Raw genomic sequence first — 1,153,433 nt, forward strand, 5'->3', positions numbered from 1 at the left:
TTCAAGGAATTTCTTAAGTGGTCTATTTTACTGGCATATAATTGTAATAATTTTTTATGATCCTTTGTGGTCCTGTGGTATGTGTTGTAACTTGTCCTCTTTCATTTCTGATTTTATTTGGGTCCTCTCTATCTCTCTCTCTTTTTTTTTTTTTTTTTCTTGATGAGAATTGCTAAAGGCGTATCAGTTTTATTTGCTCTTTTAAAGGAGCAGCTCTTATTATATTGATCTTTTATATTGACTTTAAGTATCTTTTTTCATTATTTCTGCTCTGATCCTTCTGGTTACTTTTCTTCTAATAGCTTTGGATTTTATTTTTCCTTCTCTAGTTAATTGAGGGGAAATTTTTGATTATTTTAAACTTCTCATTTTTTAAAGAAGGCTTGTGTTGCTATTAACCACTTTTTTTTTTTTTTTTTTTTGCTGTGCCTCAGTTTTGATCATTTTCTTTTCATTTTTTACTTGTCCACAAGGTGTTATTTTTTTTTTAATTTCCCCTTTGATTTATTCAGATTTATTGGTTGTTTAGTAGCATATAATTTAACCTCCAAGTGTTTATTTTTTGCAGTTTATTTTTTTGTTTTCACTGGTTTGTAGTCTCATAGCATTATGATTAGAAATGATGTTTGATATGATTTCAATATTAAATTTATTTATACTACTTCTTTATTTTATTTTTGCTAGCTTTTAGGAGAACTCTATAACTCATTTCAGATAGTTCATCTTCTCCAGTGCTTCTCTCATAGTGTTCCCTGTCTCCTATTACCTTCTGCGTGCACATGCATGCCAAGTCACTTCAGTTGTGTTTGACTCTTTGTGACCCTATGGACTGTAGCCTGGCAGGCTCCTCTGTCTATGGGATTCTTTAGGCAAGAATATTGAAGTGGGTTGCCATGACATCCTCCAGGGAATCTTTCTGACCCAGGGATTGAACCTGCACTGCAGGCAGACTTTTTACCATTGAGCCACCATGGAAATTGTGGCACAAAGCACATAGGTGTGCATCCGCTTGTGCTTTTTTCTCCTCTTATCCAGTGTATACTATGACCAACACTGATCCCTTGTCTTCTCTTCTTACCATTATAATCACAAGTAATAGTATAAATAGGCAAAATATGCTAAGAAATAGCATAATTTCTGAAATTATTCTAACTTTTTAATATATATCTATACCTCATTACAATTCTATGTCAGGTACTATAAATGTGGCAATTTAACAGTTCAGTAAATGAAAACACAAAATATTGAGATTATTTGCTCATGGTCACAAAAACTGAGATAAGAACACCTGCTTCAGAGTCTGGCCTCTTAATCACTATAAAGCCTGGCTGCTCATAACTGCTCCAAGGAAATGGTTTTCCAACATTGCAAATACAATTGAAAGAATAATCTATATTTTTGAAATCACACTTTAGTTGCATGAAGCATTATTTTGTTTCAAGTTAAATTAGTTTCATAATAAATTGTATATAAAAGAAAAGTCAAATAGGAAATTGAAGAATTATATAATCAATGTAGTTAATGAAGACAACTTAATTGTATGGTTTTTATTTCCAAATACTTCAAAATACTAAATAGTGATAGGAAAATGAGAGAGTTAAATCTTAGGCAGGTTGACAGGCAGTCCAAGGTCCCTTGTGGAGGTAAACATTCCTTTATACATTTTTTTTTCCCCTTAGTCAGGGTAAGACATGTTTCTTTTACACCCTGTACTGATATTGCAACAATGTATCTCACTTAAGACCTGCCCTTTCATTAAGTTGGAAGCTGATGATTACACATCACTTCTTACTTATGAATATACTTTTCTTAGGCTCTATGTTAATGATTATAATTGTAACAAATCTTGCCTGGGAACCTGTTTCTCAGCAACAGAATACCTCTCCCAGAGACCTGTTGCCTGGAACACTTTCCTTCTGGTTAATCTTGTACTGAAGTTATCTCAGCATGTATGCCTTGGGAAAGTGTTTGGTGGAACTTTTACAACCTGAGGTACTATTTTCATCTTTTCTAGCAGCCAGTTGAAAATTATGTAATGCCCTATTTAAACTAGTGAGGTGGGTACTCTTTCTATCTCCTTCTGATGTCTATGTCTATGTCAGAAGCTTTCTCTATCCTTTAATAAAATTTCTGTTGCACAAAGCTCTAAGTGACTGAGACTGTGTCTTTGGTACTGGAGTGGATTGAAATCTTTTCCTTCAGAGGCCACAAACCTGATACCGACCACCATAAGCTATCAAACATGCACTAGACTATAACAATAAAGTAGGAAATTATAGCATTTATTCGAGATGGGTTGAATGGGAAAACCTCACAAACATCATATTTAGCCTTCATTTCCCACACTAGAAAGGTAATGCTCAAAATCCTTCAAGTTAGACTTCAGCAGTACATGAACAAAGAGCTTCCAGATGTACAAGCTTGATTTAGAAAAGGCAGAGAAAGCAAAGAACAAACTGCTAGCCTCCAGTGGGTCATAGAAAAAGCAAGAGAATTCCAGAAAAACCATCTATTTCTGCTTCATTGACTACACTAAAGCCTTTGACTGTGTGGATCACAACAAATTGTGGAAAATTCTCGTAGAAAGAAATACCTAACCACCATACCTGCCTCCTGAGAAACCTGTATGCAGGTCAAAAAGCAACAGTTAGAACCAGGCAAGGAACAGCAGACTGGTTCCAAATTGGAAAAGGAGTAAGTCAAGTCTGTATATTGTAACCCTGCTTGTATACATCATGCAAAATCGAGGCTGGATGAATCACAAGTTAGAATCAAGATTTCCAGGAGAAATATCAACAATCTCAGATACACAAATGATTCCACCATAATAGTAGAAAGCAAAGAGGAACTAAAAAACCTCTTGATGAAGGTGAAAGAGGAGAGTGGAAAAGCTGGATTAAAACTCAACATTCAAAAGACTAAGATCATGGCAACTGGTCTCATCACTTCATGGTAAATAGATGAGGGAAAATGGAAACAGTGACAGATTTTATTTTCTTGGGCTCCAAAATCACTGCAGATGACTGCAACCATGAAATTAAAAAATGCTTGCTCCTTGCAAGATAAGGTATGACAAATCTAAACAGCATATAAAAAACAGAGACAACATTTTGCTGACAGAGCTCCATATACTCAAAGCTATGGTTTTCCAGTAGTCATGTACAGATGTGAGAGTTGGACCATAAAAATATCTGAGTGTTGAAAAATTGATCCTTTCAATTTGTGTTGCTGGAGAAGACTCTTGAGAGACTGCTATACAGCAAGGAGATCAAAGCAGTCAATCCTAAAGAAAGTCAACCCTGAGTATTCATTGAAAGGACTGATGCTGAAGCTCCAATACTTTGGCTACCTGATGCAAAGAATCAACTCATTTGAAAAGACCCTGATGCTGGAAAAGATTGAGAGCAGAAGGAGAAGAGGGTGGCAGATGTTGAGATGGCTGGATGGCATCATCAACTCAGTGGACATGAGTTTGAGCAAACTCTGAGAGATAGTGAAGATAGAGAAGCCTGACATTCTTTAGCCCACAATTTCACAAAGAGTCAGACACAAGTTAGTGACTGAACAACAATATATAATGAACATGCAAGAAAAGGAAAGCAAACAAAGTAATTCAAGTTGACTATAACACATGAATGGGGAAAAGGAAATTATGAAAACAAACTTCATACATAAGGAAAATAATCTTGGCAAGTTGGAAACATTAAGGGTGTCAAGAGGAGTGATGGATATAGCTCTAGGAAAGTAGGGGATGTCAAGTTTGGAGATAAATTATGAAAAGTATTTTAATGACTTTTCTAAAAAGTGAGTCCAGTATTTTTGAGAAAGAAAAACCAAAGTTTTCAAGCAATCTTTACTCATCTAGTTTCAATGGCTAGTTCCCTGTAAAGGCTGTCTATACTTTAAAACAAAAGGCATTTAAATTTGTATGCTTGCTGGCTGCAAAGGGTCTTTTCTCTTTTTAAAAATTGAAGTATAGTAGATGTATTATGTTGTGTTAATTTTAGATGTACAGCAAAGTGATTCAGTTATGCACACACATACAGACACACATATATTATTTTTCAGATTATTTTCCCTTATAGGTTATTACAATATATTCAATACATTTCCCTCTGCTATACAGTAGGACCTTGATGTTTATTTATTTTATATATAGTAGTGTATATCTGTTAATTCTGATCTTTTAATTTATTTTTTCTCCTTTGATAACCATACATGTGTTTTCCAAGTCCACGAATCTAATTCTGTTTTGTAAAATAGTTTATCAGTAGATCTTGACAAGGATAGATTTTGACTCTGGACTCTGCTTTGCTTATATAGTGGTAGATACAAATGCTTACAGCATGATAGAATAACTAGAAGAGAAGATATACCATTTTGAATGACTAACTTATTTCTTCAAATCAAGGAACATATTTTACAGCCCCTAATTTCCAACAATGAAAAAAGTAATAATCTCCTTGCAGTAATAGTTTTAATAGAAAATTAGAATAAACAATTAAAAAATTGTTGTCTAAAATGGGTAGATAAGACCATGAAGGGCTGGTTATGTGCCTTCATGAATGTTCTCACATTTACCATGAACGTGGGTAGGATTAAGGGATGTCCACACTGGATAGATTTCTCTGTTTTCCTGGAAGATGTGAAGAAGAGGGAGAGGGGAGGATGACAGTGCTCTTTTTTCCACACATCGCCTTTCCCACTCCTCCTCACCTACTCCATACAGTGGTCATATGATCAGGGCTGCAATAGGCAAGGCTAGAAGCAGGGATTGCACTTAATCAAGAAACTTTTTTTTTTTTTTTAACTTTTATGTCACAATATCAAATGTCCTGGTAGGGAAGCATATGCCTTCAGTCCATCTGCAAAATTGGGGCTGATAGTGAGGAATGATTGCTAGTGAAACTGAGTACCCATAAAACTGAATTTCTCTGCTAAGTTTATGATCAACCACACTATCCAAAGCTTTTCAATTTCTTGTCCCCTGTGCTAACTGAACACAGTAATGCACCAGAGTCAGATGACTAAAATTGCTGTAGTTTGTATTATCATTAATGTACTAAAATTGCTGGTTTTGATGATATCATGAATGCATAGACTTAGGGTGTTTCTCCAGGGAAAGATGAGCTAACAGACTCCAGGGTCATGGGGCACCAGACAAGAGACTTGTAAAGTGTAGACATGCTGATTTCAAAAGCTATGATTAAGAAATACCACAAGCAGCTATGTTCTGAGATGGACTGAATTTGGCCCATGGAATGTGTCTCTCTCTAAATAATCCACTTCAACCTAAGAAAAACTTTCCTAAGGAAAAATCACATCACAATGATTAACTTAGCTTCTTTGTTTTTCACCTTTCAAAATATCCCCAACTCAAAGACCAAGTTGGAGGAGATCTTAAGTTGTCTTTTTTCCACTACTCTGCTTAGTGCCCTAAAACAAATCCTGATTTTACTCTGAATGCTCACTGTCAGAATTTGGCTTTTTGTGCCATAGGAATGCAAAACCATTTCTCTTCTAATAATTTAATCAACTGCCCCTGTGTAATTTTTTTGGGCTCCAAAATCACTCCAGATGGTGATTGCAGCCATGAAATTACAAGACGCTTACTTTTTAGAAGGAAAATTATGACCAACCTAGATCAGATCAGATCCGATCAGATCAATTGCTCAGTCATGTCCAATTCTTTGAGACCCCATAAATCGCAGCACGCCAGGCCTGCCTGTACATCACCAACTACCGGAGTTCACCGAGACTCACGTCCATCAAGTCAGTGATGCCATCCAGCCATCTCATTCTCTGTTGTCCCCTTCTCCTCTTGCCCCCAATCCCTCCCAGTATCAGAGTCTTTTCCAATGAGTCAACCCTTCACATGAGGTGGCCAAAGTACTGGAGTTTCAGCTTTAGCATCATTCCTTCCAAAGAAATCCCAGGGCTGATCTTCTTCAGAAATGACTGGTTGGATCTCCTTGCAGTCCAAGGGACTCTCAAGAGTCTTCTACAACATCACAGGTCAAAAACATCAGTTCTTTGGCGCTCAACCTTCTTCACAGTCCAACTCTCACATGCATACATGACCACTGGAAAAACCATAGCCTTGACTAGACGGACCTTTGTTGGCAAAGTAATGTCTCTGCTTTTGAATATGCTATCTAGGTTTGTCATAACTTACCTTCCAAGGAGTAAGCATCTTTTAATTTCATGGCTGCAGTCACCATCTGTAGTGATTTTGGAGCCCAGAAAAATAAAGTCTGACACTGTTTGTGTTGTTTCCCCATCTATTTCCCATGAAGTGATGGGACCAGATGCCATGATCTTCGTTTTCTGAATGTAAAGCTTTAAGCCAACTTTTTCACTCTCCACTTTCACTTTCATCAAGAGGCTTTTTAGTTCCTCTTCACTTTCTGCCATAAGGCTGGTGTCATCTGCATATCTGAGGTGATTGATATTTCTCCCTGCAATCTTGATTCCAGATTGTGTTTCTTCCAGTCCAGTGTTTCTCATGATGTACTCTGCATAGAAGTTAAATAAACAGGGTGACAATATACAGCCTTGACGAACTCCTTTTCCTATTTGGAGCCAGTCTGTTGTTCCATATCCAGTTCTAACTGTTGCTTCCTGACCTGCATGCAAATTTCTCAAGAGGCAGATCAGGTGGTCTGGTATTCCCATCTCTTTCAGAATTTTCCCCGGTTTACTGTGATCCACACATTCAAAGGCTTTGGCATACTCAATAAAGCAGAAATAGATGTTTTTCTGGAACTCTCTTGCTTTTTCCATGATCCAGTGGATGTTGGGAATTTGATCTCTGGTTCCTCTGCCTTTTCTAAAACCAGCTTGAACATCAGGAAGTTCACAGTTCACATATTGCTGAAGCCTGTCTTGGAGAATTTTGAGCATTACTTTACTAGCATGTGAGATGAGTGCAATTGTGCAGTAGTTTGAGCATTCTTTGGCATTGCCTTTCTTTGGGATTGAAATGAAAACTGACCTTTTCCTGTCCTGTGGCCACTGCTGAGTGTTCCAAATTTGCTGGCATATTGAGTGTAGCACTTTCACAGCGTCATCTTTCAGGATTTGGAATAGCTCAACTGGAATTCCATCACCTCCACTAGCTTTGTTCGTAGTGATGCTTTCTAAGGCCCACTTGACTTTACATTCCAGGATGTCTGGCTCTAGGTCAGTGATCACACCATCGTGATTATCTGGTCGTGAAGATGTTTTTTGTACAGTTCTTCTGTGTATTCTTGCCATCTCTTCTTAATATCTTCTGCTTCTGTTAGGTCCATACCATTTCTGTCCTTTTCGAGCCCATCTTTGCATGAAATGTTCCTTTGGTATCTCTGACTTTCTTGAAGAGATCCCTAGTCTTTCCCATTCTGTTGTTTTCCTCTATTTCTTTGCATTGATCGCTGAAGAAGGCTTTCTTATCTCTTCTTGCTATTCTTTGGAACTCTGCATTCATATGTTTATATCTTTCCTTTTCTCCTTTGCTTTTCACTTCTCTTCTTTTCACAGCTATTTGTAATGACTCCCCTGACAGCCATTTTGCTTTTTTGCATTTCTTTTCCAAGGGAATGGTCTTGATTCCTGTCTCCTGTACAATGTCACAAACGTCATTCCATAGCTCATCAGGCACTCTATCTATCAGATCTAGTCCCTTAAATCTATTTCTCACTTCCACTGTATAATCATAAGGGATTTCATTTAGGTCATGCCTGAATGGTCTAGTGGTTTTCCCTACTTTCTTCAATTTAAATCTGAATTTGGCAATAAGGAGTTTATGGTCTGAGCCACAGTCAGCTCCTGGTCTTGTTTTTTCTGATTGTATAGAGCTTCTCCATCTTTGGCTGCAAATAATATAATCAATCTGATTTTGGTGTTGACCATCTGGTGATGTCCATGTATAGATTCTTCTCTTGTGTTGTTGAAAGAGGGTTTTTGTTATGACCAGTGCATTGTCTTGACAAAACTCTGTTAGTCTTTGCCCTGCTTCATTCCGTATTCCAAAGCCAAATTTACCTGTTACTCCAGGTGTTTCTTGACTTCCTACTTTTGCATTCCAGTCCCCTATAATGAAAAGGACATCTTTTTTGGGTGTTAGTTCTAAAAGGTCTTGTAGGTCTCCATAGAACCGTTCAACTTCAGCTTCTTCAGCGTTACTGGTTGGGGCATAGACTTGGATTACTGTGATATTGAATGGCATATTCAAAAGCATAGACATTACTTTTCCAACAAAGGTCCGTCTAGTCAAGGCAATGATTTTTCCAGTAGTTGTATGGATGTGAGAATTGGACTGTGAAGAAGGCTGAGTGCCAAAGAATTGGTGCTTTTGAACTGTGGTGTTGGAGAAGACTCTTGAAAGTCCCTTGGACTGCAAGGAGATCCAACCAGTCCATTCTAAAGTAGATTAGACTTGGCCGATCTTTGGAAGGAATGATGCTAAAGCTGAATCTCCAGTACTTTGGCTACCTCATTTGAAGAATTGACTCATTTGAAAAGACTCTGATGCTACGAGAGATTGGGAGCAAGAGGAGAAGGGGACAACAGAGGATGAGATGGCTGAATGGCATCACTGACTCAATGGATGTGAGTTTGAGTGAACTCCGGGAGTTGGTGATGGACAGGCAGGCCTGGCGTGCTGCGATTCATGGGGTCGCAAAGAGTTGGACACGACTGAACAACTGAACTGAACTGAACTGAATTGAATTTAGCCTCCATAAAATCCCCAAAACAAAGGGTTTAAGGGCTTCTACGTTGGTGCATAAGTAGAGATTTGGGAGAGTGGCATTCTCAAGGAGCATGAAATTTTCCCATGAAGGGTATTTTATACATACTTGCCTTTCTCATCTCTTCCATCTGGCTGTTGCTGAATTATCTCTCTTTACAATGGGCACATTTGATGCACAGCCATCCATCCATTGTTCAAGTAATGACTTGGACTAGTGATTGGCATCCTGAGATGGAGAGGATCTTTGGAACCCCCAATCTGTAGCTAGTAGGTTAGATGTGCAGATAACCTGGGCTTGTGATTGACATCTGAAGTGGAGGGCAGTCTTTGGGATTGAACCCTCTATCTATAGAATCTGATGCTATCTCCAGGTTGGTGTAAGGGAAATGTCCCACACTGTCAAATAGGAATTAGAGGCAGACCCTCAAATAGGAATTAGAAGCAGAACAAATTATCTCCACAGTATATCCCAATTTCCCAATTTTCAGTGGTTCACAATTTATATTACCATATTCAAAGATCTAAGAAATTCTGAATTAGGTCAACCTATTTATTTCTGCTTATTTCACAGTTTCCTAATATTATTTGTTCCTGAAATATCCCACCCCCATTTCACATCACCAGTAACATCTCACAGAATTCTTAACTGTGGATTGTACTTTAGAAAATTGTAATCTTTCCTCCATATGATAGACATTCTTTATGAATTGCATGCCCCTCAAAGTTAATTATATCTTTCAAATGTTTGACCTCACAATCCAGAATCTGGGTTTGGAGAAGAGCTGGATGACTCCAGTATCACTCTTCATTGCAATGTTTGTAAGCAGACTTTGACAGGAAAAAGTTATTTGCAGGAAAGAATTCTCTGAAAAGGCACTCCTATGTCTTGTCACTAACCTTCAACCAGGTACCTCCATGTTTTACTCATTTCTACCATTGGCACACCTTTCAAAACTATTGATCACACAACACTTTGCCTGGCATTTTTTCTCATAGAATGAAGATGTAGAAAGGAAGAATAAGTAATTAACTGATGACCCGATCTCTTTCCTAGCTTCCCCTTCAGTAATCTCACAAACAAACTATATGAACAAGATAGCATCTAAAGACAAAGGTCCGTATAGTCAAAGCTATGGTTTTTCCACAGTCATGTATGATGTGAGAGTTGGACAATGAAGGCTGAGCACCAAAGAATTGATGCTTTTGAATTGTGTTGCTGGAGGAGACTCTTGAGAATCCCTTGGACAGCAAGGATACCAAACCTGTCAATCCTAAGGAAATCAAACCTGAATATTCATTGGAAGGACTGATATGGAAGCTAAAGCTCCAATATTTTGATCACCTGATGTGAAGAGTCAGCTCACTGGAAAAGACACTGATGCTGGGGAAGAATGAGGGCAGGAGGTGGAGGAGAGAACAGATTATGAGATTATTGAATGGCTTCATTGCCTCAATGGACATGAGTTTGGGCAAACTCCAGGAGATAGTGAAGGATAGAAAAGCCTGGTATACTGCAGTCCATGGTGATACAAAGAGTTGGACATGATTTAATCACTTTGCTTCAACAACAGAAAAGAAATATTACAAGGAGTTGAAGAGTCTGCATACAAGTCTACAAACAAAAGGCAATGGTGATAACTCTGACACCCTATCTCAATGATTAATTGAATTACTTCCCTGATTCCCTTTAAAAACTTCCCTTCCATGGCCAGGCAGAATCTATGGGGGTAGTTTTGTGAGAACTCTGAATATGCAATGTCTCCGCAGATTGCCAACAATCTGATAAAAGCACATTTCTTTTCTACCAACATTTTGAGTATTGATTTTATAAGGGGGAAGCAGCAGCACCTGATTTAATAATATGTTCACGGTGTGTGCCCCATGACTGCTTTCACATGGTTGTATTCAGTAGTTTATTGGGCACTAAGTCTATTCAATAACCTCGGATATCCAGATAACACCACACTTATAGCAGAAAGAAAAGAAGAACTAAAGAGCCTCTTGATGAAAGTGAAAAAGCAGAGTGAAAAATTTGGCTTAACATTCAGAAAACTAAGATCATGGCATCTGGTCCCATCACTTAATGGTAAATAGATGGTGATTCAATAGAAACAGTGACAGACTTTATTTTGGGGGGCTCCAAAATCACTGCAGATGGTGACTGCAGCCATGAAATTGAAAGATGCTCGCTCCTTGGAAGAAAAATTATGACCAACCTAGACAGCATATTAAAAAGCAGAGATGAGACATTATTTTGCCAACAAAAGTCTGTCTAGTCAAAGTTATGGATTTTCCAGTAGTCATGTATGGATATGAAAGTTGGGCTGTAAAGAAACCTGAGCACTTAAGAATTGGTGCTTTTTAACAGTGGTGCTGGGGAAGATTCTTGAGAGTCCCTTGGACTGCATGAATATCCAACTAGTCCATCCTAAAGGAAATAAGTCCAATATTCATTGGAAGGACTGATGCTGAAGCTTAAACTGCAATAATTTGGCCACCTGATATGAAGAACTGACTCACTGGAAAAGACCCTGATGCTGGGAAAGATTGAGGCAGGAGGAGAAGGGGACAACAGATGATGAGATGGTTGGATGGCATCACCAACTCAATGGACATGAGTTTGAGTAAGCTCTGAGAGTTGGTGTTGGACAGGCAAGCTGGCATGCTGCAGTCCATGGGGTTGCAAAAAGTTGGACACGACTGAGGGACTGAACTGAATTAAACTTAAGTCTACTCAGGAGATTAGAGAAAGATATGGGTCATGGAGGTAATATTATATTCTTCAAATTTAGCAAAACATTTAGGTAACTACCTTTTCAACAAGAGGAGCAATAAGAATTAATTATTGTTTACTTTCACACTTGTTTTGTAATCTCTGTCACATCAAAGGCAGAGCAAGCAAATTTAAATAAGAGAGACCAGTACCATGGGTACTTTTTACTGCTCTAGTGCCTAAATGAAAAACAAGTAACACATTTTTAGGACATATGAAAATTAATGGATTAAGAGAATATCAATACAGAAAAAAGTTATTTATGTAAAATAAAATAACTGTCAGTTTTCAAAACTGCTTTTAAATTCTGTAGGCCAACATATATCAGACCCATGGAAAATGAACAAAAAACAAGCAAAGAAAAATGTATATACAAAACAGAAAGACTTGAATTGTAAACAGTTTAATAAAATATTTTTCTCCAAATGGACTGCTGATTTGTGCATATTATGCAAAGGATCCTTTAAAATATGAGGGAGGTGTTGCACCTTTAAAAATTAAATTACTGTTTATTTAATTTTAATCTAGGTTTCTAGATGAATAGTTTCTTAGCTCTCTATGCCAAAAACCTGTAAAATAAAGACCCTTAGTGTTCTGCAGCACTAAAACTGCAGATTGGTTCAAAATTGGTAAAGGAGTAAGTCAAAGCTGTATATTGTCACACTGCTTATTTAACTTATATGCAGAGTACATTATGCGAAAAGCTGGGCTGCATGAAGCACAAGCTGGAATCAAGGTTTCAGGGAGAAATATCATTAATCTCAGATATGCAGATGACACCACCCTTATGGCAGAAAGTGAAGAGAAACTAAAGAGCTTCTTGATGAAAGTGAAAGAGGACACTGAAACAGTTGGCTTAAAACTCAACATTCAGAAAAAGAAGACAATGGCATCTGGTCCCATCACTTCATGGCAAATAGATGGGGAAACCATGGAAACAGTGACAGACTTTATTTTCTTGGACTCTAGAAGCCTCTAGAAAAGAATAATTCTTTGCTTCTTCCTTCTGGTAATTGCCAAAAATTCCTGGTATCCTTTGTCTCTTAGTTCCATCACTTGAATCTCTGTCTGTATCATCCATGGCCTTTTCCCCTGTGTTCTCTTTGTATCTCTATACCCAAATCTCCCTTTTCTTTCTCTATGGAGATATGAGTTAATGAATTGAGGGTTCACTTTAAACAACTAGAACCTCATCTTGATTAAATATGGAGAGGCCAAATTTCCAAAGATGGGAATTTCTGTGGACAAGAATTGTGGGGTGACATGATGGTGGCAATAGTAGAAAGGTTGATATGAAACTCTTGACCTTCAGGGATCCCTAGATGGCCAACTATGATTTTCTTAAGGACAAGGTAGTTGAGCAGCCATTGAGTGTATTTCTTGACTTCTATAATAAAGAAACTTAAAGAATGGGGAAATATGAGATTGATGACAATTCAGTTCAGATCAGATCAGTCCCTCAATAGTATCCGACGATTTGTGACCCCATGAATCACAGCACGCCAGGCCTCCTTGTCCATCACCAACTCCCAGAGTTCATTCAGACTCACGTCCATCGAGTCAGTGATGCGATTCAGACATCTATCCTCTGTCCTCCCCTTCGCCTCCTGCCCCCAATCCCTCCCAGCATTAGAATCTTTTCCAATGACTCAACTCTTCAAATGAGGTGACCAAAGTACTGGAGTTTCAACTTTAGCATCATTCCTTCCAAAGAAATCCCAGGGCTGATCTCCTTCAGAATGGACTGGTTGGATCTCCTTGCAGTCCAAGGGACTCTCAAGAGTCTTCTCCAACACCACAGTTCAAAAGCATCATTTCTTCGGCGCTCAGCCTTCTTCACAGTCCAATTCTCACATCCATACATGAGCAGGGGAAAAATCATAGCCTTGACTAGACGGATCTTTGTTGGCAAAGTAATGTCTCTGCTTTTGAATATGCTATCTAGGTTGATCATAACTTTTCTTCCAAAGAGTAAGCATCTTTTAATTTCATGGCTGCAGTCACCATCTGTAGTGATTTTGGAGCCCAGAAAAATAAAGTCTGACACTGTTTGTGTTGTTTCCCCATCTATTTCCCATGAAGTGGTGGGACTGGATGCCATGATCTTCGTTTTCTGAATGTTGAGCTTTAAGCCAACTTTTTACTCTTCACTTTCACCTTCATCAAGAGGCTTTTTAGTTCCTCTTCACTTTCTGCCATAAGGGTGGTGTCATCTGCATATCTGAGGTTATTGATATTTCTCCCAGCAATCTTGATTGCAGATTGTGTTTCTTCCAGTCCAGCATTTCTCATGATGTACTCTGCATAGAAGTTAAAAAACAAGTGACAATATACAGCCTTGACATACTCCTTTTCCTATTTGGTACCAGTCTGTTGTTCCATGTCCAGTTCTAACTGTTGCTTCCTGACCTGCATACAAATTTCTCAAGAGGTAGATCAGGTGGTCTGGTACTCCCATCTCTTTCAGAATTTTCCACAGTTTATTGTGATCCACACAGTCAAAGGCTATGGCATAGTCAATAAAGCAGAAATAGATGGTTTTCTGGAACTCTCTTGCTTTTTCCATGATCCAGTGGATGTTGGCAATTTGATCTTGGGTTCCTCTGCCTTTTCTAAAACCAGCTTGAACATCAGGAAGTTCACAGTTCACATATTCCTGTGGCCTGGCTTGGAGAATTTTAAGCATTATTTTACCAGTGTGTGAGATGAGTGCAATTGTGCAGTAGTTTGAGCATTCTTTGGCATTGCCTTTCTTTGGGATTGAAATGAAAACTGACCTTTTCCAGTCCTGTGGCCACTGCTGAGTGTTCCAAATTTGCTGGCATATTGAGTGTAGCACTTTCACAGCGTCATCTTTCAGGATTTGGAATAGCTCAACTGGAATTCCATCACCTCCACTAGCTTTGTTCGTAGTGATGCTTTCTAAGGCCCACTTGACTTTACATTCCAGGATGTCTGGCTCTAGGTCAGTGATCACACCATCGTGATTATCTGGTCGTGAAGATGTTTTTTGTACAGTTCTTCTGTGTATTCTTGCCATCTCTTCTTAATATCTTCTGCTTCTGTTAGGTCCATACCATTTCTGTCCTTTATCGAGCCCATCTTTGCATGAAATATTCCTTTGGTATCTCTGACTTTCTTGAAGAGATCCCTAGTCTTTCCCATTCTGTTGTTTTCCTCTATTTCTTTTGATCACTGAAGAAGGCTTTCTTATCTCTTCTGGCTATTCTTTGGAACTCTGCATTCAGATATTTATATCTTTCCTTTTCTCCTTTGCTTTATGCTTCTCTTCTTTTCACAGCTATTTGTAAGCCCTCCCCTAACAGCCATTTTGCTTTCCTGCATTTCTTTTCTATGGGAATGGTCTTGATCCCTGTCTCCTGTACAATGTCACCAACCTCATTCCATAGCTCATCAGGCTCTCTGTCTATCAGATCTAGGCCCTTAAATCTATTTCTCACTTCCACTGAAAATTATAAGGGATTCGATTTAGGTCGTGCCTGAATGGTCTAGTGGTTTTCCCCACTTTCTTCAATTTAAGTCTGAATTTGACAATAAGGAGTTCATGGTCTGAGCCATAGTCAGCTCCTGGTCTTGTTTTTGCTGATTGTATAGAGCTTCTCCATCTTTGGCTGCAAAGAATATAATCAATGTGATTTCGGTGTTGACCTGGTGATGTCCATGTATAGAGTCTTCTCTTGTGTTGTTGGCAGAGGGTATTTGTTATGACCAGTGCATTGTCTTGCCAAAACTCTATTAGTCTTTGTCCTGCTTCATTACCTATTCCAAGGCCAAATTTGCCTGTTATTTCAGGTGTTTCTTGACTTCCTACTTTCGCATTCCAGTCCCCTGTAATGAAAAGGACATCTTTTTTGGGTGTTAGTTCTAAAAGGTTTTGTAGGTCTTCGTAGAACCGTTCAACTTCAGCTTCTTCAGCGATACCGGTTGGGGCATAGACTTGGATTATTGTGATATTTAATGGTTTGCCTTGGAAATGAACAGAGATCATTCTGTCGTTTTTGAGATTGCATCCAAGTAGTGCATTTCAGACTCTTTTGTTGACCACGATGTCTACTCCGTTTCTTCTGAGGGAATCCTGCCCACAGTAGTAGATATAATAGCCATCTGAGTTAAATTCACCCATTCCAGTCCATTTCAGTTTGCTGATTCCTAGAATGTCGACATTCAGTCTTGCCATCTCTTATTTGACCACTTCCAATTTGCCTTGATTAATGGACCTGACATTCCAGGTTCCTATGCAATATTGCTCTTTACAGCATCGGACCTTGCTTCTATCACCAGTCACATCCACAGCTGGGTATTGTTTTTGTTTTGGCTCCATCCCTTCATTCTTTCTGGAGTTATTTCTCCACTGATCTCCAGTAGCATATTGGGCACCTACTGACCTGGCAAATTTCTCTTTCAGTATCCTATCATTTTGCCTTTTCATACTGTTCATTGGGTTCTCAAGGCAAGAATACCGAGGTGGTTTGCAATTCCCTTCTCCAGTGGACCACATTCTGTCAGATCTCTCCATCATGACCTGCCCGTCTTGGGTTGCCCCACGGACATGGCTTAGTTTCATTGAGTTAGACAAGGCTGTGGTCCTAGTGTGATTAGATTGACTAGTTTTCTGTGAGTATGGTTTCAGTGTGTCTGCCCTCTGATGCCCTCTTGCAACACTTACTGTCTTACTTGGGTTTCTCTTACCTTGGGCGTGGGGTATCTCTTCACGGCTGCTCCAGCAAAGCGCAGTCAATGCTCCGTACCTTGGATGAGGGGTATCTCCTCACCACTGCCCTTCCTGACCTTCAGTGTGGGATCGTTCTCTAGGCCCTCCTGTGTCTGCGCAGCCACGGCGTGGGGTTGGTCCTCTCGGCCACCACCCCTGGCCTTGGGCGTGGGGTTGCTCCTCCCAGCCACAGCCACTGGCCTTGGGTGTGGGGCTGTGGGGTAGCTCCTCCCACTTGCCACCCCTGGTCTAGGGTTTAAGGGCGTGGGATATCGCCTCCCAGCCACCACCCCTGACCTCGGAAGCTGGGTAGCTCCTCTCGTCGCCACCCCTGACCTCGGATGCTGGGTATCTCCTCTCGGCCACCCCTCCTGACCTCCGACGTGGGGTAGCTCCTCTCGGCCGTTCCTGCACCATTGCAGTCTGGCACTCTCAGCGTCTGCCCCTGACCTCAGACGTGGGATAGCTCCTCTAGGCCGTGCTTAGCATGCCCTTCACAGCCGCCTGCGCTTTGGCACACTCGTCGCAGCCACCTGCACTTTATCACAGTGCAAATAAAAATTCTTAATCCAGTTTCCAGACCTGAGCCATTCCTCATACCTAAGTGCTTTTTATTGAAGGAGACATAAGGGATTTTTGAGAAATAGGAATTTAATGCTATAATATATATGTCCTAATTCGCTTCAGTCATGTCCGACTCTTTGCAGTGATATGGACTGTAGCCTGACAGGCTTCTCTGTTCATGGGATTTTCCAGGCAATACTGAAGTGGGTAGCCATTTCCTACTCCAGGGGATCTTCCTGATTCAGGGATCAAACCCATATGTCTTAATTCTCCTGCATTGGCAGGAGGATTCTTTACCACTAGCACCACCATAGTAGTAATTATTCAAGTATATCTCAAAGATATATTTCAGTTCAGTTCAGTCCAGTTGCTCAGTCCTGTCTGACTCTTTGTGACCCCATGGACTGCAGCACACCAGGCCTCCCTGTCCATCACCAACTCCCAGAGTTTACTCAAACTCATGTCCGTTGAGTTGGTGATGACATCCAATCATCTCATCCTCTGTCATCCCCTTCTCCTCTCACCTTCAATCTTTCCCAACATCAGGGTGTTTTCAAATGAGTCAGCTCTTTACATCAGGTGGCCAAAGTATTGAAGTTTCAGCTTCAACATCAGTCCTTCCAATGAATATTCAGGACTGATTTCCTTTAGGATGGATTGGTTGGATCTCCCTAAAGTCCAAGGGACTCTCAAGAGTCTTCTCCAACACCAGAGTTCAAAAGTGTCAATTCTTAAGCACTCAGCTTTCTTTATAGTCCAACTCTCACATCCATACATGACTGCTGGAAACACCATATCCTTGACTAGACAGACAGTATCAAAATTATTCATTGGAAGGACTGATCCTAAAGCTGAAGCTCCAATGCTTTGGCCACCTGATGCAATGAGCAGACTCATTAGAAAGATCCTGATGCTGGGAAAGATTGAGGGCCGGAGGAGTAGGAGACAACAGAGGATGAGATGGTTGGATGGCATCACTAACTCAATAGACATGAATTTGAGCAAGTTCTGGGGATAGTGAAGGACAGGGAAGCCTGGCAGGTTGCAGTCCATGGGTTCACAAATAGTTGGACACAACTTAGTGACTGAACAACAGTCTCAAAGAAGTTTATGGCCATTTACCAGAGCAATTGTATACTGGAGAAAGAGAAATACATAAATGGTTCAAGGTTTGATCAGTATATTTTGGGCTGTCACTGACTAGGGACCCTTACTTAGAGTGAAAGTTTTAAATTCCATATAATAAGTGAAGTACTACTACAAGTCCATCTCACAGTGTGCAAAATGCTCCTTGATACCATAGTCTATATCACTAGAAGCACAGCTAATCTTATGGAAATTTGGGATGGACACTTAAAGCCATATTTAAAGGCTTATATGATATATTTGTCATTTTGGAAATGTTCTTTGAGATGAAATGTGTACTAGGGCTCAACAACCAGTACAGGCTGATTCATCTCATTCCATAGAATAGATAGATTTGGGAATCCAAGGGGAAGTAGAAGGGACATTTTACACTCATTATCAGAGAATCATATATGGAACATCTATCTTTTCTTTCAGTAAATGTATGCTTTGCTTGCTTAAATGTCCTGATCCCTGAAAGTCACTTTTCCTCAAGGGAAAAACAGTAGGCTGAAGCTATAGCTATTGCCTGGTCACTTTGAGATTCTTATGCTAGGAAACCAAAGAGTTACTACCCTACAAGAAGGAATTGGTTATCCTACTACATAAAGCATAGAGAAAAACGATGTCTAGAACTCATGAGATTGGTGTCCCCAGGCCTCAGATAACTGTAAATGAATGATTTTATCAGTTATGGCTTGACACGGACAGAAGCTTCAATCCTATGATGGTAGTAACTAAGACCAGCAAACCTGCTGGGTGTGGATTAGTGGAGTCTAGGAAAGTTGTGGTGGACATTTTTGCATTTGAACCAAGTTAAGCAGTGAGTATTTTGAACATATTAGTGATCCTCTTATAAATGTTCTGCTTTGTTTTGTTTTAAGAAAATTGACAAGTCAAAAATTTGAATAATTGTAGGAGAGAGTGGTCCTGCCATGACGATTCAGGTGTAAAGAATCCATCTGCTATACAGGAGACAGAGGAGATATGGGTTTAATCCCAGGGTTAGGAAGATCCCCTGGAGGAGGAAATGGAAACCCACACCAGCATTCTTGCCTGAAAAATCCCATGGACATAGGAACCTAGTGGGCTATAGTCTGAAGTTTTGCAAAAAGTTGAACACAGCTGAGCATCTAAGCACACACACACACACAGAAGGAGAGAGTAAAGTTAACTTGCTATACAAGTAGTTATGTTTGATGAAGCTTGTGCATTTCATAAGGTAGGAAAATGCAGTCTTGTCATGTTACTGCTAAAATGATATAAAGAGGAAAAACTCACTGTAATGTTGCCATTGTCTAACTAGCATTTGGCAACATATGGAGATAAAGAAATTTATGCCAAATCTTTGAATATTTCTGAAAGTAGAAGACATACCAGAAAAGCTCACAAACACACAATGAATAGAGGCTGCAGAATGGTATATTCTAGGAAAAGAAGGAACAGAAAAATACTTTCCCAAGCTCCCATAACTCTCAGAGTCTTCAGAAAAAGAAATGAAATTATCTAAGAATAACAGCAGCAATGGACCCTTTATGAAGTTAACATTGACCTCCATCTCTTCAGAATACCATTTTGGGGGTAGTGACAAGTAACAAAGACAGCCAGACTAAATAAAACCTATACGCAGACCATTCCACCATTGATATGTGCCTAGTTTTTAAAATCTTTGCCATGCCTTTTTTTTTCCTTCCCTACCAACATCAGAGGAGGTGAACCCAGAAGCAGAAGAGAGTAGAACAGAAATACCCACAAAAGACATAGGTCCAATGCACTCATCTCCACTGTAAAGAGATGAAAGATGGAAATAACTGATCCTGCATCTTGTTCACTTCAAATTCCTGGGTCTGAAACAACCAATTAGTTGTTGGTTGCAAAAAGCTGATATATGACTTAAATTGAATATTAACTGGAGATTTAAGTACAGGGCTATCCAGAGATGAATAACAGAAAGTGTATAGAAGGTGTCATATAATCTCATAATTAAGGAATTTATTAGTCATTATAAAAGACAGATTATATATTATCCACTTGGAATTAAATGAAAAAAATAAAAGAAGAAACAAAAAATAAAATATATTTAAACTTACTCATATTTATAAGGGCAATGCCAAAGAATTTTCAAACTACCACACAATTTCACTCATTTCACATGCTAGCAAGGCAATGCTCAAAATCCTTCAAGTTAGGCTTCAATAGTACATGAACTGAGAACTTCCAAATGTACAAGTTGGATTTAGAAAACACAGAGGAACCAAAGATCGAAATGCCAATATCCATTGGATCATAGAAAAAGCAAGGGAATGCCAGAAAAACATCTACTTTGTTTCATTGACGACGCTAAAGCCTTTGACTGTGTGAATTACAACAAACTATGGCAAATGCTTAAAGAGTTGCAAATACTAGACTACCTTACCTGCCCCCTGAGAAACCTGTATGGAGATTCTTAAGCAACCATTAGAACAAGACATGGAAAAATGGACTGGTTCAAAACTGGGAAATGAGTACGTCAAGGTATGTATATTGTTACCCTGCTTATTTAACTTAGAAGCAGAGTACATTATGCGAAATGCTGGGCTGGACAAAGCTCAAGCTGGAATCAAGATTGCCAAGAGAAATATCAATAACGTCATTTATGGAGATGGCATCACACTAATGACAGAAAGTGAAAAAGAATTGAAAAAGCAAAGAACATATTGATGAAGGTGAAAGGGGAGAGAGAAAAAGTTGGCTTAAAACTCAACATTCAAAAAACTAAGGTCATGGCATTGAGCCTCATCATTTCATGACAAACAGATAGGGACAAATGCAGAAACAGTGACAGACTTTATTTTCTTGGGCTCCCAAAATCACTGCAGATGGTGACTGCAGCTATGAAATTAAAAGACATTTGCTCCTTGGAAGGAACGCTATGACAAACCAAGACAGCATATTAAAAAGCAGAGACATCATGTTGCTGGCAAAGGTCAGTTATAGTCAAATATATATGTTTTTTTCAGTATTCATTTAAATGTGAGAGTTGGACCATAAAGAAAGCTGAGCACTGAAGAATTGACACTTTCAAACTGTAGTGATGGAGAAGATTCTTGAGAATCCCATGGACAGCAAGGAGATCAAATCAGTCAATCCTGTAAAAAATCAACCCTGAACATTCATAAGAAAGACTGATGCTGAAGCTGAAGCTGAAGCTCCAATACTTTGGCCATCTGATGTGAAAAGCCAACTCATTAAAAAAGATCCAGATGCTGATTAAATTGAGGGCAGGAAGAGATGTGGGTAACAGAGGATGAGATGGTTGGATGGCATCATTGACTCAATGGACATGAGTTTGAGCAAACACTGGGAGATAATGGAGGACAAGAAAGCCTGTCATGCTGCAGTCCATGGGGGTCACAAAGAGTTGGACATACCTAAAAACCAAAAGGCTGTAAAACAGATATCAGAAGACTCTACATCTATTATTTTTATGAGTAAAAATAGTGATAAGTAAGGCATATTTACTCAACTAGTACAATGTAACCAGCATCACTTGTTAAAGGTTGTCATTGTTAGGATTCTCTCAGGACACTACACTTGGCCCTTCCCTATACTAGATTACACATTTGCAGATTCAGGCAAGCACTGATGAAAAACATTTTAAAAGGAAAAAATCTCCAGAAAGTTCCAAAAAGCAAAATTTTCCATAGTTTACATAGCATTTTAATTATATTTACAACTATTTAGTTAGTATTGTACTAGGTATTATAAGTGACCTGTAGATGATTTGAAATATATGAGAGAATGTCCATAGGTTATATGCAAATACAACTTTTTATTTAAAAAACTTGAGCCTTTTCCGATTTTGGTGTTCCTTTAAATACTGGAACCTATTCCCTGCAGATACTGAGACAAATGTAGTTTAAATGCAAGTAACTTATTGAGAGTTAATCCTGTGTTACAGGATATGAGCAGTGAGACCTAAAAGAGAAAGAAACGTATTCTCCCACCTTATTCTTCACCCTTTATTTGACACCCAGAGAATTATGGTCAGCTATTTACAACTCGGAGAGCTCACTCTGTTCTACATTTTCCCTAATCCTTAAAAAAAAAAAAAAAAAAAAGCAAAGAGGGGTGCTAGATATATGGTAAGGGTAGCATAGTTAGGCTGCTTCCTAACAAGTTGTTCTAGTTTTCTACTACTGGTATCAATACATCCCCAAGAAAACACCCTCTTCCAACAACACAACACATGTGTCCTCTACACATGGACATCACAAGATGGTCAACACCAAAATCAGATTGATTATATTCTTTGCAGCCAAAGATGGAAAAGCTCTATAAAGTCAGCAAAACAAGACCGGGAGATGACTGTGGCTCAGATCATGAGCTCTTTATTGCCAAATTCAGACTTAAATTGAAGAAAGCAGGGAAAACCACTAGACCATTCAGGCATGACCTAAATCAAATCCCTTATGAATATACAGTGGAAGTGAGAAATAGATCTAAGGGACTAGATCTGATAGAGTGCCTGATGAACTATGGAATGAGGTTCATGATGTTGTACAGGAGACAGGGATCAAGACCATCCCCATGGAAAAGAAATGCAAAAAAGCAAACTGGCTGTCTGGGGAGGCCTTACAAATAGCTGTGAAAAGAAGAGAAGTGAAAAGCAAAGGAGAAAAGGAAAGATATAAGCATCTGAATGCAGAGTTCCAAAGAATAGCAAGAAGAGAGAAGAAAACCTTCCGCAGCAATCAATGCAAAGAAATAGAGGAAAACAACAGAATGGGAAAGACCAGAGATCTCTTCAAGAAAATCAGAGATACCAAGGGAACATTTCATGCAAAGATGGGCTTGATGAAGGACAGAAATTGTATGGACCTAAAAGAAGCAGAAGTTATTAAAAAGAGGTGGCAAGAATACACAGAAGAACTGTACAAAAAAGATCTTCATGACCAAGATAATCACGATGGTGTGATCACTCACCCAGAGCCAGACATTCTGGAATGTGAGGTCAAGTGGGCCTTGGAAAGCATCACTATGAACAGAGCTCGTGGAGGTGATGGAATTCCAGTTGAGCTATTTCAAATCCTGAAAGATGATGCTGTGAAAGTGCTGCACTCAATATGCCAGCAAATTTGGAAAACTCAGCAGTGGTTACAGGACCTTTTCCAAGGTCAGTTTTCATTCCAGTCCCAAAGAAAGGCAAGGCCTAAGAATGCTCAAACTACTGCACAATTGCAGTCATCTCACATACTAGTAAAGTATGTGAGACAAGACAGGCTTCAGCAATATGTGAAGCGTGAACTTCCAGATGTTCCGGCTGGTTTTAAAAAAGGCAGAAAAACCAGAGATCAAAATGCCAACATTCGCTGGATCATGAAAAAAGCAAGAGAGTTCCAGAAAACCATCTATTTCTGCTTTATTGACTATGCCAAAGCCTTTGACTGTGTAGATCACAATAAACTGTGGAAAATTCAGAAAGAGATGGGAATACCAGACCACCTGACCTGCCTCTTGAGAAACCTATGTGCAGGTCAGGAAGCAACAGTTAGAACTGGACATGGAACAACAGACTGGTTCCAAATAGGAAAAGGAGTTCATCAAGGCTGTATATTTTCACCCTGCTTATTTAACTTCTATGCAGAATACATCATGAGAAACGCTGGGATGGAAGAAGCACAGCTGGAATCAAGATTGCCAGGAGAAATATCAATAACCTCAGATATGCAGATGACACCACCCTTATAGCAGAAAGTGAAGAGGAACTAAAAAGCCTCTTGATGAAAGTGAAAGTGGAGAGTGAAAAAGTTGTCTTAAAGCTCAACATTCAGAAAACGAAGATTATGGCATCCGGTCCCATCACTCATGGGAAATAGGTGGGGGTATAGTGGAAACAGTGTCAGACTTTATTTTTGGGAGATCCAAAATCACTGCAGATGGTGACTGCAGCCATGAAATTAAAAGGTGCTTACTCCTTGGAAGGAAAGTTATGACCAACCTAGATAGCATATTCAAAAGCAGAGACATTACTTTGCCAACAAAGGTCCATCTAGTCAAGGCTATGGTTTTTCCAGTGGTCATGTATGGTTGTGAGACTTGGACTTTGAAGAAAGCTGAGTGCTGAAGAATTGATGCTTTTGGATTGTGGTGTTGGAGAAGACTCTTGAGAGTCCCTTGGACTGAAAGGATATCCAACCAGTCCATTCTAAAGGAGATCAGTCCTGGGTGTTCTTTTTAAGGAACAATGCTAAAGCTGAAACTCCAGTACTTTGGCTACCTCATGCGAAGAGTTGACTCATTGGAAATGACTCTGAATCTGGGAGGGATTAAGGGCCAGAGGAAAAGGGGATGACAGAGGATCAGATGGCTGGATGGCATCACAGACTCAATGGACGTGTGTTTGAGTGAACCCTGGGAGTTGGTGATGGACAGGGAGGCCTGGGGTGCTGCAGTCTTGGGGTTGCAAAGAGTCGGACACGACTGACTGAACTGAACTGAACTGAACTGAACAAGAACAGTCATTTCTTTTGCTTACATGTCTGCAATTTCATGAGGGCTTTGTGGAAATTCTATGTCTGTTCTCCGTTTAATCAGCTAGTGTGCCTGGGTTGGGGCTGGAAGATGCACTTTCAAAGAGGCCAACCAACATTTCTAGAATGTTGGTGCTGGTCACTATCTGGGTGCTTAGCTGAAGGACTGGCATGAGTTCCATGACTGAGAAGGATTTCCATGGAGCTGCCTTGGTTTTACACAGCATGGTAGCTTAGGTTGGCACAACATGAATTCCCTAATTCTGCTGGTCAAAATATTAACACAGTTCTGGGATATTCAGAACTGTGGAAGAAGGAACGTAGAACTTCCTGTTTTTGTGGAAGGAGAGAGATTTTGATACTGCAATAAGCCCAGAGGTAGATACCCAGTTTTTTGTGCTTTCTTTAAAATGAAGGATGAAACCTTAATCTGCCTTAGTCCTCAGTGGAGTAATATGTCAGAAGCCCTAAGCAACACTTGTTTTTCAATGATTTAAATGTATTTAAATGTATTTGCTCTAGTTTAAAGGGGACAGAGTTATTTCATGAGCTGTGTTAAGAATAATTTAAACTTTATTTGTATGTTTTATCCCTTACAAATTATTTTGGTCCACATTAGATTCATCGTTTTAAGAAATTGATAATCCTCAGAATTCAATTATCTATAGGAAAAAATAAAAGAAGTATAAAAGGAAATATCTCTAAGCTCTCAATATACTGCTTCAGCAAATCAAAATTTTGCTTTATGATGCAGCTATCAGCTAAATCAGACATATCAGTTTGAATTTCTTCATGCCCCGTTCTTTTCACTTGCTTGCCCTGTCTTAATATGTTTTTAAATAATGACTGATACATTCCACCTTTTTGACAGCTTCCTTTGTCACTAGTAAGGCTCGAATCTGACATTGAACATAGGTATGACCAAGGGGACACTCATTTGTCAAGAAAATACTCTAAATTGGAGTTTTCTTGTCTGTGTGCTTAAATATGTTTTATCAGATGGTTTTTCCTGTCTTCTTCCTAGGGAGAGAAATAGCCTTGTGGAGACAAGTCTCTGTATCTGAATAAAAACAGGATTAGCTGTAGGGGAAGTCATTTGTGTGGTGAAATAAATTCCTCTCTGTAACTTTATTTTGAACTCTACTACCAATACTCCTCTCAAATACAAAGTTGGACAGCTGAATTTCATATCATTTTGATGAAATGGATAAATTCAGTAGGGACTACCACTGGTGCTGAGAATCTCCAAGATGGGAAAGCTTGTGGATATTTTGAAGAGTTATCAGATAAGAACAAAAGACAATATAAATTCCAAAAGGCAAGCAGATTTCATGTTGGCCTCAGGCAAACCAAATGTTCACCATTGATTTACTGTTGAATTGTGAAAGTAAAGGCTATAAAAGAAAAAAACAATCTTCGTCCTCTCTGCGCTACCCCTCTCCCTGACCCACCCCTCACTGTGGTTCCTTGATATCCTGAAATAAATATTATTTGCTATGGATGATGTCAGGAAGAGCTGGTTAGACTTACAGTTCTGGAAAATTTCAACCATTTTATTGTTGTGGACATGCGTGTTTAAAAAAAAAAAAATCAAACAATCTCTATGACAAGAGTTGGAAATATTTTTATAAAGACAGGGGAATTGAGTTTCAGTAATCTCTTTCCACTCTAGCATCATTGTAAAAGCTGTGAAGCTAAGGTAAAACAATAACACCACAAAATGTTAGTACTGTTATCCTGGCATTTCTTCAGAAGGGCATAGCTTTATGAAACGATAGTTACAATGATCAAAGAGGTAAATAATATTTACATGCTATTTCCTATCTTTCTGAGAATGAAGCTTTTTTATTTTTTTTTCTCTCTTTTGAGTGAAATATCCCAATCAACACCAGATGGTCAACACCGAAATCAGATTGATTATATTCTTTGCAGCCAAAGATGGAGAAGCTCTATACAGTCAGCAAAAATAAGACCAGGAGCTGACTGTGGCTCAGACCATGACTCCTTATTGCCAAATTCAGACTTAAATTGAAGAAAGTGGGGAAAACCACTAGACCATTCAGGCATGACCTAAATGAAATCCCTTATGATTATACAGTGGAAGTGAGAAATAGATTTAAGGGCCTAGATCTGATAGATAGAGTGCCTGATGAACTATGGAGTGAGGTTCATGACGTTGTACAGGAGACAGAGATCAAGACCATCCCCATGGAAAAGAAATGCAAAAACGCAAAATGGCTGTCTGGGGATGCCTTATAAATAGCTGTGAAAAGAAGAGAAGCATAAAGCAAAGGAGGAAATGAAAGATATAAACATCTGAATGCAGAGTTCCAAAGAATAGCAAGAAGAGACAATAAAGCTTTCCTCATTGATCAATGCAAAGAAATAGAGGAAAACAACAGAATGGGAAAGACTAGGGATCTCTTCAAGAAAGTCAGAGATACCAAAGGAATATTTCATGCAAAGATGGGCTCAATAAAGGACAGAAATGATATGGACCTAACAGAAGCAGAAGATATTAAGAAGAGATGGCAAGAATACACAGAAGAACTGTACAAAAAACATCTTCATGACCCAGATAATCATGATGGTGTGATCACTGACCTAGAGCCAGACATCCTGGAATGTGAAGTCAAGTGGGCCTTAGAAAGCATCACTATGAACAAAGCTTGTGGAGGTGATGGAATTCCAGTTGAGCTATTCCAAATCCTGAAAGATGATGCTGTGAAAGTGCTGCACTCAATATGCCAGCAAATTTGGAAAACTCAGCAGTGGCCACAGGACTGGAAAAGGTCAGTTTTCATTCCAATCCCAAAGAAAGGCAATGCCAAAGAATGCTCAAACTACTGCACAATTGCACTCATCTCACATGCTAGTAAAGCAATGCTCAAAATCTCCAAGCCAGACTTTAGCAATATGTGAACTGTGAACTTCCTGATGTTCAAGCTGGTTTTAGAAAAGGCAGAGAAACCAGAGATCAAATTGCCTACATCCACTGGATCATGGAAAAAGCAAGAGAGTTCCAGAAAAACATATATTTCTGCTTTATTGACTATGCCAAAGCCTTTGACTCTGTGGATCTCAATAAACTGTGGAAAATTCTGAAAGAGATGGGCATACCAGACCACCTGATCTGCCTGTTGAGAAATCTGTATGCAGGTCAGGAAGCAACAGTTAGAACTGAACATGGAACAACAGACTGGTTCCAAATAGGAAAAGGAGTTCATCAAGGTTGTAAATTGTCACCCTGTTTATTTAACTTCTATGCAGAGTACATCATGAGAAATGCTGGACTGGAAGAAACACAAGCTGGAATCAAGATTGCCGGGAGAAACATCAATAACCTCAGATATGCAGATGACACCACCCTTATAGCAGAAAGTGAAGAGGAACTAAAAAGCCTCTTGATGAAAGTGAAAGTGGAGAGTGAAAAAGTTGTCTTAAAGCTCAACATTCAGAAAACGAAGATTATGGCATCTGGTCCCATCACTTCATGGGAAGTAGATGGGGAAACAATGCAAACAGTGTCAGACTTTATTTTTCTTTCTTTTTTTTTTTTTCTTATTTTATTTTATTTTTAAACTTTACATAATTGTATTAGTTTTGCCAAATATCAAAATGAATCCGCCACAGGTATACATGTTTTCAGACTTTATTTTTCTGGGCTCCAAAATCACTACAGATGGTGACTGCAGCCATGAAATTAAAAGATGCTTACTCTTTGGAAGGAAAGTTATGACAAACCTAGATAGCATATTCAAAATCAGAGACATTACTTTGCCAACAAAGGTTCGTCTAGTCAAGGCTGTGGTTTTTCCCCTGGTCATGTATGGACGTGAGAGTTGGATTGTGAAGAAGGCTGAGCGCAGAATAATTGATGCTTTTGACCTGTGGTGTTGGAGAAGACTCTTGAGAGTCCCTTGGACTGCAAGGAGATCCAACCAGTCCACGCTGAAGGAGATCAGCCCTGAGATTTCTTTGGAAGGAATGATGCTAAAGCTGAAACTCCAGTACTTTGCCACCTCATGTGAAGAGTTGACTCATTGGAAAAGACTGTGATGCTGGGAGGGATTGGGGGCAGGAGGAAAAGGGGACGACAGAGGATGAGATGGCTGGATGGCATCACTGACTTGATGGAGGTGAGTCTGAGTGAACTCCGGGAGTTGGTAATGGACAGGATGGCCTGGTGTGCTGTGATTCATGGGGTCGCAAGGAGTTGGACATGACTGAGCAACTGATCTGATCTGATCTGATCCCAATCAATTAACATTAACTGTGAGAAGTCAAAATTTTAAAATAGTATTTCTCTGTCCACATTGAATAAAGATTAAAATTGTCCTTTATTGAAAAAATTGAGAAAAATCATAATATTTTATACTTTATAGGAATTTTACTAACTGATATTGCAATTTACTGTTGTTCAATCAATCATGTCCAACTCTTTGTGACTCTATGGACTGTACAACACCAGGCTTTCCTGTCCTTCTGTATCTCCCATTTTGCTCAAATTCATGTCCATGGAGTCAATGATGCCATCCAACTGTCTCATCCTCTGTCACACCCTTCTCCTCCTGCCCTCAATCTTTACCAGTATAAGGTTCTTATGCAATTGTCTCTTTGCATCAGGTGGCCAAAGTATTGGAGCTTCAGCTTCAGCATCCATCTTTCCAATGAATATTCAGGGTTGGTTTCCTTTAGGATTGACTGGTTTGGTCTCCTCACTGACCAAGGGAATCTCAAGAGTCTTCTCCAGTGCCACGTTGTGAAAACATTAATTCTTTTGTCCTCAGCCTTCTTTAAGGTCCAATTATCATATCTATACATAAATATTGGTAAAACAAAGCTTTGACCTAGGCTGCCAAGCTCCTCAGTTCATGGATTCTCCAGGCAAGAATACTGGAGTGGGTTGCTATGCCCTCCTTTGGGGATCTTCCTGACCCAGGGATCAAAACCGTGTCTTCTATGTCTCCAACATAGGCAGACAGGTTCTTTACCACTAGCACCAAAAAGAACCAAGCTCATCCTTCAGTAGCTGCAGGGGATGGTTCCAAGATCCCCTCTAATATCAAAATCTGAGGATGTTCCTCTGTTACATAAAACAGTACAGTATTTTTATGAAACCCATGCACATCTTTCTATGTATTTAAAATCCCCACCTTTATAATATAAATGCTATATACATTGTTATAAGTTCAATGCAAATATTTACCAACACGTGGCAAATTCAAGTTTTGATTTTTGGAACTTTCTGGAATTTTTTAAAAGTATTTTCAATTGTTTAAAACTGTGAATTGAGAATCCTCAGGTATGGAGGCTGACTGTAGCCTAAAAGCAGTGCATGAATTGTGACAAGACATGGAAATTTGAAACCACGATCATAAAAACAAACACACAAATATACATACTCACATAGACACCAATATTCCAACAAGCACCCCAATATTTCAGCCTATATAGTTTTTTGCTTCATTGTTTTTAGTTGATCTCTGCTGCATGATTTCTATATTTTACGGGTTGAGTTGTGTCCACTCAAAAGATATGTGGAAATCTTAATGCCTGATACTTCTGCATGTAACCTGATTTGGAGATCAGATCTCTGCAGACATAATTAAGATGAGGTTATACTGAGATTGAGTGAGCCTTTAATTTAATACAAACAATATACTCATAAGTATGGAGAAGAGACACAGAAGGAAAGCTCCATGTGAATACTGAGCCAGGTTTTGTAGTGATGCATCTGTAAGCAAAAGAATGGCAAGAATTGCCCTCTGTCACCAGATGCTAGAAATAAGTCAGGGGACAGATTTTCCATCAGAGCTCTTAGAGAGAAGCAACACTGCCAATCTCTTGATTTAAGATTTCTATCCTACAGAATAATATTTTTCTGTTGTTTTTAGCCACCAAATTTTTGGTAGCTCTTATAGCAGCCTTGAAAACTTACAATATGTGACCTTGGACATATGAAAACTCCAGAGAACTCCATGGCTATAGCTATTTAATCTAATATAATAAAGGATCTGGTTTATTATATTATTTATTTCAAGATGTAGCTATTACATGCTTAAAATAATATTAAAGCCAATTGGGATTTATTCTCTTTACCTACTGGGAGAAACATATTTTAAAACTTTTTTCTTATGATGAGAACATCAAGTAAATGACTCATAATTTTAGAAACAGTAGGAGCTATAATGTATAAAATAATCATCAGATTTTGAGGTCAGTAAAATATGGATCTTAAACTATCATTGGCCTTTTTCCTTCTCTTCTGCTAATTTAGGTACATCTTTCTGGTCTCCAGTTCCTCATGTGACTCATGATATTATTGATAAGATAAATCACTGTTACTGAATCCAAGCCTTTTCTGCTTGCTGCATGCTGCTGCTGCTGCTGCTAAGTCGCTTCAGTCGTGTCTGACTCCGTGCAACCCCATAGACGGCAGCCCATCAGGCTCCACCGTCCCTGGGATTCTCTAGGCAAGAACACTGGAGTGGGTTGCCATTTCCTTCTCCAATACATGAAAGTGAAAAGTCAAAGTGAAGGCGCTCAGTCATGTCCAACTATTCGTGACCTCATGGACTGCAGCCTACCAGGCTCCTCCGTCCATGGGATTTTCCAGGCAAAAGTACTGGAGTGGGATGTCATTGCCTTCTCCAGCTTGCTGCATGAGAGACCAATAAATGGGGGTTGAGCAGTTGGGGCAAGGAATAATGGAGCTGAATCTGGCTTCTGTACCCCAGTCAGTTCAGTCGCTCAGTCGTGTCTGACTCTTTGTACCTTTAGGATATGCTTTTGCATTATCACTATGTAAGTGTGAAAGTCACTCAGTCGTGTCCCACTCTTTGTGACCCCGTGGACTACAGCCTGCCAGGATCCTCTGTCCATGGAATTCTCAAGGCAAGGATATTGGAGAGGGTTGTCATTTCCATCTCCACAATGACTTAATATTTATTTTCTTCCAATCGCTGACTCTGCTATAACCATACATATTTTCCCTTCCCTTTTGATGTTTTACAAATATTCTTTCTCCCAGTTTACAGTTTTGGCACTGGCTATTTATATCATCAAGAATGTTCTTCACCTATAAAAATGAAAAAAAAATTGCTTTTCATATTTTAACTTCCTGATCATGTCTAACTTAACCTCATATCTTAAATTACAATCTACCATGTTCTCTCAAAATTTTTGTTCCTCTCAATCTTGTTTCATTTCTCTTTTATTTCATATCATTTATGATGTAAGCTATAATTTAGTTGCTTACTATAAGACAATGATATATTATTTATTGTCTATTACTAAAATGCAAGCCTCACTTATACAAGAAACTTTCCTCTCTTGTTCACTGAATGCATCCTAATGAAGAGAACAATGTTTGGCATATGATTAGTTGTCAATAAATATTAACTGAAGTAAATATGGCTAAATAAATGAATTCCCTCTTAAAAGTTTCATACATACTTCAAAATTAAAGATTTTTTCATTTTGTCTTTATGATGCAAACCTCACAGATCTAACACAGTCTTTTTAAACAAGTTTCAGTGAAAAATACAAGCACCCATATTAGCTTTATTAGCAGTAGAATCAATTTTTCCTCAATGTAATATACTCAGAATAGCTTTCATTTCCATGTTATTTTCTTAACAGTTTATATAAATAATAGATATTTTAATGGCCAGGATATTCTAAAGAAGCCTTTATGATGCATATTCTATTTTGTGAAAGATGGTAATTTTGTTTTAAATTTTCTATAGCTGTGAAAATAAAATCAATTTTAATCAATAACTATCTAAGTAGTAATCCAGTTCACTTTGTTAATTTTTATCATAACATTCTTCTGGGAGAATGTAAATCATCTCCAAATACTAATTATCCTAACCTAAATAGAAATATCTCTAAAGATATTAACAAAGCATTTCATTCAGTCATTCAACAAATTTTCAACAAACATTTATTGAGCTACTGCAATACCTTACTACTTACTAGTTTAACTCATGAAGGCATATCATTTAAAAAATATGAGTCAACAGCAAATGTTGGCAAAGCTGCAGAAAATTTAATGTATAATGCATATATTGCTAGTGGGAATATAAAATGATACAGCTGGTGGTTTCTTATAAAATTAAATATGCAGCTATCATGTGACCTAGAAATTTCATTCTGGAACAATTATCCCATAGAAATGAAAAATGTAAGCTCACACAATAACTTGTACATGAATCTTTACAGCAGCTTAATTTGCAATAGCCAAAAACTGAAAGAAAAAAAAAAAAGATTCCCTTCAAAGGAAAAATGGTTCTAACAACTATGGTACAGTCAGGACAAGAAATACTAATCAGTAATGAAAAACGATGAACATCTGTATAATTAACAATTTGATGAGTCTCTAGAGAGTTATGCTGATTGAAAAAAAACAAAACAAAACAATTCCAAAGATCTCACACTGTATGATATCATTTATATTACGTTTGTGAAATGACAAAATTATAGAAGTGGATAACAGACCAGTTGTTGTCAAGAATGGGGGTGTGGAAATTAGATGTGGCTTTTCAATGGCAACATAAGGGATCCTTGTTCTGATGGAAATGTAAAGTATTTTGCCTATGTCAAAATCCTGGTTGTAATAGTACACTGTTGGTTGGCAAGATGTCTCCATTGGGGAACTCAGTAAAAAGTACATAGGATATTTCTGCTATCTTAATTACAATTGCATGTGAATATACAATTTTTTCAAAGAAAAAGTTGGGTCAATTTTTCTTTTTTTTTAATGGGTCCTTTTGGGCAAAGAATTGGATAATGGTGTTAATGAAGAGTTATATTCTACAGAAGTTCAAAATGATTGGATAGAATGTTGCAGAAGGATGTGGTCCCTCTCTGCTGTTGTAAAAATGTGGAGCTATTCACCAAACAAAGATATGTCAAGGGAGGAAAGTCATTTCTGAGAAATGATAAACTTTGATTTTGGAGTGCTAAGCTTTTATCTCCTGGGATCCATTTAAGTAGCTGATTTGGAATGGAGATGTAGGTTCAGAGCTCAGGCAAGAGGTCTGAGATAGAAACATAACCTTAAAGTTATTAACAAATCAGGAGACTATTCAATGAACTTGGGAGAGATTATCTAGCAGATGTGACCTGAAATCTAGACCTAGGCAGATGGAGGCTCCCCATCTCCTCCCTTATCTTTGGAATGCACATTCCACACTTGCTTCCCCATTGTCAGAAGCTTCCCCAAGGATATAGTCATGAGATAGAAATGTGGCATTGAGACTATCTGGATGTAATGAGTGAGTTCAGTTCAGTTCAGTTCAGTTCAGTTCAGTCCCTCAGTCATGTCAGACTCTGAGACCCCATGAATCACAGCATGCCAGGCCTCCCTGTCCATCATCAACTCCCGGAGTTCACTCACTCACGTCCATCGAGTCGGTGATGCCATCCAGCCATCTCATCCTCTGTCATCCCCTTCTCCTCCTGCCCTCAATCCCTCCCAGCATCACAGTCTTTTCCAATGAGTCAACTCTTTGCATGAGGTGGCCAAAGTACTGGAGTTTCAGCTTTAGCATCATTCCTTCCAAAGAAATCCCAGGCCTGATCTCCTTCAGAATGCAGTGGTTGGATCTCCTTGCAGTCCAAGGGACTCTCAAGAGTCTTCTCCAACACCACAGGTCAAAAGCATCAATTCTTCGGTACTCATCTATCTTCACAGTCCAACTCTCACATCCATACATGACCACTGGAGAAACCATAGCCTTGACTAGATGGACCTATGTTGGCAAAGTAATGTCTCTGCTTTTCAATATGGTATCTAGGTTGGTCATAACTTTTCTTCCAAGGAGTAAGCGTCTTTTAATTTCATGGCTGCAGTCACCATCTGCAGTGATTTTGGGCCCAGAAAAACTAAAATCTGACACTGTTTCCACTGTCTCCCCATCTATTTCCTATAAAGTGATGGGAACAGATGCCATGATCTTAGTTTTCTGAATGTTGAGCTTTAAGACAACTTTTTCACTCTCCACTTTCAGTTTCATCAAGAGGCTCTTTAGTTCCTCTTCACTTTCTGCCATAAGGGTGGTGTCATCTGCATATCTGAGGTTATTGATATTTCTCCCAGCAATCTTGATTCCAGCTGTGCTTCTTCCAGCCCAGCATTTCTCATGATGTACTCTGCATATAAGTTAAATAAGCAGGGTGACAGTAAACAGCCTTGACGTACTCCTTTTCCTATTTGGTACCAGTCTGTTGTTCCATGTCCAGTTGTAACTGTTGCTTCCTGACCTGCATATACGTTTCTCAAGAGGCAGGTCAGGTGGTCTGGTATTCCCATCTCTTTCTGAATTTTCCACAGTTTATTGTGATACACACAGTCAAAGGCTTTGGCATAGTCAATAAAGCAGAAATAGATGTTTTTTTCTGGAACTCTCTTACTTTTTCTATGATCCAGTGGATGTCGGCAATTTGATCTCTGGTTCCTCTGCCTTTTCTAAAACCGGCTTGAACATCTGGAAGTTCGTGGTTCCCATATTGTTGAAGCCTGGCTTGGAGAATTTTGAGTATTACTTTACTAGCATGTGAGATGAGTGCAATGTGCGGTAATTTGAGTATTCTTTGGCATTGCCTTTCCCTGGTAGCTCAGAGGTTAAACCATCTGCCTGCAATGCGGGAGACCAGGGTTCTATCCCTGAATTGAGCATATCCCCTGGAGAAGGAAATGGCAACCCACTCCAGTACTCTTGCCTAGAAAATCCCATGGACGGAGGAGCCTGGTAAGCTACAGTCCACGGGGTCACAAAGATTCGGACACGACTGAGTGACTTCACTTTCCACTTTCACTTTCTTTGAGATTGAAATGAAAACTGACCTTTTCCAGTCCTGTGGCCACTGTTGAGTTTTCCAAATGTGCTGGCATATTAAATGCATCACTTTCACAGTATCATCTTTCAGGATTTGAAATAGCTCAACTGGAATTCCATCACCTCCACTAGCTTTGTTCCTAGTGATGCTTTCTAAGGCCCACTTGACTTCACATTCCAGAATGTCTGGCTCTAGGTCAGTGATCACACCATCGTGATTATCTTGGTCGTGAAGATCTTTTTTGTACAGTTCTTCTGTGTATTCCTGCGACCTTTTCTTAATATCTTCTGTTTTTTTTAGGTTCATACAATTTCTGTCCTTCATCGAGCCCATCTTTGCATGAAGTGTTCCCTTGGTATCTCTAATTTTCTTGAAGAGATCTCTAGTCTTTCCCATTCTCTTGTTTTCCTCTATTTCTTTACATTGATCAATGAGGAAAGCTTTCTTATCTCTTCTTGCTATTCTTCGGAACTCTGCATTCAGATGCTCATATCTTTCCTTTTCTCCTCTGCTTTTCGCTTCTGTTCTTTTCACAACTACTTGTAAGGCCTCCCCAGACAGCCATTTTCCTTTTTTGCATTTCTTTTCCATGGGGATGGTCTTGATCCCTGTCTCCTCTACAGTGTCACGAACCTCCATCCATAGTTTACCAGGCACATATCTCTCAGATCTAGTCCCTTAAATCTATTTCTCACTTCCACTGTATAATCATAAGGGATTTGATTTAGGTCATGCCTGAATGGTCTAGTGGTTTTCCCTACTTTCTTTAATTTACGTCTGAATTTGGCAATAAGGCGTTCATGATCTGAGCCACAGTCAGCTCCTGGTCTTGTTTTTGTTGACTTTATAGAGCTTCTCCATCTTTGGCTGCAAAGAATATAATCAATCTGATTTTGGTTTTGACCTGGTGATGTCCATGTGTAGAGTCTTCTCTTGTGTTGTTGGAAGAGGGTGTTTGCTATGTATGACCAGTGCATTGTCTTGGCAAAACTCTATTAGTCTTTGCCCTGCTTCATTCTGTATTCCAAGGCCGAATTTGCCTGTTTCTCCAGATATTTCTTGACTTCCTACTTTTGCATTCCAGTCCCCTATAGTGAAAATGACATCTTTTTTGGGTGTTAGTTCTAAAAGGTCTTGTAGGTCTTCATAGAACCATTCAACTTCAGCTTCTTCAGCAATACTGGTTGGGTCATAGACTTGGATTACTGTGATATTGAATGGTTTGCCTTGGAAACGATCAGAGATTTTTCTGTCATTTTTGAGATTGCATCCAAGTACTGCATTTTGGACTCTTTTGTTGACCATGATGGCTACTCCATTTCTTCTGAGGGATTCCTTCCCGCAGTAGTAGATATAACGGTCATCTGAGTTAAATTCACTCATTCCAGTTCATTTTAGTTCGCTGATTCCTGGAATGTTGACGTTCACTCTTACCATCCCCTATTTGATCACTTCCAATTTGCCTTGATTCATGGACCTAACATTCCAGGTTCTATGAAATATTGCTCTTTACAGCATCAGACCTTGTTTATTTCACCAGTCACATCCACAATTGGGTATTGTTTTTGATTTGGCTGCATCCCTTCATTGTTTCTGGAGTTATTTTTCCACTGATCTCCAGTAGCATACTGGGCACCTACTGACCTAGGGAGTTCCTCTTTTAGTATTCTATCATTTTGCCTTTTCATACTATTCATGGGGTTCTCAAGGCAAGAATACTGTAGTGGTGTGCCATTCCCTTCTCCAGTGGACCGCATTCTGTCAGCCCTCTCCACCATTCTGGACTCTTTTTCCCTATTCTAACTACCTAACAAAACTAAATCTACTTAATTCTGTCTGAAAGATGAAATAATGTGTGATGGCTTTACATTTTGCCTTAGACTTCTACCATCCTGTATCACAGTCATGTTTTCTGAAGATAGTATGTGTCATGATTCTCTGTGCCACTAGCAATTTCACCATAGAATACTGAACCTAATTCACTCACAATTTGTATTCCATTCCATTAATTATGGTGTTTTCATGAAGACTTATTCCCATGTCAGTATTATTTATGTAGCTTTTCTTCTTTGATGTGGAATATTCAACAAAGAATTGTCACAACTACTTTTACTTCTCATATTTTCTGATATATCATATAGGTACATCCATAAAATGAACCAAAAGTAAATCACATTTTATTGGTGTTACCAATTATCTTCTTAATACAAATTTTTTCCCCTCTTTTTTGTTTTTCTGATTTCTTGCCTTGCCAACTCAAATTGCTCTCTAGAAGGGGTTTATTCAATGAATCTAAATTCAAGTAATAAGAAATGCACTATCCAGTCACTTATATTTATTTGTTCGCATTCTCGTACTTGATTACCCAGAAAAACTGAATTTCACAAAGAAAATTATTTGTATAACTTGATAAAAGTTTGAGGAATCAGGTTGAAAGTTCCACTAGTACAATATCTATGTATAAATGCAGGTGTGTGTGTGTGTGTGTGTGTGTGTGTGTGTGTGTGTGTGTGTGTGTGTGTGTGTATAGTGTGTATAGGTGGATCAATAGTTAGATTTTCCTTTTGACTGGAAATTTACCCTTTGCAATTCCACAACTCTCTTGATTCATGTTTAAACTTTGACCATTTTCTCTGTTATGTTTTGCATAACTATAGCCAAAAATAGTAAAAAAAAAAAAAAAGTATGATTTAATTTTCAAGCCTGTAATTACTAAGAACAACATCTTTGGCAATTTAATAATATTTGTCTTTAGTCATTCAAAGGATGGGAAAGTATAGAAAATAGTAGCATATGTAACTCATGAGTGATAAAGAATATCGGTTTATCTTTTCTTCATCATAATTTTAGTGTCCATTGCAGTCAGTATTAAACACAGTAACTATTTATAACCAAAATGAATAATTATTCTTTGAATTCATAAAATTTAGAATCAAGAAACACTGAAAGACAAGTCTGGCTCAGTCTCTATGGGGTCTTCTGGTGCACACAAGGTTTTGTTTGAGCCCTCCAAGTGTCTCTGGCAGGTATGGGGTTTGATTCTAAATGTGATTTTTCCCCTCCTACTGGCATTCTGTGGTTTCTCCTTTGCTCTTGAAGGTGGGTGTCCTTTTTTTGGTGGGATCAAACATTCTGTCAATGGTTGTTCAGCAGAAAGTTGTAATTTTGGAGTTCTCACATGAGAAGATCAGCACACGTCCCTCTATTCTGCCATCTTGTAGTATATCAGTCCTTCAGTGGCCTGCTACAGAGCACAGGCTCTGGGTGCAGCAGACCTGGGTACGGCATAAGCCCTCTTTGAGGAGGTCACCATTAACCCCACCGTAGATCCACCAGAACTTACATAGGACTGGGGAAACAGACCTTTGGAGGGGACAAAAAAAAAAATCCTTGTGTGCCCCAGGACCCAGGAGAAGGGAGCAGTGATTCAACAAGAGACTGATCCAGACTTGCCCATTAGTGTCCAGGAGTTTCCAGCAGAGGCATGGGTCAGCGGTGGCCTGTTGCAGAGTCGGAGGCACTGAATACAGCACTGTGTGCATGGGACTTTTTGAAGGAGATCGCCATTATCTTCATTACCTCCATCATAGTTTGACCTCAGGTAAAACAACAGAAAGAGAACACAGCCCCACCCATCAACAGAAAATTGGATTAAATTTTTACTGAGCATGTCTCCATCCATCAGAAAAAGACCCAATTTCCCCCACAGTCAGTCCCATCAGGAAGCTTCCATAAGCCTCTTACCCTTACCCATCAGAGGGCAAACAGACTGAAAACCACAATCACAGAAAACTAAATAATCAAACTGATCACATGGACCACAGCGTTGTCTAACCCAAAGAAACCATGAATCATGCCTTGTAGGGCCACCCAAGACAGATGGGTCACGTTGGAGAGTTCTGACAAACGTGGTCCACTGGAGAATGGAATGGCAAACCACTTCAGTATTCTTGCTGTGAGAACCCATGAACAGTATGAAAAGGCAAAAAGATAGGACACTGAAAGATGAACTCCCCAAGTTGGTAGGTGTCCAATACTACTTGATAACAGTAAAGAAATAACTCCAGAAAGAATGAAGATAAGGAGCCAAAGTAAACACCCAGTTGTGGATGTGACTGGTGATGGGAGTAAATTCTGATGATGTAAAGAGTGATATTGCATAGGAACCTGGAATGTTAGGTCCATGAATCAAGACAAATTGGAAGTGGTCAAACAGGAGATGGCAAGAGTGAATATCAACATTTTAGGAATCAGTGAACTAAGTTGAACAGGAATGGGTGAATTTAACTCAGATGACCATTATATCTACTGCTGTGGTCAAGAATCCCTTAAAAGAAATAGAGTAGCCATCATAGTCAATAAAAGACTCTGAAATGCAGTGCTTGGATGCAGTTTCAAAAATGACAAAATGATCTGTTTGTTTGCAAGGAAAACCATTCAATACCACAATAATCCAAGTCTATGCCCCGACCAGTAATGCTGAAGAAGCTGAAGTGGAATGGTTCTATGAAGACCTATAAGACCTTCCAGAACTAACACCCAAAACAGATATCCTTTCATTATAGGGGACTGGAATGCCAAAGTATGAAGTCAAGAAACACCTGGAGTAACAGGCAAAATTCACCTTGGATTACAAGATGAAGCAGGGCAAAGGCTAATAGAGTTTTGCCAAGAAAATGCACTGGAATAGCAAACACCCTCTTCCAACAATATAAGAGAAGACTCTACAGGTGGAGCTCACCAGATGGTCAACACCAAAATCAGATTGATTACATTCTTTGCAGTCAAAGATGGAGAAGCTCTATACAGTCAGATAAACAAGACTGGGAACTGACTATGGACAAGACCATGAACTCCTTATTGCAAAATTCAGACAAAAACTGAAGAAAGTAGGGAAAACCACTAGACCATTCAGGTATGACCAGGAAATCAAGTTCCTTACGATTATACAGTGAAGGTTATGGAGGTGACAAACAGAGTCAAGGGATTAGATGTGAAAGACAGAATGCCTGAAGAAGGACGGACAGAGGTTTGTGACTCTATATAGGAGGCAATGATCAAAACCATCCCCAAGAAAAGGAAATGCAAAAAGGCAAAACGGTTGTCTGAGGAGGCCTTATAAATAGCTGAGAAAAGAAGAGAAGCTAAGGCAAAGGAGAAAAGGAAAGATATATGTATTTAAATGCAGAGTTCCAAAGAAGAGCAAGGAGAGAACAGAAAGCCTTCCTCAGTGATTGATGCAAAAAAATAGAGCAAAACAATAGAATGGGGAAGAATACAGATCTCTTCAAGAAAATTAGAGATAGCAAGGGAATATTTCATGCAAAGATGGGCACAATAAAGGACAGAAATGACATGGATCTAACAGAAGCAGAAGACATTAAGAAGAGGTGACAAGAATACACAGAATAACTACAAAATAAAGATCTTCATGTCCCAGATAACCATAATGGTGTGATCACTCACCTAGAGCCAGACGTCCTGGAATGCAGTCAAGTGGGCCTTATGAAGCATCACTACAAACAAAGCTGGTGGAAGTGATGGAATTCCAATTGAGCTGTTTCAAACCCTAAAAGATGATGCTGTTAAAGTGCTGCACTCAAAATGCGAGCAAATTTGGAAAACTCAGCGGTGGCCACAAGACTGGAAAAGGGCAGTTTTCATTCCAATTCTAAAGAAAGGCAATGCCAAAGAATGTTCAAACTACTGCATAATTGCACTCATCTCCCATGCTAGCAAAGTAATGCTCAAAATTTTCCAAGTCAAGCTTCAACAGTTCATGAACTGTGAACTTCCAAATGTTCAAGCTGGATTTAGAAAAGGCAGAAGAACCAGAGATCAAATTGCCAACATCTGTTGGCTCATCAAAAAAGCAATAGAGTTCCAGAAAAATATCTATTTCTGCTTTACTGACTATGCCAAAGCCTTTGACTGTATGGATAACAACAAACTGAAGAAAATACTCCAACAGATGGGAATACCAGACCACCATCCCTGTTTCCTGACAAATCCATATGCAGGTCAAGAACTGACAGAACTGAACATGGAACAACAGAGTGGTTCCAAATCAGGAAACAAGTACATCAAGGGGATATATTTTCACCCTGATTGTTTAACTCATATGCAGAGTACATAATGGGAAATGCCAGGCTGAATGAAGCACAAGCTTGAAATAAGATTGCCGGTAGAAATATGAGTAACCTCAGATATGCAGATGATATCACCCTTATTGCAGAAATCAAAGAAGAACTAAAGAGCCTCTTAATGAAAGTGAAAGAACGAGTGAAAAATTTGGCTTAAAAACCAACATTCAGAAAACTGAGATCATGGCATCCAGTCTTCACTTCATGGCAAATAGATGGGGATACAATCGAAACAGTGAGAGACTTTATATTCTTGGACTCCAAAACCACTGCTGATGGTGACTGCAGGCATGGAATTAAAAGATGCTTGATCCTTGGAAGAAAAGCTATGACCAACATAGACAGCATATTAAAAAGCAAGATATTGCTTTGCCAACAAAGTTTTGTCTAGCTAATGCTATGGTTTTCCTTGTAATAATGTGTGGATGTGAAAGTTGGACTATAAAAAAAGCTGAGCACCCACAAATTGATGCTTTTGAATTCTGGTGTTGGAGAAGACTCTTGAGAGTCCCTTGGACAGCAAGAATATACAACCTGTCAACTTTAAAGGAAATCAGTACTGAATATTCATTGGAGGGACTGATGCTGAAACTCCAATATTTTGGCCACCTGGTGAAGAGCTGACTCATTTGAAAAGACCCTGATGCTGGGAAAGATTGAAGGCAGGAACAGAAGGGGACAACAGAAGATGAGATGATTGGATGGCATCACTGACTCAATGTACATGAGTTTGTGTAAGCTCCAGGAATTTGGTGACAGACACGGAAGTCTGGCGTGCTGTAGCCCATGAGGTCGCAAAAATTTGGACATAACTGAGTGACTGAACTGACTGAACCGAGCATCAGGAAAAAGAGAGGAGCTAAAAAAAGAATATCTAGTTCTCTAAGGCATCACTTACCCCTGAGTCCCTCTATTGTTTCCTCTTTATCCTTTCAGCCTCACCTCTGACTGTTGGCAGATTTTCAAGATGAGAGTAGAAGTGTTATAAGCATTTTGTTCCACAGCCTTAAATTTATTTTGATAGAAGGAAATCACTGCACATAACATTTAATCTCTTTGTTTTCACGATGATCTTGAAAACCTCATGTTAATGCATGTGCATATTACTCTTATTGTAGATCTACTTTATAACCCATGGAGACTGTTTTCTGCTATCATAGACATACATTTTTTTCCTGCAAATTTCTGGTCTATTCCACAATTCACTCACAAATCTCATAGGGAAAAATGCCTGACTCAAGCACAAGTAACTCAGCTGCCAAAAAAAAAAAAAAAGAGTTAGATTTCCTTTCTCCAGCATATTTTTTTTCAAGCAGCAAAATTCCTGGTGGATATTTACTTATTTATGTCATTCTCATTGTTGTTTTGGAGCACTTATAAAAGCAGAGCAGCTGTAGGATCTATATTATATCAATAATTGATAGTGCCATATGGACAGTATGAAAGATTTTTGTCTCTAAATGGATGCGCTTGGGGAAAAAAGGATCCAGATCAAAGTAGTCTTGTTCAGATCTCTAACCATGTTAACAAAGGAAAGGAAGATAAGACACTAGAGAAAAGCTGATTTCAACAAAGCAATGTTTGAAAAACAAGAAAAGTTCCAGTCAAAGATTGTAAATTTCTAAGTGATAACTTCAGAATTCCCTGAATACAGAATTACCTGAATATTTGATAAATACAGATAGAAAACTCTTCTAGATAAAAATATATTTTTGAATGTCAAAATGAAAGTCTGTCTTTGTGACCTCATGGACTATACAGTTCATGGACTTCTCCAGGCCAGAATACTGGAGTGGGTAGCCTCATCCTTCTCCAGGACATCTTCCTAAACCAGGGACTGAACCCAGGTCTCCCCCATTGCAGGCAGATTCTTTACCAGCTTAGCCACAAGGGAAGCCCTAAAAAATATTTTTTAGCAACCAATTATTTCTGTGTTTCAAAAATAAAGTACTACTGCATGATTTAGGTCTGAGTACAACACAGTTTATTTACCTAAATACAATTTTTCTCAATTTTATAGGCATTTGACTTCTAGTTTGTTTGTTTGCTTTTTATTGATTTGTCCAATGCTGCAATAAACAATTTAATGTCTACTCATGAATTATAGGTCTACTAGTGAAAATTAGCAAGCCCCCCCTCCATGGCATATATCTAAGAGTAAAATTACTGATCAAACCAGTCAATCAACCCTAAAGGGAATCAACTCTGCTGCTGCTGCTAGGTTGCTTCATTTGTGTCCAACTCTAAATATTCATTAGAAGGACTGATGCTCAAGTGCCAACACTTCGGCCACTTGATATGAAGAGTTGACTCATTGGAAAGGACCCCGGTGCTGAGAAAGATTTAAAGCAAGAAGAGAAGAGGGTGGTAGAGGATGAGATGTTTAGATAGCATCACAGACTCAATGGACATGAATTTGAGCAAATTCTGGGAAAAAGGAACATGGAAGCCAGGTGTACTGAAGTCCATGGGGTCACAAAGAGTGGAATATGACTTGGAAACTGAACACACACACACAAAATTACTGGGACACATATTATATATATATATATATATATATATATATATATATATATATATATTCAATTTCACAAAATGTGTATGAGAGCTATAGGGAACAGCATGGATTACTGGCAGAAATATAATATTTTATGAAAAAAACTCATTGTAGAATAATACACACAAAATTTAATACAATGTTTTACAAAAACACAATAGTGCTAAAACTTTCAATAGTAGTGACCTTTGGGGAGAAGAAAGAAGAAATGGGGAAGTTTGCACAGCAAAGTTATTGGCAAGGTTCTAGTTGTTAGATTAGGTGGTTGGATTAGGAGTATTATTTTATTATGTTTTATAGCAAGTGGTTTGTATGTAATACATTTACTTTTTAAAATGAAATTAATTATTATGGTTTATGAATGATTCTTCTAAAATAACATACAAAGAAGATTCCTATAAATAGTCAATCAGAGAGGTTGTATGAATGAATGTCTAAAATAGTATTAATTTATTAATGTATTTGGGATTGCAAATTAATAAAATCTGAAAAGCGATAAGGACCACAGGAGTATTTGATAATGATAGAAAGTATCTTGTCATCCATATTTTTTAAGCAATGGATGCTCAGTTGAAACAAAGCAAAGCATAAAGCCCAGTTACAACTGTTCTTCCGTGGATCCATAGAAAGTAGATGAGAGTGCTCAAAAAGGAAAGATCTGTAAAGTTCATTTTCCCTTAAGGATCCACTGTTCCAAACACAAGGCCACCAACAATACCATAGGACATATTCTATGACCAGCTAGACATCAGTTTACTAGATGATAGTAGCCAAAAACTAGAAACAGTTAAGCTGAAGACGGAGTACACAGAAAATCTTTGAAGTAGAGTTCCAGCGTGTTTCCTTTTTGTAATGGTGATTTCTAAATACTAAAATATTTTATCCAATGTAATCCCTGAATAATAATTTTTATTGAATTCAGATTTAACTTTAAAAACATGAGTCTTTATCATCACAATAAGTTTTGAACACTTCATGTATCAAATAATTCTAAGAGAGTTAGAGTTTCTTCTACTCTTGAGCTATAAATACAATAATTAACAACATACTAATTCTGATACCATAGTCTCTTTTTTATATATTCAGTAAATTAACCAAGTGATTATTTTGTAGTTCTTTTATATAATAATTTTTTTATATAAAAGAAAGCCAAAACTTTATTGACAATCTTTGAGGTTTAAGAAGCTCTCTTCCTTTTACACACACACACGATTTTACTGCTCAGAAGAATATGGTAATTGCAGGTTCAGCTTATCGGTTCAGTTCAATTCAGTCGCTCCTTCATGTCCGACTTTTTGCAACCCCATGAATCACAGCACGCCAGGCATCCCTGTCCATCACCAACTCTCAGAGTTCACCCAAACTCATGTGCATCGAGTTGGTGATGCCATCCAATGATCTCATTCTCTGTTGTCCCCTTTTCCTCCTGCCCCCAATCCCTCCTAGCATCAGGGCCTTTTCCAATGAGTCAACTCTTTGCATGAGGTGGCCAAAGTAGTAGAGTTTCAGCCTCAGCATCAGTCCTTCAAATGAACACCCAGGACTGGTCTCCTTTAGGATGGACTGGTTGGGTTTCCTTGCAGTCCAAGGGACTCTCAAGAGTCTTCTCCAATACCACAGTTCAAAAGCATCAATTCTTCGTCACTCAGCTTTCTTCACAGTCCAACTCTGACATCCATACATGACCACTGGAAAAACCATAGCCTTGACTAGACGGACCTTTGTTGGCAAAGTAATGTCTCTGCTTTTCAATATGCTATCTAGGTTGGTCATAAATTTCCTTCCAAGGAGTAAGCATCTTTTAATTTCATGGCTGCAGTCACCACTGCAGTGATTTTGGAGCTCAAAAAAATAGTCTGATACTGTTTCCTCATACATTCCCATGAAGTGATGGGACCAGATGCCGTGATCTTAGTTTTCTGAATGTTGAGCTTTAAGCCACCTTTTTCACTCTCCTCTTTATTTTCAAGAGATTTTTTAGTTCCTTTTCACTTTCTGCCATAAGGGTAGTGTAATCTGCGTATCTGAGGTTATTGATTTTTCTCCCGGCAGTCTTGATTTCAGCTTGTGCTTCTTCCAGCCCAGCGTTTCTCATGATGTACTCTGCATAGAAGTTAAATAAGCAGGGTGACAATATGCAGCCTTGAGGTACTCCTTTTCCTATTTGGAACCAGTCTGTTGTTCCATGTCCAGTTCTAACTGTTGCTTCCTGACCTGCATACAGGTTTCTCAAGAGGCATGTCAGGTGGTCTGGTATTCCCATCTCTTTCAGAATTTTCCACAGTTTATTGTGATACACACAGTCAATGGCTTTGGCATAGTCAATAAAGCAGAAATAGATGTTTTTCTGGAAATCTCTTTCTTTTTTCCATGATCCAGTGGATGTTGGCAATTTGATCTCTGGTTCCTCTGCCTTTTCTAAAACCAGCTTGAACATCTCGAAGTTCATGATTCACATGTTGCTGAAGCCTGGCTTGGAGAATTTTGAGCATTGCTTTACTAGCCTGTGAGATGAGTGCAATTGTGCGGTAGTTTGAGCATTCTTTGGTATTGTCTTTCTTTGGGATTGGAATGAAAACTTAACTTTTCCAGTCCTGTGGCCACTGCTAAGTTTTCCAAATTTGCTGGCATATTGAGTGCAGTACTTTCACAGCATCATCTTTCAGGATATAAAATAGTTCAACTGGAATGCCATCACCTCCACTAGCTTTGTTCATAGTGATGCTTTCTAAGGCCCACTTGACTTCACATTCCAAGATGGTTAAGCTTATAGAAAAGATAAAAAGTTTGTCTTCAGGGCTAGACATTTCCATATATCCCATTAAGATTTTTCTTTGTGTTTTTATTGCTATTCTCTGATGGGAAAAAAAGAGAGAGAGAGAATTACTTTCTAAAAGCCAAACTTGCTGAGGTTTTGTGGTCCTCACTGTGTTGCCTGTTGTTTCAATATCCATAAAATTTTGGAATCCATCCACAAAATGTTAAGTTGGAAAAATAAAACTGAGAACTTCTAATATTGGTGTTGGAGAATTGTTAAGTTTTAAATGAACACTATATTAAAAGCTCTATTAAGGTGTATCAATGTAAGAGAAAAGCAATTACTTATAGATTGAGATATTTGACAAAACTATTGAATGATCATTTTGTTTCCTATGACTTGGGACTCAAATAATAATTATGCCTACACAGGTCATATCTTTTCTCTTTATGACATTTTAAAATATACTTAAATTAAAGAATGATTGTATCTTACATTTTAGCATTTTAATTTTTTTCTTTTGCCAATGATTTGAACAACTATTCCAAGAATTAACTTCCCAAAACATATCTTAGTATACACCTGAGTTTAAAGCAGTTGCTTCATTATCAAGGTATGTAAGACACCTACATGCCTCAGGAGAAAGAAGGGCGATGGAAAATGACCCAATCAAAAAATGGGCCAAAGAATTAAATAGACATTTCTCCAAAGAAGACATACAGATGGCTAACAAACACATAAAAAGATGCTCAACATCACTCATTATCAGAGAAATGCAAATCAAAACCACTATGAGGTACCATTTCACACCAGTCAGAATGGCTGTGATCCAAAAGTCTACAAACAATAAATGCTGCAGAGGGTGTGGAGAAAAGAGAACCCTCTTACACTGTTGGTGGGAATGCAAACTAGTATAGCCACTATGGAGAACAGTGTGGAGATTCCTTAAAAAACTGGAAATAGAACTGCCATATGATCCAGCAATCCCACTGCTGGGCAATCACACTGAGGAAACCAGAAGGGAAAGAGACACGTGTACCCCAATGTTCATCACAGCACTGTTTATAATAGCCAGGACATGGAAGAAACCTAGATGTCCATCAGCAGATGAATGGATAAGAAAGCTGTGGTACATATACACAATGGAGTACTACTCGGCCATTAAAAAGAATACATTTGAATTAGTTCTAATGAGGTGGATGAAACTGGAGCCTATTATACTGAGTGAAGTAAGCCAGAAGGAAAAACACCAATACAGTATACTAATGCATATATATGGAATTTAGAAAGATGGTAACAATAACCCTGTGTACGAGACAGCAAAAGAGACACTGATGTATAGAACAGTCTTATGGACTCTGTGGGAGAGGGAGAGGGTAAGGAGATTTGGGAGAATGGCATTGAAACATGTAAAATATCATGTATGAAACTAGATGCCAGTCCAGGTTCGATGCACGATACTAGATGCTTGGGGCTAGTGCACTGGGAGGACCCAGAGGGATGGTATGGGGAGGGAGGAGGGAGGAGGGTTCAGGATGGGAAACACATGTATACCTGTGGTGGATTCATTTTGATATTTGGCAAAACTAATACAATTATGTAAAGTTTAAAAATAAAATAAAAAATTAAAAAAAGCAATATTTATATATATATTTGTTTAATGTGCTGGACAAGCATTCTTCTAAATTATGTTTTCCAGGTTTATTGAGATAAAATTGACACACAGTATTGTATGAGTTGAGTCTTTCCCAATTTTTTTTTTACTATATTTTTTGGCATACTAGGGCTTCCCGTGTGGCTCAGACAGTAAAGAATCTGCCTGCAATATGGGAGACTGGGTTCAATCGTTGGATTGGAAAGATGCCCTGGAGAAGGGAATGGCTACCTACTTCAGTATTCTTGCCTGGGGAACTCCGTGGAGAGAGGAGCCTGTTGGGCTACAGTCCATAGTGTTGCAAAGAATTAAACACGAGTGATCAACTAACACTTTCACTTTGTTTTCACTTTTTCTCCACATAATTACAGACTGAAAAGTATATTCGTACAATGCTTATCTTTTTTTAGATCCTCAAAGATGAGACTAGCAAACATTTAAAAATCAGACAAACTGTTTACATTGAAGGATGCAGAGAAGAACTGATTTTGTGGGGCAGCTCAAGTTAAAAATATAAGACACTAACAGTCTATATGTTATTTCAAAACAGCAGAATATGATAATGTTTTATGTTACCATCACTTTTCTTTTTAGCACAGAACACAGATTTCATAGAAATTACAGGAAAAATTTCCAACATCTACCCTAATTTTCTCCCAGAGCATACCCTAGGGTACATCAAAGCAACTGTTATGTGCACTCCTAGTTAAAGCCAGCTGAGGCTTGACAGGAATAATCTACTTGAAGTGATTTTCTCTTCTAACATTTTATACTTATCACTGTCAAGTAGGTATTATCATTGACATCTGGCAAGATGTCAGAATTTATCATGTGGTTTAACACCTGCCAAGTTTTAGGCATAAGACTCAGAAGTTTATTAGACTTGCTCAAATTAATTACTGTTTAGTGATTTTATAGTAGTCTTAAGAGCACATACTCTATTTTAAGAGCCACATATCACCACAATTAAAATATTTTCCATGAAATAATAATAATCTATACAATATTCATCATTGTCAAATACTAACATGTTTACTTTTCTTATTTCTCTGTAACTAGTTCAGATTTCTGGTCTTCTTACATTTATTTAATTTCTACTACCAAAAGTAGTAGAGGCACAGTCATTACGAAAATTCCTCAGACAGAACAAAATTCATGTATGTTGCTATCCAGATTTTTTTTTTTCATATATTACTTTTAATGTTATAAAATGGACTTCCCTGGTGGCTCAGATGGTAAAGCATCTGCCTACAATACAGGAGACCCAGGTTCGATCTCTGGGTTGGGAAGATCCTCTGGAGAAGGAAATGGCAACCCACTCCAGTACTCTTGCCTGGAAAATCCCACAGACAGAGGAACGTGGTAGGCTACAGTCCTTGGGGTCTCAAAGAGTCGGACACAACTGGGCAACTTCTCTCTTATGTTATAAAATATATTAGTTGAATGAAGTGTGTTACTAAAATAATACAGTTTGCAATATGTATCAATTGTTCTTAATATTTTACCTACATTGTAGCCATTAGTTTTATGTTTGCATTTTTTTATTCCTCACTGAAATTGAGAATTCCCAAGCTATTCCATCTTCTTCTCCAAATGAAAATTCAACATATATGGAGTAGATATTTGAAGATTACTGAAAATATACATCTTCCTTAACTTCAGCAATACCAGGGATTATTACAAGATTTTGGCAAACTTGACTTTTCTTATATTGAAAATCAAAGTATCCCTGTAGGATCCTGTTATCTATAGTAATCTTTCTATCTCTAGAAATCAGAATGCTTTTAGTTTATTTACTTTAAACTTCATGATTTAATAATTATCCCCTAATGTTTAACTTCATGTGTTAAAATTTTTAAAAATTAGGATAATGTTGCTTATTTGGAGTCATTTGTAATTGCATAAAAAATTATGATATTTATTTTCTGTGAAAATATGCCACTGGAGGGACTTCCCTGGTGGTCCAGTGATTAAGAATCCATTTTACAATGTAGGGGATGGGGGGTTCAATTCCTGTTTGGGGAACTAAGATCCCACATGCTATAGGGTAACTAAGCCCTTGCACCACAATTAAAGAAGCCCTTGTGGACTTCAATGAAGAACTCTTATGCTGCAAATAAGACCTGACACAGTCAAATAAATAAATAAATAAATAAATTTTAATGTCATTGGAATTTTTCAAAAATGTTACTGGAATTCTGAAAAGGATTGCATTGAACCTATAGATGTTTTAGGTAATATGGACATTTTAACATTGATTCTTCCAATCCGTGAACATGCATGTTTTCCCATTTGCTTGTCTTCTCTAACATCTTTCTTCAAAAGTTTGTTCCCATTGTATAGATCTTTCACTTCTGTGATTAAACTTATGCCTAATATAATAAATGTATATTATATTGTCTTTGGTGGGATTTAATGGGATCGTTTTCTTTATTTTTTTCAGATATTTTGTTGTTAACTTAGAAATTGTTGTTAACTTGTTGTTAATTTAGAAATAAAATTGATTCTATATATTTATATTATATCCTGAAATTTACTAAAATCTTTGATTAAATACAACAGTTGGATGGTTGATTCTTTAAAGTTTTCTATGTATAAGATTATATCCATTGTAAATGGTGACAATTCTCCTTCCTTTCCAAATCAGATACCTTTTTTAAATTAAATTTATTTATTTTAATTAGAGGCTAATTACTTTACAATATTGTATTGGTTTTGCCATACATCAACATGAATCTGCCACGGGTATACTGGGATGACCCAGATACCTTTTATTTCTTGGTCTTGTCTAATTCTTCTAAATATACTTATAGTTCTGTGTTGAATAAGAACAATGAGAGTGGACACCCTTTTCTTTGTTTTGTTCCTGATGTTAGAAGAAAAGCTTTCAACTTTTTACTATTGAGTATGATATTCTTTCTTGGTTTGTTGTATTGAACCCTGAATAGCAAAGCAATACTGAGAAAGAAGGACAAATCAGAGACATTACACTTCCTGATTTCAAACTATGCTTCACAGCTATAGTAACCAGGAGTATGGTACTGGCATAAAAACACACATAGATCAATGGAACAGAATAGAGAGTCCTAAAATAACCCACGTATATATGCTCAACTAATATTGGACAAGAAAGTAAAGAATACTTATGGAGAAAGGATACTTCCTTCAATAAATGGTGTTGGAAAGCTGGATAGCCACATGGACAAAAATGAAATCAAACCATCTTACATCCCACTCACAAAGTTAACTTGAAATGAAGTAAAGACTTAAACATTAGACATGGTACCTTAAATTCCTGGAGGAAATCATAGGAGAGGAACACTTTGACACTGGTCTTGGTAATGATTTTTTGGATATGACCCCAAAAGGTCAAGGAACAAAAGCAAAAGTCAACAAGTGGAAATACATCAAACTAAAAAACTTCTGCACAATGAGAGAAACAATTAACAAAATGGAAACTATAGAATGGGAGAAAATATTTATAACCATATATCAGATAAAGGGTTAATATCTAAAATATGTAAAGGAGTCAAACAACTCAGTATCAGAAAAATAATCCAATTAAAACATGAGCAAAAAAACTGAATAGACATATTTTCCATAGAAGCTATCCAATGGTCAATAGGATACTGAAAATAGGTTCGATATCAGGAATCATTAGGGTAATGTAAGTTAAGATCAGAAGATGGTATCATCTCACAGCTGTTAGAATGGCTGTCATGAAAAAGATACAAGATAGCAAATGTTGGTGAGAATGCAGAGAAAAGGGAACACTTGTGCACTGTTGGGGAGAATGTATATTGGTTTAGGCACTATGGAAATTAAGATGAATGTTCCTCAGAAAGTTAAAAATAAAACTACCATGTGATCTAGCAATTCCATTTCTTGGTATATATCCAAAGGAAATAAAAACAGGATATCAAAAAGATATATGTACTTCCATGCTCATTGCAGTGTTATTCACAATACCCAAAATGCAATGTAAGGGTCTGTCAACAAATGAACATTTAAAGATGAGCATTATTCACCTATGAGAAGGAAATCCTGCCATTTGCAACCACATGGATGGACCTGAAGGGCATAATGCTAGGTGAAGTAAATCAGAAAGAAAGCTACAAATATTCCATGATACTGGTTATATGTGGAATCTAAAAAAGCCACATTTGTAGCAACAGAAAGTAGAATGGTTGTTAGTAGGGCCTGCAGAATAGGGATATTATGGAGATATTTAAGGGTACAAACTTGTATCTAGAAAATGAAAATAATTCTGGCAATCTAATGAACAGTGAAGTGATTATAATCAAATACTATATTATACACACCAAAATTACTGGGAATAGATCTTAATTATTATTGCCACATAAAAGAAATTAAAATTATGTGAGGTGATAAATATGTCAGCTAAGGTTATTGTAATAATCATATTACAAAATGTAAATGTATCAAATCAACTTATTTTATACCTTAAACTTACATAATATTATGCCAATTATATCCTTAAAAATTGAGGAAAGCCAAGGCAACTTCAAATGAACTTTCTTTGAACTCAGAAAACTGGTTGGATTCAGGTAATTGACTGTAATGAGTGAAAGAATCATAACAAGCAGAGAAACAAGGGTCACTGATTATGGCACATTCTTTTTATAAACTCTTTGAGGTAACCTTTTGTAAAGTTTTTCTTTCACCCAATCCATGTACAATTTGGCCTGATTGATGAAATTTTCATAGATCTCTGACTTAAGTAACCACAGTTAACAACCACAAAGGTTTTTGACAGTTGGTGCAAATATTTTAAAGCCTTCACATAGTACTACAGTATTATTTTGATATCCCTGTAATTCTGTATATATTAAATTTAAATATCTTTGATAAAATAAAACAAGAAATATAAACACAACATTACTTTTTATAGCTTTCTGAATTTTTTAAATGAGTTGTCTAAATGGATCCCCAAAACAATCTATGTAAACAATATATTTGAATAGAGAATGCTTAATCTGAAATCAGCTATATCACATAAATAAAACACCAAGAGAAAACCAGTAGAGTAAAATTGTTTTGCATTACAAGAAATGGAAAATTCTCAGAGTTGTGCTTTTGAAGATAAAGATTCACATTAACTTTACTTTAGCACACATGAATCTCTGTATAAGGTCAAAACAAATATGTGATATCTTGCAAGTTTTCTTCTAGATTTCCAGCACTTTATCGTATGTCCATATTAAAAACTGCTTCCCTCTTTCTCCCCTTCTCTTTCCATTTCTTTCATAATTTAATGGCCTACCTATTTTTCTATTCATACACAAATAAGTAACCATTATATTTCTCTGATCAGTTCAGTCGCTCAGTCATGTCTGACTCTTTGCAACCCCATGAATCGCAGCACACCAGGCCTCCCTATCCATCACCAACTCCTGGAGTTCACTCAAACTCACGTCCATCGAGTCGGTGATGCCATCCAGCCATCTCATCCTCTGTTGTCCCCTTTTCCTCCTGCCCCCAATCCCTCCCAGCAACAGAGTCTTTTCCAATGAGTCAACTCTTCACATGAGGTGGCCAAAGTACTGGAGTTTCAGCTTTAGCTTCAGTCCTTCCAAAGAACACCCAGGGCTGATCTCCTTCAGAATGGACTGGGTTGGATCTCCTTGCAGTCCAAGGGACTCTCAAGAGTCTTCACCAACACCACAGTTCAAAAGCATCAATTCTTTGGTGCTCAGCTTTCTTCACAATCCAACACTCACATCCATACATGACCACAGGGAAAAGCCATAGCCTTGACTAGATGAACTTTGTTGGCAAAGTAATGTCTCGGCTTTCTACTAAGCTATCTAGGTTGGTCATAACTTTTCTTCCAAGGAGTAAGCGTCTTTTAATTTCATGGCTGCAGTCAACATCTGCAGTGATTTTGGAGCCCAGAAAAGATAAAGTCTGTCACTGTTTCCAGTTTCCCCACCTACTTGCCATGAAGTAATGGGACCAGATGCCATGATCTTAGTTTTCTGAATGTTGAGCTTTAGGCCAACTTTTTCACTCTCCTCTTTCACTTTCATCAAGAGGCTTTTTAGTTCCTCTTCACTTTCTGCCATAAGGGTGGTGTCATCTGCATATCTGAGGTGATTGATATTTCTCCCAGAAATCTTGATTCCAGCTTGTGCTTCTTCCAGCCCAGCATTTCTCATGATGTACTCTGCATATAAGTTAAATAAACAGGGTGACAATATACAGCCTTAACGTACTCCTTTTCCGATTTGGAACCAGTCTGTTCTTCCATGTCCAATTCTAAATATGCCAGCAAGTTTGCAAAACTCAGCAGTGGCCACAGGACTGGAAAAGGTCAGTTTTCATTCAAAGAAAGGCAATGCCAAATAATGCTCAAACTACCACACAATTTCACTCATCTCACCTGCTAGTGAAGTAATTCTCAAAATTCTCCAAGCCAGGCTTCAACAGTACGTGAACTGTGAACTCCCAGATGTTCAAGCTGGATTTAGAAAAGGCAGAGAAACCAGAGATCAAATTGCCACATCCGTTGGATCATCAAAAAAGCGAGAGATTTCCAGAAAAACACCTACTCTGCTTTATTGACTATGCCAAAGCCTTTGACTGTGTGAACCACAACAAACTGTGGAAAATTCTTCTATTAGATCCTTTCTTTCCAATTTGGCTTATAATGCATAATTTTGAAAGGAAAAAAGGTTGTCCCATAAATACAATTAATTTTAATGATATCCTTTGCTTTGTAAGTATATTTTTAAGTATATGCAAGTATATTTTAAGCATAAAATAAATGATAGAATTTAAATGAAGAAATAACAAAATGATATTTAAGGGCTGAGTGAGTTGAGAGAGACACAGTTGGTGATCAGAAATGGGTATGATAAGAAATTAGAAGTTTTTAAAGTTACCAAAAAATGTAATACCAAGACAAATGTGCTCTATTTAGACTGTAATTTGTTTAGAAACATGTAAGTCAGCATTGAAGGACAAGAAGTATGTTGTGGGATAAAAATTAAATTGTAAATCTCTACAGACATGTTAGGTAGAAAGAATCTCCAGATGGAAAGTCAGAGAGGCTGACACAGTCTAACTTTGCAAGTTCTTTTAGGCCTTGACTAACTAGCTTAGATATTTTTTTTTACTATGATTATTTCCTTAAAGAGCATTCATGGCATTCACAGTAGTTTAACAAGTTCATGTTCATTGTGTACTATATTTAGTAAAGTTTATTCTGGCCTAGAGTCATTGCTAAACCAAACATCTTTTCCCACTAAAAAAAAAGTTTATTATGTTGAAAGGTGATTTTATTGGAGTTTGTCTTAAGAAAGCTAATTTTTCATTACTCTTAGTGATTATTTCTTTCATTTGAACCTGGTCTTTAATGTTTACTATTCATTATTACTCTTTAATGTTTAGTATTCTTTATTTTTTTCCTTTGACATCTCTTTAGTTATTTACAAATGAACTACACTGCTATAATATTCATGTCTTAATAAACTGTTTATTCCCAATCCTAAAGGAAATCAATCCTGAATATTCATTGGAAGAACTGATGCTGAAGCTGAAACTCCGATACTTTGGCTACCTGATGTGAAGAACTGACTCACTGGAAAAGACCCTGATGCTGGGAAAATTGAAGGGAAGAGGAAAAGGGGATAACAGAGGATGAGTTGCTTGGATGGCATCACTGACTCAATGGACATGAGTTTGAACAGGCTCTGGGAGTTGGTGATGGACAGGGAAACCTGGTGTACTTCAGTCCATGGGTTGGACATCACTGGGCGACAGAACTGAGTTGAATGTGTGCTAAAGGAAGTTTCTGTGTTACCTCTTCATTTCAAATACAAGAATACTTATAAACCATTTTTAAGATTACTTTGAACGTTTTCCAAATATATCCAACTAAATTGTGATCCTTTTGAGAGGAAAAACAATGTAATTTTTTAATCAATATATGCCTAACCCTGAATATAATGTTAGTTTTATGTTACTATACCTTTGGCAATCTTATTTTCAGAAACTTTTGCATTTTGTGTTTTCCTGTTTTTCTGGTTTACTTAATCTGATAGTCCAGGAGGGTTGAATATAGTTTGTTTGTTTGTTTTTAACAGTATAATTATTTTCCATTCTCTGTTTTACAAGAGCTGCCATTTGAAGACTCATTCTTATAGCTCTTACCGATGCTCTTCTAATTCCCTAGTTTGTCCATCTTCATCTTCAATAATCTGTTCAGTTATTCACTCAGTGAGAAAAACTTTCACAAGGCCTTAATTTCAATTCCTGTGTATATTTAGTTACATTATCATTTGCATCTTCTTTTTCCTCATATATAAGAGGGTCAGAGGCAAAATTTTAAATTACAAGTTAAATGTTCTAAAAAATAGAGATCAGGGACCTACAGTTAGGAAGAAATTTCTAGAAATTTTGGTCAAGCCAAGAAGAACATCAAGGCAATCTTGGTTATTCTTTAACAACAACAAAAATGGTAAGTGACCTTCTCCCCTTATTCATTTCTTTCTCCATGCTGATATCTGAAGTTGCTTTTTTTTTTTTTTTTTTGACTCTGTGAATATGGGTTATAGTCTAGGGATAGCTTAGCCCTGAACTGAAGATTCAGAATCTGTGAGGACTTTGTGGAGCAGAGATGCTATATCAGCACACTTCCAGATATTTTGACTGTTGAAATCACTGGGAAAATTGGATCTCTTTTACTCTCAGTTGAACATAATCCTAATTTTTACCACTTGGTTGTTGAATTTCAGTAAGTCCAAATGGGTTCCCAAATAGATTCTCTGAACTCCACCAACACATATGAGTTATTTTAACCTTAAAATCCCTACATTTTTCTTTTACTTTATGTTTTAATGTATTATATTTTATATACAAATATTTTACTTCACCAACTTAATTCAAAACTATGTCTCATTTTGCACACCCTTTAGAGGATAACAGGGTAACTATGAATTTGCTGTCAAGTAATATTTGCTAGAATGATTATTTCCTTTGTGTTTTATTTATTTTTAATTGGAGGATATTGCTTTATAATGTTGTGTTGGCTTCTGTCATACGTCAACGTGAATTAGGTTTATATATGTTCCTTCCTTTTTAAAACTCTCTCCCACTTCCCACCTCATCCCACCCTTCTAGGTTGTCAGAGAGCACTGAGTTGACCTTCCTGTGTTATATGCTGCCGCTGCTGCTAAGTCGCTTTAATCGTGTCTGACTCTGTGCAACCCCACAGACGGCAGCCCACCAGGCTCCCCCATCCCTGGGATTCTCCAGACAAGAACACTGTGTTATATAGCAACTTCCTATTAGCTATTTCACATGTGGTAATGCATATATTTCAATGCTACTCTTTCAGTTCATCATCTCTCCTATCCCTGCTGTGTCCATGAGTCTACTGTCTATGTCTGAGTCTCTATTCCTGCCCTGCAAATAGAGTCATCAGTACCATTTTTCTAGATTCCATATGTATATGTTAATGTATGATATTTGTTTTTCTCTTACTTGTATAACAGGCTCTGGGTTCATCCATCACTAGAACTGACTCAAAATCATTCCTTTTCATGGCTGAGTAATATCACATAGTACATGTATATCACAACTTATTTCTCCATTCATTTGTGGGTGGGCATCTAGGTTTCCTCTATGTCCTGGTTATTGTGCTGCAATGAACAGCAGGGAACGTGTGTCTTTTTCAATTATGGTTTTCTCACAATATACACCCAGTATTGGGATTGCTGGGTCATATGATAGTTTTGTTCCTAATATTTTAAAGAAATCTCCATACTGTTCTCCGCAGTGGCTGTACCAATTTACATTCTGACCAGCAGTGCAAGAGTGTTCCCTTTCCTCCACATCCTCTTCAGCATTTATTGTTTTCTTTGACAAAGGAGGCAAGAATATACAATATAGAAAATATAGACTATTCAATAAGTGGTGCTGGGAAACTGGACAGCCACATGTTTAAAAAAATGAAATTAGAACACATGTGAACCATACACAAAGATAAATTCAAAATGGATTAAAGACATAAATATAAAACCGGAAACTATAAAACTCTTAGAGAAAAACATAGGCAGAACACTCTTGGTGTGAATCACAGAAAGATCCTCTATGACTTACCTCCTAGAGCAATGGAAATAGAAACAAAAAAAAAAATGAGAACTAATTAAACTTAAAAGCTTTTTTCATAGAAAAAGAAACTATAAACAATATTAAAAGACAACCCTCAGAATGGGAAAAAATAATTGCATATGAAACAATTGACAAAGGATTTATCTCCAAAATATACAAACAACTTATATAGCTCAATACAAGAAAAACAACAACCCAATCAAACAATAGGCAGAAGACCTAAACAGACATTTCTCCAAAGAAGATGTTATTATTGTTTAGTCATTAAGTCATGCTCAGGCTTCCCTGTCCTTTACTATCTCCCAGAGTTTGCTCAGTCTCGTGTCCATTAAGTCAGGGATGCTATCTAATCATCTCATCTTCTTCTACCCACTTCCCTTTCAGCCTTCAGTCTTTCCCAGCTTCAAGATATTTTCATAAGTCAGTTCTTCACATCAAGTAGCAAAGTATTGGCACTTCAGCTTCAGCATCAGTTCTGTCAGTGATACTCAGGGTTGATTTCCTTTAGGATTGATTGGTTTAATCTACTTCCTGTCCAAGGGACTCTCAAAAGTCCTCTCCAGGACCATAGCTCAAAAGCATCAATTCTTCAGTGCTCAGTCTTCTTCATGGTCCAACTCCACACATGTGATATGACATTTACGTGAAATGTGACAGCAAGATTTGATTATAGAACTCCCTCAGAGCTGGAGGAAATAGAGGCTCCTGGAGGGCACAAACAAAATCTTGTGTGTACCAGGACCCAGGGGAACAGAGCAGTGGCCCCATAAGAGACTAAGGCAGACTGAGTGTTTGAGGGTCTCCTGCAGAGGTGTGGCTCAGAAGTGGCCTGCCACAGGGGACAGGGACATTTGCAGTAGCAGTCCTGGGAGGTGCATGCTGGCATAAGTAGCTTTTGGAGGTCACCAGTAGCCTTACCATAGAGCCTGTAGAGTTTAGGACTGGGTGGCCTCAGGCCAAGCAACTAACAGGGAGGGAGCATAGTCTCACTCATGAACAGACAATTGGATTAAAGATTTGCAGAGTGTGGCCCTGCCCACCAGAGCAAGACCCAGTTTTCTCTACAGCTAGTGCCTACCATCAGGAAGCTTGCACAAGCCACTTATCCTTATGCATCAGAGGGCAGACAGAAGAAGTAAGATCTATAATCTCAGCCTCCAGAATGAAAATCACAGCCACAGAAAGCTAATGAAAGTGATCATGTGGATCATAGTCTTGTGTAACTCAGTGAAGCTATGAACCAGGCTGTGCAGGGCCACCTAAGATGGACAGGTCATGGTGGAGAGTTCTGATAAAAAGTGGTCCACTGAAAAAGGGAATGGTAAAACACTTCAGTATTTTTGCCTTGAGAACCCCATGAACAGTGTGAAAGGCAAAAAAACAAAAAAAGACATACGAATGGCTGATAAACACATGAAAAAGTGTTCAACATCACTTATTAGATAAATGCAAATCAAAACTATAATGAGGTATCACCTCACACCAGTCAGAATGGCCATTCATCAAAAAAATCTACAAACAATAAATACTGGAGAGGATATGGAGAAAAGGAAACCCTGTTGTTGGTGGGAATGTAAACTGATTATTTCCTTTAATAATATCTATATTTCAAAATTGAATGGAGTTTCTAATATTTATTAAGCAATGGAGAATGTGGATGTGTTTGAATAGGCAATTGTCTTTTCTTTGCAACATATCATCCTGAAAAATGAAACCAAAATATGGAATGTTGCATGGGAAAATGGAAGACAATATCTATTGTTAATTTCTTCAATTATTCAGTGATTTGGAATAATATCTATGCAAAATGTAAAAAGGATATAAAAGAATTTTTCATGCTTTAGAAATCTTTGAAGTAATTTGGCTCAAATTGTCTTATATCTTTTCTTCAAATACAACTTTAATTAATTCAATATACAGAGAACCTCAACTTAAAAATAATAGCCTTTCAAATTTAGTAAATAGAATTTTTTCTCATTTTTTGTAAGTAATTTAGTGAGACCATTAAAACTAATATAAATGATGTCTAAGCTCAATGAAGAAATGTGGTCTACAATAAATACTAAATAAAAAGGTAATAATGATAATGATTTTTTCATTGAGGACAGCTTTTGAGTTTTTGATTCACACAAACTGTTAGCTTGAAGCACTAATAGAGTATTGATTGTATACAAGTGCTCTAAATAACGATAAAGAGATTATCACAAATGAAAAACATCACACGAGAGACTTTCTAATTAAAGTTATAATTTATTATTATAAAAAGAAATGTTATTGCTGCAATTTATAATCACTATACCTGAATTACTCTGATTGTGATCAATACATATTGACTAATCGAACTGAGTTTGGTTGCAATATTTTCCAAGTATGCAGACCCAGACACATTTGTAAACACCAAAAATATCTTTCCTTAAGCAATACACCCTGTTAGCAAAAATAAAGTAAATATACAATAAAAACAACAATTTGACTACCAGCCTGATTATATATGAAACTTAATTCAGATTGTGATGTATATTTGCATACCTGAAAGTCAATTTATATATTCAAATAAGCTTAACGGAGTAGAGTGGAAAAATAGCCTTGAAAAGTGTATTCTCAAAATAGATGCAACATTTTAAACGTATTTTTGGTTGGTAATGAGCAAAGTACTGAAAAACCGGTCACTTCCTATTGCTAGATAATGATCAACTTTATTTTCAAACCTTCGTATGGAATCAATTCATTTGTAAACCAGAATAAAGATTTAATTACATTCATATTGCTAATTTCATCTACATATATATATCACTCTGTGCTGAGCACTGTTCTAACATGGGGAGGACCCTATGTTTATCATTATCTCAAAATATAACTCAAGACTGTGTGAAAAGTAGAGAAGAATAGAACCAGTGCTGTCTTTCAGTTCTCATAGATCAGATGTCACATATCAGGGCCACTGTATGAACTTTGTTATTTAACCTTGGCCTGTATCTGCTTCTTTTCCTGCAACATTAAAATAATTACAAGAATTTGCTGAGGTGCAATGGCTAAGTGAGTCCATATGAGAAGTATACTATAGAACCCAACAGACAGCTTAATATAACTAAATAATAATTAAGCAATAATTGTAAACCTTTATGAGCACTAACAAAATTTTTGGTGATCAAAATATGTGAAGATCAACCTTCAGTGTTTCTCATCTCATTTCAATACAGAATCTGCACCACATACAACATTCAAAAATATGTGTATGTTGTAACTCGTGTTCATGAGATTCCCTGTAATAGCATTTAGCCACAACCATTGATATTCCAACATAGACAACTTCATATGCAGGCAACTATTACTTCCTAAGATAAGTTTAAAGGAGAAGAGATCCCTTTGTTGATACAGTGAGTATCACTGCCTTAGGTTGATCCAACCACTATTCTTGATGATGCCACAGAGCAATCACTTCACTTTTGATAAATTATTATTTTTTAGCTAATAATGCCAACTTCAGTAAAACTTAGGCTGTCAAAAGCTATATGGTGGTCTTTGGTGAAACTGAAAGAGAGTATCATGACATGTAGACTGCATTCTATCAGAGAATAAACAAAATCCTGCCACTTGCATCTTAAATTTTAGAATTTTCAATGAATCAGTTCTTTTAATTTACAACACTTACTGTGAAATTGTCACGTGGGCTTTGTATGTTTGCTAAGTGGCTTCAGTCATGTCTGACTCTTTGTGACCCCTTAGACTGTAGCCCACCAGGCTCCTCTGTCTATGGGATTCTCCAGGCAAGAATATTGGAGTGGTTTGCCATTTCCTCCCCCAGGTGTCTTTCCACCCCAGGGATCAAACCCGGGTCTCTTACATCTCTTGCACTGGTAGTTGGGTTCCTTGCCACTAATGGAAACTAGGAAGCCCAGTAAAGCTAGTGGAGATGATGAGCAGATGAGCTATTTAAAATACTGAAATATGATGGCGTTAAAGTGCTGCACTCAATATGTCAGCAAACTTGGAAAATCCAGCAGTGGCCACAGGAATGGAAAAGGTCAGTTTTCATGCTAATTCCAAAGAAGGGCAAGCTAAAGAATGTTCAAACAACTGGAAAATTGAGCTCACTTCCCATAAATAAGGTTATGCTCAAAATCCTTCCAGCTGGGCTTCAGCAGTTCTTGAATTGAGAACTTCCTGATGCACAAACTGGGTTTGGAAAAGGCAGGGGCATCAAAGATCAAATTGCTAACATTTGTTGGGTCATAGAAAAAGCAAGGGAATTCTAGAAAAACATCTACTTCTGTTTCATTGACTACTCGAAAACCTTTGATTGTGTGGATCACAACAAACTGCAAAAAATTCTTAAAGAGATAGGAATACCAGAACTTCTTACCTGTCTCCTGAGAAACCTGTATGTGGGTCAGGAAACAACACTTAGAACCTTACATGGAACAACTGACTGGTTCAAAATTGGGGAAGGAGTAAGTCGAGGTTGTATACTGTCACCTAGCTTATTTAACTTATATGCAGAGTACATCATGCAAAATGCTGGGCTGGATGAATATCAAGCTGGAATAAAGATTGCTGGGAGAAATATCAACAACTTCAGATATGCAGACAATACCACTCTAATGGCAGGAAATGAAGAGGAACTAAAGAACCTCTTGATGAGGATGAAGTAGTAGAGTTAAAAAGCTGGCTTAAAACTCAACATTCAAAAAACTGATCATGGCATCTGGTACCATCAGTTCATGGCAAAAAAAAAAAAATAGGAAAAAAGTAGGAGCATTGATAGTTTTTCTCTTCTTGGGCTCCAAAGTTACTGCAGATGGTGACTGTAGCCCTGAAATTAGAAGATACTTGCTTCTTGGAAGGAAGGCTATAACTATAAATTAAAAGTGAAATTGGTTTTCATTATAAAGTATATATATAATATACTTTTTTAAATTTTATTTTATTTTTAAACTTTACATAATTGTATTAGTTTTGCCAAATATCAGAATGAATCCACCACAGGTATACATGTGTTCCCCATCCTGAACCCTCCTCCCTCCTCCCTCCCTATGCCATCCCTCTGGGTCATCCCAGTGCACTAGCCCCAAGCATCCAGTATCGTGCATCGAACCTGGACTGGCATCTCATTTCATACATGATATTTTACATGTTTCAATTCCATTCTCCCAAATCTCCCCACCCTCTCCCTCTCCCACAGAGTCCATAAGACTGTTCTATACATCGGTGTCTCTTTTGCTGTCTCGTACACAGGGTTATTGTTACCATCTTTCTAAATTCCATATATATGCGTTAGTATACTGTATTGGTGTTTATCTTTCTGGCTTACTTCACTCTGTATAATAGGCTCCAGTTTCATCCACCTCATTAGAACTGATTCAAATGTATTCTTTTTAATGGCTGAATAATACTCCATGGTGGGAATGCAAACTAGTACAGCCACTATGGAGAACAGTGTGGAGATTCCTTAAAAAACTGGAAATAGAACTGCCTTATGATCCAGCAATCACACTGCTGGGCATACACACTGAGGAAACCAGAAGGGAAAGAGACATGTGTACCCCAATGTTCATCGCAGCACTGTTTATAATAGCCAGGACATGGAAGCAACCTAGATGTCCATCAGCAGATGAATGGATAAGAAAGCTATGGTACATATAATATACTTTAATATAAATATATTAAAAAGCAAAGACATCACTTTGCAGACAAAGATCCATATTGTCAAAGCTATGGTCTTTCCAGTAATCATGTATGGATGGGAGATTTGAACAATAAAGAAGACTCAACACCAAAGAATTGATGCTTTTGAATTGTGGTGCTGGAAAAGACTCAAGATTCCCTTGGACTGCAAGGAGATCTTAATGGAAATCTTAAGAGAAATCAATCCTGAATACTCATTGGAAGTACTGATGCTGCAGCTGAAGCTCCAGTACTTTGGCCACTTGATGTGAAGAGCTGACTCACGGGAAAATATCTTGTTGCTGGGAAAGATTAAAGCAAACGGAGAAGACGGTGGTAGAAGATGAAATGGTTGAATAGTATCACCAATTGAGTGGACATGAACTTGGGCAAACTCTGGCGATGGTGAATGACAGGGGAGCCTAGCATGCTGCATTCCATGGGTTAGAGAATCAAACAAAATTTAGTGATTGAAAAACAGCAACTATGAAATTGTATGATTTTCTAATCTACTGTTTAATTTATGTATCTGACTTCTTAAATGATATTTATGATTATTGTTTTTTTATCTTCTAATTTCATCAGCTGTGTATGTTGAATGGCATTATTACTGAAATATATATTTTTGAAGTGGTGTCAAATAAATAGTCTCAAGATCTCTGCTAACAAAACATCCAAGACCACTGTATTTTTCCACTTCAGCTAAATGTTACCTATTTCCCTATTTAAATTTTGAACAATCTGTGTATATTTTGTCTGTGTTTCTCAAAGACTGATACAGAAAACATTAGACCCACAAGATTTTCAGTTAGAATGCAAAGTCTTGAAGATAGGCAGTTTTGTCTCTTTTGTTCATTTCTATATTCCTAGTGCCTAATAAAGTGCCTTGTATTTGGAGATACTGAAAAAAAGATTAAGACTGAGTAAATGAATGAGTATGGATTAAAAAATAGAAATTTCTGAGAAAGTACTGAAAACTCTATCCTAACCTTAGAGATTCATGGTACATATTCATGTATTAAAGACTGTGAGTGGTCATTCATCATAGAAAACTATATATCTAAATTTTTATATTCAATTTACAACAGCACCTTTTCAATGCATGTAAAAATCATTTGGAATATATGTTCTAATGTGTATATTTTTGGAAAACCAAATTGTTTACACAATTTCAACTTACGTAAGGTCTTCAAATTGACTAAAACTGATTTTTAAAAATACTATTAATATTGTGGGTTTTGTCATTTAGAATGCCAAATTTCACTTTTAATTTAGACAAATTCATAATTTTATCATTATAAGAAAATATCATTATTTTAAATGGATAAAATTATTTGCTTCCCCCTGACTGCTTTCCTGTCATCTTTAATTTAAACTGATGAGCTAGACTGAATGTCTTCATTTCTGATCTTAACTTACTTATCTAGAATTAATTTCCTGGTTATTTCCTTTTAAGAAATGTTAATTCCATTTTCACAAAATTCCTTAATGTTCTTTTAGTATTCATTTGCTAAGGGTTTCTTGCTTAGTATCCTCAGAAGAGCTAGGAACAGGTACCTGACTCTTTTCTTGTGAAACATCGCTTAAAGACCAGGACCTGGCTCCTATTTTCTGTTCTTTTTTCTGATTCCTAGTAACCTAACTAGAAATGTTGCACACAAATTGACATTGACTGGCTACTCTGTTAGGCTTTATAATGAACTGCAAAAGAGAGGCGCAGTGTCCAGTTCAACTGTTTTCATCTAGAAAAAATAGGGAATTCATTGATCCTACAGGGACAAAACATCAAACACTCAGAAAATCCAATTCACTTAAAAAATTAAGGTTGCATTGTTTGTCAGTCAAATTTTCATTTTATTCCTAAAGATGACTTAATACTGGACAACTACTCAATACTTTGCAAGCACTTTACTGTAGTAAAAAGGGTTTTGCATTGACAAATTAAGCAATGCTTCCTTTTTTTATTCTATGCCTTTGTCTTCCTTTCACTTATTCTCTTATTAAAAATGGTAATGAAAAGAATAAGCACAGTTAGTAGTAAATATTTTACTTCAACAATTCATTTAAAGATTTCAAAGACAATCAAAAATTATTTTTAAATAGAAAAATTTCTCAATACATTTTTTATATGTCAAAAAGTTCAAGTGCACTGATTATGTGAGCTGCTATATAAGAAGGATGGTTATTAGAGCTAGGTCTTGAATATGAGCAGATTTAGCTGCTTACTGGTTGTATGATCTTTCTCAAAATATCTGTTCTTCACCTACATATCTAGTTTTATACACTGAAATGGGAACATTAAAATCTTTACTGGCTTAACAGATTATGCTAATTTAGCTCATGTATGTGTGTATGTTTAAAACAGGATTTTGTAACAAAATGTTTATAGTTCATGTTCTATATATCTGCAATAAAATAAGATTTTAAATTATAATAACACAATTAGTTAAAATAATTGAAAAATTATAATAAAATACCAACCAATTTATTTTTCTATCATTAAACTATATCTGTCAATGATTCTCTTAAACTTTATATTCATAATATGCAATCTGTGGGATACTAGAAGGAAGTTGCACCAACATTTTCTATCATACAATATATAATTTATAATCTAATCAATTATTGTACATCAATTTTTGCATTTTACTAAAGAAGCAAATTTATAGTCATGCCATTAAGATGATGACATTCACTGAAAAATAGATTTAGTTTTAACTCCCTTAGTTCAGTTCAGTTCAGTTGCTCAGTCGTGTCCAACTCTTTGTGACCCCATGGACTGCAGCACATCAGGCCTCCCTGTCTATCACCAACTCCTGGAGTTTACCCAAACTCATGTACCAATGAGTTTACCCAGCTCAATGAGTTGGTGATGCCATCCAACCATCTCATCCTCTGTCATGCCCTTCTCCTCACGCCTTCAATCTTTCCCAGCTTCAAAGGCTTTTCTAATGAGTCAGTTGTTCGCATCAGGTGGCCAAAGAATTGGAGTTTCAAACTCAGCATCAGTCCTTCCAATGAATACTCAAGAATGATTTCCTTTAGGATTGACTGGTTGGATTTCCTGGCAGTCTGAGGGACTCTCAAGAGTCTTCTCCAACACCACAGTTCAAAAGCATCAGTTCTTCAGTGCTCAGCTTTCTTTATAGTCCAACTTTCACATCCATACATGACTACTGGAAAAACCATAGCCTAGACTAGACAGACCTTTGTTGACAAGTAATGTCCCTGCTTTTTAATATGCTGTTTAGGTTTGTCATAAATTTTCTTCCAAGAAGAAAGCATCTTTTAATTTTCCTGGCTGCAATCACCATGTGGAGCCCCCAGAAATAATGTCAGCCACTGTTTCCCCATCTATTTGCCATGAAGTGATGTGATAGATGTCATTATCTTAGTTTTCTGAGTGTTGAATTTTAAGCCAACTTTTTCACTCTCCTCTTTCACTTTCATCAAGAGGCTCTTTAGTTCTTCACTTTCTGCCACAAGTGTGGTGGCATCTGCATATCTGAGGTTACTGATATTTCTCCCAGCAATCTTGATTTCAGCTTTAACTCCCTTAACTCTATTATTATTCTCATTAGACATTTGAGGTAACTAAACTATTTTTTGAGCAGTCTCTCAGAGCTATCTAAGATGCTGCCTCCCAGGCTGCAGCCCTCATTTAGCCCCAAATAAAACTTAACTCACAATTCTCAAGTTGTACATGGTTTTAGTCGATAGTTATGGCAACTGATAAAGCTTCCCAGAGTGGACTTCCTTCAGTTGGACTCCACAAGAAACTGGAACTTAGGTACCAGCAATGACCTCTTGTGCTGATTGGCCTCACCAGGGAGTACAGGTGAATTTCAGGATATTGTTAAGGATGATCCACTCTTGGCAGTGACTTCTCCTCTTCTTTGTCCTTTGTGAGAGAGATTGGACAGAATTATTATTTCCATGTTATGGTCTTGGAATCAAAGGCACAGGAATCAGACGCAGAGATGAGACCATCACACTGGGTTGCTCCCCAGTCCAAGACTGTCTATCTAACACTTCATGCTCACACTAACCACTTTAGGAGGCAGTTATAATAAACTCTGAATATAGATGCATTCACCCATCAACAGAAAATTGGATTAAAGATTGACTGAGTGTGGCCTAGCCAATCAGAAGAAGATCCAGTTTTCCCCTCAGTATCTCCCATCAGGAAGCTTCCATAAGCCTCTTACCTTTCTCCATCAGAGGACAGGCAGAATGAAAACCATAATCAAAGGAAACTAACCAGTCTAATCACATGGATCACAGCCTTGTCTAATCAATGAAACTATGAGCCAAGCTAGAAAACGAAGATGATGGCATCTGATCCCATCATTTCATGGGAAATAGATGGGGAAACAGTGGAAACAGTGTCAGACTTTATTTTTGGGGGCTCCAAAATCACTGCAGATGGTGACTGCAGCCATGAAATTAAAAGATGATTACTCCTTGGAAGAAAAGTTATGACCAACCTAGATAGCATATTGAAAAGCAGAGACATTACTTTGCCAACAAAGGTCCATCTACTCAAAGCTATGGTTTTTCCAGTGATCATGTATGGATGTGAGAGTTGGACTGTGAAGAAGGCTGAACGCTGAAAAATTGATACTTTTGAACTGTGGTGTTGGAGAAGACTCTTGAGAGTCCCTTGGACTGCAAGGAGATCTAACCAGTCCATTCTGAAGGTGATCAGCCCTGGGATTTCTTTGGAAGGAATGATGCTAAAGCTGAAACTCCAGTACTTTGGCCACCTCATGCAAAGAGTTGACTCATTGGAAAAGACTCTGATGCTGGGAGGGATTGGGGGCAGGAGGAGAGGGGGATGACAGAGGATGAGATGGCTGGATGGCATCACTGACTCGATGGACATGAGTCTCAGTGAACTCCAAGAGTTGGTGATGGACAGGGAGGCCTGGCGTGCTGCGATTCATGGGGTCGCAAAGAGTCGGACATGACTGAGCAACTGAACTGAACTGAGCTGAACTGAGGAACAGTCTATGTGTGCTTCCACCACAAAGCATGGTGTATGCAAGTTTCTCTCCTTAGAGAGTTCTCCTGAGTAAATTACATTCACTCTTCATTAAAATGCATTAGTGCCTCAGACAATCTTTCTTAGACCTCTGTAACTGTCAGATTCTATTGATAGACCTTTACAAATTATAATTTTCTATCCATTTGTGCTAGTAAAGTAATGCTCAAAATTCTCTAAGACAAGCTTCAGCAATATGCGAACTATGAACTTCCAGATGTTCAAGCTGGTTTTAGAAAAGGCAGAGGAACCAGAGATCAAATTACCAACATCCTCTTGATCATCAAAAAAGGAAGAGAGTTCCAGAAAAACATCTATTTCTGCTTTATTGACTATGTCAAAGCCTTTGACTGTGTGGATCACAATAAACTGGGGAAAATTCTGAAAGAGATGGGAATACAAGACCACCTGACCTGCCTCTTAAGAAACCTATATGCAGGTCATGAACTAAAGGTTAGAACTGGACATGGAACAACAGACTGGTTCCAAATAGGAAAAGGAGTATGTCAAGGCTGTATATTGTCACCCTGCTTATTTAACTTCTATGCAGAGTACATCATGAGAAACGCTGGGATGGAAGAAGCACAGCTGGAATCAAGAGTTCCAGGAGAAATATCAATAACCACAGATATGCAGATGACACCACCCTTATGGCATAAAGTGAAGAACTAAAGAGACTCTTAATGAAAGTGAAAGAGAGTGAAAAAGTTGTCTTAAAGCTCAACACTCAGAAAATGAAGATCATGACATCTGGTTCCATCACTTCATGGCAAACCAATGGGGAAACAGTGGCTGACTTTATTTTTGGGGGCTCCAAAATCACTGCAGATGGTGATTGCAGCCATGAAATTAAAAGATGCTTACTCCTTGAAAGTAAGATGGTAGGTGTTGCAAGAGGCCATCAGAGTGCAAACACACTGAAATGATACTCACAGAAAACTAGTTAATCTAATCACACTGGGACCACAGCCTTGTCTAACTCAATGAAACTAAGCCATGCCCATGGGGCAACCCAAGACAGGCGGGTCATGGTGGAAAGATCTGACAGAATGTGGTCCACTGGAGAAGGGAATGGCAAACCACTTCAGTATTCTTGCCTTGAGAACCCCATGAACAGTATGGAAAAGCAAAATGATAGGATACTGAAAGAGAAACTCCCCAGGTCAGTAGGTGCCCAATATGCTACTGGAGATCAGTGGAGAAATAACTCCAGAAAGAATGAATGGATGGAGCCAAAGCAAAAACAATACCCAGGTGTGGATGTGACTGGTGATAGAAGCAGGTCCGATGCTGTAAAGAGCAATATTGCATAGGAACCTGGAATGTCAAGTCCATGAATCAAGGCAAAATGGAAGTGGTCAAACAAGAGAGGGCAAGAGTTATTGTTGACATTCTAGAAATCAGCGAAGTGAAGTGGACTGGAATGGGTGAATTTAACTCAGATGACCATTATATCTACTACTGTGGGCAGGAATCCCTCAGAAGAAATGGAGTGGTCATCATGGTCAACAAAAGAGTCCAAAATGCAGTACTTGGATGCAATCTCAAAAACGACAGAATGATCTCTGTTCCTTTCCAAGGCAAACCATTCAATATCACAGTAATCCAAGTCTATGCCCCAACCAGTAATGCTGAAGAAGCTGAAGTTGAACGGTTCTACGAAGACCTACAAGACCTTTTAGAACTAACACCCCAAAAAGATGTTCTTTTCATTATAGGGGACTGGAATGCAAAAGTAGGAAGTCAAGAAACACCTGGAGTAACAGGCAAATTTGACCTTGGAATACGGAATGAAGCAGGGCAAAGAATGATAGAGTTTTGCCAAGAAAATGCACTGATTATAACAAACACCCTCTTCCAACAAAACAAGAGAAGACTCTATACATGGAAATCCCCAGATGGTCAACACTGAAATCAGATTGATTATATTCTTTGCAGCCAAAGATGGAGAAGCTCTATACAGTCAGCAAAAACAAGGCCAGAAGCTGACTGTGGCTCAGACCATGACTCCTTATTGCCAAATTCAGACTTAAATTGAAAAAGGTAGGGAAAACCACTAGACCATTCAGGTATGACCTAAATGAAATCCCTTATGATTGTACAGTGGAAGTGAGAAATAGATTTAAGGGCCTAGATCTGATAGATAGAGTGCCTGATGAACTATGGAATGAAGTTCGTGACATTGTACAGGAGACAGGGATCAAGACCATTCCCATAGAAAAAAAATGCAAAAAAGCTAAACGGCTGTCTGGGGAGGCCTTACAAATAGCTGTGAAAAGAAGAGAAGCGAAAAGCAAAGGAGAAAAGGAAAGTTATAAGCAATGAATGCAGAGTTCCAAAGAATAGCAAGAAGAGATAAGAAAGCCTTCTTCAGCGATCAATGCAAATAAATAGAGGAAAACAACAGAATGGGAAAGACTAGGGATCTCTTCAAGAAAGTCAGAGATATCAAAGGAACATTTCATGCAAAGATGAGCTCGATAAAGGATAGAAATGGTATGGACCTAACAGAAGCAGAAGATATTAAGAAGAGATGGCAAGAATACACAGAAGAACTGTACAAAAAACATCTTCACAACCCAGATAATCGTGATGGTGTGATCACTGACCTAGAGCCAGACATCCTGGAATGTGAAGTCAAGTGGGCCTTAGAAAGCATAACTACGAACAAAGCTAATGGAGGTGATGGAATTCCAGTTGAGCTGTTTCAGATCCTGAAAGATGATGCTGTGAAAGTGCTTCACTTAATATGCCAGCAAATTTGGAAAACTCAGCAGTGGCCACAGGACTGGACAAGGTCAGTTTTCATTCCAATCCCAAAGAAAGCCAATGCCAAAGAATGCTCAAACTACTGCACAATTGCACTCATCTCACTTGCTAGTAAAGTAATGCTCAACATTTTCCAAGCCAGGCTTCAGCAATATGTGAATCATGAACTTCTAGATGTTAAGCTGGTTTGGAAAAGGCAGAGGAACCAGAGATCAAATTGCCAGCATCTGCTGGATCATCGAAAAAGCAAAAGAGTTCCAGAAAAACATCTATTTCTGCTTTATTGACTACGTCAAAGCTTTTGACTGTGTGGATCACAATAAACTGTGGAAAATTCTGAAAGAGATGGGCATACCAGACCACCTGATCTGCCTCTTGAGAAATTTGTATACAGGTCAGGAAGCAACAGTTAGAACTGCACATGGAACAACAGACTGGCTCCAAATAGGAAAAGGAGTTCGTCAAGGCCGTATATTGTCACCCTGTTTATTTAACTTCTATGCAGAGTACATCATGAGAAATGCCGGGCTGGAAGACACACAAGCTGGAATCAAGATTGCAGGGAGAAATATCAATAACCTCAGATATGTATATGGCACCACGCTTATGGCAGAAAGTGAAGAGGAACTATAAAGCCTCTTGATGAAAGTGAAAGTGGAGAGTGAAAAAGTTGGCTTAAAGCTCAGCATTCTGAAAACGAACATCATGGCATCCAGTCCTACCACTTCATGGGAAATAGATGGGGAAACAGTGGAAACAGTGTCAGACTTTATTTTTCTGGGCTCCAAAATCACTGCAGATGGTGACTGCAGCCATGAAATTAAAAGACACTTACTCCTTGGAAGGAAAGTTATGACCAACCTAGAGAGCATATTCAAAAGCAGAGACATTACTTTGCCAACAAAGGTTTGTCAAGTCAAGGCTATGGTTTTTCCTATGGTCATGTATGGATCTGAGAGTTGGACTGTGAAGAAGGCTGAGCGCCGAAGAATTGATGCTTTTGAACTGTGGTGTTGGAGAAGACTCTTGAGAGTCCCTTGGACTGCAAGGAGATCCAACCAGTCCATTCTGAAGGAGATCAGCCCTGGGATTTCTTTGGAAGGAATGATGCTCAAGCTGAAAATCCAGTACTTTGGCCACCTCATGCGAAGAGTTGATTCACTGGAAAAGACTCTGATGCTGGGAGGGATTGGGAGCCGGAGGAGAAGGGGATGACAGAGGATGAGATGGCTGGATGGCATCACTGACTCAATGGATGTGAGTCTCAGTGAACTCCGGGAGTTGGTGATGGACAAGGAGGCCTGGCGTGCTTCGATTCATGGGGTTGCAAAGAGTCGGACATGACTGAACGACTGATCTGATCTGACTCCTTGGAAGGAAAGTTATGACCAATATAGACAGCATATTAAAACAGAGATATTACTTTGCCAACAAAGGTGCATCTAGTCAAGGCTATGATTTTTCTAGTAGTCATATATGGATGTGAAAGTTGGAATGTAAAGAAAGCTGAGCTCAGAAGAATTGATGCTTCTGAACTGTGGTGTTGGAGAAGACTCCTGATAGTCACTTGTAGTGAAAGGAGATTCAACCAGTCAGTTCTAAACGTGATCAGTCCTGGGTGTTCGTTGGTAGGACTGATATTGAACTTGAAGCTCCAATACTTTGCCCACCTGTTGCGAAGAGCTGACTCATTAGAAAAGGCCCTGATACTGGGAAAGATTGATGGCAGGAGGAGAATTGGACGGCAGAGGATGAGATGGTTGAATGGTTACCAAGTCAATGGACATGAGTTTGGGTGAATTCGGGAGTTGATGATGGACAGGGTGGCTTGGCGAGCTGCATTTCATGGGGTCGCAAAGAGTAGGACATGACTGAGAGACTGAACTGAATTGTGTGTTTACAGTATATACATTGTTTTCAGCACTAGATTGTGTGTTCCATGAGGGAAGTAGCCTTTATGACTATGTTGTTTTTTGTACATTATTAAGGTGTAATAATTATTTATATAAATAAAATATTAAAGAAAGTTAAGAAATCAGAGTCTCAATTATGAAAAATCTTCCCTGGAAAACTTTACATCTATATTTTAAAATATTTCTTAATTAATTACAGTTTAAAGATAATACCAGGAGATAATTCTCACTGGATTTCTGTTTTTCTGCACATTTCAGGCCTTCTATAGGAAAAGAAATATGTTATATTAAATGTAGAAAACATATCATTCCCTAGACACATTTCAGTATAGTAAAAATTCCCTGCTTCTTCCTGAAGAATATTTGCCTGTGTTCTACAGTAATAATACACTTAGACACTCCATCTTCTGAGAGACAACAATTAAATTTCTGGGTAATAATCATGAAGCCCTTCTAATCATCATATTAGAAGATTCATTGATCTTTCTGATTAAGAATGAAGTCTCTTTCCTTTTCTGGCAGAGAAAATGGGTAGGTGCACCAGCTGCTCTATGTAATCACTGTTGCTGCTGCTGCTAAGTCACTTCAGTCGTGTCCCACTCTGTGCAACCCTATGGACAGCAGCCCTCCAAGCTCCTCTGTCCACAGGATTCTCCAGGCAAGAATACTGGAGTGGGTTGTCATTTCCTTCTCCCATGTAAGCACTAAGTATTTCAATTTTGGGGTACAACTACTGTGATGCAAACCCACTGCATGTCAAATTAATACCAAATACTGTGTGCAATAAACAAAATTTTTTTATTCCTCTTCAAATTCTTGTTAAAGTATTAACCACAGTTTGAATATTAGGAGGTGGAGCCTTTGGGAGATGATTAAATCATAATAGTGGACCCCTTGATTAGTGTTCTTATAAAAGAAGCCTTGTAGATCTTCGTCTCTGCTTTCATTGTGTGAAGACATAACAAGGAGACAGCTGTCTATGAACCAGGAAGTGGGCTCTTAGAAGACACCTAGCCTGTTAGCAGCACCTTGATCTTGGACTTCTTGGCCTCCACAAGTGTGATAAACAAATTTGTATTGTTATAGACCACCCAGTCTATGATATACTGTTATAGGAGCCTGAACAGACTAAGCCATTGTATCACCCAATGAGGATTGGTTGTCAAGTAATGGGGATTAAGATGTTCTCCAGTGTGTTTGGTCTAATACATTGTTTGTTTCTCAGATCGAGCAATCTAATATCTCTGTCAGAATATACATAAAATTGTATAGACTAACAACTTACAAGTAAGACCAAGTATTAGACTTAACGTATACTGCATAAAATATTTTCTTCCACGCTTTCTGATTTAACTTGCAATGTGGCTGACCTGGGCTCGATCCTTGGTTGGAAAGATCCCCTGGAGAAGGGAACGGTTAGCCACTCCAGTATTATGGCTTGGAGAATTCCGTGGACAGAGGAACCGGGTGGGGCTATAGTCCATGGGGTCACAAAGAGTCAGACACAACTGAGTGACTTTTACTTTCACTTTTCTGATTAAACATATATTATATAAAATATTCTACAAAAAAAAAAAGGTATTTGTAATAAAACAGAATTTATAGCATTTGCAAGCTTCAGTGTCCAGAGTTTTTGCTGGGGTTTCATTCAGCTCAGTTCAGTTGCTCAGTCGTGTCTGACTCTTTGCAACACCATGAACCGCAGCACGCCAGGCCTCCCTGTCCATCACCAACTCCCAGAGTCCATCCAAACCCATGTCCACTGAGTCGGTGATGCTATCCAACCATCTCAACCTCTGTCATCCCCTTCTCCTCCTGCCCTTAATCTTTCCCAGCATCAGGGTCTTTTCAAATGAGTCAGCTCTTCGCATCAGGTGGCCAAAGTATTGGAGTTTCAGCTTCAACATCAGTCTTACCAATGAACACCCAGGAATGATCTCCTTTAGGATGGACTGGTTGCAGTCCAAGGGACTCTCAAGAGTCTCCTTGCAGTCCAAGGGACTTTCAAGAGTCTTCTCCAACAGCACAGTTCAAAATCATCAATTCTTCTCTTTGGCGCTCAGCTTTCTTCACAGTCCAAATCTCACATCCATATATGAACACTGGAAAAACCATAGCTTTGACTAGATGGACCTTTCTTGACAATATAATGTCTCTGCTTTTTAATATGCTGTCTAGTTTGGTCATAACTTTCCTTCCAAGGAGTAAGCATCTTTTAATTTCATGGCTGCAGTCACCATCTGCAGTAATTTTGGAGCCCAGAAAAATAATGTCAGCCATTGTTTCCACTGTTTCCCCATCTATTTGCCATGAAGTGATGGGACCAGATGCCATGTTCTTAGTTTTCTGAATGGTTTCATTAAGTGGGAATAATTAATTGAATCACTGACCAAGAGATTAAACTCAATCTCCAGCCATCTCCCCTCCAAGAAAATCAAACAGACCCTCTAATTACTTGACTGGTCCTTTTGAAATGGGTTGTATCCTGAGTCATCTCAGGTTATCATTAACCATGTAAGGGCTACCATTAGTCACACATCATTAGTAGAATTGTCTGAAAGGTGCACCATGAGCAGAGATAGGCATATCATGTGGAAATGTCAAGAATTTAGAGGTAAGCTCCCAGGAACTGGGGTAAAAGGCCAGCTTACTCTATATAAAATAAAGCTTTACTTTATATAAAGTCCAAGTCTTTGTGACTCCATAGACTATACAACCATGGAATTCTCCAGGCCAGCATACTGGAATGGATAGTGTTTCCCTTCTCCCGGGGATCTCTCCAACCCAGGGATTGAACCCAGGTCTCCTGTATTGCAAGCAGATTCTTTACCAGCTGAGCTACCAAGGAAGCCCATATTTTATGTACTATGTATATTATTAATAAAATAAATATGGAAATAAATATATTTTATATTTAATAAGTGTTTCATTAGGTATTTCGAGGTCTTGAAAAGATGCAGCATGTCCTATAGGAATGTACTTACTTCCAAAACTATTATTATCTCTATAAAGAGTCAGATGTCATCCTGTCATACCAAAATAATAATACCTATTTTAAAAGTATTATTCTGTGTCTATAAATCCAAGAAAATATCAACACTTGAAACATCCAAACAGAAACAGTATAGCTATTATCAGTTAAGATGGTGGGTTAGATAACTTTTAAAATATTTTTTTTACTCTTAAGAACATATTATTTTGTAATTTAGGAACATAATAATGCTGTGTATTGCATTCACTCCAAAAATGTGTAAAATACTGATTTCAAAATATGATCATCTTTCAGGTCTTTCTACCTTAAATGAATGACAACAATATGTAGTCAGTTTCACCAGCTTATATACCCAAAGAGAAAAGTGAAAGTTAGTAGCTCAGTCACTCTTTGAGATCCCATGGGCTATAGCACACCAGGCTCCTCTGTCCATGGATTGTCCAGGCAAAGATACTGGAGTGGGTTGCCGTTTCCTTCTCCAGGTGATCTTCCCAATCCAGGGATTGAGCCCCAGTCTCTTCATTGCAGGCAGAATCTTTACTGTTTGAGCCATCAGGGAAGCACAAGCACCACTCTTTTTACCTCTCCCCTATGTATAGAATGCATCACTGAACCCTTTTAATATATGATCAAAAAATAAAACCAATTACTTCATATATGCCCAAACTAACCTTATGCAAGGTACAATCTTCTCTAGACAACAGAATTACTTCTATCTGAACTCCAAATATGACTTGACAGTAAGGTTATAATGTGAGAAAATATATATTTTGAGCACTAATGCCAATCGTAGAAAAATAATCAGTTGGTGTATACCACTATGAGTTTTATACCCCAGTGGGTATAAAATACTTCTTTTAGTATAGGAATTTTATAACTCCAATGTCTAATCCTCAAAACAGTAATCTAAACCATGGCATCTAATATATCCTAAGCCAAGTTGTGATTCTTTCTTTCTTTTTTTTGTCCTTGATCTGGTTACTGGGGAAGAAAAAGCAGTTTTAGGAGAGACACAGAAATGACTGTGTGACTTTTTAGCAAAAGTCCTTAAAAGGTTAAATCTCTTTTTTTTTAATACTTTTAATTTTCACATATTTTCAAATTAATGTGATTACTTTCTTCCTCACAGTGGCCCATTTGGATTAGTGAATTCCATTGATAATGATTTTAGGCAACTGTGACCTAATAAATTTTATTAGGAAAAAATATCCTCCAGGTGTGTTTAAGCAATAGTCTTTTAATATTAGTGTTTTGAAGGGCATAGATTATCAAAGTCCATCCTGAAATATAAAAAAATGACCATGAAAATTGTCATCGGAGTACTTAATCCATCCCAGAAGTCATATGCTTTGTCAAGCTAAAATGATAAGAATGTATCCCCCTTCAGTCTCTTCAGTAAATGGCACTATTGAGGAAAGGATTGTCCCGTTATGTCATAGGTACTGAGGCAGTGAAATGAGCTTTATCACTCATATCTAATTGAAAGAGTCAGTGAACTGTATTAAAATTAAATCTACATTTCTTTTCTTGAATAGGCAAAGCAAGAACAGAAAATCACCTCAGCTAATTCCAATTTTGGGAAAAAAAAAGTCGCTACTTCTTTACTGTTTCAAAAATTTCAAAGGTCAAATAAAATTTAGATAAAATTTTTAAAGTGATGAATCAAGTGCATGATTTGGGAACTCTTTTAAACACCAAATGGAATCTATACAATAATGTAACAGATATGGTTTGCAATTTTCTTTTTCCTTTTTTTGAATTAATCAAACTCCACAGGATAAGATTTCATTTCAAAACCTCTCATGATGTTAAGTCTGGTCATGCATCTAAATTTGGATAATAGGATAAAAACACAAGTGCCATATTTCAGCTGCTTGGAATTTCTTCAATAGATAGCAAGAGTGTTTTCCTACTTTAATTTGTTCTTTCCTGGTTTGTTTGTTCTTTTTTCTGTTCTTTTTTCTATTTGTTCTTTTTTCTGCTTCCTTTATATAAATGTGATGACAAGTGCTGGATTCTTTATATTTCCCATATAGAAAACCAGTAGAGTCTAAGTACATAAACAAGGAAGATGAAAAAGCCTAGGTATCTGGGGACTCCAAAAAGGAAAATTGCCACACCAGTCCTGACATGCATATCTTTAGACTTTACATGAAACAGAAAAAAAATACTTGTAAGAGCTCTTATTTATGACACTTTGACCTTGGTGCTCCCACAAAATCTAATCCCAACAGATACAGTGGCATATCAGTTCAATTCAGTCACTCAGTCATGTCTGACTCCTTGTGATCCCATGGACTGCAGCTTGCAAAGCTTCCCTGTCCTTCACCAACCCCCAAAGCTTGCTCAAACTCATATCCATCGAGTTGTTGATGCCATCCAACCATCTTATCCTATGTTGTCCCCTTTTCCTCCAGCCTTCAATCTTTCCCAGCCATCAGGGTTTTCTCTAATGAGTCAATTCTTCGCATCAAGTGACCAAAGTGTTAGAGCTTCAGCATCAGTCCTTTCAATGAATATTCAGGACTGATTTCCTTTAGGATTGACTGGTTTATTTATCAGTGAATGTTTGATAAATTACAGGCTTTATTTTGAGAGAGCTAATAGTGACCTCGGAGAAGGCAATGGCACCCCACTCCAGTACTCTTGCCTGGAAAATCCCATGGATGGAGGACCCTGGTAGGCTGCTGTCCATGGGGTCACTACGAGTCAGACATCACTGAAGGGACTTAGCAGCAGCAGCAGCAGCAATAGTGACCTATCCATGGTAATAAATATATTCAGTTCAATGTAATAGGCTATACATTATTGGTCACAGGTCTTTAACAAAATAAGTACAGAAATGGAAATAAACATTTAGAAACTTTAAGAACAATTAACATTCACATAAAGTCTTTATGTATTCTTCTGCAATAAATTGAAAAAAATGTAATAAGGATCCTTATTACAGATAATTTGAGAATGCTTAGGCAACATGTATTATGTATGGGTGTATGCTCATTATTTCCATTTATGAGTGAATATCTGATAAAGTAAATGTTTTATTTGGAGAGAGAATTAAAATTATTAAACAGATATGAAATCATTCTGTGTCAGTTCTCAGTATCTAATAGCATTGAAAGATAATCAGGAATTCACTTTATATAATATTTATTTATTTATTTACATATTTATTTATATATTTACATTTATTGCTTCAAATATGTTTCAAAACACAGACATGGAAGACTGCTAAGGATTAATGTGAATCTTGAGACTCTGAAAGAGATGCTAAGAATATCTCTAAGTGGAAAGCATGGTCCTAGAATCACCAAAGTTCAGGATATGAGCATATAATGAGAGAACCAACTATGGAGAACAATCTACAGCTGAATGAATTGAATTGGCCAAGAAAAAGATGATACAAATGATGGTTCTGGAGTAACCCAAATGCTTGGAGTTAAAGGTAAAATGTTTTCCTAAAATAAGTTGAATGCCATTATTGAAGAATAGAGAGAAAGATAGGGAAAGAGAAGAATGGGAAGTGGGAGGGAAAAAAAGAAGAGAGTTCAGTTCAGTTCAGTTGCTCAGTCATGCCCGATTCTTTGCAACCCCATGGACTGCAGCATGCCAGGCTTCCCTGTCCATCACCGACTCCCAGAGCTTACCCAAACTCATGTCCATTGAGTTGGTGATGCAATCCAACCATCTCTTCTGTCATCCCCTTCTCCTCCAGCCTTCAATCTTTCCCAGCATCAGGGTCTTTTCTAATGAGTCAGTTCTTCGCATCAGGTGGCCAAAATCTTGGAGTTTCAGACTCAGCATCAGTCTTTCCAATGGATATTCAGGACTGATTTCCTTAAGGCTGGACTGATTGGATCTCCTTGCAGTCCAAGGGACTCTCAAGAGTCTTCTCCAACATCACAGTTCAAAAGCATCAATTCTTCAGTGCTCAGCTTTCTTTATGGTTCAACTCTCACATCCATACATGACTACTGGAAAAACCAAAGCTTTAACTAGATGGACTTATGTTGGCAAAGTAATATCTCTGCTTTTTAATAGGCTGTTTAGGTTGGTCATAGCTTTTCTTCCAAGGAGTAAGTGTCTTTTAATTTCATGGCTGCAGTTATCATCTGCAGTGATTTTGGAGCCCCAAAAAATAAAGTCTGTCACTGTTTCCATTGTTGCCCTATCTATTTGCCATGAAGTGATGGGACCAGATGCCATGATCTTAGTTTTCTGAATGTTGAGTTTTAAGCCAACTTTTTCACTCTCTCCTTTCAATTTGATCAAGAGGCTCTTTGGTTCGTCTTCACTTTCTGACATAAGGGTGATGTCATCTGCATATCTGAGGCTATTGCTTTTTCTCCTGGCAATCTTGATTCCAGCTTGTGCTTCCTCCAGCCCAGCATTTTTCATGATGTACTCTGCATATAAGTTAAATAAGCAGGATGGCAATATACAGCCTTGATGTATTTCTTTCCCTATTTGGAACCAGTCTGTTGTTCCATGTCCAGTTTTAACTGTTGCTTCCTGACCTGCATACAGATTTCTCAAGAGGTGGGTCAGGTTGTCTGGCATTCCCATCTCTTTCAGAATTTTCCACAGTGTATTGTGGTCCACACAGTCAAATGCTTTGGCATAGTCAATAAAACAGAAGTATATGTTTTTCTGGAACTCTCTTACTTTTTTGATAATCCAGTGGTTGTAGGAAATTTGATCTTTAGTTGCTCTGCCTTTCCAAAATCCAGTTTGAACATATGGAAGTTCACAGATCCTGTACTGTTGAAGCCTGGCTTGGAAAATTTTAAGCATTACTTTGCTAGCATGTAAGATGAGTGCAGTTGTGTGGTAGATTGAGCATTCTTTGGTGTTGCCTTGAAAAGAGAAGGAAATTTGCTCTTTCAGAACTTTATTGTCCCTGGATTGTCAGGTAGGAAGAAGTTTTAGTGGGTATAATAAATTTATTAATTTTTTGTGTGACATGTTAGCAAAAAGTTGAATAAAACTTGATGATGACCACTGTTTTTCTACAAAAAAATATTTCCCCCCAAATAGCCTTTACAATAGAAAAAAGAAAAGCAAGTGTTGAATGCTCCATAAGCAACAGAATTTTCTTCTTCCTTGTCTTTCTGATTTTTCAAGCAATGTGCAATTCATTTCAATTTTGTTGCTTTATTTATTGCTCAATTTTGCTTCTTTCTTATTTGCTATTGAGGATTGCTTTATAAAATCTATCAAGTATACAACTTAATGAGGTCTGCAGCCTCTCTTTTTACTGCTGATCATGAACAATGCAGGAAAAATAGAGAGAGAGAAAGAAGCAGCTTTATTATTACCTACTGCCACTTGAAGATAAACCATGGCTCTGTTATTAGAGGGAACTAAATGTCTTTTCCAATAATGTATGTAGAGAATGTAATTTTTGAGGCTAAATAATATTTAACTAAAAAAAAGGTATAAACCTAATTAAATTTGAATTCTCAAACAAAGCAGTGATGCTTCTTCTAAAAACAAAATAAACATTAAAACAGCATTGATGTGTAGCTGAGATATTTTTAGGATTAAAATTAAATCAAATTTAATTAAAAATTAAACAATATGTTTATTGTGCTTACTGGACTGATCTAAAACAATTAAAGACTATTCTTTATTATGCCCTCTGTTCCAGGTACTATATTAAATTATATGAATGTAGAAACAATATATTAATGAGATAATAACCCCATTTCACAGATAGGAGTGCTTAAATCTATTTTACATGGATTTCAAACAAGCAAGCATATGCTAGAATAGAAAAAAAGAAAGGGAATAGAACAAATTTTTGTTTAAAGCAACAATAGCAAGAAAAACATGTGAAGGATCCAGAAATGAAAATGTAGGGGAGTGAGATACCTTTCAGCTTTTAGGGTCCCTGGCTAGATCTGAAAGTTAAATTGACAAAGACATTAACAGCGGAAAAGCATACAAATTTATTTAAGTTTTATGTGACACAGGAGCTCTTAGAAAGAAATGAAGACCCAAAGAAACAGACATACATACTTTTAGTCTAGATTTGATGGTAAGTAGACAGTTGTGGAAGAATTAGGTAAGATAAGGAGTGTAAGGTAATTGAAGTAAACTGAGGGAAACTTAACAAGGCCTGTATGTTAAGACTGTTCCAGACCTTCATTTGTCTTCAGAGATAAGGATGTTCCTTTCTCCTAGGTATGGGAAAAGCATCTCTCACTTGAAGTTTTCCTAATCTGTTTCAGGAAGGATGGGTGACTTCCTCTTTCAGCCCTTTTCTCAAACTTCCTCTTTCAGCCCTTTTCTCAAACTTCTTCAGCTTAAAATATTCAATATGCCAAGGTGTCATCTCTTAGGAAAATGTGGCTTGAACCCCTTCAAAAACTAATTTTTTTCCCTAGTATTAGGTAAATATTGAATACTGGGAGATGTAACAGGGAGTTTTTTTTTAAACTGAAATGCATCTCTAATGTTGGCAGGCATTGAAGCTTCAATTTTCTCCCAGGCTATTACTGCACCTTAGAAAAAAAGAAAAAAAGTTCAGGGATCTGAAGGGATTACCAGAGTTCCAAGTAAACATTATACCACTAACTGGCTTCCCTGGTGGCTCAGACAGTAATGAATCTGCCTGCAATGCAGGATACCCAGGTTCGACCCTTGGCTCAGGGAGATCTCCTGGAGAAAGGCATGTCAATCCACTCTAGTAGTCTTGCCTGGAGAATTCTTTATACAGAGAAGACTGGCAGGCTACAGCCCATACGGTCAAAAAGAGTCAAACATGACTGAACGATTAACACATACATTTTAACAAACTGAAAATGTTAAAGTACCTTCTTAAATACCAGTATCTCAGTTGTAACAGGGATATCAAGCTTGTTGCTCCTTTTAAAGATGACCATAAGAAACAACAAGATGACAAAATTGGAAATAAGAAAAGAACTTGGAAAATCTATAGTATTAAAAAAAACAGAGATGCTTTGGAAAATACTGCTATATTCAGCCAGTAAATATAGCTATTTCCATAAGAATGCTATTTGAGTTTTAAAATATAAGATTATGTTTAATGCCTTAATAATTTTGAACAATCAACTTGACTTTTTTTTCTCTTTTATCTCTATTGTATTAAAAAAGAGTTTTAAATAGAGGAGATCTTATTGAGGATTAATACTCGAAGAGGAATGCAAAGGACTGAGTTTAATTTGCTTGTTAATTAGAAGCAATTAATAAATGAATGTTGAAAATGGGCTTTCACTGGTCAAGTTCAAGGTGTTTAAATTTTGTGGATGTTGAAGGAGGCCAGGACATGACCTCCCAATGTTTTTTGAACTAGACTTTGGCAACCAGAGGCTCCTCCCATTTTCCTTGGTTTCTGGGGTGTATACTTTGCCTACCTTTCCCACAGTGGGAGGTGTTCCAAGGACGTAGTCTTAAAAGAGTAAGATGTTGAGACCATATGGACTAAATACTTGACCAAACCCTGTTAAGGTCTCTATATAAACTTTTAAAATTTGGTGGGTGGGTATAGAGATCTACCAGTCTTCCCCAGTGACAGTTGTAAAGAGTCTGCCTGCAGTGCAGGAGTCTCAGCATTCAGTCCCTTGGTCAGGAAGATTTCCTGGAGGAGGGAATGGCACCCCAATCCAGTATTTTTACCTGGAGAATCCCATGGACAGAGTAGCTTTGTGGGGGTACAGTCCAGAAGGTTGCAAAGAATCAGACATGACTGAAGCAACTTAGTATGTACACATATTGTGCTTACCCAATATAAGCCTCATAAGTAAATTATCTTGCTTATTAAAATTGAAATTTACCAATCTGAAGTACTCTGTCTCTGTCTTTGGTAACCCTCCTCTATGTGTAATTTGCAAAACCACAGTGGATTAGCTAAAATATTTCAGAAACAATGTGTACACTTGCAAAAGAAACAGTGAGGAATCTATTAAGACCTGCAGAATATACCTAAAAGGTAGTAAATGAGGTTTAACTTTTACAATCCTGTGTTCATTCATTGTTACAGAAATAGTTCTGGTTTTCCAATACTAACTATAAATGTACTGCATTTCTGCCTCCAGAAGCTTGTCTTTTATCTGTTCCAGTTTTCACTCAAGGAATTGGTCACACCTACTAAAACTACAGGTCAGATCACTGGACTTCATTGCCTCTACTGTTAAAAACAAGACAACAGGCCCAAAATGGAGTTTCTTATGCTAAGCCCCACATCCTCAAACCAAGGCTTAATTACAGATAAGTTTAATTATAATACATTCCTGACTCTCCTAGGAATGGACCCTTAAACCAGTCAATCAGGAATCACCTGATCAGCGCTAGTTAGGTAATCTGTCTGACAGACCCATACTATCCCCTAAAGGAAAGTTGTACTGCAATAAACAACCCACTTTCTTGCCTAGTATAATTTCCCTGTTTCCACTCCCTTCTGCCTATAAAAGTCTTTCATCTTGAACAGCTCCTGGGAGCTCCTTTATATTTGCTAAGTTGGAAACTTCCTTATTCAATTGATTTTTACTCAAATAAATCCTTAAAACTTTTAATATGCCTCAGTATATATTTTAACACTGTGTAAAATGTTGGGTGAACCTTGTGTCTGTGTAGATGATATTTCCTTAAGAAACATGTAGTGTATGGAAAAATTCATTTTGAAACTTACTTAAAAAAAAAAAAACAGCAATTGTACAAAATTATGGCTATTAATACTTACCTAACTCAAATTTTTATTTGGCTATCATTATCTAACCCCTTCCCCCACAAGAAAAACCTCTATTAGTCATCATCAAATTAGTAAAGGATAGTTCCCAGGGTTCCAATTTAAATAATTTACTTGCTTTTTGATTTTTATAATTTTAACTATAAAATTATGAGAACCTAGTTAAATATATAAGCAGTGCTGAAATGTATGGGAACTGACCTTTTCATATTTTACTATTTTTACCCCCGCCTTACAACTCAAGTATAATTAGAGAAAGCAAAATATGCTCCCCAAACACGAGATGCCTCTTTTCTAGTTAGCCCGCTTCCAGCTTTCCCTTTTCCTACAAATCCCAATCAAAGGATGCCTCAACCCTTGTTTTAACTATAAAGATTTCCCACTTCCCTGCTTATATTTGAGTTCTTCAAAACTCAAGTGATGGAACACCATTGTTTCAGCATTTTCTCACTCTTGTGTGGATAATCTTCATTTATGACAGGTACAATAAGAATCTGTTCTCTGTTTTATCAGGATATGATAAGAAAAACTGATATGTAACCAAGGACTTGCCTGAAAGGTCATCAAAGTTGAGTCCCCCTAAAACTCAGTATCCCTGCCAAGTGTATGATTAACCTCCCTATTCAAAGCTTCATTCTCTTTCTTGTTCCCTCTGATTACAATCCTGTGCCAACTGAACATTAATTAATCAGTCAGGTAATTAAGATCGCTATTATCCATTATCTATAATACCATGGACTTCCCTGGTGGTCAGACAGTAAAGCATCTGCCTACAATGCGGCAGACCTGGGTTCATTCTCTGGGTTGAGAAGATCTCCTGGAGAAGGGAATGGCAATCTACTCCAGTATTCTTGCCTGGAAAATTCCATAGACAGAGGAGCCTGGTAGGCTACAGTCCATGCGGTCGCAAAGAGTTGGACATAACTGAGTGACTTCACTTTCACTTTCATAATATCATTGGGCTTCCCCATTGTCTCAGTGGTAAAGAAACGGCCTGCAATGCAGGAGTCATGGGAAATGCAGCTTCGATCTCTGGGCTGGGATGATCCCCTTCAGGAGAGCATGGCAACCCACTTCAATATTCTTGCCTGGAGAATCCCGTGGACAGAGAATACTGTCAGGCTACAGTCCATAGGGTGACAAAGAGTCTTGCACGACTGAAGAGATTTAGCATTGCATGCAGACATGAATAACATCATTACTGTATTAAAATTTCTGTTGTTGACAGCACCATTAATATACAAGCTCAGTTTTTTTCTCTAGAATAAGATGAGCTGACTGATCCCTGGGTCATGGAACACAAGACCAGAGACTCATGAAATGCAGGCATCTTGATTTTCAAAACTATGATTAAGAAATGTCATAAGACAATGTTTAAATGATTAATCCTAGCTTCTTTATTCTTTCTCTTAAAAAAATCAATAATTCAAGGACCACGTTGGAGTGGACCTGAGACTTGTGCCCCCTACTACTTAGCTAGGTGCCCAGCAATAAATCCTTACTTCACTGCTAACACCTGAACTCAAGAGTTTTGGCTTTCTGCACCTCAGGCACACAAGCCCATTGCTTGAGTTTGTTATACTTGAATAAAATGCTGACTTAGTTAGATATGATCAGATACCTTTAAGAAACTAAGACTGAATTTATGAAGCCAATGCTTACAAAGTTATCTTGGAAAAACTAGTTTGGTACCTGTGTTACAGGATTCCCACTCTTACATGTGATTAAAGAAGTAGGTCCAGGAACATGAAGATATTTTGGCAGTCTTGAAAAGAGAGAATTCAACCAAATTAATAGGTACTTAAGTTCTTGGTTTGACTTCCTTCTAGACTCACAAGAATTTTAAAAATCCTGTCTGAGAATCTCCAATGTGAGATTCTAGCAAAGCAAATTTTAAAAGACCATGGTAAATTATCATATTTACTATACATATGAAAGTAATCAGGACATACCTAAGAATATCAGCCTTATTTTATAATCAATAATAACCTTCCTTTAAAATTACTTTTTCTCAAAAGAAAGATGGGAGAGAGTAGAGAAAACTTTAATGTTTCAACGGAAAACAGTCCTCCCAGGTTGTCAGACTCTTTCAGTTCACTGTCTTAAGCTATTTTGCACAACTATATAAATTTCAGAAAACTAATGGACTGCAAAGGTTTAATTTCACCCTATGAATTTAATTTCACCTATTTGAAAACTTGAGTGGATCTTTTTAACTTGCTGAAACGTTTAGATCTATGTTTCCTTCAATATCTAGCTAAAACAATCCATGTTATTGTTTGCAGTTTTCTTCTTCCCACTTGACTCACTGTCACTAAAAACTAAAACTTGTTTTTATATCCCTATCAGAATATATGACATCCTGTGAGCTAAACCCTGACAACCAGATAAAACTCTTATAAGACTTACCATTTACATCAGATCATGCCTCGGCCAAATTTACCCCTGGATAAGTCTCTGTGGGGTGACTAAGGAAGTCTAGCAAAATATTTGTGTCCTTTACATGTGACCTTGTTCAAGAGACGTCAACGACTGTGCAACCTCACCAAGAGCATTGACATTCTAGCTCTTAAGAGCATCAAGAAACTCTGAACAGCTGTGTTAAACAGCCAGCTGATTCTGGCCTTCAGAGAGGGTCAGAAACAACTACTGTAAATTTGTTTCTTGAATCTTATCTGTCATCTCCGTGGTCAGCAATCGCATTTGAAATGCCAGTGAAGATATTCCCAGAATGTTTACAATTGTTCTGACTCTTCCAGTTGAAGACTTTCCTACAACAACCTCTTAGAATCCACTGGTTTGGTGGTGCATTGGGTTCAGTTGCTGAATGTTTAATACAAATTTAACTACACACACAAATGCACACATTCTTTTTATACATTTCTCTTTTAAGATGCCTGATATACAGAACTTTAAAACAACTGACCTATGATGCTATCTCTGAACAGAAAAGACTGGTGAGGTAGCAAAGAGTCAGACACAACTGAGTGACTGAGCATGCAATACACAAAGTGAGGAAGCTCAAAAATAAAGAAGTTAAGCAATTTGCCCTGGAAAAAGGTAGAGCCCTTTTTTCACCCAAGACTGTGTGATCTAAATTCAAATTCCAATCTCAACACCTAAGAATACTTTCTGAATGTTTAAGAACCTGATTTCTTAACCTGATTTTGATTGGTATTCATGACTGGTCAAAGGACCAATTGAGGAGTGATCAGTCCATTGGGAATCAGTAATATATATTTTTGAATTTGCTACTACTTCATAATAGCAGGAGTGAGGAGCTGAGCCCTGCCCAGATAAAAGATAGACACCACATATTTCTCATTCTCCAGGGTAAGGAAACCTTCCTGACTACACATGCACAGACTACACTTGACCTGACTACACACTCAACAGGTGATGTCAAGCAACCCTTAGATTCCTTTGTTAGAATTCGTCTTGGCTAAAACAAACAAATTACAGACTCAGAAACAGGCAACGCAAGATAATTAGCCCAGGAAACCCAGAAGAAATGCCTTGTATAGGTGAATCAAATTACCTTGAGGACTGACTCTCTTGGAGCCCAACCCCATATCTACCCACACATATCCTTTTCCCTTCAAATAATTACTTTACTTGTTTCACTACTTCCTGTCCCCTTGTGGAACATCATTTCTACAAAGCTGATGATACAGCACCTTGTCACTGGCCCCTGGTACAGTGACTAGGATTAAGCACTCTCATTTCCATGACTTGACTTCAATCCCTGGCCAGGGAACTGAAACTCTGCTTCAAGCCACTGCAGGCCAAGGCCCCCTGAGATCAAGACATCTGTTGTATTTGGCTTCAATTTGATGCTACTTCAACCCACTTCAGTGTTCTTGCCTGGAGAATCCCAGGGACGAGGGAGCCTGGTGGGCTGCCATCTATGGGGTCACACAGAGTCAGACATGACTGAAGCGACTTAGCAGCAGCAGCATCAACTTCTTTTACAACTGGCCCTTAAATCTACCCCAACATTTATTCAGGGTACAGGAATTATTTGCTCTTAAGTGTGTTCTTTTCACTGTTATGAATATGGAGAACCAATGTGTTGTTTAAAATTATGCCCCCAACATCAACTTAGATTCCTAGAATTATAAAATAGTGAATATTTGACAAATGAATATGTTGCATTACAAATATATTGCATTTAATTTATCTTTATGCTATAAATTATAGATAAGAATTATTTTATTATGGATCTGTAATTTGTATATTCTTACATACTGTGAAGCCAATTGAAGAACTGAGATTTTTCAGCAAGTTCCTGAATTGTAATGATAGGTGTTCAGTTCAAAATAATAGCATAGTATATGAATAATAGAATAAGTATACAAATAATGTCACTAAAATAATCTTTTATGACCATAGAAGTGATTTATTCTAGATGAAATGTATATCTAAGAATGTGATGTTTTTATTAAAGAAATATTTTTATATATGTGCTAAACCACTTTATAAGCAACACATACATAGAAAATTGGAGAGTAACCATTGAAACATAAACATTTTGTTTATTGGTTAATCTACTTTCCTGTATCTACTCTTTCTGACAGTAAGTAGATGTTGATTTCCTAGGATTTAGAAAACTCAGTGTAACGTATTTAAATGTAAAAATAAGACACCTCTTTGACTTTGAAATCACCTTAGCTTTCCTTTTACTATATTCATTGATATTACTTTGCTAGTTCAGTTCCCATAGTCAAGCTTTTAGTTTCCATGGTTACTTTTGCAAATGTAGTTTTCTGAGAGGATCAGAGTAAAAATCAATCAAGGCAGTGCTTGGGCATGCAATTTAGCTATTCTCCCTAATGTCTACACTTCATGGTCTGTTTCCTAGAGTCTTTTAGGAATTCTCTTAATTCTTTAACTGATATCAAACTAGCTTCAATCTAATCTCTCTTTTCAATGATTTAAATTAAAAAGAAATTCTCTGTAAGTAGCTTTAGTACTAGTAGCTTTAGTACTAGTTAATATCTAAATGCTATTTGTGTTAGTTAATTATTGCACGTCATTTATATTTGGTAACAGAAGTGATGGAAAAGGAGATTTTGGACATTTAGAAAAACATAGGCATTAAAATACCTTTTTTTTTTTTTAAAGAATATCAACAGATTTGTGCATGAGATATGATTCTGAATTTCTAAATAGCCACATATCATTTTTCTGAATTATTACTAAGCAAAATAGAAGTATTTGAATTTAGCTTCAATTATCTAACAAGTGACTTGTCTAAAGGTGGGGGAAAAATGAAATAGAATACAAATGCATTTATATTAGGTCATGATATCAAGATATAATAACTAAATCATTATCTAAATGCAATAAAAACACTTCAAATTTTTTACTGAAAATAATCTAATATCCATAAGTTAGTTTAATTTTTGAGTCAATATGAAGCATTTTCTCAAACACTTATATTTAACTTAACATATTTAAAAATCATGTTGATATATGGCAAAACCAATACAATATTGTAAAGTTAAAAAATAAAATAAAATAAAAAAGAAAGAAAAAATAAAAAATGGATAGTCAGATTTGTATCATAAAATTATATTTTTAGTTCTATGATGGATAGAGTATAACTCTGAAGGAACTGCTAATTTGAATATGGAGACATTGATGAAGTAATAATAGATATGGAAGTACTTTATAAATATTAAAAATTTTTTGTGCTTTTTAAAGAAAGATTATTAGTAGCTATTATTTACATACAAAAAATCAATTTAAAACTAATTCTATGAACAAATCACATTTTCCTTAAGTTTCTAAATTGAACTTTCAGAGTCTTGGCATTTTAGTTATTAATCTATGAAAATATTAATAATTTTTTAAAGGCTCCTTGATTACTATGTGTGCGTATAAATGTAGTTACATTAAATTTCCTTTAACAGTCTCATCTATAGCTTATTTAAACTTCCTCTCACATTTTAATCTAAACTAATAAATATAATATGCTTGTGTTTTAAGTTTGTGAAGAATTTATCCTGACAGGAAACTTTTCAAAACATTAGTCAACACTAACAAATATAACATTAAAATTATAAATTCAATTTTTTTTAATATCCAAGTATTATTTATACACTTTCACATAAATTTTTAAAAATCTAAAATCAATGTTGTTTACTACACTAGAATGTCAATTAAAGTTGAGCTTCTGACACATCAAAATCAATTAATATTGATAAGCAAAGAGGCCATTAGACTGAGGGGGAACCAGTGCATGGGTAGCCTATGAAAACAAACAAAAATCTAAGCCTGTAAATGCCTCAAAGTTATGAAATTAAGTGGCTAAAAACAACCAATCACAACCAACTAAGCTTTAAGCCGTATCCAGTCAAATACTCTTTTTGCTTCTGCGCCTCCTCTGTTTACGTCTCTCTTCTAGCTCATATAGACTGAGCATCCCTAACCACTTCCAGTTCCGGGCTGTTTGATTAGAACTAATTTTTTCTTAAATAATCACTTAAAATTTTTAATGTGCTTTTGTTTATCTTTTAACTACACAAACTTTTTTTCTGTTTAATTGGATCATAATCACTTTAAATTGTTGTGTTAGTGTCTGCTGAACAATGAAGTGAATCTGCTACATGTATAAATATGTCCCTTCCCTCTTGAGCCTCCCTCCCTCCCAAATCACCATCTCACCCCTCTAGGTCATCACAGAGCACCTAGCTGATCTCCCTGTATTATACGACAGTTTCTTGCTAGCTATCTATTTCACACATGGTACTGTATATATGTCAATAATACTCTTTCAATTTATCCCAGCCTCTCCTTCCTGCTCTGTGTCCAGAAGATCATTCTCTACTTCTGTGTCTCTATTCCTGCCCTACAAATAGGTTCATTAATGCCATTTTTCTATATGTATGTGTTCCATATGTATGTGTTAATATAAAATATTTGTTTTTCTCATTCTGATTTACTTTACTCTGTATAACAGATTCTAGGTTTATCTACATCATTACAATGGACTTCGGAGAAAGCAATGGCACCCCACTGAGCCTGGTAGGCTGTGGTCCATGGGTCGCTAAGAGTCAGAAACGACTGAGCGACTTCACATTCACTTTTCACTTTCATGCACTGGAGAAGGAAATGGCAACCCACTCCAGTGTTCTTGCCTAGAGAATCCCAGGGACAGGGGAGCCTGGTGGGCTGCCATTTATGGGGTCCCAGAGAATTAGACATGACTGAAGTGACTTAGTGGCAGCAACAATGGACTCAATTTCATTCATTTTCATGGCTGAATAATATTCCATGAATGTATGTACCATATCTTCTTTATCCATTCATCTGTTGATTAACAGCTAGATTTCTTCCATGTCCTGGCTATTACAAATGTTCTACAATGAACATTGGAGCACATGTGTCTTTTAAAGTTATGGTTTTCTCTGGGTATATGACAAGTAGTGGGATTCCTAAAAAAAAAAAAAAAAAAGTAGTGGGATTCCTGGGTCATATGGTAATTCTATGTTTATCATTTTAAGGAACTTCCATACTGCTCTTCACAATGGCTGTATCAATTTACATTCCCAGAAACAATGTAAGAGGGTTCCCTTTTCTCAACACCTTCTCCATCATTGATTATTTGTAGATTTTCTGATGATGGCCATTCTGACTGGTATGAAGTGATACCTCATTATAGTTTTGGTTGATATTTCTATAGTAATAAGTGATGATGAGCACCTTTTCATGAGCATCTTGGCCATATTTAGATCTTCTTTGGACAAATCTCTATTTAGATCTGCCCTTTTTTGGTTTGGGTTGTTGTTTCTTTAAATATATTGAGCCACATGAACTCTTTGTATACTTTGAAGATTAATCCTTTGTTCATTGTTTCATTTTTAAATATGTTATCCCATTCTGAGGGCTGTCCTTTTGTTTTACTTATGGTTTCCTTTGCTGTACAGAAGCTACTATGTTTACTTAAGTTTCATTTCTTTATTCTCATTTTTAATTTCATTGCCTGAGGAAGTGGGTTAAAAAAAAATCTTGCTGTGGTTTTTGTCACAGAATGTTTTTCCGGCTTTGTCTAATAAGAGATTTATAGTGTCTTACATTTAAGTCTTTAATCCATTTTGAGTTTATTTTTGTGTATGGTGTTAAGCAGTATGCTAATCTCATTCTTTTACATGTAGCTGTCTAGATCTCTTAGGACCACTTATTAAAGAAGATGTATTTTTTTCCATTGTATATTCTTGTCTCTTTTCTCATAGATTAAGGGAACATAGGTGTGTGGGTTTATCTCTGGGATTTCTATCCTGTACCATCGGTCCCTATTTCTGCTTTTCAGCTAAGACCACCTGTTTTATTTAATGTCGTGTTGTAGTATAGTTTGAGTTCAGGAGCCTGATTCCTCCAGCTCCATTTTTGTTTCTCAAGAATATTTTGGCTCTTCAGGGTCTTTTGTATTTCCAAACAAATTGTAAACTTGTAAACTTGGTGCCCTAATTTTGTGAAGAATGCTATTGATAATTTGACAGGAATTGCATTGAATCTGAGATTGCTTTAGGTAGTATATTTGTTTTCATTATATCATTTTTTCCCATCCAAGAACATGGTGTATTTCTCCATTTGTTTGTGTCATCTTTGATGTCTTTCATCAGTGTCTTATAGTTTTTGGCATACAGGTCTTTTGTCTTCTTAGATAAATTTATTCCTAGATATTTTATTATTTTTGTTGGAATAGTGATTGAGATTGTTTCCTTAATTTCTCTTTCTGATTTAGTGTATAAAGCAAGAGATTTCTGTGTATTAAATTTGTCTTCTGCAAATTTACTAAATTCATTGATAGGTTCAATCATTTTCTGGTGATATCTTTAGGATTTTCTAAGTATAATAACATGTCATATGCAAAGAGTGAGTGTTTTGCTTCTTATTTTCCAATTTATATGCCTTTATTTCTTTTTCTTAATTGCCATCATAAGGAATTACAAAACTATGTTGAATAAGAGTGGTGAGAGTGGGCAACCTTGTCTTGCTCCTGATATTAGGAGACACGATTTCAGTTTTTATCATTAAGAATGATAGTTTTCATGGGTCTGTGACACATGGCCTTTATTATGTTGAGGTAAGTTCCCTCTATGCCCAGTTTCTGGAGCGTTTTCATCATAAATCAGTGTTCAGTTTTGTCAAAAGCTGATTTTTCTGCATCTAGTGAGATAATCATATGTTTTTTATTCTTTAATTTGTTAACAAAGTGTATCACATCAAATGATTTGTATGTATTGAAGAATCCTTGGGTTCCTGGGATAAAGTCCACTTGATTATGGTGTATGATCCTTTTAATATGTTGCTGGATTATGTTTGCTAGCATTTTGCTGAGGATTTTTGCATCTGTATACTGGTCTATAATTTTCATTCTTTGTGATATCTTTGTCTCATTTTGGTATCAGGGTGATGGTGGCCTTGAGAACGAGTTTGCCTCTGCAAACTGCCTCTGCAATTTTTTGGAAGAGTTTGATAAATATAGATGTTAGCTTTCTCTAAATTTTTGATAGAACCTGTATGTGAGGCCATCTGGTCTTGGACTCTTTTTTGTTGGAAGGTTTTAAATTACAGCTTCAATTCCATTACTTGTGATTGTTGTGTTTAGATTTTCTAATTATTTCTAGTTCACTCTTTGGAGGCTGTGCCTTTCTAAGAATTCATTCATTTCTTCCAGATTGCTCATTTTGTTTACATATAGTTGCTTGTAGTAGTCTCTTATGATCCTTTATATTTTTGCATTATTGATTGTAACTTTTCTTTTTCATTTCTAATTTTATTAATTTAAGCCTTCTATATTTTTCCTAGAGGAGTCTGGCTAAAGATTTATCACTTTTTCTTACCTTCTCAAAGAACAAAGTTTTAGTTTTATTCATCTTTGTTATTATTTTCTCTGTTTTTATTTCATTTATTTATGTTATGATCTTTATGATTTTTTTGTCCTTCCACGGACTGAGTTTTCTTTGTTCTTTCTCTAGTTGCTTTAGGTGTAAGGTTAGATGTTTATTTGACATTATTCTAATTTCCTGAGATTGAATTGCTATAAACTTCCCTCTTAGAACTGCTTTTGCTGCATACCATAGGTTTTGGATCATCTATTTTCATTGTCATTTTTTCTATGTATTTTTAAATTTCCTCTTCAATTTTTTCTGTGATCTCTTGGTTATTTAGCAGATAACTGTTTAACCTCCATTTATTTAGGCTTCTTTTTTTTATTTTTTATTTTGAAATTGAAGGATATTTCCTTTACAGAATTTTGTTGTTTTCTGTCATACATCAACAAGAATCTGCCATAGATACACCCATGTCCCCTCCCTCTTGAATCTCCCTCCTATCTTCCTCCCAATCTCACCTTTTCAGATTGTTACAGTGCCCCTGTTTGAATTCCTTGAGTCATACAGCAAATTCTCATTGGTTATCTATTTTACATATGTTATTATAAGATTCCATTTTACTCTGTCCATACATCTCATCTCACCCTCACCCTCCTCCCCTCCTCCTGTGTCCATCTGTTCTCTAAGTCTGTTTCTCCATTGCTGCTATGCAAATAAATTCATCAGTACCATCTTTCTAGATTCCACATATATACATTAGTATATGATATTTACATTTCTCTTTCTGACTTACTTAACTCTGTATAATAGGCTCTAGGATAGTGTACCTCATTAGAACTGACTCAATGTTGTCCTTTTTATGACTGAGTAATATTCCATTGTATATATGTACCACAGCTTCTTTATCCATTCATCTGTCAATGGACATCTAGTTTGCTTTCAAGTTCTAGCCATTGTAAATAGTGCAGCAATGAATTTTGGGGTACTTGTGTCTTTTTCAATTTTGGTTTCCTCAGGGTATATGCCTAGGAGTGGGATTGCTGGGTCATATGGTGGTTTTATTCCTAGTTTTAAAGGAATCTCCATACCATCTTCCATAGTGGCTGTATCAATTTACATTCCCACCAGCAGTGCAAGAGGGTTCCCTTTTCTCCACACCCTCTCCAGCATTTACTGTTTTTAGACTTTTTGATGATAGCCATTCTGACCAGCATGAGGTGGTTTTTCATTGTAGTTTTGATTTGCAGTTTTCTAATAATGAGCAATGTTGACCATCTTTTAATATGTTTTTTTAGAAGTATGTCTTTGGAGAAATATGTGCTTAGGTCTTTTCCCCACTTTTTCATTGGGTTGTGGGTTGTTTGTTTTTAGGTATTGAGTTGCTTGTGTATATATTTTGGAAATTAACTTTGTCAACTGTTTCCTTTACTATTATTTTGTCTGATTCTGAGGGTTGTCTTTTCACCTTGTTTGTAATTTTCTTTGTTGTTCAAAGACTTTTATGTTTAATTAGGTCCCACTTGTTTATTTATTTTTTATTTCCATTACTGTAAGAGTTGGATCATAGAGGATCTTGCTTTGATTTATGTTACTGAGTGTTCTGCCTGAGTTTTCCTCTAAAAGTTTTGTAGTGTCTGGTCTTACATTTAGGTCTTTAATCCATTTTGAGTTTATCTTTGTGTATGGTGTTAGGAAGCATTCTAATTTCATTCTTTTACATGTAGCTGTCCAGTTTTCCCAGAACCAATTATTGAAGAGACCCTCTTTGCCCCATTGTATATTCTTGCCTCCTTTATCAAAAATAAGGAACCCATAGGTGTGTGAGTTTATCTTTTGGATCTCTATCCTGTTCCATTGGTCTATATTTCTGTTTTTGTGCCAGTACCATACTGTCTTGACGATGGTATCTTTGTAGTAGTTTGAAGTCAGGAAAGTTGATTCCTTCATCTTCATTCTTCTTTCTTCAGAATGGTTTGACTATTTGGGGTCTTTTGTGTTTCCATATATATTGTGAAATTTTTTGTTCTAGTTCTGTGAAAAATGCCACTGGTAATTTGATAGGGATCACATTGAATATGTAAGATTGCATTTGGTAGAATAGTCATTTTCACAATATTGATTCTTCCCACCCAAGAACAAAGAATATCTCTCCATCTATTTATGGTGCCTTTGATTTCTTTCATCAGTGTCTTATAATTTTCTGTATATAGTTATCTCCTTAGGTAGGTTTATTCTTATATATTTTATTGTTTTTATTGCAATGGTGTATGGGATTGATTCCTTAACTTCTCTTTCTGTTTTTTTTCATTGTTAGTACATAGGAATGCAAATTATTTATGTGTATTGACCTTGTATCCAGCGACTTTTCTAAATTCACTGATAAGCTCTTGTAATTTTCTGATAGTTTCTTTTTGGTTTACTACGTATACTATCATATCATCTGCAAATAATGAGAGTTTTACTTCTTCTTTTCTGATCTGTATTACTTTTATTTCTTTTTCTTCTCTAAGTTCTGTAGTTAGGACTTTTAATACTATGTTGAATAAAGTGGTGAGAGTGGACGCCCTTGTCTTGTTCCTGATCTTAGGGGAATGCTTTCAGTTTTTCACCATTTAGAATAATGTTTGCTGTGGGCTTATCAAATATTACCTTTATTATGTTGAGGTGGGTTCCTTCTATACCGATTTTTGAAGCTTTTTTTTTTTCATAAATGGGTACTAAAATTTGTCAAAAGTGTTTTCTACATCCATTGAGATGATCATATCATTTTTATCTTTCAATTTGTTAATATAATGTGTCACTTTGATTGATTTGCATATACTGAAGAATCCTTGCATCCCTGGAATAAATCTGACTTGATCATGGTGCATGAGTTTTCTAATGGGTGATTCAATTATGTTTGCCAGAATTTTGTTGAGGATTTTTGCCTCTATGTTCATCAGTGATATTGGCCTGCAACTTTTCTTGTGTGTTGTCTTTGCCTGGCTTTGGTATCAGGGTGATTCTGGCCTCATAGGATGAGTTTGGAAGTGTTCCTTCTTCTGAAAATTTTTTGAAAGAGTTCTAGGAAAATAAGCATTAGCTCTTCTCTAAATGTTTGATAGAATTCCCCTGTGAAGCCATCTGGCCCTGGGCTTTTATTTTTGAGGAGATTTTTGATCCCAGTTTTGATTTCAGTGTTTGTAATTGGCTTCTTCATAATTTTTATTTCTTCCTGGTTCAGTCTTAGTAGGTTGAAGTTTTCTAAGAATCTGTCCATTTCCTCTAGGTTGTCCGTTTTATTAGCATATAGTTGCTCATAATAGTCTCTTAGGATCTTTTGTATTTCTGTATTTCTGTGTTGTCTATTGTATGTAACCTCTCTTTTTTCATTTCTAATTTTGCTGATTTGATTTTTCTCCCTTTTTTTCTTGATGAGTCTGACTAGTGGTCTGTCAATTTTGTTTATCTTCTCAAAGAACCAGTTTTTCATTTTATTAATCTTGCTATTGCTTCCTTCATTTCTTTTTCAATTATTTCTACTCTGATCTTTATGATGTCTTTCCTTCTGTTGACTTTAGGGAATTTTGTTCATCTATTTCCAGCTGCTTTAGATGTAGTTAAGTTGTCTATTCGATACTTTACTTATTTCTTGTAGTAGGAATTTATTGCTATAAACTTCCGTTTATTCAGCAATATAACCTGCTGAATTCCGTAGGTTTTGGATCATCATGTTTTCATTGCCATTAGTTTTTAGGAATTTTTTTTTCATTCCCCTTCTTATTTCTGCAGCAACCTCTTCATTATTTAGTAATGCATTGTTTAATCTTCATGAGTTTGTGTTTTTATGCAGTTTTTTTTTTTTTTTTTCCCCTGTGAAGTCATGAAGTCGCTGAGTCGTGTCCGACTATTTGTGACCCCATAGACTGTAGCCTGCAGGCTTCTACATCCATGGGATTTTCCAGGCAAGAGTACTGGAGTGGGTTGCCATTTCCTTCTCAAATGAAAGTGAAGTCGCTTAGTCGTGTCTGACTCTTTGCAATCCCATGGACTGTAGTCTACCAGGTTTCTCTGTTCATGGGATTTTTTCCTGTAGTTGATATCTATTCTCATAGCATTGTGATCAGAGAAGACACTTGATATGATTTCAATTTTCTTAAATTTACTGAGCCTTGATTTGTGGCCCAAGATGTGGTCTATCCTAGAGAATGCTCCGTGTGCACTTGAGAAGAACTTTTATTCTTCCATATTAAGATGGAAAGTCCTAAAGATATCAATTAAGTCCATTTGGTCTAATATTTCATTTAATGTTGTGTTTATTGACTCTCTGTTTTGATGATCTGTCCATTGGTTTAGTGGGGTGTTAAAGTCCCCTACTATTGCTATGTTACTGTTGATTTCCCCTCTTATGCTTGTTAATGTTTGCCTTATGTATTGAGGTGATCCTATGTTGGGTGCATAAAAATTTACAATTGGTATGTCTTCTTCTTGGATTTATCCCTTGATCTTTATGTAGTGTCCCTCTTTGTCTCTGATAATATTCTTTATTTTAAAGTCTACTTTGTCTGAAATAAGGACTGCCACTCCAGCTTTGCTTTTTTTTTTTTTTTGGTTTTCATTTGTATGGAGTATCTTTTTCCATCCTTTTACTTTCAGTCTGTATGTTTATCTAGGTCTGCAGTGCATCTCTTGTAGACAGCATATATATCAGTCTTGTTTTTGTATCCATTCACTAAGTCTGTATCTTTCCATTGGTGCATTTAATCATTTTACATTTAAAACAATTGTGTGTGTGTGTGTGTGTGTGTGTGTTCCTACTGGAATTTCTAAATTTTGGGGGGTTTCTTTTCATAGGTCTTTCCTTCCTCTTATGTTTACTAACTATGTAGGCCCTTTAGTATTTGTTGTAAGGTTGGTTTGGTGGAGATAAACTCTGTTAACTTTTCTTATCTGTGAAGATTTTTATTTCTCCATCACTTTTGAATGAGATCTTTAATGTATAGAGCAATTATGGATGTATTTTTTTTTTCTTTCAGTACTTTAAATATTTTCTGCCATTCCCTTCTGACTTGCAGAGGCTATCCTCAATACTTTTCATTCTTTTCCTTTATTCTGCTTTTCACTAGTTATTTCCACCATTCTATCTTCCAGCTCACTTATGCATTACTCTGCCTCAGCTATTCTGCTATTGATTCCTTCTAGTGTGTTGATTTCAGTAATTGTGTTATTCATCTCTGTTTGCTTCTTCTTTATTTCTTCTATGTCCTTGGTGATTATATTAGCTGTGTTAATTGTTTCTTTAATCTTCTCCATTCTATTTTCAAGTCTTTGGAGCATCTTTCCTAGCATTATTCTGAGTTCTTTTTCAGGTAGTTGGCTTATTTCCTCTTCATTTATTTGGTCTTGTGAGTTTCTGTCTTTTTCTTTCTTTTGCGCTGTATTTCTCTGTCTTTTCATTTTTTGTTTTTTCCTAACTTGTTCCACTTGAGGTCTCCTTTCCCCAGGCTTTATGGTTGTATTCTTTTTTTTTTTCTTTTGGTTTTTGTCCTTAGAGAGAAAGGTTTTTTGAGTGATTTGTGTTGACTTCTTTTTAGGAATGACTTGTGCCTGTGTTCTAGTGGGAAAAAATCAAGTAGGTAATTACAGAAATAAAGGGACATATACACACACTTCAACACAGAGTTATAACCAAAGTGTTTAAAAGAAAAGAATACAGGAGATTGACTTGGTGAACAAGGGAAACCAAAAGTGATATCAACCAATTAAAGCAGAGCTTTAACACTCAGTCTGGAAAACTGAGCCTGAGAAGATTGCCAACTGAGGAATACAGCAAAGAGAGCACAATTCAACTTATGTGGTGAAAAAAGAGAAGGTGAAGGAAAAAAAGGAGAAGAAAAAGAGAAATAAAAAAAGGAGAAGAACAAGAAAAGAGAAAAGGAGGGGAGAAAGAGAGGTTAAAAAAATAGAGAAAAGAAAAAAATAGAAAAGCAAAGATAAATAGACATATGTGAAAGAGATTTATATATATTCAGGAATAGCTACAGGTGGTAAAGAACTAGAAGAAAGGCAGTCAAATATATCAAAAACAAAATCAGAAAAATCACTCAAAAAAAAAAAAGGTGGAAAAAAACTTAATTTTTTTTTAAACAAGAAAATAAAAGGGTAAAACACCACAAAAGGCTAATGTGAAGGTAGAAATATGTAGGAGAAATAAACAGTGTGACTTTTAAGAAAAAAGAAAATGAGAAAAAGTTCTCAAAGTCATAATTCTTCTTTGTTGTGGAATCTGCCCCTGTGAATGGGTTTGGATTAGTGTCCTGTGATGTTTTCCAGGTTGGAGTAGCTAGTGCCTGTGTTCTATTTGATGGAGCTGGATCTCGTCTGTCTAAAGGGCAGTGTGGTGTCCAGTAGTAGGTTTTGGGGTGTCTATGGATTTTGTATGTCTTTGAGCAGTCTTTTTAGCTTTAGCAGTGTTAAGCATGTCCATTTCTGCAGCCACATGAAAGTGGCCCTCTCAGCATACATATCCTTACTGCCACCAGCCGCCTACTTGTCCCTGTACTCTTTGCCAGTGCTTCCGTTCCCTGACCCTGCCCTGCACTGCAGGCTGAAGTTTGCTAATTAAGGACTTGTGTGGATCTTTTCTCGGCTATCAGCCTTGCCCTCAGCATCATAGAGATATCTATGGGCTTCCCTCAGCTCCCTGAGCTCACCCTCTGTGTTGCAGGGCTTGTGTGCACTTGTTTCAGCTCAGTAGGTCCTCCTTCTATGTCCTGGAGATTGTGTGCATTTGGTTTGGCTCACTGGGCTCACCCTCTATGTTGCAAGGTTTGTGTGTTCTTCTTTCATCCCTGGACCTGCTCTCTGCACCACAGGGGTTATGTGTGCTGCAGAGATTTGTATGCCGTGCCTCACTTGACACCCTGGCCTCCCCTCTGCCTAAGGGACTTCTGTGGGCTTCTGTTGGTTCCCTGAGCCTGCCATTTGGTCAGGGCTATAGTCTGTGAGCTGTTTATAGATTGAGGAGTGCAGCTTTCTCTGTTTTTTTTTTTTTTTTTTTTTTTTTGCCCTCTAAGTCCCAGCTTTGCCTGGCTTTCCCAGATTCTGCAGCTCCTCTTTGGGTCTCCCTGTGAGGGAGTTGCTCAGTGCACAGGAACTCTTCCTGTTTCACAACTCCCTTCCTCCCTTGGGGCACAACTCCCATCCAAAATTCTCCATCTTTTCCCTTTTATCGTCTCCATCCTCTCTCTTACCTTATTCCCAGCAGCTTAGCCTAAGCCCCCTGGAGGCCTGCAGTCTTCTGCTAACACCTAGAGGTTGATTTGTAGGAGTTGTTCTGAATCTTGATGAGTTTTTGGAGGTGGATTTTGGAGGTGGCTGGCCATCTCTCCATCTTACTCACCTGCCATCTTCTTCTGTGCTCTATTTAGGTTATGTGTTGTTGTTGTTGTTTTCCCTGTACCTGATTTGTAATCTCATAGCACTGTGCTTTTAAAAGATGCTTCATCCAATTTCAATTTACTTACATTTTCTGTGGCTTGATTTGTGAACCAAGATGTGGTCTATACTGAAGAACATTCCATGTGCACTTTAGAAGAAAATTTATTTGCATACTTAAGATTGGGTTGTCCTATAAATATCTGTTAAATCTATCTGACCTATTGTGTTATTTAAAATGTGTTTTTCATTATTTATTTTTTATTTGGATGGTCTGTCTATTGGCGTAACTAGAGTGCTAAGTCCCACACTATCATTGTCTTACTGCCAATTTCTCCTTTTATTGTTGTTAGTGTTTGTCTTATGTATTGAGACGTTCCTATACTGAGTGCATAAATATATGTAATCACTATATCAGCTTCTTGAATTGATCCTTTGATCAATGTCCTGTCTGTCTTTATCTCTTGTAATAGTTTTTATTTTAATGTCTATTTTATGAGTATTGCTATTTCAGCTTTCTTTTGAGTTCATTTTGCAAGGAACATTTTTTCCATGCCCTCACTTTCAGTTTGTATGTGTCCCAAATCTGAAATTGGTTTCTTGTAGTCAGTATATACACAGGTTTTCTTTTTGTATCCTTTAAGTCAGTCTGTGTCTTTTGGTTTGGGTATTTAATCTACTTACATTGCTTTAAACTTTTTATTTCATGTGAGAGTATAGCCAGCTAACAATGTTGGGATAGTTTCAGGTGGACAGCAGAGGACTTCAGCCATGCACATACATGTATCCATTCTCCTCTAGATTCTCTTCCCATCCAGGCTGCCATGTAATATTGAGCAGAGTTCCCTGTGCTATACAATAAAAGACTATTGGCTATACATTTTAACATAGCAGTGTGTACATGTCAGTCCCAGACTTTCTAACTATCCCTTTCCCACATCCTTCCCACCTGACAACCACAAATTTGTTCTCTAAGTCTGTGAGTCATTTATGTTTTGTAGGAAATTCATATGTATCTTTTTTTTTATTAGATTTTGCATACAAGGGATATCATATGGCAGTTCTTCTTTGTCTGACTTGTAGTAAAACAATCTACAGGTCTACTCATGTTGCTTCAAATGGCATTATTTCATTTTTAATGATTGAGTATTATTCCATTGTATATTTGTACCACATATTCTTTATCCATTCTTCTGTCAATGGACATTAAGGTTACTTCCATGTCTTGACCAATTTCATTGTTGCATTGAACATTGGGCTGTTTGTATCCTTTTCAATCATGTTTCTCTCCAAGTATATGCCCAAGAATGATATTGCAGGGTAATAAGGTAGTACTATTTTTAGTTCTTCTAAGGAATCTCCATACTGTTCTCCATAGTGGCTGTACCAATTTACTTTCATGCCAATGATGTAAAAGGGTAATCCACTTAAATTTAAAGTAATCATTGATATATATATATTCCTGTTACCATTTTCTTAATTATTTTAGGTTTGTTTTTGTGTCTTTTTCTTCTCTTGCATTTCTTGCTTAGAGAAGTTCCTTTAGCATTTGTTGTGAGTCTGGTTTATTGGTGCTGAATTTTCTTAGTGTTTGCTTGCCTGTAAAGTTTCTGATTTCTTCATTAAATCTGAATGAGACCCTCGTTACACAGTGTGATCTTGATTGTAGGCTTTTGCTTTGTGTGGTTTTTTGTTGTTTTTATTTTTTACTTTTCATCACTTTAAATATATCCTGACTCTTTCTTCTGGCCTGAAGGGTTTCCTCTGAAAAATCAGCTGACAGTTTTATGTGGATTTCCTTGCATGTTAGGGCTTTCCAAGTGGCACTAGTGGTAAAGAACCCACCTGCCAATAAGGAAACATGAGGGATGTGGGTTTAGTCCCTGGGTCGAGAAGATTCACTGGAGGAGGGCATAGTAACCCACTCCAGTATATTGCATAGAGAATCCTATGGACCAAGGAGTCTGGTGGACTACAGTCCATGGGTTGGCAAAGAGTCAGACACAACTGAAGCAACTTAGTGAACATTTGCACACACACACACACCCCTTGTATGTTACTTTTTGCTTTTCTTTTGTTGCTTTTAATATTTTTTTCTTTGTGTTTAATTTTTGGTGCTATTATTAATATATGTTTTGGTGTGGTTCTTCTAGGGCTTATTCTGTATGGGACTCTGCTTTCTGACTTGGTTAGTTATTTTATTTCCTCTCCCCATGTTAAGGAGGAGTTTTTGACTATGATCTTTTCTAATTTTCTTAGACCCTTTCTATTTTTCTTACTTTTCTGGGGCCAGTATAATTTAAACGTTCATGCATTTAATATTGTACCAGAAGTCTTTGAGACTGTCCTCTATTCTTTACATTCTTTCTTTATTCTGCTCTTAAGCAGCTATTTCCACGATCCTATCTTCCAGTTCACTTATCTGTTCATCTGCCTCAGTTATTCTGCAATTGATTTCTTCTAGAGTATTTTTAATTTCAGTTATTGTGTTGTTCATCACTGTTTGTTTATTCTTTAGTTCTTTTAGTATGTGGTAGAGGTGGTAGTCACTCGGTCATGTCCAACTCTTTGGTACCCCATGGACTGTAGCCCACAAGTCTCCTCTGTCCTTGGGATTCTCCAGGCAGGAACACTGGAGTGGGACCCTTCTCCAAAGGGTCTAACCAACCCAGGGATCAAATCTATGTGTCTTGTGTCTCCTGCATTGCAGGAAGATTGCTTACCCACTGAGCCATGAGAGAAGCCATGTGGCACTAGTGGTAAAGAACCTGCCTGCCAATGCACAGACATGAGATGCAGGTTCAGTCCCTAGGCCTGGAAGATCCCCTGGAGGAGGGCATAGTACTCTATTCCAGTATTCCTGCCTGGAGAATCCTATGGACAGAGGCGACTCATGTCCATGGGGTCACAAAGAGGCAGACATGACTCAGTCAGTCCAGTTCAGTTCTGTTGCTCAGTCATGTCCGACTCTTTGTGACCCCATGAATCGCAGCACGCCAGGCCTCCCTGTCCATTACCAACTCCCAGAGTTCACGCAGACTCACATCCATCAAGTCAGTGATGCCATCCAGCCATCTCATCCTCTGTCGTCCCTTCTCCTCTTGCCCCCAATCCTTCCCAGCATCAGAGTCTTTTCCAATGAGTCAACTCTTTGCATGAGGTGGCCAAAGTACTGGAGTTTCAGCTTTAGCATCATTCCTTCCAAAGAAATCCCAGGGCTGATCTCCTTCAGAATGGACTTGTTGGATCTCCTTGCAGTCCAAGGGACTCTCAAGAGTCTTCTCCAACACCACAGTTCAAAAGCATCAATTCTTCAGCACTCAGCCTTCTTCACAATCCAACTCTCACATCCATACGTGCCCACTGGAAAAATCATAGCCTTGACTAGATGGACCTTTGTTGGCAAAGTAATGTCTCTGCTTTTGAATATGCTATCTAGGTTGGTCATAACTTTCCTTCCAAGGAGTAAGCGTCTTTTAATTTCATGGCTGCAATCACCATCTGCAGTGTTTTTGGCCCCCAAAAAATAAAGTCTGATATGTTTCCACTGTTTCCCCATCTATTTCCCAGGAAGTGGTGGGACTGGATGCCATGATCTTCGTTTTCTGAATGTTGAGCTTTAAGCCAAATTTTTCACTTTCCACTTTCACCTTCATCAACAGGCTTTTGAGTTCCTCTTCACTTTCTGCCATAAGGGTGGTGTCATCTGCATATCTGAGGTGATTGATATTTCTCCCGGCAATCTTGATTCCAGCTTGTGCGTCTTCCAGCCCGGCGTTTCTCATGATGTACTCTGCATAGAAGTTAAATAAGCAGGGTGACAATATACAGCCTTGACGGACTCCTTTTCCTACTTGGAACCAGTCTGTTGTTCCATGTCCAGTTCTAACTGTTGCTTCCTGACCTGCATATGGATTTCTCAAGAGGCAGGTCAGGTGGTCTGGTATTCCCATCTCTTAAGAAGATTCCACAGTTTATTGTGATCGACACAGTCAAAAGCTTTGGCATAGTCAATAAAGCAGAAATAGATGTTTTTTGGAACTCTCTTGCTTTTTCCATGATCCAGCGGATGTTGGCAATTTGATCTCTGGTTCCTCTGCCTTTTCAAAAACCAGCTTGCACATCAAGAATTTCACGGTTCACGTATTACTGAAGCCTGGCTTAGAGAATTTTGACCATTATTTTACTAGCGTATAAGATGAGTGCAATCGTGCGGTAGTTTGAGCATTCTTTGGCATGGCCTTTCTTTGGGATTGGAATGAAAACTGACCTTTTCCAGTCCTGTGGCCACTGCTGAGTTTTCCAAATTTGCTGGCATATTGAGTGCAGCACTTTCACAGCATCATCTTTCAGGATTTGGAATAGCTCAACTGGAATCCCATCACCTCCACGAGCTTTGTTCATAGTGATGTTTTCTAAGGCCCACTTGACTTCACATTCCAGGATGTCTGGCTCTAGGTCAGTGATCACACCATCATGATTATCTGGGCTGTGAAGATCTATTTTGTACAGTTCTTATGTGTATTCTTGTCAGTGTCCCTCAGTTTGATACAAAAGATGTTGATGCTGTGGGTTTTATTTTCTCCATTATCTATATTAAAGTGAAAGTGAACGTTGTGCAATCATGTCCAACTGTGTGACCCCATGGACTATATAGTCCATGAAATTATCCAGCCCAGAATACTGGAGTGGATATCCGTTCCCTTCTACAGTGGATCTTCCCAACCCAGGGATCGAACTCAGGTCTTCCACATTGCAGACAGATTCTTTACTAACTGAGACACCAGGAAAGCCCAAGAATACTGGAGTGGGTAGCCTATCCCTTCTCCATTGTATCTTTAAGACCCAGGAATCAAATCAGAGTCTCTTGCACTGCAGGCAGATTTTTTATCAACTGAGCTAATATACCAATTCTAAATATAATTTATTTTGAAAATACAAGTTTCTCAGTAGGCAAGGGAATTGGTTTGCCCTTCTAAGTGTTAAAATGAAGACTGTAGGCCTAAAACGGTATTACTTGTGCTAAAGTCCATGATACCAAACTTAGATTTAATACTTAACCTAATTGTCATTTTGACTTTCAGAAATGTAATTTTAATCAAGCAGTTCAGAATTGCCTGATCATCACCAATGAAATAATATCTCAGGTAAGACTTACATCATCCCCAAGGGAAAGAAGTGGCAATCTGCCTAATAAAATGTATGATATTCCCCGCCCCCTACCAAAGAAGACATCTTTGCCTAAACATAATTATTTCCTTTCTTTTGCCAATAGCTCCCTTGCCTTATGTCCTTCCTATAAAGTGCTTCCATTTTGTATAACCCTTTCTAAGCTTTCTTCTTGGAGAAGGCAATGACACCCCACTCCAGTACTCTTGCCTGGAAAATCCCATGGATGGAGGAGACTAGTAGGCTGCAGTCCATGGGATCACTAAGAGTCGGACATGACTGAGCGACTTCACTTTCACTTTTCACTTTCATGCACTGGAGAAGGAAATGGCAACCCACTCCAGTGTTCTTGCCTGGAGAATCCCAGGGATGAGGGAGCCTGGTGGGCTGCTATCTATGGGGTCGCACAGAATTGGACACGACTGAAGTGACTTAGCAGCAAGCTTTCCTCTAGTTCCTAAATGGGGTGCCGCCCAGTTCATGAATCATTGAATGAAGTCAATTAGATCTTCAAAATTGACTTGGCTGACTTTTGTTTCTTAACACAAGCAAGCTGATAGTTCCCAAGCAAACTTGAACTAATCATCTTAGGAGAATGAAGGTGAATAAGAATCTTAAGCCAAATTTGGCTCCTTGAAACCAGGGATTACTTCTGTCCTATCTAGTCTCAGTAAGACTAAAACAGATTATAAAATAATGGGCATAGAATGAACATACAATTTCTCTTGCATATATCTTCTTTTTTAAAAATTGTAAGGTTTTGTAATTGGAATTCTTTGCTTATCATATACACATTTCACCTAGCTAACTTTTGCTACTTGGGCTTGGAGGGAATCCAATGTATAGCACACTCCTCCTCATTTAGTTTTTGAACCCATTGAAAAATTAGACGAAATGAAAGTAGATGAGAAAAAAATACTTTTATTCCTAATAAAGTTTACCCTGGAGTACATGGATTTCATATGAGAACTAGACAGGATTACTGACACCTTAGTTGCTACCTTCATTGAGAAAACTGAGATGGAAATAGAGTTTACAGAGAAATAATGGCTGAAATTGGTGTTCAAGTTTAACAAGTCACATTAGTAGTTTTTTTAAAAAGCAACTGCTGGGTAAAGTTAGGATGAACTATATGACAAATGTTCAGTTCCTCTTACTTAAGAAGTAAATATTGTTTATTTTGAAAAAAAAAAAAAAGCTTAATGAGTTGTGTCTGCTTGGCTACAGAAAGGATGAGCTTTCTATCTTTGCCACCTCATAGCATGTCATGTGTGATGTGTATTAAATTCTGGTTTTACGCTTATTAAATAATAAATTTTTTTCTAGTATTTTTGTGGTAGGGTTTTCTGGATTGGAGAATTTTTTTGTTTATTTAATTTATTTTCCCACCACTATCACCAATCTATTGCAATACTACTGGTTCACTATCATTTAGAGAAATAATGAACAGTGAAAAAGACCAAAAGTGTTAGGGAAAAAAAAATCTTATATCAGTGTAATAGGAAACAACTATTCTTTTACCATCAAAGTCTTAAGGATTTAGAGATATCACATTCATAAAGTAAAGTGAGATGATCATCACCTGTTTGAATGAAAAATTGTCACTCACCATCTTCTTTGACAAGGATTAAGTCCCTTGCCACTGCAGTCACTGAACTTAAAAATCACCCTGAAATATATTTAGGGCAGAGATCAGGAATGAGGCATTCTGTGCTTTGGGAAAACCTGACAAAACAAGTCTTTACATGGTTAGATATTTTCAGAAGGTTTTCTGAGCTTTTTGTTTTTTCAATCTTCTCATATCTAGAAAAGCATTAAAATCATTAACAAAGCTTATCATTTTAAGCTAAAGACAAAAGAAGATACTGGAGTTGGAGGAGCCACTAATGGGACCAGTAAAATCACAGTAAGTAGGGTAAGGTGGCTAATCAGATTTGCTTTTTCCACTGTTAGCGTCTCTAGGTATTTAGTCATCATCCTCTTCCTGTACAGAGAGGGAGATACCTTTACAAATGGAATTTCTCATATAAATACAAATGTCTCTAACAGTATGTCTACCTAGTTTACAGAGATTTTTCTGTGTCTGCTGTTTCTTAGAAAATAGCCAGTTCAAGATAATCCTTATGTCCAAATACCCCCAAAATGGTATTTTGGGGATAGCGAACTGTTTCCCTTCTTGCCAAAAAGATTAACTTTGATTCTTATTTCTCTTATTACTTCTACTGCTACTTTCACGTCTTTTAAAATACTAAAACCACTATGCATAGTTTTTAAGAGTGACATGGATATGTTTAAGAGTTCCCAAAGCCTCAAAATCTTAAAAAATTTATAGTAACATTTCAATCTAGAAATATGACTAGATATTTCAGCATTATGTTTTAGCCTATATTTAAATGTTAATTTTCAAAGTTATTGTTTTATCACAGATTTTAGCAGATTACTTATTTTATTTTCTAAATAGACTTTTTTTTTTGTTTTCTTCAAGCTATGCATAAAATAATTAACTATTTAATCTCCTTAGACATTCTCAGCTGATTTCACTAATGCTTTTAGTCTTATTTGGTCTTTGTTGTAGTATCTACCCAGGAGAAACTTACAAATATTATTTTTTATTACATTCAAACTGTAAATTTGTGTTATATTGGGTTTTAATGTGTGACATTAAAAATTCCAGTACTATCATGTATGGACACTTGGATGTGATTATAATTTTATAAATAATTTTGAACTATAGTTAACTCTTGAACAACATGGATTCTAACTGCATGGGTTAACTTACATATGGATATTTTTTCAATAAATACAATACTACACAGTCTGAGGTTGGTGGGACCCACGAATGCGAATCATGACTATGGGTCTTGAGCATCTACAAACTATGACACCCAGGGCAGGTCCTTGCCTTTGATGGGCATTGGCAGGCCAATGCTGCATGGATATGGTGGGACAATTGTATATTATATATTCCTTGTATCAATAATAGTATTGATATTTCATTAACATTGAAAATATTTGCAGATTACACAGAGACTTCCCTGGTGGTCCAGTGGTTAAGACTCTGCACTTCCACTGCAGGGGTTGCAGTTTTGATCCCTCATCTGCAGAAATAAGATCTCACATGATATGTGGTGGGACCAGGAAAATTAAAAACAAGCAAACAAACAAAAAACTACTATATTTGAAGATTAAATAGAGCTACTTATAAAAATAAGATATGCTTCAGAGACATCAATGTTATAAAAAACATGAACAGTATATTAGAAAAACTAGCAACGTTAATAGTATATTCTATTAACATACTTCTTTTCTTTAGATGTACCTTATTAATTAAACAGCCAAATAGTAAATCCTATCTTTAGCAGAAATTTCACCCCGAAGTGGCGTCCTTAGCATAGCTGAATTACCAGTTGACAAAGCTAAATTTCAAGAATCCTGGATTGGAGTCATAGCAGGGTAGATGGTACATCCTGAAACTCATTTAGCATGTAACCTTGGAGGACAATATATTTTAAAGTAAATGACAAAATAATATCCATTCTTCTTATCTCATATAAGCTTTGAGTTTGTTCCCCAAACTGCTCTTCAATGTCCTTGACTGGTAAACTGGGTGTGTACACTCAGTATGAAATGCAAGCAGCAGCAGGCTAATATGTTTCACATATCGAAAATATTTGGTTGGATACAGCAAAGTTGTTTGGTGGAATATTCCTCTTAGGGAAAAAAATTATTTGTAGAAACATTGATAAATGTATTAACCAAGTTTTAAATATGACTGCCACAAACTTTTAATGGTTGAAAAATAGATATATATCATTTTACTTTCCCCTCTATTCTTTAACATTTCAAGTATAAGTTGTCCACTCCAGTTAGCTGATGTTATCCACATGTTCTATGTATTGAAGAGAACATATAGGCAAAAAAAAAAAAAATTGAATTGTAAACTGCATAATTTGAAATGGCTAAAATATGCATTTCAAGCTATATATCTTTTAACTACAATTAAAAATCACTGATACTTCCTTAACATCTTGTATTTATAATTATGTTATTTTCTGAAATGTGACTGATAATATTTTATCACATATACACATTGGAAAAACATTGGATTTCCTAATATTTCCTTTACACAAACTATCAATATTTTCTTGGTTTCTAGGTTTCTGATATTTTTCCACTACCCAACAATAAAATTCAATTACATGTTTTACACTGACTCAAAATGAGGGACTTTCTTTCTATTGATAGTTCCTGCATGATTATCCGGAGAAGGCAATGGCACCCCACTCCAGTACTCTTGCCTGGAAAATCCCATGGACAGGCGAGCCTGCTAGGCTGCAGTCCATGGGGTCACTAAGAGTCGGACACGACTTAGCGACTTCACTTTCACTTTTCGCTTTCATGGGTTGGAGAAGGAAATGGCAACCCACTCCAGTGTTCTTGCCTGGAGAATCCCAGGGACGGGGGAGTCTGGTGTGCCGCTGTCTACGGGGTCACACAGAGTCAGACACGACCCAAGTGACTTAGCAGAAGCAGCAGCAGCAGCATGATTGTCAGCACTCTCATTATGGGATACGAATTTTCTAAGCATTATTGCTGTCTCAAGTGAGTGATCATAAAAAAAATCAATAGAGATTGCATTTTGTGACAGCATAATATGTAGGAAGAAATAAGCTTATTTTGATGAAAATATATGCTCCTTGATTTATGAAAGTTTAAGCAACAAAACGTGCCTATTTTTGCAGAATAACTTGTGAATTTTTTATTCTGTTCTGAATTAAAATTTATTGAAAAAAGGTACACTGATAAAAGCAAATTTTCTATTATTTATTAATTATATTTAACATTTACCTGGATCTATTGAAGACATTGTATAACATTTCCACTATATGCTTTAAACAATTACAAACATTTGGCATAAAATAATGTGCTTATCAATGTAGCAAGTTTGAAAAGTAGGGAATGAGGGTCTGAAGTCTGCCGTCCTTCTGACAATGGCCATTAACACTGCAAATGAATGTATCAAAGATTTCTCCCTCAAAATTCTAAGATGTTTTATGAACAAAATTCTAAAGGGTTTCAACATGCAATGGATACATATATATATATATATATATATATATATATATATACACACACACACACACATACATATATATATATATATATTAAACATTCAGAATAACTAGTTTCCATGCTTACACTGAACTCATCATAAGGCAAAAGCCTTTAATTGTATTGATTCTCAGTGTGATCAAAAAGCAAAGCAATATAGTAAGCTTAATGAAAACAATCCTTTGTGTTTGCCAATTTCAAATTGCTAATACAGTTGCAATAAAATTCAACCATCCTCATGGATGACATATGCAGCTTTGATCTGTTTTCTGAGTGCAAGAGGCAAGCATGAATCTGTTTCTCTAATTGTCCTCATAGTTTAGGAAAATCAGGAAAAAGCATGTTTGTTTAATAAAGCATCATTCCACCTCCTGGTATGACCACATCTGATTAGGAAATTAAGGCAGAATCAATCAGATTCTGTCAGATGAAATATCATGTCTTCTACTCTTGGCAACCTCTGGAATATCATCACAGATTATAAAACATTGAATGAGCTTTAGTCATGAAATTATCCATGTCAGAAATCTTTCTCTCTCCTTTTAACTGCCCAAGAAATACGAGCCTTGGTAACTCTAGTTATTGTATGCTACAATACAAGACAAATTACCAATAACCATTCCTGAACTAACATACAACCAGATAGTGTTCCCACAGCAGTTTGATGTTCTCTTGTTTCCCATAATTCTGTTTCATCTTCTACCTTTTTTGATCTCAGTAGGTAAATCTACCAAAATCTTTTTTCTTGAAGAATTTTCATCTCCAGAAGTTCTCATTCCTGCCCTCTAATATAAAAATAACCACTCCAGCAAATAAAATCTCTCCAAAAATATAAGTCAAGGTTGCTTGATGACTACTACACAGGCACCGGCTCTTCCAATATTCAAGGAAGCCATCTGTTGAAAAAAAAAAAAGAAATATGATTTAAGACACATTTTATTGTTATGGAAAAATATACAGATTATAATGTATTTAAATCATTCATTCATATCCATGAAAATATTAATAAATATGATTATCATTTCCCAATATATCTGCAAGTAATACAATAAACATGGAAACAATAAAAATGGCATTTATATAAAATAATATGAATATTGAAGTATTTAAAACCTACAATTATTTGTGGAATTTTGATAAAAGTAATAAATTCTTTAATGATATTTAATGAAGTGAAGCTTCTATAGGAAAGTTGTCAGCAAAGATTTTTTCTGGAGCTTGCCTGGACACATTTTTGATGAAATTTCAAATTGATAGCTTGGAGCATATTTTAGATGAAATAGTTGCTTCACTATTGAAGTCACTGGAAAGTCATTTCCAAAGATATTATACTGAATAAAATGTGTTATTAATTCATTCTAAACAGAGACATTTAATGATGTGATTTCAATATGCTATCATCAATAGAACATAATTGCAATTGCTACAGGGCCTATTTTAAAATCCATATTATGAGTGTTATTGATGAGAACTGAGATTTTAAAAAAATAATCCTGAATATGAAATTGGCTAGAAATATATTGAAAGCAATAATTTTAAAGAATTTGTACTAAAAATTTATTCCATGGAGGTAAGCTAAGAATTTAATAATTTGAACTTTTGAGATCAATGATTTTTAGATACAGTTTTCTAAGAATAATTCATTTACATAAAAATATCAGGTAGATTAGAAATTATAGGATATTATTTCAAACCGAAGATAAAATTAATCAAGTGTAGCAAATGAAGTAGCTGAGAGCAAAATAACTTCAGATCATATACACTATCTTATTGATTGAGAAAGGACACTATCCCATCCTCTACATATGAAAATTACCACCATTATCTAATTATACATTAGTTCTTTTAATTGTGCTTATTGTCACCTGCTATCTTTCTATAGGTTAAAACAAATAGAAAATCTTCTCATATCATTTTTTATACCTTTCATTTAATACAGTGTCTTTTTAAAAAAGGTTAATGTTATGTCTCCTGTCTTTTTCACAGATATTTGCTCAAAGTGAAAGGCAAAAAGGAGCATGTGATATATTGATAGCATATTGTGTATTAAGAATAATTTTTGTTGATCACCACAGTCACTTTTATAATCCCATCATATGTTGTCATCTCTATATTACAGTAAATGGAGTATGAAGAGATATAAATCTGGTAACATTTAGGTCTACAATTTTCAATATTTCTGACTCCAAATTGCACACAGTTTCCATTGTCTCTTTTAGTTTCCAATGATTTTCAAGTGTTGCTTCATGTCATAGCCATCTAAGGAGCTTTTACAAAATATAACTACTCAAGGGCCACCATTCAATAGGAATGACATGAGTTCTGCGTAGTATTTTTGAAGAGTTCCCCAGATGCTCTCTATGTGCATTTAGCACTGAAAATTACTATGCATAGTTCCAGATGAAGTATACTTCTATCTACATTTGCATCTATGTCTCTATACATGATTATATTTGCATGTAAAAATGAATTGCTGCTCCCTCCCTTCCCCCACTGCCCCAAGTTTACTCTTCTTTCTGTTATTTCTTTTATCCTTCTACTCAGTTGCTCAAGACAGGAACCTAGAGCATATCTACAGCCTTTAGTTTCATTTCCCTCAAGCTTACAGCTGAATAACATCAGGTCTTATAATTATCTCTCCTACCAATTGAATTACACCATTCCTACTATCTTCAACTAGTTCAGGTTACAACTTCACCTTGAGTGTGAAAGGAGAGTAGAATAGCCCACTCCAAGATATGCCACTATGGCACATTGATTATTTTGAATTAAAGACACTTGAGTGATATTTCATGCAGAAGGAGCACTGTGACCTTCCTTTGACCCCTTAAAGCAGGAGATAACTTTTTCATGTGAGATGGTACCCTCTCTCTACTAGGAGTGTAAAAAGCATCCTTATCACCAGACATAAGGAGTTTAGGGCCAAGAAAGGCCGTGTCAGAAAACCTTGTAACTTCTTTGCTAATTTACTACCTAATCCCAAACCACTTTGTCTTCTAAATTCTGTCTAAAACAGTATAAGAGCTTCCTGCTTTTGGCCATTTCTTTTGAGTCCATATGGGGTTTCCATATGCACAAAATTAAATTTGTTTTTTTTTTTCCTGTTAATTTGTCTTATGTCAATGTGTTAGATTAGCAAAAAAAAAAAAAAAAACTAGAAGGAAAGAAGGAAAAAATTCCCACCCTTACAGTGAATTAGTGAAGTATATCCTAATAAATTTCTGATCTTTCTCCTAATCATATTCTATCAAGTGCAGTCATTTTAAAACACAATTCTGATTATTTACTTTCCCTGTCTAAAGTCCTTCATTAACTATCCTTTCGGTTCATGGTAAAGTCAAGATTCTATAACATGGTTTCTTGCCTTATATCCTAAAGACCCATTTTATCTCTCCAAACTTATTGCTCACCACTTTATTTCTTGCTCAATGAAACATGCCATGTGTTCTCCTTCCCATGACTCTTTAAAAATTCTGTTTCTTAAACCAAACCACTCCCCATATTTTTATCTGTTTAACTATTATCTATTTGCCATTCCACAGTCTATTTATATAATTTCCCGAAAGAAGATTTCTCTACCTAATACACTTAAGTTCTAGCATAGTGTAAAGTATTTCTCTTACCTCAGCATTTATCATTCTATTTTAAGCATTTGATATATTGTATTGTATGTAAGTACTTTTTAAATATTTGAGAGTTTTCCCTCTCTTCCCCTTGGTTCAGTTTATCTTAATACATATTTGACAATCTGCCCTTTTCTCTCTCCAGCATTATACTTTTGAGTAAACTGCTGCTGCTGCTAAGTTGCTTCAGTAGTGTCCGACTCTGTGCGACCCCAGAGAAGGCAGACCGCCAGGCTCTGCTGTCCCTGGGATTCTCCAGGCAAGAACACTGGAGTGGGTTGCCATTTCCTTCTCCAATGCATGAAAGTGAAAAGTGAAAGTGAAGTAGTTCAGTCGTGTCCAACTCTTCACGACCCCATGGACTGCAGCCTACCGGGCTCCTCCGTCCATGGGATTTTTAATCTAAAATGGTTGGCATGATACTAGTTATTAAACAGCAATCCAAGATGCAAATATCTTACCAGACTTCCCTGAAACTAATTCTGAATATCTTATAGACTGATTGTATGCAAATGAACTAAACCCATGTACAACAAAGTAAACTGAGCTGCAAAAATAATTCACAATTTATTCACTTAAGAAAGTCTCACACGTCTCTTACCCATGCTAGCAACTATGCCAGTCTTTCGATATATGACTGTAAATGACATATTGTATTTGGTTTTTATAGCTGCAGATAGATGCAGCATGACAGCACTATGACCATGTACCAAAGAAACACATGAAAGGATGATTTTACTCAAGCTAGAGGAAACAAAATTAAAAATTTATTTCTATGCTTTAAAGCACACACATTTTGTTCCAGATCATACGCAAAAAAAAAAAAAAAAAAATTTAAGTGGAAAAATCAAGTTTATTTAAAACACAAATACACACACTCATGCAAGCATGTATGTGTGTGTTCTGTATGTACCTATGCAAGACACGTATCTGCAAATGTCCCCTCATCTATTTTCATTATTTCCAATTCTAGCTAGCTTGGGAAGTTTTTCAAATATACATTATTATATATTTCAATATAATTTTCTTATTTATTCTAATGCTTGCACCAATTGATTTTGTCCATCTGTGGAGTAAGTGAAGGGAATGTGACAGGCAATATACAGCAAATATGAGAGCTTTCTCTAGTAGTCTGGAATCCTGAAAATTTTCCAAAGTGATTTTGTGTGGGTTTCCTGATGACCACTTGAAAGTCTTAAAAATATAAAGAATGAAAAGATATGGATATAAAATCTTAATTTAGAAATTTTAAAATTAATGTCTATTATATTAAAATAACTTTGTTCTAAAATATTTTAAATACCACCTTGCTATTTGTAAAATACTATATACCCAAAAGAATATAATAAAACATAGATCAGGGAAAATGGCTGTTGGAAATTTCTACCCATTAGTACTACATGCATTATTCTGACTTCAATTTTAGAGCAATGATAAGCATAATGGCTCATTACTATAAACATATATATATAATGAAAATATTATATTAAATCATTTATATGCCCATAGGCCTCTTTATTTAATATTCATTTGTAAAAGTGGTTCATTTAAGATATGTAACATTGAATTTGTACTTCCTTAGCAAATCAAAAATAATTCATGCATTGCTCCCTTTGTAAAACTAGGAACTTGGGAATGTAAGGAGTTAAAATATATCTTCTAAACTCTCAGTGCAATAATTATACCTTATTATATGTTTTCTTCTCCCTGGATAAGGAACACTACTTTTTCACAATTAAAGTTAAACACAGAAAACACAGAACCTAGTTCTCCAAATTTACACTGATCTTTCCTCCATTCTACCTGTTTTCATCCTCTTTTGTCAAATGCATCTATCTTCATTGAAATCAAAGAATTTCCCCTTAGGAAAGAGTAATAGTCATAAGGCAGATACTTTAGCTTGACCATGATGAGTTTGATTTTGTACTTCCAACTCAGTCTATTTAATATTGTAGTTGAACATATATCATCAAAGGAAGTTATGTATCTTTAAAAGTAAGAATTTTTTTAAAAAATTTACTTCAATCAATGTTCAAGTTATTCATATAAATTTTAGTCCATCTCTGTGATCAAAAATTAAAAAAAAATAAAATAAAGCCCTCTATGCATTAGGGAATACGAGGAGACGGGTTATTATTCTGCTTCAACTAAGTAAGACTTGGGAATTTAAATGTACCCACTGGTGGGAAAATGGTTTGTTTGTTTGAAATGTTTCTTGATTTTAAGTTTCTGATAAAGCAGAGAAATAAGAAATATTGAGAGATTTAGAAAGAAAAAAAAAGTTTAGAGAAATTGAGTATTAAGGAAAAAGTCTGAAAACATACCCATTCCCCTCATTACAAGCAAGTCTATAGTAACTGTAAGCATAAGGTATTTTCCATCTTAATTAAGGTGTCCTACCCTTATGTTTCCCCACCCCAACACACATTCTCCAGATATTTGACTGGTTTTGAAGCTTCTCTGAACATGATCCTGAATCTCTAATTGCTGTGTATAGTTGAAGGTTAATCTAAGATCAGCCAATTATTTTTCTCCATCTTCTTGAACAAAGTGTTCAGCCAGGAATGAATGCATTATGCAACAGACCATTCAGGCCTCTTTGCTATTTTTCTGGGGGCCTTTTTGAAAAAAGTTCTTTTGTTTTATGATTATGGCTGTGAAGAGTTTCATTTGGAGTTTCCAGCAGCACCATCCCATGGAATATTCTTTCTGCCATAGGTAGCAAGGAACATAACAAAGATAGCCAAGCAAAAAATGGGAAGCAGAAAGCTAATTTCTATAAGCTTCTATCCACTTCATTTTGTTATTTTTAAAACCATGCAAAGTTAAATTTTTGTGAACAAATATATTTCACTTTTATTTTTTGTTTCAGTTGATTAAAATTCAGTCCCTGTCCCTTGGTATGACTTAAAATGAAAATCCCGCTGAAGCATAAATTCCACTCTGTAATATAAATTTTATTGAAGTATAGAATACACAATAGAAAAGTACACAAAAGTATATGATCTAATAAACTTTTAATAAAATGAACATGAACATGAACAAAAATCAGTCACTTTGAGTTCAGAGTAATTCAACTAAGTACACTATTGTATGTACACATCTTCTCCACAGGAAGTAAATGAAAAAAATTCTTATATGTGAAGCAACTTAAGCTGGCAACAATTTTACCTGCGTCCATTCATTAGTTTGTGGATCATAGGATTCCATAGTGTTGAGGTATGTCTGGCCATCATAGCCACCAACAGCATATAATCTGTCACCAAGGAGACAGACTCCAACAGCATCTCTGGGCATACTCAAAGGAGCCACCATAGTCCATGTGTCTGTTTTGGGATCGTATCTAAAATAAAAGGATGATAGGATATAACATATTCTAATCACATTCAACTTTACTATTAGATATTTGATGCTGTTTCAAAACAAGCCATGGAAAAGAAAACTTGGCATTTTTCCTTAAAGCTCAATTATTTGAACACATGTTGCAGAGCCAATATCCACAAAGTTGGGCTTTCTATTGTTTAAAGTATTTTAAAAATATGGCTAGACTCTTAACTAGATGGATGCAGAGTCATTTCACAAAAGTGAATATCATAATTTTTCCTAAGAAAGACAGATATGAAAATATTTTCTACAGTGGAATGAGGTTCTTTCAAGAGAGTACAAATAAAGTGCTATGATCATGAAACAGAAGTAATGGTTAGAAATCTGGGAGAATTATAAAATAATTCACTTTTGAAATCTTCTTTAAATAAAGTCTGAAAGTCTATCCTAATTTGCTAGAAAAAAAGAGGATATTTGCACAAAAGAACACAAGTGCAAAAAAAAAAAAAAGTGCATGGGCAGCTTTGAGAAAACTAGGTGTGCAGTGTGTTTAGGATCAAATGTATAAGAAGAACCAATGTTTAAAAGGTGATATTTGATCAGCTAATAGATTACTTAAGAAAGGCAATGCCAAAGAATGCTCAAACTACCACACAATCCCATTCATCTCACATGCTAGTAAAGTAATGCTCAAAATTCTCCAAGCCAGGCTTCAGCAAAACGTGAATGATAAAATTCCTGATGTTCAAGCTGGTTTTAGAAAAAGCAGAGGAACCAGAGGTCAAATTGCCAACATCCGCTGGATCATAGAAAAAGCAAGAGAGTTCAAGAAAAACATCTATTTCTGCTTTATTGACTATGCCAAAGCCTTTGACTGTGTGGATCACAATAGACTGTGGAAAATTCTGAAAGAGATGGGAATACCAGACCACCTGACCTGCCTCTTGAGAAATCTGTATGCAGGTCAGGAAGCAAAAGTTAGAACTGCACATGGAACAACAGACTGGTTCCAATAGGAAAAGGAGTTCATCAAGGCTGTATATTGTCTCCCTGCTTATTTAACTTCTATGCAGAGTACATCATGAGAAACGCTGCGCTGGAAGAAGCACAAGCTGGAATCAAGATTGCTGGGAGAAATATCAATAACCTCAGGTATGCAGATGACAACACCCTTATGGCAGAAAGTGAAGAGGAACTCAAAAGCCTCTTGATGAAAGTGAAGGTGGAGAGTGAAAAAGTTGGCTTAAAGCTCAACATTCAGAAAACGAAGATCATGGCATCTGGTCCCATCACTTCATGGGAAATAGATGGGGAGATAGTGGAAAGAGTGTCAGACTTTATTTTTGGGGGCTCCAAAATCACTGCAGATGGTGACTGCAGCTATGAAATTAAAAGACGCTTACTCCTTAGAAGAAAAGTTATGACCAACCTAGATAGCATATTGAAAAGCAGAGGCATTACTTTGCCAACAAAGGTCCCTCTAGTTAAGGTTATGGATTTTCCTGTGGTCATATATGGATGTAAAAGTTGGACTGTGAAGAAGGCTGAGGGCTGAAGAATTGATGCTTTTGAACTGTGGTGTTGGAGAAGACTCTGTTGGAGAAGACTCTTGAGAGTCCCTTGGACTGCAAGGAGATCCAACCAGTCCATTCTGAAGGAGATCAGCCCTGGGATTTCTTTGGAAGGAATGATGCTAAAGCTGAAACTCCAGTACTTCAGCCACCTCATGTGAAGAGTTGACTCACTGGAAAAGACTGTGATGCTGGGAGGGATTGGGGGCAGGAGGAGAAGGGGACGACAGAGGATGAGATGGCTGGATGGTATCACTGACTCGATGGACCTGAGTCTGAGTGAACTCCGGGAGTTGGTGATGGACAGGGAGGCCTAGCGTGCTGCGATTCATGGGGTCGCAATGAATCCGATATGACTGAGTGACTGAACTGAACTGAACTGAATTGAATAGATTACTTGATTCCCAGAGTATGAAAGTACTTCATGTTTATTTAATAGAAAAATAAGAAAACTTGACATTTGAGGAAACACAACATGAACAGAACTATGTTTCAGTGACAGTTACTTGGGAATCACTTGAAAGGAGAAATTGGTAAATCAAGAGATTGAAGCAGAGGGTCCAAGTTATTATTTTTTTTTTTTAATTTTAACCAAATATTAAATTTGTCACAATTGTTTCACTTAAATAGCTTTCTCTGAAGTCCTATTTCAGTCCCCGTATGATTCTTATTCAGCTCTATAGGATTTTTTTTTTTTTCAACTACTATCTACACAACAGACTTTGTTGCTCACTTTGCAGAAAGAGAGAAAAACAGACAAAATCTAACGCTAATTGCACTAAAGAATAATAAATGCATTTCTGAAGGCTTCTGAAATTTTAAGTAAAGCTCAAATAATGAAGACATTCTCATACACGAATACCACAGGAAAATTAAGAAAACACAAGTACATCTTACAAGCCTTCCCTTGTGACTCAGCTGGTAAAAAATTCACCTGCAATGTGGGAGACTTGGATTCAATCCCTGTGTTGGGAAGATTCAGGGATCTGGGAAGGCTACCTACTTCAGTATTCTGGCCTAGAGAATTCCATGGCCTATACAGAGGGCTCAGACATACCTTGTGTGCACCAGGACCCAGAGACCCCACAGAGACTGAGACAGAACTGTGTTTGAGTGTCTCCTGCAGAGGTACGGGTCAGCATTAGACTGCTGTAGAGGTAGGGGCTCTGGATGCAGTAGACCTGGATATGGCATAAGCCCTCATGGAGGAGGTCGCCATTAACCTCACCACAGAGCCATCAGAACTTACACAGGACTGGGGAAACAGACTCTAGGAGGGCACACACAAAACCGTGAGTGCACAAGGACCCAGAAAGGACCCCATAAGAGACTGATCCAGACATGCCCCTGAGTGTCCAGGAGTATACAGTGGAGGCATGGGTCAGAGGTGTCCTGCTGCAAGGTTGGGGGCACTGAGTGCAGCAGTGCATGCATGGGACTTTTTGAAGGAGGTCACCATTATCTTCATTACCTCCACCATAGTTTGGCCTGAGGTCAAATAACAGGGAGGGAACACAGCACAACCCATCAACAGAAAACTGGATTAAAGACTTACTGAGCATACTCCTGCCCATGCTCAGGACCCAGTTTCCCTCTCAGTCAGTCTCTCCCTTCAGGAAGCTTCCATTGCCTCTTATCCTTCTCCATCAGAGAGCAGAGAGAATGAAAACCACAATCACAGGAAACTAACCAATCTGATCACATGGGCCATGGCCTTATCTAGCTCAATGAGGCTGTGAGCCAAGCCATATAGGGCCACCCAGGGCAGATGGGTCATGGTGGAGAGTTCTGACAGGACTTAGTCGACTGGAGAAGGGAATGGCAAACCACTTCAGTATTCTTGCCTTGAGAACCCCATGAACGGTATGAAGAGGCAAAAAGAAAGGACACTAAAAGTTGAACTTCCCAGGTCAGTAGATGCCCAGTTTGCTACTGGAGATTAGTGGAGAAATGACCCCAGAAAGAATGGAGAGACAGAGCCAAGGCAGAGACAATACCCAGTGCCTGGTGATGGAAGTAAAGTCCAATGCTATAAAGAACAATATTGAATAGGAACCTTGAATGTTAGGTCCATGAATCAAGACAAATTGGAAGTGGTCAAATAGGATATAGGAAGAGTGAACATTGACATTTTAGGAATCAGTGAGCTAAAATGGAGGAGAATGGATGAATTTAACTCATATGACCATTAAATCTACTACTCTGGACAAAAATTCCTTAGAAGAAATGGAGTAGCCCTTATATTCAACAAAAGAGCCTGAAATGCGGTACTTGGATGCAATCTCAAAAACAAAAGATTGATCTCGATTTGTTTCCAAGGCAAATTATTCAATATCACAGTAATCCAAGTCTATGCCTGAACAGTAATGCTGAAGAAGCTGAAGTTGAATGGTTCTATGAACACCTACAAGACCTTCTAGAATTAACACACAAAAAAAGATGTCATTTTCATTGTAGGGGGCTGGAATGCAAAAGTGGGAAGTCAAGAAATACCTGGAGTAACAGGCAAGTTTGAACTTAGAATACAGAATGAAGCAGGACAAAGGCTAACAGATTTTTTTTTTTTTTTCAAGAAAACACACTGGGCATTGCAAACACTGTTTTCCATCAACAAGAGAAGACTCTACACAGTATTGACCAGATGGTCAATACTGACATCAGATTGATTATATTCTTTGCAGTCAAAGATGGAGAAGCTCTATAGAGCCAGCAAAAGCAGGACCAGGAGCTGACTGTGGCTCAGACCATGAACTCCTTATTGCCAAATTCAAATTTAAATTGAAGAAAGTAGGGAAAACCACTAGACCATTCAGGTATGACCTAAATCAAACCCCTTATGATTATAGAGTGGAATGACAAATCCTAAAAGGTGATGTTGTGAAAGTGTTGCACTCAAATGCCAGCAAATTTGGAAAACACAGCAGTGGCCACAGGACTGGAAAAAGTCAGTTTTCATTTCAATCTCAAAGAAAGGCAAGGCCAAAGAATGCTCAAACTACCACACAATTTCACTCATCTCACCCGCTAGCAAAGTAATGCTTAAAATTCTCCAAGCCAGGCTTCAACAGTATGTGAATCATGAACTTCTGAATGCTCCAGCTGGTTTTAGAAAAGGCAGAGGAACCAGAGACCAAATTGCCAACATCCTTTGGAACATCAGAAAAGTGAGAGAGGTCCAGAGAAACATCTACTTCTGCTTTATTGACCATACCAAAGCCTTTGACTGTGTGGATCATGACAAACTAGAAAATTCTTCATGAGATGGGAATACCAGACCACCTGACCTGCCTCCTGAGAAACTGAATGCAGATCAAGAAGCAACAATTAGAACTGGACATGGAATTTCAGACTGGTTCCAAATAGGGAAAGGAGTACATCAAGGCTGTATATTGTCACCATGTTTGTTAACTTCTATGCAGAGTACATCATGAGAAATGCTTGGCTGCATGAAGCACAAGCTGGAATCAAGATTGCCAGGAGAAATATCAATAACCTCAGGTATGCAGATGACACCACCCTTATGGCAGAAAAAGAAGAGGAACTAATGAGAATTTTGAGGAAAGTTAAAGAGGAGAGTGGAAAATTTGGCTTAAAACAACATTCAGAAAACTAAGATCATGGAATCTGGTCCCATCACGTCATGGCAAATAGATGGGGAAACAATGGAAACAGTGACAGACATTATTTTTTGGAAATCCAAAATCACTGCAGATAGTGACTGAAGCCATGAAATTAAAGGACACTTGCTCCTGGGAAGAAAAGTTATGACCAACCTAGATAGCATATTAATAAGCAGAGACATTATTTTTCTAACAAAGATCTATCTAGTCAAAGATATTGTTTTTCCAGTAGTCAGGTATGGCTGTGAGAGTTGGACTATAAAGAAAGCTGAGGGCTGAAGAACTGATGTTTTTGAACTGTGGTGTTGGAGAAGACTCTTGCAAGTCCCTTGGACTGCATGGATATCCAACCAGTCCATCCTAAAGAAATCATTCCTGAGTATTCATTGGAAAGCCTGATGTTGAAGCTGAAACTCATTTGAAAAGATCCTGATGCTGGGAAATCTTGAAGGTGGGAGGAGAAGGGGATGAAAGAGGATGAGGTGATTTGATGGCATCACCGACTCAATGGACATGAGCTTGAATATGCTCCAGAAGTTGGTGATGGACAGTGAGCCCTGGCCACAGTCAGGGGTTGAAAGTCCACAGTGCCACAGTCCATGGGGTTGCAAGGAGTCGGACATGACTGAGTGACTGAACTGAACTGAACTCAAGTGAAATTAACTGAGTACATCTTATATTTAGGTGAAGTTTAGAAATAATGTCCTATGCTTAGAAACAGACATCATTCTTTTCTTATTTTATAAAATTTCTAAGGAAAATTTTAAATATTTAGTGTTTTCTCCTGGAAGATCCAGATCTTTAAATTAGGTATATCTGTTTTCAGGGATTGGTAAGTGTTTAATAGCAATCTTTTCATTTGCATCAGGAATTGTGATGGTATTTAAACATATAGAGTTGGAAAAGCAAACCAATCCAGACAAAAAATGAGTCTTAACCCTACTCCCTCTGACACACTTTTTCTTTCCACTAGATATTTTTGAAGTAATCACACAAATTTAAAATTATCCAATAATGTTTATCACTGTTTTCACATTAATGAATCAAAATTGATTTTTCTGTTTATAGAAGTCCATGGATCCACCTCTCAGCCTGGTGATACACATAGTTGTTACCCTTCAAAAGAAAAACAAAAACAAAACAAAACAAAAAACAAAAACCCAGCTTTTGTTAGCTTAGGAGAAGACCACAGATGTATAAGCACTTTCTGACTATTATGAACAGTGAACTCTATTTTTATCAGTTCATGTTTTTGACAAAATTTTCTTCTAAGCATTTTTTTTTTTTTTTGCCTCAGGTTGTCTGTTTATAGAAAATGAAAGAAAAAGCAAGCAAGGGAACTGTCTTTATGTGTTTAGCTGTCTGCCTTTCCTACATCTCATCTTGGCCTTCATGGTTAGAATGTGAGGTTGTATCAGGGACTCTATTAAAGTTTATAGCCTACAGGCAAGAGGTGCATCAGTGGCTAAAATTGGCTGTAAAATGAAAACTTGCTGAAGACATATGATAGCCACAGAACAAAAGTTAATTTCTCACTGAAAAGCCCTATTGAAAAATTTGAGATATCATTACTTTTTCAAGCATTGTTACTACATAATTTGAAGATAAAAATATATCATATGCTTCATGGGCAATACAATTAGATGTCTGCTCCTTATGTCAACATTTTTTGCTTATTTTTATACAAAAAAATATTTTTTAATTTAAATTAATTTCAACTTTTAAATGAAGGTGTAAGAAAAAATCTATTTTGATTTAGGTCATATTCTCAAATAGAAAAGAATCTGCCTGCAGTGCAGGAGAGATAGGCTTGAACCATGGGTATGGAAGATCCCCTGTAAAAGGGATTGGCTGCCCATTCCAGTATTCTTGCTTGGAGATTTCCATGGACAGAGTAGCCTGGTGAGCTATAGTCTATAGGGTTGCAAAGAGTCAGACAAGACCAAGTGACTAACATTTTAACTTTCACCTTCATATTCCACTACATCTACTCTTCAAAGTTGTTGTGATTCAGTCACTCAGTCCTGTCTGACTCTTTGCCACTCCATGGATGGTGGCATGGCAGGCTTCCTTGTCCTTTACTATCTCCTGGAATTTGCTCAAACTCACATCTAATGAGTCGATGATGCCATCAAAACATCTCATCTTCTGCTGCCCAGTTCACCTTCTGCCCTCAATCTTTCTCACCATCAGGGTCTTTTTCAGTGAGTCAGCTCTTCCTATCAGGTAGCCAAAGTACTGCAGCTTCAACTTCAGCATTAGTCCTTCCAATGAGTATTCATGGTTGATTTCCTTAAGGTTGACTGATTTGATCTCCTTGCTGTCCAAGAGGTTCTCAAGAGAGCACCAGTTTGAAAGCATCGATTCTTCTGTGCTCAACCTTTTTTTTTTTTTTTTTTTTTAACTTATTTATTTTAATTGGAAGCGAATTACTTTAAAATATTGTAGTTTTTTTTTTTTTTTGCCATACATTGACATGAATCAGCCATGGGTGTACATGTGTAACCCATTCTGAACCCCCATCCCACCTCCCAACCCACCCCTCAGGGTCCTCTCCATGCACCAGCCCTGAGCACCCTGTCTCATACATTGAACCTGGATTGCTGATCTATGTCTCATAAGATAATATACATGTTTCAATGCTATTGTCTCAAATCATCTCACCCTTGCCTTCTCCCACAGAGTCCAAAATTCTTTTCTTTACATCGGTGTCTCTTTTGCTGTCTCACTTATAGGGGCTATCATTACCATCTTTCTAAATTGCATATATATGTGTTAATATGCTGTATTGGTGTTTTTCTTTCTGACTTCACTCTGTATAATAGGCTCCAGTTTCATCTACCTCATCAGAACTGATTCAAATGCATTCTTTTTAATAGCTGAGTGATATCCCATTGTGTATATGTACCACAGCTTTCTGTACATTCGTCTGCTGATGGACATCTAGGTTGCTTCCATGTCCTGGATGCAATGAACATTTGGGTACACGTGTCTGTTTCAATTCTGGTTTCCTCAGTGTGTACGCCCAGCAGTGGGATTTCTTGGTCATATAGCAGTTCTATTTACAGTTTTTAAAAGAATCTCCACACTGTTCCCCATAGTGGTTGTACTAGTTTGCATTCCCACCAAGAGTGTAAGAGGGTTCCCTTGTGCTCAGCCTAATTTATGGCCACCTGATGCAAAGAACTAACTCATTTGAAAAGATCCTGATGCTGGGAAAGATTGAAGGTGGCAGGAGAAGGGGATGACAGAGGATGAGGTGGTTGGATGGCATCACCAACTCAATGGACATGAATTTGATAAGCTCCAGTAGTTGGTGATGGACAGGGAGGTCTGGCGTGCTGCAGTCCATGGGGTTGCAACGAGTTGGACATGACTGAGGGGCTGAAATGAACTGAAATGAACTGACATGTCTGGAAGTTCTCCATTCCCATACTGTTGAAATTTTGCTTGAAGGATTTTGAGCATTACCTTGAGAGCATGTGAAATCAGTGCAATTGTACAGTAGTTTCAGCATTGTTTGGCATTGCCCTTCTTTGGGATTGGAATGAAACCTGACTTTTTCCAATCCTGTGGCCCCTGCTGAGTTTTCCAAATTTGTTGGCATAGTGAGTGAAGCACTTTCACAGCATCATATTTTAGGATTTGAAATTGCTCAACTGGAATTCTATCACCTTCACTAGTTTTGTTTGTAGTAATGCTTCCTAAGGCCCACTTGACTCCATGCTCCAAGATGTCTGGCTCTAGGTGAGTGACCACACCATCATGGTTGTTCATAAGACGTTTCCTTCTATAGTTGTTCTGTGTATTCTTGCCACCTCTTCTTAATATTTTCAGCTTATATTAGCTCCATAACTTTTTTGTCCTTTATTCTGCTCACCTTTGCATGAAATTTTCCTAAGGTATATCTAATTTTCTTAATAGGGAAATAAAGAATCTCTTATTTCTTAAAGAGATATCTAGTTTTTCCCATTCTACTGCTTTCCTCCTTTTTTTAGTATTGTTTACTTAAGAAAGCTTTCTTATCGCTCCTTGCTGTTTTTGGAACTCTGCATTCATATGGGTATACCTTTCTTTTCTCCTTGCCTTTTGCTTCTTTTCATTTCTCAGCTTTTTGTAAGGCCTCCTCAGACAACCATTTTGCCTTTTTCCATTTCTTTTTCTTGAGGATGGTTTTGATTGCTGCCTCCTGTACAATGTTATGAACCTCTGTCCATAGTTCTTCACACACTCTATCAGATCTAATCCCTTGAATCTATTTGTCACTTTCACTACATAATCATAAGGGATTTGATTGAATGATCTATGGAAGACCTATAAGATCTCCTAGAATTAACACACACACATGCACACAAAGATGTCCTTTTCATCATAGGGGACTGGAATGCAAAAGTAGGAAGTCAAGAGATACCTGGAGTAACAGGCACATTTGACCTTGGAGTACAAAATGAAGCAGGCCAAAGACTAACAGAGTACTGCAAAGAGAATACACTGGTCATAACCAACATCCCCTTTCAACAACACAAAAGATGACTCTGTGCATTGACGTCAACAGATGGTCAATAATGAAGTCAGATTGTTTTTATTCTTTGCAGTTGAAGAAGGAGAAGCTTTATACAGTCAGTAAAAAAAGAAGATCAGGAGCTAACTGTGGCTCAAATCATGAACTTCTTATTGCATAATTCATACTTAAATTTAAGAAAGTAGGGAAAACCACTAGCCCATTCAGGTATGAACAATCAATTCCCTTAAAGTTGAGGGGAGGTTAACTGTACCAGAGAAAGTAAGGATCTGATAAGTAACTCTTTGACTCCTCTTTGGTGCAGTTTTATTATTAGAGCTTTAAAAATTGTTTAAGTTATTGTCAATAAACAGAACATATAGTATTCCTAGGCATTCTGAATGCTAGTAAAATATAACTTTTAAAACAAATACCTTTAACAGTTCAAAACTAAGGAGAAATAGATTATTTTATGTATTGATAATTATTTTCTCTGCTCATATAACAGAAAATTATTATTAGTGTTGTGAGCACACATTGTGTATTTTTAAATATTTCTAGACATTCAAGGTGGTTTTAGAAAAGGCAAAGGAACCAGAGATCAAATTGCCAACATCTGCTGGATTATCGAAAAAGCAAGACAGTTCCAGAAAAACATCTATTTCTGCTTTATTGACTATGCCAAAGCATTTGACTGTGTGGATCACAATAAACTGTGGAAAATTCTGAAAGAGATGGGAATACCAGACCACCTGACCTGCCTCTTGAGAAATCTGTATGCAGGTCAGGAAGCAACAGTTAGAACTGCACATGGAACAACAGACTGGTTCCAAATAGGAAAAAGAGTACCTCAAGGCTGTATAATGTCACCCTGCTTATTTAACTTATATGCAGAGTACATCATGAGAAATGCTGGGTTGGAAGAAGCACAAGCTGGAATCAAGATTGCTGGGAGAAATTTCAATAACCTCAGGTATGCAGATGACACCACCCTTATGGCAGAAAGTGAAGAGGAACTAAAAAGCCTCTTGATGAAAGTGAAAGTGGAGAGTGAAAAAGTTGGCTTAAAGCTCAACATTCAGAAAACGAAGATCATGGCATCTGGTCCCATCACTTCATGGGAAATAGATGGGGAACCAGTGGAAACAGTGTCAGACTTTATTTTTCTGGGCTCCAAAATCACTGCAGATGGTGATTGCAGCCATGAAATTAAAACACACTTACTCCTTGGAAGAAAAGTTATGACCAACCTAGATAGCATATTCAAAAGCAGAGACACTACTTTGCCAACAAAGGTTCGTCTAGTCAAGGCTATGGTTTTTCCTGTGGTCATGTATGGATGTGAGAGTTGGACTGTGAAGAAGGCTGAGTGCCAAAGAATTGATGCTTTTGAACTGTGGTGTTGGAGAAGACTCTGTTGGAGAAGACTCTTGAGAGTCCCTTGGACTGCAAGGAGATCCAACCAGTCCATTCTGAAGGCGATCAGCCCTGGGATTTCTTTGGAAGGAATGATGCTAAAGCTGAAACTCCAGTACTTTGCCCACCTCATGTGAACAGTTGACTCACTGGAAAAGACTCTGATGCTGGGAGGGATTGGGGGCAGGAGGAGAAGGGGACAACAGAGGATAAGATGGCTGGATGGCATCACTGACTCGATGGACGTGAGCTTGAGTGAACTCCGGGAGTTGGTGATGGACAGGGAGGCCTGGTGTGCTGCGATTCATGGGGTTGCAAAAAGTTGGACATGACTGAGAGACTGAACTGAATTGAATGATGGTAGTGGTGGTATCATGATTTGGGGCATAATTTTAAAACAAAATATTAAAACACTGCTACCAGTCATGTTGATGTAAGCCACTCATAACAGGAGAAGAATTTGAATGACTCTGTTAGTTGCTGCTAGATAGAGTAGTGCCTTTTAACTGATATATAGGCAAAAATTCATCTCTACTCAGACATGGAAAGTTATAAGAAAGGAACTGAAAGTATTTTATTCTCACTTCTAATTTCAAACCCATTATCAAAATAAGTTTTGATAGTATAAGTTTTATTTAATATAAGAGGTGAATAAGGAGAATTTTAGAGAAATATAACAAGACATATGTGAACTTAAAACCTTCTCCTACTAAATTAAAATACTATACTGTTGATCACTGTCTGGCTTTTCTTTTCTAGACTTCAGAAAATAGATAATGGTATCCAAGCTTTCTTATTAGGCATTTGATTTGGGGGAGCTTGCTTTCTCTGTATCCTAAGCAGTTTGGATTTTTCACTTTTAGACATGGGAGTGAAATTTTAACTGTGTAACGTAGCAGAGTTGACTCACTGGAAAAGAATCTGATGCTGGGAAGTATTGGGGGCAGGAGGAAGAGGGGACAACAGAGGATGAGATGGCTGGATGGCATCACTGACTCGATGGACGTGAGCTTGAGTGAACTCCGGGAGTTGGTGATGGACAGGGAGGCCTGGCGTGCTGCGATTTATAGGGTCACAAAGAGTCGGACACGACTGAGCGACTGAACTGAACTGAACTGAAATAGCTGTCTCAACATGAAAATAAAATTTACAGTTTGATACCAAGGTTGATATCCTTCCATCTGTATAAGACATCACATTTTGTATTTTCATGTCTTCCTTCAAAGCCAGAATTCCAGGCACAATATCCTAAGACAGCCGATTAATCTGCCACTCCCTGTGTCCAAATTTTCACTCCAAAGATAACACTGGCCTCACAAACCATTGAGGCAAATATCTAATCACAAACATAAAGTAGTATAGCTATGGCCTAGGTTAATAATTATTGCATCTACATATAAAGTAGGGCCCCTGTTTTAATGTAGAAGGATCTCCATCTATTGTATATGTTTCTATAAAAATTTGAACATAATTAGCTATCAAAGAAATAGCAAAGATTATACATGCACAATAATAGAAAAGCAATGGCAAAAAACCCAGTTAGTCTTTTCATGCTATACTCATTTGACTGGCTCTAACAATAATATCTTAAAGAGAATAAAAATTAATACTTATTAAAAGTGCAAAAGTGTCTACCTAACATTTTAACCTTAAACAATTCAAGTAATTACATTTTTGTAAAAAATTAGGACCTCATATAAAAATACAAATATGAATTAATATATGAATATACCATATAAGCCTTAGTATAACTAAGCATCCATAGTTAAAATTAAAATAAGCCTCTCCTTTATCATCTGTCTTCGGTGCTCAGAAATTCTTGTATCATATTGAAATCAAAAGTTTGCAATGAGAAATCAGGAGAAATGAAAACTTCAAAATCTGATTCTTGCTTTATATGTTAATATTTATGGTACTTTTAAAAGAATTATTTAATTAAGTGGGTAATGCATTTATACTACATGTAAAGACAGTAAATCTTGTTATTTTATTTTTTTAACAAAGATCAGCTTCCCAGGTGATCCAAGTGGTAAAGAACCCACCTGTCAGTGCAGGTTAGATATAAGAGATGCGGGCTGGGTCAGGAAGGTACTCTGGAAGAGGGCATGGCATCCCACTTCAGTATTCTTGCCTGGAGAATCCCATGGACAGAAGAACTGGGTGGGCTACAGTCCATGGGGTCGCACAGAGTTGGACACAACTGAAGTGACTTAGCATGCACATATGCATGATGACAGTAATGAATTCCCATGGACAAAAGAACCAGGTGGACTACAGTCCATGGGGTCACAAAGTCAGGCATGACTAAGCACATAGCACACTGTTATTTTATACGACTTTTTCAGTTATGACTTAGGAGTTTGGTAGATTTTGAACAAATGTTTATACTTATTGTGAGCAATATATAAAAAATTGTGAGCATTGTTAATAGTGTTTATCAGTACGATATAATTTTCAACTAATACCTGAATAATGCTTACTTAATATTTTTGTCCCATCAAAAATTTTCTATTAAAAGTATGTCTAAAATATATATAAATCAAGAATCCTCAGCTTATGATGATGGAAATGGCTATTCACATACAAATAGAGAAATAAAAAGTCAAAATTTATCTACATATCTTTCCATCAGTCCATCCAAACGGCCATCCATCCATTTCTTTTAAAATCTATCTATCTATCTATCTTTCTGACTACCTATTTACAGTATATCTCATGAGATTTTTCCTTGGAGAAATTTAAGGATTTTATTTATTTATTTTTTACTTATTGTCTAATGACTCAATAAATGTTTGTTGATTGCTTAATCAGTGCCAGGAATTGAGCCAAGTGGAAGAATATAGGAATAAACAAGATGATCTTGACCAGCACATAGAATCTGTTTTAGTGGGAAAATTGTTGCAAAACAAATAATTTTTTATTATGTTGATACAATTGAAACAAAGGAAAACTCCATTGCACTTCAATTCTGCCAATTCTGCATCATGAAAATATTCCTCTGGCTACTCTAAGGGGAAAAGATTGGAGGAAACAAAGTGGGTACTTCAAAGGCGAGTTTAGGAAGTTCCTTTGATCTTGGCACCCCTTTCCTATTACATTTCATTACTGATATGCAGATTAAAGGACAAAGATGGTCCTGGTCTCTTATTAGAATCGTCTTTGAGCATATTTTCCAGTCCTTTGCCTAATTTCCCAATTTGTTTGTGATCTTAAAATTCTAATTATTCATTTCCTTATCTCTTTATTCTAAAACATTTTAAGATATAGTACAGTGAAAAGTACACCCAAAGCAATAGTTATTGAATAAGTAAATAGATTGATGAATGTGCTCTTTCTAATGAATTTTACTTTCTGAATCTAAATTCTGCTAGAACTTCCTGTATTTTTGGACACTGATTTTGCTCACTAAGACATTCTCACTAGAGTGAGGCTTGTCTGCAACATTAGATTTTACTCTTCCATTAGCTATTCTAGATTCCCTGTTCTTATTCAGTCCCTGCTGTCTTTTCTGTTCTGCTTTGAGATACCAAGGTTCCTTGCACTTAAGGAAGCCCAATTCTACAATTTTTGATAGATGTTATATAACTGTACTTTACTAGTTTATAATGTATTTACATTCTTATAAGTAGAGAAGGAAATGGCAACTCACTCCAGTATTTTTTCCTGGAAAATTTTTTCCAGGAAAAACCCTGGTGGGCTCTCTCCATAGGGTCACAAAGAATTGGATACAAGTGAGTATGCACACATACACACTTCTATAAGAAATCATTGTAAAACAATTTTGGTCTGTGTACCTATTTATTTATCTATAAAACCGCCTTTACACTATCTGCTATTCCTAATGATTTGTTTGCCTGTGGTTATACACTAAGAAACATTCCTTACATTATATGTGCAAAGTAATTCTACAAGGGCAACATTATGTATCCTGATTTATTGATGATTTACATGTGAAATCATCAGTATAGAATATATCTCATAAAAAGTGCAAAAATGTTATCAACCTGACACATGGTATGAGCTTGGATAAGAATAATAATGGTGCTGTGTGCTTCTGCATTACTTAAGCTATTCATTCTTACTGTATTCCTATAACTTAAAATAACTATACTTATTTAAATATAATCTTGCTTTATAAATGTATTCCTAGACTGTATTATTTATGCCTCTGTTCACAAACACCATTTTAATACATTAGAGAGTAAACTTAGGAAAGAATATGTGTATGAAATATCATTTAATTAGTGACATTTATATATAAGATATTTGCTGTGAAATTCAGAGGCTTGTCATATTCCTCTTCTTTGTCATTTTTTCCCAAGAATTTTACAGAGGAAAATGTGAATAACCTGCCATTCTGTTGGCAGTATTTTAAAATAAATGATTATATGTGTGTGTGTAAAAGTATACATCTATTAATTTGTATTCTGGCCACCATCCTCACTGTAGTACCTCTAGTTCCTAATTTCACTGGATAAGATAATGGTGGAATGAAACTATGGTGAGCTTAATGCCATTCTTTATATATATATATGTAAATCTACAGTCCATTTCATAGAGTAACAATATTGTTAGACATGTTTATCCAAGAAGGACCTCAAGTTTGAACAGAGCCTGTTTGCTATAAACTATCTCTTTCAATGACTTTATTCTCAGTAAAAATGCTCATTCATTTTTAGAAAAAAAATCATAAATGAGAGATAGCCCCCTTCTCCCACTGTCTATTCTGCTAACAGACATAAATATAAAGGATGTGGTCTCCTAATATTAAGAGGAAAATTGCTATGTTCATCAGTATGATATGCCAGACATCTCTTGTTCTTCTCCCAGGTACAAGGTCAGATAATGTCTTCCCACACTCTGAAAATTTCGGTGGCCATGAGACTGAGTTTTCAACAAAGCACAAATAAAGGAAAATTGTATTTTTAATATTTGAAGATTGAATCTTTATGAATGGATGAACAATGTAGTACCACTCTCTGGCTTTTCCCTTCTGACATTGAAACCAATAGGTGCTCGTATTTTATCTTGTATCTCATTCTGAGTACCAGAGTAATAAAATCATGGCTTTCATAGATATGTGGCATGAAAAATAAAAAGAGCTTACAGTGTGAAGTCACTGAGAATTTTGAAGTTATTCACTACAGTAGAATTACTTATCCTATTCCAGCTGATTAAAAAAATAATTTCAGTATTCTCTAATCTCACTTCTTCATATATCAACATGTTTCCTTATGTAATCAGTTCAGTTGCTCAGTCGTGTCTGACTCTTTGAGACCCCATGGACTACAAGCCAGGGTTCCCTTTCCATCACCAATTCCTGGACTTTACTCAAACTCATGCCCAGTGAGTCGGTGATGCCATCCAACCATCTCATCTTCTGTTGTCCCCTTCTCCTCAAGTCTTCAATCTTTCCCAGCATCAGGGTCTTTTCAAATGAGTCAGATCTTCGCATTAGGTGGCCAAAATATTGGAATTTCAGCTTCAGCATCAGTCCTTCCAATGAATATTCAGGACTGATTTCCTTTAGGATGGACTGGTTGGATCTCTGTGCAGTCCAAGGGACCCTCAAGAGTCTTCTCCAATAGTACAGTTCAAAAGCATCAATTCTTCGGTGCTCAGTTTTCTCTATAGTCCAACTCTCACATGCATACATGACTACAAGAGAAAACCAAAACTTTGACTAGATGGACTTTTGTTGGCAAAAGTCTGCTTTTTAATAAGCTGTCTAGGTTGGTTATAACTTTTCTTCCAAAGAACAAGTGTTTTAATTTCATGGCTGCAGTCACCATCTGCCGTAATTTTGGAGCCCAAGAAGATAAAGTCTGTCACTGTTTCCATTGCTTCCCCATCTATTTGCCATGAAGTGATGGGACCAGATGCCATGATCTTCGTTTTCTGAATGTTGAGCTTTAAGCCAACTTTTTCACTCTCCCCTTTGACTTTCATCAAGAGGGTCTTTAGTTCTTCTTCACTTTCTGCCATAAGGGTGCAGTCCTCTGCATATCTGAGGTTATTGATATTTCTCCTGGCAATCTTGATTCCAGCTTGTGCTTCATCCAGCCTAGCATTTCTCATGATGTATTCTGCATATAAGTTAAATAAACAGGGTGACAACATACAGCCTTGATGTACCCCTTTTCCGATTTGGAACTAGTCTATCTTTCCATGTCCAGTTGAAAATATAAATATCACTAAAAGTCTCTCTAATTCTTACTGCACATGACATAATAGTGCTAAGTGATGTGCTGCTATGAAAGAGAAATTTGTTATAACCATGCCAGAAGTGTGTCCATTGTTGGACCAAGACTGAAGCCAAGGTGACTTTTCACTCCAACCTCTGTGAACCTGCCATTTTTAGGAAGAGTTAAAAGAGGATCTATATTTCTGTTATACTTCAAAATTATAGAGAATACAGTTTTAATAAATCTGTCTTACATTGTGAAAGGTACGGCATTAAACAAAGCTCATAATTCATCTTTGTAATTTTGAAGTGAGTAGTAGAACGAATACGACAGGATGAATAAAACAAATAAATTAAACATTCAATTTTTTAAAGAAAATTAACAGGCATTCATACATTTAAAAAGTACTTACAGCTTTATTTTAAATGAACTTCTTGTTGACGTATGGCGAAACCAATACAATATTGTAAAGTAATTAGCCTCCAATTAAAATAAATAAATTTAAATTAAAAAATAAAATGTATTCATGAGACGTTTAAAGATTACTTTAGGATTATGTGAATAAAACTGTAAGATTTCAAAAAATATTAGTTGAAAAGGTAAGAAAGAAAGAAAGAAAAAGGGAAGGAATGACAATGAGGAAAGAAAAAATAAGACATAGTATATTGTGTGTGTGTGTTTGTGTGATACATGAGCAAGAGAAAGAGAGAGAAGGAGAAAGAAAGAGACTAATGAAACAGCTCTAGGAGTTGAATTAACTTTCTTAGCTTAGGCAGATTGGGCATATTTTGTTGATATGGTCACTTGCATTAGGTATCAATGTAATTCACATTCTGTCTTTCATTTTAACCATGCATTGGGTTCTCACCTTTCTACATAGTCTAGTAGCCGAGAACAGTGATTTGAAGCAGGAGCATCATGACCTCCTACTGCATAAAGGAAACCATCGCATGTGGCCACTCCTACACCCCCTCTCCGCTTACACATTGGAGCACACATATTCCACTTATTTGTGTGAGGATCATAGTATTCCATTGAACTCAAACAGGAGCTTCCATCACGACCGCCAACTGAATACAACCTAAAAACACAATTGAGAAAACATGATTTAGTATATCAGTCTATATGACAAATGGAGGAAAGGAAAAGTCCTTGAAAAATAAAATTTCAATCACAACCTGAGCCTCCAATGTGTTAAAAAGTGTTACTTCGCATAGAAATTTTTGTTAAAGGTACTCTATAACTAATTTCCTATACCTGGACTTCTTATGATTCTAATATACTGTATACTAGATGAAATTTAAACTACTATAGTTTTCTAACTACTATTTCTAGAATATTAGATTAAAACTGTTTTTACATATGTAATTAAATAATCTTAATGTATTATTTTAATAAATATCAAGGAATGTCTATTGTAAAAATAGTAAGATATTTATCTTCAATTTCTCTTGAAAATGAGGATAATCAGAAAAAAAATCAATTATTTTACTTGTTATTCAGCAATTGATTTTTCCAGTATGTAGATCATGCTTACTTCTTGTGCTCTGTATTCATAGTTTAGAACATTAAATAAATGAAATAATCTATACACATATTGTCATACTATCTTAATTAGTGTCTATACTATAGCTAATGTGTAATCTGGACAGACAAAACTTTATAGGAAAAAAGAGTACAACAATATTAGCCTGAGTAAATATTGCTGAAACTTACTTGATGCACTTATTTTGCTATTTCATTACTGAGAGTTATGATCGGAACCCAGGAAAATATATAATACAGCATAAATTTTACTTAAAATACATTCATAAATACAGAAGTAGAAATACATCATCCATTCCTAATAAAAATAAGTTTTGCTTATTTGATCCCAGTCATGAAGATTGGATCACATTAAGATACAGAGTTGTATTTATTTATTTACCCATTTATTCAGCACGTAAGTTTGAAGGCCTAGTACATGTCACATACCATCCAAAATTTTGTGAATGTATCCATAAACAAAACAAGAAGAAAATTCCCTGCACTCAATTCTACTAGAGGGTATACAGACAGAATACACACTGTTGACACAGAGCAGGAAAGTGGGACCAGGAGTGAAACTGGTGGGAATGAGAGTTAGAACTGTAAATATCAATTACAATTAAAATGTGGTCACAATTTTAAACACCAGAAAAGGTCTCATTGGGAAGAAAAAGTTTGTCCAAGAATTTCATGAGAATAATAGTGGTTGGAGGTGAGTGCAGGAACTTCTAAGAGGGGAAAATTTGAAGCCAGCTAAACAGAGGAGGCTGGCACTCCATATTGTCATAAAGAGTAGAACATGACTGAGCAACTAACACTTTCACGTTCAAACAGATGAGTACAAAGTTTCAAGGGCAGCAGAGGCCAGAGCAGCAGGAGCAGAGATTATGGGCAGGGTGGGAGATGAGCTGATGGGTTCAGGTACAGGGACTTCACACAGGTGTTTAGATTTTGTCTCTTCTCTAAAACAAATGTAGTCATTGACCCTAAGTGAAAGAGGAAGCCAAAATCCCATGGAAGGAGGAGCCTGGTGGGCTGCCGTCTATGGGGTCGCACAGAGTCGGACACGACTGAAGCGACTTAGCAGCAGCAGCAGCTGTTATTTTATAATTTACTAAAGTGTAACCTAGGTCATCAGTATTTTATTTCACATGGTAAAAGTCCATTTTAATGTTCTTCTCTGTATCGTTCCAATTTTAGTATATGTGCTGCCGAATCGAGCACAGAAAGAAAGTGAAGTCACTCAGTCGTGTCCAGTTCTTTGGGACCCCATGGACTGTAGCCTACCAGGCTCCTCTGTCCATGGGATTTTCCAGGCAAGAGTACTGGAGTGGGTTGCCATTTTCTTCTCCAGAGTATCTTCCCGACCCAGGGATTGAACCCAGGTCTCCCACATTGTAAGCAAGACACTTTACCGTCTGAGCCACCAGGGAAGTCCATTTTAATGTTCTTTAGTATTATGTAGTCTACAGATTAACAACGAAATTAGTTTGGATAATGCAATATAAATTATTAATACTAGGGCAAAGCTGCTGGAAAAGAATAAATATACTACATTTTTTTCCTTAAATAATCTGAAAAAGAAATGAGAAAATTGTATAGAAAAGATGAAAGTGTCATTTTGGACTGCTTTAATGGAGTCTTTATTAAAACCAATGGATGTATTTCAATACTAGAAAAGATTTTGCAGTTAGAAAAAAAGTGTAATGCATACATAAAAATTCATCAGCAATTATCCAAGGTTATCTTCTCAGATCTCCTCTGACAAACTATTTAATCATAATTTAGAATGGTTCCCTATTTTATTTCACTACAATGACAAATTAAATGTTGAGAATATGAAGAGCAGAGAAGAATCTGATACTAGAAATAAAGGCACTGACAAAATAAAAAGTGACATCTGACAGTTTCATGGCAAGAAAAGGAAACATGACATTTTTAACTTAGAGTTGAACGATGAGTAGAAATTTGTAAGATAAAGAAATAGGGAAAAGTGTTACATACAGGGAAAGCATTATGTGTAAAGACAAGGGACATGAAAGGTCATAGCACATGATAAATAAAGAGTGGCAAGTATGTCATATTGATGGAACAGATGGTAGTAAACAGGGGAAAGGAGAGATGGCTGCTAGGATGAAAAGGACTGACTGAAAATGAAGAGCATTGTATGCTGTGCAATGGAGTTGGAATTTCATTCGGACACAATAAGGACAAAAAAAAAATAACATTCTCAGGAGACATTAGTGTCATAAATCAGTTTGCTGTGAATATTGATCAGTATGTCCCTCCTTGCATGCAAAAATTGGCAGGAGGTCAAAAATAGCCTTAAGTAAACTCTTCTAGAATTTTGCTGAGAATGAATGAATCTTTCATACCATTTTCCCTAAATTATGTGTTTATTCAGCTTTACAGAAAACTTTTACATAAACTTTAGTAAACAGGCCTTCCTATTTTGAGATCTAGTTGCCAGTTGCCCATCTCAGTGCCATATATTTTAAATTCTAGTACAGGCATATGTCATTTTATGTATAATTTATGCATTTATTGCCTTTGATTGTACTCCACCTTGTCACATTTTGCAGATATTGCATTTTTTAACATAACAAAGTTATATGTCAATTCTGCATTTTCAAATAATAAAGTACTTTTTAAAATTAAGTAAGGTGTGTAGATTGTTTGTAAAGACATAATGCCATTTCAAACTTAATAAACTATGGTTTAGTGTAAATTTACTGACAAAGGCCTATGTAGTCAAAGCTATGTTTTTCTAGTGGTCAGGTTCTGATGTGAGAGTTGAACCATAAAGAAGGCTAAGCGCCAAAGAATTGGTGCTTTTGAACCGTGGTTCTGGAAAAGATTTGAGTCCTTTGGACAGCAAGGAGATTCACCCAGTCAATCATAAGGGAAATGAACCCTGAATATTCATTGGAAGGACTGATGCTGAAGCCGAAGCTCCAATATTTTGGCTACCTAATGCAAAGAGCCTACTCACTGGAAAAGACCCTAATGATGGGAAAGATTGAAGGCAAAAAGAGAAGAAGGCAGCAGAGGATGAGACGGTTGGATAGCATCACTGACTCAATGGTCATGAACTTGGGTGAACTCTGGGAGATGGTGTGGGATAGGGAGACCTTGTTTGCTACAGTCCATGGAGTTGCAGAGTCAGGCACGACTTAGTGACTGAACAACAATAGTGTAAATACAATTTTCATATGCACTGGGAAACAACAAACAAACAAAAAAAATGTGTGACTCCATTTATCGCAATATATGCTTTATTACAGTGGTCTGGAATCAAACCTGCAATGTCTTTGGGGTATGGTTATCCATACAATATGGCAGTTGGAGGAAATAAATTCTGCATTATTTAAAGATATGAGTTCAAATGTAAGGAGGGTTTGTTGATATGTTGAGATCCAGGCTGCTTCCAACTTTCAATCTATCATCTGTAGGATGACTTACGTGCTAAGCTTTGTGTGACTTTTGCCACCCCAAGGACTGTAGCCCACCAGGCTTCTCTGTCCATGGAATTCTCCAAGCAAGAATACTGGAGTGGATTGCCATTCCCTAGTCCCACCAGGGTGATGCAGAGAGATTTAGGTGAATGCCGTTTACTTGGAGGGCTTTTTTTCACATCTGGAGTTTTTAATTATCATCTTTAAAGGGATTGCCAGCAAACTTGTTGCTCTGAAGGGCAATATTGTGTTTATTATTTCAGTCAAGGAACGGATCTGCTCTCTGTCCCTCAAAAAGACATTGCTATCTTCCAAAGCTATTACATTTACAAATAACCTTGAAAACATGTTGAAAAAAAAGTTGTCTTTTTCTTTCTTTCTTTTTTTTTTTTTTTGCCTTGAAATGTGTAACAATATTAAAGCTTTGTGGAGAATTTTCTACAATTGTTCTGGTCCTGATGGTAGAGTTCTAACTATTACAAAAATAGTTCAAACAGAAAGATAGAGGAGAAATAGAAGGAATATAATCCTTCCCCTTTAAGTTTCATCTTTTAAGTTGCACAACTCACTTTTTATCTCCTGTTGACCAGAAATTAGCTACATGACAATACCTGATTGATCAGGTGCTGGGAAAATTTGTCTTTATTTTAGGTGGTCTCCTGCCTAGCTAACAGTGCTGTGCATACTATCATATAAAAAGGAGTGAATGAGTATTAAGAGGCAATTAGAAGCTTCTGTCATAGCACTAGATTCTTTCCAGCACTGTGTGCCATTGTGGATTCTGTCCTAGGTACTTTGTTATTATATAAGGTGGATTACTGTTCATTTTTCTCTCATTAATCAGTTCAGGTACATCTCCAAGAGAAAGTCTTTTTTTATCCCATTTTGTCTTTTCCCCAGAAATCTGTTATTTATAATCTGTATTCTAGGGAAAGTTATTTAATATGTGGCATATTTTATCACTGGCTTCCCTGGTGGCTCAGATGATAAACAATCTGCCTGCAATATGAGAGACCCAGGTTCAATCCCTGGGTTGGAAGGTACCCTAGAGAAGGGAATGGCAACCCAGCCCAGTATTCTCCTATGGAGAATTTCATGGACAGCAGAGCCTGGCAAGCTACAGTTCATGGGGTGACAAAGAGTCGGATGTGACTGAGAGACTAATCCACACACACATACTTTATCATAACTCAATGACACATACATAACTTGAGGGATGGTTATAGAAATTGTGGTATATATAACACCTTAGAAAAAACTCTAGATCCAGAACTTTGTTTGGTCTTTTGTTTTTCAATTGATGGAAAACTCTTTCATCTCACCCCAGGCTTGTCATACCTGCTACCAGAATACTCCTGCATGTGCCTTTTAGTGAGTAATTTCCATGAGAGGTTCTTGAGGAGTGTCTGACAATACAGTGAGAGGGATTTCAGTAAGCTTACACAATTGGCTGCATGACTGCTTTTATTCCCATTTGAGACAGGCCTAGAATCTGGAATGCTTTGCTGAAATGTGGCAATCCTTGCACCTGGATATAGCTTGAGAAACAAAATGTAGAGAAACTCTATGGGACTAAAAATAACTGCACACATGCACGGTTAGGACAAATTCTGGACAGAAGATACAAAACAACCTAACTGCCACTTTTGAAGAGCCTTGAGAAAAGCAGAATAGTGTGCATGTCCCCTGCCTAAAACTTTGCCTCAGGGGTGGGCAAAATACCTAAGCTGCCCCTCTGGCCCATCCCCTAGACTTGGCCCTACCCTCATTCTGTATAAGGAAAGAGCTTGCCTCCCACTGGGACCAAGCCAGCAAGGGAATTTATTTTTTATTCTTTTCCCCACTGCTGCAGCAGGAGCCTCAATAAAGCCTTGACTGAAGTTTTTGTCTGGCTGCTAATCAATTTCTAATAATTGTGGAAGGCCAAGAACCCTGGTTGGTAATGTTGCCAAATGTTGTTATGTGTGGCAAACTCAATCTCAGACTTTGTTGTGTATTGGTTTACTATAATTTCAAATCAATTTGTTCATCACCAAAAAGCAAAGTTGTTTTCAGAAGAAAAGTTATTTTGATATAAGAACGAAGTAAATTGTGTCTGGATATTATCATCTCATGTGCTCTGATTGTAAACAGTAGCTCAGCTGCTGAGGGGCCCTAGCTGGGGGGTTTTCAATAAAAGCCGGTGGACAAGCAACTACACCAGAGGGAATATTTAGACTATAAATACAGAGTTTGTGAGAGTTACTCCAGAGTTTCCTCCTGAACCAAGCCAATCTAGCTCTCCAAAGACCTTGAGCATTAATTTCTGTCACAATTAAGGTGACTATTTTATCAGCAGCAGTGAAAAATCAGGCAAGAACCCCAGGAATATCAGCCTGCTCTTCAGTACAAACACCATCAGGGTTCCCTGCAAGGTGCTCTAGCAACTGAGGAACTTACAGTTTTTCACTGCTCACTGGGCATTAGCTCTTGGTTGGCAAAACTGCCCCACTGGACATTAGTTGTTGGTTGGCAAAACCTCTTCCAGAAACCAAAACTCAGAAAGAATATATTTCAACTAAATGTGAACTGTATTTTTATCTTCTCCCCTTGCCTGGAACAATGGTATATTTAATCTAACATGGGTTTGTTATTTATTTATTAGCTTATTAAGAGATATCACCCTGTATGCTATCCATTTGTGAATTTCCTACAGGGATTTTGTTTTTAAAATATTGGCAAAGACAATCTCAGGTCCTGAGCATAATTTGTTGCCCCAAACATAACGGACTTATTGTTATTATAGCAGATGACTAAGGTAAGGCAGAACACTTAGCTTATTTTATTAGAAAGTGGCTCTACTTTCTAAAGAAAAAAATCTCTGAAGATTATAAACACAGAAATTAATTTAGGTTTATGAGCTACATCCCACAACCTGATAGAGTTTACTAACCCAAAAGCTGGCAGAAACAGTCACTTCCATTTTAATCCCTCAAAGTTTTCTTGCCAAATCTCACTCTATGCCTATTACAACTCTAAATTTCTTTCTTCTTCTATTTCTTATTCTCCATATTAATAAATGTAAGTTCTCTGAGGGTGGGTTCGATTTATTTTCTTTGATATGTCATCATAGCAAGTATGTATTTGTAATTTTTAATGAATAAAGCAAAGCACTCATTTCTAATTCTTGAGAAAGAATGATTTACAAATGATGCTTGTCAAAGAAAAGGCACCTGTTTAAGTTCCACTGACACAAGATATTGAGAAATTGCAGAGAAAAGTATCAATCACGTGTCTTAGGAACACAAAAGATGGAAAGGTTAATTTTAAGTGAGTGGATTTTATAAGGGTTCAGGTAAACTTCCAAACTCATTCTATGAGGCCACCATCACCCTAATTCCAAAACCTGACAAAGATGCCACAAAAGAAAACTATAGGCCAATATCACTGATGAACATAGATGCAAAAATCCTTAACAAAATTCTAGCAATCAGAATCAAACAACACATTAAAAAGATCATACACCATGACCAAGTGGGCTTTATCCCAGGGACTCAAGGATTCTTCAATATCTGCAAATCAATCAAAGTAATACACCACATTAACAAATTGAAAAATAAAAGCCATATGATATTTCAATAGATGCAGAGAAAGACTTTGACAAAATTCAACATCCACCTATGATAAAAACTCTCTAGACAGCAGGAATAGAAGGAATATATCTCAACATAATAAAAGCTATATATGACAAACCCACAGCAAACATTATCCTCAATGGTGAAAAATTGAAAGCATTTCCCCTAAAGTCAGGAACAGGACAAGGGTGCCCACTTCCACCACTACTATTCAACACAGTTTTGGAAGTTTTGGCCACAGCAATCAGAGAAGAAAAATAAATAAAAGGAATTCAAATTGGAAAAAAATAAGTAAAACTCTCACTATTTGCAGATGACACTATCCTCTACATAGAAAACCCTAAAGACTCCACCAGATAATTACTATGCTAAGTCGCTTCAGTCGTGTTCGACTCTGTGCGACCCCATAGATGGCAGCCCATGAGGCTTCCCCGTCCCTGGGATTCTCCAGGCAAGAACATTGGAGTGGGTTGCCATTTCCTTCTCCAATGCATGAAAGTGAAAAGTGAAAGTGAAGTTGCTCAGTCGTGTCCAACTCCGAGACCCCATGGACTGCAGCCCACCAGGAACCTCCCTCCATCCATGAGATTTTCCAGGCAAAAGTACTTGAGTGGGGTGCCATTTCCTTCTCCGAGAAAATTACTAGAGCTAATCAATGAATATAGTAAAGTTGCAGGATATAAAAGCAACACACAGAAATCCCTTGCATTCCTATACACTAATAATGAGAAAATAGAAAGAGAAATTAAGGAAACAATTCCATTCACCATTGCAACGAAAAGAGTAAAATACTTAGGAATATATTGGATAAGGCAATGGCACCCCACTCCAGTACTCTTGCCTGGAAAATCCCATGGACGGAGGAGCCTGTTAGGCTGCAATCCATGGGGTCACTAAGAGTCGGACACGACTGAGCGACTTCACTTTCACTTTTCACTTTCATGCATTGGAGAAGGAAATGACAGCCCACTCCAGTGTTCTTGCCTGGAGAATCCCAGGGACTGGGGAGCCTGGTGGGCTGCCGTCTATGGGGTCGCACAGAGTCGGACACGACTGAAGTGACTTAGCATAGAATATCTACCTAAAGAAACTAAAGACCTATATATAGAACACTATAAAACACTGGTGAAAGAAATCTAAGAGGACACTAATAGATGGAGAAATATACCATGTTCATGGATCTGAAGAATCAATATAGTGAAAATGAGGATACTACACAAAGCAATCTATAGATTCAATGCAATCCCTATCAAGCTACCAATGGTATTTTCCATAGAGCTAGAACAAATAATTTCACAATTTGTATGGAAATACAAAAAAACTCGCATAGCCAAAGCAATCTTGAGAAAGAAGAATGGAACTAGAGGAATCAATCTGCCTGACTTCAGGCTCTACTACAAAACCACAGTCGTCAAGACAGTATGGTACTGGAACAAAGACAGAAATATAGATCAATGGAACAAAATAGAAAGCCCAGAGATAAACCCACGCACCTATGGACACCTTATCTTTGACAAAGGAGGCAAGAACATACAATGGAGAAAAGACAATCTCTTTAACAAGTGTTGCTGGTAAAACTGGTCAGCCACTTGTAAGAGAATAAAACTAGAACACTTTCTAACCCCATACACAAAAATAAATTCAAAATGGATTAAAGATCTAAATGTAAGACCAGAAACTATAAAACTCCTAGAGGAGAACATAGGCAAAACACTCTCTGACATACATCACAGCATGATCCTCTATGACCCACCTCCCAGAATATTGGAAATAAAAGCAAAAATAAATAAATGGGGCCTAATTAAAATTAAAAGCTTCTGCACAGCAAAGGAAACTATAAGTAAGGTGAAAACACAGCCCTCAGAATGGGAGAAATTAATAGCAAATGAAGCAACTGACAAACAACACATCTCAAAAATATATGAGCAACAGCTGCAGCTCAATTCCAGAAAAATAAATGGCCCAATCAAAAAATGGGCCAAAGCACTAAATAGACATTTCTCCAAAGAAGACATACAGATGGCTAACAAACACATGAAAAGATGCTCAACATCACTCATTATCAGAGAAATGCAAATCAAAACCACAATGAGGTACCATTTCACGCCAGTCAGAATGCTGCTATCCAAAAGTCTACAAGCAATAAATGCTGGAGAGGATGTGGATAAAAGGGAATGCTCTTACACTGTTGGTGGGAATGCAAACTAGTACAGCCACTATGGAGAACAGTGTGGAGATTCCTTAAAAAACTGGAAATAGAACTGCCATATGACCCAGAAATCCCACTTCTGGGCATACACATCAAGGAAACCAGAATTGAAGGAGACACGTGTACCCCACTGTTCATTGCAGCATTGTTTTTAATAGCCAGGACATGGAAACAACCTAGGTGTCCATCAGCAGATGAATGGATAAGAAAGCTGTGGTGCATATACACAATGGAGTATTACTCAGCCATTAAAAAGAATACATTTGAATCAGTTCTAATGAGGTGGATGAAACTGGAGCCTATTATACAGAGTGAAGTAAGCCAGAAAGAAAAACACTAATAAAGTATGCTGGTGCTACTGCTGCTAAGTCTCTTCAGTCATGTCTGGCTCTGTGTGACCCCTTAGGCAGCAGCCCACCAGGCTCCACAGTCCCGGGGATTCTCTAGGCAAGAACACTGGAGTGGGTTGCCATTACCTTCTCCAATGCAGGAAAGTGAAAAGTGAAAGGAAAGTCACTCAGTCCTGTCTGAGTCTTCGTGACGCCATGAACTGCAGTCCACCAGGCTCCTCCATCCATGTGATTTTCCAGGCAAGAGTGCTGGAGTGGGGTACCATTGCCTTCTCTGCCAATACAGTACACTAACGCATATATATGGAATTTAGAAAGATGGTAACGATAACCCTGTATGCGAGAGAACAAAAGAGACACAGATGTACAGAACAGACTTTTGGACTCTGTGGGAGAGGGAGAGGGTGGGATAATTTGGGAGAATGGCATTGAAACCAGTACAATATCATATAAGAAACGAATCGCCAGTCGTTTCGATGGAGGATACAGGATGCTTGGGGCTGCTGCATTGGGATGACCCAGAGGGATGGTACGGGGAGGGAAGTGGGAGGGGGGTTCAGGATGGGGAGCACGTGTACACCCGTAGTGGATTCATGTTGATGTATGGCAAAATCAATACAATATTGTAAAGTAATTAGCCTCCAATTAAAATAAATAAATTTAAAAAAATAAATAAATACAAATTAAAAAATAATAAATAAAAGGGTTCATGGAAAAGGTGCAGATTAAATTAGGTCTTGGATGATGGAGGTATTATAAATGATCTCGTTTAGGTTTTATTTAGGTAAAGTTAACATTTTAATATATTTTAATGATTTCTTACACTATTGTTCTCAAGTACAATAAACTGAATCCTATTAGTATCAATCTTGCCACATGGAACTTAATGCATAAAGAGATCTAGAGTTGTGACAGGCTATCAATCTAGAGAATTTCCAAATGTATCCAATGACCAGATGAAAATCTGAGGAGAGAAACTAAGTGGACAGTGGACAGTCACAAATTATTAAGGAAAACATGGAAGGGAAGTTGAGGCAGAGAGATGAGTATTTGAAAAGGCAAAAGAGTGTGAACAATCAAGCAGTTCATTATGCCTATGATGTAGGGTGTTTCTAAGGCAGATGTTTAAGAGTGAAGACTGGAGAAGGAAGGTGAGGTCCTTTTCATGAAACCACTGTATTTCAGATTGAGGAGTTTGGCAGCAGCTATACTCAAATAGGGAACCAAGATGAACTGTCTTGAGACAGGCCAGACTCGAGACCCTTGCTACAGTGCTTGTAAAACAGTCTGGGACCTGGAATCCTTTCTTTACTGCAGTGCTTGCACCTGGATGAACAACTCTTACAGCAACAAAATACAAAGAAACTATAATGGACTAAAAATAGCATGCCCACTGGGGGCAAGGAGAAGGCAATGGCACCCCACTCCAGTACTCTTGCCTGGAAAATCCCATGGATGGAGGAGCCTGGTAGGCTTCAGTCCATGGGGTCACTAAGAGTCGGATACGACTGAGCATCTTCACTTTCATTTTCACTTTCCTGCATTGGAGAAGGAAATGGCAACCCACTCCATTGTTCTTGCCTGGAGAATCCCAGGGACTGGGGAGCCTGGTGGGCTGCCGTCTATGGGGTCGCACAGAGTTGGACACGACTGAAGTGACTAAGCAGCAGCAGCACTGGGGGCAAATCATTAACAAAAAGATACAAAAAGACCAAAACCTAACAAAAACAAGATGTTGGGAGCAAAAGCAGGGTACTGCACATGCACTCTGCTACAGCACCACTAGGAGTGGGCAGATCACCTATCTCTCAAACCCAATCACTGGACCCACCTGTACCCCACAGTAGGAAACATCTTGCCCCAACTCAGGGAGCAAGCAAGGAAAGATCTAGTTTTTGATTCCCATTTCTGCAGCAAGAGCCCCAGTAAAGCCTTGCCTGAATTTGTTGCCTGGCCTCATCAATTTCTATTGACTATGAGGCCAAGAACCATGATTAGTAACATAATGTTGCAATACATTTTAATTTTGAGGCATGGTTTATCAAGTAATCACTTTGAGCTACTGGAATACATCTTAATCAATCTACTTCTCTTATGAGATTCTAATGATTTTATAAATGATACTTCAGCCAGAGTGATTTTTATAAAGTTGAAATACAACCGTATTCAGTTCAGTTCAGTCGCTTAGTCGTGTCTAACTCTTTGCGACCCCATGAATCACAGCATGCCAGGCCTCCCTGTCCATCACCAACTCCCGGAGTTCACTCAGACTCACGTCTATCGAGTCTGATACCATCCAGCCATCCAGCCATCTCATCCTCTGGCGTCCCCTTCTCCTCCTGCCCCCAATCCCTCCCAGCATCAGAGTCTTTTCCAATGAGTCAACTCTTTGCATGAGGTGGCCAAAGTACTGGAGTTTCAGCTTCAGCATTATTCCTTCCAAAGAAATCCCAGGACTGGTCTCCTTCAGAATGGACTGGTTGGATCTCTTTGCAGTCCAAGGGACGCTCAAGAGTCTTCTCCAACACCACAGTTCAAAAGCATCAATTCTTTGGTGCTCAGCCTTCTTCACAGTCCAACTCTCACATCCATACATGACCACAGGAAAAACCACAGCCTTGACTAGATGGACCTTTATTGGCAAAGTAATGCCTCTGATTTTCAATATGCTCTCTAGGTTGGTCATAACTTTCCTTCCAAGGAGTAAGCATCTTTTAATTTCATGGCTTCAATCACCATCTGCAGTGACTTTGGAGCCCCCCAAAAATAAAGTCTGACACTGTTTTCACTGTTTCCCCATCTATTTCTCATGAAGTGATGGGACCAGATGCCATGATCTTCGTTTTCTGAATGTTGAGTTTTAAGCCAAATTTTTCACTATCCACTTTCACTTTCATCAAGAGGCTTTTTAGTTCCTCTTCACTTTCTGCCATAAGGGTGGTGGCATCTGCATATCTGAGGTTATTGATATTTCTCCCGACAATCTTGATTCCAGCATGTGCTTCTTCCAGTCCAGCGTTTCTCATGATGTACTCTGCATATAAGTTAAATAAGCAGGGTGACATATACAGCCTTGACATACTCCTTTTCCTATTTGGAACCTGTCTGTTTTTCCATGTCCAGTTCTAACTGTTGCTTCCTGACCTGCATATAGATTTCCCAAGAGGCAGTTCAGGTGGTCTGGCATTCCATCTCTTTCAGAATTTTCCACAGACTATTGTGATCCACACAGTCAAAGGCTTTGGCATAGTCAAAAAGCAGAAATAGATGTTTTTCTGGAACTCTCTTGCTTTTTCCATAATCCAGCACATGTTGGTAATTTGATCTCTGGTTCCTCTGCCTTTTCTAAAACCAGCTTGAACACCTGGAAGTTCACAGTTCACCTATTGCTGAAGCCTGGCTTGGAGAATTTTGAGTGGTTCAGTGGTTAAGAGTTTGCCTACTAATACAGAGGATACAGGTTCAATCCCCAGGTGGGGAGCTAAGAAACCCCCACACATGCCTCACAGCCAAAAATAACTGAATAAAAAGCAACCATATTACTGCTTTTTTAAAACATTTTATATTTTTACCATGGCCATATGGCTATACGACGTGGAGGCTGCCATCATCTCCAATTTGGGGGGACCACTCTTTCTCATTATATTCCAGCCAAACCTAAAATTTTCTCCTTTTGTCTGCATTTCACACTCAGGAACTGGCCACAGCTTGTTCTTCTCATTGTAATACTTCCTCATTATCTGCGAATCTGATAAGTCAATCACGTCCCAGTTTAGAAAGTATTTCTTCCAGAGGCATTTCAAAAACCTCCTAAACCTATTAATAGCCCTCAGTAAGACCAAGAAAACAAGCTATTTTTTTTTAATGTGTTAATCTAAGATAATACAATTTTAATACAAACTGCTTGTAATATGGAAGAATGAATCTGACTCCATATTAAATCTGTTTATTTTACTTTAGCCTTTGCATTCTATGGCTTTTGCTTTAAGTTCAGAGCGCTACCCACAGCCTGAAATATACAGGATACAGACTTTCAAGGCTCTGATATTTAAGGGTATAACACTTTCCTGTTAGGTAGGAAGTTAAGCATGAGCAAAAAGGGCTGGCTTAGATGAAAGTGAAAGTGGAGAGTGAAAAAGTTGGCTTAAAGCTCAACATTCAGAAAACGAAGATCATGGCATCCAGTCCCATCACTTCATGGGACATAGATGGGGAAACAGTGGAAAGAGTGTCAGAATTTATTTTTCTGGGCTCCAAAATCACTACAGATGGTGACTGCAGCCATGAAATTAAAAGATGCTTACTCCTTGGAAGGAAAGTTACGACCAACCTAGATAGCATATTCAAAAGCAGAGACATTACTTTGCCAACGAAGGTCCATCTAGTCAAGGCTATGGTTTTTCCTGTGGTCATGTATGGATGTGAAAGTTGGACTGTGAAGAAGGCTGAACACCAAAGAACTGATGCTTTTGAACTGCGGTGTTGGAGAAGACTCTTGAGAGTCCCTTGGACTGCAAGGAGCTCCAACCAGTCCATTCTGAAGGAGATCAGCCCTGGGATTTCTTTGGAAGGAATGATGCTAAAGCTGAAACTCCAGTACTTTGGCCACCTCATGCGAAGAGTTGACTCATTGGAAAGGACTCTGATGCTGGGAGGGATTGGGGGCAAGAGGAGAAGGGGGCGACAGAGGATGAGATGGCTGGATGGCATCACTGACTCGATGGATGTGAGTCTGAGTGAACTCTGGGAATTGGTGATGGACAGGGAGGCCTTGCGTGCTGTGATTCATGGGGTCGCAAAGAGTCGGACATGACTGAGTGACTGATCTGATCTGATCTGATCTAGCTGAAAAGGATGCAAGCTGATATCGAAATCCTATCCCGAACATGTCCAGGAGAGCTCACAGATATGCTACAAAAATAACAACAGACTTTTCCAACTACTGTGCATGCGCCCTAGGCACACTGTGGATACAAACTAACTACAGGGGCTACTTCAAGTAACCATAGGCAGCTAGGAGCCGCTTAAGGATTCATAAGTATTTTATACACACAGACGTCTCTACACATGGACATAATGAGATGGCCAACACTGAAATCAGATTGAATATATTCTTTGTGGCCAAAGATGGAGAGGCTCTATACAGTCAGCAAAAACAAGACTGGGAGCTGACTGTGACTCAGATTGTGAACTCCTTATTGCCAAATTCAGATTGAAATTGAAGAAAGTAGGCAAAACCACTAGACCATTCAGTTATGACCTAAATCAAATCCCTTATGATTGATTACACAGTGGGAGTGAGAAATAGATTTAATGGACTAGATTTGATAGAAAGAGTGCCTGATGAACTATGGACAGAGATTTGGGACACTGTACAGGTGACAGGGATCAAGAACATCCCCAAGAAAAAGAAATGCCAAGAAAAAAAAAAAAAAAGGCTCTCTGAGGAGGCTTTACAAATAGCTGTGAAAGAAGATAAGTGAAAGGCAAAGGAGAAAAGGAAAGACATACCCATTTAAATGCAGAGTTCCAAAAAATAGCAAGGAGAGATATGAAAGCCTTCCTCAGTGATCAGTGCAAAGAAATAGAGGAAAACAAAAGACAGGGAAAGACTAGAGATTTCTTCAAGAATATTAGAGATATCAAGGGAACATTTCATGCAAAGATGGGCTTAAAAAAGGACAGAAAAGGTCCCTGCTTCTGTAGGGACCTAACAGAAGCAGAAGATACTAAGAAGAGGTTGTACAGAAGATTTGTACAAAAAAGATCTTCATGACCCAGATAATCATGATGGTGTGATCACTCACCTACAGCCAGACCTGGAGTGTGAAGTCAAGTGGGACTTAGGAAGCATCATTACAAACAAAGCTAGTGGAGGAGATGGAATTCCAGTTGAGCTATTTAAAATCATAAAAGATGATGCTGTGAAAGTGCTGCACACAAAATGCGAGCAAATTTGGAAAACTCAGCAGTGGCCACGGGACTGGAAAAAGTCAGTTTTCATTTCAATACCAAAGAAAGGCAATGACAAAGAATGCTCAAACTACCACACAATTTCACTCATCTCACTCGCTAGCAAAGTAATGCTTAAAATTCTCCAAGCCAGGCTTCAAGAGTATATGAGCTGTGAACTTCCAGATGTCAAGCTGGTTTTAGAAAAGGCAGAAGAACCAGAGATCAAATTGCCAACATCCATTGGAACACTGAAAAATCATACAGTTTCAGAAAAACCTCTATTACTGCTTTATTGACTAGGCCAATACCTTTGACCCTGTGGCTCACAATAAACTGTGGAAAATTCTTAAAGAGATGGGAATACCAGACCACCTGACCTGCCTCTTGAGAAACCTGTATGCAGGTCAGAAGCAACAGTTAGAACTGGACATGGAACAACAGACTTGTTGAAAATAGGAAAAGGAGTACATCAAGGCTGTATATTGTCACCCTGCTTATTTAACTTATATGCAGAGTACATCATGAGAAATGCTGGGCTGGATGAAGTACAAGCTGGAATCAAGATTGCTGGGAGAAATATCATTAACCTCATATATGCAGATGACATTATGCTTATGGCAGAAATTGAAGAAGAGTCTCTTGATGAAAGTGAAAGTGTTGAGTGAAAAAGTTGGCTTAAAATTCAACATTCAGAAAACTAAGGCATCCGGACCCATCACTTCATAGCAAATAGATGGGGAAACAGTGTAAACAGTGGTTGACTTTATTTTGGGGGGCTCCAAAATTATTGCAGATGGTAATAACAGCCATGAAATTAAAAGATGCTTATTCCTTGGAAGGAAAGTCATGACCAACTTAGACAGCATATTAAAAAGCAGAGACAATAATTTGCCAACAAAAGTCTGTCTCATTGAGGATATGGTTTTTGCAGTAGTCATGTATGGATGTGAGAGTTAAACTATAAAGAAAGCTGAGCACTGAAGAATTGATGGTTTTGAACTGGAGATCTGGAGAAGATTCTTGAGAGTCCCTTGGACTCCAAGGAGGTCCAAGCAGTCCACCCTAAAAGAGATCAGTCCTGAGTGTTCATTGGAAGGACTGATGCTGAAGTTGAAACTCCAATATTGGCCACCTGATGTGAAGAGCTAACTCTTTTGAAAAAACCCTGATGCTTGGAAAGATTGAAGGCAGGAGGAGAAGGGGACAACAGAAGATGAGATGGTTGGATGGCATCACTGACTCAATGGAGATGAGTTTGAATAAACTCCTGGAGTTGGTGATGGACAGGGAGGCCTGGCGTTCTGTGGTCCATTGGGTCACGAAGAGTCAGACATGACTGAATGACTGAACTGAACTGAACTGAACATACATCTGATTATAGTAGACTGAATTATGGAAGACATGTGCAACAGAGTCTGCTTTTATGTAACTTGCAACTGTCAATCAGCCTTAAGTATATGCCAATTTTTATTCCCTTTCCTGATTGGTAGTGAGTAGAAGCCCTGTTTTGAACAGTGCACAACCAAGAGGAGGAGACAGGAAGTAAAAAGGAAAGTCAAGCAGTCATCAGAACTCATTCAGGGTTGCCACACTCCCATGTCTTGGAAGATCTGTCTACTTGAGCTGTAACTGAGCGGTAACTTGTCTCTTGCTTTAAACTTTAGTCCTTTGTTCCAAATCTTTGCTGTGATGAGGCAAGAATAGAGGAAGATAAATAAACTGGTGTGACATTTCCATTCATGTAGAGATAAAAAGTTGCAGAACAGATAATAACATTTGACATGGAAGTTTACAGGAACATCGTGGTTTGACATCCATGGACAGCTGCAGGAAAAAAAGCATGTCAAAAAAGCACTAAGAATTTTGAAACAACCAACCATATCCCTCCTTCACTTTGCTTTTAAAACTATCTTGCTGAAATCCATCAGGGAATTCAAGGTTTTGGGCTTGGAATGAGCCACCTATCCCCTTTCACAGCCCTGCATTAAACCTTTCTCTCTTCCAAACTCCAACGTTTGATTTGGCTTCATTGTGCCTTGAGCACATGAACTTGTGCTTTGCAACATGTATATAGTACAAAGTCATTTACAATTTGTGGTTTCATTTTTAAGAAAAAGAATATCAAATTTTTGATACACAAACAGAAATTGTCTTAGCACCATGTAAGTGACAAGTGTAAGGTATGGTGATAGATATTGGACTGTACTGGAAAAAACAACAGACATGATTCCTGCTCTTATGCTATTTCAAGGTCCAAAAACTTAAGATTGCACAGAAACAGTAGCTTCTTCCTTATTAACATGAGGTTTTGAATGACTGAATCAGTTTTGCTGTGGTTAATCATGAAAAAAAAAAAAAAAAGCAGGTGTTTTTGTCTGTTTTCCAAATTCTTTAGGGGCTGTAGCATACATTCATTAAAATTTCAGCCTATTTATGGATGCAACTAGGCAGTATGAGTGTCTGTTTTATGAGCTAACTCAAGAGGTAAAGAGGAAAAAAAAAAAAAAAACAAAACCAGAAAGTCCTTTCAGTTACAAAACAAAACTTGAAAGAACAAAATTAAGGCAAAGAGTAAATAAGAAACAAAAAGAATTAGTAGTGTAGCCATTATTTGGAGAGTTTGAGGTTTAATATGGTCAACCATCACACCAGAGTGTCTAATCACTGTTTTGTTATATTTAATTACCTTTATACATCAAGTAAGTCTGGGATGGTGCTGGCCTGAGATGTATATCTACCATTTAGCTCAATCTGCTAATTGGAAGACTGACCAAAATGTTTTATAAAATTGCTGTAATTTTGCTCTTGAGTTCATCAGAATATACTAATTAATTTTAAGTGGTGAACCAATGTCATGTTTTTCCACAACAAAGGGTAGTATGAAGAATCTAAACTCAAGAGGGCTACTCACTGGCTTTTATTATCGTTATTTGGGAAAATTATTCAAAATAATGTTTAAAGAAGCAGCAGTCAGGTTAGAATGGCACATTAGTGAGATGTGAGACTAAAACAAGAGGGGAAAAAAAGCTATGTCATTAGGAGTGAGAGAAAAATAGACTACAGTCAGAGGGTGATATTGAAACAATTTTCTGATATGGATCTGAAGTAAAGGTCACTTTAAAGTGATCATTTTTTTTCTCTGAGTAAAACAGGAAAAGCAATCAGACATTAAGAGATAGTCATTAAACAAAATAACCCAAATGAGATATATGTTATTCTGAGTTAAAGGAGAAAGATTATTTGAAGTAAAATAAAAGTCATTTCAAATATTTTCTTAAAATGGGGTTAAAATTTGGGAAAATAAACTCAATTAAAACATAAACAATTTTGAGAATAAAAATTTTATATACTTTCAAATTCTGATATTTGATATAAAGAATATTATTAGAGTAAAATAGGACCTTTTGGATATTACATATCCTAGCTGATAAAAAAAAAAATACAAGTGAGATGGGGGATAGATGGGTCCCGGGGCTGGACATCTGGTGTTTTATAAGTGGAATAAAATTCAAGGTTTGTTCTTACCCAGACACCCAAGGAGAAAGCTAGTGACAAAAGCTGAGCTCTGCTAAAGTAGAGATAAGATGCCCACTCCTGAGGTCAAGGAAGACTTCCCTGTCTGCCTATGGCACCAGAAGGCTTCTTTGGGCTCAAAAAGGGAGTGGGGCCCCATCCAATAAAAAAAGTGGACATGCACCCATAGGTCTCTGTGGTGGAATCCATCTTAGAAAAAAGTTACACATGCATCTTGAGGAAGATCCACGAACCTGTCAGATGTGAAGAGAGAAACAAAATAATTGACCAGAGATAAATAAAGACCTGGAAGGACTGGACTATGTAAGTGATTTACCTTTAAAGATTAATCATCTCTTTGCTGCACTCCTCCTCGCTCAGGACGCCAGTACTCCTCTCCAGGTGTGTGTCTCTGCCTAGTTTCTGACTCATTGTGCTCCTCTTCATTAGAGAAGAAGTTCATACCCTTTCTCTCTGATTGTGTATTTCTGCCTAGCTTCTGACTTAAACAAATTGCTTTTCTGTATGCTCTCCTATATACTGTGCTGTGTCTCTAATAATAAACTTTGTACCTTTTTTTTTTTTTTTTACATTTTTTGCCTCTTTGAAACATTCTTGCTTTCAAACCAGGGAAAGATCCAGGGCCACTTTACTTCTAGCCTCTAGCCCCTGGTGGTCTAGTGGTTAGTATTCCTGGTTTCCATCCAAGCTACGTAGGTCCAATCTCTGGGCAGGGAAACAATATCTCTCTTCAGGAGCACTCACTGTTCTCCTTCCAAGATCTCAAGGACCACACAAAAACACAAATAATGAATTCCTGTGTAGTTGATTTAAAAGGGAGGAAATTGGATAAACAATTATTATAATGAAATGTAAAATTTTATGAAAAGGTTATTTGCTTAGTATTTTAATTATTAAAATTTTTATCCCATTTATTCCTATTTAAGTTTGGATATATAATAACACACACACACACACACACACACACATAGACAGGTAGAGATAGGTAGATAGATGAGAAGACACACATACACACACACAAAGCACACAGATGTCATTTTAATGTTTTAAGCCCACTTGAGTTTTCTTGCTTGGAAAATCCCATAGACAGAGGTGCCTCGTGGGCTACTTAGTCTATGGGGTTGCAAAGAGTCAGACACACTGATTGACTAACACTAGATCCTGACCACTAGAACAAGATAAATAATGTATTAAACCTTAAAATGACATCTGTGTGTTTTGTGTGTGCATATGTGTGTCTTCTGCTCAAAGAAAAAAGTAACAAATGAATAATATAATGAAGTGCAGATATTTCTCATCTCAAGCAAAGTTGCTGTGATATACCTATTTTCTGAAGGATACAAGAAATGAATCTATTATCAACAATGTAAGTGGTAAGAAAGTCACTAAATGTGCTCTCAAAAAATTTTATAATATATAGATTTGTAAATATAAGATTTTTTTAAATTTTTTTAAAAATTTTATTTTATTTTTAAACTTTACATAATTGTATTAGTTTTGCCAAATATCAAAATGAATCCATCACAGGTATACATGTGCTCCCCATCCTGAACCCTCCTCCCTCCTCCCTCCCCATACCATCCCTCTGGGTCGTCCCAGTGCACTAGCCCCAAGCATCCAGTATCGTGCATTGAACCTGGACTGGCATCTCGTTTCATACATGTTTTACATGTTTCAATGCCATTCTCCCAAATCTTCCCACCCTCTCCCTCTCCCACAGAGTCCATAAGACTGTTCCATACATCAGTGTCTCTTTTGCTGTCTCGTACACAGGGTTATTGTTATCATCTTTCTAAATTCCATATAAATGTGTTAGTATACTGTATTGATGTTTTTCCTTCTGGCTTACTTCACTCTGTATAATAGGCTCCAGTTTCATCCACCTCATTAGAACTGATTCAAATGTATTCTTTTTAATGGCTGAGTAATACTCCATTGTGTATATGTACCACCGCTTTCTTATCCATTCATCTGCTGATGGGCATCTAGGTTGCTTCCAGTTCCTGGCTATTATAAACAGTGCTGCGATGAACATTGGGGTACACGTATCTCTTTCCCTTCTGGTTTCCTCAGTGTGTATGCCCAGCAGTGGGATTGCTGGATCATAAGGCAGTTCTATTTCCAGTTTTTTAAGGAATCTCCACACTGTTCTCCATAGTGGTTGTACTAGTTTGCATTCCCACCAACAGTGTAAGAGGGTTCCCTTTTCTCCACACCCTCTCCAACATTTATTATTTGTAGACTTTTGGATTGCAGCCATTCTGACTGGTGTGAAATGGTACCTCATAGTGGTCTAACACCATACACAAAAATAAATTCAAAATGGATTAAAGATCTAAACATAAGACCAGAAACTATAAAACTCCTAGGAGAACATAGGCAAAACACTCTCTGACATACATCACAGCAGGATCCTCTATGACCCACTTCCCAGAATATCGGAAATAAAAGCAAAAATAAACAAATGGGACCTAATTAACCTTAAAAGCTTCTGCACATCAAAGGAAACTATCAGCAAAGTGAAAAGACAGCCTTCAGAATGGGAGAAAATAAAAGCAATTGAAGCAACTGACAAACAACTAATCTCAAAAATATACAAGCAACTCCTACAGCTCAACTCCAGAAAAATAAATGACCCAATCAAAAAATGGGCCAAAGAACTAAATAGACATTTCTCCAAAGAAGACATACAGATGGCTAACAAACACATGAAAAGATGCTCAATATATTTTTAAGAAAAACAATAAGAAAGCATACCTAATTGAAATAAGATGAATATGAGTCGAGAAACAGATATACCAAAAGGTATCACATAAGGAAAATTAAAATGAAAAAAAAATGTGTCTGCATTGGCAACAATAAAATTCACAAACAAAATAGAAAAAATTAAATATGAAATACAGAATTAATTTCCCAAGTTAAGTGGAAAAGAAATAAAATGACTGGGAAAGAAATGTGCTTATGGAAAAGAAATCAGTGCTCAAAACTACACATAACCATTAACATAAATACATACTAAAATATATATCCCAAAACCAAAGGACTAGAATAATGGAAAAAGAATCAAACAAACAAAAAATAATCCTCAGTAGATAAAACCTTCCTCAGTCAAATAAAGACATGATTGAGATTGTTGAAATGAATTTCCAAATACTAAGTTAAAAGAATGAAAGGCAGCTATCAGGTTATGCCCTGGTAAACATTTTAAAATTGGAATATATGGCAAAACCAATACAATATTGTAAAGTTAAAAAATAAAATAAAATATATATATAAAAAAATAAAAATAAATAAAATTGGAGAAGAATATGACAGCAGGTAAACTACTCTCTCTCAGCCCCACATTCTCTATTCTGTACTCTGCTTTTTGATGTAGGGACTGAAACTCAGTGAACCACTTTTCTGTCTTGCCACCTGGTTCCTTCCCTCTTTCAGATGTGACAATGAACAGGTGCTAGAGGGAGATTGAAAGGTGCTAGAGGAGAAAGGGTCTTGCTCCTTTTTGCTTGTTTCCCATTCCTGTGAGTGTCGCCCCATCTTTCTTTTTGCATCCAGTTTCATTTAAAAATTGCCATTTTTCAAAACTTAATATCGGCCTTATTGAGACTCAGAACTATCAGCAGCAGCAGACTGGCACCACCACCTCCTCAGAACTCCAGATCACAGGCCAAGGAACCCCTCTTTCACATCAGAGATGCCAGCTGAGCAGAGATCTAATCACAAATGTCTGGATTTCAGCTGCACAAGGTTTTCTAAATTTGATTTTCTAAATCTTAATTTAAGAAAATTTCTTAATTTAAGAAATTATCAGAAATTCATCTCTGATTTTCTAAATCTTAATAATTACAATCCCCTCTTAATTTTCCAATACTAGGGACAATAGCTGTTTCCTTTAGTTGATACATTACGGTGTGTTCTTTGAAAGAAAGTGAAGTCGCTCAGTCGTGTTCGACTTTTTGTGACCACATGGGCTGTAGCCTACCAGGCTTCTCCGTCTGTGGGATTTTCAAGGCAAGAGTACCAGAGTGGGTTGTCATTTCCTTCTCCAGGATATCTTCCTGATCCAGGGATCAAACCTGGGTCTCCTGCATTACAGGCAGACGCCTTACCCTCTGAGCTTCCAGGAAAGCCCATAGTGTTCTTTAGTTAATTTTTATATCTACTTAACAAATACTTAGATTATCTTTATGTAGAATAACTGATAAGTGACTGTTGTAGTTTCTGTCACTTGACTGTACTTTAACTGATAGAAAAAAATCTCTGTAAGAATGCAAGTCTGAAATTTAAAAACACATTAAAGGTGGAAAACTTCTGGACTTATCACACATCTAGCTAATAATAATAATAAAAAAAATTGCAGCAGATTAGTAATCACTGTTTAACGATACATGGTTTTGACATTAAACTAGTCAAACCAATTTACAACAAATGAGTGAAGACATAGGAAAGTTTAATATATACATATAAGGTCTAATAAATTATATAATCAACATATCCCTCCTAGAAAATAGTAGTAGTAGTAATATACTACTAATAATAAAGTAAGATGCATTTACCTAGAAGTAATTTCTAGAACACATGAAGAACTCTACAAAGCGAAATGAAAGAAAAAATAAAGAAACTCCTCCCATGAAAACAGGAAAAATACTTAAGCATATATTTTAGTCAGAAAAAATAAACAGATAAGTACATAAAAAAGTGTTCAATCTTAGTCATTAATTGAATATTATCCACTAGAATAGAATAAACCATTAAAGATAAAAACTAGCATTACCAAATCAGTAGGATATGGAGTATCTAGAATACTTATACACTGTTAATACATACATAAATTAGGAAAAGCATTTTCAAAATTTATTAAACACAAGTGTGCTGGATAACCTAGCAATTGCTGTTCCATGTCCAAACCCAGCTAAATTGTATATGCGTACTCACAAAGGACATATATATTTGAAGATGCTCACAGCAGCACTATCATTAATAAGCAAGAAGTGGAAACTATTAAAATGACAATTTTGTTATGCTAAGGCAAAACAAACTACAGTACAATTATTAATACTATTTTGTGAAATTCTGAATTTCAAGACAAAATAAATAAAACTAAGCACATGCTAGCAAGTTAATGTTCAAAATCCTGTAAGCTATGCTTCAGCAGTATGTGAACCTAGAGCTGCCAGATGTACAAGCTGGATTTAAAAAAGAAGAACTGGAAATCAAATTGGCAACATCCATTGGATCATAGACAAAGCAAGGAGATTACAGAAAAAAATATATTTCTGCTTCATTTACTACATGAAATTTTTTGTGTGGATCACAACAAACTGGAGAATTCTTAAAGAGATGGGAATACCAAGCCAACTTACTTGCCTCCTGAAAAACTTGTATTCAGGACAAGAAACAGAACTGGATGTGGAACAACAGATTGGTTCAAAATTGAAAAAGGAGTGCATCAAAGCTGTATATTGTCACCCTACTTGTTTACCTTCTATGCAGAGCACATCATGTGAAATGCTGGGCTGGATGAATCACTACCTGGAATCAAGATTGCTGGGATAAACATCAACAGCCTTGTTATGCAGATGATACCATTCTAATGGCAGAAAGCAAAGAGGAACTAAAGAGCCTCTTGAAGAGGGTGTTAGAGGAGAGTTTAAGAGCTGCCTTAAAACTCAACATTCAAAAAACTAAGATCATGGCATCTAGTCCCTGTACTTCATGACAAATAATTGGGGGAAAAGTGGAAATAGTGCCAGATTTTATTTTCTTGGGCTCCAAGAAAATCACTGTGGATAGTGGCTGCAGCCATGAAATTAAAAGATGCTTGCTTCTTGGAAGAAAAGTTATGACAAATATAGACAGCTTATCAAAGCAGAGACACTACTTTGCTGACATAGGTCTGTAGAGTCAAAGCTATGGTTTTCCTGCAGTCATGTATGGATGTGAGAGTTGGACCATAAAGAAAGCTGAGACCATAGAGAAAAATTGTGGTGCTTAAGAAGACTCTTGAGAGTCCCTTGGACAGTAAAGAGATCAGACCAGTCAATTTAAAAGGGAATCAACCCTAAATATTCATTGGAAGGACTAATGCTGAAGCTGAAACTGCAATACTTTGGCCACCTGATGCAAAGAGCTGACTCATTGGAAAAGACTATTTCTAGGAAAGATTGAGGGCAGTAGGAGAAGGGAATGACTGAGGATGAGGTGTCTGGATGGCATCACAGACTCAATGGACATGAATTTGAGCAAACTCCAGGAGCCAATAAAGGATAGAGAAGCCTGATGTCTGAGTCCATGGGGTCTCAATGAGTGAGACAGAAACTGAACAACAACAAGCCAAGTTCAAATTAATGAATAAGAAAACAAGAGGGAAAACAAGTAGAGCTTCATTCTATGCACATATTTGACTAAAAAGAGAAACAAAAAGAGAATAATGACACTGAGAAAACCTAAGACAAAATGAATAATAATGTTAACTCCTAAATATAAGAAACTCGGAAGATAATAACAGTACAAAAGTAGATATAACAACACACAATCAATTACTTTATTAATCGTAGGATTGGAAGTAATATAAAACTGCTTTCTTTTAAATATTAGAATCTCAGTAAAATATAACTTTTAAATGGAATATATGTGATAATATATATATTTTCTATCATTTCTCATGCTCAAATATTTATACTTCTCATGTTTGTAGAAACATAACAGATATATTATAGAAAGCCTCTCAATCTATAAGAAAGCTCCATATCATATGGAAAATGTTAGGAAATTGATTTTCAAAACCATTAGTCCATGTAGACCAAACAGATAAAAAATAGACTATAGAATGCAGCAAAATATTAAATGAATAATTTAAAAAGGATGAGTTGGTTTTATTCTGTGCATATAATAATGATTTATAGTCATGATATTTATTTACATTACCATATAATAGAAAAAATAATAAAACATAATTTTACACATTTTAAGAAAATTTAATAAAACATCATACCAAATATGATTTTTTAAGTAAAATTTCCATTAATGAAATTATAGACAATGATAAGATCTGGCCCTTAAAATCACTTGGTATAAGTATCCCAAATGACAATTAATGTCACACAGACAGCAAAGTATTAAAGTTTTCCCAATTAAAAGACAGTTGAGGTCACCTGATATTAATATTTATGTTGTTATTCTAAAAATAAAAGGAATTCATTAAAAAGAAGACAAGCATTCATATTAAGAAGTAAAAAATTTCATTTGCATTTATTTTACCATGTTTATCTTCGTAGAGAATCTATCATTATAAATTGAAAAATATATATATTTTGAAAATATATATAAATTGAAAAATAATATAACTGACATGTGCATTTTAGTAAGGTAGTTACTATAAACATAAATACTTAAACTTTCTTCTCTACTGCACTATTAAATGCATAATTAATACATACTAATATGTAAACCAAAATATAATATCTGTGATGTTCAAAAATACAAACAAATGTGAATGAAGCTCAGAAAGCATAATATTAAACCTATACTCAAATTAAAACTGCTAAACTACATTGGGGCTTCCCAGGTAGAACACTGGTAAAGAATCCACCTGTCAGTGCAGGAGATGCAAGAGAGGTGAATTCTATCCCTGGATTGGGAAGATCCCTTGATGTAGGAAATGACAACCCACTCCAGTATTCTTGTCTGGAAAATTCCATGGACAGAAGAGTCTGGCAGGCTACAGCCCATGGGGTCACAAAGAGTAAGACAAAGCTGAGTGGCAGAGCATAAACCCATGCACAAAATAAATAGAGACTAATTTTAAGATATAAAAGTAAGGTTGTATTATCAAATGAAAAGATTTCAAATGTATAGATCTAAATTTTCTCTAATTACTCTGGAAATACTTATTTCTAGGCAAATTCCTTAATGGATTCTCAGGAAGTATATATGACAGTAAGAATTTACTTTTAAAATGTTAGTTGATCAGTCATGTCTGGCTCTGTGACCTCATGGACTCTAGCCCATCAGATTCCTCTGTGCATGGAATTCTTCAGGCAAGAATTTTGGAGTGGGCAGCCATTCCCTTCTCCAGAGAATCTTCCCACTCCAGGGATCAAACATGAGTCTCCTGCATTGCAGTCATGTTCTTTACCATTTTTACCAAGGGATCTTTACCATTGCAAGCAGATTCTTTACCAGGAAGTCCTAATTTTAAGTGCACAATAAACCTAAATGAAAACTGAATCCTAAGCCTGAGGAAATCACAGATTGATAAATATATAAATATGAAATTTGAGAGTCCAAAATATATGCAATTAAAATCATAAATGGACATAATATGTTAATATTGATGAAAGTAGAAAATATTGGTATATATTCTGTAATACATATACACACATCTGATGAAATAGAATGAGCAGTTTACTCAAACTTAGCCTCATACTAATAAAAACATTTTGTTTTTAAAACAATTATTTTTCAAAGCAAATCATGATAATAAGTTATCGGTCAGGATGCAAGACATTTTTTGCATGATACTATTGAAAAAGCATTTTGGTGACTCCTAGGAAAGACAGGGCTCCCCAGGTGGTGCTAGTGCTAAAGAACTGGCCTGCCAATGCAAGAGACATAAGAGATATCAGTTCAATCCCTGGATAGGGAAGACACCCTGGAGAAGGGAATGGTAGCCCACTCCAGTATTTTCACCTGGAGAATTGCATGGACAGAGGAGCCTGGTGGGCTACAGTCCTTGGGGTCACAAAGAGTTGGACATGACTGAAGTGACAGCATGCATGCATGCACCAAAGACAAAGTTTAAATTAAAATAGTCCTTTGAAGCTAGAAAATATTTCAGTCCCAATTGTCTTGCAATTCACTTTGTAGAAATTCTTCCTAAGGGTACAGTTAGGAAGGTGCCCCAAAGTTTATATCTAATGGTATTCAGTGTATCTTTTCATGTATAATATCTAAATTTGGGGATTGTTTTAGACACACATCACTGTAGATATGTGTTTTAGATATATTTAGATATTTTGGATTGGAGAAGGCAATGGCAATCTACTCCAGTACTCTTGCCTGGCAAATCCCATGGACAGAGGAGCCTGTTAGACTGCAGTCCATGGGGTCACTAGGAGTCAGACACAACTGAGCGACTTCACTTTCACTTTTCACTTTCATGCATTAGAGAAGGAAATGGCAACCCACTCCAGTATTCTTGCCTGGAGGATGCCAGGGTCGAGGAAGCCTGATGGGCTGCCGTCTATGGGGTTGCACAGAGTCAGACACAATTGAAGTGACTTAGCAGCAGCAGCCGCAGCAGATATTTTGGATATTAAAAGTCAGAGACTAGTGTAAATAATTTATAAACAGAAAACTCAATTAAAGACAACTGAGAAATTGAAATGGGGAGCTCTTATACCCTATGATAATAGCAGAGCCCAACAGGAAGAAAGGCTTCCCATATGCAGGAGATGCAAGAGATACGTGTTCCATCCCTGGGTTAGGAAGATGCCCTGAAGTAGGAAATTGGCAATCAGATCCATTATTCTTGCCTGGAGAATCCCATGAACAGAAAAGCCTGGCAAGCTACAGTCCATGGGGTCACAAAGAGTTAGACATGACTCAATACACACACACACACAACAGAAAGAATCTTCTTTTTCATGAAAACGACTAAGCCAGGGAAAAAACACTGTTTACTCTAACCTTCTCAACTTCCTTTTTCTCGATAAAATCTTTATCTTCCTCTTCCCTTTGGGACATGCATATGCTCACCATTATTGTAGATCCAAAATTGCAATTCTGTGCTAATTCTGAATAAACCTGCCTTTGCTGCAGTCATATTTGGCAGTCTGCTTATTTCAGATCAGTACTAGCTACTTAAATTTATAGTGTTCGCTTACATTTATCATGTTTTGTGTGTTTTTGTGGGAATTTTTTGGCACAAAATAAATTACTGTATAGCCATTAAAATGTGAATTTCCTAGAGTTTTTAAAGCCAAAGAATGCATGTATGTGCAATTTAGCTGAGGAAAGCAGTTTATTTATATTTTAACAGTGGGATATAATAATAACTTCATAGATACTTACATATATTTAGGAAAAATTTGTCAAAGGTAATTAAATTCTCAAAAGTTATTACTTAATTGGATGTGTAATTCTTTCAACACTTATTCAGTAAATAGATTGAATGTGCATTATGCCTAAGGATACAATAATGAATATTGTAGACAGATACCAAGATTTATTGACCATGTATACCTAGTAAAAATAGAAAACAATAGCACATGTAATTTTATGAACTGCAAACAATTTGGGATAGTGTGCAGGGTGGTCTATTTTAAATAAGAGTAAGAGTAAATAACTGTCTATGTGGACAGATTTTGAGATGAAATTTGAGCAATGATAAAAGGCCAAGCATGTGAAGATTGTAAGGAATAGCATTTAGGCAAAAAAAAAAAAAGTACACTCAAAGGGATTGAGTGGGATTAGAGTTGCTGTATTTGAAGCAAAGATGAAAGGGCAATTTGGCTGATGTATTGAGGAAAAAATGTAGAGTAGGCAGAAACAAGATCCAGTGGATGACTTTAGGTAGAGATAGGCATTGTATTCTAATTTTACGACGTTCTTGAAGAGAACTGATAGGTTATTTGTATTTCTAAAGCAGCTCTGGCTGCATTAGCAAATGGACTTTAGGGGGAAGAGAAGGAAGGAGACTGGAAACTTCTGCTGTAGTCCCTGCCAGAGGTGTTATCTTTGTTTAGGGCAGAGTTTCTCAGATAGTGAGAGGGAGTATATTTTGCCACCCCAGAGGATATATTAGGCAATATTTGGAGACTTCTTTTGGTTATCACATTGGGCAGGTGGGTACAGCTGGTATCTAGTGGATAGAAGCCAGTCTGCTGCTAAACATTGTACATGCACAGGGCCGAGCCTCATAGCCAACAAAGAATTATCTGACTCAAAATATCAACAGTGTTGAGTTTGAAAATCCCTGACTTAGGGTGATAGGAATGGAAAAGGAGAAAAGTAGAGAGATTGATACAATCAGGCAAAAAACATTAAGAACCAAACTTTTGGTAGTCTTTCAAAAGGCTCCTCAGACTATTTCACCAGAAATGGCAAAATATGCAGTTCACATAATTTTCATGAAATATATTTAATACTTTTAAACAAGCAATTAAGATTAAGAAATTTGAAGATTTTTGTTGTTTTTTGTTTCGTTTTGTTTTCAATTTTTTTTTGGCTATTCTTCTTAATTTTTATTTTATGTTGGAGTTCAATCCCTGGGTCAGGAAGATCCCATAGAGAAGGAAATGGCAATCCACTTCGTTATTCTTTCCTGGGAAATCACATGGACAGAGGAGCTTGGTGGGCTACAGTTCATGGTGTCTCAAAAGAGTCAGACACAATTTAGCGACTACATAACAACAATAGTTAGCAATATTAGTTTCAGGTATGCAAGAAAGTGATTCACTTATGAACATACATGTATCTTCTTTTTCAAGTTCTTTTCCCATTTAGATTATTACAGAGTATTGAGTAAAATTCCCTGTTCTATATATTTTTTAGGGTTTTGGGGGGCTTTTGGTCATTTTTGTTATTTTTGTTTGGTTTTATTTTATAAGAAGTGATAATTGGAAAAATACACACTCTTGAACTGTCAATAATCCATGAAGACTAAACTTAAAAAAAATCAAAACCTAAATTTTTAAAAAAGAGTTTTTTCAAAGCAGTTTGCTAAATGTTATTTTAAAAGAACATTCACTCAAAATCTTTTTTCAGATTAAAAAAAAAAAAAGTCTACTCACTTGCCGTTCAATGCTGCCACCCCAACTGTGCTTCGGGCAATTGACATGCTAGCTACAAATGTCCACTGCTGACTCTGAGGATCCCACCTTTCCACTGTGTTCAGATAACTCCAGCCATCATGGCCTCCCACAGCATAGATAGGGCCTTCTAGTACTGTCACACCTGCAACAAAGGAGAGATAAAAAGTGAATGAATCACGACACAGTGAGGTTCTCAAATCAAATTAACAAAAGCTGTTATTCAGCTTTTATGTCATTCAGAATGGCCTCTATCAGCTAACAAATGATTTCACTGAGGTCAAAACTAATCACTATGGATTGAACCATTTCATTCACATGAAAACATAAAGGAATCCATCAAAATATTATGACCTAGATGCTTTATGAGGGAAAATATATTTTCTTATTTATGATCATATGAAGATTCAAAATCTAAAAGTCAGAGATGATGCATCTTATGCCTCTACTTTTGAAGACTGTTTCTACACTGCAATTTAAAGTACTTTTATTTATATTCAGCAAAACTGCATTAAGCAGTGTAATATAATTAGTTTGAATTTCAAGTTAGGGTCCTCTAAGTTTTGGCTGCCTGTCAAAACATAATAAATGTATCTAAAGCTTAGAGAATACAATGCCTCTTTTCTTATAAGCTGAAATTATTAAACACAAGCAATTAAATTATTTATGAGTCATCAATAGATGATATATACAACTTTTACACACTGTTTTTTTCCTGTCAATTCACTTCTATATTAGATGAATTTTCTTAAATGTTAAACAATCACTAAGTATTTAAATATTGTGTTTATATTTACTGAAGTGGTCTCACTATCTATTAGGAGAATTCTGGTGAATTTTCCACAAGTTTCAAAGCGGAATGTCTGATTGTTAAGAACTCTGAAGTATCTGTGATTCTTACCCTGTTTCCTAGCCGACAAGTTAAACTGCCACAAAAGTATGTATATTGAGAGAAGACACAAGGCTCCTGGGTCATAGAAGAAAGATAGTTATCACCATAACAATGGCAATAGTCAGAGTATCAACATTTTTTTTGTATCAGTTCTCCAAGCCCCAATTTCCCAGTCTTGGTTACGCCAAGAGGATTTTAATATCTCCTTCATGTTGACCAGACTTGAGACAGGATTCTCCTGCCTCTAGAATCCTGACCTCACTTTCCTTAAAGCACTTACTTTAAACAACTTGTAATTGCAAATTGCAAGTTTTCTGTCCCTTTGAGAAGTTAGTCTTTTAAAAAGCCTATTGCCAGTGTTACAGCCGCATACTTTCTTTCTGCAAGAACCTAGGAATATAATCAGCAAGAAAGTTACTGTTTTTATCTCCCAGTTTCTGTGCAAGAGTAAGAGCTTAACTTCAACTGACACCTTGCTTCAAGTTGTAAGTCTACCTCTTGTTTGGAAGATAGGAAATGCAATTTACCTTTGTTTAAATAAGGCCGATTTGCAAACTAAGACTACTTATGACCCACCCATGCATTACAGCTCTCAGAAACTCCCTCCACTCCCCTATGTTTTAGTGGAGGTGCATTCGGCCTCAATTCTGGCCTCTTTTCCTTATTGCAATAGTATTGAATAAAGTCTTCCTTGTCTGTTTATCTATTACACCTTTTTTCTTTTTTTTTGCTTTGACAATAGTTAGATGAAATCTGTACATTCAATGGGTTGTAAGTTAATTTGAAGTTGGAAGCAAAGTAATATATAACGGACAACAAACTTATATACCCATTGCTCCAGAAGGAGACATTCTCTTCATGCTTTTAAGTATGATTGTCTTTTACTATGGAGAAAAGAACTATCTTTATCTTACTAGTCTTTCTGTTATAAAAATTTGGGGGAGGGGAAGTCAGTCTTGTTTAAAAGTTGTGCAAAAATGTGAAAGACTCATGGAGAATTGTGTCTCAACACAGAGGTGAAAGTAAAATGATACTTTTAATCTATTCATGAGTTAATAACTTATTCAACTACTGTTTATTGAATGTCTACTATGTGTTAGGAATTTTTCTTATCGCCAAAGTGCCAAAAAAATATAGGTGAATAAAAAAAAGTCCCTGACCTCATTGAACTTACATAGTCATTAAATACTCAATTAAAATGGAATAAGTGTTACAGAATCCAGGGTTCTGTCTGCTTGCTGCTCAAAAGCCATCAAAAAGGCCAGGTTGGTGGAAAGTTTGGTTTATTTGAATGTCAGCAACCAAGAGACAGGGTGAGAAGGGCAGGTGCCTGTCCAAGTAGCCTACTACCCTCATCCCGACAAGAGCTTTTATAGTGGAAGGAGGGAGTTACTTGCTGAAACACCACAGTCAGTTTTGACAGCAGTCTTGAAGTTGGTCACCAGTGGTCTGACCAGCACGGTCTTGATTGCTTTAAATATAGTTAGTCTTCAGTTCCAGAGTTGTTTTGTTGCATTTCTTGAGGCCAGTTCTCAGAATTGTGGCAGTTTATGTCATGAGTACAGTCTGGTCATCATGTAGTTAAATTCTCCAGCTGGTGGAGGTTTCAGTATCTCTATCTAAGATACCTCAAAAATATGGTTCAGAATATTACCTATAGCTCTGCAGAAGGAGCTGAATGTCTTTGATTATGTTTAATGACTACAATATTTTTATTGGTCTCCTTTGATTGTTTTCCTTTGTTTTGCATGCTTTCACTTCTATGATTAAACTTATTATTTGACAAAAGTCAGGCTGAGGACATGGGAGGGATCAAGGACCATAGGATCCTGCTTCATTTCATAAATACATTATTCACAGCAGCAAAGCCTTGAGTGGCCCCAGTATCAATTATAAGAGAAAAAAAAAAAGGACAAAGGAGACAGAGAGGAAATGTTCAGATGGGTTGGGGGATTTTTCAGAGCTTCTGGTATCTGAAAATTATGAGTGAAGAGTGTTTTTAGGAGGATGGGTCAATTATTTACCTGCCTCTTTCTTACCAAGTCCAAGTTTATATTGGATATGGAATGAGAAAGTTGCTCTTGATTTTGAAAGTAGATTCTGTACCAATACTATCAGTTCAGTTTCATTTATTTGCTCAGTCGTGTCCAACTCTTCATGACTCCATGAACCACAGCACGCCAGGCTTCCCTGTCCATCACCAACTCCCAGAGTCCACTCAAATCCATGTCCATTGGGTCGGTGATGCCATCAAACCATCTCATCCTCTGACGTTCCCTTCTCCTCCTGCCCTCAATCTTTCCTGGCATCAGGGTCTTTTCCAAAAAGTCAGCTCTTCGCATCAGGTGGCCAAAGTATTGGAGTTTCAGCTTCAACATCAGTCGCTCCAATGAACACCCAAGATTGATCTCCTTTAGGATGGACTGGTTGTATCTCCTTGTAATTCAAGGTACCCTCAAGAGTCTTCCCCAACACCACAGTTAAAAGCATCAATTCTTTGGCTCTCAGCTTTCTTTATAGTCCAACTCTCATATCCATACATGATCACTGGAAAAACCATAGCCTTGACTACATGGACTTTTGTTGACAAAGTAATGTCTTTGCTTTTTAATATGCTGTCTAGGTCAGTCATAACTTTCCTCCAAAGGGGTAAGTGTCTTTTAATTTCATGGCTGAAATCATCATCTGCAGTGATTTTGGAGTCCAAAAAGATAAAGTCTGACACTGTTTCTGCTTTTTCCCATCTATTCGTCATGAAGTGATGGGACCAGATGCCATGATCTTTGTTTTCTGAATGTTGAGCTTTAAGCCAACTTTTCACTTTCCTCTTTCACTTTCATCAAGAGGCTCTTTAGTTCTTCTTCACTTTCTGCCATAAGGGTGGTATCATCTGCGTATCTGAGGTTATTGATATTTCTCCTGGCAATCTTGATTCCAGCTTGTGCTTCTTCCAGCCCAGTATTTCTCATGATGTACTCTACATATAAGTTAAATAAGCAGGGTGATAATATACAGCCTTTACGTACTCCTTTTCCTATTTGGAACCAGTCTGTTGTTCCATGTCCATTTCTAACTGTTGTGTCCCGACCTGCATACAGATTTCTCAAGAGGCAGGTCAGGTGGTCTGGTATGCCCATCTCATTCAGAATTTTCCATAGTTTATTGTGATCCACACAGTCAAAGTCTCTGGCATAGTCAATAAAGCAGAAATAGATGTTTTTTTCTGGAACTCTCTTGTATTTTCAATGATCCAGTAGATGTTGGCAATTTGATCTCTGGTTCCTCTGCCTTTTCTAAAACCAGCTTGAACATCTGAAAGTTCACGGTTCATGTATTGCTGAAGCCTGGCTTGGAGAATTTTAAGCTTTACTTTACTAGCATGTGAGATGAGTGCAATTGTGCAGTAGTTTGAATATTCTTTGGCATTGCCTTTCTTTGGGATTGGAATGAAAACTGACCTTTTCCAGTCCTGTGGCCACTGTTGAGATTTCCAAATTTGCTGGCATATTGAGTGCAGCACTTTCACAGCATCATCTTTCAGGATTTTTAAATAGCTCAACTGGAATTCCATCACCTTCAGTAGCTTTGTTCATTGTGATGCTTTCTAAGGCCCATTTGACGTCACATTCCAGGATGTCTGGCTCTAGGTGAGTAATCACACCATCGTGATTATCTGGGTCGTGAAGATCTTTTTTGTGCAGTTCTTCTGTGTATTCTTGCCACCTCTTCTTAATATCTTCTGCTTCTGTTAGGTCCCTGCCATTTCTGTCCTTTATTGAGCCCATCTTTGCATGAAATATTCCCTTGATATCTCTAATTTTCTTGAAGAGATAGATCTCTAGTGTTTCTGTTTCTATTGCTTTCCTCTGTTTCCTTGCATTGATTGCTGAGGAAGGCTTTCTTATCTCTTCTTGCTATTCTTTGGAACTCTGCATTCAGATGCTTATATCGTTCCTTTTCTCCTTTGCTTTTTGCTTCCCTTCTTTTCACAGCTATTTGTAAGGCCTTCCCAGACAGCCATTTTGCTTTTTTGCATTTCACTATACAAGTTTTAATTTGTCTGGTGATTATTTATTCAGTTATGTACTCTATAAAAATACTTAATCTGTGATGGTTTTAATTTTGAGGTTACAGTAAGTTCCCTACATATGAACCTTCAAGTTCATATGTATGAACTTGCCTGGGAAGTATTCTTGCCTGGGAAATCCCTGTAGCCTGCCAGGAATTTTGTATTTTATATTGCTGTTTAGTTGCTCAGTCATGTTCAACTCTTTTGCAACCCCATGGACAACAGAGAAATTTTATAGAAGAAGATATATGAAGGTCCTATAAGCATATAAAATGTTTGATATAGCTGGTAATCGGAATAATCAGGATATAAAAATAAAACATCTTTGAGAGAAAGTTTTTGACAACCATACTTTACTATTTTTAAAATTTTAAAAGTGTTTTAATATCAAAAACTCTTAAAAACATTGGAACAGAAATTTTTATGACTAGATTGTTGTTTAAGTATACCACTTTGGAAAGAAACTTAACAGTATTTTGTGAAAGTATTATGATCTAGTTTTTATACAATTTTAAATACTTTATAATATTTTAATGGGGAATATACACAAAAAATACAAATATAATTAATGATTTTATATATTAAAATGTTTTAATTAATCAAGGTATTTTGAGTGAGAATATCAGGGCTAGGGGTAAGAAAAAATATTGTGTCTTCTCCCTTTCAAGTTATGTTTATAACATTCATTCAGGTGATTAGATGAGTCATTCATTTATTTTCCATTGCATATACTATTACATTGTATGAATAAGCAACTTTTATAGGTCCATTTCATTGGTATCATAAATGTTGATAGAAACTGCAGATGATTTTTGTTGACAACATTGACAATACAGGGTAATTGCCGGAGCTCAAATTTCAGTTTGTTTCTACCAGCTGTGTGACAATGAAAAAAAAAAAATCCCTTATTTCCTGCATCTCAGTATACTTATCCTTTAAGAATGCCTCAGTTCAGTTCAATCATTCAGCCATGTCCGACTCTTTGCAACCCCATGGACTGCAGCACACCTGGCTTCCGTGTCTATCACCATCTTTTGAGGCTTGCTCAGACTCATGTCTATTGAGTTGGTGATGCCATTCAACCATCTCATCTTCTGTCATCCCCTTCTCCTCCTGCCTACAATCTTTCCCAGCATCAGGGTCTTTTCCAATGAGTCAGTTCTTTGCATCAGATGGCCAAAGTATTGGAGTTTCAGCTTCAGCATCAGTCCTTCCAGTGTTTATTGAGGACTGATCTTTAAGATTGATTAGTTTGATCTCCTTGCAGTCCAAAGGACTCTCAAGAGTCTTCTTCAACACCACAATTCAAAAACATCCATTCTTCAATGCTCAGCTTTCTTTATAGTCCAACTCTCACATCCATACATGACTATTGGAAAAATCATAACTTTGACTAGATGGACCTTCGTCAGCAAAGTAACATCTCTGCTTTTTAATATGTTGTCTAGGTTGGTCATAGCTTTTCTTCCAAGGAGCAAGCATCTTTTAATTTCATGATTACAGTCATCGTCTACAGTGATTTTGGAGCACAAGAAAATAAAGTCTGTCACTGTTTCCATTGTTTCCCCATCTATTTGCCATGAAGTGATGGGACCAGATGAAATGATCTTCATTTTCTGAATGCTGAGTGTTCAGCCAAGTTTTTTGTTCTCCTCTTTCACTTTCATCAAGACACTGTTTAGTTTTTCCTCACTTTCTGCCATAAGGGTGGTGTCATCTGCATATTGTTGATATTTCCACCAGCAATCTTGATTCCAGCTTGTGCTTCATCCAGGCCAACATTTCACATGATGTACTTTGTATATAAGTTAAATAAGCAGGGTGACAGTATAAAGCTTTGACATAGTATTATTACCTCTGAAAATTCTGCAATATAATATTAGAAAATTTTGTGTAATTTTTCTTCAAGATAGTTCAGTGAAAGCATCAATCCATTACTAATTGTCAGGTAAAACACCACAAGTTAAAGCTGAGCAGTTTCCATATGGGCTTTAGAGCACAGATAAATACAATGGATATTAAGGTCTTTAAATATAAAGAGTGATCTTGGGGGCAGTCATTTTGACAGGTAACTCCTGCAAAAAGTTTAGCTTAAGAGTAAAATTTACTGCTTACATAATTTACCTCAAAATATTTGTTTTACTATTTTTATATTAATGCAACTGATATATTAATTTGTTCTCCTGAGAAAGAAGTCATCTGTCCATGTTAATATTATCCATTCAAAATATTGCTAACTTTATTTTAAACTCTCAGTCCTTCCAATTTAAAGAGAATATATATTCTAATTATGAAAAATAATGAAAACCTTAAAGTACTTTTTAGTATTTAATTTTTATATATTTACCATTATTTACATATTTAAAAATCGTGAAACTGTGAAATATAAGATTTCCTTTTGCCTAGGTAGAGAAATTTATTTTTAAATGAATAATAGTGCATTTAAATTTCTTTTAACTTAATCATTGAGTTGAATAAATATTCCTTAATGGAAGTCACAGAATACATCTAACTCATCAGTGGCTTCATAATATGCATATGACTTTTTGAGCACAACTTATTTACTTTATTTTCTAAATTCTTTTTTATAATCATCACCAAAGTTACAGTAGTATCTAGTAAATATTTATAACTAATCATTAGTGAGACTTAATTCTACTATAATTATATACTTTTACTTCAGGAACAATGAATCACTAAGCAATAGCTCATAAGAATGAACATTTTACAGTTGCTCTGTGCAAAGAATTAAACAAACAAAAAACCCTTGTGTAATGAGGAATAGGGAAGTAGATAAGTAAGTATATATTTTACTCACAATACTCTGGAAAAATATCTTAAAAATATTAAATACCTCTATTTATATATTTATAGAAATAGAGAAAAGAGAGGGATAGAAAAAAAAAAAGGTTGTGAAATTTTTCTCAATGTTATAAATGTATACATATATAATTATACAATTTTTACTGTTGTTCAGTCGAGAAGTTGTGTCTGACTCTCTTGTGACCCTATGGACTGAAAAACCATTCCAGGCTTCCCTGCCCTTGGAACTTTCCAGGAAGGAATACTGGGGCGGGTTTCCATTTCCTTCTTCAAATATATACAATACGCTGTCTATAAATATCTTTCTCTATATAATTCTGATGTAAAATACACCTTGGTTGACGCAAATATATTTTTTAAATGTTGATCACAGGTAGAATAAGACGGACTAAGTTACTAGGAATATTTTACTAGTGGAGGTGATAGAATTCCAGTTGAGCTATTTCAAATCCTGAAAGATGATGCTGTGAAAGTGCTGCACTCAATATGCCAGCAAATTTGGAAATCTCAGCAGTGGCCACAGGACTGGAAAAGGTCAGTATTCATTTCAAAGTCAAAGAAAGGCAATGCCAAAGAATGCTCAAACTACCGCACATTGCACTCATCTCACACGCTAGTAAAGTAATGCTTAAAATTCTCCAAGCCAGGCTTCAGCAATATGCGAACCATGAACCTCCTGATGTTCAACCTGGTTTTAGAAAAGGAAGAGGAACCAGAGATCAAATTGCCAACATCCGCTGAATCATGGAAAAAGCAAGAGAGTTCCAGAAAAACATCTATTTCTGCTTTATTGACTATGCCAAAGCCTTTGACTGTGTGGATCACAATAAACTGTGGAAAATTCTAAAAGGGTTGGGCGTACCAGACCACTTAATCTGCCTCTTGAGAAATTTGTATGCAGGTCAGGAAGCAACAGTTAGAACTGGACATGGAACAACAGACTGGTTCCAAATAGAAAAAGAAGTACGTCAAGTCTGTATATTGTCACCCTGTCTATTTAACTTCTATGCAGAGTACATCATGAGAAACGCTGGACTGGAAGAAACACAGGCTGGAATCAAGATTGCCGGGAGAAATATCAATCACCTCAGATATGCAGATGACACCACCCTTATGGCAGAAAGTGAAGAGGAACTAAAAAGCCTCTTGATGAAGGTGAAAGTGGAGAGTGAAAAAGTTGGCTTAAAACTCAACATTCAGAAAACGAAGATCATGGCATCTGGTCCCATCACTTCATGGGAAATGGGGAAACAGTGGAAACAGTGTCAGACTCTATTTTTCTGGGCTCCAAAATCACTGCACATGGTGACTGCAGCCATGAAATTAAAAGATGCTTACTCCTTGGAAGGAAAGTTATGACCAACCTAGATAGCATATTCAAAAGCAGAGACATTACTTTGCCAACGAAGGTTCATCTAGTCAAGGCTGTGGTTTTCCCAGTGGTCATGTATGGATGTGAGAGTTGGACTGTGAAGATGGCTGAGCACCGAAGAATTGATGCTTTTGAACTGCGGTGTTGGAGAATACTCTTGAGAGTCCCTTGGACTGCAAGGAGATCCAACCAGTCCATTCTGAAGGAGATCAGCCCTGGGATTTCTTTGGAAGGAATGATGCTCAAGCTGAAACTCCAGTACTTTGGCCACCTCATGCGAAGAGTTGACTCATTGGAAAAGACTCTGATGCTGGGAAGGATTTGGGGCAGGAGGAGAAGGGGACGACAGAGGATGAGATGGCTGGATGGCATCACTGACTCGATGTATGTGAGTCTGAGTGAACTCCGGGAGTTGGCAATGGACACGGAGGCCTGGCGTGCTGCGATTCATGGGGTCGCAAAGAGTCGGACACGACTGAGCGACTGATCTGATTTGATCTGATTGAAAAATCACTTAGGGTTCAAATATTATTTTTCTTGATCCACAAGCAAAGAAAAAAAGCACAATTTGTACTGATGTATTTCACTCTTTCCTTCACTGAGATACTAATTTTCAGTTTTGGCTGCCCACTGAAATCATTTAGAAACTTTCAAAAAAAGATATCAGTGTCTGAATTAGAGAGATTCTGATTTCACTGTACTGGGCTTAGGTCTAAACAGGTATTTTAAAAAATTTTGTAAACACATATGTGTGATTCTTATGCGCAATCAGGATTGAGAGTGACTGCCGTGAAAGAAAATGACTGTTGTACTAGCACTGTCGCAGACTGTCTCTCACCAATAATATGCCAAACTTGCAAGTTTCTTAAGATCTTTCATTCATGTCTTGTGTATGTGTGTACATGTGTATTTTATGTAGATATATGAAACTGACATTTTCATAGAAGTTTAGCTGCCAGCTAATCACAATTTCTTTTTTATGGGAATGGTCTTGATCCGTGTCTCCTGTACAATGTCACGAACCTCATTCCATAGTTCATCAGGCACTCTATCTATCAGATCTAGGCCCTTAAATCTATTTCTCACTTCCACTGTATAATCATAAGGGATTTGATTTAGGTCATACCTGAATGGTCTAGTGGCTTTCCCTACTTTCTTCAATTTAGATCTGAATTTGGCAATAAGGAGTTCATGGTCTCAGCCACAGTCAGCTCCTGGTCTTGTTTTTGCTGACTGTATAGAGCTTCTCCATCTATGGCTGCAAAGAATATAATCAATCTGATTTCAGTGTTGACCATCTGGTGATGTCCATGTATAGAGTCTTCTCCTGTGTTGCTGGAAGAGGGTGTTTGTTATGACCAGTGCATTGTCTTGGCAAAACTCTATTAGTCTTTGCCCTGCTTCATTCCATATTCCAAGGCCAAATTTGCCTGTTACTCCAGGTGTTTCTTGACTTCCTACTTTTGCATTCCAGTCCCCTATAGTGAAAAGGACATCTTTTTTGGGTGTTAGTTCTAAAAGGTCTTGTAGGTCTTCATAGAACCGTTCAACTTCAGCTTCTTAAGCATTACTGGTTGAGGCATAGACTTGGATTACTGTGATATTGAATGGTTTGCCTTGGAAAGGAACAGAGATCATTTTGTCTTTTTTGAGATTGCATCCAAGTGCTGCATTTAGGACTCTTGTTGACCATGATGGCCACTCCATTTCTTCTGAGGGATTCCTGCCTGCAGTAATAGATATAATGGTCATCTGAGTTAAATTCGCCCATTCCAGTCCAATTCAGTTGGCTGATTCCTAGAATGTCGACATTCACTCTTGCCATCGTGCCTCTTGAGAAATTTGTATGCAGGTCAGGAAGCAACAGTTAGAACTGCACATGGAACAACATACTGGTTCCAAATAGGAAAAGGAGATTGTCAAGGCTGTATATTGTCACCCTGTTTATTTAACTTATATGCAGAATACATCATGAGAAACGCTGGACTGGAAGAAACACAAACTGAAATCAAGATTGCCGGGAGAAATATCAATAAGCTCAGATATGCAGATGACACCACCCTTATGGCAGAAAGTGAAGAGGAACTAAAAAGCCTCTTGATGAAGTGAAAGTGGAGAGTGAAAAAGTTGGCTTAAAACTCAACATTCAGAAAACGAAGATCATGGCATCCGGTCCCACCACTTCATGGAAAATAGATGGGGAAAAAGTGGAAACAGTGTCAGACTATTTTTCTGGGCTCCAAAAGCACTGCAGATGGTGACTGCATCCATGAAATTAAAAGATGCTTACTCCTTGGAAGGAAAGTTACGACCAACCTAAATAGCATATTCAAAAGCAGAGACATTACTTTGCCAACAAAGGTTCGTCTAGTCAAGGCTATGGTTTTTCCTGTGGTCATGTATGGATGTGAGAGTTGGACTGTGAAGAAGGCTGAGCACCAAAGAATTGATGCTTTTGAACTGCGGTTTTGGAGAAGAATCCTGAGAGTCCCTTGGACTACAAGGAGATCCAACCAGTCCATTCTGAAGGAGATCAGCCCTGGGATTTCTTTGGAAGGAATGATGCTCAAGCTGAAACTCCAGTACTTTGGCCACCTCATACGAAGAGTTGACTCATTGGAAAAGACTCTGATGCTCGGAGGGATTGGTGGCAGGAGGAGAAGGGGACGACAGAGGATGAGATGGCTGGATGGCATCACTGACTCCATAGACGTGAGTCTGAGTGAACTCCGGGAGTTGGTGATGGACAGGGAGGCCTGGCGTGCTGCAATTTATGGGGTTGCAAATAGTCGGACACGACTGAGTGACTGATCCGATCTGATCTGATCTGAATCACAATTTCATTGTTATACAAGTCCATTCTCTGGATTTATTCACCACCCAAACAGTGACCATGACAGTGACAGTGAAAGTCACTCAGTTGTGTCTGACTCTTTGCAAATCCATGACTTGGAATTCTCCAGGCCAGAATACTGGAATGGATAGCCTTTCCCTTCTCCAGGGGATCTTCCCAACCCAGGGATCAATCCTAGGTCTCCCACATGAAGGTGGATTCTTTACCATCTGAGCCACAAAGGAAGACCAAGAATACTGGAGTGGGTAGCCTTTCCCATCTCCAGGGTATCTTCCTGAGCCAGTAATTGAACTGGGGTCTCCTGCATTGCAGGCAGATTGTTTACCAACTGAGCTATCAGGGAAGCCCACCACCCAAACAGCTTTCCAATAATTATGATGTAGCTTCTGTAAGACATATCTGCAGAGTGTACAGTGAGTGGGGAAAGTGGAGGTGTACGTCAAGTGGGTACTAACTTAGTACCAGTCTACATGATGAAAGGAATGACTCTTGTCCAAAGTGAACAAGACATGACAAGGGGAAGATTAGGATTCATCAGAGGTGAGAAATTATTGGAAGAAAGAACACTGGTATAAAGGCTTTATGGCAGGAAGAAGCAGACTGTGTCTGAGGAGCTGCAAGGCCAATATGACAAGAAAACTGGAGAATTAAGAAACAGGAAATTTGATATACATTAAAGTTGAAGAATAAAAGTACTACACATCATGGGACTCTGCATACAAATAAGCATTTTTTTTAATCCTAAGAAAACCGTGAAGCTACCAAAATGTTTAAAGCAGAGATGTGATAAAACCATACTTTTTTTTTATTGTGTATCTTACTAGATGTGGTATGGAGAAATTAGAATGTGTGAGTCCATGCCAGTGGTATGTAAGAGAGATTACAGAGTCTTGTAGTAATGTGGTAGAAATCGAAATGAGAAAAAAAGAAAGACTCAGGAAATACTTTCAAATACAGATATATTTATATATCTCTTTTCTTATACCCCTCCTTCAATTATTTCATCAACACATCCTTTTAAATATATATTTCAGTTATGTGAAATATTTCTTTCTTGTGCTTCAGTTAAGTGAAGCACATAACTGAAGATTATGTGCTTCATACAGATCACATAAGTGATCTCTATACTTGAGCTAGTTATAGTACCTAACATATAGGGCTGTTTCAAGTTCATTATTTAATGAACTAATATATGCAAAGCACTTAGAAATACATCTGAAATATTTTTAACATTACATAAGTATTCAATTTGATGAAGATAATGACAGCAATACAATCAGACCTTTGGTTTACGAATCAAACTTCAACCTGTATTGTCATTAGGGAAAATAGAAGAAGTCTTGTGAAGGAGCAAGTTAAAAATTTAAGTATACTCCAGAGTGACACATTGCCTCTACTTCTGAAGGCTCCATCTATATTTGATTCATTGAGGCAATTTAAAGTTATGGTACAAAATCTTCCACAAAAAAATGTCCTCTTTAAGTATTTTGCTAAATAAATATATTTTTTATCTTATGAAAAGCCAAAGAATGATTTCTTGTAATCCTTAGTTATTATTTTAAATAATGTTGTTTAAAAATTGTTTCATTTTCCATTTTAGTTACCTGTTGTCAATCATAGTCTAAAAATATTAAATAGAAAATTCCAAAATTAAACCATTCCTAAGTTGCAAATTGTGTGCCATTTTGAGGAACATGATAAAATATCATGCCATTCCACCCTGTCCTTCCTGAGACCCCTAAAGATAACATAGCCTTCTTCTGACATCCAGCCACCAACATCTTTGTGACTCAATGGGCTACTTTTACATGTAAAAAATGCAATTGTAATAGATTTTGAAGTGCTACTTTTCTAAATGCCAGCTTCCCTGTAGCTATGCATTATTGACTTTTAAAGCAAAAATTATGATTAAGATAAAATAGAGAAGTAATGCAGAGACCATGGATTGCAATTGGATGATTAGAGAAGATATCACAAGAGATAAGGTAAGTGAATTAGGATGTAAAGGTTGACTAGAATATTGACAAACACAGACACAAGACAATGTGTGTGTGTGCTCACTTGTTTCAGTCATGTCCGACTCTTTGCAAACCTATGGACTGCAGCCCGCCAGGCTTCTCTGTCCATTGGATTCTTCTGGCAAGAATACTGGAGTGGGTTGCCATGCCCTCCTCCAGGGTATATTCCTGACCCAGCAATTCCTGCATTTTGGACAAATTCTTTATTGCTGAGCCACCAGGAAAGCCCACCAGACAATCTAAGTGAGGGGAATTATTTGAGCCAAACAGAAACAAAAAACCGGTTAAGTGTAACAAGGAGTGAATACATTTTTTTTTTTTTTAGTTGTTGTATCAACTATAAAAATATTCTACTCATAACTGACCATTTCCTGTTTGGAGAAGACTCTTGAGAGTCCCTTGGACTGCAAGGAAATCCAACCAGTCCATTCTAAAGGAGATCAGTCCTGAGTGTTCTTTGAAAGGACTGATGCTAATGCTGAAACTCCAATACTTTGGCCATTTCATGCGAAGAGTTGACTCATTGGAAAAGACTCTGATGCTGGGAGGGATTCAGGGCAGGAAGAGAAGGAGACAACAGAGGATGAGATGGCTGGATGGCATCACTGACTCAATGGACATGAATTTGAGTAAATTCCAGGAGTTGGTGATGGACAGGGAGGCCTGGCATGCTGCAATTCATGGGGTCGCAAAGAGTCGGACAAAACTGAGCGACTAAACTGAACTGAACTGTCCGTATCCACCTTGGAATTTGTGCCAAGACCACACTTCTTACTGACCACTTTCTGGCACTGATTGCATGTGAAAGTATTAGTTGCTCAGTTGTGTCCAACTCTTTGCAGCCCAGTACAATGCAGTCTAGCAGACTCCGTTGTCCATGGAATTTTTCAAGCAAGAATACTGGAGTGAGTTGCCGTTTCTTCCTCTGGGGATTCTTCCTGACCCAAGGTTCAAACTTGAGTCTCCTGTATTTCAGGTAGATTCTTTGCCATCTGAGCCACCAGGGAAGCCCCGATTGCACATGGGGCTCCTGGAATTTCAGATTTACCTTTAGGTTTCCCTATGGGCCTGGCAAATTTTAAAACTGAATCTACTGATAATATAGTCATAGATTATTCAAATCAGTATTTGCTTCATTGTTAATGAAGCTTTAAAGACTATACCAATCCTCTGATATGAAATAGGAAAAAGAATGAAAAGCAACAGAAAAGAAATATCCAGTGAAAACAAAAGAAGCATATTAAAGCTTGCACTAGAATATTTTCTTAGTATCAGAAAGACAAGCTTATCAGCATTTTTCATGCTGGCCTATACCAAGGTATACCAATGATGTTAAGTGCCATAATCTTCTTTTTTTTTTTTCCTAAAAAAAATTACTTCATTTCTATGATTATAATACTGAATAAAGTAATTATTTTAAAATAATCGTTTACAAAAAATGTCAGATGACTTTTCTGACCTTCAGAAATTAATGTAAAATCAAGAAGAAAGATTCCATAAGTGAAGAATTCTGGACAGCTGATCAGCTTCACCTATGGTGCTTTGCTTTTAAACAGAGTGGATGGCAGTACATCATTTCAGTATGTATGTGAGACTGTTTACAGTCTTTAAGAAGATGTGTGAAATATTTTTTTCCTAATAATATCACTGTAATTATTGATGTAATAATTAGTATTTCATCTATGTGACACTCATTTTATCTTTCATGACTCTCACGTTTCATACTGTAAAAGGCCTTCCCCTATGGTAGCATATCAAACTTTTACCCATCATTAAAATCTCCACCCAATTATCTAGAGAAAAATTTTCCTCTTATAAAGTTTCTGGCTTAAATCTCAATATTCAAAAAATGAAGATCATAGCATTTAGTCCCATCACTTCATGGCAAATAGATGGAATGGAAACAGTGACAGACTTTATTTTGAGGGGCTCCAAAATCATTGTAGATGGTGACTGCAGCCATGAAATTAAAAGATGATTGCTCCTTGGAAGAAAAGCTATCTCAACTTAGAGTGTTAAAAAGCAGAGACATTACTTTGCTGACAAAGGTCTGTATGTTTTTCCAGTAGTCATGTACAGATGTGAGAGTTGGACAATAAAAAAGTTTGAGTGCTAAAGAACTCATGCCTTCAATCTGTGGTGCTGGAGAAGACTCTTAAGAGTATCATGGACTACAGGGAGATCAAATCAGTCCATTCTAAAGGATATCAGTCCTGAATATTCATTTAAAGGGCTGATGCTTAAGCTGAAGCTCCAATACATTGGCCACCTGATGAGAAAAACTGACTCATTGGAAAAGACCCTGAAGCTGGGAAAACTAGAAGGCAAAAGGAGAAGGGAAATACGGAAGATGAGGTGGTTGGATGGCATCACTGACTCAGTAATTGTGAGTTTGAGCGAGCTCCAGGAGATGGTGATGGGCACGGTGTGCTATAGTTTATGCAATCACAAAGAGTCAGATATGACTGAGTGACTGAACAGCATAACAAGTTGCAAATAATGCAACCATGATTTACCAGCTTTTAAAAATGTTTGTATTTATTTCCAGATAGTATTAAAGTAATTTAGAATTTGTATCTGAAAATATACAATCTTAGTTAAAGTAACATTTGTTTCTGATTAATTATTACATCTCACAGAGCATCTACAACTGTGATATGGTTGTAATGAACACTCAGTAAAAGGGTGTTTGCTAGGAGTCTGAGTGGATAAAGCATGGAGAAATAAAGAAAGAAGGAAAAACCTGATTATTTATGCAAATTCAGTTCAGTTCAGTCGCTCAGTCATGTCCAACTCTTTGCGACCCCATGAATCACAGCACGCCAGGCCTCCCTGTTCATCACCAACTCCCGGAGTTCACTCAGACTCACGTCCATCAAGTCAGTGATGCCATCCAACCATCTCATCCTCTGTCATCCCCTTCTCCTCCTGACCCAAATCCCTCCCAGCATCAGAGTCTTTTCCAATGAGTCAACTCTTCACATGAGGTGGCTGAAGTACTGGAGTTTCAGCTTTAGCATCATTCCTTCCAAAGAAATCCCAGGGCTGATCTCCTTCAGAATGGACTGGTTGGATCTCCTTGCTGTCCAAGGGACTCTCAAGAGTCTTTTCCAACACCACAGTTCAAAAGCATCAATTCTTTGGCGCTCAGCCTTCTTCACAGTCCAACTCTCACATCCATACATGACCACAGGAAAAACCATAGCCTTGACTAGACGAACTTTGTTGGCAAAGTAATTCTCTGCTTTTTAATATGCTATCTAGGTCGGTCGTAACTTTCCTTCCAAGGAGTAAGCATCTTTTAATTTCATGGCTGCAGTCACCATCTGCAGTGATTTTGGAGCCCCCCAAAATAAAGTCTGACACTGTTTGCACTGTTTCCCCATCTTTTTCCCATGAAGTGATGGGACTGGATGCCATGATCTTTGTTTTCTGAATGTTGAGCTTTAAGCCAACTTTTTCACTCTCCACTTTCACTTTCATCAAGAGGCTTTTTAGTTCCTCTTCACTTTCTGCCATAAACTATAGCCTAAGTAACAAATTATTTTTCTTCAGTGGTTTGAAATGCAGTATGATACTATGGATATTTAATTGCATAGAAAGTATTGTGTAGTAGTCTGAAAGAAAATTAAGATATAAAACTTGAGAAAAATAACTTCTCTGAGAAACTTATACTGATTCTTGATCACATTAAATTTTAAGTTAAAAATACTAAAACATTAGATAATGTTATTATTTCAGTTCATTTCAGTTCAGTTGTTCAGTCGTGTCCAACTCTTTGTGACTGCATGAACGGCAGCACGCCAGGCCTCACTGTCCATCACCAACTCCCAGAGCCTACACTAACTCATGTTCATTGAGTCGGTGATGCCATCCAACCATCTCATCCCCTGTCAACCCCTTCTCCTCCTGCCCTCAATCTTTCCCACCATCAGGGTCTTTTCAAAAAGTCCCCTCTTCACATCAGGTGGCCATGGTATTGGAGTTTCAGCTTCAACATCAGTCCTTCCAGTGAACACTCAGGACTGATCTTTTAGGATGGACTGATTGGATCTCCTTGCAATTCAAGGGACTCTCAAGAGTCTTCCCCAACACCACAGTTCCAAAGCATCAATTCAGTGCTCAGCTCTCTTCATAGCTCAACTCTCACATCCATACATGACTACTGGAAAAACCATAGCCTTGACTACACAGACCTTAGTTGACAAAATAATAGCCCTGCTTTTTAATGTGCTATCTAGGTTGCTCATAACTTTCCTTCCAAGGGGTAAGCAACTTTATTTTCATGGCTGAAGGCACCTTCGGCAGTGATTTTTCAGTTCTGTTCAGACACTCAGTCGTGTCTGACTCTTTTGCAATCCCATGAATCACAGCATGCCAGGCCTCCCTGTCCATCACCAACTCCCGGAGTTCACTCAGATTCATGTCCATGGAGTCTGTGATGCCACCCAGCCATCTCATCCTCTGTTGTCCCCTTCTCCTCCTGCCCCGAATCCCTCCCAGCATCAGAGTCTTTTCCAATGAGTCAACTCTTCTCATGGGGTGGCAAAGTACTGGAGTTTCAGCTTCAGCATCTTTCCCTCCAAAGAAATCTCAGGGCTGATCTCCTTCAGAATGGACTGGTTGGATCTTCTTGCAGTCCAAGGGACTCTCAAGAGTCTTCTCCAACACCACAGTTCAAAAGCATCAATTCTTCAGTGCTCAGCCTTCTTCACAGTCCAACTCTTACATCCATATATGACCACGGGAAAAACCATAGCCTTGACTAGAGGAACCTTTGTTGGCAAAGTAATGTCTCTGTTTTTCAATATATTATCTGGGTTGGAACCCCCCAAAATAAAGTCAGACACTGTTTTCACTGTATCACAATCTATTTGCCATGAAATGATGGAACTGGATGCCATGATCTTAGTTTTCTGAATGTTGAATTTTAAGCCAATAATTTCGCTCTTTTTTTTCACTTTCATCAAGAGGCTCTTTAGTTTTTCTTAGCTTTCTGCCATAAGGGTGGTGTCATCTGCATATATGAGGTTATTGTTATTTCTCCCAGCAATCTGGATTCCTGCTTGTGATTCCTCCAGCCCAGTGTTTCTCATGATGTACTCTGCATATAAGTTAATAAGCAGGGTGACAATATACAGCCTTGATGTACTCTTTTTCCTATTTGGAACCAGTCTGTTTTTCCCTGTCCAGTTCTAACAGTTGCTTCCTGACCTGCATACAGATTTCTCAAGAGACAGGTCAGTGGTCTGGTATTCCCATCTTTCAGAATTTTCCACAATTTCTTGTGATCCGCACAGTCAAAGGCATTGGCATAGTCAATAAAGCAGAAATAGATGTTTTATTCTGGAACTCTCTTGCTTTTTTTTGATGATCCAGCAGATGTTGGCAATTTGATCTCTGGTTCCTCTGCCTTTTCAAACACCAGCTTGACATCTGGAAGTTCATGGTTCACATATTTTGGAGCCTGGCTTGGAGAATTTTGAGCATTACTTTGTAAGTGTGTGAGATGAGTGCAATCATGCAGTAGTTTGAGCATTCTTTGGCATTGCCCTTCTTTGGGATTAGAATGAAAGATGAACTCTTCCAGTCCTGTTGCCACTGCCGAGTTTTCCAAATTTCCTGGTGTACTGAATGCAGCACTTTCACAGCATCATCTTTCAGGATTTGAAATAGCTCAACTGGAATTCCATCACCTCCACTAGCTTTGCTCATAGTGATGCTTTCTAAGGCCTACTTGACTTCACATTCCAGAATGTCTGGCTCTAGATCAGTGATTACACCATCATGATTATCTGGGTCATGCGGATCTTTTTTGTATAGTTCTTCTGTGTATTCTTGCCACCTCTTCTTAATATCTTCTGCTTCTGTTAGGTCTATACCATTTCCGTCCTTTATTGAGCCCATATTTGCATAAAATATTCCCTTGGTATCTCTAATTTTCTTGAAGAGATCTCTAGTCTTTCCCATTTTATTGTTTTCCATCTTTGAATTGGTTGCTGAGGAAGGCTTTCTTATCTCTCCTTGCTATTTTTTGGAACTCTGCATTCAGATGCTCGTATCTTTCCTTTTCTCCTTGCTTTGCACTTCTCTTCTTTTCACAGCTATTTGTAAGTCCTCCTCAGACAGCCATTTGGACTTTTTGCATTTCTTTTTCTTAAGGATGGTCTTGATCCCTGTCTCCAGTACAATGTCATGAACCTCTGTCCATAGTTCATCAGGCACTCTGTCTATCAGATCTAGTCCCTTAAATCTATTTCTCACTTCCATTGTATAATCATAAGGGGTTTGATTTAGGTCATACCTGAACAGTCTAGTGGTTTTCCCCACTTTCTTCAATTTAAGTTTGATTTTGGCAATAAGGAGTTCATGGTCTTAGCCACAGTCAGCTCCCAGTCTTCTTTTTGCTGACTGTATAGAACTTATCCCTCTTTGACTGCAAAGAATATAATCAATCTGATTAGTGATGTCCATGTGTAGAGTCTTCTCTTGTGTTGCTGGAAGAGGGTGTTTGCTATGACCAGTGCATTCTCTTGGCATAACACTATTAGCCTTTGCCCTGCTTCATTCTGTATGCCAAGGCCAAATTTGCCTGTTACTCCAGGTGTTTCTTGACTTCCTTCTTTTGCATTCCAGTCCCCTATAATGAAAAGGATATCTTCTTTTGTGTTTGTTCTAAAAGGTCTTGTAGGTCTTCATAGAACCGTTCAACTTCAGCTTCTTCAGTGTTACTGGTTGGGGCATAGACTTGGATTACTGTGATATTGAAAGGTTTGCCTTGGAAAGGAACAGAGATAATTCTGTCGTTTTTGAGACTGCATCCAAGTACTGTATTTGGGCTCTATTGTTGACTATGATGTGTACTCCATTTCTTCTAAGGGATTCCTGCCCACAGTTGTAGATATAATCGTCATTTGAGTTATATTCACCCATTCCAGTTAATCTTAGCTTGCTGATTCCTAGAATGTTGATGTTCACTCTTTCCATCTCCTATTTGACCACTTCCAATTTGTCTTGATTCATGGTCCTAACATTCCAGGTTTGTATGCAATATTGCTCTTTACAGCCTTGGATCTTGTTTCTATCACCACTCACATCCACAACTGGGTATTATTTTTGCTTTGGCTGCATCCCTTCATTCTTTCTGGAGTTATTTCTCCACTAATCTCCAGCAGCATATTGGGTACCTACCGACCTGGGGAATTCATCTTTTAGTGTCCTATCTTTTTGCTTTTTCATACTGTTCATGGGGTTCTCAAGGCAAGAGTACTCAAGTGGCTTGTCATTCCTTCTCCAATGGACCACATTCTGTCAGACGCATGACTCATGCATCTTGGATGGCCCCACACAGCATGGCTTAGTTTCATTGAGTTAGACAAGCTGTGGTCATTGAGTTAGACAAGGTCAGGGGCAGTGGCCAAGAGGAGTTACCCCACTTACAAGGTAAGGAGCAGTGGCTGAGCTTTGCTGGAGCAGCCGAGAAGAGATACCCAACGTCCAAGGTAAGAGAAACCCAAGCAAGATGGTAGGCGCTGAGAGAGGGCATTAGATGGCAGACAGAGTGAAACCACAGGCACAGGCAACTAGTCAAGCTGATCACATGGACCACAGCTTGTTAATTATTTAATAAATGCTTAGAGAATAAACTTCAAAAATATTGAGTAAAATCACTAAAAATTAAAACTAATTATGTAATTTGACATCATTTTGATTGTGGATAGTAAAAGAAAAATTTTCTATTTTTAAAACTGAGAAATGTTTATTTTTCCCATATCCTAGATACGTCAGTCTGACTTATTATCAAAGAAAAGGAAAAAAAAAAAAAAAGTAATTCCCACAGTAAAAAACAAGTAGTTGGAAAATAAATATTTTAAGTCAATATATTTTGAATTACATTTGAATCATAGAATTTTTCACCAATCATTTTAGGCAATGACAAAGAATGCTCAAACTATCACATAATTGCTCTTATCTCACATGCTAGTAAAGTAATGCTCAAAATTCTCCAAGCCAGGCTTCAACAGTACATGAACTGTGAACTTCCAGATGTTCAAGCTGGATTTAGAAAAGGCAGAGGAACCAGAGATCAAATTGCCAACATCCATTGGATCATTGAAAAAGCAAGAGAATTCCAGAAAAACATCTACTTCTGCTTTATACACTATGCCAAAGCCTCTGACTGTGTGGATCACAACAAACTGTGGAAATTTGTTAAAGAAATGGGAATGACAGACCACCTGACCTGCCTCTTGAGAAATCTGTATGCAGATCAAGAAACAACAGTTAGAACTGCACATGGAAAAACAGACTGGTTCCAAATCAGGAAAGGAGTACATCAAGGCTATATATTGTCACCCTGCTTATTTAACTTATATGCAAAGTAAATCATGAGAAATGCTAGGCTGGATGAAGCACAAGCTGAAAGCAAGATTGCTAGGAGAAATATCAATAACCTCAGATATGCAGATGATACCATCCTTATGGCAGAAAGCTAATAAGAACTAAAGAGCCACTTGATAAAAGTGAAAGAGTTGAGTGAAAAAGTTGGCTTAAAATTCAACATTCAGAAAACTAAGATCATGGCATCTGGTCCCATGTACTTCATGGCAAATATTTGTAGAAACAGTGGAAACAGTGGCTGACCAAAATCACTGCAGATGATGACTGCAGCCATGAAATTAAAAGACGCTTACTCCTTGAAAGAAAAGTTATGACCAACCTAGACAGAATATTAAAAAGCAGAGGCATTACTTTGCCAACAAAAGTCTATCTGGTCAAAGCTTTGGTTTCTTCCAGTAATCATGTATGGATGTGATAGTTATAAAGAAAGCTGAGTGCTGAAGAATTGATGGCTTTGAACTGTGGTGTTGGAGAATACTCTTGAGAGTTCCTTGGATTGCCAGGAGATCCAATCAGTCCATCCTAAAGGAAATCAGTCCTGAATATTCATTTCAAGGACTGATGCTGAAGCTGAAACTCCAATTCTTTTGGCCACCTGATGTGAAAAACTGACTCATTAGAGAAGACCCTGATGCTGGGAAAGATTGAAGGCAAGGGGAGAAGGGGGCAACAAAGAATGAGGTGGTTGGATGACATCACCAACTCAATGGACATGAGTTTGAGTAAACTCCATGTGTTGGTGATGGACAGGAAGACCTGGTGTGCTGTAGTCCATGGGGTCACAAAGAGTTGGACACAACCAAGGAAGTGAACTGAACTAAACTGAAAACTAAATAATTAACCTTCATTTTCTAAAAACATTTTCTACCAGAACAGAAGATGAAAATAAAATTGCACTATCTTGAATAAAACAAGTGTCTAAAGATTTAAAGGAGATATTTTACCAATATAAGGTCAAGACAAATATATCTAAATATTTTCAGCCACAAAACATATGTCAGAGCTATTTTTGTTTTCTATTGCTCTCTGTTAAATGCAGAGGAACCAGAGATCAAATTGCCATCATCTGCTGGATCATCCAAAAAGCAAGAGAGTTCCATGAAACATCTATTTCTGCTTTATTGACTATGCCAAAGCCTTTGACTGTGTGGATCACAATAAACTGTGGAAAATTCTGAAAGAGATGGGAATACCAGACCACATGACCTGCCTCTTGAGAAACCTATATGCAGTTCAAGAAGCAACAGTTAGAACTGGACATGGAACAACAGACTGGTTCCAAATAGGAAAAGGAGTACATCAAGGCTGTATATTGTCACCCTGCTTATTTAACTTATATGCAGAGTACATCATGAGAAACGCTGGGCTGGATGAAGCACAAGCTGAAATAAAGATTGCCAGGAGAAATATCAATAACCTCAGACATGCAGATTATCCGACTCTTATGGCAGAAAGCTAAGAAGAACTAAAGAGCCTCTTGATGAAAGTGAAAGTGGAGAGTGAAAAAGTTGGCTTAAAACTCAACATTCAGAAAACGAAGATCATGGCATCTGGTCCCATCACTTCATGGCAAATAGATGGGGAAACAGTGGAAACATTGTCAGACTTTATTTTTCTGGTCTCCAAAATCACTGCAGATGGTGATTGCAGCCATGAAATTAAAAGACGTTTACTCCTTGAAAGGAAAGTTATGACCAACCTAGACAGCATATTAAAAAGCAGAGACATTAGTTTGTCCACAAAGTTCCATCTAGTCAAGGCTATAGTTTTTCCAGTGGTCTTGTATGGATGTGAGAGTTGGACTGTGAAGAAAGCTGAGCGCCGAAGGATTGATGCTTTTGAACTGTGGTGCTGGAGAAGACTCTTGTGAGTCCCTTGGACAGCAAGGAGATCCAACCAGTCCTTTCTGAAGGAGATCAGCCCTGGGATTTCTTTGGAAGGAATGATGCTCAAGCTGAAACTCCAGTACTTTGGCCACCTCATGCGAAGAGTTGACTCATTGGAAAAGACTCTGATGCTGGGAGGGATTGGGGGCAGGAGGAGAAGGGTAAGACAGAGGATGAGATGGCTGCATGGCATCACTGACTTGATGCACATGAGTTTGAGTGAACTCCAGGTGTTGGTGATGGACCAGGAGGCCTGGCGTGCTGCGATTCATGGAGTCACAGAGTCGGACATGACTGAGTGACTGAACTGAACTAAAGGTTAATTTTCAACATGTTTGAACACAGTTTATGTTTTTGTTACACGTTGAACTTGAAGTGACATGATTAGCAACCCACGTAGTAATTTTAATACCTTCATCAATTAAGACCCTGTTTATATGTTTTTATTTGTTAAATTTTAATTATTTCTTGCTTGAATTGCAATTTCCTGAAATTTTTCTAGGTTGTATTGACTATATATATACTGCTGCTGCTGCTGCTAAGTCGCTTCAGTGGTATCCGACTCTGTGCGACCCCATAGACGGCAGCCAACCAGGCTCCCCCATCCCTAGGATTCTCCAGGCAAGAACACTGGAGTGGGTTGCCATTTCCTTCTCCAATGCATGAAAGTGAAAAGTGAAAGTCAAGTCGTTCAGTCGTGTCTGACTATTAGCGACCCCATGGACTGCAGCCTACCAGGCTCCTCAGCCCATGGGATTTTCCAGGCAAGAGTACTGGAGTGGGGTGCCATTGCATTCTCGGATATATATATATATATATATATATATATATATGTGTGTGTGTGTGTGTGTGTGCACTTGAGCTTCAGGTATATTGATATATGGAAATTAAGCCAGTGTGAATTTTATCTTAAAAGCAACCTATTTTTTTAATGGGTCTATTAATGATTTTCTGCAGTCGATCATAGTATCTTCTACACACTTAACCAAGTTCTAATATGATCTGGCAATATTTTAGGAACTTGTAGGCAGTTAAATAAAAATGAATATGATATTGTTTCATTCTAGAAGCTAATTAGCTATGTATGATAATTAAATAAGTGTGATCCATAGTTATTGGTGACATAATAAAACCACTATTTACCAGGTATGCAGAAAAGAGAACAACAAGCATTGTGAAGGATAGTAAAGGAGGATTTTATGTAGAAAATGACATTAGACCCAAATATTATGAGATGAATAAGAATTCACTAGTCAGGAAATAGAGGAGGGGATTCAGATGGTAAAGAATCTGCCTGAGATGTAGGAGACCTGGCTTAAACTCCTGGGTTAGGAAGATTCCCTGGAGAAGGAAATGGCAGGCCACTCCAGTATTCTTACCTGGAGAATTTCATGACCAGATAAACCTGGTGAGCTAAAATCCATAGGATCATAAAGAGTTGGACATGACTGAGCAACTAATACTTTTACCCTTTCAGTCTGGGTGGAGGCAACACCTTGTTCACAGTTAGCTGTAAAAGAGCTCTGTGTATTCACAGCTTGTTAAAATATTTAGTGTTATAAATCTCAGAGTGTAATAGTAGAGGGAAGTAGCAGAGTTTATGATAACATTAGGTAAATATTGATGAGCTATGAATGTTATGTTTAAGAGTTTGTTCATTCTAGTTAGATAAATAGATGATTAGGTGTTTGTTTTAGAGGGTTAACTTTGGTAATAAGGGAAATTAATTTAACGGTAGAGACTAAAGTAATTAATATCTCCTGCACAAGAGAAAAACACATGAGACCTAATTATTTTATTTCTTTCTAGTGGATCCTAGCATAAGTTTGTTGTTTATGTTTTACAAGCATGTAGGACATATGCACATAGAAAACATACAATCTTCAGAATAGTTTTGGGGAAGCTGTGATTAGCTTATCTCACTGCTGTAAGATCTGGCACTCAAAACAATATTGATCAGCTGCCACACATGCCTTCTGGCTTTACCAATCTATTCCTCTCCCCTATAGATCTCCACATCAAGACTCTTCCCCTAATCCACACTGGCTGCACATTCATCTCCTCTGTGTCCTTTTCTGTGTTTTGCAGACTCTTGTTCTGTGTTGCATGTTTTGTCATTCCAGCCTGTTCTCTCTAAGCTGTCATCTAATTTTCTGTGCTGTTAGCAACTTTCAAAGATAAGAAAAAAGTAAAAAAAAAAAAAAAAAAGGGTCCTTACCTTTCAGAATTTTATAATACTGGTAACATTTTATTTTTAATCCATTGTCTTCAAAATTATTGTAAGCATTGGAAATCAGCTGCCTCAATTTACATTTAATGAACCACTTGTCTTTACTTTTCCATCTTAAATCTTTTAAGAGGATGCACTCAGTAGCAAGGAATATGCATGCCCATGCAGGAAACATAAGAGGTGTGGGTTTGATCCCTGGGTTTTCCCAAGAGGATTGGGAAGATTCCCTTGGAGGAGAGCATGAAAACCGACACTAGGATTGTTGCCTGGAGAATCCCACGGACAGAAGTCTGGTGGTATACAATCCATGGGGTCGCAAATAGTTGGACATGACTGAAGTGACTTAGCACGCATGCAGACGGGTTAATATATCTCCATAAATTTCTACATATAACAGCCAAGGTTAGAGATCCACTATAGACATTTCCTCTAAAAACCCTTTTCTGACATTTCATGCTAATACATACTAGAGTCGGACATGACTGAGCAACACTTTCATTTGACTTTTATAAACTGGCAGTAATTGACCTTTGTTAGTTCAAATTCATGCTAGCTGCTTGTAGTCAAAAACAGGTATAAAAGTCTAAAAATGAAAACCAGATACACTTTTTTGCCAAAGCTACCTGTAAAAGGATTTGGGTTCATAGCTTTAGATCTTAGGGCTTCCTGAATGCTGAGATAGAGGGATTATATATTATAAAATAATATTTCATGAATTCTATTTGACCACAATAATGGTGTAAGATGTTTCTTTTACTCTTTGATGAAATGATCACAATTGGAAAACATGTGAATCTAACTGTGGAGTTTGCTTGCCTGGTAAGTCACTTCAGTCATGTACCATTCTTTGCCACCACATGTTCTGTAGTCCACCAGGCTCCTCTGTTCATGGGATTTCCAAGGCACGAATACTGGATGGGATTGCCATTTCCTGCTCTAGGGGATCTTCCAGACCCAAGGATCAAATCTATGTCTCCTGTGGCTCTGCACTGCAGGCAGATTCTTTACCACTGAGCCAAATGTGGAGATAAAACTTCAAAACAACAAATTGCACTAAGCCTATCTGTATGCTTTTCAACATTGTAAATTTATGATTGAATGTGTAAAGTATATAAAATAATTTCATTAAGACAAGATTCCCAGGAATCCATCACTTTATTGTGATGGATCTTTAGAGTTTTTAGTTAATACTAGAAATGCTATTTTAAGAGGCAGAAGAGAAAAGAATGTTGATTTGTTACTCTCAGTTCTGCTAGTCCTATGCAGCTGTATTTAATTAAATGGAAACAAATGTATATAAATGTAAAGAAAATAAGCAATTGTAGAAGATGAAAAATAAAAAAGAAGCATAATAAAAAGAAAAACAGAAAATTACTGCTCACAAGTTCTTAAAATGTCTTATCTTCTTGATTCCTGTTTTATTCAATCTGTTAGGGCACATATCATTCCATTAAAATTTCTTAGGAATTGACTCATTGCATAAGAATATAGTTCTCCTTGATATTTGCAATGCGGTAGTTCCAGGCCCATCTCCCCTCAGATCAAAATGTGAGGATGATCATGTTCCTTATATAAAATGGCATAATATTTGCATACACCCTGGGCACATCACTCCATATACTTTAAATTATTTTTAGATTGTTTTTAATACATGGAAAAGGTCAGTTTTCATTCCAATCCCTAAGAAAGGCAATGCAAAAGAATGTTCAAACTACCACCCAATTGCACTCATCTCACACACTAGCAAAGTAATGTTTAAAATTCTCCAAGCCAGGCTTCAACAGTACGTGAATGGTGAGCTTCCAGATGTTCAAGCTGGATTTAGAAAAAGCAGAGGAACCAGAGATCAAATTTCCAACATCTGTTTGGTCATCGAAAAAGAGAGAGAGCTCCAGAAAAACATCTGGTACTGTTTTATTGACTATGCCAAAGCTTTGACAGTGTGGGTCACAACAAACTGTGGAATATTCTTAAGAGATGGGAATACCAGACCACCTGACCTGCCTCTTGAGAAATTTGTATGCAGATCAGGAAGCAACAGTTAGAACTGGACATGGAACAACAGACTGATTCCAAATTGGGAAAAGAGTGCATCAAGGTGGTATATTGTCACCCTGCTTGTTTAACTTATATGCAGAGTACATCATGAGAAACTCTGGGCTGGAAGAAGCACAAGCTGGAATCAAGATTGCTGGGAAAAATATCAATAACCTCAGATATGCAGATGACACCACCCTTATGGCTGAAAGTGAAGAAGAATTAAAGAGCCTCTTAATGAAATTGAAGGAGGAGAGTGAAAAAGTTGGGTTAAAACTCAACATTCAGAAAGCTAAGATTATGGCATCTGGTCCCATTACTTCATGGCAAATAAATGGGGAAACAATGGAAACAGTGATAGATTTTATTTTTTTGGCTGCAAATGGCCAAAAATCACTGCAAATGGCAATTGCAGCCATGAAATTAAAAGATGCATACTCCTTGGGAGAAAAGTTATGAAAACCTAGACAGCATATTAAAAAGCAGAGACATTACTTTGCCAACAAAATCCATATAGTCAAAGCTTTGATTTTTTCCAGTAATCATGTATGGATATAAGAGTTGGACTATAAGGAAAGCTGAATGCCAAATAATTGATGGCTTTGAACTGTGGTGTTGGAGAAGACTCTTGAGAGTCCCTTGGACAGAAAGAATATCCAACCAGTCCATCCTAAAATAAATCATTCCTGAATATTCATGATAAGGATTGATGCTGAAGCTGAAACTCCAATATTTTGGCCACCTGATGCAAAGAATTGACTCATTTGAAAAGACCCTGATGTTGAGAATGATCGAAGGTGGGAAAAGAAGGGGACAGTAAGGGATGAGATGGCTGGATGGCATCACTGACTCAATGGACGTGAGTCTGAGTAAGCTCGGGGAGTTGGTAATGGACAGGGAGGCCTGGCATGTTGCAGTCCATGAGGTCGCAAAGAGTCAGAAAGGACTGAGTGACTGAATTGATCTGAATACTTAATACAATGTAAATGATATGTAAATCATTGTAAATACAATGTAAATGCTATGTAAATAGTTGACTGCACTTGCAAGTTCAAGGTTTGGTTTTGGGAACTTTCTGGAAGTTTTTGTCAAACATTTTCAGCCCAGGGTTACCTGAATCTGCTGATACAGATCCTGTATTTATGGAAAGCACACTCTAGGTGATTGACATGAAAGTGTTTTCCAACCTATAACCTGAGCAGACAATTAATAAAAGGATCACTATTAAAGCATGGAATTGCATGCAAAAAGTTTTGAATATCTTTATAACAGTAACTCAGTTGTTTTATTTGTGCTTCAGTTTTCTAATCTGTAAAGATAATGTTAATAAGGCCACTTACCTCAAGCAGTTATTGTGAAAGTTAAATAAGAATTAAATTAAATTTCTTTGGCCCATTTTTAGCACTTCTTCAAAAATAAATGTAACTTTTAGTTTAATGTGATTTCATGTACTGAGGGTAATAAAACAGGGTCAAGGTTAAAACTTTGTCTCAGAAGAATAAAAGAAACGATCTGGATTCACATTTCACAATTCAAAATTCAATGACTTTTTAACTATTTTTCTTTTGTTTCTCTCTTTATCTTAGTTATAAATTCTACCTATAGTATTGATATTTTACACATTTCTAATGTTTAGCAGTTATTGAGATTCAGCATAAAGTTAGTGCTTGAAGATGTTGAATAGTCATATGTCTTTATTCATACTGACATGGAATATGCAAATTTCTTGTCATGATCAAAGTAGGAAAATCAATCTCAATATTTATTTTGATTGTATTTATTATAATTAACATAATCTTAATGAAATATAAGTATTTTATGATACAGATAAAAATGATAGGCTGTATTTTAGGATAAAATTATTGGCCATTATTGTTTAAATGATGATAAAAGCTCTAAAGAAAAAAATTTTATGTTAAAGCATTTATTATTTTTTGTTAAAAGTATGAGAATCTATATATTTAACATAGATAATATGTTAGCAAAAAAGTTGTTTTATTCATTAAAGTCTAAAAGTTCTAATTATATTGTCCCTACCCTACGCCCGAGGCCGGGGCGGCGGCCTGGAGGACCAACCCCACACCCGAGGACAGGGGCGGCGGCTGGGAGGACTAACCCCACGTCCAAGGAGCAGTGGCTTCGCGGGTGCAGGAGGGCCTAGAGGAACTATCCCACGTTGAAGGTCAGGAAGGGCGTTGGTGAGGAGATACCCCTCGTCCAAGGTAAGGAACAGCGGCTGCATTTGCTGGAACAGTTGTGAAGAGATACCCCACGCCCAAGGTAAGAGAAATCCAAGTAAGATGGTAGGTGTTGCAAGAGGGCATCAGAGGGCAGACACACTGAAACCATACTCACAGAAAACTAGTCAATCTAATCACACTAGGACCACAGCCTTGACTAACTCAATGAAACTAAGCCATGCCCGTGGGTCAATCCAAGACAGGAGGGTCATGGTGGAGAGATCTGACAGAATGTGGTCCACTGGAGAAGGGAATGGCAAACCACTTCAATATTCTTGCCTTGAGAATCCCATGAACAGTATGAAAAGGCAAAATGATAGGATACTGAAAGTAGAACTCCCCAGGTCAGTAGGGGCCCAATATGCTACTGGAGATCAGTGGAGAAAAAACTCCAGAAAGAAAGAAGGGATGGAGCCAAAGCAAAAACAATACCCAGCTGTGGATGTGACTGGTGATAGAAGCAAGGTCCAATGCTGTAAAGAGCAATATCGCATAGGAACCCAGAATGTCAGGAACATGAATCAAGGCAAATTGGAAGTGGTCAAACAAGAGATGGCAACAGTGAATGTCAGCATTCTAGGAATCAGCGAACTGAAATGGACTGGAATGGGTGAATTTAACTCAGATGGCCATTATATCTACTACTGTGGGCAGGAATCCCTCAGAAGAAATGGAGTAGCCATCATGGTCAACAATAGAGCCCAAAATGCAGTAGTTGGATGCAATCTCAAAAAGGACAGAATCATCTCTGTTCCTTTCCAAGGCAAACCATTCAATATCACAGTAATCCAAGTCTATGCCCCAACCAGTAAAGATGAGGAGGCTGAAGTTGAACGGTTCTATGAAGACCTACAAGATCTTTTAGAACTAACACCCAAAAAAGATGTCCTTTTCATTATAGGGGACTGGAATGCAAAAGTAGGAAGTCAAGAAACACTGGGAGTAACAGGCAAATTTGGCCTTGGAATATGGAACGAAGCAGGGCAAAGACTAACAGAGTTTTGCCAAGACAATGCACTGGTCATAGCAAACACCCTCTTCCAACAACACAAGAGAAGACTCTACACATGGACATCACCAGATGGTCAACATGAGAATCTGATTGATTATATTCTTTGCAGCCAAAGATGGAGAAGCTCTCTATACAGTCAAAAAAACAAGACCAGGAGCTGACTGTGGCTCAGATCATGAACTCCTTATTACCAAATTCAGACTGAAATTGAAGAAAGTAGGGAAAACCACTAGATCATTTAGGCATGACCTAAATGAAATCCCTTATGATTATACAGTGGAAGTGAGAAATAGATTTAAGGGCCTAGATCTGATAGATTGCCTGATGAACTATGGAATGAGGTTCATGACATTGTACAGGAGACAGGGATCAAGACCATCCCCATGGAAAAGAAATGCAAAAAAGCAAAATGACTGTCTGGGGAGGCCTTACAAATAGCTGTGAAAATAAGGAAAGAGAAAAGAAAAGGAGGAAAGGAAAGATATAAGCATCTGGATGCAGAGTTCCAAAGAATAGCAAGAAGAGATAAGAAAGCCTTCCTCAGTGATCAGTGCAAAGAAATAGAGGAAAACAACACAATGGGAAAGACTAGAGATCTCTTAAAGAAAGTTAGAGATACCAAGGGGATATTTCATGCAAAGATGGGCTCGATAAAGGACAGAAATTTTATGGACCTATGAGAAGCAGAAGATATTAAGAAGAGGTGGCAAAAATACAGGGAAGAACTGTACAAAAAAGATCTTCATGACCCAGAAAATTACGATGGTGTGACCAATCACCTAGAGCCAGACATCCTGGAATGTGAAGTCAAGTGGGCCTTAGAAAGCATTACTACGAACAAAGCTATTGAAGGTGATGGTATTCCAGTTGAGCTATTTCAAATCCTGAAAGATGATGCTGTGAAATTGCTGCACTCAATATGCCAGCAAATTTGGAAAACTCAGCAGTGGCCATAGGACTGGAAAAGGTCAGTTTTCATTCCAGTCCCAAAGAAAGGCAATGCCAAAGAATGCTCAAACTACCGTACAATTACACTCATCTCACATGCTAGTAAAGTAATGCTCAAAATTCTCCAAGCCAGGCTTCAGCAATACATGAACTGTGAACTTCCTGATGTTCAAGCTGGTTTTAGAAAAGGCAGAGGAACCAGAGATCAAATTGCCAACATCTGCTGGATCATGGAAAAAGCAAGAGAGTTCCAGAAATATATATATTTCTGCTTTATTGACTATGCCAAAGCCTTTGACTGTGTGAATCACAATAAACTGTGGGAAATTCTGAAAGAGATGGGAATACCAGACCAACTGATCTGCCTCTTGAGAAAACTGTATGCAGGTGAGGAAGCAACAATTACAACTGGACATGGAACAACAGACTGGTTCCAAATAGGAAAAGGAGTACGTCAAGGCTGTATATTATCACCCTGCTTATTTAACTTATATGAAGAGTACATCATGAGAAACGCTGGACTGGAAGAAGCACATGCTGGAATCAAGATTGCCGGGAGAAATATCAATCACCTCAGATATGCAGATGACACCACCCTTATGGAAGAACGTGAAGAGGAATTAAAAAGCCTCTTGATGAAAGTGAAAGTGAAGAGTGAAAAAGTTGGCTTAAAGCTCAACATTCAGAAAACAAAGATCATGGCATCCGGTCCCACCACTTCATGGGAAATAGATGGGGAAACAGTGCAAACAGTGTCAGACTTTATTTTTCAGGGCTCCAAAATCACTGCAGATGGTGACTGAAGCCATGAAATTAAAAGATGCTTACTCCTTGGAAGGAAAGTTATGTCCAACCTAGATAGCGTATTCAAAAGCAGAGACATTACCTTGCCAACATAGGTCCGTCTAGTCAAGGTTATGGTTTTTCCTGCGGTCATGTATGGATGTGAGAGTTGGACTGTGAAGAAGGCTGAGCACCGTAGAATTGATGTGTTTGAACTGTGGTGTTGGAGAAGACTCTTGAGAGTCCCTTGGACTGCAGGGAGATCCAACCAGTCCATTCTGAAGGAGATCAGCCCTGGGATTTCTTTGGAAGGAATGATGCTCAAGCTGAAACTCCAGTACTTTGGCCACCTCATGCGAAGAGTTGACTCATTGGGAAAGACTCCGATGCTGGAAAGGATTGGGGGCAGGAGGAGAAGGGGACGACAGAGGATGAGATGGCTGGATGGCATCACTGACTCAATGGACGTGAGGTTGGGTGAACTCCGGGAGTTGGTGATGGACAGGGAGGCCTGGCGTGCTGCGATTCGTGGGATGGCGAAGAGTCAGACACAACTGAAGGACTGAACTGAACTATTGTAGAAGATGTGGACATACTGAATACAATGTATTTTTAATCCTTCAATCTTTAGGGAGACTCATTAATTAATAGCAGAATTTTTTGGGTCTAAAATAAATATTGGAGAGTAGGCATCAAAGAAGAGTGGTTACTTTATTTAAACAACTCTATATCATAAGTTCAATTTCTGGTGTAGACTATTACAAGCATATATCTAGTTTAATCTTTCACTTTTTTCATATAACCGATAATAGAAATTTTCTGTCACTTAGTAAAATGGGTGGTCATTAACATATGTGGACTAAGAAGAAATATTTTTTTGCAAACACTTCTGTCCTTATGTCAATATTATCTGATTAAAGAAGAAGGTTATAATTATAGTCATAAAACATTGTTCAGTAACCTGTTCAAAATCAAAGTCTTTTTCTTTAAAAAATTCAGGTTTTCAGGTATGCCCAAATATGAGGATTCATAGCTTAGTTTAAACCATAGTTTTAGTTGTATTCCATAACAAGGAGCTGTGCTTTGTTTAGCTTATATATCAACTGATATAACTAGTTTTGTTTCTGCCTGATTTTCAGAAAAACACCTTATGTGTGCATCAGAATTTGATCCAACACCTTTTACCCCAATCACATAGACAATAAGCCTGTGGAGGCAAAAATTATTCCACAGCTACTATAGCCTATAATTATTCCACAGCTACTATAGCCTACAGATAGATACTAAAGAAACTCTAATATTTATATTCTAAAGTTAGAATACTTACAGAAACCATATATTTGTCTTCTCCCAACAACATTCATCATTTTGAGTTATTGGCAAGCACACATATTATGTAACACAGTTTTCATAGTAAATTTGTTACTTCTTTTGAAATTTGACAGCACAAAAACCAGTTTCTTATAGAAAAGATTTGAAAATCTCAACACTGTAGTGTATCTAATACAGTAAAGTACACATTTTATTTTTAAGTATAGTATTTCCTTTATTTAAGTAAAGCCAAAGATAAGTTTTCCTAAAATCAAAGGTCAAGAGCTACTAGATAGTTTTCTGTTACCTTGCTTAGCCCAAAGCAATATAAGAACAGGATTATGTTTGTTCATAGTTCTCTGTCTAGCACCCAGGGAAGTCCTTGGCAATACATTTATTGAATGAATAAAATCTTGTCTTAAAATTTCAATCTAATATATTAAAGCACCAAGTTGAACTTCGGTTCAGTTCAGTTCAGTCACTCAGTCATGTCTGACTGTTTGCAACCCTATGAACTGCAGCATGCCAGGCCTCCCTGTCCATCACCAACTCCTGGAGTTCACCCAAACTCATGTGCATTGAGTTGGTGATACCATGCAGCCATCTCATCCTCTGTTATCCCCTTCTCCTCCTGCCCCTAATCCCTCCAAGCATCAGGGTCTTTTCCAATGCGTCAGCTCTTCGCATGAGATGGCCAATGTATTGGAGTTTCAGCTTCAGCACCAGTCCTTCCAAAGAACACCCAGGACTGATCTCCTTTAGGATGGACGGGCTGAATCTCCTTGAAGGCCAAAGGATTCTCAAGAGTCTTCACCAACTCCACAGTTCCAAAGCATCAATACTTCAGTGCTCAGCTGTCTTCACAGTCCAAGTCTCACATCTATACATGAGGACTGGAAAAACCATAGCCTTGACTAGATGGACCTTTGTCGGCAAAGTAATGTCTCTGCTTTTGAATATGCTGTCCAGGTTGGTCATAATTTTCCTTCTAAGGAGTAAGTGTCTTTTAATTTCATGGCTGCAATCACCATCTGCAGTGATTTTGGAGCCCCCCCAAAATAAATTCTGACACTGTTTCCACTGTTTCCCCATCTATTTCCCATGAAGTGTTGGGACCGGATGCCATGATCTTAGTTTTCTTAATGTTGAGTTTAAGCCAACTTTTCACTTTCTTCTTTCACTTTCATCAAGAGGCTTTTGAGTTCCTCTTCACTTTCTGCCATAAGGGTGGTGTCATCTGCATATCTGAGGTTATTGATATTTCTCCCGGCAATCCTGATTCCAGCTTGTGCTTCTTCCAGTCCTGCGTTCCTCATGATGTACTCTGCATATAAGTTAAATAAGCAGGGTGACAATAAGCAGCCTTGACGTACTCCTTTTTCTATTTGGAACCAGTCTGTTGTTCCATGTCCAGTTCTCACTCTTGTTTCCTAACCTGCATACAGGTTTCTTAAGAGGCAGGTCAGGTGGTCTGGTATTCCCATCTCTTTCAGAGTTTTCCTCAGTTTATTGTGATCCACATAGTCAAAGGCTTTGGCATAGTCAATAAAGCAGAAATAGATGTTTTTCTGGAACTCTCTTGCTTTTTCAATGATCTGGCAGATGTTGGCAATTTGACCTCTGGTTCTTCTGCCTTTTCTAAAACCACCTTGAACATCTGGAAGTTCATGGTTCACGTACTACTGAAGCCTGGCTTCAAGAATTTTGAGCATTACTTTACTAATGTGTGAGATGAGTGAAATTGGGCGCTAGACAAAATGACTGTCAGAGGAGGCCTTACAAATAGCCGTGAAAAGAAGAGAAGTGAAAAGTACAGGAGAAAAGGAAAGATATGGACATCTGAATGCAGAGTTCCAAAGAACAGCAAGCAGAGATAAGAAAGCCTTCCTTAGCAATCAATGCAAAGAATTAGAGGAAAACAATAGAATGGGAAGGACTAGAGACCTCTTCAAGAAAATTAGAGGTACCAAGGGAACATCTCATGCAAAGATGAGCACAATAAAGGACAGAAATGGTATGGATCTATCAGAAGCAGAAGATATTAAGAAGAGGTGGCAAGAGTTCACAGAAGAACTGTACAAAAAAAGAGTTTAACAACCCTGATGATCACGGTGGTGTGATCACTCACCTATAGCCAGACCTCCTGGAATGTGAAGTCAAGTGGGTCTTAGAAAGCATCACTACAAACAAAGCTAGTGGAGTTGATGGAATTCCAGTTGAGCTATTTCAAATCCTGAAAGATGATGCTGTGAAAGTGCTGCACTCAATATACCAGCAAATTTGGAAAACTCAGCAGTGGCCACAGGAGTGGAAAAGGTCAGTTTTCATTCCAATCCCAAAGTGAGGTGATAGTTTATTACAAAATAACAAACATATTAACTATCAAAGATAACTTTCTGATAAAACTTTTTATTTTATTTCCCTGTATAATAAAGAAAAAACTAATTAAGCACTGAAAAGAATAGCAATAATGCAGCATTATTTCTTTTAACATATATGGAGTCCTAATGATTAGAACATTCAGATTAAAGATAAGAATTAATCATAATGTACTGTTCTTTGTAAAAATATACAGATTTATAGATATATATGGTTGCAAGATGCATCAAAATGTCTAATTAAGAAAACTTTATTCAATTTTGACCTGAGAGTACAAGTATAGAGTTGCACATATATATAGTGATTCATTCTCTTAAAATGTAATATATTGTGCTTTTCTGTGTAGTACCTTAAACTGCTAATTATTCTACATTTTTGTCATTATTTAAGAATGTTAAACAGTTCAGTCTGGCAAAATAATGAAAATAATTTTTCCTTATTTTTGCCCTTCAACCAAGCATAAAATGTTGTATGAGTTAATTTTTGCATTACTTTCTTTAATCCTAAAGTTTAAAGTACAATGTGAATCTAACTAATTAAAAAATATATATACATAGCCTATCTCACTCCATTCAATTGGAACATTAATGCTATAATATTTTCTCACATATTAACTTTTCAGCAACTACTAGCTTTGAAAAATCACATAACTGAGTACTGATGACTTATGTTTCATTTTAAAAGTCACCATTAAAGCCACTTCCAAATTCTATTTGAATTTCCATATTTAAAACTACTTTTTAAATGAAACAGCCAGAGAAGAAAACTTGCTAGGATGTCATTTTTCATTTTTATTGTTTCTTGAACAGAGGTTCATATCTTGTGAAAAGGTAAAATGCTTTTGAAATGAGCTTTTGTCTGTATTTAATCTGACAATCTAATCTCTAAAGGAAAAAAGAATACAATGCACTTTTGTTTAATATTTTCCTGGTAGTGCTGAATGATGAATTCATCTTATAGAGCTAATAAGTCACTATTAAGTGCACAACTAGCTCCTTGAACTTGGCATTGCTAATGCACTCAAGCCTTAGTATTTGGTGTCTTAAAATGTTTGAGGTGTTACAGAAACAGCACTGAAAGAGGCAGAGTGAGTCCACACTGCTGGTCAATTGCCATAACAAAAGCTACTGGTAAATAAACATTTACTATGATTATAATAGTCACATAAATAATTAGTATCAATGCCAATACCTTCAATTTTATATGGTATATTCTTTGAATTAAAAATAATAATTTATTCAAAAATATTTGGTTTTCTATATGTGTTGAGTGCTTAAGACATCAAACAACAGAAACAAGAATTATGTCCTCTGTGGGTTTACATTCTAGCAATGGTAATTAGAATAAAGACACAAAGAAGACTGATTTGATCTCATCTAAAAATTAGAAAAAAAATCATTTCACTTTCATTAGAGATTTATTTGGAGTAATTTAAATGAAATATATTTTCTGAATGCCTAATTGATTACAGTAGAAAAATTCAAAATATCCCCTTAATAAAATAGGAAATAAGGGTATTTTCTTAGTGTCAGAATATTAGCTATGATAGGGGTTTTTAAAATAAATATTTGGTCTCACACTAGCTGTTAGTATTTCACAAATCTCTAGACTTGTATAAACAATGGTTTGACTGATTTCAAAAGTTAAGCGATTTAGTCACTTTAACAAACATCATAAACATGCAAACATGTATAAATCTTAGTATTTTATTAATGAAGTGTATAGCCTACTATGCTTATAGTTTTTGCATATTACATGAAAAAAGAAAACAGTTTTTATAAAATTATTAACTAATATATTCTTGAATGGGCTTCCCTTGTGGCTCAGCAATAAAGAATCTGTGTCCCAAAGTAGGAGACACAGGTTTGATCCCTGGGTTGGAAAGATCGTTTGAAGAGGGAAATGGCAACCCACTCCAGTATTCTTGCCTGGGAAAACTCATGGACAGAGGATCCTGGTGAATTATAGTCCATGGGGTCATAAGAGTCACAAATGACTTAGTGAAAAAACAACAATAACAATACTCTTGAGTATGATATGAATTCATATGTAAAAAACCCTATTAGTGATTTCCATAAAAAGAGAAACACATCAACTTATGTATTCACTAAAGCAAAATATGATCTTTGAGTAAACATTGGTAATACTGCTCATTGAGAAAAGAATTCCTGTGAGGCTGATGAAACTTAAGGTTTAGCAGTCCTCTCACCAGGCTCCTTCTGAGGCCCATGAAGTGGCTCTAACAATGTGTTCAGGAGGCCATTATAGTTCTATTTCTTAAGAAAAGCCTCATCTTTAAGACTCACAAAACCTTGCTCACCCCTGGACTCATCAGACTGTGAAAAATAAAATTGATCTACTCTAGAAATAGTAATCTGCAAGTAATCAGAATAAAGTAGAAAATTAATGAAAGTAGCAAAGCAGAACAAAACAAATCCCAAATTCGTGGAGAATTCCAAACCAAACGATTAATAAACTGAATAAACTTCAGCAAGCTATTTAACCTTTCTGGACTTGTTTTCTCAAGTGTCAAATTAGCATTCTGGAGTCTCTTAGCCATTCTGCAGATTTATATATCTATTAATCTACACTTTTTTGGTTTTGTTTTATTTTGCTTGCTCTAGTATCCCATTTATTGTTGTTGCTAAGTCACTTCAGTCGTGTCCAACTCTGTGTGACCCCATAGATGGCAGCCCACCAGGCTCCCCCGTCCCTGAGATTCTCCAGGCAAGAACACTGGAGTGGGTTGCCATTTCCTCCTCCAATGCGTGAAAGTGAAGTTGCTCAGTCGTGTCCGACTCTTAGCAACCCCATGGATTGCAGCCCACCAGGCTCATCCATCCATGGGATTTTCCAGGCAAGAGTACTGGAGTGGGGTGCCATTGCCTTCTCCAAGTATCCCATTACCACCAGCATATTGAGATGGAAATTATTAAAAATGAAGAAATCTTCTATTAAATGTAATTTTAGCATGCATTTTAAATTGGAACGTGGAAAATTCATGTGATCATTCAGGTTGAAGATATCTATGAAAAAAGATAAAACATAAAATAAAATAATCTCCCCAGATAAAGCAAATGTAAGCAATAAATTAGTTGTTATAATGAAAATGACAGAAACTGAAGTGGTACAGTTTCTGTAGTTGATTTAATACTTTTCCTTTTCTGTTAATAGCTATTTATGTGTGATTCACCTGAGTGACCAAATTGCACTCATGTTTTCTAAAAATCCCGTTTCATATATTTCCTATTTAACCAGGAAAAAGATATCAGGTGAATTTATGCCTTTTGCTTTTTGATATCTGAGCTAAATTCAAATGTACCAAGCCAATGATGCACAAGAAATTTTCTCAAAATAAATATTTTGCTATTAAATTTTAAATTTCAATTAAATATTATTATAAGTGGGATTATGGAGGTCATATTAGGTATGCTCCTCCTTCTCTTATACTGCAGATTAAAAATGAATAAAATTATATTTGCTATATTTTATTTTATTTTTATTTTTTTTATTTAACTTTACAATATTGTATTGGTTTTGCCATATATCAACATGAACCCGTTAAAATATATCCATAAGACAATGCAACACCAGAAAATTTGTGTTTAAATAACCTTGTGGTTTGCTACTCAAATATTCTATGCTTCTTTTTCACATTGATATTTTTACATGTTTTGTTGACTGAAATGTATTTTTTGTCTTCAATTTGCTTGATTATTCAATTTCAATATTCAATTGATTATTAATACTCTATAGTTAGTTTCAGCATCACTTCTCTTTAGAATCCTTTCTAACCTATCCATTGTGACTTAAAAGAATATGATCATAATACTCTTACTTATTGTATTAATACTTACAATAGTTCATTTAAATTGTCTTTTAACTTTTTTGGTCTCCTTACTCAGACGTAAGATCTTTAAGTACAATATTTCATTCATCTTTTTATCCTAACATGAGTATGTAGTAGTACAATTTTAATGCTACTTGAATGATGGAATAACTTAACAAATGAACATTCTTACAAACAACTTATTGGATTTAACTAAACCTGTTCTTCTAGCCTTATCTTTAACTTAAAACCTCATCTTATTATTGAAAAATTAAGGTGATTCCAAAGACATGTAAAATAGGGATGGATATATTTTAGTAAAGTTAGATGATAGCAAAACAATCAAAGAAAGATAAAATAGAGCCCAATATGAGATTGCTACAAAAAAAAAATGCATGCATGTTTGTTACTTTTAGACTGCAAATTTAATTCTAGACTCTGTAACATTTAATTCATATAGGGAAACATAATTAGCCATATTACCCACAATGTTATTGGGACAGAAAACTCACCAATTGCTCAAAGAGAGAAACTTAAAACTGTGACTCTTAGATCAAACAAGTACATTTATCAAAGTTCCTCATAATGAAGAAGCTTGGTGTTTAGATCCTAGTTTTAAGGGTCAGTGTTCTCACAGCAGTCCCCAACCTTAATGGCACCAGGGACCAGTTTCATGAAAGATAATTTTTCTATGGACTGGTGAGGGGTATCATTTGGGGATGATTCAAGCAGGTTACACTTACTGTGCAATTTATTTCTAGTATTATTACATAAAAGCTCTACTTTAGATTATCAGGTGTTAGATTTGGAGGTTGGGGATACCTGTTCTAGAAGATTTAGTAGTTTTTAGCATTTTATTGGAGTAGAGTATAGCAAAAGGAATTCTTCATACTCAGTCCACAAATTTTACACTATTGAAAGTTGCTCAGTTGTGTCCAACTCTTTGTGACTATACAGTCCATGGAATTTTCCCTGCCAGAATACTGAAGTGGGTAGCCCTTCCCTTCTCAAGGGGATCTTTCTAACCCAGGGATTGAACCCAGGTCTCCCACATTGCAAGTGGATTCTTTACCAGCTAGCCACCAGGGAAGCCCAAGAATACTTCAATGGGTAGCCTATCCCTTCTCCATTGGTTCTTCCTGACCCAGGAATTGAACTGGGGTCTCCTGCATTGCAGGCAGATTTAAGAGATAGGTTATACACAAATGGCTGTGGAATCATGTTGAGGACCAGTCAATTTGTGATATAAAATTTTACTTCAGAAATGAGTAATAGAATAGGTAAGATATTACATTACAAACCAAACACAGAATCTCTATGCCTAGATTAATGATTTTTATTTGTAAGAGAGCATTCACAACTAGTATGTACAATATTGAAGGTCATTCTCTCTTTCTTATCTCCTTATCCTCAGCACCTATTGAATTCTTAGTATTAAAACATCTTCAGTAAAAGTTTATTTGAAAAAAAAAAAAAAACATAATTCAGTGGAAAGACACCAGGGAATATCTAAGCTTAGAATTCAACAACTGATAGGATCACAGAAGACTGAATATATAATGAGGATTTCACTAATATTTAGAGTTTATAAATCACAGTTTATAAGTGCACATTCTGTTGAAAAGGTGTTTGTTGTTATTTCTTATCTCTTCTTTATTTTTCCCTTCTTTCTTTTCCTTCTTTTTTGCTGGCATTACTAATGTTCTATGCATAATATTTCCCAGAGGAACTGCTAAATAAAAGTTAAAAAAAATTAAAGGCTCTAAAATATTATTTAAAGCTGTATACACATGTCTGTGTCTGTATTACATCTGTCAAAGTAATAAGAAAACTGTTCTTATAAATTTCTGTTTACTCAAACTTTAAAGTTTCAAATGAAAATGGTAGCTGTTTGCTCTAAAAACTTCTTGTTATATCCCGTATCATGCTTAGAACTTTCCCCGTTTTATCAATCAGACATGCATGTGTATTTAAAATTGTGGATCTGTGTATATATTTGCGTACACGTATTTGGGTATGTAGTATCAAAATAGTAATTTTTTTTTCACATTGTCAACTTACTCCATTATATGTATATGCATTTTTTCTTTTCACAATGTCTTTTTGGCTTCTGCACATCAAAGGAAACTATTAGCAAGGTGAAAAGACAGCCTTCAGAATGGGAGAAAATAATAGCAAGTGAAGCAACCGACAAACAACTAATCTCAAAAATATACAAGCAACTCCTACAGCTCAACTCCAGAAAAATAAATGACCCAATCAAAAAATGGGCCAAAGATCTAAATAGACATGTCTCCAAAGAAGACATACAGATGGCTAACAAACACATGAAAAGATGCTCAACATCACTCATTATCAGAGAAATGCAAATCAAAACCACTATGAGGTACCATTTCACACCAGTCAGAATGCGGCGATCCAAAAGTCTACAAATAATAAATGCTGGAGAGGGTGTGGAGAAAAGGGAACCCTCTTACACTGTTGGTGGGAATGCAAACTAGTACAGCCACTCTGGAGAACAGTGTGGAGATTCCTTAAAAAACTGGAAATAGAACTGCCTTATGATCCAGCAATCCCACTGCTGGGCATACACACTGAGGAAACCAGAAGGGAAAGAGACACGTGTACCCCAATGTTCATCGCAGCACTGTTTATAATAGCCAGGACATGGAAGCAACCTAGATGTCCATCAGCAGATGAATGGATAAGAAAGCAGTGGTACATATACACAATGGAGTATTACTCAGCCATTAAAAAGAATACATTTGAATCATTTCTAACGAGGTGGATGAAACTGGAGCCTATTATACAGAGTGAAGTAAGCCAGAAGGAAAAACACCAATACAGTATACTAACGCATATATATGGAATTTAGAAAGATGGTAACGATAACCCTGTATACGAGACAGCAAAAGAGACACTGATGTATAGAACAGTCTTATGGACTCTGTGGGAGAGGGAGAGGGTGGGAAGATTTGGGAGAATGGCATTGAAACATGTGAAATGTCATGTATGAAACGAGATGCCAGTCCAGGTTCAATGCACGATGCTGGATGCTTGGGGCTGGTGCACTGGGATGACCCAGAGGGATGGTATGTGGAGGGAGGAGGGAGGAGGGTTCAGGATGGGGAACACATGTATACCTGTGGTGGAATTAAAAAAAAAGAGAAAAAAAAATTTCAGTGAAAAAAAAAAACAAAAACAATCTGATATATAAAACTGAGCAGGCAGTTTTGAATTGTATTTACTTGTGAAAATTACCAAACTTTTAAAGAAATGTAGACCCCTTAGTTTTGTGACAAGTGCTATTTTTTAAATAAAAGAGGTATGAAGAGGACAGATACATACTGATATAATTAAAGTAGCAAAGGCTAAGCTGAAGCAAGCGTTCCTTCTAAGACAATGAAAACTGACAGTTCAAAATGGAATTTTCTAGACTAATGGGTCATATCACAAACAACTGCAAGGTTTTATTAGGCTGTTATTTTCTTCAGTCCATTCATTACTCGTTGTTATAAGTATAGCTCCTTAAAGTCAGGGAAAACACTGATAATAGATGTCACTTTGGGTTCTCTTTCCTCATATTATATTCAAGAATTTTATTAAGTTATACTCATGACATTGTTTTGAAAATTGTTTCTTGATATTTTAATTTTAACTTCACATTTCCCTTGGCTAGTTTATGAAACCTCATTTGTTTTATTCTTCTGGCAGGTGAGCATTTCTGGATGCATATACACAGATTCCCCAGGCTTTCGCCCCAGTTCACCCTCAGTTGTAAATGAAGCATCCTCAGATGGCTTTAGCAATTTTCCTTCAGCCAAGTATGACAGGCCAGAGGTGGAACCGGGCTTCTTAGCAGCAAGAAGAAGGAAAATCCAGTGCTATATTAGGACTCACCAAGTGTCTGCAGGTGGCAAACAACCCTGTGTTTGCTCTTGGCAAAGAGATTATCTAATGAGATATTTCTCCCATAAGATCAAGAACTCTGTGAAAGTACAACTGTTTATCCTCTATCTTTCCTGATAATGAAGGAGATCTTTGAATCCTAGCATTCAGTTAAGCTCAGTTGCTCAGTCATGTCTGACTCTTTGCAACCCCATAAATCGTGACATGCCAGGCCTCCCTGTCCATCACCAACTCCCTGAGTCTACTCAAACTCATGTCCGTAGAGTTGGTGATGCCATCCAGCCATCTCATCCTCTATTGTCCCCTTCTCCTCCTGCCCTCAATCCCTCCCAGCATCAGAAGCTTTTCCAATGAGTCAACTCTTCGCATGAGGTGGGCAAAGTACTGGAGTTTCAGAATCAGCATGAGTCCTTCCAATGAACACCCAGGACTGATCTCCTTTAGAATGGACTGGTTGGATCTTCTTGCAGCCCAAGGGACTCTCAAGACTCTTCTCCCACACCACAGTTCAAAAGCATCAATTTTTCGGCACTCAGCTTTCTTCACAGCCCAACTCTCACATCCATACATGACCACTGGAAAAACCATAGCCTTGACTAGATGGACCTTTTTTGGCAAAGTAATGTCTTTGCTTTTGAATATGCTATCTAGGTTGGTCATAACTTTCCTTTCAAGGAGTAAGAGTCTTTTAATTTCATGGCTGCAATCCCCATCTGCAGTGATTTTGGAGCCCCCAAAAATAAAGTCTGACACTGTGTCCACTGTTTTCCCATCTATTTCCCATGAAGTGATGGGACCAGATGCCATGATATTAGTTTTCTGAATGTTGAGCTTTAAGCCAACCTGCTGGATCATTGAAAAAGCAAGAGAGTTCCAGAGAAACATCTATTTCTGCTTTATTGACTATGCCAAAGCCTTTGACTGTGTGGATCACAATAAAGTGTGGAAAATTCTGAAAGAGATGGAAATACCAGACCACCTGACCTTCCTCTTGAGAAACCTATATACAGGTCAGGAAGCAACAGTTAAAACTGGACATGGAACCACGGACTGGTTCCAAACTGGGAAAGGAATATGTCAAGGCTGTATATAGTCACCCTGCTTATTTAACTTGTATGCAGAGTACATCATGAGAAACACTGTGCTGGAAGAAGCACAAGCTGGAATCAAGATTGCTGGGAGAAATATCGATAACCTCAGATATGCAGATGACATCACCTTTATGGCAGAAAGTGAAGAGGAGCTAAAAAGCCTCTTGAGGAAAGTGAAAGAGGAGAATGAAAAGGTTTAGAAGATTGTTTTTTCTTAAGATGCATCTTTCTTTTTTCAGTCTTACGTTTGTGAGAATAGATTTTGAGGTCCATATCCTTGCTGAAATCAGCAAAATCAAAATATCTGAAGATGTCTTTTTTTTTTTCCTCCCTTCATAGCATGAGGTATAGTTTGGCGTGACATAAATGAGCATCAGAAGTTTATGCATCAGAAGTTTGAAGAATGCTTTCATTATCTGTGGACAATAGCATTGCTATCAAAAAGCCTGACAGCCATCTGGTCATCTTTTATTTTTGTGGACTTTGGTATTTTATTGCAGTTATTTCCTTGTTATTCATACATGGCTATTGTTCTCATTAGCTTAAGTGTGTGTTTTCCTTCTTCGGGAGGTATGTAATTATTTCTTTATCTTTGATATTCTGTAATTTGATACAGATAGAGTGAATTTATTCTTTTTTCACTCATTTTTCTGATTGCCCTCTGGACTACTTGTTTTAGAGGTATGAAAATAAATAAATAAAAACCTCAATAAAACAGAATTGAGAGGACAGCAGTGGAGTTCTCATACCTGGTAACAATAGAGGAACCCAACAGGAAGACAGTCTCTTTTCTGGCAAGGATTCAGCCAATGAAAATTCAATTATTAGTTGGATAAAACTCTGGTTTGGATCAAATACCGACTCAGTCTTACTAGAAACTCTAAAATTTACAATCTTAATAACAGTATGTGCATTAAACAACTCATCTACTGACAAAATAAAAGTGTTCATGAATCAATATTGGTGGGAAAATTTTTAAAAGTTTACAAAATGTGCCTGCCTCTCTTGTTCCATCTGTGCAACATACAGCCTGGGGAAGCCTGTATGTACTGCCCCCAAACTTTTAACTTTCCAATGGACCATTTGAGTTCTGGCAAATGAATCATACAATTTCCTCGGTCTTATGGATATAAATATATTTTAGTTTTAGTTTGTATGACTTAAACCTTTCCTTTCTTACAGACTATTTCCTTTTCTACTGCTAAAATATTTTTTGAAAATATTATCCATACCTAGGGGAATGCCTCTCAAACTTCATAAAGAGAGAGGAAACCATTTTCTTGGCCAGGTACTTCTATAATTCTGCCCTATTTGGCTTATTTTGCAACAATTTCACTGTGCTTACCACCCTCAATCCTCTGATTAAGTCCAAAGCATTAACAACTTTATGAAGACTCAACTGGAAAGATTTGTCAAGACCCTCCAAACACCTTGACCAAGAGCATTGCTGTTGGTCCTTCTAAACTTCAGATTCACCCCTTTAGGAATTTATAAGCTCTGATCCTGTGAGATAATCACAGGAAGTTTAATATACTTGCCTTCTATTTATTTTGACCCACAACTGATAAAAGATACTCTTGTATTGCAAAAGCATAAATGCTTCTATTAAAAATAACCATGTTCTGGTAAAGAAATCTTTTCACAGTGTGCTCAAGATGAAGACATTAAGCATTACATCTTGCAATCTGGAGATTTTGTCAATTGGAAAATACCAAACTCTCTTCATACTCTCTGGGTACTGCTAACTAACCCTTGTGTCAACAAACTTCACCAAAAAGGTTCTTTGATTCATGTGATACACCTAAAGAAAGCACTGAACACTGACTGGAACTGCACATTATCTGGTAACCTAAAAGTAAACATTTTCTACAATAGAAGCAGAGAACATCTGAGGAGACAACTTCCTCAAGCTATCAAGGTGAGACCTATCATAAATGTGTCTCCCAAACTTATGATGATGATGTAATGCTTCAGATGAGCTCCAATGATGATGATCTTGATAATATATGGACTTTAGACAGAAAGTGATTCCAACTCTTCTTTGTTACTCGAATGTGATCATAATAGGTTTCCAATCTGTGCACTTTCCTTCTGATATAAGACAGTACACCTTGGTAAGGTCCTTCCTGATATTAGGGACAAAAAGTCTCTGAAACTAGATGTAACTCTTGATCAACACTGAATTAGAAAAAATTTTTTTGATTAAAGGGGAAAATTTTAAATAATAATAATAATAAACATGAATTTCAATTAACTAGAATTGGGACACCAGAAAGGGGAGCTCTCAGATTCTGAGACAGTAGCAGAAGGACTCCTCTTCTTTCCTTGCAAAGATCCAGAAAACAAAATGTCACGGACTCTTTACTATCATCCTCCCAACTTCCTTTTCCTCTCCATAAAAATGTTCTCCTTCATTTGTTATGTGGGACCTTGCATATAGCTTACCATAGCAATTCTTTGTTGGCCCCAGTAAACCCATCTTTGTTGGAAAAAATATCTGGTTATTTACTTCAGGTCAGCAGAGGCCATGTATTATACTTCAGAGAAATTCTCTCAGATTATTTCTTATTTTCTCTCTCACTTTCTCAATATTTTTTTTCTAAAACTACCATGAATAACAATATCATACCGATTATTTCTTTGTCTTATCTGTTTTGCCATAATTTTAATTTATTTCCTCTTAATGATTTTTAGAGATGACAATGATGCCAATTTTATTTTTTTCAAAATTCTATTTAATATTTCATTTCAATAAACAAATTTGAAATTTTTTTATACTTTTCCCTTTTTTTATATAACTGATTATTTCAAAGACTGAATATCTTTGGTGACTAGCAAAGAATACCAAATACATTTGTGTTATTTTTGCTTTTGGTATTTTAAGTTATTTTTTATTTAAATTTTTTAAAATTTAAATAAACTTAAATTTATTTAAGTTTATTTATTTATAAATTTATTAAATTTATTTATTTATTTATTATTTAAACTTAAATAAAATTAAATAAATTTAAATAAACTGAACCATGTCTGTGTTTTGAGAAGTTGCATTTTATATATATATATATATATATATATATATATATATATATACATATTTCTCTCTCTCTGTTAATCCCTGAAATATTCCAGGAATTCTTGTTAGTTTGTGAATCCTAGCAAAGAATACCAAATACATTTGTGTTATTTTTGCTTTTGGTATTTTAAGTTATTTTTTATTTAAATTTTTTTAAATTTAAATAAACTTAAATTTATTTAAGTTTATTTATTTATTTATTTATAAATTTATTAAATTTATTTAAATTTATTTATTTATTTATTTATTATTTAAACTTAAATAAAATTAAATAAATTTAAATAAACTGAACCATGTCTGTGTTTTGAGAAGTTGCATTATATATATATATATATATATATATATATATATATATATACATATTTCTCTCTCTCTGTTAATCCCTGAAATATTCCAGGAATTCTTGTTAGTTTGTGAATCCATAATATTAGGTAGTGAGTTCTTAGAGTCTATATACATAGAAGGTTTTCCTGCTAGGAAGGCTAAATGGGATACCAGCCTATAAAACAGATAATCCTTAAATGGCAGAATATAGAGACTTTTGGTTCTGATTTATTAGTTCAAATTTTATCATTTTAGTATAGCTAAATGATTGATATGAAAATAACAAACATACCAGTATCAGCATTTTCCCCTTTTTCACTCAGTGAAATTGAGAAATGTATATAAATTAACACAGAACTTTATATATCTAGTCAATTTCTTTACCTATTCATATACTTATTCATTTGTCTATATCTAAATCTATTTCTGTATATCAAATCTGAAATACTTGGTTGAATCATTACTCAAATTCATTCTATAGAAATTTTCACAGTCAAACATGCTAACAGCTTCAGACACTCAGACACTAAACTGATATTTTTGTGTGCATGTCTTTTAATTTGTGTACATAAAATGAGAGAATGAACCTTAATTAAAAAATAAAATTTAAAAAAATATATAAATATAATATGAGTATCATATTAGGTGTTAGTTCTAGAAGATATCATAGGTATTCATAGAACTCTTTAACTTCATCTTCTTCAGCATTAGTGCTTGGGGCATAGACTTGGATTACTGTGATGCTAAATGGCTTGCCTTGGAAATGAAATAAGATCATTCTGTCATTTCTGACTTTGTGCCCAAATACTGCATCTTGGACACTTCAGATTATGAGGGTTACTCCATTTATTCTAAGGGATTCTTGCCCACCATAGTAGACATAATGGTCATCCAAATTAAAATCACCCATTGCAGTCAATTTTAGGTCACTGATTCCTAAAATGTCGATGTTCACTCTTGCTATCTCCTGCTTGACCGTGCCCAATTTACCTTGATTCATAGACCTAACATTCCAGGTTCCTAGGCAATATTGTTCTTTGCAGCATTTGGACTTTACTTTCACCACCAAACACATCCACAACTGAGCAACGTTTCCACTTTAACCCAGCCACTTCATTCTTTTCTGAGCTGTTTTTGGGCCCTTCCTTAGTAGCATTTTGGGCAGCTACTGACTTAGGGGGTTCACCTTCCAGTGTCATATCTTTTTGACTTTTCTTTGTGTTCATGGGGTTCTTGAGTCAAGAATACTGAAGTGGTTTGCCACTCTCTTCTCCAGTGGACCAAGTTTTGTTATGCCCTGACTACCAGGGACATGTCCTTCAGCCACTGTTAGTAACCGGACAGACATGCCCTGCACCCTGGTTGTCCAAATTCTGGTCCTTCTTTAGTCCTTGGGCATGTAAACCTTTACTCACCACTGGGTGTCAGTCAGTGTGCCACGTCGGGGCTGGCCAAAGGACCTGTTGGATTTTCTGGGAAGGGGGTACAGGGAAGACTGGAGCTGAGGTTGGAGGATGATCATGAACTGAGGACTCCTTGGCCTCACTGTTGCTGCTGGCTGTCCTGAGAACTTTCTGCTACCCACATGGCCCACCACTGGCCAATAGCTGGCCACCATCTTTCCTCTTCTCTAGCTCCTCAGAGTTATTGTCCAGGTCTGGCAAGCCCAGCTGCCCCAGGGTGGTGAGAAGTGCTTCATAACCTCCTGCCCCACCACATTAGGAACTCAGGGCTCTGGTCACTACCCTACTCCCACCATGGAACTCCACCAAACACCAAAAAGATGTCTTTTTTTCAGAGGAGACTGGAATGTAGAAGTAAGAAGTCAAGAGATACCTGGCAAATTTGGCCTTGGAGTACAAAATGAAGCAGGGCAAAGGCTAACATAGTGTTGTCAAGAGAACATACTGGCCATTGCAAATACCCTCTTCCACCAATGCAAGAAATGACTGTGGCTCAGATCATGAACCCCTTATTGCAAATTTCAGACTTAAATTGAAGAAAGTAGGGAAAACCACTAGGACATTGAGTATGACCTAAATCACATTTCTATGATTATACAGTGGAGGTGATGAACAGATTCAAGGGAGTAGATTGGAGTGACTGAGTGACTAAAGAACTATGGATGGAGGTTCATAATATTGCATGGTGACCAAAACCATATCCTAAGAGGAAGAAATGCAAAAAGGCAAAATGATTGTCTAAGGAGCCCTTACAAATAGCTGAGAAAAGAAGAGAAGTGAAAGGCAAAAGTGAAAGGGAAAGATATTCCCATATGAATGTAGAGTTCTAGAGAATAGGAATGTGACATAGGAATGCCTTCTTAAGTGAACAATGCAAAGAAATAGAAAAAAGCAATAGAATGACTAGACATCACTTCAAGAAAAGTGGCAATACCAAGGGACTATTTCATGTAAAGATGGGACAATAAAGGACAGAGACGATATGGACCTAACAGAAGCAAAAGATGTTAAGAAGAAGAAGAAGCAAGAATGCATGGAAGAACTGTAAAAAAAAAAAAAGAGAGATCTTAGTGATTGAGATAACCAGGATACTGTGGTCACTCACCTAGAACTAGAGCCCTGAGTGTGAAGTCAAGTGGGCCTTAGGAAGCATTACTATGAGCAAAGATAGTGGAGGTAATGAAATCCCAGGTGAACTGTTTCAAATCCTAAAAGATGATGCTGTTAAAGTGCTGCACTCAATATGCCAACAAATTTGGAAAACCCGGCAGTGGCCACAGGAATGGGAAAGGTCAGTTTTCATTCTAATCCCAAAGAAAAGCAATGCCAAAGAATTTTCAAACTACCATACAATTGCACTCATTTCACATGCTAGCAATATTATGCTCAAAATCCTTCAAGTAAGAGATCAGTAGTACATAAGCCAAGAATTTCCAGATGTACAAGCTAGATTTTAAAAAAGGTAGAGAAATGAGATCTAATTGCCAACATCCTCTGGATGATAGAAAACAAGATAATTGAAAAAAAAAATCTACTTCTCCTTCATTGACTACACTAAAGCCTTTACTATGTGGATCACAACAAACAGTGGAAAATTCTTCAAGAGACAGGAATACCAGACCATCTTACCTGCCTCCTGAGAAACCTGTATACAAGTCAAGAAGCAACAGTTAGAACCAGACATGGAATAATGTATTGGTTCAAAATTAGGAACGGAGTAGGTCAAGGCTGCTTATTTAACTTATATTCAGACTACATGATGCAATATGCTGGTCTGGATAACTCACAAGCTTGAATCAAGATAAACAGGAGAAATATCAACAACCTCAGATATGTAGATGATGTCACTTTAATGGCAGAAATTAGAGAGGAACTAAAGAGCCTCCTGATGAAGGTGAAAGAGGAGGCTGAAAAATCTGGCTTAAAATTCAACATTCAAAAAACAAAGATCATGGCATCCAGTCTTATCACTTCAAGGCAAATAAATGGGAAAAAAGTGGAAATAGTGGCAGATTTTATTTTTTTGGGTACCAAAATTACTATGGATGGTGACTGTAGCCATGAAATTAAAAGACATTTGCTCCCTGAAAGAAAAGCTTTGACAAACATAGACAGCATTTTAAAAAACACAGACATCACTTTGCCTACAAAAGTGATACTTACAGTTAAAGCTATGGGTTTTCCAGTACAAACGTACAGATGTGAGAGTTGGATCATAAAGAAAGTTGAGCACTGAAGTTAATACTTCAAAACTGGTGTGGCAAAGACTTGAAAGTCCCTTGGACAGGAAGGAAATCAAACCAGTCAATCTAAAAGGAAATCAACTCTGAATATTCATTGGAAGGACTGATGTTGAAGCTGAAACTCCAATACTTTGGCCACCTGATGTGAAGAACTAATTCATTGGAAAGGACCCTGATGCTGGGAATGATTGAAGGCAGGAGGAGAAGTGGGTAACAGAAGGTGAGATGATTGGATGGCATCACTGACTCAACAGACATGAGTTGAGCAAGCTCTGGGAGATAGTGAAAGGCAGGGAAGCTTGGCATGCTGCAATTCATAGGGTTGTTCAGAGTCAGACACGACTTAGCAATTGAAAAACAAAAATATGTTATTATTATTAACTTATTGGCAACAGCATGTTATATTAGAAAAAAAAAAATATGACTTTGGAGCTAAAAAAATAACAAGTACAAATCTTCTTTACAAGGCGGGTGACATAGGGAAAGCTAATTGGCCACTTGGTCCATGATTTTTTAAACCTTAAAACTGCAAAAATGTCTAAATTATAAGGTGGTTGTGGTTTGCAAGGAGATCCAGCCTGTCCATCCTAAAGTAAATCAGTCCTGAATAGTCATTGGAAGGACTGATGCTGAAGCTGAAACTCCAATACTTTAGCCACCTCATGCGAAGAACTGACTCACTGGAAAAGACCCTGATGCTGGGAAAGATTGAAGGCAGGAGAAGAAGGGGATGACAGAGGATGAGATGGTTGGATGGCATCAGCGACTCAATGGACATGAGTTTGAGTAAACTTTGGGAGTTGGTGATGGACAGGGAGGCCTGGCGTGCTGCAATCCATGGGGTCGCAAAGAGTCGGACACAACTGAGTGACTGAACTGAACTGTGAGTATTTAATCAGTTAGTAAATGTCGAATACAGATTGAACATTTTTTTTTTTTTACATTGCCTCTGAATGGGAATATCCTTCTTATTTTAAGAATGTTCACACATATGATTAGCCATTTGAAGCAGCCTTGTCTACCATGATAGATGACAACAGTTTGAGTTGCCTCTTATTCCTGACTAAAAAGCTGAGGTCAGTGACTCAGAGCTATCTCACAGATCTCTAGAGTGAGTAGAAGCAACGATGCCAGTTGGGGCACCCAGTACCTTTCCTGGAAGCATGTTTGTCCTTATCAGACTTTCCAAGGGGTGTCATTTTTTCACTTGAATTAACAAGTCTGTCTTAATTTCAGCCATGTTCCAGGACATCTAATCAATTTCATAAGCTAAACATTATGTTTATTTGTTTTTCAGTTGTTGGTTTTTTTTTTTTTTTGGTTTGTGTACAGCCTGAAGTTTTATACATTATGTTTGTCTGTTATGTATGTGTCCTTTTGGCTCAAGGGTGGCTAACTTCACCATCTATGGGGAAGAGTCATTGTTCACCAACATAGTTGACAAAAGGTCAACATCAGTGTTATTCTCATTGCTTTTAAAATGTTTTCCTGTGCTGATGGCTAGACCAGATAAGACACTTGTAAAGTTTTAGTAGCCATTATGTTTTCAAAAGACTCCTTTTTTTATAGATTAGCCAGTTTTTGCTTATTGTACCCACATAAAAACCATCTCTATTGTTGACATCTGCAGCAATGACACAATAAAAGATAATGAGAACACTGACAAAATGTTTAAAAATCAGAACTCTGAAAGAGAAATAAAAATATTAAATATTTGAAGAGATTCATTCAAGAAAAAAATAAAAACAGCTTAATCTACATAAGAATAATGAGCTCTATGGTTTTATTCCAAGCACCTTTTCCCTAACTGTCCAGTAATCTTGAAAACCAACAACCTCACGATCAAGGTAGTGATGAAATCTAACAGCATATCAGTCAATGAAGGGGTCTGGACAGATTTTGGAGATTCCTCAGAAGTCTCATTCTTAGGAAATTGCTCTTATTCTGATGGGTCTGGTCGTTTTCTGAAAACCTACACTTGCAAGAGTTTCTTGTTTCACCTGATTAAGGCTTCTTCTTACTGAGAATGCTCCAGGATGTGTGTCAAGAAAAAAAAAAAAAAAAAATCAGTGGCAATTACTTAATGTCAATGCAGCCTGAGGTGGTGAAAACAGTTAAAGCAAACAAGAAGCTGAAAACAACAACAACAGAAGAACTGGAGAAAGGATGTCCATGGAGAAATTTGAAAAAATTGACGTATTCCTGGTACTCTTAAAGGTCATGTGCACATACACAGGTAAAATCTGTGAAGGTAATAAGTTTTCATCTCCATCTGACCTTGAGGATTTGTGTAAGCAGGAATGAAAGATAAGTCATGAAGAGTCTAGCTCCTGCTAAAAATCTACTTATGATGTTTTAAACCTGATCATAAGCTATTACAAAGCCTTTACCTGGCAGGTCTCATAGGGGAAAGCTATTATCCCTATACCAATTTTGGTGCAAAACCAAAGTACTGCAAACTTTCAAGAAAATTGCATTGAAGCTGATCATGCTCTTCACATATTGGCATTTCTCTCCCAGCCATCTTTCATCCTAAGGTATCCATGTCTGAGTCTTGGCAAGAGGTCTTCTTCAGGCACTTCTGCCAAGACCTTTATGAGGAAAGGAGAAAGAAAACTTGCCTTTGCTTAGGGGCTCAGTGTTCATGTTGGGGCAATCTTTCAACACTTCAGTGGTCAGTTTACAACTCTGCCTTATCAGTAGCTCAGCTGAACTGGGAGATAGCTGGGTTCAATAACCTACAAGTAGGATGAACTCAAAACTAGGCACACATAGGCATATCACAAACTGTTAAAAGTCAAAGTGAGAATCTTATAAGTAGCAAAAGAGTAGCAACTTATCAGGCACAAAGGATTCTCAAAAAGATTAACAGTTCATTTCTCATCAAGGAGACCAAAAGACATGGTATGGCATATTCAAAGTGTTAACATAAAAAGACTGTTAAGAATTTTATGTCCTTTAAAAATAAAGGAGAAATGATCATATATCAAGATTTTAAAAAATAAATAAACAAAACATAAAGGGAATTTGTTGCTAATAGATCTTCCCTGAAAGGGGTACTTTGGGTCAGGCTGTAGACATTTCTAGATAGGAACATAAATTCACAAGAAGAGTAAAGAACTCTATAAAGGTAATAACTGTATTTTTAATAATTTATAGCACTTTATTTTCTCCTGTCATTATAAAGACATCTGCATAAAGTAATAATTTTAAAACTGTATTGAGACGGATGTATAATGTATAAATATGCAATTTGTATGACAATAACAGATATGTGGCTATTAAACACAGTCCTACATAAGTCAGAGAGCTGACATTATCCAATTTCAAATCTTATTACAAAGCTACAGTAATCAAGGCAGTGTGGTATTGGTGTAAGTATAGGTAGGGATATTAATAGAGTAGAATTGAATGTCTATAAATAAATCTTCATATTTATGGCCAATAAATTTTTCATGATGCACCAAGATAAGTCAATGGAAAGGAAAGATTTTTTTCAACAAAGAACAGTGAAACAACATGCAAAAATGATGTTAAACTATTAGCTCACATCATATTAATAAATAGATTATGTTTTTGAATTTAAGACCAAAAGGTATAAAATTTCTAAAGTATTAGCATAAATTTTATGACCATCAATTAGACAATATTTTCTCTTATATTCCACCAAAAGCAGAAGCAACAAAAGAAAGGAAAATAAATTTAACTTTAGTAAGTCAATAGTTATTGTGCTCAAAGGGTCCTATCAAAAAGTTAAATTAGAACCCATAGAATGGAATGAAATATTTGCAATCTTATATCTGATAGAAAACTCATATATAGAATATAAAGTGAACAATAAAAGGGAAAAAAAACTGAACAAAACTTATATATATTTATCCAGAGAAGGTACAAATGGTCAATAAGCACATGAAATATTTCTCAAAATTATTCATTAGAGAAATTTTTATAAAATCATGAGATAACATTGTGATCATTATAATAGAAAAAGAATAAACAGTAACAAGTGTTGTCAAGGATGTGGAAAAATTGGCACCCTCATATTTTGCTGAGGAGATGGAAAATGGAACAGCTATTCTGGAAAATAGCTTGGCAGTTCATCCAAAATTTAAAGATGAAGCTACCGTGTAACTCAACAACTTTTCTCATATGTACATATCCAACAGAACTTAACATATATATTCATACAAAAATACATACATGGATTTTCATTTTAGTTTTATTCATAATAACCAAAAAGTGGAAACAAATCAGAAAACCACAAATTATATGATTCTATTTAAATGAATTATCTTGAGTTGGCAATTTCACCAGGACAGAAAATCGTTTAATTTTTGCTAAAGGGTCCAGGCAGGTGGGGCAATATTGAGTGACTGCTATTGATTACAGGGTTTCTTTTTAGGATGATAAAAATATTTTGGAGTTTGATAGTGGTGATGACTACATAACTCTATGAATAGACTCAAAAGTACTCAATTCTACACTTTAACATCTAATTTTATCTCAGTTGAAAACTAAACAAACAAAAACAAATCCTATCATATATTTAACATGCAACACAAAGCATGGCATATAGAAAATCCATAATCAACAACAGCTATATTACTATTTTATCAATTTTTCCTAAAACTACTTACTTGCAAACAGTGTATTATAAGAATGACTTATTCAACTTTATACAAAATAAATGTTGTGGGAAAGAAGACATGATTTATAGAACTATGTGTTTCACAGACATAATGCTAAAATAAAAACTCAGCAACTCAGCAGGCAATTGTGGTCTTCATTAGCTTCATTCCCTAGAGAGATGCATTACTCCCTGATATCATAGACTTAAAATGAATACAGTTTTATTTGCTATTTCATCCAGCAGAAAGAATCAATCTTCATTTATTGATATCTATGAAATGTTTTTGACCACATATTCAACTTTAACAACCAAAGAACTCATGTGGCTTTCTAATATAATCATGTAAGGATTTTTTTCAAACAAATCTAGGTGAGGGAAAGTTATATAGGTCAACTAAATTATTTTGAGATTTTATTTTATATTAAAATTTTACTTTAGTGTCTTGCCACTTGGAGTATAATATGGGATACATGGGCAATCTTGTAATCTCACTGCATATCACAGAGCAAGACATTTACTAACTATGGCAAATAAAATAAAAATCAGAAAACTGATAAAAGTGGAGGTAAATCAAAAGAACAAAAAGGTAAGTTGTTTTAGTTCAGAGCTATTTTTAAAGTTTGTCTTAGATGATGGCAGATATGAATTATATTTTAGTGCTGAAGACCTTAAACTACCATTAATTTTTGCTTTTTAAATGCTTTATGAGTTTGCTTTCCTTTGAAAGTCTGGATCAGTAAATTTGCAATTAGACCTCAATATCTTTCTAATGTATATTTATAAACGTACTTAGTCAACTATCTGACATATTTCAGGTCTTCAAAAAACTAACCAGGACTTCTTACAATCCACAGGATGAGAAACACAAATTCAGGATCTATATTATATGACTCTTTTTCAAATATTTGTTGATGAATTTATAATTTACAAGTGATTTCACATTCATTATCATCATTCAATTTTAATCTAATTCATAACCTTGAATTGGTGGCAAATGAAGAAATGAAGACTCATAGTTTAACTGCTGGTCCCAAATCAAGCCAATATCCACTGATAGTTTGAAAACTCACACCCAGAACTTCTGAATCCAAATACAGTTCACCCCATCTCCAGGTTACTCCCTAGTGGAGATTAGTTGAGTCCTATTATATTGATTTCTAGTGCCTATTGAGGAGTCACTCTTTTCCTAAATCTGTTCTGCCCTCTCCCCATGGACTTTTCAAGATGGCAACAATTAAATGCAAAGATTTGACTATCCACTAATGCTAGAGAAAACCACCTTAATTGCTTTCTCAATTCACATTAACTCTTTCTTCTTCCACATTGTATTACTCTGGTCTTTCCATGATAGTTCTGCATTCTCCATTCATAGTAGATGAATTTTACATGCTGTATGAGTATCATACTCTGAAAACTGAAAATAACTTGAGGTCTACTCATCTAGGTATATTTTTTACAAGTCCTTGCTTTTATTTTATTTAAGAAAATGAGGTACAATTGATATAGCACATTAGTTTCCTGTACAAATAATGATTCAATGTTTGTATATTTTGCAGAATGACCACCACAGTAGTTCAGTTAACATCCATCTTGACACATGGTTGCAATTTTTCCCCATATGATGAGAACTTTCAAGATCCATTCTCCTACTACTTTCAAATATGCAATAAAGTTTTATTAATTATAGTCACCATGCTGTACATTATATCTCCATGACTTACTCATTTTATAACTGGAAATTTTTAATGTTGAGTCCCTTCACCCATTTCACCCACTCTCAAAACCCTGCTTCAGGCAACAACCAATCTTTGCTCTAAATCCATGATTTTTTTTTTTTCCAGATTCCACATGTAAATGAGGTCATATGGTTATTTTTCTCTATTTAACTTATTTCACTAGGCATAATTCCCTCAAAGCCCATCCATGTTGTTGCAAATGGCAGAATTTCATTATTCTTAATGGCTGAACAATATTTCATCATGTATATGTATCACATTTTCTTTTTCCATTCATTCATTGATGGAAACCAAGGATATTTCATGTTGGTATATTTAACATCACTCTTTTAACAGTTTAATGCACATTGGTCAACACAGGAAAATGTCAAGAATCTATCTATCTATATATATGTTCCTATATATATATATATCAACATATATATACATGAGTTCACAGCTTATCTCAAGTTAATGATAATTGATCAAAATAATACTATATCTGAACACACATTCTTACTTTCCCTGGTGGCTCAGACAGTGAAGCGTCTGTGTACAATATGGGAGACCTGGGTTCGTTCCCTGGGTCAGGAAGATTCCCTGGAGAAGGAAATGGCAACCCACTCCAGTACTCTTGCCTAGAAAATCCCATGGATGGAGGAGCCTGGTGCAGGCTACTGTCCATGGGGTCACAAAGAGTCGGACATGGCTAAGCAACTTCACTTTCATTCACTTTCTTACTTTCAATAAAATACTTCCCAAAAATGACATTAATAAAGAAGAATCTTACCTAGACCATGTCTATGCGTTGACATTGGTGGTAAAACAGTCCAAGTCTTGGTTTTGGGGTTGTAACATTCAACAGTGTTCAATGTCTTCAAGCCATCTCGACCTCCAATTACAAAGAGTTTGTCATCAATAACAGCCACACCAAACTGCAATCTCCTGCCGTTCATCATCCCTGCCTGGATCCACAAATTTGTTCTGAGGTCATATTTCTCTATGGTTGTAGCTCCTGATAAAATATAAATCAAAAAGTCACTGTTTACTATGAATCCAAAAAAGAATCTTCCCAAGACACTGCACAAATTAGGATATGAAAACGTTCTTGTCACAATCACTTTTCTTGAAGAAAACGATGGCAAGAAAACAAAGGGAGTGGTAACTTAAGTACCTTATTTTCTCTTCTTGGCAGAGAAGGCATTAATGATTAAAGTAGACACATATGTTCAGCTTATTGAATTACATAATGATCTCATGCTAAACTACTGACTCAATGAAATCATTATTTAGCATGACAGTTCTGTAAATTTTATAGTTTCCCTTTATCATTGTTTGCTATAAAAAAAAGTAATATAAGCCTAGCCTAAAAAGAAATATATTAAAGTCCTTTTAAATAAATAAGTTACACATGTTATCTGTATAATTTCTGAGAGTTGAAGAGAGGTTAATTTAGCAAATCCTTTACCAAATTGCTTTAAAATTTGTCTTATGTCTTAAATAACAAAGGTTTTAAAAGTCAGCTTTAAGATATGCAAACAAATGTTAGCGATGCCTTTTTTTTTTTAACCTTATTTTTAATAAAATGCATCCAGGAAATAGCAATAGAATTTAGATACATGAAATGATCTCCTATCCTTATCAACTATGTTATAATCTAAATAAAATAGCTTATCTTTCCTAAAAGCTTTTTAATGAATAAGTTTGAGAAATGCAGTGAATCTGACTAGTAAAATTGAAATTGAGAGAATAAGCTAAATCATTAATGACATATGTTTTAAGGGATTCAGTTAAATATTTCACATTAAAAATATCTAACTTGAACTAATTCACAAATGTTTATATGATAAGTTATAAGCCAGTAAACACTGATCTTGCTCTGTGTTTCATCATGTTTAGACTCATATTCATCAATGTTACATCCTTAATGATTAAATATCCCTACATTTACAAGTCAATGTTTTGTGTACTTTCACTTATGCACTAAAAATTATTTTACTTGTAATATATTACAAGTTTGCAAACTAGGGAAGACATTCTTCAGAGGTCTCATTTACTCATAGAACCTAACAAGCAATGAACTAAACAAATATAAACTTGGCAGGAAAAGTTCTACTAATTGAGGTAAAAATGGTGTAAATTATGCTCAATTTTTATTCAAAAGTGAAAAAGCAGTAATAATATAAATACTGAGTTAGAATGAATTAAATTTGGCTTTCTGATATTATTAAATGCATTAGCTAATTTTCATACAGCTAAATATCAAGTATTATAGTACTATTAACATTGCTAGAGTAAAAATGAACTTTAATATTCATGAAAGTTATTTGAAACAGTTTGTTAACATAAAATACTATTTAAATAAATCTGCTTATTTTATGCTTAAATGTAATTATTATGAAAGTGAAAGTCTCTCAGTTGTGTCCGACTCTTTGCTACCTCATGGACTATACAGTCCTTGGAATTCTCCAGGCCAGAATACTGGAGTGGGTAGCCTTTTACCTTCTCCAGGGGATCTTCCCAACCCGGGGCTTGAACCCAGATCTCCTGCATTGTAGGTGAATTCTTTATGTTTTACATTAAAAGTTTTATTCAAATACACAAAATTTGAAATTCCAAGGTGAACTAAAGTATTAAACAATTTCAAGGTCATCTGAATTATCAAAGCTTAATAGCACTGGAATGCCATGAATGTCTCAAAACTGAGTTGTATGTTATATGCAAATGCCTCTCTCTTATGACTAACTCTTGACAAATCATGACAGAAGAAATAGTATAACCTAATCGTAATTAATCCATTGCCAAGAAACCCATATTTTGCAGATCTGGGTATGCAAGGAAATAAATGTCTGAACAACTATTTTCTTAATCTCCAAAACCTTGATCAAATTTTCTGCTGGGAATCTAAAGTATAGTCATCTTTCTAAGAGAAAATCATTGAAAATATGTGAAGTCAATGGCCTCTGAACAACCAAAGATGATGCTATTCAAAGGGAATATTGAGAACTGGATTTGAGATTCAAAGTATCATTCAAGCAAACTAGGCATGTCTTAAACCTCAACACATGGCAGGATTTTTAGTTTTTACAGTGTTTTTCCTCTAGCTGTAGATTTCAAAGGTGACCTATATATTTTTATCCTAAAGTAACTATTCAAAAGCAGAGACATTACTTTGCCAAAAACGTCCGTCTAGTCAAGGCTATGGTTTTTCCAGTGGTCATGTATGGATGTGAGAGTTGGACTATGAAGAAAGCTGAGCACTGAAGAATTGATGCTTTGGAACTGTGGTTTTGGAGAAGACTTTTAAGAGTCCCTTAGACTGCAGGGAGATCCGACCAATCCATTCTAAAGGAGATCAGTCCTGGTGTTCTTTGGAAGGAATGATGCTAAAGCTGAAACTCCAGTACTTTGGCCACCTCATGTGAAGAGTTGGCTCATTGGAAAAGACTCTGATGCTGGGAGGAATTGGGGGCAAGAGGAGAAGGGGATGACAGAGGATGAGATAGCTGGATGGCATCACCGACTTGATGGACGTGAGTGAACTCCGGGAGTTGGTGATGGACAGGGAGGCCTGGCGTGCTGCAATTCATGGGGCTGCAAAGAGTCGGACACGACTGAGTGACTGAACTAAACTGAACTGAACTGAACTACATCAGAAATAGGAATGCATTCCTATATTCATTATGCAAAATTTTAAAGTTGTTTAAACTTACTATGGCTATTGTAAAAAATTATCTCAAATTAGCAGCCTAACAAACACACACTATCTCTTAGTTCTGAAGGTCAGGCATTCAAATTAGATCTTGTGTTAAAATCAAGGTGTTGGCAGCTCTTTCTTTCAGGAGGCTCTAGAGAAGTGGTGCTTAGACCTCACATGTTCTTTGTGACCTCTTCTTCCATCTTCAGGGCCCGCAACATAGTGCTTCTCTGACAGTAATTCTTGTGATTATAATAGGCTCACCCGAATTTAATTTGAGTTAATGTAGAAAAATCTATTTAAGATTAGCCAATTAGCAACCTTAATTCCCTTCACAACCAGCCCCTTTCCTGCACTTGCTATGTAAACTAACATACTCATATCCTGGGGATCCCTGGGTCAGGAAGATCCCCTGGAGAAGGAAATGGCAACCCACTCCAGTACTCTTGCCTGGAGAATCCCATGGAGGGAGGAGCCTGGTAGGCTACGGTCCATGGGGTCACAAAGAGTCGGACACGACTGAGAGACTTCACTTCACATACATACATGTTAGTCGCTCAGTTGTCTCTGACTGCGATTTCATGGACTGTAGCCTGCAAGGCTCCTCTGTCCATGGGACTCTCTAGGGAAGAATACTGGAGTGGATTGTTATTGCCTTCTCCAGAGGATCTTCCTGACCCAAGGATCAAATCCAGGTCTCCTGAATTGCAGGCAGATTCTTTACCATCTGAGCTATAAGGAAGTCCCATAGATATCTTTGGGAGGCATTATTTTCCTACCCCAGAAACCAAAGTCTATGTTCACTCTACTCTTCAGTTTTGATTAGTTAAAAAAAAAAAAGAAATTTTAGTAATATAAAACAAATATTTTTAATATAAATTTATTTATTTTAATGAGAGGTTAAAAAATAAAAAATTTAAAAATAAACAAGTATTTCTTGATTTGTAGAGTTTACTATAGTAGTCAGTAAATTATTTCCTCATTTAGTCAGCATGTAATCTAAATATTTTATCTAATTTGCAATGATCATGAAGTTAAAAATATGCCTGCTCTTTTTCTAATAAAAGTTAATAATAATAATATTCTGTAAGGAATTTTCTTACTAGCATACCTCATTGGTTGTCTATATAAACTTCCTGTGTTATACTTGTAAACATTTATCAACTTTTTTTTTTTTTTTTTTGAGTCCTGTTGTTTCCTTTACTTTTCCCCTTGGTGGTTTCCTGAATCAGAGAAAGGATGAAGCCATTCTGTCTAAGCAATATTACCCTGTGTTGTTCCTTAAAGTAAAGACAATATTTTTCATTACATAAATTAAGAACAGAATATGAATAAGAGTGAACTGCTGGGTTCGATCCCTGGATTGTAAAGATCCCTTGAAGGAGGGCAGGGCATGGCAACCCACACCATTATTCTTGCCTAGAGAATCCCCATAGACAGAGGAGCCTTGTGGGGGTTGCAAAGAGACAGACACGACTGAGCAACTAAGCACAGGAAGTGTTGGTTAGCAATGCATTTGAAAGAGATTAAAAAGGAAATTTTACTTTAAGACATAGTTACTCTGGGGTTCCTTTGTTTATGAAACTATCACTGGTTTTTTCAAATGCCTGCAAAGTGGAGGCACAACTTTAAAATGTGTGACTGCAGGCCAAATAGCAGCCTATTTTCATAAACTCTCATTCAGTAATCTGTATGACATTGGAAGATGGCTTCCAGCTTCAGATGAGAACACAGCCTTGCCAGCACCTTGCTTTCAAGCCTTTTGAGATCTTGAGCAGAGGAAACCAGACATGCCTTCCTGGACCTGTGACCCACTTGTGAGCTAAAAGTTGGTACTTGTTTTAAAAAGTGTTTATGTCAATGTGTTATAGCAGTAAAATAGTTCATTTTATTTTTCATTTTTAAATGTATATTTTTTCCAACTTCAGTAACATAACCAGAAGATATTAGATACAATACAAACACAAAAGTGTTTTTCTCATGACAAAACAAACAGCAAACTCCTTTCTTAAAATACAAAACTGAGAAAAAAGTGCTCAATATGTTATTAAAGTGTGGTTCTAGGTATCTTTGGAATTGTTCATACATACAGTCAAATGTGATTATAAATTACAGATGGTTTATTTCATATCTATAATTCAAATATTTAGCAATGATACTTGTCTTGAACACTGCACAGAATAAAATGATAGGAATTTTCTAAAGACAAAATAGATGACACAAAATATAAAGAAGCTAAAGGCTTTTATTCAACTCAATAGAAAGGACTTCAGGTATCACAGAGAGTTTTTTTTTTTTTTTTCTTTTGTCTGCTAAGTTGCTTCAGTCATGTATGACTCTTTGCGACCCCATGGACTCTAGTCCACCAGGCTCCTCTGTTCATGGGATTCTCCAGGCAAGAATACCGGAGTGGGTTTACCATTTCCTCCTCCAAGGGATCCTCCCTACCCAGGGATCCAATCCAGGTCTCTTGCATCTCCTGCCTTAGCAGGTGGGTTCTTTACCACTAGAGCCACTTGGGAAGCCCAAACTGTAATTTTAATATAATACTAATAAGCTTAGTAACAGGGCTTCTGCAATGGCTCAGTGGTAAAGAATCCACCTGCAATGAGAAACTCAGAAGAAACAGTTTCCATCCCTGCATCAGGGAAGATTCCCTGAAGGAGGAAATGGCCAACTCGCTCCAGTACCCTTGCTGAGTAATGCCATGGACAGTGGAGCTTGGTGGGCTATAGTCAATGGGGTCACAAAGAGTTGGACATGATTGAGCAGAGAGAGCACAAGCTTAGTTACGTGACTTTCAATACTTTTTACAAATCTGCAAATCAAAATGGTCTGAGACAGTTGAAAATAGCAATAGCTGATAGTGAAGGAATAACCAGGAAAAAAATGCATTGTTTTAACTCAGAACAAACATTTATGGCTATTACAACAAAACACATTATATAATGACCAAAGAGCATCATGGCCCAGTAATAAGTAATGTATCCTGATGCCATGCCCAATAATAAGTAATGTATCCTGATGCCATCAAACTTTAGGAAAGATTAAATTAGTCAGATGTATATACATTTTTATAGAAAACAATAAATATTGAGAAGAATTCTGGAAAAATTTTAAAGCATTGGATACTTTTAAAAATACTTAAGACCTCAAATTTTAAAGAAAATATTATTAAAATGATATATTCTGAAGTTTTCATATAATAAAAATTTCATGTATCTACATACTTATGAAAAATATAATTTCAAGATAAAATTCTTGTACTTACAAAAAAAGTATTATTGCAGAGAAAATATCTTTCAAAGACAAATGAGTCTTTACTCTTTAGGTAATCCCTTCTAAATTTTTAGGATGGTATTGCAAGCATTTCATAATTGCCATAACACTTTCATATGTACCAAGCAAACAACCAAGGAAATTCTAGATCCAATATAAATATTTGTAAAATGATAATAAACTGATATATAGCTATATAAAGACAGTCCCCAACTGTGTTTCAATGGTTTGACTTAATGATTTTTCAGCTTATGATGGTGTGAACGTGGTATGTATTCAATAGAAATCTTAAGTTGAATTTTAATCTTTTGCTGAGCCAGCAATATGAAGTACAATACTTTCTTGTGAGGCTGGGCAGGGCAGTGAGAAGCAGTTCATATGTGGCCACATCATCACAAAGTTAAATAACTAATATTCTTACAACCATTCTACTTTTCACTTTCAGACAGTATTCAATAAATTACATATGATTTTCAACACTCTACTATGAAATAGGCTTTGCATTAGATGGTTTTACTCAATTGTAGGTAGACTGAGCACACTTAAGGTGGGTTAGGCTAAGTTCTGATGTTCTATAGGTTAGTGTATTAAATACAGTTTCAGCTTACTATACTTTGGACTTGCAATTGATTCAAGACATAAATTATAAATTGAGGAAGAGTTGTATAGAGATATAAATATATAGGGGCTTCTCTGGTAGGTCAGATGGTAAAGAATCAGCCTGCAGTGTGGAAGACTAGGTTTGATCCCTGGGTCGGAAACATGCCCTGGAGAAGGGAATGCAATTCCTTTTATAAAAATCACATAGATTGTATAAAGAACAGAACTTATTTAAATAGCACCACTAAAAGTAAATTATCTAAAAATGAAGTCAACAAGATAGGTTCCAACTCTAGACAAAAAAACAATGAAAAACTTTATTGAATAATGTTAATTTAAATGAATGGAAAGAATCATATGACTTTTGAATGAGGTAGTTTGCTATTATGGAAATCATAATTATCTTAAAATCACAATTTATATAATAATGATATTTGTACAAGGTATTTATAAAATTGTGATTGTGTTTCTCTGAACATTCAAATGTCAAATGTTAGGAAATACATTTTTAAAGGTGAGACAGTCTCTAATACAAAGGAATCCGGAGAAAAAATTGGTCTATGAAATATTAAAAAGTATTTTATAACCTCAAATATTTAAAAAATGTGGCTATGGAATTTAGAAAGATGGTAACAATAACCCTGTATGTGAGACAGCAAAAGAGACACAGATATATAGAACAGTCTTTTGGACTCTGTGGGAGAGGGCGAGAGCGGGATGATATGGGAGAATGGCAGTGAAACATGTAAAATATCATATGTAAAACAAATGACCAGTCCGGGTTCGATGCATGATACAGGGTGCTCAGGGCTGGTGCACTGGGATGACTCAATGGGATAGGGTGGGGAGGGAGATGGGAGGGGGGGTTCAGGGTGGGGAACACATGTACACCCACGGTGGATTCATGTCAATGTATGGCAAAAGCAATACAATTTTGTAAAGTACAAAAATAAATAAATCAATAAAACTGAAAAAAAATGTGGCTTTATGATGAAAGAAAATGGCTATATTAATGAACATGAAAAGAAAGTCAAAAACAACTTTAAAACATGTGAGTATAATATGATAAAAGTGGCTGTACAAATCATTAAAAAAAACATTTTATTATTCAGATGAATAGTCTTGGGGTAATCAATTGTCTTTTGGAGAAAAAGTCATGGAGACTTTTGTCTTACTCTTTTTAGAAAAATGAGATTTAGGTGTGACATGGGTTAAAGCACAGCAAAGAGGGATACAGAACTAGCATGTTTACAGTGTGCTTCTCAGAGACAGGGTAATTTTTGGTAACATGCCTTTGATCACATTCTACTAAAACCTTAAACATCCTAGAAGATGAAAATGTAGTTGATAAATGTTCAATTCTAGGTGGGCCTAAGAGCAATAGTTCAGGAGGAAAAACCTTAAGACTTAGAATTTTTTTAAGTCTATATAATCACTAACCACTCAAATAATATAGTTACATCAAAAATAAAGAGACAAATTAAAAAAAAAAAACTGACAGCAAGACTTAAACAACTAAACAAAATTTAAAAAAAAATAGCAAAAACTTTTTGCATCAGTAGCAAAGAGTGAATGTCAATATATCAAAGCTTTTATAAACTAAGACATTAATTACAAACATTAAAACATCTTTAAATATGTAAATTATGTTTAATATGTTAAGAGAAATATGCTAATGTCATTAGCAGACAATAGAAAAGCAATATGAATACCACCTGCATATTGAAAGATTTACTTATGCATTTCTAAAATTAAATTATTTTATTAAATTTCCAAAAGGTTTAGAAAATTTTTAATTTTGATAATTCACATCAAAACACACTGACTGATATTAAATCAATTCAAATATGTTCTAATAGAACATTATTAAACATCATTTCTTTATTTTTTCATTTTCTTTTTTTTTTCATTTTATTTTATTTTTAAACTTTACAATATTGTATTAGAATTCGCCACAGGTATGTATACCTGTGTTCCCCATCCTGAACCCACCTCCCTCCTCCCTCCCCATACCCTCGCTCTGGGTCGTCCCAGTGCACCAGCCCCAAGCATCCGGTACTGTGCATTGAACCTGGACTAGTGAGTGACTCGTTTCATACATGATATTATACATGTTTCAATGCCATTCTCCCAGATCTCCCCACCCTCTCCCTCTCCCACAGAGTCCATAAAACTGATCTATACATCAGTGTCTCTTTTGCTGTCTCGTACACAGGGCTATTGTTACCATCTTTCTTAATAAATGTTCACTGAGCATAAACATTGTACAGGAGGCAGTGATCAAAACCATCACCAAGAAAAATAAATGCAAAATGGTTGTCTAAGGAGGCCTTACAAATAGAAAAGACATGAAAGGCAAGGAGAAAAGGAAAGATACACCTATCTGAATGCAGAGTTCCAAAGGAAAAGCAAGGACAAATAAGAAAGCCTTCCTCAGTGATCAATGCAAAGAAATAGAGGAAAACAATAGAATGGGGAAGACTAGAGATCTCTTCAAGAAAATTAGAGATACCAAGGGAACATTTCATGCAAAGATGGACACAATAAAGGACAGAAATGCTACAGACCTAAGAAAAGCAGAAGATATTAAGAAGAGGTGGCAAGAATACACAGAAGAACTGTATAAAAAAGATCATGACCCGGATAACCACAATGGTGTGATCACCCACCAAGAGCCAGACAACCTGGAATTCAAAGTCAAGTGGGTCTTTAGGAATTACCACTATGCACAAAACTAGGGGAGGTGATGGAATTCCAGTTGAGCTATTTCCAATCCTAAAAGATGATGCTGTGAAACTGCTGAACTCAGTATGCCAGCAAATTTGGAAAACTCAGCAGAAGCCACAGGACTGGAAAGGGTCAGTTTTCATTTCATTCCCAAAGAAAGGCAATGCTAAAGAATGCTCAAACTATCGCACTATTATACTCATCTCAAACACACTAGCAAATTAATGCTCAAAATTCTCCAAGCCAGGCTTCAACAGTACATGAATCATGAACTTCCAGATGTTCAAGCTGTATTAAGAAAAGGCAGAGGAATCAGAGATCAAATTGCCCTCATCTGTTGGATCATCAAAAAAGCAAGAGAATTCCAGAAAAACATCTATTTCTGCTTTATTGACTATGCCAAAGCCTTTGACTGTGTCAGATCAGATCAGATCAGTCACTCAGTCGTGTCTGAATCTTTGCAACCCCAGGAATTGCAGCACGCCGGGCCTCCCTGTCCATCACCAACTCCCGGAGTTCACCCAGACTCACGTCCATTGAATCAGTGATGCCATCCAGCCATCTCATCCTCTGTCATCCCCTTCTCCTCCTGCCCCCAGTTCCTCCCAGCATCAGAGTCTTTTCCAATGAGTCAACTCTTCGCATGAGGTGGCCAAAGTACTGGAGTTTCAGCTTTAGCATCATTCCTTCCAAAGAACACCCAGGGCTGATCTCCTTCAGAATGGACTGGTTGGATCTCCTTGCAGTCCAAGGGACTCTCAAGAGTCTTCTCCAACACCACAGTTTAAAAGCATCAATTCTTCGGCACTCAGCCTTCTTCACAGTCCAACTCTCACATCCATACATGACCACTGGAAAAACCATAGTCTTGACTAGACGAACCTTTGTTGGCAAGGTAATGTCTCTGCTTTTGAACATGCTATCTAGGTTGGTCATAACTTTCCTTCCAAGGAGTAAGCGTCTTTTAATTTCATGGCTTCAGTCACCATGTGTGGATCACAACAAACTGTGAAAAAGAGAGATGGGAATACCAGAACATCTGACCTGTCTTCTGTAAAATCTGTATGCAGGTCAAGAAGTAACAGTTAGAACTGGACATGGGATGAAATAATGGTTCCAGATAGGGAAAGGAGTATGTCAAGGCTTTATTGACATACTTATACGTATGTCACCCTGCTTATTTAACTTATATACAGAGTACGTCACGAGAAATGCTAGGCTTGAGGAAGCACAAGCTGGAATCAATATTGCCAGGAGAAATATCAATAACCTCAGCTATGCAGATGACACCACCCTTAAGGCAGAAAGTGAAGAAAAGCTCAAGAGCCTCTTGATGAAAGTGAGAGGAGAGTAAAAGTTGGCTTAAAACTCAACATTCAGGAAATGAAGATTATGGCATCTTGTTCCATCAGTTCATGGCAAATAGATGGGGAAACAATGGAAAAAGTGACAGAATTTATTTTTTTGGCTCCAAAATCATGGCTGCATGGTGACTGCAGCTGTGAAATTAAAAGACACTTGCTCCTTGAAGAAAGGCTATGACAAATGTAGACAGCATATTAAAAATCAAAGACATTACTTTGTCAGCAAAGGTCCATATAATCAAAACTATGGTTTTCCAGCAGTCATGTATGGATGTGAGAGTTGGACTATAAAAATTGCTGAGTGCTAAAGAATCGATGGTTTTGAACTGTGGTGTTGGAGAAGACTCTTGAGAGTCCCCTGGACAGCAAGGAGATCCAACCAGTCCATCCTAAAGAAAATCAATCCTGAATATTCATTGGAAGGGCTGACTTTGAAGCTGAAACTCCATTACTTTGGCCACCTGATGCACAGAACTGACTCATTTGAAAAGACCCTGATGCTGGAAAAGATTGAAGGTGGGAGAAGGGGATGAAAATGTATGAGATGGTTGGATGGCATCACCGACTCAAAGGACATGAATTTGAGTAATTTCTGGGAGTTTGTGATGAACAGGGAAGCCTGAAGTGCTGCAGTCCATGGGGTCACAAAGAGTCAGAGACAACTGCGCGATTGAACTGAACTGAGCATAAAGTCATACTACTTGAAATTTTTAAATTAAATATTTAGTTTTATAGCTAAAGTTTGTCTAATACTAGCCAAGTTTTTCTAATTTATATTATTAAAAAAAAATGCCCTCTTAAGTAACCTTTTTAAAAAGTTTTAAAGTTTTTTTTTTAGAAATACTTTCCTTATAATACTTATAAGAAATTTTCTAACCTTTGTTGAAAATGTCAGCACTGATAAATGAAAGGAAACATGGCTTTTTGGACAATTGGGTTCTAGTTGTATTATTACTGGCTGTATGATGCTGGAGTCCAGCTCCAGCAGCCAGGGATTCAACCTGAAGAGGTGAATGGTGTCGGCGAATGAGACAGCCTCTCCCAGTTTTCTTGGACTGCCTGTTTATTTCAAGTTTAAGATTCTCTTTTATACTTTTACAAAAACATTAGGCCAGAGATTTGACATTTTCAGTTCCCCCTCTCCCAGATTTATTATTTCCACAAATCACTGTTGCTCTTCAAACAGAGTTCCTGCTTCAGAGATTCTCTTGGAATCAGCCTTATCATCTATTCTCTACCTCCTCTAATGTGTCCTATAGTTAACTTGTGATTACACTGTAACTCATGCTACACTCCTCAGTTTATATTTATCTTCCTAAATCCTGTTTTCCCCTAACATCCTGAGCTCACTATCTCTTAAAAAGGCTTCTAGCTATAGTATCTCTAAAAATTCCTAACTTCTATAAGCTATAGTAAAATATGCTAACTTTACAACATTTCTTAAATCTTTAACTTCTGTTTTAATTATTTCTAAGCCCTAAATTCAGTAAACCCCTTTGCTATAAACATCCTCCTCACAAATAGGCTTCAGATAGCAATCCCTCCCATGGCCTCAAGCTACAGCCTATGTGCTCATCCTGCAACATTCTTTTGTAAAAGTCCTTGAACAAATGTCAATGATTAACTTTATGAATTATTTTCTGAGCACAGCTGCAGAAGACTTTGTGCCTTCTCATCCTCCTCTCAAGAACAATAAGCACCTTAATATTCCTTTTCAGTCAACTCAGTCGAGGAGAGGAAAAGACAAGTCAGAATTACAAGGCGTAACTCCTTAATCCCGGGTCCTTGCCTGTGGAATGAGTGCCTCCTTTTTGTCAGTAATGCCTAACACGGCTCCCAACATCTCCCCCTTTTTTATTTTTTAGAGCATAGGTATGAAACTCAGTAGATAGAGCAGAAACACTTCGGCTGAGTATTCTGAAAAGGCACGGGGCTATTACACAAATCAGAACTAACAGGCACAAGCACATGGCCGCATCAATCATTATTGTAGAAAAGGATCTATGGGAAAGATACCCCTCCAGATTTTCAAAGAGGGAATTAGAAAGCCATTGAGAGGAAAAGTCAGACTCCGCCTGTTTCATATTCTGAATATCCTGATGTAACTTAGAAATATCAATACTAAAATCTGAATGATTCCAGATGCCTAAAATATGATTCCTAATGCGTTCCCAAGAGTGCATGGACTCATTCACTTGTAGAGGGGTAATGCACATCCATTTAAATTCAGCATGGCACCTTAAAGACAATTTAATTTTTTAATTTCTTGCCACATAAGCAGAACTGCTTCTTCTAAAGCATTGACCTTATTTTCTATTTTCTTATCTCTAATTTCCTAAGAGCTACGGAGACATTTTTGGACAGCTTATTGACAAACGGGGCTGTATGCACTTCTTTTGACAAATGACACAAATAAAAGCCACTGAAATGCCTTTACATAAGTGCAATTAAAAAAAAAAAAAAAAAGCATGAGACTTCATTGATCTCCACCTAAATTATAAACTCTTGGAAAGTACATTTTTGTCTTTTTCATTAATGAGCACTCTCCCTTATAAAGATATCTTAATTGAAGGCTCTTTGTGATCTACTGATGTTTATTCATTTCAAACTGAGGGTTTACATTAGTACCACATTTACATGAAAGTACAATGGCTTCTACATATCTCTCAGTCTTTTACTTCTCCTTCTCCATGAGTCTTTATCATGGAAGTAAATTGAGTTAGCCCTGAGAAGTCTGTTTCCCCTTGTCAGTGAAGAACCACACATTGGAGTATTAAGATCTGGTACATATGAAATGCACCCAAACACATACTGGCTTATTTCCACGTGGGTGTGTAAAAAGATACTTGATTTAGAAAAAGGATGCACTTATGTATGGCACATTCACTGGGAGATTGACCAAGAAAATGTACTCAGTACTCAAGAATTTATAATTATGATGGCTTTTTTTTTTTATCCCAGAACACTAATTTATTATTCAATCCATATTCTTTGAAAGACCCACACAATGTACAGATAAGTGACCCAAATTCTCTGACTACTAAAAGATAAAATAAAGTTTTCACTAGACTAAATTTTGACGAATTTAACTTATAATTTTAGCCTTGATCCATCCTCAGAAGAGACTTTAGAAATGAATATAGCCAAGTAGCAGCAGCAGCATAGCCAAGTTAGTCACTAAGCTTTGTCTCTTTCTACTGAAGATGAGGCTATGAAAGAAAACTTCACCGACAGGTGATTCACTTTTGATTTAAGAGAACCTTCCTTCACTCATCATAATGCAACATAGCTTCTGTGCTGTGTGTGTTCGGTTGTGTCCAACCCTTTGTGACCCCATGGACTGTAGACTGTCAGGCTCCTCTGTCCATGGGATTGTCCAGGCAAGAATACTAGAGTGGATAGCCATTTCCTTTCCCAGGGCATCTTCCTGACCCAGGGATTGAACTCACATCTCTTGCATCTCCCGCACTGATAACCAGGTACTTTACCACCAGAACCATCTGGGAAGACCCAACATTGCTTCTAGGAGCTGAAATTCTTTGTAGACTCCTTGGTAATTGTATAAACAACCAGAATTTAATTTAACACATGAGCAACTTTCCTGATTCTAAAGATTGTTAAGAAAGCAAATACCTTGACTTTACATAGTTCTTCCCCTGAGAGTCTTGGAGAAGTATGATGCCCCCCTTAAAATATCTTTTTTGAAAGTGAAAGTTACTCAGTCATGTCCAACTCTTTGCAACCCCATGGACTGTACAATTTATGGAATTCACCAGGCCAGAATACTGGGGTGGGTAGCCTTTCCCTTTTCCAGGGGATCTTTGCAACCCAGAGATCAAACCCAGGTCTTCCACATTTCAGGTGGATTCTTTACCAGCTGAGCCACCAGGGAAGTAACAAGAGTACTGGAGTGGGCAGTTTATCCCTTCTCCAGCAGATATTCCTAACCTAGGAAACGAACTGGGGTCTCCTGCATTGCAGATGGATTCTTTACTAAATGAGCCTTATATATCAGGGAAGCCTGGTAATTCAACATCTATCCCCAAAGTCAATTCTTTGTGTATGAAAACAAAAACAAAACCAGGTTTAGGCTGACATGATGTTATTAGTGATTTTGAGTTGTTTCTACACCTTGATTAAAAACTGGTGACAGTGAACTGGTAATCTCCAAAGATATACTTCAAGTTCAAATAAGGTACTGAAGTGGAACCAAAGTGATCGAATGGAGTTATTGAGGCAGACATCAAGTAGAGCAGTCCTCAAAAGGGCAAAGATGAAAGAATAAGCTTTCTTCTATTATATTGCTTTTCTTCAGAAAAAGTCATACAGCATTTTAAAGTTATTTCCCCCACCTAACTGCAACTGCTCAGGTTTCTCTGACACAGAATTGCAAGTGAATCATTTTCTTAAAGCTGTATGATGATCACCATTGTGTTAAATGCTTTAGAAATTATCCAGCTTCAGAATTTCAGTATAAAAAGCTGTTCTTTAAATGTTCATGATAGTGCAGTCTGTCCAGTTCAAGCCAAGGAAGTAAAAATCAGGTCAAGATGGTTAATTCCACCTATCATTCAATTTCCATTTTTGTCTTTCAACAATACTGACAATGATGAAAAATATGATGAGACAAATTCAGGATAAAATGATCTAGCCATGTATTTTGAATATAGAGAGAAAAATATCAGTTTGTCCCTGCTGCTGCTGCTAAGTCGCTTCAGTCGTGTCCGACTCTGTGTGACTCCATAGACAGCAACCCACCAGGCTCCTCCGTCCTGGGATTCTCCAGGCAAGAATACTGGAGTGGGTTGCCATTTCCTTCTCCAATGCATGCATGTATGCTAAGTCACTTCAGTCATGTCCGACTCAGTGTGACCCTATGGACAGCAGCCCACCAGGCTTCTCTATCCATGGGATTCTCAAGGCAAGAATACTGGAGTGGGTTGCCATTTCCTTCTCCAAGTTTATCCGTACAGTTAGATAATTTTAAAATTTTATATATATGAAAATCTAAAGCACCACTAAATATGCAAATATCATAGAACATGCTCAATAATAAGATGATTCAATAAGGAAACTCAAGGAAATTAAGTTTACATTTCATAGTTAATAATTAATGTTTTCTTTATGATCTTATCTTTATTAGTCATATTAAGAAATTTGCTTTGCCTTCACATGAAAGATGTTGATTTATCTGATCATGCACTTGGCTGTCAGTGGAAATCAATAACTGACCTGTGGCTGCAAGGAGGTTGTCAACAAGGAGGCAATGCAGACATTTAGAATAAAGGTTGGTTTTAATTCTTTTCCCTGTTCACTCAGTCAGTCACAATCTAAGGGAAGAGTCCCTGCTACTGTGATTTTGACACGTCATCAGCATGCTTGATATAGCTTTAATTAGGCATCCTTTGATATTCACAGCTACCATGTATAAGATCAGCAAAACAATGTAATAATGTGATTTTCTTATTGCTTCTATTTTACCTCCAAAATATATCAGTTTGAAAGACTATTACCTTTTAATTCTTTGTCGATTCTTTCTTTAGAACATATAGTCTCTCTTTTAAAAAAAATTATTTATTTTTAATTGGAGGATAATTACTTTAAAATATTATGATGGTTTCTTCCATATATCAACTTGAGTCAGCCATAGGTGTGTGTGTGTGTGTGTGTGTGTGTATATATGTATATATATATATATATATATATATATATATATCCCCGCCTTTAAATTTCCCTCCCATCTCCCTCTCCCTCCCCATCCCACCTCTCTTTGGGTTCCCTGTGTCCTACAGCAAATTTCCACTGGCTAGCTAATTTACACAAGGTAACATATATGTTTCAATGCTATTCTCTCAAATGATCCCACCTTCTCTTTCCTCACTATGCAAAAGTCTGTTCTCTATGTCTGCATCTCCATCGCGTCCCTGTAGATCAGTTTATCAGTACTTCACTTCTAGATTCCATATATATGTGTAAGGCAATGGCAACCCACCCCAGTACTCTTGCCTGGAAAATCCCATGGACGGAGTAGCCTGGTAGGCTGCAGTCCATGGGGTCGCTAGGAGTTGGACCCGACTGAGTGACTTCACTTTCACTTTTCACTTTTCACTTTCATGCATTGGAGAAGGAAATGGAAACCCACTCCAGTGTTCTTGCCTGGAGAATCCCAGGGACAGGGGAGCCTGGTGGGCTGCCATCTATGGGGTCACACAGAGTCAGACACGACTGAAGCGACTTAGTAGTGGCAGCAGCATACAATATTTGTCTTTCTCATTCTGACTTCATTTTGTATAAAAAGCCCTAGGTTTGTCCACCTCATTAGGAACTTACTCAAATACATTCCTTTTTATAGCTGAGTAATATTCTATTGTGTATATGTGCCACAACTATTCATCTGTCGATGGACGTCTAGGTTGCTTCCATGTTCTAGCTATTGTAAATAGTATTTCAGTGAACACTGAGGTATGTGTGTTGTTTTCAGTTATGATTTCCTCAGGGTATATGCCCAGTAGTGAGATTTCTGGGTCTTATGATAGTTTTACTTCAAAGTTTTTAAGGAATCTTCATGCTATTCTCCATGGTGACTATATCAATTTACATTCCTACCAACAGTGCAGGAGGATTTCCCTTTCTCCACATCCTTTCTAGCATTTATTGTTTGTAGACATTTTGATGATGGCTGTTCTGACTGGTGTGAAGTGATATCTCATTGTGATTTTCATCTGCATTTCTTTAATGATAAGTGAGGTTGAGCATCTTTACATGTGTTTATTAGCCATCTGTATGTCTTCTTTGGAGAAACATCTGTTTAAGGCTTCTGCTCACTTTTTGATTAGGTTGTTTGTTTTTCCATTATTAAATTTCATGAGTTACTTGTGTATTTTGGAGGTTAATTCTTTGCCAGTTGGTTTATTTACTATAATTTTATCCCATGCTGAGGGCTGTCTTTTTACCTTGCTTATATTTTCCTATGTTGTGCAAAAGCTTTTTAGTCTCTTAAAATGCCTTAGTCTAAGCCAGAGTGCCTTCTGCTTGCCTGAAGCCAAAGTTGTACAATGGGACTGCTTTGTGTCAAGAAGAGAAGAGTGCCTCTAAGACTTTAACCAAAGCAAAAGAGGGCTTCTTATTTATAAGTTTGAGCCTGTCAGTCTCCTACCCTAACATTCTAGCCCCCTTTCTCTGCAGTATGATTCTACAGTATTTCCTCAAATACAGATAATCCTAGGTTTGCATAGTTCTAGTGTGAATAAATTTCAGTTACCGTGGTTTAGTTAAATAAAACACTTGGTCCCCATGTTTTAGTTACCATAATAAATTATGAATAACAAGTACAAACTTTGCTAATAGCTCTTCAGTTCCCAAATCACTACTTAATAACAGATAAACTTTGTGATCAGTAACAAATCACCTCACCTTTTTCAAAGTCTGCAGGTGATTGGTCACTTCATTTTTGTTGCTGAATTCATGGACAGACCCTTGGATGCTTTTATGTCTGCTAAGATAAAGTCCTGATGGCTCACATGGCAAAAAATCTGTTTGCAATGCAAGAGATGTGGTTTCAATCCTTGGGTCAAGAAGATCCCTTGGCGAGAGGAATGGTAATCCACTCCAGTATTCTTGCCTGGAGAATTCCATGAACAGAGGAGGCTGATGGGCTACAGTCCATGAGGTCGCAAAGAGTCAGACACAACTGAGTGACTTACACTACTACTACTATGATAAAACCACTCCCATTAAAAAAAAAAAAAAAAAAGATAATTGAAGAGAATTTACCAAAGATGTAAGTGGAGCATATAAAGAAAAAAACGAGATAATTGGAATTGATATTACAGTAAAATCACATACTTCCATACCCAGTTAATTGTGGATGGTTCCTGAAGCTTTGCTTATGGAGTTGGGCTTCTTATGAAAAGAGCAGGCAGTCTGACCTTGCTCTCACTACCTCAAAGAATGTTCCTAGGCAGATAAACAGATTGACCAGGAAGCTGCTTAAGTTGGGACATTGTAAACATATTAAAAAAAAAAAAAAATAAAATAAAAATTGCCCACTCCAGCTGCCAGTAAATTAGAGTTGGGTCAAGTAAATAATACAGTTGGCACCTCAAGTGTTCAAGAAATATGATATAGAGCTTTACTTTCTTCTATAACAGAGTTTGGAAACCTTTCTTCCATGAAAGACCAGAGAGTAAAAAACAGATCTTTGTGTGTTTTTCTATGAGTCTATTTGTTGCAACCATATGGGCATTATAGAGTGAAAGCAGCTGTAAACAATAGATAAACAAAATGAATGAGTCTCAATTAAACTTTATGGACACTGAAATTTGAATTTCACAAAATGAAAATGTTCACTAAATGAATCATAATATATTATTCCTTCTTTGATTACTTTAAAATATTATAATGTAAAAATGGAAACCATGTAAACAAATTGGTCAGTTAGTTTTGATTTTGTAGGCCATACTTTGCTATCCCTTACTCTTAAAATACCAATAAAATATAAATATTTGGAGAAAAAGAAACATAAAATGTTTACTAATAATAATAAAACAAAGAAATATTCTTTTTAGGGAAAAAAATGACTGAATTTCCAGATATCATTTTGTATGTAAAATTTAACTTATGAATGTGGCCTTGCTCAGCCAACATTAATAAAATAGCAACATTATTCCCTCATCCTGTTCCTCTGATGTTCTTTTTTTGTTTTTACTTTATATTTCTTGATTACTAATCATCACATATACTAAACTAACTGTATATATATATTTTTAGTCTGTTGAATATAACTTAAATTACAACAGACCAGGGACTTTTGCTGTTTGGTTTAGCAGCACCAAGAACAGTGACTAGAGATTAATAAGTACTCAAGGAATATTTGCAGCAAATTAGATAATCCAAAAAGGATGAAATTATGATCTGGGAACCCAAGAAATATTGAGAAAATGGCAGTAGAATGGATACAATTGCAACCCAATTTCATAATTAATACTTTCCAATTTGGGAGGCAGAGATTAATTTTTTTTTTCCTGATTGGGGAAGGAAACAATATTAACAGAACTATTGAACAGAAAGTCAAACTTTTCTATCCAACACGTGAGCATTTAATAGAAGTGCAATTAGACTGCTAACCTAATGAAACCCTTGTTATTCTTTCCCATGCTTCAAAGGTAGACCTTAGAAATGGTCACTTTTACAGATTTCTGTAAAGAAGCCACTTGGAGGAAACTAATTATGTACAACAATAATGCCTCTAACTAATAATGTTATTGCAAGGTCCACCTAGTCAAGGCTATGGTTTTTCCAGTGGTCATGTATGGATGTGAGAGTTGGACTGTGAAGAAAGCTGAATGCCGAAGAATTGATGTTTTTGAACTGTGGTGTTGGAGAAGACTGTTGAGAGGCCCTTGGACTGCAAGGAGATCCAACCAGTCCATTCTGAAGGAAATCAGCCCTGGGATTTCTTTGGAAGGAATGATGCGAAAGTTGAAACTCCAGTACTTTGGCCACCTCATGCGAAGAGTTGACTCATTGGAAAAGACTCTGATACTGGGAGGGATTGGGGGCAGGAGGAGAAGGGGACAACAGAGGATGAGATGGCTGGATGGCATCACTGACTCAACGGATGTGAGTCTGAGTGAACTCTGGGAGTTGGTGATGGACAGGGAGGTCTGGCATGCTGCGATTCATGGGGTCGCAAAGAGTCGACGTGACTGAGTGACTGAACTGAACTGAACTGAAGATAAAGAATAGTGTAATATGTGAACATGATTTATTTGTATAACTGGTATAAAATATAACTATTTGATTAAAGAATAATAACAGTTTCAAAATTCTTATGTGATAAAGATTAAATTGTACTGACATTGAAATTTTGATCAATAAAAATGTATAAAACAATGACTCATATACAAGATTAAAATATATATGTGCAAATCAGATGTGCAAAAACATAACTATGTATTTTTATACATGTACTGATTTTGTACTTAAACTTCCTTTCCAAAGAAATTTTGTCTAAAAATCAAAAGCTTACTAATGACAAGAGTCTTGGATGGATTTGTTCTGAGAGACATACATGCCTCAATTCCCAAAGACTAGATGGTTAAATGTGAATAAAAATTGCCAGCAATAAATAGTATGTAACAAATCACAAAGATTGCATTGCCATCATTTATTGATTTAGGATGCAGTTAAGTTTTACATCGGAGAACATACATCCTGTCTTGATATTTCTGAGTATCTCATAAAAGTATGTGTTATTATTCCCATAATATGTGTCAGGAACACCAACATTTGGAATATTTAATTAACTTGATAAAGGATACAAGACACACAACTCTAATTGTTTTAATTTTACTAAAATGTTTTCTCAATCAGAATCCAACAACACATTAAAAAGATCATACACCATGACCAAGTGGTCTTTATCCCAGGGATGCAAGGATTCTTCAATATCCGCAAATCAATCAATGTAATACGTCACATTAACAAATTGAAAAATAAAAACCATATGATTATCTCAATAGATGCAGAGAAAGCCTTTGACAAAATTCAACATCCATTTACGATAAGAACTCTCCAGAAAGCAGGAATAGAAGGAACATACCTCAACATAACAAAAGCTATATATGACAAACCCACAGCAAACATTATCCTCAATGGTGAAAAATTGAAAACATTTCCTCTAACGTCAGGAACAAAACAAGGGTGCCCACTTTCACCATTACTATTCAACATAGTTTTGGAAGTTTTGGCCACAGCAATCAGAGCAGAAAAAGAAATAAAAGGAATCCAAATTGGAAAAGAAGAAGTAAAACTCTCACTATTTGCAGAAGACATGATCTTCTACATAGAAAACCCTAAAGACTCCACCAGAAAATTACTAGAACTAATCAATGATTATAGTAAAGTTGCAGGATATAAAATCAACACACAGAAATCCCTTGCACTCCTATACACTAATAATGAGAAAACAGAAAGAGAAATTAAGGAAACAATTCCATTCACCATTGCAACGGAAAGAATAAAATACTTAAGAATATATCTACCTAAAGAAACTAAAGATCTATATATAGAAAACTATAAAACACTGGTGAAAAAAATCAAAGAGGACACTAATAGATGGAGAAATATACCATGTTCATGGATTGGAAGAATCAGTGTAGTGAAAATGAGTATACTACCCAAAGCAATTTATAGATTCAATGCAATCCCTATCAAGCTGCCAACAGTATTCTTCACAGAGCTAGAACAAATAATTTCACAATTTGTATGGAAATACAAAAAACCTCAAATAGCCAAAGCTATCTTGAGAAAGAAGAATGGAACTGGAGGAATCAACCTACCTGACTTCAGGCTCTACTACAAAGCCACAGTTATCATGACAGTATGGTACTGGCACAAAGACAGAAATATTGATCAATGGAACAAAATAGAAAGCCCAGAGATAAATCCACGCACATATGGACACCTTATCTTTGACAAAGGAGGCAAGAATATACAATGGATTAAAGACAATCTCTTTAACAAGTGGTGCTGGGAAAACTGGTCAACCACTTGTAAAAGAATGAAACTAGAACACTCTCTAACACCATACACAAAAATAAATTCAAAATGGATTAAAGATCTAAATGTAAGACCAGAAACTATAAAACTCCTAGAGGAGAACATAGGCAAAACACTCTCCAACATACATCACAGCAGGATCCTCTATGACCCACCTCCCAGAATATTGGAAATAAAAGCAAAAATAAAAAAATGGGACCTAATTAAACTTAAAAGCTTCTACACAACAAAGGAAACTATTAGCAAGGTGAAAAGGCAGCCTTCAGAATGGGAGAAAATAATAGCAAATGAAGCAACTGACAAACAACTAATCTCAAAAATATACAAGCAACTCCTACAGCTCAACTCCAGAAAAATAAATGACCCAATCAAAAAATGGGCCAAAGAACTAAATAGACAGTTCTCCAAAGAAGACATACAGATGGCTAACAAACACATGAAAAGATGTTCAACATCACTCATTATCAGAGAAATGCAAATCAAAACCACTATGAGATACCATTTCACGCCAGTCAGAATGGCTGCAATCCAAAAGTCTACAAGCAATAAATGCTGGAGAGGGTGTGGAGAAAAGGGAACCCTCTTACACTGTTGGTGGGAATGCAAACTAGTACAGCCACTCTGGAGAACAGTGTGGAGATTCCTTAAAAAACTGGAAATAGAACTGCCTTATGACCCAGCAATCCCACTGCTGGGCATACGCACTGAGGAAACCAGAATTGAAAGAGACACGTGTACCCCAATGTTCATCGCAGCACTGTTTATAATAGCCAGGACATGGAAACAACCTAGATGTCCATCAGCAGATGAATGGATAAGAAAGCAGTGGTACATATACACAATGGAGTATTACTCAGCCATTAAAAAGAATACATTTGAATCATTTCTAACGAGGTGGATGAAACTGCAGCCTATTATACAGAGTGAAGTAAGCCAGAAAGAAAAACACCAATACAGTATACTAACGCATATATATGGAACTTAGAAAGATGGTAACAATAGCCCTGTGTACGAGACAGCAAAAGAGACACTGATGTATAGATCAGTTTTATGGACTCTGTGGGAGAGGGAGAGGGTGGGGAGATCTGGGAGAATGGCATTGAAACATGTATAATACCATGTATGAAACAAGTCGCCAGTCCAGCTTCGATGCATGATACTGGATGCTTGGGGCTGGTGCACTGGGACGACCCAGAGGGAGGGTATGGGGAAGGGAGGAGGGAGGAGGGTTCAGGGTGGGGAACACAGGTATACCTGTGGCAGATTCATTTCGATATTTGGCAAAACTAATACAATATTGTAAAGTTTAAAAATAAAATAAAATTAAAAAAAAAAAAGAAATTTGAGTGCTAAAGAATTGATGCTTTTGAACTGTGGTGTTGGAGAAGATTCTTAAGAGTCCATGGGACTGCAAGGAGATCCAACCAGTCCATCCTAAAGGAGTACAGTCCTGAATATTCATTGGAAGGACTGATGCTGAAGCTGAAACTCCAACACTTTGGCCACCTGATGCAAAGATCTGACTCATTGGGAAAGACCCTGATGCTGGGAAAGATTGAAGACAGAAGGAGAAGGGGATGACAGAGGATGAGGTTGTTGGATGGCATCACTGACTCAATGGACATGAGTTTGAACAAACTCTTGGAGTTGGTGATGGACAGGGAAGCCTGGTGTGCTGCAGTCCATGGGGTCGCAAAGAGTTGGACACTAATGAGCAACTGAACTGAACTGATGAGTGAACATTGGTTACTTTTAGTATCTGTGGTAGCTGCTCTCTGCCCCTGCTGTTTTTACTTATGTTGTTAATTAAACATGGAACATTAAAAAAAAATTCCTTATATTTCTATTAAATGCACAATATGGACTTAAATTTTCACAAGATATATATCTATATTTTTTAAAATTTAGGGAAATATCTTTTTTTGATTTTCATTGTTACTGATACAAAATAAGGTACTGTTTTCTTTTTTTATAGCTTGCTGTTATGTAAAATAAAAAGTAAATAATAAACTGCATTACTCTACTCCCTGTACAACACAGACACTGGAATTTTCTGAGGTATCAGCATTTTCATTTCTCCCATTTCTTGCTTACGCCATGGAAATTGAGGTTAACATCACCCTCATCATTGGAATCATTACCCCTATCTCTCTCAGAATGTATGGTTGGATTCCTTGGGTAATATGCATAGTTAATATGACTCAAGTGTGATAGAGTAAATTAAATGTGCTTATTCCCCATGGTATTTATTCATGAATTTTGCTCTTGGTATTAATCATCTCTTGACAGGTATATCATTATGTGTGTAGATCATTATCTTCAGGTCTACATTAGTATTTCTGAAATGTGTTAATGCTTCATGATCTTAAAAGGATTCTTTAAAAGTCAAGCTATCAAACTACCTGAGTGTGAAACAGAACTAACATAAAATTCTTCAAAATTTTTGTCATTAAATACAAATACTTCCAATAATTTCAGTATATTTACTATGCAAAAAAAAAAAAAATCTCCAAAAGTCCAAGTTGCTACCCAACATGTGACATGTCATCAGAGTAGAACCCATGTCATTGGGTTTAGGTATAGAAGTAATAGAGGTAGAATGTGTAGTGATATGAGTGCATTTTCTTTTGTGAAGGAAGGTGAAATATTGTTGATATGGTGAGTGTATTTTCCTTGTTGTGTTGTGATTAGCATGTACAGGGAATATAGGGCAGTAATTATTATATTTGCTCCTACTAAAATAATTGTGATGTTGGATCATGAAAAGGTTGATATTAGTAGAATAAAAATCATTATAGTAGAATAAAAATCACAAACAAGTAAATAGGTTTAGTAGTGATCAGCCATAGTGAAAACAGCACGTTTTTGTGATTTATTTGCTCATATATTTGTATTGTCCTCAAGACACAAGGAGATATTTTTGTGATGCTTTCCACTCACATTTTTGGAAAATCATATGCCTTATAACATTGGTTTATGTGTCTCTTATACATGAAAGTGCAGTGATCACAAAAAATATTTGTGCACAACTGCTCACAGAAGTTTTATTTAAAATAGCTAAAACTGGACATATCCCAGATGTTCATCAGCATGAAACTGGATAAACAGATTGCTATTAAGAAATTTTTTTAAAAAAAGAATGAACTATTGATATGTACAATGCCATGGATATATCACTAAAATATGCTGATTGATAGAAAGTTTAGATAAAGAAATATAAAATGTATGATTGCATTCACATGAAGTTAAAAAATAGGCCAAACTAGTTCAAGAAATTCAGAGAAATAGTTGTCTTCGAGATGTTGAAGCTGGTGACTAACTAGGAAAGGATAAGAGGGAACTTTCTGAGGCAATGACAATGTTCTCAATCTTTGATCTACAAAGTTAAGACTTTGAATTACCTAGGTAATATATTTGTCAAACTGCATTTAAAAGTACACTTAAGATTTCTGCATTTCACTGTAAGCCACTATTGCCCAAAAGCTCTAAAAATGTTGGAACTTTGTTAATAATATTCATAAATGTGTCCAGAATTAAGTATATTTATGTCTATAAGTTTAAAATGCATTAAAAATATGAGCCATGAGTAGAAGAATAATAGCTAAATAAATATGTGACAAAGCAAATGAAGCATATTTTTAACTGTATAATCTAGGTGAGTATGTGGAATTTAACTGTATGATTCTTTTAACTTTTTTCTATGTTTAAAAATTTGTATTATTTTCTGCAAATGAAAATTAATGAAAAAAAGATGTATTCAATGTAATGACTGATGTAATAAAAATGGCAAGCACACAATGCTAAGATACTGTAGAACAGGGATCAAATAAGGTTAACTGAGAAACCATGGGTGGGAGAATATTACAGTAGGTTTAGACAAGCAAAGAGAAGTGTAAAATGGGAAAAGATACTAAAGCATTCGACAATGTACGTGTGTGGGTGGCAGTGCAACCAATATAGTGAATCAAATCTGAGGAAGTGAATGATGAAATTTGATAACAATTAAAAGTATCATTCAAGATACTTGTGAATCATTCAAGACATTTGTGATGGACACAAAATAGGAAAAATTTTCTGGTTAAATTTGGAACGACAGATAATAAAGATATTACACTTGTGAAGAATATTAAGCTCTAACTGGGAGATAGGGCCTAATGAAGGTTTTTATTTTATAATTTTATTTATATCTTTGTATTGTAAAGATCATGCTAAAAAGCTATGACAAATTAATTTCAAAATAATGAACTGAATGAGTAGGATTGGAGAGAAACTTGAGGTAAGGAGATAATTATCTGGTTTATTAACGTTTTGTCAGAAAAAAATGATCCATTTGATAAACACATGCATTTACATGTGTTATATAAACAGAGACATAAGATAATAAAGTTTCAACCAAAGTACTAGAAATGCTGATGTAAATCAGAGAATCCCTGATAGCTGATTAACTATAGAGGGCAGAGTGATTCTTTTTTTTTTGAAGAACAAGATTTTTATTTTTTATTTATTTATTTATTTTTACATGTGGCTCATCCATTTATTTTTTAATATAAATTTATTTATTTTAATTGGAGGTTAATTACTTTAAAATATTATATTTGTTTTGCCATACATCAACATGAATCCACCACAGGTATGCACATGTTCCCCATCCTGAACCCCCCTCCTTCTTCCCTCCCTGTACCATCCCTCTGGGTCATCCCAGTGCACCAGCCCCAAGCATCTAGTATCATGCATCGAACTCTAATGACTAAAGTTTGAAGCCAAGTTAGAATGAAATATTGCTAATAGGATATATTTGAGATATTAATAGTATTTTTATAGTAAGAAATATAACTTACTATAGCTCAACCTTGTGTTGAGCTATAGAACTTTTAATAATTATACTATGTATTTTAGCTTAGAAATCATCTCATAAAAATAGGGTTTATACATTTTATGCCTAAAAGTTGCTTTTTTCATATGGCTAATTTGTTCTTTGAGGAAATAATATACACACAAAAGCTGAACTAAAAAAAGACTGTTTTAGAACATGTAATAAGACTTTTATTTTTTAAAAAATGTCCTGAATGTGAGTTTAATAATCTGTATTCAAATATATATATTTTCTGGAAATTTAAGTATATACATTTTATGAGCACTTAAAAGTATTAATTTAATAGTTTTTCATGACTATCCTAAAAATAAAATTTGAAAATATATTCTTAATTTTAATACAATGCCTGTTATTTTTCAAAGATATGCTATAAAGAAATAAAGCTCATGAGAAATTGATCAAATAGATAATTTAAATTAGGAGAAATTTTTAAAATATTTATAATTGTGCATGCATAAAAGTAATTTACAAAACATGAAAGAGAAATACATACAATAGACCATTTTCTAATTTTTTCAATTAATGATCCTTTCTTTTATGTGTCTTAAAATCAAAAGTTTATTTACCCATCCTGGGATTATTTGTTCATCCTGTACACTAGAGAACTAGTTCCAAACTTCTATAAAATTATAACTAAAAATCACATATTAACAATTAAATATATGTCAGAATTTTATGCTGATATTTGAAAAAGTCACTATGTGTACATCTCATCATGAATAGGTTTTAGGTCAGATAAAAAATTAGACAAATGTTGTTAACCTCTGTCAAAACCAAAATGTTCTCAAATAAAAATTGTTATACAATGTAAATGAAATTTTTTATATCTGGTGCTTGGAAGCTGGTATTTAAAGTAATGCTGTTGGACGGGGCAAGATGGCACAATGAAAAGATCCTAGGTTCCCCTCCTCCCACAAAAACACTAAAATTACAACTACATATACAGCAACTAACTCAGAATGGCAGGAAAACTAGCAGAAACTTTTTTTTTTTTTCTTTTTCACGACTAAGGATAAAAAGAAACCACATTGAGATGGGCGGAGGGGTACACATACAGTCTGGCCAGGACTCCAGACACTGGAAACCAGGGGTGAAATGGACATCACAGCTTAACTAGTCATCCCTGGAGAGCAAAGGTTTTAAACCTTACATGAATCTTCTGAGGCCTGGGAACTTGCACTGGGAAGATAAGCTGCCACGATGTCTGACTTTGAAAATAAGCAAGTTTATGTCCAAGATAGCCAGATGGCTATTGGAAACCAAAAATTTGCTCTTAAAAGAACATGAAAAACTCATTTGCTCTGAAACCCAATGCAGAAAAAAAGTACCAGCTTCATAATGAAGAAATCCATTGAATACTTTTAAGATGATTTAAGGTGTGTATCTGAGAGACTGGGATTTGTTGGAACTTTCTCTGGATATGGATGAGTGGTAAGTGTCAGTAGTCTTTGTTTTTGTTTTTTTCTTATCCTCCTCTACTTAGTTGCTTAGTGCCATTTATGACTCTTGCCATGTAACTTACTAGCACAACAACCCACCGAGGTAAGTTCACCTGTGGACATGATGAAGACTGTGCCCCTCCAAAGTAGCTACCTACCTATTAACAGCCACCTTCAATTGGCAGTAGACACTATCCAAAGTAGCTCCTTGGACCACCAGTCCAGGCAGGTACACTTCACTGGCAGTAGAGCCAGACTTGGCAGACGCCCTTGACCAGCACCAGTGTTTCCTTAAAGGGGTGCTCACACCAGGAGTCAGTCACATACAACAGAGCATATGCAACACTTGTGGCCAGGCCTTTCAGCTAGATGAGTGGGGGCCAGTCCTACACACTAGCTGTACCTATAGAAATCACAGCCCAGACACAATAGGAGGGCACATGCACCCCACATATGGGAAAATCGTGTAGCACTTGGATCTGGCACTGAGGCAGTACAGTGCTACTGGGTGCAATAGGACGTCTTTTACTCAAAGCCGCTATTTCAAGACCAGAAGATATAGCTGATCCACCTAATACATAGAAACGAACGCCAAGAGTTAGACAAAATGAGACAAAGGAATATGTTGCAAATGAAAAAAAAACCAGAAAACCTCAGGGAGGGGGGAAGCTAAATAGAATGGAGATAAGCAATATTCTAGAAAAAATGTTATTGTTTAAATTAATGGTCATAAAAATGCTCACAGAGCTTAGGAAAAGATGAATGAACACAGTGAAAACTTCACCAAATTGATAAAAACATAAAAAAAAAAAAACAATTAGAACTGAAGAATATATTAACTGAATAAAAAATACACAGAGAAAATCAACAGCAGATTAAATGATACAGAAGAATGGATCAATAATCTGGAAGACAGGCTAGAGGAAAAGAAAAAAGAAACCAAAAGATGAGGCTAGCTTAAGGGACTTCTGAGACAACACCAGGCATACTAACATTAGCATTATAGGCTTCTTAGAAGGATACAAAAAATGGGACAAAAAAATACTATCAGAATAAATAATGGTGAAAGCAACCCTGAACTGGTAAAGGAAACAGATATCCACATCCAGAAAGCACAGAGAGTCCCAGAGATGAACCTATACTAAAACAAAATTATATAGTCATCTCAATAGATGCATAAAAAGCTTCTGACCAAGTAAACATTCATCTAAGATATAAAAACTCTCAACAAAATAGGAGTGGAGGGAATGTAACTGAACATGATAAAAGTTATATACGACAATATCATAGAAACACCATACTAAATGATGAAAAACTGAAAGTATTTCCTCTAATAACAGGAAGAAGATAAGGATGCCCACTCTTGCCACTTCTATTAAACATATTATTGAAAGTCCTAGCCATGCCAGTCACACAAGAAAAAAAAAAAATAAAAGGTATTAAAATTGAAAGGAAGCAAAACTGTCGCTGTTTACAGATGACATGATACTATAATGAGAAAACCCTAAAGACTCCACTGAAAATATTAGAACTTATGAATTCACTAAAGTAGCAGGATATAAAATTAATGTACAGAAATATGTAGTGTTTCTATGCACTAATAAGTTTGTATCAGAGAGATAAATAAAGAAAACAACTCCATTTACAATTGAATCAAAAAGAATAAAATACCTAGAAAAAAGTTTAACCAAAAAAGTAAAAGATCTGTACTCTGGAAACTGTAAGACACTTATGAAATTAAAAAAAAAATACAAAAAATGTAAAGATATACTGTGCTCATGAACTGGAATAATTAATATTGTTAAAATGTCCTTACTACCCAAAGCAATCTATGGACTCTGTGACATCTCCACCAAAATATCAACAGCATTTTTCACAGAACTAGAATAATTAAACCTAAAATTTCAAGTAATCAAAATAATCCTGAGAAAGAAGAACAAGACTGGAGTATTATGGGCCCTGATTTCAAATTATACTACAAAGTTATAGCCATGAAAACAACATGGCACTGGCATATAAACAGAAACATAGATCAATGGAACAGAGTAGAGAGTCCAGAAATAAGCTTACACATATATGATCAGTTAATCTATAGCAAAGTAAGCAAGAATATGACTTGTGGAAAAGACAACCTCTTCAATAAATGGGGAAACTGGACAGCTATATGCAAAAGAATCAAACTGGGTGACTTTCTTACACCATATACAAAAACAAATTCAAAATGGATTACAGACTTAACCTATATGTGAAACCTGAAACCGTAAAATCCTAGAACAAAACATGGGCAGTATGTTTTCAGACATCAATGTTAGCAAGATTATATCTATATCTATCTATCCATCTATCTATATAGATGTATATGTCTATATATATATGTGTGTGTGTGAAGTAAAGTGAAGTGAAAGTCAGTCATATCAAACTCTTTGTGACCTCATGGACTATAGAGTCCATGGAATTCTCCATACCAGAATACTGGATTTGGGCAGCCTTTTCCTTCTCCAGGGGATCTTCCCAACCCAGGGACTGAACCCAGGTCTCCTGAATTGCAGACAGATTCTTTACCAGCTGAGCCACAAGGGAAGCCCATATATATATATATGTATATATACATATATATCCTCAGACAAAGGAAACTGAAATGAAAATAAACAAAAGGGATTACATCAAAGTGAAAATATTTTGCAAGCTTTTGCACAGGGAAGAAAACTATCAAGAAAGCGAACAAGTAACCTATTGAATGAGAGGTGATATTTGCAAATGATATATTCAGTAAAGGGGCTTACCAGGTAGCTCAGTGGTAAAGAATCTACCTGCAATTCAAGAGATGCAGGTTTGATCCCTGGGTTGGGAAGATCCCCTGGAGAAGGTAATGGCAACCCACTCCAGTATTCTTGTCTGGGAAATCCAATGGACAAAAGAGCCTAGCAATTACAATCCATGGAGACACAAAGAGTCAGATACAACTTAGAGACTAAACAATAATATATTTAACAAGGAGTTAAAATCCAAACTATAGGAAAAAAACATAAAGCTCAGTATCAAAAACATATATCTTATTAAATAATATGCAGAGGACTTAAATAAATATGTTTCCAAGTAAAATATATTAATGGCCAGGAGACACATGAGACAATGTTCAACATCATCAGGGAAATGCAAATAAGAATCAGTGTGCTATCATCTTACACCTGTCAGAATGGCTGTCATTTAAAAGACAACAAATAGCACATATTAGTGAGGGTATAGAGGAAAAAGAATCTTTGCGCAATATTCTGGGGAATGTAAACTGTTGCTGCTGCTGCTAAGTCACTTCAGTCGTGTCCGACTCTATGCGACCCCATAGACGGCAGCCCACCAGGCTCCCCCGTCCCTAGGATTCTCAAGGCAAAACTCCACACTGGAGTGGGTTGCCATTTCCTTCTCCAGTAAACTGGTGCAGCTACAATGAAAAACACTATGAAGTTTCCTTTAAAAATTAAAAGTAGAACTTCCTTATTATCTGACAGTTTCACTTCTTGGTATTTACCTGAAGAAAACAAAAACACTAAGTCAAAAAGATATATGCATTCCTCCGTTCATTGTAACATTATATATAATAGCCAAAATATGGAAACAACTGAAGTGTCAATAGATAGAGGAATGAATACAAAAATGTGGTATACATATACAACGAAATAATACTTAGTCATGGTAAATGAAATAATGCCATTTCAAAAACATTGATGGATCTAGACGACAATGTGCTAAGTGAAATAAATCATACAGAGAAAGGCATCAGTCAGTCAGTCAGTTCAGTCGCTTAGTCGTGTCCGACTCTTTGCGACCCCATGAATCACAGCACTCCAGGCCTCCCTGTCCATTACCAACTGCCGTTCACTCAGACTCACGTCTATCGAGTCAGGGATGCAATCCAGCCATCTCATCCTCTGTTGTCCCCTTCTCCTCCTGCCCCCAATCCCTCCCAGCATCAGAGTCTTTTCCAATGAGTCAACTCTTCGCATGAGGTGGCCAAAGTACTGGAGTTTCAGCTTTAGCATCATTCCTTCTAAAGAAATCCCAGGGCTGATCTCCTTCAGAATGGACTGGTTGGATCTCCTTGCAGTCCAAGGGACTCTCAAGAGTCTTCTCCAACACCACAGTTCACAAGCATCAATTCTTTGGCACTCAGCTTTCTTCACAGTCCAACTCTCACATCCATACATGACCACTGGAAAAACCATGGCCTTGACTAGACAGACCTTTGTTGGCAAAGTAATGTCTCTGCTTTTGAACATGCTGTCTAGGTTGGTCATAACTTTCCTTCCAAGAAGTAAGCATCTTTTAATTTCATGGCTGCAGTCACCATCTGCAGTGATTTTGGAGCCCCAGAATAAAGTCTGACACTGTTTCCACTGTTTCCCTGATTTCACTTGAATTCTTAATCCAAAGAAAAATCGAATGAACATATAAAACAGAAACAGACTCATACAGATATAAAACAGCTGGTTGCTGGAAGGGAAGGCAGTGGAAGGTTGGGCAAAATATGTGAGGAGGCTTAACTGGAGTAAATTTCCTGCGATAAGTGTCACAGGGATATACTATAGTACATAAGGAACTTAGAGAGTAATACTATAATATTATTGGATGGTTATAAATGGTTACTAGAGTTACTGTTGTCATCATTTCACAATGTGTTTAATGTATTACAAAATCACTATGCTGTAACCTGAAACTAACATAATATGCCATTTTAACATAATATCAACTACACTTAAATATATATATATGTCACTGATGAAATAATTTTATCATTGTCAAACAATCAGTTACAGAGTAAAAATAACATAGATTCACAATAATTGTTGAATCTTTTATCACAATAATTGAAGGATCTTTTGGGGAAAATTATTCTGGTAATGGCAAGTTTTATTTATAGTTTTCCTTTAATAATTCCCCAAAGATTATAAATAAAGGATAATTTCATAGTTATACAAAGTTTACATAGACAAATAGTATGTATATGCATATACATATGAGTTTTAATTTTGGGTATTTACTAATATTAGTTAAATAGGTTGTAATTTAAGTATGGCAGACATTTACTGAAAGCCTGCTCTAAGTAACGGTTCTTTCTGATGTTAGAAATGTAAGGTTCATCCCAGTGCATGTGTACACCTGTGGCGGATTCATACTGATGTACGGCAAAAACCAACACAATATTGTAAAGTAATTAGCCTCTAAATTAAATAAATAAATTTAAAAAAAAGAAATGTAAGGTTCCTGTTTCCAAGTTGCTTATCATTTTGAAAAGGAAATTAATTATATTAGAATGCATATACCCTTGAATTTATACTTATAGTTCTGAATTTTTGCTAACAATGCCTCAGATCAAAGATATGTATCAATTTCTGTTTAAGCTCAGACATGAATTTGAATTGCATTTGCTATAGGAAGAATACAGATTCAAATGGTTGAGTCATCATCTACATTGTAATGAGAACTGTTCTAATTTATTACCTGGTATAATTTAATACTTTGAGGTAGAATTATTATCTTCATTTTAGAGATGTAGAAGTTACATGTGAATATGTATTATCCTGAATACTCAGAAGCTATCTAACTTTGTTATCTAATAATGTTAACTTTGTAAACATGTAAAAAGTGGGAAAATGTCAGGTTTGGTAATAGCTTAATTCTAAACAAAATCCTTATTCTCCAAAAAGTACAAGGCATAAAACAAGTAAAACAATCTATGGAGGAAAAAAATCAAGGTACGAAAGAACATAGAACATGGAACTCTGCTAAATGGTATGTGCCAGCCTAGATGGGAGGGTGGTTTGGGGGAGAAAGGATACACGTATATGTATGGTGAAGTCCCTTCGCTGTTTACCTGAAACTACCACAACATTGTTAATTGGCTATGCCCCAATACAAAATAAAAAAATTAAAAGTTTGCAAAAAAAAAAAAGATGCAAAAGAAAAAGAAAGACTCTGTTGGAGAATAGAAGAGATGCCATTGTGCCCTCTAATTAAAATACCAGTAAATCTGGGCAAATTGCAACCCAGCGTTTGCTTTACTGGACTTAAATGCTGGGAAAAACACTCCAAGAAAATCTGGAGTTGAATAGTTGAAGAACATTGAGGTGAAACCTGGCACAGACATTGCTGAGTACAAACTCCTGCATTTCTTTAGAGCAGATGTCTACACCTATGTAGGATCTAAAGCATTTGCTTTGGGCCTAACATGAGGAGGGGGCATGAATGATCCAGAGATTTTGCATCAAGCCTAGGTCCATCTAGTCAAAGCTATGATTTTTCCACTTGTCACATATGGATGTGAGAGCTGGATAGATAGATAAAGAGTGTGAATAAAGAAAGCTGAGCGCTGAAGAACTGGTGCTTTTGCACTGTGGTGTTGGAGAAGACTCTTGAGAGTTCCCTGGACTGCAAGAAGATCAAACCAGTCAATCCTAAAGGAAATCAGTCCTGAATATTCATTGAAAGGACTGAAGCTGAAGCTCCAATACTGTGGCCATCTGATGTGAAGAACTGACTCATTGGAAAAGACTCTGATGCTGGGAAAGATTGAAGGCAGGAAGAAAGGGGACGACAGAGGATGAGATGGTTGGATGGCATCACCGACTCGATGGACATGAGTTTGAGAAAACTCCAGGAGTTGGTGATGGCAGGGAAACCTGGCGTGCTGCAGTCCATGGGGTTGCAAAGAGTTTGACATGACTGAGGGAATGAACTGAACTGAACTGATGAGACTGTATGTCACAGGTAGTCAGAGTTCTTGGTTGAAGCTGACTCATGCATGCCGGAGGGACGTGTGAAAGGATTTTAATCTAAAATGGAACCAGAAAATATGAAATGGATTTTCTCAATGCATGCACTCTCAGGAAGATGACACAAGAACTCGGAGACTCATTTCTCAAAAATGCCTGATTTAAAAGCCAAATTTTACCAGTGACCATCTTCCAAGAATCTCTTACTATCCTCAAGACCATAAACTACTTTCCTGGACTCTGGCTGGAGCCTGTCCTCTTTGCACTCCTTGCCCATAAATACAGCCCACTCCAAACCCTGAATGGGCTAGCCTGTAGTTTACTAGAGATTGCTTTTCCCAAATTGCAACAACTGTACTATTCTAGTGTAAACCCAATTTCTGGCAATTTCTCAGATTATGTCTGTATTTAGGTTGATACATCTCCAATTATGACCCTGAATACACCACAGAGTAATGAAATGAACTATAACTTCAAAATAATCTTACCTAATCTTACCCAAGGTATAACATTAACATAAATGCCAGAAATAACAATCAACTCTCAAACTTTTAGATGTTACAGTTACTAGCTACATAATATAAAATAAACCTATGAACTATTTAAAGTAATAATAGATGAAATTTTTTAAAAAAACAAATAAGATGAGAACATCAACATTATCATATATATCTCAAAAAAATTCAAAGAGAAGTTCCAGAAATGCACCATGTTGAAATCATCAAGCTAAATTCACAACGGCCTCTGCTGCTAACTATGATGGTTTAGTTTGTGTCAGATGAACTATCTCTGCAAGAGTAACTATAAGGCAACAGTCTTCAAACAAAAATTTTAGCTGTTTAAAGACATTAGAGACTAAAAAAGATTGTTAACACTTAGGAGGACAAATTCAAAATAGAAAGGATGTGAACTGAATTGAGTCTAACATTCTTTGCCATTTCCCCCTCTCTGCTGCTGTTGCTTAGTTGCTTCAGTCATGTCTGACTCTGTGCAACCCTATGGACTGCTGCATGCCAGGCTCCTCTGTCCCTGGGATTCTCTAGTCAAGAGTAGTACTAGAGTTAGTTTCCATGCGCTTCCCCAGGGCATAAACAGTGGTCTCCTTCATTCCAGACAGATTATTTATCACTGAGCCACCTCTGAAGGACTGATTCACAAACAGTGCTATTGAATCAAGAACCCTTGAATTACTGGCTGGGCCCGGCTTCTTGACAGCTTTGGGGGCTGTTGTTCTAGTTGTTTAGTTGCTAAGTTGTGTCCGACTTTTTGTGACTGCATGGACTATAGCCTACCAGGGTCCTCTGTCCATGGCATTTCCCAGGCAAGAATACTGGAGTGAGCTGCCATTTCCTTCTCCAAAAGATCTTCCCTACCCAGGGATTGAACCCCCATCTCCTGAATTGGCAGTTGAGTTCTTTACCACTGAGCCACGAGCGGAGCCCTCATGGGCCTGGGGAGACACTAACTGTAGTCCAGCACAACCAAAGTAGTCAGGATTTAGACTCAGAGAAAAGAATGAAAAACCATCATTGCTTGTGTTCTGGGCATTTGCTAATTTGTAAGATACATAAAGGAGAAGGCAATGGCACCCCACTCAAGTACTCTTGCCTGGAAAATCCCATGGACAGAGGAGCCTGGTAGGCTGAAGTCCATGGGGTCGCGAAGAGTTGGACATGACTGAGCGACTTCACTTTCACTTTTCACTTTCATGCACTGGAGTAGGAAATGGCAACCCACTTCAGTGTTCTTGCCTGGAGAGTCCCAGGGACTGGGGAGCCTGGTGGGCTGCCTTCTATGGGGTCACACAGAGTCGGACACAACTGAAGCGACTTAGCAGCAGCAGCAAGATACACAAAGAAAGACAGAAATTCAGGCAGAAAATGGAAGCTAAGATGCTAAAAATTAGATAGAACTGGTTCTTCTGAGGTGAAAATAAAATGGCACACAGGACTGGCCAAAGAATAATGACCTTTCTATAAATAGTGAAGGCAAATCAGGAGTAGGGCAGCACTCACAGATACTACATCTTAGTCTCAAATCACGCAAAGCTTGTTTGGAAGATGGTATTTTCATATTACCTAAGTGTCTATCAAAAAGAAAATAAATTATTTCTGAAAGAATATAAGGCTTTCCATAATCTGCTTTTGTTCTCTTACATGGTATTCATCATTTGCTCAGAAATTGTTAGGTGTGCTATGCTACCTACTAAATGTTTACAGCAAACTTGTAAGATATTTAAGTTATTCCTTATAAAATGCACAAAATGAGTAAAGCACCTCATAAGTTATTTCTATTGAATTTTATACCATATACTGTAGGCAATTAGATCAAGAAATTAAAATAAAAATATGTAATAATTGAAAAAATAGGAAACTAATGTCAGTCTTCATTATTACATTTGATGAATAAATACATGAAGAATTCAAAATACAAAAAGAAAAATTCAGTCTCATTATTATTATTGGATGGCATCACTGACTCAGTGGACATGAGTTTGAGCAAGCTCAAGAGGTTGGTAGTGGACAGGGAAGCCTGGCATGCTGCAGTCCATGGAGTCTCAAAGAGTCAAACATGGCTGAATAACTGAACTGAAATATGCTCTAAATTAGGATTCCTGGTGGCTCAGACAGTAAAGAATCTGACTACAATGCTGGATCGATCTCCAGGTCAAGAAGATCCCCTGGAGAATTGAATGGCTACCCACTCCAGTATTCTTGCCTAGAGAATTCCAGACAGAGTCCATGGTGTCGCAAAGAGTGGAACACGAATGAGTGACTAACATTTTCACTTTCACATACTCTAAATTATATTTTTAAAGATATATTTTTCAGTATATTCCAGTTACGGCAGCGAATCAATCATACTTTCTAAGACATACTGCTAACTTCATTTATGTCTTGATTCTTTTCTCTCGAATCATGTGATTCCCAATTTTTGAATGCTGTTTGTATTGGTGCAAAAGGCATTTGGAAGTGAAAGTGAAAGTCATTCAGTCCTGTCCAACTCTTTGTGACCCCCATGGACTGAGACCCTATGTCCATCACCAACTTCTGGAGCTTGCTCTGGAGCTTGCTCCTAAAATTCTCCAGGCCAGAATACTGGAGTGGGTAGCCTTTCCATTCTCCAGGGGATCTTTCCAACCCAGGGATGGAACCCAGGTTTCCTGCATTGCAGGTGGATTCTTTATCAGTTGAGCCACAAGGGAAGCCCAATACATAATGGTATTCATATAAATGCCATAATATGAATATCTTGTTGTCCTATGTTCACTTGTGTGTTACATCACTATTAAGTCATAGAATCCCTATAGTCTATGCCACCAAAGTTCCTAGATGGTTTGACCTTAGTCTATAATGTGATGAGGAAAGTCAGCGCAGTTTGCTACAGAGTTCTCTGATGTCCTCTTTGGCACTAATCAAACATGTTGGAATGCCTTGTATTTAGCCTCTTTACATTTAATCACTGTAGTTGCTACAGAAACACAATATAGTATTGAGAAAGGGTAAATTAAACTGAGATTTTACATTATACTCTTGGATTTAAATAGTCATCTGATTGCAAAGACTACTCCACTTGGAATATCACTTGCTTTCATGATGTCTAGATTTCAAATCAGACTCTATCTTGCTAAGCCTTTCCCTGAAGTGGACTGTGTCTTTCCTCCACTACCATGCTGGCTTTACTTCTCCCCTGGCTATATGTCATCCAGAAAGGATTTCTCTCTGGTTTTGAAGATGTCATGCTTCTTTAGCTATAAGTCTTCACATCTGATGTATCTCTAGTCTGGAATTTGCTGCCACACCTACTCTACCATTCTAATAATGTGCTAAGCTAATGTCTAATTATCCTTTAGATTTCAGCTAAGAACAACAACGAACACTTTCTCTGTACTTCTCCACTTTCCTAGATTAGACTAAGTTAGCACCCAAGCATTATAGATATTGTACTCACAAACTCATTCTTCTCAAGCTCATTTTATTCACAAATATTTTGTTTACTGTTCACTTTCCCAGGTTAACTTGGCAGCTCTGTGAGGTAGGGGTGCATGTGTGTGTGCTCAGTGCTTGTTGTGTCTGACTCTGTGAGACCCCATGGACTATAAACCCACCAGGTTCCTCTATCCATGCTATTCTCCAGGCAAGAATACTGGACTGGGTTGTCATTTCCTCCTCCAAGGGACCTTCCCAACCCAAGGATGGAAACTGCCTCTCTTGTGTCTCCTGCATTGGCAGGTGGGTTCTTTACCAGTAATGCCAGATGAGAAGCCCATGAGATAGGAGTAGTAATTCATAATGTTCAACATGGTACACAAGTTCTTAACACAGAGCCTGGAACAAAATAGATGTTCAGGAAAATGTATCATTGTAGGATCCATGTACTTCCATGTGAATATAAGAAGAAAGGAAGGGAAAGGAGAGAAAAATGCTCTGAAGTTTTGCAATGTCTACAGAAAATCTACAGGGGTCATACTCATAGTTTATGAATGCTATGGAATATCACCTGAATCCCAGTAATTATGGAACTGAAGAGGAACTCAACAAAATGTTTATATAGCCTTATAAGGCACAATATAAATATGTAAAAAATTCCAAAAAACACGCTAAGTATTCTATATCATTGTATTCTAACATATTGTGTCATTATCATTGTATTGCTTTATTTTTCAAATTAGTCATGCAAAATAAATTCTAATTTTTGCTACATTTTTTCTTTTGATTTCCCTGCCTCTTTTTACATTTTAACTTCCTTTTCCTCATTATCTTTCAAGAAAAGAAATAACAATTTTAAGATAAAATCCTAATGGTCATTTAGAGATAACACAAGTTAATAAGGTGTAGAAAACACTTTTTAAGTAGTAAAGGCATGATGCAAATACAACGATTACCTTGAAAATGTCCTAGATGTTTAAATCTCTTGAAACATTGGCTTCTCTAATTTTCTGCTACAGCAGGAAAACTAGGTTCTCTGAGGTTTGGTATTAAATGTCGAATTTTTATCTAAGTTTGGGATATATTTAACATCCAATTCCTAGAGGGTTGTGGGTATGGTAAGAATTCCTAAAGGTTCCATCAAATTTTTTTTTTTCCTGTTTTATCTCTGACTTAATCAGGAATGTTTTTTTAAACCTTTTGTTTTGTCACACTCTTTTAATCCTTTGGACCAGTGATCCCCAACCTTTTTGGCACCAGGGACTTGTTTGTGAACCAGGATTGGGGGGATGGCATGGGGATGATGGGAAACAGCTTAACTCAGTGCACTCCCTGTACTCATACTACTTTATGCTATGGAAATTGTATTTAAAGTCACTAAATTTTTAAATTTAAATTAGCCATGTCTTTTGGCTAATTAACAGGATAATGATTTTTATATTAATGTTAATTTTTATATTGATGATAATCGTTTACTGTTTAATCCTAGCCACAGGCTTGCCTGATTCAATCACTGTTCTTTTTGTTTTTATTTTTAAATGGTATGTGCAGAGGTACAAATGGAACTGATCTTTTATGGGCATTCTTTCTGTAGAATGCAGTGTTCTAAAGCAAATATCATAAATTTGAACTTAAATTTTTATATATGTGTACAAAATCACTGCCCATTTATCAAATCTGAGACTTACTATAAAGTGTACCTGCTTTTGTTTTAAGAAATAGAAAAAATATTTCATGTGGAAAAAAAAAAGAAAATTAAACTTAAAAATGATGCCTGCCAAGTCAGTACCCTCATTGATAATTGTCTATTTTTTCCGGCTTCTGTGCATGTGTCTGTGGTGTCACCAGTCATGTCTGACTTTTTGCAACACTATGAATGGTAGTCCACCAAGCTCCTCTGGCCCAGGATTCTTCAGGCAGAATATTGGAGTGAGTTACCGTGCCCTCCTTCAGGGGATCTTCCTAACCCAGAAATGGAAACCAATTCTCTTATGTCTCCTGCGTTTGCAGGCAGGTTCTTTACCACCGTGCTACCTGGGAAGCCCTCTGTTCTGTAAGAGGTTCTAAATTCTTCAAAAGCAGAGACTCTTTTTCATAAATGTTACTCTCAGCAAGCATAGGGCATTGCATTTAGAAATAGAAATACATTTTACTTTACTTAGACTAGAATACAAATATACTTACTTAGAATAGAAATACATTTTTCAAGATATCCAACAAATCATTTGGTCTGTGTTTTGTAAGTAAGTGCTTTCGATTTTTTTTTTATTTTATATGAAATCTTGTACATAATGCAAAGAGATAAAAGATTTAAAGATGAAAAAGAAAAAGAAGCAGTAACTACAGATTGAAAAAAAGGAAAAATGAGACACCAAAATATTTTCCTAAATCTAAAATTTTAATGAGTAAAGCTAAGTTTCTGTGAAGTTTGTTGTTATTACTCAAATTACAATAGTAAATTCATGTTATGTTATGATACCAGGTGAATATTATTAAAGATCTGGCACTAAATACCTTTATTGTTATCCATTCCTCCCACAGCATACAGAGTTCCGACTGTAGATTTTCTAGGTTTAGTTCTTGGACTTTGCATTAAAGTTCTTCTTTCTGGCAACAGATGGTACTTCATTGCTTCTAGAATCAGCTTTTGACATTCCAGATCATTCTTAAATAATGCATGGTTTTCTAGGTCTGCCAATATCTGTGAATAATACACATATATGTTAATAATGATTTTTATAGTATAAGCATATCTAATTAGAAAATTAGAAGCTTAGTAGATTTGATATTGCCCTTCTACTGACAGGGATGAAAAATATAATAAGAATTGATTACATTGAGAAATAAATATGAGTTAAATGCATGGCTAAGAAAAACAGAAAAGATATTATTTTTGATTCCATATTATTTGTTATTATTTTGCCATTCAGAGTACAAAGAAACTTCTAAGTATCAATTTTCAGTTTTGTTTCCTTTTTATAAAATCTGTTCATAAATCAAATATAGTTGCCTTTTTGGCCATAAACATTTCTGGTAAAGTAGATTAAAAAGAAAATTCTTCAACAAATTAAGCCCTAACAAACCTATCATAAATAGTCACATACATTAATGTATTCCAAGCTACTTTAAAGCTTTTAAAGTTTTAAAAGATATAATAATTTAATATGTTCAAGCATAGTTTTAATCCCTTTCAAATTAAAACAATTCAATAAAAATAGAAAATTATACTCATAACACCTTTTTAATTATGCAAACCATTGAAAAACTTTACTTCAGGCAAAGTAATAGTTTCCAATAGTGAAACTAAAATAAATAAATAAAAATTACCAAAAATCCAGCACCTGAGGGAGACCAGAATTTTATGTTATATTATTCCTTTTTTTTTTAACTATAAAATGTTATCATCTCCACAAATTCTTTTTCTGTACATTTTTTTGACTATATCCAAAATACCTTTTACTTTCCTCTTTCTCTGCCCTTCTTTGCATTTTGTTTTTCCTTGACTCTTTCAGTATCGTATTCTCTTTTTTTGTTCATGAAACCTATTTTATTTCAAGAGAGTTAAATATGTAGCATGGATTTAGAAAATTTATAAGTAGAAACATTAACATTGACTCACTGACCTTTTCTTCTCATTGGTAAGACAGTGTACCACATTGGTACATAAATGTTTACTGAGTGAATAAGTTAATAAATGATGACAACATATAATTTAGAAAGTGATTTGAACCATAATCAAATAAATTTAACTACTGCAATATATAAATTACTGTTGGAAGTATAAGAGAGAACACAAAAACATATCAGTTACTTGATTATTCTCCAATTTAAAAAAAGGTGCTATGAAGTTAAAAAAAAAAGTATTAGAGTTACTAGGTGCTTTGGGAGATGTTTAATTAGAGTCTTGCTTGTACTTTTTGTCTTATATACTAAAACTTTGTTGCCTTCCTACATGTTTCTTAAGGGACTACTATTTTACTTGTAAAATATTAATAAATAGAAACATTAATGAAATAGATTTGGGGAAACAGAGGGGCAATCCTTTCTCTGGGACAAAAGCAAAGCCCAACAGGAAGAAAAGATTCTTCTTTCCTGGCAAGGAGTCAATCCATGAAAAACCAGGAACAAACTCATTTGTTTGCTTAAGGGAATTGTTATACTTTTTAGAATTCAATAAGATGGTATATACATTGATGATAAAGTTGAAGGTAAACGCACTGGCCTTATCATCTGCTTGAATAACTAAATATGTATCTATTTCTAAATACACATGCAAAGTATATAAGATTTACTTCAAAATTTTTATAAATTAAAAAAATTATAAAAGAAAACGAAAGGAATTCTGTAAAAATGGAGTTTCAGAGGACAGTCAACTCTGAATGCCTAGGTTTAAAATACTTTCAAGTAATAATTTCAAATGGGAAATGAATTTCTTAATGTTGATAGATATATCCATAAAAACATATTATATACTATTTATTTCGAAGTATGTCCTAGAGCTTGAAAAAGAATACCTATATATTTATACCTATATATTTATAATTGATTCGCTTTGCTGTGTACCTGAAACAAACACAACATTGTTAGTTGATTATACTCCAATATAAAACACACACACACACACACACACACACACAAACCCCAAATGTCAATTAAAAAAAAAAGAAAAGGAACTCCTTATAGCTAGAACTTAGATCTCAGACTCTCTAGATCTCACTGCATGTGTGGTTACCCACTTGGTTTTGAGTAAGGCTTAAGTTTCAAATTTTTATTTATGGACTGACTTCTTCAGATCTCTTCAATGCCCAAAGTCCTCACCTATCTGCACATATCACAAATGGTTCGAAATAGAGATGAAGCCAACAGATTTAAAAGCTTTACACAGAGGGCCTGGCAAAAAGATCAGCTGTTAGAAAGAGAGTAAAGTTGGTTTTGGTTTAATGCACCTCTGCTTCATTCTCTCTCCAACTTTCCAGGCCACATGTTCTAGGGCTCCTGAGTAAGAAGGACTGACACTTCCCTGGACACCCTTCATCCCATCATGAGGCTGGCAAGTTTGCTCTGGCACTAATTACATCTACCAACATCTCCCTGTTTTGTTTCTCGGTTCCACCTCCAAGTGTAAACTGTCTAATCTGATGAACTAAAATGTTCTAAATGATATAAAAGTGAGAAAGCCTTTCTCAGGAAGCACATGGTTTATTTAACTCTGGCCTTTTGAAGAAAATATTCCTGTTTTTCTTGTTTCTTTAAATAAATATCAGCCCATAGCAAGTCCAAAAGGGAAAGAAAAACAACAACAACAAACAAACATGACCTGAAAGATATACAAAATAAACTTAAAATTTGTACTTTATTTCTAAAAAATGACCAAGATATTCTGTATTTAAATGATATTTTCCATTTTATTAACAAATCATTCTGCAAAATTTCTTAACTTTGGTGTACTCAACCAGTTGACAACATTCTTTATTTTGAAAGAAGTTAAATTCTTCTTAATCACTGTACTGTTTTCAAACTGTTTCAAACTGTAACTTGTAAATATTTCTTGCATATGGGTACTATATCACTTGGGTCTCTATTTCATATTCCATGACAACAGTTTTTAGGATTATTCCATTCCAAACTCAGGACCAAATTGAGAGTAATAGGTAGTTAATCTGTTTCCTAAACTTGAGCTATTTTTAGATTTTCTGAAATGATCAAAGACTAACACAAATTTTGGTCCTCCCTATGCAATAGAAGTTACTTTTTTGTATTTTTAAAATTTTTGAGAAACTTAAACTACTCTGACATTTCTTTTGCTCTGTCCCATTTAGAAAAATATATCAATGTTTCAATAATTGTCTACTACTTTGAAACACACTCATGTTTATATACCAGAATTTGTACAGTAATTATCTATAAATCAGAGTTTATTCTTAGGATATTATATACAAATACTATTTCCAGTCAAAGATAGCATAATATAATTTAGTTTACAAAAAAATATCCTTGGAACTTTATCAATGTCTTTACTGTTAGTATGTTCTTACACTTAAGGTAACCAATAGCTATGCCCTTATAAATTAATTGTGTATAAATCTCAAGAAAAAAAAGAAAATCCCACTATGTACAAAATAATGTTTTAGAATATGTTATTATGTAGAAGATATGCCAGAAATAAAAACATCCTGACTTAATATGAAGGATAGCATAGGGTATATTAATAATTAACATTGTGTGAAATACTAAGAGGTTGTTCCATCCAAAGATCCTCATCAGCTAGGCAGCTACTTTGCAAATATGATCTATCTCTCTATAATCTTTGTCATTTTCCTTTGTGAGTAAATAATAACCAGTAAGGCACCCCACTCCAGTACCCTTGCCTGGAAAATCCCATGGATGGAGGAGCCTGGAGGGCTGCAGTCCATGGGGTCGCTGAGGGTCAGACACGACTGAGCGACTTCACTTTCACTTTTCACTTTCATGCATTGGAGAAGGAAATGGCAACCCACTCCAGTGTTCTTGCCTGGAGAATCCCAGGGATGGGGGAGCCTGTTGGGCTGCCGTCTATGGGGTCGCACAGAGTTGGACACGACTGAAGTGACTTAGCATAGCATAATAACCAGTAAGTTGTAACGTAACCCTATAGCTGCAGAAGATAACTGGATTAATAAACATCCAGGCAAACCTCATGCATGATACTCAGAATTGATTAATATTAAAAACTAGAATAATGTATTCATTAAAGCTAGAGTACTCAATAGTAACTCAGAAAGTTCCAGTTACCAGAAATGCTATAAACTTTTAATTAGAATAAAGATGCTCACTACAATTCTTATATTAAAACATTATTGCTTTATTTTTCTCTGCTCAAAGTTTCACTTACTTTATCACAGACTTTAATTATGAAAAAACAAAAAAGAAATGGTTATTAAAACAATATTTCTTTCAAATGACCATTACATTTGTTATTAAAATACAATTTATTAAGATTTAAGAAATTGAATCTCATATTTAGCAATATAAAAATATGTAATATATTTTAATCTACATCTTATACATAGATACTAACTCAAACTGCATTTTCCAAAATTATTTATATGAATTTATTTCAAATGCTTTCCATAAATTAGAAATTATGATTCTGAAAATATTACTCCATTAAAATGAAATGTATTATTCAAGTATCTAGATTTGCACTGTTTTTCCAACCTCTAAAGAAGAAAATATTTTTAAAAAATTGTCTTATTTCTGTATAGCTTATAACTTAATGTTTCAAAGAAAATACCCTCTTGGCTAGAATCTTTGTCATGATTCTCTGCAATAACTTGCAAGTATGAGTGCTCCCTTAAATTGTAACTTTGTAACATTTCATCATGGTGATGGCTTAGTTGTTAAGTCCTAGCTGACTCTTGAAACCCATGGACTGTAGCCTGCCAGGCTCCTCTGTCCATGGGATTCTACAGCGAAAAATACTGGAGTGGGTTGTCGATGCCTTCTCCAGGGGATCTTCCCAACCCAGAAATTAAACCTGGGTTTCCTGAATTGCAGGCAGGTTCTTCTGAGCTATGAGGGAAGACCCAACATTTCATCATAAGCAAACAAAATCAAATGCACAAATTATTTGTGCTGTACAACCTACTTTTATTACACAGAGAGCATACAACTTTAATTTTTCAGTAAATCATAAAATATCTACATTACAGAAATATACATTATATCTAGACTTCTTAAAATATAAAATAAAAATATTAGAGAAATATAAATTATAGCAACATTTTTCTAAAATGTTAGTGGCTGGAAGTAAATACAACTATATTAAAAGGTGTTCTTTAAGTAAGAGTAACATTGTATTGAAAAGCACAGTAACCAACAGAATCTGTAGAAAACATTGCAAATACACCTTTCTGTACCTTATATCTGACTAAAGATCCATTGGAAAATGGAATGCAATGTTGAATACACAAAGAAAGATAAATTTGCACTTATTGTGGACCAAAGAATGTATTAAGTCTTTTAAGACTATATCCTTGGGCTGTCAAAGTTATGAATTTTCTTACATTCATGAGTGACAAAATTTTATATATCTCATATTATTTCACAGTACTTGAAACTCACTTTGCCATTAGGTGTTGTGCTAAAATAATCAACTCACAAAATTTGAAACTATGAAACAAAGTTAATTCCTATTAGAAGTGACAGTCCCTACAGAACAAATGACAGCTTCATACATGGTCTTTCAAGTTTTCTGCTTGACAAAATAAATAAGTGATAAAATATTATCATACTCCCTAAACTACAAGAAAATTATTTTTACTTCAATGTCTTATAAATAGGGGATGCAAATAAAATACTTTTTTAAAAAAAATTTTATGTGGTTTATTTATCTAAGATATTCTACAAGGAAACAATGATATAGCAGTCACACTGAGAGTGACCTTGAGCCTTGAGCCTCTTTAACAGTGAGTGGAAAGTGCTGGTCAAAGGAGAGACTTTATTTATCACAGAACTTTGTGACATCACAATAAATAAACAGGATTCATAGGAGAGCTCATAGATAGGGCTGTCCCACCTCCCAAGGGAAACCATAAGTTGTTTCATGCCTAGAGAAGTTTTCTATATATTTCCAACCTATTTGATAGATTTTCAAAAAGAGAGAGAGAGGAAAATGGACAACCAGGCTCAAACATTGTTTCACTGATTTTTGCAGTCCTTCATTAATTACTTCAGTATCTGCTTGTGACTGAAACAGCCTAAGCTTGTGCAAGAAAATGAGATCAACCGTGGCCAGAACATCTGCCTGCAGCCTAAAAAAAACTCATCTATATAAGCAGCCAGACCCACATGTTTCACCTAAAATCCCATTAACATTAGATGAAAAGAATTTTAACAATAGAATCATGAAATTTTAAGAAAATGAAATATCTTCTAGTTCTTTCTACTGACACACCAATGATTCTGAATAAAATGTGAGGATGTTATTTTTATTTTTAATTAAGTGAGGAAAGTAGACAGAACTTTTTATGTTCTCTTTCAGTGCTATCATGTCACAATGAAAACACAAATTACCAACATGCTAAAACTTACATCTGATATATCCAAATGATACATTTGAATGATTCCTGCTCAAGTATTTGGAAGAAACCATTTACAAAATGAGAAGCAATTTCATTAATTCTATTCTGAACACAGAAATATTTGATTGCTTTAAGATGAAAAGTAATTGGCTAAGCTGACAGTACAAATAGACAAGAATAATGACATAATCAAAAGAAGCAGAGCTCATAAAAATTAACTCAAATGATAGTTCCTATTAGTGATAAGTTAAAATAGATTTCATGCATTCATAATTTATTATTAACTTGCATTTATTTAACATGGATTTGCATTTCTAAGGTGGTTTGCAAGGTCAGCGTTTCTAAGGCTCAAAGAAGCAATCCTGTGTCCTGCATGCACTATGCTTTCATCCTGAAAATTTTTATTGCATCCTATGTAGGCTTCAGACCTTGGAGTCATTCATACATTCATTTAGTAAGTAGTTCGCACCTATTTATGTAGCGCATGTTTTGTGCCAGGTGCTATAATCCAGATCCTGGATACCTGCAGCTTCTCTTATCACTAATCTATTCTACTCAAGCCTACCCTTCTCCCCACCCCTTAGAACATCGTCATTAATTTACTCATATCTAGGTTATTTTCAAAACCTGCTTTAATTTCTTATTGTTTGGAAGACATTATTCAATAGCCTCAGACTAGCAAGCCATAAATTTTACAATATAACTACATTCTAGCTATTCAGCCACTTTCTCTAATAACTTAGTGCACATTATTCTGTATTTCATAATTTAGTTCTTCTGATCTCTTCCTCTCATCTGAATATATTATGGCTTTAGAAAGCAGTGATATAATGCCTTTACCTCTGATGCTTTCATTAAAATATTACTCAGTCTTCAGAATCTAGCTTAAGTCCTATTACTTCCACAAGGATTTACCTAATTACTCAGGCCACAGTTGACACAATTTGTTTTTAATTGGTCATATTAGACTTTAATCAATTTCCATCTGTGTAGTTGATTAAAGGCTTCATAGTCATACTGATTCATAAACTTATAGAAAATCAAGAAAAATGTGTGGCATCTCTTCTCAGGTATGATTAACAGGTTAAAAGCTCCTACGAACTCTTCAATAACTATTTAAGTGATTGATAATTTACTATAATTAAGAGTATCTATTAATTAATTAAAAAAATATCTTCAGTACTGAAACTTGAAAATATACAGCACAAAGGCAAAAATATATTCACTATCACATCTCAAATTACTTGCATGTTAATCCTCTTCATAAATACTTACTGTCTTTCAGAAATATCTTTGCTTATCAACCAACCTAACATATATTTCTAAATAACTTATTCCAGATCCATGCTTATTTCCAGTCATAAAAATGAAAGTCACTCAGTCGTGTCTGACTCTTTTGACCCCATGGAATTCTCCAGGCCAGAATACTGGAGTGGGTAGCTGTTCCCTTCTCCAGGGAATCTTCCCAACCCAGGTCTCCCTCATTGCAGGTGGATTCTTTACCAGCTGAACCATGAGGGATGCCCAAGAATGCTACAGTGGGTAGCCTATCCCTTCTCAACCAGATCTTGTCCACCCAGGAACTGAACTGCATTGCAGGCAGATTCTTTTCCAACTTAGCTGCCAGGGAAGCCCTCTTTCCAATCATGGTTAATAGTAGAATTCTATTACACAAATAATTTGGGATCTTGGACGTTATGGTAAGGTCATTTTGACTCAATTAAGAAGCATAACTTGAATGTTCCATTGATAATTCAAATCATACATTTATATCTGAACTTGCTCTTTCTTATTATCATTTTCACACCTGTATTTGGCTTATGTCTTCTACTTTTCATTGGTGGTACAAGGTATGTATTTTTGTATCTATACTTAAGTTTTAAGCCACTTCTATTTAATCTGATTCCAACTAATTTGGAAACTATGGTATCAATTAATAAATACTCCTAAAATTTTTCTTCCTGTCTGTGATAGTAGATCCACTGGTAATTCTATTTAGCAAAGTTTCTTATTTTCTCAGTCAACTCCACATCCACAGCATCATCAGATAATGTACATTATTGTAATATTGCCTAAAACCCTTCTATTTAACTATTCTCTTTCCTTCCCAAAAGTCATTTTACTGGTTGACAGTCTTATTAGTTCTTTTCTGAATTTCTGAGAATGATTCATAATTTCAATTGTTGTATATGGTACAAGCAATTATATACAGAATTCATGCTACTCTCACATACTGTCCTAAAATATATATACTCAAAATGTATTGTCTTGCTATCTTGTTTTAATTTCATACAACTGAAAGTATTTCCTAATGTAATTCAAGTACCTAGTTCAAGCTTATCATACCTTGACCAACCTTCTACCTTGACAAGTTACTAAAATCATCTGATTCCAAACAGTTCTATGTTAAGTAGAATGCTCCTGAAAAAAATAATTGTGATCTTCAGTGTTATCCTGGAAGTCTGTAAACTTTCTAATAAGAAATTTCTCTGACTGAAGAGGTAACACAGACTAACCATAGCCAAAAAGTGCAGTCCACTAAGTGTAAGGGTTATTCTCAAATAGCCTTCCTTGACAGGGCTATTGCAGCAGGTTGGCCTACACATTACCATAAGCAACTGAAGAGACTGCATTCATTTATTGTCTGGAAAACTGGATCCCCCAATTTCAATAATAACAGGAGCCTAGTATTACATTTTTGTTTTGTGCTAGCCCTAACTCAATTTTCTTTAAATAAGAACCTTTCTTACTTTCTCTCACACTAATTATAAGATAGCAGTCAGTATTTTACTTTCCTCATTTCACTAAGAGAAGATGGAGAAAGAATTTTAATCACAGCATATTTGCAGATTCCCAGCTTTCTTTAGATTTGCTCTGATCAAAGCCTAACATACCTCTTTTGATCATCATCAGTGAAATAAGTCCCTGTGAAAACATCAAGGTGGATGCATCTTGCAAGTCAATAAGGGATTTAAATAATTCTCCCAAGTACAGCTAATTCCACTGTGTATACACTCTGTCTGTAGAGTTTCTAAAGTTTAGGTATGAAATGAGTGGTTCAAACATTCTGACTGAACAAACTTCAGGGATAGGGAAGATAGATGCTTATTAATCTTACTACTAAAGGTATTAAAATAACTGAACTGTGTCAAATACTATGCCAGACATTTGGTATATAAAGTAATATATCACTCCCTAACAATTTATAATAGAATTTGTATTATAATGATGAAGGCGAAAGAGGAGAGTGAAAAAGTTGGCTTAAAGCTCAACATTCAGAAAACGAAGATCATGGCATCTGGTCCCATCACTTCATGGGAAATAGATGGGGAAACAGTGTCAGACTTTATTTTTGGGGGCTCCAAAATCACTGCAGATGGTCACTGCAGCCATGAAATTAAGAGACGCTTACTCCTTGGAAGAAAAGTTATGACCAACCTAGATAGCATATTGAAAAACAGAGACATTACTTTGCCAACAAAGGTCCATCTAATCAAGGCTATGGTTTTTCCAGTGGTCATATATGGACGTGAGAGTTGGACTGTGAAGAAAGATGAGTGCTGAAGAATTGATGCTTTTGAACTGTGGTGTTGGAGAAGAATCCTGAGAGTCCCTTGGACTGCAAGGAGATCCAACCAGTCCATTCGGAAGATCAGTCCTGAGATTTCTTTGGAAGGAATGATGCTAAAGCTGAAACTCCAATACTTTGGCCATCTCATGCGACGAGTTGACTCATTGGAAAAGACTCTGATGCTGGGAGGGATTGGGGGCAGGAGGAGAAGGGGACGACAGAGGATGGGATGGCTAGATGGCATCACTGACTCGATGGATGTGAGTCTGGGTGAACCCCACGAGTTGGTGATGGACAGGGAGGCTTGGTGTGCTGAGATTCATGGGGTCGCAAAGAATTGGACATGACTGAGTGACTGAACTGAACCGAACTGAACCTATACTATAATTTATAATATATTACATAATATAATCAGAGAAGGCAATGGCACCCCACTCCAGTACTCTTTCCTGGAAAATCTCATGGGCAGAGGAGCCTGGTAGGCTGCAATCCATGAGGTTGCTAAGAGTTGGACACGACTGAGCAACTTCACTTTCACTTTTCACTTTCATGCATTGGAGAAGGAAATGGCAACCCACTCCAGTGTTCTTGCCTGGAGAATCCCAGGGACAGAGGAGCCTGGTAGGAGGCCATCTATGGGGTCGCACAGAGTCGGACACTACTGAAGCGACTTAGCAGCAGCATATAATATAATGGAGCATATGGCAATTATTTTCCAGTATTTACAGTTAAGCAAGTGTATTAAGCTGAAATTTTTTATCTAACAGTCTAATTTTCAGTTGGTTGGAAAATCCCATGGACAGAGGAGCCTGGAAGGCTGCAGTCCATGGGGTCGCTGAGGGTTGGACACGACTGAACGACTTCACTTTCACTTTTCACTTTCATGCATTGGAGAAGGAAATGCCACCCCACTCCAGTACTCTTGCCTGGAAAATCCCACGGTCGGAGAAGCCTGGTAGGCTGCAATCCATGGGGTCACGAAGAGTTGAACACGACTGAGCGACTTCACTGACTTTTTCAAAACAGTAATCATTAGACTATCTACTCTTCTGCTTTTTACAGATAATCCTCTGGGACTTGAATGACAGTGGCATGTCATTACAAAAAGTTACATTAATCATTTTAATGTGTAGATACATGCTGGAAGAGAATTGTTTAAAGTGATATTCACCAGGTTTAGCAATTCTACTTCTGGGCATTTTTCCAAATGAAGTGAAAACACTAACTTGAAAAAATATCAGCACCCACATTTTCATTGCAGCATTATCTACAATAGCCAAGAAATAGGAGAAACATAAGCATCATTGATAGATGAATGGATGAGAAAAAGGTGAGATATATTGCTGTTGTCCTTTAGTCACTAAATCATGTCTGACTCTTTTGCAATTACGTGGACTGTAGCCCGCCTCCTCTGTCTATGGGATTTCTCAAGCAAGAATATTGGAGCCAGTAGCCATATCCTCCTCCAGGGGATCTTTCTGACTCAGGGATTGAACCTGTGTCTGTGTCTCTTGCATTGGCAGGCAGATTCTTTACCCCTTAGCCACCTAGGAAAACCCACATATATATATCACCTTTTGCTCATCCTCTGAATTCTGCCAAGAGACTGCACCAGTCATAGAAAACACCCTTTTCAACAACACAAGAGGCAACGTTACACATGAACATCACCAAATGGTCAATACAGAAATCAAATTGATTACAGTATTTGTAGCCAAAGATGGAGAAGCTGTATACAGTCAACAAAAGCAAGACCTGGTGCTGACTGTGACTCAGATCATCAGCTTTTCACAGCAAATAATACAGGCCCAAATTAACAAAAGTGGGGAAAACCATTATGCCAGCCAGTTATGACTTAAATCCCCTATGAATATGCAATAGATGTGAGGAGTAGATTCAAGGAATTAGACCTAGTAAACAATGGACCTGAAGAACTATGGACATAAGTCCGTAACTTTGTACAGCAGGCAGTGAACAAGTCCATCTCAAAGGAAAAGAAAAGGAAGAAGGCAAAGTGGTTATCTGAAGAGGCTTTACAAATAGATGAAGAAAGAAGAGAAGCAAAAAGCAAGGGAGAAAGGGAAAGTTTCAGTTCAGTTCAGTTCAGTTCAGTCACTCAGTCATGTCCGACTCTTTGTGACTCCATGGACTGCAGTACGCCAGGCTACCCTGTCCATCATGAACTCCCAGAGCATACTCAAACTCAACTAAATGCAGAGTTCCAGAAAATATTGATAACATGCCTTAGGCAGGTTGATAGGGAGTTTCCATGGGCCTAGTCACATAGTCACGCATGTTTTGGAACTGATGGCTGTTTGGAATTTATGGCCAATTACCCACAACAGAAGCAAGACTGGGAAACTGGTTAATTGATAATAAAGGTGCCATAGGAACAGGCTCCTTGATATTGTTAGGAAGACCAAACTTCCTCACAAGATCTAAGGGAAACAAACTGACCTAATGTTAACTGTGCAATCCTATACAATAGTTATTTTTAGTAACAGGTCAAAAAGTATATAATAAGATGTCTTAAAGGCTGAAGATAGGACTCTCCCTACCCTCTTCTGGTTACTTCTTAACTCTAAATAAAACTGTTACTCTGCTGCAAAGACATTAGCAACTGTGTTCCTTTGGTCCTGGAGTGAATTCTTTGCTTCAGAGACTATGAACCCATAGCCACACCAAACATTGCCGAACAACAGCAAGAAGAGACAAGAAGACCTTCTTCAATGAACAGTGCAAAGAAACAGAGGAAAATAACATAAAGGGAAAGACTAAAGATCTCTTCAGGAAAATTGAAAAAATCAAGGGAACATTTCTCCCAAAGATGAGCACAACAAAGGACAGAAATGGTAGACCTAGTAGAAGCAGAAGAGATCAAGAAGAGATGGAAAGAATACATAGAAGAACTATACAAAAAGATCCAAATGAACCTGATAAGCACAATGGTGTGGTCAGCCATCCAGACCCAGACATTCTGGAGTGTGAAGTCAAGTGTGACAGCAGGAAGCACTGCTGTCAGTAGAGCTAGTGGATGTGATGGAATTCCAGTAGAGCTATTCAAAATCCTAAGAGATGCTACTACCAAAGTGCTGCACTCAATATGTCAGCAAATCCGGAAAACCCAGCAGTGGACACAGGACTGGAAAAGGTCAATCCTAATCCCAGTGACCAAGAAGGGGAGTACTAAAGAATGCTCAAACCAGTGGACAATTGCACTCATCTCCCATGCTAGTAAGCTCATGCTCAAAATCTTGCATGCTAGGCTGCAACATGACATGAACCAAGAAATCCCAGATGCCCAAGCTGGGTTTAGAAAAGGCAAAGGAACCAGAAATCAAATTGCCAACATTCACTGGATCATAGAGAAAGCAAGGGAATTCTGTAAAAGCATCTACCACTGTTTCATTGATACACTAAAGCCTTTGTCTGTGTGGATCATAACAAACTGTGGAAACTCTTAAAGAGATGGGAATACCAGACCACATAACCTGTCTCCTGAGAAACTTGTATGTGGGTAAAGAAGCAACAGTTACATCTCTGTATGGGAGAACTGATTGGTGCATGATTGAGAAAGGAGTACAAGGCTATTTGTTGTCACCCTGTTAATTTAACTTATACACTGAGCACATCATGAGAAATACCAGGCAGGATGAGTTAAAATCTGGAATCAAAATTGGTGGGAGAAATAACAACCTCAGATATGTGGATAATACCAATCTTACAGCAGAGAGTGAAGAGGAACTAAAGAATCTCTTGATGAAGGTGAAGGAGGAGAGCGAAAAAGCTGGTTTAAAACTAATATTAAAAAAAAAAAAAACTTAAATCATGACATCTGGCTCCATCATTTTGTATCAAATAGAAGGGAAAAAAGTGGAAGTAGTAACAGATTTTCTCTTATTGGACTCTAAAATCACTGCAGATGGTAACTGCCACCATGAAATCAGAAGATAGTTGCTTCGGGCAGGAACCCTAGACAGTGTGTTGAAAAGCAAATAGATCACTTTGCTGACTAAAGGTCCGTATAGTGAAGGCTATGGTCTTTCCAGTGGTCACATATGGATGTGAGAGTTGGACCATAAAGAAGGCTGAACACCAAAGAATTGATACCTTTGAACTGTGGTGCCAGAGAAGACTCTTGAGAGTCCCTTGGACAAAGAGATCAAACTAGTCAATCTTAAAGGAAATCAACCCTGAATACTCATTGGAAGGACTGATGCTGAGTCTGAAACTTCAATATTTTGGTCACCTGATGGGAATAGTTGACTCATTAGAAAAGACCCTGATGCTGGGAAGGATTGAAGGCAGAAGGTGAAGAGGGCATCAGAGGATGAGATGGCTGTATGGCATCACCAATGCAATAGACACGAACTTGGACAAACTCCAGGAGACGGTGAGGGACAGGGAGGCCTTGTGTGCTGCAGTCCATGGGGCTGTGAAGAATCATATATGACTGAGTGACTGAGCAACAACAAATGTATATGCTTACATACATACAGCTTTAAAAAAGAAGAAAACTCTGCTATTTATGACAAGTGGATGGACCTTGAGTTTAGAGAAATAAGTCAGATGGAGAAAAAAGAGATGTACTATATGATCCCAATTATATGTAAGTCTAAATAACACACAAACAAACAAGAAATGAATGCATAGGTCCAAGTTACTTATGGTGGTTTCCAAGACACAGGGGAAGGTGGAGACATGGATGAAGGTGATCAAAAGGTACAAGCTTCAAGTTATGAAATAAATAAGTCCTTGTAGCAGTAAGAGGAGAAGGAAATGGCAACCCACTCCAGTACTCTTGCCTGGAAAATCCCATGGACCCAGGAGCCTGGTAGGCTGCAGTCTATGGGGTTGCTAAGAGTCGAACACAACTGAGAGTCTTCACTTTCACTTTTCACTTTCATGCATTGGAGAAGGAAATAGCAACCCACTCCAGTGTTATTTCCTGGAGAATCCCAGGGATGGGGGAGCCTGGTGCGCTACCATCTATGGGGTCACACAGAGTCAGACACGACTGAAGCAACTTAGTAGCAGCAGCAGTAAGGATATAATTAAAACTTACAATTAGTAAAAGAATGTAATGTAAAACATGGTGACTATAGTTAATAACACTCTATCATATATTTGAAAGTTTAAAATCCATCAGGACCCAGACCACAGTGGGTGAAAAGAAGCATCTCTATCATTGTAAAGAAATGTAATCATCCTCCTTCAACAGGCACCATCAATGGAAGGAAGAAGATTGATGTGAGACCCCGTGAGAGGGAAGAGACTGCCCCCAACAAGAACTTTAAACTTCCAATTTACTGAATAGTCACCTGAAAGTTGTAGTTATGAACCATATCATTTTTTAGCCTTTCTAAATACTAAGTATAAATTATTCTGCCATCAGGAGGAATAGAAGCTTAAAAACAAGATGACATCAGTTATAAAAATTAAATGACTTCTCTCTTTGTAGAAATGTGAGTTAAAATGATTGCTTCTGACATCCAGGAGTGGCCATTTAATTAACTGATGCAATAAACACTCATCATGCTCATACTGTTTTAGAGACTCTGTCTTAGGAACATAATCATAAATAGAATTATTTTCTGAACTGAAAGATATCGTAATTTACAAATAAAAAGAAATGCAGCAGTAACAATATAACTAAACTCTTTAAAACTCTTTAGTAAAAGGTTACTAACAGATATAGAAACAAAATACTCTAGGAAACAGGAAGATGCAATGAGTCAGTAGCTATGTGGTAAAGAAATATTTACAATGGTAGGTCTTCCTTAACTGAATCCATAAGGATAGATACCTCATTGCCAGGCATGAAAAAGAATGAAAGATATTTCACTAAGAAAACTCAGAGACCAGAGAAATGAAAGAAAAGCATGTATAACATCTTGTGTACTGAGATGTTATTCTTTATAAAACACACCTCCTCCACCTCTCCCCCATCTCTTTTCTCTCATCTTTATTTCTATTTCACTCATCTACCCAGTCATCCATCCACTCACCTTCATCCTTATATCTGAAGTTATATAAACATATAACCCGAACATACCATTGCATTCTCTCATTCTACCTTTCAAATCCACAGGACAATACTTTTAATTTGAGCTTAAAAATAGATCCTGAATATATTCACTACTACCATCCTGGGACAGTCTCTCACCATCATCACCTGGAGTATTTTAATACCTCCTAACTAGTAAATCTGCTTCCAGGTTTCCACCTTAGTGTTGATTATTTCTCATTTGCTTTCCCATTATTCATTTTGCATTATTATGCCCTTTTCAGTTCCTTAAATTACTGAACCTTCTGAAAATATATCTCCTTGCTCCTTTTGGACTTGCTCTGGTTTGGGTCCAACCAATGGGATTTACAAGCAGAAAGGTGGAAGCAAAGATGAGAACATGTCTTCTCTACTTCCTGTGTGGTGTGGCTATCTCTTTATGAGGAAAGTTAAAGTAGGGGAGCCTCTCTGCCATAGCCCCAGTCACTCTGGACTTTGTAATAAGGTTTCTTCCATCATCCCTATAATTCAAGGCCTCTGAGCCCTCAATATTCCTTGGTCATTTCTTCAAAACTGGCCACATCTTTGTAAGTAGTGCCTTTATTAATACCTTATCATAAGAATCATCATCAATGAATTTTAACTCATGCTGGAATATTGACTATTTCTCTACTATATATTTATTTTTCAGACATTAACTAGAGCAGTCCTTTAAAGATCTAATTACTCTCTACTTTTGAATCCATTGGAAAGTTTCCATAATAAAAATTAAGAAAAAAATATAAGGCATGTGTGTTCTTCACTTAAAATCCTACAGTATCTTTCTTATTAATTAAAATTTAAAGTATGTATGATTCACTTCAAGACCTATATTATCACTTTCTGGTCACTGCTGACCTCATCTTCTGTGCCCCTGGTACCTTGTCCAAAGAACTCTAGTTATCTTGCCTCTTTGTTGCTGTTGTTCAGTCTCTGACTTTCTGGGACCTCATGGACTGTACCACACCAAGCTCTTCCATTCTGTGCTATCTCATGGAGTTTGCTCAAATTCATGTCCATTGAGTCTGTGATGTCATCCAACCATCTCATCCTCTGTCATTCCCTTCTCCTCCCACCTTCAGTCTTTCCCAGCATCAGGGTCTTTTCAGATGAGTCAGTTCTTTGCATCAGGTGGCCAAAGTATTGGTGTTTCAGCTTCAGCACCAGTCCTTCCAGTGAATATTCAGGACTGATTTCCTTTAGGATGGACTGGTTGGATCTCCTTGCTGTCCAAAGGACTCTCAAGAGTCTTTTTCAGCACCACAATTTGGAAGTATCAATTCTTCAGTGTTCACCCTTCCTTATGGTCCAACTCTCACATTCAGACATAAATATTGCAAATATCAGGAGAAATATCAACAATCTCAAATATGCAGATGATACCAGTCTAATGGCAGAAAGCAAAGAGTTACTAAAGTGCCTCTTGATGAAGGTGATATAGAAGAGCAAAAAAAACTACTTAAAAAAGTCAACATTAAAAAATTTAAGATCATGGCATCTGGTCCCATCATTCATAAAAATAGATGGGGAAGAAGTAGAAAACAGTAACAGATTTTCTTTTCTTGAGCTCCAAAATCACTGCAGACCATGACTGCAGCCATGAAATTAAAAGATTCTTGCTTCTTAGAAGAAAAGCTATGACAAATTTAGACAGTGTATTAAAAAGCAGAGACATCACTTTACTGGCAAAAGTCCATATAGTAAAAGCTATTGTTTTTCCAGTAGTCATATACAGATGTGAGAGTTGGACATAAAGAAGGCTGAGTACTAAAAGATAGATGCTTTTGAATTGTGGTGTGGGAGAAGACTCCCTAAGAGTCCTTTGAACAACAAGGAGATCAAGCCAGTCAATCCTAAAGGAAATCAACCCTGAATATTCATTGGTAGGACTAATGCTGAAGTTGAAGCTCCAGTACTTTGGCCACCTGATGCAAAGGTCTGAATCATTGGAAAAGACATCAATGCTGGGAAAGACTGAGGTCAGGAGGAGAAGGGGAAAGCAGGGGATCAGATGGTTGGATGGCATCACTGACCCAATGGAAACAAGTTTGAGGAAACTCCAGAAGAGAGTGAATGACAGGGAAGCCTGGCGTACTGCAGTTCATGGGATCATGAAGAGTCAGGTACACAAATGAAAGACAAAAGGAACTGGAACAACTATAGCTTTGACCATAAGGATACTTGGCAAACTGATGTCTCTGCTTTCAATGTACTGCCAAGATTTGTCAAATTTCTTTCCAAGAAGCATGAGTCTTTTTAATTTAAATTTATTTATTTTAGTTAGAGGATAATTGTTAGAAAGAGGGTAACTATAACCCTGTATGCAAGAAGCATGAGTCTTTTAATTTCAAGGCTGCAGTCCATATCTGCAGTGATTTTGGAGACCAGAAAATGAAATCTGTCACTGCTTCCACTCTTTCTCCATCTATTTGACATGAAGTATATGCCAGAAAATTTGGAAAATTCAGCAGTGGCCACAGGACTGGAAAAGGTCAGTTTTCATTCCAATCCCAAAGAAAGACAATGCCAAGGAATGCTCAAACTACTGCACAATTGCACGCATCTCACACGCTAGTAAAGTAATGCTTAAAATTCTCCAAGCCAGGCTTCAGCAATATGTGAACCATGAACTTCCAGGTGTTCAATCTGGTTTTAGAAAAGGCAGAGGAACCAGAGACCAAATTGCCAACATCCATTGGATCATCAAAAAAGCACGAGAGTTCCAGAAAAACATCTATTTCTGTTTTATCGACTATGCCAAGGTCTTTGACTGTGTGGATCACAACAAACTGTGGAAAATTCTGAAAGAGATGGGAATACCAGACCACCTGACCTGCCTCTTGAGAAACCTATATGCAGGTCAGGAAGCAACAATTAGAATTGGACATGGAACAACAGACTGGTTCCAAATTGGAAAAGGAGTACGTCAAGGCTGTATATTGTTACCCTGCTTATTTAACATATATGCAGAGTACATCATGAGGAACGCTGGGCTGGAAGAAGCACAGGCTGGAATCAAGATTGCCGGGAGAAATATCAATAACCTCAGATATGCAGATGACACCACCCTTATGGCAGAAAGTGAAGAGGAACTCAAAAGCCTCTTGATGAAAGTGAAAGAGGAGAGTCAAAAAGTTGGCTTAAAGCTCAACATTCAGAAAACTAAGATGATGGCATCTGGTCCCATCACTTCATAGGATATAGATGGGGAAACAGTAGAAACAGTGTCAGACTTTATTTTGGGGGGGCTCCAAAATCACTGCACATGGTGATTGCAGCCATGAAATTAAAAGACGCTTACTCCTTGGAAGGAAAGTTATGACCAACCTAGATAGCATATTCAAAAGCAGAGATATTACTTTGCCAACAAAGGTCCATCTAGTCAAGGCTATGGTTTTTCCAGTGGTCATGTATGGATGTGAGAGTTGGACTGTGAAGAGGGCTGAGCACTGAAGAATTGATGCTTTTGAACTGTGGTGTTGGAGAAGACTCTTGAGAGTCCCTTGGACTGCAAGGAGATCCAACCAATCCATTCTAAAGATCAGTCCTGGGTGTTCATTGGAAAGACTGCTGCTGAAGCTGAAACTCCAATATTTTGGCCAACTCATGTGAAGAGTGGACTCATTGGAAAAGACCCTGATGTTGGGAAGGATTGAGGGCGGGAGGAGAAGGGGACAACAAAGCATGAGATTGCTGGATGGCATCACCGACTCGATGGACATGAGTTTAGGTAAACTCCGGGAGTTGGTGATGGACAGGGAGGCCTGGCGTGCTGAGATTCATGGGGTTGCAAAGCGTTGGACACAACTGAGTGACGGAACTGAACTGGACTGAATGGAACAGGATGCCATGATATTTGTTTTTTGAATGTGGAGTTTTAAGCCAGCTTTTTCACTCTCCTCTTTCACCTTGATGAAAGGGCTCTTTAGGTCCTCTTCACTTTCACTTTCTGTAATTGATTGGTATCATCTATATATCTGCTGCTACTGCTGCTACTGCTAAGTCGCTTCAGTCGTGTCCGACTCTGTGTGACCCCATAGACAGCAGCTGTTGATATTTCTCCTGGCAATCTTGATTCCAGCTTGAGATGCATTCAGCCTGGCATTTCACATGATATACTGTGCATTTAAGTTAAATAAGCCAGATGACAATATACAGCCTTGATTCACTCCTTTCTCAATTTTGAACTAGTCAGTTGTTCCATGTCCAATTCTAACTGTTGCTTCTTATCCTACATACAGGTTTCTCAGGAGACAGGTGCTTTCCTCTGTAATAATTTTTCATAGATTGTTTGATGCACACAGTCAAAGGCTTGAGAGTAGTCAGTGAAGTAGATGTCTTTGTTTTCCTGAAATTCTCTTGCTTTCCCCATGATCCAATGAATCTTAATTTGATCTCTGGTTACTCTGCCTTTTCTAAACCCAGCCAGTACTTCTGAAATCTCTCAGTTTGCATACTGCTGAAGACAAGCCTGAAGTATTTTGAGCAAAATCTTACTAGCATGAGAAATGAGCATAACTGTATCATAGTTTGGATACATTGCCCTTGTTTGGAATTGGAATGAAAGCTGATCTTTTCCAGTACTGTGGAGTTTTCCACTACTGCATTTTCCAAACATGCTAACATGTTGAGTGCAGCACTTTAGCAGTAACTGTAAATTGCTGTAAATAACAGCAACTTTAAGGACTGTAAATATCTTGGCTGGAATTCTGTTATCTCCACTAGCTTTCTATGCAGTAATCCTTCCTAAGGCCCATTTGACTTCACACTCCAGGATGTCTGACTCTAGGCAAGTGACCACACCATCATGATTATCCCAGTCATTAAGACCTTTTTGGTAAAGTTCTTGTGTGTACTTTTGCCACTTCTTCTTAATCTCTTCTGCTTCTGTTAGGTCCTTATAGTTTCTGTACTTTCCATGCCAATTTTTGCATGAAATATTTCCAGTTTCCCTGATAAAAATCTGTTTTTACCATTTTATTGTTTTCCTCTATTTCTTTGCATTTATCACTGAGGAAGGGTTTTCTTTATCTCTCCGTGCTCTTCTATGGAACTCAACATTCAGTTAGGTATATGTTTCCCTTTCCCTCTCATCTTTTGCTTCTCTTCTTACCTCAGCCATTTGTAAAGCTCTCTCAGACAAAATTTTACTCTCTTGCATTTCTTTTCCTTCAGGATGATTTTGATTACTGTATCCTGAACAACATAACAAACTTCCATCTATAGTTCTTCAAGCTCTCTGTTTACCAGATCTAATCCTTTGAATATATTAATCACCTCCACTGTATAAACTGAATTGCCTAGTGTTTTCCCTTATTTTTTTCTATTTAAGCCTAAATTTTGCAATAATGAGCTCATGATCTCAGTAACAGTCAGTTCAAGTTCTTGTTTTTTCTGACTGTATAAAGTTTCTCCATCTTTGGTTGCGAAGAGTATGATCAATCTGATTTCCCTACTGACATTCTTGTAATGCCTATGTGCAGTCATCTCTCGAGTTGTTGTAACAGGAAGCTTGTTATGACCAGTGTGTTCTCTTGATAAAACTCTGTTAGCTTTTGCCCTACTTCCTTTTGTACTGCAAGGGCAAACTCCTGTTATTCTGGCTATCTCTTGATGTCCTACTTGTGCATTCCACTCCTCTATCATGTAAAGGCCTTTTTTTTTTTTTTTTAATGTTAGTTTTAGAAGATATGGTAGGTCTTCATAGAACAAGTCAATTTCAGCTTTTTTGGCATAAGTTGTTGGGGGCACAGATTTGGATTACTGTGATGTTGAATGATTTGCCTTGGAAAAGAACCAAGATCATTCTTTCATTTTTGCAATTGCACCCAGGTGCTCTTAGTTTTCATTCCAATCCCAAAGAAAGGCAATGCCAAAGAATGCTCAAACTACTGCACAATTGCACTCATCTCACACGCCAGTAAAGTAGTGCTCAAAATTCTACAAGCCACGCTTCAGCAATATGTGAACCATGAACTTCCAGATGTTCAAGCTGGTTTTACAGAAAACAGAGGAACCGGAGATCAAATTGCCAACATCTGCTAGATCATTGAAAAGCAAGAGTCAGAAAAGCATCTATTTCTGCTTTACTGACTATGCCAAAGCCTTTGACTGTGTGGATCACAATAAACTGGAAATTTCTGAAAGAGATGGGAATACCAGACCACCTGACCTGCCTCTTGAGAAACCTGTATGCAGGTCAGGAAGCAAGAAAAGAACTGGACATGGAACAACAGACTGATTCCAAATCAGAAAAGGAGTATGTCAAGGTTGTATACTGTCACCCTGCTTATTTAATTTATATGCAGAGTACATCAGGAGAAATGCTGGGCTGGAAGAAACACAAGCTGGAATCAAGATTGCCAGGAGAAATATCAATAAACTCAGGTGGCACCACCCTTATGGCAGAAAGTGAAGAAGAACTAAAGAGCCTCTTGATGAAAGTGGAAAAGGAGAGTGAAAATGTTGGCTTACAGCTCAACATTCAGAAAACTAAGATGATGGCATCTGGTCCCATCACTTCATGGCAATAGATGGGGAAACAGTGGAAACAGTGGCTGACCTTATTTGGTGGGCTCCAAAATCACTGCTGATGGTGATTGCAGCCATGAAATTAAGACATTTACTCCTTGGAAGGAAAGTTATGACCAACCTAGACAGCATATTAAAAATCAGAGACATTATTTTGCCAACAAAGGTCCATCTTGTCAAGGCTATGGTTTATCCAGTGGTCATGTACGGGTGTGAGAGTTGGAATATAAAGAAAGCTGAGTGCCGAAGAATTGATGCTTTTGAACTGTGGTGTTGGAGAAGACTCTTGAGAGTCCCTTGGACTGCAAGGAGATCCAACCAGTCCATCCTAAAGGAGATCAGTCCTGGGTATACATTTGTAGAACTGATGTTGAAGCTGAAACGCCAATACTTTGGCAACCTTATGTGAAGAGTTGACTCGTTAGAAAAGACCCTGATGCTGGGAAAAATTAAGGGCAGAAGGAGATGGGGACGACAGAGGATGAGATGGTTGGATGGCATTACTGACTCAATGGACATGGGTTTGGGTGAACTCCGGGAGTTGGTGATGGACAGGGAGGCCTGGCCTCCTGTGATTTATGAGGTCACAAAGAGTCAGACACAACTGAGCGACTGAACTGAACTGAGGATATATATATAAAAAAAAAATTCTTTAGGATTCTTTTATTCAAAAGTATATTTCCACAAACAAAGTATTTTTTAACAGTGACATTTTCATGTGTCAAATTTAATTTTATAGCCATTAAATATTCCTTATGACCTTCAGATTATCACAACTCACTAAGGTAAGGATAAACATAAACTCAATACAAAGTGAATTTTTTGTGTGGTGTTATGGAATAAATTGTACCCTCCCCATATTTATATGTTGAAGCTCTAAACATAAAAATGACTTCAGTTGAAGATAGGGAATTTACAAAGATAATTAAGGTTGAATGAAGCTTTACTTTTGGCTCACCTGGTAAAGAATCTGCCTGCAACATGGGGGACCTGGGTTTGATAACATCACAAAGATGTTACATCATTTAACATCATAAATGTTAAATGACATCATAAAGGTTAAATGACATCATAAAGATGGAGCCCTAACCAGAGAGATCTGGTGTTCTTATGTCTGTAAAAGAAGAGGAAGATACATCAGAGTGTATGCAACCTCCTTCCACTCTCATCCCTTTGAGAGAAAAGGCCATGGGTGAACACAACAGGAAGATGATTGACTGTCTGGAAGCCAGGAAGTGATCTCACCAGAATCACATTTTCTGGTACCTTGATCATGGACTTGTAGCCTCTGGAATTCTGAGAAAATAAATTCCTGTTATTTAAGTCACATAGTCTGTAGGATTTTATTATGGCAGGCCAAGCTAAATGATAAATTTGGATAACAAAAATCAAAGTGAACAAGTGCTGTATTTCACTAATTTTATGTGTATTGTCAGCTACCTTTAAAGATTATTTCCAGCTTTGCAATTTAATTGATAAATGTTTTATTTTATTATTATGAAATTTCTTAATGACTTGCTATCAGGTATATGAAAGTTCTTATTAATTGGTCTTATGCAATTGTGTTGCAATTATTCTTTTTCTTTGTGTTTTATTTTTCTCTGATGTGTTCCAATAGATACTCAGAAAATCTGAAAGAATGGGATACTTCATGACTGCATTTGAAAATAAAACTTGTGGAAATATCCTAAACCAAGTTTAAGGCCTAGGAAATAAAGAGAAGGGTAGAAAATTACAAATATGAAAGAAGCTGGGTGCTGGGGTAAAAAGCAAGAAGAGTATTAAAATATAAGATCATGAACTGCTTATTGCCAAGTTCAGAGTTAAATTGAAAAAAATAGGGAAAACCACTAGACCATTCAGGTATGACCTAAATGAAATCCCTTATGATTATACAGTGGAAGTGACAAATAGATTCAAGGGATTAGATATGATAGATAGAGTAACCTGAAGAACTGTGAATGGAGGTTTTCTGACACTTTACAGGAGGTAGTGATCAAGACCATGTCCAAGAAAAAGAAATGCAAAAAGGCAAAATGGTTGCCTGAGGAGGCCTTACAAAATAGCTATGAAAAGAAGAGAAGTGAAAGGCAAAGGAGAAAAAAAGATATATTCATTTGAATGTTGAGTTACAAAGAACAAAGAGAGATAAGAAAGCCTTCCTCAGTGATCAGTGCAAAGAAATAGAGGAAAACAATAGAATGGGAAAGACTAGAGATCTCCAAGAAAATTAGAGATACCAAGGGAAATTTTCATGAAAGATGGGCACAATAAAGGACGGAAATGGTATGGATCTAACAGAGGCAGAAGATATTAAGAAGAGGTTACAAGAATACACAGAAGAACTATATGAAAAAGATTTTCACGATCCAGATAATCATAATGGTGTGATCACTCAAGTAGAGCCAGAGAGACTGGAATATGAAGTCAAGTGGGCCTTAGGAAGTATCACTATGAACAAAGCTAGTAGAGGTGATGGAATTCCAGTTTAGCCATTTCAAATCCTAAAAGATGATGCTGTGAAAGTGCTGCACTTAAAATGCCATCAAATTTGAAAAACTCAGCAGTGGCCACAGGACTCGAAAATGTCAGTTTTCATTCCAATCCCAAAGAAAGGCAATGACAAAAAATGCTCAGACTACCACACAATTGCACTCATCTCACACGCTAGCAAAGTAATGCTCAAAATTCTCCAAACCAGGCTTCAAGAGTACGTGAACTGTGAACTTCCAGATGTTCAAGTTGGATTTAGAAAAGGCAGTGGAGCCAGAAATCAAATCGCCAACATCTGTATTATCAAAAAAATAAGAGAGTTCCAGAAAAATATCCACTTCTGTTTTATTGACTATGCCAAAGTCTTTGATTATGTGGATCACCACAAACTGTGGAAAATTCCAAAAGAGATGGGAATATCAGTCCACCTGACCTGCCTCCTGAGAAATCTGTATGCAAGTCAGGAAGCAACAGTTAAAACTGGACATATAACAACAGACTGGTTCCAAATCAGGAAAGGAGTATGTCAAGGCTGTATTGTCACACTGCTTATTTAACGTATATGCAGAATACATCACAAGAAATTTTGGACTGGATGAAGCACACCTGGAATCAAGATTGCTGGGAGAAATATCAATAACCACGTATTTACAGATGACACCACCCTTATGGCAGAAAGCCAAGAAAGAGTAAACAGCCTCTTAATCAAATTGAAAGAGGAGAATGAAAATGTTGACTTATAACTCAACATTCAGAAAAGTAATATCATGGCATCTGGTCCCATCACTTCATGGCAAATATATGGAGAAACAGTGGAAACAGTGATAGACTTTATTTTGGGGGGCTCCAAAATCACTGCTGATGGTGATTGCAGCCATGAAATTAAAAGATGCTTACTCTTCAGAAGGAAAGTTATGACCAACCTAGACAGCATATTAAAAAGCAGAGACATTATCAACAAAGGTCTGTCTAGTCAAGCCTATGGTTTTTACGGTATTCATATATGGTGTTAGAGTTGGACTATAAAGAAAGCTGAACGCCAAAGAGTTGATGCTTTTGAACTGTGGTGTTGGAGAAGACTCTTGAGTTTCCCTTGGACAGGAAGAACCAACCACTGCATCCTAAAGGTAATTCAGTCCTGCATATTCATTGGAAGGACTGATGTTTAAGCTGAAACCCAATACTTATGGGCATCTGATATGAAGAACTAACTCATATGAAAAGACTCTGATGCTGGGAAGATCGAAGGCGAGGGGAGAAGGGGCCAACAGAGTATGAGATGATTGGTTGGCATCTTTAACTCAATGGACATGAGTTTGAGCAAGCTCTGGGAGTTGGTGATTAACAGGGAGGCCTGGCATGTTGCAGTCCATGGGGTTGCAAAGAGTCAGACACCACTGAGCAACTGAACTGAAATGAATATTAAAAGAAAGATATGGGAAATAGATGGGGAAACAGTGGAAACAGTGTCAGATTTTATTTCTGGAGGCTTCAAAATCACTGCAGATGGTGACTGCAGCCATGAAATTAAAAGACACTTGCTCCTTGGAAGGAAAGTTATGACCAACCTCGATAGCATATTCAAAAGCAAAGACATTACTTTGCCAACAAAGGTCCATCTAGTCAAGGCTATGGTTTTTCCAGTGGTCATGTATGGATGTGAGAGTTGGACTGTGAAGAAGGCTGAGCGCTGAAGAATTGATGCTTTTGAACTGTGGTGTTGGAGAAGACTCTTGAGAGTCCATTGGACTGCAAGAAGATCCAACCAGTCCATTCTGGGGAGATCAGCCCTGGTATTTCTTTGGAAGGAATGATGCTAAAGCTGAAACTCCAGTACTTTGGCCACCTCATGCAAAGAGTTAACTTGTTGGAAAAGACTCTGATGCTGGGAGGGATTGGGAGCAGGAGGAAAAGGGGACAACAGAGGATGAGATAGCTGGATGGCATCACTGACTCGATGGACGTGAGTTTGAGTGAACTCTGGGAGATGGTGATGGACAGGGAGGCCCGGCGTGCTGGGATTCATGGTGTCTCAAAGAGTCAGACATGACTGAACTACTGAATTGAACTGAGACAGACGTAAGCAAAATGCAAAGTACTGATAAGATATTTCATTTACCTCTCATTCTCTATGGGGAAAATTTGAAGTTGAATGAATTCTGTAAATGAATTTTATGGAAAGCCTAAGAACTGACCAAAAAGAAGGACTCGGCTTAAAAAAACAAACAAACAAACAAACAAAAAAAAAAACCCGGGGCTTCAATTTGCAAGATTGCTTTATATTTAAAGTTAGAATGCTTATCATGTTTTATTATCCCTAAATAAGATAATCTTTATTATCATAGAAGTACTAAGTGAATGAATTATCTGATTTTGTTTCAGCTGTCATTTTAACAATGCAAATAAATACTCACATTCCATTTCTATTGAATGATGCAAACACCCACACTCATTTTCTTTTGCAACACTGAAATTGCCTTTTCCTACTGATTCCTCTCAGGACATCTTTATTTGAATATTGTGCATTCACCTCATCTTAATGCTCAAAACAGCTTAATGAACAATACAGTTATGTGTATTAATATTTTTTTCAGTTAAAGGACAGTCATGAAACACTCAAGCATTATCTTGAGTCAATGTTACTATTTTTTTTTTAAATAAGCATTCTTTTTCTCAAAAAGTAGTATTATTTTTCTGATATTTTCCTCTTAGTCTGTGGATTTTACACATGCAAAGAACATGGCCTTGAGTATATTAAAAACTGTGAAGGGCACAGCAAGGAGAAAATGGATTCCTTTCTATTCTTTGAAAAGGAATCATAGAGCTTGATATTCTGTGCTATTAATTATTTGACAGAATATTCTAAATGAAAATGCTAGATTAATAAAAACATTAATTATATATGTTCTTTTCATATATAAATATGGATCCTGGACCCAGGGATCAAACCTGCATCTCCTGCAATGCAGCAGACTCTACTGCTGAGTCACCTGGAAACCCATACATATACATGAAAAAAGTGAAAATGAAAGTGCTAGTCACTCAGTTGTTTGACTCTTTGCAACCCTATGGACGCAGCCCACCAGGTATCTCTGTGGAATTCTCCAAGGAAGATACTGGAATGGGTAGCCATTCCCTTCTCCAGGGAATGTTCCTAACCCAGGAATTGAATCTACTTCTCCAGTATTTCAAATAAATTCTTTACCATTTGAGCCACCAGGGTAGCCCATATATCTGTTTGTCTGTCAACAATATGGGCTTCCTATGTAGTGCTAGTCGTAAAGAACCCACCTGTGAATGGACATAAGAGACCCGGGTTTGATCCCTGGGTCAGGAAGATCCTCTGGAGGAGGGCAAGGCAACCCACTCCATTATTCTCTCTTGGACAATCCCCATGGACAGAGGAGCCTGATGAGATACAGTCTATAAGGCCTCAAAGAGATGAACATGACTGAAGCAACTTGGCACACATGCACATCAATACGTACATATGCATATATACACACAAGGACTCTCCTTGTTGCTCAGAGGTAAAGAATCTACCTGCAATGCAGGAGACACAAGTTTGATTCCTAGGTTGGCATGATTTCCAGGAGAAGGAAGTGGCAACTCTCTCCGTTATTCCTACCTAGGGAATTCCATAGAGAGGATCCTGATGGGTCACAGTCCATGGGGATACAATAGTCAGATATGACTTAGCAACTAAATCACCATCACTATATATACAACAACAAAACTGAAATTCCTGCAAAATATGCTAAAATAAAACAATTTCAAACTGAACAAGTTTTAATTGATTAGCATTCATCATGGTGAATTAAGATATATTAATGTTTCACTTGTATTTTGTATGTTTTTGAATATTTAATCCTAGCTTTTCATAAAAATTTGATTTTAATTTTTTCAGATACATTTACTGGTTCAAGAAAAAAGTCACACCCAGAAGATAAAGACTAGTTAGTAAAGTTCAGAGTAATCTGTTTAAAATTTGATTATAAAAGACATTAATAAGCAACTGCTGGATGCTTGGGGCTGGTGCACTGGGACGGCCCAGAGGGATGGTATGGGGAGGGAGGAGGGAGGAGGGTTCGGGATGGGGAACACATGTATACCTGTGGCGGATTCATTTTGATATTTGGCAAAACTAATACAATTATGTAGAGTTTAAAAATAAAATAAAATTAGAAAAAAAAATAAGCAACTACTAAAAAATATTTTGCATTGCAAGAGACAGTGTTTAGGTATCAAATGTGTGTCAGATACTGAAGATAAAATCTTAAGGAACTTACATGGATTAGGCCACATAAACACATACCTCTAAGTAACCTAAATAAAATGTTACCAGTGCTAGGAATGGAGTTAAAAAGGGGTACTATAAGAGCATCTTAAGGAGCACCCATTTCTGAAAATGCGTAGAAGTCATCAGGGAAGTACCTCATAGGATAGTCAACCCCAAACTGAGTTTTTAATGGTGAAGCAGGTAAGCTAGTCAAGCACATGCAAGTCTGAATATGAGGTTCAGAATATGGACGTAGAGGTAAGAAGGCTTGTCATGTGTTAAACCAGAAAATTTTTTAAAAAATATTCTACTGTTCTGAACGAGTAAACTAATAACTATAGGCAAGAAGATTGTAACAAAGAATGTAATACTATGGATAATATATGCTATATATGTATCTGACGTGTGTTTTCCAAAGCCAATGAACATTGTAATTAAATTTGTGTGTATGGGGAGGGAGGAGGAGGGCGGTTCAGGATGGGGAACACGTATATACCTGTGGCAGATTCATGTTGATGTATGGCAAAACCAATACAATATTGTAAAGTAATTAACCTTCAATGAAAATAAATAAATTTATATTAAAAAAATAAAACTTTCACTTTGAAAGCATTTTGAAGAATACATATAAAGCAGGAGGTAGATGTCCCCCTCCTGGTAAAGTGATTAGAGATTCATTCCCTGTGAGACAAAACTCCACAATGAGAATATCAGGATAATTAAGAGACGAGGCTGGGTCATGCCCAGACCACATATTTCTCATTCTCAAAGTCAGGAGACCTCAGTGACCACATATGTGCAAAAAGACTCCTTGGAGGTCAAAGGGGAATGATGTTAATTAATGTCAGGCTACCCATAGGTCTTTCCCATAGGATCCATTTTAGCTAAGAGATGCATGTGCACACATGAGAGGATCCTGAGATATACCAAACTCGGACTGTGAACTAGGCAAATTAAGATGATTGGCCAAAGGAAAGCTGGAAGAAATGAGGCATACCAGTAATTCAAACTTTCATGAGGGTTCAACTCAATGACTTTCTGAGTCCACCTATATGTCTATCCACAGGTACTGTACTCTTTTTCTTCCTATAAGTACTTTACTTGTTTCACTACTTTCCCTCTTCGTGGGAATTCTTTCCTGCAAAGCCATAGAGCTAACACTCTTATCACTGACCATTGGTCTAGTGTCTAAGATCTGCTGCTCTCACTGCTGCAATCCAACCTCAATCTGTGGCTGGGAGCCCAAGCTCCACTTCAAGCCTGTGCAGGCTGAACTCTCCTGAGATCAGGTACATATGAAAAAAGATATCATGGAGTTAAGCAATTAAGATGGAATCCTTTGCAAAAAAATGGTAAAGCATAATCTAAAAACGGTGATAGTATACAGGGAAAGGACACTGAGGGTTTTTTAAAGAAAATGTATGGACTTCCCTGGTGGCTCAGATGGTAAAGAATTCACCTGCAATATGGGAGACCTGGGTTCGATCCCTGGGTTGGGAAGATACCCTGGAGAAGGGAATGTCTACCCACTCCAGTAGTCTAGCCTGGAGAATTCCATGGACAGAGGAGCCTGGTGGGCTATAATCCATGCGGTTGCAAAGAGTTGTACATGACTGAGAGAGGTATCTATAAAAAAAAAAAAAAAAGAATCAATTCTCCTAAAAAATTGACCAATAGTGGAAATGGACATGAATCTTTTAAATAGATCTTATTTATTAGCATGAGGTGGAAACTAATGGTCAGAATCAAGTTCATCTTTTCCTGTTGTAACACATGACTATTATGAGTGACTACTCCCTCAGACCAGATTTCAGGTGTTCATTGTGATTAAATATTCATCACTCTCTAAATCCTTACCATATATTTGCCATCTCTTGTTCTTAACCTCCTCTTGAAAAGAGTACAGCACTCATGCTGAATTTGTAGCAAATTGGGAAGTTGTTTAATGGTTTGGAAAACTCCCACAGCTGACTGAATCGAGAATAACACACTCATTATTATTTATGACTGTATTTCCAGGGTCTTTATAGGTCAGCTTATTGAATTCATTGAATATGCTGCTTTTACAGTTCAGCAAAGCCAATTTAGCAGACTACTTTGTGGTAGACAGACTCACAGAAGTGAAAGAAAGCCAATTTCTTTAAATATAAACACATCTTAGAACACCCTTAATTTAGGATAATTTACTGTAAATGAAAATCCAGTGTTTATTGACCTTTGCCATTGAGAATTCCAAACTTTCACAAATAAAACCAGTCAGAACAGTGCATCCCTACATGTTCAGTAGACCATTTTTTCCATGACTTTAATAGCCTTTACTTGAAATAAGTATTCTTCATAAAAGTCAGTGATTCCATGACAGAATTATGTGACTTTATTTACTAATATACTATTGTGACAACCTGCATTGTGAAATTTTAAAATAGGGATATAGAAAGATGGGCTTATAATTTTTTTTTTTAGCATAAAATATTTTTGTGATATATATACCTTTAAATACTATTAGTCCAGGAACAACCACTGGGAAATGCTAGTATAGAGCAATCCATTGAAAATAGTTCAGAGACCCAATGCAGAGGTAATAAGAGGGTTTAATCATAGAAAATGTGCCATATTTTTGTTGCCGTTTTAGTAATTTTGTAATTTCATCCTCAACATTAGCAGTTTTTTCCTGTGGGAAATATGGTATATTTTAGCTTTAAAGATCACATATTTCATTCTTATAGTTATTTAATATGTATTTAATCTGGCCAAGTCTTCAATGAGGCTACCCTGGAGGCTCAGACAGTAAAGAATCTGCCTGCAACAACGGAGACCTGGGTTCAATCTCCTGTGTTGGGAAGATGGCAACCCGCTCTCGTATTCTTGCCTGGAGAATTCCATGGACAGAAGATCCAGGCGGGTTACAGTCCATGGGGTCACAAAGAATTGAACATGACTGAGAGACTAATTACACACACAAGTATTGAATGATATGTAACTCTAAGCTGTCTGAGGTACAAGAAGAAAAATAAAAGTGTTAACCATGGAACTGTGAAGGATTTGAATTTTGCAGAAGTACCACACTTGGAATGTGTACTATGTTTTATTAAAATCCAGATGGAAACAAAATCAATTAAAGAAACTTCTTAACACAATCTATTAAATAATTTTATGTGAAATAATATTTTAAATATTTTGCAAAAGTAAATATGCTTTTAAGTATAGTAGTGCTGGTCAGGAATTCTATAATATATGATAATTTTAAAATAAATAATGAAAATATTAATTTTTTATCTACCTTCTCTTCTGTTTTCACCTTTTGCTTGTCACTGATTAACTCTCACTGCCTTCTCACACAATCCTTATTTAAGTTAGTTATTTTGGCTCCTAATCATAGCAGGAAAATGAGACATATACATGTAGCCCTGTCCTTTGAAACATACCAGAGAAGACTTTACTGATAGACTATAACTTACACAGTATCTATTTTGCAGAAGGAAATAGCACCCCACTCCAGTACTATTGCCTGGAAAATCCCATGGACAGAGGAGCCTGGTAGGCAGTCCATGGGGTTGCAAAGAGTCGGACATGACTGAGTGACTTCCCTTTCACTTTTCACTTTCATGCACTGGGGAAGGAAATGGCAACCCACTCCAGTGTTCTTGCCTGGAGAATCCCAGGGACGGGCGAGCCTGGTGGGCTGCCATCTATGGGGTCACACAAAATCGGACATGACTGAAGTGACTTAGCAGTAGCAGTAGCAGTATCTATTTTAAAAAGTCATTTTTTCAGTTATGTGACATGATGTTCATTTCTAAAAGTTATTTGGAAGAAAAAGAAATATTTTGCTTTAAAGATAATCAAATTTGATTCTTTAAACATCCATTTATTAAATCATTATAACATGCCAAATGTAGATTTTTAGTGGAAAAAAATAAAAATACACCCTCAGAAGTATACCTGAAATATTTAAATGATCACATTAACATTCTTAGATTATTGTTCTATAGTTTTTCTATAATATTGTTCTAAGAATTTTAACATTCTATTAGATTATTGTTCTATAATACACAAATGCATTAAAAAAATACTAAATATTTTCCAGGCAGAATCCCTTTTCCACTATACTTGTCTTTGGGTGATTTAATGAAGTTTCAGTTTCCTCAAGTATAAAGTAAATATCTGCAGTATAATAATAAGTATGTGGTGAAATGATTAAGGATATAATATGCATAAAGCATTTAGTATTATACCAGATACACTGATGGGGAAACATGAGAGACTTTATTTTGGGGGACTCCAAAATCACTGCAGATGGTGACTGCAGCCATGAAATTAAAAGACACTTACTCCTTGGAAGGAAAGTCATGACCAACATAGACAGCATATTAAAAAGCAGAAATATTACTTTTCCAACAAAGGTCCATCTACTCAAGGCTTTGGTTTTTCCAGTGGTCATGTATGGATGTGAGAGTTGGACTGTGAAGAAAGCTGAGTGCTGAAGAATTGATGCTTTTCAACTGTGGTGTTGGAAAAGATTCTTGAGAGTCTCTTGGACTGCAAGGAGATCCAACCAGTCCATCCTAAAAGAGATCAGTCCTGGGTGTTCATTGGAAGGACTGATATTGAAGCTGAAACTCCAATACTTTGGCCACCTGATGCGAAGAGCTGGCTCATTGGAAAAGACCCTGATGCTGGGAGGGATTGGGGGCAGGAGGAGAAGGGGACGACAAAGGATGAGATGGTTGGATGGCATCACTGACTCAATGGACATGAGTTTGGGTAGGCTCTGAGAGTTGGCATTGGACAAGGAGCCACAAAGAGTCAGACACGACTTAGCAACTGAACTGAACTGAACAGCTACACTATATTTTACTACTAAATAAATCATAAAATAGACATCATGACTATGGACAATCTCACTAAAAATAGACATATACAGATTATATATTTAAAATGTATGATTGGCAGTTTAAAACTATAAATAGTATTAATTTTCATTAATTATGTGACATGATGCATTTAAACATAGCATGTATAGAAAGAAATACAATATATAAAAAAATATTTAGATAGTTGTAAAGAACATTGAGAAACTGAATACATAATTATATGATCATAAATTTCAAGTAAAACATTTATAAATTACAAAATTTTACTTAATTGTTCATTTTTTATTTGAATTACAATAAAATTAGTCACTGTGGTTTAAATTATCCAGATTTACTCTTGACCTATAACACAGAAAGTTGAGATATTCAGTGTCTGTAATGTCATTTCTGTGCTAGTGTCATGATGATAGTTTATACTTCAATTTGAGTTAAATGCTTAGACATAAGAGTCAAAAGATATATTTTTTTGTTTGAAAGTTTGTTCTCATGGGTGGAAAAAGTATAATTTTAAAATTAGGATTCCTAAATTTCATTTTACACAAATCTATGAGTTATTAAAGTAAAAATATTACCTAAAATAGTTTTCTTTAATCCTCAAATCTTAGTTTCTATTGGCAAAACATTAGGAGATTGGTTTTGAAAGTCTTTAAGACAATAAAAATCAATAAAAGTAAGGAATGAACGTATTTTATTATGGCATTTTGTAATCATTAACATATCTTTCTTGGAAATTGTGAGAAAATTAATTCAAGGTAATTTATATTGTCCTGATAAGGAAGCTAACAGTAGGTAGAATGTTGGAGTAAACACAACCTGAAATTAACAAGTTAAAAAAAAATCACACAAATATTTCATAAATTATCCTCTGGTTCAAAAAATAAATTCTATTGGATGAAGTTAAGTAACAGAGGAGTAACAAATGTTTCTGATAATAGCCATTTATATACTATTTTCATTAACTTAAATTGATCATATGAAAAGTAAATAAAATGTCCAATTTTTAGGAGTTGAATTGGAAAATTTGATGTATATATAAGAAATATTAAATTAACATGTGCTCCATTTTCTTAGTGGTTAAAATATTGAAATTGCATTACACTCAACACCAATAAGATAATGTTCCTTTATATTTTGGAAAGGGAAACATTGGTTCAATAAATTTTGAATATTTTGAATAAATAACAAGTATTTATTATTTTTAACATTAACAGTGTGTTGTTATTTTAATATTATTGAAATGATCATTTATATTTTGCGTGACATCTAGGTACCTTTCACTGAATTCACATGGAAAAGAGTATATGTGCCTAATTCTTTGGATAGTCATCAATGTTAAGCTGCTCTTCTCTAGGGAGTATTTTTTTCTCCATTTTCAGAATCATTAAAATAATAAACTATTTCATTTATCTGATACTCTTGGAAATTATAATTATAGTAGTAATTGTTTCTGCCTTTTGTTTTTTTTTGTTTGTTTATTTTTGTTTTTGTTGTTAAATCTCTAAGCTGTATTGTGACCCCATGGATTGAAGCCCACCCAGTCTCCTCTGTCCCTGAAATTTCTCAGGCAAGAGTACTGGAGTGGGTTGCCATTTCCTTCCCAGGTTCTGTTCTATGTGTTCTCTGTCACGTCTGACTCTTTGCAAGCCCCAAAACTAGGCTCCACTGTCCATGGGATTTTCCAGGCAAGAATAGCGGAATGGGTTGCATTTCCTTCTCCAGGGAATCTTCCCAACCTACGGACTGAACCTATGTATTCTGTATCGGCAAGCAGATTCTTTACCACTGAGTGAGCACATGTGTGACAAATTTTAATTCATTTGTGGTTTCTTCACATAGTTTAAGTTTGCTTCCTTCCCTATTAAGAACACTTTAAATTATTGAGGTTTGCATTGTAATGCTAAAGTTTTTATTTATTTTTTTTATTTTGTTTGTTTTTTAAGTTTGTTGTTGTTGTTTTCTCTTGGTCATTTAAAAGTTGTAAATGATGACTTAGGGGAAAATTACTACAATGGCGGGCTTTCCAGGTGGTGCTAGTGTTAAAGAACCTGTCTGCCAATGCAGGAGACATAAGAGACGTGGCTTCGATCCCTGGGTCAGGAAGATCCCCTAGAGGAAGAAATGGCAAGCAAATTCAGTATCTTTGCCTGTAAAATCCCATGGACAGAGGAGCCTGGCAGGCTACAGACTACAATGGAAGGAATCTATATTTCATAAAATATCTTTTTATTTTTTTGCTGAGCAAATGTCATTCTTCAAGTCATCTTTTGTTTTTCATTAATATACTTTGAATAAATGAAAAGTTCATGAGAGTTTTGAAACATATATTTTTTTTAACATGGGTAGGAATACATTTCTTAATTCTCTGTAAAGTTATCTATGTTGCAGAATTTTGAGCAGGCTTTAATTCTTAGGAAATTAAAACCTATTTTCAAGAATACGGTGTGACTCTCAAAAGGGATATTTCCATCTGCTTGCCCTAAAGTGGAAACTGAAGTCTAATGAAATTAAGTATACTTTCCGTGATCAAACACTGAATTGATCCCAGAGTCAATTTAGAATCCACCATTGCATGCTCACCTATGCACTTCTATGTTTTTAATTTTCATAGACAGTTTTCCAATTTGTTTTTCTAAAGCCAATCTTCCCTCTTGTGCATGAAATCCTACCTATGGTAGTACATTCAAAGAAAATATTTGGCAAGGGGGGAGGTACAAAAATGACAGAGAAATAGGAAGGGGAGACCAATTTCTCCCCCACAAATTCATCAAAAGATCCTTTGAATGTTGAGCAACTCTACAAAACAACTTCTGAAAGCTGGCTGAGGATACCACCACCCAGAAAGTCAGCCCAATCTCTTCAAAAGGAGGTAGGACCAAAGATAAAAGACAAAAACAGAGAACAAAAGATTTAGGGATGGAGACCCGTCCTGGGGAGGGAGTTATGAAGAAGGAGAAGTTTCCACACAGTAGGAAACCTCTCACAGGTGTGTTTGTGGGGAGTTTTGGAATCACAGAGGGCAACATAATTGTGAGGGAAAAACACAAAAATAAACCTCAGAATATGTGTGTAATTTAAGCTGCTAGCAGAGAAGTGGCACAAATGCTCACATCCACCACCAGAAAGTGGGGACTGAGCAGGGAGGTGTGAGTTGCATGATTGGTTCTTAGGGTAGGAACAGGGCTTGAAAGCCCTGAGGACAATCTGAAGGAGCTCATGTGAGATAGCAACCCAAACAGTGGGATAGCTAGAGAAACAAAAAAAAATAAAGAAAAGCAAAAGACCTTTGCTGCAAAAGGCTCTAATGCATCACGGTGACCCCTGGTGCACTCTCCCCAGAGGCAGAGAGACAGGCCGGCAACAGCTAAAGACAGAAGGCAAGGGGCCACTGCAATCTTGGCTCCAGAGGCACCAAACTCTGAGCAGTTTCCCAGTTGCTAATCACATTTTCCTGGGACTCTGGACTGGTGACATCTGCCAGGAGTATCACAGCCTGAGATCAGCTCCACCGGGTAGACACACGGAACACCTGGGTTTGTGATCTTATGGCACAACTGGGAAAACAAGCAGCCAGGACCATGGAGGTGAATAAAATGAATGGTCAACCTAGGACACTATGCTCAAAAAGCACCCTAAGCTGTTTGGACCTTGGGACAGCACAAAACTCACAGCCCACCTATGTACGTGCCCCTGCGGAGCAACCAAGAACCTGAGAGGCTTAGTCCTGAGAACTGGATGAAATGCAGGGCCCACTTGAGACAGTGTCCCTGCAGAGCACTCTAGAGACTGAGCAGTGTAGACCCAGAAAGTACATGTCACCTTGGGCTGTGGCAAGCCAGTGTGGTCCATCCACTGCAAGTACACCCTACACATGCCAGCAGTATTTGTTTGCAATGTCTTTCCCTCCCCACAACATAACTGAATAAATGAGCCTAAGTGGCCACCTTCACCCCCTGTATCAGGGCGGAAATTAGACACTGAAGAGACTGGCAAACAGAGGAAGCTAGAATAAACAAAGAAGGGGGAACCGCTCTGGAACTGACAGGTGCAACAGATTAAAACCCTGCATTTAATATTGGTTACTGTGTATTTGAGGGACATCTAAGCAAGAGAGTTCGAGAAAAACATCTATTTCTGCGTTATTGACTATGCCAAAGCCTTTGATTGTGTGGATCACAATCAACTGTGGAAAATTCTTGAAGAGATGGGAATACCAGACCACCTGACCTGCCTCTTGAGAAACCTATATGCAGGTCAGGAAGCAACTGTTAGAACTGGACATGGAACAACAGACTGGTTTCAAATAGGAAAAGGAGTACATCAAGGCTGTATATTGTCACCCTGCTTATTTAACTTATATGCAGAGTACATCATGAGAAATGCTGGGCTGGAAGAAGCACAAGCTGGAATCAAGATTGCCTGGAGAAATATCAATAACCTCAGATATGCATATGACACCACCCTTAAGGCAGAAAGTGAAGAGGAACTAAAAACCCTCTTGATGAAAGTGGAAGTTGGAGAGTAAAAAAGTTGGCTGAAAGCTCAACATTCAGAAAACGAAGATCATGGCATCTGGTCCCATCACTTCATGGGAAATAGATGGGGAAACAGTGGAAACAGTGTCAGACTTTATTTTTTGGGGTTCCAAAATCACTGCAGATGGTGACTGCAGCCATGAAATTAAAAGACACTTACTTCTTGGGAGGAAAGTTATGACCAACCTAGATAGCATATTCAAAAGCAGAGACATTACTTTGCCAACAAAGGTTTGTTTAGTCAAGGCTATGGTTTTTCCAGTGGTCATGTATGGATGTGAGAGTTGGACTGTGAAGAAGGCTGAGCGCCGAAGAATTGATGCTTTGAACTGTGGTGCTGGAGAAGACTCTTGAGAGTCCCTTGGACTGCAAGGAGATCCAACCAGTCCATTCTGAAGGAGATCAGCCCTGGTATTTCTTTGGAAGAATGATGCTAAAGCTGAAACTCCAGTACTTTGGCCACCTCATGTGAAGAGTTGACTCATTGGAAAGACTCTGATGCTGGGAGGGATTGGGGGCAGGAGGAGAAGGGGATGACAGAGGATGAGATGGCTGGATGGCATCACTGACTCGATGGACATGAATCTGAGTGAACTCTGGGAGTTGGTGATGGACAGGGAGGCCTGGCATGCTGCGATTCATGGAGTCGCAAAGATTCGGACACAATTGAGGGACTGAACTGAACTGAACTAATAGACACTGAGAACAAGTACAAGTGGAAAAAAGGGACTATCTGACAATTAACTGACCCCACACTGTCCACAATGGCTCCAGAGAATTCCTATATATATTTTTGTTAATATCAATTCTTAATATTTAACTTTTGACTATTACCTTTAAAAAAACCTATTAAAAAAACAAATTCCATATATATATATATTTTTAATTTTTTGGTTTATTATGCTTTGTATTTTATATACTGTATATTTGAGAGTCCAGCCTCTATTCTAGGTTTTTTAATATTTACTTTTTGATATTTGTTATAAATTTTGTACTTCTAAGGATCTAATCTTCGCTATCCGTTTTCATTTAAGGATTTGATTATTGGCTGGATTGCTCTCTCTCCTTTTGAGTCTCCCTTTTTTCCTCCAGGTCATTGCTATCCCCCTCTTCCCTCTTCTCTATATAACTCTGTGAATCTCTCTGTGTGTTCCTGGTTGTGGAGGATTGTTTCACCAATAAACTAGGTGTTTTATCTTCTATGCTATAAAGATGAAGCAATCTTGAGACTACTGTAAAAGAAGGACTGAAAGTGAGAGTCAGAAGGCTTAACTCCAAAACTTTAGAACATTAGAGAACTTCTGACTCCAGGGAACATTAATAGACAAGAACTCATCCAAATATCACCACACCTACACGAAACCAAGCTCCACCCAAGAACCAACAAGTTCCAATGTAAGACACACCACACTAATTCTTCAGAAAAACAGGAACACAACTCTGAACATTAAAAGATGGGCTCCTCAAAGCCATGCCAAACCCAGAGACACCCCAAAACTAAATACTGGACACTTCAGTGCACTCCAGAGAGAAGAGATCCAGCCTCACCCCCCAGAACACAGAAGCAAGCTCTGTGATTGCTTCTGTGGAAACCTTGACAAGTGATTAGTCCAATTCCACCCACAGGGAGCAGAATTCAAAATGAATAACTTCCAGCCTGCAGAAAGGGCACCCCAAACACAGCAATCTAAGCAAAATTAAAAGGCAGAGAAATATTCAGAAGGTGAAGGAGCATGGTAAAAACCCATCAAATCAAACAAAAGAGGAGGATGCAGGGAGTCTACCTGATAAATAATTCAGAACAATGATAGTCAAGATGATCCAAAATCTTGAAAACAAAATGGAGATACAAATAAATAGATGAGAGACAAGTACTGAGAAGATACAATAAATGGTTAACAAAGAACTAGAAGAAACAAAGAAGAATCAATCAACAATGAATAATGCAGTAACTGAGATCAAAAGTGCTCTGGAGGGAAACAATAGAATAACTGAGGCAGAAGATAGTATAAGTGAGGTGGAAGATAGAATGGTGGAAATAAATGAAGCAGAGAGGAGAAAAGAATTAAAAGAAATGAGAACAATCTAAGAGACCTCTAGGACAATGTTAAACCCTCTAACATTTGAATCATAGGTGTCTCAAAAAAAGAAGACAAAAATAAAGGGCATGAGAAAATACTTAAGGAGATAATAATCAAAAACATCCCTAATATGAGGAAAGAAATAGCTACCCAAATCCAAGAAACCCAGAGATTTCCAAAACAGGATAAACCCAAGGCAAAACACCCAAGACACATATTGATCAAGCTAACAAAGGTCAAACACAAACAGCAAATATTAAAAGCATCAAGGGAAAAGCAATAAATAACACACAAGGGGATCCCCATAAAGATAACAGCTGATATTTCAATAGAAACTCTTCAGGTCAGAAGAGAATGGCAGGATATACCTAAAGTGATGAAAGAGAAAAACCTACAACCAAGATTACTATACCCAGTAAGGACCTCATTAAAATACTAAGGAGAAATGAAAAGCTTTACAGACAAGCAAAAATTGAGAGAATTTAGCACCACCAAACCAACTCTTCAACAAATGCTAAAGGGTTTTCTCTAGACAGGAAAAACAGTAAGGTTTATTAAAGCAAACCCAAAACAGCAAAGTAAATGGGGGTTCAGGATGGGGAGCACGTGTATACCTGAAATTTTTTTTAATTAAATAAATAAATAAATAAATAAATAAATTGTATTGGTGAAGGGTTTTTCATTTGTTGAGCCAATGTTTGTTGCTAAGTCTCCATATCCCCTGCCCTTACACACATTAATGAATATATAGAAGAAATAAGTATTAACTTTTGATATTAATCACGTTAGACCTTAGGCTAAGTAAATTCTTTCCTTAACTAAAACCCACTATACCCTCACCCTGTAGGAATGTAACTTTATTTGGGTGGCGTCTGTTTTGAGAATAATCACCCCTGGAGAAATAAGTGTCCTGGTTGACTGACCGCTGTCACAAGGAGAGGGTCATAAATTGTCAGCAGGCCCCCCTGGCCAGAAGATAATGTAACACCCCTAAGACCTCTGTATACATTTGTATGAAGCACCTGACTTTGATAAAAGTCAGGACTGCTGACCCCGCATGACTTTTGCATAACATCTCAGTCAGTGTATAAAAGTAGACCATGGAAAATAAAGAATTGGGATCAGTTTCTCGAAATACTGGTCTCCCCATGTCGCTCTCTCTCTCACTCTGGCTGAGTCTCCATCTGGAGCGCGGAACCCGCCATGCTTACTAATTATGCCTGGGCTTCTAAGATCCGACCGGGGAGGCCTCAGTGTCTCCTCTCCTTCGGGAGAACGGAAGGACGCCTGCAGCCTACGTAAGTGGCGCAAACTTCTTGTCTTGAAGTTTTATTGGTCTCCCGTGTAAACCAAGCTACTCAGCCTCTTTTCTCCACTGAATTTTCCTACTGAGCTATCCTCATCCTATTACTCTTTATATCTTTGATAAAATATTTAAATAAATAGGTCGCTGACGCCGTCCCCGCTTCGAATACCCTGGATCAGCCGGGGCAGGACCCCGGCAGAGGAATTGAAATATGCTTAAGTGAAGTTGGTTAACTGCTTCATGATTATATTAATAAAAGCAAACTCTTACTGTAGTCTACATTTATGCTTTGGCTCTAATCAATCTTTTAACATGTTTTATTTTCTGCTAAAACTTCCGTCATTGTGTTTACTTTTCTATTTACTTTAGAATTTCTCTGTGTGTGTGCACTCACTAAATAGAAAAAGAAACTGCTAACAATATAAAAACTTATAGGTTATTTAGTTTAACTTTACCCTAGAAGCACATATTCCTCCCCCCCCCTTATTTTTTTTTAATTTTAAACATTGCTAAATCTCCTTTGCCTTTGCATTCTTGTCTTGGTCAGTAGTTTATTATGTTTTGCTTAATAATATTATAAGCAGCTCATATCTGGCCTTCCGAATATTGGTCTGTCACTAACCTGAAATGTATCATTTAAATCTACAGGAATTATAAAAAGATAAGTCAAATTCTCCTCTCAAATCTCCCTGAAAAATCAACCCAAGGACTATTTCTTTTTAAAATAAACCCCTACCACCCTAGGAAAATGTAGCTTCTTCTTCCTTTAAATATTTTTAGTATTTTAAAATATTATATATTATGTAATTTTATGTACATATATATGAATCTGGTGAAGAATCTGCCTGCAATGCAGGAGACCCTAGTTTAATTCCTGGTCAGGAAGATCCTCTGCAGAAGGGAATGGTACCCAGTCTATCTAGTATTCTTGCCTGGAAAATTCCATGGACAGAGGACCCTGGCAGGCTACAATCAATGGGGTCACAAAGAGTTGGACATGACTGATTGACTGACACTTTCACTTTCAAATATGTGTATAATATATATTATGTATAAAATATATATATATATATATTATATTATTGCATTATTATTACATATATTTACATATTATTACATATTACAACATAATATGTGATATTATATGTATGTAAATACATATAATATGTATGTAAAATACATGTAATGTGTATGTAAAATAATATGTGATTACATATTTTTACAATATACATTATTACATATAATAATATATTATATTGTATATGTATATAATGTATATACATATACAATACATATATTGCATATGTATATAATGTATATATATGTGTATAATGTATATATATGTATATAATGTATATAATATATGTACATATTATATATGTATATAAAATACATATAATATGTATGTAAAATAATATGTAATTACATATTATTACAATATACATTATTACATATAATAATATATTATATTGTATATATAATACAATATTATACATATAATATATAATATGTATAATACAATATTATGTATTCATTTGTTAAAAGATATAATAATATTTACTACATAGGGATATTATAGACATTAAATGAGATAAGTTCGGTGACTAAAGAAAGAAAGAAAGAAATGTATGTTAGTTCCAATTCCCTCACTCTTCCTTTCCCAGCCTTTTTTATAAGAATCTTAAGAATTTCTATATTCAGAACATTTTAATGATCTTCCAGGTTAGACAGTAAATAAGGAAAGAACGTATACTCACAGTAGAAATGTCTCTGTATATGTTCATATCTAGCCAGCCTAGATTTGCAGGGAAACTGGATTTTTCACTAGTTCTATGACTTTGAAAAATCACTTAACTTTTTTGAACCTGTTTATCTCTCTGCACATTATCTTGCAATTGTGCTTTTTAAGATTAGAAATATTGTGTGGAAAGTGCTTATAAAGGCATGTAATTAATTAATTAATATTATATCTAAAGACACTCTTTTTATGAAAAGAAAATGTGTTTTACTCTTTCCTCCTGCACATCTATTGCTTGAAAATATACATAAACTTATGTTTATAATGCTCCCAGTTTGAGAGATGAGGAATGGAAAGTAGATAAATGATGCGTTTATGTCTATCAGGCACTGTGATAAAAGGTAAAAGTGTTTACTAGTTAGTTTTAGGAAAACACAATAATGATTTATTTTCTGATGTTATTAAGTATTGCTTCACTAATCAAAGTAAAGCAGTTGTACCAATCAGAATTTAAAAACTATGTAATGCATAGGCTTAGGAACAAATAAGCCAATAGAATGTACATCTTTGTTCTGATGTAACAGTGAAGAAGATAAAAAAATATATAGAGATGTAAATGTAGGAGGAACTCCCACTCTTAATGACAAAAGAGTGGACAAAAGGCATATTGTGAAAAGATGGGATTCTGGTCATGTTTTTGGCCTCCTCTGGTATGTGTCCTATTATATATAATGATTTTTGAGCACCAATTTGATTCCAAGCTCCCTACATTTCAACAAAAAAGCTGAAATGGGTGGGCAGGATCAAAGTGATGAATTACCACATCATCTATCATAAGTTAATGGCTATCTACTTGCTTTGGCTACTGGTGATCATTGGCCATTTCTATTCAGAAAGAAGATGTCGATGCTCTGAGATTATCTGGTATCAGAACTTATCTGGGATCTAGAAAAATCCAGTGCATGGCTTTGCAATCCATTCTTTGTCCAGTTACTAAAATGCCTGTTCAGTTCAGTTAATTCAGTCAATCGTGTCCGACTCTTTGCAACCCTGTGGATGACAGCACACCAGGCCTCCCTATCCATCACCAACTTCTGGAGTTTACTCAAACTCATGTCCATTGAATCAGTGATTCCATCCAACCATCTCATCCTCTGTCATCCCCTTCTCCTCCCACCTTCAATCTTCCCTAGCATCAGGGTCTTTTCAAATGAGTTGGCTATTTTTGTCAGGTTGCTGAAATATTGGAGTTTCAGCTTCAACATCAGTCCTTCCAATGAACACCCAGGACTGATTTTCTTTAGGATGGAATGGTTGGATCTCCTTGCAGTCCAAGGGACTCTCAAGAGTCTTCTCCAACACCACAGTTCAAAACCATTAATTCTTCGGCACTCAGCTTTCTTTACAGTCCAAATCTCACATCCATACATGACTACAGGAAAAATCAAAGTTTTGACTAAATGGACCTTTGTTGGCAAAGTAATATCTCTGCTTTTTAATATAATGTCTCTGCTTTTTAATATACTGTCTAGGTTGGTTATAACTTTCCTTCTGAGGAGTGTCTTAATTTCATGGCTGCAATCACCATCTGCAGTGATTTTGAAGCCCCCAAAAATAAAGTCTCTCACTGTTTCCACTGTTTCTCCATCTATTTGCCTTGAAGTGATGGGACAGATGCTATGATCTTTGTTCTCTGAATGTTGAGCTTTAAGCCAACTTTTTCACTTTCCTCTTTCACTTCATCAAGAGGCTCTTTAGTTCTTCTTTACTTTCTGCCATAAGGATGGCATCATCTGCCTATCTGAGGTTATTGATATTTCTCCCGGCAATCTTGATTCCAGCTTGTGCTTCTTCCAGCCCAGCATTTCTCATGATGTATTCTCATATAAGTTAAATAAGCCGGGTGACAATATACACCCTTGCTGTACTCCTCTTCCTGTTTGGAACCAGTCTTTGTTCCATGTCCAGTTCTAACTGTTGCTTCCTGACCTGCATACAGGTTTCTCAAGGGGTAGGTCAGGTGGTCTGGTATTCCTATCTCTTTCAGAATTTTCCACAGTTTATTGTGATCCATAAAGTCAAAGGCTTTGGCATAGTCAATAAAGCAGATAGGATAAATTTGCATAATTCATTTAGGTGGGATTTCCATAAATTTTCTCTTTTCTTTTACTTTATTTGAGTAGCCAAATGAAATACAATTGTTACTTTCTTCATAAATGTTCATTTATTTCCCAGTTTTGGCACAATGTTGTTGTTGTTTTTGTCTTAACTTTCCATTCTTAATCTGTGATCCTACTTCCCTCTCTCTTCACTTTTTACAACAGGTTATGCTTGTCTATTGTTTCCTGATTTTCTAATTCCCTATCTTACATTTTTAGTATTATGTGAATTGTTGAAAATGTCAATGGTGATTTGGATTCAAATGGACAGGCTCCTAATAAACCTCCTAATAAACCATACAAAATATACACCCACAAACACACAATATTATCTATCATTTCAGAGGACAGAGCCCACCTTCAAACTTATGTTTGGATACCCTGAAATGCCAGACACCCTGAGTTAACAATGCTATTCATGGATGATTTTTCAACATTAGAAGTTATTTTACAGACACGAGACTCTGAATCGGGGAAAATTAATTATGCTTTTTCTTATAAGTTGAATGAACTTGGTATTTTATCATATCACCTGTGTCCTGCATAACTCATCAATAAAATGAGGTGGATCATACATTTGGTGTGTGGATTTTCTTTAGTTCCAATTATAAAAGATTTCATAGTCCCAGTTGCCAAATGCTGTTTATTCAAAATTCTCTGCCATTCAGTAATATATCTTATCCTTCTATAAAGGTTTTAAATCTCATGCTTTGAGCTTTTAAGAATATTCTAGGGAGATATATTTTTCAGAAAATGATCATGCTATTGTATCTTACGTTAGTAAGCTAGATACTAGACAGACAGGTAGTTAGATCGATCATGAAAACAGGGAGGTGGAGAATTAATAATTGCAATATTCTAAAAATCTTTAAAATGTTCTATTGATATTAAGTACTTTACCTATATTATCTAATTTGAGCCTCATAAAATTTTTGTGTGGTAGTATAATTTGATTTGATAAAGAAATTAAACTTCAGAGAAATTGACATTCCTACAGTCATACAGGCATTATTAAGTAAGTGGCAGATTTGGGAATCAGAACCATCACCCATCAAATAATAGTAAAACATTGGCTGTAATATTTAATTTTAGCACAGAATTTTTCAGTTGGTCTTAGCTACAAAAACAGCGTCTAATTACCTGAGGTGGAAGGAGCGGCAGTCTTATGAAGGCCAGAAGCATACTCAAGTCATTGCATCTCCTCTGCATGTCATATTTGACCCACATCATTAATGCATGGAAGATGGTTTCTTCATCAGGAACATTGACGTCATCACTGGCCAGGAGTTTATGGAGCTCCTCAGCTGGAAGCAGTAGAAACTCTTGATTTCTTATAACTTCCATTATGTTTTCCTAGAGGGAGAGAAATAGTTTGGCATAAAGTTAGCCTCAGTTTTATTTAGCTAGCAAAGCCTCCCAGAAAGAAATGAGAAAAGTAGTCAATAACCTTTGATTTCATTATAACATAATCCTTGAGACATAATCCTTCAGAAGCGAGAAGCTGTTAAGATGAAAGCATTGTAATTGTAATTGGAGTGTAAATGTATCTGAGAGAGCACAGATCTTGTAATAACTGGAGGATTATAACACTGAGCTTTGTTATGCAGGCAGAATGTACTAAGTGATTAAATGTTCAAGTTTCAAGTGGACTACTATGTAAGATTTCGTGAATATGAAAAAATAGCATTTCAATTTATTAAAAGCTTGACTATATATACATCAATCAGAAAGTGGGAATAAAATTACTCAGATCTAACACTATAAGATGCATCACTGTTTATTCAAAAGGGAAAAAAGAGAACAGAGCATAAAAAGTCACAAAATCCCATATATTTCACCTTCTTAATAGCTCTCAAACCTCTCTCCTGACAGTTTCTCTGACTCAATTTAGATTCCCATTTATTTTCTAGCAGATTGCTGCCATATCCTCTAATGACTCTGCCTGACTCTATCCTTAGCTTCTCTAGTGGTCCCACTGTACTGTTGTGAGAAGGGTATTTCTAAAACATAAATGTGCTCTTGACACTATTCTAAAGTTTCGCTGTGTTTTGTCTTGTTTTGGTTCAAATCTTTTGGTTAAGCATATTGGTTCTTTATAACCTGACCTCTTCCTGATTCTAAACATTATGTTTCCAAACTTTTTGGCACTTCTGCCACAAAATTACTCATTAGATTTGCCTTATTCTCACTCCATTGCTTAAAATGGCTATTAGCCACCTTTGTTATCCTAATTGCTTTCAGTTTTCAAGATTCAGTTCAAAAACTAAATATGGATATGTATATCTATATCCATATATATATGGATATGCATATCTCTCTATATATATATCAAGACCTCTCTGTTCACTCCCATTTGATCTGGCTGCCCTGTCTTATATGCATGCACAGTGTATGTACATGATATATCAGTTACCAAAGTTCTGCATAATCTTTGATGTACTTAGGGATCTTATCACAAACTTTGAGCTCCTTGAGACAAAGACTTTGAATTAACCTTTTATATCTAGATTCTGGAACACAGCCAGTGAACAGTACAGATTTATTGAATACATATATTTATGATCTTAGAGAAAAATAAATTTGGAGATAATGAACTTCAGCGCAGTGTTTTTCAAACACTTTTTAAAAACTGCTTGTTGAAAATCTCACATTTCATCACAGTGTCTTATGTGTCTAATAAATGGTAAGAGAAGACAGAGATTTGACTGTTGGCCTTTACTTTTGTTCCACATTCCTCCATGTCTCCTGAGACAACCCCAAGGAAGATAACTAAGACTTCTCAGTTTTAAAGCTGCAAAGGTGACATAAATCTCTAAAGGATTATTTTTTTAATGTAAAACCTGAAGTAGTGGCACTTCTCTTCCCCCAAAACCTTGGTGACTTGGTTTCCTGCTAAAACATAGCAGAGAGGCAGCAAGTGCTGATTAATCTGTTTGTCAGAGCAAATTCAAACCTGTTTGCTCAAGACCTGACCCATGTTGTGAATGTATTCTTAGAATCAATTCCAAGGCTTGAAGGGCCTTCAGCTTTCACAAAAGCAAATCAACTTTTACTTTCAGATCTTTAGCTATTTTTTTCTTACATTTGACCTAGTAGAATAGCCTATTCCATGAAGTAATTTTGCTCCCTGTGTTTCCTGTGTGCCTAATACAATACTGTGAAAATTCAAAAATCTTTATCGTGAAAGCTATGTTTTTGTCCAGTAGTAGTAGTAATTTTAGTGGCTTGATTGTGGCTGACTCTTTGCAACCCTATGGACTGTAGCCCACCAGGCTTCTCAATCTGTGGCACTCTCCAGGCAAGAATACAGGAGTGGGTTGCATTCAGATGTGAGAATTGGACCATAAAGAAGGCTGAGAGCTGAAGAACTGATGTTCCTGAAATGTGGTGCTGGAGAAGACTCTTGAGAATCCCTTGGACAGCAAGGGGATCAAACCAGTCAATCCTAAAGGAAATCAACTCTGAATATTCATTGGAAGAAATGATGCTTAAGCAGAAGCATACTTTGGCCATCTGATGTGAAGAGTTGACTTATTGGAAAAGACTCTGAAGCTGGGAAAGACTGAGGACAGAAAGAAAAGGGCGTGGCAGAGGATGAGATGATCTGATGGCATGATTGACTTAATGGACATGAGTTTGAGCAAACTCTGGCTGATAGTGAAGGATAGGTAAGCCTGGCATACTGCAGTCTGTGAGGTTGCAAAGAGTCAGACACAACTGAGCAAGTGAACAACAGCAACAAAATAGAACCCACTTGCCAATGCAGGAGACATAAGAGATAAGGGTTTGATTCTTGGGTCAAGAAGATCCCTGGAGGAGGGCAAAGGACCCACTTCAGTTTTGTCTCTTGGAGAATCCCATGGACAGAAGGGTCTGGCAGGCTATAGTCTCAAACAGTCAGAAATGACTGAAGCAACTTAGTATGCACGTATGCATGATACTTGTTTACTAAATGAGCCAAGTGTGTGCTCTGAGATTTAGTACCACCGAATTTCTCTAAAGAGCTTCAATAAGATAAAGAAGTTTCCGAAGAATCTTTGAAAGAATTTTTGTTCATCTATTATTCCAGTTACTCAAAAATCTATGCCTTTTTTAAACTACACACGAAATTGTATAGCTAGACCATCAGTATATAGTGAGGAGTGCCATAAAAATCAGCTCTGTGAAACTTTTAGCAGTGCCTATCATAAAGATATTGTTCAAGGATTTCATTTTATTTTATGGTGTACTCTTACAATAACCCTTGGGAGAAATTTCTTTCAGATTTTAGTAGCAGGAATAATTGCACTTCTCCTGTGTAAATTGGTTTGCTTTTATCATGGATGTTGTAAATTATGAAATTGATCAGATTCATCTTTTTATTTGGCTTCTAGAAAACTTTGAGTCAAGTTGAAATCTAGCAGAGAGTAAGGCAATAGCCTTTTATGGTTTGATTTCTTTTTCAGACAGCTCTGGTAATAGCGTTATTTAATATTACTACAGCAGATTTTCTCCTTTTTTTCTTACATCTAATCTAGATTGCATTCTTGTAATTTTGCATCTGTATAAATTATACTATATCTTTAGGAAATAAGAAATATTTTTAAGTGTTGCTATAAATAAACTATACATTGGAAGATAATACTGGATATGAATGAATCCATCACACTGATACATAGATTATATTGTTTTTATATTGTTTTCATTATTTTTTTATTTTTTGTTATATATATATTGGTATGCTGAAGTTCATATCAGATCAGATCAAATCAGTCGCTCAGTCGTGTCCGACTCTTTGCGACCCCAGGAATCGCAGCATGCCAGGCCTCCCTGTCCATCACCAACTCCTGGAGTTCACTGAGACATCCATCGAGTCAGTGATGCCATCCAGCCATCTCATCCTCTGTCGCCCCCTTCTCCTCTTGCCCCCAATGCCTCCCAGCATCAGAGTCCTTTCAAATGAGTCAACTCTTCACATGAGGTGGCCAAAGTACTGGAGTTTCAGCTTTAGCATCATTCCTTCCAAAGAAATCCTAGGGCCGATCTCCTTCAGAATGGACTGGTTGGATCTCCTTGCAGTCCAAGGGACTCTCAAGGGTCTTCTCCAACACCACAGTTCAAAAGCATCAATTCTTTGGCGCTCAGCCTTCTTCACAGTCCAATCCTCACATCCATACATGACCACAGGAAAAACCATGGCCTTGACTAGACGAACCTTTGTTTGCAAAGTAATGTCTCTGCTTTTGAATATGCTATCTAGGTTGGTCATAACTTTCCTTCCAAGGAGTAAGCGTCTTTTAATTTCATGGCTGCAGTCACCATCTACAGTGCTTTTGGAGCCCAGAAAAATAAAGTCTGACACTGTTTCTCCTGTTTCCCCATCTATTTCCCATGAAGTTCATATATATATATATATATATATATATATATATATATAAAACCCATCAGGTCTCCTTCCAATGATATCTTTCCTAATATTTCCTGTGTTATTTGCAGTTTAGCTTGTAGAATCTAATAATTTAAGTGTCATTATTTTTTTTCCACTAAAGAAGAAAAATATATTTTCACACTAGTTTCCTTACATCTTAGCTAACTCTTTGTTGCCTGAGAAGATCAAATAATGAGAGACATCAGTACATTTTGAGCTGTTTATTTTTTGTATGTTACTTTTATTATAAGTTCATTCAATCATTCATTCTACACAGTTTTATTGAACACCTAACATTTATTCCTGGATAATTGTAGTGAGGAGAATGAAATTAATTTTCATCAAATGTTTACCGCACATGGGACAGCTAGATAATGTGCAAAGCATGGGAAATGACTGTCCTCAAGTCTTTAAAGGCTTGTTTTTCAAAAATACCTGGAATATTAGGTAAGAACATAAATTAGAAAATGAGAAACAGAAAGAAATGTATTCTGACAGGGGGACCATATTAACAAAGGCATACTAACACATAGATAAAGGGGCAGAGGTAAAAGTCAAGCTGCCAAAAGCCAAGGAATGGTAAGGATTGCCAGCAACCACCAGGAGTTGGAAAAGGCAAGGAAAGATTTTTCCTAAACTTCAGAGAGTGTCTGGCCTTGCCAGCATCTGGATTTCAGAATTTTAGCCTCTAGAATTGCAAGAGAATACATTTTCATTGTTTGAAACTACCCAGTTTTTGGTACTTTGTTATGGGAGCCCTAGGAAAATAACATATAAGAGAAATTCTAAAAATGACTATGCTAAAAGCTCTCACATAAACCTAAGAAAAAAATGGCAAGTATTACTAATCTTTTGACCAAACTGTTTATTTTATAGAATAATATATTTAAGAAATATCAGTTTTCTAGGGGTAAGATCTAATTAGACATTTCTCCAAAGAAGACATATGAATAGCCAAAAAACACATGAAAAGATACTCAATATCACTCATTATTAAATAGATGCAGATTAAAATTATAATGAATTGTCACCTCACACTGGTCAGAATGGCCATCATAAAAAAAAAAAAAAAACTACACACAATGAATGCTGGAGAAGATATGGAAGAAAGGGAATCCTCCTAAACTGTAGGCAGGAATGTAGATTGGTACATCCACTATGAAGAACAGTATGGAGTTTCCTTTAAAAAACTAAAAATAGAACTACCATGTGATCCAGCAATCCCACTCCTGGGCATTTACCCAGAGAAAACCTTAAGTCAAGAGTGCACTACACTCTACATTGCAGCCTTATTGACAATAGTATTGACATGGAAGCAACTTAAATATCCATCAACAGAGAAATGGACAAAAAGACATGGTACACATATGCAATGGGTAATATTAATATTAATTTGGCCCATAAAAAGGACCAGAATAGTGACATTTGCGGAGATGTGGATGGCCCTATACATTGTCATACAGAGTGAAGTAAGTTAGAGAAAAATATCATAAAATATCACTTATATGTGGAATCTAGAAAAATGGTACAGATTAACTTATCTGCAAATAAGAAATAGAGAAATAGAGTCACAGATGTAGAGAACTAATTTATAATTACTAAGAGGGGAAGAAGGTGTGGGATGAATTGGGAGACTGGGATTCACATATATACACTACTATGTAAAAAATAAATAATAAGAACCTACTGTTTATTACAGGGGACCCAACTTAATAATCTGTGGTGACCTAAATGGGAGGGAAATTAAAAAGAATAAAAAGGATATATGTGTATGTGTAACTGATTCACTTTGCTAAACAGCAGAAACTATCACTACATTGTAAAGCAACTATATTCCAATAAAATTAATTTCAAATAAAAATGAATAAAACCAGTTAAAAAAAAAAAAAAAGAATTAGCTAGCGTTCCCATGACCCAAATGAGTGTCAGGGATAGGAAAAAGTGGTCTGATATTTGGACCAACTTATCTTTACATACATTTTCCCCATTCCTTCTAAAATTTAAACTTTCTAATAATGCAGAACAGGGAGAGACTTCTCTCCCAAGTTATCAAGGGCTAAGAAGTAACACCTTAAAGTTGCTACACTGGTTTTACTGTCAAGACTCTAACCTTGCAGGTTAAAACCAATTTTCCTGGGCTTTTGATTATTTGGCTTCTGTGAATTTTTAATGGTTGTGTCAAAGTTGCTGCCTCAGCTCTTGAGCACTACCTCAGAGTTCAAAGGGAAGGGATTCATTAGGAGATAGTCACACCTTGTTCCTTTACAGATAAGAATCCTGGGGCTCAGAGGCACTCATACATAGTCATACCATTAGTCAAGATAGGGATGAGATTAGGAATTCAGTCTTTCATCTTGCTATATTACCTGGGCTATCCATCCTTCTGTTATTTTTTTCTTCTTGTTCTTTCTGCCCATCTAGTTTAGACTTGCTTACTTACTTAGATCTATGCAACGTTATGCACCCTGATTCCTGAGTACTTACTTGAATCATGTTTTCAACTCGTTCTTGGTATAACTGAATCCAATAATGTAGCCTGGTAATTAGGGAGAGTCAATAGATTAGTATTGACTTAGTAAAATGGATAGGATTTAGATTCTGACCTGACTATCTGCTGGCTGCACATTAGGAATTTAAGTTTCTTGGCTGTTGTTGTTGTTTAGTTGCTAAGTCGTGTCTGATGCTTTTGCAACCCCATGGACTGAAGCCTGCCAGGCTCCTCTGTCCATGGGATTTCCCAAGCAAGTTTGGGATATCCCTCTCCAGGGGATTTTCCAGGGACTGAACCCATGTTTCCTGCTTGGCAGTGGATTCTCTACCACTGAGCCACCTGGGAAGTTCCTTATCTATAAATGAGGATAAAAATAGTAGCACTAGTGTGAACATTAAATGTGCTAAATCGCTTCAGTCATGTCAGACTCTTGTGGATCCCATGGACTGTAGCCCACTAGGCTCCTCTGTCCCTGAGATTCTCCAGGAAAGAATACTGGAGTAGGTTGCCATTTCCTTCTCCAGAGAATCTTCCCCAACCATGGATCAAACTGGTGTCTCTTGCATCTCCTGCATTGGCAGGTGGCTTCTTTACCACTAGCACCACCTGGGAAGTCCTGTGAGGATTAAGCTTGGAGATTAATACTTTTCTTAGAAAAATACCTGACACATAGCAAGTGTTATATAAGCATTAGCCAGTAGCTGTTCTGCATCAGAGTTTACCCTTCCTTTTAGGCTTTTACTGGTAGCTGAATTCAAGTTCATAGTTCTTTATCTTCCCTATTTTCTTTACTAATATTCAGTTAACAAACTTTTTTTTTCCTATGCCTAATATGTTTTCATTTATTTATTTATTTATTTTGCCTAGTATGTTTTTAATACTAAGAATAGAGAGACAAGAAAAATAATAAAGAAAAGGATTCTGCCTCCTAATACACTTACTTTACAATAAGGAGGACAATATGATGTTGAAAGAGAAGTATATACATTGTATGACAAGATAAAAAAAAGAGAGAGAGATTTCATTAAGTCCGGTGGATGAGAATGCATATGAAATAAAGGAGGCCAAGGAGGAATTTGAATTAGGACATACATAATTTTTCTCTATGAAATAACAATTTCTAAAACAAGGAAATATTTCTCATAGAACCATAGATTTGGAGAATACCAAATAATATTGATGTTATCTAGTCTAATACTCATATCGTTACCTAGCAGGGTTAAGAAATAAAAATTTCTGTGACTTCACATCATCTCAAAATGGAAGCAATCTTTGAAGTCACTTAATGTGCACAGTACATAATGTTGTGCAATGCTTGCCTTGCAATTATGTTCAGTAATAGGAAATCTACTGCTGGAAGAAAGCTTATACTACTGTTAAAAACTGTCAGAAAACTGAACTCATTTTGAAGTAAAATTGTCTTTCTTGCAATTTCTCACATTGTTTCTAGGGCAAATATATTATTATTGTATTGATTATCTTTAAACATACTTGAAGGTTAATATTTAATTCTGATTTAAATGTTATAAAGAATAAAGAACTATTACTTTTTAATCTCTCTGAAAGATTTTAGTCCTCAAAATCAGAAAAGTAAGCCAGAGGAAAAGACACAATTTTCACTGAATTTTCTCCGAAATATCTACTTTTGTTTCCTTTGTTGTGGTTGTTTAGTCCATAAGTCATGTCCAATTCTTTTGTGACCCCAAGGATTTTAGCCTGCCAGGTTCTTCTGTCCATGGGATTTTCCAGGCAAGAATACTGGAGTGGTTTGCCATTTCCTTGTACAGGGGATCTTTCCCACCCAGGGATCGAACCCCTATCACCTACATTGCAGGCAGATTCTTTGCCACTAAGCCACCAGGAAAGACAACTAAAATGAGGCTTTGCCAGTTTTCATAGTTAATTCTTCACCACCCACTAAATATGTCTACTTTGTTGATAGAATTTTTTCCCAAAATACTTGAGTAATAAATTTCAAAAGAAGTATTTTATAATAACCCCCAAACTTTATTCAATATCAAAAATGGTTTCTGATGGTCATCTTTCAAGATTATATGTGGGAAAAGATAATTTTGTTATAAGTCCCTTAAGAAATACATGTCTATGATGAAGTATTTTCTGAAAAAATATTGCTAAAGAGATAAGGCACATTAGAAATTGTGATGGAAAGATAAATTATTTTTTTAGTAATAAGAATTGGATAAACCCTCAATTCTAATACTTCCTAGTCATGATTTCCTAGGCAAAGACATTTAATTACTCTGATATCTCATCTCTTCACCTTAAAAATAGGTTCTATAACAAACACCTACCGAGGAAACTTTTGTAACTTGCTATCAAGCAAATTAGGGGGAAGAAATTAGGAGGAAAGAAAATCCTAAGTCATGCAACAGTATGTAAGGTATGTGCAAAATTATTTTGGGGCAATTCTTGAAATTCTTGTAATGATTTGATCTGCTTCTGCTTCTGAAGACATACTATTCAAGAATTGTAATATGTGATACATATTATCTACTAATATAAGTTAACAGAGTGTGTAGAAATTATTTATAAACTTTACCACCAAGAAGGAGCTTCCCAAGTGGAGATAGTGGTAAAGAATCTGGTTGCCAATGTAAGAGATGTAAAAGACATGGATTTGATCCCTGGGTCAGGAAGATCCTCTGGAGGAAGAAATGGTAACCCATTCCAGTATTCTTGCTGGGAAGATCCCATGGACTGAGGAGCCTGATGGGCTACGGTCCATATTGTCACAAAGAGTTGGACACGACTGAGCATTTGAGCACACCAATATGAAAAGCAAACCCAGTTAGCTAAACAGGTATACATCTATTTTGTTGGGGAGGGGGAGGTTTAATATTACTATTGTCAAATATGTAATTGCTTTGTAAACTGTGTAACACTGCATGCATAAATTATTAGAGTAATAGTATTTTTTTAAATTATTAACATCAGACACATTTACTCCTTAGCAGAAGCCAAACCTGTCTTTTCCCCCCTTCCTTCATAAATTACCTTGCATCAGTATTTGTCAGGTTTCTTTTAGGTGTCTTATAGAAATCACTGAGAATGTCAGCAGCAGGAAAAGTTAAGAGGAAAGTAAAAAATCTCTGGACAGTCTTAATGAAAGCCACATGTTTGTGTCAGTTCTGGGAGAAACAGTATTATTGCCAAATTAATCATGAGAATTTAGCCTATGTACGTATTCAAACTGCAGAAGGAACTGATGAACCACTCCAGTACTCCTGCCTGGAGATTCCCATGGACTGAGGAACCTGGCAGGTGAGGTCTATGGGGTCACAGAGAGTAGGACATGATTGAGTGACTAACACACACACACACACACACACACACAAAGGCACACACACAAAGGTATTCAAAAGCATTTCTTTCATTGCAGCAAAGCATCCAGGCCATCTGATCACATAAAAGTTTTCTAAGAGAAATTACATTGCTTGATGAAAGTATAAAAATAATAATCCTCTACTTTGAAAGAAAAGAAAATTTTATTTCTAGATATTTCTGTCTTCCCTCAACTTGCAGCAAATTGACTTTTAGAATCTATTTTGATATGTAAGAATGTATATTTTATCAGGTAGTACATAGTCTGTACTTAGAACAAACTGAAAGAAAATTTATCCTTTTCAACAGAAAACAGGGTGTTTTTTTTGTTGTTTTTGTTTTTTTTTAGGACAAAAAAGGATTGTTTTGTCAACCTAGATTTATATAGTCTTTTTTTTTCTTCTAATTTTATTTTTAAACTTTACATAATTGTATTAGTTTTGCCAAATATCAAAATGAATCCGCCACAGGTATACATATAGTCTTTTTTGTTAAGCCTGTAAGACTTATCAGGAAAGTCTGTTATATGCATAATCTAAAAGACTCAAACAATTGAGGTAAAAATTATATGTAGGAAAGAAAGCAATCAGTATGGATCTTGCTTACATAATCACATTATTTAGCAGTGAAGATCAGCATTAGCTTTCTCCATCAGAATACATTACAGTTTTGCAATCTTAAGGTCTAAATGATCTCTACAGAAGCATGTGGAATTGTAATTGTAATTCTGCATACATTTATGGCTTAATAAAAGGATTTAGACTATTTCTATCTGGGGTGTACTAATTCATAATTAATGTTAAAAAAATCACAGCAGAGCAACTTCTCTTGTATTAATCCATTTTAAAATATTTTAAACAGCAGACATAATCATTGTTAAAAAATCAAGTAAAGCTCAAAGCTATAAAAATTCTTCCAAAAAACAATGAAATGGAAATTAATGAAAAATAATACATTACTTTATGCAAAATAATTGAAATAATGAAAGATAATCCTCTTAATAGTTATTCATATATGTAATAATTATCCTTTGATTTTTCCAAATAATAACTTGGCACATGTCATTGATTTATGTCTCAGCAAATAAAATAACCATTAGATGCATTAAAACATATATTGTTACATGCAATCATTAAATATACAAGTTGGTGCCAAGCATAATTCCATAGAATATTATATTTTAAAAATGAGATGCAGCAAAGTGAGACAAGAATTGTTGTGAAAAAATAGAAGTTCACACCTCACACAGGCTATGTGCCTTGCCATCCCAGAGAGTTTCAATATGGAAATGGTTATTCTTTATTTCTAAAAAATACTCTAAATATACATTTTTACATTTAATAAATCTGTTAAATAACTCTTTTCTGATGATTTAACATAAAAATATTTTTGTATATTTATTTCCTTTCACTGTAACAAATTTTTTGACTTCACAAAAACATCCATTTATTATCTCTTAAGAGCTTTCTAGGTGGCTCAGTAGTAAAGAATCCTCCTGCCAATTCAGGAGATGTGGGTTAGATCCCTGGGTTGGGAATATTCCCCTGGAGAAGAAAATGGCTACCCACTCCAATATTTTTGCCTGGAAAATCCCATGGACAGTGGAGCCTGGCAGGATCACAAGAGTCAGACATGACTTAGCAACTAAAGAACATTACCTGAAAGTTCTGGAAGTCAGAAGTCCAGGAAAAGTGCAGCTGAGCTGGTTCTCTGCTCCAGGTTTCATAAGAGCAAAATTAAAATGTAGACAAGGCTCTATATTTTTGGAGTATTTGAGAATGAATCTATTTAGAAGTTCATTCAGGTTGTGGGAGAATTCAGTCCTATGTGGTTGTGGGATTGAGCTTCCTGTTTCATAGCTGCCTCTTTGCTGGTTATTCTCAGTTTCCTGCTTTGCTTATCGCATACTACTTCCTCCATCTTTAAATACAGCAAAGGCAGGTTGAGTCTTCAAATTTCCAGTCTCTACTACCCGCCCTCAGCCTCAACTTCATTACTCTGCCACTTCTCTTTGATTCTCCTGGCTTTGCTTTTGTGTTTAGGCACTCATGTTATGACACAATGATCCCAGATAATCACTCTATCTTAAAGTTGGTTGATTAGTCAATTCAGTTGAATCTGCTAAGTGCCTTCAGAGCAATATCTAGATTAGTGTTTGATTGAATAATTAGGGAATTTTGGCAGAGAAAAGCATTTTTAGAATTCTTCCTACCAGTTTCCCTCACTGTCAGGTTTATCAATTTTTCATGCTTGCTTTTTATTTAAGCACTTAGTGGTTAAAGCTGGTGGATGAATCATTACCCTCACCAAATCTGTCATTCAGCTAAATTTACTGCATATCTAAATATATTAAATGCTGTTATTAGGAAATTAAATATAAAGGTGAAAAGACGTGGCCACACTCCCATTGAATTCAAAATATTGTTGAGGCATTTTATGATTGAAGAAATGAGAAGGAAAACTTGGTTATTTGATCAATAGGAAACCAACATTATCTAGTCGAGTTTAAATTTCTCAGGTGATCATCTATTCATAATTAATTTAATTAGAATTGAATGATAAGACATTATTTAACAAACTTACAGAAAACTCAGTTCTCTAGGGGACCACTGGTCCCTCTCTTTAGTTAGCCCCCAACTCCCTGGTGGCTCATATGGTAAAGAATCTACCTGTAATGTGGAAGCCCCATGTTCAATACTGGGTGGAGAAGATCCTTTGGAGAAGGGAATGACAACCCACTACAGTATTCTTTCCTGGAGAATCCCATGGTGTTGCAAAATGTTGGACACGGCTAGGTGACTAATATATACACATACAAACACTAGTCTTGCTTACCTGTGACTCAAAATAGAAACCCAAAAAGAGGGTATTAGAAAGCTAGGGAAATAGCCCCTGACTATTCCTCATGGTCCTATGGTAATGAGGCCCCAAACCATTGGATCCTTACACTGGGTTGCATCAAGTTATGCTCTAAGTTAGCTCTAAGCTGATTGGAGAGGGAAATGGCAACCCACTCCAGTATTCTTGCCTGGAGAATCCCAGGGACAGAGGAGCCTGGTGGGCTGCCATCTATGGGGTCGCACAGAGTCGGACACGACTGAAGTGACTTAGCGGCAGCAGCAGCTCTAAGCTGGGCCCTGACAAAGACAGATATCCTGTAACGCAGTGGGTAATTAAGGCTTATGACTTTAGTGAAAATGTGTGTGTGGAACCCTTCAAGATCACTTCATTTTAGAGCCTGAAGAGATCTTTGCTGTTCTTGTTCAGTTGCTTAGTCATGTATAGCTCTTTGTGACTCCATGGACTACAACACAGCACACTTCCACATCCTTCACTCTCTCCCAGAGTTTGCTCAAACTTCTGTCTATTGAGTCAGTGATGTCATTGGACCATCTCATCCTCTGTCACCCTTTTTCTTCTTGCCTTCAATCTTTCCAGCATCAGAATCTTTTCCAATGAATTGGCTCTTCCCATCAGGTGGCCAAAGTATTGGAACTTCAGCTTCAGCATCAGGGTTGTTTGCTTTAGGATTGAATGGTTTGATCTTGCTGTCCAAGGCACTCCCAGAATCTTCTCCAGCACCACAGTTCAAAAGGATCAATTCTTCATCTCTCAGCTTTCTTTATGGTCCAGCTCTCACATCTGTACATGATTACTGGAAAAACCAGTAGTTTGAATATATGGACCCCTTTGACTATATGGACCAGCTTTGACTATACAAACCTTTGTCAGCAAAGTGATGTCTCTGCTTTTTAATGCACTGTTAAGGTTTGTCATAGCTTTTCTTCCAAAGAGCAAGCATCCTTTAATATAATGGCTGAAGTAACTGTCCACAATGATTCTAGAGCCCAGGAAAATGAAATCTGTCACTGTTTCCATTTTTCCCAGATCTATTTGTCATGAAGTTATGGGACCAGCTGCCACAATCTTAGTTTTTTGAATGTTGAGTTTAAGTCAGCTGTTTCACTCTCTTCTTTCATCTTCATCAAGAGGTTCTTTACTTCCTCTTAAATTTCTTCCATTGGGCTGATATCATCATCATATCTGAGGATATTGATATTTCTCCCAGAAATCTTGATTCCAGCTTGTGAGTCATCCAGTCAGGCATTATGCATGTTTTACTCTGATAAAGTTAAATAAACAAGGTAACAATATACAGCCTTGATGTTCTCCTTTCCCAATTTTGACCAATCCACTGTTTCATTTCCAGTTCTATTACTTCTTGACCTGCATACAGATTTCACAGAAGGCAGGTAAGGTGGTACGGTATTCCCATCTCTTTAAGAATTTTCCACAGTTTCTTGTGATCCACACAAAGGCTTTAGCATAGGCAATGAAGCAGAAGTAGATGTTTTTTTTTTTTTTTTTTTCTGGAATTCTCCTGCCTTTCCTATGATCCAAAAATGTTCTCAATTTGGTCTCTGGTTTTAGCTTGTATATCTGGAAGATCTCAGTTCACGTACTGTTGAAGTCTAGTTTGATGGATTTTGAGTATTACCATGCTAGCATGTGAAATGAACACAATTGTGCAGTAATTTGAACATTCTTTGGCATTGTCTTTCTTTGAGATTGGAATGAAAACTGACCTTTTCCATTCCTGTAGCCTCTGCTGAGTTTTTCACATTTGCTGGAATATTAAGTGCAACACTTTAACAGCATCATCTTTTAGGATTTGAAATAGCTCAACTGGAATTCCATCATTTCCAATGGCTATGTTCAGAGTAATGATTCCTAAGGTCCACTTGACTTCATACTTCAGGATGTCTGGCTCTGGGTGAGTGACCACACCATCATTGTTATCCTGGTCATTAAGACATATTTTGTACAATTCTTCTGTGTGTTCTTTCCACCTCTTCTCAATCTCTTCTGCTTCTGTTATATCCTTGCCATTTCTGTCCTTTATTGTGTCCATCTTTGCATGAAATATTCCCTTGGTATCTCTCATTTTCTTGAAGTGATCTCTAGAATTAAATACTTACTGAGCATGGCTCTGGTACAAGAGCAGGACCCAGTTTATTCTGTAGCCTGGCCCTCATATCAGAAAGCTTGCAGAAGACTCTTATCCTCATCCATCAAAGGGTAGACAGAATGAAAACACAGTCACTTAAAACTAATCAAAATCATCACATGGATCATAGCCTTGTGTAACTCAATGAAACAATGAGCTATGCCATGCAGGGCCACCCAAGATGGATGGATCATGCTGTAGAGTTCTGCAAAATGTGATCCACTAGGGAAGGGAGTGGTGAACCACTTCAACATCATTGCCTTGAGAAGCCCATGAACAGTATGAAAAGGCAAAAATAAGTGACACTGAAAGATGAGCCCCCCAGGTTGGTAGATGTCCAATATGCTACTGGGGAAGAGTGGAGAAATAGCTCTATAAAGAATGAAGAGGCTGAGTTGAAGTGGAAGCTTATTCTTTTCTGGAGAATCCCATGGACAGAGATGCCTGGTGAGCTACAGTCCATAGTGTCACAGAGTCAGACATGACTGAAGCAAATTACCATGAATGCATGGGCAAGAATCCCTTAGTAGAGATGGAGTAGTCTTCATAGTTAACAAGAGTCAGAAATGCCATACTTGGGTGCAATCTCAAAAATGACAGAATGATCTTGGTTCATTTCCAAGGCAAATCATTTAACATCACAGAAATCCAAGTCTATCCCCCAGCCACGAATGCCAAAGAAGCTGAAGTTGAATGGTTCTATGAAGACCTACAAAACCTTCCAGAACTAACAACAACAACAAAAAGATGTCCTTTTCATCATAGGGGACTGGAATGCAAAAGTAGGAATTTAAGAGATATCTGCAGTAACAGGCAAGTCTGGCCTTGGAGTACAAAATGGGCAAAAGCTAACAGAGTTTTGTGAAGAGAATGCCCTGGTCATAGAAAACACTATCTTCCAACAACACAAGAGATGACTCTACACACGGACATCACCAGATGGTCAATACTGAAATCAAAATGATTATATCTTTGCAACTGAAGGTGGAGAAGCTGTATACAGTTAGCACAAACAAGACCTGAAGACTGTGACTCAGATCATGAGCTTGTTACTGTAAAATTCAGACTTAAATTTAAGTAGGGAAATCACTAGACCATTCAGGTATGAAAGTGAAAGTGAAAGTTGCTCAGTCGTGTCTGACTCTTTGCGACCCCATGGACTGTAGCCCACCAGGCTCCTCCATCCATGGGATTTTCCAGGCAAGAATATTGGAGTGGGTTGTCATTTCCTTCTCCAGTAGATCTTCCCGACCCAGGGATTGAACCCAGGTCTCCTCCATTGTAGGCAGACGCTTTACCATCTGAGCCACCAGGACCTAAATCAAATCCCTTATGTTTATACAGTAGAAATGACAAATAGATTCAAGGGATTAGATTTGATAGACAGAGTGCCTGAAGATCTATGGATGGAGGTTCATAACACTGTACAAGAGGCTGAGACCAAAACCATCCCCAAGAAAAATAAATGCAAAAAAGGCAAAGTGTCTTACAAATAGCTAAGAAAAGAGAAGTGAAGGGCAAAGGAGAAAGGGGAAAATACACCCATCTGAATGAAGAGTTCCAAAAAATAAAAAGGAAAGATAGAATGTCTTCCTAAGTGAGCACTGTAAAGTAATAGTAGACAAAGTAAAGTAAAAAGTAAAGACAATAGTAGAATGAGAACAGACCTTTGAAACTTGGTTAATTTTCTGTCAAAACCACTAAATTTAATTAAGGGCAGGGGTGCCTTGTGGGATTGCCACTGCAGACCCCTTCCTCCAGAATGTTCTGACTTTTTCTACAAAGGAGGGGAAGGCAGGCAATGAGAAGACAACACACTTGAGACCCACTCCTTCTTTGGCTGATGGTTACTTGGGCTTTGACATATTAGACCCACTCTGGGGAGGATGCTGCACTGGAAACCATGTCTGGACCATGCTGGCAGAGACAATTGCAGCCCTGCAAGCCACCCTGGTTGTCATTTATGCTTATAGAGATGGTGCAGGAACAGTAGGCAATGAGACTATTAACAAGACTTGGTTTCTAGGATTATCTGTAGCAGTCCTACTGGTTATCATGTCCAGTTAACCTCCCTTATGGTGTTGTCAACTCCTCTCTTCCCACTGTGTCTGGACATGAATTAGAGAGCCCTGCCAGGTTTTTCAAAGACCTTCAGGTTGGCTTTTAAAAACAAACAAACCTGGGATTTAGGCCAAGGTCTCCCCCTCCCCAGAGATGAGCCACATGTTAGGGTCAGGGTTTAATGGGATGATTGGAGGATACTGTACTTTTTCGGCCTTTTGTATAGGAGGGCACAGGTGACTTTGATGCCTGAGTCACCTGGCACCATGATGGGGAAACAGATAATGCTCTCTGGTTTGAGTCTAAAGCCACAACCACTGGGAGGACTCTTGTTCAGTCCTGGCTAAGAGTGGATCCTTCTGGAACTCTCTATTTTCTATTATTATGGATCCTATTAATGAATGCACTATTGGTATGAATGTGTTCTCTATGTGTACTCCTGCTCACCTTTGTTCTCAAGCCTTAATGGGAATTGCTCCAGTTAAGACTGTCTTAGTGGGACATAGGGATGACTATGAACCAATCCAGCTACCAATGTCTAATGCCACTGTCTCCTTAAAGCAATAGCAGAGGAGGAGGGTAGGAAAGAAATGCCTACTGTTATTTCTGAGCTTAAGGAAGCCAAATTCCTCTGTGAGACTATTTCTCCATTCAGTAGTCCTATCTGGCCTGCACTAAAGCCATTAAGATTCACCACTTGTTGAAGGCAGTTCAATACTGTAATCAAGACAATAACTGGCATGGCGAGTGTCATAGAAGTTATTGTTCAAGCTGAAAGACTTCAGCAGTTGATGTAAGTGCCTGCATCAGCATCGTTCTGCACCAAGACAATCAGGCTCAGTTTTCCTTTATGTGAAATGGGATTCAAGACAACTTTACCTCTACAAGGCTACTGAAATCCCCTGGCTACTGCCTGCCATCTATTGATATGTCATGATTTAGAAAAACTATCTGCTCCAAGAAGGAGGATTAGCCTTTCTCTTTATCGGTGACATCTTCCTGGTGAGTTGAGAAAAAAGGCCATGCCTAATAGGGGCTGGGAAAACTACTGCCCACATATGGCAAAATAGGTAACATGCACAAGTTTTAAGAACTTTCAACTGAACTGAACTGAACTGAACCACTTTATGGACTTCCCTGATAGTTCAGTGGTAAAGAATCTGCCTGCCAGTGTAGGAGGTGTGGATTAAATCCCTGGGTGGGGAATATCCCCTAGAGAAGGAAATGGTAACCCACTCCAGTAGTCTTGCCTGGGAAACCCCATGGACAGAGGAGCCTGGCAGGCTAAAGTCCATGGGGTTCCAAAAGATTTGGACACAACTTAGCTACTAAACAGCAAACAAGATACAGTTCTTAATCTTGTGAGTACTCTTATAATAGATTTGGATTATGCAATATACAAAAAAAGTTTTATATTTTTTATGAAGCATTTTTATATAAAGTGCTGAAACCAAGCAGTGTCCTGTGGCATCCCAGGCATGAAAACCTTTCTGTTCTCCATTTTTATAGGCAAGACTCCAGCCATTATAATTTTCCATGAGTAATAAAGGGTGGATTTGATGAACAGTTGGGCATTCCCAAGTGGTGCAGTGGTAAAGAATCTGCCTGTCAATGTGGGGAACATGAGTTTGATCCCTGAGTCAGAAAAAAAGCCTGGAGTAGAAAACGGCAACCCCCTCTAGTATTCTTGACTGAAAAATCCCATGGACAGAGGAATTTAGTGAGCTACAATCCTTGGGATCTCAAAGAGTTGGACATGGCTGAGCACACACAGTCTTCCCCTCTCTGCTAATCATGGAAGGAGCAGCCAAGAAATCACCCAAGGAAACATTAAAGGGACAGAGAAGCTCATCAAGGTTAGGAGAACATCAAGTTCTCTGGGGTTGATAGTTTTTTGAGGCAGAAGTCCAGGGTCTATCCCCTTGCTGACAAAGCATTAAAGCTATTCTTTTCTATTTCACCCAAGTGTACAGCACAGAGGTACAGAGAGACAAAGCTTTTGGGCATAAGATCACATTTTAAATACTTGACATGTCCTAATGCTCTTAATTCACAATGGCTATTTTTGATTTTTATTCAGTAACTACCTGTGCTTTTCTGTTATTGCGAATTAAAAATAATTGCAAGATGATTGGCTATATTATGAATTTGCAGCAATATGAAATGCTTTTGGTTGAATTACTAAATCTAGAGGAACTAAAAAGCCTCTTGATGAAAGTGAAAGAGGAGAGTGAAAAAATTGGCTTAAAGCTCAACATTCAGAAAACTAAGATCATGGCATCTGGTCCCATCACTTCGTGGGAAATAGATGGGGAAACAGTGGAAACACTGTCAGACTTTATTTTGGGGAGCTCCAAAATCACTGTAGATGGTGATTCATGGGAAATAGATGGGGAAATAGTGGAAACAGTGTCAGAATTTGTGTTTTGGGGCTCTAAAATCACTGCATATGGTGACTGCAGCCATGAAATTAAAAGACAGTTACTCCATGGAAGGAAAGTTATGACCAACCTAGATAGCATATTCAAAAGCAGAGACATTACTTTGCAAACAAAGGTTTGTCTAGTCAGGGCTATGGTTTTTCCAGAGGTCATGTATGGATGTGAAATTTGGACTGTGAAAAAAGCTGAGTGCTGAAGAATTGATGCTTTTGAACTGTGGTGTTGGAGAAGACTCTTGAGAGTCCCTTGGACTGCAAGGAGATCCAACCAGTCCATTCTAAAGGATATCAGTCTTGGGTGTTTATTGGAAGGACTGATGCTAAAGCTGAAACTTCAATACTTTGGCCACCCCATGTGAAGAGTTGACTCATTGGAAAACACTCTGATGCTGGGAGGGATTGGGAGCAGGAGGAGAAGGAGACGACAGAGGATGAGATGGCTTGATGGCATCTAGATGGACACGAGTTTGCGTAAACTCCAGGAGTTGGTGATGGACAGGGAGGCCTGGTGTGCTGCGATTCATGGGGTCGCAAAGAGTCGGACACGACTGAGCGACTGAACTGAACTGAACCGAACCGAATCACTAGCCACTGCAATCATTAGCCACTGCAATAGCAAATTTTATTAATAATTCTACTTATAATTTCTAGATCAATGTACATTCACAGACCTGAATATGTTAATTTAATGGGGTAATAAGATTCTTTGAAAAGTATATAAAATGAATATAGACACAAGTGTATGTAATAAATTTCACTCTGATTCTACCCCAAAGGGATCTTCAGATTTTGCTAAGAGTAGATGTGCACTGAGAAGAGGTAACCTGAAATCTTTAAAGACTTTTTGGTTTAGGGTGACATTGAAATGCTGATGGTTCTCTTGTTATAGTGGGACCTATAGAGGCTGCACAATATATTCAGTTTCATAATGAAGTTTCATCTCAGTGCAGGTACAATGGTTTCATAAACCGTCTCTGTGACTATCTCCAGAGGAAAAAAAAATCATAATAATAATTGAGATATACTAACAGCTGGCAGAGCTCTTTGATTCCCTGATGTGTTAGAACAGTGATTCTCAAATTATTGCATATCTCAGAATCTCCTGATTCTGGCAAGTCTGGCTACACTTTGTGAGGCACAAGGCAAAGTGAAGATGTACAATCTTTTGTTCAAAGAGCAGGAGAAAAGGCTCTATAAGGTACATACTAAGCTTTTTCTTTTCTTCCAGAGCATTTCTTTTGATTTGTCATGATGCTTTTTATTTTCTATTTAATGTCATTCTTTGGGCTTCCCTCATAGCTCAGTTGGTAAAGAATCTGCCTGCAATGTAGGAGACCTGGATTCAATTCCTGGGTCAGGAAGATCCCATGGAGAAGGAAATGGCAATCCACTCCATATTCTTGCTTGGAAAATCCCATGGACAGAGGAACTGTGCAGGCTACAGTCCACAGGGTTGCAAGAGTCGGAAACGACTTAGTAACTAAACCACTACCACCAATGTCATTCTAAATAAAGAAAACTTTAAACTACTAGCATGAATTTTACTCTTCATCTTTATTTTGCATAATGCTAGTTTTAAATGTCAATAGCAGAGAATTTAAGTCACGTGAAGAAGCACCAAAAGTACCAATCTGTATTCTGTGGTTGCTCTCTGAAGAATGCCCAGAGATGGCCAGAAGAAACAGAGGCTTGAAGCTTGGAAAGAGAAAGACTGTATCCCCTCAGGCATGGAGCAACCCTCAGGTGGTGCTTCCAGGTATGGGAAGACTCTCACAGTTGCCTGAGGCATTAGTATCTAGCCATGGACATGACAAATGCTTTTCTCTGAATTCTCATTATCAAAAAAGAACATAGGAGTTTGTCTTTATATAATAAAGATGGCAGTGTACTTTAATAATCTTGGAGCTCTTTTTGCAATGTGATTATATTCTTTGCCCTGATATAGTCTACAAAAACTGGCTTAAAACTCAACATTGAAAAAACAAAAGTCATGGCATCTGTTCCTATCACTTCATGACAAATAGATGGGGAAACAATGGAAACAGTGACAGACTTTATTTTCTTGGGCTCCAAAATCACTGCAGATGGGCACTGCAGTGATGAAATTAAAAGACACTTGCTCCTTGGAAGAAAAGCTATGACCAACCTACACAGAGGTCAAAAACAGAGACAATACCGACAAAGGTCTGTCTAATCAAAGGCATGGTTTTTCCATAGCTTTGGAAAAGTATGGAAAGTATCCATACAGTCATGTATGGATGTGAGAGCTGGACCATAAAGAAAGCTGAGCACCAAAGAATTGATGCTTTTGAACTATGGTGTTGGAGAAGACACCTGAGAGTCCCTTGGATAGAGTAGGAGATAAAACCAGTCAATCCTAAAGGAAATCAGTCCTGAATATTCATTGGAAGGACTGATGCTGAAGCTGAATCTCCAATACTTTGGCCACCTGATAAGAACTGACTCATTGAAAAAGATGCTATTGCTGGGAAAGATTGAAGGCAGGAGGAGAAGGGGTTAACAGAGGATGAGATGGTTGGATGGCAGCTCAATGGATATGAGTTAAAGCAAGCTCCAGGAGTTGGTGATGGACAGGGAAGCCTGGCATGCTGCAGTCCTTGGGGTCACAAAGAGTTGGACACGACTGACTTACTTAAATGAACTGAACTGAGTCTAAAAAACTTTGCTTTTCTGACATTCCATGAGACATCAAAGAAATCCCCTCTATTGATAATATATATATTATCATGATAATTGGCTTCAGTGAACAGAAGTGATGAGTATTCTAGATAACTTAGCAAAACACATGTATGGCAGAAGTTGAGACCTGAATCCCTATGAAGTTTTGAGGATCTGCTGCATCTGTAGACTTTTCAATAACCTCATGGTCTAGATTGTAATCGGAGAACCAACTAGCCAGGGAAAATAAGGCACAGAATTTATTAGGTCTCTTTGGATTTTTTAAGGCATATAAGAATATGATTCAAATTTATTTGTTGTTCAAATTTATTCAGGCTATTGGCTTCTAATGGGGCTGGTGTATGCAAGTCCCAGTTGTTGGGTAAGTTTCCCCTGCCATTTGTGATATAGGATTGAAAATTAGTTCTGGAGTGGATAAGAATGTGGGGAAGAGAACTAACACGTGTCAGTGGTTAAAACCATGGCTAAAGCTTCTTAAGTTTTATAGCAAGACTACCCTCTGTAAGGGGGCTTCCTAGGTGGAGGAACTAGTGGTAAAGAACCTGTCTACCAAGGAAAGATATGTAGGTGATGCAGGTTCAATCCCTGGGTCAGGAAGATCCCCTGGAGAAGGGCATGGCAACCCACTCCAGTATTCTTGCTTGGAGAATCCCATGGACAGAGAAGCCTGGTGGGCTACAGTCCATAGGGTTGCAAAGAGTCGGACATGACTGAAGCAACTTAGCGCGCGCACATGTGCACGCATGCGTGCACATACACACACACACACACACACACACACACACACACTGTAAATAAGACTTGCTCTAGGTCTGAAAAAAAAAAAAAAGCCAACTATTGGAGCACTGTTGGGCTCACGTGGTAACCAAAGTTCTTATCATGGAACATCCAGTGACTGAAAATTGTTTGATGTTATCAAATCCATTGGATAATGATGTAAAGTAGGCATCGAGCCCAGCCATTGCAATGGTTAAATGGAAGCATTGTCTTCCAACAGGTCTAAAAGGCACTAGTAAGTACATTCCTCCACTCAAATTGGGTTCCTTACAATAAATTTATGGGAAAAAATAAGGATTCAGATCTAGTTTAGAAAAGACTTGGCATGCTACGCTGGTGCTGACCAAGACCATGATGAAAGAAAATCCTTGCAATAGTCAAATCTGTGAACAGTACACTTGGATGTATACTTTGTATGAAGATAGAGAAGTCTAAATTGTACATCACCTTCTGAGCACAGGAAAACAGCTTAGCTGGCTTATAAGAGGCCAGAAAGGAACAATAGGGAAAGATCGGTGGCAAAGAAATCTGGGGTAATCTTAAGTCAATAGATCCATTGGAGTGATCATAAAATAAGGATCTTTCTTTAATGTTCAGCATATAACATCCATTACAGAGGAGTCTCTCAATAACCAGGTAGACAGTTACTTGTGTCATTCACATCAGCTATCATCTTTCCTTAGCCATTATGTTCCTACAATGGTCCCATAAAGAGATCACCAATATAGCAAGGATGGAAGCTATGCCCAGGCCTGAAACTATGTACTGTCTCTCAACAACTTTGATCTAGCTGTGACTTCCTAATACAGTACAACTCTTTGGGGAAGACCAGCTAACCACCAGGCAAAAGTGAATTACATAGGTCCCATTCTATGTTGCAGGTGACAGAATTTAATCTTTTCTGAAACAGCAACATATTCTATACTTAGATTTACCTTCGTTGCTTGTCAACATCATTTAACAGTCTAGGGAATTCCTAATTCATTGATATAGTATGATTGACAACCTTACGAATAGGCTTTTGAACACAAGATTCATTGGTCTTATTATATCACTGATAAATGTCTGGCCTGAAGAATAGTAAAACAACATATTATGGGTTTGGATAATGCACCAGCTTTGGACACAGACCATGTGTGGTTGGGGCATGTCTCTCCAAATTATAGTATATGAATTGAATCAATGCTAGTATTTAATCCTGCATTCTCAAGTGCTAAAATTCATGAGCTAAGAAAATAAGAGATAAATTTAGGATTAGTCTTTGTCAGTATTACTCTCAATAACTCAATCATGAAAGTGTGCTTTAGTTCTCTACAGCTCAAGAACTTGTTGAGCAAAAGATCCTAGATCCTAGTGGAGGGGATGCTTTTGCCAGTAGACATTGGGACAGTTCCACTGAACTATAATATGGGACTACTAACTGGATGAACAGAGCTGGTTAACACAATTTTGAAGAGACAGATAAATAATGTACAGTGGTACAAACTCTGACTCTGAGAAACAGAAGACAAAATATGTTGGCAGATAATCCTTTCTTTTTATCCTCTGGATGAACAGATCTGAGCCACAGTGGTTCTACATGGGCTGTTTTGAAGACATTCCTCATTGCTCAACTACCAATTGTGTTTCGTTGTTAGGTTGTTAAGAGCTCAGTAAAGCACTACTTTGCATTTCTTTTCCTGCTTTCTAGCATACTTTTTTCTTTTCCCCTCAATTTTGAAACCCTGATTGCATATCCCAGTAAACCTTGGTCCAATATCACCACAAATACAAAGAAGAAATTCATGGAACATTTACATTTGTAAGATACTGTGCATGCAAACAGTTGAGAAGAATGGATATATTTACAAATTATTAATTATATGTGTAGGCTTCTTTATTTGTTTTATATTATGGCATTTTGTTTACATATTTAAATGCCTAACTGAAAACAGAAAAGAAAATGAAAGCATGCATCATTATAAAATTGTGTACAGCAATAAAAATAAGTGCTACTAGTATTTTTCTCACCATGTCAGACACTTTACTCATATTCTCTTATTTGATCTTATTTATGCACAGAAGTAATGAGACTCATAGAGAATAGGAAATGTATTCAAAGACACACACATAGATTCTAATTTAAATCTAGACTTATGTATCTTTTTATGACATGAAACTCCTTTATTTTCTATTGGCGTATAGTTGATTAACAAGCTTGTGATTGCTTCAAGTGGACAGCAAAGGACTCAACCACACATACAGAATGGTATATCTTTAATCCATTCCTCTTTGCATGTAACTTTGTTTCTTGTGATGATATTAAATTAGGACTAAAGTAGGGAGGAACTTCCCTGCTGGCTCAGACATCTGCCTACAATTCAGGAGATCTGGGTTCAATCCCTGGTTCGGGAAGATCTCCTAGAGAAGAAAATGGAAACCCACTCCACCTGAAAAATCCCATGGACAGAGGAGTCTAGTAGGTTACAGTCCCTGGGGTCTCAAAGAGTGGGACACAACTGAGCTACTTCACTTTCACTTTCAAAGTAGGCAGACACATTTCCATGAAAGAGTTAGCCAGTGAATTAACCATAGTGAAAGAAGAACTGCAACAAATTGGAAAGGTAGAATTGTGTATAGAATGCTTTGGATACAATGATAATTCTGATCAAGGATAAACAGATGACATATTTTGGAAGACCAAAAGTAAACAAAGTAGACTAAACAGAGTGAGATCAGGTGCAAGTGACTTAATGACAACTTAAATTTTGACACCAACAATTTGCAGTTTGATAGTCAAATAAATTGACAATACCTTTGGCAAAAATGGAGAACATTCAGAAAGACTTAACATCTGACAAAGTACAAGTTCTTACATGACTCACTATTGAGGTGATAAAGCATACTATATGGGAAATATTAATATGTAACAGGAAGCTAGAAATGCGATAGACAGGATCCGAAGTCATTTTAATTGGATAATTGAATTTCTTTTATGGTTTGCCCAATATGGCTGATCTAAGGAAAAGGAAGAAAAGACATATCTATGAGACAGCGTATTAAAAAGCGGAAACACTACTTTGCCGACAAAGGTCTGTCTAGTCAAAGGTATGGTTTTTCCTGTAGTCATGTATGGATGTGAGAGTTCGAGTAAAAAGAAAGCTGAGCACCGAGGAATTGATGCTTTTGTGTTTTTTTTTTTTTTAACTTTACAATATTGTATTAGTTTTGCCAAATACCAAAATGAATCCGTCACAGGTATACATGTGTTCCCCATACTGAACCCTCCTCCCTCCTCCCTCCCCATACCATCCCTCTGGGTCGTCCCAGTGCACCAGCCCCAAGCATCCAGTATCGTGCATCAAACGTGGACTGGAAACTCGTTTCATACATGATATTATACATGTTTCAATGCCATTCTCCCAAATCTTCCCACCCTCTCCCTCTCCCACAGAGTCCATTAGACTGTTCTATACATCAGTGTCTCTTTTGCTGTCTCGTACACAGGGTTATTTTTACCATCTTTCTAAATTCCATATATATGCGTTAGTATACTGTATTGGTGTTTTTCCTTCTGGCTTACTTCACTCTGTATAATAGGCTCCAGTTTCATCCACCTCATTAGAACTGATTCAAATGTATTCTTTTTAATGGCTGAGTAATACTCCATTGTGTATATGTATCACTGCTTTCTTATCCATTCATCTGCTGATGGACATCTAGGTTGCTTCCATGTCCTGGCTATTATAAACAGTGCTGTGATGAACATTGGGGTACACGTGTCTCTTTCAATTCTGGTTTCCTCAGTGCGTATGCCCAGCAGTGGGATTGCTGGGTCATAAGGCAGTTCTATTTCCAGTTTTTTTTAAGGAATCTCCACACTGTTCTCCAGAGTGGCTGTACTATTTTGCATTCCCACCAACACTGTAAGAGGGTTCCCTTTTCTCCACACCCTCTCCAGCATTTATTGCTTGTAGACTTTTGGATCGCAGCCATTCTGACTGGCATGAAATGGTACCTCATAGTAGTTTTGATTTGCATTTCTCTGATCATGAGTGATGTTGAGCATCTTTTCATGTGTTTGTTAGCCATCTGTATGTCTTCTTTGGAGCAATGTCTATTTAGTTCTTTGGCCCATTTTTTGATTGGGTCATTTATTTTTCTGGAGTTGAGCTGTAGGAGTTGCTTGTATATTTTTGAGATTAGTTGTTTGTCAGTTGCTTCATTTGCTATTATTTTCTCCCATTCTGAAGGCTGCCTTTTCACCTTGCTAATAGTTTCCTTTGACTGCAGAAGCTTTTAATTAGGTCCCATTTGTTTATTTTTGCTTTTATTTCCAATATTCTGGGAGGTGGGTCATAGAGGATCCTGCTGTGATGTATGTCAAAGAGTGTTTTGCCTATGTTCTCCTCTAGGAGTTTTATAGTTTCTGGTCTTACATTTAGATCTTTAATCCATTTTGAGTTTATTTTTGTGTATGGTGTTAGAAAGTGTTCTAGTTTCATTCTTTTACACGTGGTTGACCAGATTTCCCAGCACCACTTGTTAAAGAGATTGTCTTTAATCCATTGTATGTTCTTGCCTCCTTTGTCAAAGATAAGGTGTCCATATGTGCGTGGATTTATCTCTGCACTTTCTATTTTGTTCCATTGATCTATATTTCTGTCTTTGTGCCAGTACCATACTGTCTTGATAACTGTGGCTTTGTAGTAGAGCCTGAAGTCAGGTAGGTTGATTCCTCCAGTTCCATTTTTCTTTCTCAAGATTGCTTTGGCCCTATTAAGCTACCAACAGTATTCTTCACAGAACTAGAACAAATAATTTCACAATTTGTATGGAAATACAAAAAACCTCAAATAGCCAAAGCGATCTTGAGAATTAATGCTTTTGAACTGTGATGTTGGAGAAGACTCTTGAGAGTCTCTTGGACTCCATGGATATCAAACTGGTCAATCCTAAAGGAAATCAGTTTGAATATTCATTAGAAGGACTGATGCTGAAGCTGAAGTTCCAATACTTTGGCCAACTGTTCTAAAGAGCTAACTCAGAAAAGACCCTAATGCTTGGAAAGATTGAAGGCAGAAGGAGAAGGGGATGACAGAGGATGAGATGGTTCCATGGACATTAGTCTGAGAAAGCTCCAGGCGTTGGTGATGGACAGGAATGCATGGCGTGCTGCAGTCCATGGGGTCGCAAAGAGTCAGACATGACTAAGCGACTGAACTGAACTGATGAGAGAGAGAGGCAAGTGAAAGAAAATTTTAAGCAGAGTTTAATTAGGAAAACTAAAAATTACAGTAGGTTCAAAGGGATTGAAAACAGAAAAACCCATAGATTTGCCGTTAGTTTCCTTAAAGAGCATTTCCAGTCAATTGGTGGGTAAAAAACCTGACTGTAGAAATTGAAAGCATGATGGGGAGGGAGGAGGGAGGAGGGTTCAGGATGGGGAGCACATGTATACCTGTGATGGATTCATTTTGATATTTGGCAAAACTAATACAATTATGTAAAGTTTAAAAATAAAATAAAATTAAAAAATAAATAAATAAATTTAAGTGCAAAAAAAAAAAAAAAAAGGAAATTGAAAGCATGAATAATATAATGCTAGCAGAAACAAATTATGTTTTGGAGAACTACAACACTGAAAAGAGAGAATTCAATACCATAATTTTATAATATTTACTGTTTGCAAAGTTAAGACTCTTCCTTGACTAAATCCTTGATAATTCTTTCAAAGTCTGGAACAACCTAGGTAGTCAAAATATTTCTTAGAATAAATGCATATAATGACCCTCTTCCAAAGCAGATGGAAGAGTCTTTGAGAAGAAACTGAATGCAATCATGAAAAGAAAACTCAAATGGGGGTAATGAATGTGCAGAAGCAAATGAAAGACGGTAAGATAAAATGCTTCCTACACAAGAAAGATTAGTAGTGATAACTGTAAGCAAAAGTTCAAAAAACTAGTCCATATGTTAAAACGGTTCCCTGGACTTTAGTTTTGAGAATTTATTACTATACATATATAAAACTATAAAGGATGGACGGTGAAAAAATATGAATGTACACAGACCAACACAGAAATAAAACTGAGAGAAGAGGTATGCTACAAATAACATAGTATAAAGAGGATATAGATCATATATGAAAATGTAAGGCTGAAACATAATGTTTTGTATCAATGATCATGATATTATGTTTTTAATTTTTCTTATTTATTTAAAGGAATGCTTAACACATGTTCCATGTGTTTGAAGAAAAATACTCAAAATTATCAGCAAATACCATATTTAGTTTAGATTTAATAAAATAAATGTAACATCTACATAGTCTTAAATTTTGATGTACAGAACAGAGATTTTTCATTTTTTAAACTGAACACTAAAAAAGGTCTTAGAATAAATTTATGAAAAAGTTAATAAAATTTATTTAATATATAAAAATAAAGTTTATTATCATTATTTCATGAGAAAAATGCATTAAGATTAGAGTTTTGAACTTTGCTGAAATCAAGAAATATGAAAGTCAAGCAACTCTCGACAAAGTTACCTTGCTTAAATTTTATTTTATGAGTCTCAACTAGTGTATTTTTAGGTATAGCTGAAATAATCATTGTGAAGATTCTCACCTTGAGAATAATAGGATATGAATGTTAGAAGAAATGTACATACAAAAATGCAATGTGTATTTCAGCTGTATTTCTATTGTGTGAACCTCTTTTCAACATCCTTACAAATCTTCAACATAGTCATTTTTCCCATCAGTGGGAACTTTCTACCAATTGAAGAAGATGATATTATTAAAATAAAATAAAAAAACTATTTGTACTGAATTCAAAGCATTCTTCTTGCATCTTATTCCCATTGGTCCTGGTACCAAATGAGGACAGAACTCCATATAATAATTAAAGAACCAATAAACTATGTGTTACACATGTTAGTCTCATACTAGAAAAAATAGTAGAAAAGAAAAAAAGCCAGAAACCTGTTTGAACACCTATGTTTGCCATTTGAGGAAACTCAAGCATAGAGAATTTAAGTAAATAGTCCATGCTTATGCAACTTTATGTGATTGAGAAGAGCAACCAAGGATTTTAAATCTGGCTCTAGCATCACTATATCTGGCTCCATGCTGAACTATATTGGGTTTGATATGATCATGATCAATTATCATAATATGATTTTTACATTTTTTGGAAGATTTACAACTTATGATTTTTAGTTAACCTGTTCTCTATGATAGCTCCCATAACTATACTTCTTACAGTAATGGAATGCCTTACTAAAATAGCTACAGTAAATAAAACTGGCTATATCGCTGTTATCTTGAAAAAAATAAATTGACAAGGCAGTTAAAATTGCTATCCTTACGTTTCTTCCTTTCTGAGTAAATTCACTTTGTTTCCTACCTCTAAATTGCATACAGCACATGCAAACACTTGTCTGGTTGGTTCAATTCCAACTTTGTACAGATTACTCTCATCATTAGTCTCCAAGCAATGAGGTTGACTAACTCAACAGAATATAAACATGATCAAAAGTTGGTTTTTCAAGTGTGATGTGAAAATAATGTGCTTACATGCAATAACAATGTTGATAATATGGCAATGCTATTTGACTTTGATGAATTTCAATCACTTTAATTCTGAACTCAGTTCTTAAAATTACATGAGAAGGAGAACAGCATACACTGTAGCTTGGGACCTTTCCTCTTCATGCTCTAAATTAACCAAATTCTTGGACTGGTAACATTTATAGCTATTGATATTGAAAAGTAGACGATGATTTCTCCTTTTGACCAATATTAAAACATTTATTTATTATTCACTCTATGACAAGCCTTTATGTCAAATTCTGGGCATTAGAGAAGAGGTAAATGTTTTTACTTCAATCCCATGGACGGAGGAGCCTGGTGGGCTGCAGTCCATAGGGTTGCAAAGAGTAGGACAAGACTGAGCGACTTCACTTTCACTTTTCACTTTCATTCATTGGAGAAGGAAATGGCAACCCACTCCAGTGTTCTTGCCTGGAGAATCCCAGGGACAGGGGAGCCTGGTGGGCTGCCATCTATGGGGTCACACAGAGTCAGACATGACTGAAGTGACTCAGCAGCAGCAGCAGCATACAAAATCTTGGGCTTCCCTGGTAGCTTAGATAGTTAAGAATCTGCCTGCAATGTGGGAGGCCTGGGTTCAAACCCTGGGTTGGGAAGATTCCCTGGAGAAGGGCATGGCAACCCACTCCAGTGTTCTTGTGAGAATCCCCATGGACAGTGGAGCCTGGTGGGCTGCAGTTCATGTGGTCACAAAGAGTCAGACACAACTGAATGACTAAGCACAGTACAGCACATACAAAATCTTAAATTCCAACAATTCAGTATTATTTGAAATAACTGCAACTATGTAAGTAATACAGTTGTGACTTCATCCTTTAAATTTCTAAGATATTAAATATGATATTTAATATTCACAACTCAATGAGGTAGATAGTATAATCACACCCCTTTAAAAGGTAAGTAAAGTGAGTCACAATGAAGCTACTCAGCTTGACTGGCTTTCCAAAGTGGTCATATTAAAAATGCAAGCAGTTGGGGTGTGAGTAGTAGCTCAGTGGTAAAAGAAAAATTGACCTGCCAATGCGGGATACATGCGTTGGATTCCTGGTCCTGGAAGATTCCCACATGAAGCCAAGCAACTAAGCCTGTGCTGCGACTACTGAAACCCATGAACCCTAGAGCCTGTGCTCTGCAAAAGAAGTTACAGCAATGAGAAGCCCATGAGCCACAACTAGACAGTACCCCTGCTCTCCACACTAGAGAAAAAGCCCCTGCAGCAAGAAAGATTTAGCACAGCCATTAAATAAATATATATTTAATGTCAAGCAGTCTGCTTCCAAAGTCCTGTTATTAATCCCGTGCCACACTATCTCCTTGCCAAAATAATTCCTGATAAGTGGCTGGGGGCAAAACACTGGAATAAGTAAGTCAAAGTTGTACAAATTTATACTGTCACAGCGCCCCAGGAAATTATTTAACAAGATTGCCACACTAATCAATTAATGCCCCCAGATTAACCCAGTGTATCAAAATCTCCCAGGAAACTAAAGTAACTGGCATAAGAATCTTGATTAGCAAAGTGGCTTCACATAGTGAATTTTTAGCAGGTAAATAAAGTATGTGTTTTCTTTCCTTGTTAACATCCCAAGAGAGTTACCACTTATTAAACAGTCACTGAGGTTACACAGGATTCAGTTAATAAGTATTTGACAGGACTGGACGTTTTAATTACAGAAATGAGGCTAATTCTATGACTCAAGATTCTTTGGAGAACTTTCATTAACTACAAACCATCAGAACAATTATGGAGCCCGGTCTTTGATATTATTCAGCAAGGCAATGAAAAGGGGACTCACAAAGTAGGTTTACATGGGCACTTGTGAGAAAATCCTGTTTTTATTGTCACTTCAAGGCCCACTAGATGAAAATATGGTCTGTATTTTAATAATATGTAGACAAAAAGGGCTGGAACAAAATATTTTAATATAAAATTGTCCTATACTGGTGATAATTTTAATGTTTTTCTTTGATTTTTTTCTTAGTTTGGGATTTTCCAAATTTCATGGAATTAGTATTTTTAATATAAGAGAACTTATAATCTCAAAATTATGTTTTTTATAATCTTAATTTTATCTTGAATACAAAGCCTTTATAAATATGGTTTAGTTCTCAATCATTCATTCTCTTTGGTACTAGAAAAGAATTTTTCTAAAGAAAGAGGCAATTTCTATCTTGATTTTCATACATGACACTTCTTCATTTGTAATGAAAATTTATTTGATTGTAATTATTACACATTCTGTTCAATCTTATCAAGACTACTTAAATAGTTGACATTTCAAGGGACTAGAAAACAATATATTCATTTGGATTTCAGTGTATATTAGCAAACTTTCTCAATTATTAGGACTATTAATGTATTACCATATTTTGATGCTTGTATCTTTCCTTTTCTCCTTTGCTTTCCGCTTCTCTTCTTTTCACAGCTATTTGTAAGGCCTCCCCAGACAGCCATTTTGCTTTTTTGCATTTCTTTTCCATGGGGATGGTCTTGATCCCTGTCTCCTGTACAATGTCACAAACCTCATTCCATAGTTCATCAGGCACTCTATCTATCAGATCTAGGCCCTTAAATCTATTTCTCACTTCCACTGTATAATCATAAGGGATTTGATTTAGGTCATACCTGAATGGTCTAGTGGTTTTCCATACTTTCTTCAATTTAGATCTGAATTTAGCAATAAGGAGTTCATGATCTGAGCCACAGTCAGCTCCTGGTATTGTTTTGGCTGACTGTATAGAGCTTCTCCATCTTTGACTGCAAAGAATATAATCAATCTGATTTTGGTGTTGACATCTGAATGCAGAGTTTCAAAGAATAGCAAGAAGAGATAAGAAAGCCTTCTTCAGTGATCAATGCAAGGAAATAGAGGAAAACAACAGAATGGGAAAGACTAGAGATCTCTTCAAGAAAATTAGAGATACCAAGGGAACATTTCATGCCAAGATGGGCTCAATAAAGGACAGAAATGGTATGGACCTAACAGAAGCAGAAGATATTAAGAAGAGGAGACAAGAATACACAGAAGAACTGTACAAAAAAGAGATTCACAACCCAGATAATCACAATGGTGTGATCACTGACCTAGAGCCAGACATCCTGGAATGTGAAGTCAAGTGGGCCTTAGAAAGCATCACTACGAACAAAGCTAGTGGAGTGATAGAATTCCAGTTGAGCTGTTTCAAATCCTGGAAGATGATGCTGTGAAAGTGCTGCACTCAATATGCCAGCAAATTTGGAAAACTCAGCAGTGGCCACAGGACTGGAAAAGGTTAGTTTTCATTCCAATCCCAAAGAAAGGCAAGGCCAAAGATTGCCCAAACTAGCGCACAATGCACTCATCTCACACGCTAGTAAAATAATGCTCAAAATACTCCTAGCCAGGCTTCAGTACTACATGAACTTCCAGATGTTCAAGCTGGTTTTAGAAAAGGCAGAGGAACCAGCGATCAAATTGCCAACATCCACTGGATCATGAAAAAAGCAAGAGAGTTCCAGAAAAACATCTTTTTCTGCTCTTTTGACTATGCCAAAGACCTTGACTGTGTGGATCACAATAAACTATGGAAAATTCTGAAAGAGTTGGGAATACCAGACCACCTGACCTGCCTCTTGAGAAACCTATATGTAGGTCAGGAAGCAACAGTTAGAACTGGACATGGAACAACAGACTGGTTCTGAGTAGGAAAAGGAGTATGTCAAGGCTGTATATTGTTACCCTGCTTATTTAACTTATATGCAGAGTACATCATGTGAAATGCTGGGCTGGAAGAAGCACAAGCTGGAATCAAGATTGCTGGGGAAATATCAGTAACCTTGGATATGCAGATGACACCACCTTTATGGCAGAAAGTGAAGAAGAACTAAAGGGCCTCCTGATGAAAGTGAAAGAGGAGAGTGAAAAAGTTGGCCTAAAGCTCAACATTCAGAAAACTAAGATCATGGCATCTGGTCCCATCACTTCATGGCAAATATATGGGAAAACAGTGGAAACAGTGGCTGACTTTATTTTGGGGGGCTCCAAAATCACTGCAGATTGTGATTGTAGCCATGAAATTAAAAGACACATACTCCTTGGAAGGAAAGTTTTGACCAACCTAGACAGCATATTAAAAAGCAGACATTACTTTGTCAACAAAGGTCCATCTAGTCAAGGGTATGGATTTTCCAGTAGTCATGTGTGGATGTGAGTTGGACTATAAAGAAAGCTGAGTGTAGAAGAATTCATGCTTTTGAACTATGGTGCTGGGGAAGACTCTTGAGTGTTCCTTGGACTGCAAGAAGATCCAACCAGTCCATCCTAAAGGAGATCAGTCCTGGGTGTTCATTGGAATGACTGATGTTGAAGCTGAAACTCCAAGACTTTGGCCACCTCATATGAAGAGCTGACTCATTTGAAAAGACCCTGATGCTTGGAAAGATTGAAGGTTGGAGCAGAAGAGGACAGAGGATGAGATGGTTGGATGACATCACCAACTCAATGGGCATGAGTTATGGTAAGCTCCAGGACTTGGTGATGGACAGGGAAGCCTGGCATGCTTCAGTTCATGGGGTAGCAAAGAGTCGGACACGACTCAGTGACTGAACTAAACTGAAAAGTTGGAGAGTATATGTTAGAAAATATAATTAATTTAATTTGAACACAGCAGCTATCAGTGGACCTCCATAGTATCTCAGAGAGTAAAGAATCTGCCTGCACTATAGGAGACCAGGTTGATCCCTGGGTCAGAAAGATCCCCTGGAGAAGCAATGGCTACCCACTCCAGTATTCTTGACTGCAGAATTCCATGGACAGAGGAGCGTGGTGGGCTACAGGTCCAAAGGGTCACAAAAAGTTGGAGACCACTGAGCAACTAGCACAAACAACTATCAACAGTTATACAGAGATTGAGAACTGAGCTCCAGAACTCAAAAGTGAGGTCTCAGTTTTAGAATAATTAAATGAAGCCATAAGTCATGGGTGTATTGGGAGACAGCATAGATAAGAGAATAGAGCAAAGACAAGAACCCTGCTGTCAGGGGGTGTTCAACTTTAAGGGATGCAATATGTTCTTCTTTTGTGTGCTATTTCTCAAAAACTCTCTATTCCTTATCAGTTCCTGGAAAACGGAAGTGAGCAGAGCTGCATGCAGTTCTCAGGACTGAGATCATGAGAAAGGGCACCTGCTTGGATTCCTTTCAGTGACTCCCTTCAGTGACCTTACTTAAATGTAATCTCTTCAGTTATGCCCCTCTTACTCAGGATATGGAATGTTTTCTGGCCCTTTGAAGATTGTTATTTGCTTGGCTTTGTTTTTGCTCAATATTTTTTACTTCCTAAAGCTGTCTTGTATGAAGATATATAAACATGTGTTTCTGCAAATAAAGCACCCTTGTTTCACTCGAGACTTGGGTCCCCTGCCTCCTTCTCATCAACTCCAGTCCCCAAGTCCTGATCTACAAAGACCGTGACCCTGCAGTGGGGGAGGGAAGATAGAATTATCAAGGAAGTATATAGAGAAAGATTTTCAGAGAGCCTGGAGAATTAGAAGCTGCAGGAAAAGGTATAAGGAGCAGTTATTAGTGTTACAATTTAAGTCTGAGTATGGTAAGGAATCGAGAAGAAAATGGAAACCCACTCCAATATTCTTGTCTGGAAAATCCCATGGACAGAGGAGCCTGGCAGGCTACAGTACATGGGGTTGCAAGAGTTGGACATGACTTAGCAGCTAAAGAGAGAGAGAGAGAGATGGTAAGGAAATGGTATAAGAGAAGGGTTTACAGAATTTGTTCCTTGGGTAGCTATTCTTTCTTCCTATGATCTTTTTCAACCTTTCAATTGGTATATAAACTGGGAAGGTACACAGTTTCACAGTTCTTTTCTTCCTTAAATTTACAGTGTAAGAATTTGAGGAGGAAATTGTAAAAAAAAAATACTTTCATTAAATAGAAATTCTTTTGTTGATAAAATAAAATATGTCATACATGTAATTTATAAATCACTCATTTTCAAGTTGTATAACTTGTACAATTATACATGAATCAAAAGTGATAGCTATATATTATACTAACTAATTTAGACACTCATTTCTAAAGAAATAGATGGTGTTAATTTATTTTCTTTATATTTGTTTCTTTTAGCATATTTAGACTTTTCAGTCACTATTATTATTTTTCTGATGGTGAGAATTAGAAAGAAAATCTTAATGTACAGATGCTTCCTCATTACAGCCAAAATACTTATCCAATAGTTTATCAAATAAAAATGACATATATTGATAAAATTATATTAGTCATTGAATGAATGACTTTTGGGGTCTTGAAAATAATTTTTAGGTTTTTTTTTAATGAAAGATAAATCTGCATAGTTTAGGACATAGCTATGTGATGAGGAAGACTCACAAAATTGTATTTTTGTTTCACTTTGAGCAGTGTAATAAAAGAAGTCTTATTTATCAATATTTTTTTCTGAACTCATCAGCTAATATAAACCTGATTACAGAATTTTTCCTATCATTTGACAGTGTTAAAATAGAGTATTTGCTATTTTTACACTATATTATAAATTAAATATTAAATATTTTGAAAAATAATCTTCAATATAATGTAGTTAATCATTAGTAATGTAATAATGTAATTAATACATGTAATACATGATGTTGTTGTTTAGTCACTAAAGTTATGTCTGACTCTGTGACCCCATGGACTATACCCTGCCAGGCTCCTCTGTACATTGGACTTCCCAGGCAAAAATACTGGAGTAGGTTGCCATATCCTTCTCCAAATACACATGATACATATTGCTATTTAAAATTACTTATTCCATTTAAATATTAATTCTAAATTAAGTTCTTAAATATAACTTCATATAAATTATGACAATTTCTAATTACTACATTAATAATAAAATTATATGTATATGATGCACAAGCATACACACACACTATACATATATATATGTGTGTGTGTCAATGAAATAGGGGAATAATTCACTGGATATTCAAGATAGAAGGAGAAAGAAAAGGGAATAAAATCGCAAGTTAGATGCTTACTTGATATATTTTAGCCCAGAGGAAATCTTAACTGCCTCTGCTTTATAATGAAACTTGTGCAAAATAAGCATACTTTCACATGCAGAGAGAATTTATCCTAAATGTGTCTACATCCACATAAATAATTTTTCTAGAGTGAAAATATCACCCGGTTGTAAAATAGTTTACATAATATTATTCTAAGGAATTTTCTTCAAAACTTGCAGTTTGAGGGAGGCTAAAACAGCAAATATCTAAGGTAAAGGAAATAAAGTACACAAAATATCAATAAACTACATCATTATTGAGCAATTAAAGCAAAATATATTCAGATTTGGCAGTCATTATTGTTTTTCTGGTGGAGAGAATTAAAAAGAAAATCTTATCTTAATCTATAGATGTTTTCTCATTATAACCAAACTATTTTCCCTATAGTTTACCAAATAGCAATTTATCAGATATTTATCAAATATCAATAAAATTTTATTGGTCACTGCATGAATGACTTTTTTGGTTTTGGAAGTAATTTTTAGGTTTGTTTTTTTTTTTAATTGAAGATAAATCTTAATTGTTTAGGATATAGCTAAGTAATGAGCAAAACTCACAAACTGTATTTTTAAACACTGAATAAATAACATTATGAAGCTAGTAAAAGCAGTGTATTAACCTAGATATCATCAGTAATTAATATCTTACTATATTCTTTATTTGTTGCTATTGTCTTCTTTTCTTCTTCCCTTTCCTTCCCTTCTGTTCTCTTTTCCTAGTCTCAGATCAGGCATTAAGTCACCTGTGGTCTTCCTTAAGTTCCTAAGAGTCAAGGGTCCTTTATTTTGTGAGTCCCAAATAGTCTGTCAAATTTCACAGCACTGAAAACTTTATGCAGTAAATATTAATAAATATTGTCACATTCACTGTTGTATCATTAGCTATAACAAGGTACCTGGATTAGCAAGGTCTTAAAGTATATTTATCACACTACCCTGGCCTCCAAAATTTAAGATATTTTCAGAAATTTTTCATGTTTTTGTAAAACATGTGATGTATGGTCAATAAACCACAGATAAATAATTTTCTGCAAAGTTAAATACAATACATTAAAAGATTCATTAAATAATTTTGATAAAAATGAAATATAACATTTAAAGAAATAGGTGAAAAATAATAATTTGATATCAGTGAGGAACAGCAACATGAATCATGCAGAATTTGGGATCGAAGTCAACCTAAAGGACCCAATTATTTCATGCAAATATGAAGTAATTTAATTTCATTTACTGCACACAACACTTGGCCAAGCCTAAAGCTTGCCCCACCCTTAGTCTTTTCAGTTATATGAACCAACTTTCAAATGGGTATTTCTCTCCTTTCACCAAAATATGACCTGCTTCTTTTGGAACAAAAATTATGCTAATATCTCACTCTAATTTTTTCTTGAGATGTTGTTTTACTCTCAATAAGTTTCAGGTTGGATGTATAAATTCCTTGGCAAATAGTATCACTGGCATCTACTTTTCTACCAGTGAGGAATGCAACATTGAAAATTTAGTTTCAACTTATTTTAAGATTTTTTTTTTCAATTAAAAAGGTTCCTGGGGCTTCCCTGGTAGTCTAGTGGTTGAGAATCTGCCTCCCAATGTGGGGTTCAAGAGTTTGATCCCTCATCTGGGAAGTTCACACATGCCATGGAGGATCTAAGTCCCATGTGCCAGAACTACTGAGCTAGTGCTCTGGAGCCCATAAGCCACAACCACTGAGCCCCTAGCTGCAACTGCTGAAGCCCATGCACCTGGAGCCTGTGTTCTGTAACAAGAGAAACCACTGAAATAAGAAGCCTGTGCATCACAATTAGCCCCCAAATAGCCACAACTAAAGTCTGTGCACAGCAATGAAGACCAAGCAGAAGACCAAGCAGAACCAAAAATAAATAAACAAATAAATCTTTAAAAAAATTAAAAGATCCCTGACTGATTTTACATAGCATTTCCATGCTAGTTATGCACCAAGTGCCACCATCTTGGAAAGTACTAGATGGCTGGGTCTAGGAAAGCAAAGGAGTATCGTATCTCTCTGGGCTTCCCAAGTGACTCAGTTGGAAAGAATATGCCTGGCAAGCAGAAAACATGGGCTTGATTTTTGGGCTGGGAAGATCCCCTGGAAAAGGACATGATAACCACCTCCAACATTCTCGCCTGGAGAATTCCATCGGCAGAGGAACTTGGCAGGCTACAATCCATGGAATCACACAAGAGTTGGACGTGACGTAGGGACTTAATGTTAGTCATGTCCAACTCTTTGTGACCCCACTAGCTATAGCCCACCAGGCTCCTCTGTCCATGGAGTTCTCCAGGCAAGAATACTGGAGTGGGTTGCCATTTCCTTCTCCAATAAAGGGCTCAGGAAAGAAACAAAAATGTTTTTCTTACGCAAGACATTTTATTATTAATGTAGTAATAATGTGTTAGTAAGAGGAGAAACAGTATATTCAAAACACTTAGGGACTAAACAACAACAAAAATTATATCTCCCTGATCCACAGCATCCAGTCTCTGATGATGTAGGATTCTCTGCCTTCTTGCTTTTCTTTCCATCAGCTACTATTTACTGTGGCAGCCCCTTGGCTTATTCCTTGAGGAACTTCAAGCTCCTTTAGGACCTCTGTGAGGCTACCCACTTGCTGTGTAATCTCCCTCCAAGGGAGTAGCCTTATCCAACAGAACCAGGTGCTGACTGGTCTTGATTAATATATTATTTAAATTAATTAAGACTGACAGTGGCTGATTGGGAAATCTGACTGTGGCTGTAAGTAAACAAGATGTGCTACAAGCTCAGGATCTTTTCTTGGCCTCAGTGTTCTTGTCATCAGTGAGCAGGTCCTTTAAGATCAGCAGCTAGTCCCTAGTGAGGATAATGCATTTAACAGACTGGGCCCCGGTGTTTCTCCACCCCACTGCACTTTTGGACCTCACAGTGACCATATGCCATCAGAGATCTGATGCAGATGAAAACTTTGTCAAACTGCATGTTGTCCTTTATCTCTCTCATGGCTCCAAGTCCCTGCATGGCATCTTTATCTCTCTCATGGCATCCTGTCCCCAACCTGAGGTAGCATCCAAATCTAGGAAAAAGCTTGATGTTTCATACATAACCAGCTACTTTTTCATCCAGCTTCCTAGACAGGGCTCAGTACTGCTCAAGGTCAAGGAGGCCAATGTGCTTTTCCAGCCACAAATGTTACTTTGGCTGGAGGCCAGTCTCCAAGCCAACCAGTATTGTCCAGGTCCATAAGAAACAGCATGCAGGGCAACTCGCTGACCCGGGGAGTACGGGGAGGTCCATGTCTGGATAGTTCTGGGGATATGGGAGCCCTATGAGCCAGATGGGAAGGGAGGGGGCCACTTAGGAAGAGAAGGTGAGCCAAAAATGCACTCCAGGCCTGTCGTTCTATTCAGTTTTGCTTTTCCATATGGTTTTACCATGTTTTTTCAATTTGTGGACTTGTCTATAAAAATACTTTGTAGATATGGCTTACATTATTGAGTAATGTTTTTGTTAAAACTGTTAAATATTTCATCCCTAAATGTTGCTTTCATTTTATCTTATATAGCATGAACTTTTAGATACACGCTGTTCATTTTTGTGTGATCATGAAACTGAGTGTTGTATGAGAAAGAAAACAGTGGATGATTTCCCCCTTGTTTATTTTTCTTTCTTTGCTGTGTGCTGTGCTTAGTTGCTCAGTCATGTCTGACTCTTTGTGACACCATGGACTGCAACCCACCAGGCTCCTCTGTCCTAGAACTTCATGAAAGGCTATCTCATGCTGCTGCTGCTAAGTTGCTTCAGTCGTGTCTGACTCTGTGTGACCCCATAGACAACAGCCCACCAGGCTCCCTGTCCCTGGGATTCTTTAGGCAAGAATACTGGACTGGGTTGCCATTTCCTTCTCCAATGCAGGAGAGTGAAAAGTGAAAGTGAAGTCGATCAGTTGTGTCTGACTCTTAGCGACCCCATTGACTGCAGCCTACCAGGCTCCTCCGTCCATGGGATTTTCCGGGCAAGAGTACTAGAGTGGGTTGCCATTGCTTTCTTCGTTATAATAGCCAGTTACATTTATATATATATTTGGATATGTTTCATCAAAGCACAAACTTAATAGAGCTTAGGTCAACCACAGCAGCACAACTCAAAGGTCAGGCTCAGTGGGATTTAGTTTCCTATTTTCATCAATTGCTTTTTGCCTCTGCAACATTTGTTGCATACTCAGCCTATCTGTTAGAATCTAGATGCAACTGTTTAATAAAGAACAGTATTTCAATGGCCTACAGCAGTTCTCCTGGTTTCTAGTGTGTGTCCTTCCTTTAATCAATTAACTATATCCTCCTCTCCATCATCTTTGTAAAGCACAGTTGTGTCATTCTCCTACATAAAAGCTTTTCAATATTCCCATTTAATGATAGGAAAAATATGCAAAGTATTTATTATGATGTTAGAGTCCCTTCACATTGATCATATCCTAATCTTCCAGCTATTTATTCAGACACTACTTCTCACATGCCTTGTGATCAAACATATAAGCCATTTACAATTTTCAACAATATTTTGTGCCTCTAGGAATTTCTGAAATATAGTTTAAAAGTCTTGGTAACATATGCCTGAAATATGAATAAGTGTGTCTTTCACCATCATGAACTAATCCGGCATGAGCAACCATTTGAGAGCTGGTTATTTTACATTTTGGAGAAGGAAATGGCAACCCACTTCAGTATTCTTGCCTGTAGAATTCCGTGAACAGCGGAGTCTGGCAGGCTACAAAAAGAGTCTGGCATGACTGAGCGATTTCACTTTTACTTTCTTTATTTAACCTTTAATTGCTTTACTCAATAAAAAGAGCTCTGGAAATTATATTCTCTTTCTTATACTAAATAGGATATTCTTTCAAAGATTCTACATATTTTACACACATATGCATTCCCCAATTTATCTGTAGAATATATGCTTGTTGTTAAAGATAATGATGATATCGATGAGTTTGATGGGTATTATTAAACATAAACGTTTGTATCTAGGACTCCTAGATACCCAGGATAGATGCTGCAGATATTCCTAAACTGGATCCTCTTTTTCACCTTGCAAAGCTTGAATTTTATCATTTATTTATTTTTTTAAATTTAAATTTATTTATTTTAATTGGAGGTTAATTACAATATTGTATTGGTTTTGTCATACATCACCATGAACCCACCACGGGTGTACATGTGTTCCTCATCCTGAACCCCCCTTCCACCTCCCTCCCCATGCCATTCCTCTGGGTCATCCCAGTGTACCAGCCCCAAGCATCCTGTATCCTGCATCGAACCTGGACTGGCGATTTGTTTCTTATATGATATTATACATGTTTCAATGCCATTCTCCCAAATCATCCCACCCTCTCGCTCCCCCACAGAGTCCAAAAGACTGTTCTATACATCTATGTCTCTTTTGCTATCTCATATACAGGGTTATCATTACCATCATTCTAAATTCCATATGTATGTGTTAGTATACTGTATTGGTGTTTTTCTTTCTGGCTTACTTCACTCTGTATAATAGGCTCCAGTTTTATCCACCTCATTAAAACTGATTCAAATGTATTATTTTTAATGGCTGAGTAATACTCCATTGTGTATATGTACCACAGCTTTCTTACCGAGTTTAAACTGGGTGAAAGTGAAAGTGAAGTCGCTCAGTCGTTTCTGACTCTTCGCTACCCCATGGACGGTAGCCTACCAGGCTCCGCGGTCCATGGGATTTTCTGAGCAAGAATACTGGAATGAGCTACCATTTCCTTCTCCAGGGGATCTTCCCAGCCCAGGGATTGAACCCAGGTCTCCTGCATTGCAGACAGATGCTTTACCATCTGAGCCACCTTAAACTGGGTATTTAGATGTTAATTTGTGCTGTTTTTTTCAGGTGTGAAGTTTCTTGAGTGGGAAAATAAAAATAAATAAAATAAAGAAAGTTTTAGAAAAAGGCATACTGAGTATGTTAATGCCACAGATTTTCTCTACAAAGAGATGGAATCCCCCATCACAAACGAAGGGTCAGCCCTGAAGGAAGTCTAATAATATATATGTCAAATTGGTGCTTCCCTTTTATTTTTTGCCTAAATTTACTTATTTGGCATATTTTGTCCTTCACAATTTACATTATTGATTTAACAATTATCTAATTCAAATGTGGGTACATTTTCTTCTTAATTTCTATTTTCATGCTTTCATTTCAAAGAATTTTATAAAAGGAGCTGTGAAAGAGTGCTTACTGCTTATCATCTTTATCAGAATTCCCATTCATTTAAACTGTATGTGAGATTGTCAACTACCTAACATGTGACTCCTAGGTTAACATCCTTTTAAAAGAAAATTAGGATAGTTAAATAAATGTTAAAAGATATAAAGCATTAGTCCATTTGTAGTTGACAATGTTATTTTAACAGATAATCAGGCAGTACTCATGAAATTGTTATAATAAAAATAACATTTCTAAATCAATGTCACCATGTGGACTCCTACATTCAAATTTACTTCACACGTATCAGAAATAAAAATAGGGCAAAAATTAAAGTAAAGTTATTGAATTAATAACAAATAAGATGGCTAAATTGTTGAGTAATAAGTAAGACATAAGTGGGTTTTCTTGAGTATTTGTGTGTGTTTGACAAGTCCTTAAGAATATTAGATTTTACATAAATTTATGAAAGCCTTGAGCTTTTTGTCTTATAGAAACATGCCTTTTCATACTAAAAATAGTCACAGAACAAAGTCTAATGATGAATGTAAAAGATTCTTATTCATTTGAATTTTTCATTCTAACATGTTCTTAAAAGAAAGAGAGGTCAGCAAATATGTGTTTGTTCATATATTATCTCTGACACAAAAACCTCACAAACATTAATTTTCCTCTCTATGAAGTCATAAAGTAAAGGCTGCACAGGAAATGAACAGAAACATTAAAAATACAAATGCATAAACAGTCATAAATGTTAAACCCTATGTCATTTTAGCATATTCATAAAGACCATTTATGCATAACAATTAACGACTCATGCTGTTTTAGCACCAACTTGGCAGATAACTAGGGGGCTTTTGTATTTTAAAATGTAAATGATCTTACTGATCAAATAACTGGGAGCATATATTTTTCTGCCATAAGAAAATCTAGTCAATAAAGAACTAAAACAGAGCTGCAATTACAGTAACATTTCCTTTGGAAAAAGCTGAAGACATCTTCCTTCAGTGAAAAGAAACTTTATCAAATACCTAACTAGTAATCTGCTAATGTAAGGTGCAGAACAAAATAAATCACTTCCATTGTCTGCAAATTGAGAAGCAAACCTAGGTGTGGTGATAAAAATATTATAATGTTTTCTATTAGCCTTGCACTTTATACTTCTGATGCACTTTACATATTTGGCTCATATTTGATATTTATCTGGCTTCCCTGGTGCCTCAGTGGTAAAGAATCCACCTGCCAATATGGGAAGTGCAAGAGACTTGAGTTCGATCCCTGAGTCGGGATGATCCCCTGGAGTAGAGATGGCTACTCACTCCAGGACAGTCCATGGGGTCACAAAAGAATTGGACAGGACCTAGTGATTAAACAACAATGATGACAACAATTGATACTTATGGCTTCTCTGATGGCTCAGATGGTAAAGAATCTGCTCCGCAATGCAGGATACCCAGATTCAATTACTGGGTTGGGAAGATCCCTAGGAGAAGGGAATGGCAACCCACTCCAGGCCTCTTGTCTGGGAAATCCCATGGACAGAGGAGACTGGTGGGTTACAGTCCATGGAGCTGCAAAGAGTCAGACATGACTGAGAGACGAACACTTTCACTTTTCTTTTCCACATTATTTAACCTTAAACTAAGGCCCATGTATCTGTTTTCTTTGTTACTTTTTCAAAAAAATCACTTTTGAAAAAATTACCTTAAATTTTGGATGATATATTTTTCCAGTAAAGTGATATTTATCAGTTTAATCTAAGGCAGTGGGACAAAATGGTTCATACTTGTGTTCAAAAAATCAAAATTCAAGATCTACAATTCATTAGCTGGGTGACTTTGTGCAAGACATTTAATCTTATTGTGTTTTCAGTTTCTCATCTGTAAAATAATAACAATATTTTATCTATTTCATAGGGATGCTGTACTAATGTGTATAAAAACACCTAAGTCAAACCCAGGGAAAGGCCTCAAGAAATGTTAACTAGAAATGTTATTCTGTGTTAGGTCATTGGCATTTCAGAAATTGTGCAAATACTTCCTTTATCTGTGATAGATTGATAGCTGAAGATATTGAATACTATAAACATAAATTAAGCATACAATTATACAAAAGCCTGGTTTTATTAAATGAATCATGTAAAAAACCTTGTATACATATGTGTGTATCAAAATACTATATATATGACATATACTGCTCTCAAGAGAATAATTATTACTCTAAATGGTTATTATGCTAAATTCTTATTATGCTATATTATCATCATTTGGCTTAAATGATGATAAAAGACTTATTTTTCTGCCTAAAATATTTATTTTGGTATATTTGCTATAGGAAACAATTCCTTATTTTTCTTCACATGTTTTAATAATAACCAGTACCTTCGAAATACAATTTGTGTTACTTTTACAATGAAGTATTTGAGTGTTCTAGTCTTTCTAAAGATTTACATTGAAACAAAGAAGCAAAAATATAAAACACACTGGTGCCTTCTTTATGGTTCAACCCTCACACCATACAAAACTACTAGAAAACCATGGCTTTGACTATTTGGATCTTTATTGGCAAAGTGATGTCTCTACTTTTTAATACACTATGTTTGTCATAGCTTTTCTTCCATAGGACGTTTGTTCTCCTTTAAATCTATATAATATTTCATATATTATCAAAATATAGATATAATATTTCATGTAGTATACAGATATAAGGAGAACAAACTTGTTCTTTAGTTACCAACTTGAAAAGATGTTCACCCTTTTTTTTAGGGAATGAATACATGTATTATTTGACTGTCTTGTCACACCAATAAATTTTTTTTTGATTAGTTCTTGTCCATCAACTCTAGTGTGTTTTATATGTTTGCTTCTTTCTTTCAAATCAATAATGAATCAAAATCTATATATATATCTATATAATATATGAAATATTATATTCATACTTGTCCTATGGAAGAAAAGCTATGACATCACTTTGCCAGCAAAATTCTGTATAGTCAAAGCTATGTTTTTTTCAGTAGTCATGTATGGATGTGAGAGTTGGACCATAAAGAAGGCTGAGTGCTGAAGAATTGATGTTTTTGAACTGTGGTTCTGGAAAAGACTCTTGAGAATCCCTTGAACTTCAAGGAAATCAACTCAACCTTAAAGGAAATCAACTTTGCGTATTCATTGGAAGGACTGATGCTGAAGTTGAAGCTCCAGCATTTTGGCCACCTGATGTGAAGAGACAACTCATTAGAAAAGACTCTCATGCAGGGAAAGATTGAGTGCAAGAGGAGGAGGTAACAGAGAATGAGACGGTTGGATGGCATCACTAGCTCAATGGGCAAACTCAGGGAGATAGTGAAGGAAAGAGAAGCCTGGCATGCTGCAATTCATGGAGTCACAAAGAACTGGGCATGTCTTAGAGACCAAATAAAAACAATATTCCATAAGTTGTAAATAAAAAATGAATACACATGTTAATTTATTTTTTTAGCAATTAAAGCAACCATTAACTTAATAATGGTAGATATTTAGTTTAATTTGGGGACATGCTTTTGACCAGCTTGGACACATATTTCCCATGGTGTGATTGAACTCTAAATTCTAGAGGTGGCATATTTCTCACACCTAACCAATAGTGGGCAGCCCAAGATGGGCGGGTCATGGTGGAGAGATTTGACAGAATGTGGTCCACTGGAGAAGGGAATGGCAAACCACTTCAGTATTCTTGCCTTGAGAACCCCATGAACAGTATGAAGAGGCAAAATGATAGGATACTGAAAGAGAAACTCCCCAGGTCAGTAGGTGCCCAATATGCTACTGGAGATCAGTGGAGAAATAACTCCAGAAAGAATGAAGGGATAGAGCCAAAGCAAAAACAATACCCAGCTGTGGATGTGACTGGTGATAGAAGCAAGGTCTGATGCTGTAAAGAGCAATATTGCATAGGAACCTGGAATGTCAGGTCCATGAATCAAGGCAAATTGGAAGTGGTCAAACAGGAAATGGCAAGAGTGAATGTCGACATTCTAGGAATCAGCAAACTGAAATGGACTGGAATGGGTGAATTTAACTCAGATGACCATTATAGTTACTACTGCGGGCAGGAATCCCTCAGAAGAAATGGAGTGGCCATCATGATCAACAAAAGAGTCTAAAATGCAGTACTTGGATGCAATCTCAAGAACGATAGAATGATCTCTGTTTGTTTCCAAGGCAAACCATTCAATATCACAGTAATCCAAGTCTATGCCCCAAGCAGTAACGCTGAAGAAGCTGAAGTTGAAAAGTTCTAGGAAGACCTACAAGGCCTTTTACAACTAACACCCAAAAAAGATGTCCTTTTCATTATAGGGGATTGGAATGCAAAAGTAGGAAGTCAAGAAACACCTGGAGTAACAGGCAAATTTGGCCTTGGAATACGGAATGAAGCAGGGCAAAGACTAATAGAGTTTTGCCAAGGCAATGCACTGGTCATAACAAACACCCTCTTCCAACAACACAAGAGAAGACTCTACATATGGACATCACCAGATGGTCAACATCAAAATCAGATTGATTATATTCTTTGCAGCCAAAGATGGAGAAGCTCTATACAGTCAGCAAAAACAAGACCAGGAGCTGACTGTAGCTCAGACCATGAACTCCTTATTGCCAAATTCAGACCTAAATTGAAGAAAGTAGGGAAAACCACTAGACCATTCAGGTATGACCTAAATCAAATTCCTTATGATTGTACAGTGGAAGTGAGAAATAGATTTAAGGACCTAGATCTGATAGATAGAGTGCCTGATGAACTATGGAATGAGGTTTGTGACATTGTACAGGAGACAGGGATCAAGACCATTCCCATAGAAAAGAAATGCAAAAAAGCAAAATGGCTCTCTGGGGAGGCCTTAGAAATAGCTGTGAAAAGAAGAGAAGCGAAAAGCAAAGGAGAAAAGGGAAGATATAAACATCTGAATGCAGAGTTCCAAAGAATAGCAAGAAGAGATAAGAAAGCCTTCTTCAGTGATCAATGCAAAGAAATAAAGGAAAACAACAGAATGGGAAAGACTAGGGAACTCTTCAAGAAAATCAGAGATACCAAAGGAACATTTCATGCAAAGATGAGCTCGATAAAGGACCGAAATGGTAGGGACCTAACAGAAGCAGAATATATTAAGAAACGATGGCAAGAATAAACAGAAAAACTGTACAAAAAAGATCTTCATGACCCAGATAATCACGATGGTGTGATCACTGACCTAGAGCCAGACATCCTGGAATGTGAAGTCAAGTGGGCCTCAGAAAGCATCACTACGAACAAAGCTAGTGGAGGTGATGGAATTCCAGTTGAGCTATTTCAAATCCTGAAAGATGATGCTGTGAAAGTGCTGCACTCAATATGCCAGCAAATTTGGAAAGCTCAGCAGTGGCCACAGGACTGGTAAAGGTCAGTTTTCATTCCAATTCCAAAGAAAGGCAATGCCAAAGAATGTTCAAACTACCACACAATTGCACTCATCTCACACGCTAGTAAAGTAATGCTCAAAATTCTCTAAGCCAGGCTTCAGCAATATGTGAACCATGAACTTCCAGATGTTCAAGCTGGTTTTAGGAAAGGCAGAGGAACCAGAGATCAAATTGCCAACATCCGCTGGATCACGGAAAAAGCAAGAGAGTTCCAGAAAAACGTCTATTTCTGCTTTATTGACTATGCCAAAGCCTTTGACTGTGTGGATCACAATAAACTGTGGAAAATTCTGAAGCGATGGGAATACCAGACCACCTGATCTGCCTCTTGAGAAATCTGTATGCAGGTCAGGAAGCAACAGTTAGAACTGGACATGAAACAACAGACTGGTTCCACTTAGGAAAAGCAGTACGTCAAGGCTGTATATTGTCACCCTGCTTATTTAACTTATATGCAGAGTACATCATGAGAAACGCTGGACTGGAAGAAACACAAGCTGGAATCAAGATTGCCAGGAGAAATATCAATAACCTCAGATATGCAGATGACACCACCCTTATGGCAGAAAGTGAAGGGGAACTAAAAAGCCTCTTGATGAAGGTGAAAGTGGAGAGTGAAAAAGTTGGCTTAAAGCTCAACATTCAGAAAACGAAGATCATGGCATCTGGTCCCACCACTTCATGGGGAATAGATGGAGAAACAGTGGAAACAGTGTCAGACTTTATTTTTCTGGGCTCCAAAATCACTACAGATGGTGACTGCAGCCATGAAATTAAAAGACGTTTACTCCTTGGAAGGAAAGTTATGACCAACCTAGATAGCATATTCAAAAGCAGAGACATTACTTTGCCAACAAAGTTCATCTAGTCAAGGCTATGGTTTTTCCTGTGGTCGTGTATGGATGTGAGAGTTGGACTGTGAAGAAGGCTGAGCGCCGAAGAATTGATGCTTTTGAACTGTGGTGTTGGAGAAGACTCTTGAGAGTCCCTTGGACTGCAAGGAGATCCAACCAGTCCATTCTAAAGGAAATCAGTCCTGGGTGTTCATTGGAAGGATTGATGCTGAGGCTGAAATGCCGATGCTTTGGCCACCTCATGGGAAGAGTTGACTCATTCGAAAAAACCCTGATGCTGGGAGGAATTGGGGAATATACTATTAGTAGTTTGTAAATTTTGGTCTTGTTTAGCTTAAGTTGTGGTTATTACCAAATTTTATTTGTACTAAGCTGGGATAGATCACTCATATTTATGCCATCTTGAAAATAATAAGGCAATAATTCTCAGAGCATTTTATGATTTTAAAAAAAGAAAAAGAAGAATGTCAATTTACTGTGATATATTTCAAGTGAATTCATCAGACTGTCCATTTTTTAGTCTAAATGCTCTAATAAAATAATATTCTTTCCTACACCAAGTGATGCTTAAATCTACTGACAACCAAACCATCACAAATCATTAAAGGCTTTGAAACAGTCTATTAAATGTATACCAAATGGTTGGATACCTACAAACCAAGCTTTAGAGTCTTGAACAATATTTGAGACTTTCAAATTTTTAATATTTAATGACAACTTTTCCCTATAATCTTTCTGAATAATTAAGAAAATATAATTTTCCACATTATTATTTCAAAGAAAAATAAGTTCATTACTACATCCTCAAATGATATCTTTTAGCACATATGACAAGGCAAACCTAGGTAATGAAGATGATATCCTAATTATTTTTTATGCTTCTTTTAGTTTTTGTCAGATATGTAAATTTCTTAAATATAAAAATAATATGATAATGGTGATATGTGTTATATATGTGGTAAGTGTCAATATTTGAAGCCATATAAACTTCATGTAAACCAAATATTACAGTTTACTACTTAAAATACAACCTTTCTTCTCATTAATATTTGAAATGTTATTAAAGATATTTATTTGTATATATAAATGTATTCATATATCTTAATCACTAACTATATATAATAAACCTAATTTTAGCTTCATCAATTTTCTTCTAGTTCAACTACAATACATTTCTTTTGAAAAGTATGTACTTTTTAAAAATTTCCTTTAATCCTGTCTTTTTGTATCTTAGTTATCTTCATTTATTCTTTTCCATATGCCGGAAGTAAAAATAGAAACAATGCTTCATACATTAATAATCAGGTCTTTTTCCTTTCAAATAGAACTGGAGAAGAAATGAATTCCATCAATATCCATATATTTACAATCTCTTCTTTTTCCTCTAACTGTAGAACTAATTAAAATGCAAATTGTATTTAACAAATGTTTAAAGTAGTATATCTGGCTTTAGTAATCTGAGTCTTTAAATAAATCTACTTAGATTTGGTATAGAAGAAATAGTCCAATTTGTTTTAAAATGTTTAAACTTCATAATTTTCAAGAAAGCTTTTTACTAATTATAAATTACATAACTCTTTAACAAAACTAAAATATATTTTTTTTTGTTATTCAAGTAAAGACTGTCTTATATTAAAAAAAAAACAATAGGACACTTATTAGAATAAAACTCAACATCTAAACTATTTCTTTAATTTACTTAGGTCGGGATTTGAATCTCCTTTATTAAATCTTTGCTAATTTCAGCTTTCTGTCATCTAGAAACTTTTAATTATGTATTAGTTTATATAATTAGCTATCATATGTGACAATTGCATACATTTGCCCTACTATTTTTACCCCACTCCAGTACTCTTGCCTGGAAAATCCCATGGACAGAGGATCCTGGGGGGCTGCAGTCCATGGGGTCGCTAGGAGTCAGACATGACTGAGCGACTTCACTTTCAGTTTTCACCTTCATGCATTGGAGAAGGAAATGGCAACCCACTCCAGTGTTCTTGCCTGGAGAATCCCAGGGACGGGGGAGCCTGGTGAGCTGCCATCTCTGCGGTTGCACAGAATTGGACACGACTGAAGCAACTTAGCAGTAGCAGCAGCAGCAGCACTACTATTTTTAGTAGTACATATTCTTTCTATTAAATCACAAAGTTTTATATGTATTTATGGATAGCAATAGGATCTTCAATGAAAATTAAATTTAAATAAACAGTTTTTATCATAAATAATCAAAAATATTGAATATAGACCTTGAATATGAAATAGGTCCACTGAAAACTCAATTTAAAACTATACATACCCAGTAGGTGGAACAAAAACTGTTACTTATTAAAACGTTTAGAAATTGTTGATTAAAGAAACAGCTAATGAACTTTGAGATCATGATACATTCTATAAGCATTTACTATTTATTTATTTATACATATTTTTAATAAAGAGATATGAAAAGTAAATTTAGGCACCATATAAATATTTTTAATTATTGCTGAGTAAATTGCTGTTGCTTAATACTGAGTCATGTCTTTGCAACACCCATGGACCAGTCTCCTCTCTCCACAGGATTTCCCAGGCAGCAATACTGGAGTGGGTAACCATTTTCTTCTCCAGGGGATCTTTTCCTCAAGGGGATCTAACACACATCTCCTGCTTGGCAGGCAGTTTCTTTACCACTGAGTCACCTGGAAAGCTCAGAGATAATATGTATCACTTCAAATTATTAATATTAATATTTAATTTAAGTTGGTAAGTTTTAATAGTATTTCAAATTATTAATATGTGAAAGAACTCATTTATTATTTCTTTCAAACATAATTTATTGTATGTCTACAGTGAGTAAGATGCTATCCTAAGAATTAAGAGTATAGCAGTGAACAAGTCAGATGTAGTTTGTGCCTCATGGAATATTAAGTCCACCTCTGTACAAAAAATTTAACATATTTAGAGTAACTTGGGGTCTGGGAGGAATATCCAATACTCTATTGGAAGCTATCTTTTGTTGAATTGTGCCTAGTTGTACATTTCTGAAAGTACTATTTTAAGGTAATGATCAGCCCCAGCTCTATGCTGCCTTGTGTACAAAAGGCAGACTGGGCTTCCCCTTAGGCAAGGATTGATTTAGCATGTTTCCTGTGAACTATAATCGATCCCTCTTCCTTTTATTACTATTTTTAAAAGTACTATTAAAAATCTTTAAGCACAAGTGTAGTCCTTAACAGAAGTGACATTGAAAGAAAAATCTAAATGGAAATTAGTTCCCTGATGAGTAATTTATTACCTCATCAGAAAATATAAATATTCTAAAACATTAGTTCTTAAGGTGCAAATTTTTGTAATAAAGTGAAACTTTCATATGCATAGAAAATCAGTTTCTCGTAGACATTTAAAAATTCAGAACAAAAGCAAGTTATTGATTTCATTGTGTTTTTTTGTGTTATACATTACATTTTTTTAAATTTTATTTTATTTTTAAACTTTACATAATTGTATTAGTTTTGCCAAATATCCTGATTTGCAAAATGAAACACACTATAGCCAACAAGTTTCTGGCTTTTCCTTCTTCTGACATCACCTAGGAAGCCCTTTTAGAACTATTCTAACAAAGTAGAAATATTATTTATCATAGAATGAAATTTTATAGATTAAATAATTCAAATAATTAAATATTACTTACTAATCTCAAAAATATACAAGCAACAGGTGCAGCTCAATTCCAGAAAAATAAACAACCCAGTCAAAAAATGGGCCAAAGAACTAAATAGACATATCTCCAAAGAAGACATACAGATGGCTAACAAACACATGAAAAGATGCTCAACATCACTCATGATCAGAGAAATGCAAATTAAAATCACAATGAGGTACCATTTCATGCCAATCAGAATGGCTGTGATCCAAAAGTCTACAAGCAATAAATGCTGGAGAGGGTGTGGAGAAAAGGGAACCCTCTTACAGTGTTGGTGGGAATGCAAAGTAGTACAGCCACTCTGGAGAACAGTGTGGAGATTCCTTAAAAACTGGAAATAGAACTGCCTTATGACCCAGCAATCCCACTGCTGGGCATACACACCAAGGAAACCAGAATTGAAAGGAACATATGTACCCCAATGTTCATCGCAGCACTGTTTATAATAGCCAGGACATGGAAGCAACCTAGATGTCCATCAGCAGATGAATGGATAAGAAAGCAGTGGTACATATACACAATGGAGTATTACTCAGCCATTAAAAAGAATACATTTGAATCAGTTCTAATGAGGTGGATGAAACTGGAGCCTATTATACAGAGTGAAGTAAGCCAGAAAGAAAAACACCAATACAGTATACTAACTCATATATATGGAATTTAGAAAGATGGTAACGATAACCCTGTATACGAGATAGCAAAAGAAACACAGGTATAGGACAGTCTTTGGACTCTGTGGGAGAGCGAGAGGGTGGGATGATTTGGGAGAATGGCATTTAAACATATATAATATCGTATATGAAATGAATCGCCAGTCCAGGTTTGATGCATGATACTGGATGCTTTGGGCTGGTGCACTGAGACGACCTTGAGGGATGGTATGGGGAGGGAGGAGGGAGGGGGGTTCAAGATGGGGAACATGTGTATACCTGTGGTGGGTTCATGTTGATGTATGGCAAAACCAATACAATCTTGTAAAGTAATTAACCTCCAATTAAAATAAATAAATTTATATTAAAAATATTACTTACAAGTGACTCTGAAAATACTTTAGATTTGGGTTTATAGGAAATGTTTTGACATTAGTGCTCCTTCTTGGAATTTCTTTCATTGTATTGTTCCACAGAATCAACTCATGATATAGCAACTCAACAAAGATTTAAATCTGGTAGTTAACCCTATGGACCATAGGCCACCAAGCTTCTCTGTCCATAGGATTCTCTAGGCAAGAATACTGGAGTGAGTTGCCATGCCTACCTCCAGGGGATCTTCCCAATCTAGTAATCAAACCTGCATCTCCCATGTCTCCTCCTTTGCAGGAGGATTCTTTTACCACTATAGCCACCTGGGAAACCCCAAATAACCTAATACATTTTAATAATTTTAATAGTAGATTTTGCTTGTGTGTGTGTGTGTGCAGTTGTGTGCCAAATCATTGTATTTTAGAAATAGCCCAGTAAAAGAAATGAAAATAAAATCAGAGTTATGTAAATGAAAGAATTCCTACAATGAATGGAGTGTTTTTCAAATAGGTGAATATTATCATCTTCACCATTATCAACAGCAAAGCAGAAGGACGCATTTCTTAAAATAGAATATCTTCAGTTTGAATATGAAAACTTAAAATAGAAACATACTCAAAAGGCATCTGAATAGAAGAAATGGACTTTGTGTAAAATGAATCCTTAAAAAGCTTACAATTTTCCTTGGATCCTCTTTGAGTATGCTTAATTAGTCTTTGAAACAGTCATAAATTCACATTTTATTGTGGTTATTGTCTAGAATCCTAACAATTAACAATTTTTATATAGTCAAACTGCAATTGCATAAGTGAATATTTATTTATTATAATATTACTATTTATTATACATTTCTGTCAATTTATATGGTGTAATCTGAATATCCTGTTTGTGTACAACACTAAGCAATTTAAGGACAATTTTTTAAAATTCTTCCACTAAAATCAACTTTCAGTTGCAGGCAATAGACTAGAATTTTATCAATGACTGTGACTAATAACACAAAGTAAAACTGCCTGTGAAGGGTTGTCAGTCTAATATAGGGACAAAGCAAGTAAAGGAAAGCATAAACAAACACCAGATGAGAGGAGGTTCCTTTCTATAGAGGCCTCTGCATGCTTCTCACTGCTTGTGAGGATTAAACATAGGTAGTGGTTGTCCTTCAAGCAACTTATTACACTCACTCAACACCTTTACTTCAATTTACAAAGAAATTCTGAAAATCAAATTTGGCTAAGTTACAGGTTGACATTTATATACGGATTTAAACTCATTATTCACACCATGTTTGTAAATGAGATACTCAAAGGGACTAACACAAAGCAATGAATGAAAAACAAAACAAAACAAAAAAATGTTCACAGCAAATTTTAGTACTAATACATCACATAGGAGTCCTGAGGAGAATACGGATGAAGTGAACTGTATTTTGGCAATGTAGGAAAACAAAGACATTTAAATTCCATTTGTTCTCTCAAAGCAAATTCTAGTTTATGGTTTATTTGTCTGACTTTTGGTAAATATTAAAAAAAATATGCTGCTGACTGGAAATCATGAGAAATGTCAGGTATTTCAAAACCATAAACAGAAACCACATCAATAAAGTTTATTTTCTCTGACATTACTTTTACAGCTCTGAAAGACAAGTGAACTATGTACAGGAGCTTTCAGCTTCTGGCCTTTGAAAGGGCTGCTGCTCTTATGCTGAGTTTGGAAGGCTTCATGCTCCATCTATGAAACACCTGCTTTTTGAAGCTACTGACTGATCATAGCAGCCTCCAATTAGTCTTACTGAAACTGCTTCTGCTTCTAGAGTAAACATTGTGGAATCTCTCAAAGCTGGTAGCACTGGGTAGAAAGTAAGGGTGAAGTGAACAGGGAAATGATAAAACTGAGGAGCAAAATCTTCACAGAATTCTTTGATCTCATCCATGCTACAGGTTTATAGTGTCCATTTGTCTCAAGTAATCCATGCCTTGAAATATTCTGGATATCAGGAATCCAACTTGATATTCTGGTAATACGTAAATTTATTAGCACATTAAATAGAGCTTTAAGTTTGCAGTAAGACACTGTCATATTTAAATCTCCATTCTAGCATGTTCTACTATTCTTGAGTATGTTATTTAGCCTCACTAAACGTTCAGTTCAGTTCAGTTCAGTTGCTCAGTTGTGCCCTACTCTTTGCGACCCCATGAACCACAGCATGCCAGGCCTCCCTGTCCATCACCAACTCCCGCAGTTTACTCAAACTCATGTCCATTGAGTTGGTGATGCCATCCAACCATCTTATCCTCTGTCATCCTCTTCTCCTCCTGCCCTCAATCTTTTCCAGCATCAGGGTCTTTTCCAATGAGTCAGCTCTTCACATCAGGTGGCTAAATTATTGAAGTTTCAGCTTTAACATCAGTCCTTCCAATGAACACCCAGGGCTGATCTCCTTTAGGATGGACTATTTGGATCTCCTTGCAGTCCAAGGGACTCTCAAGAGTCTTCTCCAACACCACAGTTCAAAACCATCAATTCTTCGGCACTCAGCTTTCTTTATAGTCCAACTCTCATATCCATACATGACCACTGGCAAAACCATAGCCTTGACTAGATGGACCTTTGTTGGCAAAGTAATGTCTGCTTTTTAATATGCTGTCTAGGTTGTTCATAAATTTCCTTCCAAGGAGTAAGCATCTTCTAATTTTATTTTAGAATGGATATAACACATACTTTGCAGGAGTTGTGAAAAAGATTAAAATTTAAAAGTTTGTTTAACATGTAGACAATGCTTGATATATTGTTGTTCTTCAATTGCTTAGTCATGTATGACTCTTTGTGATACCATGGACTGCAGCACACCTGGCTTCCCTCTAGCCTTCACCATCTGCTGGAGCTTGCTCGAACTCATGTCCATTGAGGTGGTGATGCCATCCAACCAATTTATCCTCTGTCATCCCATTCTCTTCCTTCCTTCAATCTTTCCCAGCATTGGGGTCTTTTCTGAGTCAGCTCTTCACATCAGGTGGCCAAAATATTGGAGTTTCAGCTTCATAATCAGTCCTTCCAATGAATATTCAGAATTGATTTCCTTTAGGATTGACTCAATCTCCTTGCAGTCAAAGGGACTCTCAAGAGTCTTCTGCAGCACCATAGTTCAAAAGCATCAATTCTTCGGCACTCAGCCTTCTTTATGGTCCAATGCTCACATCTATACATGACTACTGGAAAAATCATAACTTTGACGCTACATACCTTTTGTGGCAAAGTAACATCTCTGCTTTTTAATATGCGACCAAGCAAGTAAAGAGAAACAGAGAAAAAAAAACAAAAAGTCTGGTATATACTATGTATTTAACTTGTGCACCACCAGCACCAGTAGAGATAAGCTTGCCATCAAGCAAAATGTCAGGAGCTGCCTGAGTTTCTCTTTTTCTTTCTCACTCACCCAGTATGTGTAAATATACATATTTTTATATATAATATACTCTTATGAAGTATTAACCTTATTCTTGGTCTTTCTTCTTGCCTTCTCCTCAGGCCAATCTGAAGATTAGTCTTAAAATTAAATCTTGGCTCTTACTTGCTCAGAAATGTTCAATGTTATATCCTTATTTTAATATAACATCACAAATCTTTAACAAAGTCTCCTTAACCCTGCAAAATTTTGCACTGCCAAAGCTTTTCCTGTTTTGGTCTCTTATATCATCCTACAATTTCATTGGAAAAGACCCTGATGTTGGGAAATATTGAAGGCAAAAGGAGAAGGGGGTAGCAAAGGATGAGATAGTTAGCATCACTGACTCAGTGGATATGAATTTGAGCAAACCCCAGAAGATAGTGAAGGACAGGGGAGCCTGGAGCATTACAGTCCATGGGGTTGCAAAGAGTTGGATACAACCTACCAACTGAATAACAAGGGCAACATATGTCTATTTTGGTCACCATTGTATCTTTCTACAGCTCCTGGTATGAAGTAGTCAACAGTAACTTCCCCTTTCAACAATGAATGCTATGAACAGACATCTATCTAGGTTTCCAAGCTATAGGAAGTTAAACAGATGCTATCTAGGAGATACCACATTATGGAGGAAGTGAACAACAACAACCCTTAACAAAAAATTAATGATATGAAACTAGGATAAAAGTACTCTAAATGACAGAAAACAGTTTAAGTAAAGAGAGAGTTTTGAAAGTAATGTCACTTTTAATAGGATATTCAGAGAAGAGATTTTTGTCTAAGTGACATTTGAGCAGAAAGCTGAATAAGGCAGAGAAAGGATATAAATATTTGGTAGAAGAGCATTTCCAGCAGAAGTAAGAAAGAACAACGCAAAGTTCATCTGGTGATAGTATGTTTGCTGTAGTCAAAAAATAGCAAGAGGAACAGTGTGGCTAGAATTGTGTGAACAAGAAAATAACAATAGGAAATATCATTAGAAGTTAGAGGAAAACATGGATAGTCTTGCTGAATAACTGAATTTGGGAGTTCTGAGAATAGTAATTCTAAATATCCATGGGAACTATAGGAATTAGTCAATATATTACACATGCTCTCAATCATTACACATGCAGGTACATACAAATCTCAATGGAGATTTGTTGGGAAAAACAAATCTCAGTGGGAAGACCTGTTCTCTACCACAAAGAAGTTGCAATGTAGTTGTGAAGTCAGTCATAAAGACACAAGGGATAATTAATTGCATAAGAAAATGTATAGTGACACCATTTAGTGTTAACAAAAGGAATTCTAAGGATTTAAATAAGACAGAGAATGCCATGAAAAATTTTAAAATATTTCTTAGGCATGGGTAAACTTAAACTGAGAAGTGAGGGTGGTTATTTAGAATTATATACCAGGGATTCCAGATAAAAGAACTATCATGAATAAAGAACAAGTGAAAGGAATTCATGGACATATTGAGAAGTGGTGAAATTAATTCAATTTATTTTTTAGGAAAAATGCCTAGGCAGTTGTTGAGAAGTTAGGTGGGGAGAATTACTTCTATCAAAATGTGGAGCTTAAATTTGCTATTTTGGGGTATGTGTTTAAGACACTGTTGGATTAGAAAAACAAACCATGTTTTCTATGTAAAATAGATCTTGGATAGGGAATTGGGGACCTAAATAGCTGTGGAAATGAAGGTCAGGGAACTTTCTGCTAATGATCTCTACCTGTGTTCAATATGAACTGTTCTGACAAGTACTCCACAAAGGCACTGAACTCCTCAAGAACCTCCAGAAATCTCCAATTAACCATCTCAGTCTACAGCAGTGAAGTTAATTGCTTTCAAGTGCTCAGTTAGAAGTTACTTCAAGTTTCCATTCATCCACGTATCTGCCTGCATCTACCTGTGCAGAAATAATGGATTCTCCTTCATTTCCACTTTCTATACCTTGCACAAATGCTTTTAATTGTCAAAGTCTAAACCAGAACCATATGGAGAGAGGATTTCTTAAAAATAAAGATCCAGGAGTCTCCTCTAAAGGCAGAGCTGACCTTAGTAGGAAGTGATGTTGATGATTAGTAGAAATAGACAAGCAGCAGAGAAAGAAAACTCAGAAGACCGAAGGAGACTCCAGATCCTTCATCTATCATCATACAAAACACTTCAACTCCAATATTATTCTTTCCTATGATATTTAAATTGAAAAGAAGGTTATACTACTAAAATTAACAACAGGATTAGAAAACACAAATGGTGCTGTTTCAAACAAAAACTCATTCTATCAAATACACAAAGATATCTATTTCCATGCCCTGATATTATTCAGCTATAAGAACCAAATCTTTTCAACTTTTCTTCATACTTCATGATTATAAAATATTTGCTATTCTTATAATTCTCATCTTCTGTTTGTTGTTCTCTAATGTTTTTAAAATTAGATGTCCAGAATTAACAACAGGTTTCATTTGGAACTCCAATAGAGTAAGAGGAACTATTTCCTTCAATTTTCTTGTTGGTATCTGTATATTCATGCACCCAAAATGTAAATTAATGTTTCAGAATTTATTTCACACTTCTGTCTAATATTGAGCTCGCATTCAAAATATTTCACACATGAACCACTGCCAAGCAGGGTCACTTTCCCTGAATAGATTTTGGAATCACACAAAATCAATAGCTGAATTCAAATAAGTGAAATTTCCAAAGGGAACAGCAAAACATATAAAAAGCAAAGGCATACAGACAGCAAGTTAAGATCTGAATGTTGGAAGATCAAGTTCATATCTAAAATATTTTGGCAAGAAAATTGAAAATTAAAACAAGAATGCCATGTGTAAAATAAGCAAAGAAGGCATATTTAGAGCCAATAAATATATTAATTCAGTACCAGAGTTTACTCAGTAGAAACCCTGAGATGTTTTGCTACTGAATGAGTTAAGGAGAAGAATAAGAAAAAGCTTAATAAGTTTGTTCTTGAAGCACAAATTAAATAGATTAAATGAGGAGATATGCAAGATTAAACATGAATCAGAGGCTAATATATGGTAAAAAATTATAATATCAGATACACTCATTTTAAAGCATTAGAACTGAGACAAAATAATACTCTAGGAAGACAACTGGTCAGAAAATGTTTTCCAGTAAAAGAGTAACCCATGAGCATCTGGAGAACACTGGAGCTTCATGCTTCCAACAGAATTTGAAATCATTTTAATTTTGACAAGCATAACACAACACACGATCAATCCATAGTCTCAAAAATAAGTTAAGATAGAGCTGTTTAGAATGTTGAGTGTCTTAGCAAGGACATTCCTATATTTCTGTTTTACATGTATAGTTTACTATAAAGAATATTTTTAATGTGTTTAAAAACTATATTGATACTATTGTGTGATAAATTTCAGATCAGTTCAAGCAGCTGCAAGGAAAACGTTTTGATTATTAAATTAATAATTTCAAACCAGACCAGAAGGGACCATTATCCCACTGGATATGCAGGCATATTGTTCTTTGGCTTAGCTAAGCCAGGAACTCTGAAGTGTAATGAAATGTGCATAATTAAATGACAGCAGTTGGGTTTTGATATTTTGGTTGATGAAGTATTTATTTACATTAATTTTATATGGTTCATATAATTTGAATAGTAATACTGTGCCCTGTCATGAAATATTTCAGAAAAAGAATTTGACAATAGAAGTACAAAGCATCGAACCTGGACTGGCAACGGGTTCGATGCACGATACTGGATGCTTGGGGCTAGTGCACTGGGACGACCCAGAGGGAGGGTATGGGGAGGGAGGAGGGAGGAGGGGTCAGGATGGGGAACACATGTATACCTGTGGTGGATTCATTTTGATATTTGGCAAAACTAATACAATTATGTAAAGTTTAAAAATAAAATAAAATTAAAAAAAAAAATTCAAAAAAAAAAAAAAAAAGAAGTACAAAGCAGGCATCTCCTTCCTTTATTTCTACATTTTATTTAATTTACTAATCTGCTTAAAGGATTAAAGAAGAAAATTAAAATGATATTGAGATTCTGTCTAAGAATAACAATAAGGAGACTTAAATGGCTGATTGTCATTAGTAATTTGAAAAGGTGCTAAATCTCAAAAAAAGAGTTTCTAAATAAATAGCAACTATAAAGCTTAATGAGATTTATTTCATATAAATTATTCCTTTGAGTTGCAAAGAGAAAGCTATATGCTTTAGAGTTGGTTGTTCCAGTAATAAACATCAATTCATTAATAATATTAATAATAAAAATAGCAAGAATGGTTAACATTTTATATAGTGCTTGCTATATTATAGGCACTCTATTAAGCATTTTTATTTTTTTAATTTTTTTTTTTTTTTACTTTACAATATTGTATTGGTTTTGCAATGATTGCTTCTAGGATATAAAATGATCAGTATGAAAATATTCTAACTGATTATTCAATTCTAGAATGAAGATAACATTTAAAGAACACACTACAAAGTCCACCCATTTAAAGTGTACACTTTAAATGGTTTTTAATCCTTCTGTTAAAATATCTACATATATGTCTATACATACAGTAAGAAATCAAAGAGAAAAATATAAAATTGGCTTGTATTAAAGGACTATTACTGACTGATAATCAATTTATACCTTTTATGAAAAATGGTACAGAAAGACAAATTTACAAAAAAAAAAAAAAAACCCACAAACATCATCTGATTTATGTACCTAAATATTTTCCCTTTTAGTATAAAATTCCCAGGAATTCTGAAATCCAATATTCACTATCCCAATAAATACTTTAAAATGTACTATCACTATCTTTTTTTTCTCCATAAATCATACAGACAAATGCAAACCTAACATATCATGCTATGATAAAAAGTGTGCTAGATAGCTCAGGATTCCATAACAAAATACTGCAGAGTAGGTGGCTTAGATAACAGGAATTTATTTCTTATTATTTTGAAGGATGAAAAGTCTATTATTAAAATATAGTGTTACTGGGTTCTCTAAGGACTCTCTTCTGAGCTGTCAGATGGCTAACTTCTCACTGTGTCCTCACATGAAAGAGAGAAAGAGGAAGCAAATTCTACAGTGTCTCTTCTCATAAGGGCATCCTGAGGGGCCTGCTATGATGACCTCACCTCCAAAACCTCCATCTCCAAACACCATCACCTTTGGGGTAGGATTTCAACACTGAATTTTGGTTAATATACCTCAGTCCATGGGCTTTTGAGGTGGTGCTAGTGGTAAAGAACCTGCCTGCCAGTGCAGGAGACTAAAGAGACACAGGTTCAGTTCCTATGTCAGGAAGATCTCCTGGAGGAGGGTATGGCAACACACTCCAGTATTACCTGGAGAATCCCCATGGATAGAGAAGCCTGATGGCATTGCAAAGACTTGGATGTGACTGAAGCAACATAGCATGCACAAACCTGGGTCCGTGGTAGAGAGGTTGTTTGAAAAATGCAAAAGAAAAAAATTTGTGACATAAACTGCTAGCTCTTAACTAGAAAGAAAAGAAGGGGAAAGGCAGCTGTGGAAGGAGATGTAAAAGATAGATACCCTGGGAGAAATTAAGACAAAAATTATTTTAAGAACCATTTAAAATCCCAAGCAGTCAATATCTATATCTATATCGTCTATAAAATGTAAATGGAGCCATAATAAAGACCATTGTGTGATGTCTTTTTCTACTTTGAGGTTCTTAAATACTATACAGTACATTGTGTCTAGTGATAAAAATGTACCAGTGATTCAAAACTAATTTTGAGTCTTAATTTTGAATGCAATAGCTGTAATTATTTTAACCTGTGACAATACAGCTATGCTGCTATTATTAAAAAATTGCATTTCCTTACCATCGTGTAGCTATGGGCCACCTTCATTAATTCAATGCATCCTTGAGCATCTGCAAATGCTCGGATTCCTAAACAGTTTGATGGATGCAAGAGCTTCATGAGGAAATGGCAGCACACTTCCACTACTTGAGGAAGCTGAAGAAGGCAAGCTGCTGCAAGAAGGTTTTCAATGGTTTCTTCCTTTAATTCCAAGCAACCTAAACGTTAAAAGAATTATGAAACTGTTTAAAGCATGAAATAATATGTACCAGTCTATTATTCAAAACATTAGGCCAACCTTCTAGAAATTATTGAACCTAAATTGATAATCCAAATAAATATAACTCATGAAAGGTCAGTAATTGCTTTCAACATCTTGCATTTCTTAATTTGTATGATATTCAAAATCATCCAAACATGAACACAGCTTCCTCAGAAATACATGTATCCTATTAAACAGGAATTATGGTTGTTCCTTTGGTTGTGAATTCAGTAATTAAAAAAAAGAAAAGATAGATAGAAAAATATTTTACAACACATGTCTTTCCAGGTGGCTCTAGTGGTAAAGAACCACCCTGCCAATGCAGGAGACACAAGAGAGGAGGGTTCAATCCCTGAGTCAGGAAGATACCTTGGAGGAGGAAATGGCAACCCACTCTAACATTCTTGCCTGGAGAATCCCATGGACAGAGAGGCCTGGTGAGTTATAATCCACAGAGTGACAAACTGTTGGACACAACTGAGGCAACTTAGCATGCATGCACACACACACACTTTTACAAGCTTAGGAGAGCAAAGGTGCACTAAGTTTCTGACAATATATACACTGTTTATATGAATATGGAATATATGTGTCTTTAATTAACATCTGTATATATATATATATATTTATAACCACACATATTGTATGTTGCTAATATTGTATTAACTCACTGTGTCTAGAATTTCCTATAATATTTATTTCTTTATGGTCAGTGTTGTGTGTTAGTCACTCAGTCATGTCCAACTCTTTGTGACCACATAAACTGTAGCCTGCCATCCATGGGATTCTCCAGGCAAGAATACTGAAGTGGGTAGCCATTCCCTTCTCCAGGGGATCTTCCCAACCCAGGGAACAAACCTGGGTCTTCTGCATTGTAGGCAGATTCTTTGCCATCTGAGCCACCAGGGGAGGAATTTTCCTTTCTTTCTGGTCAGTTAACCTCAAATCTGAGCTCTTCAATGTTTCTTTTCTTTTTTTTTTCTAACAACTGATATAACTTGTTAAATAATGGAGCTAATTCTGGACTGTTTATAAATCTCATCTGTGTAAATCAGATCAGATCAGATCAGATCAGTCACTCAGTCCTGTCCTACTCTTTATGACCCCATGAATCGCAGCACACCAGGCCTCCCTGTTCATCATCAACTCCCAGAGTTCACTCGGACTCATGTCCCTTGAGGCAGTGATGCCATCCAGCCATCTCATCCTCTGTCGTCCCCTTCTCCTCTTGCTCCCAATCCCTCCCAGCATCAGAGTCTTTTCCAATGAGTCAACTCTTCACATGAGATGGCCAAAGTACTGGAGTTTTGCTTTAGCATCATTCCTTCCAAAGAACACCCAGGGCTGATCTCCTTCAGAATGGAGTGGTTGGATCTCCCTGCAGTCCAAGGGACTCTCAAGAGTCTTCTCCAACACCACAGTTCAAAAGCATCAATTCTTCAGCACTCAGCTTTCTTTATAGTCCAACTCTCACATCCATACATGACCACAGGTAGATGAACCTTTGTTGGCAAAGTAATGTCTCTGCTTTTGAATATGCTATCTAGGTTGGTCATAACTTTCCTTCCAAGGAGCAAGCGTCTTTTAATTTCATGGCTGCAGTCACCATCTGCAGTGATTTTGGAGCCCAGAAAAATAAAGTCTGACACTGTTTGCACTCTTTCCCCATCTATTTCCCATGAAGTGATGGGACCAGATGCCATGATCTTCGTTTTCTGAATGTTGAGCTTTAAGCCAACTTTTTCACTCTCCACTTTCACCTTCATCAAGAGGCTTTTTAGTTCCTCTTCACTTTCTGCCTTAAGGGTGGTGTCATCTGCATATCTGAGGTTATTGATATTTCTCCCAGCAATCTTGATTCCAGATTGTGTTTCTTCCAGTCCAGCATTTCTCATGATATACTGTGCATATAAGTTAAATAAGCAGGGTGACAATATACAGCCTTGACATACTCCTTTTCCTATTTGGAACCAGTCTGTTGTTCCATGTCCAGTTCTAACTGTTGCTTCCTGACCTGCATACAAATTTCTCAAGAGGCAGATCAGGTGGTCTGGTATTCCCATCTCTTTCAGAATTTTCCACAGTTTATTTGATCTACACAGTCAAAGGGTTTGGCATAGTCAATAAAGCAGAAATAGATGCTTTTCTGGAACTCTCTTGCTTTTTCCATGATCCAGCGGATGTTGGCAATTTGATCTCTGGTTCCTCTGCCTTTTCTAAAACCAGCTTGAACATCAGGAAGTTCACAGTTCACATATTGCTGAAGCCTGGCTTGGAGAATTTTGAGCATTACTTACTAGCGTGTGAGATGGGTGCAATTGTGCGGTAATTTGAGCATTCTTTGGCATTGCCTTTCTTTGGAATTGGAATGAAAACTGACTTTTTCCAGTCCTGTGGCCACTGCTGAGTTTTCCAAATTTGCTGGCATATTGAGTGCAGCACTTTCACAGCATCATCTTTCAGGATTTGAAATAGCTCAGCTGGAACTCTATCACCTCCACTAGCTTTGTTCATAGTCATGCTTTCTAAGGCCCACTTGACTTCACATTCCAGGATGTCTGGCTCTAGGTTAGTGATCACACCATCATGATTATCTGCATCATGAAGATATTTTTTGTACAGTTCTTCTGTGTATTCTTGCCACCTCTTCTTAATATCTCCTGCTTCTGTTAGGTCCATACCATTTCTGTCCTTTATCAAGCCCATCCTTGCATGAAATGTTCCTTTGGTATCTCTGATTTTCTTGAAGAGATCGCCAGGTTCAACTATGTAGGTTTTCTTTCATGTAACAATTCAGCACATATTTAGTGGTTTAGTTCCATTCAGATTTTCCATTGCTATTGGGAGAAGTTTTCTGGGTCATGCAGTCTCAGAAATGATTTATATCACCTTAGCTTTTGTGATACACATGACTACCCTTCACTAGAAATATCTGCACTCATTTTTCATGAACATGGGGTCAAATCACATACTAACATCATGACACATGTCAGTGTATGTGTGTTGCTACCACACCAACATTTATGATGTGACTGTGCCTCACCCCTACTCTTTCTTTTCTACCAGCTAAGTGTGCTTTGTGCTCAGTCACTCAGTTGTGTCCAACTCTTTGTGACTCCATGAACTGAAGGCAGCCAGGCTCCTCTGTCCATGGAATTTTCCAGACTAGAATGCTAAAGTGGGGTGCCATTTCCTTCTTCAAGGGATCTTCCCAACCTAGGAATCACACCCACATGTCTTGTATCTCCTGCCTCGGCAGGTAGATTCCTTATCTCTGTGCCACCTGGGAAGCCCACAAGCTAACTAAGGCCTACATGAAAACCCCGGTGGATGGAAGCTACATGGGAAGCAAGAAGCCTGAGCTCTGAATCCACACCCAGAACTATTAGCTTCAAACAACAATATGCAATATATAAACTAATAATACTCCAAAAATAAATTAAAACTTATACTTGAGTTGAAAGCTGTCTCAAGTGTCTAAATTGAACCTCAAGTGTAAAACCATAGGGAAAATAATTAATATTTATTATGTTGTTGTTATCTAATTAATTTTTTAATTTAAATTTATTTATTTTAATTGGAGGCTAATTAGAGGGATGGTATGGGGAGGGATGTGGGAGGAGGTTTCAGGATTGGGAACACGTGTATACCCGTGGCGGATTCATGTTGATGTATGGCAAAACCAATACAATATTGTAAAGTAATTAGACTCTAATTAAAATTTAGAAAGATATGCTTGCCAGCTGGAATACATTTTTTAACTTTGTGATGATACTGTCATTTTTTTTTCTTAGATGTATCTTTATTTCATCATCAATATTCATTTTTATTACATTCTAAGAGAAGTTGTTTACTGTAAAAAATTCAGCTTTTAAGGACAGGCTACTTATTAAGAAACCTCTTCATAAACAGAATGCCTTTATTTTTTGCCCACATCAGAAATTTATTCTGAATTTTTAAAAATTTCAATACTTTACAATAATAGTACAATAAGCACTTAAGTACTTTTCCTTAACTTCACTAGGAAAAACACAATCACAAAGTGTTAACATTTTGCTATATTTATGTATATGTTTGTGTGTTTATGCTATAGTTGATGAATTATTTTAATAATACTTCTAATCAACATGTATTTCACTTCTGAATACTTCAGTGTGTCTCTCTTTAAAAACAACAGCATTCTTTTAGATAGCCACTCACAAATTTAATTTTTTACACTCAAGAACAATAGTATTTGCCCTAATGTAAATTTCCCCAAATGTTCAAATAAGATGCTTTACTGATTTTATTTTTAAATTCAGCATCTAATCAAGGGCTTCCCAGTTGGTGCAGTGATAAAGAATCATCCTGCTAATGCAGGAAAGCAGGAGATGCAGGATCAATTCCTGGGTTGGGAAGATTGCCTGGAGTAGAAAATGTCAACCAGCTCCTATATTCTTGCCTGGAAAATCCCATGGACAGAGGAACCTATGGGCTACATTCCAGGGGGTTGCAAAGTCAGACATGGCTAAGCGCATGTGTGTGCATTCTCGTGCACACACACATACACACACACACACACACACACAATGAAGTCTCATACATTATTTACTTTCTACATCTCTTTGGTCTTCTTTAATCTGGAACAGTTTGCCAGCCATTTTGTCATTCATGACATTTGTATTAGGGGAGTTCAGACCAGATGTTTTGCAGAATTCCTTGATGTGAATTAGTCATATTTCCCCCCCATGATTAGATTTAGCCAATACCTTTTGGTAGGGAGACAGTACAAGTGCTGTTTTTCATTCCATGCATACAGAGTGAGTGATAATGGCAGTATATCCCACTCTTGCTGGCGTTAAATTTGGTATCTTGTTTAAGATAGTGTCTGCCAGATACCTTTATTTTAAAGAAACTTAAATTTCTACAGAAATATTTCCCTTTATAATTAATAAGTCATATGTTGTTGAGGGATAATTTCAGTTTAAAACATGACATTTCACTCATAACTTAACATGTTTAATAGATGAAGAGAATTATGTTTCATTTTTGAGTTTCATTGAAAGGATGAAAGCAAAGAAATCTAAAACCTGCTTCCCAGTATAGCAAGGGATTTGATGAAGAAAAGAGAAAGGTAAATTCTATTTACCTTTGGATATAAATTCAAAGGAAATTAAAATAATTTTATTGCATATTAGTTGCTAATTAAATTAGTTACCTAAATTTTAGCTTGGTATAAAAGAGGGACATTATCAATAATAAAAGTTATAAACAAATTTTCAACATTTAATAAATGCACAAGGACCCTCTTCAGATATTATCAACTACTAGAACATCGAATATCATGATCAACTTGACAGAGGACACATTTGTCAATAGCAATATTGAGGTGTTTTTATTTCACATTATCAGTAACATTGTCATTCAATAATAATGTCAAACAACCAGTCTCAATGACTTTAAGACTAATTATATTAGTGTAATTATACATATATTTATTAAAGCTTATGGAATATTCAATTCAGTTCAGTCGCTTAGTCATGTCTGATTCTTTGTGACCCCATGAATGGTAGCATGCCAGGCCTCCTTATCCAAATATACTATGGAATATTAGTAAACATCAAAATAAAATATTCTAAAAATTATAGAAACCTATACTTTATGTAGATTTTATGTTTTATGAAATATTTACCCATACACTTATATCCGGAGAAGACAATGGCACCCCACTCCAGTACTCTTGCCTGGAATATCCCATGGATGGAGGGGCCTGGTGGGCTGCAGTCCATGGGGTCGGTCGCGAAGAGTCAGATACAACTGAGCGACTTCACTTTCACTTTTCACTTTCATGCATTGGAGAAGGAAATGGCAACCCACTCCCAGTGTTCTTGCCTGGAGAATCCCAGGAACAGGGGAGCCTGGTGGGCTGCTGTCTATGGGGTCGCACAGAGTCGGACACGACTGATGCAACTTAGCAGCAGCAGCAGCAGCACACTTATATCAATAAAAATATAAGATATAGGGAAGATAAAATGTGTACAATAAGATCTGTTATTATTTACTATTGATTATAAGCACAACAATTATATATACATAAATATGTATGTGTTTAAAGTTTTGTCATGATTTTATATCTTTGGAGGAACTGTATCTAAAATTTTTCAATGATTATCAAAAAGATGCTTTTTTTTTTAACACTAATCATGTGAAAATCAGTTTAAAAAGGATACATTCAGATGATATGATCTTTATAGATTCTATTTTTACTGTGACTTCAGAACATTAGAAGAGTGACTTTAATTTTAATTGATTATTGGTCTCAGTAGCATATGTGCAGAAAGAATTAACAAATTAACACAGCAAGTCTGAACTGCTCTCCTTGAAAAGGCATGGTCGCAAGATTTGCCCTTGATTGGTATCTGAAAACTTAGATTTCAACAGGGTTCCCACTATTCAGTAGTATATATGGCTCACTGTGCCTAAACTGTTCGTGTAAACATTATGGCTTATGCTTAACAACTGTTTTCTTTCTGGGAGTCTTGAATTTTGGCATATACTAAGCAAAAGCTGCCTCAGTAAAAACTCTCCCTTGCTGATAACAACTCACAGACTTTGTCACAATTCATTGCAGAGGAAATTAAGTGTACCCTGTACTATTCCATTTGAAATGCCAACCTTGGAAGTTTGCTCCTGATTGCCCCAAGACTATTGCCCCAAGACTATACACTGTACACTATTTCCCTATCCTCATTATGCTCTGAGTCTTTTTGATATAAACAAATCAGAACCATTGGTTTGTATGCTGAGTCCTGTGAGTCATCCTCTCATGAATCATCAAACCTGGAGTGTTAGTCTTGAGGATATCCCAATACAGCTTTCTAATTAGAATAGTTGAGGTGATGGGTGAAGTTTGAGATATACTGTGTCCACAAGCTGGAAGATACAATACTATCAGGATTGCAACTGACCCCAAATTAATCTATAGGTTTATTATGATTATATTCAAAACCCAAGCAGACATTTTGTAGAAATTGCAAAACTGATTCTAAAGTTCATATATAAATACAACCAAGAATGTTTTTTGAAAAAGAACAAATGTAGAAATGACACTATAGATCTTAAGACATTTTATACAGCTGTAGTAATTAAGATTTATGGCTATTGGTCTAAATATAGACAAATAGATCAATAGAAAAAAATGGATTCTAAAAATACAACCAATAATATATAAAGTTTTGCAAAGGAACAAAAACAATTCAATTGAAAAAGCACAGTCTTTGAATAATCAGTATAAGCAGATATCCAGGTACTAAAACTTATATTTTAGTCTACACAATACACAAAATTTACTCAAAATGGACCATCGTCCTATATTTAAAACTTAAAGTTATAAATCTTCTCTAAGAAATCTCTATAACTTTAAGTTAATTATTTCTAATATAAAATGTCAAAAGGCATAATCTACAGGAAAAAAATGTTAAAAATCACTACAGTGACAGTAGTCAAGGAACAAAAGATGAACCATGAACTAGGAAAAAAATGTTTGCAAAATCATATATCTGATAAAGTACTTGTGTCTAGAATACATAAAGGACTCTCAAACTCAATAATAATAAAAATCTTATTATATAAAGCTTATACAAAAATGCTTATAAAAAATGGGTAAGTGATCTAAGCAGACAGTCCACAAAGGAACATACATGACTCTAAAATGCTCAACATAATTAGTATTTAAGAGGATGTAAGGTGAAAAGCACAGTGAAATACCACTACACATGCATTAGGACTGCTGATGGGAATATGAAATGGTATAACCATTTTGGAAAATAGTTTTATACAATTTTGCTTTTTAAATGACTTAGTCATCCCACTCTTAACTATTTACCCAGGAGAAATAAAATAATATGTTTATATAAATCATTTTGCACGAATGCTTATAGTAGATCTATCTTGTAATGACCAAACCCTGAAAACAACCTAGATGTTCAACAACAAGTGAATGGGAAAACAAATTGTAATCTATTCATTTACTGTACTACTGTTCAGTAATAATTTAGAACTATTGTATGTGCAATATCTTGGTTAATTATGCTGAGTGAAATATTATGCTGAATGTATAAAATCAGCCAAAAAAAACTTTGTGATCCAGTTTAATTAAAATTCTTAAACATCTAAACATATCAGTTATGAGTGACACAAATCAGATCATTAGTACCTGAGCATGGGGAGGGATGAGTAGATGCAACAAAATGGATCATGAAAAGAGGTGACAGATATATTCCTTATCCTGATTGTGGTAATGGTTTTACATGTTTGTGTGTTACCCGCTCAGTCATGTCTGACTCTTGGTGATCCCATGGACTATAGCCCACCAGGCTGCTCTATCCATGAAGTTTTCCAGGCAAGAATACTGGAGTGGGTTGCTATTTCCTTGTCCAGGGGATCTTCCCCACCCAGGGATTGAATCTGTGTCTCCTGCATTGCAGGCAAATACTTTACCATCTGGGCTACTAAGGAAGCCTTTCTACATGTATACACATGTCAAAGTATCACATTATACACCTTATGTATGTGTTGCTCATTGAATGTTAATTATTCATTAATAAAACTTTAAAAAAGAATATTCAAATGTTAACTAAGATAATTTGAGTTGACTACTAACTGTAAATACTTTCTGATGGTTTTAATTCAAACTTTACTAACAAAATCACAAAGATAAGATATTATAATTTAGAGAAATTGTGGTTATATGTTCTTTTTTTCTTTAGCTTACAATATATAGATCATATTATTATGATCATGGAAACTTCATATACACTATTGTCAATTTATAATGCTTGACCAAAGTACTGTATAAAAAAATCTTATAAGTGTAAGCCTAACATATAAAATGGTGTATGTGTATGTTTGTGTGTGTATGTCCATGTTAGTATGTTTACCTTCCCAAATCAAAGTGTTTCATAGGTATTATACAGTGAAATAAGTTATAGGGTATATAATAAAAAAATATTCAATCCAAATTTAAATGTTGGCTCTAACATTGTACTTTATAATAATTTAGGTAAAATATTTGCAGGACATTTCACCAATCTTTCTTGTTAAAAAAGAAAGAAAGGGAGAAACTAAATTTTTACAGGTTATCTGCAGACTAATTTTTAAAAGTTACTTAGTGATAACTTTGGATGTAAATTTGGAGGATGTAAGCATTGTTTGTTTCAAAGAGTCAAAAATATTCCATTTTTTTCAACTTGGAATATATCCAATGAAAGGATACATTTGTAAAAGCCAGAAGGCATAAGTGGAATATAGTTAGTGTTGAGCTTGAATGCACATAAATTGAGTTATCTCATGCCTGATCTACTTTGTATCTATAACCTGGCTATTTTGCTGGCACATTTAGATGGTAGAAAGGCAAAAATCTGCTAAGTATTTGACTTAAAAGTGAACCTAATGCTTTACTGAACAACCTAATACTACTTAAAGGTCATAATGAATTAGACCAGTCCATTTTTTCATCCAGTCTACTCTGGTCTAGAGCATATAGACACCAAAGAGCACAGAATTACTAGTAGATTTCTACCACACCCCCACCCTATGAACCACTTTAAAAGAGAAAATTTCATCTTAAGATTTCACTGCTTAAGGAGGCCATACTACTGCAACAGGTTTTGGCCATGAAAGAATACTTTCCTAGATGTCATATTAAGTTAATGGAAAGCTTAGCCCCAAATCAATTATTCATGATATTCATTAGAAATTCTCACAAATGACATGCATTTAGGAGCCAATTTTGCTTCTTTGAATAGCCAAAGGCTTGAAAAAAAATTTTTTGCGTTTGTTTTAGAATATTTAGTCACTGACAATTTTTACCAGTATCTTCTTCTTCTCCTCAGTCCTTAATAGACCCAACCCATTCCATCTGGGAAAAACAGAAACCTAACCAGATTTACTCAAATCTTTGATATGTAGACACAGCTTCTGATAGATTGCAACTGTAAGCAAAAATTTAAATATGGTTAAAAACCTGGTTTCCCTTGGTAAACAGATTAAAAATATCTGATGTAAAACGTTTAACAGGATAATTCAGGAATGTGGGATTTCTCTGACTTGCAAATATGATATATCACATGGAATATTATTATTTTTTTACTATTTGTACTTACATAATGAAAACCAATTCATTTTATGTATCAAATTATTTTGTAAGTTGTAAAATAGCAGTTGCAGTTTTATTATGAACTTTTCTCAATAAACCAGGTGATCTCAAAAAAAAAATAAAGTGAACCTAAGAAAGATACAACTGGCATTAATGGGGGGGAAAAAAGCAATTCTATACATCCACTAAGTCAACTTTTAAGGCATTACTGTTCACAAAGGGCTTTAACACTTACTGAGAGGTAAAGGCCTATATGATTTTACTTTAGGTGCCACTGAAAATTAGCTTAAAATATCTGATAGGCAAATGAAATAATTAAGAAGCTGATAACTATAGCAGTAGAAAAACATGAGAAATTTTTTTCTTAAATAATAAGGAAACATTTATAATCTTCCTTGACAAGTCCAAAGGATGAGAGCTGATTAATTGTTAAGGCTCAACACATCATCAGGAAACTGCCATTTTCTCAAGAGCCTTGCTGTTTATCTCATAGTTGCCATAGTTTTAAACTTTGAATTCAGACAAGAAAACACCCATCAGAAGAGAAAATATCCCTTCATGTAGAGTTCTTTTGAATCAGTGAAGATATCTTTACTAAAAGTTCCCCAAAGCCCTTCTTTTTTTTTTTTTTTGAAAATAAATGTTTTTTTAATGCTAAAAATAATACAAGCTCAGTAGAAAAAAATCTGAAAAATGCAGAAGAAAACTTAAAAACTTAAAACCAACCATTCATCAAAAAGTTAAACATGTAATTATCACATAATCCAGCAATTCTATTCCTAGGTATATGCCCCCACAAAAATTCAAACCAGAGACTTAGATACCTGTACACTAATGTTAACAGTAGCATTATTCATAAGAGCCAAAGGGGAAAACAATTCAAAAGTCCACCAATGGATAGATTTATAAACAAAATGTGGTATGTAAATTACATATAATGGAATATCAGCTATAAAAAGGAATGATATTTTGATGCATGCTATAACATGAATGAATCTTAAAAATATTATCCCAAGTGTCTTAGTCCATTCAGGCTGCTAAAACAAAATACCATTGAATGGATGGCTTATAAACAACAGAAAATTATTTTTTACAGACCTGGAGTCTGGAAGTCCAAAATCATGGCAGCTGCAGATTCCATGTCTGCATGCTAAGTTGCTTCAGTCACATCCAACTCTATGCAACCCTAGGGCCTCTAGCCCACCAGGCTCCTCTGTTCACAGGGTTCTCCAAGCAAGAATCTTGGAGTGGATTTCCATGCCCTCCTCCAGATGATCTTCCCGATCCAGGGATCAAGCACAAGTCTCTTGATTTTCCTGCATTGGCAGGTGGATTCGGTACCACTAACACACCCTGAGTGGGAGTCCAATTTCCTACTGATAGCCCCCTTCTCACAGTAACTTCACATGACTGAAGGAATGAGGGAGCTCTCTGGGGTCTAGTATAAATGCACTAATCTCCTTCATGAGTGCTCCACCCTATGATCTGGTCACCTCCCAAAGTTCCCATCTCCAAATATTACCACATCAGGGGTTAACTTCTCCTCTTGCCCTCAATCCCTCCCAGTATCAGAGTCTTTTCCAATGAGTCAACTCTTCGCACGAGGTGGCCAAAGTACTGGAGTTTCAGCTTTAGCATCATTACTTCCAAAGAAATCCCAGGGCTGATCTCCTTCTGAATGGACTGGTTGGATCTCCTTGCAGTCCAAGGGACTCTCAAGAGTCTTCTCCAACACCACAGTTCAAAAGCATCAATTCTTTGGCGCTCAGCCAAAGCCCTTCTTTATGTTGCCTAAGAAAAAATTTTATGACATGACCATAAAACGATCAGCAATAATTAACCAATAATTACCAATGAGGTAAAACCTCAGTCATTGATTTTAACCCTACACAAATTGTATCAATAGAATCACTCTCTGTTGAGTTGGCTGGTGGAGTAAGAAGGTACTGAGTTTTGAATAGGTTACCTCCAATGTGTGCTACCTTTCAGTTCAGTTCAGTTCAGTTCAGTGACTCAGTCATGTCCGACTCATTGCGACCCCATGAATTGCAGCACGCCAGGCCTCCCTGTCCATCACCAACACCTGGAGTTCACTCAGACTCACGTCCATTGAGTCGGTGATGCCATCCAGCCATCGCATCCTCTGTCATCCCCTTCTCCTCCTGCCCCCAATCCCTGCCTGTATCAGAGTCTTTTCCAATGAGTCAGTTCTTCGCATGAGGTGGCCAAAGTACTGGAGTTTCAGCTTTAGCATCATTCCTTCCAAAGAAATCCCAGGACTGATCTCCTTTAGAATGGACTGGCTGGATCTCCTTGCAGTCCAAGGGACTCTCAAGAGTCTTCTCCAACACCACAGTTCAAAAGCATCATTTCTTCAGCACTCAGCTTTCTTCGCAGTTCAACTCTCACATCCATACATGACCACTGGAAAAACCAAAGCCTTGACTAGATGGACATTTGTTGGCAAAGTAACGTCTCTGCTTTTGAATATGCTATCTAGGTTGGTCATAACTTTCCTTCCAAGGAGTAAGAGTCTTTTAATTTCATGGCTGTAATCACCATCTGCAGTGATTTTGGAGCCCAAAAAAATAAACCCTGACACTGTTTCCATTGTTTCCCCATCTATTTCCCATGAAGTGATGGGACCGGATGCCATGATCTTCATTTTCTGAATGTTGAGCTTTAAGCCAACTTTTTCACTCTCCTCTTTCACTTTCATCAAGAGGCTTTTGAGTTCCTCTTCACTTTCTGCCATAGGGTGGTGTCATTGGCATAACTGAGGTTACTGATATTTCTCCCAGCAATCTTGATTCCAGCTTGTGTTTCTTCCAGCCCAGCGTTTCTCATGATGTCCTCTGCATATAAGTTAAATAAGCAGGATGACAATATACAGCCTTGATGTACTCTTTTTCCTATTTGGAATCAATCTGTTGTTCCATGTCCAGTGCTACCTTTACCTCACATTAAATAAATGCTAAAGCTACTGACTAATCCAAACACATACAAGTAGACTCAAACTCTGATTTCCTGAAAGGGAATATACTTAAATTTACTCTGTACTGGAGTGAAAATATGTAAAATATAAGGGGAAGAAAATTGTGACTCTTATAGAAGAATATGAATCTATGTTGTTTACATTTTTAATAGACAAGCTGTATTCTAGCAACTGTGCTGCACAACCATATTTCATCCATTAAGTCAGTTATTTTGAAAAAAATAATACATTTTACCTTGTAAGTGCAAGAACTGCCTATAAAATACATAAAGTAAATTAAAATAGCCTATCCATCTGTCATCTATCTCCATGTTTCTTCATTAAAAAAATATATCATTGCTACATTAGAATTAAAGCAAAGTAAAAAATGATAGTTTAGAAATGTATAAAGGATTAAAGAATAACTTTTTTCCTAAAATTCTTTAGATTTACATAAATTTGCAAAGGTAGCACAGACATTTTTCATATAGCATATGCTAGTTTTTCCTAGTTAATATATATGATCCATATATTAATGAAACAGCATTGTTATATTGTTATTAAATAAAGTTCATTCTTTACTCACATATGCTGTTTTATTTTTTACCTATTGTCCTTTTTTCTGTTCCAGGATCCCATGTAGAGTATCATATTTCATTTAGTCATTCTATTTCCTTAGGAAACCCTTGGCTGTGACAGTTTTTTTTTTTTTTTTTCTTTTGTTTGTTTGCTTAGTGTCTTAAGTTGTGTCTGACCCTTTCTTGACCTTAAAGACTACAGCCTGCTAGACTTCTCTGTAGGTGGGATTTTCCAGGCAAGAACACTGGAGGTGATGGTTTCTTAGACTTTCCTTGTTTTTGATGACTTTGACAGTTTTGAAGTACTATTTAATTATTTCGTAGACGGTCCCTCAATTGGGATTTGTTTAATTATGATTACATTGATATTATGAGCTTTGGGGCTCATCACATCATATCAAGGTTGCAAATTATCAGCATGACATCACTGTTGATATCAATTTTGATTACTTGGGAGAAGTAGTGTTTGTCAGGTTTCTGAATGCTAAAGAACTCTTCCCCTCTCTAGAAGAAAGTACTAATGCACAGCCACACTTAAGGAACAGGGAGTTATGCTCTATCTCTTTGAGAACAGATTATGTAAATGATTAGAATTTACTTATTTATACCAATAAATTCCTAGGGTTGTTTCTTCTTTTTATTTTTTTAATTTAAATTTATTTATTTTAATTAGAGGCTAATTACTTTACAATATTGCATTGGTTTCTGCCATCCAAACATCTTGTACTCTATCATCCCATTCTTCTCCTACTTTCTTTTTTTTTTTTTTATTCCTTTATTTCTCATGTGTTCCCCATCCTGAACCCTCCTCCCTCCTCCCTCCCCATACCATCCCTCTGGGTCGTCCCAGTGCACCAGCCCCAAGCATCCAGCATCGTGCATTGAACCTGGACTGGCATCTCGTTTCATACATGACATTTCACATGTCTCAATGCCATTCTCCCATTCTTCTCCTACTTTCAATCTTTCCCTGCATTAGTCTTTCCCAATAAATTGGCTTGCACTGGGTGATGAAAATATTGGAGCTTCAGCTTCAGCATCAGTTCTTCCAAAAAATATTCAGGGTTTATTTCCTTTAGGATTGATTTGAATTGCATGAAGTTCAAGACTTTTAAGAGTCTTCGACATTACAGTTCAAAAACACCAGTCCAGGTTCGATGCAGGATACTGGATGCTTGGGGCTGGTGCACTGGGACGACCCAGAGGGAGGGTATGGGGAGGGAGGAGGGAGGAGGGTTCAGGATGGGGAACACAGGTATACCTGTGGTGGATTCATTTTGATATTTGGCAAAACTAATACAGTATTGTAAAGTTTAAAAATTTTAAAAAAATTTTTAAAAATTCAATATTCAAGAAAAAATCAAACAAACAAACATCAGTTCTTTGGTATTCAGCCTTCTTTATGGTTCAATTCACATCCATGCACGACTCCTGGAAAAACCATAGCTTTGACTATATGAGCCTTGGTTGGCAAAGTTTTGTCTCTGCTTTTTAATATGCTGTATAGTTTGGTCATAGCTTTTCTTAAAAGGAGCAAGTTTTTTTGTTTTTTTTTTGGAGCAAGTGTTCTTAATTACATGGCTGCAATCATCGTCCACAGTGATTTTGGAGTCCAAGAAAATAAAGCCTGTTACTATTTCCATTGTTTCCGCATCTGTTTGCCATGAAGTGACTGGGCCAGATGCCAGCATCTTAGCTTTTTTTTTTTTTAACTTATTTACTTTTTTAATCGAAGTATAATTGCTTTACAGAGTTTTGTTGGTTTCTGCCAAATATCAACATGAATCAGCCATAGCCATATATGTTTTTGAATGCTGAGTCTTAAGCTGGTTTTTTCACTCTCCTCTTTCACCCTCAAAAGAGGCTCTTTAATTCCTCTTCACTTTCTGCCTAAAGGTGGTATCATCTGGATATCAGAGGTTATTGATATTTCTCCTGGCAATCTTGATTCCAGCTTGTGATTCATTTAGCCAGCATTTCACAAGATGTGCTCTGCATAGAAGCTATATAAGCAGGATGACAATAAACAGCCTTGACATACTCCTTTCCCAATTTTGAACCAGTCCATAGCTCCATGTCCAGTTCTAACTGATGCTTCTTGACCTGCATACAGGTTTCTCAGGAGAAAAGTAAGTTCAGTTCAGTTGCTCAATCGTGTCAGACTCTTTGTGACCCCAGGGACTGCAGCACGCTAGGCTTCCCTGTCCATTACCAAATGCCAGAGCTTACTCAAACTCATGTCCATCAAGTCAGTGATGCCATCCAACCATTTCATCCTCTGTTGTCCCCTTCTCCTCCCACCTTCAGTCTTTCCCAGCATCAGAGTCTTTTAAATGAGTCAGTTCTTCATATCAGGTGGCCAAAGTATTGAAGTTTCAGCTTCAGCATCAGTCCTTCCAATGAATATTCAGGACTGATTTCCTTTAGGATTGACTGGTTGGATTTTCTTGCAGTCCAAGGGACTCAAGAGTCTTCTCTGACACCACAGTTCAAAAGCATCATTTCTTTAGCACACAGGTTTCTTTATAGTCCAACTCTGACATCTATACATGGCTACTGGAAAAACCATAGCTTTGACTAGATGGACCTTTGTTGGTAAAGTAATGTTTCCTCTTTTTAATATGCTGTCTAGTTTGGTCATTACTTTTCTTCCAAGGAGCAAGTGTCTTTTGATTTCATGGCTGCAGTCACCATCTACAGTGATTTTGGAGCCCCCCAAAGTAAAGTACGTCACTGTTTCCATTGTTTCCCCACCTATTTGCGATGAAGTGATGGGACGGATTGCCATGATTTTAGTTTCCTGAATGCTGAATTTCAAGCCAACTTTTCCACTGTCCTCTTTCAATTTCATCAAGAGGCTCTTTAGTTCTTCGCTTTCTTCCATAAGGGTGATGTCATCTGAATATCTGAGGTGATTTATATTTCTCCTGGCAATCTTGATCCCAGCTTCTGCTTCATCCAGCCCAGCATTTCTCATGGTGTACTCTGTATATGTTAAATAAGCAGGGTGACAATATACAGGCTTGATGTACTCCTTTACTGATTTGGAACCAGGAAATACAACCAGGAAACAACCAGTCTGTTGTCCTGTTTCTAACATTTCTAACTGTTGCTTCTTGACCTGCATACAGACTTCTCAGCAGGGATGTCAGGTGGTCTGGTATTCCCATCTCTTTAAGGATTTTCCATAGTTTGTTGTGATCCACCCAGTCAAAGGCTTTGGCATAGTCAGTAAAGCAGTAGATATTTTTCTGGAACATCTTGCTTTTTTGATGATCCAACATATATTGGCATTTGATCTCTGGTTCCTCTGCCTTTTCTAAATCCAGCTTGCACATCTGGAAATTCAGTTCACATACTGTTGAAACATAGCTTGTAGGATTTTGAGCATTACTTTGCTAGCATGTGAAATGAGTGCAATTGTGCAGTAGTTTGAGCATTCTTTGGCATTGCCTTTATTTGGGATTGGAATGAAAACTTAACCTTTTCCAGTCCTGTGTCCACTGCTGAGTTTTCCAAAATTGCTGGCATACTGAATGCAGCATTTTAATAGCACTAATTTTTAGAATTTGAAATAACTCAACTGGAATTCTATCACTTTCACTAGCTTTGTCCGTAGTGATGTTTCCCAAGGCCCATTGACTTAACACTCCAGAATGTCTGGCTCTAGGTGAGTGATCACAACATCTTGGTTGTTTGAGTCATTAAGATCTTTTTTGTGTAGTTCTTCTGTGTATTTTTGCCACCTCTTCTGTCCCTAATAAACTACATAGAATTATTTCCATAGTCCATGCAATACAAGGACTTGCTATAGAGCTTAATCTAAAGCAGTCTCCCACTCAATACTCAAGCAAATTTTGGCTATGAGCAAAACAAAAATACATATTAAAAAATGATCAACTCATAGTTATACAAGTTATCCAATCATCTACTTTAGGCAACATAATTTGGGAACATATATGTCAAACCTATCACATATATGTTCATTTGGCCATTGCAAAGTTTAATACTTTAGGACATCTTTACATGGAAAGTGTACACTTAATTTCAGCATAGGTAACAATAACCAACCTAGATAGCATATTAAAAAGCAGAGGTATTACTTTGCCAACAAAGGTCTGTCTATCAAGGCTATAGTTTTTCCAGTGGTCATGTATGGATGTGAGAGTTGGACTGTGAAGAAAGCTGAGCGCCGAAGAATTGATGCTTTTGAACTGTGGTGCTGGAGAAGACTCTTGTGAGTCCCTTGGACTGCAAAGAGATCCAACCAGTCCATCCTAAAGGAGACCAGTCCTGGGTGTTCATTGGAAGGACTGATGCTGAGGCTGAAACTCCAATACTTTGGCTACCTCATGCAAAGAGCTAACTCATTGGAAAAAACCCTGATGATGGGAGGGATTAGAGGCAGGAGGAGAAGGGGACTGCAGAGAATGAGATGGTTGGATGGCATCACCAACTCGACGCACATGAGTTCGGGTGAACTCTGGGAGCTGGCGATGGACAGGGCGGCCTGGCGTGCTGCGATTCATGGGGGTCACAAAGAGTAGGACACGACTGATCGACTGAACTGAACAATAATCTCTTCAAATTAAATGTTTTTTGAATCCAAGAGAGTTTGATCCAAGGATTTTAATATCCTGTTTTTTTATACTTGAAATTATTAGTAATCTGTGCTTCTGGACATTATCTTTTGAATTCAAATCAGACAACAGAAAAAACAGTTCCGTAATGCATTATAATATCTACTCCTGAGACATTAGTGAAGATGTCTGAAGAACATCATTCTGGTTTTCAAGTATTCAAATACACAAAAATATTTCTCTCAGATATTAATATCAGTAAGCTGTGTTTCTGTTGAGTAAATATTAATTTTGATTTTAATAGCATAGCTTTTAGCCTTTTTTCTTTGTCTTAGTGACTGAGAAGTTAAAACAAAATATTGGTATGTAGTTTCTATGAATGCAAACTGAATTTTAAGACATTTAGGATTCAAATCATTCTATGGATATTACAGATTTGAATTTGAATGCCTTCTATTAGGTCTTTTTACTTGAATTTCAAAAAGTTTTATAAACCATGGATACCTAAGAGCAAAACTGCAAGGATTGTTATTATCCTATGGCTTCTGTAAATGGCTTATTAGATTTTTTTTCTTCATTTATTGCTCTACTTCAGTCTAGAAAATATAAGGTAGATTGCAAGGGAAAAGAATAAGAGAATACAACTTCTCATTAGATATACAGCAACAATATCTACATGCTGCTACCTACCACAGGTTCTCAAAGAAGCAGACTGAACTGAAGTTAACCTCAAAGTTGCTCCATCCTGGGTGAGTATATATTTTAGGTACTAACTTGGATGGTTGTGTACTGGGATTTAAAAAGTCTGCAGTTTTGACATTTTGTTCTCTGACCATCTGCCTATATTGGGAGTTAACTATCCTATCTGTGCAAGAGGCCATCCTATGCACTCTGTACACTGGGGCTTCTGAATTGTCAGATTGTTTTTGTTTGTTTATTTAACAGATAATTTTCTTTGGAGTGCTATAGTGGCTCTCAAAATATGCTTAATATGTTATTGTCTAATTTCCTTTTTGTCTTCAGTATAGATAAGTTTCAGAGATTACTATCTTCATTTTCTGACTATTTGCATTCATATTTTCATTGAGATCATCACATCTAAGGATCTATATTTACAATCAGTAATTTTTTATCCCAATGAATGAGAAGTGTAATAGCTATCAAGTATTAGTGAGTACACAACTGATTCTCAAGTAAGCATGAAATCCTTTCCCAGAATGCTACCTAGAACATCCATGTATATATTACTAACATGTCAATTTCTTCATATATATATATATATATATATATATATATATATATATTATTGGAGTAAAGTTGATTTAAAATAGTCTGTTAATTTCAGGTCTAGAGCACAGTGAATGTTATACGTATACATATATCCACTCTTTTTTAGAGATCCTCTTCTTATATAGGTCATTTATAGAGTACTGAGTAGAGTTCCTTGTGCTACATAGGAGATTCTTATTAATTATTTATTTTATATATAGTAGTGAGTATATGTCCATCCCAATCTTCAATATATTTCTCTCCCATCGCTTATTCCATGTAACCATAGATTTTTCTACATCTATGAACCCACTTCTATTTTGTATTATAAATAAGTTCATTTGTACCATTTTTTAGATTCCATATATAAGTGATAGATGATATCTGTCTTTCTCTTCTGACTTACTATACTCAGTATGACAATCTCTAGATCCCTCCATGTTGGTGCAAACAGAATCATCCCATTTTTTTAAAATTTTTATGGCTGAGTAATATTATATTGAATATATATACCATGTATTCTTTATTCATTCCTTTGTTGATGGACATTTACATTGCTTCCATGTCCTGGCCATTGTAAATACTATTCTCCATAGTGACTGTGTTGATTTTCATTCCCACCAACAGTGTAATAGGTTTCCCTTTTCTCCACACCTTCTCTAGCATTTATTGTTTGCAAATTTTTTTTGATGATGATCATTCTGACCAGTGTTAGGTGATATTTCACTATAGTTTTGGTTTGCATGTCTCTAATAATTATTGATGCTGAGTATCTTTTCATGTGCTTTTTTGAAATTAGTATGTCTTCTTAATCTCAGAAATGCAGATGATACCACCTTAATGGTAGAAAGTGAATTCAAGAGCCTTTTGATGAAGGTGAAAGAGGAGGGTGAAAAAGCTGGCCTAAAACTCAACATTCAAAAAACTAAGATCATAGTGTCTGGTCCCATTACTTCATGGTAAACAGATGGGGAAACAATGGAAACAGTGACTGACTTTATTTTCTTGTGCTCCAAAATCACTGTGGATAGTGACTGAAGCTATGAAATTCAAAGATGCTCTCTCCTTTGAAGAAAAGCTATAGCAAACCTAGATAGAATATTAAAAAGCAGAGACATTGCTTTGCTGACAAAGGTCTGTACAGTCAAAGCTATGGCTTTTCCAGTCGTCATGTATAAATGTGAAAGTTGTACCATAAAGGAGGCTGAGCACCAAGAGTTAATGCTTTTGAACTGTGGTGTTGGAGAAGACTCTTGAGAGTCCCTTGGACAGCAAGGAGATCAAACCAGTCAATCCTAAAGGAAATCAACATGGAATATTCATTGTAATGTCTGATGCTGAAGCTGAAGCTCTGATACTTTGGTCACCTGATGCTAACCCATTTGAAAAGACCATGATGCTGGGAAAGACTGAAGGCAGGAGGGGAAGAGGGCAATAGAGGTTGACATAGTTGGATGACATCATTGACATAATGTGCATGAATTTGAGCAAACTCCAGGAGAGAGTGGGATGACAGAGAACCCGACATGCTACAGTCCATGGGGCCACAAAGAGTCAGACACAGCTTAGAGACTGAACAGCAAATGTCTTTTTTTTTTTAAAGTGACTATACTACCCAAGGCAATCTACAGACTCAGTACAATCTCTATCACATCACCAATGGCATTTTTCACAGAATTAGGGCAAAGAGTTGTGCAATTTGTATGAAAATACAGAAGAGTCTGATTAGATAAGGCAATATTGAGAAAGAAAAATGGAGCTGGAGGAATCAGGTTCCCTGACTTCAGACTACACTGCAATGCTACAGTAATCAAAGCAGCATGGCACTGGAACAAAAACAGATCTATTGACCAATGGAACAGGATAGAAAGTCCAAAGATTATCCCACACATCTATGGCCACCTAATCTATGACAAAGGAAACAAAAACATACAATGGAGATAAGACAAGGCTCTTTAATAAGTGGAGCTGGGAAATTTGGGCACTGACATACTTACAAGTGAAATTAGAACACTCCCTAGCACCATACACAAAAATAAACTCAAAATGAATTAAAGACATAAATATAAGGCCAACCACTATAAAATTCTTAGAGGAAAATAGGCAGAACATTCTTTGACATAAATCACAGAAATACCTTTTTTTGATGTGATCTAAGGAAATGTAAAAGTTTTCCCACAGCAAAGAAAAGCATAAGCAAAACAGAACAACCTTCAATGGGGGGGAAAAACAAACACTCAAAAAAAAAAAAAAAAGCAAACAAAGCAATGAGCAAGGAGTTAATATCTAAAATATTCATACAACCCATGCAGCTCAATATGAAAAAATGAACCTAATCAAAAAATGCACAGAAGATTTAAGCAGACATTTCTCCAAAGAAGATATACAGATGGTCTTATTTAACTATTTTAGCTTGAAGTCCTTTTGTGAAATAGAAAATTTAAATTAAATAAGTATAAAAAGCAATGTTTGTACTCAGGTTTAAATATGTTTAATTTGATAAATAAAAGAATCTGCCCCAAAATTCAAAAAATCATATTGTATAAAAAATGTCCATTTATTATAGACTACATTGCCCAGAAAAACTTATAATTATTAATGACATATATTTCAAAGTATTGCTACTCTTCGTGGACATAAATGCATAAAAAATAAAAAATGATACATATTAAGTAAATGTAAAGTGATCTTTTGGAGTATCCCATGGACAGATGAGTCTGGTGGGCTACAGTCCATCAGGTTGCAGAGAGCTGGACACAACTGAAGTAACTTGACATACATGCACAAAGTGATTTTTTATAATTCTTCTCACAGGACTACATTTCCATTACTAATCTAGATTTTCTTTAGCAAAATTTTTTTTTTTCTATTCTGCATTAACATTTCTCCAAAGAAGAAAAGATGGAGTTGGAACATGCATCAGACATAAGATTCACATGAACACCATCTGGATAGTGTTTTCTCTGGTTGAGGAATGTAAAGGGAGTTCAGAGGTAGCAACAAGGTGCCTGAGAAGAGAGTTTAAGCACACAATCTAAAGGGTCAGAGATAAGGTGCTTCTTTCGGATATCTTGAGCAGGCAATCTACTTTATGGCTGAAACTTGCTTTTCTTATGGGAAGTCTTTACCATCTTTTACCTGAACAAGACAAAGCATTTAAAATTAAAGTGCTTAGGGTTCTCATTATAAATTTATTTTCTCAAGCATGAAAAAAAAGTAACTCCTCATAAAGATGGTGAACCATAAACAATGGTAATTTATAGAAATTTGAAGAAGGATGCAGTAAAGTTGCAGTTGTTTTGTTTCCTTGTTTTTTTTTTCCTTTATTGTTTTTAATTGCATTTAGTTGTTTTTAGATACAGTCTACAAAGAGTATCAGCTGTTTCAAATTAGAAATACAAGGTATTGAGCCATAGTCAAAATTCAACTAAAGGAGTATTTTCAAAGATATGTATTATTTAGAAACATATGAAATTGGTGTTACAGCTTTCCCAATATCAAAATAAACTTGAATATCATGAGACATAACTAAGATGTGTGTGAAACATCCTAAAATAATAAATATTAAACTTCTGCAGTATTTTTAATAATAATTCTTAATTAAATACAAAAATAAAACAAAGTTATACCTAAAATTGCAAAATTCTGAAAGTGAAGCCTTAGCCTATCCTGTCGAAGCCTTAGCCTATCCTGTCCAAGCCTTAGGATATTTTAATTTGTGCTAAATAAACAATCACTGTTCCCCATTGGGGTGGTATCTACATGCTTTCTAAAGTATGTAATCTACATGCTTATAAAGCATATATATACTTATTAGAACATGTATTAGTTTCAGGTATACAGCTAAGTCATTCAGTTATACATACAGATGTATCTATTCTTTTTCAAATTATTTTCCCGTTTAGCTTGCTATATAATACTGAGTAGAGTTCCCTGTGCTATAAACTAAGTCTTTGTTGTGTATCCGTTTTAAATATGGCAGTGTGTACATGTCAATAACATTCCTCAAAAAAAAAAAAATTGTTATTTTATGACAGTTGATGCTAGGACAATGGAAGTTCACATTTTTCACACTACCTGGAAATTACATAAGTATATATAAACATCATTCCCTCTCATATTAGTCAGACATAGTGTTCAGTAACACTGCTGGTGCTGCTGCTATGTTGCTTCAGTCATGTCCAACTCTATGCGACCTCATAGACAGCAGCCCACCAGGCTCCCCCGTCCCTGGGATTCTCCAGGTAAGAACATTGGAGTGGGTTGCAATTTCCTTCTCCAATGCATGAAAAAGAAAAGTGAAAGTGAAGTCACTCAGTTGTGTCCGACTCTTTGAGACCAAATGAATCACAGCACGCCAGGACTCCCTGTACATCATCAACTCCTGGAGTTCACTCAAACTCATGTCCATAGAGTCGGTGATGCCCTCCAGCCATCTCATCCTATGTCGTCCCCTTCTCCTCCTCCCCCCAATCCCTCCCAGCATCAGGGTCTTTTCCAATGAGTCAACTCTTCGCGTGAGGTGGCCAAAGTACTGGAGTTTCAGCTTTGGCATCTGTCCTTCCCATGAACACCCAGGACTGTTCTCCTCTACGATGGACTGGTTGGATCTCCTTGCAGTCCAAGGAACTCTCAAGAGTCTTCTCCAGCACCACAGTTCAAAAGCATCAATTCTTCAGTGCTCAGCTTTCTTCACAGTCCAACTCTCACATCCATACACAACCACTGGAAAAACCATAGCCTTGACTAGATGAACCTTTGTTGGCAAAGTAATATCTCTGCTTTTCAATATACTATCTATGTTGGTCATAACTTTTCTTCCGAGGAGTAAGTGTCTTTTAATTTCATGGCTGCAATCACCATCTGCAGTGATTTTGGAGCCCCTCAAAATAAAGTCTGACACTGTTTCCACTGTTTCCCCATCGATTTCCCATGAAGTGATTGGACCAGCTATCCTCATCTTCGTTTTCTGAATGTTGAGCTTTAAGCCAACTTTTTCACTCTCCTCTTTCACCTTCATCAAGAGGCTTTTTAGTTCCTTCTCAATTTCTGCCATAAGGGTGGTGTCATCTGCATATCTGAGATTATTGCTATTTCTTTTGGAAATCTTGACTCCAGCTTGTGCTTCCTCCAGCCCAGCATTTCTCAGGGTATACTCTGCATATAAGGTAAATAAGCAGGGTGACAATATACAGCCTTGACATACTTCTTTTCCTATTTGGATCCAGTCTGTTGTTCCATGTCCAGTTCTAACTGTTGCTTCCTGACCTGCATGCAGATTTCTCAAGAGGCAGGTCAAGTGATCTGGTATTCCCATCTCTTTCAGAATTTTCCACAGTTTATTGTGATCCACACAGTCAAAGGCTTTGGCATAGTCAATAAAGCAGAAATATATGTTTTTCTGGAACTCTTTTGCTTTTTCCATGATCCAGAGGATGTTGGCAATTTGATCTCTGGTTCCTCTGCCTTTCCTAAAACCAGCTTGAACATCTGGAAGTCATGTATTACTGAACCTGGCTAGGAGTATATTGAGCATTACTTTACTAGCGTGTGAGATGAGTGCATTGTGTGCTAGTTTGGGCACTCTTTGGCATTGCCTTTCTTTGGAATTGGAATGAAAACTGACCTTTTCCAGTCCTGTGGCCACTGCTGAGTTTTCCAAATTTGCTGGCATATTGAGTGCAGCTCTTTCTTAGCATCATCTTTCAGGATTTGGAATAGCTCAACTGGAATTCCATCACCTCCACTAGCTTTGTTCATAGTGATGCTTTCTAAGGCCCACTTGACTTCACATTCCAGGATATCTGGCTCTAGGTGAGTGATCACATCATCATGATTATCTTGGTCGTGAAGCTCTTTTTTTGTACAGTTCTTCTGTGTATTCTTGCCACCTCTTCTTAATATTTCCTGCTTCTGTTAGGTCCCTACCATTTCTGTCCTTTATTGAGCCCATCTTTGCATAAAATGTTGCTTTGGTATCTCTGATTATCTTGAAGAGATCTCTAGTCTTTCCCATTCTGTTGTTTTCTTCTATTTCTTTGCATTGATTCCTGAGGAAGGCTTTCTTATTTCTCTTTGCTATTCTTTGGAACTCTGCATTCAGATGCTTATATCTTTCCTTTTCTCCTTTGCTTTTCACTTCTCTTCTTTTCACAGCTATTTGTAAGGCCTCCCCAGACAGCCATTTTGATTTTTTGCATTTCTTTTTTATGGGAATGGTCTTGATCCCTGTCTCCTGTACAATGTCATGAACCTCATTCCATAGTTCATCAGGCACTCTATCTATCAGATCTAGGCCCTTAAATCTATTTCTCACTTCCACTGTATAATCATAAGGGATTATAGATCAACCAAACAGAAAATTAACAAAGAAACACAAACTTTAAATTATACAATAGACCAGTTAGACATAATTGATATCTATAGGACATTTCACCCCAAAACAATGAATTTCACCTTTTTCTCAAGCGCACATGGAACCTTGTCCAGGATAGATCACATCCTGGGCCATAAATCTAGCCTTGGTAAATTCAAGAAAATTGAAATCATTCCAAGCATATTTTCTGACCACAATGCAGTAAGATTAGATCTCAGTTACAGGAGAAAAGCTATTAAAAATTTTAACATATGAAGGCTGAACAACACACTGTGAATAACCAACAAATCACAGAAGAAATCAAAAAATAAATCAAAATATGCATAGAAATGAATGAAAATGAAAACACAACAACCCAAAACCTATGGGACACTGTAAAAGCAATGCTAAGGGGAAAGTTCATAGCAATACAGGGGTACCTCAGGAAACAAGTAAAAAGTCAAATAAATAACCTAACTCTACCCCTAAAGCAACTAGAAAAGGAAGAAGTGAAGAAACCCAGGGTTAGTAGAAGGAAAGAAATCTTAAAAATTAGGGCAGAAATAAATGCAAAAGAAACAAAGGAGACCATAGAGAAAATCAACAAAACCAAAAGCTGGTTCTTTGAAAGGATAGCAGAAGAATGGAGAAGAAAGCTGTGGTATATATACACAATGGAGTATTACTCAGCTATTAAAAAGAATACATTTGAATCAGTTCTAATGAGGTGGATGAAACTGGAGCCTCTTATACACAGTGAAGTAAGCCAGAAAGAAAAACACCAATACAGTATACTAACGCATATATATGGAATTTAGAAAGATGGTAACAGCAACCCTGTATGCGAGACAGCAAAAGAGACACAGATGTATAGAACAGTCTTTTGGACTCTGTGGGAGAGAGGAGGGGGGGATGATTTGGGAGAATGGCATTAAAACATGTATAATATCATATAAGAAATGAATCGCCAGTCCAGGTTCAATGCATGATACAGGAAGCTTGGGACTGGTGCACTGGGATGACCCAGAGGGCTGGTATGGGGAGGGAGATGGGAGAGGGTTTCAGGATAGGGAACACATGTACACCCATGGCAGATGCATGCTGATGTATGGCAAAACCAATACAATATTGTAAAGTAATAAATAAATAAAATCAGAACAACATAAAAAAATTATTTTTTTTAAGGTCATTTCATGCTATACAACTGAGAATGCCAGTAAGTGGATGGTGATACATAGATCTTACCAGTTTCAAGAAGAAAAGCAAAGAGCTGCTTCACTCCAATAAATTTATCAATTACTAAACTTATTTAAAGGTTTACGTCATTTTAGTGTTTCAACTTATGTTTCATTTTGTAGTCCCTAGTGTGACCATCTTCAGACAACAAGTGCTCAAATATTTTTAACCAAGTTATTTTTTGATTTTGAAAAACTTTTATATCATTAGCTTGCAGAATTACATACTCTCTGGATTTAATTAAATATTCAAACTTTAAATTTAAGACACTGCTTAAAGAACATTTATAACATACACAGTTACTAAATAGGCTTTTGTTCTGTGTAAATGACTAAGATCACACTCATATTTCCTAATTTAAAAAAATAAATAAAATTCAATAGAAAGTTTTAAAAAGAATAAATCAAAGTTAATCAAGAATTTAGAAAGGCAATAGGAACTCTCTTGCTAGATATACAATTATTTCTAACACTGGTATAAACTTCATTTTCTTTTTATTACTGAACTATTATAGATGTAAAAAAAAAAAATTGACCTTATAGTGACTTTTATTTTAAGTAGCTAGTTTTAATACTGTAATAATTAGTTGTTATTTTTATAAGTTATATCTTTACCCTTCATATTTTCAAGAACATTTTCTTTAATGTTGTCAACACAAATACCTTATTGGCTTTTTTATTCTATCTTACATATTGCTAATATTAACTTTTATATTATTATATATTTTTCCTTTAGAAGAAATTCTAATTTCATTTGAGCTATTATTCATCACTCATTTATTTATTTATCCAGGTCACTATTTCTAATCACTAGGGAAAAAATAAAAATTTCTAAATATTTGCTTTGGTTCTTAATGAAATGCTACCACACTCCTGATCCCATTTCTTCTCATTCTAATTTGATGGAGTAGAAAAAAAAAAAGGTAAATAGAGAGAATGTCTTATACTTCTTACAAACTTTACCACATGAATTCTTTAAAGAATGCTTCCTCTTTGTTCAAGTCAAAAATTATTGAACTCTATAATTGTTGAAGCTTATCTCAGTTAATTCTTCCAAGGAAGTTTACCTATTCACTCTTAAATGTTTAATGAGATTATAAAAATAGCTACACACGGTTCTTTCAAACCTAAAAGACTCTCCAGACTCAAGGAAATTGTTTAAATCATTTTAAAGTACACTTACCCATCTCTACTGGATGCAGAACTAGACAGCTAATAATTAACTGTGACTTCTTGAGACAGTTGAACCTCCTTAGTTTCTCTGAGGCTACCCAAACTTCAGAATTCAAGAAAATATTATCATTGGATGACCCTTTAAGAATCTCACTGCTCATTCATTCTTTCTCCTTTTCTGAGATGTGTTTATTTTTAGCCTTCTACAAAGGAAAACCTTAGAGATCAGCTAGTTGGCTAGCTAAATAGACACCTCTTATTTCTTAGATACAGAGATACCTCTTAGTCTTTCTTTTCTGTATCATTGTTTACTTGATCTCTACTATTGTTATCATTTCCTACATTGTGTATATATTTTAAAAAAGGTACACACTTTCTATTATGACTAACCCCCAATATTGTGCAATATTATGATGCAAATTATTAGCTCATCTAGCACATTTCTATAACAACTGGAAATTTATCAACCTTGAGGTAGGTATGGATATATTAATATGAGCAAAGGCCAGAGTGGCAGAGGTAACCAAAAGGCAGCTTTGTATCTGGTCTGCCCTCTACAAAGCAGAGCCAAATCTGGGTCATTATATTCAGCAGGAAGCTTTGAAACACCTTCCAACTTTCTGTTGCACAATGATAAGTGTCTTTTGACCTAGTTTTTCGCTCGAGGAATGCAAGGCTGCCAAGAAGCCATAGAGGCTGTAAGTGTTGGATCTATGTCTTTATGTTTGTAGAAGGATTCCTAAAATGATTCTTCCCTTTCTAGGAAACAGTAGTGTGATTATGTTATTTGTCTCTTGCTTGGAAAGTCAGCAATCTTTTATATCATTATATCAAGCTGCTTGCAATTTGAAATCAAACAAGATGGTCTTAAAGCCCCCTCAGCTTCACTAAAATTTAAACAGCCTACTTCTTGACTCGAAGCCTTTGATCTCGCTTTTCTTGGAGCATTTGCTTTAGAAAACTTATAAATCTTCCTCTACTTCTTTAAGATGAAAATTATTAAAAAGAAAAAACTGGCTTCTTTCCAGTTATACAACAGGAAGATTTTTCTCAAGGACCTGAAAGCCATCTCTTTGAAAATCCAACATCAAGGGAAATAGCACTCATCTATCTCTATTTTTGTGGAATGGAAAGAGCAGAATTTGAGTGGGCACCTTGCTTCAAGTTGTGAAACTGCCTTCTGTCACAAAGAGGAGACAGTTTACTTTTCTTCTAGGTAAAGCCAACAAGCAATGGCCTGTGCTCTCTTTTACCCCAGAACTTAAAAATACTCCCCTAACCCTTTGTTTCAGCAAAATTAAGACTGAATTCTGATCTCACTCCCCTGTTGCAACAGCCTTGTGCTTACCTGATTAACTTTGTCCACTGCAATATTTGCTTTGACAAAATGTAATTTAAAAGTTACTGAGGCTGGAAAATGTATAAGTCTTTCCATCACATTGCTGCCTTGAGATTCAAGTACCCAGAACATGTGTATTTTTTTTTTCCCCCAAAGAGGTTTATTTTACTGAGTAAGTATAACATTAATAGTAAACTTCTCTTTGTGAGAAGCTAAATTCTCCAAGAGAACAGATTCCTACTACTTCTATAGTGTCTGGTTCTAGTGGCTAATCTTCACAACATAGTGGTTTATTCACTAAATTGTGTGTGACTCTTTTGCAGCACCATGGATTGTAGCCTGCCAGGCTCTTCTGTCCATAGGATTTCCCAGGTAAGAATACTGGAGTGGGTTGCCATTTCCTTCTCTGGGGATTTTCCTGACCCAGAGATCAAGTTTGTATTTGCTGGTGAATTCTTTGCCACTGAGCCACCAGGAAAGTCTGATCTTCACAATGCCATCTCTCATTTCCCTGTAACCAGAAGTACTGCAAAAACACAGCTCCTTTAATTAGGGCCTTGCTGCTTTGGTAATCAGGCTCTAACTTCTCTTTCTTTCTTCATTTCACACTATGATCAAGAGTTAGGGCAAAACGAACTACCTGTCACTTCTAAAAATATTACACCAATCCATACTATTTGCCTTTGCTTCTATCACAAGATTTTAGTATAATGCATCCCCTTCTCTTACTAACCTTGAAAGTTATTAAAATGCTTTAAACAAATGTGAGTCATAATAATGCTCTAAATAGCAGGTTTATGCCCTCTAATTTCCTCTTAACATTTGGAATTCTATCATATTTATCCCTTGTCTAACTTTTTACCTCCACGTGGACTGTGAGCTTCTGGAGGGCAAAGACATGGTTTATTCATTAGTTTATTCTCCAGAGGCACAGCTAATACTTGTACATTGAGTAGCATTTAACAGTTATTTGCTAAATTAGCAAAATTATTTGTGCTAAATATAATATGGTGCAAAGGCCAACAAAAGAACATAATAGATCAGAAAAAAGAAAAAATGCTTTAAAAATTAGCCATTTTCACAATTCTAAGTGTCTTCATTTTCCTTTTTAAGCTGTTTGTCAAGTTCACATTAAATTGTCTGTGAAGGTTTTAATACTGAAATAAACATGTTACAAGGATAAAATAATTATTTGAACCCATCATTTCCTAAAAGAAAGAAAATTATAGCTTTTCTTCCTAATGCTCTAAGTTAGGACATAAACAAACTCATATTTAATAATTAATAATCTCTTTTCTGCCTTCCAAACTCATTCCATTGACTATTATTATAAACCAGTTTTTAAAAAAATCATTATAAATTATTTGTGGGAGAGAGTAGAACATTTATATATAATTAACATTGGTCATTTCGTTGACAAAGGAAAATGTGGTTTGATTTTTCTCTGTTAGTGTCTCAACTGAAAAAAGAAGACTGATACAAGCTAAGCAGTTTTTCTTTTTTAGCTTTAAAACATATATTAAAATTCTAAAATTCACAAGATATTAACATAAAATTATAATCCATTTACTGTACCTGTATATGCAAACTGGACAAGGTCCCAGAGAGCATTGGGGTCTATGCCTTCCATCTTGATCTCCTCTTGCTTGGCTTCACAAACATCACTTGTAAACATGGCAGCAAAATAGTCAGAGACTGAGCTCAGAACAAGCCTGAAAGAGTCACAGGATCTTATTTAGGCCATGAATGTGTCAAACAAGAATGCAATGAAGGACACTATCTGTCTATCCATCCATCCATCTGCCTATCATCCATCCATTATGTATATATACATATGTATGCATCTATCTATTTATTGCCTTATGAAGTGTACTTTAAAAAACTGATTTAGAAAATTCTGCTCCAACCTTTGGTCACAGAGTATTGTCTTACATTTTCTTCTATATTTTTTTATTTCAAATTTAAGTCATTCATCCTTTTGGATAGGATTCCAATTTTATTTTTCTCTACATACTTGTCCATGTTCCATGAAACTACTAAAGAATTTCATTTGTCCCAGTGAACTAATGGTACCAACTATATTTCAAATTCGAGTCCTGAATGTATTGTGATCTGTTGCTGACTTTTTTTCCCCTTATTTTCTTGTCCTTGTGCTAATACAATACATTTTAGAAAAAAGCTATGATTCTAAATAGTCTTTATAAGCAGTGAAACAAATCCTCCCTTTTTATTTTTACTTTCATTTAACTATTAGTGGAGTTGTATTCTTCATATGAAATTTAATGCAAGCTCTTCAAATAAATTAAATGGAATTTTAATTAAAATTCATTGAATTTCTGATTTAATTGGGGATAGTTCATATATTTATTATTGAAGTCATCCAATACAAAAGTATAAAATATCTCTCCATGTATTCAGAATATCTTGTCTGCTTTTTATTCAAATTTTTTTTCTAAAATTATCTTTTGTGTTCTTTTTTGATTCTTACATAATTTAGAGTTTTGTTAGTATTATGAATAATAACTTTAAAAAGTTATTTTTTTGGTGATTTTTGTTGATGTAGGATTCATTAGTTGAAACTTTCATGGATCTATCTCTTATCTGGCATATTTACTGAAGTATTTTTTATTGTTTTTTAATTTTTTAATTATTATTATTATTTTACTTTATAATACTGTATTTTAATAGTCTTTCTGATTTAACTGCTTTGTCTCCTAGGCAGATGATTAAGTCATCTGCTAAGAATCTTGTTTTGACCACTTCCTATCCATTCTCCATAACTCCTTTCACTATGCCTTTCTTTCAGGTTCATATAGGACCTCAATGTTGTGTTGAACTGTAGCCATGTTGGGAGAGAAAATTTGGGTTACTTTCTATCTTAAACAAGTCACATCTAGACTCTTTCTGTAGAATGCTTGCTAAATTTTTGTTGTATGAGCTTTACCAAGTAAGGAAAACACCTTTAATTTTTAGCTTTGCCAAAAAGATTTATAATATGTAGATGCTAAAATTCATAAAATGTCTTTTTTTCTGAATCAAAATTATCATTAGGATTTTTCTATTTAAAGTCATGAAAAATGAACCTGCTATTTTCTTTTCTTTTTTTCCCTATTTGACTCTTGAATAAAGATTATACTAGCCTTATAAAATGAATTGGCAGCTTAAAATCTTCTAAATTATGTATAGCAACTTATGAAAGAAAGTAAATAACTTTTCTTTTAAAATGTTCCAGAGCTTACTTGAATAAAATCCTTGTTGGCCTATTTTGGAAAAAAGTGACATATTAGTCCAATTTCAATGATTAAATTAGCTACAAACTTTTTTTATATACTCTTTTTTTCTTCATTAAGGTTTACATTTCTCAAGAATTAGCCCATTTTATCCCCAGTTCCTTGGGGCTTCCCTGATAGCTCAGCTGATAAAGAATCTGCCTGTAATGCAAGAAACCCTAATTCAATTCCTGAGTCGAGAAGATCCCCTGGAGAAGGGATAGGATACCCACTCCAGTATTCTTGAGCTTCCCTGGTGGTTCAGATGGTACAGAATTGTCTTGCAATGTGGGAGACCTGGGTTTGATCCATGGGTTGGGACGATCCCCTGGACAAGGAAATGGCAACCAACTTTTGTATTTTTTCCTGGAGAATCCCATGGACAGAGGAGCCTGGCAGGCTAGAGTCTATGGAGTCGCAGAGTTGGACACGACTGAGAGACCAAGCATACATCCAGTTTCTAAAATTTTTTTATTGTTAAAAAATTATATTCAGGTTTAATTCTACTGTTCTACTCAATTATATTTGCTTTCAATTTGCTCCATTTAGTCTTTTTGGTTTATGTATTTATTTATTTAGTGTCTTTTATTTTATCTCATTCATTTATATTTTAACTGGCTCTTTTTTCTTGCATGTATATGTGAATTTTTTTTAAGTGGTTGCTTTTAAATAGGGGTCAGAACTTTTTCTACAAATAGTCAGTTATAAAGTAGTTTAGGTATTAAGAATCATGCATACATTCTCTAGGGCTTCCCTGGTGACTCAGTGGTAAAGAATCCACCTGCCAATGCAGGAGACACAGAGTCAGTCTCTGGGTTGGGAAGATACCCTGGAGAAGGAAATGGCAACCCACTCCAGATTTTTGCCTGGAAAATTCCATGAACAGAGGAGCCCAGTGGGCTATAGTCCACAGGATCATACAAGAGTCAAACGGAATTTAGCATCTCAGTTGCCCACAACAACATATACTATCACATTTTCCTTTAAGAAAATTCAATCAATGGAAAATGTGAAAATGAATTTTAGCTCATGGTTCATACAAAACCTACCTACATGTTGGATGTGGCCTCTGCATTTAAGTTTGCTGACTCTATCTAGAGAATACACACTAATTTTTAAGTAGTAACAGTCTACTGTCAAGTAAAATTCACTGTTAGGTTGGTGCAAAAGTAATCGTGGTTTTGCATTGTTGAACTTTGCTGTTTGATACTGAAATACATGCTTAAATAACTGTGGTTATGTTAGACATCATTTTAATGTGTATCTCTCACTTTATTTTTCTTTTTTGCTAATGACTTATTACTTGTTTTTTTTATTTTATATTTATTTTAGACTATGGAAATTATGTCAGACAAAAAGCAAATTTCAGAGATTTTTTTTTTTAATTCAAGTTCAAAATGGATCATAAAGCAGCAGAGACAACTTGCAACATCAATAGTGCATTTAGCCCAGGAACTGCTATTGAACATACACTTCAGTGGTGGTTTAAGAAGTTTTGTGAAGGAGATGAGATCCTTGAAAATGAGAACTGTCGTGGCTGGTCATTGGAAGTTAACAGTGACCAACTGAGAGCCATCATCAAGGCTGATCCTCTTACAACTATATGAGAAGTTCCCAAAGAACTCAACATCGATAATTCTATTGTTACTTGGCATTTGAAGCAAATTGGAAAGGTGAAAAAGCTTGATTCAGTTCAGTTCAGTCGCTCAGTCTTGTCCGACTCTTTGCGACCCCATGAATCGCAGCACACCAGACCTCCCTGTTTATCATCAACTCCCGGAGTTTACCCAAACTCACGTCCATTGAGTCAGTGATGCCATCCAGCCATCTCATCCTCTGTCTCCTTCTCCTCCTGTCCTTAATCCCTCCCAGCATCAGAGTCTTTTCCAATGAGTCAACTCTTCACATGAGGTGGCCAAAGTACTGGAGTTTCAGCATCAGCATCAGTCCTTCCAATGAACACCCAGGACTGATCTCCTTTAGAATGGACTGGTTGGCTCTCCTTGCAGTCCAAGAGACTCTCAAGAGTCTTCTCCAACACCACAGTTCAAAAGCATCATTTCTTCAGCGCTCATCTTTCTTCACAGTCCAACTCTCACATCCATACATGACCACTGGAAAAACCATAGCCTTGACTAGATGGACCGTTGTTGGCAAAGTAATGTCTCTGCTTTTGAATATACTATCTAGGTTGGTCATAACTTTCCTTCCAGGGAGTAAGCGCCTTTTAATTTAATGGCTGCAATCACCATCTGCAGTGATTTTTGAGCCCCCCAAAATAGTCTGACACTGTTTCCACTGTTTCCCCATCTATTTCCCATGACACTTTCACTTCAATTGCTGAGCTGGTTGTCATAATATAATTAACTTTTCAACTCACGTCACCCTCTGAAGATAGGATCCCAAATTTAAAAAAAAAAAAAAAAATCTTTGCTTCGAAGTGTTGTCTTCTCTTATTCTGTTCAATAACAATGAATAATTTCTTGATTGGATTGTGGAGTTGAAAAGTTAATTATATTATGACAACCAGCTCAGCAATTGGACTGAGTGAAAGGGTTTGCTGTTCACCTGAGTCCTACTCTTCGCAATCCCATAGACTAAAGCCTGTCAGGCTCCTCTGTCCATAGAATTCTCCAGGCAAGACCACTGGTATAGGGAGTCATTCCCTTCTCAGGGAGTCTTCCCTACCCAGGGATTGAAGTCAGTTCTCTGCACTACTGGCAGATTCTTTAGCATTTGAGCCACTTGGGATTCCCTAGTTACACCTAAAAGAAGCTCCAAAGCACTTCCCAAAGTCAAATTTGCACCAAAAAAAAAAAGTCATGGTCACTGTTTGCTGCTGGTCTGATCCACTACAGCTTTCTTAATCCTAGTGAAACTAATACATCTGAGAAGTATGCTCAGCAAATTGATGAGATGCACTGAAAACTGTAATGCCTACAGTTGGCATGGGTTAACAGAAAGGGCCCGATTCATCTCCTTAACAATGCCTGACCGCATGTCACACAACCAAGCTTTAAAGTTGAAGAAATTGAGCTATGAAGTTTTGCCTCATCAGCCATATTCATCTGACCCCTCTCACCAATCAACTACCATTTCTGCAAGCATCTGGACAACTTTTTGCAGGTAAAATTCTTCCACAACCAGCAGGGGGCAGAAAATATTTTCCAAGAGTTTGTGGAATCCTGAAACATGGATTTTTACCCTACAGGAATAAACAAATTTCTCTTATTGGCAAAAATGCGTTGATTGTAATGGTTCTTATTTTGATTAATAAAGATGTGTTTAAGCCTAGTTATAGTGATTTAGCATTCCCCGCATTTCCTTTGGTACCAACCTAATGCTTCATTGCTGGCCAAGCACACCATGTCCGAGGGCACTAAGGCTGTCACCAAGTATACCAGCTCCAAGTAAATATAATATGCCTAGCCGCTGTTAACGGAGAAGGCAATGGCACCCCACTCCAGTACTCTTGCCTGGAAAATCCCATGGACGGAGGGCCTGGTGGGCTGTAGTCCACGGGGTCGCTAAGAGTCAGACACGACTGAGCGACTTCACTTTCACAATGCTTCATAAACATTGCAAGAACCTCACAACAGCATAAACTCCTTACTTTCTTCTTGCTCAGTCAAGAATCATTTTAAAGAATATATGAAAGTGAGAGTGAAGTCACTCAGTTGTGTCCGACTCTTTGTGACCCCATGGACTGTACAATTCTTGGAATTCACCAGGCCAGAATACTGGGGTGGGTAGCCTCTCCCTTCTCCAGGGGATCTTCCCAACCCAGGGATCGGACCCAGGTCTCCCGCATTGCAGGTGGGTTCTTTATCAGCTGAGCCACGAGGGAAGCCCAAGAATACTGGAGTGGGTAGCCTGTCCCTTCTCCGGTTAATCTTCCCAACCCCAAAATCAAATTGGGGTCTCCTGCACTGTAGGTGGATTCTTTACTAACTGACCTATCAAGGAAGCCCAAAGAATATATGTGTGAAAGTAAAAATGACTCAATTTTGTTCTAAAGAAGTATAAAGATACTGAAGGGTATCAATACCCTTCAAGTGAAAGAAGCTTCTTTAGTATTTCTTGTAAAGAATGTCTGATGATAATAAATTCTGTCAGTTTTCATTTATATAAAAATATCTTGATTCAGCTGCATTGAGAATATAAAGTTATTTCACTTGATATAGAATTCTAGATTGAGAGAAAAACTTTTTTGAGCTAGAAAACTAATATTCTATTATGATCAAGTCTCTATTGTTTCTAATAGAAATGATTTTTCATTCTTATAATTGTTTCCCTGTTTTACAATGTCCTTTATCTCTAATTGTTTTAGTTTTTCTCAGTTTATTTTAGGAGTTAGATTTAGCCTATTATGGCTTAAGTTATATAGATGTGGTTACTTTTTTATTCTTCTTACCATTTTCTGAGCTTCCTGGAGAGGTGGATGGATCTTTTTCATCAAATTTAGAAAATTATCTGTTAATTGTACCTCATTTTTTCACCCAATTCGTCTTCTAACTCTTTTTTGGACTTTAAATCTATGTATGTTCCAATAATTGAGAGTACCTTACATGTTGTTGAGTGAGCTCAGTTTACACTCAATTTTTCTTTTGCTTTGTGTTTTATTGCAGACGACTTCTAGTGAATCAACATTTTTTTTTCCAAATCTCTGTTAATATCAACTTGCATTATGATATTCATCTTTTTCTCTAGATATTTTCAGAGAAGGCAAGGCACCCCACTCCAGTACTCTTGTCTGGAAAATCCCATGGACAGAGGTTCCTGGTAGGTTGCAGTCCATGGGGTCGCTAAGAGTCAGACATGACTGAGCGACTTCACTTTCACTTTTCAGTCTCATGTATTGGAAATGGCAACCCACGCCAGTGTTCTTGCCTGGAGAATCCCAGGGATGGGGGAAGACTGGTGGGCTGCCGTCTATGGGGTCGCACAGAGTCGGACATGACTGAAGCAACTCAGCAGCAGCAGCAGCAGTATAGATATTTTAAATTATCTTTCGTACTTGCTTTAATGGCCTTTTTCCAGGTTGAGTTGACTGATTCTGCTCTTGACTGCAGATTTACATTCTCCAAGCTTTCTCCCATGTGTCCTTAAGTCTCACTTGTAAATTGGACATTGTGGTCAATGCAAACCATTAAAAAAAAGTAGAAGCTAAGAAGAGAATATGATTTTAGTTTTTAGTTATTTTTAATTTTTATTTTTTTGCCATAACTTTTTGATAGCTTTAAAAATATGCAGCTATTTCAATTTTCTGATGATTTATTGTTGTTTTAATGATTGTTAAGATTTTTGTATACTTTAAAATCCTAAGTAGGAATATATTTTAAGATGAATGAGTAACATATTTGACAGTATGTTCTGATTCTAAATGAATAGAGAATTGTAAAAAAAAAAAAATTTTTGAAAACTGAATTGTAGTTAAGATGTGTGTTTTAATCAGTTGTCTAAATTATTCCTGAAACTCTTCTCTGTTTAAAGTGGATTGAAATTAGTGGTATCAGTATAACTTTATGATTTATAGTGCTTATGATTCATAAGTTTATGACTTTTTTCAACTGGAAAAAACCTTCAGTATATACTTCATGAATTTAGGGATGTGATTCATGATTTTAACTATTAATATTAATAGCCTAATTGGTAACATGTTAGAAATATTTAAAGTTATAAGTTTGCTACATATTTAAATGGACAGTTAGTACCTAAACATGTCAACTCTTTATATTCCCATAGGTGACAAAATAATTAAGATACAGATAGCTTTAAATATTTGTTATACATTGATTAGATAAATCAGTGTTAATCAGTTTTATCAAAAGAACTAAATATAACTGAATACCAAAGTAAACTATCATAAACCACAGGTATATGTGTGTGTGTATATATATATATATATTTTTTTTTTTTTTCTGGAGCATAAGAAATATACTGACATAAAGTTAGCCAGTTAACCAGTTTAAGTATATAAGGGCTTTATTTGCAACCAGGCAACATCCATATAGAGGAAAATATTTCAAAACCTACAGAATTTTATCTTAAATAATGATATGAAATCATCTCCATCAGCTATAAAATACAAAATACTGCTAACTCAGTAAGAGAAGTACAGAAAACTTTATACTGCATTTAGATTTAGTGACACATAAAATTTGAATTAGATGTTAAAAGAGGAACGCAATGCATAACAGAAAGTAATATCTTCATAGGTGAGTATATAGCTTCTATTAATGCAAGAGAAGCAGGAGCAAAAACTGCATAAATAAGTGAATGCCTGCAGTCACACTGGAAAAGTCTCTTATTGAGGTCACTACAAATTTATTTCCTTACAAAGCTATTAAACCTGTCTAAGTCCTACTCCAGGTTATTGTGGAGTTTGACACTGTGGACTTCCCACGCCTTCTCTAAATCCCATTTTAGCTAAGGCAGTGCAGACTTCCTTAGTCTTGTTTTCCTCAAATTATTTGACTTTTCTTACTCTTACTTCTTGACCCTTTCACTGCCTCCAGGTTTTTTTCTTGGGTCTCTAAATTTTGGCCTTAACACTCACTGTTTCAGAACCATGTTTAAGCATGGTCTTAATTATAACATTTATTGTGGTTTTAATCTAGCATCTTATCTAGAATGCCTGTAGAAACTGCTCACTAGATATCCCAGTAGCATTCTTGTATGCCCTCTACTAAACTCAGAGTATTCCCTGGGAGGGCTCTTTTATTTTTACTTCCCTAATTCTACTTGGTGTATTACCAATATATTGAATTTTCACAATATTACGAAGTCATCACTTATGTCCTCTGGCTTTGTTGCCTGTAAAATATGACACAAGACCCATCTTTCCTCTTGAATTGGACTGTATGATTCTTGTGCCCAGACCCCTTTTATGAGGTACACCTATGTTTCCAGCACCAGTGATATTGACACCTAACTGCTTCCAGTTGTCTTTTCTGTGTAGACCAATTGCACTTGGTCTAACAGAGGTTGCCTCACTCCATGTGCTCAGGCTACTCTTACCTCATCTCCAGAATTCTACAGCCTTCCCAACTCTCAGCCTGTGAGTGGGTCCAACAATGATGACTAATAGAACCAAGGTGTGAAGGCTGTCCCTTTTCCTCAGGGTATGACTAGGAGTTAAAGATGAAATGACGGACCTGCTAAGACCACATCCTGGATTTGCTCCTTCTGCCTATCCTGCTCTTCTTCTGAAAATACTTTATAAATAAACTGTGCACACCTGAATTCCAGTCTCTACTCTGCATCCAAATATCCTGACTAATGACACTGTTCAAAGCGTTTCTCAATTCATCCATTTTTCAGTGTTTACATAGTCCTCATTTCATGCCTGAATTAAGTATAACAGCTTCCTGGGGCAGTAGTTAGTTTTTGCTCTGCCCATCTTTTGTACATTTTCTAAACCTGTGCCATTTTTCAGACTGTCTTTGTAAATTATGCTAAACAGACTACTGTAGTCATTAAAGCATTACTTCTATAGCCAGACAGCCTGGGTTTGAATATATTTCCACCACCTATGAAATGCATAATTTGGTTGAATTCTTAATTTCTCCATTTTCTATTCTATGAGAGAAAAATTGGAAAAATAATTTTCTTCCTTTTCAGGACAAAGTGGGTTAGTATATGAGGTGCACTTCAAATAGGGTTTGGTAGATAACCAATAGAGTGAGTGTTAACTAGTATTATTGAAAGTGAAAGTGTTAGTTTCCCAGTAATGTCTGACTCTTTGCAACTCCATGTAGCCCACCAGGCTCCTCTGTCTATGGGATTTTCCAGGCAAGAATACTGGAGTGGATTGCCATTTCCTTTGCCAGGGTATCTTCCCTACCTAGGGATCAAATCTGAGACTCCCACATTGAAGGTAGGTTTTTAACCATCAGAGGCCCCAGGGAAGCTATTATTATTATTATTGACTTGATTAGCTCAGCTGGTAAACAATCCACCTGCAATGCAGGAGACCCCAGTTCGATTCCTGGGTGGGGAAGATCCTCTGATGAAGAGATAGGCTACCCATACCAGTATTCTTGGGCTTCCCTGGGGTTCAGTTTGTAAATAATCCACCTGCAATGTGGGAGGCCTGGGTTTGATCCCTGGGTGGAGAACATCCTCTGGAGGAGGGCATGCCAACCCACTCCAGTCTTTTTGCCTGGAAAATCCCCAGGGACAGAGAAGCCTGGTGGGCTATAGCCCATGGGGTCTCAAAGAATCAGACACAATTGAGTGACTAAGCACAGCATTGATTTGACTATGTTATTCCCCTATTCAAGAACCTATGTGAACTTTAATTGCACACATAATTCCAATGCAAACCTCTCTACCAGATATCAAGGTTTATCATAATAACATTTGCCTTAATTTTATAGCTTGCTTTCTATATTGCTCCACGTTAGCTAAACTGGTACATTGTAATTTTCAAAACTGCAAATTATTTACTTCTCTATTTTCCATACTATTCTATCTAAAATAGCATATTTGTTCTCTTTCATTAGGCTGATCTCAATTTCTCCTAAAAAAATTTTTATAATACTCTCATATAGTACTCATTTCTTTTATTGTCTCTTGTATTTGGAATCAAAGCCATATATTTCAGTTGTAGTTATTTACAAACACAAGTACATTGTCCTATGGGTTACTCTTTCCTCTTCAAGATAGTTGGAAGCTTCACAAGGAAAATGAACATGTTTTATAATTCTTTTGCATCACCAGCAGGGCACAGAGCAATGCTATAATATGTTTGATAAACATCTGTTTTAATTAATACAAGGAAAGATGCTTCACTGGTTGCTGTATATTCACAGTAAGAATAAAGAGGATATTTAAATGATATCTAAACAATGGGGGAAAAAACAAGTTTTCAGCTTCTCTTACCTCCCCTAGCTTAGTTTTGTTGAGATATTGTTGATATGTGCTGTGCTGTGCTTAGTCTCTCAGTCGTGTTCGACTCTTTGTGACCACATGGACTGCAGCCCACCAGGCTTCTCTGTACATGAGAATTCTCCAGGCAAAAATACTTGACTGGGTTTCCATGCCCTCCTCCAGGAAATCTTCCTTACCCAGGGATCGAACCCAGGTCTCTCCCATTGGAGGCAGATTCTTTAACATCTGAGTCACCAGGCAAGCTCAAGAACACTGGAGTGGGTAGCCTATCCCTTCTGCAGAGAATCTTCCCAACCTAGGAGTCAAACAATATTCTCCTGCATTGTGGGTGATTTCTTTACCGGCTGAGCTACCTATGAAGCCCACTGTTGTTATATAATGTGTGAATGTGATACATATATATACTGTGAAAGGATTACCATAATACTTTTATAACTGTCATATTCTATTGATGAATTGATACTTTTATCACTATATAGTGACCATCTTTGTCTCTTGTTACGATTTTTGGCTTAAAGTCTATTCTGTATGAAATAACCATAGCTACTGTGATCTTTTTACATTTGTTTGCTTGGAAAAACTTTTTCTATCCATTTACTTTTAGACTATGTGTGTTCTTAAAGCTTAGTCTCTTGTAGACAGAATATAATTGGGTCTTAGTTTTTAAGTCATTCAGGCACTCTATGCCTTTGTATTAAAGAGTTTAATCCAACTATATTTAGAATAATTACTGATAACACCTGAAAAAGATGTCCTGTTCATTATAGGGGATGGGAATTCAAAAGTAGATGTCAAGTAACACCTGAAGTAACAGGCAAAATTGGCCTTGGAGTACAGAATGAAGCAGAGCAAAGACTAATAGAGTTTTGCCAAGAAAATGCACTGCTCATAGCAAACAGCCTCTTCCAACAACACAAAAGAAGACTCTACACATGGACATCACCAGATGGTCAACACTGAAAACAGATTGATTAAATTCTTTGCAGCCAAAGATAGAGATGCTCTATAGAGTCAGCAAAAACAAGACCGGGAGCTGACAGTGGCTCAGATCATGAACGCCTTATTGCCAAAATCAGACTTAAATTGAAGAAAGTAGGGAAAACCACTAGACCATTCAGGTATGACCTAAATCAAATCCCTTATGACTACACAGTGGAAGTGAGAAATAGATTTAAGGGCCTAGATCTGATAGATAGAGTGCCTGATGAACTATGGAATAAGGTTCATGACATTGTACAGGAGATAGGGATCAAGATCATCACCATGGAAAAGAAATGCAAAAAAAGCAGAATGGCTCTCTGGGGAGGCCTTACAAATAGCTGTGAAAAGAAGAGAAGCTAAAAGCAAAAGAGAAAAGGAAAGATATAAGCATCTGAATGCAGAGTTCCAAAGAATAGCAAGGAGAGATAAGAAAGCCTTCCTCAGCGATCAATGCAAAGAAATAGAGGAAAACAACAGAATGGGAAAGACTAGAGATATCCTCAAGAAAATTAGAGATACCAAGGGAACATTTCATGCAAAGATGGGCTCAATAAAGGACAGAAATTGTATGGAACTAACAGAAGCAGAAGATATTAAGAAGAGGTGGCAATAATACACAGAAGAACTGTACAAAAAAGATCTTCACAACCAAGATAATCACAATGGTGTGATCACTCACCTAGAGCCAGATATCCTGGAATGTGAAGTCAAGTGGGCCTTAGAAAGCATCACTATGAACAAAGCTAGTGGAGGTGATGGAATTCCAGTTGAGCTATTTCAAATCCTGAAAGATGATGCTGTGAAAGTGCTGCACTCAATATGCCAGTAAATTTGGAAAACTCAGCGGTGGCCACAGGAGTGGAAAAGATCAGTTTTCATTCCAATCGCAAAGAAAGGCAATGCCAAAAAATGCCCAAACTAGCGCACAATGCACTCATCTCACACGCTAGTAAAGTAATGCTCAAAATACTCCAAGCCAGGCTTCAGTAATACATGAACTTCCAGATGTTCAAGCTGGTTTTAGAAAAGGCAGAGGAACCAGCGATCAAATTGCCAACATCCTCTGGATCATGAAAAAAGCAAGAGTGTTCCAGAAAAACATCTATTTCTGCTTTATTGACTATGCCAATGTTTTGACAGTGTGGATCACAATAAACTGTGGAAAATTCTGCAAGAGATGGGAATACCAGACCACCTGATCTGCCTATTGAGAAACCTATATGCAGTTTAGGAAGCAACAGTTAGAACTGGACATGGAACAACAGACTGGTTCCAAATAGGAAAAGGAGTATGTCAAGGTTGTATATTGTCACCCTGCTTATTTAACGTATATGCAGAGTACATCATGAGAAACACTGGGCTGGAAGAAGCACAAGCTGGAATCAAGATTGCTGGGAGAAATATCAATAACTTCAGATATGCAGATGACACCACCCTTATGGCAGAAAGTGAAGAGGAACTAAAAAACCTCTTGATGAAAGTGAGAGGAGAGTGAAAAAGTTGGCTTAAAGCTTAACATTCGGAATACTAAGATCATGGCATCTGGTCCCATCACTTCATGGGAAATAGATGGGTGAACAGTGGAAACAGTGTCAGACTTTATTTTGGGGGGCTCCAAAATCACTGCATATGGTGATTGCAGGCATTAAATTAAATTTAATTAAAAAAAAAAAGATGCTTACTTCTTGGAAGGAAAGTTATGACCAACCTAGATTGCATATTGAAAAGCAGAGACATTACTTTGCCAACAGTCCATCTAGTCAAGGCTATGGTTTTTCCAGTGGTCATGTATGGATATGAGAGTGGACTGTAAAGAAAGCTGAGTGTCAAAGAATTGATGCTTTTGAACTGTGGTGCTGGAGAAGACTCTTGAGAGTCCCTTGGACTGCAAGGAGATCCAACCAGTCCATTCTAAAGGAGATCAGACCTGGGTGTTCACTGGAAGGACTGAGGCTGAAGCTGAAACTCCAGTACATCAGCCACCTCATGTGAAGAGTTGACTCATTGGAAAAGACCCTGATGCTGGGAGAGATTGGGGGCAGGATGAGAAGGGGACGACAGAGGATGAGATGGCTGGACGGCATCACTGACTCTATGGACATGGATTTGGGTCAACTCCAGGAGCTGGTGATGGACAGTGAGGCCTGGAGTGCTGTGATTCATGGGGTCGCAAAGAGTCAGACGTGACTGAGCAACTGAACTGAATTGAACTGAAGGATTTATAATGTCATTGTATTGTTTTCTGACTGTTTTGCTGATTCCTTGTTTCTTCCTTCCTTTTTTGCTATCTTTACTTGGGGACTGATGATTTTCTAGTGTTATGTTTTGATTCCTTTCTTTTTTACTTTGTGTATCTGTTGTAAGTTTGCTTTATGATTATCATGAAATTTGCATAAAATATCCTATAAAACTAAGTCTATTTTATGCTGATAATTTCATTTTCATAAGAATACTCTGACCTTTTACTCCCACTTTTTTGTTTTGGTGTCACAATTCACCTGTTGTTACGCTGTGTATTTATTAACTAATTATTGTAGCTATAGTTATTTTGAACACTTTTGTCTTCTAATGTGTATATATATATATATATATATATATATATATAATAACAAAGTGATTAATACACCAGCATATTGCAGTATTGGATTATTCTTGTGGCTGGCGTGGCAGTAGAGTAAGCCTTGAACTTGGAACCACCAGATTCTGCTTGTAAGATGAGAACTTTCAGACCAGTCTGAAGGTTTGTTCTGCCAGAGCAAGTTTCTGTTGCAGAGACAGCAGACAGCCTGGATCCAAGAGCAAGTGAAAGTGAGAGTCGCTCAGTAGTATCCAACTCTTCACATCCCCATGGACTATACAGTCCATGGAATTCTCCAGGCCAGAAAACTGGAGCGCATGGCGTTTCCCTTTTCCAGGGGATCTTCCCAACCCAGGGATCAAACTCAGGTCTCCCTGAATTTCAGGAGAATTCTTTACCAGCTGAGCTGCAAGGGAAGCCTGGATCCGTGGGAACCAACTTAAATTTTGGATCCACAGGGGCAAGCCTGGCACTGGAACCTGGTGGCACAAGTGGATGGCCCGACATTGGGAAGGATAAAAGCCTGGATCTCTGGTAGTTGGCCTGGTTGGGCCAACCAGAAGCCTGGGTTCAAGGAACCCAGTCTGGGTTGAGGGGGCCTCATAGGCATCCTGTGTCCACAGGAGCACTTCCAGAGCCTAGTGCAATGGGAGTTGTCTAGAGTTACCAAAGCCAGCAGGCACTGGGATCTTTCTTTTTTTTCTTCTGAAGTTTGTACAGGACTATTATAATTTATTCTGCTCCCATCAAAGAATATCTATAAACTAACTTTCCATCAGTAGAGATAACCATTACTCTTTGCCTACTCTTGAGTATTAATATCTAAGTTACTTATGAAATTAAACGTTTCTAAATATAGCAATTCCCCCTTTTAGCCTCAACTATTTCCATAATACTAGTGCTCAGTAAAGAACATTAGAGTAATAAATATATTCTTGAAATAAATAAATACACTGTCAAAGTGCTAGTCACTAAGTTGTGTCCTACTCTTTGCAACCCCATGAGCTGTAGCTGTTAGGCTCTTCTGTCCATGGACTTCTCCAGGCAAAAATACTGGAGTGGGTTGCCACTCCCTTCTCCAGGGTGTCTTCCCAACCCAGGGATCGAACCTGGGTCTTCCACATTTTGGCAGATTCTTTACCGTCTGAGCCACCAGGGAAGTCCCTGCAGGAAAATGAAAATAGAATATGTTGCTTCCTGAGATACCCAATATTTTGGTCTATAGAGCAAGATCCTTTCTTCTCTATCATATATCATTTTATTTTTCACTTAAGAATTTATTTGATCTTGAAATGTTCATTGGAGAAGGAAATGGCAACCCACTCCAGTGTTCTTGCCTGGAGAATCCCAGGGGTGGGGGAGCCTGGTGGGCTTCAGTCTATTGGGTCGCACAGAGTCAGACAACGACTGAAGCGACTTAGCAGCAGCAGCAGAAATGTTCATACTAAGACGTTCAAAGCATATACATGTTTATATATTAGAAATAATTCCAGTGCCTCCTTTATCGTGCCTAGGAGCCTTACTTCCCAAGAACAAAGATTGTTGACTGTGTTTTAGATTCTTCCACACTTTTTCTATGCACAAAAAATTAAAAGTGCCATTATTTCCAACTCACAGGAAGTTAGCTGTTTAAGATTTTTTCATTTACTTATGTCTAAGGCACTTATTCTTAATGATGGCTAAAGGGAGAAAAAAACTTTCAAAAGCTTAACCATATTTCATTATATACTTGTATATCATGAGAGAGTAAGCCATGAAAACTTCTTAATTCTTTTACTTTTGAAAATTTGACTGTCTAAATTATTAATATTGATCTTGCCAGTCTAATTTTCAGCATCTGACATCCCTAATTATAGGCAACCTACCTAAGAAAAATTCCTATATTTAAAATTTGGAGTTTTACCTTCAAATGTTTTGTTTTGGTAGTTGCTAAAAAATTAAGCAAGACCATTTACAAGAAGTCTGTATTTTAGAATTTCTTTGAGAAATTAAACCACAGATAAAATCAAGATTTTAATTATTTTTAATTCTGAAAATATATTAATGGTTATCTTAAGTACTGTTAGCCTTTCAGAGCTAATCTACTTAAAAATATGCCTAACAATAATCTAAATACACCTATAAAGACATGGCATTTCATTAATAAATAGTTGCAACTTACATCACGTTAAATATATATATACAATATAGCCATCACATAAGCTAAAGATTTTATGGGAAGTCAGTAATGGTCATAATCTGTTAACTTAAATGGGAATTGATTTGAAAGTTTCAAATGACAAGACAATTAATATGAAAGAAAACACATATCTTTGTGAATGACTATGACATTTAACTTGCAATCTTTTCAGGCAGAATAGGAGATCTTAATGCAAATTGTTTCTTTTTCTATTATTTGAACTTACCTTATTAGTCCCATATTATTCACTGCTAATGATTGAGACATTATATATATTTTGTCCAAAGACAATATTCAATTGTGCTAATCAAAATATAACAGTATAACTTAAAAATCCATTCATTTATTACTACTACTAAGATTATTATTTTTTTAAAGCAAAGATCTAATTTTGCATTGATTATAGTCATTTTGTATTACAAAAATATAAACATGGAGGTGTAATATACTTGCAGTTATTAAAAACAGTGCTTGCCTTTTTCAGGCTTCCCATAAACATTTTCCCACATATTTGTTAATATATGTTTACCTTAGATATCTACTCACTGAAAGCATAGTACTAAAGTTTTAAACCACAGAGTGAGAAAATATAAATCCTAATTTAAATAAATTTAGTGAATAGGGTAAATTTTTCTTATATTAAGAAAAATGTAGATAACTGACAATAATATATCAAATTTCATATCTGCTAAATACATAAAATATGTAAATGTTTAGAATATTGTTCATATAAATAATACATTGCTAAGATATATTTTCCAGTAATCTAAACCAATAAAAAAACTTATGTTTTAGTCATATTTGTTATAAAATAAATGCATAATTTACCAAATTATTTAGAAAATAATATTAACAGTCTATATAAGAAGAATAATATGGAAAAAAATAGAATATGATTAATATGGGGGATTGCCCAATATACTGGTTAAAATTGCTTCAAATGAGAAATACTAAATTAGTACCAATAAAAGTCTATAAAATAAGATTATTAAAATTATATAAAGCTCTGTTTTTAAAAATTCATGAGAATTTAATCTGTTTACATACTTTTGAGGTGATTCCGTCTTCTTGAACAAATACATATATATATATTAAACTAGTGGGTAATTAAAATAAACTTAGCTACATTATGAAATTAGAATTACTTGTTAACAGAATTTTCATCTAGTTGCTATTTAGATGATAGGTTAGAATAATCTACATATTTGTCACACATTGCAACACTGTCTCAATAATAATGATAATACAATTGTTCTATTGGTAATGATAATGCAATTCCATAGAAGTGCTTGCAAAATAAGTGTGAATATTGTATTATTGGAGAAGGAAATGGCAACCCACTCCAGTGTTCTTGCCTGGAGAAATCCATGGACAGAGGAGCCTGGCAAGCTTCAGTCCTTGGGGTCACAAAGAATTGGACATGATTTAGTGACTATCACTATTGTATTATTAGAATTGCTGTCATAGTTAATTGATGAATTGAACCCCATAAGATCTAGATTAATTATTTAATGTAAAATGTTCTTTCCTATGCATTTTTAGTGTATTGGTTTAAATGCAATGTCCATGATTTAACATACTTATGATAATAGAAATATAGCCTTATATTTTGGAATTCTTTTAATAGTTTGCACTTAGGCGCATATATATTATCTAGATAATGCAATATAAGTTTAAAAATATGGGAAAGAGAGGCACATTGTAAATATTTATTTTACATAGTTTACTGTTTTCTATTTATTCATCGGTATTAATGGTATTAAATGGCATATGTCAAGGTAGCCTAAGGCGATTTGTCCATATATTCAACTATTTAAAATAATCCATATCAAAAATTAATATTAAAATTCTTTTCTCATAAAAATTTCAAAAAATAAATAGAAAAATTGAGGAAAAATTCAACATCAAATTTAATGAATTTTCAGAAATAAACTAATAGCATATAAATAGGACACAAATAATCAGATATCTAGTTCATGTAACTTAGAATTATTATTTATAAATAAATACTAAGGAATATTTAAAAATGCATTAACCTTTGAATATATTGGGCCTTAGAAATAGTATCAGTATGTCACAAATTAAGGAACTTTTAATACATTTAAAATAAAGGTATCACTATGAATTTCCTGTGATATCACAGTTAATTTCCTAGTTGAAATAGACAGTGTATACCAAAAATAACATGACTTTCTTTCAATTTTGACAGAAAAGCATATCTCATATTTCAGAGCTTAGGCACATACTCCTAAGTCAAATATAAATATAAATATAAATATAAAGCACATTTCAGAGCTTAGGTACATACTCCTAAGTCAAAATTGATTCCCAATTAGTATGACTCAGTAATGAGTCAATAAAATGGGGTATTTTTCAACCTTATTAGAAGCTTTATTTCTGAACTAGTTATATTTGCTTTACTTCTTAAAAAGATGACTTATGGCATTATAACTCTCACCAAGAAAATTATCCAAACGTCCTTAAAAACATGGATGCTTACTTCTCTACTTGTAGAGTATTTTGAAATCTATATACTAGACCATCATTATAAACATATGACTTCATATTTCAGATAAAGACAGATTACTATACCTATGTGCAGGTATTTTTCGGTTCCCAACAATCAGGATAACATCACAGAGTTGCTGTTGCTTCAAATAACTTTCCATTTTTCTGAATGTTTGCTCAGCATGGTGCACAGCCTGATAGAATTCTTCAGAGCTACCAGAGTCCATATCACTTTGAGGTGTCAGCAAATGGCTAGTTTCTGACAGTCTGCAAACCACACACAAAAAGCACAAAAAGATGGGGTTTATAAAGTGCCACCAATTGTTCAGAACTACATACAAAGTTTAGTTTTAAATTTAAGCTTCTCTCCTAATGTCCATTATTATTAATATGTCAGAAAATCCATTTGGGGTTAAATGATTTGTTTTAAGAAGCAATAAGTGAATTGTAAATTTTTCTCACTTTAAAGAAATTTAAAAGATAGGTTATCTGTATTTATTAGGAGCTAATAAACTTGAAAACAGTGAGAAATGGTAAATTACAAACATAACCTCCCTAAAATGAATTACTAGTTAAATGTTAATTTAATCAATTTGACATTGAGTTTGACCATTTAATTATATGTTTCTAAATTACTATTCTTGTGAGGTTTTAGTAAATGTTTTATATAAGTAGGTGATTTTTACTGCAAGAAATTATATAATGTCATTTGGAAAAAGACTGACAAAAATTTGACAGTAGATTGTTGACTCATATTCTGTACCCAATTCATTAAACAAAAACATAAATATATAATTATGTAAAAAACTCTGTTCAGTCGCTCAGTCATGTCTGACTCTTTGCGACCCCATGGACCACAAGCACGCCAGGCCTTCGTGTCCATCACCAACTCCCGGAGTTTACCCAAACACATGTCCATTGAGTCCGTAATGCCATCCAACCACCTCATGCTCTGCCATCCCCTTCTCCTTTGGCCTCAATCTTTCCCAGCATCAGGGTCTTTTCCAATGAGTCAACTCTTTGCATCAAGTAGCCAAAGTATTGGAGTTTCAACTTCAACATCAGTCCTATAAATGAACACCCAGGACTGATCTCCTTTAGGATGGACTGGTTGGATCTCCTTGCAGTCCAAGGGACTCTCAAGAGTCTTCTCCAACAGCATCAGTTCTTCAGGTTCAGCTTTCTTTATAGTTCAAATCTCACATCTGTACATGACTACTGGAAAAACCATAGCCTTGACTAGATGGACCTTTGTTAGCAAAGTAATGTCTCTGCTTTTTAATATGCTGTATAGTTTGTTCATAACTTTCCTTCCAAGGAGTAAGTGTCTTTTAATTTCATGACTGATGGCACCGTCTGCAGTGATTTTGGAGCCCCCAAAAATAAAGTCAGCCACTGTTTCCACTGTATCCCCATCCATTTTCCATGAAGTGATAGGACTGGATGCCATGATCTTCGTTTTCTGAATGTTGAGCTTTAAGCCAACTTTTTCACTCTCCACTTTCACTTTCTTCAAGTGGCTCTTTAGTTTTTCTTCACTTTCTGCCATAAGGGTGGTGTCTTCTTCATATCTGACGTTATTGATAATTCTTCCAGTAATCTTGATTCCAGCTTGTGCTTCATTAAGTTTTAGGATTTCATAAAATCCATGATACTTATTTTTGGCTCTTATATCTAATAATATTATAGGCTATTTCGCAATAAAGACATTAAGATACATATGTTATATATAGAACACTCTCAATATACATGCATGATAAGACCAGCAGACTCAAGTATGTGCTCTGATAATAAATTCTTAAAAAATTAAAAAATGAAACTCTATTAGATGCATAACATTAATAAGGAAATAAATGACATATTTCAAGATAGAAAGTTACATGGAGTATTATACTTCCCATTACAATGCAATAACTTGTTGCTAACTAAACCCCTCACCAGGAACACCAGAAAAAAGTTGCATAAAATATCAAAATAACTACTGGAATATACTTATATTCCAGGCAGCTGGAATAAGGCAGCTAGGATCTGAAAGAATAAGATCCTAGAATAAAGGTAAACTCATGAAAGTCAGCTCAAAATTGCACACAATATTTTCTTTCCTCATTAAGGTTTCTACCAACTATAAACAACATCAAGTAGGAGTCTGAGAACCTAAAAAGCTAATAACTTGGGAACTAAGCAGAACTTCTGCTGGTACTACGTGGCTTGGTGGAAGAATGGATATTTTCCTCAAAAGTAGTCAGAAATGGAGGGCCATGTGGGACCATAGGGCAGGAAAGTTCAGGTATGGCCACTATTGTGTGCCAGTTTTCCCTTAGTGGTTATTTGCTGATTCCTAAATGTGCTCATCAAGGCTATGGTTTTTCCAGTGGTCATGTATGGATATGAGAGTTAGACTATAATGAAAGCTGAGCACTGAAGAATTGATGCTTTTGAACTGTGGTGCTGGAGAAGACTCTTGAGAGTCCCTTGGACTGCGAGGAGATCCAACCAGTCCTCTCTAAAGGAGATCAGTCCTGGGTGTTCACTGGAAGGACTGATGCTAAAGCTGAAACTCCAGTACTTTGGCCATCTCATGCACAGTTGACTCATTGGAAAAGACTCTGATGCTGGGAGGGATTGGGGGCAGGAGGAGAAGGGGACGACAAAAGATGAAATGGCTGGATGGCATCACCGACTCGATGGACATGAGTTTGAGTAAACTCCGGGAGTTGGTGATGGACAGGGAGGCCTGGTGTGCTGCGATTCATGGGGTCGCAAAGAGTCGGACACGACTGAGTGACTGAACTGAACTGAACTTAACTGAAATGTGCTAGGTGAGTAAAAAATAGTTATAGTATGTTTAGAAGTTAAACAGAGCTTGAAAGATAATAATTTGAATTTAAGGGCATACAAAAACAGGGAACTCTGGCAAATTAATGGACTTTCAACTGAACTTCTGAAGAACTATATCCTAGTAGAAGTCAGAGAAACTGGAAATAGACAAGATAATACAAAGGCTGAAACTTAGATTTGAATCAATGAAATCTCCAATTGAATTAAGTTGATTTTCTAATGTAAATGCCAACAAACAGTCAAAATAAATTCTCACTAGAAAGAGATAACCTTATTTAGATTCTTTTATTTCTTGTGTATGTGCATACAGCACTTGACATTAAAGAAAAGTAGCAAACTTATAAAGAAGTTACAGGGATAAAAACAAACATTAGAAACAGACCACCAGGTACTACAGATATCTTTAGATTGATGGATCACAGCTAGGTGTTTAGTAGATGCGAAAATAATTATCATTAATATTAATATTCTTTAATATAGCAGTGATTTGAAAACATAAGTAGAAAATATTTAAACTAAAATAAAAAGACTGTCACTAGAGAATGGAAAAAGAGATCATGTCTTCCAGGTATTTTAATGAGGCAAATATAACACTTATGCAAAACCTGGGAAGGATGATACAGGGAAGGAAAATTAATGGCCATTGTCTCTCTTAAAGATATTTACATAAATTGTAAGAAAATATTAACAACCAAATATAGAAAAGTATGTGAAAGAGAAATGAATAAAAAAAAATAAAAGTATGAAATATATGGTTGGTAATGAATCAAAAGTAAGTTGCACTTAAAGGAAAACTTTTAATGATATAAACCACTTCATTCACTTATACAGCAAATATCAGATTTTTTTGAATCATTTTGACCTTGAAATTAACAACAAAATCTACTAGTACTACTTCTATTCAACATTTTCCTATAGGGCCTTTCCAGTATAATGTAAGAAAATTAAAAAAAAAAAAAAAAGCCATTTGAGTTAGATAAGAAAAAACATATTTGATATTATTTCCAGAAGATGTTTTTGTATACATCAAACACCCAAAAGAATATACAGACAAGTTTATGAATCTAAATCCATTAAAATTATGTGTATTCTATGTTATCTATAATATTTTCCTTTGTAACATGGTTATTTTCATCAGAATTTTCATGTTTTCCTTTAAATATTTATTTTTCATTTTTTTTCAAAAGTGCTTTACTTAGCTTTTTTTGCATCAATTCCTTTTATTATTTTTTTTATTATATTTAATAGCAGTAATAAATATTTAAAATAGTTAATAGAAAAATTGCTATAGTATTTGTCTTCTTTTCACAAGTTTGCAAATTACAACCCCAGAATATGGTATTTTCCAGCATATATTTTAGAAATTCAGGCTTAGGCATATGTGACAAGAATAACAGAATTATTTCAGACATTAACACACTGAACAGAAAAGTCACAAAATTGCCTGAATGATGCATCTTTAAATCAAGAATGAGCATATTATTGACTCTCATTTAACTAAGGAGAATAGAGTCAGAACTGTAAGTTGCCAATTAGATTAAGAATGCCCCTTTAAGAAACTGATATTTCTGGTCTGGTATCAGGCTGATAATGACATGAATAAAGTGTAAAAGTCAAGACATTAGAGACAGCCTCGCAAAATGGCTCCAGATAGGTTTCCAGGAAGTTTTGGATAAATTCAGATCCTTATGTTAACTTTCTACAAGTTAAATAATGTACTTAGGGCAGACAGTTTTACACCTTATTAAGAATTTCATAGCTTGGGAAATGTTATTGGGAAATGATCTAGTATATTTTATTTTCAAGTCACTCAAGTTGTGATGGATGAAATAGTAGAGGAGTTAGGGGAAAATATAATTTATTTTACTTTCAGTTTTAGAGCATGGTGAGACCATAGACATAAAATGAAACAGGGCATACATAGAATTTGACAAGATCTAGGCAAAGTAAAAAAGCTAATTACTGTCAAGGTAGTCTTTTTTTACATAACCTAGGTACATTAGCAAATGATTATTACAGGAACTTGAGCCTTTTCTGAAGAATTTGAAAATACTTTGAGAATAAGTCTTAAAAGAACAGAGTTAGAAACTAGCCTCAAAAATTATTTTTTTAGAGTTCATCACTGCAGATGGTGATCACAGCCATGAAATTAAAAGACGCTTACTCCTTGGAAGGAAAGTTATGACCAACCTAGACAGCATATTAAAAAGCAGAGGCATTACTTTGCCAACAAAGGTCTGTCTAGACAAGGCTATGGTTTTTCCAGTGGTCATGTATGGATGTAAGTTGGACTGGGAAGAAAGCTGAGCGCCAAAGAATTGATGCTTTTGAACTGTGGTGTTGGAGAAGACTCTTGAGAGTCCCTTGGACTGCAAGGAGATCCAACCAGTCCATTCTAAAGGAGATCAGCCCTGGGTGTTCACTGGAAGGACTGATGCTAAAGCTGAAACTCCAATGCTTTGGCCACCTCATGAGAAGAGCTGACTCATTGGAAAAGACTCTGATGCTAGGAGGGATTGAGGGCAGGAGGAGAAGAGGACGACAGAGGATGGCTGGATGGCATCACCGACTCGATGGACATGAATTTAAGTAAATTCTGGGAGTTGGTGATGGACAGGGAGGCCTGGCGTGCTGCAATTCATGGGGTCACAAAGAGTCAGACACGACTGAGTGACTGAACTGAGCTGAACTGAACTCATATTCATTCATAGATTTCTGTCCTAAAATTTCTAATGCTTTGTTTTTTCATGTTATATATGAAAACAAGTCACTTTTCCTTAGGAGAAGTTAAATTGTGAGAGAGACATTTATGTTGGTTTGATGCTATTTTCTCCTTATAAAGTCACTGCACAGTGCTTATACATTTCCTCTTAAATCATTTCCTGATCTCAGACTTGAGTAAAGCTTGTTGTTCTTAAATTTTGGCTCAAGATATAAAAAGAGGTTTCAGGATGCTTATTAATATTAAGCTAAAGTTCATTGTATAATGAAGACTTATTATACACCTAGGCTTATTATTTTAATAAATGCAATCTTAAAATTTTAAGATATAGATGTCATATCTTTACAATGTTTTCTATATCTAAAATGCCAGAAAAATCTGACATTGGATTATTGAATTTTATGTTTCCCCCTAAATAAACTTTATAGTCTCTTTCTAATCTGAGAGTCTAACAGCTGTTGTGATATGACATAGTAATTTTTATTTTTATTGTTATTTTTCCTTTTATTTTATTCTTTTTTTTTCTTTTTTAAAATTTTATTTTATTTTTAAACTTTACATTATCGTATTAGTTTTGCCAAATATCTAAATGAATCTGCCACCGGTATACATATGTTCCCCATCCTGAACCCTCCTCTCTCCTCCCTCCCCATACCCTCCCTCTTATCCAAGAGTATAAAGCCTTTAGCATATGGGATCTAGTTCCCTGACCAGGGGTCAAATCTGAGCCCTCTGCATTGGGAGAGCAGAGTCTTAGCCACAGAACCACCAGGGAAGTCCCTAAAGCCTCTAGTTTTAAGAAAGACAATTTTAAAAGTTTAATATGACTTCTTCTCATTAAAATTTAAACATATTTAAGATTTCCTGAACCTAAAGTATTAAAGCAATAAAAAGAAGAAAAATTATTTTTGACCTTTTGGAAAGAACTATGTCATTAAACAGTGGTGGCTGCAGGACTGGAAAAGGTGTTTTCATTCCAATCCCAAAGAAGGGCAATGCCAAAGAGTATTCAAACTACCACACAGTTACACTCATTGCACATGTTAAGGAAGTAATACTCAAAATTCTCCAAGATAGGCTTCAACAGTATGTGAACTGGGAACTTCCAGATGTATAAGCTGGATTTAGAAAAGGCAGAGGAACTAGAGATAAAATTGCCAACATCTGTTGGATCACAGAAAAAGCAAGGAAATTCCGGGGGTCGGGGGGGGAGGGAAACTACCTCTGCTTCATAGACTACACTAAAGCCTTTTACTCTGTGTGTGTGTGTGTGTGTGTGTGTGTGTGTGTGTATGTTAGTTGCTCAGTTGTGTCCAAATCTTTGAGATCCCGTGGACTGTAGCCCACCAGGTTCCTCTGTCCATGGGATTCTCCAGGTAAGGATAATGAATTGGGTTTCCATTTCCTCCTCCAGTTTGACTTTGTGGACCACAACAAACTGGAAAATTCTTAAAGAGATGGGAATATCAGGGGACTATCAGACCACCTTACCTGCCTCCTGAGAAACCTGTGTGTAGATCAAGAAGCAAAAGTTAGAACCAGACATGGAAAAATAAACTGGCTCAAAATGCAAAAAGGGGTACATCAAGACTGTATATTGTCACCATGCTTAAAGTATATGCAGAGTGTATCAGGCAAAATGCTGGGCTGGATGAATCACAAGGTGGAATTAAGATTGTCAGGAGAAACATCAATAATCTCAGTTATGTAGATGACACCACCCTTAGGGCAGAAAGCAAAAAGGAAGTAAAGAGCCTCTTGATGAAAGTGAAAGAGGTTAGTGAAAAAGCTGGTTTAAAACTCATCATGCAAAAGACCAAGATCATGGCATCTGGTCCCATCACTTCATGGCATAAAATTGATCTGGCCACAACAGGGAGTTTTTGAAATTCCAAAACTGGTCTTTTTGTGTGTATAGTTAAAAGCTAAAAGGTCTGAAACTAAGCAAATAGAGAGGGAAGCCTATTTCAATTGATTTACTGAAGTGTCCCAATGAACTAATGAAACCCAAAAGATCTGTGAATCAAACATTACTTCACATTCAGAGACTGTTTCTAAGTTCCTTCCTACAAATAAAAATCTGTGCCTCATTCCCTGGACTTGATCCCTGGAATGGAAAGATCACCTGGAGAAGGAAATGGCAATCCACTTCAGTATTCTCGTCTGGGAAATCCCATGGACAAAGGATGCTGGCGGGCTATAGTCCATGGGGTGACAGAGGATGAAATGTTTGGATAGCACTGACTTAACCGACCTGAGTTTGAGCAAACTCCAGCAGACAATGAAGGACACAGACCTCGTGTACTGTAGTCCACAGGTTTGCAAAGAGTCAGGCAGGTCTTAGTGACTGAAGAACAACAGATCCTAGTAAATCTTTGCCTCCCTTGAGGCAAAACCTTCTCGGACCTGAAGCCCTAGAAAAACTGTGTCCCCTTGCCAAGGCATACCCCTAAAGGGGCCTCATAATACCATAACCAAGTCTCTGCAACACATCAGTCCTTCCCGTATACAAACTTCATAATGCAGGCAGCCATTTCATTCAAGATCTTCGAGCCATAAACAATATAGTCATACCACATCTCCCTGTGCTCCCCATCCCTCATACTATTCTCAAGTTAATCCTTCCAAACACGTAGTTTTTTATATGTGTGTTTGATCAATCATGTCTGACTCTTCGTGACCCCATGGACTGTAGCTCTCCAGGCTCTTCAGTCCATGAAATTCTCCAAGAATACTGAAGTGGGTTGCCATGCCCTCTTCCAGGGGATCTTCCCAACCCAGGAATTGAACCCTGGTCTCCCACACTGCAGGCAGATTCTTTACCATTTGAGCCACTAGGGAAGCCCACAGCTTTTAACAGAGATTTATGTAGTGCTTTTTTTTTTTTTTTAATTTTATTTTTAAACTTTACAATATTGTATTGGTTTTGCCAAATATCGAAATGAATCCACCACAGGTATACATGTGTTCCCCATCCTGAACCCTCCTCCCTCCTCCCTCCCCATACCATCCCTCTGGGTCATCCCAGTGCACCAGCCCCAAGCATCCAGTATTGTGCATTGAACCTGGACTGGCGACTCGTTCCATATACATCCAGATAGTCAGTACCTGTTTTCCTTTATGTGGGTAAGATGTCAATTTACTTTGTGTCTCAGAGCTTCATGGAAAGCCGCACTTATTTTTCACAGATATTGAACAAAGATTTGGCTCATGTATATTTTGCTCATGACTCTGCTCCATGCCAATATGTTGACAAACATTTGCTATGTTTTCCCATTGAGGAAGCAAGCCTCAGGGACAACCTACACCTCCTCACTCACCAGCACACTAAGGACATGAGGTCTTAAGGGATAAACTTCAATTTGTCCAAACTCAAGTAAGACACTGGGCTTTGTTAGGGGCCAAAGAGCTGTTCTGCAGTCACTCAAGAAACCATACTGGGGATACTGATAAAAAATATTTGGGGAAAACAATACTTTTGGAAACCTCCCACAACAGCAGCCAAAATATGTCAGAGGTGTCAGATCTGACCTAGGTATAACTTAGGAAAGCTTAGTCATACTTCTCAAAACCACTTTCTTTGATTCCAGGTCCCTTTGCTAACTGCTAACTGTATTTTATTCAGCTGTCTTCCTCTCAAAGATACAAATATATTCTGGAGACAATTTGCACAAATTCCCAATGCATGGAAGCCTTTTCTTGCAGATGAATCACTTGGCAGTGACCAAAATATGGTTGGAAAATATAATTCTTACTTAGGAAATTCCCTTGGAATTACATAGTGTCAAAGGTAGCCATTTCACTGGACAAATTTCAAACGTTGTTTGTGAAATCTGGCATACTATACAGCATTTCCATTGTGCTTTATTAGCCTCAATTTTCTGGTCTAGTAGAAAGAACCAGTGTCATTATCAAAACTCAATTGGTAAAACTCTCTGAGGCTTTCAATCTTTTTTTTTTTTTGCCTCAATTCCTACCCATTGTTCTATTAAATGTAAGATCTACACATTTTGGAAAACAAATAGTCACCCTTATAAATAAATACTAGAAATCCATAATTTTTGGCCCAGGGTTAGATGAACTCCTTCTAGTCAAGGGAGATATTTTATATTATTGTTAAATTCTCATTAAGCCTCTAAAGAAAAATGAGTACCTGACTGAAAAATCTTTACACAGTGAGCTCCCAGGAAACAATATAAAGTACCACAATTAACAGCCAGGAGACTATGTTTATTGGAAAAGATAGCTTTCAAAGGCTATAAGGCTACAGCCCAGATGGAAGAGAGCCTATCAGGTACTTTCAAACAAAGTTGGTATGCTACCAAATATAAAAGTATTACCTCGTAGAATCATATTTCCCCTTTAAAAAAAAAGGCTTCCATACCTGAGTGGGCCTCTGAAATACCTGGAGACCTAGAACTGAAACTGACTCTGATGTGAAGCTGATGGTATGTGATGCAGACAACACTTCCAAGACTCTGGACCACTCCAGTAGTCAGCATGGTCCCTGATTAAATCTCTCTCATTATCTTTGTTCTAATTGCTGTCATCAGGGAATTGCTATCATCAGGGAATTGCTATATCTTCTTCATTATGTAATATCTGATGATGCATCAGCTTGCCACTCTTCCTTCTTACTTTCCTTCTTATAGGCAAAATGTTCAATGAGTGAAAACTTGTAATGAATTTATGCCTGGAATGAAAGTTTAGAGGACGTGACTCTGGTCCTTTGATTTTAACTATGAAAGACCAGATATTTAAAGTTTTGGGACTCCTCAGTGTAGCTATGGATTTATTAATGTTCTTTGCCCTACATAGAGTGAGCATCCTTCATTAGTGGTAAGTCTATGAAAACCATAGATCTTGTCTTAACTCTGCTGAGAGTAAGTCTCTGGCTTCAGTTCTTGGTCACTTAATTAATCTGTTTGGCTTAAAATTATTTCACTAACCAGGGCCAGGAGCTATCCTCAGTTCAGTTCAGACACTCAGTTGTGTCTGACTCTGTGACCCCATGAACTGTAGCCTGCCAGGCTCCTCTGTCCATGGGATTCTCCAGGCAAGAATACTGGAGTGGGTTGCCATTTCCTTCTCCAGTATTATCATTATATCTCTCAAAATCTATCCAGACCCCATATGCCTGGGAAAATAGTGCCACTGCACTTCCCAAAGTCTAGCCACTGGAGGAAATCTAACAGACAGTTGGATCCCCATCAATGCTTCAGATTACTGTTTGAATACTGGGATCCTCTTGCCTTGGCTATCTTCAATCTTTCTATCATCCCTCTACTATGTCTTATTCAGAATTCATCTACTGTCCCAGAATATCCTATTAATTTACTGTGCTACAGCTGCCTTTTCTTCTTTGTCAAAAGAACCAGATAATACCTAGCAGCCCCCAACAGTTTTCTAGAAATGTTTCTTCCAACAAGACCTGGCAATTACCTGGAAACACTGGATTCAACTTCCAAACACCTACCTTTACCTCACTGTGTAACAATAAAACATATTGTTATGATAAGCCTTTTGTATTCCAAACAAACAAGGCTTCTAGGCTACTCAAGTATTAACAGACCATGATTTAATTTCACCTTTAACAGCTCCTTTCCCTGTGTTCCACCTGGTGGCTCAGAGTTTAAAGCATCTGCCTGCAATGCAGGAGACCTGGGTTTGATCCCTGGGTCAGGAAGATCCCCTGGAGAAGGAAATGGCAACCCACTGCAGTATTCTTTCCTAGAGAATCCAATGGACGGGGAGCCTGGTGGGCTACAGTCCACGGAGTCACAAAGAGTCGGACACGACTGAGTGACTTCGCTTTCCCTGTGTTCCACCTAGCTGTGTCTTTATTTGTAATTGGAAGATTTCCCCCAGGGGATGTCCTCCAGTGGTATATTATTCTGGGTTCCCTCTAGAATTTGTGATCTCACTTCGAAATTCTAAGACCCCAAGTAAGCTGTCTTTTTGCCTCTTCATGATTTGTGGTTGTCAGTTAGCAACTTCTTGAATTACTCTAGCCATAGCTGTTCCTTTCTACTTCCTTTCCCAACCATGTCTTGAAGGTATTGTCTGTACACTTTATCTTAATCCCTGACTCCCTGAATGCTGCTCAATCTACTGAAGTCCTACTTCTCCAACCACCCAAATAATGAAACTGCTTTTGTCAAGGGCATTACTATGTTTTCTTCCGGCATTATTATTGTTCATTTCTTAATGGTGGAGAGCTGATCAACATGCAATTCTGTCCCTGTGTTAAACAATTCAGACCTAAACATAATTTACTTTCCCTCTTTCAAACAAACCTGATATAAAGCATATATTTTTCCAAAAAATATATGAATTAGGCAAAAATAACAGCTCATGGAATAGGACACAGTTACATTTGGAAGATTAAACTGCAGAAAAGAGTTCGCCTACTATGAAGGAGATCTTGGTTCAATCCCTGAGCTGATAAAGATGTTCTAGAGAGGGGAATGGCTATCCACTCCAGTATTCTGACCTGGCGAATTCCATGGACTCCATGGACTGGAGAAAATCATGGTGGACTACAATCCATGAGGTCACAAAGAGTCAGACAACAATGTTGAGTAACTAACACAACACTAACTTTGAAAAAGTTAACCCCTCCAACTTACCCATCTCTATTCCCTTTAAGATGCCTACCTACCTGCCAATCCAAAACTATTACGTCATAAATTCTGCACACTGCCAAGCAGCTCTCAGTGTTTACTGCCTCCTTGGTTGAAATAACAAATCACACATTATAAGTTCCTATCTGATCTGATACTTCAACTTTTAATACTCTTCAGCTCAATCTTTAAATCTAGGAATACTAATTCTACTTCCTGCTATGTATTAGATTTCTTTCTTCTAAAGCTTTCACACACAATTTTTTTCTTTACGTGAAACTTGCGTAAAACATTGAGATTCTCATGAATAACTTTACTCCTTCAGAGATCAGTTTAAATATCAATTCTTTCTGAAAGATATATTTTAATTTTCATAGCTTTAGAGGTTGCAGTTTACCCTGATATGCTAACTATCTAGTATGATTTATATACACCTCTGGCATATAGATATTTTAGGAATTCATTAACTATTTGGAAATAAATCAGCTATTTTATGTGCATTTGTTTCATAGAATGCAAGAATATATTTTTGGTAAAGGCATTTATATCTCAAAAGCCAACAGAAATGCCTGGCAAACAGAAATATTTGTTAAATGTTTGAGTGAATTGCTATTGCTAAATTTTCAATAGCTCCAAGTTCAGTAGAATACAAACAAACAAACAAACAAAAACAAAATATTTGCAACTAGTATTACCAGAATATACTCCCGTGTATTCTCTCATAGTGCATTTACGTATGCTGTGAAAATACTAAAGAGTAAACTAAATATAATGTAGTAAGTACTTAAAAAATAATCTAAACAGGTATTTTGATATATTTATTTCAAATAAGAAACCCTGACAAAGACTAGATCTCAGCATTATTGGACTTCCCAGGTGGCACTAGTGGTAAAGAACATGCCTGCCAATGCAGGAGACATAAGAGACACAGGTTTTATCCTTGAGTCAGGAAGATCCCTTGGAAAAGAGCAAAACAACTCACCCCAGTATTGTTGCCTGGAGAATTCCCATAGACAAAGGGGCCTGTTGGGCTACAGTCCACAGGATTGTGCAGACATGGACATGGCTGAACCAACTGAGAATGCATGCACAACATTTTAATGTCAATGATTAAGAGTAGAACTAAAATGGCAAGATAAATTTGCAAGAAACGTTTTGTTTATCTTGAGAAATTAGTCAGCTGTGGTCTTGTGAGAGTAATTTCAAAAACATTTCTAAAACAATATTAAAAAAATTACTCATGCATAGTTCTTGGGGAAGGCCTGTAATTAGTAAAAGATTATTTTATTTAAATGACAAAATAACCATTTTAATCTGCAAATTTAGTATACATTGAAGAAAATGTACATTTATTTATATTGTGTTTTCATTAAGATAATTATTTTAACTTAAAATTTTTTTTCATGAAAATTCAAAAGTTTGTTATATTCTTCCTTTGTTGCATTTCTTAAATATTTTATGTAAAGCACATTTATTTCAATTTTAAAACTATAAATATATTATTACAAATAATTTCAAAGTTCAAAAATTGAAAAAATATTCTCAGACAGTAAAATCAAATACTGCATATATATTTAACTCCAGAAGTCCTCCACTTAGAGTTAATGTTTGTTATTTTGAAAAAGAAAAGGGAAAACATTTAAATAAATTCATTTTAAAAAATCAACTTTGTATTTTAATACTAGAGTATGAAACATCATCTTCATATGTTGATATAGAAGAGTAAACTAATGATAAAAATAAACGTCTGGCTATTTTAAACACAATAATTTTAAAATCTTTCAATTATCTCCAGGAGAGAGGCTCAGATGGAGGAAATATAATGGATAAAGTTCAAGCACCATCTGCTACTGTTTAGAAACAAGAAAAAAAATGAATATAGTCATTAATTTCTTTTGGATAAACTGTCTGTTATAAGATAATTACAATAGAATTTTAAGTAAGGATTCTTATCAGAAGTGTTGAAACACACACACACACAAGCACACCACACACCACACACATTGGTAAGATGGAATAAATAAAAGCAATAACTTAGGAGTCAGGGAAAATTGAATATATATAAATGTGTGTGTGTGTCTATGCATTCTGAATCTCTATTTGTCTGTAAAATAGAATTACCATTAATAAACTTTCTCATAGATGTTTGTGTAAATAAATGTGTATATTTAAATTTGCTTAGTCACTTAAGCTCTTATTCATATTTCCAAAAAAAATCTAAATGTGGGAATGTGACCAATAGTATTTGTGAAATTGAAAGAGTATTTTTGTGAATTAGATGCATATCAGTACAGTGCAGTATGTTGCTTTAAAAATCATACCTACTTTAAACAATAAATAGATATATAAAACAAAAACAAAACAAATAATAAATTTGTGGTTTACTTGTTTTAAATTTTTAAATGCCTAGTTCATGCATATATATATATGTATAATATATTTAAAAATATGTTTTAGATGTGTAAAATCAGACAAAGTGAAATGATATGTTTTAAAGAACATTAAATTCAGTATAAGGAAAATTGTGCTTCAGGCCATGATCTAATGGTTGATGAGTAAATCACATTTAGATTCTGAAAATTTTCAGCACTCAAAAAAGGAAAAATCCAAGAAGATAATTTAGAGAGAAAGATTCATGCAATATGAAATGGTATAAATTCTGAAAGTGCTCTTAATATGAAATGCAGTTGGAAATTGACATGAATGATAAAATAGTGCAAATTCTGCCTTGGGAAGGTACATCACACACTAAAATTATTACAATAAGATGCTAATTTGTATAGACAGGGATCTGAGAAACATTAATAGTAAAATATTCAGAAGGTATCAGGTTAAGGTTGACCTGTATAAAATGAATTTATGTGGTTTCAGAGGACTCAGAAGAGTGGCTGCAACATCAATTATGGGCTAAAGGAAGTCTGAAGTAACAGAAATCCTAGAATCCGTAATGTCAACATTTCTCAGTCATACTAAAGAAGAAAGAAAAATACTTATGAACATATAATTCTGTATTATTTTATCTTATTTATATCATTCCACTGTGCTTATGCGTGCATGTATGCCACTTTACTTCAATTGTGTCTGACTCTTTGCAACATTATGGAGCCCACTAGCCTCCTCTGTCCATGGGGTTCTCCAGGCAAGAATACTGGAGTTGGTTGTCATGCCCTCTTCTAGAGTATCTTCCTGACCCAGGGATTGAATCTGCATCTCTTATGCCTCCTGCATTGGGAGTCAGGTTCTTTACCACTAGCACCACCTGGGAAGCCCAGGTAGCATACTTTGTATGGATTCGTATATGGAATGGTACAGGAGATCTATTATGGCCAACTTATTTAACCATAACTATTGTATGTCCTAGTGAATATTCCTTTACCATCAAGAAATTTACTGGCACAGAGATCAATAGCATACTTTTAAAGCTCTCTGGAATGGAAACTATAGATTCTGATGATACAAATTGTAGTCAATGACAGTACCTGTGAATACAACAAAATATGGTTGTTTTGTCTTTATCCAGTTGTCCAATCAAGCTTGCCACCTGTTTTGGTAAATACAGTTTTATCAGAATATAGCCACACCTGTTAGATCATGTGTTCTCTATGGCTGCTTTCTTGCCACAGCAGCAAATCAATTAGTTGCTACAGAGACCATATGCCCCATGGAGCCAAAAATTTTTACTATCTTGTCTTTTATTAAAAAAAAAAAAAGTTGACTAGTGATCAAGGGAATGAAATTGTGATTAGTAAATTTTAGTTACCTAGAAACGTCTCTGGGAGGTGGGCGGTGGGATATATATATATATATATATATATATATGTTAGAAGGTATTTGTGTGAAATGGATAGTCCATCCACCAAATTTTTACTTGGTCTATTTAATCAGGAAAAAAAAAAAAAGTGATTTATTTTGTGAGAAATCTGAGTTAAATTACCATGGCAGGATTTTTATATCTTCTCCCTAAGTTATGAGAAAGTCAGTTCCTAGGCAGGTTGATAAGTCTGGGGTCCCCGAGGAGGAGAAAGGGGTCTGGGGCTGTTGAAGATGGAAAAGGGGTCTGGAATTCTCAAGGAGGAGGGAAGGATAAATGTTTTCTTGTCTACATTCCTTAGTCTTAAATCACATAAAACGTTTTTTTCTTTAAGCCCAGAGCTGACAATTATACAAGGAAACAACTCTGTGATTAGGATTATATAGCAACAATGTATCCTGCTTGAGGACCGTTTCTCCTTCTTGAAAACCTGACTAATCCTGTTATCTTAAAATTATATATTTTATGTATATTATGGGAGTGGGACTGGTAAAATCTTTCTGTTGTTAGTTAAAATCCTGTTATCTTAAAAATGGCTTCCTTGGTAGCTCAGAAGGTAAAGCTTCTGCCTACAATGCTGGAGACTTGGGTTCAATTCCCTGGGTTGGGAAGATCCTCTGGAGAAGGAAACAGCAACCCACTCTAGTACCCTTGCCTGGAAAATTCCATGGATGGAGGAACATGGTAAGCTACGGTCCGTGGGGTCACAAAGAGTCGGACACGATTGAGTGAGTTCACTTTATCTTAAAATGTACATTGTGGGGGTGGGTCTAGTAAGATCTTTACAACCTTGAGACATTCTTTTGATTTATTGTAATAACCAATTAAAAAAGCATATAACTCATTTTCTAAGACTAGCAAGGGGAGGGGCACTCTTCGTCCCCTTTCTGATGTCTATCTCAGAAGCTTTCTCTGTCCCTTTTTATACTTTAATAAAACTCTGCTACACTAAAACTCTTGAGTGAGCAAGCCAGGTCCCTGGTCCTGAAGCTAAATCTTCTTCAGAGATCACGAACCCAACATCTTTCACCATAAGCTATCATCTTAGGGGCTTGTCCGGGATATTCAGGACAAGATAAGAACACTCTATGTGTTCAGAGAGCAATAGTCTCTCTGTTTTCTCAGTATACACATTTTTCTGCTTTATTTTACTAACTCTTCTGTGTGCCTGTGTGAATGAATGACATACTCTGCACGAAGCAAGTGATGAGCCCTGCTTTGCAGTTCTGCAGTGTCTCATGGTAATGACTGAAGGTAGTCCCCAAAAGGGGAGCTTTGTCAGGGCTTTAAACCAACCTGTCAATGCCAAGAGACACCCAAGGTCCCTGTGAGGGGAGCAACCAGAAATAGGCTAGCATGTGGGCCAAACTTTCCTGTCTTGGTCAGCTTTTCCTGGTCTCTTTGACCATTTAATAATTATGTGGAGAATTAGAACTACTAACATGATCTGTCAGATCATAGACTTTCAAGGGACTTGTGATTCATGCCATTAACTATGTACTTTTACTTAGACCCCAAGTTTGGTACAGACTTTCTAGGATCATGTTTAAGAACTAAGTGGAACTAGTGAGTCCTTGTCATAGCTGTGCCTCCAAACTATATGATAATGTTGATAGTGAGGGTGAGGTGTTTAAGAACATAGGGCAGGAATCCCAGTTTGGGAGTACAGTGGGCTTCTTCCTTGGGAGTACTAGCTCTTAGCAGACTAGATAAAGTTCTCCAGTGTTTTACTGATGTGGCAATGACTCATCACTTCTACTGCAGTCAGGACTGTATTCAAGAATGTCAATGGGCACATGGAAGACTGATGCTTTCCCTAGTAGTACTAGCTTGGGAAAATTTCTAGGAAACTACTCTGGCAAATTAAGCAAAGGTCGTGTGGTATGAACTAGAAATCAATTTGGGATGCCATCAGGTGTACTCCTGGTGCATCTCCATCCCTCCTTGGTGGTAGAACCAGGAGGCACAAGTAAGGTGCCTGCGTCGGTAAGGAACAGACTAAGTCTGACCAGGGAAGGAAAGCTTTGGTGGACAGTCTGCCTACATCCCCATCTAGAGCAACGAGGGATGCCTCTGATAGAAAGAAGCCATGGCTGTCGATGCCACATTTTTCTCTCTTACAGATGTGAGCTAGCAGTTCCAGAACCACTCCTTTAAAGTGTGTTTCAAAACTGTGACAAATTTGATCCCCCAAATTTAAAAAAGACAAGTCTGATCTTTGTGATACTGAATGGCCACAGTATCCTTTGGAAGGTGGGGAATGCTGGCCTGTTGAAGGGTCTCTTAAGGGTCTCTTAATCGCGATACTGTTTTACAACTAGACCCATTCTGTAGAAGACAAGGGAAATGGGTAGAAGTGCCTTGTGTCGCTCTTTGTCTCTCTGTGAGACATGCCAGACTTATGTCCTAAGGGTTCAGACTTGGGTATGAAACCTTCAGCTCCCTCCTGTCCTCTTACTTTGCCCCTGTATCTGTGGCTCCCAACTGAACAGGCTGAGAATCAGGGCACCCTTCCAGGAAGGGTTGTTTCAGTTTTCATAAAAATTCAAACAGTACTAATTGTGGTCAAGACTATTTACAGGATCCAAAAAGTACATAGAAACCTTTATGGAACTAACTTTACTTTATGAGCTTACTTGAAGAGATGTAATGTATGTCTTGAGACAGTCGCTGACCCCTGACCCAAAAAGCTTTAGTTTGCAGGGAAGCTACAACTTTTGGAGACAAATTGCTTGAATGTGAGACAAAGGGAAAGAGGGAACATGAAATAGCCCTCCTTCCTACTGGGAGCCAAGCAGTTCCCATAATGGTGCCAGACTGAGATGATAACACAGCTAAAGGAAGGTGGAATCAGAGCCACTTTGTGGGATGTATTCTTCGAAGACTCAAGTGAGCACATGCTAAGATTTTAAGCTATGCTGAGCTGACTGACAGAACAGGAAGAGAAGGAAACCCCTGGTAAATTCCTAAATAGACTACAAGAGGCTCTCTGCAAGTTTAGTGATATTGATCCCAAAAATATGGAGAGAAATTTTCTTAAAAGATATATTTCACACTCAGTCACCTCTAGATATCTGTCATAAGTTACAAAAACAGACATTTGGACCAAATCAGTCTTTAAAAAACTGTTACAGCAAACTCAGATGGTATATTATAGTAGAGAACACGAGGAGGAAAATAGGAGGAAAAAAGAAGCAGGCAGCCAATAATGGCTGTTAGATTTGCTCTGAAACAGCCTGAGGAATAATGCCCAGAGGAACCAAAGTGAAAAGAGATGGACTTCTTATTGCTGTGGGAAGGCAGGACATCTCTAGCAGGATTGCCCTCAAGCATCTACTCCAACCTCAGCTCAATATCCAGTCTGCAAAGGACCATACTAAAGAAGAGAGTGCCTCCAAGATGTAGGCCCCAGGCGTCAGACTCTCAAGACAAGCCAGTCCAGGTTCAATGCACGATACTGGATGCTTGGGGCTGGTGCACAGGGACGACCCAGAGGGATGGTATGGGGAGGGAGGAGGGTGGAGGGTTCAGGATGGGGAGCACATGTATACCTGTGATGGATTCATTTTGATATTTGGCAAAACTAATACAATTATGTAAAGTTTAAAAATAAAATAAAATTTAAAAAAAATATACAAAAAATAAAAAATAAATAAAACTTAATTATAAAAAGAAAAAAAAAAAAAAAGACAATCCAGATGGTAGGTGCCTGGGGGTCCCTACACAAGCTCATATCCTATTTATATCTGAGGAATCCTGAGTATTAATAACTGTGGCAGTGGGGCAGGGTGGGTGAAGAGGGGTATGGGCAATCAGTTGATTTTCTTTTGGATCAGCGCAGGGGCAACTTTCTCTATGCTCACTGAAGTTCCTGGTCCACTTCCCGCCCAATCCACTACTGTAATGTGCTGTCTGGATGAGTCAAATGCTATTATTTCAGTCATCCTTTAAGTGGCAACTGGGACTCTGTGCTATTTTCTCACAATGTTCTAATCATGCCAGAGACTCCCTCACCCCTTCTGGGGAGGGATATAGTGAAGAAGATACAGGCCTCTGATTTCACGAATATGGAACCCACTATTTTTAATAGCACAAAATGTAAATCCTACAGTGTGGGCTGACGAAAAACAGGGTTGAACACAAAATGCTGTTCCTTATCAAGCTCAAAGACCCTCACCTATTTCCACATCAAAGCCCAAGGTTAAGGAATGGATAAAACCCATCATTGAAAATTTAAAGGAACAAGGACTATTAATTCCCTGTAACGGTCCATACAACACTCCTATATTGGGTGTAAAGAAGTCAAATGATAAAGGGAGACTAATTCAAGATATATGAATAATAAGTGCCTAATCTTTATACATTATTATCTGAAATTCCTGAATGAGACATATATTTTTCATTCATTGACTTGAAGGATACTTTCTAGAGTTAAACCTATACTAAATCATCCTCTGTCTATGACATGAGGATTCTTGGGCATTACAGGCTATTTCTCCTTTGGGTTCCGGGTTATGGGGAATTGCATGGTTTTTTACATAAACTTACAACTGAGACTTAGCAAACTGACAATCTGGCATGGTCCCCAGAGACTCAAAAGGCTTTTAAGTCTCTTCAAACTGCTACCCTGCAAGCTCAAAGTTTGAGCTTGCCCACAGGATCAGAGTTTAGTTACTCACTTAAAAAAGGCTATGGCCACATTAAGTTCAGTTGCTTAATGGTGTCCGACTCTTAGCTGCCCCATGAATCACAGCACGCCAGGCCTCCTGTCCATCACCAATTCCTGGAGTCTACCCAAACTCACGTCCATTGAGTCGGTGACACCATCCAACCATCTCATCCTCTGTCATCCGCTTCTCCTCCTTCCCTCAATCTTTCCCAGCATCAGGGTCTTTTCCAATGAGTCAACTCTTTGCATCAGGTGCCAAAGTACTGAAGTTTCAGTTTCAACATCAGTCCTTCCAATGAACACTCAGGATTGATCTCCTTTAGGATGGACTGGTTGGATCTTCTTGCAGTCCAAGGGACTCTCAAGAATCTTCCCCAGCACCACAGTTCAAAAGCATCAATTCTTTGGCACTCAGCTTTCTTCATAGTCCAGCTCTCACATCCATACATGACTACTGGAAAAACCATAGCCTTGACTAGATGGACCTTTTTTGACAAAGTAATATCTCTGCTTTTGAATATGCTGTCTAAGATGGTCACAACTTTCCTTCCAAGGAGTAAGCACCTTTTGATTTCATGGCTGCAATCACCATCTGCAGTGATTTTGGAGCCCCAAAACAATAGAGTCAGCCACTGTTTCCACTGTTTCCCCATCTATTTCCCATGAAGTGATGGGACCAGAGGCCATGATCTTAGTTTTCTGAATATTGAGCTTTAAGCCAATGTTTTCACTCTCCTCTTTCACTTTCATCAAGAGGCTCTTTTGGTCCTTCTTCACTTTCTACCATAAGGGTGGTGTCATCTGCATATCTGAGGTTATTGATATTTCTCCTAGCAAACTTGATTCTGGCTTGTGCTTCTTCCAGCCCAGCATTTCTCACGATGCATAATGTATATAAGTTAAATAAGCAGGGTGACAATATACAGCCTTGATGTACTCCTTTTCCTATTTGGAACCAGTCTGTTGTTCCATGTCCACTTCTAATCGTTGTGTCTCAACCTGCATACAGGTTTCTCAAGAGGCAGGTCAGGTGGTCTGATATTCCCATCTCTTTCAGAATTTTTCAAAGTTTATTGTGATCCACACAGTCAAAGGCTTTGGCATAGTCAATAAAGCAAAAATATATTTTTTTTCTGCAACTCTCTTGCTTTTTCGATGATCCAGAGGATGTTAGCAATTTGATCTCTGGTTCCTCTGCCTTTTCTAAAACCAGCTTGAACATCTGGAAGTTCACTTTTCACATATTGCTGAAGCCTGGCTTGGAGAATTTTGAGCATTACTTTACTAGCTTGTGAGATGAGTGCAATTGTGCGGTAGTTTGAGCATTCTTTGCCATTGCCTTTCTTTAGGATTGGAATGAAAACTGACCTTTTCCAGTCCTTTGGCCACTGCTGAGTTTTCCAAATTTGCTGGCATATTGAGTGCAGCACTTTCACAGCATCATCTTTCAGGATTTGATGAAATAGCCCAACTGGAATTCCATCAATTCCACTAGCTTTGTTCATAGTGATGCTTTCTAAGGCCCACTTGACTTCATATTCCAGGATGTCTGGCTCTAGGTGAGTGATCACACCATTGTGATTATCTGGGTCATGAAGATCTTTTTGTACAGTTCTTCTGTGTATTCTTGCCATATCTTGACTGTGGCACAGATTATGAACTCCTTATTGCCAAATTCAGACTTAAACTGAAGAAAGTGGGGAAAACCACTAGGTCATTCAGGTATGACCTAAATCCAATCCCTTATGACTACACAGTGGAAGTGGGAAATACATTTAAGGGACTAGATCTGATAGACAGAGTGCCTGATGAACTATGGACAGAGATTCGTGACATTGTACAGAAGACAGGGATTAAGACCATCCTCAAGAAAAAGTAGTGCAAAAAAGCCAAATGGCTATTTGAGGAGGGCTTACAAATAATTGTGAAAAGAAGAGAAGAGAAAAGCAAAGGAGAAAAGGAAAGATATACCCATTTGATGTACTCTACATATAAGTTAAATAAACAGGGTGACAATATACACCTTTGTCATTGAATGACATATTAAAGGGATTATAAACTATCTTTTTTGAGGCATTATTTAGTTTCTTGATAAGTTAGTGTATGAAACATGTGGCAAAACCAAGACAAACCAGCATTTTTTTTTTTTTTTTCTTAATGAGACATAGCCTCGGAAACTTACTCAAAATTGTCAAAAGTCAATATAAGCTGAAGAAAAGTTCTAATTACATTGAAAGTCTGTTTAATCTTAATGGCAACCTCTTTACTCGCATCTTTTGTAGTGTCAAACTAGAATAATATTAACATTTTCATGCTAACTTAACATGAGATCATTTGAGGGGAGAACTGTTTGTTAGGAATATTTGGAGTAGAGGTGGAATAAGCCAAGTTTAGTATTCACAGTCAAACAGTGAAATTCTGCTGAATTTGATTATATACTTCCCTAAAGTTCAGGTATAATTAAAATTTGGGGTAATTTTATTCTTTTATGAAGGGATTTATTAGGATTGAATGTGTAAACACTAAATGTCCAAATAAACAATTTTAAAAATGAAACATGCTTATTGGAACATGTATCCCTACTTTTAGTTTGGAAAACAATATACTCCTTAACTGCTTTAAATTCTGTGAGCATATAGGGCTCTATAACTATGATGCAGAAAATATTTTTTCCCTTTTTGATCAAGCCCTTTTGGTCCAAAATGTTTAGTCTTACAGTAAAGGTGAGAAAGGAGAAGGCGATGGCACCCCACTCCAGTACTCTTGCCTGGAAAATCCCATGGAAGGAGAAGCCTGATAGGCTGCAGTCCATGGGTTTGCTAAGAGTCGGACACGACTGAGTGACTTCACTTTCACTTTTCACTTTCATGCATTGGAGAAGGAAATGGCAACCCACTCCAGTGTTCTTGCCTGGAGAATCCCAGGGACAGGGGAGCCTAGTGGGCTGCCGTCTATGGGGTCGCACAGAGTCGGACACGACTGAAGTGACTTAGCAGTAGTAGCAAAGGTGAGAAAATTAATATTTGATATTTATAATATTTTCCTAAACATTTTGACATTGAGAACAAATATCACCGATCTATCACAATGCTTTTCCCTAAAGGCACAGATTTCTTCTAGAGCAGTGCTGCTAAATAAAGGCTGATTATTAGAATCACTGGGAAGTTTTTAAGGTTCCCAGGACTCAGGCTGTAGTTTACAAGTGTGCTTAGCTGCTACGTCTTTGCGATCCCATGAACTGTAGCCTCTCCTCACTGTACCCGGGGCTCCTCTGTGCATATGATTCTTCAGGCAAGTGTACTGGAATGGGCTGCCATTTCTTCCTCCAGTGTAAACAATCTTTTAAGCTGCATCTAAATTTTTTGAAATACTTTTATCATGAGATCAAAATAAAGATGATCAATTTGAAGATAATGCCCCATTACTGCCTCCCTTTAGAGATTATTATTACACTTAAAATTAACAAAGGATGTGAAAATAAATAAAATGACCTTAATTTGTTTAGCTCTGTTCACCCAAATACATTTATCTTTGAAACAATTTAATTTTTGTTATATGTGTTGATTTTTTAAGGAGAATGACACAAAGATAACCCCTATTAATATTTTATGGAGCTTGAGGATCACTTTGGAAAGAGTGGTTTAAGTAATCAGCCATTTAAAAGCCAGGGAGTGAGAAAATTGGATATATGGATCAGAAAGTGATATATGGATTGCATACAGGGAGACTATTGTATTAATAGTAATCAAGGGAGAAGGCTATACAGATCTGGACCAGATAAGATTTAATACAGGGAGTTTTAAGAGAATAGATATGGATTGAGGAGGCATAATGAAAATAAAACCTACAAAAACCACCTGAAGGTCAAGGCCTGTATTTGGGTAAACCCATTTCTAGGTATTAAAGCATATCCAAAAGCTTTTATGCACTGGTACTAGTTTACACATACTTATTATAACTTTAACTTGGGATCTACCTTTAAGGACACTTGGCAACCCACTCCAGTACTCTTGCCTAGAAAATTCCATGTATAGAGGAGCCTGATGGGCTACAGTCCATGGGGTCACAAAGAGTCGGACACGATGGAGAGACTTCACAAATGTCCCATATGTGGTGTATGTGAGAAGTTTTAAACCATTATTCTAAACAGGAATTTATTACCCAGTTTTTTGTTAATGGAAATGGAATTCCATAAATGAGAGGCTGGGAATAGAAAAAGTTTAGAAATGGTGAAACAATTACTTGTATAGATCTGACAGATAGGAAAATGTCAGATCAGAAAATAAATAAAGACTCCCATGACAAATGACAATATAAAAACATTTGACTAACCAATGAAATAACCTCTGATTCCCTGGTGGCTCAGATGGTATAGAATCTTCCTGCCATGAAGGAGACCCAGGTTTGACCCTAAGGCCAGAAAGATCCCCTGGAAAAGGAAATGGCCACCCACTCCAGTATTCTTGCCTGGAGAATTCCACGGACAGAGGAGCATGGGAATGAAATGCTAAGCATCCAAAATTATGTTGCTTTAACTTTTGTCCTGGCCCTTTTTGGATCACAGAAAAGCACTTAGAAGGTTACATTTTGGCTGTATAGTAATTGTGTTTTCATTTGAGGATATTAAAATTGATAGCTTTTTATCTTGTCAAGTTCATGTTTTCCTTGTTTTATTATCTTGTTGATGATATAATGCAATTAATAACATTAATATTTATTTCAGCATCACATCATTATGTGTACCAAGACCTTATAAGACATATTCAAAATTACCCAATTGCTCTTAAGGAAAAAATATGTCAGTGATAATAGCTCTGTTAAAATATTATAATTGTTTTCCACTTTTCATTTCTCAGATAATTTTATTGTATGAAATAAAATAATGTGCTGGGGTAAGCAAAATAAAAGTTAATATAGTAGCTAAAATACTGTTAATTAAAAAACACTATCTTTGATAATCACTTTGATAATTACATTTATAATTAAAAATACTGCAAATAACTTTTACTTTATTATTTTTTGCATAGACATATATTTCAAATATATTCAAGTAAGAAAGAAAAGATAGCGAATGCAATGTCTTAGAATATAATTTCTTGCTGTGCAGGTTTTTAAAGAGTAATAATGTAACTGCAAAATTCTTTGAAGGTGAGAGGCTTATCTATGCTTTTGGAGAAGGAAATGGCAACCCATTCCAGTACTCTTGCCTAAAGAATTCCATGGACAGAGGAGCCTGGTGCGCTGCTGTCCATGGGGTCACACAGAGTTGGACATGACTGAAGCGACTTAGCATGCATGCATCTATGCTTTAATGTATCTGCAATGTATCTTCCTGAAGAAGTTACAAAATTCATTACTAAATATATATATCATATAATGTCCTATGCATATTTTCAATATTTTTGAGAAAATCAATCCAAAGAGATATTCTACATACAGATATATCAAATAACTGAAGCTAGAAATTCAGTTGAGCTCATTTTTTTTCAAACATGGGAAATAAAAGTGTTGATGTCTATGCTATGGAAAAATATGTGTCTATCCTGCAGAATAATGCAAAATGCTAACACATGCACTAAACACAATTGTGCAAAAGTGACTTTAAGAATACATATAAATTAAATTAGATTCTTACTAAACAGACTTAGGACAATATAAATATTTATTTTTAAGATAAATAACCAAAATGATTTCAGTAATTTAGAATACAAATTCTAAATAGAATTTGAGAATTAGAGACTTTGCCTGAGCAACAGTAAAAAATACAGAATTATTTATTGAAGTTTAAATTTATTGACATAAATATAAAATATTCTAAAAAGCAATTCATTTTAGATAAAAGCTGATTAATCTACTATTAGTCATATGTAACATTTAAACAAATTATGTTTTAGTGATTAAAAACAAGTGTTTTATTATAATTTGACTAAAGTATTTTATATTTAATATGAAAGAATACCTGAAAATAGCAAGGAAATTTATAGAAAAGAATAATAATTAATGGAGCATTGCTTTATTGGCATCAATATAGTCTCCAAAGGTGTTTCAGTAAAATCAGCTTAGTATTGACATTTATTAGTAAGAAATAGTAGAAATCCATAAATATATGCCAATGTTTACTGAAAGTGAAAGTGTTAGTCCCTCAGTTGTGTCTGACTTTTTGTGACCTCATGGACTGTAGCCCACCAGGCTCCTCTGTCCATTTAATTCTCCAGGTAAAAATATAGGAGTGGGTTGCCATTTCCTTCTCCAGGGGAATCTTCACAACCCAGGGATCAAATCTGGGTCTCCTGCATTTCAGGCAGATTTTTTACTATCTGAGCCAACTGGGAAAGTCATTTTTATGATTTGATTCCCTTATATACATGATTTTGTCATTTTCTCTCTATTCTATCTTCTCATCTGACTATGCCTCAGACTATTTTAATTGCTATAAATATATTTTATACAGTGTGCATATCACCCTATTCTTTTTCAAAACTTCCTTGGCTAACTAAAGATGAGCTGGAAAATCAGCTTAATTCTATAATAAAGTATGGTGGAATGTTAGAATTGCCATCAGTACACTATTAAACTTTCTAAAACACTCAAAGTGAAGTCGCTCAGTCGTGTCCAACTCTTTGTGACCACCTGTACTGTAGCCTACCAGACTCCTCTGTCCATGGGATTTTCCAGGCAATAGTACTGGAGTGGATTGCCATTTCCTTCTCCAGGGGATCATCCCAACCCAGGGATTGAACCCAGGTCTCTCGCATTGTAAACAGATGTTTTTCCATCTAAGCCACCAGGGAAACCCCAAACACTCAAAGATATGCATAAATAAGGGTACATACAGAATAGAGCAGAAATAATTACAGTATTTTGCAGTTTCTCTTTTCTACATCTACGGCTCTCAAGCTATAGGCAATGCAGAATGGTCAACAGATCCACTCATTGTCAACAGAATTCTCAGGTATTTATGATGGTTTTAAAATGAGAGTTGAAAAAGTATTAAATTCTGGAATGGCTAAGGTTCATTCACAAAATAAATACAGAAGTAAACTAAAAATTTTCATGATTTAAACCCCAATTGTCACTCAGAATTTACCATATGCTGATGTTTCCCACATCAATAATTACAATTTCTCTTGCAGAATTTCATGGTATTAATACTTCCTGGTTCCTGCTTATGGGTATTCCTATCAGTGAAATAACTCATATTTCCATCTGTCTGCCATATATATTTGCACATCGTTTGAGTCTTAGTTCAAAGCTAATCATTTTCTTAAAGACTCTCCTGAATCTCCAAAAACACTGTGGACCACACCTTAAGCATTTCTACTTGATTACATACAAATACCTAGTATTGAACTTCAGTTATTTTGTGTACAGATTAAAAAAAAAAAAGTTTTTCAAACATTCAGTTCAGTTCAGTTCAGTCACTCAGTCGTGTCCGACTCTTTGGGACGCCATGAATCGCAGCACGCCAGGCCTCCCTGTCCATCACCAACTCCCGGAGTTCACTCAGACTCACCTCCATCGAGTCAGTGATACCATCCAGCCATCTCATCCTCTGTCGTCCCCTTCTCCTCCTGCTCCCAATCCCTCCCAGCATCAGAGTCTTTCCAATAAGTCAACTCTTCTCAGGAGGTGGCCAAAGTACTGGAGTTTCAGCTTCAGCATCATTCCCTCCAAAGAAATCCCAGGGCTGATCTCCTTCAGAATGGACTGGTTGGATTTCCTTGCAGTCCAAGGGACTCTCAAGAGTCTTCTCCAACACCACACTTCAAAAGCATCAATTCTTTGGCGCTCAGCCGTCTTCACAGTCCAACTCTCACATCCATACATGACCACAGGAAAAACCATAGCCTTGACTAGACGGACCTTTGTTGGCAAAGTAGTCTCTGCTTTTCAATATGCTATCTAGGTTGGTCATAACTTTCCTTCCAAGGAGTAAGCGTCTTTTAATTTCATGGCTGCACCATCTGCAGTGATTTTGGAGCCCCCCCAAAAAAATAAAGTCTGACACTGTTTCCCCATCTATTTCCCATGAAGTGATGGGACCCGATGCCATGATCTTCGTTTTCTGAATGTTGAGCTTTAAGCCAACTTTTTCACTCTCCTCTTTCACTTTCATCAAGAGGCTTTTGAGTTCCTCTTCACTTTCTGCCATAAGGGTGCTGTCATCTGCATATCTGAGGTTATTGATATTTTTCCTGGCAATCTTTATTTCAGCTTGCGTTTCTTCCAGTCCAGCATTTCTCATGATGTACTCGGCATATAAGTTAATTAAGCAGGGTAATAATATACAGCCTTGACTACTCCTTTTCCTATTTGGAACCAGTCTGCTGTTCCATGTCCAGTTCTAACTGTTTCTTCCTGACCTGCTACTTAACCTAATTCTGGTTTAAATTATGGAAAATTAAAGCTGACTCTAAAATTTTGTTATTATATCAAAATATCATTCTGGTTTTTTTTTTTTAACTGTTAATGTAAACAATATGCTTATCATAATATCTAGCAGTGGATAGTTTTAGAGATATGTGATGGTGCACAATTAGAATTACTTTTGAAATCAGAAATTATCCACATCCATCTTTACTTTGCCACAGAATTTCAATATGAAAAATTCAGTGGAGACCAATAAGTCTTGATAATTCACAAGAGTGAGTGGATGGAGCCATTAAAAAAGTTATTACATGTGGATATAATTGATTTAATTTGATTTAATGTTTAAGCTTGGGGAATACTAATGTATAAATAAATCTGTATTTATCCAGGTTAATATTGCATTTAAAGCATTATGAAAAAATGGACATCTTGAAGATACATAAAGTTTGAAGGGATATTTATGCTTGTTAAGCAACTGAAAATAAAATTTATTACAGCCATAAAATAAAATATTCTTTAGAAATAGCTGATACAAATAGTTTTTTCTAATGTACTTAAATTTAATCCATATTTATGTGAACAGTTTTCCATTTTGGTCCTTATAAATTGTCCACAAATAAGATAAATGTCCACAAAATATTACAAAAATGCTTATCTTACTGCATGTTAACTGACATAGTGAATTCATCAATAGATTTAAAGTATTTATTTTATGGCTAGTACTCACAGAAAATGTTTTATTAAGAAGTTAAAAAATTGAGGAATTTTTCTGTGCTCTGATTAAAGATGAATTCATTTTTAACAAAGGAAATTATATTTAATAATTTAGGAAATATTTATCAATGAAGTATCTGTTACTGAAATAGTGCCATTCTTTTCTTCAGATGTTTCATATATCCCTTCTCCTCTGTTTTAATTTTTGGTCCATATCCACCCCACCAATAACTATGATTTTTTTTTTAAGTGTCTATTTGTCTTTACCAGGAACAATGGAAATTATGTTATAACAATAAAAAATTTTAATGCAATGTGAATAAAATTTGATGAACTGAATTTAATTAATTCATTTTAATGTACAATAAAATTTTTTTTTTAATGTACAAAAATAATTTCACACTCTTGTTGTGTCTTAAATGAGGTGGTAAGAGGTGGAAAATATGTGTTTTGATTGGTATACCAGGTATTTAGCCCAGTGTTGTGAAATCTGTAAGAACTCTATTCCACAAATGTTTAATTAATCTAACCTGAAGAATGTTACATGTTTGCTCTAGTTAATTAGGGAACCCTGAGTCTAACCACATTCAGTAGTTTCAATGAACTCTCTTATTGCATATGAAAAGACTCTTTTCTTTTACCATTTATATGTTTGTAATTCCCCTCTGGAGACAGTGACCTTATCTTAAACTCTATTTACATTAGTTTCTTGAGATAGATGCTTTCTTACCCCTTGCATCAGTGCATGCTAAGTCATTTCAGTCAGGTCTGACTCTCTGCGACCTTATGTACCATAATCTGCCAGATTCCTCCGTCTATAAGATTCTCTAGGCAAGAATACTGGAATGGGTTGCCATGCCCTTCTCCAGGAGATTTTCCTGACCTAGGGATCAAACCTGCATATATTACATCTCCTGCATTGGCAGGCAGGTTCTTTACCACCAGCAGCCCCATCTGGGAAGCACCCAGTGTCTGTCATTGATGGGGAAAAAAACTCTCCCTCCCTAGGGCAATTATTTTTCCAGAAGCTGAACTGAATGTGAGTGTGTGAGTGTGTGTGTGTGTGAGATTTTGAAAAAAAAAAAAGATTAATTGCATTCAAGGTCTGTAGTAGTGAATCTAAACCTTGTATATTGAATGAGTAGGTATAATAATCCTTAGACCTTAAGTTCTTTTTTTTTAAACTTACACTGTATGCCAAATAATCAGATTTTCAATTCATGCAAGTTTGAGAGACTGGATAACAGTGTCTCAAGTGAGTGCCCGCTCCTCTTTTTCCCTTTTCTCACAACCATCCCACAAGGACCCTCTGTCATTTTAACTACTTTTTTTTTTCCTTCTGACATCTCAATCTCTCTTGACCCATAATCCTTCTTTCAAAATTTAGCAAGTGCAAGTTTCTTCTTGTATCTTATCATTATTGATGCCTTTATTGTCATGTATAAGTAAAGATATTCCCTCTCCTCATTTCTTTGCTTCTGGGAAGAGAAGAAAAGATCTGTTTCTTTGACTGAATTATAGAGGGAATAGGGATCATACCTTTTTCTTGGTGGGGTAGGTTTATTACCATTGTTTTTTGTCTTCCTTCTTCTGTCCCTAAGTCTTTTATTTCTTTATACAACTGGAGACAAAAATTAAAAAAAAAAAAAAAGAGGATAACTATATTCTGAACTTGACAGTCACCCTAATTTATATGCTCCACTTCCAGTTTTAAACAAATGTCTTCTGCTAACTTTAACCAGCACAGATGCATTATTTATAATAGGAAAATCAATGCTCTATTATTTTAAAAGGAGCAAAGATTCTAGAAAAATTGCTGGAGTTAGATCTTGGCAACTGGATGTAAAATAGTTAAGACAGTATGTATTGAAATAAGTGAGGAGGCATAGTATAATAAATATTTTTTAAAAAATCCAAATGAGATACATTTTAAGATATCAAAGAATATTTATAAGCTAATGGATTAAAGCTTGTCTTAAAGGTTAGATTGTGAAGTTCTACCTTTTATGTATTTACTTTTTAATACAAGGCAACTTTTTAGCTTGCTAAAAGTCCAACTATAGTAAAGTATTTACAACTTCTCCCCTTTGTAAAATAAAGTTTGCCCTTATTAAACTATTCTTTGGAAAAGAGTTGGAGCCAACATAAGATTTGCAGTGGTTTTGCATATGAGTGTTTTGTTTGGGCTGCTCAAAGTAGTAGTGAGCATATGCATAGGCTTTTGCTGCTGCTGCTGTCACTTCAGTCGTGTCCGACTCTGTGTAACTCCATAGATGGCAGCCCACCAGGCTCCTCCATTCTGGGATTCTCCAGGCAAGAATACTGGAGTGGGTTAGTAGTGCCTTATTCACCAATGACAGATAATATTGTCCAGTCATATAAGCATTACTTGAATGCTAACTAATAATGAAAAGATCCACCTGTAGATGATAATTGAGCTTAAGGAACAGGAAAGTTGCTAGGTTTGCCATGCTTTTCCTTGTCCAACAAGAAGAGAAACACATTCTGTGTATTATAATGGTAGTTAGATTTGGTGTACTTGGATTTGTGGAAAGCATGATAGCTACAAATCAAAATGAAAATTAAGTCATTAGGGAGGAAGAAAACATAACTTTAAAATAAGGAAACACTTCCTCAGCCAATTGGTCCTGGTTAATATCAAGAGTAATGTCATGTTTTTGGAATGTAACTTTGATATTGTGTGACATTACCTCTTAGATATTTCTCCCCCAAACTGATAATCCAAGTTTAGCCCTGAGAAAAGAATCAATCAAATTCTAATATCAGTTCAGTTCAGTCACTGAGTCATGTCTGACCCTTTGTAACCCCATGGGCTGTAGAAGACCAGGCTTCCTTGTCCTCCATTATCTCCTGGAGTTGGCTCAAATTCATGTCGGTGATGCCATCCAAACATTTCATACTCTGTTGCTCCCTCTCCTCCTAACTTCAATCTTTCGCAGCACCAGGGCCTCTTCCAATGAGTCAACTCTTCGAATCAGGTGGCCAAACTATTGGAGCTTCAGCTTCAGTATCAGCCTTCCAGTGAGTATTCAGGGTTGATTTCCTTTAGGATTGACTGGCTTTATTTCCTTGAATTCCAAGGAACTTTCAAGAGTCTTCTCCATCACCACAGTTAGATATCATCAATTCTCTGATGCTTAGCCTTCTGTATGGTTCAAATCTCACATCCATATATGATTAATGGAAGAGCCATAAATGTGACTATATGCACATTTGACAGCAAGGTAATTTCTCTGCTTTTTAATATGCTGTCTAGTTTGGTCATAGCTTTTCTTCTAAGGAGCGTCTTTTAATTTCATGGCTGCAATAACCATCTTCAGTGATTTTGGAGCCCAAGAAAATAAAGTTTATCACTTTTCCATTGTTTCCCAATCTATTTGCCTTGAAGTGATGGGACCAGAAGCCATGATCTTCATTTTTTGAATGTTGAATTTTAAATCAGCTTTAACACTCTCCTCTTTGATCTTCAGGAGGCTCTTTAGTTCATCTCCACTTCCTGCCATTAGGGTGGTGTCATATGTATATCTGAGGTTGTTGATATTTCTCCTTGCAGTCTGAGTTCCAGCCTGTGATTCATCTAGCCTAGTATTTCACATGATGTACTCTGCATTTAAATTAAATAAGCAGGGTGACAATATGGAGCCATGACATTTTCCTTTCCCAATTTTGAGCCAGTCAGTTGTTCCATCTCCAGGTCTAACTGCTTCTTCTTGAACTGCATACAGGTGTCAGAGGAGGTGCATAAAGTGGAATGGTATTCACCTCTTCAAGAATTTTCCACAGTTTGTTGTGATCCACACAGTCAAAGGCTTAAGTGTAGTCAGTGAAGCAGAAGTAGATATTTTACTGGAATTCTCTTGCTTTTTCTATGATCCAGTGGATGTTGGCAATTTGACCTCTGCTTCCTCTGCCTTTTCTAAATCCAGCTTGTACATCTGGAAAATTGTCTGTTCACATATTCTTGAGGCATAGCTTGAAGTATCTTGAGCATGACCTTTCTAGCATGTGAAATAGTGCAATTGTGCAGTCGTTTGAGCATTCTTTGGCATTGCCCTTTTTCAGATGAGTGAAAATTGATGTTTTCCAGTCCTGTGGCCAATGCTGTGTTTTACAAATTTGCTGGCATATTTAGTGCAGTACTTTAACAGCATCACCTTTTGGGATTTGAAATATCTCAGCAGGAATTTCATCACTTCCACTAGTTTTGTTCATAGTGATGCTTCGTAAAGCCCACTTGACTTCATATGCCAGGATGTCTGGCTCAAGGTGTGTGACCACACCATCCTGGTTTTCCAGGTCACTAAGACCATTTTTGTATAGTTCTTCTGCAAATTCTTGCCACCTCTTCTAATTTCTTCTGCTTCTATTAGGTCCATACCATTTCTGTCCTTTATTGCATGCATCTTTTTATGAATTATAAAACTATATATAAATATACCTCAGTACAAAGCTACTGATTTATATTTTGAATAAATGAATATTTTTTAGAAACATTTGAATTAGATAATATTAGAGAAATAAAAAAATACTCAATGGAATTCAGAATTTTAGAGAAATTCAGGAAAACATTAGAAGGATTTTTTAAATAAACAATTAAGAGAAATAAAAGAAAACAATAGAATGGGAATGACTAGAGATGTCTTTGAGAAAATTTAAGATATCAAGGAAATATTTCATGCAAAGATAGGCTCTATAAAGGACAGAAATCATAAGGATCTAAAAGAAGCAGAAGAGATTACGAAGAGGTGGAAAGAATACACAGAAAAACTATACCAAAAAGGTCTTAATGACCCAGATAACCATGATGGTATGGTCATTCACCTAGCACCAGATATTGTGGAGTGTGAAGTCAAGCGAGCCTTAAGAAGCATTACTCGAACAAAACTAGTGGAGGTCATGGAAATCAAGTGAGCTACTTAAATACTAAAATGTGATGATGTTAAAGAGCTGCACTCAAAGTGCCAGGATATTTGAACAACTCAACTGTGGCCACAGGACTGGAAAATGTCAGTTTTCATTCCAATCCCAAAGAAGGGCAATGCTAAACAATGTTCAAACTATTGTACAACTGCACTCATTTCATGTGCTAGCAAGGTTATGCTCAAAATCCTTGAAGCTTAGCTTCAACAGTACATGAACCGAGAACTTCCAGATGCACAAGCTGAATTTAGAAAGGGCAGAGGAACCAGAGATTAAATTGCCCACATCCACTGGATCATAGAAAAAGCAAGAGAGTTTCAGAAAAACATCTGCTTCACTACTATAAAACCTTTGAGTATGTGGATCACAACTGTGGAAAATCCTTTAAAAGGTGCAAATACCAGATCTCTTTACCTGTCTTCTGAGAAAACTGTACGCAAGTCAAGAAGCAACAGTTAGAACTGGAGATGGAACAACAGACTGGTAAAAAATTGGGAAAGGAGTGTGTCAAAGCTGTGTATTTTCTCACTGTTTATTTAACTTATATGCAGAGTACATCATGCAAAATGCTGAACTGGATGTATCACAAGCTAGAATTAAGATTGCTGGGAGACATATCAATAACTTCAAATATGCAGATGACACAGGAGGAGAAGGGGACGACAGAGGATGAGATGGTTGGATGGCATCACCGACTCAATGGATATGGGTTTGGGTGAACTCTGGGAGCTGGTGATGGACAGGGAGCCCTGGACTGCTGCCATTCAAGGGTTCACAAAGAGTCAGACACGACTGAGTGACAGAACTGAACTGAACTAAACCACCCTTATACAGAAAGTGAGAAGCAATTAAAGAGCCTTTTGATGAAAGTGAAAGAAGAGAATGAAAAAGCTGGCTTAAACTCAACAGTCAAAAAACTAAGATCATGGCATCCAGTCCCATCAGTTTATGGCATATAGATGGGGAACAACAGAAACAGTGAAAGGCTTTATTCTTGCTGAGCTCCAAAATCGCTGTGGATTGTGACTGCAGCCATGAAATTTAAAGACACTTGCTTCTTGGAAGTAAAGCTATGACCAATCTAGACAGCTTATTAAAAAGCAGAGACATTACTTTGCTGACAAAGTCCATATAGTCAAAGCTGTGTTTTTTTCCAGTTGTCATGTATGGATGTGAAAGTTGGACCGTAAAGAAATTTGAGCACCGAAGAACTGATGCTTCTAAACTGTGATGTTTGAGAAGACTAACAAGAGACCCTTGGACTGCAAGGAGATCACACCAGTCAATCCTAAAGGAAAGCTCCGATACTTTGTCCACCTGATGCAAAGAGCTTCCTCACAGGAAAAGATCCTGGTGCTGAAAAGATTGAAGGCAAATGTAGAAGGGGGAGGCAGAGGATGAGATGGTTAGATCACATCACTGACTCCACGAACGTGAATTTAAACAAACTCTGGGAGATAGTGAATGACAGGGAAGCCTGGCATGCTGCAGTCTTTGAGATTGCAAACAGTTGGACCAGACAACAAATGAACAACACCAATTGTACACATAGGAACTTCTGATTCAATGAAGAGCGTTAATTTATTTCATTCCACTCAATAATTATTTCATTATATTTAATTTTAAGTTTGTAGTATTAGTTTTTATCAAGAGATACTCTAAATGGCAATGTTTTAGAAACCGTGCTGTTTCTACAGCAATACTGTTGAGGATATTAATCATTTTTTCAATGTTTCTTACACAAAGCCTCCTTACTCTCATAGTAAGTACCAGAATAAACTTTGCTTCCTTTAGGTTTGTTAGAGCTGGGAGACTGACAAGCTCATATGTAGAATATAATTAGAGCAAAAAAATTTTTTCAAATATTTTTTTAAATAAATTATGTAAAAGAATCTGGGTTGCCTGTCTAGGAAATTTTTCCTATTGAATGTATTTCCTTAAGTATTTATATTAATAATTAGGTTAATAAACAGTAATAAACTATGTGCTCAGTCACTCAGTCACGTCCACTCTTTGTGACCCCATGGACTGTTGCCTGCACAGCTTCATTGTCCGTAGGATTTTCAAGGCAAGAATATTGGAGTGAGTTGCTATTTCCTTCTTCAGGGGATCATCCTGACCTAGGGATTGAATGTATGTCTCCTTCATGTCCTGCATTGGTAGACAGATTATCTTTGAGATGTCTAGATAGCCCCAATAAACTATAACTACTATTTACTAATTTGACACTCTTACAGCCTAATAATATGAACTAAAAATGTATAAATATCTAGTTTTAAACAGTATATCACCTGTGCTTTAGAAGATCCTGTCTGTTCAGGTCTAGCAACTGGTTAGCTAAAATTTAGTGTTTTTTAATCAAATTATACATTTATTTTAAACAGAAAATAGCTGTTCCATGAAAATGTTAATATGTTTAAATATTTTAAAATATAATTTGCTCTCTGCTTTTATTTTGATTTATATTTATAGCAAATGAACAGCAATTATTAAATATAGTGACTTAAGTTACAACGTTTTCTACAAATAAACTAAAGTTGACATGTAGTCAAATGGAAATATTTGTAATGTATTAATTGGAGAAGGAAATGGCAACCCACTCCAGTTTTCTTGCCTGGAGAATCCCAGGGACGGGGGAGGCTGGTGGGTTGCCATCTATGGGGTCACACAGAGTCGGACACGACTGAAGCGACTTACCAGCAGTAACAGCAGCAGCAAATTTTAGATAGTTTATTGTAGAAAAGGCTCATAGGATTCTGCAATAATCTGAATCATCACATTAATTTGATCTGAGCAATCATTATTTATTTCCAAGTTAATCTTACATAAGGTTCCCTTGGTAGCTAAGCTGATAAAGGATCTGCCTGCAATGCAGAAGACTCTGGTTCAATTTCTGAATTGGGAAGATCCCCTGGAGAAAGGATAGGTTACCCACTCCAGTATTCATGGGCTTTCCTGGTGGCTCAGATAGTAAAGAATTTGCCTGCAATGTGGAAGACATGGGTTTGATCCCTGGGTTGGGAATATAGCCTGGAGGAGGACATGGCAACCCACTCCAGTCTTCTGGACTCCCCATGGACAAAGAAGACTGGCAGGTTACAATCCATGGGGTATCAAAGAGTCAGACAAGACTGAGCAACTAAAAAAAAGCACAGTCTTACATATGTACAAATTCCTCTTCTTTTAGCTTTTTAAATAGAAATAGATTACCATATTTTATTTACTCAATAAATATTGTTAGCATTATGAATGATAACCTGTAGAGTTATGACTCTATTGTTAAAATGTAGTTTAAGAAAGTTATCTGATGGCAATTATGAGTCTAGTGTTTTCTCAGATATCATAGGTATTAAAGGAAATACTGCTAATAATTTAATGTATAAATAATACATGAATCTATCTACAAGCCCTATGATACTAATTAGATTGGGGAAATATATTTGAAATATCATACTGCAGTGAATCAAATATGTGCATTTGATTCTGAAAAGTATATACTTCTAAGATTCATAATAAGATTATAGAAGTTAGACTTCATTATGTTTTTTCTGAGAGTATTCTGCTCAAAAATTAACTTTTCCCAGAAATCACTCATACACAAAGGCACACATACACATCTATGTAAGGACATATTGATGTAATCATTATTTAAGTGAATCTTACATTCCAAGTTGCTGATATATACATGGGAAATATCTACTTTAAAAACAATATAGCTTAGAATAATGATAATCAGACTAAGGTTGACATATTTTTCAATAATACAAAGGGAAACACCAAATATAAGCCCTTACATCTTTTTTAATTCATCTGAGAGTGTGGAGATGGACTTGGCTTTTTTATTTAAACTTTGTTTAAATTCTTTGCTATGAAACATTTCACCTATAATTTATTTAAGCTTTGTTGGTGAATCATTAATAGCAAAAAATTTCAACTTGTCTAGTATTTCCTAACTTTACACATTAAAGTAATTTAAAAAATAATATATACAGGTCATAAACATTTATTAGAACACACAATAAAACAAGCACAGACACAGATATATCCCCTAACTATGAGGATTCAAAGACTGTGAAGAGACCTATGATTCCCTTAAAAATTTTCTTTCTATTACTGTAGACAGTGCAACATATTATTTCTTTCTTCAGCTGCTTATAAACTATAAGAATGTATTTCTAACTATGAAAAAGAAATTCTATACTCTGGACATGTGGCAATTCAAGTAATGAACAGAGTAAGAGGAAAGGCAGTACGAAAGATGGAAAAAATAAATAAAATGTGACTTTTGTTCATTTGAATAAAACAAGCAGGTTTGACTTCCTACTCAGAGAATGCATGCTCAAACACAAGAGTTGGCCTGAATAAGCTCCCTGGTTCCTTTGATGGTTTCTGTTCCTCAAGTTTCTCTCTGGGAGAGAATATTTTACATAAGCTGTGATACATACTTCTTGTGCCACCTGACTCCTTACTATGGATTAGCTGAGAAATCTGATGTTGAAAAAGTAGACACAAAAATTAAGTTTTCTATTTTGAAGAAAAATCAGATAGTTTCAGACCCACTGAGAAAAGGCAAGCTAATCTCCATTGTAATGCTTTCTTAGGAGAGGTTGATAGGTATTTCTAATGGTACAGTTTTTTGACACTTACATTACTAGTTAAGATTAAAACATACCCTTATACAACTATTTTTGACTTACTACAATAATAAATATGGTATAATAAAACAACTGGTTTATAGGCAGGAAATACTATCTGAAAATCAATAAGTGCTTTTTTCCAACCACATGCCAGATGATATATAAAATGAAAATGTTTAGGGTTCCATGTTGAAAATTAACATAATATGGCATTAATATGTATTGGTTTATTCTGATTTGGTGTTCCTTGCTATCCTGTTTCCCTGAGTATCATGCCATACTTCTCCTGTAAGAGTCCTAGCTTTAAATTTTCCAACTTCATAATCTCCAGAAGTATTTATTTTAGAGTATCATTTTCTGAAGGGCCTATTACACAGCTCAATCATATTTGCAATGTATTGCACTGAAAATTAGGTTGTCATGATTGTTTTATAGGCTTAATTTTGAATATTTATTCAAAAATAAATATTAAGAGGCTTCTTTGACTCATAGAGGGAATCCATCATCTCAGGAAAAAGGGTTATGAGAAATGTCAAATTGTTTAATTCATTTGAGAACATGCACTTGTGACTCATAGCTAGCTTTCACATCTAGGGTCCTATCTTTTCAAAGTTGTAAAGATTTTTGTCATTTTTGTGGACATAGAAGAATGCATATATTTTCTGTGTCTGGAGATATGGTCCCCATATTTGGATACACTCATGTGCATGGCTGGTTATGCACTCAAATAAACATGCATATAAATATATGCATTAAAAATCTATTGGGAACAGCAAAATAAGTCATTTATTTTAATATGTCCCCAAAATTTTCTGTAATTCTCTCACCAATAATTATATGGTTCTCATTTACATTAGTGATTATTCTCCTTACACTACTTTCCTCTTTTTTCTTACATAGAGGCTGAAGATAACAATTGATTACCTTTTTTTTTTTTTTTTTTTTAGTGACTTGAAGAAAAAATTCTATCGAGTATTTGAACTGCACCAAATATATGTGCCAAAAGTTTTCCCTTGATGCACAGCTGGTAGAGAACGTGCCTGCCAATGCAGGCAAAAGACATGGGTTCAATCCCTAAGTCAGGATGATTCCCTAGAGAAGGAAATGGCAGCTCACTGCAATATACTTTCCTGAAGAATCCCATTGACATAGAAGCCTGGTGGGTTATAGTCCATGGAGTTGCAGAGTTGGACACGACTGACTAAGCATGCACACTTATGCACTGAAGCTTTTGAACTGTGATGTTGGAGAAGACTCTTGAGAGAATCCCTTGGATTGCAAGATCAAACCAGTCAATCCTAAAGGAAATCAGTCCTGAGTATTTATTGGAAGGACTGATGTTGAAGCTGAAACTGCAATAATTTGGTCACCTAATGCAAAGAACTGACTCATTGAAAAAGACCCTGATGCTGGGAAAGATTGAAGGCAGGAGGAGAAGGCGGCAAGAGAGGATGAGATGGTTGGATGGCATCACTGACCCGATGAACATGAGTTTGAGCAAGCTCCAGGAGTTGGTGATGGACAAGGAGGCCTGGTGTACTGCAGTCCATGGGGTCATTAAGAGTCGGGCATGACTGAGTGACTGAACTGAACTCAACTAACCAAGTATGCACACTTATGCATTTATGTGCCAAAAGAGATAGAAATTTAATTTTTCACTAATATAAATCTCCCATTATGATGTAATCAAATAAATTAGTTCTTATTGATTTAGGAGGGGCAAGAGGAGCTACTCCACATTCAAGGTCAGGAGGGGCAGCTGTGGGGAGATACCTCTCATCCAAGGTAAGGAGCAGTGGCTGCGTTTTGCTGAAGCAGCCCTGAAGAGATATCCCACATCCAAGGTAAGAGAAACCCAAGTAAGACGGTAGGAGTTGCAAGAGGGCATCAGAGGGCAGACACACTGAAACCATAATCACAGAAAACTAGCCAATCTGATCACACGGACTACAGCCTTGTCTAACTCAATGAAACTAAGCCATGGGTGGGGCCACCCAGGATGGGCAGGTCATGGTGGAAAGGTATCATAGAATGTGGCCCACTGGAGAAGGTAATGGCAAACCACTTCAGTATTCTTGCCTTGAGAACCCCATGAACAGTATGAAAGGACAAAATGATAGGCTACTGAAAGAGGAACTCCCCGGGTCGATAAGGTACCCAATATGCTACTGGAGATCAGTGGAGAAACAACTCCAGAAAGAATGAAGGGATGGAGCCAAAGCAAAAGGAATGCCCAGCTGAGGATGTGACTGGTGATAGAAGCAAGGTCTGATGCTGTAAAGAGCAATATTGCATAGGATTCTGGAATGTCAGGTCCATGAATCAAGGCAAATTGGAAGTGGTCAAACAGGAGATGGCAAGAGTGAACATCGACATTCTAGAAATCAGCAAACTCAAATGGACTGGAATGGGTCAATTTAACTCAGATGACCATTATATCTACTACTGTGGGCAGGACTCCCTTAGAAGAAATGGAGTAGCTATCATGAACAACAAAAGAGTCCAAAATGCAGTACTTGGATGCAATCTCAAAAACGACAGAATGATCTCTGTTCATTTCCAAAGCAAACCATTCAATATCAGAGTATTCCAAGTCTATGCCCCAACCAGTAATGCTGAAGAAGCTGAAGTTGAACGGTTCTATGACGACCTACAAGAGTTTTTAGAACTAACACCCAAAAAAGAAGTCCTTTCATTATAGGGAACTGGAATGCAAAAGTAGGAAGTCAAGAAACACCTGGAGTAACAGGCAAATTTGCCCTTGGAGTACAGAATGAAGCAGGACAAAGGATAATAGAGTTTTGCCAAGAGAACGCACTGGTCATAGCAAACACCTTCTTCCAACAACACAAGAGAAGACTCTACACATGGACATCACCGGATGGTCAACATCAAAATCAGATTGATTATATTCTTTGCAGCCAGAGATGGAGAAGTTCTATACAGTCAGCAAAAACAAGACCAGGAGCTGACTGTGGCTCAGACCATGAACTCCTTATTGCCAAATTCAGACTTAAATTGAAGAAAGTAGGGAAAACCACTAGACCATTCAGGTATGACCTAAATCAAATCCCTTATAATTGTACAGTGGAAGTGAGAAATAGATTTAAGGGACTAGATCTGATAGATAGAGTGCCTGATGAACTAAGGAATGAGGTTTGTGACATTGTACAAGAGACAGGGATCAAGAACATCCCCACAGAAAAGAAATGCAAAAAAGCAAAATCACTGTCTGAGGAGGCCTTACAAATAGCTATGAAAGAAGAGAAGTGAAAAACAGAAGAGAAAAATAAAGATATAAGCATCTGAATGCAGAGTTCCAAAGAATAGCAAGGAGAGATAAGAAAGCCTTCCTCAGCAATCAATGCAAAGAAATAGAGGAAAACAACAGAATGGGAAAGACTAGAGATTTCTTCAGGAAAATTAGAGATACCAAGGGAACATTTCATGCAAAGATGGGCTCAATACAGGACAGAAATGGGATGGACCTAAGAGGAGCAGAAGATATTAAGAAGAGGTGGTAAGAATACACAGAAGAACTGTACAAAAAAGAGCTTCATGACCTAAATAATCATGATAGTGTGATCACTCACCTAGAGCCAGACATCCTGGAATGTGAAGTCAAGTAGGCCTTAGAAAGCATCACTATGAACAAAGCTAGTGGAGATGATGGAATTCCAGTTGAGCTATTTCAAATCCTGAAAGATGATGCTGTGCAAGTGCTGCACTCAATATGCCAGCAAATTTGGAAAATAGCAGTGGCCACAGGACTGGAAAAGGTCAGTTTTCATTCCAATCCCAAAGAAAGGCAATGCCAAAGAATGCTCAAACTACCGCACAATTGCACTCATCTCACATGCTAGTAAAGTAATGCTCAAACTTCTCCAAGCCAGGCTTCAGTAATACATGAATTTCCAAATGTTCAAGATGGTTTTAGAAAAGGCAGAGGAACCAGAGATCAAATTGCCAACATCCGCTGGATCATGGAAAAAGCAAGAGAGTTCCAGAAAAACATATATTTCTGTTTTATTGACTATGACAATGTTTTGACTGTGTGGATCACAATAAACTGTGGAAAATCCTGAAAGAAATGGGAATACCAGACTAACTGACCTGCCTCGTGAGAAACCTATATGCAGGTCAGGAAGCGACAGTTAGAACTGGACATGGAACAACAAACTAGTTCCAAATAGGAAAAGGAGTACATCAAGGCTGTATATTGTCACCCTGCTTATTTACCTTATATGCAGAGTACATCATGAGAAACACTGGACTGGAAGAAGCACAAGCTGGAATCAAGATTGACAGGAGAAATCTCAATAATCTCAGATATGCAGATGACAGCACCCTCATGGCAGAAAGTGAAGAAGAACTCAAAAGCCTCTTGATTAAAGTGAAAGTGGAGAGTGAAAAAGTTGTCTTAAAGCTCAACATTCAGAAAACGAAGATCATGGTATCTGCTCCCATCACTTCATGGGAAATAGATGGGCAAACAGTGTCAGACTTTATTTTTTGGAGGGCTCCAAAATCACTGCAGATGGTAATTGCAGCTATGAAATTAAAAGACACTTAATCCTTGGAAGGAAAGTTATGACCAACCTAGATAATATATAAAAAGCAGAGACATTATTTGCCAACAAAGGTCCATCTGATCAAGGCTATGGTTTCTCCTATGCTCCTGTATGGATGTGAAAGTTGGACTGTGAAGAAAGCTGAGCACTGAAGAATTGATGCTTTTGAACTGTGGTGTTGGAGAAGACTCTTGAGAGTCCCTTGGACTGCAAGGAGATCCAATCAGTCCATTCTAAAGGAGATCAGCCCTGGGTGTTCTTTGGAAGGAATGATGCTAAAGCTGAAATCCAGTACTTTGACCACCTCATGTGAAGAGTTGACTCATTGGAAAAGACTCTGATGCTGGGAGGGATTTGGGGCAGGAGGAGAAGGGGACAACAGAGAATGAGATGGCTGGATGGCATCACCGACTCGATGGACTTGAGTCTGAGTGAACTCTGGGAGTTGGTGATGGACAGGGAGGCCTGGCCTTTTGTGATTCATGGGGTCGCAAAGAGTCAAACACGACTAAGCGATTGAACTAAACTGAACTGAAAGAAGATAAGCATTTGCAATATTCCTCAAAGGTACTGCTGATAGATTATATAGTTAGATTGGTGTCAAGTATGAAAGTATACAATGTAAAAAAGGGAATACAGGATTATGTATAGGTTTTTTACCGTAACAAGTCAGGGGATAATTTTGAACCATATATAATTGAAAAAGAAAAAGGCCAGGAGAAATGAATATAAACAAGAATTCAGTGCCAGAGTAAATCCAAGTGGCAATATCAAATAGGCTATTGGATAAAATTCTTGAATGCTAGGAAAGTTGGGAGTTTGAATAATACATTTGGCTGGCATATTTTTTATTGACAATATTTAAAACCATGCCACTGAGGCAGATCACATACACAATGACCATATGTAGTAAAGGTAGAAAGTTTAAGAATGAAGTCCTCAGAATAACCAGCAATTGAAGCTGAGAAGAACTTGCAAAAAAAAGTTAAAGATGAAAGTCAAAGACAAACAACTGAAAGGTATTGGTATCTCAAAGGGCCAAGTAAAGAAAGTATGATAAGATGAAGCTTATCAGGGGACTTCCCTGGTGGCCCAGGGGCTAAAAATCTACCTTGCAGTACAGGGGATGTGGACTTGATCCCTGGTCAGGGAACTAAAATCCCACACACAACAGAGCAGCTAAACCAATGAACCACAACTACTGAATCCTGAACACTCTATAGCCAGTGTGCCTCAACTAGAGAATCCATGCATTACAATGAAAGATCCCACATGATGTAATGAAGATCTAGCATGCTGCAGCAGAGATCCAATGCAGTCAAATAAATAAACAAATATTTTTTAAAAATGAAGTTCTTTAAATACTTTTGATAGAACCATGAAGACGGTAATGGGGATATCACCATGGAATTTGCCAATATTTTTTATTTCATTCATTAAAGAAATAATAAAATTGTATCCTTCTGGCAAATGATTCCTTTTACTCTCCCTATTATGTACTTCACTGAATTCCCAGAGACATTTCATTGACAAAAAAAATAGGTAATTTACAATGTTAAAAGCTAGTTTCTCTAGTATTTCTAAAGTATTATTTTTATACTGCCCTTTTAAATGTTTCTTATAATCAAAATATATCATATTATTTATAGTATTTTCAGCAACATGTCTGAAAATTAAGCAGTGTGTCTTAAATATTAATTAAATTGTAGTATTTTCAGCAATGTGTCTACTAGTGTGTGTCAAAAGATATTGTCATAATCCCTTGACTGGCTAATATGGATTCCATAATGCAAAAACACAAATAGAGTAAAGGATTAGATCTGATAGACAGAGTGCCTAAAAAACTATGGACAGAGGTTTGTAACATTGTATAGTCGGTGGTAATCAAAACCATCCCCAAGAAAATGAAATGCAAAAAGGCAAAATGATTGTCTGAGGAGGCCTTACAAATAGCTGAGAAAAGAAGAAAAGTGAAAGGCAAAGGAGACAAGCAAAGATACACCCATTTGAATACAAAGTTCCAAAGAATAGTAAAGAGAGATAAGAAAGTATTTTAAGTGAATAATGCAAAGAATAGGGGAAAACAATAAAATTAGATCTCTTCAAGAAAATTAGAGATAGCAAGGGAAAATTTCCTTCACAGATAGGTACAATAAAGGACAGACATGAAATGGACCTAATGGAGCAATGTGAAATTAAGAAGAGGTGGCAAGAATACAAAGAAGAACTATACAAAAAAGAAATTAATGACCCAGATAACCACAATGGTGTGATCTCTCACCTAGAGCCAGACATCTTGGACCATGAAGTCAAGTGGGCCTTAAGAAGCATCACTATCAACAAAGCTAGTGGAGGCAATGAAATTCCACCTGAGCTATTTCAAATTCTAAAAGACAATGCTGTTAAAGTGCTCAATAGTCCAGCAAATTTGGAAAACACAGCAGTGGCCACAGGACTGGAAAACATCAGTTTTCACACCTATCCCAAAGAAGGGTAATGCCAAAGAATGTTCAAACTACCACACAGTTGCACTGATTTTACACGCTAGCAAAGAAATCTCAAAATCCTTCAACCTAGGCTTCAGCAGTATGTGTCCAAGAACTTCCAGATGTAAAAACTGTATTTAGGAAAGGTAGAGGAACCAGAGATCAAATTGCCAACATTTGTTGGATCCAGATGAGAATTCCAGAAAAATATCTACTTCTGCTTCATTGACTATGCAAAATTCACTGACTGTGGGTATCACAATGAAGTGTGAAAAACTCTTAAAGAGATGAGAATATCAGACCACCTTACCTGCTTCCTGAGAAACATGTTTGCAGGTCAGGAAGTAACAGTTAGAACCTGACATGGAATAATGGACTGGTTTAAAATTGGGAAAGGAATAGGGCAAGGCTTTATATTGTCATCCTGCTTGTTTAACTTATATGCAGAGTACATCATGAAAAATGCTGGGCTGGATGAAGCCCAAGCTGGAATCAAGATTGTGGGGAGAAATGTCAATAACCCCAGACATGCTGATGACACCACCATTATGGGAGAAAGCAAAGAATTCAACTCTTGAGTTTTACATCTTGAACAAGGTAAAAAAGGAGAGTGAAAAAGTTGGCTTAAAACTCAACATTCAAATAACAAAAATCATGGCATCTGGTCCCATCACTTCATGACAAATAGATGGTGAAACAAAGGAAACTGACAGATTTTATTTTCTTGGACTCCAAAATCACTGTGGATGGTGACTGCAGCCTTGAAATTAAAAGATGCTTGCTCCTTGGTTGAAAAAATATGACAAACCTAGACAGTGTATTAAAAAGCAGAGACATTACTTTGCATAACAAAGGTCCATATAGTCAAAGCTATGATTTTCCCAGTAGTTATGTATGGATGTGAGAGCAGGAAAATAAAAAGAATGAACACTGAAGAATTGATGCTTTTGAACTGTGGTGCTGGAGAAGACTCTTGAGAGACCCTTGAATAGCAAGGAGACCAAACCAGTCAATCCTAAAGAAAATCAACCCTGAATATTCATTGGCAAGCCTGATGTTCCAATACTTTGGGCACCTGATCAAAGACCCAACTCACTGGAAAAGATCCTGATGCTGGGAAAGACTGACGGCAGAAAGAAAAGGGTATGACGGAGGATGAGTTGGTTCGACAGCATCACTGACTCAGTGGACATGTGTTACAGCAAACTGAGCAATGGTGAAGGACAGGGAAGTCTCGGGTGCTGCAGTTCATGGGGTTGCAAAGAGTCAGACAAGAATGAGTGACTGATCAATAAAATATAAAAAGAAAAATATAAATGAAACCCTGGCAATGGAATTGTAGTTACAGGGTTTCAAGGTATCCCTTGTAAAAGAAAATGAAGGCTTGCATATTATTTAAGATTAGCTTAAAAAAATTCATGATTAGCAGAAAAATTCAATAAACCAAATTATAGACCTTGTAATACCATAAATTTCTAGGCTTTTAAAATACTATATAAACCAAAATATTTGAAACTTAATTCAGAAAGCAATAAATTTAAAATATATATATATATACTTTTTTTTTTGCTAATGTTTCATGTTCTATTTGCTTCCTTTCCAAAAATTAAGACTATCTTAGTTTCCTGTAGGATCCAGCTGAAATACATAGCATATAAATGTAAAATCAGCAAGTTTTCCAATGTTATATTTCTTTCTTTCTTTTCTTTCTTTTTTTTTTTTTTTTTTCAAATTTGATGTCTTCATTGAAGAAAATGAAAAAGAGTAACTGGAAAATAAAGAGCTTCTTTTTCGTTTCTATCACTCTATACTGATGATTTAATTAAACATTTTTAATATACATTTATTTATTTTAATTGGAGGCTAATTACTTTACAATATTGTATTGGTTTTGTCGAACATCAACATGAATCCACCACGGGTGTACACATGTTCCCCATCCTGTACCCCCCCACCACCTCCCTCCCCATACCATCCCTCTGACTCATTCCAGTGCACCAGCCCCAAGCATTCTGTATCATTCATGGAACCTGGACTGGTGATTCGTTTCATATATGATATAATACATGTTTCAATGCCATTCTCCCAAATCATCCTACCCTGTCCTTCTTCCACAGAGTCCAAAAGAGTTTTCTATACATCTGTGTCTCTTTTGCTGTCTCGCATACAGGGTTATCATTACCATCTTTCTAAATTCCATATGTATGCTTTAGTATACTGTATTGGTGTTTTTCTTTCTGGCTTACTTCACTCTGTATAATAGGCTCCAGTTTCATCCACCCTATTAGAACTGATTCAAATGTGTTCTTTTTAATGGCTGAGTAATACTCCATTGTGTATATGTACCACTGCTTTCTTATCTGTTTGTCTGCTGATGGACATCTGGGTTGCTTCCTGTATAAGCAAACCAGCACATTAATAATACACTTTCATTTTTTAAAATTTTATTTATTATTTAACACCAAAAATATTTATATTGGTGTATAGCTGATTAACAATGTTGTGATAATTTCAGGTGAATAGCTAAGGGACTTAGCCATACATATATATGTATCCATTCTCCCCCAAACCCCCCTCCCATCCAGGCTGGCACATAACATTGAGCAGAATTCCATGTGATATACAATAGATTTTTTTTTTGATTATTCATTTTAAGTATAGCAGTGTGTACATGACCTTCCCAAATTCCTTAATGACCCCTTTGCCCTGGCAACAGTGAGTTCATTTTCTGAATTTGTGAGTCTTTATCTGTGGAAGTAAGTTCATTTGCATCATTTCTTTTTAGATTCCAGATATGAAGGATGTCATATGATATTTCTAGTCTGTCTGATTTATTTTACTCAGTATGACACTCTCTAGGCCCATCCATGTTACAGCAAATGACCTTATTTGATTATTTTAAATGTTTGAGTAATATTCCATTGTACCTATGTACCACAACTTCTTTATCCATTCCTCTGTCAATAGACACTTAGGTTGTTTCCATGTCTTGGCTGTTGTAAACATTGTTTCAATGAATACTTGAGTGCATGTTACTTTTCAGGCCTTTTTTTTTTTTTTTTTTAATCCCCCTGGATATCTTGAAAAAGAGATACAGAGCTGGAGGAATTAAACTCCCTGAATTCAGAATATGCTACAAAGCTACAGTCAATAAAACAGTGTGGTACTGTCACAGAAATAGAAATATAGATCAATGGAACAGGATAGATAACCCAGAGATAAGCCCATACACCTGTAGGCAACTAATCTATGACAAAGGAGGCAAGTCTACACAATGTTGGAAAGACAGTCTCTTCAACAAATGGTGCTGGTAAAACTGGGCAGCCACATGTAAATAAATGAAAGTAAATCATTTCTTGACTCCATATACAAAAATAAGCTCAAAATGGATTAAAGACCTAAATGGTAGATAAGACACTATAAGACACTTGGACAAAAACATAAGCAGAATATTCTGACATAAAATCACAGCAACATCTTTTTCAATCCATCTCCCAGATTAATGGAAATAAAAGCACAAATTAGCAAATGGGACCTACTTAAATTGAAAAGTTTTGCACAGCAAAGGAATCAATGAACAAAATGAAAAGATAACCCACAGATTGAGAGAAAACATTTGCAAATGATGTGACTAGTAAGGGATTAGTCTCCAAAATTTACAAACAGCTTATGACACTTAATAACATCAAAATTAAAAAAAAAAAAAAAAAAAAACCTCAATCAAAAAATTGGCAGAATAGCTGAATAGACATTTATCTGAAGAGGACATACAGATGGCCAATAAGCATGTAAGATGTTTGACATCACTAGTTATTAGAGAAATGCAAATCAAAAGTGCAGTGATATATCACCTTACACTGGTAAGAATGGCTATCAACAAAAAATCCACAAAGAACAAAAGCTGGAGAGAATGTGGAGAGAAGGGAACCCTCCGGAACTGTTGGTGGGAATGTAAATTAGTATACCCACGATTGAAAACAGCATGCAGGTTCTAAACTAAACTAAAAATAGAGCTCCCAAATGACCCTGTAAAATGTCATTTTCTATATGCATAGTGCATATAAATCAAATGTAATTTAGAATATAACTTAGTGTGAATTTTATTTTTATATAAATCTCATGAATCAAAATGTTATTGGAGTGTCAAATAATGTGTATTTTTTAAGTTAAAGTTGCTAGAAAATATTATCTTTGGTGCAACTTAAATGCAGTGAAAATATAGATGATTTTTGAAGATTTTTGTCATTCAAAAATCTTTTTTTTTTTTCTTCTCTGGCACATATCTTAATGATATTATCACTTAACTAGACAATGCACTTTGCCTAGTTTATATTTTTAATGTTGTTGTTTTTCCATTAATAGATAAGTACTAATTGACATTGCTACCTTGGCTATACCATCTTAAATATATCCCTCAGAGAATGAATTAATGTTTCTCTGTTTTTCTTTTCTTTTTTTTTTTTTTTTACTGTTCTATACATCAGTGTCTTTTGCTGTCTCGTACACCGGGTTATTGTTACCATCTTTCTAAATTCCATATATATGCATTAGTATACTGTATTTATGTTTTTCCTTCTGGCTTACTTCACTCTGTATAATAGGCTCCAGTTTCATCCACCTCATTAGAACTGATTCAAATGCATTCTTTTTAATGGCTGAGTAATACTCCATTGTGTATATGTACCACTGCTTTCTTATCCATTCATCCGCTGATGGACATCTAGGTTGCTTCCATGTCCTGGCTATTATAAAGAGTGCTGCAATGAACATTGGGGTACATGTGTCTCTTTCCCTTCTGGTTTCCTCAGTGTGTATGCCCAGCAGTGGGATTGCTGGATCATAAGGCAGTTCTATTTCCAGTTTTTTAAGGAATTTCCACACTGTTCTCCATAGTGGCTGTACTAGTTTGCATTCCCACCAACAGTGTAAGAGGGTTCCCTTTTCTCCACACCCTCTCCAGCATTTATTATTTGTAGACTTTTGGATCGCAGCCATTCTGACTGGTCTCTGTTTTTCATCCTAAAGTAGTAGGCCCACAACTAAATCTGGACAATGACAATTAAAAAAAAAAAAAAAAGTCACACAAACTGCTGGATCAACTTCATCCACCAGGGACAGAGACTAAAAGCAAGAAGAACTATAACACTCTAGTCTGGGAAAGGAAATCTCAAACACAGTAGGTTAGACAAAATTGAAAGAAATAAAACTATTATGCAGATGAAGAAACAAGATAAAAAGCCACAAGGCCAAATAAGTGAAGAGAAAATAGGCAAGCCGCCTAAAAAATAATTCAGAATAATGATAGTAAAGATAATATAAAATCTCAAAAACAGGAAAAAAATACAAGAATCCTCTAAAACATGTAATAAAGACCTGGAAGAAATAAAGAATAAACAAATAGTGGCAAACAATACAATTACTGAAATTAAAAATACTCTAAAAGGAATCATTAGCAGAGTAACTGAGGCATACAAACAGATAAGTAAGCTGGAAGATAGAATGGTGGAAATAATAGCTGAAGAGCAGAATAAAAGATAAAAAATTAAAAGAATTGAGGATAGTCTCAAAGACCCCTGTGACAATGTTAAACTTGTGAACATTTGAAATATAGGGATCTCAGAGGAGAAAGAGAAAGGGTTGGAGAAAATTTTCGAAGAGATTAGAGTTGAAAACTTCCCTAACATGGGAAAGGAGATAGTCAATTGAATTCAAGAAGCACAGAGAGTCACATACAGGATAAACCCAAGGAGAAACATTAGCAGACACATATCAATCAAACTAATGTAATAGTAGTTTAGTCGCTAAGTCATGTCTGACTCTTGAGACCCCAAGACAGTAGCCTGTCAGGCTCCTCTGTCCCTGTGATTCTCCAGGCAAGAATACTGAAGTGGGTTGCCATTTCCTTCTCCAACAAAGGTTGAACACACACACACACACAAAATAAAGGAGTAAAGAAAAAGCAATAAGTAACATACAACAAAAATCCCATAAAATCAACAGCTAACATTTCATCAGAAACTCTGTAGGATGGAAAGGAGTGACAGGATGTATTTAAAATAATGAAAGGAGAAAAAACCTACAACCGAGATTATTCTACCCAGGAAGTATCTCAGTCAAAATCGATGGAGAAATCAAAAGTTTTACAGACAAAAAGAAGACATGAGAATTCAGCACCACCAAACCAGCTTAACAACAAACTCTAAAGAGATTTCTCTAAGAGAGAAACACAAGAGAAGGAAATGAGCTACAAAAACAAACACAAAACAATTAAGAAAATACAAATAGTGACGTATATATAAATAATCTCTTTAAATGTAAGACTAAATGTTCCAGCCAAAAGACACAGATGGGCTAAATGGATACACAAACAAGACCCATATATATGCTGTTTACAAGAGACCCACTTAAGACCTAGAAACACATACACATTGAAACTGAGAGGATGAAAAATATATTCCATACAAATGGTAATCAAAAGAAAGTAAGAATGACAAAACCCATGTCAGACAAAATAGACTGTAAAATAAAAAAAGTATTACAAGAGACAAGGAGGGAGACTACATAATGATCAAGATATCTATCAAAGAAGATACATCACTTGTAAATATTTATGCACTCAACTTAGGAGTACTTCAATACATAAGGGAAACACTAACAGACACAAAAGGGGAGCTCAACAGTAACATTGTAATGGTAGGGAATTTTAACACCTCACCTGCACCCAATAGACCTGTATTCAGAGAGAAAATTAATAAGGAAACTTAAGTTTTATACGTCACATTAAACCTGGTGGACCTAATTGATATCTAATGCCATTCCATCCAAAAAGAGCAGAATATATGTTTTTCTCAAGTGCACACAGAACATTCACCAGGATAGATCATATCTTGGGTCACAAATCAAGCCTTAGTAACTTTAAGAAAATTGAAATCATATCAAACACCTTTTATGACTTCAATGCTGTAAGATTACATACCAACTATAGGGGAAAAAATATAAAAACCATTAACACATGGAGGTTAAACAATATGTTTCTGAATGACCAAGAGGTCACTGAAGAAATCAAAGAGGAAATAAAAAATAGATGACACATAAAAAAAAAAACCTAGAAACAAATGACAATGATAATATGACAACTCAAAACCTAAGGGATGCAGCAAAAGCAGTTCTCAAATAGGGAATTTTATACAAGTAGCAATACAATCCTACTTCAAGAAACAAGGAAAATATCAGATAGACAACCTAAATATACACTAAAACAATTATAAAAAGAAGAACAAAAACACCAGAAGTTAGTATAAAGAAATAAACTGTGAAGATCAGAGCAGAAATAAATGAAAAAAGAAATGAAGGAAACAATAGCAAAGATCAATAAAACTAAAAGTTTGTTTCTTGAGAACAAAACAAAATTGACAAACCATTAGCCAGACTCATTAAGAAAAAAGGGAGAAAATCTCAAATCAACAACATTAGAAATGAAAAAGGAGAGGTTACACACAGACTATGTATAAATACAAAAGACCATAAAATACTATTTTATGCCAATAAAATGGACAACCTGGAAGAAATGGACAAATTTTTAGAAAAGTATAACCTTTTATAGTATGTGTGTTTGTGTTAAGTCACTTGAGTCATGTCTGACTCTTTGTAGCTGTATGCATTGTAGGCCACCAAGCTCCTCTCTCCAGGGGAACCTCCAGGCAAGAATACTGGAGTGATTGCCATGCCCTCCTTCAGGGGATCTTCCAGACCCAGAGACTGAACCTACAAATTTTATGTCTCCTGCATTGGTGGGCAGGTTCTTTACCACTAGTGCCACTTGGGAAGCCCCTTTTAGACTATACATTTATATAAAGTATAATCTTCTATAATAACTGAATCAGGAAGGAATAGAAATTATGAATAGAAATAGAAATTGTGATCAAAAGTCTTCCAGGAAGCAAAAACCCAGGGCCAGATGTATTTACAGGCGAATTCTATCAAATGTTTAAAGATGAGCTAATACCTATCCTTCTCAAATTCTTTCAAAAAATTTCAGAGGGAAGAACACTTTCAAACTTATTCTATAAGGCTACCATCTCGTGATGCCAAAATCAGGCAACAAAAATACTGGAGTAGGATGTTGTTTCCTCCCCCAGGGGATCTTCCTGACCCAGGGATCAAACTGATGTCTCTTGTGGCTCCTACATTGCAGGCAGATTCTTTACCACTGAGTCACCACGGAAGCCCCAAAATCAGACACAGATAATAAAAAAAAGAAAATTCCCAACATCACTGATGAGCATAGATGCAAAAATACTAAACAAAATTCTAGCAAACAGAATCTAACAACACATTAAAAGGATCATACACCATGATCAACTGGGGTTTATCCCAGGGATGCAAAGATTCTTCAATATGTACAAATCAATCAATGTGATACACCACATTAACAAACTGAAAGATAAAAACCATATGATCATCTCAGTAGATGCAAAGAAATCTTGCAACACAATTCAAAATCCATTTATTATAAAAACTTGTTTAGAAAATAGGCATAGAAAGAACCTACTTCAACATAATAAAGGCCATATATGACAAATCCATTTGTACAGTTCATGAGGTTCTCATGGTAAGTATACTGAGGTGGTTTGCCATTCCTTCCTCCCTTGGAATATCCTCCAGTGACTGCATAGATCATAATAAATTGTGGAAAGCACTTAAAGAGATGAGAAAACCAGGCTGTCTTACCTGTTCCCTGAGATACCTATATGTGGGTCAAGTAGCAACAGTTAGAACCCTGTATGGAATAACTGATTGGCTCAAGATTGAGAAGAGTATGACAGAGCTGTCTGCTGGATGCCCACTTTCACCACAATTATTTAACATAGTTAAATTTGCTGTGTTTCCAGAAAGCAGGCACAGAAGGAACATACCTCAACATAATAAAAACCATATATGACAAACCCACAGCAAACATTATCCTCAATGGCAAAAAGTTGAAAGTATTTCCCCAAAAGTCAGGAACAAGACAAGGGTGCCCACTTCCACCACTACTATTCTACATAGTTTTGGAAGGTTTAGCCACACCAATCAGAGAAGTAAAAGAAATGAAAGGAAATCAGATTGGAAAAGAAGAAGTAAAACCCTCACAGTTTGCAAATGACATGATAGATACAGAGAAAATCCTAAAGATACCACCAGAAGATTATAACAACTAATCAATGCATTTATTAAAATCACAGGATACAAAATCAATTCACAGAAATCTCTTACATTCCTATATACTAACAAAGAAAAATCAGAAAGAGAAATTAAGGAGGCAATTTCACTCACCATTGCAATGAAAAGAACAAAATAGCTAGGAATAAATCTACTTGGTGGCTCAGATAATACAGAATTTGCCTACAATGTAGTGGACAAACTTACCTAAGAAGACAAAACATCTGTATGAAGAAAACTAGAAGACAGTTATGAAAGTAATTAAAGTTGACACAGAGAGATATATCATGTTCTGGGATTAGAAGAACCAATATTGTGAAAATGACTGTACTACCTGAAGCAGTTTACAGATTCAATGCAACCTCTAAAAAATTACCAATGGCATTTTTCACAGAACTAGAACAACAATAACAACAACAACAACAGAAATCACAACTTGTTTGGAAAAGCAAAAAACTCTGAAAAACCAAAGCAATCTTGGGAAAGAAAAATGGAGCTGGAGGAATCAATCTTCCTGACTTCAGATCATACATGCTACAAAGCTAGAGTAATCAGGACAGTATGGTACACACATAAAATCAGAAATATAGATCAATGAAACAGAGTAGAAAGCCCAGAGATAAACCCAGGCACCTATGGGCCCCTTATCTTTAATAAAGGAACAAGAACATTCAATGAAGAGTCTCTTTAATAAATTGTGCTATGAAAACTGAATGCGGAAATTAGAATATTTCCTAACATAACAGACAAAAATAAACTCAAAATGGATTAATGATTTAAATGTAAGGCCAGAAACTATAAAACTCAAAGGAAAACACAGGTAGAACACTCTTTGATATAAGTAAACAGCGAGATCTTCTTTGACCCACCTTCTTAATGAAAATGAAAACAAATATAAACAAATTGGATCTAATTAACTTAACCTCCAATTAAATAAATTTATATTAAAAAACAATAAACTTAAAAGCTTTTGCACAGCAAAGGAAACTAAAGAAAGAAGATATAAAGACAATCCTCAAAATGGAAGAAACTAATTGCAAATGAAGCAATTAACAAAGGATAAATCTCCAAAATATACAAGTCGTTCATGCAACCCAATATCAGAAAAATAAACAACTGAATCAAAAAATGGGAAAAAGATCTAAACAGACATTTCTCCAAAGAAGACATACACATGGCTAATAAATACATGAAAAAATACTCAACAAATAAAAGCCACAATAATGTATCATCTGACATCAATCAGAATGGCTGTCACCAAAAAGTCTAAGAACAAAAATGCTAGATAAGATGTGGGGAAAAAGGAATCATGTTGCACTGTTAGTGGGAATACAAATGATACATCCACTATGGAGAACAATATGGAGAGTCTTTTTAAAAAATAGGAATAGGGAGCGCAGTCCTAACTGCGCGGCGGAAGCTAGTCCTCTCTGTGTCCAGTCCGCGTCCTTCCCTGGGCGGGGTAAAGAAAGAATTAAAAAAAAAAAATAGGAATAAAACTACCATGTGTGTGTTAAGTCATTTCAATCGTGTTTGATTTTTTTGAGCCCATGGACTGTAACCTGCCAGGCTCCTCTGTCCTTGGGATTTTCCAGACAAGAATATTGGAGTGAATTGCCATTTCCCCCTCCAGGGTTTCTTCCTGACTCAGGGATCAAACCGCATCTCCTGTGTCTCCTGCATTGAAGGCAGATTCTTTACCATCGAGCCACCAGGGAAACTACCATATATATATATAGAATATCACTCAGCCATAAATAGGAAAAAATTTGAGTCAGTTGTAGTGAGGTGCATGAACCTAGAGCCTGTTATGCAGAGTCATGTAAATCTGAAAAAGAAAAGCATATACCATATATTAACATGTATATATGGAATCTAGAATAGTAGTACTGATAAACATGTTTGCAGGGCAGGAATAGATACACAAATACAGAAAACAGACTTGCAGATATAGCAGAGGAAGGAAAGGATGGGATGAACTGAGAGAATAGTATGGAAACACATACACTACCATATGTAAAATAGAGGAGTAGGAAATGGCAACCCACTCCAGGTATTTTTTTTATGGAAAATTCCATAGGCAGAGGAGCCTGGTGGCTACAGTCCATGGCACTGCAGAGTCGGGCAAGACTGAGTGACAAAGCAGCAGCAACATGTGAAATACACAGTTAGTCTGAAGTTTCTGTATAAAATAGGGAGCTCAACCTGGTGCTCTGTGACAACCTAGAGTGGTGGGATGAGTGGGGATTGGAGAGAAGTTCAACAGGACGGTGATACTTATGGCAAATTCACATTGTTATATTTCAGGAATAAACCCAATACTGTTAAGCAATCATCCTCCTATTAAAAATAATAATAATAATCAGTCCAGGTTCAATGCACGATACTGGATGCTTGGGGCTAATGCACTGGGACGACCCAGAGGGATGGTATGGGGAGGGAGGAGGGAGGAGGGTTCAGGATGGGGAGCACATGTATACCTGTGATGGATTCATTTTGATATTTGGCAAAACTAATACAATTATGTAAAGTTTAAAAATAAAATAAAATTTAAAAAATAAAAATAAAAAATAAAACAAACAACAAAATAATAATAATAATAATCAAAAGGAAATAAGAACTGCAACTAATAACTAAAACTCTGAATTTATGCTCGACATACAGCCTTACTAAGACAACACTTGTATATCCTATTCATATCTTTTATTTTTGGAACCAAGGCAGAGCTTTGTTGTTGTTCTTAAGTCACTAAGTTGTGTCAGACTCTTTTGTGACCCCATGGACTGTAGCCCAGTAGGCTCCTCTGTCTGTGGGATTCTCCACCTAAGAATGCTGGAGTAGATTGCCATTTCCTTCTCCAGGGATCTTTGCAATTCAGGGATCAAATTTGCGTCTCATGCGTTGGCAGGCAGAGTCTCTAAGAGCTACCAGGGGCAGACAGTGCAGAGCTCACATATTTCCTAAATATCCCTGGATCAAAATAAGCTGCAGCTTCCTTTTGGACTATGAGACATAAAACGTTGCAATATTTTACATTGCAGTTACACAAATGTGATATGTATGATCGCTAACCTTTGGCAGACTGATAGATAAAACTATTGAATAATCATCACAAGGAAAGAACAGTTTAAAACATCTAGTTGTTCTATTTTTCAAGTTTTTTTTTTTTTAATAAAATTGTTCAACTAATAGCATTCCATTCAAATGCCCTTATTGTGTTCAGTTGTGTGGAAAATAAAATATACTTATGAAATAAAGATGTCCTCCCTATCACATTTATTTAACTGTCCAAATGAATCCATCAAATTGTGAATATTGATCACTGATTTCTGGAGTTTACAAATTCTTAAAATTCTTTGATCCATTTTTCCATCATTGATAACAAACATTGCAATATAGGCTGAAATCTATTTCCCCTTTTGGAAAGCAACATATTTGCTTTTCTCTATCCTTATGGATTCTTTTCTGATTCTTAATATGTTTCAAAAAGTATGAAGGGGGGGCGGTCACAAGATGGCAGAGAGATAGGACGGGGAGACCACTTTCTCCCCAAAAGATTCATCAAAAGATCATTTGAATGCTGAGCAACTTCCACAAAACAACTTTTGAACACTGGCAGAGGACATCAGGATCCCAGAAAGGCAGCCCATTCTCTTCAAAAGGAGGTAGGACAAAATATAGAAGACAAAAAGAGAGACAACAGAGTTAGGGATTGGAGACCCATCCTGCAGAGGGAGTTGTGAAGGAGATGTTTCCAAATAACAGGAAACCCTCTCACTGGCAGGTCTGTGGGGAGTTTTGGAATCTCAGAGGGCAACATAACCAGAAAGAGGAAAAAAAAAACAAAAAACAAAACCCCCCACAGATTATGTGCCTAACTACAACTCCCAGGGGAGAAGTAGACCAGAAACTCGAATCCGTCACTGGAGGGGCTGGATAGGGAGGCACGTGTTGCATCCTTAGGGTAAGGACTGGGCTTGAATGCCCTGAGGACAATCTGAGGAAGCTAATGTGAGATAGCAACCCAATCTGTGGGATAGCCAGAGAGGGGAAAAAAAAAAGAGAGAGAGAGAGAGAGAAAGAGAGAAATATTCCACAAAAGGCTGTAATGTGAAGCCTGAACCACTCACAGAACAAAAGATTCAGCAAATACCAAAGGAGAGCTAGCTGGCTGTGGACAGGACCCTCCCCACCCCACTGCTGGAGGCAGAGAGACAGGCACGCAACAGCCAGAGCCAGAAGGCAGGAAGCAATCTCAGCCCCAGAGACTGGTATTCTCCACCAAACTGTGAGCAGGCTCCCAGTTGCTAACCACATCTTCATGGCATCCTGGATGGTTGACATCTGCCAGGAGGGTTTCAGCCTGAGATCAACTCCTCAGAGGAGACACATGGCACACTTGAGACAGTGCTCTCACAGTACACCCAGGAAACCAAGTGGTCATGACCAGGGAGGTGATTAAGACACCTGGTTCACCTGGAGCAGTACACTTGCCAAGCACCTGGTCACCTGAGCTGCTCAGAGCAGGGAAGGGCAAAAAACACACACCCAACTGAGTCTGTGCCCTTGCCAAGTACTTGAGAAACTGAACCTGAGCAGCTTACACATGGGAAGTGCCAGAAATGCAGGGCTTGCTTTGAACAGTACCCCTGCAGAGCGACCTGGAGCCTGAGCAGTGTAGACCCAGAAAATACACAGTCCTGTGAGCTGGGGCAAATCCATCGTGGTCCATACACTGTGAGCACACCCCATACATGCAAGCAATATTTGTTTGCAGTCTTTCTCCCTCCCCACAACACAATTGAACAAGTGAGCCTAAATAAGTGGCCACCTTCACTCCCTTGCGTCAGGGCAGAAATTAGACACTGAAAAGACTTGCAAACACAGGAAACCAAAATAAACAAAGAAGAGAGAACTGCTCTGGAAGTGACAGATGCAGCAAATCAAAACCCTGCAGTTAACATTAACTAAGTACTGGAAGGGGCCTATAGACCTTGAGAACTATAAGCTGGAACAAGGAGCTACCTGAAACTGAACTGATGCCACACTGCCCACAACAGCTCCAGAGAAATTTCTAGATATATTTTTACTATTATCATTTTTTTTAAGTTCTTTATTACTCCCTTAATTTTCATTTTTATAGCCTACCATTGCCTTGAAAAAAAAAGACCCTATTTTTAAAGCAAAATTCATATATATATATATATATATATATATATACACACACACACACACATACATATATATGATTGATTTGGTTTTGTATTTTTAATATTGTATTTTGAGAATCTAACTTCTATCCTAGATTTTTAATCTTTGCTTTTTGGTATTTGTTATCAATTTGGTACCTTTAAGAATCTAGTCTTCATTCTTCATTTTCACTTAGGGGTGTGATTCCTCTCTCCCCTTTTGACTCTCCCTTTTCTCCCCCAGGTCACCTCTATCTCCTCCTTCCCTCTTCTCTTCTCTACTTAACTCTGTGAATCTCTCTGGGTATTCCAGGATGTGGAGAACTGTTAGGGAACCGATTACTGGCTAGACTGGTCTCTCCCCTTTTGACTCCCCCTCTTCTCTTCCTGGTCATCTCTATCTCCCGCCTCCCTCTTCTCTTCTCCATGTAACTCTGTGAACCCTTCTGGGTTTCCTTCACTGCGGAGAATTGTTTCACAATTAACACCCACCAGAACACAGAAGCAAGCTCCCCTAACCAGGAAACCTTGATAAGCCACTCTTCCAACCCCACCCATAGGGAGCAAGCTCCACAATAAAGAGGAACTACAAACTTCCAGTCTACAGAAAGGCCATTCCAAACATAGCAAACTAAACAAAAGGAAAATGTAGAGAAATATTCAGCAGGTAAAAGAACATGATACATGCCCACCAAACCAAACAAAGGGGAAGAGAAAGGGAGACTGCCTGAAAAAGAATTCAGAATAATGATAGTAAAGATGATCCAAAATGAAAACAAAATGGAGTTACAGATAAATACACTGGAGACAAGGTTTGAGAAGATGCAAGAAATGCTTAACAAGGACCTAGAATAAATAAAAAAGAATCAATCAATAATGAATAATACAATAACTGAGATCAAAAGCCCTCTGGAGGGAACCAACTGTAGAATAACTAAGGCAGAAGATAGGATAAATAAGGTGGAAGATAGAATGGTGGAAATAAATGAAGTAGAGAGGAAAGAAGAAAAAAGAATTAAAAGAAATTAGGACAACCTCAGAAATATCTGGGACAGTGTTAGATAGCCTAACATTCGAATCATAGGAGTCCCAGAAGAAGACAAAAATAAAGGGCATGAGAAAATATTTCAAGAGATAATATTTGAAAACCTCCCTAAAATGGGGAAGGAAATGGCCACCCAAATCCAAGAAACCCAGAGATTTCCAAAAAGGATAAACTCAAAGTGAGACACCCAAAGACACATATGAATCAAATTAATCAAGATAAAACACAAAGAGCAAACATTAAAGGCAGCAAGGGAAAGGCAACAAATAACACACAAGGGATCCCCATAAGGATAACAGCTGATCTTTCAATAGAAACACTTCAGGCCAGAAGAGAATGTCAGGACATCCTAAAAGTGATGAAAGAGAAAAACCTACAACCTAGATTACTATACCCAGGAAGGATCTCATTCAAATATGAAAAAGACATCAAAATCTTTCAGTTCAGTCCAGTTCAGTTCAGCTAAGTTCAGTCGCTCAGTCGTGTCTGACTCTTTGTGACTCCATGAATTGCAGTATGCCAGGCCTCCCTGTCCATCACCAACTCCCGGAGTTCACTCAGACTCACGTCCATCGATCCGTGATGCCATCCAGCCATCTCATCCTCTGTCATCCCCTTCTCCTCCTGCTCCCAATCCCTCCCAGCATCAGAGTCTTTTCCAATGAGTCAACTCTTCGCATGAGGTGGCCAAAATATTGGAGTTTCAGCTTTAGCATCATTCCTTCCAAAGAAACCCCAGGGCTAATCTCCTTCAGAATGGACTGGTTGGATCTCCGTGCAGTCCAAGGGACTCTCAAGAGTCTTCTCCAAAACCACAGTTCAAAAGCATCAATTCTTCGGTGCTCAGCTTTCTTCACAGTCCAACTCTCACATCCATACATGACCGCTGGAAAAACCATAGCCTTGACTAGACGAACCTTTGTTGGCAAAGTAATGTCTCTGCTTTTCAATATGCTATCTAGGTTGGTCATAACTTTTCTTCCAAGGAGTAAAAGTCTTTTAATTTCATGGCTGCAGTCACCATCTGCAGTGATTTTGGAGCCCCCCAAAATAAATTCTGACACTGTTTCCCCGTCTATTTCCCATGAAGTGATGGGACCAGATGCCATGATCTTCATTTTCTGAATGTTGAGCTTTAAGCCAAAAGCTTTACCAATAAGCAAAAACTGCGTGAATTCAGTGCCAGCAAAGCGGCTGTTCAAAAAATGCTAAAGGATCTTCTCTAGACAGGAAACACAGAAAAGGCTTTTAAATTCAAACCCAAAACAACAAAGTAAATGGAAATGGGATCATACTTATCAATAATCAACTTAAGTGTAATGGGTTTAATGACTCAACCAAAAGACAAAGAGTGGCTGAATGGATACAAAAACAAGATCCCAATATCATTGGGAAGACTGATGTTGAGGCTGAAACTCCAATACTTTGGCCACCTGATGCAAAGAGCTGACTCATTGGAAAAGACCCTGAGGCTGGGAAAGATGGAGGACAGGAGGAGAAGGGGATGACAGAGGATGAGACGGTAGGATTGTATCACTGACTCAATGGACATGGGTTTGGGTAGACTCCAGCAGTTGGTGATGCACATAGAGGCCTGGTATGCTGTGGTTCATGAGGTCACAAAGAGTCAGACACAACCGAGCTACTGAACTGAACTGAAAAGAGACCCACCTCAAACCAAGGGACACATATGAAAGAAAGGCTGGAAAAACATATTTCATGCAAATGGAGACCAAAAGAAAGCAAGAGTAGCAATATTAATATCAAATAAAATAGACTTTGAAATAAAGGCCATGAAAAGAGACAAAGGACACTACATAATGATCAAAGGATCAATCCAAGAAGATATAACAATTATGTGTATATGCAACCAACATAAGAGCATCAAAATATGTAAGGCAAATGCTAACAAGTATGAAATGGGAAATTAACAGTAACACAGTAATAGTGGGAGAACTTAATACCCCACTCACATCTATGGATAGATCGACTAAACAGAAAATTAGCAAGGAAACACAAGCTTTAAATGATACAATGGACCAGTTAGATCTAATTGATAACTATAGCACATTTCATTCCAAAACAATGAATTTCACCTTTTCCTTAAGTGCACATGGAACATTCTCCAGGATAGATCACATCCTAGGCCATAAATCTAGTAAATTAAAAAAATTGAAATCATTTCAAGCATTTTTTTCTGATCACAATGTGGTAAGATTAAATGTCAGCTACAGAAAACAAAAATTAAAAACACAAATATATGGAGGCTAAACAACACTCTTCTGAGTAAACAATAAATCACAGAGGAAATCACAAGAGAAATCAAAATATGTATAGAAACAAATGAAAATGAAATCATGACAACCCAACAACCCAAAACATATGGGATTCAGTAAAACCAGTGCTAATCAACTTTTTTGTTGTTGATGTTGTTCATAGCTTACCTCAAGAAACAAGAGCAAAATCAAATAAATGATCTAACTTTACACCTAAAGTAACTAAAAAAAGAAGAAATGAAGACTCCTGGGGTTAGTAGAAGGAAAGAAATCATAAAAATTAAAGCAGAAATAAATGAAAAAGAAACAAAGGAGACTATAGCAAAAAATCAGCAAAACTAAAAGCTGGTTCTTTGAAAAGATAAATAAAATAGACAAACCATTAGCCAGACTCCTCAAGAAAAAAAGGGAGAAGAATCAAATCAATTAAGTTAGAAATGAAAATGGAGAAATCACAACAGATGACACAGAAATACAAAGGCTTATAAGAGACTACTATCAGCAACTATATGCCAATAAAATGGACAACTTGGAAGAAATGGATGAATTCTTAGAAAACTATAACCGTCCAAAACTGAACCAGAAAGAAATAGAAAATCTTAGCAGACCCATCACAAGCATGGGAATCAAAATTATAATCAAAATCTTCCAAAAAACAAAAGCCTAGGACCAGATGGCTTCACAGGTGAGTTCTACCCAAAAATTTACAGAAGAGCTAATACCTATCCTACTCAAACTCTTCCATAAAATTGCAAAGGAAGTTAAACTGCCAAACTCATTCTATGAGGCCACCATCACCCTAATACCAAAAGCAGGCAAAGATGCCACAAAAAAAGAAAACTACAGAGCACTATCACTGATGAACATAGATACAAAATTCTCAACAAAACACTAACAAACAGAATCCAACAACATATTAAAAAGATCATACATCATGACTAAGTGGGCTTTATCCCAGGGATGCAAGGATTCTTCAATACTTGAAAATCAATGTGGTACACCACATTAACAAACTGAAAGTTAAAAGCCATTTGATTATCTCAATGGATGCAGATAAAGTTTTTGAAAAAATTCAACATCTATTTATGATTAAAAACCCTCAATAAAGTAGGCATAGTAGGAACATACCTCAACATAATGAAACCCATATATGTTAAACCCATAGCAAACATTATCCTCCATGGTGAAAAATTGAAAGCATTTCCCCTAGAGTCAGGAACAAAACCAGGGTGCTCACTCTCACCACTACTATTCAGCATAGTTTTAGAAGTTTTAGCCACACCAATCAGAGAAGAAAAAGAAACAAAAGGAAGCCAGAATGGAAAAGAAGAAATAAAACTCTCATTATTTGTAGATGATATGATCCTCTACATAGAAAACCCTACAGACATCACCAGAAAATTACTGGAGCTAATCAATAAGTATAATAAAGTTGCAGGATATAAAATTAATACACAGAAATCTCTTGCATTCCTATACACTAACAATGAGAAAACAGAAAGAGAAATTAAGGAAACAATTCCAATCGCTATTGAGACAAAAATAATAAAATACTTAGGAATAAATCTATCTAAAGAAACAAAAGACCTATTTGTAGAAAACTATAAAACACTGATGAAAGAAATTAAAGATGAAACAAATAGATGGAGAAATATGCCATGTTTATGGATTGGAAGAATCAATATAGTGAAAATGAGTACACTACCTAAAACAATCCCTAGATTCAATGCAATATATAGATTCATGCAATAATAATTCAATGTGATAGTTCAATAATTCAATGCAATAATATAGATGCAATGGAATCCCTATCAAGCTACCAAGGGTGTTTTTCACAGAACTAGAACAAATAATTTCACAATTTGTATGGAAACACAAAAAACTTCTAACAGCCAAAACAATCTTGAGAAAGAAGAATGGAACTGGAGGAATCAACCTGCCTGACTTCAGGCTATACTACAAAGCTACAGTCATCAAGATAGTATAGTACTGGCACAAAGAAAGAAATATAGATCAATGGAACAAAATAGAAAGCCCAGAGATAAATCCATGAACCTATGGACACCTTATCTTTGACAAAGGAGGCAAAAATATACAATGGAGAAAAGACACTCTCAAAAAAAAAAAGAAAAAGAAAGAAAAGACATTCTGTTTAACAAGTGATGCTGGGAAAACTGGTCAACCACCTGTAAAACAATGAAACTAGAACACTTTTTAACACCATAGACAAAAATAAACTCAAAATGGATTAAAGATCTAAATGTAAGACCAGCAACTATAAAACTGCTAGAGGAAAACATAGGCAAAACACTTTCTGACAAAAATCACAGCAAGATCCTCTATGATCCACCTCCCAGAGTAATGGAAATAAAAGCAAAAATAAAGAAACAGGGCCTAATGAAACTTAACAGCTTTTGCACAATGAAGGAAACTATAAGTAAGGTGAAAAGACAGCATTCAAATGGGAGAAAATAATAGCAAACAAAGAAACTGACAAAGAATTAATAACAAAAATATACAAGCAGCTCATGCAGCTCAATACCAGGAAAATAAATGACCTAATAAAAAAAATGGGCCAAAGAACTAAACAGACATTTCTCCAAAGAAGACATACAGATGGCTAACAAATAAATGAAAAGTTGCTTAATATCACTCATTATCAGAGAAATACAAATCAAAATGACAATAAGGTACCATCTCATGCCGGTCAGAATGGCTGCTATGAAAAAGTCTACAAGTAGCAAATGCTGGAGAGGGTGAGGTGAAAAGGGATCCTCTTACACTGCTGATGGGAATGCCCTCTAGTGCAGCCACTATGGAGAACAGTATGGAGATTCCTTAAAAACCTGAAATAGAACTGCCATACAACCCAGAAATCCCACTACTGGGCATACACACCAAAGAAACAAGAATTGAAAGAGACACATGTACCCCAGTATTCATCGCAGCACTGTTTATAATACCCAGGACATGGAAGCAACCTAGATGTCCATCAGCAGATGAATGGATAAGAAAGCTGTGGTACCCATACACAATGGAATACTACTCAGCTATTAAAAAGAACACATTTGAATCAATTCTAACGAGGTGGATGAAACTGAAGCCTATTATACAGAGTGAAGTAAGTCAGAAAGAAAAACACCAATACTGTATATTAATGCATATATATGGAATTTAGAAAGATGGTAATGATGACCCTATATATAGACAGCAAAAGAGACACAAATATAAAAACAGACTTTTGGACTCTGTGGGAGAAGGCAAGGGTGGGATGATTTGAGAGAATAGCATTGAAACATGTATATTACCATATGTGAAATAGATGACCAGTCCAAGTTCAATGCATGAAACAGGGCACTCAAAGCTGGTGCACTGGGACCACTCTGAGGGATGGGATGGAGAAAGAGGTGGGAGGGGTGTTCAAGATGGGGGACACATGTACACGCATGGCTGATTCATGTCAATGTATGGCAAAAACCACCACAATATTGTAAAGTAATTAGTCTCTAATTAATATAAATAAATTAATTTTTAAAAAGTATGCAGAGAACCTCATTTGAATGCTTAGAATTTTAGTATAAAATATCTAGACCAGATATTAAACATAGTTTGAATGTTTATTTATATACTTTCTTTCTTTGCTGTTATTTTATTTCCCTTAGTCAATGGCTTTTCTGCCATCTCCATTTTGGAGGGTAAGAAAATCTAGCTCTTGGAAATGTTCACTTTCCTCTTAAAATATGTGTTACTCTTTTCAGAGAAAAATTTATTTGCAGTTTGGTACTTCTTACCATTCACATTGTTTACAGCACTTTTGAAGGGTGTTTATATTTTTCTAAATGTAAAGAGCAAACTTTTGCCCTTGAAAATAATATAATACATGCATTACTGGTAGAGTCTTAATGAATTTTGTCATTATGGGGCAGAGTTACATTTTAAAAATTCTATTAAATTCTATTCATAAATTTCCACTGTTTTCCAGGAAAATTAAATGGTTTCCACATTTTTAAAATTTTTTCCTTAATTGTCCTATTTTGTATAATTACACACATCTTCCTTTGTCATTTAGGAGTAAAAGTTTTGACTCTGTTTAGCGTTTGTCTTCTTTCCCAACAGTTTATATTTTTACTGTTTTCCATCTTTTTTCTTTAAGTTCACATTCTCTTAAATATTTCACCCTTTACTTTCTACATATAGAGTGTAAAGAAGCCAGAGAAGTATAAAGAACAGAAAATAGAATCTTGGATATAATTTTTTGTCTTACTTGTTCCCCAGGAAGAGGGGGCATCACATATGTGAAATATTGCTGAGAGGTCAAGGATCATAGCATAAGCTACAGACTTTTTGTTTGGAAACAGATAGACTAGATAGATAGATAGATATAGATGTAGATAGACAGCACAGTTACAATGCACAAGTTTGTTTAGTTGGAATGTTGGGGCTTTAAATAACATTACTATGGATGCTATCAACAACATATAAAACAAAATGGCATTCAAAGGCAAGTGTATTAGGAGTAAAAGGCCGGGCTCCTATCCATGAGACAAACACTTGTCTATACTGCCAGATTCTGTCCCATTATGTATACAATTAATTTAGACTGTCAGTTTTGATCTCTGTCTAAATAACTGTGAGAATTTGCACATGCTACTCTTTTAAAGGATGCTTTTTCTCTTCCTTGACTATGATTTCAAGCATACAATATCCAATAATAAAATATGCCTTCACTTTTCAGATGCTTATGTGAATCCATATATTTGAATGAGAAAGATAAATGATTTTATCCTGATAAACTGAGAGAAAAAATTAGCTGAAAAGGATTCTTATTCCTAATGTTAATATTAATTTTCTGTTTAATAATAATATATAATCCAGTCTTACAATAATCAAAGTTAACAACAAATTCTATTAGGAAAAAGTAGAGTGGATACTGAAATTAAAATGAGTGCACAACTTTATAATAAAGCAATACTTTTATGTGGCTATAATATTCATTGTTTTTTTTTTTTTTTTGGTTGTTTGAAGAATATCAGAATACTCTGGTGCAGTTCTAATCAGAATTTTAATAGCATTTATTAAATGACAAATAGTTAAGGGGGAAAATATATAAATGTTATATTTTGAGTGTGACAGCGAAGAAAATCATCACTGAATCTGTCAAATTGAAAGCTAGTGAAAGAGATAAGGAAATGCAAAATAAAGTCAGGGAGTTTTTTATGCTGTTTATACCATCATTCATGCATTTATAATGAGAGTCTGTAAGATTAAAAATGCTACTCCAATTGCTATGGAACTTTTATAAATATCAATGTGCTTAAAGCATTGTGAAGTTGAACAAAAATGTAGTATGCATAATGATAATGTTAGCAATTTATGAATTTTCAGTTAGCTTGCAGAGCTAAATATATAGGAGGGCTAAAAAAAAACAAACAGTCAAAACACATTTACTTTCATGGCAAAAAGATGTGCTGGTAAACATGGTATGTTACTTTATTTTTTTCTTTAGTTGAAATAGGTTTCTAGAAGTACTTATTCTTTCACAGTATTTTAAACAGTTTTAAAGCAATACATATAGTATTACGATGAGTACTGAATTACTTCTGAAAAAGGCAAACTAAAAAGTATTTTTAAAACTTCAGTTTAAAGTAATGTATACTAATAAGGGATTCACAAACATGATCAGAATTTATTATGGAAGTGGGAGTAGTAGGTTATACACACACACACACACACACACACACACACACACGTACATATTATAGAATTGAAATACAGTATTACCATAACATTCTTGAATGTATTTGCATTCCTTAAAGAAACACTTTCTCATATACATGGCACTGTTGTGTCATCCCTGTTCAATATATCCTTAAATATTAAATACTTTAATTTTAGAGATGAATAAAAATAAGCTACAGAAAAGTTAAATGAATACTTACATGTTTTGATGAAGATATCAGTTTTAGAACTCAAAACTTTTCTAAGAAAGTGCATTGACCTTTATATAAAAAAGAACATCCTCAAAAATTCAGGTCAGTACTGATTCTACTCTGACTTCTAAAAATGAAACATCACTTCACCCCAGAAAACTCTCTTATAGTATTCTGAAATTAACCTAGCTATCTATGATAGCACACACACTCACACAGGCATATATACACACAAACACACCTATGACTACTAAATCCTAAGGTTGAAAAAAATTAACATAAACAGGGTTGAAACTATGAAAATAGAAAAACAATATTATGTAAGGCTTAAATATAATGTTGTGGTTGAATCTCAAAATGTTTTCTGGGGAGGGGCAAGAAATAACAGAAATAAACATAGGGTAAATCATAAAATGATTTATGTGCAAAATTTTTAAAAAGATTAATATTTGTCTTGAAAGCTATGAGTGAAAAATTTTACTGATAGCTAAGATAGCAACTAACCCTGACACATTTACTTTATATCAGACAGGAGTTTCACATGCTAACACGGTTACTACAATAATCCCTAGATATAGATGTTATGACTATCCTCGCTTTATAATTCAGAGGTTGAGGAATGGTTATAAATGTCACACAGCTGTAAAGTGGAAGCAGCAAGAATTGAATTCAGACAGTGGGGATGTAGAGACTGCTCCTTTACCCATCATGCTGTCCTATTTCTTAAGGCTAATTAATTAGTCACTTCAGCAGTACAAGCCAAAAATAATGAAGACTTCATCTCAGAGGATGAAGTGGTGAATTCTGTGGGGATTAGTGTAATATTTTAGAGAGTGACAGAGAACTTTCTTTTTTTTTTAATTTAATTTTATTTTTAAACTTTACAATATTGTATTAGTTTTGCCAAATATCGAAATGAATCTGCCACAGGTATACCCGCGTTCCCCATCCTGAACCCTCCACCCTTCCCCCTCCCCTCCCCTCCCTCTGGGTCGTCCCAGTGCACCAGCCCCAAGCATCCAGTACTGTGCATCGAACCTGGACTGGCGACTCATTTCATAATGATATTATACATGTTTCAATGCTATTTTCCCAAATCTCCCCACCCTCTCCCTCTCCCACAGAGTCCATAAGACTGATCTATACATCTGTGTCTCTTTTGCTGTCTCGTACACAGGGTTATTGTTTCCATCTTTCTAAATTCCATATATATGCGTTAGTATACTGTATTGGTGTTTTTCTTTCTGGCTTACTTCACTCTGTATAATAGGCTCCAGTTTCATCCATCTCATTAGAACTGATTCAAATGCATGCTTTTTAATGGCTGAGTAATACTCCATTGTGTATATGTACCACAGCTTTCTTATCCATTCATCTGCTGATGGACATCTAGGTTGCTTCCATGTCCTGGCTATTATAAACAGTGCTGCGATGAACATTGGGGTACACGTGTCTCTTTCCCTTCTGGTTTCCTCAGTGTGTATGCCCAGCAGTGGGATTGCTGGATCATTAGGCAGTTCTATTTCCAGTTTCAAGTGATTCTGAAGTTTGAGCTTCAGAATTTGTAGGATGTGGAGAAGGGAATGGCAACCCACTCCAGTATTCTTGCCTGGAGAATCCTGTGGACAGAGGAGCCTGGTGGGCTCCTGTCCATGGGGTCGCACAGAGTCAGACACAACTGAAGCACTTAGCATGCATGCATGCATTGGAAAAGGAAATGACAACCCACTCCAGTATTCTTGCCTGGAGAATCCCAGGCACAGAGGAGCCTGGTGGGCTGCCATCTATGGGGCCACACAGAGTTGGACATGACTGAAGCGACTTAGCAGCAGCAGCAGCAATTTGTGGGATGACGGTGCCATTTCATGAGATTGGAAGTAAGGAAAAGAAGTAGATTAGAAAACACTTAGTTCACTTGTTGAATTGTGGAGCTGAAGGTACATATAGATAATCCAAACAGAATAAAAGTTTTGATAATTTAAAGGGAGGTTTGAAGAGAAAAATAGATACTTAAGACTTGGTAGTGCATAGGAGTTGAAATGAATGCTTAGAATGTGGTCAATTTCTAACAGGATATACTGTAAAGTGAAAAAATGGAAGGACTTTGGTATCACCAATAATAAAAAAGATGAGAAAGCATTGAAGTCAGAAAGATAGGAGAGAAACAGAAGAGACTGGTACCACTAAAGCAAGCAAATGGGTGAGAGAATTAAAAAAAAAAACAAAAACATATAGAAGATAACTGCCAGTTAAATGCTTCAGTAGCTGAAGAAACACTTGAAAATGAAATATTCATTAGAATACTTTATGTAATTAATAAACTAAAGGCAATTTATCAATGGAATGCCATGACTCGAAGTTCAATTCCAAGAAATGATACTTGAGAATGGACAGCTCCTGCTTAAGTCATGAAGAAATTCTCTGAAGGCTAGACAGAAAGAAACATCAAATGTAGGAAGGTTATTTATTTTAGTGTTTTGAGACAGAAGAAACATGAGGTGTCTAAATGTAGATAGAAGAGAACCAGTAGGAAAGGAATGTGTTGAAAAACCAAAAGGAAACAATGGAATAAGGTTAGAGAAAGGAACATACAGTATCCAGAACATTGGATAAAGAGTTTTGAAGAATTGACGAAGCCACTGAAATTTAAGGAAGGTCCAAACTCAGGCATTTAGTATACAGAACCTGAGAAGATAGTTTCCTTACCAGCTGACTTCACTTTTCTCAGTGAAGTACGAGGTATTGTTATATTCAAGGAGCAGGGGCTAGTGGAGATAGTGAAAGAACAATAATGAATTGATACATTGAAAACTTAGTTCATATAAAATGGCCTGCTAAATAGTTTACAAATATTATGTTTTTAAATTTCACAACTATTTACAGAAATAGGTGCTTTATTTTACAAATGATGGAATAGAGCTACAAAGTAATGAATAACTTGCCCAAATAGTTTGTAAACGATGCTGGTATGAATTTGAGCAATTTGATTTCCTGTCTTCAACTACTGTATTACACTCTCTACTGAGAAGAATTAAAGAGCCTCTTGATGAAAGTGAAAGAGGAGAGTGAAAACATTGGCTTAAAGCTCAACATTCAGAAAACTAAGATCATGGCATCCTGTCCCATCAGTTCAGTTCAGTTCAGTTCAGTCATTCAGTCCTGTCCGACTCTTTGTAACCCCATGAACTGCAGCATGCCAGGCCTCCCTGTCCATCATCAACTCCCAGAGTTCACCCAAACTCCTGTCCATTGAGTTGGTGATGCTATCCAACCATCTCATCTTCTGTAGTCCCCTTCTCCTCCTGCCCCCAATCCCTCCCAGCATCAGAGTCTTTTCAAATGAGTGAACTCTTTGCATGAGGTGGCCAAAGTATTGGAGTTTCAGCATCAGTCCTTCCAAAAAACACCCAGGACTGATCTCCTTTAGAATGGACTGGTTGGATCTCCTTGCAGTCTAAGGGACTTTCAAGAGTCTTCTCCAACACCACGGTTTAAAAGCATCAATTCTTCGGTGCTCAGCTTTCTTCACAGTCCAAATTTCACATCCATACATGACACTGGAAAAACCATAGCCTTGACTAGCTGGATCTTTTTTGGCAATGTCTCTGCTTTTGAATATGCTATCTAAGTTGGTCATAACTTTCCTTCCAAGGAGTAAGTGTCTTTTCATTTCATGGCTGCAATCACCATCTGCAGTGATTTTGGAGCCCAAAAAAATAGTCTGACACTGTTTCCCCATCTATTTCCCATGAAATGATGGGACCAGATGCCGTGATCTTAGTTTTATGAATATTGAGCTTTAAAGCCAACTTTTTCAGTTTCCTCTTTCACTTTCATCAAGAGGCTTTTTTGTTCCTCTTCACTTTCTGTCATAAGGGCGGTGTCGTCTGCATGTCTGATGTTATTGATATTTCTCCCAGCAATCTTGATTCCAGCTTGTACTTCATGGCAAATAAATGCGGAAACTGACTGACTTTATCATACATTAAGTGCAGTTCCTCACACAAAATAGGAGACTCTACTAAATGCTCAGCTAACTGAAATGCCAACAAAGATTCATTGAGTCAAGGCTATGGTATTTCCAGTGGTCATGTATGGATGTGAGAGTTGGACTATAAAGAAAGCTGAGTGCGGAAGAATTGATGCTGTTGAACTGTGGTGTTGGAGAAGACTCTTGAGAGTCCCTTGGACTGCAAAGAGATCCAACTAATCCATCCTAAAGGAAATCAGTCCTGCATGTTCATTGGAAGGACCGATGTTGAAGCTGAAACTCCAATACTTTGGCCACCCTATGCGAAGAGCTGACTCATTTGAAAAGACCCTGATGCTGGGAGGGATTGGGGGAGGGAAGAGAAGGGCATGACAGAGGACAAGATGTCTGGATGGCATCACCGCCTCAATGGACATGAGTCTGGGTGAACCTGGGAGTTGGTAATGGACAGGGAGGCCTGGCGTGCTGCAGTTCATGGGGTTGCAAAAAGTCGTACACGATTGAGCTGTAAAGTTTAAATAGAGAAATATCTCTTTGAAGGAAAATTATTTTTCAGCAGCATCAGTAGTTAAACTGAAGTTTAAGGCAAATAACTGTCTTTCCACCAGTATGCACAATGTTACAACTTCTACAGAGTGATTCCCTAGGTGAAGTGGCTTAAAGAAATATCATATTTTTTTTAAATCTTCTTCTTCCTCTACTTTAATGTTTTTACATTAGTCCTTCAAGACTGAAAGAATCAAACTCCCTTTTTAATGATCCTCCTAGTCTATTTGTCCTTAAAGTAGAGTTTGAGCATTTTTCTCAGTGTGTAGAACCATGGATGAGATTTATCACACTTACCTGTGTTCTCATTTTTAGCTAACTTGATTGTTTCTCTCTATACTGAGACTACCTGGGAGAAGCAGGAGCTGTACCTTTAATATCTGGACTCTTGTTGTTCAGTAGCTCAGTCATGTCCAACTCTTTGTGACCCCATGGACTGCAGCGCACCAGGCTTCCATGTCCTTCACCATCTCCCAGAGCATGCTCAAACTCATGTTCATTGAGTCAGTGATGCCATCCAACCATCTCATCTTCTGTTTTCCCATTCTCCTCGTTCCTTCAATCTTTCCTAGCATTAGAGTCTTTTCTAATGAGTAAGCTCTTTGCATCAGGTGGCCAAAGTATTGGAGCTTCAGCCTCAGCATCAGTCCTTCTAATGAATATTCAGAATTGATTTCCATTAGGATTGACTGGTGTGATTTCCTTTCAGTCCAAGGGACTCTCAAGAGTCTTCTCCAGCACCACACTTCAAAAGCATTAATTCTTCAGTGCTCAGCCTTCTTTATGGTCCAACTCTCACATCCATACATGAGCACTGTAAAAGCCATCGCTTTGACTGTAGGGACATTTGTTGGCAAAGTAATGTCTCTGATTTTAATACACTGTCTAGGTTTGTCATAGCTTTCTTCCAAGGAGCAAGTGTCTTTTAATTTTGTGGCTGTAGTCAATATGCAATGGTTTTTAAACCCAAGAAAATGAAGTTTGTAATTGTTTCCTCATGTGTTTGCAATGAAGTGATGAGATGGGATGCCATCATCTTAGTTTTTTTTTTTAATGTTGAGTTAGTTTTAAACCAGCTTTTTCATTTCCCTCTTTCACCTTCATCAAGAAACTCTTTTGTTCCTCTTCCCTTTCTGCCATAAGGTTGGTGTCATCTGCATATCCGAGGTTATTTATATTTCTCTCGGCAATCTTGATTCCAGGTTGGGCTTCATCCAGCCCCGTATTTTACATGAAGTATTCTGCATATAATTTAAGTAAACAGGGTGACAATATACAGCCTTGAGGTACTCCTTTTCCAATTTTGAACCAGTCTGTTGTTCTATGTTCAGTTCTAGCTGTTGTTTCTTTATCTGCATACAGATTTTGCAGGAGGCAGGTAAAATGGTCAGGTACTCCCATCTGTTTAAGAATTTTTCACAGTTTGTTGTGATCCACACAGTCAAAGGTTTTAGTGTAGTCAATGAAGCAGAAGTAGATGTTTTTCTGTAATTCTCTTGCTTTTTCTATGACCCAACAGATGTTGGCAATTTGATCTCTGATTCCTCTGCATTTTTAAAATTCAGCTTGAACACCAGGAAGTTCTCTGTTCATGTACTGCTGAAATATAGCTTGGAGAATTTTGAGCATTATTTGCTAGCATGTAAAAGGAGTACAATTGTGTGGTAGTTTGAGCTTTCTTTTGGCATTGCCTTTCTTTGGTATTGGAATGAAAACTGACCTTTTCCAGTCCCGTAGCCACTGCTGTGTTTTCCAAATTTGCTGACAGATTGAGTGTAGCACTTTAACAGAATCATCTTTTATAATCTGAAGTAACTCAGCTGGAATTTCATCACTTCCACTAGTTTTGTTTGTAGTCATACTTCTTAAGGCCCACATGACTTTGCACTCCAAGATGTCCGGCTCTAGATGAGTGATCACACCATCACAGTTATCTGGTATACACCATTATAGTAACATGCAGATTAGTTTCACTGAGCTAAAAACCTCTGTGGCCTTCCTATCCATCTCATCCTCCTCACATCCTGGCAAGTACTGATCTTTTTGGATTACGTGTATAAGAGAGATCATATTGTGTTTGTCTTTCTCTGACTTACTTCAATTAGTTTAATGCTCTCAAGATCCATACATGTTGCTGCAAATGGCACAATTTCATTATTTTTGTGGGTAAATGTATGTGTGTGTGTGTGTGTTAGTTGCTCAGTGCTGTTTAAGTCTTTGTGACTCTGTGGACTATGGCCCACTAGTCTCCTCTGTCCACAGAATTCTCCAAGCAAGAATATTGGAGTGGGCTGCCATTCCTTTCTCCATCTCCATCTCACTTCTGTATTCATTTATCCATCCATGGACATTTATATTGTATCCATATATTGGCTACTGTAAATAAAGCAGCAACAAACATAAGGGAACATATCTTTTCAAATTAGTGTGTTTGTTTTCTTTAGTTGAATATCAAAAGTATAATTGATGGATTGTGTGATAGTTCTATTTGTAATCCTAGAAGAACCTCCATACTGGTTTTCCACAGAGGTTGCAACCAATTTATATTTCCATTGTTAACTATACATTCCCCTTCTCTACATCTTCACAAACACTTATCATTTCTTGTCTTTTTGATACTAGCTATTCTAAAAGGTGTGAAGTGATACCTCACTGTAGTTTTGAATTGTATTTCCCTTCTAATTAATGATGTTAAGAATATTTTCATGTATCTATTGGCTATGTCCTCCTTGGGAAAATGTCTATTCATATCTCCTGCCCACCTTTTAATATATATATATATATATATATATATATATATATATATATTTGCTATTGAGTTGTATAAGATCTTGATATATTTTGAATATGAACCCCATATCAATAAATGATATGCAAATGATTTCTTTCACTCAGTAGGTAGTCTTTCATTTCATTCATAATTTTCTTTGCTTTGTAGAATCTTTCCATTATAATGTAGCTACACTTATTTATTTTTGCTTTCATTACTTATGCTTTGGTATCATAGCCAAAAAAAATCATTCCCAAGACAAATGTCAAGGATCTTCTTTCCTGTATTTTTCTCCAGAATTTTTATGTTTTCAGAATTTGTATGATCAAGTTTTTAGTCCTTTTTGAGTTAATTTTTGTCTATGGTAAAAAATAGTGGTCCAGTTTCATTCTTTGGCATTTCGTTGTCTAGTTTTCCCAATATATTCACTGAAGACACTAGATTTTATCTATTGCACATTCTTGGCTTTTCTGTTATAAGTTAATTGACTATAAATGTATTTTTTGGGGAGAAGTACGCTGTATTCAGTTCTGTTGATCAATTTATTTGCTTTTATATCAATACAACACTATTTTTATAAGTTTGAAATATAGTTTAAAACCAACAAATATGATGCTTCCAGCTTTGTTCTTTTTCAAAATTGTTTTGGCTATTTTGTGATCTCAAGCAATTTTTAAGTTTATTTACTCTATTTCTTTGAAAAAAATAGAACTTTTATCAAAATTGTATTGAATCTGTAGATTGAGTAGTATGAACATTTTAAACATATTGATTCTTCCAATCCATGAGCACAGAATATCTTTCCATTTATTTTGTCTTCTTCAATTTCTTTTATTAATGTCTTGTAAGTTTTGATACACAGATCTTTCACTTTGGTTAAATTTATTCCTAGATATTTTATTATTTTTGATGCAATTTTAAATATTTTTATTAATTTCTCTTTAATCTGTCATTGCAACATATTTATGTCTATTGATTTTGTATTATGCAACTTCACTGAGTTATTAGGTGTAACAGTTCTTGTTGGAGTATTAAGGATTTTCTATATATAATATTATCTTATCTACAAATGGTGACAGTTTTTTTTCCCCATTTTAAATTTAGATTCCTTTTGTTTCTATTTATTGCCCAATTTCTCTGACTAGAAATTCTAACATACTATGTTGAACAGAAGTGGCAAGACTGACCATTCTTTTCTTGCTATCAATCTTAGAGCAAAGGTTTTCAGCTTTTCATATTGAGCATAATGTTAGCAGTGGGTTTGTCATACATTGTTTTATTTGAGGATATTTTCTCTATACCAACTTTGTTGAAAGCTTTTTATCCCAAGTGGATTTTAAATTTTATCAAATGCTTTTTCTATACCTATATTAAGATGATCATGATTTTTATTTTTCAATTTGTTAAGATGGTGTATCACATTGACAAATTTGTAGATGTTGAACCAGCCTGCTATCCCTGCAATAAATCCCACTTGATCATGATCCATTATTCTTTTGATGTATTTTTGCATTCTGTTTGGTAATATTTTATTGCATACATATTCATCAGAGATACTGGCCTGTAGTTTTCTTTTTCTTTGGCATTTTTTGTCTGATTTTCATATCAAGATAATTCTGGCAACATAAAATAAATTGGGAATAGTTCCTTCTCCTCTGTTTTTTGGTTGTGCTTGAAAAGGATTGGTATTAATTCTTCCTTGAATGTTCGGTAAAATTTACCAGTAAATCTGTCTGGTCCTGGCAGTTGGTTTGGAAGATTTTTAATTATTGATTCAATATCCTTGCAAATATTCCTGCTGTTCATATTTTATATTTCATTATGATTCAGTCTTGGTAGGTTGTATGTTTTTAAGATTTATCCATTTCTAGGTTTTCCAATTAGCTGGTGTGTAATCATTCAGAGTAACCTTTTAGGATCTTTTTTTATCTCTGGGAATAAAGCTTTAGTATCTCTGTTTTTTTTACTTTGCCAACAAAGGTCCGGCTAGTCAAGGCTATGCTTTTTCCTGTGGTCATGTATGGATGTGAGAGTTGGACTCTGAAGAAGGCTGAGCACCGAAGAAATGATGCTTTTGAACTGTGGAGTTGGAGAAGACTCTTGAGAGTCCCTTGGACTGCAAGGAGATCCAACCAGTCCATTCTGAAGGAGATCAGCCCTGGGATTGCTTTGGAGGGAATGATGCTAAAGCTGAAACTCCAGTACTTTGGCCACCTCATGCGAAGAGTTGACTCATTGGAAAAGACTCTGATTCTGGGAGGGATTGGGGGCAGGAGGAGAAGGGGACGACAGAGGATGAGATGGCTGGATGGCATCACTGACTCGATGGACTTGAGTCTGAGTGAACTCTGGGAGTTGGTGATGGACAGGGAGGCCTGGTGTGCTGCGATTCATGGGGTCGCAAAGAGTCGGACATGACTGAGTGACTGAACTGAACTGAACTGAACTGATCTCTGTTTTTATTTCTAACTGTTTATTTGAATCCTCCTTCTTTTTTCTTGGTGAATATAACTAAATGCCCGTTAACTTTGTTTTTATTTTCAAAAATCAGCACTTAGTTTCATTTAGATCTTCTCTATTGTCTTTTTAATCATTATTTCATCTCTAATCTTTATTTCCTTCCTTCTATAATACTACCATTGAGTCTTATACATTGTTCTCTTTCAGTTCCTTGAGGTGTAAACTTAGGCTATTTATTTGAGAATTTTCTTTTTTGCTGAGGTAAATATTTTGCTAAGAACTTTTCTTTTGTAACAGACTTTGCAGCATCTCACATATTATGTTACATTTCTATGTTAATTTTTCTTTAATGTAAATTTAACTTTCTCTTTTGATTTCTTCTTTAACCCATTGGTTGTTTCATAGCACGCTGTTTAATCTCCTTCTGTCGGAAAGATCCCACGAGAAGGGAATGGCTACTCACTCCAGTATTCTTGCCTGGACAATTCCATGGACAGAGGAGCTTGACCAGATACATGGAGTCACAAAGAGTTGGACATGCCTAAATGACCAACATTTTAGCTTTCATTTGTTTTCTGGCCAAACATGGTCTAGCCTTTAAAATGTTCCATGTGCATTTGAGAAGAAAAATGCACATTCTTTTGATTTTGGGTGAATTATTTATGTGTCTATTATGTTCATCTGATATAACTGACATTTAAAGCCAAGGTGTCCTTTTTAATTTTCTGTCTGGTTGCTCTATGCATTGATGTGTTTTGGAGTGTTAAAATCCTCTACTAGTACTGTAGTGCTGTCTATTTCTCCCTTTACATCTGCTAATGTTTACTTTATATATTTAAGTGATCCTCTGTCAGGTGTATGAGTATTTGCAATGCTATATCCTCTCATTGGATTGGTCTATTAATATTTATGTAACATCCATCTTTACCTTCTATTGAGGTCTTACATAAAATCTATTTTTTCAGATGTAGGCATAGCTACACTAGGTTTGTTAGGTTTTCATTTGCATGAAATATCTTTTTTTTTTTCCATTTTTTCCTTTCTAGTCTATCTTTACATCTAAAGTAAATCTCTTGTAGGCCACAGATAGATATCTTTTTTAAAAAATATATACTCAGCTACTCTATGTATTTGATTGAAGATTTAGTTCATTTACATTTAAATTATTAGTAGGTATGTACTTTTTTCAATATTGTTAATTGTTTACTGGCTGTTTTTGTAAGCTTTTCTTTTTATTTTTGACTTTTGTGTATTTACTATAGAGTTTTGCTTTGTCATTTTTATGAGGGCTATATATAACAACTTATATCTCTTTGTTTTTGTTCAGTTGTTCATTTGTGTCTGATTCCTTGCAACCCCATGGACTGCAGTATGCCAGGCTTCCCTGTCCTTTACTATCTCCTGGAGTTTGCTGGAAACTCATGTCCATTGAGTCGATAATGCTATCCAACCATCTCATAAGAATGTATTTTAAGTTGATAACAACTTAAGTGATCCCTTCTAAAGCTTAAAATTTTTACTCTTCCCTCTTCATATTTTGTTTCTGATGCCATATTTCACTTGAATATCCCTTCACTAAATATTGTAATCATAATTATTTTTACTGCTTTTTTTTAACCTTCATACTCACTTTGTTAATGATTAATTCAATGCTTATACAATATATACTCCTTTCCAATGAGATTTCTTCTTTCATGTTTCCTGGGTACTAATTAGCACACTTCCTTTTCAGCTTAAAGAAGTCCCTTTAACATTTCTTAAAAGGCTAGTTTAGTAGTAATGGCTCTTTTAGCTTTTCCTTGTCTGGAAACCTCTTAAAATTCTCTTCCAATTCTGAAAAATAACTTTTCCAGGTATAATATTCTTGGTTTGAATCTTTTTTTCTTTCAGCACTTTGAATATATTGTGCCACTATTTTCAGGCCTACAAATTTTCTGTTGAAAAGTCTGCTGATAGTCATATGCTGACAGCTCCCTTATACATAACAAGTTGTTTTTCTCTTTCTGCTTTTAGCATTCTCTCCTTGGATTTGAATTTTGACATTTTAATTATGATATATATTACTGTGATTCTCTTTGATTAAATTTTATTTGGCAATTGCTGGGCTTTCTGTATCTGTATGTCTGTTTCTTCCCCCAGATTAAAGACATTTTCAGCCATGCTTCAAACAGCATTTCTGCCCCTTTTTTCTTTCTCTCCTTCTGAGGCCCCTGTAAGTGCTTATTACTTCATTTATTTTGTCTTCAGTTCAGTTCAGTTCAGTCGCTCAGTCATGTCCGACTCTTTGTGACCCCATGAATCATAGCACACCAGGCCTCCCTGTCCATCACCAACTCCCGGAGTTTCCCCAAACTCATGTCCATCGAGTCAGCGATGCCATCCAGCCATCTCATCCTCTGTTGTCCCCTTCTCCTCTTGCCCCCAATCCCTCCCAGCATCAGAGTCTTTTCCAATGAGTCAACGCTTTACATGAGGTGGCCAAAGTACTGGAGTTTCAGCTTCAGCATCAGTCCTTCCAATGAACACCCAGGACTGATCTCCTTTAGGATGGACTGGTTGGATTTTCTTGCAGTCCAAGGGACTCTCAAAAGTCTTCTCTAACACCACATTTCAAAAGCATTAATTCTTCAGCACTCAGCTTTCTTCACAGTCCAACTCTCACATCCATACATGACTACTGGAAAAACCATAGCCTTGACTAGATGGACCTTTCTTGGCAAATTAATGTCTCTGCTCTTTAATATGTGATCTAGGTTGGTCATAACTTTCCTGCCAAGGAGTAAGTGTCTTTTAATTTCATGGCTGCAATCACCATCTGCAGTGATTTTGGAGCCCCCCAAAATAAAGTCTGACACTGTTTCCACTGTTTTCCCATCTATTTCCCATGAAGTGATGGTACCAGATGCCATGATTTAGTTTTCTGAATGTAAGCCTATTAAACTTTTTTTTCCCCCCACTTTTTAAATTTATGTTTCTTTTTGCAGCTCTGATTGTTGAACCCCTCTTATGTACTTTTTCAGTTAAGTTATTAAGTTTTTCAGCTATGTGACATCTATTCTGTACTTTTTTATATTTTCTATCTTTTTGCATTCATCTAAGTTTGGTGAATATCATTATGACCATTACTTTGAACTCTTTATCAGGTAAATTACTTATTACCATGTCACTGAGTTCTTTTTTATTTTTTCCCTAAAATTTTACCTTGTTATTTTATCTAGAATATATTTCACTGTTTTATTTTATTTTGTTATTTTCATTTGCCTTGACTCTCTGTGTTTATTTCTATAATGTAGATAAAACAACCACCTCTCCCAGACTTGAAGGAGTTGCCTTGTGTAAGAGAGAAACTTGGTAGTCCAACCTTGCTCCAACTCTTTGTCATCTTTCAAATATTTTTGCTTTCCAAGCAGCTTATTATACATTTACTAGTTAGTTCCCAGTACTGAGGATGTGCCAAGACCTGTCAGTGTCTCTAAGAGGAGTATCTCAGCACCTAGATTCAGGCTATTTGGTAGCCAGACCACAGGATGCAACATCTTCTAAAAGTATACAAATATATATTAATCCGTGGTTTTGCAAGCACAACCCATCCCCAACATTAACCAGATAATCTGGCAGTGTCTCCTGTGTGAGAGTCATAAAAATCAAATGTCCAAAAAAGTGTATAAGTTATTTTATAGGAGGTACTGACAAGCTGGAGCAAGACAGATGGACAGCACCAAAATGGTGTCTATAGCCTTCCTTCTTGAGAGCAGCTTTATAGTCCTCTAAATGTAAACCAAACCTGAAGGCTACCTTTAAGACTGAAGCTCCATAATAAGACAAGAGGACTTCTTCACAGGAATATGGAAAATATACCATATTTTTGCACAGTGCCCTGTTGGTGGCAGACTCCCTGATGACTACTGTCCTATGTGACCCAGAAATGTGAATCTTCCAGACCACAAAGGGTCAGGTAATTAAGGGCAGCATTTGGGTGGCATCTTCAAAAACTGGGGCACCAGATACAAAAACCAGGGTACCAGCCAACTGCAATGCTGCCTCCAGAAGGTACTTGTGCTCTGAAGGACTTCAGAAGAGTGCCCCACATGTCTCCGGAAAGAATTAATCAGCATTCCTTAGATGCATGCTTAATTAGAAGCCTGCCTCTCAGGTTCCAGGCATTATGATTAGCTAATAGTTCTCCTTCACAGAAAGTCCTGTCTCCAGGGTCCGATGCCTCTTGCTGTTCCCTGGGGAAATTTGCATTTCTCTGATGGCATATGATGTAGAGTGTCTTTCTACAGGCTTATTTTCCACTGAGGCATTAGTTAAGGCTCTGGCTTATTTCTTTAACTTGGGTCATTTGTTTCATTTACTGTTGAGTTTTAAAAGTTCTTTATATATTTTAGATAATAGCCCTTTACTGGATATGTCATTTTTAAGTATATACTCCATTGTGTGGCTTGTCTTTTCATTCTCTTGACAGTGTAATTAGCAGAATAGTAATGTTTAATTTTAATGAATTCCAGCTTAACAATTATTTCCTTTACAAGTTGCACCTATAGTGCTGTATCTAAAAAGTTATCTAAATACCAAAGGTCACCTAGATTTTCTTGTATGTTTTCCTCTAGGAGGTTTATAATTTTGCATTTACATTTAGATTTTTGATCCAATCTGAGTTAATATTCATGAAGGGTGAGGTTGTGTGTTGATTGATTTCTTTCTTTTTTTTTTTTTTGCATGTGGCTGTCTAGTTGTTTCAACATCATCTGTTAAAAAGCTTATCTTTTACCCATTGGATTGTCTTTTTTGCTGTCTCAAAGATCAGGCTATCTCAGATACATATATAAATATATATATATATATATATATATATATACACACATATATCTTACTTATTGAGAGCTGGTCAAATGGAGCTATATACACAGTATACATCAAAATACTCTGTGTCAATCTGGGTTTACAGACATATTATAAAAAATTAATATAAATCACTGACAAAATATCAGTTATTATTCATGTTTATCCTAAAATTAATATGCACATGATTTTAAGGTATATTATAGATAATGAATATAAGCAAAAATCCTTGATTTTTATGTATGCAAACTAGTAGACTAGACAATGAGGTTGGATGAATTTAGCAAAACACAGAACTACTTATTTTATATGATAGCATCTGAAATGGATAGATACGAAGGTATTCTCTGAGCATATGTTGAAGCTTAAGCCTTTTTATGCTTTAATTTCATGCTTTCCTTGATGCATAGTTTATAAAGCAAGCAATCTGGTGAACTGTAACTGTATTAACGGTTCTCAAGTAAGATAAAATCTATACTGAGTCAAAGTACATTGCAAAGCCCAGAACAACATGATGGTTTATTTATGTTGAATTTTGGATTATGTTTTTCATATGGATAATACATCTATGTCATCTCAACAGTCCTTTTGTTTAAAGAGTGCTCTTGAATGTTTTTGTTCACATATCTTTGTTCACTATACCTTTAGAATGTTAGAATGTTTACATATAACATTCCCACCAGCTTTTAATTTAGAAAATGTCAAACCTATCAAATCCATCAAATCTATAAAAAGTTGAAAAACTACTATATTTATATATCCTTCACTAGATTTATTATTAAAATTCTTTCATGTATGCTATCACTCTGTCGTTCTCCTACATTCATGGGCTATGTGTCCTATCCTCTGCTCAGATACATGCACACACACACACACACACACACACACACATACACATACACTTGTAATTCCTCAAAATACTTGAAAGTACTTTGGGAACATCAAAACACTTCATATCAAAATACCTAAGTATGGATTTTATAAGAATAAACACATTGTATAACAAATTTAATACCATTTCATGACCTAGATAGCATATTGAAAAGCAGAGACATTACTTTGTCAACAAAGGTCCATAGTCAAGGCTATGGTTTTTCCAGTGGTCATGTATGGATGTGAGAGTTGGACTGTGAAGAAAGCTGAGCACCAAAGAATTGATGCTTTTGAACTGTGGTGTTGGAGGAGACTCTTGGACTCCTTGGACTGCAAGGAGATCCAACTAGTCCATTCTGAAGGAGATCAGCCCTGGGATTTCTTTGGAAGGAATGATGCTAAAGCTGAAACTCCAGAACTTTGGCCACCTTATGCGAGGTTGACTCATTGGAAAGACTCTGATGCTGGGAGGAATTAGGGGCAGGAGGAGAAGGGGACAACAGAGGATGAGATGGCTGGATGGCATCACTGACTCGATGGACGTGAGTTTGAGTGAACTCTGGGAGATGGTGATGGGCAAGGAGGCCTGGGGTGCTGCAATTCATGAGGTCGCAAAGAGTTGGATATGACTGAGCGACTGAACTGAACTGAACTGAACTGAACATGACCTAGAAATTAAAAATCATACCATAACATCAGTTCAGTTCAATTCTGTCACTCAGTCATGTCCAACTCTCCAGGACCCCATGGACTGCAGCATGCCAGGCTTCCTTGTGCATCACCAACACCTGGGGCTTACTCAAACTCATGTCCATAGGGTCGGTGATGCCATTCAACCATCTCATCCTCTGTCATCCCCTTCTCCTCTTGCCTTCAATCTTTCCCAGCATCAGGGTCTTTTCCAATGAGTCAGTTCTTCACATCAGGTGGCCAAAGTGTTGGAGTTTCAGCTTCAGTATTGGTCTTTCCAATGAATATTCAGTACTGATTTCTTTTAGGATAGACTGGATGGATCTCCTTGCATTCCAAGGGACTCTCAAAAGTCTTCCTCAACACCGCAGTTCAAAAGCATCCATTCTTTGGCACTGAGCTTTCTTTATATTCCAACTCTCACATCCATACATGACTACTGGAAAAAACATAACTTTGAATAGATGGACTTTTGTTGGCAAAGTAATGTCTCTGCTTTTTATTATGCTGTCCAGATTGGTCATAGCTTTTCTTCCAAGGAGCAAGCATCTTCTAATTTCGTGACTGTAGTCACCATCTGCAGTGATTTTGGAGCCCCAAAAAAGAAAGTCTGTCACTGTTTGCATTGTTTCCCCATCTTTTTGCCACGAAGTGATGGGACCGGATGCCATGATCTTTGTTTTCTGAACGTTGAGTTTTAAACCAACTTTTTCACTCTCCTCTTTCACTTTCATCAAGAGGTGTTTTTGTTCTTCTTTGCTTTCTGTCATAAATGTGGTGTCATCTGCATATCTGAGGTTATTGATATTTCCCCAGGAAATCTTAATTCCACCATGGGCTTCATCCAGCCCAGCATTTCTCATGATGTGCTCTGCATATAAGTTAAATAAGCAGGGTGACAATATACAGCCTTGACGTACTCCTTTCCCAATTTGGAACCAGTCTGTTGTTCCATGTCTAGTTCTGTTACTTCTTGACCTGCACGCAGATTTCTCAGGAGGCAGGTCAGGTGGTCTGGTATTCCCATCTCTTTAAGAATTTTCCATAGTTTATTGTGATCCACATGGTCAAAGTCTTTGGAATAGTCAGTAAAGCAAAAGTAGATATTTTTCTGGAACTCTCTTGCTTTTCCAAGGATGCAACAAATGTTGGCAATTTGATCTCTGGTTCCTCTGTCTTTTCTAAATCCAACTTGAACATCTGGAATTTCACGGTTCATGTACTGTTGAAGCCTGACTTGGAGAATTTTGACCATTACTTTGTTAGTGTGTGAGATGACTGCAATTGTATGGAAGCTTGAGCATTCTTTGGCATTGCCTTTCTTTGAGATTGGAATGAAAATTTTCCAGTCCTGTGGCTACTGCCGAGTTTGCCAAATTTCCTGGCATATTGAGTGCAACACTTTTATACCATCAACTTTTAGGATTTGAAATCGCTCAACTGGAATTCTGTCACCTCCACTAGCTTTGTTCATAGTGATGCTTCGTAAGGCCTACTTGACTTCACATTTTAGGATGTCTGGCTCTAGGTTAGTGATCACACCATCGTGGCTATCTGGGTCATGAAGATCTTTTTTGTATAGTTTTTCTGTGTATTCTTGCCACCTCTTCTTAATATCTTCTGCTTCTGTTAAGTCCATACAATTTCTGTCCTTTATTGTGCCCATCTTTGCATGAAAATTTCCCTTGATATATCTAATTTTCTTAAAGAGATCCTAGTCTTTCCTATCCTATTGTTTTCCTCTATTTCTTTACACTGGTTGCTGAAGAAGTCTTTCCTGTCTCTTTTTGCTATTCTTTGGAACTCTGAATTCAAATGGGTATATCTTTACTTTTTTCCTTTGCCTTTCACATATTTTCTTTTCTCAGGTATTTGTAAGGCCTCTTCAGACAACCATTTTGCCTTTTTGAATTTCTTTTTTATGGGGATGGTCTCCATCACAGCCTCCTGTACAATGTCCCAAACCTCTGTCCATAGTTCTTCAGGCACTCTATCAGATCTAATCCTTTGAAACTATTTGTTACTTTCACTGTATAATCATAAGGGATTTGATTTAGGTCATACCTGAACAATCTAGTGGTTTTCCCTACTTTTTTCAATTTAAGTCTCAATTTGGCAATAAAGAGTTCATGATGGAAGCCATAGTCAGCTTCCAGTCTTGTTTTTTTTTTTTTTTTTTTTTTCCTTGACTGTATAGAGCTTCTCCATCTTTGGCAGCCAAGAATATAATCAGCCTCATTTCAGTGTTGGCCATCTAGTGATGTCCATGTATAAAGTCTTCTCTTGTGTTGTTGGAAGAGGGTATTTGCTATGATCAGTGCATTCTCTTGGCAAAACTCTGTTTGCCTTTGACCTGCTTCATTTTGTATTCCAAGGCCACATTTGCCTGTTACTCCAGGTATCTCTTGATTTCCTACTTTTGCATTCCAGTCCCCTATAAAGAAAATGATATCTGTTTTAGGTGTTAGTCCTAGAAGATCTTGTTGGTCTTCATAGAACTATTCATCTTCAGCCTCTTCTGCATGTTGTTTTTGCTAGGTGTTGTTTTTACTTTGGCTCTGTCTCTTCATTGTTTCTGAAGTTATTTTTCCACAGATCTCCAGTAGCATATTTGGTGCCTACTGATTTGGGGAGTTCATCTTTCAGCATCCTATATTTTTACCTTTTCATTCTGTTTGTGGGGTTCTCAAGGCAAGAATACTGAAGTGGTTTGCTATTCCCTTCTCCAGTGGACCACGTTTGGTCAGAACTCTCCACCATGACCCATCCATCTTGGGTGTACCTACAGGCATGGCTCATAGTTTCATTGAGTTAGACAAGACTGTGGTCCATGTGATCTGATTGGCTAGTTTTCTGTGATTTTGGTTTTCATTCTGTCTGCCCTCTGGTGGAGAAGGATAAGAGGCTTATAGAAGCTACCTGATGGGAGAGACTGACTGAGGGAAAAACAGGGTCTTGTTTTGATGGGCAGGGCCATGCTCAGTAAATCTTTAATCCAATTTTCTGTTGATGGGTGGGGCTGTGTTTCCTCCCTGTTTTTTGACCTGAGGCCAAACTATGGTGGAGGTAATGAAAATAATGGTGACCTCCTTCAAAAGGTACTATGCAAGTGATGCAGTACTCAGGGTCCCCAACCCTGCAGCAGGCCACCAGTGACCCACACATATGGCGGAGCCTTCTGGACCCTCATGGGCAAGTCTGGATCAGTCTCTTGTGGAGTCACTGCTCTTTTTTCCTGGGTCCTGGTGTGCCCAAAGTTTTGTTGTGCCCTCTAAAATTCTGTTTTTCTAGTCCTGTGTAAGTTATGGTGGTTCTATGGTGGGGTTAATGGTGACTTCCTCCAATAAGACTTATGCCATTCCCAGGTCTATACCACCCAGAGCCCCTGCCCCTCCAGAAGTCCACTGTTAACCCATGCATCCACAGGTGACACTCACACACAGACCCCATGGCAGGCCACTGTCAACCCATGCATCCACCAGAGACTCCCGGACACTCACAGACTTTCCTGAGGAATGAGGTGAGTGTGGTGCCAGCCACACATTGGAATAGAAAACCTGGACATGTCTAAGAGAATTTCTGACTTTTGAAGAATATTTTGCATTATAGCTGTTAAACATGATAACCAACATAATGAGCACTCATTCTCCTGCTCTAGAAGTTTGATTTATATTTGACTCCAAGATGGTGGCATGCGTTCCTCTTCTGCGATAACTCCAAAATTACAACTCACTGCTGAACAACCTTTGACGGGAGAATGTGGGATCCCACAAATAAAAGATACCCGACGTCCAAAGCCAAAGGAGAAGCCCCAGCAAGATGGTAGGAGGGGGAAAATTGTGTTTAGAAATAAACCCCACATGGCACCCCACTCCAGTACTCTTGCCTGGAAAACCACATGGACGGAGGAGCCTGGTAGGCTGCAGTCCATGGGGTCGCTAAGAGTCGGACCTGACTGAACGACTTCACTTCCACTTTTCACTTTCATGCATTGGAGAAGGAAATGGCAACCCACCCCAGTGTTCTTGCCTGGAGAATCCCAGGGACAGGGGAGCCTTGTGGGTTGCCGTCTATGGGGTTGCACAGAGTCGGACACGACTGAAGTGACCTAGCAGCAGCAGCAGCAGCATAACATCACTTCAGTTTATATTCATATTTCCCTAACTGCCTTAAATATATTTTACTCTGTTATTATCATTTTAATCTAGGATCCAGTCAAGTTCACCATTGCATTTGTTTTCTCTGTTTGGAAACTTTTAACCTAGAACCATTTTTGTTGTTGTTGTGTTGCTGTTTAGTTACTAGGTTGTGTCTGATTCTTTTGTGACCCCATGAACTGTGGCCCACTAGGTTCCTCTCTCCATTGGATTTCTCAGCAAGAATACCGGAGTGGGTTGCCATCTCCTTCTTAAGGGGATCTTCTCGACTGAGGTTCCAACCACATCTCCTGAATTGGCAAGTGGATTCTTTACCATTGAGCCACCAGGGAAGTCCAGAGCCACTTCTTCCAAAATTTCTTTCTTGTTTTGTTTTTCTTCTTTGTGATATTACCTTTATTGAAGCAGCCAAGACAGTTCACCATAGAAACACTCACAATATGACTGTTTAATTGCTTTCTCATAGTGTTGTATAGCAAAGCTATGTCCCCTTTATATTGCCAGTAAATAAAAATCTAGGTCTAAAAGTTAAATATTTGCTGAATGTATAGGTGGTACCTTGTCTCAGTCAGATTCCACAATATGTTACATTTTTTCTTTTTGCCATAGTGAGTTTGATAAACTGTTTGGAAGTTGATTAGCAGATGCCAGCATTGTAAAAGTACATATTTTCCCTTTGGAATTAGCCTCATACATTATTTTCATTTTGATAGTCAAAAATGTTTCTCATAAGTTTAACAAGTTTCAAAAGACATGTGACCTAATATTTTAGACAGTTTTGAAATGTTTCAAAATGTTTAATTAATTGCTTGAATTTTTTCATGGGGTGCTAAGTTTAGACATTATAAGTCTTGTGAGGGTTTTTCTGGATGGGGCCACCATTTGAATTGGAGGGCTAAGAAAAATAAAGTTATCTCACCATTGTGGGTAAGCATTATCCAGTAAGAAGAGGGGCTGAATAGAACAAACAGATAAATTTGCATTCTTTTTCTGCCTCAATGGTGAGCTGGGACATAACATCTCAGACAGGAATTTACACCATTGGTTTTCCAGTTCTCGGGTCTTTGGACATGTTTTCTGGGTCTCCAGCTTACAAAGAACAGATCATGGGACTTCTCAGTTCCATAATCACATGAGCCAATTCTTTATAATAAGTGTGTGTGTGTGTGTGTGTGTGTGTGTGTAATTGGTTCTGTTTCTCTAGAGAACACTGAATAATAGAGGCTTTAAACACTTTTTTTTTCTCTAACTTTGTACTAGCAAATTTAGGGCATTTAATGTTTATCATGAATTTTTCACTAAAATGGTACTTTTGTCATTTTTTTCCTTACATAAACTTTTTTTTTTCACTTTCAGGGGTTCTTCTTCAATTTAAATATATCCTTTATTTAATGTCTATCAGTTTTTAATACACAATGGTCCGCTACAAGTTTCAGTTTGGGAAAAAGAATTTCTTTTCTTTCTTTTGTTCCTTATTTCTTTCATTGCTCCCTTTTTCCATCCTTTCTTTCTTTCTTTCTCTGTCTTCTTTTTTACCTGCTTTCTTATCTTCCTTTCATTCTTTCTCTAAACTTATGAGAATAATACTTGAGAAAAGGAGTCAAAAAGGAAAATTTGCCCAACATAGATGCATTCTTATAATAACAGATTTTAGGAAGGGTTGTTTAAAAAAACTTGAAGGTATGCAAATTTATTTCCTTAAATATAGTTTAAAATTTGGTTTTGAAGGAGTCTTCATGTGACCTTAAATATATGTATACTTCAGTGTGAGAAACTCTAGTTGAAGGACAATCACAGAGATAATACGTAATAGTTTATAAGTTCCTCATATCATCCAAATCCGTAAAATATTTTGTTTACAAACCTCACAACAGCCCCATGAAGAAAGCTACATATTCTAATATAGCACTGGATGTTTACACATATATGAATTTTATGTGGCCCTGCAGAAAATTAACCAGGTCAAGTGACGCCAGAATCTCCATATTTCCAGTATTTGAAGATGCCACTCACGTAAATCATAGTCAATGTTTTTTGACTGATTTTCCTAAACAATGCTCAGAATTTTATACAGTTGTGGAAAAGGACATTATCATGGATAGTTTAAATATATAATCTATGAGTATGAGGTTTTAATGAGGATCTAGGACACTATTTGCTTATTCAGAACATATATCATGACTCTTAAGTATTAACTTTGTTAGTCGATTGTGAGATGGAATTATTTTATGCATCAATATAGGTACTCATTTATTTCTCATCTTTAAGAATTCTAGTACATGCTTTTTAAAGAAGTTTAGTCTTATTTTTGTTTATTTTTAAATATTCCTACTACTGAACAGACCATCTGGAAAATAATTTGCATATTTAAGTAGTAGCTCCTGGGGTAAATAATTACGTATCTTGAGAAAGTTACCCATGCTACATCTGCACAGTCAATTTCTGTACCTGTATAAGTTAAAAGGTAAACTGGAAAGATGCCATTTGAATTCAGATCAAAAACCTCATTATAAATATATGAACTTCCTAAACTAATTTTAAGATTTCTTTTGACTTTTTTTAAGCATGCTTAAATGCTCATATGCAACCTTTCTTTGATTGTCTTCATCCTAGCCATAAACTGTCTAGTATGTTAAAATAACAGAGACAGAGCACTCTCAGCGAAAGCTCCAAAGCTAATAAAGCATCAGTCCCAAAAGCACTGAATCAGGTAAAATGTTTTGGAAGTTCAGAAGAGGCAGAGAAATTCAGCCAAGTCTCATCACATTGACCTTCCTCTTGAAATCACCCAAAAAGGACCTGCTCACTGCAGAAACATCCTGGAGTTAGAGGCAAAAAGGATATCCTTTTGGATGCTGTTTTCATGTTAAAAGAGCTCCTTTGTTAAAAAAACAACAGGATCAGCAATAAACAAACAGTCTAATGAATGAATATGTGACAGAACCAAAGAAAGTTACACATAGAAAGTTAAAATAGTAACAAGTTATTATTGTTTCAACATGTTATAAGACATACATGTATAACTAAAACAAATAGAAAAAACAAAAATACCTCCCTACCTGATGTAAAGTTGAGTAAGTCATATAGATTGTTTCTAGACAGGACTATTTGAACAATAAAATAGTACTACATATAGTTAAGTTCAACATGATGAGGCATTTTTTTTCCAGAAATTCAGTTTTAGGGATTTAGAAATAGTTTGCAATGTTCTTATTTGTATGATATGTATTATAGTTATTCATGTATATTACATATAAAGGAACACTAAATTGAGAGCTAGTATATTTGGATTCTTACCCAGCTATTTTTAATAGTTGACTATCATATTTAATATGTCACTTAGCCAATCTGAGCACCCATTCCTTCATGGGTAAAAATAACAACCCAAATTTATAAGATACCCAATACAGTCTAAGAATTGTGCAGTTGCTAGAAATTTAATGATGACTTTAAAAGAATTGCTAACATTAAAAACTCAGAGGAGTTTATGTATGTGTGTGTTTTGTGAATGTGTGCAGTGTGTGTACGAGAGAAAGAGGGCACAACTCATGACAATAAAACACCATATGAGCTGTGCATTGCAGGGTTAGTTATTGAAAAGAAAGTAAACTACAATTTTGAAAAATGAGATATGGTAGAAATAGAATGTAGAGTTGTTGGAAAATCATGTACTTGGACTAAATTTCTATGATTCATCATTTTTACAAAATGTGTGCTGCTGCTGCTAAGTCACTTCAGTCGTGTCTGACTCTGTGCGACCCCATAGATGGCAGCCCTCCAGGCTCCCCTGTCCCTGGGATTCTCCAGGCAAGAACACTGGAGTGGGTTGCCATTTCCTTCTCCAGTGCATGAAAGTGAAAAATGAAAGTGAGGTTGCTCAGTCGTGTCTGACTCTTAGCAAACCCATGGACTGCGACCAACCAGGCTCCTCCATCCATGGGATTCTCCAGGCAAGAGTGCTGGAGAGGGGTGCCATTGCCTTCTCCGTGTGATTCCCTTCAATTTCATGGTTAAAAGAGTTCTAAATAACAATAGTTATTGAGTTCATGCTGTTGGTTGTGCATGTATCAAGTACTTCATAATGTGAATAAAATTTGTAGCTTAGAGTGATTGTACTGAAAGAATATTCTCAAATACAATAGTGAATATGAAAGATTAAGTGATGAAAAAGAAACACATGGTGTGGGATGTTTGTTTCATTTAAAAAGACTACCATAGTGTTTTGACTGTTTTATAAAAATATACACTTTAAAATGTAAAAAATAAAATTCCTTCTCATTTACAAATGATATTACTGACTGCTAATCTAGAAAAACAAAGATAAAGTAAGAAGGCACGGAGATACAGTGACTGCTTTGGTGTCAAAAAATGCCTAAGGAGAATGATGGAGCATAAATCACTTCTAGAATTAGTTCAAATAAATGTTCTTTTATTTTCCTTCATGGCTCCCAACAAAGCCCACATTTCTTGAGGACAGAACTTTGCAGTTACAAAACCGGACAAGATATGAATGCATATACTAGTTTTGTACTGTAGCTGTCTGAAGTGACTGCATTTCCCAGAACAGGAAGGGAAAAACTATACCAAAAAACAATATTGCAATCCTACCATGACAGTTACTACCCTCTCAAAGTCCTATTAATGTTACCTAAGAGGGAATATTTTTCAAAGTGCACAATATAAAAAGTTTTTTATATTTAGTCATCTGCAACAGATGACTAAAGATAGCAAAGTAGTTGGGATTCATTTAGGATTAATTTGGCAGACAGTGAGGAATCCATTTATAGAGATTACAATAGTGCCATGTTATATAATGATGAAACACTTGGTAAACCTACTGACCAAGAATATTTGAGAGACAGAAAGTATACTTAATGAATGTATGGATCTCACCAAAGACATTTCTAGAAGACAGTTACTGGAAGGACTTGTGTTTTGTTAACTGCATTTATGAAGGCAGGGGTCTCCAATCCCCATACCAGCCAATGACCTGTTAAGAATCAGGCCATATACAACAGGAGGTGAGTGGGGGATACGATAAATGTAGTGTGCTTGAATCATCCCAATAAAACCAACCCTCTCCCCAGTACTCGGAAACCAGTCCTTGGTGCCAAAAAGGTTGGGGACTGCTGGGATCAGATACTTCAAAGAGTAGGTGAGGTCAGAAAGACAAATTATCACAGTTAAATTTGTGAAGAAAGAAGGAAATAATACAGAAATTTCAGGATTTGAACTGATATGAAAGGAAACAATTGCCTCTATTTTACCAGTTAAATATAAAATTCAGATATACTTTGAGTCTTGAGACATCATAAGACATTTGTTAAGAATCCTGATTGGACAAATGGCCCCAGCAAATCCTTTTAGTTGGGCCAAATAATTCCATTAAAAGGAATAAGGTTGAAGTCCATGGATGACTGATAATCTCAAAGTACTTGTCACTGAATTTATAAATAGCAATATAGTTGTTGAATAAAGTTGGTATGATTATATGTAACTGACTGGCTTAGATTATTTACTTCTTCCCCTCTTTGGGGAGGGAATCTGAATTAAAGGAGACTGATAATTCAACACATTAAATGTTTTTTTAAGTTTTTATGGCCAGGAAGTAGTCTAAGCACTCTAGTGAAAAGAAATACATAATTCCCAATCCTATCATAAAAGATGGTCAAGGTTGATAAAGGGATAGGAAGGTTGTCCCAAAGGAGGATCCATGAATTATGCTGAAAACTCAGTCTCTGTAAAATGGTGCTGAATCAAACCACAGAGATATAATGTTGGGTGAAGTAGAAAGAATAGCTTTATTACTTTGCCAGGCAAAGGGGGCTGCGGTGGGCTTATGCCTCAAAAACTGTGTCCCAGCCTAAGGGGATTAGGTGAGGTGTTTTACAGCAATGGTTCAAAGTCTGAGCTGCTGATAAGAATCTGGGTGTGTGCAGGGCCTAAACTTTTTTTTTTTTTTTTCTAATGTGACCAAGGTGGTCTCCTCCCTTGTCTCTGCATCTTCCACCTTTCCTGATTAGTAACTGTTTGCATCTGCCCTTTGTAACTCAGGGAAGGTCATGGAAGCAGGTGTCTATTTGTTATAAACAAGAAACAGGGGACATAGAAAGGATTCTGTGCCCAAGAACACTACAGAGTCCGATTGAGTTTCAAAACTCATAGCTAAGACTGCAACTTCCTGGGAGCAATAGTGGAGCCTAATCAAAGAACACTGCCATCTTGGTTGGGAACAACTTGCACTATTAGCCTAACAGTATTTTAGGATTGTCATAATAAGCATTGCTATTAGTTACCCATTCCCTCACTGTTTGAATGTGAATGTTTACTGAAGTTATTTGGTCTCTCTGTCACTCATATGTGTGCATGTATGTAAGGAGGAGACTGCTAATAACTCACATCTGGACTGATCTATACACCATCAGGAAATACTGTGTTTTGAGCCTGATACTCTGTTGGGATGAGAATTTCAGTGTGTCTTCCTTGGGGAGAGATGAATATGTGTTATATGTGGAAAAAAGGATAGGAATGTGACCAAAAAAGCGGACCATAGTGGAAATTACTATTAATCAGCAAATACTGACTTTCTATTTTATATCCCAACCAGATGAAGTGAAGTACGGCGCTTGAAATTTTAGGTTTTGAGTTTTATCCAGTAGATTTCTTCTTCCAATAGAGTGAAAGCAGAAGTGTTCTATGCAAGGGGCTTTAAGATGCATTACAAATATGATCCAGCTCTCCTGAGCTCTTGCCCTCTAACAGGAGTGCAGCACATTTCAAGTAGAATGTGCTCTTTAAGCTTGGAATCCAGGACCTGAAGACACATGAAGCTGACCTGAATATAACCCACATCCTGTCACAGAAGCACTTTTAACAGGCATCATGTGCCAACAAAGGTCGGTCTAGTCAAGGCTATGGTTTTTCCAGTGGGCATGTATGGATGTGAGAGTTGGACTGTGAAGAAAGCTGAGCACCAAAGAATTGATGCTTTCGAACTGTGGTTTGGAGAAGACTCTTGAGAGTCCCTTGGACTGCAAGGAGATCCAACCAGTCCATTCTGAAGGAGATCAGCTCTGGGATTGCTTTGGAAGGAATGATGCTAAAGCTGAAACTCCAGTACTTTGGCCACCTCATGCGAAGAGTTGACTCATTGGAAAAGACTCTGATGCTGGGAGGGATTGGGGGCAGGAGGAGAAGGGGATGACAGAGGATGAGATGGCTGGATGGCATCACTGACTCAATGGACGTGAGTCTGAGTGAACTCCGGGAGTTGGTGATGGACAGGGAAGCCTGGCGTGCTGCAATTCATGGGGTCACAAAGAGTCAGACACGACTGAGCAACTGAACTGAACTGAGGTCACTGGATGAGAAAAAAAAATTTATGAAAGTTATTGATATTTGGAAGCTGTTTGTTACTCTAAATTAGTGACAAAAGTTAATTCATATATAACCAAAGTGTCTCGAAATTTTTTTTTTTTTTCTCTTTCCTTTAGGCAGGATCTAAGAAATAGTTTAGAATGCAGAAGCATCACTTGGCCGACAAAGGTCTATATTATCAAAACCACGGTTTTTCCAGTAGTCATATACGGATGTGAGAGCTGGACCATAAAGAAGACTGAGTTACCAAAGAATTGAAGCTTTCAAATTGTGGGGCTGGAGAAAACTCTTGATAGTTCCTTGGATTGCAAGGAGATCAAATGAATCAATCCTATAGGAAATAAATCCTGAATATTCATTAAAAGTACTGATACTGAAGATGAAGCTCCAATGCTTTGGCCACCTGATGCAATGAGACAACTCATTGGAAAAGATTGTAAATCTGGAAAGGTTGGAGGTGAAAGGATAAGGGGACCACCGAGAATGAGATGAAAGATATAATCGCCAACTCAATGCACATGAATCTGAACAAACTCTGGGAGCTTGTGTAGGACAGAAGAGCCTGGCCTATTTCAGTCCATGGGGTTGCAAAGAGTCATATATGACTAGCAACTGAACAACACAACAGCAAGACACTATTAAAGAATAAATGTCATCAAATATACTGTTCCAGAATATCAGCTATGGACAGATTGCAGTCCTTTGCACTCTTTGCAAATTGATGATGGATGATCAAAGAGGATCCTGAGCTAGATCGGAACTGGCTGCTCTGAGTAGTTGATTGTTAAGAGAGAAAGGCATACATTCCTTACAGATAGGAAGGTCATTTGACTAGAAGCTATATGTTCTTCAGTTGTTCTAGATGGTTGTAAACCATTTCATATAAAAGATATGACCCTAATCAATGAAAAAAATAAAAATAAAAAATAAGAATATTTTCCTGAACCATTTAGAATGTGTTGCGTGCATGCTCAGTCCCTTCAGCTGTGTCCAACTCTTTGAGACTCCATGGACTGTAGACCTCCAGGCTTTTCATTCCATGGGATTTCCCAGGCAAGAATAATGGAGTGGGTTGCCATGCCCTCCTCCAGGGGATCTTCCCAACCCAAGGACTAAACCCAAGTCTCCTGCATGTCTTGCATTGCAGGTGGATTCTTTACTGCTGAATCACCAGGGAAGCCCTAGAATGTGTTACTGAAAACATAAATATGACAGATAATGAGAAGGGAAAAGTTAAGTGAAAATAGAAGAGCCAAAAATATCATGAAATTTCAAAGAACAGAAAGATATTTTATAGAAAGAGAAAGATGATAAAATTTAGAAGATGAACAAACAGGGACTGAATCCTGATTATACCACTAACATATAACATAGACTTGGGCAAATTAATTTAACTCATGTGAACTTCAATATTACAGTCTAGAAAGTATAGCTTTGTTTGTTTCTCTAAAGGTTTATCATAAACATCTGTAAATATATCTTAAGTCTCATGCTAAGCATAGGATGGAGCACACTAATAGATGCTATGATGATCAAGTGGTGGCAATGGGGTAAGAAGGTGAAGAAGGAATAGATGGGAGAAAGTAGTAATTGCTATAATGACTTGCAAAATATACAAGATTTCCAAAGTCCGAAAGCATGAGTAGGATAAATTGTTTTTTCAGTACCAAAGGAAAAAAGATTTGAAACCAATGTGCTTAAATATTAACTAGTAGAATCTGATAACATTTTATTATACCTTATTTCAGGAAAATACAGTAGAAAATACAATGACAGGGAAACTTGAAGAAATGAATACAGTTGACTCTACTTTCATAGAAATGAAACATGGAAAATACCATGCAAAATTGTATGGTTCTCTGGCAATAAGCTTAATAAAATTTCCCAGTGAGAGTTCAGTACTTTTTTCTTAGGTGCTATGTTGTGCTTAGTTGCTCAGTCATGTCTGACTCTTTTCAACCCCATGGACTGTAGCCAACCAGGCTCCTCTGTCTATGGGGATTTTCCAGGCAAGAAGACTGGGGTGGGTTGCCATGCCCTCCTCCACGGAATCTTTCCAACCCAGGGATCAAACCCAGGTCTCCCACATTGCAGGCAGATTCTTCACTGAGCTACCAGGGAAGCCCATGAATAGTGGAGTGGGTAGCCTATCCCTTCTCCACAGAATCTTCCTGACCCAGGAATCGAACCAGCATCCCCAGCATTGCCCAGCAGATTCTTTACCAGCTGAGCTACCAGGGAAGCCCAACCTTGTTCTTATACATAGCTTCAATTAAAAAAACAAAAATCTTAAAGCTCCATGACAATTAAATAGCTGTGTTTTTCATTTTAAAAATAGAGTTTTCAAAAATATCTCAAAATATTGAAAGTGAAAGACCTTCTGCCATGTCCAACTCTTTGCAACCCCATGGACTATACAGTCCATGGAATTCTCCAGGCCAGAATACTGAAGTGGGTAGCCTTTCCTTTCTCCAGGGGTTCTTTCCAACCCAGGAATTGAACCCAGGTAAAATTCTTAGATACTGTTTATATGTATGTGTAATGTGTCACATATGTGTATGAAAAAATTATGTTGATTTGAATTCCACTCAAAACAGTGACTAAAATACATTTTTTCAAATATATCACCTAAACTTTAGATTTTTTTCAGTTAGTATTCTCTTTAAGATCATAAAATGCTGTGAGCATATTTAATTTCCTTAATTATCATTTGCAGGTTTTTGTTTTTAGCATAGATACTACCTCTGGAATTCGTGAAACTGCTTGCCACTGGTACTTCTCAATCTGAATCTACAAATGTAATTTTGTAAGCTGATATGTATTAAAATGAACACCATTATATTTTAATTATTTTGTTTTATCCTCAAATATTCTCCTTCTGAGCTGACCTGTGCTGGAAGAAAAAGTTTTATTCTCTTTATCTAAGTAAGTAATGAGGGGAAAACCTTGTTTGCAGCTTTCTCTCAACTACTCTTAAACTTCACATAGAGGTTGTTCCCAAATTACTAGTGAATGTTGTTTGAGTAAAACTCAGTCATTAAGCCCTAGTACTGACTTAATATCAAACATACAGGTATACTTTTCCCCCCCAAACTTATTTATTTTCAACTGAAGGAAAATCACTTCACAATTATATGTTGGCCTCTGCCATACATCAACGTGGGTCAGCCATAGGTATCCATGTGTTCCTTCCCTCTTTAACATACCTCCCACTTCCCACCCCTCTAGGTTTTTACAGAGCCCTGATTTGAGTTCCCTGAGTCATACAGCAAAATCCCATTGGTTATCTGTTTTACACATGGTAGTGTATATGCTTCCATGTTACTCTCTCCATTCATCCCAAGTTCTAATTCCTCCCAACTTATGCCCATAGTCTGTTCTCTATGTCTGCATCTCCACTGCTGCCCTGTAAATAGGTTCATCAGTACCATCATTCTATATTCCATGTATATGTGTTAATACATAATATTTGGTTTTCTGTTTCAGACTCACTTCACTCTGTATAATAGGCTCTGGGTTCATCCACATAGTTAGAACTGACTCAAATGCATTCCTTTTTATGATTGAATAATATTCCATTGTATATATGTACCACAGCTGATGATGGACATCTAAGTTGCTTCTATGCCCTAGCTATTGTAAACAGTGCTGCAATGAACATTTGGTACTTGTGCCTTTTTTGATTTTGTTTTTTTTTTTCAGATATACTATTATAGGAGAGGAAAAATAAAAATTTTTGCACATTCTAGGCTTTTTGGCTGAAACCCCCTAAAATAAAAGACTGATTAACAGGAGAAAAATAGACGTTTAATATTATATATATCTCCTGTACAATGTCACAGACCCAGAAAAGCTGAGTAACTCCCTAAAATGGCCCAATCTCTCATCTTAAATACCATTTCTAGCTAAAGATAAAAGATTATGTGGGAGAGGAGGGGAGGTTATCAAGAAAAGCACATCAAGTTTATGGTTGCTATGTAGATTTAAGCCTGTGGACTTCTCCTTTGATAAGAGTTTCTGGACATTTAATCATCCTCAACTTCCTGGACTGCAAGGAAATAAAACAAGTCAATCTTAAGCTAAATTGAACCTAAATATTCATTGGAAGGACTGATGCTGAAGCTCCAATACTTTGGCCACATAATGTGAAGAGCTGACTCATTGGGAAAGGCACTGATGCTGGGAAAGACTGACGGTAAAAGAAGAGGGCAGAAGACGGTGAGATGACTGGATAACATCCCCAACTCAATGGACATGAATTTGAGCAAACTCCAGGGGTTAGTGGAGGACAGAGGAGCCTGACACTGCCAACAAAGGTCCGTCTGGTCAAGGCTATGGTTTTTCCAGTAGTCATGTATGGATGTGAGAGTTGGACTGTGAAGAAAGCTTCGCACTGAAGAATTGATGCTTTTGAACTGTGGTGCTGGAGAAGACTCTTGAGAGTTCCTTGGACTGCAAAGAGATCCAACCAGTCCATTCTAAAGGAGATCAGTCCTAGGTGTTTTTTGGAAAGAATGATGCTAAAGCTGAAACTCCAGTTTCAGCCACCTCATGCAAAGAGTTGACTCATTGGAAAAGACTCTGATGCTGGGAGGGATTGTGGGCAGGAGGAGAAGGGGACAACAGAGGATGAGATGGCTGGATGGCATCACCGACTCGGTGCGCATGAGTTTGGGTGAACTCCGGGAGTTGGTGATGGACAGGAAGGCCTGGTGTGCTGCCATTCATGGGGTTGCAAAGAGTTGGACACGACTGAACGACTGAACTGAACTGAATAAAATCTTTCACACATAAAAGGCTAAAGAATGTTGCATGTAGAAAGCAACCTACTTTTAACTTTGATTACAATAAATCTGTTTTCTATTGTAAAATGCATTCTTCAGATCAGAAGAATCTGAAAAAAAAAAAATTGGATATAAACCTGGGCTCTCCATCTGCCTGCTGTACAGGGACTCAGCAGATACTATGATATGTGTTTGCTTTAAGTTTGTGAAAGAGTTGTCATGGCAACTGTATTTCTATGTATTGCTGATTCTATGATATCAGGAGCAGGACTGTGAAGAAAGTTCCCTTGTCAGAAACAGGATCACACGTGAGTAAAATTTTGCAGTTGTCTTTACTAAAAAAAGATTGTATAGGTATATTTCCTTAAAATAGCATAGTACCTTAGTAAAATAGTATTTGCTGGTGATATTAATTTGAGTTAAAATTATACACCAAACAAACAGAAAATCACTTTTATCAGTAAGTCTTTAAAGAGAATGCCTTGGTAAATACTAAGTGAAGTGTCTTTTGATTAAAAGAAAACCTGTTTATGAAGGTTTGGAGACTGAAGCCTAGAAACTGTCTCACTCTAAATCAAGTGAGAGATTTAGAAAATTAGGAATAGGTGGCTGGTATATTTTTGAGAACCTAGCAAAGAGGAGCTCTTGAGAAACTTAAGTTCAGTGAAAGAAGGGCAAAATATTTGATGTGAATCTATCATTTTATGGAAATCAAGTGAGGTGATAACTTTGTCAAATCTGGTATGGAATTAAATGGTCGATAATACTAAAGGAATAAATGTTTCTAACACTTTAGCTAAGACCATATCTAGTTTGTAGGTTAAAGTACACAGGAAAAAAAAAACTCAATCATATATACTTGGAAAATATTTAATTGCTTTAGCAATTATGCAGTAAATTTTCATTTAATCATGATCATGCTTCAAAACATCAGTGTTACAATGGTAAATATCAATGTATTAATTAACCCAGAGATTAAAAGTTTATTCTTTTAAAATATAATTTATGTTTCTAAGTTAGGAATGAAAAAGAAGAAAGTGAAAATGAAAGACTTCAGTCATATCTGACTCTTTGTGACCCCATGGACTGTAGCCCACCAGGCTTCTCTGTCCACAGAATTCTCCAGACAAGAATATTGCAGTGGGTATTCCCTTCTCCAGGAGAACTTGCCAACTCAGGGATCAAATCTGGGTCTCCTGTATTGCAGGCAAACCTTTTTACCATCTGAACCAGTTATAGTGTCCATTTATTTTGTTTTATAATTTTACTTTATCTGGGAATAATGTACTGAACTGACTGCCAATACTGATACATACCAGTTGTATCTAGATAGGCTATTTGTGTAAAGAGCTTTATTTATCACCTTTCTTGAGTGATAGTATCACTGGATATACCCCTAGATGTACTTATTTTTTAATTCAATAACTGCTTTGAAGATATAATTCTCAAGTGGTTTGAATTTTACTGATCCTTTTGAGAATTTAGTATCACTGTTACAGTTCTGTTGTGTGAATTTAGGTGAGCTTTTGATTTTCTTTCTGTCTTTGGTGTTCTGCCATATAATTATGCTTTGTTTCCACATAGGCTTCTTTTTATTTATATTACTTATAACTTAGTGTCTAAAAGCTAGTAATATGTGTGTTTTATTATTTCCAACTCTTTACATGTAAATCTTTGTATTATCCTCTTATTCTGTATTTACTTTCTGATCTTTCAATCTGATTTAAAGTTAGAACTTCTCCTATTCTCAATATCTTTTCTCTAGCATTTCTTTAAAATCATTTGTCTTCCCCTGCTGTGTAAATAGATTCATAACTGTCTCTAGTTATTAATTTTCTTTTCTGTTTTCCTTTTTAATGAATTAATTTATTTTAATTGGAGGGTAATTTACAATAGTGTGGTGGGGTTTGCCATACATTGACATGAATGAGCCACAGGTATACATGTTTCTCCCCATACCAAACCACCCTCCCACCTTCCTCCCCATCCCTCCCTCTGGATTGTCCCAGTGCACCGGCTTTGAGTGCCCTGTTTCATTCATCTTACTTGGACTGGTCATCTATTTCACATAAGGTAATATAAACATTTCAATGTTATTCTCTCAAATCATCCTACCCTTGCCTTCCCCCACAGAGTCCAAAAGTATATTCTTTTGCTGTCTACATATAGGGTCATTGTTACCATCTTTCTAAATTCCATGTATATGCATTAATATACTGTATTGGTGTTTTTATTTCTGACTTACTTCACTCTGTATAATAGGCTCCAGTTTCATCCACCTCATTAAAACTGATTCAAATGTGTTCTTTTTAATAGCTGAGTCATACTCCATTGTTTATATGTACCACAACTTTGTTATCCATTTGTCTGCTGATGGGTATCTAGGTTGCTTTCATGTCCTAACTAATGTAAACAGTGTTGTGGTGAATTTTGGGGTACACATGTCTCTTTCAATTCTGCTTTCCTCAGTGTGAATGCCCAGGAGTGGGATTGTTGGGTCATATGGCAGTTCTACTTCCAGTTTTTTAAGGAATCTCCAAACTGTTTTCCATAGTGGCTGTACTAGTTTGCATTCCCACAAACAATGTAAGAGGGTTCCCTTTCTCTACACCCTCTCCAGCATTTATTGTTTGTAGACTTCTTGATAGCAGCTATTCTGACTTGTATAAGATGGTACCTCATTGTGGTTTTAATTTGCATTTCTCTGACAATGAGTTATATTGATCAACTTTTCATTTATTTGTTAGCCATCTGTATGTCTTCTTTGGAGAAATGTCTATTTAGTTCTTTGGCCCATTTTTTGATTGGATCATTTATTTTTCTGGAATTGAGCTGCAAGAGTTGCTTGTATATTTTTGAGATTAATTCTCCATCAGCTGCTTCACTTGATATTATTTTCTCCCATTCTGAAGGCTGTCTTTTCACCTTGCTTATAGTTTCCTTCATTGTGCAAAAGCTTTTAAATTTAATTAGGTCCCATTTGTTTATTTTTAGCTTTATTTCCACTACTCTGGGAGGTGGGCCATAGAGGATCTTTCTGTGATTTATGTCAGAGTGTGTTTTGTTTATGTTTTCCTCTAAGAGTTTATCGTTTCTGGTCTTACATTTAGATTTTTAATCCATTTTGAGTTTATTTTTTGTATGGTGTTAGAAAGTGTTCTAGTTTCATCCTTTTACAGGTAGTTGACCAGTTTACCAGCACAACTTGTTAAAGAGATTGCCTTTTATCCTTTGCATATTTTTGCCTCTTTTGTCAAAGATAAGGTGTCCATACGTGCATTGATTTATCTGTGGGCTTTCTATTTTGTTCCACTGACCTGTATGTCTGTCTTTGTGCCAGTACCATACTGTCTGGGTGACTGTAGCTTTGTATACTCATACTTTATACTTGGTATACTCATACTATAGTCTGAAGTCAGGTGGGTTGATTTCTCCAGTTCCATTCTTCTTTCTCAAGATTGCTTTGGCTATTCAAGGGTTTTTGTATTTCCATAAACATTATGAATTTATATGTCATCAGTTCAGTTCAGTTCAGTCACTCAGTCATGTCCAACTCTTTGCGACCCCATGAATCGCAGCACACCAGGCCTCCCTGACCATCACCAACTCCTGGAATTCACTCAAACTCATGTTCATCAAGTCGGTGATGCCATCCAGCCATCTCATCCTCTGTCGTCCTCTTCTCCTCTGGCCCCCAATCCCTCCAAGCATCAGAATCTTTTGCAATGAGTCAGCTCTTCATATGAGGTGTCATAGTTCTGTGAAAAATACCGTTGGTAGCTTGATAGGGATTGCCTTGAGTCTGTAGATTGCTTTGGGTAATATACTCATTTTCACTATATTGATTCTTCTGATCCATTAACACGGTATATTTTGCCATCTATTTGTGTCATCTTTGATTTCTTTCATCAGTGTTTTACAGTTTTCTGTAAATAGATCTTTTATTTCTTTAGGTAGATTTATTCCTAAATATTTTATTCTTTTCATCACAATGGTCAATGGAATTGTTTCCTTAATTTCTCTTTCTGTTTTCCCTTGCTAGTGTATAAGAATACAAAGCTTTCTGTGTATTAATTTTATATCCTGCAACTTTACTATATTCACTGATTAGCTCCAGTAATTTTCTTTTTGTGTTTTTAGGGTTTTCTATTTAGAGGATCACATCATTTGTAAACAGTGAGAGTTTTATATATTCATTTTCAGTCTAGATTCCTTTTATTTCTTTTTCATCTCTAACTGCTGTGGCTAAAACTTCCAAAACAATGTTGAATAGTAGTGCTGAGAGTGAGCACCCTTGTCTTGTTCCTGACTTTAGGGGAAATGCTTTTGATTTTTTGCCATTCAGGACAATGTTTGCTGTGGGTTTATCATATATGGCTTTTATTATGTTGAGGTATGTTCCTTTTGTGCCTGCTTTCTGGACACTTTGTGTCATAAATGGATGTTGAATTTTGTTACAGGCTTTCTCTGTGTCTATTGAGATAATCATATGGTTTTTATCTTGCAATTTGTTAATGTGGTGTATCACATTGATCAATTTGCAAATATTGAAGAATCCTTGGGATAAAGCCCACTTGGTCATGATGTATGATCTTTTTAAACATGCTGTTGGATTCTGTTTGCTAGAATTTTGTTGAGAATTTTTGCATCTATGCTCATCAGTGATATTGGCCTGTATTTTTATTTTATTTGTGGCATCTTTGCCCGGTTTTCATATTAGGGTGATGGTGGCCTCACAGAATGAGTTTGAGTGTTTACCTTCCTTTGCAAAATTCTGGAAGAATTTGAGTAGGATAGATGCTGGCTCTTTTTTAAAATGTCATCGGAATTCACCTGTGAAGCCATCTAGTCCTGGGTTTTTGTTTGTTGAAAGATTTTTTAATTATCGTTTTCATTTCCATGCTGGTGATAGGTCTGCTAAGATTTTGTATGTCTCTTGGTTCAGTTTTGGAAGGTTATACTTTTCTAAGAATTCATCCATTTCTTTTAAGCTGTCCATTTTATTGGCATATAGTTCCTGATAGTAGTCTCTTATGATCCTTTGCATTTCTGTGTTGTTTGTTGTGATTTTTCTATTTTCATTTCTAATTTGGTTGATTTGATTTGATTCTTTTTTTGTTTGTTTGTTTCTGATGAATGGGGCTAATGGTTTTGCTATTTTATCTTCTCAAAGAATCGGCTTTTAGTTTAGTTTTTTTTTTTTGTTTTTTTTTTTTTTAATGCTGTAGGCTCATTTATTTATTTTTCAATTATTTCTGCTCTAATTTTTAAGATTTCCTTCCTTCTACTAACCCTGGGATTCTTCATTTCTTCTTTTTCTAGTTGCTTTAGGTGTAAAGTTAGATTATTTATTTGATTTTTCTCTTGTTTCTTGAGGTAAGCTTGTATTGCTATGAACCTTCCCATTAGCACTGCTTTTACTTAATCCCATAGGATTTGGGCTATCGTTTTTCCATTTTCATTTGTTTCTATGCATATTTTGATTTCCATTTTTATTTATTCCATGATTTGTTATTCAGAAGCATGTTGTTTGACATTCATATGTTTTTGTTTTTAATAGTTTTTTTCCCCCCTGTAGTTGACATCTAATCTTACCATGCTGCTGCTGCTAAGTTGCTTCAGTCGTGTCCGACTCTGTGTGACCCCATAGATGGTAGCCCACCAAGCTCCCCCATCCCTGGGATTTTCCAGGCCATATTGTGATCAGAAAAGATTTTTGAAATTATTTCAATTTCTTTGAATTTACCAAGGCTACATTTGTTGCCCAGGATGTATTCTATCCTGGAGAATGTTCCATGTGCACTTCAGAAAAAAGGTGAAAGTCATTGTTTTGGGGTGAAATATCCTATATATATCAATTAGGTCAAACTGATCCATTGTATCATTTAAAGTTTGTGTTTCCTTGCTAATTTTCTGTTTGCTTTATCTATCCAGAAGTGTGAGTAGGGTATTAAAGTCTCCCACTATTATTGTGTGAATATTAATTTCCCCTTTCATACTTGTTAGCATGTGCCTTATGTATTGAGGTGCTCCTATGTTGGGTGCATATATATTTATAATTGTTATATCTACTTCTTGGATTGATTTTTTGATCATTAGAGAATGTCCTTCTTTGTCTCTTTTCACAGCCTTTATTTCAAAGTCTATATTTTAGGATGTGAGTATTGCTATTCTTGCTTTCTCTTGGTCTTTATTTGCATGAAATATCTTTTTCCAGCCTTTCACTTTCAGTCTGTTTGTGTTCCTTGGTTTGAGGTGGGTCTCTTGTAGACATAGGGGTCTTGTTTTTGTATTCATTCAGCCACTCTTTGTCTTTTGGTTGGGGCATTCAACCCATTTACATTTAAGGTAATTATTGAAATGTATTATCCCATTGCCATTTACTTTGTTATTTTGGCTTGAGTTTATAAACCTTTCCTGTGTTTCCTGCCTGGAGAAGATCCTTTAGCATTTGTTGAAGAGCTGCTTTGCTAGTGCTGAGTTCACTCAGTTTTTGCTTGTTGGTAAAGCTTTAGATGTCTCCTTTATAATTGAATGAGATCCTTGCTGTGTATTATAATCTGGGTTGTAGGTTTTTCTCTTTCATCACATTTAGGATGTCCTGCCATTCCCTTCTGGCCTGAAGAGTGTCTATTGAAAAATCAGCTGTTATCCTTATGGGGAACCCCTTGTGTGTTATGTTTTGCTTTCTCTTGCTGCTTTTAATATTTGCTCTTTGTGTTTGATCTTTGTTAATTTGATTAATATGTGTCTTGGGGTGTTTCAGCTTGAGTTTGTCCTGTTTGGGACTCTCTGAGTTTCTTGGACTTGAGTGGCTATTTTCTTCCCCATTTTAAGGAAGTTTTCAACTATTATCTCTTAAAATATTTTCTCATGCCCTTTCTTTTTGTCTTCTTTTTCTGGGACACCTATAATTCAAATGTTGGGATATTTAACATTGTCCCAGAGGTCTCTGAGGTAGTCCTAATTTCTTTTAATTCTTTTTTCTTTTTCCTCTCTGCCTCATTTATTTCCACCATTCTATCTTCCATTTTACTTATCATGTGTCATTTATTCTATCTGTTGGTTCCCTCCAGAAGGCTTTTGATTTCAGTTATTGCATTATTCATTATTCATTGACTCTTCTTTATTTCTTCTAGATCCTTGTTAAACATTTCTTGCATCTTCTCAATCCTTTTCTCCAGTCTATTTATCTGTAACTCCATTTTGCTTTCATTTTGGATCATCTTTACTATCTTTACTATCATTATTCTGAATTCTTTTTCAGGCAGACTCCCTATCTCCTCCTCTTGTGTTTGGTTTGGTGGACATTTATCATGTTTCTTTACCTGCTGTATAGTTCTCTACCTTTTCTTTTGTTTAGATTGCTGTGTTTGGGGTGGCCTTTCTGTAGGCTGGAAATCTGTGGTACCTCTTTGTGGTGTTGGACTAGAGGTTTTTCAAGGTTTCCTAGTTAGGCGTGCTTGCCTCTGTGTTCTGATGGGTAGAGATTGATCTCTACTCTCTAAAGTGCAGTGAAGTGTTCAGTAGTGAGTTTTGGGGTATCTACGGGTTTGACATGGCCTTGGCAGCCTGTATTTTAATGCTCAGGGCTGTGTTCCTGCTTTGCTTGAGAATTAGCATAGTATGTTTTGCTCTGGAATTTGCTGGCTTTTGGGTGGAGTTCTGTTTCTGTGTAGGAATGGAGGATTTTGGGTGAGCTCTTGTCTATTAATATTCCTTGGAATCACGAGTTTTCTGATGTTCTCAAGTTTGGGAGTTAAGAGTCCTGCCTCTGGCTTTCAGTCTTATTCTTACAGTAGCCTCAAGACTTCTCCATCCCTAGGGCACCCCACTCCAGTACTCTTGCCTGGGAAATCCCATGGACGGAGGAGCCTGGTAGGCTACAGTCCATGGGGCCGCTAAGAGTCGAACATGACTGAGCGACTTCACTTTCACTTTTCACTTTCATGCATTGGAGAAGGAAATGGCAACCCACTCCAGTGTTCTTGCCTGGAGAATCCCAGGGACAGAGGAGCCTGGTGGGCTTCCATCTATGGGGTCGCACAGAGTCGGACATGACTGACACGACTTAGCAGCAGCAGCAGCAGAGCACACATAATAAAACATCTAGGTTAATGGTGAAACAGTTCTCCTCAGTGAGGGACACCCAGAGATGTTCACAGAGTTACATGAAGAAGAGAAGAGGGAGGATGGAGAGAGAGGTGACCACAAGGAGAAGAAGGGGAGTCAGAAGGGGAGAGGCCAATCTAGCCAGTAATCAGTTCCCTAAGTGTTCTCCACAGCCTGGAATAACCAGAGAGATTCACAGAATTAAGTAGAGAAGAGAAGGGGAAGGAGGAGATAGAGGTGCCCTTGGGGAAAAAAAGAAGAGTCAAAAGGTGAGAGAGCAATCATGCCAGTATTCACACCCCTAAGTGAAAATGGATACTGAAGACTAGATTCTTAAAGGTACAAAATTGATAACAAATACCAAAAAGCAAAGATTAAAAATCTAGAGTAGAGATTAGACTCTTAAAACTGTAATATTGAACATACAAAACAAAATCAATCACAAAATTATAAAATATATATATATATATGAATATGCTTTAAAAATAGGATAATTTTTGGCAAGGTAATAGTAGGTTATACAAATAAAAATTAAAGGAGTAATAAAGAACTTAACTTTTAAAAAAAATTTAAAAAGTGATAATAGTAAAAACACATCTAGGAATTTCTCTGGAGCTGTTGTGGGCAGTGTGGGGTCAGTTCAATTTCAGATAGTTCCTTGTTCCAGATTGTGCTTGTTCTCAAGGTCTATAGGCCCCTCCAATGTTTAGTCAAGGTTAACTACAGGGTTAAGACAATGGCACCCCACTCCAGTACTCTTGCCTGGAAAATCCCATGGATGGAGGAGCCTGGTAGGCTGCAGTCCAGGGGCTGCTAAGAGTCGGACACGACTGAGCGACTTCACTTTTACTTTTCACTTTCCTGCATTGGAGAAGGAAATAGCAACCCACTCCAGTGTTCTTGCCTGGAGAATCCCAGGGACGGGGGAGCCTGGTGGGCTGCCGTCTATGGGGTCGCACAGAGTCGGACAGGACTGAAGTGACTTAGCAGCAGCAGCAGCAACTACAGGGTTGTAATCTATTTCACCTGTCACTTCCGGAGCAGTTCCCTCTTCTTTATTTTGACTTCCTCTGTTTGTAAGTCTCTTCAGTGTCTAATTTTTCCTCTGACATAAGGGGCCAAAGGTGGTCACTTATTTAGGCTCACTTGTTCAGTTGTGTTGTGGGGAGGGAGGGACACTGCAAACAAATATTGCTGACTTGTGTGGGGAGTGCTCACAGTGTATGGATCACACTGGGTTTGCCCCAGCTCAAGGCAGTGTGTGCTTCCCGGGTCTACACTGCTCAGGCCCCAGGTTGCTCTGCAGTGGTACTGTCCAAAGCAGGCACTGCATTTCATGCACTTCCCAGGTCTAAGCCTCTCAGTTTCTCAGGTACTCCGCAAGGGCACATACTCAGTTGCTTGTGCATTTTGTGCCCTGCCCAAGTCCAAGCAGCTCAGGGGACCAGGTGCTTGGTGAGCACACTGTCCCAGGTGGGCCGTGAATCTTAATCACCTCCCCAGCTGGGCCTCTCAGTTTCCCAGGTGCACTGTGAGAGCACAGTCTCAGGTTTGCCATGTGTCTGCTCTGGGGAGCTGATCTCAGGCTGCGACCCTCCTGGCCTATGCCAGCCATTCAGGATCCCAGAAAGATGTGGTTAGTAACTGGTAACCTGCTCACAGTTTGGTGAAGGATGCTGGTCTCTGGGGCCGAGATTGTAGCAGCCCATTGCCTTCTGGCTCTGGCTGTTGCACGTGTGCTTCTGGTGTGAGGGAGGGGCCTGTACACAGCCGGCCAGCTCTCCTTTGTTATTCTCTCAATCCTTTGTTCTATGAGTGGGCCAGGCTGCGCATTAGAGCCTTTCGTGGGAATCTTCTCTCTTTTTTGTTCCTTTCTGGGGATCCCACAGTTTGGGTTGCTATCTTATGTTTGCTCCCTCAAATTGTCCTCAGAACATTTAGGCTCAGTCCTTACCCTAAGCACTGATTATGCAGCCCACACCTCCATGTTCAGCCACTGCTTGCTGGTGGCGGAAGCCAGCGTCTGGCTCACTTCTGCACTGGCAGTTGCAGTTAGGCATCTATTCTGCATTTTTCCCCCCCTCCTGGTTATGTTGCCATCTGAGATTCCAAAGCTCCCCACATACCTGCCTGTGAGAAGGTTTCCTACTGTGTGGAAACTCCTCCTTCAGGACACCCTCCTCAGGATGGATCTCCATCTCTAACTCTTTTGTCCTTTTTGTCTGTTACATTTTGTCCTACCTCCTTTCAAAGTGAATGGACTGCCTTTCTGGGTGCCTGGTATCCTCCGCCAGTGTTCAGAAGTTGTTTTGTGGAAGTTGCTCAGCATTCAAATGATTTTTGATGAATTTGTGAGGGATAAAGTAGTCTCCCTGTCCTATTTCCCTGCCACCTTGGGAAATCTTCTGAATTTTCTTTTCAATACTAAATGTTATTTAATACAATAATTGGGTTTTCTAAATTTGCTTATTATTTTATTCAGTTCTTAAAATTTGTGTACCATTATGCATTCCAAACTGCAATATAGGATAGATTTAATATCTCTTTTTTGCTAGCATTTAATGATGTCTTTTGTATTAACATGGATTGCTTATTGATTTCTAACATGATTCCACAGTGATAAGAAAACAGACTCCAGGATTTCAATACCTTTAGACAATGAAATTTTTTTATGTCCCTGGATATGCTCCAGTGTCTCCTGGTTTATATATATATAGTCTGTGGGAACTTGAATAGGTTTTGCCTCCTGCTATTGTATGAAAACTGAATACTTGTTAATTATGTTGAATTGGTTCATAGTGCTTTTCAGATCTACTATATTCTACTTTTCTATTCATTCTATTAATTTTTTAGAATTTAATTTTGAAACTCCAACTAAAAATCTTGTTATCTACTTAAAAAGTAATTGTAATATACAGTAGAACTATATGTTACTTTGTTCTGTATTTCCCAAATCTCCAGCAAATGTCTTAACATACTTTCATAATTTAAAAACTTAAAAAAGAGAAATATTAATTAAAAATATTATGTAGCAATATCTCATTATGGTCTTAATTTCTATTTCTTTAATGGACAGTAAGGTTGAAATATTTTCATGTAATTGACATTTCTATATTCTCCTTGCTAAATATTGCTTCATTTCTTCATATGGTTTTTAATTGGATCATTTGAGTATTTTCATGATTGAGCTTTGAAGTTATTTAAATATTTTAGATATGAATCTTTTGGCACATATAACCTTAGTAAAATTTTATCCCACATTTAATTTTTTTTTCATCTTTTTAACAGTACCTGTCAAAAATCAATATAGAATTCTAGTTTGACAGTTCTTTTCTTTCAGTACTTAAAAAATATTTCACCACTTCCTTCTGACCTCCATGATTTTTGATGAGCAATTCACTGTCATTCAAGTTGTTTTTGCCTTATAGGCAACACCTTTTTTCTCTGTTTCAAAATTTAGTTTTCAAAATTTCACTGTGATGTGATATGTATTTTGGGGTACTTTATTCTGTTTTGGGTTCATACTTATTCAATCTGTGAGTCTATGTTTGGTATTGTCATTTTCTGTTGTGTTTTGTCTGTCAAATTTACGGAGTTTTTAGCCATTATTATTTAAGTCTCACCCTCTTTTATCCTTGTCAACTCTAATTACACAGAGATTGATATTTTGTTACAGTCCACATGGCAATGAGGCTCTTTTTTTTTTTTTTTTCTTTTTCCAGTCTTATTTTTCCTCATTGTTCAGTTTGAAGAACTTCTATAAATCTATCAAGCTAAAAATTTATTTCCTCTGATCTCTTCATTCTGTTATTGAACTCATTATTTGAGGGTTTTTTTTTTAATTATTGTATTGTTTTAGTTCTATAAATTTCCATCTGACTCTTCATTATATTTTCTATGCATTTGTTGAAGCTTTCTATTTTTTATTTCTATAGTACTTGTGTGCTCAGTTGCTCAGTAATGTCCAACTATTTGCAACACCAGGGACTGCAGTAGCCCACCAGGCTTCTCTGTTCATGGGATTTTACAGGTAAGAATACTGGAGTGAGTTTCTATTGTCCTCCTCCAGGTCATCTTCCTGACACAGGGATCAAACTAAGGCCTCCTGCATTGCAGGTGGATTCTTTACCACTGAGCCACCTGCATGTTTATAATGCTCCTTGAAATATATATATATATATATATATATATATATATATATATATATATAGGCTGCTTTCAAATCTTTGGGAAATAATTTAACACCTGAGTCATCCCAGTGTTGTCTTTTGTTGGCTTTTTTCATCATACTTGAATCCTCCTAATTTGCGTGTAGTGAGTGTAATTAGACATTTTGTACTTCCTGTTATAATACTATAAGTCTTATTTAAATCTTGTGCTTTAGAGTCTTCTGACAGTGGTCTTATCATGAGGAAGGGCACAGCCTCATTATTTTTCAAGTTGATATGTAAGTCTAGGTTCTCTATTGAGCTTCAGTGGGTTGAGGCTGAAAGGTTCTCTCTGCTACTACTGGGTATAGGAGAAATGGGAGGTCAGGATCCCCATAAAGTCCCTACTGATATCACTCTGACTGGGAAGGATAGAAAGACGTTATTACTGCTTCCTACTTGGCTTCCACTGACACTGTGGAGAAGTGGCCTTAATGATAACGAGTGATGGTGAAATCCCTGGATGCACTAGTATTTCTCTCCTCCTCTAACACTAGCCGAGCGGGGAAAGGTGTTTTGTTACCCTTTGGTGGTTTAGTCACTAAGTTGTGTCTGACTCTTGCGATCCCATAGACTGTATCCTGCCAGGCTCCTCTGTGCATGGGATTTCCCAGGCAAGAATACTGGAGTGGGTTGCCATTTCCTTATCCAGGGGATCTCCCCTGACCCAGGAATTGAACTCAGGTATCCTGAATGGGCTTCCCTGGTGGCTAGGACAGTAAAGCATCTGTCTGTAGTGTGGGAGATGCAGGTTCAATCCCTGGGTTGGGAAGATCCCCTGGAGAAGGAAATGGCAACCACTCCAGTACTCTTGCCTGGAAAATTCCATAGACTGAGGAGCCTGGTAGGCTACAGCCCATGGGGTCGCAAAGAGTCAGACAAGACTGAGTGACTTCACTTTCATCCTGAGTTGCAGGCAGATTCTTTACTGAATGAGCTAGGAGGGAAAACCATTTAGTATGCCTAGAAATTGAGACTCCAACATGGTCTCCACTGATGCAGTTGGAGAGAGGATTTCAGGAGAGGGTCTTGTTGTTGCCATGTGAAGATGAAACACCACTCTCTGATGTTATTTAAATCGTGTGCCTCAGCACATACTCTATGACATTGCTCTGATGAGTTCAGGGAGTACTGCCTCATTATTTCCCTGTTGAACTTCTCTGAGCCCACCACAGTAGAAAGAAAGACAATAAAGACACTCAGTGGTGTCTGACTCTTTGCGACCCCGTAAACTGTAGCCTATGAGGCTCCTCTGTCCATCAGACTCTCCAGGCAAGAATACTGGAGTGAGTTGATATTTACTTCTCCAGGGCATCTTCCCGACCCAGGAAGCTAACTCGGGTGTCCCGCATTGCAGGCAGACACTACCCTCTGAGCCACCAGGGAACCACCAGGAAGCCTCCACAGTGGTCCCTCCTTATACATCACCAGGATGGATGTCTATGCTTCCTATTCAGGATTTGCTGGTAGAAGTGAGAATGAAGTTGTATTTTATTTGTTTGTTTGTTTGTTTCCTTCTGTATCTGACTGAAGTATTCATAGATGGTATATATCTAAAAGATTTCTGTCTAAACCTTTCTGTTGTTTTAGACTGCCCCTTTGTAGTATTTGGCTAAAGAGCAGATTTCTGGTGGGCTGCAGTCCACAGGGTCACAAAGAGTTGGGCATGGCTGAACAACAAACACTTTTTCTCTTCAATTGGTATTTCCAGGTTGCTGATTTCATAATTCAAACTAGGCTATATAAGGTGAAAATGAAACCTGGAGAAATCACCACTGTGCCATTCCCAGTGGGTCCCAAAGTACCTAAACAGTATGACTTCATCTCTATACATTTTATCTTATTATGTTAAATATATATATATATATATATATGTGTGTGTGTGTGTGTGTGTGTGTGTATATATATATATATATATATATATATATATATAAAATCTACCCTATTTCTCTAAGTAAATGAAAAACCCAAGATATCTATACTGTATCTATGTATCTTTTACTTATATCTATTATAAGTATATATTCCCAGGTTGCACTAATGGTAAAGAACCTTCCTGCCAATACAGGAGAGCTAATGGACACAGGTTCAATCCCTGGGTGGGGAAGATACCCTGGAGGGCATGACAACCCATTCCAGTATTCTTCCATGGAGAATCCCATGGACAGAGGAGCTTGGCGAGCTAAGTCTATAGGGTTTCACAGAGTCAGCCTTGACTAAAGTGACACACACAAACACACACACACACATATATGCGTGTATGTATACACACACACACACACACACACACACACACACACACACACACACATATATATATTATTATTTTAGCCAGAGGAATTGGAAAGAGTCCATCTACCCCATCTTCCTAAAAGCAAAAGTCTTAAAATACAATCAGTCTCTCAATGCTTCTACCAATTCAAGCCTGATACATCAGCTCTCACCTGCACTTCTGCAATTTCTTTCTAATTGGTATATTTCTGCAATTCTTACTCACCTTTTCATACACACACTTGTCTTATGGCTGCTGCTGCTGCTAAGTCGCTTCAGTCGTGTCCAACTCTGTGCGACCCCATAGAGGGCAGCCCACCAGGCTCCCCTGTCCCTGGGATTCTCCAGGCAAGAACACTGGAGTGGGTTGCCATTTCCTTCTCCAATGCATGAAAGTGAAAAGTGAAAGTGAAGTCACTCAGTTGTGTCCGACTCCTAGCGACCCCATGGACTGCAGCCTACCATGGTCCTCCATCCATGGGATTTTCCAGGCAAGAGTACTGGAGTGGGGTGCCATTGCCTTCTCCATGTCTTATGGCAGCTGCAATCTATATAAAAACTCCCTCACATCATCTATACAACATTCTCCAGTTACTTCTCATTGTACTCAGAATTAAATTCTAATTCCTCACTCTGACCTATAAGGCTCTATGTAGCCTACTCTCTCCTTCCCCACTTATTTATTCTCTTCAAACTTTTCCATAGGGCTCAATCCTGATTGGTATTCTGAAGTCTGTTTATATTCCTAGAACATTCTACATTTTCTCCCTCCCAGAGGCATTTAACTTGCTCTGTCTTACAACACAACTGCCTCAGTTTTTGATATGGCTCACTCCTTCATTGTATTTAGATCTCTGTTCAAATGAAATCTTATGGAGAGATTTCTTATCAATCTGTCTAGAATAGTACCATCATGTTCATAACTTACTGCCCCCTCATCCTGTTTTATTTATTAAAATAAAAACAGTGTAATAGTAGGACCCAAATACATAGTAGTTGAACTAAATTATTTATATTGAAAAGATAAATTCATAATAAAATGTAAATCAAGATCATTATATATTACATATAGTTTATTGTGAATTTGTCAATTTATTTAATATAAATAATTATATATACATGTATATATACCTTTCCTTATTAGTTTTATAAAAAATTATTTTCAAATACCTGGTTTTGAGATACATCCCTAGGTGTAAGCTACATTTTTTTTTAACAAATAACACTTAAATTTCCAAATGTATAAATACATGATCTTTGGATTATTTGAATGAAAAAAATCGAATCCCTTTCTATACACTAACTTAATGAGATTTGTTGTTGTTGTTCAGTCACTCAATCATAGCCAACTCTTTGCAAACCCATGAACAACAGTACTCCAGACTTCCCTGTCCTTCACCATCTCCCAGATCTTGGTCAAACTCATCTCCATTGAGTTGGTGATGCCATCCAACCATCTCATCCTCTGTCATCCCCTTCTCCTCTTGTCATCTCTCTTTCCCAGTATCAGAATCTTTTCTAATGAGTTGACTCTTGGCATCAGATGGCCAAATTGTTGGGAGCTTCAGCTTCAGCATCAGTCCTTCCAATGAATATTCAGGTTGATTTTCTTTAGAATTAAATGGTTTTATCTCCTTGAAGTCCAAGGGACTCTCAAGAGTCTTCTCCAACACTACATTTCAAAAGCATCAATTCTTCATCATTCAGCCTTCTTTATGGTCCATCTCTCACATCCATACATAACTACTGGTAAAACCATAGCTTTGACTCAACAGAACTTTGTCAGCAAGCAATGTCTACGCTTTTTTATATGCTGTCTAGGTTTATCATTGCTTTTCTTTCAAGGAGCAAGTGTCTTTTAATTTCATGCTGCAGTCACCATGCACAGTGATTTTGGAGCCCAAGAAAATAAAGTCTTTCGTTGTTTCCTCATGTATATGACATGAAGTGATGGGACTAGATGTCATTATCTTATTTTTTTGAATGTTGAATTTTAAGCCAGCTTTTTCACTCTCCTCTTTCACTTTTATTAAGAGGCTGTTTAATTTCTCTTCACTTTCTGCCATAAAGGTGGTGCCTTCTGCATATTTGAGGTTATTGACATTTCTCCTAGAAATCTTGATCCCACCTTGTGCTTCATCCAGCCTGGCATTTTGCATGATGTACTCTCATATTAGTTAAATAAGTCAGGTGATAATATACAACCTTGACATACTCCTTTTCCAATTTTGAACCAGTCAATCGAACCCATTCTAACTGCATACAGGTTTCTCAGGAGGCAGTTAATTTGGTCTGGTATTCCCATCTGTTTAATAATTTTCCAGAGTTTGTTGTGATCCACACTGTCAGAGGCTTTAGTGTAATCAATGAAGCAGAAGTAGATGTTTTCTTTTTCTGGAGTTCTATTGCTTTTCCTATCATCAGATGGATATTGGTAATTTGATCTCTGGTTCCTCTGCCTTTTCTGAATCCAGCTTGAACATCTGGAAATTCTTGGTTCACGTGCTGTTGAAGCCTAGCTCGGAGGATTTTTAGAATTACCTTGCTAGTACATGAAATGAATGCAACTGTGTGGTAGTTTGAACATTCTTTGGCATTGCCCTTCTTTGCAATTGGAATGAAAACTGATTTTTCCCAGTCCTATGGCCACTGCTGAGATGTCCAAATTGGCTGACATATTGAGTGCAGCACTTCAACAGTTTAATCTTTTAAGATTTGAGATAGCTCAGATAGAACTGTTTCAAATCACCTCCACTAGTTTTGTTTGTAGTGATGCTTCCTAAGGCCCACTTGACTTCACACTCCAAGATGTCTGGCTCTAGGTGAATAATCACACCATCATGGTTATCTGGGTCATTAAGATTTTTTTCTTTTTATTTGTATAGTTCTTCTGTGTATTCTTGTCACCTATGTTTAATATCCTCTGCTTCTATCAGGTCCATACCATTAATGAGATTATTGGTAATATTTTGAAAATTAATAAAACTTCTCTTAATTCTCAATTTATAATCATATTTGAGGATTAAAAAAGATTAGATACTTTACTACAATTGTTAAAAAGAAATGTTATTATGTCTCTGAACCTCTAGGCAACATAGTCAATCTGTCCATTTTTAAATATTCAGCATACAAGATTAACTGAACTGAACAGGCCTCCAAGGCCTATTTCCAGTCTTGACTATCACTCATTGGGAAACCTTGGGAAAGTCACATTACCTTCTGAGACCAAGTTTTGTTGGTATAAAAAGGAAAGAGTCACACTTAACTCTTATGAGTGTTATGTACAGCAATTCTTATTTGAAATCATTTTGTCAACATTTGAATTGCAATCCCAAATTCAATACACAGCTGAAAGAATGAAGTCTTGATTCTACTAACCATCATCTAAAAGTCTGAGAGTTCTTTTTCTAAGGTGATCTTTCCAAAAGAAAACTTGAATTACTTCAAAATCATTAATCAAACATTGTAATCAGGACCAAAATAATGTATGATTAAATCTACTAAAACAAACAAACAAAAGCCCTTTTATGCTTGATCTTAATTTTTAAACCCTTATTTTGTTAGGTACAAATCCTCAATTGCAAGTAATTCTTTTTATTATTAGCAAACATCCTATAAAGACAGTTTTTTTTTTTTCTTACTGTATTCTCAAAACAAAACCATCTTATTTTGATGACATATTTATGAAATATTTACCATATGTTAGGTAAATCACAAGTAGGGAGTGGTACATAGATATTTGGCAAGCAGCAGAGTGGTAAAAAGAATTAATAAAGAAATATAACAATTTGAACTTCATTGAAAAGTTAAAACTCAAATAACAGAAACAAGAAATCCCCTTCAGATTTCTAAAAGTTACCAGATACAACATGTTTAAATGTTTGAAACGTTGGATTACTCTTAAAAATGAATATCTAGTTTAAAGAAAATATATTCTCCAAATGACAATTTGTCATCCCCATGAAACATCTCTTAATTTGGCAAAATAAAATATTTCATGATAGTTCTTTTAAGTCAGGTAGTACTGATTTCCTCTCAAACATAAGGACAAGAAATGATGTTTAATTTTCAAATTAGCAGAGAAACTTTCTTGTACCAGGTTAGTCATTTTTTTTTTAATTAAACTTTTTGGCTGAAAACTGCCTCATCCCAGTAAATCTCTCTTTCATTCAACCCAACCTTCAACTGACTTCTTTAAGGGAATATTTTCTAGTTAAGTTGTTCTTTATGTACTTTCTCTGCTCTCTTTTGTCTAAGATAAAGAGGTGACTTACATTGAATCTTTTTTGGTAGCAGGGTAAGCTTAATTAAAAAAAAAAAAAAGATTTGATTTGTCTATCAAGCCAACAAACTGGAAGATTATAGACAGAGAATACAACCAATGAAAAAGACATACAAAGTACTGAAAATACTTGTTTCTTTTGACTGTAGGGGCTTGAGTATGAGCGAAGCGGTCACACAGAATAATGTGGGAAACAATGTCAAGAAGACCACAGTGGCAGACTTTGAGAGATGTTTTACATTCATTATTACATTTAATCCTCACACAATCTCTGGAAAGTAAAGATGGTTGTCCCCATTTTACAAATGAAGAACATGCCTCTCAGAGAAAATAAATCACACACTAAGATCCCAGAGGTACAGAGTGACAGATTCTAGACTTGGACCCAGGTTTATCTGCCTTCCTAGCCCATATTTTTCTATCTTGCCATATTAAGCACTAAAACTGCAACTGTTGATTATCTATCTTGTTATAAGGCATTTGTTTTTCTAGAAATTATTGACTTTAGTTTTTTCCCTTTATAGTTACAAATTTAGGTTGCATTCACTGTCCTATTTTTTTCTAAGTCTAAATAGATGTTTCTCCAAGGAAGACATACAGGTGGCCAAGAAACACATGAAAAATGCTCAACATCATCATTAGAGAAATGCAACTCAAACTAAAATGAGGTACCACCTCACATTGGTCAGAATGGCCATCATTAAAATATCTGCAAACAATGAATGCTGGAGAGGATATGGAGAAAAGGGAACCCTATTGCTTTGTTGGTGGGAATGAAAAATGATACAGCTACTATGGAAAACTGTATGAAGATTCCTTTAAAAACTTGGACTAAAACTACCATATGACATTGACTGTTTTTTGATAAATTCATTCAATGAAAACTTATCTTGTGTTAGGCACTATAAATAATGTAGTAATTAAATGCTTATCTTCTATGGAGCTTACAACCAAACCATCTAAACATGTACACAAGAGTATCTATATAGACTACATATATGACTAGTGCGGGGGGTGGGGGGGGGGAAATAAACAAGAATAGATCAGAATCTGAGATGTTTGTGCAATAGTAAATCATTTCAAAACAATACATTTATCATAGATATAAGACATAAGAAAAAATAAGAAACTTAACTTGACCAGTTTAACTTTAGAAGAAAAATCACAATTTTTTTTATTAAATTTAGAAAGTGAATATTATATTCGAATCTAGAAATTAGTTCACTGTGCACAAATATCCACATTACAAAAAATAGCTTAATAAGGAATATATATATATATATATATATATCCACAGTGGGTGGATAGGTTGTGGTGCTCAGTTGTGTCCAACTCTTTGCAACCCCATGGACTATAGTCTGCCAAGCTCCTCTGCCCATGGAATTTTCCAGGCAAGAATACTTAAGTGGGTTGCCACTTGCTGTTCTAGGGGATTACCCTAACATGGAAATCAAACCTGAGTCTCATGCATCTCCTGAATTGCCAGGCAAATTCTTTACTACTGTGACACTTGGGAAGCCCATACATCTAACTTTAAAAAATGTACAGTGTGAATGTTGTGATTTATGCTTTATTGGGAAGAAAATGAGGACTATAGCTTGGGAGACAGCATTTCAGATAGTTCTGAGAAACTGTTTCAGATAATTCAGGGGAAAGGTCAGTATGTAAGTGATTTTGTTGAAGCGGAATTACATGCAATCCTGCACATCTTTTTTTCAGAAGGTTTCTGCTAGTCTTTAGGAGCAGTCCCTTGTCACCATGAAGGATTTTATTGCTTTTCTAGATATGAGGTAATACAAAAATTGAGTTCTTAAAATTGGCTCCTGACAATATCTATCTGAAAACGTGTTCTGCCAGTTTTTTTCTAGAGGACAGAGTACCTGATTTTTGCTTTCTACTTTGAATTATTTTCAAGTAATGTTGAATATTAGCAACTGTGGCAGTATATAATTTAATCCTTGTAGAGGCAGATGGCCAGTGCCAGTGGCATGTGTCAATTTGTAGTTGACATGTATATAGTATTTATGCATACATATAGTATATGGGCTTCCCAGGTGGTGCGAGTGGTAAAGAACCCACCTGCCAATGCAGGAGACATCGGGGACATGGGTTTGACCCCTGGGTCAGGAAGAATCCGTGGAGAAGAGCATGACAACCCATTCCAGTATTATTGCCTGGAGAATCCCATGAACAAAGAAGCCTGATAAGCTACAGTACATAGGGTCACACAGAGTTGGACATTACTGAAGTGACTTAGCACAGCTCCATGTAATACAGTTTATAAAGGCTGTGCTCTTTAGAGACACATTATTTCACACATTCATTGCTTCTGAATAATATAGGGACTTCATTCATTAAATACAAAAATTGGACCTATTAAAAGGGAAATTCTTCTAATCTCTATGCAACAGTTGGCATCTCATGTTTTAGTGATTTCAACTTAGCAAAACAAATTCCCAACACACTGCTTTAAAAACAGAGCTAAATATATGAATTGAAATATATTAGAAACTAAATTCTTAACTTCAAAATGTAAATTTTCATCTGATGTGGATATTTAAACTATATCCTACTTTTTCTATGGCTGCTTCTAGATTTCTAGGCATAAGCAGAACAATATTTAAAAGTAGAATGGAAAAAGTACCTCCTGTGAAGCTGAGGGCCAGTCTTGATATTTTCAGTGATCAGTTTTAAAACCCTAGGCTCCATTTCTGGACTTGAGTTTCTCCTCACATCTTAGTGGACGTCCTCAAGTAAGTTATTGATGAGATCTCTTCAGAGTCTGAGACAAATTTTCATTCCTTTTAAGGGAGAGACTTCAGTTCTTTTATTACTGGCATATATCACTCCACAGTTTGGCACACTGTCTCTAGGAAAATCTTAGAAAAAGAAACATGGGACTATTGCAAAATTACATTTTCCAGGAATTTAATAAAGTATATACTCTCTGGAGTTTCAATAAGGCTGATTGGTCTGACAAGACATAGGCATTTGGGAAACTCAGAACCTGATGATATGTGATTATCCTCCTACCACAAATGTTAGTGAATTATTACCTAAATTCGGTGTATATTTCAGAAAACAATTTAAGGTTCAGTTTTAATTTTGTGATTATCTCTAGATTTATCTTTAAGCATTTTAAATGACAAAGACAGTTCAGTTCATTCAGTCACTTAGTCATGTCCGACTCTTTGCCACCCATAGGACTGCAGCACGCCAGGCCTCCCTGTCCAACACCAACTCCTGGAGCTTGCTCAAACTCATGTCCATCAAGTCAGTGATGCCATCCAACCATCTCCTTATCTGTCGTCCCCTTTTCCTCCCACCTTCAATCTTTCCCAGCATCAGGGTCTTTTCCAGTGAATCAGTTCTTCTCCATCAGGTGGCCAAAGTATTGGAGTTTCAGCATCAGTCCTTCCAATGAATATTCAGGACTGATTTCCTTTAGGATTGACTGGTTGGATCTCCTTGCTGTTCAAGGGACTTTCCTAAGTCTTCTCCAACACCGCAGTTCAAAAGCATCCATTCATCAGCACTCAGCTTTCTTCGTGGTCCAACTCTCACATCCATATATTACTACTGGAAAAGCCATAGCTTTTATTAGATGGACCTCTGTTGGCAAAGTAATGTCTCTACCTTTTAATATGCTGTCTAGGTTGGTCACAGATATTCTTCCAAGGAGCAAGTGTCTTTTAATTTCATGTTTGCAGGTACCATCTACAGTGATTTTGGGCCCCAAGAAAATAAAGTCTGTCACTGTTTCCATTGTTTCCCCATCTATTTACCATGAAGTGATGGGACTGGATGCCATGATCTTTGCTTTTTGAATGAGTTTTAAGCCAGCTTTTTCACTCTCCATTTTCACTTTCATCAAGAGACTCTTTGATTTAATTCATATTTTTTGATAAATGAGGAGGTTATTAAAAAATAGGTAAATATTGTTGCATCAACTTTATCTGATAAGGCAGTGAACTAAAAGTATTTTGAAACCTAAGAATGGTATCTAAAAGGGGGAAAACATAGAGAAAATAAACCCAGTCACAAAATAATTTTATTTACTTTTGTTTTGAAATTGGCTTACATTATTGGGATAATTGGCTTCTCAGTTGGCTCAGATGGTAAAGAATCTGCCTGCAATGCAGGAAACCCAGATTCAATGCCAGTGTCGGGAAGATACACTGGATAAAAATGGCTACCCCCTCCAATATTCTTGCCTAGACAATTCCATGGACAGAGGAGACTGATGGGCTACAGTTCATGGGTTTGCAAAGAGTTGGACATGATTAAGTGACTAACAGTGCACTTCTTCACTTTCACTTCATTAGGATAAACCCATTTTCTCTTAAAGAGTAATTCATTTGTTACCACTTTAACCTGTCTTATTGAATGTGATATCTTTGGTACTAATAATAAAGGTTTGATTAGCAGTATACTTTAGGAAGTATTTTCTTACTCATTTTTTAATTTTATATTTTCTTTAATATTTTCTTCCAGAAGGAGAATACTAAAACCCAGTTTATAGAAGCGATGGAAAATCAAGGTCAAAATAGTTCAGATTAGGATCAACTGTAGGATAAATGACAAAATCAATTGCCGTATCAGTAACTGAACTCCATTCATTTATTTCTTTTTGTCACTAAGGTGAAGAAATACTAGTTCTTGATAAAGTTACATTTTTCCCTGTTAAAGTGCCTCTACCTATATTTTGAAATACATAGGCCACAGTTTATCATATTTCAGAGTTATTTTAGCAATCACTACTTGAACTTGGTCTGAATTACTAGTGAAAAGAAATAAAAATGAGCCCCTAAATCATCACACAAATGAACTGCAGCTTCTCTGCTGGTTTTCTCACCATCTGCTGGAGTGTAATAATCATTGACATCAACATAAGCATTTGTAATTTATTACATGCTAATGACACTACTTTAAGGTCTGTAAACTTTTAGTAGTTTATTTACACGTGATTTTATGATTTTCAGTGTATTTTTATATATAGTATCTTATCCCATGTTAACTTTACAACAAACCTCAAAGTGAGAAAGGAAGGTATTTTTGTCCCCTCAGTTTGTCGCAGGACAAACCATAATTATTCTATCTATTGTCTTCTGATACAACATTTATACTGACCACAAATCAAAGTATCTAAAACTGTAAAATAATAAAATGGGAGAGAAAACAAAGAATAAAGCAGACTAATGGATCATTTATGTGAGAGTGACACTTTAAAGCATATCTTTTCAGAATGTTAAATGAAAAAATTAGTACTGTAAGTGATGAATTTACTGCCTTAAGTTTTTACTGAAAATATACTGCTACCTTTAATTGGCCATTTAAATGGATGAGGTGAAAATATTAAAAATTCTTCTAATTTTATCACTTTAATATTAGTAATAGAATCCATGTAAAGTTTGAAAGTCATTTTTTTTGATGTTCTATCTGTCTTCAAAAGGAGGCCTTTTGATGAAACTGATTTGTGTTACATGAAATATTCACACATGATTCTGGAGCCTTCTTCCTTCTTAAGGAACCTTTCCATAACACCTTCTTCAGAAGCCAGCCTCTACCTCTGTATTAAACTTTTATCTAGAGAGTTAAAGTTTTATAAGGTTTAAGATTATAAAATATTAAAATAAAGTTTGAGGTTCTGATATGTTCAGTTAAAGTAAGTGAGCTGAGGTTTTCCTTTTTTTTTAAACTTATCTTTTGCTTATAAAGAGCATAGAAACTGAACTACAGTTTACTTCAGAAATTCCCTAAAGGATGATGGTGATTGATTAATTCCTCTTTTATGTGTTATAACTGATATTCCAAGACTCTATTAAAATACATATTAGTCTCCCTGGTTACTACACTAATTTGAATTACTTACTTTTTCTTAGTTTTATTATGGTAATACAAACTTCTCTAGACTGTGGCATATTATAAAAATAATTTTAACCATGATAGAAGAAAAACATTAACCTGGTAGTTGATAACCATCCAGCTCTAAATATTTTTTATGAGAACAATTTCATAATAAAGCATATTAGTATAATCATCTTTGTGACATTTTTCAATTTTGAAAGTGTTTTTATATGCATTAACTAGTTTTGTGGTAATAAATATTATCCTTAGGAAAATGAATACTATATTTTCCATAACTGACTAGAGCAGATAAATAAATATTTCTCTAACATCATCCTTAGAATAGAATTGTAAATGGAAATCAATACTGGTTAGTATAAGGAGGTTAGTCATACTCTCAAATTAAGTTTAGTTGGAATATAACATATGACAGTAGGAAAGATATTAGACATGTCTATGTCACAAATTTCTATAAAAATAGATGTATGGAGTGGAGTGTTAGGGTGTTCTACAAAATGATCACTAAGATATTTTCTCATGTAAAAATATAGGGCTTCATACATTTTCCTTAATGTTGCATAAATATGCCATGTAGTAGAAATTTTATAGCATTTATTTGATCAGTAATACCATGCTCCTGAAATCAAAATATCATACAGCAAATACTTGATATTCACTGGGGAGAACACATAGACATTTCCTTCTAAAAGGCAAGTATTTTATGCAGACACTCCTTGAATCAAAGTTAAGTCAATAAGAGGAAGACAATTCAACACTGACAACATTTAAATGTTCAGCAATGGGGCATCTGATAAAGGTATTGTTAAAGTTTCTTGAACTAGATGAGTGGAGATCTCCCTGATATTAGGGGTACATCCCACATGTGATTTATGATTCTCTCTGCCTTTGCTGATATTATTAACTATCTGCCAGTTTGTTCTACTGACATTTCAGAGATGCAGGTAAATTGCTAAGAAAATCTATGTCTGTTTTTCCTTTGTGTGCTTTTGTGTTTGGGGGTTGGGGGTGCAAGAATTAAAATCCTAACTTAAAAAAATAGAAAAAAGGTATTTTTTTATTATTTTTAGTTTTGTAGAGAGGCTATTTTTGTTTGTTTTGATTTGTCAATTTCTAGTAAGCTATTTTGTACAGACTAATTTTTATTCTTCTGTATAACAAATATTTCCAATATTTTAAACAGATTTTATATTATCATTGACCTCTACTTTCTTAAAGCTGCATAATACACTGAATTTCAATTCAGTTGATACTGCAATCCAAATTTCCAGTAAGTAGTAAAAATTCCAGTGCACAGAAAATGTGTATGCTCAATCAGCAGTGGAATTCAAAGTTAATGAAACCATAATGAAATATGAGTTATGTTTCTTTTTAATGCAGTATATTTAGCATCACTCTTTTAAGACTACATATTACCCCTTAACCATGAAACACAAAAACAAAATCAACACACTTGTCCTATGGGAACTGGTTAGAAAGATAAGGTATAGTAGTGAAGAATGTTTACATCATTTCTCACATTCCTCTGGTGATTGTGAGAAATATTTTGGCATTATTGTTATTAATATTTAGCTGCTAAGTCATGTTTGACTCTTTTACAACCACATGGACTGTAACTCACCAGGCTTCTCCATCCATATTCTATATTCTAAAGAAAGATGGTAGCTAAACTGCAAAACAAACAAACAAACAAACAAAAAAACTTAATATCTTTCAAAGGCATTATCTAATTGAGGGGTTTCCCTGGTCAGCAGTAAAGCACCTGTCCACCATTGCAGGAGATGCAGATTCGATCCCTGGGTCAGAAAGATCCCCTGGAGAAGGAAATGGCAACCCACTTCAGTATTCTTGCTGGAAAATCCCATGGATAGAGGAGCCTTACAGGCTACTCCTTGAGAGCCCATGGGGTCACAAAAAGCTGGACATGACTTAGTGACTAAATAGCAACAAAAATCTAACAGAGGCTTTACCATATTTGAAGTCATTACTTAAAATCTGACCTTAATAAAGTTGGCTTAAAATTCAACATTCAGAAAACTAAGATCATGATATCTGGTCCCATCACTTCATGGCAAATAAATGGGGAAACAATGGAAACAGTGAGAGACTTTATTGTTTTGAGCTTGCAAATCACTGCAGATGGTGATTGCAGCCATGAAATTAAAATATGCTTGCTCTGCAGAGGAAAAGCTATGACCAACCTAGAGGAGAAGGAGACAACAGAGGATGAAATGGTTGGATTGCATCACTGACTTGATGGACATAAGTTTGAGTAAACTCTGGGACCTGGTGATGGACAGGGACATGACATGCTGCAGTCCATGGGGTCACAAAGAGCTGGACACCACTGAGCGACTGAACTGAACTGAACTGAACTGAGCAATGTTTTTGATAAAAATAAGTGTATATACAAACCATAACAAGGTTTAATATGTTATTTTTTTATTCAATATATTTTAATAACAAACTATTTTAGTAACAAAGGTCCGTCTAGTCAAGGCTATGGTTTTTTCAGTAGTCATGTATGGATGTGAGAGTTGGACTATGAAGAAAGCTGAGCGCCCAAGTTGTATTTAATTCAGGAATGCCAAATCAGTAAGTCTGTTTCTTTCTTTCTCATTTTCTTCTTTCCTTCCATCCTTCCATGTTTCTTCCCTTTCTTTTCTGCCTGCCTGTTTTTATCACTCACATAAGTAAAATTCTCCCAAAGCACCTCCCCCAGTGTCTTGTTTTTAATGTGCCCTAGACCCTCACTGATACCCACAGTTATTGTTTTCATTGAAATAAATAACTGTTTCCTGTGTGCCAATTTAGGGAGATAATGTATCCCAGTTTTAGAAGAAAGTTCCAGTTTTTTCCCAAACGGCCTGTATATTATCCTAGAATGCCTATGGATAATCTATTATGGGTTATGACAATAGTGGCATCAGATCAGATCAGTCACTCAGTCGTGTCCGACTCTTTGCGACCCCATGAATCGCAGCACGCCAGGCCTCCCTGTCCATCACCAACTCCCGGAGTTCACTGAGACTCACGTCCATCGAGTCAACGATGCCATCCAGCTTCTCATCCTCTGTCATCCCCTTCTCCTCCTGCCCCCAATCCCTCCCAGCATCAGAGTCTTTTCCAATGAGTCAACTCTTCACATGAGGTGGCCAAAGTACTGGAGTTTCAGCTTTAGCATCATTCCTTCCAAAGAATCCCAGGGCTGATCTCCTTCAGAATGGACTGGTTGGATCTCCTTGCAGTCCAAGGGACTCTCAAGAGTCTTCTACAACACCACAGTTTAAAAGAATCAATTCTTTGGCACTCAGCCTTCTTCACAGTCCAACTCTCACATCCATACATGACCACAGGAAAAACCATAGCCTTGACTAGATGGACCTTTGTTGGCAAAGTGATGTCTCTGCTTTTGAGTATGCTATCTAGGTTGATCATAACATTCCTTCCAAGGAGTAAGCGTCCTTTAATTTCATGGCTGCAGTCACCATCTGTAGTGATTTTGGAGCCCGGAAAAATAAAGTCTGACACTGTTTCCACTGTTTCCCCATCTATTTCCCATGAAGTGATGGGACCCGATGCTATGATCTTCGTTTTCTGAATGTTGAGCTTTAAGCCAACTTTTCCACTCTCCACTTTCACTTTCATCAAGAGGCTTTTGAATTCCTCTTTACTTTCTGCCATAAGGGTGGTGTCATCTGCATCTGAGGTTATTGATATTTCTCCCAACAATCTTGATTCCAATTTGTGTTTCTTCCAGTCCAGCGTTTCTCATGATGTACTCTGCATATAAGTTAAATAAACAGGGTGACAATATACAGCCTTGACGAACGCCTTTTCCTATTTGGAACCAGTCTGTTGTTCCATGTCCAGTTCTAACTGTTGCTTCCTGACCTGCATACAAATTTCTCAAGAGGCAGGTCAGGTGGTCTGATATTCTCATCTCTTTCAGAATTTTCCACAGTTTATTGTGATCCACACAGTCAAAGGCTTTGGCATAGTCAATAAAGAAGAAATAGATGTTTTTCTGGAACTCTCTTGCTTTTTCTATGACCCAGCGGATGTTGGCAATTTGATCTCTGGTTCCCCCACCTTTTCTAAAACCAGCTTCAACATCAGAAAGTTCACGGTTCACATATTGCTGAAGCCCAGCTTGGAGAATTTTGAGCATTACTTTACCAGCGTGTGAGATGAGTGCAGTTGTGCAGTAGTTTGAGCATTCTTTGGAATTGCCTTTCTTTGGGATTGGAATGAAAACTGACCTTTTCCAATCCTGTGGCCACTGCTGAGTTTTGCAAATTTGCTGGCATATTGAGTGCAGCACTTTCACAGCATCATCTTTCAGAATTTGGAATAGTTCAACTGGAATTCCATCACCTCCACTAGCTTTGTTCGTAGTGATGCTTTCTAAGGCCCACTTGACTTCACATTCCAGGATGTCTGGCTCTAGGTCAGTGATCACACCATTGTGATTATCTGGGTCGTGAAGATCCAGTGGCATAGTAAATATCTATTTCAAGTGAATGTCTCCTGGCTGTTAGGCTATATTATCACAAGTTTGTGAAATCAATATTTCTATAAATATTGTTTTATTATGTATAAACAAAAGATGCTAGGAATCTTTAATCCTGCTTTATTGATTTTAGTTTCTATGTTTAATATTAATTAGTACCAATGTCTAACTATGCATAATTTAATGATGAGCAATTTCACCCAAGTTGTATTTAATACAAAGATTCAAAATAAGAATATAATTTAATGTTATCACAATACATGTGCTGCTGTTGTTGAGTAACTAAGTCTTATCTGACTCTTTGCAGACTTCATGGACTGTAGTGGTTTTTGCCATACACTGATATGAATCAATTGTGGATTTACATGTGTTCCCCATCCTGAACCCTGCTCCCACTTCCTTACCCATTCCATCCCTCTGGGTCATCCCACTGCACCAACCCTGAGCACCCTGCCTCATGCATCGAACCTGGACTGGCTTTATTTTTTTTAATTTTTTAAATGAACTTGCATTGTTTTAGTAATTTCATCCCAATTCACATTTACCTAACAAAATTATAATCAATTATACAAACACAAAGTTTGTTGAAAAAATAACAAAATTAATGAATTTAAAAAATATTAAATGAATTTGCCTTTTCAGTTATCAATTTTTCTCTTCTGTTCAAAGGTGTTTGATATTGTCCTTGATCTTCTTTTTACCTTAAATTAACAAAGAACTTTATTTTATCCTTTATAGGTCCTTTTTAATTTTCCCAGTCACATCATGGTTGCTTCCTGGAGATACTTAGTACTGTTAAATTTGATACTTAGTACATGGGAAATAGATCGGGAAACAGTGGAAACAGTGTCAGACTTTATTTTGGGGGGCTCTAAAATCACTGCAGATGGGGATTGCAGCCATGAAATTAAAAGATGCTTACCCCCTGGAAGGAACATTATGACCAACCTAGACAGCATATTAAAAAGCAGAGACATTACTTTGTCAACAAAGGTCCGTCTAGTCAAGGTTATGGTTTTTCCAGTGGTCATGTATGGATGTGAGAGTTGGACTGTGAAGAAAGTTGAGTGCCAAAGAATTGATTCTTTTAAACTGTGGTGTTGGAGAAGACTCTTGAGAGTCCCTTGGACTGCAAGGAGATCCAACCAGTCCATTCTAAAGGAAATCAGTCCTGGGTGTTCATTGGAAGGACTGATGCTGAAGCTGAAACTCCAATACTTTGGCCACCTCATGCGAAGAGTTGACTCATTGGGAAAGACTCTGATGCTGGGAGGGATTGGAGGCAGGAGGAGAAGGGGACGACAGAGGATGAGATGGCTGGATGGCATCACTGACTCTATGGACATGAGCTTGAGTGAACTCCAGGAGTTGATGATGGACAGGGAGGCCTGGCGTGCTGCGATTCATAGTGTTGCAAAGAGTCGGACACAACTGAGCTACTGAACTGACTGACTGACTGTTAAATTTGCCACAGAGTCATTCTTAATGGCAATGCAGCTAAGTTTCATTAAGTTAGCAATGCAGATAAGTTCTGAAAACAACGTAGTTTTAATTCATCAGTCATCCCAGTACTTCATCTAAAATTCATTTTCATCTCTCATTGCTTTTCTTTCTGGAGGCTGCTGTCAGTGGGATACATAAGGCCCTTGAGAGATAGACCCAAGTGTCTTCTTTATACCAATACTACATTTTTCTAAGAAGTATGGTTTTATTTTTTGAATCAGCCACTCCAAGACAGCATTAATAATAACTGCACAGTTTTTACCAATAAGGATACATTCTTTTTAAAAACTGCAGTCATAGCTTTTATGGATTTGAACATGTAATGCATTTAATAACATTTCTCTGGCATCATTAATGATCTGATTTGACCATTATAACTAATGAACTGTTATGTTCAATAATGTTTATATTGACACTTTCACTCATACTCTCACAACCCCTTGTGACTTTGTCATTAAAAGGTTATCCATTGATAAAACTGAAATGAAAAAAGAAAATGTAAAAGAAAAGAAAATTTAAATTCACAACCTAACAAGCATAGTGATATTCATCCACTTAATAGAATACTTAATTGGAAATGTCAATGTAAATAAAATAGAAATAGGCTTTGCAAAATTACTTATTTTAAAAAATGTAACCTCTTCTTTCCACTCAAAAATACCAAAGAAGAGGACAACTACTGAGATAATTTTGAATACATTTGAATTTGGAAAAGAAAGAATATGAAAATATTCAGTTTTCTGTTGCCAGTAGAACAGCCTGGCAAGGTACCCCACAATTCAACACTTTGCATGAATGCTTGCTTTGCTGTATGTGAGACATGTTTCCTTGGAGAATAAATTTTGAAAAATATTGAGTTTCAACTTAGATTTTATTTACAGGTGGGCTTATACAACAGGATGGTTTCCTTTTCTACCTAGGGTCTGAATGATTTTTAAACTCAGCAGGTTTAACTCAAAACAGCCAGAACATCAATGTTATGAAATGTTTTCTTTGAGAAAATATCCATCAAAATATTAAATGAATGATCATAGGTTATAAAAATACCTCTCCTGATAATTGATTGATTATGCAGCTCTAGGTAGAAGACTAATTAAAGGACATGTGTGCATTCTGAACGAAGCAGCAGGTATCTATGAGGATTAGTCAATCAGCATGCAAAGAGAATGAACAAAGCTGCAAAATCTTACTTAGGTCAGCTGGCACCCAAAATGTGTTAGATGAACGTTAAATAGTATAGAAATGCTTTAGTGTGTTTCATGTTAATACGCACAAGGGTGTTAAAACTTGTCATTTAGAAGCTGATGCTCAGCATTCGTCCACACAACTGTTATGAGAGTTCTTTCTCTGGTTGTTTTGTTCCATATTTTCAATTATGTGGTTAATATTCAATTAACTAGAAGATTACAAGGTTAGAGACAATTGCCCACCATTGTATATTTAATGCCTCTTATGTCTAAAGAGTAAATATATCTTGAATAAAAGGAGAAATATAATAAATAACCTGGCCACCTGCCAATGCTAGTGTACAGACTTGTGCTACCATCCTTGTGCTTACCTATATCAAACAGTGTAAGAGAAACTGACTCCAATGTATCATCCCCTTGAAATTGTTACCTGGAGCTTTCAGTTCTTCAAGTCTGATTATCTACTTTCTTTTAATTCATTTTAAAATGTATTTTCAGTCCTACAAAATGCACACAGAGAAACATAGTTTGTCTAATTTTGACCAACGTGTACATGTGTGAAAACATGATCTCATCTTAATTAGATTCAGTTTACCTCATCCAAGAAAGTTTCATTATAATTCTTTGCAGTCAAATTCCCATCAAACCTTTTGATCAGATCAAGACATCCAATTTTTATCTCTGTGGATAACTTTGGCCTGTCATAGGACATCATATGAATAGGATTATAAAGCACATAATCTTTGTAACTAGCTACTTGTGCTTAGAAATTTTTTTGAGATTCATCTTTCTTAAATAACTCATTAGTATTCTATTGCGTAAATATAACATAATTTTTTAAAATGTTTATTCCCTTGTTGGCGTATTCCCAAATTTTAACCTTAAATAAATCTACTGGTTTCCTGACTTTGGTTTATATCCCTTTGAATTTTAAACACCAAATAATCCAATCTATGGTGTCACTGATATCTGAATCTCTGAAAAAGTTTTTGTATGTGCCTATGGCTACCCACTCCAGTATTCTTGCCTGGGAATTCCATGGACAGAGTAGCTTGGTGGGCTACAGTCGATGGGGTAGCAAAGAATCAGACACGACTGAACAACTAACACACACATACAGGGAAAAATAATTCATACTTTTCATTCTCAAAGACAATTGGCCCCAAATAAATGAAAATTGTTGACCCTGTTTGCTTCTTTTGTTCTATTAATAAAACACATCACAGATTGTCTTGGGACCCTGACTGCTCAAATGTGCAGTGGTCAATTCCTGACCCAAAGTCAATTCTTTCCACATCAGTTCTTCATTCCGAACCAGAGACAGTCTCTTAACACCAACAGGTTATGATGGGGAATGAGGCATCAAATTAGGGGAAGTAAGGAGAAAATAAACCTTAATTGCTATCTTTATTGTCACATTACTTCTGATATTACTTTAAAATTTCCATTAGCTTAATATTGCTCAGAAAGTACCCCAAATCTGAGACACACTTTGTTATGACCGCAAGTTTCTTGTCTTAAGAGACTTGTATTGTTCCATAGATATATTATTAAATAACTAAAGCACAACTGTAATTTGATTAAAGTTAGGAAAAGTACAATTATAAAAATGAATCAGGGCTTAAAAGGATGGAGAGGATGATTTTGGCAAGCACATATGCTAGTCAATCCTCCCTACACCTTGAACCATATTAAGAAGAAGATAATAGACTGGGAAGAGGTGGGAAGTTATCTAATAAGAATGAAAGGTTGAATATTGAGGTGTTTTCCTATTCCTACTACAGTCACTAACAAGAAAGCATTCATCTTTTAATTCATTGTTCATTAACACTGGGAAAGAAATGCACCTTGCAGCAATAAATACTGTGTAAATAAAATTCTAAGAAGAGTGGAAGGTTTTAGAGACCATAATATTTTCCCTTAGATTTTATTCTTTTTATCTTTGTGTTTAGGGGAAAATAAACTTGGCAAAGGCAAGTTATTTGAACTTATTATAACTAGAATTTTTTAGATTTATTTTTATGTTAGAAGCAATGCCTTTGTTCAATAGCACCTCAGCATCAGTTGAAATAAGGCCTTAGCAGGTGCATCAGACAGATGGTAATCAGAATTCCCAGGTTTACCACTAACATTCATTGTTTCATCAAAACAAAGATAAGGAAAAAAAATTAAAGAGAAGGCTAAGCATATATCAACTCCTATTATGGAGACCAGTGTTTTAAATTTTGCATTCCACAGTGATTATTCAGGGAAAATTAAAGCATTAGCTAAAGACATTGATAAATATTTCTATCAATTTGTTCAGACAAAAACGTTTTTTAAAATACAGACTATAGCATAATTATTCAAAATAAACAGTAATTAACAGAACTAAATCAGGCAACAAAAGGGTTTGCAAATTTGCCCTGTGGTTTACCAGCTGTGCTTTTTACTGTCTGCACTGTGAATTTACACTCAAGCTTTGCATTCTCAAGAGGTGGTAGAAAATTGAAGCACATTTTAAAAACATGTTAAGTAAGAGTAAAATTACCAATTTAGTCAGTTTAAATCATACGGCAATGAGAGATTTATTTTTTTTAAAGATCTTTATGAAGCAAAATTAACAAGCCTCTATTGGACACCTACTCTATAACAGTTGTGTGAAGCATAAGGATACAGACTTAAGTAAGCCATTTAGGGTGTAAATAGTAGAAAATAGTATATAGACATGATCAAAAACATTTTAATGAAGAGTGTAACTCCAGGTTACAGAAACGATCTTAACGACAAAGATAATCACAATGGTGTGATCACTCACCTAAAGCCAGACATCCTGGAATGTGAAGTCAAGTAGGCCTCAGAAAGCATCACTACAAACAAATCTAGTGGAGGTGATGGAATTCCAACTGAGCTATTTCAAATCCTGAAAGATGATGCTGTGAAAGTGCTGCACTCAATATGCCAGCAAATTTGGAAAACTCAGCAGTGGCCCCAGGACTGGAAAAGGTCAGTTTTCATTTCAATCCCAGTGAAAGGCAATGCCAAACAATACTCAAACTACAACACAATTGCGCTCATCTCACACATTAGTAAAGTAATACTCAAAATTCTCCAAGCCAGGCTTCAGCAATACGTGAACCATGAACTTCCAGATGTTCAAGCTGGTTTTAGAAAAAGCAGAGGAACCAGAGATCAAATTGCTGGATCATCAAAAAAGCAAGACAGTTCGAGAAACACATCTATTTCTGCTTTATTGACTATTCCAAAGCCTTTGTGTGGATCACAATAAACTGTGGAAAATTCTGAAAGAGATGGGAATACCAGACCACCTGACCTGCCTCTTGAGAAACCTATATGCAGGTCAGGAAGCAACAGTTGGAACTGGACATGGAACAACAGACTGGTTCCAAATAGGAAAAGGAGTTTGTCAAGGCTGTATATTGTCATCCTGCTTATTTAACTTATATGCAGAGTACATAATAAGAAACACTGGGCTGGAAGAAGCACAAGCTGGAATCAAGATTTCCAGGAGAAATATCAATAACCCCAGATATGCAGATGACACCACCCTTATGGCAGAAAGTGAAGAGGAACTCAAAAGCCTCTTGATGAAAGTGAAAGAGGAGAGTGAAAAAGTTGGCTGAAAGCTCAACATTCAGAAAACGAAGATCATGGCATCTGGTCCCATCACGTCATGGGAAATAGATAGGGAAACAGTGGAAACAGCATCAGACTTTTTATTTTGGGGGGCTCCAAAATCACTGCAGATGGTGATTGCAGCCATGAAATTAAAAGACGCATACTCCTTGAAAGGAAAGCAACCTAGACAGCATATTCAAAAGCAGAGACATTACTTTGCCAACTTTGACTCATTGGAAAAGACTCTGATGCTGGGAGGGATTGGAGGCAGGAGGAGAAGGGGACGACAGAGGATGAGATGGTCGGATGGACATGAGTCTGAGTGAACTCCGGGAGTTGGTGACGGACAGGGAGGCCTGGCATGCTGCAATTCATGGGGTCACAAAGAGTCGGATATGACTGGACAACTGAACTGAACTGAATGACTTAGTCAATTAGGGAAATGAGCAAAATTGCTCTTTAAAGCTACTTGAAAATTAGGTTTGGGAATCAGAAACCATGTACTACCTTGACTTTGGCCTCAGATGCATAATCCTTCCTGGGTAGTAAGAAAAGTTTATTCCAGAACCTGATAATGCTGGGGAAATTTTATTTGCTTCTCTTTGTCATTAGAAATAGGCCTCATAAAACAGCTTCAAAAAAGTTCTTGTCCCTGTTAGGGTTGGAATTATAATGGATAATTTGCATGACACATGATGGCTTAGGCTAAGTTCTTAGATTTCTATTTGTAACCACAGTATATGTACTTGTGCTGAAAGTGGAAAGATTACATTATAACAAATGAAAAATAATTATTTTATATAGCTACTCTTAGATACTAACCAAGCTATCCACCAACTTAAGCACATTTTCCCTTATTCAGGTTCATGTTTCTGTATGAATCTAAAGCACTATCATCCTTGTTTTATTTGTTGTGTCATATCTGACCCAATTATCATATGAAAACCAAAGTATTTTAGATCAATTTTAATCCTTTTTGTGTAGGTTCAACTTTATTTTATTCCACATAACTTTTGTATGCTATTTCTTTATTAATATTTTTTCAGCTTTATTCAGATGTGATTAACAGATAAAACTGTAACATACATTGTAGTGATTTATGTATACACTGTGAAAGGAGTCCCCAAATCTAGTTAATAAAAATTTCACATTTTATTTATTTATTTTTTTTGCTGAGAACATTTAAGTTCCACTTTATGACTTTACTAGGAAATTTCAGTTATTTTATGCAGTGTTATCAATATAGTCACCATATTTAGATAAGATCCTCAGACCTTATTCATCTTATAGCTTGAAAGTTTGTATCTTTCCCTATTTCCCCCATTCTCCATCCCTGGCAACTAATTTTCCAGTCTTTGTTTTGTGTGTGGTTTTTTTTTTTTTTTTTTTGGATTCTACATTTAAGTGATACGATGTAGTATTTGTCTTTCTCTGTTTGGCTTGTTTTATTGAATGCTTATTTCAAATATCATCATTGATATTTTGTTGGTTATTGTTAATGAGAATAATATGTTTCTAAGTATTTAGTTAACATTTCAATTAATATTAAAATTTGTTTTAAAAGTAACAGAAATATGTATTGATTTTTCCAAACTTAATACAATACATAAAATATAAATAACTTTTATATATGTTTTGAATTTACAATCTCTCTGTAACAGAGTTATACTTTCAGCAGAATTGCTATTCATTTTTAAAGTTTTCTTTGATCATGATAAACCATTTGTTCTTAATTAAAGTTTTGATCATTAGACCTAACAAAGTCGTAAGTGAAAATGCTATTTTTCATTTTACTTACAATGACATAAATCAACAAATTATAATTTTATTAAGATATTTAAAGTCTTCTACAACAAGATACATTGTGCTAGATGTTGCTAATTTTAAAAGAATTTTCATTGTCTTTTATACAGTGACATATATCTGAGTTTTTGAGACCAGATTAAATATCACAAATGTAACCTCACATGCAAACAACTTCCAGTATTGTTTTTAAAGTCATTCTGTACAGTTGGTATGATTATCCTGTAGAATATAGAAATGTGCCTATTTTGTGAATAGAAATAACTAATATGAATATGAAATAACATCACATATGAAATAACTAAATAGTTATGGATTTATGTAAATTCTGATATAAAAGTTTGATGATAAATTTATGTAAATAGTTGAAAAACAATTTTTAATACAATCAGTTTTCTTGCCTCCCATAAAGCTAATCAAAATTTAGTAAAAGCTTTGAGGAAATTAATTTGAGAGTTAAACATTCTAGAGGACCTGTTTTAGGAGAGAAAGGTTCTTATTTTGTGAGTATTAATTCCAGAGGTCTTCTACTGGAGTCTTAATGTGAAAATCTGAGAAAATTCCTCTCTTATTTCTAGTAGGGAAAGGGAAAAAGAAGAAATAACATCAGAGCTCTCTGTTCTCTTTAATAAGACCTAACCTCAAATCTATTATATTATCACACCAGAATGTAACCTATTGGGATTTTATCAAAACTTAACCCATCTGGGAGAAAGGAATAGCCAGCTAAATAGCTCACTGAAAGACTGTGATCTAATCATAGGACATTATATATATTGCCTGTACAACCTCTCTACCATCACATCAATAACTCTCTTGAACAATAAATGGGGATTACTACTAAACAACAACAACGAAACCCTTCAAGACTTAAATGGTTTTAAAAAAGCATCTATGGCAAAACTAATACAATATTGTAAAGTTAAAAAAAAAAAGCATCTATGGATAACCAGATAAAACAGGGGTGACATGGAACAAGAGCACCACAGCCAATTTTAGCCTCTGAAAACAGCCTCAACGAACAGTAATGGTCTAACTTCTAGCCAGACAATCATAAAACCTCATGTTCTTTTGGCCTGATACATCATGTACAGTTTTCAACAAAAATTAGCAAGGTTTGCCAGAAGGGCAAAAAATAAAATCTGAAGAAACAGAGCAAGCATTAGATATGGCATAGATTTTGAAAACTTCAAATTTGGAATTTGAAATAATTTCATTAAAGGCTCTAATGGAAAAGTAATATGTTAAACATAACATGCTAAAGGCTCTAATGGGAAATATAAAAAGCATGCAAAAACAGACAAGTAATGTAAGGAGAGGTATGTAAATTTTGATAAGGAACAGGAAGAAATGCTAGAATTCAAAAACATTGTAACATAAATGAATGCCTTTGATGAGGTCATCAATAGACCATACACATTTATATGGAAATAATGAGTTTGAAGATATGTCAATAAAAACTTCCAAAACTAAAATGAAAAGAGAAAAACTATGAACAGAATTTCCAAGAACTGTGGGCTAATTGTGAAAACTGTAGCCTTATGTGTAATGGACATATCAAAGAGAGAGGAATGGGAAAAATAAACAGAAAAAAATAGATGTGGTAATAATAACGGCTGAGAATTTTCCAAAACTAGTGACAGATACCAAACCACAGATCCAGAATCTCAGATAACACCAAGAAGGATAAACACCAAAAAATCTTAATCTAGGCATATCATATTAAACTTCAGAGAATCAAAAATGAAGAGAAAATCTTGAAAGAATCCAGAAGGAAGAGGGAAGCAACATGCCTATAGAGGAATAAGATAAGAATTACATCAAAATTTTCTGAAATATCTCTTCTATGCAAGCAAAATGAGTGGAGTAATTACTTATAATGTTTAAAGAAAAAAAAAAGGCAAGAAAACACCAAGCTAAAATTTTTTTAGTGAGATCATTTCTCAAGCATGAGGAGAAATACTTTCTCAGACAAAGAAAAGTAGAGAGACTTTGTCACAAATAGGCTTACCTTGTAATAAATGTTAAAAGAAGTTATTCAAAGAGAAGGAAAATGATATAGGTGAGAAACTTGTGTCATAAAGAAAGGAAGCATACCATGGAAGGAATAAGTAAAGGTAAAATATACATTTTTATTTTATTTTGTTAATTATTTAACCAGGTCAAGAAGCTGGTTAAGTGTGATGCCTCTTTGTCTACAGTCTCTGATCTGCTTGATCCCATGGATCCTGGGCCCAGATTTCTATAAGACTGGCGAGTTCCATTCCTTTCTGAGTCACAGTGAGAACATGGTGTCCAAAGTTGATGAAGTGAAGTCCATGAGCAAGTTCAATATGAAGAGGGTGCTGTGTTTGGCAATGGCTGTTGGCCACATGAAAATGACACACGAATAGCTTGTGTACAGCATTGTGTACAGCATTGTGTACATTAGATGTTAGCTTCTTGATGTAATTGCTCAAGAAAAATTGACAGAATGTCTGGGCTTTGTACACATGGGCAAGCCCCAATGTCTATAGTAAGTCACGGCTTGATGGACCATACTCCTATCGTTAACAACAACAACAAAAGTGTTTCTATTATTTTGTTCAAAACAATAGCAATGTTGTATTTGGTGGTTATAGCCTGTAGATAATGGCAACTGCCTTCAAAGGTCCCATGCACGCACTGCTGTACTCAGTGCCCCCGACCCTGCAGCAGGCCACCACTGACCCACACCTCTGCCAGAGACTCCTAGACACTCAAGGGCAAGTCTGGATCAGTCTTTTGTAGGGTCACTTATCTTTTCTACTGGGTCCTGGTACATGCAAGGTTTTGTTTGTGCCCTCCAAGAGTCTGTATCCTCAGTCCTGTGTAAGTTCTGGCAGCTGTATGGTGGGTTTAATGAATACCTCCTCCAAGAGGGATTATGCCATACCCAGGTCTGCTTCACCCAGAGCCCCTGCCATTGGGGCAGGCCACTGCTGACCCATACCTCCACAGGAGACTCTCAAACAGAGTTTTGGCTCAGTTTTTGTGGGGTCTCTTGGTCCTGGTGCATACAAGGTTTATTTGAGCTCTCTGAGCGTCTCTGGCATGTAAGGGGTTTGAGTCTAAGTGTGACTTTGCCCCTCCTCCCATCTTGCTGGGGCTTCTCCTTTGCCCTTGGATGTGGGGTATCTTTTATGGGGGGGATCCAATATTCTCCTGTCAATGTTTGTTCAGCAGCAAGTTGTAATTTTGGAGTTCTCACAGGAAAAGATGAGTGCACATCCTTCTACTCCACCATCTTGAAAAGCCAAAGCCTCTGACTGTGTGGATCACAACAATCTGTGGAAAATTCTTAAAGAGTTGGGAATACCAGACCACCTTACATGCCTCCTGAGAAATCTGTATGCAGGTCAAGAATCAACTGTTAGAACTGGACATGGAACAACAGACTGATTCCAAATCAGAAAAGGACTATGTCACAGCTTATATTGTCACCCTGCTTATTTAACTTATAAGCAGAATACATCCTGAGAAATGCCAGGCTGGATGAAGTACAAGCTGGCATCAAGATTGCTTGGAGAAATATCAATAACCTCAGATGTACAGATGACACCACCATTACGGAAAAAAAGTGAAGAAGAAGAACTAAAGAGCCTCTTGATGAAATTGATAGAGGAGAGTGAAAATGTTGGCTTAAAACTGAACATTCAGAAAACTAAGATCATAGCATCTGGCCCCATCACTCATGGCAAAAAAGATGGGAAACAATGGAAACAGTGAGAGACTTCATTCTGGGGGGCTCCAAAATCACTGCTGATGTTGACTGCAGCTGTGAAATTAAAAGATGCTTGCTCCTTGGAAGAAAAGCTATGACCAAACTAGACAGCATATTGAAAAGCAGAGACATTACTTTACCAACAAAGGTCTATCTAGTAAAAGCTATGGTTTTTCCAGTAGTCATGTTTGGATGAGAGAGCTGGACTATAAAGAAAGTTGAGCACAGAAGAATTGATGCTTTTGAACTGTGGTGTTGGAGAATTGGACTGCAAGATGATTCAACCAGTCCATCCTAAAGGAAATCAGCCCTGAACATTCATTGGAAGGGCTAATGCTGAAGTTGAAACTCCAATACTTGGGCCACCTGATGCGAAGAACTGACTGAGTTGAAAAGACCCTAATGCTGGGAAAGATTGAGGGCAGGAGGAGAAGGGGACGACAGAGGATGAGATGGTTGGATGGCATCGCTGACTCAATGGACATGAGTTTGAGTAAGCTCCCGGAGTTGGTGATGGACAGGGAAGCCTGGCATGCTGCAGTACTTGGAGTCGCAGAGTCAGAAAAGACTGAGAAACTGAGCTAAACTGAACTGAACTGATAGCATGCAGATAAGTGAAATAAATGATAGTCATATAAACAAATGGAGAGAAGAACTGGAAATATAGTCTGTCATAAGGTACCTATTATAAAGTATTCTCATAAGGTAACTGTAGAGCTGTAGGAGATTTCTATTACACATATTTAAAACTCAAAGACAGTCACTAAGAATTTTTAAAAGAAGCATAACATATGCTGAGAGGAGATTGAATAATATAATGTTTGCCAAACAAAAGAAGGTAGAAAATGTGAAAGTAAAATGAAACAAAAAACAAAGGCAACATATAGAAAACAGTTAAAATAGATACAATTGCAATAGTAAGTATAATTGCAGCTATTAATAATCACTTTAAATGTGAATGGTCTAAGTAAAACAAGTAAGAGACAGAGAATCTTAGAGAACAAAAAAAGAAAAAAGACCCATCTATATGTTGTCTAAGAGAAATTCACTTTAAATATAAAGACAGGTAATTTGGAAGTAAAGGTTTGGAGAAAACTATGCCAGACTAAGATTATTCAAAGGAAAGCAGGAAAAGCTATATTATTTTTAGGAACAGCTATATTACTTTCAGGCAGAGCCAACTTCAGGGCAATAAGAGTTATAAAATGGAGCATGATGTAATGATAAGAGGATGAATTATTCAAGAAAACATAATAATCTTTAATATCTATGTGCCTAATAACAGAGTGTCAAAACACATGACGCAAAACTGATAGAACTGCAAAGAGAACTAGACGAATTTGCTATTATATTTGGAGAGTTCAACACTCTCCTATCAGTAGAAGACAGATACAGCAGGGAAAAATCAGTAAGAATGTAGCTGAACTAAATAGGACCATCAATCAATTGGATCTAATTGACATTTATAGAATACTTCATCAAGCACCAGCAGAATACACATTCTTCTCAAGCTCACATGGAACATTCACCAAGATAGATGATGTTTTGGGCCATAGAATTTACCTTAATAAATTTAAAAGAACAAACATCATATAAAGTATGCTAGTAGGTGACAATGAAATTCAACTAGAAATCAAAAACAGAAGGATACCTGGAAAATTCAAAAAATATTTGCAGATTTTGAGACTTCTCAATAATATGTAGATCAATATGAGGGATCTACATATTGAAGGGAAAATTTAAGATAGTTTGAATTAAATGAAAATGAAACCACAAACTATCAATGTATGTGATATGCATCAAAAGCAGAGGGATGGTATGGGGAGGGAGGAGGGAGGGGGGTTCAGGATTGGGAACACATGTACACCCATGGAGGATTCATGTTGATGTATGGAAAACCAATACAATATTGTAAAGTAATTCTCCTCTATTTAAAATAAATAAATTTAAATTTTAAAAAAGCAGTAGAGTGAAATTAACATTGAAACCATAAATTTGAAGTTATCTAAAATTAATAATCTATGCTTCTACCCTGAGAAACTAGGAAACAAGAGCAAATTCATTTCAAAGTAAAAAAATTAAATAAAAATAAAATGAATAAATAAAAAATAAAATAATAAAAATCAGAGCAGGAATCAATATAATTGAAACTAAGAAAAAAAATAGAGAAAAGCAAAGCAAACAAACTCTGATTCCTTGGAAAGGTTAATAAAATTGATAAACCCTACTCAGACTAGTCAAGAAAAAAGAAAAAAGGCACAAATTACTAATACCAAAAATAAAAGAAGGACTGGTGGTAAGTGGCTTCAGTTCTGTTCAACTCTTTGCAATCCCATGGACTGTAGTCTGCCAGACTCTTCTATCCATGGGATTCTCCAAGGCTAGAATACTGGAATGGGTTGTCATGCCCTTCTCCAGGGAAAAGAAGGACTAGTGCTATTGAATTCATGAACATTTAATCAAAAAATTTTATGAACAAATATATGCTTACAAATTTGGTAAATGAGATGGAATGAATCAATTTGTTGAAAGACACAATCTATCAAAACTCATGCAAGAAGAAGCAGATAACCTTTAAAGATAATGAATCAAATAAATAACATTCCAAAAGAGAAGGTAAAATGCCCAGATGTTTTCACAGGTAAATTCTACCAATCATTTAAGGAAGAAACAATGTCAGTTCTTTACAATCTATTCCAAAATAAAGTCAAATCCTAACAAAGACATTACAAGAAAGATATTATTGCAGATCAGTATCTCTCACAAGTATGCAAAAATCTTCAACTTAATATTAGCAAATTAAATACAACAATGTATAAAAATGATTATATATAGGATGACCAAGTGGAATTTATCTCAGGTATGCAAGACTGCATTAACATTCAAAGATAACTTAATAAAATCTATTATAAAAACAAGCTAAAGAAGAAAAATCACAAGATCATATCAATAGATGCAAAGGCATTTGCTAATATAAAATGCTCATTTATGATTAAAAAACTCTTGAGTAAACAAGGAAAGTGAAAGTTGCTCAGTCGTGTCTGACTCTTTGCAACCCCATGGACTGAGCCTTTCAGGTTTCTCTGTCCATGGAATTCTCCAAGCCAGAATACTGGAGTGGGTAACCATTCCCTTCTCCAGGGAATCTTCCAAACCCAGGGATCCAAACCAGGTCTCCTGCATTGTGGGCAGATTCTTTATGGTATGAGCCACCAGAAAAGCCCATACAAGGAAAAGAGACCAAAAAAATCTAGAGCTAACCTCATACTAATAATGATAAGAAACTAGTTGTTTTCCTTCTAAGATCAGATACAAAGAAAGGATACCATCTTTCACCACTTACAGTCAACATTGTACAGGACATTCTGCTTAATGCAATAAGTCAAGAAACAAAATAGATGGTACAAATATTGGAAAGGAAGACATAAAATTGTCTCTTTTGTTTGCAAATGACATGGTTGTCTATGTGGAAAATCTTGCCAAAAACCAACAAAAACAACTGGAATTAATAAACAGTACTATACATATTTGAAGTTTAAAACACAATGCTATTTACATAGCATAAAAAAGTTTAGGTAAAAATCTGACAAAATGTATACAAGGCCTACATGAGGAATACTTTAAGATTTGATGAAAGAAATCAAAGTTCTAAATAAATGCAGAGATAGTCAATATTCATAGATAGGAAGAGCAATACTATTAAAATGTCATTTCTTCACAACTTGATCTGTAGAATCAATGCAATGCCAATCAGAATCTCAGCAAGTTACTTTTTGGAAGCTGGCAAACTAGCTCTAAAGCTAGTAAAATGTGAAACTATAAAGCTTCAAGAAGATAACAGGGATGAAAATCTATGTGACCTCAGGATTGACAATGATTTTTCAGACTTAGACCAAAAGACCAATAAATGAAAGAAAAAAATCATAAATTGGACTTCATTAAAATTAAACACTTCTGTTCTGCAAAATTTTCTCTTCAGGGAACGAAAAGACAAGTCACAGAGTTGGAGAAATTTTTTACAAAATGCATAACCAGTAGAAAAACTGTATTCAAAACACAGAAAAACTCTCAAAACTTAAAAATAAGGAAAAAATGCAGGTAAAGCTTTGAAGAGAAACCTTGCCAAACTATATACTGGAATATATATTTATGTGTCAAAGTGAAAGTCACTCAGTCATGTCTGACTCTTTGCGACCCTATGCCCTGCACAGTCTGTGGAATTCTCCAGGCCAGAATCCTGGAATGGGGAGTCTTTCCCTTCTACAGGGAATCTTCCCAACCCAGGGATTGAACCCAGGTTTCCCTCATCGTATGCAGATTCTTTACCAGCTGGGCCACAAGGGAAGCCCATATATATTTGTATATATATGCATATATATATATGCCCAATAAAGATAGACAAAATGTTCAATATCACATTATTAAGAAACTTCATATTAAAATAATAATGATGTATCACCATATACCTATTAGAAATGTCAAAATCCAAAATACTGAAGATACAGAATCCTGTTGGAAATATAGAGAAACAGGTACCATCATTCATTGCTGGTTGAAGTACAAAATGGTGCTGCCACTTTGGAAGACAGTTCAGCAGTTTCTCAAACATCTAACCATATTCTTACGGTATAATACAGCAATTGTGCTCCTAAACCTTTATAAAATGTAGTGGAAGCTTATATACACACAAAATCCTCCAAGTAAATATTTATAGAGGTTTTATTTGTAATTTCCAAAAAATGGAAGCAACCAAAATGTCATTTAATAGTTGAATTGGATAAACAATGGTATGTATGGCCACAAAATGAAATATTGTTCATTAAAAGAACTTTAAATGTGTGTCACTAGGTAAATGAAACCAATCTGAAAAGACTATACATTGTATGACATTATGTATATGTCATGTCAGCTACATGACATTCTAAACAATGAAAGACTACATAGATGAAAAAAATAATTTCTGAAGGTTTGGTGGTAGAAATAAATATGTCTAAGACAGGGAATTTTCAAGGTAGTGGTAATATTTGGGCTTCCCAGGTGGCACAGGGGTAAAGAATCCACTTGGAATGTAAGAGGTGTAAGAGATGTGGGTTCGATCCCTGGGTTGGGGAGATCCCTGGAGTAGGAAATGGCAAAAGCCCAAGTATTCTTGCCTGGAAAATTCCAAGTACAGAAAAGCCTGGCAGGCTACAGTCCATGGGGCCACAAAGAATGGGACACAACTGAGTGCAGTAATACTTTGTATGATATTTGTATGGTGGGTGTATAACTTTATACCAATATTTGGCAAAATCCATAGAAACTAACAACAAAAAGAACTCATCTTAATGTATTCAATGGACTTTTGTTGAAAATAATATATCAACATAGGTTCATCAGTTGTACTAAATGTTCCACACTGATGCAAGCTATTAATAGGGAAAATGGGGTCGCAGGTAGGCAGTGGGAAGTTTATGGGAACTATCTATATTCCTTTGCAATTTTCCTGTAACTTAAACTGCTCTAAAATAAAATCTATTAACTAAAAATAATTTTAAGCTAAAAATATTAGGAATTACATCATAAGCACTAAAGGTTAAGAAAAAAAAGTAATATTGTATCCAATGAAATAGAAGCCATGCAAGCTCTGCACATGTTCTGTGCCCTTTCTGTGATATTTATCTTGTTAGGTTTCATGTTTTCTTTTTGTCAAAGACTTTCCTCTCATTAAATAAAAGGTCAAGTAGAATTCAGTCCATATTTATTATTCTTTTAAAAATTTTGTACTGGAAAAGTTTCTATTAACCTATTCTTTACAGGTGCCCTTCTAGATGGCCATTCTTTATCTAGCAGAGGCTGCATCTGTTTGGCTTGGTCTAAACTGGGATGAGAATGATTTACAAAGCTGGCATAGTTCAGCTCTGTATGGCTTCCTAGAGTGCTCTAATGAAGGGAATTAACTCAATCTGGGTAAAGGAGAAAAAAACATATCAGAGAAGATTCTTAGATTACGTAAGCACCAGCCAACAGTCTTCTTGCTACAACATTTACGGTGAGGAAAGTAGATACAATTTCATCTGCTTATATTTAAAAGGTCATATTAAATAGGCTCCTCATTGACAGACAAAAAAGTATTTGGGATTAGCAAATTAATGATGTTCAAAGAGTTATTTAAATTCCATTAAGTTTTCAACAACACATTTAATCATAAAAATTTTATTTGTATAACTTCCAAATCTTCTCCCCAAATATTAATAAAAATACAACAACAGCAGCAAAAATGCAAATTCATATTACATGAAGGGCAAAGAGCTTAGTGAAAGATATTGGCTTTGCAGTCAGACAAATAGTGTTCTAGTACTTGGAAAGCCACTAATGAGATCTGGGACCTTGTAAAGGTCAATTAACATTTGAGAGCCTTAGTCTCCTCGCCTTCTCATCTATGAAACGAGAATGTGAGTCCCGCTAATCAAGATCACTGCCAACTTTACTGTTCCTTTAATGTCACCACTCTATTCAGTGTACTGGTACAAATGTGCTTTTTGAAATTATAAGGGCTTTTCAATTGGAATTATTTCTCCAAAAAAATAAACACGTACATATACAAAATAAGAACCATTATATATTTATAAAAATCATGAAACATTTTATGTTGAAATGAATGTATTTAAACAATCAATTCTATAAAAGGACCTATCTCAAGATATGCTCATTGGGTTTTCTTATTATCATTCAGTTGTCAGGTCTTCCATTTGACAAGCTGCACAGTTTGATGGCCAGAAGAGGAATTAAACAATTTTATAACATTTAATACAAATGAAGACAGAATGCTCTTGAGCATATGATAGAAATACAGACTTGACATTTATCAACCATGTCATATATGTTGCAATTTTTATAGGCTCTCCAAGCCTTCTTAGAACTTAGGCCAGGGACAAGGCAGGGTCAATCACTTAATTAAATCTCTTCCATATCAGTGATATCCACAGCAGGTTGATCCTAAGAACCACTTACAAGCTTCTTAACTATCCCTTTTCCCTGAACCCATAACACATTCAGTTCAGTCAGTTCAGTTCAGTCATTCAATCATGACTGATTTGCAATGCTAGCGACTGCAGCAAGCCAGGCTTCCCTGTCCATCACCAACTCCTGAAGTTTGCTCAAACTCATGTACATTGAGTCAGTGATGTCATCCAACTGTTTTATCCTCTGCCATCCCCTTCTCCACCTGCCTTCAATCTTGTCCAGAATCAGAGTCTTTTCAAATAAGTCAGTTCTTCGCATCAGGTGGCCAAAGTATTGGAGTTTCAGCTTCAGTATCAATCCTTCCAATGAATATTCAGAACTGATTTCCTTTACAATTGACTCATTTGATCTCCCTCAGTCCAAGGAACCCTCAAGAGTCTCCAACACAGTTCAAAAGCATCAATTCTTCCGTGTTCAGCTTTCATTATCGTCCAACTCTCACATCCATACACGGCTACTGGAAAAACAATAGCCTTGACTAGATGGACATTTGTTGGTAAAATAATGTCTCTGCTTTTTAATATGCTGTCTAGGTAGCTTATAGTTTTTCTTCCAAGGAGCAAGCATCTTTTAATTTCATGGCTGCAGTCACCTTCTGCAGTGATTTTGAAGTCCAAGAAAATAAAGTCTGTCATTGTTTCCATTGTTTCCATCTATTTGCCAAGAAGTGATGGGACCAGATGCCATGATCTTTGATTTTTGAAAACTGAATTTTAAGTCAGCTTTTTCATGCCCCTCTTTTACTTTCATCAAGAGGCTCTTGGGTTCTTCTTTGCTTTCTGCCATTAGAGTGGTGTCATCTGCATATCTAAGGTCATTGATATTTCTCCTGGCAATCTCTATTCCAGCTTGTGCTTCATCTGGCCCAGCATCTTACATGAAGTATTCTGTATATAAGTTAAATAAGCCAGGAGACGATATACAGACTTGACATACTCCTTTCCAAATTTGGAATCAGTCCATTTTTCCATGTATGATTGTAACTGTTGCTTCTTAACCTACATACAGATTTCTCAGAAGGCAGGTAAGGTAGTCTGGTATTCTCATCTCTTGAAGAATTTTCCACAGCTTATTGTGATCCACATAGCCAAAGGCTTTGGCATAGTCAATAAAGTAGAAGAAGATATTCTGGAACTCTTTCTTTTTTGATGATCCAATGAATGTTGGCAATTTGATCTCTGGTTCCTCTGCCTTTTCTAAATCCAGCTTGAACATCTGGAATTTCATGGTTCATGTACTGTTGAAGCCTGGCTTGGAGAATTTTGAGCATTATTTTTTGATAGCTTGCGAAATGAGTACAATTGTGTGGTAGTTTGAGCATTGTTTGGCATTGCTTTTCTTTGGGATTGGAATGAAAACTGACCTTTTCCAGTCCTGTGGCCACTGCTGAGTTCTCCAAATTTTCTGGCATATTGAATGCAGCACTTTAACAACTTCACTTTTAGGATCTGAAATAGCTTAACTGGAATTCCATCACCTCCGCTAACCTTGTTCATAGTGATGCTTCCTAAGGCCCACTTGACTTCACATTCCAGGATGTCTGGTTCTAAGTGAGTGATCACACCATCTTGGTTATCTGGGTCATTGAGATCTTCTTTGTATAGTTTTTCTGTGTATTCTTGCCACCTCTTCTTAATATCTTCTGCTTCTGTTAAGTCCATACTATTTCTGTCCTTTATTTTGCCCTTCTTTGGATGAAATGTTCCCTTGGTATCTCTAATTTTCCTGAAGAGATCTCTAGTCTTTCCCATTCTATTGTTTTCCTCTATTTTTCTGCATTGATCACTGAGGAAGGCTTTCTTATCTCTCCTTGCTATTCTTTAGAACTCTGCATTCAAATGGGTATATCTTTTCTTTTCTCCTTTGCCTTTAGCTTCTCTTTTTTTCCCTCAGGTATTTGTAAGGCCTCTTCGGACAACCATTTTGCCTTTTCGCATTTCTTTTTCATGGAGATGGTCTTGATTGATCACTGTCTCCTGTACAATGTCACAAACCTTGTCCGTAGTTCTTCAGGCACTCTATCAGATCTAATCCCTTGAATCTGTTACTTCTATTGTATATAACATTCACTGAATCACAGTCTCTCAGGTTGAGTGGACTTAATGTGTGTTGTTCAAAGACTCCTATGTATACTGACATTTATGGTCTATTTCATATATTCTGTGATAGAAGCTCAGTAAAGTAACAGGACACATAGCTTTCTAACTCTCTTCATGATGTCTGTGTAATCTTTACTATTTTACTTTTACTTCCTCATGTCTAAAAAATCATTTCATTTTGTTAATGTCCCACCTAATCAAGGATCCACACATCTTTTAGTTTCATCAGCACAAAAGAATAATAAAAATAATATGTTTTATGACAATTTATATTCCTATAGTCTCAATATTTTCAATAGAAGAATAATAGTATTAATGATAGCAAACATTTATATAATGATTATATAAGTGCTGGTCTAAGTGGTTTAAGAATATTAATGCTTTGTAACAAAACAACCAAGTAGGTAATATGATATATCACTTTGCAAATTGCTTACAGAAGAAAAGGCTTTGAGATGCTAAGTAATTTGTCCATGGTCACACCTCTAGGTAAGTGTTAGAGCTGGGATTTGAACTCAGGATATTGAGGTCTTAATTCATATTCTATGTGATTAATTTATTTCACTCTCTTAGAATGTTTTTAAAATGGGTCCATAGCAGATCTCCAGGGCATGTGGACACCAGGACATGACAGTGTATTCCATAATTCTTGATAGTTCATTCCGTCTTGGCTCACTAGGTGAAAAAAGGGATTTGTGGATAGGTACCAAGATACTGCCACTAATAATGGCAGCCTGTTCATTACTCAGCGTGCAGTCTGGGCAAAGGCTGGCAGAATCTGAAAGAATACATGTTGGCATTGGCCTCAGACTGCCTTTGTGTGTCTGCTAGTCTGAGTGCTGTCTGATTGGACCAGGGAATGAATCTGAAGAGCGTGCCAGCACAGCTTGGCTCTTATTTCAAATACACTTGGCAAGGGCCTCGAGGGTATAGCTGTTAAGTGACCACAGAATCATTTTACTTCCCCAAAGGAAATCATAAATGCAGAAAGAAGTATGATAATTGGAGGAAAGAGTTTTAAAATTAAATCACTTCTAATGTATTTTAAAACAAAGTCATTTTGTATCTTTCAGATACACCTAGAAATTAATATTGTTTCTTTACCTTGTTGTATCACCTCATTAGAACATCTGCTCATCTTGGTTTTATAAATAGGCTGACAGACTGATAGATTGGCCAGTCACAACCATGCCGAATTTGTTTTTTGGAACCTTCATTTTATTTATTTGTATGCAGATTGATACAAGGTTAATTCAAATGCAGGAATAGAATCCTTTGAAAATCATAAATACAAGGACTATTTTAGGACAATCTTTTTTTCTAGGCCGTTTCCCTCTTTTCTTCCTACTCAGTAGTAGGAAGTTCTTATGGAACTTATGGAAGTTCCTCTAATCAACCAGTATAATGCTGATTCATTATCTTGGTGGCCTCCTAAGATTCCATGGTGTCACTACACTATTGATTCTTTGGTTGCTTTTTTTTTTTTTTTTTTTTTTTAGCAAATCTTCTACTATAATAATGCAACAAAAACTTTTGAGAGGTTAATTTAAAACCGTGGTTCTAACCATGGGCAATTTCGTCCTCCACAGAACATTGAATAACATCCAGAGACAATTTAAGCTTACATACTGGGGAGTGTGAGTGCAAGCCAGAGATGCTTTAAATATCCTACAAATATCCCACAGCACAGACTCCACCACAAACAAAGATCTAGCCAGAATATCAACTGTGCCAAAATTAGAATCTCTCATTTTTAAAGTATCTATATTTGTAATATTCATTTCTGTCTTCAGAATATTCCTCCATTGATACAACACTTCACAATTCTGCCAAAAATATTAAAGAGGAATCCACTTGTTATTTTTTTCAAAGCTCCAACCTTAATCTGTGTAACAGGTCTTTAAGTGTGTTTTGTTTTGTTTTGTTTTGTTTCTTTTTTGCTAAACTGATGAGTGTGAATGAGATTTCTGTGTTTTTTTTTTTTTTTTCATAAACTGTTACTAAGTTTGAGGAAATTTCTTTTATTTGAACATTATTTTAACTTGTCTATTATTGTTATATGACCATATAGTTCATGCCAATTTTCTACAATTATCATCATTTCAAATGATTTTTACAGATCATTGTCTTCACTTGCCTTTGGATGGGATATGTTTGGCTACCAAAATATTGTAAATTTCATGTAATTAAATATGTCTATCTTCTTACTTCTCAGTATCATGTTTTAATTATTACTGTATTTCCAACTGATATATTTTTTTCTTTTGACAATCATATATAGCATAACTCAACCCAATATAAATAGAGAATATTTCTATTAACCAGAAGTGTCCTTAAAGAAATAGTTTTTTCCCATTCTGTAGCTTACACATTTACTTCTTTTTTTTAAATTTAATTTTATTTTTAAACTTTACAATATTGTATTAGTTTTGCCATATATCAAAATGAATCCGCCACAGGTATACATGTGTTCCTTATCCTGAATCCTCCTCCCTCCTCCCTCCCCATACCATCCCTCTGGGTTGCCCCAGTGCACCAGCCCCAAGCATCCAGGATCGTGCATCGAACCTGGACTGGCGACTCGTTTCATATATGATATGATACATGTTTCAATGGCATTCTCCCAAATCTTAATAATGTCTTTTGATTAATAAATACTTTAAGTTTTGGGTAACTGCAATTTATCACTTTTATTCTTTCAAATTCACTGCTTTTTACTTCTCTGACAACATATTTGGCTGCATTAATGTTATCAGGGCTTTCCTGGTGGTTCAGTGATAAAGAACCTGGCGGCCAATGCATGAGATACAGATTTGATCCCTGGGTCAGGAAGATCTCCTGGAGAAAAAATGGCAACTCATTCCAATCACTCCAAGATTCTTACCTGGGAAATCTTTGGACAGAGGAGCCTGGTGGGCTATATATAGTCCATGGGGTTGCAAAAAGAGTCAACATGACTTAGCAACGAAACAACAACAAAAAATGTAATCAAAATATTTAACTATTTTTACTTGTAAAAAGTTTGTAATTGTAGCTTTTAAGTCTGTGATCTCTGTGAAATTAGCTTCTGTGTACAGAGTATGGTAGAATTTGAAGTTTGACTTGCCCTGTACAAAGTTTTGGTAGCTCTAAGCACAATTTGTTAAAAATAACTTTTCTTTCCTCATTGACTTGGAATTTTGATTGGCTATTAGTCGATCATAAATGTGTCATAGTTTATTTCAGAATTTTCTACTATCTTGGTTTATTTGCTGCATTTTGTATACTAACCCCACAATTTTATTCTGATTACTACAGTGTTATAACAAGCCCTGAAATGAGATAGTGTAGGTCCTAAAATATTCATCTTCTTCAAAAATTTTATGGTTCTTTTAGACCTTTTGCATTTCCACACAGATTTTAAAATCAGCTTGTCAGTTTTGTCAACAAAACTGTCTCGGGTTTTGGTTCCAAAGTCATTAAATCTATAGATAAGTTTTAGTAGAATGGACAAGCTAATGACAGCAAGTCTTCCAATTTATGCATTCATTTTCTTTAGACCTTACTGATCTTCATTCAACAACTTTTTGTATGTTTCATTGTGGAAAACTTGCACATTTTTCATTAGATTTATTCTTAAGTACATGATGATTTTTTATTCCATTGTAAATCATATACTTCACTTTCAGATTATTGCTACTAGTATGCAGAAATACAATTGCTTTTTAAATCGATTTTGTTCAGCCACTGATTTTGTTAAATGTTTAAATATTTGGCTATTCTAAAACATTACTCACTGGTTTTAACATTATTTTTAGGAGTATAACACACTTATTTTAATTCAACCACTATATTCAGGGACTTTCTTTTTGCAGAAATACTAAAAAGCACATGTCATGAAAAATTTATTATTTATATAGAAATTTTGCAAAAAATTATACCAAGTATACTTTAAAATGCACATTGCTGCTGCTGCTGCTAAGTTGCCTCAGTCATGTCTGACTCTGTGCGACCCCAGAGACGGCAGCCCACCAGGCTCCCCCGTCCCTGGGATTCTCCACCCAAGAACACTGGAGTGGGTTGCCATTTCCTTCTCCAATCCATTAGACCCAACCAAAAAGTAAGGATATTTTAGGAAAACCAATGTGCACCAGCTTGCTCAAGGATGTCTCGGATTTAAAATGTATCTTGGGAAGTATGTCAGTTCTGGGTAACTGCCACAGTGGTATATTAATTTTCTATTGCTGTATAATATTTCATCACAGTTTTCACAGCTTAAAACTATACATACATTCACTATCTCTCAATTTTCTTGGGTCTATATGAAAAACTCACAAGCCTGCCATCAAAGTGTTATCTGGGCTACTTTTACATCTAGAAGAGCAAATTGGAGAAGAATGTGCTTCCAAACTTATTGTGGTGGATAACCAAATTCATCTCCTTACTGCCAAAGTCTTTTGGTAGATACAAGCCATGTGGATTTCTCTATAGGTCCTTTCACAACATGGTGTCTCACTTCTTCTAAGCCAACAAGGAAAGAATCTTGAGAGTTTTGTGTATACTGCAGGTGTAGTCATATATAAATTTAGATCTACAGCTATCATCTTATTTCCTATGCAGTATAACCTAACTTAATCATAGGAATTAAATACCATCATCTTTGACATTTTGTTACAAGGAAGTCACATGCCTCATTCATACTTGAGCAAAGGATATTATACAACATGTGAAAATCAAGGCCACGTTCTAAAGTCTATCTGTAACAGCCCAGACTTTAACTCCCATGATTCATGTCCCTGCAAAATGCAAAATACATTTACTCCTCTCCCGAAATTTCCAAGAGATTCATCCTGTTACACTGTCGCTTGAAAATCCCAAGATACCATCATTTAAATTAAGTTCATGTGTACATGAGACTCCTGCATGTAGTTTATTTCAGTTCAGTTCAGTTGCTCAGTCGTGTCCAACTCTTTGCAACCCCATGAATTGTAGCACGCCAGGCCTCCCTGTCCATCACCAACTCCCAGAGTTCACCAAGACTCACGTCCATCGAGTCAGTGATGCCATCCAGCCATCTCATCCTCTGTCGTCCCCTTCTCCTCCTGCCCCCAATCCCTCCTAGCATCAGAGTCTTTTCCAATGAGTCAACTCTATGCATGAGGTGGCCAAAGTACTGGAGTTTCAGCTTTAGCATCATTCCTTCCAAAGAAATCCTAGGGCTGATCTCCTTCAGAATGGACTGATTGGATCTCCGTGCAGTCCAAGGGACTCTCAAGAGTCTTCTCCAAAACCACAGTTCAAAAGCATCAATTCTTTGGCGCTCAGCCTTCTTCACAGTCCAACTCTCACATCCATACATGACCACATTTAGTTATTATTTATTTATTTAGTTAGTTTATTATATAATTTATTTGGTTATTTAGTACAGACTACTGCAGTATTCCTTTTCATCTGAAGGTGTGTAAAAGTAGAGACAAAATATCTACCATAAATGCTTCCTACATATCATGGTCTGACAAACATAGGAGAGCAATTATATACCTTTCTGGTTCAAAAAGGGAGGAAATGGAAAGTACAAAAGAATCAGTGGTCCGTGGCAGTACTATAAACCATCTCCTGAATCCAGCCTGCCTGTAGCTATTTACATCTTGGCTTGTCCTGAATTTTTTCTTGAATTTTAGCTATGCTTATATTGTTATACTAATTCTATATGCTCTGCTTAAGCACTTAGGTGACACTGGTTTTGCTATTGCTGTTAGAAGATTTATTTTTGTTATTACCTTGCTGTTTTTAATGGATTAGAGAAGTACTGCACAGAATACATAGTATAATAAGATAAGAAAATATATCTTATAAAAGGTTAATAAGAGAAATATAAAAAATATTGTGGGCTGTTTGACCAGCTTACCCAATTTGACTTTTTTTAAATATAAATTTATTTTAATTGGACGTTAATTACTTTATAATATTGTATTTGTTTTGCCATGCATCAACATGAATCCACCATGGGTATACACGTGTTCCCCATCCTGAACCCCCTTCCACTTCCCTCCCCATACAAATGGAACAAAATAGAAAGCCCAGAGATAAATCCATGCACCTATGGGCACCTTATCTTTGACAAAGGAGGCAAGAATATATGATGGAGAAAAGACAATCTCTTTAACAAGTGGTGCTGGGAAAACTGGTCAACCACTTGTAAAAGAATGAAACTAGAACACTTTCTAACACCATACACAAAAATAAACTCAAAATGCATTAAAGATCTAAATGTAAGACCAGAGGCTATAAAACTCCTAGAGAAGAACATAGGCAAAATACTCTCCAACGTAAATCACAGCAGGATCCTCTATGACCCAATTTGATTTTGATCTTATTGGCAAAGGTAAAATACATACCTCTGGGTCATTAAAATAGTTTGAACTACTGGTTGAAAACACTCTTGAATTTTATTGATTCTTCATAAAATATAGTGAATAACATATATAAAATAAAGATTAATGTACATTACTAAATAGTAAAACATAATATGTAACATATAAATAGCATATATGTTATACTATAGAAAATATTTTTAAAAATCTAGTGGTATAGGTCTATCGATTATCCTAAAGTGTTCATATGAATCTAACTTTTATGGATTCAATGCATGATTTTCCAAAACATAAGCTTTTGTTTTTGTTTTTTTAATTGTTGACCTTGTTACATGAATTTTAGGTATACACCATAGTGATTGATATTTTTATAGATTATACACCATATAAGTTATTATAATACTATGGACAATATTTTATGCTCTTTACATCTGTGGTTTACTCATTTTATAATTGATAATTTGTACCTTAATTCCCGTCAACTAGTTAATTTCTCATTTCACTGCTTCTCTTCTGGCAAACACTAGTTCTTCTCTGTCTCTGTGACTCTATTTTTATTTTGTTATATTTGTTTATCTAGTTTGTTTTTTAGATACACTATGTAAAAATATACAGTATTTGTTTTTCTCTGCCTTTTTTGACTTAGCATAATCCTCTCTAGGTCCACATGTTTTCATAAATGACAAAATTTAATTATTTGTTATGGCTGAGTAATAGTATGTACACCACATCTTCCTTATTCATTCACCTGTTGATAGACACTAAGGCTATTTACATATTTTGGCTATTGCTCATAATTCTGCAATGAATATTGAGGTTTATATATCTTTTCAAATTTATGTTTTCATTTTCTTCAGATTAATATTCAGGAGTGGAATTGCTGGATCATCGGAGACTTTTTAATGTTTTGAACATCAATACTATTTTCAATACTGATTATATCAATCTACATCCTATGAAAGTTTACAAGAGTTCCCTTTTCTTTACATTTTTGCCAATATTTGTTATTCCTTGTCTTTTTGATGATAGTTATTCTGACAGATATGAGGTGATAGCTCATTGTTTTGATTTGCATTTCCCCATTAGTGATGTTGAACTGTGTTTCATGTGCCTATTGGCCATCTATTTGTCTTCTTTGGAAAAATTTATTTTCATCTTTTCCTTCCCATTAAAAAAAAATGGTTTTGCATTGGGGTATAGTTGATTAACAATGTTGTGATAATTTCAAGTGAAAAGTAAAGGGACTCAACTATACATTTACATGTATCCATTGTCCCCCAGATTCCAGCAATCCTCCTGCCCATCTTAATGGAATTATTGTTTATTTATTTACCTATTTGGTATTCATATTGAGTTGTATGGATTCTTTATATATTTTCCACTAAAGATATAATGGAGATATAGTTTGAAAATATCTTTTTAGTGGAGATATAATTTCAAAAATCTTCTTAATGCAGAATAGTTTGAAAATATCTTCTTATATTCATCGGTCTGCTTTTTTTGCTTTGTTGATAGTCTCCTTGACTGTGAAAATGGTTTTTAGTTTGATTTGGTTGCATTTGCTTGTTTTGCTTTTATTGCCACTGCCTGAAGAAACATTTAAAACAATATTGCTAATCCCAAAGAGTGTACTGTATATATTATTTTTATTTTAAAACTTTCATCACTTCCAGTCTTACATTTAACTCTTTAAACCATTTTGAGTTTATTTTTGTATCTGGTGTGAGAAAATATATAGTTTTATTTTTTATGTGCAGCTGTGAAAAGATCTGATAAAATGTGGTCCAGTGGAAATGGTAATGAGAAACCACACTATTATTCTTGCTACAAGAACTCCATGAAGAGTACAAAAAAACAAAAGGATATGACACCAGAAGATGAGTCCCCCAGGTTATAAGGTGTCCTATATGCTACTGGGGAAGAGCAGAGGGCAATCACTCATAACTCTAAACGACTGAAGCAGCTGGGCCAGAGCAGAAATGACAATCAGCTATGAATGTGTCTGGTGGTGAAAGTAAAGTCCAGTGCTATAAAGAACAATATTGCATAAGAACCTGGAATATTAGGTCCTTAATCAAGGTAAACTGGACATGGTCAAGCAGGAGATGACAACAGTAAAAACAGACATCTTAGGATGTCTGTTTTGTCAAGAGAATACACTGGTCACAGCAAAACCCCTTTTTCAACAACCCAGGGGATGACTGTACACATGGACATCACCAAATGGTCAATATTGAAATCAGATTATGTTCTTTGCATCTGAAGATGGAGAAGCAGAAAATAGTCAGTAAAAACAAGATCTGGACCTGACTGTAGCTCACATCATTAGCTGCTTATTGCAAAACTCACACTTAAACAGAAGAAAGTAGGGAAAATCTTAGGCCATACAAATATGACCTAAATCAAATCACTCATGATTATACAGTGGAGGTGACAAATATATTCAAGGGATTAGATTAGATAGACAGAGTGCCTGAAGAACTATGGACAGAGGTTTGTAACATTGTAGAGGAGACGGTGAACAACAACATTCCAAAGAAAAAGAAATGCAAGAAGGCAAAGTATTTGTCTGAGGGGGACTTAAAAATAGTTGATGAAGGAAGAGAAGCAAAAGGCAAGGGAGAAAGGAAAGGTCATACCCAAATAAATGCAGAGTTCTAGAGAATAGCAAGGTGAGATTAAAAAAGCTTTCTTAAATGAACAATGCAAAGAAATGGAAAACAATAGAATGGGAATGAATAGCAATCTCTTCAAGAAATTTAGAGATACCAAGGGATTATTTCATGCAAGAATGGTATGATAAAGGACACAAATGGTAGAGATACAACAGAATCAGAAGAGGTTAAGAAGAGGTGGCAAGAATACACAGAAGAACTATACGAAAAAAAAAAAAGACCTAATGACCCGGAAAACCACAATGATGTGGTCACTCACCTAGAGCCAGACATCATTTAGTGTGAAGTCAAGTGGCCTCAGGACACATTGCTACAAAAAAACTAGTGGAGGTGATGGAATTCCAACTGAGCTATTTCAAATCCTAAAAGATGATGCTGTGAAAGTGCTTCACTTAATATGCCAGCACATTTGGAAAACACAGCAGTGGCCACAGGACTGGAAAAGGTCAGTTTTCATTTCAATCCCAAAGAAAGGCAATGCCAAAGAATGATCAAACTACCATAGTTGTCCTCATTTCACTTGCTCACAAGGTTATGCTCAAAGTCCTTCAAGCTAGGCATCAGCAGTACATAAACCTAGAACTTCTAAATGTGCAAGCTGGGTTTAAAAAAGGCAGAGGAAATGGAGATCAAATTGTAAACATTCATTGGATCATGGAAGAGGCAAGAGAATTCCAGAAAAGGATCAAGTTTTGCTTCATTGATTGTGTGAAAGCCTTTGACTGTGTGGATCACAACAAACTGTGGAAAATTCTTAAAGTGGTAGGAATACCAAATCAACTTACTGTCTCCTAAGAAACCTGTATGTGGTTCAAGATGGAACAGAATCAGACATGAAAAGACTGACTGGTCCAAAATTGGGAAATGAATATGACAAATCTCGCTATTGTCACCCGGCTTATTTAATTTGTATGTGGAGTACATTATGCGAAATGCCATGCTGCAGGAACCACAAGCTGGAATCAAGATTGCCAGGAGAAAAAGCTGCAAACTCAGATATGCAGATGATATTCTAAAGTAAGGAAATGAAGAGGAACAAAATAGCCCCTTGAAGGTGAAAGAAGAGAGTGAAAAAGCTGTCTTGAAATGCAACATGAAAAAAAAAACTAAGGTCACGGCATCCCGTCAGATCACTTTATGGCAAATAGAAAGGGGAAAAGTGAAAGAAGTGACAGATATTATTTTCTTGGGCCCCAAAATCACTACAGATGGTGACTGCAACCATGAAATTAAAAGATGCTTGCTCCTTGGAAGGAAAGCTATGATAAACTTAGGAAGTACATTAAAAAGCAGAGACATCACTATGTTAACAAAGGTCCATATAATCAAAGCTATGGTTTTTCCAGTAGTCATCAGTCAGTCAGTTGAGTCACTCAGTCGTGTCTGACTCTTTGCAACCCCATGAACTGCAGCATGCCAGGTTTCCCTGGCCATCACCAACTCCCCGAGCTTACTCAAATTCATACCCATCGAGTCAGTGATGCCATTCAACCATTTCATCCTCTGTCATCCCCTTCTCCTTCTGCCTTCAATCTTTCCCAGAATCAGGGACTTTTCCAGTGAGTCAGTTATTTGCATCAGGTGGCCAAAGTATTGGAGTTTTAGTTACAGCATGAGTCCTTCCAATAAATATTCAGGACTGACTTCCTTCAGGATTGACTGGTTTGATTTCCTTGCAATCCAAGGAACTCTCAAGAGTCTTCTCCAGTAGTCATGGAAGTCTGTATATTGTCAAGGCTGTATATGTCACCCTGCTTATTTAACTTATATGCAGAGTACATCATGTGAAATGCCAGGCTGGATGAAGCACAAACTGGAATCAAGATAGCCTGGAGAAATATCAATAACCTCAGATATGCAGATGATACCACACTTATGGCAGAAAGCAAAGAAGAACTAAAGAACCTCTTGATGAAGTGAAAGGGGAGAATGAAAAAGCTGGTTTAAAATTCAACATTCAGAAAATGAAGATCTTGGCATCCGGTCCCATCAATTCAAGGCAAACAGATGGGGAAACAATGGAAACAGTGACAGACTTTATTTTCTTGGGCTCCAAATCACTGCAGAAAGATGGTCTGATGAAATTACTCACTCAGTGGACATGAGTTTGAGCAAGCTCTGGGAGATGTTGAAGGACAGGGAAGCCTGGGGTGCTGCAGTTCATGGGGCTGCAAAGAGTCGGCTATGACTGAGTGAGTGAACAGCAAATGTTAGTCTGATCATCAAAAAATTGATGCTTTTGAATTGTGGTGCTAGAGAAGACTCTTAAAAGTCCCTTGGAGTGTGAAGTGATCAAAAGAGTCAATTCTAAAGGAAATCAAACCTGAATATGACTGATGCTGAAGCTGAAGCTCCAGTGCTTTGTCCTCCTGGTGTGAAGAGCTGATTCATTGGAAAACACCCTGATGCTGGGAAATATTGAAGGCAAAAGGAGAAGGTTGAGGCAGAGGATGAGATAGTTAAATAGTATCACTGACTAAATGGATATGAATTTGAGCAAACTCGAGATAGTGGATGACAGAGAAGCCTGGCATGCTTTGGGTCACAAAGAGTTTGACATCACTTTTCAATGAACAACAGTAAGAATCATGTTTTCTAGTACCCCCAATCCAATTTTATAGTATTTTCTATTATTTCAGATTATCTGACTGTATGTGCATGGGTTTATCTCTGTGCCCCCTCTATTCCATTGATCTGTGTGTTTGTTTTTGTGAAGGTACCATACCATTCTGATTACCATAGTTTTGTGATATAATTTTAATTCAGAGAGCATTATATCTCTAGCTTTCCTCTTATTTCCTAAGATTGCTTTAGATATTCAGGGTCTTTTGTAGTTCCATGCATGTTTTATGATTATTTGTTTTAGTTCTATGAAAAATGTCATGCATATTTTAATAGGAATTGCTTTGAATCTATAAATCATTTTGGGTAGTATAGATATTTTTACCAATACTATTCATCCTGCCTGTGAAGTCAGTATATCTTTTTATTTATTGCCATGTACACTTTAATAGGAATTGCATTGAATCTGTAAATTGCTCTGGGTAGTATAGATATTTTTAACAGTGCTATTCATCCTCTTCATAAACTCAGTATATCTTTTTATTTAATATATGTGTTGTCTTCAATCTCTCTCATGAATGTCTTATAGTCTTCAGGGTATACTCTTTCTTCTCTCTTTTACCTTATTGGTTAAATTTGTTGTGGGACACAACATTACTACAGAGAACTCCATTTGTTTCTAAACACTAATATTGAACTATCAGAAAATCAAGAAAAAAAAATTCATTTATAACTATAAAAAAAAAAAAAAAAAAAAAAACTTCCAGCAACAAATTTCTGAAGTTTTTTGGTGGAGTCTTTAATGTTTTCTATTATAGACTCTGTCTTCTCTGGTGGCTCAGGGATCTGCCTGCCAAGAATCTGCCTGCCAATTTTGGAGATGCAATAGATGAGGGCTTGATTCCTGGGTTGGGAAGATTCCCTGGCGAAGACAATGGCAACCCACTCCAGGATTCTTGCCAGGAAAACCCCATGGACAGAGGAACCTGGTGGTCCATGGGATCACAAAGAGTTGTATATAACTTAGTGACTGAATAACAATTAAAGTATCAGGTCATCTGTAAATAGTGACTGGATTACTTCTTATTTTCCAATTTGGATTCATTTATAAATGATTTTTTTTTTTAGATATCTTCCTTCCATATTCACTTTGTTGAGAGTTTTTGTTATGAATAAATGTTGAATTTTGTCAAATGTTTTTCTGCATCTATTGATATGATCATGTGGTTTTTATACTTTTATTAATGTGGCATATCATATTGATTGATTTGTAGTATAGAGCCATCCTTCAATTTTTGGAATATATTCCACTTCATCATGATATATGATCCCTTTAATGTTTATAAAATTCAGCTTGCTAGTAATTCATTGAGTATTTTTACATCTACATTCATTAGCAATATTGGCCTATAATTATATTTTGTGGATGGTCCTCTCCTGGTTTTGGCATCACATTATTAACCTTGTAGAACAAGTGTGGAAACATTCCCTTCTGTTTAATATTTTGGAGTAATTTGAGAATAGATAATACCTCTTTTAAAAAATGTTTTGTGGAATTCCCTTGTGAAACCATATCATCTTGGACTTCTGCTTACTGGGGATTTTTTGTTGCTAATTCAATTTCATTTTCCATAATTATTATCTTCATATTTTCTATTTATTTCTGATTCAGTTTTGAAAGATTGTATATTTCTGGGAATTTATCAATTTCTTCTAGGTTGTCCAGTTTATTGATGCATAGTTATTCATACTATTCTCTTGTGAGAACTATATTCATTTTTTTTAGTTGGAAATGCATAAAAAGCACGATTTATTAGCACCCAATATACAGAAGAACTTTTTCATTTCTATTTAAAGCAAGGATTTTCAAATAAAGAATATTTAAGTGACAATTCTATTCCTTCAGTTAAATTTTTTTATTTTAGTTTATTTATTTTAATTGGAGGCTAATTACTTTACAATATTTTATTGGTTCTGCCACACATCAACATGAATCCACCAGGGGTGTACACGTGTTCCCCATCCTGAACCCCGCTTCCACCGCCCTCCCCATACCATCCCTCTGGGTCATCCCAGTGTTCTTTTTGTTTTTGCTGTTCTGCTTGGGTGATATTCAATATTCTGTATTTCAGGTCACTTATGCATTCTTCTGTATCACCTAATCTGTTGTTAATTTCTTCTAGTGTATTCTTCATTTGATATTGCATTCTTCAGCTCTATTTCATTTGTACATTTTTCTAGTTTTTGTTGTCATTCACATTGTGTTCCTCTTTTTCCAGTTTTAATGATCATTTTTATTACTGCTGCTTTGAACTCTATAGGATAAATTACTTATTTCTGTTTGATTTGCTTTTTTTCTTAGCATTTCATCTTATTCTTTCATTTGGAATATATTTCTTTCATCTCATATTTCATTACATTCTGTGTGTGTCTCTGTGAATTGGGCAAAACAGTTATTTCTTCTGGTCTTGAAAGCATGACCTTTTGTAGAATGATCTAATCAGGCTACCTGTGCCTAGTGGCTATGACAGGAGGAGCTGGAGACAATGTTGGCCTTGGTTGGGGCTCTTGCCAGGATGGACTGGGGGCCACTGCCTTGGCAAGGTTGACTGATGCCAGAGCCTGGTGCAGGTCACAGCTTCTTCCGGGATTCACCAAGATTCACTGCCATGGTGAGAGGACCTGTAGTCAAACCCCATTCCTGGCCAAGGCTTCTGCTGAAGCCTTCCAAGGGCTACCACCTCGGTGGCACAGGGGTTTGGGGCCAGACTGGCATAGCTGGAGGTTGTGTTCTGGAGCAATCTTGGAAGCCTAACTAAAGGGCTTGAAGTATTTTAATCAGCTGTCTCTGCTTTGGAATTCAAAAGGAGTAAGTTTTTCTGTGTGGCCTTTAACAGTGGAATTTAGGTTTCTTACAATCCTTCAATTCTCTAGTCATTTGCCCTGCTAGTTTTTAAACCCATTAAGAGGATTCATGGGCTTCCCTTTTGGCTCAGCTGGTAAAGAATCCACCTGCAATTCAGGAGACCTGGGTTTGATCCCTGGGTTGGGAAGATCCCCTGGAGGAGGGAAAGGCTACCCACTCTAGTATTCTGGTTTGGAGAATTCCATGGACTGTATAGTCCATGAGGTCGCAGAGTTGGACACGACTGAGAGATTTTCACTTTCACAACAGGGTTCATATACCCGGTGCCGATAACCAGGGCTGGGGTGTCCAATGTAGGACTCAATCCCTTGCCTTCTTAGCAAGGACTCTGACATTTGTGATATACCCTTCCACTTTTGGTTTTCCCTCCAGAGGTATAAGTCTTGAATAGATCATGTCTGTGTCTCATCTTTCCACATTGATATGTTTCTTTATATAATTAGTTGTAGAAGAGCTATTGTGATATTCTTGAGGTCTTTCTCAAAAAAGAGTTGCTCTATATGTGGCAGTAATTTTGGTTTTGCTATGGGGGGAGATGAACGCTGGGCCTTTCTACTCTGTCAACCTGATCCTGATTACCTTAAGTTACATAGCATGATAAAGACAAAACTGGAACCCAAGTCTTTTGATTTGGTTTTTGGTTAGGTCCTGCAAGATTCAATACTTTCTACAACTCATAAAAAATTCAGAATCTGTAAGAGCTACTCAAGTGGCTACATTCTACCTGGTCAACAAATATAGAACCACTATGAGGTACCATTTCACACCAGTCAGAATGGCTGCGATCCAAAAGTCTACAAATAATAAATGCTGGAGAGGGTGTGGAGAAAAGGGAACCCTCTTACACTGTTGGTGGGAATGCAAACTAGTACAGCCACTATGGAGAACAGTGTGGAGATTCCTTAAAAAACTGGAAATAGAACTGCCTTATGATCCAGCAATCCCACTGCTGGGCATACACACTGAGGAAACCAGAAGGGAAAGAGACACGTGTACCCCAATGTTCATCGCAGCACTGTTTATAATAGCCAGGACATGGAAGCGACCTAGATGTCCATCAGCAGATGAATGGATAAGAAAGCAGTGGTACACATACACAATGGAGTATTACTCAGCCATTAAAAAGAATACATTTGAAGCAGTTCTAATGAGGTGGATGAAACTGGAGCCTATTATACAGAGTGAAGTAAGCCAGAAGGAAAAACACCAATACAGTATACTAACACATATATACGGAATTTAGAAAGATGGTAACAATAACCCTGTTTACGAGACAGCAAAAGAGACACTGATGTATAGAACAGTCTTATGGACTCTGTGGGAGAGGGAGAGGGTGGGAAGATTTGGGAGAATGACATTGAAACATGTAAAATATCATGTAAGAAACGAGTTGCCAGTCCAGGTTCGATGCACGATACTGGATGCTTGGGGCTAGTGCACTGGGACGACCCAGAGGGATGGTATGGAGAGGGAGGAGGGAGGAGGGTTCAGGATGGGAAACACATGTATACCTGTGGTATATTCATTTTGATATTTGGCAAAACTAATACAATTATGTAAAGTTTAAAAATAAAATAAAATTTTAAAAAAATGCACACACAAAAAATAGAAAGACCTACTTAAAAAGGGAAATTTAGAAATACCATACATTCAATAACTTTCCCAGATGGTCTCTCTTCTTATGTTCATAGAAATATATATATTGCTCAGACAGTTGGTACATTTCATGGAGACACACTATCCATCCTCACTCACTAAATTGTGATTGGGACCATTTTCTCAATGTTTGCTTTATAAGTCAAAATTCAAATTGTTATCATTGACTAGATACATAAATTCACTTGCATTAAATTAAAGTGGAAAGAAAACTTTTGTTACTAGATTTACACACACACACACACATATATTTATACAAGCCTGTGTGAATATCTGATTTATAATCTTATATGTGTTAATATTGAGCTTTGTGATATAGCTATCTATTTTCTCATCTGAAAAATGAAAATAACAATGTTATCTATTCCCATAGAGGCTAGTTGAGACTCAAACAAAAAAACTGATAGAAAAGGCTTATTATAGTGTCGGGCACATAGTGCGCATTTAACAAACTACAGCTTTTTTTAATTAAAAAAATATGTAATTTAGTTATAATTTTGGTTAATGTCTAATTATAATAGGGTATGTTAGCAAGAACACTGATTGGTATAAATACATCCTTCTTCCAATTCAAAATTTTTTTTCTTTTTTTTAAATTTAAATTTATTTATTTTAATTGGAGGCTAATTACTTTAAAAATACAAAAATCAGAAAATATAGGCCATGTGGTTTCTTCTACCACTAATGAAACCAACTGAATTCAAAATAAAGTTACTTATTTTTTGGTAACAGTAAGTCAAAGGCTAGGAATAGAAGAGTTGTAAAAATGGAATCTCAGTCTTATTAGTGTGGATACTAATGCTTAATTCTCCTTTCAAATTTCAAGAAAGAAAACTGGCAATTAAAAACTGAACAAGCCTTATATTTAGGTAGTACTCTTTAAAAAGCCTAAAGAAAAAACAAACATGGCATAGGACCTAGATTATCAGTGGCATATATAATATTAGCACATTTTCTGAAATCTGGTAGTCACAATCAGTCGTTAATTAACTTTTAATTAAAAAGAACTGCATGATACTTTTTTCTATTTTATTATAGCTTTCAGTTCATTCAAATGTCACTATTTGGTGCCATATTCAATATTATTCTAAAAATATTCACACAATAGTCTTCTGTTTGGTCTGAGGTCTTACCACATTAGTTTTCATTGAATTGAGCGTCATCTTCAGATTTAATGTCTTCACTGATCCCATTGACCTCATTCTGAGCGTTGCTTTCTTTCAACTCATTGAATCCTAACTTCACATTATTTATCTTTTTCTTCTTATCTTTTAATCACTAGATTTCTTCTTGTCTTTATCCTTGGATATTATTTTTCTCTATTCCAACTTTTGTTTCTGTGCTTGCATGGCCTTGCATATTAACTTGTCGATCTTCTTATCTATACTCATGTTTTTCTCATCTATTCTTGCATCTGCTTCTTCCTCTATCTGCTTCACCTTCATGCTCCACTTCATGATCTTTTTTGTGATTCTGAGATCTGCTGCCTCTTCATTCAGAAGTTCAGCTTGTGTATATATTTCATGAGCAACTTTCTTATTTTTCCATCACAAACCCTTTCTTTTTTTCTTTCTCCCTCTCATCTTCTTTTCCATGTATGTGTGCATGATTAGTCACTTCAGTTGTGTCTGACTCTTTGCATCTCTATAGACTGTAGCCTTCCAGGCTCCTCTGTACATGGGATTTTCTGAACAAGAATACTGGAGTGGGTTGCTATTCCCTTCTCCAGGGAATCTTCCCAATCCAGGAATCAAACCCACATTTGTGTCTCCTGTATTGCAAGCAGATTCTTTAATGCTGAACCACCAGGTAAGTCCACCTTCTTTTCCACAGTCTTTGTTTATATTTCTCACCGAATCATTTTCTCTTTCTCCTTGTTCTTGCTCCTCATTTTTAATCACTCTTTATGACTGGAATTTTAAGTTTCTTTTTTTTTTTATTCATTAAAAAAAAATCCACAGGAGTTCTAGTTTTTTCAAAGTCCAAATATTATTTTTGCAAAAATGGTTTTCTGCCCAGATTGAGACTATCCTACTATCAAAAGAGCTCCACTACTTTCCCACTTCACAAACTTCTATTTGTTTAAACAGGGCAGCAGTGCTTTTAATCATCAAGGTTATCTATCTTTTTTAAACTATTTAACTAATTTCATCATTAGGACATCATTTCATTCATTTTCCTTAGGACTCCTTTACCTTCTTTTCAGATCCTAATTATTTGATCTGCTTATTATCCTAATTATTCAATCAACTATTCAATCTGCTCCTGTAGCACATTTATTTTATTTGTTAGAATCTGAATTTTTAACTATTATTATTATTTGCCTCTTAGACAAACTGCTTTAGAGAACTGTTTAAATTTGGTCTTAATTCTTTTTGACACTTCTACAAGCAATCTCTGAAAAAGTGTTGTAAAAAAATCTCTTACAGTCAATTTTCATACAATAAGGACTCATACACTTTCTGTCTCATTTCATCATAATTTTTTTTTTCACATGTACCTATAGTATTTCTCTGGAAATGTTTGTTTTCTTTAAAGAACAATATTCTGTCTGGTAAGAAAAAAAATCTAGCTGTATACTTTTTGTGCTTCCACATCCTGAGCCTGTACCTAATTTTGCTGATCAAGCACTCAATTCTATTTAATATTCCATTCTGCAAGCTTGGTTCACTTATTTGTTGAGTTTACTGCTACTCCTCCATTTGATTAATATCTTTCAAAAATATTTTGACATCTGAAATTGTATCTCTTCTCCCAATTACAACAAGGTCAGAATAAGCATTTGTGCACAATTCCACAGGTCACAAACTACTGAGACTGTATTTTCAAATGCTCTTGTTGTCTCACTGCACATAAATGTGCTTTTTTCGTGGGGTAGGGTTTTGGTTCCAGTCTATTTACTCAAAAAACAAATGTATAGCTGAAATCATGATGCTTTGTTTGGATGGTTGCTACCACCTGTCCTGATACATGCCAAAGAAAATGTTGGCAACACAGCTGTCAACACTTTCAGCCAGTTCTCAGGTGGGAAAGCCTTCTCTATAGAGGAGTCCGTAAGGCAAAATGGCTGCCATGGGAGCACCTTCCCACCATGCTGTGAATGTAGGATACACCCAGGCCTGGCCTACAGTTCTTTTTATTGTTGATTTTAATATGGTTTTTCAACTTTTCCTTGGCTTGTCCTATGTAGTTTTGAAAAAATGTTCTCATAAATTGTTGTATATGATTAATATGTTTTATCTCATTCCATCTACAGCTATGACTTTTATATTATATATACTATATATATATATATATATATATATATATTCTAGGCATCAACACAGTCTTTCATTATGTCCAAAGATCCTTATACCTCAAACTTCAGGAATATAAAAAATATCTATACATGAGAAGATTTTATAAATACCAATTTTATTTCAGTAAAATTATTTTATTTTCTATATAATGGTTTAAGATATAAATCACACACGATAAAATTTACCTATTTAGTATATAAATCAATGTTTTTCCTATATTCACAGTTGTTTAAGTATCATGAAATTTAGGTTTTGAGAATTTTATTATCTTCCCCAAAGACACCTGGGCCCATTAGAAAATCCTTCCCCAATCTTCCAGATCTAGGCAACCACTAATCTGTTTCTTATATTTAAGCACTTGGAACTATTGATAAAATACTTTTAAAAATGTTTTAATCTTGAAATAAACTGCACCATAGATATTTTAATGTTTTACCTTAGAGAATATATGTCTTCTTCTTTTTTTTTTTTTTTGGTCATTCCTGTTTTCTTTTTTAACCTGTTTTCCTCTCTCCAGTTACAGATGTATGGTTGGCATGCCTGACACCTGTACTGCTGCTCATACTTCTATGAAAAAGAGAATCAGTGTCCTCATTCTCTTTAGCTTCCTTAGTTAATGCACTGGCTTTCTCAAACTACAGAATTTGGCACTCAAATATAGGGCTTCATTACCTGATACCTGTCTGTAGTAGGGCAAGGTGCTTTGAAATAATTGATCCATTGGATTTAGTTCTATCAAAACAAAGCATCAAACAACAACCAAAAAACCTCTGATTTTATTCCCTCAATTTAGTGAAAACATGAATCTCTTCATTGCATACCACAACTTCTGTCTGCAAAGCACATCTTTTTAACTTAAAATATATGGTGTTCAACTCAAAAATATATGATGCCCAGTTAAGTCTAGTACACACCATACATAAATCCTGATTAGATTTTTGTGCTTGACACAACATAAGGTGATCACTAATGAGTTTTACCAGTAATATAATCCCTTTTCCTTGAGTGCAGGTAGAATCCGTGACTTTCTTTTATCTTAAGTTACATTATATGAGACTCCATTGCAGGAGACTGCAGAGATAAATTTGGCCCTTGTCTTTGACTAAGCTAGTAGACATTGTGTGAATTGCCTATGGAGAAGATAATGTTGTAGGGAACAGTGGGTGTCCTCCAGAACCTCAGAGTGGCTTCTAACTGACAGTAGGAAGCTGGAGCCTTCAGTCTAATATCCACAACAAAAAGAATTATGACAAAGACCTGATTGAACCTGGGAACAATCTTCCCCAGTCAAACCTGTGGATAGAATGAATCTCAACTTTTACTTTGATTTCAGGCTTATGAGGCTCAACAGAGAACTCAACTAAGAACACAACTAAGAACAACAGAGAACACAACTAAGCCATGTCCCTACTCCTAACTCAGGGAAAGAGCAAAAATAACTGTTTGTTGTTTCAAGCTACTAATTTTGTGGTACCTGGCACAAAGTATTAAAAAACTAATACATCTTTCTAATCTTTTCTTCAGTCCAAATCTATTATTGTTATGTTCAGCTATCACTTATTATTTTTGTATTTAATTTTACATATATATATATACACATATATATATATATGACTTTGTACAGATTGTTTCCTCTACTTAGAATCTTTCCTTACCTAGTATATCCTTGCCTAGAATCTCATTTACTCTTTAAAATGAAATAATAATTCTTATCTTCACTTATGTGTAATAGTCAAAATTATAAGCATATATATCATATAATAATGAATGATTTTGCCTATTTTTGTAAGCATAGAGCTTGCACAATTTTAATTAATGAAAAATCATACTGGTGGTTAAAATAATGACTTGTGGAATGTAAAGCATTCAATAGATTATAAGTACAAATTTTTCACTTTAACTTTATGAACTGAATTATCCCTTTCTTAGTTCCACCATGATTTTATAGTATCCTGAAAATATAGAAAAGTTGCTCATATTTTTCATGATAAGACTGTGCTATTCCAAAATGGCAGCAACTAGCTGCATGCTATTGTTTACATGTATATTTAGAATAATTAAAATTAAACAAATTTTAAGATTCAATTTTCCATTTAGACTAGCCACATTTTAAGTGCTCAGTTGTCATGTGTAGATAATATCTATAATATTAGACTGTGCTTCCCTGATAGCTCAGTTGGCAAAGAATCTCCCTGCAATGTAGGAGATTCTGCTTTGATTCCTAGGTTGAGAAGTCCTGTGGAGAAAGGAAGAGCTAAATACCCCAATATTCTGGCCTGGAGAATTTCATGAACTGTATAGTCTATGGGGCCGCAAAGAGTTGGACATGACTGAGTGACAGTCACTTTCTCTTTCACTGGACTATGCATACATAGAATGATAGAATGGTTTATGCATCACATCTAAACTGTAGAATAATACTTATGAGACTTTATACCCAAAATATGTTAATACATTTTAAATATAATCTTGAAATCTAATTTTATTTGTTCAGTGTAAATGGATAAAAATAGGAAAAATCCATTTTTTTTGTCAGCACTATGAATGTTTCTCCTTCTAGGAACTTCTTAAGAAAGTTATATCAAGTTGCATGTGTCTCTTTTCCACAAGAAAGCTGCATGGCACAATAAAATGAAAATAAATTATATGATACATCTTTTTAAGAACTCTATCATTATCTATACTTGAATACCTTGGATGCATTGAAAATAAGATTGGGGACAGAGAGACACAGAAATACTGAGAGAGATGATAAAGAGAAAGCAGGAAGAGATGGAGAGATGAAGGAAGGGAGTAACAGAGAACATTTCTGATCCCACAATTATATTACAGAAAATAAATTCTGCCTGTCAGGCTCAGAGAGGTTCATCCACAAGAGTGTATACATCCTCTACCATCGTATAACCAAAGACCACATGAAATAAACTGGATCTAAAACCATAAGTCAATTTGATAACCAAAAACTTTTACCTTTCAGAAAGATAATGAAATGGGGGGCAGTGGGAGTGTAAAATCTAGGTATCCCTAAGCACGGCAATCTTCATTTTCTGAATGTTGAGTTTTAAGCCAACTTTTTCACTCACCTCTTTCACTTTCATCAAGAGGTTCCTCTTCACTTTCTGCCCTAAGGGTGGTGTCATCTGCATATCTGAGGTTATTGATATTTTCCCTGGCAATTTTGATTCTAGTTTGTGCTTCTTCCAGCCCAGCATTTCTCATGATGTACTCTGCATATAAGTTAAATAAGCAGGGTGACAATATACAGCCTTGACGTACCCCTTTTCCTATTTGGAACCAGTCTGTTGTTCCATGTCCAGTTCTAACTGTTGCTTCCTGACCTGCATATAGGTTTCTCAAGAAGCAGGTCAGGTGGTCTAGTATTCCCACCTCTTTCACAATTTTCCACAGTTTATTGTGATCCACAAAGTCAAAGGCTTTGGCATAGTCAATAAAACAGAAATAGTTGTTTTTCTGGAACTCTCTTGCTTTTTCAATGATCCAGCAGATGTTGGCAATTTGATCTCTGGTTCCTCTGCCTTTTCTAAAACTAGCTTGAACATCTGTAAGTTCACAGTTCACATATTGCTGAAACCTGGCTTGGAGAATTTTGAGCATTACTTTACTAGCATGTGAGATGAGTGCAAATGTGCTGTAGTTTGAGCATTCTTTGACATTGCCTTTCTTTGGGATTGGAATGAAAACTGACCTTTTCCAGTCCTGTGGCCACTGCTGAGTTTTCCAAATTTGCTGGCATATTGTGTGCAGCACTTTCACAGCACCATTTTTCAGGATTTGAAATAGCTCAACTGGAATTCCATCACCTCCACTACCTTTGTTCGTAGTGATGCTTTCTATGCACTTCATTGGAAATCGATGGGGAAACAGTGGAAAGAGTGTCAGACTTTATTTTTGGGGGCTCCAAAATCACTGCAGATGGTGACTGCAGCCATGAATTTAAAAGACGCTTACTCCTTGGAAGAAAAGTTATGACCGACCTAGATAGCATATTGAAAAGCAGAGACATTACTTTGCCAACAAAGGTCTGTCTAGTCAAGGCTATGGTTTTTCCAGTGGTCATGTATGGATGTGAGAGTTGGGCTGTGAAGAAAGCTGAGTGCCAAAGAATTGATGCTTTTGAACTGTGGCGTTGGAGAAGACTCTTGAGAGTCCCTTGGACTGCAAGGAGATCCAGCCAATCCATTCTGAAGATCAGCCCTGGGATTTCTTTGCAAGGAATGATGCTAAAGCTGAAACTCCAGTATTTTGGCTACCTCATGCAAAAAGTTGACTCATTGGAAAAGACTCTGGTGCTGCGAGGGATTTGGAGCAGGAGGAGAAGGGGATGACAGAGGATGAGATGGCTGGATGGCATCACTGACTCGATGGACGTGAGTCTGAGTGAACACCAGGAGTTGGTGATGGACAGGGAGGCCTGGTGTGCTGAGATTCATGGGGTTGCAAAGAGTCGGACACGACTCAGTGACTGAAATGAACTGAACGGAAGCACTGCAATTATATGCCCCTGCCACCAAAATGGAGCAGCAATGTCCTATTTTTCTGATTTTTTTCCTCCTGTAGTATCTGTAGTATCATAATAACAAAAATGTTTTGACACAGAAAACACATGTGGGAAGGCATTACTTAATTTGGTAGATTTAATTTCCAAATTGAAGTTTGTACTTGACATTAGTCTGATTTTAACAAAGTATTTGTTTTCTCATGGGATTTTGAACCAATTGTATCATACTTAAGGAATTTTGCTGCCAATGCATTGATCATTCTTGAGTGATCAAAGAGTGGTATATCATGCTATGCTATGTTAAGTCACTTCAGTCGTGTCCGACTCTGTGCGACCCCATAGACGGCAGCCCAACAGGCTCCCCCGTCCCTGGGATTCTCCAGGCAAGAACGCTGGAGTGGGCTGCCATTTTCTTCTCCAATGCAGGAAAGTGAAAATTGAAAGTGAAGTCACTCAGTCGTGTCTGACTCTTAGTGACCCCATGGACTGCAGCCTAACAGGCTCCTCCGTCCATGGCATTTTCCAAGCAAGAGTACTGGAGTTGGGTGCCATTGCCTTCTCTGGTGGTATATGAAGGATAAGTTATAAAAGCTAAGTGACTATTAGAATTGCAGTCTATATTGTAAACTGGTATATATACTTTATCAAATATATAATATGTATATGAAGTTATTTGATATACTTGAATAATTAATAGAGTTCCTCTTGTGACATTATTTGAGAATAACACTCACATCTGATTTTGGAGTTACATATTTTACTAAAACATGGTAAAAGGCTATGCTTAATTTTACCAATCATGAGAACTAATTTTATTTTTTAATTACCAGTGGTTCTTTTTAATATGAGAAAATTGGATTCTTTAAGCAAGATATTGAAGGTAGGAACAGAAGGGGACAACAAAGGATGAGATAGTTGGATGGCATCACAGATTCCATGGACATGAGTTTGAGCAAGCTCCGGGAGTTGGTGATGGACAAGGAAGCCTGGTGTGCTGCAGTCCATGGGCTGCAAAGAGTCAGACACCACTGAGTGAATGTAATGACCTGACTGATAGAATAAAATAGAAAATTCTCATTCGTCCATACCAGAAAGCTTTTGGATAGATTGTGTTTCAGTTCAGTTCAGTTCACTTCTCCTGCTTTCCCAGTATCAGGGTTTTTTTCCAAGGAGTCTGTTGTTCTCATGAGGTGGCCAAAGTATTGGAGTTTCAGCTTCAATATCAGTCCTTTAGGACTGATTTCATTTAGGATGTACTGATTTGATCTCCTTGCAGTCCAAAGGACTCTCAAGTCTTCTCCGACACTACAACTCAAAAGCATCAATTCTTTGGTACTCAGCTTTCTTTATAGTCCAACTCACATATCCATACATGACTACTGGAAAAGCCATAGCTTTGATTAGATGGAGCTTTGTTGGCAAAGTAATGTGTCTGCTTTTCAATATGCTGTCTAGAGTTGCCATAGCTTTTCTTCCAAGGAGCAAGCATGTTTTAATTTCATGGCTGCAATCATCATCTGCAGTGATTTTGGAGCCCAAGAAAATAAAGTCTGTCACTGTTTCCATTGTTTCCCCATTTAATGCCATGAAGTGATGGGACCAGATGCCATGATCTTTGTTTTCTGAAAGTTGAGGTTTAAGCCAACTTTTTTTGTTGTTGTTTTATTTATTTTGTTTAATTTGAGGCTAATTGCTTTACAATATTGTATTGGTTAAGCCAACTTTTTCACTCTCCACTTTCACTTTCATCAAAAGGCTCTTTAGTTCTTCTTTCCTTTCTGCCATAAGGTTGGTGTCATCCGCATATCTGAGGTTATTGATATTTCTCCAATCTTGATTCCAGCTTGTGCTTCATCTAGCCTGGCATTTTGCATGATGTACTCTGCATATATTTTAAATAAGCAGGGTGACAATATACAGCCTTGACATACTCCTTTCCCAATTTGGAACCAGTCTGTTGTTCCATGTCCAGTTCTAACTGTTGCTTCTTGACCTACATACAGATTTCTCAAGAGGCAGGTAAGGTGGTCTGGTATTCCCATCTCTTTAAGAATTTTCCACAGATTGTTGATTGTTTCCACAGTCAAAGGCTTTGGTATAGTCAACAAAGCAGAAATAGTTGTTTTTCTGGAACTCTCTTGCTTTTTCAATGATCCAATGGATGTTAGCAATTTGATCTCTTCTTCCTCTAGATTGTGTTTAGAAAGGTTTAAATTAAGTTGTGAGATGCTACAGTGCCGTTCTCTATCTAAAGCAGAAGGAATCATTTTACTCTGTAGGCACTTTGACTTATCTGGGAAAATGCTAGAGGATTGCCATATTTATGTGACAACTTGAGTGGCTTGTTAAGCTGACCAGGTGAGTTAAGGTCACCCTTTGATCCCTATCATTACCTCTACTGCCTTTTTCATTGCAAACCCATAACTGCAGACCATTTTTTTTTCTACCTTCCAATCTGGTTTTCTTCTCATACTGTTCCAAATAAACAAAGTTATAAGTTATATGTCTTTATCTCCATTTAATGCAGTTATCCACGAGAATTAATCAGAAGAGACGTGGGAATGGAGTTAATTGAATACATCTCAATGACCATGGCTTCTACCAAATCCCCATTTCTACTAAAAATACTCTCTTCTTTTTGTCTATACCTAGATATGTTGCTTTTCAAGCTTCTGTTACGCTGACTCTGATATAACATTGATACGGGCAGATTGATACACACAGAGTGATTGTGTGCTAACTCACTTCTGTCATGTCTGACTCTTTGTGATCCTATGGACTGTAGCTTTCCAGGCTCCTCTGTCCATGGGATTCTTCAGGCAAGAATACTGGAGTGGGTTGCCATGCCCTTCTCCAAGGGATCTTCCCAAACCAGGGATCAAATCCACATTTCTTCTGTCTCTGGCATTGGCAGGTGAGTTCTTTACGACTATGCCAAAAATTAGTACCCTTCCAAATAATAAGTATTGTTTCAGTCATTAATCTACTCAACATAGTCAATGGAATCAGTTGTATTTAAGTGAAATTTGGGAAGGTCTTAGGATCTGGGGACTCATTTTGAGAAAGGTTATTGCAATAATTTATAAATCAAATCTTTTACAGTGATTGTCAGATTTGTCAAGAGGAAAACTAAAGATACACAAGACCCAAGAAAGAGAAGCACTTGTTCTAGTTGCATTCTCAGGACTATTACAAAGGAATGACATAATTGTGAGACTCAATGGAAAATCAAAGTGCAAGGTTCCTCACTCAATATCATTAGGAGTTTTAAGAGGGAGATAGTTTTTGTGGTGGCTCAGCAGTAAAGAATCTACCTGCAATGCAGAAGACGCAGGACACACAGGTTTGATCCTTGGATTAGGAAGATCCCCTGGAGGAGGAAATGGCAACCCACTCCAGTATTCTTGCAGGGAAAATCCAATGAACGGAGGAGAGTGGCCTATAGTCTACAGTGTCACAAAAAAATAGGACATGACTGAGCACACACACACAAGAGGGAAATAGAGCATTAAACCAAATGTGGGATCCTTCTAAGCACAGATTTGTGAGACTGGGCAGATTGCATGCCATGAAGTTGACTCTACGGAATATTTTAAATTGCTTATTTTCCTAATGCTGTATACAATGATTTCCAGATTTCAATGCCATTAATGTTACTGAGGAGAGGGGAAGTGATTCTCTTCTATAATTTCAAGCTGGAAACTTTAAAGACATTCCCGATGAGGTGATTCAGTTCTAGTGTAATTAATATACATTATGGGAATTTTGATAACTTCCTACCAGTGTTCTTAGGAGAAAATTCAAAACAACCTCTCAAACAACTCCACTTTGAGAATTGGTAAGGGTTTCTATTTAACAAGTAGATACATGATTTCTACTTGCTAATATGACTCCTGAAAATCATTTGCTGTGAGAATAGACTTAAAAACAGAAATAAAACTTCAAATCAGAGGAAAATTTCCTTGCTTTGTGTACTATAACTTGACCTCACATTCCAAGTAAAAGAGAAACATGATTAGCACAGAAGATTTACCAGGAAAGAGTGTCTTCTCAAGGAAATGGAATAAAAAGAATTAATTGCCACATTATCTAATCTGAAGACAACTCTTGATTCAAATTATTAAACTAACAATTAGCTAAATGAGAATACTCTAGGTGTAATTATTAGCTTCAGGGCAAGCTGATATTTTGAAAGACAGAGCCAGAGTTAGACTTGGAAGCATATTGCTTCTCGGAAAGAGAAAGACTGAAAATATTGATATGGTACTTCAAAAACTTGGAGAAACATTCAGAGAATTGTTTAAAAGAACAACTGTTTGTTTGAGTTGTTTTTCTTTTCCTTTCCTTCCTCCCTTCCTTCTTTCTTAAAAACAAAAGCCAATGAATCATTGTGGAGAACACTGTCAGGTTATTATGTAATAGCGATTTCAAGGTGAGATGCTTTACTAATGAAGTTCTATATAAAAAATTTCTCTAGCAAATTACACAGGGTAATATTAAAGCCCAGATAAAGCTTTGTCCAAAGAGAAAAAGTGACATGTTCCAAGTTTTTCAATCTAGTTTCATTAAGCCCAGTATTATGGAGTCAAGTACTGATATTGCTGGCTTGACTATTATGTGTAATGTGTTAAAGTCTCCAAGTGCTTTCAGATGCTCAGTCATGATTTCCTCAATAAATATGCATGTGAGGTGAGTAAGGCAGACATGGAAGACTCATGCAACTCAGGAAGGCACAGACTTAGCAGTAACTAGCTATTTTTTTTCCTTCTAATAGTCTAGACTCCATAAATTTGGCTTGTATGATTTGAAGGTGTGATCATTTTAAAATAGAAAATTTCATTTGAAATATATATCATACTCTTTTAACATTATACTTATATTTAATATTATTGTCGTTATTGTTTAGTCACTAAGTCATGTCTGACTCTTGTGACCCCATTGACCATAGCCACCAGGCTCCTCTGTCCATAGGATTTTCCAGGCAAGAATACTGGAGTGAACTGTCACTTTTTTTCCCATGTATACTATTAAATAGTGGAAATGATTATACTTTATGAGGTACATGCATGCACAGTCACTCAGTTGTGTCCAACTCTTTGTGACCCTAAGAACTGTAGCCTGCCAGGCTCCTTTGTTTGGGATTCTCCAGGCAAGAATACTGGAAGTGGGTTGTAATTTCCTCCTCCAGGAGATCTACCCAACCCAGGGTTTGATCTGCATCTCCTGTATCTCCTGCATTGGCAGGAAGATTCTTTACCACTGTACCACCTGGGAAGCCATATTTTATGAGGTAGGCACTCTGAATTCTCTTTCTACTATTTTGGCAGAACATCTAAGTAAATTTTTATAATATTTGAAAAATTGGAGAGCAAAGTCATCAAAATGGAGACATATGATGTTCTCAACTTCAGTCCCTGCCACAAGAAGACCAACTGTCAACTATCCATAGGTAAGTCACAATTGTGGAAATCTCAGAAACTTCGGATAAAGTTTAGGCCCCCTCCTGGATCACGAGGACTGAGAAGAACCTCATTATAAGGATGAGAAGAGCAGTTTCACGTTGATAACATCACCTATCTCCCAGATTGTCATGACAATGCACCAGGAGGGCCCCCTTGGGACTATGGTTTCTCAGTGGGAAAAGAAAGCCAAAGTGGATACCCACACCTCATTTCCAAATGTTTACAAGGGGAAATCTGCAGATTTAACCACTGCAAATCCAAAGAGACAGAGAAGGGCCAGGGCTACCAACAACCAGTGCTCAGATCTTGGCCAGCTGGGTTCCTGCTTAAAGGAGTTGTCAAGCAAGGATCCAGCCAGTAGCTCTGCTCATCTTCAGAGCTGAGCTAATGGCCCCATCTGGTCAGGAAGCTCTGTTAGGAGTTCTGCTTGATTGCAGTTCTCAGCCAACAGGCTGTACTATCTTTGAAGCCATTCTGGACAGGTAAGCAGGCTCAAAATTCTACATAACTGCTAAACTGCTAAAACATTCTGTAGCCCATTAGGGTAGAAAAACAAATTCACAGCTCCACTAATTGCTGATCATAAGCTCTAGTCTCACACACCAGGAAGCCTGGCCAGAGAATCCTGGTAGACCTGGGGACCACCCTACAGACCTGCGCTCGCAGGGAACCAAGCCAGAAGCCCTGCTTAACTGTTGAGCATAATGAGTGATCCTGGGCAGCCTGGTAGCTTGGCTAACTGGACCACCTAGCCTACAACTCCACCAAGCTGCACAGCCCAGCCTATTGCCCCCTCAATTGCTGGACATAGACTAGCAGGGAACCCAGCTAGTGGCCCTATGAGAATACAGACTGCAGCCCCACACAACCTTGAGACCACAACATAGACAGTGACTTGCCACACAACAGAACACAGTCTGCAGCCCCACCCAACTGTACTCAGTACAATACAGTTGGAGGCCCTGCCCAACAAGACAGTGCAGATAGTGACCTCACACACAGAGAAGCATAACCATGACCTATCCAATCATCATGCCCACTCTATCAGTTCAGTTCAGTTCAGTCGCTCAGTTGTGTCCGACTCTTTCTGATCCCATGAATTGCAGCATGCCAGGCCTCCCTGTCCATCACCAACTCCTGGAGTTCACTCAAACTCACGTCCATCAAGTCCGTGATGCCATCCAGCCATCTCATCCTCTGTCATCCCCTTCTCCTCCTGCCCCCAATCCCTGCCAGCATCAGAGTCTTTTCCAATGAGTCAACTCTTCGCATGAAGTGGCCAAAGTACTGGAGTTTCAGCTTTAGCATCATTCCTTCCAAAGAAATCCCAGGGTTGATCTCCTTCAGAATGGACTGGTTGGATGTCCTTGCAGTCCAAGGGATTCTCAAGAGTCTTCTCCAATACCACACTTCAAAAGCATCAATTCTTCAGCGCTCAGCCTTTTTCATAGTCCAACTCTCACATCCATACATGACCACAGGAAAAACCATAGCCTTGACTAGACAGACCTTTGTTGGCAAAGTAATGTTTCTGCTTTTGAATATGCTGTCTAGGTTGGCCATAACTTTCCTTCCAAGGAGTAAGCGTCTTTTAATTTCATGGCTGCAGTCACCATCTGCAGTGATTTTGGAGCCCAGAAAAATAAAGTCTGACACTGTTTCCACTGTTTCCCCATCTATTTCCCATGAAGTGATGGAACCGGATGCCATGATCTTCGTTTTCTGAATGTTGAGCTTTAAGCCCACTTTTTCACTCTCCACTTTCTCTTTCATCAAGAGGCTTTTGAGTTCCTCTTCACTTTCTGCCATAAGGGTGGTGTCATCTGCATATCTGAGGTTATTGATATTTCTCCTGGCAATCTTGATTCCAGCTTGTGTTTCTTCCAGTCCAGCATTTCTCATGATGTACTCTGCATAGAAGTTAAATAAGCAGGGTGACAATATACAGCCTTGAGGTACTCCTTTTCCTATTTGGAACCAGTCTGTTGTTCCATGTCCAGTTCTAACTGTTGCTTCCTGACCTGCATACAGATTTCTCAAGAGGCAGGTCAGGTGGTTTGGTATTCCCATCTCTTTCAGAATTGTCCACAATTTATTCTGATAAACACAGTCAAAGGTTTTGGCATAGTCAATAAATCAGAAATAGTTGTTTTTCTGGAACTCTCTTGCTTTTTCAATGATCCAGCAGATGTTGGCAATTTGATGGACCTGATTAATTTTAGGGCATATCTAATGGTGGATGTAATGAAATTCTAGTAGAAATATTCAAATCCCTAAAGGATTATGCCATCAAGGTATTGCATTCATTTTGTCAGCAAATCTGGAAGACCCAGCAGTGACCACAAAACTGGAAAGGGTCAATCCTCATTTCAATTCCCAAGAATTGGTATCAAAGAATGTGCTAAGCATCAGACAAATGCCCTCTTTTCTCATGTAAGTAAGGTCATGCTTAAAATCTTGTATGCTAGGCTTCAGCATTATGTGAACTAAGAACTTCTAGATGTCCAAGCTGGATTTAGAAAAGGAAGAGGAACTAGAGATCAAATTGCCAAGATTCACTGAATTATGGAGAAAACAAGCAAATTTCAGGGGAAAACAAAACAAAACAAAACAAAAAACATCTATCTCTGTTTCATCGACTACACTAAATCCTTTGACTGTGTGGATCACGATAAACTGTGGAAAGCTGTTAGAGACATGGGGATACCAGACCATCTCACCTGTCTTCTGAGAAACCTGTATGCAGGTCAAGAAGCAACAGATGGAACCCTGGATGAAACAACTGATTGGTTCAAGATTGAAAAAGGAGTATGACAGTGCTTTCTGCTGTCACCTGTTTGTTTAATCTGTATGCTGAGCACATCATAAGAAATGCCAGGCTGGATGAATTACAAGCTGGAATCAAGACAAGCAGGAGAAACATCAACAACCTAGGGTATGTGGATGATACCACTTTAGTGGCAGAAAGCAAAGAGGAACTAAAGAGCCTCTTGATGAGGGTGAAGGAGGAGAGTGAAAGATCTGGCTTAAAACTAAATATTAAAAAAAAGAAAAAGTGTGATCATGGTATCTGGCCCCATTACTGCATGCCAAATAGAAGGGAAAAATGTGAAAATAGTGACAGACTTCCTCTTCTTGAGCTCAAAAATCACTATGAACATTGACTGCAGCCATGAAATCAGAAGACAATTGATTTTGGCAGGAAAGCGATGACAATCCTAGACAGTGTGTTGAAAATCAGGGACAGTATTCTGCTGAAAAAGGTCCATATAGTCAAGGCTATGGTCTTCCCAGTGGTCATGTACAGCTGTGAAAGCTGGACTGGAAAGAAGGCAGAATGTCAAAGAATTGATGTCTTCGAACTGTTGTGCTGGACAAGGCTCCTGAACGTCCCTTGGACAGCAAGGAGATCAAACCAGTCAATCTTAAGGGAATCAACCCTGAATGTTCACTGAAAATACTGATGCTAAAGCTGAAACTTCCGTATTTTGGTCATCTGATTCAAACAGAAAACTCATTGGGAAGGTCCCTGATGCTGGGAAAGATTGAGGGCAGAAGGAGAAGAGGGTGTCAGAGCATGAGATGACTGGACGGCATCACCAATGCAATGAACATGAACTTGGGCAAACTCTGGGAGATGGTGAGGGACAGGGATGCCTGACATGCTGCAGTCCATGGGGTCACAAAGAGTTGGACATGACTGGGCAACTGAACAACAAGTGGTACCTCACTTGACCAGAAGCAATTGCAGAGCCCAGCCTGCAGACTTGTACAGTTACAGAGTCTAATTAGTAGCCTCACTGCCAGGGAATGTAACCTGAGACCTAATTCACCCAGAAGTGACCACAGGGCCCAGCTATTGATCCCTTGGCCACAGAGTGCTTTCAACCAACCAGGAGGCCCATACAGCAGCTCCACTTGAATGTAAAACCCAAACAGAAGGCCAACCCAACCGTGGAACTCAACTGATGATCTCTCACTCCCAATCTCAGAGAACTGTCGTGGCCTTTCCCAACCAAGATCTTTGATAGTAAGCCCTGCTTGTCTGTCAATACCAGTTGCTTGGTCCGGTGCCCACGCTGACTGGACTAGTGAAGGCCTTTCCCTGACAAAGGGAATGTGTAAAGTCTGGAAGAGAGATCACTTACTTAAATGCAGATGCCAACACAAAGAAATAAGAGTAACAGAGAATCAGATAAACATGACACCACCAACAGAAGCCAATAAAGTTTCAACAACTGATCTTAAAGAAATAGAGATTTTTGAACTGACAAAGAAATCAGAATTTTTGTTGTAAAATGAGTTCAGTAAAATACAACAGCACATAGACAACTAAATTAAATTAATAAAGCAGTGCATGAAGAAATTGAGAAATTTAATAACGATAAAGAAACCATTAGAAAAAAATCAAAAAACACTTTCAAATTCATTTTATGAGGCCAGCATCAGCCTGGTAATGTGGCATACACTGAATAGGAAAAAAAAAATCATTCCATGGTGAATGTTGATATCTTAGAATATTTTAGTGTCCTTATTTGTCCATTATATTATATAGATTTTGGGCTTCCCAGGTGGCACTAGTAGTAAAAAAACCAAGTTGCCAGTGTAGGAGACATAGGAGATGTGGGTTCAATCCCTGGGTTGAAAAGATCCCCTGGAGAAGGAAATGACAACCCACTCCAGTGTGTTGAATTTGGAGAATTTCATGGATTCTTGCCTGGAGAATTCCATGGACAGAGGAGCATGGCAGGCTACAGTCCATAGGGTCACAAAGAGTCAGACACAACTGAAGCGACACCAAGCAGGCATGAACACATGTCACTTTAATCTGAATAAATTACCAGTAGATGGCAATATTGCTCTTTAACACCTCCTAGGAATTTACCAAATTTTGACCACAATTATATGCATTGTTTTTAAAGTAAATATTTGCTAAATTAAAAATTTTGCAACCTTGTCTTAGTTTAATCATTTTTAAAAAATATAATTTTAATAAAGTTCAAGGTATCACATCAAGAACATAGAAAAGAATCTTATAATTTTCTGGAAACAAAAGTAAAAATGTGGTATTTGAATTACCATGTTATTTTCTCTGATCTTACAAAGGCATTTAAACATATAAACATGAATGTGGAGATGTTTTATTCTTTGTTTTAATATATAATGTGGTCATATACACTATTTTACACGTCTCACACAAATTTTTACAAATTACTTTATGCACTGAATCCAAGTGTTATCCAACACATTCTACATTTATTCACTCTTTTTCAACTTCTGTATATTTTATTGTTGTTGTTCAGTAGCCAAGTCATGTCTGTCTCTTTGAGACTCCATGGACTGCAACGTGCCAGGCTTCCCTGTCCCTCACCATCTCCTGAAGTTTGCCCAAGTTCATGTCTCTTGCGGCCATGATGCCATACAACCATCTCATCCTCTGTTCCCCTCTTCCAACTGATTAGAAGAGACTCTGATGCTGAGAAAGATTGAAGGCAGAAGGAGAAAAGGGAGACAGAGGACATATTTTGCATTTTATAATGTATACTTTACATGAAGGATATAAAGTGATTTTTTGTCATACGTCTATCAGTGAGGAAATGTGGGATATGGGTGTTCCTTAACTTATAGTGCTTTTATTTCTGAAGGATATAATCTCAAAATTTGTATTACTGATTAAAAGACTTTTATATTTTTTTCACCAATAAATATTGCCCCATGCCCTTCCCTCCCAAATACAGCAAATTGCATTCCTATCAACAATAAAATATTTCTGATTATTTCTTACCTGGGTATCATAAACATATAAATTTAAGCCATTTACCTGATTTACAGTGATTTGAGAATTATTATGCAATTTCTGCTTCCAATATATTTGCTATTTGAAAGAGGTTAATGTTTTCATCATAAAGTTTTTATAATTTCAAGGAGTTAGAATTTTACATTGGTAATTTTAAGTGTTGCATCCTTCCTTCCTTCTGAATTGTGACTGCCAAAGTTTTTCTGTTTAAAGACAGCAAAGCCCCAAATAACTGTCAATTTACTTTAATGTATTAAATGAAATGTATCTGTACTTTTAAATAAAATATAATACTAAAAAGAGGTGTTATATTTAACATCATACTATAAGGTAATAATAGTAGTCAATAAGAACTAATAAGGCTACTTCCTGAGATTGTGGCAAACACTGATTTTCAGAAGCAATTATACTACTTTGACGTTCTTATGTATATAGGTTCATGATATTACATCAGCTCACTCTGGTACATTTCTCTTTGTGCTAATTCCTAGGCCAATGCAATTCTCCAGGTCAGTGAAACATTGGATAAAGCTGTGTGAAATATAAAATTACTCATAAATTCTTTTTTTTCTAAAGAATATAAGAATAATTGTTATTTGCATAAACAACAGAGATAGAAAATTTATTCATTGAATTCAACATAAAAAAGTACAGGCATGTGTGTGAGTACTGAAAATCTATTTTGAAGTAGTTTTAAATTTCCAGAGGCCCAAGCATTTGATATTATCTCTTTGGTTCCAATAGCTTTTCTTTCCATTGAAATAATGTGATGGCTATTTCAGAAGCACCGTACTATCTGTGGAAGTTATTTACTACCTCAAGTTAATAAATTAAAAATAAACATATTTTAGTATTTGTCCATTTATAAATTTTATTTTATATTATATATGTCATATACATTTATATATAATTAATTTATATGTAAATTAAACTGATTTGTATCTAAATTTATATGTAATATATATACATTTGTGTGTACATGTGAGTGTGTGTGTGTGTGTGTGTGTGTGTGTGCGTGCGCTCAGTCACATCCAACTCTTTGCTGCCTCATGGACTAATCAGCCAGGTTCTTCTGCCCATGGAATTTTCCAGGCAAGAATACTGAATTGAGTTATCATTTCCTACTCCAGGGAATTTTCCTGACCCAGGGCTCAAATCCAAGTCTCTTCTGTCTCCTGCACTGGCAGGCAGATTCTTTACCACTAACTCCACCAGGAAGCCCATTGTACACATTCACAAATAAATTAAACTACATCTATGATGAGTTTCACCAAATAAAATTTATATATGGACTCAACTGAGTTGCTTCCATTGATATACCTCATATTGATTTTTTTATGCCTCTCTTCATTGAAGACATTGAGATCCCTCAAATCCAACTATATTTCTGGACGTATTTAATCTTCTATAGATGATTCATCGAGCAATGTAGCTCCTGCTTCCAGTGCCTTGAATTCCACATCTTTATCCCAGCTTACTCATTCTCATAACCACATATTTCATGTTGTCACTATTCAGGTCTATTTTTCATGTGAAATCTGAAGTCCCAGCATATTCTAAAATTTAATTATTGTAATCCCTTTACCCCATCACCCCACTACACTTCTTCCAAATGGACTAAAAAAATTACAGTAGTCATGTCAGCTGCTTATTGGACTCAGATTGTTCAAACAAAAAATATTTTCCTCCTTCTAGCCTCCTGCACTGTCCACTTTGTAGAGCAAGAACAAATCCATTCACTTCCCCACCCAGAATTGTAGAAATCTTCTTACCTCTCTCTATCTTTTACAATTAAAGCTTAAATTGATGGGACAATTCAGGCACTTTTTTTCCATGAGTTTTCTTTCTTCTGTTCCTTTTTATTAGTAATAATTTCTCAGTAGATAGTTGTTTTAGAATTTTTAAATGTCCCTCTATTTTTAATTTCATCCATTTTTCTCTAGTCCATATCACATACTGTAACAGAAAAAATTTCTAAAGTTTGATTCTCATCAACTAAATTGATTGCTTCACAGTCACCATAAGTTAAATACAAAGTTTTTTAATATAATCCAGAAGATCTCAATAGGCATTTCTCCAAAATAGAAATACAAAGGCTTAAAGGCACATGAAAAAATACTCAAGATTGCCAATTATTAGAGTAATGCAAATAAAAACTGCAATAATCTACCACCTCATGGCAGTGAGAATGGCCATCATTTAAAAGTCTCCAAATAACAAATGCTAGAGAGGGTGTCTCTAGGTCTAGACCTCGGTCTAGGGCTTTCTAGGTGACACTAGAACAATGTAGTGTGGTAAAGAATAATCCTGCCAATGCAGGAGACATAAGAGATGCAAGTTCAATGCCTGGGTCAAGTAGATCCCCTGGAGAAGGAAATGGCAACCCATTCCAGTATTCTTGCCTGGAGAATCCCATGGACAGAGGGGCTTGATGGGCTACAGTCCATAGGGTCACAAAGAGTCAGACACAACTAAAGTGACTAATCCTGGAGAGGGTATGGAGAAAAGGGAACCGTTGTATACTGTTGGTGGGAATGTAAGCTGGTGCAGCCACTGTGGAAAACAGCATGGAAAATAAACTTAAAAATAAAATTACCATATCATCCAGCAATCCTACTCCTGGGCATATATTCAGTCAAAATTATAATTCAAAAATATACATAAAACCCTGTGTTCATTGCAGCACTGTTCACAATAGCCAAGACATGGAAACAACCTAAATGTCTCAGATGTGGCACACTTATACAATATTACTCAGCTTAAAAAATATATTGTAAAGTTAAAAAATAAAAAAAAGATAGAGAAAAGTATATAAATAAAATAATGCCATTTGCAGCAATATGTATGTAGCTAGAGATTATCATACTAAGTGAGGTCAGAAAGAGAAAGACAAATACCATATATCAATTATATGCAAAATCTAAAATATAACACAAATGAAACTACTATGAAACAGAAACAGACTCAAACACAAAGAACAGTCTTGTTGTTGCCAAGAGGGAGGAGTAGGACTGGGTGGGTGTTTGAAGTTAGCAGATGCAAATTATTTTATATAGACTAGATAAACAATAAGGTTCTACTATATGGTACAGTGGACGATATTCAACATCCTTATCCATTATAATAAATTATAATGGAAAAGAATATAAAAAAGAATGTATATATACACATTTATAACTGAATTACTTTGTTGTAGAATAGAAATTAACATATTGTAAATCAACTACACCTCAATTTTTAAGAAGAAATAATTTTGAGTTCTTTGATAAGCTCTTTAATAATATAAATTTAGTTTTAAAATTGAAAATGTTTTCTTCTAATAAGAAATCTATTTAAAAGTCACAGGCCATTATTAAGGGAATAATTGCAGGTAAATATTTTATAACTGTTAGGACAAGAGCTAGAGAGGAGAATGAACTTTTGTTTTTCCTCTGTGGGAAAATATGTTTAGTGATCCTTCCAAACCATCTGGTAAAATACAAAGAAGAATCAGAGATGAGGACAGCACAGCATTTCCTTTCTGTGTCCTTAAGAGAAAGCTCAGAATACTGTACTGCTGCTCCTCTAGCATTAGAAATGGGGATGGTTCCCAGTGTCTCAAGATAAAAGTCCCTGTGGGCACACAGCAAGAATTTCTGAGCTTTTTTTGCAGAAATGTGTGCTATAAAACTATTCAGCCTTCTCTTCTTTCTCATCTGCTGCCAAGAAGGAAACAAAAAACTTAATGTGAATAATTTCATAATAAAGTTCTGCAAGGCAAATATCAATAAATGATTTCTGGAACCATGTATTCAAATTCAGTCAGTCTTTGACTCCAATATATGATTCAAGGAAAATTAAGATCAAATTATTATTCAAAATATGAATAATCAGTGTACACATGACTTACAGTACATAAATATTAAAAGAAATATACCATACAATTGAGTTTCTTTGGCTCATCATAACATTTTTTTCATTCAGTTATGTGTTTAATGACCAGTTGCTTATTATTTTTTATGGTGTGAAGTATTACTCTATAATACTGTGTGTGTTAATCAGTTGTGTCTGACTCTGCGACCCCATGGACTGTAGCCAACCAGGCTCCTCTGTCCATGGTATTCTCCAGGCAAGAATACTGGAGTGGGTTGCCATGCCCTTCTCCAGGGGATCTTCCCAACCCAGGGATAGAACCTGGATCTCCTGCATTTCAGGCAGATTGTTTACTATCTGAGCCACCAGGGAAGCCATGCTCAATATGGCTGTTATAAAAATAGTTTAATTACTCCCCATTAATCTATATATTGTGACCTTGATACTATACTATTCAAAGTAGGTTAACTTCAAGTTTGTCTTTCTATAGCTTCTTTGAATATTTAAATGGGTTTTAGAATAAATCTGTCAATTTGTTCAAAACAAACAGATTTTCTTCGAGGATGTATACTATCTATAAATCAACTGGAGAAGAATCAACATCTTAGTAAGTTTTCAGAACCATGAACATAATATATATTTCCACTTTTAGGACTTTAATTTCTATCCACCTAGTTTTATTGTTTTGAGCTTATGAGTCTCTCTCATCTTTTGTTGTATGCATTTATACATATTCAAAATTTACTGATGTTACTATTTTTGTAATTTCAATTTCTAGATATTCCTGGATGGTATATAGAAATGCAGTTGGATTTTGTATACTGATTCTGTATCCCAAACCATGAAAACTCCATCTTTTTGTAGATTCCATAGCAAACAAAACCATAGTGTTTATTTATTACTCCATGATGATCTATTTTGTACAAATTAAAACATTTATTTTTCCTTTCCAATATAGGTGCTTTTTATTTCTTTTTGTTTCCTTATGGAACTGATTATCATCTCCAATACAATGTTGAACAAAAGTTGTGAGAGAAGACATTCTCATTCTTTTCCAGATCCTAGAGGAAACACATTTAATCTTTCAACATTTTGATGTTGCCTCTAGGGTATTTTTAATAGATTCTTTTTATCAGATTGATATTCTTTCTTCTGAGAGATACTTTGTTTAATATTTTTATAAATTCATTCAGCTTTCTTTTGATTAGTCTTAGTATGCTATGTATTGTTTCTATCTTTTCCTTTTTATCCAATGTTTGTGTTTATATTTAAAGTGTATTTCTTCTAGGGCTTTTAATAGAATGATAATTTCTGTCTTTATATTATGGATGTATATAGCTATTACTTTAATGTAATTCTTGATATAGTAAGATTTCAGATTATAATTGTGCTGTGAATTTACTATTTGTCCTATTTTGCTCTCATTTTTTTCGATTAATTAATAATTCTTAAAAGAGCATTTTATCTTTGCTGGATGACTAGCTATTTTGTTTTGTTACTTTATTATTGTTTTGTTACTTTAGCGGTTGTTTTAGGATTTACAATATACTTCTGAGATTGCTTTCAAATGATACACCTCTTTACATTTAGTATAAAGAACTTTATACTTTTATTTCTTCCCTTAATGCTATAGCAGTTATAAGTATAGGTTACACATGTGGTAAAAACCTCATATTTTTGTGGTTTTTGTTTGTTTAACCACTATTTATGTTCCAAATGTTCCAGATTTATATAATCAAGAATAATCGTTATCTTTTTACCTATGCAGTTAACATTTCTGGTGGTTTCTCATTCCTCTGTGCTAACTGGTTTCATTTTCCTTGTCTTTAATGAATTCTAATATTTGTAGAGCATGTTTCCTTCTGATTAATTTTTGCAACTATTCTAAGTCTGAAAAAATATCATATCACTCTCATTTTGAAAAATATTTTGGGTATATATAGAATTTCAGATGGGTAGTTTTTTGTTTTTCCCCTATACTCTCAAAAGATGATGTTCCACTTTTCACTAGCATTATTTCCAATGGAAAAAAAAAAAGATCCATCATTCTTTATTTTATATCCCTCTACACAACATGTGTTTTCTCTGGAAGTTTTAATATTTTTCTATTTATCCTTGGTTTTGAGAATTTGATTAAAATGTGACTTATGGCAGTTTTCATGTTTCTTGTGATTAGAATTCATTAGGATTACTAAAAATATGGGTTTATATTTTTCATAAAGTTTGGAAACTTTCTGCCATTATTTCTTTAATTTTTTTGCTCTCATTTTTCTCTTTCCTTTGGGAATTCTAAGTATATATTTATTTAGTTTTTTAAAATTATCAAATCTTTCTTTCCTTGTTTAATTTTGGATAGTTTCATTGCTATGTTTTCAAATTCATTATGTTTTTCTGCTTCCTGTCACTAATTTCATTTAATATATTTTTTTCATCTCAGGCATTGTGTTGTCTTTTGGTCTAGAGGTTTGATATTGATTTTTTCATATCTACCATGGCTAAGTTAACTATTTGAACATATGGAATATTGTTTTAACTGCTTTAAAGACTTTTCTAGAGTTTGGGGTCAGTTTGGTTGATTGATATGTCTCCTCATTGTGTTTCATATGTTTCCACTTCTTTGTTGCCTGCTGCTGCTAAGTCACTTCAGTTGTGTCCGACTCTGTGCGACCCCATAGACGGCAGCCCACCAGGATCCCCCGTCCCTGGGATTCTCCAGGCAAGAACACTGGAGTGGGTTGCCTTTTCCTTCTCCAACGCATGAAAGTGAAAAGTGAAAGGGAAGTCACTCAGTTGTGTCCGACTCTTCTCGACCCCATGGACTGCAGCCCATCAGGCTCCTCTGTCCATGGGATTTTCCAGGCAAGAGTACTGGAGTGGGGTGCCATCGCCTTCTCCATCTTTGTTGCCTAGTTATCTTCAATTCAATGTCAGATATTGCAATATTTGCCTTCTTTTGTACTAAAAATTTATGAATATATGAATTATTTTTCAACTCTGTTCTGGAACACAGTTACATTACTTGGAAGCACTTTGATGCTTTGAGGGTTTCCTGTTAAGATTTGTTAAATGGAACCATGGAAGTGTTTACTCCAGGGCTAGTTATTTTCTATTACTAAGTGGTTAATACCCTTTCACATACTTTATCTAGTACCAGGAATTATTAGGTTTTCCATTCTAATTATTAAAAACAGGTACCAACCCTGTGAAGAAAAATATCAAAAACCTCAGATAAAAAAAAAAAAAAAAAAAAACTCAGATACGCAGATGATACTACACTTATGCCAGAAAGCGAAGAGGAACAAAGAGCCTCTTGATGAGGGTTAAAGAGGGGAGTGAAAAAGCTGGATTAAAACTCAATATTAAAAAAACTAAGATCACGGAATCTGGTCTCATCAGTTCAATTCAGTCGCTCAGTCGTGTCTGTCTGTTTGTAGCCCCATGGACTACATGCAGCACACCAGGCCTCCCTGTCTTTCACCAACTCCCGGAATTTACTCAGACTCATTTCCATCGAGTTGGTGATGCTACCCAACCATCTCATCCTCTGTCCTCCCCTTCTCCTCCCACCTTCAATCTTTCCCAGCATCAGAGACTTTTCAAATGAGTAAGTTCTCCACATCAGGTGGCCAAAGTATTTGACTTTCAGCTTCACTATCAGGCCTAGCAATGAATATTCAGGACTGATTTCCTTTAGGATGGACTGGTTGGATCTCCTTGCTGTCCAAGGGAATCTCAAGAGTTTTCTCTAACACCACAGTTCAAAAGCATCAATTCTTTGGCACTCGGCTTTCTTTATAGTCCAACTATCACATCCATACATACTACTGGAAAAAACATAATTTGACCAGATGGACCTTTGTTGGCAAATTAATGTCTTTGCTTTTTAATATGCTGTCTAGGTTGGTCACAACTTTTCTTCCAAGGATCAAGAGTCTTTTAAGTTTATGGCTGCAGTCACCATCTACAGTGATTTTGGAGCCCAAGAAAATAAAATCAGACACTGTTTCCACTGTTTCTCCATGTATTTGCCATGAAGTGATGGGACAAGATGCCATGATCTTAGTTTTCTGAATGTTGAGTTTTAAGCTGACTTTTTCACTCTCCTCTTTCATTTTCATCAAGAGGCTCTTTAGTTCTTTAATTTATGCCATAAGTATGGTATCATCTGAATATCTGAGGTTATTGATATTTCTCCCAGCAATCTTGATTCCAGGTTGTGCTTCCTCAAGCCCAGCATTTCTCATGATGTACTCTGCATATAAGTTAAATAAGCAGGGTGACAGTATACAGCCTTGATGTACTCCTTTCCTGATTTGGAACCAGTCTGTTCCATGTCCAGTTCTAACTGTTGCTTCTTGATCTGCATAACATTTTCTCAGAAGGCAGGTGAGGTGGTCTGGTACTCCTAACTCTTTACAAATTTTCTACAGATTGTTGTGACCTGCACAGTCAAAGCCTTCAGTACCATCATGGCAAAAAGAAGAGGAAAAGTGGAAGCAGTGGCAGCTTTCCTCTGCTTGGGCTCTAAAATCACTGCAGATGGTGACTGCAGCCATGTAATTAAAAGATGCTTGCTTCTTGGCAGGAAAGCTATGACAAACATAGTGCATTAAAAGGCAGCGATATCACTTCGCAAAGAAAGGTACATGTAGTCAAGGCTATGGTCTTTTGGGGCTTCCCTGGTAGCTCAGCCAGTAAAGAATCAGCCTGTAATGCAGAAGACCCTAATTCAATTCCTGGGTCAGGAAGATCTGCTGGAGAAGGGATAGGCTGCCCACTCCAGTATTATTGAGCTCCCCTGGTGGCTTAGCTGGTAAAGAATCCCCCTGCAACATGGGAGACCTGGGTTCAATCCCTGTGTTGGGAAGATCACCTGGAGAAGGAACAGGTACCCACTCCAGTGTTCTGGCCTGGAGAATTCCATAGAGTGTATAGTCCATGGGGTTGCAAAGAGTCAGACAGGACTGAGTGACTTTCACTTCCCTTCACTTCACTTCATGGTCCTTCTAGTAGCCATGTACAGATGTGAGAACTGAGCCATAAAGAAGGCAGAGCATCAAAGAATTGATGTTTTTGAATTGTAGTGCTGAAGAAGACTCTTGAGAGTCCCTAGAACTGCAAGGAGAGCAAACCAGTCAATCTTAAAGGAAATAAATCCTGAATATGCATTGGGAGGACTGATGCTGAAGCTGAAGCTCCAATACTTTGGCCAACTGAGGCAAAGCATCAACTCATTGGAAAAGACCCTGATGCGGGACAGATTGAAGGCAGAAGGAGAAGGGGACAACAGAGGATGAGATGATTAGGTGGCATCACTGATTCAATGGACATAAATTTGGGCAAACTCTGGGAGATGGTGAGGGACAGGGAAGCCTGCCATGCTGCAGTCCATGGGGTTGCAAGGAGTAAGACATGATTTGGCAACTGAACAACCATCCCTATAATTCTGACATGGCTCTTTCCCAGAACTTGAGTGGTTTCCTTAAACATGTGTAACTATCATTAGTCTACTGAATACTGACCTGCTGAATACTTAAATGGCACCTCCACAGACTTCTGGAGCTTTCTACCTATTGCAGCTTTCTTTTATGACACCATCATTTGAGGTCTCACTACTTTGGTCTTCCTGACCACTTAGCTCCATCTCTTCAATCCAGGGTGGTTTGTACACTCTTCTTCCTTTTTCCTTCCCTGTATCAGTGCCTGGAATCTCTGAATGCAGTGAGCTTGGACAATTAGTGTTCATTCCATTTGTTTTTCATATCTCAGGAATTACTCTCCTTCAGTGTCTGATGTCCAGTGTCTTGAATACATTGTTTCATATATTTCTTCTTTCTTGTTTTTTTTTTCCTATTTTTTTTATTTTCTTACTTCTTTCCTTTCTTCCTTTCATTCTTTTTTTTCCCTCTGTATTCCTTTCTTCTTTCCTTCTTTGTTGTTATTTTAGATGCACACATAAGCCTAATGCCTTTTATTCTAACTCAGCCAGAAGCAGAAATCTCAGTTCTTTTATCCTGACTTAAAGACAATTATTTGATCTACAATTATTTTAACATAGACTGCTTTTCAAAATTTTCTTATTCTTAGGCAGATTAATATGGGCATATTCCTATTGCTAATAAGAATTTACTAACCAAAACCACTACGCTGCTGCTGCTAAGTCACTTCAGTTGTGTCCGACTCTGTGTGGCACCATAGACAGCAGCCCACCAGGCTCCCCCATCCCTGGGATTCTCCAGGCAAGAACACTGGAATGGGTTGCCATTTCCAATGCATGAAAGTGAAAAGTGAAAGTGAAGTCGCTCAGTCATGTCCGACCGTCAGCGACCCCTTGGACTGCAGCCTTCCAGGCTCCTCCGTCCATGGGATTTTCCAGGCAAGAGTACTGGAGTGGGATGCCATTGCCTTCTCCAAAACCACTATAACTAACCACTAACCAAGCTAGTGAGTGAGTGAGTGAAGTCGCTCAGTTGTGTCCGACTCTTTGCAACCCCATGGACTGTAGCCTACCAGGCTCCTCCATCCATGGGATTTTCCAGGCAAGAATACTGGAGTGGGTTGACATTTCCTTCTCCAGGAGATCTTCCTGACCCAGGGATTGAATCCAGGTCTCCCACAGTGTAGGCAGATGTTTTACCATATGAGCCACCAGGAAGTCCAGCTAACCACTAACCAAAACTGCTATAAACCACAGTCATAAAGAAATTAAAATGCAAAATGCCATACCTTTTAAGAAAAAATTGTACAAGTAAATGTTTAAATATCATCAGATCACCAAAGACCAAATATCTAGGAACTAATGTGTGTAAACCACTCTACTGAAAGATAAGGTAACTGAAAAATTAGAAATCATATTTAAATTTTACTGTGAATGATAAACTACTTCAACTTATTTTCAACATTGTAGAGTTCAAAGATGAATCTCAGGATTAAAAAGTCAGGACATTTTTATATCCATAGATTTGAAGATATAAATTCAAATCAGTTTTTCTTTCCAAGGGTATTTTTCTGTCTACTCTGTAGCTGATACTTGTGAATATTAGCCTAAAGAAACATCTCAGGCATTTTAATGTAATTAGAATCTATTAAAGAAGTAAATCAAAACAAACCATATGTTTATTGTAGATATAAAGAGATTTTTGTATTCACCTCTTTAAAACTATAAAATAGTTGAATTATCCCTACCTTGGTAGTTTAAAACCCCCTAATTTTATGTTTTAATTTTTAAAGTTATCCCATCACATTTCAGCCAAGATGAAAATGGTGATTTACATGACTAAGTACCTATCAACATCATTAAGAATAAAGGAGCCCAAATGATCCACTGGGACAGTGTTACAAACAAGGACGAGAAGAAATTAAACTGAAAGATTTCCTATAAGAAATTGTAAAAGTTGGATTAAGGCTGCTTAAGGGATGGGGAAATCTGAATTTAGAATTAAATCAGTTGATTCCACTCTTTACCTTTATCAAAGACTGTCAGATCATTTTCAAGTACTGGTTCTGTGACATGATCTTCAGTCAAAATGACCTGCCTTGTTGGCTTACCATTTGCAGGATTTTAAAATCATACCACACAATCTATCAGTCAAGCTAAACTGTGTAATGCTTTCCTAAGTTCTTATACCAATCTGTTTCCAAATCCTGGTCAGAAAGTGAACAAAGGTAGTAGCACCAAAACCTGTTTAAATATTGTGGACAGAATTTTTACCTATACTTGATCTACAATACTTTCAAATATTAGATTCTGCTCAGATTCTGTTTCTATATCATGTTTTCCTCAAAGTTTTGAATAATCGTATCTTAAATGCAGAATGATAAATTAAGTTTATCTGGTATAAACTATGTACATTCCAGAGAATTTGTTTTTACAGCTACTACAAAAATACCTACAGTTATTTTGGATGTTAAAATAAAATCAATAGTCTCATTACTGTGAGACTCCATTTAAAATATGGTACATTTTCATGTTCTTAAACTTGATATAATTCTAAAATATCCTGTAGATCTAAAATTTCTATAAATTCTGTAAGAGCTCTTAGTCAAAAGGAATGAAATTTGACTTAACATGTACATGTTAGAAATATATCATCTTTCAGATATACAAATTATCTGTTGATACTTATACAAGAAATCAACAAATTAAAATAACTTATCAATATTATAGTCTATCTTAACCAAGGGTAGAATAGGGAGATTTTCCTTATTTTTTAAACGTTTAAACTGATGCCTTGAAGTGGTTAATGATATAGTTTACAAAGTATCCATTAGAAATTTCAAAGAAAACCACAATATGATTTTTCAACTAGTGTAGAGGTTTTATGATTTGTTACAACTAAGAGTTCTATTTATTTCATCTTACATTTGTATTCACATGTTTCTCTTAGATAGCTCTGGAGTTTTAAGTACTTGCAAACCAACCTAGTGATCTTATTACTTTTTCCTTTATGATCTTCTTAGTTTGCCTGAAGCAAACGTACTCAGAGGAGATGGCATCTGGAAACTGTAGACTTATTTGCAAACACCACAATATATTGATAAATGCATCCTAAAATAAGTAAAAAACAAACAAACAACTTCCCGCAGACAAACTATTGTTTTTTGCTAATTCTGACTTAAATTCTAATAGGCTGTATAATACCCAGTCCTAGAATAAATTAACAAGGAAGACATAAAGTTGAATAAAACCACTCCATATACTTTTTCACTACAAAATTGAGGTCATGGAGAAAATATGAATGTTATTTATTTTAGTGTTCCATATAAGAATGTTTTGAGAGCTACATTCCTGAAGAAATAGCACTTCGTGTCATTTTCCTTTCCTTTTGACTGAAACAATGCTGATTTCTTTCCATTCTAAATAAATTCCATACACTTCTATGAGATTCTAATGGTATATGTTCTTTTCTGTGACACATCTCTGTATCAATTGTTCTGTACTTCAGAAGGAGATTTTTTGTCTTAATGCTCTCATTTGGACTCCAAAATTAATGATTTTTTTATGTCTAGGTTATTTCCTTATACTTTGATTTAACTAAAAAGTAAAATGCACTGAATAAGTAGTACTTCAGAAAATAATTTTGTGTTTTTTAACTTGGGCTAAGTCCTCTCTGACTGAACCTTATCAGGAGTTGTACATCACTATAATTTAAAATAGTTTATTTAAACATTGAGACACAAGCACAATTTCCACCAGAAAAATAAGAGACTTCTTTCAGCATAATCTTGGCTGGAGCCTCTTTTCTTCTGTTCTGTTTGTTTGTTTAAGCAGACTGAGAGAAGAGTTGGCCAAGTGGCATAGACTATGGTGTCAGGAGTCAGAGAACTAGGATTAAACGTCCAGCTGTACTCCTTACAGTCCTGCGATTTGGGGGAAATTCATCACCTGTCTATATCTCAGTCTTCTCATAATCATAAAATGATTATTTAATCATTTAACAAAGGGATCCATAATTATATCAGAATCAAAGAGTTGTTCTGAATATTAAACTCCACAATATAAATATTCAGCATGCTACCTGGCAAATAACAAGTTCTTAATCAAAGTCATTCATTATGATTATGACTAATATGTATACATTCAACAGTATTTATTAGTAACTATATGCTCTATGATAGGTATAAAATAATGAGCAAACAGAAACATGCTGTCCATGAGGCAGAGTTAGATAAATAAAAAAAAAAAAAGTAGCACATATGTTAATATATAGTTATAATAAGAAACTCAAAGCAGAGACCAGTTACTCTAAAAACATAAAATAAGGGAATAAAATAAATTAAAATTTTTAAAGTGACTTTTTCTGGAAGATCAATGAATGCTTCTTCAAGAAAGCTACAAGGATTTTATTTAAGGCATCTCAATAATGAATAGGAATGAATTCAGCAAAGGGTCAATTAAGGGAAAGAGAATCACTATATAATCAGGAAAGGAATTAATTTCGTGAGGCCCAGAGGTAGAGAAAAGCAGTACAGAAGAACATTGACCTGGAAGACAGGGGAGGAGTTGTGGGGATCTTGTGAGGGACAAGGTTCAGCTCTTTCAGGGCATCACTGTCCACAGAATGGATCATGGTCAGAGTGGTGGAAATGCTTTGAAAAATAAAAGGAGAATCAGGATCTGACAAAATAATTCAAATTTTTATTTTATAAATTTTCATTGACTCTAGTATGGAGGAAGATTACAGGTGGCAAGGTTAACCAAGGAAGAGAATGTAGATGGGAGTTACAGAAGTTGACATAAAAGACGACAGTATTTTTAAATGAAGTGCAGTTGATGGAGTTGGAGAGATGTGGGACAGATACAGGGGAAAGGACAGTTTTGAAGGAAAAGTGACAGGACTTGGTAGAATATTGAAAATCAAAAGAAAAGAGGATTTTGACAAATACGATCCTGTATTTCTGGCTTGCACAACCTAATGCATGGAATGCTCTTCTCTGAGATAGAGAAGAAGGAAACTGAGCAAGAGAGAAGCGAGATTATAAGCTCAATTTTGTATGTGCTGTGTTATCATTGTATCTGCGATTTCCACCAGAGAGGTCAAATGGATGTGTGAGACCAGAAGTTAGGGTGGGGATAAAGAAGAGGGTTGAGTGTGGAGAGGTGTAGTCTGAGTTTTGAAATGCAACTAAAATACAGTTTGGTGGCTCAGTGGTAAAGAATCCTCCTGCCAGTGCAGGAGAGGCAAGAGATGCAGGTTCATTTCCTGGGTTGAGAAAATCTCCTGGAGAAGGAATGGCAACCCATTCCAGTACTCTTGCCTAGAAAATCCCATGTGCAGAGGAGCCTGGCGGGCTACAGTCGATGGGGTCACAGAGTTCAACTAAACTGAGTACATATGCAACTGAAGCCATGAAAATAAAAGCCTTGACTCTGTGAGAATTGAAAAAACTAAAAAAGCAAGTAGTTAAACATGATGTATTTTCTCCTATTCACATTACTGTGAACTTCAAGAATAAGTCTTTGTTTTTTAGTTTACTCATATAGAATCTTGTACAAAAAAAATTAGGCATACCAAAAATATGTAATGATCTGATGGCTAGGAAATGATACACTCGCCAACAACTAAGTTCAGACAGTAAAAAAGAGAAAGCAAATAAATAATACCACAGGGAAAGAGCCTATTACTTTAAGAGTTAGGATTCTTAGTGGTGTCACAGGTAAGGCAGAATACTGAGATTTGTTTATGTATGTCTGATAAAGTGGGATAAGATAAAGACTGGCTTTCAGCAGAAAATCAATTTACTGTGTCTTCTTGCTACCTTTATGTTTCAACTCCATGGCAATTGAGCTTTCCAGAATTCTGAGATTATAAGCTGCTTTTTGCTGAGCAACTCCCAGCTGCTATTTGAACAACAAATAAAACTGAGCCTCTTATATAAAACAATGTTCTTAACTAGTATGAGAACAAATAAATAGAGAGAAATGGAGAAAGAGAAAAAGGGCCAACTCTTTGTTTACACATGTAGATTAGCTATAGTGCTCAGAATTGATGAAGCAAAATGCTAAATATCAAATGTGACAGCATAGAATAGTAATAGAGTAATGATTCAAGTAATCAAAATGATTATGCAGGTTTATATGGTTTATGTGTCCATTGGTCATTATGAACCTCATGTAGATTTCCTGCATGGGTTATGATAGAAACCAAAGTAAATCCATATTACAGAATGATCTTACATATTGTTTTCCATTTTGTATTTAACATATTGGAAATGTTGTCCTTCCTGGGAAATGGACATTATTCTTACAGCATATTATAATAATACGTATTGATAACAACTAATTGCTAAGTTTAGTAGCTTGCTGTCAATCAATCATGAACACAGAACCAGTAGTCTATGAATGTTTAGGAACATATAAAATCCACGAGAATACTATCAATGCTGACTAATTCATCCAGCAAGAAATTAAAATTTAACTAAAGGATTTAAGCATAAGAATTTTAAAATAAAATTAGACCTTAATTTCAATATTTTACACATACAAACTTCTTATAGAAGCCCTCATATCAAAAGTAAAGATGATTTGGGGTGGCACTTGACTTGTTTTCAGAATTGTTTTCATATACAACTCTTAATGAGTAAAAACACTGATGTATATTCAAAAGTGAGGGACTGGAAGTAAATCTGATGGGTATTTTATCTTTAACCTAGACTATTAGTTCTTAGTTTTATTTCTTTAATTTCTTAAGCCAATATTCCATAAGTATTTCTAAATTCTCCAACTTATATAAAATTCTACTGAAATTACTTATGCCAAATATGCCTTATATACTTAAGATATATTTTTATAAAGTAAATTGTTTTTTAAAACTATCAAACATAAATATTCCCAGACGGTCAGGTGTTGAGCTGATGAGAAGACTTTACAAAACTGAAAAAAATATCTATTTTTTTTTTCTGAACTGCCTGAGACACATAAGTACCAGTTTCAATATAACAGTAGTTGGTAAATATTTAACCTAACTGGTTTTCTTTTAAACATATAAGGTGAAATACTAGATCTTTAGAAATTATTACTCAAAAATAAAAACAAAAATAAAATCAAAAGTGCTCAAAGGGGCTAAAGCCCAACATATTTTATTTTTTAAAAAATCCATAACTGAAAAAAAAAATCCATAATTGTAGGTCACCAGTGAATACATAAATCAAATAACTTCACAGTAGTAATGATACCCAAAGTTATGACTATTTTTGTAAAGTATCTTAATTAAACTGAATAATAGATAAATTTATATTTTAGGTCTCCTATATATAGAAAAAACTTTCTCATAGTTGAAAACAGTAAATTAAACCTCTCTTTGTAAAATAATAAACTTCCATTATATTATCTTTGCATATAAGATTATGTTCAAGATTCTTAAAATTCAAATTCAAATCCACATAATCCATATAATTGAAAATTTTTAAGGATGATTTTTGTATCTTTAATTTCACATTTGTCAACAGAAAAACATCTATAGTATTTTGTTTTATGTGTTCTTTCATGACAACTTTATGAAATGTTGATTCAATGAAGCAGAAGTTTAAAACATTGTTTCTGTTTCTAATTTATTTACTGAAAGGTAAATTTTATTATTAACTGTTTCATCATAATTTTCCTATGGCTCCCCTGTAATTCTTCTTCATAATATATTCTCATATATGAATTAAAATGCAAACCTTTTCAGATCCCTTCACTATATGCCTAAAGTAGTAATTATCTAGTGTAGAATGAGTTAATTCTCTGAAAATATCAAACTCAGAATGAAGTCATGTGTGAGAGAGTTTTTCTATGTCTTGACAGTAGAAAAACTGTACTCAAAGATGTGATACTAGAAATAAACAGGAAATTGACATTGACCTGCTTACTAAGAATACACAGTCCATACTAAGCCAATGAATCAAGGTAGAATAATACAAAGGGCATTAGTAAGAGTTTAGTTCTAAGACGTTGAACAAAGCAAAGGTGATCAGGAAGTAGGATAAAAAGGCAAGTTGGGATAGAGGATGGAGGAAAGGTGATCAGGAAGTAGGATAAAAAGGCAAGTTGGGATAGAGGATGGAGGAAAAAGAGAGAAGATAATGTTGTCCAGAACCTCCTTCTGTCCACCTCATTACTCCTAGAATATAGATTCAAGCCACAACCATCCTAGATAATCTGCCAAGCCAGTTACTAGGCCAGTATACGAGATGCATTTGAATAGTGAAGTTTCTTCTCACATTAGATAACTGGGAGATTCACAGATGCCATTTAATGACAGAAAATGACAGAAAAATACTGTAACCTCAGAAATATGAGAACCACTCTACCTGGAGAGTTAGCAAAATGCATATTCATTCAATTTGTGATTACAACTCCAAAAGAAAAGCAATATGTAGGAGCCAATATAAATTAACGAGGTAACTTTTAATGAGATTACAACTTGAGTAATAAAAATCAGGCTGGCATCACTTAATCAAAATTTTCAACCTAAAACTTAGTAACTACCAGAGCACACCGGGTGGGACGGGAACAAGTGGAAATTGAGGGCTGCTTGGCTGTCCCATGGGGTCTTACTGTACCTGTGTCCACACCCTTCACCTGTTGCTTGGCTCGAGTTGGCTGGTTCCACTTTGAACTCCTGTGGGACAAGCCCTTTGTCGTGTGGTCCAGGAAAGTCCATTCCGGGCACCTCCTCCTCCTCTAAAGACTCCACGTAGAAGAGAGTCCTGGCGGGCTGGTGGATTCCCTGCCCGGGCGCCCCTGGCTGCAGCCTCGTAGCCACAGGCAGGAGGGTGCCATTCAGAGGGCTGAAGGAAGAGGCAGAAGAGGACGGGGAGGCAGACGAAGAAGAGGAGGCAGAAGAGGAAGGCTTCTTCCAGAAAGTGCTCACTCCGCCCTTCTCTTGGCTTTTGAGCAGGCGGCTCTGGCTAGGTCCCCAGTGCTCGAAGCTGCTACTGCCGTCCTGTTGCAGGCAGCTGCCCCCGGCCGGGCTGCCGGCCGACGGCGACGGGTGGCTGAAGAGTTTCCAGCGGAGTCGCAGGATGTGCTTCACATCGAAGTCTTTTCGCCCAGAGCCTGACATAATTGACGCAAGGAAGGAGAAGGGACCTCAGCTGATGCAGGAGTAGACGGGTTGGGGAGGCAGGCCAACGGAGCCCCGGGTTGGAGGAGGAGGCGGGAGGCTCCCTCTGCACCCCGGGAACAGACGGGACCGGGCGGCTGCGCGCCCTGCCAGGCGACGATCGGAGCGCGAACAGAAGAGCCCTGCGGCTCAGCTGCGGTCAGGACCTCAGGACCCGCGTGTGGGGAACTCAACGGCCTGGTGCACAGGCAGGAACTGGACGCAGAGGACTGAGAATCCCCGATCTCCTTGCGGGGTCCCGAGGTGACCGCGGTGAGGGACAGCCCTGATGCCGGAGACGCGCGAGGGAGGGAGGTCTGCGCACTCAGAGCTCTCGAGGCGAAGGCAGCTGGATACACTTCCCTAGCATGCACGGATGGCAGAGCCTCAGTCGAGAAGCTGTTGGCTCCCCTATCCTTGCAGCTTAGAGTTCAGTGCCTGGAGATTGCAGAGAGAAAGATCCCCAAGTCGCGGAAGAAGCACACACCCCCTCAGCCTTCTCGATGCACCTGCGCCCCTGTCCCTGCTCTCTAGGAAGATGCTCTGAGAGCTGCGGGTATCTCTGAGAAAGTCCAATGCCTTCTGCAAGGCGAGAAGGGGTGGTTTTATCTAGTCAGTTTGTAAAAGAGAGAGAGAGAGGAAAAAAAAAAAAAAATCCAGCAAATACAGGAGGGCAAAAGGAAAGCCCGCGCCGTGAAGCTGTCAAGGTCCTCACAGTACAATTTTCTCTCTGCCTCGGCGCCTCCTCCTTCCCAGTAAGTGACGCAGATGTGCATTGAGGCCTATACGGAGAGATGGAGGGAGGGAGGGAAGGCTTCAATCTTCTTTATGCAAGTGAGCCTGATGCTCTTATTGTCCCCTTGTGTGGGTCCTGTCACCTTTTTTTATTCTCCTTCCTCACTACATTACTATGTAGCAATAAAAGTAAAGCAAACAGGCAATATGGTTTAGCATCAGTAAGCACCAAATGTGAATCATGGCAGCGTAAACTTGGGCTGCCATCGCTTTGCAGGTTGCAGGTTAATGGCTTGAATTATTTAATAAAGCGCATCCTTTAACCTTTAGCCTTAGTTTCTCTGTAATGAGAAGAAAGAAACAGGATGCTGGCGTCAAAGTGTGACGATGCCACCATTCTGACAATTACATTGTGATTCTGCCATTAACGCACTCAGGCAGTGCTTTCACCCTGGGGGCCAGAGGCACACGGTAGAAATTTGAAGATGGGCATCTGAGCACAGGGGACGAGTTGTGCAAAATCAGTGCATTTAATGAGTTGCCGTAGAATGAAAGCTGTTCTCCGTGTAAACCAAGAAGTGGAATAAAATGATAAAGTGTAATTTCAAGGCATAACCTTCTAGTACAAAAATCGTGATATGAAATGTATGGAAGAGGTTAGGGGGAAAAAACTGAATATACCCAAAGGCTACTATTCTGCAGAAATCTCTTGTTTGAAGAAGAAAAGATGTGTTTTTCCTTATATTTAGAATGAGAAGATTTATGATCCTTTCTAGCTATGACCACGAAGAAATATTTCAGCTTTTCCTTTAATGAGCCTTTAAAATAGAACCGAAATCATTTTTGCCTACGTCAAACAGATCAGAGAAGTTGCAGTTTCCCTAACTCAACAAGGAATATGGTTGTTTAATTAAATGAAACTCACAGAAATTTATGAAAGTCATAGCTTCATCAACCCCCAACAGAACACAAGAATCAAAGATTAAAGCACAGTTATAGTATTACTATATTACCCCATTGTTGAGCAGTAAATTTAAACAGAAACTGAAGCTATATTTGAAGCTACATTTCTTTCTTAGACAAAGTTAGATGTATTAATAAAACAAGAAATTAAGCACACACAATCCCTACTTTCAGAAGAAGAAAATCCACTGTTACACATTTTAATATTGATTTATTCCACAACAGCTGGACTACAGTCCCCTGTGCCTTGATTTCTTTTCTTTCAGTATTCAGAGTTAAAAGAGAAAAGAAAAGAAAAAAGCCTTTTAAATCAAACAATGGTGACAGATCATTTTTATCCAAGAACTGAATCAAGTATTTCCCTTTGGGAAGAAAGCAATGTATGAAATCACACATTACAAGCAAGACAGAGAAAACTTTCCATCAGAGGTAGTACAGAAATATGAGTGCGTATAACTAACTGACTTTTTAAGAAATTGATTGCATCATGGATTTTCCAACTTCATTTAATTTAAACTTAATTTAAATAATATATAATATAAAATAATATAAATAAGGTTTGCTAGAGTTTCCTTCTTCATATCTGAAACATTCAAAACTATAATTCAGTACTCATTTCCATTGCTATTTTGAAATTCCATTTTGTATTCCACTTTTATTTGCAATACCAATATGATTATTATGCAGCTAAAAAGTTATCTGTTCAAATTTATATGACCCAAATTAATGTAATTTGAGTTTTAATATAAAGAAATATTGATTAGATTCTTAAGTAGATATTGGTTATATTTATTTAGCTTTAGTGTTATATTTTATTATTGAAGTAGAAGAAGGAAGAAGGGGAAAAATGAAGCAATAAGAGAAGGAAGGAGGAGAGAAAAGAAAATGAATGGAAAGAAAGTCAGAAAGAAAGAGAAAAAGAAGGAGAAAAAGAGAGAGAAGAAATGAAAAAATAAATTTACTAAGATATCATGACTTACATTTATATATTAGAAAACTCTTTGAAAAAATATGCCTTGTTAAGTATCCAGTATTCAAACTAAAAAAAAATAATAATAATAATTTAGCACTTGCAACACATTAGGTCCAATTCCAAGAAGAAGCAGATATGAAAGAATTAAGTTCCTAGAAACTGGCTGTAAGTGTTAACAAAGGATGATTGCTTAGCCAGTTATAAATTATAACTATTTTACTTTATAATTATCAATTGTAATCTACTTCTGAGTCAACTAAATTAAGGTTTAAGATAACCATGCTTATAAGGAAGAGGACAAAGGCATAATAGACACTTTTGAAGAATCCCCAAAATCACATTACACTTTCCTTTAAACAAGAAAATCAATTCAATTTTTCTAATCCTATTGTTTAATTATATTGATCTGTCATTTCAATCAGGGCCTTTCAAATGAATGTTCATAGTATTGCCGTAGTTTCCTGACAAAACTTTAGCAAAAAATCCAGAGGATGCTCAAACATTTACTTCTATACACATGTATAAAACTTTTCAAATAATAATTCAATTCAATATGAATATTAAATACACCTAACTGAAAGTTCCTACAACTCAAACATTTAACCAAAAAGCAAAATTGAATGTGAATCCAAACATTTTTTTGGTGGAAAATTTTCTCTTTTATCAATCATTTTCTAAACACATTCAAGTAAATGTGTATTTGCTCCAGGTGAATTCTGATCCTTCTGAATCTTTTAGACAGTACTTCTACAATGTCTAGTAATTTGCCTCTACATAATAATACTCAACAAAAGCATTTGAGCAGCTAATTATTATCCAATCTGAAAGTTCAAACCTTAAAGATTCCTGTACTTTAGTTTGTTTTTTGTTCATATTTGTTTTATTTAATGAAATATATCTATGGACATCACTAGAAAATATTTAAAATGAGTGGAAGTGGAAATTAAAATAGTTCTGTAATGATATTTTCTTCCTGAGAATTAATGAAATAATGCCATATAGCACTAATATTAAGTAAGTTCAAATATTGTATCAAGGGCTTATACTTCTTAAATCAAATAAACGTTACCTGTTCAAAGTCTATTAATCTTGATTACAGTGTATGTATAGTTTAGTTAGTAGCAATTAAATGACTGCTTACTAAACATTTGTAGGTGTTAATTGATCCTTAGGGGCCATTTTAATCCACTCTACCTCTTTGGTTTATTTGACCTTCTTGATTTGAATCAGGCAATAAATGTATATGCTTGAGAAGTTCTCATACATGTATTTCTGAGTTAACTGCATGAGTGTAGGAATTCAAAATGACACTAAAAGAGTGCATTCATATTAACGATGACCTAGGTTTCATTTAATTATCTTTTTATTCTCAAAATTGTGTGCAGAATTTCCAAGGTGAAAATTCACTATTTTGACATTTGAAGTAGGTGCTCTGGTTATAGTCACACTGCTCAGAACAATATGATATGATTTAAGAAACCCTTACTTTTTTTATGGAAATATTTCTAAAAATATATAAATATACAGACAATATATTAATATAGATAAAGAGAAAACTGTTTCACTAATATTTTATATTTCCAAAAGTGTTAAGATTTACATGGAATAAAGTAATTTCATTATTTTTCATGTCATATTTAAATTTTTCATTATCACTGTGAGGTAACCTGTGCATCCTCTGAAATTTTTTACCATTAAGGACAAAATAAAATAGTAGGATTATAGTATATACAATACAGACTTAGAACTTATAGAGTTTATGATGTCAATATAAACAAGAAAATAGTAACACAAAATTTAAATATTAGCTTCAACATAGTTGCAATTACCTTTTCCTGCTTACGAGACCTGAAAATTAGAGCCAACACAGAATGAACTTTGTGAATGATATTTTATTGTGTTGTGTCTCATATGGACATAGGCTCTTGGAAATTTTTATAAGATTTTCTCACGTCAGGTTTCTATACCTCCATCTTTCTATCTGGAGGAACATCTGCCAAGCTTTTATATTTGCTTTCATCTTCATTGTTATCAGATCTGTAAAAAATCTAGAGTCAAAAGGCCTGTCTTAAGAAACTAAGATTCCATTTGCCTTATTGCAATTTTGACTAGGTATATAACATAAATTATAGATGGTTTACAAATGCTCCTTTTCCCAGAAGTCCATGTGTTAAGTAACATGTGAACATATAAGAGTTGAGAGCAACATTTCATGCATAACCTGTTTTAGAAATAATACTATAACTTATTTCAAGTAAACTGTATATTCAAAGAGCTTCAAGAAGTTTATTCTGAGCAATCAAATTCCTTTGAGCATTGTTAATACAAGTAAATAGGTTTCCAATTTTTAATTTGAATATCAGAGCTCAAGGTATTCAGTATATTTTCATGACTTTTACTACCAATCAAGATGTCTTTTGGTCCCCAGTCCAGAAGATTACTTGTCAGCCTTATACAGGGACCTTTCTTTTCCTATCTCCACTAATTATTAGCCAAAATGGAAGATGGGAAGTTTCTATAGGCAAGGCTTTCCTCTATAGAACAGAGGAAATGCGATACGTGTTGAATACAAGCATACTACAAAGGATGAAAAATAGAGTGATAAATCTGAAAATCATAACACCACAAAAATTTCATGAGATTTTAGCCTACTTAAGTTTTGTGTAGAGTTTGGGCTTCCCTGTGGCTCAGTAATAAAGAGTCTACCTGCAATGCAGGAGACATGAGAGACCCAGGTTCAATTTATGGGTTGGGAAGATTCCCTAGAGAAGGAAATGGCACCCCACTCCAGTATTCTTGCTTGGAGAACTCCATGGACAGAGGAGCCTGGTGGGTTACTGTCTATGGGATCGCAAAGAGTCGGACACAACTGAGAGATAAACACTTTCACTTTTCTAAAACAACATTATAAATAAAGATGACAGTGGGAAAAAGATACAATTGTAGATTATACTACATTCTTTAAATCTATTCATACTAGATAGACTCTCAGATTAAATATGGAACCTTTTCTCCAAAGTTGAAGTTATAAAAATTTTAATGCTATTATACTTTATTCTTAATAATGATCTGGGCAACTAAAATGGGAAGTATAATTTTATAACACCTTTCTAAATTCCAGACAACTATCTCATTTAATCTGTATAAAAATCTTACTAGCTAGACATTATAAAAGACTTAGTGTAAGAAAAATAAATTTAAAACTCCACTTGCCACATCACAGGTATTTTCTTTCATTATATATCTCAGACAGTTTTCCATAGGTACATTTTTCCTCCTGCTAACTACAAGAGTACATGTTTCAAAAAAGACACACTTCTTATGACACTTCAATATCCTTTAATAAATTGCGTGATTCATAGTTTGGAGGTTCATAATTATCTATACATTTGCTCTGCTCTAATAAAAGAGATATTTTTTAGCATTTTCAAAAGTGAACTTTTCAATATTAGTATGTATTTGCGTGTGAGTGTGTGTGCATGCATGTGTGTATTTAGGCAAGAACAAAAATAGTATCTCCTTTGAGACAATAATTTCTGGAAAAAACAGAGATTATTTTACTATGCTATAATGGTTCTACAGGGCAGAGAACATAACTTATTTAATATTGAATTCACAGTGCCTAGCACAGCTTTCCTGGATCAGAGGTAAAGAAGCTGCCTGCGAATGCAGGAGACTCAGGTTTGATCCCTAGGTTGGGGAGATCCCCTGCAGAAGGAAAGGGAAACCCACTGCTGTAGTCTTCCCTGGGAAATCCTGTGGACAGAGGATGTTAGTGGGCTATAGTTCATGGAGTCACAAAGGAGCCTGACATGACTTAGCAACTATACAACAACAACAGCAACACAGTGCCTATCATGGCATGATAAATTAATATATAATTTTTGAATTAATAATAGTGACCAGTTTGGGGGATGGGGTAGAATGGACTCCTGTAGGAGAGAGCAGGAAAAAAAAAATTAAATAAAAGTACTACAAAACATTCTGTCTGGAGTTATTTTGTATAAGAGCAAATAGAATTATAAAAGAGTGTTTTCTGGAATACTTCAGTCATATTACTAAATTATTCTAAAACATTAAAAAAAATCAGCTTATATTCTGTGTTCCTTTCTAGAAAGAGGCAATGCAAAGTGTAATGTATTTAGACAATTTTTTTCATTGTTAATATTAAAATTTTTAAAGTGTTTACATTTAAATTTATAAGCTTTAGTTACATTAGAAACACATATTTAACTCACTCATGCATTATTGCATGTATTCAAACACATTTCTTTTTTATTGAGCATCTACTATGTGCCAGGCCCTATTCAAAGTGATAGGAATGAGGCAATTAAGAAAAAAGTTAAACCAAAATCCATGCCCTCATTGAACTTACATCTTTGAAGTGAGTGATATAAATGAAAGGTCAATAAATAAATAAATACCAGATGATGAAGATGTCTATGGAGATAGTATCAAAGAAAGAAGGTAAATGTTTTGAAGGGAAATAGGTCTGAAAGACCTAATTCCACTGGGAGATGGACACTTCAGCTGTGTCCAGAAGGAAGTGAAAGCAGATTTTGTTCATGTAAATGGAACAGTAGCCCAAACAGATCAAATAGACAAGCAAGGACCCTGGGAAATGATACGTTTTGGAATATTTAAGTAGTCATATCAACTAGAGCTGAGTCAGCAAAGGGGAACCTAGCTGAAGATGAACTTGCGGTGGGATGGAGGGGAAGGGGGATGATTCAGTCGCTAAGTTGTGTCTGATGCTTGCAACCCCATGGACTGTATCCTGCCTGGCTCCTCTGTCCATGGGATACTCCAGGCAAGAATACTGGAATGGGTTGCCATTCCCTTCTCCAGGGCATCTTCCCAACCCAGGAATTGAACCTGGGTTGCCTGCATTGCAGGCAGATTCTTTACCAACTGAGCTATGAGGTAACTCAGTGTGGGGTGAGGGTCAGTTAGGTGGCTTAAAGGATCTTCCAGGTGAGTAGAAAGGAAGGTTTGCTTCTATTCTGAATGAGATGAGAAGCCATTGGAGTGTGTCGAGCATTGGTGTGATGGCATCTGACTTTAATTTTCTAAGAACATCTTGGCTTCCAGGTTAAAAATAAACAGGGAATGCTATGGTACTAAAGGAGATAAAAGATGATAGAAGTATGCGCCAAAAGTTTTGGGAAGGTATAGCATTTCTAGGGAAATGATCTTTCAAGCTCACAGCCTTTTTCTTTCCCTCTATACTATCAATGTTCAATAAAGTCTAATTCTGTTTCTGTTTCCCAAAGGTAATCTCTTTCTCCATTTTTTTTTGGGGGGGGGTCCTGTTCATTGATGTCAGATGCTCACATAACTTAAGTCATGCTCAGGTATTAATTTGTAATTTCAGCCAACAAAATAATTCATATTTCATTGAGATTTAGTAAATGAAACTTTAAACCAAGATATATTCAAAGTTCTTTATCATTCTTTAGGGATTGCCAAAAATGTTAAGGGCACCACCTGCAATCACAGCCTAGGGTGGACTTTCCAGCTTGGATAAAGACAATCTTGTTTTTATCAGTTTTATAAACTGGGCTTCTGCATGAATCTAGGTATATGAATAGCTTATACTGTTCTAAACTCTTTTGTAAAACAACTATCATAATCTGAATTTGAATGTAATTTAGGAAATTTCAGATCTGTCAGCAAAACAAATTATGAGTTATTTCTGAGTTGAATGGATCCTTTTATTGTTTTAATCTCTTTCACCATGCTACCTGATATTACTGAAAGTCAAATTTGCTCAGTTGTGCCCACCACTTTGCAACCTCATGGACTGTAGCCTGATAGGCTCTTCTGTCCATGGAATTTTCCAGGCAAGAATACTGGAGTGGGTAGCCATTCCCTTCTCCAAAAGATCTCCCTGACCCAGATATCAAACCCAGGTCTCCTGCATTACAGGAAGATTTTTTACTGTCTATGCTACCAGGGAAGCCCATTTGTAGTACAAATTTAGTTAAATGTAGACAGTTGTTTGCTAGTCAACATTCTGGCTTTGCATATGAATATTAGCTTAGCTCAGTTCAGTTCAGTTGCTCAGTCATGTCCGACTCTTTGTGATCCCATGGACTGCAGCACGCCACATCTCCCTGTCCATCACCAACTCCCGGAGTTTACTCAAATTCATGTCCATTGAGTCGGTCATGCCATGCAACCATCTCACCCTCTGTCATCCCCTTCTCCTCCTGCCTTCAATCTTTCCCAGCATCAGGGTCTTTTCAAATGAGTCAGTTCTTCACATCAGGTGGCCAAAGTATTAAAGTTTCAGCTTCAGCATCAGTACTTCCAATAAATACTCAGGACTGATTTCCTTTAGGATGGACTGGTTGGATCTCCTTGCAGTCCAAGGGACTCTCAAGAATCTTCCTCAATACCACAGTTCAAAAGCATCAATTCTTCAGTGCTTGGCTTTCTTTATGGTCTAAATCTCACATCCATGCATGACTATTGGAAAAACCAAAGCTTTAACTAGACGGACCTTTGTTCGCAAAGTAATGTCTCTGCTTTTTAATATGCTGTCTAGGTTGGTCATAACTTTTCTTCCAAGGAGCAAGCATCTTTTAATTTCATGGCTGCAATCATCATCTGCAGTGATTTTGGAGCCCAAAAAAATAAAGTCTGTCACTGTTTCCCCATCTGTTTGCTGTGAAGTGATGTGACCAGATGCCATGATCTTAGTTTTTTGAATGTTGAGTTTTTTTATTAGCTATATTTTGTCAAAAAATTTAAAAATTTTAATTTGTATTATAAAAACACATTTTCAGTAATTGAATATGTCTCCATTTACTAATGCTGATTTTTGTGAATATAATAGACTACTAGAACAAGTTATACTACAGGATAGGTTTCAAATTTTCTCTTTCCAGATTCCTGACTGGAGAATCTAAGATTGACACTTCCATCCAATAGAACAAGCTTTCTAGAAGGTTCATTCATTATTTCTGATCTTCTGCCACAAATCTATACTTCTGTGTAAGCACTGAAAACCCAGACTATGGATTTCTGACTTACAAAAATGTCAAGCCATGCAGAGCTAATTGAAACCGCAGGAGATTTCAATCAATCAATTTAGTATTGAGAATTACCTGTGTCCTCAGTCTTGTGCTGTGAAGAAAATAGGGACCTATTCTGGTATATAACATATACAAACAAAAAGATTTTAAATTATGAGTTATCCACACCATACAACGTTTTGAATATTTTTCTAATTTTTATTGAAAAATAATTTTCTAATAATTCTAATTCTTATTAGATTGATAATTTTTCTAATTTTTACATACAGCTTTGCGGGTGATTTTTCATAATTATTTCTCATGCCTGTTTCCCAAAGATGCAAATATGAAGTATGGACAAGCCAAAGTACCAATCACAGAGTACTATAGACCTAATCAGCCACTCCTGAGTCTATTTCTTTAGTTAATAAGAGAACTTTACAGGTAATTGAAATGCAAAGTTTTACTATAGTCATTGATTATTTCTAGTAATCTTCTGGTGGAATCTTTAGGGTTTTCTATGTAGAGGATCATGTCATCTACAAATAGTGAGAGTTTTACTTCTTCTTTTCCAGTTTGGATTCCTTTTATTTCTTTTTCTGCTCTGATTGCTGTGGCCAAAACTTCCAAAACTATGTTGAATAGTAATGGTGAAAGTGGGCACCCTTGTCTTGTTCCTGACTTTAGAGGAAATGCTTTCAATTTTTCACCATTGAGGATAATGTTTGCTGTGGGTTTGTCATATATAGTTTTTATTATGTTGAGGTATGTTCCTTCTATTCCTGCTTTCTGGAGAGTTTTTATCATAAATGGATGTTGAATTTTGTCAAAGGCTTTCTCTGCATCTATTGAGATAATCATATGGTTTTTATTTTTCAATTTGTTAATGTGGTGTATTACATTGATTGATTTGCGGATATTGAAGAATCCTTGCATCCCTGGGATAAAGCCCACTTGGTCATGGTGTATGATCTTTTTAATGTGTTGTTGGATTCTGATTGCTAGAATTTTGTTAAGGATTTTTGCATCTATGTTCATCAGTGATACTGGCCTGTAGTTTTCTTTTTTGTGTGGGATCTTGGTCAGGTTTTGATATTAGGGTGATGGTGGCCTCATAGAATGAGTTTGGAAGTTTACCTTCCTCTGTAATTTTTTGGAAGAGTTTGAGCAGGATAGGTGTTAGCTCTTCTCTAAATTTTTGGTAGAATTCAGCTGTGAAGCCGTCTGGACCGGGGCTTTTGTTTGCTGGAAGATTTTTGATTACAGTTTCAATTTCCGTGCTTGTGATGGGTCTGTTAAGATTTTCTATTTCTTTCTGCTCAAGTTTTGGAAAGTTGTACTTTTCTAAGAATTTGTCCATTTCTTCCACGTTGTCCATTTTATTGGCATATAATTGTTGATAGTAGTCTCTTATGATCCTTTGTATTTCTGTGTTGTCTGTTGTGATCTCTCCATTTTCGTTTCTAATTTTGTTGATTTGATTTTTCTCCCTTTGTTTCTTGATGAGTCTGGCTAATGGTTTGTCAATTTTATTTATCCTTTCAAAGAACCAGCTTTTGGTTTTGTTGATTTTTGCTATGGTCTCTTTTGTTTCTTTTGCATTTATTTCTGCTCTAATTTTTAAGATTTCTTTCCTTCTACTAACCCTGGGGTTCTTCATTTCTTCCTTTTCTAGTTGCTTTAGGTGTAGAGTTAGGTTATTTATTTGACTTTTTTTCTTGTTTCTTGAGGTGTGCCTGTATTGCTATGAACTTTCCCCTTAGGACTGCTTTTACCGTGTCCCACAGGTTTTGGGTTGTTGTGTTTTCATTTTCATTCGTTTCTATGCAAATTTTGATTTCTTTTTTGATTTCTTCTGTGATTTGTTGGTTATTCAGCAGGGTGTTGTTCAGCCTCCATATATTGGAATTTTTAATAATTTTTCTCCTGTAATTGAGATCTAATCTTACTGCATTGTGGTCAGAAAAAATGTTTGGAATGATTTCTATTTTTTTGAATTTACCAAGGCTAGCTTTATGGCCCAGGATGTGATCTATCCTGGAGAAGGTTCCATGTGCACTTGAGAAAAAGGTGAAATTCATTGTTTTGGGATGAAATGTCCTATAGATATCAATTAGGTCTAACTGGTCTATTGTATCATTTAAAGTTTGTGTTTCCTTGTTAATTTTCTGTTTAGTTGATCTATCCATAGGTGTAAATGGGGTATTAAAGTCTCCCACTATTATTGTGTTATTGTTAATTTCTCCTTTCATACTTGTTAGCATTTGTCTTACGTACTGTGGTGCTCCCGTGTTGGGTGCATATATATTTATAATTGTTATATCTATAGTAAAGTTGCAGGATATAAAATCAGCACACAGAAATCCCTTGCATTCCTATACACTAATAATGAGAAAACAGAAAGAGAAATTAAGGAAACAATTCTGTTCACCATTGCAACGGAAAGAATAAAATACTTAGGAATATATCTACCTAAAGAAACTAAAGACCTATATATAGAAAACTATAAAACACTGGTGAAAGCAATCAAAGAGGACACTAATAGATGGAGAAATATACCATGTTCATGGATTGGAAGAATCAATATAGTGAAAATGAGTATACTACCCAAAGCAATTTATAGATTCAACACAATCCCTATCAAGCTACCAACAGTATTCTTCACAGAGCTAGAACAAATAATTTCACAATTTGTATGGAAATACAAAAAACCTCGAATAGCCAAAGCGATCTTGAGAAAGAAGAATGGAACTGGAGGAATCAACCTACCAGACTTCAGGCTCTACTACAAAGCCACAGTTATCAAGACAGTATGGTACTGGCACAAAGACAGAAATATTGATCAATGGAACAAAATAGAAAGCCCAGAGATAAATCCATGAACCTATGGACACCTTATCTTTGACAAAGGAGGCAAGAATATACAATGGATTAAAGACAATCTCTTTAACAAGTGATGCTGGGAAATCTGGTCAACCACTTGTAAAAGAATGAAACTAGAACACTTTCTAACACCATACACAAAAATAAACTCAAAATGGATTAAAGATCTAAACGTAAGACCAGAAACTATAAAACTCCTAGAGGAGAACATAGGCAAAACACTCTCTGACATAAATCACAGCAGGATCCTCTATGACCCATTTCCAAGAATATTGGAAATAAAAGCAAAAATAAACAAATGGGACCTAATTAACCTTAAAAGCTTCCGCACATCAAAGGAAACTATTAGCAAGGTGAAAAGACAGCCTTCAGAATGGGAGAAAATAATAGCAAATGAAGCAACGGACAAACAACTAATCTCAAAAATATACAAGCAACTTCTACAGCTCAACTCCAGAAAAATAAACGACCCAATCAAAAAATGGGCCAAAGAACTAAATAGACATTTCTCCAAAGAAGACATACAGATGGCTAACAAACACATGAAAAGATGCTCAACGTCACTCATTATCAGAGAAATGCAAATCAAAACCACTATGAGGTACCATTTCATGCCAGTCAGAATGGCTGCGATCCAAATGTCTACAAATAATAAATGCTGGAGAGGGTGTGGAGAAAAGGGAACCCTCTTACACTGTTGGTGGGAATGCAAACTAGTACAGCCACTATGGAGAACAGTGTGGAGATTCCTTAAAAAACTGGAAATAGAACTGCCTTATGATCCAGCAATCCCACTGCTGGGCATACACACTGAGGAAACCAGAAGGGAAAGAGACACGTGTACCCCAATGTTCATCACAGCACTGTTTATAATAGCCAGGACATGGAAGCAACCTAGATGTCCATCAGCAGATGAATGGATAAGAAAGCAGTGGTACATATACACAATGGAGTATTACTCAGCCATTAAAAAGAATACATTTGAATCAGTTCTAATGAGGTGGATGAAACTGGAGCCTATTATACAGAGTGAAGTAAGCCAGAAGGAAAATACCAATACAGTATACTAATGCATATATATGGAATTTAGAAAGATGGTAACAATAACCTGGTGGAGACAGCAAAAGAGACACTGATGTATAGAACAGTCTTATGGACTCTGTGGGAGAGGGAGAGGGTGGGAAGATTTGGGAGAATGACATTGAAACATGTAAAATATCATGTAAGAAACGAGTTGCCAGTCCAGGTTCGATGCACGATACTGGATGCTTGGGGCTAGTGCACTGGGACGACCCAGAGGGATGGTATGGGGAGGGAGGAGGGAGGAGGTTTCAGAATGGGGAACACATGTATACCTGTGGTGGATTCATTTTGATATTTGGCAAAACTAATACAATTATGTAAAGTTTAAAAATAAAATAAAATTAAAAAAAAAAGAAATGCAAAGTTTTAATTTTCATATGGAACATAACTCCTAACATCATATACTTCTTTACAAAAAATTGTGCTTCACTAACCTTTTGAAAACCTCTTTTCCTTTGCTGTGGGTATCAATCCCCAGTTAAAGCCATAGAATAAAGCAGTTAGTGTAGTATAAATGTATTGTTTTTTATTCAAATACATTTTATGCATATACATATGTGGGTATACGTAAATTTATATGCACATGCACATACATAAAGTTTGAAAGGAAATCAAATCATAGGGAACAATGCAGTCAACAACAATAAAGGAGAAACAAATAATTTGACATTTATTTCTTTTTGCAAGAGATTGATTCAGTTTATGTGGTAGATATCATTTCCTGGATATTAAAAACACATTTTCAAAATTTTAAATGGAGATAGTTCACAGAAGATATTGAATTCCACACAGCTGCAATATTTTAATTGTCTTTTTATTATTGCTACCTAGATTCTGTCATTCTGGTCATGTCATTGAACATAAAACCTCTACTATGTCTCCTTTCAGTAATGCTTTCCAAGAAAAGACAATGGAGAAGGAATTTTACGATGACACTGGTAATTGTTTTCAAAAATCAGAAAGATCTAGGAGAATTACAGTTTAAAAATGAATTTATCAATAAGGAAAGACTTATTTATGGTCTTCAATAAAATAAGAATTTTAACTAACCTGCTATTTAGTTAAAAAAATCCAGTCCAATATTGAAATATCTGATTTCCTAATAATGATTTAGACGGTTAGGTAGAAATGATTAACTGTTGGACTTGGTGTCATAAAATTGTTGAAATTTGTTCAATCATAGAACAAATATCTATTTCTGAGTTACTGGATCCTTGTTATGTACTTATAACATGAAAAGTAAAGAGGGGCTTCTCATTATCCACACAAAACTGATATTTTCTATGGGGAGAAAAGCTAGAAAACATCTAAACAAACAAAAAATAAACCCAAATATTTTGGTGTTATGAAGTGCTAAGAGATGAGATAGTAGAAGGCACTTCATAGTTCTCCATTTTATGTAGAATCCTTAGAAAAGTGTGCTCTATAAAGTTGACCTTAGAACCCATTTAAAAGATAGCAATATATGTATGTGTGTGTGTGTGTGTGTGTAAAACAGATGGATAAAGAGATGAGAAGAAGGAGATAAAATACAAAAATAAAAGAAAACAATCAGCACAAAGCAGGAGAAAGACCAAAGAATGGCCCCTGAAAGCCACTTCAGTTCAGTTCAGTCGCTCAGTCGGGTCCAACTCTTTGTGACCCTGTGAATCGCAGCACGCCAGGCCTCCCTGTCCATCACCAACTCCTAGAGTTCACCCAGACTCATGTCCATCGAGTCAGTGATGCCATCCAGCCATCTCATTCTCTGTCGTCCCCTTCTCCTCCTTCCCTCAATCCCTCCCCGTATCAGAGTCCTTTCCAATGAGTCAACTCCGCATGAGGTGGCCAAAGTACTGGAGCTTCAGTTTTAGCACCATTCCTTCCAAAGAAATCCCAGGGCTGATCTCCTTCAGAATGGACTTGTTGGATCTCCTTGCAGTCCAAGGGACTCTCAAGAGTCTTCTCCAACACCACAGTTCAAAAGCATCAATTCTTTCGCACTCAGCCTTCCTCACAGTCCAAAAAAAGCCACTTAGCAAAGCCACTTAGCAAAGAGAATGGTATATTGGAGGAATACAAAGGCCACTCTTAGGGATTAGGTAAGGAGAAGGCTGAGATGACATTATTCCATAATTTGCAGGGTAGAGTTTTTTTAAAAAAATTGTATCTACAATGGAAAATTAAGCAGTTAATTTAAAGGGTTTTAAGCAGTGAAGTAAAGGTCCATCTAGTCAAAGGTATGGTTTTTCCAGTAGTCATGTATGGATGTGAGAGTTGGACTATAAAGAAAGCTGAGCACCAAAGGATTGATGCTTTTGAACTATGGTGTTGGAGAAGACTCTTGAGAGTCCCTTAGACTGCACAGAGATCAAACCAGTCCATCCTAAAGGAAGCCAGTCCTGAATATGCATTGGAAGGGCTGATGCTGAAGCTCCAATACTTTGGCCACCTGATGCAAAGAACTGACTCATTGGAAAAGACCCTGATGTTGGGTAAGTTTGAAGGCAGGAAGAGAAGGGGACGACAGAAGATAGGATGGTTGGATGGCATCACTGATGAGATGGACGTGAGTTTGAGTGAAATCCGTGAGTTGGTGATGTACAGAGAACCATGGTGTGCTGCAGTCCATGGGGTCAAACAGAGTCAGACATGACTGAGCAACTGAAGTAAACTGAACTGAACTGAATATATCACTTAAGACTTTTTTTTTTTTTTCTAAGTTAGCTCAATTAGATTGGAAAAGTGCAAGGATCCAAAGAAAGAAATACATCATCAGGAATATTTTCTCCTCCATCACGAAACTCAATGGTTTAGTCTAGGATCATTTCATAATAATTTTCAAAAATAAGCTGGGTAGTATTAATGCTTGCTCTCATATAGAGGTGCCATCTTAATTTAATTTAGGGATTTAGTATCAGGATTGGTATTTAGTAAATGGATATAGATTACAGTGCTGGGTTTTTATTTTTAAAAGCACTTTGCCATATGTTATCTCACTTTATAAATTGTGTTAGTTCTCAAGGGGAAATTAGGACTCTGGAGATGGATTATAAAGCAGAGACTTTATGGATAAGGAGAACACAGAAAAAGAAAGAAGGAAAAGAAATGTTATATACAAAGATCCTGGGTCAGGAAAGAGCTTAGTGTAGTGAATATTGTGGGAAATCCTTTTGAAAACCAGAGAGGTAATATTTATTTTTCTAGATTATTAACCTAAAGATAAAATGATTAACCTAAAGATCAATGATGTAACCTGTACACATTTCTTATTACTCTTCAGCATTTTCAGTTGTGTCTGACTCTTTGTGACCCCATGAACTGTAGTTCTCCAGGCTCCTCTGTCCATGGAATACTCTCTCCAAGAATACTGGAGTGGGTTGCCATTTCTTCCTCAAGGGGATCCTCCCTCAAGGGGATCAAACCCGTGCTTCTTATGTTCCCTACATTGGCATGGGCTTTTTACCACTAGCATTACCTGGGAAGTAGAAGTGATTGTCACCTACTATCAATGTAGGTGGTCAGTTGACATATAGACCAGGAATTTCATCTTGATAATCTTTAAATATTAATCTTCCTCCAGTCTATCTCCAGTTACTCTAAAGATAAAGTCAATTTTCTTGTTTCCTGCTCATTTAGTATTCTGCATTTAACCTGCAATTTGAACTTCCTGAAAACAAAGTTTCAATTTTTCTAACACTTTGGCCACCTCGTGCAAAGAGTTGACTCATTGGAAAAGACTCTGATGCTGGGAGGGATTAGGGGCAGGAGGAGAAGGGGACAAGAGAGGATGAGATGGCTGGATGGCATCACCAACTCAATGGACATGAGTATGAGTGAACTCCGGGAGTTGGTGATGGACAGGGAGGCCTGGCGTGCTGCAATTCATGGGGTTGCAAAGAGTCGGACACGACTGAGTGACTGAACTGAACTGAACACTGAAATAGTAGTAGTCCATTTTGTCCTATGATTTAACTTCAGAGTTACACAGTTCCAAATAAAACATGATTGTAAATACCCATGGATTCTTTAAAATTAAGTGAATAAAACATTTACTATCATCTACTTTATTTCTTTTTTTTTTAATTTTATTTTATTTTTAAACTTTACATAATTGTATTAGTTTTGCCAAATATCAAAATGAATCCGCCACAGGTATACATGTGTTCCCCATCCTGAACCCTCCTCCCTCCTCCCTCCCCATACCATCCCTCTGGGTCGTCCCAGTGCATATTTCTGAAACAGGGTATTAACTAAAAGAAAAAATCATGAAGAAATAGAAACTCTCCACAAGTCAAAAATGACATTGTAATGTGCATAATGAAAAACAAGGTATTTGCACATTTTTATAAAACTGTGATATCTATGCTTGTTGCTTCCCAGACGACACAGTGGTAAAGAATCCGTCTGCCAAAGCAGGAGACTTAGGAGAGGTGGGTTCGATTCCTGGGTCAGGAAGATTACCTGAAGCAGGAAATGGCAGCCCACTCCAGCATTTTTTCCTGGAAAATTCCATGGACATAGGAGCCTGGTGGGCTATAGTCTATGAAGTTGCAAAGATTCAGATGCAACTGAGGACATACACAACAAATCTATCTTAGAAATAGTATACAGAAATAAATAATAGAATTGGAAGAAAGAATTGAATTTTAAAAAGTCCAGAAAGAAGAAACTGAAACAATAAGAAAGCAATGAGAGACATCAAGAAGAGAATTATATTGCTGAGTCTTCAATCTTGACTAAATGAGAGGGGCCTTGTCAAACATCTACCAATATCTACCAAAATTTTAAAATGATACAGATAGGGTTTACTCTGGGTACAATGACTTGGATTTGAATTCCAGTTCTGATACTAATAAACTGTTTTACCTTGAAATATTTTCCAGACTCCTCAGAGACTTCCTTTCCTAATCAGTAAAACAGAGGCTATAATGTTTCAAAAGTTTTGAAGAAAAAAAAAAAAACAAAACTAAATTACATCTTTCAACATAGGGGCCAGCATATAGAAGTTACTCAACAAATATCAATCTCTGTCTTTCTACATCCTGTCTCTAAACTGAAATGGTTAACAATAAATACATAGTTAGTATGCAAATTCGGAGAAGGCAATGGCAACCCACTCCAGTACTCTTGCCTGGAAAATCCCATGGACGGAGGAGCCTGGCGGGCTGCAGTCCATGGGGTCGCTAAGAGTCGGATGCAACTGAGGGACTTCACTTTCACGTTTCACTTTCATGCATTGGAGAAGGAAATGGCAACCCACTCCAGTGTTCTTGCCTGGAGAATCCTGTGGACAGAGGAGCCTGGTAGGCTGCTGTCTATGGGGTCGCACAGAGTCGGACCGACTGAAGTGATTTGGCATGCATGCATGCGTTGGAAAAGGAAATGGCAACCTACTCCAGTATTCTTGCCTAGAGAATCCCAGGGACGGAGGACCCTGGTGGCTGCTGTCTATGGGGTCGCATAGAGTTGGACGTGACTTGAAGAGACTTAGCAGCAGCAGTATGCAAATTATGAAACTCAGTTAATAGGTTATGAAATTTAAATATTATAAGATAGAAAGTATTACTGCTGTTTGAATGTTAAAATAATGCTTTGATGCCCACAAATTATAAAGAATAAATAGAAATTTTTGAAGTTTATTTTAAAAAATAGTCATGTGGTTCAGTAATAAGGTCTTTGATAGCAATTTCAGGTTATTACATGGATTAATGGTGACAAAGTGTGATGAGATTTACATTATCAATATTTTCATTCATTGATCACAGCTATCAGAGAGTGATTGTGAGGGATATTCAAAGTTCCATTTACTGTTAAAAATATTACCAGTTTTTTAGTGAAGCAGCGCTCTATTCACTTTATATGACCAGACCATAAGCAATCACCCTGGGAAGGCAGTGGCCTGAGGGTGAGCCACCTACAAATGTCACTTTTCCATACTAGGGGAGGTTTAAAGATGTCACTGATTGGTACCATTCCCAAGGTCTGTCATCTGGAAGCAATTAACAACCACTGGGTAATGTAAACAATTTAAAGTATATTATGTCAAACCAGTAAGAATTTATTATTAAGTAATAAGGAATATATATCAAAAAAGGAAGCCTACAGAGAAAAAAATTATTTGTACTTAGAAAATCCTTCTAACAATATTTTACTCAGTGCCTCGGGCTGTCACCAAAGATCTCACTTTATTGAATTCTTGTATTTATTTAAGATCATAATGTATAATATATATATAACTCAGGTTATTCATAATTTGAAAATTGCTGAAATATCATCTGAGTATGTTAAAGACAAGATGTAGGCTTTTGAAAATGAGATTTTCTTTGATAAAATACAAGCATAATTGAATTTATTTTGTTAATTTGGTTTGTAAGAATTATATTCAGAGACAATGTTAAATCTAGTGGAAAGCATTTGCTATTGAATTTCATATGTCATTTTGTTCATATTCTTCCCTTAACATTTAGAGAAGATATAAATAACATATTTCTCCTCTATGTTTTTTCTGCTTTTGCACTTTAGCAAGTAACATCATTTTCCAAAGAAATATTGGTGGGGTGTCTTAGCTCTTTCTTTTTCAAGGCATTAAATAATTAATAATGTTTCTTGTTTCATACTAGTGTTAAACCCTGTTCTGGATGTTTCAGTGGAGCTTGCATCCTAGTGGGAAAAGACAAACAAGCAAATAAATAAGTAAATAATGTCATGGGGATTTAATTATTATGTAGAAAAATGAAGCAAGGGGAGAACTAGAGAATTCTGAGGGAGCTGCAACAATTATTTTAGATAATATGGTTAGAGAAATTCTCTCTGATAAAATGACATTTGAGAAGAGATCTGAATAAAGCAGTGGGAGGGTGAAAAGGAGTCTTGCAATTACCAGGGCAATAGTCATTGGGGCAGGAGAAAAAAAACAAAAGTGAAAAGGCTCAGAGGCATATGTTTGGCATGTTAGAGCAACAATAAATGGGGTAGAAAAATAATTAAATAGATGACTCAATTAACTGTTACCCCAAGTAATAGAAAATTCCAGCAACACTCAGTCTCCTTGTTTTTTGGTTTGTTTTTGTTGGTGGGGATGTTTTCCCCTACAATTTGCCTCTCCCTAAGCCTCACTATCTCATTCAGAACTTATTAGCATTGTCCAGTTGAAACTATATGATTGCCAAATATTATCTGATGCTAATAACGGTCTAACTTTAAAACAATGTTTACTTGATTTCTTGTTACTATGCTTTTACCATGCAGTGTGGTTGATGATAAAACAAATTCATATATATATATATATATATGAAACAAGTTCATATATATATATATATATATATATACATATATGCACACATGTATTTTTACTTGTATAGCTGATAATTTATTTCATTTCCTTTAAGGCATTTTTAATGTCTTCTGCAATAGAATAATTGGACTTTTCCAGATTTTTTTTAATTCATTCTACATATGCATTCAGTATTCTGGAATTTTGAGTTTTTCTTCTTTTCTACGATGTATTTTTTTTTTACATATATTTTCTTCTCATCTCTTAGAACATCAGTTACAGAAAGTTGTAAATGATGCTTCATTCATGGCTAAACTATTAGGGTGCAGCCTGCCAAATTATCCTAATTTTCTCAAACTGTCTTTCTAACTCATTAAATTGTTATCTTATTATCCTCTGCTTTTCTGCTGATGTAAGGAATATAAAAAATAAAGAGAAGAGCAAGGTTTCACATACTACCCATAATTGAATTTCATGGTCAATTCATATATTTTTTTTCATCTCCACTTCTATCTACTTTAATTATCTACTCTCCTGTGGATTATTTTAAAGCAAATCCTAGATATTTTATCATTTCATGTACAAATATATTAACATAAACTCAAAAAATAAGACATTTTATTTTAAAAGTGACCACAATACCATTAACAAGCAAAAACTCCCAATAATTCCATAACACCACCAAATTTTCAATGAGTATTTTAATTTCCCCAATGAACTCATGTGTCCCCAGATTTTTTTTTTATTTGAATTGACACTCAATGAAGATTAATAGCATATTGAATATTAAGTACTGATGCTTTTATTTTAAATTTCTAGGGTCCTTAATTTACAAGAGTTGGACATTACTTTCACTTACTAATCCAATTATTCTCTTCTTGTTTCCTTTTTTTTTCTAATTTTATTTTATTTTTAAACTTTACATAATTGTATTAGTTTTGCCAAATATCAAAATGAATCCGCCACAGGTATACATGTGTTCCCCATCCCGAACCCTCCTCCCTCCTCCCTCCCCATACCATCCCTCTGGGCCATCCCAGTGCACCAGCCCCAAGCATCCAGCATCGTGCATCGAACCTGGACTGGCAACTCGTTTCCTACATGATATTTTACATGTTTCAATGCCACTCTCCCAAATCTTCCCACCCTCTCCCTCTCCCACAGAGTCCATAAGACTGTTCTATACATCAGTGTCTCTTTTGCTGTCTCGTACACCGGGTTATTGTTACCATCTTTCTAAATTCCATATATATGCGTTAGTATACTGTATTGGTATTTTCCTTCTGGCTTACTTCACTCTGTATAATAGGCTCCAGTTTCATCCACCTCATTAGAACTGATTCAAATGTATTCTTTTTAATGGCTGAGTAATACTCCATTGTGTATATGTACCACTGCTTTCTTATCCATTCATCTGCTGATGGACATCTAGGTTGCTTCCATGTCCTGGCTATTATAAACAGTGCTGCGATGAACATTGGGGTACACGTGTCTCTTTCCCTTCTGGTTTCCTCAGTGTGTATGCCCAGCAGTGGGATTGCTGGATCATAAGGCAGTTCTATTTCTAGTTTTTTAAGGAATCTCCACACTGTTCTCTATAGTGGCTGTACTAGTTTGCATTCCCACCAACCTTGTTTCCTTACAAATTTGTTTTACAGTTGAGTTTTTTCTTTTAGATGATGACAGATTTTCTGAAATGTTTGTTTATACCTGGTTCTCTGCTTATTTTGGTGTGAGAATCTCTTTGTCTCTCTGTTAATCACTTGCAGGTATTGAATCCAGAAATATATACACTAAGTGGTGTCAGGTGGGTGTGCTGCTTTTCAGCATGTGCAGGGGACCTGTCTTGTGAGTTTCAGGTCTCCACATTCCTCTTGCTGCTGCTGCTGCTAAGTCGCTTCAGTCGTGTCCGACTCTGTGCGACCCCATAGACGGCAGCCCAACAGGCTCCCCCGTCCCTGGGATTCTCCAGGCAAGAATACTGGAGTGAGTTGCCATTTCCTTCTCCAATGCATGAAAGTGAAAAGTGAAAGTAAAGTCGCTCAGTCGTGTCCAATTCTTAGCGACCCCATGGACTGCAGCCCACCAGCCTCCTCCATCCATGGGATTTTCCAGGCAAGAGTACTGGAGTGGGGTGCCATTGCCTTACTAATTACTGAGATTCTTTCCCTGTATCTCCTACTCCCAAATTCCACTTTGGGGAAAGAGCATGGGTATGGAGGGAGAGTAGGTACAAATATGGCTGCTTTTTAAAAGAAAATGAAGTCATAATTATAGAGACACACTTCAGAGATATACTCAGAGATACATAATAATTTTCTATCACTTTCTATGACAGGAGAGAAATCTACTTATCATCTATTGATGGTGGTGTTAGTCACTCACTAGCGTCTGATTCTTTTTGACCCCATGGACTAGCCTGCCAGGCTCCTCTGTCCATGGCATTCTCCAAGCAAGAATACAGGAGTGGGTTGTCATTCCCTTCTCCAGGGGATTTTCCTGATCCAGGGATTGAACCTGGGACTCCTGCACTGCAGTCAGAATCTTTTCCGTCTGAGCCACCAGGAAGCCCCATTGTTGAGCAGCACTAATTACCTTATCTCTATCCTCTCCAGTGAGGGTTTGTTTGGTTTAGTCTCCCCAGGCTAGGTCAAAGAATTTTTTAAGACCCTGAAACACTTCTATATATTTATCAGGATTATCAGCAAAAATTCCCAGGTCTATTTTAATTTGCCATACATCATGGAGAGGGTAAGGAATGTGGACCCATACTGGTCCCCGTACCCCAAATTTGCTACTTCTTGTAATGGAAGAAGAAAAGGGTACAGCTTTGGAGTAGGAACCACAGATGGAGTTGATAGGGACCAGTGAAGTTCCCAAGATTTGATTTAGTCAGTCCCAGGTAAGGGGAACAGTTTGGACTTAAAAATTCAGAAGAAACTACAGGCAGTACAGATTGAGAGAACTCACAATTCGTATGTAATGTGGGGTCTTCTCTTAAATCAAAGAAATCTGTACATAAGGGACTTCTGATCATTTTCCCCTCCTGTTTACAAAAAAAAAAACCTAACTATAAGATTGTGTTTTAATTAAGCGTGCCCTCAAAGGGCCATCTTTCACCATCAGATAGATTATATTGAGGCCATGCCTTGGAACAGAAAAAGACCAAGTATTTCTTCTGTAGGGTTTGAGGTTCCCAATTATTTAGGATATGTGCTAGAGGTATGTCTGCTTTGAGCTGGTTTATGGGCTCAAAGAGATTTCTCCCATCTGAATAAGAGATACGACCAGTGTCTAGTGCTTTTCGTCTTTTCTCTAGTTTTTCCTGTCAAGAGGGCATGAATACATAGATGATTTTGTATTGCTCTCTTATGGCACAATAGAAGGCTACACACATACATTCCTTCTGATTCATGGTAGGACCAACGGTAGAGTGCTCAATCTGATATGTTAATTAAATATATTGTTCAATTATTTCCAGTCTTAAACTGCATTGTTGCACTAAATTATATAAATATATAATCTATAAATTATAGATTTACATTTATATAATTGGAGGAGGGCATGGCAGCACACTCCAGTATTCTTGCCTGGAGAATCCTATGGATTCTCCTATGGGCTATGGGCTATGAAGTCACAAAGAGTCAGACATGAGTGAAGCGACTTCACACAGGCATGCATATTTATATAATTACTGAACAAATAATCTATATACTCTGTCCATAGAGAGAGCAAGTTTAAGATCCAACACTGAAATTAGAAAAAGTAATCACAATTATATAATAATTTAATAATTCATTTATTTTTACTTAATTCTATCAATTAGATATGTATTGACCCTTAACATAGTGATGATCTGATGAGACAAAAATTGTTAAAAGTAGGAGATATAGATCCTATTAACCTTGTCCTTTAATTGACATGTTTGCTAGCTGCTCTTTAATAAGTGAAGTCTAAACACTTAGTGTGACAGTTTCAAGTCACAGTAAAAAAACTGATATATTTTAATCCAGTCTCAATTATTAAATTATCATGGACAAAGGCACATATTACATTATAAATGTAAATAGCTAAAATAAATTAGCTTTGTATTCTAGAAATAAACATATACAGAAATATATGGCTATTAAGAGTTATGAGCATGATTTCTTTGATCATTCATTTCATAAAAAGAATGCTTTGAATCATTATAAATATTTACATTAGAAAACTGATGAAAAGGAGAAAGCTCAGACATCTCTCTCCCAAACATATGCTTGCACTAAATATCTAAAGCCTGTTATTTAAAAAATCAATATGACAGTTGCCTTGTTTCAAAGAGTAAGTTGAATTTTTGTGGGAGTGTTTAAAGAGTGCACACTTCAAGTAATGAATAACAGGAACTCATTAGTAATAACAAGAACTCATTAAAAACAAGACTGTCTAATAAGGAAATCTTTTTTATTAAGTGTGAATTTTGGTTTTCAGAATTAACCAAGCAGAGGCTAAATAGTTACCAGTTTGCATAACTGCAGCTAGAAACTGTATTTAGGAAGGTATTTAGTAATTATCACTAATAACTCTACCTGTTTTGAGACACTTTGATTTTTATAAGGCAATGGCACCCCACTCCAGTACTTTTGCTTGAAAAATCCCATGGGCGGAGGTGCCTGGTGAGCTGCAGTCCATGGGGTCTCGAAGAGTTGGATACGACTGACCGACTTCACTTTCACTTTTCACTTTTCACTTTCATGCATTGGAGAAGGACATGGCAACCCACTCCAGTGTTCTTGCCTGGAGAATCCCAGGGACGGGGGAGCCTGGTGGGCTGCCGTCTATGGGGTCACACAGAGTCGGACACGTCTGAAGAGACTTAGCAGCAGCAGCAGAATTTATTAATTACAAATAAATTATCCTAGGGGCAAGTTCATATTAAAATGTTTACACGAGGTTTACATTGAGAAATTGCCTTTTATCCTATTTTTACTTAAAAGTTATCTGACAGTTTTTTGGTTTTTTTTTTTTAACAGATAGACCATTAATTGCTTTGTTGCCTATTCTAACGGTCATTAAGAGAAAGCAGGCATCTGGAGTAACACAGCTGGGATCCACTTTGTCAAGATCCTTTTTAGCAGTTGGGAAGCTACATGATACTCACACCCACCGTTCTCTCTGAACCTTAGTGCTCCATAACTGTCTTTTACTGTGTAATTCATTTACTTCCTTCACTCAGCTATTGAAGGAACAATATGACTTAAGCTTTACGCTGTCTTTACTCTGGGGGGATAGGGTAGCTGGTGATGGTAGGGAGGAGAAACAACTCACTTTAGAAGTAACAATAAGATTTATGGGCCCATCGAATCTGTATTGACTTGAACACAAAAAAGCAAGAAGCTTAGTAATAAATTTCAAAGGTTCAGTACTATTGATTCAATAGTAATTCATAACTCAAATGGCTAACATTTATACAATACAATGTGTTAACCATTGGCATGTTGTTTTCCATGATGTAAAAGTTCACTGTTGTGAGTATTGTTTCTTCACTGTACTATAAAGATTTTCTTTCCCAATGCCCTGTAAGTCTGTATGTATATATATATACAGACATACAGTTCATATGCATACGGACACACGTATATATACAGACATACATATGTACATATTCTTTTTCCATGTATATAGGACATTTACGAGGGCTTCCCAGGTGCCTCACTGGTAAAGAATCTGCCTGCCTCTGCAGGAGACACGTTTGATCCCTGGGTCTGGAAGACACTTTGAAGAAGGAAATGGCAACACACTCCAGTATTCTTATTTGGGAAATTTCATGGTCAGAGAAACCTAGCAGGCTACAGTCCATGGTGTTGCAAAAGAGTTGAACATGATTTAAATACTGAACAAAAACAAAGGGCATTTATGTTTGAAATACTGCTCTAAATGGCAGATTTGCACCCCCAAAAAATTCCTTAGACATATTTAGATTATTCTTTTCCAGGAATCAAGACATTATGTTTTAGAAAGCCAAATGCATTGGAAATGCCAACATAATTACCATGTATTATTTATTTAAAATGTATTAGAGCTTTCCAAAATAAAGGTTTGCTTGAGGGATAAGTATGTTGTTAGTACATTGAAATATTTGTCACACTTGAATTACAAATTGTTCTATTAAAAAATAAAATTAATATTTGTGACTTACTCTGTGTGTACTCTTGCCTGGAAAATCCCATGGACGGAGGAGCCTGGTAGGCTGCAGTCCATGAGGCCGCTAAGAGTGGGACACGACTGCGCAAACTTCACTTTCACTTTCATGCATTGGAGAAGGAAATGGCAACCCACTCCAGTGTTCTTGCCCGGAGAATCCCAGGGACAGGGGATCCTGGTGACCTGCCATCTATGGGGTTGCACAGAGTTGGACACGACTAAAGTGACTTAGCAGCTGTGTGTATGAATGTGTATGTGCCTATGTTTGTGTGTGTGTATTTAATGCACACTAAACCGGGAAGCTTGCCAGCATTTCTTTCTTAGGTACAAAAGTATGTTTTTTTCTGACACTATTTCCTGTATGCAGGACAATTTTTTCCTTTACTAAATGTGTCTAACATAAATTAATAGAATATAATTTTAATTGATAGGATTTAACTTTTTCAATTTCCTTTATCTGAGAAAACCTATAATCATATTACTATTTCACAAGTTAATAGCACATACAGGTATTTGATTTTTAAAGTACATTTAGAGTGTTCTTATTATTAGAATCATCTTTAGCCATATAGTCAGACTGGCAAAATATTTTTTATCTGTCTGTTTATGTCTTCCCAGAACTGTCTCTCCACTTTAATCATGGCAGCTTTGCAACCTCCCGATCAATGCTAAAATTCCTAGACAGATGTGTGTATAAATGGTTGAAGTACTGAGAGTAGAGTAAATCAGAATCAATCAGGGAACAAAGAACATTAAGATATTGAACTCAAATATATCATTAATGCCTGCCTGCTCAGTCATGTCCAACTCTTTGCGACCCCATGGATTGCAGCCTAAGAGGCTCCTCTGTCCAAGGGATTTTCTAGGCAAGAATACTGGAGTGAGTTACCATTTCCTTCTCCAGGTGATCTTCTCGACACAGGGATCAAACCCAGGTCTCCTGCATTGTAAGCAGATGCTTTACCACCTGAGCCACCAGGGAAGTCACACACAAAAAAAAGATACAGTGGATTAATCACATATCTTTGATTCATGAACAGTGATCAAATTTAGAATGTGCTGGAAAAGTACATTTATAAGTTAGCACTTAAGTTCTGTGTATGGACCACAGATTTCTTCTCAATTTGCTTAAAGGTATCCAAACTTCACTAAGTACCCAGATATCATTTTGTGAAGAAAAAAGCCATTCTTAAAGGCAAAAAGGTATTAACAGATGTGAATGTCCACTAAAAATGTTTTTCTTTTTTTTATTACATGTAATTCTAAATATGGTTTAGACTCTCACTTTTCCCAGCTTGGAATCATTACTATGGTATGGGGAGAACAGTCAAGAACAAACAGGTCTTTGCACAACTTTGACCTTCAAATTAGAATTTAGTTTGTGTGTACATGGAAATATTAATGCTGAAATTCGGGTTTTATAGAAATAAGCAAAAACCCCCAAATGCCAAAAGTTATTTTGTTGTTGTTGTTGTTTGTTTTATTGTTTTGTTTACATACAAAGAACAAGGTTTGGGGAGAATAAAGTACTTTTGGAGGAACAAAGTATAAACTTTATTCTGACAGAGTCTTTTGCAGGATTGATATATATATGATAGAGAAATGCATGGTATGATGCAAGGGAAGTCCCTCCTGACAAAAAAGAGGAAACAGTATGGAGATACTGAGGATGGGTATGAGTTGGGGGAGAGATGGGTAAAAGATGTGGAGAAGCAAATTTTTGGCTTCCTATTTGCTATTCAAAGAATGTCATTAAAATATGTATCATTACCATGTATAAAATAGATAGTGGGGCATTGCTGTATAATACAGGGTGTTCAGCCTGATGCTCTGTGACAAACTCAAGGGGTGGGATGGGGGTGGGAGGGAAGCTCAAAAGGGAGGTGACATATGTATGTGAGTGTTAGTCACTCAATCAAGTCCAGCTCTTTGTGACTCCATGGACTGTAGCCCACCAGGCTCTTATGTCTATGGAATTCTCCAGGCAAGAATACTGGAGTGGATTACCATTCCCTTCTCCAGGGGAATCTTCCCAACCCAGGGATTGAACTCAAGTCTTCTATACTGCAGGCAGATTCTTTACAGCCTGAGATACCAGGGAATATGTATCCTTATGGTTGATTAATGTGGTTGTACAACAGAAACCAGTAAATACTGTAAAACAAGTATCCTCCAATTAAAAAAAAAAAAATGGTTAGATAGATTTGGGATAACCAAGACTACTGACATCAAGTGTTCTATTTCTACAAGACTAAAACAAGCTTCACCTCAGAGTACACTCTTGGTATTTCAGTGACCAGGCAGAGTGAAGGACAACTTGTTGAATACATGGGAAAACAATAAAGCACACAAATGGTTCTTCCCTTGCCAGACAGAGTGGATCTAGCCTTCACATTTCAACAATGGAGAGAAGAAGGGAAGAGAATACATACTAACAGAGGGGAAATAGCAGAGTTGAATGTGAATTGATTGAATTTCCCTCCAAATAATTAGGAGGTGAAACTAAGTTGTAATGGATATTCATTGACAAGTTTTCTCTTATCCCTAATCCATATCATTTACTTTCCCCAGAAAGGCATAGGCACAGATATGCCATAAGGAGGAATGGTGTTTTAAGGAAAGGCAATATATAGTAGAGGAAATAGTAGAATGTTTTTACATGCCTATATTCTATGGTTTGCATGCAGCACATCCTAAATATTTCTTAAATTATTTACTTCTCTCATTTTCCCAAACCGCTAGTCTAAGATTGAAAACTGAAATACTACAGCTGTCTCCAAAATTATTTTCCCAGATCAATTTTTCTCTCTACAAATTGCAGGCAGAATTATATTTTCATTTCAAATATGACCATATTTTTTTTTAGTATGGAAAAAAAATCCCTAAGAGATAGACTGCAGCTTCCTGCCACTTCTGTCCCCTACTTTTCTTCTCATTTCACACATTTTTCACGAGCTCTCTATACTCCTAGAATTAATCCATTTTTTTCCAGGACCTTTGGACCTCTTGTTGCCTCTGCATAAACCACTTTCCACCAGTCACCTTTTGTTTTAGTTAATTCTTACTGAACATTAAACACTCAGTGAAAGATGTCACTTTCTTATGGGAACATTCTCAGCTCGATACAGGATAGATCACATTTCTTGCTCTGTGTTTTTATATCTGCCTCTGCATCTCATTCATAACACTCTGGCAGTATGTAATTATACACCTGTATCATCATTTATTATTTCCTCCCATGTTCTGTAAACTCAGTGCAAGCTGAAACCTGCCTATTTGCTTCGCTTTGCTATACCTAAATCCAAGCAGAGAGTATTAAACATAGGCACCAAAGCATTGTGTGAATGCATAATTGAATGAACACATTAATATAAATTTGCTGGTCTAAACATGTTTCTACAACACATATGTATGTAGGATTTCCCATCAAATAACCTGTAGAGTGATAATTAACCTTTGCCAGACAATGTCTTGCAATTATTTTGCTTTTTTTATTAGCTTTATATTTGAATATCAGTCATCTTAGGAAATCTGTAAACTTGGTTACTTTTATTGTCATTGTTGTTCAGTCACTCGGTCTTGTCCAACTCTTTGCGACCCCATGGACTGCAGCATGCCGGACTTCCCTGTCTTTCATTATCTCCCTGAGTTTGCTCAAACTCATGTCCATTGACTCAGTGATGCCATAAAAGTGATATCATTTTTATTGTGCATTGAAAACAGTTGGGACTTAATCATTAATTGCAAGTCTTTTCACCTTAAAAATACTGTCCAATGAAACTGATAGTATATTCTAAGTCTTGAGAGAAGATGAGCTATATGAAGATAACAACAACACCGCATTGTGGATTAAGAGGTTTTTATACATATTATATATATTTTGTCCTTTATTGCTAGACATAATATTAGAGGATCCAATAATAACATTGAGAGTAGAACCTTTTCTTAACATACATGTGCATGTCTGTTAAGGTAGTCTCTCTGCAACTCATTGACTTAACAAGGAAAATTTATTTTTCATGTGTGCAAATTCCTGTGTTGAGATTTGTAGAAGCTCTCCCCTGAATGTGACTCAGTGACCCAAGTGAAGTCCCTATATGGAAGCCACATATTCAAATGTTGCCTGTAAAATCTCCATAGACAGAGATGGGATTTGTATGTAGCTCTTTGGTTATCAGTCCACTGACCTAGCTGAGGCTCACTCAATCCCCTAGCTGAGGCTCATACAAAAAGACTCGGATATGTAGTTTCCAGATGTTTTATAAATGGAAGGGAGGAATATAAGTTGCAAAATATTAAGTCTTGGCTTTTTAATTGCAGTTATTATAGTAAAAATTGTGTCTCCCCAAAGAAACTTGAAGTCCTAACCCCCAGTACCTGGGAATGTGATATAACTTTGAAATATGGTCTTTGCAGATAATGAAGTTAAGATGATATCTTATGGAATTAGGGTAGGTCCTAGTCTGATACAACTGGCAGCTTAAAAGATGAGAAAACAGAGACACAAGAAGGAGAAAACCATGGAAAGTTAGACAAACATCAGGGAGCAAAGACGGCCCTATGAAGATGAGGCAGAGATTGAAGTGATGCTGTCATAAACCAAGGGATACCTGAACTATCAGAAGCTGGAAAAGACAAAGAAGTTTCCTCATCTAGAGCTTTAGAAAGATGCATGGCCATGCTAACACTTTGATTCTGGGCAACTAATTTCCACAACTTAAAGACCATAAATTCACCTTGTTTTAAGTCACCCAGTTTACTGTCTTTGTTACCTCAGGACTAAGAGATTTTTGTTAAAGAGAAACAAAGAATAAAGTTGAAAGCTAATCATATATAAAAAAATAAATAAATAAAACAAATTAGGATATGAGGTGAGATCACATTTTACTTATTGGACTCAAGATAAATCTGGCTGATTTCTTCAATAACAGCAACATTTTTCTTCTGCCTGACGTTTAAAAAGAGAATGAACTAAACAGAAGAATTATGATCATTTAGGGTATGAGTTTACTAACAAAAGCTTATATATTGGAGTGGAGAAACAAATGAATAACTTTTGGCTGTCAACTATCTATTTTACCTAACTATGTTAGTTCTGCAAAACGTAGGTGATAGAGTTAGAGGTCAAATGAGACATTAAAGATTCAAAGGGCTCTTCATGGTACGTATTTCTTTACATCTTTATAGTCACACACTTTGTCTTCCTTACTATATTAAGCAACTCCACATTTTACTTCACAGATAATGCAGATTTGCCTCTAGAAATATCCCTTCTCTTGTTTCAGTCTCTCCCACTCCAGGGTTTTCTTTCCCTCTGTTTATCATCTTTAATACATTATCCTCAATAATAAATAATATTCCTCAGTTTTACTCATTGTTTATGTGAATATACTAGTTTCTCCTTCTCTTGGTACCTAATGTCTTCCAAATTCCTCATGCTTTGGGTAACTTCAGAAACAAAATTTTATTCCCCAAAACATTGAAATGTAGTTTCTTTCCAAACCATGTCCTAAAATTTATGAAACCAGTTAACTGGTAACCCCTTTACTACTTTCCAATTTCTTTTTTTCTACATGAAATTATTGGACAAGCTCTAGTTAAGAAAATGTTATTGTTCTCATCTTGCATACAAGAAGAGCAATCCTAGTATTTTCCCTATGTAGAAGAAAACTGGGTAACACATTAAAAAATCACATTTGTGTTCAGGGGTGATAGATGACTGGTCAAAGAATAGAACACTGATGTCTCAGTCCCTTGGAGAAGGTGATCTTTGTAGGCTTGGGTGCTCACAGGCAGGTACAGAATGAGGGACATATATTTTGGTCTTTATAGAAAGGAATATAGATGAGGGAACCAAGCAGAGGCTACAGATTCACACAATCCACTCATTCTCATTCTCCTTTCCTTTGTCAGATCTCTCCTTTATTCTAGTTCAAATACTTTGGAAATTCACCGTAAATCAGTGCTTCTGTGCAAGTTGCAAAAGTCCAGAGGGAAGAAGTTGGCCCCTCCTTTTCCATAATCCATCAGGTCTTTGGTTCAGATTTGTCAACACTATTTCCCAAATTCTTTTATAAACTCCAATTTTGGTTTCTATGACACCAGATTTTTCTCCCTATCTGACCGAAAACATGGTTAATGTTCTTCTCATTGATTATTGTGCCTTTTACTTAAATGGCTCTTTCCTTGTGATTTTAGCTTCTTACTCTACATCCCCCTTTTTCATGAAACTATTTTATAGCTTAATCTGCCAAATGAACTGATTACATCTACAGTTCCATTCCTATTATCATCTTCTTCCCTATGGATTTATGCTTCCTTTTTCTACTGAGAAGTTCTGGGGACACCTCTAATTTACCAATATTTTAATTGCAACATTGCTTATTTCTCCCCTTATATATCCTAGTCTTCATAACATAATTTTGATATACACTATATAAAAATTACATGGTAGGTAATTCAGGACAAAATCATCTTTGTTACTTTCATGGGTGTCCTACTGTTAAGATTTTTCTGCTACTTATTTTTTATAATAAATTTATACTTACTCAGTAGACACTATATATGCTGCTGCTGCTGCTAAGTTGCTTCAGTCGTGTCTGACTCTGTGCGACCCCATAGACAACAGCCCACCAGGCTCCCCCATCCCTGGGATTCTCCAGGCAAGAACACTGGAGTGGGTTGCCATTTCCTTTTCCAATGCATGAAAGTGAAAAGTGAAAATGAAGTCACTCAGTCGTGTCCGACTCTTCGCGACCCCATGAACTCCAGCCTTCCAGGCACCTCTGCCCATAGGATTTTCCAGGCAAGAGTACTAGAGTGGGGTGCCATTGCCTTCTCCAGATACTATATATAATGTGAGACAAAACTGAATTAATCTTCTCAATAGCAAAACAAAGCAAGCAAAACTACAAAGGGTAAATTGATGACTCACAAATACAGCATTACGTTTAAAAAACTGTCTTCCAAACTCCACATACAATTTTTTTTCTTTTTTAATTTATTTTATTTTATTTTTTTAATTTAAAAACAGTTTATTTTTTTTTAGCTTAAGCTTTTTTATTTATTTTTTTATTTTATTTTATTTTTAAACTTTACATAATTGTATTAGTTTTGCCAAATATCAAAATGAATCCACCACAGGTATACATGTGTTCCCCATCCTGAACCCTCGTCCCTCCTCCCTCCCCATACCATCCCTCTGGGTCGTCCCAGTGCACTAGCCCCAAGCATCCAGTATCGTGCATTTTGCCATATATCAACAAATTTTAAATTTTATATCTATAGCTTCACCACATTATATACAAATTGCAACCACTTGTTTCTTTACTCTTTCACTTAAGAGAGTTCACACAATTCATTTGCCTAGGATAAACCATATCATTTTAGTTCTTTCTTTTCCCTGTGCAAGTGTGTGTGTGTGTGTGTGTGTGTGTGTGTGTGTGTGCTTATTCAGTTGTATATGACATTTTGCAACCCCCTGGACCAACCCCCAGCTTTTCAATATGCTTTAAACCACACTTAATTACAACAAATCATATTATTCAATTAACGTTAACAAAATAGAATCATTTATGTTACAACAATGTACAAAGATAAGTTTGTATAGTTCAGTTCAGTTCAGTCTCTCAGTCGTGTCCTGCCATGCTCCTCTGTACATAGAATTTTCCAGGCAGTAATACTGAATTGAGTTGTCATTTCCTACTCCAGAGGATCTTCTCAATGCATGTATCAAACCTGTGTCTCTTGTGTTTTCTGCATTAGCAGGCAGATTTTTTACTACTGCACTTCCTGGGAAGTCCCTTTTCCCTAATAACTTCATATTAAGAAAATCAATAATAAAAAAACCACAGCAAGAGAATTAACTTACAACCCCAGACCTTCTATCTGTAGACTCCTATTGTAAGGAACAGAGAAAGTTTTATTTTTTTCAAACCAAATTTATCTTGACTGTTTCTTCTGCTTGCAGTCTTAATTCTAATCAGTGATTCAGTTCAGTTCACTTCAGTCTCTCAGTTGTGTCCGACTCTTTTCGACCCCATGAATCGAAACACGCCAGGCCTCCCTGTCCATCACCAACTCCTGGAGTTCACTCAAACTCACGTCCATCGAGTCGGTGATGCCATCCAGCCATCTCATCCTCTGTCATCCCCTTCTCCTCCTGCCCCCAATCCCTCCCAGCATCAGAGTCTTTTCCAATGGGTCAACACTTCGCATGAGGTGGCCAAAGTACTGGAGTTTCAGCTTTAGCATCATTCCTTCCAAAGAAATACCAGGGCTGATCTCCTTTAGAATGGACTGGATGGATCTCCTTGCAGTCCAGGGGATTCTCAAGAGTCTTTTCCAACACCACAGTTCAAAAGCAACAATTCTTCGGTGCTCAGCTTTCTTCACAGGCCAACTCTTACATCCATACATGACCACTGGAAAAACCATAGCCTTGACTAGAAAGACCTGTGTTGGCAAAGTAATGTCTCTGTTTTTCAATATGCTTTAAACCACACTTAACTACAACAAATCATATTATTCAATTAATGTTAACAAAATAGAATCATTTATGTTACAACAACGTACAAAGATAAATTTGTATAGTTCAGTTCAGTTCAGTCTCTCAGTCGTGTCCGACTCTTTACCACCCCATGAACTGCAGCACCCGAGGCCTCCCTGTCCATCACCAACTCCTGGAGTCTACCCAAACCATGTCCATCGAGTCAGTGATGCCATCCAGCCATCTCATCCTCTGTTACCCCCTTCTCCTCCTGCCCTCAATCTTTCCCAGCATCAGGGTCTTTTCAAATGAGTCAGTTCTTTGCCTCAGGTAGCCAAAGTATTAGAGTTTCAGCTTCAAAATCAGTCCTACCAATGAACACCCGGGACTGATCTCCCTTAGGATGGACTGGTTGGATCTCCTTGCAGTCCAAGGGACTCTCAAGAGTCTTCTCCAACACCACAGTTCAAAAATGTCAATTCTTCTGTGCTCAGCTTTCTTTGTAGTCCAACTCTGACATCCATACATGACCACTGGAAAAACCATAGCCTTGACTAGCCTGACCTTTGTTGGCAAAGTAATGTCTCTATTTTTAATATGCTGTCTAGGTTGGTCATAACATTACTTCCAAGGAGTAAGCCTCTTTCAATTTCATGGCTGCAATCACCATCTGCAGTGATTTTGGAGTAGAACTATTTAAAAAATCAGAACCACAACAGTACTTGACTGTATTTTGTTCTGATTAAGACAAACATGGATGTTCTAGTAGTGACGTCAGCTAGAAACAGGAGCCCATGCAAGATGTAATCACTGACAAACCTATACAGAGCATTAAAAATCAGAGACGTTACTTTGCTGATGAAGGTTCCTATAGTCAGAGCTATGGCTTTTCCAGTAGTGGTGTATGGATGTGAGAGTCGGGCCATAAAGAAAGCTGAGAACTGAAAAATAGAGGATTCAATATATCCATTTATTTTCATAGCCAAAAACATGATGTAGAATTTAATATGCAGTGTTCTCATAATGAGCAATTATTGAATGCAACCAATTATTGAATAAACCAGTGTACAATTAAAATCTTTCCACATATTAAAGTCAAAGTAAGTGGTGATATAGTGCATGTGATCAGTTGCCCAGTTGTGTCAGACTCTTTGCAGCCCTTTGGACTGTAGCCAGTCAGACTGCTCTGTCCATAGGATTTTTCATCCAAAACTAGTGGAGTGCATTACCATTTCCTCCTCCAGGGGATCTTCCCAACACAGAGACTGAAACTACATCTCCTGCATTGGAGGTTGATTAAAGGATAATTGAAATGGGAAAGTTACTGGAGTTCTACATTCTTTTTTCCTTGCTTCTACTTTCTAGTTTTATCAAATAAAAAAGGATAATTAACTATCTTGGTTTGCCTGAATGGGAGGATCCTGGGTCATGGGACTTTCAGGAGTGTCCAGGGCTGTTTGGGAGGCTGTTGTTTACAGTTAGATATTCTATGTAAATGCATAGATGTTTAATGCTACATTTACAGACGATGGCAGTATAATTTATGTGACCTAAACATCTTTAACAAAGATTAGACAGATATTATAACTTGATATGTTTCAAGATAGCCAAATTTTGGAAATATATTATGGAAATATCCAAATATATGTTCATACATCATATAAGGTTTTTTTTCGTAGCTCCTTGTTTACAGTCACATTCTTGTTTCTGAATATTTTACTTAAAATATATGATATAAATAACACATGAAGCATTTTACATAGATTTGAAAATAAAGATTTCCAAGTTAAAGAAATTGACAGGAAGCTGTCCTCAGAAATGATGAAAGACCTTAAAATAATTTTGGTCTGCCTATGATACTTGATTTATAACATATTTAAATATTAAATGTCAAACAGTCGTATTTTCAGTATTTGATTAGAATGGATTATTTCCTTTAAAAATATTTCAATTAAAACTTGATTATTTGTCAGATTGCTCAGTCTTTTTCAGTGAAGCTTCACAGGCAATGTAACATGATGATCAAGGCCATAGATAATAGAATCAGACAGCCTGGATTCATATCTCAGTCCTGGGATGTACTGAGTGACCTTCAAAAAATTACCCAGCAAACTGTCCATCTGTTTTCTCATTCATAAAGTACAGATGATAATGATGATGATGATGATGATAACTAATAATACCTTCATGTAAAAGGTTGATGTGGAAATGAAAGGGTTGGTTGCCTGGCTGAGAGGAAGTACTCTTTGTTTAGTATTTTACAGTTTATGCAAATAGATTAATGTTCTTGCTCCATCCATCCTACTTACAATTATGTAATAAAAAAGTTCTTCTGTTTCACATTTTCAAATATAAATAATGAGTTACAAAATATACACTAGTGCTGAAGAATGTCTGGCCTTAAAAAATAACAGCCAAGTATAAGTTTTCTGAACTATATAGTCTCTGAAACCTTTTATTACTGTGTCTTTGGAACCAAATCTTCAGTAACTATTGACTTTTGGACATTTGACATTGTTATTTTTTTTAGGTTTGCTTTAAAAAGGTTCCAATATAACTATGAGTTTTAAAAATGTAAAATGTTATAGATAGATATAAATATATATATATGTAATTATATCCTTCATATTCAGTGAAATTCTTTTAGTAGACACAAAAAAATTTGGGGGGAAATATGTCTACTAGTTAGAAACTGTATTAGTACTCTCTCCGGTCTACAAAGAAAACAGTGTGTTACAAGTAACCCAAGAACAACACAACCCTCTGAAGGTGGTAGTTAGTCTTTGCAAAGTATATCTCAAACATATTTCTATTTCTCCTGAATTAAAATTATTGTTATTATCTTGAAGAAAATATACTTAGTTTTTAATTTTGTAGTCTAGGATAACCATTTTATCATGTAATTTAGAGTAACTGTATTCAAAAAGGATTGCCTTGCAAACTTAGAATAAAGTACAAATTTCCTTTTATTTTTCTGAAAATCGATGGAGACTTAAACTCCACAAAATCAATGTGCAAGTCTACTGTTGACTACATAATATTGTGTTTTGTTTTCCTTATGTACATTTGTAAAACAAAACAAAGCAAGATTAAACAATAAGCAAACCTTATTTTTTGTCTGATCTAATTCTTTCCATGTCAAATTACCACACCTTGTTTTAAAAAAATGATAGACATGATTTATCTTTACATTAGTAAGACATACTTAGTACATCTAAAACATAGTCTTTCCAATGATTTACCAAATAGAATTGAACTGGTATCTACCTACAAAAGGAGTCCAAAAGAGTGAAAATGAACAGATGAAAATAATGTGGAGGCTATACTGACACCCGGTTTCCAAAATATATTTTAGGTCTAGAAAAAAATATTATTCAATGTTTTAAAACCAATATTAGTTTACTAATTAAACTCCAAGTGACAAGAAATTAAGAAGAAATATCAGAATCTTAGAGAAAAGAAGCATAATTTGAAATGACTGACTAATTGGATTTTTTAAGTTTTTTTTTTTTTTCCTTAGTTCTAAATCTGGATAAAGTGTGACGAATTTTGAATCTGTTGGAAAACATAATTTGACGCAATTATGTTGGCTTAACCATGTTCATGGTATAGACAGAACATATGACACTTCCTCCAATGTTGTCTTCTTGCCATTCCTGCTTTACATCTCATGAGTGACAAAAACTGGGCTGAATGAATTTCCAGTTAGGAGGAAAGAAGTTGTTGTGTAGACAGTGTCCACACATCTGAATAAAACAGAATCTCTTATTCATTCTTCCTTATGTTTCAAACACAGAGATATCACTGATCTTGATTTTCAATATAGTAATATATTAAATTTCAGTGAAATTAATTATTAATTATTTTCCCTCTTTTAAAATTATTTTTTGTTTTATAATTTGAAATTTTATAGTCAAGATTTTGAAACTTAAATTTACATTTTAGGAGAATTGTCTAGATAAGTAGCTTGAATCTCCAGTAAGAATTTGTAAATAATTTTATTATTAAAAATGTGAAATAAAATATATGATTTTCTAAATTGCCTATGTGGGCTTCCCAGGTGGCACAGTGGTAAAAAAAAAAAAAATCTGCCTGCCAATGTAAGAGAAATAGGTGCCATCTTTGGGTCAGGAAGATTCCCTGAAATAGGAAATGATAACCTACTCCAGTATTCTTGCCTGGAAAATTCCATGGACAGAGGAAGCTGGTGGACTGTAGTCCATAGGGTCACAAAGTGTCAGATACAACTGAGCATACACACATACACATAGACAGAGTGCCTGTGTAATATTTAATTCTATGAATAGAGAAAATAGTTTAAAAAAGGCCTATAAAATATGCATAGCAAAAATATATATTTAATGCTAACATAGAAATATCTTTAAGTGAATTGTATCATATACATATGTATTATCTATATGTGATTGTACATATGTAGAAAATTTATAAAAAGATAAAACTAAAGTGATTAATTTTTTTGTTACACCAAGTTGGATTGTTTATAAGTCTTTAGAAATATTTATCATACTGTGCATAGTTTGAAATTTTAAGATGTTTTAGGCATTTATTTTTTAAATTTAACTTAAAAATGACTTTAAGCAGAACTGATTTTGTTGAAGACATTATAGGGTACAGTTCTAGAATTTCTGTCTCAGAATTACACAAGTCGGAATCTTGTTTTTGATAGAAACACTTAATGTTCATCTCAACTAATAAACACATTTTCATCAGATACCTTCCTTCAAAAATATAAAAAATCCTCACACTATTTATATGTCTAAAGTAGGGACATTTCGCTTAATCCCTATGTCACTGAATGAATAATTCAGTGGAATTTAATATCAATGTTTTGTAATAATTTAAAAATTTTTTAAATCATTACATTTCATCTAAAAATATATTGGGACAGACTTCCCAGTGGCTCAATGGTAAAGAATCTGCCTGCCAAGCAAAGATATAGATTCAATCCCTGGATCAGAAAGATTCCCTGGAGAATGAAATGGCAAACCACTCCAGTATTCTTGCCTGGGAAATCCCATGGACAGAGAAGTCCATGAAGTCTGCAAAGAGTCAGACAAGACTTAGCGACTCAACAACAGCAGCACAGGTATTGTGATAACATTAAATTATATTCTTATTTTGAATCTTTGTATTAAATACAACTTTGGTGAAATTGCACATCATTAAATTATGCTTAGTTAGACATTGGTACTAATTAATATTAAACATAGAAACTAAAATCAATAAAGCAGGATTAAAGAAGATTTTTTTTCCCTAGCATCTTTTGTTTATACACAATAAAACAATATCTATAGAAATATTGATTTCACAAACTTGTAATCAATATAGCCTAACAGCCAGGAGACATTCACTTGAAATAGATATTTACTATGTCATTATTGTCATAACCCATAATGGATTATCCATAGGCATTCTAGGATCATATACAGGCCGTTTGGGAAAAAAACTGGAACTTTTTTCTAAAACTGGGAGATATTATCTCACCAAATTGGCACACAGGAAATAATTATTTATTTCAATGAAAACAATCACTGTGGGTATCAGTGAGGGTCTAAGGCACATTAAAAACAAGACACTTGAGGGGGGTGCTTTGGGAGAATTTTACTTACGTGAGTGATAAAAACAGACAGGCAGAAAAGGAAGGGAAGAAGCATGGAAGGATGGAAGGAAAGAAGAAAGTGAGAAAGAAAGAAACAGACTTATTGATTTGGAATTCCTGAATTAAATCAACTTTTTCACCCACTCATAGTCAGCTTTCTGGGGCTGCCTTGTCTTCCCTTGATGTAAAGGAACAGAGAAGAATGAATTTTGGCATGCTCAGATAAGTTCCCAAGAAAAAGAAGATTTGAAAGGACAGAGTCATACTGCCTGGTTTCTTTTCCCAGACTCAGCTATAGTAAATTCACTCCTGCTATGCCATGAGTGTTATATGAAAGGAGAGAAGGATAGCACTCCCCTTGACAAGGATCGACAAGGCTCTCAGGCCTGACAACATGCATACAGTTAAGACAATGCCAACTACTTTGTGGCATCTAACCACTGTTTGGGCTTCCCTCATGGCTCAGATGGTTAAGAATCTGCCTACTATGCAGAAGACCCAGGTTTGATCCTTGGGTCAGGAAGAAGGAAATGGCTACCCCCTCTAGTATTTTTGTTAGGAGAATTCCATGATAGAGGAGCCTGGAAGGCTGTACTTCATGGGGTCACAAAGAGTCAGACATGACAGAGTGACTAACACTTTCACATGCAATGAGTCAAGGAGCTGACAGACAAGGGTCAGACTACAATGTTAAGGTGTGACTCTGCCCAAGGAGGAAAATATCAGGGGTGGAGGAAGTGTTCCCCTCAATATCTTCTCTGTTTTGGGAAAGTGTGTGCTGAGGGTTTTATGAGAACAATGATGAACCTTGTTTGGAACCACAATGGTGACAGTTGCCTAAGGATATATGATAGGTTATGTCAGGGAAGGCTCTGTGAGCTGCCCAGTTTTCACTATCTGTAGTTGAAGGGGTTGGACAGAAAAGATATTCTTGCTTATTCTGTGTAGGATATGAAACTTGGAAACTGAAAATGTAAGGAGGTAGACTTCAGTTTCCACTGTCAGGTATATGTATCCCACAGGTGCTAATGCATAAACAGACATTCTTTCTGTCTGAAATGCCTTTGACCCATTTGGTCTAAAAACTCTTATATTCATCAAAGCCTAGGCATACCTCCTTCATAAAAGCCATCTCCGATCCCTCCTGGAGATACTTAGAGTTTGCCTTGTGAGGTCACACAGATAGTATAAAATTCTACTGTAGGGATTATCAAGTTATACCATTGCATGATACATCTTTCATTTGGATAAAGCATTATGTTTTTTAGTGTCATATGTGCCAAAACTTATCTTATGTATCCTACTTTAGAAATGAGAGAGATGCCTAGCAGAAGGCGTTCCATTTGACAACTCTGTATACATGTTTTTCTGATTAATTAATTAAATTATAACACAAAGAGGGGGAAGGACACAGAATCTGGCTTGAGTTGGTCAAAGATTTTGTGGACACCAGAAGCAGTATTAGGATTACATTTTTGTGCAAAGAGAGAATTTGACCCCACAGAGAAGAATAGTGTAAGAGCACAGGAAACTGCTTGAGGAAAATGATGGGAAGGAATAATTGCAAGAATATAGCAAATGTGGAAGAGTTCAAGTTGGTAGCTAAGTTGTGATTTAAAACTAGACAGGAACCCAAAACAGAGAGCTTTGAATGTCAAGTCAAAGAATAGGTAACACATCCTTTAGCTAATGAAGACTTACTGAATAGGAAATAGAGATGATCAAAGTTGTACTTTAACAAGAATATAAATTTGAGAGGTCTTTTAAAAGTCTCCTATAATAGTTCAGGTGAGAAGTAATAGGTTCTGGGATTAGTGAATTTATTAGAACTGTGGGAGTAGTGGCCACAGGAAGGGAGAATATAGAACCACTCTGAGAGATATTACTGAATTAAAATGAGTAAATGTGACATTGATTGATCATTTCACTCAGCAGTTTAAAACTCTTCAATGGCTGTCATCTTTTGCACTTAGCATAAATTTCAGAATCTTTATCTTGACCTACGAATCTTTAATGATTTGACTCTTTCTTACTTTTTAATCTCCATCATCTTTTGTCACTTTTTTTCACCATTTCTGCACTTGCTTCATCCATAAAAATTTTCCTGAAGCTTCTGGTTCTTTTCTCTAAGTGATTTCACACAGACAATAAGTTCTCTTAAAATGTTCCTACTTGTCTTTACCTAACTCTTATATTTACATACATAAAGTCTATGTTCTAGATTTTTTTTTTTCCCTTTTGGGACTTTCAATGAAATCTTTATCAGGTCTCATTGCTTTTTTAGCCCATGTCAATTACAAGCAGAATTTTACTTTGGTAATTAAATAATTCATTTTTAGTGTTAAAACTTTATTTTAAAATTCAAAGTTTCTTCCCAATTCCAATTCAGTTCTGCTTTTAGTCATAAAGCTTACATTTGGAAAAGGTTATCTGTTTTCCCTTCTTCTCATCTTCTCCTAGCCAAATCTGCATCTGTTATTTTGGACTCCTCTGGATTGAAAACAGATGGAGTTTGGGAGAACAAGGAACAATATATGCTGGACAGTTATTATCTGACTGATGGATATGTGTTTTGGTGCTGGTACCCTCTTCATGGCAAGTATATTAGTTGTGCTTTTCAAGTTTGATTGAGTGGTAAATTACCTGATATTATAGCACAATGCTTCCTGTGGCTGACAACTTTCTGCTATCCCCTTATACCTTAGACCTCTAGAAATCTGTCCATCTTTAAAACTGAGAAGTCCTTTAGATATCCTTTAGGCTAATCCTAGAAAGATATACTTGTTCAATTTTGTGTAGTCTATGAGAAATATACTTGTTATAGAATACAGACTTACCATCCTTAGGGTCTTCTCTCCATTGCCAGAAAATGGCAGTCCCATCTCCAACTTTTATAGTAAGACTTCTCTTCACAAGAGTCAAATACTATCTCAGTTTCCTTTGAAGTTCAGAAAACACATAGCAAACTATGTGGATATCTTAAAATTTAAACTTTCCTATATTTTTTTAAGCTTGTTTTTGCTTAGTCACAAAGTCCTGTCTGATTCTTTTGTGACCCCATGGACTGTAGCACACCAGGTTCCTCTTCCATGGGATTTCCCAGGCAAGAATACTGGAGTAGGTGTCATTTCCTTCTCCAGGGAATCTTCCCAACCCAGGGATCAAACCATACAGGCAGATTCCTTACCATTGAGTCACCTGGGAAAGAAGCAGCACCTTTCTCCATTCCAAGAAGAGTACTGAAGCCTGAAGTACTGAATCTGAAATTTGTTCTCCCAACTGGATTTTTCAACTTCTGATTCTTATGCAGACCAGAAGTCACAGAACCCACTTCACAACTAAATATGCCTTTAGTACACAGAAATTTCTTTAGTTTAGGGTCTGATTGTATTTTGCATTTGTTAAATTTTTTGACTTTTGAGGCATTAACCAAAACTGAGACTGGAAAAAAATCCAGTTTTAACTTTCTGTCATATATTGTGCTACCAGGAAAGAAAAAAATCAAGTATCTTGTCAATTCTTGCAGTCCCTATTTTCCTGTTTCTCTCCCTTACATAAATACTCTCCTATGCTATTTTAAATTCTGTTTAAGTCTTGCTCTATATCTACTTGTCTTATGATTTTGATTATCCCTGTCAATATAATATATAGGTTGCATATTTTCAAATATTGTCATATTTTAACTAACAATATTGAATTGATTTCACTAACTATATACATAGAAATTAGATCATTGATTTTTATATTTTCCTGATATATTGCCTGGTTCATGTAATATAAAAGAATTATTTCTTACTACCTATAACGAAATTGAACTCTTCACTTACTCTTTTACTTCTCTTTCAAAAACAAAGTGTGTGAAGACATATGGGTGCACATTTGATGAAATTGCTTTCTTTGTTGTTGTTCACTCAGATGTGTCTGACTCTCTGTGACCCCATGAACTGCGGCATGCCAGACTTCCTTGTCCTTCAATATCTTCCAGAGTTTGTCCAAACTGAGGTCCATTGAGTCAGTGATGCCATCCAACCATCTCATTGTCTGTCACACACTTCTCTTAACTTAGATAATTTTAGTCCCTGTAAGTGCTCCCCTGGACCAGAAATACAGTCTATTCAGTCTGCCAATCCCCAAACGTGGAGTCAGATATGTCTAAACATTTTTCTTGTACCTTTTTTCCCCTAAAAAAGATTGACTTTGTAGCCTCAGCCAATCAGATATTCTATACTTTTATCTTTTTTTTTTCTTTTTACTCTTTATTCTGTACATGCGTCTCTCTTTCTGCTCCATTTTTCAGTTCTCTTAGTTCCTTGATAACAGAAACTGTGTACTTCTTGAGGTGCCAAATAAAGTTTGTTGATACTACCTAAATTGTCTTCTTTACTCATTTTTGACATCACAATTGATGACAAATGAGATGAGATACAAAGCTGAGTATTGTGGCCTGGGGAACAAAAAGAAGCACAGACAATGTACCTGGTACTTCTCTGAGTTCACTCAATTTTTTTATATTAACAGTGGCTATAGTCATTCTCATAACTGAGCTTCACTCCCCTTTCATCCACACCTTCATTTCAAGCAAAATTTATTTTAAAATGTTATATATTACATATATAGTGCTATATAATATATAAATAATGATAATATGCTATATAACCGGAGAAGGCAATGGCACCCCACTCCAGTACTTTTGCCTGGAAAATCCCATGGATGGAGGAGCCTGGTAGGCCATAGTCCATGGGGTCGCTAGAGTCAGACACGACTGAGCGACTTCACTTTCACTTTTCATTTTCATGCATTGGAGAAGGAAATGGCAACCACTCCAGTGTTCTTGCTTGGAGAATCCCAGGGACGGGGAAGCCTGCTGGGCTGCTGTCTATGGGGTTGCACAGAGTCGGACACGACTGACGCAACTTAGCAGCAGCAGCATGCTATATAACATTATCACATCAGATCAGTCGCTCAGTCGTGTCCGACTCTTTGCGACCCCATGAATCACAGCATGCCAGGCCTCCCTGTCCATCACCAACTCCCGGAGTTCACCCAGACTCATGTCCATCGAGTCAGTGATGCCATCCAGCCATCTCATCCTCTGTCGTCCCCTCTTCCTCCTGCCCCCAATCCCTCCCAGCATCAGAGTCTTTTCCAATGAGTCAACTCTTTGCATGAGGTGGCCAAAGTACTGGAGTCTCAGCTTTAGCATCATTCCTTCCAAAGAAATCCCAGGGCTGATCTCCTTCAGAATGGACTGGTTGGATCTCCTTGCAGTCCAAGGGACTCTCAAGAGTCTTCTCCCATATCACAGTTCAAAAGCATCAATTCTTCGGCACTCAGCCTTCTTCACAGTCCAACTCTCACATGCATACATGACCACAGGAAAAACCACAGCCTTGACTAGATGAACCTTTGTTGGCAAAGTAATGTCTCTGCTTTTGAATATACTATCTAGGTTGGTCATAACTTTCCTTCCAAGGAGTAAGCGTCTTTTAATTTCATGGCTGCAGTCACATAATGTTTAAAATAGTATGACCGACATATTAGACTTAACTCTAAGTCTCCAAGGCCATAATAAGGTTGCTCATAAAATGGGTTAAATTAAAACGAGGTCACCTGACAATCTCAAGAAAGTTTTCATGTAATGAGATACACTCTGCTGCTGCTGCTGCTGCTTAGTTGCTTCAGTCGTGTCCGACTCTTTGCGACCCCATGGACTGCAGCCTACCAGGCTCCTCCGTCCATGGGATTTTCCAGGCAAGAGTACTGGAGTGGGTTGCCATTGCCTTAAATACCACAAATCCACAACAAAGTCAACTAAGTGGCAGATCCTCTTAGGTATTAGTTTGGTCCTGAGAAACACAAAGCTGAAAAAAAATTGGAAACCTGAAACTTTAAAGAATTAAGTTCATCATCTTTTGACACATGCTATTTATTTTATGTCTAAAAACTGTGGTCCTAAAAGCTATAAATACTTATAAAAATGGCAAAATCTTAGATACTAGTTAGACAAGATCATCCATTAAATTGCACTTAAAAGCAAGGATTCCCAGGCCTAATAAACAGAATAGGATACTTATTTTAATTGTTATGCAGACCACTCCAAAGGGGTCAAGTTTCCAATATAACCTTATTGAAAGATACATTGGAAAATGCTAATGAAAAACTTAAAGGCATAGTTCAGTTCAGTTGCTCATTCATGTCTGACTCTTTGCAAGCCCTTGAACTGCAGCACACTAGGCTTCCTTGTCCACCATCAACACCCAGAAACAGCTCAAACTCATGTCCGTTGAGTCAGTGATGCCATCCAACCATCTCATCCTCTGTTGTCCCCTTTTCCTCCTGCCTTTAAACTTTCCCAGCATCAGGGTCTTTCCCAATGAGTCAGTTCTTCCCATCGGTGGTCAAAGTAATGGAGTTTCACTTTCCCCATCATCCTTCCAAAGAATATTCAAGACTGATTTCCTTTAGGATGGACTGGTTGGATCTTCTTGCAGTCCAAGGATCTCTCAAGAGTCTTCACCAACACCACAATTCAAAAGCAGCAATTCTTCACTGTTCATCTTTCTTTATGGTCCAAATCTCCATACATAATTACTGGAAAAATCATAGCTTTGACTAGATGGACATTTGTTGGCAAAGCAATGTCTCTACTTTTTAATATGCTGTCTAGTTTGGTCATACCTTTTCTTCCAAGGAGCAAGCAACTTTTAATTACATGGCTGAAGTCACCATTTGCAGTGATGTTGAAGCCCAAAATAATTAAGTCTGTCCCCATTTCCATTATTTGCCCATCTATTTGCCATGAAGTGATGGGTCTTCATTTAATGATCTTTGTATTTTTGAATGCTGAGTTTTAAGTCAACTTTTTCACTCACCTCTTTTACTTTCATCAAGAGGCTCCTTAGTTCTTCTTCACTTTCTGCCATAAGGATGGTGTCATCTGCATATACGAGGTTATTGATATTTCTCCTGGCAATCTTGATTTCAGCTTGTGATTCATCCACCCCCACATTTCACATGATGTACTATGGATATAAATTAAATAAGCTGGGTGACAATATACAGCCTTGACATACTCCTTTCCCGACTTTGAACCAGTCCGTTGTTCCATGTTCAGTTCTAACTGTTGCTTCTTGATCTGCATAAATATTTCTCAGGAGGCAGGTAAGGTGGTCTGATTTTTCCATCTCTTGAAGAATTTTCCAGTTTGTTGTGATACACACACATGGGTTTGGGTGGACTCCGGGAGTTGGTGATGGACAGGGAGGACTGGCGTGCTGTGGTTCATGGAGTTGCAAAGAGTCAGACATGACTGAGCTACTCAACAGAACCAAACTGAATGGACACAGTCAAAGGCTTTGAAGCAGATGTTTTTCTGGAACTCTCTTGCTTTTTTGATGATCCAACGGATGTTGGCAATTTGATCTCTGGTTCCTCTGCCTTTTCTAAATCCACCTTATATAACTGGAAGTTCACAGTTGACGTATTGTTGAAATTTCTGGCTTGGAGAATTTTGAGCATTACTTTGCTAGCGTGTAAGATGAGTGCAAATGTGCAGTAGTTTGAACATTATTTGGCATTACCTTTCTTTGAGATTGGAATGAAAACTGACCTTTTCCAGTCCTGTGACCACTGCTGTGTTTTCCAAATGTGCTGGAATATTGTGTGCAGCACTTTAACGACCTCATCTTTTAGGATTTAAAATAGCTCAACTGGAATTCTGGAGAAGGAAATGACAATCCACTCCAGTACTCTTGCTTGGAAAATCCCATGGATGGAGGAGCCTGATAGGCTACAGTCCATGGTGTTGCAAAGAGTCAGACGTGACTGAGTGACTTAACCTTCACTTTTCACTTTCATGCATTGGAGAAGGAAATGTCAACCCACTCCGTTGTTTTTACCTGGAGAATCCCAGGGACAGGGAAGGCTGGTGGGCTACTGTCTATGGGGTCTCACAGAGTCGGAAATGACTGAAGTGACTTAGCATCAGCAGCAACTGGAATTCCATCACATCCCTTAGATTTGTTTGTAGTGATGCTTCCTAAGATCCAGTTGACTTTGCATTCCAGGATGTTTGGCTCCAGGTGAGTGATCACACCATCGTGCTTATCGGTGTCATAAAGATCTTTTTCATATAGTTCTGTGTATTCTGCCACCTTTTCTTAATATCTTCTGCTTCTGTTAGGTCCATACCGTTTCTGCTTTATTGTGCTTATTGCATGAAATGTTCCCTTGGTATCTCTAATTTTCTTGAAAAGATCTCTAGTCTCTCCCATTCTATTGTTTTCTTCTATTTCTTTCCATTTATCCCTGAAGAAGGCTTTTGTATCTCTCCTTGCTACTCTTTGGAACTCTACATTCAAATGAGTATATCTTTCCTTTTCTCCTTTGCTTTTTGCTTCTCTTCTTTTCAGCTATTTGTGAGGCCTCCTCAGACAACCATTTTGCCTTTTTGCATTTCTTTTTCTTGGGAATGGTCTTGATCACTGCCTCATGTATAATGCCACAAACCTCCATCCATAATTCTTCAGGCACTCTGTCTATCAGATCTAATCCCTTGAATCTATTTGTCACTTCTACTGTATAATCATAAAGGATTTGATTTAGGTTATACATGAATGGTCTAGTGGTTTTCTGTACTTTCTTCAATTTAAGTCTGAGTTCTGCAATATGGAGTTCATGACCCGACAGAAGAGGTATCTAAAATAGACACAAGAAGTACCTAAAATAAAAGATTCTAAAACAGACACTCAGTACTCTCACTCTAATTATCCTATATCTTTTTTTTTAAATTTTATTTTTAAACTTTACAATATTGTATTAGTTTTGCCAAATATCGAAATGAATCCGCCACAGGTATACCCGCATTCCCCATCCTGAACCCTCCTCCCTCCTCCCTCCCCTACCCTCCCTCTGGGTCCTCCCAGTGTACCAGGCCCAAGCATCTAATTATCCTATATCTTAATTGCCTTTCTACTCTGAAGAAACCATAGACCATTAAAAATCCACCAAGTTATTGGATAGCAACTGCAATACCTCTGAAGTTAGAGACCTAAGAAAACACCCAGGCCTCCTCAGGTCCATCCTTCTCAAAGCTCCAAAATCAGAACAGTAGTCAAGAAATCAGTGACTGGTTTGCAATAAACCAGGACACTGGAAAAAAGTGTTCTCAAGGAATTTGTCAAATCCTATCACAAAAACTGAAATGCCTCCATATTCACCCTCAAAAAAAGACCCTTACAAAGGTTGATGGGACACAAGGATTCTCTGGTAAATTGCTATGTGCTGTGCTCATACAACTCTAGAAAGAATAAGGAGATGGAGCCAAAGATAAAACAATGCCCAGTTGTGGATGTGACTGATGATTGAAGTAAAGTCAGATGCTGGAAAGAATATTGCATAAGAAACTGGAATGAATCAAGTTCATAAACCATATAAAACTTGATTTACATCCATGAATCAAAGAGAATTGGTAGTGGCCAAACAGGAGATGGCAAGAGTGAACATCAACATTTTAGGAATCAGTGAACTAAAATGGACTGGAATGGGCACATTAAATTCAGATTACCTTTATATCTACTACTGAGGGCAAGAATCCCTTAGAAGAAATGGAATAGCCATCATAGTCAACAAAAGAATCCAAAATGCAGTACTTGGGTGTAATGACAGAATGATCTGTTTGTTTCCAAGACAAACCATTCAATATCACAGTGTTCCAAGTCTATGCCCTGACCAGCAATGCTGAAGAAGCTGAAGTTGAACGGTTCTATGAATACCTACAAGTTTTAGAACTAACACCCAAAGAAGATGACCGTTTCATTTTGGGGCACTGGAAATTCAAAAGTAGAAAGTAAAGAAATACCTGGATAACAGGCAAATTTGGCCTTGGAGTACAAAATGAAGCAGGGTAAAGGTTAACAGAGTTTTTCCAAGATAACACCGGTCATAGCAAACATCCTCTTCCAACAACACGAGAAGACTCTACAAATGGACATCACCAGATGGTCAACACTGAAATCAGATTGCTTGTATTCTTTACAGCCAGAGATTGAGAAGCTGTATACAGTCAGTAAAAACAAGACTGGGAGCTGACTGTGGCTCATATCATGAACTCTTTATTGCAAAATTCAAACTTAAATTGAAGAAAGTAGGAAAAACCACTAGGCCATTCAGCTATGACCTAAGTCAAATCCCTTGTGATTATACAGTGGATGTGACAAATAGATCAAGGGATTAGATCTGATAGACAGAGTGCCTGAAGAACTATGGACAGAGGTTCTAACATGGTACAGGAGGTGGTGATCAAAACCATTCCCAAGAAAAATAAATGTCAAAAAGCAAAATTGTCTGAAGAGCTCTTACAAATACCTGAGCAAAGAAGAGAAATGAAAGACAAAGAAGAAAAGGAAAGATATATCCATCTGAATGTAGAGTTGCAAAGAATAACAAGGAGAGATAAGAAAGCCTTTCTCTCAATGCAAAGAAATAGAGGAAAACAATAGAATGGGAAAGACAGAGATCTCTTCAAGAAATTATAGATACCAAGGGAACATTTCATTCAAAGATGAGCACAATTATGAACAGAAATGGTATGGACCTAACAGAGGCAGAATATATTAAGAAGAGGTACTAAGAATACAAAAAACTATACCAAAAAAAGATCTTAATGACCCAGATAAGCATGATGGTGTGATCACTCACCTAGTGTCAGACATTTTGGAGTACAAAGTCAAATAGTCCTTAGGAAGCATCACTATGAACAGAGGTGGTGGAGGTGATGGAATTCCAGCTAAACTGTTTCAAATTCTAAAAGATTTGCTCTTAAAGGCCTGCACTCAATATGACACCAAATTTGGAAAACTCAGCAATGGCCACAGGACTGGCAAAGGTCAGTTTTCCTTCCAGTCCCAAAGAAAGCTAATGCCAAAGAAAGTTCAAACTTCCACACAGTTGCACTCATCTCACATGCTGGCGAAGTATTGCTTAAAATATTCCAAGCTAGGCTTCAACAGTATGTGAACTTAGAAATTCCAGACATACAAACCGGATTTAGAAAAGGCAGAGAAACCAGATATCAAATTGCCAACCTTGGTTGGATCATAGAAAAAACAAGAGAATTCCAGAAAAACCTGTTTCTGCTTCCCTGACTATGCTAAAGCCTTTGACTATGTGGATCACAACAAAACAGAAAATTCTTAAAGAGATGGGGAATACTGGACCACCTAATCTATCTTCTGAGAAATCTGTATGCAGATCAAGAAGTAACAGTTAGAACTGAACATGGAACAATGAACTGGCTCATCATTCATAAAGGAGTGCTTCAAGGCTGAGTATTGTTTTCCTGCTTATTTAATTTATGTGTAGACTACATTATGCGAAATGCCAGGCTGGATGAAGCACAAGCGGGAATCAAGATTGCTGGGAGAAATATCAATAATCTCAGATATGCAGATGGCACCCCTCTTTTAGCAGAAAGTGAAGAGGAACTAAAGGGCCTCTGATGATAGTGACAGATTAGAGTGAAAAAGTTGGCTTAAAACTGAACATTTGAAAAATGAAGATCATGGCATCTGGTTCCATAACTTCATGGAAAATAGATAGGGAAAAAATGGAAACAGGAACAGACTTTATTTTCTTGGACTCTAAAATCACTGCAAATAGTGACAGCAACCTTGAAATTTTGTTCCTTGGAAGAAATACTATGACCAATATAGAGAGCATGTTAAAAAGCAGAGACATTATTTTACCAACAAAAGCCCGTCTGGTCAAAGTTGTGGCTTTTCCAGTAGTCATGTATGGATGCGAGACTATAAAGAAAGATGAGTGCCAAAGAACTGATGCTTTTGAGCTGTGGTGTTGGAGAAGACTCTTGAGAGTCCCCTGAACTGCAAGGAAATCCAACCAGTCAATCCTAAAGGAAATTAGTCCTGAACATTCATTGGAAGGACTGATGCTGAAGCTGAAATTGCAATACTTTGGCCATCTGATTCAAATAACTGACTCATTGGAAAAGACCTTGATGCTGAGAAAGATTGAAGGCAGAAGGAGATAGGGATGACAGAATCATATGGTTGGATTACATCACTGACTTGATGGACATGAGTTTGAACAAGTTCCAGTAGTTGGTGTTGATCATGGTAGCCTGGTGTGTCACAGTCCATGGGGTCACAAAGAGTTGGACACTGCTGAGAAACTGAACTGAACTGAACTGTACTTAGCTACTCAGTTGTGTCTGACTCTTTGTGGCCCATCAGACTCTAACCTGGCATGCTCCTCTGTCCATGGAATTTTCCAGGCAAGAATAATGCTGCAGGTTGCCAATTCCCTTTTCAGGTGATCTTCCTTAACCAAAATCTCCTGCCTTGCATATGGATTTCTTACTGACTGAGCCACCAGGAAAAACCTTTTGAGATAAGACCTGACAAAAATATAGGTTGCACTCCATTTGTAGATAAGGTCTTATGAATGATTTCAGCTCTAAGGAAATTATCCAAGTCTTTAATTCCTTTGACTCTCTTTGGGAGAAGTGCTGAAATTTGGGAGGGGAGTATCCTTTGCACCCTGTATTGGGATGCCTTTTGTGTCTGTGGGGTTGCTGCCAGTAATATTTATTTGTCCTGGCTAAAATCTGACAATGTATTTTAAAGGATTTTTTAAAAGTAATTTTATGGCCAAAGGAATCAGATATTTAAAGCCAGTAGACTGCGACTCATTTCGTACATGATATTATACACGCCAGTCCAGGTTCGATGCATGATACTGGATTCTTGGGGCTGGTGCACTGGGACGACCTAGAGGGAGGGTATGGGGAGGGAGGAGGGAGGAGGGTTCAGGATGGGGAACACAGGTATACCTGTGGCGGATTCATTTTGATATTTGGGAAAACTAATACAATATTGTAAAGTTTAAAAATAAAATAAAATTAAAAATAAATAAATAAATAAAGCCAGTAGAAATTGTTTGTCTCTGTTTGATTGATTGATTGTCTTTTTAAAGATTTCTTCCATTAGCTTAATAAAACCGTGTAATAAAACAGAGGAATATTTCAAGAAAAAGGACTCTAAATTCAGAATATAGAAATCTTATGATATCTATGGCAAATGAAGTTCTTCTCCCTGATCTAAAGATAATGAGGTTAGAAAGGTGAGTCCTTCCCTTCACTTCATTTAGATTGCAACCCAATTTGGGGGAATTAACAATAATTGTCCTATGAATGAGGACAACATGGACAAATCGTCTTACAATTTGAGTCTACACAAGAATAGAGAAAGCCTACTCATCCATTTTGTCAATCCACAAACTTCTCTCATTGTCTCAAAAGATTCATAGCTACTGTAAGAATTCTGGACTTAGTACACAAAGATATTTCCTGGGGGAACTTGCCTTCTTTATCTGTGTCAACAGGATACAAGTGTTTCTCCAAGCCTTTTCCAGGAACTAGAGGTCATCTGTTTGAAACACAAACTTCAGAGAGGCAATTTTATCAAAAGCAAAAAAAAAAAAAAAAAAATTGGGGGGGGTAGATTATAGAGGTTGTAGCTTTAATTTATTCCATCTGCCACAGTACAATTTGGATCCATCTATTCTTTTGTAAGGTAATGAGTTTAGTATCACTCCCATCTCATAGCTAAAATTTTAAAAGGAAAGCTAAGATCTCTTCATCTGTCTGTATGTTTATGTATATATGTGCATTTATGCCATTAATAATGTGTGATTTTTTTCTACCTTTGTATTATACAAAGAATTTATAGGGAATTTCCTGGTGGTCCAGTGGTTAGGACTTTTGTGCTTTCACTGCCCAGAGCCTGGGTTCAATCCCTGAAGAAGTATGATTTCCACAAGCCAAGGAAAAAGAAATGAAAAGAAAAGAAGATTAAGTGTTCATATAAATCACATATTTTTCCCCCAAATGTAGAAAATAACCCAAGTGTTTTTCAAGTTCTTATAATCTAAGGTAATTGGGAGGAGAAAAAATTAGTTTCAGTTTTTGGTCTTAATTAAAGCAGGCATGATTTGAGAGTTATCAATATTAAATATAATGCAGATCTATAGCAGTTATTCAGAGAAGGCGATGGCACCCCACTCCAGTACTCTTGCCTGGAAAATCCCATGGATGGAGGAGCCTGGTGGGCTGCAGTCCCCAAGGTTCACATGGGGTCGCTAGGAGTCAGACACGACTGAGTGACTTCATTTTCAATTTTCACTTTCATGCATTGGAGAAGGAAATGGCAACCCACTCCAGTGTTCTTGCATGGAGAATCCCAGGGACGGGGGAGCCTGGTGGGCTGCCGTCTATGGGGTCGCACAGAGTCGGACATGACTGAAGCGACTTAGCAGCAGCAGCAGCAGCAGCAGCAGCATAGCAGTTATTCCACCAAAGTTTACTGAGTCAAATAAACTCATATGTTATCTCTGTTAAAGAATTTGTCAGCAAGAAAGGTAGGTAAAGATGATGGTTAGCCATTTAATGACTCACAAAACTTTCATGTATAATCTAAGCATAATTTCTGAAACAAATAAATTAAAGTGATGTAAGTCAATAAATTTTCAAGAGTCTGTAAATTTTCAACAGTAATTATGCTTTTTAATATGTCTACTTAAAAGTAGTACTGTTATTTAGGATTATCTGATAGTTTAAATTACAAAGGAAGCCTTGTCCAATAAGAATATATATTTGGCTGTCTTAAGTTTTATTTGTATGATATATTTTATTAATGTAAGTGTTCCAGAGATTGTATAAAATTCATACAAATCTGATATGTCCTGGGATAAGTCTATGAGTCATAATTTCAGCTATCATCTTAAAATGTTGTATGTCATAGAAATAGCCAAATTTCCTTGTCAATTCCATTGCAATTAACTCTCATCAGATTTTTACCAATGGGAATTTTTAAATCTTTTACTGTTATGCATTTGCAGAATTGAGATATGTAGAAAAGTCTATACCAAACTCTCTTGACCATTGACATCAATGCCAAATTACAAGGTATCAAATATTGGGTGAAAATTTCACAATTGAAGGTAATTCTACATGACATCTGATCCTATATAAGCTCAGTAACCTCAAAACTAATACAATATTGTAAAGTAATTAGCCTCTAATTAAAATAAATAAATTAAATTAAAAAAATAAAATCACTAAAAAAAAAAATCAAATTGACTAGGAAGAGAAGTAGCTGATGTAGAAGTGGCTACTTCTTCCAATCATGTCTGATCCAGAACATTTATTTCTATTCTTTCTTCCACTTCTGACCATCTTTTATCTAAATCTAAAGCTATGAGGGTCATTATGATTAAAAAATAATTTTGTATATTTTGGCTGTACTGAGTCTTCATTGCTTTGCACGGACTTTTTCTAGTTGCAGCAAATGAGGGCTACAATTTATTGTGGTGTGTGGACTTCTCACTGCAGTTGCTTCTCTTGTTGTGGAGCTCAGGCTCTAGGCCTGTGGGCTTTAGTAGTTGTAGCACATAGTCTCAGTAGCTGTGGCCCTTGGGCTTAGTTTCTCTGAGACATGTAGAATCTTCCCAAAGGAGGGGTCAAATCTGTCCCCCTGCATGGCAAGTGAGTTTTTAGCCACGGCACCACCAGAGAAGTCCTCTTTCTAATTCTTTTTTTTTTTTTTTTTTCCCATATTTTCCTTGCCTTGGCTTGAGAAAAATAAGACCAAGTTTCATATACCTAAAGCCATTGCAAAGGAATCCAACTTGATTGATTATTAATGTGTGCTATGATGCTGGTGGTCCTTTGGTTCTTTCTGCTCATCACTCACTACTCCCTGAATTCCAGTGCCTTAAAATGGTTGCATAAACACTTCTGGGAAGTAGAAATACAGTCATAGGAAATCTTAGCTGATTTGAGTCATGAGGACTTTGGCTCAGGGGTGCTCTCCAAAGCATGGGCTTTGTTATGTTGCTAATAATTATTAATATTTCCCTAATTCCATCAAGGTGTTGCATTCAATATGTCAGCAAATCTGGAGGACCCAGAAGTGGCCACAGGACTGGAAAAGGTCAGTCCTCATCCCAATTCCCAAAAAGGGTAGTACTAAAGAATTTAATAACCATCAGGCAGTTACGCTCATTTTCCATGATAGTAAGGTCATGCTTAAAATCTCGAATGCTAGGCTTCACCATTATGTGAACCAAGAACTTTCAGATGTCCAGTATGGGTTTAGACAAAGAAGAGGAACCAGAAAGCAAATTGCCAACATTCGCTGGATCATAGAAAAAGCTAGGGAATTCCAGAAGAGCATCTACCTCTTTTTCATTGACTACCTAAGGCCTTAGACTCTGCGGATAATCACAAGCTGGGAAAAGCTCTTAATCTTTAAGATGGGGATGCCAGACCATCTTATCTGTCTCCTTAGAAACCTGTATGTGGGTCAAGAAGCAACACTTAGAACCCTGTATGGAAAAGCTGATTGATTCAAGATTGAGAAAATAGTATGTCTACTGTCAAGTATGAGAAAATGGCTGTCTACTGTCACCCTGTTTGTTTAACCTATACGCTGAGCACATCATGAAAAATGCCAGTCTGGATGAGTTACAAGCTGGAATCAAGATAGGCGGGAGAAATACCAAAAACTTCACATATGCCGATGATACCATTCTGATGACAGAATGCAAAGAGGAATTAAAGAGCCTCTTGATGAAGGTGAAGAAGGAGAGTGAAAGAGCCAGCTTAAAACTAAATATTAATAATAATAATAATAATAAAGCTCATGGGAACTGGCCCCACTGCTTCATGGCAAATAAAAGGGGAAAAGGTGGAAGTAGTGACAGATTTCCTTTTCTTGGCCTCCAAAATCACTGCAGATGGTAAGTGCTTTCATGAAATCAGAAGACGACTGCTTCTTGGCAGGAAAACTATGAAAAACCTAGACAGTGTGTTGAAAAGCAGAGACATTACTCTGCCTACAAAGTCTGTATAATCAAGGCTATTGTCTTCCCTGTGTTCACATACAGTTGTGAGAGCTGGACCGTAAAGAAGGCAGAATGTCAAAGAACTGATGCCTTTGAACTGTGGTGTTGGAAAAGACTCCTGAAAGTCCCTTGGACAGCAAGGAGATCAAACCAGTCAAACTTAAGGGAAACCAACCCTGAATACTCATTGGGAGAACTGATGCTGAAGCTGAAACTCCAGTATTCTGGTCATTTGATGTGAACAGCTGACTCAGTGGAAAAGTGAGTCAATGATGCTGGCAAAGACTGAGAGGATAAGAAAAAGAGTGCATTAGAGGATGACATGGCTGGATGGCATCACTGATGCAATGGACATGAACTTGGGCAAACTCTGGGGATGGCAAGGGATGGGGAGGCCTGGAGTGCTGCAGTTCATGGGGTTGCAAGGAGTCAGACACGACTGGGTGACTGAACAACAACAACAAAAACAACGAGAGTTTCTGAAAAGATTTAAATGTACGTGGTAGCCATCGACCAGCCAGCCAATAGATGGTTTTTCTCCGACTGGAACAACAAAAGAGTACAGAAGAACCTAACCTAGTCTCAGTAATGTGAGCCTAACATCTTCTATTGTGAACATGACACTAAGACTGAAAAGGCAATGATAACTGAGAATCACTCCAAATTTTTTTTATCAAGCCTCCTAAATGGTCAAGAGAATGATCCAAAGTGGAAACTTTTGAAACAATTTCCTTGCACAAGATGGTGCTGCTCCTGCTCAAGGTACCACACTGGCAAACCAAAGCTTAGAAAACTTTCTTGTTTAGTTGCTAAGCCATGTCTGATGCTTTGCGATCTCATGGACTGTAGCCCACCAGGTTCCTCTGTCCATGGAATTTCCCAAGCAAGGATACTGGAATAGGTTGACGTTGTTACTTTCTGTACCTGTAATTACTTTGCCTGACCAGAGATATCATTTATCCAAGTAAAACAATCTCAATACCGAGTCAGTTCTGGGCTCTATATTTTTTCCGTTGTTCCTTCTCACTCCAAACAGGATGACTATGTAGCCTCAGTTAGTCAGATATTTTGTATTTTTGTCTTTGTTTTTATTTTATAATACTGTGAAAGTTTCCTGTCTTCTACCCCATTTTGCAGTTCTCTAGACTCTTGGGAAGATACTCTTGCTTTACAAAGTGTTAACGTTTGTTTGTATCACCTAGTTTGTCATCTTTTATTCATTTTTGTGTGTGCACAAGTGCATGTATTTTAGTTAAATAAACTTTCCAAGTAATTTATTCTATTTTATATTTCATATACCAGTTGGTCTAAGAAGTAATGTGGAAATTGATCACAGAATTTTATGGGAAATTAGTCACTAAACTATTTCATATATTCAAATGATTTTACTTTTATTCCATATAGTATAAAATTAAAGATTTCTGAATATTTAAACTGTAAGAAATTTGTTTTTCCATTTTATGAAATTGATACATGCTAAGTAATTTTGTTTATAATTATTTATCTTCCTAGGAGACAAATTCTCAAGTATATGTAATAAATTGACCTTGATTAATCATTTGTGCTAAGTCTCTTCCAGTTCCAGTTCAGTTGCTCAGTCATGTCCGACTCTTTGAGAACCCATGAACCTGAGCATGCCAGGCCTCCCTGTCCATCACCAACTACCGGAGTCTACCCAAACCCATGTCCATTGAGTCGGGGATACCATCCAATCATTTCATCCTCTGTCGTCCCCTTCTCCTTCTGCCCTCAACCTTTCCCTGCATCAGGGTCTTTTGCAATGAGTCAGCTCTTTGCATCAGATGGCCAAAGTATTGAAATTTCAACTTCAACATCAGTCTTTCCAATGAACACCCAAGACTGATCTCCTTTAGGATGGACTGGTTGGATCTCCTTGCAGTCCAAGGGACTCTCAAGAGTCTTCTCCAACACCACAGTTCAAAAGCATCAATTCTTTGGCACTCAAATTTCTTTATAGTCCAACTCTCACATCCATACATGACTACTGGAAAAACCATAGCCTTGACTAGACGGACTTTTGTTGGCAATGTAATATCTTTGCTTTTCAATATACTATCTAGGTTGGTCATAACTTTCCTTCCAAGGAGTAAGCATCTTTTAATTTCATGGCTGCAGTCACCATTAGCAGTGATTTTGGAGCCCAAGAAAATAAAGTCAGCAACCGTTTCCACTGTTTCCACATCTATTTGCCATGAAGCGATGGTTAAGTCAACTTTTTCACTCTCCTCTTTCACTTTCATCAAGAGGCTATTTAGTTCTTCTTCACTTTCTGCCATAAAGGTGGTGTCATCTGCATATCTGAGTCTACTGATGCTTCTCCTGGCAATCTTGATTCCAGCTTGTGCTTCCTCCAGCCCAGCATTTCTCATAATGTACTCTGCATATAAGTTAAATAAGCAGGGTGACAATATACAGCCTTGCCCAATTATTTGCAACCCTGTGGACCATAGACTGCCAGGCTCTTCTGTCCATGGGGTTTTCCAGGCAAGAATACTAAAGTGGGTTGCCATGCCCTCCTCCAGTGGCTCTCTCTGACCCAAGGATTGAAACCACATCTCTCTCTTATATCTCTTATGTCTCCTGCATTTACAGGTCGGTTCTTTACCACTATTGCTACCTGGGAAGCCCAATTACTCATAGCATTGGTTATTTCTTGTTTAAAATACAAGAGCCAGTGAAATAAATGTCATTACTATACTAAAAATGTGACAAATTCTAGTCTCATTATTCTTTGTATAAGATCATGAATTCTTATATACTATCTTAATAAGTAGATCATTACTGAAAAAGGATATACCACACTGTCATATTAGCTCCAAGTTTTATTTTCATGGTCTTCAACATTCTTAATTTGATTCACTAATAAGCTATCTCTTTTGACTTTCCAAAGTCCAAATAAATTTCCATCACAAGTCATAGAGGTTTTAAAACCAGGTTGTTGACAATGCATTATGATGCCCTTTATGTGCCACATCTTCTCTAATGACTAATCAATGCAGCATGGTTTTTAAACACTCTTTTAAATTAGAAAACAATACAGAATAGAAATAAATAGCAAAGTAGGAGCAAAAGAATTGACCCTTCTATGAGTCAATCAACTCCTTTGATTGGTTGATTTTTCTAAAATGTGTTCACTTTGATTTTTGATTAGAGCCTCACAAAAACTTTAAAAAAATTTTGGAACTAGTTCAAATATATTTTTGCTATATTGTAAATAGAGATGACAGAAATAAAGGAAACATGTTGTGTGAACTATATCCTTTATTAAAATCAATTTTTAATCTAAGGAAGCAGATTTTTTTTTCTTTTCTCTTTACAGTCACAATTTCTTACATGAAAATACAGATTAAAGTCAACTAGAAGTAGAAGCACACAGAGAAGATACCAGGAAAAGTATCACATGCAGAGCTTCTGTCTTCTTCTCCCTATAGAATGAAGACAGGATTACTTTTGTAGAATTCATGTTGACAATACACATGGAGTACATACTGCCAACCAAGAAAGCGTCTTAACATTTGGTTTTCCAAGATTTGGGGAAATCAATCACATCCTGCCTGCCTGACTGATATTTTATCTTCAGCCCTTCCCTGAGGTTGGGGATGATACATTTTGTTTCCATTCCCTACTGGAGGTAAAGCTGATAGTGCATGGTCAAATGAATTACATCCATCATGAATTAAATTGTTAATCTAGTGGCCAAAGAATCCAGGCAAAGATATCTGGAATGATAGTGCAAGAGCTTAGAGATCACCTCGTGGTAGTTTCAGCAAAGACTAGTCCTCCCTTTGGTTAAGGTTATTTCTTTACTATACAAGCCACTTCCTGGTCTTTAGCCAAGGTTCTCTAACAGCAAAGTGATCATACTTATTTGAGCGTCTACACTTAGCATATCATCTATATGATAGACACAGTAATAGTATTAGTGTGAATATGTCTGTCATTTCAAGGAACCAAGTGTGAGTTAGGGACATATTTAAAGAAATCACAAATTCATCTTGTAAGTTCATTACATACACTTTGATATCTTTGTATTAATTTAATCATGCTTTCCCATTTTGATGTACTGCTATTAGTGCCATGTGATAAACCTGTACAGAATTGTTTAGCATAGAAACTAGCTGATGGTTAACTCAATCTAGTTCTTTTAGCTGACCATTTTATTAGTGCCTGAGGAGTCTTTAAACATATTTTAAGGAAACATTTTTGAGAAACAAATAAGAGGATTTCCTTTTATTTAAAAATATTTTAAAGAGTGTATATTTTTTAAAGTCCAGGAAATAGCTGCTGCTGCTGCTAAGTCGCTTCAGTCGTGTCCAACTCTGCGCGACCACATGGACTGCAGCCTACCATGCTCCTCCATCCATGGGATTTTCCAGGCAAGAGTACTGGAGTGGGGTCATGGGGTCATGAAGAGTGGGGCATGACTGAAGCGACTTAGCCGCAGCAGCAGTGTTAGTATATGTGCTGTGGAAGCAAGCACTGCTGAGTATTAAAGGACTCAAGATCTCAAGTCTTTGATTAATGCATGAAAGAAATGGGTTAAAGTGTAATTTAAAATATTTTACTTTGACAATATGTATTAATAAATGTATTTATTTAAATAAAATTTTATTATAAAATATTGTATGTTTGTGTGTTTCCTCATGTTGATCCATTAAGTGATTCTTATACTCTCCAACATTGTCAGGCTCATATTAAATGGTCAAAAACCATTGTGAATAAAAGTAAGATTTTTTTTCTCAATAATAACATTGAGAATAAGTTTATATTCTTTCAGATTACCATGCCATCTTTCAGATTAACATGATTTAGCTGCAAAAATGTGAAAGAGTTAAATTTGAAGAATTAAAAAATCATAAATATGAATATATTTTACTAAGCTCTGGCACATAATCATAGCTAGATTATTCACACTGTTCTTTACTTACCTTAAACTATTTGTGTTATTTCTTACATTCTCTCTTTTAAGCTCTGAATTTTAGAGAGAAGTCTTTATAAAGGCAGTCTTGACTTGAACAGTCATTCAGTTCTGTCCAATATCAACAAGAATTTTCTCATTTCTTATTGTCATATGGTAGTCTAATATTTCTAGAGATAATTGTTAAGTGAGAAACTTTTCTCTAGGCCACTTCAAAGCTTTGTTCATTTTACATAGGATTTTAGTTTTAATAAATAGATTTGGAAATAAGCTGTAAGTGTGATGAACTAAAATACAATCCTTCATTATTGCATATTCCCTCAAGGAGAAAATTCCTAATCCTTCTAACTTCATGCTTTATCCTGTGTGGATATCCAGTAATTTATTTCATTTACTCAAGTTTGAAATCTACTTGTTAGATGCTACTATACTTTAGCCTATTTCAGATTTCTGCAAGTGGTTGCTTTAAGTTTGTTTCTCTTAACTCCTCTCCATCTTTTTCTTTCAACTTTATATTAAACATACAAAATAAACTCATTTAAAAGGTAGAACTTTCTCAGTATTCCTTTTAATTTTCTATATATATAGTCATGTCATCTGCAAAAATAAAACTTCTATTTTATTTCCAATATTTATACTTGTTAGAACTTGCAGCAATATTTTACAGAAGTACTACAGGAAGATCTTGTCTCACTGGCAGGATGGATTTTCATGAATTCTCCAATTAATATCATTTTTGTTTTACCTTTTTCTCCTCTACCAGATGAAAGAAGATTCCTTCTATATGCAGTTATTACTTACGAATGGTATTAGTTTTTTTTTTTTATTCATACTGTACACTTTATATATTTTTGTGTATGGTTCTGTGGGTTTTACCTATGCTATACATTTTTGTAACTACTACCATAATCAGGATACAGAAGTGTCATATAACACCAGAAATCTTCATTATGTTTTCTTGTTTGTAGTCAATAACTTCCTCCCACCTCACACCCTGGCAACAACTAATTTGTTCTTGGTTCCTATAATTTTGCTTTTCTAAAATGTCATGTAAATGAAATCATACAGCATATAAATTTTTGAGAGTGGCTCTTTCTTTCATTAAAATACATATGAAATACATGTATATTATGGGTATCAGTAGTTTATTCTTTATTCTTACATAGAAAAATTATATGACTATGCATAGCTTATTTATTCATGAACAATGGGTTGTTTCCAATTTTGGTCAATTATGAATAGAGTTACTATAAATATACAAATACTGATTTTTATGTGAATAAAATTGTCATTTCTTCAGGTCAAAAACCTAGCAGTGATTGTTGGGTTGTATGGTAAGTGTATATTTAATTTAATATGAAAGTGACAAACAGAGTGATTGTACCATTTTGCATTCCCTCCAGCAATGAATGAAAGTTACAATCATCTTGCCTCCTTGCTAGCACGTGGTATTAATGATGTATTGTATTTTTAATGTAATATATACATATATATTATTGTTACATGTTTTTATAGCAAGTCTTTTGTAATTTTATATATTTGACTTATAGCTTTCATTCTAATAGATGCATAGTGTTATCTCATTGTGTTTCTAATTTGTCATATTCAAGTGTTTTATAAGTTGAGCATCAAAAAGAGTTTTATGATTTTGGTTTTATAATTTTTTGAATACAATTAAATGGTTATTTTGTATTTATGAAGAAAATATCATTTTTCCACTTATTTCACTTAATATCATTAATTGCATTGCAGTTTTTTAAATGAAAAAATAATCTTATATCTCTGCTTACTTGATTGCTTTTTTACACATTTGCTGCTATTTTAGAGTTTTGCATCTACAATTATATGAGAGATCAATCCATAACTTTCCCTTTTTTGCAATATCCCTGTCAAGTTTTTATATCAAAGCTATGCTGATCTTAGAAAATTGGTTTGAGAGTAGACACACTTTTTTATTATCTGGAATAATTTGTGTAAGATTGGAATTATTTTTTCTTAAAAGTTTAGGGAAAGGCTCCAATATAAACTAGTGCTTTCTCTAAGGAAAAAAAAAAAAAAAAAGGAAAATATATCAGATTCAAAGTCCTTACTATGTATAGAGACCTTTCCTATTTTTCATTATCTTTTTTTAATATAAATTTATTTATTTAATTGGAGGTTAATTACTTTACAATATTGTATTGGTTTTGCCATACATCAACATGAATCCGCCACAAGTATACAAAAGTTCCCAATCCTGAAACCCCTCCCACCTCCCTCCCCATACCATCCCTCTGGGTAGTCCCAGTGCACCAGCCCCAAACATCCAGTATCATGCATCAAACCTGGATTGGTGATTCGTTTCATATATGATATTATACATGTTTCAATGCCATTCTCCCAAATCATCCCACCCTCTCCCTCTCCCACAGAGTCCAAAAGACTGTTCTATACATCTGTGTCTCTTTTACTGTCTTACTTACAGGGTTATCGTTACCATCTTTCTAAATTCCATATATATGCGTTAGTATACTGTATTGGTATTTTCCTTCTGGCTTACTTCACTCTGTATAATAGGCTCCAGTTTCATCCACCTCATTAGAACTGATTCAAATGTATTATTTTTAATGGCTGAGTAATAATCCACTGTGTATATGTACCACAGCTTTCTTATCCATTTATCTGCTGATGGACATCTAGGTTGCTTCCATGTCCAATGGAACAAAATAGAAAGCCCAGAGATAAATCCATGCAGCTATGGACACCTTGTCTTTGACAGAAGAGGCAAGAATATACAATGGATTAAAGACAATCTCTTTAATAAGTGGTGCTGGGAAAACTGGTCAACTACTTGTAAAAGAATGAAACTAGAACACTTTCTAACACCATACACAAAAATAAACTCAAAATGGATTAAAGATATAAGCATAAGACCAGAAACTATAAAACTCCTAGAGAACATCGGCAAAACACTCTCTGACATAAATCCCAGCAGGATCCTCTACGACCCATGTCCCAGAATATTGGAAATAAAAGCAAAAATAAACAAATGGGACCTAATTAAACTTAAACGCTTCTGCACAACAAAGGAAACTATAAGCAAGGTGAAAAGACAGCCTTCCGTTATCTTTTGAATCAAAAATGTTCCTACTTACACTAAATTGATAAATCTATTGTTGTAAAATTGATCATGATGACTTTTAAAAATGTTTTGCCCATATGTATACAGTGTTGTACCATTTCATACCTTCTTGCTTTCGGTGGTGGTGGTGGTGCTGGTGGTGATTAGTCGCTAGGTCCTGTTAGACTATTTTGGGAACTCTTGAACTGTAGCCTGTCATGATCTTCTGCCCATAAGATTCCCCATGCAAAAATATTGGAGTGGGTAGCCATTTGCTTCTTCAGGGGATCTTTCCAACCCAGGGCTCAATCCTACATCTCCTGAATTGGCACAGTTTATTTACTAAAATTGTGAGCTGGTAGATTTTTGGTTCCAAATCTGGGGGAAGGGCAATATATATATATAAATGATGAAAACACCGTTCCCTTATTTACTCCTCAATTCCTATTATAATTTTGCCCCTTCTAACTCTAGGTGAATTTTTGTTCTTGTCAAGATTAATATGTAATTCATCTTACATTGATGTTTTATCTATAAATTTCAAACAACACTCTCTTTTTCTATTTTCTCACTCATCAATCAAATGGGACTCCATGGGAAAAAAAAAGATAAATAATGCTATGTTTGAAACAAACTGATATGGGTGGTCGGGTATAAAATAAGTCTACCTCCTGGTCTTAGTTTGATATCCCAGAGCAGAAAGAATAAAGAAATTTAGAAATTGATGCTTTTGAACTGTGGTGTTGGAGAAGAGAGGCTACCCCAAGCCCAAGGTCAGGGGTTGCGGCTGAGAGGAGCTACCCCATGTCCGAGGTAAGAAGCGGCGGCTGTGCTTTGCTAGAGCATCCGTGAAGAGAGATCCCACATCCAAGGTAAGTGAAACCCAAGTAAGACAGTAGACGCTGAGAGAAGGGATCAGAGGGCAGACAGACTGAAACTACAATCACAGACAACTAGCCAATCTGATCACATGGACCACAGCCTTGTCTAACTCAGTGAAACTAAGCCATGCCGTATGGGGCCACCCAAGAAGGACAGGTAGGTCATGGTGGAGAGGTTTGACAGAATGTAGTCCACTGGAGAAAGGAATGGCAAACCACTTCAGTGTTCTTTGCTTTGAGAACCCCATGAACAGTATGAAAAGGCAAAAAAGATAGGACACCAAAAGATGAACTCCCAAGGTCGGTAGGTGCCCAATATGTTACTGGAGATCAATGGAGAAATAACTCCAGAAAGAATGAAGGGATGGAGCCAAAGCAAAAACAATACCCAGCTGTGGATGTGACTGGTGATAGAAGAAAGGACCAATGCTGTAAAGAGCAATATTGCATAGGAACTTGGAATGTCAGGTCCATGAATCAAGGCAATTGGAAGTGGTCAAACAGGAGATGGCAAGAGTGAATGTCAACATTCTAGGGATCAGTGAACTAAAATGTACTGGAATGGGTGAATTTAACTCAGATGACCATTAATTCTACTACTGTGGGCAGGAATCCCTTAGAAAAAGTGGAGTAGCCATCATAGTCAACAAAAGAGTCCGAAATGCAGTACTTGGATGCAGTCTCAAAAACGACAGAATGATCTCTGTTCGTTTCCAAGGCAAACCATTCAATATCACGGTAATCCAAGTTTATGCGCTGACCAGTAATGCTGAAGAAGCTGAAGTTGGACGGTTCTATGAAGACCTACAAGACCTTCTAGAACTAATGCCCAAAAAAGATGTCCTTTTCATGATAGGGGACTGGAATGGAAAAAGTAGCAAGTCAAGAAACACCTGGACTAACAGGCAAATTTGGCCTTGGAGTACAGAATGAAGCAGGGCAAAGGCTAATAGAGTTCTGCCAAGAGAACTCACTGGTCATAGCAAACACCCTCTTCCAACAACACAAGAGAAGAAGCTACACATGGACATCACCAGATGGTTGACACCGAAATCAGATTGATTATATTCTTTGCACCCCCAGATGGAGAAGCTTTATACAGTCAGCAAAAACAAGACCAGGAGCTGACTGTGGCTCAGATCATGAACTCTTTATTGTCAACTTCAGACTGAAATTGAAGTGGAGAAAACCACTAGACCATTTAGGTATGACCTAAACCAAATTCCTTATGACTATACAGTGGAAGTAAGAAATAGATTTAAGGGACTAGATCTGATAGACATAGTGCCTGATGAACTATGCACAGAGGTTCATTACATTGTACAGGAGACAGGAATCAAGACCATCCCCAAGAAAAAGAAATGCAAAAAAGCCAAATGGCTGTTTGAGGAGGCCTTACAAATAGCTGTGAAAAGAAGAGAAGTGAAAAGCAAAGGAGAAAAGGAAAGTATTACCCATTTGAATGCAGAATTCCAAAGAATAGCAAGGAGAGATAAGAAAGCCTTCCTCAGTGATTAATGCAAAGAAATAGAGGAAAACAGTAGAATGGGAAAGACTAGAGATCTCTTCAAGATTAGAGATACCAAGGGAACATATCATGCAAGGATGGGCTCAATAAAGGACAGAAATAATATGGGCCAAACAGAAGATATTAAGAGGTGGCAAGAATACACAGAAGAAATGTACAAAAAAAGGTCTTCATGACCCAATCATGATGGTGTGATCACTGACCTAGAGCCAGACATCTTGGAATGTGAAGTCAAGTGGGCCTTAGGAAGCATCACTACGAACAAAGCTAGTGGAGGTGATGGAATTCCAGTTGAGCTATTCCAAATCCGGAAAGATGATGCTGTGAAAGTGTGGCACTCAATATGCCAGCAAATTTGGAAAACTCAGCAGTGGCCACAGGAGTGGAAAAGATCAGTTTTCATTCCAATCCCAAAGAAAGGCAATGCCAAAGAATGCTCAAACTACTGTACAATTGCACTCATCTCACAAGTTAGTAAAGTAATGCTCAAAATTCTCCAAACCAGGCTTCAGCAGTATGTGAACTGTCAACTTCCAAATGTTCAATCTGGCTTTAGAAAAGGCAGAGGAACAAGAGATCAAATTGCCAACATGCACTGGATCATTGAAAAAGCAAAAAAGTTCCAGGAAAACATCTATTTCTGCTTTATTGACTATGCCAAAGCCTTTGACTGTGTGGATCACAATAAACTGTGGAAAATTCTGAAAGAAATGGGAATACCAGGCCACCTGACCTGTATCTTAAGAAACCTCTATGCAGATCAGGAAGCAATAGTTAGAACTGGACATTGAACAACAAAGTGGTTCCAAATAGGAAAAGGAGTATGTCAAGGCTGTATATTGTCACCCTGCTTATTTAACTTGTATGCAGAGTACATTATGATAAACACTGGGCTGAAGGAAGTACAAGCTGGAATCAAGATTGCCAGGAGAAATATCAATAACCTCTGATATGCAGATGAAACCGCCCTTATGGCAGAAAGTGAAGAATAACTAAAGAGCCTCTTGATGAAAAAATTGGCTTAAAGTTCAACATTTAGAAAACTAAGATCATGGCATCTGGTCCCATCACTTCATAGCAAATAGATGGGGAAACAGTGGAAACAGTGGCTGACTTTATTTTTCTGGGTTCCAAAATCGCTGCAGATGGTGATTGCAGCCATGAAACTAAAAAAAAACGCTTACTCCTTGGGAGGAAAGTTATGACCAACCTAGATAGCATATTAAAAAGCAGAGACATTGCTTTGCCAACAAAGGTCTGTCTAGTCAAGGCTATGGTTTTTCCAGTGGTCATGTATGGATGTGAGATTTGAACTATAAAGAAAGCTGAGCGCTGAAGAATTGGTGCTTTTGAACTGCGGTGTTGGAGAAGACTCTTGAGAGTCCTTTGGACTGCAAGGAGATCCAACCAGTCCATTCTAAAGGAGATCAGTCCTGGGTGTTTATTGGAACTACTAATGTTGAAGCTGAAACTCCAATAATTAGGCCACCTGATGCAAAGAGCTGACTCATTTGAAAAGACCCTAATGCTTGGAAGAATTGAGGGCAGGAGGAGAAGGGGAGGACAGAGGATGAGATGGTTGTATGGCATCACCGACTCAATGGACATGGGTTTGGGTAGACTCCAGTAGTTGGTGATGGACAGGGAGGCCTGGCGTGCTGCAGTTCATGGAGTTGCAAAGAGTCAGATACAACTGAGTGACTGATCTGAACTGAATTGTTAGAGAAGACTTTTGAGAGTCTCTTCAACTGCAAGGAGATCCAACCAGTCCATCCTAAAGGAAATCAGTTCTGAATATTCATTGGAGTGACTGATTCTGAAGCTGAAGCTCCATTACTTTTGCCAGCTGATGCAAAGAACTGATTGATTGGAAAAGATCCTGATTCTGGGAAATATTGAAGGTGGGAGGAGAAGGGGATGACAGAGAATGAGATGGTTGCATGATATCACTGACTCAATGGACATGAGTTTGTGTAATCTCCGGGGGTTGGTGATGGACAAGGAGGTCTGACCATGTTGCAATCCATTGGGTCGCAATGAGTAGGACAGTACTGAATGACTGAAATGACTGACTGATACATATATATATATATTACAACAATAATCAGATATGCCAGCTTTGCACAAAACAGTGTAGTGACAGAGAAAACATTATAAAAAGACATCTGTAGGTGCCTCTCTCTGTCATCGTAGGAAAATGAAAGATAATAATGTACAAATACTCAGATTTTCCATAAATGAGCTGTGGAATGCTTCCAGGATTTATGCTTTTTATCTTGATCAAAGTAATACCTAAAAGCAAGATTGTCACAAGAAATATATAATAGACAGTAGAATGGAACATCAATCTTCTCTACTCTAATTGTCTGGAACACTTACCCTATCTTCTGACTCCATCACTATATTTCTTGTGAAGTGATTGGCCCAAAATGAGCTCTTCCCATTGAATTATGTTTAATAAGAATGATAATTATTATGAATTTACTTATAAATATTATTTGTGAAATTATTATGAAAATTACATATAAGTGGCATACATCTAATGGGGAAAAGGAAACATGATAATGATTTTTCATAGGAAAAAAAATCCAGTTAGATGACACTAAAAATGCAGACATCTTTGATGAAAAATCATTGCCCACAAAAATCTAAGAACCTAAATGCAGAGAAGGCAATGGCGACCCACTCCAATACTCTTGCCTGGAGAATCCGATGGACAGAGGAGCCTGGTGGGCTGCAGTCCATGGGGTCGCTGAGTCGGACACGACTGAGCAGCTTCATTTTCACTATTCACTTTCATGCACTGCAGAAGGAAATGGCAACCCACTCCAGTGTTCTTGCCTGGAGAATCCCAGGGACGGAGGAGCCTGGTGGGCTGCCATCTATGGGGTCGCACAGAGTCGGACAGGACTGAAGCGACTTAGCAGCAGAGAAGATCTTCAATGGCTTAAGGAAGAACTGTTACAAAACCAGTAATAGATCAACTTTGAGCTTTCAGAGCTTAGTAAATCAATACAAAAAGAAAAGAAAAGAAACATATAGATCATATGGTTAATTAAAAAATATATAAATAAAAGAAAAGAACTCCACTGATAATCCAGTCAGGAATGTGATGCAATGACAGAAAAAGAGTGGGGAAAAAAAAATAAAACTAGTTAAATAAGAAAAAGAAGTGAAAATTAGAGCAAAGACAATAAATATGAAATGATATCATGAATTGATATAATTGGTATTTTGAAAAAGATACAAGAAGAAATCAATCTAAAAGTACACAGAAAAAGGAAAATTTATGATTGAAGAAAGCAATTTGAATTAAAGAAAATTTGAAAAAAAGACAATTTGACTCCTGGGAAATATTATTCATATAGATTCATATAAACATAGATTTAAAAAACTTTACTATAAATCATCAGTAAAAAAAAAATTCTCAGCATTCAGGAAAGAAAATATGCACACAGAAGGCAAAGTCTTAAGAGTTAAAGATTAGGTTAAATTTAAATTTCTCCAGTGATATTCAAATATAAAAACTTGAGTAAATTAGACCCGTGAGAAAAATTACCAGAAAAAACAATCAGACAATAAAAATAAATGATACCATAATGATGTCTGTAGCAACTAGCAAAGAAAGAAATAAATTCTAAACACATCAATTAATTCGGAACATAATGAAAAACTAGATACTCTCTTAAAATACTTTTTCTATAATTGTACACACATATGCATATACAATTATCCATTTTATTTTTATATTTGTGTATAATAAAGTGAGAGAAAAATTCTGTCATTATAATTGATGGTGAAACACATGAATCTTCATTAACATAAAGAACAAGACAAGATAATGACTATTATAAGGCATGTTGCAGTTTATGGGGTTTAAGAGTCAGACACGACTAAGCAACTGAACTGAACTGAACTGAACCTTTTTTAAAATGTTAATCAGTTCTCTGATTAAATGTTTAGTTTTACAAAAAATGAGAAGAATTAAAATATTATGGCCAAAGTTAAAACCTAAAAAAATGTCCATTCAACTTAAAAGAAATTGACATGTTAACGAGTTACTTTTCATATCCTTTTACCTGCTGGGAGTCCTTTTTTGGTCTGATTAAGCTGATTTGTATTTCCCATGACTCGGGAACAGCTGAACACAGAAATGAGAGCAGCCAGGCAGTTATCTTTTTTTTTTTTTTTAATATGTGAATGTGAATATTTATTTACAATGAGAAAATAAATCACAACAAATTATAATTTTTAAAAATCTGAAAAATACTACAAACATCACAAAAAATCCCCATAATAGTTGGATGAATCAAATGCTAGTCACACTTGAATATTACTTTTTTTCTTAAGGACTGGCGACTCGTTACATCTTTTTTAAGTGAGTAGAGGCACCATAGTGTTAAGGTTTTCTTTCAGCCCTCTTTAACTTTGTCAGTGTAGAGCAGTTGCAATTTCATTCATCGTTTGCTTTGTTAATACTGATTTATTTGTCTGTACTGTTCTTTGTATTTTTTTTTAAATGCAAGTTTCAATTACATTGACTGTCATCACATGGTTGCTTTGTTTGTTGACTACGAAAAAATAGTTCATCATAATGTCGTTTATACTTAATTTTTTTTGATTTAAATTTATTTATTTTAACTGGAGGCTAATACTTTACAATATCGTATTGGTTCTACCACACATCAACATGAATCCACCACGGGTGTACACGTGTTCCCCATCCTGAACCCCCCTCCCGCCTCCCTCCCCATACCATCCCTCCAGATCATCCCAGTGCACCAGCCCCAAGGGTCCTGTATTGAACCTGGACTGGCGATCTGTTTCTTATATGATATTATACATGTATGATAATAATTGATCTAATTTTGTTTTTTCAGGAATAAATTGCTATTTTAAGTCAAAGTAGCCTGGATATGCATATGGGTATAATTATATATCTGTGGAACCTAAGATAACAAAATTAAATAGTAATTCAGTAAAATGATTAGTTATGTAATTATTAGACAAAAATCAATAGTTCTCCTTCACTGAAAAATCTTGTAGGAAATATGATAGAATAAATATTTGCTTTAGTAGTAGTAGTAACAAAACTATAGCATGCCATGTAAGTAATTGTACTATTAATGGGAAACATTTAATCTTTTTTTTTTTCATGGAAAGGCATTTTTTTAAAATATAGCAGCTTGTACATATTAATTTCAAACTCCCAATCTACCCTCCTTGGGAAACTTCACCCCTGGTAACCATAAATTCATTTTCTAAGTCTGTAAGTCTGTTTCTGTTTTGTAAATAAGTTCATTTGTATCATTTTTTTTCTTTTTTTAGATTCTAGATGTAAGCAAGATTATATTATGTTTGTCTTTTCTTTCTGATTTACTTCACATAACATGGTAATCTCCAGGTCTATTCATGTTGCTGCAAATAGCATTGTTTCATTCTTTTAAATGGCTGACTAATATTCCATCATATAAATGTACCTCATCTTCTTTACTCATTCACCTGTCGATGGACATTTAGGCTGCTTCCATGTCTTGGTTATTGTAAACAATGCTGCAATGAACATTGAGGTGCATGTATCCTTTTGAACCATGTTTTTCTCTGAATTATATGCCCAAGCGTGGGATTACTAGATTTTATAGTAGCTCAATTTTTTAATTTTCAAGAAACCTCCATACTGTTCTCTGGTACTTCCCAAGTTTCTCAGTGATTAAAAAAAATCTGCCTCCCAATGCAAGGAGATGCAGGAGATACAAGTTTGATCCCTGAGCTGGTAAGATTCCCTAGAGAAGGAAATGATAATCCACTTCAGTATTTTTTCCTGGAGAATCACATGGACAGAGGAGCCTGGCAGGCGAGTGAGATCCATGGAGTCTCACATTGTCAGATACAACTGAGCACACACACCCTATACTGTTCTCCACTAGGTTGTACCTATGTACATTCCCACCAACAGTGCAGTAGAGTTCCCTTTTCTCCACACCCTATCCAGCATTTATTGTTTGACTTTTTGATGATGGTTAACCTGTTTGGTGTGAAGTGATATCTCATTGTAGTTTTGATTTGCATTTCTCCCACAGTTAGCAATGCTGAGCATCTTTTCATGTGACTCTAAAGAGACATTTCTCCAAATAAGACATACAGATGGGAAACATTCAGTCTTCAAGAGATTACTGTTATGAATAGTGCATCTTTGCTTGGATGCCCCCTTCAGAGCAAAGACACCAATTTTACTTGTTAAAAAAATATCAGCAGTTGAATGTTTACAGGTGTCTGTCACCGAGACTTGACCCAGACCACAGGGAAATGTCTCCCCAAATGTGGAGGACAGAAAAAAATTTTCCTTGGCCCTCTTTAGGCCCTGGCTAATTTTAAAATTAGTTAAAATGACAGATTAATAGAAGGAAAACATACATATTATACTGAATTTTTACGTACATGGGAACTTTTCCAAGAGAATGAAAACCTGAAGTGAACAGAGCAGGAAGTGTTTATACCTTTTAGACAAAAGAAAAAAAAATTACATTTGACATCAACTGGCAAAACAGAGGGATTTGGGCAGAGACTAGTAAATGGTAAAGAAGTAACTAGAAGGATGGGATAGTTTTAAAAGTTGTTTTTACAGATATCTTGGCCCTAAATTCCCTATCTGTGGTGAAAAGAATGTTTCCCTTCCTTTTGGTACCAGAAGGCTATTTTTTTGCATGGAAGACTATCTCCTGCATTCAGGAAAGATGGGTAAGAGTTGAAGAAGGTCAGAGTGAACTCCCTGCTTCTGCCTTTGCTCAAACTCCTTCAGTGTAAGATTTTCAAGCCAAAGTTTAGGATAGCATGTCCTGAACCACATCAACTGGCTGATATAAGGATGTGGAAGCCCTGTCTTCACACCACAATTCGGGACAATAATGAAAGGCCATCCTAGTGTCATAGCACCTTGTAGAATTATCTGTGCCCTTACTTGCGAACTCATTTTGAGTAGTTTTCCATGCCTTTCACTGCTCTTTTGTGTGTACTTCAGATTGACATTCCTTATACTCAGGTTGAAGCTGTGGACACAGGGCCTTTACTTATAGGTGTTCCTGCCTTAACATCATCCAAGGATAGCAGAAGTTTCCTACATTCAGAGATTGTGACATGCTTGTCTGGATCAATAAAGTTATTTGCTTTTCCTCTTTTGACGTTGGGGAGATGCACATCAGAAGACCCAGAATTCCAAATGCCATCCAGAATTTTGAACATATACAAGTGAGTTTGCATAGAAAAGTGTAACTGAGATGTCTTCAGGCTTTTAAACATTTCAGAGTCTCTGTTCCTCTCAGGTCCAAATAAAATGACTTATGTCTGAGAATATCTGGAAAGTGTTTATGTAGTACACATTTTCTGAGGTAGAATTAAGAATTATGCTGTTGGAGCATAGACAAGAAAGCAATACTTTCTGCTTTGAGAATAGTGTATCACAAAAGAAACACATAAATTAGATCCTGAAGGAATGCAGAAGAATAAACAATGTTTCACACTGGTGTTTATGCTTAGAAACTTCAGCCAGTTTAGTATCTCATGGGCAAATGGCAAACCATATTTTTATTTCAATCTCTAGAAATATTTTTAAGGGAAAATCATATAATTTAATTGTGTAAGAAAATCTTTAAACTTAATATTTAAATTTAATTGAACATGATTTAAATAGATGAATAATATTATTTATGAAATACTATTGATTTAATTTTGTTATGTATAAAATATGCAAATTTTATACATCTTAGCATTAATTCACAGATCAAAATAAGAAATCAGAGAGTATATCCAGAATCATTTTGAGAAATATATAGCCTTAATGAAAATTCAAAGTATTATTATTGTTATTTCTTAAATATTTGTTATTATTGTAGACCCCGTCACTATTCCAGCATACTTGTGACCTACAGATAAGAGAAGTCAAGTACTTAAAAAGAAATTAAAAGTCTGAAACTTCCTTGAGGATAAAGGTGGTCCTATTTCTCTTTAAGTTCTCTATGAATTATGCCATGACTGGAATATATTAGTTCTTGACTGGTTGTTCTATTAGGTTTATCCAGAGAAACAAAATCAGTAATCTGCAGTATGGAAACTGGAGACACAAGAAAGTCAGTGGTGTCATTTAGTCTGAGTCAAGAGACCTGAGAATCAGGGGAACTGTTGGAGAGCAAAAGAGAACAGGAGATGTTCCGTTTCCATCAATGTGGCAGGAAAATAGGGATGAATTCCTCTTTCCTCTGCCTTTTGTTCTATTTGGGCTTTCAGTCGATTGCGAATGCAGATACGCAGCTACAACTGGAAGGGAAATTTACGGGATCTACGTGTGTATGTGCATGCTAAGTCATTTCAGGCATGTCTCACTCTGTGACTTTATGGACTGTAGCTTGCCAGGCCCCTCTGCCCACGGGATTCTCCAGGGAAGAATACTGGAATGGGTTACCGTGCACTTCTCCAGCAGATCTTCCTGACACAGGGTTGAACCCACGTCTCTTGAGTCTCCTGCATTGGCAGAGAGGTTCTTTACCATTAGGGCCACCTGGGAAGACCATGGAGTCTACCTACACAAATACTAATCTCATCAAGAAATGCTTTCACAGATATTTCCAGAAACAATGTTTAATCAAGCATTCATGGCTCAATCAAGTTGAGATATAAAATTAACTATCACAGCTATACTAACAAATCAGATAGATAGAGATATATAATAACATGTATTTGATATAAAATAAAAAACATAAAGAATATAAAATATATACTGATATTTATGAAACATAAAGCATTTATATAGACATATATATATATATAGTAAGTAATATAACTAGTGAAAATATGACAGAACACTTAATTTTGAAGATTTTACAAATATGAACAATTATGAAATGTTTTATTTTAATATATTGTTCTTATAGCTAATTTGAATACATGTTGTTGCTGTTGTTTAGAAGCTAAGTCATGTGTGACTCTTTTGTGTTCCCATGGACTATAGCCTAACATGCCCCTCTGTCCCTGGGATTTCCCAGGCAAGAATACTGGAATGGGTTGTCATTTCCTTCTCCAGGTTATCTTCCTGACCCAGGGATCAAATCTGCATCTCTGCATTGCAGGTGGATTCTTCACTGCTGAGCCACTAGAGAAGCCTTAGCAAGTTAGTAAAGGTATTGTACTCATGAAAAGCTAATTTAATTTAAAAGGGGACATTGAATGGCATACAGTGTTCATACACCTCTGCCAATATTCCTTAGTATCAATCTATGTCTTCTTTGCTAATCAGCACTAACTTATTCCAAAAGAGTTCATGCTAATAAAAATGCCAAACTCCCTTGACCTTAAAAGAAAATAAGTTCAGGGTCTTACCCTGGACTTACCCCCACCAGGGTATAAGATTAGTATAAAACCCACAGTATAACAGTGTATTGCTTTATTGATGGGGTATGATTGTGAGGGGAGATGCCATGGTGAGGAAGGAATCAATTAAAATAGCACAAGCGTAAGAAACAGTGTTAATATATAAACACATGTGCTAAGTCTCTTCAGTTGTGTCTGACACTGCGACCCAATGGACTGTCACAGGCCAAACTCCTCTGTCCTTGGGACTCTTCAGGCAAGAATACTAGAATGGGTTGCCATACCCTTCTCCATAAAATATAAATACAAAAATGGATAACTTCAAATATTCTCTTAGAGAATATATGCATGTGTCCTCAGTTCCTTCACTTCAGTTGTATCCAACTCTTAGCGACCCTATGGATTGTAGAACACCAGTGTCTCCTGTATCTCTTGTATTGTAGGTGGATTCTTTACTGCTGAGCCACTGGCGAAGTGTCTCCTGTATCTCTTGTATTGTAGGTGGATTCTTTACTGCTGAGCCACTGGGGAAGCTCTGTATGTATGTGTGTATATATATATATATGTTTCTGTTTGCATTGATATATTTAACATGATGCTTTCAAGAGCATTTTAGACCTTTAATGCATTGTATTCCATTTGACCATAGTGACAATTGTGATTTATAACACATTTTTAAGTGTATTTTAATTAAAGAAACAATGAATGATTGAAAGAGCCAGAGCAGCCAAAATTATATTTTTTCATTTCTCTTAATGAAAATACAGGAAACTAAAAATACTAAGGCTTATAATCAACATTAAATCATACATATTGAATATACATTGTATAATTAGGCATTAAATAAAATTTGCCTTTATCTTGCAAAGGCAGATTCTCACAATGAATACATCTTTGCATGCGAGATAGAAACTTTGAAAATCATTGTAATATTAATACTTACAAGTCACTGAATTTTGTATATTACCCTGGTATATTAGTGAAAATGTAAAATATCTCAAGGTATGATTTAAAGGAACAAATAATTTTTGTTTTTAATGCCAATCGTATATTGAGAAACCACTTCATGTATGATATCATGCTGCATATTGAGGACATATTAATTGCAAAAACTGAAGTTGTAGTGTAATACTCAAAACACTGCACATTAGTTCAACAGTGTAATCTCAAGACACATCAGGCTAGTGCAATGATGTAATCATCTGAGTAATGCAATTCAAACTGATTAGACATTGGTCTACGTATAGAGGAATATGTTGATGAATATTAGTGTCAGGGGAGTGTGCAGTTTCCACTAGAGCACAGATTTGAAGTGGTGGACCAGTGTTACAGCTTGGTTACAGCTCAGTTTTATTTGGCAAGCAAAGGAAAATACATCCTACAGGTATGAGGTGGGCCGACCCAAAAGAAGAGAGGGGTTCAATTTTGGCTCCTCTTTATATGTTTTTTCTACTCCGCCTTAGCTTGCCCTATGTGAATTGGGCTATCCAGGAGGGTTGCTTGTTTCACCTGAGGTTCCATTTTTACGAGATTTTCCTTTCTTTGTCTTTTAGCCACCACCATTTTGGACTCCTTTTCCCTATTCTAACTACTTAGCATTAGCATAGGAATAATTTAATTCATAATTGATTCAGTCTATTAAAGCTGAAACTCCAGTACTTTGGCCACCTCATGCGAAGAGTTGACTCATTGGAAAAGACTCTGATGCTGGGAGGGAGTGGGGACAGGAGGAGAAGGGGACGACAGAGGATGAGATGGCTGGATGGCATCACTGACTCGATGGACATGAGTCTCAGTGAACTCTGGGAGTTGGTGAGGGACAGGGAGGCCTGGCGTGCTGCGAGTCATGGGGTTGCAAAGAGTCGGACACGACTGAGCGACTGATCTGATCTGATCTGATTAAAGCATTCTGTGAAATTTAGGTTGAGTTTATCTCTTTGGCAAGGAAAAAAAGCAGGCTATTATTGATTGCTTACTAATGAAAATATTGCAAAGAACTTGGCTTTCCATTTGCAAATAGCCAATAATTAACCAGAAACATGACTTAGTCTTGCTCATTACTTTTAAGTTGACAGCAGTTAAGATATTGCTCATAACACAGCATGAAGCCTCTGTTCCTGGGACCCAATGCATGGATTCCTTTATTCTGTGACATGATGTTTACATCAGACTTCAAAGTAATGCAATAGTTGCTGTACAGATTGAGTGTTGATTTTTCAGCTATCGTTGCTCCCCTATGTATCCACTTCCATCTTATGTTCGAAGTTGGAAGACAGATTTTACAAACAGCAATTCTCCTTTGGCAGATCGCTAGAGGGAGATGGGAAAGTAAGAAGAGACAAAAAGAACCTACTCCTTCTGTTCAGTTGTTCCTGTTCAGTGTCATCTTAACAATGATTTGTCATCTATGGTAGCTTTCATAGACAAGCTGAGCAGTATTTTTACTCACATGTCTGAGTCTCAGTTTCTAAGAGACCCTGCTCTGAGTTCCTGAGATGCCAGCTTTAGATGAGTTATGTCTCATTTTCTGAGGCTGAAGTTCCTTTGGGAGGTTCTTCTCCAACGTTCTACGCTCCAGTAAACCCCAACCTCTGCTCTTTCTTCTCAAAACAGAAGAGACAGTGGCTGCTTCTGTTAAATAATTCCTTTTTTCCCCATCTGCCTTTCTGTCCTCTAATTACTCTTTCAATTTTTATATTAATTTTTCCAGTTAAGACAATGGTTTCTCTTTGCTTGTCTGGATCCCAACAAATATGGTTACCTATGTATTATTTAGGGGAGCTAGCAAGCATTAGGGGAAAAAAAAAAGAGATTAGGATATAGGGCGTACATGCTAAGTCACCTTAGTCGTGTCTGACTCTTTGTGACCATATGCACTGTAGCCCACCAGCTCCTCTGTCCATGGCATTCTCCAGGCAAGAACACTGGAGTGGGTTGTCGTGGCCTTCTCCAGGGGAATTTACTGACCTATGGATTGAACCTGAATCTCTATGTCTCCTGCATTGGCAGGTGGATTCTTTCCCACTAGTGACACCTGGGGGTCCAAGATATAGTAAGGAAATTAATTATGCAGTCAAAAAAATGGCTGAGGATTTATTTACTTTTTGTACTAAAGAAAATATTTTACATGTCTTTTCTGCCTAGAAACCAGTCTTCTCAGTTTACCTTAGCAGATAAAGACATTGCACAGGTGATTTTCTAAAGCACACATATTTATATAAGAATCATATATGAATTATTAAATTTATATTATACATGAGTGGTAGTGAATTAGAAAAACTAAAGCCAAAACGGGAGAAATGTGGTTACTGATATTTATGCAACTTAATATTTGAGCCTTGAGCAATTGCAGATACTGAGGAGTCTCAGGGCCTGCACAAGGAGGTTATTCATCAAACTACATGAGAAAAAAATTTGGCCTGAGGTTTTGAAGTCAATTTTTGACACAAAACCAAATGGCGAAAGCATATGTTCTAGACCAAGATCAAACAAGAGTGAGTGTGAGGGATTATTCACTACTTTGACATATCATTATTATCTATCTATTAATATATTATTTAGCAGTTATTCCTCTACTGTAGTAATTGAGTTACAAAGAATATTGAAATATATTTGAATGTATGCAAGGCACCACATTTGCAAAAGCAAACAATTTATCATTCTTTACCTTAGAAAACTTCTAAAAAAAGATATGATCACTTTTGAGGAGTATGGACACATTTACACATGGAAATAGTGCTTAAAAATGTAATGTTCATAAACATTATAGAGAAGTTGGTGATCAATTTTGTCTGGGTGAAGAAAGGGGTTTTCACATAAGAGGTGAAGTCCCAAACAGAATAAATGGATTTAGTTAAATTCAGTCTCTTTATTATGAACCATGAGCTTCAGTGGCTGGAAAAGGAAGTTTGTCAAGTGGATGAAGGCAAAAGAGCATAATGGGAGGAGAAAGTTTTAAACAATGTACCATATATGCAAACCACAAAGCTGTCTGGTATTAGTTTAGGATGTAATACCTGAGGAAGGGAAGAGTTGGACGTAAATAATCTGAAAAAGTTTGAAAGTATTTTAAAGATGAGTAGAAATCACTGGAGGATAAAAGTATAGCAGTAAAACAATCAAACTGGTTTTAGAAAAGGCAGACGAACCAGAGATCAAATTGCCAACATTCACTGGATCATCAAAAAAGCAGGAGAGTTCCAGGAAAACAACTATTTCTGCTTTGTTGACTACACCAAAGCCTTTGACTGTGTGGCTCACAACAATCTGTGGGAAATTCTTAGAGAGATGGGAATGCTAGACCACCTGACCTGACACTTGAGAAATCTCTATGCAGATCAGGAAACAATAGTTAAAACTGGACATGGAACAACAGACTGGTTCCAAATAGGGAAAGGAGTACGTCAGTGCTGTATGTTGTCACCCTGCTTATTTAACTATGTGCAGAGTACATCATGAGAAATGCTTGGCTGGAAGAAGCACAAGCTGGAATCAAGATTGCCAGGAGAAATATCAATAACCTCAGATATGCAGATAATACCACCCTTATGGTAGAAAGTGAAGAAGAACTAAAGAGCCTCTTGAAGAAAGTGAAAGAGGAGAGTGAAAAAGTTGGCTTAAAGCTCAACATTCAGAAAACAAAGATCATGGCATCTGGTCCCATCACTTCATGGGAAATAGATGTGGAAACAGTGTCAGACTTTATTTTTTGGGGGCTCCAAAATCACTGCAGATGGTGATTGCAGCCATGAAATTAAAAGACACTTACTCCTTGGAAGGAAAGTTATGACCAACCTAGATAGCATATTAAAAAGAAAAGAAATTACTTTGCCAAAAAAGGTCCATCTAGTCAAGGCTATGGTTTTTCCAGTGGTCATGTATCGATGTGAGAGTTGGACTATAAAGAAAGCTGAGTGCAGAAAAATTGGTGCTTTTGAACTGTGGTATTGGAGAAGACTCTTGAAGGTCCCTTGAACTGCAAGGAGATCCAACCAGTCCATCCTAAAGGAAATCAGTCCTGGGTGTTCATTGGAAGAACTGATGTTGATGCTGAAACTCCAATATTTTAGCCACCTGATATGAAGAGCTGACTCATTTGAAAAGACCCTGATGTTGGGAAAGATTAAGGGCAGGAGGAGAAGGGGATGACAGAGGGTGAAATTGTTGGATGCATCACCGACTCAATGGACATGAGTTGGGTAATCTCCTGGAGTTGGTGATGGACAGGAAGGCCTGGCATGCTGTGGTTCATGGGGTCACAAAGAGTTGGACCCAACGGAGCAGCTGAACTGAAAACAATCACAATAGTATCTTCATGAAGAAGTAAAGATGAGGGCATAAAATTTTCCAATTAGATCAAGAGTTAAGTTGAGAGATGAAACTGTTGTAAGGAAGAATCATAGAGGTGAAGTAAGGACATTTTGCAGAGGTATTAATGGTCACCAAAGGCAATGGCTGTCAAAATGGAGTGAAAGAGAAGTGTCTGGAAGCCCCTGAAGTTCTCTGGTTTGGATAAATGGGTGTTATCAGTCAAAGTAGGAAATTTAGTGGAAGGTTCTGTATTGGAGAAATGACAGGAGGCAGATAGTCTTGGTGTGCAATGTATTATCTTTTTTAGCTCCTGTATCTCAAATGCAGAAACACTCCAGGAAATCATACGAGTTATTCATGTCTATAGAGAGCAGATGAGGTAATAAACTGTCTCTTCTAGAAATATATGCACAATTTTCACCACCCCCACTTTTATATGCCCAGTCTAAACCACCAACATATCTGGCTGTTGTTTGCCATTATTGCCAAAGCAGTTTGCCTCCCCCCATTACTATTCATATTGAGAATTTATTCTCCATACAGCAGCCAGGATGCTATTTTAAAATTATGATTCAGACTATGTTACTTCTTAAAACAAAATCTAAAAGCTTATCTCACATTATTGTGCCTTTCATAATTTGGCCTTTGACCCCATATTTGAATTTGATCCATTCCAACCTCCCCTTTGTTAAGTCTGTACCAGAGGTATCTATCACTTTGCGGATCTCTAAGTATTCCAAGCTTATTCCTATGCAAGCCCTTTTTGTTGATGTTTTCTTCCTTCTTGAAATATTCTTCTCTATATCTTCTAGGAATTGCTCCCTGGATTCCCAGAATAGTATTACTTCTTCAGAGGTTACCTACCTGACAATCTGATATTGTCTTAACTTCTTCTACTCTGTGTCTTTTGCCTGTATAGACTTTAGCAATTGAGATATTATAATGAGTAAATTTATATGTATTTGCATATGTTGTTTTATGCCTTATTATACCTTATTATAATGGAAGCTTTATGAGAGGGGGATCTTTTTTGGCTTCATCCCTGAAAACTTTGATCCATCAAATCTGAGTTAGGTAGGTATTGCCCCACCTCTGGCATCACATGGCTTGTGGGAATTTTCCAGACCAGGGATTGAATTTGTATTCCCAGCAGTGAAAGCATGGAATCTTAACTACTGGACCACCAGGGAATTCCCTGGGTAGATGTTTTCCATGTGTTTTCATTTTTTTTAAAGTTCCACAGATGGAGTGGTGGTATTCCTCAGAAAATCTTTATCAGTTAATATTTTTGATAAAAAAGAACACATACTCAAGTTTTTTACTTAGCAATTAAGTTTAGCATTTTGATCATGTTGAAATTTGCCTCTCTTCATCAGTACCAAATAGACCCACAGAGACAGAGTTTTGGGTGAAGTAGAAAATAGTAGCTCTTATTGCTTTGACGGGCAAGTGGGTCACAGTGGACTAATGCTCTCAAGACTGCGTGACCCATTCTGGAGAGGATGGTGAGAAGTTTTACAGTGTTTGAGGATCAGGGCATAATCAGCTAATGCTCAACAGCTATTCGTTGTTCCTACATCTTCACACTTCCCAATCACTAAATCTTGAGTCAGCATTTTACTTCAAAAGACAAGGACAAAAGGACTTGTATATGGTTTCAGTGAGACAATTATTGTGCAAAGATATGCAATTAATTTTGAATTAAAACTATCAGTAAAATATGAAGCTTATAAAGTATTTATAATTATGAACTCTATTATCATATTGGAGAAACATTTCTGCAGATTTAACATCATGTATTTTGATTTTTATTTTATATTCATGGAAATTTATGCTATAGCATATTCGTAGCATCTAACAATGAATTTTAATGAATAATTAGAAATATGATTCACAAATAGTCATTAAAAATGCATGACTATGTTGGAGTGTTACAAAGCAGCAAATGTTCAGGCTTAGCTTCACTTTTTAAATTTTTTTAATTTAGATTTTAAGTCTGAACTCTTCTAAAAGTATCTCATTAATATAACAGAAAAAAAAATTAAGGTTATGGTCAAGTTGCTTATGAATAAATTTAAGCATTACTGTGTTAAACCTGAAGTCTCTTTTATGTGACAAAATAATAACATACACAAAATCTACTTCATAAGTAAACATTTTGAATATACCAGGAAACTATAAATACTAACTTTCTCAATCATTTCAAGTATGGAATGATCTATAACATTTAATAGAAACATGCAGAGAGCTGGTTAAGATATGGTACAACTCAAAATAGCCCTGAAATTGTCTGTCTTACTTTTCCTTGTCCTACCCACGCCCCCACGCCCGAGGCCAGGGGCGGTGGCCGGGAGGACCAACCCCACGTCCATGCAGCCCTGGCTGTGTGGGCGCAGGAGGGCCTAGAGGAGCTATCCCACGTTGAAGGTCAGGAAAGGCGGTGGTGAGGAGATACCCCTCGTCCAAGGTAAGGAGCAACGGCTGCGCTTTGCTGGAGCAGCTGTGAAGAAATACCCCATGCCCAAGGTAAGGGAAACCCACGTAAGATGGTAGGTGTTGCAAGAAGGCATCAGAGGGCAGACACACTGAAACCATACTCACAGAACACTAGTCAATCTAATCACACTAGGACCACAGACTTGTCTAACTCCATGAAACTAAGCCATGACCATGGGGCAACCCAAGATGCGCAGGTCATGGTGGAGAGATCTGACAGAATGTGGTCCACTGGAGAAGGGAATGGCAAACCACTTCAGTATTCTTGCCTTGAGAACCCCATGAACAGTATGAAAAGGCAAAATGGTAGGATACTGAAAGAGAAACTCCCCAGGTCAGTACGTGCCCAATATGCTACGGGAGATCAGTGGAGAAATAACTCCAGAAAGAATGAACGGATGGAGCCAAAGAAAAACAATACCCAGCTGTGGATGTGACTGGTGATAGAAGCAAGGTCCAATGCTGTAAAGAGCAATATTTCATAGGAACCTGGAATGTCAGGTCCATGAATCAAGGCAAATTGGAAGTGGTCAAACAAGAGATGGCAAGAGTGAATGTTGACATTCTAGGAATCAGCAAACTGAAATGGACTGAAATGGGTGAATTTAACTCAGATGACCATTATATCTACTACTGCAGGCAGGAATCCCTCAGAAGAAATGGAGTACCCATCATGGTTAACAAAAGAGTCCGAAATACCATACTTGGATGCAATCTCAAAAACAACAGAATGATCTCTGTTCGTTTCCAAGGCAAACCATTCAATATCACAGTAATCCAAGTCTATGCCCCAACCAGTAATGCTGAAGAAGCTGAAGTGGAACGGTTCCATGAAGACCTACAAGAACTTTTAGAACTAACACCCAAAAAAGATGTCTTTTTTATTATAGGGGACTGGAATGCAAAAGTAGGAAGTCAAGAAACACCTGGAGTAACAGGCAAATTTGGCCTTGGAATACAGAATGAAGCAGGGCAAAGACTAATAAGAGTTTTGCCAAGAAAATGCACTGGTCATAACAAACACCCTCTTCCAACAACACAAGAGAGGACTCTATACATGGACATCACCAGATGGTCAACACCAAAATCAGATTGATTATATTCTTTGCAGCCAAACATGGAGAAGCTTTATACAGTCAGCAAAAACAAGGCCAGGAGCTGACTGTGGCTCAGACCATGAACTCCTTATTACCAAATTCAAACTTAAATTGAATAAAGTAGGGAAAACCACTAGACCATTCAGATATGACCTAAATCAAATCCCTTATGATTATACAGTGGAGGTGAGAAATAGATTTAAGGGCCTAGATCTGATAGATAGAGTGCCTGATGAACTATGGACTGAGGTTCGTGACATTGTACAGGAGACAGGGATCAAGACCATCCCCATGGAAAAGAAATGCAAAAAAGCAAAATGGCTGTCTGGGGAGGCCTTACAAATAGCTGTGAAAAGAAGAGAAGCAAAAAGCAAAGGAGAAAAGGAAAGATATAAGCATCTGAATGCAGAGTTCCAAAGAAGAGCAAGAACAGATAAGAAAGCCTTCCTCAGTGATCAATGCAAAGAAATAGAGGAAAACAACAGAATGGGAAAGACTAGGGATCTCTTCAAGAAAATCAGAGATACCAAAGGAACATTTCATGCAAAGATGGGCTCGATAAAGGACAGAAATGGTATGGACCTAACAGAAGCAGAAGACATTAAGAAGAGATGGCAAAAATACACAGAAGTACTGTACAAAAAAGATCTTCATGACCCAGATAATCACGATGGTGTGATCACTGACCTAGAGCCAGACATCCTGGAATGTGAACTCAAGTGGGCCTTAGAAAGCATCACTACAAACAAAGCTAGTGGAGGTGATAGAATTCCAGTTGAGCTATTCCAAATCCTGAAAGATGATGCTGTGAAAGTGCTGTACTCAATATGCCAGCAAATTTGGAAAACTCAGCAGTGGCCACAGGACTGGAAAAGGTCAGTTTTCATTCCAATCCTAAAGAAAGGCAATGCCAAAGAAAGCTCAAACTACCGCACAATTGCACTCATCTCACACGCTAGTAAAGTAATGCTCAAAATTCTCCAAGCCAGGCTTCAGCAATATGTTAACCGTGAACTTCCAAATGTTCAAGCTGGTTTTAGAAAAGGCAGAGGAACCAGAGATCAAATTGCCAACATCCACTGGATCATGGAAAAAGCAAGAGAGTTTCAGAAAAACATCTCTTTCTGCTTTATTGACTCTGCCAAAGCCTTTGATTGTTTGGATCACAATAAACTGTGGAAAATTCTGAAAGAGATGGGAATACCAGACCACCTGATCTTCCTCTTGAGAAATTTGTATGCAGGTCAGGAAGCAACAGTTAGAACTGGACATGGAACAACAGACTGGTTCCAAATAGGAAAGGGAGTACATCAAGGCTGTATATTGTCACCCTGTTTATTTAACTTTTATGCAGAGTACATCATGAGAAACGCTGGACTGGAAGAAACACAAGCTGGAATCAAGATTGCCAGGAGAAATATCAGTAACCTCAGATATTCAGATGACACCACCCTTATGGCAGAAAATGAAGAGGAACTCAAAAGCCTCTTGATGAAAGTGAAAGTGGAGAGTGAAAAAGTTGGCTTAAAGCTCAACATTCAGAAAATGAAGATCATGGCATCCGGTCCCATCTCTTCATGGGAAATAGATGGGGAAACAGTGGAAACAGTGTCAGACTTTATTTTTCTGGGCTCCAAAATCACTGCAGATGGTGACTGCAGCCATGAAATTAAGACGCTTACTTCTTGGAAGGAAAGTTATGACCAACTTAGATAGCATATTCAAAAGCAGAGACATTACTTTGCCAACAAAGGTCTGTCTAGTCAAGGCTATGGTTTTTCCTGTGATCATGTATGGCTGTGAGAGTTGGACTGTGAAGAAGGCTGAGCACTGAAGAATTGATGCTTTTGAACTGTGGTGTTGGAGAAGACTCTTGGGAGTCCCTTGGACTGCAAGGAGATCCAACCAGTCCATTCTGAAGGAGATCAGCCCTGGGATTTCTTTGGAAGGAGTGATGCTAAAGCTGAAACTCCAGTACTTTGGCCACCTCATGCGAAGAGTTGACTCATTGGAAAAGACTCTGATGCTGGGAGGAGTGGGGGCAAGAGGAGAAAGGGACGACAGAGGATGAGATGGCTGAATGGCATCACTGACTCCATGGACGTGAGTCTGAGTGAACTCTGGGAGTTGGTGACGGACAGGCAGGCCTGGTGTGCTGTGATTCATTGGGTCAAAGATTCGGACACGACTGAGCGACTCTTCTGATCTGATCTGATGAACGAATTGTGACACCAAGCACTCTTTAATGAAGGGAAGTTTCCACTTCTTTAACGATGAGGTAATACCGTTCAATCTTCATGAAGAGCCAATCAAGGTGGAATTTTATAGCACTGAAGAGTTAAACTAAAGACAATTAATGACAAAATTTAATTTTTTATAATTACAAAGCAGATGGAACTGAATTGGAGGTTCAGTGCTTGCTACATAGCCTTAACCTCATGACAGTCTGAGAAGACAGACAAATCCGTGACTCTCCATTCCTTCCTATTGTATTTTCCACAACCAGGGAGAAATTGAAGATTCTAGAGAAAAATAGATGGGTTAAAACAGTTGTAAAACAGGTGAAAGCATATTTGTAGCCTGCAAATATCTAATAGAGCCAAGCAAAAAAGGCTGTTTGGTAGGAATTCAGTCTGTGTGGTTACTGTTTCTTTTTTTTTAAAGAAAAATAAATAAATTTTGGATATAAGACCAAGGGTAGACTAAATGTCTCTGGAATATCATTGTTTAACAGGACTACTATTTACCATCTTCAAGAGCCTAGCCTGTGTTATCATTTGTTTACTTGTATATTTTTACCAACAAAGATGAAAATTATTCTGTTTGGTAGAGAAGACAACTTAAAAGATGTCTGTTTTCCACATAATAGGATAGTAAACAATGTCATTCCTATCTTAGTGAGCTTCTGTAGCATACAATCCTTAATTGATTATGTAAATCTCCCTTCTTCAAATCCTCTATCAGGCTTACTATTTTGCTGATTTCCTCATTACTGTTAGCACATTCTATATTTGTAACTGTACCATGGTGGAGAAAGTAGGATACTATCTTAGTGGACTATGGACTCTCTAAGTTTCTGCTATAAATGAAGGTGTGGACAGAGAGCAGCGTGCTTATATATATTAAATGGGAATTTAACTCCCATTTAGATTTCCCTGCCTGCCTATATAATCTAGTTTCCAAGGCTCAAAAGTTATCTTACAAATAAATCCCTTAAAATCTCTTATTCTTTTATCCATTCCAGCAAAACTGGAGTCCAAGATGTACCCAAACAACTGCCCTTTTCATCTGTTACAGAAATAGCCCCATGCTACTGTGTATCTTGAGAAGAGTGAGTAGACAGCCACCAATATACATTTATGGTTACCTCAACAAGTGGAGTAGAAATCTTACTATGCTTATACAATCAGTCTGTTTTCCATATCCTAATAATTCTCAGCAGGTGACCTTGTCTCCTACTGAAAGAAAGAAGCAATGGGATAGAAATTTTCTCTACTTCTTTATATAAACATAAAAACATACAAATATATAAATTTGCCTGCCTTTGCTGAAACTTCACCCATCCTTTGACATTCAGTAATAAGTAAATGATTAATACAGTTTGCTTTCCATTTAGCATGCAGATTTAGGAATATATATTGAGATATAGGCATATTTGATAATCAAATCAGGATACAAAATTATATGGTAGGAGTCAACTTTGTTTAAAGTTGTATATAGAAATATTGGGCTTCCCTGGTGGCTCAGCTGGTAAAGAATCTGCCTGCAATGCAGGAGATCCTGGTTCAATTCCTGGGTCGAGATGATTCCCTGGAGGAGAGCATGGCAACCCGCTCCAGTATTCTTGCCTGGAGAATCACCATGGTCAGAGGACCCTCTGAGCCACAGTGCATGTGGCCCAAAGAGTTGGACACGACTAAGTGACTAAGCACAGCACACAGCACAGCATAGAAATAATGCATAGGAAGTAAAAGTCAAAAGTAAATGAACAAAAAAATATTCAAAATTATTTTCTGTCTGTTGTGAGGTCTTTTCATTGTTTCATTTTTCTTGGTTATGTTTATGTGCTTCAAATTCTAGCTTTCTCAGTTCATTTCAGTCTCTCAGTCGTGTCCGACTCTTTGTAACCCCATGAATCACAGCACAGCAGCCTTTCCTGTCCATCACCAACTCCCAGAGTTCACTCAAACTCATGTGCATCGAGTCGGTGATGCCATCCAGCTATCTCATCCTCTGATCCTCTGTCATCCCCTTCTCCTCCTGCCCACAATCCCTCCCAGCATCAGGGTCTTTTCCAATGAGTCAACTCTTGGCATGAGGTGGCCAAAGTATTGGAGTTTCAGCTTTAGCATCTGTCCTTGCAATGAACACCCAGTATCCTTCCAAAAATATATTGGATCTACCTAGTCAGGGACTAGATTTAGTAGAAAGACATTATCATGTTTCCTTAGTCTCTATGTGGAATATTTCCTCGTTAACTAAGTTCAAGGTGGTTTTTTTGTTTCTTTGTTGTTGTTGTTTTCTTTGTTGTTTTGTTTTGTTGAAGAATGAAAATCTTTTGCTAAGCTTTCCACATAGCTGTCCCAAATTTAACAAAAAAAGTGATCAGTGATAAAAGATAAATTTCTTTTCTAGGAATATTAAGCTCACTACATGTAAAATTTTTACCTTTATTCAAGTATCTTAACTCAATGATCTATGACATACAGATTCTATACAATGTCACATAACAGATATGTGAAATGATCAACTAAGAGTTGTTTACTTTTATAACCAAGTTAATACTTCCCAAAGAGTTATACTTAGGTGGTAACTTCTTAATTTTACATGCAATGTGATATTGGGGACAGATAATATACAAATGCCCTCATTTGTGAATCTTACGCATTCTGTGCAAGGCAGTCAGAAAAAAAAATTAAAACTAAATAGGGCTTTAAATTATCTACATTCATGGGTTAATAGATTTTCATAGTAACTAAACTTTCCGATGTATCTATTGTAACCTTAGTTAAACAAAGAACCCTTGACAGGATTTTTTATTTTAGGATGTGATGTCTGAATGCTAGCAATAAACATTTTAGTAGTTAATGAATGCTTCAAGAATTAAAACGTATATTTCAGCTTGAAATATAACTACTCTTTCTAACTTCTTCATATACATAATTTTTATATAAAGAAATGAGACTAAATAGGTTAACAATATTTTAAATCCACCAGAATTAATGGAATAGAAAATAAATAAATAAAAGAAGAAGAAAACAATTCAGAGAGTCAGCAAAAGAAAAAAAAAAAAATCCCAGGCTTATGGAGATTAAAGTGAATTGGGAAGCTACTGTGTTATCTTTGCTTCATTGAATTTAAATGATACATTTCTTCACATGTGTTGAATTTAAAGATGTTACGAAGTGGAATTTTAAAATAATAAGTTTATAAAATGAGATTCAATAAATTCCAAAATGCTTGACTTCTATGTGGTAATTTCATGTACTGTGTAATTCTTTACTTCTAGTGATTAGAGTAAATAAAAAGAAACAAATATTGAATTTCTTTTAATAATTGATTCAGCAGCATTCATTAAGCACATATTATGTCTAATGTGTTATATGTTCCAAAGGCTAATGGTATGATAGTATATGAAATATATAATAATATATTGAAACTGCAAAAGGTACTTTTAAACAAAAATGCAAAATAATTTGATAAATAAAAATGAAGACTTTACTAGGACATTTAAAAAATTATTCAATTAGTAAAAACATTATTGCCTGATAGGTAAAATTGTGAGGTATTAATTTAGTAATTCATAAATTCATAGTTTGCCATTGTTGTTGCTCAGTCACTCAGTCATACCAACTCTTTGCAACCCCATGGACTACAGGACACCAGGCTTCCGTGTCCATAGTTAGCCATATGTGGATTAAAATGTTATAGTATAAACACAGTCTTGGCTCTGTGTGTGTGTGTGTGTGTGTGTGCATGTGTGCACACACTCAGTAGCCTCTGGCTCTCTGAACTTGAGAGGGTTGGTATTTCCTACTTCAGGAGATTTTCCTGAATGAAGGACCTAAGCCATATCTCTTGCATCTCCTTCATTGATAGGTGGATTCTTTCCTATTGTGCCACCTGGGAAGTCCTAATCTTGGTGTGCATGCATGCTAAGTTGCTTTAGTTGTGTCCAACTCTTTGCATGAGAGTCATGTTTTATATGTCTCCTACATTGGCACTGATCTGCAACAAATAAGTGTTCAGTTCAGTTCAGTCGCTCAGTTGTGTCTGACTCTTTGCCACCACTTGGACTGCAGCACACCAGGCCTCCGTGTCCATCACCAACTCCTGGAGTTTACCCTTCACTCATTTCCATTGAATCAGTGATGCCTTCCAACCATCTCATCCTCTGTCATCTCCTTCTCCTCCTACCTTCAGTCTTTCCCAGCATCAGGGTTTTTTTTTTTTTCCAATGAGTCAGTTCTCGCATCAGGTGGCCAAAGTATTGGAGCTTCAGCTTCAGCATCAGTCCTTCCAATGAATATTCAGGACTGATTTCCTTTAGCATGGACTCGTTGGATCTCCTTGCAGTCCAAGGGACTCTCAAGAGTCTTCTTCAACACCACTCTTAAAAAGCATCAATTCTTCGTGCTCAGCTTTCTTTATAGTCCAACTCTCATGTCCATACATGACTATTGGAAAAAGCATAGCCTTGACTAGACAGACCTTTGTTGGCAAAGTAATGTTTCTGCTTTTTAATATGCTGTCTAGGTTGGTCATAACTTTCCTTCCAAGGAGTAAGTGTCTTTTAATTTCATATAAATAAATGTATCGTATGGATACTCAATACCTACTCTGCAAACATTGTTCAATCTATCTTTAATATATCCCAAAACTTATCATGTTTTCTATATTTTCTACTATAACTTTTTTCATAGGCATTTTTTAAAGCTTGGATTAAAGTTAGATTTATAGAAAATTTGCAAAGATAACAGGAAGAGTTTCCATATGGACTTCTCTAGTAGTGTTACCACAGCTTTGATACATTTGTCAAGCCAAGAAATTTTCACTGACACATTACTAATAAGTAAACTCCATACTGTGCTTAAATTTCATTTGTTTTTCTATCAAAGTCTGTTTTGTGTTTGCAGGGTCTATTCTGGATACCATGTTGTGTCTTGATTATATTAATTTTCTTATTACCCTCTTATGTGAATTTCTTAATATTTGATTTTCATGACTTTGACAGTTTTGAAGAATGCTGGCATAGCACTTTATAGCTTATGCTGAATGGTGCAGGATTCAAGATCTCCGAAGAAGATTTAACTTTGGAACCAGAGACCAGACTTGATCACTTAAGAGCTTTTGTAGAGCAGAGTTCTATTAAAGTAAAAAGGGACAGAGAAAGCTTCTGACATAGACATCAGAAGGGGGTGGATAGTGCCTCATTCATTATTCTTTAGCAAGGAAATTATATACTTTTTAAATTAGTTATTACAATAAATCAAAAGAATGTCTCAAGGTTTTAAAAATTTTACCAAACCCAAACCCACAATTTACATTTTAAGATAACAGGATTAGAATTTAACAATAGAAAGATCCTTCCAGACCCACTCCCATAATCTACATTCTAAGATATTAGGATTAGTTAGAAGGTTTTCAGAGAAGGCAATAGCACCCCACTCCAGTCCTCTTGCCTGGAAAATCCCAAGGGCGGAGGAGCCTGGTAGGCTGCAGTCCATGGGGTCGCTAAGAGTCGGACACGACTGAGCGACTTCACTTTCACTTTTCACTTTCATGCATTGGAGAAGTCAATGGCAACCCACTCCAGTCCTCTTGCCTGGAGAATCCTAGGGATCAGGGAGCCTGGTGGGGTGGTATCTTTGGGGTGGCACAGAGTCGGACACGACTGAAGCCACTTAGCAGCAGCAGTAGCAGCAGAAGGTTTTCAATAAGGAGAAACTGTTCTCAAGTAGGATACATTGTTTCTATATAATCCCTATTACAGAGTTTAAACAGAGTTGTTTGTTGTGTAATCATCAGTTCTGGGTTTAAAGGAAAAAAAAAAAAAAAAAACCTTCAATGTGACTAAGACTAAGGAATGTGGAGGGGGAGAAAAAAAAAAAAAAAAGTGTCCTTTCCTCTTCCTTGAGAATTCCAGACGCCTATCTCCTTGGGGACCTCCGGACTTCTTATCAACCTGCCTAGGAATTGACTCTCATATTTTCTAAAATGTGTCATATTTTGCGTTTACCTTGTGTTTTTCTCATAATTGGACTGGAATTATGGTTTGGGGAAAAGAATGTCACAGAGGTTGAATACCCTTCTTTCCATGTCATAGCACAGGTAAGTAATAGACACACAACATTATTGATAATTTTAATTTTGATCACTTAGTTAAGTTAGTGTGTCCTAGCTTTCTCCCTTGTAAAGTTACTGTTTTATTTTTCCCTTTTCTACTTTATTATTGAAAGCAAGTCACTAAATTCATCCCCACTTAAGGGTAAGAGAAGATTAAGTCCCAACCCTGGAAGGTGCATTGTCTACCGATATTATCTGGAAATCTGACAGTAAGTATCCAGCCTCTTATTATCTATCATTTATGACTTATTTTTATACTCTTAAGTACAGATATTAATAGCTTCAAAATTGCTAACCTATACTTCTGTGGGAAAAAAGTCAAATAGACCATGTTGTTTATGCATAGTTCTTTTTGCTGTTAACCTTAACGTTTACAGTCAAAATATTGTTTACCTATGTTACAAAGATCAGCTCAGTTCAGCTTATTCACTTCACCCTCTTCAGTAAGGTTATGTGATATATTTGTAATACAGATTAGATTCATTCTTCACAGTTTGTATTTCATCATGGCATTCTGGTTGACTGCTTTATTTATTATTTTTTTCTTTTTTGGTTTTCATACATTAAAGTTTACAGCTTGTGAAAAAATATATATATATTAGATTTGGAAACCTACATAGGATGAGGTACCCAGTACCCCAGTATCATAAAGCACATCACCCTAAAATATTCTTTGTATGTCTCTTTTTCATAAGATTGCATTTCATTCTTCCAAATCCTGTTAACCACTGATCTTTTACTGTTCCTATAGATTTGCCTTTCCAGCATGTTATATTAGAATGCAGTATTACAATCAATATTCTTTTGAGTTCTGCTTTTTTCCACTTGGCAAAAGGCATTTAGATTCAGCCATAGCTTTGTATTAATTAATGCACCATGTTTTTCATTGTTGAATAGATATTCCATTGTTAAAAGTGTCAGTTTGTCCAGTCATTCACCTGTTGATAGACCTCTTGATTTGCTTTCAACTTCTGAATAAAGCTGCTACAAACATTCATGTGCAGATGTTTGTATGAATATGAGTTTTCAATTTATTTGAATCAATATCCTGGTTTGGGAAGATCCCCTGGAGGAGGACATGGCAACCCACTCTAGTATTCTTGCCTTGGTGAACCCCCATGGACAGGGGAGCCTGGAGGGCTACAGCCTATGGGATCACAAAGAGTTGGACATGACTGAGCAACTAAGCAGAGCACAGTATCCATGGACAGGATAACTGAGTCTATGAAAAAGTGTGTAAAAATTTCAAAACTGTCTTCAAAACGGGCTCTTCTATTCAGTATTTCCATCAGAAATGAATGAAGGTTCTTTTCATTCTTCATTTATTTCTGTCTTTTTAAATTATTTTCAACATTGATTCTATCATATTCATCTCTCTATTAAAGAACTCAGTATAGTATTTGTCATTTGCTAATAATACTAGAACTTTTACTAATATCAGTGGTATTTGTTGACTGGTTACTATGTAATAACCACTTTGTTCAACCCTGAAAATACACAAATTTTAAAAATAGCATGCAAATTACTTTACATGATTTGTGTGTAATTAGTCTTAAAATAACTCTACAAGTTGGTGTTATTCTCAGTATTATTATTGTTATAATAAGTTTCCAGTTAGAACATAAGAGTCAGGGACATATGAAGCAAATCACCCACAAAATTAATAAATAATGGTGTCTAGACTTAACTTTAGATTAGACAGGTAACTGTAGATCTTCATATAGATAAAACTGCATTATCTTATCAGCTTAACTTAAAGAATCTTAGAAATATCATATACATACTATATTTACAAACTATTAATGAAGTCTGGAGCCCAAAGAATTTAGAACAATAATTGAGGAGAGTAGTGAAGGTGTCTGCAGAAGAATCTTTTCCAGCTCTTGACTTAGAATTTTGCAATCATGAACATGTCATAGGATCTCTCTCTACCTCCCTTTCACTGCTGGAAAACAGCACTGATAACATTTCTGTTGTAAGGTCTATAGAATTATGCCTCAAATTTGGTAGTATATAATAAATTTCACCTCTTAACATTAGTATTTGCTAGCAATTACACTTAAGAAAAGGGCTTACCAGATGGTATGATGGTAGTGAATCCTCCTGCCAGTATAGGAGATGCAAGATATGGGGGTTTGATCTCTGGTTCAGGATGATCTCCTGGGGTAGGAAATGTCAATCCACACCAGTAATCTAGCCTGAAAAAATCCATAGACAGAGGAGTGTGGTAGACTAAGGTCCATGGCGTTGCAAAAAGTTGGACACTACTGAGCACACACACACACACACACACACACACACTTACACATACTTCATATCACAGAGGATAGTGTGCTGGTGATCAGTCATTGTCTCCGACTCTTTGTGACTCCAGGACTGCAGCACACAAGGCTCCTCTGTATTACACTATCTCCTAGAGTTTGCTCAAATTCATATCCATTGAGTCAATGATGCTGTCTAACCAATTCATCTTCTGGCCACCCCCTTCTCCTTTTGCCTTCAATCTTTCCCAGCATCAGGGTCTCTTCCAGTGACTAAGTTCTTTGCGTGAGGTGGCCAAAATTTTGGAACTTCAGCTTTGGCATCAATCTTTCCAATGAATATTCAGGACTGATTTCCTTTAGGACTGACTGGTTTGATCTCCTTGCAATCCAAGGGACTCTCGAGAGTCTTCTCCAGCACCACAGTTTGAAAGTATCAGTTCTTTGGCACTCAGTTTTCTTTATGGTCTAGCTCTCACATCCATACATGACTACTGGAAAATCCATAGCTTTGACTATATGGACCTTTGTTGGCAAAGTTATGTCTCTGCTTTTTCCTTCTAAGGAACAGTGTCTTTTAATTTCATGGCTGCAGTCACCATCTGCAGTGATTTTGGAGCCCAAAATATATTTTCTTATAAATTCTGTCACTCCTTCCACTTTTTTCCCTTCTATTTGTCATGAAGTGGTGAGACTGGATGTCATGATCTTAGTTTTTTTTCTTGTTGAGGTTTTTTTTTTTTTTTTTTTTTTTAATGCATGTTTTTCACTCTCCTTTTTCACCCTCATCAAGAGGCTCTTTAGGTCCTCTTCATTTTCTGCCATTAGACTGGTACCTGAGGTTGCTGACATTTCTCCCAGCAATCTTGATTCCAACTTGTGAGTCATCCAGCCCACATTTTCACATGATGCAATCTGCATATAAGCTGTGTAATCAAGATAAAAACATATAGATTTATCATGCTCTTTTTCCAATTTTGAAACAGTTCGTTGTTCCATGTCCAGTTCTAACTGTCACTTCTTGACCTGTATATAGGTTTCTTAGGAGGCAGGTAAGGTGTCTGGTATTGCCATCTCTTTAAGAACTTTCCAGTTTGTTGTGACCCATACAATCAAAGGATTTATAGTAGTCAATAAGCAGAAATAGATATTTTCCTGGAATTCCCTTTCTTTCACTATGATCCAAGAAATTATGGCAATTTGATATCTGGTTCCTTTGTTTTTTATAAATACAGCTTGTATATCTGGATATTTTCAGTTAATATACTGCTGAGGCCTAGCTTGAAGGATTTTGAGCATAACCTTAGTATTAATATTATATGAGATGAGTGCAATGGTACAGTAATTTGAACATTATTTGGCATTGTTCTTCTTAGGGATTGGAATAAAAACTGACCTTTTCCAATCCTGTGGCCACTGTTGAGTTTACCAGATTTGCTGACATATTGAATGAAGCATAGTCCAAGATTTGAAATAGCTCAGAGGTAATTCCATCATTTCCGCTAGCTTTGATTGCAGTAATACTTCCTAAGGTCCACTTGATTTCACACACCAGGATGTCTGGGTGTAGGTGAGTGACCAGACCACTGTGGTTATCTGGGTCATTAAGACCTTTTTTGCATGATACTTCTGTGTATTCTTGCCACCTCTTCTTAATGTCTTCTGCTTCTGCTAGGTCCCTATTGTTTCTGCCCTTTATCATGCCCATCCTTATGTGAAGTTTCCTTCATTTCTCTGGTTTTCTTAAAGAGATCTCTAGTCTTTCATATTCTATTTTCCCCTCTGTTTCTTTGCATTGTCCCCTCTACTTCCTCTATTCTTATTTAAGATATTCTTGTCTTTCTTTGTTATTCTCTGTAACTTTACATTCAGTGGTGTATATCTTTCCCTTTCTCCTTTGCTTTTTGTTTCTCTTCTTTCCTCAGCTATTTTTAAAGCCTTTTCAGACAGTCACTTTGCCTTCTTTCATTTCCTTTTCTTTGGAATGGCTTTTGTTAGTGCTTCTCATACAATGTTATGAACTACCATCTATATTTCTTCAGGAACTCTATCTACCATATCTAATCCCTTGAATCTATCATCACCTCCACTGGTATAATCATAAGGGATGTGATTTAGGTCCTTTCCCTTTTCCAGGGGATCTCCCCAACCCAAGGATCAAGCACATGTCTTCCACATTGCAGGCAGATTCTTTACCAGCTGAGCCACAAGGGAAGCCCAAGAATACTGGAGTGGGTACCCTATCCCTTCTCCAGGGATCTTCCCAACCCAGGAATCAAACCAAGGTCTCCTGCATTGCAGGTGGATTCTTTACCAACTGAGCTATCAGAGAAGCCCATGGTATAATCATAAAGATGTGATTTAGGTCATACATGGATGGCCCAGTGGTTTTTCCAAATTTCTTCAATTTAAGCCTGAATTTTGCAAAAAGGAGCTCATAATCTGAGCCACAGTTAGCTCCAGGTTTTGTTTTTGCTGACTGTACTCCATCCTCAGCTGCAAAGATCATAATCATTCTGATTTGGATATTGACCATACCTACCTTGAAGTAATGAAAGGTAGAAAATACACATAACATAAATTTTGATATGACTGTTGCTGCAATTTATTAATACATTTCAGTTATAAAGCCTGTGGAGAGAGTACCGTTTTTGCATTATGGAACTACTTTGTTCAATCTTCTTTTTGAGATTAACTTCACATCTGCATTGTTTTGTTTTTTTTGTTGTTGTTTTTTGTTTTGTTTTTTGACTTGTAGAATTCAAATTAAACTCTTAAAGAGATGTAAATTCAGGTTACTGACATTTACTGAAAGTGAAAAAATATCCTAGGTTCAAGAGTCTATGACATGAAGGCAGGTGATGCTTCAGTTAACATAGTTCAAATTCCACTAAATCTAGAAATAATACCTTAGAATAATATGAATGTCATATTATCTGATTTTGTATTAAACATTTTAGTAATCATCACATAGACAGCAGAATATTTATAATATAAATAAATTTTTCAAGTAATAGTACTGTTAAATAATCCATCTACCAATACAGGAAATGTGGGCTTGATCCCTGGGTCAAGAGAATCCCCTGGAGTAGGAAACAGCAACCCACTCCAGTATTCTTGCCTGAAAAATTCCATAGACAGAGGAGCCTGGCAAGCTACAGTCCATGGGATTTCAAAGAGTTGGACACAACTAAACACAACAGCAATAATTCTGAAATCTATACTATGCCCTGGAAAATATGATATTCAACATAGTAGAAAATTATAAGTATGTTTTAAAATATTGTATTTGAAAAAAATTATCCTAAAGATGAACCTAAAATAAAAACTATTGTCATACTTGAGCTACCTTGATTTTCAGTTCCTTGGATGTTTAGAAATGTGAAAGTGTGGTCATTTTTCAGAATCTATAATATATTCATCCCTAGCATACTGGAGCATCTGCTCTTTATTTGGGATTTGATTCGTCCACTTTAAGTTAATTAAGCTGCTGAACATGCATTTCTTTTGTACCTTATTAATTTCAACTGCATTTTGTTGAGTTGCAGAAGACTGTTATAGTTCAGAAGTTCCAAATAACACCAGTGATCAGGTTATACTGCAGACATTCAACCTCCTTTACCTAGAATTTTGCCAGTTATTTTCTCTGCCAGTTGAAGTCAATTACCTGTCAGTACAAAAAGCTATTTGGAAAGACTTCTGGGTTCCACTTGAATAAATATTCTTTTTTTTTTTAATTAATTTTATTTTATTTTTAAACTTTACATAATTGTATTAGTTTTGCCAAATATCAAAATGAATCCACCACAGGTATACATGTGTTCCCCATCCTGAACCCTCCTCCCTCCTCCCTCCCCATACCATCCCTCTGGGTCGTCCCACTGCACTAGCCCCAAGCATCCAGTATCGTGCATTGAACCTGGACTGGCATCTCGTTTCATACATGATATTTTACATGTTTCAATGCCATTCTCCCAAATCTTCCCACCCTCTCCCTCTCCCACAAAGTCCATAAGACTGTTCTATACGTCAGTGTCTCTTTTGCTGTCTCGTATGAATAAATATTCTTATGATAAATGTAGCAAAACAAACAAAAAATAATTCCAACATTTATTTCTCACAGCTCTCTACTATTTTCCCTTCTGAGACCCTTTCCTAGAATACACTGGAGTTAACTGAAAAAAGTTATGCTAAGATACATGATATCATGTAAGTCTAGCTATACCTCTAATTTATTTATTTATTTTAAAATTATAATTCTGGAGTGAAATGAGTTAGGAGTTGACCTAGTCATAAGTCCTTTGTGCCCTTCTTAGCCTATGCTATCTACCAGAAAGAGTCAATAGGCAATTTTATTCTAGATTATTTCTCTGCCTCCAGTGGTACCCTGATATAATTTCCAATATTTCACATTAATTTAAATGTGTTTTTTCCAAGATAATAATAAAAAAAAACTTGGTAGTACCGTCATGCCACAATTAAAATAATTTCCAGTCAACCATGAATAAGCTTACAATGAAGTTATTATAGAACTTCTGACAGTGTCCAATATTAATTCTATAGGTACACATAGATCTTTTGCTTAGATATCTACCTGAATTTTAAGAAGCTGGCTTTAAAATGAAAGACCTTCTAAAATGTTTAATTCCTGAACATTTCTCTGTCAATACTACAGACTCATGGCAAAAACCTTAGGTTCTCTAAATTACAATATAGGGTTTAATTATGTTTTCTATAAATGTTTCCAGGCTGGTTTGCTCTTTGCAAGTTCAGCTACTGTTTAACTTTGAGTTAGTGTTTTGTATGTTTTCCCCTTTTGTGTTTGTTTGTGCTAACAGCAATGCAATGAACATAGAGCATATTGTATATTTAATAAAATTTGATAGAGAAGAAAGAATCAAGAATGAATGTAAGTAAAGTATACAACTTTAGTTCCAAATGCATAAAAATTTAGGTAAAATATGCACAATTTTCAATTTGAGGTAAATGATTATACATTATCCCTCAGTTCAGTTCAGTCCTTACACAAATCCAAAATTATTCATGAATCCCCAGTTGACAAACAGACTGAATTCTTAAAGTTTTCTTGTAAAGTTGTTTTCTGGGGAGAGAAAATTAGTGTTTCCATAGAAATGCAATAATAATTATCCTGGTTGGTTTCCCAGGCTACAGTTTAAACTGTATCACATAAGTTAATAGGTTTTTGTGGCCAAGGATAACACTCTATTATTTAATTACTTCAGTTCTATTTGGGCATTGAGATTTTGAAAATATCCAGCTCCCTGTATTTTCCTTTCTCCTCTGCCTAGTGTTCTGATCACCATTGTTCAAATGCCTACCCATCCATCTGAAAACACAAATACACACATACAGAAAGATAGACAAGGAGTGAGGAAAATATATTTATTTGGGGTAATTAGCTTACACATGTACAGAAATTTTTCAAGTCCAAATCAACCAATCAGTCAGGTAGACCAGAAGTCTGGACGCTTAGGGAAGCGTTGTAGTACCAAGTCCAAAGTCATTCTGGTAGTAGAATTCTTTCCTGTTTGGAGAGGGTCAGTGATTTTCTATTAAGGCCTTCTGCTGATTGGGTGAATCCACCCACATTACCCTAAAGGATAATTATGTTTTCCAAAAATCATCTTCACAGAAATATCCAGAATAAAGTTTGACCATGGCCCATACAAGTTGATTCATGAAATTAAACACCAACATTGACTACTATTTAAAACTGGAATTTAGTAATTCTTATGATATGGAAGTATATATAGACACTAACCAAATAATCTACTTCTTTTCTTTTTAAGTAAAGGTTATTTGCAATGTGTTAATTTCTTATGTATAGCAAAGTGATGTGCACATGTTCTTTTTATAATCTTTTCCATTATAATTTTTCACAAGGTATTGAAAACAGTTCCCTGTGCTATACAGTAGGGCCTTGTTTTTTACCCATTCTATATAAATTAGTTGCATCTGATTATCTAAAATTCCTAATCCATTCATCCTTAATCCCTCTTCTCTGTGAGTCTTTCTGTTTGCAGATAAGTTCATTTCTGTCTTATTTTAGATTCCACATATAAATGACATTATATAATATTTGTCTTTGACATCACTTTACTACTAGAACTTGGTTTGTCATTGTGGATCTCAGAATTGAATGCATTTAAACCTTCCAATGCTCACATTGGGAGAATTTTAATTTTTCCTTTTGAAAAAATTTACCCTTGTGGTTAATGATAGCCTGCATAATGAAATAAGGATTGAAAATGCATTCAAAGGAAAGGCAATAGTTATGTGTGAAATACTGCTCTAAAAATTGTAACAATATCTACCCCAAAAAAGATATTATTATTTACATGAATAAATAGATATATAGTTATTAGTATAAGCATGTATACTAAATTATAGTGATAACATATTATAAGGACCATTTCTATATTATAGTACTTTCAACTACCTGGAGAGAGTTAATACTAACAAATCCTAGGAAGTTCATCAAATATTAAATTTTACTTATAGTGTCATTATTTTAAAGAACAAAATAATGGTGTTAATAGAAGATAAAGAGCACTAAACATGAAGTATTGGCATAGATGCTAAATTCTGTGCTCTTTTTGGAGCTAATCTTCATTATATAATTTTGATTTTATTTTTAATGTGATAATTAGACTATATATATAGATAGATACACAATTTCCTCTTGAAGTCACATTTTCAGGACATTATTAATAATTACTTTAAAAATGAGTTTCTTTTGTAATTTGAAGATCTCAAGAAATCAGATCTGAACATTAGCATCTATGTATAATATCAGAGAACACACTTAAATTATGTGGTTAAAAATGAATTAAATATACTATACAATGCTAAAAATATACATCAGTCTAGGCAAAATTATGAACAAAACATTTTAATAATTATGTCAAATCCCTCTTTTCTCTTCCTTTTTCTTCCTCATATCTAGTTTAGGTCACTCATCAATGTGTTCACAGCCTCTTTCTTCTACTGAAAATTATTTTCTAAAAGCTTCTTGGGTGTAGAATGCCTAAGCAAACTCATGAACTGTGAGTTGGAAGTTAGCCAAGTACAGATGGTGAGAGGACATTAAAGCCTAGACAGCAGTATGTGCAAAGGCACAGAGGTGTAAGAAAGCATGACCTAATCAGGAAAATGCCATTAGTCAGGCAGGCTGTCACAACCTAAAATTTTTAAAAAGAATAGGCTTTATTTTCATGACAGAGTTAATGACTATATAACTTACAGCAAAGGATACAACTGTAGTCAAATGCACTGAAAGTTGAAATTATACTAGTATCAGTGCTGCTACCATTATTGTTGCAGTGTTTGGGAAGATACAATTTAAAATCAGGGAGGATTTTCATATGACCATCATTTTGTAGTTATTGTTCTGGGGAGATGAACATACACACACACACACACACACACACACACACACACACACACACATCTCTGGAGGATAGATTTCTAAACCTGATTCCAAGACAGCCATGAAATAATGAATTTCTGGGTGAGGTGTGCGTCTTATTGAACCAGATTCCTAGTAGGATAGGCATCCTGCCTGTCAACAAGTGTTCTCCCCTAATTCCAGTCAATCTTTGTACAAAAGTTCTGGAGATATAGTCAATCATTCATTAACTTATTGACTAAAATATTTGTTAGAAGTAGTGCTGGGAACTGTTTTCCTTTTGAACATATAATCCTCACTCAACAAGAAAGTAAAGGGCCTACCCTCATGGGGCTTCTGTTTTAATGCCTTATATTCTAGGGTTTATGACTGAGATGCCCTTTTTCCCAGGTTTAAAAGTTCTTTTAGTTGTTTTAGGTCTAAAAGTTCTACTTCTTTGGTGTTATGTGTGAGTTCAGTCTTTGTTATAGATGGTGCATACCACCTCCTTGGGACACTCTCCTAGAATACTGTTGTGTGTTCCCATTGTTCAGAGAATTAACACATATTCCTCAGTCTCTCACTTCATGACACCATTCCTACACGTAATGAACTTCGTCAGTGGTTCTTTTCCACCACATCAGCATCTGCATAATCAAATCAGTTGGTTTATGCTTTAAGCAAAGTCAGGAAGAGTTTTGACCAAATGTTGCAGCTACTTCTCACCTTACTAATGCCAGCAAAGTAGGAAATTGCAAAGTTTCTCTACCTAAAAAGGAAAACTGAGCAAAAAGTACATAAGCTGTTGCAAAATGAAAATCTTTCAAAATTATCCTGCCATAAATGTAAGACGAATATTACTTCTTACTTTTAGAGCAGTCCTAAACTGCTGTAAAGCCATAATGTAAAAATTTTATATAATGTATTAACATTCTAATCAGTAAAAGGAAAATGTTAGTGACTAGACAGGAAAGATGGGACACAAATGTGATTGGTGGGAGTTTATGGTACTTGCCCTCAGTTGCAGATACTTCTAAGCCACTTTGGGCCAAGGCAGTGACCACTGTTAAGGAGATGGTGAAGTTCAAGGAAGTGGTGAATCTGAGATGAAAGACACCTGAAGGAGCCAGAACACAGGTGTTTCTAGAGGGTTACTAGAGCTTAAACATATCTAAAATTGGGTGTATAAAGAGGTTATGAAGATAATAGTGCAAAAGCTTTAATCATGATATGAACATTTTTGGAGGGTGTTCCAGTACTTATCTGTGGAAAGGAAAGCTGATGAAATACTACTAGCTAACATTTCTACAACACGACTGTGTGATAAGCAGTGTTCTCACTATTTCACATGCATTAACCAATTTAACCCTCATAACACCATAAGGGAGAGATTGCTAGGTCCATTTTTCAGTGGAAGTAGATAAAGTATAGTTAAATGAAGTAGGTATTCTGTAATATAGTTAGCAAATGACAAATGCAGTAGTCAATCAAACCCAGCAGTGTGGTTAAAGAGTATATACTTTTAACCACTAGACTTGGGAAAGGAACTGCTTGAGACTCATAGCTTGGTAAAGATAAAGTAAAAAACACCCCTTGAAAGCCGGGGTGGACTATGGTGTTATTCAATAAAAAATAAGCAAATTCACAGAATATTAGCATCAGATAGTGTTAATCAGTGACCGTGAGAGAGTCAAAGAAAATAAGACCACTCTGTAATCCTGATCAAATAGAATAACGTTTATAAATATGAATACATAAATAATGTCTAAACCACAAAAAGACCAGACATACTCCTATCCTGGCTAAGGGAAGGGGCAGATGCTTCTATCAGATCAGATCAGATCAGATCAGTCGCTCAGTCGTGTCCCACTCTTTGCGACCCCATGAACCGCAGCACGCCAGGCCTCCCTGTCCATCACCAACTCCCAGAGTTCACTCAGACTCATGTCCATTGAGTCAGTGATGCCATTCAGCCATCTCATCCTCTGTCGTCCCCTTCTCCTCCTGCCCCCAATCCCTCCCAGCATCAGAGTCTTTTCCAATGAGTCAACTCTTCGCATGAGGTGGCCAAAGTACTGGAGTTTCAGCTTTAGCATCATTCCTTCCAAAGAAATCCCAGGACTGATCTCCTTCAGAATGGACTGGTTGGATCTCCTTGCAGTCCAAGGGACTCTCAAGAGTCTTCTCCAACACCACAGTTCAAAAGCATCAATTCTTCAGCGCTCAGCCTTCTTCAAAGTCCAACTCTCACATCCATACATGACCACAGGAAAAACCATAGCCTTGACTAGACAAACCTTTGTTGGCAAAGTACTGTCTCTGCTTTTGAATATGCTATCTAGGTTGGTCATAACTTTCCTTTCAAGGAGTAAGCGTCTTTTAATTTCATGGCTGCAGTCACCATGTGAAGTGATTTTGGAGCCCAGAAAAATAAAGTCTGACACTGTTTCCACTGTTTCCCCATCTATTTCCCATGAAGTGATGGGACCGGATGCCATGATCTTCGTTTTTTGAATGTTGAGCCTTAAGCCAACTTTTTCACTCTCCACTTTCACCTTCATCAAGAGGCTAAGTGCGGCCGAGAGGAGCTACCCCACGTCCGAGGTCGGGGGCAGAAGCCGGGAGGACCCCATGCCTGAAGGGTGGCAGCCAAGAGGATGCTTCTATACTAATTACCATTTTGCTTCTGTCTGGTCTTGCTTCCATCTAGGTAGCCTAAGTAGGAATCAATTGCCCCTGCTTCCTGAAAACACCCAGAGTAAAACTGATTGGTTTTTGTTTGATTTCCTGCTTCTTTGAACTCACCTTACCTATACCTAATATAAGCCCAAAATTTTATGATGGATTTTTTTCTAACACCTTCATGCTGTGACTCCTCATGGTATATGTTCTTCCTTTTGAAATGATTATCAAACCCAACATGTGCAACTACAAGTGTATGCCTACTGGTCTTTGGGGAAATTATAATGTTTTAAATTGCTACTTGTGCATTCAAAGTGATGGCATTTGATACTAACCTGTGAAGTGGAATAGAGTGGCCACACAAAAGCATAAAAAAATAGAAGAAAGAAGGAAAAAGAAGAGAAGGACGTATAGAAGAGAGAATAGAAATAAAAACAGATAGAGGTGAAAGGGAGTGAAAGAGAAACAACATAAGACTATTGGTTATAGACTTTAAAAAGCAAATCATTGCTTCCCCGATTTTAATATGGATACATGTGTATTAGAAAACTTGACTTTTAGGCAGGGTGCCATCTCTTCCAGTAACATACTTTTACATTCCTCCCTAATGGTAGCTGTGCTTAGTTGATCAGTTATGTCCAGTTCTTTGTGATACCATGGACTGTAGCCCACCAGACTCCTCTGTCCATGGGGATTCTCCATGCAAGAATACTGGAGTGGGTTGACATTCCTTCCTCCAGGGGATCTTCCCAATCCAGGGATGAAACCCAGGTCTCCTTCATTGCAGGCATATTCTTTACCATCCAATCTACCAGAGAAGCCCTCCTAATGGTAGAGCGAAACACAAATAATGGTAGAGTGAAAGATTCAGCAAGCAGATAAAAGGGGCATATTTGGGTACAGGAGATTTATTACTGATCCATCCAAATGTCACACAAACACAGTCAATTCTGACAATGTATGGCACAAGCCTTAAGTAACAAAATATTCAAATACTAAATAAACATAAATTTAAAAATATATTTTTATCTGTGTTATAATTGGGTAAGAAAACACTATTTCAGAGGTAGCTTAAAAGATGCCAGAGAATAAAACCTCACTTTAAAATGACAATATATAAGCCTATTTCCCAGCAAAATTATGCTTGAAGTTATCTTAGTTATAGCTCAAGGTTAAAGAATAAAAAAGGCTGATCATGATTAACACATGCATAAATTATATCTATATGACTTCTTTCACATTATGTATCTTACTGTGATACAAGGAAACATATGCCCAAAAAGTTCACAGTTGCTCATTCTTCATCAGGAAACAGTGTTAGCCATAGATCTTACTTGAAAGTGATGATCTTGAAGTTGTCTCATAGCCTAGCTCCCCAGAGATGAGCTCATAAGGTCAGCTCATTGTCACCTTAGATAAAAGTCAAACTAAAACTTTAATGGAATTTGATCCACTGCATTTTTCATTACAAATAGTCTTTCTACATCCTTGTGCATTTTTAAACAGGTGAAAGGTGTACTGTATCGTCCTTTGTTTTTCCAGTTCAATACATCAGAGGAAGTAAACTAAACTTTTCTAAAAATGTATTGATCACTGATAGTATCTGTCTCAATACAAAACACTGTAATTATGCATAAGTTTTGAGTTTGAAGTCTGCTAAAAATAATCCACATGACCTGGGAAACTAAACTAAACCACATAAACATTAGAAACCAACTCCTACTTCCTCTGTAATATTTGAGAGAAATAAATTCCAGGGAAATCAAATCATATGGTTCTCCATCTACCATGGCATGAAGAGATGTAGCAGTACAGAAAAACAGAACTTTGTTCTTCTGACTTTTAAATCAGTGCTGTTTCTGCCGCTCTTGTGTGTCTGTGTGCCAGTACATATATACACACAGTCAAGTGTTTTGCTTGGATTTTTAAACAAAAGAATTTAATATGACTGAATTACATATGGTTTCCCTGGCATATTATACACACTAAAAATACAAATTTCCCAATGATAATTATAAAGTATATTCACTTACATGATAGGAAAACTCATATAGACCTAGAAAGAGGTTATATCGATTATAAAGCTCTAATTTCAGTGAAGACAGAAAACATGGAGTATGGTCCAGAAGAGTTTATAAAGAAAATGAATTGAAAAAATGTAGGAGGTTAGAACTAAATCAAATTCCTTAAGACTATACAGTAAAGTGAGAAATTGATTTAAGGGACTAGATCTGATACACAGAGTGCCTGATTAACTATGGACGGAGGTTCATGATGTTGTACAAGAGACAAAAATCAAGACCATCCCCAAGAAAAAGAAATGCAAAATGGCTGTCTGAGGGGGCCTTACAAATAGTTGTGAAAAGAAGAGAAGCAAAAAGCAAAGGAGAAAAGAAAAGATATACCCATTTGAATGCAGAGTTCCAAAGAATAGCAAGTGGGGATAAGAAAGCCTTCCTCAGTGATCAAGGCAAAGAAAAAGAGGAAAACAGTAGAATGGGAAAGACTAGAGAACTCTACAATAAAATTACAGATACCAAGGGAACATTTCATGCAAAGATGGGCTCAATAAAGGACAGAAATGGTATGAAACTAAGAGAAGCAGAAGATATTAAGAAGAGGTGGCAAGAATGCACAGAAGAACTGTACAAAAAAGATCTTCATGACCCAGATAATCACAATGGTGTGATCACTCACACTCAACTAGAGCCAGACACCCTGGAATGTGAAGTCAAGTGAGCCTTAGGAAGCATCACTAAGCATCACTACGAACAAAGCTAGTGGAGGTGATGGAATTCCAGTTGAGCTATTTCAAATCCTGAAAGATGATGCTGTGAAAGTGCTGTACTCAAGACGCCAGCAAATTTGAAAACTCAGTGGTGGCCACAGGACTGGGAAAGGTCAGTTTTCGTGCCAATCCCAAAGAAAGGCAATGCCAAAGAATGCTCAAACTACCACACAATTGCACTCATCTCACACACTAGTAAAGTAATGCTCAAAATTCTCCAAGCCAGGCTTCAGGAATACATGAACCGTGAACTTCTAGATGTTCAAGCTGGCTTTAGAAAAGGCAGAGGAACCTGAGATCAAATTGCCGACATCTATTGGACCAACAAAAAAGCAAGAGATTTCCAGAAAAACATCTATTTCTGCTTTATCAACTATGCCAAAGCCTTTGACTGTCTGGATCACAATAAACTGTGGAAAATTTTGAAAGAGATGGGAATATCAGACCACTTCACCTGCCTCTTGAGAAACCTATATGCAGGTCAGGAAGCAACAGTTATAACTGGACATGGAACAACAGACTGGTTCCAAATAGGAAAAGGAGTACATTAAGACTGTATATTGTCACCCTGCTTATTTAAGTATATGCAGAGTACATCATGAGAAATGCTGGGCTGGAGAAAGCACAAGTTGGAATCAAGATTGCAGGGAGAAATATCAATAACCTCAGATATGCAGATGATACCATCCCTATGGCATAAAGCGAAGAGGAACTAAAAAGCCTCTTGATGAAAGTGAAAGACGAGAGTGAAAAAGTTGGCTTAACGCTCAACATTCAGAAAACTAAGATCATGGCATCAGGTCCCATCACTTCATGGCAAATAGATGGGGAAACAGTGGAAACAGTGTTTGTTTTTCTGGGCTCCAAAATCACTGCAAATGGTGATTGCAGCCATGAAATTAAAAGACACTTACTCTGTGGAAGGAAAATTATGACCAACCTTGATAGCATATTAAAAAGCTGAGACATTACTTCGTCAACAAAGGTCCATCTAGTCAAGGCTATGGTTTTTCCAGTAGTCATGTATGGATGTGAGAGTTGGATTATAAAGAAAGCTGGGCACCGAAGAATTGTGGTGTTGGAGAAGACTCTTGAGAGTCCCTTGGACTGCAAGGAGATCCAACCAGTCCATCCTAAAAGAGATCAGTCCTGGGTATTCATTGGAAGGACTGGTGTTGAAGCTGAAACTCCAATACTTTGGCCACCTCATACTACAAGTTGACTCACTGGAAAAGACCCTGATGCTGGGAGTGATTGGGGGCAGGAGGAGAAAAGGATGACAGAGGATGTGATGGTTGGATGGCATCACCGACTCAATGGACATGCGTTTGGGTGGAATCTGGGAGTGGTGGTGGACAGGGAGGCCTGGTGTGCTGTGGTTCATGGGATCATGAAGATTTGGACATGACTGAGCGACTGAACTGTACTGAACTGAATCTGGGAAAGACCCTGATGCTGGGTAAGTTTGAGGGCAGGGGAAGAAGGGGATGACAAAGGATGAGCTGGTTGGGTGTCATCATCAATGTGATGGACATGAACTTGAACAAACTCTATAAGATGGTGAGGGACAGGAAAACCCTGTGTGCTGCATCATAGGGTCGCAAACAGTCAGACATGACTGAGCAACTGAACTGAGGAGGTTAATCAGGAGAAGTAAACAGCAAAGATTTATAATACATTTTTATTTAACCTAAATTTAATCTTCCCTTATTTTATAATCAGTTTAACACCAAAAAACTACACTGTCATCAATATTCACATGCATTTTGCATTTCAGTATAGTTGGTACAAGTTTCAAATATAATACAAAAGATGTATTTTACAGGACAATATGGAAAGGTGTGCTAGCACTCTTTATTGTAGCTCTTTTAAAGTAATAGCTTACTTTTGCTTGACTTCTCTAAGAGTTTCCCATTATCTCTGATTTTAGGAGGCTCTTGATATTATTATCTTTCTCCAGTTAGTATCAGCTATGCCTCTGCAAATCAGAGAACATAGTGCCTATTCATCTTAATAAAACAGGGATTGATCTTGACTCAAGGGTGGGTAAGATTCAGTTTAAATCTAATAGTTGTGTGACCCTCTATGATTTGCAAATGAAAACTATGTTTTAGTGGAAGTAAAAGTATAGGTTTGTGTTTATATGTACATATGTGTTGCAAATAGTAGTGAGGGCTAGAATATGAAAGTAAGAAAACAGAAGTGTAATATGATAAGGACCATATATAAGAACATAATATTTAAAATTTTCAGTTTATTCTACAAGAAGGCAATATTCTTTTTAGTCTTGCCTGGCAGATGTTTCTTAGTCTTACACTAGGCCCAATAGACATACAGTCACATTCTATTCTGGATAAAATCTGATTAAGCATAATTTGTAAAAGTATAGGAAAGAATAATATTAAGAATTTTATATGAATGATTGGTATTTTTTCCAAAACATATAAGTTGATGCTGTTAATTTGTTTTTTAAGAATGTTGGCTATGCTTAGATTTGCATGTGTGCAAGCTCAGTCTTGTCGACTCTTTACAACCCCATGGACTGTAGCCTACCAAGCTCCTCTGTCCATGGGATTTTCCAGGCAAGAACACTGGAGTGGGTTGCCATTTCCTCTTCCAGGGGATCTTTCTGACCCAGAGATCAAACCTGTGCTTGTGCTTCTTGCAGCTTCTGCATTGGTAGGTGGATTTTTTTTTACCACTGAGCCTTCTGAGAAGCTCAAGCAGTGAAAAAACTGTTATGGGAAGCACACTGATGGAAACCACTCATCCTGGCCAGGCACCATAGTAACCATCTGCCTAAGTTATTTTTACAACAGGAGGTCCTGATGAGGAACATGGAACAAATAAGACATCACTAACCAGAAGAGTTTGGGAAAGGTCAAAAGGCGACACGTTTTGTCCTACCACCTTTCAGAATACTTTTCGCTGGCATCCATCATGACTGAGCAATGCATGCACCAAGAGGAAGGACTCTGAATTACAGTGATTGGTGAAAGACAGCCAGGAAACTAATCCTGTCACCATAAAACCTGACACTGGGACCCACATGGCAGAGCAGTTCTCCTGGGTTCCCTAACCCTACGGCTCTCCACACGTGTGACCTTTTCCAAAACTGTCTCTTGCTTTGTCAGTATATGCCTCCTTGGACAATTCATTTCTGAATGTTAAACAAGAACACACTTTGGGCCTTGGAAGAGATCCCTTTTCTTGCAACAAAACCAGAATTAACAACATTTACTTTTGTAGGATTTTAATTTATATAAGTGGTTTTTAAAATAGACTACCTTGGAATAGAAACGTTCTGAAGTCTCAGTCAAAGCTTCCTGCGATCATTAATGGATAGTAATAAACTTTTTTAAAATTAATGAAAAAGCATATAGGTATATATTTTTAATTTAAATATTTTTAAAAAATATAAGAATTCCCTGGAAGTCCAGTGGTTAGGACTTGGTGCATTCACTGTCAGAGCCTGGATTCAATCCCTGGTGGACAACTAAATTCCACAAGCCATGCAGTGCTGCCAAATAAAATAAAAAGATATTTTATCTGAAAATTCCATTACCTGATGTATGCTAGAATAGTTTAAAACTTTATATATAACATGCTACTAATTTATATATCTATGTATCTAATTTACACATCATATTTTAACTTTGATGTAACAATATTTCATATTGTTAAGATGTCATGCAACTTATTTTTTAAATGATGTATTTTATTAATCTGTAACCTACTGACAATTTTTCATAATTATTTCTCTCTTTAGGTACATTGTTATGAACAACTCAGTTTTGCTTACTCTAACATTATCAAAGAAATTTAATATCCTTTATACTCATATATTAATCCTGCAATAACTGCATTCCTTCAAGGTTTTATTTAATCCTTAAGTATACTTTCTTCCTCCTGTTTGCTTCTTTTCCTTTTTTATTTCTTTTTTTTTCTCATTCTGTAGTTTTCTGTGTCTTTTTAAAATGTAAGTGTGTTCTAGAATGTTCAAATTTTTTTTTAATTAAAAGATTTCATGAAGCTTCTGTACTTCAAAAAAAAGAAAGCGAGAGAGAGTCTCAGGTGCTCCGTTAAGATATAAATGGTTTAGTTTAATATTTTGGCATCCAACACCATTTTTAAAATATATATTTTATTCTTTTCAGCTAAAAACATGTATCAGTGTTACTCTTTATTCTTTTCAACTTGTATTCTTATTTAATTACCAATCAAAATTCATTTGCAAAGCCAGCAATAAAATATGTTAAATATTTATGACTCTGATGAAGAGAAGTTAGTCCTTATTTATGGTTCTAAAGTCTACAGTTCAATTTATGGTTCTATTACAAAATGAGTCATCAACTAGGAGAGCCCATTTGCCAAAATTAGTGCTTATTATTTAAGAAAATAAACATTAACTAAAGAGTGCATTACTCAGGTATGTTACTTATTGCAGTTTACGTGTTTGAAATTTTTTTTTAAAGTACTTGTAACTTCTCTCTATGTGACATTCTGAATGTCACACCACTGTTAGTGTGAAATATGATAAAAATAAAGGATGGATTTTGCATTAGAGGAATCTTATTCAAGTGAGAGTCAGAGCATTTTGAATACCTGTAAAATATATTCAATGTTGATTTCAAAAACTTAAATAAATTAAAACTTTATTTGTACAGATGACTCAATAGTCATAACTGGATAGCTATTTGTCGAAAGCTATTAGTTAGAATGAGTTGTTGATACTAGAATAATAATCATTTTTAATTGAAAGTTTAAGATTTACCTAAATTAAGAAAAGGTGAAGAAGAATAGATGCTTACATTTGGAAGCTAAAGTCAATACTCCTTTTTCTAAGCACAATTTCATGTATACAGTTATTTACTTTTTTATTACAGGTTGCATTCTCTAGATACATTTCCAAAAGTTCATATTATTTCCCATTAAAACTCAGGCAAAAATGTTTTAATTTTCTGAAGCCTGGGTGGTTTGATAAATTCTGTAAATTATTAAGTTCTATTCAGGAGTGTACCATAATGCATAAAATAAACTTAATAAGGTGGATAATACAGGAAAAAGTGGTTTTTCAATAGTTTTTATGAACACATGAAATAAGAGTTTTATATTAATGTAACAGGAAAAGTTCTATATTTCTGTAAGACAAACATAAAAACTAATTAGTACATGCAGTAAATGGAGCTGAAACCAATATTTGTAAGCATTTTGTATTAAGTATACATAGTAAACAGTTTTGTTTTATTCTTCCTTTACTACAGATGGGACTTCCCTAGGATTTTTCTTTTTCATGTACAATATACTGAAGATAATATGAAATAGAAATATTTGACTATTTTAACTGTTAGACTCTCTAAAATATATTCATTTATGATAATCTGCCAACAATTGTTAGTAACAATTAAAACTATCATCATTTGCTCACATATCTGTTATGCTTTAATATCATGAGAGTGATTGTAGGTATGGACATCTTCATTATACTGTTTACATTTTACTCCCTTAGACTTGTTGTTGTTCAGTCACTCAGTCGTGTCCAACTTCCTATGACCCCATGGACTGCAGCACACCAAGATTCCTTGTCTGTCACATTTTCCCAGAGTTTGCTCATATTCATGTTCGAGTCAATGATGACATCCAACCATCTTAACCTCGGTCTCCTCCTTCTCCTCATGCCCTCAGCCTTTCCCAGCAGCAGGGTCTTTTTCAATGAGTCACCTATTCACATCAGGTGATCAAAATATTGGAGTTTCAGCTTCAGCATCAGTTGTTCCAATGAATATTCAAGGTTAATTTCCTTTAGGATTGACAGTACCAGAAATGAGAGGAAGAATAAAATCTATTTATTTTAAGCTGATAAAAATGTATTGCATTAAATCACAGTTTTATATTTTTTCAGATCAGCTCATTTCAATTCAGTCATTCAGTCCTGTCTGACTCTTTGTGACCCCGTGAACTGCAGCACGCCAGGCATCACTGTCCATCAGCAATTCCCGGAGTTTACTCAAACATATGTCCATTGAGTCAGTGTTTCCATCCAACCATCCCCTTCTCCTCCTGCCTTCAATCTTTCCCAGCATCAGGGTCTTTTCTAATGAGTCAGGTCTTCACATCAGGTGGCCAAAGTATCGGCATTTCAGCATCAGTCCTTCCAATGAATATTCAGGACTGATTTCCTTTAGGATGGACTGGTTGGATCTCCTTGCAGTCCAAGGGACTTTCAAGAGTCTTCTCCAACACCACAGTCCAAAAGCATCAATTCTTTGGCACTCAGATTTCTTTATAGTCCAACTTTCACATCCATACATGACTAATGTAATAACAATAGCTTTGACTAGATGGACCTTTGTTGGGAAAGTAATGCCTCTGCTTTTTAATATGCTGTCTAGTTTGGTCATAATTTTTCTTCCAAGGAGGAAGCATTTTTTAATTTCATGGCTGCAATCACCATCTGTAGTAATTTTGGAGCCTCCCTACCCCACCCAAAATAAAGTCTGCTACTGTTTCCACTGTTTCCATGTCTATTTGCCTTGAAGTGATCAGACCAGATGCCATGATCTTAGTTTTCTGAATGTTGAGTTTAAGCCAAATTTTTCACTCTCCTCTTTCACTTTTATCGAGAGGCACTTCAATTCTTCTTCACTTTCTGTCATAAGGATGGTGTCATCTCCATATCTGGGATTATTGATATTTCTCTCAGCAATCTTAATTCCAGTTTGTGCTTCATCCAGCCCGGTGTTTCTCCTGATGTACTTTGCATATAAGTTAAATAAGCAGGGTGACAATATACAGCCTTGACTTACTCCTTTGCCTCTTTGGAACCAGTCTGTTTTTCCATGTTCAGTTCTAACTGTTGCTTCCTGACCTGCATGCAGATTTCTCAAGAGTCAGGTCAGGTGGCTTGATATTTATATCTCTTTAAGAATTTTCCACAGATTGTGGTTATCCAAGGCAAACTTGGCCTTGGAGTACGGAATGAAGCAGGGCAAAGGTTAATAGAGTTTTACCAAAAGAACACCCTAGTTGTAGCAAACACCCTCTTCCAACAACACAAGAAAAGACTCTACACATGGACATCACCAGATGGTCAATACTGAAATCAGATTGCTTGTCTTCTTTGCATGGGATGGGAAAGCTCTATAGAGTCAACAAAAACAAGACCAGGAGCTGACTTTGCCTCAAATCATGAACTCCTTATTGCCAAATTCAGACTTCAGTTGAAGAAAGTAGGGAAAACCACTAAACTATTCAGATATGACCTAAATCAAATCGCTTATGATTATATAGTGGAAGTGAAAAATAGATTTAAGGGCCTGGATCTGGTAGACAGAGTGCCTGAAGAACTATGGACAGAGGTTCGTGACATTGTATAGGAGGCAGTGATCAACACCATCCGCAAGAAAAAGAAATGAAAAAAGGCAAAATGGTTGCCTGAGGAGGCCTGAAAAGCAGAGAGGTGAAAGGCCAAGGGGAAAAGGAAATATATACCCATCTGAATTCAGAGTTCCAAAGAATAGCAAAGAGAGATAGAAAGCTTTACTCAATGATCAAGGCAAAGAAGTAGAGGAAAACAATAGAGTGGGAAAGACTAGAGATCTCTTCAAGAAAATCAGAGATACTAAGGGAATGTTTAATGCAAAGATGGGCACAATAAAAGACAGATATGGTATGGACCTAACAGAAGCAGAAAATATAAAGAAGAGGTGGCAAGAATACACAGAAGAACTATACAGAAAAGATCTTCATGACCCAGATAATCACCATGGTATGATCACTCACTTAGAGCCAGACATCCTGGAATGTGAAGTCGTGTGCCTTAGGAAGCATCACTATGAACAAAGCTAGTGGAGGTGATGGAATTCCAGTTGAGCTATTTCAAATCCGAAAAGATGATGCTATGAAAGTGCTGCACTCAATATGTCAGCAAATTTGGAAAACTCAACAGTGGCCAGAGGATTGGAAAAGGTCAGTTTTAATTCCAATCCCAAAGAAAGGCAATGACAAAAAATGCTCAAACTACCACACAATTGTACTCATCTCACATGCTAGTAAAATAATGTTCAAAATTCTCCAAGCCAGGCTTCCACAGTACATGAAACATGAATTTCCAGATGTTCAACGTTTTTTTTTTTTTGATAAGAAGTATATAAAATAATTTTACATTTGAAAAAATAATTTACAATCTTAAATATTAATTGATGATTCAGGGCTAAGTTTGTTGTCAGTTATTGAGTTCTTAGTAGATGCCAGAAGCTATGCTTTAAGTGGTATTATATATAATAAATACCTGTTTTAAGTGGTATTATATATAATAAATACCTGCTTTAAGTGGTATTATATAATATAAATATCTGCTTTCAGTTCAATTCAGTTCAGTCGCTCAGTCGTGTCCAACTCTTTGTGACCCCGTGAATCGCAGCACGCCAGGCCTCCCTGTCCATCACCAACTCCGGAGTTCACTGAGACTCACGTCCATCGAGTCAGTGATACCATCCAGCCATCTCATCCTCTGTCGTCCCCTTCTCCTCCTGCCCCCAGTCCCTCCCAGCATCAGAGTCTTTTCCAATTAGTCAACTCTTCTCATGAGGTGGCCAAAGTACTGGAGTTTCAGCTTTAGCATCAAAGTGGTATTATATATAATAAATACCTGCTTTAAGTGGTATTATATAATATAAATATCTGATTTAAGTGGTATTATATAATATAAATACCTGCTTTAAGCAGTATTATATAATACGAATACCACTTTAAGTGGTATTATATAATATAAATACCACTTAAAGCATAGCTTCTGACATCTTCTAAGAACTCAAGAACTGACAGCAAACTTAGCCCTGAATCATCAATAAATATTTAAACTTGTAAATTATTTTTTCAAATGTAAAATTATTTTATATACTTCTGATCTGAAAAAAAAAATGCCAGAAGCTATGCTTTAAGTGGTATTATATAACATAAATGTGTGATTCCCTGGTGGCTAAAACGGTAAAGCGTCTGCCTGCAATGCAGAAGACCCAGGTTCAATCCCTGGGTTGGGAAGATCCCCTGGAGAAGGAAATGGCAACCCACTTCAGTACCCTTGCCTAGAAATTCCATGGATGGAGGATCCTGGTGGGCTACAGTCCATGGGGTCACACAGAGTCAGACAGGACTGAGCGACTTCACAATAATATAAATAGTGTGCAGATTCTTTTATGTCTGAGCCACCAGACAAGCATCAACAAACTAGGACTGAGAATTTTCTTGGGTTATCAATATTATAGAGCCATTGATTTAAACTCAAGGGCTTCAAAATTCATGCTTTATTGTAGCCTGTGCTTATTCAAACTTGGGTTAAGCTGAATTTTCCATGCTATGTTGTAAATTATTCTAACTTAACTATGTAGTTATTTTTTTTCTTTTTAATTAAATTCCAATTCTTACGCTTTAGGTATTTGTTTGAGTCCTTATAACTTAATTCTCACTCACATCAAACTATCAAGAATTATTTTTACCATGTTATTGTTCTACTCAGTTACTTTGGGAATTAGACGTTTCAATTGTCGTGCGTATCAAAATACCTTTTCTATGTGTTTTATAATAGCTGAGAAAGCAAAACGTCAAATAATGACTTGTGTCACAATTTTTATCATTTGGAAAACAATTCCACATGTCTAAAATATCACATTAAAATGAAATCTTACTAAGATTTTCTATGATAGTGGCAGTTTAATCCATTCAATACCAGCAAGTTAAGTAGTCATGATTTCCAGGGAAGAATAAGGCATGGACAGAGATAACTAAAATGGTGTTATCTCACTTTCTTTAACATAGAATGAGAATCTGGTATTCTGCATGGCCCATTCCTGGGGGAAGTACCATAAGAGTATGACTGAGAAAGAGTCTGGCTTATACAGATCCCTGATCCAAGAAAGATACACAGAAGCATATATGCATGGACCAAGTCCTCTCCAATCTCAAAAACCAAAACAAATACCCAAATTTAAGATTGGTGAGTAAGTACACTTTTTCCTGTTACCTTCATAAAGGATTGAAAACTTTCCTGCTACTATATATGCTCAGCTGGGCTTAGACCATGTCTGAAGTGCTTTCTAGGTCATCTAGCAGGTTATCCTGAACTCTTATGAATTCAGATCAACAAGTAATATACTCCTAATCTTGGTAATATAGAGAATTTTTTAAAAAGAAAAGAAATCCCCACTGAAATGTGTATAATTGATAATAAAATAAACATTATTTTCAATAAGTAAGTGAAGTTTAAAAATAAAGTAAGTATCATGCTGGTGGTAAACCTGGAAATTAAAAGGCAAATTATCTGAAATAGGACTGGTCCTAACACTATTTGGAGGACTTGAAGCTGTAAGTATGAATAACTAAGGATTATTATAAAATTACTCATGAGTAACATGTTAAAATATTGATGAACACAACACAGCATTATAAAACATGTTAAAATATTGGTTGTGATATTGAATAAACAATTGTTATAAGGTGCACATCTAAAATATAACAGAAAATATTGTAAATTGAATTGCATAAAGGATTTACAAAGGATAAAACTATCCAAGTAGTTGTAAGTCACAGGAAGATTACTCAAGCTCACTGGTTATTAGAAAAATCCCAACTGAGATTCATATGAAATAGTATTTTACAAATATCAAACTTGCAAAAGCTAGAATGGAAATAAGAATTGCTGGCAGTGAGATGGAACAATAGGCATTCTCACATGCTGCCGGTCAGAATGTATTTGGTATAAGTAGTTTATAGTGCAATTTGGCCAGCAATATCTAGTAAAGTTGGAATTGCCCATATTCTGTAACCAAGCAATTGCCCTTTAAGGTATAATCTCCTAGTGAATGTCTCATAGATGTACCTAAGGAAACATTTAGAAAATACTCATTGCAAATATATTTATATTAGCAGAACACTGGTAGCAATCTAAATTTGTATATTATTCTGGTATGGAGACATTACTTTGCCAACAAAGTTCTGTCTAGTTAAAGCTATGGTTTTTCCAGAAGTCATGTATGGACGTGGGAATTGGACTATAAAGAAAGCTGAGTGCCAAAGAACTGATGCTTTTGAACTGTGGTGTTGGAGAAAGACTCTTGAGAGTCCTTTGAACTTCAAGGAGATACAACCAGTCCATCCTAAAGGAGATCAGTCCCGGGTGTTCATTGGAAGGACTGATGTTGAAGCTGAAACTCCAATACTTTGGCCACCTGATGCGAAGAGCTGACTCATTTGAAAAGATCTTGATGCTGGGAAAGATTAAACGCAAGAGGAGAAGGGGACGACAGAGGATGAGATGGTTGGATGGCAACATTGGCAATGGACATGAGTTTGAGTAAACCCCAGGAGTTGGTGATGGACAGGGAGGCCTGGCATGCTTCAGTCCACAGGGTCGCAAAAAGTCAGACACGACTGAGTGACTGAACTGAACTGAAACTCAAATGATGAAAAGATTGAAATTACTGAAAGTGGAATGATATGCAGTGACATACATAAAACTCAGGTTCCAAAAAAATTTGGCAATGATGTTTACAATGTGGTAAATACACATATATATGATGAAAAAATAAACCAAAGAAGAACATATACTATTTGAGATCATTAGTTATTTAATAAAATTATTTCACAACATACACAAATGATAAACTTCAAATTTAGAAATGATTTTTCCTGTACTTTTGGACAAAAGATGAGGCTTAAGACAAAATATGAAAGAATATTTATGTCTATTCTTAAAAAGAAAACCAAGATTTGAAATAAACATGACACTTGAAAATGTGTAATGCTGATGCAGTTAGTCATTGTATTAAACTTTATAAAATTTGATGCTTTTTTAACATTTTGGTAAAGTAAATCATACCAACATGGTATAATCCTGTAGCTAGAAAGCTCAAGAAGAATAAGAATTAGAAGAAATCTTTATAAAAGATGGAGTCTCTTGTGCCGTTTCCGGGGAGAACTTCAACAAATGAAGGAAAAAGCACTCAATATTGAAGTCTAATACAAGCTGGAATCAAGATTGCAGGGAAAAATATCAATAACCTCAGATATGCAGATGACACCACCCTTATGGCAGAAAGGGAAGAGGAACTAAAAAGCCTCTTGATGGAAGTGAAAGTGGAGAGTGAAAAAGTTGGCTTAAAGCTCAACATTCAGAAAACGAAGATCATGGCATGTTCAGTGTCAGACTTTATTTTGGGGGGCTCCAAAATCACTGCAGATGGTGACTGAAGCCATGAAATTAAAAGATGCTTACTCCTTGGAAGGAAAGTTATGACCAACATAGATAGCATATTCAAAAGCAGAGACATTACTTTGCCAACAAAGGTCCATCTAGTCAAGGCTATAGTTTTTCCTGTGGTCGTGTATGGATGTGAGAGTTGGACTGTGAAGAAGGCTGAGCACCAAAGAATTGATGCATTTGAACTGTGGTGTTGGAGAAGATTCTTAGGAGTCCCTTGGACTGCAAGGAGATCCATCCAGTCCATTCTATAGGGGATCAGCCCTGGGATTTCTTTGGAAGGAATGATGCTAAAGCTGAGACTCGAGTACTTTGGCCACCTCATGCGAAGAGTTGACTCATTGGGAAAGACTCTTATGCTAGGAGGGATTGGGGGCAGGAGGAGAAGGGGATGACAGAGGATGAGATGGCTGAATGGCATCACTGACTCGATGGATGTGAGTCTGAGTGAACTCCAGGAGTTGGTGGTGGACAGGGAGGCCTGGCGTGCTGTGATTCATTGGGTCGCAAAGAGTAGGACACGACTGAGTGACTGAACTGAACTGAACTGAAAACTAAGAAGGTTCTCTGGACCTCAAAAAAAAAAAAAAAAAATCCATCTTAACCTCCAATTAAAATAAATAAATTTATATTTAAAAAAATTAAAAAAATAAAATAAAATGCATAAATTGCTTATTTATTTCCCCCATAAAAAAAAATTCTTCTTTCACAGAGTCACTAGTAATACTTAAATTAGATGGCTGGAGGGAAAAAGTAGTAAAAGTAATGTCAGGAAAAAAAAAAATGAAAACTGACCTTTGAAAAGGTAAGTAATAAACCCAAATGCTTAGCATTGTATATAATAGCAATTCAATCAGGAGACAAGGAAATGGATGACAGAGAAACAAATACTCTGCAAATAGTAGAACATACCCTGGAGCTGAAGAAAGAGTTGAGTCTGCAGGTTGAAAGGACTCATCTCATGCTAGAAGGAATTGATGAGAAAAAGACACACATCTTGGAAGATCTTAGAAAAATTCCTGACCTGGAAAACTTTTAAAGAGTAAAATGTCCTGTTGTTGGAGAATCAGGATAAAGTGCTTTACACATTGTTGATTGATAGATAAAATTGTTGTAGCACCTGTAAAGCAATCTGTCAAGGTCATTTAGAAATAAGGTGCACATACTTATTCTTTCTAGCATCTTGCACCTGGGAATCTATCAGGAAGAATTAAAAAAAAAAAATCTAAGGATATAAATAAAATGTATTTATTGCAATACTATTTCTATTTTGTTGTTTAGTTGCTAAGCCACGTCCTACTCTTTGTGACCTCATTAACTGTAACATGCCAGGCTTTCCTCTCTCTCACTGTTTCCTGGAGTTGGCTCAAACTCACATTGATTGAATCAATGGTGCCATCCAACCATCTCATCCTCTGCTGCTCCCATCTCCTCTTGACTTCAATCTTTCCCAGCATCAGGGTTTTCTTCCAGTGAGTTGGCTCTTCACATCAGGTAGCCAAAGTATTGGAGCTTCAGCTTCAGCACCAGTCTTTCCAATGAATATTCAGGGTTGATTTCCTTTAGGATTCACTGGTTTGATCTCCTTGCTGCCCAAGAGACTCTCAAGATTCTTCTCCAGAACCACAGTTCTAAAACATCAGTTCTTTGGTGCTCAGCCTTCTCTCATATTCATACATGACTACTGGAAAAGCCACATCTTTGACTATACAGACCTTTATAAGGAAAGTTGTGCCTCTACTTTTTAATATACTGTCTATGTTTATCATGGTTTTTCTTCCAAAGAGCAAAGGTCTTTTAATTTCATGGCTGTAGACCCTGTCCACAGTCATTTTGGAGCCCAAGATAATAAAATCTGCCACTGTTTCTATATTTTCCCATCTATTTGCCATGAAGTGATGGGACCGGATGTGATGATTTTGTTGTGGGTTAAGCCAGGTTTTTCACTCTTTCGCCCTCATCAAGATGCTCTTTAGTTTCTCCTCATTTTCTGTCATTAAAGTGGTATTATCTGCATATTTGAGGTTGTTGATGTTTCTCCCAGCATTCTTAACTCCTGCCGGGCATTTCGCATGATACATTCTGCATATAAGTTAAATAAGCAGTGTGAAAATATACAGCTTTGACATATTTCTTTCTAAATTTTCAACTGGTCTATTGTTTCATGCCCCATTAAATCTATCTACAGAGGAAAGACTGAAAATATGTGGTACATCCACTCAATGGGATATTATGCAATCATTAAAAATAATTAGTAAAAAAAAAAATTTTCAAAATATACCAGCTAACAGCAAAAAATTGTCCATGATATATTATTAAGCTGGAAAAAAGTAAGATGATAATTTTGTGTCATGTATATTTCATTTCTAGAAGGTAATTAATGACCAATAACCTTCTGTATTAATATATATGTGCTTATGTTATGTCAGTATATGTTTAAAATGTATACATATTACTCATAGAAGAAAATGTCAAAAAAGTGAAAGGATGCACACTTAACACTAATCTGAATTGTGAGTTAAAATGGATTTAGAAAACTAAAGTGATTGAATGAATGGTAGTTACAGAGGGGAAAAATGTGTTTGGAAAGAAAATATGCATGATATACTTTCAATGTATAATTGTATGTATCAAGAAATATAAAATAATATAAATAATATTTAGCATTTTTATGACTATGGGTCTAAGTGAAGGAATCTGAGAAAAAAAAAATTGGATCTAAATCTATTGCCACTTAAGGGTATTTGTATTCTATAAACAAAAAGATGACATAAAATAATCGTTTTATTTCAATAAAATGAGAAACAAATGAAAATAACCAATTGATGAACATCATAATTGTATATATTTGCTTTAGCAAGGATAAACTCAGGACAAAAACATGAGTTACCACCAGGTAAGATAAGGTGGGGACTCCTCCGGCGGCTCAGTGATACAGAATCTGCCTGCACTGTAGGAACCACAGTAGATGTGGGTTCGATTGCTAGACTGGGAAGATCTCCTGGAGGAGGGAATAGCAACCAACTGCAGTATTCTTGCCTGGAGAATCCCATGGACAAGGGATCTTGGCTGGCTATAGTGCATAGAGTCACAAAGAGTAGGACATGACTAAAGTGACATAGCACACATGCAGGCAAGATAAGGTAGACCAGTAATGACTAGTTAGTTCTGTCATTATTCATCTTGTTATTAGATTCTCAAGCATTGAAACATGGTTTATCCCGTTTATAATTTGAAAAGCTTTATATAAAATAATTAAAATTACTCAACAAATCATTTGAAAGCTTTAACCCAAATGTTCTCAAATTCCATTGCAAAATTAGTTTAATTCATTTCAAATATGAGTATTGTAAGTGCAGAATCCTGGGAGGCCTTATGGCACAATAATTCTGTATTCAGGTTTTAAGGTCAAAGAAGCTGGGGTCAGACATGCTTCCTGTCTAATATGGGAAAATTGCCTAAAGTATTGACGTACCAGTTCTCCTGTCTATAAAGTACAAATAGCAGTAGGAAAAATGAAGATAATGCAAGATAAATATTAGTATTTCTGAAAATAACACACATAAGGCTCTCAAACAGCCTGACATACATTAAACACCAAATATAAGTTAATTATTTTAATTATGGGGGAAAAATCTTCAGTGGGAATAAAAAAGATGGATAAGTAACACAAGCTCAGTGATTAGTACTTGTGTACTACAAAGAAGATTTATATATATCTTCTCTAAGTTTTTCACAGTTGGTTTGCCATCTCAAATATATATAATATTAATATCATTTCATAAGAAAAAATACAGAAAGCCTGAGTGATTTAGCAAATTGTGATGCATATTATCTATCTCAAAATTCAGATTTTTCAATTATTGGTCCAATGACCATGTGCCTGTGTGATCAATTGCTCAGTCATGTCTGATTCTTTGTTACTCTATGGACTGTAGCCCTCCAGGCTCCTCTGTCAATGGGATTCTCCAGGTCAGAATACTGGAGTGGGTTGCTTTTTCCTCCTCCAGCGGAATTTTCCCCAGTGACCACACCTAGAATGTTTTGAAAACCCTTTAAAAAGTTAACTACTGATATATTTCTGAATGTGTACTGTAAAATGTCTTCAACATATTTTTATTTGGAAGACAATTGCCTTACAGTGTTGTATTGGTTTCTGCCCTACATTAACACAAATCAGTCATATCTCTCTGTCTGTTATATATATCCTCTCCCTCTTGAGCCTCCATCCCACTACTCCCCATCCAGCCCTTTGAGGTTGTCACAGAGCACTAGGCTGGGCTTCCTGTGTTATATTATCAGTTTCCTGCTACTGCTAAGTCACTTTAGTTGTGTCCGATTCTGTGCGACCCCATAGACGGCAGCCCACCAGGCTCCTCTGTCCCTGGGATTCTCCAGGCAAGAACACTGGAGTGAGTTGCCATTTCCTTCTCCAATGCATGAAAGTGAAAAGTGAAAGTGAAGTCGCTCAGTCGTGTCTGACTCTTAGCGACCCCATGAACTGCAGCCTACCAGGCTCCTCCATTCATGGGATTTTCCAGGCAAAAGTACTGGAGTGGTTTGCCATTGCCTTCTCCGAGCAGTTTCCTACTAGCTATCTATTTTACACATGGTAGTATATATATATGTCAATGCTACTTTCTCTCTTCTGTACATTTAAATAAGGCAGTTTAAAAAATAAATTTGGGTTTAATTTCAAAAATTCTTTGTATGAATAGCTAAAAAAATAATTTAAAATAACTGTTAAATAATAATTCTGTAGTTTATCATTTGTTTATGATAGCTGTCTGTTTTATAACATACTTTTTATTGAATGATTTTATTGATTTTATACAGTATTATCTTCATAAATATAGACTATTTTCAAATATTGGCCACAATAATAACTTTTCAAAGCAGTTTGATAACAATTGGGAAAATAAATATATATTTGGCTTTGCTCATGTTTTCATCTTATCTAGATAAGGCAAATACAATCTGATTTAATGCTTAATCTTGTATAAATCTACTCTGGTCACACAGAAGAGGTTGGGTACCCTTAGCCAGCATTTCTGTGGTTGTACTGGTTCTTTTGTGTCTTAATCCCTGTAGCACTTAAACCTCTGATACAAATTTTACCTATGTTAGAATCTAATTATAAACTGACCCATGAGTTTTTATAATTCTATGTAAAGTAATCTTAATCAAGTATTAAAACAATTAAAATCAAGAATTATTTCTTTTATTTCCTGCAGATCTCCCCAGTTTAGAACACATTACATGATACAATAGTTTTTATATTGTAACTTAAAGGGGAAAGATTGTCCTTTAAATGCATACATTCTAGTTAAATACAAAACTGATGCTGGTATTATAACCACATCTAGAAAATGTGCTTTTTTCTTTCTTTGCATTTAAGCAAAAACAAACAAACTACTAAATAATCAGGAAATTGTTTTAGGAGTCTTAATCAAGTGTAGGTAATATAAAGGTACAGGAAAAGCAAGAAGTTCACAGCATGTAGAATGTCCCAGTTTCAAAATACTAGAGGAAGAAAAAAGACATTCTTAGACTTGCAATTAAATTGTAAGTCTTTGGGGATGTATTACAATTTCCTATTTGGTTCACAATGACTAGAAATAATGATTTTTTTCTATATCTAAGGAAAAATGCTACACTTCAACCTTTCTCCACTCTTTTCTTAATGCCAGCAAGCCTGGCATAATTACAGGAGAAAATTCAGCATGAACAGCTGAGCCACTTGAAACTGTGTTTATCATGAAGTGCTTTTGGTGACATCACGATAGCATAATTTACCAATCACTTGAGTGCAACAGCTCTGAGATTACTTATAGATAGTTATAGATAGATTGTTTCTTTTCTTTTTTTTTTTTTTTTTTTTCAGAAAACCCCTTTCATATATGCATCTGGACATACATAGGGGTCAGGTGACTGAAGCATAGAGTCCTATTGACATTGGTTACCACTGTGTGGTCTACCTTTTTCTTTCTCTCTGTCTTTCTCAAAATAGGGAGTTTGCATCATCCAATCTTAGTCATGAAAATAAATATAATATAGGAATAGTAGCTGATATGTTTTTAGTACTTGTCATTTTAAAAATTCCTTGCAATGTGTTAAGTTATCCATGTCTCTATCCTCCAACTTGTATACTAGATCATTCAGAATATCTCTCAGTTAATATTCTGTTTTATCTCTACATCAATCCTTCTTTGTCTAATATAATATCACATAAGAACATGTTGGTTCTCTCATCAAAAGTATTGTTTTCTTGAGACCTTTAAACTCTATATCTATGGGCACATTTCTCTGCTACATTTGACAACAAAATGCCTTAATAAGATAGATAGATAATCACATGTCTCCCTTTTTATCTGTTTGCTTAAATGATCTTCATTGTATATTTAAGAACAATGAACAGTTTGCTTTTTTGTTTTTAACTAGACTCTCATCAGCATTTATCCTTGATGCACATTTTTCATTTGGCTGCTAGGATACTACACTCCACTGGTTAGCCTCTGGCCCATCTGTTTGCTTCTTCTCAGTGTCTTTGGCCAGTTTTTCCTCCTCATCTTGCAGAACAATAAATATTACCAAACCCTCTTGTCTTTTTACAGTCATTCTTTCATTGTATTGTTATCTCTTCCAGCCTCATGGCTTTAATAACATACATAAGCTCTCAATATTATTCCCAGATCAGGTCTTTCTTAAAATCTGGACTGATTCTATGTGGATTTGATGATCATTAACAAACAGATGGAAAAGAAGATGTGATAAGTGGAAGAGTGAACTGCATTTGCAGCATCGTGCCTCTGTTTATCTCTCCCAACCCTGACTCATCAGTCTCACCAATCTCTCCCAACCCCGTCTTATCACTCGCACCCTTGTTCACCACATTCTGGTTGCCTCTGAGAATACAATTCAGTACCTTTGCAAAGACTATGCCTTCCAGAGCAGGTTCTCTGTCCTCTACCACCACTAACACTTACCTGGATCTTTCAGGTCACTTCCACTAGATCCTTTTTAAAAATTCTGTCTCTGATTACCCTAAATATGTTCTACGTTATCTTGTCATTACAGCAGTATCATTTTATCATTGTATCACAATATATTTCATATATCTACTTACTTATTTGATTTTATTTTTCTACCTCAGTAGGGTATAGGTTCAGTGATGACAGAAAACATGACTGCTTTATTCACAAAGTACAACCAGTTCTAAGAATAGAGCAATGCTAAAAATATATATATTTTTACTGTCTGAATGAACATAGAGACATGGACAAAAATGTGTATTTAGGTTTAAAAAAAAGAAGAAGAAGAAAGGGCTAAATAAGGTAATAGAAAAACCAAGAGATGTGGTATTGTATTATGGAAAACAAAAGTTTTAAGAGAGAAAAAGTTGTTAAAAATGGCATATGCTGCATACATAAGGAAAAGCAAAAATTGATATGTCCCATGGCTATGTTGACAAAAGTTCAAAGTGCCACTTTCAAGGCAATATTTTAATTTTTCATATTCCAGGGTATTCAGATGTTAATGAAAGAAAATGAAGTGCAGAAAGAAATTGAGTATAGAAAACATTTCAATTTTTTTTTTTTTTTTTTTTTTTTTTTGCTAGTTTGCACATGAAGTTGAGGAGCAAATGAGAGCAGAGAGAGTAACAGCTGAAAAAGGATGTGGTGATCACAACAGGTTTTGTTCTATTTAATCATTTTAAGGTAATATGTACTTCATTTCAGTTCAGTCACTAATCGTGTCCTATTCTTTGCGCCCCATGAACTGCAGCACGCCAGGCCTTCCTGTCCATTACCAACTCCCGGAGTTCACTCAGACTCACGTCCATCGAGTCAGTGATGCTATCCGGCCATCTCATCCTCTGTCGTCCCCTTCTCCTCCTGACCCCAATCCTTCCTGGCATCAGAGTCTTTTCCAATGAGTCAACTCTTCACATGAGGTGGCCAAAGTACTGGAGTTTCAGCTTTAGCATCAGTCCTTCCAAAGAAATCCCAGGGCTGATCTCCTTCAGAATGGACTGGTTGGATCTCCTTGCAGTCCAAGGGACTCTCGAGTCTTTTCCAACACCACAGTTCAAAAGCATCAATTCTTCAGTGCTCAGCTGTCTTCACAGTCTAACGATTACATCCATACATGACCACTGGAAAAACCATAGCCTTGATTAGATGGACTTCTCTTGGCAAAATAATGTCTCTGCTTTTGAATATGCTATCTAGGTTGGTCATAACTTTCCTTCCTAGGAGTAAGTGTCTTTTAATTTCATGGCTGCAATCACCATCTGCAGTGATTTTGGAGCCCCCCAAAAATAAAGTCTGACAGTGTTTCCACTGTTTCCCCATCTATTTCCCAAGCAGTGATGGGACCGGATGCCATGATCTTCATTTTCTGAATGTTGAGCTTTAAGCCAACTTTTTCACTCTCCTCTTTCATTTTCATCAAGAGGCTTTTTAGTTCCTCTTCAATTTATGCCATAGGGGTGGTGTCATCTGTACATCTGAGGTTACTGATATTTCTCCCAGCAATCTTGATCCCAGCCAGTGCTTCTTCCAAACCCAGCCTTTCTCATGATGTACTCTGCATATAAGTTAAAAAAGCAGGGTGACAATATACAGCCTTGATGTACTCCTTTTCCTATTTTGAACCAGTCTGTTGTTCTATGTCCAGTTCTAACTGTTGCTTCCTGATCTGCATATATGTTTCTCAAGAGACAGGTCAGGTGGTCTGTTATTCCCATCTTTCAGAATTTTCCACAGTTTATTGTGATCCAAACAATCAAAGGCTTTGGCAGAGTCAATAAAGCAAAAAGAGATGTTTTTCTGGAACTCTCTTGCTTTTTCCATGATCCAGTGGATGCTGCCAATTTGATTTCTGGTTCCTCTGCCTTTTCTAAAACCAGCTTGAACATCAGGAAGTTCACGGTTCACATATTGCTGAAGCCTGGCTTGGAGTTTTTTGAGCATTACTTTACTAGCATGTGAGATGAGTGCAATTGTGTGGTAGTTTGAGCATTCTTTGGCATTGACTTTCTTTGGGATTGGAATGAAAATTGACCTTTTCCAGTTCTGTGGCCACTGCTGAATTTTCCAAATTTGCTGGCATATTGAGTGCAGCACTTTCACAGAATCATCTTTCAGGATTTGAAATATCTCAACTGGAATTCTATCACCTCCACTAGCTTTGTTCGTAGTGATGCTTTCTAAGGCCCACTTGACTTCACATTCCAGGATATCTGGCTCTAGGTGAGTGATCATACCATTGTGATTATCTGGGTCGTGAAGATCTTTTTTGTACAGTTCTTCTGTGTATTCTTGCCAATTCTTCTTAATATCTTCTGCTTCTGTTAGGTCCATACCATTTCTGTCCTTTACTGAGCCCATCTTTGCATGAAATGTTCCCTTGGTATCTCTGATTTTCTTGAAGAGATCTCTAGTCTTTCCCATTCTGTTGTTTTCCTCTATTTTTTTGCATTGATCGCTGAGGAAGGCTTTCTTGTCTCTTCTTGATATTCTTTGGAACTCTGCATTCAGATGTTTATATCTTTCCTTTTCTCCTTTGCTTTTTGCTTCTCTTCTATTCACAGCTATTTGTAAGGCCTCCCCAGACAGCCATTTTGGTTTTTTGCATTTCTTTTCTCTGGGGATGATCTTGATCCCTGTCTCCTGTACAATGTCACGAACCTCAGTCCATAGTTCATCAGGCACTCTATCTATCAGATCTAGTCCCTTAAATATATTTCTCACTTCCACTGTATAATCATAAGGTATTTGATTTAAGTCATACCTGAATGGTCTAGTAGCTTTTCCTCCTTTCTTCAATTTAAGTCTGAATTTGGCAATAAGGTGTTCATGATCTGAGCCATAGTCAGCTCCCTTTCTTGTTTTTGGTGACTGTATAGAGCTTCTCCATGTTTGGCTGCAAAGTATATAATCAATCTGATTTCGGTGTTGACCATCTGGTGATGTTCATGTGTAGAGTCTTCTCTTGTGTTGTTGGAAGAGGGTGTTTGCTAAGACCAGTGCGTTCTCTTGGCAAAACTCTATTAGCCTTTGCCCTGCTTCATTCTGTATTCCAAGGCCAAATTTGCCTATTACTCCAGGTGTTTCTTGACTTCCTACTTTGGCATTCCAATCTCCTATAATGAAAAGGACATCTTTTTGGGGTGTTAGTTCTAAAAGATCTTGTAGGTCTTCATAGAACCGTTCAACTTCAGCTTCTTCAGCATTACTGCTTGGGGCATAGATTTGGATTACTGTGATATTGAATGGTTTGCCTTGGACCACTTATACTTAGACCACTTGTACTTAGACCACTATTATTCTGAGCTTATTTTTTCTCATCTGGGTAGAATTGTAACAGTCAGATGTAGGAAGAAACCAAGTTCATAATAAATCTTATTTAATTTTATGACACAAGAATATTTCTATTTTTTGTTATATAATAACTTAAATTTTTATTTTTTTAACTTTATATTGGTGTACAGTTGATTAACAGTGCTGCATTACTTTCAAGTGTAAGGCAAAGCAATTCAGATATATATAAAACTTATTTTCAAGTCCTTTTCCTACTGATGTTGTTACAGAATACTGAACACAGCTTTCTGTGCTATATAGTAAATCTTTGTTGGTTATCGACTTTAAGTAACACAGGCATGTTTCAAATAATGTCATGATTATAAAATTTTTTAGGTAGAATATCATAATCAGATACATAAATTTTGCCAGAACTTTTAAAATAGAAATTTTATGTAATCCTCTAGCTTATAACAGCATTTTAGAAAAGATTTTTCAGTTACAGAAGTTAGTAGTAATGCTTGATTTTAATATTAATTTACAAAATTTAAAGAATCATATTTTTCTTTGAATTTAATTCTTCATTGTGATAGATTGATATGTATACATAGGTTATTTCCTTTTCAACCTTTCTTTTCTGATGTCTTCTATGTGGGTTAGTCATTCAGTTGTGTCCAACTCTTTGGGACTCTATGAACTGTAGGAGACACCTGCCAGGCTTCTCTATCCATGGAATTCTGTAGGCAAGAATATTGGAATAAGTAGCCATTCCTTTTTCAGGGGATTTTCCTGACCCAGAGATTGAACTCAAATATCCAGGTCCTCAGGTAGATTCTTTATCATCTGAGCTACCAGAGGAGCCCATAAAATAAATAAATACCTAGTATGGAGTATATTGTGCTATAGGGAAGAGATGATAAAAGTTCTGTTTTTTTAAAAGTCCATGCAAAGTTTTTGAATAGAGAGTAAAACTATGCTGAGTCAAAATAGTGGTAGCAGGAATATTAATTTTAAATCACCAGAGAGTCAGACACGACTGAAATGACTTAACAACAGCAGCAGCAGAAAAAAAAGTAATAATGTGCCTTGAAACACAATTTCACTAAGACTTTCGTTTGAAGTCATACAGGCACAGTTTTATGAAAGTAAAATTTCCTTATTTTAAAACTTAGAGATTATTTTCATATGTTTCAAAAATTAGATTTAATTAACTGTTTCTAAAATAAGCTATATTGATCCCTAGAATCAATTTGTAGAAGCAAGTGTATTAATTGAAAAGTCTTAAAAATAAATTATATACCCAAATCTAATAAAGTTAAGTATACTTACTTATTTTAGGCAATAAGTAAGGAAACATGTGTATATATATATATATATATATAATGTGTATTTATCACTTGGTATATGCTAGGCAATGTTCTAAGCACTTTCAATTTTACTAGCACTTAATTTATGGTTGCCTTGACTTTATTCTCCTATACCTCAGAATAGTTATTGCATAAATTGAACATTTCCTGGGTACACCAAGTATAATTCCTGCTTTATTTTGTAAAGAAAAGTATTAACAATAAAAGAGAGATACATGGTATCAGTTCATTATCTATTCCTCCTGTGTTTATTGCACCTCTTTCCTTACATCTATGAAAATCTTCTCTAGACAGGAAACACAAAAAGGGTGTATAAAGTAGAACCCAAAACAATAAAGTAAATGGCAATGGGATCATACTTATCAATAATTACCTTAAACATAAATGGGTTGAAAAATTATTTCAAATGAGCTAATAGCAAGGAAAAAAGTTTTAATAATATTCTGGGAACTATCTGTAAATTCAAACATGCACAATGCCTGCTGTGTGAAAATGAGTACAGACACTGCATACTGCAAAGATAGCAAAATTACCTGTACTCATCAGGAAAAAAATATGATTTGCCAGGTAAGATAGAATTTGAATAATTATATACACTGATAGCATCACGGTAGTATAAAACTAGAAATTAATTACAAAAGAAAAGTGAAAAATTCACAAATGTATTGAGATTAAACAACATGCTACTGAATAATCAATAGGTCAAAAAAGAAATCAAAAGAGAATGCCTTGGAAAAAATGAAAATGCAACATACTAAAGTTAATGGAATATAGCAAAGGAAGTTCTAAGAGGGAGGTTCATACTGATAAATGCCAACCTTAAGAAATAAGAACAGTCTTAAATAAACAACCTAATTTCACACCTCAAGGAACTAGAAAAAGTAGAACAAATGAAGCCCAAATTTAGTGGAAGAAAAGAAATAACAAAGATTAAAGCAGAAGTAAATATAATAGAGACTAAAAAGACAATAGAAAAGATCAAGTCTATACTCACTGAGCCATCAGGGATGCCTCTCAGTTCCCTATGTCTGTGTGTGTGTGTGTGCGCGCGCACGCATGTGAATGTGTGTGTGCGTGTTAGTCATTCAGTCATGTCTGACTCTTTGCAGCCGCATAGACTGTAGCTTGCCAGGCTCCTCTGTCCATGGAATTCACCAAGCAAGAATACTGGAGTAGGTTGCCATCGTCTTCTCCAGGGGATCTTCCCAACCCAGGGATTGAACCCTGGTCTCCTGCATTGCAGGTAGATTCTTTACCATCCGAGTTCCCAGGAAAGTCCCTCAGTTCCCTGATCAGGGATTAAACTATGACCATGGTGGTCAAAGTGCCAAATCTTAACCATTAGAACACCAGGGGCTGTGGCTGGTAGCAGAGCCCTGGCTCTTGTTTGCTTTGAAGAGAGAATTTAGCAGAGATGAAAAGTATGAGGCAAGAAAAAATATTTATCAAGAGAGGAGATTTGTGTGGAGAAAGCACAAGTGTGCTTGGAGAGAGAGTCACACTTTTGGGGTGGTTTACATCACTCATATAACAGCAGTTCTTCCAGTTTCTTCTGGCCAATCATTTTGCTTTGTTGGTCTTTGAGTCCATATTTTACCTGGTTCAGGGCAACCACTGTGTGTGCACATGCACCTTTGAGCCAAGACAGATTCCTACCCCTCCCCTGAGGATCTTTTCTGCACATGTGTAGCTTGGACAGATGAAGGGGTCTTCTTTACTTCAAAAAGAGGAATATGTGGTCACCATATCTTTTACCTAAGCAGGGCTTGGTCCCTCTGTATTCCTGCTGTTCCCATTATCTTGAGGTCTACAGGAGACAGAGTCCAGCTACTTATTCTGTTCCGTTTATTATTTTTATTTTTGAAGCATAAATAAGCGGCTAGCTGTAAATATCTGACCTGGGGCCCATCTATTGCCTGCCTCAGGTTTTGTTGATACTTCAGTACCAGAGACTTACAAATCTAAATTTCACTTCCACTCATATGTCTCAGTGTTGACTGAAATCCATTTCCAAAAAATACACTTTTAATTCCCTCACAATTTTTCTTAACAAAGTGAATAACACCAACATATATACAATCATTGAGTTCAAAATAAAAGTTTCCTAAGCTCTAACAAGCATTCTAATTATTAATTGTGTCTTCATTATATGTTGTATACATCCTACTCTGTATACATCATTGTATTAATACTATAGTTATAGAAAATAGGAGAATCACAGACTTCACAAAGAGGTATCAAAGTCCAGTGTTTGACTCTAAAATATTATACAGTTTGATTTAATTTATAATCAGTTCCCTCCAGACAGGATGATGGATAATGTTCTTGTATTTACCTCCCTGCTTCTGATAAAGTTAAGATTATTTTGTGGGGAAAAGCAGACTTCTCTACTTATCCTGTATTTTTCAGGTTACATCAGTACCTCACAGAAATAACCAAGTTGTCCAACACCACACTGGTCATGGCTCCCGTTAAATCTTTGCTTCTTTTATGCTTCACTTGAGAGCAGAAACTCTCTGTAGGAACTGTCCACGGATCTATCTGCCCAGTTACGTTTATACATTCCTTTTCTCTCCACGTGCCTGACATTTCTCAGGTAGCACTGGCAGACTGTCTAAAAAAGCCTCATCTCCTTCACTTTTCTCTTTTGCCCTCCTACTTAGGATACTTACTTTCTGGTAATGAAGTGAGTGGTGTCATATCCATACACTGATTCTGCCAGAGACTTTTGTCATATACCTTGGGTCATTTTTCTTTAACCTATTCTGCAATAACATTAAACTTCTCTAAAGGGTTTAGATGTTTAAAGTGAAAGCCAGAAACATAGTATGGCTATCTCTGCTTTGTGTCTTTTCACTGTTTCCTTTTAAAGGGAAAGATAGCTGCTGTTGATTAAATAGGAAAAATTGAAAAATTAAGTAATAAGAAAAAAACCTCAACAAATATGTCAAATATTATCTCACCATGCCGTATTTTTTAATTTCCTGCTTATTGTCTACATTTCCTACTAATTCAAAACTCAGTGAAAGAAAGAACCACATATTACTCTTTGCCTATATACCCCTATTGATGCCAGTGTCAAAGATATTAAGGATGAAAATATATATTTATGAACAATATTAATGAATACTGCTTATAGGAAATACCTACCTGTATTTTTCTTCATATGCAGACACAATTCCCATGAGTGGCAGTGGCAAAATTGCTTATCCCTGTGGGTAAATAAAGAATAGATTTCAGATCAAAGATAAAGAGGGGTATTTCTCTGATACAAAACTCTTCGTAAAGATTATCAAATCCCTTGAGTTACATTAAAAAAAAAAAAAGAAACATTATTCAGAGTTCAGATTTAGATTCAAATGAGAAATTTTAGGAAACACAATCAAAAGCAGAGTAGGCAGCTATCTTAATATCCTCCAGAGGCTTTTGGCTTTTTTTATTGCAGATTTAATCTTTTGGATGTGTTATTGGGAAGGAACCAAAGCCAAACATGTTTAACTAGCACTGCTTTGCAGTTATTTCAGAATTGCTCAATTGAATATGTTATTACAGTTACAAAATGATGTTTTAACTCTGCTAAAATGAGTGCATTTTTTCTTAGAAACCATATATGTATTTATAATTATAAAGCACAATATTTATATTTGAATAAGAAAACTAGTTGCTAGATCTAGCTCTTCAGAACACAAATTTTTGTATTTTATTGTTTCATGGGTCACTTCATGGTTATAATACCCTCAAAAGCTAAACTTATTGATTTTTATTTTATTTTTTTTTTTTTGGTAGATAATATTCTGGACTACTTAAATTAAAACTTTACTGATTCATTTTCAATTTTATATATTAAATATATATTCCAAAGACTGCTATAATGTTTTCAGTGGTGTGTGACAGGCTGTTCCATTTACTTAATAAATAGTTATTATATGACTAGTCTATGGAACTCAGAATAAAAATAATTACTGTACCTCCTTGAAACATCCATATACTTATTATCTAGCCATCTCTCATTTGTTTTCTTAAGTATTAAATGCTAAACTAATTAAGTGATACTGAGCGAATTTTTTTTTTCTTGGTTTGTTACCTCTTTCCAGTAAAGTACATAGGAATAGTATAGGGGTAGGAAGTGAGAAACAGATTTAAGGGCCTAGATCTGATAGATAGAGTGCCTGATGAACTATGGAAAGAGGTTCATAACATTGCACAGGAGACAGGGATCAAGACCATCCCCATGGAAAAGAAATGCAAAAAAGCAAAATGGCTGTCTGGGGAGGCCTTACACATAGCTGTGAAAAGAAGAGAAGCGAAAAACAAAGGAGAAAAGGAAAGATATAAACATCTGAATGCAGAGTTCCAAAGAATAGCAAGAAGAGATAAGAAAGCCTTCTTCAGTGATCAATGCAAAGAAATAGGGGAAAACAACAGAATGGGAAAGACTAGAGATCTCTTCAAGAAAATCAGAGATACCAAAGGAACATTTCATGCCAAGATGGGCTCAGTAAAGGACAGAAATGATATGGACCTAACAGAAGCAGAAGATATTAAGAAGAGATGGCAAGAATACACAGAAGAACTGTACAAAAAAGATCTACACGACCCAGATAATCATGATGGTGTGATCACTGACCTAAAGCCTGACATCCTGGAATGTGAAGTCAAGTGGGCCTTAGAAAGCATCACTACGAACAAAGCTAGTGGAGGTGATAGAATTCTAGTTGAGCTATTTCAAATCCTGAAAGATGATGCTGTGAAAGTGCTGCACTCCATATGCCACCAAATTTGGGAAACTCAGCAGTGGCCACAGGACTGGAAAAGGTCAGTTTTCATTCCAATCCCAAAGAAAGGCAATGCCAAAGAATGCTCAAACTACTGCACAATTGCACTCATCTCACACACGAGTAAAGTAATGCTCAAAATTCTTCAAGCCAGGCTTCAGCAATATGTGAACCATGAACTTCTTGATGTTCAAGCTGGTTTTAGAAAAGGCAGAGGAACCAGAGATCAAATTGCCAACATCCGCTGGATCATGGAAAAAGCAAGAGAGTTCCAGGAAAACATCTATTTCTGCTTTCTTGACTATGCCAAAGCCTTTGACTGTGTGGATCACAATAAACTTTGGAAAATTCTGAAAGATGGGAATACCAGACCACCTGATCTGCCTCTTGAGAAATTTGTATGCAGGTCAGGAAGCAATAGTTAGAACTGGACATGGAACAACAGACTGGTTCCAAATAGGAAAAGGAGTACATCAAGGATGTATATTGTCACCCTGCTTCTTTAAGTTATATGAAGAGTACATTATGAGAAATGCTGGACTGGAAGAAACACAAGCTGGAATCAAGATTGCCAGGAGAAATATCAATAACCTCAGATATGCAGATGACACCACCCTTATGGCAGAAGATGAAGAGGAACTCAAAAGCCTCTTGATGAAAGTGAAAGTGGAGAGTGAAAAAGTTGGCTTAAAGCTCAACACTCAGAAAACGAAGATCATGGCTACCAGTCCCATCACTTCATGGGAAATAGATGGGGAAACAGTGGAAACAGTGTCAGACTTTATTTTTGGGAGGCTCCAAAATCACTGCAGATGGTGACTGCAGCCATAAAATTAAAAGACTATTATTCCTTGGAAGGAAAGTTATGACCAACCTAGACAGCATATTCAAAAGCAGAGACATTACTTTGCCAACAAAGGTTCGTCTAGTCAAGGCTATGGTTTTTCCTGTGGTCATGTATGGATGTGAGAGTTGGACTGTGAAGAAGGCTGAATGCCGAAGATGATGCTTTTGAACTGTGGTGTTGGACAAGACTCGAGAGTCCTGTGGACTGCAAGGAGATCCAACCAGTCCTTTCTGAAGGAGATCAGCCCTGGGATTTCTTTGGAAGGAATGATGCTAAAGCTGAAACTCCAATACTTTGGCCACCTCATGCGAAGAGTTGACTCACTGGAAAAGACTCAATGTTGGGAGGGATTGGGGGCAAGAGGAGAAGAGGATAACAGAGGATGAGATGGCTGGATGGCATCACTGATTCGATGGACGTGAGTCTGAGTGAACTCCGGGAATTGGTGATGGACAGGGAGGCCTGGCTTGCTGTGAAGACAGTAGACCATTCTACTGTCTTTTTTTTTTTTTTTTTTCTTTTGGATTCTACATATTAGTGATATCATCCAATATTTGTCTTTTTCTTTATTTATCTCACTTAGCATAGTGCCCTCAAGTTTCATCGTTGTCATTGAAAATGATACATGTCCTTTCTCACTGCTGGATAATATTAATATTCCATTGTGTCTGTGTATTGTCTATCTATCTATCTAATATCTATCTGTAAGTCACAAGTCACAACTTCTCCATTCATTCACCCGTTGATGAACACTTCTTTTGTAAATAATGCTGCAATGAACATGGGAATGCAGATATCTCTTGGAGATACTGATTTCAAATCCTTCAGATATATACCCAAGAGTGGGATTGCTAGATCATATGATAGTTCAATCTTTGAATTTATCTTAGATTTAAGCCATAAAAGCCTTTTTTATGTGTTGTTTATGGCTGCTTTTGTGTTACAATTATAAAGTTGAATAGATGCAAAAGGAAAAATCTGGCCCATGAGCCTAAAATATTCACTAATTGGTTCTTCAAAAATTTTTCCAACCCCTGCTCCAACAGCATAATCAATTTTGAAATACAAATTTGCATGTTCCTGTGTAACGTTTTCCTTGCTCTAAGTAGAACAATCAATGTATATTGTCACATGTTTTCTAAAACAGGGCATGGAAAGACCATGGGTAGAAAAGGAAAATGGAGGGCGGGGAGGAGTTACTGGCAAGAGGAAGAATCTTGAAGAGAAACGAACACTCCGTGTAAATATAGGTAAAGATTACAGAAGAAGAAATCGGGAGAACTATTTTATTTGTAGAGATTCAGAAGGAAGGTTTCTACAAAAGTAAATTGAAATTTAGGTCTATGTGTATTTTGTGGCCATATTGCAAAAGTGAGATATGCCCCTCTCACATAACCAAAATGGGGTCGAACATAAAGATTGATGATGCCCAAGAAGATGGGAACAGTTGTACTACTGACATGATGAGGCTCATGGGAGAAAGCAAACACTCTTTAAAGCTGATCCATGGGACTTTCCTGGTAGCTCAGCTGGTAAAGCTGATCCACATGGATTGAGTAGAGAAGGTTACGAGAAAAGCTTGGGCTTTCTTGTGATAAAGGGGTGGAGCTTGGAGAGTCCATGACTAGAGTGACACTTCACCACACCAAAGGAAAGAACGCCAGGAATTGCTGTATAATTTGTCTATATGTGGGACAGATGGGGAGGGAGTGGACCATTTGAAAGCCAACCTCTGGCAAACAACAAAAATGAAACTGTTTTCAGTGTTTTTCAGGAAATCATACTAGAAAATAAATTGGGAGGTTTGATTCTCAGTTTTGCTTAAATAATTGGTATTTGTTCAAGTCATTTAACCTGAGAAAAATGGAAATAATAAAACAAGGTCTCCTCACCTCATAAAACTATTGTGATATTCTAATGAAATATTGTAGAAGAAAACTGACAACTTAAAAGTACAGAGAAAGGGAAGTGGTCTATTATACATTAGAATTTTCTACTGTGTGTCTGGGGTTGCTTGTTCAAATATGTTACCTGAATGCAAAAATTGGAGTATGATTATTTGAGTGAAACATTGTAGATGGCATTATGTATTTTTGACAGCAATTGCAAGCTTGCTTTTGTTTCATTTTAGCAGCAATTTTTCTGTAAGGAAAAAAATGCTATTTTGAAATTACCTAGGTCGTCACCTCAGCAGGAGGAAAGAAAGGATGGTGTCATAACCTTCTGGTTTCATTTTGACAGAGTTATACTGTAAAATTCTTTTTTTTATTATTATTATTTTTTTTTTTACTTTACAATATTGTATTGGTTTTGCCATACATCAACATGCATCCACCACGGGTGTACACGTGTCCCCTATCCTGAACCCCCCTCCCAGCTCCCTCCCCACACCATCCCTCTGGGTCATCCCAGTGCACCAGCCCCAAGCTTCCTGTATCCTGCATGGAACCTGGACTGGCGATTCGTTTCTTATATGATATTATACATGTTTTAATGCCATTCTCCCAAATCATCCCCCACGTCCCTCTCCCACAGAGTCAACAAATTATTAAGACTGTATCTGTTGCCCAAGTCAAGCAGACACCATTAAAAAAAAAAAAAATCTTAACAAGAATGCCCTGCTATTTTCAGGTGGAAATATGATAAATATCTTCTATTTGAAACACTTTGAAGATATTCTTATACTTTAACTTATGACTGAAAATATGCATTTCAACAGCAGCCCACTTGACATTTACAAGTTGAGAAAGGATCTACCTTTCTAGCTTCTTCTGGTTATAAAAAATGACAATAATAAGAGTGACTAAGAATTCTCTGCAACCAAATTTGACCTCCAGGCTTACAAAAATGAAGCCAAAGAGATTCTCAGTAGTAAATCACCACAATGGATTTTTTGCATATATTAAAAAGAAAAAAACAAAAGGAAACCCTGCTTACCTGATTTTAAGAGCAGGATACACTAAAATCTTAAGCATTTTTAGAATTCTACAAAATTATTATTATCTATTCAATATATCCATTATAACATCATCTTAAGTTCTCATATAATTGAATAATAACAATGCCATTTCAGGGAACACATTTTATTCTTAATATCTCTTTTTAATTGCTACCATAGAGCAAGGAATGAACAAATGAAGTATGAATTTTTAATTCCCAATGAAATCTACACTACTAGACAATATCATCCCAATAAGAAAAATAAATTTTAATTATTTTTGTCCCTGAAATTCTCTGATTTAACTCACATCTTGATTTTTTTTTTTTGACCGTTAGAAATTATGTTTGTCTTAATATTCTTGATAAATGTACTGCTTTACAGATATGTACCTCTCTGGGCATTGAATTAATGCACTATCATAAAATTTGTAAAACACAAGAAAATTTTAAATTCTTTTTAAAAAGAAAAATAAGATCTATTGTATTTTTCTAAACTGTTTTTAGCTTATCCATAATTCCCATCACTGTGTATGTCTTAATACATTCTAAAAACAAAATTATCTTGTTCATTAAACAACAATGGTGGATAATTTTGTCCTTTAGCATTTTATCAGAGAAATTAAACATATTCATAACAATTTCTTTTGGTCATATTGCATACAGAACAAAAAGCATTATGTTATCTCAAGTTTCTGATAATATAAATAAATTAATTCATTCAAATCTTAATGCTTTTGGCTAACATACAGAAATAATGAAAATGTCACTGGTTATAGTTTTCTGTGTAGATTTCATGACAGAAGTGCACTCTATTTTCTCTGCCACGTTTTACTCTCTATAGTAGATGGCTGCTTTTGAGTGTGATAGAAGTTGTTTCTGTTATCTCTCCTAAAAAGGAAGCATACTTTTAAAAACAAAGTAAGATTCCACAGTAGATATGAAAGATTCTGTTCTAATACTTCATAACTGTATTTCATATATATTAAGTTTATAGCATTCATCTCGATGCTTGGGTGCATTTAAGAATAAACTAATATAAAGGTGAAATAGTTACTCCATAGAGAGATCAGTACATGACCAGAATGTATTAGAAAAGAGGTGGAGTTCTAGAAGTATTCCCACTACTACCTGCACAACATGAATATTCATTACATCATATACTTTAAAAGCCATTGACTTTACAACTGTTGCAGCAATAATGAGGTTATCTAGGACTATTACTACAGCTGATATTAAAAAATTTGATATTGGAAATTTTCATCTGTCATTTTGCATCTCAATATAAATATCTGTTAGGATGGTAGCAATTCCCAGATGACCTTTGAGAACATTTTATTAGTCCTAAGTTATTTAAACTTGTCTATAACATATTATTCACCTACTAAGGTTCTGTTGTTCACACAAGGTTTCAAAATAAGATCTACATTTAACCTTTGTTTTCACAATTTATAATTCATATATGTACTATGCAGTATACTAGACACTCCAGATTATAAAAATGAACAAGATGGATATAAATATTTTTTCATAATAACATTTACAATTTTGTTGAAAACATAGGTGAGTTTAAAAAATTAGTTGAGTGCACTAAATTCTACGTTGTAGGGAATTAAATGATTAATTGAAAGCAGGGAATACTGAAAATAGTCTGTTATAATAGAGTTACTAAATATAACATACTACCACCTGTCCCTCAGGTATTCTTGGCAGGCATTGTTAATTGATCATAGCATTCTGCTAAAATTCCAATCATAACCTTGCAACTTTCAGCACAGTAATTCATACAGTATTTGTAAATCAAAAAGAGCTTAACAGCAAGTCATGCTTTTCACACTCTGGTAAAATATTTTCACCCAAAGTCTAGAAATAATATTACATTTTTCTGAAAGAAAGAAAGGAAATAAGATAGGAAGGAAGAAAAGGAATTTAGTTTTCCTTTTTCAGGCAATTATTTCTCCTCTCTGCAATTTGTCTTCAACATGTAGGATTTCTACATTTAACCAGCAAAGTTACACTATTGCATTAGTGTAACAATCTTTTTAACCTTAGTTTTATGTATAAGATGAGGATAAGAATTGCAGCCATCTGACTGGGTTGTTTTGAGGCACAAATTTTTTTAAAAATGTATGTAAAAACCCAAAGTTTGGCTCATAGTAAGTACATTCTATCAGATACACTTTTTAAAATATAAAATAATTTGAGTTTATATTAATTTACATACAGTTCTACAGGCGCAGAAATAATTATAACTACATTTATCTACATTTATATAAACATAAATGTTTTTATATTGACATGTGCACAGTATTATCTAGCTTGTCCTCTGGGAAGTCGAGAAACAGGGACACCCCAAGTGCACTGAGCACACTCAGTGGCTATACTTGGTTTCTAAATGTAATTTCTAAATAAAAGGAACAAAGGCTACTAGTGAAATGGCTGATTGTGAGCCATGAACAAGAAAAAAGGACAAGAAAAGCCTGGGACACGTTGCATTGCCAAAAAGTAAGTTCCAAGCATAGCATTCGCAGAAGAGATCACTTTGATCTCTTTGGACACTTTAAAGTGACAAGAATGGAGATGGGCCACTCCATGCAGGAGAAGGGTGAAAAATAATTGAGTGGGAAGGAGAGTTTGTGCAAAGTAAGAATGTAGAAAAGGACTAAATACAACAAATAGAGGTCTCTTGTAACATCATTTATGTAAGTTAAAAGTGGAAAACAATGCTGGAAAAAGCTATTTCTCCTTCTCTTCTATTACTACTATTATTTTTAATTAGATTTGCCTGTTAATGTTTTAGAGTATACAAGATTTTGTGAGTCTAACTATTTAAGACTTGCAAAACTATATGAGAAAATGACTTTAAATATTTAGGAAAGAATATTTTGGAAATATCCCTAAAATATTTAGGAAAGAAAAATTTTGAATAAATTTGGGCAAATATACACAATTTGCAAAAATTTTAAGTGAGAATCAGTCTTATGTCCTCAATCCAGGGATTTCTGTTGATTGTAAATGATAAAGTTCAGGTTAGATAGAGATGTGAACACCAGATTTTTGAACTTTTTTCTGTGGGAAGTTAGAATCCATTGTTTTAGAGCTATTAGTCTGGATTGCATGCACTTATTTGTAGAGAAATCTGGAATATGGACTATAAAAGTCACTCAATAGAGAATTTCAGAAGCCAGGTTTAGGTAGGAACAGTTGAGAAGAAGAACTAAAAACAGAAAGTTGTTTGAATATTGGGCACAATTCATTACTGGGAAATAGTTTTGATTGAAACAAATGATCTAAGATGATAAAAACTTGAATGCCATGGAGAACTGTGACATTAATAGCAATATACCTATCAAGAAGAAGAAATGTATCAAAGCAAGTTCTATGACTCACCTCCTAGAATAATTGAAATAAAAACAAAAATAAACAAGTGGGACCTAATTAAACTTAAAAAATTTTACACAGAAAAGGAAACTACAAACAAGGTGAAAAGACAACTCTCAGAATTGGATAAAATAATAGCAAAGATAACAACTGGCAAATAGTTAGTTTCCAAAATATACAAGCAGGTCATACAACTTAATACCAGAACAACAAACAACCCAATCAAAGAGTGGGCAAAAGACTTAAACAAGCATTTCTCCAAAGAAGACATACAGATGGCTAGCAAACAAATGAAAAAATGCTCAACATTGCTCATTATTAGAGAAATTCAAATCAAAATAACAATGAGATACATTTAATGCAAAGATGGGCTTGATAAAGGACAGAAATGGTATGGACCTAACAGAAGCAGAAGATATTAAGAAGAGATGGCAAGAATACACTAAAGAACTGTACAAAAAAGATCTTCATGACCCAGATAATCACGATGGTGTGATCACTGACCTAGAGCCAGACATCCTGGAATGTGAAATCAAGTGGGCCTTAGAAAGCATCACTACGAACAGAACAAAGCTAGCGGAGGTGATGGAATTCCAGTTGAGCTATTTCAAATCCTGAAAGATGATGCTGTGAAAGTGCTGCACTCAATATGCCAGCAAATTTGGAAAACTCAGCAGTGGCCACAGGACTGGAAAAGGTCAGTTTTCATTCCAATCCCAAAGAAAGGGAATGCCAAAGAATGCTCAAACTACCGCACAATTGCACTCATCTCACACACGAGTAAAGTAATGCTCGAAATTCTCCAAGCCAGGCTTCAGGAATATGTGAACCGTGAACTTCCAAATGTTCAAGCTGGTTTTAGAAAAGGCAGAGGAACCAGGGATCAAATTGCCAACATCTGCTGGATCATGGAAAAAGCAAGAGAGTTCCAGAAAAACATCTATTTCTGCTTTATTGACTATGCCAAAGCCTTTGATTTTGTGGATCACAATAAACTGTGGAAAATTCTGAAAGAGATGGGAATACCAGACCACCTGATCTGCCTCTTGTGAAATTCATTTGCAGGTCAGGAAGCAATAGTTAGAACTGGACATGGAACAACAGACTGGTTCCAAATAGGAAAAGGAGTACATCAAGGATGTATATTGTCACCCTGCTTCTTTAAGTTATATGCAGAGTACATTATGAGAAACGCTGGACTGGAAGAAACACAAGTTGGAATCAAGATTGCTGGGAGAAATATCAATAACTTCAGATATGCAGATGACACCACCCTTATGGCAGAAAGTGAAGAGGAACTAAAAAGCCTCTTGATGAAAGTGAAAGTGGAGAGTGAAAAAGTTGGCTTAAAGCTCAACATTCAGAAAACGAAGATCATGGCATCCAGTCCCATCACTTCATGGGAAATAGATGGGGAAACAGTGGAAACAGTGTCAGACTTTATTTTTGGGAGGCTCCAAAATCACTGCAGTGGTGACTACAGCCATGAAATTAAAAGACGCTTACTCCTTGGAAGGAAAGTTATGACCAACCTAGATAGCATATTCAAAAGCAGAGACATTACTTTGCCAACAAATGTTCGTCTAGTCAAGGCTATGGTTTTTCCTGTGGTCATGTATGAATGTGAAAGTTGGTCTATGAAGAAGGTTGAGCACTGAAGAATTGATGCTTTTGAACTGTGGTGTTGGAGAAGACTCTTGAGAGTCCTTGGACTGTAAGGAGATCCAACCAGTCCATTCTGAAGGAGATCAGCCCTGGGATTTCTTTGGAGGGAATGATGCTAAAGCTGAAACTCCAATACTTTGGCCACCTCATGGGAAGAGTTGACTCATTGGAAAAAACTCTGATGCTGGGAGGGATTGGGGGCAGGAGGAGAAGGGGACGACAGAGGATGAGATGGCTGGATGGCATCACTGACTCGATGGACTTGAGTCTGGGTGAACTCCGGGAGTTGGTGATGGACAGGGAGGCCTGGCGTGCTGCGATTCATGGGGTTGCAAGAGTCAGACATGACTGAGCGACTGAACTGAACTGAGGCACTTGGTCTTCAAGAGATGATCCACCCTCTATAGCACAAAGGACAATGCCATTACCAGAATCTTCACTCATCCTCAAACTGTAATTTCATCCATCTCTGCAGTTTAGTTTTCACAAAATAAGACTGAAGCCTCAGAGAACCAGAGAGTTTATCTATAAACTTCTGCATTACTTTTAGTATTTTATGATTAGCTGTTATATATGAGTCAAGAATACTGAGATGTGAGTGCATATATATGGATGGGCTATTCAAATATTAATATTTAACTTATATGAAAGTACTTTTTCAATTTTTTTAAATTAAACCTATATAAGGTAAAAATGATTCCCACAGCACATAATGGGTTTTTCTGCTATTTTTATACAGAAAATAGTGAAATTTTTAGTAGTGATTCAATGTAATCCAAATATTACTGTCATAATAAACACAGAGAAATGTAGAAATGTAACTTTTACTTCTTTTATCTATGTTACCTGTCAACTAGAAACTCTTTCTTCCCCTGATGTCAGTATTTATGGGCTCTAAAATCTCCTCTGCACTGTAATTTAGTATTCATTTATTCAATAGCAATATAAGCAGACAATAGTGACAAAAACATATATTAAAACATTTTTAATATTTAGCAGATTGAGTGAATTAAGAATAAGTTGTAAGAGTGTCTTCTAGTGTGTATTTTACTTTGCTTTTAAGTTCAAAGGAGTAAAACCCTATACATGTAATGAAAAGGTTTCTGCTAACAAGAGGGACTCAGTTTAAAACTGATACTTTTTCAGCACTATAGCTAGAAAAGTTTAGATTAAGCAGTGATAAATATTAAACAGGAAGTAACGAAATTTGTTATCTGTTTGGATTTGTTATCAGTTTTTGTTATCTGTTATCTGTATTTTGTTATCTGTTCTTGCATTTAGTGGTCATTACATATTTGTAGATATATATATATATAGAAAAAGGAACCTACTTGGAATTACACTTAGAAGCTGAGAATTAGTCTTTAACCTAATACATATCTTAGCTCTTTTATTAATAAAAAGAGTGTGCTTGTTGTATATAATTATTAATCAAGTCATAAGGCATACTCATCTTTGTTTTAATCAGCTATGCTATAACTAAGTGAGCTATTTTTACCAAAGTACAGCACCACTATCCATTTGGTGGCTATTTTTTAAAGATAGAAATATGCTGCTGCTGCTGCTAAGTCGCTTCAGTCATGTCCGACTCTGTGCGACCCCAGAGACGGCAGCCCACCAGGCTCCCCCATTCCTGGGATTCTCCAGGCAAGAACACTGGAGTGGGGTGCCATTTCCTTTTCCAATGCATGAAGTGAAAGTCAAGTCGCTCAGTCATGTCCGACTCTTTGCAACCCCATGGACTGCAGCCTACTAGGCTCCTCCTTCCACGGGATTTTCCAGGCAAGAGTACTGGAGTGGGGTGCCATTGCCTTCTCCATAGAAAGATGAAAGAACATCAAACAGCCTCTGGAACCCTGACGTTGCAAGCTTACAGCTACTAATATCTAACTTAATTGCAACAGCAACAAATTGTTTCATTATTATTAATGAATCTTAATTTATCTTTAAACATAGTGAATGAGCATTGGAATGTAATTATATATCAGAAACAGTACACCCATAATGTCAAAAATATTGTTTATACAACATAGTGTAACAATCATACATTAAGTGCAGTTCCTCACACAAAATAGGAGAGTCTACTAAATGCTCAGCTAACTGAAATGCCAACAAAGATTCATTTAGTCAAGGCTATGGTTTTTCCTGTGGTCATGTATGGAGGTGAGAGTTGGACTGTGAAGAAGGCTGAGCGCCGAAGAATTGATGCTTTTTAACTGTGGTGTTGGAGAAGACTCTTGAGAGTCCCTTGGACTGCAAAGAAATCCAACCAGTCCATTCTGAAGGAGATCAGCCCTGGGATTTCTTTGGAAGGAATGATGCTAAAGCTGAAACTCCAGTACTCTGGCCACCTCATGGGAAGAGTTGACTCATTCGAAAAGACCAATGCTGGGAGGGATTGGGGGCAGGAGGAGAAGGGGACGACAGAGGATGAGATGGCTGAATGGCATCACTGACTCGATGGACGTGAGTCTGTGTGAACTCTGGGAGTTGGTGACGGACAGGGAGGCCTGGTGTGCTGCGATTCATGGGGTCGCAAAGAGTCGGACACGACTGAGCGACTGAACTGAACTGAACTGAACTGATGCCAAGACAGAAGCAAAAATAAAGTACTATAGGAATGTAAAGACTGAGAGATATACTCCTTTGCCAGGGCAGTGGTTCTCAGCTAGGGGCAATTTTGCACACCAACACTTCCTTATATAATAAATATTTGGCAATTTCTGGATATATTTTTATGTTTCAAAATTATAGAAGGGGTTATGCTATATAGAGAGTAGAAGATAAGGATGTTGCAAGTATTCTACAATGCACAAGACAGTCCTTACAACAAATAATTACCTGCTTCAAAATATATATATTTCCAAGCTTGAGAAATTCTATTGCAATGTGAAAAGCTCCCTCAAAGAGACCACATATGAGTTTACCTTTAAAAAAAAATTAATAGGATTTCAAAAGGCAGAATTGGGTTAAAAATATATTGAAACTGAGTGGTTAGTGTGGGCAAAAGCCATTATTTGTAAATTAAAGGTCATATTCAAGGAATAAACAATCAATACTTAGTCAACAACTGGAATGTAATGTACATACAGGTATAGGAGAGGGAATTTGGAAAACTGAGTTGAGAGACTTTGAATGACATGCCAAAACTGTATACATGTGCAACCTGTGTGTATGTGTGTATAACAGAAATAACATTTCATTTTGTAGCAAAATGAGACGATTATAATTCTATTTTGCGGGAACTCTGGCTGTAGGGTCTCAAAGAGTGGGACAGGACTGAAGTAACTGAACACACATGCACTTGTGATTGTTAGTTTGCTTTGCTTTGTTTTAGTTGGTTGTTATTTCTGTCAGTCTTCCAGTTTGTCTCCTAAAGAATGAATGTATTTCACTTTATACATCTATAAGAATGTACACAACTCCTCAGCCACCACCAGTGGGAACTTAGACTGTTTTATAATATTTATATTGCAAATAATGCCACAATTAATATGTCTGTACATGTTTCAAATGCTTTTTAGATAATATTTTCTCAAAAGTGTTTTAGTAACAATGGTGCCTTGTATGAAGAAATCCTTTACACACAGTTTTTTAAAACTTGAAGCAAACAATTACAGATTCTACATATATTGAAGAAATAGTGGAGCACAAATTAGACCTATTCACAAACTGTTTAAGAAGTTGATTTGATACATTGAATGTTTATTAGAGAGTGTGTGAAATTTGAAAGAGAATCCAAATTTTATAGGATGCATGCTTGAAGGTGTGATGGCAGTGTGATGGTTAACTTTATATATGAGTTTGACTGAGCCATAGGGTGTCCAGATTTTTGGTCAAACATTATGTCTGGGAAGGTGTTTTTGAATGAGACTAACATCTGAAATTAGTAGTTCAAGAAAAGCAGACTGCCCTTCTTAATGTGTGTGAGCCCAATCCAATCAGTTGAATACCTGAATAAGACAAAAATGCTGATCCACCTGTGAAAAGAGAGGAATTCCTCCTATCCAATTGCCTTCCAACCAAAGCCTTGGCTTCTTCCTTCTTTTGAACCTGAATTGAAACATCAGTTCTTCCTATATTTCAAGCCTATTGGACTTTGGACTAAAACTACATCATTAGCTCTCCTGGATCTCCAGGTTAACAGAGATTTTGGAACCATAATCATGTGAGATAATTTCTTATAATAAATTTTAATGCATTCATAGAAACATGTATATAGTATTTCAATAGCTAACATTTAATTAATATCAATAGTAACACAATAATACATATATTTGTACATATATATCTGTGTGTATATATATATGAATGTATATTGAGATTGTTTCTATTGAAACAGACTATTGAGTCTGTTTCTCTAGAAAACCCTGATTAATGCAAGGAGTAATTGCAATAAGGTTTTCTTAACATATTGCATTTGCCTCGCTTTGTTTTGGTATTTCTGCATTGAAAACAAGTTTGGGGGCTTACTCAAGCCTAACTGCTTAAAATCTAACTCATCTTTTACTATTCTCATAGCATACCTAGGTAACAGTTAGCTTATTCATGACTTTGAATCACATGTTGACAACAATGGTAGTTTCCATCTTTTTGTGCTACTGAAATTTCTTGACAATTAATATGTCTCTATTTTCTGATCAATTCTGATCAATTCTTGCTCTCACTAGAGCTACTCTTTGGTTCTTATATGGAACATACTATCATGCTACTTACAAATAACTTGAAGTTTTGTCAGAGATAGCAGATATTTTTTATTTAATTTAAAGTTCATTTTTTGGTTTATGACTAGAAAAATCTATATTCTCATAAGATAAAATATTTGTTAAAAAGATAAATTTCAATAAGAATTTCATCAATGATTTTTGATTATTAAAATATCAACATCAAAAACATTTTGAGAAAAGGTAATAAGCTCAGCATTCAGAAAACAAAGATCATGGCATCTGGTCCCATCACTTCATGGCAAATAAATGGGGAAAGAGGAAACAGTGTCACTTTATTTTTGGGGGCTCCAAAATCACTGCAGATGGTGACTGCAGCCATGAAATTAAGACGCTTACTTCTTGGAAGGAAAGTTATGACCAACCTAGATAGCATATTCAAAAGCGGAGACATTACTCTAGCAGCAAAGGTCCATCTAGTCAAAGCTATGGTTTTTCCTGTGGTCATGTATGGATGTGAGAGTTGGACTGTGAAGAAAGCTGAGTGCCGAAGAATTGATGCTTTTGAACTGTGGTGTTGGAGAAGACTCTTGAGAGTCCCTTGGATTGCAAGGAGATCCAACCAGTCCATTCTCAAGGAGATCAGCCCTGGGTGTTCTTTGGAAGGAATGATGCCAAAGCTGAAATTCCAGTACTTTGACCACCTCATGCGAAGAGTTCACTCATTGGAAAAGATTCTAATGCTGGGAGGGATTAGGGGCAGGAGGAGAAGGGGACGACAGAGGATGAGATGGCTGGATGGCATCACCGACTCAATGGACATGACTTTGAGTGAACTCTGAAAGTTGGTGATGGACAGGGAGGCCTGCGTGCTGTGATTCAAGGGGTCACAAAGAGTCAGACATGACTGAGGAACTGAACTGAACTGAACTGAATAGGCTTCTAATTTTATCTCATAAATATGATAATATCTGGAAATTTATCCACATAGCTTTTGAATTTAAGATGAAGTTTCTGAAACACTAAAATGTAGGAATGTCTTGAAAAAAGAGGAATATCTGTATTTAATGTAAATATTATTGCTGTATGCCTAGTTTTCTAGCCACTGTAAATATAGTCATGAGAAAAACTGAGCTCTAGCTGCCCTTGACTCAGATATATAAAACACTAAAAAGAAATTCCTGCTGTTCTCTTAAGAATGATTTGGTACTGATCTCTTTGTATGATTCATCCTCACCTCTACATTCACCCCAGTGATCAAAGAATATCTTCGATAAAATAAAAATCTTAGTCTATACTCTGTCCATAACTTTCTACCTATTTCTTGGAGTGGCACTTAAACTCTATACAACTTAGTTTCCTCATTTAAAATGTAATTAAAAATTCTCAGTATTTTTTCAAACATTTCCAAGATGATATAAAGATATGGGAGTACCAGACCATTAGACCTGCCTCTTAAGAAACCTATATGCAGGTCAGGAAACAACAGTTAGAACTGGACATGGAAAAATAGACTGGTTCCAAACAGGAAAAGGAGTACATCAAGACTGTATATTGTTACCCTGCTTATTTAACTTATATGCAGAGTACATCATGAGAAACACTGGGCTGGAAGAAACAAAAGCTGGAATCAAGATTGCCAGGAGAAATATCAATAACCTCAGATATGCAGATGACACCACCCTTATGGCAGAAAGTGAAGAGGAACTAAAAAGCCTCTTGATGAAAGTGAAAAAGGAGAGTAAAAAATTTGGCTTAAAGCTCAACATTCAGAAAACTAAGATCATGGCATCTGTTCCTATAACTTTATGGGAAATAGATGGGGAAACAGTGGAAACAGTGTCAGACTTTATTTGGGGGGGCTCCAAAATCACTGCAGATGGTGACTGCAGCCAAGAAATTAAAACACACTTACTCCTTGGAAAGAAAGTTATGCCCAACTTAAATAGTATATTAAAAAGCAGAGACATCACTTTGCCAACAAAGGTCCGTCTAGTTAAGGCTATGGTTTTTCCAGTGGTCATGTATGGATGTGAGAGCTAGTCTGTGAAGAAAGGTGCCTGCCCAAGAATTGATGCTTTTGAACGGTGGTGTTGAAGAAGACTCTTGAGAGTCCCTTGGACTGCAAGGAGATCCAACGAGTCCATCCTAAAGATCAGTCCTGGGTGTTCGTTGGAAAGACTGATGCTGCAGCTGAAACTCCAATACTTTGGCCACCTCATGGGAAGTGTTGTCTCATTGGAAAAGATTTTGATGCTGGGAGGGATTGGGGTCAGGAGGAGAAGGGGATGACAGAGGATGAGATGGCTGGATGACTTCACCGACTCGATGGACATGAGTCTGAGTGAACTCTGGGAGTTGGTGATGGACAGGGAGGCCTGGCATGGTGCGATTCATGGGGTCGCAAAAAGTCAGACACGACTGAGTGACTGAACTGTACTGATGGCTAAAACACTTGGAAAATGGTAAATGTTAGCTGCCATTATTATTGGTACAGGCTCTGCAAATTTTAAACAAATATAAATGCTGCAGCCTTGGTATTAGAAGATGATTACTTCTTGGCAGGAAAGCTATGACAAATCTAAACAATGTGTTAAAAAGCAAAGACATCACTTTGCAAACAAAGGTCGGAATTGTCAAGGTTATATATGGCCTTTCTATATGGTTGTCAGAGCTGGGCCATAAAGAAGGCAGAACACCAAAGAATTGATGCTTTCCAACTGTGGTGCTGGAGAAGACTCTTAAGAGTTCCTTGGACAGCAAGGATGTCAAATCAGTCAAACTTAAAGGAAATCAACCTTCATAGTCATTGGAAAGACTGCAGCTGAAGCTGAAGCTCTAATACTTTGCCCGTCTGATGTGAATAGCCAACACAATGGAAAAGACTCTGATGCTGGGAAAGCTTGAAGGCAGGAGAAGAGGGTAACAGAAGATGAGATGGTTGGGTGGCATCACTGATGCAATAGACATGAACTTGGGCAAACTCCAGGAGATGGAGAGGGACAGGGAAGCCTGGCATTTTGCAGTCCATGGGAGCATGAGGAGTCAGACACGACTTGGCAATTAAACAACAACAACATAAATGCTTCAAACATTTTTCATGAGTAAGCTGGGATCTAGTCTTTGTTATGCTTTTGGTAATGAAATATATTTAATTCTTATTTCTCTCTTTAGAAATATATATGTAGCCTCCAAATTTTTCATACATTGGAAATCTCAAATTTATGAGAGTTCTTTTCTAAATTTTACAAAGCATTTGACATATACATTAGGCAGTAATAAATTCATTTTGAAGTAGACCTATCTTGTTATTCCCTCCCTGTGATAAGAGGAATATACCTTTTAACTTAATAGCTAGTGTTATAAATATGTTCTAAGAAGAAAGAAGATTTCCTCAATGTACATCTGAATCTCTAACAAGGGAAACAAATTTATGGCATAGAAAATTCATGATCAGAAAACTTGATATAATAATTTAAGTATTAAATATAAATAATGAACTAAAATTGTAACTACTGTGTAATAAAAAATTTAAAAAATCAAATCTTTTTATTAAGGTATATAATTGTCTACATTGATACTTTTAAATGTATTTTTTGCTTTACTCAACAAATATCAAATTTATGTATCTCTCAAACTGGTGTTTTGCCATTTCTTACCTTCAAAACAACTAGGAAGTGAATTAAAGGATAATTGTCACTAAAACGTTGATATCAATGCTAAGTCACTTCAGTCGTGTCTGACTCTGTGCGACCCCATAGACGGCAGCCCACCAGACTCCCCTGTCCCTGGGATTCTCCAGGCAAGAACACTGGAGTGGGCTGCCATTTCCTTCTCCAATGTATGAAAGTGAAAAGTGAAGGTGAAGTCGCTCAGTTGTGTCCAACTCTTAGCGACCCCATGGATTGCAGCCTTACAGCCTCCTCTGTCCATGGGATTTTTCAAGCAAGAGTACTGGAGTGGGGTGCCATTGCCTTCTCCGGTTGATATCAAAGTAATATTTAAAACATAAACATAAATTCATGAGCATTCAGAGTTCCTTTGGCACGTTAATATCAACAAATGAATCCTAAATCTTAAGTAATATAAAATACTAGGCTTAGAAGAAAAAAGAGGAGTACTCTCATTCATAAACAACACAAGTACTGTACTTACCATTGAAAAGTGAAATGAAATTTTATATATTATATTTAAACCTATAAATTATATATATGAAATTTTATTGTGTAATTTATAATTATAGTCTAAAATATAATGTATATAGAATTTAATTTTTAAACTTAAAATACTCATAATTGTTAATTGTTATATATGTGTGTATATATATATATATATACACATGAATTTGATATTTGTTGGGTAAAGCAAAAAATACAAAACATCTATCTCTGCAAAATACTTCAGACTTAGAGTGTAATGTAAATAGAAAGGGTAGCAGAGACAATAGAAATCCAGAAGATAGATCTTTCAGTTAGCTCACACATTTTAACACAGGCTCATCTGTAAGACATAATTTGTGAGGGTTGCTTGCTTTTCTTTGACTGTCTCAGTACCTGCTGTCTCTTAGATTTAGATAGAAAAGTATAACTATCCATCCAAGTTATTTTCTTATGATTTCTTGGTTTTCTGAAACAGGGAAAAGAAAAAATGGATCTACAGGGTGTTTTCTTTGAAGCCCTTTTGTGTTTATTGCTTCTTTCAATCCCCTCTCTTCTGAATCCCAGAGATTCATAATTGACTCATTTAGTAGATAACTGCATGCTTTTTAATAACAAATTTAGTTTCTTGAGAATCTTCATAGTTAATTTCACTGACAAGCTCTGAGAACAATTTTTCAGATCTATTTCTATTAAAATTACTTAATATAATGACACATTTATTAAAAATGAAAACAATCTAGTTTTCTTCAAACATAAAACGTAAGCTATGGATAATTTCATTTTAAGACTCACTCCTATCATTAATCTCATTCACATATGCCTCAGGGTTGTTGAGAAATTCTCTGAATACCACATCACTTCTCTTTGCCAAGGGAGCAACAGCAAGAACTGTTTCATTAGCTAAATACTGTGCATGTACCATCTGACATTTACATTACACAGCACGTAGCCACATATAGAGATGCATCTTCCTTGCACTGACAGTCTTCCCCAAATAACACTACATAACACCTTTAAAGGTACTTATAATACATTCATTCAATGTTCATGAATTATAAGGGTTGTCTAGAAGTTCATAAATTACCTTTCATGTATATTTTTTCTCCCTGTTTAGACATATACACCCTCTAGAATTGACTTCTCATCATTTCTGTATATTCTGCATTTCTCTACCTGCAACCAAAAGATTGAAAAAGATTAAAATGATACAATTTAGAACATTAATTATTAGCCACCTTACCCCCCAAAAGAGCACAGAGTATTAAGATCATAGTAATATAGCATTCTCAGTGTATAAACTGAAATTAATTTCAATGATCAATATTGATTAGGAATTTATCTTTTTTTTGGGTTAGTTTGTTACTATGGTGAATTCTTAATAATCCCCTTACATGCCATTTTAGTGAATAGACTAAAGGAAGAATGTTTTAGAAAAGTAGTATTAAACTGTTGCACATGTAGAAAACTCTGTTGCACATTTACAAATGACTCAAGGCTTTCCTTCTTAGAGCTCCACAGCCATCTTCATTGGATGTTTCATAAAGAATAGCAGATTAATCTTAAGACTTTTGTTTTGTGTTGTTTTGGTCCTATTTTTTTCTTAGAATTTTCTCAACAGAAGAACATTTGATATACAGCAGAGTTAACATTGGTGGGCAATAAGAAAAAAGCCTTTGACTCAATGAGTTACTATGGTTCAGAAGCTCTTTCCTTCCTCAAGATTTATAATGTATTCCATTCAAAGGGGTAGCTGGAGATTCACGCAGTGAAATAAAATTTTCCAAAACCTCTATCCTGATATGCCAAGTGTTAGCCTTGAGATTGCCTAAAATAGTAAGTTGTTAAAAAAAAAGAAAACAATAATAACAAAATATTTAATTGACTTACTAAATTTTACAGATTGGGAATGAACAACAGACTTTTAACTCCTGTTCTACCTACAGATAGAAGCCAATATGTAACATTTCAGCTTTATTTTCCCAATATGTTACATTGGAATAATATTCTTCCTTATAGTCAGTGATATAATAAAGTCTCTGCAAACATGGGAAACAAAAAAGGAGAGAAAAGTGCTTTGCCTCAGCTACCATTGTTGAAAGTGAAAGTGTTAACAGTTCAGTCTTGTCCAACTTTTTGTGACCCTATGGAGTGTAAACCGCCAGGCTCCTCTGTCCGTGGAATTTTCCAGGCAAGAATGCTGGAATGAGTTGCCAAGCCTTTCTCCAGGGTATAGTCGCAACCAAGGGACTGCATTAGTCCCAACCCAGGGAACCTCAGTCTCCTGCTTTGCAGGCAGATTCTTTACAGTCTGAACCACTAGCTGATTACCATTATAGTGAAAGTCACTCAGTCATGTCCAACTCTTTGCAACCCCATGGACATGGGATACAGTCCATGGAATTCTCTAGGCCAGAATACTGGAGTGAGTAGCCTTTCCCTTCTCCAGGTGACTTTCCCAACACAGGGACCAAATCCAGCTCTCCCGCATTGCTGGCAGATTCCTTACCCAGCTGAGCCACAGGGAAGCCCAAGAATACTGGAGTGGGAAGCCTATCCCTTCTTCAGTGAATCTTCCCAACCCAGGAATCAACCTGGGGTTTCCTGCAGTGAAGGTGGATTCTTTACCAATTGACCTTTGAAGCCCAAGCTGGAAAATGCAGGCATCCATCCTGCTACCTCTTGCATGCTAAGTGAGCACTCAACCATTTAAGCTAATTCTCCACCCCCATTGTAGGGCAAGAGCTATTTATGGAGGAGGGTAGTGATGAAATATTCAGATTCAGACCTAGAAAAAGGTAGAAATTAATGGACAGAAAGAAAAAATTCCCCAAAGAAGATCCATATATTTATTTCTAAAAATAGAATTGTCTATTGAGGAAAGGTACTTGTTGCAAAGTGACCTGTTTTCCACTCCATTTTCTTTGGGTAACTCAAATATTGGGGGAGCACTGTGGAATGCCCCTAAAACGTCACTAGAATTGATACCAACAACATTTCCTGAAGCTTTTGTCCTAAACACACACAACATTTTGTTATTGTCTTCATCCTCTGTTGAGTAGTTGCTTACTGTGTATTACCAAAACGAATGGTAGGAATAGCCAACAATCCCATTCAAACCATTAAGATAGAATTTTGATGACAAATAGAGGTCTAATGAAAGTGACTTTCTGTCTTTTAAAACTGAGAGATGAGGACTGCTAGAAATAAGCAGCTAGTAATAATAAATATATATTTCATACAGTTCATGAGGTTTTCATGGCAAGTGTATTGGACTGGTTTGCTATTCCCTCCTCCAGTGGTTCACATTTTGTCAGAACTCTCTGCTATGACCTGTCCATCTTGATGACCCTGCATGGCATGGCTCATAGCTTCTCATAACTCAATTTGAGTTACTCAAGCCCCTTCACCATGACAAGGCAGTGATCCTTGAAGGGGGAGCTGCATATTTATTATCATTCCTCTCCCATGCTAACAAGGTTAGACTTGTAATCTTGCATGCTAAGTTTCAGCATTATGCTAACCAAGAACTTCCAGATGTCCAAGCTGAGTTTAGAAAAGGAAAAGGAACTAGAGATCAAATTGCCAACATTTGAGAAAGCAAAGGAATTTCAGGGAAAAAAAAATATATCTGTTTCATACATGTATGTATATATATATATATATATATATATATATATATATGTATATATATATATACACACCTGTTTCATGAACTGGGCTAAAGCCTTTGACTTTAACCAAAGTCATGACAAACTGTGGAAAGTTTTTAGAGAGATAGGAACGCCAGACCATCTTACCTGTCTCCTGTATGCATATCAAGAATCAACAGTTAGAATCCTGTATGAAACAACTGATTGGCTCAAGATTGAGAATGGAGTATGACAGGGTTCTTTGCTGTCACCCTGTTTGTTTAACCTATATGCTGAGCACATCATAAGAAATGTGAGCTGGATGAGTTACAGGCTGGAATCAAGGTAGGCGAGAGAAACAGCAACAACCTCAGATATGTGGATGATACCACTCAAATGGCAGAAAGCAAAGAGGAACTAAAGAGCCTCTTGATGAGGTTGAAGGAGGAGAATGAAAGAATCTGCTTAAGTTAACTATTAAAAAAACAACAACAACAACTAAGATTATGGCATCTGCCCCCATTAAAGTGAAGTCACTCAGTCATGTCTGACTCTTTGTGACCCCATGGACTGCAGCCCACCAGGCTCCTCCATCCATGGGATTTTCCAGGCAAGAGTACTGGAGTGGGGTGACATCGCCTTCTCCTGCCCCCATTACTTCATGGCAACTAAAGGGGAAAATGTGGAAGTAGTGGCAGATTTCCTCTTCTTAGGCTCCTAAGCCACTGCGGATGGTGACTGCAACCATGAAATGAGAAGACAGTCGCTTCTTGGCAGGAAAAAGATGAAAAACTTAGACAGTGTGTTGAAAAGCAGAGACTTTACTCTGTTGACAAAGGTCTTTATAGTGAAGGCTATTGTCTTCCCGGTGGTCATGTACAGTTGTGAAATCTGGACTGTAAAGAAGGCAGAATGCCAAATAATTGATGCCTTCAAACCGTGCCACTGGAGACTACTGAAAGTCCCTTGGACAGAAAGAAGATCAAATCAGTCAATCTTAAGAGAGATAAAACCTGAATATTCACTGGAAGGACTGATGTTGAAACTGAAGCACAAACTGAAGCTGAAACTGATGCAAACAGATTACTCACTGGAAAAATCCCTGATCTTGGGAAAGATTGAAGGCAGAATGAGAAGTGGGCATTAGAGGATGAGGTGGCTGGACAGCATCACCGATGCAATGAACATGAACTTGGACAAATTCTGGAGATGGTGAGGGACAGGGAGGCCTGGAGTGCTGCAGTCCATGGGCTCACAGAGTTGGACACCACTGCGTGACTGAACAACAATAACAATAATAAATAACCTTGCTAGTTATAAGCAATCATTAAAATGCATAAGGAGCTAAACAATACCTGAGATAAAGCATATAAGCTTTTCATATTAAATTCAATATTTTAAAGTTTACTTCTGATTAAAAAAAAAAAAGTGTGTAGTATATCCAAGATACCTGAATTAGCCCTTATATACACACACACTCACTCACACATACATGAGAGAGAGGGTATTCTCTCTCTCTCTTTTTTTTTTATTGGAGGCTAATTACTTTACAATATTGTAGTGGTTTTTGCCATACATTGACATGAATCAGCAATGGGTGTACATGTGTCCCCCATCCTGAACCCATCTCCCACCTCCCTCTCCATCCCACCTCTCAGTGTTGTCCCAGTGCACCGGCTTTGAGTGCCCTGTTTCATGCATCAAATTTGGATTGATGATCTATTTCACATGTGGCAATATAAATGTTTCAATGCTATTCTCTCAAATTATCCCACCCTTGCCTTCTCCCACAGAATCCAAAAGTCTGTTCTTTATATCTGTGCCTCTTTTGCTGTCTTGCATATAGGGTCATCATTGTCATCTTTCTAAATTACACATATATATGCATTAATATACTATATTGTTGTTTTTCTTTCTGACTTACTTCACTCTGCATAATAGGCTCCAGTTTCAACTACCTCATTAGAACTGATTCAAATGTGTTCCTTTTAATAGCTGAGTAATATTCCATTGTGTATATGTACCACAGCTTTCTTATCCATTTGTCTGCTAATGGACATCTAGGCTGCTTCCACATCCTAGCTATTGTAAACAGTGCTGTGATGAACATTGGCGTACGCGTGTCTTTTTCAATTCTGGTTTCCTCAGTGTGTATGCCAAGCACTGTAATTGTTGGGTCTTACGGCAGTTCTATTTCCAGTTTTTTAAGGAACCTCCACACTCTTCTCCATATTCTGAATTATTTTCACTTTCCTAACTTATCTACCTAGTACATGTTAACTTGTTGTAGATGGCAGAGTAGAAGGACATGCATTTATCTCTTCCTGTGAGAACTCCAAAATTACAACTTGCTGCTGAACAACCATCAACAGAAGAATGTTGGATCCCACCAAAAAAAAAAAAATACCCCACGTTGAAGGGCAAAGGCAAAGCCCTAGTAAGATGGTAAGAGGGGCAAAATTGCTTTTAGAATCAAACCTCATACCCGCCAGAGATGCCCAACAAAACTTTGTGCACACCATAAACCAGAGATCCCACAGAGACTGAGCCAGACCTGCCTTTGATTGTCTGAGTGTCTCCTGCAGAGGTACAGATGAGCAGTGTCCTGCCACAAGAGCAGGGGCTCTGGATGTGGCAGACCTGGGTCACACAATGTGTGGCATAAGCCCTCTTAGAGGGGGTCACCATTAACCCCACCACAGAGCTGCCAATTAGATGACCCAAAAACTGCAGAACAATAATACCAAATAAACTCTCACAATGTTAAGAAAGTTCTGGGACCCACAACAGATTTCCCAACCCGGGGATCTGGCAAAGGGACTGAGAACACCCAGGGAATTTGACTTTGGAGGCCAGTGGCATTTGATTCCAGAACTTGCACAGGATTGGAGAAACAGACTCTTGGAGGGCACAAAGAAAACCTTGTGTGCACCAGGACCCAGGAGAAAGGAGCAGTGACCCTAAAGGAGATTGAGCCAGACTTTCCTCTGAGTGTCCAGGAGTCTCCAGCAGAGGCATGCTTTGGCTGTGGCCTGCTGAGGATTGGGAACACTGAGTGAGGCAATCTAAGCATGGGACACTTTGAAGGAGGTTACCATTATCTTCATTATCTCCATCATAGTTTGGTCTCAGGTCAAACAACAGTGAGAGAACACAGCCCCATCTATCAACAGAAAACTGGATTAAAGATTTACTGAGTATTACCCCACCCATTAAAAAAGACCCAGTTTCCTCCAGAGTCAGCCTCTCCTATCTGGAAGCTTCCATAAGCCTCTTACCCTTATCCATCAGAGGGCAGAAGGATGAAAACCACAATCACAGAAAACTAATCAAAATGATCACATGGACCACAGCCTTGTCTAACTCAAAGAAACTATGAGCCATGTCATGTAGGGTGACCCAAGATGGATAGGACATGGTGAAAAGTTCTGACAAAATGCGGTCCACTAGAGAAGGGAATGGCAAACCACTTCAAGATTCTTGCCTTGAGGACCCCATGAACAGTATGAAAAGGCAAAAAGATAAAACACTGAGATGAACTCCCCAGGTCGGTAGGTGCCCAATATGCTACTGGAGGAGAGTGGAGAAATAACTCCAGAAAGAATGAAGAGACAGAGCCAAAGTGAAAACACCACACAGTTATATTATTATTTTTTTTAATTTTGAAAATTTTTATTTAAGTTTAGCTGAGTTACAATATTATATTAGTTCCGATTTACAATACAGCATTAGATGTGACTGGTAATGGGAGTAAAGTCTGATGCTGTAAAGAACAATACTACATAGGAACCTGGAATGTGAGGTCCATGGATCAAGGTAAATTAGAAATGGTCAAACAAGAGAGGGCAAAAGTGAACATCGACAATTTAGAAATCACTGAACTAAAATGGACTTGAATGGGCAAATTTAATTCGGAAGTCAATTATATCTACTACTATGGACAAGAATCCCTTAGAAGACATGGAGTAGCCATCATAGTTAACAAGAGAGTCCAAAATGCAATACTTGAGTGGATACAATCTCAACAATGACAGAATGATCTCTGTTTGTTTCCAAGGCAAACTATTCAATATCCCAATAATCCAAGTCTATGCCTTAACCAGTAATGCTGAAGAAACTGAAACTGAATAGTTCTATGAAGACCTACAGGACATTCCAGACTTAACACCCCCAAAAATGTTGCTTTCATCATAAGGGACTGGAATGCAAAAGTAGGAAGCCAAGAGATACCTGGAATAACAGGCAAATTTTGCCTTGGACTATAAAATGAAGCAGGGCCAAGGCCAACAGAGTTTTGCCAAGAGAACAAACTGGTGGTCATAGGAAACACCCTCTTCCAACAACACAAGAGAAGACTCTACACATGGACATCACCAGATGGTCAATAGCGATATCAGATTATTCATTTTCTTTTGCAATCGAAGATGGAGACGCTCTATACAGTCAGCAAAAACAAGACTGGGAGCTGACTGTGGCTCAAATCATGAACTACTTATTGCAAAACTCAGAAATTCAGACTTTAGTTGAAGAAAGTAGGGAAAACCATTAGACCATTCAGGTTGACCTAAATCAAATCCCTTACAATTATAGAGTGGAAGTGAGAAATGATTCAAAATGTTAGATCTGATAGACAAAGTGCCTGAAAAACTATGGATGGAGTTTCAGACATTTTATAGGAGGCAGTATTCAAGATCATCCCTAAGAAAAAGGAATGCAAAAATGCACAATCTTTGTCTGAGGATGCCTTACAAATACCTGAGAAAAGAAGAGAAGCTAAAAGCAAAGGAGAAAAGGAAAGATATTCCCATTTGAATGCAGAGCTCCAAGGAATACCAAGGAGAAATAAGAAAGCCTTCCTCAGTGATCAATAGAAAGAAATATAGGAAAACAATAGAATGGGAAAAACTAGACATCTCTTCAAGAAAATTAGAGGTCAGATTAGAGATCAGTCGCTCAGTCGTGTCTGACTCTTTGCAACCCCATGACTCGCAGCACGCCAGGCCTCCCTGTCCATCACCAACTCCCGGAGTTCACCCAGACTCACATCCATCAAGTCAGTGATGCCATCCAGCCATCTCATCCTCTGTCGTCCCCTTCTCCTCCTGCCCCCAATCCCGCCCAGCATCAGAGTCTTTTCCAGTGAATCAACTCTTCGCATGAGGTGGCCAAAGTACTGGAGTTTCAGCTTTAGCATCATTCCCTCCAAAGAAATCCCAGGGCTGATCTCCTTCAGAATGGACTGGTTGGATCTCCTTGCAGTCCAAGGGACTCTCAAGAGTCTTCTCCAACACCACTGTTCAAAAGCATCAATTCTTCAGCACTCAGCCTTCTTCACAGTCCAACTCTCACATCCATACATGACGACTGGAAAAACCATAGCCTTGACTAGATGAACCTTTGTTGGAAAAGTAATGTCTCTGCTTTTGAATATGCTATCTAGGCTGGTCAAGGGGAAATTCCATACAAAGATGGACACAATAAAGGACAGAAACAGTATGGACCTAACAGAAGCAGAAGGTATTAAGCATAGGTGGCAAGAATACTCAGATTTAACTACATAAAAAAAAAGTTCTTAATTAGCCAGATAACCACGATGGTGTGATCACTCACCTAGAGCCAATCATCCTGGAATTTTAAGTCAAGTGTGCCTTAGGAAGCATCACTAAGAATAAAAATGGGGGGGGGGTTCCTAAGATGGCTGAGGAATAGAATGGGGAGAATACTTTCTCCCCAACAAATTCATTAGAAGAACTTTTGAACACTGAGCAAATTCTACAAAACAACTTCTGAATGCTGGCAGAGGACTTCAGGCACCCAGAAAGGTAGCCCATTGTCTTCGAAAGGAGGTAGGAGAAAATATAAAAGATCAAAAGAGAGACAAAAGAGGTAGGGATGGAGATCCATCCTGGGAAGGGAGTCTTAAAAGAAGAGAAGTTTCCAAACACCAGGAAACACTCTCACCAGTGGGTCTGTGGGGAGTTTTGGAATCTCAGAGGGCAACATAACCGGGAGGAAAAATAAATAAATAAAACCCACAGATTACATGCCTAGGCAACTCCCAGCACTCACAGCCGCCACCAGCAAGCAGGGGCTGAGCAGGGAGGCATGGGCTGCATTGCTTAAGGTAAGGACCAGGCCTGAATGCCCTGAGGACATCTGAGGGAACTAACGTGAGATAGCAAGCCAAACTGTGGGATAGCCAGAGAAAGAGAGGGGAAAAAAAAAAAAAAAGAGGGAGAGAGAGAGATAGAGAACTATCCCACAAAAAGCCCTAACCTAAGGCACTGCCAGGCCTGCTCACAGAACAAAGGACTGAGTGAATACCAGAGGAGAGCTAGCAGGCTGTGGACTGGCTCATCCCCCACTGGAGACAGGCAGGTGGGGGTAGCCAGAGCCGGAAAGGGGCAATCTCCGCCCCAGAGAGGCATCCTCTACCAAACTGCAAACAGTCTCCGTTGCTAATCACGACTTCTTGGGATTCTGGATGGTTGACATCTGCAGGGAGGGTTGCAGCCGGAGATCAGCTTCCCAGAAGAGACACACAGCATATCTGAGAGAGGCACACCCTCAGTCACCCAGAAAACCAAATGTCTGGGAGAGGGGAGGCGATAAGATGCAACCCCCATCTGGGAGAGACTGCACTCAGCAGCACCTGGTCGTCTGAGCTGCTTGGACCTGGGAAGGGAACAAAACTCAGGCCCAACCGAGTCTGTGCCTTTGTGGAGTACCTGAGAACCTAAACCTGAGTGGCTTAGGCCTGGGAAGTGCACGCAACCCATGGCCCGACTCAGACAGTTCCCTGGCAGAGCAACCTAGAACCTGAGAAGTGTAGACCATGAAAGCCTACACGCCATGAGCGGGGGCAAACTCAGTGCAGCCAAGACACTGTGAGCACTCCCCACACATGCCAGTGATATCTGTTTGCAGTGTTCCTCCCTCCCCACGGTAGTACTGAACAAAGGAGCCTAAATGAGCAGCCACCTTCACCCCCTTGTGTCAGGGCATAATTAGACACTGAAGAGACCAGCAAACAGGAGAAGCTAAAATAAACAGAGGGAACTGCTTTGGAAGTGACAGGTGCAACAGATTAAAACCCTGTAGTTAGAACTGACTACTTGGGAAGGGGCCTATAGATCTTGAGAAGTATAAGCCGGATCAAGGAATTATCTGAAACTGAACTGACCCCACACTGTCTGCAACAGCTCCAGAGAAATTCTTAGATATATTTTTACTATTATCATTTTTTAAATTTTTAAAAAAATTTTGTCTTCTATTACTCCTTTAATTTTTATTTTTATAACCTACTATTACCCTGCAAAAAAAAGACCCTATTTTTAAAGGAAACTTCATATATATATTTTTATAATTTTTATGACTTTGTTCTTTTTTAATATTCTATTTTTGAGAGTCTAACCTCTACTCTAGATTTTTAATCTTTGCTTTTTGGTATTTGTTATCAAATTTTGTACATTTAAGAACCCAATCTTCAGTACCCATTTTTACTTGGGAGTGTGATTGCTGGCTTGATTGCTCTCTCCCCCTTTCGACTCTCCTTTTTATCCACCAAGTTGCCTTTATCTCCTCTCTCCCCCTTCTCTTCTCTAGCCAGCTCTGTGAATCTCTTTGTGTGTTCTGGGCTGTGGAGAACACTTAGGGAACTGATTACTGGCTGGATCTGTCTCTCTACTTTTGATTCTCCCTTTTATCTTCCTGGTCACCTCTATCCCCTCCTCCCTCTGCTCTTCTCTGTTTAACTCCATGAACATCTCTGAGGGGTCCGGACTGTGGAGAACACATAGGGAATTGTTTACTGGCTAGCTTGCTCTCTCCCCTTTTGATTCCCCCTCTTCTCCTCCTAGTCACCTCTATCTCCCTGCTCTCTCTTCTCTTCTCCATGCAACTCTGTGAACCTCTCTGGCAGTCCCTCGCTGTGGAGAAACTTTATCATTAACCTAGATGTTTTATCACTGATGCTGTATAGATGAAGAAGTCTTGAGGCTACTGTAAGAATAAGACTGAAAACCAGAGGCAGGAGGCTTAAGTCCAAATTCTGAGAACACCAGAGAACTGCTGATTCCAGGGAACATTAATTGATAAAAGCTCATCCAAAAGCCTCCATACCTACACTGAAACCAAGCACCACCCAAGATCCAACAATTTCCAGAGCAAGACATATCATGCAAATTCTCCAGCAACACAGGAACATAGCCCTGAGCTTCAATATACAAGCTGTCCAAAGTCACACCATCCCATAGACATCTCAAAACTCACTACTGGACACTTCATTGCACTCCAGAGAGAAGAAATCCAGCTCCACTCACCAGAGCACCGACACAAGCTTTCCTAACCAGGAAACCTTGACAAGCCACCCATTCAACCCCACTCACAGTGAGGAACCACCACAATAAATAGGAACCACAAACTGCCAGAATATGGAAAGGCCACCCCATACACAGCAATCTAAACAAGATGAAAAGACAGAAAAATACTCAGCAGGTAAAGGAACAGGATAAATGCTCACCAAACCAAACAAAAGAGGAAGAGATAGGGAGTTGACCTGAAAAATAATTCAGAATAATAATAGTAAAAATGATTCAAAATCTTGAAAACAAAATGAAGTTACAGATAAATATCCAGGAGACAAGGATTGAGAAGATGCAAGAAATGTTTAACAAGGACCTAGAAGAAATAAAAGAGTCAATATATAATGAATAATGCAATAAATGAGATAAAAAACACTCTGGAGGGAACCAACAGTAGAATAATGGAGGCAGAAGATAGAATAAGTGAGGTAGAAGATAGAATGGTAGAAATAAGTGAAACAGAGAGGAAAAAATAATTAAAAGAAATGAGGACAACCTCAGAGACCTCTGGGACAATGTTAAATGCCCCAGTGTTCGAATCATAGGAGTCCCAGAAGAAGACAAAAAGAAAGACCATGAGAAAACACTTGAGGAGATAATAGTTGAAAACTTCCCTAAAATGGGGAAGGAAATAGTCACCCAAGTCCAAGACACCCAGAGAGTCCCAAACAGGATAAACCCAAGGCAAAACACCCCAAGACACATATTAATCAAATTGACAAAGGTAAAACACAAAGAGCAAATATTAAAAGCAGCAAGGGAAAAACAACAAATAACACACAAGGGGATTCCCATAAGGATAACAGCTGATCTTTCAATAGAAACTCTTCAGGCCATAAGGGAATGGCAGGACATACTTAAAGTGATGAAAGAGAAAAACCTACAACCCAGATTACTGTACCCAGCAAGGAACTCATTCAAATATGAAGGAGAAATCAAAAGCTTTACAGACAAGCAAAAACTGAGAGAATTCAGCACCACCAAACCAGTTCTCCAACAAATACTAGAGGATCTCTTCTAGACAAGAAACACAGAAAGGGTATATAAATTCGAACCCAAAACAACAAAGTAAATGGCAACAGGATCATACTTATCATAATTACCTTAAATGTAAATGGGTTGAATGCCCCAATCAAAAGCCAAAGACTGGCTGAATGGATACAAAACCAGATCCCTATATATATTGTCTACAAGAGACCCACCTCAAAACAAAGGACACATACAGACTGAAAGTGAAGGGCTGGAAAAAGATATTCCACACAAATAGAGACCAAAAGAAAGCAGGGGTAGCAATAATCATATCAGATAAAATAGACTTTAAAATAAAGATTGTGCTCTGATTGCTGTGGCCAAAACTTCCAAAACTATGTTGAATAGTAATGGTGAAAGTGGGCACCCTTGTCTTGTTCCTGACTTTAGAGGAAATGATTTCAATTTTTCAACATTGAGGATAATGTTTGATGTGGGTTTGTCATATATAGCTTTTATTATGTTGAGGTATGTTCCTTCTATTCCTGCTTTCTGGAGAGTTCTTATCATAAATGGATGTTGAATTTTGTCAAAGGCTTTCTCTGCATCTATTGAGATAATCATATGGTTTTTGTTTTTCAATTTGTTAATGTGGTGTATAACCTTGATTGATTTGCAGATATTGAAGAATCCTTGCATCCCTGGGATAAAGCCCACTTGGTCATGGTGTATGACCTTCTTAATATGTTGTTGGATTCTGATTGCTAGAATTTTGTTAAGGATTTTTGCATCTATGTTCATCAGTGATATTGGCCTGTAGTTTTCTTTTTTTGTGGGATCTTTGTCAGGTTTTGGTATTAGGGTGATGGTGGCCTCATAGAATGAGGTTGGAAGTTTACCTTCCTCTGAAATTTTCTGGAAGAGTTGGAGCAGGATAGGTGTTAGCTCTTCTCTAAATTTTTGGTAGAATTCAGCTGTGAAGCCGTCTGGACCGGGGCTTTTGTTTGCTGGAAGATTTTTGATTACAGTTTCAATTTCCGTGCTTGTGATGGGTCTGTTAAGATTTTCTATTTCTTCCTGGTCGAGTTTTGGAAAGTTGTACTTTTCTAAGAATTTGTCCATTTCTTCCACGTTGTCCAATTTATTGGCATATAATTGTTTTAATAGTTTTATTTCTTATAAAAAGAAATAAAAGGAATCCAAATTGGAAAAGAAGTAAAACTCTCACTGTTTGCAGATGACATGATCCTTTACATAGAAAACCCTAAAGACTCCACCAGAAAATTACTAGGACTAATCAATGATTATAGTAAAGTTGCAGGATATACAATCAAAAAAAAAAATAAAATAAAACAAAGATTGTGAAAAGAGACAAAGAAGGACACTACATAATGATCAAAGGATCAATCCAAGAAGAAGATATAACAATTATAAATATATATGCACTCAACATAGGAGCACTGCAATATGTAAGACAAATGCTAACAAGTATGAAAGGGAAAATTAACAATAACACAATAATACTGAGAGACTTTAATACCCCACTCACATCTATGGCTAAATCAACTAAACATAAAATTAACAAGGAAACACAAACTCTAAATGATACAATGGACCAATTAGACCTAATTGATATCTATAGGACATTTCACCTCAAAACAACGAATATCACTTTTTTCTCAAGTGCACATGGAACCTTTTCCAGGATAGATCATATCCTGGACCATAAATCTAGCCATGGTAAATTAAAAAAAAAAAAAAATAGAATCATTCCAAGCATCTTTTCTGATCACAATGCAGTAAGATTAGACATCAATTACAGCAGAAAAACTATTAAAATTTCCAACATATGGAGGCTGAACAACCATCTGCTGAATAACCAAGAAATCATGGAAGAAATAAAAAAGAAATCAAAATATGCACAGAAACGAATGAAAATGAAAACACAACAACCCCAAAACTATGGGACATTGTAAAAGCAGTACTAAGGGCAAGGTTCATAGCAACACAGGCTTACCTCAAGAAAAAAGTCAAATAAATAACTTAAGTCTACACCTAAAACAGAAAACACCTAGAAAAGAAAGAAATGAAGAAGCCCAGGGTTAGTAGAAGGAAAGAAATCTTAAAAATTAAGCCAGAAATAAGCAACACAGGCTTACCTCAAGAAAAAAGTCAAATAAATAACTTAACTCTACACCTAAAACAGAAAACACCTAGAAAAGAAAGAAATGAAGAAGCCCAGGGTTAGTAGAAGGAAAGAAATCTTAAAAATTAAGCCAGAAATAAGTGCATAAGAAACAAAAGAGGCCATAGCAAAAATCAACAAAGCTAAAAGCTGGTTCTTTGAGAAGATGAATAAAGTTGACAAACCATTAGCCAGACTCATCAAGAAACAAAGGGAGAGGAATCAAATCAACAAAATTAGAAATGAAAATGGAGAAATCACAGCAGATAACACAGAAATACAAAGGATCATAAGAGACTACTATCAACAACTATATGCCAATAAAATGGACAACTTGGAAGAAATGGACAAATTCTTAGGAAAGTACAACTTTCCAAAACTGAACCAAGAAGAAATTGAAAATCTTAAGAGACCCATCACAAACACAGAAATGGAAACCGTAATCAGAAATCTTCCAACAAACAAAAGCCCAGGACCAGATGGCTTCACAGCTGAATTCTACCAAAAATTTAAAGAAGAGCTAACACCTATCCTACTCAAACTCTTCCAGAAAATTGCAGAGGAAGGTAAACTTCCAAACTCATTCTATGTGGCCACCATCACCCTAATACCAAAACCAGACAAAGGTGCCTCAAAAAAAGAGAACTATATGCCAATATCACTGATGAACATAGATGCAAAAATCCTTAACAATATTCTAGCAAACAGAATCCAACAACATATTAAAAATATCATACATCATGACCAAGTGGGCTTTATCCCAGGGATGCAAGGATTCTTCGATATCCACAAATCAACCAATGACATACACCACATTAACAAACTGAAAGATAAAAACCATATGATTATCTCAATAGCTGCAGAGAAAGCCTTTGACAAAATTCAACATCCATTTATGATAAAAACCCTCCAGAAAGCAGGCATAGAAGGAACATACGTCAACATAATAAAAGCTATATATGACAAACCCACAGCAAGCATTATCTTCAATGGTGAAAAATTGAAAGCATTTCCCTTAAAGTCAGGTACAACACAAGGGTTCCCACTCTCACCACTACTATTCAACATAGTTATGGAAGTTTTGGCCACAGCAATCAGAGCAGAAAAAGAAATAAAAGGAATCCAGACTGGAAAAGAAGAACTAAAACTCTCACTGTTTGAAGATGGCATGATCCTCTACATAGAAAACCCTAAAGAAACCACCAGAAAATTACCAGAGCTAATCAATGAATATGGTAAAGTTGCAGGAAATAAAATTAACACACAGAAACCCCTTTCATTCCTATATAATAACAATGAGAAAACAGAAAGAGAAATTAAGGAAACAATTCCATTCACCATTGCAATGAAAAGAATAAAATACTTAGGAATATATCTACCTAAAGAAACAAAAGACCTATATATAGAAAACTGTAAAACACTGATGAAGGAAATCAAAAAAGACACAAATAGATGGAAAAATATACCATGTTCATGGATTGGAAGAATCAATATATTGAAAATGAGTATACTAACCAAAGCAATCTATAGGTTCAATGCAATTCCTATCAAGCTACCAATGGGATTTTTCACAGAACTAGAACAATAAATTTCACAATTTGTATGGAAATACCAAAAAACCTCTAGTAGCCAGAGCAGTCTGGAGAAAGAAGATGGAACTGGAGGAATCAACCTGCCTGACTTCAGGCTCTACTACAAAGCCACAGTCATCAAGACAGTATGGTACTGGCACAAAGATAGACATATAGATCAATGGAAAAAAATAGAAAGCCCAGAGATAAATCCACGCACCTATGGATGCCGGGAACCAGCGTGAGGAACTCTGCCCATGGCAAAGGTCATGAGGAAGGAGGCTCGACATACGCAAAGATGGGATCGAGCCTCAGGAGTCCCCCTGGAAATTCTCGAGCATCTACCGCAAAAACCAGAGCCTGCCTACTTTACTACTTTGTGCTCTCACCTACACCTCTGACTTTACGGGGGGCTGTCCCCCACCATCTCTTTCGGAGAAGGAGTTAACTTAGAGCTCCAGTTAATAATATTTCCTGGGCATGACAGGAGTGTTTTAACCTACAAACTCCTCTGAAGGTTCTCTAGCCTGTCTGACAAGCTTGTCTGGCCACATGTGATTGCTCACAGCATCCCAACCATGAGAGGCACAAAATGCTTTAAACCTTCTAAAAACAGGTTCTTTAGAGTAGTTAGAAAACTCTTAGTATAGTATAGAGGGCTGATTAGAATTTGTATTGGTGAAGGGTTTTCCATTTGTTGAGCCAATGTTTGCTGCTAAGTCTCCACATCCCCTGCCCTTATACACATTAATGAATATTTAGAAGAAATAAGTATTAACCTTTGATATTAATCACGTTAGACCTTAGGCTAAGAAAATTCTTTCCTTAATTAAAACCCACTACACCCTCACTCTATAGGAATGCAACTTTATCTGGTACCTTCGGAAGGTGGTGTCTGTTTTAAGCATAATCACCCTTGGAGAAATAAGTGTTCTGGTTGACTGACTGCTGTCACAAGGAGAGGGTCATAAATTGTCAGCAGGCCCCCTGGCCAGAAAATGATTCAACACCCCTAAGACCTCTGTATACATTTGTATGAAGCACCTGACTTTAATAATAGTCAGGACTGCTGACCCCGTGTGACTTTTGTATAACATCTCAGTGTATAAAAACAGACCCTGTAAAAATAAAAAATGGGATCAGTTCCTCAAAAGACTGGTCTCCCCATGTCATTCTTTCTCTCAACCTCTGGCTGAGTTCCCATCTGGAACATGGAGGCTCGTCAAGCTTACTAATTGTGCCTGGGCTTCTAAAATCTGACCGGGGAGGCGTCAGTGTCTCCTCTCCTTCAGGAGAATGGGAGGACGCCTACAGCCTACGTGGGTGACGTAAATTCCTTGCCTTGGAATTTTATTAGCTTTCCACGTAAACCAAGTTATTCAGCCTCTTTTCTCCTCTGAATTTTCCTGCTGAGCTACCCTTATTCTATTATTCTTTATATCTCTAATTAATATTTAATTAAAGCCAATGTATTCGCCGATGCTGTCTCTCCTTCAAATTTCCCTGGATCCACCCGGGCTGGACCCCGGCATATGGACACCTTATCTTTGACAAAGGAGGCAAGAATATACAATGGAGAAAAGACAATCTCTTTAACAAGTGGTGCTGGGAAAACTGGTCAACCACTTGTAAAAGAATGAAACTAGAACACTTTCTAATACCATACACAAAAATAAACTCAAAGTGGATTAAAGCTCTAAATGTAAGACCAGGAACTATAAAACTCCTAGAGGAAAATATAGGCAAAACACTCTCTGACGTAAATCACAGCAGGATCCTCTATGACCCACCTCTCAGAGTAAAGGAAATGAAAGCAAAAATCAAAAAATGGGACCTAATTAAACTTAAAAGCTTTTGCACAATGAAGGTAACTATAAGCAAGGTAAAAGACAGCCTTCAGAATGGGAGAAAATAATAGCAAATGAAGCAACTAACAAGGAATTAATCTCAAAAATACACAAGCAAATCCTGCAGCCCATTCCAGAAAAATAAATGACCCAATAAAAAAAAAATAGGCCAAAGAACTAAACAGACATGTCTCCAAAGAAGACATACAGATGGCTAACAAATACATTAAAAGATGTTCAACATCACTCATTATCAGAGAAATGCAAATCAAAACCACAATGAGGTACTATTTCATGCCGGTCAGAATGGCTGCTATCCAGAAGTCTACAAACAGTAAATGCTGGAGAGGGTGTGAAGAAAAGGGAACCCTCTTACACTGTTGGTGGGAATGCAAACTAGTACAGCCACTATGGAGAACAGTGTGGAGATTCCTTAAAAAACTGGAAATAGAACTGCCATATGACCCAGCAATCCCACTGTTGGGCATACACACCGAGGAAACCAGAATTGAAAGAGATACATGTACCCCAATGTTCCTCACAGCACTGTTTATAATAGCCAGGACATGGAAGCAACCTAGATGCCTATCAGCAAAAGAATCGATAAGAAAGCCATGGTACCTATACACAATGAAATATTACTCAGCCATTAAAAAGAATACATTTGAATCAGTTCTAATGAAGTGGATGAAAGTGGAGCCTATTATACAGAGTGAAGTAAGCCAGGAAGAAAAACACCAATACAGTATACTAATGCCTATATAGGGAATTTAGAAAAATGGGAATGATAACTCTATATGTGAGATAGCAAAAGAGACACAGATGTTTAGAACAGTCTTTTGGACTCTGTGAGAGAAGGCGAGGGTGGGATGATTTGGGAAAATAGCAGTGAAACATGTATATTATCATATGTGAAACAGATCACCAGTCCAGGTTCGATTCATGAGACAGAGTGCTCAGGACTGGTGTACTGGGATGACCCAGAGGGATGGGATGGCAAGGGAGGTAGGAGGGGGATTCAGGATGGGGAACACATGTACACCCTTGGCTTATTCATGTCAATGTATGGCAAAACTACTACAATATTGTAAAGTAAGTAGCGTCCATTTAAAATAAATAAATTTAGAAAAATGAATATATAGAGGAGGTGATGGAATTCCAGTTGATCCATTTGAAATTGTAAAACATGATGCTGTTAAACTGCTGTACTGAATATGCCAGCAAATTTGGAAAACTCAGCAGTGGCCACAGGACTGGAAAAGGTCAGTTTTCACTTCAATCCCAAAGAAAAGCAAGCCAAAGAATGCTCAAACTACCACACAATTGCACTCATCTAATACACTAGTAAAGTAATGCTCAAAATTATCCAATCCAGGCTTCAACAGTATGTGAACTATGAACTTTCAGATGTTCAAGACAAAGGAACCAGAAATCAAATTGCCAAAATCATAGGGGAAAAAAAAAAGAGAGAGAGAGAATTAAAAAAAAAAATCTACTTCTACTTTATTGACTATGCCAAAGCCTTTATGTGGATCACAACAAATTGGGGAAAATTCTTACAGAGATCAAGAGCAGACCACCTTATCTATCTCCTGAGAAATCTGTATGCAGGTCAAGAAGCAATAGTTTGAACTGCACGTGGAACAACAGACTGGTTCCAAATAAGGAAAGGAGTACGTCAAGGCTGTATATTGTCACCCTGCTTATTTAATTTATATGCAGTGTACATCATCCAAAATGCTGAGCTGGATGAAATACAAGCTGAAATCAAGATTTCTGGGAGAAATATCAAAAACCTCAGATATGCAAATGACATTACCCTTATGGCAAAAAGAAAAGAAAAACAAAAGAGCTTCTTGAAAGTAAAGAGGAGAGTGAAAAAGTTACCTTAATACTTAACATTAAAAAAACTAAGATCATGGTGTCTGACCCCATCACTTCATGGCAAATAGGTGGGAAAATAATGGAAACAGTGAGAGACTTTATTTTGGGGGGCTCCAAAATCGCTGCAGATGGTGACTGCAGCCATGAAAGTAAAAGATGCTTGCTCCTTAAAAGAAAAGCTATGACCAAACTAGGCAGCATATTAAAAAGCAGTCATAACTTGGCCAACAAAGTTCCATCTCATCAAAAGCATAGGTTTCCCAGTAGTCATATATGGATGAGAGTTGGACTGTAAAGAAAGCTGAGCATTGAAGAATCGCTGCTTTTGAACTGTGGGCTTGGAAAAGACTCCTGAAAGTCCCTTGGACTACAAGGAGATCAAACCAGTCAATACTAAAGGAAATCAGTCCTGAATATTCTTTGGAAGGACTGATGCTGAAGCTGAAACCTCAATACTTCGGCCACCTGATGCAAATAACTAACTTATTGGAAAAGACCCTGATTCTGGGAAAGATTGAAGGCAGGAGGAGAAGGGCAGGACAGAGGATAAGATGGTTTAATGGCATCACCATCTCGGTCATAAGTTTGATCAAGCTCCGTGAGCTGGTGATGGACAGGGAAGCCTGGCATGCTGCTGTTGATGGGGTTGCAAAGAGTCGGATACAACTGAATGACTGTTCTGAACATGTTTACTTTGTTTATATTTTTATTCAAAGCACTGAATCTGTTTACTCATCTATGTAAAATATTTTCAAAGCTTGATGTCACCATTCTTGTTTATAGAAAGCTCTGTTTTTAAACATAGAAATTTTATTAAAATATTTTAATTACAATCTTTTACTGTAAGATTTCCTTCAATATAATATGCAGGTACATCTTATTTACTTCAATGGGTTTAATGCAGTCATAATATTGTGATTTTTATCAATGACAATAGTTGCATGTATATTCTTTATATTTCAATGAATGTCAAGGCCTGCAGCATGTATTTATGTATACTTTGTTTTTTAATTATTTATACATTACTACAATATAATATTTCAATGTCATAGTACTAAATAAAAACATATCCATATGTTCATTTTCAAGGTACTACGTATTTTAGAAATATATATTATTATACTATTGATTGTCTCTGTATATTTAAAGCTCAGTAGATTTTAAGCTAAGAAACCATCAGTTAAGAGGACAATAGGAACAGTAAATGGACACATTCTCCGAGGACATAGAATTGATAAAAGACTAAATTTATTAATCTGGAAGATCACAAACTGAAAAAAATCTCTGCTTGAAGAATAATCTGTTGTACATAGTAATGAAACTGATAACTGTCTTACGAGTCACCATTCAGCTAAAAAATTGCAGGCGGATTCTTTACCAGCTGAGTCACAAAGGAAGACCTCAGCTAAAATAATTTGTGTCAAAATTAATATTACTGTCAGATAGTCATTGGCTTATAATGGTTCAACTTAAAATTTTTGACATTATAATGATGTAAAATTAATGCATGTTCAGTAGAAACCATACTTTGAATTTTGAATTTTATCAATGATCCTTCCCTGTGCTAGTGATATGCAGCTACAAGTTCTAGTAGTAATAACAAAGTTAATTACTGTTACAATTTATTGTATTGCTAAACAAGAAGTGAAAATTAAATACCAAGATAATATAAGCAGCCATGACAATCAGTTCAGTTCAATCACTCAGTCGTGCCCGACTTTGCGACCTCATGGACTAGAGCATGCCAGATCTCCCTGTCCATCACCAACTCCCGGAGCTTGCTCAAACTCAGGTTCATCAAGTCAGTGATACTATCCAATCATCTCATTCTCTGTCGTCCCCTTCTCCTGCCTTCACTCTTTCCCAGCATCAGGATCTTTTCCAGTGAGTCAGTTCTTCATGTCAGGTGGCCAAAGTATAAGACAGCCCAATTCTCTCTCCTGATTTGAATCAGCTATTATTTGAAAACTCTTACTGTAAATTACAAAGTCTCCTCTTAAGATCCATAAATGTATATTTTTACATTCAGACAAGATATTGCATTCTTCTTTGCTTTCCATTGCCATGCACAGGGTTTAGGATACAGTAGTATCTCATAAGAATGGTGATTTTAAATCAATTAATTGACTTCTCAAATTAGAAGTGACCATCAATTTGTATAAATTAAGGGTTCTACAGCAAGATAAATGTGCAAATAATCTCTCATTCTATCTTACATATTTCTGTTTGCCATTAATTTGAACAACAACAAAAACTTGGTGACTGAAAATCTAAAATATAATCTCAGGAGAGGTATTGAATATCATTATCCACAAGATACATGTGAGGTTATCCACAAGGTACATGTGAGGTTTTCACAGTAGATAAGAAAATTAGAGGATGGAGAGAAATAAAGGGTGTACCAGTGTACCAGCATACAGCAAACAATAAATCACCATATATTCTCAATACTACAAGCATTCTATCAAGGGGATATGTCCTAGAAAGATAATCAAGTACTTTTGAAAGATAACAGGAAAGCAATGTATCATACTTTAGGAAAAGCTTTTTGGCATGCTAATAGTATTTAATGAGAGCCCATAATAGAATGGCTATATGCCTATAAGCCTCTCATCAGTGACAAAGTGTATTTCTTTTTTTCATAAATTGGCTATAATCCTTTAATTTGCAGTTTATCTGAACATATTTAAGTTAAAACTAGCTTAGAAAATCCCCATAAATCAAGAGTTAGCACTTTGCTACATGCTAAGGCTGTGATGCTTAGAATTTGATATTTAGAAGTTTATATTTTTAACAAGTTCCCAATTCACCTCAAAGTATACAAATAATTGCACTTGGAGAAACTCTGCTTACTATTTACTGACTATAAACATTTATTCTATAGGAGACAAATATGTACTACCTCTTAAGTATAAAACAGACAATAAATTTTGTATAAAAATATTGTGAATTCCATATTTAGTAGTAGATTTTTTCTCAAAGGTTCTCATCAGTGTTTTATTTTCTTTATCTCAGTGAAGAGTCATCACTCTTTCGCGAGTTAATGCTGCTATTTGGATGTAGGCTAATATTCCCTTTTGCTTTCATGAGAATCTTGGATTAATCTTTTATTTCATAAAGGTTTTTTTTAAAACAAAACCCTAGCTTTTTCTTCTTAATATATAAAATTCCTTTAAAATCAGTCTGACCCTATGTCTTATTACACATTTCATTCATCATTCAAGATTTAAAATATATTATTCTCCATTTATCCACTAATTAACATATCAGATCAGTTCAGTTCCTTTCAGTCACTGAGTCATGTCTGACTCTATGCAACCCCATGAATCGCAGCATGCCAGGACTCCCTGCTATCAACAACTCCCGGAGTTTACCCAAACTCATGTCTATCAAGTCGGTGATGCCATCCAGCCATTTTATCCTCTGTGATCCCTTTCTCCTCCTGCCTCCAAACCCTCCCAGCATCAATGTCTTTTCCAATGAGTCAATTCTTCCCATGAGGTGGCCAAAATATTGGAGTTTCAGATTTAGAATCAGTTCTTCCAATGAACACCCAGGGCTGATCTCCTTTAAGATGGACTGGTTAGATCCTTGCAGTACAAGGGGTCCTCAAGAGTCTTTTCAACACCACAGTTCAAAAGCATCAATTCTTCAGCACTCAGCTTTCTTCACAGTCCAACTCTCACATCCATACATACCACTGGAAAAACCATAGCCTTGACTAGATAGATCTTTGTTGGCAAAGTAATGTCTCTGCTTTTGAATATGCTATCTAGGTTGGTCATAACTTTTCTTCCAAGGAGTAAGCGTCTTTTAATTTCATAGCTGCAGTCACCATCTGCAGTGATTTTGCAGCCCAGAAAAATAAAGTCTGACACTGTTTCCACTGTTTCCCCATCTATTTCCCATGAAGTGATGGGACAAGATGCCATGATCTTAGTTTTCTGAATGTTGAGCTCTAAGCCAACATTTCACTCTTCACTTTCATCAAGAGGCTTTTTAGTTCCTCTTCACTTTCTGCCATATAGGTGGTATCATCTGCATATCTGGGGTTATTGATATTTCTCCTGGCAGTCGTGATTCCAGCTTGTGCTTCTTCCAGCCCAGTGTTTCTCATGATGTACTCTGCATATAAGTTGAATAAGCAGGGTGACAACATACGGCCTTGCTGTACTCCTTTCCCTATTTGGAACCAGTCTATTGTTTCATGTCCAGTTCTAACTGTTGCTTCCTGACCTGCATGTAGGTTTCTCAAGAGGCAGGTCAGGTGGTCTGGTATTCCCATCTCTTTCAGAATTTTCCACAATTTATTGTGATCCACACAGTCAAAGGCTTTGGCATAGTCAGTAAAGCAGAAATATATGTTTTTATGGAACTCTCTTGATTTTTCGATGATCTAGTGGATGTTGGCAATTTGATCTCTGGTTCCTCTGCCTTTTCTAAAACCAGCTTGAACATCTGGAAGTTCACAGTTTACATATTGCTGAAGCCTGGCTACTTTACTAGCGTGTGAAATGAGGGCAATTGTGCAATAGTTTGAACATTCTTTGGGATTGCCTTTCTTTGGGATTGGAATGAAAACTGACCTTTTCCAGTCCTGTGGCCACTGCTGAGTTTTCCAAATTTGCTGGCATATTGAGTACAGCACTTTCACAGCATCATCTTTAAGGATTTGAAATAGCTCCACTGGAATCCCATCTCCTCCATTAGCTTTGTTCATAGTGATGCTTTCTAAGGCCCACTTGACTTCACATTCCAGGATGTCTGGCTCTAGGTGAGTGATCACACCATCATGATTATCTGGGTTGTGAAGCTCTTTTTTGTACAATTCTGTGTATTCCTGCCACCTCTTCTTAATATCATCTTTTTCTGTTAGGTCCATACCATGTCTGTCATTTATCGAGCCCATCTTTGCATGAAATGTTCCCTTGGTATCTCTAGTTTTCTTGAAGAGATCTCTCGTCTTTCCCATTTTGTTATTTTCCTCTATTTCTTTGCATTGATCGCTGAGAAAGGCTTTTATATCTCTCCTTGCTATTCTTTAGAACTCTGCAATCAGATGGTTATATCTTTCCTTTTCTACTTTGGTTTTCACTTCTCTTCTTTTATCAGCATTTTGTAAGGCCTCCTCAGACAGCCATTTTTTTTTCTTTTCTTTTTTTAATTTTAGTTTATTTTTAAACTTTACAATATTGTATTAGTTTTGCCAAACATCAAAATGAATCCGCCACAGGTATACTCGTGCTCCCCATCCTGAACCCTCCTCCCTCCTCCCTCCCCATACCCTCCCTCTGGGTCATCCCAGTGCACCAGCCCCAAGCATCCAGTATCGTGCATCAAACCTGGACTGGCGACTCATTTCATACATGATATTATACATGTTTCAATGCCATTCTCCCAAATCTCCCCACCCTCTCCCTCTCCCTCTCCCACTTTGCTTTTTTGCATTTCTTTTCCATGGGAATGATCTTGGTCCCTGTCTCCAATTCAATGTCACCAACCTCCATCCATAGTTCATCAGGCATTCTGTCTATCAGATCTAGTCCCTTAAATCTATTTTTCACTCCCACTGTATAGTCATAAGGGATTTGATTTAGGTCATACCTGAATGGTCTAGTGGTTTTCCCTACTTTCTTCAATTTAAGTCTGAACTGGCCAATATGGAGTTCATGATCTGAGCCACAGTCAGCTCCCGGTTTTGTATATAGTGAGTTTCAAAAACACTGGACTGTTTCCTCACACTGCTTGGAAAAAAGAGCAGTTAGTTTTGAAACCCAAAGGGTCCCTTCCAGATGTAATGAGGCTTCATTATTTACTCAAAATGTCTATACTTTTCCTCACTGTCAAGACTTGGGCTATTTATTCCCTGTATTAGAAACATACAGTAAATTATACCACTGCTTTCTCTTCTTAAAATTCCCTTCCCTTTCCTGCCTCTTAACTAAAATGTATTCAATTTTTAGTGATCTTTTAAATATCAACTTTTCTAAAAAATTCTGTCTTGCCCTTACAGACTTGATAAAGTGCTCCTGTAGCACTATGTAACTTTCTTTGCAAATTATATGTACTTGATTAGAAATTCTTTGGTTAGTTTGTATCTTTACAAGATTGCCAGCTCATATGGAATAGAATCCAGGCTTGATTGTTTGCTTGCTAGGAAACACTCAATAAATATTCTCTGAATGATCAAATTGCTACCCCTGGTATTTTCCTCTGATGGCAAGCTTCTTTTTATTATAACGCTCAACCTTTTTCTTTCCATTCTCTTTATTCTTTCTTTTCGAGTTTTCTAAACACTATGTGAATGCCCATCTTATATACTGGCAATTTCCCATCTTATAATGTCTACCATTTCTGTGTAGAAGCTAAGATCTTATATTACTTTCTCTCTTGCACATAGATTCAGGCTTGTGACACAGCCTTCAGCGATTTGAAAAAGACATATTCAGCAACAAGAAGTTTGAAGAAATGGACACAACAAGGAATCCGTTTTCATGTAAGACTGTCTATAGCAACAATGCAGAGCTCCTAGTGTTCAATGTCCAATGAAGGCAATGTCCAGTGGAATGTTTTTGCCCAATTGCTACAGGGGAATTTACAGTGGAGAATCATTACAATATGTTGTATCATTCGTGAACTGACTTCAAGGCAAACTCTCCTGCTTTCTCAGAGATCCAATGAGCTATCAGATTTTATTATATAAATACTTTTTCTGCTTAAGCTAGTTTAATTGCATGTTGTTTGTTTCAGCTATGAGCTCTGATAGGTATATATCCTGTTTTTTTTTGTTTTTGTTTTTGTTTTTTGGTGGGGGGTTTGAGACATATTTACCCACGAATTTTTTAGATATTCTCCCTATTCCTTAATCACATTTATTAATTTAGTTATTCATAAAATAAAATTTGAGTATTTATAGATGCCAGAAACTGCAGTAGATGCCAGAGATTTTTCAGAGGCAGAAGAGAAACATTTCCTACTCTGTGCTACCCATATTCTGAGCTGATTCACAAAACAACATTTCAAAACTGATAATTGTATTGAAAAATTAAGTAGGTATGGATGCTATTAAAGATCTGATATGCAGTGAAAGGTTTTCCAATCTGATACATTTCATGAAAAAACTAAGGCTTCAAAATAGTCTTTGACTTTCTGGAGGAACGGCATTGTAGTCAGAGCAAACGGTAACTGCAGAGGCTTTCAAGTGATAATGTGAATCATGTGCTTGAAATAAAAGAGGATTCCATGTAAATTCTGCATTTTATAGTGGGTGAGGGGAGATAAAATAGGTAAGACCAGAACTTTAGCTGTGTGAAGACCATGAACAGTTAATAGGACATTGCAAGAACTTCTATTTCACCATCAACAAGTTTGAAAGCCATTAGAAATTTTAAATAGAGGGATGATATCTAACTTTTTCTTAAATAGAGGGATGATATCTAATTTTTTTGTACAGAAGAACTGTACAAAAAAGATCTTCACGACCCAGATAATCACGATGGTGTGATCACTGACCTAGAGCCAGACATCCTGGAATGTGAAGTGAAGTGGGCCTTAGAAAACATCACTACGAACAAAGCTAATGGAGGTGATGGAATTCCAGTTGAGCTATTCCAAATCCTGAAAGATGATGCTGTGAAAGTGCTGCACTCAATATGCCAGCACATTTGGAAAACTCAGCAGTGGCCACAGAACTGGAAAAGGTCAGTTTTCATTCCAATCCCAAGGAAAGGCAATGCCAAAGAATGCTCAAACTACCGCACAATTGCACTCATCTCACACGCTAGTAAAGTAATGCTCAAAATTCTCCAAGCCAGGCTTCAGCAATATGTGAACCGTGAACTTCCTGATGTTCAAGTTGGTTTCAGAAAAGGCAGAGGAACCAGAGATCAAATTGCCAACATCTGCTGGATCATGGAAAAAGCAATAGAGTTCCAGAAAAACATCTATTTCTGCTGTATTGACTATGCCAAAGTCTTTGACTGTATGGATCACAATAAACTGTGGAAAATTCTGAAAGATGGGAATACCAGAACACCTGATCTGCCTCTTGAGAAACCTACATGCAGGTCAGGAAGCAACAGTTAGAACTGGACATGGAACAGGAGATTGGTTCCAAATAGGAAAAGGAGTTCGTCAAGGCTGTATGTTGTCACCCTGTTTATTTAACTTATATGCAGAGTACATCATGAGAAATGCTGGACTGGAAGAAACACAAGCTGAAATCAAGATTGCAGGGAGAAATATCAATAATCTCAGATATACAGATGACACCACCCTTATGGCAGAAAATAAAGAGGAACTAAAAAGCCTCTTGATGAAAGTGAAAGTGGAGCGTGAAAAAGTTGGCTTAAAGCTCAACATTCAGAAAACAAAGATCATGGCATCTGGTCCCACCACTTCATGGGAAATAGATGGGGAAACAGTGGAAACAGTGTCAGACTTTATTTTTCTGGGCTCCAAAATCACTGCAGATGGTGATTGCAGCCATGAAATTAAAAGATGCTTACTCCTTGGAAAGAAAGTTATGACCAATTTATATAGCATATTCAAAAGCAGAGACATTATTTTGCCAACAAAGGTCCATCTAGTCAAGGCTATGGTTTTTCCTGTGGTCATATATGGATGTGAGAGTTGGACTGTGAAGAAGGCTGAGCGCCAAAGAATTGATGTTTTTGAACTGTGGTGTTGGAGAAGACTCTTGAGAGTCCCTTGGACTGCAAGGAGATCCAACCGGTCGATTTTAAAGGAGATCAGCCCTGGGATTTCTTTGGAAGGAATGATGCTAAAGCTGAAACTCCAGTACTTTGGCCACCTCATGCGAAGAGTTGACTCATTGGAAAAGACTCTGATGCTGGGAGGGTTTGAGGGCAGGAGGAGAAGGGGACGACAGAGGATGAGATGGCTGGATGGCATCACTAACTTGATGGACGTGAGTCTGAGTGAACTCCGGGAGTTGGTGATGGACAGGGAGGCCTGACGTGCTGCGATTCATGGGGTTGCAACGAGTCGGACATGACTGAGTGACTGATCTGATCTGATCTAACTTTATTTCATACATCACTAATGACTGTTCTAATGGTGAATAAACTGAGAGAGCATGGGTCATGGTGGAAATCAGTTCAGTTCAGTTCAGTTGCTCAGTCGTGTTCAACTCTTTGAGAACCCATGGACCGCAGCCTCCCTGTCCATCACCAACTCCTGGAGTTTACCCAAGTTCGTGTTCATTGAGTCGCTGATGCCATCCAATGATCTCATTCTCTGTTGTTCCCTCCTCCTCCTGCCTTTAATCTTTCCAAGCATCAGGGTCTTTTCAAAATAAATATATAAAATAACTTTACTAGACGTAAGATCAGAGCACCAAGATTGGGCTTTTCAGTCACAAGAGGAAGAGGGAGATCTAGGGAAATACACTGGATATATGAGAGAAGGAATAAAAGAATGTATCACAGAAAGCATCGAAGGCAGAATTTCAAGTAAAGGTATATTAACTATGCCAACTGATGTATTAATGAAAAGAGAACAGAGTTGGAAAATGGAGGTTATGGATAGTATGAACTTAGAATCCTTCATTTTATTTATACCATCCCATTATTATCTAGTACTTGATGACATCACATGACTTGTCCTTTTTTTCGTACCTATATTTGCTTCTCTTGTAGCTCAGTTGGTAAAGAATCTGCCTGCAGTGCAGGAAACCTGGGTTCCATCTCTGGGTTGGGAAGATCCCCTGGAGAAGGAAATGGCAATGCACTCCAGGATCCTTGCCTGGAAAATCTCATGGATGGAGGAGCCTGGTGGGCTGCAGTCCATGGAGGAGTGAAGAATCGGGCACTACTGAGCAACCAACACTTACTTAACACTTACTATATTTGATAACTAGAAGCTTCAAAACTAGATTGCTTTAATTGAATTCAGACCAATTTTCCAAATTCTGTTGAATATTTCCACTGAAACATGACATATTCTACAAAAACAAATCATTTCCTTTACTCCTACCTAGATTATTACTCTTTAGGTCTCCTTTTGAATTTGGCAGAAAATTTAGATTCAGTAAAATTTCCATGATTCATAAATCATATTAATTTCATCTCTTAAATATCTGTCAAAAATTGTCTTCGTACCCATCTTACTACTGCTTAGTATTTTATACCCATATCATCTCTTGTTTGGGCTATTGCTATATCCTCCCCATCAGTATTTCAATCTTTAGTCTTATTTCTCTTTGATATTCTCAAGTTTCCTGTCACACTAATTATTCTAAAGGGCAAACTTGATAGTGTGCTATTCCTGCTCACAATCATTTTGTGGTTTCCCATTACTTTAGAATGAAAATGTGCATCTTAGAACATGATATTCCTGATACACCCTTACACAGTAGTTTCATTGATTCTCCTGCTTGTATCTCTGGAGCTGTGCTCCAGGAACTCTCAACTATATGTATTTCCCTGAAATTGGCATGTTCTCTCTCATTTTAATCTTTTTTTTTTTTTTAATTCAGATTTCTCTGCCTGAACTACTCTATTCATTTGTTCAAATGGCACTGAGGGGCTGTGAAAGTGAAGTTACTCAGTCATGTCCAACTCTTTGCAACCCCATGAACTGTAGCCTACCAGGCTCCTTAGTCCATGGGATTTTCCAGGCAAGCTAACAGTGTTTCTAATATGCAGGCCCTTGAGTATGTCTTCTTCCTACATAAACAAATGTCAGGCAAAGGTTGTTTATGTGATCTTTATGACATTTCTAGAAAGGATTTAATTGATTTTAGGGTATGGTAGGAAACATAGTTTAACTTACTCAACTGTCAAGACCAGCTCAATAAGCAGGGTTTTCAAAAGTGTGATACAGCAAGAGAATAAGAAACAAGACACAAGAATTCAGAGGATCAGGGGACCAACACTGCTCCAAGGTGAAGGTGCCAAAACTGAATCCAAGGCAGCTTTATTATACTTTCAGCCATGAATGAAAGAATAAATGGGGAGTTAAACTATAACTCATGTGGCCTTCAGGGCCAAAGAACAAAATGATCATTAACCCTTGAGTAATTAGGAAACAGTAATCAATAACAAATCAGTATCCAACCAGTCCATTCTAAAGGACATCAGCACTGGGTGTTCTTTGGAAGGAATGATGCTAAAGCTGAAACTCCAGTACTTTGGCCACCTCATACGAAGAGTTGACTCATTGGAAAATATTCTGATGCTGGGAGGGATTGGGGGCAGGAGGAGAAGGGGATGACAGAGGATGAGATGGCTGGATGGCATCACTGACTAGATGGACGTGAGTCTGAGTGAACTCCAGGAGTTGGTGATGGACAGGGAGGCCTAGCGTGCTGCGATTCATGGGGTCACAAAGAGTTGGACACGACTGAGCGACTGAACTGAACTGAACTAAGACTAATATTACCTATAGATTTTCCACCAGATACATAAAACATGTGACTCTGAGACGCCAGTTGAGAAACAGTCTGGGGTCGGTTTTCCGATCCCAGGATCATATCTTGTTTTCAAGATTATGCACTGTCCCCTCTGGACTTGTTCCAAGAGTCTCATGCCTTATAGAATCCAGTTTATCAATAATTATAAATTTCTTTTGCGGCCCCTCTGGGGCCTGCTTTTCTTTTATTCTTCCTGCCTCCTACACTCAACTTTTAATTCTGAAACAGCACAAAGAATGTGAAATAGCTCAATACAGGTAGAACCCAAATGTTAGTCTTTCAAGTATATTGCAGTAAATATTGTTCAGTCACCATGTGGTATCTGACTGTTCATGATCTCAAGGACTGCAGCACACCAAGTATCTCTATTCTTCCCCATCTCTGGTAGTTTGCTCAAGTTCATGTCCATTGATTGCATCAGTGATACCATCCAATCATTTCATTCTCTGTCACTCCCTTCTCCTTTTGTCTTCAATCATTCCAAGCATCAGGATTATTTCCAGTGAGTCAACTCTTCACATTAGGTGGCCAAGGTTTTGGAGCTCAGCTTCAGCATCATTCCTTCCAATGAATATCCAGGGTTGATTTCTTTTAGGATTGACTAATTTGAACTCCTTGCAGCCCAAGGGACTCTCAATAGTCTTCTCCAGCACTACAATTCAAAAGCATTAATTCTTTGGTACTTGGATGGTCCAACTCTCTTATCCGTACAGGAATACTGGAAAAATCATATCTTTGACTATACAGACCTTTGTCATCGAAGTGACATCTTTGCTTTTAAGTATGCTGTTTAGGTTTGTTATAGCATTCTTTCCAAGGAGCAAGCATCTTAATTTCATGGCTGCAGTCACAGTCTGCAGTGATTTTGGAGGCTAAGAAAATTAAATTGGTCATCATCCTATTTATTTAACTTCTATGCTGAGTACATCATCTGGAATGCCAAGCTGGATGAATCACAGCTAAAATCAAGATTTCTGGGAAAAATATCAACAACCTCCTCAGATATTCAGATGATACCATTCTAAAGGCAGAGGGTGAAGAGGAACTAAAAAGATTCGTGATTAGAGTGAAAGATGAGAGTGAAAAAACTGGCTTTAAACTCAATATTAAAGTTAAATTAAATAAAATTTTAAAAAATAAATAAAAAAGATAAAGAACTTCTAACAAAAAAAATAAAAATAAAAAATAAAAAAGCTAAGATCATGGCATCCAGTCCCATTACTCATGGTAAATAGAAGTAGAAAAAGTGGAAACAGTGATGGATTGTATTTTCCTGGGCTCCTGTGAGGTTATGTTGTTATTCAGTTGTAAGTCGCATCTGACTCTGCAACCCCATGGACTACAGCACGCCAGACTTCCCTGTCCTTCACCATCTTCTGTAGCTTGCTCAAACTCATGTCCATTGAGTCGATGATGCCATCCAACCATCTCATCCTCTGTCATCCCCTTCTCCTTCTGCCTTCAATCTTTCCCAGCATCAGGGTCTTTTCTAACGGGCTTTTCACATGAGGTAGCCAAAGTATTAGAGCTTCAGCTTCATCATCAGTCTTTCCAATGAATATTCAGGGTTGATTTCCTTTAAGATTGACTAGTTTGATCTCCGTGCAGCCCAAAGGACTCTCAAGACTCTTCCCCAATACCACGGTTCAAAAGCATCAATTCTTTAGCACTCAGCCTTCTTTATGGTCCAATTCTCACATCCATATATGATAACTGGAAAAAAAAAAAAAAAAACATAGCTTTGACCATACGGACCTTTTTTGGCAAAGTAATGTCTCTGCTTTTCAATATGCTGTCCAAGTTATGACCAACCTGGATAGCATATTCAAAAGCAGAGACATTATTTGCCAAGAAAGGTTCGTCTAGTCAAGGCTATGGTTTTTCCTGTGGTCATGTATGGATGTGAGAGTTGGACTGTGAAGAAAACGGAGAGCCGAAGAATTGATGCTTTTGAACTGTGGTGTTGGAGAAGACTCTTGAGAGTCCCTTGGACTGCAAGGAGATCCAACCAGTCCATTCTGAAGGACATCAGCCCTGGGATTTCTTTGGAAGGAATGATGCTGAAGCTGAAACTCCAGTATTTTGGCCACCTCATGCGAAGAGTTGACTCATTGGAAATGACTCTGATGCTGGGAGGGATTGAGGGCAGGAGGAGAAGGGGACGACAGAGGATGAGATGGCTGATTGGCATCAGTGATTCGATGAACATGAGTCTGAATGAATCCCGGGAGTTAGTGATGGACAGGAAGGCCTGGCATGCTGCGATTCATGGCGTTGCAAAGAGTCGGACACGACTGAGCGACTGAACTGAACTGAACTGAAGTTGGTCGTAGTTTTTCTTCCAAGATTATATCCTTAAAAAAAAAATCTATCAGCAAAACTATGCCACAGAAAGTGGTCTAAGAGAATAGAGTAATCATCAAGAAGCATTGTCTTCATTAATTACTCCCTGAAGGCAATGGAGAACACAAGGTTAGTAAATGTGGTTGGTTATATTTCCCTAAAGCTGACTTTATTCTTATTCACAAAGTTTCCTAGGAGCAGGGTTATAGACATTTACTCCATTTGTTATTTCTAGATCTATGCATATTGAAATATATGTGTATACCTGCAAAGAACAGTCAGTCTCTAATTCCAAAGGTAACTTCAGTCAATATAGTGCTCCAGGAAAGCAATAACATTCTAAACAAGACAAAAAACAATGTCCTACATAGCTGATGATACACTTTGGTAGGTTGCTCATATTGGATTAGATAGGGAAGATATTCAATACTAAATAAGTGCCCTCATAAACATGAAACAATCACTATCTTGCAAAATATCTAGTAATTACAAGCAAGGTTATTTTCTATGTCAACGATGTCATTGGTGTATATATTTTCTCAGTAAATATAAACATGAAATAACTGATTTACCAAAATTGCTGTTAAACACCAAGTTTGTTATTTCACATGTTAATAACCATGTTCTTGGAGTTTTATATATACCCAAGGAATTATGGTAATTTTAAAATTTAACTACTATAGTTCAAGTCTGTGTTAGATTTTTTGGGTCTAAAATACTACATGGACAAAATGCTAGATGGGTTTTCCAAGCCTAATTGCAAGATGTTCTGATTTGATGAAACAGTGTCTTTCTTGAAAGAAAAATTACCTGACTGCTTATAATGTCCATCATTGTTAAATGTTTTGTTCTTATTTTATTTTATAATAATTATAAGCATGGATAGTATTCTGAATCCATTTATTTTATTTCTTAAAAAGTGTTTTTTAAAATTATAATATATGAGGGATGCATGCAAAATTAGATAGAGTGACTTCTTGACTTTCACTGTAACAACCAAAAATGAAATAGGCATTCATCACAGATCTGTACTAGAGAAGTCAGGATTGCAGGATGCAGAATAAACATATTAATATGTAACAAGATCTACACTAGGAAAAATAAAGAATATATGGATCAAATAGATTATGAAAATAAATTTTTAAAGTTGTATGTGATCACCTCTCAGTCATCTTGTGGAACTGGATAGTAAATATTGATTACAGTTACATTAATGTAAACCAATTAGATACATGTGGAATATTCATATAAATTTAAGTAGATTGGTTAGGAAGGAAATTAGGCATGAGCAACGAAAAGTGGTCTAGCCAAAAAGATTCAAGGTGATCTTCAAACACCACTCCAGACTGGCCCCAAAGAGGCCAAGGAGAACTCACAGCTATGCTAAAAAATTACCAGTTTTCCACTGAAAGTATGTGCACTATGCACACCATGGACGCAAACTAATCACAAGGACTTCTCCAAATCCCTTGTGCCCTGATACACAGATACGTCTGCAAGTGACCTTAGGCAGCCAGAAGCCCATTAATGGTTCATAAACATTTTCAACTTACACACATCTGATTATAATGGACTGAATTATGGCAAAGATACTCTTTATAATGCCTGTTGTTATTCAACTTGCAACTGTCAAACAAAATTTTCAGTCCACACCCACCTAAATCAATATATAAAAGCACTGTCTTGAAAACCCCTGTACCTTGTCATTTCTGGTGCAGTGCCTGTCTTGACTTACTTCTCCCTTGAGGTGTTCCTTCTGTTCTTTCTTAAATAAACTTATTTTTGCCATGATTAAGACCTCAGATTTTTCTTTGTGTCCTTACCAAGAACTGAGGAAGAGTCCTTTTCAATTATCCCTATCTGAAATCAATTATCCCTATTTCCCTATCTCTTTATTGGGCAAAATGATTGGTTATAATTAGAATATAGAACCTTTTTTCATTTTGCTCAATTTTATTGAAGGAAATCTATAGTGATCATTATAATAATATGTGTAATGGATATCTTTGTAATCATAAAATTGGAAATCTACAGAAGCCTTTAAGAGAAAAGAATATTATCTATATGGTAAAGATCAAAGTACATTTACATGTTCATTTAAAAGTGAGCCTACTCAAATGCACCAAGTTCGTTCATCTGGAAGTTACTTCAAATTGTAAAAAAATTACTGAGTGACATTATTTAATGAATTTCCTCCCTATTTATATTCTAAAATTATTTCAGGTGATGCAATATAAATGAGATTTTTTTTTTTATTTAATAAGAGTTCACATCTCCCTGTTTTCTTTGTTTCAAGATACTCAAATAGGCAAAAAAAAAAAAAAAAAAAAAGAAAGAAAGAAAGAAATACTGAGTGTGGCAAAGAATCTAAAATAAATACTCGACTTTGAATAATAACAAGAGATACTGACAGTATAAAAAACATGCACTCATGGCATTTGTTTTATATTTATTTTTCTTTTTTTTTTTTTTTTGTTAGTTGGAAACAAAAAGAAAGTTGATGAATTTGCTTTCCCTTTAGTGAAATTGATAGACATAATTCTAGATTGTATTTTTGGTTTCTAAGTAAAATCTATAAATGCAAAGTTGGTAATGTCAATTCTAAAAGAAATCAACCCTAAATATTCATTGAAAGGACTGAAACTGGAGCTTAAGCTCCAATACTTTGGCCACCTGATGGGAAGAGCTGAGTAACTGGAAAAGGCACTGATGCTAGGAAAGATTGAAGGTAACAGGACAAGGGGCAGCAGATGAGATGGCTATATAGCATCACCAACTCAATGGACAAGAATTTGAGCAAACTCCAGAAGATAGTGAAGGACAGGGAAGCCTGGCATGCTGCAGTCCATGGGGTTGCAAAAAGTTGGACACAGTGACTGAACAATAACAACGTCACTCCACCATAGCAAGACATGGAGCATGAATATGAAACCTATAGTGTTTAAGTTCATAAACTATAATCATATATTTTTGTTTTGTTTGGTCTCTAGCATTTCATTAATTGTACGATTTCATGGTTAGTGATTATAAGATATAATGTTTTTGTACACCAAATTTGCTTATAGTGTAATTTTAAATAAAATTTAAATTAGTTAAGTATTTAATCAATGATAAATTGATATTTATTCAATATTATTTAATCAATAATAAAATATCATAAACACATTTTTGAAAATAATTGGCATTTTAAAATCTTTCAGTAGATATTCATGATTCTATAGTAACTTAAAAGAATTTTTTATTAAACAATATACTTCACTAAATAATATTTCTAGTGTTCTCTGCTCCCCCAATGAAAAATTGTCCAAGATAAAAAGTTTATCTGTGGGAACTTTTGAGTATACTTAACTCATTTAAGTGTCCAAAATCATTTGGTACAAGCACATGAATAACAGTATTTGAGAAATACATGTAGAGGCAAAGCTACTATGTCTATAAATATATATGTATATATAAAAATTATATAACTGTGTCACATAAATATAAAGAAAAAATCAGTATATTTCAGAAAGTCATTCAAGTATGTAAAACTTTGTTTTTATGGTTTTGAAGAGTAAAGAAATAAATTGGTTTTTAAACTGATTTTTTTTAAATTTTATTTTATTTTTAAACTTTACAATATTGTATTAGTTCTGCCAAATATCAAAATGAATCCGCCACAGGTATACCCGCGTTCCCCATCCTCAACCCTCCACTCTCCTCCCTCCCCTCCCCTCCCTCTGGTTCGTCTCAGTGCACCAGCCCCAAGCATCCAGTACCATGCATCGAACCTGGACTGACGACTTGTTTCATACATGATATTATACATGTTTCAATGCTATTTTCCCAAATCTCCCCACCCTCTCCCTCTCCCACAGAGTCCATAAGACTGATCTATACATCGGTGTCTCTTTTGCTGTCTCGTACACAGGGTTATTGTTACCATCTTTCTAAATTCCATATATATACGTTAGTATACTGTATTGGTGTTTTTCTTTCTGGCTTACTTCACTCTGTATAATAGGTTCCAGTTTCATCCATCTCATTAGAACTAATTCAGATGTATTCTTTTTAATGGCTGAGTAGTACTCCATTGTGTATATGTACCACAGCTTTCTTATCCATTCATCTGCTGATGGGCATCTAGGTTGCTTCCATGTCCTGGCTATTATAAACAGTGCTGCGATGAACATTGGGGTACACGTGTCTCTTTCCCTTCTGGTTTCCTCAGTGTGTATGCCCAGTAGTGGGATTGCTGGATCATAAGGCAGTTCTATTTCCAGTTTTTTAAGGAATCTCCACACTGTTCTCCATAGTGGCTGTACTAGTTTGCATTCCCACCAACAGTGCAAGAGAGTTCCCTTCTCTCCACACCCTCTCCAGCATTTATTGCTTGTAGACCTATGGATTGCAGCCATTCTGACTGGTGTGAAATGGTACCTCATAGTGGTTTTGATTTGCATTTCTCTGATAATGAGTGATGTTGAGCATCTTTTCATGTGTTTGTTAGCCATCTGTATGTCTTCTTTGGAGAAATGTCTATTTAGTTCTTTGGCCCATTTTTTGATTGGGTCGTTTATTTTTCTGGAGTTGAGCTGTAGGAGTTGCTTGTATATTTTTGAGATTAGTTGTTTGTCAGTTGCTTCATTTGCTATTATTTTCTCCCATTCTGAAGGCTGTCTTTTCACCTTGCTAATAGTTTCCTTAGTTGTGCAGAAGCTTTTAAGTTTAATTAGGTCCCATTTGTTTATTTTTGCTTTTATTTCCAATATTCTGGGAGGTGGGTCATAGAGGATACTGCTGTGATGTATGTCAGAGAGTGTTTTGCCTATGTTCTCCTCTAGGAGTTTTATAGTTTCTGGTCTTATGTTGAGATCTTTAATCCATTTTGAGTTTATTTTTGTGTATGGTGTTAGAAAGTGGTCTAGTTTCATTCTTTTACAAGTGGTTGACCAGTTTTCCCAGCATAAGTGAAGTTAATTTAGTTTTGCTCTGCTGAGAACTGTAGTTGAGAATGATATTGAACCATCTTAAATAGCTTTTAAAAATATAAAATATATGTTAACATTTGTCTATTTATATATAATAAGTATGATATGGACACATGAAATTGCACAGAAATATTATGAAAAATGATTTATACATAGGCATAATGCTGATTCACTGTGTTCCTTTTAAAACTGAGAGACTCACTTTGCTTCTTTCTTCTTTTGTGATATTTTGGGTAATATTTTACACAAGCATCATATCTGCTTTATGTGAGTTACAGGCATAATGAACTCCTATGGATCCATCACCCAGCTTAAGTACTAGAACATCAAGAATACTTTGCACCTACTCACATGCTCTCCTTTTCATGCCATTCCTCTGTCACCTCTATCCCAAGAAGCAAGCTTTATTATAAAATCCCATAGCATAATCAGCTTTTCTTTAATAAGAAATCACAAAATTTGAGTGGAAAATAATATTTGTTTCTTACTCAATTCTGTGATGAAAATGGAGTAACTTTGCTTTGAGCTAAGTTTCATTCAGGTTCTTTCCACACTTGTGGTTTCCAGAGCTCATGGAGAAGGTCAGAAGGAAAAATGTGATGGCATCCTACCATTTCCACTCACAGTCTCACTGGCCAATCAAGTCACATGGCTAAATACAACATCACAGACATGTGTGTTGGAGATAGTATGTGTATGTGGGGGGCAGGGGGATGGAGGGTTTTGCATAGTGGTGAACAATAATTTAATCTATTATATCTGTATTGATCATTTATTTGATTCTTCCCTCAAATTATAAGCATTATCTTATGATATTAAACTCCAAAGGGAGGGAAGAAAGATCCTCACAGATTACTGGTATTGTAAGACAGCAGGGCCAATAGAACCCTTCTCTTCATGTATTTTATGTTTGTTTAGGAAGTATATAGTAGGGCTTCCATGATGGCTCACATAGTAAAGAATCTGCCTGCAGCCCAGGAGACCAGGGTTTGATCCCTGGGTTGGGAAGATTCCCTGGAAAAGGAAATGGCAACCCACTCCAGTATCTTTTTCTGGAGAATTCCATGGACAGGAGGAGCCTGGAAGACTAGAGTTTATGGGATCTATCACTCAGTTTATGACTGAGTGACTAACACTACTACACTAATACTATCATTAAAGTATATGTTATCATTTAATATTTCATTTTGTTGATTTCAAAATAAATATAAAAATTTGAAAAGAATAACTGTTATACAGCATAACTAGTTGATGTTATCATATTTATTTGATAATAATAGATAACATCAGGTCAAAATATACAGTAATGATAAATGGTGTCCAGTGAAATTTTTGTACCTTTAAATTATTTTAATGGAGTTAAGTTTATAATAATTAAATTAAGCTTACCACTTAAATGAATAAACCAAACAATTGATTTTTTCTATTAGGCTGTGATCTTTTATAGATAATGCTATGAAAAAAGGTCCCTTAATAAAATGACTGAATTAATTTAGCAACAGAAACTTTTTTTATCCAAGAGGGCTAGGGATTAAACTGCAGATTAAACACATCAGCAGTTTCATTTTTGTTACCAAATTATTTAGTAAGATGAAATTTAAAGTTTATTCCTTCTTACTTTGTTCTGTTTCAGGTGGAATAAGTTTCCTTTGTTAATGAGAGTAAGTAGTTGGGCTCTTTTTGCACTAAACTTATAACTTTTCAGAAAATGTTTACAGAGGTAGATTTATCATGGTATTATTAGACACCTTAAGAATAAATATTCAAATTTAGGCATTTTCACGAATTATATAATGAGAGCTAATGAGAGCTAATTAATTTTAATTGCACATTGTCTCAGTCAAATCTATGTCACACAAATAAAGCACGCTAAATACGATTTATAAGAATCCTCCATATATAATATATTAATCATTCCATTTTTACTATTATAGGATTCTTAAACTCTACACTGAAATACTGTCACAGAATGTTCACACTGGTTCTTTACCTCACAATCATCTAAATAAATCATGCACAAAATATATACATTAGTCTCTTTTGACACTATCATAAACATTCAAACTAAAAATGGAAGTAGAGCCCAATTTTTACAAAGCAATAAAGGAACTGACCTTAGACCCATTTATTTATCACAGTTTGAAAAAAGGAAAATAAAGGGCCAAGAAACATAATGCAAATATCCTTTACCGTGAAATTTTCAAACAAGGGGCAAGGGCCAAACAATTTCAAACAAATTTTCAAACAAGGGAACAAGGGCCATGTTACTTAATGTCTGCAAAATATTTGACTTAAAAACAGGCTTAAGAAAATTGCTTCAAGAACCTCTATAATATATAAGCCATATCACTAATTCTATGTTCCAATAGATGCTTATATTGGCCAATATTTCAAAATTGAGGATTTAGATATTTAGGAGTCTTTTAGATATTTTCTATCCCTACCTGACCATTTGACCAAGAGAATAAAACAATAACATACTAAATCAGTTATGTAAGGTCAAATGTGGCATGACTCCACTTACATGAGGTATCTAAAGTTGTCAGAATTATAGAAACAAAAATAAAATTGTGGTAATTAGGAACTGAGGAGAGGGGAATAAAGGGGTGGCTGATCAATAGCTAAAGTTTCATTCATGCAAAGTGAAAAAGTTCTAGAGACCTGCTCTACATTTTTGGGCTTATAGATAGCAATATTTTACTGAACACTTAAATAGCTGCTAAGAGGTTAGTTCTAGTGTTTTATATATATACATTATATATATATATATTTTTTTTCTTTTTCACCAGACCAAGAAAGAAGGAAAGAAAGTTTTTCCCAAAGCATATCCAACAAAACTGTATTAAAGCAATCATACCATTATTAATGAAATAAATTTCTTAGTTCAACAAATGTGAGAAAAATAAAGTTTTTAAAAAGCATCTTTATGACTCTTATCCGTTGCAAGCCATTTCATTGCTAGCTGTTGCCATTGGCAGGTTCTACTTCTTTAGATGTTAAAATGAAAACTTCCAAATATGAAAGGACCTCTGAACTCTGCATAAGGACTTTAAGGCCAGACACAGCAAGAATAGGTTGAGAAGAAAAAAAAAAAAAAATAGGTTGAGAAGAGTCCATGAAGGTTTTAAGACAGAATTACTTACTTCCAAAATAATGCGGGATGTGAAGGATATGTAGGTGCAAAATAGGACATGTTTTCCTGTTTTGAATTATTGCTTTTCTTAAAATGACACCTTTGATATCAAATTAATTTTTGTGGAATTGTGAACCACCTATCAATATAAGTCACCTGAACTATTTGCACATTAGATTGTTATACTTACTTTTGAGAGTAAACAATTTTGAGAGTAAACAATAACATCATGGTATCAATTATATCATGTAAATTTGAAAAAGTACATGTAGGCTGTATACAAAACTACTTATTATCAAAAGATTTTGCAAAACCAGTACACTATTGCTCAGTCATATGCAAATTTCATAGCCTAAATCCAGTTATTCTCAATTATTTGGTCATTCACCAATCAAATAAGTCATGTAACTATATATTTCATAATTTATATTTGATAATATATGACTCAAATCAAATAACAAATGAGAATGCAATTAAAAGTGTGAAATGAATACAAGAGGACTGTAAATAAGAAAATATTGGAGATACAGTCAATATTAGAATGCATTGTATGTCTGAATCATGGAAGGCTTTAAAAAGATAGAGATATTCAGACACGTTAGATATTTAATTTGTTGCCCATGATAAACTACTACCAAGAACCTGTTCTTAGAGGTCTGGGTTTCTTGCTATTCTCTCTTGCTATTTAGAACTTTGGAGGAAACAATGACTTTCCCTGTTTTAGGGCTGTTTCTGTTGCTATTACTGTCTTCTCAGAACTCTAATTCTTTTAGCTATGGAAGAAAAGATCAGAGAGGAATTCCACAGAAGCCCACCTCCTTCTCAAGCAACAACAGTACAATATAAATAGCAGGCAGAAGGAATTTAACATGATCAGGGGCAAGCATTTAATGAGTACATTTTACTGAGAACAAAGTGAAAGTGAAAGTTGATCAGTTGTGGCAGACTCTTTGCAACCCCTATGAACTGTAGAGTCCATGGAATTCTCCAGGCTAAAATACTAGAGAGGGTTGCGTTTCCCTTCTCCAGGGGATCTTTCCAACCCAAGGATTGAACCCAGGTCTCCTGCATTGCAGGCAGATTCTTTAGCAGCTGATCCACAAGGGAAGCCCAACAATGCTGAATTGGGTAGCCTGTGCCTTCTCCAGTGGCTCTTCCAACCCAGGAATCCAAAAGGGATCTCCAGCATTGCAGGCAGATTCTTTACCAACTGAGCTATCAGGGAAGCTGAATTTTCCTGAAAATTTTACTAAATTTTACTGAAACAAGATTCAAAAGAACTCCACAGTTTTCACATTTTTGTTCAATCTAATGACCACATTCTCAGGCCTCAAAAAGCAGATTGCTATTTTGAAAAATGAATCTACCAGAAGAATCTATGTGCACTCGAAAGCTCTAAGTCTTCTGCCTGATTTCTCTTACGCTCTCCCTCATTTCCTTTAGGCATTATACTTTACGACCACATAGCTAGGACATGGTATATATTGAGTTGTAAGTTTCAGTATTTGGGATGGGAAGAGTTTGAGGTAACTCACTGAAGAATTTTAAAACTGAGTAGTTGCCAGAGGCTTGAAGAACATGGCAGATGATCCACCTATGAATGATGTTAATAAATATTGTGAAGTGCAAAATGCCTATAAGTTCCCAGAACTCTGAACTGAAAAATGGGAGATATAAAGGAACATTTGATTGTTAAGTCCCCAGTATCAAAAAAAAAGAAAAAGAAAGAATGCTTTTGAAAGAATTAGATATTTTAAAAGACTACAGATGATGAATCTATCACATAAAAGTCAAAGACTCTAAAAGAACTTGGTTAGGAAGTAATGAATGTTCTAGTCCCATTGTGGTTATAATTTTTTATTCTTTTTTTCAATATTTAAAAGTACAGTAGACATTCTGGAACAATGACCAGAATGAAAACATAAGATAAAAGATTACTTCTAAAGATGGGGACAGGGGAACACTCCCTAAAGAGAAGTGGGATGTATTTTTTCAGTTTGAATAAACAAAATATAAGCATAAATACAAGTAATCTAAAAACCACCTATGTCTTAAATATAGGATTATATTTTAATGATAAGAAAATATTAAGATGCTACTACTTATTTTTTGAAATATTGATGATCAACAATCATATTGATAACTGCAAAATTATTAAACCTTCAATTACAAATGATTATTAATTTGAACTCTAGAAAATATCATTTCTTCTAGGCACAAATAGGAACACAATAAATGATACTTAATTTGAAAAATATTTTTATCATTTTTGAAAAAAATATTACAGTCAGGTGACATGATTGATTTGAAATGGGATTAACCATTCTAAAACCCAGGTTAGTCACATTGTATAAATGAATTGTATTTACATGTTAACTTACCTTTCATGAAAATCAAACTATTTTTCCAAATATTTTCCTTGTACCATTCATTAATCTGAATTTTTAAATGTTTATGGATGATTTCCATGGCATTTCTCCTGGAAAAAATGATGGTTTCTCTTTATAAAAGAAAAATGTCTATTCTTTAAATCAAACTCTAAATTAAAATTAAGTACTAATATACATTTCTTTAAAAAAACTTTAAAAAATATATATATATATAAATTTATTTATTTTAATTGGAGGTTAATTACTTTACAATATTGTATTAGTTTTGCCATACATCAACATGAATCCATCACAGGTTATTGAAGCACTGATTTGAGAAATTAACTGGTTAAAATAATAATAAAATGGATTTTTTTTTGGTATCAAAACATTTGTTCTTTATGCACATCTAAATACAAAACCAGCACCAGTAGTTAAGTATGAAGAAAGAATTAAATTGGAGGGTGCTATATGTAGTGAGTGTTATAGTTGCATTCATATTGATTATATGTAATTTCTAGCATGCCTCTTAACTTTATAAAATAATATGACACCTAGATGCTTTTACTTTTCTACATGATATATCATCTAATAGGAGTGCGATGGAAAAGTTATTCAAATTTAAATGTGCATTTTCACTACATTTAAAGATACCCCGCTTGATATTTTAAGAATCAATCAACAGATAGTCCAGCACTGCAATTAGTTTTCATGATCATCCCTTATTGTGTGAAAGCAAATCAAAACCTGAATTGTAAAATTTAAGGTATGTTTCTTAAAGGGCAGGTGGCTGCAACGACCGACACACTAAGCGCGGCCCAGAGGAGCCACCCCACGTCCGAGGTCAGGGGCAGAAGCCGGGAGGACCCCATGCCCGAAGGGCGGCAGCCAAGAGGAGTTACCCCACATCCGAGGTCAGGGGCAGTGGCCGAGAGGACCAGACTGCGACAGTGCAGGAACAGCCAAGAGGAGCTACCCCACGTCCGAGGTCAGGGGTGGGGGACGAAAGGAGCTACCCCGCGTCCGAGGTCAGGGGCAGCAGCTGGGAGGAGCAACTCACACCGGAGGCCAGAGGCGGTGGCCGGGAGGAACAATCCCGCATCCAAGGAGCCGTGGCTGAGTGGCTGCAGGAGGGTCTAGAGGAGTTAACCCTCGTTGAAGGTCAGCAAGGGCGGCGGTGAGGAGATACCCCTCGTCCAAGGTAAGGAGCAATGGCTGCACTTTGCTGGAGCAGCCATGAAGAGAGACCCCACGCCCAAGGTAAGAGAAACCCAAGTAAGATGGTAGGTGTTGCAAGAGGGCATCAGAGGGCAGACACACTGAAACCATACTCACAGTAAACTAGTCAATCTAACCACACTAGGACCACAGCCTTGTCTAACTCAATGAAACTAAGCCATGCCCGTGGGGTAACCCAAGACGGGCAGGTCATGGTGGAGAGATATGACAGAATGTGGTCCACTGGAGAAGGGAATGGCAAACCACTTCAATATTCTTGCCTTGAGAACCCCATTAACAGTATGAAAAGGCAAAATGATAGGATACTGAGAGAGAAACTCCCCATGTCAGTAGGTGCCCAATATGCTACTGGAGATCAGTGAAGAACTAATTCCAGAAAGAATGAAGGGATGGAGCCAGGGCAAAAAGAATACTGAGTTGTGGATATGGCTGGTGATAGAAGCAAGGTCGATGCTATAAAGAGTAATATTGCATAGGAACCTGGAATGTCAGGTCCATGAATCAAGGCAAATTGGATGTGGTCAAACCAGAGATGGCAAGAGTGAATGTCGACATTCTAGGAATCAGTGAACTGAAATGGACTGGAATGGGTGAATCTAACTCAGATGACCATTATAACTACTACTGCAGGCAGGAATCCCTCAGAAGAAATGGAGTACCCATCATGGTCAACAAAAGAGTCTGAAATGCAGTATTTGGATGCAATCTCAAAAATGACAGAATGATCTCTGTTCGTTTCCAAAGCAAACCATTCAATATCACAGTAATCCAAGTCTATGCCCCAACCAGTAACACTGAAGAAGCTGAAGTTGAACGGTTCTATGAAGACCTACAAACTTTTTAGAACTAACACCCAAAAACGATGTCCTTTTCATTATAGGGGACTGGAATGCAAAAGTAGGAAGGCAAGAAACACCTGGAGTAACAGGCAAATTTGGCCTTGGAATATGGAATGAAGCAGGGCAAACACTAATAGAGTTTTGCCAACAAAATTCACTGGTCATCACAAACACCCTCTTCCAACAACACAAGAGAAGACTCTATACATGGACATCCCCAGATGGTCAACACCGAAATCAGACTGATCATATTCTTTGCAGCCAAAGATGGAGAAGCTCTATACAGTCAGCAAAAACAAGGGCAGGAGCTGACTGAGGCTCAGACCATGAACTCCTTAATGCCAAATTCAGACTTAAACTGAAGAAAGTAGGGAAAACCACTAGACCATTCAGGTATGACCTAAATCAAATCCCTTATGATTACACAGTGGAAGTGAGAAATAGATTTAAGGGCCTAGATCTGATAGATAGAGTGCCTGATGAACTATGGAATGAGGTTCATAACATTGCACAGGAGACAGGGATCAAGACCATCCCCATGGAAAAGAAATGCAAAAAAGCAAAATGGCTGTCTGGGGAGGCCTTACAAATAACTGTGAAAAGAAGAGAAGTGAAAAGCAAAGGCAAAAAGGAAAGATATAAGCATCTGAATGCAGAGTTCCAAAGAATAGCAAGAAGAAATAAGAAAGCCTTCTTCAGTGATCAATGCAAAGAAATAGAGGAAAACAACAGAATGGGAAAGACTAGAGATCTCTTCAAGAAAATCAGAGATACCAAAGGAACATTTGATGCCAAGATGGGCTTGATAAAGGACAGAAATGGTATGGACCTAACAGAAGCAGAAGATATTAAGAAGAGATGGCAAGAATACACAGAAGAACTGTACAAAAAACATCTTCACGACCCAGATAATCACGATGGTGTGATCACTGACCTAGAGCCAGACATCCTGGAATGTGGGCCTTAGAAAGCATCACTTCAAACAAAGCTAGTGGAGGTGAAAGAATTCCAGTTGAGCTATTCCAAATCCTGAAAGATGATGCTGTGAAAGTGTTGCACTCAATATGCCAGCAAATTTGGAAAACTCAGCAGTGATCACAGGACTGGAAAAGGTCAGTTTTCATTCCAATCCCAAAGAAAGGCAATGCCAAAGAATGCTCAAACTACCGCACAATTGCACTCATCTCACAGGCTAGTAAAGTAATGCTCAAAATTCTCCAAGCCAGGCCACAGCAATATGTGAACTGTGAACTTCCTGATGTTCAAGCTGGTTTTAGAAAAGGCAGAGGAACCAGAGATCAAATTGCCAACATCCGCTGGAACATGGAAAAAGCAAGAGAGTTCCAGAAAAACATCTATTTATGCTTTATTGACTATGCCAAAGCCCTGTACTGTGTGGATCACAATAAACTGTGGGAAATTCTGAAAAAGATGGGAATACCAGACCACATGACCTGTCTCTTGAGAAATCTGTATGCAGATCAGGAAGCAACAGTTAGAAAATGGAACAGCACTGGTTCCAGATAGGAAAAGGAGCACATCAAGGCTGTATATTGTCACCCTGTTTATTTAATTTATATGCAGAGTACATCATGAGACATGCTGGACTAGAAAAAACACAAGCTGGAATCCAGATTGCAGGGAGAAATATCAATAACCTCAGATATGCAGATGACACCACCCTTATGGCAGAAAGTGAAGAGGAACTAAAAAACCTCTTGAGGAAAGTGAAAGAGGAGAGTGAAAAAGTTGGCTTAAAACTCAACATTCAGAAAACGAAGATCATGGCATGCAGTCCCATTACTTCATGGGAAATAGATGGGGAAACAGTGGAAACAGTGTCAGACTTTATTTTTCTGGCCTCCAAAATCACTGCAGATTATGACTGCAGCCATCAAATTAAAAGACGCTTACTTCTTGGAAGGAAAGTTATGACCAACCTAGATAGCATATTCAAGAGCAGAGACATTACTTTGCCAACAAAGGTTCGTCTAGTCAAGGCTATGGTTTTTCCTGTGGTCATGTATGGATGTGAGAGTTGGACTGTGAAGAAGGCTGAGTGCCAAAGAATTGATGCTTTTGAACTGTGGTGTTGGAGAAGACTCTTGAGAGTCCCTTGGACTGCAAGGAGATCCAACCAATCCATTCTGAAGGAGATCAGCCCTGGGATTTCTTTGGAAGGAATGATGCTAAAGCTGAAACTCCAACACTTTGGCTACCTCATGGGAAGAGTTGACTCATTGGAAAAGACTCTGATGCTGGAAGGGATTGAGGGCAGGAGGAGAAGGGGATGACAGAGGATGAGATGGCTGGATGGCATCACTGACTCGATGAACATGAGGCTCAGTGAACTCCGGGAGTTGGTGATGGACAGGGAGGCCTGGCATGCTGCAATTCACGGGGTCGCATAGAGTCGGACACGACTGAGGGACTGATCTGATCTGATCTGATACTATGATTACTAACTTTTAAGCTTTTAAAAAATCTGTATTAATGAGGGTTATAATGATCAGATTTTTAATAATGTGTGATTTTTTGAGCCTCTATAAATTATACCTATATATTTCTATTTAGTGTTTATTCTCTTCTTTTGTAATTTGAAGATTATGGATATTACATAATCTCTCAACTGAAAGATATTATATTTTTAATCCAAAATTTATCTGTATAGGATCCTCATACTGCCTCAGTAATATCCATGTACTTACTAGTTTGGTGCTGATAAATTTGTTGGAATTCTATGGAAAAAAACAAATACATAGGTTTTTTAAACAACTATTTGAAGATTTCTAAGATATCTATAATTTATTCAGAATGTGCATTCCCATTATGAGGAAATTGATATTCATTCCCATATAACATTTTAAAAAGAGTATTTTTAATATGTTTTTCATTTTCCCCAATGTTTTTTTCTCTTCAGTTCAGTTCAGTTCATTCACTCAGTCATGTCCGACTCTTTGGGACCCCTTGAATTGCAGCACGCCAGGCCTTCCTGTCCAACACCAACTCCCAGAGTTCACTCAGACTCACGTCCATAGAGTCAGTGATGCCATCCAGCCATCTCATCCTCTGTCATCCCCTTCTCCTCCTGCCCCCAATCCCTCCCAGCATCAGAGTCTTTTCCAATGAGTTTTTTCTCTTAAATAACAAATTTACAGTTTTAGTTCTTTTTGTGAGGTTTTCAGGCTCATTTATGTATAAAATCTTATTATATATAAATTGTGATTTCTTTTATTCTCCATAAAAACAAAACACCTTGCCCTTTATGAATAAAATTTTTAATTAATTAAAAATATTATCATTTGAAAAATGTACATGTTATTGTCTCTATTAATGATGTTTTGACCAGTACAAATTCCAGAGATATGATGGCACCAAATTAAAAGATGAGAGAACCTCTCAAATCTACATATCTAACTACACATATTATAATGATTCAACATTCAAAATATTTTAATTCTCTTTCAGTTACTTCATGATAATATTTTCATGTATTCCTTTAAAATAAAAGCAATTAATGCTAAATACAATATGCTTCTGAAACAAAAGCTTACTATAAAAGAGATCTTTTTAAAAATGTTTATATAAAGATATCAACCTGAAAAGAAATAAATCAACTAGACTATCAGCAGTTGAAGAACAACATGCAGTTAATTGGACCACATGAGCATCAAGCTTCTGATATTGGCCACAGTAGCACATAGACAAACAACAAAGATTGTCTCAAATGCTTGAACTCAGGGCATGACATTGAGAAACTGTACTTGCTGCCTTCCTCCAGAAAGGCAGTGCAAGTCTGTTATTTCACAGATTCAATAGAAAATGCTGTCATGTGATAGATTTGGATTATTTATTCTTAACAAACTAAAAATAGGAAGTGTCATTACACTGCTGCCACAGATGAACATAGAAACTTGTAACATATGACATGTTAGACAGCATTGTGATTGTGAAATACTGGAAAGAAAATTGTTGAGCTGTGTCTAATTCCCAATTCTGCTACAATCTAGCTATACAATTGGTGGGCCTTGATTGTTTCCTAAAATAGCAGGGTTGAACTACAAAATCATTAATATTCCTCTAAAATTTCTAGTATTTTTATCCTCTTCCAAATTATGTATTAATTTCTTATCAACTTCCCCTGTATAAATATAATCCCTATATGCAAGCAATCATCAAATATAAATATATTGTGATAATTATTACAAATATACAGTATTTATATGTAAAACAATAAATAGTAAATAATACATCATAGGTTTTTGGTAAATACAACTAAATATTCAGAGACCTGAATACTGCTTATTTAATCAAGGCGATAATAATATCTATATAAGAAGACTGACATTGAATAAATTATTACAAAGCTAAGGTCCTAGGCTTTTACTGATGGCTAATTTTAGAACTTTAGGATAGAAAACTGGTTCCAAATAAAAAAATTAGTATAAATATATTTTAAGGTTGACAGTAATCATAGCAGCAACATAAGATCACATATATTAGTTGACTGGAGTGGTGAATTATGTGGCTAGATATGTTAGTTGTCCCCTTCATGGATCACAACCTTGTCATGGCAAAGGGGCTTGCAAAACTCACTGAAGCTACGAGCCATGACATACAGGGCCACCTAAAATAAGCAGGTTATAGTGAAGAGGTCTGATAAAACATAGTCCACTGGAGGAGGAAAGGGTAATATACTCCAGTATTCTTTCCTTGAGAATCACATGAGCATATGAAAAGGCAAAAAGTTATGACACTGGAAGATTCCACAACCCCCCTCCCTCCCCACAGGTCAGAAGGTGTGCAATATGCTACTGGGGAAGAGACGAAGGTAATTACTAATAGCTTCAGAAAGAATGAAGTGACAGGGCCAAAGTGGAAATGATGCTCAGTTGTAGATATGTCTGGCAGAGAAGGTAAAGTCTGATGCTGTAAGGAAAATACTGCTTAAGGGAAGGAGAATGTTAGATCTATGAATCAAGGTAAATTAGACATGATCAAGCAGAAGATGTCAAGAGTAAATGCCAACATCTTAGGAATCAGTGAACTAAAATGGATGGGAATGGCAAATAATTCATGACCATTATATCTACTACCATGGACAAGAACCTCTTAGAAGAAATGGAACAGTCCTCAGAGCCAGCCAAAGAGTTAAAAATGTCATACTATGGTGTAATCTCAATAATGACAGAATGATCTGTTTGTTTCCAAGGCAAGCCATTCAACATTACAGTTATTTAAGTCTATGCTCCAAACACTGTTGCCAAAAAAGCTAAAGTTGACAAATTCTATGAAGATCTACAACACCTTCTAGAATGAACACCAATCATAAGGGATTGGAATGGAAAAGTAGAAAGTCAAGAGATACTCAGAACAACAGTCAAGTTTGGCCTTGGAATACAAAATAAAGCAAGGCAAAAACTAACAAAGTTTTATCAAAAGAACATGCTGGTTATAGCAAACACACATTTCCTACAACCCCAGATATACGTGAATATCACCAGATGATCACATTGATTATATTTTTTGCAGCCAGAGATAGAGAAGTTCTATATAGTCAGCAAAAACAAGACCTGGAGCTGACTGTGACTCAGATCATGAGCTCCTTATTGCAAAATTCAGGTTTAAGTTGAAGAAAGTAGGGGAAACCACTAGTTCATTCAGGTATGACCTGAATCAAATACCTTATGTGGAAATGATACAGTGGAAATGGTGAATACAGTGGAAATGATGAATAGATTCAAGGGATTAGATTTGGTAGACAGAGTCCCTGAACAAGTATGGGTGGAGGTTTGTAACATTGGACAGGAGGTGTTGACTGAAAACATCCCAAAGAAAAAGAAATGCAAGAAAGCAAAGTAGTTCTCTGAGAAGGCTTCATAAATAGCTGAGGAAAGAAGAGAAGTGAAAGACAAGGGGAAAAGATACAGATATACTCAACTGAATGTAGAGTCCCAAAGAATAGCTAGGAATGATAATAAAACCTTTTTAAGAGAATAAAGCAAAGAAATAGAGTAAAATAGTAGAATGGTAAAAACTAGAGATCTCTTCAAGATAACTTGAAATAGAAGCAGAAAAGATTAAGAAGAGGTGGCAAGAAAACACAGAAGAACTATACAAGAAAGGTTTTAATGGCCTGGAAATCCACGATGGTGCAGTCATTCACCTAGGGCCAGACATCCTGGAGTGTGAAGTCAAGTGGGCCTTAAGAAGCATTACTATGTAAAAAGTTATGGAGGTGATGGAATTCCAGCTAAGATACTTAAAAATGTAAAAGATGATGCTGTTATAGTGCTGCGCTCTATATGCTACCAAATTTAGAAAACTCAGCAGTGGTCACAGGGCTGGAAAAAGGTCAGTTTTCATTCCAATCCCAAAGAAGAGCAATGACAAAGGATGTTGAAACTACTATACAATTGCACTCATTTTGCAGGCTAGCAAGGTAATTCTCAAAATCCTTCAAGCTAGGCTTCAACAGTTCATGAATGGCAAACTTTCAAATATACAAGCTGGGTTTGTAAATGGCAGAGGAACCAAAAATCACATTGCTAACATTTGTTGAATCACAGAAGAAGCAAAGGAATTCCAGAAAAAATCTACTTCTGTTTAATAGACCACACTAAATTATTTGACTGTGTGGATCACAATAAACTGTCAACAATTCTTAAAGAGATGGGATATCAGACAACCTTACCTATCTCTCAAGAAACATATATGCAGGTCAAGAAGCAACAACTAGAATTGGACATGGAACAACAAACTGGTTCAAAAATGGGAAAGGATTATGACAAGCCTCTACATTGTTACTCTGCTTATTTAACTTAATACAGAGTACATCATACAAAATGCTGGGCTGGATAAATCACAAGCTGGAATTGCCAGGAGAAATACAACAGTCTCAGATATACAGATGATATGACTCCAATGGCAGAAAGTGAACAGGAAGGAAAGAGCCTCCTGATGAGAGTGAAAGAAGAGAGTGAAAAAAAACTGGCTTAAAACTCAACATTCAAAATCTAAGATTGTGGATTCCATGAAGTAATGGGTCCCATTACTTTATGGCAAATAGATGGATAAAAAGTGGAAGCAATGACAGATTTGATCTCCTTGGGCTCCAAAATCACTGGGAACAGTGACTGCAGCCATGAAATTAAAAAAAAATTCTGCTCTTTGGAAGGAAAGCCAGGAAAAATCTAGACAGCGTATTAAAAAATGTCCAAAAAATGTCCATATAGTCAAAGCTATGGTTTTTCCAGTGATCATATGTAGAAAGTTGAATGCTGAAGAATCAATGCTTTGGAACTGTGCTGGATAAGACTCTTGAGAGTACCTCGAATGTCAAGGAGACCGAACCAGTCAACCATAACAGAAATCAACCATAATACTCATTGAAATGACTGATGCTGAAACTCCAATACTTTGGCTACCTTATGTGAAGAGATGAGTCATTGGAAAAGATCCTAATGCTGGGAAATACTAAAGGTAAAAGGAAAAAGAGGTGCAGAGGATGAGATGGTTAGATATCATCACTGACTCAATGGACATGCATCTGAGCAAACTCCAGGTGATAGTGGAGGACAGAAGAGTCAGGTGGGCTGCAGTCCATGGAATAACAAAAAGTTGGACCCAATTTAGTGACTGAACAACAACAAATATTTGCTGTATTAGTTGTAAATCTGGATGGAAACTCACAGATCAGAACAGGTGACTGTTTCCATGGGTGATAAAATTTAGAATGACTAAATGAGTAACTGCAGGACAAATCCTGGTGTGCTGTTCCACATATTCAAGGAAGTTTCAAAGCAGAATTGTTTTGGAAGAAACCCAGAAGATCAATTGATTTAAAATATCACAGGCATATCTGTCTAATGGCATTCAAAGATGTTACAATATATACATTACTTAGGAATCATGGGATCATTCTTATGACTAGTCAGCTAGCTGAGAAATTTCAATCATGTGGAAAGATCATACCTGGGTCTTGGTTTGGAGCTCCATTTGTGATTTCTCTAACCTCAAAGAATAAAAAAAAAAAAAAATTGCCAGGTACATGGAAGGTGGAATTATCCTTTTTATTGCCTTACTACTTTTATGTAATGCAAATGTATTTTAGGTCAAGATAGATAATTTAACTGTTATTGAAATAATGTTATATTTAAACCATAACTCTAAAGAGGTTGTTAACCATTTAATATGCACTCATGATTTAGAATTAAAAAGAATAGAAGTTTAGATATATCATGATATATTCCCTTATATAAAAAGTGACAATAATTAGAAAAATACCAATTAAATGATTTTTGTCCAAGGTCACACAGCAACCTCAATGGTCAAGGACAAACATTTGAACTCAATTCAGGGATATTATTTCATGATACTAAATCTTATTAATAGCTTTCCTAGACATACTTGTCAGGATTAATTTTAGAAAATTCATTTGTGAAACACATGTGGAAAATTTTTTTCAACAAAGAAAATTAGGAAAACAAATATGAAATCATTAAGATATTTTAATTTGTCTAAGGATGTAAATTTTAAACAAGAAGAAATTTCTTATGACTTTAAACTTAATAATGAAATGACGTTTAAAACAGCAGTGGTGTTTTATCCAGTTTTATCCAGTAAAATACCTACAATCAAACATCTAAGGATACATTTCTGATGATAAAGATATGCAAATATGTATATCTATAGAATAGAAAAATCATATTTTCCTCCACTATAAAACCTGTTTCACAATGCAAAAGACACATTATTCATGTAAAAATATTCAAAGTATTTTTGCACTTTTATACATACATTCCCTGAATCCTTTTGGTGGTTCTCTGAATTTACTAGCAGTCCATGTACAAAAGCTGTGCATAAGAGCCTGATAGGTAATTTGCATGTTTACATACGACTTGCTATTTAATGACTGCCAGAGCCAGAGTGGCAGAAACTAACTTCTATTATTATTATCTTTTATTCTAGATCTGATTATAAATATCTGAATACTTTATTGATTCTACATGTGATCCCAGTATTCTTATTGTGCTATTTATTAAAATGAATTTTTTTCAAAACAAGTGACAATAAAATATGTTGTTCACATACTACCACATTAGTTACTATTTTAATACAAATTTGCAAAAGATTTAAGACTTTCTAAAGATCTATGACTCTTTCCCATCTTTACACATTGTAAATTCTTTTCATGTCCAATTGCCTAAATTGAAAATACAATTTTGAGTATTTTTTCCACCTAATGACTTTTTATTATGAAAATATTACAACAATATGAAAGCTTTGATTAGAATGCATTAAATATTTTGCTTTAAGTTCAAACATATGCACACTATTTTCAATGAGACAGCCCTTTGCAAGTAAGAAAGAATCTAAGATAAAGTAAAATCAATCTAAAAAGAAATCATGCTCTGGGTCATATTAGATCATTAGTAAGAATGAAAATATCATCTGAAGGGTTATTTCCCTGTATCATCAAGCTCCTAAATTTCAGTGCCATCAAGTACATCATACTAATGACATTTTGCCATGAATATTTCTGGCATGCTAAAAATAGTTTCTATCAGATTGATTTTTAAGTTTCATCAGTGAAGCAAATCATCATTCCAAATTACCAGATAATTGTGTCTACATAAATGAGTATTTTCTGGCTATCTTGAATGCATATGAGCTAATGCTCACCAGTACAGCTGACTTATTTTTCATAGCTGGTATCAACTGTGAATGATCATTGTGTCCCTTTTATTGGTCTCTCTGCTTTGCAGTGCTGGTTGTGAAATATATTTAATGTAATCCCAAAATATATGATATTAAATGGCTAAATGTAAAGATTTAAATATTTGCCTTCTTGACCAATAGAATATTGTAAAGCCAATAAAGTTTTGAATATTTATTTGAATCTAACTTGTAACCAAGTGAAAGTGAAAGTCACTCAGTCGTGTCCAACTCCTTGTGACCCATGGACAGTCACTCTCCAGGCTTCTCTGTGGGATTCTCCAGGCAAGAATACTGGAGTAGGTTACCATGCCTTTCTCCAAGGAATCTTCCCCTCCTGGGATCAAAGTCACATCTCCTGCATTGTAGGCAGGTAACCAAGTATTTTTTATATGATCAATCACACTGCTTCAAAGGAAATTTTGATCAATTATTTCTCTTCTGCGTAAAGAATTTACATGCACATATCTATCTCAGCTGTCTACACATTTTTTTCATTTCAGTTTTATCATTGGAATGTGTGTGTGTGTGTGTGTGTGTGTGTGTGTGTGTATATATATATATATATATATATATATATATATATATAAATGGAGACAGAGATGAAAAAAGAACACAAAGATAAAAGATTAATTTAAAAGTAGTTCATCTCATAAAGTAGTATTGTACTGTATTACTCATAGATTGAGGACACTTTCATTCCTCTCAGCTGACTCTTGCCACATCACTTTAGCTCTAGTAATATGCAAAGTATTTTCAGCTTTCCTAATCATTTTCATGTAACAGAGTGCCTCTTATGAAGCATTCAACAATGGGATGATAATCAAGATATCTGACTTTTCTCATTCCCTAGACACATTCCAACAGACTGGTTCCAAATAGGACAAGGAGTATGTCAAGGCTGTATATTGTCACCCTGCTTATTTAACTTATATGCAGAGTACATCATGAGAAACTCAGGGCTGGAAGAAGCACAAGCTGGAAGCAAGATTGCCAGGAGAAATATCAGCAACCTCAGATATGCTGATGACACCACCCTTATGGCAGAAAGTGAAGAGGAACTAAAGAGCTTCTTGAAGAAAGTGAAAGAAGAGAGTGAAAAAGTTGGCTTAAAGCTCAACATTCAGAAAACTAAGGTCATGGCATCTGGTCCCATCACTTCATGGGAAATAGATGGGCAAACAGTGGAAACAGTGTCAGACTTTATTTTTCTGGGGTCCAAAATCACTGCAGATGGTGATTGCAGCCATGAAAATAAAAGACACTTACTCCTTGGAAGGAAAGTTATGACCAACCTAGATAGCATATTCAAAAGCAGAGACATTACTTTGCCAACAAAGGTCCATCTAGTCAAGGTTATGATTTTTCCAGTAGTCAGGTATGGATGTGAGAGTTGGACTATAAAGAAAGCTGAGCACTGAAGAATTGATGCTTTTGAACTGTGGTGTTGAAGAGGACTCTTGACAGTTGCTTAGACTGCAAAGAGATCCAACAAGTCCATCATAAAGGAGATCAGTCCTGAGTGTTCATTGGAAGGACTGATATTGAAGCTGAAACTCCAATACTTTGGCCACCTAATGTGAAGAGCTGACTCATTGGAAAAGACCCTGATGCTGGGAAAGATTGAGGGCAGGAGGAGAAGGGGATGACAGAGGATGAGATGGTTGGATGGAATCACCAACTTGATGGACATGGGTTTGGGTGGACTCTGGGAGTTGGTGTTGGACAGGGAGGCTTGGTGTGCTGCAGTTCATGGGGTCACAAAGAGTTGGACACGACTGAGTGACTGAACTGAACTGAATTGAAGATATATTCCATGGGCACCTCAGTATTTTGAAAAGCCTCCTACAAATGGACTCAAGAGCATTTCTGATTCTCTTTCCCTTTCCATCACCTCCTCTTGGCACATATATTTTAGAAAGTCAGGTTGGTAATTATGTGTGACTGTCCCAATAAGAGATCTCCTTTTGGCCAATATGTGGTTAGCAATGAGGACAAAATGGATAGAGGCTATAGAGAATTTTAGAGAATGTAGAATTCTGCCCTGAGCATTTCTATTTCTGGATCACACTTCTTTCTTTAAGACCAACCCCAGTCCAGCCTGATTGCTACAATCTCCAGGTGTCATCAAGGTAAAATGTGAGCCTAGAGGATTCAACTTAATTCTGGATCAGCTGTCTAGATTACGTTCTTGAATTGACAGGACCCCAATCATAAGGATATTGACCACTGAGTTGACTACATTGTCAACCAGGCCTATTCCAGTATCCAATGTAGGTAAACTTGTGGGCCATAAAGGCTTTCTGTATGTATAACATACACCTTCATCCCTTTTGCATCTGACCGTTCCAAATTAAGGAGGTGGGTCTGAGATGAATTTTTAAACATAATATTAACTTTCCTGTAATGAGAAAATTTTTGTGGTATTAATAGTATGCTGCTGCTGCTGCTGCTGCTGCATCGCTTCAGTTGTGTCTGACTCTGTGTGACCCCATAGACGGCAGCCAACCAGGCTTCCCCTCCCTCGGATTCTCCAGGCAAGAACACTGGAGTGGGTTGCCATTTCCTTCTCCAATGTATGAAAGTGAAAAGTGAAAGTGAAGTCACTCAGTCGTGTCCGACTCTAGCCACCCCATGAACTGCAGCCTACCAGGCTCCTCTGTCCATGGGATTTTCTAGGCAAAAGTACTGGAGTGGGGTGCCATTGCCTTCTCCGATTAATAGTACAGGACAATAAAAACTTTGGCACCTGGAAAGTAATACCACAAACATTTAAAGAAATGGGAGGATTTGTTCTCAGTAATAATCTATCTTTTCACAAGAGCCCCCTGGAACCTTCTTAATGAACAAAAACGCCCTGTCGATTCCACCACCTAACCCAGTGACGTGTGTGGTCAGGGGCCCATCTAGATTCTAACTCCAGTCCCTGGAGGGCAGTAGTAGGGACAGAAGTGTGGGCTGATAGTATGGAGAGGGAAACACAACAACCACCGGGAAATAGCTGCCCTGTCTTCATCCTCTTACTCCATAACCCTCAGCATGATTTAGAGCCTTACCCTGCCCTACCCAACTCCAAATTTCACTGTCTTAGCTAAAACTCTGGGCTTCACAGGTGGCTCAGATGGTAAAAAAAATCTGCCTTCAATATGGGACATCTGGGTTTGAAATATCCCCTGGAGGAGGACATGGCAACCCACTCCGGTATCCTTGCCTGGAGAATCCCCATGGACAGAGGAGCCTGACAGTCTGCAGTTCATGGCATCGCAGAGTCAGACACAACTGATCAACTAAGCATGGCACACAGCACATAATACAAATGAACTTTTTTACAAAACAGAAGTAAAGTCACAGATGTAGAAAGCAAACTTATGGTTACTAGAGTATAAGAAGAGGAACAACTTGGGAGATTGGGATTGACATATGTATACTTCTATATATAAAAAGCTGACACTGCTAAGTTGCTTCAGTCATGTCTCTTTGCGACCCCATGGACTATAGTCCACCATGCTCCTCTGTCCATGGAATTCTCCAGGCAAAAAGAATACTGGGGTGAGTTTCCATTTCCTCCCAGGGTATCTTCCAACTGAGGGATTGAACCCAGGTCCTTCAGCTACTGCATTGCAGGTGGCTTCTTTACTGCTCAGTCACCAGGGAAGCCCATATACAAAATAGGTAAATGATAAGAACCTACTGTATAACACGAGAACTCTACTCAACACTCTGTAATGGTCTATAAGGGGAAATAATTTTGGTTATACATATATGTATATGTATAACTGAGTAATTTTTCTGTACACATGGAACTTATACATTGTAAATCAACCATACTCCAATAATATTTTTTAATACTCTATTGCTGATTTCCTAAAATATTATAAGAAACTTGAATTCAGTACTGCTGTGTTGGCCATCACTGACCAAACAGTTCTCATCATGATTTGATTGCATTCTCCTTATCCCTAAGTAGAAATCTACCAAAAACAGCTACTGAAGAGCCCAGACACTGCACTTCCAACACAAAACACATGTAAGTACCTTTCCACATTCCTAAGTTTCCATTTCTGAAAGTATTAGTCAGACTTTCTTTGAGGCAGAAGAATTGCTCCCAGTTGGTAGTATACACTAACAGTACAGATTGTGCTGTCTCCCTTAACTAAGTCTCCTCAAAAACAAAGATTAGAATCAATTATTCAAACTGAATATGAAACCCTAAAGTTTATGTCAAGGTCACCTTGATTAATATAAGTCACATTTGGAAATCCCCAACAATTTTAACAGCACTTTTTTTCCCCTATAACTAACAGATGTACCGTTGGAAATTATACTTTCTGTGTAGAAGCCAGATATTAATCTAGTCTTGAAAACACAATAACTTATACATTAGAGTTTATAAGTGATCTTCAAGCATAAAAGAAAACACCACCAGTAAATCATGTAAACCTCAGATGAATACAGATATTACTTTAAAATGAAACTACCCTTGTTACTCAGAAGAACTTCTGGAGGTATACCTGACTCATTATTTCTGTGTGCATTTTAGGCAGATATTTCAAGAATGGAAGCCATGCAAAAAGAAAGGCGATTATAAAATTTGTCCAGACCCAATCTGAAAAAGGTATTGCTGCTATCTCAGATCATTCATGTCAGGTTTAACTCACTAACCAGGTCTATTATAGAGGATGGAATTGTTCTAGTCTTTCTCTTTGTAGGTCAAGATGTAGTAGGTAAAATTGTTTAATAATTCTACTATAAGTGGGCTAATTCCTGGGAACAACTACAATACAGAACAACTACAACTACAATACAAGGGCAATACAGAAACTTAAGGGGAAAGTCACCTAAACCTTGACAGTCTATTGGATTTAAACATGAGGCTGATTCCAAGAGCACAGTTGATATCAATACTAGAACCTGCCTAATCACATTGTTTGGTGTCTTGTTCCTAGTGGTTTTAATTAGCACTGTATGAGAGAAATTTAATGGTTTTGTACATTGTTTTCAGTCAGTTAACCAGAGTGAACAAGATAAGAAAGCCTTCTTCAGAGACAAATGCAAATAAATAGAGGAAAACAATAGAATGGGAAAGACTATAGATCTCTTCAAGAAAATTAGAGATACCAAGGGAACATTTCATGCAAAGATGAACACAATAAAGGACAGAAATTGTATGGACCTAACAGAAGCAGAAAATATTAAAAGGTGGCAAGAATACACAAAGATCTATGCAAATAAGATCTTCGTGACCCAGATAACCATGATGTTGTGATCACTCATCTAGAGCCAGACATCCTAGAATGCGAAGAACAGTGGGCCTTAGGAAGCATCATTATGAGAAAAAGCTAGTGGAGGTAATGGAATTCCAGTTGAGCTATTTCAAATCCTGAAAGATGATGCTGTGAAAGTGCTGCACTCCATATGCCAGCAAATTTGGAAAACTCAGCAGTGGCCACAGGACAGGAAAAGGTCAGTTTTCATTCCAATCCCAAAGAAAGGCAATGCCAAAGAATGTTCAAACTACTGCACAATTGCACTCACCTCACACACTAGCAAATGCTAGTGTAATGCTCAAAATTCTCCACTCCAGGCTTCAACAGTACATCAACTGTGAACTTCCAGATGTTCAAGCTGGATTTAGAAAAGGCAGAAGAGCCAGAGATCAAATTACCAACATCTGCTGGATCATCAAAAAAGCAAGAGAGTTCCCAGAGAAACATCTACTTTTGTTTCATTGACTACACCAAATCCTTTGACTCTGTGGATCACAACAAACAGTGGAACACTCTTAAAGAGATGGGAATACCAGACCACCTTACCTGCCTCCTGAGAAATCAGGATTCAGATCAAGAAGCAACAGTTAGAACTGGATATGAAACAACAGACTGGTTACAAATCAGATAAGGAGTACATCAAAGCTGTATACTGTCACCCTGCTTATTTAACTTACATGCAGAGTACATGATGGGGAATGCCAGGATGGATGAAGCACAAGCTGGAATCAATATTGCCAGGAAAAATATCAATAATCTCAGATACACAGATGACACCACCCTTGTGTCAGAAAGTGAAGAAGAACTAAAGAGCCTCTTCATGAAAGTGAAAGAGGAGAGTGAAAAAGTTGGGTTAAAACTCAACATTCAGAAAACCAAGATCATGGCATCTGGTCCCATCATTTCATGGCAAATAGATGGGGAAACAATGGAAACAGTAAGTGACATTATTTTAGGGGACTCCAAAATCACTGCAAATGGTGACTGCAGCCATGACATTAAAAGACGCTTGCAGCTTGGAAGAAAAGCTATGACAAACCCAGACAGTGTATTAAAAAGAAGAGACATTACATTACTTGCCAAAAAAGGTCCACCTAGTCAAAGCTATGTTTTTTCTAGTAGTCATGTATGTATGTGAGAGTGGAATCATATAGAAGGCTGAGTGCTGAAGAATTGATGCTTTTAAATTCTGTTGCTGGATAAGACTCTTGAGAGTCCTTGGACAACAAGGAGATCAAACCAGTCAATCCCAAAGGAAATCAGCCCTGAATATTCATTGGAAGGACTTATGCTGAAGGTGAAGCTCTAACGCTTTGGCTACCTGATGCCAAGTGCCCACTCATTGGAAAAGCCCCTGCTCCTGGGAAAGATCGAAGGCAAGACAAGTAGGGGTCAACAGAGGATGCAATGATTGGATGGCATCACTAATTGAAAGGACAAGAGTTCAAGCAAACTCTGGGACACAGTAAAGGACAGGGAAACCTGGAGTGCTGGAGTTCATGGGGTCACAAAAAGTTAGACACGACTTAGCGACTGAACAACAACAACTTAAGAAAAATCTCTTATTTTTCCCTCTAAATGAATATTTCATAAATTAAGATAAACAGTTGATTATATTAATATATAATTCTATATCTTCAATGGAATTTGAATAGGTATGTACCAAAACATGATTATATGTGTACATATATTTACTTCATACATTAATTTTTATGGTAAAACAAATATAGCCAAATATCAGTGTGCAAGCTGTTTTTAATGTTACATTCTAAAAGTTGCCACTTATTTTATGGTATATTCTTAAAAACCCAAAACTTAGAAACTTAAATCAGCAACTGAATAATGTCTCACAGTTATCACATTTATAATAATATACAAATTTTCTTGCCTGAACTAGATGCTGGGAGTTGGGTCTCTCACATGAGTACAATCAGATATTGAGTGGGAAGTAAACCTTCAGAAAATATTCTTAAATAAGAAAGTCACTCAGTTTCTAGGCAAGAAAACTGGGGAAGAAAATCAAAGTAGGGAGGAGAAGAAGCCATCTGTGGTTTATCTTTTCATTTCCTGAATGGAGATTTTGGAAGTAAAAACTAATATGATGAAGCATTGTCAAATTTTCTTCTATAGATCATGATTTTGGTGTCTTATCAAAACCTTTTTGCACAATCCATGGTCCCAAAGATTTTCTGCTAGCATTTATTCTTAAATATTGCTACTTAAAGCTCCCAGATTGAGGTGTATGATTTATTTGAAGTTAATTTTTTGTATGGTATAAGGTAAGGCTGTGAATTTATCTTTTGCAGCTAGATATATTTCTTGAAAAGACTATCTTTTTTTCTCCAATTAAGTTGCCTTATCAATGGCTAATTTTCATACAAACTTCTCTTTTATATTCTTTTGCATTTTGACTTCCAAATACCAATTCTCTTCCTGTTTCTGTATGTTTTGCTCAGTCTCCAGGGTATCCAAATTGCTGTTTTTCTAAAATAGTTTTTTTTTTTTTTTCAGGAAAGTTGGTCCTGTTCAACTCTCACCTCTTTATTTGAAGCAGATCTTCATATTCATAGTTCTGATGGATATTGCCATTATTCCCAGTGGCATCATCTCAACGAATCATGGGACTGAGGTGCTTCTGCTTACATGCTTTCACTACACATCATATTACTGATTGGACAAATCTTACCATTGTTGCTAACATGTTTAAGCATTGTAAATTACAAAATTTTGCTGTGGTATATTCTATAACTGATTAGAATCTTTTTGTCCCCAATTATATTCACATCAATTAGGATAAGGTCAAAAATGTTTTCAGATATTTGTTTGACAATTTTTTTTTATATTAACAGTTTCTATGTTGTGTTCATTAGGAGGATGAAACCATGCAGGATGAGAGTAGGGAAAAATCAGAGTAAAAGGAAATACACTGAATTCAGAATGACCATTTCTTCCAAAATTTTGTGTTTTCTTTTTTGTATTCAGCAAAGCTTACTTACAAACTTTCTTCCATCAGAAAAAACTGCTTCCTAGCTACCTATTCTATAAGAAGACTCCCAGAGGACCTAGATATTTCCTATTATCACCTGTTGAGAAAGATACTGTTAAATTCAGGGCTATATAACAATACAGAATTGCATGTGAGTAAAGATGACAATAATGATTTTTTAAAAAAAGATAAACTATATAAATATATATACACATACATTAATATTGATTTCACCTTGTGGTAATATTTAAATATTATATTCTTTAAATTTTCATTATGCTTTCTAATTTTTCTATGATAGCTATTGCTACAAAAATCATGAAAAATGTTTAAAAATTACAGTGATATATTTGTTGCTATTTGTGTTTTTCAGTCCTTAAGTCTTGTCTAACTTTGTGACCCAATGGACTGCAGCATGCCAGGCTCCTCTGTCCTTCACTATCTCCTGGAGTTTGTACAAATGCATGTCTACTGAGTTAATGATGTTTCCTAATCATCTCAAACTCCACCTCTCCTTCTCCTTTTGCCTTCAGTTTTTCCCAGCATCAGGGTCTTTTCCAACAAGACAATTCTTGAGAAGGAAATGACAACTGACTTCAGTATTCTTCCCCAGAGAACAGCATGGACAGTATGAAAAAGCAGTAATATATAGATGAATACAAATAAGATAGAGGTAACATTCATTCATCAGTTCAGTCACTCAATCATGTCCGACTCTTGTGACCCCATGGACTGAGGCACATCAGGCTTCCCTGTCCATCACCAACACCCAGAGCTTGACCAAACTCATGCCCATCAAGTCAGTGATGCCATCCAAACATCTCATCCTCTATTATCCCCATCTCCTCCTGCCTTCAGTCTTTTCCAGTGAGTCAGTTCTTCTCATCAAGTGGCCAAAATATGGAGCTTCAGCTTCAGTATCAGTCCTTCCAATGAATAGTCAGGACTAATTTCCTTTAGGATTAACTGGTTTGATCTTCTTACACTCTAAGGGACTTTAAAAAGTCTTCTCCAACATCACAGTTCAAAAGCACCAATTCTTTAGTGATCAGCTTTCTTTATGGTCCAACTCTCACATCCAAACATGACTACCGAAAAAACCATCAGTTCAGTTCAATTCAGCTCAATTGCTCAGTCGTGTCCGACTCTTTGTGACCCCATGAATTGCAGCACACCAGGCTGCCCTGGTCATCACCAACTCCCAGAGTCTACCCAAGCTCATGCCCATTGAGTTGGTCATGCCATCCAGCCATCTCATCCTCTGTTGTCCCCTTCTCCTCCTTCCCTCAATCCTTCCCAGCATCAGGGTCTTTTCCAATAACTCTTCACATGAGGTAGCCAAAGTATTGGAGTTTCAGCTTCAATATCAGTCCTTCCAAAGAACGCCCAGGACTGATCTCCTTTAGAATGGACTAGTTGGATCTCCTTGCAGTCCAAGGGACTCTCAAGAGTCTTCTCCAAAACCACAGTTCAAAAGCATCAATTCTTCAGTGCTCAGCTTTCTTCACAGTCCAACTCTCACATCCGTACATGACCAGAGGAAAAACCATAGCCTTGACTAGATGCACCTTTGTTGGCAAAGTAATGTCTCCGGTTTTTAAAAAGCTGCCTAGGTTATAACTTTCCTTCCAAAGAGTAAATGTCTTTTAATTGCATGGCTGCAATCACCATCTGCAGTGATTTGGGGGCCCCAAAAAATAAAGTCTGACACTGTTTCCACTGTTTCCCCATCTATTTCCCATGAAGTGATGGGACCAGATGCCATGATCTACGTTTTCTGAATGTTGAGTGTTAAGCCAACTTTTCACTCTCCTCTTTCACTTTCCTTAAGAGGCTTTTTAGTTCCTCTTCACTTTCTGCCATAAGGGTGGTGTCATCTGCATATCTGAGGTTATTGGTATTTCTCCCGGAAAGCTTGATTCCAGCTTGTGCTTCTTCCAGCCCAGCGTTTCTCATGATGTACTCTGAATATAAGTTAAATAAGCCTTGATGTACTCTTTTTCCTATTTGGAACCAGTCTGTTGTTCCATGTCCAGTTCTAACTGTTGCTTCCTGACCTGCATATAGATCTCTCAAGAGGCAGTTTAGGTGGTCTGGTATTCCTATCTCTTTCAGAATTTTCCATAGTTTATTGTGATCCACCCAGTCAAAGGCTTTGGCATAGTCAATAACACAGAAATATATGTTTTTCTGGAACTCTCTTGCTTTTTCCGTGATCCAGTGGATGTTGCCAATTTGATCTCTGGTTCCTCTGCCTTTTCTAAAACCAGCTTGAACATCTGGAAGTTTGCAGTCTACATATTGCTAAAGCCTGGCTTGGAGAATTTTGAGCATTACTTTACTAGTGTATGAGCTGAGTGCAATTGTGCTGTAGTTTGAGCATTCTTTGGCATTGCCTTTCTTTGGGATTGGCATGAAAACTGACCTTTTCCAGTCCTGTGGCTACTGCTGAGTTTTCCAAATGTGTTGGCCTATTGATTGCAGCACTTTCACATCTTTCATGATTATCTGGGTTGTGAAGATCTTTTTTTTACAGTTCTTCTGTGTATTCTTGCCACCTCTTCTTAATATCTTCTGCTTCTGTTAGGTCCATACTATTTCTGTCCTTTAGTGAGCCCATCTTTGCATGAAATCTTTCCCTTGGTATCTATAATTTTCTTGAAGAGCTCTCTTGTCTTTCTCATTCTATTGTTTTCCTCTCTTTGCATTGATCCCTGAGGAAGGCTTTCTTATCTTGCCTTGTTATTGGTTGGAACTTTGCATTCCAATGGGTATATCTTTTCTTTTTTCCTTTGCCTTTTACTTCTTTTTTTCCTCAGATATTTGTAAGCCCTCCTCTGATAACCATTTTTTCTTTTTGCATTTCTTTTTCTTGGGAATGGACTTGATCACCGCCTCCTGTAAAGTGTCAAGAACTTCCATCCGAAGTTCTTCCAGCATTCTGTCTATCAAATTTAATCCCTTAAATCTCTTTGTCGCTCCCACTGTCACTTCCACAAGTCACATAATCATAAGTGACTTGATTTAGGTCATACCTGAATGGCCTAGTGGTTTTCCTTACTTTCTTCAGTTTAAGTCTGAATTTGACAATAAAGAGTTCATGATCTGAGCCACAGTCAGCTTCCAGTCTTGTGTTTGCTGACTGTATAGAGCTTCTCATCTATAGCTGCAAAGAATATAATCAATCATATTTTTGCTATTGACCATCTGGTGATGTCCATGTGTATAGTTATCTTGTGTTGTTGGAAGAGAGGGTCATAGTTTGCTATGACAAGTGTGTTATCTTGGCAAAACTTTGTTAGCCTTTGTTTTGCTTCATTTTGTACTCAAAGTTTAAGCTTGCTTGTTATTCCAGGTATCTCTTGACTTCCTACTTTCATTTGTATCCCCTATGATGGAACGAACATCTTTTTTTTTTGGTGTTAGTTCTAGAAGCTCTTGTAGGGCATCATAGAACCATTCAGCTTCAGCTTCTTCAGCATTACTGCTTGGGGCATAGACTTGGATTACTGTGATATTGAATGGTTTTCCTTGGAAACAAAGATATCAGTCTGTCATATTTGAGAATGCACTGAGTGCTGCATTTTGAAGTCTTTTGTTGACTATGAGGCCTACTCTATTTCTTCTACAGGATTCTTGCCCACAGTAGTAGACATAATGGTCAACTGAATTAAATTCACCCATTCTGGTCTATTTTATTTGACTGATTCTTAAAATGATGATATTCACTCTTGCCATCTCCTGTTTGACCACTTCCAATTATCCTTGATTCATGGGCCTACCATTCTAGGTTCCTATGCAATATTGTTCTTTACAACATTGGACTTTACTTCCATCACCAGTCATATCCACTACTGTGCATTGTTTTAGCTTTGGGTCCATCTCTCCTTTTTTTCTGGAGTTATTTCTCTACTCTTCTCCAGTAGTATTTTGGTCACCTATCAACCTGGGGAGTTCATATTTCAGTGTCATATTTCTTTGCCTTTTCAGGCTGTTCATGTGGGAGGGGGTGGGGGTTTCTCAAGGCAAGAACACTGAATTGGTTTGCCATTCCCTTCTTCAATGGACCATATTTTTTCAGAACTCTTCACCATGACCACCCATCTTGGGTGGCTCTACATGGCATGGATCATAGTTTCATTGAGTTAGAGAAGGCTGTGATCCATGTGATCATTTTTGTTAGTTTTCTGGATTGTTGTTTTCATCCTGTCTGCCCTCTTATGGATAAGGATAAGAGGCTTGTGGATGCTTCCTGATAGAGACACAACATTCAGAGTTGGTTAAACACCAAGTAGTGAGTTAGAAAAAACCAAAATGTCTGAAATAAAGAACAAAAAGTTATACTAGTCCAATAGTCAAAATGTCACAAGAAAAAGGAAAAAATAATAATAATAGTAGATTAAGTGAGGCCATACTTTTTAAATCTTTTACCATAAATGTTCAACAAAAGTATATTTAGTAGGTTTGACCTAATATAATTCCTCATCAATTTTCTACTTTGTATGAAGAGCAATTAAAGGCCTGAAAATTTACCCTATTGCTAAGCTAACAAGTTAGTCAGTATCCACCAGTTCTGTTATACTGCAGATAATAGAACAACCTTTGGTCATAGCACCGCAGGTAGCATGAACTTCATCTTGTCATTAGTTTCCTTTTACCTCAAGTCAAATAGGGACAATGCATAGAAATCTGGGTACAGACTGTACACAGAGTAGAACTGCATAAAACTAAACAATCATAAATTTAGGAAACCCCAGTATTTTATGACGGGATGCAAATTAAGCCTGCCCAAACTTTGTCCCAGAGGAAGAGTTTATTTATTTATTTATTTTTGTTAATCTGAACAGCAAATCAAGTCTTCCACCTATGTGACACAGCAAAACAATTCTAAAAGGGAAGTTTATAATACAGTCTTACTTCAAGAAACAAGAAAAACCTCAAATCAACAACCTATCCTTATAACTAAACCAACTAGAGAAAAATGAGCAAAACCCAAAGTTAGAAGAAGAAGAAAATAAATCATAAATGTCAGAAATACATAAAATAGACAAAAGAAAAAAGAAGCAAAGATTAATGAAGCTAAAAGCTGGTTCTAGGAGATAAATACAATTGGTGATTCTTTAACTAGACCCATCAAGAAAAAAAGTGAGAGGACTCAATAAAATTAGAAATGAAAAAGGAAAAGTTACAATGGATATCATGAAAGATCCTAACAAACTACTACAAACAACTGTATGCCAAAAAATGAACAACCTAGAAGAAAAGGACAACTCCTTAAAAAGTTACAACATTTCAAGATTGAACCAAGAAGAAATAGAAAATATGAACAGACCAATCATGAGCACTAAAACTGAAACTGTGATTAAAAATCTTTGAACAACCAGATGGTTTCACAGGTGAATCTATTGAACATTTAGAAAAGAGTTAATATCTACCCTTCTGAAAATCTAATCAAAGTTTGTAGAGGAAGAAATATTCCCAAGCTCACACTGTGAAGCCTCCCTCACTGTGAAACCAAAACCAGAGGGAGATATCACACAAAAAAAGAATATTACAGGTGAATATCACTAGTGAACATAAACACAACAATCCTCAACACATTAAATCCAATGACACCTTAAAAGGATCATACACCATAATCAAGTTGGATTTATCCCAGGAATGCAGGGGTTTTTCAATATTTGCAAATCAGTCAGTGTGACATGTTATACACTACTTGAAAAAATTATAGAATAAAAACCACACAATCATCTCAGTAGATACAGAAAGAGCTTTCAACAAAATTCAACACTGCTTTAATATAAGATTAAAAAAAAAAAAAACAAAAAAAACTGCTGAAGACACAGAGAACACACTTGTGGAAACAGCAGAGAAAGGAGAGGGTGGGAATAATTGATAGAGTAGCATTGAAATATATACATTAGCATGTAAAATAGCTAATGGAAAGTTGCTATATAACATAACACAGTGAATCAGCCTGGTGCTTTGTAGTGACCTAGAGAGGTGAAACAGAGGGTGGGGGGGAGGCTCAAAAAAGAGTTGATATATGTATACTTATGTTTTATCCATGTTGTCTTATGGCAGAAGCCAACATATCATAGTAAAACATCCTACAATTAAAAAAAAAAAAACCTGCAGAAAGTGTTCATAACAGGAGACAATCTCAACATATAAAGGGAGTATATGACAAAACCATAGTAAACATCATTATCAATGGTGAAAAGCTGAAAGTATTTCCTCTAAGATCAGTAATAAGATAAGTACATCCACTCTTGTATTTTTGCAAGTCCAATCCACAGAAATCAAAGAAAAAAAAACACAGTGAAAGAAGCCCACGTTGTAGATGAAGAAATTAAACTGTCACTGTTTGCAGATAACATGATATTATACACAAAAAACCCTAAAGACACTACCAGAAAGCTACTAGAGCTCATCAATGAATTCGGTGTAGTTGCAGGACTCAATACACAGAAATCTCTTGAATTACTATAAACTGACAACAAAAATCAGAAAGAGAAATTAAGGAAACAATCCCATTCACTGTCACATCAAAAAGAATAAAACACCTAGGAATAAACCTACCTAAGGAGGCAAAATATTTGTACTCAGAAAATTATAAGATATTGAATAAAGAAATTAAACATGACCCAAACATATGGAAAAATACCCTGTGTTCTTGGATGGGAAGAATCGGTATTGTGAAAATGGTTATACTATCCAAAATAATCTACAGAGTCAGTGGAGTTCCTATGAAATTACCAAGAGCATTTTTCACAGAATTAGAACAACAACAACAAATCCTACAATTTTTATGGAAATGCAAAAGACTCTGAATAGCTCATGCAATCTTGGAAAAGAGAAACGAAGTTGGAGAAATCGTGCTCCCTGGCTTCACCTTCAGACACTATTACACAGGTGCAGTAATCAAAGCAGCATGGTCCTTGCACAAAAACAGAAATATAGATCAACAGAACAGGATAGAAGATCTGGAGATAAACCCATGCACCTATGGTGACCTAATCTATGACAAGGAGGCAAGAATATACAGTAGAGAAAAGGCAGTCTTTTCAATAAGTGGTGCTGGAAAAACTGGAGAGCTACATGTAAAAGAATGAAATTAGAACATTCCCCAACATTGTATACAAAATTAAACTCCAAATGAATTAAAGATCTAAATGTAAGGCTGGATAAAATAAACAGTTAAAGGAAAACACAAGCAAAACACTCTTTGACATAAATTTTTGAAAGATCTTTACTATCCACCTCCAAGAGTAATAAAAATAAATAAACAAATAAGACCTAATTAAACTTAAAAACTTTTGCATACCAATAAATAAATAAATGAGATGAAAAATACAATTATCAGAATGAGATAAAATATTTGCAAATGAAGCAACTGACAAGGGATTGATTTCCAAAATATATAAACAGTGCATGTAGTTCAGAATTTTTTTTTAAAAAATCCAATAAAAAATGGTGAATAGAAGATCTAGGTAGACATTTCTCAAGAGAAGACATAAAGATGTCAAAAAGGCACATGAAAAAATGCTCAGCAGCACTAATGGCTGGAGAAATGCAAATCAAAACTGTAATTAGGTATCACCTCACACCGGTCAGAATAAGCAGTCTCAAAAATCTACAAAAAATATCCTAGAGGAGAACATAGGCAAAACACTCTCTGATATACATCACAGCAGGATCCTCTATGACCCACCTCCCAGAATATTGGAAATAAAAGCAAAAATAAACAAATGGGACCTAATTAACCTTAAAAGCTTCTGCACATCAAAGGAAACTATTAGCAAGGTGAAAAGACAGCCTTCAAAATGGGAGAAAATAATAGCAAATGAAGCAACTGACAAACAACTAATCTCAAAAATATACAAGCAACTCCTACAGCTCAACTCCAGAAAAATAAATGACCCAATCAAAAAATGGGCCAAAGAACTAAATAGACATTTCTCCAAAGAAGACATACAGATGGCTAACAAACACATGAAAAGATGCTCAACATCACTCATTATCAGAGAAATGCAAATCAAAACCACTATGAGGTACCATTTCACACCAGTCAGAATGGCTGCGATCCAAAAGTCTACAAATAATAAATGCTGGAAAGGGTGTGGAGAAAAGGAAACCCTCTTACACTGTTGGTGGGAATGCAAACTAGTACAGCCACTATGGAGAACAGTGTGGAGATTCCTTTAAAAACTGGAAATAGAACTGCCTTATGATCCAGCAATCCCACTGCTGGGCATACACACTGAGGAAACCAGAAGGGAAAGAGACATGTGTACCCCAATGTTCATCGCAGCACTGTTTATAATAGCCAGGACATGGAAGCAACCTAGATGTCCATCAGCAGATGAATGGATAAGAAAGCAGTGGTACATATATACAATGGAGTATTACTCAGCCATTAAAAAGAATACATTTGAATCAGTTCTAATGAGGTGGATGAAACTGGAGCCTATTATACAGAGTGAAGTAAGCCAGAAGGAAAAACACCAATACAGTATACTAACGCATATATGGAATTTAGAAAGATGGTAACAATAACCCTGTATATGAGACAGCAAAAGAGACACTGATGTATAGAACAGTCTTATGGACTCTGTGGGAGAGGGAGAGGGTGGGAAGATTTGGGAGAATGGCATTGAAACATGTAAAATATCGTGTAAGAAACGAGTTGCCAGTCCAGGTTCGATGCATGATACTGGATGCTTGGGGCTAGTGCAGTGGGACGACCCAGAGGGATGGTATGGGGAGGGAGGAGGGAGGAGGGTTCAGGATGGGGAACACATGTATACCTGTGGCGGATTCATTTTGATATTTGGCAAAACTAATACAATTATGTAAAGTTTAAAAATAAAATAAAATTTAAAAAAATCTACAAAAAATAAATGTGGAGAGGGCATGGAGAAAATGGGGCCCTCTTGTACTGTTGGTGGGAATGTAAACTATGTAAACTACAGCCTCCATGTAAAACAGTATGGAGGTTCCTTGAAAATACTAAAAATAGAGATATTATGCTGCTGCTGCTAAGTCACTTCAATCGTGTCCAACTCTGTGCGACCCCTTAGATGGCAGCCACTACACTCCCGGGTCCCTGGGATTCTCCAGGCAAGAACACTGGCGTGGGTTGCCATTTCCTTCTCCAATGCATGAAAGTGAAAAGTGAAAGTGAAGTTGCTCAGTCGTGTCCGACTCTTAGCTACCGCATGGACTGCAGCCTACCAGGCTCTTCCATCCATGGGATTTTCCAGACAAAGTACTGGAGTAGGGTGCCATACTATATGATCCAGCAATCCCAGGACATATTTCCAAAGAGAACCATAATTTGAAAGGATACAAGCACTCCAATGTTCATTGAAGCACTATTTACAATGGCTAGGACATGGAAGCAACCTAAATTTCCATCAACAGAGAAGTGAATAAAGAAAATGTGGTGCATATACAATGGAATACTACTCAGCCATATAAAAGAACAAAATAATGCCATTTGTAGCAACTTAGAGATTGTAATATTGAGTTATGTAAGTCAGAGAAAAACAAACATCATATGATATCATTTATATGTGAAATCTAAATATAGGTACAAATGAATTTATCTACAAGACAGAAATAGAATTAGGGATGTAGAAAATAAAACTTATGGTTACCAACACGTAAGGTGGGGGGATAAACTGGAAGATAAACTGACATATACACACTGCTATAAAATAGGTAACTGATAAAGACCTACTCAGTAGCACAGGGAAACTCTGTCCAATACTATGTAATGGCTTATCTGAGAAAATAATCTACAAAAGAGAAAAACAAATAACCAAAAAAGTTACTCTCTGGGACAATAAATATTTTATTAAACTAAAGAGTTGTAAAGTTAAGATAAACATTTACCAGAAGTAAATATAAAGAAACTGGAAAGTCAAAACAATAATTAGTAAACAAATGAGTGTTGAGCTCATAATAAAACAGGTGATCAGATCAGTATAATTATAATCTTTTTCATGTAGAACATAGAATCAAATGTATACTTTTATAAATATTTATCATAATAAATGACATAAATTTATATATATATATGAAATAATAATCAAAATATTCTAATTTTGGTGCTTTCTTGCCTTAAAAATGTTCTAGCATTTATTCATTCAAAATGATTTATTAAAGACTAATTGAAATTTTAAATCCCAAAGTAATAAATGAAAATGCAGTTATATGAAAAAAGAAAGGAAATAGGTTTAAATGAACAAAAGTAATTAGATTGACTTCAGTTCTCAGGAAGTCTCATGGTACCTGGTTTTACACAAACTTACTGCTACCTTCCATGTCCAACCACATGGCTAACAATACGGATTTCCTAGAGATTTCTATGTTCATTCCAAGTGTTCACTGGAGTAATATAACTCTAAGAAGAATATGCCTAGCACCATGCTGCAGTTTCTTTTGAATAGTAACCAAACTGGCTTTAGTGTGTTTTTCCCTCTTAAAAATTTGTAGACACAAAGAAAAGTAATCATATGCTTGTCATTCAGCTGGTTCAGTGAAAAGAAAAATGCTCTCCACGAAACATTTATTTTCAATTGGAAGCCATAAAGTATCCATTCATTTTATTTTTCTATAGAACTAACACAACATGAAGTTTCATAGCAGATAAAGATAGATGAGTGAAGTTGCAAGCCCACTAAGAAAGTTATGGTGACAGATTGATACAAAAGAATCATATATTGTGGTTGACAAATGGGTCCTATAACAGTATTTTTTATAGAGTAAGCTTGATTTCTCATCTACCCATTTTCCAAATGTGATTGTAAAAGGACACACTCAATCTTCATGGATAAATGATATGTATGATAAAGTGCACTAGAACTGCAATCAAATGAGAAGTGCTATGTTTATTCTACAATGTTTCATGTGAATGACATTGATTGTTAGTTAAATTCAAGTACTTTACAATTTCCCCATCCATCTGTTCCCTTAAAGGGAATTAGGACATATGCAAATGTATTTATATCTCCTTCAATAGTAAGAATTTTAATTTCAGTAAATATGAACTGTCAATCAACTTTTGAAGTAGGAACTGGGTTATACATAGAAATAGAAATTAAGGCATAAGATTAAGAAAGAGAAGACAATTTTCTCTGCTTAAGTGCAGGTAAGCAATTGATGGATTAAAAATTAAGGTCCATATAGAAAATAATATTAAGAATACCAATGCAAAAAATATATATACAATGTAGAAACAATTTATTGAAAGAGAGAGATGTAGTCATCAGATTTTAAAAGTAAGATATAATAAATAGGAGGGTTAGTTAGAAAATAAATAATTTACAAGATAAGATAATAAGAACAATAACAGAATACTAGGGGAATTGAGGAAACATAGAATATAATAGTTTGAGCTACATCAATTATTTTGAATGTTTTTTTTAGCAGATATCATATTGCAAATGCAGATTGTATTTCAACAAAACAACAGTATCCACTTTATTTAATTAACAATGTAAATGCACATGCTATAAAGTCAAAGTTATGCTTATAGTTAAGATATACATTTCTGTGTAATTTTAAGTAACACTGTGATAAAAATATTAGGGATCACTGGATATCCATCAATTGACTTTTTTTAAAGAAATACTGACTTGGCCATTGTACTGAAATACAACAATGAAGCAGTGTTTCTGGTTTAAAATCTTGCCTAAAAAGCTTCACACAATTGAGTAGAATCATATACTGCTTAATGAAACAGTTTAAACTTATTGCCAAATAATATTAGCTATAATATATAAGTACAAATTGTTCTTCCCCTGTGGCTCAGTGGTAAAGGATCCATCTGTAATGCAAGAAGTTAGAGTTCGATCCCTGGGTTGGGAAGATCCCCTGGAGGAAGGCATGGCAATCCACTCCAGTCTTCTTGCCTGGAGAATCCCACGGACAGAGGAGCTTGTTCGGCTACAGTCCATAAGGTTGCAAAGAGTTGGACGTGACTGAAGTGAAAGAGCTCGCACATACAAGTATAAATTAGCCTTTAAATCCTACAATTGCATTAATTTCTACTGTAGATTAGAAGGATATCTATCCTGAGTCTATTTTTTTACTTTTTTTACAATTCAATTTTGCAACAAAAGATGAAATTTCTACCAAAAAAAAAAAAAAAAACCACCTACAGATAGTTACTAATTTTGCCAGCTGAATACTGAAAGTCTTGCTGCTGAAGCTGAAGCTCTAATACTTTGGCCACCTGATGCAATGAGATGACTCATTGGAAAAGATCCTGATGCTAACTAAGAAAGATTGAAGGTAAAAGGAGAAGAGGGAGGCAGAGGATGAGATAGTATCACTGACTCAATGGATATGAATTTGAGCAAACTCCAAGAGATAATGGAAGACAGAAGAGCCTGGTATGCTACAATCCATGGGGTCACAAAGAGTTGCACATGACTTAATGACTGAACAACAACAGGAGCAACATACTATCAGGTCAAGCAATGTGCTGACATCAGTGTCTTCCATGCCAGATATATACCATCAAAAAAAAAAAAAAAAATGCTGTCCAGGAAGATACGTTTGGAAACCACCAAATGGAAAGCTTTTACAGACTTTGAAATGAAAGGGAGTTTGTAGTTTTTCAAATATCATAAGAGCTATTGCAGTTTTGTTGTTGTTCTTTAATCTCTAAGTAGTGTTTGACTCTTGCAATCCCATGGACTGTAGCTGGTCAAGCTTCTCTGTCCATAGGATCTCTGTCCAAGAATATTGGAGTGGGCTGCCATTTCCTTCTAAGGGAGATCTTCCCCACCCAAGGGTCGAATCCATGTTGCCTTCTCTGGCAGGTGGGTTCTTTAACACTGAGCCATCAGGGAAGTCTGAATTGCACTTTTAAGGGCAATGTAACTTTGAAACTGAGACCAAAGTTTAGGAGTTACAAGGAAGCAGAGAATGAAGAACTTATTAAGGAAATAAGTTTTTGGTAAAGTGACATGTTCCCCTGATTGGTACAAACACAGTTTTGATGCTTCCACTCAAGTTACATCAGAAAAAAACTTTCTCTCCAAAGAAATAACTTGAACTAAAGGTTCTTAAGAATGCCTAGAATTGTACGCATTAAATTTCTCTATGGGGAACTGTAACTGGAGGAGACATAAAGTTCTGAGACAGAGACATTAAATTCTTGGCAAGAGTTACATGTTAATAAGTGAAATCCTCGTCTTTTTGTAGGTTGTCTCTATAGTTTAATCCTGAAAGCATTCCTAGTGATTACATTTACTATCAAACATTAACGATGTTGCAATAGTATTGGCACTTAAATATTGGCACCATTAACTCTATAGCTCATCTGAATTCATATTTTTAAAAGTCTTGATTAAGTCATGTCACTGTTTGCCATGAATTCTTCGTAGCTTTTCTAACATTCTTTCCCAACTCCACTATGTCCTTTATATACATTATTTGCCTGTCCTTTGTAAGTTTTATCCAGTGGCTCAGATGGTAAAGAATCTTCCTTCAATTTAGGAGACCCGGGTTTGATTCCCGAGTTGGGAAGATTCCCTGAAGAAGGAAATGGCAACCCACTCCAGTATTCTTGCCTGGAGAATTCTATGGACAGAGGAGTGTGGCAAGCTACAGCCCATGGGGTCACAAATTGTCTGACATGACTGAGCGACTAACACAACATTGTAAGATTTATCATTGTTTCATTATTTTAAATTCCAAGTTTTCATGTGTGTTCTTGTGCCTAGTCACACAGTCATGTCCAGCTCATTGCGACCCCATGGACTGAGCCCTCCAGGCTCCTCTGTCCGTAGGGATTCTCCAGGTAAGCATACTGGAGTGCATTGTCAGGCCCTCTTTCAGGAGTTCTTCCCAACCCGGGGATCAAACCCAGGTCTCCCACACTGCAGGCAGATTCTTTACCATTTCAGCCACCAGGGAAGACTAAAAAAAGTATTTTTTGCACTTTTCTTGTTTTATTACTATTTCTTATGGCTACCTTATATTTTATTTCACTTGGAAAATCATCTCTAATAATATTTTCCTTTTAATTCCTTAATGTTTAATTCCATTTACTTGAAATACTTTTTAAAGTAACCTAAATATCCAATAATGTGAGAAGTAGAAAATATATACATTAAGCCTCAGGTTAATAGAATAACTCATGAAAAATGATCTAATATTTAATATTTATAAAAGATTTAAATCTTAAGAATTAAGATTGATGTCAATGTAGTAAAGTATGGTTAATTAAGATTTGTGTTTGAACTATGATTACTCTAGGTAAACTCACATGGCAGATTGATTATTGTCAGTGCCACATTGTCTCCATTCATGTTCTTCCCTCGAGGAAAACCTAAAACGCCTTTCCCAGAAAAGAATAGGAGAAGCTTTTATTCTCTCTTGTCAGCTGTGGGCAGCCAGCTGAGATCATTGGAGATGACTTCCTCCAGTTCCCAGATGTCCTTCAGTGGATTACACACTGCAGAGCTATAGGCTTCAAGGATCACCATGGTAGTTTTCAGCTGGAATTGCAAGATTTAGCAAATTAAAATACAGTGCAATCAGTTGAATTTGAATAGCAAAAAAACAACATATGCTTTCTAATATAGATGTGTTCTATGCAATGTTTGGGACATAGTTAGTCAAAGAAAAGTGTTGTAAACCTGAAATTCAATTTTAACGAGGCATACTGTGCTTTCTCTGGCAACAGAACCTCCAGGACCTCTGGGTATGCTCTTGAAAATGATTTGTTTTGGTTCCCAGAGGCAGCTGGGATCACTGGTGGCTGCTTCACACAATCCCTGGGGTCCTGCACTTTCATATTTCATGAAAACGTTTTTCCTGAATTTCTTTATTTCAGCCTATCTATTTTTTAAAGTCTGTAACTATCCGTGATAAACCAGCAAACTTTTTTCTTTTTGAAACAGATTATACATTCTGCTCCTTAACTGAATGCAGACAGATGCTACTCAACAGATAGATAATAGATAGATAGATAGATAGATAATGGGGAGATATCTTCTAAATCTATTACTATTTCATGTCTTAGATTCAAGAAAAAAGACATAAATTTAGATATTGTTATGGGTCATTTGCCTTTGAAAATTGTCTTCATTTTTATGTTTTTGACATGTTACTATAGTACACCAAAATGTCCTTAAATATGTGGCTTAAGGGTACATAAACTGTTATGTTCTTTGTCAATTCTCCTATTTGTACACAAAATTTAATTATTTGAGTCAAGTAGTCTGCAAGTTCTCGGCTTTCTTTATCTCTGTTTAAGCTCTGATTCATTGTTAAGTACTAAATCTAAAAGGATTCTATAGAAACAAATAGTTATAGGACAAAAGATCTTCACAGCACATTGCATTATGCTTTTATAGATCCCCTACTGACAGTTAAATTACATCTTAGGGAAATTCCCAATAAAAGTATAACCCTATTAGATTGGATCACAATATGAAATGTAATTATTGTTAGACCTATAGAAAAGAAAATTATCTCTAAAAAGGCAATACTCAATGAAATTAATTTATTTCTCCAAATGTGACAAGGCTTTTTTTTAATAAAATATTTTAAATAAAATATATGGTGTGTGCATTGTTCAAATAAGTAAACTGGAACAATAATCCATATAATTCAGTACATCAATACTTTTCAAGGAGTTGACAGCTCCAGATATAACCTTTTAAAATAGTTTGAAAGAAATGCAGATGGCCAACGTGCATATGAAAAGATGCTCAACATTGCTAATCATCAGGGAAATGCAAATCAAAGCCAGAATGAGATATCACCTCACTTCATATATATGTGTCTGTGTTTGTGCATGTATTTACAGCTTCCCAAGTGGCATAGTAGTAAAGAATCCACCTGCCAATGCAGGAGACACAGGAGATGTGGGTTTTATCCCTGGGTCACAAACGTCCCATGGAGGAGGAAATCCAATCCACCCCAGCATTCTTGATTGGAAAAAAATTTCATATGTAGAGAGGCCTGGTAGGCTATAGTCAATGGGACTGCAAGGGAGTCAGACACAACTTAGCAACTTAGTGAACACACATACACACATATGTATATACACATACATATATACCCTACTCAGGGCTTCCCAGGAGGAGCTAATGGTAAGGAATCTGCCTGCCAATTCAGATGCAGATTCAGTCTCTGGATCTACAAGATTGCTTGGAACTTTTTAAATAAATTGATAACTAAAGATGATAATTCCAAATGAATTATCATCTAAGATCATGAAATTATCAGCTAAGATCATGAAAAAAACACATGGTCACAGATATTATGTGAATCATCCTGAAAACATTTAATGTAGCATCATTTATGAATTACTATTGAAAAATGAACATGAAATTTCCTAGAGAAGGAACCATTAATTTCTGTGAGAATAGAAAAGTAAATTGCATGGTATCACAGGGAAGCAATCACCAGAATTCACTACAGTACTAATAATTAAACTTCTTTTAATAAACATGATGAAGAAACAAAGAAAAAAAAAAAAGACAGAGAGTATATGTTTTCTAAGACTTCCCTAACAAAGTGCCACATTCCTGTGGCTTAAAACAGAGAAATTTATTTCATCAGAGTTCTAGAGATAACCATACTGAATTAGCATCCAGGCCAACGACTTGATTTTATGTTAAAAGTGTGTGTTCAGTCCTGTCTCACTGTTTGCTGCACCATGCACTGTAACCTGTTGGGCTCCTTTGTCAATGGAATTTTCCAGGCAAGAGGAATAGAGTGGGTTGCCACTCCTACTCCAGAGGATCATCCCAACCCAGAGATCAAACCTGCATCTCTTGTGTCTCCTGCATTGGCAGGTGGATTGTTTACCACAGCACCACACGAGAAGCCTGGTTAACTACCTCTTTAAAGCCCCATCTCCAACTACAGTGGACATTCAGAGTTATTGTGAGTTAAGATTTCAACATACAAGAAAGCGTAGGCTTCCCAGGTGGCTCAGTGGTAAAGAATTCGCCTGTAATGCAGGAGTCGCGGGTTCGATCTCTGGGTTGGAAAGTCCCCTGGAGGAGGAAATGGCAATTCACTCTAGCATTCTTGCTGGCATAATCCTAAAGACAAATATTAAACTGCATATAGGTCAAATCTTTAAGAAAAAAATAAAACCAATTTCACATAAACAGTAAAAAAGAATGATGGCTTCCAGGGTTTGGAGGGAAGGGGAAATGGGGAGATATAGGTCAAAGGGTACAAAATTTTAGTTATAAGAATAAGTTCTGAGAATCTAATGTATAACACAGTGGCACTAGTTAACAATGTATATTGTGTACTTAAAAAGGCTGCGAATGGATCTTTTAATCATTTCTTAATGTGCATATACATACATAATCAAATCATCACATTATACATTTAGAATATATACTAATTTTCAATTATTTCTCAATAAAGTTGAGGGAAAATTCCACTTGTCTCATTTTGGTATAATGTTAAAGGTGACTATACAAGATTATTTAAGAATGCTATTTCATTTCTTCCTTTTCCAACTACATTTATGTGTGTCTGTGAGTGGGGGTATATTTCTTCACATACTTGCATTAAAACAACAGATAGCAACATTTTGAATGCAATGCAAGATGTAAGAAACAACAGTCTTTTATCACACAAAATATTAAAGAGATCTGCAAAAATGTAAAGGAATACTATACTCTTCTCACTTTTAATGGAGAAATACCATTCTTTTTCCATTAAAGATGTGGAATTTGTGTTAAAATGAACTTTTAACCACTGTTTTTAAAAGAATGAAAGCATAGTAAAACTAATTTCTTAGTTTTAATTCATGATAAATCAAATATCAATAGATAGCATAATAAGGCAAGAGAGTCTTGTAAGTGTCAATATGTTTAAGAGTATACAGATTCCCTGAGACCAAATAATTTGAGAGCTACCACAGGAGACAATCAGACACATGTACAATTTAACTAAGTATTTAAATATTATTGAGAAGTTATTGTTAAATATCTTAAGCAAAATAATGTTATTGAGAAAAACACTGTTGAGATTTGAGTCAGATCATTTAAAAATAGATATTAAAGTATTCATATAAAATAATTTGATATCTGGGATTTTATTTAAAATGACCTAGAATAGTGTTGTGTTGTGCAATAGTAATTTTCCAAATACTGAAGCAAGGTGTTGGATACTTGGCATTTTAATACAGTGCTTATCCTTACTTTTGCATAATGTCAAATATTTCTAAGCATACTATAATTCTTACATTCTGATTATTTCAGCTTTTTATTGCTTCACGGCTTACTTATCATTTGTGTTGATTGACTTTAATTTTTGGTATCTACTTTCTAGTACTGTTATCTGTGTATTCTCAGGGAGTGCCTGTTGAATGTGAAACCAACTAATGTCTCTTCCAAACTACTCTGCATATATGTCACTCTCCACCTCATTGTCTGCCCATTTACCTTTCATTCATATCTTTTATACAAAGTCTATGAGTGAGAAAGGTCCTGGTTTTGCCAACTTTAACTCAGCTAGCTGTTTGTCTATCAGAAAATATTGACATCTGTTTGTCTTTCAAGACTCTGCACTTCCTTTTATTTTTTTATATAAGTTATCTTTTAACAAGTTATCTGTGTCCATTTAATCATTTATGGGCCATGCAGGGCCGAGTGACCCAGTATCTCAAAAGTAAACTGCTACATGTCTGAAGTACTGAGTCAGCTTGAAAGATATACTGTGTAATCTGGTGGGACCTTTGCTTATTGATGGAGATAATTGTATTTAAGTTTGCATTTAGAGTGTCAAAGGTGAATTTATATGTCTTCAGGATCCCTAAGAAAGACTTCCCAACTCCAAAATATGATGTGTCAGTTCATTTGAACAAGATTTTTCCATTCTATAACTAAAGATGTGGCCTAATGTATAAGCCTCCCCAGGAGTAGTTCAATAGTAATTCATATTAAGAATAGGTATGTAATATTTGATTATTTCCTAAAGGCATATTTAACCAAGGAAAAATAAAAGAGCGCCAGATAATTGTAAATATAAGGAAATGCAGAGTCTTGAAAGACAAAAACTACAAGAGTAGAGTCACACTTTCAGCACAAACTTTTATCCTAAAAACAAATATGATAGAAATTTATAAATATTTCATTTAGTAAAATATCTTTGAGAAAAGTATTTATAGATCTTTGGCATTCTGTTCACTTAGCTAGATATTGTTTCCCTTGAAAACAGTTACATTTATTTCTATGAAATTCCTCTAGAAAATAAAAATAAAAATCTGATATTACTGACTGCAGGCACCATCATTCAAAAATCTTATGGACAAAACAGTATCATCATTCATCAAGGGTTGTGTTATCTCATAGACTTCATCGTAGCATTGTCAGCACCACAGAGTACATCATCAATCTTCTCGCTTTCTCTCTCTCTTTTTACTTTTTTTTTTTTTGATAAGCTGCTTCTGTAACATTTTTGAATGAAAAGAATTATTTTTTTTATTCTGCTGGGATGAAGAATAAAAGAACATTTCTTGGTAGCTAAGACATGAGCACTGTGGAATGGAATGGATGCTATGCTATTGGATTCAATTTCATTTTCATTAGCTCATCTATTAAATATATTCTAAGAATTAATTATGTTGCATCATAGTGTTTGTATCACTTTACTAGGGGTGTCGCAACAAAACAATACAGACTGGGTGGCTTCAACAACATAAATTTACTTTCTCACAGTTCTAGAGGTTAGATGTTTGAGATCAAGTTGTCAGTGGGGTTGGTTTCTCTGAAGAGATATCTCCTTGGCTTGCAGATTCTTTCTTGCTGTATCCTCACATGTCTTTTTTTCTGTACATGTGCTTCTCTGGTATCTCTGCATTTAAATCCCCTCAGTCATATGCAATTAGGGTCAGTCCAATGGCTTCTTTTTATTTATTTTTAATTGAAGTATAGTTGATTTACAATATTGTATTAGTCTTTGGTGTATAGCAAAGTTATTCAATTATGTGTGTGTGAGTATATATGATAATGTGTCTGTATCTGACTTACTTGACTTAGATGACAATCTTTAGGTCTATCTGTGTTACTGCACAAGGCATTATTTAATTGTTTTATGGCTATATGACAGTTCATTGTATACATATACCACATCTTCTTTATCCATTCATCTGTCAGTGAATATTTAGGCTGCTTTCATGACTTGGCTATTGTAAATAGTGCTGCTATGAATATCAGGGTATATGTATCTTTTTGAATTAGAGTTCTTGTGTTTCTCCAGATATATGCCCCAGAGTGGGACTGCTGAATCATATGGAAGCTCTATTTTTAGTTTTAAAGAAAACTCCATACTGTTTTCTACAGTGGCTGCACCAATTTAGACTTCCTCCAATGGCATAGGAGAGTTCTATTTTCTCCTCACCTTTCCAACATCTATTGTTTTTAGACTTTTTGATGATGACCATTGTGATCTCACTGTGCTTTTGGTGTGCATTTCTCTAATAATTAGTGGTGATGAATATCTTTTCATGGGCCTTTGGCCATCTGCATATTTTCTTTAGAAAATGCCTATTTAGATCTTCTGTTCATTTTTTGATTGAGTTGTTTTGTTTTGTTTTTCTTTATGTTGAATTGTATTAACTGTTTATATATTTTGAATATTGACACATCATTAGTAAGTATTTTCTCCCATTCTGTAGGCCATTCAGCCATTTTGTTGACAGTTTCCTTTGCTATGCAAAATCTTTCAAGTTTGAGTAATTCTCCTTTGTTTACTTCTGCATTTATTCTTTTGCCTTGGAATACTGATCTAAGAAAATATAGCTATTAGCAATGTCCAAGAATGCTGCCTATGTTATCTTGTAGGACTTTTGTGGTGTCATGTTTTATCTATAGGTCTTTAAACCATTTTGTGCATATTTTGTATACGGTGTGAAAGACAGTTCTAATTTCATTGCCTTGCATATAGCTGTACAGCTTTCCCACTTGCTTGAGATACTGTCTTTTCACCATTGTATATTCTTGCAACGACTTAGTTTAAAGGTAATCATTTATTCAAACTAGTGACATTCTGAGGGACTGGGTCTAGTGACCCCCTCTAATCTGTAAGTCACTGTATTTCAGGAAAGAGGCAAGGTAATGCCTGAATTTCCATTCAAAGAATATAGTCAAGAGAGTGCAATATGGTAGACCTCTGTTGCTGCTGCTACGTCACTTCAGTTGTGTCCGACTCTGTGCAATCCCATAGATGTCAGCCCACCAGGCTCCCTCATCCCTGGGATTCTCCAGGCAAGAATATTGGAGTGGGTTGCCATTTCCTTCTCCACCATGCTTAAAATCAAGACTGTCAGCACCTCTGATATGGCCACCTCTAATATGGACATAAGGCAGATATGTCTAAGAATTCCAAATTTATTTAAAATAATTGAGCCTAATCTTTGTTCTTAGAGACACCATTGAGAAAAAAACAAGTCAAAATTGTCCTCTTGTCCATTCTATCCTACGCATGAAATGACTGAGTGATAAGTAGGAGAATGGGAATGGGTAAATCAAGATGTGGCAGCAAGTGTTTCTTGAGAAATGTATTAGAGCTGGGGGCAAGCCCTGGTATTTTTTATAAAATTCTCGGTAAAGTTAATAAAAATGACAATGATATCATGGTGAGAACTTTCTGAGAGGTAATGGGCAACTAAAATCTTCTTTAACTTAAAATAATCATGACTGGATCAGATAAAAATGACAGAGAAGGAAGATCCTGAGCTCAGTTACTCCCATGAGCACAACAAAATTGCAAATATTTACAGCACAACTATCTCTGAAAATAACCTGAAGATGAGCAGAAAAGATTTTTTCATAACTAATGATATAAAGAAAGAGACACATGCAACATCTAGAGGGATGAAGAAACCAAGGACACGTTGATCTTCCCAGATTGGGGGTCCTTCTTTGGGAAGACAAGTGCCCAAAACTGTCTACATGAATCAGAGGGGTGGGGGCCACCAAGCCTCAGATCTTAAAAGGCATACACAAATTTCACATGTTCTGAGTCCCACACAGAAGCAGTAATTTGAAAGGTTCCTAGATCAAACTCATTTGCTGACCTTGGAGAGCCTTCCAAAGAAACAGGCAGTTGGGATTCTCACTGGGGACTGAGATGCTAGCAGCTACCATCTTTGTGATCTCATTCTATTATGCTGGCACCAGTACTGGCAGGTACCATGTTGGAATTCTGCTTCTAATCAATTAGTTCTGGGGACCATCAGCACGTACACAGCAGTCACACACTGCCAGATCTTGTAGGCAGGGACCTACTTCACCCATGAAAGCACCATTAGAAATCACTTACAGACAGGGCTCACAGCCAGAGGCTTGTCCTGCCCACCAGTGCACTGGCTGCAGCTGCACAAAGTAGGACTTCACAGGCTAATGGGCCGAGGGCCTGCCTCAACTACCAGTGCACCAGCAGTAATTAGCCGTGATACAACAGAAGAGAGTACACAACCCCCATAGAAAACACCAGTGGAGCATATAGCTCTGGTGACAAGTGGGCAGCATTTTCCTGGGCCGCACAATACATTTGCATTAGGACACTTTTCCAAGATTGAGAGATATATGGACTTATCTAACACAAAGAAATAAAGACAAAAAATTAGTCATAGTGAGGAAACAGAGAAATACATTCCAAATGAAGGAATAAGACAAAATTTCAGAAAGGTAACTAAACAAAATGGCGATAGGCAATTTACTTGATAAAAAGTTCAAGGTAATAAGCATGAAGGTGTTCACCAAACTTGGGAGAATAATGGATGAAGACAGAGAGAACTTCAACAGAGAGTTAGAAAACATGAAAAAGAACCAATTACACCTGAAGAATACAACATCTAAAATAAAATATACACTAGAGGGAATTAACAATCAAGGTAGATTAGATGATGAAAAGAGTAGATTAATGATCTGAAAACCAGAGTAGTGGAAATCACACAAACTTAACTGAAAAAACAAAACAAAACATGAAGATAGTTTAATGGCTATCTGGAAAAACAACAAATGTACTAACACTCACACTATAGGGGTCACAAAAGGAGAAGACAGGAGAAAGAGGCAAATAACTTATTTAAGAAATAATATATTTGAAAACTTCCCTAACCTGAGAAATAAAACAGATATCCAGGTCCAGGAGGCACAGATGGTTCCAAATAAGATGAACTCAAAGAGGACCACACCAAGACACATTGTAACTAACTGCCAAAAATTAAACATAAACAGAGAATCCTAAAAGCAGCAAGAAATGCAACTAGTTATGTATAAGGGAACTCCTAAAAGATTATCAGCTGACTTTTCCGTAGAAACTCTGCAGGGAGTGGCAAGATATATTCAAAGAGGTTAAATGGGAAATGCCTACCACCAAGAATAGTCTAGACACCAAGGTTATTAATAAGAATTGAGAGATAAATGTTTCAAGGTTAAGTAAAGCTAAAGGAGTGTATGACCACTAAACAAGCCTTAAAAGAATGTCAAAGGGGCTTCTCTAAGTAGAAACAAAAAGTCACAAACAAATTAAAATTAGGAGAGACAATAATCTCACTGGTAAAGGCAAGTATATACTAAAGGTAGTGGATCAGCCACTTACAAAATTAAGAAGGTTAAAACACAAAAGAAAGAAAATAATTTATATCTACAATTAATAAATATAAAAAATAAAAAATGTATAGCATAATACTAAAACATAAAACTGTGAGTGAACATCAACTTAAAATAAATACCTGTACATATAAATTGTTATATGTGAACTTCAAGATAAACACAAATAAAAAATAAAAATAAATACACACACACACAAAGAGAAAGGAAGCTCCAAAAACATTAAGGATATCACCATATCACATGAGAAGTGATTAAGAGAAGAAAATAATAGAAACGAATGGCAAAACTACCAGAAATAGACAAAATAACAATAAATAGATATTCATCAATAATTACTCTATATGTAAGTGGATTAAATGCTATAAGCAAAAGACATAGAAAGATTGAATGGCTAAAAATAACAAGATATTAACATGCTGTCTACAAGGGATTCACTTCAAATAAAAAGATACAAATTAAGTGAAAAGATAGAAAAAGATATCCCATGCCAACAACAACAAAAAAATAATCTGACATTCACTTTAGTTCAGCTCAGTTCAGTCGCTCAGTCGTGTCTGACTCTTTGCGACCCCATGAATTGCAGTACGCCAGGCCTCCCTGTCCATCACCAAATCCTGGAGTTCACCCAAACTCATGTCCACCGAGTCGGTGATGCCATCCAGCCATCTCATCCTCTGTCATCCCCCTCTCTTCCTGCCCCCAATCCCTCCCAGCATCAGAGTCTTTTCCAATGAGTCAACTCTTCACTTGAGGTGGCCAAAGTACTGGAGTTTCAGCTTTAGCATCAGTCCTCCCAAAGAAATCCCAGGACTGATCTCCTTTAGGATGGACTGTTTGGATCTCCTTGCAGTCCAAGGGACTCTCAAGAGTCTTCTCCAACACCACAGTTCAAAAGCATCAACTCTTCGGTGCTCAGCCTTCTTCACAGTCCAACTCTCACATCCATATATGACCACTGGAAAACCCATAGCCTTGACTACATGGACCTTTGTCATCAAAGTAATGTCTCTGCTTTTGAATATGCTATCTACGTTGGTCATAGCTTTCCTTCCAAAGAGTAAGCATCGTTTAATTTCATGGCTGCAATCACCATCTGCAGTGATTTTGGAGCCTCAAAAAAATAAAGTCTGACACTATTTCCACTGTTTCCCCATCTATAGCCCATGAAGTGATGGGACCAGATGCCATGGTCTGCGTTTTCTGAATGTTGAGGATTTTCTGGGCAAGAATACTGGAGTGGGTTGCCATTTCCTTCTCCAAGGGAAACTCCTAAACCAGGGATAAAACCTGGGTCTCCTGAATTGAAGCTGGATTCCTTACCAACTGAGCTATCAGGGATTAGAAAGACCTATATTCTGAAAACTATAAGACATGATGGAAGCACCTGAAGATGACACAAATAAATGGAAAGATACAGAGACCTCTGTATATAAAGAATTCATATTATTAAAATGTTCATCTGATCCAAGATCTTCACGACCCACATAATCACGATGGTGTGATCACTGACCTAAAGCCAGACATCCTGGAATGTGAGTGAAGTCAAGTGGGCCTTAGAAAGCATCACTACAAACAAAGCTAGTGGAGGTGATGGAATTCCAGTTGAGCTGTTCCAGGTCCTGAAAGATGATGCTGTGAAAGTGCTGCAGTCAATATGCCAGCAAATTTGGAAAACTCAGCAGTGGCCACAGGACTGGAAAAGGTCAGTTTTCATGCCAATCCCAAGGAAAGGCAATGCCAAAGAATGCTCAAACTACTGCACAATTGCACTCATCTCACATGCTAGTAAAGTAATGCTCAAAATTCTCCAGGCCAGGCTTCAGCAATTTGTGAACCGTGAACTTCTTGATGTTCAAGCTGGTTTTAGAAAAGGCAGAGGAACCAGAGATCAAAATGCCAAAATCCACTGGATCTTGGAAAAAGCAAGAGAGTTCCAGAAAAACATCTATTTCTGCTTTATTGACTATGCCAAAGCCTTTGACTGTGTGGATCACAATAAACTGTGGAAAATTCTGAAAGAGATGGGAATACCAGACCACCTGATCTGCCTCTTGAGAAATTTGTATGCAGGTCAGGAAGCAACATTTAGAGCTGGACATGGAACAACAGACTGGTTCCAAATAGGAAAAGGGGTACGTCAAGGCTATATATTTCCACCCTATTTATTTAACTTATATGCAGAGTACATCATGAGAAACGCTGGACTGGAAGAAACACAAGCTGGAATCAAGATTGCTGGGAGAAATATCAATAACCTCAGATATGCAGATGACACCACCCTTATGGCAGAAAGTGAAGAGGAACTAAAAAGCCTCTTGATGAAAGTGAAAGTGGAGAGTGAAAAAGTTGGCTTAAAGCTCAACATTCAGAAAACAAAGATCATGGGATCCAGTCCCACCACTTCATGGGAAATAGATGGGGAAACAGTGGAAACAGTGTCAAACTTTATTTTTCTGGGCTCCAAAATCACTGCAGATGGTGACTGCAGCCATGAAATTAAAAGACACTTACTCCTTGGAAGGAAAGTTATGACCAGCCTAGATAGCATATTCAAAAGCAGAGACATTACTTTGCCAACAAAGGTTCGTCTAAGTCAAGGCTATGGTTTTTCCTGTGGTCATGTATGGATATGAGAGTTGGACTGTGAAGAAGGCTGAGCACTGAAGAATTAATGCTTTTGAACTGTGGTGTTGGAGAAGACTCTTGAGAGTCCCTTGGACTGCAAGGAGATCCAACCAGTCCATTCTCAAGGAGATCAGCCCTGGGATTTCTTAGGGAGGACTGATGCTAAAGCTGAAACTCCAGTACTTTGGCCACCTCATGCGAAGAGTTGACTCATTGGAAAAGACTCCCATGCTGGGAGAGAATGGGGGCAAGAGGAGAAGGGGATGACAGAGGATGAGATGGCTGGATGGCATCACTGACTCGATGGACATGAGTCTGAGTGAACTCTGGGAGTTGGTGATGGACAGGGAGGCCTGGCGTGCTGGGATTCACGGGGTTGCAAAGAGTTGGACACGACTGAGCGACTGATCTGATCTGATCTTATGATCCAAGGCAAACTACAGATTTGATAAATCTGTATAAAAATACTAATGACATTTTCCTTAGAACTAGAATAAATAATCAAAAACTTTAAATGGAATCACCCAAGACCTGGAATAGACAAAGCAATCTTGAGAAAGAACAACAAAGCTGAAAGAATCACACTCCCTCATTTTAAACTATACCACAAAGCAAAACAGTAGGGTACTGGCACAAAAACAGACACAGGATCAATGTAATAAAATAAATAAATATTTATATAGCAAAGATGGATTTACTATATCTTTTTAGAAATAAATCCATATTTATATAATAAATTAATCTAGAAAAAAGAAGGTGAAAATATACAATGGGAAAAGTTTCTTAATAAATGATGTTGAGAAAACCGTACATTTACATGCAAAAAAATACACCTTGGACACTTTTTTGGCACTATATATAAAGAATCAACCCAAAACATTCTAAAGTCTTAAATGTAAGTCATAAAATTGTAGATTAAAACATAGTAAGTCAACTATTTGACATTGGTTTTAGCAATATATTTTTGCTTCTGACTCCCCAGACAAGGGCAACAAAGCAAAATAAACAAATGTAATCATACCAAATTGAAAAATGTTTTGTATAAGGAAGGACAGCATCAACAAAATGAAAAACCAACTTACTGAATGGGAGAATCCATTTGCAAACCGTATAGCCAATAATGAGGTAACATCTAAAATACACAAAGAATTCACAAAACAATATCAAAAAAACACTGAACAATCCAATTAAAAAATATACAGAGTAGTTAAACAGACATTTTCCCAACAAAGATATAGAGATAGGCAACAGACATATTAAAAGATGCTGATCATCACTAATCATCTGGTAACTGCAAATTAAACCACAGTGAGATATCACCTCACTTCTGTCATATGTCTGTCATCCAAAAGACAAGAAATAACAAGTGCTGGTTAGGAACATGTGTAGCAAAGGGAACTGCCATCTACTGTTGGTGGAAATATAAATTGGTGCAATCATTATGAAAAAAACTATGGAGGTTTTTCTTTTTTTTTTTTTTATGAATAGCCTAAATTTTATTTCATTTTTTTCCCACTTGTGTTTTTATTGTTTTTTAATTTTATTTTATTTTTAAACTTTACATAATTGTATTAGTTTTGCCAAATGAACTACCATGTGGTCCAGCAACTCCATCTCTGGGTATTTATCCAGAGAAAAGCAAGACATAACTGTGACAAAAACACATATTCCCCTATTTTCTTTGCATCATTATTTACGATAGTCAAAATATGAAGGCAATCTAAGTGTTTGTCAATAGATAAATGAAAAAAATAGAAGTGGTATACATATATTGAAATATATATGTTAGGATTTGTAAATTATACCTCAATAAAGCTTTTTTTAAAATCCATGGAAAAACAAAAAAAGAAATATATATATATTTATAATATATAAATTTGTATTTATATACTTTATAAATATATATTATATGTATATATATGTATATGTATATATATGTATATTTGTCCATTTGCCATAATATGGATGGACCTAAGACCAATATTTATATATATATATAATATATATATAATATATATATATTTCTTTCTTTTGTTGTTCCATGGATTTTAAAAAAAGCTTTATTGAGGTATAATTTATATTTATATTTATATAAATATATATATATATTTGACTTAGCAAAATGCTTCTTAGGTCCATCCATATTATGGCAAATGGACAAATAATGTATACATATATATGTTTATTTGTCCATTTGCCATAGTATGGATGGACCTAAGAAGCATTATGCTAAGTTAAACATATCAATCAGACAGAGAAAAACAAATGCTATATGATTTTACTTACATGTGGTAGCTAGAAAATGAAACAAATGAACAAATAAAGCTAAAACAGACTCAGATTTAGAAAAAACACTTGTGATTTCCAAAGGGTGAGTGGTTGGAGATTGGGCAAAATAAGTGAGAGGGATTAAGAGATACACTATCTAGTTATGGAATAAATAAGTCATCAAGATATAACATACAGCATAAGATATATGGTCAATAATACCATCATAATTTTGAATAAGGATAGATCATTACTAAACTTACCATGTTGACCATTTTGTAATATATTTAAATTTTGGGTCATCATGTTGTACACCCTGAAATAAATACAACATTGTTCATCAACTACATTTCTGTTTTTTAACTGGAGGACAATTCTTTACAATATTTGTGATGTTTTTTGCTGAACATCATCATGAATTGGGCACAGGTATACATTTGTCCCTTCCCATTTGAACCCCTCTCCCACGTCTCTCCCAATTCCATCCCTCTAGGTTTTTATAGAGCACAGGGAACACAAGCTTAGGGGTCCCTGCATCATACATCAAATTCCCACTGGCTATCTATTTTACATATAGTAATGTATATATTCAATGCTAATCTCTCAAATCATCCCACCCTCTCCTTCCCCCACTGTATGCAGAAGTTTGTTCTTTATCTCTGTGTCTCCCTTGCTGTCCTTCACATAGGATCATTGGTACTATCCTTCTAGATCCCATATATATGCCTTAATATATGATATTTTCCTTTCTCTTTCTGACTTACTTCACTCTGGATAATAGGTCATCCATCTCATTAGAATTGACTCAAATGTGTTCCTTTTTATAGCTGAGTAATATTCCATTATCTATAGGTACCGCAACTGTCTTATACATTCATCTGTTGATGGACATCTAGGTTATTTCCATGTCCCAGCTATTGTAAACAGTGTTGCAATGAACACTGGGTTCCATGTATCTTTTTCAATTGTGGTTCCTCAGGATATATGTCCAGTAGTGAGAGTGCCAGGTCATATGGTAGTTTCCATACTGTTTTCCATAGTGGCTTTATCAATTTGCATTCCCACAAAGAGAACACTTCAGTATAAAAAAAAACAAGGTGATTGAAACCATCTCAGAGAACTATATAAAGATACTTTCTTCATAGAAAGGGCTCCAGTGGTGATTTTCAAAGGCAAATAATATTAATTTCCTTCATTTCTTATACCTCCAATAATCTAAGATATTTCTTAAATAGTTGCTAGGATTTTTGCTCATACTCCATCAGCACAAAGTCAGTATACTCCATCCCAATAGCTGTGACTTCCCCTATATTTCAATCACATCTTACTCATATACAAACTTTTAGTCCAAAACGGATAGGTGCAAAAGGGACAAAGGCATTTTTTAATTTACATAAAATCTTATGTCCCTACTTTGCCCTTACTGTTGGCTAATATAGAGATACTGAGCAGGCAGTGACTCAATCAAGTGGTCATCTCATACTTATGATCTAGTAATACATCAGTTCAATAAGAGAATTCATGTTGCTGAAATATATTTATATTTAAATCTTCTGGATCCCTTTTTGGAAGACGGCCATCTAGGTATGTACTAACTGACCTGGTATAATGTTGTGGTTAGAAGAAAGAAAGGATCATCATACCTAGTAATTATCAGGGTCAAATCCCAAGTTTTTAAAATATAGATATAGGTATCTTTCTATCGATTTCATACTGCTCATAAACCAAAAAGGGGGGACATGAGGAAATGACCCCTTACTCAAAATAAATACAGTAAGTGTGTGTGTGTGTGTGTGTGTGTGTGTCTGTGTGTGTGTGTTTTGTTGACAACTTCAATAGCAATGGCAGAGATAGCCTCTGTGGAGATTATTTTATAAAGGAGACATAAAGTTAATACAATGGTCATTTGTAAGTCAGGGGCTGATTCCATTTGAAAATACACTTCTGTAAAGGTTCTGAGTGTCCCACGGGAGAATGTTGGGAGATTTTATAATATTTCCAAGTCTTCAGGAAATAGGTCATTGACAGAGAAGTTCACTGAGGAATAGGTCAGGGATATAATTCATGTTAGCATTTAAAATATAAATTTGCATGTAATAATGCTGAGTAAATAATTTAAATGATCTATCTGGTTGTGAATAAGAATAAGATGTGGTTGCTCTGCCTTTCACCCAGATATAATGATATACTTTATGAAGAGTTAAAACAATAAATATTTATTAATTTTGAAGAAGATATTTAACATGTGTATGGAGATTCAAGGACAAATACTGTAACATCTCTGATCATTTATGGATGAAACTGACTTTCAAGAAAGATAAATGAGCGCTGAATACTCTATGTAGTGTTAGATATATTAAATTCCAATATTAAGAAATACTATCATGTTTAAGAGGAAAATTAATTAATATTTTGTTAATAGATGTGTAGTATTATGTAATCAATTAACAAAAGTTTCCTGTATTTGGTTTCATTTATACACAAAAGTGAAACTATCCAGCTGTGCAAAATATACCATGACCTCTATTTGACAAGATTCTCTGAGAATTTGTCTGGTTACCTTTTGTGATTCAATTTCTGTTATGTTTTCACTATGTTAATATTATTTGACACACAACGTTCTGATACAGATGGAGTGATGAGTAGGGCAAATATGCTTCCATCTTTTTGGTTATACTAAATCAGGAATAAAAAGCTGTAAATTATTTGAGAGTCAACCCTTCAAATGAGGTATGATGTTTCAGCAACATACCTTTCTTGATGGTTTCCCAAAACTGGGAACAGCTTAACTTCAACATAGCAATTTTACTGAATAAAAGATATACATAAATAAATTTACAGGGGTAATTAATCAAGGAAAAGCAAAGCACATGAGGTCCAAAAGCTCCCAGGGAAACAAAAAGAGGGAAACGAAAGGGAAATGAGATGAGGTATCATATACTGAAATAGAAAAGAATCCATTTGGATCTAGGGAAAGGAAAAGAAGGCTGTAAAGTTTACTAGACAGGGTGATCAAAGAAGAAAGAATTCACCTCTGTACTGCATAATACTCTGAGGGATTAGTAGCATGAAATGAAGATAACATAGAGATCTTCATGGAGATTGGATGAGTCAGTTAGTCATGGGTATAGTTAAATAAAAGGAAAAGGTAAATGTTAAAGAGATTGTTTTGCTAGGGAATTATTTTCCTATGAAACTAACTGATCATCTAGATTCTTTAATTGAAGCAACTATAATACTAACAACCATAATACTAAAATATCTGTTAATTCCTCATTGCAATTGTCCCTATTCTCTCGTCTATAGCACCAGAATTAAGTTACAATGTATTTTTGAAGATACAATTTGTCTTGATCTGTTTTCTTATAAAGACCTTCTCCACTCTTGATAATCCCTTGGACTGCAAGGAAATCCATCCAATCCATCCTAAAGGAGATCAGTCCTGGGCGTTCATTGGAAGGACTGATGCTGAAGCTGAAACTCCAATACTTTGGCCACATGATGCGAAGAGCTGACCCATTGGAAAAGACCCTGATGCTGGGAAAGATTGAGGGCAGGAGGAGAAGGGGATGACAGAGGATGAGATGGTTAGATGGCATCACTGACTCGATGGACATGGGTTTGGGTGGACTCCAGGAGTTGGTGATGGACAGGGAGCCCTGGCGTGCTGCGGTTCATGGGTTTGCAAAGAGTCAGACACAACTGAGCGACTGAACTGAACTGAACCACTTGGAAAATTTCTACTCCAAATAGAATCGGTTTCATGAAAAAGTTCTTGAACTCTCTCAAGGAAAGTTCTTTTTTATTTATTTATTTTTTTAATGTCCCTTTAGTAATGGTTTGAGCTGTTAGAGTGCTAGCCATATGGTATTCTAATTTATTTACATTTCTTTCCCATCCCTTGCAGTACAAACATCACAAAAATGTTATGTCTACAGCCCAGTGCCTGGCATATGACCCGTATTACTGAAATGAAAATTATCAAATTAAATTTTTCTTCCTGAATTATTGTATGTGGGGAAGTAAATAGATATTTTATATAAGGCACAGCAAGACGGCTTTTGTGGGGAACAGCATTTGGCACAATAGAGTTGTTGGATTCTCTGAAATTGTACTATGGCATATCTAGAGGAAGAAAAAAATTCCCTCTCTTTGCCCAGTCTAGTTACTATATATGTTGTCACTGAAGTAGGATCTTGGTTTACATACAAGCATAACTGTTGGTCAGAACAAATGACTGAGTCTGGAGTTCCCCCTGCTGGACTTTTACTTATTCTCTCATCACTGCCTTCCTAGAAATCAAGAAACCTGGCCACCAGTTGATTCTTTGAGATATTTAGGGTTATTCAATTTGTAAATCTCTAATCAATATTCCTAATTTGTTAATCTCTAAGAATCATTCAATGTGTTACTACTGATTATGTCACATACTTAAGAGTGTAGAGATTATACAGATAAAGATCCACAGGGAATATAAAACATTTCAACTGTAGTTGAAAATGACTTCAGTATTTTAAAATCAGCTTTCTTGTTTGTGGGCAAAAAAAGTTCTGAGTGCCCAAGGACACATTAGATCTGTGCACAGATACATTCCACTCTCATCTTTTTTGGCACGTGAATGTGGGTGGTACTTCCTTGGTTCTATGAAGTTTAAGCCTAGCCATTTGGTTGGCTTTTGTAAATGAAGTGCTAGTGTAAATGAAGGGCTAGTCACTTAGGGTGGAAGCCTTTAAGTTACAATGCTTGATTGGTAGACACTTCTCTCCATTTGCATTCACAAGAGCCAAGAAATTTCTCCTTACAGAGAGGCTATGTCAGCTTGGCTCACAGAATAAGAATGATGTCAGTCACACCCCCTATGTTCCCACTCCCTCTTCATGAACACTAACCTGAAATAGGCACAAACTGTGAACAAAATATAAACATACACTGTATGAAGTCCCTAAGATTTTTGTCTCATTGCCTCTGCAACTCAGCCTGGGTTATTTCAATTTACACAGTACCAGATATTAAAATGAAAATAGCCATTTTATCTGTGCTACATTCCATTTCTTTATCACAATCACATAATATTGTGAGAAGTAAATGAGGTTACTCATATTCCCCAGGAATATGAGTGACTATTAGTTTTTATTCATTCTGCTTTCCTCAAATCATGAGTAAACATTATTTCTACCAAGGGAAAAATAATTGGATCTGCATAGAATCAAGAATATTAGTTTATGACACTTTCAGGGAAGAATTTAATATGTTTAGAGGCATGTTTTCCTTGTATGTATTATTCAAATGACCCACTCAAGCATCCCAATGAATTGAGGTAGAAGCTGTGTATGAGTAAAATGAAATAATTTACACAGTCACTGTATCATTCATTGTCCCCAAAACCTGCTGCTAGGAATTTTTGTCTTGAATTTTCAAAATATTTTGTTTATTTGATTATGCTGGTGGGAAAATAAATAGTTAACATGCTAATAAAAAATGAAAAAAATAATGAAAATCACTGAATGTGAATGTGATGCAATTAAAGAAACTTGAATGTTATCTAGAAAAAAAACTGACAACGTTGAATAGCTAGTTGATTACAGGACTGTTATGAGTGATAAAGATGAAGGCCCCATGGAAAATAGGAAATGCACCACCACTGATGAGAAGATATAAAACAATGATATAGTGAGGATATGACATTGTAGACTTTTATGATTGTCTAAAATTGACTTCAGTTCAATTGCACAGTCATGTCCAAATCTTTGCAACCCTATGGACTGCAGCAAACCAGGCATCCCTGTCCATCACCAACTCCCAGAGTTTATTCAAAATCATGTCCATTGAGTCGGTGATGTCATCCAACAATCTCATCCTCTGTTGTCCCCTTCTCCTCCAGCCTTCATTTTTTCCCAGCATGAAGGTATTTTCAAATGAGTCAGTTCTTTGCATCAGGTGGCCAAAGTACTGGAGTTTCAGCTTCAGCATCGGTCCTTTCAATGAATATTCAGGACTGATTTCCTTTAGGATGGACTGGTTGGCTCTCCTTGTGGTCCAAGGGACTCTCAAGAGTCTTCTCCAACACCACAGTTCAAAAACATCAATTCTTTGGTGCTCAGCTTTATTTGTAGTCCAACTCTCACATCCATACATGACTACTGGAAAAACCATAGCTCTGACTAGACAGATCTTTGTCAGGAAAGTAATGTCTCTGCTTTTCAATATGCTGTCTAGGTTGGTCATAACTTTTCTTCCAAGAAGCGAGTGTCTATTAATTTTATGGCTGCAGTCACCATCTGCAGTGATTTTGGAGCCCAACAAACTAAAGTATGTTACTGTTTGCACTGTTTCCCCATCTATTTCCTATGAAGTGATGGGACCGGATGTCATGATCTTAGTTTTCTAAATCTAAGGAGGGTTAGAGTATATGGTTGTATTCTGCTTCCAAAAAACTTCATCACCATCTTGCAATAAAATGTCAAATAGCACCCATTGATCCTTAGAGCTAAAGATTTGAATGTAAAAGTTCATGGTTTGCCTACATTTCCTGAGCAAAAAAATTGTATTCTCCAAGTTCATGCTCATTTCTGAAATAAACTCCCATTTCCCATATGGTTATTTTATATTTCTCCACTTTCCAAAGCTCAATTTTAATTCAGTTCAATTCAGTCACTCAGTTGTGTCTGACTCTTTGCAACCCCATTGACTGCAGCATAAGAGGCTTCCCTGTCCATCACCAACTCCCAGAGTTTACTCAAACTCATGTTCATTGGGTCAGTGATGCCATCCAACTATCTCATCCTCTGTTGTCCCCTTCTACTCCCACCTTCAATCTTTCCCAGAATCAAGGTCTTTTCCAATAAGTCAGCTCTTTGCATCTGGTGACCAAAATACTGGAGTTTCAGCTTCAGTGTCAGTCCTTGCAATATCAGTCCAGGACTGATATCCTTTAGGATAGACTGGTTGGATCTCCTTGAAGTCCAAGGTACTCTCAAGAGTCTTCTCCAACACCACAGTTCAAAAACATCAATTCTTGGGTGCTCAGCTTTCTTTAAAGTCCAACTCTCACATGGATACATAATTACTGGAAAAACCATAGCTTTCATAAGATGGACCTTTGTCAGCAAAGTCATGTCTTTGCTTTTTAATATGCTGTCTAGGTTGGTGATAGCTTTTCTCCCAAGAAGCAAGCTTCTTTTAATTTAATGGCTGCAGTCACCATCTGCAGCGATTTTGGAGCCCCCCAAAATACAGTCTGTCATTGTTTCCATTGTTTTCCATCTTGTTGCATGAAGTGAAGGGACCGGATCCATGATCTTAGTTTTCTGAATGCTGAGTTTTAAGCCATCTTTTTCACTCTCTGCTTTTACATTCAACAAGAGCCTGTTTCATTCTTCTTCACTTTCTGCCACAGGAGTGATATCATCTGCATATCTGAGGTTATTGATACTTCTCCTGGCAACCTTGATTCCAGCTTGTGCTTCATTCAGCCTGGCATTTCACATGATGTACTCTGCACATAAGTTAAATAAACAGAGCACCAATACGCAGCCTTGACTTATCCCTTTCCCAATTTGGGAAGAGTCTGTTGTTTGGTTTTAACTGCTGCTTCTTGACCTACATAACTGAGATGGTCTGGCATTCCCATCTCTTTCAGAATTTTCCATGGTTTGCTGTAATCCCCAGAGTCAAAGGCTTTGACATAGTCAAAATAGTTTTTCTGGAACTGTCTTGGTTTTTTGATGATGCAACAGATGTTGGCAATTTGATCTCTGGTTCCTCTGCCTTTTCTAAATCCAGCTTGAACATCTGGAAGCTTACTGTTCACATACTGTTGAAGCCTGGATTGGAGAATTACTTTGTTAGTTTGTGAGATGAGTGTAATTGTGAGATAGTTTGAACATTCTTTAGCATTGCCTTTCTTTGGGATTGGAATGAAAAGTTTCCAGTCCTGTGGCCACTGTTGTGGTTCCCAAATTTACTGGCATATCGAATGTAGCAGTTTAACAGCATCATTTTTTTAGAATTTGAAATAGCTTAACTGGAATTCCATCACCTCCATTAGCTTTGTTCCTAGGGATGCCTCCTGAGGCCCACTTGCCTTCAACATTCCAGGATGTATGGCTCTAGGTGAGTGATCACATCATTATGGTTATCTGGATTATGAAGATTTTCTCTGTATTCTTGCCACCTCTTCTTAATATCTTCTGCTTCTGTTAGGTCCATAACATTTCTGTCCTTTATTGTGCCCGTCTTTGCACGAAATATTCCCTTGGTATCTCTAATTTTCTTGAAGAGATCGCTAGTCTTTCCCATTCTAATTTTTTCCTCTGTTTCTTTGCATGGATCACTGAGGAAGGCTTTCTTATTTGTTCCTGCTATTCTTTGGAACTCTGCATTCAAATGGGTTTATCTTTCCTTTTCTCCTTTGCCTTTAATTTCTCTTCTTTTCTCAGCTATTTGTAAGGCCTCTTCAGACAACAATTTTGCCTTTTTGCATTTAATTTTCTTGGAGATGGTCTTGATCACTGCCTCCTGTACAATGTTAGGAACCTCTGTCCATAGTTCTTCAGGCACTCTATCTATCAGATCTAATCTCTTGAATCTATTTGTCACTTCCACTGTATAATTGTAAGGGATTTGATTTAGGTCATACATATTTAGGTCATTCTTTCCCTACTTTCTTCAATTTAAGTCTGAATTTGGCAATAAGTAGTTCTTGATCTGAGCCACAGTCTGCTTCCAGTCTTGCTTTTACTGACTGTATAGAGCTTCTCCATATTTGGCTGCAAAGAATATAATCAATCTTATTTTGGTATTGACCACCTGGTGACATCCATGGTAGAGTCTTTTCTTTCTTTTTTTTTTTTCTAATTTTATTTTATTTTTAAACTTTACATAATTGTATTAGTTTTGTCTTTTCTTGTGTTGTTGGAAGATGGTGTTTTCCATGACCAGTGCATTTTCTTGGCAAAACTATTTCACCCTTTTCCCAGTTTCATTTTGTACTCCAAGGCCAAATTTGCCTGTTACTCCAGGTATCTCTTGACTTCCTGCTTTTGCATTCCAGACCCCTATAATAAATAGGACAACTTTTTTGGTGTTAGTTCTAGAAGCTGTTGTCGCCCTTCATAGAACTGTTCAACTTCAGCTTCTTCAGCCTTACTGGCTGGGACATAGACTTGGATTACTGTAATATTGAATGGTTTGCCTTGGAAATGAACAGAGATCATTCTGTTGTTTTTGAGACTGCACCTACTCGAGTATTGCATTGTGGACTCTTTGTTGACTATGAGGGCTACTTCATTTCTTCTAAGGCACTCTTGCCCACAGTAGTAGATATAATTGTCATCTAAATTAAATTCATCCATTCCAGTCATTTAGTTCACTGATTCCTAAAATGTCGATGTTCACTCTTGCCATCTCCTGTTTGACCAATTCCAATTTACCTTGATTCATGGACCTAACACTCCAGGTTCCTATGCAGTATTTTTCTTTATAGCATAGGGCTTACTTCCGTCACCAGTCACATTAACAACTGGGCATTGTTTTTGCTTTGGCTCCATCTCTTCATTCTTTCTGGAATTATTTCTCCAGTCTTCCAATAGAATATTTGGCATGTACTGACCTGGGGAGTTCATCTTTAAGTGTCCTATATTTTTTCCCTCTTCATACTGTTCATGTGGTTCTTAAGGCAGGAATACTGAAGTGGTTTGACATTTCCTTCTCCAATGGACCACATTTTTCAGAACTCTCCACCACAGAATTTTAATAGCCTCACAAAAAACTATGAACCACCTGAGGAGTTGGGGGAAAGTATGTTTTCCTTTTTTGCCTTTCTTTTGTTTGTTTTTATATTTCCTAAATCATTATCCATAGTTTGATAATTAATGATCATTTCACCCAGTAAATATTTTATTACATTCAAGAAAGGAAGATGAATTATATAGTTCTCCAACACCTGCAAAACACACACATACAAACACACATATGAATGAGAAGCTAGAGGTGATGCTTTCATTCATTCATATATTGTCATTCACACATTTATGCAGAAGCACAGAGGTCTTCAAGTCAATTGCAGAGTCAAGCCCCTTTCTTCATCGGGTATCTGGGGCTCTTAAGTATCAGTGAGTGCAAGAGCTGCATTACTCTAAATTTATGATACTTCAGTGCTGTAGAAAACATAATTTTGAAATGTTGACTCCAGAAAAAGTCCAAGAAAATATTAAAATGATTTGATCAAGCACAGCTAAGTTAATTAGCAAAACTTATCACTGTAAAGATGGACATCACTATAACAAAGGTTTAGTAGTTCTGAAAAAGGGCTGGTGAGAAAAACATATGTATAAAGTTTTGATGTCTTCACTCGAATAGTTTAATAAAAGTCTTCAAAATTGCCAAAGAATATCTTAAAAATCAGATTTTAGTATGATAGCCAGTTGTTGCTGGAAATACCACAATAAGAAAAATAAACTTGGGATGTTACTGGGTTCAAGCTCATACTGCTTGCCACATGACAAGCCAATAAATGAGGCAACAAGTTGTTAGAGAAAGTACTAGTGACTTTATTTGGAAAGCCAACAGACCAAGAGGGTGGACTAGGGTTCCAAGGAATCATCCTTGGTTTGGATGGTTGGAAGCTAGTTTCTTTTATGTAACAAAGATGGGGAGTTGAGGAGGTAAAGTAAAAAGAAACAAACAAACAAAAAACAATGATACATTGTTGCAAATATTTCCTGGTTCCAGCCAGACTCTGACAGAGTTGTGTTAATTTCTTCTAACATGCACTCATTTACAGGTGGGTTATTACATCCTGAAAGATGATGCTGTGAAAGTTCTACACTCAATTTGTCAGCAAATTTGGAAAACTTAGCAGTGGCCACAGGACTGGAAAAGATCAGTTTTCATTCCAATCCCACAAAGGCAATGCCAAAGAATTTTCAAACTACCTCACAATTGCACTCATCGCACATGCTACTAAAGTAATGCTCAAAATTCTCCAAGCCAGGCTTCAGCAATACCTGAACCGCAAACTTCCAGATGTTCAAGCTGATTTTAGAAAAGGCAGAGGAACCAGAGATCAAATTGCCAACATCTGATGGATCATGGAAAAAGCAGGAGAGTTCCAGAAAAACATCTATTTCTTCTTTATTGACTATGCCAAGGCCTTTGACAGTGTGAATCACAATAAACTGTGGAAAATTCCTGAAGAGATGGGAAAACCAGACCACCTGACCTGCCTCTTGAGAAACCTATATGCAGGTCAGGAAGCAACGGTTAGAACTGGACATGGAACAACAGACTGGTTCCAAATAGGAAAAGGAGTACATCAAGGCTGTATATTGTCACCCTGCTTATTTAACTTATATGCAGAGTACATCATGAGAAATGCTGGGCTGGAAGAAGCACAAGCTGGAAGCAAGATTTCCAGAGTAATATCAATAACCTCAGATATGCAGATGACACCACCCTTAAGGCAGAAAGTGAAGAGGAACTAAAAAGCCTCTTGATGAAAGTGAAAGAGGAGAGTGAAAAAGTTGGCTTAAAGCTCAACATTCAGAAAACGAAGACCATGGCATCTGGTCCCATCACTTTATGGGAAATAGATGGGGAAACAGTGGAAACAGTGTCAGACTTTATTTTTCTGGGCTCCAAAATCACTGCAGATGGTGATTGCAGCCATGAAATTAAAAGACGCTTACTCCTTGGAGGGAAAGTTATGACCAACCTAGATAGCCTGTTGAAAAACAGAGAGATTATTTTGCCAACAAAGGTTCGTCTAGTCAAGGCTATGGATTTTCCAGTGGTCATATATAGATGGGAGAGTTGGACTATGAAGAAAGCTGAGCACCGAAGAATTGATGCTTTTGAACTGTGATATTGGAAAAGACTCTTGAGAGTCCCTTGAACTGCAAGGACATCCAACCAGTCCATCCTAAAGGAGATCAGTCCTGGGTGTTCATTGAAAGGACTAATGCTAAAGCTGAAACTCCAATACTTTGGCCACCTCATGTGAAGAGTTGACTCATTGGGAAATACCCTGATGCTGGGAGGGATTGGAGCAGGAGGAGGGATTGCAGGCCGGACAACAGAGGATGAGATGGCTGGATGGCATCACCGACTCGATATTCATGAGTTTGAGTGAACTCCGGGAGTTGGTGATGGACAGGGAGGTCTGGCGAGCTGTGATTCATGAGGTCACAAAGAGTCAGACATGACTGAGCGACTGAACTGAACTGAACTGAACTGATCAAGATATTTCCTGAGAGCTTACACAAAGGCATTTTAGCTTAATGCTCAGACTTGGGAGTCAAGGTTCCAGAAGATGGACCATTATGTGCACTTTAAATTATAGGAAACTAGTAGTTAACTTGTAGCAAAAAAATTAGAGTACGATGATTAAAGTAAAAGAGATACAATATGGAGTCATATTTATTCTTCCCTGCTACTGCTACTGCTAAGTCACTTCAGTCGTTTCCGACTCTGTGCGACCCCATAGACAGCGGCCCACCTGGCTCCCCCATCCCTGGGATTCTCCAGGCAAGAACACTGGAGTGGGTTGCCATTTCCTTCTCCAATGCATGAAAGTGAAAAGTGAAAGTGAAGTCTCTCAGTCGTGTCTGACCCTCAGCGACCCCATGGACTGCAGCCCTCCAGGCTCCTCCATCCATGGGATTTTCCAGGCAGGAGTACTAGAGTGGGGGTGCCATTGCCTTCTCTGTTCTTCCCTATTACACACAATTAATACATTGTGTTCACAGTACTGATTAATGTCTAAATCTTTTAAAAATAATTTTTTTAATTTTATTTTATTTTTAAACTTTACAATATTGTATTAGTTTTGCCAAATAGCAAAATGAATCCGCCACAGGTATACCTGTGTTCTCCATCCTGAACCCTCCTCCCTCCTCCCTCCCCATACCCTCCCCATACTCTCAGTGCACCAGCCCCAAGCATCCAGTATCATGCATCGAACCTGGACTGGTGACTCGTTTCATACGTGATATTATACATGTTTCAATGCCATTCTCCCAAATCTCCCCACCCTCTCCCTCTCCCACAGAGTCCATAAGACTGATCTATACATAATTTTAATACTGCCAGATTTATAGAAATACAACATTTAAGTCTGGTACATAATGTTTGATTTGATGTGATCATTCAAGTTGAGGGTTCTTCTTTCTGTTCTAAGAACCACCTGTATTCCTACACCCTTCCCCTGTAGTTTCTTGTTAATGAAGTCTGGAGCCATATCCTGAAGTTTGACCTTAATAATTATACTGAGTGAATCATTTAGTTTTGTAAATTTAAGTAATTCTGTCATAGATTTCAAGTAATTTTCTGATACTGCTGAATCTCTTAACAGATTTTACTTATTAGTTTTATTTTATTTTTCTCCACTGTCAGTCAGGATAATGGGAGAAGAGAGCAGACATAATTCCAGATAATTTTTAAGCAAAACAAAAAGAATTAGGAGATCAAGGGAGACTAAGTAGATCCTACTACTGGTCCTTTCCCAACTGAAAGCTCTAGTTCATTAGATTTTATTTAATTTTTCCTTATACTCTTTGGGCTTCCCTGGTGGCTCAGATGGTAAAGCATCTGCCTACAATGTGGGAGATCCATTTTCGATCCCTGGGTTGGGAAGATCCCCTGGAGAAAGAAATGGCAACCCACTCCAGGACTCTTGCTGGAAAATCCCATGGATGGAGGAGCCTGGTAGGCTACAGTACATGGGGTTGCAAAGAGTTGGACATGACTGAACGACTTCACTTCATTACACCCTTTGAGGATCTATGGGGGTCAGATGGTATCAAAAATATGCTATTGTCTAATTATTGAAAATATTGGTAAGATGAACAAATTCTAGACCTTAAAGTATGTTTGACCTAGAAGCTAATCTGTTCATAGTTTTAAAGGACCAGCCTTTCCAAACTCTTGAAATAATGGACCATTGTAAGTAATGAGAACAAAAACATAAACATCTATTCTTTTTTAAATTCTGAAATGTACTTTTAGCTTTGGGTTATTTATCAATTATTAACTGTCCCTATCTTAAAGGAAACATATACTATCTCTGCTTCCCAATGAGTCTCTACATTTGTGATATGGATTCATTTAAAAGTTAATCTATGAAGTTTTATGGTAAAATGATTAATTATATATAAAATAATCCTATAATTATTCCAAAGTTGTTAACAATAAACAGTTCTTGTATTTAAAGGTAATGGCTGCAATAAAGTATGTCTATTAATGCAAAATTTTTCATGGGACTTGAATAACAGGCAGTTTATGCCATGCTGTGTTAAATTTTAGCATGAAACTTTTGAATATTATATAAATACAAAAAACTGTTATTAATTCTTATAACCTCTTTATACAAAAAAAAAGATGAGATAATGTTCAAATTTTCTTCTCAAGTTAAAGATGTGTTTTTCATGTGCTTGTCAGTCTCATAATATCTAATTGAATATATTTCTTATATACCTGATTTGTAATATATGCTGTGTTTTGTCCAAAAAAGTATGAAAGAATATTTACCATCAAGTTAATAGAGATCATTTAGCTAGGCATGATACAGAGGTGTTTTCCATTTGTTATCAACACACACTGAAACACATCAGGTGTGAAATCCATAATTTAAAGCTCAAGAGTAGTTTTAGATTGGCATCCATCATACACATTTAATTGTCAGTTTAATATTACATTTCCATAAAGATGACTTATTAATATTAGGCAAAACACAAATTGAAGTCACCAGCATTATCTCATATTAGTCAAAAATATATTTATGTTGATGTCTCAGTATTTTGCTGATGAATGTTAAATTCATTAAAGAAACAATTAATAATAATATTAAGCACACTTTAGCTGGTTATTTGATTTTCTTAAGTAATTTTTTTTTTTAAGTTTTTGGTTTATAGAAAAAATATGAAAATATGGAATTTTCATATACTACATATCAAACTTACCTATTAACCTCGTAGGAGTATGGTACATTTTATTAATTTCTATTTAAATTTTGAGATTTAAAGATTATTTTCATGTTCTGGATATAATCATTTATCAGATATGTATTTTGGAAATGATATAACCCGATCTGTTCATTGTATTTTATTATCTGTTCATTGTATTTTATTATTTGAACAGTGTATTTAGCATAGCAGAATTATTTCATTTTAATAAATTCCAAATTACCTTTTTTTGTATCTTTTATGGATCACGCCTTTGGTATTGTCTCTTATATGGATCATCAAATCAAAACTCATAAATTTTCTTCTATAAGTTTTATAGTCTTGCATTTTGCATTTAAATCTATGGTCCATTTTGACTAAATTGTTGTGACATGTGTAAGGACAGAGTCTGTGTCATTTATTTTGCAAATGGTCATCCAATTTTTCCAGGGCCATTTGTTGCAAAGACAATCCTTTATCCACGAAATTGTCTTTGCTTTTTTGGCAAAGATCTGTTCACTATGTTTTTAAACTTTCAGTTATGCTCCATTAATGGAGTCTGGCTTATTAATCTACAGGTATGTTCATTCAACAACACCACACTGTGTTAATTATTATCATCTTGAAATTGGAATGTATAAGTTCTCTACATTTATTTATCTTCTTTAATATTGTGTGGGCTATTCTGTATTTTGTCATTCCACATAAATTTAAGTCATATTTCTGACCATAAAATAGCTTTTTGTGATTTGTTTTGCATTGTGTTGAATCTACATATAAAGTTGAGAATATTGGCATCTTAAAAATGTTGCTTCTTAAAATTAATTAACATGGATATTTCTCTGTTTATACAGGAGTTTGAGTTCACTCATTAGCATTTAGTAATCTTTCACATACAGATTTTATATGCATTTTACTAGCTTTGTAATGAACTATTTTATTTTTAGTGCTACTGTATATGGTAATTTAATTGTAAAGTTCTAATTATTCACTACTTGTATATAGAAAAACAATTGACTTAAAAAAATTAATTTATCTATTTTAATTGGAGGCTAATTACTTTACAATATTGTAGTGGTTTTTGCCATACACTGACATGAATCAGCCATGGGTGTACATGTCCCCCATCCTGAACCCCCTCTGATCTTCCTCCCCATTTCATCCCTCAAGGTTGTCCCAGTGCACTGGCTTTGAGTGCTGTGTTTCATGCATCGAACTTGGACTAATGATCTGTTTCACATATGGTAATATACATGTTTCAACACTATTCTCTCAAATCATCCCACCCTCTCCTTCTCCCACAGAATCCAAAAGTCTATTCTTTACATCTGCGTCTCTTTTGCTCTCTAGCATATAGAGTCATCTCGCATACAGGAACATCTTTCTAAATTCCACATGTATGTGTTAATATACTGTATTGGTGTTTTTCTTTCTGACTTAAGTCACTCTGTATAATAGGCTCCAGTTTCATGCACCTCATTAGAACTGATTCAAATACATTCTTTTTAATAGCTGAGTAATATTCCATTGTGTATAAGTACCCTGGCTTTCTTATCCAATTGTCTGCTGATGGCCATCTAGGTTGCTTCCGTGTCCTAGCTAAACAGTGCTGTAATGAACATTGGGGTACACATATCTCTTTCAATCCTGGTTTCCTCGGTGTGTATGCTGAGCAGTGGGATTGCTGGGTCATATGGCAATTCTATTTCCAGCTTTTTAAGGAATCTTCACACCATTCTCCATAATGGCTGTACTAGTTTGCATACCTACCAACAGTGTAAGAGAGCTCTCTTCTCCACACCCTCTCCAGCATTTATTGTTTGTAGACTTTTTATTAACTGCCAGCCTGAGCAGCGTAAGATAGTACTTCATTGTGGTTTTGATTTGCATTTCTCTGATAATGAGTGATGCTGAGCATCTTTTCATGTGTTTGTTAGCCATCTGTATGTCTTCTTTGGAGAAATGTCTGTTTAGTTTTTTTGGTCCTTGTTCTGACTCGGTCACTTGTTTTTCTGGTATTGAGCTGCATGAGCTGTTTGTATATTTTTGAGATTAATTATTTAAATCAACTTAATTTGTTGATTTTTTATATATATAAAAATTGATTTGTTGATATCAAATATATCAACAAATTTGTTGATTTTTGATATATATCAAAATTGATTTGTTGATATCAAATATATCAACAAATTAAGTCATAACCTTTTGGAAACTATAACAAAAGATAATTTAAGTCTACAGTAAACAGATAAATATGAAATAATAATAAATAGAGCAGAGTCAATGAAATGATAAACAGTAAAACAACGAAGAGATTTAACAAAATCAAAAGTTGGTTATTTTATAAGATCAATAAAAATGATTAAACCTCTAGGAAGGTTAATCAATAAAACAGAGAGGATACATAAAATATCAACTTCAGAAATAAAAGAATCATTGCTGTTTATCATATGAACATTGAAAGAATCATAAAGAATACTACATGCAGCTCTATGCCTGCAAACTGATACCTTGGATAAAATGGACCAGTTTCTTTAAACACAAACAACTAAAATTCATATAAGGAGAAACAAATATATAATCTATACAGGCTTCTGTCTATTATAGAAATTGGTTCAATAATTAGTAATCTTCTATAAATAAGGCTCAACTGGAATTCCATCACCTCTACTAGCTTTGTATGTAGTGATGCTTCCTAAGGCCCACTTGACTTCACAATCCAGGATGTCTGGCTCAATGATCATTATGATTATCTGGGTCGTGAAGATCTTTTCTGTACAGTTTTTCTGTGTATTCTTGCCACCTCTTATTAATATTTTCTGCTGCTGTTAGGTCTATAACATTTCTGTTCTTTATTGTGCCCATCTTGGCATGAAATGCTTCCTTGGTATCTCTAATATGCTTGAAGCGATCTCTAGTCTTTCCCATTCTATTATTTTAAAATGCAAGATAAATTTAGCATTTATTTTAAAATGCAAAATAAATTTATGCATTTATTATGACAAATTTCTCCCTAAACACTGCTTTTGCTGTGTTCCATAAATGTTAAAAACATTTCTATGCTGAAGTGAGTGTTAATTAGACAGAATTCAGAACTCAGTTACAAATATCAATGAATGAGTCTGGGATTACACAATTGGATTGATAAACTATTTTGTAAACATTCATTTAGTAAATATTTCAATTTTGCAACCAAATTATCTTTGTTATAGCAACACTGATGTTGTAGCAGAAAAGCAATCACAATCAAAACCTAAACGGGTGAATGTTCTACGATCCAACAAAATTTTATTTGTGGACACTTGAGTTGTATACCATTTTTATGTGTCATGAAATGTTATTCTTTTTCTAACTTACGTTTAAGCATATAAAAAATGTGATAAACATTCTTACCTCCTGGGCCTTACAAAATCAAGCAGTTGACCAGATTTGCCAGCATCTGTTAGAGAGAATGACAAGGATATAAGTAGTCAGTAGTAATTTTTCATTTATTTTCTCCTTGCATTTTTATAGTGATATATGTAAGGTTAGTAATAATAAGTTCTCATTTAGTTTCTCCTGATGTGTAGGATATTAGTTCCAAATAATGGTTTAAACTCTCAAATATGAATTTGCTCCTCTTACAATCTTTAAAATATAATTTATCTATACATTCACTCTTTTATTTTGAGATAATTTTTGTTAGTTTCTTTCTGGGATAGTTTTTCACTTAAAAGTTGTTAATACTCAAAAGTTTGTTAGTTTTTGTCAAACTGAAAATCTCTACCCTCTTTCTTAAGTGAAAGATTTTTCTGGCAAACAGAATTGACAGTTATTTTTCTTCAGGACATTGAAGAAGTTACTATATTCTCTTCTGGTTAAAGTAAATAAGTTTTGACCTTTGCAAAGGATGTAAAATAACCATAAAATAACCCTCTCACTGTGGAACCATATATCCTGTTAATCCAAAAACTATGGTCACAAAAACCTCTTCAGTAACCACAAGTGTAGAAGAGGTTTTGTTGCTCTGGCAAAATGGTTTCCAGCATGAGTCTTAGAAAATAATTTTTTTTTTAAAATCCTGAGATAAAGTGAGTTTGGTGCCAATTATTAACAAGGACAAGTATCTAAAGACCTTTCTACAGACTTCTTAAAGGTGCAAATTTAAACTAAATACAAAAATATGAGGGTTTCTCTTAGTAATATTGTGAGAAGAATTATATTTCTTATAACAGTAGGGAATGTTAGATTCTTGTAACCAGAAAGAAAACCTCTAGCTGTCTACACTGGAACTGTAAGGAGCCTGATTGCCATTATTCCTTAATTCATCCTGCTGCACTAAAGAAAAGGTTCTGAAATAAAGACAGAATATCTGGCCAAGGAGTAAAACTAGCTATAGTGCTTTATGGTCTCATAAGCCCTTCTGCAGTGAGGATTTACATGTGAGAAATTCAAGTATGAAAATATTACATAAATCTGAGAACAAAGATCATCAGAATACAGTCCCTGGGGAAAAGTGTTTGGTGGTTAAAAGGGCATATTTCTAAAGTACATGTCATGGATTCACATATATCCTAATGCCAGGTACTATAACCCTTTTAGTTATAAAGACATTATTTTGCTTTCAATAACCCTTACAGTATTCAAAGGAACAAATATGGGCAAAACTTGTCTGTTCCTATCCTCACTAGGCCTATATTAAAGGACCAAGTTTAGGAGCCATATTTCCCAAACACTTAAGATACCTTTCAAACAAGATAGGCGAGCAACCAGTTGGTAGTGAAATCAAACACTGTCCCTACAATTCTTGTATGGTAGCCTCATATATAATAGCTTCATGTAGTAAATGTCTTCCTTTTGAACAGATAAGAGTATGCGATGAATATAACAGAGTGTTAGTTGTAGACTGTGACTGTATTTTGCCAATATCACAGTTATATTAAAATTTTTCAAGCAGTAAAATTGGGCACATTTAATTTTATGATTCGAGTTTAAATAATTTATAGAAATTTCTTTATTCACCATACTTGGCTTTTAGAAATAGTGGTTTGATTCTTAAGGGCTTGTACTACCCAGTAGCCTTACTCTTAACAGATATTGATTGTCTTACTGCTAAATAATCACAAACTATTTTTATAGATTTATTCCTTTATTTGTCTATTTTATACATTTATTGCTTCACTTTTAGTTTAGTTAATTTTCAAGAAAATTTTGATTCTAAAGAGAGAAGGCATAAACTCCAAGGAACTATAAAACTTTGCCTATTTTTCCCCAACAGATACTTTCCAAACAAGGTTATTTTCAACTATCATTGTTTCTGTGACTGAACTAAACTAGTTTTTTAGCATGCTGCAATAACAAACATACTGAGAGAAAAATATTGGATGTCTCTGTAAGGAGGAACTAGAAAATATGTAATAATATTACAGGATTTGGGTATTTGTTAGGTGAGTCAGAAAGGATCCAAGAAAATGGAGTTTTGCTTTTGAGCTGATGCTGTCAAGAAGGGTAATTCTCTGACTGAGCATCTTCATTAATCTATCTACAAGGTTTGAATAATAGATGTAGATTAAAGCTTTAATTGGGCATCTCTGGTGGCTCAGATGGTAAAGATTTTGCCTGCATTGAGGGAGACCTAGGTTCGATCCCTGGGTTGGGAAGATCCCCTGGATGAGGACATGGCAACACACTCTAGTATTCTTGCTTGGAGAATGCCCATAGACAGAGGATCTTGGCGGGCTACAGTTCAGAGGGTCGCAAAGAACTGGACATGACTGAGCAACTAAGAACAAAGCCTTAATTAGGGTTTCCTAGGTAGTGCTAACAGTAAAGAAACTGTAAATGCAGGAGACTTGAGATGGGGGTTTGATCCTTGGGTTGGGAAGATCCCCTGGAGAAGAGCATGGCAACACACTTCTCTGGTATTCTTGCCTGGAGAATCTCTTGGACACAGGAAACTGGTGGTCTATATAGTCCGAGCTCACAAAGGGTCAGATAGGACTGAGTGATTTAGAACACACACAAAGCTTTAATTGATAAACATTTGCTCATATAAACTGAGATTTGGAGCCATTAGTGTCTTTGTGATTGGTATAGTAACCTCATTTTGCTTGTTTATTTTTACTATTATTATTTTCACTTTATCTTAGTCTTTTCCCTACTTCATCTGATCAACAGAAGTTGTCAGGCCAGATTGTAGACATCATGGACTGTGTTTATCTTTCTCAATCCCTGCCACTCTCTTTTTCCTACCTCCACCTCACTTTTAGGTCAAGGGCTGATGAAATTAAGCACACTAACAGTTCACGACAATCTGATTTTCATCATTGTCAAAAGTTGCTGATTAGTTTGTTCAGAGAAGGTTGTCTGGAGCTGGACCAGGATCAACTTTTCCCTTTCCTTTTGTTCTGAGTTGCCAATTCTTCAGAGACGGCAATGGCTATACAGTAGCATTTAAGACTCTGAACATGACACATTGGCCACCTGGAACAGGCAGAGTTACCAGAAACAAGAAAATACTTAACTAGTTTTTGTAATGAGCATTGATAAAAGAAGAGAGAGAGAAAAAAAAAAAGTAAAGGAGACAGGGAAAGATATAACCAACTGAATGCAGAGTTCCAAAGAATAACAAGGAGAGATAAATGTTCTTAAGAGAATAATGCAAATAAATAAAGGAAAACAATAGAACGGGAAAGATTAAACATCTCATCAAAAAAATTAGAGGTACCAAGGGAACATTTCATGCAAAGATGGAAACAATAAACGGCAGAAAATGAAGTACCCAAGAGAAGCAGAAGAGATTTAAAAGAGATGGCTAGAACACAAAGAAGAACTGTACAAAAAAGGTCTTAATGACCCAGATAACCAACATCATGTGGTCACTTACCTAGAACCAGCCATCCTGGAGTCTAAGGTCAGGTAGGCCTTAGGAAGCATTACTACAAACAAAGCTAGTGGAAGTGATGGAATTCCAGCTGAGCTATTTCAAATCCTGAAAGATGATGCTGTTAAAAGTGCTTCACTCAATATGCCAGCAAATTTGGAAAACACAGCAGTGGCCACAGGGCTGGAAAATGTCAGTTTTCATTCCAATCTCAAAGAAAGGCAATGCCAAAGAATGTTCAAAACTACCACAAAATGGCACTCATTTCACATGCTAGCAGGATAATACTCAAAATCCTACAAGCTAATCTTAATAGCACATGAACTGAGAATTTTCAGATGTAAAAGCTGGATTTAGAAAATGCAGAGGAACAAAAGATCAAATTGCCAGCTTCTGTTGGATCATAGAAAAAGCTAAAGAATTACAAAAGAACATCTATTTCTGCTTTATTGGCTACGCTAAAACCTTTCACAGCAAACTGTGAAAAATTCTTAAAGAGATGGGAATACCAGACCACCTCACCTGCCTCCTGAGAAACCTGTATGTGAGTAAAGAAGCAACAGTTAGAACCAGACATGGAAAAACTTACTGGTTCAAAACTGAAAAAGGACTAACATTAAGGCTGTATATTTATCCATTCATCTGCTGATGGGCATCTAGGTTGCTTCCATGTCCTGGCTATTATAAACAGTGCTGCGATGAACATTGCTGTGGTACACATACACAGTGGAGTATTACTCAGCCATTAAAAAGAATACATTTGAATCAGTTCTAATGAGATGGATGAAACTGGAGCCTATTATACACAGTGAAGTAAGCCAGAAAGAAAAACACCAATACAAAATACTAACGCATATATATGGAATTTAGAAAGATGGTAACAATAACCCTGTGTACGAGACAGCAAAAGAGACACTGATGTATAGATCAGTCTTATGGACTCTGTGGGAGAGGGAGAGGATGGGAAGATTTGGGAGAATGGCATTGAAACATGTATAATATCATGTATGAAATGAGTTGCCAGTCCATGTTCGATGCACGATACTGGATGCTTGGGGCTGGTGCACTGGGACGACCCAGAGGGAAGGTATGGGGAGGGAGGAGGGAGGAGGGTTCAGGATGGGGACAGGTATACCGGTGGTGGATTCATTTCAATATTTGGCAAAACTAATACAATATTGTAAAGTTTAAAAATAAAATTAAAAAAAAAAAGGCTGTATATTGTCACTCTGTGTATTTAACTTATATTCAGAATGTATCATGCCAGGCTGGATGATTCACAAGCTGGAATGAAGATTGTTGGGAGAACTATAAACAACCTCAGATACGCAGATAATATCATTGTAATAACAGAAAGTAAAGAGGAACTAAAGAGTTTCTTAATGAAGGTGAAAGAGGAGAGTTAAAAAACTGGCCTAAAGCTTAACACTCACGAAATGAAGATCAAAGCATCCAGTCCCATCACTTCATGGCAAATAGATGGAAACACAATGGAAACAATGACAGACTTTATTTTCTTTGACTCAAAACTCACCGTGAACGGTGACTGCAACCATGAAATTAAGATACTTGCTCCATGGAAGGAAGATTATGACAAAACTACACAGCATATTAAAAAGCAGAGACATCACTCTGTGGACAAAGCTCTGTATAGTAAAAGCTCTGGTTTTTCCAGTATTTGTGTATGGATGTGAGAGTTGGACCATAAAGGAGGTTAAGAGCCGAATAACTGATGCTTTTGGACTATAACGTTGGAGAAAACTCTGAGATTCCCTTGGACAGCAAGGAGGTCAAACCTGTCAATCCTAAAGGAAATCATCCATGACTATTCACTGGAAAGACTGATGTTTAAGCTGAAGCTTCAATACCTAATCCGCCTGATTCAAAGAGCCAACACATTGGAAAAGACCCTAATGCCAGGAAAGATTGAAGGCAGGAGGAGAAGGAGATGACAGAGGCTGAAATGGTTGGTTGGAGCTGAGTTTGAGCAAGTTCCAGGAGATGGTGAAGGACAGGATAGCCTGGTGTGCTGCTGTCCGTGGGGTCACAAAGAGTTGGACATGACTCAGTGAGTGAACAACAACAAATATGAATATTGAATCCGGGGCCCTAGATAGTAAATCACAGACAATGAAAATATAGTTGGTTGGTTTGTCTGTTTGGTTTAACCTACTCATAAACTCAGAGAAGGCACTGGCAACCCATTCCAGTACTCTTGCCTGGAAAATCCAATGGGCAGAGGAGCCTGGTGGGTTGCAGTCCATGGGGTCGCGAAGAGTCGGACATGACTGAGCAACTTCCCTTTCACTTTTCACTTTCATGCATTGGAGAAGGAAATGGCAACCCACTCCAGTGTTCTTGCCTGGAGAATCCCAGGGACGTGGGAGCCTGGTGGGCTGCTGTCTATGGGGTCACACAGAGTCGGACATGACTGAAGTGACTTAGCATGTAGGTATGGGCTTCTCTGATAGTTAATGGGGTCACAAAAGAGTCAGACACAACTTAGTGACTAAACAATAGCAACAATGTAGGTATGCCAAGAAGAGTTTGTTATAGTAGAAACCACTGCTTGTCTGGCTAAAATTGTTTATTTTTGAGCACCGAATTTTAATAATGATATTAAGTAAGTATCCATGTAGAATAAAATAGCTATTCTAAATTAAATTTTCTGTCCTTTAGTCATCTCTTGTGTCTGGAGAAAAGAAACATTGATTACTTTGGTTAAATGTAATAATTAATATAAATTGCTAATTATACTAGGTACAAGCATTTCAGAAAAATATGAATTTAGAAGTAAAAAAAGTAATGTTCACTATCTTTTTATTAAAATTGTTCTTATGATTTATTCAGATGGAAATTTTAATATAATGTAACTGATTTTATTTAATATAGTAGATATTATAGTTTAAAACTTTGCATTATTATAATTGATATACTTATGTATTTGAGCCTGCCTAACCATACATTTAAAGTAATAATTATGAATTTTTTACAGAAAATTGTTATATGAATAATGTAGGATCAGAATCTGTGGTCATTTTTGCTGTAAAATTACTGAGTAATTTTATGCTCAGATTAGAGCCTTATTTTGTCATCAAATTATTGTTAATTCTCCATGCTTTTTAATATACTTTCAAAATATTAAAAATTAACTTTTATTATATGGGTTAAATTCATAATAATTATTGTTTCTATACTTTTTACCATTACTTGTAATTATTTATGATTTTATATACTTCTTAGTTATATTTCTTATAGAAGTTATAACTTCTAAATTATATATATTTGGGTTTCCCTTGTGGCTCAGCTGGTAAAGAATTCACCTGCAATGTGGGAGACTTGGGAAGATCCTCTGGAGAAGGGAAAAGCTACCCACTCTAGTATTCTGGCCTGGAGAATTCCATGGACTGTACAGTCCATGGGGTTGCAAAGAGTCGGACACAACTGAGCGCTTTCACTTTCACTTTCAAGTTATATCTTGTTTTCTCTAACACCTGTACTTGATTCTGTCTTTACCAAATTCTTAAAAATAAAATTGTTAAGATCTTTTATGTTGAATTTATCTTTTGGTTTCTTAAAAGGGTCATTAATTAACACTGAGATTTGTTTCATCACTATATTAAAAAGGAGGACAATAGGAGTAATTATATTTGTTAAAAATTATTCAGATTAAAATTAAATGCAAAACCATTATGAAAGTGTTTGCCTAACAAATTTGGAATAAAGAACTCCTGGAAAAACAAAATAATTTATCTTTGTAGACAATCATTAGTATAGTGTAATATGCCAATATAAATATCTATCAACAATGTACATACTTTTCAGGTATACTCCTGTGTAAATACAATGGCTATTACAGTATCTGTCTCCTAAACATTTATTTCCCCAGAATTCTAAATTAGAACACAACAAGAACTAAGGCCAAATCAAGAACATGACTAATAGGTCTCTCTAGAAAGAGCTTTGACTTGAATAAAGTGACCTTAGTACATCTTTTCTGGAGAAGGTAATGGCACCCCACTCCAGTACTCTTGCCTGGAAAATCCCATGGATGGAGGAGCCTGGTGGGCTGCAGTCCATGGGGTCGCTAAGAGTCGGACATGACTGAGTGACTTCGCTTTCACTTTTCACTTTCATGCATTGGAAAAGGAAATGGCAACCCACTCCAGTGTTCTTGCCTGGAGAATCCCAAGGGCAGAGGAGCATGGTAGGAGGCGGTCTATGGGGTCGCACAGAGTCGGACACGACTGAAGCGACTTAGCAGCAGCAGCAGCAGTACATCTTTTCAGTTAAATAAAAATGGGTCAAGTAAAGGAACCATAAAGTGTCATCCCAGGAAAGCCTGATAAGTTAAAAATATCAGTAATTAAGCTGACATAATGAGAGAAAGGTGTGGCTATGTACAGATGATGCTGAGTGAAATGAAACAAGCACCAATGCATTTTCAAAGGCTCTATTATGAAAAATGCCTTCAGTTTGGGTTAAAAGAGACCTTGACTCAAAGAGATGTAAAATGACTTAGAGAGTGCAAATATTTTTGGCAGGAAGCAAGCAGGAAAAGCAGAATGGCTGCCAAGAAAGGTATATTCCCCAGCTCCCTTTTCAATTCTGATCAGGGAGGATAATGAAACAGGAGGACTTTATGTGAGGAACCAAATCCAATGAAGAATAAAAGAGAGTATCTAACCCCAGAGGGTAGAGCCAAGGCACAATCAAATACTGTGTCTTAACTGAAGAACAGGATGAAAAAAAAAAAAAAAAAAAGAATAGGATAAGCTTGCAACATCTGTCCTTCTGGCTGAATTTCAAAATTCTCAGGAACCAGAGATGGCCTGTGTGCTTCCCATTTGTCGCCTGTAATCTATTGTAGTCATTTTAGCCCTCTTTTCCACCGTGGGGTGTGGTGTGCATTTGTGTGAAGCAGATGACCTGTTTTTGTCTTAGTTCTTGGTTTTCTGAATCATGAGACAACAGTTCCAGAAATGGATTAGATCCAGACTCGACTTTAACCTTGATTTTAAGCTTGACACAGTGATTGGATAAGAACTTAAATGTTTTGAAAAGGGATAAGTACACTTACTGTGCAGGAAGGATAGAAATATTTAAGTCCTGTGGACTGTGGTGGGTTGTAATATTCACTCACAATTTTTGTTTCCTTCCTATTTTTGCCATACTTATCTCATCTCATGGACTCTGTGCTGGGTCATATGATCTGATTAGGCCAATAAAATATAAACATATACGAATGTGGGAGTTTTCAGTGAAAGCTGGAAACTTTGTTTATGTTTTTGGACCACTCTCTACTTCTCTTCACTGTAAGAGCAGTGACTACCAGTTTAAGTTCTCAATGCCTCTTTTTATATAAATACTATTATGAAATATCCATATAAATAATATTCAGAAACATAAAATTTCTGGATCAAGGACAGATGATTTGTACTTACAACAATAATTACAATAATTCACCACTTCCCAGTTCCTCTTCTCTCTGGGGCAGTGTAATGAATGCCAGATGGTTAGGCTAGCACATACAGATGGGTTTCTTGCACCACAGGAATGGAACCTTGAAATCATGAATCTGGTAGTTTACATGGTAATGGGACATCTGTCCTCTCTCCCTCTCTGACAAGGAAGAAAACCGCCAGATCTCCAGTCATTTATAATCCTTTGGAATATAAACCACTGGCCCCAGGCTTCTGAGATTTAATCCCCCTCTTCCTAGAAATGTAAACTCACTCTTGAAGGAAGAAACTTTCTCACTACTTACTAAGACATTATTTAAGCTCCATGGCTTGTCTTTTACTAGAAGTCAATTGGTGGCTCGGATGATAAACAATCTGCCTACAATGCAGGAGATGTGGGTACGATTCCTGGGTCAAGAAGATTCCCTGGAGTAGGAAATGGCAACCCACTCCAGTATTCTTGCCTGAAGAATTCCATGGACAGAGGAGTCTGGCAGGTTGCAGTCCATGGGGTCACAAAGAATGGGGCATGATTGAGCAACTAATACATACATAATCATGAATTCTATAAGGATTAACTAAGCAGAATCACAACTTATTTTATTTTCATTTCTACATTTATTACTGCATCCTGGGCTTGGACATAGATATAGGGAGATGTCTGAGGCCAAGTCAAGCCCAGTTGAGCCCAGCAGATCTACTGTTGTCCACAAATCTCACATTGCCTGCACAAGAAATAACTATTTGTTGTTTGAATGCCTTGAAATCTTGAGGTTGCTTTTATGCATGATAAAACTATCAAAGCTGAAAGTGTACCTTTTCAAAATCTTTCCTCACTCTTCAAAACTCTGATTGTGGTTGAACTCTGTTAAAGAAAACTAGAGCTAGACAGTAGTTAAAGAGTTTAAACAGGACTCAATTTCAAATAAAAGGAAAGTGGGGATTTATGGTCAAAGAAAATGATGTAGAGATTGATAAAAGGAAAATCACTTGCTAGTTTTGATAAAGAAATGGTAGAATGACTCTTTGCTAAACTGACCTAAAAGTTTCTTGCTAATGATTGGCCAAGCTGGTCAGATATCTTCTGTGGGAGTGTTGGTGATGAGAATTTGGCCGTATACTAAGGATAATGAGAATCTGAAGGTGGGAAATTCTAAGCTAAACCAACTTACAGGAATTTTTGCTAAAACTAGGCAAAACCAAGACTGACACAGAAATTGAAAAACCTAGACCTGTTGGGAAGATGATTCAGAGGAGCTTGATTAAAGTTTAACCAGAGAGAGACTTTGGCATTTACTTAGATATTTCCATGATTATACAGTCCCTTTCCTCTAGTATTGATATAGAATAATGTGTTTATTGCTTGAAGCAGATTGCATCAAAAGTAACAAAATATCTAACTGGGATCAGTAAATAGACATTTGACTGTGCATCTAAATTTTGCTGTAGCAAAGACTTAGAAAAGTTGTACATGAAAAGTAGACAGATTTAATTTTTACTGTTAATAAAATAATTGTTTTAAAAATTATTATATGTTTTTAATATGTTTGCCTAAGACCTTAAAACAAAGCTTGCCATGTAGGAAGTAAAAAATAACTGATAGGGAACAGAGAGAAGGGATTTCTCTGCATCTGTTCTGCTTGACAGTCCACTCCCATATGACACATTCGCTTCATTTTTCATACAAGAATGATCTGTTGTCTCTTGAGATACTATTTTCTGGGAAGGATCAGTCAAGAAGAGGACAGCTTGAAGTCTGCTAGTCTTTTAGTATGAGCGGGTGAATGATGGAAATTCATAGTTTAAGCTAAAGAGAAATGAATACAATTTTGAAGATTGTTTTGAGAATTTGGCAAAACTAATACAATATTGTAAAGTTTAAAAATAAAATAAAATTTAAAAAAAAGAATAAAAGGGAGAAGAAATTGGATAGACTCCTATATGTCTATAATAAGAAACATTATTAAGCTCAAAAGAAGCAAAAAATTCAGTCAAAAATTATGAGTTTCAAATTCTCACTTATTGCCATTTTAATAACAATTTATGTACCTATTCTAAACATTGATTTTATATCTCTAAAAATGGAGGTGATTACTTTTAAGGTTTTTCCTGGAATTACATGGGACTATATATCTTAAAATGTCTTGGCAAAACTGCCAAATGATTATTAATCTACTTTCATATAGTTTTCTCCAATTATCACCTTTAACATTTTCTATTGTGTTATTGAAGCCAACATTAATTTGTTTTAAATTGTGTTATATTGCCTCAAAGCATCTGCTTTATTTCTACTCCTGATTTTAGAATTTTTCTTTTGTATTTCTGAACAATTTACTCAAATTATCTAAACTTTAGTCTTTTAAACAGTACAATGTTGAGGTACCACTAAATACCGACACAAAATAATCAGCTCTAATATGAGTATGGACAAAGTAAGAAATGTAAAACTAAAATAAAAATTAAACCTGGAGAAGAAAATTAGATCCAACCAACAGTATTTAGTGAATGGGGTGGGAGGAAGCAAAGAAACACTGCTATTAAAAAATATAACTTGCTTGACTGATTCTTAATAAAGCATGTCCAATACATGGATTAAAAAAAATCCATTAAAAGAAGCACTTCAAAAAAATGTCAAAATATATGAAATGATATATTTGTAATATTAATAAATATAAATCTGAGCTAGCATTTGTAAGATCAGTCAAAATATAATTTGGGGATAATTACCACAGGTAACAAAGGTGAATTATCTATACTAGTAAAAAAGATTGGTTGTGTTTATTTTAAAATATATTAATCTTGGAACATATTTACACTTAAAAATTAATAGATTTATACATACAAATTTGAATACCATAAAATTCAACTGTTTAAAGTGTATCAATTCAGTTCAGTTCAGTCTCTCAGTTGTGTCCAACTCTTTGCGACCCCAAGGACTGCACCACACCAGGCCTCCCTGTCCATCACTGACTCTTGCAGTTTACTCAAACTCATGTCCACTGAGTCAGTGATGCCAACCGGCCATCTCATCCTCTGTCATCCCTTCTCCTGCCTTCAATCCTTCCTACCATCAGGGTCTTTTCAAATGAGTCAGCTCTCCGCATCAGGTGACCAAAGTATTGGAGTTTCAGCTTCAACATCAGTACTGCCAATGAACATTCAGGACTGATTTCCAGTCCAAGGGACTCTCAAGAGTCTTCTCCAACACCACAGTTCAAAAGCATCAATTCTTCAGGGCTCAGCTTTCTTTATAGTCCAACTCTCACATCCATGCATGACTACTGGAAAAACCATAGCCTTCACTAGATGGACCTTTGTTGGCAAAGTAATGTCTCCGTTTTTTAATATGCTGTCTAGATTGGCCACAACTTTTCTTCCAAGGAGCAAGCATCTTTTTATTTCATGGCTGCAATCACCATCTGCAGTGATTTTTGGGGCCAATAAAATAAGTTCTGCTACTGTTTCTCCATCTATTTGCCATGAAGTGAAGGGACTGAATGCCATGATCTTTGTTTTCTGAATGTTGAGCTTTAAGCCAAGTTTTTTAGTCTCCTCTTTCACTTTCATCAAGAGGATCTTTAGTTCTTCTTCACTTTCTGCCATAAGAGTGGTGTCATCTGCATATCTGAGGTTATTGATATTTCTGCTGGCAATCTTGATTCCAGCTTGTGCTTCCTCCAACCCAGCGTTTCTCATGATGTACTCTGCACATAAGTTAAATAAACAGAGTGACAATATACAGCCTTGACGTACTCCTTTTCTTATTTGGAACCAGTCTGCTGTTCCATGTCCAGTTCTAACTGTTGCTTCCTGACCTGCATACAGATTTCTCAGAAGGCAGGTCAGGTGGCCTGATATGCCCATCTCAATAAGAATTTTCCACAGTTTATTGTGATCCCCACAGGCAAAGGCTTTGGCATAGTCAATAAAGCAGAAATAGATGTTTTTCTGGAACTTTCTTGCTTTTTTGATGATCCAGCTAACGTTGGCAATATGAATCTCTGGTTTATCTTTCCTTGGAAGTACAGAATCGTGCATGCATGCATGGAAAGTTGTTTCAGTCATGTCCGACTCTGTGTGACCCCATTGACTGTAGCCTGCTAGGCTGCCCTATCCATGGTATTCTCCAGGCAAGGATACTGGAGTGGGTTGCCATGCCTACTCCAAGGGATCCTCCTGACCAGCCTTCCATAAATCTAACTTTAGAACATTTTCATCAATCTCCCAAAAATAATGGGCCTAATAAATATTATCTCAAGTTTATAAAGTAAATCTGACAGAACTAAAATTTCCTCATATGATATTTCTCTCAATTAAACATTGAAGTATAGGACATTTAAAAGATTGATAAATAATATCAATGTAAAAAAGTAACTCTAGGAATCAAAAGAAATTCTTCTAAAATAATCATCTAATCTATACTTTAAAATCCTAAATGACCTCAAGCCACTGAAGTAGAATATTTTATAATAATCTTACTCTTCTTTTAAAGTAAGTCAGCCCAATTTTTAGAATCCCCCAAATTAAATACAAAACAATAAATTCTAGCTTATAACATATGTGTGTGCTTTCATGATTTCCTTAAGAGATTACAAAAAGCACTCATTATTGCAGAAGTGGTTGAGAAGCTAGACTAATAAAACTGAGAATTTATCAAAAGGCACTCTTAGAGTAAAAAAGTAAATCCAAAGAGTGGCAGAGATATTTGTAATATACTGGTGTTGTTGGCAATATGTTTGTAATATATTCTAATCCAGAGATAGGTGCAAGAAAAGACAGACAGCACTAAAAAAAAATAAGCAAATAACAAGACACTTCACAAGAGAGGCTATACACATAGTCAACAAATACATCAAAAATTTATTTATACTTGCTTGTCATAATAGAAATACAGATGAAGACCTCAGTAAGTTTGCTCACTACACAGCAAAAAAAAAAAAAAAAAGACTATAGTTTTAAAACTATCAAATGTTATCAAAGATGTTGAGAAACTTAATTTCTTGCACACTGCTTATGAGAGGTTAAATAAGAAAAAAAGAAAAAGAAAAACTATTAAAAATTATTTGTCACCGTTGATTAAACCTTAAGATATCCACAATCTGTGATCCTCCATCTTTACTCTAAGTAAAATCTGGTAAATCTTAGCACCAATAAAAGATATTCATAACTATGCTATACTTAAAAGTCACTACATTGAAGCCTGACAAATATTCATCAACAGTAGAGTGAATAAATAATTCAAACACTGTTCAAACACTGATTTGATTCATGGCTTGGGAAGTTCCGCTGCAGAAGAGATAGGCTACCCACTCCAGTATTCTCAGGCTTCTCATGTGGCTCAGCTGATAAATAATCTCCCTGCAATGTGGGAGACCTGAGTTTCATCCCTGGGTTGGGAAGATCTCCTGGAGGAGGGCATGGCAGCCCAACTCTAGTATTCTGGCCTGGAGAATGTCATGGACTGTATAGTCCATGGAGTTGCAGAGACAGACATGACTGAGAGACTTTCACTTTCTAAGTAAGTTTCCAAATGTCTCCAAATAAGAAAAGCTAATCTACTGGAAATCAGGAAACAGGTCATAAGTGGGGAAGATTGTGGAACCATTTACTGAGTTTGTATGAGGAAGCTTCTGGAATGCCCATGCTACTTGCCCAGAACATGGTGAACTTGCACATGTATGTTTGCTTTAAGACCATTTGTATATTTCTATTTTCATGATTTGTTCTTTCCTTATGTACTTTTGACTTCAACACAAACTTTATTTTAAAAGTAAAACTTAGAAAATTTCCAAGCATTAGTTTACCCCTATCAAAGCATGCAATTCACAGGAAATAGATTCTCATCAAGAGTTCCTGAAGTAATTTATTAGTTTAACATCCGGCACATTCCTACTGTTGTATATGATTTCGGTATCAATTTTGGCTGTGAAGAACTCCATTCAGAAATGCCAAATAAAGATCTGGATTGCAGTGTTACTTCAGGCAGGAACAATTAACAAAAGCAATAAGAAACCTCTAGCTAGTTTAAGGTTTAAAGAGATGTGTGTAAACTTCTAGGATCTTCTTCACTTTAATCCATATTTCACTGTAAGACAGGTATGACTCACTATGTTTTCCCTGGATGATAAGAGAGCCCTTTTGTGGTGTTACTTCTTTAAGTAAATATCTGGAAATATTTGAGTAAAAAATTGCTCTTTTAATACATCTTATTTTCCAATTTAGCTTGAGAAAGAGAGACAGAATCCTTTGAGAACTTAATAAATAAAAGTCAATTTTATGTTTTCAGGGTGACACTTTGGTTATTTTCTCCTTTTCAGAAAGAAAAAGTAATATTTATAATTTTAATGCTGAATAGCTTCCAATTGCATTTTGCTTGAGTAAGATACTATATAGCAAACCATTTTGCCAAGAACTATCAGTTCAGTTCAGTTACTCAGTCGTGTCTGACTCTTTGCGAACCCATGAATTGCAGCACGCCAAGCCTCCCTATCCATCACCAACCCCCGGAGTTTACTCAAATTCATGTCCATCAAGTCGGTGATGCCATCTAGCCATCTCATCCTCGGTTGTTCCCTTCTCCTCCTGCCCCCAATCCCTCCCAGCATCAGGGTCCTTTCCAATGAGTCAACTCTTTGCATGAGGTGGCCAAATTATTGGAGTTTCAGCTTTAGCATCAATTCTTCCAATGAACACCCAGGACTGATCTCCTTTAGAACGGACTGGTTGGATCTCCCGGCAGTCAAAGAGACTCTCAAGAATCTTCTCCAACACAACAGTTCAAAAGCATCAATTCTTTGACGCTCAGCTTTCTTCACAGTCCAACTCTCACATCCATACATGACCACTGGAAAAACCATAGCCTTGACTAGATGGACCTTTGTTGGCAAAGTAATGTCTCTGCTTTTGAATAAGCTATATAAGTTGGTCATAACCTTCCTTCCAAGGAGTAAGCATTTTTTAATTTAATGGCTGCAATCACCATCTGCAGTGATTTTGGAGCCCCAAAAAGATAAAGTCAGCCACTGTTTCCCCATCTATTTCCCATGACGTGATGGGACCAGATGCCATGATCTTAGTTTTCTGAATGTTGAGCTTTAAGCCAACTTTTTCACGCTCCTCTTTCACCTTCATCAAGAGGCTTTTTAGTTCCTTTTCACTTTCTGCCATAAGAGTGGTGTCATCTGCATGTCTGAGGTTATTGATATTTCTCCTGGCAATCTTGATTCCAGCTTGTGCTTCCTCCAGCCCAGCATTTCTCATGATGTACTCTGCATATAAGTTAAATAAACAGGGTGACAATATATAGCCTTGACATACTCCTTTTCCTATTTAGAACCAGTCTGTTTCATGTCCAGTTCTAACTGTTGCTTCCTGATCTACATACAGGTTTCTCAAGAGGCAGGTCAGGTATGAGTAAAAACAAAAACTACTTGATATCACTAGGGAGCAACTGAATGTAGACACAATCTAGAGATATTTACCATTTAATAAGGTAAAAGTACTGAGTGAATTTCCTATCCATGTAGCATCTAGCCCAAACACTGGCCACAGTCTACAGTCTGTATCATACCACATAGTTAAACTTTTTATTTAAAAAAAAAAAAAAAAAAAATATATATATAGTAGTGTTTGTGTCCTGAAGAACAAAAGGAAAAAATTCAGATCAAACACAACTCTGCAAATTGGATGAGCAAGGAGTTCTGAAAAGGAGATAGCCATAGAATATGGGTCTAAAAGTCTATGTATAAATTCTGTCCAAATCCAAAACACCTGATTGGCCTCTGAAAAAATGAATGCCTGGCTTCAAGCAACCCATCTACGAATCAAAGAACTGAACTAAGATTTGATCTACTACTCAACAGTCTACTGGTTGTTTGAGTCCTACCAATCTGACTGCCTTCTGAAACAAGAGAGAAGCAACAGGAAAGAGGGAGAGAGAGAGAGAGAAAGAGAGAGATGAGAGAGAAAGAGAAGGGAGAAAGGAAGGAAGGGGAAGGAGAAGGGATGAAGGAAAGACTTTTTGAAGGAGTATCAGCAGAAATTAAGATTGCCAAAATACCCTCACAATATCCATGATATAATACAAAATTAATCAATATCTAAAGAAAGGAAACAAGTGACAAATTCTTAAGAAGAGGAGTGATCTATGGAGACTGAGCTTGTGATGAGTCAGATATTGGAATTAGTAGATCAGTTACTATTATATACTCAAAGGAAAAAAATATATAATAGTACATAAAGGAAAAGATAAAGAAATACAAAGAAATAGGAACTGAAAAGTGGAAATTCTGGAGGGTAAACTCCAATCTCTGTTATAAAATCATTCACTGGATAGACTAGACAGCAGAATGGAGATTATAGCAGAGGGAAGAATCAATAAAAATGTAGCTAAAAATGTACCATAAAAATATGGTAACTATAAAGAATCTCAGTAACTTATGCAAACTGTTATAGATATATGTACACATATCAATTCAGTTCAGTCACTCAGTCATGTCCATCTCTTTGTGACCCCATGGACTGCAGCACGCCAGGCTTCCCTGTCCATCAACAACTCCTGGAGTTTACCCATATATACTCACAGACAGATAGCTGATGGAGAGATACTGGTGAAAAATAACTTTTAAAATATAGAAGAGAATTTTGCAATATGTTGAAGACATAAATTTACAATTTCTTGATGCTCAGTGAGTCCTAAGCAGTATAAAAACAAAGAAAACCACACTTATGCATGTCATGGTTAAACTATAGAAACTCAAAAGTTAAAAAAATTAACCAGAGTAAGATTCATTTCATGCAAGACAATGATATTATAAATACTTAAATACTGTTGACTTCTGCTCAGAAATGTGGAGGACATAAAACAGTGAAACAACTTTAAGTGCTGAAAGAAATTCAAACTTGTTAATCCAGATTTTCTTTCAGAAAAATAATCTTTAAAGAATAAATATGAAATCAAAACATTTCAGGTAAAAAAAGGTAATGAGAATTCGCTAGACAAAATACTGCAAGTTCTCCAGGCTGACAGTATAAAATAAGAGGAAATGATAAATATTGGTGAAAGATATAAAATTCTGATCCTCAACTATTTTGAATAAAGACTACACTTTTGTGTGTGTTTGATCAGTTGTGTCTGATTCTTTGTGACCTCATGGACTATAGCCTGCCAGGTTTCTCTGCGCATGGAATTCTCCAGGCAAGAATACTGGAGTGAGTAGCCATTCCCTTCTGCAGGGGATCTTCCTGACCCAGGGATAGAACACGGGTCTCCCTCATTGCAGGCAGATTCCTAACCTTCTAAGCTACCAAGGGACACTTTTGTAGTAATTTGCAAATATAATGGAGATTAAGTAGGTGATTAGTCATTTAACTGCTTGTTGTTTAGAATTTAACATAAATTAAAGATATAACTGCATGTCCCCCACTGGTAGGAAAGGTTACTTTAATGATAGAAACTTGTAATTTAATTGTGTGTCTCCCAGTATGTTGCACCTTTTTTGGTACATACCTACATTTAATAAGTGTTTGCTAAAATTTTGACACTTTTCAGTCTCATAATGTGTTAATACAAATTGTCTTATTTTGTTATTACAATAATCAAGGCCAGTCATTATTTCTTACCATGCTTCAGAGATGAAAAATTGGAGACATACCCAAAGTAACATGCCCAAGCTCACTCTAGGTAAAGTACTTGTAATGTTTCTACCCTATCTGTTATACACAGTTAAAAGAATACATATTCTAGATGTTTTCAGATCTAAAATCAATGCACAACTCAATTAACAGTCATGACTATTTACACCAAGATGATTTTTTTTAAAGTTTGAAAAAAAACATTTATTCAATAATTAATGGCTTAACATAATATATGATTTTTTTTAACTGAAGTAACTATCAATGTTGTCTATGTCCAGTTCTAACTGTTGCTTCTTAATCTGCATCCAGATTTCTCAAAAGGCAGGTCAGGTGGTCTGGTATACCCATCTCTTTCAGAATTTTCCACAGTTTACTGTGATCCACACAGTCAAAGGCTTTGGCATAGTCAATAAAGCAGAAATAGATGTGTTTCTGGAACTCTCTTGCTCTTTTGATGATCCAGCGGATGTTGGCAGTTTGATTTCTGGTTCCTCTGCCTTTTCTAAAACCAGCTTGAACATCTGGAAGTTCAAGGTTCATGTATTGCTGAATCCTGGCTTGGAGAATTTTGAGCATTACTTTACTAGCATGTGAGATGAGTGCAATTGTGTTGTAGTTTGAGTATTCTTTGGCATTGCCTTTCTTTGGGATGGGAATGAAAACTGACCTTTTCCAGTCCTGTGGCCACTGCTGAGTTTTCCAAATTTGCTGGCATATTGAGTGCAGCACTTTCACAGCATCATCTTTCAGGATTTGAAATGGATCAACTGGAACTCCATCACCTCCACTAGCTTTGTTTGTAGTGATGCTTCCTAAGGTCCACTTGACTTCACATTCCAGGGTGTCTGGCTCTAGGTGAGTGATCACACCATTGTGATTATCTGGGTCATGAAGATACTTTTTGTACAGTTCTTCTGTGTATTCTTGCCACCTCTTTTTAATATCTTCTGCTTCTGTTAGACTGGTTACAAATAGGAAAAAGAGTATGTCAAGGCTGTATATTGTCACCCTGCTTATTTAACTTATATGCAGAGTACATCATGAGAAATGCTGGGCTGGAGGAAGCACAAGCTGGAATCAAGATTGCCAGGAGAAATATCAATAAACTCAGATATGCAGATGACACCACCCTTATAGCAAAAAGTGAAAAAAAACTAAAGAGTCTCTTGATGAAAGTGAAAGAAGAGAATGAAAAGATGGCTTAAAGCTCAACATTCAGAAAACTAAGACCATGGTATCTGGTCCCTTCACTTCATGGCAAATAGAGGGGGAAACAGTAGCTGACTGTATTTTTCTGGGCTCCAAAATCATGGCAGATGGTGATTGCAGCCATGAAATTAAAAGACACTTACTCTTTGGAAGGAAAGTTATGACCAATCTAGATAGCATATTAAAAAGCAGAGACATTACTTTGCCAACAATGGTCCGTCTAGTCAAGGCTATGGTTTTTCCAGTGGTCAGGTATGGATGTGAGAGTTGGACTGTGAAGAAAGCTGAGTGCCCAAGAATTGATGCTTTTGAACTGTGGTGTTGGAGAAGACTCTTGAGAGCCCCTTGGACTACTGCAGGAGATCCAACCAGTCCAATCTACAGGAGATCAGTCCTGGGTGTTCATTGGAAGTACTGATGTTGAAGATGAAACTCCAGTACTTTGGCCACCTGATGTGGAGACCTGACTCTGGAAAAGCCCCTGATGCTGGGATTGATTGAGGGCAGGAGGAGAAGGGGATGACAGAAGATGAGATGGTTGGATGGCTTCACAGACTTGATGGACATGTGTTTGGGTGGACTCTGGGAGTCGGTGATGTACAGGAAGGCCTGGTGTGCTGCGGTTCATGGGTTCACAAAGAGTCAGACACGACTGAGTGACTGAACTGAACTGAACTGAACTATCAGTGATTTCATGGTAGTAACTATGTATCATAGTTAACAAATTTTGCCCACTTGAATTCATTTTGCTTATCCCAAATACATGAAAATGACCCTTCCAGTTTGTACTCTCTTTTCTTTATGTTGTTCTCCTAAAATATTTAAACATATCCTAAATGTGCTTAAAACACTTTTGGTAATGCTTTTCTTCAAATATTAATATAGATCCATTATTAACAGGGAAGGAAATATCTGCTTTTCATATTTGTAGTCTCACTTTAAAATTAAATCTCTTAAAGAGATTATTGGTAAGAGTCACAGTTCTTTATATTAACTAGCACAGTGTCACTCTGCCTTTGGTCAGTTTTAGGTAGTCGTTGGTGGTAGTGGTTTAGTTGCTAACTTCTGGACAACTCTTGCAACCCATGGACTGTAGCCCACCAGGCACCTCTGTCAATGGGATTTCCTAGGCAAGAATACTTGAAAGGGTTGCCACTTCCTTCTCCAACAGACCTTCCCGACCCTGCATTGCAGGCAGTGAGTTACTGAAAGTCGCTCAGTTGTGTCTGACTCTATGGGGCCCCATGGACTGTATAGTCCATGGAATTCTCCAGGCCAGAATACTGGAGTGGGTAGCCTTTCCCTTCTCCAGGGGATCTTCCTAACCCAGGGATCAAACCCAGGTCTCACTCACTGCAGGCAGATTCTTTGCCAGCTGAGTCACAAGGGATTCTTTATTAATGCAGCCACCTTGGGGCTCTCTTTATCCTCTCACTATAAAATTTGGCTCAAGAACCTTGGAAATGTAAAAGATACAATAAAATTAAAAGAAAAGGTCAATTTCCTTCTTGTAGCATATGGATTACTCGCATTTTATCATCCATTAATATACTCACTACTCTATAGCACTGATTAAAAAGCAGTTGTTTTAACTGAGGTATAATTGCTTTACAGTTTTCTGTTTCTGCTATACAACAAGGTAAATCAGCTATATTCCAACTAATATAAAATTCAGAAGCAATAAAAAAACAGTTATTAATAAGATAGGAATTCAAAATATTTTGTAATTGTTCACATGCTAATTGATACCTGAAGTCAATTTTTTTATACCATCTGATATTCATCAGCATTCATTTGCATATTCCAGAAACTATCCCAATTCAAGGAGCTGATTACTATCAACTTGGATGTCAAATTTCATGATCATGAAACAATTCCAACTCTAGAAATTTCCATAGAAAAATGCAGAGCATTTTTATTTTCAATGATTTGTGATTGATAATTTATAACTATTTTGTGTAATCCTATTTAATCTGCTATAAAATTTTAGAGTGTCTTTCTCTGCAGTGAATATGTTTGTTCATCAAGGAGGCAGCAATGCAATGGTTGTAACCTCAGGAGATAAATGAGTTTGTTATCATCTGGGTTGCCTTGCTTATCAAAATGAAAACCAGACAGACAGATAATGTATTAAAGATGAGCCCACAGGCATAGATTAGTCTGATTGTCCATTCTCTCAGATATCTTTTTAAAGCATTTGCAAAGACTTTTAAAGAGGAGGAGAAAACTGTAGCATCTACAGTTTTCTGTACACAACTATACAAATTCAACTACTTATGTTGACAACAGCAACTTTTTAAGAAATAGATGCAAAACTACTCTAATATTTATTTATACTCCCAATAATATCCCATTATAGATGTGAGAGAAAGTGCAAAAAATGCAAGTTGATGTATCTTTCCTCTGAATCCCCAAAAGGCATGCTGTTGGTGTTATTTTGCAGTGAGAAAAGAGCATTTTATATATAGAATAATGTTTAAAAATAAAAGCTAAATATCAGCTGTGACATTCTACATTATCATTTTGGAAGAAAACTGACCTCATGCAGCTACCATAAATACATGCTTTAAAAATAAATTGTATGCAGATTGACAGAAATAACCTTACCTATGAAATTGTAGCATGCATGTCTTTGTGCTAATAAACAATTTTGCCTTTGACATATATGCAATCTGTATTTATTATGCATTTTATAGCTTTATGACAGAAAAAGTATGCATCTTTTTTATAACCAACAGAAAATATTTTGAGAGAGTTATAGGAGTGTATCTGGAAGTTAAAAATAAGAACTCTTTTTTTTCATATTTTATATCAGTTTATTTTGACAGCTGTAGTAACAGAGTCAAAGGTTTGATCACAGCTGTGTGGGTTGCATCCATAGTTTCTGCCTCCCAGTGGATTTAGTGTCATTTCAATCTAAAAAGTGCCCCCAGACAAATGCAGTAATAAACTGGTGATATGATTTTCAGCCTTTTCTTCTATCAAGATGAACCTGAAATAGTTGAAAAGTGAGAAAATAAAAATCATAATGAAAGGAAAGCATTAAATTGTCTACCTAGTACATAGTTTTTGATTAGCAAATGTCAGGACTTTAATACTAGAAAGCCTTTCAAGGACTGTGGATGAGAAAAGGAATAAATAAAAGATCATTTTGCACTTTGATCTATTTAATATGCTAAATCCAATATGCATATATTCCAAACATAAAAATTGTTCAATTATCTATGTATTAATAAAGCAAGTAATAATAAATCATCCACTTCCATAAAGACTCGATTTTAAACAAGCATTACTTATTCTATTGTATCCTGGGTCAGGAATATTCCCAGGAGTAGAAAATGGTTCTAGTATTCTTGCCTGGAAAATTGCATGGATGGAAGAGCCTGGCAGGCTACAAACTCCATAGGGCCCACAGGGTCACAAAGAGTCATACACGACTAAGCAACTGAGCACACACACATTCTCTTGTTAAAGGTAATGGGTTTCTTTCAGTATCTTAAAAAGTTGTTTTTTTTTTTGAGGGCCTGTAAAAAGGAATCTTCATTAAGATACGTTTATGGTTTGGGGAAAATTTTATGTCATACTCACACTCACACTGAAAGTGAAAGTTTCTCAGTCATGTCCAACTCTTTGCGACCCCATGGACTACAGTTCATGAAATTCTCCAAGCCAAAATACTGGAGTGGCTAACCTATCCCTTCTCCAGCGGATCTTCCCAGCCCAGGAATTGAACTGGGGTCTCCTACATCACAGCCGGATCTTTACTGAGTTATCAGAGATGTCCCATACTCACACTGAGTAGGTGTTAATTGTTTCTCAGTAAATGGTTTGTCAGACAAGAATAGTAAAAATCTTCTGGGTGTGTTGAATACCGATGATGCAAAGGAATGTGAGGAGATCACCTCTGGTTTTATTTATGACATGAAATGTAACATCACAGAAATGGTTATTGATTGCTGTGTACTGTGCAAGTTTTATAATATCCATATAAAAATCTCCCTCACACACCCACACACACCACACCATACCAGTGTTTCTCAAACTCAGTATTATTGGTGTTTTGCTCTGTACTGGAAAATTCTTCATTATAATTGGTTGCATATGTATTGTAGTTGTTTAAACAGCATCTAGTGGGAAACTATCTAACATCTACCTGCTAGAAATCAGTAGCCCATTTCCCCTACAGCTGTGACAACCAAAAATAAATCTACATATTGCCAAACATTCCGTGATGACTAAAATTGCCCTTGGTTGTGAATCACAAAGGCAAATATACTCCTCCTATACATACCCACATATAAAATGTGTGCCCACATAACATTCCCTCCTATTTCCATACACCCCTAGACACCCACATACATACATATTAACACCAGCCATGTTTACATCCACATGGTCATACACACAATGGCACACACCTACACTTACAGATCCATGTATACACATCTCACTTCAAAAGTATATGGCCCTATATATATAAGCACACATCCCTATGTACATGATACACATTATAAACTTATAGAGTAGTATATAATACAATTTTAAGACATTTATAAATACATGTTTCTTACCTTGAAAAAACTATTGCTACAAACAAAGTCTTGATTTTTTTTTTTTTTTCTCTTATGACCTGGGCATCCAGTCCTTTAAACAACAAAAGTAAATCTTAATATATATTCACAGAATAAATTAACCATTTGTTTGCCTGATGTTGTAAAGAGAAATATTACATAGGAACCTGGAATGTTAGGTCCATGTATCAAGGCAAATTGGAAGTGGTCAAACAGGAGGTGGCAAGAGTGAACATCGACATTTTAGGAATCAGCGAACTAAAATGGACTGGAATGGGTGAATTTAACTCAGATGACCATTATATCTACTACTGAGGCAAGAATCCATTAGAAGGAATGGGTTAGCCATCATAGTCAAAAAAAGAGTCTGAAATGCAGTACTTGGGTGCAATCTCAAAAATGACAGACTGATCTCTGCTCATTTCCAAGGTAAACCATTCAATCACACAGTAATCCAAGTCTATACCCTGACGAGTAATGCTGAAGAAGCTGAAGTTGAATGGTTCTGTGAAGACCTATAAGACCTTTTAGAATTAACACCAAAAACAGATGTCCTTTTCACTATAGGGAATTGGAATGCAAAAGTAGGAAGTCAAGAAATACCTGGAGTAATAGGCAAATTTGGCTTTGGAGTACAGAATGAAGCAGGGCAAAAGCTAATAGAGTAATGTCAAGAGAATGCACTGGTAATAGCAAACACCCTCTTCCAACAATACGAGAAGACTCTACACATGGACATCACCAGATGGTTAACACCGAAATCAGACTGATTGTATTCTTTGCAGCCAGAGATGGAGAAGCTCTATACAGTCAGCAAAAACAAGACTGAGAGCTGACTGTGACTAAGATCGTGAACTCATTATTGACAAATTCAGACTTAAATTGAAGAAAATAGGGAAAACCACTAGAACATTCATATGTGTTAAATCAAATCCCTAATGATTATACAGTAGAAATGAGAAATAGATGTAAGGGAATATATCTAATAGAGTGCCTGACGAACTATGGATGAAAGTTAGTGACATTGTACAGGAGACAGGGATCAAGACCATCTCTAAGAAAAAGAAATGCAAAAAAGCTAAATGGCTGTCTGAGTAGGCCTTACAAATAACTGTGAAAAGAAGAGAAGCAAAAAGCAAAGAGAAAAAGGAAAGATATTCCCATTTGAATGCAGAGTTCCAAAGAATAGCAAGGAGAGATAAGAAAGCCTTCCTCTGTAATCAAGACAAAGAAATAAAGTAAAAACAATAGAATGGGAAAGACTAGAGATCTCTTCAAGAAAACTGGAGATACCAAGGGAATATTTCATGCAAAGATGTGCTCAAAAAAAGGACAGAAATGGTATGGGCCTAACAGAAGCAGAAGATATTAAGAAGAGGTGGCAAGAATACACAGAAGAATTGTACAAAAAAGATCTTGAGGACCCAGATGATCATGATGATGTGATCACTCACCTAGAGCCAGACATCCTGGAATGTGAAGTCAAGTGGGCCTTAGGAAGCATCACTACAAACAAAGCTAGTGGAGGTGATAGAATTCCAGTTGAGCTATTTCAAATCTTGAAAGGTGATGTTATGAAAGTGCTGCACTCAATATGCCAGCAAATTTGAACAACTCAGCAGTGGCCACAGGACTGGAAAATGTCAGTTTTCATTCCAATCCTAAAGAAAGGCAATGCCAAAGAATGCTCAAACTATCACACAATTGCACTCATTGCACACGTTAGTAAAGTAATGCTCAAAATTCTCCAAGACCAGCTTCAACAGTACATAAACCATGAACTTCCAGATGTTCAAACCAGTTTTAGTAAAGGCTGAGGAACCAGAGATCAAATTGCCAACGTCCACTGGATCACGGAAAAAGCAAGAGTTCCAGAAAAAACACTTATTTCTGCTTTACTAACTATGCAAAAGCCTTTGACTGTGTGGATCACAATAAACTGTGGAAAATTCTGAAAGAGATGAGAATACCAGATCACTTCACTTGACTCTTGAGAAATCTATATTCAGGTCAGGAATCAATAGTTAGAATTGTACATGGAACAACACACTGGTTCCAGATAGGAAAAAGAATACCTCAAGTCTGTATATTGTCACCCTGCTTATTTAGCTTATATGCAGAGTACATAATGAGAAATGCTGGGCTGGAAGAAACACAAGCTGGAATCAAGATTGCCGGGAGAAATATCAGTAACCTCAGATATGCAGTTGCTGCTGCTGCTGCCGCCAAGTCGCTTCAGTCATGTCCAACTCTGTGTGACCCCATGGACTGCAGCTTACCAAGCTTCTCCGTCCATGGGATTCTCCAGGCAAGAACACTGGAGTGGGTTGCCATTTCCTTCTCCAATGCATCAAAGTGGAAAGTGAAAGTGAAGTCGCTCAGTCGTGTCCGACTCTTAGCGACCCTATGGACTGCAGCCTACCAGGCTCCCCTCTCCATGGGATTTTCCAGGCAACAGTACTGGAGTGGGGTGCCATTGCCTTCTCCGATATACAGCTGATACCACCCTTAAGACAGACACCAAAGAAGAATGAAAGAACCTCTTGATGAAAGTGAAAGGGTAGAGTGAAAAAGTTGCTTAAAGCTCAAGATTCAGGAAACTATGACCATGATATCCAGTCATATCTCTTCATGGCAAATAGATGGGGAAACTGTGGAAGCACTGGCAAACTTTATTTTTGGGGGGTTCCAAAATCACTGCAGGTGGTGACTGCAGTCACGAAATTAAGACGCTTAGTCCTTGGCAGGAAAGTTATGACCAACCTAGACAGCATATTTAATAGCAGAGACATCCCTTAGCTAACAAAGTTAGTCTAGTCAAGTCTATGATTTTTCCAGTAGTCATGTATGGATGTGAGAGTTGGACTATAAAGAAAGCTGAGTGCTGAAGAATTGAGGCTTTTGAACTGTGATATTGGAGAAGACTCTTTAGAGTCCCTTGGACAGCAAGGAGATCCAACTAGTCCATCCTAAGGGAGATAAATCCTGAATGTTCATTGGAAGGACTAATGTTGAAGTTGAAACTCCAATATTTTGGCCACCTGTTGAGAAGAGCTGACTCATTAGAAAAGACCCTGATGGTGGGAAAGATTGAAGGTGGGACAAGAAGAGGATGACAGAGGTTGAGATAGTTGGATGGCGTCACCAACTGAATGGAGTCTGAATGAGTTTGTGTAAGCTCCAGGAGTTGGTGATGGAAAGGGAGGCCTGGCTTGCTGAAGTCAATCTGGTTGCAAAGATTCAGACATGACTGAGCAACTGAACTGAACTTACCTGATGTTGATAGAACCTAGATTATACTTTTATATTTCCTAGTCTTTTATTCAGAGAAGGCAATGGCACCCCACTCCAGTACTTTTGCCTGGAAAATCCCATGGACAGAGGAGCCTGGTAGGCTGCAGTCCATGGAGTCGCTAAGAGTCGGACACGACTGAGTGACTTCACTTTCACTTTTCACTTTGATGCATTGGAGAAGGAAATGGCAACCCACTCCAGTGTTCTTGCCTGGAGAATCCCAGGGACTGAGGAGCCTGGTGGGCTGCCATCTATGGGGTCGCACAGAGTCCGACATGACTGACGCGACTTATCGGCGGCGGCAGCAGTCTTTTATTACTAAAGACACACAGAGCCTTCTACAGTCTTAACTCAAACATGTCTTGTAAGTTATTCTATTTTTCTTCAAATGAATACTGTACAAGGATGTTGACTGAAGCAATAAGTGTGAAAATGATATATCAAAATACACTATTATCAGTTTGAATTTGAGTAGGCATAAATGATCATGGTGTCCTTTTTGAAAGAAACTGCATATGTAGTTCAGTATTATGAACAGAAAAAAAATCACAAAAATGTGTGTTCTTAAAGAAATATTATTGAAGTTTGATTTGCTAGTATAATAGAATTTTAAAATAAAGTCCATTCACATGCTTTTCCTCAGGCTTAGGAATTATTGAACAACTTTTTAATCCACTGAAGACATGCTCTCCACTTGCATTCTCCACTTTATCAATTATAGGAACCAAAAATAAAATTATATAGAAAAGGAACCCTGAATTTTTTTAAGAAAATTGATTTTTATCTTGAAATCAGTTAATATGGTCATTTAAAATTATTTCTTCCATTCATTGAGCTCAGTGTTGCCTTGGTCAAAATGTAATGCAAGCTACAAGTTTATGTCCTCAGAGACCTCACAATTTATTGCTACCATGACAGAATATGTGACTCAGATATAAGGAATATGCTGAGTAGTTACAAACACAGTCATAAAATAACAATAAATAAGTCTGTATACTGTATAACTAAACTGAATATTTTGTCATACTGGTATATTTCAAAACAGAAGTATATTCTGTGAAGGAAATAGAATGCTATGGCTATGTAAAAGATGTGATATATGATTAAAGATTATAAATTTAAATTTTATTCTCTGTCTTGAATTAGAATTTGAGTATACATATTCTAAGTAAGATAGGTGTTTGTAATATCATTTCTTTATTACATTACTACACTATCAATTTAAATGTCAGAATTCAGACTAATCAATGACCTGAATAAGACTCTTCTCTTTGGCAAAGGAATCAAATATTATTTATGTACAAAAAAATACTCTCAATCATTAAGTTATTATTTAACAATTTGCTTCTTTTTGGGAGAATATGTATTATATTACTTCTGAAGTTTATTTTTTAATATCTTTAATAGTTATATTTTGTTTACTCAAAAGTATATACCATGTTGGCATACTATAAATAGAATTTCAACAAGTAATTGCTTCTCATTGTATAACTGTATGGTAATGACTATTCTAACAGTATATTTAAAGATTTTACATTACAAATTTAAGCTAAGTTAAGCTAAGCTAAGTCACTTCAGTCGTGTCCAGCTCTGTGTGACCCCATAGATGGCAGCCCACCAGGCTCCCCCGTCCCTGGGATTCTCCAGGCGAGAACACTTGAGTGGGTTGCCATTTCCTTCTCCAATGCATGAAAAGTGAAAAGTGAAAGTGAAGTCGCTCAGTCGTGTCCGACTCTTAGCGACCCCATGGACTATAGCCTACTAGGCTCCTCCGTCCATGGGATTTTCCAGGCAAGGGTACTGGAGTGGGATGCCATTACCTTCTCTGATTAAAACTTTGCTAACAGTATATTTGAAGATTTTCCCGACTGAGCGACTTCACTTTCACTTTTCACTTTCATGCCTTGGAGAAGGAAATGGTAACCCACTCTAGTGTTCTGACCTGGAGAATCCCAGGGACGGGGGAGCCTGGTGGGCTGCCGTCTATGGGGTCACACAGAGATGGACACGACTGAAGTGACTTAGCAGCAGCAGCAAAAGTATGTTTAAAGATTTTATACTAAACTATTACTGACTGTTTTCAGGTGATATTTTTGCTTATTATGCATAAAGACAATCAAAGTATAAATGTTCATTTCATGTTTATACTGTTTTATAAATTCTAATTATTGCATTAATTTTGTGTTTATTGAAAAGCCTGCATACATAACTATTTTATATAAAATTTAGATAAGTGAAAGAAAAATCTACTTTAAAATGAAATAAAAATACACAATGCAAATTGATGAAGAGATATATCATGTTCTTGGATTGGAAGAATCAATATGGTAAAAATGACTATACTAACCAAAGCAATCTACAGATTCAATGGAATCCCTATCAAATTACCAAAGGCATTTTCCACAGAACTAGACAAAAACCTTTGCAATTTGCATGGAAACACAAAAGACCCCAAACAGTCAAAAAAATCTTAAGAAAGAAAAAAGGAAAGCTGGAGAAATCAATCTTCTTGACTCCAGACTATACTACAAAGCTATAGTCAACAAGAGAGTATGGTACTGGCACACACACACACACACAGAAACGAAATATAGACCAATGGAACAAGATAAAAAGCCCAGAGATAAACCCATGCACCTATGGACACTTCACTTTGACAAAGGAGGCAAAAATATACAATGGAGAAGAGACAACCTCTTCAATAAATGGTGCTAGAAAAACTGGACAGCTACCTGTGAAAGAATGAAACTAGAACACTTCCTAACAATATGCATAAAAATAAACTCAAATGGGATTAAAGACTTAAATGTAAGGCCATAAATAATAAACTCTTACAGGAAAACATAAGTAGTACATTCCTTGACATTAATCACAGTAAAATCCTCTATGATCCACCTCCTAGAAGAGTGAAAATAAAAACAAAAATAAGTAAGTAGGATCTAATTAAACTTAAAAGCTCTTGCACAGTAAAGGAAACTATAAGCAAAGGGAAAAGATAACCCTCTAAACAGGAGAAAATAATAGAAACTGAAAGTACTGACAAAGAATAAATCTCCAAAATATACAAGCCGCTCGTGCAGGTCAATACCAGAAAAACAAATAATCAAAAAAGGACAGAAGACCTAAACAGACATTTCTCCAAAGAAGACATACAGATGGTTAATAAACAAATGAAAAGATGCTCAATATCACTCATTATTACAGAAATGCAATCAAAACTACAATGAGGTATCACCTCATATAGACCAGAATGGCCATTATCTAAAAGTCAATAAAAAGCAAACAATAAATGTTGGAGAGGGTGTGGAGAAAAGGGATTATTTTGGATTGTTGGTGGGAATATAAATTGTTACAGCCACTATATAAAACAATATGATTTCTTAAAAAAGAAAGAAAAAAAAATAAAACTAGGTATAAAACTACCATATGATCCAGTGATCATACCACCAGGCATTTGCCCTGAGGAAATCATAATTGAAAAAGATACGTGTATCCCAATGTTCATAGCAGCAATATTTACAGCAGCTAGTACATGGAAGCAACCTAGATGTCCATTGACAGATGAATGCATAAACAAGTTGTGATATATATATATATATATATATATATATATATATATATATCACACACACACACAAAATAGAATACACACACACACACAAAATAGAATACTATTCAACCAAAAAATGGAGCATATTTGAGTCAGTTCTAATGAGGTGGATGAACCTATAAACTATTATACAGAGTGAAGTAAGTTAGAAAGAGAAAAACAAATATCATGTACTAACACATATATATGGAATCTAGAAAGATGGCACCGATGAACCTATTTTAAGGGCAACAATGGAAACACAAACATAGAGAACATGCTTGTAGACACAGTGGGAGAAGGAAGGAGAGAGAGAGAGACAAATTGAGAGAGTAGCATTACACGTATTCATTTCCATATGTAAAATAGATAGCCAGTGGGAATTTGCTATATGACATAGGGAGCTCAAACTTAAGGCTCTGTGACAACCTAGAGGGATGGGCTGGGGTGGGAGGTGGCAGGAAGGTTCAAGAGGGAGGGGACATATGCATACCTGTGGCTGATTCATGTTGATGTATGGCAGAAACCAACACAACATAGTAAAGCAATTATCCTCCAATTAAAAATAAATGTAGAAAATGAAATGAAAAAGAAAACATAGGGTAAATACCAGTAGTAATGCTTACTTTTAATATTTAAATAGCATTTGGTTTTTCTAGTACTTTATTATGACTCTTAGAGATGTTTATAGGGGATTCCCTGATAGCCCAGTCAGTAAAGAATCCGCGTGCAGTACAGGAGACCTGGGTTCAATCCCTGGATTGGGAAGATTCCCTGGAGAAGGAAATGGCAACCCACTCCAGTATTCTTGCCTGGAAAATCCCATGGGCAGAGGAACCTGGCAGGCTACAATTCATGGGGTTATAAGAGTCAGACACAACTTAGCAACTAAACCATCAAGAGATGTTTAAGTCTAGTAAATCTAGACTGGAATAAAAGTACTTGTGGTTTCAGACTGTGAAATTTAAATCATTATAACTACACTCAAGCACATCTTTAATAATCAAAATAGGAGCCATTACAGTTAATATCCATCTGAACGGGTATATACCCATCTGAAAGCAGAGTTCCAAAGAAGAACAAGGAGAGATAAGACAGCCTTCTTAAGTGAACAATGCAAAGCAATGGAGAAAAACAATAGAGTGGGAAAGAGTAGACATCTCTTCAAGAAAACTGGAGATACCAAGGGAACATCTTATGTAAAGATGGACAGCATATAGGACAGAAACAGTAGGAACCTAACACAAGTAGAAGATATCAAGAAGAGGTGGCAAGAATATACAGAACTGTACAGAAAAGGCCTTAAGACCCAAACAACCACTATGGTGTGATCACTAACTTAGAGACAGACATCCTTGGCTCTATGTGAAATCAAGTGGGCCTTCCAAAGCATTACTACAAACAAAGCCAGTGGAGATGATCAAATTCCAGTTGAACTATTTTAAATCCTAAAGGATGATGCTTTTTAAGTGCTGCAGTCAATAAGCCAGAAAATCTAGAAAACTCAGCTGCGGCCACAAGACTGGAAAATGTCAGTTTTCATTCCAGTCTCAAAGAAGGGCAATGCCAAAGAATGTTCAAACTACCATACAATTGCACGCATTTCACAGGCTAGCAAGGTTATGCTCAAAATCCTACAATGCAGGCTTCAACAGTAGGTGAATCTGAGAATCTCCAGAGGTAAAAGCTGGATTTAGAGAAGGCAGAGGAACCAGACATCAAATTGCCAACATCCACTGGATCAAAGATCAAATTGCCAACATGCACTGGATCATAGAAAAAAGCAAGAGAGTTCCAGAAAAACATCTACTTCTGCTTTATTGACTACACTAGAGCCTTTTTGTGGATCAAAATAAACTGTGGAAAACCCTTAGTGATGAGAATGCCAAAAAAACCTTATCGGTCTCCTGAGAAACCTATATGCTAGATAAGAAGCAACATTTAGTACCAGAAATGGAACAATGGATGGGTTCAAAATTGGAAAAGGGGTACGGTACATCAGACTGTATACTGTCACTCTGCTTATTTAAATTATATGCACAGTACATCAAAACAATATGCCAGGCTGGATGGAGCACAAGCTGGAATCAATATTGCCAGAATTATTAATTACCTTAGATATGCAGATGACAACAATCTAATGGCAGAAAGCAAAGAGGAGCTAAAGAGATTCTTGATGAAGGTGAAAGAGGAGAGTGAAAAATCTGGCTTAAAATTTAGTATTCAAAAAACAAAGATCATGGCTTCCAGTCACATCACTTCATGGAAAGAGATGGGGGAAAAATGGAAACAGTGAGAGACTTTATTTTCATTGGATCTCAAATCACTGCAGATGGTGACTCCAGATATGAAATTGAAAGATGTTTGCTCCTTGGAAGGAAAGATATGACAAACCTAGACAGCATATAAAAAAGCAGAGACATCACTTTGCAACAAAGGTCAGCCTCAGTTCAGTTCAATTCAGTCACTCTGTCATATCCAAATGTTGCAACCCCATGGACTGCAGCACACCAGGCCTCCCTGTCCATCAGCAACACCCAGAGCTTACTCAAACTCATATCCACTGAGTCGCTGATGCCATCAAACCATCTCATCCTCTGTCATCCCCTTCTCCTCCCACATTTAATCTTTCCCAGCATCAGGGTCTTTTCAAATGAGTCACTTCTTTGCATCTGCTGGCCAGAGTACTGGAGTTTCAGCTTCAGTGTCAGTCCTTCCAATGAATATTCAAGACTGATTTCCTTTAGGATGGACTAGTTGGATCTCCTTGCTGTCCAAGGGACTCTCAAGAGTCTTCTTCCAACACCACAGTTCAAAAGCATCAATTCTTCAGCACTCAGCTTTCTTTATAGTCCAACTCTCACATCCATACATGACTACTGGAAAAATGATCTAGTCAAGCTATACTTCTTCCTGTAGTCATGTATGGAATTGAGAGTTGGGACATAAAGAAAACTGAACACCAAAGTATTGATACTTTTGGACTGTGCTGCTGGAGAAGACTCTCAAGAGTCTATTGAATAGCAAAGAAATCAAACCAGTCCATCCTAAAGGAAGTCAGTCCTGAATATTCATTGGAAGGACTGATGCTGAAACTGAAGGTCTAATACTTTGGCCACCTGATGTTAATAACTGACTTATTGGAAAAGACCCTGATGATCGGAAAGATTAAGGACAAGAGGAGAAGGGGATGGCAGAGGATGAAGTGGCTGGATGGCATCACTGACTCAATGGATATGAGTTTGAGTGCACATCAGGAGATAGTGAAGGACAGGGAAAGCTGGAGTGCTGCACTCCATGGGGTTGCAAAGAGTTGGACACGACTAAGTGACTGAACAACAACAGCTATCAATATACTTTTGCCAATGAGAAGTATGTTTGCTTATTCCTGTAGTGTAAGTCTTTGCTGCTGGATTCAACAAATTCTTGGAAAGCATTTTCTCTCTCTTTTTTTTTTTTTTCTATGTCCCTTTAATTAAAAAAAAAAAAAAAGCTTACTTTTTTATTGAAGGATAATTGCTTTACAGAATTTTGCTGTTTTCTGTCAAACCTCAACTTTTTGGTTGTGGAAGCATTTTCACTTCAAAAAGTTGTGGAGATGCTTGAAGAAGTGGTAGTCAGTTGGCAAAGGTCAGGTGAATATGGTAGATGAGGCAAAATTAATAGTCAATTTCTGAATAAAAATTAATTCAATTTTGAAGTATTGGTTGTGCAAGTTGTGGTTGGGTACTGTTTTAGAGAAGAATTTGGCCCAATCTGTTGAGCAATGCCAGCTGCAGGCATTGCATTTTGGGTACATCTCATTAATATCCTCAGTATACTTCTCAGATATAGTGGTTCTCTGGGATTCAGAAAGCTGTAATGGATGGGACCAGCAGTAGACCACCAAACAGTTACTGTGACTTTTTATTCAGTTCAACTTTGTCTGTGGAAGGTGCTTTGGAGCTTCTTCTCTGTATAACCACTGAGCTTGTTGTCATGGTTATCATATAAAATCCACTTCTCATCACGTAGGACAATCTGATCCAGAAATGGTTCATTGTTGTTGTGTAGAATTAAATAAAACACTTCAAAATGATGATTTTGTTCGTTTTGCAGTCAGCTCATGAGGTACCCACTTACCAAGCTTTTTCACCTGTCCAATTAGATTCAAATGCCAGATGACCATAGAATGGTCAACATTAAGTTCTTAAGCAAATTCTCGTGTAGCTGGTAAGAGGATCAGCTTTGATGATGCTCTCAGTTGGTCATTCTCAACTTCTGGTGGCCAGCCACTAAACTCCTCATTTCAAGACTCTTATCTCCTTTGCACAACTTCTTGAACTACCTCTGCACTGTACATTTGTTAGCAATTCCTGGACCAAATGTGCTGTTTGTGTTGCGAGTTGTCACTGCTGCTTTATAACCCATTTTGTACTAAAAAAAAAAAAAAAAAAAATCACTCGAATTTGCTTCTTGTCTAATATCATTTCTAAAGTCTAAAATAAATATAAAATAAACAGTAAATAATAACTCATTAGCAAAGCAACATAAAGTGAGAAATGCCTATCAAAATGATGCATAACATAACCACATTTTACAATGTATTACAATATCAAATGGCAAAGTTCAATAATGCAAAACTGCATTTACTTTTGCACCAAGCTAAGAGTAGAGTTGGAAACATTTTTCTTATTACGCCTTACTCTGTATGGTAGAATAAATATGGCCCCCTCTATGTCAATGTACTAATATCTAGAAGCTGTCATTATGTTACCTTAAATGGCAAAGGGACTTTGAAGATGTGATCGAGTTAGAAATCTTGAAACAAATAATTATCCTGGATGATAATAGGTGGTCCAGATGTAGTTACAAGGATTATTGTAAGATAGAAAGCAGTGTAAACACAGAACCAAACAGATCTGAAGATCCTATGCCACTGGCTTATAAGATGAAGAAATGCAGTGTGTGTGAGCCATGGAATAAAGGAAATCAATTCAGATCAGTTCAGTTCCATAGCTCAGTCATGTACAAACCTTTGCCAGCCCATGGACTGCAGCACAACAAGCTTTCCTGTCCATCACCCACTCCCAGAGCTTGCTCAAACTCATGTCCATCAAATCAATGATGAAATCCAACCATCTCATATTCTGTCTTCCCTTTCTCCTCCGGCCTTCAATCTTTCCCAGCATCAGGGTCTTTTCAAATGAGTCAGTTCATTGCATCAGGTGGCCAAAGTATTGAAATTTCAGCTTCAACAACAGTCCTTCTAATGGAGATTCAGGACTGATTTAATTTAAGACTGATGGTTTGATCTCCCTGCAGTCCAGGGACTTTCAAGAGTCTTCTCCAACACCACAGTTAAAAAGCATTAAATTTGTTCACACACAGCTTTCTTTATAGCCCAAATCTCACATCCATACTTGACTACTGGAAAAACCATAGCTTTGACGAGATAGACCTTTGTTGGCATAGTAATGTTTCTGCTTTTTAATATGCTATTTAGGTTGGTCAAAATTTTTCTTCCAAGGAGCAAGCGTATTTTAATTTCATGGCTGAAGTCAATGTCTGAATGATTTTGGAGCCCCCAAAATCAAGTCTGTCACTCTTTCCAATGTTTCCACATCTGTTTGTGATGAAGTGATGGGACCAGATGCTATGATCTTAGTTTTTTTAATGTTGAGCTTTAAGCCAAAATTTTCACTCTCCTCATTCACTTTCATTAAAAGGCTCTTTAGTTCTTCTTCATTTTATGCCATAAGGATGGTGTCATCTGCATATAAGAGGTTATTGATATTATTCCTGGCAATCTTGATTCCAGCTTGTGCTTCATCCATACTGGCATTTACCATGATGTACACTGAATATAAGTTAAATAAACAGGGTGACAATATACAGTCTTGATGTACTCCTCTCCTGATTTGGAACCAGTCTGTTATTTCATGTCCAGTTCTAACTGTAGCTTCTTGACCTGCATCCAGATTTCTCAAGAGGCAGGTAAGATGGTCTGGTATTCCCATATCTTTCAGAATTGTCCAGTTTGCTGTGATCTACACAATCAAATGCTTTGGAATAATCAATAAAACAGAAGTAGATTCTTTTCCAGAATTCTTTTGTTTTTTCTATGACCCAAAGGAAAATTTGGCAATTTGAACTCTGGTTCCTCTGCCTTTTCTAAATACAGCTTGAACATCTGGAAGTTCATGGGTCATGTACTGGTGAAGCTTGGCTTGGAGATTTTTTAGCATTACTTTGCTAGAGTGTGAGATGATTGCAATGGTGCAATAGTTTGAACATTCTTTGACATTGCCTTTCTTTGTAATTGGAATAAAAACTGCCCTTTTCCAGTCCTGTGGCCACTGCTGAGTTTTCCAAATTTGCTGGCATATTGAGTACAGCAGTTTAACAGCATTATCTTTTAGGATTTGGAATAGCTTAACTGGAATTTCACCACCTCCACTAGCTTTGTTCATAGTGATGCTTCCTAAGGCCCACTTGACTTCATATTACAGGATATATGGCTCTAGGTGAGTGATCACACCAATGTGGTTATCTGGGTCATGAGATCTTCTGTGTATTCTTGCCACCTCTTTTTAACATCTTTTGCTTCTTTTAGTTCCATAACATTTCTGTCACTTATTATGCCCATCTTTGCATGAAATGTTCCCTTGGTATCTTTAATATTCTTGAAGAGTTCTGTAGTCTTTCCCATTCTATTGTTTTCCTCTATTTCTTTGCATTGATCACAGAGGAACACTTTCTTATCTCTTCCTGCTATTCTTTGGAAATCTGCATTCAAATGTGTATATCTTTCGTTTTCTCCTTTCCTTTCACTTCTCTTCTCTTCTCAGCTATTTGTAAGGCCTCCTCAAACAACCATTTTACCTTTGCGCATTTCCTTTTCTTGGAGATGATCTTGATCACTGCCTCCAGTACTATATCAGGAACCTCTATCCAAAGTTCTTCAGGCACTCTGTCTATCAGATCTAATCCCTTGAATCATTTCTCACTTCCACTATATAGTCGTAAGGGATTTGATTTAGATCATACCTGAAGATTTTAGTGGTTTTCCCTACTTTCTTCAACTTAAGTCTGAATTTTGCAATAAGGCATTCATAATCCAAGTAACAGTCAGCTCCCAGTCTTGTTTTTGCTGACTATAAAGCTTCTCCATCTTTGGCGGCAAATATAATCAATCTGATTTCGGTATTGACCATCTGGTGATGTCCTTGTTCAGAGTCTTCTCTTTTGTAGTTGGAAGAGAGTGTTTGCTATGACCAGTGCATTCTCTTGGCAAAACTCTGTTAGCCTTTGCCCTGCTTCATTCTGTACTCCAAGGCAAAATTTGCCTGTTACTCCAGGTATCTCTTGAATTCCTACTTTTGCAATCCATTCCCCAATAATGAAAAGGACAACTATTTTGGTGTTATTTCTAGAAGGTGTTGTAGCTCTTTATAGAACCATTCTGCTTCTTCAGCATTACTGGTTGGGGCATAGACTTGGATTACCGTGCGATTGAATGGTTAACCTTGGAAATGAGCAGAGATCAGTCTTTTGTTTTTGAGATTGCACCCAAGTACTGCATTTCAGACTCTTTTGTTGACTATGATGGCTACTCCATTCCTTCTAAGGGATTCTTGCCCACAGTAGTAGATATAATGGTCATCTGAATTAAATTCGCCCATTCCAGTCCATTTTCATTCACTGATTTCTAAAACTTTGATGCTCACTCTTGCCATCTCCTGTTTGACCAATTCCAACTTACCTTGATTTATGGACCTAACATTCCAGGTTCCTATGCAATATTGTTCTTTATAACATCGAACTTAACTTCCGTCAGCAGTCACATCAACAACTGGGCCTTGTTTTTGCTTTGGCTATCTCTCTTAATTCTTTCTGGAGTTATTTCTCCATTCTTCTCCAGTAGCATATTGGGCACCTACCAACCTGGTGGCTCAGATGATAAAGTGTCTGTCTATAATGCAGGAGACCTGGGTTCGATCCCTGGGTGGAGAAGATCTCCTGAAGAAGGAAATGGAAACCCACTCCAGTATTCTTGCCTGGAAAATCCCATGGACGGAGGAGCCTGGTAGGCTAAAGTCCATGGGGTCGAAAAGAGTTGGACATGACTGAGCTACTTCACTTTCACTTTTACCAACCTGGGGAGTTCATCATTCAGTGTACTATTTTTTTGCCTTTTCATACTGTTCATGGGGTTCTCAAGGCAAGAATAGTGAAGTGGTTTGCCGTTCCCTTCTCCAGTGGACCACACTTTGTCAGAACTTGATTTCATTATCTGAACGTTTTGTTAGATAAAAGGAATAGAGCTCTACATATTGTATCATATCCCTTGTATGAATCTGAAAAGTAATAATAAAAGCTTGCTTATTTACAAAACATAAACAGATTCACATACATAATTCTATTTCTGTCTGACCTACTTCACTCAGCCTGACAATCTATAGGGTCATCCATGTTGCTGCAAATGACATTATTTCATTCTTTTTAGTCACTAAGCAATACTCTATTATCTATATGTACCATACTTTTTGTGTCTATTCCTATTTTGATGGACATTTAGTTTGCTTCCATGTCTGGACTATTGGAAACAGTGCTATAATGAACTTTTGGGTGTATGTATTTTTTTGGACCATGTTTTCCCTGGATATATTCTCAAGAGTGGGACTGCAGGGTCATATAGTAGCTCTATATTTAGTATTTTAAGGAACCTCCATGCTGTTCTCATTATTGGTAGTACCAATTTATTTTCTGACCAATAGTGTAGGAGGGTTCCCTTCTCTCCACACTCTCTTCAGCATGTATTGTTTGTAGATTTTATTTTTGATGATGGCCATTCTGACTGGTATGAGGTGAAGCTTCATTGCAGTTTTGATTTGCATTTGTCACCCCTATGTCAGAAAGTGAAGAGGAACTAAAAAGCCTCTTGATGAAAGTGAGAAAGTGAAAATTTTGGCTTAAAGCTCAACATTCAGAAAACTAAGATCATGGCATCTGGTCCAATCACTTCATGGGAAATAGATGGGGAAACAGTGTCAGACTTTATCTTTTTGGGCTCCAAAATCATTGTAGATGGTGACTGCAGCTATGAAATTAAAACATGCTTACTCCTTGGAAGAAAAGTTATGACCAACCTAGATAGCATATTCAAAAGCAGAGACATTACTTTGCCAAAAAAGGTCCGTCTAGTCAAGGCTATGGTTTTTCCAGTGCTCATGTATAGATGTGAGAGTTGGACTGTGAAGAAAGCTGAATGCCCAATAATTGATGCTTTTGAACTGTGGTGTTGGAGAAGACTCTTGAGGGTCCCTTGGACTGCAAGAAGATCCAACCAGTCCATTCTGAAGGAGATCAGCCCTGGGTGTTCTTTGGAAGGGATGATGCTAAAGCTGAAACTCTAATACTTTGGCCACCTCATGAGAAGTGTTGACCCATTGGAAAAGACTCTGATGCTGGGAGGGATTGGGGGAAGGAGAATAAGGGGACAACAGAGGATGAGATGGCTGGATGGCATCATCGACTCGATGGACATGAGTTTGGGTGAACTCCAGGAGGTGGTGATGGACAAGGAGGCTTGGCGTGCTGTGATTCATGGGGTTGCAAAGAGTCAGACACGTCTGAGTGACTGAACTGAACTGAACTGAACAATAAGTGATGTTGAGCATTTTTTCATGTGCTTTTAGACCATATATATTCCATATAATGTGAAAGTGAAAGTCAGTGTAAAAGTCAGTGTCTTTCTTTTTTCTTGCTTATATGAAAGTGCAAGTAATCAATGTCAGATTTTTATAAAAATTTAGTAATTTAAAGTTGATCCATAAAATATAGTCTTAATGTTAGCTGTTGCCTTCAGAGAAATGAGAAGGGTTTTTAAAATTCTCTTATTTTTTTAGAATAAGTATATTTTCAATTTCAGAAAATACATACATGGATAAATCTTTCTCCCTGAAACTCAAATCACATAAAATTAGCTTAGACTCAAGCTAATATATTTACTGTCAAATACACTATTGCATTAGGTAGTTAATTAGACAGAGAAGGGATTCATAATGAAATCAAGTGATTGACTTTCCCTCAATAGTTTAAGAACAAAAGCAAGTACCCATTCTTTAATTGAAAAGGTTTTTCTTTACACACAATTCTCTCTCTCTCTCTCTCTTTTTTTTTTTTTTTTTTGTGGTACTCCTGCTTGTTAGTGATTCTCTCTACATCCCGTTTCTGTTTTGACAGGTATATATCTAAAGCCTGTAGCATAGATTTATACTATCCTGTCAATTTGAAACACTGCACTTCTATTTCCATGGTCATCACGTTTTAAAACTCAATGAGTTTCCAGTTTTATTAGCCTCACTTCTTTCTTAGGTCATGTGAATCTATTGAACTCTAGACTGTTGTTGAATATATATACAGTGCTGCAATTTTTAGTTTATAAGACATTTGGGATTGTTATATATCCTGCATTATTTTATGAGGAAAATAAGTTTCAGTTGACAGATTATATGGAAGATTTTGGTTTATTATGTATATATCTACATATCTGTTGCTTAGTATTCACACATGTTTACATGCACACCTCTTTTTTTTCTTATTTTCTAAATTATTTGAGTGTACCTATATGCTCAATTTCTTTTTATTTTCTGAAAATAACACAGTCCCATTTTGGAGCTTCCTTGGTGGTTCAGTGGCAAAGATTCTACCTGCAGTGCAGGAGACACAGGAGAACCAGGTTTGATCCCTGGGTCAGGAAGAACCCCTGGAGGAGGGCATAGCAATCCATTCCAGTACTCTTGCCTGCAGAATCTCATGGACAGAGGAGCCTGGCGGTTACAGGTTCACAGGGTTGCAAAGAGTCAGATATGACTTAAGTGACTGAGCACAGACTCACACATATGTATAAATATATATATATATATATATATATATATATATATAAATAATATCCTGTGGTTCTTTGTAGATGATTTTTTCAAAATTTTCTAGATGAATTCCTATTGATAATTATCTCTAAAATAATATAAGTTAATCTTGAAACCTAAATAATCAATTACTAATTATCTTCAGCATGTATGGTACACATCAATATGTAGGTTTTTTAAGCTGGTCAATAGTGGAATTAAGGAATCATAAAGGTCCATCTAGTCAAGGCTATGGCTTTTCCAGTGGTCATGTATGGATGTGAGAGTTGGACTGTGAAGAAAGCTGAATGCCGAAGAATTGATGCTTTTGAACTGTGGTGTTGGAGAAGACTCTTGAGAGTCCCTTGGACTGCAAGGAGATCCAACCAGTCCATTTTAAAGGAGATCAGCCCTGGGTGTTCTTTGGAAGGAATGATGCTAAAGCTGAAACTCCAGTACTTTGGCCACCTCATGCGAGGAGCTTGACTCATTGGAAAAGACTCTGATGCTGGGAGGGATTGGGGGCAGGAGGAGAAGGGGACGACAGAGGATGAGATGGCTGGATTGCATCACTGACTCGATGGACGTGAGTCTCAGTGAACTCCGGGAGTTGGTGATAGACAGGGAGGCCTGGCATGCTCCAATTCATGGGGTCACAAAGAGTCAGACACAACTGAGCGACTGAACTGAGCTGAACTGATGGTAGTTCTAATTTTATTTTCTGAAGAAACTTCATACTGTCGTCCATATTGACTGCATCATTACATCCCCACCAACAGTGCACAAGGGTTCTCTTTTCTCCAAATACTCACCCACATGTGTTTTTTCTCAGTCTTCTTGATAACAGCCATTGTAACAGATGTGAAGTGGTATCTCATTGTGCTTTTGATTCATATATTGCTAATAAGTAGTAATGTGTGCACCTTTTCATGTGCCTATTGATCATTTATATGTCTTCTTTGGATATGACCTTTTTTATTCTTAATTTTATATGTGTTTATTGGCATTTTATCAATAATTCTTTGGGTAAGAATTTTGGTTTTATAGTCATTGCACCAAATATTTTCATGGGAGAATAAAAATAATGTAATATTTATAAAACCCATTTAATTGAGAATTTCACATTTTGTAAGTTTTGGTAACAAAATTAAAATTCATTATTCACAGAGTTCAAAGGAAAAATCAAAACTTAATGTCCAAAAATATCTTCTCACTCATTTGCCTACCATTAGTCAATCCTGAATATGTTGTGTGTCAAACATATTCTAAAGGGACCCATAGTGTGTCATCCTCTACCCTTAACTAAGGGTGGAACCTGGACTTGCTTCTCCACAATAGAATACAGCAAAGGTGATGAGATGATTGATTCCATTCCATTCTATTACACTCTGTCTTAGAAGATTTTCCTTTTAGTATTGAAGAGACAGTCAGCCATATTGTGAAATGCTGTTGGTGAGGACCACATGTCATGAGGGAAGTATTCAACCCACAGTCAGAATATAGGACCACTGGATTTACAACCACAGGAAAATGGATTCTGCAAAACAATTTGAATAAACTTGGAAGAGGATTATTCTCTAGTTTACTCTCCCGGTGGGATCATACTCCAGTTAACACTTTGATGGCAGACTTGTGAGACCCTAAGCAGAGAACTCAGCTAGGCCATGCCCAGACTCCTGACCTGTGAAAATTCACTTAATAAATGCAAGTTTTTTTAAGTCACTCTGTATGTGATAATGTGCTATGTAAAAGCAAACAAATAGGCTTGGCCTAGTAGTTTTATTACTGTAATCATTGTGTAGCCACAATTTCAAACATTCTACCCTAGAATTTATGGTAGAATTCTACCCTAGATGCATCTAGAATTCTACCCTAGATGCAAGAGGCAAATTTACCCTAGTAAATTTGCCTCTTGCATCTCTAGACAATTCCTTCTGGTATGGCATCATCTACGATTCTTTAATTCTAATAGATTGTACAAAGGGTTGCTTCTAGTCATCTTCTCTATTGCTAAACATCTTCAAAATCTCACTTCCCTCTTTGTCCATTTGGGTTCCATGGCTAATCTTTATAATCATACATTTCCCTCAATTCCCTTAAGCCATTCTCACTTCATCATACAGGTACATTAAAACTCCAATTTTGAATGAATTACTTACAAAGGAAATCTTCTCATAATATTTTGTAATTTTTAGAAATAAGTTCCATCCATACAGTAGAACTGATCAAAAAAAAAAAAGTTTAGGATAATTTTTCACTGCACACTTTCATATTTCATACCCAAATCCAAAAGCAAGGCCTGTGAATTTTGAAATATACCTAGAGGCAAGAAAAATTGCTCTAGATATCTGCAGTTTTAAATCTTAGTAAATGTCTGCTACAATATGACTTTCCTCATGAAGTATACCTGGAGAAAAAGTAGACACCCAACCTAATCCTCTCTGATCCCATAGGACTCAGAGAAAGTAAGAGGTTCTCACTGTTTCAGATGAAACTATAGATTTAGAGGGTTAATAGTAAAAGTTAAGATTAAAACAAGCCATAAAACTGATGCACTAAATTTTGCTCACTGTCCTTAGATAGGAAGAAAAAGTTATTATGACAACGGGATAGCAATCCCCACTCCCCCGCTGGCAGGCAATGTATCTCTGGCTAATGAGGAGCCATGTGCAGAAGTACTTGAAAGCTGGAGGCAACAGAGGTGAGAGCAAATGAGCCCCGAGTTTCTGAGTTGTGGCAGAAACCATCTGGTACACAGCAGAGGAGGCAGGGCTGTCTCTGAAGCAAAAAACCAAAAGATAAAAACCTCCCTGATAATTCCCCACAGGCTAGATTCCCCTGCCTTCTTAATAGCTCTGCAGTCCCCTTGGGAGGAGTGTTAGACTTCTTTGTGTTCCTGTAGAAGAAAACACATGGGTGCCTGAAAATACACATGCGTATGAGTGCACACACGCACAAACTTATACAGTTTACGAAAGTCACTTTATCATAACTTTGTCAGTGTCAAATCAATGTACTGTTAATGGAAAATGTGTAATTGGCATTCATGTTATTTACCTATTTGTTCTTTTAGTGCTCATAAAATATCAAAGGAGATTCTCCCATTTAGAGACTGCTACATATGGAGAATGATTCTTGTTTGTTCCTATGGGGTCCAAAAAAAACAATATAGAATCCCAGGAGGTGAAAGGAAAATCACAATCCTGATTAAGGAATTAAAGTCAGCAGAAGTAATGAAAGATGCACTATCTACAGCAGCCCTGCATGGCCAGGGAAAGTGTTACAAGATCTGGAGTCTTCTAGAGTGGAAATATCATCGTTAGCTCCTGTAGCCCCAGCTGTTCCAGACAAAGTGATGACATGTATGCATGCATGCATGCATGCTAAGTTGCTTTAGTCATGTCCAACTCTTTGCAGCTCTATGGACTGAAGCCTGCCAGGCTCCTCTGTCCATAGGATTCTCCAGGAATCCATTGCCAGGACTGAAGATGCATTATATGCTGCTGAGATATTGCCAACACTTTTTTTTTCTATTCCACTGACACTTAAGAAACAGTATTATGTCTGTCATATTCATTTGAAAAGGCCCCCACAGAACATCTGCAATGCTCCCCTAGGGGTATTTAAACTTCTCTGGGATTGGTCATTACTGAGGGTTCATGATATGGCTCAAAAGCCTATACTCTCTGAATCCAACGCTTTCACCACATAGACTAGCTCCAGTTGGTGGCCAAGTCGGAAACCTCAGTCTCCATTGTGAATGTAGTATTATCATATCTCGAATAAAAGAGGAGCTCGATAAACCCCAACACAAATCAGGTTCCTACTCACCAAGCACAGGTTTTTGAACATTTGAAAATTCCTCTGTTACATCATTGACCTTCTAGCACCAAAAGGAGGATAATCACCACATAAATTCTTTGAGTATTGCAAACAATGCGTGCCTCACATAGACATTTTACTTGACCCTTCATATGGATTACCCAGAAATCAGGATTTTTAGCTTGGGGCCAGAGTTACTCAGCTATGGTGGAAGTTGACCTCAGTTGTGGCTCTCTGTACTTTTAAGATCCCACAAAAATATAATCCCCTTAGATATGCACCTTTGATTACAGTCTCTGGCAATAGAAGGTCACCTCCACCCAGAGGCATCCTGGGGGGTTGCATGCATTGCACACACAGCCACCAGAGAAATCCCTTTTGTAAAGCAGTTACTAGCCCACTCCTGATCTTTCCATAAAGCTGAATGTTTGACCCATGAACAGCCTGTGGCTCTCTAGTCTGGTATCACTATTTTGAGATGGGTCAAATCTGACTAAAGGCTAACAATACATGAAGAATCCAGCCAAGCTCACTTTTCAAAAGAAAATTCAAGAGTATAAATGGCCCTAGTGCCATTTTAATTTTGTATTATGGGATGGCAGTTATCCCTTTGAAGGAAATCTTATGTCACATTTTATCACCTGAAGAAGAGGCACTGGCTCTATGTAAGCCTTGATTGACGCAGGTTTTCCTTAAATATCTGGCCCCAATTCACTGTTGATTTTGCAAATTAAAACTAGATAGTGGCTATCGTGATTCTACTGTTGTTCAACCTGGGTGTCAACCATGTCAGACTAAAACCTGGCATGATTGTTCTGGTCACTTGTCAGAAATAAAGGGAATTCTCTTAACCCTGATCACTGTTGCCACTGATGAACTCTATTACATATTTACTGACTTGGATTATTGCCAATATCTAGTCTGCCACATTAAATACTATGCACTAGCAAATTAAAGATATCCTGTTTGAGGTCTCAAACTGTTAAATAATATTGTTGAGGCTACTGATAGCAGAGTCTGCATCACTCATATAGATACCCATGATAAAGGCCCCTCCTCTGAGGAGACTAACTGAAATCAGGCTGCTTATCAAGTTAGCGCTGATCATGTTACAGCATGACGCTTGTGTGCTCATTGGACTAAATGTGGCAGTGCAAGGCACCCAGTAAAGGACTATATGTTATTATACAGAAGCCACCACTGCATGCAATCATGACTGTTGCCAGAGTTTGGCCTGTTCGCCTATATGAAGAAAACCACATTATATGAGGTGTAGCCCCTCTCTTCCCTGGTGAATTGACTACATCAGACTTTAGACCCCTTCCAGGGACTACTAATAGTGCCTCACCACTTTTGACATCTTTTTGGGCTATGCTATTGCATTTATTTCTTTTTGTGCATAATAAATTATCACAAATAAAATAAGTGTACCCAATGACCAGTCCTGAGTTCTGCAAGTTGTAAGTCTAGCTTTAATGCGGCTGAATTCTCTACTCAGAGTATTCCCAGGCCAAGGTGTTGGACAAGCTGAGTTGTGGAAGAAAATTCACTTCCAATCATATTTTTGATACAGTCCTATCTAGAGGTTAGGAGACTGAGGTCCCTACTTCCTGGCTGTCTGTCAGTAGGAGAGCACTCTCAGTTCCTAGAACCTACCCACATTTCATGTCAAATGACCCCTTCCAATTTCAAGCCAGTCATGGCATTTGGAATCCATCTCACACTTTAAATCTGTGACTTCCTCTTTTGCCACCCAGAGGAGAAGACTCTGCTTTTAAAGGAATCATGTGATTAATTTGAAAATATTCCTATTTTGAGCTGAATTGTAGAGAACATAATAAAACCCTATTTAAGCTACTAGGAATTACACGGAAGAGGGAAGGACAGTGTAGGAAATCTTGAAAGTCATTTTAGAATTCTGCCTAGCACAACTGTTACTAGTCCAGTCCAATCATTTTACTCTTAAAACAACATCATAATGTTGTCCTGAAATTAATCTGGGTTTTGTATTCACCTTTTTAGACCATCTATAGTCTGACAATGAGATTATTTTATTGCAAACTCTAGAGAGCTTTGGACTGGTAATAAGGATATTTGATGGATATTCCACATTCCCTCTCATCCTTAAGCATCTGTTATTTTTCATTTGAAATGACCTTTAAAAATAATCAAATTTACAGAGATGGAAAATAAAATAACAGTTGCCACAGGAATGGGAGGAAGGGTCGAACAGGGCATTATGTTTAATGGGTACAGAGCTTTAGTTGGAGGTAACGAAAAGTTCTGGATATGAATAGTGATGACAGCTGCATAACAATGGATTGATAGCATTAGTGAATGCACTTATGTCATTAAAATGAATTGGACATTTAAAATTATTAAAATGGTAAATGTTTTCTGTATATTTTAACCACAATAAAAAAAAATCAACTTGAAAGGTTTCTGACTCTCCCTCTCTCATCTCTCCTGTGCCATACTTCAGTAAGGCAGTTTGGTTAATAAGGGTGGCCTTCCCCACAAAGAGATCATCTCAGCTGGGCTGCTCCCTTGGTAATAGTTGCTATGAAAAGAAGGTAGATTGTATGGGATAATATAGATGATAATCACTTGGTTGAGACCAGAAACTAGAATTAAAATGTTTTTAACTTTATAATTAATATTAGAAAGTATGCATAAAGCCTGTAAAGTAGTTGCTCAGTCATGTCCGACTCTTTGCAACCCCATGGACTGTAGCCTACCAGGCTCCTCTGTCCATGGGATTTCCCAGGCAAGAGTACTGAAGTGGGTTGCCATTTCCTTCTCCAGGGGCTCTTCCTGACCCAGAGATCGAACCTGGGTCTCCAGCATTGCAGGCAGACGCTTTACCATGTGAGCCACCAAGGAAAGTATGCATATGTTTATATATAAACATTTCACACATTCCATTAAACAATTAAGTTAACTAGGTACTTCATGATCCTCAGTATAAAGATAAAAATTCATAAGCCTGGCGTGTTGTCAATTAGAAAATATTTGGAAAAGCTGCTTCTTGAACTCTTCTACCATATAATTGTAAACAAATCATGCCTTATTTGAAAAAGATGTATATATCAGAAAAAGTATTAAAGTGAATTTATATTTTCCCCTCTAAAATTAAACAAAACCTTGACATGAGTTTTATTGAAATTGAATATATTGCACAAGCTACTCAATAACAATATCTTCTCAACACAGTTAACTTTAAAATTTAACTTTAGTCTTTGGGCAAACACCTGGAAATAATCTGAAGATATTTTTTTCAAAAGAAAATAATTTTATCCTTTGAAGTAATTAAAAGTTTAAGGAATATGACTAAAATGTGATTTAGAAAAATTATTCACTTATAATCCTAACCCAGGACCTAGTGAAATAATATCACCTTTTGTGTTTGATAGTAAATAACATAACTGATCTTTGAAATATTAATACAATAATATTCATTTAGAGAGTAGGAAAAGTTAATGCATAGAAGCTTCCTGATTAATAACAATGCCATCAATGTTTTTTTAAAAAGGTGAAAATCACTTTCACAGAAATGATGGCACTGGTTAGTCCAACAATCCTGAAAGGACAAGTGGAAGTAATTGTCATCTGACATGGAGACACTGAAACTTAAAGTAGTTGAGTGATTTATCTATGACTACAGAGCTCCATAATTTTGTATCCTCAAGTAAAACTCATATCACACTGATATTTCTGACATAGCATATGCTGCTGCTAAGTCGCTTCAGTCGTGTCCGACTCTGTGCCATCCCATAGATGGCAGCCCACCAGGCTCCCCCGTCCCTGGGATTCTCCAGGCAAGAACACTGGCGTGGGTTGCCATTTCCTTCTCCAAAGCATGAAAGTGAAAAGTAAAAGTGAAGTCGCTCAGTTGTGCCCGACTCTTAGCGACCCCATTGACTGCAGCCTACCAGCCTCCTCTGTCCATGGGATTTTCCAGGCAAGAGTACTGGAGTGGGTTGACATTGCCTCTTCCAGACATAGCATATAGATCCATACAATAATGTTTTCAGTGACTTTCAGGTCAAACTGAAAATAATTCATTATTGGAAACATACTTGAAGAAAGAAGTTAACCTGTAGCCTAACTTCAGTTCAAGATATTTTGGATACTGATAAATGACGATTGGTAAATGTCAAGGTTTCCTCATCATCATCCTATGTCACCTCCATCTCCCTTAGTCTCCAGGGTAAATATATTTTTCTTCAAGAGTCAAAAGTGAGACTAAATGAATTAAATTTCTTTGTTGTAGAAAAAAAATTCATTGTTCAGTTTCTACATTTAAAATTAGAGGAAAATTTTTAGTTTAATTCCAAAGTGAAAGGATAAGGATATCTTCCTATATGACTCAGTGCATTAGTAGACATAATTTTTCATGAGATAAATGGTTAGTATGAGAAATAGTCTTTTAAATTGGAGTGAATGGATTAAGAATTCTATCTTCTGGTTCTAAAAGAATGATTATTTGATATTATTTCTTTGTTTCATCATTTACAACTAACCATCTACCAAAAATGTGCTTAGCCGTAAAAAGAATTTCAGTGGTGACATCCTATACTCTTTTCCATCCTTACTCCATGAGTAACATGGTTATCAAGCCCATGTCATACCTTCTTACCTTCTTAAACACTTTTATTCTTACACTGTGTGTTAGGTAGAATAGTATGCCCTTTCAAAGGTGTTCATGACTTAATTTTTGGAACCTGTGACTATGCTTTATTATAAATATAAAAATACTTTGAAATGTGATTACATTTAGGGTTTTGAGAGAGGAAGATAGTCCTATATCATCTTTGTAGGCTCAATGTAAGCAAAAGGTCCTTAAAAGATGGAAGAGGGAGGCAGTAAAGGCAGAGTGTGACTCAGAGAAGAAGATGTGATAACTAATGCAGAGGTACAAGCAATGCAATTGCCAGAAAGGGGCCCAGAGCCAAGGAATAAAGTCCGTCTCTATCAGCTGGAAAAGGTAAAGAAGTGAATTCTCTCCTAGAATCTTAAGGGACATAACCTTGGGAAAACCTTGATTTTAATTGACTAGCAGATACTTCAGATGTCTTACATCTAGAACTGGAAGATAATAAATTTATGTTATTTTGAACCACTAAATTTGTGGTAATTTGTTGTAACACCACCACCACCAAAAAAGCAAATATGTACTTGATTTACATGTTTTAAAATATACATTAACTATCTTAAAATAGCAAAACAAATCATTATGCTAACAGAAATAAAATATTTTTATGGAAAAAAATCTATATTCCTGTAAATTCATTACAAGAGTGGTATTATCTTATGGTTTTTCAAATCTTTCAATATCTGGCATAACAAAGAGGGCTGAATTTTCATATCTGTTTTCACCAATCTATTGTGATATGCATGTTGGTTGGCATACATGATGAAAATCCACCCTACATACATATTTATATAGTTGGAAATGGAAATACATTTGGATCAAGTAACAGAAAATGTCCCCCAGGCAGGAGATCCAAATATAGAAAAACAAGATATTTATTAAAAGAGATGTCTGTGAGAGATAAAAAGGAAAGAGAGTAAGATAAGCCGGAGAGGACTTGAAGACTGTGATACTGGGCAGGAAGAAAAGAGAAAGTGAAGGAAAAAGGATCTGGGAGGAAGATCTCAGATGTCAGTGTAGCTTTTAAGAATTTTGGCTAAATGAATGAGGAGCATCAGAGTAAAGACTGACAATTAGTGGAGTTCCATTCCAGACATAATGGTACAGCTCTGGAATCTACACTCCTCAGTAACTGATGGGGAGCAATTGGCATAGAGCAATGCTTAAGCCTTCAGCCTTGTTGAAGTGAATCTCAGAGATTGTACCATCTGAAGGCTCCCCTACACTTCATTTTTGTTTTTTTTTTCTTGAAGATTGACTGAAGTGATGTACCTCTGCAACTGTTTCATTATTCTTTTCTGATGACTGGAGATATTTTCTGACATTGTGCCCAAACTCAACAAGTAATAATTTCTTAAAATTTAGATGTGATATATTATCTGAAACTATTAAGTTCTTTGATACTTGGCTTCGTTTAAAACTATTGGTCTATCTTGCACTTTGAATAGAGGTTTTATTATTGCATAATTTTGTAACATCATGGGTTGCTCATTTGGAAAATATTGGTTCACTAAATTATACATATCTTCAAGGTTGACATATTTTATTATAACATATATTTTAAAAGATCACAAATGTTAATGTCTCCATCAATCTCATCAGAAAATTCTAAGCATTGAGAAGCTGTCAAAGTTACAATAGTGATGAATATAAGCTTTTTAGAGTTCTACTTTTAGAAATTTCATTAGGCAATGGACAGCGAGTATCTAGATATACAAATTAGCTATGAATATTACCATAAAAATGATTGACAATGAGCACTGTTAGTTATATCTTTTTCCTTCAAGTGTCAGATTCACTTCATTCCTGTTTTGAAAAACTGCTAGATGCCAAGGTCCAAATAATTATAGTTGGTAAATTGTTTTTCAAACAAAAATGTTATTTCATGGAAAAAACAGTTGAGATTGAAACTCAGACTATTTTACAAGTGTGTTTTGGAGAAGGAAATGGCAACCCATTCTAGTATTCTTACCTGGTAAATTTCATGGATATCAGAACCTGGTGGGCTATTGTCCATGGGGCCGCAAAGAGTTAGAATGAGCAACTAACACACTTTCTAGAGAAAGTCATGGTACTGGTATGTATATGGCAGAACTGAGTTACACAGAATTATATTTGTGCCACACATAATATTATGAAGATGACATTCAAGAGTCAATGTTTAATAAAATTAATAATTTTCTATTGCTGTTTAATCAACAGTCTTAGATGAGAGTTTTTTGTTTTTGTTTTTGTTTTTTTTGCTTTGAATGTGTGGTAGTGAAGAATTCAGTATGATTCAGTATGATTTTAGTACCATATTTTGAATCTTGAAAAAGCATGTACTGTTACACAACACTGTTTTTTCCACCATGAGTGCAAATGTCAATATAATTTCAAAAAGCAAATAATTTCTTAGTATTTTTCCTAAACCTGGAAGACACCTTGAGAACATCTCAGGGGTCCCTAGGGATCTATGGACTATGCTTGAAAATCAATGGCTCACCACCCATATTCATCAAATTCAATATTAGTACTCATGTTAACATTAACACAGCCTAAAGATGGTTTCACCTATATAATACAAGCTCCTTACTTTCCCTCTGAATCATAGAGGAAAGGCTCTACCAACCCCCTTTTCTTTTAGAAGTTCCTTTGTGTCATTTTTTCTTTTCCCTTTAATCTATGAATTGTTAAAATTGTATAATTTCTCAATTTTCTATCTTGATGTCTACAGTTAAACTATTTTTGAGTTATAAAATATTCTTTTTCTTTTTTTCTCTAAATAAAGCCTGGATTTAATTATTATAATATTCTGCATATTTGGAAATTTTATTTTTGAAGTCCAAAGTTGAGCATTTATCTTCTCTTTTCCTTTTAATAACTTTCATAATAATCTGAACCTCTCTAAAGCAAATATCTGTATCTGTCTGGATGGGAAGAGATCACATAGAAGTAAACCTAAACAGATAAGCACAATAGTATATTTGTAAACAATAGAATCCCGGCCACACAAGCAAACCCCATGCTACACCACAGCGAATAATAAGAAACTTTTACTTTAGTCCTCAGATGATTCTTTAGGCTAAATAAATAGAGGTTTTTTTCACTCCTGCTTTCTTTCAGTTAATAGTTTCCATCGTATCCCTTTAGATATCCTGATTGTTTTTGTCTCAAACTTTTTTGAAGAGTGCCTTTTACTTTTTGTGATGTTATTACACCTGTTGTCTACTTCCACGTTAACTTTTCTTTCCCTGATGTACTGTTGTCTTTTTTTTTTTTTTTACAATTTCCTTCTTTAGGACAACCCAGGGACACGATTCACTTTGCTTCTGTGGTGGCTCAGATGGTAAAGCGTCTGTGCGAAATGTGGGAGATCCGAGTTCCATAGCTGAGTCAGGAAGGTCCTCTGGAGAAGGAAATGGTAACCCACTCCAGTACTCTTGACTGGAAAATCCCATGGATGGAAGAGCCTGGTAAGCTACAGTCCATGGGGCTGCAAAGAGTCCAATATGCCTGACCATCTTCACCTACCTTTCCTTTCCTCTAGGACAATGTATTAAAAGTGAGGTGGAGTATGGAATATTTTTACAGAGTATTCTGAAAATCATTTTTAAAATACGTGTTCTAAGTTATCATTCTTGCTTCTTGAGAAACCTATGTACAGGTCAGGAAGCAACAGTTAGTACTGGACATGGGACAACAGACTGGTCCCAAATAGGGAAAAGAGGACATCAAGGCTGTATATTGTCACCCTGATTATTTAACTTATATGCAGAGTACATCATGAGAAATGCTGGGCTGGAAGAAGCACAAGCTGGAATCAAGATTGCCGGGAGAAGCATCAATAACCTCAGATATGCCGATGACACCACCCTTATGGCAGAAAGTGAAGAGGAATTAAAAAGCCTCTTGATGAAAGTGAAAGAGGAAAGTGAAAAAGGTGGCTTAAAAGTCAACGTGATTCAGAAAACAAAGATCATGGCTTCTGGTCCCATCACATCATGGCAAATAGATGGAGAAACAGTGGAAACAGTGTCAGACTTTATTTTTTTGGGGCTCCAAAATCACTGCAGATGGTGATTGCAGCCATGAAATTAAAAGACGCTTACTCCTTGGAAGGAAAGTTTTGACCAACCTAGATAGCATATTGAAAAGCAGTGACATTACTTTGCCAACAAAGGTCCGTCTAGTCAAGGCTATGGTTTTTCCTGTGGTCATGTATGGATATGAGAGTTGGACTGTGAAGAAAGCTGAGAGCCGAAGAATTGATGCTTTTGAACTGTGGTGTTGGAGAAGACTCTTGAGAGTCCCTTGGACTGCAAGGAGATACAACTAGTCCATTCTGAAGGAGATCAGCCCTGGGATTTCTTTGGAAGCAATGATGCTGAAGCTGAAACTCCAGTGTTTTGGCCACCTCATGTGAAGAGTTGACTCATTGGAAAAGACTCTGATGCTGGGAGGGCTTGGGGGCAGGAGGAGAAGGGGACGACGGAGGATGAGATGGCTGGATGGCATCACTGACCTGATGGACATGACTTTGAGTGAACTCCAGGAGTTGGTGATGGACAGGGAGGCCTAGCGTGCTGCAATTCATGGGGTCACAAAGAGTCAGACATGACTGAGCAACTGAACTGAACTGAGCTGAAGTTATCATCCTTCCCACTAATCCTTTTACTTTCAGGTATAAATACAAAGACTCCTAAGTTTAAATATTAAGACTTGTCAAAGTTGTTTTTTTTTTTTTTTCCCATTCTGTAGTTATTGTCTCGGAGAGAAACACTTAAAGCATAGCTCATGTTGATTTTTGTTTCAAAAGAGAAATTGCCCAACCAATCAAGAAGCATTTATATTTTAGTATTCAGGCAAGGCCAATAATAGTGGTGTCATTTCCTTTTTAATATTCATATATTTTATGCAATAATTTTATAGTAAAATCTAGTGGATTTTATACCCACAACTCAATTATTTATCTATGCGACACACACAATTTCTGGAGAATTTCATCAAGAATAAAATAAGAGCAGTTGAAACTTTTATTGATTTTTCATTGCCTTTTGACTCTGTGGGCAGAAACTGTTTACTACCTAATCTATACTAACTCAATAGAAAATGTTAGCTAGTAATATATGCCTCAGTGTTGAATTTTAATAATGCTTCGAGACTCAGGGATAAGAAAGAAACTGATCTCAGCACTGATGCTGAACAATAAAATGAAAATCTTAGTGGGGAAAAGAGATGCCAGACACCCACCAATCTATTTCCCTTCTGTCCATATTATTTTAAATCACTTTTGACCCCACAAAGCATAGCATATTCTTACATTCATGAACTGCAAATCTTCTCAAATAAAAATGAGTGACTAGCTACTGTATTGAAGAAGGAATGTTAACATTGTTTACTACATAAAACACAATAAATTATCCTTCAAAATATACCTTGACATGGAGTTCAAGTCTTATTGCCTTATATAGTAAAATTTTTGTTTGTTGGTTTTTTTAGTTATTATGATACTCACTTTTATTCCATACATTCTAGGATAAGTAGCATTAAGTAAAAAAATTTTTCTCTAAATTTCACATTTAAATAGTGCAATGCTGAAAGTCTGCTATAGTACAGGTAGAGAGTTAATGACAACTTTCATAAGAAAAGTCCAGATTGAAACTATTTTGGATCCAGGCTATCATGTAAAATTTGTGGACTGAACAAGAGTTTATATTTTTATTGATGTAAATCATGACTTTTTCCTTGAAGACAGATGCTGATTTTGTTCACTTTTATATGGAGACAATGAAGTTTATAACCTTGTTTGATACCTGATATTTAACAAAAAACACTCATATATATTCACAAGCACAACTTTGTATTGCAAGGTTTCTAAAGTACAGTTAACTATTATCACTGAGTAACAAAATTCGAGTAACTCTTATTGTGGCCCCTTATGTGGCTCAGATGGTAAAGGGTTTGCCTGCAAAAAGACTCTTGCAGGAGCCTGGGGTTTGATCCCTGGGTCAAGAAGATCCCCTGGAGAAGGAAATGGCAACCCACTCCTGTATTCTTGCCTGAAGAATTCCAGGAACAAAGAAGCCTGTCAGGCTACAGTCCATGGGGTCACAAAGAGTGGAACATGAATTAGCGACTAACACTTTCACTTTCACACTTTCAGCAACTCTTCTGAGAGTCAGGCTTAAATCCTCTGCTAAACAATTGCCATCTAAAAACTGTTGTGAGAAATGACAAATGAAATGCCAGCTATGGTCTTGGACTATTTTGTTATGTGTTAATTTAAACCCTCTCAGAAATTATATTTATTGTATTGCATTTAAACATTTGTTACTTCAACTTTTATAAAAAGACACTTAGAAAATTTCCAACATTATGTGTTTTAGAAGAAATGTTCTTGGCATTTTAAATATTATTTTTCTAATTACAACATAAACTTTTGAAGTCATAAATTAACCCAAGAAGATCCATAATAAGTAAAAACAGAAACATAAAACAATCTTTGGTAATCCCAATTTTATTATGCTCTTTTATAATAAAGAGAATCATGCTGCTGCTGCTGCTGATGCTGCTAAGTCGCTTCAGTCGTGTCCGACTCTGTGCAACCCCAGAGACAGCAGCCCACCAGGCTTCCCTGTCCCTGGGATTCTCCAAGCAAGAACACTGGAGTGGGTTGCCATTTCCTTCTCCAATGCATGAAAGTGAAACGTGAAAGTGAAGTTGCTCAGTTGTGTCCGACTCTTTGCGACCCCATAGACTGCAGCTTACCAGGCTCCTCCATCCATGGGATTCTCCAGGCAAGAGTACTGGAGTGGGGTGCCATCGCCTTCTCTGAAGAGAATCATATAACAAAAATAATAGAAACAGTTAAAATACTAAATATTATCAGATTGTAATTTATATACTTTACAATTTTTACAGTTCTATGGGCTAGGAATTTTTGCATGAGAAGATAGAATTTCCGATAAAGAAACTATTTTAAAAAATTGAAGTTTCTACTTACTTTTGTCCACTCTTATTACTAGAAAGAGCTGTCCTATATTTAAACTCAGCCATAGCAGCCATTGATTCTTTATTACCTGAGTATTTTATAATAATAAAGATATTGCTTTTATTAAACAATAGGCATTGTTCTTATCTCCTTGTATATGTTAATTTACTAAATTCTCACTATAATCTGTGGGACTTTTAAAATCAGGAAACTTGCCCAAGTCATATACAAATCCAGTTTTAAAGCTGAGATTCGATCCCAGACAATCAGTTTTGAGTCTTTCCCTTAATCATTAGCAACATTCCCTTTGTTACTTATGTTTTTCTTCATTTGGTATTTTTATCCATATTTTCCAGATCAAATTCCTGTTTTGTTTATTAACATTTTCCTGTACATTTTTTCCTTGAGTCCACTTCATATCTAAGTTGGATTATCACTATATTACATCTAGATTTAGATCAATAATAGATGATAAAATAGATGGATAGATAAGCTAAATCTGTGAATTCTATAATACAATACAATGTATTTAAACTCACATTATATTCTTAATATCTCTAATTCATATATGTGTTTTATATATGCTCCAAGAATATAAACTTTGCTTAGTTAGAGGAAAAATTACTTTCATTGTTGAGAATACATAGTTCCATACATTCATCTAACAACTGGGCAATTGACAAATTGGGCATACATGTACAGTTCCACTCTGTTTTTTACTTTAGAATTTTTTCTAATTTATGAAGCTGAAGATTGCAATTCTTAAACAAATCATTTTGCCAACTAGCATACCTCTTGCCACTGACAATATTGATAAGACTTTTGAATGCTGATGTAAAATTCAGGAGGGAATAGCTATTATCCAAACCTATTACTTTTTCACATTGCCACATTGATTACAGTTTGTGAAGTCTTGGGATTTTCAGAAAAACAAAAACAAAAGAATTTTGTAACTATCTTCCAGATGATTCACAAGAAAAAGTGAAAAAAAAAATGAAATCTGTCTAATAGTTCAGTCATTTATAAAATTAGAAGACTAATGCTGCCAGATGTTAGAAAACTTAAAAGTGGAAGGTAATTGTAAATAAAGGAATTTTCTGTAAAAGACAGTTAGCTGCCTCTCCTCCTGTCTAGGAAATTAGATTTTAGACGTTGTTCAGTGCAATTTTCCACTTAACCTCAGACAGTTTGATAATGGACAGCTCAGGGCACTATTCTTCATGTGCACCCATACAATCTAAGTTTCCTGACTATAGAATGTATCTGACTTCAAACAACATTGACTAGTAGAAAATGCTTTTGCTAATGACTGCTTGATGTGAGATTATAGAAGTGCAAGACCTCAGACCTTTGGTTGTGCTCCATTCATAACATCTAGTTGTTGAAACGAGTATGTCTACCTTTAATTCTTACATTGTAAATTAAAAAAAAAAATGGTCTAGGTGATAGCACTGGAGTGAAATGGAGAAAGAGAACACCTTGTTCGCTGAATTCAAGTCTTTATGTCTTATCGTTTTACCATCAAGACTTATCAGATTTAATCTCTCAAGCTTTATATTTACCTAGATAAATTTCAAAGATCACATTAAAAAATGCATACTTTAATAAGTAATCTCCTTGGATGAGTAATATCCTTCCAATTCAAGATAACGTGATTTTACTAGAGAAGTAAAAAATGAGGGATTCTTGTATGAAACTCTAATAATTGCTAACTATTTCCATTCAATTTTAAAATTCATTACAGTTAAGTTAGGTACAAATCTGTTTTAGTACCACAGACTAAGATATTATCTTCCCAGTGCCTAAGAATCAAAACAAAACAAAATGAACAAACAAACAAAAAATACATGTTTCTGTAGACCTTGTATTAATGGTATTTTATGGTTAGTGTTTGAAATATAAAAACTATAGCATCACTTGAGAAATAGGGTCAATTTACTCTTCTGTACTAACTAGAAATGAAATGGTAAGAATAAAAGCAATTGGAGTATTGATTTATTTTTTATTATTATTAACCATTGACCATGTTGAGAGTTGACTCTAATAGCTATTCATATACATGGCTACTAGTTATGATTTCATTTCCCCTCTAATAGGTTCTTCCATTATCAGTACTTGAGTGATTCCTCTACACACTTTATTCAGAGGAGTTATTATATTTATTTCTTTATTTTCTGCCTATGTACCATTCTCTATTGCTAAAAAATAAAACCTCATGAGAGAGACCATGAGTAAATAGTCTAGTAGTTGGTCTGGCATATGAAAGTTGAGAAGTTGTCAGCTAAATGAATAAATGGATTAATAATGTAAATACATAAATATATTATTATATATTTCATAGTACACTGTCACTAGTTTATTGTGAAAATTAAAGGTTACATAATGTTATTAGTGGATTACTTGACATATAGGAAGGAGTCAAAAACAGTTGCTTAATAAAAAAATTTAAGACACTGTATTTTTATCTTTAAAAAATGTACAACATAATTTCATGCTGGAATACACAAAAGGAAGATGAATTTTTAGAGCACCAACCACAGGACAGATATTATCCTGAATAATTCCACATATTAAACTTATGTTGAGTTCATAAATAAAAAGAAATCAATGATAATAGAACAAAATGATTAGCAAAGTATGGTAGATTGGGTGTATATACGGCAATGAGAACAAACTAGGACAAAAATGTTTTGCTGGTGGTTTATGCTAGCTGATATGGTTTTAGAATATTAACTGATTGTATCAAAGACCTTAAAGCAAACATCCCAATATACTATGCATTTTAAAATGTTAATTTTATGTATCAATTTTCAAAAGAATGCTTTTAACAATCTCCAATTTTCATAGAAATAAGTTATAAATGAATGATTGCTGCTGCTAAGTCACTTCAGTCTTGTCCGACTCTGTGTGACCCCATAGACAGCAGCCCACCAGGCTTCCCCGTCCCTGGGATTCTCCAGGCAAGAACACTGGAGTGGGTTGCCATTTCCTTCTCCAATGCATGAAAGTGAAAAGTGAAAGTGAAGTCATTCAGTCATGTCTGACTCTTTGCGACCCCATGGACTGTAGCCTATCAGGCTCCTCCATCCATGGAATTTTCCAGGCAAGAGTGCTGGAGTGGATTGCCATTTCCTTCTCCAAAATGAATGATTGGGTAAATACAAATAAACTGAAATTATTCAAATGAGAAAACACCAGCTATATTCTAATTAGGAAAATTCATGTTGCTAGTCATGAAAAAAATTAAGCTCTGTAGAAGAGGCTTTTTCTGATCTTGTCTTGAGTTACACTGAAATATACTTTTAGATTCGGGAAAGAGGATGGAAAAAAAAATTTGTATTGTGTGTCTTTTGCAAAACTCTTAAAATCTAACAGTAGATTATGAGTCTGCTCACTCAGCCATAAAGTAGTGGTGTGTCAATCAGTTGTAAGCTTTGTGGAACCAACATAGGAGATAGTCCTACGTAACTCATTAGGAACACAGGAAATTAGAAAATGCCATGTGGGATCAGTTCAGTTATGGGTGAAATGAGAAGATTGAAGTAAAATGTGAAGGGCAGTGTATTGGGAACTGGAGCAGGAAAGGGAACTGATAAATATCAAACGTTATTTTCCAATGTGTCTTTAATCTCTTTGACTCTCCTCTTGGGTGCCTGTGTGCTAAATCGCTTCAGTTGTGTCCAAACCCTCTGTGACCATATGTAGCCTGCCAGGCTCCTCTGTCCATGGGGATTCTTGAAGCAAGAATACTGAAATGGGTTGCCATGCCCTCCTCCAGGGTATCTTGCTGACCCAGGGATCAAACCCCATCTCTGATGTCTCCTGCAGTGGTAGGGGGTTTCTTTACCACTAGTGCTACCTGGGAAGCCCTGAGTGCTTAATTTGTGTTAGCTTAAAATATCAATGTGCATTTTCTCAGAAAACATCTTCAAATGTTTTGAAGTGAAATATCAGGGTTATGTCCAAGTATTGTGTTGAAAGTCCACCAGATTTGAACTAGGATAGACCCAGAATCCTGTACAGCCTCCCTGTTTAGCACTTACTCTGTGCTACCTTCAGAAATCGTTCAACCTCTGTAATGTTTGAATTTTTCTACTTGTAAAATAGTGATAAGTCATTCATTTGTCATAAGACTATTTTGAGACTAAATAATATGATGTATTCCAGCTCAAGAAATTTTGTTTCTAAAGAACCATGTTAATTACTGCTGAATTCATTATATCATTTATTTATCTGTTACATGGAGAAGTCAGTTCTTAAGCTTAAAAAAAAACAAGTTTTAGAAGTCTTTTTTTTTAAATCAAAAAAGTATGTTTCTTGAAATATATATGATAAATGCTTATATTTAAATCAGTATCTCCTTGATAGGGTAAAGTTAAACCTAGTTTTATCTATCTAATCACAGATTTCAGAGTAAGGAATTTGCATTAATCATATTTAACTGTTTTGAATTTAAATAAAGGCTTATGCAAAGTCACGAGCTCAAAGTTGTTTAAAATAACTAATTTGATGATATTAATGTTTACTTTCCAGACATTTTGTGACGCTGCCGTTCCAAGAACTCATATACCTTAAAATTTATTCATGCATATTTTCAACTCTGTAGTTTACTGAAATGGGTATGCTAAATTATGTTATTTCCATCCTAAGGATTGCTCTGTGAAATGAATATGGTGCATAATTATGGAAATGACACTGGTAATTAGCTCAGAGTAGCAGCAGAGCTTACATAAGTTATTTTTTAATATGTGGTTCAATTCAAAGACTGTTTTCAGCAACACTTCAATATTTATTTCCCTATTAATTATAATATTAAAGTGGACAAAATGGTCTGTACAGTCATTATATTATAACTAATTTACTAATCCTAAAGACAAATAAGCAAAGTTAAGAAAACAACCTTAACTACCATTATAGTCAACAATTTCTGAAGTGTTGTACCTTTCAGAGAATTATTCAAGCTACCTGTGTATAATTGACTTTATTAAGTAGTACATTTTTGTTTGGTGATTAATACAACACATATCAGATATAATTGAGTGTGGACAAATGATATCAAAATATCATAATCTAATAATTTAATGATTTTCTCTGGGGCAACTATATTTCCTTTAACAAGATTTCAATGTGCTTTTACCCTTTTCAACTTTGTTTTTCAAATCCTGTCATAGTGGAATTTATTTTCTAATTAAAATCTGCACAGCCTAATTAGTTTTCTCTAATACTTCTCTGTGAAGGACACTATTTTTTGCTGGGTTAATCATTGCTCTAGGATTAATAAATCCAATGATACTAGAAGAGCATCTATTTTGCATTTCATATTTTCTACTTCGACTACAAATGATAGATTTTTAGCAAGTAAATAACATATAAAACATGGTTCTTAGATTTTTTTTTATTAGATTTATCCTCAAGGAATCATTGAAAGATCAAAAATTTAATACTAAGGAAAGCCTTATATAAAATCACAAATGTAAAACTCAACATATAGTTTTCACAAATTGCTTTAAAATCACTATATCATGTGCAAAAGTTTGCCAAATTTCTTGAATTATAGCTGCTTCAAAAGTTAAGACAATTTATTGATTCATATATTTATATGAAGTCTATAATTATTGAAAGTCTACAGATTGCCTCGAGAAAGTCCATGCAATCCCTGAACATTATTTCTAAAATTGTGCTGCAATGTGCACATGTGGATTTTGAGAACAAGATTTCATAGCTTTTCTAAGATTCTTAGAGAATTTTATGATCTATAAAGGGTAAGAACAATGAAATCTGCAAGGTTACTTCTAAATCTGTATATCTGTAACTATCTGAGTTTTTGCTTTAAGTATATAACATATTTTACTCTTCTATTTTTATTCTACATTAGCAATGCATTCAAATGAGAGAAATTAATATATTCTTGATTTGAATGACATCCAAAGTAACTATTCACAGAAATTTCTCATGTTGTCATCTTTATAGGATGAAGAATTGCTGCTAGGTTTTTTATCCTGCCAGTGTCACAGAAGATAATATGAGCAGCAGCCAATATTTCTTAGAAAAATATCCATTCACAGTGTGAAATTTTTATACTAGTCAATACCAGCAGCAGCAAAAGGTACACCATAAAGGGCAGGAAGAGCAATCCAGAAACCTCACATCTTACTCAAATGTGTTTTCCTCCTTCATTAGGTGAGTTACACCATGTAGAGGAGTCATACCTATGTCAGTGTTAAGGTTCCTACTACTGATCATCAAGATAAACTAGTATCATTATCACTGTCATCATTAATATTTCATAAATCATTTATTATATTCAACCAATATTTTTGGTAACATTTAAAGCTTTCAGTTCAGTTCAGTTCAGTTTCTCAGTATCTAAATCTTTGCAATCCCACGGACTCCAGCACACCAAGCCTCCCTGTCCATCACCAACTCAGAGCGTTTATTCAAACTCAAGTCCATCGAGTTGGTGATACCATCCAACCATCTTACCCTCTGTTGTCCCCTTCTCTTGCCACCTTCAATCTTTCCCAGCATCAGGGTCTTTTCTAATGAGTCAGTTCTTCATATCAGGTGGCCAAAGTACTGGAGTTTCAGCTTCAGCATCAGTCCTTCTAATGAATATTCAGAACTGATTTCCTTTAAAATGGACTGTTTGAATCTCCTTGGTGTCCAAGGGACTCTCAAGTCTTCTCCAACACCACAGTTCAAAAGCATCAGTTCTTCAGCGCTCAGTTTTCTTTATAGTCCAGCTCTCACATCCATACATGACTGCTGGAAAAGCCATAGCATTGACTAGACAGACCTTCATTGGCAAAGTAATGTCTCTGCCTTTTAATATGCTCTCTAGGTTGGTCATAACTTTTTTTCCAAGGAGCAAGAGTCTTTAAATTTCATGACTGCAGTCACCATCTACAGTGATTTTGGAGCCCCCCAAAAACAAAGTCAGCCACTGTTTCCACTGTTACCCTATATATTTGCCGTGAAGTAATGGGACCAGATGCCTTGATCTTCGTTTTCTGAATGTTGAGCTTTAAGCCAACTTTTTCACTCTCCTCTTTCACTTTCATCAAGAGGCTCTTTAGTTCTTCACTTTCTGCCATAAGGATGGTGTCATCTGCATATCTGAGGTTTATGATATTTCTCACGGCAATCTTGATTCCAGCTTGTGCTTTATCCAGTCCAGCGTTTTTCATGATGTACTCTGCATATAAACTAAAGTCATAAGCATATAAATTTAAAGCTTTAGGTACTTAAAATTTAGTGATTATGAACTCTAGATTTTCCCTACATCAGATTTTATATAACTTTGTTTTATTCTTTTCCAAATGGTGGTTATGTATTTTAATATTTATATTTTTACAACTTTTTATATATATGTATTTGAAAATAAGAAAAATATTCTTTAACCATGGATTAAAAAAAAAGAAGCAACACATGGGATAGTTGCATTTTTCTATATAAAAACTATAAATTTATATACAGGTGGATTACATATACTTATAATTTAAATAGAAATAACACTCTACATGCTATTATAGATCAAAATGGCTTTTGGGACTAAGATATGATTGTTTAACCCTAGGGAGGCAGTAGACACACATGAGAAGAATGTCATGGGAAGATTAGCACAAGCCAAGGAACTACCTGGAAGCTGGCAAGAAGCCTGGAGCAGATGATTCTCCAGCTCCTTCAGAGGGAGCATAGCCCTATCAACACCTTGATGCAAATCTTTGGCCTCCAGAACTGTAAAACAAAACATTTATATTATTCTAAATTTCCCAGTTTATGGTATTCTAATTTAGCAGCCCTCACACATTAATATACTCATTTATTTACTGTACCTTATTTTTCTTATTCTAAATAATAATAATAAAAAAATCTCCTAGGTATGGCAATGTACAAACAGAAAAAAATCACTATAATTACAACAATATAAAATAAATGTTACATTCTAATTGTGACAAATAATCTTGACATTTTTGATTAACTTAAAACAGTAAATATTTCAGTCTCATTTATCTTCATGGTTCCCAACTTTATAATTGTGTGTATGCTAAGTCGCTTCAGTTGTGTATGACTCTTTGAGACCTTGTGGACTGCAGCCTGCCAGGCTCCTCTGTCCATGGGATTCTCTAGGCAAGAGTACTGGAGTGGGTTGCCATGCCCTCGTCCAGGGGATCTTCATGACCCAGGGATCAGACTCATGTCTCTGACACTTCCTGCATTGCTAGGCAGTTTCTTTACCACTAGCACCACCTGGGCAGCCCTACTTTGTAACTGTAGGACATTGTAAGTCCAATGCTCTATAGAGTTAAATGTAAATGTTGAAATGAACTTTTATTGCTAATCATATCATTGGCTCATATCTATTAAGCAGCTAGTAGATTGTTCTCAGCTATTATTATGTGAAACTGCTACCTAGATTGAACTGTCATACCATTTCTTAGCTCAAAGATTGTAGCAACTACAAATCAGTACAGGATATATTATAAAAGAATGACAATTCAACTCACACATTCGCATTCATTCATTAAACAAATGTTACTTACAGCAGGGTTCTTTGTTAAGTATAGTTATTTAATATATGACCAAACTAATATATTTAGCACATTGAGAATAACATAGCATATAGATTAAAATATCAATAAATTATAAATTGTTTTATTTTTAGTCAATCTGATATGGTTCTTTGAGTCTCAGTATTTTTTTTCTTGCAAATGAGGATAGAGATGATCATTTCTAACACAAATGCTGATATTTTAGTGATCAAGGAAAAGACTTACATCAGTAGAAAAATAAGTAGGTTTTAGGTTCTAAGACCATTTTAAAAATATCAGTTTAAAGGGTAAAGTTTCTTTACCACAGTTGATGATGTGATTGAAAACATGACCATGTGACATTTCAATTCCTCCAAAAACTCACTTGGGGATCAAACTCACGTCTGTCTGCATCTCCTGCATTGCAGGCTTATTCTTTACCCACTGAGCCACCTGGGAAGCTGATTGCTAGAATGAGGTGGAAGTAACTTTAAGCAAGTTCCTTCCAAGCCTCCAAAAGCTTGCACATTTTCTCTCTTGTTGCTTTGGGAACCCATTCACACATGAACATGTTTGACCTAGTCTGCTGGGTAATAAGCAGCACAAGTGTAATTGCCACTGTCGTCCCAGACAACTTCCACATGTGGCAGTGAGATCACAAGGGACAATTTATCACCAGTCAGCATGTCAGTCAATAGTAGACACAGTTCAGATTATCTAAACTTGGTCTAGATCAGATTGGGGGTTTCTCTGGTGGCTCAGACCATATGTAATCTCCCTGAAATGTGGGAGACTTGGGTTTGATAACAAAAAGATCCTCTGAAGAAGGGAATGACTACTCACATCAGTATTCTTGCCTGGAAAATGCTATGGACAGTGGAGCCTGGAAGGCTATAGTCCATGGGGTCTCAAAGAGTTGGACAGGACTGAGAGACTAACACTTTCACTTTAGACCAGATTACCACAATAATAGCAGCTCTGGGATCCAAATAAATGGCTATTGTTTTTGGTCATTCAGATTGATATGATTGATGTAGTTCCTGGAAGTGGAATGCTGTTGTTAAAAAAGGAAACAAACAAAAAAACATGTATTTCCATTGGAAGGAGGTGATAGCACTAGATTTTCTAGTTTACTAAACAGTTCCCTAATTCACTGCTGTTTCAGCCTCTGATACCATTGGCTTGCACTGGTGCTTTGCCAGTAGTTCTCTCTATGCTTTTCCAGTTTCTGCCTCTACATTCTATATAGTAGTGAAAATACAAATGGACAAACTCTCATGTGTGATAACTTGGATAGTAAGAAATTTATCCAATGAATTTTTGGATTTGTATAAGGGAATGACTGGAACTAAAGTTGCAAGTGTCCATTTGGTTGTATTAGCTGTGATTGATAAATAGCTACAAGGGAGGGACAAGATAAAGAATGTACCCTTTAGTTTGCAAGCAGAATTGAGGGATACTATAGAGGAGAAATATCAATAACCTCAGATATGCAGATGACATCACCCTTATGGCAGAAAATGAAGAAGAACTAAAGAGTCTCTTGATGAAAGTGAAAGAGGAAAGTGAAAAAGTTGGCTGAAAGCTCAACATTCAGAAAGCAAAGTCATGGCATCTGGTCCCATCACTTCATGGCAAATAGATGGAGAAACAGTGGAAACAGTGGCAGACTTTTTTTTTGGGGGGGGGGGGCGGGGAGCTCCAAAATCACTGCAGATAGTGACTACAGCCATGAAATTAAAAGACACTTACTCCTTGGAAGGAAAGTTATGACCAACATAGAAAGCATATTAAAAAGCAGAGACATTACTTTGCCAGCAAAGGTCCATGTCATCAAGGCTATGGTTTTTCCAGTAGTCATGTATGGATGTGAGAGTTGGACTGTGAAGAAAGCTGAGCGCCAAAGAATTGATGCTTTTGAACTGTGGTGTGGGAAAAGACTCTTGACAGTCCCTTGGACAGCAAGGAGATCCAACCAGTCCATCCTAAAGGAAATCAGTCCTGAATGTACATTGGAAGGACTGATGTTGAAGCTGAGACTCCAATACATTGGCCACCTGATGTGAAGAACTGACTCATTTGAAAAGACCCTGATGCTGGGAAAGATTGAAGGTGAGAGGAGAAGGGGACTACAGAGGATGAGATGGTTGGATGGCATCACCGACTGAATGGACATAAGTTTGAGTAAACTCTGGGAGTTGCTGATGGACAGGGAGGCCTTGCGTGCTACAGTCCATTGGGTCACAAAGAGTCAGACTCGACTGAGCAACTGAACTGACTGACTGATAGAGGAGAAAGGACTTGCTAGGTTGGAAGAACAAAACTGCATCTCATCTCCAGTCTTCTCAGTTAGTAAAAAATTTCTCAAAGTGATATGAGACCTGGGTCAAAGATCAAATGAAAAGCGTGGCTGTAAGACCCTTAAGAACTATGAAAGATTTAAGGCAGTATCTAATAGGATTAGGTCCTAGACAAGATAAAACAAAACACAGACAACAGTGGCTCAAAGAGTCAGGTGTGGATTGTTCTGCAGCAGACTGACAAGCCACTTGAAAGTGAAAAAAATTTGTCTGGGAAAGAGCAGTGGGTGTGACTTTTGTCATGTGAAGTGATAAAATTTTTGATATACATATATTCCACAAAGACTGTGTAAAAGTTGTATCTGAAAAACACAAACAAAAAACACCAGCTTGAGCTAAGAGGAATTGCAGTAGCTCTATAGACTAGGAAGTGTATTTTCCTTCAATTATGAGACTTTTCTTATACAAAAGAAAGGGTGCTTCAGAGAGCAGACCAAAATCTGAGAGAAATGGGGCAAGGCAGAGAAAGGACAGAGTAATGGGGAAGAACTCTTGGAAAGCAGAATCAGAACCTACTGAAGACTCATTTCCTTTATCAGAGAGGACCTGAGAATATTTATCTTTGAGACTAGTGGCTGTTGTGTGCCTAACTTCTCTTTCTCTCTCTCTCTCTCTCTTTTCAGTTGGAGTATTAGGTTGGTACAAAAACATTTGCAATTTTGGACTGTGAATTTTAAATCATTATAACTAGGCTCAAACACATCTTTTTTTTTTGCCATTTTATTTATTTATTTTTAATATAAATTTATTTATTTTAATTGGAGGTTAATTACTTTACAATATTGTATTGTTTTTGCCATACATCAACATGAATCTTTATTAATCAAAATAGGGACCATTACAATCAACACATGTTTGCCAATGAGAAATAAGTTTGTTTATTCCTGTAGCATAAAAACCCATGCTTTAGGATTCAACAAACTCTCAGAAAGCATTTTCTGCCTCCTGCTGGTTGTGGAAACATTTTCCCTGCAAAAAAGTTGTCTAGATGCTAGAAGAGGTGGTAGTTGGTTGGAGAGAGGTCAGGGGAATATGGTGAATGAGGCAAAACTCTGTAGCCCAATTTGTTCAATTTCTGAAGCCTTGGTTTGATATGCAGTCAGCCATGGTCTTGGAAAAGACTTGGCCCTTTCTGTTGACCAATGCTGGCTTCAGGTATTGCAGTTTTGGGTGCATCTCATCAATTTGCTGAGTGTACTTTTCAGATATAGTGGTTTCGCTGTGACTTAGAAAACTGTAGTGGGTCAGATGAGCAGCAGACCACCAAACAGTGCCCTTTTTTTTTGGTGCAAGTTTGGTTTTGGTTATTGCTTTTTTTTTTTGGGGGGGGTATTGCTTTTGAGCTTCTTCTTGGCCCAACCACTGAGCTAGTTACTGCCAGTTGTCATATAAAATTCACATTTCATTGCACATCTCAATCTAGTCAATAAATGTTTGGTTGTTGTTGCATAGAATAAGAGAAGATGACACTTCAAAATGATATATATATATTTTTAATTTGCAAATATGAGGCACCCACTTATCAAACTTTTTCACCTTTCCAAAAACTGAGTGACCATAGAATGGTTGACATTGAGTTCTTGGGCAACTTCTTGTGTAGTTGTCAGAGGATTAGCTTTGATAATCCTCTCAATTGGACATTGCCAACTTTCAATTGCCTGCCACTGTGCTCCTCATTTTTAAGACTCTTGTCTCCTTGAACCACTACTGCAGTGTATATTCATCAGCATTTCCTGGGCCAAATGCATTGTGGATATTGCAAGTTGTCTCTCCTGCTTTAAATCCATTTTGAATTCAAATAAAAAAATTGCTCAAATATACTTTTTGTCTAATATCAATCCTACAGTCTAAAATAAGTACAATATAGAAAGCCCAGAGATAAATCCACGCACATATGGACACCTTATCTTTGACAAAGGAGGCAAGAATATACAATGGATTAAAGACAATCTCTTTAACAAGTGGTGCTGGGAAAACTGGTCAACCACTTGTAAAAGAATGAAACCAGAACACTTTCTAACACCATACACAAAAATAAACTCAAAATGGATTAAAGATCGCAACGTAAGACCAGAAACCATAAAACTCCTAGAGGAGAACATAGGCAAAACACTCTCTGACATACATCACAGCAGGATCCTCTATGACCCACCTCCCAGAATATTGGAAATAAAAGCAAAAATAAACAAATGGGACCTAATTAAACTTAAAAGCTTCTGCACAACAAAGGAAACTATTAGTAAGGTGAAAAGGCAGCCTTCAGAATGGGAGAAAATAATAGCAAATGAAGCAACTGACAAACAACTAATCTCAAAAATATACAAGCAACTCCTACAGCTCAACTTCAGAAAAATAAATGACCCAATCAAAAAATGGGCCAAAGAACTAAACAGACATTTCTCCAAAGAAGGCATACAGAGGGCTAACAAACACATGAAAATATGCTCAACATCACTCATTATCAGAGAAATGCAAATCAAAACCACTATGAGGTACCATTTCACGCCAGTCAGAATGGCTGCGATCCAAAAGTCTACAAGCAATAAATGCTGGAGAGGGTATCGAGAAAAGGGAACCCTCTACACTGTTGGTGGGAATGCAAACTAGTACAGCCACTATGGAGAACAGTGTGGAGATTCCTTAAAAAACTGGAAATAGAACTGCTTTATGACCCAGCAATCCCACTGCTGGGCATACACACTGAGGAAACCAGAAGGGAAAGAGACACGTGTACCCCAATGTTCATCGCAGCACTGTTTATAATAGCCAGGACATGGAAGCAACCTAGATGTCCATCAGCAGACGAATGGATAAGAAGGCAGTGGTACATATACACAATGGAGTATTACTCAGCCATTAAAAAGAATACATTTGAATCAGTTCTAATGAGGTGGATGAAACTGGAGCCTATTATACAGAGTGAAGTAAGCCAGAAAGAAAAACACCAATACAGTATACTAATGCATATATATGGAATTTAGAAAGATGGTAACGATAACCCTGTATACGAGACAGCAAAAGAGACACTGATGTATAGAACAGTCTTATGGACTCTGTGGGAGAGGGAGAGGCTGGGGAGATTTGGGAGAATGGCATTGAAACATGTGTAATATCATGTATGAAACGAGTCGCCAGTCCAGGTTCGATGCACGATACTGGATGCTTGGGGCTTGTGCACTGGGACGACCCAGAGGGAGGGTATGGGGAGGGAGGAGGGAGGAGGGTTCAGGATGGGGAACACAGGTATACCTGTGGTGGATTCATTTTGATATTTGGGAAAACTAATACAATTATGTAAAGTTTAAAATTAAAATAAAATTAAATAAATAAATAAGTATAAAATAAACAGCAAGTAATAAGTCATTAGCAAAAAAAGAAGCATAAAGTGAGAAACATGTATTAAAATGATGTATAACATAACCAGTATTATGTTGGATTCCAATATCAAATGGCAAAATCCAACAATGAAAATCCACAATTACTTTAATTACTTTACAATGTTGTGTTAGTTTCTGCTGTACAACAAAGTGAGTAAGGTCTCTCCTCTCTCTTTCTCTCTCTCTCTCTCTATATATATATATATGTCCCTCCCTCTTGGACCTGTCTCCCTCCCTCATCCCACCAAAATAGGTCACCACAAAGTACTGAGCAGAGCTCCCTTGCTATACAGCAGGTTCCCACTAGCTATCAATTTTACACATGTATGTGTCAATCCTAATCTCCCAATTCACCTTCACTCCACTCCCCACCTCATGCTCACATGCCTATTCACTATGTGTGCATCTCTACTCCTGCTCTTCAGATGGATTTGTCTGTATAATTTTTCTAGATTCCACATTTTGTTGCTGTTGTTCTTCAGTCACCCAGTCGTGGCTGACTCTTTGCAACCCCATAGACTGCAGCGTGCCAGGCCTTCCTGTCCCTCACCATCTCCCAGAGTTTGCCCAAGTTTATGTTTATTGGCTTGGTAATGTCATCCAGCCATCTCATCCCTTGATGCCCTCTTCTCCTTCTGCCCTTGATCTTTCCCAGCATCAGGGACTTTTCCAGTGAGTTGTCTTTTCACATCAGATGACCACAATACGAGAGATTCAGCTTCAGCATCAGTCCTTCCAGTGAATGTTCAAGGTTGATCACCCTTAAGATTGACTGGTTTGATCTCCTTGCTGTCCAAGAGACTTTCAAAAGTCTTATCCAGCACCCCCACAGTTTGAAGGCCTAAATTCTTTGATGCTCTGCCTTCTTTATGGTCCAAATATTATAACCATACTTGATCACTGGAAGACCATAGCCTTGACTATATGGACTTTTGTAGGCAGAGTAATGTCTCTGCTTTACAACACACTCTCTGTGTTTGTCAGTGCTTTCCTGCCAAGAAGCAACTGTCTTTTGATTTCATGGCTCACTGCAGTGATTTTGGAGCTCAAGAAGAAAAAAATGGTCACTATTTCCACATTTTCCCCTTCTATTTGCCACGCGGTAATTGGGCCAGATGCCATGATCTTAATTTTTAAATACTTGGTCTTAAGCTGGTTCTTTCACTCTCCTCCTTCATCCTCATCAAGAGGCTCTTTACCTCCTCTTCACTTTCTGCCATTAGAGCAGTATCTTCTGCATATCAGAGGTTGTTGATGCTTCTCCTGCCTATCTTGATTCCGGCTTGTATCTCAGCCAGCCTGGCATTTCTCGTGATTTGCTCAACGTATAGTTTAAACAAACAGGGTGACAGCAGACAGCCCTGTTGTGCTCCTTTCTAATTTTTTGAACCAGTCAGTTGTTCCGTACAGGATTCTAACTATTGTTTGTTGACCTGCATACAGATTTCTCAGGAGACATGTAAGATGATCTGGTATTCCCATCTCTCTAAGAGCTTTCCACAGTTTGTCATGATCCACACAGTCAAAGGCTTTAGCATACTCAATGAAACATAGATAGATGCTTTTCTGAAATTCCCTTGCTTTCTCTATAATCCAGTGAATGTTGGCAATTTGATCTCTAGTTCCTCTTCCTTTTCTAAACCTTGCTTAGATGTCTGGTATTTGTTGATTTGCTGAAGACTAGTATGATGAAGACATGCTGAAGACTAGCTAATGCTGAAGACTAGAATGCAATATTTTATCAAAATTGATTACATTCTTTGTAGCTGAAGATGAAGAAGCTGTATACAGTCAGCAGAAACAAGACCTGGAGCTGACTGTGGCTCAGATCATCAGCTTTTAATATCAAAATTCAGGCTTGAACTAAAGAATACCAGAAAAACACTAGGTCAGCCAGGTATTACTTAAATAAAATCCCATATAAATTTGCAATAGAGGTAACAGATAGATTCAAGGGACCAGATCTAGATAACAGTGTGCCTGAAGAATTATGGACAGAAGTCCATAATATTGTACAGGAGGCAGAGAACAAAACCATCCCAAAGAAAAAGAAAAGCAAGAAGACAAAGTGATTATCTGAGTAGGCTTTATGAATAGCAGAATGAAGAGAAGTGAAAAGTAAGGGAGAGAGGGAAAGATACACCCAATTAAATGCAGAATTTCAAAGAATAGTTAGAAGAGACAAGAAGATCTTCTTCAATGAACAATGTTTAATAATAGAAGAAAACAACAAAAGGGGAAAGATTAGAGATCCCTTCAGGAAAATTGGAAACATAAAGTGAGCATTCTGCCTAAAGATCAGCACAATAAAGGATAAAAATGGTGGATATCAAGTAGATGCTGAAGAAATAAAGAAGAGATACAAAGAATGCATGGAAGAACTATATAAAATAGATCTTAATGAACGAGATTACTATAATGGTGTGGTGAGTCACCCAGAGTCAGAAATTCTGGAGTGAAAAGTCAAATGGGCTTTAAGAAACTCTGCTGTTAAAAAAGCTAGTGAATGCGATGAAATTCCAGTGGAACTATTCAAATCCTGAAACAGGATGTCATCAAGGTTTTGCATTCATTATGTGAACATATCTGGAAGACCCAGCAGTGGCCACAGGACTGAAAAAGGTAAATTCTCATTCCAGTTCCCAAGAAGTATACCATCAAAGAATGTGCTAATCATCAGACAACTGCACTCATCTCCCATGCTACATTTCACATATATGTGTTAATATACAATGCTTGCTTTTTTCTTTCTGATTTACTTCACTCTGTATGACAGACTCCAGGTCCATCCACATTTCTACAAATGATCTAATTTTGCTCCTTTTTATGACTAATATTTTGCTGTATACATGTACTATATCTTCTTTATTCATGCATCTGTCATTAGACATAAGGTTAACATGAGTTTGGTCTATGGTAGCCCTATAGTGATATCCAGAAATGTCTGGGACTCTGGTATTTACTTTAGGTCAAAATAGGAAATGAAATCAACTTGAAAGTGACTTATTTCCATTTGCTGTTTGAGCTCTAAACATCTGTCTTGGAGGCATGGGTATTCAACTTCACTACTGAAAACATTAACCCTTGTTTAACTGGTTATTGTGCAGAGTTTTAGCCATCTTACCAGTAGGCTATAAAATATTATTCAGTACATTTGAGCCTTGGCTTCCATAGCTAATGTATCTCAGACTGATGCTGGCAGTTCACTGTTCAAAGGCAAAACACATTTTCTACGAAAAACAAAGAGTTTTACAAGTTGTTCTGGGGCATTGAGACCTCTCTGTTTGCCTGAGCGTCCTTTCTCCTGTGAGTCATATTCTTCACGTTTATTAGAGCCTCATGTGAGTATACACTGTAGAATTTCAGTAATTCCTGCAAATTTGCTATACAAATTTTGCGACTATTGTCTTACCAGTATATTTGAATGTAGACACACATAACTTGTCTTTTTTCAGTTTATAGGTCTTATTCAAATGAAGACATTAATTAACATCAATAAGAGCGTATTATTAGGATAATCTGAATATGTCCTGTCCTCTTCATGCACAGGAAGAAATAACTCAGATTCTAAACATGCTCAGAAGTTAGCAGCTCAACATAAAAGGAATTGTACTTCAAACACTAACCCATCTGTAGTCAGAATTACTACAGTACCGTTCTTCTATTTTTTTAAGATATAATTTCAATGTACTCAGTGTTTAATAGTTTCATTCCTGACAGGCTGGTACTAAATAAGCTTTTTTAACCTCTTCCAAAATGTATTAAAAATATTTTTTGACCCAGCAATTTCAATTTGGGTATTATCTACAGAAAATTAAACTCTAACTTGAAAAACTATATGCACCCCATGTTCATTGAAGCACTATTCACAATAGTCAAGATACGGAAACTACCAAAGTGTCCATCAATGGAAGAATGAATAAAGGAGTTATGATATACATATCATGCTGAGTGAAATAAACCAGACAGAGAAAGACAAGTACTGTTTGTTTTCTCTTATATGTGGAAACTAAAAGAAACATAAGACAAGCCCATAGATATAGAAAACATATTGGTAGTGGCCAGAGGTGTAGGGTTCAAAAAATGTGTGAAGGGCATCAAAAGGTTAAAAAGAAAGAAAAATAAAAGTTTAAACTTGACAAGGGGTCAAGAAAGTACATAACTGGGGAATGAGGATGGAAGAGTGTAGCCCCTGAAGGGAAGTTCAAGCCTCAGCAATGAGTTCAGCTTTTGTGAGCACTTGAAGTTAGAATACAGGATCCTGGAACAAAGACATATCAAATAAATATATTTTAAATAATAATTTGTTAGTTTGTACCTACTGGTCAAAAATATTGATTAGTACTACTTGGGAACTAGGGCTTTACTGTATTAAGAAAATAAGTTTGCCTTTCTGGGTAATAAAGCCAATCAAAAACTTATTTTCCATTTAATTAGTAAAGGGAGACTAATCAAGATGATATTTTGAAATCAGAATCAAGCCAAAATATAGGTTTGCTGCTGCAAAAAATTTAATGGAGGGAATTCTGACAAACTCAACCTGCTGAGGGAAAACTATTTTCAAGTGCCAGGAAAGACTCAGAAGTGTATATCCCAACAAACCTTTTAATCCCATACACTTTTGAAGTGAATCAGGGAGTGAGGACAGCAAGAGGGGGTACCTGTGAACCACTGGGCAATGAAAGGTTGTATCCAGGAAAATATAAGCGATATTTTTATAAAGGGTAAAAACTTGAAGCGTCAAAAGTGGGATCTGGATCAAAACAAAAAACCATGCCCTGAAGGCAAATTTGAAGTCAAGAAACTAGGAATTGTGAAGAAATAGAAACAGCCATGAATGGCAAGGAGAAAAGATCACATCAACATCAAAAGATTTAGTATTAATAGCTAGAGAACTGGATTCACCTCTTGGCCCTTCTCATTCAGCTTTATGTCATCACTAATCACAATAAATTTATAATGGTTTTGATTTGCAGGGAACAAATTTAAATATAGAATATATAATGGAGGACATACTGCCAATACAATTGCTATTAATAAGCACTTAGCTATTCATTGTAATGATATCTAAAATCAAGTGGAAAAAATCATGAGATCCAAGTTTGAGAATGTCTCCATAATGTTAGATATTGCTCTAACCAGAGTATTAGGGTTCTCTGTTCTGCCTTAAATGCCTCTGAGGGCTTCTAATGTACTTTATTGTCTCACCAGAATTTGAAATCAACTATAGCAAGGAAAGATAAGAAAGCCTTCTTCAGTGATGAGTACAAAAAAATAGAGGAAAGCAATAGAATGGGAAAGACTAGAGTTCTCTTCAAGAAAATTAGAGATACCAAGGGAACATTTCATGCAAAGACGAGCACAATAAATGAGAGAAACAGTATGGACTTAAAAGAAGCAGAAGATATTAAGAAGAGGTGGCAAGAGTACATGGAAGAACTATACAAAAAAGATCTTCGTGACCCAGATAACCACGATGGTGTGATCACTCAACTAAGCCAGAAATCCTGGAATGTGAAGTCAAGTGGGCCTTAGGAAGCATCACTACAAACAAAGCTGGTGGAGGTGATGGAATTCCAGTGGAGCTATTTCAATCCTAAAAGATGATGCTGTGAAAGTGCTCCACTCAATATGCCAGCAAATTTGAAAAATTCAGAAGTGGCCACAGGACTGGAAAGGGTCAATTTTCATGCCAATCCCAAAGAAGGGCAATGCCAAAGAATGTTCAAACTACCACATAATTGTACTCATCTCACATGCTAGCAAAATAATGCCCAAAATTCTCCAAGCCAGGCTTCAACAGTATGTGAACTGAGAACTTCCAAATGTTCAAGCTGGATTTAGAAAAGGCAGAGGAACCAGAGACCAAATTGCCAAAATTCACTGGATCATAGAAACTGCAAGAGAGTTACAGAAAAACATCTACTTCTGCTTCATTGATTATGCCAAAGCCTTTAACTGTATAGATCACAACAAACAGTGGAAAATTCATCAAGAAATGGGAATAACAGACAACCTTACCTGCCTGCTGAGAAATCTGTATGCAGGTCAAGAAGCAACAGTTAAAAGAAAACATGGATCAAGTCGCCAGTGCAGGTTCAATGCATGATACTGGATGCTTGGGGCTGGTGCACTGGGACGATCCAGAGGGATGGTATGGGGAGGGAGGAGGGTTCAGGATAGGGTACACATGTATACCTGTGGTGGATTCATTTCAATATATGGTAAAACCAATACAATATCGTAAAGTTTAAAAATAAAATAAAATTAAAAAAAACATAAAAAGTGAAATTCTAAAAGAAGGAAAAAAAAAACAAACATGGAACAAAAGACCATTTCCAAATTGGGAATGGAGTACATCAAGGCTGTATATTGACACCCTGCTTATTTAACTTATATGCAGAGTATATCATGCAAAATGTCAGGCTGGGTGAAGCACAAGCTGGAATCAAGATTGCCGGAGAAGTATCAATAACCTCAGATATGCAGATGACACCACCCTTATGGCAGAAAGTGAAGAAGAACTGAAGAGTTTCTTGATGAAAGTAAAAGAGGAGAGTGAAAAACTTGGCTTAAAAGTCAACATTCAAAAAACTAAGATCATGGTATCTGGTTAAATCACTTCATGGCAAATAGATGGGGTGGAAACTGTGACAGACTCTACTTTCTTGCTCTACAAAATCACTGCAGGTGTTAACTGCAGCCGTGAAATTAAAAGACACTTGTTCCTGGGAAGAAAAGCTATTATAAAACTAGATAACATATTCAAAAGCAGAGACATTACTTTTCCAACAAAGGTCCATCTAGTCAAAACTTTGGTTTTTCCAGTAGTCATGTGTGAATGTGAGATCTGAACTATAAAGAAAGTTGAGTGCCATAGTATTAATGCTTCTGAGCTTTGGTGTTGGAGAAGACTCTTGAGAGTCCCTTGGACTGCAAGAAGATACAACTAGTCCATCCTAAAGGAAATCAGTCCTGAATATTCATTGGAAGGACTGATGCTGAAGCTGAAACTCTAAAACTTTCACCACCTGATGTGTAGAACTGACTCTTTAGAAATGATCCTGATTCTGGGAAAAGTTGAAGGCAGAAGGAGAAGGGGATGATAGAAGATGAGATGGTCGGATAGCATCACTGACTTGATGGATATGAGTTTGAGCAAGCTCCAGGAGTTGTTGATGGACAGGGAAGCCTGGCATGCTGCAGTCCATGGTGTTCAAAGAGTCAGAAATGATTGAGTGACTGAACTGATAGTCTTATTGCTGCTGCTGCTAAGTTGCTTCAGTCGTGTCTGACTCTGTGCGACCCCAGAGACGGCAGACCACCAGGCTCCCCTGTCCTTGGGATTCTCCAGGCAAGAACACTGGAGTGGGCTGCCATTTCATTAAGCAAGTTTAAAATGCCAGTATTTGGGATATGGTGTCATGATGACAGAGTAAGGAGATCCTGGAGTCACATCCTCTCAGGAACACACCAAAACTACAACTGTATATGGAACAAATCTGGAAATAACCTGAAGGAGAGCAGAATGGCTCTTCTAAAACTCAGGATATAACTTAGAAAACATATAAAGATGGGTAGGAGAAGCAGAAACTCAGTCTACTTAGGACCCACACCCAAAGGCAGTGACACTTTCTCCTCCCAAAACAGAAATACCATAAACACGAAGGTCCTCCCTAAGGAGTTATGGGTTCAAGCCCCACACTGGGCACCCCAGCCCTAAGAACCTGCACTGGAATACAATCACCCATAACAACTGGCTTTGAAATCTATCAGGGCTTACTCCCTGGAGAGCTGGCAGTGAGGGGAGGGAGTGAGTGTGCTGTAGCAAACCAAGACTTAACTTTTAAAAGGCTAGTGTAAAAACTCATTCTCTGAGTCTCAGTGCAAAGGCAGTGAAAAGCCCCTGGGCCAAACATGAGGCAGATTCATCGACTAATTTTAGAGCCAGTGCTGAAAGGGCAGAGATCTGTTGGAAGCACTATTGGGCTCCATATTAAAAAAAAAAAAAAAAAAAAAAAATCCTCCTCTACTTAATTGGCCAGGCACTGGTATGTATCATTTTTGACACTGGTCGTCTACCTTGATAGTACCATTTACGTTGCTCCAGCCAGGTGCCCAATCAAAGTGGCTCTTAACTGATATGAACACAAATAAGCAGATACATTATGCTCATGTTTGGAGGAATTAACATTGTTAAAATACCCATAATACTAAAGCAGTATACCGAGTCATTGTAATCCCCTGGAAAACATCAAAAAACATTTTTTATAGAACTGGAATATATAATCCTAAAATCTGTATGGAATCATGAAAGACACTGGATAGGCAAAGTTACCTTGAAAAAGAATGAAATGCCATGTTTCTTGATGTCAAACTGTATTATAAAGCCATAGTAATCAGACAGTGTGGTACTGGCACAAAAACAGACACACAGACCAATGGGACAGAAAAGAGAGCTCAGAAATAAACCATGCACATATGGTCAATTACTCTATGACAAAGGAGGCAAAAATTACAATAGGAAATTTATCTTCAATAAATGATGTTGGAAAAACTTGGCAGGTACCATAAAATAATAAATATGAACCACTATATTACAGCCAATACAAAAAACAAACAAACAACAACAATAACAAGCCCTTCAAAATAAGTTAAAAACTTATATGTGAGAACTAAAGCCATAAAATTCTTAGAAGAAATTTAGGCAATCAGCTCTTTGACATTTATCCATGGCAGTATTTTTAGTCTCCTCAGGCAAGGGCAAAGAAAAGCAAAACTAAGCAAATGGGACCAAATCAAACTAAAAATATTCTGTACAATTTTGCACAGTAAAGGAAATTATCAACAAAATGAAAAAGCCACCTACTGAATGGGAGATGATATTTTCAAATCTTATATCTAATGAAGAATTAGTATTCAGAATACATAACTAACTCACATAACTCAATATATAGCAAATAAGCAACCAAAAAATCCAATTAGAAATGGTAAGAGGATCTGAATTTGCAATTTTCCCCCCAGAGAAGACATATAGACAGTGAACAGAAGCATGAAAAAATGCTCAATATCACTAATCATCAGAGAAATGCAAAACAAAACCACAATGAAATATCACTTAATATGTATCAAAATGACTTTATCAAAAAGCCAACAAACAAAAAGTGTTGGGAGGAATATGGAGAAAAAGGAAACCCTTATGCATCATTGGTGGAAATGTATAATACATTGGTGCAGCCACTATAAAAAACAGTATTCAGGTTCCTCAAAAAATTTAAATAGGACTATGATACAATTCAGAAATTCTATTTCTTGTTATTTTTCTGAAGAAAACAAAAACACTAATTAAGATATATACAACTGTATATTCACTGCAACATTATTTACAACAGTAAATATGTAAAGATATGGAGCAACAAATGGGTCCATGGATAGACAAATGGAAAAAGAATGAGTAGTATATACATGTATATGTGTGTATATATATATATATATATATATATATATATATATATATCTGAATAACAGGATATTCAGTTCAGTTCAGTTCAGTCACTCAGTCATATCTGACTCTTTGCGACCCCATGAACCACAGCACGCCAGGCCTCCCTGTCCATCACCAACTCCCGGAATACACTCAGACTGGGTTTGAGTAAACTCCAGGAGTTGGTGATGGACAGGGTGGCCTGGCGTGCTGCAGTCAATGGGCGTCACAAAGAGTCAGACAAGACTGAGTGACTGAACTGAACTGTAGCCTGTTAGAGAAAGCAAAATTTTACTTTTTATTAACAATTTTTTTTTTTTAAACAGGCTGCAAAAGTAAAGCACACACTGGTGACTGCTGCTGCTACTGCTGCTAAATCACTTCAGTCTGTCCGACTCTGTGTGACCCCATAGGTGGCAGCCCACCAGGATCCTCCGTCCCTGGGATTCTCCAGGCAAGAACACTGGAGTGGATTGCCATTTCCTTCTCCAATGCAGGAAAGTGAAAAAGTGAAGTCGCTTAGTCGTGTCCGACTCTTATCAACCCCATGAACTGCAGCCTATCAGGCTCCTCCATCCATGGGATTTTCCAGGCAAGAATACTGGAGTGGGGTGCCATTGCCTTCTCCAGCCATAAAAGACGCTTGCTCCTTGAAAGGAAAGTTATGACCAACCTAGAGAAAGCATATTAAAAAGCAGAGACATTGCTTTGCAAACAAAGGTCCGTCTAATCAAAGCTATGGTTTTTTCCAGTAGTCATGTATGGATGTGAGAGTTGAACTACGAAGAAAGCTGAGCACTGAAAAATTGAGGCTTTTGAACTGTGGTGTTGGAGTAGACTCTTGTGAGTCCCTTGGACAACAAGGAGATCCAACCAGTCCATCCTAAAGGAAATCAGTCCTGAATATTCATTGGAAGGACTGATGCTGAAGCTGAAACTCCAATACTTTGGCCACCTGATGTGAAGAACTGACTCATTTGAAAAGACCCTGATGCTGAGAAAGATTGAAGGCAATAGGAGAGGGGGAGAACAGAGGATGAGATGATTGGATGGCATTGCCGACTCAGTGGACATGAGTTTGAGTAAACTCTAGGACTGGTGATGGACAGGGAAGCCTGTCGTGCTGCAGTCCAAGGGGTCTCAAAGAATCGGACACGACTGAGTAATTGAACTGAAACATTTTAAAATGTAAATGTGATATTTAGGCAACTCCTTAAAATGCTTTAAGTTTTCTGTCATTATGCTTTAGGATTGAACTGGAGTCTCCTGCATCTCCCTTATTGAAGAAGGATTCTTTACCACTGAGCAACTGGGGAAGTCCTCTGTCATTCTATCTTCCCCATATTGTAAATTTTACTGCTGACTTCTTTTTTTCAGATATAAAATAATATATTAAATACAAGAACACAAGTTAAAGGTTAAAACTCTTCTATACTTTTATTGAACTTCCTAGTTAGCTCAGTGTAAAGAACTGCCTACAATGTAGGAAACTTGGGTTCAACCCCTGGAGAAAGATGTGACAGCCCACTCCAGTATTCATTAGCTTCCCTGGTGGCTCAGACGGTAAAGAGTCTGCCTGCAATGTAGGAGACCTGGCTTCGATCCCTGGGTGGGGAATATCTTCTGCAGAAGGAAATGACAGCCAGTGCCAATATGCTTGCCTGGAGAACCCCATGGACAGAAGAGCTTGGTGAACCCCAGTCCTTGGATTACAAAGATTTGGACACAACTGAGCAACTAACACTTCCAACACTTCCAATGTTCTTGTGGGAGGATATCTTATGGACAGAGGAGGCTGGCAGGCTACATGTGATTGCAACAGAGTTGGATACAACTTAGCCACTAAACAGCAACAACAAATATTTTCATCTTCAAATTCTATCTAAATAGTTTGCTACAGTTGTTAGAACATGGAAATCTCTTATGCAAAGTGTCTTCCCTCCTTTTCACCCATTTCTGCTTAAGTTACAATCAGAAAAGTGCTCCTACAGTGTTTAGCAAATGATAAATCTCTAATTAGTTGAAAGCTCACAGGGGGCTTCACTTTGGCTGAGACCAAGGCCGTTATAATTATGCAGTTTGTGTCTTACATAGAAGCGTCTCAGTCATGGGTCCCCTTGGAGTGAAATCAAATCCTATTCACTTCTCCAGGTGCTTTGCATTGGCTTGGAGGTGTACATCAATTTGGGGGCCTTTTCCTGATTTTTCTGACTAAAAGGTATGAATTCAGAGGAGGCATTTTTTTTTAACCTATATTATCCAAGCAATTCTGGCTGAAACATTTCCAAAACAGCTTTTTAAAAATCTTTCAAATTATTTTTGATGATTAAACAGTATTGGTTTTTTGTAACTATTGATAAATGTCTCTATACTTGCATAATTTGTAATCATTTATATAATTAAGAGGTATTTGGGTTCCATTACTTTTATTCTGGATAATAACTGCAACACCAAAGAATAGACAGAAGAGACAGATAACATAAAAGAGAATAGGAAGATGCAATGGGAAGTTAATATTTATAGATCACTTCAAGTACTTTAAATATTTTATCTAATACATTGGAAAGTAGGAAACCTACAATTTGACTGTGAATGTTAGAAATCCATTCAGGGATATACTAGAGAAATGTAAAGTATATAATTAAACTAATTTGAGAGAATAATCAACTATCAATATTTCTAAAGTAGATAATTAGCAAACAAAATGAAAGTAAATCAAATTTTAAGTCCCTATTTAGAGATATTAGATTATTCATTCCCTATAAACTCATCTCTTTCCTTAATTAACACTTGCAGAAAATCTCTAGCATCATCTGTTCACATCAGTGTTGCTAAAGGAAAGCAGAAATATCAAGGCATCATCACTTAGGAGAAACAAACTGTATCTTGGAGAATGTTTAAAAGAATTTTAAAGCATTTTATGATAAATATAAATGATGAAAAAAATTAGTGATGACAGTTCATGAAATCAATATGGCATTATAACCAGTGATTTAATGATTATCTTTTTCTATATGTACTTAGCTATAGCTAATAATGTAGTAATTTTATATTTGAGAACTCATAGTAGATTTTCCATCAATATTTGAAGATAATACTGATACCTATTTAAATGTAACTGTAGAATGTGACATAATAGCTTAATTTCAAATAAATTACATAATTTGTAGTGTGCATAATACTTTGCATAATACTCTCATAATACAAATTAAATTTCTTTAATTCTCTATTCTTTTGTTATTCTATAAATACACATCTTGGTTTTGTCTTCTTTACAGCTCTCAAATTTATAAGAAATAAAATTATCTACCAAGAGTGTTCCTCTCACTTGGCATTCTAAGTGTTTTATACTGATTATACCTAATCTCAGAACAACCATGAAAAATGATACTCTTTATACTTACAATAATAAAGCTAAATCTTGGATAGCTTGTGTGACTTGTTAGATGTTAGTCATTTGATAATTGGAAAAGTCAAAATATTAGCACAAGATTGTTAACTATAGATCTGTTTTTTCCCTACTAATTCTTAAATACATATTCATAATTGTTACCTATCTTGACTATATATAAATTAGCATAGGACATGTAAATTCTTGATTTCTTTAGGTATGTGGTATATTTTCCAAATAAAATGGTAAATTCCAGAATTATGTATTTGTGCATTCCTTATCCTTTATATGGATCATAGCCTTGCCAGGTTGAAGGGGTTTGTGTAATTAAATGAAGTTATGAACCATGCTGTGTAGGGCCAACCAAGATGGACAGGTCATGATGAAGAGTTCTGACAAAAAGTGGTCCACTGGAGGAAGAAGTAGCAACCATTCCCATATGCTTGCCAGAACTCCATGAACAGTATGAAAAGGCAAAAAGATATGACACCAGAAGATGAGATCTAGTTCAGAAGGTGTCAAATATGCTACTGGGGGAATGAAAGTGGAAGTGTTAGTCACTCAGTCATGTCTGTCTCTTTGCAAACCTGGGGACTATAACCTACCATGTTCCTCTGTCCATGGAATTCTCCAAGCAAGAATACTGGAGTAGGTAGCCATTCCCTTCTTCAGGGGATCTTCTGGATCCTGAGCTCAAAGTCAGGTATCCTGCATTGCAGGAGAATTCTTTACCATCTGAGCCATATAGAAGCAGGGGGCAATTACCAATAGCTCCAGAAAGAATGAAACAGTTGAGCCAAAATGGAAACAATGCTCAGTTGCGGTTGTGACTGGGGGTGAAAATAAAGTTCAATGCTGTAAAGACCAGTATCATATAATAACCTGGAATATTAGGTTCATAAATCAAGGTAAACAATGTGGTAAAGCAGGAAATGGCAAGCTTGAATATTAACAACTTAAGAATCAGAGAACTAAGATGGACAGGAATGAGCAAATTTAATTCAAATGACTGTTTCATCTATTACTTATTTCCTTGAGCACACTAAAGACTTTGACTGTGTAAATCACAATAAACTATGGAAAATTCTTAAAGAGATTGCAATATCAGATTATGGTGGATCTGATGGTAAAAAATCTGTCTTCAACGCTGGAGACCCAGATTCAATCCAAGGGCCAGGAAGATCTACTGGAGAAGGGAATGGTTACCCATTCCAGTATTCTTGCCTGGAAAATTCCATGGACAGAGGAGCCTGGCAGGCTACAGTCCATGGGGTCACAAAGAGTCAAAGACAACTGAACAACTAGCACTACCTTCCTCCTGAGAAATCTGTATGCAGTGAAGCAGCAACAATTAAAACCAGCAATTATACATCTGACTGTTTCAAAATCTGGAAAGGAGTTCAACAAGGCTGTATAGTGTCAGCTTGCTTATTTAAATTATATGAAGCGTACATCATGTGAAATATTGAGCTGGGTGAGTCACACACTAGAATCAAGATTTCCAGGAGAAATATTAACAACCTCAGAAATGCAGATGATACAACTTTAATGGCAGAAAGTGAATTGGAACTAAAGAATTTCTTGATGAGGGTGAAAGAGGAGAGTGAAAAAGCTGGCTTAAAAGTCAACATTAAAAAAACCTAAGATCATGGCATCTGGTCCCATCACTCCATGGCAAATAAAAAGGGGAAAAAATTGAAACAGCAACAGATCTTCTCTTCTTGGGCTCCAATTGCAGATGGTGACTACAGCCATGAAATTAAGAAGCTATATATGACAAACCCTCAATGGGTTTGTCATAACAAACATTATCCTCAATGGTGAAAAATTGAAAGCATTTCCCCTAAAGTCAGGAACAAGACAAGGGTGCCCACTTTCACCACTACTATTCAACTTAGTTCTGGAAGTTTTGTCCACAGCAATCAGAGCAGAAAAAGAAATAAAAGGAATCCAAATTGGAAAAGAAGAAGTAAAACTCTCACTATTTGCAGATGACATGATCCTCTACATAGAAAACCCTAAAGATTCCACCATAAATTACTAGAGCTAATCAATGAATATATTAAAGTTGCAGGATATAAAATCAACACACAGAAATCCCTTGCATTCCTATACACCAATAATGAGAAAATAGAAAGAGAAATTAAGGAAATAATTCCATTCACCATCACAACGAAAAGAATAAAATACTTAGGAATATATCTACCTAAATAAACTAAAGACCTATATATAGAAAACTATAAAACATTGGTGAAAGAAATCAAAGAGGACACTAATAGATGGAGAAATATACCATGTTCATGGATTGGAAGAATCAATATAGTGAAAATGAGTATATTACCAAAAGCAATCTATAGATTCAATGCAATCCCTATCAAGCTACTAAAGGTATTCTTCACAGAGCTAGAACAAATAATTTCACAATTTATATGGAAATACAAAAAAACATGAATAGCCAAAGCAACCTTGAGAAAGAAGACTGGAACTGGAGGAATCAGCCTGCCTGACTTGAGGCTCCACTACAAAGCCACAGTCATCAAGAAGTATGGTACTGGCACAAAGACAGAAATATAGATCAATGGAACAAAATAGAAAGCCCAGAGACAAACCCACGCACCGATGGACACCTTATCTTTGACAAAGGAGGCAAGAAGATACAATGAATTAAAGACAATCTCTTTAACAAGTGGTGCTGGGAAAACTGGTCAACCACTTGTAAAAGAATGAAATTAGAACATTTTCTAACACCATACACAAAAATAAACTCAAAATGGATTAAAGATCTAAATGTAAGACCAGAAGCTATAAAACTCCTAAAGGAGAACATAGGCAAAACACTCTCCGACATAAATCACAGCAGGATCTTCTATGACCCACCTCCCAGAATATTGGAAATAAAAGCAAAAATAAACAAATGGGACCTAATTAAACTTAAAAGCTTCTGCACAACAAAGGAAACTATAAGCAAGGTGAAAAGGAAGCCTTCAGAATGGGAGAAAATAATAGTAAATGAAGCAACTGGAAAAACAACTAATCTCAAAAATATACAAGCAACTCCTGCAGCTCAATTCCAGAAAAATAAATGACCCAATAAAAAAAAATGGGCCAAAGAACTAAATAGACATTTCTCCAAAGAAGGCATACAGATGGATAACAAACACATGAAAAGATGCTCAACATCACTCATTATCAGAGAAATGCAAATCAAAACCACAATGAGGTACCATTTCATGCCAGTCAGAATGGCTGCGATCCAAAAGTCTACAAGCAATAAATGCTGGAAAGGGTATGGAGAAAAGGGAACCCTCTTACACTGTTGGTGGGAATGCAAACTAGTACAGCCACTATGGAGAACAGTGTGGAGATTCCTTAAAAAACTGGAAATAGAACTGCTTTATGACCCAGCAATCCCACTGCTGGGCATACACACCGAGGAAACTAGAATTGAAAGAGACACATGTACCCCAATGTTCATTGCAGCACTGTTTATAATAGCCAGGACATGGAAGCAACCTAGATGTCCATCAGCAGATGAATGGATAAGAAAGCAGTGGTACATATACACAATGGAGTATTACTCAGTCATTAAAAAGAATACATTTGAATCAGTTCTAATGAGGTGGATGAAACTGGAGCCAATTATACAGAGATAAGTAAGCCAGAAAGAAAAACACCAATACAGTATACTAACACATATATATGGAATTTAGAAAGATGGTAACGATAACTCTGTATGTGAAACAGCAAAAAAGACACTGATGAACAGAACAGTCTTTTGGACTACGTGGGAGAGGGAGACGGTGGGATGATTTTGGAGAATGGCATTGAAACATATATAATATCATATAAGAAATGAATCACCAGTCCAGGTTTGATGCAGGATACAGGATGCTTGGGGCTGGTGCACTGGGATAACCCAGAGGGATGGTATGGGGAGGGAGGTGGGAGTGGGGTTCAGGATTGGGAACACGTGTACACCTGTGGTGGATTCATGTTGATGTATGGCAAAACCAATAAAATATTGTAAAGTAATTAGTCTCCAATTAAAATAAATAAATTAAAAAAAAAAGAAAAAGCTGCCTCCTAAGAAAGTAAGCTATGACAAACTAGACAGAGTATTAAAAAGCAGAGACTTCACTTTACTGACAAAAATCTGCATAGTCAAAGCTATGGTTTTTCCAGTAGTCATGTATAGATGTGAGAGTTGGACCATAAGGAAAGCTGAGTGCTAAAGAACTGACACTTTCAAACTGTGGTGCTTGAGAAGACTTTTTAGAGTCCCTTGGACAGCAAAGAGACTAAGCCAGCCAATCCTAAAGGAAATCAACCCTGAATATTCATTGGAAGGACTGTTGCTAAAGCTGAAGCTCCAATACTTTGGCCACCTGATACAAACAGCTGTTGCTGGGAAATATTGAAGGCAAAAAAGAGGAGGAGGACACAGAGGATGAGATGATTAGATCACACCATTGACTAAATTGACATGAATTTGAACAATCTCTGGGAGACATAGAACAGAGAAGACTGATTTGCTGTAGTCCATAGGGTTGGAAAGAGTTGGACATGACTTAACAACCAAAGAACAACAACATCATTATGAAGCCAAATATTCTCTTTTAATAAATACTTATTAATTACCACAGCAATAACTATGTAACTACTAACAAATGCCTTCCACTGAATGTGTATTTATAGATATATTTAGTTTTCAATATACTCATAGACAGTAAGTGCCATTATTATTTACCATATTAAGTAGGGGATGAAAAAGAGGGACAAAGATGCCAATTATAGAATATTGAATACAGACTATATTATGTCACTAGCTGTCTAGTTCTGCAAGGATTGTTTCACCGCAGTCACTGACCTCCACACGTCCTGAAATAAACAGGTTGGAGATGAAGAATGCTGCACTGTGTGCTCTGGGAAAACTGACAGAACAGGTCTTCTGATAGCTAGATATTTCGGTAAAAAATGTTATGGACCCCATTTTTTCCATCTTCCAAATCTCAGAAAAGCATTAAATTTATTAACAGAGACATCTGTTTCTCTCGACTAACAGTAATCTTTAATCAAAATGTGTACTTAACTGCATGTTCAGTTCAGTTTAGTTCAGTCACTCAGTTGTGTCCGACTTTTGTGACCCCATGAATTGAAGCACGCCAGGCCTCCTTGTCCATCACCAACTCCCAGAGTTAACCCAAACTCATGTCCATCGAGTCAGTGATGCCATCTAGCCATCTCATCCTCTGTCATCCCCTTCTCCTCCTGCCCCCAATCCCTCCCAGCATCAGAGTCTTTTCCAATGAGTCAACTCTTCGCATGAGGTGGCCAAAGTATTGGAGTTTCAGCTTTAGCATCAGTCCTTCCAAAGAACACCCAGGACTGATCTTCTTTATAAATATACTGGTTGGATCTCCTTGCAGTCCAAGGGACTCTCAAGAGTCTTCTCCAATACCACACTTCAAAAGCATCAATTCTTCGGTGCTCAGCTTTCTTCACAGTCCAACTCTCACATCCATACATGACCACAGGGAAAACCATAGCCTTGATTAGACAGACCTTTGTTGGCAAAGTAATGTCTCTGCTTTTGAATATGCTATCTAGGTTGGTCATAACTTTTCTTCCAAGGAGTAAGCGTCTTTTAACTTCATGGCCACAATCACCATCTGCCATGATTTTGGAGCCCCCAAAAATAAAGTCTGATGCTGTTTCCACTGTTTCCCCATCTATTTCCCATGAAGTGATCGGACCAGACATCATGATTAGTTTTCTCAATGTTGAGCTTTAAGCCAACTTTTTCACTCTCCTCTTTCACCTTCATCAAGAGGCTTTTTAGGTCCTCCTCACTTTCTGCCATAAGGTTGGTGTCATCTGCATATCTGAGGTTATTGATATTTCTCCTGGCAATCTTGATTCCAGCTTGTGTTTCTTCCAGCCCAGCGTTTCTCATGATGTACTCTGCATATAAGTTAAATGAGCAGGGTGACAATATACAGCCTTGACGTACTCCTTTTCTTATTTGGAACCAGTCTGTTGTACCATGTCCAGTTCTAACTGTTGCTTCCTGACCTGCATATAAGTTTCTCAAGAGTCAGGTCAGGTGGTCTGGTATTCCCATCTCTTTCAGAATTTTCCACAGTTTGTTGTGATCCACACGGTCAAAGGCTTTGGCATAGTCAATAAAGCAGAAATAGATGTTTAAACTGCACATACCTCTTCTCAAAGACCATATATATATATATATATATATATATATATATATATATATATATATGGTTTATATATGGTATATATATATATATATACTGACCTTTCCCCTCCTATAACTTCTTCATAGCAGTTCCCCAGAGCTATTTGAGAGACTGTCCAACAGGCTGCAGTCCTAAGTAAATCCACAAATAACACTGTAACTCACCATTGTCACTTTGTGTGTTTTTATTTCCATCAAAAATTTTGATGACCATGAAGGGACTCAGAATGGACTTCTCTCCCCCTTGACTCCCTGCTAGGTCCCCTGGTGCCCATGTACTTCCTCACTGAGTTCAGATAAATTTAGGTGAGTCCCTGCTGGTCTTGGGACCTCAAATATTGGTTGCAATAATATAAATGAAAAGAAATAGAGGAAAATAATAGAATGGGACAGACTAGAGAGCTCTTCAAAAAATTACAGATACCAAGGGAACTTATCATCCAAAGATGGGCATAATAAAGCACAGAAATGGTTTGGACCTTACAGAAGCAGAAGATATTAAGAATAGATGATAAGAACACACAGAAGAAATACATATAAAAAAAATCTTCATGACTCAGATAACCACGATGATGTGATCATTCACCTAGAGCTAGATATCCTGGAATGTGAAGTCAAGTGGGCCTTAGGAAGCATCACTATGAACAAAGCTAGTGGAAGTGATGCAATTCCAGTTGAGCTATTTCAAATCCTGAAAGATGATGTTATGAAACTACTGCACTCAATATGCCAGTAAATGTGGAAAACTCAGCAGTGGCCACAGGACTGGAAAAGGTCAGTTTTCATGCCAATCTCAAAGAAAGACAATGCCAAATAATGCTCAAACTAGTGCACAATTGTACTCATCTCACATGCTAGTAAAGTAATTCTCAAAATCCTCTAAGCCAGGCTTCAACAGTACATGAACCATGAACTTCCAGGTGTTCAAGCTGGATTTAGAAAAGGCAGAGGAACCAGAGATCGAACTGCCAACATCCATTGGGTCATCAAAAAAGCAAAAGCGTTCCAGAAAAACATCTATTTCTGTTTTATTGACTATGTCAAAGCCTTTAATTTTGTGGATCACAGTAAACATTGGAAAATTCTTTAAGATATGGGAATAACAGATCATCTGATCTGCCTCTTGAGAAACTTATATGCAGGTCAGGAAGAAACAGTTAGAACTGGACATGGAACAACAGACTGGTTCCAAATAGGAAAAGGAGTACGTCAAGGCTGTATATTGTCACCCTGCTTATTTAACTTATATCCAGAGTACATCATGAGAAACACTGGGCTGGAAGAAGCACAAGCTGGAATCAAAATTGCTGGAAGGAATATCAATAACCTCAGATATGCAGATGATTCCATCCTTCTGGCAGAAAGTGAAGATGAACTAAAAAGCCGCTTATGAAAGTGAAAGGAGACTGAAAATGTTGGCTTAAAGTTCAACATTCAGAAAACAAAGATCATGGCATCCAGTCCCATCACTTCATGGGAAATAGATGGGGAAACAGTGGAAACAGTGTCAGACTTTATTTTTCTGGGCTCCAGAATCACTGCAGATGGTGACTGCAGCCATGAAATTAAAAGACGTTTACTTTGTGGAAGAAAAGTTATGACCAACCTAGATAGCATATTAAAACGCAGAGACATTACTTTGGCAACAAAGGTTCATCAAGTCAAAGCTGTTTTTTCCAGTGGTCATGTATGGATGTGAGAGTTGGACCAGAAAGAAAGTTGAGCACCGAAGAACTGATGCTTTTGAGCTACAGTCTTTGAGGAGACTCCTGAGAGTCCCTTGGAGAGCAAGGAGATCCAAACCATCAATCCTAAAGGAACTCAGTCCTGAATATACATTGGAAGGACTGATGCTGAAGCTGTAGCTTCAATACTTTGGCCACCTGATGTGATGACTCACTGGAAAAGGTCCTGATGTTGGGAAAGATTGAAGGTGGGAGAAGAAGGGGAAGGCAGAAAATGAGATGGTTGGACGGTATCACTGACTCAATGGACATGAGTTTGAGTAAGCTCCGGTTGTTGGTGATGGACAGGGAAGTCTGGCGTTTTGTGGTCCATGGGGTCACAAAGTGTCAGACGCAACTGAGTGTCTGAACTAAACTGAAGTATTCGTTGATGATCCTGAGACCTTTACAGCAGTGAATAACAGGTACCTAGACTTTCCTGTTGGCTCAGAAGGTAAAGAAACTACCCGCAATGCAGGAGACTCAGGTTCGATCCGTAGGTCTGGAAAATCCTCTGGAGAAGGGAATGGCAACCTACTCCAGTTCTTGCCTGGAGAATTCCATGGACAGAGGAGCCTGGCAGGCTACAGTCCATTGGGTCATAAAGAGTCAGACATGACTGAGCTGCTAGCACTTCCAGTTTCAACAGGTACCTAGGGAGGCTGGGTGAAAGACTCTAGGGTAAAGTGCCCCCTACAGTTGAAAGATACTAAGAAGTCGGGACTGAGTAATTAGGTTGGAGGCTGGCTTAACGTTTTTCCACAATTAGGCTAAATGAAGGGTTTTAGAAAACCAACCTCCAACTAAGACCCTAGTCAGGTTTATGTATGTATGGAATTTATACTTACAAGTACTTAATTGGAGAGTAAAAGAAATCTCACCTTGAAAATGGACAACACAAGGCTCTTATGACATTCCAAAATGGTTTTTATATACACAGTTAGATAAAGCCAGCTTGATGAAACATTTTTTCAGATTGCTGACCCTAAAGAACAAGTCTTAGTATTGTACAGGAAGCTTGTACTTCTCTTCCTGTGTCTTGAGATCTAAGTGTTATATCAGAACTCTCAGGAAATCTTACTTTTTTTTTCTTTTTCCATGTATTTTATTTTTTATATAAATTTATTTATTTTAATTGGAGGCTAATTACTTTACAATATTGTATTGGTTTTGCCTTATCTAGACCATATGCCATTCGTGAGATTAAAAATAAATCGTCTTTTGTAAGAGGTCTTTTGAAACTTAAACAAGTAAACTTAACTTAGTTCCCACTGTTATTTTTATTTATTTTTTTAAATTTTATTTTATTTTTAAACTTTACATAATTGTATTAGTTTTGCCAAATATCAAAATGAATCTGCCACAGGTATACATGTGTTCCCCATCCTGAACCCTCCTCCCTCCTCCCTCCCCATACCATCCTTCTGGGTCGTCCCAGTGCTCTAGCCCCAAGCATCCAGTATTGTGCATCGAACCTGGACTGGCATCTCGTTTCATACATGATATTTTACATGTTTCAATGCCATTCTCCCAAATCTTCCCACCCTCTCCCTCTCCCACAGAGTCCATAAGACTGTTCTATACATCAGTGTCTCTTTTGCTGTCTCGTACACAGGGTTATTGTTACCATCTTTCTAAATTCCATATATATGCGTTAGTATACCGTAATGGTGTTTTTCCTTCTGGCTTACTTCACTCTGTATAATAGGCTCCAGTTTCATCCACCTCATTAGAACTGATTCAAATGTATTCTTTTTAATGGCTGAGTAATACTCCATTGTGTATATGTACCACTGCTTTCTTATCCATTCATCTGTTGATGGACATCTAGGTTGCTTCCATGTCCTGGCTATTATAAACAGTGCTGCGATGAACATTGGGGTACACGTGTCTCTTTCCCTTCTGGTTTCCTCATTGTGTATGCCCAGCAGTGGGATTGCTGGATCATAAGGCAGTTCTATTTCCAGTTTTTTAAGGAATCTCCACACTGTTCTCCCTAGTGGCTGTACTAGTTTGCATTCCCACCAACAGTGTAAGAGGGTTCCCTTTTCTCCACACCCTCTCCAGCATTTATTATTTGTAGACTTTTGGGTCGCAGCCATTCTGACTGGTGTGAAATGGTACCTTATAGTGGTTTTGATTTGCATTTCTCTGATAATGAGTGATGTTGAGCATCTTTTCATGTGTTTGTTATCCATCTGTATGCCTTCTTTGGAGAAATGTCTATTTAGTTCTTTGGCCCATTTTTTGATTGGGTCATTTATTTTTCTGGAGTTGAGCTGTAGGAGTTGCTTGTATATTTTTGAGATTAGTTGTTTGTCAGTTGCTTCATTTGCTATTATTTTCTCCCATTCTGAAGGCTGTAGAGGAGAACATAGGCAAAACACTCTCTGACATACATCACAGCAGGATTCTCTATGACCCACCTCCCAGAATATTGGAAATAAAAGCAAAAATAAACAAATGGGACCTAATTAACCTTAAAAGCTTCTGCACATCAAAGGAAACTATTAGCAAGGTGAAAAGACAGCCACTGTTATTTTTAAACTAATGCAATACCTGACTCATGACTAAGTATTGATAATAAAGTTATGAGATCCCTGTGTGTGTTTGCCTGTATGTCCGTGTGTACATAACAGATACAATATGTCTCTTCCTTCAGATAGTATTACTAAATTAATCTGTAAATGATATATATTTAATTGGCTTAAAGCAAATTAAGCACTTATATAAATGATCAGAAACATACTAACCTAAATGAATTTCAGGTTCATGTGATCTGGAAAATATTAATATTTGATATTATAGTTAATCAATTGATTTAATTAGTATAAATATGTCTTTTGAGGCATTAACATTTAGTATACTATGCCATATCTAGGTTTACTGGAAGTTTTAAGATCTTATTATTTCTACTATAAAAATTTATTAGAAAAAATCTTGATGTGATAAAGTTTTTATAGGTATATTAAATTTAGTAAGTGTTTTTAGTTAAATATTTAGAAATAGTTATGTTTTTAGGAATATTCACCTAAAGAATAATTTCCCCAGTTATTTGGTAACTTGAAACTTCAGAGTTGTGCTAAATAAAATTAAATGATGGAGGGCTACTAGAATACCTTGATCATTTCCAAATAAAATAATATACTGGAACATTAATTTCTGAATATAGGCTTCCTTTTACAAGGACACTAAATATATTTATCACTGTTAATAATATGTTTGGTGTCACAATGAGACATTTTCTATTAGCATATGTGTTCAGAAATTATAAATAGCTTATAAATATAAATATATGTATATGTTAATATAATATATAATTTCTATATATAATATAGAAATATATACACATAATATGGAGAAGGCTATGGCACCCCACTCCAGTACTCTTGCCTGGAAAATCCCATGGGCAGAGGAGCCTGGTGGGCTGCAATCTGTGGGGTTGCAAAGAGTCGGACACGACTGAGTGACTTCACTTTCACTTTTCACTTTGATGCATTGGAGAAGGAAATAGCAACCCACTCCAGCGTTCTTGCCTGGAGAATCCCAGGGACAGGGGAGCCTGGTGGGCTGCTGTCTATGGGGTCGCACAGAGTCGGACACGACTGAAGTGACTTAGCAGCATACACATAATATATAAATATATTTATATATGATTTATATATATTTATATATATATATATATATATTGGGCTTCCCTGGTGGCTCAGAGGTTAAAGCATCTGCCTGCAATGTGGGAGACCCAGGTTCGATCCCTGGGTTGGGAAGATCCCCTGGAGAAGGAAATGGCAACCCACTCCAGTATTCTTGCCTGGAGAATCCCATGGAGGGAAGAGCCTGGTAGGCTACAGTCCATGGGGTCACAAAGAGTCAGACACAACTGAGCTACTTCACTTCCAATTTCATATAAATATATGTATAATATATATTTTAAGATATAGAAATTATAAATATAATATAAAACTATATATAAATAGTATTTATAATTTTGTCAATATATAAATTTCTAGTGTGTAATTGCTTACCTCTTAGTTTTTACTAGAAATTAAAGCTTTTAAGAATTAAGAATTCTAATTAAAAATGCAATTAAAAATACTAAGGAAAACAATTTTGTATGCATGGAAAAATCTAAAGGTGAAAAAGGAAGTCATAGAAGGTTGTGAAAAAGAAACTAAGAAAAAGACTCTGTAGATGAACAGGTCTCTTGCATTTATATTTTTCACTTAAAAAAGATCTTGGGGCTTCCATGATGGCACAGTGATAAAGAGTCTGCCTACAATGCAGGAGAAGCAGGAGAAGGGTGTTCAGTTTCTGGATTGGGAAGATCCCCTAGAGGAGGAATGGCAACCCACTCCAGTATTCCTGCTTGGAAAATCCCATAGACAGAGAAGCCTGGTAGGCTACAGTCCAAACGTAGCAAAGACAGAGCATGTGTGCACATAGAAAGTACCTCTGCATCGTATTGGTCTATACAGAGGCTGCTGATCTCAAATGCACCTTAAAACAGTGTTCAAACAGAGGAGAAACAGTGTCTGGATGAAAAGACAACATTAGAAATAGACAAAATGCCTACATGAATACCGGTATACATGTTTTCTTAATTTCTTATGGTTTGGCATATGAAACAAACCTTTGTATTCTAGTATGAGCACACTCATACACAGTTTTAAAATAAATCCAATTATCTGAGTTTATGATCAATTATCCACATCCAGTACTTCAGGGTTACCATAGTAGATTTCTCCTCTCCAAGGCTCTAACTGGATGGCCTGTAGTAAAATTATTCTAGAAGAAATAAATGATTGCTCTGTTTGGTCCACTATTACTATTAATACTATTAGATGGGATGACCCCCCTCCCCCACCTTACTTGGCCAAACAATCATACTTTTTCTGAACATGGCAATAAATAAAAATCTTATGTTTACTCAAACTCTGTCAGAACAGTAAGTTGAATCCCTGCCAAATACCATAGTCTCCCATTATTAGGAAGAACCTCATGCAATTATGGATATATATATATATATGCTAAGTCACTTCAGTAGTGTCCGACTCTGTGCGACCCCATAGATGGCAGCCCACCAGGCTCCCCCGTCTCTGGGATTCCCCAGGCAAGAATGCTGGAGTGGGTTGCCATTTCCTTCTCCAATGCATCAAAGTGAAAACTGAAAGTGAAGTCACTCAGTCGTGTCCGACCCTCAGCGACCCCATGGACTGCAGCCCTCCAGGCTCCTCCGTCCATGGGATTTTCCAGGCAAGAGTACTGAAGTGGGGTGCCATTGCCTTCTCTAATATATATATATATAGTTAGATCCTCTCAAGTGGCATTAGTGATAAAGAACCCACCTGCCAATGCAGGAGAAGTAAGAGATTTGGGTTGAATCCCTGGATCAAGAAGATTCTCTGGTGGAGGAAATGGCAACCCACTCCAGTATCTTTGCCTGGAGAATCCCATGGACCGTGGAGCCTAGTGGGAGTCCATGGGGTCACAAAGAGTTGAACATGGCTGAAGTGACTTAGCATGAAGGCATATAAGGTTAACATCAGGCTACAATCACTGAAGTTTAAAAACCTCCTTATGTTGGTAACAAACCATACCAAGGATAATCAGCATAATAATAGTAGGAAATTGGGCTGAACAGATGCAGGATACAGGATGCTTGGGGCTGGTGCACCGGGATGACCCAGAGGGATGGTATGGGGAGGGAGGTGAGAGGGGGGTTCAGGATGGAGAACACGTGTACACCCGTGGCGGATTCATGTTGATGTATGGCAAAACCAATACGATATTGTAAAGTAATTAGCCTCCAATTAAAATAAATAAATTTAAATTAAACTGCCATAAAATTAAAAAAGAAAAAAAGATCAATATATACCTTTAGGACAGCGATTCATGTGGGACAGATTGTATCAGATGACCTAGAGATAGACTGAACCACATCTAAAGGAAGTTCTTGGCTTTAAGTCTTACTTATGACCCAGTTAATACTATTATCTATATTACTTGTATTCTACATATTTTACAAGATTGTTTCTTGTATTACCAAATATATAACTATGCACCCAATAAAAATAATGATGACTAGGTGAGTTAAAATGATTGACCAAATATATAGTTCTAAATGAGATCAATGATTGTAGTAGTATAACACTAGAAATTGAAAGATGAGACAAAAAAGAAACTTTCTTGGGCTGTAACGGACTAGTTAAACAGGTGGTCCCCTGGCATTTGGCCACAATTAATAGGGCTTAGTCTACTCATAGCACACTGACTGACGTATCAACAAAATCCTGGCCTGATGTAGAAATGAGGATTTCTTAGTATCATGGGACAAAATGGTCATGAAATGCCTCCTAAACATTGGTTGAATTTATTACCATGAGGGAACACTGCCAACTAAAGAATGTTGCTTGCCATCTGGTGCTACAAGGATTGAGGCACTGCAATCTCTGACCTTCACCACACACTGAAAGGAATTCAGGATGAAGATCAGCAATGATGGATCAGTAGTCTGGGGAAACTGGCAGAATAGGCCTTTGAATAGTCAGATATTTTCAGAAGAAAATTTAGTGAGCCCCTATTACTATATCGTCTCATACTTAGAAAATCATGAAAATCATTAATGGATTCCTCTTAACTAACAGTAACCTCCTGCCAAGATATGTGCTTGAATGCATGTACTCCTTTTCCAAAATCACATATATACTGACCACCCCCCACCTCTTCAGAGCAGCTCCACAGAGCTGAGAGGCCATTTCCAGGTTATGGTCCTAGTAATAACCTAAATTAAACTGAAATGCACAGCTCTCATGTTGTTCACTTTAATTTCAGTTGAGAAATTAAGCTTTATATAAGTTGAGCTTAAATAAAGTATCCAAAGACATATACTTAGCAAGTTACAGGGTCAGAAATTAAATGAAGCTGTTCATGCTGTAGACTTCCCAGGTGGCACTAATGGTAAAGAACCTTCTGCCAATGCAGGAGACTTAAGAGATGGGAGTTCCATCTCTGGATTGGGAAGATCCCCAGAAGAAGAGCATGGCAACCCACTCCAGTATTTTTGCCTGGAGAATCTCATGACAGTGAAACCTGGTAGGCTACAGTCCACTGGGTCTCATAGAGTCAGACATGATTGAAGAGAATACTTTGGTGAAAGAGTTAAGTATTTACTAGTAGAATTAATGCAGTGCATAAATTCCTTTTAAGGGGTATTTTAATTAAAATTTTAGATGCTATATTACATTCTCCCTATAAATTTTAAGAAAAATAAATCCCATACTGTCACTACTATCCTCCACACTTATTCAAAATATCTCTGCTTTAATATATACAGGAGATTGCTGAAATAGTGAATGAGCGTAGGCCATGAAATGGTCCTGAAGGAAACAAAAGAGACAATATTAGAAAATATGAAACAAAAAACTGTTTTAGTATTAAGATCAATGACATAATGTGAAGAGTTAAAACTAAAGAAAAAGAAAACTTAGATTACAAAGTCATTGAACATATAACAAAGTAAATTATAATTTCTGAAAACTGTGGAATAGGGGAATATCTTCAAGTATATTTGGTAATAAATAAGCTTTAGTACCAACATTTTTAATTTAGTAGAACATTGAAAAATAGAATCATACATAGTAAATAAATTACCTGAGTTACCAGAATTTAAACAAGTGTAAAAAATAAGTTATATATTTGGGATAGTAAAACAAAAATGGTTAATATTTAAAATTCAAAACGTGACACTAGCACCTGTAGATTCTATTAATGCAGAACTAAATGAAGGATAATTATAAAAATACCAAATAATCTTTTTTCTCTCAAGATAAATAAATTTGTACAGATGAGGTTATGTGACCTGCTATAGAAATGCAAATACTATCTTCAAAGCACCTATTAAATAACGTAGAATTAAGGACGAAAGATAAAGCCATTTTCTATTTTCAAGTTCCTACTATCTCTAAAGAAAGAGATAATAGATCAGGCAGAGTTGTAAACATGGACAAATGGGTAATTAGGTTAAAGAGGAGGCTTTTAGGAAGTGTTATATATTCAGTGGGAAATAACAGGGCATATGATTTATACTTATCAGAGCTTCTGAGACAAAATTCTTTTTAGAACTATTTTCAAACCTTACTTTGAGAATCACCTGAAGAGTCTCTGCACTTCCTTGGTGCTTCAGACAGGAAAAAGTCTCGCTGCAATGCAGGAGACCCAGGTTTGATTCCTGAGTTGGGAAGATCCCCTGGAGAAGAGCATGGCTACACACTCCAGCATGGTTGCCTGGATTATTCCATGGACAGAGGAACCTGGCAGGCTGCTGTCCATGGAATCCCACAGGAGTGAGCGATTAACATATTCATTTTTCTTTCTTTCTTTAAGGATCGCTGAGACATGATTTGCAAGAAAAGAAGAGATTATAGGTAAGAAAACATAAGAAAGGGTATGTAGGTATTGAGCACCTACATTGTTCCAAGCACTTTACAGGAAACAAAAGTGAAAGTCGTTCAGCCGTCTTCCGACGTTCCGACTCTTTGCGATGCCATGGACTGTCCATGGATTTCTCCAGGCCAGAATACTGGAGTGGGTAGCCTTTCCCTTCTCCAGGGGATCTTCCTAACCCAGGAATCAACCTGGGGTTTCTTGCATTACAGGCGGGTTCTTTACCAACTGAGCTATGAGGGAAGCCCTCCTATATCACTTAATCTACCTTTGTTTAATCAACATAAAAACCCTAGACATCATTATTCCCTTTCTAGAATTGTTCTGTCACTGTCATGTCTGGCTCTTTGTGACCCAATGGACTGCAGTACGCCAGGCTTCCCTGTCCTTCATTATCTTCCAGAGTTTGTTCAAAATCATGTCCACTGAGTCGGTGATGTTAACTAACTAACCACCTCATCTTCTGTTGTTCTTTTCTCCTTTTGCCTTCAGTCTTTCCCAGATCATAGTCTTTTCCAATGAATCAGCTCTTTGCATTAGGTAGCCAAATTATTGGAGTGTCAGCTTCAGCATCTCAATATTCAGGACTGATTTCCTTTAGGATTGACTGGTTTGATCTCCTTGCTGTCCAAGGAACTCTCAAGAGTCCTCTCCAGCACAACAGTTCAAAAACATCAATTCTTCAGCACTCAGCTTTCTTTATGGTCCTACTCTCACAGCTGTACATGACTATTGGAAAAACCATAGCTTTGACTATAGGGACATTTGTCAGCAAAGTGATGTCTCTACTTTTTAATATGCAGTCTAGATTTGTCATAGCCTTTCTTCCAAGGAACAAGCAACTTTTAATTTCATGGTTGCAGTCACCATCCACAGTGATCTATAATTTTAGTTAGTACAATTAGAAGAGCTGTACAATCACACTGCCAGTTATCAGTGTCAGGGTTTGATTTGCTATAAATAAGTAAAAAAAAATGTATTTTTCACTAAGACTTATATGGCACCAATCTTTACAGTGTTTTGAAGTGTAAGAAAACAAAATGAAAGCTATTGTAGAGTATATTTTAAATGTAACAAAGATGAATTTTTGAGGCCAATAAGCTTTTTTCTTTTTTTGTCTTTATTTCTCACAAAAGACAAACTGTCATTCTGAGGATAGGGTGTGGTTTTCTAAAGGTGGTAGGGAGATTTTTACAGTCACATTTGGAACTGATTATAAGGGAGTAAGAAGGAGAAACAGCTGAGCTATTCTGAGTCGGTTTTCATAAATTAGCACATATCATAAACACCTTGAGCCTAAATTTGCATTTCTAACTGGTACCTGGGTGAGCTGATGCTGCTGGCCTAGGAACCTCACTTTGAGAACCACTGCTCTAGGCAACGAGACACCTACATTCAGATAGACATGGCGTAATAATACTCATCTGGGTTTTCTACTGCTGTGTGACTCCTTAGACAAAGGAATAAGATTTGTGTGATACTATCTTATTATTGATTATAACATAGTTAATTATGTTAAGATTCTAAAATTTTAATTAAGTTTCAAAGCTGAGAATCCAATTTACTATACGGGATCTGCATTAATATATAAAGGCCTGCTTTAAATTCCTGAAAATATTAAGAATAAAATAACTATATTACCAGTAAACAAAAGGAAATGTACTGTCTTTAAAACTTCATGTCACTGCTGTGTGAAATGCTCTCACTGCCTTCAGTGAAGAATAAAAATGGCATGAATAATTTAGAAAAATAATTTTGTGTTTTGATTTTGAATATGCATCTTTGTACTATTTGAATGCATTCAGTAATTCTAAATAAATATAACCATGCTGCTGCTAAGTCGCTTCAGTTGTGTCCGACTCTATTCGACCCTATAGATGGCAGCCCACCAGGCTCCACCGTCCCTGGGGTTCTCCAGGCAAGAATACTGGATTGGGTTGCCATTTCCTTCTCCAATGCATGAAAGTGAAGAGGGAAAGTGAAATCGCTCAGCCATGTCCGACTCTTGCATCCCCATGGACTGCAGCCTACCAGGCTCCTCCGTCCATGGGATTTTCCAGGCAAGAGTACTGGAGTGGGGTGCCATAGCCTTCCCCGAAATATAACCATACATTTTACTTTATTCTATATTCCATTAGACAAATCTCTTACTTTTGTGTATTATAGGAAGAAATACAGGGCAGATGGAATAAAGCCTTCATTTATTTGTTCTCTCTCTTTTATACTTTATATTTGTCCAATAAATAATGGATATGATTAATTATAGATTGTTTAGCAAACTATTTTAGTAAATTAAAGCAATTCACTTTATATATTGATCATGATATAATATTTTCTCCAATATTGGATCCTTTAAATAATTTTAAACAGTAAGTATGAAAGCATTTATTGTTTCACATTAAGTCAATATAATCAAATGCTGTCAAATAGAATTTTCTTTAACTTTGAGAATGCTGGATGAATATTTAAAATGTACAGATTCTTAAAGAAATGATTAAATCTAAAATATTCCCATAATTGCTATATTGACTTGAAAAAGTAGAAATAGCATTGTAATTATTATATTCACATAAACAAAAAGGAACATTTTATTGCACTGAACCACAATAATTCTGTGTTTAAATAATTCTTTAAATAAAGTATTTCTGTTGTGTTACATGGTTCACACTGTTAGAAAACAGGATGGGATTCAAAGGAAGTAAATGTTGCTTTCTAATATGATTTTCTAAATTAATGGTTTCATCCTTAGAAAGATGTTAGGGTTGGGGATTTCTGGCTGGAAACTATAATTCTGAATGTCAAGTTCATGGTATTCAAGCTCTCCTGCTTTAAATGTCAGGGCTGTTCGCCTGTATCAAGCACTGGACTTATAAAAGCATCAGGGAAATAGAAAACAGAAATGAAATCCAATATGACATATGGAAGACAGAGAAGAGTATTGGGAAAACTCATATCCTTTGTTTGAAAAGAAACAGTACTTAAATTAAATTTCTGAAAATGGGTTAGGTTGTTTTTACATTTTATATTCATCACCAGAAAATCATAAAGATAAAATAGACTGTACAATCTGATTTAAAAGAATGGAACTGAATGATTTTTTTCATTGTGTAACCAAAAGTTAAAAATATATGTTTTCTAGGAAGGATATTTGCGGGAAGAACAAGACTCAGTGACTGAACAACAGGAAAGATATACACAAAAAGTTTTTCTTTCACTTAACTATGATTTTTCTTACTTGGCTTTTTTAACGCCTTATTTGAACATAAGAAATATTAACAATTTGTCAACCTTTTGTGAGAGAAGTGCATATATGACATACTGCTGATTGATGTTTTTCTTCAGGGGAAAAAGATCAGAGAATGTTTATCCATTATATACTGTCACTTTAAGTAGAATGTAAATCTGAATTGACATAAAATGCAATTTATACATTCAAGAATTTGTATGTGTTTATATTTTAGGTGTCACATCACACTGTTGATTTTTAACATATGTTTTGTTTTGGTTGATGACGGTATAACATGTGAGATAGTGCTGAATTTTTTTTAAAAAGTGAAAGGCTCATGAAAAAGAATGTGACAATATACTCTATGGACACACAGGTGATAAAAAGGAAAGAGGAACACTTTCATTTACTTTAGAAGAATATAAAATTTCAACAATACTTCTCTATACTTCTATATCCCCTTCCATAAAGAAGGTGTATTATCCTCATTTTACACATGATGTCCCTCAGGGTTAGGCATTTTCAATATTGCATTTGGATTTTACAGAGTAAATTATGCTTAATTAAAAAAATTACTATAGCAGCTAGATAACAAAATTTACTAAAATAGTTAATATATTAATAATAACAACATATCTCAAAATATAGCAAATTATTTTAAATAAATTTCCTTGGCTACTCTATTATATGGTTAATAAAGGAAAGTCCAACTAGAATCAAATATTTATTCAAGTGAAACAAGTTGCTTATTGCACATTCCTTTCTTATCCTTTCTGGTTGTTTTCTGTAGAACAGATTAGCATATGCTTTCTAGAGATTATTAAATAAATAAAAGTTCCACAGCAATTTCATCTATGTTTCTTTAATGGTGGTCTAAGAATCTGTATAAAAGTTGAGGATTTAGTTAACTGCCTAGCTTTGTCCCCTCTTTTTCCTTTAAATATTTAAAAGTATTATTAATCTTCTACTATTTACTTTTGAATAACATGTGTAAGACTTATTTAGTTTTCTCTTTTCTACAATTCTCTATATAGTAGAATGCACTTTTTTAAAAATAGAGAAACTTTAAATTTTCCTAAGTGTGATACAAAATAACTTCTTTGTCTATCCCTTAAAATTCTATCAAGTTTCATCTTATCTCAAAAGAGATTTAGAGTATGTAAAAAATTTAAGTTAACCTTTTATTTTTTTTATCTCTTTAGTTTCTTGCTTCTTGAAGCTCAGCCCTCATATCAGCAATATTGGCATTAACTGAGAGCACATTAAAGATCTAGAAGTTCAGCCTCTTTCCCACATCTGCTGATGTGAAGACTGAAGATTCACAAGATCCTTGGGAGACACCTGAGTGCCCTGTATTCTGAGAAATCCTAAATAATATACAGCTACAAAACTAATGAAAACTTAATAAAGTTGATGTGTGAGGAAATGAAAAAAAAAAAAAAAAAAACTAATAAGACTTTTAAAAGAGCATCTAAAACAAGGGTCCCCAACCCCCTGGACCAGGAACCATGGCCTTAAAAACTGGGCCAAAGGAGAGGAAATGAGCAGTGAGTGAGCCAGTGAAGCCTTACCTGTATTTATAACCACTCCCCATCACTCACATTACCACCTGTGCTCTGCCTCCTGTCAGATCAGTGGCAACTTGGATTCCCATAGGAGAGTAAACCCTACTTTCAGCTGTGCATGCAAAGGATCTAAGTTTTTCATTCCTTATGAGAATCTACTACCTGATGACCTGAGGTGGAGCTGAGGTGGTGATGCTAGCTCTGGGGAGTGGTTGTCACTGTTTCTTGTCACTGCCAGATGGGACTGTCTAGTTGTAGGACAAGCTCAGGGCTCCACTGATTCTGCATTATGGTGAGTTATATAATTATTTCATTATCTTATCACAATATAATAATAATAAAATAGAAATAAAGTGCACAGTAAGTGTATTGCACTTGAATCATCATGAAACACTCCCCCTCTCCCTGGTCCATGGAAAGATTATCTTGCATGAAACTGATCTTTGGTCCCCAAAAGATTGGGGACCATTGGTCTAAAGTGTGGGTTATTTTTGTTTGTAGTTGTGCTGATTTTATGTATGCAACTGCTCTTACATTACACACTTTTATGTTACATTGTAGAAAATTTTCCCCTAAAATGGTGAAGTGATACTCAAAGTAAATATCACATTGTGGAAAGTGAATTCCAGCGCTCTTTCTCTCTCTGTTTCTTTTTTCTTTTGGTGGTGGCGGAGGCGGAGGGGGGGGTGGTGGGGGAGGGAGGGAGCGGGTAGGGGGGTGGGGGTTGGGGGGGTGGGGAGATGAGCCAGTTCCAGTGTACAAGTCAATAGCTACATGCTGTCTTTTTTGAATATTAGTTTATTCTGTCATTTAGTTCCATTTAGTGTCACATTGTGTTAGAATTGTTCGAGTACACATAAACCAGTTCAAGGAAAGAATGGTCATTCTTTGGAAATAATTGACAGAATAATAAACCTTTTACTACTCTATTTTGCAAGAAAGTCAAGACATATCAGTAGTTACATCACTTCTCCTGTAGTCCTTCTGAAATCTGTATGGAATGCTATGAATGGATAGGTGACATCATATTTATTGAGAGAAAAATAAAATGCTTTTGAAAGAGGAATGTAAATATATTATTTATTGTTAAGGTAAATTTAGCAGTCTTTTTTTTTTCCTCGTTCCTTAAACACAACAAACTAATTAAGTAAATGTGTTATAAATATCTTTCTAGAGCAAAGTAATGTGCTGGGGGCTTCCTAGAAAGATAAATGAGATGCCTTTACTTTATCAAAGAGTTAACAATTTTGGTAGGAGGACATGAGGTATAAACAGAAGAAATTTCAGTGGACATTAAGGTGTCATTAAATAATACCAGTGAATAAAAAAAAAAAGATGGGGGGAGAGATAACATCATTTAGCTTTTATTTTTTTTTTTTTTTTTGAGATCAGTCCTGAGTGGTCTTTGTTTTTTTTTGTTTTTTTTTGTTTTTTTTTTAATTTTATTTTATTTTTAAACTTTACATAATTGTATTAGTTTTGCCAAACATCAAAATGAATCCATCACAGGTATACATGTGCTCCCCCTCCTGAACCCTCCTCCCTCCTCCCTCCCCATACCATCCCTCCAGGTCGTCCCAGTGCATCATTTAGCTTTTAAATCAAAAGGAAATTCATGAAGAAAAGATAAAATGTGGTCAGTTGCTAAAGACATCAGTTGGATTTGGCACCTGGTAAATAGTATCACATTGGAAAACTGTGATGACAGGAAACAACAGAAGTGGTTTATCTGGATGATTACATAGGAAACTGGAGGGGAGAAAAGTTAAAAATGATATCTTGAGTGGGGCCAAATAGGGAAAGAAGAAATTATATGCAGCGTGTCTGGAAAGTTTTTGACTAAGTAAGTAACAAAAGCAGTGATCTATTTAATAAACTACAGCACTGCACAGCTAAGTTGGAGAAAAGTAGAGTTATTTACAAGGTCTTCAATAATCATGTTAAGAGGATAATCAGAATGGAAAGGAGGCATTATATATAGATGATGTAGTGGAAGTAGTTGCTACACCAATTTGACGATAATTGGATAAAGAGAAGTTCCTAAAGAATCAAAGATCACCTAAAGGAACTTAGCAAATTTATCTTAAGAAATAGCCCCATTTGTATAGTAAGGATAAAGAATTGATTGCATTATGAAATGAGTCACCAGTCCAGGTTCGATGCACGATACTGGATGCTTGGGGCTGGTGCACTGGGACGACCCAGAGAGAGGGTATGGGGAGGGAGGAGGGAGGAAGGTTCAGGATGGGGAACACATGTATACCTGTGGTGGATTCATTTCGATATTTGGCAAAACCAGTACAATATTGTAAAGTTTAAAAATAAAATAAAATTTAAAAAAATAAAATAAAATAAAAAAAGAAAGGGGTTTGGGACGTGCCAAATTTATGATACTAGTAGAAAATCTAGGGAGAAATGTAGAACAAGCAGATGAAATGCATGTCTAGAGTTAAGAGTAAAAATTAAAGACCTAACAAGTTAATTTGGTTTTCATTAATTCTATAGTAGGGATAATATGTAAATAGTTACAAGAGGTAATAGGTAAAGATGTAGAATGGGGCAAGGAATGAGGGCAAGGAAACATAGTTGAAAAGCATACAAAAAGACCAAGAAGTAAATTAGAGAACACAGTTTTAAGGAGATATAGGTGTAAAGAATAGAATGTAGGGAATAAAGTAGGAAAAAAAAATGAGTTCCAGAGTAAGAGTCAGGGTAAATGCAATGAGACCAAAGAAGAGGAGAATTGCAGCATTTATCAACTGCTCCAACAATTTCAGAAATCAAAAGGAACTAGAAAAAAAGAGATTATTATTGAATACAAACTTAAGCATCAGGCATGTTTGGACTTTCCAGATAGTATCTCCAGGATAATTTTCCTAAAATCTGGGATACTCTTTCAATTTTAAGGTCAGTTAATCTAATCAGAAACTTGTTTCCATGAGCAAAATCTTTTCTCTGCAGTACCTAGATGTGTGCTTCATTGAATATTGATGGGATGTAAATCTTAGGAAAGCCATCCTTAGAATTCTACTTAGCACAACCGGTATCTTCTTCCAGGTCTATATAACTGTTTCTGCACATCTTATTTTCCACATTTCATGTCTAGTGCTAGGCAGTCAATTTTGTGTTTCAGTTACCTCATTCTCAGTTTTTAAGTGACCTTAAGGTCTTCTAAGTGAATGTAGAGCATTGTAAGCTGTACTTAGTACTGAAATGCTAAGGAGGGTGCCACAAAAATTTTTTTTCTGCATCCAGTGTGAACCTACGATTAGGGGGTTCATAGGCAGAGCTTTGCCATAAAGAACTTTTTTTAATAAACAGTAAGATTTTCATTTAATTATCTTGTGCTCTGGTTTCACGTATTGCTTTGTCCCAAAACTCAACTTTATCTCAATATTCACTATATGACCAATTCCTCTACCTGTCCAAATAATTATTGCTGTTTACAAACAGACAATCTCATATTCTAATGTGATAAGCAGCAATTTTACTCTACTTTTTTTCACAGTGAGGTTAGAAAAGCTAGGCTTAAAGAACATTATTAAACCACAGAATATCCTCATAATGAAGTTGAGGCCATAAACCAAGGGAAAAATATTGGTTAAAAATTCAGATATTTTGTCTGGCATCTGTAGGCTAAAATTGAAAGACAATGAAGAATGAAAATAATGTTTGTAAGGAAAGTATTTTCTTTAATGCAGCAGGTATTTTTTGATTACTTATTATGTCAAGACACTGTGTGTGTGTATGCTCAGTCACTTCAATTATGTCCTACTCTTTGTGACCCTATGGACTGTAGACCACCAGGCTCCTTTGTCCATGGAATTTTCCAGACAAAAATACTAGAATGGGTTGCCATTTCCTCCTCCAGTTGATCTTCCCAACCCAGGGATTGAACCCAAATTTCCTGTGTCTTCTGCACTGGCAGGCAGAATTTTTACCACTGAGCCACCTGGTAAGGTTTCAGACACTCTGAGGCACACTTAGATCTAAAATGTTACCCTTGCCATCAAGCAGCTCGGGATAGCTGTTGAGAAATGAAAAAGAAATAATTCATGGATAATTAATAAGGAGCCAAATTAGGAAAAGTGAAAAGTGAAATAATAGTAAAATTTGACGGGAATCACAAAGAGGGAAGAAGGTTCTGGTATAATACAAATCAATTTTTCCATAAATATACCTTTGAAGGCTCCTGCTAAGTTATCAACATCCTTTCCAGCATCCCTCTTTCTACAAGTCCTCTTGTGATTATGAAAATAAGATAAATGTGTTAAGATAGAAAGGAAAATTGAATACCTCAGTGCAGAAAGAAAATTCCAGAGAAATAGAGAGCGGTTTCAAATGCCAACTGACAAAGGCATTTGGAACTTTCAACGACCATTTTTTTTTTCTCTTTATTATTCTTGTTTCCAAATGAAGATGTTTTCCAATCTAAATTATTCATCTGTTGTGAAGGTCAAAATTAAAAACATACAAGTTGCAAAGCGATGTCCAGACAGTATTATTAAAGTCATTCTTTTTTGTTGATGAACCTAAAAAAAATTTAATAAATTTAAATTAATAAACAAAATAGATTATTAATTACATATTAAGCAAAAACACTATGACATAATTCTGGCACACCAGTTCACGAAATTTGGTCTCTTGATAATACGATTGATGTAATTTTTTTCTCTATATATTTATGATTTATTGCAAGTCAACTTTAAAAATTATTAGATGCAACTGATTGATGTAATTAGACCATGAAAATGAATGAAATCTTCTGATGTATTAGGCAGTAACTCATTTAAATAAGGTGGCTAACTTGATAGATTCCAGAATTAGATCAAATTTAGAGCTGTAATTTATGTTACTGAATTATATTCTAATTTATGAAGACAAAAGTATTAAGAACTGTATTATCTGTTGAGGGACTGCCAAAAAAATCATGGATTTTATTGCTAAGAAGGTTAAGTGTATAAATATTTAATGACTTGAACCAACAAGCAAACATTTTTAAATGCAATAAAAATAAATGATAGATTTCCAAAGCAGTGCAATTGCTAATTTATGAACTATTAAACCTTACCAGCTGGGCTAGGTACTGCCAGGTAGTCTTTTAATGAAAAGTCTTTTGCAAGCCAATAATATAACCGTAATTTACTTCTAATACTGTATTCTAATAGAATTTGTACCAAGAATTTGAAATGTCATTTTCATTGGTAATGAATGGAGTGTTGGTGTATAATTGAACTACAGGGATCTATTTATAACCACTTAACCACTCACAGAGGCTTGAGGATATGTATGGATGGTTTTTATGCAAAATAAAGATATTCCAAGTGAGAATGATTTGTCACTTAGTCAAGACACTGTCTCAAGGTGCAAACAGTGCAGAGCATATTTTTCTCATTGTTCATCAAGACAGAAGCTGGAATCTAATTTGGAATGCAGTACCTTTCTCAGCTGGAATGAAAGCATTTTGCAGGCTATGAAACAAAGTGGCAGTTGCAAATATCTGCAAATTAGACGACCAGAGTGTCTAACAGCAGAGCAAATAATAGTCTGAGTCTATGATAAGAAATCCTGATGATAAAATTTATCTTTCAGTCAACATAGATGAGGGTGAATAGCCCATTGTTATCCTTTTGTTGGAACAATAAACAAGTTATGTAAAGGTTCGGTTCAGTTCAGTTCATTTCAGCCCCTCAGTCGTTTCCAACTCTACAATCGCATGGACTGCAGCACGCCAGACCTCACTGTCCATTACCAACTCGCAGAGCTTACCCAAACTCATGTCCATTGAGTCAGAGATGCCATTCAACCATCTCATCCTCTGCCGTCCCCTTCTCCTGCCCTCAATCTTTCCCAGCATCAGGGTCTTCTCAAATGAGTCAGCTCTTCACATCAGGTGGCCAAAGTATTGAACTTTCAACTTCAGCATCAGTCTTTCCAGTGAACACCCAGGACTGATCTCCTTTAGGATGGACTGGTTGGACCTCCTTACAGTCCAAGGGACTGTCAAGAGTCTTCTCCAACACCACAGTTCAAAAGCATTAATTCTTCAGCATTCAGCTTTCTTTACAGTCCAACTCTAACATCCATACATGACTACTGGAAAGACCATAGCCTTGACTAGACAGACCTCTGTTGACTAAGTGATGTCTCTGCTTTTTAATATGATGCCTAGGTTGGTCATAACTTTCCTTCTAAGGAATAAGTCTTTTAATTTCATGGATGCAGTCACCATCTGCAGTGATTTTGAAGCCCCCCCAAATAAACTCAGCCACTGTTTCAACTGTTTTCCCATATATTTCCAATGAAGTGATGGCACTGGATGTCATGATCTTACTTTTCTGAATGTTAAACTTTAAGCCAACTTTTTCACTCTCCTCTTTCACTTTCATCAAGAGGCTCTTTAGTTCTTCTTCGCTTTCTGCCATAAGGGTGGTGTCATCTGCATATCTCAGGTTATTGATAATTCTCCTGGCAATCTTGATTCCTGCTTGTCCTTCCTCCAGCCCAGCATTTCTCATGATGTATTCTGCTTATAAGTTAAATAAGCAGGGTGACAATATACAACCTTGATATACTCCTTTTCCTATTTGGAACCAGTCTGTTGTTCCATGTCCAGTTCTAACTGTTGCTTCCTGACCTGCATATAAGTTTCTCAAGAGGCAGGTCAGGTGGTCTGGTATTCCCATCTCTTTCAGAATTTTCCACAGTTTACTGTGATCCACACAGTCAAAGGCTTTGGCATAGTCAATAAAGCAGAAATAGATGTTTTTCTGGAACTCTCTTGCTTTTTCGATGATACAGAAGTTGTTGGCAATTTAATCTCTGGTTCCTCTGCCTTTTCTAAATCCAGCTGGATCATCTAGAAATTTACATATGGCTGAAGCCTGGCTTGGAGAAGTTTGAGCATTACCTTGCTAGTGTGTGAGATGAGTGCAATTGTTGGGTAATTTGACCATTCTTTGGTGAAAAGTAAAGGAGAAAAGGAAAGATATAAGCATCTGAATTCAGAGTTCCAAAGAATATCAAGAAGAGATAAGAGACTTCCTCAGCAATCAATGCAAAGAAATAGAGGAAAACAACAGAATGGGAAAGACTAGAGATCTCTTCAAGAAAATTAGAGATACCAAGGGAATATTTCATGCAAGGATGGGCTCAATAAAGGACAGAAATGGTATGGACCTAACAGAAGCAGAAGATATTAAGAAGAATTGGCAAGAATACACAGAAGAACTGTACAAAAAAGATCTTCATGACCCAGATAATCACAATGGTGTGATCACTGACCTACAGCCAGACATCCTGGAATGTGAAGTCAAGTGGGCCTTAGAAAGCATCACTACGAACAAAGCTAGTGGAGGTGATTCAATTCCAGTTGAGCTATTTCAAATCCTGAAAGATGATGCTGTGAAAGTGCTGCATTCAATATGCCAGAAAATTTGGCAAACTCAGCAGTGGCCACAGGACTGGAAAAGGTCAGTTTTCATTCCAATCCCAAAGAAAGGCAATGCCAAAGAATGCTCAAACTACCGCACAATTGCACTCATCTCACATGCTAGTAAAGTAATGCTCAAAATTCTCCAAGCCAGGCTTCAGCAATACATGATCTGTGAAATTCCTGATGTTCAAGCTGGTTTTAGAAAAGGCAGAGGAATCAGAGATCAAATTGCCAACATCCGTTGGATCATGGAAAAATCAAGAGAGTTCCAGAAAAACATATATTTCTGCTTTATTGACTATGCCAAAGCCTTTGACTCTGTGGATCACAATAAACTGTGGAAAATTCTGAAAGAGATGGGAATACCAGACCACCTGACCTGCCTCATGAAAAGTCTGTATGCAGGTCAGGAAGCAACAGTTAGAACTGGACATGGAACAACAGACTGGTTCCAAATAGGAAAAGGAGTGTATCAAGGCTGTATATTGTCACCCTGCTTATTTAACTTATATGCAGGGTGACAATATACATCATGAGAAACGCTGGACTGGAAGAAACACAAGCTGGAATCAGGATTGCTGGGAAATATGAATAACCTCATATACAGATGACACCACCCTTATGGCAGAAAGTGAAGAGGAACTAAAAAGCCTTTCAAAGAAAGTGAAAGAGGAGACTGAAAAAATTGGCCTAAAGCTCAACATTCAGAAAACGAAGATCATGGCATCCGGTCCCATCACTTCATGGGAAATAGATGGGGAAACAGTGGAAACAGTATTAGACATTATTTTTGGGGGCTCCAAAATCCCTGCAGATGGTGACTGCAGCCATGAAATTAAAAGACGCTTACTCCTTGGAAGGAAAGTTATGACCAACCTGGATAGCATTTTCAAAAGCAGAGACATTACTTTGCCAACAAAGGTCCATCTAGTCAAGGCTATGGTTTTTCCTGTGGTCATGTATGGATGTGAGAATTGGACTGTGAAGAAGGCTGAGCGCCAAAGAATTGATGCTTTTGAACTGTGGTGTTGGAGAAGACTCTTGAGAGTCCCATGGACTGCAGGGAGATCCAGCCAGTCCATTCTGAAGGAGATCAGCCCTGGGATTTCTTTGGAAGGAATGATGCTAAAACTGAAACCAATACTTTGGCCATGCTAAGAGTTGACTCATTGGAAAAGACTCTGATGCTGGGAGGGATTGGGGGCAGGAGGAGAAGGGGATGACAGAGGATGAGATGGCTGGATGACATCACTGACTCGATGGACGTGAGTCTGGGTGAACTCCGGGAGTTGGTGATGGACAGGGAGGCCTGGCATGCTGCAATTCATGGGGTCGCAAAGAGTCAGACACAACTGGGCGAGTGAACTGAACTGAACTTCTTAGGGATTGGAATGAAAACTGACCTTTCCAATCCTGTGGCCACTGCTGAGTTTTCCAAATTTGCTGGCATATTCAGTATAGCACTTTCACAGCATCATCTTTTAGGATTTGAACTAGCTCAGCTGGAATTCCATCACCTCCACTAGTTTTGTTCACAGTGATGCCTCCTAAAGCCCACTTGACTTTACATTCCGGATGTCTGGCTCTAGGTGAGTGGTCACACCATCGTGATTATCTAGGTCGTCAAGATATTTTTTGTACAGTTCTTCTGTGTATTCTTGCCACTTCTTCTTAATATCTTCTGCTTCTGTTAGGTCCATAATATTTCTGTTCTTTATTGAGCCCATCTTTGCATGAAATATTCCCTTGATAGCTGTAATTTTCTTGAAGAGATCTCTCATCTTTCCCATTGTATTGTTTCCCTCTATTTCTTTGCAGTTGTCACTGAGCAAGGCTTTCTTATCTCTCCTTGCTATTCTTTGGAACTCTGCTATTCAAATGGGTATATCTTTCCTTTTTTCCCTTGCTTTTCACTTCTCTTCTTTTCATAGCTATTTGTAAGGACTCCTCAGACAGCCATTTTGCTTTCTTGCATTCCTTTTTATTGGGGATGATCTTGCTCCCTGTCTCCTGTATAATGTCATGAACCTCTATCTATGGTTCATCAGGCACTCTGTCTATCAGATCTAGTCCCTTAAATCTATTTCTCACTTCCACTGTATAATAAGGGATTTAATTTAGGTCATACCTGAATGGTCTAGTGGTTTTCTGGGCCACCCTCTAAATAACACTTTTTAATGTAAAAATATGTTTTAATATGTTAAAAGAGCATCCATATCCTTTGGGGGAAATGTATGAATTAAACATTCTGCAGGTCTTTTAAACCACCTTAATATTTTTCCCATATCCATGTATATTCATTACTCACATTATGTACACTCTGCTCAGTCGTTCAGTTGTGTCTGACTCTTCTCGACCACGTGGACTACAGCTGCCAGTTTCCTCTGTCCATGGGATTTCTCAGAGAAGAATATTGGTGTGGCTTGCTATTTCCTCCTCCTGCTGGTGGGGGGCTAAAGGGGTGGGTGTCTTCCCCACCCAGGGGTGAAACCCATCTTTTGTGTCTCCTGCACTGACAAGAAGATTCTTTTACTACTGCACCATGTGGGAAGCCCATTCAACTGAACTTTTGGCTCCTATCCTTACCCTCTCTCCCTCTTTCTTTGGGACAGGATTTTCTTCTGTTTCAATATGCAGTTTTTTGTTTTTTTTTGTTTTTTTCCTAAATGTCAAACCCTTTCACCCAGGAGCAATAAGCAGTACAGTTTAGAAACAACAGGCCTTTCAAGGGCAGAAGGCTGATGAGTTACTCACGGTCAAGTCCAGAATACTTGCTTCCTAAGAAAGTTGTACTTGGGGCATTTTATGTTTATATATTTTAAATAAAGTGATATAGCTGAGGTTTCAAAGAACCACAGTAATCAGAGAAAATGTTATGGGGTATGTATAGGAGAATGTTGAAGTCTTTTTCAAAGAAAATTTTTCTGCTTTGTCTTGTTTTGCCTTAGATTTGGGAAAGTGGAGTGGTAGATAGTGAGACTGAAGTTTTAGAGATCAAAAAATAATAATTGCTATGGAAAACACATGTATACCTGTGGCGGATTCATTTTGATATTTGGCAAAACTAATACAATTATGTAAAGTTTAAAAATAAAATAAAATTAGGAAAAAAATAATTAAAAAAAAATAATAATTGCTATACATTTTTAACAGATACCATGAAAAATACATTTTAGCTGTCAGACATATGCCGATATTGGCACCAATAACTGCCATGATGGTTTTTGAGGTTGGCCTTTGCAGATATTTTGCTTTCCTTTTGTAATATGTTTTTATAGTTTCACAGTCAAACTCCAAGAAACAGGGACGTATGCATATGAAAAGGTACCAAGGGTTTTTGAAAGAAATACATTTTAGATATTGGATATTAGTTTTATAATGGAAATTATTAGTTTCTACCCATGTCAAACTGAGCTTTAATGTCCCACAATTCAGATTCCTTTATGTGTAAATCATCTTTTAACTAGGTGTAAAAGCTTAATATATATATCTATATCTATCTATGGTGACCCAAGGACTAAAGAGCAGATAAAACCAAGGAGGGTCTTGGAATGCAGGAATGGAAAAACCAGACCCTTATCATCTTTCTCTCCCCATATTGTAACTATTAATGGATTTCAGGTTCTCCTGAGCAGTATAACCTGTCTCCCCTCCTACCCTACAGGGAGAAGATATTTGCCTTACTCTTCCCCCCACCCAGGATACATGCCTCATCCAATCAATAAATGACCTGCAAGACCCCTAGCCCATTCCTTGTACCTGTGTATAAAAGTGGACTAAGGACCCTTTGAGCTGGCCCATTGTTCTACCAGTGTCTCCCACTCTAACAAACTTTATTTCCCTCTCCTTCTGTCTCATGTCTGGAAATTTTTTTCCAACCCACACCCAGACCACAACATGAGCCACCCCCGCTGAAGATCAAATACCTATTATTTTATTTCAGATATTGTTCTAAGCCATTGAAATACTCTGGTTTACAACTACTAAATTCAACATTTCCAACTTCAGAAATTATTGTTTTATAGTAAATTCCAAAAAGGAAATAAATGCCTGAATAGTACTCATTGTTTATAGGAAATATCACCTCTAATAGCAGAATTATATTGAAAACAAATTTTAATTTTACACAGCAACAGGCTAATAAATATAAATCTGCAAGATGTGCCTTTATGGGGATCATGATCTATCAACTACTGCAAATGACCTTGAAAACCCAAAACATCATCAAACCATGCGAACATTATTGGATTTCTGTCAAGAGTATAAAATATTTAAAGAAAAATAATAGAAGATCATCAGAAGTTTCAAAGTAGTGTGTAAGAACATTTGGCAGATTTTCGATTAACAAAGCTGAAGTTCTATCTGTACAGGCATGTATTAGTCAACATGGTCTATGGCAAATTTCTAGGACATTTAAATAAGAATGTGCAGCAAAGACACATTTTCACTTAGGAAAGTTATATGTAAGAAGTCAATATTTCAAGGTAAAGAATAAAGGCTCTTTAGTCTGTCAAAAGGATTTTTGTTCCTGTAATTTTTTTTTATTGTGCTATGTAATAATTATGTTGTAGGTTGCCTAAAACAGTCTTTCCTAGGACACTGGTGATTAAAGACTTTTGGATGTATTTATCATCTCCAAAAGAACACCATTCCTGTTTACAGCAATAGAAAATAGACTTCATTTTTTAAATTGACTATTTAACTTATGGCTGCAAAAATTTTAAAGCTAAATTTTGTCATATTGATAAAAATATTTATAAATTGTATAAAAAAGATGAATAAATGGAGCTTATTTCATCCAGGAGGGATATTATATATCATTTATGGATAAAATCGAATGCACATGTATCTATCTGTTCAGTATGTAAATGAGAAATATAAGAGAGACTAAATCAATAAGCCAATTAAGCATAAGAAGTCAAAGGACTTTTTGATATGAATTGCTGTTTTCCAAAAATTTCTAATAAAAGTTCATTATGGACAGCTGCCTCATATGAGTGTTTGTAGTAGGAAGAGGGGTGAGGGATTCAAGAAGTAAAGATAACTCTGAATGTGATGGCTTTGTAAAGTATAAAACTGACTAGGCTGAATTGCATTTCTTTATTATTAATAATTAATATGAATTAATTATTAATATTAATACTGGTGATTATTATTTTCTTGTATGTTTCCACTTAGGATGGGTCACGGGGGGATTCTTAGGGGAACTGGAGGGCACGAGGGAAGAAGCAGCCATTTTTTAGCTCATATCCAGTGCCTCCCATCTGCTGACTCACATTGCTGGCATGAGGCAACAACTAGGGCTGCACCATCTTTATCTTCCCTAGGATCCTCTGGCTTTTCTAACTCCTGGGCCAGAGATGTGTGTTCAGTTTCATGATGAAGGACCCTGGTTTCTGAAAAACACCCTCATCATCAAATCAGATGGCACAAGAACAGAAAGTGTGTCAGTTTATCCTCTGAGAATCCAACTTGTTTTTGAGTGTTTCAGTCTGCCTTGATCCTCCCCATTTTAAACCTGTCTTCCATAAGTGGCTCATACCCCATGACTGTCAAGCTCCACATCAGATGTAGCGATAACAGACTTACAGACACAGGTTACCCAGCTCACATGATCCCATTATTGTATATGGCTACTTCATTATAACAAATCTATCTATCTATCTGTCTGTCTATCTCAGCACTGGCCACAGGACTGGAAAAGTTCAGTTTTCATTCCAGTCTCAAATAAAGGCTTTGCAAAAGATTGTTCAAACAACCATACAATTGTGCTCATTTCACAAGCTAGCAAGGTTATGCTCAAAATCTTTCAAGCTATGTTTTGGCAATATGTGAACCAAGAAATTTCAGATATACAAGCTGAGGTTCAAAGAGGCAGAGGAACCAGTAATCAAATTGCCAACATCCTGTAGATCATGGAGAAAGCAAGGGAGTTCCAGAAAAACATCTATTTCTGCTTCACCGACTATACTAAAACCTTTGACTGTGTGGGTCACAACAACTTGGGAAAATTCTTAAAGTGACGGGAGTACCAGACCACCTTACCAGTCCCCTGAGAAACCAGTATGTAAGTCAAGAAGGAGCAGTTACAACTGGACATGAAACAATTGACAGGTTCAAAATTGGGAAAGGAGTACAACAAGGCTGTCTGTCTATTGTCACCCTATTGATTTGAGCTATATGAAGAGGGTGGGCTGTGTCATATCCAACTCTTTGGGAACCCATGTACTGAAGCCCACAGGCGTCCTCTGCCCATAAGATTTCCCAGGCAAGGTTACTTGAGTGGGTTGCCATCTTCTCTTCCAGGAGATCTTCCCAATGCAGAGAATGTCCCTGCATCTACCCTTGAATTCATGCATTTACAGGTGGATTCTTTACCATTGAGCCATCTGGGAAGCCTAGAGCATATTATGTGAAATGCCAAGCTGGATGAACATAAGCTGAAATCAAGATTGCTGGGAGAAATATCAACAACCTCGGATGTGCAGATAGTACCACTCTAATGGCAAAGAATCAATGAAAAGAAATAGAAAAAAACAATAGAATGGGAAAGTCTAGAGATCTCTTCAAGAAAGTTAGAGATACCAAGGGAACATTTCATGCAAAGATGGGCTCAATAAAGGACAGAAATGGTATGGACCTAACAGAAGCAGAAGATACTAAGAAGAGATGGCAAGAATACACAGAAGAACAATGCAAAAGAGATCTTAATGACCCAGGTAAACATGATGGTGTGATCATTCACCTAGAGCCAGTCATCCTGGAGTGGGAAGTCAACTGGGCCTTAGGAAGCATCACTATGAACAAAGCCCGTGGAGGTGATGGAATTCCAGCTGAGCTATTTCCAATCCTAAAAGATAATGCTGTGAAAGTGTTATACTCAATATGGCAGCAAATTTGGAAAACTCAGCAGTGGCCACAGGACAGGAAAAGGTCAGTTTTCATTCCAATCTTAAAGAAAATCAATGCCAAAAATGGTTCAAACTACCACACAATTGCACTCATCTTGCAAGCTAGCAAAGTAATGCTCAAAATTGTCCAAGTTAGGTTTCAACAGTATGTGAACCAAGAACTTCTAAATGTTTAAGGTGAATTTAGAAAAGGCAGAGGAACCAGAGAACAAATTGCCAACATCCATTGGATCAGAGAAAAAGCAAGAGAATTCCAGAAAAACATCTACTTCTGCTTCACTGAAGATGCTAAAACCTATGTGTGGATCACAACAAACAGTGGAAAATTCTTCAAGAGATAGGAATATCAGACCACCTTACCTGCATCCTGAGAAACCTATATTCAGGTCAAGAAGCAACAGTTAGAACCGGGCATGTAACAACAGACTGTTTCCAAATTGGAAAGAAGTACATCAAGGCTGTTTATTGTTACCCTGCTTACTTAACTTATATGCAGAGTATGTCATGTGAAATGTCAGGCTGGATGAAGCACAAGCTGGAATCAAGACTGCCAGGAGAAATATCAATAACCTCAGATATGCAGATGATACCACCCTTATGGCAGAAATCAAAGAGTAACCAAAGAGCCTCTTGATGAAGATGAAAGAAGAGAATGAAAAAAGTGGCTTACAATTCAACATTCAAAAAACTAAGATCATGGCATCCAGGCTCATCACTTCATGACAAAATAGATGGGGAAACAATGGAAACTGTGGCAGATTTTATTGTCTTGGGCTCCAGAGTCACTGCAGATGGTGACTGCAGCCTTGAAATTAAAAGAAGCTTACTGCATGGAAGAAAAGCTACAACAGACCTAGATAGCATATTAAAAAACAGAGACATTACTTTGCCAACAAAGTTCCATATAGTCAAATCGATGGTTTTTCCAGTAGTCATATATGGATGTGAGAGTTGGACCATAAAGAAAGCTGAGCACCAAAGAACTGATGCTTTTAAACTGTGGTTTTGGAGAAGACTCTTGAGAATCTCTGGGACTTCAAGGGTCAAATAAATCAATTCTAAAGGAAATTAATCCTGAATATTCATTGGAGGGACTGATGCTGATGTTGAAGCTGAAGCTCCAATATTCTGGCCACCTTATGTGAAGATCTGACTCATTAGAAAAAATCCTGATGGTGGGAAAGATTGAAGGCAGGAGGAGAAGGGACCAACAGAGATTGAGATGGTTTGAAGGTACCACCAACTCAATAGACATGAGTTTGCACAAGCTCCAGGAGATGATGAAGGGCAGGGGAGCCTGGCGTGCTGTAGTTCATAGGGTAGCAAAGATTTGGACACAACTGAGGGGCTAAACAGCAAAATGATGAAATGACTAATTTTTTCAGTATCAGGACAGAAATGAAAAATCAGCCATAGGATATAGAAATGATAATGAGAATTTAGTAGATGCAAAAATCAGAGCCCAGAGAATCCGAGAGAAATTTTAACCCACAGAAATTCACAGGGTGCTTTTAGGATTGTTAAGATACTTTTGCCTAGATACTAGCAGACTAAGTAACTTAGACAGAAATATGAGTTACATTCCTCACTGTAAGCTTTCTTCAAGTTTTTCTTCTGCCTTGCTTATTTAAAAATCCAACTTCCACAGAACTTTCTATTAAAAAAAAAATACAAGTCTGATGTCAATCACGTGCATAAAATGATTTACTTTCCCAATGAGATATAGCCCAAGCACTGTAATACAACATTCCCATTTATTTAAGATATAAACACTATTTCAACATTGTTTATGTACTAGGAAATCTGTCAGGATTTAAGGATAGCCAGACAAGTATCTTAATCCCTTGGATGTTGCTTTCTTTTTATTTTGAGGATGGACTTCCCTGGTGGTCCAATGGGTAAGACTCCATGCTCCTAATGTTCAATCACTGGTCAGGTATCTAGATTCCATGTGCTTCAACTAAAGATTCTGCATGCCTCAACAAAACTGAAGATTCCACATGCTGCAACTAAGACCTTGCAAAGCCAAGTGAAATAAATAATTAAAAAAAAATATATATATAAGTAAATGTTATTTTGATGATTATGTTCATTCATACAGAAAATAAAACATAAAGTTATGGTTTCATACTTGTCTTTTCCTATGAAATAGTCTAACAATGATGTCTTTCTCAAGAAAAAAAAAATTCTTCTGCTTCATTTCAAGCAGAGTTAAGGTAAACCTTTTTGTTATATTAATATTTTTAAAAAGCTTCTGGATTTTCTATTCTTTTCTATCTTTTTAATGTTTCTTATTAATAAAAGTCATCATCTGTAATGCTCTTTGATTCTCTACACTGTCATTTTTGGTTGTCTAAAGTTGACAATAAAGAGGCTTTACTTTTCCCTGTTGAAAGTCAGAGGTTTTCCTCCCTTTCTTTTTCTCAGAGCACTTACCTTAGAAAACCTTTAAATAATTGTTTTCTCATCTCTTTGAAATGGATACAAATACTTTCAAAGACCAGATTGGCCTTTAATAGGCTGGACTTTTGTTAATTTTCTGAAACCAGGAATATCTTGAGAACCTGAGAATCCTCTCTTTGAAGCATCAGCACCAAGGGAGAGAGCAACCAGATTTCCCAGCGCCCATATGTGGAAAGAATCGTGGTGCTGGAGAAGACTCTTGAGAATCCCTTCGACTGCAAGGAAATAAAACTAGTTAATCCTAAAGAAAATCAACCAAGAATGTTCAGTGGAAGGACTGATGCTGAAGCTGAAACTCTCAATAATTTAGCCACCTGATGTGAAGAGCTGACTCACTGGAAAAGACCCTGATGCTGGGAAAGATTGAAGGCAGGAGGAGAAGGAGATGACAGAGGATGAGATGATTGGATGGCATCACTGACTGGATGTACATGAGTTCGAGCAAGATCCAGGTAAGCCTGGTGTGCTGCAGTCCATGGGGTCGGCAAAGAGTCAGACACAACTGAGCGACTGAACTGAACTGATGTATGGAAAGAAACCTAGCCTTAGGTGGGTCTTATTCCAAGTGACAAAAAATAGCTCTTGTCATTAAGAGATAAGAAGTAGCTTTTTGTTCCTCCAGATAAAGTCAATTTGCCAGCATAAATGGCCACCCTAATTACCAAGTAAAACTAGGATAACTTATGAGTGATAAATGATTTTGTCAAGTCTTCTTACATAAGAAGTAGTTACAGTTCATCTTGAAAACATGTATGTAATGGGTTGTATCTGGTTAAATATCTGAAAGCCTGAGGACTCCTTCTGTTTTTGGAACATCTTAGCAGACTGCCCACAATGTACATGACATTCAGGTTTAATGCTAATTCCATAACAGTTTCCTTTGCTTCCTTTGTGGATAAATTTTCCAGATTAGAAGATTTTTTTTTTAAACTATTTCCCTACAAAACTCAGAAACTGTTTTCCTGGGGATATATTTGTTCAAGTTTTCCTTGAGAATTGATTTTTTTTCCTTCTTAAAATGAAATTTTATTTCATCTTAAATGACCTTTACAATGAGCTTAAGACTATTTTTTTTGCTGAAAATATCTTTTTCTAAAGTGTATGTATATATGTGTATGTGTGTGTTTATAACACTGTCCTTTTAAGAAAACTGAAATGATCTGCTTGTGCCTTTAACCCTATATTAAATTTAAAGAAGTTTCTCTATTACTGTCTCATGTACATGTTTTTCTTTCTGAGGCATGACTGACATGTAAAAAGCTGTATATATTTAATGTACACAACAAAATGAGTGTGGGCATAAACCATACCCACCATTCAGTCCATAAACATATTCATCACCTCCCAAAATTTCTTCACATGTCCTTTATTATTATTCATATGTGTTTATGTGTGAGTGTGTGTGTGTGTGGTAAGAACACTTAACATAGGATCTACTCTCTTAGCACATTTTAAGTATACAGTATAGTGTTGATAGCTATGGGCATTATGCTATAGAGAAGATCTTCAGAACTTTATCTTATAGAAATGAAACTTTGTACCCTTTGAACATACTTCCTTTGAACAAATTTGTTCCTTTGAACAAATTTCCCCTTTCTGTAGATCCTGGCAGCCACAAACTGCTTCTGTTAGTTTGGCTATTTTAGATAAGCCACAGAAATAAGATCATAGGATATGTGTCTTATTATGCATGGGATCTGACATCATAATATGACAGGTTCACCTATGTTGTCACAAGGGCAGAATTTTCTTTTTTTTTTAACTCAAGAATATTCCATGGTATGTGTATACCATATTTTCTTTATCCTTTATCCATTGATGGACATTTAGATTGCTTCTAAGTCTTTGCTATTGTGAATAACTGCAAGTGAATGTGGGAATACAGATATCTCTTTAGATCTTGATGTAAAATCCTTTGGATATATACCTAGAAGTAGAATTTCTAAATCATATTGTAGTTCTGCTGTGTTTTTTTTGCTTGTTTGTTTGTTTAGGAATCTCTGTGCTGTTTTCTGTTGTGCCTGAACCAATTTATATTTCCACCAACAGCATATAAAAGTTGCCTTTTCTCCACATCCTTTCCATTTGTTTTTTTTTATGATGCACGTTCATTGTCATTTTGATTTGCATTTTCCTGATGTTAGTGATGTTTAGCACATTTTCATTTACTTGTTGCCCTTTTTTATCTCTCCTATAGAAAAATATCTATTCAAGACCTATGTTCATTTTGGTGGGAGTTATTTTTTCTTGCTACTGAATTACATTTTTTAAAATATATTTTGGATATTAATCTTTTATCTGGTAGGTGGTTTGCAAATATTTGCTCACATTCTGCAGTTGTCTTTTCATTTTGTTGACAGCACCCTTTGCTGTGCAGAAGCTCTTGTTCTTAGTTTCTCAGTCATGTCCAACTCTTTGCAACCCCATGGACTACAACACAACAGTCTCCTATGTCCATGCGGATTCTCCAGGCAAGAATACTGGAGTGGGTTACCATGCCCTTCTCCAGGGGGTCCTTCCTAAGTCAATTATCGAACCCAGGTCTCCCACATTGCAGGTAGCTTCTTTATTGACCGAGCCATCAGGGAACCAGTTAAAAACTCACTTTTTCTTTTGTTACCTGTGCTTTTAGTGTTATATATAAAACTTAACATGGACAAATACTAGGGCTCTCTGTGCATTCTCACCAATGTGGCCGCCCAAGTAGGCAAGAAGGACCTAAACTACATTCAACTGGATGACCTTGACTGTTCATACACTTGAGCAGTGGTTTAGGGATACTGGTCTTCCCTCACAAGTTTGAGAGGCAGGAGCCAGGAAGTAACACAGGGATCAAAGAGTACTGCAGGCTCTCATGTCAATTTTGAAATGTGCAATAATATCTTTGTGAATGGGGATGACAGCCCACCCTCTGTGGAAGTGAATGAAGTCCAACCCAAGATGAGGTGCATGGTGGGAAATGCCATCAAATGGAACTTTCCCAAGTTCCTTATTGACAAAAGCGCTGTGTGATGACATGGTATGGTCCCATGGAAGAGTCCCTGGTGATAGAGAAGAACCTGCCACACTACCTATAGCCCCACAAGTGTTCTCCCATTGGAACCTGCTGCCTGTGACCCTTGCAGCCTTCAAGCCAGTGGCCATGATGGTCTGCTTATAAACCAACCCCTGGCAGTGTATACCCAGGGAACACAGCGTGCAACACTGCTTGAAAAAGTTCTCTCACCAAGCTCAGTGCTCGCAGTCCTACCCTAGGCTGTCCTGTGGGAATAAAAATGTAGGATCAAAAAAAAAAAAAAGTAAAGCTAACATCAAGTAATTTTCCCTGTATTTTTCATCTAGAAATCAGTCGCTCAGTCATGTCCGACACTTTGAGACCCCATGGACTGCAGCACGCCAGGCCTCCTTGTCCAACACAAACTCCGGGAGTTTACCCAAACTCATGTCCATTGAGTCAGTGATGTCATCCAACCATTTCATCCTCTGTCGTCTGCTTTTCCCCTTGCCTTCAATCTTTCCCAGCATCACGGTCTTTTCCTAAGAGTCACTTCTTCACATCAGGTAGACAAAGTATTGGAGTTTCAGCTTCAGCATCAGTCCTTCCACTAAACATTGAGGACTGATTTCCATTAGGATGGATTAGTTGGATCTCCTGGCAGTCCAAGAGACTCTCAAGAGTCTTCTCCAACACCACAGTTCAAAAACATCAATTCTTCAGTGCTCAGCTTTCTTTATAGTTCAACTCTCACATCCATACATGCTTACTGGAAAAAACATAGCCTTGACTAGACAGACCCTTTGTTGGCAAAGTAATGTCTCTGTTTTTTAGTATGCTCTCTAGGTTGGTCATAACTTTTCTTCCAAGGAGTAAGAGCCTTTTTATTTCATAGCTGCAGTCACCATGTGCAGTGATTTTGGAGCCAAAAAAAAAATAAACTCAGCCTCTGTTTCCACTGTTTCCCCATCTATTTGCCATGAAGTGATGGGACTGGATGCCATGATCTTAGTTTTCAGAATGTTGAGCTTTAAGCCAACTTTTCCACTCTGCTCTTTCACTTTCTTCAAGAGACTGTTCAGTTCTTCTTCGCTTTCTGCCATAAGGGTGATGTCATCTTCATACCTGAGGTTATTGATATTTCTCCCAGCAATCTTGATTTCAGCAAGCTTGTGCTTCATCCAGCCCAGCGTTTCTCATAATGTACTCTGCATATAAGTTAAATAAGCAGGGTGACAATATACAGCCTTGACATACTCCTTTTCCTATTTGGAACCAGACTGTTGTTCCACGTCCAGTTCTAACTGTTGTTTCCTGACCTGCATACACATTTCTCAAGAGGCAGGTCAGGTGGTCTGGTATTCCCATCTCTTTCAGAATTTTCCACAATTTACTGTGATCCACACAGTCAAAGGCTTTGGCATAGTCGACAAAGCAGAAGTAGATGTTTTTCTGGAACTCTCTTGCGTTTTCAATGATCCAGCGGATGTTGGCAATTTGATCTCTGGTTCCTCTGTCTTTTCTAAAACCAACTTGAACATCTAGAAGTTCATGCTTCATGTATTGTTGAACCCTGGCTTGGAGAATATTGAGCATTACTTTAATAATGTGCGAGATGAGAATAATTGTGTAGTATTTTGAGCATTCTTTGGCATTGGCTTTCTTGGGGATTGGGATGAAAACTGACCTTTTCCAGTCCCTTGGCAACTGCTGAGTTTTCCAAACTTGCTGGCATATTGAGTGCAGCACATTCACAGCATCATTTTAGGATTTGAAATAGCTCAACTGGAATTCCATCACCACCACTAGCTTTGTTCGTAGAGATGCTTCCTAAGGTCCACTTGACTTCGCATTCCAGGATGTCTGGCTCTATTTAAGTGATCACACCTTCATGATTATCTGGGTCATGAAGATCTTTTTTGTACATTTCCTCTGTGTATTCTTGCCACCTCTTCTTAATATCTTCTGCTTCTGTTGCTGCTGCTGCTGCCACTAAGTCACTTCAGCTGTGTCCGACTCTGTGCGACCCCATAGACAGCAGCCCACCAGTCTCCCCTGTCCCTGGGATTCTCCAGGCAAGAATACTGGGGTGTGTTGCCATTTCCTTTTCCAATGCATGAAAGTGAAAACTGAAAGTGAAGTCCATACAATTTCTGCCCTTTATTATGCCCTTCTTTGCATGAAATGTTTCCTTTGTATCTTTAATTTTCTTGAAGTGATATCTAGTCTTTCCCATTCTATTGTTTTCCTCTATTTCTTTGCATTGATCACTGAGGAAGGCTTTCTTATCTCTCCTTGCTATTCTTTGGAGCTCTGCATTCAAAAGGGTATATCTTTCCTTTTCTCCTTTGCTTTTGGCTTCTCTTCTTTCCATAGCTATTTGTATGGCCTCCTCAGACAGCCATTTTACTTTTTTGTATTTCTTTTTCTTGGGTATGGTCTTACTCCCTGTCTCCTTTACAATGTCATGAACCTCTGTCCATAGTTCATCAGGCACTCTGTCTATCAGATCTAGTCCCTTAAATCTATTTCTCACTTCCAATGTATAATGTCACTTCCACTGTATACAGATCTTAGGCCTTACCTTTAAGTTATTAATCCATTTTGAGTTGATTTGGTGTAACATATGGGTCTATTTTTACTTTTTTTACATGTGATTATCCAGTTTTCCCAGCACCATTTGTTGAAAATTCATTCTTTTCCCATTTTGCATTCTTGGCAAGAATTAAGATTAGTTGGCCATATATGCCTGTGTTTATTTCTAAGGTCTCTATTTTCTTTCCTTTGTTCTAAGAGTCTGTTTTTTATACCAGTACCATACTATATTGATTAATATAGCTTCATAATATAATTTTTAAATAGATTTACTTTTTTGTGTTTAAGATTGCTTTAGCTATTCAGCGTCTTTTGTGATTCCATATAAATTTTAGGATTTCTTCTTAACTTCTGTGAAAAGTCCCATTGGAATTTTGATAGGGATTCCACTTACTCTGTTGATCACTTTGAATGAATGCTCAGTATATCAGTTATCCTAATCCATGAACACAGGATATGTTTCCAATTATTTGTGTCTTCTTTAAATGAAACATCAGTCATTTGTAAGTTGGGCCAAAAAACTTACCTCAGGGAATAGCTTTTATGTTTGTGAGTTGTTAGCTGGTTCAAGAAAAGCATACCTATTGTGTAGGGTTTAAGGAAGTTCAGATTTTGAATTAAAGAAAATATATGAAAATGGACTTAGGCTTCTTGAAAATCTAAGGAAGATACTTGAAGCTGATAATTAACAATGTATTTACAGGTGTTCATTGTTTTATGTCATTCCTTTAGTTTATAATTTATCTTAGCTTAAGCTTTATGGAATTATGGTAGGAAACTTAAACCCCGATTATATTTCAGCATAAATAAACATACACAAACTATGTAATTCTTGATTTAAAAAAAAAAAAAACAGAATAATGAAGAATATTATGATAATAAGCATAATTTATATTCAAAATTGAATAACCAATTAACCAATTTGTATATGGTCAGGTTGGAACATGTGTTAATGTGAGAAAATGTAAAGATTTAATTCTCACACAATATTGTTAGCTTTGCTTTACTTTTCTTTATGCACTGAAATCTAGCTAACCAATTCACAAGTATATAACATTATGAAAAAAATGTTAAGGTGTGAGGAAATGGCTAGATCTTCACAAGTTCATACTCCATAATCAATTATAAATAAGAAAATATGTGAAATTAGAAGTCATCTTGCTAAATATTTGCTAATGTAAAATCTTCTAAGTTGAGAGGAACATATGAGAGATACAGAATTAGGAAACATTGTTTTATAATTACATTAACTCTAATTTCTTTTCCCAGTGTAATTTATTAGTTTAGTTCTAAGGAAGAAGCTGTGGTCTTGGTAAGGAAGCAAGTTGGAATATTTTGTAAGTTATCTTACTGGAACAAGTGCTTCCTGAAGAAAACAGTTATTTTTTGCTTGGTTTCACATACTGCAGAATTTTATGCTTGATTTCAGTTCAAAGAATAAAAGATAATTTAGAACAAAGTATGTAAGCATATAAGATGCCAACATTTACACCGTATTTTATATGAATGCTTTCCTTCTTGAGTTATAGAAAAAAAAATGACTACCAAGAAAAATCACTTTCAATTTTGCAGATTGTTGGCTTAAGTGTTTCCTTCAAAACATATTGTAAGTTGATAAACAAGAAGCACACACAAAAGAGAATCATATTGAATTTCAGTATCACTACCAGGCGTAAAGTAAAAGGGCAAGAGTTTCATTCTAGTTAAACTCCATAGTTGCAGATAACAGTCCAATATAATCACTATAAACAACAGGATTTCTTACAGTGTATTATTTTGCCTACAAAATTTCTAGAAGACCAGATAAGTAAGGTCTGATGATATGTTGCTAGTAATGAAGTCCACCCCACCAGTCTTCAAAGCAAATTTATACAAACTAGTAAAATATTTTCCTCTGAGCAGAAACAACTCTGTAAATAACTAGCTTGGCAAAGGCATGTGGCCTGAGTCATAGCAGAGCGTGAAGCTTGTGCCACAATGCAGCAACCATGGAATGACCTAGTCAAGAAAATACCTAGATATAACTGGGATTCTTCCAGTGGAAATCTTACAAAAGTAATGCCTATTACCTGAGGCCTGGAGCATCAGAGACAGAAAAACAGTTCGTTAGAGCTGCCCTAAGAGAAACAAATGCTTGTACCACATCTTCACATTTACAGCCACCACACCACATTAATCATTTTTGCCAAGTCTTACGTGGATGCATCTACTTGGCTTAACTGTGGTCACTTACTGAGCCTTTTATGTGAAAGAACTGGATATATTTCTTTTGAGAGTTCAGTTGCAATGGTAAAGGAACACTAAGTTGAAGGAGATTGGATTGTGTTCAGTTCAGTTTCAGTTCAGTTACTCAGTCATGTCTGACTTTTCACGACTCCATGAACTGCAGCACGCCAGGCCTCCCTGTCCATAACCACTGCCAGACTCTACCCAAACACATGTCCATTGAGTCAGTGATGCCATCCAACCATCTTATCCTCTGTCGTCCCTTTCTCCCTCCGCCCTCAATCTTTCCCAGCATCAGGGTCTTTTCAAATAAGTCAGCTCTTCACATCAGGTGGCCAAAGTATTGGAGTTTCAGCTTCAGCATCAGTCCTTCCAATGAACACCCAGGACTGATCTCCTTTAGGATGAACTGGTTGGATATCCTTGCAGTCCAAGGGACTCTCAAGAGTCTTCTCCAACACCACAGTTCAAAAGCGTCAATTCTTCAGCACTCAGCTTTCTTTATAGTCCGACTCTCACATCCATAATGACTACTGGAAAAAAAAAATAGCCTTGACTAGATGGACCTTTGTTGACAAAGTTATGTTTATGCTTTTTAATATGCTGTCTATGTCGGTCATAACTTTCCTTCCAAGGAGTAAGCGTCTTTTAATTTCATGGATGCAATCAACACCTGCAGTGATTTTGGAGCCCCAGCCACTGTTTCCACTGTTTCCCCATCTATTTGCCATCATAAAGTGATGGGACCTGATGCCATGATCTTAGTATTCTGAATGTTGAGCTTTAAACCAACTTTTTCACTCTCCTCTTTCACTTTCATCAAGAGGCTCTTTAGTTTCTTCACTTTCTGCCATAAGGATGGTGTCATCTGCATATCTGAGGTTGTTGATATTTCTCCTGGCAATCTTTATTCCAGCTTGTTCTTCCTCCAGCCCAGTGTTTCTCATGAAGTACTCTGCATATTAGTTAAATAAGCAGGGTGACAATATATAGCCTTGACATAATCCTTTTCCTATTTGGAACCAATCTGTTGTTCCATGTCCAATTCTAACTGTTGCTTCCTGACATGCATATAGATTTCTCAAAAGGTAGATCAAGTGGTCTTGTATTCCCATCTCTTTCAGAATTTCCCACAGTTTATCGTGATCCACACAGTCAAAGGCTTTGGCATCGTCAATAAAGCAGAAATAGATATTTTTCTGGAACTCTCTTGCTTTTTCCATGATCCAGCGGATGTTGGCAATTTGATCTCTGGTTCCTCTGCCTATTCTAAAACCAGCTTGAACATCTGGAAGTTCACGGTTCATGAATTGCTGAAGCCTCACCCTTATGGCAGAAAGTGAAGAGGAATTAAAAAGCCTCTTGATGAAAGTGAAAGTGGAGAGTGAAAAAGTTGGCTTAAAGCTCAACATTCAGAAAACTAAGATCATGGCATCTGGTCCCATCACTTCATGGGAAATAGATGGGGAAACAGTGAAAACAGTGTCAGACTTTCTTTTTTGGGCTCCAAAATTACTGCAGATGGTGACTGCAGCTATGAAATTAAAAGATGCTTACTCCTTGAAAGGAAAGTTATGATCAACCTAGATAGCATATTAAAAACCAGAGACATTACTTTGCCAACAAAGGTCCGTCTAGTCAAGGCTATGGTTTTTTCCAGTGGTCATGTATGGATGTGAGTTGGACTGTGAAGAAAGCTGAGCACCAAAGAATTGATGCCTTTGAACTGTGGTGTTGGAGAAGACTCTTGAGAGTCCCTTGGACTGCAAGGAGATCCAACCAGTCCATCCTAAAGGAGATCAGTCCTAGGTGTCCATTGGAAAGACTGATGCTAAAGCTGAAACTCCAATTCTTTGGCCAACTCATGCAAAGATTTGACTCATTGGAAAAAACTCTGATGCTGGAAGGGATTGGTGGCAGAAGGAGAAGGGGACGACGGCACAGGATGAGATGGCTGGATGGCATTACCGACTTGATGGACATGACTTTGAGTGAACTCAGGGATTTGGTGATGGACAGGGAGGCCTGGCATGCTGTGATTCACGGGGTCTCAAAGAGTCGGAGACAACTGAGCGACTGAACTGAAATGAACTGAAACATGGTGACAGTATACAGCCTTGATGTACTCCTTTTTCTATTTGGAACCAGTCTGTTGTTCCACGTCCAGTTCTAACTGTTGCTTCCTGACCTGCATACAGATTTCTCAAGAGGCAGCTCAGGTGGTCTGGTATACCCATCTCTTTCAGAATTTTCCACAGTTTATTATGATCCAGACAGTCAAAGGTTTTGGCATAGTCAATAAAGCAGAAATAGATGTTTTTCTGGAACTCTCTTGCTTTTTCCATGATCCAGCGGATATTGGCAATTTGATTTCTGGTTCCTCTGCCCTTTCTAAAACCAACCTGAACATCTGGAAGTTCATGCTTCATGTATTGTTGAAGTCTGCCTTGGATAATTTTGAGCATTATTTTACTAGCGTGTGAGATAAGTGCAATTGTGAGGTACTTTGACCATTCTTTGGCATTGCCTTTCTTTGGTATTGGAATGAAAACTGACCTTTTTCAGTCCCGTAGCCACTGCTGATTTTCCAAATTTGCTGACATATTGAGTGCAGCACTTTTACAGCATCATCTTTCAGGATTGTGTTCAAAGTGAGCTAATTTGCAGAATCCTAGTGAAAGTGAAAGTCACTCAGTCATGTCTGACTCTTTGCAACCCCATGGACCATACAGTTCATGAAATTCTCTAGGCCAGAATACTGGAGGGTAGTCTTTCCCTTCTCCAGGGGATTTTCCCAACCCAGGGATTGAACCCAGGTCTCCCGAATTGCAGGCAGATTCTTTACCAGCTGAGCCACAAAGGAAGGTCAAGAATACTGGAGTGGGTAGCCTATCCCTTCTCCAGCGGATCTTCCTTACCCAGGAAAAGAACTGGGGTCTCCTTCATTGCAGGCAGATTCTTTACCAACTGAGCTATGAGGGAAGAATCCAACATAGGTTTTATTCAGAAAATAACCATTTAATTAGAGTCTGCTACAATTCAATTATTTTACTTGAAAAGCTCAAAGCCTTATCTGTTATACCAAAAACAAACAAAGATGCTAATGAAGGGGATCTTATTTGAGTTCTAAGCAGTTGGGAAGATCCGCTGAAGAAGGCTACCCACACCACTGTCCTCGGGCTTCCCTCGTGGCTCAGCTGGTAAAGAATATGCCTCTGGTGTGGGAGAACTGGGTTCGATCCTTGCATTGGGAAGAACTCCTGGTGAAGAAAAAGGCTACCCACTCCAAAGAGTCGGACGCGACTGAGCGATTTTCACTTTCTGAGTTATGTAACTACATGTTTACATTTGACAAAATAATTATTACAGTGTTTACAGAAATGTTGCATTTAGCCACTTTTCTTCAGTTCAGTTCAGTTCAGTCGTGTCCGACTCTTTGTGACCCCATGAATTGCAGCACACCAGGCCTCCCTGTCCATCACCAACTCCCGGAGTTCACTCAGACTCACGTCCATCGAGTCAGTGATGCCATCCAGCCATCTCATCCTCTGTCGTCCCCTTCTCCTCCTGCCCCCAATCCCTCCCAGCATCAGAGTCTTTTCCAATGAGTCAACTCTTCGCATGAGGTGGCCAAAGTACTGGAGTTTCAGCTTTAGCATCATTCCTTCCAAAAAAATCCCAGGGCTGATCTCCTTCAGAATGGACTGGTTGGATCTCCTTGCAGTCCAAGGGACTCTCAAGAGTCTTCTCCAACACCACAGTTCAAAAGCATCAATTCTTTGGCACTCAGCTTTCTTCACAGTCCAACTCTCACATCCATACATGACCACTGGAAAAACCATAGCCTTGACTAGACGGACCTTTGTTGGCAAAGTAATGTCTCTACTGTATGTAAAATAGATAACCATCAAGGACCTAGTGTATAGCAAAGGAAATTATGCTCAATATTTTGTAATAATTTATAACACCTAACACTATCACAACACTGTAAATCAACTATACTTAAATTATAAAAAAAGTTACTTTGCTGATATTTAATTAATTAATTAGTTAAGTCATAGCTATCATTTACATACAAATGTTTTCCCAATTTGAGTTTTACCTTCTATTTTTATGTATTTTATTTACAAAAACTCTTCAAAAAGAGTTTATAGCTAGCTGATTAGTTTCCACTTCTCTGTGCCTTCATGAGTAATAGCTAACAAATACAGGACAGTCTAATTTGGCATTAGGCAACTGATGCATGTAATAAAAGTAAGATATTATAAAGTAGTTTGGAAGTAATAATATGCAATTTGGAGTATTTCAATAATATTCAATAATTGAAAAGATTTTAAAATTATAAGGCAAAGTGCAAGACTCTGAAACATAGAAAGAAGGAACACTATTTAGGGATCTGGAGATTCCAGAAACATGAAAGTGTTTTTGTTTTTGGTTTCTGTTTTTGGTTCATATAACTGAGTTCTGAAAGCCTGGCAACCTGGAAATGCCAACACGCCCAGATAAAATTTCCCCAGCAAAAGTTATTTTCTTCTAGCTGAAGTACCAGGAAAGAGCTTGCTGCTGCTGCTGCTGCTAAGTTGCTTCAGTCGTGTCCGACTCTGTGTGACCCCAGAGACGGCAGCCCACCAGGCTCTGCCGTCCCTGGGGTTCTCCAGGCAAGAGGGCTGGAGTGGGTTGCCATTGCCTTCTCCAATGCATGAAAGTGAAAAGTGAAAGTGAAGTCGCTCAGTCGTGTCCGACTCTTAGCGAGCCCATGGACTGTAGCCTACCAGGCTCCTCCATCCATGGGATTTTCCAGGCAAGAGTACTGGAGTGGGTTGCCATTACCTTCTCCAAGGAAAGAGCTTAGCAACACATAAAACCTAAGTAATAACTGTTCTAATTCAGTTAAACAGCACAGGAAAAAAGCCTATGATTCTACCCTCACCCACAGCTGCAAACAGTGAGTATGGAGCCAAGACTTCCACACTAATGAGACTATAACAAAATTCTCCAAACTCCTCAAGGGTGGTGTGAGGAAAGGTCAAGTAGAAAGTGCGGAATTTTATCCCTCCCGACTGGTGATGAGCCTCACCAGTGTGATAGCAGTTGTCTTCATGGAAGGTTGGGCTTCCTCTCCTTTTGTCAGTAATGAGACACTCTTCCTCTTTACTAGGGTTGTCAGAGGAAATCTAGTGGAAAATCAGGACTCTTTTCATCACTTGACATTAACAAAGTTGCCTCCATCCTAGGGACAATGAGAGTACTAGGAATTGCACCCCTGTCAACAGTAGAAGGTGTTCTCTTAACCTCAGTGACAATGGAGGTCTGATGGGGAACCTGAACTATGGTCTCCAACTGGAAGAAACATTTCTTTTCCCTTCCAGAGTGGTGTCAGAAGAGTCTAGTGAAAATAGAAGTTTAAATAAGATCCAGTCTCACAACAAAATGCCAACAGTGTGTAGATTTCAATAGAAAATAACTCATCATACCAAGAACTAGTAAGATACTAACTAAATGAAAAAAGATACTCAATAGATGCCATCAATTAATGATTGAAATGTTAGATTTATCTGATAATGATTTTAGACATGTTAAAACTATGGCAATGAGCAATTAAACCACACTTGAAATGAATGTAAAAATAGAGTCTTAATATAGAAAGAAGACATACAGAAGAACCAAATTAAAAATTTAGAACTGAAAAGTACCATAACTGAAATTTAAAAAGAAAGAAAAAAAAAATCAGTGGATAGTCTCGAGAAGAACTAAGGAGACAGAAGAAAGGATCTATCTATCTATCTATCTATCTATCTATTTCAATATATAAGAAATGGAATGATAAATATTACACAACTGAAATAACAGAGGGAACATACACTCAAAAATGACAGTGACCCATGGGTTTGTGAAGCTGTAAAAATATACCTAACGTTTATATGAATTATGTCCTAGGAGAAGAGGAAGAGAGAAGGGCTGAAAAAGAAGAAATAATGTCTAACCTTGAAGAAATAATGGTTAAAACCTCTGCAAATTTGGCTAAATAAATAAACTTATAGATTTAAGGAGTTGAACTGAATCAAAATAGGATAATCTGAAGTAAAAACATGCTAAGACACATGATATTTATACTTCTGAAAATAAAAAATAATAAAAAATCTTGAAAACTGCCAGACAAAATCATCATCTAGTCTGTAAAGAAAAATACAATTAAAATGGCAAAGTATTTCTCATCAGAAATCACTGTGACTAGAGAAAATAGCACAATATAATCAAGTTCTGGTTGAAACAACAAAATTAAATAAAAAACCAAACCTATCAAAATAGACATTTATAGACAGTAAAAATAAACTTCAGTTATACAGAGGAGCTCAAGATTTTCTCAAATGAATGAAAACTAGTAGGATTTTTCAATTGCAAATCAATTCTAAAAAAATGGCAAAATGAAAGCCTCCAATAAGTAAGAAAATAATCATTTCTTGAAAATTAGAGTTTTTAAAGTTTATTTTTAATTGGAGGATAATTGCTTTACACTATTGTGTTGACTTCTGCCACACAACAACATAAATCAGCCATAAATATTCATATATCCCCTCTTTATTGAACCTCTCCCTACCTAATCCCACCCCTCTAGGTTGTCACAGAGCACCTATTTGAGCTCCTCCCTGTGAGTAGACAGCAGCTCCCCACTGGCTGTCTAGTTTACATGTGGTAGTGTATATATGTCAAAGCTGCTGTCAATTTGTCCCAGCCTCTCCTTCCCTCGCTATGTCCAAAGTCTGTTTTCTATGTCTGCATCTCTATAGCTGTCCTACAAATATATTCATCAGCACCATTTTTCTAGATTCCATATATATATATATATATATATATATATATGTATTAATATACAAAAATTATTTTTTCTCTTTCTGACTTACTTCACTCTGTATAGCAGGCTCTAGGTTAATCCACCTCACTAGAACTCAGATGTGTTCCTTTTAATGGCTGAGTAAAAAGTCCACTGTATATAGGTATAACTTATTTACCCATTCATCTATCAATAGCCATCTAGGTTGCTTCCGTGTCCTAGCTATTATAAATAGTGCTTCTATGAACATTGGGCTACATGTGTCTTTTTCAATTATGCTTTTCTTTCTTTTTTTTTTTTTTTCCAATTATGGTTTTCTAAGGGTATATGTCCAGTAGAGGAATTGCTGGGTCATTGTTGTTGCCATTCAGTAAGCTAGTCATGTCTGATTCTTTGTGACCCTATGGACTGCAGCATACAAGGCCTCCCTGTCCCTCTCCATCTCCTGGAGTTTGTCCAAGTTCATCTTCATTGCATCAGTGATGCCATCCAGTCATCTCATCCTCTGACACCCTCTTCTCCTTCTGCCCTCAATCTTTCCCAGCATCAGGGACTTTTCCAATGATGTCTGTTCACATCAGATGACCAAAACGCTGGAGCTTCAGCTTCAGTGTCAGTCCTTTCAATGAATATTCAGGATTGATCTCCCTTAAGATTGACTGGTTTGATCTCCTTGCTGTCCAAGGTACTTTAAAGAGTCTTCTCCAGCACTACAGTTCAAAGACATCAATTCTTTGGCATTCTGCCTTCTTTACAGTCCACATCTCCCAACTGTACACAACCACTGGGAAGACCATAGACTTGACAATACAGACTTTTGTCAGCAGAGTAATGTCTCTGCTTTTCAACATACTGTCTAGGTTTGTCATTGCTGTCCTGCCAAGAAGCAATCATCTTCTGATTTCATGACTACAGTCACTGTCCACAGTGATTTTGGAGCCCAAGAAGAGAAAATCAGTCACTACTCCCACCTTTTCCCCTTCTATTTGCCACGCAATAATGGGGATGGATACCATGTTCTTAATTTTTTTTTTTAATATATTTAGTCTTCAGCTGACTCTTTCACTCTCCTCTATCATCCTCATTAAGAGGCTCTTTAGATTATCTTTGTTTTCTGCTATTAAAGCGGTATCATCTGCATATCTGAGGTTGTTGATGCTTCTTTAGCCTGTCTTGATCCTGGCTTGTAACTCATCCAGCCCAGCATTTCTCATGATGTGCTTAGAGTATGGATTAAATAATACAGAGTAACAGCAGACAGCCCTGTCATACTCCTTTCTCGATCTTGAGCCAATCAGTTGTTCCATACAGAGTTCTAACTGTTGCTCTTAACCCACATACAGACTTTTCAGGAGACAGGTAAGATGGTCTGGTATTCCCATTTCTCTAAGAACTTTCCACAGTTTGTCATGATCCTCACACTCAAACAGATCCTCCATCTGTTTCACAGTCGATGAAACAGAGATAGATGTTTCACTGAAATTCTCTTGCTTTTTCTATAATCCAGTGAATGTTGGCAATTTGATCTCTAGTTCTTCTTCTTTTTCTAAACCCAGTGTGGACATCTGGGTTTGGATAATGCTGAAGCCTAGCATGCAAGATTTTAAGCATATCCTTACTAGCATGGGAGATGAATGTGATTGTCTGATGGTTAGTACTACCCTTCTTGGAAATTGGGATGAAGATTGAACTTTTCCAGTACTGTGGCCACTGCTGGGTCTTCCAGATTTGCTGCCATAATGAATGCAAAACCTTTATGGCATCCTCCTTTAGGGATTTAAATAGTTCTGCTGGAATTTCATTGCATCCACTAGCTTTACAAGCAGCAGTGCTTCTTAAGGGACCATTTGACTTTGCACTCCAAAATGTCTGGCTCTGGGTGACTAACCACCCCATAGTAATAATCCAGTTCATTAAGATTTTTTTTTTAAATACAGTTTTTCTGTGTAATATCTTTCCATCTCTTCTTTATCTCTTTAGCATCGATTAGGTCTCAACCATTTTTATCCTTTATTGTGCCCATCTTTGGGCAGAACTCCCTTGATATTTCCAGTTTTCCTGAAGGGATCTCTAGTCTTTCCCCTTTTGCTGTTTTCTTCTATTATTAAACACTGTTCATTGAAGAAGGGCTTCTTGTCTCTTCCAGCTATGCTGTGAAACTCTGCATTTAATTGGATGCACCTTTCCCTCTCTCCTTTGTATATCAATTTGCTTTTTTCTTCCACTATTTGTAAAGCCTCCTCGATAACCACTTTGCTTTCTTGCTTTTCTTTTTCCTTTGGGATGGTTTGTTCACTGTCTCCTATACAATGTTACAGACCTCTATCCATAGTTCTTCAGGCACACTGTTATCTAGATGTAGTCCCTTGAATCTATCCGTTGCTACTACTACTGTGAATTCATATAGGCTTTCATTTAAGTCACACCTGGCTGGACTAGTGTTCTTCCCAGCATTCTTTAGTTTAAGCCTGAATTTTGCTGTAAGAAGCTGATGATCTGAGCCACAGTCAGCTCCAGGTCTCATTTTTCCTGACTGCATGCAGCTTCTCCATATTTGGCTACAAAGAGTGTAACAAATTTGATTTCAGTATTGACCATTTGGTGATGTCCATATGTAAAGTCTCTTGCGTTGTTGAGAAAGAGTATTTGCTATGACTAGTGCATTCTCTTGGCAGAATTCAGTTAGCCTTTGCCCTGCTTCATTTTGTACTCCAAGGCCAAACTTTCATGTTACTGCAGGTATACCTTGACTTACTGCTTTTGCCTTCCAATCCCCGATGGTGAATAGACCATTGTTTAAAGTGTTAATTCTTGGAAATCTAGGTCGTCCTAGAACTGATCAATTTCAACTTCTTCGTCATTGGTGGTAATAGAGAGATAGACTTGGATTATTGTGATGTTGAACGGCTTGCCTTGGAAATGAACCGAGATCATTCTGTCATTTTTGAGGTTGTGCCCAAGTACTGTATTTCAGACTCTTTTGTTGATTATGAGGCTATTCTATTTCATCTATGGGATTCTTGCCCACAGTAGTAGATATAATGGTCATCCGAATTAAATTCACCCATTTCAGTCCATTTTAATTTGCTGATTCCTAGGATGTCAATGTTTACTCTTATCATCTCCTGCTTGACCACATCCAATTGTCCTTGATTCATGGACCTAACATTCCAGGTTCCTATAGAATGCTGTTTTTTCAACATCATATTTTACTTTTGTCACCAGTCACTTCAAAAACTAAGCCTTGTATCTTTTTTGGTCCAGCTGCTTCATTCATTCTAGGGCTATCGGTCATTCTCCTCTGCTCTTATCCAGTAGCATATTGGACACCATCAGACCTGGGGTACTCCTGTATTCGTGTTATATGTGTATATATATATATATATATATATATATATATATATATATATAGTTGTTTATACATTTCATGAGGTTCTTATGGCAAGTATACTGGTGTAGTTTGTCATTCCCTCCTCCAGTGGATCATGTTTATCAGAACTCTCTGCTATGACCCATCAGTCTTGGGTGGCCCTGCACGACATGGCTCAGAGCTTCACTGAGTTATGCAAGCCCCTTCACCACTACAAGGTAGCAATCCATAAAGGGATTGCTCCATCGTATTGTAGTTTTATTTCTAGCTTTTAAGGAATCTTCATATTATTCTTCATAGTGGCTATGTCTATTTACATCCATGAGTGCAAGAAGGTATCCTTTTCTTCACATTCTCTTCAGCATTTATTGTCTGTAGTTTTTTGATGATGACCATTCTGACTGGTGTGAGTTGATACCTCATTGTAATATTGATTTGTATTTCTCTAATAATGAGTGATTTTGAGCAATTTTCCATGTGTTTGTTGGCCATCTTTATGTCTTCTTTGGAGGAATGTCTCTTTAAATCTTCCTCCTACTTTTTGATTAGGTTGTTTGTTTTTCTGGTATTAAGCTGAATGAACTTCTTGTATATTTTGGAGAATAATGCTTTGTCAGATGTTTCATTTGAAATTGTTTTCCCCCATTCTGAAAGTTGTCTTTTCATCTTGTTTATATCAGTAGGTTTTTGTGCTGTGCAAAAGCTCTTAAGTTTAAACAAGCCCACTTGTTTACTTTTGCTTTTATTTCTATTACTCTAGGAGGTGAATCAAATAGGATATTGCTTTGATTTATGTCAAAGAGTGTTTTGCCTACATTCTCCTCTAAAAGTTTTATAGTTTTTGACCTTACATTTAAGTCTTTAATCCATTTGAGATTATTTTTGTGCACAGTGTTAGGCAGTGTTCTAATTTCATTATTTTACACATGGCTGTCCTGTTTACCCAGCACCACTTATGGAAGAGGCTGTCTTTTCTCCATTGTCTATTATTGCCTCCTTTGTCAAAAGGTGCTCATAGGCGTGTGGGCTTACCTCTGGGCTTTCTATCTTGTTCTATTGGTCTATAGTTCTGTTTTTGTGGCAATATCATTCTGTCTCGATTATCAAGTTTTGCAGTATAGTCTTAAGTCAGGAAGCTTGATTCCTTCAGCTCCATTTTTCTTTCTCAAGATCTCTTTGGGTATTTGTGGTCTTTTGTGTTTCCATACAAATTGTGAAACTTTTTGTTCTAATTCTGTGAGAAATACCATTGGAAATTTGATAGAAATTTCATTTAATCTGAAGATTGCTTTGGGCAGTAAGGTTATTTTCATAATATTAATTCTTCTTATCCAAGAACATAAATATATATTGCCAGGACAATAAATAAATATAAAAGTGCTTTTTTGAAAACCCCAATAGCTTTAGAGAAGCAGGTTTATGTTGACATAAAAATGGCTGATATTGATTGAACTATTAAAATAGTAATTATGCACATGGTCACCTTATTGGACATATTTGAATGTCCAGTGAAGTTCAAATTTAATGGGTATCTTACTAGTAGTAAATTGTTCAGTTGGGCAGACATTTTAATCTTTCCATTGCACTAGGGCCCCAATGTTGAATTAATTTACAAATAAATGGCAAGTTTACTAAATTCCATAGGACTTAAGATTACAGCCTTAGAGTATATGAAATGGAAGCTTCTAAACAATGTGGAACTTAATGTTTTGATTAGGACAATAAGGACTTGAAACTTTTAGTAAATGCTGTTCAAAATAAACTTATTCTAAATGTTTATAATAAAATATAATGTAATCATTTATTTTTAGTAACTGTCTAGAATTATTTTCCCTGCACTTCTATATTATTTGTTTTCTTTATTAAATAGTCACTGTATATATAGAATTTAAATATTTAGATTAATTGCCATTTACTGACATAAAATCATCTTGCAATACGAGACCCTCATATTTTGAAGAAAATAATTTTAAATAAAGTTTTAAAAATAATATTTTTCCACACCTTTTTATTAATCACAAATAAACTGAAGTGGCTTTCTTTAAGGTAGATCAGCCTAGGCAAAACTGTGACTTAGTAAGAATTTATCATGGTTTATGTCAGACAACCTATATCCAGCCTATAGAATTTCAAGTTACTCAATGGCAATAAGTACAACATTCAGTTTTTATCAGGTTCCAACAATTGTCAATCACAGTGGTGAGTTCTTTACACATTATTTATTTAGTCCTCACAATCACATGACACAATAATTATAGTAGTCACATTTTACAGGAAAAAATAAAAATAAAAAATACTGACACTCAGATTAAATAATTTGCCTAATGGCATCTGTCTTAAAGTGATAGAGCCAGTAATCTAAATAAGAGTATATAAATGCAAAACTTGTCCTGTAGTTTTAGTGGTTCTATATTTTATTTCTGCAAATCTTATCTAAATTTCTAATTCAAAACTAAAACACTAGGGGATGTTTCAAGACATACTCCCAAGATGAATTAAGGACTTATACTTTTTCTTGACTTGGTCTACTTTGTTTCATTCTCCTGATTATAATACCCTATATGCATTTACTCAGTGAAAGTCTATGCAGTTTGAATTCTTGATAAAGCTACTTCTTAAACGAAAAATAAATATTTTTTCACTGAGCTCTTTGCCAGTAATTTATTATAGTATCATGATGCTGTGCCAATAACTATGCATTTATAAATGTGTTTTCCAAGGGATTCTAAAAAGTATGGCTGCTACCTTGTGTTTAATTGTGTCCTGAACACTCAGCAGGTACCAGATAGATGGATGAGTGAAATAACTGAATGAATCCCAGATCCAATGAACCAAGCTGTGGGGATTGGAAAGAACAAATAGTGATTTTGTGCTTGGATAAAGGGGCTTTTTCACAGTAGCTCTGACTAAAGGGTTTAGGATGAAAAACATTGATTTCTGGGATATCCCACTGACAACTTCTATAAGGTGAAACCAAAACTGCAGAATCATCTAACCCAAATGTTAGGAAAATATGTATTGAATGACATTTAATCAATGGAGAAATTCTTTAGAACAAAAAATGTCTTTGAACCTCTGACCAAGTAAGTTATAATCCAGGGACTACCCACTGACAACTATTATGAAATTAGTGTTGACAATTTCAGTTAAAAATGCTTTAAAAGTGATGCTGTGATGTGTGTGTCCCTGTACAACAAAACATCAAAATGAAGCATTGCAAAAACAATGAACTGGTCATTATGAATATCACTGTCAGAGGTTTAACAGACAAACAGAACAAAGTTAGAACATTGTTGTTTGGGACCTAGCCAAGAACCAATACATGCTAACAGATTTTCTTCTGCCATTAGGACAAATTAAAGACAATCATTACAAACATAAGAGCATTAACATTTTGGCTTGATGGTTTAGATGTAATTTGGTATATTGCCAAGCAGATTAATGTATTATTTGCCAAGTTTTGTACATTATTATGCCAATTGTGACTCTTTTAATATAAAGAAGTTCTTGACAGAGGAAAGAAAAATAAAGTTAATTTCAAGGAAATCTTTAAAAAATTATAAATCTTCATTGAGTTTTATGAATAGCACTTAAAATATGTTACTGTCTTCAACAATTTTATAAATATATATTAATAATAAAAAGCCTGCATTAAAATAAATTATAAGTTTCAGATAATTTGTTAACTGCAAAACCTTTTAGAAATAATATCTCTCAAATTTATTTAAATTTATTACAATTAATAATTATTATTTAAGGCCAAAATTGTTTAAGAATACCATGAAATGGAAGGCGTATTAAACCATCATCTCTGTACTGGTAAAACGATGATAAGGAAGAAAATAAAGTATTAAATAAATATGGCACTTGGAGGTTAAAAAATATATTTGTTTTCAGGCCAAATGTGAAGCTGTTGCTTGACATATAAGCTAATGACCCAAGCTGACTTTGGAGTCTGATTCAATATCATCTTGTCAGCATTCTCCTCTCCTGCCAATACAAGAAACAAAGCAACTCTCTAAGGAAGGAATAAAAATGAACAATTTATTTCCTTGGTCAAATGTTGCCTTGTCGTCGGGTCTCCATGGTTCAAAGTAAAACAGACAATTGATACAAAGTTCTGAAGGACAAGAAAGATTTTGTAATAGCTCATGCCAGTGACACAAATGACAGGGAGTTCAACAGTGAAGGATATTGGACTTTACAAACAAAATAAGCTTTCAAAATATGCATAGTTTAAGTAATAATCAAGCTTCTCCAAATGAACTATGATAATATATCTTTCAATTTTAATGTAATAAGAAACATTAATGGATTTTTCAAAAATTATTATGTGAGTAAAAATATGGCAGGAGAAGAAATGTTATTTGATTTAATAATATTCAGCACTTGAATTTCACCAAGGAAATACCTTGATGAAATGTACATTCACCAAAGCTGAACAATTCAAAGCTCAATTTTCCAAACTTTCAAGTTTCATGTAAATTTACAAGCTTGTTGCCTAGTATTCTTTCATTAGGGAACAATCTTTGAACTGATGTGGACAAATAGAAGTCAAAACAAAATGTCTATATTACATAGAAATGTTTAAAATGATAGATTTATTTAAAATTTCCAGTAGCTAAGGAAGTTTTTTTTTTTTTTTCTTTTGGTCTCAGTTTCTTTGTAGATAAAATGATGAGCTCTGAATCCATGTCTAGGCTCAAATACCTTACAGTTTATCATGGACTCATTGTAGGCTCATAATGAGTTTCTGTTTAAGTAAAAAATTTGGATATATGTAAAAGTCATGAAGATAGTATAGTCCATATACTATGCTGTGCTTAGTAGCTCTGTCATGTCTGACTCTTTTGTGACCCCATGGACTGTAGCCCACCGGGCTCCTCTGTCTATGGGGATTCTCCAGGCAAGAATACTGGAGTGGGTTGCCACGCCCTCTTCCAGGGGATCTTCCCAACACAGTTATCAAACCTGGGTCTCCTGCATTTCAGGCAGATTCTTTACCATCTGAGCCACCAGAGAAGCACATAATCCCATATACTCACTCCTAATTTTTCTTTTATTAATATTTTACATTAACAAGTATATTTGTTACCACTAATAAACTAATATTGACATAAGTATATACTCTATTTGGGTTTCTTTAGTTTTACTTTTTTTTTTTTAGTTTTCATTGAAATACAGTTCGGTAACAATGTTGTGTTAGTTTCAGGTGTTCACCAAAGTGATTCAAGATACACACACACACACACACACATGCACATTATATATATATGTTCTTTTTTTGGATTATTTTTCATTATGGATTATTTCAAAGGAAACCATAAACAAAACAGAAAGACAGCCTACAGAATGGGGGAAAATATTTGCAAAAGATGAAGTCAAAAGGGATTTATTTCCAAAATATACAAGCAGCATATGCACCTCTATATAAAACAAACAAACAACCCACCCACTGAAAAAATGGGCAGGAGATCTAAATAGGTATTTTCCAAAAAAGACATACAGATGGCCAATATGTACATGGTGAGATGCTCAAAATTGCTAATTATTTGAGAAACGCAAATCTCATGTATACCTGTGGCGGATTCATTTTGATATTTGGCAAAACTAATACAATTATGTAAAGTTTAAAAATAAAATAAAATTAGAGGAAAAAAAAAAAAAAACTACAATAAGGTATCACCTCACACTGGTCAGAAAGGGCATCATCAAAATAGCTGCAAGTAGTTAAATGCTAGGGAGGGTGTAGAGAAAAAAAAAGTACTCCTGCACTGTTTGTGATGATGTCAACTAGTTCAGCCACTATAGCTACTACCACTGTAAAGTGGTAAAAAAATTTGGAGTTTCCTTAAGAAACTAAAAATAAAGCTACTATATAATCAAGTGGTCCCACTCGTAGGCATATATCTAGGGAAAATTCTAATTAGAAAAGATACATCACCCCAATGTGCATAACAGCAATATTTACAATAGCCAAGACATGGAAGCAACCTAAGTTCCCTCAATAGATGAATGGATAAAATTGTGCTGTATAGTTTTCTTGAGTTTTGCCTAACATTTTTTCCTTCCCTTTTTTTGTTCCTGGGTTTCATCTAGGATACTGCATTACATTTAGCCATCTTGTTTCCTAAGCATCCTTTGGAACATGGCCCTTTCTCAGACTTTTCTTGTTTTTGCTGACCGTGACAGTTTTTAAGGAATACTGGTCAAATACTTTGTAGACAAATCTTCTCTGTCTTATGTTTTTCTCATGGTTAGACTTGGGTTATGAGTTTAGGTAAAGAAAGCCAGAGAGGTAAAGTATTATTCTCATCATATCATATTTAGGATATATATTTATAATATGACTTACCATTGTTGCTGTTGACCTATATCACCCTGCTGAGGCAGTAGTGTTTGTCAGGTTTCTCCACTGTACATTTACTCTGTTTTGCTTAAGCTCTTTGGAAAGATTGCCTACATACATACTATTCTTAAGCAATAGAGAATTATGCTCCATTTCCTTGAAAGCAGAGTATATACACAACTTTTTATAATTCTTCTGCATGAGCGGTTTGTCTCTCATTTCCTTTGTATTTATTCAATTATTTACTTGTATTAATATGGACCTAAGAACGTTTGTTTTCTATTCTGGCTTATAATCCAATTCTAATTCATTTGTTTTGTTGCAAAATTGTTACAGGTTTTGCCATTAGTAGTCTTTTGGTTGGTTCTTGTTCCCCTCTGACATATTCCTATTATTGTGGTGGCTTTCATATTTGAAGACTATCTTGATTTCTGATCTTATAAGATCTGGGATCATTTTATATATTCCTTGCTCCAGCCCTAGAATCAGTCATTTCAAAAAGAGCTGCACTAGTTTGCATTCCCACCAACAGTGTAAGAGGGTTCCCTTTTCTCCACACCCTCTCCAGCATTTATTATTTGTAGACTTTTGGACGACCCAGAGGGATGGTATGGGGAGGGAGGAGGGAGGAGGGTTCAGGATGGGGAACACATGTATACCTGTGGCGGATTCATTTTGATATTTGGCAAAACTAATACAATTATATAAAGTTTAAAAATAAAATCAAATTAAAAAAAAAAAAAAAGAGCTGCAGCTTTGTTTGTTTGTTTTCACCTGGAGAATGGTATGAGGAACCAAGAGCTGGTGCTTGATTTCAGCATTATTTTCAATGTTGTCTCATTATTTAAAAGAGATATGAGATTTTAGTATTGAATGGTGCTGATAATAAAGTTAAGAGAACAGATTATAGCCAGATTATGAAGGATCTTGAATGCTTGAGAAATGATATTGCTCAGGATAAAATGGCTTATAAAAATTCAGTATCTTTTAATATTAAACAGATAAGTGATATCATAAAAAGTATATGGATTAATAGAAAAAATAAATATTGTGGACATATGTATAAATCTAAATGCTTAGATGCATATTTATTACATCAGAATATTTAACCTTCCCTGGAAATGTGTCCTTCTTTGGGCGAGACTTATTGCCTGCCAAAGAAAATGGCTGCTTGCACAACTTGATTTGTCAATTTTAACTTATTCATGCACTCACTTTTTCATTCATTTATTCATTCATATTTTAATGGTCCATTTGTTTGACATTTATTTAGCATTAGTCAAAGAGAACACAGTGGTTGTTTGGAAATTAGATGTGAATTAAAACAAAACAAAAAGCCCACACTCTGCAAGCTTATATTCTAGTGAAAAGAGACAAAAAAAAAAAAAAGACAATAAATATTTAAATCCTAGAAAATATGAAGTTACATGAAGCAAAAGGACAAGAAGTAGATGCAGACAGAAAGTGATGGTGGAAAATCAAATTATATTTTGCACCTGAAGTTTATATGCACCATATATCTATGATAACTCAAAAGGATGGGAAAACAATTATGGAAGGAACTCTGTTAGAGGAGATACACAAGCAAGATTTCTCTGGCTTCCTATGCTCATTAGGTCTGAAGCAAGGACCTAGGGAGCAGAGGAGTCAAGGTCCACAGCACATGGAATGATCACTGCAAAATCTGAGATGTATGATGCATTGGAAGGGAAAAGGCAGACCTCTAAGAGTTGAACCTGAGTAGGAAGCAGATCTTTGAGGGCTCTATTAACCTTTGGAAGAATGTTGGCTTTGTTCTAAGTGTGATGGAAGGACACTGAAGATATTTGGGTAGAGGAGCAACATGATCCTATTTTATGTTTTTAGAGGGCCACTCTGTTTCCTGGGGAAAAAAAAAAAAAGTTTCCAGAGATTGGGAGTAAAAGGGAAGCAGATAATCCTTTTGGGGGTTATTACAGTAACCTAAGCAGTGGATGATAAAGTTTTAGATTAGCATGTTAGCAGTAAAGGGAGTGAGAAATACTCAGATGTACAATATATAGTGACTATTTTAGGGTGGTGTATAGTGGAAGGTCAAGCTGTCAGGAATTGTCTATGGTCTGGCTAAGATGTGAGAAAGAATGGAAGGAGGCACATCTTTTATCCTGATTCTTCTTAAAATGAGGGAGATTAGACAAGGAGCAGGTGTTCAGGATAATATTTTGTAAGTGCCATCAACACTTGCACTTCTGCTCAACACTGCACACAAAATGATTAACTAAGGACAGAATAATGTTATCAGGATGGAATTTACAATAGGCATACTGTGTATGTGCTCAGTCCATCATGCCTGACTGTGCAACCCCAGGAACTGCAGCCCACAAGACTTCTCTGTCCATCAGACTATCCCAGCAATACTGGAGTGAGTTGCCATTTTCTCCTCCGGGGGATCTTCCTGATCCAGGGATCAAACCTACACCTCTTGTGTTTCCTGCATGGGGAGGCAAATTCTTTACCACTGAACCACCTGGGAAGCCTAGAGAGGCATACTAGTATTTAACAATAGACTGATTAACAGGTAATGACCAACCAAGATAATAAAGAATAACTGGAGGAGAGGAGTTACATAATTTAAATCATAAAGTCCAAGGATTCCTCTTTGAAGAAATCAAATGTTATCTTAGCTTTAGCCAGGGAATAATGGAAGAAAGGTTAAGAATGAAGGCTGTAAGTTAGCAAAGAGCATGATTAGAGAATGACAAGTATAGAGGAGGAGGACAAACTGCACTTTCAGTGGGATAAACTCAGAGAAATTCATTACATGTACTTTATGCAGGTAAATTTAAGATAAAATGTATATATGAGTATGTACATTGAGTTTTAGAAGAAATTGCAGCTGTGACTCTGTATTCTCTAAGTCAATGTATCTCTACTTTATTTAAAAAAGAACTTTAAACAGTTTCTTTAAAAATTAGCTTATATACATTTCTTGTTTAAAACTCACCATTGTTTCTTTCCTTTATTATCTGCTAGCTAGCTACTTGTAGACTATATTGAAATAATAAATTATAATTATCACGATCATTCATGTATTCTAGATATAGAAACCCAGCATGAAAGACTAAATAAGCTCTTTCATGTGGGCTCCTCTAATCTGTCTTGCCACAACCAAGTGCTAAACAAAAGAAGGCTTACTTAAAAGTAATTAAACACAGATTTGTATATATTCTTGGTTCTGTGTATGTGCTTCTGAGTTAGGTGTATTTTAACAATATGTATTATTATTACTTGCAATATCTTAAATCTGAAGTTTTGATAACATTTTGTGATATGCTTTCTAGAGGGTGCATCTGCTTCTCCTGATTGCAACAGTATCAAATCTAGGCAGGCAAAAGTGACCTGGATGCATTTTTAAAGTACTCTAGCAAATACACCCTTAAAATGGATGTGTAGGAAAAGTCAGCTCTTACGTAACATCTTTCAGTTGCTGACACTTTACAGCCATTTTGCTCATTATACCTTAAGTCAAAGCTCTTGAAGTCAAGACAAAGTCAAGACAACTTGAAGCATAGCAAAAGTATCAGGCAAGTTCCTAGTTACTGAAAATATTTCATTTACAGAGCTTGGCTTGGACAATGAAGATATAGTTTCAAAGTGTTGCTGAGAATGTAGTTGGCATTGTTCAGGAGGTAAAGTCTCTATAAAGATAAAATTTTCCTTCTGGTTGGTTCAAGAATCTTCTTGTTTTACTCCACTCTTCACCTCAGATTATGTAAATTATGTTTTGCACTTCATATATAACATTTGTTTTTCAGAAACAGAAAGCAGATTCTTGGTTGTATCCAGGTTTCCACATAGGGATGAAATATCACGATCCTAGTGATTCTTCAGTTCAGTCGCTCAATCATGTCCTACTCTTTGCGATTCCATGAATTGCAGCATGCCAGGCCTCCCTGTCCATCACCAACTCCCGGAATTCAATCAAACTCACATCCATCCAGTCAGTGATGCCATCCAGCCATCTCATCCTCTGTTGTCCCCTTCTCCTCCTGCCACCAATCCCTCCCAGCATCAGGGTCTTTTTCAATGAGTCAACTCTTCACATGAGGTGGCCAAAGTATTGGAGTTTGAGCTTTAGCATCAATCTTTCCAAAGAACACCCAGGACTGATCTCCTTTAGCATGGACTGGTTGGATCTCCTTGCAGTCCAAGGGACTCTCAAGAGTCTTCTCCAACACCACAGTTCAAAAGCATCAATTCTTTGGCTCTCAGCTTTCTTCACAGTCCAACTCTCACAGCCATAACAACTACTGGAAAAAACATAGCCTTGACTAGACAGACCTTTGTTGGTAAAGTAATGTCTCTGCTTTTGAATATGCTATCTAGGTTGGTCATAACTTTCCTTCCAAGGAGTAAGCGTCTTTTAATTTCATGGCTGCAATCACCATCTGCAGTGATTTTGGAGCCCCCAAAAATAAAGTCTGACACTGTTTCCACTGTTTCTCCCTCTATTTCCCATGAAGTGATGGGACCAGATGCCATGATCTTAGTTTTCTGAATGTTGAACTTTAAGCCAACTTTTTCACTCTCCTCTTTCACTTTCATCAAGAGGCTTTTTAGTTCCTCTTCACTTTCTGCCGTGATTCTTAGTAAGCAATAATAGTTCAAATCTCCATGTTCACCAGCATCTGCACAAGGAGATGTATCTATCTGTCTATTATCTATCTACCTAATTATCTACATATTTACTCATATTTTCAAGCAAAGATCCCTCTCATCGAGGATTCTAGGAAGAAATTTCAATAAAATTCTAAAGACTTTGCATTCTAAAGCCAGAACTAATAATCAAATCTAATTTCAAGTAGGTTATAATAAAAGTTAGAATCTAATGGAAAAGCTGTCCTCAAAGATATTCAGAGTCTTCCGTGTGCTCAATGGTTTCTTTTGATTCTGAATGCAAAATCTCTCACAATTCAGGAACATGAGATAAACAACAAAAATAACTTAACATATTTCTTTTCTTTAGAAACAACTTAATTTAGAGAAATCTGTGGGCACTGATCAATGGCACCCCACTCCAGTACTCTTGACTGGAAAATCCCATGGATGGAGAAGCCTGGTGGGCTGCAGTTCATGGGGTCGCTAGAGTCAGACACTATTGAGCAATTTCACTTTCACTTTTCACTTTCATGCAGTGGAGAAGGAAATGGCAACCCACTCCAGTGTTCTTGCCTGGAGAATCCCAGGGACGGGGAATCCTGGTGGGCTGCCGTCTATGGGGTCACACAGAGTCGGACACGACTGAAGCGACTTAGCAGCAGCAGTGGGCATTGATTATGTTAACTTAAACACTGGACAATTCCATGCTTTCTGTGAATAGAAAAACCCATTGTGTGTGTGTGTGTGTGTGTTGATTCTGTAAGACTTTAGTTTCTCTTGCCTTAATGCATTGACTAGGAATTGCAGTGTGATGTTGAATCTACACAACGAGGAAGGATATTATTATCTTGTTCTCTATCTTGTTGACAAAGCATTCTATCTTTATCACTACCATTATAAATGTAGATTTGATTCTATTCCCAGTTTACTTAGATTTTTATCATGTGTGAACACTGTTTCATCAAATTATTTTTATTATATCTTGAAATGATCATATTTTTCTTTAGTCTGTTAATATGATGATTACAATAATGGATTTTCAAATTATTTTGGACCACATTTGTTTTCAGTTAAATTTGCTTTACTTTCTACTAGTTTCTTAGAAGTTTTGATTCAGTAATTTGAGATCTTTAGGTTTTCTGATTTTAGCCATATTTATAGCATTTATGTTTTAAATTTATGCATAAGCACTGATAATGCTCCATCCTCTCAATTTTGATACTGTGTATTATTACTTTCATTTAGATCAAAATTTTTTTTCTTGAGATTTTCCTTGATACTTTTCTTTTTAACTCAAAGTATAACTAGAAGTGTATGCTTAAATTTCCAAATAGTTTAGGATTTTCAAGTTTTCTATTATACTCAGTTTAATTCAATTATTTCAGAAAATATTTTCATATGATTTTGTTGTTTAATGTTTTTAAGTATGAATTTTTTAGACTATCATCTATCTTAGTATATTTTTTAGATTATGATCTATCTTGATTTTATGCATCCTTAAAAAAGATTGTTAAATATATTCTTGAAAAAATGTTGAGTGAACTCCTCTATATATTAATTAGATTATAGAGTTTGATAATTTTTACAGGTCTTCTATGTATACATTAATTTTCTACCTTCTTGTTCAATCAACTACTGAAAGAAGTGTGTTGAAAGTCTCTGTTAAAGTTGTGGATTTGGCTATTTTACCTTTCAGTTCTAACAGTTTTTGTTTTATGGATTTTTAATATTAAGCAAATGCTCCTCCTTAGGATTGCTGTGTCTTCTTAGAGATTGTGTCCCTTTGTTGTTACTTAGTTCCTCCTTCCATCCTTCATAATATTCAGGATTCTGAAGTCTACTTTTCCCGATACTAATGTAGATACTCCAGCTTTCTTATGGCTAATGTTGATATGGTATATATTTCTCCATTCTTTTTCTTTTCCAACTTTTTATTGTGACAAATGTATCTAACTTAAAATGTAACATCTTCACCATTTTAAGTGAGTTTCAGTGATATTTAATACATTCATAACATTGCATAGCTATCACCATCATCCACCTCCATGATTCATTCATCTTATGAAGCTGAAACTCTGTACCCATTATCTAATGTCTTCACATTCACCCCTCTCCCATTATTTTCCTTTCTTCTTATAATCTTGACTACTGGAAATACTTCATATCATCCTTTTAGTTTGACCTATCTTTATATTTAAGTAAAATTTCTTTTATACAGTATATAATTAGATCTTGCTTTTTTATAAATCAAATCTGGCAATCCCTGTATTTGAATTGATGCATTAGTCCTACTTAAAGTGCATATAGGTATGATTATATTGAAATCTACCACATTGCTATTTTTTTATTTTATTTTTTAACTTTATAATATTGTATTGGTGTTGCCATATATCAACATGAATCCACCACAGGTATACACGCGTTCCCCATCCTGAACCCTCCTCCTCCTCCCTCCCCATACCATCCCTCTGGGTCTTCCCACTGTACCAGCCCCAAGCATCCAGTACCCTGCATCGAACCTGGACTGGCGACTTGTTTCATATATGATATTATACATGTTTCAATGCCATTCTCCCAAATCATCCCACCCTCTCCCTCTCCCACAGAGTCCAAAAGACTGTTCTATACATCAGTGTCTCTTTTGCTGTCTCATATACAGGGTTATTGTTACCATCTTTCTAAATTCCATATATATGTGTTAGTATACTGTATTGGTGTTTTTCTTTCTGGCTTACTTCACTCTGTAAAATAGGCTCCAGTTTCATCCACCTCATTAGAACTGATTCAAATGTATTCTTTTTAATGGCTGAGTAATACTCTATTGTGTATATGTACCACTGCTTTCTTATCCATTCATCCGCTGAAGGACATCTAGGTTGCTTCCATATCCTGGCTATTATAAACATTGCTGTGATGAACATTGGGGTGCACATGTCTCTTTCCCTTCTGGTTTCCTCAGTGTGTATGCCCAGGAGTGGGATTGCTGGATCATAAGGCAGTTCTATTTCCAGTTTTTTAAGGAATCTCCACACTGTTCTCCATAGTGGTTGTACTAGTTTGCATTCCCACCAACAGTGTAAGAGGGTTCCCTTCTCTCCAGCATTTATTGCTTGTAGACTTTTGGATTGCCGCCATTCTGACTGGCGTGAAATGGTACCTCATAGTGGTTTTGATTTGCATTTCTCTGATAATGAGTGATGTTGAGCATCTTTTCATGTGTTTGTTATCCATCTGTATGTCTTCTTTGGAGAAATGTCTATTTAGTTCTTTGGCCCATTTTTTTATTGGGTCATTTATTTTTCTGGAATTGAGCTGCAGGTGTTGCTTGTATATTTTTGAGATTAGTTGTTTGTCAGTTGCTTCATTTGCTATTATTTTCTCCCATTCTGAAGGCTGCCTTTTCACCTTGCTTATAGTTTCTTTTGTTGTGCAGAAGCTTTTAATTTTAATTAGGTCCCATTTGTTTATGTTTGCTTTTATTTCCAATATTCTGGGACGTGGGTCATAGAGGATCCTGCTGTGATTTAGTCAGAGAGTGTTTTGCCTATCTTCTCCTCTAGGAGTTTTATAGTTTCTGGTCTTACGTTTAGATCTTTAATCCATTTTGAGTTTATTTTTGTGTATGGTGTTAGAAAGTGTTCTAATTTCATCCTTTTACAAGTGGTTGACCAGTTTCCCCAGCACCACTTGTTAAAGAGATTGTCTTTTCTCCACTGTATATTCTTGCCTCCTTTGTCAAAGATAAGGTGTCCATATGTGTGTGGATTTATCTCTGGGCTTTCTATTTTGTTTCATTGATCTATATTTCTGTCTTTGTGCCAGTACCATACTGTCTTGATGACTGTGGCTTTGTAGTAGAGCCTGAAGTCAGGTAGTTTGATTCCTCCAGTTCCATTCTTCTTTCTAAAGATTGCTTTGGCTATTCAAGGTTTTTTGTATTTCCATACAAATTGTGAAACTGTTTGTTCTAGCTCTGTGAAGAATACCTTTGGTAGCTTGATAGAGATTGCATTGAATCTATAGATTGCTTTGAGTAGTATATTCATTTGCAGTATATTGATTCTTCCAATCCATGAACATGGTATATTTCTCCATCTATTAGTGTCCTCTTTGATTTCTTTCACCAGTGTTTTATAGTTCTCTATATATAGGTCTTTAGTTTCTTTAGGTAGATATATTCCTAAATATTTTATTCTTTCCATTGCAATGGTGAATGGAATTGTTTCCTTAATTTCTCTTTCTATTTTCTCATTATTAGTGTATAGGAATACAAGGGATTTCTGTGTGTTGATATTATATCCTGCAACTTTACTTTATGCATTGATTAGTTCTAGTAATTTTCTGGTGGAGTCTTTAGGGTTTTTTATGTAGAGGATCATGTCATCTGCAATAGTGAGAGTTTTACTTCTTCTTTTCCAATTTGGATTCCTTTTATTTCTTTTTCTGCTCTGATTGCTGTGGCCAAAACTTCCAAAACTATGTTGAATAGTAATGGTGAAAGTGGGCACCCTTGTCTTGTTCCTGACTTTAGGGGAAATGCTTTCAATTTTTCACCATTGAGGATAATGTTTGCTGTGGGTTTGTCATATATAGCTTTTATTATGTTGAGGTATGTTCCTTCTATTCCTGCTTTCTGGAGAGTTTTTATCATAAATGGATGTTGAAATTTGTCAAAGGCTTTCTCTGCATCTATTGAGATAATCATATGGTTTTTATTTTTCAATTTGTTAATGTGGTGTATTACATTGATTGATTTGTGGATATTGAAGAATCCTTGCATCCCTGAGATAAAGCCCACTTGGTCATGGTATATGATCTTTTTAATGTGTTGTTAGATTCTGATTGCTAGAATTTTGTTAAGGATTTTTGCATCTATGTTCATCAGTGATATTGGCCTGTAGTTTTCTTTTTTTGTGGCATCTTTGTCAGGTTTTGGTATTAGGGTGATGGTGGCCTCATAGAATGAGTTTGGAAGTTTACCTTCCTCTGCAATTTTCTGGAAGAGTTTGAGTAGGGTAGGTGTTAGCTCTTCTCTAAATTTTTGGTAGAATTCAGCTGTGAAGCCGTCTGGACCTGGGCTTTTGTTTGCTGGAAGATTTCTGATTACAGTTTCAATTTCCGTGCTTGTGATGGGTCTGTTAAGATTTTCTATTTCTTCCTGGTCCAGGTTTGGAAAGTTGTACTTTTCTAAGAATTTGCCCATTTCTTCCATGTTGTCCATTTTATTGGCATATAGTTTTTTTATTTCATCTGTTTTTAAAACTTTTTAATGCCTTTTAGTAGTTTGAACATTTTTTATAATTCAATTTTATCTCCACTAAAAACTTACTATATGTATTCTTTATATATATATATATATAATAAATATATAATACTGTATGTATTCCTTAAATATGTTTTTAATCACTGTCCTAGATTTAGAATATATTTTTAAATTAATCAGTGTCTATCTAAAAATAATAATATACCCCTTGATACATAGTATAAATACCATACAACAGTATATTCTCAATTCCTATCTCTTATGTGTTGTGTTAGGTTTGTCCTGTATTTTTACTTTTACAAATGCTACAAACTTGCAACAAGTTGCTAATGATTTTGCTTTAGACAGTCATTTATCTTCGAGAGTGATTCAAATTAAACATCTTTATCTTATTTATTTCCAGTGTTCTTCATTTCTTCATGTTTATCCAAGATTCTGCCCTGGTTTTATAATTCCTTTTCATAAAAAACTTTCTGTTAACATTCTTCTAGCACTTCATTATCTCAGATGTTATTGGCTCCAGACAGACTTAACTTTTCTTTCATTTTTATAAATATGTTTATTTCTGGGTATGATAAATCCATGGTGTTTTTTACTTTTCCTTTCATCATTTTAAAGACAACATGCTATGATTTCATGGCTTCCATGTTTTTAGAGAGAGAAAAAAAAGGAAGTCTACTTGTCATTATTTTCTTTTGTAACTTGCATTTTTCCCCCTGTGAGATTTCAAGATTTTCTCTTGTTGGTTGTTGATTGTTCGGTCACTAAATTGTGTTCAACTCTTTGGGATCTCATGGACTGTAGCTTGACAGGCTTCTCTGTCCTCTGCTATCTCCCTGAGTTTGTTCAAATTAATGTCCATCGAGTTGGTGCTGCTATCTAACCATCTCATCCTCTGCCGCTCCCTTCTCCTTTTGATTTTAATCTTTCCTGACATCAGGGTAGTTTCCAGTGAGTAGGCTCTTAACATAAGCTGGCCAAATTATTGGAGCTTCAGCTTCAACATCAGCCCCTGCAATCAGTATTCACACTTGATTCCCTTTAGGATTTACTGATTTGACCTCCTTGTAGTCCAAAGGACTCTCAAGATTCTTCTCTAACACTACACTTTGTTTAAGGCAAATTCAATATTATATACCTTGATGTTTTCTGTTGTTGTGATGATGATCCTTCTAAGTATTTTTCTGTTTACCTGATTTGTGTGAATTCTCTGTACTTATTTTTGTAAAATTCTTAACTCTTATATTTCAATATTTCTGCCTCAGTCTTTCTCTCTTGTCCCATCTCTTGTGGGATTTCAGTTCATTGGTCTTAGACTGTTTTATATTGTTCCACACCTATTAGGTTGTTTCTCTTTTAATTTTTATTTAAATTCTTTTTTCCTCATTCTGTATCAATTTGGTATATGCCTACTGATTTTTAAAATTTGACTGATTTTTTCTTAGGCTGAGTCAAGCCAACTAAGGAAGCCATTAAAGGCATTCTTCACCTCTGTTATTATGGTTTTGTTTTTGCATTTCTGTTAGGTTAGGTCCATTCTTACGGTTTTCATCCCTCTGTCAATGTATCCATCTGATCTTTCATGCTGCTCATTTTATCCATTTGTCTTTAATATATTAATCATAGTTGCCTAAAATTCTGTTAGTTCCAAAATCTGCTTTCTATGTGAGCAGATGCGCTAATTGCCTCATCTCTTGGAAGTAGATTTTCTTCACTTTTAGTGTGTTTTGTCATTTATGTTTAAAACTGGGCGTCTGGTGGAGAAAAGAAGAGACTAACATAAATAAACTTTATGCTCAGTAAAGGACATTTCATTCTTCCACCAGGGCTTTAGTTGTGAGGTTTGGAATCCATCTGGTAAGATATGTGACTGGAAATCAGGTTTGTTTCTGATATCTTAATGGTTATCCTCAGCAGAGCACAGATTTTACTTTCCCTTGTTTACCATTAATTTAGGTTATGCGTATATTTTCCAGGAAGTTTTTCTCAACTGTTTTCATCTTCAGCTTTAAATATTTAGTCCATTGTGTGCACCAAGGGCGTTTGTCCATGCTCTTGCAATTCTAATGGCAGTGTTGTACTCTTACCTGTACTTTGGAGCTTCTACTTTGAAAGGATGAATGATTCCCTGATATTATGATCAGGCTTCATACTTAGGCAGCCATTAAGATCCTTCTTAGTGGCCTCGAACTTTCCTGAGCTACACTTCTGGGTCCAGTATATGCCCCTGATCTTTCCTCAGGGCTAAAAGTTTCTTCCATTTGTTTTTCTCAGCTGCAATATGTTTTCACCAGACTCCTAAGAGCAACAAGGTATATTTTCTTTACAGAATAAAAATTCTGTTCCTCAAGGATGTGTCAAAATTGAAAAATCTGAAACTGTACCCTACTCCAAGCTAACAAGGCATTGATTCACTTCCTGGATGCTGGCAGAAAATGTGAGAATCCTGGGTCAGACAAAAGACTGCTTTGATCACAACAGAGCAAGCAAAATGAACTTCACATTCACATTAATTTTCTTTATTCCCTTTCCCTCAAGTTTCATGGGATGGCACAGTAGATGTCTCAAGTAAGAAACCCCCAAAACTCAGAAGCTATAGTTACTTATGAGGAGCAAAAAGCAAACCTTCCTAGTCTTTGCCCCAGTAGAAATGTTTTCTTGTTACATGGATAGCAAACATATCCACTCTCTGCTCTTGAGGGAGACACTGTGCCTATCTTCCAGAGCTGTTGGCTATATAGTTATAATTGACAAAATAGTTCAGAGCAAAATGCTTTCTGTTCCTCTACTTGCAAGATATGTGAGAACAGAGAAACTGGTAGAAAACAGCTTCCCAGCAACAAGAAGATGAAGGAGAACGATGTGGGCCTGAGCCACAATTTCTTCCCTGGCAGCTGCTGTTCCCTTCCCCAAAGACCATGAAGGGAGCTTCCTTAAGAATCTTACCAAGGGAAACTTGTGTCAAAAAAGCCTGCAGAAAGGTATGCACATCCTTTTATATTTGCAGCCTCCAGAGAATTCACACTCCTTCACTAGTCTACAATAATTTTCTGTCAACTCGTTGGGTCTGTTCTTGCTGAAGTCTCCTTACTGGTCTCTGTCTGATCATTTCAACCCAAAGGAAGCAAACATTCACATCTTATATCTCCTTTCACATGACTCCCTCTGGAATTCATGCTAGTTGATTGCCGTGAAACCTTGGTTTTTTGAAGACCTAAGGAATGTTTGTGAACTTGCAAATTTTATGACTGTTTTGTCCAAATTATGCTACATCAAGACTTTATCACTTGCATTAAGCAAAATAGGTAAAGTGCCATGAAAAAATTCAGTTTCTTTACATTTGTCTTATTCCCACATAATGAAATGAATGTAAAACGTAATAGTATACCTCTCATAGCTATTTACAGGCATCAAGAAAGGCAGTATTTTAACATTGGGAAGAAGAGTATAGAGTTTCTTCAAAAAATTAAAAATAGAACTACAGCGTATGCATGTATGCTAAGTCGCTTCAGTCATATCCAACTCTTTGCCACCCTGTGGGCTGTAGCCCACCAGTCTCCTCTGTTCATGGAATGCTCCAGGCAAGAATAATGAAGTGGATTGACATGCCCTGATCCAGGGGATCTTCCTTACCCAGGGATTGAAACTGTGTCTCTTATGTCTCCTGCATTGGAAGAGAGGTTCTTTACTGTTAGTGCCACCTGGGAAGACCTAGATAATATGCTTAGTGAAATAAGGCATGGAAAAATAAATACTGTATGATATCAGTTATATATGGAATTTGAAAGCTAATACAAACAAATATATGCAGAAAAACAGAAATGGATTCACAGGTATAGAAAATAAACTGGTGGTGACCAGTGCAGAGAGCAAAGGAGGGGTATAAGATTAAGAGATGCAAACTATTAGGTATAAAGCAGACAAGCAACAAGCACAGAGAATGGTAACCATTATAATAACTTTTAATGGAGTGTCATCTGTAAAACTACTGCATCAATATACTGTACACCTCAAACTAATATAGTATTGTAAATCAACTGTACTTCAATATTACAAATGGCTGTTTTGTTGTTATTGTAAGGTGAGACACACCCTTGTCAGTTGTTTTCAACAAGTAGAAATTTCAGTTCCACTTAGTTCAGAATATTTTGATAGCATTTGGCTGAATCTGTACAGTCTCTATCCCATTGACAAAGTATTTTCAAAGAATACTGAAAGTGAAAATCTACCATTAAGTTTTAGCTTTTTAAATAGTGCTACATGTTGGTAATGTCCAAAGACTGTTATAATAGTATTTTCAGGAGTTTTTAAACCTATCATCAAACTAGGCATCATCCTATTTATAACACTTCACATTTCTTTATTATTTAGTAAATGGGCTTCCCACATGGCTCAATGGTAAATAATTTGCCTGTCAAAGCAGGAGACACAAGAGACATGAGTTCAATCCCTGGGTTGGGAAGATCCCCTGGAGTAGGAAATCCAACCCATTCTGGTAATCTTGCCTGGAGAATCCCATGGACAGAGAAGCTTGACAGACTACAGTCAGTGGGGTCATAAAGAGTTGGTTAGGACTGAGCAACTAAGCATACACCATTCAATACAGTAGTAAGTAATAGTTGCTTGGAACCCAGACTACATTTTGTCATACAAACAGGGTGATACTGTGAAATCAAATCAATGATAGCATAACTTAGAGTTATTTTCCTCTCTGGATAATTGACTACCTCACATGTTGGACATTTATGTAGTTTTTTTTTTTTTTTTCCACTTCTATCTCATCAACTTCACTGCAGAGTTTTCTTGAAGTCTCATTGTTTTCACAGTGAAAGAAGCAGAATCTGGGAGTCCAGCCAAGGGGATCAGACAGAACACAGGGTAGTTCTTGGTCCTATGCCCACCACTGACTGCTTGAGAAGTCTTAATTTCATTTGTGACAGTTCATGCTCAAGGTAAAAGGTGAACTGGGAGAAACCTGGATGTAGTGAGGTGCTTTAAAATATATATCAAATGTAGAATCTTATCATTGCATGTCCATGGACAGATAATTTAATGATTCACTATATAAGAAAATGAAATTGAAAAGTATAGAGCAGAAAAGGAGTCCATGTAACATATGAACAGAAATGATTTTAAATATGGAAAAATAAATGCATAAAAGTATTTTAAAACAAATCTATAGAAAAAGACCTAGACCCAGGCCTACTGTTTTCTTTATGCTGCTTCTTTTTTTCACCTTAGAAATGGCTTATTATTTTCATTTGCACTAACCTATTTTCTATAACTTTTTCAAAGAGAGTACTGTAAGTTCTTTGAATTGATTGTCAAATTTTTAAAAATGTGTCCAGTTTAAGTAGTAATTTTAAAATATCTATTTTTCATTTCCTGAACTTTGATGGTAGCTATTTCCTGCCTTAGGACTATACTTTTTAAATGCTCTATTTATTTTCTTTGTGAGTAGTTTATTATATCTATTTTGAGGAACAAAGGAAAGGAAGCTTGTGATTTGCAAGAGTGAAAAGACATAATCTCCAAAGAGGGCTTTGAGAAGAGAGGACCAGGTTAATATCTGCTAGACTTTTGTCACAGACTTAGAAGTTCTGTAGGGACAAAGGTTTTTCAGGGCATCGGCACCCTGTCACAACCAATGTTCATTGATTTGGAACATTTGACAGCAGAATTTTAAAAATCAAATATTGTTTTTCCCAACATTGTTATGCTGCCTTTCTTGGTGAGTAGAAGTAAATATGATGGATATATTATTAGATTTCAAACATATTTCTTTATGAATAATAATAATTTCTTCAGATGGGTATGAGGTACAAATGACAAAGGTAATAAATGTTGATTTTTTTTTTTATTTTGGTGGGACTTTAGTTTTCTCTTTTACTAGATGCAAATAATAAAAACTTGATTTAGCATAATTTGGACCATTCTAGGCATATTAACAAATTTAATGATCTATGCCATCAGTAACACTATTAGCATTGTTTTAAATAATATGGATTTATTTCAAAACTATTGATTGAATGGCTAACCAGATCCTGCTGGACAAAACTGCATATTTAAAGACCAATCTGCATATGAGGTCTCTTGGTGATTATATAAAACAATAATAAAAGTAAATGTTTTCCTTATGCAGAGTATTCATAATGATTATTTGCTTAATTCAGGCATGTATGTTTTGATAAAATATAAAATATTATAAGATTTAAGTTGAAATTCAACAACTTTTTGAGGAAAAGTAGTATCTGAAGTTAACTTTTCATTCACTTGGATAATTAAGCAAAAGATGAGATTCTAAACCAGGATGTGAATAATGGGCATGAAAAAAAGTGGAATAAAGTGGCAAAGAAGTGTAAAGGAAGCTGGAGACCAAGGTTGTAGAAGCCCCTTTATTGTAAATGGAGTCTTCCAAAAATAGTGATGAAGAATAGGGTGAAGCCAAAAATCACAAAAATAAAAATTGTATTTCATTCAATCCTTGTATCTGGCACTGTGCCTAACACAGAAATAATTTGAAAATTCTGGAAGGACAAGTAGACAACAGAAGTGGAAGAAAGAGGTAAGGAAGGAAAGAGGAGAAGAAGAGAAAAAGGAAGAAAGGAATTGTAGAAAAGGACAAGAAAGTTTCCTGTGATGTTAGGCTTTAGTATGTCCTGAAAGACTTTCCAAAGAGAAATTGTTAGGTGGGTAAAACAAAACAAGTTTTGATTTTGAGAAAAGGGTGGCATAGAAAAAAACATGTATCCTCTTGACAGGAACACTTGAAAAGGATAACAAAAATGGGCTACAATGAAGAATATACAAAGAGACAGACATTAGAATCAGTAAGTTTCAGTTACTGAAATGAAATGAAATAATGTACAATCATGAAGTTTGAAAAGTAAAGTGATTTAACACTGTCTCTGTTCCAACTGAGCATTCATTCAGCAAGACTACCAGCCACAATTGTCATAGCCTGGCAGTCTGATTTGAATTCAGGCTCAGCAAATTGTTATGTCAATCTTATTTTTGATCGAGAAGTCAACTATTTAAACGTTGGAAAATACTAACTGATCCTAAATTGACATTACAGATTCAGGTAAAAATTAACTTTTGGAAACAAAATATTTGGGGTTGACCCACATAAGTTAGGGTGATTATTTGACTCCTTCATCCTGTGCCTCTGAATTCTTTCCCAAATTCCAGGATGGCTTTCTTATCAATTCACAGGTGCCAGACCATTTGTTATAAGAAGAGTATTTGTAAGGTAAAGAAATGCTTTGACATTTGGTTAATTTGACATTTACCACTAATATTAATGATGCTATAAAATTGTCATGCAGAATGCCATTTACCCATGGAGTGATGCTTATTAATTACAAATATTATACAATCTGTTTTAGATGTAAAAGGTTATGTGTTCTTTTTATTTCACATTCTGATTAAATCTAAGTCTGTTCAGAAGCAGAACAATTATAAACTTAAATGTGAACTTTAAATAAGATTTTAACCTCAGGGATTTGCACGTCAAAAAGGATTTAGTCAGTAAGAGAATCAAGAATGAGACATTTTCTATAAGTAATAGCATTGCTTTTGTAAATCATATCTTCCCATATATACTATAGAAAAAGGTGAAAATATTCAGATTATGGGCATAGGAAGTTTACTTGAATATGTGATTTAATTAAATGTGAACAGAAAAACAAAACTTTCCTATGGTGCAAAAATATGAATATTTAATGAGCACCTTTTAAAGGAAAATAATTTGACATGATGTGTTTCAACAGAGACTGACAAAGAGGCTTCAGTTGCAAAAATGATTCTGGCCAGAAATGAACAAAGTTGCAATACCTGAAAAACACTGCTCTTGGCTTCCCTTATGGCTCAGCTGGTAAAGAATCCTCCTACAATGTGGGAGACCTGGATTCCATCCCTCTGTTGGGAAGATCCCCTAGAGAAGGGGAAAGGCTACCCACTCCAGTATTCTGTCCTGGGGAATTCCTTGGACTGTATAGTCCATGGGGTTGCAAAGAGTTGGAAACGACTGAGTGACTTTCACTTTCACTTTTTGCAGAACTTTGTGGTTATGCAAATTAAAAAATATTTTCTTATGATTAAAATTTTATTTAATGTTTTTGCTGCTATGCATTAGCATCCAAGATATATTTAATGAGTTACTCACCTCCAATATCATCAGTATTTATTATTGGGGAGCCCTCACTGTTTGATATGATAAGAATCTCATCCACAATATTGAAAAACAGCGGCTTTTCACATGAACTTTGAACCTGAGGTTGAATTTTTGGAAGCACATTGTAACTTTACTTAAAAGTCTGTTTATTTTCTCACAATGTTGCCATTGTCGTTTAGTCACTAAGTCGTGTCCCACTCTTTGCAGCCCCATGGACTAAGACCTGCCAGGCTCCATGGAATTTTCCAGACAAGAATACTCGAGTGGGCTGCCATTTAAGAGTTAATTATTTATCTCCCGCTTTGTTTTCTGTAAAATGAAGAGTAAAATGTAATTTGAAAATTAGTTTTGTATTCAATCTTTCTGCTTCTGGTATTATTAAAAACATAAAATTCCTTTATTTTTTCTTCTAATAAGACTTAATATGAAATATTTCACATGCATTGTTGTAGAACAATGGCCTATAAAAATAATCAGAAATAATCCAGAATTATCATGTCTCAGGTAAAAGGAAAATGAAAACCCTGTAATGTTCATTAAAGTTTAAAAGATATATTTTTCAATATTCACAATAAGAAAATGACATGATATGACCTATATTTGATATCATTTCTTATGACAATGAATTAAAATATACTATAAACCTAATTGGGCTTCCCTGGTGACCCTGAAGGTAAAGAGTCCACCTGTAATGTGGGAGACCTGGGTTCAATCCCTGGGTTGGGAAAATCCCCTGGAGAAGGGAACGACTACCCATTCCAGTATTCTGCCCTGGAGAATCCCCATGGATAGAGAAGCCTGACAGATTATAGTCCGTGGGGTTGCAAAGAGTTGGACATGACTGAGCGATTTAATAATAACAATAACATAGACTTAATTATTAGTTTAATTTAACTTCTTTATTAACTCTAATCAGTATTGTTAGATTTTCTTTTTCTCTGATTTTATTAAAAGCAAAACAAAAAATATAACTGTATAAAAATATTACCTTATTTCATCAGAGAGAGAACCTGAATCAAAGGAATTTGTCTAAAAAATGGAGTCACTCACTTCAACAACTGGTAAAGAATTTGAATTTTATTCAGAAAAAAATGAGAAGTCATTGATGTATTTTAAAACAGGAAATTGATATAATGTGAGTTACATTTCAGAAGGATCACTGGGGACATTCTGTAAAAAGTTGAGGTAGAAGCCCACAGCGGGTAGCAAGGATACAGTTGGTGGACTGTTGTAAGACAGTGATGATGGTTTTAATAGTGGGATGTTTATAGTACAAATAAAATAAATTTGTGCTTCAAAATGAGATGATAAATATGCATAGAAGTCAGTCATACATCATGGTCCAGATTTTTATGAACTAATTCTACGTTTTCTAAGACTCCAAGTTAAAGAAGACCATTAAGAAAGATATTCAAACTAGAATGGCTCCAAAGGACCAAAAATTACCACTTTGATTAAAAAAAAAAAAAAAAGTGAGGGGAACTATATTTGGTTGAAAATTCTTGGGTCAGGAAAATCCCCAGGAGAATGAAATGGCAACCCACTCCAGTACTCTTACCTGGAAACTCCCATGGATGGAGAAGCCTGGTAGGCTACAGTCCATGGGGTTGCAAAAGAGTTGGACATGACTGAATGACTTCACTCTCACTCTGTCCTGGCTTCAGCCTTTGAATGATGTCCAAGTGTGAATATCTCTAGTTTAGGTTTTGGTTTGTTTGTTCCTTTTGATTTATTTGAATTTATTGGAGACCTGACACTGCAACTGGGGCTTCCCAGGTGGCTTAGTGGTAAAGAACCTGTCTGCCAATGCAGGAGACGTCAGAGATGCGAGTTGCATCCCTGGGTCAGGAAGATCTCCTGGGGTAGGAAACAGAAATCCATTCCAGGATTCTTACCTGGAAAATTCATTAGATGGAGGATCCTGGCATGCTACAGTCCATGGGCTTGCAAAAAGTCAGACACGACCTAGTGACTGAGCACAAACAAGATTAATGTAATTATACATAGAAACTAGCCTGGAGTGGATAGAGTGAACCAATAAGCCTTATTTTTAAAACAAATCTTATTGTATAATTTTCAATGGATTATTTATGAATGTAGAAATGCAAGAAGATGGATTTAAAATTAATGACCAACTAATATATAGCAAATATTTTGGTTTGTGACATCATAGTCCTCACAATAACCCTGTCTTTTTGGTGATATTTCCATATTAATATGGAGAAGGCAATGGCACCCCACTCCAGTACTCTTGCCTGGAAAATCCCATGGATGGAGGAACCTAGTAGGCTGCAGTCCACGGGGTAGCTAAGAGTCAGACACAACTGAGCGACTTCACTTTCACTTTTCACTTTCATGCATTGGAGAAAGAAATAGTAACCCACTCCAGTGTTCTTGCCTGGAGAATCCCAGGGATGGGGGAGCCTGGTGGGCTGCCGTCTATGGGGTTGCACAGAGTCGGACACAACTGAAGTGACTTAGCAGCAACCATATTAATATGAGAAAGCTATAGATGGAATTCAGAGTGATTTAACTATTTTGCTTTTAATTGTCTCAAAACAAATCATATAATTGATACTCAAAGCCAGTTTAGCTCCACTGGGAAGACTCCTTTGAGTAATCTTGGCTAATTAAACAAATTAATTTTCCAGCCAGAAGTATTCTGCTGGTATAGATAACCAGAAAAAATACTATTTTGATATTGTGTTCTTCAATTATCTATTATTCTTAAAAGAAGAGTAACTAACTAAACTGTTTAATTAAAAACAACAGATATTCATAATTATTGTATAATACAATTGTCTTGTTTTGCTCTTTATCCTCCATTTATGCAGCTTGAAAAAACTAATTTACCCTTACCTATTTTTCATATGCTGGACGATGTGTCAAGCTGAATGATTTCACCAAACTGTGATAACATTGAGTGCCACCTTACACTTGGGAATATGTTGTTGTCTACATTTAATTACTGAGTTATCACACATTTTCCATGCATATGTTCATAAATTGAATCTATTGCCAATCATTTATTTTTCTTCTGCAACAGAAAAATTATATTTCTATAATACGCCACTGAAATAATTTGTATTCTTTGTTGGCTTTAGGATTACAGGAATGGGCCTCTGTTGTTTGCCATTGTTTGCAAACACATTTGGTAAAAAAAAAAAAAATTGCTATTTGTCATGTGCACAAAATCTCACAAAAGCCTCATGGCCTGATAGCTCTCATTCTAGGAAACAATAATTTAAAATGATGGAGGGAAGCTAGAATTAAGTTTAGTTTTCTTGTTCCTAAATCATTTTAAATCACATTTTTCTTAAAGGCTTATATAACATTCAATTTAAACCACATTCCATCCACTGCAACAAGTTTTAGCCAAATGTTCCAAAAAAATACAGCTTACCTTTTATCCAAGACTGCTTTCATTCTGTATTCTAACAGTTGTAAGACATTTTGATACAGTTCAAACCGAAACACCTCAGGTTTCAGCAATCTGACTTAAGGAGGTAATACATAAACTAGAGTCAAGTTTTTATCAACCTGACTTCAGGAGCTTATACATAAATTAGACTAGGGTTTTTAACATGTGTCATCAATAAATATCTACTCAATGATAACATACATTGCTTCAGGGTGGCAGCATCATAAAGAACTGTTCTTCCTTTCTCTTCTCATCTCCTGACATATATCAGTGAGATGATTAGCCTCTGAACCCTTGAATCAGAGACTAATGAAGCTGCTGAGTCATTTAATTTATAGCTTTTTCAGATAGTGTATGCTATCATCTAATCTTATTTATTAGATTCACTACTCAGAGTTTCTCTAGTTAGTCATTTAATAAACTGTATCTGACTTGAAATTGAAAATGTGAATATAGCTGTTATATATCATGAGACTTTCCTTAAAAAAAAAAAATAGTGAATTCAGGGGAAAAGAAATGAGACTACATTGCTTCACGTTAGATACCTTAGTTCTTATCTTGCAGTAAAATAAAACTTCCTTTCCTGAAAACCCAGTGGTCATCTCAAGAAGAGGTTAACATTAAATGAAAGTACTAATGGCAACCCACTCCAGCAAGTATCTTGTCTCAAAATCCCATGGACAGAGGAGCCTTGTAGGCTATAGTCCATGGGATTGCAAAGAGTCTGACACAACTTCACTTTCACTTTCAGTGTTAAGTTAAACAGAGCAGGCTGTATCTAAGGGTGAAAACCACCAATGAAGGAATTTTTTCAATGTCTTAAAAATGGTTCAGAGATAATTCATTTGCCCTAGGAATCTCTTAAAGGTATTTCTGGATTATTTATTGTTAGCTGTTCTTGTCACACACTGTAGTATAAATAGAGAATAAAGCCCACTAAATTGAAAGCAAAAAGAGCTATTTAATTTGATACTTAAGATTTCCTCTCAGAAGAGACTTATTGTTTGGAATAACAGAGTTGGAAAGTTCACTCTAAGTTTGTTGCATCCAGTCACATCACTTCATGGCAAATAAATGGGAAAAAGTGTCAGATTTTTTTTTTTGGGGGGGGGCTCCAAAATCACTGTGGATGGGAACTACAGCCACAAAATTAAAAGAAGCTTGATCCTTGGAAGAAATGCTAAAACAAACCTAGACAACATATTAAAAAGCAGAGACATCACCTGGCTGACAAAGATCCATATAGTCAAAGGTATGGTTTTTCCAGTAGTCATGTACAGATGTGAGGGTTGGACCATAAAGAAAGCTAAGCACCAAAGAATTGGTGCTTTCAAACTGTGGTGCTGGAAAAGAACTCTTGAGTGTCCCTTGAAGAGCAACGAGATCAAATCAGTCAATCCTAAAGGAAATCAATGCTGAATATATTTACTGGAAGGACTGATGCTGAAGCTGAAGCTCTAATACTTCGGCCATCTGAGGTGAAGACCTGACTCATTGGAAAAGACCCTGATGCTGGGAAAGACTGAAGGCAAGAGAAGAAGGCAACAGAGGATGAGATGGTTAAATGGCATCACTGATTCAATGGACATGAGTTTGAGCAAACTCTGGGAGATAGTGAAAGACAGGGAAGCCTGGCATGCTGCAGTCCATGGGGTCTCAGAGTTGCCCACAACTTAGCAACTGAACAATGTTCTATTGCTTAGATGTACCTATCCATTCACCTACTTAAAGACATCTTGAAGCCAAGTCGCTCAGTCGTGTCCAACTCTTTGCGACCCCATGGACTGTAGCCTACCAGGCTCCTCAGTCCATGGGATTTTCCAGGCAAGAATAGTGGAGTGGGTTGCCATCTTAGTCGCTACGAAGCTTTGTTTTGCCAATTATGAATAAAGCTCTTATTAACATCTGTGTGCAAGGTTTTGTGTGGATCTAAGTTTCAGTTCCTTTGTGATTATCAAGGAGCATGATTACCCAATCATATGGTAGTTTATGTTCAGTTTTATAAGAAATATTCAAATAATCTTTTGAAGTGATTGAACCATTTTCATTCTCACTGGCAATGAATGAAAGTTTCTGTTGCTCCACATCCTCACCATCATTTGGTTTTATCAGTTTTCCAAATTTTGGACATTCTAATAGGTGTGTAGTGGTATTGTGCTTTAATTTGCCTTTCCCTGATGACTGTGACATGGATCATTTTTTTCATTTGCTTATCTGACATCTGTATATCTTCTTTGGTGAGGTGTCTGTCAAAGCCGAATTTTTAATCAGGCTGTTTGTTCTCTTATCATAGAAGTTTAAAAGTTATTTGTGAATTTTATATAATAATTTTTTATCAGATACATATTTTGCAAATATGTTTCCAATCTGTGGCTTTTCTTCTCATTCTCCTGATACTGTCTCTTGCAGAGCAGAAGTTTTTAATTTTAATGAAGTGCAACTATATCAGTTATGTCTTTCATGGATCATGTTTATGTATTGTATCTAAAAATTCATGGTCATACCCAAAGTCATCTAGGTTTTCTCCTATGTTATCTTCTAGGAGTTTTACCATAGAGATGCTTTAATTTGGAGTCACATTATCAATTTATGCTTAAAGGATCATACTGCTACTGTGCAAGATTGTTTTGAGAAGTATAAATATGAACAACAGGTCACAAACTAAGAATCTATTGTGACTAGCCAGGCTAGACATAATGATGACTTACGCTAGGATGAGGACATTGGACACAAAGTTGTATGTATTTGCTCTAAATTTAGGGAGACTAGAAATGGAAATTTTTAATAATAGAATGAACATTGATGACCGAGAAGAATGAATCATCAAAATTGACTTTTATATTATTGTCCTTGTTAATCCCATAGGTTATGAAAGGTGGAGGAATAAACATAAGGAAAATTAAAATAGGAAATCATGATATAGTGTATCACATTTCCTGATATTGTTGAACTTAAATGTGACTTAAGTTTTACAAAGCAAGTTTTACTTTTTTTAGTGTCTTGTCTGGAAATACAGTTTCCTATATATTGAACACTGTTGCTAAATTACATTATGGATTTTCTTGGTCCCTAAATTTATCAAAGTGAAGTCTTGTTACACTCTCAATGTCACCTGGAAAAGAGAACTTCTGAAGAGAGAAGTAAGCAGTTGCTACTTTGTGGAGGGGAAGCCAATGACTTGCATTATGACATCTTTGAACTTTTACATATTGAAAACCAAAAGTATTGCTCAGAAAAACATACATAAATATTATATATGATATACCATATAAAATAAAATCTATACTTTATGAGTAGGAAACAAAGCCTCAGAAATAGAAAAAAAAAAAAAAACTACTGTATCTATGGAAATCAATAGCTAACCTAATTAAGAAAAAGATAAATTAGAAATATATAAATTATGGTTTAAGGATATATTTATATATATATATATATATACACACATATATAAGTACAAGAGGAATAAATCAGATTTATTTTGAGCAACTTGGTGGTTACTTTTTCTTCATAGTACCTATAATATATCAAAATTTGTGATTTTATTTGTATTGATACAATTTTCTTTTCACTTCCACCTCCCAGGACACATTTTAAGCTTTCATTAGCAGGGAGTCTTAATTTATCATTCACTGTTATAATATCTGCCACAAATCTAGTAACTGGCATATACTTTATCACTAATCTGTTGTATGAATCAAGTAATTCAGATCAATGTATTATCTCCTGAGTAACCAACCTGATGATAAAATATGTACGTGTATTCTTTGATGTACACACATAGACTCAAAACACATACAAACATACTGTTTTATTCTTTAATAACCTATTTAATGACTGATGAGTAAAAGGATACTGTACCTGAGAAAACAGAAAAGTAACATGCAGAAATATATTAATATGAAATTTGAAAGAAAAGGGCATTAAAATAAAGCAAGAGTGATCTCATTTAATTCTCCACTGACTGAAGAAAACAGTTGTTTCTCTGATATTTTAAAATAAGGGGAAAAGATAGATTCTAAATCATTTATATTTCCTAGGATTTTTGAATACTGGAGTAACATATGGCAAAAATACTAGTGTAAATTTTTTTCATGCTCCTTCTTACATAGCACCAAAAAGTCCCGAGTGATTTCAAGTAATTTTATTAATTAAACAATTTTGAAATTATAATATCAAAATTAAGTAATCTCAAATAATGAGAAATTTTACTAAAATTTTTCAGATCATATATTTTGGTCTGCCATAAGTTTTTCAAAAATATTTGCTAAATTCATAATTTTTTTAAGTTATGTACCATAATTTTTGAGGAAATACTGTCTACACATAAATATATTATATTAACAAGATAATTTTAACCATATTATTTTTATTGAAATAATTGCCTCCTATAATAAGTAACATTTACCTTAGACTTGTTGGCCTAAAACACAAACACAGTCAGATATTTCTCCACCAAAAATGGGTTTATTCTGGATCAGCAAAGAATTGAAATTTAGTGTCTGCAACCATTGTGAGCTATCTCAAGTCCCCAGCTAAAACGGAGAGAATTCTTTTATGGAAGGCAAAAGGAAATTGGGAAGTCTAGAGTAAACCAAGAGTCTGTGTCTTTCCATTGGCTGAGTTATGACATCTCTCATTGGCTGAGCTCTTACCAGGAAAGAAAAGGAAGTTGTTTTTCCTATTGGACACTGCTGTCCTCAGAAGGAGTGACAGTGCTACCTTCCAATCCCCCAATTTAACTGAGGTTTTTTAATTAAGGTCTTAATTTAATTGAAGTTTCTGTTAGATTTTTTTTTTTTTTTTGCAGATGTATTTAGAGAAATAAATAAGACTGATGGGACAAGTCACCATTATCAACATGGTGTGGCGGAAACAGCATTATCTTTATAGTTAGAAGAACGTAGCTGTTTCAACGGAGAAGGCAATGGCACCCCACTCCGGCATTCTTGCCTGGAAAATCCCATGGACGGAGGAGCCTGGTGGGCCGCAGTCCATGGGGTCGCACAGAGTCAGACACGACTGAAGCGACTTAGCAGCAGCAGCAACTGTTTCAAAATCAGCTTTATGAGACAACACACCCTTGTGACTTTTGTCTGGAAAGTTATTATGAAGTTTTGCAGGTTTATTGTGAAGTCGGGACAGATTATTCCCATGGGGAATTGCGAACAGGATGATGTAAGTGAAAGTGCCTAGAAGAACAGATGAAATACTTCATATTAGTTGTCTTTCCTTTCTTCTTTCTTCCCTTTCCTCTTTGAATAACAGGATTATATTTACTGCTTCTTATTAAGAAAGTATTCTTTTTGGTGCCTTAGTAAAGATGTAGTATCTTAACACTGGTGTTCCCCTTGTCCAATTATAATGACGGCAGCAAGTATATTTGAAAAAGGATAAATTTAAAGGCATTTTCACATAAACACAATATTCAAGTTTACTAGTCAGTGTCTAAAACAATAAAATCACAGTTATGTTAACTCTGTGGGATTATAGAAATTATTTCTAATAGTGTCTCATGCTTCAGTTCATGGATCCTCAAAGTGGATTTTTCAATTTTCTGCTCCAAGTCCATCCTAAAACTATAATGTTACTGTATTTTGTGTTGTTATTGATCCTAACAATGTAACTTGTTCATTGACTGAAGAATAATTCTAACAACACTGTTGGATAACAATGTGACTATTAATAATAATAGTTATATTTTGTAGTATAATTCTACTGTAACTTACCTATTGCCCTTATTTCATTTTCTATAGTGACATATATGAAAAGCTTTTGCAAAATTTTCAAAGGCTATAACTCCCTGATTTCATGCAATAATAAGTGACAGGACCAAAATTAAACAAATTTTTCTAATATCGAAGTGCTTGGTAAAGCAAATGAACAGATAAAAAGTCAAAACAAATGATCGGAAAACAGGGATAATATTGGAAGATGTGAAAGGATGCTCTACCCTCCAGGGCACCAAGCCTTAGTAACTTGTACTCAATATGATCCAGAGAGTAAAGCATGCTCAGAGAAGTACTAATAATTTTTTCTGGAATTTTAAAAAAGTCAACTATAGACAAAGGTAAGTGTGGAAATATTTTCTTAAGGAGAAGTGTTGGTAACTAATTTAAACGGTCAGTAAGTATGTGAACTCAAGATATGAGAAAGTGAACTCAAATGGCAAAATATGGGAATAAATTCATGAGGCATACTCAAAAAGGTCAAAATTTGTGAAATATGAAGCTCTTTTGCATTTTTCATGCATATTTATGCTCACCTTGAAAAATAAGCAATGTATTTTGGATTAGAAATAAGTTGGGACTGATAATGGATAAGAATAGGTGTGTTTATCATATTTTTTTCTTGATTTAGGTATATAGTTACATTTTAAATTTAAAAGGGCTTTTTTATTTTAAAATCCCTCTGGCAATGTTTTATTATTGCATATGGAATTTTTGGAAAACAATTAGAAAATGCCTTGCTATAGGATATTTCATCCACTTTTGTCGACTGGCATGATTTAAAAATGTAAGTATCCAGAATTATATTTATTCCAGAATTTATTATCATCTGTCATTGTAGTTTGAAGTCTTTTAGCACAAAATAAGCACTAAATAACACTCAGACTTTATGCATAGTCACACACAATGTTGCTTGCAGTTTCAAAAATCTTAAGTGCTCATCTTAGAAGCCTGGCATCTGGTTTCCTTCTAAATAATTCCTTAAAGTATCAGCTTCATTGTGTGTACTATTACCTTTGCAAAATTCATTTAAAAGTATTCTTCACATCACAATCCTTCAGAAATATTGAAGAGAGAAAGAACTCTAACTCTAGAAAACCAGTAGATTATTTTTTCCAAATGTATTCATTTATTTTTGTTAATAAAGATTATTTGAGGTATTATGAAACTTTAGAACTAGAAGAAGCTCTTAATAAATAGGAGGACCACTGGGATTAGATGTGCAATTTGTAAGATGAAAGTAAATTTTAAGCAAATCAACACAAACTACTTGACACTGTGTGGCCCCTTCAAACTTCACTACTACATTTTTCTCTCTTGACTCGAACACTTTGAAATTTCCTTTCTTAAAGATTGAAGTTCTGCTACAATTAGTGATGTGAGAATAAGCAAGTATTTGAAATATATTCTACAATTTATTCACTCCCACTTCAAGAAATAATCCCAAAGTCATACAACAGTAAACAAAAGTAGAATATACCTCCCCACTCCCTGACTTGAGGTTAGATCTCAATGAATTTACCAAAATATGCCTTTTTATATATTTCTTTATAATTTCTTTAAACAAAACCCCCCAAAATTCCCAGTAAACTGTAGAGGCAAAATAATTGTTCTAAATAACATTTGTGATTTATTTAACTACACAGAATGGGCAGTATCCTAGTTAAAATAATGCTACCTACTATAACAGAGAAGCTCCAAAATCTCAGAGGCTTGTTTATAAAGTCCAACAAATGGTGGCACAGACAGGAAGTGGGTTGCACTCAATATAATATTTGGGATACCCAGGTTAACAGAAGCTATCTCATTGCCAGCACATCCTTAAACCTTGTGTTGTTAGCATCTGGCCAGTTAGACAAGGGGAAGAGAATGTTTCCCAGATCTTGTTTCAAAGAGTGGGCCAGGTCTCAAAGTGTAATGTATCATTTAGCCCCAGGCTCCATTGCCATAACTCTATCGCATGAAAAGGAAGGTTCAGGGAGAACTTAAACAACTGCATTCTGTGCTACAAGGAACTGTTTGAGCAATCTACCAGAAGGTAGAAATGATTGTGCTGCCAGGAATGTATTTGAATGTTGAGACAGAGGTCACAACGTACTCCTCAAAGACATAGGTAAAGGGTAGTTAGTACTGACACCAGCAGAGTTTCCCAGAAAGGGAAGGACTCAGCATGGACGTGGGGAGAAGGGTACAAAAGGTAGAATAGATTGGGGGTTTATTGTGCTCCAATACTGGGTGGAGCCAGCATGGGGTTTCCTAACTAGGAGTCAGGAGAGGGGTGTGGGAGGCTGTTCTACTTGATATTTTCAATCTTGCAAGAAGCAAAAGGCATGAAGGTTGCCTTGGTTGCTTAGATGTGGGGCAGTCTGGGAAGAGGGAGAGATGAGGATTGATAAACTGTCAATGTTCAAATATCAAAAATGGAAACAACCTGTTTGATACAGTAGCCTGTAATTTATTGAGCAAACAGACTGCTCTGATGAACAAAATAAACAAAAATAAACATACACACAAAATAGTTCCTTATATCTTTGGCACTCAACTCCAATGTGTATGTGTGTATGTGTGTGTGAGTATGGATTTCCTCCACATCATCAAGCAATTTTCCAGACACCAGTTAGGTGTCCCACAATTCAACTCCCCAATACCCACTTCAAATACCAATTTTAAGGCTAGGTTATTACTTGTACTTCTGTCAGACTGGCTAGGTTCCAATAATCTCCTCTTTGGGTTCTATTAATTTGCTAGAGCAGCTCACAGGAAAAAAAAAAAGCATTTTACTTACTGATTCAGTAGTTTGTTTTAAAAGTATATAACTCTGGAATATTTTGTTGAAAGAGATGTACTGGGCAAGCCACAAAACAGGTTCATCTTCCATGTCCTTACTGAGTGCACCACTCTCCCAGCATCTCCATAGCCATTCATAACTGGAATCTTTCAGAATCATTCCTTTGGGTTTTTATGGAGGCATCTGTTAAAAAAAAAAAAAAAAGTAAACAGAAACTCTAGTTAAATAGACTTAGGAAACCAGAAGGGAGTGTTCCCACACCCTGTGACAAGAGCAGAGTTCAACAGGGAGAAAAGATGTTTTGTTTTGTTTTTGTTTTTCCTGGCAAGGACTCAGTCAATGTTAAGCCATAGATACTGTTCACTACAACTCACCCATTTTCCTTTCTATAAGAGGTTCTTTTTCCCTTGCCATGCGGGGACTTGCACATGGCTCCTCATGGCTACAGACCCTGAATTGCAATTCTCTGCTCATCCAGAATAAACCTTTTTTTTTTTTTTTTTTGCTGGAGAAATATCCAGCAGTCTAGTTATTTCAAGTCAGCACTACATTTGTGAAGTCGCTCAGTCATGTCTGACTCTTTGTGACCCCATGGAGTCACAAAGAAGCTCCTCCAGGCCCCACCAGGCTCCTCCATCCATAGAATTTTCTAGGCAAGAGTACTGGAGTGGGTTGCCATTTCCTTCTCCAGGGCAGCACTACATTACATAAGCATAATTGATTAAATCATGGGTCATTGGAGATTTTTTCAAACTTCAGCTCCTGTCCCCTCCTCAGAATGGGTGACAGATGGCGGGAGTAAAAGGTCCAGCTCTCAAATCACATGGTTGGTCCTCCTGACAAACAGCTCCTATCATTTGGTGTAGTCCAATAGTCACTCCATTAACATAACACAATACATTTTTAAGATCTTATTACTGATGAAGTTCCAAATGTTTCAGGAGCTCTGTGCCATATGACAAAAAAAAAAAAAAAAAAAAAAACTATGAATTTCTTATAAATCACAATATCACATTCCTTAAAACAGTTACACTCAGGGAAAAAAGCAAGCACTCCCTTCAAGTGACCACTTTAGCAAACATATTTTATAATTTGAAGGGCCTAAACTGCCTTATAATATATTTGTTTCTATAAATTTGTGCATAGATCTATGTATTTGCTTCAAAATGAAGCAGGACCCTATGGGGCTCTCCCAGGTCCCTTTTTCTTATTTGTAGGAAATAGGCTTCATTCAGCCTACTTGATCTTCCCTGAGTTCCAAAGGGCGGATTCAAATAGTGGCTTATCAGGGAAGGGAGGGAGAAACAAAGGAGGAAAATTAAAAATAAACAAATAAATTAAAAAAATTAAAAACTATAAAATAAAATAGTTAAAAAAAAAAGGAGGGAGTGGCAAGAAACAATAGTGCAGCCTTTGAGCAGGGTCTTTATTCCTCCTCAGAATATACATAACAATATGTTTGATTTATTCTATAGGAACTAACGCCCTGACCTAGGTGGAGGGTGGTAACTTCAGGCTGAGCATAGTATTACTGGAACATCACCCTGCTGTAAAAGTGCTACACTCAATGTGCCAGCAAATTTGGAAAGCTCAGCAGTGGCCACAAGACTGGAAGAGGTCAGTCTTCATTCCAATCCCAAAGAAAGGCAATGCCAAAGAATGCTCAAACTACCAAACAATTGCCCTCATCTCACACGCTAGCAAAGTAATGTTCAAAATTCTCCAAACCAGTCTTCAACAGTATGTGAACCATGAACTTCCAGATGTTCAAGCTGGATTTAGGAAAGGCAGAGGAACCAGAGACCAAATTGCCAATATTCGCTGGATCATCAAAAAAGCAAGAGAGTTCCAGAAAACATCTACGTCTGCTTAATAAAGCTTTTGGGTATGTCAAAGCTTTTGACTGTGTGGATCACAACAAAGTGTGGAAAATTCTGAAAGAGATGGGAATACCAGACCACCTGACCTGTCTCCTGAGAAATCTGTAAGCAGGTCAGGAAGTAACAGTTAAAACTGGACGTGGAACAACAGACTGGCATAGAATCAGGAAAGGAGTATGTCAAGGCTGTATAGTGTCACCCTGCTTATTTAACTTATATGCAGTGTACATCATGAGAAATGCTGGGCTGGAAGAAGCACAAGCTGGAATCAAGATTGCTGGGAGAAATATCAATAACCTCAGATATGCAGATGATACCACACTTATAGCAGAAAACAAAGAAGAACTAAAGAACCTCTTGATGAAAGTGAAAGAAGTGAGTGGAAAAGTCGGCTTAAAACTCAACATTCAGAAAACTAAGATCATGGCATTCAATCCCATGACTTCATGGCAGATAGATGGGGAAGCAATGGAAACAGTGACAGACCTTATTTTTGGTCCCCAAAATCACTACAGATGGTGACTGAAGCCATGAAATTAAAAGACACTTGCTCCTTGGAAGAAAAGGTATGACCAACTTAGACAGCATTGTAAAAAGCAGAGACATTACCAAAAAGCTCCATCTAGTCAAAGCTATGGTTTTCCCAGTAGTCATGTATGGATGTGAGAGTTGGACTATAAAGAAAGCTGAGCACTGCAGAATGGATGCTTTTGAACTGTGGTGTTGGAGAAGACACTTGAGAGTCTCTTGGACAGCAAGGAGATTCAACCAGTCCATCCTAAAGGAAATCAGTCTTGAATATTCATTGGAAGGACTGATGCTGAAGCTGAAACTCTTATACTTTGGCCATCTGATGGGAAGAACTGACTCATTTGAAAAGACCTTGATGCTGGGGAAGATTGAAGGCAGGAGGACACAGGGATGACAGAGAATGAGATGGTTAGATGGCATCACTGACTCGATGGACAAGAGTTTGAATAAGCTCTTGGGAGTGGGTGTTGGACAGGGAAGCCTAGCATGCTGCAGTCTATGGGGTTCGAAAAGAGTCAGATAGGACAGAGCAACTGAACTGAACTAAACTGACCCTACCTCACCACCAACCAATAAGAAGAAAGTCTGCACACAGTGGAAGATAAAATGAGTCCCCTACACATAAAGGAGTTCTATTCTGAGAGCACATTCATAAGTCCAATTTGTTTTAAGGTCAGCAAATTTAGTCCAGGTACCCAGCTAACACAACCAACTATACAGTACTGCAATGTAGTAGGTTTATAATACTTTTCACATAAATAATATATAGCAAACACAAAAAATAAAGAAAATGTTTTCAATCTTATAATACACTACCTAGAAATGTACAGTAATACAGTATAATAGCTGGCATATAGGGGCTAGAATTGAGTGAACAGGCAAGAAGAGCAACTGAGTAATCAGGTGAAAGGAGAGGAAGAGGGAGATGGTAGAGCTGAAGAATTGTCAGCAATAAGAGATGAAGGGAAAACTTCAATTTTATTCACATCTGATGCTGATGGCTCAGGTTCTGGTTCCTTATTGGACTCAATTCTATTTACCTTCTTGAAAAAATGTTCCAGTGATGGCTGGGTAGTAGCTCTTTTTTTCTCCTCATAGGCGACACAGTAGCACTGGATTGCATTTTGAATGGCTACTGCAACCTTCGTGTGCTATTTTGTGTTTGGGTTCTGGGCCTCAAAAACTAACAGTGCCTCCACAGACAAAGAAAATTCTTTGCCATTTCCTGCATAATGACTCTCTTCAGCTACTTCTTCTTGTCTCTCTTTGTACTTTCTCTGGGCCTCCAATTCCATCAGATCTTCATTAGTCAGCTTCTTGTGTTCCATAAACAACTTAAACAGTACTGAAAATAAAAGGGATATAAGAGACTTGCCACACAATTTCTAGAGAAACTCTTTAATCTCTATAAAACCAAAAACTAGGCTCTTGTGTTCTCAGGCTTGCCAGACAGTTCATTTGTAAAGAATCTTCCTACCTATGCAAGAGGCACAGGAGATACAAGTCTAATTCCTGGTTGAGAAGATCCCCTGGGGTAGGAAATGGCAACCCACTCCAGTATTCCATACCCTGAATTAAAGAGGTTAAATATTTTTCTCTATGTCCCTAATTAAAATATTTGTTAAAAGGGACTTTTTTGGATAAATTGCTTTTAAAAAACTTATTTATTATGTTTCTAAACTGGAGTTCTTTGTACTTCCAGTTATCAGACACCTATATTAAAATCATAAAACATATCATTTTGCATTCACTGAATTGCCAAATATTAGTATACAATGCTTAATATTGGTGAGCTTGTGGAGGGCATAAATATGTAAGTACTAGGGAAGTATCCACTTTGGAATTTTTTTGTAGTAATCTAGTGAAGTTTAAGGTCCATATGCTTTTTGTGGAGAAGGCAATGGCACCCCACTCCAGTACTCTTGCCTGGAAAATCCCATGGATGGAGGAGCCTGGTAGGCTGCAGTCCATGGGGTCTCGAAGAGTCGGACACGACTGAGTGACTTCCCTTTGACTTTTCACTTTCACGCATTGGAGAAGGAAATGGCAACCCACTCCAGTGTTCTTGCCTGGAGAATCCCAGGGATGGTGGAGCCTGGTGGGCTGCCATCTATGGGGTTGCACAGAGTCTGACATGACTGAAGCGACTTAGCAGCAGCAGCAGCAGCATGCTTTTTGTGTGCAGGCAAAGAAAGCTTTCTAACTTTCTAAATTGTTCATGCTTAATCAAACTCTGAAATAAAAGTAGAGCTAGTCTAGAGCTGGAAAATTAGAGATTTGTCCCAGTGGTTCAAGTGAGAGAACCCTGGGTCAGATATCAGAGAGACATTTGGAGAAGGTATTATTTAAGGTACTGGAATCAATTGAAATACACAAAATTGGAAACAAACGGTGGCCGATTACTTACACAAGATGAAGGTAAATCTCCCGTCAGAACTTTTAAATGTCTTGATTATGTATCTACACACTATTATATCTATATCACTATGTAAAAACAGACTCAGGTAACAGACTCAGAAGGTAATGAGTACAGATAATTCTCAAGTTTAAGGAATTCAAAAGAGTTATTTTTTAATGACTCACCTGAATGACTGTTACTTGTTTCTACTTCAATTTTTGCCTCTAAAGCTTATGTATGTGCTTTCAATTTATTTTATAAATTTATAGCAATAATACAATTTTAAGGGACCATTGTTTGTGTTGGGGAAAGATTATGCAAGAAAAGAGTAAAACTAAATTTTAATTACCTAGAAGAAGCAGAAGAGATTAAGAAGAGGTGGCAAGAATACACCAAGAACTATACAAAAAAAAGGTCTTAATGACCCAGATAACCATGATGGTGTAGACATGCTGGAGTGCAAAGTGGGCCTTAGGAAGCACTACTGTGAACGAAGCTAGGGGAAGTGATGGAATTCCAGTTGAGGTATTTAAATTCCTAAAAGATGATGCAGTAAAAGTGCTGCAATCAATATCCCAGAAAATTTAGAAAACGCAGCAGTGGCCACAGGACTGGAAAAGGTCAGTTTTCACTCCAATCCCAAAGAAGAGCAATGCCAAAGAATGCTCAAACTACTACATGGTTGTGCTCATTTCACACGCTAGCAAGGTAATGCTTCAAGCTAGGCTTCAGTCATACATGAACTGAGAATTTCCAGATGTTCAAGCTAAATGTAGAAAAGGCAGAGGAACCAGATGTCAAATTGTCAACATCCATTGGATCATCAAAAAAGCAAGAGAGTTCCAGAAAAACACCTACTTCTGCTTTATTGACTATGCCAGAGCCTTTGACTATGTGTATCATAATAAACTGTGGAAAATTCTAAAAGAGAGGGGAGTATTAGACCACCTGACCTGCCTCCTGAGAAGTCTATATGAGGGTCAGGAAGCAACAATTAGAACTGGATATGGAACAATAGACTGGTTCCAAATAGGGAAAGGCATACGTCAAGCTTGTATATTGTCACCCTGTTTATTTAACTTATATGCAGAGTACATCATGAGAAATGCTGGGCTGGATGAAGCACAAGCTGGAATCAAGATTGCTGGGAGAAATATCAATAACCTCAGGTATGCAGATGACACCACCCTTATGGCAGAAAGCAAAGAAGAACTAAAGAGCCTCTTGATGAAAGTGAAAGAGGAGGGTGAAAAAGTTGGCTTAAAACTCAACATTCAGAAAACTACGATCATGGCATCTGGTCCCATCACTTCATGGCAAATAGATGGGGAAACAACAGAACCAGTGAGAAACTTTACTTTTTGGGGCTCCAAAATCACTGCAGATGGTGACTGCAGCCATTAAATTAAAAGATGCTTGCTCCTTGGAAGAAAAGGTATGACCAACCTAGACAGCATAGTAAATAAAAAGCAGAGACATTACTTTGCCAACAAAGGTCTGTCTAGTCAAAGTTATATTTTTTTTTCCGTAGTCATGTATGGATGTGAGAGTTGGACTATAAAGAAAACTGAGCACCGAAGAATTGATGCTTTTGAACTGTGGTGTTGGAAAAGTTGCTTAAGAGTCCCTTGGATGCCAAAGAGATCCAACCAGTCCATCCTACAGGAAATCAGTCCTGAATATTCATTGGAAGGACTGATGCTGAAGCTGAAACTCCGATACTTTGGCCAGCTGATGCGAAGAATTGACTTGTTTGAAAAGACCCTGATGCTGGGAAAGATTGAAGGACGCAGGGGAAGGGAACAACAGAGAGCAAGATGGTTGAATGACATCACCAACTCAATGGACACAAGTCTGAGTAAACTCCTGGAGTTGATGATGGACAGGGCTGCTTGATGTGCCGCAATGCATGGGGTCACAAAGAGTCAGACACAACTGAGCGATTGAACTGAACTTGACTGAACTGAACTGATGTACAAAATTGAGAGTTGCTCCATAAAGAAGGTTGAGCACCGAAGAATTGATGCTTTCAACTTGTGCTATTGGAGAGGACTCTTGACAGTCCCTTAGACTACAAGGCGATCAAACCTAGTCAATTCTAAAGGAAATCAGTCTTGAATATTCATTGGAAGGACTGATGGTGAAGTTGAATCTCCGATACTTTAGCCACCTGATACAAAGTGCTGACTCATTACAAGAGACCCTGGGAAAGGACAGAGAAGCCTAGTGGGCTGCAGTCCACAGCGTTGCAAAGAGTTGAACATGACTTAATGATTGAACAACAACAATAATACATAAATAAAAAACACTTCTGATAAACATAGGTAGCAGCTGATTTTTTTATAGAATTTTTCATCTTTCAGATATTCACATCAATATATTTTCATGTAAGACAGCTATTACTAGACTACTTTTTAGTAGATAAGAAAAATAATTCCTCTAGTAGTTAAATCGATAAGCAAAGGCCTCAGTCAGCCAGTGAGTGATAGATTCTTGAATTCAGTTTTAAAAGCCACTATAAAGTATATTTCCACAAAACCACATATACAGTAATATCAACAGTGCCTATCTTTTCTTTGCACCAGCATCAACTTTCATAAGGTTCTGAAAATATATATGAAACAGCAACTTTAACTTTGTGGACAGTACTACTCAGTAGTAGGAGTGCATATATTTTATTTTCTGTAAGAGTAAATAAAGGTCATAAATTGGTACTTGGTCAGTAAGATGTGTCATTTTGATATATATCCACATATGGCATTTATTAGTCTATTTCATGTTTAAAACATAATTTTATTTTAATATGTTTTTAATGAAACACTGTTTTAGTATGTTTTATTGAAACTTTTATTGTTATAGATACTTTCTGTGAATAAAGGATAATTAAAGGTGTATGTAATGTGATATCCAGTTTCTAGTATATTTATTTCTGAATCCCTTAAGGCTTCTAATTTCATTTCTTGACACATCATTTTTTCCTCATATATGGATATTTTATTAGATACAGAAAAGTACACCTTTACTACAGCTGTTGTTTTCCCATTGGTGATCTTAGGCTAATATCATGGAGTACTTCATAGTTTTTATGCTTCTGAGTGAATAAGAGAAGTACTCCCTCTCTTAAGAAATCTCATAAATCTGACTCCTTTTAAAGTGAGCTCATCCTATAAATCTCTTCTAGTCCATTGCAATCTTCTACATTGTTCCTTTAGATTGATAACTGTACACTCTCAACATAAGTAAAAAAAATCACAATGTGTACTACAAATGAAGTGTTCTGTTGAAAGATTTATTTCCAAAATTTATATTCATCTCATATTTTTAGATAAAAGAAACGCCATGATAAGTGCCATTTCTATCATTACAAGCACAACTGGAGATTTCTTAATAAAGTCAAAGTGACTAAAGGAAATTCTTCATCCTCTGTTATTTTGCTAGATGGAAAAGGCTTTAAACTGTTCCCTAATATCCTGGTTTTTAGGTTATGTAACTGTTAAATGGACTTCCCTGGTGGCTCAGATGGTAGAAAATCTGCCTTCAATGCAGGAGATCCAGGTTCTATCCCTGGGTCCAGAAGATCCCCTGGAGAAGTGAATGGCTACCCATTTCAGTATTCTTGCCTGAAGAATTCCATGGACAGAGGAGCCTAGTGGGCTACAGTCCATGGGGTTGCAAAGAGTTAGACATGACTGAGTGACTAACACACACAACTGTTAAACAGATTGTAAAGGATTGTTATAACAATCTCCTATCAAGCATGAGCTCAATCTATGCTTGAAGCTAGCTGTGACTCATGGACCAGTGATCCCAGGATATGACTTCAGCTCGCCTCCTGCAGACACTTACAAAATTACTGTGAAGAGATCACCTATTTTGCTTTTGGATTTATGAATCTGGATTTTCAATTATAAAAACAATTTGCAAGTAATGATTGGGTCAGGAGGACCCAGACAGCTAATAGTTGTTGTTTAAGAAAGGCCTAGTTGATTATAAGGAGATGCAGGTAGTCATTTCTGGGGATTCAAAGGCATTTGGGGTTGCATATAAGATATACTCTTTTTCTGCCATTTATGCTTTAAAAGACCCGTGTAACCTACCCAAAAGTAGGAGAGATTATCACAGATGTGTCACAGAACTTTATGCCAACATCTATTTGAAACTAGTAAAGGAAGAATTCCCAGAACAAACAACTTACTCTCAGGTAGAGCACTACAGCTTGATTTCCTGACTTTAAAAACAAATAGGAATCTTCACTGAGACTTGTGGTTTTCTTTCAGTATTACTTAAGATGTAGGGATTATAATGGTATTTATAAGGTTAACCTAAAAATGTAAAATATTTCTTAAACCTTTCATAAATGGATGATTGTATTACTGAATGAATGAATGAGGGTATATGTGTGTATGTGTGTGTGATGTAATTAATCAGAGTCCTTGGATCTTTCATGTTTGGAGTCCTCTATATTACTTCCTACATTCTACTAAAAGTATGTTTATAAACCTATTTCAAGTAAATGATGTCTTTTAAATATAGGAATGTATTTTTTAAGACTAGCACTTGACACTGTTGATTGTGAATGTTAAGCACTTCAAAATGTTAAGCAGAACTAATAAATTATATCCAGTTATAACCTATTTTGAAATATTGTACATGAAACAAATTGTCTATACTTTATTCTTTTTGCATGTCAAGTTTTGGGAAAGTATACAGTTGTGTAATCATCAAATATTAAATAGTTTATAATAAGAATATAAGTTTTGGAGGGATACTGGGAAATGAGTTTGGTATCTTCAAGGCAGAACACACTTCAGTGAAACTTTTAGTACTTTACAAAAATAATTGAGGTGATATCCAAACAGATGTGGTGGTAATGCTTCCAGCTGGCCTCTGACTTTTTATAAGACACCTCCAGGAGCAATAAGTTTTATCAAATATATGTACTCCACATGAAAATTTTCATGCTACAATGTTTAACAGATAATCTGGCAAATAATACTTTAACAGATTTGTAGAATTGTTTTAAAGTAGGTGAAGAATTGTCTACTCTTCTTTTTATTGAAAGACACAAAGATTTAAATTAAGTTTATTAGGAATATCAAGGATATTGAAGATTATGGTTAGCGTGCAATGGTACAATTAACCAGCAACAATTAATTGCCAAATACCCTCCTAGGTCCTATGCTTTGGACACTAAAAATATCTGATTTTCATTGTCCATTTTAGCAAATATTAAAAAATATATCACAGTTATCATATATCACCATCAGGATCCATTGGGAGAAAACATTTCCCTTCTCAGGAAAATCCAATTCTGTATTTCTTATATTGATTATTCTCCTCTGAAAGTTATTATTACCTAAATAATAGGTATTATTCTTGATGAAACAATATATTTTACAATTATCTTTAGTTTTTTGTATCAAAACTAAAAGGCCCTAATCTATAATTTGCAAAGATGATGGTATATGTTCCTCTGGCCAAGCTGCCATATAGCACAGTTGCATCTCCATGCCAACTGAAATATTTTTTTTTTTAAATGTGGAAGAGTGGGTGTGATTTGGCAATATAAAACTTGATAATTAGAGAAATACTCGGGATCAATTTTATATTTATCAATATAAAAATTAAAGATGTAATAAATAGCTCTTACCTCCTTGGGAAATTTTAAAGTTATATACTTAAAGTATTTTAGGAAGGGAAAGCCAAGAATATAATGGTTTATTGCTCTTAAAAGTATGTATATACTTGATATTTATTATTTTTCCTTTCTTCATGCCCACTAGTAACTTATGGAAGCAAAACTATGACAAACTATCAATTTGTCTGTAAATATTTTTAAGTATTTACACCAGAACTAAATCAGTCTATTTGCATCCCAGGCAGACACCTCAGATGTCATAGGCAAATGGACAAACACTTGGTCCTTTGTTTCTCCTATGAATCAAAGGAGCATGCTGTGTTCTCTTTATACTTGGGTATGAGGCCTGGGAAATTAATGCAGGATAACCTCAATTGCATATTAATAAGATGAGCTGAGACTGGAGCATAAGCCAAGAAAAATGCACGTGCAAAATTTTCCAGATATTTGTAGCAGGTCTTTACATATTCAAGGATTGGCATGAGCAATTCTTGCATTGTTCTTTCTAATTTGACTCTTCCATTAAATAAACAGATTATTATGCTTGCAGATTGGAGTGAGTCTCTTTCTCCTCCTTGTTAAGTGAATATTTTCATAACTAATTCCTTAAGTCAAAGAAGGAAATATAGTCATAAATTCCTTAGACCTATATAAATCAATAGAACATTTGCAGATGACAAACAAGGTGGATAGAGCTTGTGGCATACAAAGAAAGATGATAACCAGGTATAATCAGTGTATTTGTACACCAACAGCAATGCTGTAACTATCACAGCAAGCTCAACTGTAAAGTATAATTCATTTTGGGATTGATTTTCTATTGTCTGTAATGAGTTTGGAGAAATTAATTTTTCTTCTGTTAATATTAAAATTTACATTATATATCCTTAGCTTCAAAGAGCGTACCTGAGCAGCATGAATTTAATAAACACAAAGTAACAGTAAAATTCTGTACACAGGTAGGATGAATGGTAAGGATAACAAGCTCAATTTTTCTATTTCTTTGCTCCTCTCTGGTTGAACTATGCATCTTTATAATGTCAAACCTCTAGGCTTCAGATTTGCATTTTCAATATCATCTATGTTTCACTTAACCTTTATCCTCATCAATTAAAAATATGCTGACTCATTTCCTCTTGGTTTGCATTTTAAAGGACTCATTTTTGAACACGGGCCTATGACCAAAACTGTGTTTATTTTGTAATACTATTCCTATTTAAATTGCTTACCTAAATGAAACCAAGGTACACATTTTTAATTCAGGCTTAATTTTTTTTTCATATACCATTCCTTTAAGACTCTTTATTAGAACTTAACTCTAATTTTCTCTGATAGATTCATAGTTCAAACAGAAGTTTAGAATATTATTATTGAATAATTTGTTTACTTATTTCTGGTCTCAGAGCTGCTTTCTGAAATGTCTTATTATTTGCATTTTTCTTTGGCAAAGTTATTTTTAACCTACCTTGGAGAACCTTACATAGTTGAGTATTTAGCACTATTTTGCTACCTGATAATGGAATCAAGGCATTCAGTTATTTAGAAAAAAAAAAAAAAAAGAATAAAATAATTAGGACTCTTTATATATGGATGCATGTGTAGGATCTCCCTACCAAGATGCTTATCAATACATATTTTTAAGTTAAGACCTAAATACCTTCTTTAGGTTGCCAGGAAAGTCCCATGGACAGGAGCCTGGTAGGCTACAGTCCATGGGGTCTCAAAGAGTCAGACATGACTGAACGACTTCACTTGTACTTTTCACTTGCATGCATTGGAGAAGGGAACAGCAACCCACTCTGGTATTCTTACCTGGAGAATCCCAGGGACAGAGGAGCCTGGTGGGCTGCCAGCTATGGGGTTGCACAGAGTCGGATACGACTGAGGCGACTTAGCAGCAGCAGTGGCACATTCTTTAGGTACAGGGATTAGGGATCGGTCTCATAAAGAATAAGAGCATTTTTCTCAAAATGGGACATGAATCTTCCCTAGAAGAGAAGTACATTGATATTTCACAGAATCTTTCTAGAACGGCAACTTTACTAAATAGTGAGCAATTTTAAATGAATATCATCATAACAAACACCACTAAACAAAGAATAGAGCTCAATGTAAAATACGCATTCATTTTTAAATGAGTCATTAGAAACCTCATAGTGATTATAAACACCTTTAGATTTTGTTCCCACTCTCAATCTACTTCCCACTCATCTCCCTCCCTGTCATTACAGTTGCTCTACAAGTGCAAATCATTGAGATCGTTAAAGCCCTAAACTGAAAACTGAAATGGCTAAAGCCGTTTATTATACTAAAAAATAAAAAGACTTTTCTTAGTCACAAATGGCGTCTCCCCTCTTTCCCTTCATTATGTTTCTGAAAATAATGTGGATTTTCACAGTATTATTCATAAAGTATTATTTATTTCATTTTTATTCTTATCAATACAAGCGTTTGTGTGCACTCATGAACATTCATGAATGTTTTAAAACAAAGGGCTAGTCCAAGGTAGTTGCAATGTGTTGGACATAGGTAGGCCTTGAAAGTTTTGATATACATGGACTGAGAGATCAAGGCAGGAGACAGGATCATTCTCGCTGAAGCAAGGAAAGTATAAAAATGAGGGATAAGACAGAAGGAGAATGCTTGAATAGAAGTTTGTGAACCTCAAGATGAAAAGAAACCATAATTTGCTTGAGCAGTTCACACTCCACTTTCAGGACTGTGTCTGAAAGATACCACTGAGCAGATTTCTCTGCTCCCAAGTGAACCCAATACAGACAATGTTTCACACAAACCCCCAAGCTCACAAATACACACACACACACACACACACACACAAACAAGTTCTAGATAATTGTTAAGAAATGTTATTGACAATTAACAAAATAACATATTTAACCTGCTGTAGAAGAGAGGAAAGAAAGCACTAGGTCATTGAAAGCAGCTAGGAAAGCAAATTACCAATGGGAAAGAAGTGACCAGTTAATGACAACTCATCAAAATGATCGATGGTACCAAGAATATGTTCTTAATTTAATTAAATATTTGTTGAATACCTAGTATGTACCTGGTTACATTCCAAAGTGTTCAGTCCCTAGAAATTCCATGTCACGTGTATTTAGTTTTGGTAACTTGCCATCAGCTAAACAAAAGATAAGTATTGGAATATGACTATATATCTTATAAGAAGGGTACCTTTTAACACTAGTAAGAGATGTCTAAGTCTTAAACTAGTACAGTCATTATCATCAACAATTTTATTTTTAATCATGTCAGTTGGCTAACTACATATTGGGGAAATCAAACTTTAGACTTTACTGAAAGATAAAGACTAAAAAATGTTAGGAAATATTCAATCAATGGCTATTCTTTCCACCAAATCTCTTCTTAGACATGGTCAAAATGATCTTCTCATCCAACTTCATCATAAATTTCACAAAGATCTATTAATAATAATTATTATTTAAGTGTTTCTATGCTTTGCCAATGATCAAATAATCTTTTATCTGTTCTTAGAGATAAAATTGTACAGATGATTCAAATACGTAGTTAAAACGGCATTTATCTTCTTCACATTTATCTATGGAGACATTTTCACTATGTCTTCCTTTCTTATAATTACTGTACTACTTATTTCTTTTTTATAGTCATTGCAGTTCTTCTGAAGTCATCCAGCTTGTGTGTAGCATTGTTTCTATGCTGGTTGCTTTCATAGTTATTATGGTTTCTAATTATTATGGTACTTTAGGAGCTATAACTATTTAAGAATGAGAATATTTATTACTACTTATTCTATAATTAGTGCACAATTGATCAGAAGCATAATCCAAAAAATCAAATGTTTTTAAATAACAAAGTAATGTTCTCAAAGTTTTAATCAATCAAATTCCCTTCAGTATTTCAAATTAAAAGTATGAGCCTAAAATGCCATTCCCCTAAATGTTTACAGTTACTTAATATCACAATAAGCACAAAAGTGACCACCATAACAATTCAAATAATCTCTCTAAAGCTAGCACAATTAAAATATAGATTTAACTAAATCCTTTATTTAACATTTTGCCATTTACTTGCTCAATAAAGATGAGAAAATTTATTATATCAGTTTTGTTGAGATTTCAATATTATCAGAGATTTGTAACAAGGATATAGTTCTAAGTGTGACATATAGGATAATTATTAGTATAGCTCTATAAGGGAAATATTTTGCCAACTGTATCATTGGGACAAACGTACCCCATGTTTCACATCTAAAGTCCTCTATTCATACATTTGATTTTTTTTTTTTTGAAATCTAATGTATTAGTGCCCTTTACACATGCAAAAGTTTTGTTTTCAATTTTACTTTGATGTTGATGACATTTTCATGCAAGCTTTTGTAACAGCTTCTTTTAATAACTTTTGTAGTAACCTCTTACATAGCTTTTACTTTTACTACTTCCAGTGAGCTGATTGCATACAAAATCATCTAATTTTGATTAAAACTCACATTACCTTTAATAGAAATCATCTAGTTATTTAACTTTCTTATTTAACTAATTAATAAATCATTCTATAGATATCCTATCAACAGTTTCCAAAGGCTAATTTAACTTTAAATATATATATATTTGAGCTTATCTATAAGGTTACATTCTGTTTTGCCAATTTTATTCTTTCAATTAGGTCCTATTCCCAGTGGGAGATACATTCACTCGACCAATAAAGTTTTCTTAGGTTCAAACTCTATAATGCAAAACCAGATAAACTTTTAGCACTGGATATATGCCATTCTAGGACTTCCCTGGTGGCTCAGATGATAAAGCGTCTGTCTACAATGCGGGAGACCTGGGTTCAAGCCCTGGGTTGGGAAGATCCCTTGGAGAAGGAAATGGCAATCCACTCCAGTACTATTGCCTGGAAAATCCCATGGACAGAAGAGCCTGGTAGGCTACAGTTTATGGGGTCGCAAAGAGTTGGACATGACTGAGCGACTTCACTTCATATACGCCATTCTACAATGAGATAAAAGATTGAGAAATTTAGTTATATGCTTCAGCACACACTACTAGCTAATAATTGAACGAAAAACAAAGGTCAACTCTCCTAACTCATAAAAGAAGTGTTTCTGAGGTTCCACTTCAATATGGCAACATAAGAGCTTCTAGAACTCATCTTCCATAAACACATTGAATGAACAGCTATGCATACAGCAATTCTGTCTGAAAGAAATCCAGAAACCAGCTGAATGACTCCTACATATCAGGCAAGTGAGAAAATACCCACATCAAAATAGGTAGAAAAACCTGAGACACACTCATCATAAAAAACTCTACCCCCATCATAAAGTTAAATAATCAGGAGAGAATTCACAACTCTTAGCTTCTCTATGAGGTATAAATGATTTGGACATCAAAATGGGCTTTCCAAGGTTTAAAACTTCTATCTGAGAGACAAGGCCCTAAAATATCTAGCTATGGAAGCCAACATAACTTGCATCCATGAGATCCAAAAGGCTATAATGAACTGAGAATCAATTCTTAATGGGATTGCCTGGACTCACTGTGGCTATCTTCCTGGGGCTCAGCACAAAGGCAAAAGCTGAAATGATCAGTCTTTCCATGAAACAAAATTATTTGCTTGAGAGTGTTGAGCAATGTTGTAATATATATGATCAACACACAGAAGTCAATTGTTTTCATGCATTTAGGATAGTCAGCTTTTTAAAAATGCATAGTAAAAGAGAGTTGGTATCTCATTTTGGTTTTAACTCATATTTCCCTAATTAATGAAAATGTTGAGTTATATATATATATATATATATATATATATATATATTACCTTTAACATAACTTTTCTGGAGAATTTTTTATTCAATTTATTGGGATATTTTTAGGTGAAATGCCTGTTTTCTCATTATAAAGATTACAGACAAAATACTATTCATGACTAACCTCAAACTGCAAACAAGCCAGCTATTTGTCAAAACTGGAATCAAGCCAGCTACTTGTTTTTTCCAGTCACAGGACTGAAAAAGGTCAGTTTTCACTCCAATCCCAAAGAAAGGCAATGCCAAAGAATGTTCAAACTATCGCACAATTGCAATCATCTCACATGCTAACAAAGTAATGCTCAAAATTCTCCAGGCTATTCTTCCACAATACCTGAAGCAAGAACTTCCAGATGTTTAAGCTGGATTTAGAAAAGGCAGAGGAACCAGAGATCAAATTGCCAACATTTATTGGGTCAAAGAAAAATAAGAGAGTTTCAGAAAAAACATCTGCTTCAGTGACTATCTCAAAGCCTTTGACTGTGTGGATCACAACAAACTGTGGGAAATTCTTCAAGGTATGGGAATACCAGACCATCTGACCTGCCTCCTGAGAAATCTATATGCAGGTCATGAAAAACAAGTAGAACCAGTGGAACAATGGACTGGTTCCAAATTGGGAAAGGAGTACATCAAAGCTGTATATTTTCACCCTGTTTATTTAACTTATATGCAGAGTTCATTATGCAAAATGCCAGGCTAGATGAAGCACAGATGTACAGATGACACCACCCTTATGGCAGAAAGCAAAGAGGAACTAAATAGCCTGTTTGTGAAAGTGAAAGAGTAGAGTAAAAAAGCTGGCTTAAAACTCAACATTCAAAAAACTAAGGTCACAGCATGCAGTCCCATCACTTCATGGCAAATCAATAGTGGAACAATGGAAACAGTGACAGACTTTACTTTCTTGGGCTCCAAAATCCCTGCAGATGATGACTGTAGCCATGAAGTTAAAAGACGCTTGCTTCTTGAAAGAAAAGCTATGACCAACCTAGACAGCTTATTAAAAAAGCAGAGACATTACTTTGCTGACAAATGTCCATCTAATCAATGCTATGATTTTTCCAGTAGTCATGTATGGATATAAGAGCTGGACTATAAAGAAAACTGAGCACCAAAGAATTGATGCTTTTGACTGTGGTGTTGGAGAAGACTCTTTTTTTTTAATTTTATTTTATTTTATTTTTTAACTTTACAATATTGTATTGGTTTTGCCATATATCAACATGACTCCACCACAGGTATACATGTGTTCCCGATCCTGAACCCTCCTCCTTCCTCCCTCCCCGTACCATCCCTCTGTGTTGTCCCAGTGCATCAGCCCCAAAAATCCAGTATCGTGCATCAAACCTGGACTGGTGACTCATTTCATATATGATATGAGAGTCCCTTGGACTGCAAGGAGATCAAATCAGTCTTACTTAAGGGAAACCAGTCCTGAGTATTCTTCAGAAGGACTGATGTTGAAGCTGAAGCTCCAAATCTTTGGCCACCTAATGGGAAGAACTGACTCATTGGAAAAGACCCTGATGCTGGAAAAGATTGAAGGCAGGAGGAGAAGAGGACAACAGAGGATGAGATGGTTGGATGGCATCACTGACTCAATGGACATGAGTTTGAGCAAGCTCCAGGAGTTGGTGTTGGACAGGGAAGCCTTGCGTGCTGCAGTCTCTGGGGTTGCAAAGAGTTGGACACAAGTGAGTGACTGAACTGAACCGATTTGTCAAAAGAAAGGAATAATTGAACCAAATATGTTTATACAATTGAATAATACTTAGTAATTAAGGGAGACAAATTGCTGAGCACCAAAACCAAGGCTGACAAACTATAAAGCCCCAACTATCAAGGCAATGTCCCTCAGTGCACAAAAGGAAAAGCTTCAGCCTACACCAAGCTCCAGCTCATGCCCACTTGCTAAGGCAGTTGTCACTGGGGAATCCCAGGTGAAGCCCCAGCCCATGCTCACATGATCTCCAGCCCTATTGCCAAAGCCACTGGGTTCAGGAGATCTCACAAAGATGCTCCTAGAGAAGGATATGCCTTCAAGACCAGGAGAAATAATGATTTTACCTAATTTATAATGGCAACACAGAAAATCAAGCAAAGTGGTAATTTATAGGAATATATCCTAAATGAAAGAACAAGATAAAATCACAGGGGAAAAAAACAATCTATGAACTGGACATAAAGAGTTATAAACAATGGTCCAAAAATGTTCATGAAACTCAGGAAAAAAATACAGAAATACAATGATAACTTCAACCCCAAATTAGAAGGGAAGCTTGGCATGCTATAGTCCATCGGGTTGCCAGGAATCAGACATGACTGAGCGACTGAATTGAACTGAACTGATATAAATTAAAACCAGAAAGTTCTTCTCAAATGTTGGAGAACTTCTCAAATGTTCTATCTGCAACTGGTGGAACCTCAGTAAAAGAAAAATTTTCACTCATACCTTGTCTGTTTTCTGATTGTCTACAACTGGGTTATCTGCCACTCTGCCTGACAATTACCAAATTTGAGATTTACCTAATTTAGGAAAACATGGCATACTTGCATAAATTCATGGAACGTTTTCATACTTTGCTCACTTTTTACAGGAGGGAAGCCTCAATTAACTTGCAAATGGTTATGTTTCTCTCAGCTATTTTACGCATTTTTTAGGTGTTTGAAATCATCTTTATCTTATATGCTGACAAACTTATTTACTTATAGACATTATATTATATTATATATAAACAATTTATATTACATTAACTTATAGAAACATTTTATTCTTTGCTAGCTCATATTCTGACCTAGTTCCTGATTAAACATTCAGTTCAGTTCAGTTCAGTCACTCAGTTGTGTCCGACTCTTCGCGACCCCATGAAATGCAGCACTCCAGGCCTCCCTGTCCATCACCAACTCCTGGAGTTCACCCAGACTCATGTCCATCGAGTCAGTGATGCCATCCAGCCATCTCATCCTCTGTTGTCCCCTTCACCTCCTGCCCCCAATCCCTCCCAGCATCAGAGTATTTTCCAATGAGTCAACTCTTCGCATGAGGTGGCCAAAGTACTGGAGTTTCAGCTTCAGCATCATTCCCTCCAAAGAAATCCCAGGGCTGATCTCTTTCAGAATGGACTGGTTGGATCTCCTTGCAGTCCAAGGGACTCTCAAGAGTCTTCTCCAACACCACAGTTCATAGCTCAATTCGTAACATGTTGACATGCTAATTTTTAAAATCAGTTCTTGTATCATAATGATATTTTATTGGAATCTATAATGTTAATTTGCTTATGATTTGTAATTTAACTATTATTAAATTCTGCATTACTATAGTAGAGCACAATTTGGGAGTATTACTTAGTTCTTCTCATCTCTCAGCCTCACTGAGTCACATTTCTTATCTGTCTTGCATCCCTCAGAAACTCCCTGAGGCAACCCTCAAGATGCCCTTTTATTTATCTGAAGACAAAAGACACTAACCAACAGAAAGAAATTAGACATGCTGGAAAGGGCAAGGATGGTGTGCCTATACAGAATCTCATCAAGGATCAGGGAAAGAAACTAGAATATATTTTGAAATACAAAAGATATTCAAAAAGGTATCCCCATTTTTTGCAGTTTAATGGAGCTGAGAAAACAGCTCTGACGAAAGATAGGAAGAGCATTCAAAACTTGTATAAGGAACACTGACATATGAAGTGAATCAAAGATAGTATGTGTGTGGATATATAAATGCCCACTGAAATAGATTGGGCATATAAATATCTTCACCAGAAACAATAAGAAAGTCTGAATAAAAAGCTGGAAAAAAATGTTTGACAGAATTAGAACAGGAAATGGACATTAATGAAACTGCTGAAAATAGTTTGGAGTTTACTCTGTAAAGTAGCAATGTTATATTCTTAACTTTGACAAGTGCACTAATATAATAATGTTAGAGGAAAACATGAAGCTGTATTAAAGGTATATAGGAATTCTTTTTACTACCTTTGAAATTTTTCTGTAAATTTACTATTTTTCCAAAATTAAAGAAAGTTTATTTATTTAAAAATAAAACATACACTTGTATAAAGGTAAAGAGCAGAAGGTGCACATTTTAAAAATTAGGATAGGAAAAGAACTGAAAACCTTCCTAAAATGATAGGAATATGTGAAAGCAACAGAGAGCAGATGCCCTGTTGTGACATGTATTCAGTTCCTCAAAAGCAAAAGACCAGCAAGTTTTCAGTGGGTATTTAATGATGCTGGTGCATTGTTAGAAAGCAAGAAGAAAATAGGGAGAAGTGAGTGGCATTGACACTCAGTTTTCTTACAGAAATGTCCTACAGGAGCACTGTCCATGAGAGATGGAAGTGGTGTGACTGATGGCTAAGGTTCAGATTTATATGAGCTCTGCTGGAAATACCTGTGTTCTAAAGCCCCATGAAAACATTCCAGGAAATGGATCAGTATTACTATGGTGTATGTGTCCCTCATTCTGCTAAGGAGTGTCCTTTCCTCTAGTGAAATCAACTCTAAAGTGAAGCAGACCATCTCAATCTCCAATGACATGGAATATAACCTGGACTGGCTGTGTGCTTATTTATATTTGTGCAGTAAGATGTACATTTTGCTGCGTTGCTTCAGTCGTGTCTGACTCTGTGCGACCCCATGGACTGCAGCCTACCAGGCTCCCCTGTCCATGGGATTCTCAAGGCAAGTACACTGGAGTGGGTTGCCATTTCCTTCTCCAATGCATGAAAGTGGAAAGTGAAAGTGAAGTCACTCAGTCGTGTCTGACTCTTTGCGACCCCATGGACTGCAGCCTACCAGGCTCCTCTGTCCATAGGATTTTCCGGGCAAGAGTACTGGAGTGGGGTGCCATTGCCTTCTCCCAAGATGTACATTAGCCCACCCAAATCTTCATCAGTAAAGAAATGATTAGGACATGATACATTCATACAATGAGTTCTATACAACTTACTAAAAATAGAGATTCAAGTTGATATTTATTGATACTGAGAAATATTTATAATATATTGCTATGTGAAAAATGTAAAAGAGTATGTATAATATATAACACAAACAGAAACATATATATATAACATAAAGAAAAATCACTCGCATGTACACACATACACACACATGTGTGTGTGTGTGATTTATATATGTTGTTGTTTAGTCACTAAATCTTGTCTGACTCTTTTGTGACCCCATGGACTGTAGTGTGCCAGGCTCCTCTGTTCATAGGATTTCTCAGGTAAGAAACTGGGGGAGTTGTCATTCCCTTGTTCAGAGGATCTTCCCAACCCAGAGATGGAACCCAAATCTCTTATGTCACCTGCAAGGGCAGTCAGATGTCAGATATTTTGCCATGAGTGCCACTGGGAAGCCATTTTCTCCAGGACAAATGAGGTGTGAGCCTCCCATTAACAAGTTGGACATATTTACAGGAATACTGACTTACAAGGGGGAAATAAGCACTTCCAGGACCAAGAGAAGCTGCTGCTGCTCCGAGGCTATCCCGTCAGGAATACAGACTGGTGCTGCAGGTTAATATATTCTGGTAATTTTCTCTGCAACCACAGCCCAAAACTCTGCATGTGGGATTCCATTCATTGCCAAGTTGTGGACACTGGAAACAATACTCAGATTTATATTAGAATATTATGACTTTGAATAGATAGGGTGGATGGATAGATAGACAGACAGATAGATAGGTGCTGGGATTAGAGAACAGAATCTCCACTATTTCATTTAAGAAAAAAATGACATTTTTTCCACACAAAGAAATGAGCTGCTAGCATTTTCAGTTTTGTCTTTTTTAGAAGTTTTGTCCTGCAAGGTCATAGAGCAGTCATGAGTCATTCTATTCCTGTGTCCACCCTCAGGGGTGAATATACAAATGGAGGAAATGTGCATAATATTAGTAAGTGAAAGGAAAACTTATGGGGAAAGCATCTCCTTGTGGATAATATACATGAAGAGATAGTGGACATGTTGCTCATTAGCAAAAAGAATATAAAATACAGCAGAAGAGTTCATGCCACAGAGCAGCACACATGGGTTATTAGCATTGACCCGTCTTGAGATTGGCTTCTTTGGTGGCTCAGATGGTAAAGCATCTACCTGAAGTGTGGGTGACCTGGGTTTCATCCCTGGGTTGGGAAGAACCCCTGGGGACGGAAATGGCAACCCAGTCCAGTACTCCTGCCTGGAAAATTCAATAGACGGAGGAGCCTGGTAGGCTACAGTCCATGGGGTTGCAAAGAGTCAGATGTGACTGAGCGATTTCACTTTCTTTCTTTCCTCTTGAGATGACATTTAGAACTAAAATCTATTATACTTAGCCAAGGATTTTCTTTGTTTATGAGAGGAAGTATCTGTGCTACCCTGTGGTGACAAATGGGCATTGATGGCAACAGTCATACTGAAAAGAATGGAACTCTGGATTTTAGCATCAGGGAAGGTTTACACAGGGAATACGTCTGAACTCAGGTTCCCAAAGTTCACCTCCATCCTTTGGATGTTGTGTCCCAGATTCCTCATGTCTATGAAAAAATAATGGGACCCAAGCTCTAGAGAGAATTTTAATAGTTGAGTGAATTCTTGGTCTTCTTTAAATATTTTTTAAACTATGGTGGAAGCCTGGAAACTGTTTCCTAAACTCAAGAGATCTCCACTAGACATATTTTATTCACTGCACTCAGCAGTTACTCACACACAAATCTACACATAAAACTTTGTTGTTCAGCCAATGCTTATTGCTCCTGAAACAGTAACAGTGAGATTGCCAACAAACACAAATTTAGTCAAGATTTTCTCTGACGTGATTGGTTTGCAAGAGAAAAAAATAAAATTAGTAAACAAATATAATTTTAAATTTTCAATATAGACACAAAGTAAAGCATCATCAAATTTTCTATTACATGTAAATATTTTAAATGATGTTACAAACAGATGGTGAGAATATAGAAATGTCTATTGTCTTGCATCCTGCCATTGGTGATGTGAGTAAAACCATTTTGATGACAGATAGTGAAATACATCACTCATATCTTATCAAAGTGCTCATATTTTGTGACAAAGCAATTGTAGTTCTGAAAAATGTAAATTAAAAAGATAAGTAGATATATTGAATTTTTTAAAATAGTTTATGCTGATAAAAGTTATCACTGCACTTAGCTTTTGATTTAATGATGAATGAGAAAATAAGCAGTTTTTGAGTATCTTGGAAATAGTCTATATATTGATCTGGTTAAAGAAGTTTGTTTAATTTGTGAAATTTTGAGCCATGCACTTATAACATGCACACTTCTCTGTAACCATGATACATTTCAGTAAGTTTATTTCCAAATAAGCAATAAACTTTTCATAGTTTTTTTTTTTTTTTCACTCCATACTTCGTATATTCAACTCAACAATCTAGGTCATGAGTAGTACTATGACATATTCTACAAATAATATGACCAAATCCCACTCTAAAAGAGGAAAGGTTCAGGTAGAGAAAATGTCTAACAGCTAAACTCAAATCCAAGCCTCCTGTTTCTGAGCTTGTTCCACTTCAGTAGGATTTATATTCATTGAACAGAATTTTATTATTTACATATGATGTGACAGGCACTTTGCTACGTGCTGGGCATACAACATCAACAAAATAAAACATCATCAGCAAAAGAGAAATCTGGGCTCCTCTAGGGCTTACATTCTAGTTGACGTATCAAAATACATTTAAAAACTGAGTTCAAAAACCTAATGTGATGTAACGATGGACCAGATCACTAATTGTCTATCAAAATCTACTTATTCCCTGTTTTATAATAATATGACTCCCTATTTTCAGCTGGATTACAAACACTCAGGTCACGTTTATGTTTCTTAGCCTACCTAGCAGTTCAGTTCAGTCAGTTCAGTTGCTCAGTCGTGTCTGACTCTTTGCGACCCCATGAATTGCAGCACGCCAGGCCTCCTGGTCCAGCACCAACTCCCGGAGTTCACACAAACTCATGTCCATCGAGTCAGTGATGCCATCCAGCCATCTCATCCTCTGTCGTCCCCTTCTCATCCTTCCCCCAATCCCTCCCAGCATCAGAGTCTTTTCCAAAGAGTCAACTCTTCGCATGAGGTGGCCAGAGTATTGGAGTTTCAGCTTTAGCATCAGTCCTTCCAAAGAACAACCAGGACTGGTGTAGCCAAAAGAGTGAGTACTAACTAATGGGATTTAAGGATAAGTACAGGGTGTTCTTTTGGAGAACTTTTCTTTCTTCCCTTCCTTTCTCCTCACTCTTTCCTGTTGGCCTGGGCCAAGGCTAACAGGGCTAGAGCTCGATCATTAATTTTATATGAAACCATATTTGAGAATGATAGAGAATAAGATAGAAACTAATTCTCTGATACCAACACATTAGACCTAGATAACTTGCCTTTTGACATGTTTCACTTACTTGAAAGTGAAATAAAATTATATCTTATGTAAGACTCTTGTTACTTTGGATTTCAGTCACTAATAGTTAAAAATATTCAAACAAAACAACTCAGTGAGAAATTGTGCCATTTTAATGGCATCCAAGGTCATCCAGAGAACCAGGTGGCCAATTAAAGTGCTATTTCCTATTGCATAACTCTAAGGCACTTGTAGCCACTATTCAGCCCATATACACAAAGTGTTACATAGGTCAAGGCAAAGTTCAGTTCAAGGAAAGAGATGAGAACATGCATACCCAATATCTCAGTCCTGACAAAGGATTGCTTTTGTCTTCTATCCATATCCATATATATATGTGCACACATATCAATGCTATAGCAGTGTTGAGAGTCTGAATTACAGGAGAGAAAATTTCAATTTTCTCACATTCATCCTATTTATTTCTCTTCCCAAATCTAATATTGGTAAATGTCATTTGATTCCATTTGAAATATTCCACATCAGAAGCAATTTCATAATGAATATACAAAGGCATAATCAGTTTAGTTGTTTACACTTAACCCAGTTGAAAACTATGTTTTCAACATTAAAAAGACACACATAAAAGTGGTAGTATTTCACCTTATAAGATTCTATCTATATATCCTGTTCTGGGTTTTAAAATTGAACAGTAAAAAAAATATGAGAAAGAAATAGCCTGGGAACCACCTCACATCTATTTTGAACTAATTTCAGACTGAAGAAAAGTTTATTCTAAGCTAAGAAATTCAGATTTGTAATTAACTCTGGTTTATTTTATGTCACTGTTGAGAAATCTGCATTGACTTGCTGTCCAAAAACTGGTTATATGTTTATCTCAAAGAACTAATTTGTTAAAATGTTTCAAGCTTTCCTTTTCAAGAATGCCAAGGTCAGTGATTAACTTAGCATTTTTTCATGATACATCTTTCTTTGTGTTTTAATTGTATTAAATAACCAGACTCAGAGAGTAAAGTGAAAATTTAGAGAGACCATTAGAAATACCCAGCAAAGATAGCTTCTTTTCTGATTACAAGAACAGATTTATAGTACTATGTGCAAAGGTAATCCCTATTTCTTCTTTCTTTCTTTTTTTTAACTAAAGAGGAAAAACAGCAAACTTGCTGAGAGTAAAAGCTAATAAAGATAAAACTTTGTTATGGACATTCATAGTCTTGGTCAGTTACCATCAGTACAAAGATAAATTTCTGCTATAGAAATGATTTCTCCTGGCTGACTTCCAGGAACTGCTGCTCCCAAAATAAGCCATAAAAATACAACCCAGTGCCTCCAGGACTGTTGGAGCTCTAACTTTAAAAAGTGATGCACTTTAAAATTCAAATTTCCTCATCTGTAAAATTATGGAATAGGAGAAGATGATTGTGAGATGTCTTTTGAGAGTATATTAATATGTTTTGTTTAAGACAATAATCTAGAGGTGGGAGAAACATATATATATATATATATATACACACACACACACACACACACATATATATATAATGAAACTTTCATCTAACTGGTAAGAAATCTCATTTTTTTCCTTACTAACATATTATCACTTGGTTCATTTAAATAATGGATAACTGAGAGAAGCCCAATTAAAGATGATAAGTTAATATGTTTTACTTCATTTATCTCCAGCAAAAAATTATTGAGGACAAACTACATCTGTAAAGAAGTGATGATATAACTTCAATTCCTATAACAATAAAAGGGAAAAGAGAAACAACTCCATCTTCAATATAAAAAAGCAATAGTCTCAAATCCCAAACAATGGTACAGATGAACTTATTGGCAAAATTGTACAAAACTCTGGGGCACACTTTTCTATTGTTGTACAGTGAAACCTAGACCAAAATGAAAAAAAAAAAAAAAAAACCCACATTTAAAAGCCTACATATATCTCTACAGACCTTGGTCAGAAAATAGCTTTCTCTATATTTAGCCCCACATTCCTCTAAGATCTATTAAACTATCTTACTTTAATCAGAGTGACAAGACACTAGAGTATGAGCAGGGTTTGAAGAGGAGATTACCTTGGTAGATTCGGTTCCACTCTAATAAATTTTAGGAAATGTCGACTGCAGAGGGAGACATGAAGTGTCATGGGCTCTGCTGTGGACAATGAGAGTGCAGACTCAGACTTTACATAAAACTTTTGAAAGCCATCTTAGAAATAGCAGGAAAATTGAGTAAATGTAATTGAATACAGGTAAGAAAAAAATAAAAAACAAGCATAAAATAAGAAATTACATAAAACATTATAGAGATTCCCTGGTGGCTCAGACAGTACAGAATCAGCCTGCAATGCAGCAGACCCAGGGTCAGTCCCTGGGTCAGGAAGACACCCTGGAGAAGGGAGTGGCAAACCATTCCAATAGTCTTGCCTGGAGAATTCCATGGACAGAGGAGCCTGGTGTGTTACAGTCCATGGGATTGCAGAGTTGAACACGACTGAGCAACTAACAATTTCATTTTTGCGTAAAACACTGTGAGATTGATTTATGAATACTGAATATTGCTAATGAAATGTGAACAGCACATGGAATATGTTTTTTTTTAATCAAGCTATAGAAGATTTTGACATACAAATATAATTTCATTTGGATATTGAAAGAAAATATTGTGCTCTAAAGAAAATTATTCAGTCTCAAAACAATGTAAGCTAGTAAAATAAAAAATCAGGAAATAGTTGAAAATCAAGATGGGAAAGTCATGAATGGGGGAAAAAATGCAGCTTTGCATCAGAGTTTTCCACAGTATTACATTGTGGCAGAAAATAGTGCCAAAATGTTAACAAATTTCTGAGGAATTAATGTCTGACTAATAACTGTTGTCTTGTAATTCTGAGGACAGAAATCAGATATTTTCACATGTCCAAGAATGTAAGGACTAGCCTATACATTATTTATTGTTGAAATTGAAAGTAAACTTTAATGATTACTGAATAAGGAAATTCAGCCAACCAAAAGATGACTCAAAAACTTAACAATGAACAAAGTTTTATTAAAGTAACTTATTGAGAATAATCCACTAGTTTAATTGTAAAGTTAAAACTATCCATTTTGTGAAATTATAAAATATAAATTTTATAAACATTTGTAAATAATAAATATGCAATTCAAACAATATGTATTGATTATATAAAATCATTAAATACTTAAAATCTGTATATAGAAAAGGAATGTTGAGAAAAGTATATTATTTTTTCCATTTTTAGTAGTAAATTAATAACTTATATGCAGAGTACATCATGAGAAATGCTGGGCTGGAAGAAGCACAAGCTGGAATCAAGATTGCCAGGAGAAGTATCAATAACCTCAGATATGCAGATGACACCACTCTTATGGCAGAAAGTGAAGAGGAACTAAAAAGCCTCTTGATGAAAGTGAAAGAGGAGAGTGAAAATGTTGTCTTAAAGCTCAACATTCAGAAAATGAAGATCATGGCATCTGGTCCCATCACTTCATGGGAAATAGATGGGGAAACAGTGAAAAGAGTGTCAGACTTTATTTTTCTGGGCTCCAAACTCACTGCAGATGGTGATTGCAGCCATGAAATTAAAAGACGCTTACTCCTGGGAAGGAAAGTTATGACCAACCTTGAAAAGGTTGAAAAGCATATTGAAAAGCAGAGACATTACTTTGCCAACAAAGGTCCGTGTAGTCAAGGATATGGTTTTCCCAGTGGTCATGTATGGATGTGAGAGTTGGACTGTGAAGAAAGCTGAGTGCCGAAGAATTGATGCTTTTGAACTGTGGTGTTGGAGAAGACTCTTGAGAGTCCCTTGGACTTTAAGGAGATCCAACCAGTCCATTATAAAGGAGATCAGTCCTGGGTGTTCTTTGGAAGGAAGGATACTAAAGCTGAAACTCCAATATTTTGGCCACCTCATGCAAAGAAATGACTCATTGGAAAAGCCTCTGATGCTGGGAGGGATTGGGGGCAGGAGAAGAAGGGGATGACAGAGGATGAGATGGCTGGATGGCATCACCAACTCGATGGACATAAGTCTGAGTGAACTCTGGGAGTTGGTGATGGACAGAGAGGCCTGGCATGCTGCAATTCATGGGGTCGCAAAGAGTCAGACATGACTGAATGACTGAACTGAACTTAACTGAACTGAATAACATACACCTACCTTTAAAAATATAGCTGAAAAAGTATAATTTCAAACCTTTTTGTTTATAACTATAATTTATGATTATACTTCTCATTTAAAATATTTAAAAATTGTTTCTATTTCACTTTTCTTTTTTGAAAATTCAAAGTATGTCATTTTTATAAGATGGTACCATATACAACATACTTTGTGTACTATATAATATAAATGTGAAATTTGATTGTCTCACTATTGTAAGACAGACAGACATGTACCCTAATAGAGCATCTCAAGGATCCTATGGAAACAAAGAAATGGATACTTTCAGATCATTCAAAATTTGTTTCTTGGAAAAGATAATATTTAATATGAATCTTGAAAAAAACTAAAGGAGTTATAACCCAGGAGTATGTGGACATAAAGGCATTTATAAATTGTTACAAAGGGTGATATTTATATATTATGTAGTGTTAAGTCCCTTCACATCACGTCCGACTCTCTGAGACCCTATGGACTATAGCTTGCCAGGATCCTCTGTCCATGGGATTTCCCAGGTAAGAATACTTGAGTGGGTTGCCATTGCCTTCTCCAGGATCTTCCTGACTCAAGGATCTAACTCACATCTCTTGTGTCTCCTGCATAGGCAGGCAGCTTCTTTCCCACTACTGCCACCTAGGAAGACCATATTACATGGAGGATGTGAAAATATTACCATATTCTATTTTGGTCACATATACCAAAAAAGAAAAAAAAAAAAAAACCTAATAGACACAAAAAAGAGTCTTCATCCAGCTGCTAGTGTCCTCCTTTAGGTGGCCATGGGACAGTGGGGATGATGGTAGATGAAATTAGGCTACCCGTCCTTTCTTCCCTCTGGTGTATCCTGTCATTAGCTTCCTCCACCCGAATCTTCACTTTAGTTTAACCATTCCTTTACTTTGGGGAACCTTTGGGGACCTCTAGGACACAGACTGCCTGTCCTGCCTGTTGATAAACCGCCTCCCTTTCCTCCCGAGTCTTCAATCTCCCCCCATCCCCACACGCTAAACCTGGAACACCTGGCACGCTCCCGCCCCCTGGTGGCCAGAGAAGGGAAGATGCAGATGGTCTGAAGTACAAGCTACAGAAAGATACCAAGACCTCTCTCCCCTTGATTGTTTGCACTCTTTTTTGTTTTTCTGGGTGAGACACTCAATAGTTAGAGTTAGAACTTAACTATAATGAAAGTTAAGTTTCTGACTGAGCCCTCCCTGCGCCTGGTGGGCCAGGCTGATGCTTTGTACTAAGACGCTGGCGATGGCCCCACACCTGAGCATTTGCAGACAGGCAGGGGTGACCATTCTCTGCCCTAACGGTTCTCTCTGCACTCAGAATGCACCAGGGGCCCACCAGGATAGGAATGGGCCTTCCAGAGTGCTTTGTAGTGTCTGTTGATGATGTTTCTGAAGGAAAACCAATTAGGAAACCCGGGCCCTTTCCTCTAGTTTGTTTACAGGATGACTAATTTCTGAGTCGTGGGCTGCACTGTCCTGTGAGCATGATCATGACTCATCCAGACCCTGTACCTAGAGACTAACCACTCCATATTTAAGAGACCTCTGCACTTTTGTTCCTAAAGTTGACTATTGACAATACGGATGTACTTCAAAGAATCCCTGATGGAGGTATGTTCTATCAGTGTCCTTTCTAGAAGAAGGAAACAGACTGGATCACCTTGGAGGTTCCCCCAACCTGGGCCAGGGGAAGGATGTGGCACAGGAGGTCGTTGGAGCTTCTTAACTCTGTCTGTCTTATGTTAGGGTTAACACTTCACCAGCTCTTTGCCTCTGCCTGCACGTGAACACAATTGTGGACTCGAACTGCACAGGTGAAAAGCCTGCAGTTTCAGGGGTGCCTTCCTAGCTCTGTCTTAGGTGACAACACGGTTGGAGCTTCTGGAAGATAAAACCTAGCTATTAGGTTTTGTTTTTCCTCCATGAAAACTTATTCTTCGTTGTTTGTGTTTGGGTGCGAACCGAGGGGGAGAAGCTGGTCTATTAGAACCTGCAGGGAGGCGGCCCTGGGAGTCCCCTCCGTGAGTCTGGCATGTCCAGCTCTGACCTATCCACACTTAATAGCTCTAAATGAAGACTTCTTCAGCTGCATTCAGATATCTAAGTCAGTGACGTTGTTCCAGATGCCAGTACACTTTGTAAAGGTATCACCCAAATGGCTCTTCCACAGGCTTTCCGCAAGGCCCTCTCCACTCTACCCTGGGGGTTCTACTAGCTCTGGCTCAAGGGGATATTAATTCCTCACATGCATGAAGACTCCTCCCAACTCAAGCTTCACTCAGTCCACTGTATGACTGTTCTAGCATTCTGGATAGTTCCTTTATCAACAAGACCTGACGCTGACATTGTGTGTTACAGAGGTTCCTGATTGCCTGTCCCCAAATTCATTCTCCCTTTCTTCAAAATAACAGAACGTTGCCTACCAGAATAAATATGGCACATGAAAAAATTAGCACTAAGACATAAGCAGCAGTTTTGTATGAAATTTCCAGAAAGTTTCTTTAGGCTACTCTCTTCTCATTATACTTGCTTCTCATTTCTTGTGTCCAAAATGGAGAAAGATAAGCCCAGGCATGGGTTTTAGACCACAGAGTAACACATGAAGGATCAAATCAAATCAGTCACTCAGTCGTGTCCGACTCTTTGCGACCCCATGAATCGCAGCACACCAGGCCTCCCTGTCCATCACCAACTCCCAGAGCTCACTCAGACTCACGTCCATCGAGTCAGTGATGGATAGGAAACTGAAAAGAAAGCAAACTTTGTAGCATTATGATTACATGCTCAATTATTCAATCATGTCCACTCTTTGCAGCCCCAAGGAGGTTTGCCTGTCAGGCTCCAAAGTTCATGGAACTTTCCTGTCACTAGCACTGGAGTGGGTTGCCACTTCTTCCTCCAGGAAATCTTCCCCACCCAGAGATCTAACCCACAATATTATGATTAGGGAACTACTTTCTTAATCCTGGAATGCCCCAGCTCTCTTAACAGGAAAGAGAAACTCTAAAAGCCAGTGTGGATGGGGTTCTGTGAAGTGCAGCAGAACCTAATTTTAAACATGAATATTTACTGATGTTTATTTCAAAAGTCTTTCTATCCACATTAACTTAGAAAATATCATTTGTCTGTTGATAGGGAAATATAAATTACAATAAATAAATTATTCATATATATCTCATGTTTTCAAAGTCTTAAAATATATCTAAAATATTTTAAAAATTGAAAAAGATCCCTTAAAAATCAAAATTGATAAATACTTGGCATCATGGTATAGTAATTTATTGATTAAAACTCTTTGTATGCTCTGTGTTGCATGTTCAGACAGATATAACCCAGATGTAATTTTCTCAGGTTTTTCAGGTGATATAATGCAGACATAATTTTCTCGAATTGACTGTCTTTGAATTCAGTAACAAGGTTCAGACAAACACATGGATGGTTGGGCTTCCACAATAAATCTAATTAAAGCAGGCATAGTATAACTTTGTAATTCTGTGATTCAATAGGTGGGATTGAAGAAGAGCTAGTGATATCTAGAAAAGGATAATATGACAAAGGACTTAACATTTCCTAAAAACTTCCTCATAGAACTTTCACTGAAGTCTTTGAAGAGACTAATTGAGGGGGAAACATGTTCAGTAAATCTTTAATCTGATTTCGTGTTGAAGAGTGGGGCTGTGTTCCATGTTATTTGACCTGAGGCCAAACTATGGTGGAGGTAATCAAGATAATGGCAACATCCTTCAAAATGTCCCAATGCAGGCACTGCTACACTCTGTGCCCCCAACCCTGCAGCAGGCCACCTCCAATCCACGCCTCCACCAGAGACTCCTGAACACTCACGGGCAAGTCTGGGTCAATCTCTTGTGGGGTCACTGCTCCTTTCTCCTGGGTCCTAGTGCAGACAAGGCTCTGTTTGTGCCCTCCAAGAGTCTGTTTCCCCAGACCTGTGTAAGTTCTGGCGGCTCTATGGTGGGTTAATGGTGACCTCCTCCTAGAGGGCTTATGACATACCCAGGTCTACTGCACCCAGCGCTCCTGTCCCTGCATCAGTCCACTGCTGACCTGTACCTCCTCAGGAGACACCCAAACACAGCTCTGTCTCAGTCTCTGTGGTGTCTCTGGGTCCTGGTGCTCACAAGGTTTGTTTGAGCCCTCTGAGCGGGTATGGGCTTTGATTCTAAATGCAATTTTGCCCCTCCTACTGTCTTGCTGGGGCTTCTCTGCCCTTGGATGTCAGGTAACTCCTCACAGAAGCACTAAACCCCTTCATGGTAACATCAGATCTTCATGACTAACAGAAACCTTTTGTAAAATGAGTTCTTCATGGTACTGAACTCCCCTTCACCAAAACCTTATATATTAACTTCCCCCCACTGCCACTTTATAGCAGTCTCTTAGAGCTATCTGAGATGTTGCCTCCCTGGCTGCAGTCCTCATTTTGCCCCCAAATAAAACTTAACTAACAATTCTCAAGTTGTGCATCATTTTTTTAGTCAACAGTACATACCTACTTTTATAGCCTAAAAATATTCTATTTGTATTTTGCTAGTCACTATAGATAAACAGATGAGATTAAAAAAAGAAGAAGAAGAAAATAACAAGCTTAGGTAAGTTATAAAAGTTTATGTGCCCTTATATTATATGAAATCATCCCCAGGCTTTTATCCTTGGCTCCCTTGATTGATGGTAATTGCAGCTCCTTTGACTTTCCATTCTCTATTTTCATTAATGGAATCACCAGACTCTGAAAAATGCAAGCTACATAGAGAGGCTCTGAAGGAAGAGACACAAAGATGATGTACAGGGAGAAAGAAACAAAGCAGCAGCAAGGTAAAGGGCATGTCAGTGAAGAAGTCACCTGGGTTGAAGGTCAATCCTTTATTCTTAGTTGCCTGCTCACTCCCTGCTGACGATAGAACTGTCCATCCAAGACCTTTCCAAACTCCTCATCCACAAATTCACTAGGGAAATAAAATTTTTATTTTAAGCTACTGGATTTGCAAATATATTTTACATGGACATAAAAATGATAACAAGATGGTTGCATAACTTCTTGGTATGTTTCCTCTACTGTGATATGTAAATGGATAATAATACATATATCATAAGGTTATTGTATTGATTAAATAAGATTTATAAAATGTATACATATAGGGAGAGGAAAGTAAAAGTCTGGGAGTTTGTTTTTTTTTTTAATCTGTTTTATATGCTGACTATTAACTGTATGGTAATTTTTTACTATCATTTTAAACATCCCATTGCAAAGACTGATTTCCTCAGTGATGTGATAATGAATGAAATCATAATATAAACCTATCCACATTCACAGCCTACTGTAATTACCTTTGGAACTTGAGGCATTTCCAGACTGGTGAGCAAAGTTAGTGCAATAAATAATGACTCTTCTGAGTTTATTTGCATATATTTTTAATATTTACAGAAGAAAATGTTGAATCCAACTTGGTTTTGTAAAATATTAAATTTTCAGAATCATCTTAATATCTGTAATTTATACATTGTGTTAATATTTTTAAATGTTTTATTTTTGCCAGGGTTTTAAGATCTCTTGAGAAATCAACCTAATTTGTTTACTGTTTCAAGTCACTCATTCTTAATAGCATGAGGGCATTAGGGACATAAACAAGAATTTCAGACAAATAAACCATCCAACTAAGGAATTAAACAGCCAGTGGGAAGCACAAAACTAAATATAACCGAAGTAAAAAAATAACTTGCTTTGATTAGTAAGAAAAAAACTATTTAAAAAATATTAATAACAAATATATTTTATTGGTTTTTTCATTTTATACAAATAGTAAAATATACAATATTTTATGTTTCTTATAAAGCATTTAAATATCTTAATTCAATTGTATTTTTATTAGATATATAAATACAGAAAAATGGCTCTTTAAATGACAGAATAGATAGGATCAGAAGATCTATCTATCTATCTAAACTAAGGCTTCTTTTTCGTGCAAAATAATCTAGACAGAGTTTGAGACTATGACTGGAAATGGGGAAATTACACAAAATGCATACAAAAATACCTAGCAATATAATATCAAGACCAGGTGGAGTTTAGAATAAATCTTCAGATAGTTATGTTGATGATAATGGTCAATATGTTGGATACAGAATAGGCAACAATAATCTAAAAAGTTTCATATTATTCTATCAGTGTATTTATTTATCTTAATAATGTCTTCAATATGAATCACTGCTGTACCCCTGAAAGTAACACAATATTATAAATCAACTGTTTCCCAACATAAAACAAAAATTAAATAAAAAATACACCCCCTGAAATAGTGACATAATATCACAAGATGCTTAGAGTAGTTGTTAAAGTGAGGATATATTATTGATATTTCATGTGATACCATGGCAATTCATGCAGGGATGGAAATGTCTTCAAAAACTTAGTGTACTCATTAAGTCACAATCTGTGCAAACTGAGTTCTCTGTGTGTGGAGAGCATTCCTAGCTAGAATCTCCTTATGACCTAATCCATAACTTGATTTTGCCTCTGATTCTATTTATCAGGATAAATTAAGTTATACAGTGGTAAAAATGAATCTACAGATTTTATTGCCTCCATCTAGTAATGATATTTGATACGACAGATCAATGTTTATTTTTAGACTCATCATTTAAATGCATATAACTGTAATAGGGATGAAAGGAGAGTAATTGATTAGCATTATTTTATGCAGTTCTCCTGTTTACTGACCAAATATCTCATGATTTCCTTTCTTCCACGTTTAGAACACTCAACTTATTTCCAATGGAGATAAGCCAAAAGTCCAGTCAGGCATAAAATCTATATGAAGCTCAGAATCTAAGTGTTAAGAGTAGTAACCTCTACATCCAGTATACCAAAGCATAATAAAATAATAAAAAAAAAAAAGAAAAGGAGAGATGAGGTGTGTGTGAGAGGGAGTGAGAGAGAGAGGGAAAGAGAGAAGAATGAGTGAGACCCAACAATTACTCTAGGAATTATGAAAATCCCTTACCCTGGGAATGGAAACTGTTTCTTGATTAGGCATTAAGGTTTCTCCCTGAAATAATTATGCTTTCCACTGTTAATGTGTCCTGTTGTATATTCTTCCTTTTCCATTTATTGTCTTTTGTCATGTCTGACGGGCTTCCCAGTTGGCTCAGTGTTAAAGAATCTGCCTACCAATGCAGGAGATGCAGGAGGCCCAGGTTTGATCCCTGGGTCAGAAAGATCCCCTGGAGAAGGAAATAGCAACCCACTATAGTATTGCCTGAAAATCCCATAGACAGAGGAGCCTGCTGGACTACAGTCGACAGAGTCACAAAGAGTTGGGCACAAATGTGTGACTAAGCATAACACAGTCAATAGCAGCTGCTTCATCTTATAGGGCTATCATAACAAAATCTACAGATTGGGGCTCCTCTGGTGGCTCAATGGTAAAAAATTCAATGCAGGAGACATAGATTCAAACTCTGGTCTGGGAAGATCCTACATACTACGGAGCCACAAATTCTGAGCCTGTGATCTAGACTCCAGGAGCCACAACTACTGAACCCATGTACTACAACTACTGAAGGCTGTGTGCCTAGAGCCCATGTTCTGCAACAAAAAATGTTAGCACAATGAGAAGTCTGCTCATGCCAGAGAGTAGCCTCTGCTGCCTGTGACTAGAGAAAGGCCTTCACAGCAGCAAAGACCAAACACAGCACAGCTAAAAATAAATTGATAAAATTAGTTTTAAAAATCCACAGATTGGGTGGTTTAAACAACAGAAATTATTTTCTCACCAACCTAAAGTCAAAGATTAAGGTGTCATCAGGTTTGATTTCTCCCTAGGCACTCTTCTTGTCTTGGAAATGGCTGACTTCCCATTTGGTCCTCATATATCCTTTCCTCTGTGCTCTAGCATCCCGCTATCCCTTTCTCTTCTTATAAGAACACAATCATATTGAATTGGGATCCTATGCTTATTACCTGATTTAACTTTAATCTGCTCTTTAAACTCTGTATCTCCAAATGTTGTCATCTTGGTAATTAATTAGGACTTCAACATAAGAATTTTACTAGGACAGATTCAGTCCATAACTGCAATCAACATATACTACTAATATTCTGTTTTCCAATCTCTCTGTCTAAAAATAAAATTTTCTTGTGTACATGATACCCTCCAAAGGAATTTCAAGAGGGTTTCACTAAATATTTTGTATTTTAAAACATGGATTGCCATCTTCCCAGCCTCTTATATTGGGTACTTCAATAGGATTGTTGACCTCTAAACTGACACTCTCCTTTGGGTACCAATTCCTGCTCTGGTCAGCATAGACTATTTGGATAATGGTAATATATTGGCACTCAATAACATAATACCACAATAACTGTATCTCATTTATTTTATATGCTGTTACTTGAGGATTGAAGCCTGAAGGGAGAAGCAGTTTGTATAATGGACACACTCACTGGAGAATGCAGACTTAAGGAGGAACCATCACAGAGACTGGACTATGCATCTTCCTCAAATGGCATAGCAGGGGGAGACAGATACTGAAGAATTACGACTAAGCCTAATACTACCTCAGCATAGAAAATGAAGTATTATAGTCCCTCCTCATATCTTATTAGCCAAAGATAATCATAGGTCCTCCCCTGTAAGGAAAACATAAGTTGGTGAATAAAATATCCATACAACAGTAATAATAAAATAAAAAAAACTTGGAAATCAAAAGAGTACTCTGTGTATTCCAATGTTATGTTAGAATATTTTCATTTAACAAGTCCACCTAAAAGCTATTTGACTTTCTAGGAGAATTTTTCTGTTTGACTTTATTTCCTATTTGTTGTTGTTCAGATGTTAAGTCATGTCCAACTCTTTGCAATCCCATGAATTGCAGCACTCCAGGCTCCTTTGTCCTCCACTATGTCCCTTCAGTTCAGTTCAGTCGCTCAGTCATGTCCGACTCTTTGTGACCCAATGGACTGCAGCACTCCAGCCTTCCCTGTCCACCATCAACTCCCAGAGCTTACTCAAACTCATGTCCATTGACTCAGTGATGCCATCCAACCGTCTCATCCTCTGCTGTCCCTTCTCCTTCCACCCTCAATCTTTCCTAATATCAGGGTCTTTTCCAATTAGTCAGTTCTTTGCATCAAGTAGCCAAAGTATCGAAATTTCAGCTTCAGCATCAGTCCTTCCAAAGAATATTCAGGGCTGATTTCCTTTAGGATTGATTGGTTGGATCTCCTTGCAATTCAAGGGACTTTCTAGAGTCTTCCACAGCACCACAATCTGAAAGCATCAATTATTTGGTGCTCAGCCTTCTTTATGGTCCAACTCTCACATCTGTACCAAAATCAGATTGATTGCTTTTTGTAACCTAAGATGGAGAAACTCTACACAGTTGGCAAAAATAAGACCTGGAACTAACTGTGGCTCATATAATACATGAGCTCCTTATTGCAAAATTCAGGCTTAAATTGAAGAAAGATGGGAACACCATTAGACCATTCAGATATGACCTAAATCAAATCCTTTATAATTATATGGTAGAGGTAATGGATAGATTCAAGGGATTAAACTTGGTAGACAGAGTGCCTGAAGAACTATGGATGGAAATTTGTAGCATTGTACAGGAGGCAGTGACCAAACCCATCCCAAAGGAAAATAAAGCAAGAAGGCAAAGTGGTTGTCTGAGGAGATTTTACAAATAGGTGAGAAAAGAAGAGAAGTGAAAAGCAAGGAAGAAAGGGAAAAATACTCCCAACTCAATACAGAGTTCCTGTTTGATTAGAGAAGAGCCAAAACTCAGTTATGTTCCATGTTAACTTGTAGAGTTTCTTCATAAGAAAAATAATCCCAATAGGAATATTTTAATGCCCTATGGGATGTTATCCAGTGCTACTTAGCCTAAGAGCTTTCTCTAACATTACTTATCATTCTTAAAAGCGTTTTTTTGGAACCAACTTTAACATCTTCCTGATTTTCCCTCTAACTGTGCTGAATAAAAATAATCGACACATATATTTTATGAGCTATTTTAAAATATTTTTGTCAAGATACTTTGAAAACATTTACTGTCTTGATTGAAACACTACCTTATTGGAAAGATAAACTGTAACACTGTAAATGTTTTATTTCTTTGTATAAAACTTATGCCATCTGACCTATCAGAATTTATTTAAAATCAATTGGCCATTCTCTAATATAATAGATATAACATAGGTTTAGTGATTCTTTCTGTTCTAAAACTCTACACTCCTAGATTAGAAGAGTGTTTGCCATAGAGCAGGTACTTAATAAATACTTGTGATTTTAAGGAAAAAATTTAGTAACTCAGAAGACAAGAGTAAAACTTGAGGTTTGCTGTATGAATTTTTAGTATAATAGAGCAGCAGGCTTAAATGTCAGTGATGTCTTCTTTAATATATGGAAAGCTGAATTTTTGAAAGTAAAATAAATGAAAACAAAAGTTGTCCATGTTCAACGACTTAGGCAGACAAATATTCTACAATAACATCTTACAATATCATATATAAATGGTCCAGAAATGCTCTAAAGTTCAGTAATGTAATACCTAAACATTAGCTTAACTAACAGATGACTTTGTTCAATGTCTATTTCCTCACTTTCTAAGACTAGGTTTTTTAAATATTGAAACTGTATGCTCTTAAGATTTATGTATTTAATTAAAGTTTATCCAGCTTCTTAACTGAGAAAAGAGTACATAAAATTGATTGTAAAGATAAAGAGTTCCATATATAGTTGGCCTTGACATGAGGTACTAATTCCTAACCCTTTATCAACACTACAAAAAGAATTCTGTAGAACAATGTTTTACTTGCACAAACAGAAAACAAGTTACTCATTTCTCCAGCTGACTTAACTTGTCCTCCTGCCACAATAAATCTTTGTGTTCTACAGGGACTCGTTTTTCTCTTGCTCTTCTTCATTTATGTCGATATGCTTTCAAATTCGTTCCAACCTGCTTAGAGGCTTGTTTTGAGATGACACAACTCTTATTTTTGCTGAGAATAGTGTAAGAAAGATAAATACAGTCCTGCATTCAAAATTAATGTAGTCACATGCCAAAAGCTAGATAAAGGTGCAACTCAGCTTTTCAGTAACCACTTATCATGAAGCTTGGACACCATAATATTCACATAAATATTTCCAGGCAACATATTATCCATGGTTACTCATGAATTTAAAATTTGTTCAGCTATTTCCTTTAAGAAACTGATACTTCATATTTATCTCCTCAACTTTCCTAATAATCATATTTCACAGTGGATGGGAAAACAACCTTGTTGCTCTATTTGCACACTGATTTTCACTTTCATCTATGGCAAATAGCATAAATGTTTAGGATGCTGCCAAATTTACATTATATAATGGATTTTCTATGGGCAAAATGAAATTGAAAAGTTTTCAACTACTCAAACACATTGAAATAGGCTATTTTTTTTTTTTTTCTTTTCAGGAAAATGTTGGCAAGATAGTCGCTGGAAAATGCCTTACAAGAAATGGCTATTAAATTGAGTTTAAGTCATATTTATTTATATGCAAACATTTTACATATTAAATGGGGTAAAATTCCGAGGACATTTCTATGTCACACAATATCAGTCTTGATACCAATTTTACCCACTTCTCCAGTTTACTCTCCTTCTAATGAACTCATCTTCATTTGTCATACTGTACTCCTCTTTGGAGCTCCTAAATAATCTGTTTTCTTACACGTCAAAGACCTTTACATAATTTGCTGTGTGCTAAGTCACTTCAGTCATGTCCGGTTCTTTGCAACCCTATGGACTATAGCCCACCAGGCCCTTCTGTCCATTAGATTCTCCAAGAATGAGTTGCCATGCCCTCTTCCAGGAGATCTTTCCAATCCAGGGATTGAATCTGTGTCTTGTATGTCTCCTGCTTTGACAGGTGGGTTCTTTACCACTAGCACCACCTGGGAAGTCTCCTTTACATAATACTGGTCTCTAAAGAGAGACCATCTTTCCTCCATCTTTTATCTGATTCATACCTGTTTGATTTTCAGGGCTCTGTGTGAATACTGTTCCATTGTGGGAAACTTTTATTCACTGTTCAGAGTGAGTTAAATATTTTTCTTCTGTGCTCAAGCATCACCATGTGCAAATCTTCATAGCTAGACTATTGCATGTCATGCTGTTACCACAGGTAGACTTTACTATCCTTGAAAGCAGTGGTTGTACACTGTATTTAACTCATTTTTTTCATTCAGCATTTTGGGGACTCATTATCTTTGTGAAGTTCTTAAGTGGGAGATGGATATTGCAAGGCAGTATGAAACAGGTAAGTTCAACCTACAAAAGATTAATCAAAGTTGATGACAAAGAATAGAACTAGAATAGAATATGTCCCATCTCACTGGTTAAAAACAAATTTGCCAGTGTTTGATCAAGATGCAATTAACATGAAAATGTGGAGCAATTCTTTATCATAAAATTTAAAGAAAGTTTAAATGGTGACAAAGAATGGGTTAAAACTAAGGGGAGAAGGCTATGTGGTGTCTGAAAGAACAATGTCATATTTGTGCCCTTAAGTCAACTTCTTTTACTACTGAGATTAGTACTATTTAGTTTGTGGTAGGAGCAAAAGGAATTGGGTTGCGCTGCAATTGAAAATTGCAATCAGAGTTTAATTTTTACTTCCCATTTGTCTTAAAGCTTAGCTTAGTAAACTAAGTTCACTATTGTCTCTGAGAATGAGGGGAACATTAGTAAATTCCTGCCACAGTTTAGGCATTGAAAGAATGCTTGCAGAATCAAATTATTAGGCATATATCCTGAAAAAAAAAACATAATTCAAAAAGACACATGTACCCCAATGTTCATAGAAGTACTCTTTCCAATAGCCAGGGCATGGAAACAACCTAGATGTTCACTGACAGATAAATACATAAAGGAGTTCTGGTACATATATGTTTAAAAAATGGAATATTACTCAGCCATAAAGAGTAACAAATTTGAGCCAGTTGTATTGAAGTAGATGAACTTAGAGCCTGTTATAGAGAGTGAAGTAAGTCAGAAAGAGAAAAACAAATATTGTATATTAACACATATATAAGGAGTCTAGAAAAATGGAACTGATGAACCTATTTTCAGGGCAGGAATAGAGACACAGATGTAAAGAACAGACTTGTGGACACAGTGGGAAAGAGCCGGTAAAGGACAAATTGGGAGAGTAGCATTGCCATTTATACACTACCATGTGTAAAATAGGGAGTTAGCAGGAATCTGCTGTATAGCACAGGGAGATCAGCTTAGTGCTCTGTGATGACCTGAATGTGTGCAGTCAAAAGTAGTCATGTTCGAATTTGTGTGACCCTCAGTTCAGTTCAGTTCAGTCGCTCAGTCCTATCCGACTTTTTGAGACCCCATGAACCGCAGCACGCCAGGCCTCCCTGTCCATCACCAACTCCCAGAGTTCACTCAAACTCACATCCATTGAGTCGGTGATGCCATCCAGCCATCTCATCCTCTGTCATCCCCTTCTCCTCCTGCCCCCAATCCTTCCCAGAATCAGAATCTTTTCCAATGAGTCATTTCTTCGAATGAGGTTGCCAAAGTACTGGAGTTTCAGCTTTATCATCATTCCTTCCACAGAACACCCAGGACTGATCTCCTTCAGAATGGACTGGTTGGATCTCCTTGCAATCCAAGGGACTCTCAAGAGTCTTCTCCAACACCATAGTTCAAAAGCATCAATTCTTCGGTGCTCAGCTTTCTTCACAGTCCAGCTCTCACATCTATACATGACTACTGGAAAAACCATAGCCTTGACTAGACAGACCTTTGTTGGCAAAGTAATGTCTCTGCTTTTGAATATGCTATCTAGGTTGGTCATAACTTTCCTTCCAAGGAATAAGTGTCTTTTAAATTCATGGCTGCAATCACCATCTGCCGTTATTTTGGAGCCCAAACAAAAAAAGTCTGACACTGTTTCCACTGTTTCCCCATCTATTTCCCATGAAGTGATGGGACCAGATGCCATGATCTTAGTTTTCTGAATGTTGAGCTTTAAGCCAACTTTTTCACCCTCCTCTTTCACTTTCATCAAGAAGGATTTTTAGTGTCTCTTCATTTTCCACCATAAGAGTGGTGTCATCTGCATATAGAGGTTATTTGTATTTCTCCCAGTAATCTTGATTCCAGCTTGTGCTTCTTGCAGCCCAGCATTTCTCATGATGTACTCAGCATATAAGTTAAATAAGCAAGGAGACAATATACAGCCGTGATGTACTCCTATGGACTATATAACCTGCCAGACTCCTCTCTCCATGGGATTCTCCAGGTAAGAACACTGGAGTATGTTGCCGTTCATATTTCAGGGTATCTTCCCCACTCAGGGTTTGAACTCATGTCTCCTGCATCTCCTGTACTGTCAGGCTGATTCTTTACCCCTGAGCAATCTGCAATGGCCTATAAGTCTGGGATAGGGGACTGTTGAACAGAAGCTACAAGGTGGAGGGGATACATATATATTTACAGCTGATGCATGTTGTGTGGCAAAAACCCACCCAACATTGTAGAAAATTATCCTCCATTTCGAAATAAAAATAAATTCTTGAAGAAAGTATGATTAAATGAACTGTATAAATGACTTAAATGATGAGTTTTATTCTTAACCTTCAAGGAAGAAACAAGAAACCTACACCATTTTGGCTACTTTAAGATTGTATATATTTCTGGACACTCATACTAACTGAATTAATTATAGATATAACATTTCAGATATAATGTGATTTTTTAAACTGTTTTAATTCAAATATAGTCATATATTAATTTGATAAAAAACAACCTCCATCACTTTTCATGTGAATCATGCAGGTTTCCCACTAATAAAAGCTAAGTACATCTTATTAAATGTGAAGATTAAACTGTTGAGATTGTGTTTCAGGTAGTAAAAACATATTGTCCCTACTGTAAGGTGTGTGTAGTGCGTCTGGGAAGACAGATCAGTAATGAATAATAAATAGAAATGAGATTGGTGATGGCCAAGGTGATTGTAACATTCCCCTCAGCCTGACTAAATTTTAGGCAAGTTTCTTCCTGACAATAGGTCCCAGCCTCCCTTTTCTCACAGAATTTACTTTACAAAACTTGCAATAGTTTATCTGCCTCTTTGAGATGTAAATCTTTTTTCAGCCTTCTGCCAAGGGTTTTACAACTCCAGTTAAAGTGTTAGTCGCTCAGTGGTGTACAACTCTTTGTGACCCATAGACTGTACCCCACCAGGCTTCTCTGTCCATGGAATTCTGTAGGCAGGAATACCAGAGTTGGTAACCATTCCCTCCTCCAGGGGATTTTTCTGACCCAGGGATTGAACCCATGTCTCCTGATTGCAGGCAGAGTCTTTTCCACCAGAGCCATCAGGGAAGCCCATTGAAATGTAATTATCATAAAAGATAGGGTCTCTGTCTTCTAGTTTCTATGGGAAGATAGGACCCTAACTTTGAAAGTGAAAGTGAAGTCGTGTCCAACTCTTTGCAACCCCGTGGACTGTAGCCCACCAGGCTCCTCTGTCCATGGGATTTTCCAAGCAAGAATACTGGAGTTGGTTTCCATTTCCTTCTCCAGGAAACCTAACTTCGATAAGCACCAATTAGCAAACACAGATTGCTGGGAGCCGGTGAGACATTCCACTCGTGACAAAGGTCATGAGGAAGGACGCTTGGCATACGCAAAGGCGGGATCGAGCCTCAGGAGTCCCCCTGGATATTCTCGAGCATCTACCCCCAAAAAACCAGAGCCTGCCTACTTTATTGCTTTGTGCTCTCACCTCTGACTTTACTGAGGGCTGTCCCCCACCACCATCTCGCTCTCTCTGTCAAAGAGTTAACTTACAGCTCCAATTAATAAAGTTCCTGGGCAATTAGGAGTGTTTAAATCCAAATCCCTCAGATGGCTCTCTAACTCGCCTGACAAGTTTACCCGGACTCCTACAGCTATGCATATGATTGTTTACAGTCTCCCAGCCTCGAGAGGCACGGGAAGCTTAAGATATTCAAATAGCTTAGAACCTCTCAGAGAGTTAGAAACTGTCAGAATAAACTAGTAAAGGATTTCATTGATGAGCCAATGCTTGTTGCCAAGTTTTCACATCCCCTGAATTGTATCCTTGAATGTGTATTAATTAATATAGTTGGTATGTAGAAAAAAATAAGTAGTGGCCTTGGTGTTAGTAACTTTAGACCCTTAAGGTAATAAATTATTTCCTTTGTTGTAAACCCATTACACATCCGCCCTATAGGAATGCAATTTTATCTTCGGAAGATGGCGCCAAACCTTAAAATAATTACTCTTAGAGAAAATAAGTCTTACGGTTGATAAGTCTTTGTCAAGAGCCATAAAATGTTAGTAGGCCTTCTGGCCAGAAGATGATGTAAATCACCTAAACCATTTGCATACAATAAATTTGCAGGAAAGAAACCCTGGTTTTTGATAAGGATCAAAAACTGCTGACTTTGCATCCCCTATTATCCTCTATGTGTAACTTAGGGTATAAAAGCCGCTGTTGAAAATAAAGCTACGGGCCTTGCTCACCAGAGCTTGGTCTCCCCATGTCATTCTTTCTTTTCACATTCTGGCTGAAGTCTCCATCTGGAGCGCGGAGGTCCTCTGTGACCATTTATTTGCCTGGGCTTCTAAGACCCACTCGAGAAGGTGTCTAAGGTGGGGCACCTTTCGCTATTCGAGAGGGCGCATGCGGCCTCCGTGGTCAGAGCTAACCTGGTGTCACAGGTTATATTGATTTTCCACGTAAAACAAGCTACTCAGCCTCTTTTCTCCACTGAATTTTCCTACTGAGCTATCCTCATTCTATTACTCTTTATATCTTTGATAAATATGTAAATAGTCGCCAACGCCGTCTCCCCTTCGAATACCCTGGATCAGCCAGGACAGGTCCTCTGCAACAGATGACCTATTCAAGATTGAACAACCTTTTCTTTTACTGTTAGTTCACTCAGCATTTAAAATCCGCCTGCCTTTTGTTTCAGTGAGATTGAGTTTAATTTCTCTCCTCTATTGCAATATTCTTAAATAAATTATTCCTTGACTGTTTAACTTGTCTGGAACAATTTTTCTTTTCCAGAGATGATATTTGGATTGTATCTGAACTATAAATTTTTTAAACACATTTTTTAATATAAATGATAAATACAGAATATCCTTTGCTGATTACACTCTTGAAACCCAAGTTTCAACTCTAATGATTGACTGTAAATTGTAAAACCTATATGCTCATTGTTATAAATTAATATGTGCTTCCTGAAAAGAAGTAGCACAATCTAATGTTCTCCTAACACAGGCTATGATGACACTGTACAACACTGATGCCAATTATACAGTAAGTTCATACAGAGATAATATCTAAGACTTTAAATGCCATAAATGAAACTCTATCAAACATATATCATATATATTTAGAATAAAACCAATGAAAATTATTTAGAATTTGCTATAGACCAGACTCACATAGCCTTCTTAATTATATTTCAGCTATATGAAACTGACAACATAATGTTTATACAAGATATTAAACATGACCTTATATTAATTAAGACACGCTATTGAGCTATTTCAAATCCTGAAAGATGATGCTGTGACAGTGCTGCACTCAATATGCCAGCAAATTTGGAAAACTCAGCAGTGGCCACAGGACTGAAAAAGGTCAGTTTTCATTCCAATCCCAAAGAAAGGCAATGCCAAACAATGCTCAAACTATGACACAATTGCATTCATCTCACATGCTAGTAAAGTAATGCTTGAAATTCTCCAAGCCAAGCTTCAGCAATATGTGAACCGTGAACTTCCAGATGTTCAAGCTGGATTTATAAAAGGCAGAGGAACCAGAGATCAAATTGCCAACATCTGCTGGATCATGGAAAAAGCAAGAGAGTTCCAGAAACACATCTATTTCTGCTTTATTGACTATGCCAAAGCCTTTGACTGTGTGGATCACAATAAACTGTGGAAAATTCTGAAAGAGATTGGAATACTAGACCACCTGACCTGCCTCTTGAGAAACCTATATGCAGGTCGGGAAGCAACAGTTAGAAGTGGATATGGAACAACAGACTGGTTCCAAATAGGAAAAGCAGTACATCAAGGCTGTATATTGTCATCCTGCTTATTTAACTTATATGCAGAGTACATAATGAGAAACACTGGACTGGAAGAAGCACAAGCTAGAATCAATATTGCCAAGGGAAATATCAGTAACCTCAAATATGCAGATGACACCATCCTTATGGCAGAAAGTGAAGAGGAACTAAAAAAACCTCTTGATGAAAGTGAAAGAAGAGAGTGAGAGAGTTGGCTTAAAGCTCAACATTCAGAAAATGAAGATCATGGCATCTGGTCCCATCACTTCATGGGAAATAGATGGGGAAACAATGGAAACAGTGTCACACTTTATTTTGGGGGGCTCTAAAATCACTGCAGATGGTGATTGCAGCCATGAAATTAAAAGACACTTACTCCTTGGAAGGAAAGTTATGACCAACCCAGATAGAATATTGAAAAGCAGAGACATTACTTTGCCAACAAAGGTCCATCTAGTCAAGGCTATGTTTTTTCTGGTGATCATGTATGGATGTGAAAGTTGGACTGTGAAGAAAGCTGAGCACCGAACAATTGATGCTTTTGAACTGTGGTGTTGGAGAAGACTCTTGAGAGTCCCTTGGACTGCAAGGAGATCCAACCAGTCCATTCTAAAGGAGATCAGTCCTGGGTGTACTTTGGAAGGAATGATGCTAAAGCTGAAACTCCAATACTTTGGCCACCTCATGTGAAGAGTTGACTCATTGGAAAAGACTCTGATGCTGGGAGGGATTGGGGGCAGGAAGAGAATGGGACAACAGAGGATGAGATGGCTGGATGGCATCACCGACTTGATGGACATGAGCTTGGGTGAACTCCGGGAGATGGTGATGGACAGGGAGGCCTGGCATTCTGCAATTCATGGTGTCACAAAGAGCTGGACATGACTAAGCTACTGAACTGAACTTGAACTGAGTATGTACTAAAGTGAAAATGAAGTTGCTCAGTCGTATCTGACTCTTAGTGACCCCATGGACTGTAGCCTACAACATTCCTCCGTCCATGGGATTTTCCAGGCAAGAGTACTGGACTGGGTTGCCATATCTTTCTCCAGGGGATCTTCCCGACCCAAAGATTGAACCCGGGTCTCCCGCATTGTAGGCAGATGCTTTACCATCTGATCCACCAGGAAAGTTGAGTATGTACTAATGTAACAAGCAATCCCTAAATCTCACCAGTTTATCACATCAAATGTTTATTTCTTTCTCACATAAAGCCCACTAGAGGTCTTCTGACTCTCAAAGCAGCTGTCCTCCATGTAACCAACCCAGGAACATTACAAAAAGGAATGATAACCATGTTTCTCGGAAGAGAAGGTAGGTGTTCCACTGACATTCCAAAAGTCAGGTAAATCACATGACCATACCTAACTTTGATGATATGAGCTAATTCAGTCACAGAATGTTCCTGGAAGTGATAAGCTTCAGTGAGGTCTACTATTCAATTTCATATTAAAACACACTTCCTTGGACTCAGTCACTTTAAAAATAAAAAAAAAAAAAAAATAGAAGTTACATAGAAAATATAGCATATATCATGCATTTAATTTTAAATTCTAACACAAATTTAATCTGACTTTCTAAACTCAGCAGATGCTGGGAATAACCATCCTATTTTGATTATAGTATTTCAAAATGTATACCTCTTTAGTTTTTTTGATTTGAAAGTAAACAACAAAAAATTGAAACAACATAATGGATCTTGAATTAAAAAAGCAAATTTCATAACCTTGGTTATTATCTTTCCATGTTTTTAGCCATTTTGACATTTCATAGACTATGACTTCTACAATGAAACCACTGACTTTTGATAATCTGGAGCTTATTTGTAATGTTGCTTATTACAATTATTTTCCACTGGAGTATTTTCATTCAGTTTTTCCTGGAAAAAGGATTCTCAGTTTAGTGGCTTTCAGATTCAATATTACCTTTCCCCCTAATTTTCCTAACTATATAAACCATTTTGTTGAAATACAAGCTTGCATCATCCTTAGGTATATTAATCTCAACAAGATAATTCTAATTTTACTTATTATACTTTTAACTTCCTAGACAAAAACATTTTGGAACAATTTAAACATCCATCCAATAGAAACTAAGATTCTTAAGTATCAGGCCCCTCAAATACTCAACAAGTAATCTTATAAGTAATCAGTCTCAAATATTTATCAATGTTTGCATACTGTTTTCCCCAAAGAACAAAGTCAGGTTCTCTGTTGCAAATAAGTACATATACCCAGAGAGTGAATTCTGAGAGAAAATACATATTACCAAGACTAAAATTCTCCATGCTCCTTTTCTAGTCATATTTAATCTTATGCGTTATCTTCATCATTATACTGATCTTGGCAAAAGAATTTACTGTTCCCCCTTTATTTCTCCTTTGCTAGGACTTTATTCACATCACTGTTCATTGATTTTTAATTTTCATTTTTGCCTGGGAACTGGCTATTCTCTCTTCTGACAACCATGTCCAAAAGTGTCTAAATGGATGCACCTTTAACATTTTATTGTCCTCAAGCAGACGTTTTGTTCTTTTTTTCATGACCCAACCTCATGAAAAGAAGTCTAAACACTCTGCCCCTTCTCATGCGTCTGTATATGAGAATTCTTCTCTTTAATGGCATTATAATCAATATTTTATCTTTAAAAATGTACACCACAATCACTCTCTCTAAGGATACTAACATACTCTCAAATGCCAAATGCAATGCCTCTTTCACTGTCTACATCCTGTCTGGGAAAGCTTGACAATTTGGGTCAAGCAATTTAATTTCTAATTCTCACATTTCCATTTGAAGGAAATAACCTCCTAACATTTTCCACAAAGGGCATTCACATTGCCATTTTTTTGCCTTCAGTTGCAAGTCACTATTCACTTTATTCTGTTTTTACACTTTCTAACTTCTTAAGTTTAATTGTATACCATGCTACTGGCTCTATCTGTAATTTACAATTTTGTTTTTCAGTCACTCAGGCATGTCTTACTCTTTGCAACCCCATGGACTGCAGCATACCAAGATTCCCTGTCCTTGACTATCTCCCGGAGCTTACTCAAACTCATGTCCACTGAGTCGGTGATGCCATCCAACCATCTTGTCCTCTGTTATCCACTTTTCTTTCAATCTTTCCCAGCATCAGTGTCTTTTCCAATGAGTTGGTTCTTCACAACTGATTGTCAAAGAACTGGAGCTTCACTTCAGCACCAGTCCTTCTAATGAATATTCAGGATTGATTTCCTTTAGGAGTGACTGGTTGGATCTCCTTGCAGTCTGAGGGATTCTCAGGAGTCTTCTCCAACACCACAGCTCAAAAGCATCAATTCTTCAGCATTTAGCCTTTTTTATGGTCCAGCTCCCACATTCATACATGACTCTTAGAATAACCATATCTTTGATTATATGGACCTGTGTTGGTAAAGGAATGTCTCTGCTTTTTAATACACTGTCTAGAATTGTCATAGCATTTCTTCCAAGGAAAAAGCATCTTTTAATTTTGTGATTGCAGTCACCATCTGCAGTGATTTTGGAATCCAAGAAAATAAAGTCTGTCACTACTTCCATTTTTCCCCCATCTATTTGCCATGAATGATGGGACCAGATACCATGATCGTTGTTTTTTGAATGTTGAGCTTTAAGCCAGCTTTTTCAGCCTCCTCTTTCACCTTCAACAAGAGGCTCTTTAGTTCCTTTTCACTTTCTGCCATTAGGGCTGTGTCATCTGCATATCTGAGGTTATTGATATTTCTCCCAGAAATCTTGATCCCAACTTGTGCTTCATCCAACTTGGCATTTCACATGATGTACTCTGCATACCAGTTAAATAAGCAGGGTGACAATATACAGGCTTGATGTTCTCCTTCCCGATTTGGAACTAGTCCATTGCTCCATGTCTGGTTCTAACTGTTGCTTCTTGACCTTGATGCAGGTTTCACAGGAAGCAGGTAAGGTGGTCTGGTATTCCCATCTCTTGAAGAATTTTCCACAGTTTGTTGTGATCCACACAGTCAAAAGTTTTAGCATAGTCAATGAAGCGGAGGTAGGTGATTTTCTGGAATTCGCTTGCTCTTTCTATGATCCAGTGGATGTTGGCAATTTGATCTCTGGTTACTGTGCCTTTTCTAAATACAGCTTGAACATCTGGAGGTGCTTGGTTCATGTACCGTTGAAGCCTGGCTTGGAGAATTTGAGCATTCCTTTGCTAGCATATGAAATGCGTGCAATTGTGTGGTAGTTTGAACATTCTTTGACATTGCCCTTCTTTGAGATTGGAATGAAAACTGACCTTTTCCAGTCCTGTGGTCAATGCTAAGTTTTCCATATTTGCTGGCATATTGAGTGCAGCACTTTAATTTACTATGTCAATTTATTTTGTTTCATAGATATGTATTCTTCTTGATATACAGTGATTTCATGAGTTTATTTCCTTATTTTTCCCCTTCAATAAAATAATATGTTATTTCTTAATTACAGTCCCTGCCAGGAACTTCAACCTTCTTTTCTCATGTTGATAGATTTTAATGCACTTCTCCTAAATTATAAAATGAAAAGTTGGTTATTTGTTGATATTTAGTCTTTTTAATTTGATATTCATATACAAGTAGTGGAAGTATTCATTTTATTCCAAAATGACACATTTGTCTAGAAACTGCTGCTAAAAATCAGGACACTATAATATGGCATAACTATGTTTGAGTTATCTGTACTGTGGAATCACAGTGTCTATGAGAAATTTAAATGTTTATTTCCAATCTTCAAATGTGTTATCTATTTTCCTTAATGTATCTTTTATCTCTCTGTCTGCAAGCCATTTTAAGGCTCCTACTTCCATGACCGCTTCAAGGTTTTATAATGTTAAAAAGGTAAAATGCACATCTAAGATATTAACATATGTTTTTGTGTCTTTTTTATTCCCTCTGAGTAAGTTTTCTATTCTCTTGTAAGGTCCCAACCTGGTAGTAGTTTCAGGGTTTTACTGTAAAGGCTTATGGCAGACTAAAGAATTAAGCCAAATTCTTTCTAAATGCTATTTTTGGAAAAATCAAAATAACTTTAATTAGGAAGATTTTAAGATAATAAAGGATAAGAGAGAAGAATTTATGGGTAATAGAAAGTATCCCTGAAGAAGCAAAAAATAAATCATTCCTATATATTCATTCTATTGGTGATAGGCTACAAAGAGATTCCTCAGATTATAAACACAAAGGTTAAAAACGTTTTTAGGTACTTTGGCATTATGGCTGTGTGATAAGAGTAGGTAGCCACACTGCATAAAGCAGAACCCCAGAGACCTAGGTTGGCTTGTAAAATAATCTTGGCAAAATTATAGCAGCAGAAGATTTTATACATGACTGCCTAAAGATTGAGTAAATATAATACAATAACATATGATTTTATATATACACATATATATTTATCCCCAAATCCACTTTATTTCCCCAAACTGAACATGATCCAGACCAAGGATTACTCCCACAAAATAGCATTTATATTATTTTAAAGTAGATAAAATGGAGACAGTTATTATGCTTAATCAAAGTAATCATCCACATTTCAGACTAAGATTAGAAATTCATTCATGCCATATATTTATTTCCTTTAAAATATGGCTTATTTTTCTTAAGCTATTTCACCTTCATGATTCATAAATTTAGTAAACATCTTAGGTGTAATTTAGGTAAATTTTGCAAAATCAATAACAGGCTCTTGATTCCATTTGACTTCAATTTAAATTTAAGTTTCAATTGTAAATGTGTATGTATACATATGTGTATGTAAGCATATGTGTATAATATTTTGCTTTCAAGACAGCCATGTGAGGTTATGTATGAATGATCCCACATTGTACATGTTGTAGCCAATAGAATCTCAGTGATTCTAAATATTTATACAAGTATTAATTTGGAGAGGCAGAACTCAATCCTGACTCAATAACAAAATATTCCAAATGCTTTTCTAAGGCTATAGGGGCACAGATACTTGAAATAATTTAGAATTTTTAAAAAGCCAAATTAACTGTAGAGAAATCAACAGGTGTGTCCATTGCCTGAAGACAGCAATTCAAGAGGCAGCTGCCCCTCCTTCAACACAATGGAAGTACACTGTCTGCATTTCCCGTGGACAGGGCAGCTAGCATACTTGGTGCTGATGTATGAACCTCCAAATCCACGATTAGACTGAATTCCTTCTCTTCTAGAAAGGTCACTTTCATCCACACTCTGAATTAAAGAGGGACATGGCAAAGGTATGACACTCTGGTCCTACAACACAATCAAGCATAAGTCCTTGCATGGGATGAAACAAAATGAAATTACTCTAGGAAAAGGGACATGTGGGCTCCCAATTATACAAGAAATTGGAGAGGCCAAGGGTATTTCCTTGAGCCCTTTGCTCTACAATAATTATTTAGATTTCCTTTCAAAAATTTTTAGTCTATAGAGGATTACTTTCAACAGGTTAATATTTATTTCAACTAATTATGTTGGAAAAGACCCTGATGCTGGGAAAGATTGAAGGCAGGAGGAGAAGGGGATGTCAAAGGATGAGATGGTTGCATGGCATCACTGACTTAATGGACATGAGTTTGGGTGAGCTCTGGGAGTGGTAATGGACAGAGAAACCAGGCGTGCTGCAGTCCATGGGGTTGCAAAGAGTCAGACATGACTGAGCGACTGAACTGACTGAAGAGAAAAAAACATATCATTAATTAAGAATTCATGTCATAAAATTCTGTCAGCAGTATTATTTTAATTGTTAATGTGTCATAGCTGAAAAAGTGTTAAGATACATCACAAATGACCAGGAAATCCAAGGTGACAATTAAAATGCTTGGATAATTTTATGTGTATGCAACACATACACACTTATATGTAAACACAACAACCCCCTCTCCAACACACAAAACATTTTGAACTGAAAAGAGCAAAACTGTCCCTAATTCAGTTATTTAGGAAAAGCAGAAGCCATGCCAAAAGCCAGTTGTAGCTTAACTGCCATTTTGGTGAAGTAATAAGCTGTTTTGCATGTGTGAAAGCTGTTGACCTTCAAATGTGGTTATGCAATTAAGTTACAACAGATAAACTAATAGAAAGCCAGAAAAGAAAATATCTGATCTTTATATGTTGTTATATAATACAATTTCCCCCATATTTACCTAAAATTATAATATAAGACATATATATGATGACTATAATTCTCTTTATGTGTCAATAAGTTTTGAATTTTAACACAGCTGTAGATTGACAGATAGATATACAGAGTGCTTCTGTATACTCCTCAACCAGTTTACTCTTTTGTTACTGGTTTTTATTACCAAGGAGCAGTTGTTAAAACTAACCAACACTAGCACATTATTCTTCACTAAATTCTAATCTCTTTTTAACTAATTTGTCTTTAATGCCCCTTTCCTATATCCCTTCGAGGATACCACATTGCAATAATCTAGTCATTTTGTTTGTTCAGCCTTTCCTGGTCTGTGAAAATTCTCAGTCTTTCATTCTGTTTTATGACCTTCCAAGTTTCAAGGAGTACTACGCAGGTAGCTTTAGGAAGTTCTTTATTTAGGTCTTTGTGAGGTTTTTCTTATAGCTACAGTGTGCTTTTGTCTTTTGGAGAGGAGTCCCATAGAGATGAAGTGCCTTTTTGTTCATGCTGTATCAGGGATATGTAATATCGACATGACACATCACTGTCTATGTAGACCTTGGTCACCTGACCCAGGTAGTGTTTGGCAGTGTATGAAGCTACTGGAAGCCCCTACTCTACCCTCACAGTCACCAAATCTTTTCATATTTTAGTCTTTTCAAGTCACTGAACACAGCCCATGCTAGCAGAGTAAGGAAGGATTTAGCACCACTGCCTGTAGGAGGATTGTCAATATCAATTATTTGAAATACACCTATATTGAAGAAACACCTGGAGTAACAGGCAAATTTGGTCTTGGAATATGGAATGAAGCAGGGCAAAGACTAATAGAGTTTTGCCAAGAAAATGCACTGGTCATAGCAAACACCCTCTTCCAATAACATAAGAGAAGACTCTACACATGGACATCACCAGATGGTCAACACCAAAATCAGATAGATTATATTCTTTGCAGCCAAAGATGGAGAAGTTCTATACAGTCAACAAAAACAAGACCAGGAGCTGACTGTGGCTCAGATCGTGAACTCCTTATTAATAAATTCAGATTTAAATTGAAGAAAGTAGGGAAAACCACTAGATCATTCAGGTATGATCTAAATCAAATCCCTTATGATTATACAGTGGAAGTGAAATAGATTTAAGGGCCTAGATCTGATAGATACAGTGCCTGATGAACTATGGACTGAGGTTCCTGACATTGTACACACGACAGGGATCAAGACCATCCCCATGGAAAAGAACTGCAAAAAAGCAAAATGGCTGTCTGGGGAGGCCTTACAAATAGCTGCGAAAAGAAGAGAAGTGAAAAGCAAAGGAGAAAAGGAAAGATATAAGCATCTGAATGCGGAGTTCCAAAGAATAGCAAGAAGAGATAAGAAAGCCTTCCTCAGCAATCAATGCAAAGAAATAGAGGAAAACAACAGAATGGGAAAGACTAGAGATCTCTTCAAGAAAATTAGAGATACCAAGGGAACATTTCATGCAAAGATGGGCTCGATAAAGGACAGAAATTGTGTGGACCTAACAGAAGCAGAAGATATTAAGAAGACGTGGCAAGAATACACAGAAGAACTGTACAAAAAAAGATCTTCACGACCCAGATAATCACGATTGTGTGATCACTGACCTAGAGCCAGACATCCTGGAATGAGAAGTCAAGTGGGCCTTACAAAGCATCACTATGAACAAAGCTAGTGGAGGCGATGGAATTCCAGTTGAGCTATTTCAAATCCTGAAAGATGATGCTGTGAAAGTGCTACACTCAATATGCCAGCAAATTTGGAAAACTCAGCAGTGGCCACAGGACTGGAAAAGGTCAGTTTTCATTCCAATCCCAAAGAAAGGCAATGCCAAAGAAAGCTCAAACTACCACACAATTGCACTCATCTCACACGCTAGTAAAGTAATGCTCAAAATTCTCAAAGCCAGGCTTCAGCACTATGTGAACCGTGAACTTCCTGATGTTCAAGCTGGTTTTAGAAAAGGCAGAGGAACCAGAGATCAAATTGCCAACATCCTCTGGATAATGGAAAAAGCAAGAGAGTTCCAGAAAAACATCTATTTCTGCTTTATTGACTATGCCAAAGCCTTTGACTGTGTGGATCACAATAAACTGTGGAAAATTCTGAAAGAGATGGAAATATCAGACCACCTGACCTGCCTCTTTAGAAATCTGTATGAAGGTCAGGAAGCAATAGTTAGAACTGGACATGGAACAACAGACTGGTTCCAAATAGGAAAAGGAATACGTCAAGGCTGTATATTGTCACCCTGCTTATTTAATTTATATGCAGAGTACATCATGAGAAACGCTGGACTGGAAGAAACACAAGCTGGAATCAAGATTGCCGGGAGAAATATCAATAACCTCAGGTATGCAGATGACACCACCCTTATGGCAGAAAGTGAAGAGGAACTCAAAAGCCTCTTGATGAAAGTGAAAGTGGAGAGTGAAAAAATTGGCTTAAAGCTCAACATTCAGAAAACGAAGATCATGGCATCCGATCCCATCACTTCACGGGAAATAGAGGGGAAACAGTGGAAACAGTGTCAGACTTTATTTTTCTGGGCTCCAAAATCACTACGGATGGTGACTGCAGCCATGAAATTAAAAGACGCTTACTCCTTGGAAGGAAAGCTATGACCAACCTAGACAGCATATTCAAAAGCAGAGACATTACTTTACCAACAAAGGTCTGTCTAGTCAAGGCTATGGTTTTTCCAGTGGTCATGTATGGTTGTGAGAGTTTGACTGTGAAGAAAGCTGAGTGCCGAAGAATTGATGCTTTTGCACTGTGGTGTTGGAGAAGACTCTTGAGAGTCCCTTGGACTTCAAGGGGATCTAACCAGTCCATTCTGAAGGAGATCAGCCCTGGGATTTCTTTGGAAGGAATGATGCTAAAGCTGAAACTCCAGTACTTTGGCCACCTCATGTGATGAGTTGATTCATTGGAAAAGACTCTGATGCTGGGAGGGATTGGGGGTGGGAGGAGAAGGAGATGGCAGAGGATGAGATGGTTGGATGGCATCACCGACCCAATGGACATAGGTTTGGGTAGACTCTGGCAGTTGATGATGGACAGGGAGGCCTGGTGTGCTGCGATTCATGGGGTCGCAAAGAGTTGATATGACTGAGCGACTGATCTCATCTGGACATTGATATGTTCTTTGTTGCTGAGATGTCCAATCCTTTTTTCTGATCCTGATCAACTTATTTAACAAGGTAGTTAACCTATGACAGTAAATTATTGTTTAAAGTGAAACTGCAAATAGCAGAGCATAATTAATATTTATTAGGAACATTGAAAGTGGAAAGTGGAGGAACAAGATGGCAGAGGATTAGGTGCACATGGAATACATCTCTCTCCATGGATACATCAGGAATACACCTTCAGACACAAAAGTGCATGCAGAACACCAGCTGAGAGCAGCCAGGAGTACCTGACCAGCAGAAAAGAATATATGAATCCACACAAAACTTGGTAGGATGAAGGAACTAGAGGGAATAACAGGAGTGTTAGTAGAACTGGACCTGCCCTCAGCGGGTGGGAGAACTGAAGCAGAGGTACGATCCCCACTCTGGGGCAATTGTCTGAGTCAGCGGAGAAACATTTAAGGCTGAGAGTGAAACAGCTATGTATGGCAGCCTAAATGGAATGAGAATCAGACAGTTCTTGCTGCAGCCATACATACCCTAGCTGGCACAGGTGGCTGGGACCTGGAGTTTGGGGATTGTGGAGCAATCCCCAGGCGAAGGCTCCTGTTGATTGCAGAGAGACGAATTGAGGGATGTGAGGAAGGAAATCGTGGTGGGAAATGCCTGTGGAGGAAAGTGGGCCAGCCATGAAAGCAAGGCAGTACTGCTGAGTCATGCATAGAGGGTGGAGCCATCACCATAGCCTCTCTCCCCCAACACCAGCATTGGCAGCTGAACAATAGAGAGGCTGGCCCATCAAACGCCGGATGCATTAAATTACACAGTAGGACCCCACCCAGGGTGCCCCTTTAAGTGCCTGACACACTGATCTACAGGGTAGGATCCCAGGTGGGGGGGCCCTCTATGTGCCTGATGCACCCAGCAACAGAGAAGGACCCCAGGCAAGGAAACCGTCTAAGTGCCTAAACGGGTGAAGCTATGGAGAAAGACTGGCCAAGGAGGCCTTCTGATCACCAGCTACAAGAGGCTTGAAAAAAGACTGATAGGGTCATAACTCCTGTGGCAGATGCGTTCTGGGCCCCTGCACACCTGGCGCCACCAAAGACCCTGAAAGCCAAGCAGCTGTGCTATATTCACGCTCAATTCTCACAGAACAGAGCTACCACAGGAAAAAAAAAATTCTTACACCTATGCACACAAAGTCTGTTTGGTAGTGTCCAACTCCTTGCAATCCTGTGGACTGATTGTGTGTGGCCTGCCAGGCTTCTCTGTCAGGGGGTCAGGGGTGGGGGGCGGGGGTGGTTCTCCAGGCAAGAATACTGGAGTGTATTGGCCAATACTGGTTTCCATACCCTTCTAGAGCACTATATTTCCTGCTGCCTTAGCCTCCAACTCCCCTGAGTACTTGGTGCTGCCAGAACCCCTGCAACTCAAGCAGCTGCACCACTTCCACACCTGGCCCTCACAGGGGCAAGCCCAAGTCCTCCAGGACAGCCTCAGGAGCAAATCCAATGGATGACCCATATCTAGAGCTGGGAATAAAATCACAATTGAAAGCCAGGGGCAGTATGACTAAGAAAGAAGACCCAACACCCTCCCACCAGCTATACCTCTGCAGATTAAATCCACATGATCAACTAGGCATACTGTTCCTGTGGAATACATAAAAGATCACTGAGAGCTCCCACAAAAGAAAATGCACTAGTTCTGATAGCTGTGGACATTGGAGGCAAGAGCACAGAGGAGTAGGAGCAGATTAGAACCTGAGCTGCCCTCACAGCAGGTCCAGAGATCAGCACGGTGTTAGAGGGTATTATAGGGGGGTGAAATGGACTGACTCTCAGCGACGGAAAGGACTCTGACAGCAATGACTCAAGAAAAACGTTTATATTCTTATGTTTTGACATGTTCTGTAGATTCTTTTTTTGTTTTTTGTTTTCTTTTTCCCTGTCTGTTGTAGTTGTTAATTTTATTGGCACTATGAAATCTAACTAAGCTTTTGAGCTTTTTTCTTTTTTTTCTCAGTCACATTTTTTTAATGTTGTTATGAACTTTTGCCTCTATATCAGGCTTTTGAAGTTCTGGGGAGTTTGTTTTCTTTTTTTTTTTTCCTTTTTCATTTTAATTTTTTAAAACCTATTATTATTATGTCTGCATTTATTCTTTTGTTTGCTTCTCCTACTGTTCTTTTCCCATTGTCGTTAATCCTTAATGTATATAAAATTTAATATATATAAATTTAGGTATATATATATATAGGTGTGTGTGTATATTCAGTCACAATTTTTGTTGTTGTTATAAACCTCTTCCTCTGTGTTGGGCTTTTGCAGGTCTGTGGAGTTTTCTCCTCTTTTTTTTTTTTTCTAAATTTTTTAAAAAATCTTATCTCTTTTTTACAATTTTAACTTTCAATTTTTTTAACCTATTATATTTTTTCTATATTTATTCCTTTGTTTGCCTTTCCTATTGTTCCTTTCCCCTTGCAGTTAATCTTTAATATATATAAATCTTTTTCATCTGTCTCTATTTAACTTTGCATAGCTCTTCTTTCTTTCTTTTCTTTCTTTCCTTTCCTCTCAACATATTTGTTAGTTTTGTTTTCGTTGCTTTATTCCTCACTTGGCACCTTGCTTTAGTTTTTTTTTCCCCCCAGTTTGTCCTTTAGTTCGTTTTGTTCTGGTAGACATAATTTTCATCCTCTTTGTTCACCAGGTCAATCTATTGTACTTTATTTTTGTTGGACTGCTTTGACTTTGTTCATGGCTATATGTATATGTGCATTTTCCATTATTTTAATTATTATTTGCCTGATTTTGTAACTTCCATTTATCTGGGGTTCATCTGTGTTTCACTTTTTGACATTTGTTTTAATCTCACTTAATGCCATAAAAAACCACTTGTGGAATCTTCTTTCCTCACCAGAGATCAAGCCCTGAGCCTTTAGAGTGGGAGCACTGACTCCAAGACCCTAGACTACCAGAGAACTAACTCTAGGGAGTATCAAATAGTGAGAACTCATACAAATGAAACCACTGTAATACAGGACCCAGCATCACCCAACCACCAATAGCATGCTGTGCAAGATGCCTCATCTAAACAACAAACAAAACAAAAATACAAACCCAATAATCAGAAGACAGGATTACCACCTTACTCAGCCTTGCCCATCAGAGGAAAAACAAACAAACAACAACAACAACAAAAAAAAACACTCAACACAAATCTCACCCTATAAGAAGCTTACACAAACCACTGGACCAAACTTGGAGGACAGAAACCAAAAGGAAGAAAGAATTCAACCCTGAAGCCTAGGCAAAGGAGACCTCAAACACAAAAAATTTAAAAAATAATAATAATAAAAAGGCAGAGAAATATTACACAAAGGAAGAAACAAACTAGAAACAAGAAGTCCAAATAAATGAAGAGAAAATAGGCAAATTACCTGAAAAATAGTTCAGAATAATGATAGTACAGATGATCAAAAAACTTGAAAGCAAAATGGAGAAAATTCAAGAATCAATTAACAAAGACATAGAAGAATTAAAGAATAAACATGCAGAGACAAACAACATAATTACTGAAATTAAAAATACTCTAGAAGGAATCAATAACAGAATATCTGAAGCAGAAGAACAAATCAGTGAGCTGGAAGATAAAATGATAGAAATAACTTCTGAAGAGTAGAATAAAGTAAAAAGAATGAAAAGGAACTGAAAATAGCTTCAGCGACCTCTGGGACAATATCAATTGCACCAACATTCAAATAATAGGGGTCCCAGAAGAAGAGAAAAAGAAATGTTATGAGAAATTTTTTGAAGAGATTATAGTTGAAAATTTCCCCAACATGGCAAAGGAAACAGCCAATCAAGTCCAAGATGCACAGAGTCCCATACAGGATAAATCCAAGGAGAAACATGCCAAGACACATGCTAAACTAACAAAGACTAAACAGAAGGAAAGAATATTAAAAGCAGCAAAAGTGAAGCAACAAGTAACATACAAGAGAAACCCCATACGCTTAACAGCTGATCTTTCAGCAGAAAATCTGAAGGCCTGAAGGGAATGGCAAGATATATTTAAAGTACTGATAGGGAAAAATCTACAATCAAGATTACTGCACCCAGAAAGTATCTCATTCAAAACTGATGGAGAAATCAAAAGCTAATACAATTCAGTACCACCAAACTACCTTTACAACAAAAGTTAAATGGACTTGTATAGTCAAGAAATACAAGAGAAGAAAAAAGATCTCAAAATCAACCCCAAACAATTAAGAAAATGGCAATAGGAACGTATATATCAATAATTATTTTAAATGTAAATGGAGTAAATGTGCCAACCAAAAGACACAGACTGGCTGAATGGATACAAAAACAAGATATATATATATATATATATATATATATATATATATATATGCACACACACATATACACACTTGTAGGTATATATATCTACAAGAAACCCACTTTAGACCTCAAGACACATATAGACCAAAAGTGAAAAAATAGAAAAATATATTCCATGCAAATGGGAATCAAAAGAAAGCTGGAGTATCAATCCTCATACGAGACAAAATAGACCTTAAAATAAAGAAGATTTCAAGAGATAAGGAAGGACACAACATAATGATCAAGGGATCAATCCAAGAGGAAGACATAACAATTGTAAATATCTATGTACCTAACATAGAAGCACCTCAATACATAAGACAAACACTAACACACATAAAAGGAGAAATTGACAGTAACACAATAATAGTAGGAAATTTTAACACCCCACACACACCAATGGACAGATCATCAAAACAGAAAGTTAATAAGTAAACACAAGTCTTAAATGATACATTTAGATGAGATGGATCTCATTGATACCCTCAGGACATGGCACCCAAATGCAGAAGAATACACCTTTTTCTCAAGTGCACATGGAACATTCTCCAGGATAGACCACCTCTCGGATCACAAATCAAAATTCAGTAAATTTAAGAAAATTGAAATGGGATCAAGCATCTTCTCCAATCACAATGCTATGAGACTAAATATCAATTAAAAAAAAAAAAAACTGTAAGAAACACAAACACATGGAGATTAAAAAACAAGTTTCTAAATAACCAACAGTTTATGGAAGAAATCAAAAAAGAAATTAAAACATTTCTAGAAACAAATGACAGTGAAAACATGACAATTCAAAACCTATGGGATGTAGCAAAAGCAGTTCTAAGAGGGAAGTTTATAGCAATACAATCTGACCTTAAGAAACAAGGAAAACATCAAATAGACAGCATAACTTTATACCTAAAACAACTGGAAAAAGAAAAAGAAAAAAGAAAAAAAAACAAAATTAGTAGAAGGAAAGAAATCATAAAGATCTGAGTAGAAATAAATACAAAACAAATGAAAGAAACAGTAGTAAACATTAATAAAATTAAAAGCTGGTTATTTGAGAAGATAAATAAAATTGACAAACATTTAGTCAGACTCATCAAGAAAAAAAGAGAGAAGAATTAAAATCAACAAAATTAGAAATGAAAAAGGAGAGGTTACAGCAGACAATGCAGATATACAAAGGATTATAAGAGACTATTATAAACAACTATATGGCAATAAAATGGATAACCTGGAAGAAATGGACAGATTCTTAGAAAAGTTCAATCTTCCAAAACTGAACCAGGAAGAAATAGATATTATGAACAACCCAATTACAAGCACTGAAATTGCAGCTATGATCAAAAATCTCCCCCAAAACAAAAGCCCAGGACAAGATGGCTTCACAGGAGAATTCTATCAAACATTTAGAGAAGAGATAATGCCTATCCTTCTAAAACTCTTCAAAAAATTGCAGAGGAAGGAACACTTCCAAACTCATTCTATGAGGCGACCATCAATCACCCTGATACCAAAACCAGACAAACACAACACACACAAAAAGAAAACTACAGGCCACCAATATCACTGATGAACATAGATGCAAAAATCCTCAACAAAATTTTAGCAAACAGAATTCAGAAACAATCAAAAAGCTCATATACCATGATTAAGTTGGGTTCATTCTAGGAATGCAAGGATTCTTCAATATATGCAAATAAATCAGGGTGATACACCATATTAACAAATTGAAAGATAAAAGCCATATGATAATCTCCATAGATGCAGAAAAAGCCTTTGACAAAATTCTGTACCCATTTATGATTAAAAGTCTTCAAAAAATGGGCTTGAAGTAACCTACCTCAAATTAGTAAAGGCCATATATGATAAGCCTACAGCAAACATTATTCTCAATGGTGAGAAACTGAAAGCATCCCCCCTAATATCAGGAACAAGACAAGGGTGTCCACTTTCACAACTATTTCTCAATATAGTTCTGGAAGTCCTAACTACAGCAATCAGAGAAGAAAGAAATAAAAGAAATCCAGATCAGAAAAGAAGAAATAAAGCTCTCACTGTTTGCAGATGACATCATCTTATACATAAACAAACCCTAAAGATATTGTCAGAAAATTATTAGAGCTAATCAGTGAATTTAGCAATGTTGCAGGATACAAAATCAATACACAGAAATCACTTGCATTTTTCTATACTAACAATGAAAATCAGAAAGAGAAATTAAGGAATCAATCCCATTCACCATTGCAACAAAAAGAAATAAACATCTAGGGATCAACTTACCTAAGAAGACAAAAGAACTGTACACAGAAAATTATAAGACACTGAAGAAAGAAATCAAAGATGACATAAAAACATGGAGAGAGATATTCCATGTTCCTGGGAAAGAAGAATCAATATTGTGAAAATGGCTATACTTCCAAAAGCAATCTACAGATTCAATGTGAATCCTGACAAATTACCAATGGCATTTTTTACAAAACTAGAATAAAACATTTCACAATTCATATGGAAACACAAAAGACTCTGAATAGCCAAAGCAGTATTGAAAAAGAAGAATGGAGCTGGACGAATCAATCTTCCTGACTTCAGATTATTCTACAAAGCTACAGTCATCAAGATGGGATGGTACTGGCACAAAAACAGAAATATAGACCAATGGAAAAAAGACAGAAAGCCTAGAAATAAAACCATGCACTTATGGGTACCTTCTTTTTGGCAAAGTAGGCAAGAATACACAGTGAGGCAAAGACAGCCTCTTCAATAAATGGTGCCTGGAAAACTGGACAGCTGCATGTAAAAGAATGAAATTAGAACACTTCTTAAAACAAGCAACAGTTAGAACTGGACATGGAACAACAGACTGGTTCCAAATAAGAAAAGGAGTACATCAAGGCTGTATATTGTCACCCTGCTTATTTAACTTATATGCAGAGTACATCATGGGAAATGCTGGGCTGGATGAAGCACAAGCTGGAATCAAGATTGCCGGGAAAAATATCAATAACCTCTGATATGCAGATGACACCATCCTTATGGCAGAAAGTGAAGAACTAAAGAGCCTCTTGATGAAAGTAAAAGAGGAGAGTGATAAAGTTGCCTTAAATCTCAACATTCAGAAAACAAAGATCATGGCATCCAGTCCCATCACTTCATGGGAAATAGATGGGGAAACAGTGGAAACAGTGTCAGACTTTATTTTTGGGGGGCTCCAAAATCACTGCAGATTGTGATTTCAGCCATGAAATTAGAAGATGCTTACTCCTTTGAAGGAAAGTTATGACCAACCTAGACAGCATATTGAAAAGCAGAGACATTACTTTGTCAACAAAGATCCGCCTAGTCAAGGCTATGGTTTTTCCGGTAGTCATATATAGTTGTGAGAGTTGGTCTATAAAGAAAGTTGAGCACTGAAGAATTGATACTTTTGAACTATGGTGTTGGAGAAGACTCTTGAGAGTCTCTTGGACTGCAAGGAGATCCAACCAGTCCATCCTAAGGGAGATCAGTCCTGGGTGTTCACTGGAAGGACTGATGTTGAAGCTGAAACTCCAATACTTTGGCCACCTAGTGCAAAGAGCTGACTCATTTGAAAAGACCATGATGCTGGGAAAGATTGAGGGCAGGAATAGAAGGAAATGGCAGAGGATGAGATGGTTGGATGGCATCACCAACCCAATGGACATAGGTTTGGGTAGACTCTGGCAGTTGGTGATGGACAGGGAGGCCTGGCGTGCTGCGGTCATGGGGTAGCAAAGAGTCAGACACAACTAACGAGTGAACTGAACTGATAACACCATACACAAAGATAAACTCAAAATGGCTTAAAGACCTAAAGTGAAAGTGAAAGTGAAGTCTCTCAGTCGTGTTCGACTCTTTGCAACCCCGTGGACTGTAGCCCACCAAGGTCCTCCGTCCATGGGATTCTCCAGGCAAGAATATTGGAGTGGGTTGCCATTTCCTTCCCCAGGGGATCTTCCCAACCCAGGGATCGAACCCAGGTCTCCTACACTACAGGCAGACGCTTTAACCTCTGAGCCACCAGAGAACCCTAAAGACCTAAATGTAAGACCAAAAACTCTAAAACTCTTAGAGGAAAACACAGGCAGAACATTTGATGACATAAATCAAAGCAAGATCCTCTATGACCCATCTCTTAGAATAACAGAAATAAAAACAAAGTAAACAAGTGGGACCTGATTAAACTTAAAAGTTTTTTTCACAGCAAGGAAAACTATAAGCAAGGTGAAAAGACAACCCTCACAGTGGGAAAAAAATAATAGCAAATAAAACAACTGACAAAGGATTAATTTCCAAAATATACAAGCAGCTCATATAACTCAGTACCAGGAGAACAAACAACCCAATAAAAAAGTAGGGAAAAGACCTAAACAGACATTTCTCCAAAGAAGACATACAGAGGGCTAAGAAATACATGAAAAGATGCTCACCATCACTTATTATTGGATAAATGCAAATCACAACCACAATGAGATATCATCTCACACCAGTCAGAATGGCCATCAACAAGAAGGCTACAAATGGTAAATGCTGGAGAGGGTGTGGAGAAAAGGGAACGCTCTAGCACTGTTGAAATGTAAACTGATACAGCCACTATGGAGGATGGTATGGAGATTCCTCAAAAAAAAACTAGGAATAAAACCACCATATTACCCAACAATCCCACTCCTATGCATATACCCTTAGAATATAAAACCAGGGTTGAAAAAGACACATGTATGCCATTGTTCATTGCAGCACTATTTACATTAGCTAGAACATGGAAACAACCTAGATGCCCATCGACAGATGAATGAATAAAGAAGGTGTGGTACATATACACAATAGAATATTACTCAGCCATAAAAAAGAAGACATTTGAGTCAGTTCTGATGAGGTGGATGAACCTGGAAACTATTATATGAGTGAAGTGAGTCAGAAAATAAATATCATATTCTAACGCACATATATGGAATGTAGAAAAACGGTTCTAAAAAATTTATTTACAGGGCAGCAATGGAGAAACAGACATAGAGAATAGACTTATGGACATGGGAAGAGGGGAGGAGAGGATGAGATGTATGGAGAGTAACATGGAAACTTACATTACCATATGTAAAATAGCCAACGGGAATCTGTTGCATGGTTCAGGAGACTCAAACATGGGCTCGATATCAACCTAGAGGGGTGGGATGGGGAGGAAGGTGGGAGGGAGGTTCAAAAGGGAGGGAATATATGTATACCTATGGCTGATTCATGTTGAGGTTTGACAGAAAGCAACAAAATTCTGTAAAGCAATTATCCTTCAACAACAAAAATAAATAAATTAAAAAAAATTAAGAGATGGCAGATTTTTTTTTTCTCCTGCTCTCCAAATAAACTCTTCACAAACAAACAAACAAAAAAAGAAAGTGGAAAGTGAAGTTAAACTATTTTGTACAGTAGCCCAATCTGTTTAATTATTATTCTCCTTATAATTAACATAAAGATCCTCACCACCTAAAGAAATATTGGACTCAAAAATCAATGTTAATTCAAGTCCCAGATTCTGTGTTCCTGAAGGCTTCATCATTTGAGCAACCAAAGAGTTGCTGAGGGAATTTGTGTATATTTGGTTGAATATTTCTAGTTTATAAAGTGTTAAGTGTGGATAAGAGAGGTCACAGGGCACAGATTTGTCAAAGGCCAAGTTATTGCAAAAATGAGACTGGATTTTAGGTTATATATGTTCTTATTTAGTTTGCTTTTCACAAAACAAAATAGCGCCTAAACCCCCTTATCTGATATTATAGATGATGATATCTCTACTGCCTAACTTTTAGTGTTGTTTTAAGAACAAATATTGAATGAACTCATGAAAAAGCATGTTAATGCGAAGTTCAGATATAAAATAATTACCCTTATTATCCCAAAACATTGGTTTATATATACAAAATGGATGGGAAAATTAAAATATATGATATGACAAGTATCCTCCAAGAGTTATATATGCATCATTTAATCTACCTGAAAAAGTTGTGATTATCATCATTTTACAAAT

General features: G+C 36.6%; 1 protein-coding gene and 2 non-coding genes across 3 annotated transcripts; 2 read left to right on the forward strand and 1 right to left on the reverse strand.

Annotated features, from left to right (window-relative positions):
* Window positions 1–114,001: 114,001 nt before the first annotated feature.
* KLHL1 (kelch like family member 1) lies at window positions 114,002–640,331 on the reverse strand. Its single transcript, NM_001193055.2, has 11 exons — window positions 639,829–640,331; window positions 434,045–434,227; window positions 415,126–415,262; window positions 383,672–383,868; window positions 319,443–319,655; window positions 272,145–272,331; window positions 230,184–230,408; window positions 169,845–170,007; window positions 138,274–138,486; window positions 119,960–120,131; window positions 114,002–114,061 (listed from the first exon to the last, which is right to left on the reverse strand). The coding sequence occupies exons 1-11, from the start codon at window positions 640,329–640,331 to the stop codon at window positions 114,002–114,004; spliced, it is 2,253 nt and encodes a 750-aa protein (NP_001179984.2).
* Window positions 640,332–681,892: 41,561 nt separating this feature from the next.
* LOC112449178 (U6atac minor spliceosomal RNA) lies at window positions 681,893–682,015 on the forward strand. Its single transcript, XR_003037663.1, has one exon. It is a non-coding gene; the product is annotated as a U6atac minor spliceosomal RNA (small nuclear RNA).
* Window positions 682,016–759,658: 77,643 nt separating this feature from the next.
* Window positions 759,659–759,730, forward strand: TRNAC-GCA (transfer RNA cysteine (anticodon GCA)). Its single transcript has one exon. It is a non-coding gene; the product is annotated as a tRNA-Cys (tRNA).
* Window positions 759,731–1,153,433: the final 393,703 nt, after the last annotated feature.

The sequence above is a fragment of the Bos taurus genome, chromosome 12 (genome assembly GCF_002263795.3).
Source record: "Bos taurus isolate L1 Dominette 01449 registration number 42190680 breed Hereford chromosome 12, ARS-UCD2.0, whole genome shotgun sequence".
Taxonomy (NCBI): Eukaryota; Metazoa; Chordata; class Mammalia; order Artiodactyla; family Bovidae; genus Bos; species Bos taurus.

Coding starts and splice junctions, on each gene's coding strand:
- KLHL1 (NM_001193055.2), bottom strand. CDS start 640,331: ATGTCAGGCTCTGGGCGAAAAGACTTCGATGTGAAGCACATCCTGCGA. Junction 272,332..319,442: donor TGCCGCTCCTTCCACCTCAG/GTAATTAGACGC, acceptor TATTATTCACAG/ATATTGGCAGACCTAGAAAA. Junction 230,409..272,144: donor AGGAATGGATAACAATAAAG/GTATTTAGTGCC, acceptor ATATTTTATCAG/GAGCTACAACCATAGAGAAA.